This window comes from Globicephala melas, chromosome 11 (assembly GCF_963455315.2).
Source record: "Globicephala melas chromosome 11, mGloMel1.2, whole genome shotgun sequence".
Taxonomy (NCBI): domain Eukaryota; kingdom Metazoa; phylum Chordata; class Mammalia; order Artiodactyla; family Delphinidae; genus Globicephala; species Globicephala melas.
The window spans coordinates 66,669,131-67,631,219 of record NC_083324.2 but is presented as its reverse complement, the minus strand read 5'-3'; the positions used below and the strand labels follow the sequence as shown (position 1 = coordinate 67,631,219).

The 962,089-nt window shown below is 41.7% G+C and overlaps 5 protein-coding genes, 1 long non-coding RNA gene and 1 pseudogene across 12 annotated transcripts; 5 read left to right on the top strand and 2 right to left on the bottom strand.

Annotated features, from left to right (window-relative positions):
- The first annotated feature begins 10,136 nt into the window (after window positions 1-10,136).
- Window positions 10,137-36,542, top strand: GLO1 (glyoxalase I). Of its 2 annotated transcripts, XM_060307447.2 has the most exons (7): window positions 10,137-10,356; window positions 22,147-22,229; window positions 25,020-25,160; window positions 26,020-26,087; window positions 26,798-26,887; window positions 29,523-29,658; window positions 35,063-36,542. In XM_060307447.2, the coding sequence occupies exons 1-6, from the start codon at window positions 10,273-10,275 to the stop codon at window positions 29,609-29,611; spliced, it is 555 nt and encodes a 184-aa protein (XP_060163430.1). In that variant the 5' UTR covers window positions 10,137-10,272; the 3' UTR covers window positions 29,612-29,658; window positions 35,063-36,542. The 2 variants fall into 2 exon arrangements, with proteins under 2 accessions (XP_060163430.1, XP_030726696.1); XM_030870836.3 differs by lacking the exon at window positions 35,063-36,542 and having other exon boundaries at window positions 10,141-10,356; window positions 29,523-33,104.
- LOC115860743 (uncharacterized) lies at window positions 36,096-54,623 on the bottom strand. Its single transcript, XR_009565722.1, has 4 exons — window positions 53,987-54,623; window positions 49,318-49,434; window positions 44,384-44,502; window positions 36,096-42,644 (listed from the first exon to the last, which is right to left on the bottom strand). It is a non-coding gene; the product is annotated as an uncharacterized lncRNA (long non-coding RNA).
- Window positions 54,624-54,866: 243 nt separating this feature from the next.
- Window positions 54,867-471,658, top strand: BTBD9 (BTB domain containing 9). Of its 2 annotated transcripts, XR_009565720.1 has the most exons (12): window positions 54,867-55,020; window positions 91,199-91,410; window positions 94,962-95,325; window positions 96,400-96,664; window positions 110,232-110,451; window positions 114,188-114,307; window positions 324,152-324,261; window positions 362,621-362,810; window positions 389,454-389,561; window positions 448,428-448,506; window positions 464,611-465,726; window positions 471,333-471,658. XR_009565720.1 is itself a non-coding variant. In XM_030870842.2 (11 exons), the coding sequence occupies exons 2-11, from the start codon at window positions 91,226-91,228 to the stop codon at window positions 464,806-464,808; spliced, it is 1,839 nt and encodes a 612-aa protein (XP_030726702.1). In that variant the 5' UTR covers window positions 54,867-55,020; window positions 91,199-91,225; the 3' UTR covers window positions 464,809-468,114. The 2 variants fall into 2 exon arrangements, 1 of the variants encoding a protein (XP_030726702.1); XM_030870842.2 differs by lacking the exon at window positions 471,333-471,658 and having other exon boundaries at window positions 464,611-468,114.
- On the top strand, window positions 190,803-191,421 carry LOC115860742 (signal recognition particle 14 kDa protein-like). Its single transcript, XM_060308352.1, has one exon. It carries the CDS (start codon window positions 190,803-190,805, stop codon window positions 191,133-191,135), a length of 333 nt encoding a protein of 110 aa, XP_060164335.1. The 3' UTR covers window positions 191,136-191,421.
- Window positions 456,761-794,627, bottom strand: ZFAND3 (zinc finger AN1-type containing 3). Of its 2 annotated transcripts, XM_070046699.1 has the most exons (7): window positions 794,429-794,619; window positions 679,653-679,693; window positions 548,557-548,739; window positions 527,727-527,792; window positions 498,262-498,429; window positions 471,456-473,919; window positions 456,761-458,316 (listed from the first exon to the last, which is right to left on the bottom strand). In XM_070046699.1, exons 1-6 carry the CDS (start codon window positions 794,497-794,499, stop codon window positions 473,765-473,767), a joined length of 684 nt encoding a protein of 227 aa, XP_069902800.1. In that variant the 5' UTR covers window positions 794,500-794,619; the 3' UTR covers window positions 456,761-458,316; window positions 471,456-473,764. The 2 variants fall into 2 exon arrangements, with proteins under 2 accessions (XP_069902800.1, XP_060163429.1); XM_060307446.2 differs by lacking the exons at window positions 456,761-458,316; window positions 471,456-473,919 and adding an exon at window positions 494,613-494,936 and having other exon boundaries at window positions 794,429-794,627.
- Window positions 761,058-762,630, top strand: LOC115860740 (elongation factor 1-alpha 1 pseudogene; annotated as a pseudogene).
- Window positions 794,628-892,189: 97,562 nt separating the features above from the next.
- On the top strand, window positions 892,190-949,971 carry MDGA1 (MAM domain containing glycosylphosphatidylinositol anchor 1). Of its 4 annotated transcripts, none has more exons than XM_060308004.1 (17): window positions 892,190-892,387; window positions 920,999-921,138; window positions 925,075-925,249; window positions 926,350-926,546; window positions 927,312-927,444; window positions 927,686-927,955; window positions 929,855-930,184; window positions 933,053-933,346; window positions 934,172-934,456; window positions 936,078-936,229; window positions 937,066-937,243; window positions 937,487-937,510; window positions 938,508-938,660; window positions 939,017-939,151; window positions 943,790-943,920; window positions 944,139-944,247; window positions 949,519-949,971. In XM_060308004.1, exons 1-17 carry the CDS (start codon window positions 892,321-892,323, stop codon window positions 949,644-949,646), a joined length of 2,901 nt encoding a protein of 966 aa, XP_060163987.1. In that variant the 5' UTR covers window positions 892,190-892,320; the 3' UTR covers window positions 949,647-949,971. The 4 variants fall into 4 exon arrangements, with proteins under 4 accessions (XP_060163987.1, XP_030726708.1, XP_060163988.1 ...); XM_030870848.2 differs by having other exon boundaries at window positions 944,989-949,971; XM_060308005.1 differs by lacking the exon at window positions 937,487-937,510.
- The last annotated feature ends 12,118 nt before the right edge of the window (window positions 949,972-962,089 follow it).

The following is a 962,089-nucleotide window of genomic DNA, read 5'->3' as shown; positions in this document are numbered from 1 at the left end:
TTACTGAAGCAACGGTATCATATAAAGTATAAATCCAACCTACCCAACCAGAAAAGCTCCAATTATAAAGGAGTGTGGAAGTTATCATGAGCACATAACAAGGAAAATTAGGGGGCACCAGCGGAATGGGACAAAATGTTACTTACAGAAAAAAAAATCATATTTAGGACAGTAATCAAGCCTCCATCAAAATAAATAGGAGTTTGGGATATGGCTAAGATCCAGAAACCAGTATAACAGTAAATACCTGAAGAACAAAAGAACAAATTCCAAAGCAGACAGTCCAAAAGAAGAAGATAAAGAGGCTTTCTAGTGAGAAATTCTGAGGACACTGGTGCAGACCTGGCCTAAGTAAGACAGTGCTTTGTATGAAAGGGACACCAGCAGCCCTCCATCAGACAGAGATAGCCTGTAACCTGCACCTGACATCTGCCCTCACCAGGTTTTCCAAAGGACCCATGAACAGCTGAAATTGTTTTCTTTGATATGCTAAGGTTGGCCTATTCAAGAACAGAAAGACCCAAACTGACCTTTTAGCTGCCAGCTAACCAGTTTACCTACCCACACCCAAGATGTCAAACAAGGACCAATGTTCTCAAACTGTCTGAAGTATTTATTTTCTCATCCCTCTCTCCTCTGTCTTTTATAGATCCTGGTTTTTGTCTTTGACTCTTGGCCACAATCTAATGTCTAGCTTTTTCACACAAGAGAAAATTTGCTTGGATAGTAACTAATTAAATGTCTCTTGAGTTATTATTGGGCACAATAAAGATCTACAATACCCAGGAGTTGTGTGTGCATTACATTCTTACACTTGAAACTGGCCTAGAGGAGTTGGTTGTGCCATCTATAGTAACTCAAGAACAATTATGATGATACACATTAGTGAAGTCCTATCAACTACCTGTCACTCTGCTCAAATTTATGCTTTTGAATTCTGCCAAACAATTTACTTTACTCCCGTAAGAGAATCGTGCCTTCTCTCAAAGGATATCAACAGGCATTGTTGTCTGGTTTCTGAAACGAAAGCAAAATTTACTTTAATTTCAATAAATGGTGAAACACATGTACTGACTGAGCTCAGTAGGGCCGGAGAGCTTCTCCATAGGCAATAAATGCTCTTTCTAGAGACACACAGTTATTTAAGCCAGTATAGAGCCACTATTATTTAAGCCATCAAGGAAAGACTAAAGTTGAATCATGACATTTTGTTTAAGAAATCAAGGAAGTATACAATAAATCTTAATGAGTTTTCCATCTAAAAATGACAACTATTTCTTAAGTACTGGCACAGATTAAATTTTCAGAAAATGTTATTACCCAACACAATTAATTCCCTGGAGATTCCAGATAGTTAAGATTCATGGCACATCATTTCAGAACTAGAAAATAAACCTCAGAAATCACCTAGCTTAACTCTCCCTTTTTACTGATAATGAAACTAAGATCCAGCAGAGTCACAGATCTTATCCAACTGCACACCCAATTGATCTTTCTAAACTTCAGAGCATGTCACATCACGGCCCTATTTAGTTTTGCCCCCTTGTTCACCTAGCTCTTTGTAATCTTGCAATGAAAGGATATTAAAAGCTAAAAAAGCTTAAGGTAGTCCTGAATAACATCAGTTAGGTTAAACAAAATCTATGACTAAGGTCAGGCTGAATCGATAGGCTTAAAGAAGGAAAATTGAAAACAAGTAAAAAGGAATGGGAAAAAGAAGGAAAGAAAGCTGAAAATAAGACAAATACAGTGTAAAGAGAAGAAAAAAACCCGGAAATCCTCTCCCTCCTAATCAAGAATTCCCCAAGTTTATAATAAAATACACTGAAAGAGGTCATTGTGAGTTACTCTGCTCCCATGGTGATATAATAAACATAGTCGATAGCCTCAATTCAGGTAAACATATTTAAATATAATATACATATACTTTCCACCTCTATGTGTGTCTCCTTACCTCAGTTTCCTTGGGATTTATGTGAAGCTGTATAAGGGGGTGGTGGTGGGGGAAACAGCATTTAATTTCTAAAACTTATTAGAATACTCCTCTCGGAATATATGTTTTATGTAAAGAGTTCAATTTGTGCTCTGTGAATTGAGTGCTGACATATATATCTCAAGCTAAGGACAGGATAAGCTCTTATTTTGTGAACATAAAGAGTCTTTATGGTCAGTAGTCTGTACACACCGACAATACGGAAAATGATAAGGTTTTAATTGCTATCATGACTGAGAAACAAGTAATTTCTAAATAATTTGTTACAGTTTACATTTTTAAAGTAAATCATATACCTCAGACTCTCAAAATAAATAAATTACTACTGCCATTTTGGGGAGATTTTGCTTAAGGAAGCTATAGAATTCTTCCTCTGATGAAATCATTTGAGATGCTTTTCCTACATTGTTTTCAAATGTCAAATCATAGTTGGCATGTAATGAACTCTAAATATAAAATGTCAGTTTACCACTCCCAAAGACTGATGCAATTATTTAACTGTAACTTAGAAAATGTACACAGCTGTTTTATATAGAATTCCTAAAAACTTTAGCAAAAATTTTAATAGATTACATAGTTGAAATGGAAAAATTTTTAGTAAATATAAATTAGCTTACTATATATTCACATGTTTGCATATATGCAACATGTTTGCAACAGCAAAAAGAAGCAAGTAAACAAATACACTTCCTGGAAACAACCAAAATGTTCCTTAATAAAGGATGCATTAATTGTACCGTAGTACACTGTTCAATAAAATTTTAATTTAACATTAGCAATAAAAATAATGAGGTAAAGCTATATATAGAGATATAGAAACGTCTCAATCACATATTGTTACATGGAGAAAAAACCAAGGTAGTACAGTGCATTGTATATCAAGCTGTATAAATTTTTTAAAGTGTATGTAGGCATATACATGGTATTTCACCTATTCTAAGATGCACACTTTTAAGAAGGTTTAACTGGCAACCTTTTTTCCTTTCCTCACATCTTTTTCTTTATGCTGTTACATATAATATGTAGTTTCCATCTATGTAATTGTATAAAATTATAATCAGTAACAGTTTAGATTTAATAAAATGCATTAGAAGCTTTCCAGGAAAGATACACAATGAATTATGAACAATGATTACCTTGAGTAAAAAAGGCCAGATAAGAGAAGCAGAGGAAGAGCTGTACTTTTCAATTTGATAACTTTATGGTTTTAAAAAATTATAATCATGTGCATGTTTTACTCGTATAATATGTGTTTATACAATAACACACAATATGTGTTTATATTTTTCTCCTATGTATCTTAGGACTTAAAATTTAGAAGCTAAATTTCCCTCTGAATTTTAGAATTTAACAAGATTACTTCGGCAACGAAGGGGCGGGTCTTTACTCCAAGTATTCACGCTTTGCTGGCTATAAGAGCACAGAGGGGATGCAGGATAAACACCTTTTCGTGTTCTCCTCCTCCCCGTGTCCTCCCCAGACAACTTGCTGCCAAATACAATCATTTTAAATTCCCACCACCCCTTCTCTTTAAGTTCAATTTTGGAGCTTCATTGGACGTCCACAAAATCATTCCTAGTCATTTCCAGGAGCAAGTTGCCATTTCAACCACACCCCTTTCTCTTGTGCCCATCTCTGTACCCCTATCCCTTCATGATGACTAAGGGGTCTCTGCGTGCTTGGCCGCTGTGATGACATACACAACCGAGAAGCCCCTCCAAAGCAAAACGCACAAACGGAGGGGGGGAGAGGGCAGACTGTTAAACACACACAGGGTGGTCAACGTCAAGAAAAGGTGAATGAACAAAGGGCTGAAAGAGACTAGAAGGGAAAGAAACTTCTGGAAAAAAACGACAGAGATGATGACATTTGACTTGGGTCTGAAGAGCTGTCAGGAGAGGACGGGAGAGGGGACTCTGCTAGCAAGAAAGCAGGGAAAGGCTTAGATTGCTTAGAAGAAGTGGCAAATTTAGTGATGAGATTTCGGGGTGTAGGGGAGTGAGGAGGAGCGAGGAGCAGAAGATAAGCCTGAATGGCTAGGCCTTCTGTTTGTCTTACTTTTGAATCCTTAAAAGGGGGAGCGGGGTGTGGAGTCTGTCAGACGTCCAACGAAGAGACTGGGATTCACCAAGGGCAGGAGCTGGCTGCGGGTTGTAGTCGGGTGGGAACTGGACAGCTTGGGGGCATTAGCGGGGAGCTGGGGGGCAGAGGGAGGCAAGTAGGCCGGACCTCAGCGGGGCTGGGAATCCGGCTCTGCGCGGGTCTCCGAGGCGCACTCACCAGCCACTCAGCTCAGCCTGGCGACCCCGAGCGGCCGCGCAGCCCCGGGAGCTGCTCCTGCTTGGTCTCCGCGGCCACCGAGGCTCGGCCGTTGGGAGTCCGAGGCCAGCTCGCTCCCCGGCGCGTAGCGCGGGCTCCGCCGGGCTCTGCTCCCTGCGGGGCGCGGGGCGCTGGGACGCGGTCTTTCCCCACCCCGTGCCGGCCCCCGCGCGCTCGCGGGCCGGGACACTCACCCCACGAGCCTGAGAAGTAAAACACTGTTTAGGGGCCCCGCGGAAGGAGCAGCTGCCTAGAGATGGAATATTTCAGGGGGTGGGGACTTGGGAGGATTCCAAGGTAGGCTTTGAGGGGATTGGTACGGAAATGTGTTGATATATAAAATAGCGTTTTCTATGACCTTTACGTTTTCTGAAGTTACTTCGTGTCTCACTAGAGAACATTAAATGTTTTCTTTTGAATTTGTTTGCTCAGAAACCTATGACTGGTAATATAGAGAGTAGAAGGACGGAAAAAAATGGACTACTTTTCAAAGTTTACAATCCCCCTCCGCCCTTTCCAGTACTTTTTTTTTTTGCGGTACGCGGGTCTCTCACTGTTGTGGCTTCTCCCGTTGCGGAGCACAGGCTCCGGACGCGCAGGCTCAGCGGCCATGGTTCACGGGCGTAGCCGCTCCGCGGAATGTGGGATCTTCCCAGATCGGGGCACGAAGCGTGTCGCCTGCATTGGCAGGCAGACTCTCAACCCCTGCGCCACCAGGGAAGCCCTCCAGTACATTTCTGCGTTTACCCCTGACGAGGTGTGATGGGTCTCCATTTTAATTAGGTGTATATATATATATATATATATATATATATATATATATATATATATATTCTGCGCTACCCAGTAACTCAATTAGTTCTGAAACTCAGATTGTGAACATGCTGTAGTCCTGGGTGTCCTCATTTATAAAATAAAATGCAGGAGATAAGATGATCTCTAAGTTTCCTTCTTGTTCCAAAAATCTATAACTCCGTGATGTTTGGTTTCAAGACTCATTGACTGAAAGATGATACTATGGACAGAAATAAAAACATCAAGACAACCCACTGGAAATGTCTAAATGTTGTAGGGAATGTGCAATTAAAGTACACAGATTATCAATATTTGTTGTTATAATTGTCCTAACATAGCCACATGATCTTATTATCAAATAACAATTTAAGTAGCCAGCCATTCAAGTAAAATATATATGAAATATATATAAATATTGAGTAACTACCCACAGTTCATTCTTTGAGCTTTTTTTTATGGCTGAAACAGCATACCTATACCCTGTTTAGTTGCCCATCCTATTTAGTTTGAAAAAAAAAAACCTGACAATAGAGACCTAAGCAACTAATAAAACAAAGTTCATTAAGGAAAATTAACTCTACCATAAAAGTATTTTAAACATACTCTGAGTAGATTTCCTAATCTTAATTTTACTAACATACAAAACAGAACAAAAAACAAAACAGGTATGTTCACCTTGCAGTGGGTTGAATTGTGTCCCGCTAAAATAAGTCCAAGTCTGTTGTTTCCTGGTACCTGTCTGTGAATGTGACATTATTTGGAAATAGTGTCTTTGCAGGTAAACTTAAGGATCTCAAGGTGAGATCACCCTGGATCTACAGTGGGCCCTTAATCCTATGACTGGTGTCCTTAGAAGAGAAAGAGGAGAGAGATTTCAGACACAGGGAAGGAGGCCATGTGAAGACCCAGACAGAGATTGCAGTTATGCTGCCACAAACCAAGGAACACATGGAGCCAACAAAAGATGGAAGAGGCAAGGAAGGATTCTCCCCTAGAGCCTTTAGAGAGAGTATAGTCCTGTCAACAACTTGATTTCACACTTCTAGCTTCCAGAATTGTGAGAGAATAAATTTTTGTTGTTTTAAACCACCAAGTTTTTGATGATTTGTTACATCAGCTCAAGGAAACTAATATCCCTTCTACCAAAAAGGAAACAATTCTAAACTCTATTTGGAATTTGTGTCTTCTAAAATAGTGACTATTCTAAACTATTCCTTCCCGACTATTGCTGTCTTTTCTTTTGTTTCTCTATGTGGTGCTTATTACTTTTAAGCTTTTAAAAAGTATATTATATATATTTAAGAGATACAGAGAGGTATAAAGAATAATACAACTATCCATTTACTCAACATCCAGCTTAAGTTATGAAACAACGTCAAAACATTTAAATCCCCAGTATATCCCTCCCCTTTGGCGTTTTCCATTGTTGCTTAGAGCAAATCATGTTCTTGAATTTGGAGTTGTTTTTCCCAGGTACTTCCTGATGCCATTACTGGATGTATATTTAGCCCTAAGCAATACATTATATTCTTACAGAGTTTAAAACTTTTTTAAAAGTTGTATTGGTCATATGAATTCTTCTGCAACTTTTAATTATTTCATTTCTATTTGTGAGGTTTATCACTGTTGGAATATGTTCCTCAGATTCATTCATTTTCACTTATGTATATTAGTCCACTGTGAAAATAACACAATTTATTTTCTCACAGTTGGACATTTAGGTTTTATCAATTTTTTTTTCTATTCAAACTTTGTCTCTTATACTTAGAGTGTAGGCATAATAGTCCTCTGGATATGTACTTAGTAGGATGTACTGTATTTAACCTTACTTAAATACTGTCAAATTATTTTCCAAAGTGTTTATAATAATTTAGGTTTCCACCAGCAAACACTGCTCCTCATTCACACCAACACTTGATACTGATACACTATGAATTAAAAAATTTTTGTCAGTCTGAAGGGTATGAAGGGAAGCTCATTTTTATATTAAACTGCATTTCCCTGTTTTCCAGTAAGTTAGAGCATTTTTTCATGTGCCTATTAGTTACTTGTGTTTCCTCTTTTGTAAACTGCCCATTTTTCTCTTTTGCCATTTTTTCTATTGAGTTACCTTTTCCTCATTGATTTGTAAGGGTTTTTACATATTATGGATACTGATCCTTTGTTGGCTATGTGTGTTGCCCATACCTTCTCCCACTTTGTGGTTTGTCTTTTTACTTTTTTATGCTGTGTTTTAGTTAAGATATTTTTTCTTTTATATTTTGTGCTTTTACATCTCACTAAGAAATTCCTACCGTGAATTCATAAAGATATTCTCTGATATTTTATTCTTTACATGTTTAAGTTTTACCTTTTCACTTTTATATCTTTAATACACACTTGGACTTCTGTTTTTCTTTATGGTATGAAATGGAGAAATCTGCTTTTTTTTTTTTTTTCATATAGATAAATGATGACATCCTAGCACCATTCATTGAAAAAGTCATCCTTTCCCCAATGATCTGCAGTACTAGCTCTGACCTAAATCAAGTTTTCATGTGTGTACATGTGTGTGATAGTTGTGTATTGCTGCACAACAAATTACCCCAAAACTTAGCAGTTAAAAATAACAAACATTTATTATCTCATAGTTTCTGTGAGTTAGGAATCTGGGAGTGGTCTAGCCGGGTAGTTCTGGCTCAAGGTTCTCACAAGATCAACTTGTTAAGGGGTTAACTGGGGCAGCAGTCATCTCAACGTTCTCCTAGGAGAGGACCCACTTCCAAGCTCACTCATGTGGCTGTTGGCAAGCCTCAGATCCTCACTGGCTGTTGACAGGGGACATCAGTTCCTTGCTACATGAGTCTCTCCATATGTTGCTCACAACGTTTTAGCTTGCTTACCCTCTGAGTGAGAGACTGGAGAAAAAGAAAGTAAGAGAGACATCCCAAGACAAGAATCACAGCCTCTACATAGTCTAACTCAGAAGTGACATCCCATCACTTCTGCCATATTCTATTCCTTAGAAGTGAGTCACTAAATCCATATTCATGGGGAGAGAATAACGCAAGAGCATAAATACCAGGGGGTGGGGATCATTGGGGCTATTTTAGAGCTGCTTGCCGCAGTTCCCATTTATTGATCTATACCAGTGCCATTGCCACATTGTCTTACTGTAAATTTATACTGTCTTGGATGGGTAGGTTCCCCTACTTTTTTTCTTTTTTTTTTTGGCCTTGCTGTGCAGTTTGCGGGATCTCAGTTCCCCAACCAGGGATTGAACTGGGGCCACAGCAGTGAAAGTGCCAAATTCTAACCACTAGATCACCAGGGAACTCCCCTCATTTATTCTTCAAATGTGTCTTGTCTATTTGGGGCTCTAAAATTAGAATCTACAATCAGCTTATTCAGTTCATTGAAAAACCCATCAGGATTTTTATTGGAATTGCACTACATTAATGTATTAATTTGTAAATGAATCAGTATTTTATGATATTGAGTCTTCCTACCCATTTACATGGTTTATCTCATATATTCTGGGAAGTTCACCAGAGGGGTTAGAGGAAAAACACAGCTTGGGATGGCTTTTCAATAAAATGTTTCAGACAAATTTCTTTTGTCTGAGCTTCCTATGCAAAAATTCAGTGGTAATGCACAGTGCGTTGAGGGTTAGTGTATTGCCTCAACTCCTTGGTTTAGCAGCTTTAAGGTCTATCTCCATGTCCAAGTTCTGTAGTTGTAGTACATTGAGTTTTGACAAGATATCCCTCAATAAGTTAGCACCAGGTATGCACAAAATTTCTGTTGAAACTCTATACTTCAGTTTGCACAGGAACTCTCTTCTTATAAGAACAGCAACCCTCTTCTTTTGGGGAACTGCTTTGCTCCCTGATTCCAAGCAGGTGGCTCTAATCCAGGCTGTCAATTACTGTGCTCTGACCACAGGAGTAAGCACAGGTCCTAGTCTAGGCCAACAGAGGCTCCTCCCTGGATTTTATCAAAATTGGAATTCAGGGAAGAGGTTCACTCTTTCTCTGGTGAGAGGCTGAGAGCTCCAGGTTTCTAGACTAGAGGAGCAGTTATGTCTGACAAAATGAAGCTGAGATGAAGAAAGAAGCTGAGATAAGAGATGGAGACATCTTGGTGGTGGCCAGGTGCCTGGTGCTAGATGCCTGGTGCGAGATGCCTCCCTGCCCTGCTTCAGTTTGATTGGGTGAGCCAATAAATTCCCATTTTGCCCAACTCCCTGAAACCCAAATTCCTGACATCCATCCATCTTTTTGCTAATTTATATAGACCATCCTATTCACTTAAAAACATTGTCAAATCTCATTCCCCATTCATTTATTAATACAAAGTCCTTTCCTAAATTATGGTTACAGTGATCATGATCATTTAGTCTTTCAACAACAGGAAGTATTTATTGAGAATCTACTATGTGCCCGTCATCAAAGAACACAGTGATGACTAAGTTTTCCAATGAACACAATTAAAATATGTGCCTTAGCAAAATTAACGTAAAACTCACTGTAAGTTATGGACATTTAGATAAGCAGTGAAACCATAACTTAAATCTTGTTTGATCCTCACCAAAATCCTGCAAGGAAGCGCAGAGAAGGTTCAGTAATTACTCCAAGCTTCTACAGCTAATAAACAGTGGAACCAAAACTTGAACCTAGGTTTCTAGAGTTGTTTTAATTATCCTGTGCTGCTTAAAGTGAGAAAATAGTTTTGGATCCTTATAGTTTAAAAATCATAACTCCCAATTCTCTTTCCATCAGATTCGTATTTCCTACCACGTTGCAGCCCTGAGGTATGGGTGGTTACTGAACTTCAACAGTTAAACAGAAACAAAATTAGGTCATCAAGCAACAGCGAGAAACGCGCTTTCAAGCTGGCCGGTTTGGATTTTTTTTTTTTAACCTCAAGGTGCCCTCCATCATACGCAAGGCACCTTGGGAATTGTAGTCTTGGGTGTTGAGCGCTGTGGCCCGAGGCGCTGACTCACTGGGACCCAATCAGCAGACAGCCAACTTGCCCTCCGCGTAGCAATTGGCTGGAATTCAGCGGCCGCCCACCCCGTGGTGCGGTCTTGCGGGCGCTGGTGAAGGGAGCTTCGCGGCCGGCAGAGTGAGAGTAGCTGCTGCGTTCCTGGCCACCTTCGTCCGCGTTACAACAGTACGGCCATGGCAGAACCGCAGCCCGCGTCCGGCGGCCTTACCGATGAGGCCGCCCTCGGCTGCTGCAAAGACCCGGACCCCAGCACCAAGGTGGGCGCAGAACCTAATTCTCCAGAGTCGGGGCCTGCCGTGCGTGGCGCGACTGGGACCCCAAGGAGGGAGCAGTCCCTCGGGCTCAACCAGGCCTCGCTTGGGCTGGATGATTCGAACTCTGGATTCGAACCCCATCCTACCACCACTGCAGCTCTGCCCGCCTTGGGCGGATCGGAGTGGGCTGGGAAGAGGGCCAGTGGTGTCCAGTGGGGGATCTGGAGAGGGTCCGTTTCTTCAAGTTGTTTGAAAGACTGCGATCCTGCTTGCTTTAACTTGCTTGATTTGGGACGGTAACAGGAAACCATGGCTAACCCAGGGTCAGAGCTCATGTCTGTGGGTGTGCGTGTTCCCCAGGGCAATAGAGGTGGAGGGTAAGAAAAGAAGTTTCTGAACTCCAGTCTACGTTCGAAGGTCTACGGGCCGGCTTTTCCCAGCCGGGATCATTTTCTGTAACTGTCCTGGCTCCGCGTTTAACTCCTCCAAACCAATCTGATAGCTCCTGACTTTAGCCGCGCCCAGAATTTCCCTTTGGGTTTGGCCTTTCCGGTTGCTCACGGGCGCACTTTGCTCGGTGGCCCCAGGAGAGATTGGCAGAATCATGGAGCTTAGATCCGAAGGGAATCTTGGAAATTCCTTCACAGACCATCTCCTTGCAGCTGAGACCCAGTAAGAGGAATGACCAGTTGCATATGAAGGCTCTCATCCCTTCAGCTTGCTTAACAGGTCTATACTGAGAGTCATTGTAACTCACTCAGGTGTGGTGCCTCCGGGCGTTGTCAAGATCAGACCGGGCAGCCGCTCCGGGGGTTTACTCCAGTGTACTCATCACTGTCAGAAAACGCCTTTGTATGTATTCATTTGACTGGGGAAGTTCTAAAATCCCTGAAGTTTGAGTATGTGCTTTGTACAGACCTCTAAGACCGGTTCTTGACTTTAGTCCCTTCTTGCTCTTTGCCTTTAGGGTGAAGAGTCAGATACTTCTAATTGCTAAATCCTTTGACTAGCACCTGGTAGTACTTAGCTTAGGAAAAATGTTAGTCACTGCAAAATTAAGAGGGAAGAAGTAAATATATACATTTCCTCTCACACTTAATCTTACTTTTTATACTCTTTAATGTTGATACCTTGTTATTTCACATAATATAGATTATTCAGTGTAAATTAATTTCCCAGGTAACTGGGCATTTTATATACTGGACTATTAAAAAAATATTTGAAGGAGAGCTTGATAAAATTGATTGAGTACAATTCTTTCCATTCTTAATTTACACCTTTTTTTTTTTTGGCTGCGTTGGGTCTTCGTTGCTGCAAGTGGGCTTTCTCTGGTTGCGGAGAGCGGGGGGCTACTCTTCGTTGCGGTGCACGGGCTTCTTATCGTGGTGGCTTCTCTTGTTGCCGAGCACGGGCTCTAGGCGTGCGAGCTTCAGTAGTTGTGGCTCGCAGGCTCAGTAGTTGTGGCTCGCCAGCTCTAGAGCAGAGGCTCAGTAGTTGTGACTCACGGGCTTAGTTGCTCCGCGGCATGTGGGATCTTCCGGACCAGGGCTCAAACCCATGTCCCCTGTATTGGCAGACGGATTCTTGCCACCAGGGAAGTCCTACACACTCTTAATTTATGTCAATTTCTCTTGATTAGAAGGTTTTTTTGTTTTTGGCCATGCCATGTGGTATGCATGATCTTAGTTCCCTGACCAGGGATCGAACCTGTGCCCCTGCATTGAGAGCATGGAGTCTTAACCACTGGACCTCCAGAGAAGTCCCAGTAATTATTTTTTGAGATTAGTTGTTTTGCACCCTAGAAGCACCGTATGGGGGACATAAAATGGAGTATATAATAGCAGCTGGGATATACTGAGTGTGCCAGGCCCCGGTTTGTTATTTTAAGTACATTACTTAATTTAATCCTCACAACAACCCTGTGAGGAAGGCAAAATTATCTCCGTTTTATATATAAGTAGACAATGGCACAGAGGTGTTGAGTAATTTGCCTAGCGAGGAACCCACACTCCCTATTGTGCTTCTAGAGTACTGACTACAGCAGTAATTTTGGAACTTGACATGAAGGAAAATAGAAAACCTAAATGAATTAATTCAGTCTGATCACTGATCATCTGCTATATGTAAAGAGCATGGTAGATACCTTGGGGGACATTCAAATGAACAAGATGAAGTTCCTCCCTTCACCAAACATACACCAACTCTAACATAAGATGGAACTGGGATTATGTGCTTTTGAAATTATAAAGCACTGTGGGAGCGCAGAAAGTAGAGATTTTCAAAGGTGGCATCTGTGGTATACACAGGGTATTTGGAGGCTGAAGACCTACGTTTGAATCCCCAATTCTATCATTGGCTATAGTGATCTTAGCAGGGTGTAAACAAAGCTGCTATAAGGATAAAATGTATCTATGATCTTTAAACTATGAAAAGCAATACAATTCAAGGTTGTATTTCAACTGTGGATATCAGGGAATGCGTCAAGCAGAAGGTGGGGGTGAGTCTAGGCCTTGAAAGATGGATGGGGTCCCAACATCACATGGGGGACGGTTACATGGGAGGGCATTCTAGGGGGAGGAAACATCTGAGCAAAAATGTGGTGAGATGGCAGAAAGATGCAATGTGGAGCATGTTCTGGAGAAATGAGTTACCTTGTTTTTGGTTCACGTTCAAGTTATCTAAGTGGTGGAGCAGTGGTGGAGAAGACTAGAATGGTAGGTTGGAGCCAGATCATGGAGAGAGCTTAGAATGTTACTTCTAAGAAAATCGAATTTTATATAGTTAGTGGGGAATCACTGAGGGATTCAAATCATTCTACAGAATAGATTGGAGGGATCCAAGCCTGGAGGTGATGAGAACACCTAAAAGGCTCTTCCAGAAGGTGAGAAAAGTGATGAGGGCCTGGTTTGGAAAGAAGAGAGAACAGCAGTGATAGAAAGTCAACTTGTTTGTTGATTATTTGCATCTTTGTCATAAAGGCAGACCAAAGAATGTACGGCTGCACCACCTTCTGGGCTGTCTTACTTAGCTAACTTTCTTCAAAGGCCAAGTGCTTCTTTTCCCAAGTAATGATCTCCTGAAATACATTCTTTTTACTGTCTATCAGTGTCCTTTGATAAAATTATTTGGAGTCCCTTCCCACCTGAGTGGTAAATGATGAGGTCAGGGAAAACTTTCAGTGTTGGCGACACTTAAGCTGGGTTTTACCAAATCAAAGGAGGTAGCTAGGCAGAGTTGCGGGTAGGGGTTGAGGGAAGAAAGAATGGCAAGGAAGGAAGAAGGACAATGGCCAGATGGATGAATGACTGTTCTCGGCAGAGAGAACTGTAGTATATATAAAAGCACGGTGACATCAGAGAGCTGATGCAGGGACCTACAGGTATACAATGAGACTGAAGTTACAGGCAATAGGAGTTAAGGGGAAGGTACATAAAACAGTCATTGGGATGCTCAAAGAAAATATGAACATTCTCACTTGGTTCATTTGTTTTTCTCATCCTATGAAGATTTCTGTTTGGTAAATATGTTTTTTTAAATATATGCTTTATTATTATTATTTTATTAATTTATGTATATTTCTCTGTGTATACAATTAAAATATATATACGTTTATGATGGGGCATGCTCTTTTTTTTTTAACTGCTAAAGGTATGAAATCAAAACCATTTAAGGTGACCAGTTTAGTGGAGTGGTAATAAAAGATGAAGTTAGACAAGTATGCAGCAACTGCATGTGCTTCCTTTGGGGACTTTCTTCTAAAAGTTGTGAGGTACCACTGAAGGATTGATTTTTTTTAAAAAATAGATTTTATTTATTTATTTATTTGTTTGTTTATTTTTGGCTGCATTGGGTCTTCGTTGCTGTGTGCGGGCCCTCTCCAGCTGTGGCGAGCAGGGGCCACTCTTCGTCGTGGCACACAGGCCTCTCACTGCGGCGGCCTCTCCCATTGTGGCTCCCGGGCTCCAGAGCGCAGGATCAGTAGTTGTGGTGCACGGGCCCAGCCACTCCGTGGCATGTGGGATCTTCCTGAACCAGGGCTCGAACCTGTGTCCCCTGCATTGGCAGGCGTACTCTTAACCACTGAGCCACCAGAGAAGCGCCTGAAGGATTGATTTTTAACCTAGAAATGACACAGTTGGCCTTTTGTTATAGAAAGATCAGTCTGGTACCATTATAGGAAGATCACTCTGGATTGCATTTGGGTTAGCCTGCAAGAAGCAGAGAGACCAGGCAGGCTTTGACAGTCGTCTAGGCAGGAAGTAGAGAGGACATGAGCCAGGTAGTAGTGATCTTTGGAAAGGCAAGGAGAAAGATTCCAGAGGGACTTGAGCAGTCAGGTTGATGGGACACTTGGATTGGATTACAGAGGGAGTGGCGAGGAAGGAATCTGAGAAGACTTCAGGGGTCTGACTTGGGCTGACACCCAAATCAGATTCTAGAGGCATTCTAGAGGCATTCCCTGTTGGTGATGTAGGAGGGAATATTTATTTGGGCTGTAATTAATTTGATATTTTGACTCAGGTGGAAATGTTGAGTAGACTGGATGGAGATGTAAAACCAGAGCTGAGGTTAGAGGTATGGCTGCAAGATTGAAACTTCCCTTTTCTGAAGATGGAAGGTGGTAGAGGCAATGGAGATTTTGATTTTGATTCTGAGTAAGATTTAATATGTAAAGCTCCTTAGTAACAGTTCTAGAGAAATGAGTGTGTTCATCACTAGAAAGAGAATTTGAAAGGTAGGACACAAAGTCAAGAAACTTCTTTGCCACTGTTGTAGCTTTTTTTAAAAAAATATATTATTTATTTATTTATTTATTTTTGGCCGTGGTGTGTCTTCGTTGCTGTATGCAGGCTTTCTCTAGTTGCGGTGAGCGGGGCTACTCTTCATTGCGGTGCACAGGGTTCTCCTTGCGGTGGCTTCTCTTGTTGCAGAGCACGGGCTCTGGGCATGTGGGCTTCAGTAGTTGTGGCATGCAGGCTCAGCAGTTGTGGCTCGCAGTCTCTAGAGCACAGGCTCAGTAGTTGTGGCACACGGGCTCAGTTGCTCCGCGACATGTGGGACCTTCCCGGACCAGGGATCAAACCCGTATCCCCTGCATTGGCAGGAGGATTCTTAACCACTGCGCCACCAGGGAAGTTCCCAGCATAATTCTTAAAAACCTTAGGATTTTCAGAATGGTTATGAGCATTGGCTTCAACTTCAAGTCACCAGCGTATTAGCTCCTAACAAGAGAATCAGCCTGTCCTTGGAAGCTTTGAAGGCATTGACTTCTCTCTAACTATGAAAGTCCTAGGTGATATCTTCTTCTAATATAAAGCTATTTCATCCACACTGAAAATCTGTTGTTTAGTGTTGCCACCTTCATTCATTATCTTAGCTATTTGGATAACTTGCTGCAGCTTCTACATCAGCACTTGCTGCTTTACCTTGTATTTTTATGTTATGGAGCTGGCTTCTTTCCTTAAACCTCATGAACCAACCACTGCTAACTTCAAACTTTTCTTCTGCAGCTTCCTCACTTCTCACAGCCTTCTAGAATTGAAGAGAGTTAGGGCCCTGCTCTGGATCAGGCTTTGGCTTGAGGGAATGGTGTGGCTGGCTTGCTCTTCTATCCAGACCACTAAAACTTTCTCCATATCAGCAATAAGGCTGTTTTGCTTCCTTATCATTTGTGTGTTCACTGGAAGAGCACTTTTCATTTCCTTCAAGAACTTTTCCTCTGCTTTCACAGTTTGGCTAACTGGTGCAAGAGGCCTAGCTTTCAGCGTGTCTCAGCTTTTGACACACCTTTCTCACTAAGCTTAATCATTTCTAGCATTTGATGTAAAGTGAGAGACATGCAACTCTTCCTTTCACTTGAACACTTAGAGGCCATTGTAGGGTTATTAATTGACCTAATTTCAATATTGTGTCTCAGGGAATAGAGAGGTCCGAGGAGAGGGAGAGAGATGGGGCAATGGTCTATCAGTGGAGCAGTCAGAACACACACAATTATCAATTAAGTTTGTCATCTTATGTGGGCATGGTTCATGGCACCCCAAAAGGATTACAATAGTGTCATCAAAGATCATTGATCACATATCACCATAACAAATACAATGAAAAAGTTTGAAATATTGTGAGAATTACCAAAATGTGGCACAGAGACATAAAGTGAGCAAATGCTCTTGGAAGAATGGCACTGACAGACTTGCTGGACACAGGGTTGCCACAAACCTTCACTTTGTAAAAAAAAAAAACCACAAAAAACAAAAAAAACAATATCTGTGAACTGCAACAAAGTGAAATGCAATAAAACAAGCTGTGCTTAGATAAAACAAAAACAGGAGGACTCTGAAAAGCAGAGAGAATGGCAGACTGGCTAGGGACCTTGAGACCCTAGGAATAACATGGTGGTATACACACACACACACACACACACATACACGCTATGCAAAGAGTGTATGCAGAAACACTATAGATAAATCAAAATGGAATTATAAAAAAAAAATTCCAGTGACCCACAAGAAGGCAAAGATAAAAAGAAAGGACAAACAGAAAACAAAAATAAAATGGCCAATTTAAGCCCTAATATTTCAATAATTACATTAGATGTAAATATACCAATTAAGACAGATATTGGTGGAGTGGATTTAAAAGCATGCCTCAAGTTATCTATTTGTGAGGTGATGGGTGTTAACTAAATTTGTGGTAATCATTTCTCAACATATGTAAGTTGAAGTCATGCTGTATACCTTAACCTTATATAATACTGTATGTCAATTATATCTTAATAAAACTGAAAGAAAAATAAAAACATACCCCACCTATAGGCTGTCTACACGAAACTTACTTCAAATGTGATGACAGAGGCAACTAAAAGGATGGAAAAAGATATATAAACATTAATCAGAAGAAAGCAGGAGTGGCTATATTGTTTCAAATGCAGTAGACTCTAGAGCAAAGACAGTTATCATAGAGAAGTACATTATATAATGATAATAGGGTCCATTGACTAAGAAGACATAGCAATCCTAAATGTGTGTGCCTCAAACAATAGAACTGCAAAAAATAAGTGAAGCAAAGACTGATATATGGAAGGAAAAAGAAAAATCCACAGTTTTAGTTGGAGACTATACTCCTCTCTCAACAATTGATTGAACTAGACAGAAAATTAGCAAGGATATAGACAAACTCAGCAACACCATCAATAAACAAGATCTAATCAAGATTTATAGAACATTACAGCCAGTAACAGCTGAATACGGGCATACCTTGTTTGTATTGCACTTTGTAGATACTAGGTTTTTTTTACAAATTGAAAGTTTGTTGCAACCCTGCATGAAACAAGCGTGTTGGTGCTATTTTTCCAACAGCATTTGCTTGATTCTCTCTGTGTCACATTTTAGTAATTCTTGCAATATTTCAAACTTCCACTGTTATATTTGTTATGGTGATCTGTGATCAGTAACCTTTACAACTCACTGAAGGCTCACATGATGGTTAGCATTTTTTAGCAATAAAGTATTTTTAATTGAGGTATGTACAGTTTTTTAGACATAGTACTATTGCACACTTAATAGACTACAGTATAGAGTAAACATACATGCACTGGGAAACCAAAAAATTTGTGACTTTTTTTAAAAAATATTTATTTATTTGGCTGCGCCGGGTCTTAATTGTGGCACATAGGATCTTCGTTGCAACATGCGGGATCTTTTAGTTGCAGCATGTGGGCTCCTTTAGTTGCATCATGCAGGCTCTTAGTTGCAGCATGCAGAATCTAGTTCCCTGACCAGGGATTGAACCCCCTGCACTGGGAACGTGGAGTCTTAACTACTGGACCACAAAGTCCCTGTGTGACTCTTCATTGTGATCTTTGCTTTGTTGCAGTGGTGGCAAACCCATGATATTACCGAGGTATGCCTGTATAGTTTTTTTTTCAAGTGCACACAGAAGAGATACCAAGGTAGACCATATCATGGGCCCTAAAACTAACTTCAACAAACTTGAAATAATTGAAATTATATAGAGCATGTTCAACCACAGTAGAATCAAACTAGACATCAGTAGCAGAAACATAACAGGAAAATCTCTAAAAACTTGGAAACTAAATAACACATTTCTAAATAATCCGTGGATCAAGAGGAAGTCTCAAGGGAAATTTTAAAAATTACATTGAACTGGATGAAAATGAAAAGAGCATCTCAGCTAAGACAGTGCTAAGAGGGAAATTTATAGTATTAAATGCATATATTAGGAAATAGGAAATGTCTTAAATCAAGAATTTGTTTCCTCCTCAAGAACCTAGAAAAAGAAGAGCAGAATAACGCAAAGCAAACAGAAGGAAGGAAATAATAAAGAGCAGAAATCAATGAAATTTAAAACAAGTTAGAAAAAAATCAGTGAAACAGCTGATTCTTTGAAAAAAACCAACAGAATTAACAAACTTGTATCAAGACTGACAAGAAAAGAGAGAAGACACGAATTACCAATATCAGGAATGAAATAGGGGATACCACTACGGACTGCAGACAAGAGAAGGGTGATAAGGGAATACTGAAAACAGTTCTACATACATAAATTTGACAACTTACATGAAATACACCGATTCCTTGAAAAACAGCAACTACCATAACTTACCCATATGAAATAAATAATTTGAATAGCTCTATAACATAAGGAAATTGAATTCATAATAATCTTCAGTTCCAGATGATTTCACTGGAGCATTCTTCCAAACATTAAGGAAGAATTAGCATCAATTCTACACAATCCCTTCAAGAAAATTGAAGAGGAAGGAACACTTTTATTCATTTTATAAAGCTGTCATACCACCCTGATATCAAAACTAGGTGAAGACAGTACAAAAAAAAAGAGATATTACAGACTGATATCTTTCATAAGTATGGATGTAAAAATCCTTAACAAAATATTAGCAAATAGAATTCAGTGGTATATAAAAAGAATCGCATACCATGATCAAGTGAGGTTTACTCCAGGTATGCAAGGCTGGTTCAGTATTAAAAAAAATCACAGTAACTCACCATATTAGGAAGCTAAAGAAGAAATATCACATGACAAAATTCAACACCATGATTTAAACACTTTTGTTTTTTCAGAAAAAATAGGAATGGGAGGGAACTTCCTCAACTTGATAAAGAGCATCTATGAAAAACTTAAGAGCTAACATTATACTAAATGGTGATGCTTTCTCCTTAATTTGGGGGAACAAGGCAAGTTTGCTCTCACCACTCTTATTTGACGTAGTGCTGGAAGTTCCAGCTGGTACAGTAAAGCAAAAAAGGAAATAACAGTCAGGCAGATTGGAAGAGAGAAATAAAACTGTCCCTATTTGCAGATGACATGATTGTCTACATAGGAATCTTAAGGAGTCTAAAAACCCTGGAACTAGTAAGTGAGTTCAGCAAGGTTGCAGAATACAAGATAAACATACAAAAATCAATTGGATTTCTATATATTAGCAAAGAACACATGAGCACCAAGATTAAAAATACAATACCATTTACAATTGCTCAACAAAATTAAATATCTAGGTAAAAATCTATCAAACATGTACAGAATTTGTATGCTGAAAATTACACATCGTTGATAAAGGGAATCAAAATCTAAATAATGGAGAGACATACTGTGTTCATGATTGGAAGACTCAGCATAGCAAAGATGTCAATTCTCCACAAATTGGTATACATGTTTAACACAGTCCCTATCAAACCTTTTCTCTTTAGATATAGTCAAGGTTATTCTAAAATTTATGTGGAAGGCAAAGAGAGTAGAATAACTAAATCTTGAAAAGAATAGGGTGGAAGGAATCAGTCTACCTGATTTTAAGACTCACTATATAGCTGCAGTAATCATTACTCCATGGTATTGTCAGAGAGATAGATATAGATCAGTGGAAAAGAGTAGAGAACCCAGAAATAGACTCACACTAATAAACCCAACAGATTTTTCACAAAGATGCAAAAGCAATTCAGTGGAGAAAGGACAGATTTTTTCAACAAATGGTGCTGTAGCGATTGGCCATCCATAGGTAAAAAATGAAGCTTTACCTGAGTTCACATCTTATACCAGAAAATCCATTTAGAGGTGCTCAAAGGGACCTTCACTTTGACCCTTTGGTTCACTCCCTGCTCCACTTTTTATAGTTTTGTCAGGATTACATTGTAGGCATGTAGTACATGTACTAGAAGTATCCCTGATTGTACCTTTAAAGTTTTTTCACAGTAGTTTTAAATTAATTAGATTTGGAGATTGCCCACCCCGACCCTCACAAAAGACTGATTATTTCTATCATTCTTCCTTTTTATAAGGCAAAGGAGCAAATCTTTGTTACCTTGTAATCATCCCAGAAAACCCAAAGATAGTTTGAGCATAAAAGACATCTTTTATTATTCTGAATTTAGAGCATAATAAGGAAAAGACAAAGTTAAGAACTGTCTCATGAGACAAGACATCAACTTTAGTCTTTTTTAAATGCAAGATATATTTATTTCAAACAATATTTTAGAACCATAGCAATAAACAGTGATTTTTAGAAACTTTTAAAGAAAGGAACATTTTTCCAGGATCATTCAAGTGTTTATCAAAAGTAGCAGAGGTATTCTGTTACAGAGAGTTAGCAGAATATCTTGGTGATAAAAAGAAAACTGTTATCTGAGCATAGAATAACTTGATCATCTTATAAAAAGCAAGCCCTGCTTGTTTTTTTATATCGTCCAAATAATACTTTGGCAACAAAGGATTTACACACCTCTATTTTTTATGAATAACTCCACTAACATTGAATATACTTTTAATCTTTTTGGCATGTATAGACTCCTTTTTACAAGTTAAAAATGATTTTAGAGTTTATATTTGTGTTTTCTTAGAAATAATCTATCATGTTAAGTCTTCTCAGTCAGAAAAATGGTGTATGTTTCCATTTTTTAAACTATTTTTTCCAGCTTTATTGAGATAAAATTGACATATAACGTGTATGTCATATACCATGGGCATGTCCAAGTGCTTCTAAAGCAGCGTTTTAAATGTCTTCATATATTCTATTATGCCTGTGTCATAATTTATCTATTTCTTCATTGTTAGAGGTAGGTTAGCAAGGTGGTTGAAAGCAAGGACTTTGGAACCAAACTGTTTGCACTGCAGTTTTTTCTCTGCCACTTACTTTCTTAGCAGTAAAATGGGGATGGTATAATACTTATCTCAGAGAGTAGTTGTGAAGATTATATAAGTTAATTTCTGTAAATCATTTAGAACAGTGTCTGGACCATAGTTACTGTGTAAATGTTGTGATGAATGTCTTTATACATAAATCTTTGTCCAAGTTTCTAATTATTTCCTTACATAGATTTTTAGAAGGGCAACATTTTGATCGATGAGTATGAACTCTTTAAGACTTTTAAAGACTCTTCAGATCCAAATTGCTTCTTAGAAAGATTGTAGGATAGGTATAGGGTTAGGATAGGATAAGGATAGGGATAGGATAAACAGGGTTGTTGAACTTGTTTTACAGCACTTGGCACAGAGTCTACAGAAAAGAAAAACAAACAAACAAAACAACAACAAAAAAATCCTCTCTGACTAAGGTACCTGGATTTGAACATAGCCTTTATGGACTGAACACAGGTATTTAATAATAATAAAGCCATGATGGACTGAGGGGACAAAATTTCTTTCTTCTTAAACAGTGTGTTGCAATGGTGGACTGTTGGTATTTTGTTACAGGAAGCAAAATTAGTGTTGATAACAAGTAGTAAAAGTTAAAGGTGTTTAATATATACTGTTTCCCTTTAGGATTTTCTCTTGCAGCAGACCATGCTGCGAATTAAGGATCCTAAGAAGTCATTGGACTTTTATACTAGAATTCTTGGAATGACGTAAGTAAACTGTTTATTGGTGCCTATAATGTTTAAATACATAGCTTTGCAAATATAGGGAATGTTTTCAGATCCATTGTAAAAATGGATTAAAGTTTGCTTCAAAGGTCACAAAAGTCCTTTTGGCCAGGAGTCTGGGACTAGGCTTGACTGACTAGGGGTTCTGTCAGGTTCCTCTCCTCTATCCCAGCCAGGCTCACTGGGCAACATGACACCAATACTTGCATTTTCTCTGACTCCCTTCTCTCTTAAGAGCTGCCAGTTAAATCCTTAATGTGTCCAGACTGTTTTGATGTTATGGCCACTTTTAGCCTCTTGTTTACTTCAGAAAAGATATAGCTATTAAGACACAATACTTAGAAAATGAATGAGTTTTAGGTAAACTCATTCATTTTCTAAGTTTTAGGTAAACTGGCCGTCTATTCCATTTTTATAGGATGTGTTCTCTTTTGCTGAATAGGTAATATTCACTGATCTTATAATCTTTAAGACATATTTCTTTTTCTTGATTTGTTTCCCAAAATAACATGAGGGTTTTTATTTGTTTTGGGTAATATAGATACATAAAGAATAAAACAATGTTTAATTTACTGCCTAGATAACCTCCATTGACATTGAGAGAAAACTTCAAGTAATACAGTATATGTCTATGTTAGAAAATCTGACCAATTCTGAGAAATACAAAGTGAAAAGTGACAGCTTCCGTCCCCCAGTCCTCTTCAAAGATAACTGCTGTTAACAGTTTCTTATAATTCTTTCCAGAAAAAGTAGTTTTGTATGTATTTATGACATATTTAAAGGGCAGAATGAAACCAGATTTACTGGACACGTGCTATTTGCCAGGCACTTTGTATCTCATTTCGTTGTCTTCACAGTAGGTTTATGAGATAGCTTATATCCCTATTTTACATGGAAGGAAGAAACCAAAGCTTAAAGACATTAACTTAATGACCCCAGATTCCACAGTGGGCACATGGCAGAGCTGGAATTTGAATCCAGGTTTGATCAACTCCAATGTTGACCTTGTTTTTAAAGAGCCCCCAACTAGGGTACAACTTGACATTATATTGAAAGATATGCTGAGCTGAGAAAAGCAAGTTAAAACAGGTTCAAGTGTTCCATTTCCCATCTGATTGGTCCGTCTGCTTTGGTAGGTGCAGAGATAGTTTTCAGAATTGGAGTATTTGAGGTGTTTGATACATCATTATAAACAAGTTAGAGTAAATCTTATTTGTGATGAGTCAGTACATAGCTCTTAGTGGGCCAAGGCATATAACATGACAGTAATAAGTAAAAGATTTGGAACAGAACTCTAGAAACTTTCCATTTGCTATGCTGCAACGATTCCCTCTTGTTGATTTTGAATGAGGTCGTGTTTGAGCATTTAATCCTCCCTAATCTAAAGAAAATTGTATTGTGTGTATCTTCATTCTACCCTACTCCTTGCAAAATAATCTTACCCTCTTTAAACTCAGTTTGGAGGCCACGACTTCAGTGAATCTTCTCAGAACCTCGGGATGAGTAATTCATCACGCACTCTCATGATCAGTCTCTCCTTTTCCACTGCTCTTTCCCCTCAACCTACAAAAAAGCTTAAGTCTTCTCTATTCTAGGATAATTCTTGCCCTCCGCTCTCTTGCTGTCCTTCCCGTCATCATGACCATCTGTACAGGTAGACCACCACTTACTGTTTCACTTGCTCACCTCCCATTCTCCAGCTTCTGCTGTCGCATGCTGCTGAAACTGCCCTCACAGGACCTTTCCATATCTGCTCACCTCTTCTCAGACCTAATCCTGTCTGACCTTTCTGCAGTATTTGATACTGTAACCACTTTATTGTTGACATTCATGTCTTTTGTGATATTAATCTGTCCTTCTCTCTTAACACCTATCCTCAGTTTCCTAGGAGTTTTGGCATAGTAAGAACTCAATAAATTTATTTTTCTTTAACTCAATGTCGTATAGCTGAAAGAACAGTAAGGTGTGATGTGTTATATTTTTCACTAAAAATAAATAAAATTTTCTTTTGAAGATACCTTTTGCCATTTATAAGCAAGTACCATAAATCCAACTAAGTTTCATTATATTTGAAGAATTGATGAATTACAAAAGTTTCCATTTTTATTTTTATTTTTTATTTTTTTTGCGGTCCGCGGGCCTCTCACTGTTGTGGCCTCTCCCGTTGCGGAGCAACAGGCTCCGGACGCACAGGCTCAGCGTCCGTGGCTCACAGGCCTAGCTGCTCCACAGCATGTGGGATCTTCCCGGACTGGGTCACGAACCCGCATCCCTTGTATTGGCAGGCGGACTCTCAACCACTGCGCCACCAGGGAAGCCCAAAAGTTTCCATTTTAAAAAAAATTTTATTTCACTGATATATATAGATGAATAAATATTTTTAAATTAGACTTTTAAAAATTGATTTTCCTTGCTTTTTCTATTAAAACAGCCTCACCAGGCTTCCCTGGTGGCGCAGTGGTTGAGAGTCCGCCTGCCGATGCAGGGGACGCGGGTTCGTGCCCCGGTCCAGGAAGATCCCACATGCCGCGGAGCGGCTACACCCGTGAGCCATGGCCGCTGAGCCTGCGCGTCCCGAGCCTGTGCTTCGCAACGCGAGAGGCCACAGCAGTGAGAGGCCCGCGTACCGCAAAAAACAAAACAAAACAAAAAAACCCAGCCTCACCACATACAGCTCTTATTCTTAGTAGAACTTGAATATTGTTATGTTGATTTTAGTATGAATCAGCTTTTCCTATTGTTAATTGATTCAGACTTGTTGTTTAATTTCAGACTACTCCAAAAATTAGATTTTCCCACTATGAAATTTTCACTCTATTTCCTGGCTTATGAGGATAAAAATGACATCCCAAAAGATAAAGATGAAAGAGTAGCATGGGCATTCTCCAGAAAAGCTACACTTGAACTGACACAGTGAGTATGAGTTTTTATTTTGTTTATATACTCTACATTTTTTTGAAGCTTATTTTTTTTAAACTTTTTTTCCTTTCTTATCAGCTTAATTCAAACCAGGTCTACCTAATCACTTTCAACTTGTAACAGTATGTTTGAGTATTTTATATGGATCTTATGGTCTTTGTATTGTTCTTGTGGCATGGATAGGGCAAGTGAGATCATTTGCCTTTTAGACAGAGAATATAAGACTGAAATGGCAAGATATTTTTCAAACGGTAGCTAATGAATGTTTAGGTACTGTAAGTAAGGTCTTCATAATTTCAGTATTTTTGTTGAAATTGGCATTCCCCTTCTTTCTTTTTTATTCTTTCTGTTGTTTCTGTGCACCCGCTAAAAACTATCAAAAGAGCATTTGTTTCAGGGTGTGTGATTTAATATGTCCCCTGATTCAAAACAGCCCTGGAATCAGAAAGACCTAGACATGAGTCTTGGCTCTGACAATACCTCTGCGACCCTAAACAAGTTATATCACCTCCCTAAGTGGCAGTCTCATTTATTAAATGGAGATACTCAGATCTAGCCCTTGGAGCTGTTCTGAGGACTTAAAGAAGTATAAAGTACTTAGCACAAGAAATGATAGTTGCTATTATTATAATTATTGTTCTTATCCAGATGCCTAGTTTTATTGTCTCCTTAGTCATTCTTTGCCCATTTGCTCTTTCTATAGTTGAAAACTTAATATTTACAGTAACAGAGATTAGACCAAGTATATTAAGTAGCATATATACATGGTAAGATTTCAAAGATTGTTGCAGCTTTCTTTTCAGAATATCTGTTCTCCAGGTCACTTGTAATTATGTTTTTCCTCCTTTTGTAGCAATTGGGGCACTGAAGATGATGAGGCCCAGAGTTACCACAGTGGCAATTCAGACCCTCGGGGATTTGGTATGTTTGCCTATTTGTGTGTAATAAACATGGATTTGCGTGATTTTTCCACGTGTACCTATTTATGATTGTAAGCAATCTAAAACATTAAGTATAATCAATTTGTTAGGAGTATGGTTATTTTTATTTTCCACAAATAATTTTATTTAGGAGTTGTTTAATTTCATCATCTCAGTCTAAACTTTTTACATTTACTGTCTCACAATGATTTTACTTTTCAGTTTCAGTATTATATTTCCAGTAGATGTTTTAATTTAAAAAACAGAAAAACAAAAATGATGGTTAATAATAATCCCGATTTCTGCCAGCATACACTTCTGCCTTGATCTCAAATCTCTCAACCAAAACAAGAGTATTACCAATTTAAATTGGCTGCTGTGTAGTCAGTATCAATAAGCCCATTAAGCATGAGTAAATGGTTACTCTTTTGTGTTGTAGGTTATTCTTAACAGATCAAACTATTTATGAGCCAGTATTGGGCTATGTTAAATAATGTATAATTCAGAGCAACTAATAAATTTATTATACCCAGCCAGTTAGATTCTTGTTCTTTAATGTATTATAGGTTTTGAACCAGCTTGATTCAGTCTGTTTTCAGATGCCTTATGTTTTGAAATAAACTAGTTTTGGAAGCCACTTGTGGCACATGGGTACCCTGTTGTAATTTTTCCTTCTTTCTCTCTGCCTTGTTTTGGGGGTGATTACCTAAGGTCACATTGGAATTGCTGTTCCTGATGTTCACGGTGCTTGTAAAAGATTTGAAGAACTGGGAGTCAAATTTGTGAAGAAACCTGATGATGGTGAGTCTGCTACTTGTTTTCTTCAGGCCTATGTTTAGTTATATAACATTTACTAAGTACCCACAGAGGGTACTGTTGTAATAAAATCATTTTGGTTGCAAGTAACTTGGAATTCTACTCCAGCCAGCTTAAGGAAAGAAGGGAGATGATTGGAAGAATACCTAGTTATCTCAGGGAACTGAAAGGCAGCACCTAGGGTGGCTTCACATGGGACTAATCACAGGATCTAGAGAGCTGTCAAGGACCTAGGCTCTCTCTCCACCCCTTGACCCTACCATTCTCTCAGTGACCACCAGCTTTCGCTCTCTCGGGTATATCTAACCACCCAAAAAAGTAAGTTCCTTAAAGTCTGTTTCATTTGCTGTTAATGTAACTACACCAAGTCTCTTCAGTTAATAATTTCCTGAATTTTTTTCATCCTTTTTCAACCTTCGCGTGTCCTTCAGTTTTAGATATATCGCTTGACATAGTATATATCTGGATTTTGTTGGATTTACATGTGTTATAATTATTTTATTTAGATCTGTTTTTGCCACCATAATTTATTATTTAATTTTCATTTGAAATATTTCACTGTTTCATTTCAATCCTTTTTTTTTTTTCAATTAGGAGATTTGATATCCAAATATCCTCCTCCCTAGTAAGGAAAGAACTTGCTTCCCTCTACCTCCATTATGTTGCTGTTACTCAGGCTGGGATATTATTGATTTATTTTTCCTTTTTCTTTGGCTTTGGCTTTTTATTTTAAGGTAATAAATATATCAATGTATATGTTTTTTCTCCATAGATCTCTTGCAGCATCTTTCAGATTTTTCTCTTCCTTTATTAAGTACCTCAACCAAAACTGTTTTTAAAGGGTTTGTGAGGCAAAACTCTTGAAGCTCTGTATGTCCCAGAACCATGCCTTTATATATATGAATGACAGTTTTGTTGACTGTAAAATCTTAGGTTTATTTTCCTTCAGTCTTGAAAGTACATCTATATTGTCTTATTTTTCCCATCCAGTGTTGCTGCTGAAAAATCTGATTTGTGTTCCTTCATATCGTTTCTTCTGTTTTGTTCTAGAGGCTTTTTATATTTGTTATTTCTTTGTCCTTGCCTTCCTTCTGGGAGATTTCTTCAAACTGGCATACCAGTTAGCTAATTTTTCCTCAGATGTATCTGTTCTTATATTTATCTTCTGTATTCTCACCTATTATGTAATTAATTTCAGCTATTATGATATTGATCCTGAATTTTTGCTGGGCTCCTTTAGTATTTTCTTGTTCTTGTTTCGTATTGGTCGTATTGAATATTCCTCGTTGCTTTTACATGTCTTAATAGTTATTGGTCCCCATTGATATAATATTTGTTCTTCTGTTTGAATGTATAATCCATTGTTTGTTTTATAGTTATATTCCTCAAATTCTTATTATTTTGGTCTCAGAGGTTTTTTGTTTTTTGTTTTGAAACTGAAACCATTAGCTATTCCGAACATCAGGCAGTGTGAATGGGGAAAGGCCAGACCTCAGTCCTTAAAAATCCACATGTTCTCAGGGAGATGTGCTGAGCAGAGAGAGAAAATAAGAGTTAAACAAATACTTCACATTCTGTAGTCAGATCCTTTTCCTCCACTTTGTCCCTGATGGAGTAGTAGTATTAGTAGGAGACACTTCTGGGATTGTCTTTTCCTCACCCTGGTTGTGGGGAAAGTGAGATCAGTTGGTACCCACCTGTCTTTCTGCCCTTATCTACTCCTGAGGACATTTGAACCAGTAGTTTCAACCCCCCCACCCCCACCCCGTGGGAGTAGGTGCTAATGCCCAAGGCACTGGGAGAAGTAAGAGCCAAACTAACAAAACTCCTGTTTATTCTCCCACAGCCTTGTGGTCCAGCCAAAAGTACCCCCTTCCACACAAAGCAGGTTAAAACAGTCACTACCCCACCCCCACCATTCCTCTCCCCAACTATCACCTCAGGGGCATTGTACTTTTTTTTTTTTTTTTTTTCCTGTTTTTTTAATCTGTGTTCCTCTGGGGTTGATCTTGAAGAAAGGAGCCAGAGATAGAAGTCAACTACTTCAGCATCTCGGTACCAAAATAAATTTCCAAGGTCACATTTTTCCATTTAAGCAAAGAACTCTACTACTAGACCTACTAACCTCTCAATCCCAGTTTTGAATTCCTGGGAGAAAGAATCTGATTGGCAGAGCTTGGGTTACATAGAATAGTGTATGGACCTAAGCATCTCGGACCTTTGGCTGTGTAGATAAGCCATGCTACCTCCTCCCTTGAGCACCTATCTATTTCCTTTATCCTCTTTAAAATAAGACAATTTCTTTGACTACTCAACTAGTAGCATGAAGTCATAATGTGCAGGTGAAATAAATACCTGATACTTACAAGATGCAGCCAGTCCCACAGTTTATTTCAGGAGAGTTGGTTTACAGCTATGTGTAGAAGATAAAATATGTCATTCTGAAAATCGTGCATCTGGGCAACACCGACAATAGAATTTTTTTAAGTTAAAACTATAAACAAAACAATGTAATTAACTAAAATGCAAATTAAAAATTGAATTAATAAAAAATGTATTTAAAATTTTTAAGGTTTTTTTTTAAAGTCTTTTCAATAATGAAAATCATTTTGTTTTACAGGTAAAATGAAAGGCCTGGCATTTATTCAAGATCCTGATGGCTACTGGATTGAAATTTTGAATCCTAACAAAATGATAACTATTATTTAGTTCTGTGAGAATGCTGCTTTGAGATTTCAGTGAAGACATTGTGGAAGGTAAAAAAGGAGACAATGTGATTCAAGATATTCATTTAACAGAAGCAACTAAGACTGATGGATTATTGTCTCAATTCAAATTGTTCTTAAGTCTATTTCCCTTTCCTATTTCAGCTATGTTTTTCACCTAACTGTTCAGTCATTCTAGTTTTAAAGTAGTGCTTTGTCTTATGTCCTTGAATGTAGTTGTATAACTACTTTTTTAGGCAATAATTAGAACAATTCTGTTCAGAGGCTGCATTTTGCCTTCTATCTTCTGACGAGATACAAGTCTACAAGTCTGCCTTTGAATCATCATTTAAAAAAAAAAAAAAATATGTTTTGTTGTGATTACTTTCTGAGGTTTCAGTTCCTCAGAAGTAACTTCAGAATGGGAAGTAAAGAACCCCAAACAAAAATGAAGCTTCATGTATATTTCAAATAGTATAAAGTTTATTCTACAAAAGAAAAGTTACTCTTGGGAGAAATTCAGAATTATGCTGACAAGGATGTGGATAGAAAAACTAATTTCTTCTCGTTACAAAGTACTTTGAAAGTTGAAGGACTAACCTCTTTATTTTGGGATGGGGAAGAGGATGGGAATATTACATACTGGGTATGCAGATACGGACTAGGCTGTCACATACTTCATCTCCCTTAATCCTCCACAGTATCCTGTGAGATAGAAAGTAGGCTGGACATGCAAAATAACTTTAATGAATCCAAGGCAATATAAATAGGCTAAGGACTCAAGATCTCATCATCATTTTTAGTATTTAGATTATACCTCAAAAATTAGTACCTTGGGGCTTCCCTGGTGGCGCTGTGGTTGAGAATCTGCCTGCCAATGCAGGGGACACGGGTTCAAGCCCTGGTTTGGGAAGATCCTACATGCCACGGAGCAACTAAGACCGTGTGCCACAGCTACTGAGCCTGCGCTCTACAACCCGTGAGTCACAACTACTGAAGCCTGCGTGCCTAGAGCCCGTGCTCTGCAACAAGAGAAGCCACCGCAATGAGAAACCCGCGCACAGCAACGAAGAGTGGCCCCTGCTCGCAACTAGAGAAAGCCCGCGTGCAGCAACAAAGACCCAATGCAGCCAAAAATAAAATAAATAAAATAAATAAATTTAAAAAAAAATTAGTACCTCACAGTACCTCCTTCACTAGTGTTCTTTGTAAAAACCTTCAAAGAGTTTGAGCATTGTCCTCTCAGCTTTCGAGCCTGAGTACCACGGTGAGGAAGAAGCAGTGGAGGAAGTCTGGAGCATGCGGCTGCTCTGGGGATGCCTGGTTGTCCCTGTGCAAGTGGTGCTTGTGTTTCTTGTGAAGAGCCCCTACCCCAAGGTCTTCCAGATGCCAGTAATTATTTAGGATAAATTATGTTCAGTGATAACATAACTTAGTTATCACAAATCAGCTCAGTGGTCTTCCCTACCATGATTGACATTTTTTTTTTTAATTTTTAAAATTTATTTATTTATGGCTGTGTTGGGTCTTCGTTTCTGTGCGAGGGCTTTCTCTAGTTGTGGCAAGCGGGGGCCACTCTTCATCGCGGTGTGCAGGCGTCTCACTATCGCGGCCTCTTGTTGCGGAGCACGGGCTCCAGACGCGCAGGCTCAGTAATTGTGGCTCACAGGCCCAGTCGCTCCGCGGCACGTGGGATCTTCCCACACCAGGGCTCGAACGCGTGTGCCTTGCATTGGCAGGCAGATTCTCAACCACTGCGCCACCAGGGAAGCCCCATGATTGACATTTGATAGGTTTTAAAAAACAAACTGATTTTGAAAATCTCTTATGGCACAGATAATAAGAACATCCAGTTTGTGGTTTAACTACATCTGGATTTTTTGTGGACTCTAGTGGAAGACCTTTGGATAGGCCTTGCCAACTGAGCTTACACTGTTAGAAGCACTTTCATTTCCTTTTTGGATGGAATGGATTTATGCGAGCAGTTCAAACAAAAAGCAGTACTTATAGACTAAAGTAAAATAAAATTTTAGAAAAGACTGTGTTTAATTTGTAAACTTCTATACAACATGTTCTTTTAAAAAAAAAAATCTGCCCTTGGGGAGTACTGCAAGGATTTTTGAAGGGGCTTGCAGACTCATTGAGAACTGGGAATAGTTGTAATTCTATACATCAGGCAAAGCACATAATTTCTATGGATAAGGAAGGGTCGGGAAGATGAGAAGAGGAAAGTAAATGGATAAAGGGTTTTGGTAGAAAAAGTGCAGAGAAGAAGAGAATACAAATATCAAAAATGAGTCATGGAAACCAGTGCTGGTACATTTTGGGTACTAGCATTACCAAGTGGGAGGGTTATTAGATTCATAAATTTAGTCATTTAAACCTTTTTTCCTCAGAAAGAAGCCTTCTCTACTTGCTAAGTAAAACTTGCCAAAAGATAGCCCTTGCTACTCTTTAAATCTGATCCCTGTATGCACTGAAAAAAATATGTATTGTATCACTGGGCCTTGCTAGGGATTAGAACAATTCACTTCTAAATTAATTTATCTGAGCAGCAGTGACATGAAAGGGTAAATTAGAGCACAAGAAGTTTTCTTCTTTTCCATTATTGGACAGCCAGACTGTATAGGTTACTGTTAATGTAAAATAAATCAGTTGCTCATGAACCCTACATGAGACTCAGTTATAATACATATGGTCTGAATAGGAGCTGATGATGGTGAGAGAATCGCTACGGCTTCCCCATATAGCATTCTGACCAGGACTGCGTACAGTGTATATAAATATTCCTTGGCAGCACAACTGCCTGTGAAGAGGGTTATATCGGTAAAGATGCATGCTGCTGACAATAAGAAAAGACCTGGGCTTCTCTGGTGGCGCAGTGGTTGAGAGTCCGCCTGCCGATGCAGGGGACACGGGTTCGTGCCCCGGTCCGGGAAGATCCCACATGCCGCGGAGCGGCTGGGCCCGTGAGCCATGGCCGCTGAGCCTGTGCGTCCGGAGCCTGTGCTCTGCAATGGGAGAGGCCACAACAGTGAGAGGCCCGCGTACCGCAAAAAAAAAAAAAAAAAGTCCTAACTCTATCAGATGTAACAAGCACTTCAGAAGTTCTGGAATTAGTTGATAGAGGGTTCAGAACTATCAGGCACTCTGGTTTCCTTCTATCTTTGCCAAACTGTCATTCTCAGCAGTTGTTTGGGGGGCTAATAATACCTGTGATCAAAAACGCCTACTATGAGGACTTCCCTGGTGGCGCAATGGTTAAGAATCCGCCTGCCAATGCAGGGGACACGGGTTCGAGCCCTAGTCCGGAAAGATCCCACATGCCGCAGAGCAACTAAGCCCGTGTGCCACAACTACTGAGCCTGCGCTCTAGAACCCGTGAGCCACAACAAAGAGTAGCCCCGGCTCACTGCAACTAGAGAAAGCCCGTGCACAGCAACGAAGACCCAACGCAGCCAACAATAAATAAATAAATTAATTAAAAAAAAAAAAACGCCTACTATGATTCCAGGTGTCACTGTACAATGTCCAGTGAAAGAAAATAACCTGTTTTTCCTTTTGTGTCTTTAATGAGTGTAAAACCTTTCTCAAAGCTCATCAGCAGAATTCTCCTTATGTCTCAAACCAGAATTGGGTCACTTGCTTGGCTCTAATCATTGACAGAGGGACTGAGACCACTCTGACTTAGATCGTATTTACTGCAGTTACCTACATGAGGGTAGACACCGCATCCAAACTGAAACTGCCAGAATGAAGGAGCAAATAAGGGCTTCTGAAAAGGCGAAACAGAAACTGCAACAGGGTGAAATTAAATATTGAGAACTTAGTGGGTGCAAGCGTGCTGTAAGAAATCAGAACACATTTCCTGCCTTCAAAGAACTTGTTCTGAGATTGTGGTTCTCAACTGTATCAGACTTAGCAAACCCTCCTTATTATAACATGGGAATGTTTATAACATCTATCACACTCACTATCCTAAAACAAAATTCATATATAACTTACCTATATACACAGTTTCAAAAAGGATCAGTCCAATGCCTTTATTGTAATAAAAAGGAGAAATAAATCAATTTTTAATAAAATATGCATTTCAATATGTAAATGCCCAGATAGTACTACACTAGAAAACAATGAAGTAGTCAGGTGCTTTCTCTTATATATGGAAGAAGTAAAACTGTTCAATAGCATACTGATAACTCTATTTGGTATTCTAAAATAGAGACTAAATTCATGATTCCTGAAGAGCTATAATGTTACAACTTTATTTACTTATTTATTTTTTTGGCCATGCCACGTGGCATGGGGAAATCTTAGTTCCCCAACCAGGGATCAAACCCATGCCCCCTGCAGTGTCCTTGAAGTCTTAACCACTGAACCGCCAGGGAAGTACCAGTGTTACAACTTTAAATGCATACTGATAACAGGTGTGTTTTATTGGTCACTCAAAGAAATTGAATGATGTTACTGTTGGAAACATCATTTTCCAAAATGGTGATCAATTCTCGTGGAGGTTTTGAATAAAAGAATAATATTCCTTCTGTTTATAGGGTAGTTTTGTCCCCAGTGAATATTAAAATTATACATACAAATAAGTAAAATGGAAGTTCTAGGCTCAAAAGATAAAAGCAGATGTTATAATTTTTTAATTGACATAAGATTGTGTAAGGTTAAGGTGTGCAGTATGTTGATTTGATACCACCATAGGGTTAGTAACACCTCTATCATGTCACATAATAATCAATTCTTTATTGTGATGGGAATGATTAAGATCTAGTCTCTTAGCCTAGAAATCAACTACAAGAAAAAAACTGCAAAAAACACAAACATGGAGACTAAACAATATGCTACTCAATAACCAGTGGGTCACTGAAGAAATCAAAGAGGAAATTAAAAAATATCTGGTGACAAATGAAAATGGAAACACAATGATCCAAAATCTATGGGTTACAGCAAAAGCAGTTCTAAGAGGGAAGTTTATGATTATAGAGGCCTACCTCAGGAAATAAGAAATCTCAATCTAACCTTACACCTAAAGGAAAAGAACAAACAAAACCATCCTTGGCTAGCACTTCTGCTAGTATATAGGTGGTGACCCTGGTGGAGTGACCCAGACTGTCATCTCTGAGGGGTCTGAGCCCCTGGATGACATGTCCTTTTCAGACCAGCCAGGGTTGCTGCACTTGTCCATTTGCCTTTAAAACTGGGCATGAGCATACCAACAGGCACCTAAGTGGGTCACATGGATGCTAAGCATACTCCTAGCTGCCCCCATTGTGTAGCAGCAGCCCCACTTCTTCCTAATGATAAGGGTCACTTGCTACTGCCAGAATGGTGATTCTTCTTGCCCAAAGTAACAGGGCAGCAACCAAAGCTTAAAAGTAATGGGATTAATCCCAAAGCAACCTACAGATTCAATTAAAAACCTATCTAAATCTTAATGACTTTTTTTCAGAAATGGAAAAATTCAAACTAAAATTCACATGGAATCTCAAGGGACCCCAAATAGCCAAAACAATCTTGAAAAAGAAGAATAAAGTTGGAGGATTCACACTTTCTGATTTCAGAACTTACCACAAGCCTTCAGTAATCAAAACGGCATGATACTGGCATAAAGACAGACATATAGACCAATGGGATAGCATACAGCCCAGAAACAAACCCTCACACATATGTCAAATGATTTTTGACGAGGATACCAAGAGCATTCAGTGTGGGAAGGACAATGTTTTCAACAAATAGTTCTGGAAAAACTGGATATCCACACACAAAAGAGTGAAGTTGGACCTTTATCTTATACCATCTGTAAAAATTAGCTCAGAATGGATCAAACAAATGTAAAAGCTAAAAGTATAAAACTCTTAGAAGAAAACATGGGGGAAAGCTGCATGACATTGGACTTGGCAGTAATTTCTTGGATATGATACCAAAACAAACAGGCAACAAAAGAAAAAAATAGACAAATTGGACTTCACTAAAATTTAAAACAAATTTAAATTTAAATTAAAGGACACTATCAACAGAGTGAAAAGGTAACCCACAGAATGGGAAAACATACTTGAAAACCACATCTGGTAAGGAGTTAATATCCAGAATATATAAAGAACTCCTCCAATACAACAACAAAAACAACCCAGTTAAAAAATGAGCAGAGGATTGAAAATCAAAACCACAATGAGATACCATTTGCACCTATTCAGGTAGCTATTATATATAAATGAAAACAAAAACAGAAAATCACAAGTGTTGACAAAGATGTGAAGAAATTAGACCCCTTGTTCACTGCTGGCGGGAATGTAAAACAGTGCAGCTGCTGTAGAAAACAGTATGGCAGTTCTTCAAAAAACTAAACATAGAATAACCGTATGTTCAGCAATTCCACTTCTGGATATATACCCAAAAGAAAACAGAGACTCAAACTGATATTTGTACACCAGTGTTTGTTAGCAGCATTATTCACAATAGCCAAAAGGTGGAAACAACCCAAATGTCCATTGATGGATGAGTGGATAAATAAAATGTGATATACACATACGATGGAATGTTATTCAGCCTTAAAAAGGAATGAAATCCTGAAACATGCTACAACATAGATGAACCTTGAAGACGCTGGGCTAACTGAAATAAATCAAACACAAAAAGATAAATACTGTGTGATTCCATTTATATGAGATACCTAGAATAGTCAAATTCATAGAGACTGAAAGAGTGGTGGTTTCCAAGGATTGGAGGGAAAAGGAAATGGGGAGTGATTGTTGAATAGGTACAGAGTTTCAGATGGGGAAGATGAAAAAGTTCTGGAGATGGATGATGGTGATGGTTTCACAACAATGTAAATGTACTTAATGCCATTGAGTTGTATACTTAAAAATGGTTAAAATGGTAAACTTCGTTTTGTATATTTTACCACAGTAAAAGAATTAATGGGACTCATATTGTGTGCCCTGGTGAAAGTGTCTCACTTTTTAGAAGGACCTCTAGACAAGCAGAACCTGGAGTTGTGGGGATAGGAAGCACAAATTCTCCAAGAAGATAACTGGAGCAATGGTGGTAAGAGGGGCTGCTTATATTTTCCACCATAGTTGCTGAACCCATATGATACCTATTGGGAGTATAGTACTAATCATGATAATTGATTTTGGGTATATAATGTGTCCCTTCGGTTTTTAAGTAAAAATAAAAGACACGTTTTTCATTTTCACCAAGAACTTTATTGAACAACATATCCACCCTTTTGTTCCACTACCTTCTGCCATTTTTCAGGCAACTTCATAATTCCATCTTCCCAAAACTTTTAATCTTTTTGAGCAAAGAACTGTCCCAGCTGCCTTTTACAGTCTTCCAGGGAATTGAAATTTTTTCCATTAAGAGAATTTTGTAAAGACCGAAATAAATGGAAATCCGAAGGTGCAATGTCTGGTGAATACGGTGGATGAATCAGAACTTCCCAGCCAAGCTGTAACAGTTTTTGCCTGGTCATCAAAGAAATATGTGGGCTTGCGTTATCCTGATGGAAGATTATGCGTTTTCTGCTGACTAATTCTGCACGCTTTTTGTCGAGTGCCACTTTCAGTTGGTCTAATTGGGAGCAGTACTTGTTGGAATTAATCATTTGGTTTTCTGGAAGGAGCTCATAATAGAGGACTCCCTTCCAATCTCACTATATACACGACATCACCTTCTTTGGATGAAGACTGGCCTTTGGTGTGGTTGGTGGTGGTTCATTTCACTTGCCCCATGATCTCTTCCATTCCACACTGTTGTACAGTATCCACTTTTCATTGCCCATCACAATTTGTTTTAAAAACAGAACGTTTTCATTATGTTTCAGTAGAGAATCACATGTGGAAATGTGGTCAAGAGGGTTTTTTTTGGCTTAACCTATGTGGAACCCAAACATCAAAGCAATTCACATAACCAAGCTGGTGCAAATGATTTTCAATGCTTGGTTTGGATATTTTGAGTATGTCCGCTCTCTCCCGTGTGGTATAACGTTGATTGTTCTCAATTATTGTTTCAATTTGATTGCTATAAACTTCAACGGGTCTACCCAACTGTGGAGCATCGTCCAGCGAGAATCTCCAGCACGAAACTTCACAAACCACTTTTGACACCTTCGATCCATCACGGCATCTTCTCCATACACTGCACAAATCTTTTTTGTGTGTTTCAGTTGCGTTTTTACCTTTCTTGAAATAATAAAGCATAATATACCAAAATTGTTGCTTTCTTCTTCCATATTCAATATTAAAATGGCTACACCAAAATTCACCAATTTTGATGTCTTTTTTTAAATGCATGCTGATATGACAGCTGTCACATACAAACAAAATTGTTTTGAATGAAGTTAAAGACAACTAAGTGCTACTAGAGCCATCTTATGGAAAAAACCGAACCTTTGGCCCACCCAATAGTATTTTTGAACAGATATTCTCTCTTATCTCTCATTTTTAATTCATCATTGCCTGCCTGATGAATCTCAGTGGCTTCATCTGCATAGATACTAAAAGAATAAGCATAGTATCAGTTAGTGTGGGTGAGGTTATACTGCAGTAACAAATGATCCCCCAAATCTCAGTGGCTTACAAGAAAGGTTTATTTCTCCCTCACACTGCATGTCCACTGATTATCTCAGCTACAGCTAATGATGCAGTTGCAGAACAGGCAACTCCTGGTGTCAGTGGAATAAATGGCTTCTCCAAGAGCTGCCTTTATTGAGGTATAGAACGGGCCTTTCAGGCAGCCACTGGACTGAACATTCTTCACCCCAGGTTCAGAAAGACGCAGGACTCCTCCAAGGCTGCTGGCTTCCTAGTCCTTCTCTGGCGTAGTCATATTAGCACACAGATGTGTCCCTGTGCCTCTATCATAATGCTCTACATTAGCTTCTCAAGAAAGAACCGGAAGCATCAGATAAGATCCCGTTCAGGATCAAGGCTCTCTAGAAGAGAGAGGTAATCAAGGATGTTTATTCAGAAAACACTAACTCAGCATTCTGTTCTTGGTCATTGTATCTTGGCTTCTTTCTCCAAGCCAAGAATTTTTCTGAAAGTTCATTCTAGTCCTTTATGTCTTTGCCATTCACCACCCTGCTGTGTGTTTCTGGAGGTCTCATCTCTCTTGCAGCTTGATCACCACGTTTCCTTTACCATCACAGGGGTAATCATTAGTGCTACACACTGATATCTGGTTCTCCTCTCTTCTGGTCACATAGTAGGATGCATTTCCAGACTTCCTTAAGATTGGTTCTGTGACTAATGCTGGCATGAATTGTGAGTAGAAATGGTGTCTGTCCCTTTTGAGCTGAAGAATTTGTTAGTGTGAGGCTTCCAGAGTTTTCTCTTTTCCTTCTGGAAAAAGCCACTGATATTTTGGGGTTATTTTTTTTTTACTGTTGCATAGCCTAGCCTATCTTGACTGAAACTATCGCATACCTTTTTTCAGGTATTTAAAGTATACATGACAAATTAAAGGCTCTTATAATAATATAAGTCTTCAGACACATAATGGGTATAAAATGCTCCATAACTCTTAAGGTACAAATGTAGTCCCACGACTCTTGTCTCTCTAAATCAAACTTAAATTGGCTCAAGCACCCAGATGCTATTTAGGTAGAAAGTTTAGAATCACTCTATTGAGTTATTCCCACTTACCCTACATTGTTTTTTCTCAATGTAGTTTATACACCCTCTGCATCGCAATCACCTGGGGGTATTTGTTAAAAACAGACTCCCTCAGTATTCCTCAAATCAGAATCTCTGGCAGGACTCAACGTGCCCCCAAGTCATTCTTACGCTCACTTCACACATGATCTTTCTTAGTCTGAAATCACCTTGCTCTACCTTGTGACTCCCACGTGATTTCTAGACCAGCATTATCCAACAGAACTTTCTGCATTGATAGAAAGGTACTCTCTATGTATACTCCAATACACTAGCCACACGTGGATACTGAGCTCTTGAAGTGTGACTAGTATGACTGAGGAACTGAATTTTTAATTTATTTGAATAGCCACACATGGCTAGAGGCTCCCATGTTAGACAGCACAGTTCTAGACTGTTAGTCCTTGAGAGCAAGAACTGTATCTTCAATCTCTGTATCCCCTTTGTGCCTGACACAGAGTAGCCCAGTAAATAAAAACTGAAATAGGAAATAGGCCTGCACTACTTCCATTTTTGAGGTTCCTGGTATATTAAGAAAAGAAGAAATGCCAAAACAGGATTACAAAAAGTGTTTTCTGGACAAACATTTTAAATCTTTACACTTACAAAGCAGCTTTATTGTCCTATTCTCAAGATACAGGATTAAAATATTAAATCATAGACATATAGTGTCTAAGAGCAATACCTAATAGCTATGGGGGAACTCAGTTATCTTTCTACCTTTGATTTAGCAAATATAAAAGGTGCATTAAGACAATGAATCTTGCTTAAGATCTTTCCATGTAACTTCAGTTAAAGTGTATATGTGCAAATATCACCAGTGTATACAAATCAGATCACTAATACATGAGGTATAAAAGGGTTTAAAACAAAAATAATCATAGATTAGATATAGGAAAGCTAACTCTTCATACTGTGGCCTACTGGAAGAATATACTAAGAGAGGCTGTGAGAATAGTGTTTGGAGAATTTGGGACGTGACGTTTCGCACTTACGCTTGCCAGCCGTTACTTTACCTATCTACTTTCCTCAGAAGAGCAAAAGCAAAGTTAAAAGTGACATTCTTTAGATTTGCAATAATATTAAAACTTCTTTGAAAATAATTCATTATTCTGTTGGTTTAGTTGATGTAAAACCCTAGAGAACTTGTAAACAAAACATTCTTATCAGCATGGAAGGATCAATAAGTTTTAACTCTTGCCTGAAGTAAGGGTAAGGGACTGTAAGGTAGTCATCATTAGCATAATTATCACTTATTTCCCTAGCTTTTCCATGATCAACCTGAGGTGGCTAGTGCAACAATACACATAATGTAGAAAATTATAAATAAATCTGAGCAAGAGAAAACCTAAATTTAAATAGAAGGTCAGCAACAAGGACCTACTTACTGTATAGCACAGGGAACTCTGCCCAATATTATGTAACAACCTAAATGGGAAAAGAATTTGAAAAAGAATAGATACGTGTATATATAACTGAATCACTTTGCTGTACACCTGAAACTGCAAAAATATTGTTAATCAACTGTACTCCAATATAAAATAAAAAGTTTAAAAAGTACAATAGTGAAAAAATAATAAATACATAGATAGATGATAGATAGACAGACAGATAGATAGATCAGGACCAGGGAATAAGAACGCAGATTCACAGGCCACAGTTCCTATGTAAGCACTAAAGCTGAGCTAAAACTTGACTTGGAGCTTCATGACGATGAAAGTGAAAAGGGAAACACATAAACTGGTTACATTATTTGTCTGTAAGGAAGACACATCACTTACTCAAAGGTAGTCAAGCATTTCCTGACACTTGGCTCTAAAAGAAAATTCTCTCATGGGATTTTCCATAAGAAACATAAAATGACCAAGTGCACAATAGCTCTACAGCAAATGCACTAGTGGGCTCTGTGGAATTGTCTCTTCTAGAATCCCTTAATGTATGTAGAAGCCACAATATTCAAAAGACAAGTCAGTAAAACACTCCTGGTAGAGGGTGAGAAATGTTTCTGTGTGGACGAGCTCAGGACAATGTGGTCAGGGATGCAGTTTTCTGATGGACCAGCTAATACCCTGGCTGACTAAAAGCAGATACATATTGTTCAGAACTCAGTAATCTCATCAGCAGATGGTGGGTGGTTGACAGCCTTTTGTGAAGAGTGAGTCATCCCATTGAGATTCTCACCTAAATAGGAACATTTCTCTCTTCATGGGGGTGGACAGAGGGAGGCTGCAGGCAGTGCAGGTTTTTCCTTAAGAAAACCAATTCTTCAAAATAAGAACGAAGTATTCAAGTTTGTAAAGTTCTATTCAATAGAGAAGAGGGTCTGCAAACTCACAGACAAGTCATGTTTTTTTTTAAACAAAGTTCACATTAGTTACCAATGTTAAGAGATGAACAGATTTCAAATCTGGCAAGCCCAGATGCTCGCACACCACTTGGCAACAATCTGCTGGCTGGGCGTGGGGCATTTGCCCACCCTTTAGGCAACTGAATGTCCTGTTGGAGGATGAACATTTGGATGGAAAAATTTTCAAAGAAGAAATTATCAGTTGCTGACTCTCGCTGAGAAAAATCTGAATAAAGCTCCCATGAAATGTGTGGCTTTTAGCAAAGTGACTGCTCAGTAAATCTACCTGGAAGAGTTCCTTGCAAAACATACCCTTAAGTAAAGAAATGAATCTGATACTGAGTTACTGGATCTAAACCAGTTAAATTTCAGGACATGTACCAAAATAATTATTTTAGTTTTAGAACAGGTGATCTTCACCCACTTCTGACAAATGCTAAACCACAAAATCAACCGTACGTTAAAGTTAATTATAATAAAATATCATCAGCATTAAGGAAGATTGACTTTCTTATCTCCAAAGCAAGACAGCATATGTTCAAATAATACAAAAGTGGTTTCAAATTATTTAGTTTAAAAATAAGGAGGGCCACAACTTGCCTGTTTTATGCTACTTGAAATACTTTCTGATCTGTCTGAACACCAATTCTATTGATCTGGACTTTCAAGGTCACAGAAGTCCTGGTTTTATATGATTCTATACTGAACTCATGGAGCTCAACCTGAAACTAGTCCTTGTCCACAGATTCAAAGCCTGAGAAATCATGCAAAGCTGCAACCTTTCTTTTAAAAGCAAAGTTTACTTTTTCTAATTATAAAATAAATGCACAATATCAATAATTTAGAAAATAAAGAAGAATTTAGACTGTTTTCCCTCAGGTTTTTATTTTGAAGAATTTCAAACCAACAGAATGCAGATATGCAGGCCAAGGGTCCTCCCAGTTCCTAAGGCTGAGCCACAGATTTCTCACAGCTTCTTGGCAGCCAGAGTGAAAGGAGAAAACAGCCAGTTATGTAATTCACATCACCTATAAGGAGAAAACATATCAGTTACTTAAGAGTAGCCAAGTGTTTCATGGCATTTGGCTGAGAGAGAAAAATTCTCTTATTAAAAACTATTTTTTAATTTTTAATTTATTTTTTAATTGGGGTATAGTTGCTTTACAATGTTTTGTTAGTTTCTGCTGTACAATGAAGTGTACAGCTATAGGTATACAGCTATATGTATACATATATCCCCTCCCTCTTGGACCTCCCTCCCACCCCCCCATCCCACTCATCTAGGTCACCACAGAGCACTGAGCTGATCTCCCTGTGCTATACAGCAGGTTTCCACTAGTTGTCTATTTTACACATGATAGTGTATATATGTCAGTCCTAATCTCCCAATTCATCCCACCCCCCTTCCCCCCATGAGAGAAAAATTCTCTTGTGTTCACTTCATAAAGAATACAAAGTGATATCATACACAATAACTGCACTGGTGAGTTCTGTAAACTATTTCATCTAGAATCTCTCAATGTTAGCAGAGCATGCATTGTATGAAGGAAGGCAGCAGCCTGGGGGTTAAGAGCGTGGATTCTAGAACCTAACTACTTGGGTTTGAATCCTGGTTCCATGACTATTAATTGTGTGACCTTGAGTAAATTACTTAACTTTTCTAGGTCTTAGTTTCCTGAATTATAAAGTACTGTGATTAATGATATTACCTCTCTCAAAGGGGTATGAAGCTTAAATGAGTTAATGCCCAGAACATACTTAAAACAGTACCTGGCACATAGTAAGCATCATCATTATTTCAGTAAACGCTAAAATAAAGGTGTACACATGATGTAATAGTACAGAGGATGGACACTTAGACCAAATGAGGGCTGGAGGGAAGGTTTCCTAAAGAGAGGATGCCTGGTTTACTACTTAACTGCTGTTAGCGTGAACTTGGCCCAATTACTTAAACTTTGTATCCCCACCTGCTAAAACAGAGATATAATATCAGATACTGATACAATAAACTGATGTTTGTGAAATTAAATGAGATAATATATGAGGATTAGATGAGCAAATGGAAGAGAGCATGGCATGTAAAACAAATGTTTCCACTTGGATCTGGTGGAAAAGTAAATAAACTACCCTTGCATTCAAATTTTACATGTGTCCATTTTTCCAATTAAAGGGTGTACTTAAGTTCACAAGTAGCTGTACAAAACTATTAATTCATATCACAACAAAGCTACCTAGAAGTAATGTTAAACGATCAGTGGTGGATTAGCACAACTCTCCTGTTTTTTTTATCACCACGGAAATGCCTTATGGTTACGTCATTTTTGAGGCACATTGTGTCCACCTGAGAGAGTAGGTAAATATAACACCTTGATTTCCATTTGGCAAAAATGACTACTCTCTCATCTGCATTACTTTATATATCCCTCATGTCACTTCATATAGAATTCTATTATACTATGTAGAATACTGTGTTATATTCACAGTTCATTCGATTTATACCTTGCTTTGTTTAAAAAAGAGCTATGGCGATTAGTTACATACTTATATGTTTATCTCCCTTCCAAAACTGTGAGTTTCTCAACTAACTGTGTCATATCCACATCCATAGTATCTGGACATAAGCTGGAACATAATATACTGATTCTCACTGTTTGGTGAAATGAGTAGGATTTGAAGTGTGCTGTTATAAGCAAATGAGCCTAATATAAAGTTAAGGGGGAGAGAGACCTTCAGGATGGCGGAGGAGTAAGACATGGAGATTACTTACCTTCCTCTCCACAAATACATCAGAAATACATCTACATTTGGAACAACTCCTACAGAACACCTACTGAATGCCGGCAGAAGACCTCAGACTTCCCAAAAGGCAAGAAACTCCCCACATACCTGGGTAGGGCAAAAGAAAAAAGAAAAACCAGAGACAAAAGAATAGGGACGGGACCTGCACCAGTGGGAGGGAGCTGTGAAGGAGGAAAAGTTTCCACACACTAGGAAGCCCCTTCACTGGCGGAGACAGGGTGTGGCAGTGGGGAAGCTTCGGAGCCACGGAGGAGAGCACAGCAACAGGGGTGCAGAGGGCAAAGTGGAGAGATTCCCGCACAGAGGATCGGTGCTGACCAGCACTCACCAGCCTGAGAGGCTTGTTTGCTCACCCGCCAGGGCGAGTGGGGGCTGGGAGCTGAGGCTCGGCTTCGGAGGTCAGACCCCAGGGAGAAGACTGGGGTTGGCTGCATGAACACAGCCTGAAGGGGGCTAGTGCACCACAGCTACCCGGGAGGGTGTCCGGAAAAAAGTCTGGACCTGCCTAAGAGTCAAGAGACCATTGTTTTGGGATGCACGAGGAGAGGGGATTCAGAGTACCACCTAAATGAGCTCCAGAGACAGGCGCGAGTCGTAGCTATCAGCGTGGACACCACAGACAAGCATGAAATGCTAAGGCTGCTCAGCAGCCACCAAGAAGCCTGTGTGCAAGCACAGGTCACTATCCACACCTCCTACCCCGGGAGCCTGTGTCGCCCGCGACTGCCAGGGTCCCGTGATCCAGGGACAACCTCCCCAGGAGAACATATGGCGTGCCTCAGGCTGCTGCAACGTCACGCCGGCCTCTGCTCTGGCAGGCTCACTCCACATTCCATACCCCTCCCTCGCCCCGGCCTGAGTGAGCCAGAGCCCCCTAATCAGCTGCTACTTTAATCCCGTCCTGTCTGAGCGAAGAACAGAAGACTTCAGGCGACCTACACGCAGCGGTGGGGCCAAATCCAAAGCTGAACCCTGGGAGCTGTGCAAACAAAGAGAAAGGGAAATCTCTTCCAGCAGCCTCAGGAGCAGCGGATTAAATCTCCACAATGAACGTGAATATCTGAATATCTCTGGAATATCTGAACAGACAACGAATCATCCCAAAACTGAGGCAGTGGACTTTAGGAGCAACTGTAGACTTGGGGTTTGCTTTCTGCATCTAATTTGTTTCTGGTTTTATGTTTGTCTTAGTTTAGTAATTAGAGTTTCTTATCATTGGTAGATTTGTTTATTGATTTGATTGCTCTCTTCCTTTTTTATATATATATAGATATATATATATATTTTTCCTTTTTCCCTTTTTGTGAGTATGTGTATGCTTCTTTGTGTGATTTTGTCTGTATAGCTTTGCTTTTACCATTTGTCCTAGGGTTCTGTCTGTCCATTTTTTATTGTTTGTTTGTTTTAGTATAGTTTTTAGCACTTGTTATCACTGGTGGATTTGTTTTTTGGTTTGGTTGCTCTTTTCTTTCTTTCTTTTTTCCATTTTTTATTACTTTTTAATTTCTTTTAATTTTTAATATTTTTTGTTTTTATTTTAATAACTTTATTTTATTTTATTATTTTCTTTCTTTCTTTATTTTTTTCTCCCTTTTCTTCTGAGCCATGTGGCTGACAGGGTCTTCATGCTATGGCTGGGTGTCAGGCCTGTGCCTCTGAAGTGGGAGAGCCAACTTCTGGACACTGGTCCACCAGAGACCTCTTGGCTCCATGTAATATCAAACAGTGAAAGCTCTCCAAGAGATCTCCATCTCAACACTAAGACCCAGCTCCACTCAATGACCAGCAAGCTACAGTGCTGGACACCCTATGCCAAACAACTATCAAGAAGGGAACACAACCCCACCCATTAGCAGAGAGGCTGTCTAAAATCATAATAAGGTCCCAGACACCCCAAAACACACCACCAGACGTGGTCCTGGCCACCAGAAAGACAAGATCCAGCCTCATCCACCAGAACACAGGCACCAGTCTGCTCCACCAGGAAGGCTACACAACCCACTAAACCAACCTTAGCCACTGGGGACAGACACCAAAAACAATGGGAACTACGAACCTGCAGCCTGCAAAAAGGAGACCCCAAACACAGTAAGTTAAGCAAAATGAGAAGACATAGAAACACATAGCAGATGAAGGAGCAAGGTAAAAACCCACCAGACCAAACAGATGAAGAGGGAATAGGCAGTCTACCTGAAAAAGAAGTCAGTGTAATGATAGTAAAGATGATCCAAAATCTTGGAAGTAGAATGGAGAAAATACAAAATATGTTTAACAAGGACCTAGAAGAACTAAAGAACAAACAAACAATGATGAACAACACAATAAATGAAATTAAAAATTCTCTAGAAGGAATCAGTAGCAGAATAACTGAGGCAGAAGAACAGATAAATGACCTGGAAGATAAAATAGTGGAAATAATTACCACAGAGCAGAATAAAGAAAAAAGAATGAAAAGAATTGAGGACAGTCTCAGAGACCTCTGGGACAACATTAAACACACCAACATTCGAATTATAGGGGTCCCAGAAGAAGAAGAGAAAAAGAAAGGGACTGAGAAAATATTTGAAGAGATTATAGTTGAAAACTTCCCTAATATGGGAAAGGAAATAGTCAATCAAGTCCAGGAAGTGCAGAGAGTCCCATACAGTATAATTCCAAGGAGAAACATGCCAAGACACAAATTAGTCAAACTATCAAAAATGAAATACAAAGAAAAAATATTAAAAGCAGCAAGGGAAAAACAACAAATAACACACAAGGGAATGCCCATAAGGTTAACAGCTGATCTTTCAACAGAAACTCTGCAAGCTAGAAGGGAGTGGCAGGACATATTTAAAGTGATCAAAGGGAAAAACCTACAGCCAAGATTACTCTATCTAGCAAGGATCTCATTCACATTCAACAGAGAAATTAAAACCTTTACAGACAAGCAAAAGCTGAGAGAATTCAGCACCATCAAACCACCTTTACAACAAATGCTAAAGGAACTTCTCTAGGGAGGAAACACAAGAGAAGGAAAAGACCTACAATAACAAACCCAAAACAATTAAGAAAATGGTAATAGGAACATACATTTCAATAACTACCTTAAATGTAAATGGTTTAAATGCTCCCCACAGAAGACACAGACAGGCTGAATGGATACAAAAACAAGACCCGTATATATGCTGTCTACAAGAGACCCACCTCAGACTTAGGGACACATAGAGACTGAAAGTGAGGGAATGGAAAAAGATATTCCATGCAAATGGGAATCAAAAGAAAGCTGGAGTAGCAATTCTCATATCAGACAAAATAGACTTTAAAATAAAGACTATTACAAGACACAAAGAAGGACACTCTATAATGATCAAGGGATCAATCCAAGAAGAAGATATAACAATTGTAAATATTTATGCACCCAACATAGGAGCACCTCAATACATAAGGCAAATGCTAACAGCCATAAAAGGGGAAATTGACAGTAACACAAGCATAGTAGGGCACTATAACACCCCACTTTCACCAATGGACAGATCATCCAAAACGAAAATAAATAAGGAAACCCAAGCTTAAAATGATACATTAAACAAGATGGACTTAATTGATATTTATAGGACATTCCATCCAAAAACAACAGAATATACTTTCTTCTCAAGTGCTCATGGAACATTCTTCGGTCACAAATCAAGTGTTGGTAAATTTAAGAAAACTGAAATGTATCAAGTATCTTTTCTGACCACAATGCTATGAGACTAGATATCCATTACAGGAAAAATATCTGTAAAAAATACAAACACATGGAGGCTAAACAATACACTACTAAATAACCAAGAGATCACTGAAGAAATCAAAGGGTAAATTAAAAATACCTAGAAACAAATGACAATGAAAACCCGACAACGCAAAACCTATGGGATGCAGCAAAAGCAGTTCTAAGAGGGAAGTTTATAGCAATACAATCCTACCTCAAGAAACAAAAAACATCTCAAATAAACAACCTAATCTTACACCTAAAGAAATTAGAGAAAGAAGAACCAAAAAACCCCAAAGTTAGCAGAAGGAAAGAAATCATAAAGATCAGATCAGAAATAAATGAAAAAGAAATGAAGGAAACAATAACAAAGATCAATAAAACTAAAAGCTGGGTCTTTGAGAAGATAAACAAAATTGATAAACCATTAGCCAGACTCATCAAGTAAAACAGGGAGAAGACCCAAATCAATAGAAATGAAAAAGGAGAAGTAACAACTGACATTGCAGAAATACAAAGGATCATGAGACATTACTACAAGCAAGTATATGCCAATAAAATGGACAACCTGGAAGAAATGGACAAATTCTTAGAAAAGCACAACCTTCTGAGACTGAACCAGGAAGAAATAGAAAATATAAACAGACCAATCACAAGCACTGAAATTGAAACTGCGATTAAAAATCTTCCAACAAAAAAAAGCCCAGGACCAGATGGCTTCACAGGCGAATTCTATCAAACATTTAGAGAAGGGCTAACACCTATCCTTCTCAATCTCTTCCAAAATATAGTAGAGGGAGAAACACTCCCAAACTCATTCTACGAGGCCACCATCACCCTGATACCAAAACCAGACAAAGTTGTCACAAAGAAAGAAAACTACAGGCCAATATCACTGATGAACATAGATGCAAACATCCTCAACAAAATACTAGCAAACAGAATCCAACAGCACATTAAAAGGATGATACACCATGATCAAGTGGGGTTTATCCCAGGGATGCAAGGATTCTTCAATATACACAAATCAATGAATGTGATAAAACATACTAATTAATTGAAGGAGAAAAACCATATGATTATCTCAGTAGATGCAGAAAAAGTTGGACAAAATTCAACACCCATTTATGATAAAAACCCTCCAGAAAGTAGGCATAGAGGGAACTTACCTCAACATAATAAAGGCCATATATCACAAACCCACAGCCAACATCATTCTCAATGGTGAAAAACTGAAGCCATTTCCGCTGAGATCAGGAACAAGACAAGGTTGTCCACTGTCACCACTATTGTTCAGCATAGTTTTGGAAGTTTAAGCCACAGCAATCAGAGAAGAAAAAGAAATAAAAGGAATCCAAATCAGAAAAGAAGAAGTAAAGCTGTCACTGTTTGCAGATGACATGATGCTCTACATAGAGTATCCTAAAGATGCTACCAGAAAACTACTAGAGGTAATCAATGAATTTGGTAAAGTAGCAGGATACAAAATTAATGCACCAGAAATCTCTTGCATTCCTATACATTAATGATGAAAAATGAGAAAAAGAAATTAAGGAAACACTCTCACTTACCACTGCAACAAAAGGAATAAAATACCTAGGAATAAACCTACCTAAGGAGATAAAAGACCTGTATGCAGAAAGCTATAAGACACTGATGAAAGAAATTAAAGATGGTACAAACAGATGGAGAGATATACCATGCTCTTGGAACGGAAGAATCAACAGTGTGAAAATGACTATACTACCCAAAGCAATCTACAGATTCGATGCAATCCCTATCAAACTACCAATGGCAATTTTCACAGAACTGGAACAAAAAATTTCACATTTTGTATGGAAACACAAAAGACCCCGAAGAGCCAAAGCAATCTTGAGAAAGAAAAACAGAGCTGGAGGAATCATGCTTCTGGACTTCAGACTATACTACAAAGCTACAGTAATCAAGACAGTATGGTACTGGCACAAAAAGGGAAATATAGATCAATGGAACAGGATAGAAAGCCCAGAGATAAACCCATGCACATATGGTCACCTTATTTTTGATAAAGAAGGCAAGACTATACAATGGAGAAAAGACAACCTCTTCAAAAAAATATACAAATCAATTTTCACTGCAAAGTAAAGGAGCTGTTACAGTGGAGGATTACTGGACTGAATGTCAACATTATGACATAGTATGAGTGTGTTTCCAGTTTGGTAATTGCAATCATTGTTGCTTTTGTTGTGGTCATCTATTTACAATGCTTGGTGTCAGTTTAGTTATCTCTTGTAAAAATAAAATACAGTGTGTGTGTGAAAAAAAAAAAAAGAACCTATTGTATAGCACAGGTAACTCCACTCAGTACTCTCTGTAATGACCTGTATGGGAATAGAACCTAAAAAAGAGTGGATATAACTGATTCACTTTGCTGTACAGCAGAAAGTAACACAACATTGTAAATCAACTATACTCCAATAAAAATTAATTTAATTTAATTAACACAATAAAATGAACAAAAAGCCATAAAAAAAAGACAGCCTCTTCAGTAAGTGGTGCTGGGAAAACTGGACAGCTACATGGAAAATAATTAAATTAGAACACTCCTTAACACCATACACAAAAATAAACTCAAAATGGATTAAAGACCTAAATGTAAGACCAGACACTATAAAACCCTTAGAGGAAAACACAGGCAGAACACTCTGTGACATAAATCACAGCAAGATCCTTTTTGACCCACCTTCTAGAGAAATGGAAATAAAAAGAAAAATTAACAAATGGGACCTAATGAAACTTAAAAGCTTTTGCACAGCAAAGGAAACCATAAACAAGACGAAAAGACAACCCTCAGAATGGGAGAAAATATTTGCAAATGAAGCAATTGACAAAGGATTAATCTCCAAAATTTACAAGCAGCTCATGCAGCTCAATATCAATAAAACAACCCAATCCAAAAATGGGCAGAAGACCTAAACAGACATTTCTTCAAAGAAGACATACAGACTGCCAACAAACACATGAAAGAATGCTCAACATCATTAATCATTAGAGAAATGCAAATCAAAACTACAATGAGATATCATCTCACACCAGTCAGAATAGCCATCATCAAAAAATCTAGAAACAATAAATGCTGGAGAGGGTGTGGAGAAAAGGGAACCCTCTTGCACTGTTGGTGGGAATGTAAATTGATACAGCCACTATGGAGAACATTATGGAGGTTCCTTAAAAAACTAAAAATAGAACTAACATAAGACCCAGCAATCCCACTACTGGGCATATACCCTGAGAAAACCATAGTTCAAAAAGTCATGTACCTCAATTTTCATTGCAGCTCTATTTACAATAGCCAGGACGTGGAAGCAACCTAAGTGTCCATCGACAGATGAATGGGTAAAGAAGATGTGGCACATATATACAATGGAATATTACTCAGCCATAAGAAGAAATGAAATTGAGTTATTTGTAATGAGGTGGATGGACCTAGAGTCTGTCATACAGCGTGAAGTAAGTCAGAAAGAGAAAAACAAATACTGTATGCTAACACATATATATGGAATTTGAAAAAAAAAAGGTTCTGATGAATGTAGGGGCAGGACAGGAATAAAGACGCAGATGTGGAGAATGGACTTGAGGACATGGGGAGGGGGAAGGGTAAGCTGGGATGAAGTGAGAGAGTGGCATGGACATATATACACTGCCAAATGTAAAACAGACAGCTAGTGGGAAGCAGCCGCATAGCACAGGGAGATCAGCTCGGTGGTTTGTGTCCACCTAGAGGGGTGGGATAGGGAGGATGGGAGGGAGGTGCAAGAGGAAGGAGATATGGGGATATATGTATATGTATAGCTGATTCACTTTGTTATACCGAAAAAACTAACACACCATTGTAAAGCAATTATACTTCAATAAAGATGTTAAAAAAAAATAAAGTTAAGGGGACTCTCTAGGAATTTATGTGAAATCAGTCAGTCTGATCTTCTCCTTTGTTAGATGAGAAACCAAAGCATGGAATAGTTAAGTGATTTGCCAAAGGTTACTTAGCTAGTTAATGGCCAGAACTAAGAGTAGAATCTCAAACTGCCATCAACTAGTCCAGATGGCAATCCAGTATACTGACCTGCCTTTCTGACCCAGGTAATTTGGTGTTTATTTCTACTACCTCACTAAAGCTGCTATTGTTGGTCATCAATCACTTTTGTGTTGCTAAATCCAGTCAGTGCTTTTCAGCCCTTGATATACTTGCCCTATTTGTGGTCTCTGACTCTGCTTGAGACCATATTGCAATTCTTTCCCACCTTGGTTTCAGAGGCATTACACTCACCTAGTTCTTTTATCTCTCTGGCCATTGTTCCTCACACCTTGTGGGCTTCCGTTCATCTGCCACTGCCTTTTAAACTGAGTGCTTCCCGGGGATCTATCTTTGGTCCTCTTTATCGTTTCTTCTATATTTTCTGATTGATCTCATCCATGACTAGGACTTAAATTACCAATTATTGATATAAGTTAATGTCCTCTAAATCTAGTTTAACTCAACTTCTCTCCTCATGCGCAGACTTGTGTAATTCGACTGTTTATTGGATATTTCCCTCTGGATGTGAAGGTTCCCTTCAAGTCACAGTCACCTTGCAGTAGTCTTTGAGGGAGCCTAATAAATTGCACCCTTTTTTCTAGATAAAAGAGAATGCAGCAGGGGACCAACTATCATCTTTGTTACTGAATGTATTCATTTTGATTGCTGTTGTAACAAATTACCACAAAATTAGTGGCTTAAAACAACACAGATTTATTAGCTTACAGTTCTGGAGGTCAGACATTCTAAAATCAAGGCATTGGCAGGGCTGCGTTCTCTCTTGGGGCTCTAGGGGAGAATCTGCTTCCTTGCCTTTTCCAGCTTCTAAAAGCTGCCTGTATTCCTTGGCTCCATCTTCAAAGCCAGCAGCACAGATTCTTAAAATCTTTCTCTCTGACCTCTGCTTCCATCATCATATCTCATTCTCTGACCCTCCTGCCTCCAGTCCAGCCAGATAATCCAAGACAATCTCCCCACCTCAAGATCCTTAATTTAACACACCTGCAAAGTCCCTCGTGCCCTGTAAGGTAACATTCACAGGTCTTGGAGCTTAGGACATGAAAATCTTTCAGGAGCCATAATTCTGTATACTACAATTGACAAAATTAGTATTGGATATTACCTGTGGACAGAGAGCTTCCTAATGCGAAACTCTGGTATCAAATAGGCTTACTAACTTTGTAGCCCTGGACCAGGCACCCTCAATCCCACCCATAGGCCCTGCTCCTGGTGAATCAGAAAAGAACACAAAGATAGTTCCCTGACAGAAGCTTTCCTTTAAGAGGAAAGTGATGGGATGGGCTACACCTGTCCCGTTTCTCCTTTTAAATTCACCAATTAGGAAGTCACTGCTCTAGGGAGGAGTGAGCTGGGGCAGGTGCAGTGAGAGGCCAATATCATATTATATATATTATATATTTTATTAACAGATGTTACTCTGTGTGGGAGGAAACATCATGAGTGGAGAATAAGTGTTTCCCCAACAAACATATCCATTTTTGAACACACCATCATTTTCTAGAAATCCAATCATCCTCCTGGGACTGTCACCAGCACTATCTAATACGCTGGATCAGAAACTTGTGGATAACCCAGACTCATTTTCATTCACATTTTGTTAAATGTTTCCACCACCTACCCCAGCACCCGTGCTGGAAACTTGGCTTACTCATTTATCCCTCACTCAGCGCTGTCAATTCTACCACCTTGACAGCACTCACATCTATCCCTTCCTCTACACTCCCACTGCCAAAGCTTTGGTTAAGGCTCTGATCTCTTCTTACCTGGGGTACAGCAATGGCCTCATAACTGATCTCTCTGCCTCAAGTTTTGTTCTTCCTATTTTCACTTCCATACCTTTACTCATGAAGCTTCCTTTGGCTGGAATTACGTCCTTTCCAGTCACTCTCTCCAAATCCCCACACCCCAGTGGACCTCCAGTTCGCCCAAGCGTCAAGCAGAATTGACTGTCCAACATCCAGGATCAGACTTGAACCTAGGTTTCCCTGACTCCAAAGTCCATGCTCTTAACTGCTCTTGCTCGACTGCCTTCTCTTATAATAAAGATATTTTAAAGTCTAGTGAGCTTTATACTTTAAAAAGCACCTTTGCATATATTATTTCCTTTTAGCGGTACAATTCTTCAACGTAGTAAAGATGGGTATTGTTATCCTCGTTTATAAAATGAGGAAACAGAGGAATTCAAGGCCCGGTCCATCACACGCTGCTGCTGAGTTAACGAGTGTCATTCAGCAGCCTTACACATTAACCGCGCGCTCAGCCCCTTCTGGTCCCAGTCCCTGGAGAACCTTCCTGCACTTCGCAGAAGTAGCCGATGGGGTCCGCGCGAGTCTGGACTAGGCCACTGCTGCCTCCACCACAGGCGCCCGGGCGATCACGGCGGGGAGCTTCCCATTTGCAGTGACGCGATCGGTGAGGCCATACAGTGACGTAGAGTGACGTAACTTACCCGGAGCTAGGTGCCGGCAGGGCAGCCACACCCTGGGGCCCCCTGCTCAGGAGGGCAGCGGATCGGGCGGGTGGGGGAAAGCCGCAAAACCCGCGGGACCCAACCTCCCGGCCCTAAATCCGCGGTTCCCGCTTGCCCGCCACTGATCGGTTGCTACGTGACGCCAGCGCGCAGAGGCGCGTGCGCGGCCACGGCGGTGTGCGTGAGAGCGGACGCGCGCCGCGGCGGCGGCGGCGGCGAGGACGGCGGCGACGGCAGGGGCCGAGGGGGCGGTCGCTACGAGGCGGGTGCGGAGCGGACGGAAGAGGGTCTGTGCGGGCGGTGAGGTCGCAGAGGAACATCGTGGGGGTGAGTAGCCGCGGCCTCGCCAGGGAGGTGGGGCCTGGCCGCACCTGCTGCGCGGGCCCGGGGCGCGGGGACGCGCGCCCCTTCACGCTCCTCATCTGCTTTTTCCCGGGGCGGGGAAGGAGCGGGGACGGGGGCTGACGAGGGTCAGTTCCTGGGCTAGGTCGCTGTGGGAAGCGGCAGCAGCTGGCCGGCGAAGACTCTAGTCCTGGAATGTGTTGTAGGCAGGAGGTGTTTGGGGACTTCGGGGTGGCTCTGCCAGGCTCCCGGGCCGAGGAGTCGGAATCCCGAGAAGCCCGGTTCCTAGAGCAGCCTCGCATCCTGCCTGACACGAGCTGGCGCGAGACCGAGACGAGGCGGAACCAGGGACGCCGAGGTTGGGGTCCGGAAAGTTTGGCACTGCTGGGGCCCTCAACTCCCCTGCCTTGGCTGGGCTCTGAGGCGGGGCTGGTTGTTATGGAGGGAGTTGTGAATCAGTGCCTGCGTGCGGCGTCAGACACACCCACGACCTGGAGAAGGCGATCTGTCAGTGTACAGAGGGGGCGGCCCACCTGTTGCCTAGTGTTTCCAACTTCGTGTGTGTGCGCACGTGCTTAATGCACGCCCCAAACTTTGTCGGCCCTAAGCATTTTATCACATTGTTGCTACAGGTTTTGCGGCCAAGGGGCGGCTAGCCATCCTCAGTTCTTCCTCATAGACTCACATCAGCTGTTTTGTTTCCCTAAGTCATGTTGTGCTTCTGTCGTTATTAGGGCCGAGGAAGCGTGGAGGCACCGGTTTTTCTTTTTCTTAAAAGTAGCGCGGGCTTGTTATTTACTAAGCAGAAAATACAGATTTTGTTCAGCGTGTGAGCTGGAAAAATGTCGATGGTCAGACAAGCCTGATTGGGTGCAGCTGATCATCAGCCCAGTGCTTTCTTCTCAGTGCGCTGGGCTCTCTAGTGGGTAGATGTGTGGCTGCAGTAGTGACCGTGCTCGGGAGAAAGGAGTATTAGAGGTAGGAAGGAAGTCAGTCTTTTCTGACCGTTGATGAAGGCAGTGCGGTAGAAAGACAGGCTATACCGAAATTTAATCATGATTTGTGCAAGAAAATTGAAGAAAATAACTTGTAACTTCTCATTCGGATCTAAAATTCTGTAATTCAGTTTCATAACTGAGGATCTGTAAAGTATGTTGTTTGAGGTTCTTACGTCTTGGAACCAGTGATAACCTTGCTCTGTAGCACTTAGGGTACTCGGAATTCAGTATCTTTTGCGTTCTGGACTATAATAGCTTTTAGGACAGGAATCACGTTTGTTTTCTTCAGGGCCATATCTCCAGTACCTACAAAAGTGCCTGCCACAGAGTAGGCACGGAATAGATATTTATTATATGTGACACCGTGGATAAGTCATAACACGCAGTTAGCTCAGTCCTTCAAGTAGTTAATACATGTGCCCCCTCTTCCTAGTATTATGCTGCATATGAGAGGAGGACTGTGGGATTACAAATGACATAAAAGACCTGCCCTTTTAAGGGCAAACAGTCTAGCTAGGAAGATAAAGCATATTATATAAAATAATTATGAAACCAAATAGTATGTAAACAGGTGCTATGTGAAGTCCTATACTTTAAGTGCAGTAGAAATTTAGAAAAGATAAGACTTGTGGGCTGAATTAGTGAACTCTTCAGAAGAGGTAAGATTTCGTCTCATCTTTGAAAGAAGTGTAAAATTTCTGTTAGAGAAGAGATAAGTCATATGTTGAGAAAATAGTGTGAATTTGGTCATTGGGGGATATATTGCGGCAACTTACGTGTACCATGAGAGGGGAAAATTGGAGAGATAAGGTTTAGTAGGTTGGGGAGGGAAAGTGTTAAGACTAAGGCAGGCTCATCAGCATCCCACTGATAGCAAGATGGAGCCTACTTTCCTGGAGGGATGGGAGTTGTGTTACTCAGAGTAGAGTCTTAAACAATCATAAGTGTTATCCTTACTTAAAATGAAAGGATATTATCGTTGAACCAAAATCAGGTTGTTGTATACCTCTGATTTCAGTACTAATTTGAATTAATGCCTCACTAATGTGCATGTATCTTATGTATTTAGTCAGCAGCGCACGCATGTCCTCATTTCTAAAATCTACCTATGTGCTTGGGCCGTTCCATTGGAAATTTACTGAAATGATGTACCCAAAGCAATTATCGAGCTACTCTCAGTGACACAGTTTTGCTTGGGATTATCTCTTATAGTGGTCTGAGGTTTGTAATTACTGCTGATCCTGTAAAAAATAAAAATAATGTTAGCTGGGAAAGGAGTCTATTTGAAAAAGGATACTGAAAAATGTTGACAAAAACATTTGAGAAAATTAAAGATGCTGCTCTTAAATATTGAACCGTTAGTCTTTATCTTTTGTTGTTATGTGAGCTTTCTTTTGAGTGTTGCATAAACCTGAACTTGAATTGCTAACCTGTGTAATGTTGCAACAGCAAATGTTAGTTAACAACTCAGCAAATATTTATTGGGTTCTGGCTATGGCTAGGCACTGTGTTGGGTGCCAGCAAGACAAAGAATAAAACACAGTGTAGCTGAGATACCAGGTGTTCATCAGGGGGGACAAACACTAACCGTGATGTGCTGTGATAAGAGTTCACCACTTTTGGAATGAATAAAATGCTGAAGGAATAGATCACTTTGGCTGGGGAAATAAATTGATAGAGTCAGGGAAAACTTTAAAGAGAAGACGTGGAACTTAGCCCTGAAGGTTAAGTAGCATTTTGCTACATGGAAAAAGGAAAACAATCATTCCCGCCAGAGGGGAGAGTATAAGCAAAATTGCTGAAGATTAAAATTGAATGGGAAAACCTTGAGTTTTTTGTAGGCTTCTTGTATGGCAGAAGTGATGAGACAGGAAAGGTATGGTTGGAGCCAAATTACAAGGAGGTCTTCCATTCTAAAAAACCTAGTCTCCCTCCTTCCAACACTACCCCCGTGTTGGTGATAGAGAACCTTGAAAGGTAGAATAATCAGATCAGAAAGTTAACAGGCAGTTCATATGCAGAACTGCATTAGAGCCGAGAGGGCGGGAGACCAGTTAGGATGTAGGTGAGAGATGCTGGGACCCTGAAGAGGGACAGTGGGAATGGATGGCTTGTAAAGATATTTTAGATGTTAAAAGTCTCTAAATGTTATGAACAGCTAGAGGTGAGAGAGAGTGAGAAGTCAAAGGTGACATGTCCAGCTCGAGTAACTGGGGATTATGAGGACATTAAATTAGAAAACACAGGAGGAGGAATAGATTTACAGTGGAGGGAAGAAATGATGGCATGTTAATTTTAAGGCCCATGTGTGGAGTTTAGAGAGGCCCATTAGGTAACTAGAAATTCTACTCCAGAGTTTATGAGACAGTTTAGGAATAATTGTAATATAACTGACAGCCTCCAAGGCTATGGAAGTAGTACCATTCTAGGACTTAGTATAGTAATTAATGCTGTGGACTTTGGAGTCAGGAAAACCTGAAGTCAAATCTCTGTTATGCCACTATTGATTGGGATGGGTAACCTCGGGCAAGTAATTTAGCATCTCTGAACCTAAGTTTCTTCTGAAAAGTGGGGTTAATAATATTTTAAAGAATTGTTGTGGAGATTAAGATGGTATGTGCACAGCAGTTAGCACAATGCCTAGCTGATACATGCTTAATAAATAACAACTGTTGCTATTAGTAGTTACAGTCGCAGAGGTAGTAGAAGAAAAGATATTCCTATGCAGAAAAGTTGAGAGCGAGAACTGGAAAGGGCAAGGAGTGGAATTTTTGGAAATCAACACTTAAATCAAACTTAGATGGTTTCTCAAGCTTGAGCATGCGTCAGAAATACCCGGAGGCTTTGGTAAAACACAGATTTCTGAGTCCCACCCCCAAAGTTTCTGATTCCATAGGTCTGGGTGTGGCTCCTGAATTTGCATTTTGAACAAGTTCTCAGGTGATGCTGATGTTGTTATTCCCAGGACCACGCTTTGAGAACCACTGATTTAGAGGGTTAGTGAAAGAGGAACCAGCATAGAGGCTAACAACGAGATTGAGTTTGTTGGAGAACCCAGAGAGACTTTAGAGAAGGATAAGGAAATAACAGCCTGCAGACTCTCTAGATCCACCAGTCTGCTTTCCAGTTCGATGAACCTCATCTCCTTCTTATTTCTGTTTTCTCCAGAATTTGGTGTAATGCTTGGCACATAGCATTGTTTGAATGAGCCTTTGAAGCTGTTTAATACTGTTCTTGTGCATGATTGCACATACTCAAACACAGATTTCATTCATTCTCTTATATCTCTGTTGGGTCTCATACAAGGTACTTTTTCTAATTTTACAGACACACACACACACAAACACAATAACTACAGAAAATTTCTTGCAAATACCTGATGCATAGCTAGATGCTTTTGACTTTGTATTAGATTCGCCCCCTCCCCGCCCACTTTTTTTAAATGTCAGAAAGTCCAATTTGCAAAATAATTGTCAGTAACAAGTGTCAAGATTACAATCTGTATCTTGTATTAGGCACTTTGCAGGTTTATAGGGTAAGCAAATAATATACTCACTGTACCTGGGATGTTTACAATAGGATGGGCAAAACTTAAAGGAAAGAAACAGGGTGAGATATAATCACAGAAATGTGGAAGGAGAGGAACCAGAATATAAGGACTTATTTCTTGTACGCCGATATACTTTGGATCTTACATGTCTCATATCCTCATATAGCACAAAAGTAGTCCTAATCTATGATTGGCAGTTATAAGAGAGTACTGCTGTATAAGGAAATCAAACAGTTGTGCAAAGATATAAACACATTGAAAAGAGATTTCAGGAGTTAAATTGTAGCTAGATCAGTTAGCTACTCACCACGCTTCCTGGGTTCTTGTTCTCTTTCATTTATTCTTTCTGCTAACAGTCATTAAGTATTTACTGTGTGCCAGAAACTGTGCAGAGTGCTGCACATAGAGGGATGCTCATTGCTCTGGGTATCCAACACTGGCTTTAGTTAGAGGGTATGATACTGTGTGAATGAGTGTGCACACAGTTTGTCAGGGGAAGATCTGATGCCTAAATTTTATAATCTTGAGAATATATTGATATGAGTAGACATCAAGGACTCGAAGTTAAATTCATTCAGCCGTATGTATGTATGCAAGGGGCCATGAGAAAATATAGAGATATATGGAAATTTTTTAAAGCAATCAAAGAATATATAATTTGGTAGAGCAGAAAAACATATTTACAATACTACATAGAATATGGTAAGTGCTATATAAGTATTGATCACAGACTAGGTTCTCCAGTACTTGTTGAGCACCTGAGTGTTCAGTTTTGATTTCAACTCATAAGCTATTATAATGTTCCAGAAATTATAACATGTCATAAATCCACATTAATCTCCTGGGCTGCCTTTTGGATCTTTATATGATGCAAAAAATATTCTGGCATTTTGTGTCCTTGTTTTCTTGGTTTGGGAAATATAGTATATAAGTAACAAGATCATTAACTACTAGCTACTGTTTATCAAGTGGCTGTAGTATGCTAGGCCTTTTCGCTAAGTCATTTAATTCTTATAATAACAACCTTGTAAGCTGGATATTATCCTCATTTTACTAGTAAGGCAACCAAGTTTCAGAATGGGGAGAACAGTTTGCCTGTGTTCGTGGCCAGCGAGGTGGGACAGGGCTTCAGCCCCACGCTTGGTCTCCAGAGCCAGTGCTCTTCACGCATGTCAGCATGGGGCCCTAGCATGCAAACCTCCAGGTGAAGAAATCCAATCTTGTTTCTGCTGATTCGGGCAAAGTTGTTTGAGAAGTTAGAATTTTAATAACTGCCTGAATGATTGGAAACAGTTTGATAATATTGTTAGGAATGGACGGGGAAAGGAGGTAGACAATTAAAGGTCCTGAAGCTGATTTTCCAGTGAAGACATGCTATATTTGACCCAAAACTTTTTAGTCAACTGACCGGTTATTCTACATAAACATTCAGATTTTCCATTCTCTATGTATAGGTGCAGTCTTCTGGAGGAAGAATTGTCCTTTTCCATGCTAATGACATTTAAAGTAAATTCACAACTACTTTTTTGACACTTAGGGAAAAATATCTTGCTGCTCACCTCAAACAATGTATACTTGAGATTTCTCAGCTAATCTTCTTTCTCTCTGCACCACTTATTCCTTTCACCCACCCAAGTGTTTATTTTTAAATCTATTTACAAGCTAAATACTTGTCTGTATATCCTACTTCTGGTTTAATGTTCTTATTCTGATTAGATTTATCCCTTTTGGGTCCTATTTTGTACATTCCTGGAAATATCGATTATAATTATCTTTGTAAAGCATAGGTGATTTCCACTAATTTCATAATAAATTTTTAAATAAAATTATAGTGATACAAATGGTTAAATATTAAACCCTGTATTTGTTATCTATTGCTGTTTAACAAGTTACCTCTAAATTTTGCTGCTTAAAACAACAGACATTTCTTATCCAACAGTATCTTTGGGTCAGAAATTCAGTTGAAGCTTAGCTGGGTGGACTCTGACTTGGTTGCAGTCGAGCTGTGACCAGCCTTGCAGCAGTCATCTGAAGGCTTGACTGGGGCTGGAGGATCTGTCTCCAAGATGGCTGCAGCCTTAGGTCTTTCTAGGGCTGCTTGAGTATCCTCACAACATGTCAGCTGGCTTTACCCAGAGCAAGTGATAAAAGAGAAGAACAAGGAGGGAACCACAGGCCTTGTATATCCTATCTTGATGACACACACTGCCACTTCTGTTATGTTCTGTTTGTTAAAAATGAGTCACTAAGTCCAGCCCACACTCAAGGGAAGCCAGTTAGGCTCCACCTTTTGGGGAGGGATGTCAAAGGATTTGTAAACATATTTTAAAACACCCATAAGTACTTTGTCATATGAAGCCATTTCCTCAGCTGAAATTGATTGTCTCTGTTGTAGCACATGCTGTAACCTTTCTGACTTGTGTATTCACAGTATTTTCTGGAATGCTTTGGAGAAAAGGTAGTGGTTTTTTTGAAAATCTAAAGCAAGTTTTTACTTTTTAATTTTTTTCTGGCCATGGCATGCAGCTTGCAGGATCTTAGTTCCCCAACCAGGGATTGAACCCAGGCCATTGTCAGTGAAAGCACAGAGTCCTAACCACTGGACCGCCAGGGAATTTCCACAAGTTTTTATAAATTAAGATTTCTTGGGGACTTCCCTGGTGGTCCAGTGGTAAAGAATTCGCCTTCCAATGTGGGGGACATGTGTTCCATCCCTGGTCGGGGAACTAAGATCCCACATGCCAAGGGGCAACTAAGCCCGTGCGCCACAACTACTGAGCCTGCGTGCCTCAACGAGAGATCCCACGTGCCGCAAAACTACAGAACCTGCACGCCACAACTGGAGAGAAGCTCGCATACTGCAATGAAAGATCCTGCATGGGGGCTTCCCTGGTGGCACAGTGCTTGAGAGTCCGCCTGCCTATGCAGGGGACACGGGTTCGTGCCCCAGTCCGGGAAGATCCCACATGCTGCGGAGTGGCTGAGCCTGCGCGTCTGGAGCCTGTGCTCTGCAACGGGAGAGGCCACAACAGCAAAAAGATCCTGCATGCCTCAGTGAAGATCTTGCGTGCCCCAACTAAGACCCGATGTAGCCAAAAAAATAAAGAAAATAAATAAATTAAATAAATATTTAAAAAAAAGGTTTGTTGGTGACTTTTTTAAAGTTTTGCATCTGTCTCATTAGCTTTATTTTCAATACATCTGGAATCTTTTCATTTTTATCCTATTTTATGCATTTATTCTTATGTAATTTCATTTATACTTATTTAGTAGTTTTCATAATTAATCTTAAATAGAATCAAACATTTCTAGATAAATTAATTTACCTTCCAACCTTTCAGAAGAGTACTTCCCTAACCAGTGTCTGAAGGCACACATTGTAGTTTCCATAGAACACAGACTTTGGGTTACATGATGAGCAATAAATGAGTCTATTAACTTATATTAAAGTCCTTTGGGTACTTTAGAAACTTCGTGAATAGGTCCTAAAGTAGGTCCATTAAATTCCAAATCTCATTCTTTAGAAGGTGTATGTATATAGAATATAATGGATTTAGTCAGGAAACCTTTTCAAAATGTGCCACAGTTTGGTTTATATTTTGGGACTATTTCTTTCTTTTTTTTTAAAGTGTCAATCTTTACCAATTTATTTTATACAAAACAGTAGCAATGTAGAATATGGGAATTATCTTCCGCTGCCACACACGCAAGTTGTGAACATTCCAAGCCAATGTATACACTTTGGAGGGGAAGGCTAAACAATAGCATCAACCATGCTACTGAACATAGGAATTTTTTATCTAAAAAGACTAAAAATTAGATAGCAATGTCTTCTTAATATTGCTCTCATCATTGAAGACGGAAGAAGCATAAAAAGTGACTGTTTTTTAAGATTAAAAGGGACTTTATTTCTTTAGATGGTAACCAAATCTTGACTTCATCACCCCTACCCTCTACAAGTATCAATTACCTGCTTGCTTTTTCTTCTAATTTTAACCTAATTTTAGATAGACAGAAAATGATTCTCATATAACCTTCACCACCTTCCCCCAAATGTTAACATTCCTGCATATCTTTTCAGAAATATTTGATGTATATTTTTATATTTATTCTTAAACATAAATGTCACCTACCATATTACTGTACTGCATCTTGCTTATTTTTCATTATATCCTGGAGGCTATTCCATGTCAGTACATGAAAAGGCTGCCTCATTCTCTATAGCCAGCTGCATAATATTCCATTGTATGGATGTTGTCAGGAAAAATTGTGAGAGACTATGAAATGGACATAAAAGATTACCGACTGTCCTATCTAGTGCACTCTTCTTTGTTATCTGAACCTGTCATTGTCTTTGAGCTATTTCAGAACTCTGTAAATTGTAGGAAACTGAGAGTAATGCAGATGATTCTTGTCCATAGAAATGCAAGTGGATTTTGTTGAGTGGAATGCAACTGAACGTTGTCCTGGGGATATCGAGCAGTTTTGCAGCATTTATTTGTAAAGCAATTTCAGCATTCCAGACAGCCTATATATACACGTATGTGTGTTCTTTGACTTCTCCTTGGGACTGATTTTATTTTCTTCCTGGCTGCTTCATTAATTAATGAGTTAAATAAAATCTTGACATGTTTTATATTTGCATGATTTTACTTTTTTAAAAAGCCCTTTTAACAGATGTACTATAACAAGTCCTTTTTTTTTTTTTTTCCTGTACGCGGGCCTCTCACTGTTGTGGCCTCTCCCGCTGCGGAGCACAGGCTCCGGATGCGCAGGCTCAGCAGCCATGGCTCACGGGCCCAGCCGCTCCGCGGCATGTGGGATCCTCCCAGACCGGGGCACGAACCCGCGTCCCCTGCATCGGCAGGCGGACCCCCAACCACTGCGCCACCAGGGAAGCCCACAAGTCCTTTTTTGATGGACATTTTATTTGCTCATGCTTGTTTTCAATAGTTTTAATCTCTAGAAAAGTCTGTGCTAGCCTGAAGCAGTACTTTGTGATTACTTGCCAATGAGATTAGTGGATGAGACAGTTTTGATAATTTTTCCATCAAACATTATGACCTGGTCCTTGTCCTCAAGGAGTTTATGGCCTAGTGGAGAAGGAGTAGAAATGATATGAGATGAAGAGTAGCAGGGTATTGGGTAATTTCCTAAAGGAGAGCTAAGTTTAAGTTCCCCTAAGGGAACTTGCATTGGCTTGCTTTCCTCACCGCATGTGATTTTCTCATAGGGCCCTCATCTGTGCTAGCTGGAGCAGAACTAGACAGCCCTCTCCTTGGAAAGCTGGGTGCCAGTGTTCCTGTTTTTAATGCTGGCTGTGGAACTAGTTAAGTTGGGGAGTCAAATGGAAACCCATGGCTCCAGTTACCAGCAGAATGGGTTATTTGTTCTTACAGACAGTGGCATTAGCAAGAGACTATAGTGGAGTCATATAGTTGGGGGTCAGAGTGGGGTTAGTGGTTATATTCTAAAGTCAAAACAATGCAAAAATCAAGTAATGTCATGGGCTTCCCTGGTGGCGCAGTGGTTGAGAGTCCGCCTGCCGATGCAGGGGGCACGGGTTCATGCCCGGGTCCGGGAAGATTCCACATGCCGCGGAGCGGCTGGGCCCGTGAGCCATGGCCGTTGAGCCTGCGCGTCCGGAGCCTGTGCTCCGCAACGGGAGAGGCCACAACAGTGAGAGGCCCGCATTCTGCAAAAAAAAAAAAAAAAAAAATCAAGTAATGTCAAAATATTCTTTAGGAGATCCTTTACTGCCTACAAAGTGCCATGTCATGGTTTTCTTAATACATGCACACCCCAACATAAGCTAATTTGGATTAAGAGAATTTAATTTTACTAGAAGTTTTATTTGACACCCCTAATTTGGCTAAACACCTCACTTCATGAGTGCCACCATTACTAAGCATTTCCTGACCTGCCTCAGTAGCCTCTACTATGAAGCTATGTCTGCAGTTATGTAATCGGTGGTTTGGTAAAGTTCTTTCAGATACTTTTTTTGCTTTTGTGTAGTAGTAATAATCTTGTGTGCATTTGCATTGTTATCATTGATTTCTTTGCTCTCTCTATGTTCTGTCATACCTCCATTAAAGGTTTAATCATCTAAACCTTAACAAATTTACACTTTGTTAACTACTGAAGTAAGTATGTACTATTTATTTCAGTGGTTATTAAACTCTTTTGACATGTGGAAATCACCTGTTGAGAGTTTTTAAAGGAAGGGTTAATGGTTAATTCTCCTAAGGCAGGATAACTGTTCTACCACCTCTCTACCTCTCTGTTATCAGTGCTTCTCTAGAGCCTTCAATTAATTCTTTGCTGCCTCCATTTATCTGTCAGTGGTTGAGCAGTGTATGAAATCACTTGTACCTTCTGTTTCAGGCTTGATTATAGCAAGGAGCATATAGTCATTGAGTGGAGTGACAGCGAGCTCTCACTATTTCTGACTCCTTCTATATACATAGTTGAATTCATAAGTTAAATTTGAATATGTTGTGACTCCTTTGTGGTAAGAATTGACCTAATTCAGGTGAAGTTGGGGAGGAGAGTCCCAGGGAGCTTCCTTTCATCTATCTATCCATCTAATACTTCTGAGGAGACACCTTAATAAGCACTGATGTTCAAAGAAGGCTTCCTGGTGAGGGTGACACCTCATTAGGCCTAAAGAAAGAGACCTTACTTATGCAAGGAAAATGTATTTTGGGCAGAGAGATGGCTAAGTGTGTCACAGTAAGTGGTTACGAAGTTTGATGTTGCTGAAGCACAAAGTGAGAGGCAGGGCGTCCTTAGGGAGGAGGCTAGAGTGTAAGCACGGGTCAATTCAAGAAGGGCTGTGTGTGCTCCACGAACTTGTATACCAGCCCAATGACCATAATACAATCAGTGTGATTTTATTAATAATGTGATCACTAATAACTACCATTTGTTGAGCACTTACTATATGCCAGGAACTGTATTAAGTGCTTTATAGTTATTATCTCATTTAATCCTCTGGGATATTCACAAGTAAAAATATGGAGGTGCAGAGAAGTTAAGTAACTTGTTCAAGGCCATGTCTAATGAGTGCAGAGAGTGGATTCCAAATTGCAGAGATCTGACTCCAGAGCCTTTTAATTGGGAGTATTATTTTAAAAGTGTTAAGCAGGGGAGTAGTGTGATTATATATTTATTAGATTGATTATTCTGTAAGCTGAGTGGAGATGGAATTGAGGGGGACAGAAGCTGTTGAAGTATTTCAGGTGAGAGATGATTGAAACCTGAACAAGAATAGGAGTTACTAGATAGGCATAGGAGGGATGAATTAGAGGAATATTTAGGAGGTAAAATTAGGAGATCTAACCAATTGATTAGATATGGTGGGATCAGGGAGAGGAAGGAGTCAAGGAAGTCTTACAGGTTTTTAGCATGGATTGCTGTGTGATGATACCACATATTAAGATAAAGGACAGTGGAGGAGGATATGCATTAAGAGATTAGTTCGGTGTTGAGTATGTTGATTTGAGTTGCCAGTAGGGACATGCAGTAGAATCATATTGCAGGCATATGAATCTCTTCAAATGAATCTGAGATTCACGGGAGTGGCCTGGGCTAGAGATAGAGCTTTGGAAGTTAGTAGGAGGTAGCTGAAACTGGGAGGATAGATAAATAAACTCACCAGGAAGTCACAGCCCTGGGAAACACAACTCTTAAAGAGACATTAGTGAAAGAATAGACACATGGTGGTAAAAGGAGAACCAGGAGAGTACACTGTCGCAGAGACTAAGGGAGTAGAGTTTCAAGAAGGGTGTGTCCATATTTCAGAGAGATCCAGGAAGGTAAGGATGGAAAAGCGAACCTTGGATATTCCAATCAAGAGGTTATTGATGACCTTGGTAAGAGTCGTTTCAGTGGAGTGGTGGGCTGATAGTGAGACTTCAGTGGGTTCAGGAGTGAATTGGAGGTTAGAAAGAGGAGGCCAGGGGTATAGATAATCTTATGAAAAATTTGAATAAATACTAGAGAGGTATTAGAAAGTATGTGTGAAGCACAGCGTTGAAAAACTGGCCCTAAACTCTGCATACTGTCAACCTTGGCAAAGCTGATGTGGGCTCAGTCCAACAAACTGAACGTCTTTGAACCCTTTGGGGGGTGTAGACTTAACTCCTGAGAGTCGGAGTCAACTGCTTCCTCTGTAGCCTCCCAGTGAGTCCTTCAGTTTGCTCTAATTTGTATGTCAATGCAGTATACCTCAGGAAATCATCACCAGTGCACATCATCCTGAACGATATTTTGGTTAAAAAAAAAAGTGATGGGAGAAGTTGGTGGAGGAAACCCTGGGGAGGAAAATGATAGTTATGGAGTAGCTGTTAAGTGTCAAGCATGTACTATGTCCTGTTATTTCATTGCATTTTCATAACCACCCTACCAGGGGTGTGGCTATCCCCATTTTCTGAATGAGGAGATTGAGAACCCGTAGCCTTATCTCCCCTTATCCTAGGTTCTGCCACCGATGTCTGTAAGCTTGGACAAGTTTCTCAGTTTCCTCATTTGTAAAAAAGCGTGGTTATTATCCTTAAGTCCTTCCCGGCTCTAGGGTTCTAGAATCTGTAAATAGTTACCAATAGTGTTGCTGTTTGAACATGAAAAAAGGCTGTTAGGGGAATTTCCCTTTCTCAGTGAATTAGTAACTTAACAGTAACACTGTCAGGTTGTCCACACTAAATAATTTATTTTCCCGTCACACAGTGAGTACCCATTACGTACGTGGCCTTAGAAGGCTACTGTAAAATAAATCAAGTAAATGGGCTCGGTGACATGCTCTCCATCAGTTGTTACTAGCCCCGGGCACGTGGGCACATAGCTACCTGCAAGACTGTGTGATGATTTTAAAGTGTATTATAGGTTAAGTGCTAAGTATTTTTATTAATTTAGGAGGTACTCTGGCATGTGGCCTTTAAAAATTACATTATTATCTTATCATAAATCTTGATTAAGGCAACAAAACGTATTTACTGTGACCAGCTTCACAGCTGGGGTGAAATGTTTTATAGTGTGTATAATGAGCCGCTAGATGATGGTGATTATCTGTTCACATCTGAAAAACGAGTTGGGAAATTAATTAGAAGCTTTAAAAGTCTATTTAATTGTGAAAATTAATTTCAAGTAACAGTATCACATGCCCAGTGAGCACTAAATAATTGAGGAGGAGGAGGGAAAAAAGGAAATTATGAGGCTTTCAAACCTTCTTAAGTCCATTTTGGAAAATGGTTAGAACAAAAATGTAATGCTAGTGTGATTTTCAGAGACATCCTTTACAACATGATGTATAAAGAAACAAGATTAGCAAGTAATAAGCATTTTTAAATTAAATATTCTCCCAATTTCAAGCCAGTGTGTTCTAGGTACACTGATCCTGGCAAGCAGAGGTTATGGTTATGGACTCTCTCCTCAGAGGGCGTTATGGAAATTTATAGGAGCAATTTTATTTTCTAATTTGGTTGAGATGCATATTATTTTATTATAAATTATTTTAAAATTTCTCCCTCATAGCTAATGTATTTTTATAAGTGATTAGTAGGTTCTAAATCTATGAATTTTATTAAAGAACAGTAGGTAGCATAACACAATTTTTGTTATAAAAAGTGAGCATTGGGACTGATAGCGTTGATGGCCACTGCATTAGTCTTCTGTTGATGTGCCACAAACTTACAGCTTAAAACAACAGCCCTTCGTGATCATTTCTGTAGGTCAGAAGTCCAGCATGATATAGCGGTATTCTTGGCTCTGGGTCTTACTAGGCTGAAGTCAAGGGGTTTGCAGGGGCTGTGATCTCATCTGAGGCTTGGGGTCCTCTACCAAGCTCATTAGTTGTTGGTAGAATTCGATTCCTTGTGATCATGTAACTGAGGTCCTCATTTTCTTGCTGGCTGTCAGCTGGGGGTCCCTCTCAGCTCCTAGAGGCCACCCTGAGGTTCTAACTACATGGCCCTACTCACAACCTGGCATCTTACTTCTTCAAAGGCAGCAGGAGAATCTCTCCAGTTGACTATAACAGTGTCTCATATAAGGTAGCCTAATCACATGATTGACTATCCCATATTCACAGGTGCTGCCTATACTCAAGAGGAGGGGATTATACAGGGCACGTACACAGGGGAGAGGGAGGAGAATGGGGGGTGGGGGCATCCTAGAATTCTGCCTACCACAACCACTAGTATCACATCTTCATACCTGCATCTCTTGTACATGTCAGTGGAGTTCAGTTATTTGAAACAGGACCACACTAGCTACTTTAACCATTCATACAGATATCGAGTACCTACTGTGTGCCAGGTACTTTTCTAGGCACTGAGATGAACTGCCCATGGAGCTTATCTTCTAATGATAAATACCTAATGATGAAGATAATAAAATGGAGTAGCAGGTGAGAAGTGTGTGTGTGGGGTATTCTTTTAGGTAGGGTGGTGAGGGAGCAGAGACCTGAATGATGAGTAGCCAGTAGTGGGGACTCTGAGAACAAGATATTCTAAAAGGCAGAGGGAAGGTAATTATAAGGACCCGAGTTCAGGTAAGCTCGTCTGTGTTTAAGGAACAGCAAGGCCAGCGTGGCTGGAGCAGAATGTGAAGAGAGGAGTAGGATATGAGTTTGGGGAGGTGATTTGGTGACAGCTCATACAGAGCCCTGTAGGCCTTGGAAAGGGTATGATTTTTTTTTATATTACATATTTTTATATAATTTTTTATTGAAGTATAGTTGATTTACAGTGTTGTGCCAGTCTCTGCTATACAACAAAGGGACTCAGTTATGTACATATAGACATTCTTTTTTTTATATTCTTTTCCATTATGGTTTATCACAGGATATTGAATATAGTTCCTTGTGCTATACAGTAGGACCTTTTTGTTTATCCATCCTATATATAATAGTTTACATCTGCTCATCCCAAACTCCCAGTCCTTCCCTCCTCCAACCCCCTCCCCCTTGGCAACCACAAGTCTGTTCTCTATGTCTGTGAGTCTGTTTCTGTTTCGTAGATAGGTTCATTTGTGTCATGTTTTAGATTCCACATACAAGTGATATCGTATGGTATTTGTCTTTCTCTTTCTGACTTACTTCTCTTAGTATCATAATATCTAGTTGCATCCATGTTGCTGCAGATGGCATTATTTTGTTCTTTTTTATGGCTGAGTAGTATTCCATTGTATATATGTACCATATCTTTATTCATCTGTCAGTGGACATTTAGGTTGTTTCCATGTGTTGGCTATTGTGAATAGTGCTGCTATGAACGTAGAGGTGCATGTATTCTTTTGAATTATAGTTTTGTCCAGGTATATGCCCAGGAGTTGCTGGATCATATGCTAATTTTTTTTTCTTTTTTTTTTGGCTGCACCCTGTGGCATGTGGGATCTTAGTTCCCCGACCAGGGATCGAACCTGTGCACCCTGCAGTGGAAGTGCAGTCTTAACCACTGGACTGCCAGGGAAGTCCCTTTTTTTTTCAAATGGTAATTCTATTTTTAGTTTTCTGAGGAACCTCTACACTGTTCTCCATAGAGACTGCACCAACTTACTTTCCCACCAACAGTGTAGGAGGGTTTGGAAAGGGTATGATTTTTATTCAAAGATAGGAAGGCATTAAAGGGTTTTAAGCAATGGAGTGACTGATCTGATTTACATTTTCAAAATATTTGTATTGAGAAGGGGCCTCTGGGGGTGGGGGAGATGTATAAATACAAATAGATAAATTCTGTGAAGGAAATGAATACAGTCATATGAGTGCAGATGATAAGGTATCCTGGCGAGCCTGAGGTCAAGGAAGGCTGCCTGAGGAAATGGTACCTGAATTGCACCTGGAGGATGGAAGGTGAAAAGAGGAAGGGGTCCCAGCAAGGGAACAAATTATGTCAAAACCCTGTGGCATGAGAGAGCTTGTCATGTGCCAGGGAACATTAGGGGAAATGGAGTCAGATAGGAGCCAGATTCCACAAGCCTCGAAGGCCTAGTTAAATGTTTTTCCTGTTCTCTTACGTTAAGAGGCTTGGCAAGCCACTGAAGATATTTAAGTGGGGGTGAGAGTCATGGAGGGGTTGAGGGAAAGAGTTCATAATCAGTCTTATAATGTGACATTCAGTCTGGCTGCTGTGTGGAGGACAGCTTGGGGTAACAAAAGGGAGATGGGTTAGGAGCTAAGAGATGGTCCAAATGAGAGACAAGGGTGGTGAGGACTAGAATGGTAGCATAGAAGTTGCCAAGAAGTAAATTGATTTGAGAGCTCATTTAGGATGTAACATTAAAAGACTTGCTGATGAATTAGGTATGGGTGTAAGGTTGAAGCAGATGTCATTCTGGTTTCCATAATTGGATTCACTGAGCTGAGGAACATTGTAGGAGGGCAGGCTTTTTAGTGGCAGAGAGGACGTAGAGAGTACGAAGTGAGTTTTGAAGTACCTTTGAGGTAACCAAGTAGAGATATAAAGTAGGCAGTGGGATATAGAGGTCTGGAATTCAGAGAAGAGAGCCATTAATATCTATATGGCCTTTTTTGGTTAATTTTGAGGGCTTAAATATGCTAGAAACTGTATTAGGTTCTGGGAGTGTAAAGATGATTAAGACATTCATTCAGTACTTGTTGAATGAATTTATGTTATTGCTTTCTGGAAGTTTGCTTACCAACAAGACAAATCAATAACAAAATCACAGGACCTTGTTGATGGGGGCAGTGATAGAGGGAAACAGAAGCTGATTCCAAATCGTATAAAAGGGGCACCTGACGTAGATTGGCAGTGTCTGTGAAGGCTCTTGCTGAAGGGTGTGAGGTCTGTTCCGAGCCTTGAAAGAGCAGGCAAATTTAGCCAGACGAGGGGAATATAAGAAATTCCAGTAGTAAAATCTTGTTCATATTAGAGAAGACGATGAAATCTCAGAAGAGCCAACAATTCCAAATCCCTGGCTTTCTCTACAGGCTGGACAAGTGGTGGTAAGGCAGCGTCTGTGCTTAAATTGGGTGTTTTTATGGTGATGATGGTGGACCTCTGATGTAGCCATTCTTGCTCTGCAGCCATTTTAGAAAGAGAGGAGAAGAGTATTCATAGCTGGCAGGGACTTCAGAGAACTTTAGCCCTTTCTTCTCATTTACAAATGAGGTTACCAGTAGCCAAAGAGGATACCTTGCTGATACCTTGTCAGCAAGTCTGTCTCCGGGCGTCCAAGGTAAGGTTCTTCACACTGCTACAGGAGGCCCAGTGCCCTTTAACTATGTATTTCCACATTCTCTGACATATTTATATGGAAAGAGAGTGTACTGGAAATACTCAGATGCTGCCATTGAGTATTGCAGGTCTCCACGTGGGCTGTGTCTTTGGAAGAGAAACTGAGAATTCTCTCTAGACTGTGTTTGTACCCTCTTTCTTTTTTTCTACCCACTGTATCTTTGTCCTTTTCTTCATCATGTACTAGCAACGAATAATAACAACAGTATAGTTGTGCAGTGATAGTAGTGGTTAATATTTATTGAATATTATGTGCTGGGCACCATAGTAATTGTTTTACCTCATTTAATTCTACCAACAGTCCTCTGAGGTAGCATTTTAGTACTACCAGAAGAGAACATGGAGGCTTAGAAAAAAGGTTAATGTGTCAAGGATTACACAGTAATAAATGGTGGTGCCAAGATTTGAACTCAAGCAGTGTGACTTTGGATACTCTTTACTGCCTTTCCTAAGACAATTTATAAGCAGTGCTGTCCGATGGAAATATAATGTGAGCTACAAATGCAAGCCATGTTTTGTAATTCAAAATTTTCTGGTAGCTATGATGAAGGAAAGAAAAACAGGTAAAATTAATTTAGAAATATTTTTATTAAGCCCTATATATCTAAAATGTTGTCATTTAAACATCTCAGTGTGAAAAAATAAATGAGATATTTTCATAAGTCTTTGAAATACAATGTGTATTTTATAGCATGTCTCAATTTGGACTAGCCTCATTTTCAAGGGCTCAATAGCCACATATGATGACTGGCTACCATTTTGGCCCATGCAACTCCAAAGGGGCAGGAGAGTGAACGAAAATTCTGACTGTTCTGCTTAGTGGAGCCAGAGAGAGAAAAAACCTGCTGAAAATCCACAGATGAGGCAAACTGAAGAAGGCAGAGTGGTAATTCCTGGGTCTGATCCAGTGAGCAGGGGCGAGGGGAGTTTTCTCTCCCATTGCCCTGAAGCTAAGTGAGGTAACCTTTTTTTCTTCCCACATTGAGACTCAGCATTTTTCTGTAGTGTTACTCATCATGGTTAGTTTTCATAGTAGTCCAGTCCTTAAGCGCTTTTGGAAATAAAGAGGCATTTGTGGCTGGCCACCAGATATTGCAACATTCTTTCTGTGGGAAAGAGGTAAGAATTCTAAGACTTATACATTACTTGCTTTTGGAATGTCATCTTTTGTTCGTTGGGGAGGGGGTGAGATTGGAAACTGTAGTGATCATTTGCTGTGTGATCTCTAAGTTATAGCTGTTACAGCAGAAGGAGAAGAGTAATTAACTTTTTAAGTTTATATTTAAGGGTAATGCTCATCACCTGTTACTTTCTTTGCCCTGTAGCTAGGCTCATAGTAAGCCTTCATTCACCCAATTGTTTGTTCAGTTGAATATTAGCTGAGAAGCAAATATACCTAGAACTGAGCTATTTGAATCGTTTCCTTCATGAACTTCCATTCTTAGACACTTGCTTTCCCTGGGTCCTTCCCCTCAGAAAAAGCAACACAGGCTTATCCTAACAAGCTAAATAACATTGGCGTGTAGAAAGAATGAACAGCCCTGTCCTTCCTCCGTTCTGAAAATGCAGACCTGTGTACTGTCTAAAAGCACATCAGGAGTGTTATATTTTTGTGAATGGAAAAATAGAATAAGGCTATATCAGAGATTTTTACCAGAATGTTGACTCTCGGGATTATACTGTTGTTAATGTTTGTTTACATTTCCGAAGTATCTGCAGAATTTACAGTTGAAAAACCTTAATAAATCACTAGACACTTAGCAAGAGAACACCAAGAAAGGGGCCTCATAATAATTAAGTGGTATTGTAAGTTTAAAAATATTTGGAAAATGTGAGAAACATCATGCAAAGTGTGATACAGGGATATAACCTTGATTAGTACAGTGGAAATTTGGAAACCAAATACCTGCTGAATATTACGGGGAGGGAGAAGTTCTTAATGAAAACATTTGGTTATAAGCAGTTGAGAGATATTTTTAAGATGAGCACATGTTATTTATTTATTTATTTCTGCATCAGGTCTTAGTTGTGGCATGTGGGATCTTTCACTACGGCGCGTGGGCTTCTCTCTAGTTGTGGCGTGTGGGGTTTTTTTTCCCTCTCTGTAGTTCTGGGGCGCAGGCTCCAGAGCATGTGGGCTCTGTAGTTTGCAGCACTCAGGCTCCCTAGTTGAGGAGCGCGGGTTCAGTAGTTGCGGCACACGGGCTTAGTTGCCCCATGGCATGTGGGGTCTTAGTTCCCTGACCAGGGATCGAACCCACGTCCCCTGCATTGGAAGGCGGTTTCTTCACCACTGGACCACCCGGGAAATCCCTGAGCACATGTATTTTTATAATCAATTCCTGAGAGTGACATGGAGTCCCACGTTTGTGTCTCCAACCTATACCTAGATCATTTCATTTCAATGTATTATTTGTTTATTGAATACTGTCCTTGTGGGACACCAGGGAGAAAGACCTAGTAACCACCTTCCAGGAATTTGTTTTGGCTATTTTTAACTATTAAAAATCTGTTTTTTACTAAAACTCTATTCCCATCAATAGTTTCTCATTTCTTCTCAAATTGCTTCTCAGGAAAGTACAGCAAGTCAGAGATCATCTGTATCAGTGTATTCATCCTTTTGTTTGAAAAAAAAAAAAGGCCTCCTTTAGATAAACAAATATTTCAGCACTTTTTAAAGTTTCCACTTCTTAAAATTTTTTAAAATATCATTTAAATAAAAGATAAGTCAATTCTTGTTTTAAAAGAAGGAAACACTTCAGAAGTACATTGAGTTTAAACATAAACCTTCCCATTCACTCCCTTCTATCCCCTCACTCCCACCCCCCTCCCTGGAAGTTACTACTGTTAACAGTGGGTGTGTGGCCTTGCAGTCCTTTTTTCCATGTATGTATTTACTTAATTAGTTCAGTAGATATTTAAGTGCTTTCTTAAATATAGAAACACACATATATTTATATTTACATAGTTGGATCCTATTGAACTGAGGCCTGCTCTCTGCAGTTAACTGTGTTTTGGAGCTTAAGTCAGAACTTTCAGATCTGTTCCGTTCTTATTAACGGCTGCCGCGTTGTAGGGATGCACTGTAATTTATTTTCCACCCCCCCCCACTTTCTGCTATTACAAGCAATGCTGAATTAATAATCCTAGAAGCAGAATTACTGGGTTATAGGAAATGTATATTTAAAAATTTGACAGATTCTGCTAAATTAACCTCTAAAAAGCTGAACCAGTTTATATTTCCAACAGCAACATGAGATCATTGTTTTCCTACATATATGATTTAGTTATAGAGATTTAGAACTTGAGGGGACCACAGAATGTGGCCCAACCCCTTCTACCCCTTTTCTAAGGTAGAAAATGAATCTCAGAGACTTGAAATGATTTGTCCAGATCTTACCCAGCAGAACTATGAGTACTTCCCAGTTTCTGATTCTGTGTTCTCTTGGAGGCATCTTAGTTTAGACACATTTTATAGTGCAAGGTTCTGCCATACTGTTTGTTTCTGTTTCTTTTCTGTTGTTACTCGAAACAAACTTCCTTTTCAGTTTCACATTTTCTGATAGTGCCCTGAGACTCCTGCCTTTGCCATCTTGTCTACATGGAACATCTTTCACTTAATATCCTTAAAAAGCTACCTCCTTCCATTATTTAAAGCCCTCCTTATCCACAGGGTGTATGCATTACTTTAGATTTCCCTATAGGTACAGCACAGCAAAGGAAGTATTTTATGAATCTTCCTCATCAGCAGCTGACCCTACCCTGTTGGCCAAGTAAAACATAAGCTTCTTCTTTTATAAGCTTGGAGAAGGAAATAGACTGCAGGCATTGGTCTATTATAGCATTTCTGCTACATTTGATCATTTTATGTCAAATAATGTGATGACATTTAAACTAAATGAACTCCAACTTAACATTAAAAATTTTATTAATTACAGTTTATTTTTTTCTCTTAAAAATAACAAAGAATGTAGTCTACTTATAAAGTGTAAGTGGAATCTCCTCCTCTTGTGTTAATATATTTATTGCTAAGGTATCTGCATTGGAGGCTTGTTTCTCTTATAAAGGCATGGTCCTGGTATCTTTTCTTGATGGGCTATGAGAATTTGTGTCAGTGACATCCCAAATTGATGCTCTAGCTGAGCTGGTCACATATCAAGATGATAACTTTAGGTAAAGAATCAACTTATGAAATTCTAAGGAACAGAGATCAGCCTTGATGCATAGTTTGATCGTGATAAAAGAGATAGAATTCAGTATTAGATTTGAATTAAATTTGGTCCATGAATGTTGTTCGGAACTGAGGATAGCAGTCTAATCATAAGCTTATCAATTATTCAGTAGCATCTTGGGGATATTAGTGCACAGAATACAGAAAGCCCATCCGTTACCCTTTAGAGTTTTTGTTCTAAAACAGAAGGAAAAAATGTACATTATTCTCTTTTTTAATGGACTTTATTCTTCCACCGTGTCAGTGAAGCTTATATGTGCACTGGAAGAGTGCACATATAGGCAGGCCACATATTTGCATATTCATGGGGGTTTATGGAAGATTTGGGGTAAGATTAATTTTGGAATATGAAGGATGACAGTTTTACAGGAAAAGTCCATTTTCCTAGTCTTAAGAGACGTGGACTTCTTGAACTTTCTGCCTAAGATTTTGTTCCTGAAATGAAAGTTATTTGCTTGACACATGCTGTTCATCCCCTTATTCTACATACACGCTATAGATTTGGATTTGGCTGTAGATTTGGCCTTGGCCATAAATTTGGGTCAGTGGCTCTCAGTTTGAACTGTTAAGTGCTAGACTACATGAGGATAATTATCTCTGAGTTTTATTCTTTCTTTTCATTGCAGTAGAGAATGGTATGTTGGAGGAATAAAGACAATGCTCATAAAACCAAGGGAAGGGATTATATAGGGGAAAAAAAAGAACAAAAGGAAGACTAGTATAATATGTGAACATTTCCTTTAGATTATATGCTAGAATGGCAACAAATAAATTTATAAATCAGGATTTTAGGTGGACTAATTTCTCAGAACTGATCTTCTTTTAAATTTCACAGAAGATAGCCAAGATAGCAGGGTTTAACAAACTGCATCAAAGTATGCACAGTAGAACATTTTTATAACATCTACAAATGAAAAGCCAATTTCCTTTATGCAGACAATAATGCAAATGTTCACAATAGCTTTGCTACAAAGAAATTAAATTGTTGCAATTGATGATTCCACTGCGTTAATGGGAGTTCACGCTATAATAACCTTTATTAATTAGGAAAATATCCTATAATTTAAATCTGGGCAAGAATATTACAGACCCATAAGTTGCCACTGAAGAAATTAAAAAGAAATGGCTGTCCTGTATTTTCAAATATTATTATAACTAATAACCTCTGTACTCATCTTGACTTTTTCATTGTTTTTTGGCTCTTGGGGCATATATTTTTCTGTTCCCAGTGTACAGTTCATATAATTTTCAATAGACTTGGGACCAGTAAGGCTGATAACCCAAAAAAGGATAGTTATATAAACTCTAAGATCTATAAGTGATAGCCATTCTTAGAGTTGCAGTCTGTGACTTGTCATTTACAAAAGTGATCCCATTGTATAGAGGGTTGACTTATAGGGAGTTACACAGTGGCACAAACAAGAGCTGAGAGACTGAGGGAAGGTTGTGGCTGGATAACGTAGGTCTTTGGGAAATGGGTTAATAAAATCTGGTGATAGGTTTCTGTACCTTATCCCTTTCTGAAGCATAAGCTCAAGAAGGTACTCTAGGGAAGAAAGAAGCAAGCTTCAATATTTGGGGAAACTTTAAATTAGAATGAAACTCTCTTGGGTCATTTGATACTTATTTTGTTCTAGCATACCTGATTTGAACGCTGTTGTTTGTTTGCCGGTGTTTGGGAAAGATTGTTTTTTTTGTTTGCTTTTATTTTTGTTTTTTTTGCGGTACGCGGGCCTCTCACTGTTGTGGCCTCTCCCGTTGCAGAGCACAGGCTCCGGACGCGCGGGCTCAGTGGCCATAGCTCACGGGCCCAGCCGCTCCGCGGCATGTGGGATCCTCCCAGACCAGGGCTCGAACCCGTGTCCCCTGCATCGGCAGGCAGACTCTCAACCACTGCGCCACCAGGGAGGCCCAAGATTGTTTTAATTAGAGATTGGATCCAGAGAAACTGAAGAAGTAATGAATAGAAAATAAAAATAATACTACAAATTATATATTGGGCTGTTTTTGCCTTGGGAGTCTCAGATATTTTGTGATTGAATAATAGAATAGCTTTTCCCAGCCACCCCAGAATTAGATGTCATTGCCAAACTAAGCCAGGAGCATTGCCTAGTCTAGGAAAACACTTCTCACAAGATGGCCCAGGGCTTCCCTGGTGGCACAGTGGTTGAGAATCTGCCTGCTAATGCAGGTGACACGGGTTCGAGCCCTGGTCTGGGAGGATCCCACATGCCGCGGAGCAACTGGGCCAGTGACCCACAACTACTGAGCCTGCGCGTCTGGAGCCTGTGCTCCGCAGCAAGAGAGGCCGCGATAGTGAGAGGCCCGCGCACCGCGATGAAGAGTGGCCCCCGCTTGCCACAACTAGAGAAAGCCCTCGCACAGAAACGAAGACCCAACACAGTCAAAATAAATAAATTAATAAACTCCTACCCGCAACATCTAAAAAAAAAAAGATGGCCCAAGGTCACTGGTAGGCCCTGATCAAAAAATAATGGCAAATGTCAGGTGATCTCATAGTCTTTCATTTATATATATCCTTTGGCAACTTGCTAATAACCATACAAGTGAAGCATTAAGAATATGTAAGACGTGGCATTCATAAATCCATGTTTGCATAATACTAGAGTTTATAAAGGATTCTGATTTAGTGTTCTACTAAGAAGTCTGGCTACTAAGCAGTCTGATGCAGCATTGCAAAACTCCTATTCCACATATGAACATGTGTAAGTTAGAATTAGTTTATGTTTTTGGAAAGATACATATCACTGTTATGTTGAGTTGTGTTTTTCAGTTGTTTCTGTTTTTTTTTAATTATAAATTGCTGTTTAGCCTTATCATTATCAATTTAATTTGTTACAGGTTGTTCAGCTAACCCTATAGTGTATATTGATGCATATTTGTATTAATAATATTCTTGGTCTGTAATTTTTCAGTAACTAGAGTTTTAACTACATTGTAGTTAAAATGTGAATTATTCTCCCCATATTAGTAAAGCAGATATATATGTAATCTCCAAAAGTTGGATTGAAAAGTGACACCTCCTTTTTTTTTTATCACCCATGGCATATTTACCGGGTCTGAATAGGGTATTTAAAAAAAAGTTTGAGAACTACTGGTGTGAGGAGCTAGTTGGCAAGTCTAGGAGTCAGAGTGAGACTCATTTCTGACTTCTTCCATAGCATAACTCTTATAAGTTCAGGACCTTGACAGACGTTGGTTTAAATCTGCTATTTATTGTCTGTGTCCTTGGACTAGTTGCCTAATCTTATCTGTCCCTCAATTTCCTATTTGTTAAATAGGATAAAAAAAGTACCTACCTAATCCACTTGTTAGAATTCTAGGTAAGGTGGTGTGTGTAAAATGCTTAGTACTCTGCCTAGCTTATAATTAAGTCTTCAATAATAGTAACCATTATTATTAGGTGAGAAGTACTTTCTGTGTCCCTATTGCAAAATGGTTAATTTGCTACTAGATTGTTACTTTGTTTTAAGCTTCTGCCTTAAAAAAAAAATTTATAGGAGTATAGTTGATTTACAATGTTGTGTTAGTTTCAGATGTACAGCAAAGTGCTTTAATTATACGTATACATATATTGATTCTCTTTCAGATTCTTTACCCATATAGGTTATTACAGAATATTGAGTAGCGTTCCCTGTGCTATACAGTAGGTCCTTGCTGGTTATCTATTTTATATATAGTAGTGTGTGTATGTTAATCCCAAGCTCCTAATTTATCCCCACTCCCACATGTTTCCCCTTTGATAACCGTAAGTTTGTTTTCAAAATCTGTGAGTCTGTTTCTGTTTTGTAAATAAGCTCATTTGTATCATTTTTTAAAAAATTAGATTCCACATATGAGTGATATCATATATTTGTCTTTCACTGTCTGATTTACTTCACTTAGTATGATAATCTCTAGGTCCATCAATGTTGCTGCAAATGACATTATTTTGTTCTTTTTTAACGCTGAGTAATATTCCATTTTACAATATGTATGTGCCACATCTTCTTTATCCATCTCTCTGTTGATGGCCATTTAGGTTTCTTCCACGTCTTGGTTATTGTAAATAGTGCTGCAGTGAACATTGGGGTGCATGTATCTTTTTGAAGTATGGTTTTCTCCAGATATATGCCCAGGAGTGGGATTGCTGGATCATATAGTAGTTCTATTTTTAGTTTTTTAAGGAACCTCCATACTGCTCTCCATAGTGGTTGTACCAATTTACATTCCCACCAACAGTGTAGGAGGGTTCCCTTTTCTCCACACCCTCTCCAGCATTTATTGTTTGTAGACTTTTTGATTATGGCCATTCTGATTGTAGTTTTGATTTGTATTTCTCTGATAATTAGTGATGTTGAGCATCTTTTCATGTGCTTTTTGGCCATCTGTATGTCTTCTTTGGAGAAATGTCTACTTAGGTCTTCTGCCCATTTTTGGATTGAGCTGTTTTTTTGACATAGAGCTGCATGAGCTGTTTGTGTATTTTGGAGATTAATCCCTTGTCGGTTGCTTCATTTGCAAATATTTTCTCCTATTCTGTAGGTTGTCTTATTTTTTTTATGGTTTCCTTTGCTGTGCAAAAGCTTTTAAGTTTCATTAGGTCCCATTTGTTTATTTTTGGTTTTATTTTCATTACTGTAGGAGGTGGATCAAAAAAGATATTGGTGCGATTTATGTCAAAGAGTGTTCTGCCTATTTTTTCCTCTAAGAGTTTTATAGTGTCTGGCCTTACATTTAGGTCTTTGATCCATTTTGAGTTTATTTTTGTGTATGGTGTTAGAGAATGTTCTAATTTCATTCTTTTACAGGTAGCTGTCCAATTTTCTCAGAACCACTTATTGAAGGGACTGTCTTTTCTTTGTTGAATAGTTTTGCTTCCTGTGTCGTAGATTAATTGACCATAGGTGCGTGGGTTTATTTCTGGGCTTTCTATCCTGTTTCATTGATCTATATTTCTATTTTTGTGCCAGTACTGTACTGTTTTGACTACTGTAGCTCTGTACTATAGTCTTGTCATTTTAATGCCTTTAATATGGAGGTTCATTGTTAATAATAGTGTATGTTTCAAATGACCTTGATAATTGCAAATTTGGGGGTCAGTTTTTTACTGAAATATATTTGACATATAACTGTGTAAATTCACGGTGTACAACATGTTAATTTGCTACATTTATATATTATAATATCATTGCCATTGTACAATAATTAGGACCTCTATCATGTTACATAATTATTTCTTTTTAGTAGTTGGAATAATCAAGTTCTAGTCTCTTAGCAAGTTTGATTATAATACAGTACTGCTGTCTATAGTCACTATGCTGTGTATTAGATCTCTAGGACTTATTGGGGGAGGGGTCACCTTCTTGTAAAATCAGATTACTAGGGGTAGAGTTGTCATAGTGGCCATTTTCTTGTTGTCTGCTTGTGTTGGCAATGTTACATTATCTTCAATCAGTGGTTTCCTTGCAGGAAACTTTTTAAATTCACTTGTCATTTTGTGAGCAATAATTTAATTTAAATTATATAACCTTTGGTAAATTCAAGTAAGCAGTCCCAGGTAAACCTGATATTTCCCTTGAACAAAGGAGGACACTGCCTTTTTTCTCATTTTGCTAGGTTAAAAATATATATCAATATAAGTGTTAAGATTTTCTTCCCAAATTCCTATGGTTTGTATTCAACTCTCCCTAGGATGTGAGTACCCCATTTTAGAGAGCAATTTGCTAATTATTTGAATATTAACTCTTATTCTGACACATGAGTATAACAGATAATTTTTTATAGTTGTTTTGGTACGGTACTTATGGAAGATTACTGTATTTGACTTTCTACAAATCATAAAATCATGGCCTGCTAGTTCTAGAGTTGACATTATTTGTCATCTAGCCCTAGCTTCCTCAGTGGACAGTGAGCAACTTTATCTTTCACTAGTCTTTGTGTTTCTGTCACCTAGCACTGGGCCTGTATCGTAGAGAGAGCTCAATAAATCTCTTATTGAATGAATTATATATAGATTCAGAAACTAGTTTGTCCTTTGGCCAAGAAGTGTAGAATCAATGTGGCAATTGGTAAATGGAGTTACATACAGTCTTCATAAAATAATCTCATCAAGTATTTTTATGGTACAGTTCCTTAGTGTTCCAAGTTGAGTATATCTATAAACATTTGTTTACAAACATATAAAATCATAGAACGACAAGAATTTGGAGCTGGACTGGATGTTAGAAATCATTTAATCTTTCTCAGAGAAAAGGGATCTCAGGAATCCCAAGACGAGAAAATGCCCGTGAACTCTTCTTACCATAGCACTTTACTGCCTGGTGATACTACTCTTCTGCAAGGTTTAGAATTGGATTTGCAAAATATCAGAATCAAGGTTACACCTGCTAGTATGGTCAGTCTACACCTGTTTATTCAGACTTTTGGATGACAAGGGTAGAGTATATATCAAAAGAAGTGAGGCATCCTTCCAATGAGAAAGTAGAATGTGATTTTTTGTGAGTGTTTAAGATGCAGACAGGACATCATTTATTTCCCCAAGCAATATTAATTTAAAGTTTAAGGATTACTACTTCAAATTACACACCACATGGGTACTAAGAGCAGAAAGAAATTGCTAAACCATATGCTTATAAATGCCATCTCTTTCCTCAAGAGAAAGATCATTTATATTTTGCAATTAAAGAGCAGAAGGTTTTTTTTCCCATAAAGTTCTTTCAGTCAGGAAATATCGGGGGGGTGGGTGGAGAGGGTTTCCCAGGGGAGATTTATACAGCATTCAAGGACTCTTTTGCATCTCCACCTGATGGAACTTTGCCTTTTGTCTATTTCCTGATTAAGCTCTGGAGAGTAAACTTTAATTCTAAAAAATATAGTAAGCTCTTGTTAAAGAAAAGTTTGTAAACAGTTCTGCTGGAAGTGAGCTTTAAGTAAAGAAATTGATATTTAGGTCAGCTTGGTTTTTTGAATAAGAGGCAATTATAGCATTACAACATTGTGAACTACATACGGCATTCTCACTTTATTGATGGACATTGTTTACTATTTTGGTTAGAACAAATGGGTGTGGGTTTCTTATAGCATAGTAAATAGTCAATAACCCTGAGAATTTTAGTACTGCGGCTTTAGTCTTTTTTGTTTTTTTCTGATGCCTTTGAATCCAGGAGAGTTAACCAACCACAAAAAAAAGTGTAGTTTCTGTACCACCATCCCTGGTAAATAAATTCATAGGAAGTCTCAGAACCCTCAACTAATAATTGTATATGGTATCATGAATGGTACCATTTCCTCTCTCAGAGTAAGTCCCTGCTCCCCCTGCCTTCCTACCCTTCTCTTTCCTCTTACCTTGAAGGAGCAGCTTGAATAAATAGATTGCCCTTGCCCTCTGGGACTGTCAGCAGGAGCAAATCTCAGAGCACTTTGTTTGCATCTGAGAAAATCTGTAAATTTAGAAAAAGTCATACTGAAAATCTCATAAGGTGAAGATCTTTAGTTGGGATGTATCAGATAGACTGTCCTAGGCCATGCTACCCAGGTATCTGATATTCATTACTTTTTGCCTGTCTTAGTGTAATGAACTTTTTGTCCTTGACTTCAAGTTGTTAATTAATTTTTAACTGTGGACGTAATATATAGTCCTTCGGCTTACCATTCTGTCTTAGTCATTAAATCAGGTACTACTGGATGTGGCAAATTAAAACACTTGCTGTCTCATTCAAAAGCTAATTTAATTTGTAATTTTAGTAGCCAAAGTTATTGAAATATTTGTGTATAGTTTTATTACAATAAAACATTCTTGTTATAAAAATTTTAAACATTACAGAAATATGTAGTACACTATGTAAAATTTTTCCCACAGCCCTAATCCATTGGGTTAACCCTTGTTAACAATTTGATGTTTGGGGCTTCCCTGGTGGCGCAGTGGTTGAGAGTCCGCCTGCCGATGCAGGGGACACGGGTTCGTGCCCCGGTTGGGGAGGATCCCACATGCCGTGGAGCGGCTGGTCCCGTGGGCCGTGGCCGCTGAGCCTGCGCGTCCGGAGCCTGTGCTCCACAATGGGAGAGGCCACAGTGGTGAGAGGCCCGCGTACCGCAAAAAACAAAAAACAAAAAAACAAAACAAAACAAAAAAATTTGATGTTTGCTTTCTATGTATTTAACAAAATAAGATTTTATTATAATATTGTTTTGCAGCTTGCCTTTTTGCATGTAAATACATATATTTAAAATTTCTTCAATGTCAATAAAGTATTTAACTTTATTCTTTTAAAATCATTGTATAATATTCCATTGTAGAGGCTTACCATTATTTGTTTATCCAATTCCCATTAAATGGACCTTTAAGTTTTTTCGATTTTTTACTGTTACAGAAAGTGCTGAAGTTGACATTCTTGTGTATTTATTTTTGTGCTCTTGTGTGAATATCCAGCTTACTTCTTTCAGAACGGCCAGCCAACATTTTTTATTGAAAAAATGCATATTTTCTCCCACTGAATTGAAATGCTACATTTATATATACTATACTGAATTCTTATGTATACTTGGGTTATATCTGGACTAATGTTTCAGTGATATATCTCTCTAATATGACATTGTTTTAATTGTTCTAATTTATGATTTGCTTTCTCATCCAGTAAACTGGCCTCTTCTCATTGTTCTTTTTTTAGAATATATATGAAATCACATATTTATTCTTTCAGATGAACTTCTTTACCTCAATTTACTTTAAAAACTCTGTTGTGATTCTCATCAGGATTACTTTTAATTCCTGTGTTAATTAGAACTGTGTCTCTCAGCTTTACAAACTTATTGGTAAATATAAAATTCTCATTTTTCCTTCTCAGTGTTCTAATATGTGTGCCCATTTGTCAAATTACTGTGTTTAACTGTGTATCCCTACCAAGAATGTTTTGTTGAATTTTGCTTTCTGTTGCTAAAGCATTTTTTGTTTTTGTTTTTTTAATATTTATTTATTTATTTATTTATTTGGCTGCACCGGGTCTTAGTTGTGGCATGCGGGATCTTCGTTGCCACATGCGGGATATTTAGTTGTGGCATGGGAACTTTTAGTTGTGGCATGTGGGATCTAGTTCCCTGACCAGGGATCGACCCCAGTCCCCCTGCATTGGGAGTGCAGAGCCTTAGCCACTGGACCACCACGGAAGTCCCTAAAGCATTATTTTTGTTTACAATATAAAGTACAATAAAATACCAAATATGCTTTTTTCACATGGTGATTTAGAGATGATTGGTCTCTTTACAACATCTCCAAACAGGGTATGTCTCTTCATTTGTTTTTCTTAAGTCCCTCAGAAGAGTTTTATAACTTCCTTTACATGTTCTCTGAGTTTATTCCTAGGTATTGCTTATGTTTTGCAATTATAGATTGCAGGTCATTTCCCTCATATTTTCTAGCTGGTTGTTTTGGGCATGAAAGGTTACTATATATTTTCATATACAGTTGACCCTTGAACAACTCAATGGTTGGGGGGCCTACCCTCTGCACAGTTGAAAATTTGAATGTAATAGTCGGCCTTCCGTGTGAGGTTCCTCTGTATCTGCATTTCCTCCACATGTGAGGATCCACAGTTGTGGATCGTGTAATACTGTAGCATTTACTATTGAAAAAATCCGAGTATAAGTGGACTCTGCAGTTCAAACCCATGTTCAAGGGTCAACTGTAATAATTTTATGTGGTCACCTTAGTGAACCTTCCTTGTTTTCTCATATTTTTTCAGTTGATTCTCATGGATTTTTCATGTGGGCAATGAGATTATCAGCAAATAGTGATTATTTTGCCTGTTTGTTTCCTAAGCCATTTACCTTTAACTTGGTTTTCTTAATTGTATTATCTTTTGTTCCTGAAAAATGTTAATAGTGATGAATAGACATCCTTATCTTATTTCTGAACTTTCTAGGGATGTTTCTACTGTTTTATTATTAACTAGATGCTTATATCTGTTGTAGTTAGGCTGTGTATATGTGTATAAATTTTAGGAAGTATTCTTTTATTCCTATTCAATTAAAACTTTTAAAATAAAAGGAATTTTAGCTTTTATTGAGCTAATTATATGATTTTTTTCTCCTTTAACCTTTTAATTTGATGATAGTTATTTTTCCTAATATTCAAATTTCTTTCTTGGAATTGACCAACTTTGTCATGAATCCTTCTGCTTAATTCTGTTTTCCAGTATTATACACAGGCTTTTTTTTTCATGTATACTGATTTTTGAGTGTGTGAATGTGGTCACATCTTTGTGTCAGGCTTATATTGACTTCATAGGAAGAAGCAGAAAACTTCTCATGTGCACAGGAATAGTTTAAATAACATTCTAATTATCTGATCCTTGAAGTTTTGAAGAAACCTGTCCATGAAACTGTTTGGATCTGGCATGTTAGGAGGTCAGGGGTTAGGAATACATTTAGGCAGGTGGGGTAGGTTATTTTCTTAGTATCCCTTTCTCCTATCCAAATCTAAGTTTAAATAAGTGTATTGGATAGGTTTTTAGGCTCCATGTCTTCAGTCCTATCTATATGAACAGCCCTCATTAAACACCCTGGGTATTGAGTCTCTAAAAAGCTTCCTGGTTGGCATCGTGCTTTCACAGCTTCCTGGGGGAATTTAGCACGTTCGATGTAAGTCCATTGAGAGAGGAGTCTTGAAAGCTTGTGTCTGGTTTCTCCCAGACTTTGCCCCATGTGCTTTTTCAAAACCTTTGCTGATCTTCCTTTGATGCTTTTGTGTAATAAATTACAGTCATGAGTCCAGACATTTGCTGAGTTATGAGAGTCCATTTCATATGACAGGACAAAACAGTGGTATTAAAAGGCAGTGGCAGAGTTTTAAGACATAACTTTAAAAATGTACTATAACTTTGTCATTACAGGTATGGAAATAATCGCATGGAAGTTAGAACATTTGTCAAAGACCACGTATGTCATTAGTAGCAGAATAATAAGTATGAAAGCATAAGAAACATGTCAGTAAATAGTTTTACTCCATGAGCTTTAATTTTTTTCTCAATTTTATTTATCAAATTAAACTTGATGGTTTAAAATGTTAAAGTTTTAAATGTTTAAAATGTTAAAGTTTTAAATGTTAAACTTTATTTAACATAAATGTAGTATTTAACATAAATGTATTAAAGTTTATTATGTATCAGTTGAAGATTATTATTATTAAAGTTATTAATTATTAATTTTATTGATGTATAGTTTCTAAAACATGGTTTTTTTAAATGCGAGTGGATGGATGCAAACTGTCACTTCACAGATAAGCTAGGGCATTGGGGGAAAATATTTTCTGCATATAAGCTATAGCATTGGTACCTTTGTTAGCATCATTTGCATCTTTGCAGTAAGATTAAAAATGGAATCATATCTAAATAAATATTCTTAGCAGATATTTTGTATATTTATGCACCTGAGAAGGGATGTGAACCTAGAACAGCAGAGTCTAAATCAGTGACTATTTTGTAGGCTGCTCATAAGAATGGCTTCAGAATAGGGATTCCACATTCCAGACCAATTAAATCAGAATTTCTGGTGGGTGGGGCTCAAGCATCTTTTTTCCTTTTTTAAGCTCCCTATGTGATTCCAGTGTGTGGCAAGCTCATTGAGAATCACTGGTCTAATTAAAATTATTTCTATATGCCAATACAGATTGTGTTTATTCCGTACTAAGTGTCTGTTTTCTATACCCGGAAATATTTGCTTTATGTCTCCAGTTGGAAAAGCATAATTAGAATGTAAACTTAGCAAAATGAAATTGTATGTATTAAGAAGTTCAGATCTGGAGAACTTAAGATAGATATTTATATATGTAGTATTAAAGTTTATTATGTATCAGTTGAAGAATTATAAATTTACCTTTGAGCTAGTTAACCAAAATCTATCATTGTCCATCAAGAGTTATTAGTTAATCATTTGAGTCTCACTCATGACTTAGATAAAATTTTAAGATAATATGATACCAGAGAACATATTCAGTGGGTGTATGCGTGGCGTCCTTTCAGCTAGGGAAAGCATCTATTTTGTTTAGAGTCATGCACTGTCATTGAACTATTGGATAGTGATAATGAGAGTTCATGTTGAAGGAAAATGGGATTTTGAAATCAGGTACCAGTAGCTTTCAGAATTTCATGGCTGATATAGGAAATGACCATGCTCTTTTGAACATCGTTTGGATAACCCAGCCAGAAACCAAAACAAAAAGCAAAAGCAGTCTTATCCTTTGCCTAGAGTACAGTCAGTCCTTGATCATTTGTTAGAGCAGGGATGGCAAACTATAGCCTGAGGGTTAAATCTGGTCCTTTTCTGTAAATAGTTTTATTGGAACAAAGCCATGCTCATTAATTTACTTATTGTCTCTGGCTGCTTTTAGGCTCCCAATGACAGAGTTGAATGGTAGTGACAGAGGCTGTATAGCTTGCAAAACCTAAAATATTTACTATCTGACCCTTTGCAGCAAGTTTGCCGACTTCTGTGTTAGACTGTTGTGTCGCATGTTAGATGATTGAATTTCACATGATCTGCTGACACTCCTAATTGGATCCTCTTAAGCTGAATTTGGTCTTTCACACACAAGTGACTGGAGATGATTCAGTTTTTAGGGCTTTTGAATGCAGGTTGCAGTTGAAGGAGAGGGATTTGCGTTGAGAATGAGGGGAGTATGCTGATAGCCCTCTGATGTTCCTACTATAGGGAGCCAGGAGCTTATTTACTTACCTGGGGTGGGTGTCTCCTTGCCTAACTCATCCTCCATGTTCCTCTGCATCACATTCCTTGCTGTTGCTTCCTCAATTGGGGGTGGGCATGGAGTAACAAGTAACTGGGGAAACTGGGTTGTGAGGATCTTCCACTACAGTCTCGGGGGATAACGACAATTTCTCACATACCTTGTTGATAATGGACCTGGATGTGGAGGTTTAAAGATTAGGAGTGGCTTAATCTTTAATCGTGGTACAAGTGGAGAGTTCAAGAAGGTGTGGAGGTCTTGGGAGATTGGGATTGACATATATACACTAATATGTATAAAATGGATAACTAATAACCTGCTGTATAAGAAAATAAATAAAATTCTAAAATTAAAAAAAAAAGAAAATGTGGAGGTCTAGTGGAGAGAGCATATCTGGCTCATTTCTTCTATTTTCTGGTGCAACAGAGGGGTAGCTGGCTCACCTCTGAGTTGTCAGCCACATCTTCACTTCAGGTACCTGCATGCTAGTGAGGGCTCTCATCCACTTGCTGGGTTACTTACACCTGGAAAAGTACTACCTGCAAATACAGTAGAGATTTAAGAATATAAAAATTTTTAGCTTTTGAAGAAAATAACTCCCCTTCTAATATGTAAAGCTGTTAATCAAGTTTTAGCCCTTTGATTTTCGGTTACATTTGTAGAAAGGCATTGCATACAAAAGCAAGGAAGTGAGATTAAATATAATGATGTTCTGGTAAACACAGGCTACCTGATTATCAGGGGTGCAAGTTTGGACTGGAAGTTACAGTCTTCAGAAAAATATTGGAGTTATTCTTTTTTTGAGGGAGGTTAGGATGCTTACTATAAGCTTCTATTAATAAATGTCAAGTTATTTTTCTGTGACTTAAGAAGATTATAATTTTTTATAAAATATTTAAGAGGGTTTCAGACCAAAACCTCTGTAATCATTTGAAATCTTATGATTTGGTTTATTCTTTTTGTGATTTAGGCCTAGATCTGTGCCTGAACAAGTTTTCCACTGGGTCTAGTTAGTTATACCCACCTTAGTAAATATATCTGTGCTAAAAGAGGAGCTCTTCTGGTTGTTGATTTTCCTTTTCCTGAGATACTGAGAAATAAGGGACTTGTAGTTTGAACACAGTTTTCTAGATTGTGATGGCTCCAAGTGCTGTTAGTGTTTGAAGATCCTGACTTTTAGTGTGATAAGGCAGTGAGAATAGTGGAGTTAATGGAAGTAGGCTGAATTGCTTCCCAGAATAGATGGGTTAATATAGATACCAATGATGATGAAATTGCTCTCTTTTGTGATTTTTTTAGATATACATTTTTACTTATCTGTGTTTGTGGTATGTGATTTTCGAAGTGTACTCCCCTCTCCTCACTAACTGTCATCCCTTCTTTATATAATAGATCAACGCCTATCATCTGTTCTACAAGATGAGTAACAGCCACCCTCTTCGCCCCTTCACTGCAGTGGGGGAAATTGATCATGTGCACATTTTGTCTGAACATATTGGTGCCTTGTTGATTGGGGAAGAATATGGCGACGTCACATTTGTTGTGGAAAAGAAACGTTTTCCTGCCCACAGGGTAATTTTAGCAGCAAGGTGCCAATATTTTCGGTAAGTGTATATTACTTTTTGAAGATTGAAGTCACTTGTAGAAAACACTGGTGTTTTCCATTCTGTGAAAAATATGTAACAAAACAACAATAAATTCTAGCAGTCATTCAATTCAACATCTGTAAGAATTTAATCTTTGTCAACTTTTTGTTATGTTTTGAAAATCACCTTTTCCTTTCAGGAGTCATCTTAGAATCATAGGGTTAGGAGGCTTCTTAGGCTAGACTATACCCGATCAACCATTTTTCAGGGTCTCAACAATATTTCTCAGGCTGAGTCTTTGTTGCCTTCGCCCTCTCCTCACAGTTGATGGCTAATGGAACTTAAACTGATTTATTGGCAGATAGGCCTCTTGTTGTACGAGTAGACTGACCTCTGGACTTGCCAGTGAACACGTATACATCTTAGTTTCAGACTACCCAACAGATCTCTAAGACATGCCGTTTGACAACCCCAAAGCAAAGGAAACTTAAATATTTACTGAGACTCAGTTTCATAGTTATATTAGAGCCAAAACTAAACAAAAGATGTGTTTAATTAATGTAAAAATCATACTTGTGCATATACGTAGCTACTGTTTGTTACTTAGACCCCTAATTTCCAGGGTTATAAATGTTAAACTGAGGTCTAATTACTCTACATTTTTTTTTTTTTTTTTTTTTTGTCCGGTACGCGGGCCTCTCACTGCTGTGGCCTCTCCCATTGCGGAGCACAGGCTCCGGACGCGCAGGCTCAGCGGCCATGACTCACGGGCGCAGCCGCTCTGCGGCATGTGGGATCCTCCCGGACCGGGGCACGAGCCCGTGTCCCCTGCATCGGCAGGCAGACTCTCAACCACTGCGCCACCAGGGAAGCCCTAATTACTCTACATTTTACCTAATCTTAGTTAAAAGGGAATCATCACTGAATTATTGACTGATAATGTATCCTTGACAGATCCATAGAGTCCATATCCAAAAAGTCATGGATTTGCCTGTGAAACTTGATATCGCGAAATTGAGATGCTGAAGGCATGGATAAAATTTCAGTTATCTTCTAGTGAAAACTGCACTCTGATTTTTACAATCAGAATTAACCGAGACAGCAAAACCAACATAGAGTCACACATATTGTAGTAAAATGTGTTTCTTGGAAATATTTATTGTTTAGCTATAACTCTTACAGTGCTTTATAAACATTTTTAGAACGTTTCATCTCGTAAATATAAAATGCCACTGTAAATACAGCCAGGAGCTTAGAAAAGAGAGGAGTCTATTAAGAATTCTAGCTAACATGCTCCTATCAAGGCAAGGCAGCTGGCCTTGGTCTTGTCATTATTTGATACCAGCCTCTGTCCTCTGTCCACTTTTGTGCTTCTTTCCCTTTTCATTCTTCCATTCATTATATTAAAGTGTCTTGTAAAAGTCCACTCTTCACTAGTTTAGAACTTTTCAGCCTTATGTTTAGTATTTGTTACTATTATATATCTTCCCTCTTTCAAAAATAATTTGAGACAACTGTAGGTGGGTATCTTTTAGGTGATCAGTATATTCTTAAAAGAAACTCAAGTACTTTTAGAAATTTGAAGATCGTATTGAATGAATGGAATACGCTCCCTTCATTTATTGTTCTTGCTGTCTCTTTGTGGGTATTGAACCTTTATAATATCTGATGGCTCAACAGGCTAAACTCAGTCATTACCAATGCTATCTTAGACTGATTCTCATTGCTGACACTGTTCATGTGCAAAGGAAAGTTAACTGTCAGCAGTCAGGAGAGACCTTATGAGTGTGGTCATAGAGCCTATCAGTTCCCAGATAAGGACAAGCTAACTGTACCAGAGGGAACCTTCCACAAGTTGGGGGTTCATATTTAGGCTTCCTAGGGGTCCTCATCAAAACCACTTTTAAAGCATCGAGAATCCAGGTAAGTACCATGGATCACACTGGAGTGGGAATAGGTCTTGGCAAGATCTCCCTAGGAAGGTATCCTTTAATCTAGCAATTTTAAGGTTATGATTGGATGCTCTCTGGATTCATGGAAACCTTCACAGGTGTTTTTAGGCATACTATAACCCAGTGAGGAAGTATGCTCAGAATATTCATGAATCTTTTGCTGGGTAGTTGCAACTATTTCTGTGAGGCAAGCAAGAATGTCCTGTCTTGCTTTTCCGGGGGACGGTGGGAGGAGTTCTAGGCGAGCATGGAGGGAAACTTTGAAATGCTAGTCCTGCTCTGAGAATCTTAGGAGCATGGGAGTCTCTTTTTGTCCCCTTATTTTCTTGCTCTCACTTTTACACATTTTCTTTCTCACTCATTACTCTTCCTTTTCTGCACTCCTCCCTAGTCCTCCTCTGGCCACCCTTTCTTTCTTGATGGATTGGAAACTTTAACTGGTTCATATTATTTCTCCTAGAGTAATAGAGGTAGAAATGTAAATTTACTACCTGACTGGATTATCTAGTTTTCATTATTTAGATGAGCAGATAAGCAATAATGTGGGGATTTTTTTTTAATCTGAAAAATACTGGAAGACAAAATAGAAAAGTCAAATTATCCATAATCCCATCATGAATTTCATTTTTAATTTATAAACTGACAGATGAAGACCCTTCCCTTTCAGCCATCTAATCCTATTCCCTAGAGACAACCACTGTTAACAGTTTAATATGTATTTCCCCTCAATATAAATAGATATATCTATATATACCTGTGTGCATACAAATGTAAGTGTGTGTTATACACTCTTTTCCATGCAACACATAGGGATCTGCAAACTGACTTACTAACTATATCCTGGACATCTTTCCAAGACAGTATATTTTGATCTCCCTTGATCTTTCTAATGGCTGCATAGAATGTGTATATCATAGTTTTTTCAACCATGTGCCTCTTGATGGACATTTAAGATTTTTTCCATTGTTTCAATATATCTTCTTATACATTTATCTTTATCTTGCTGTATTATCTTATACATTTATCTTTATCCTAAAAGTGAGATTACTGAGTTGAAGGGTATGCACATTTTAGATTTGAATAAATATTACTTAAATTCCTTTCCAAAAAGGGATACCCATTTATACTCTCAAAGCAGTGCATGAGAAAACCTGTTTTTCCATTGTTTTTGCAGTGCTGAATATTAACAGGTTTTTAATTTCTGCCAGCCTGACAGGGAGAATGGCGCCTGCTTGTGTTTAATTGTTTTCATCTGATTATCTTTTCCTCTGGAGCTTTACTTTTTAAACTACTTTCTTGACCTTTAACAGGTTTATATTGATTTCACTGTTCCTCTCAAAAGAGCACTTTCATCTTTCTAATTAATGAATGTCTATTATGTATCTTGAGCTCTCAGGATTATTCGTTAGTTCAACTTATAGAATTAATTCAAAATAGTTTTTAAATTATGTCTTTCTCTAGAGAACTATTTTAAGTTATTATTATGCATTTCTTCACCTGAATCTTTGTGTCATTAAACACATGTATGTTTTTTATAATGTTGATAACCTTTATTTCATAATTTTGTAGCACATCCTATTTGAAGTTTTTCTCATGTGTTTCTTCTCTGATGTGCAGAGCATTACTGTATGGTGGAATGCGAGAATCTCAGCCTGAAGCCGAAATCCCTCTCCAAGACACCACTGCAGAAGCATTCACAATGCTACTTAAATACATCTACACTGGGCGGGCAACGCTGACAGATGAGAAGGAGGAGGTGCTGCTGGACTTTTTGAGCCTGGCTCATAAATATGGATTTCCAGAGCTGGAGGATTCTACCTCTGAGTACCTCTGCACCATACTTAACATTCAGAATGTCTGTATGACTTTTGATGTTGCCAGTCTCTACTCCCTTCCCAAGTTAACGTCCATGTGCTGCATGTTTATGGACAGAAATGCTCAGGAGGTGCTCTCAAGCGAAGGCTTCCTCTCCCTTTCTAAGGTGTGTCATTGTCTACAAGTAATTTACAGGCATGCACTGTTTTATTTATATCTGTAAGTTAGAAATATGGCAGTGAACTAAGAATAAAAAAATAAAAACCATTAGTGTGGAAGAGGTTGTCTAGCCACCTGCCTCTGGCTACTGAGACTCTAGATCATATAAGAGAGAGGCAGATTGCTGCTGTTTTCTTTTAAGGTTCTTCAGATAAGTTCTATGTGCAAAAGAGACTGTGCTGCTGGTGGTTGTTTTCAATGTGATGGCATCAAATAAGCTCCTTTGTGGTGTTGCATCCTGTTTTTTGGTTTTGTATTTCTCTGACAGAGTGTTACTAATAATTCCTTATCGAGGGGGAAGATTCATAAAGATCTTATGTTTCATTGGATGTCTTTAAGTCATTGTCGTTTTTTATTTTCTGGCCCAGAATTCACTATTGTACAATGTTTTATACCATATAATAGCTAGAATAAAACTGTTTTTCCCAAATCTTCCTCTCAACCCTGGTGATTGTCTTTCCTTTCCCTTTCTGTGTTACTCCTAGGACCTGACTTCTTCGAATGAGAAAACCTCTTTAAAAAGCTACAAGTCTTGATTTGAGTGTAACTTTGATTTTTATTGTCCTAGTTAATTTTCAAAGGCAAGGATCTTGTAGGGTCGCACAGTGTTGCTGGCAGTCAGTTTAGAAATCTGAGAACCAAAAGTGTGGTGGTGCAGTAATACTGTGGAACAAAAGGTTTGAATTTTAAATGCTAGATGCATCTTACCGGCTCATAAATGCAAACTCTGCTGAAGAACCTGTATGGGGTGACAGCGTCTCACATTGCTGTTTTTCTTGTTATTTTACTAAAGATGGGTGCAAATGTGCTGGAAAGACTAGGTACAAGATGCCTACGGCTATTCACACAGCCATAATAGGCAAGAGAGTACATGGCAGAAAGAATAAGGAAAGAAGATGGTCAAGAAGAGTTAACTGCTTAAATATAAGTGATACTTGCAGTTCAGTAAAGTTTTACTGATTGATCATGCACATGGTTGAGCTCCATAATAACTGGAATTTTTCCTTTTTATCCTTTTCAGGCAGCACTTTTAAACATCGTATTAAGAGATTCATTTGCAGCTCCCGAAAAAGATATCTTCCTAGCCTTGTTAAACTGGTGTAAGCATAATTCAAAGGAGAATCATGCTGAAATCATGCAGGCTGTCCGTTTGCCTCTGATGAGCCTCACTGAACTTCTGAATGTCGTGAGGCCTTCGGGACTATTGTCTCCTGATGCCATTCTGGATGCTATTAAAGTTCGATCAGAGAGCCGGGACATGGACCTCAATTACAGAGGCATGCTTAGTAAGTACCTATTTATGCTAATCTCACCAAGAAGTTTTGTTTGCATCCTGTGACAGGCCCAGCTACAAAACTCTAGCTACAAAACTGTAGTTCAGGTAAACATGGTATGTGTCAATCTGAGAACATAGAGCTCTGCTTCCTGTGGAATGCCTTTCCGACTCCTTCTCCTGCTAATTCCTCCTGAGATTGCTTAGCCTCTGTAGACCACAAAATAGGTATTTCTTGCCATTTGTGGACAAATTTCTCCAGCCACTCCCTAGAATGTCAAAAGTTAGATACTTTCTCATGTTAAGACCTTTCCTCCTTTCCTCCATCAAATCAGTACTGAGTACATGCTATATGCTTATTATTATTTTAGGTGCCATGAACACGGAGATTCTAAATAAAAATAATAATGGGTAACACTTGCATAGCATTTCCAATACTTATGTGGTATTTTTCTTATTAATAAAACTAATAGCAATGAACACTTATGAAGTGCTTATATATATCAGTAACAGTCCTACATGATGATTTAATTCTCACAATAACCCTTTGAGATAAAAACCTATTTTTTTTCCTATTTATTTATTTATTTTAAGTGAAGATAATACAATTCTTTTTATTTAATTTTTTAATTTAATTTTTATTTTTTTATACAGCAGGTTCTTATTAGTTATCCATTTTATACATATTAATGTATATATGTCAATCCTAATCTCCCAATTCATCACACACACACACACACCCTGCCACTTTCCCCACTTGGTGTCCATACGTTTGTTCTCTACATCTGTGTCTCTATTTCTACCCTGCAAACCGGTTCATCTGTACCAGTTTTCTAGGTTCCACATACATGCGTTAATATACAATTTTTGTTTTTCTCTTTCTGACTTACTTCACTCTGTATGAGAGTCTCTAGATCCATACACGTCTCTACAAATGACCCAATTTTGTTCCGATTTATGGGTGAGTAATACTCCATTGTATACATTTACCACATCTTCTTTATCTGTTAGTCTGTCGATGGTCTTTTAGGTTGCTTCCATGACCTGGCTATTGTAAATAGTGCTGCAATGAACATTGGGGTGGATGTGTCTTTTTGAATTATGGTTTTCTCTGGGTGTATGCCCAGTAGTGGGATTGCTGGGTCATATGGTAGTTCTATTTGTAGTTTTTTTAAGGAACCTCCATACTGTTCTCCACAGTGGCTGTATCAATTTACATTCCCACCAACAGTGCAAGAGGGTTCCCTTTTCTCCACACCCTCTCCAGGATTTGTTGTTTGTAGATTTTCTGATGATGCCCATTCTAACTGGTGTGAGGTGATACCTCATTGTAGTTTTGATTTGCATTTCTATAATAATTAGTGATGTTGAGCAGCTTTTCATGTGCTTCTTGGCCATCTGTATGTCTTCTTTGGAGAAATGTCTATTTACATCTTCTGCCCATTTTTGGATTGGGTTGTTTGTTTTTTTAATATTGAGCTGCATGAGCTGTTTATATATTTTTGAGATTAATCCTTTGTCCATTGATTCGTTTGCAAATATTTTCTCCCATTCTGAGGGTTATCTTTTCATCTTGTAGTTTCCTTTGCTTTGCAAAAGCTTTCAAGTTTCATTAGGTCCCATTTGTTTTTCTTTTTATTTCTGTTACTCTAGAAGGTGGATCAAAAAAGATCTTGCTGTGATTTATGTCAGAGTGTTCTATGTTTTCCTCTAAGAGTTTTATAGTGTCCAGTCTTACATTTAGGTCTCTAATCCATTTTGAGTTTATTTTTGTGTATGGTGTTAGGGAGCACTCTAATTTCATTCTTTTACATGTAGCTGTCCAGTTTTCCCAGCACCAGTTTTTGAAGAGATTGTCCTTTCTCCATTGTATATCCTTGCCTCCTTTGTCATAGATTAGTTGACCATAGGTGCGTGGGTTTATCTCTTGAGCTTTCTATCTTTGTTCCATTGATCTATGTTTCTGTTTTTGTGCCAGTACCATATTGTCTTGATTACTGTAGCTTTGTAGTATAGTCTGAAGTGAGGAAGTCTGATTCCTCCAGCTCCATTTTTTTCCCTCAAGACTGCTTTGGCTATTCGGGGTCTTTTGTGTCTCCATACAAATTTTAAGATTTTTTGTTCTAGTTCTGGAAAAAAATGCCATTGGTAATTTGATAGGGATTGCATTGAATCTGTAGATTGCTTTGGGTAGTATAGTCATTTTCACAATATTGATTCTTCCAATCCAAGAACATGGTATATCTCTCCATCTGTTGGTATCATCTTTAATTTCTTTCATCAGTGTTTTATAGCTTTCTGCATACAGGTCTTTTGTCTCCTTAGGTAGGTTTATTCCTAGGTATTTTATTCTTTTTGTTGCAGTGGTAAATATGACTGTTTCCTTAATTTCTCTTTCAGATTTTTCATCATTAATGTATAGGAATGCAAGAGATTTCTGGTGCATTAATTTTGTATCCTGCAACTTTACCAAATTCATTGATTAGCTCTAGTAGTTTTCTGGTGGCATCTTTAGGATTCTCTATGTATAGTATCATGTCAGCTGCAAACACTGACAGATTTACTTCTTCTTTTCTAATTTGTATTCCTTTTATTTCCTTTTCTTCTCTGATTACCATGGCTAGGCCTTCCAAAACTGTGTTGAATAATAGTGGCGAGAGTGGACATCCTTGTCTTGTTCCTGATCTTAGTGGAATTGCTTTCAGGTTTTCACCATTGAGAATGATGTTTGCTGTGGGTTTGTTGTATATGGCCTTTATTATGTTGAGGTAGGTTTGCCTCTATTCCCACTTTCTGGAGAGTTTTTATCATAAGTGGGTGTTGAATTTTGTCAAAAGCTTTGTATTCATCTATTGTCCTATAGTTTTTCTCCTTCAGTTTGTTAATATGGTGTATCACATTGATGGATTTGTGTATACTGAAGAATCCTTGCATCCCTGGGATAAATCCCACATTGTCATGGTGTATGATCCTTTTAATGTGTTGTTGGATTCTGTTTGCTGATATTTTGTTGAGGATTTTTGCATCTATATTCACCAGTAATAATGGTCTGTGATTTTCTTTTTTTGTAGTATCTTTGTCTGGTTTTGGTATCAGGGTGATGGTGGCCTTGTAGAATGAGTTTGGGAGTTTTCCTTCCTCTGCAATTTTTGGAAGAGTTTGAGAAGGATAGGTGTTAGCTCTTCTCTAAATGTTTGATATAATTCACCTGTGAAGCCATCTAGTCCTGGACTTTCGTTTGTTGGAAGATTTTAAATCACAGTTTCAATTTCAGTGCTTGTGATTGGTCTGTTCATATATTCTATTTCTTCCTGGTTCAGTCTTGGAAGGTTATACCTTTCTAAGAATTTGTCCATTTCTTCCAGGTTGTCCATTTTATTGGCATAGAGTTGCTTGTAGTAATCTCTCATGATCCTTTGTATTTCTGCAGTGTCAGTTGTTACTTCTCCTTTTTCATTTCTAATTCTATTGATTTGAGTCATCTCCCTGTTTTTCTTGATGAGTCTGGCTAATGGTTTTTCAATTTTGTTTATCTTCTCAAAGACCCAGCTTTTAGTTTTATTGATCTTCGCTCTTGTTTTCTTTGTTTCTGTTTCATTTATTTCTGCTCTGATCTTTATGATTTCTTTCCTTCTGCTAACTTTGGGGTTGTTTTTGTTCTTTTTTCTCTAATTGCTTTAGGTGTAAGGTTAGGTTGTTTATTTGAGATATTTCTTGTTTCTTAAGGTAAGATTGTATTGCTTATTATAAACTTCCCTCTTAGAACTGCTTTTGCTGCATCCCATAGGCTTTGGTCATCGTGTTTTCATTGTCATTTGTTTCTAGGTATTTTTTGATTTCCTCTTTAATTTCTTCAGTGATCTCTTGGTTATTAAGTAGTGTATTGTTTAGCCTCCATGTGCTTGTATTTTTTACAGATTTTTTCCTGTAATTGATATCTAGTCTCATAGCATTGTGGTCGGAAAAGATACTTGATATGATTTCAATTTTCTTAAATTTACCAGGGCTTGATTTGTGACCCAAGATATGATCTATCCTGGAGAATGTTCCATGAGCACTTGAGAAGAATTTGTATTCTGTTGTTTTTGTATGGAATGTCCTATAAATATCAAGTCCATCTTGTTTAATGTATGATTTAAAGCTTGTGTTTCCTTGTTTATTTTCATTTTGGATGATCTGTCCATTGGTGAAAGTGGGGTGTTAAAGTCCCCTACTATGATTGTGTTACTGTCGATTTCCCCTTTTATGGCTGTTAGTATTTGCCGTATGTATTGAGGTGCTCCTATGTTGGGTGCATAAATATTTACATTTGTTATATCTTCTTCTTGGATTGATCCCTTGATCATTACGTAGTGTCCTTCTTTGTCTCTTGTAACAGTCTTTAAAGTCTATTTTGTCTGTTATGAGAATTGCTACTCCATCTTTCTTTTGATTTCCATTTGCATGGAATATCTTTTTCCATCTCCTCACTTTCAGTCAGTGGGTGTCCCTAGGTCTGAAGTGGGTCTCTTGTAGACAGCATATATATGGGTCTTGTTTTTGTATCCATTCAGCCAGTCTGTGTCTTTTGATTAGAGCTTTTAATCCATTTACATTTAAGGTAATTATCGATATGTATGTTCCTATTCCCATTTTCTTAATTGTTTTGGGTTGTTATTGTAGGTCTTTTCCTTCTCTTGTGTTTCCTGCCTAGAGAAGTTCCTTCAGCATTTGTTGTAAAGCTGGTTTGGTGGTGGTGAATTCTTTCAGCTTTTGCTTGTCTGTAAGGTTTTTAATTTCTCCGTCAAATCTGAATGACATCTCTGCTGGGTAGAGTAATCTTGGTTGTAGGTTTTTCTCCGTCATCACTTTAAATTATGTCCTGCCACTCCTTCTGGCTTGCAGAGTTTCTGCTGAAAGATCAGCTGTTAACCTTATGGGGGTTCCCTTGTGTGTTATTTGTTGTTTTTCCATTGCTGCTTTTAATATTGTTTCTTTGTATTTAATTTTTGATAGTTTGCTTATTATGTGTCTTGGCGTGTTTCTCCTTGGATTTATCCTGTATGGCACTCTCTGTGCTTCCTGGACTTGATTAATTATTTCCTTTCCCATATTAGGGAAGTTTTCAACTATAATCTCTTCAAATATTTTCTCAGTCCCTTTCTTTTTCTCTTCTTCTCCTGAGACCCCTACAATTCGCATGTTGGTGCGTTTAATGTTGTCCCAGAAGTCTCTGAGACTGTCCTCAGTTCTTTTCATTCTGTTTTCTTTATTCTGCTCTGCAGTAGTTATTTCCACTATTTTATCTTCCAGGTCCCTTATCCGTTCTTCTGCCTCAGTTATTCTGCTATTGATTCCTTCTAGAGAATTTTTAATTTCATTTATTGTGTTGTTCATCATTGTTTCTTTGCTCTTTAGTTCTTCTAGGTCCTTGTTAAACGTTCCTTGTATTTCCTCTATTCTATTTCCAAGATTTTGTATCATCTTTACTATCACTATTCTGAATTCTTTTTCAGGTAGACTGCCTATTTCCTCTTCATTTGTTTGGTCTGGTGGGTTTTTACCTTGCTCCTTCATCTGCTGTGTGTTTTTCTGTCTTCTCATTTTGCTTAACTTACTGTGTTTGGGGTCTTCTTTTCTCAGGCTGCAGGTTCATAGTTCTTGTTGTTTTTGGTGTCTGTCCCCACTGGCTTAGGTTGGTTCAGTGGGTTGTGTAGGCTTCCTGGTGGAGGGGACTTGTGCCTGTGTTCTGGTGGATGAGGCTGGATCTTGTCTTTCTGGTGGGCAGGTCCACGTCTGGTGGTGTTTTTTGGGGTGTCTGTGGCCTTATTATGATTTTAAGTAGCCACTCTGCTAATGGAATAGGTTGTGTTCCTGTTTTGCTAGTTGTCTGGCATAGGGTGTCCAGCACTGTAGCTTGATGGTAGTTGAGTGAAGGTGGGTCTTGGCGTTGAGATGGAGATCTCTGGGAGATTTTCGCTGTTTAATTTTACATGGAGCTGGGAGGTCTCTTGTGGACCAGTGTCCTGAAATTGGCTCTCCCACCTCAGAGGCACAGCCCTCACGCCTGGCTGGAGCACCAAGAACCTTTCATCCACATGGCTCAGAAGAAAAGGGAGAAATAATAGAAAAAAAGAAGGAAGGTAAAATAAAATAAAATAAAGTTATTAAAATAAAAACTATTTATTAAGGAAAAAATTTTAAAAAGTAAAAAAAAAAAACTAAGAAAAACCGGACGTACAGAACCCTAGGACAAATGGTAAAAGCAAAGCGTATACAGACAAAATCACACACAGAAGCGTACATATACACACTCACAAAAAGAGAAAAAGGGAAAATATATATATATCTTTGCTCCCAAAGTCCACCTCCTCAATTTGGGATGATTTGTTGTTTATTCAGGTATTGCACAGATGCAGGGTTCATCAAGTTGACTGTGGAGATTTAATCCGCTGCTTCTGAGGCTGCTGGGAGAAATTTCCCTTTCTCTTCTTTGTTCGCACAGCTCCCGAGGTTCAGCTTTGGATTTGGACCCACCTCTGTGTGTAGGTCTCCTGAGGGCGTCTGTTCTTCACTCAGACAGGACGGGGTTAAGGGAGCAGCTGATTCGGGGCCTCTGGCTCACTCAGGCTGCGGGGAGTGGGGGATACAGATGCGGGAGAGCCTGCGGCGGCAGAGGCCAGTGTGACGTTGCAACAGCCTGAGGCGCACCGTGTGTTCTCCCGGGGAAGTTGTCCTTGGATCACGGGACCCTGGCAGTGGCGGGCTGCACAGGGGAGGTGTGGAGAGTGACCTGTGCGTGCACACAGGCTTCTTGGTGGTGGCAGCAGCAGCCTTAGCGTCCCATGCCCGTCTCTGGGGTCCGCGCTGATAGCCACGGCTCGTGCTCTTCTCTGGAGCTCGTTTAAGCGGTGCTCTTAATCCCTTCTCGTGCACCAGGAAACAAAGAGGGAAGAAAAAGTCTCTTGCCTCTTTGGCAGCTCCAGACTTTTTCCTGGACTCCCTCCCGGCTAGCTGTGGTGCACTAGTCCCTTCAGGCTGTGTTCACGCAGCCAGCCCCAGTCCTCTCCCTGGTATCTGACCGAAGCCTGAGCCTCAGCTTCCAGCCCCCGCCCGCCCCGGCGGGTGAGCAGACAGGCCTCTCGGGCTGGTGAATGCGTGTCGGCACCGATCCTCTGTGCGGGAATCTCTCCGCTTTGCCCTCCGCACCCCTGTTGCTGCGCTCTCCTCCGTGGCTCCGAAGCTCCCCCCTTCCGCCACCCACAGTCTCCGGCCACGAAGGGGCTTCCTAGTGTGTGGAAACCTTTGCTCCTTCACAGCTCCCTCCCACTGGTGCAGGTCCCGTCCCTATTCTTTTGTCTCTGTTTTTTTCTTTTTTCTTTTGCCCTACCCAGGTACGTGGGGGAGTTTCTTGACTTTTGGGAGGTCTGAGGTCTTCTGCCAGCATTCAGTAGGTGTTCTATAGGAGCTGTTCCACATGTAGATGTATTTCTTATGTATTTGTGGAGAGGAAGGTGATCTCCGCGTCTTACTCTTCCACCATCTTGAAGCTCCTCCCCTAATTCTTCTAGGTCTTTGTTAAAGATTTCTTGCAACTTCTCGATCTTTGCCTCCATTCTTTTTCCAAGGTCCTGGATCATCTTCACTATCATTATTCTGAATTCTTTTTCTGGAAGGTTGCCTATCTCCACTTCATTTAGTTGTTTTTCTGGGGTTGTATCTTGTTTCTTCATCTGGTACATAGCCCTCTTCCTTTTCATCTTGTCTTCCATTCTGTGAATGTGGTTTTTGTTCCACAGGCTGCAGGATTGTAGTTGTTCTTGTTTCTGCTGTCTTCCCTCTGGTGGATGAGGCTATCTAAGAGGCTTGTGCAAGTTTCCTGATGGGAGGGACTGGTGGTGGGTAGAGCTGGGTATTACTCTGGTGGTCAGACCTCAGTAAACTTTAATCTGCTTGCCTGCTGATGGGTGAGGCTGGGTTCCCTCCCTGTTGGTTGTTTGGCCTGAGGCAACCCAATACTAGAGCCTACCCAGGCTCTTTGGTGGGGCTAATGGCAGACTCTCGGAGAGCTCATGCCAAGGAGTGCTTCCCACAACTTCTTCTGCCAGTGTCCTTGTCCCCACGGTGAGCCACAGCCACCCTCTGCCTCTGCAGGAGACCCTCCAACCCTAGCAGGTAGGTCTGGTTCAGTCTCCTATGGGGTCACTGCTCCTTTCCCTTGGTCCCGATGCACACACTACTTGGTGTGTGCCCTCCAAGAGTGGAGTCTCTGTTTCCCCCAGTCTTGTCGAAGTCCTGCAATCAAATCCCGCTAGCCTTCAAAGTCTGATTCTCTAGGAATTCCTCCCTCTGTTGCCAGACCCACAGGTTGGGACGCCTGCCGTGGGGCTCAGAACCTTCACTGCAGTGGGTGGACTTCTGTGGTGTAAGTGTTCTCCAGTTTGTGAGACACCCACCCAGCAGTTATGGGATTTGATTTTATTGTGATTGCGCCCCTCCTACCGTCTCATTGTGGCTTCTCCTTTGTCTTTGGATGTGGGGTATCTTTTTTGGTGAGCTCCAGTGTCTTCCTGTCGATGATTATTCAGCAGTTAGTTGTGATTCCGGTGCTCTCGCAAGAGGGAGTGAGACATGTCCTTTTACTCCGCCATCTTGAACGAATGTCTGAACTTGTTTTAGACTTACTGAGTTTGAGAGTTTCTGGGGTATCTAAATTCTAAGTTCTGTCTCATGTTAGTCATTTCCCTGAGTGATCTTTTCCTTGTCCATGACTTCAGACACTCTTTTGAAATACTGATTGATCTTAAATAGGTGTCCTTAGCCTGGACTTCTCTCCTGACTCATCAGATTTAGATTTCTTTTCATTGGGCATAGAAGAAAAAGCATAGGTTTTGGAGCGAGACAAATTTGACTTCAAGTCCTGAATTAGTCACTTACTAGTTGCATGACCTGGTGTTAAATCACATAAGGAATTTTACCTTTAGTTTTATACCTTTGCATATTGTTATGAGAATTACTCGAAGTAATGTGTGCAAATAATGTGTGTAAGCTCAATACTGTAGGAAACCATTGTTATATTATTATTTTGTGTTCTTCCTCATCTCTGTATGTCTGTGTAGGAGGTATCACATTGATCACATTTTTTAAACCTTTTCATTTACTTGTTTTAGATCCTTGAAGGCACACTGATCTTTGTATCCTCAACATTCAACACACTGGGTAGTCTGTAGATGATACTTGATGAATGAATGCAATGAGAATTGTCTGAAAGCAGTGGAAGCATATTACTGGTGTTCAGGAAGCAGTCAAAGCTGGTGGTAAAAGAACTGAAACCTGGGCTAGAGTATAGAGAAAGAAGTGAAAATCAAAGTCTGAGACTTGGAGGAGACTTATGACCAGGGGCTGAAGGTAAAGAAGGAAGAATTAGAGGTAGGAAGAAAATTGGGATAGGGTTACGGAAGCCAACAGAGGAGAGAGCGTTGCTATGGAGTGGGTGGTCAGTGGTATCTGGTGATGCTGGGAGGGCAAGAAGAATGAGAATGGAGAGAAAAATTTTGGATATAAATTGTCGTGAGTTGGTTAGTAGTCTGGACAGAAGCTTCACTAAACAGGGAATTAGGCCATGGGTTTGAAAATTATAGTAAATACAATGTGTTGACTATCTGATGTGTGAATTGGAATAAAGGTAGTAGAGAAATAGCATGGTAGCTAGAGGGAATGGGTCAGGAGAGGTTGGAGAAGAGATTAGAGATGCTAGAGGGTGATGCTGGTTGAGGGTCAGCCTTCGGTAAAGGTAGGAGGGTAGAGAGGGGAGAAGTAACAAGATGAGTAATATAGTTTTAGCCTTTGTAAATCTTAATTGTTGGATCCTTTCTTATATAAGCTCCTTTTTTCCCCTTCTTGCCCTAGTTTTGATTCGAGGTGTTGATAGGGCCTCAGAACTGGTTTAGTTATAAGGATAAGTTTGGGACATTGCAGCAGAACTGAGGAGAAGCTTTGGACATTTCATGTAGTTACTGGTAGCTTGGAATTGATCAGCTGGTCAGTATAGGTGTCAGACCTGGGTTACTATAGACCCATGAAATTACCGTGAAAGGGAGTAATTAACCAGTTGAGGACCCCTCAGTTCTGGAAGGATATGCTGCTCATAAATGTTAAATTCTTCATTTTGGAATAATTTAGTGGAAGCTCAAGGAGGAGATTATACAAATGCTTGAGAATCTTTTATGTAACTTATAAACTCGAGAAATTATTAAGTAGCAGACTGTTTTTCTACCTTTTTAATTATATGAATAGTAAAACTAATAATAGAAATAACTAAGGAAGCATATCACTTTCCTCTCAGACCCTAAAAAATATTTATTCAGACATTCATGCCATTTTTAAAAAATCAGATTTCTTCACAGTTAGGGAAAAAGGGGTCTAAAATTTCAGAACTGTTCCTTAGCTGATGGTCTGGAAGGATAGTTCTGCTTATTTTGAAATTATTGATGAGATTTATCTGTTTCTTTGTTCTTCCCTGGGTATAGGTTCTGAGTCTTTGGGGACTTTTCATGAAACATTGAGAGGTTCTATCTTGGGACTAGGGAATTAGTATCTAGGGGCATAAATACTAAATCTTTTTTTTTTTTTTTTTTTTTTGTGGTACGCGGGCCTCTCACTGCTGTGGCCTCTCCCGTTGCGGAGCATAGGCTCCGGACGCGCAGGCTCAGTGGCCATGGCTTATGGGCCCAGCCTCTCTGCCACAACTACTGAGCCCACGTGCCACAACTACTGAAACCCATGTGCCTAGAGCCCATGCTCCGCAACAAGAGAAGCCACCGCAATGAGAAGGCTGCATACCACAGCAAAGAGTAGCCCCTGCTCGCCACATCTAGAGAAAGCCTGTGCGCAGCAGGGAAGACCCAATGCAGCCATAAACAAACAAACAAATAAATAATAAATAAGTAAATAAAATTTGTCTCATCTATCACATAAAGACAGTAATAGCAGTGAACCGTTAATACTTTGAAAACTCTTTGACTCTATTAGTATTCTGTCTTCCCAGTTGTAGTTTTTAGTATCTTTTAGTATCTTCATCTGTAAACTAGGGGGTTCACAAGTCATCTCTGCTGAGGATTCACAAATCACAAATTTGAAGCTTTTCTTTGCTTACTTATAAAGTGCTTCATCTCTAGATTGGAGGCACCAGGAGGGCACAGCCTATCTCTCTCACAGGGTACCTGGTACAGAATGGGTCTTCAGTAAATGTTTTTTGACTAATTTAATTCTTATAGAGTACTTTGTAGACTTTATTTTTTTATTTTTTTATTTGGTTGCGCTGGGTATTAGTTGTGGCTCACCAGCTCCCTAGTTGCAGTAGGTGGGCCCCTTAGCTGTGGCATGCACGTGGGATCTAGTTACCTGACCAGGGTTCAGAGACCTGGGCCCCCTGCGTTGGGAGCGCAGAGTCTTAAATACTGCACCACCAGGGAAGTCCCATGGTACTTTAGCATATATTATTTATAGTGTAATTTTTACAGTAGCCCTGTGGGTGGGTTGGGTAAAATATTATTATTTTTAGATGAGAAAACAGATTCATAGAGACCAAGAGGCCTCATCAGGGATAATAAGTGGTAGAGCCTGAGTCTCAAACTTAGGTTTTCTCATTTTAAGTCCAACTTTCTAAAAAAAAAGCTATAATAGACTGTTTCTTTCCTTTGGGTCCTAAGTAACCTTAGAGGGAAGGGACTAGTAAGAGGGAAAAAGTATGGTCTTCCCATCAGAAACCCTTTATGAAGGTAGTAGCAGGGCAGGGCCCCTGGAAACAGATTGCATGTGTTCTGATAGCACCTCAGCTCCTTGCTGGCTGTACGGCCTTGGGCAACAAAGTCCATTTAACCTTTCTCTGCCCCCACTTTCCCATCTGTGAAATGGATATAATAGTAGTCCTACACTCAAAGGATTATTATGAGGAGTAAGTCAAAGGAATTAATAAAGTTTGTTAAATAAATGAAAAATAAATATGAAGAATATGTGTGATTTTCATGAGCTAATAGAACGTAGAACGTTATAAACTGAGCACTTAGGCCTCTGGTGGTAAGAAGTTGATCATGACTAAGTTTTGTTTTCATTTGGTTTGGTTATCTCAGTTGCCGTAGTCTTTTGAAGGTTAATTAAACTTACCCCAACCCCCACTTTTCAGCTTCATTTTTAAATCATCTTTCCCTGTCTTCATTTGAAAAAAAGTTTCTAAACCCACATTTGCCAAGAAATCTACGATGATGAATTACTTACTCCTTTTCCCTAAGAGCCTAATTATAGCTCATACTTTCCCCTATTCAAATCACACAGCCAAGATGTACATATTCTGTGAGAATTCAGCATTTATTTACAGTCTGTAAACTTGCTTAGTTTTATGTGTGCTTTTATACATATTTTGTAATAATACTGGCAATCTTTTTTTTAGAGCTTACTCTGTGCTTTGCAAAGATCATCTCATTTAATCCTTAAACAAAAACACCTGGGAGATGTTGCCCTATTGAGAAATTGACGTTCAGAGAAAGTGACTTCCCCAAATTGATACCATCTGGTTAAAGGTGGCACCATTATTTAAACTCTGACTTTGAATCTCAGGCTCTTAACATCTACTTTATGCTGCCTGTTGTCTCTCCATGGAGAGTGTCAGTTTTAGAATGTTAGTACCTGGAAGACAGGTTCTAGATCTGTGAAGCAAAATTTGCAGAGGACTTCAGAGTCCCAGGAACAATTGACTCTTAGTACATCTAGTGTTGGAGAGGGGAGGGGGGTTAATTATAATCATAGTATTAATTTTTTTTTTTTGCGGTACGTGGGCCTCTCACTGTTGTGGCCTCTCCCATTGCAGAGCACAGGCTCCGGACGCGCAGGCTCAGCAGCCATGGCTCACGAGCCTAGCCGCTCCGCGGCATGTGGGATCCTCCCGGACCGGGGCACGAACCCGTGTCCCCTGCATCGGCAGGCGGACTCTCAACCACTGCGCCACCAGGGAAGCCCCATAGTATTACTTTTGATGACAGACTGATTTTTTTTTTTGAATTTTTATTTTTAAAAATATTCAAGTGAAGTAAAAATATATCTTCTTTTAAACATATTCTTGGTTTTTAACTAATTGTTTCAGCACATCCTTGTATGACTAACAGCTCCGCTGTATTGGGGTCTTTCTCTTTCTGTTTTATAAGATGTATGACCTGTTTGCTTTGCTTTTATACTTCGTGCTCAGTCCAGATGGCAGGTACAGGTCATTTTACATGCTAGTTTTGTCCAGTAGATATTAAATTAAAGCTACTAATAGAATTAACTCAGTAGAGCTGGTTTGTTTGTCCTAGAACATGTTTTTTTCTAGTATTTACAACTTTTTCTTAGTAGTCTTAGTCCCAGGTACTTTGTGGCTGTGATGATGTCATTAAATTTCAACTGTGGTGGTATCTTAATCCTCACAGACACTCCATATCTCGTCTCTCTCGTTAAATTAAATGCATATACTAGCATCAACTAAAATGCTAGAATTTTATCTTTTTTCCCAAAATACGGAAAATTTCATAAGTAACCATTAACCTTACTTCTTCTATTTTTAACTGTAGTACCAGAAGAAAACATTGCAACTATGAAATATGGAGCCCAGGTGGTAAAAGGGGAGCTGAAGTCTGCCTTATTAGATGGTGACACTCAAAATTATGATTTGGATCATGGATTTTCTAGGCACCCAATTGATGATGACTGCCGTTCTGGCATCGAGATTAAGCTAGGTCAGCCGTCCATTATCAATCATATACGGATACTCCTGTGGGACCGAGATAGCCGGTGAGTCATTAGCATGACTTGGAGAGAAACTGACATGTCTGATTGAGATGGCCTAACTTTGTGGTCATCTGCTTTGGCTTAAGAGATTTGCTGGTTTATATCTTTGTCATCACTTTGCTATTTCTCTTGAAGTTTAGTTTTGGGGGAAGAATTAAAGGGTGCGTTTCTTTAAAAAATAACATTTTTTGCTTTTTTCTGCTTATAAAAGTAATGAATATGTGTTTATTGTGGAAAACAGAAAATGTAGAAAAGCACAAAGAAGAAAATAAATATTGCTAGTAATCTCACTGCCTATTATTAATTTTTATATTTGTCTAACCAGTACTTTTTTAAAATTAATTGATTTTATTTTTGGCTGTGTTGGGTCTTTGTTGCTGAGTGCGGGCTTTCTCTAATTGTGGCTTGCGGGGGCTACTCTTTGTTGCGGTGCGTGGGCTTCTCATTGTGGTGGCTTCTCTTGTTGTGGAGCATGGTCTCTAGCTGCGCGGGCTTCAGTAGTTGTGGCACGTGGGCTCAGTAGTTGTGGCTCGTGGGCTCTAGAGTGCAGGCTCAGTAGTTGTGGCTCACGGGCTTGGTTGCTCCACGGCATGTGGGATCTTCCCAGACCAGGACTCGAACCCCTGCCCTGTGCATTGGCAGGTGTATTATTACCCTCTGCACCACCAGGGAAGCCCTAACCAGTATTTTTTTGTTATGCATAGTCTCACACATACACACACACACACACACACACACACACACACACACCAGAAACCTGTAAAACCACACATAGTTTTACAAAATAAAGGTTAGATGTACAAAAAGTAACTTCACTTTTCAATTAATACACTGTGAATATTCTACTCTTTTAAAAATATTCCTGTAAAATGTTACTTTTAAAAAATTTTTTTGAAATATAGTTTACTTATAATATGTTTAAGTTCTGTACATATATATATACAAATATGTTTTACATATATATTCTTTTTCATATTTTCCATTATGGTTTATTACATGATATTGAATATAGTTCCCTGTGTTATATAGTAGGGCCTTGTCATTTATCCATGTAAAATGTTACTTTTAATAGTTGTTTGGTATTCCACTATATGAGTTACCATGGTTTATTTACTTGATTCCTTACTTTTGGATATTATGATAACTTTTAAAATATACTTTATACTGTGGACAAAGAAAAAAAATTGTCTTTTGGTGTGAATAAATATCATTATCAAAACAAAAGAAATATGTGAAAAAAACTTGATGGGCTCCAGCCTAGGAACCCACCAGTTTCACAGTGCTTTCAAGATTCTGCCTTCCTTTCTAGCCACTCTGATGTTTTCACCCACTGAGTTCAGCCATGGCAGAAGTACCAGAGCAGTAGGATGACCAAGAACTGAACAGTCTCCCTCATTGCTGCTCGTCATTAACCTAAACCTGTACACCCAGTCTCTCTCTGGTGTACAGTCTCCTAGGCCCTACTCATGCCTCTTTGAGTCTGGGCATGAAGGGCTTAACAGTAAGGGTGATGAGACCCTGCAGATCTTGCTGGTTAGTTCATTTCTCTTGTTAGCACCACTGACCGCCACCCTGGCCTTTCAGGCCATTTGAGCCAAGTGTGAGGGAAGCTTTATGAAGTGAGAGTCAGCATTTCCCATGTGCGTGGGTATTGGAGGTTATCTCCAGGTTATCTCATTCTTTTTAATTAAGAATATGTTTCCTGATATGTATCGTTGGATATAATATGATGTTTAGTTGGCAAAGTGGAGCAAATTTCACGTATTATTTACAAGAGTCTCTGATTAATAATAGTAGTAGGCACTGTTCTAAAAGGTTTACATATATTAACTCATTTAGTTAATAATGCAATTAGTATAAAAATAATAAAGAAAAGGTTAGTACATTTGAAACTGTAAGTACTTATCATCATTTCCAGGATGTTAAATATTTATAGGCCACTTTGTTTTATTTTTTAATTTTTAATTAATTTATTTTATTTATTTATTTTTGGCTGCGTTGGGTCTTCGTTGCCGCGCACGGGCTTTCTCTAGTTGTGGCTACTCTTTGTTGTGGTGCGCCGGCTTCTCATTGTGGTGGCTTGTCTTGTTGTGGAGCGTGGGCTCTAGGCACGCGGGCTTCCGTAGTTGTGGCTCGCGGGCTCTAGAGCGCAGGCTCAGTAGTTGTGGCGCACGGGCTTCGTTGCTCTGCGGCATGTGGGATCTTCCCGGACCAGGGCTTGAACCCGTGTCCCCTGCATTGGCAGGCGGATTCTTAACCACTGCGCCACCAGGGAAGCCCCAGTTTGTTTTAGTATGTGCGTTTCATTCACAGGGGACTTGACTTTACCATGTACTAGTTCCTTTCTCACAGAAGTTATCATTCTAAGCAAAGGTGAAAAATTCAGAATCTTAAGCCAAAAAGATTCTCACATGTGTTGTAAAATTATATCCTGCATTGCTGATAACCCAGAGAGGTTCAATAAAAGGTTATAACCAGTTTGAGACTGAGCCATAAAATGGATGGGAGTGAGGGGACAGCAGAAAATGAGGGGATGACACAAAATAAGCTGACCTTTTCTGGTCACAACTGTTGGTTGCAGGCTGACATTTATGGTCACCTAAATCTTCTGAGATTGTTCCTGTTGATATTACAGTACAAGTAATAACTGCATCTCAAATTTAAATTTGGCTTATGACAGGGGAATATAGATTTGTTCAGTATGGAACCAGCATGTAATGGTCCAGGGTAGCTGACCAGGGGAGGATGATAGGCTGTTTTCATTACTGCTAGATTATTAGCTGCCAAATTTTAAGTTGTACCGAAGAGGAATACATACGATCTCTTCACCCATGTCATTTATTTTTCTGCAGGCTGTATCTGTGTGTGGGATGGTAGGAGACTGGGAGGAAGCAGGAGATAAGCTGGCCTCTGTGAGGAACCATTCTGAGTTGGCTTCCCTCCTGAGACAGGAGGGCTGGGTGCTCAGGCCAGTGAAGGTAGAGGGAGAAGGCACACTTCTCTGTTTTCTGTCCTCTCTCTGTCATGGCTTTATTAACCTGTTAATACGGTATATGCAAGGCATCCTGGTCCTGTTATATCTTATATGCCTGATATGTGACAAGCACCGTGCTAGACCCCGGATATATGCAGATAAATATGGCATGGTCTGTGTTCTTAACCAGCTTGAGACCTTATAAGGCAGGCAGACATGCAAAGAGATAATTTCAATACATTGTGGCGAATGCTATGTTAGGGGGATCTATACACATTTCGTCATCATCAGAATTTGGTCATTATGCAGAAAATGTAATTCATGAATAGTGTATTTTTTGTACCTTTTAACATTTTATTAAAATATAACTTCGGGGGGCTTCCCTGGTGACGCACTGGTTAAGAATCCTCCCGCCAATGCAGGGGACATGGGTTCATGCCCTAGTCTGGGAAGATCCTACATGGTGCGGCGCAACTAAGCCTGTGTCACAACGACTGAGCCTGCACTCTAGAGCCCGCGAGCCACAGCTACTGAAGCCCGCACGCCTAGAGCCCGTGCTCCACAACAAGAGAATCCACCACAATGAGAAGCCCGCGCACCGCAAAGAAGAGTAGCCCCCGCTCGCCACAACTAGAGAAAGCCCAAGCACAGCAATAAAGACCCAACACAGCCAAAAAAAAAAAAAAAAAAGCTGCTAAAAAAATATAGCTTTGTATTGTTATTTTAATATGATACTTTTTTCTGCCTTTTCCTTTTGATTCATAGGTCTTATTCATACTTCATTGAAGTCTCAATGGATGAACTTGATTGGATCAGAGTGATTGATCATTCGCAATATCTGTGTCGTTCTTGGCAGAAGCTGTATTTTCCAGCCCGTGTCTGCAGGTTAGTTCTCATGGCTTATAAATGCTTTTGATGTTTGTTTAAAGAGATCTGGATGTTGAGAAACAGATTTCATTTTTCTGTCTCATAGAGGAAAAGTTTTCCAGGAGGATATCAGTTACTAAATGCGTCCCAACTAAAAAACTTAGGGATACTATGGAAAATTAAGCATCTTAATATTTAGAGTGTACTGTGGAACTGTTTTGTACCATATTTATGTAAAGGCATGTAAATGAATAAGAAGGGATGACACACTGAGAAGTGGAAATGCTTTTTAAATTCCATGCTATACCTTGAAAGCAGAGTTATTGTTAGGGGGTGCGTTCTTTTCACAAAAACCATGAGAGATATTTCTGGAGGCTTCCCTGGCAGTCCTCAGGGCCAGGAGGAGATTTTTGGATGCCATTGTGCATGTTCTTTTTCTAGGTCAGTGGATATCAGTGGAGTTTGAAAGAGCAGGTGTTTCTAGTGGGGTTGGGTTTGGGGCAAGGGAGGCTGAGCTGGTGGGGCTCCAGGCTCACACCTTCCCTTCAACCAGAGCACCTTAACTTTTATTGTCTTTATGTATTTTAGCTCCATGTAAGTTTGTTTTTTAAAAAGTACTGATAAGCTATTCTAACATTTCATATTCTTACTTTAGATGTAAGCCATCTTTTAAGCTTTCTTTCTGAAATTCTACAAAACCAGTATGAATAATGAATTTGGGAGTTGGGAAAGGTGGTTAAAGGCCCCTGAAATTCTGTTGTGTTTTTTCTATTGTGATTTTCCCCTTGGAAATTTCCCTCAGATATTCTTTACCCTAAACTCAAGAGATTGAAGGCAGAAAGTGATTGGTTCGTTTAATTAAGTGTGTCAAGAAGGGATATGGTGGGTGTAAGCCAGGGAGCTCGTGGAGCTGGCCCCTTAGCCACTCCGCTCCACACCCGTACTCGTGACCCCAGCTGACATCCCTGTATGGCTGAGTTGGAGCAGATGGGGATGCCCCACAGCACTTACTCTGTCAGTCAGAAGGCACCCTTATACTTATTAAACGCATGATCTGACAGCATCAGGCTGAATTCTTACTTCTACCACAGGAACTCCACAAAACCTTTCAGCCTCTGGTACAGTAAAGAGTGTCGCCTACATTTTTTTTTATTATGGGTATGACTGGACACAATATTGTTACCCAAGGATACTCTTGTGTGGAAATGAAGAAAATCAATTTCATTTCCCTAAAGAGGGACTAAAGTGTCTCAGGTCTAGCAGTTGCTCTTTTATCAGAGGAGTTTTGAATGGATTAAAATGAGAGGGACAAGAAATTGAGTGAAGATTCTGTATCTCAGAACTGCCTAGGGATACTTTGAGAGTGACAGAGGGGCCCCGAGGTAGAGGAGGGGATTGAGTCTGCATCGACTGACATTATTATGGCTGTATCAGATTAAAAAATAAGCAGCATAACAACCAAAGTGTCTGACGTGGACCAAAGGACTGTGTGTTTGTATTTAATTTGAAACACTAGGAGCACGACTCCCAGAACAAATCATCGTGACTGTAATACCAGCTATGATAGAGGCTGTGTGCTTTACCCATCTGAAAACTCCTACTCTGTGGAGGGAGACGTGTACCCTCAGTCGTGATCTCTGGCTTTTAGAAAATATAATTCCTCTCATTTATTAATGGGTATTATTTATACTCCCTTTTCCTTATTTTGTCTTTCCTGTGTGGCCTTGCCTTTGTTGATGTTGCTTTTATGTGTTGTAGAGCCTGGCTGTTTTCATGATTCTAGTTTTTGTCTTGGTATAGCCAGCTCCCACGCTGGTTGAGAAAAACTGAGCAAAGGTGATGTTAGAGACAGTGATAACAGGAAAAGGAAGGAGTCTTGATATGCATTTTAGTGAGAAAGCATTTTAATATTTATAACCACTTTAACTTACTATGTTACTACATTCCTTCATAAACTCTGCCTTTTGTAATAGTTCGGAATTTTGGAAGTATTTTAAAATGAACTTAAGAATAAGTCCCTATTGATTATCCAAGGATGTTTCATGCTTGGTGTTTCTTATCTTCACAATCATTTATTGACTTCCTAAACAATGTTCTAAATACAGTTCTTTCAGGGACTTCACTGGGCACATATAAATTCTTTATTTCCTTAGCACGTAAGTGTTCACTTTGCATTGTGTTAGTTAATTTGAACATTTGTATGTCACTCTTGTTCTTCAGTGTCCTTTGCGTGTTTGTCTTGCCTCTCATACTAAAATTACAAGCTCTTGGAAGCAAGGAGTATGGATTCTAATCTTTCAGTATTCTTGTGCAGTTCTCAAGTTATGACCTTGTATGCAGTAGGTACTCTATAAATGTTAGCACAGGTTTGGGGTCAAGGCACTGACCAGGTAATGAAGAGAGACTGATTCAATATTAATATGTACATATATTCATTGGTGCTTTTTATCCAAGTATTTGTTAAAATGTATATCTGTGCTGGAAAACTCTGGAGTGGTAAATGGTTCTGTACTCTTTGCAAAGTCTACTTTCTGTTTTTTCTTCAGGAAACTGAATTTCGAGGTTAATTCTGAAGGATGCAAGTGTTGTATATTGATGAAAGATTTCATTTAATATATTCACTAAAGAAGAGATACTCTGTGAATTGTGAGATTATCCAGCCCTCTCTCTTGAGTCTAGGTTGAACTGTATGTAAATCAGCATCGGGTAGTAGGAAAATCATGGGCTGCAGAGTTAGAGCTCTTCTCAAATCCTGGTTTCATCTAATATTGGCATTGTGATCTTAGTAAAGTTGTGCCTCTCCAAGCCCTCATTTCTACACCAGTGAAACAGGAATAACAGCACCCTTCCTGGGGTCTGCTGTGGAGGGTTAGATGACAGAGCATATGTACAAGTACTGAGCACAATGCCTGGCCCAAAGTTAGAGGCTCAGTAAATAGTTGTTTTTATTACCTTTTCTACTTTCTGAGACTCTGAACTGGTGTTTGGCCTTCAGAGAAAGAGAGCCATCCTGCCATTCTCTGTAGCCATGGTGGCTCTCAGTGGTGGCTCTCAGTATGAGGAAACTGTTCCTTATCTCAGGAGTGTGGTCCTTTCAGCACTTTTCCATATTGCCAGTCCACACACATGCCTTCCATGGTTCTCTTTATCTTAGTAATCTTCCCATTTGTATGTTTCCAACAGTTTTCATACATTTTGGTTTTGGTAAAGCATTTTTTAATTGTGGTAAAATATATATAACATAAAATTTGCCATTTATATATCCTGTGGAATGTAATTTAGTCAGCATTTCCCCTCACCGAGATAGTGGTGATAAGGATAATGTCAGGCTTCAAAGCTGGAGTGATGGTTACAACCACAACAGTGAATGGAGAGAAATGGTCTGCTCTTTCTTTCTGGGTCCTTTTTAGGAATGCATTGTGGGTCAAGTGGGGACTGCTCAATGTAGCCAAAAGCTTAGACTAATAACAACCCCCTAGCCCCCAGCTGGAAATGAAGAAAAATGATGTCAATTTTGGTACAGTTTTTCATATGATACTCAGAACCATCTTATATCTTATCAGCTTTGCCTTTTTCAGGAAAAGGAAATTTCTGCTTTATCCATAAAGTCCCCAACCTTCAAACTGTCTTCTTGGCTATCTAGTAAGCTCTCTTCAAGTCCTTCCACAGCTTTCTTAGTTGGTAGAGCCTAGGACTGAACAAAAAACACTAACAAGGAGTGGAAATATTGAGTGCCCTGGGATGCTTTAAATTTTTTTTCTGGCTTTTTCTCAACACGATGCTGGTAATTTGGCAGCTGCAAAATGTTGCTGAAATATGAGAAGACTTGAAAACATGGATGTGAATGCGTACAGAGGTAGCCCGCATAAGGCTGGTAGCTGGAATTACAAAAGTGAACTTGGTATAAAACCTGGGAGTTGAGGGAGAGGAATAGTGGGCCTAAAAGCACAGTCCTTAAGAATATAGCTATTGAGAGAGGGAAGGAAAGAGTAGGTGGCAGACAGGTGTACTGCAGGGACTGGTCAGAGAGTTAGAGGAGAATCCGGGGGAGCACAGAGGCCAGAAAGGGTGTTGAGAAGGGTGCATCTTGATGGTTCAGAACATGGCACAGGATGGATGAACTCACTTAACACAAAACTGAGCTTCTTTCTTCCTTTCCTTTTGTTTTTAATTATCAAAATGGAAATGTCTTTTTATGACATTTTAATTATAAAATTATGATGTAGTACACATTTTAAATATTGATAAAGCTTGCCCTCTGATACGGCTGTACTCAGTCTCTACCAATAGCACATAGAAATGCCCCTTCTCCAAACCCTCACCAATGCAGGCGTTGTCAGCATTTTGCCAATGTGATTTATGATCTGTAAAAAATTGTCTTACTTTAAGTTGGATTTCTTTTATCGTCTGTGAAGTGTAGGGTATCTTATAATACTTGACATTTGTTATTTCTCATTTATAAAAGCCTATTTTTGTCTTTTGCATATTTTTCTTCTGGGGTGATTATCTTTTTGGTTTTGGCTTGTGAGAACTTTATGTTGGTATGTACACCTTGATACATATACACATATATATCGTATATATGCGGTGTATATATACATGTAGACGTATATTTGTGTATGTATGATTATACTTTTGCCTATCATGTACTGTGAAATTTGTTATTAGTTTTTAGTGTTTTATTAGTACTTTTTACCATATAGAATTTTATGTTTAAAAAAATGTAGTCAAATCTGTCAGTCCTTTTTATGGTTTCTGGTGGTCTGATATCATGTTTAGAAAGGTGTTCCTCACTCCAACGTTAAAGAGTGTTATATTTTTATAAATTTTTTCTGCTACTTGTTATTTTTATCTTTGTATCTAAATATTTAATCCAGCCAGAATATTTTTCATGTATCTTTTCAGATTAGGGATAGTCAGTTGACCAAGACCATTTATTTAATAATAGTTCCTTACCATACTAGTATGAACAGCCATATTTATCATGTGCTAAATTCTCGTATATACTCCACTCTGTTCATTGATTTCTTTGACTGTTAATGAAAGTGTTTTAATCATTGTAGTTTTCCCTTCCCTCCTTTTTCTTCCTTTCTTCGAGTGAGAGATTATAATGTGCCAAATGTGTCATGGACAAAAGGGTGCTGTAGAGCATCTGCTGGCCTGTCTTCTAGTCTCAGTGGTCACAGTAGAGGTCATAAATGATGAAAAACATCTCACTAGAACGGTTCTACTTTCACTTACAACAAGAAATTTAGGCATGCTTCACCAGCTAAGAAAACAGATTTTTCTTCATTTATTCATCTGTTTATTCATCCATTACTCACTCATTTCACAAATAAGCTCCTACTTTGCGCTATGCATTGTACTGGATACTGAGGCCATAACACTGAAGAAGACTGCCAAGATCTCTGCTCTCATAGAATTTGGGAGGAACAGATATAAACAATAAGAGCACAACAGGTAATTGTAAATGTTGTGAAAATGATACTGTGATAGTGACCCAGGGTCAAGAGGAGGAGAGTAGTTATTTAAAATAGGTGATCATGGGAAGCCCGAGAGGGGAGCTGGGTGTTTTAAATTGAGATTAAGGAGGTGATATTCTCTGGTCATTGTTGTAGATATTTAGGCTTTCTTTGGTGTACATCGAATGTTATTCAAGAGTAACTGGTCTACTCTAGGAGGCCTCATTAAATGAATACTAAAACTGTACTGTTTTTTGGTTTAGGGCACTTTTATTGCACTTTTAATCTCTTTTATTGCTACCATACATTCCAAGTCCCCTCTCATCCCGGCCATCAGTAGATGCAGCATAATTTTTTTACCCATTTTCATTAGATTATAGTACCTTACAGTGCTATAGATATACAAGACATAAAACAAATGAGAAAATAAACATTGCTATTTATGGAAGCATTCTTTCCCTACCGTATTAACCTTGTACAAAAGCGTGTGTGTCTTCCACCTTTTCTCTTTTGTTCTCCCCCTGACCCCCTGGGCATTGATACATTTATTTACTTTTAAAGGTAGACAGTTTTACATTAATCAGTGGTTCACCAGGATGCTTTATAATCATAGCTAGAATTATGCCGAGCCTTTGCTTTCTTTATATGATTGGTGTCTTCAGAAGTCAAGAAATGCCTTATTCTGTTGTAAAGGAAGAAGGAACAGTTTCACTTTTTAAAAGTAATCATTTTAGTTCACACTTAGTTTGAATTGTACCTCCACCTATAACTTTGATACCATAATTGAATTAGTATAGAGCAACCTGCAGACAGAACAGTCTCTTCTAAGAGTGCAAAGCAAAATGTAGCCACATGGTGTCACTAAATCGTAACAATTTTACTTGGGGCTAAAGAGAGATTAAAATTGCTTTTTTAAAAATAAAACCATATTTAAATATAAATTTTCTGAAGTCTGTGATTTGTGAAATAGCATGTAAAACTATTTGTACTATTGAAGTCCTTCTACTCATGTGGAGCCTTAATTATGCCTGAAGTCCACAGAGGTACATTCAGGTGCTAGCCAGCCCTTGACTCGTAGTCTGCCAAGTATAGTGGGCTTCTGTAGTAGAGCTATTCAGTTTTATACAAATAAGTTCTTTTTTTCTCTTAATTTTTTTTATCAAGTAAGTTCTTTTTTTTATCAAGTAAGTTCTTTTTTTTAATCTTTCTTTGGAATTTTGAAATAAATAGAAGAGTAACCCAAAGGAGAGAGATCCATTAAATATTTATAAGGAATCAGGGAGCAGAAGAAAGGAGGAGTGAGGAAAAGAGAGTGAGGGTTACAGGACCTCAGAGGAGAGACAGGAAGAGAACAGTCTAACATTTATTGAGTATCTATTGTGGGCCAGACACACATTGCTTCCGTGTATGATTCTCATGATAGCTCTAGGAGAGAAACACCACTAACTACCTTCATTTTACAAATGAGGAAACTGAGCCTCAGAGAAGTTAAATATGCAGGTCTGTGACTACACAGTTAACGTCACAATCCTACGTTGCCTCTGCAGACTGTGAGGTGAAGAAATAGCTCTGCTTAAGAGTAGGGGGAGACATGGAGCCCTGGAGAAGCTCTTGCCGCCTTTTTGGCGGGGACAGTTTCCAGGAATGCTGAAACAGAGGGCCTGGGGTGGCCACACTCTGCTCGTGCTGGCCATAGCCACCTGCATGACAAGGATACTGATGAGGGGGAGGAGGAGGATGAACAGTTGGGGAAGTTTTCTCTTTTAAAATGCCCCAAAGGGAGTGTAGCAATCCTTTATGTATGTTTTGTCAGTTTGTCAATAGAACTTTGAATTTTCCTGCCCCTTTATTCGCCATAAGATCATTTTAGACTTTATTATTCCAGAGTAAACCTGGTGTTCTTAACTCCTGATTTGTTTTGCTTCAGCTATATTTATTTATTTTTTAATAAATTTATTTATTTTATTTATTTTTGGCTGCGTTGGGTCTTCATTGCTGCTTGCGGGGTTTTCTCTAGTTGCGGAGAGTGGGGGCTACTCTTCATTGCGGTGCGCGGGCTTCTCATTGTGGTGGCTTCTGTTGTTGCGGAGCATGGGCTCTAGGTGCACAGGCTTCAGTGGTTGCGGCTTGCGGGCTCTAGAGTACAGGCTCAGTAGTTGTGGCGCATGGGCTTAGTTGTTCTGCAGCATGTGTGATCTTCCTGGACCAGGGCTCAAACCCGTGTCCCCTGCATTGGCAGACAGATTCTTAACCACTGTGCCACCAGCTGTATTTAGAAACAAGTTTCATATATTATGGAATTTCTCTTCACAAGATCTCTTTACATCTTGAACTGCTTTTTTTTTTTTTTTTTAGTTGAGGAATTTCCTATTTATTATTTTCACTTAGGATCCTCTTATTAGACCAAAAATATTTTTCACTGTGTTTTTTTGTGTGTGTGGTACGCGGGCCTGTCACTGTTGTGGCCTCTCCCGTTACGGAGCACAGGCTCTGGAGGCGCAGGCTCAGCGGCCATGGCTCACGGGCGCAGCCGCTTCGCGGCATGTGGGATCTTCCCGGACCGGGGCACGAACCCGTGTCCCCTGCATCGGCAGGCGGACTCTCAACCACTGCGCCACCAGGGAAGCCCTCCACTGTATTTTATATTCTGTAAGACCTTTGAGACATGGCTGTTTGTACTTAAGTTTTTCAGCTGAATCTAGACTTTTTGTTTTTGTTTCATTTTTGTTTAAAGGATAATAACATGTTGAGCTTCTTTTGTGTGTAGTGGAGGACTTGAAACATGAGAAAATAGAACAGGGTTGTCCTTTTTCTTTGCATTTTATTTTATAATTTTAGAATATAAATTAGTATCTCTTAATAAGTGTGAGGTGATGTTAATAACACCAATGACCTGTTATTACTACCACAAACAGCCGTTGTGTGTTTTTCTTTCTGGAAGGGCAAGAGCTATGTATGGTAGTGGTACAGTTGCTTCCCAAGCAGTCAGGTTCAGGATTAAGCTGAGATAGTACCCCCCTAGTTGATCATCAAACATCTTTTTTTTCCTGCTTTCCCTCTCCTCAATTCTACTCTATTACTTATAAGACTTATTCATTCATACATTTATTCAACAAACAGGTATTTATTGAATACCTGTTATATTGCAGGCACTTAGTTTAGGTGCCACCATAAAAGGGTGGACAAGACACAGTTGCTGCTCTTAAGAATTTCATGATATAATAGGAGTGACAACTTTCTAAAGATTGATAAAGTAAGATATGATCAGTGCAATAATAGAGATATTTATATATATATAATATATATATATGCATATATATATATGGTATGCTGGAGCATAGTTATGGGTGATCCTACTGAAGAAAGAATTTGGACAAAGGGACCAAGGGATTGAGCAGGAAAAAATAAGGGAAAAGGATGCTCTTTGTTCTCTTGCCAAAGGCAGAGTATGCAGTGGACTTGGTCAAATCTAAACTCTTCACCCAAAACTCTCCATCATTGGGCCCTTCTGCTTCTTTAGCTTCATCTTTGGTTCTTATTAGAAATTCCCTGCTTGGTCTCAGCAGTCAAAATCATCTATTTAACGGGAATTCCCTGGCTGTCCAGTGGTTAGGACTCCATGCCTTCACTACCGAGGACCTGGGTTCAATCCCTGGTTGGGGAACTAAGATCCCACAAGCTATGTGGCGTGGCCAAAAAAACCAAAAATTCCCTATTTACCATCTACCTGCTCATGCCTTCTACCTATGTCCCTAAGCTCAGAGAAAGTATGTGACTGACAGTTCTCTCTTCATGTGACCCTGAATAACTGTTTCAGATATCTGGGACTTGGTTTCATTTAAAGTTTTTTTTAAACTTCTTTCAACAAGACTAGAGGAGTCCCTGTGAAGAACCATGAATTAGGTTAATTTTCACAAGTAATATTCAGAGAATAGTAAAAATACCCAAGAAGTGAAGGCAAAAAAAAAATCCCTCTGCTGGAGCCAGGATTTGAGCCAGTGTGTCTTTTGCTTAGAAAAATAATGCATTTTTGTAGGTACTTTGTTGTTGGGTACATGCTGTCTGTAAGGAAGTTAACATGGTTGTGTCAGTTTTCCAATTCGAGATCTCCTTTTGGAATCTCTTTTGGCACTGTGGCTCTCCCAGCACTTACTTATGGAACTTAGGAAATCCTGACCCAGGAAGCCATACACTGAACTATTGGGCATGGGACTGTGGGTCTGTCAAGTAGAAAGCAAGGAAGGAATAGAAGACAAACCCATCTGGGACTTCAGGGTCCTTCATATGACCCAGGGGCCTCCAGCATAGGAAACAGAGGCAAAGGTGAGCTATAGAAATGGGAGCAGAAAGCCAGTGATTAATGGAAATGGTGGGGAAGAGCTTCCAGGACCTCCATCCCAGCTTCGGGACTGAATGAGGAAATAATATCAGATGAGTGAAGCTTCACTAACTTTTCTTTTTGGAAGGTCAAGAAGAAGGACTGCTAGATCTTAGAGGTAAAAACAAATAAACTTGGACACAGATTTATTTGTGAATTACATAGTCATTTTCCGGGGGCTTCCCTGGTGGCACAGTGGTTGAGAGTCCACCTGCTGATGCAGGGGACGTGGGTTCGTGCCCCGGTCCGGGAAGATCCCACATGCTGCAGAGCGGCTGGGCCCGTGAGCCATGGACGCTGAGCCTGCGCGTCCGAAGCCTGTGCTCTGCAACGGGAGAGGCCACAACAGTGAGAGGCCCGCGTACTGCCAAAAAAAAAAAAAAAAAAAAACTGCTACATAGTCATTTTCCAATCCTGTTTACTTTGGAAATGGTAATCTCAAGAAGATACTGGTTAAGTAGTTAATAATTCTCTCAGTGGAGAGTTAGGACTACGTATATATATTTTAAATTAATTAATTAATTAATTTTGTGCTGCGTTGGGTGTTTGTTGCTGCACGCGGGCTTTCTTTAGTTGCAGCGAGCGTGGGCTACTCTTTGTTGTGGTGTGTGGGCTTCTGATTGTGGTGGCTTCTCTTGTTGTGGAGCACGGGCTCTAGGCGTGCAGGCTTCAGTAGTTGTGGCACGCAGGCTCAGTAGTTGTGGCTTAAGGGCTCTAGAGCACAGGCTCAGTAGTTGTGGCTTAGTTTCTCCGCAGTATGTAGGGTCTTCCTGGACCAGGGCTCGAACCCATATCCCCTGCCTTGGCAGGCGGATTCTTAACCACTACACCACCAGGGAAGCCCCCTAGGCTTACGTATATTTAAATTTCACCCCACACTGCCTAGCATTTATTGCTCTGACCTTTCATAACATTTATAGCTTGAATCATCCAATTTAGCCATTAATTACATAATATATCTTGTATATCTTGTAATTATTTTGTGGTTCCTGGACCTCACTGTATATTCCTTTGATAGTAGTTGCTCATCAGATATCTTGTTGAATCCCTTTATGCCTCTAACATTCTTGAATGCAGGTGGTTGGATAATAATCATTTTTTTTTCTGGAAAAATCCTTTTAACACTGCTGTTTTTTCCAGTGTTAAAAGGAGATACTAAGAAACGAGACTATTTTATTCTTTCCATAGAAAATATGCTTAAAGAGAACTGTATGTACAAGTCCCATGGTTAATGGAATCATCAGAGCTTTCTCAGTCATCATTATAAATGGTACACGTTCTCTAGATCAGGATGCTTTCTGTGGATACAAGGTTAGCTCAAGAGACAGTGGACCAGAAGTGAAACCAGATTGCTTGTCAGCTGCCAGCAATTCTGGGCAGAGTGCCAGACTTGGTTCACCTTTAAAAATTCATCATCCAGTATGAAAATAGAGGACTCGATCCCTGCAGGGAATGGTGGTAGCATGAACACTGGGACTTCCTTTGGCCCAGAGTACTTTTATTGATGCTAGGAAAGGGGGGGGAACTGATCAGTGTGGACCAGCAGCTTTGACCTCATTTAAGAGCTGTAATATTTTCTCTAGTAGCCTTACTTCATTATGTTTCAAATTATAATTTCATAAGTTAATAATTGTACTTCCAAATAATGTGGGTCATATATACACATGAATATGTTTTCCCTGATAGGAAGGTTTAATTTCTAATAGTCATAGAAATTCTGTGCACATTATGAAGCTATTAGGATGTAACAGCTGTTTTAGTTCATTTCACCCTGCAAAAGAAATGTGATGCAGGCTAAAATGATCAGTAATTATGTATTTTGAAAGCTAAACCTCCAGTTATAGAAAGAGCTAATTTACACATTAGATACTGATAAAACTACAGTAAGCTATGAGTTTCAAAGTTAGTGTTATCTCCTACCTAAGACTATGAAAGAGAATTTGTACCAAAAGACAATCTTTTCCTCTTTGAAATGCTCTTTTGCATTGCCTATTGTAATTTTGAGGTTGGAAATCAACAGTAATGAAGAACTGCTTGATATCTTTCTGAAGAAAAAAATTAGAGGGTTGTTAGAGGGAGTAGGATTTAGAAGGATTTCACTTTATTTCTGTTGATCAGTGCCTACCATCTGCCTTCCATTTAATATTATAGAAGCATGCATGCATTTCCCAGTTCTGAACAGATGATGTGCATGGTTTGTTGAGATATATGTATATTCTGGATGTGTGTGTGTATATATACCTACGGTGCTTAAAATCACAGTTGAAGAGTAAAACAGATAATGAGTCTCCATTTGGGGCTAATTTGCATATTCAGTTCTTGTACACAAAGTAAAAGTCTACAATGACACTGATTTTCTTTTCTACTTTAGAATTGGCACTAACCAGCTGTCAACAAATATTTTGATTAAACACTTTTCTTTATTGGAGAATTTTGGGGCACATTCTTTGTATAAACATATTGTTTTCTTTGATTTCAAGGGACATATTTTCAGTATGATTCACAGATGCATCACACCGGTAAGCTGTCATGCACAAAAATATATTTTTCTCTGTAAACTTCCTTTTTACCATTGATTTCTCTAGGGCGAAAATACGGCTCAGAACAGAGTATTCCAACTCAGGATATTTGCCTGAAATAAAGGTGGTAAATAAATGTATAAACCTGCTTTAAGTAAACCGAAAAATTTAAAGTTATAGATTCACAAACTGGACTTTTCCAAGAGATTTTTAAAGATGATTTAACAGTTTCTTTTATACATCTAAAATGTGATTGGACTACAGAGATTATGTTAGAATTTTGACATATATTCATCTAGTTTGTCTTCTGTGTGTAACCATACATAAACATGTTATTTATATAAATGACATCATGTAGCACATATAATTTTGAAACGTTGCACATATGTATAGTCATTGTGGCTGTCGTTCCATGTCAGTTCACAAATATCTGCTTTATCCTTTTTTAACAGTAGCACAGTATTCTAAATGTACTGTTGTTTACCTAACTGGTCCCCTATTGTGGGGACTATAAGGATGTTTCCGATTTTACCTTTATAGGACAGTATAGTCTTTGCTCACATATCTGATTATCTCTTCACATAAGTAGAGTCAGAAGATACGACCATCTTAAAATGTGAAACATATTGGTAAATGCCATACAAAGCATTATACCAGGTTATTCCCACCAGCAGTTTATGATAGTACCTATTTCCCTACATCCTTGTCACCAATAGGTATTATCATTATTTTAAATTTTTTCGTCAAACTGATAAGTAAACCATAGTCTCTCATTTGTTTTATTGTGCAGATTTTTGATTATTTGTAGAGTTAAACAACTGTGCATCTGTTTGTTGATAAGCAGACATATTTTCATAGAAAAGATGAAATTTGAGTTGACCTGAAAGGATGGGTTGAGTTTTGATTGGGTAATTTTAGACGGCTTTTCCCATGAGGTCATCTGGGAAAGTGGTTCTCAACCAGGGGTGATTCTTCCCCCACCCCAGAAGACATTTGGCGATGTCTGGAGACATTTTTGGCAGTCACAATTAAGAGTGCTGCTGGCATATAGTGGGTAAAGCCAAGGATGCTGCCAAACATCCTACAATGTACAGGACAGCCTCCTACGACAAAGAATTATCCAGCTGAAAATGTCAGTAGCGCCAAAGGTGAGAAACCCTGATTTAGGAGAAGCTTGTAGTAATTCCATATGTGAAGAGGGCTCGAATTAGGTTGTTTTTGGTTAAAATAGAGAAAAAGAATCACTGAGAAAGACATTTCAAAGAAAAAAACAGTCAAATTTGATGCCTGATTGAATATGGAGGGGGAAAAAAAGAAATTGAGTCAGAGAGCTTCAACGTTTAGAACCTAGGTGGCTGGGAAGTGGGATGACATTGGTGGAGAGAAGTTGTGAGGGAACCAGTTTGAGCTAGGTGCAGAGTTGTCACTTTTATATATTGAGATTTTTATTTTACACTTGGTGCCAGGATTGTTTTGGATTTTGAATTAAAAAATCGCTAACTAGTACCAAACATTTGGTTGCAAACAATTTCCTCTTTCTGAAATGTGCTTCTTTCATCTCTGCTACTGAAATCTGGTCCCTTTATTTAGTAAGCTAAAATGCCGTTTCCTCCAGGAAATCTTCCTTGATCTCTCCAAATGAAGTAAAAGTATTTTTTTTAATTATTATTCAACAAATACTTACCAAGTGACAGGCACTGTGCTAGGTACTGGAGCTGCAGTGGAGAGCTTTAAACACACATCCCCTCCCCTTATGGAATTTAAAGCTTAGTAGGAGAGTCAGATATTAAACAAAATAACTACAAGTAAAGGAAGAATCATAGGCTATGATAAATGCAAAGAAGGAAAAATACAAGTGAGTATTAGTGCCAAAGCAGAAGAATACAGCTTCAACTGGACAAGACAGGGGAGATCTTTTAGGGAAGTGATGTTTAAGTAGAGACCTAAGTGATGACTAGGAATTAATTAGGCAAAGGCACGAGGGGAAAGTGTTTGGAGCAGAGACAAATAGGAAACCCTTGAGGAGGGGAATAACTTGGTCTGAATAAGAAAGTGAAAAGGAGTTAGTATGACTGGAGAGTAGTAGTGAGGTAGAGGGGGAGGTGGGTAATGACCAGGTTGTTTAGAACTGGAGGGCACGTTAAAGAGGTTGTAGTTTATTGAAAGTGCAGTCCCTGGGAAGGGTGCTAAGCAAGGATGTGACATGATCTGACTTAAATTTGTTAAAGACCTTGTCTCCTTTGTGGGGAATGGTTGAGGTGGGTGATAAATGGGTTGAGGTTTGTAAATTTAAAAAGCTGGGACTTCCCTGTCAGTCCAGTGGTTAAGACTTCACCTTCAGATGCAGGGGGTGCGGGTTCTTTCCCTGGTCAGGAAGCTAAGATCCCACGTGCCTCGCGCCCAAACAACCAAAACATAAAACAGAAGCAATATTGTAACAAATTCAATAAAGACTTTTTTTTAAAAAAAAACTGTAAGCTACCAAAATGCCCATGAAAAGGGGAATTCATTAAAATTAAAAAGAATTAATTGTATCCATGTGAATTAACCTAGAAGGGTTTCCTTAAAAATTGTTAGATGAAAAACACATGATGCAGATAATGCTTCTTTTGTCAACCAACTACCATATATACATATATATGTATATATATAATATAAACGTTTAAATGGATTTGTATGAGTATAGAGAATGGTGTGGAAAGATGTACATCAAATTTTAATATTGATTATTCAGGAAAATGAAGATGGAGTAAGGAAAGTAGAAAGATATTCAACTTTTATTTATCTTTTGTTATATTTGCTGTAACATCTTTTTTTTAATTGAAAAGGGGTTGAACTTTTTAAAGAAGAGCTCTAAGAGGTGAGGAAATGTAGAAAGAAAAAATGAATAACTTAAGGAACTTTGCTGGGAAGGTGAATAAAGATACAGGAAGGAAGCTGGAAGCAGATGTGTTTTTAAGAATGAGAGGTACTAAAGCATGTTTAAATGCTGAATAAAAGGCTCCAGGAGAGAGAAATTGAAGAGGGAGAGAAAAAGATAGTCAATGAAATGAGTCACCTTAATTTTGTGTGACAGGAGGAAAGAAAGAGAAGACTACTCTGGTTTCATACTGCAAGTGCCAGTGTGATGGCTTCTGTTTTCTTTAGGATGAATGGAACAGAGTCATCAGCTGAGAGTGAGAGGGAAGGTGAAGGTCTGAGTAGAGTGGAGAAAAGTAGGAACTAGGTGGTTCAGACAGTGGGAGAATAAACTTTGTAGGGAAATTCTGTATCATGTGAGGTCAAGTTGACTGTCTTGAGATGGGTCAGCATGGTCTGCCAATAGTGGTTCCATTTGCATTGTTGTGTGGTTTTCTCTGGTTCAGTTCAGTTTCTTAGGTTCAGAGAAGTAAATGGTTGAGGGGTGGGTGGGAATTTGTCTAGTCCAGTGCATTAGAAGATGGGAGGGTCAAGAAAGTGGAGTATTTGCAAAGACCCAAAAGAAAAGTCTAGAGATAATTGCCCCTGGGACAATAATAATAATTGCCCACATCCAGGTACTGTTTTCAGCTTTCTATTTTTGTCTTATATGACATCACTGCCCTGACCACCAGTGCCATTTTTAAATGTATGTAAAAACAGCTCGTTTGACATGACTATTAAGTATGAACAAGATGTTGCTATTTTCTAGCTTTCTTGTAGCTCTTGAAAACGGATCCTGGGGCTTATCTTTAAATATAAAACTTATGTAAACCTGTGTGTGTGCCCAGAATCTGGACAGAAAGCAAACTAAGAAAAAGCAGTAGGTTTAACTGAAACTGAGAATATGGCCCAGATGGTGCCTATTGCCATCGCCCACATCGTACCTAGAAGGATGGTGCAATGTTTGCAAACTTTTCAATTGCTTGGTCAATTGAGAGATTATTTTGAACATTGTCGTTGAACAGTACTCATTATTTGACCATTATCCCATTGGTTTTATCAGTTTGTTATTTATGTTGTCGTCTTAGAGAAGACATGACCAATAGATATGACATCTTAGGAACAGATCTTAGGAATGTGTATTATTGCTGTCATGATATGTTTTAAAATATACCCTGCAGAATCTGGGTCTGAAGGACTCTAACTCACATATTGATCTTTGGAGGTTTGGGGTTTGTTTTTTTCAAGTACAAATTGTAGATGTCTTATTTTAAAAATGACATTATCTGAGAAGTGTTGGTGATAAAATGGATGTTTTCTGTGTACTAAGTGCTTTTACATAAATTATTTCATGTTCTTAAACAACTTAAAGAACAAAACTAAGTTCTTAAAACAGCTCTTCGAGGCAGGTGGGATTATTCTTGTTTTACAGAGCCTCAGAAAGGTTACGTGCTTTTTCAAAGATCTCAAAACCAGAAAGGCCTAGGATTCTAACCCAGATATGTCTAGCTTCAAAGACAGTTATATAATGTCACTGGGAAAGAACCCATTCATATATCTAAATAATGTTTTCCCTCTTACTTGTAAGGCTTATCAGGTATGTGCTTGGGTCTGGGACCTCATTGTTTCTTAGAAGTTTTGTTTATAATACTGCCTTTATCAGTGACAAAGTCCACATAATGATATCCTAACCTTGTCTTTACAGACAGCGCCTCATCGGAGACTTTTTGGAGGCTATATACTGTCATGCCTCCAAATGCCTGGAAGAAGGAGGAAAGTTACTGTTTATTAGCTTAGATATGGTTTATAGCACAGGTAATACCCACAATTTTCCAGACACTTTAAGTATTTCATTTGATCTTACCTGGGAGCTAAGCATTATTGTCCAACTATTGTATTTCACAAATGAGGAATGTGAGACTTGGGCAGCATAATGAATATACAATTACACAGCTAGATTACAACATCTGGGATTGAAGCCCAGGTCTGTCTGACTGTAAAGATTTTTTTTTTTATGCACAATGCTGTCTTTTCTATCTCTGCTTATCATCTTATGGCATTATCTTTGTTTTTTGTGAGGCTTCAAAGATATTTAAAAAATTGTTTTATTCTGGACTTCAGGGTTCTGAAGTAATAGCTTTTACTGCAGGGTGATAAAAACACACACACATACACACGCACTTTATAGGATAAGGATAATATCCATACGCTACGTATATTTTAATCTTCTAAAAGCACTTAGTACCCTCAGTAGATCCAGATTCTGGCAGCTGCCAGATATACATTTGGATGCTTAAATTAATAAGTCAAGATTTTAATTTTGCTGCTATGGTTAGTGAATGGTGCCAGATTAAACTCATTTCCAAAGAGTGAGATGCAGACTAGGTATCATTTTATTCAGTCTGTTTATTTATACTGTGATGATAGGGTATGCAGACAGGCAGTATTAAAACGTTAGGATGTGCTTCTGGGATGTATTTCTAGTTCCCTGAGAAACTTCTCCAGTTTCCAAAGACAGCAGCATTTCTATGATGACTGTGGCCCTTGCTATATGGGGTTCTCTTGTTATCTGAATATTTATTATTTCATGCCATGTGGTCGCAAAGGTTGCATAGGGAAATAGAAGTTACCATGATGTAAAAGTGTTTACTGATTAACTGTCCACGTAAAATTAGCTCCCACTCAAACATTCATTTCTTGCCCATCCTGTTAGTTATAATGTTTCACTGATTGTTACAAAGATGTAAAATCATTGTACTCTATTGCAAAGTCAAATAGCAGATTTTGCAAAAATACTGGAGATAAAAATTTAATGAAAGCAAGGAAAGTGATGTTGAAGAACTGCTGCCAGACTTGCATGCAGAGCCATTGGCAGCGAAATTCTGGCAACGTTAGGCTAGTGAACATCTGAAGAAGAGAAAATCCACCAGAATAATGACATGGTAGGCATTTCAAAAGAAGGATCTGACTATTAAAAATTAAGGGAAATTTGGTGATGTCCAGGTATTTTTGGAAGAAACTCTCTCACTGTATTTGTGCTATTTATATAAATATTGTCTGATAATTGTTTACTGCTGCTGCTACTACTGCTACTTTGGTTAGTACATAGTTGCATTTATTATTAAAATTTTATTAAATAGAAGATAAAATACACTAATATTTGGTATTACAATTTTTTACCTTAATGAAAACCTTTTTTTTTCCACATTCACTATGAAATTTTGGTCCCTACTTTAAAAGTCCTTTTCAGATAATTGTTGTCCTCGAATAATGAGAACCGCCTGTAATGGTTATATACTTCATGTATTTATTTGTCATTCCTCTCCATTTATGCTGTTAATGAACAGCAGCAACAAAAACTTGTTTACACGTGGGGTTGACTCATCCTGAGTAATATTGTTTTAACCAGTGATGCAAAGAAACAGATTTTCATGAGCAATAGTTTCTTCTAGAAGAATGGCTAACTAGCAGATTACACTTATATCCTGGAGAAAGGACTTCAGGTCACTCATTAAATCCAAAGGCATTACACAGATAAAAATTTCCAGCTTGGGATGGTTGAGGGGAATGCAGTAGTATTGTTTTTGAAGTCTTTGTTTCTATTCAGTAACATTGCCCATAGCTTTAACATTACTTAGACCCCAAGATGAATATATTTTGGAGCTTCCTATCCATTTGAAAAGAAAAATGTGTTTGTAATTCACCAGACTTAATTTGGCCCACTGGTAGACTTGGCAGGCTCAGCTGCAACAGCAAGAGTGGAATCTAATATCCCCTCTGGCTTCTTTCACTACAGCCAAGGTTCTGGATGCCCATTATTTCTAGAGATGATGTTCCTTCTTGGATTTTTTTTTATCTTGGAGTCTGTGGAATACCCCAGGGTAGTGTCAGTGGCAGAGAATTAAGTATTTTCTGGGTTCTGAAACATATGTAAAAAACATGTGTCAGTTGAAATTATAATGCATAGTTGATTTTCTGGTAACTTCCAACAACATGCAGGCTCTGTTCTAAGCAAAATCAGAAGATCATTTTTTTTTTTTTTGAGACCTGCAAAGTAATGTATACCTTAAAGTCATTCTCCAAATAGAGCTCATTCATTATGACCCGCATTTACATTCATGCTTCCCTTGAACTTAGGCCAGAATATTCATCTGTGCAATTTAATAGCAACACGTTAGTTAATGCTTGATTTCAAGTAGCTAGCATTTCAATTTATTTTTCCTTTATTAGGAAAGTTCTTCCCTTTGAGGGGGTTGAATTAGTCATTGTGTGGTTTAGTTAAGTTCCTTGTTCTGAGGACAAAACATTGCAGGATTTGTGGAGTTGTCTATAGTACCTGTGTGAGAGACATGTCATGAATCTCTTAATAGTTGGGAGATTGCTTTTCACTGAAGATTCTGACGTATGACTGGCTCCTTCTCCTTTTTATGGCAAACCATGTAGCTCATGTATCATGCTAACTATAAATCTTAACTCATATTTGTCCAAGGATTTTACTGAGATTCACCTTCTTAGAGCTGAAAAGGTTCAATACCATATGGTTTCTTTTTATTAGTATGATTAAGAGTGTATTTCCATCAAACTATACCATCTGTTATAAAGAGAAAACAGGTAGATAGATTGATATACTTTCCTTGTTTTTTTTTTTTTTAACCTCCATCCAAATAGCTTATAAGTATAAATCTCTTAGATTGGATTATTTAGAAAATTTAAAAAGTTATGTATTGAAGGACGAGCTCCTTCAGGGCAGAACTTAGCCATCTTTTTGTCCCACATGTACCTTGCATTATGTCACATATATAGTAAAATTTCAGAAAATATGTTGAAGTGAAGTTACCTGTAACTACCATGTTTTATGTAATACTATAAAATTACAGAAATATATTAACTGGTTGGAATTACATATAGCAGGCTGAATAAATTGATGGTTTCTCATTTTTGGTCCAGTGCCTGGTCCAGAGTTGGCATTCAGTGACTGTTTCTTGACTTAGCTCATTAATTAATTGATTGATTCTTGAGATAATTTGGTCTGATGACTAAAAGAGAGTTATGAACAGTCATGTAACCTTTATTATAATAATGTATTTTAATAATCCTGCAAGAACAGAATTTGGAAAAAGTTTCCTTTGTAGTAAGTTTACAGTATTTATAAGGGCATGAAACACTCTTTTTTAAAAAAATTTATTTTATTTTATTTATTTTTGGCTGTGTTGGGTCTTCGTTGCTGCACGCAGGCTTTCTCTAGTTGCGGCAAGCAAGGGCTACTCTTCGTTGAGGTGCACGGGTTTCTCATTGTGGTGGCTTCTCTTATTGCAGAACACAGGCTGTAGGTGTGCGGGCTTCCGTAGTTGTGGTGTGTGGGCTCAGTAGTTGTGGCTCGCGGGCTCTAGAGCGCAGGCTCAGTAGTTATGGCACACGGGCTTAGTTGCTCCGTGGCATGTGGGATCTTCCCAGACCAGGGCTCGAACCCATGTTCCCTGCATTGGTAGGCGGATTCTTAACCACTGCACCACCATGGAAGTCCTGAAACATTCTTAAAAACATAATTTTTAAAAATTTACTATTTAAACTGTTATCGAGTTTTGCTTTTATTGTTATTCTTTCCATTGAAGCTCATAGGTAATATTCTTCCTGGCTAGATCTCTGTGTTTTTAAGTGAGCCTTAAAGGGTCCAGTTTATATATGTATTGGGTGGGCCAAAAGGTTAGTTCGTTTTTTTCTGTAAGATGGCTCTAGTAGCACTTAGTTGTCTTTAACTTCATTCGAAACAATTTTGTTAGGTTTTATGTGACAGCTGTCATATCAGCGTGCATTTAAAGAAAGACTTATCAAAATTGGTGAATTTTTGTGTAGCCATTTTAATATTGAATATGGAAGAAAAAAAGCAACATTTTTGGCATATTATGCTTTATTATTTCAAGAAAGGTAAAAATGCAACTGAAACGCAAAAAGAGATTTGTGCAGTGTACGGAGAAGGTGCCGTGATGGATCGAAGGTGTCAAAAGTGGTTTGCGAAGTTTCGTGCTGGAGATTTCTCGCTGGACGATGCCCCATGGTCGGGTAGACCAGTTGAACTTGATAGCGATCAAATCGAAACAATAATTGAGAACAACCAATGTTATAGCACGTGGGAGATAGCCAATATACTCAAAATATCCAAACCAAGCATTGAAAGTCATTTGCACCAGCTTGGTTATGTGAATCTCTTTGATGTTTGGGTTCCACAAAAGTTAAGCCCAAAAAACTTCTTGACCACATTTCCACATGCGATTCTCTACAGAAAAGTAATGAAAACGTTTCATTTTTAAAACAAATTGTGACAGGCAATGAAAAATGGATACTGTACAACAGTGTGGAATGGAAGAGATCATGGGGCAAGTGAAACGAACCACCACCAACCACACCAAAGGCAAGTCTTCATCCAAGGAAGGTGATGTTGTGTATATGGTGAGATTGGAAGGGAATCCTCCATTATGAGCTCCTTCCAGAAAACCAAACAATTAATTCCAACAAGTACTGCTCCCAGTTAGGCCAACTGAAAGCGGCACTTGACGAAAAGCGTGCAGAATTAGTCAACAGAAAACACGTAATCTTCCATCAGGATAACGCAAGCACTCGTGTTTCTTTGATGACCAGGCAAAAACTGTTACAACTTGGCTGGGAAGTTCTGATTCATCCACCGTATTCACCAGACATTGCACCTTCGGATTTCCATTTATTTTGGTCTTTACAAAATTCTCTTAATGGAAAAAATTTCAATTCCCTGGAAGACTGTAAAAGGCACCTGGGACAGTTCTTCGCTCAAAAAAATAAAAAGTTTTGGCAAGATGGAATTATGAAGTTGCCTGACCTGAAAAATGGCAGAAGGTAGTGGAACAAAAGGGTGGGTACGTTGTTCAACAAAGCTCTTGGTGAAGGTGAAAAATGTGTCTTTTATTTTTACTTAAAAAACTGAAGGCACTTTTTGGCCCACCCAGTATAATCCAGGGGTCATTTGGAGTCTTCCAGTTAATGCAGTTTAGGTAAGAGTGCTCAAATCCCCAGTTCCATTGTCTTGAAAAGTCCAAAACTTATCCTGGACTATTTGGGAAATCCCAGTCCCAGGACTTAATTCTTTATAGCTCCTCTGCCTCTCATTTCTTTTCTTCTTATATGCTAATTTTGTGTTATATCATGTTGTCCCAGATATGAAGTTCAAGACAGCTTCCAGTTCCTCCAGAAGAGTCCTGTCCAACAGGAGCATTAGAGGCCAGTGTAGACTTTTCTGAGGCTTTCACTGGAAGAGAGAAGGAAAGTTTTAACATTATCCATCCCGTTATTAATGCCTTAAAAAATCTATATTAGACATTATTTTTCATTTATTCACTGAAAAATATTTATTGAGTCAGGCACTGTGCTGGGCACTGGGTACTCAGAGCTGAGTGAAAAATAGGTTCCTGTTTTCATGGAGCGTATAGACCAGTAAGGGTGCCAGGTAGTCATGCAGGCCTACAAATTGATGTAAAATTCTGACTGTGATAAGTGCTATGTAAAGGGGTACACAGTACTGGAGAACGTTTAATGGAGAGCTTTGACCTTTTGCGGGGTGGAGGGTCTGTGAAGATTAGAAGGAATTATCTGGCCAAAGAGGGTTATGGGGGTGGAGGAGAGAGAGGCACAGGCAAGTTTTAGAGTCTCTTCCCCACAGTGCTGCCATCTGTATTTTCCTCTTGGACACGTCTGTCTCCAGGAGCCCAATCTTGTTGGCTGCCTTCTCCTCCAGGATTTCCCCTTAGAACTTCCAAGTTCTTCTCCCTCTATTAGGTAGAGCAGTTCTGCTAATCTTTAAGTCCTATTCAAAACCTAATTAATTTTTAGAAAACATTCCATGTTCCTGCCAAGATTTCACCCCAAGGTCAAGGAAACAGTTCTTGAACCACACATTGGCAACATCATTCATTCATTTTTTTCATTCATTCATCCATTCAACAAATATTTATTGGACATTTGTTCTCTGCAAAGCAAGAGAACTTCACCCCACCTGATTGATGCCTGAGCATTGCCTTCCCTATGAAAACTTCCCAGAATAGTTTGAACAACCTGAGCATTGCAGGCATTAAGGATTCAGCAAAGTACAGATTGCGCAAAAATGCCTGTCTTAATGGAGATTATGTTCTAATGGGGAGAGACAGACAGTAAACAAAATAAGTAAAGCAGGGAAGAGGGACTAGGATATTTATGGGGTGGGATTTGCAGCTTCAAACAGTTGAGGCCTCATTATAAAGGTGACATCTGAGTAACGACCTGAAGAAGATTAGGGAATAAGCCATTGTGGGCAAAGAGTGTTCCAGGCTGAAGGAGTGGCAACTGGCCCTGATGTGGGAACATGCCTGGTGTACTCCACAAATGGGAAAGAGGCCACTTGAGCTGGAGCAGAAGGGGAAGTAGTATGAGACAGTGAAGGGAAGTGGGATCAGACTGTGTGGGCTTGGTGGAGTGAGATGGGGAGCCAGTGGAGGGTGGTGGGCAGAGGAATCATGTGGTCTGGTTGATCTAACTGCTGGGTGGTGGGTAGTCTGGAGAGGGGCAAGGATAGAAAGAAGAATTTAGGCAAAAGGTGGTGGTATTGGCTTGGATGAGACTAGAAGCAGTGAAGTAAGGGAAAAATGCTGGCGATTCTGATATATTTTGAAGGGAGAGCTAGTGGCGTTGGCTGATAGATTTGATATGGGATAAGAAAGAAAGAAAGGAGTCAAGGATGGCACCAAGGTTTTGGCCTGAACAACTGAAAGGATGGAATTGCAGTGACTGAGGTAAGGAGAACTGTGAAGAGTAGGTTTTAGAGTAGCTCAGTTTGAACATTTTAGATATGAGATGCCTTTTAGATGTCTGAGAGGAAATGTTGAAGAGGCAGTTGAATATGTATCTGAAGTCTAAAGGAAAGTCCGGGCCGGATATATAAATTTAGGAATTCTCAGCATGAGATGCTTCTTAAAGCTGTGAGACTGCATGAGAGCCACAGTATTAAAAGGTTGAGGTTAGATGAAGGATCCAGCACCCAAGACCAAGAAGGAGCAGCCAGTGAGGGGGGAGCAAAGTCAGGGGAAGACGGTGCCTTGGAAGCCAAGAAACGGAGTGACCCATTGTGTTGTACTGCCGAGAGGTCACGTTAGACGAGGCCTGATGATTGACGGTTGGATTTGGCAACATGGAGATCGTGAATGCCCTTGTGAAGGAGTTTTAGATGAGTGGTGGGATGGAAACCTGATTGGATTAGGTTCAAAAGAGAAGAGAAGAATTGGGAACAGGATATATAAACAACATTTTTGAGAAGCTTAACTGTGAAAGAGAGATGTAGGACAGTGGTTCCCTACTTTCTAGAGGCTTAGCTACACGATCTCTTCTGGTATCAACTGTCTGGGGAAAGTTACTTTTGCAGAAACCTACTTATTACCATTAAGGTTTTTTTTTTTTTCTCCTCCTGACCACTGTCATTTTAGGTTGCTTCCCTCCTTTACTCTGACGGTACCTAAGTTAGGACCTACTAAAATGTTGCTTTCTTTCTGATCCTCAAACAGGATGCAAAAATACTGAGCCAGCTCTGGGGACAGAGATACTGTCCTCCATAGCAGGTTAACAGGAGGGTCAGTTTGGAGACACGACATTTCCTAAGACTTGAGACAATGCCATCTGCACAAAGAAGGATAGCTCATATTTATCGAGTGCTCCTCTGTGCCAGCACAGTCTGGGTGTTTTACATCATTATCCGTTTAACCATAATAGCTACTTGGGGTGATAGAGCTTCATAAAGAAAGTCTTACAGGTAAATAACTGGGATTTGTGAAAACCCTCTTAGCATTGTGTTTTATCTTATCAACTTTGATAGCTCATTGGAATACCCAGGGATGTTTTACGAATGACTATGAAGTGCCAGGCACATTTATAGAACTAGGCATTAAAAGGATTCACATTGTGGGTTACTTTTTTTTTTTTTTTTTGCGATACGCGGACCTCTCACTGTTGTGGCCTCTCCCGTTGTGGAGCGCAGGCTCAGTGGCCATGGCTCACGGGCCCAGCCGCTCCGCGGCATGTGGGATCTTCCCGGACCGGGGCACGAACCCGTGTCCCCTGCATCGGCAGGCGGACTCTCAACCACTGCGCCACCAGGGAAACCCTGTGGGTTACTTTTTAAAAATATTATGAATTTCTGGTTAAGAAGATAATTTTTTTTTTTAACTGAGAGACTAGATTTTGGGTAAAACAAATTCCTTTTGAAAATTCTCTAAAAGGTCTTAAATCCTTAGAATTTACTCATCCTTTTTACCCATGGGTTCTGTCGTCCTTTTCTGCAGTTATTGATTTTTCCTGGTGCCTTTTCTATAGTGTCTGCCTGGCCATATCCATTCCTTATGGATTTATTGCTCATCTTTTTACTCTGCTCTCTTTAGAGGAATACAATATCAAACTTTTATCCCTTCCATCAGATTACAACAATTTAAAGGTAGATTGTGCTCCTGGCCCAAACATGTTGACAGTGACCCTTAACAATATTTGAATTATGGTGTGGTTTTCGGGTAAGCATCATAGTATACTGTTTTCTTTTTATGTGTGGCCCTCACTTCTTTACTCATTTACATATCTCTAGGGAAAGATAAATGTCTGAATTGGGAAAAAAAGAATTTTGCTTTGAAATTGCTCTTTTTTTTTTTAAGATGTCATCTAGGAATGCACTATTTAAAATTTTTGAACTTTGTAGGCACATTTTCATTTTAAAAGAAGAAGGAAAATGACTTTTAAGAAATGTGTTGGCAAAACCTGAAAAGAAAGCTCTAAAAAAAGGACTCTAGCCTGACAAGAGAAAAGGAAGAAATGATTACTGATGATTTCAATCTCCAGTAAATTACAAAGCATGCATAGTAGGCTTTGAAGAGAGATGATTCCTATGGCATACTTCATGCTGCCTTCACAGAGAAGTGTGTAAGTGAAAGGGAAATGAATTGTTTCAGCCTGGCAAATCTATACCATTTTGGTGGAGTGAAAATGAGTGAAATTGAAATAATTCCATCACTTCTTACTGAAAACAAAACATATGTTTCTGATGTGTTTCTAGAGAACAGTGTACTTGTAGATTTGCTACAAGGAAACAATGCTGAATCAAAGGTAACTAAATAATTATCAAAAATAAGGGGATAATAGTATTTTATATAATTTACACTGCAAAATTTGAAAATTTGGAATATTACTTTGTGGCTAGGAATAATTTTTTTAAATTCCTTAAAACTTAGCAAATTTTTCACAATGGGAGAGAAACTTCATTCATGTATTTATTCAACAAATATTTATTGAAAGCCTACAGTGTGCCAGGTAATATTATTAATAAAGCGGAAAAAGTCCTTGCCATTAAGAAGCTTATATTCTAGAGGAGGAGGCTAAAAATAAACAGTTACATAGATAATTGTATCACTTTACTTGTCACATCATAAGGGCAATGAAGGAAAAGAGGTCTTCCTTGAGGAAATGATGTTTAGCTTGAGACCTGAGGAATGACAAGGAGGGTAGCCAGGTATAGGGGGAGGAAAAAGGGTTCAAAGAACGGAGAGAAGCGAAGAGTTGGGTAGTGTGATTGGAACAAGTGAACAAGGGTATAGAAGTACAAAGTGAAGCTGGGGTAGTGAGCTAAGGACAGGTCTCATAGGGCCTTGTAGGTTGTGTTGTGGATTTTGAACTTTATTCGGAGAACAAGGAGACGCTATTAAAGAATTTTTAGCAGGTTTGCATTTTCAGAAGATCACCCTGGGCAAAGGACTTGAGCAGACATCTTTCCAAAGAATGTGTACAAATGGCCAGTAAGAGATGCTCAACATAATTAGTCATTAGGGGAATGTGAATCAAAACCACAATGAGATAACACTTCACAGCTAATAGGATGGCTGTTATCAAAAACAAATGAACGAAAAAAGAAAACAGCCATTATTGACAAGAATGTGGAGAAATTGGAGCCCTTGTGCATTGCTGATGGGAATGTCAAATGGTGCAGCTGCCATGGAAAACAGTTTGGCAGTTCCTCAAAAAGTTAAACATAGGGGGCTTCCCTCATGGCGCGGTGGTTGAGAATCTGCCTGCTAATGCAGGGAACACGGGTTTGAGCCCTGGTCTGGGAAGATCCCACATGCTGCGGAGCAACTAGACCCGTGAGCCACAAGTACTGAGCCTGCGCGTCTGCAGCCTATGCTCCGCAACAAGAGAGGCCGTGATAGTGAGAGGCCCGCGCACTGCGATGAAGAGTGGCCCCTGCTTGCCACAACTAGAGAAAGCCCTCGCACAGAAACGAAGACCCAACACAGCAAAAATAAATTAATTAATTTTAAAAAAATGTTAAACATAAAAATTTTTTATTTAAAAACTTTGGTTTAAAAATATGTATAAAAAGTTAAACATATAAACAATAAAAAGTTAAACCATATGATCTAGCAATTCTCTCCTAAGAATATACTCAAAATAATTGAAAACAGAGGCTCAGACACTTTGTACCCTAACGTTCATAGCAGCATTTTTTACAATAGATAAGAGGTGGAAACAACCCAAGTGTCCATCAGTAGATGAATGGATAAACAAAATGTGGTCTGTACATACAATGGAATACTATTAAGCCTTAAAAAGGAATAAAATTCTGGTACTTGTTACAACGTGGATGAACTTTAAAAACACTATGTTAAGTGAAATAAGCCAAACACAAAAGGAAAATATTGTATTATTCCACTTATATGAAGTACCTAGAATAGGCAAATTCATAGAGATAGAAAGTAACATAGAGGTTACCAGGGCCTCAAGGTGGTGGTGCATGGGGAGTTACTGTTTAATGGGTATAGAGTTTCTCTTTGGGATAATGAAAAAGTTCTGGAAGTGGATAGTGGTGATGATTGTGTAGCATGCTGAATATACTTAACACCACTGAATTGTGTGCTTAAAGACGATCAAAATGGTCAAAACAAAACAAAACATAGTATATTTTAAAAAAGATTACTATGTATATCAGTTAAGAATGCATTGTAGTGCAAATCACAGGAAACCCTACAAACCACAACTTAAGTAATTGGGGTGCTTATTTTTCAAATTTATTTTTTTTACAATATTTTATTTATTTATTTTTGGTTGCGTTGGGTGTTTGTTGCTGCGCCCAGGCTTTCTCTAGTTGCCACGAGCAGGGGCTACTCTGTGCTTCGGAGCACGGGCTTCTCATGTGGTGGGTTCTCTTGTTGTGGAGCACAGGCTCTAGGCACATGGGCTTCAGTAGTTGTGACGCACGGGCTTAGTTACTCCGCGGCATGTGGGATCTTCCCGGACCAGGGCTTGAACCCATGTCCCCTGCATTGGCAGGCAGATTCTTAACCACTGTGCCACCAGGGAAGTCACGGGGTTCTTATTTTTCTTATAAAGTAAATCAGGAAGTTGACAGTCTGGTATACAGTTCAATAATGCCTTCTGGAGCTAGGCTGTTGCTTCCTTTCTATTATGATATCCTTAGAATGTTGGCATTGTCCTCATGCTCATCTCTGTAGGCCACCAAGTGTCTGTTCTACCTCCAGGCCCTTGTCAGTATTCCAGGCAAGAAGAAGGAGAACGACGAACAGGAAGGAGTAGTACCTATATCACCAGTATCAGGAAAGCTCACTGGCTAGAACCTTTGTGTCACCCTACATTTCTTTTTCTTATATACCACATCTAATCCATCTGCAAATCCTTTTGGTCCTGCCTTCAAAATATATCCAGAATTGGAACTACTTTTGCCATACCTACTTCATCTACCTTGATCCAAGCTGCCACCATCTCCTAGATTATTATAGTGGCCTAACACCTCGTCTCCCTGCCCACTCTTGCAGTCCTATAGTCTTTTCTTAGACCCTGCAGTGCTCTTTTTTTTTTAAAATTAAGACATAATTCACATACTCCCAAATTCACCCTTTAAATAAGTGTACAATTCAGTGGTTTTTTAGTCTGTTCACACCACTATGTAAGCCTAGAGAAGTGTTCCCTTTTAAACATAAATCAAAATCTTCTTAAAACCTTCCAATAAATCCTCATCTCATTCAGGGTAAAAGCCAAAGTTCTTGAGCTGTCTGCAAGGCCCTATATGACCTGGGTCCCCCACCTCTCAGACCTCATCTACAGCTGTCTCCCCTCATCACTCTGCATCACCCACATTGACCTTCTTGCTGTTCCACACCAGACAACCTCCTGTTTCGAGATCTGTGCACTTGTTCCCTCTACCTGGAATGCTTCCTTCCTCACCTCCTTCCGGTTTTTCCTCAGATGTTACCCTTTCAGTGGGCCCTTTCTTGACCATTCTATTTAACATTGCAGCCCACCTCTCAGACACACTCATTGACACACATTCACTAAATTAGTTCTTATTCTTTTTTTAAAAAAATAAATTTATGTATTTAGTTTTTGGCTGTGTTGGGTCTTCATCGCTGCACGTGGGCTTTCTCTAGTTGCCGCGAGTGGGAGCTACTCTTCGTTGTGGTGGCTTCCCTTGTTGGGAAGCACGGGCTCTAGGTGCACAGGCTCAGTAGTTGTGGCTCACAGGCTCTAGAGCGCAGGCTCAATAGTTGTAGCACATGGGCTTAGTTGCTCCACAGCATGTGGGATCTTCCCGGACCAGGACTCAAACCCGTGTCCCCTGCATTGGCAGGCGGATTCTTAACCACCACACCACCAGGGAAGCCCCTCCTTCTTATTCTTTCCCACTGTTTTGTCTTTACTTTCATCACCTTCTAATATACTGTAAAATTTACTAACTTATTTTGTTTATTGTCTGTCTTTCCCTACTAGATTATAAGCTCCTTGAAGGCAGGGTTTCGTTTTTTGTTTTGTTTTTTACTGTTTGATCCCAGCACCGTGAATAATTGTAGTACATATTTGTTGAATGACTGAACCATGTTATATGGTACCCCAAGCTGCAAAAGAGGCTAGCTTCTAGATTAGTAGAAATAAGAAAGGGGTTGGGAATGGGTGTTGACTGAGCCCATTTAAAGTTGTGAGGGCTATTATGGTAGTATATTATTTATTTGACAGATATTTACTACTAATGCTAAGCAGTGGAGTTACAATGGCAAATAAGACATTTGTGGTTCTTGCTGTGATGGAGTTTACATTCTAGAAGGGTGATATATGTAATAAGTAAATAAGCAAGATAATGTTAAAAAGCAATGGTTGCTGTGAAGAAAATAAGACAAAGTCATAGAAAATGAAGTTGGGTTATGGGGAGACACTGCTTTATATTCTATGGTCAGAAAAGACCTTTTTAGAAGGTGACATTTGAGCTGAAACCTGAATGACAAGGAGGAACCAGCCAGGTAGATATCTATGAGAAGAGTCTTCCAACTTGGGAAAGGAAATCAAAAGAAGGATAGTGGGCTTCCCTGGTGGCACAGTGGTTAAGAATCTACCTGCCAATGCAGGAGACACGGGTTCAAGCCCTGGTCCAGGAAGATCCCACATGCTGCAGAGCAACTAAGCCCATGCACTGCAACTACTGAGCCTGTGCTCTAGAGCCTGTGAGCCACAGCTACTGAGCCCACATGCCACAACTACTGAAGCCCGTGCGCCTAGAGCCTGTGCTCTGCAACAAGAGAAGCCACTACAATGAGAAGCCCGCGCACCGCAAAGAAGAGTAGCCCCCACTCACCACAACTAGAGAAAGCCTGCATGCAGCAATGAAGACCCAATGCAGCCAAATATAAATAAGTAAACTAGATAAATTTATTTTAAAAAAGAAAGGATAGTACAGATGAAGCTTGGTGAGTGAGGGGTGTGGCAGGAGATGAAATTGAACAGGTTAGATCATACAGGGCCTTTTAGGTGATGGTAATTGTTTAGATTTGTATTTTAAGTCAGTTGGAAGTCGTTAGAAAGTTTAACCAGGGAAGTGATATGATCTGATTCAAATTTTAAATGGAAACTTGTACTGGAACAGGTTCACATACTCATTTACTTTCAGTGGTCATGTAGTGTAAAAGTATGTAGCAGACCCATATAAACAATAATATTGAAACTACGTTGAAAAATGGGAATTTTCCTTTGGCCTAAGTGTTGGGAGACAAGAGGTGGCTGGCAAAGAAACCAGAGGGCAGAGGTGTAGCCTCTCCTGAGCCCCATCTAGTGTAGAGCAAGTGGAATTATATACCCAGTGTTGCCAGATCTTTTAATTTTCTCAGAGAAGCCAGGAATCCACATTGTTTTGTTAAACCTTTCAATTTATAAATGTTAGCAACCAATCCAAATAGTTTATGAAAATACAGTGGGCCAAACAGAACAGCCTTGCAGGTAGGATGAGGTCCCATAGACGACATTTGGCAGTCTCTAGATTAGGACGATGACAGTGGAGATGCAGAAAAGCAGAAGGGATTGAGATATATTTTCATATCAACAAACATGATAGAGTGGATGTGGAAGATGTAGGAGATGGCGGGGGAAGAGGGAGGCCTCATTCTTGGCACTGTATTTCTGGCGTGAACAACTGGGTGAATAGCGGTCCATTTACCGAGGTAGGGAAATCTGGGGAAAGGCAGATTGTGTGTGCAGTTAAGACCAAACATTTAGTATTGAGACTTTTTAGGTTTGAGATGCCTGTGAATCATCCAAATGGAGATTTCCAGGGAGAGCTGGTTGTAAAGGACTGGTGCATGGAAAACAGGTCTTGATTGGAGATAAATTGGGAATTACTGACTACAGCTGAGTTGAAGCTATGGAAGCCGATGAGCTCAACTAGGGTGAAGCGTTGAGAGAGAGTAGGGAAGAGGGCATGTGTCCAGTCGTAGAGTCATAACTATTCTCTTGTTAACCATCTCTCTATATACTCTGTATATAAACTTACGGGTTAAATATATAGTTAAATTTCTGTTTCCTGCTTGAAAAAATAAATTCTGCTTTTATCTTTTTAGTGTGACAGTGATTCTGGGAACCTCAGGAATTCTAACTTACAAGGAGGAGTTACTCGTGTACAACCAGAAGAAATGTCTGGTTTTATATTAAACTTGTAGGAACAGGAAGAAAGCAGGGCTTTGACTGACTTCAAGTGGAGATTTTAGGGAGGGGTCAGTCCCAGAAAATTTTATAGTTGGCCTTTATGTGTGTGCTCTACTTATAAAATTCTCTCCTGTTTGAATTCTTCCTTCCTTCTTGGCCTTCCTCCCACCTTCCTCAAATATTTGAGCACCTACTATATGCAAAGCATTGTAAAAGCACAGGTAATATAATAGTAAAAAAAACCCCAAACAAACATGAAGCTTACTGTTTTCAGTATGTTCAGACATTCTATTATTCTGACATCCATTTTGTGATATTTTATATCGGAGGAGTAGTTTGGGAGGTCTGAAAATAGAAATCGGAATAAATATGAATAATACACATTTCCCTTCAGGAGTCTTTCAGTGGAGACTACCAGAAACATTGTCATTAAGTTTTTATTTACCATTTCACCTTTGTCCAACATTAAGACAGCTGTTGTGTTTTCTTCACTTGCCGTCCTTCTGATCAAGCTGTGATTATATGTGAAAGAAGGACCTGCTCAGTACAGACCACATGAGGGTGATGTGTGCAGTGTCGCCACTCCAGCATTTAGCATCATAGAACACAGTAGGAGATACCTCACAGTTCTGTTTTGCCTTGGAGTTAAATTCAGAGTAGTGGGTTTTATTATTTTTTTAATCTGTACTTAATCCTTTAGGTGTCTTAAAACTTGCTTCCAGTGAGGCATCTCCAAAGCTCTCTCGCTAGTTGGCCCAAGTCTTTGGTGTCCAGAGATAGCAGTGTTTTCTTGAGATATACTCGTTATTTTATAAATCTTTATAAAGTTAGTCCTTCGGGTTGACTTTCAGGTATAAGATATACTGCTTTTGTTTAGTGCTTAAAAAAAGAACAAAAGCAAATCTGAACAGAGCCTGGCTTTTTTTTTGTTAGAATTTTGTATCTGCTTTTATACCATATGAATGCCTGGAGGCATCTTAAGATGGACATGATTTTATAAATCTTAAATAAAAAATAAATGCTTTATAGGTTTGGGATTTGCAAGGTGCAACACGCTGTAAGTCGATGAGTCTGTTGTAATACAATAAGGTTTATTGTAATACAAACCAATTTATCAAAAATAATGGCTCTTGGATTACTAGCCTGGCTCCTAGATTAATCCATAAAATGGGCCCCACTGTGGAGCATTTCATATTAATTTATTATACCTCCACTGTGTGTATTAGTACTTAGCACTTACTAAATGCCAAAAATTTCTTAGAACAAAACCAGAAGATGGAATTTCACCCAAGCCAAAAGGTTTTTTGACACACTGGCACAGGAACAAGGTAGTGGAGGGAAAAGTCCTTCTTTTCCATGTTTTGGTGCCTGTGCCTCTACTATACTGTTGACTCCTGAGGGATTTCAGACCCATTTTAAAATTTGGAGCACATATAGCAATGCACATGATCCATGTGTCATATTCATTATAGGTATTAATAAAGAACTCTTAACTTTTAAGAGTAAAGCACTAATAGCATCAACATCCCTGCCCTTCAGTCTGTGAGGAACCTTTAAGACTGGCAGTCTAACCACCAAGGGGTTTCTAGAAATACTTATTTCCCTGAGCTTGTGAACTCTAATATAGCACAAAATTTCTCTTTAGTTGCATCTCTGTAAGTCTAATTCCATACAGAGCCTGATAGGGAATTGTGTTTTCATTTATTTTTCTTTTTAATAAATTTATTTTATTTATTTTTATTTTTGGTTGTGTTGGGTCTTCCTTGCTGCGTGCAGGCTTTCTCTAGTTGCGGTGCATGGGCTTCTCATTGCAGTGGCTTCTCTTGTTGCGGACGGAGCACGGGCTCTAGGCACGCAGGCTTCAGTAGTTGTGGCATGTGGGCTCAGTAGTTGTGGCTCGCAGGCTCTAGAGCGCAGGCTCAGTAGTTGTGGTGCACGGGCTTAGTTGCCCCGTGGCATGTGGGATCTTCCCTGACCAGGGCCTGAACCCATGTCCCCTGCATTGGCAGGTAGATTCTTAACCACTGCACCACCACGGAAGTCCTGAGAATCATGTTTTTAAATATCTTATTTTTAATACCTGTAGTCAAGTCTCATTTATCTCTTATAATTGGTCTGCTTTCCATTTTATTTGTGGTGAATTTTTATACCCACATTGAATTGGTCCAACCACCAGTTATGCTCCTGTCATTTGGCTTGTACCCAGGGAATGCAAGTAATTTTTCATGTTATCCTGAGAAAAAGATAATCAAATAAATCTCTTTAAAAAATTGATATTTCAAAGTCAACTAAAAGTGATTTGCAGAATGTTTTTGATCATCTGTGCTTCTGCCTTCAGTTAACATAAATAATCAAAAGTTGGCTGTGGCACAGTATAATTCTTCAATGGAACAGTGGTCATTTGGTTGTAATACTTTGAAGGCCATCTGTCCTAAAGAAATTCAGGCACCAGAGCCTCAGATTCTTTACTTAACTTCTACCCATCTTGGAAATTAGTGTTAACCCTGAGTTCATTTGGCTAGAGGAATAAATACATTTAAGACTGATGTTGATAATATTCAGTTGAGTTAAGATACAAACAGTTAAAAGAACATTAGTTGTTGACATTAATAGTTGATATTAAATGTGGTACAAGTGATTAAAGAGTTGCTAAACAGTAGGCTGTAGACTTAGTAAATTTAGATTTAAAAACCGATGTAGATAATAACTTCATATATCAAAATTACTCCTGCTTATATATAAGAAATGTTAAAAGAATGTTATGTAGATAACACCTGTCACTCCTAAAATGTACTTGGATTTCAGAGTTAAAATCACAATGAGGGGCTTCCCTGGTGGCGCAGTGGTTGAGAGTCCGCCTGCCGATGCAGGGGTGACGGGTTCATGCCCTGGTCCGGGAAGATCCCACATGCCGTGGAGCGGCTGGGCCCGTGAGCCATGGCCGCTGAGCCTGCGCGTCTGGAGCCTGTGCTCCGCAACGGGAGAGGCCACAACAGTGAGAGGCCCGTGTACCACAAAAAAAAAAAAAATCACAATGAATACTTCATCAATCACAATGAATACTTTATCATCTCTCCCACTCCTCCCACTCCCATTTGCTTTTTACTGTTAGCGTTGACAATACATGTGCTCCTCAGAAACCCCTTAATTTCCCCAAAGTATTTGTAATTTTCTTGTCTTTTGGGTTTAATACTATGGACTCAGCCATTACTTTTTTATCTTAAGAAACTAATGAATTCCTAGGCATCAAGTATGTAGGAATAGATTCATACTGGGTGACTTTCTCTGCCAAATGGGTACCTCAGTATGAATTTACTAAGAGTGGTTATAGGGTCTAATATGCTGTTCTGATGTTTAATTTTCTCCATATCTCTATCAGTAAGGGTACTGATTAGGCTAGTGTGTCAAAGAGACCCAATGACTTTGATAAATATTTTCTCTCACTTAACAGTCTAGGGCTGATAGGCAATCTTTTCCTCATGACTTCATGGGATGCAAGCTGGCAAAGTGACTCTGCCAGCCTTTAGGTGTGACTTCCGTGATTTCTCTGGCGGACTCCATGATAGCAGAGGAGTGTGCACCCAATGTATTAAGACCAAAGCTTGGAAGGTAATTCATTACTTCCATTCACATTCTGTTGGTGAGAACTTGGCTACTGACCCCACCTACCGGCAAGGGAAGCTGGGAAATGTAGTCTCAGTTGGGTAGCCGTGTACCAGCTAAAATTTGCTGAAGAGGGGGAACAAGTTTTGAAGGTCTCCCACTTCATTTTATATCTAATGTTTTCTTTGTTTATAACATAAAATTCAATGTCAATTCAAAGTGAAGCACTTTTCCCTAACTCTCCCCCCTTCCCACCTCTCAAAAAGAATAAAAATGAAAGAGATATGCTTGCCCATTTGTTAAAGTGGAAGATTAACTTGATACCTTAAATCTGCAAATTCAGCAGAAATTGATAGAATTGCTCTTTGCTCTACAGGAGTCTTTGATAATCTGTGTCTATTTATATATCTTAAAAGAATGTCTGTCAGAAGGCCTGTTGGCCACTTGTGCAAGGATAATAAAAGGAAATTCACTGAGATCAATTCTGAGTGAGCATATCCAAGCCCTTTTAGGGGAGTGGTTGTTTCTAGTCCCAAATGTAAGACTGTTGTAGTTTGATGTCTTTGTTCAGTTGAATCCTAACTCTCCATTTTGGAGTACAGATTCATTAAACACCTTCCTGATTCCCATATAATTCTCCGTACATAGAGAAAATGCACCCGTCATGCAATCTGTAGATATTTCTGACTTCTATGAAAGTGATTTATCATGATTAAAAAAAAATGTAGCTGGAAATCGTAGTGATATATTCCCTCCTTCTCTAGGAAATTAGTTTCTGATTATGATTTTGACTTCTATTTAAGCGGTTTAACTACAGGGATGGAATCTGCTGATTGTGCCAGCATGTATTCTTTCACCCATGTGACAAAATATTTTTTATTGTAAATTAGTAAATCATTCGAGTGACTACTTCAGTCTTAATTTCACTAACGGTGAGTCTGCTTCTGAGGGTTTGGTCACCTGGACACTGCCACGATAGCCAGATTTTTTAGCTGCCTTGCACTTGTTTGATACTGTAGTACTACCAGCTCCACATAGAGACAGGAAAAGAGGGACAGAGGGAGGGAATGAATTATTCTGATCTCTGTTGAATCATTTCTTCATTATGAGTGCTGCAAATTTTAGCTAGAGGGCAGAGACTGCCTCTTTGTGCCTTTATTTAATAGTGTTTATCAAGCAAGAGTGGCTTTAAGAAATAACTGAAAAAATTGCCTAAACACTATCAAAATGAATATCAGCTTTGCCCAAACTAAAACTAGTTTCTGAATGGGTGGAACTAAATAACCCCATGTTATTTAGTCAGTGTGTACATTTTTCAGAAGACTCATAATGTTGGACTTACTGGAATGTAGTTCTGCATAAAATTCGTGTTCTACAGGAGACAACTTAGATAACTTTGTGGTCAAGGTAGCTCATCCATTTAGTAAATAATCATTGATTTAAGCCTTGCAATATGCTCATTAGTCTAATAATAATCCGTTTCTCTACTTTTAGGCAAGAGTACATAATTTTTTCTAGGCATATTTTATGCTTGGTCATTCTAAAGAGAAGAAATTCCTCAGCCTATCTTATAGCATTTCATAATATAGAATCATTTAAAAGTTTTTTCCTGATATTCCATATTTATGGTTATGTTCTACCATGTGGAAATGGAAACTCCCCCAATAACCAGCTTTTAAGAAAAATAAACCTTCTATACTTGGAAATGGTTTGAAGTTACTTCCTAGATTTAAAAACCTTGGCTATGGGACTTCCCTGGTGGCACAGTTGTTAAGAATCCCCCTACCAATGCAGGGGACACGGATTCGAGCCCTGGTCCGGGAAGATCCCACATGCCACGGAGCAACTAAGCCTGTGCACCACAACTACTGAACCTGTGCTCTAGAGCCCATGAGCCACAACTGCTGAAGCCTGCATGCCTAGAGCCCATGGTCCGCAACAAGAGAAGCCCCCGCAATTAGAAGCCTGCGCACGGCAACAAAGAGTAGCCCCTGCTCGCCACAGCTAGAAAAAGCCCGCGCACAGCAATGAAGACCCAATGCAGCCAAAAGTAAATAAATAAATAAATTTATTAAAAAAAAATCTTGGCTAGATACTGTTATTTCTATCACATTCTTTTATATATATATATATTTTTAATTATTAATGGCATTTAATTAATTTATTTTAGTTTTGCTGTGTTGGGTCTTCGTTTCTGTGTGAGGGCTTTCTCCAGTTGTGGCAAGTGGGGGCCACTCTTCATCGCAGTGCACAGGCCTCTTACTATCGTGGCCTCTCTTGTTGTGGAGCACGGGCTCCACACGCACAGGCTCAGTAGTTGTGGCTCTCGGGCCTAGTTGCTCCGCGGCATGTGGGATCTTCCCAGACCAGGGCACAAACCCGTGTCCCCTGCATTAGCAGGCAGATGCTCAACCACTGCGCCACCAGGGAAGCCCCTTATATTTTTTATTTAACAAATCTATAAACTAATATTTATTGATAGTGATTAGTAACTGGAGAAATCTAAGTTCACCTAAGTGATTAGTTGAGGAGAAAAGACATAAATATATCCTGTCATCTCCTAATAATTGGATGTCTCAAAGCAGCTTATTGACAAATGAGCTGTATAGTCAAAACTGTTAAAGAATTCTAGATAGGCAGCAGAACACAGTGGTTGGAACCACACAGACTTTGGAACCACGCTGCCTGGATGTGAACTGTGGGCCTGCCGCTCACAAGCTATAAGTCTAGACAATTGCTTGGTTTTCCTGTGCCTCAGCCTCCCCATATGTTAAATACAGATAAAAATGGCACCCATCTTATAGCATTATTATAAGATTTAAATTAAATTCGTTGATATATAGTATAAAGTGTTTAGAACAGCACCTGGTACATAGAAAACACGATGTGATAATAATAATAGTGGAAAACACTATAAACCAAAATGCTGTTGGAAGATTGTGTGGTGGATTAAGCTATGATTTGAAGCAGAGATGGAATTTGGAAAAGCTGACAGGAGTGGAGAGGCTTGTGCAGGCAAGGCAGGGAGGCTGTAAGCTGTGTAGAGGACACTGACCAGAATGGTTGTGAGTTCAGAGTTGTCTGAAACATGAGGATTTAAACGCTGGGCAGAAAGGCAGACTTAGGCCCAGCTCTCAGAGACTTTCAGTGTTATTGTCAGGAGTTTGGATTTAATCTTTGTAGGTGGTAGGTTACAAGCATTATTTTAATTTTGATATGAGGTAGTTTGCTGGATTGGTGGAGACAGATGGTGAGAGTGGTGGCAGGTGACATTGTAGCCAGTGCACAGGCCCGAACTGGGATGGGTACAGTAAAAATGGCGAGAAAGAGATGTTTGCAAGAGGCATCGTGATAGAAAATTGAAAGGATTTGCCTGCCTTTCTTTTTTGAGAATTTTTCTCCTACCTAGTGTGTATTCTCCCTTTATTTGGTATCTTTAACTACAGAGGGAAAATCAGAATAGGAAGCAGTCTGTGGGTGAAGCATCGGATTTTTCAGGCGGCATGCTTAGACTGAAAGGCCTGACCGGAGAGAAGTCAAGGCTGGAATTAGAAATACAGCAGTCATCTCATTAGAGCTAATATTTTAGCAATGGGAAGAGTCAAGATCTTTGAGAGAGAGGGAATATGGAGAGCAGGACTTACTCCTTGAGGAACATGTGGTTTAAGGGAATTTGATGGAGCCGCCAAAGAATTGGGAGGAAACCAAGATGGTGTTAACAACTTATATTAAAGAAGAGAAGAGAATTTGCAAACTGACTGCGTAGTCAGCAGTGTTAGGGGCTGCAGGACAAACAGAACGAGACCTAAAACAGTTACTGTATGTGGCAATAAGGCCACTAGTAATCTTGGTAAGTGAAGTTTCAGTAGGGTGTAAGAAACCAGATTTTGGGACTTTTATTTGAGAAGCATGGATGTGAAAGGAAGAAGAAATATATGGTGGCTGTAATGGGTACAAATGAAGATGTTCAGGCAGAGAGAGAAGCCAGTGGGGAGGGAGAGATTAAAGATCTGGGGGAAGGGGGTGGGATGCACTGGCAAGGAGCTAGAGCAGATGGGAAAGATCAGGTGGAGCCTGTGGCTTAGCTTCAGAAAGGAGGAGACCCACATTCTTGGGCCGTGGCATCTTGTGCCTGGGACAGTGCTGGACACCTAGCAGGTATTTGGAAATGTATATAAAGGTGTGACTGAAAGGAAGAAGGCAGGCTAGGTGTAAAAACAGAGAGGTGGTGAAAACTAGTGAGTTTATAATGCTTGATGAGTAAAATTCTGCTATAAAGTTAGGAAACAAGATCATCAGACAAAGTGTTCATGAGGGCGGTAATGACAATGGTTACCATCTACCTATGTGTCAAGCACCATTTTAAGTGTTTTACAAGTGTTATTTATTTCTCAAATAAACCTGTAAGGTAAGTACTAGTTCCCCATTTATTAGATGGAGAAATTAAGACAAGAAAGGTTAACTAATTTGCCCAAAAACATACATTTTGTAAGGGCATATTGGGGATTTGGACCAACATAGTCTGACTTAATAGGTCATGATCTTAATTATTGGGCTTCTGCTTCCCAGCCCTTGGGGAATGAATGGAAGATTTCGAACATTCTTGAGATTCAGAACATTTATGGTAGAAATGGTGCCTGGGAAACAAACCATACGGTATAGTTTTAAAAAACCTTTTTTAATAGCAGTGAATTTTTAAAAAATGACTTAACCTCTTTTTTGGTTGTTCTAAAAGTAATATATGCTTATTGAAAAAAACTTAGAAAATAAAGTATAAATTTGAAGATTAATAATCCTAAACCCAGAGATAACCAATGTTGACAATTTTGTATATTTTCATGTAACTTTTTTCTAAGATTACTTTTTCTTTTCACAAAATTATATCATAATGTTTGTGTGTGTGTATACACACATATGTATTAGTTATATATAATCTTGTGGGATTTTCATTTAAAACTTTATTGAGTATTATTTCATGTCATCAAATACATCATAACTTTCACCATTTCTCTTTTGTTGATGATCAAGTCATTTCTGCATGTTGTTCTTGTAAGTAGTGCTGTAGTGGCCATCTTTCTTTGTCTACAGTTCTTATCACCTTAGGCTAGTGTATTAGTCAGGACTCCATGGTTTGTAAGTGATAGTAAACCACTTTGAACTACCTTAGGTGAAAAAGTAATTTTTTGGCTTAGGTAACTACTGAAATGACAGGGATGAAGCTGGGCCTGGTAGTTGGAGCCAGGGACAACTCGGACACATCAAAAACCCCTCCACTCCTTGTTTCTGGTTCTTTCTGCATGTTTGTTTTCTGAAACAGTTTTCCTCCATACCCTGGGAAATATGACCACAAATATCTCCCGAGCTGTGGCTCACAGCACTGTCAGCAGAGTGGGACTTCAGCTTTCTCCCCAAAAAATTTATTTTGAAGTTTTCCAAGCAAAAGGCTTTCCTATACAAGTATGTTACTATATTTGCTTTATCACATATCTATTCATCTATCAATCCTGCTGTTCATCAATGTATCTTTTAGAAATCCATTTCAGAGTAAATTGCAGACATCAGTACTTCCCCCTAAATACTTCAGCATGCATGCATATCATCAACTTAGAGTTCACTATTTGTTAACATTTTTTCTTTTGATGTAAAATCTACATTCAAAGAAATACACAAATCTTAAGTTTACATTTGCTGATTTTTGATAAATCCATACACCTGGAACCCTCAACTGTTACCACATTTTATGATCTTAAGATTTAAAGAAATCTCAGGAAATTGCTCTGACTAGCCCACTATGGGTCTGCTACCCTGACCTCACAAAGTGAGGAAAGCAACATTTTCCACATGTAAGAGGATGCTGGGCAGATAGAACTATAGATATATACAGGAGAGAGCTTCCTGGGAGTCGAATTACACTAATTGAATTTAGACAGCATGCCTTTTATGCTGTGCAAAAAGCGTGTATATTGGTTTTGTGTCCTTTAAAAAGCTGCCTCTAATGTCCCACAGTAATGATTTCTTTGCTCTGTGTACTTGTGCTTCATCATTTTTTTTTCTTTAATTGATGTATCACATGTTTTGTAGGTCTTTTAAAAACAGATTGTAAACTCTTCAGAGCAGAGACCACTTTTTTCAAATCTAACCTTATTCCTTGTATAGTGGCATGTAATGGTAGATACTCAAATTCTCCAACCAGCCAGATCCTTTAGGCATCAGTTGAAGGTGCTTTTAGCTGCAAGTAATAGGAAACCTTGACTCAAAGAGGCTTAAATAATCAGAAAGTATACTTCCTTATGTAAAATTATAGAGGTTGGCCAGCTTCAGGGTTGGTTAATGTGTGGCCTAATGGCATTGTCAAGAACCTAGGATTTTTCTGTCTTTAGGCTGTGCCATCATTTCTGTGTCAGTTTTGTCCTTAGATTGTATCCTTTCACGATCATAGGATGGCTGTTATATGTCCAGGTAGTAAATCCAGATGCAGTAATATCGCTTCCCTTCTGTCCCTCAAAAGAGCTAAGAAACCTTTTCCAAAAGCCCTCGAGCAGACCTCCATATTTTATTGGCTAGAACTAATTGATATTAACAAACTCAAATCAGTCACTGGTGAAGAAAATGGAACCAAGGTGACTTCTGATCAAGATTTACCCATAGATAGGTCATCTCTCCCCTTTCCACATGGGAGTGGAGTGGACACTGATATAATCAGGACTGTTAGAAAGAAGGAAGAAAGGAAAGGAAAGAAGGTCCTTTAGACTGTTAGAAAGAAGGTTGATTGTGCAGGCAACAGGTAACGCCTGTTACACAGCATTATTACTTAATGAAAATGCTCATCTTGTCCTCCGAAGTTGGTGGTGGTTGGACACATGGAAAAAAATCTGTATTTGACTCTTGTTGCTGTCTGAATGCTCTCTCCATCAGTGACATTTAATGCTATGTATTGGCCCTAGTCTTTTCGGTTTTAGGTGGTTAAAATTTTTTCCACTTCTTCCTGGGATTCATCAGTCTTTGACTCTTACTGTATTTTGAAAATGTGCATTTTAATTGTTTCATTAATTTCATCTGGAATTAATTCCTATAAGCCTAATATCTAAGCCTGGATTCTCTGACAAACAAAGCCTGAGACAAGGATTAAAGTTGATGCTTTCGTTGAAAGGTGTAAGTCAGATCTGTAAGGGTAAAGGCAATAGGAAAAGCAAGGAATGGTGCAAAGAAATTGATTCGACGTATTGTAGAGCTCTTGCTTCACAACAAGCTCTGAAGAGACATAGCAGATCTTTCAGCAGGTGTGTTCACTTGCCAACAGGATTTCTCTGAAAGGGTTGCAGTGAGGAATTATACTTGAGTAGTCCTTGGAAAAAAGAAGGAAAAGGGAGGATTTATCTGCCTGGTTTCCTCCTGTCTCCTGTTCCTGGTTGATGGAGGTTTATCCCATGGGGAGCTAACTCCTCTGTACTCCCTAGCATCATCCAGACCCTCTGCAGCTACTCGGGATGCTAGATCCATGCCTTGCAGTGTGATATTTCATATAAGCCCAGAGTGACTTGGACGAGGCACCAACTGAGAGAGAAAGACACAGACACACATAGAAGTGGTTGCAGTTATCTGAAAAAGTGTATAGGTTAGTGTCCAGTTACACCTAAGAAGGTTGAAGTTGAACTTTTCTGCCATAGCATTACTTTGGTATTTAGTAACTTGGAAACATTAGTTTCAGAAAGTAAGCCAGAGATTGCTTTGGCTATTCAAGGCTATAAAGCTTAAGATAATCACCTCATGAGACGTTTTACTTTTCTCTGGTCTGGGAATCTCTTATAGGAAGTGTTGACAGTGTTCCAGAGCCCACAAATCGTATTGGTTATTGTGGATCTAGGTCAGCATTGACTTCTTCATAGTCATCTCGAAATATGACATGGCTGAGTGGAGCGGCTCTGGGCACCCTTGGATTGTCCAGTCTTTCCAAGTTTATCCAGAGGGAGGGGACATGGGGATATATGTATACATATAGCTGATGCACTTTGTTGTACGGCAGAAACTAACACAACACTGTAAAGCAATTATACTCCAATAAAGACATAAAAAAAAAGGATTGATGGATTCTTTGGAACTCTAGACACTTGGAAATCCTCTGAGTATTGACTTTGAATTCTAAAAGTTTTTTTACCAGGCCAGCTTCTTTTCAAAGAGAGCCATTTCGCTTTTTGTTCAGAGTACAGAAAGAGAATCCTGTTGAATTGGTGGCAGAAGAGGCACAATCTGATGGAATGAAGGAAGGAGTATCCTTTCTGTGTTGGTTTGGTCTTTGCACTCCTCATATGTTTCTTGTTTTCTTGAGTTAAGATCTCTTTGTTTTTTTCCATTAGTGTACTTTACTTAGATCACTATGATTGCTTTATAGGTATTATAGAGTAATGGTAGCTGTTTTGGTATGGGAGATGACAGGATGAGCTTGTCAGAGATGAATGTCAATTGGATGCATCTAATAAGCCCGAGGAGACTTCCCGCTTCTGTGTCGTCATAGAACTGAGGCAAGCATTTGGCCATTCCCGGCATGTCACTAGATGAGCACTCTTGATCCGTTCTGAATTGCCTACAGTGGGTGGCACTGGCTTGAAACTCTGGCACTGTGTAGCCCTTTGAGCTGCATTGAAAGCATGAGGATTTTTTGCCAGTCTTTGGTTTGTGCTACCCAGATTTTTGAAAGTGTTCTGAAAGGATCTGTGTTCTTTCATCAGACTTTGGTGTCTTGACTTAACCTAGGGGCATAAAGTCACATTAGATCTATTGGTGTTAAAACACAGAGCTCTACATATATCTAGTTAGTTGACCCTCTTCTTCCTGTTTTTAAAAATTAATGACATGAAGTGGTACTATTTGCCTTAAGATAGCCTAAAAATAAAAGCTCCTTCCCCCAACCGTTTTCTAGTCCGATGAAGATGATTGCCTTTCTCTTTCATTCACCTTGGATACTTTTTACTTGCCATGAGTTGTGGGGCTACTTGTAAGGCTGATTTAAGGTGGGATATTTTCTCCTTTTTGAGGCTCTGCTTATGAGCTAGAATCATAAAAATTCAAGAATTGTGCCAAATGTTCTTTTGTTGATGACTGTGATTTAGTCTGTTATGTAACTGTAATGTATAATTTACACATCCTGAAGATCATCAGTCTCTGTACAGAGTGACTATATTTAACCCTCACTTCTTTGGAAAAAGAGAACATTACCAATTATCTTTGAAACTATATTTGTGAGACAATGCACATTGATCCACACTCTGTCTCCATTTTTAATTTTTGGTGTGTTAAGTCATACTTTATGACTTATTCTGTGCTTTTCATGTATAAAGGCTCAGAGGAGAAAGAGAGAGCTTAGTGCTAGTGACTATATCTTGAGGCTTCCATGGCTTATATTATCTAAACCAAGAACAACAGACAATAATATCCCAGTCATCTCTATTAATATGCAGGTCCAGAAAGAGCACAAGGGTAAATTTCTTTCCACTATTATCTTTCAGTTGTGGAAGGGAGTAGAAAGAGAGGGTATTGAAATACTTAATGGTAAACAGTTAGTAGTAAGAAAATAACACTTTCTATCAATGTATTGTGATGCTACTAGTGCCTGTGTCATTTGAAGAGCTTTTGAGAAAGAAAATGGTTAATGTTGGTTTTCTTTTATCTTAAACTTTGTAAGTTAAGTCCAGTTTTAAACTCAAATTCCATAACAGGTAAATAAATTTGTTTATTTACCACCCAACATTTTGCCTCATTGCCCTGCCACAGGCTCTGCTTATATGAAGTTGTCGATGTGAGAGGAAGTGTTGACTGTGTTCACGTAGGACTGTATTCCCTTAAGAAAGAAAGCCTTGAATGAGAAAATGATGTTCTCATTAAATCAGCTCTTTAAGAGTAGGTGGGAGGAATTGCTATCGATCTAATGGATTTAATGGTTCATATACAAAGTCTGTGGAATAGAAGTAATATTCTGCAGCTGAGCAACTGTAGATTAATCCATCTTCAGACAGAATTCTGGAAGCATCTGTAAAACTGGAAAGTTACATTTTCTTTCCCCTTTTCAGGCACAACTGGACTAAGTGTATTCCCTAAATACTTCAGAATCAAGTTATATCCACATAAGTAGGTCTACAAAATATCATATGAAAAATTGAAATAAAATCATAAAATATAGATGTTAGGTTCTTGTTGGCTACGTTTACTCTGGTGCCAGTTTGTTTGGAAGGGCTGCAGTGTTGAAGATAACCAGAGGTCACCTGTAGAAGTTCTTTCTTTCTTGGGTGGTTCTCTAATAACTAGTGATGGTCTATTTTAGTTCATTTGGATGAAGTAGTCCTTTTAAGGGGGGTGGTGAAGTCAAACATTTAAGCTTCTCTTCAGGCTCTCCTTTTGACCCTTTTAAAACCCTTTTCTTTTATTCTACTCACTGAAAGCACATCACCAAGCCTTCCTTCTTTGTCAGGAAAGGCCAGTCATTCCCTTTCCCCTTCCCACCCTAACCTTTAATGAGTAGTTGGTTCTGTGAAGATATGGAGGCTCCCAGGACATGTGAGAATTTTGATAGATATGAGTGACATTGTATGGATGGAAATGAGGTGGACCTTGTTCATGTTTCATTCTCATATAAACTACATATTCCATTTATGCTTTACATCTACAAGATACTCCATTTAGGTAGCACATACTGTTTGAAGGTTCTCAAGGGAACAAAAAGTAAAATAATAACAATAATATTAACAACTACAACTCTGTTTATTAGCACTGAAAAAAATGCCAAAGGAATTGGGTTTTTTGGTAACTACAACTAAAAGAAGAAGAAACTCATATTAAGAATAACAGCAGTACCATGTGTCTCCATAGCACATCGCCATTTACAAAGCACTCTTCATCTGAATTTAATATGGCCTAATGTGATAGCAGGGGGGTGGATTCCCATGGTTTCTTTAGCTTTAAGATCTCGGGATCTAAATCTTAACACCATAAATTTTTTTTTTTTTTAAATTTTTTTGTGGTACGCGGGCCTCTCACTGTTGTGGCCTCTCCCGTTGCGTAGCACAGGCTCCAGACGCGCAGGCTCAGCGGCCATGGCTCACGGGTCCAGCCGCTCCGCGGCATGTGGGACCTTCACGGACCGGGGCACGAACCCGTGTCCCCTGCATTGGCAGGCAGACTCTCAACCACTGCACCACCAGGGAAGCCCTCACACCAGCAATTTTAATTGACATTTTTGCTATACTGTATTATCAGACAGCTTGAATAGTCAGATAGTCTGCTATTAGTGGAGCTGTTCTTCATGTTTAATCTTTTCCCTTGCCTGCTTCTTTCGTCACTGTCACTTTTCAGTTTGAAGACTGGAGCATATGTAGCCATCTTTATTTACTTTTGTTCAGTGCTAGCATTTGCCTTCTACTAAATGAGGTTGTCCTTTATGAGACAGCTCGTAATTTATCTCTACAGTCAAGGTTCATATACTGCATTTTAGAACCTGGGATATGTTAGTAAGGCTTAAAAAATTTAAAAAATCATCTGAATTAACACTGCACTGGTGATGGTGCGCTACAGACAACACCCCTCCAACCCTGCAAAAACAAGCCAATGCCTGAATGTCTAGTTGATGGCATTGATACTTCCAATCTCTCCTGATAGCTTTACAATCAACAGTAGACTGTGAGAATGGCTATAAATATATATATATATATGTGTGTATATATATATCTATATATGTATATGTATATATATATATGTGTGTGTGTGTGTGTGTGTGTGTGTATGTCTTCATATTAATCTCTTTCTCCAAAGCAGAATCATTCCTTAGGGTAGTTTTTATGAGCAGTACTCCTAATTTGATTTTATATCAGTCCAAGAAGCATTTTTTCTCTTCCATTTACATCAGGGTTGTTGAAAGCATCACTGAACTTGTAAACCAAAATGGGAGCACTTCTTAAAACATGCTTTTATTAAATCAACCTGATAAGAAAAACTCTGTAAGCCAGCAAATTCCAAGGTTCCCAGGGCTCTAATGGGGTCCATAGTTAGACATTAGATTAAGGGTGGGGCACTATGAATTCCTCAGAATTTATACTTGGAGTGTATGGTCCAACCCAGTCAAGAACCACTGCACTGGGACTTCCTGGTGATGCAGTGGTTAAGAATCCACTTGCCAGTGAGAGGCCCGCGTACAGCAAAAAAAAAAAAAAAAAGAATCCACTTGCCAATGCAGGGGGCACAGGTTCAAGCCCTGCTCTGGGAAGATCGCATATGCTGCGGAGCAGCTAAGCCCACGTGCCACAACTACTGAGCCTGCACTCTAGAGCCCGCGTGCCACAACTACTGAGCCCACGTGCCACAACTACTGAAGCCTGCACGCTTAGAGCCCACGCTCCGCAGCAAGAGAAGCCACTGCAATGAGAAGCCCGCGTACCGCAACGAAGAGTAGCCCCCGCTCACCGCAACTAGAGAAAGCCCACATGGCAGCAACAGAGACCCAGTGCAGCCAAAAATAAAATAAGTAAAGAACGACTGCACTTACTAATGTAGCTTTTTGACTGGATCCTTGTTATATTTTTGTTAATTTGGGGGCTTTTAGACTATACACACTTTAAAATCTTATTATCTTTACATTACATGTATGATAATGTTAAACTTCAGCATTATTCTATCAGTATAGTAGTTAATTAAACATTTATATAAAGAATAGTTTATAATGGTATGAGTTCATTTTAAAAATCTGCCCCTTCAGAATTAAAAATTCAATTCTTAAAGGTGATGAAGATATTTCCTGAGATTTATTAAACTACTGATGATTGCCTCTAAAAGGATTTTGTTTTGTTTTGTGAAAGGGTCAGGCAAAATAGCTTAGCTCCCAACAACACCTCTACTCTGATACATAATCTGGCAAAGATTTTGCAGAGCATATTATGTAAAGTTGTTAAAGAAGAATTCACTTCAGTCCAGTAAGCAGCTCCCACCTTCTGCTTTGCTCTGGAGAGACAATGGTGAAGAAACCTGCATCCTTATTCTTAAACAGCTCACAGTGCACTGGAAGAGTGAATTTTATGTGGTTCATCTCATTTGATGGCATCTGAGAGTCACCATGTGGTGTTTGATGTGCATACGTTCCATAGGCACTCCACAATTAAAAGGGTGATGTGAACCTTATCATCCCTTTCCTTCTGTAAAACATAGTGGTAGTTTTTCATTGCCCTGTGGATCAAGCGCAGAATCCCTACTCTGAGCTTTGAAAAGGACCTCAGACCATTTCCTTTACCTTTCCTCTACTTGCCCACATCTAGGTTAAGCCTTTCCCAGAATTGCACCTTATGCCTTTCCTGTCATCTATCCAGGTAAATCTTCACTCTTTTTTCTTCTATGTGAAAAAAATGTTTCAAATGTGAAAAAGTGAATGGTTTCCCTTTATACTTTGAATTGTGCATAATGACTGTGTAGTTAATCATCATCATTCAAATGCGATTCAGATACACTAAGTGTATTTACAAAATACTATGGTAGAAGAACAAGGGAGGAAATGCTTATTTCTGGGGAATTCAGAAAATATTTTACAAAGAAGATAATATGTACCTAGGTCTTCAAGGATGAGTAGGAGTTTCCAGGTGTATTTTGGGCAGAGGGAGGAATATATATGAAAAGTTATGGCATCATACATTTGCAGCAACATGGATGGACGCAGAGATTATCATACTAAGCGAAGTAAGTCAGAAAGAGAAAGACAAATACCATATGATATCACTTATATGTGAAATCTAAAATACGATACAAATGAATATATGAAACAGAAGCAGACTCACAGACAGAGAATAGACTGGTGGTTGCCAAGGGGGTGGGGAGTTGGGGGAGGGAAGTATTGGGAGTTTGCGATTAGCAGATGCAAACTATTATATATAGGATGGATAAACAACAGGGTCCTACTGTATAGCACAGACAGGTATATTCAATATCCTTTGATAAACCATAATGGAAAAGAATATATATGTATAACTGAGAATATATATGTATAACTGCTGTACTTTGCTGTACAGCAGAAATTAGCACAACTTCAACTAGTACATCAACTATACTTCAATAAAATTAAAAAAAAGAAATTTATGGCATCATAAAGGAATGTGGCACGTTTAGGGAACATCGCTGGACTGTACAGTATGCACGTTTCTTTGGTGGTGCTGGTGCTGGGAGACATAGGATTTGTATGACAAGCTCTGAGATGCAGAAGCCAAGCCATGTGGTTCTTTTAGAATGCTGTGTACTAGCACATTACCAGCTGGTTTAGGCACTTGGTAAATATTTTCTTTTGATGAAACATGAGGCTAAGAGTAGCTGGCTCTTTGATCAGGGGGAGAAAATGTGAGTAATTCCTTTAAGAACCATACTCATTCATCATTCATCAGGTATTCATTCAACAAATACATACTGAGGCTGCTGCGCTCAGAGCAACAGGGGAGATATAAAGATGTTTCTACCCTGTTTGTGCAGTGCCTCTTCTGCAAATTCAGGGTTTTATTAGATTTTTCTTTGAGTAGTGTTAATTCTGTGTCATTTTATTATGTCTTATGCATACTTGCTACTAAAGCACTGTGTAGTTACTTCTTTCTCTGAAAGGTTCAACACTATTTTAACCCACTCCACCGCTTTATTTCAGGAGTTCTCACTCTGCATTTTGAGGAAGGTTCAGGTGCTCAAATGGCTGGCATTTTTCTACATTTTGTGCCTTGATAGCCAGTATTTATAAGGTCAAGAAGGCGGAGCATGCAGGGTTATAGATGTGAAAGCTGATTTATACTGAACCTTTTAGGCCTAACATATCTTAGCTGCCATTCTTTATAAGAGACTATAGTTTAACTGTAGAAAATAACCCTGAAAGCAGAATAGAAACTTTGGTTTTTTTTTGTTTTTTTTTTTTTGGTCTACACAGGTTGTGGGATTTCAGTTCCCTGACCAGGGATCAAACCTGGGCCCACGGCAATGAAAGCACCGAGTCTTAACCTCTGGACTGCCAGGGAATTCCCCAAACTTTGTTCTTAAAGATTGCACTCCTGGTAATATGTCCTTTTACTAGTGTGTGGAAGGTTCTTGAAGATTATTTAAAATTCATTCATTCCTTCTCTTCCTTCCACCCACTGCCCTGTTCCCTTCTTTGCTTCATCACATTTTTTTTTTTTTTTTTTTTTTTTGCGGTACGCGAGCCTCTCACCATTGTGGCCTCTCCCGTTGCGGAGCACAGGCTCCAGACACGCAGGCCCAGCGGCCACGGCTCATGGGCCCAGCCGCTCCGCGGCATGTGGGATCTTCCCAGACCCGGCACGAACCCGTGTCCCCTGCATTGGCAGGCGGACTCTCAACCACTGCGCCACCAGGGAAGCCCACTTAATCACATATTTGAATAACTTCTGTGTCAGCAGTGTTCTGGGTATTGGGTTACAAGAGTAAACATTGAGCTCCTCGTCCTCAAAGAGAGTTGTTAACAGCAGTTCTTCTCAACCCTGGCTGTACATTAGCTGTAAGGCTTACATGTAAGCCTTTAAAAAGTACAGGTGCTGGGGTCCCTGCCCTGGAGATTCTGATTCAGTGGTTCTCAGGTGAGTAGGTAGGATTACAGACAGATCAAGAGGCAATTTCAGTTCTCTGAAGTGGGGCTATAGGATAGTTAGTACTGGAGAGCATTACCTAGTCTAGTCTTAGAAGATCAGGGTTGGTGGAGGAGTGAGGAGGGTGTGGGTGCATCGTGGAAGGTGAAAGCCTGTCTTAGATTTTTGGGAATAACATGTATGGATTGCAAGAAGAGAAAGCATGGAAAATTGGTAGTTTATTGTGGTCAGAGCATAGAAGAGGAGGCAAGGAGTATCCAGAAATGAGACTGGAGAGGCAAGCAGGGTCCAGATCATTCAGGGCTTTGTCAGCCAGGTTAAGAAATTTGAATTCTGTTCTGAAGACAGTTGGAGCCATTGATGGGTTTTATGTAGCGGAGTCATATAAGATTTACTTTGTTTTCATACGATCACTCCTGCTGCTCTATGGAGAACGCTTTGAGGGAGATAAGAATAGAATTTAAAGACTTTTACAGAAGTCTAGGCAAGAAATGCCATGGCTTGAATCAAGGTAGTGGCAGTGGAGATTCAGAGAAGTGGGCAATTTAAGGAAATATTCAGTTGTTAGAATATACTGACCTTGGTTAAAAGTAGATGTGTAGGGGGAGTGGGGAGAGACATCAATGTGTCACAGACTAGGTTCTTGGCTTGGGGTCACGGGTACCATTCACTAAATGGGAATACAGGAGAAGGGGCAGATGGGGCAGGGAAAGGTGATGAGTTTATTTTAAATATATTGAGTTTGAGGTGCCAGTTGGCCACCCAAGTAGATATATCACCTGGCCATTTAGGCATACATGGTCTGAAGCATGGGAGTAGGATCTGGGCTAAAGATAAAGATTTGGGAGACATTTGCATTTATATAGAGTAACTGAAACCGTATGAGTGCATGAAATGATTCAGTATGTGTGGAGAGGGGCGAATGTCTGGGTTAGAACATTTTAGGAAACATCTTAGGAAAGGAGGAGAAAAGGAGGAGCCTTAGAAGGATATTGAAAAGGAGTGGTAAAGGTAGAAGGAACATCAGGTGGATGAGTTGTCATGTAAGGCAAGAGAACTTTTTAAGAAGGAGGGAGTGATCAACAGGGTTAAATGTCATAAAGAGGGCAGTAAGAAATTTTCATTTGCTTTAACAACAAGAATGTTCTGTCAGAAGGAAGAACAGTTTCATGGCATGGAGAGGAGTGGGTTGAAGGGTGTGAGGTAAAATAATCATGAATAATATCAAATCATGTTGTACACCTTAAACTAATACAGTGTTGTATGTCAATTATATCTCAATAAAACTGAAAAAAATAATTGTGAGTTGACACTTGTTTCAAGAAGTTTGAGACAACAGAGATAGGACGGATGGGTGGTAACCTGAGGCAGAGGGGTTGAAGGAGAATTGTTGAGACAGGCGAAATTTAATTATTCTGTTGGTTCTCTCCTAGAGTGATCATTCATTAAAGGCCCTTTGTGAGCCGAACTCTGTGCTCTATGCTAAGAACAGATCTTAATTCTAGCGGAATAGCTACTTAATAATTGAATAACAAATAAAAATAATGAGAAGCACTACAAAGGAAATAAGCAGAATGCTGCGACGGAGAATGATAGTGAGACCTACTTAAGATAGTGCGGTCAGGAAAGGCCTCTTTGAGGAGGTGTCGTTTTAAAATGAGATCTGCGGGATTTGAGACAAGATGGCGGAATAGAAGGACTTGAGCTGACGTCCTCTCACGAAAATACCAAAATCACAACTAACTGCTGAACAACTATTGACAAAAAATAAATTGAGATCTGAAGAATGAGAAGGAGACAGGGAGTAAAGAACCTAGGAAAGAGTATTTCATTCAGAGAGAGCATTAAGTGCATAGGTCCTGGGATGGAAGCAGCTTGGTGTATTCCAGAAACCAGCAGGAACAGAAGGTTTTTATGGCCACAGTGAGGTGAGCTGGGGAGAGTAGCACGAGTTGGGTCACGTATGCATGGTGTTAGTTTGTGTTTTATTCAAGAACTGTGGGAAGCCATTAAAAGGTTTTAAGCAGAATGACACAATCTGATTTAAGTTCTAAAAAAGTCACAATGGCTGTTTCGTGGATAATGGGTTACTAATGGAGGTAGGACAAGGACAGAAGAAGGGAATAAGTCAGTGGCTACTTGGATTAGGATGGAGGTAGAGGGAAGAGGATGGCTAGTGAAATGTACTGTGAGGGTGGAATCAGTATGATTTGGCTGATGAGTGCCGAAGAGGCCAAGGGACATGGAGGAGGGAACACTTCAGTGTCTGGTTAGTGTCTGCATAATTGGTAACACCATTTACTGAGCAGGGAAGAACTGAGGGGGCCCCAGATTTTCAGTGCGGGTCGGGGCTGGGAAGACATGCAGAATCAAAAGCTCCCATTTTATACATGCTAAAATTCGTTTGCATAAGAGAGATATTTTAACTCAGCAATTGAATTGTAGATATGTGGAGGTTAGAGGACAGGTTTGGTCTATAGATAGATATTTAAAATTAGTTGGTGTATAGATGTGTTTCCAGCCATGAGAATGGACAAAATCACCTGAGAAGAGGACGTAGAGTGAAGCTCTGAGCAATGCCAGTATTTAGAAGTCAGAAAGAGGAGACAGAGCTTGCAAAGAAAATTGAGAAGGCGGCTAATGAAGTAGGAACTCGGGAGAAGGTGGTATCATGGAAGCTGGGAAGGGTGTTTCAAGGAATGAAGGGAGGAAGCAGCTCTGTTGAATGGTTCTAATAGGACCAGAAAAGTGGCTCTGGATTTGGCATCACCTAGATTAATGGTTATCCTTGCAAAATCATGTTCAGTGTTATGGTGGGGTCAGAAGATTAGTGAAAGCAAGTGGGGAAGTAGAGCTATACTAATTGTACTAAATCTTTTAGAATTGATCTAATTCATTCTTTTAAGGGCTGTATGATGGTCCGTGGTATGGTTCTATCATAATTTATTCAACCTATCACTATTGATGAGCATTTGCTTTGTTTTCATTTTTGCCTTTGAAAATAAGGCTATAATGAACACTCTGCACTCCCCCATCCCTGCACCCCGTGAGTGTGTGTGTGTGTGTTGGTATGTTTGTATAGGAGAGATTCTAGGAATGGGTGAAATGGATTGAAGAACATAGGTATTTTATGTAATTTTAGCTGGTATTGCTAATTACTTTCTCAAAACTGTAAAAATTCACGTTTTCACCTGCAATTTTTGAGAGATTGATGATGCAGGAAAAAGGGGGTCTAACCGAAGATGCAAAGTCCTTGAATAGGTAAGAGGAGATGGGGGCTAAAGTACACGTGAAAGGGCTGGGCTTTGATAAGTAAAGGAATACTTTCTCCATTGTAATGGGGAGGGAGGAGAAGATTATTTAGTTGCCCATAATTTTGTAGTTTTGGCGGTAATAACATGAGGACATTCTATAGCCTCAGTGAAATATCATCAGTTGAAAGGAGGAACTTGGAAAACTCAAATTATGAAGTCAATCCTAGAAAGTCAAAAAGGATGTACAGTAGGATTGCTGGGCCATGTTGAATTTAAAATGTAGTCAGATTGTATGGTTTTCTGTGGCTGTATACTGTTACTTGAGTTTGTACTCAGGTAAAGTGTATACCTGGGGTCACTAGGGCTGGGGTTTGCTAAGCAAGTATGATGGAGAGAGAGAGGGGACAGGGGAAGTAAAAGTACTCTGCAAGGAATGATTATACATAGACTGAAAAAGTAAGCTGAACAAAGAGGGACAGAAAGGGGTTGTGAGATTGTGATTGAGAATCAGTAGATTAGAAGGTTCAATGAGGAGGAAGAATTTTTAGCAGTGGAGATACTAAAACTAATGAATGGCAAGGATGGGGAGGGGTGTTGTAATGTGGGATGTGTGAATTTAGAATTTTGGCATGGGTAATGGATTCTGTTGACCAGCTCAAGGAGTTGTCCGTGGATTTGGGTCACTGAGATACAGTGGAAGAAGGGTCCCTGAAAGAGGTTATCAAGGACCTGGGAGGCCAAGATATTGTTTGCATAGTGTATGTTCTTGTTGACATATGATGACAGAAGTGGGAGTGGAAGGGAAGTGAGCCAGGAGTACAGGTTTTCAGTTGGGTGGAATAAGGGTGAAGATGGTAAATAACGGTGCCAATGGGGGGGCGGGGCTTGAGCTTTGCTCGAGCATGGAGATTTGGAGACATGCGCAGAGTAGGAAGAGGCCTGTTGGGAGTATAGTGGAGAACAGGCATAGCTGCCTCCCCTACCTCCTGGCCCTGGGACTTACGGGGCATTGAGAGAAAAATAATTACTTCTTGAGAGGGCTGCTGGGGGAGCATGTTTATATGCTGGTGATAAGGGAGTGAGGGAGAGGTTGGGAAGGGAAAGGTTGGCTAGCAGAGCTTCCTGACCAGAGAGAATAGATTGGCTGTAGGGCCTTAGTGGAGAGATTAGCCTTGGCCTCCTCATAAAGGGAAGGAGGATGGGCAGCAGGCCCAGCCATGGGTTGGGTGGCCAGAGGCTGGTGCATCTCTCTCTTCTCTGCAGAAGGCGGCAAGAACAGCTGCTGAGGAGATGGGAGAGGAGTGGAGGAGGTTTGAGATAGCAGCTGTGGAGAGTGGAGGTGACACATAGAAGGATCGTCAAAAGATGTTGAGGACTCAACTGAGACAGGAGATTATGAGTTAGGCATAAACTTCTCCCTTCCCGCCCCTCCCGTTACATATGTAGTATCTATTTTCCTCATTCCCACCAGACTGAATTAATTACTTTTTCACCTATATTTCCATAGTATTAAAACACCTACTTTTATATCTCTTATCACATTGTGTTACAATGATTTACCTGGTTTCCCTTTTAGAGTGTGAGTTCCTAGACTACGTCCTAGGTTATGTCTCATTTATCTCCTCTTCATGATCACCTGGAATAATTACTGGAACATAACAGGGGCTCAGTTAATGTTCATTGAATTGAGTCAAATTATACAAGTATGGTTATTTTATTTTCTAAAAGTTCTATTTCTTCATTAATATGACACCATATTTTCTAAACATCTTGCTGGTTTCTGTGGGCACAGTATGCTCATTAAGGGTAAGCCATCCTGTTTCCATCTCATGCAAGAGCAAGACTTGTGCAGAAGATTAAAATATCCAACTCATCTCTACAGGTTAGGCATGAATTTATTTGCCTTTGGAATTTCTGTCAGCAGAATCTTTGTTTGCCTTGTTATTGACCTTACCATTTGGCCATAAGGGCATTCTTTGAGAAGACAGTGAATGGCCATATTCTTCTGAGTGAATGGTACCATGCTAACATTCTTTCCCTTCAGAGTGAATGGTACTGTGTTACGTTATTTGAAAACTGTGGCTTGACGTGGAGGAGAGAGCTTTTCTTATAAAAAGAACCCCAATAGGCAAAATTAAAATGTCACCTTGCTTTCAAAGTGTTTGAAATGTTGTACTGACATGAAGACCATACAACCATGGAAAAATATTAATTTGCCCATTAACGTGCTCATATTGTTTTGTGGGTGGGAAAACGAAGGTACATGAAATATTATTCATATTCCATGTCAGCAGCCACAACTTTGGAAGGAGGCTTCCTTAGGTTCCCTCTAAAATAGAATTATAGAATCTCATGTTAGGAGGTACCACAGAGAGCCAGCTGGTCCCACCACCCAATACATTTGAATCCTCTCTTCAACATCCTCAACAGGTAGGTGTCAAGCATCTGCTTGTATACCTCTAGGGATCAGCAGTTTTCCTGAGAACAGAAACCAGGTTCTGCATTGACACAACAACGTTGCTATCTCTATAACAATAGTTCTCAAACTTTTGTTTCCAAGAGCCCTTTATACTCTTAAAAACTATTAAGGACCTCAAAGAGCTTTTGCTTATGCAGAGCATACCTATCAATGATTATTTATTTATTTAAAAATTTAATAACAAACCCACTACATCTCAATGTAAATAACATTTATTAATGAAAAATAACTATATTTTCCAAAACAAAATAAATTTAGTGAGAAAAGAGGCCTTGCAAATCTCCTTAATAGCTGATACAATAAATAGAAGACAGTTGGGATTCTCATATCTATTTTCTCATTCAATCTGTTGTAATATCACAGGTCATGTAGTACATACATGGCAGGCAAATAACTTCTTAGAATTAACAAACTTTGACCTCACGGACCTCCTGAAAGGGTCTCAGGGGCCCCTAGGAGTCCCCAGACCATACTTTGAGAACTGCTGCTGTCTTGTACACCAAGAGATGGGATGAATCGATGAAGTAAACTGTTAGAGACTGGAATGAATATATATATATATATATATATATATATATGCAAGAGGGGCTAAGAAAAACGTCAACAAATATTGAGTGCCTACCATGTGCCTGAATGTAAAACACTGAAAATTCTAACACTTAGATCAATTGTTCCTTGTATTTTTCAAGATGAAGATGCTCTTTGACTTCAAAAAATATTTCTGGATTGTAAATTAGCTATTGTACTTAAAGAAGCCATTCATTGAGAAAATGACAAAAAGCCGCTGCGAATTTACTTACGGTTTTTAAGAAATTTCTGTTTTCATCGTCACACCAGTGTCTGTGGACATTAGAAAACAAATACTCTGTCTGTGTTTTTATATAGTTGATCCACAGGCCCATGGGGATTTGCAGAACCCTTGCAGGTAACTCTGTGCCTGGCCTATGGAGCTGTCCCCCACCACATATGATCCATGGGCTGGGAACCATGGTTCTGTGTGTGATATTCTTCCCCCTCAGAAGTCATTCATCAGTTCTTGTCACCAGTCTTAAAGGTGTTGCATGATGGTTGTTTTGAAACCATTAAGACTTTTGGTGCCTTCAATTAAGATGGCTGGGTGTCATAGAAAAAAAAAAAAAAAACAGCCAAAGACAAATAGAAGTGTGTGCTTCAGGGGCTTCCCGTTCTCTTCACCTGTACTTCTCTCGCCAAGAGCAACAGACGGGCAGTTGCAGATTGAGCCTGTCTCTCCTCCCCTGCAAGTTGGTGCTGGGAGCTAGTGGAAGAGAATTGTGTTGAGAGAGTTAATACTGAGTTAGAGAAAAGTGGAAGTGTGGTAATAGTGCAAGGGGAGGAGTGAGAAATTAAATGGTATCTTTTTAGAAGTCTGCCTTATTGCAGTCTGCATTGCTCCTTGGGGATTTTTCTACTGAGTACAAGAAAATCAGCAAGCACTTCCTGAAAAACCCAGATGAAATTACTGCCATAAATTTTTATTTTTTTTCATGGTATAAAACCCTTAATTTAGATGGGGAGGGTTTATTACCAGTGTTTTCTTGGCATGGCTAAGTTCAATTAATTTCAGATGACAAGCTCACCCCCGCCTTTTGCCTTTTTTCTTTTTTTTTTTCCCCTAGTATGTGAAAAGTACAATTTGTTATTGGTTTACCTTTGGCTCTGGAGACCTCATTAAGGGCCCAAGAAAGGGATTCTGTCTGTCTTTGCTACCTTTATGTTTTCTGCAGGATTCAGACCATTTGCATTGTCATATGGAAAGTATGTGTGGTATATGTGTGAGGGGAAGGTTGGCAGATAAAACTGGTGGTGTTTACACCTTTTTTTTTTAACATCTTTATTGGAGTATAATTGCTTTACAATGGTGTGTTAGTTTCTGCTTTATAACAGAGTGAATCAGTTATACATACACACATGTTCCCATATCTCTTCCCTCCTGTGTCTCCCTCCCTCCCATCCTCCTTATCCCACCCCTCTAGGCTGTCACAAACCACCTAGCTGATCTCCTGTGCTACGCGGCTGCTTCCCACTAGCTATCCACTTTACGCTTGGTAGTGTATATATGTCCATGCCACTCTCCCACCTCGTCACAGCCTCCCTCTGCCCCTCCCCATATCCTCAAGTCCATGCTCTAGTAGGTCTGTGTCTTTATTCCCGTCTTATCCCTAGGTTCTTCATGACCTTTTTTTTCCCTTTGATTCCATATATATGTGTTAGCATACAGTATTTGTTTTTCTCTTTCTGACTTACTTCGCTCTGTATGACAGACTCTAGGTCCATCCACCTCACTACAAATAACTCAATTTCGTTTCTTTTTATGGCTGAGTAATATTCCATTGTATATACGTGCCACATCTTTATCCATTCATCTGTTGATGGACACTTAGGTTGCTTCCATGTCCTGGCTATTGTAAATAGAGCTGCAATGAACATTTTGGTACATGACTCTTTTTGAATTATGGTTTTCTCAGGGTATATGCCCAGTAGTGGGATTGCTGCGTCGTATGGTAGTTCTATTTGTAGTTTTTTAAGGAACCTCCATACTGTTCTCCATAGTGGCTGTATCAATTTACATTCCCACCAACAGTTCAAGAGGGTTCGCTTTTCTCCACACCCTCTCCAGCATTTATTGTTTGTAGATTTTTTGATGATGGGCATTCTGACCGGTGTTTACACCTTTTAAATATTGCAAGTTAAGAAATTGTTACCACATTCAACTAAGTATTCAACTAAGTATTCAACTAAGATAGGGACCTCAGCTTAAGATGAGTTTTCTGAAAAGAATGTGGGCACATTTAGACAGGAAAACTTGTTTAGCTGTCCTGACAGTTCATACGTAACATACCTGGTTGTTTGAAAGCAGGAACAAGATGTCAACAGAATATTGTATTTAATCACACTCCTAAGACATAGCATGCCGCACCTTCAAGTTCTTGTTCCTATCAGAATACTGTGAGTATATCTTGCAAACAAGGGGAAATAATCTATGGTGTTTTGTTTTGTTTTTCTTTGCATGGTAACATAGAATCTATTGTAGTGTGAATAAAAGGAGTTGCAGGAGATTCATCACTGTTTGTAAAGTGTGCTGTCTGTGTCTTTCAGCATGTGAGTCTTTATTTTACTTACCAAGCAGATATAAAAATTAGAATCGATGAGATAGAGAATATATTGAATAAATAAGCAATGCAAACAGAAGTTTTATCATTATAACAAATAAATACCCTGCCTCAGAGGTTGGAGATTAGAATCCTGTTACCTTAAATGCTTGACAATTAATTAGCTATTGTTTATAAAATTCCCAAGATGACAGGTTACTTAAGTACTATTATTAAGGGTAGCTGGATTAGTACTAATAATGTTCAATGCCATTGGCAACAATGAGGTGATTTTAAAAAATAAAGATAAATGTGGGTGATCATAGTCAAAGTGATTTGTGTGCTGAATGCAGAGGAGGCAGCCCCTGTGCACAGTGTACTGAGACTGCGGTGTGGAATGTGCAGTACTTCGTACAGTGTTCTGAGACTACAGTGTGGAATGTGCAGTACTTCGTACAGTGTTCTGAGACTGCAGTGTGGAATGCGCAGTACTTCGTACAGTGTTCAGAGACTGCAGTGTGGAATGTGCAGTACTTCGTACAGTGTTCTGAGACTACAGTGTGGAATGTGCAGTACTTCGTACAGTGTTCTGAGACTGCGGTGTGGAATGTGCGATACTTGGCACAGTGCTCTGAGACTACAGTGTGGAATGTGCAGTACTTCGTACAGTGTTCTGAGACTGCAGTGTGGAATGTGCAGTACTTCGTACAGTGTTCTGAGACTACAGTGTGGAATGTGCAGTACTTCGTACAGTGTTCTGAGACTGCAGTGTGGAATGTGCAGTACTTCGTACAGTGTACTGAGACTGCAGTGTGGCATGTGCACTACCTTGGCACAGTATTCTGAAGAGGGTTAGACAAAAGTGCTTAATTTGTTAACATTTTTTCTCTGATTTTTGTGTATTGCTTAACCACTTGTCAGAATAGTGTTCCCTTAGCAAAATTAAAGAGAAAATAAGAAAGCTGACAGAAAACAGGCTCGACAGAGGGCCAAGTGTAAGAAATGAACCCCTAGCTGTTGCTGACAGGCACTGTTTAGATTCCAAATATGCTAGATCATTCATTAGTGTGTGTGTGTGTGTGTGTGTGTGTGTGTGTGTGTGTTTTAAAATATGGTACATAGTTGATATGGAGAAAAACATGAGGGGACTTAGCTTGATTGTACAGGTTTTTGTTCTGTGGAATTTGTATCCCTAGGGTCCCATCTATTTTGGATATAATTTTGTGAGTAAATCAACATGGAAAGAAGAACTGGCCCATCTACTAATGGGAGAAAATTACCAAAGGAAGTGATAGGCACAAATCCTTATTATGGAGAGTGAAGCTTACAAGAGGAAAGGTGTGGGGCTTCTTGATTTTTAGAATCAAAGATTCAGAAAATTGGATGGTGTGCATAAGCAGTAGTGTTCGTCAGCTCTTCCATGTGTCCCCTCACATTACCCACCTCTGATGCTGGCTCTCTCACCAGCTCAGGCCAGTGGGCTGTGAGCAGAAGGGATGTATGGCCCTTCCTGGCCAGTGCACCCGGTCCACCCCTTTGTGGGTTGCTTCCTGCTGTGTTTTTTTGGGGGGCAGGGGGTGCTAGATAACAGAACAAAACAGAACACATTGTGAAATACATATGTACCTCTAAATAATGACAAATTCAGCTGTGTTCCACAGACCTATCTAGCACAATCTGCTGTTTAGAAGTATGTGTAGCATTCTCTTCTGCCTGAGTGTGGAATGTGAACGATAGACTAGTTCTGGTGTTGTGACTGGTCCTTAGTACCTCATATGAGTCCTGAAAGAACTTCATTGTGGAAAAAAATGGGACAGGTTGAATTCGGTTTTAGATATTAGAGACAGGTGCTTTCGGCAGCCAAATTCATACAAATGACCAGATTTCTGTCTTTCATACTCCGTTGGGAATCACTCCAGTGTTGATCTTACTGAAGATTTTTATTAATATGAAAGTAACTTTATAGTCAGTGTTTCTGTAGCGTCAACAAAATTTCAGAAAAGCAGTGTTAAAACTGAGGGACACCTCAGCCTTGAACCTATTTTCAGCAAATCTGACACGTTATCCTCCGTGACTGCCTCTTTCTGTAAACCTGGCTATTGCCACCTCGCCTGGTTGCTTACACTTGGACTCTAACCAAGCTTGTGTAATTAAGACTTAAAAAAATACCTTCTGTCCTGCTCGGGACTTGAGACAATAGCCAGGTCCGAAGGCTTTGCTTGCTGTAATGGTCACTAAGCTAGTTGGTTGAAGTTTTATAGCAACAAGGTTTGGAGATCCTCTAGTATGATGATTTTCATTGTAATAGGTCTTGTTGTAAGGAATAGTCATTGTATTGATAATAGTTCTTTACTAGTGAATACCTTATTTTTTTTCCTCTCCCTTGCTCTCCCCTTCCCTCCTTTTCTCTCCCTCTTTCTTTCCATGTAGTGAACTGAGAAACTTGAAGAAAGGAACCCCATGCTGCTGCCATGTGTGGGGTCCAGTAGTTCTGATCATTTTGAAGAGCTAGCCAGTTCTAACACTATCCTTAGGAATTATCTTACTGAATGTAGCATCTTTTGTGATGGGTGAAATGATAAGGGAATGCGATTTGGGAAAAAAACCATATTGGGGGGCCTACATTAGAGTATATAAATCACAAATCAACATAAAGTTCATATAATACTTTATCCAGAAATTGCGACAGTAATGGGAGGTGGGAAAAGTTCCCTCCATGTGTCCATTTTGAGAAATACAGTGTTTTTATTTGGTACAGTTGCATATTCATTTCTAACAGACTGCATCTTAAAAGGATTGGACTTTTATAGATTCTATGAATATTCAGAGAGTCACCAAAACCAATTCTGTCCTTTACCTTATGCATCTAGACCCATCTGTCATTTGCTTGGTAGATAGTCCTAGCTCTGTATTGTGAATTCCCTTTTGAGAAAAAGATATTTCCCACGTGGATAGGAGGGACATACTGGTACCTTTCCTGCCCTCGTTGAAAGTTTCAACACTCAGGGTAATTCTTGGAGTGTGTGTGTGTGTGTGTGTCTGTGCTGCCAGGCCCTGCCCACTTTGGGACCTGGCATCAGCTCTCAACTCTTGTAAGCTTTTAGGGCATTGTTTAGGACACTGATGCAGAAGGGGAAGACATAATGGCTGTTGCCACTAGTAAGTAGTCAGGGTACTTGGCAAGCTGGCAAAAGCTAGAAACCTTATCCATTTGCATCTTAATTGGTGTGACCATTAGCCTAAAGCCTGAATTTTAAAAGTTGTCCCTTGAGCCCTTTCTCCCTTTTACCCTCTCATTTTCCTGAAGCTGATTTGCATCTTTAAAAAAATGTTTCTCAACATTTAAAAACTCATGCCGTTTTTGATAAACTCAGAAATCTTACACCTTTCTCAATATTATTTAAAATATCCATTAACAAGTAAGAATTGCAACAAAAGAATCAAGGCAATGGCACTCTTAGAAGGACGCTCTTTTTTTTTTTTTTTCAGTCACATGAGATCAGTGTGAAAGTGGGATCTGTTTGCTTGCCACAAGTGTTTTTCGTGTTCTTGCTAGTGACAGAGCACAGCATAGGTCACTTTCACATCAAGCTTGTTCAACTGCCTTGTTTTCATGGTCACAAAGGGCAAGAAAGCCTACTTTGCAAATATAGTCTATTTTATTATAATTCTGAAAATGCATGTTCAGACTACTCATGGGCCCATCTTCCCCAGAAAAGATTTGGTTACACTCCCATACCATCTCCCACCACCTCACTGCTTTAAATACTTAACGATGAAGAGAGAAACAGATGAAAGTAATTAAGATGGGGTAATGAGTAAGATATTCTTATTCATGAGCACATCCACATCTCTCAGCCACCATCCCTGTGTGGCGGTGTTATTGCTCCTCCTTCCTAACCACCTCCAGGTCTACCTGCACGGTCAAAGTGGGTTTAATTGATTCATCCATATGACTCCATAGCTCCTAACCCCGGTTCTAGTCCTCTTGGATCTAGGGAGAAGACCTAGGGAGAATAGGTCTTCTGCATTCTTTCAGTGGTAGGACGGGTGTTCCTTGAGGATCTCCTCGAGTACAGGCACTGAGCCGAGTGTTCTACTTGCATCATTACTCTGAATCCTCAGGAGGTTCCCATGAGGTGGGAACAATTATCTCCATTTTGTAGGTGAAGAAACTAAGGCGCAGAGATGTTTGCCTGCATTGCTGTGGGTGGTGGAGTCAAAATCAAAAACCCAAAGTCATTTCTACTTACATTACAGAGAGAGAGTTGCTTTCTTGGTTCCAATAAAAGGAATGATCTTTTCAAAAACATGTTCAAACTTTTCTGTTCTTTGGGTAAGCAGAAGAAGAAAAAATTTTAATTAGATAATCATTATTATTTTTTTTGAAAATAACTACCTTATTCCAACTAGTAACTATTGGGTTGGCCAAAAAGTTCATTTGGGTTTTTCCATAAGATGTTACAGAAAAACCCAGACAAACTTTTTGGCCAACCCAATATTTTCTATAGGGTCTGGGGCAATGCAGTTGATAGAGTAGAAAACCAAGAATATTATAATCATTTAACTCATATTTTCAGTTATTATAAACAGCATTATAATCCCTTTTCATATGAGAAATCAATATATTTTCAAGAATGGAAGTATTATAGATTGGTCTAAGGGAGTTTTTTTGATAACCTGAAAGGGTAAATATCTTTCCATACTTCAGAATAATATTGGAGCCCTTAACTTTGGATCCATTCTAATAGGAGTTATAGTGATTTAAAAAAGTGATGTATATACAATGAATATTTTATACTGTTATTTAAAAACAGATATGTTCACATATAGAAAAAATGAGTAAAAGGCATTTCTGTAATTTTGAACTTGCCATATGTACTCGTATAACAGGCAAAATAGCATTCCATAATGTTTATAATCTCCCTCTAGAGCTTAGATTTTAACACATAAAAATTAATACCACTCTAATGCTGACATTCCCGCCATTATTCTAGCCTTACAGAAAACAATTCACTCATCATTGCAGCTCTTGTCTGTCCAAGTAAGGTTTTGCTTTGTTTTTCTTTTTTTTTTTTAACTCTCCAGAACATTTCTTAGGAACAAATTAGATTTAAATAAAAACTTTAAATTTGGTGAGGGAAATTGTCAATGCAAAGATCACCTGGTATTGAAAATATGTGCTGAGGTAAACCACTGTATTTTTTTTAAAAAGCTAAGGTTAGGGCTTCCCTGGTGGCGCAGTGGTTGAGAGTCTGCCTGCCGATGCAGGGGACACGGGTTCGTGCCCCGGTCTGGGAAGATCCCACATGCCGCGGAGCGGCTAAGCCCGTGAGCCATGGCCACTGAGCCTGCGCATCCAGAGCTTGTGCTCCGCAACGGGAGAGGCCACAACAGTGAGAGGCCCGCGTACTGCAAAAAAAAAAAAAAAAAAAAAAAGCTAAGGTTATATTATCACCATTCAAAATGAAGATTGGCTACTGAACTTTGGCCTTTAGAAATTGCATTTTGAGCATTTGACCACTGGAGGGCGCTGTGCCACTACAAACCACTTATTCAAGTCAGAAGTCATCAAATCTTTTCGTTTGTTCTTCTCTCTAAAAAGATAAAGGATTTATATTCTTGTAATGCCAGATCAGTTCATACTTAACATTCAGCCTTTAGCTGTAGAAACTTGTTTGAATGACAGTAATGGCTTCATTTCAAGTTATTTAAATGTTTAATACTGTGTAATTTACTCAAATGTGTATAATCCTTTATTGAACTAAATGAAAATAATATACTGTTAACATTGTTTTTAGCATTAATTAATGTGACTAATTGAAGTTAAAAACACTAAAACCAATTTCTCTGTTTTGTTGCATCATCAGCCTGTAAAGAGGTTTCCCTCTGGCCCAGGCTGATTTCAGTTCAGTGCTCATCTCCCTCAGCCCTGCTCGCTGCCCCTCCACTCCCCATTCTGCTCTCTCCCTGCTATTTCTGTAGTTAATCTGATTTCAGTATTTCGACTGCTACAGTTGGTAGCAAAACTGATGAACTGTAGATCGTTTTCCTTCCGAAAACTTGTCTTTTCAATGCATTATGATAGGAGATTCTTAGCATTATTTCGTTGTTCCAAAATGAATGTAATAATGATTAAAATCACTAAATTACTGTAAGCACTTTAAAAGAGGAAAAAAATGGAGGTAGGTCTTGACATCCCTAGTCCTGGCAGTTGGTGAGAACTCATTTTCAGCAGGAAATGGTGGAACCTCAGTATTCCTGCCTGAAGACTCCATCAACACAGCTATTGTTGCCACTGACTCTCAGTAATAATGAAAAACAAAACCAAAAGCCCCTGCTGTTTTCAAAGCTTTAGTCTGGTCTTGGAAATCAGATGAGTATAAGTCAAAACCTGGTAACACCTTTCTGGCAGCTTGCTTGTACTGCTGTGATGTGTTATATTAAAATGGCCCATTACAGTTCTCTGTTTGTAGGCATAAATAATTCTTTCTCGTTAAACATTGCGCCTCCAGGGTGCCGGAGAAAGGAACAATTTCACCCACTGCAATTGTTGATATGTGTCCTTTATTCAAAGTAATTGTTAGGTCACTGAATGCTTTGTTATTATTCTAGATTCTAGAAGTTTTGTCTGTAACCTGGACAATTTTTTAAGGGTTAAAAATGCAGAAGTACCTCATTCTTTTTAGGTTAAATTTTAGATGAGAATTGTTGTCTTGGGAAAAAAAGTTGTCTTGGCTTTAAAATAAAAAAAACCTATAAACAGAATTTGCTCCTTCTCATAGTATTCATATCATCATGTAATCCTTTATATGCAGTGGCACTATTTTATTTTGTATATAAAATCTTACATTGAAAGCTTAAATTTAATTTCATGAGCAAAGTGCAATCTTATTTAATTTCATGAGCAAAATGCACATTGGCTCTGGTTTATTTGTTTACCAACAGTTTTTAAAAGGATTTATATGATATTTGTGCAAAACCATAATTTTCCTTATCATAATTATATGTATGTATATACAAATATATATCTCTATGTGTTTTAAACATTATGCGTGTATTTGCCTGTATATACACACCTAATAGTTATCTCAGTTGGGTAAAACAAAATAATAGAAACAAAGTATTATACTTAAATATATGCTATATAGCAGTTTTAGGACCTGAGCTTATGAAATTCATGAATGACAGAGTGATGCAAGTTTTTGAATTATTATTTTAGTTGCATCATTCTTCTCTTAAATTGCTAAGTGACGAGAATACCCGGTACTTTATAAGGATTGCTTCCTTTCATTTGATCCTTACAAACGTTGTATTAGGGAGTGGATGTAAATATCAGCCCCATTTTACAGAGAAGGAAATGGAGCCATCAGAACATTAAAATTACTTTCCCAGGATCCCAGCAGTAGCATGGTGTAAAGCTGGGGCCCAGCTCAGTTTCCTACTCTTTGCTCCTCTACCCTTACTCAGTTGAAGGCCACTGTGAACCCTGAAGGGAAGCTGTGAACAGAGACCCCAGGAGAGGCCTGTGCTGGAAGGCTGGCCTTTGTTTCTCTGTGTGTTCTAGTCTTGCTTAGGCTGTTTCTGTGCATCAGTTTTCTCATCTCTAAAATGGGATCTGGTTAGTCTTTTTTCCAGTCTTGTTCAGGACAGTGTAAACAATAATGGGGTTTTAATTTAATGAGAATTTTAAGCCTGGGGGTAAAAATCTATTTACAGTGTAGTTCTTACCTTATATGCTTTTAGAAGGGAGAAGTGGCTCTTTTCTTTTCCTTTACATCAAAAACGATAAACAAGCTTGAAGAGGAAAGTAAATAGGTGGATGAGGCATCCTCCATCATTGAAACACAGGGAAGCATCTCTTCAATTATTCTTAATAAACTTTGTTGGGCCGGGTGGAGGACTCAGGATTTGTTTCTCTTCCTTCATATTGCCTCCTAGCTTTGCAATTTCTTCTCTTCTCATTGAGTGTTTTTTTTCGTGTACTTATTGGGGTATGATAATAGATAGGCTGATTTCTTTAAGAGATGCAGTGTTATCAGTGTTTGACTGCTAAGATCAAATTAAACCATAAATTAGGACATAACATTTCCTAAAGACATTTTATGTTTTAATCAGTGCTGAGATGAGAAAGATAAATAACTACTAAAGTAGCAATAAAGTGAAGAAAATGAACCAGTGTTATTAGTATTATGCAAGAAAAAAAAATTATTTGTTAAGTATATGTAATTAAATACTAGTTAGTTAGTTACCAAATAAAGGTAAGAACTTTAGCTCATTAATGTGATTTCTTGTGTCTTGTGTGACCTGGACTCAGAACTTTGCTGGTGGCACCCACAGCGCTGCTACTGTTATCTAACCAATGCTCTTCCTTTCCTGCCAGTATCATAATACTTCCGGGCATGTATTATTTTTCACAATATTGCATTTGCAGGTACTTCACAGGGACAGGAGGCAACACTTTGATCTCCACTACAACCCTGCCCACCTCTTCTTGAGACCATTTCTTCTCGTTGCTTGAGTTTCACTGCCTCTTGTCCCTTCTCGTCTCTGATCCAATCCATGCCTGCCCTCAAAGAGCTCTCTCAGCACGACCCTTGTGACACCTTCTCTCTTTCGTCTCAGAACTTTCACCACCACTTTTTCTCATCCCGGTCCCTTTTTGGGTTTTGTCTTCTGGCATTTATGCCTATATCCAACATTTACAGTTCCCAGCTAACTCAGAGGAAACCACAGCGAGGTTACCTGGTGCCTCCTCTGGGAAAGATCTGTGCACTAGTGTTGAACCCTTTTCAGCTTTGGGTCCCTCTGCCTTTGACCCTGTGGGCCATGCTGACTTCTTGAAAGAATTTCTGTAACTGACACGACATGCCAAAAGGACTACAGCCCTCCCATGTCAGATGTTCCTTTTTACCGTCTCTCACCTTTTTCCTCTCCTCATGGACAGGTCTCTCTGGGGTGTGAATGCTAACTAGCCCTCAGCATCTAATGCTGAGCTCCCTCCTGTCACGTGTCAAATGAGCATGAGCCTTAGAACTGGCCGTGTCTTTTGAGACTGTAGTGTCCACGCCTCTCATTTTTAGGTGAGGTATATATGGCGCTCAGGGAGACTGGGTTTTGTTTGAGGACGCGTAGCAAGTGTGGAGCAAACTGAGGACTAGCATCCTGGTCCATCCTGTAGCATTTACACTACACGTTCCTTCCATTTGGCCACCATTGGGCAGAACTTGCAGGCTGTGCGGGTTTGGAAGACTTACACTGGCTGCTTTTTAGAGACTTTAATAGAGCACCAGCCAGCTCCAGTAGATGATCCCTTGTATGGTCCCACACCAGCTTTGTGCTATTACTGATCTTACCAAATCACAAAGAACAAAAAGCAGGGGGTCAGACTAGATAGAAATGCTACATTTCTGAATCTAGAAACAACAAAATTAAAAAGACAAAATTAAAAGGTAAATGGCAAAGTGGAAAAATTACAAAATTTGTATCAGGAAAAAAGGTTAGAATCTTTGCTATTTGATTCTTAAAAGAAACAGACGAGCACCCCAGAAGAAAAGTGGGGATAGGACATATGACATTAAGAATAGATGATTCATGGGGGCTTCCTTGGTGGCGCAGTGGTTGAGAGTCCGCCTGCCGATGCAGGGGACACGGGTTCGTGACCCGGTCCGGGAGGATCCCACATGCCGCGGAGCGGCTGGGCCCGTGAGCCATGGCCGCTGAGCCTGCGTGTCCGGAGCCTGTGCTCCGCAACGGGAGAGGCCACAACGGTGAGAGGCCTGCATATCGCAAAAAAAAAAAAAGAATAGATGATTCACAAAAGAAGGCAAATAACTAAACGGCCATGTGAAAAAAAAAGATCAACCTCATTGTGAAGCAAAGAGAAATCATTTGTGCTTATTAAATGGGAAAATATTTTGAATTATGTTCATGGTCGTGTTGATGAGGGTGACATAAAATATTCTCTCATACATGTTGGTTCTGGAAGGATTAATTAGTTACAGCAAGAATGATACATACATACTATGGAATTGTACAACCATTAAAACTGTTTTAGGAGAATTTTATATGACACAAAAATGCTCACAAGTTGACTTGTACCTAGTTAAGTGGAAAGAAAGTTACTAAAATAACAATATTCTAATTTTTAAAATGATGTATGTGTATATGGATTTTTAAAAAAGCTCTAAGGAAATACACCAAATGTTAAAAGTGTTTATCATCAAATACGATTATGAATGATTATTCTTTTCTTTAAATTTTTTTTATGTTCTATAATCAACGTGTACTATTTTTAAAATTAGAAAAAAAGAAATTAAACAGTTTTTATAAGAGGGATTGGGACTTCACCTTCAGATCACATGTTCTTTGCAGATCTGCTGGTTCTTGTCTGACCTTTTAAAAAGCTGTCTCCTGCTCCTCGATTTGCAAAAGCATGTCTCTATAGTAAAGTAAAGGCCACATGGCACAGAGAACATAGCCCCAGCCTCGGGGGCCGGAACGAATCACTGTGCTGTGTGTGCATGTCCTCGTGGCCTGAAGAAGCCACTGCCCCACCCCCGCCCCGGGGGGCTTCTTCTTTTACAGAATGAAGGTGTTGGCTCCTAGTATCTATAAGGCCCTGTTCAGCTCTGAAATTGGATCATTCTCATTTTTCCCCAAGCTCTTCAGTACTCTCCTTTCCTTCGTAGGCCCCCTTATATCATCTAACTGATCTAGGTTGAGAGGGCAGACCCACTTTATGATCTGAGTCTGGGAAGTTTTGTTGTCTTTGGTAAAAGAAACGAACAAACAAACCCTCCAAAGATACTTTCTAAAACCTTCAGGGAGTTGATTTTTCTTAGCAGGTATATTATTCTCTATTACACCTATTCCATACTTGTGCATACATTTTTAGGCTCTAGAACAAGGGTCAGCAAACATTTTGCTAAAGGACCAAAAAGTAACTGTTTTAGGCTTTATGGGCCACACAGTCTCTGTGACATGTTCTCCTCCTTTTTTTCCTTTAAACAACTCTTTTAAAAGATGTGAAATTCATTCTTAGCTTGCAGGCCGTAAGCAGGCCATAATCTGCTGACCTCTGTTCATAACTTTAGAGGAACAAGGAATTATTTTGTCATACCCAGTGATACTTGTAAACTTGTTTTTCTTTTCTCATATTTCTAAGACAGCTCTTTAGACTATAAATAAAGTAATCCTTCAAGATGACACAAGAGAATTTATATAATGGCTAACCAAAAGCACATTATTTTGTCCAGTTCATCAAACGTCTGTGTAACCAAAAGCTCTAAGATGGAATCTGCATTATAGCGCTGTTTTAAGTTGTTCTTTATAGCATGTTCTTTATATTATTCCCGAAAATACCTTAAAATCCTAGACTTGGGTGAAGATTTTAAGAAAACTGATCCTCATGTTTTTAGCAGGGCTATGTCCAGTGCTTTAAACTCTCCCTTTTAAACATAGTGGTCAGGAGCACAGATTTTATAGTCAAACAGATCTGGGTTTGGTCCCACCTTGGTCATTTATCAACTATGTGGCCTTTTCAAGTTAGTTAGCTTTGCTAAGCCTTGGTCGTCTCATCTCTAAAGGGAGGACAGTAGTAGCTTGTGTCTCCTCACAGGGCAGCTACAAGTGTCAAAGGAGAGCAGACTTACAACACAGTCTGGGCAATGCTCTTGGCACACAGGAGGCACTCAGTTGATACAGGATTATTATTATCCCTTTTAGTTTTAAAAGACTCTTCAGTGTTCTTCTGGAGCTAATTACCTTTTTAAAAATATTTTATTTTTATTTACTTGGTTGTGCTGGGTCTTAGTTGCGTCAGGCAGGCTCCTTAGTTGCGGCATGCATGTGGGATCTAGTTCCCCGACCAGGGATCAAATCCTGGGAACCCTGCATTGGGAGCGTGGAGTCTTAACCACTGCGCCACCAGGGCAGTTCCTATAATCCTAAATAGTAGTCAGTTTCAGGAAGTGTTTCCATAACTAACCCACATCTCATCTATTCTAGAACTTAAACCCAGTCTGCTGAACCTGTAGTCCATTTCTTTTTATTTAATCTTCATTAGACATTAAAAAAAACTAGTAATGACCCCCTGAAGAGTGAAAGTAGAATATTTTCTCATTAATTCTAGTTCTGTTAACCTTTTTCATAAGTCTGATTTCCCTGTATGCTAGTTGTTATTATGTTTCAACTTTCCCCTTCCTGTGCTTTTCTGTAGTTGAAGAGCAAAGAGCTGGACACAATATCCTAACCAAGGACTTCATCATCATTTCATTCCTCCATTCAGTAAATATTTACAGAGTACCTACCATGTACTAAACACTGTGCCTGGAGCTAGACATACAGCTTGAACAAGACCAAGTCCCTGCCCTTGTTGAGCTTAGGCTCTCACAGGAGAGGTAGACAAATGAGATGTGAAAAATAAACATGACACTTTTTAGTGTAGTGTTTGAAGGAATTGGAAAGGGGTGATGAGCTAGCAGGTGACTGAGTTTGGGGAACGGACACTTGGGCAGGAAGATCAGGGAAGTCCTCCGTGAGCAAGTCAGTTGAGCTGAGACTTGACTTATCACAGTTGGCCATGCAGAGAGCTAAGAGAAGAGTGCTCTAGGCTAATGAACAGCAGTGGTAAAGGCTGTGAAGTGGGAACTATCTTTGGGTGTTTGAGGAACTGAAAAAAGGCAGTGTAAGTCTGAAATCTGGTGGTGGATAGTGTGCAGGGTGTTGGGAGAAGGTATGGCTAGCAATGAGGCAGAGAGGTAGGCAGGAGCCAGGAACTACTGGGCCTCGGTGACATGGAATTTATGCTAAGAATGATGGGAAGCCATTGGAGGGTTTAAGTCAGGGAATAAAATAACTTGGTTTATAATTTTGAAAGACCACTCTAGCTACTGTGAGAATGGGCTATGGGGGGGACAGGAATGAGGCAGGCAAGGAGAAGCAGACAGAGAAAACTGCAAAGGAGCTGGAGGCAGAAAGAAAACAAGGAGAGGGTTTTCATGGAAGCCTAAAGAAGACAGTCTTTCAATATGGGCTGAGGGGAGATGAGAGTGGGCAGTAGACGCTATGCAAGACAGATAAGAACAGAAAAGTCACTAATGGCAAGGTGGACCTTATTGGTGACCTTGCTGAGAATCAATTCGTTGGAGCAGTGGGAGAAGGGAATGGAGGGTGAGGTAATAGGGATGGCAATAAATGTAGAAGATGAAAGGAGTGTCACCGGGAAGGGAGGCAGAGAAATGGCAAAGAGGCCAGAGGGCTCAAGGTCAAGGGAGGATGATATTAAGGTATGCTTGTATGCACGTTGGAATGACTCCACAGGAAGGGAGGATTTGATAATGCAGGAGAGTGGATCGTTAAAGGACCGTGTCCCTGATATGAGAGAGGGGCTTGGCCCTGGGACTCAAGTGGAAAGTTGTCTTTAGGTAGGAACGAGGTTACTTCTTCCATTGCAGCAGAGTATGTAGATTGACTGAGATGAAAATGCAAGTATTACCTTCATGTTCACAGTCCTTGCATTTCACTGGATCTTTGTGGTATATTATGGCCCTCTAGTTCTTTTTGTGCTGTTGTGCTGATTTATTTGTGCAATATATTTTTTTCTCCCCCTCCAGGCCATGTATCTCACATACGGATCTGTTTACATGTCTGCTCTCCCACTAAACTGGCATCTCTTCAACAAGAGTGGTTATCTTTGTATCTCCAGACACAGCTCAGTGTTTGGCAAGAACTGAGTTGAAGGGATGACAGCTGCATCAGTACAACGGACTCATGTAATAGCTACACAAACATGCAGTAGAAAGAAAAGTAATTTGAGAGCATGTAAAATTAGATGTTTTGCATTACTTAGAAGAATTAATATGGTTTCTCTTACCTAAGTTGAATAGTTACTGATTACCAGAGCTGAGGAGTAGCTAAGGGTGAAAAAAAGGACCACCTCACTACCACTTAGAGGAAGGTGGGATTTTTTTTTTGAAAATTCTCTTAAGAATGTCTTTTTTTATAAAAAGTTATTTTGTTCAAGTATAGTGATTTACAATGTTGTGTTAATTTCTGCTGTACTGCGAAGTGATTCAATTATATGTATATATATATACATACACACACATACATACATATATATATACATTCTCTTTCATATTCTTTTCCATTATGGTTTATCATAGAATATTGAATATAGTTCCCTGTGCTATACAGTAGGACCTTGTTGTTTATCCATCCTATATATAATAGTTTGCATCTGCTAAACCCAAACTCCCACCCTGTCCCTCCCCAGTCCCTCCTCCCCCTTGGCAATTCACTCTCTATGTGAGTCTGTTTCATACCTAAGTTCATTTGTGTCATATTTTAGATTCCACATATAAGTGATATCATATGGTATTTGTCTTTCTCTTTCTGACTTACTTCACTCAGTATGATAATCTCTGGGTCCATCCGTGTTGCTGCAAATGGCATTATTTCATTCTTTTTTATGGCTGAGTAGTATTCCATTGTATATATGTAGCACATCAAGAAAGTGGTGTTCTAAAAGCCCCTTTGAGTAGGGATGAGTTAGTGTCTGGCATGCTGTGGTGGAAAACATAGTTCTAGGTTCAGGAGAAAGTGATACCCAAACCTATATGAGATAAAGCAAATCCCAGAATGGTGAGCTTGCTTGTGGGGATCTCAGTAGCAGGGGAAGTCTTGTGTTTAGAACAAGAGTAGACGTGCAAGAGATATGACCTAAGCAGATTTGTGCTGAAATGAGTGAGAACACCTTTATAGAAAATTTCGGTTTAGCATATGTAGCTCTTTCCCAAGGGCTTTTTACTCAGATGGGGGAAAAAGACACAACAAAACAAAACAGTTAACTTTCCCCTTCAACACTATACAGCACATCCTAAATGAAACATGACTTTCTGAGTTACAAGCTGCTGCCCCTGGCAAAGAGGCCGGTTGTAAGTGCATAATCTCCATGTGTGCCCTGAAATTAATGTTCTGTGGGCGCTCCAGGTTTGTGTGACATACTGTAAGTTATATCCAACCCAGCCGTTCTTCTAACTGCCTGCATTAAGTATCATGAAATGAGTTCCCCTGAAAGGAACCATCTGAATAAAGCAGCCTTTTATGCCTTTATAACTCCTTACTGCATGACCCCAGGTCACCACTGTCGGTATTAGGAGCTTTCTCTCCCACTTTTCACTCTTCTTGCCTTTAATGGACGGACAGAATCCACATCAGGCTCTCTCTCAGCTTCCAGGTGCTGGCAAATGGTACTGCCATTCCCGTTGTGGGGGAAGGAGGCAGGCACTGGCCTCTCTCTCCATCATGTGTCTTCTCTTCCCAGGATGTCAACTGGAGAAAGGTCACAGTCAGAGCTGCCCACCCCACCGAGTTCGTTTTCTCCAGATTCATTAAAATGCTGCTTTCATCTTTCCCTTGGATTTTTACTTTTCAAAACACTTTCCGTTGTGCGGCCTCATTTTATTTTATATTGAGATGACAACCTAACATCTCACCAAGTATCAACTGGGAATACAATTCTGCCCTCACTGTGCTGTGCCATCTTGCCAAGTTCTGTTTTTGTTACTCAGCTTTCATTCAGAAAGGAATTAATTTGAGTTATATGATGCCACGGTTGTCTCCTTAAAGAAGGCTAGATGCTTGCACATCTTGGGAAAGTATCTGTGAATGTACTTGAATCTTCCAGATTAGGTGCCATTCCTCTTCTCTCTCCTTTCCCTCTCACATCATCATAGGGTCCCCTCATGTTAGAATTAAATCTTCCTATTTTGCCTGTCCCTTCTCAGTGGGATTTTACTGAAGGGGCCCTTGCTTTCTGTCTTTATTTCCTTTCACCTGAGAGAAGCTGATGCAAGGGAAAAGGCATTTTTGAGTCTAAACATAAGGCTACTGCCGTAAGAGAAGAGAATTTTTATACTGCAGAAGATGCCCAGGTGTTAGTTTATTTCCCCAGGAGGATTTTGAACAGGCTTGGATTCAGAAATGAAAATTCTTGTTCCAGGGTGTGTTGATCGAGCAATAATGGCAGCATCAGTGGCCCCATCACACAGATGTGGTTCAGAAAGGGTGTTTCCTTTTACAGCAGTGATTCAGCTCTCGACTTGGCTTTTAAAATCGTGGAAAATTTTGAAGAAATGAGATTTTTTTCTCTAAAGATTTTAATAGGTGCTGACAGAGAGGAGCCAGCAGCACCAGGATGGTGCTGCTGAAGAGTGAGCAGTTCCTGACAGAGCTGACCAGCCTCTTCCAGAAGTGCCAGTTGTCGGGCAGCGTGTTCATCACCCTGAAGAAGTATGGTGGTCAAACTAAACCCATTCCAAGGGAGGGTTCTGTGGAGGGCTTTGAGCCCTCAGACAACAAGTGTCTGTTAAGAGCTACCGATGGGAAAAAGAAGATCAGCACTGTGGTGAGCTCCAAAGAAGTGAATGAGTTTCAGATGGCTTATTCAAGCCTATTGAGAGCTAACATGGATGGGCTGGAGAAGAGGGACAAAAAGAGCCAGAGTAAGAAGAGCAAAGCAGCGCAGTGAAGGGCACCAGATCTCCCGCTTTCACCAGCTAACCACTGAATTGCTATTTTTCCTTTGGTTTTTACTTTTGGCCACAAAGCTGGGTTTCTGATTCCCCTACAATAACTGTTTTCATGTGAGATTAGGGTCAATTTTGGATGGAAGAAGGGCTGTAGTGTTTACAGGGTAGTTACAAGAAGCCAGTTTATTTTAGATCTGGCTAAGTGGTCTGTGTTGTGTGGTTGTATGTTTCTGGGTAATAGTTTACAGTCTCTGTAGCCATCTGTGAAGAGCACTGTATCATTAAACCTGTATTTGTCAGCACTGACCATCCTTTATTCCTTTTCCCACCCCATAAAAAGTTTCTGGCAATAGCTCCTCATTCTGGAATGATGTGATTATGAATAGGCTTTAGGCCCTGTCTTATGGGTTACTGGAATTGAAACCTGACAATTTTATAAAAAGTTGTGTTATTTCATGGTATTTTTCCCAACTTGCTGTATAATTTTACCATCATAGTTCCTTTAGCAAATTTGAATGAGTTCTCATAGCCAAATGAGAGTTTGCTTAATCAAACTAAGGACAAGCCTATTACAAAATCATCAAGAATAAAGATTCCAAGTTGGAAAAAAAAAAAGATTTTAATAACTTTGCCATTGGACTGTCAGCATAATCACTGCCTCACATTTGTCATGTAACCAATTTATGTTTTTACCAACATGAAGGACAATATTTGTTTTATGTTTTCTTCTTTCTGTCTTTCCATTTTTTCCCATTACACTGTGAATTATCAGATAAACTTAAATAGGAAGGTTGATACTAAGTTAACCAGAGTTTGGGTAACCCTGCTTGTGTGAGAAGCTGGGGGTGGAGTGGGGTGGGGACTGAATGGGTTGTGTGTCTGAACTATGATCATGTTGATGTGTTCCACATTGGGCCCCTGCCGGCTTCTAATTACCTTTCATCGTATATTTGGAAACTATCTTATAGCCAGAACAAAGCCCAGGGAAATCTCTACTATTATAGTTTTGGTCATGTTCTTGTAGTTTCCATCTGAAAACAACACAGTTTAGAGAGAACTTTTTGAACTTTTTGAGAACTCCTGAGACTCTTATTTTGTCTTTGCCTGCAGCCAAGATAATTGAAGCATTGTTGGTCTATTTCAGGGGCACATCTTCAGGTAGCATGTGATACTATTTGGGATGTTCTGATAGAACAAAGGGAACACAACTTGTAGCGCTTCCTGCAGTGATAATTCTGGTTCTATGTGTGATGAAAATGAAATGGAATTTTAGCACACAAGACATACCAAGGCAACTTAGTCATTAACAGTAGCAGCCTCTCTTGTAATTTCCAAAGTCTCCTCTGATTTTTAGTGTGTCGATTGTTCATTCCCTTCTTCAAGGAAATCAAGATTCCTCAGCCTTTCCCTACAGTGGCTGAAGCTGAAATAGATTCACACAGAGTTTGAAGGTGAGTGAAATAGGTCAGAGCCCATCCAGAAGCTCAGGGCCCACATTTCTTCCCTCCTTTATTCTTCTGCTTTGTCTGCTTGTACACATTGCCTCTCAGTGAAGAGACACCAGAGATGGTCCTCGAAGCAGAGAATGGGAATAAGCAGAGTCAGATTCAGTCATGCAGAAAGGGTTGTAAATGAATGATGAGATTGGGCGCCATCCTCACTGCCAGCTGTGTAATTCTGTTAAAAAAATGGGAGACAGGATAGAGATAGTCAAATCATGCTAATAAGTCTATTTATCAAGCATCCACATGCCCAGAGATGCCTAAAAGACCAGAAAATGGAGGTGTCAGATGAAATATGTGGGTAAATTAATATGATTTTCAAATCAATAAACACAAAATATTTTAAAGATGGTCAGGCTCATGAAAGCACAGTACTCACAAATCTATAACCTTCCTCTGCACACGGCCCCTCCCCTATCTCACACATATACACACATACAAGCAGAGACGGGTAGTAAACTTTTTGAACTTCTGACCCCTACCTAGTAGAAGGCATTCGTGGGAACAGAGAGGAAACAACATATTGACCACATGGTTACTTCCTCTTAAGCACTTGCACATACTTCCCTCTCATTTAATCCCACACAGCATTCCTGTGCAGCAGGGATATTCTCATTTTTACAGATGAAGAAATTGAAACTCAGAGAGGTCACACTGTTAAAAAAAAAAAAAAATTGTGGGACTAGATTTCAAAACCATGTCAGTTTGACTCCAAAGACCTTGAGTGGATTCTCTTTCCACTAAACCATGCTTCCTTGCCAGAAAATTACTGACATCTTTACTCCATGTATTTGTAGCATTTTTGCTGGGTTTGAGTCAAGTTGATGATTTTTTATTTTTTAATAAATTTATTTATTTATTTTTGGCTGTGTTGGGTCTTCGTTGCTGCACGCGGGCTTTCTCTAGTTACGGTGAGCAGGATCTACTCTTCGTTGTGGTGTGTGGGCTTCTCATTGTGGTGGCTTCTCTTGTTGCAGAGCACAGGCTCTAGGTGCACGGGCTTCAGTAGTTGTGGCTCATGAGCTCTAGAGCGCAGGCTTAGTAGTTGTGGCTCATGGGCTTAGTTGCTCTGCGGCATGTGGGATCTTCCCGGACCAGGGCTCGAACCCGTGTCCCCTGCATTGGTAGGCAGATTCTTAACACTGCGCCACCAGGGAAGCCCCAAGTTAATGATTCTTAAATGACTCTGGGATAAGAGGACCTCCTGTCGAGGCTTTACAAAAAACCTAATATCCCCAGTTAGTATTGCTTGCGTCCTCACTTTCTTAACTATAATCAGCATCGATTCTTTCGTGTTCCCTGATAGCATTAAGTTATGATAACATTAGGGTGACAGAAAATAAAATTGGCAAATCTGGATACTGCTTAGTAGATCAGTAAAATGTGAGAATTGGCAACAGTTAAAGTAGGTCTTACCTAAAAAGTATGGACATAAATACAAAGCATAGGATTTAAAGCCATTTCAGGTAAAAATAACTTTGTTTGCTAAACAAGCTTTTTTAGGTGTAAAGGAAAATACAGTCTTGCTTCTGAGCATCTTATTGTAAGCATGATTCTGCCCCTGGCATGACTATTCAATTTTATTCAGAACTTACATCTAGCACACAGTAGGTACTAGGTAAAGGTTATGTTATGGACTGAATGTTTGTGTCTTCCTAAAATTCGTATGTTGAAGCCATACCCCTCAATGTGATGGTATTTGGAAGTGGGACCTTTGGAGGTAATTAGGTTTAGATGAGGTCATGAGGGTGGAATTAGTGTCCTTATAAGAAAAAGAAGAGAGATCAGCACCCTCCACTCCTCACCCTGAAACTTGAGGACACAGTGAGAAGGCTGCCCTCTGCAAGGCAGGAAGAGGGCTCTCAACAGGAACCAAATTGGCTAGTGCTTTGATCTTGGACTTCCCAGCTCCCAGAACTGTGAGAAGTAAATATTTTGTTTAAGCCACCCACTCTGTGGTATTTTGTTATGGCAGCTGAGGTAAGATAGGCTAGTTGAAATGAATCTCAGTCTCTAATCAAGAGACCTTGCAGTGACTTTGTTTTGCTTCTGTTCCTTTTACTTCCAAATTGCTGTATTCTCCTCTGATTTTGACTGTCATCCCCAGTGATTAGAGAAAGAAAGCACGCATTAATATTTCTCTTTTCCTTCCTCCAACTTCTGCCTCAGTGCAGTTCATGCCATCTCAGGAGCTCTTCCATTTTAGGAAAGACATCTGTCTTTGCCATTATCCCCAGTCCTCAGCCCTTATTACGCGTCTTCAGAACCCTCCCATCCCAGGGGTCATTTCACCTAAGCCTGGATGTCGTTGGCAGGACCCGTCATAGCAGTGTTGCTGCCCACCCCTCCCTGTGCATATTTTAAAAATCAGTTAACCAAAGTTTCCATTTAAAAGCTCCAAGGGAAAATTAGGTAGAGTAATAACATTTTCTTATGATTATTTGCCATATTGGCATTGAGGCAGAGAAATCTGTTAGAAAAACTGTTTGCTCTTTTCCCATGTGTCCATATTGAATAATGTAGAGCTGGATATGCTGTCTCTATTCTGAAGCTGTCATGTGCTGTAATAACTGGTTTGACACTTATTATCTTTTTTAATGCAAAGAGGAAATTGTCAGAGTTTGCAACAGTAAAGTAGATCCTTTTTATTATTTTCACTTGAAAGTGTTTTTTACTCTCTTTGTCTTGATAAAACAAGTTTATGTGGTAAAAGACAATGGCATGACATGAAATGCCAGAATTTGGACAGTATCAGAGCAGAGCAGGAGTCAAATGAATCATTAATTGGTATTTTTTAGAACCAGTGTTTATAACCAAAGCTGTCAACTTAAATCACAGCCTAACCTTACAGGATCTTAGTGCTTTATCAGAATAATTATTCATCAGTGACTTTCATATTTCTTCCTGGAGTGGTGAAAAGCATCCTTTCCATGCTGGTTCATAAGCACATACCACACACCCTGGCTTCATTCAGGTCTGCATTCGTTCATCGTAGGAGGAAAGATGTACACTGAATTATGCTTTTAATTTTATATCCCTGGGAAGAATTCATGATCAGTTTATTCTGGCCTTTATGCTGTGCTGCCTTGAAAACAATTCTAAAGTGCCTAATGGCTAAGCTTAAAAGCTACTTTCATTTACTTTCAGTGAACCTTTGATATTCAACAGTTATATTAAACAGAGTGAAAAACACGATGGCAATCCCAAATGCATTTTCTCCAGCCTGTCAAATGAACATTCAGGAAATCAAATGGACATTTCCAAACTTGTTTGCCAGTTTACATTCTTTGAAGAGTTAGAGAGAAGGGCTCTTGGAGGTCACTGCCATAGAATGGTCTGGGGAAATGACCACTGAATGTGAGCAATTGCATTTCCAGGCCTGGCTCTGCCACTGCCACTGCCTCTCTTAGGGACCTGCAGAGAGTCTCTCTGTACTTTTAGAACTCAGTTTTCTCTTTTACTAATTTCAGTGATTGAGCTAGATCCTATCTCAGGTCTCTTCCCTGCCCTAACCATCTGTGATTCAAAGGGGGAAGTAATGGCAGCAGCTTTTGGCCAAGAAGCAGCAGGGACCCAGGAGATCATGGCCATGCTAGTCTTCTGAGAGCCAAATAGTGGCCCCTATATAGAATAACTTCATTCTGAGCAACCAGCAAATATTAAATGCCTCCTTAGAAGATGCTGCGCTTGGTGCTGGGGGCAGGAAAAAGAAGTGAAATCATAGTCAATTTGACAGATAAGTGAGAGCTAAGGGCACAGAAAAGAAATTGATGAGTCAAGGCAGCAAATGTTATGTCAGATGAGTGCTTTGTGTAGTAAATGTTGAGAGCAGGAATGGAGGTACTAAGGGAGGCCCTCACAGACTCAGCTGCAGAGCAGAAGTGTGCCATGTGCAGGCAGTGGTAGAGGCAGGTCTGTGGGAAACAGAATCACAGACTTGTGCGCAAGGATTGGGAGGGCAATAGGGAGCTAGGCTGAAGTTTCTTTCTTTTAGGTGTAGCCATTACTAGGAGATTTTTCTGAGAATAAAAGTATTATTATTGTAGAAAGTTTGGAAACCAGAAAAACATATTAAGAAAGTAAAAATCACCTATAACCTCCCAATCCATAGATCACTACTTTGATCTATTTCTTTTTAGTCATGTGTATTCTTTTTAAAAATAAACTTCAGGTCAAATTATATATGTTTTACATCCTGTTTTCATTTAATGTTGTATTGTGTTTCCCCACATTATTAAATATTCCTTGAAAACATTTTTCAGGGCTGTATGTTATTTCATTATACAGGTGTTCCATAATTTGAAGCACATGTAGATTGTTTTTACTTTGATATTGTAAATACTACTGTGATGAACATTCATATAAATTTTTGCTTAATCTTATATATAAATTACCTGATTATTTGCGATTTCAAAGAATTATATTTCAACTTTCATAGAATTTTATGTGGCAGTTGAGGAGTTTGAACTTTAAATTATAGACATTAGATACCACCTAAATTTTTTTTATCATGATGTTGACTAAAAATTTTACTCTAGAAAAATGTAATTGTATCTTAGAAAAAGACTGGAGGATGCCTCTACCCTGGGACAGGTAGGAGTATCATGAAAGAAGACTGTAAGAAACAATGCTGATATCTATTGATTCATTCATTCATTTATATGAACCGGGAGCTTTGCCAGACCCTCGGAATGAGGATGGCTTGGATTAGTTTAAGTCACTGTCAGCTCTCTCTGGTACTATACTGCAGTGGTCTCCTAACTAGTTTCCCCATTTACACTCTTGTTCCACTTTATTTTCCCACCCAGAAGCTACAGGGTTCTTTGCAAGACCATAGATCAGATCATGTGCATAACCCTGGAGGGTTCCCATTATACACAGGATAAAATCCAGCATCTTAATATGGCAACTGTACTGCCCATTTATTATCTCCAGCCTTACTGGTGTGTGTTTTGCATTTTCTAAAATGTGCTGACCTCTTTCCTACCCAATGGTTTTCCCACATGTTGCCTTTCTTCCCAGTGTGCTCTTCCCCTCAGTCTTCCCCTGGCTACCTTAGACTTACCCTTTAGTCTCAGCTCAGTTTTCACTGACTGAGAGAATCCTTTCTGACAACCACTACCCCTTATCTTAACTAAGTCATCTATAGAACCCAGGTCTTTTTCTTTAAAGCACTTGTCACAGTTTGTAATGAGACCTTTATTTGTGTATTTATTTAATGTATGACTTCTTCACTAGACTGTAAGCTCCATAGGGCTAGGGGCCATGACTGTCTTGCTCACTTTCCCCCACTACCTGTCACTGTCCTGGTCATGTGGTAGAGGTGAAAGAATAAATGAAAAGTGAGTAAGACACACATAGCCCCAGGCTTCTTAGAACTTATAATCTTACTAAGCTTCCATATTAGCTCTGAGGGTAAGAGAAGAGGAAGAATCAGAAGTAATGAATGAAGACTTTAATTTATATAGTAGGTAGGATAAAGATGTCATTGACAGAAATGGTTAGGCTAAGTCAAATTTGGAGAGAAATGATGAATCCAATTTTAGGCTTGTGGAATTTAAGGATGAAAGTGGGATAAGTGAAGTAATCCATTGGAAAAATCCAGCATGCCAACACCAATCTCTTGTCTTAATAAAGCCTTGCTCCAAACCTACTCTTTATTTTTTATTTTGAGATATTATTCATGAATCAGATAACTCTTTTTTTTTAATTGAGGCCTTTCTTTTTTTTAGAATATTGCCTTTATCCTTCTGAATTGCAGATGAAAAAACAAAAAGTGTAAAGCTATCATTTTAGTCTTACTTGAAGACATGACATTCTGCCATCCCCATTACTGAAGCCCTGACACTTACCTGTTCTTTTGGGAGGAGAAAAAAAGTTGGAACTTTATTCCTTGTTCCCTACCCCAGCCACTACCATCAACTCCCACTTCAGTTATTTTGGAAAAAAATCTAAATTACAAATTTGGGGAGCTTCTATAGTGTTTTCACAAGCTCACTGAGATCCAACCATAGTATCAGGCTCATAATGTTAGATTTTGAATATAGTGTTTAAAGGCTCGGTATTTTGCAGAATTGCAAGATAAATTTAAGCTGGAAGCTGCTTTTTCTCAAGAAATAATAGAAATATTCTTTGCCCTGTGAAATGTGAGTAATGCAAGAATGGGCTTGATTATGACTTGAGCAGGATTATAGATCTTAGAAATCCAAACCTAGATGTAATCTCATTTGTTCACATTATAAATCTAGTATATTTTTAGAAAATAGAATGAAAATATGAACCAAACCCCATCTCATTTTGGTGCCTTTTGACCTTGTGTCTGTAGAAGTTGTAAAATTTATCCCTGGGCTGGATGGTTAATTTTTTGTTTTCAAGATTGAGACTACCCTTGAGATATTAGTCAGGTACAATCTTGAGGTCATACATAATTTTTTAAAAAGTTATTTAAAAGACCAAGGTGCTGTCTTGCTGCTTGGGCACTTTTCTGTGACAGTGCCCAGCTCTCCTTTTCAGTAACTGACTCAGCCTGACACAGTTGTACTTGCTGCTAACGCTTTGTAAAATGTTATTTAAATATTTCTAACTTATCATTTCATGCTGGGTTTTATGGAACATAAATTTCTATTTAGGCCACTAATTTACAGTAGAAGTATTTTACTAATATCACTGCAGACTCCATCCATCTAAAAATGTTGCTCATAACCTATGCTAAAAATATGTTATGTATTTGCACTGTATGTAAACAGTGTTGTGTTTTATTAGTGTGCAGTGCTTTGTCTATGGAAATGCTGGTATTGCAGCATATGTTTAGAGGGGATTGGAACTCAAGTATGGTGGAAAGACTACAGAAAAGTGAAATCCCTGAAGGATGGGATTTATGGAATTTTCAGAGCGCTTTGCAGAAAATCTACGTACATTACCTACGTTTTGTTTTGTTTTTTACAAGGCACCACCATGCTATATAATCAACTTTTTATTAAGATCATAAATTTAAACAATCTGAACAGTTTTACCTGGTGATATACAATTGAGTATGCACAAAAATACAGGGGAATGGGGGAGAAGGGCCAAGAAAGGAAGGGTTGGCAGCTTGTTTTGGAGTCCACACGGTGCTGATGGCTGCAGATGAACCCCACCTTTTTACAACAAAAGGCTTTAAATTAAACAAAATCTATCGAACTGAAGACACAGGACAGGGTTCTCATAGGATCGAACTATGCTAGTTTCATGAAATGTAACCGAAGGCTGAACCAGGACAGTGCAACTTAGAAGCACACACATGAAAACCACATCTGACCAGGAACTTAGTGAAAAGTCTCCAACCATTACTTATGTTTTCTACAAAGATAAAGTGGAATCTTGCAGAATGTTTTGGGAAGCTCTATTATTTTATCTATGCTCCATATTTCTAAGTGGTTTATAGAGGGTTGAAACTGCAAATATATTCAGCTCAAGAGAGGCAGTCATTATTGCTTTAATGACCATGTTTTTACCTTCAGAAAAATTTATTAAATGGACCAGAAATAATGTAAGTTAGATCTTCCTTCTGGTAGTGGAGAAACGTAATTCCAAGGAATGACATTTTTGTTTTCTTTCGTTAAGTGTCCTTGAGCTGGAGGAGATGATTTGGGGAATAAGAGGTAAGACTTTGGAAGAGTTTCTTTGGATCATTTTGAGGAACTTTTAGTTACTACAAGTCACGTAGAGTGTTTACCTGAAAGCATTCAATCTGAGCTCTGAGCCAGTCCTTCACTAGTAAAATTAAGGGAGAGAAAGTAGGTTCATTATGATTAAATCCTAGTTAAATGAATTAGTTTTGTTCTGGACATTCTGATGGGTCTGATTCTCTGGGTGAGGCAGCCTGTGCACTGACTTCATTCATCCTCCTCCCTTTGATAGCAGCATAGCCACTGGGTATCATCTGCTGAGTCCAAAGTTGATACTTGTTGACCAGTTGAAAAGATGATCGTGTCTCAAAATCAGACTGATGTAAGTGCCATTTAAGCCACCAGAGCTGAGTTTTTATTATCTTTCAAGGGTATGTTGAGATTTGATAGCCAGGTTTATAAATGGAAAATCTTACAACTTGTTTAAAATACATTTGCAGAAAACTAAGGCCATTGGTTTTGCCTCTAAAATAGTGATGTTGTGGTAGGAAATTTAGCATCCTGTACTTAGATGGTTCCCCAGAGTGCCGAAAGCCATCATCTGTGATGAAGAGTTTTTACAAACAGCTTCCAAAGGATTTTAATGTAGCAAATGAATCTTGGAAAACTGCTCTTTCTAATTTACTACTTTGTTCAGTGCATGTTAAAGAAGAAGCAGTGGATCATATAATTAAATGTGATTTTTAAGGCCTCTGAGGTGGCACTTTGTAATTGATACTCACTGGTATTTTGCTTGGCCTGTTGGACTGAGGCAGGAGGTGTTCCAAAGCTCATCTCTTCTGAAGGCAGAGTGTGAAGGATGCTTTATTAGCAGCAGGCTGCTCATCACGCTTTTTTTTTTTTCTCTTTTTTTTTTTTACATCTTTATTGGAGTATAATTGCTTTACAATGGTGTGTTAGTTTCTGCTTTAAAACAAAGTGAATCAGTCATACATATACATATGTTCCCATATCTCCTCACTCTTGCATCTCCCTCCCTATCCCACCCTCCCTATCCCACCCCTCCAGGCGATCACAAAGCACCGAGCTGATCTCCCTGTGCTATGCAGCTGCTTCCCACTAGCTATCTACCTTAGGTTTGGTAGTGTGTATATGTCCATGCCTCTCTCTCGCTTTGTCACAGCTTACCCTTCCCCCTCCCCATATCCTCAAGTCCATTCTCTAGTAGGTCTGTGTCTTTATTCCTGTCTTACCCCTAGGTTCTTCATGACATTTTTTTTTCTTAAATTCCATATATATGTGTTAGCATACGGTATTTGTCTTTCTCTTTCTGACTTACTTCACTCTGTATGACAGACTCTAGGTCTATCCACCTCATTACAAATAGCTCAATTTCGTTTCTTTTTATGGCTGAGTGATATTCCATTGTATATATATGCCACATCTACTTTATCCATCCATCCGATGATGGACACTTAGGTTGCTTCCATCTCCGGGCTATTGTAAATAGAGCTGCAATGAACATTGTGGTACATGACTCTTTTTGAATTATGGTTTTCTCATGGTATATGCCCAGTAAAGGGATTGCTGGGTCATATGGTAGTTCTATTTGTAGTTTTTTAAGGAACCTCCATATGGTTCTCCATAGTGGCTGTACCAATTCACATTCCCACCAACAGCGCAAGAGGGTTCCCTTTTCTCCACACCCTCTCCAGCATTTATTGTTTCTAGACTTTTTGATGATGGCCATTCTGACTGGTGTGAGATGATATCTCATTGTAGTTTTGATTTGCATTTCCCTAATGATTAATGATGTTGAGCATTCTTTCATGTGTTTGTTGGCAGTCTGTATATCTTCTTTGGAGAAATGTCTATTTAGGTCTTCTGCCCATTTTTGGATTGGGTTGTTTGTTTTTTTGTTATTGAGCTGCATTAGCTGCTTATAAATTTTGGAGATTAATCCTTTGTGAGTTGCTGTGTTTGCAAATATTTTCTCCCATTCTGAGGGTTGTCTTTTGGTCTTGTTTATGGTTTCCTTTGCTGTGCAAAAGCTTTGAATGTTCATTAGGTCCCATTTGTTTATTTTTGTTTTTATTTCCATTTCTCTAGGAGGTGGGTCAAAAAGGATCTTGCTGTGATTTATGTCATAGAGTATTCTGCCTATGCTTTCCTCTAAGAGTTTGATAGTTTCTGGCCTTACATTTAGGTCTTTAATCCATTTTGAGCTTATTTTTGTGTATGGTGTTAGGGAGTGATCTCATCTCATCCTTTTACATGTACCTGTCCAGTTTCCCCATCACCACTTATAGAAGAGGCTGTCCTTTCTCCACTGTACATTCCTGCCTCCTTTATCAAATATAAGGTGACCATATGTGCATGGGTTTATCTCTGGGCTTTTTATCCTGTTCCATTGATCTATCTTTCTGTTTTTGTGCCAGTACCATACTGTCTTGATTACTGTAGCTTTGTAGTATAGTCTGAAGTCAGGGAGCCTGATTCCTCCAGCTCCGTTTTTCGTTCTCAAGATTGCTTTGGCTATTCGGGGTCTTTTGTGTTTCCATACAAATTGTGAAATTTTTTGTTCTAGTTCTGTGAAAAATGCCAGTGGTAGTTTGATAGGGATCGCCTTGAATCCGTAGATTGCTTTGGGTAGTAGAGTCATTTTCACAATGTTGATTCTTCCAATCCAAGAACATGGTATATCTCTCCATCTATTTGTATCATCTTTAATTTCTTTCATCAGTGTCTTATAATTTTCTGCATACAGGTCTTTTGTCTCCTTAGGTAGGTTTATTCCTAGATATTTTATTCTTTTTGTTGCAGTGGTAAATGGGAGTGTTTTCTTGGTTTCACTTTCAGATTTTTCATCATTAGTGTATAGGAATGCCAGAGATTTCTGTGCATTAATTTTGTATCCTGCTACTTTACCAAATTCATTGATTAGCTCTAGAAGTTTTCTGGCAGCATCTTTAGGATTCTTTATGTATAGTATCATGTCATCTGCAAACAGTGACAGCTTTACTTCTTCTTTTCCGATTTGGATTCCTTTTATTTCTTTTCCTTCTCGTATTGCTGTGGCTAAAACTTCCAAAACTATGTTGAATAAGAGTGGTGACAGTGGGCAACCTTTCTCGTTCCTGATCTTAGTGGAAATGCTTTCAGTTTTTCACCATTGAGGATGATGTTGGCTGTGGGCTTGTCATATATGGCCTTTATTATGTTGAGGAAAGTTCCCTCTATGCCTACTTTCTGCAGGGTTTTTATCATAAATGGGTGTTAAATTTTGTCAAAAGCTTTCTCTGCATCTATTGAGATGATCATATGGTTTTTCTCCTTCAATTTGTTAATATGGTTTATCACATTGATTGATTTACGTATATTGAAGAATCCTTGCATTCCTGGAATAAACCCCACTTAATCATGGTGTATGATCCTTTTAATGTGCTGTTGGATTCTGTTTGCTAGTATTTTGTTGAGGATTTTTGCGTCTATGTTCATCAGTGATATTGGCTTGTAGTTTTCTTTCTTTGTGACATCCTTGTCCGATTTTGCTATCAAGGTGATGGTGGCCTCGCAGAATGAGTTTGGGAGTGTTCCTCCCTCTGCTATATTTTGGAAGAGTTTGAGAAGGATGGGTGTTAGCTCTTCTCTAAATGTTTGATAGAATTCGCCTGTGAAGCCATCTGGTCCTGGACTTTTGTTTGTTGTAAGATTTTAAATCATAGTTTCAATTTCAGTGCTTGTGATTGGTCTGTTCATATTTTCTATTTCTTCCTGATTCAGTCTTGGCAGTTTGTGCACTTCTAAGAATTTGTCCGTATCTTCCAGGTTGTCCATTTTATTGGCCTAGAGTTGCTTGTAGTAATCTCTCATGATCTTTTGTATTTCTGCAGTGTCAGTTGTTACTTCTGCTTTTTCATTTCTAGTTCTATTGATTTTAGTCTTCTCCCTTTTTTTCTTGATGAGTCTGGCTAATGGTTTATCACTTTTGTTTATCTTCTCAAAGAACCAGCTTTTAGTTTTATTGATCTTTGCTATCGTCTCCTTCATTTCTTTTTCATTTATTTCTGATCTGATCTTTATGATTTCTTTCCTTCTGCTAACTTTGGGGTTGTTTTGTTCTTCTTTCTCTAATTGCTTTGGGTGCAAGGTTAGGTTGTTTATTCGAGATGTTTCCTGTTTCTTAAGGTAGGATTGTATTGCTATAAACTTCCCTCTTAGAACTGCTTTTGCTGCATCCCATAGGTTTTGGGTCGTTGTGTTTCCATTGTCATTTGTTTCTAGGTATTTTTTGATTTCCTCTTTGATTTCTTCAGTGATCACTTCGTTATTAAGTAGTGTATTGTTTAGCATCCATGTGTTTGTATTTTTTACAGATCTTTTCCTGTAATTGATATCTAGTTTCCTAGCATTGTGCTTGGAAAAGATACTTGATACAATTTTAATTTTCTTAAATATACCAAGGCTTGATTTGTGACCCAAGTTATGATCTATCCTGGAGAATGTTCCATGAGCACTTGAAAAAAAGTATTCTGTTGTTTTTGGATGGAATGTCCTATAAATATCAATTAAGTCCATCTTGTTTAATGTATGATTTAAAGTTTGTGTTTCCTTATTTATTTTCATTTTGGATGATCTGTCCATTGGTGAAAGTGGGGTGTTAAAGTCCCCTACTATGAATGTGTTACTGTTGATTTCCCCTTTTATGGCTGTTAGTATTTGCCATATGTATTGAGGTGCTCCTATGTTGGGTACATAAATATTTACAATTGTTACATCTTCTTCTTGGATCGATCTGTTGATCATTATGTAGTGTCCTTCTTTGTCTCTTCTAATAGTCTTTATTTTAAAGTCTATTTTGTCTGATATGAGAATTGCTACTCCAGCTTTCTTTTGGTTTCCATTTGCATGGAATATCTTTTTCCATCCCCTTAGTTTCAGTCTGTATGTGTCTCTAGGTCTGAAGTGGGTCTCTTGTAGACAGCATAAATATGGGTCTTGTTTTTGTATCCATTCAGCCAATCTTGTCTTTTGGTGGGAGCATTTAGTCCATTTACATTTAAGGTAATTATCGATATGTATGTTCCTATTCCCATTTTTTTAATTGTTTTGTGTTCATTATTGTAGGTCTTTTCCTTCTCTTGTGTTTCTCGCCTATAGAAGTTCGTTTAGCATTTGTTGTAAAGCTGGTTTGGTGGTGCTGAACTCTCTCAGCTTTTGCTTGTCTGTAAAGGTTTTAATTTCTCCATCAAATCTGAATGAGATCCTTGCTGGTTAGAGTAATCTTGGTTGTAGGTTTTTCTCCTTCATCACTTTAAATATGTCCTGCCAGTCCCTTCTGGCTTGCAGAGTTTCTTCTGAAAGATCAGCTGTTAACCTTATGGGGATTCCCTTGTGTGTTATTTTTCCCTTGCTGCTTTTAATGTATTATTTCTTTGTATTTAATTTTTGACAGTTTGATTAATATGTGTCTTGGCGTATTTCTCCTTGGATTTATCCTGTATGGGACTCTCTGTGCTTCCTGGACTTGATTAACTATTTCCTTTCCCATGTTAGGGAAGTGTTCAACTATAATCTCTTCAAATATCTTCTCAGTCCCCTTCTTTTTCTCTTCTTCTGGAACCCCTATAATTCGAATGTTGGTGCGTTTAATATTGTCCCAGAGGTCTCTGAGACTGTCCTCAGTTCTTTTCATTCTTTTTTCATTATTCTGCTCTGCAGTAGTTATTTCCACTATTTTATCTTCCAGGTCACTTATGCGTTCTTCTGCCTCAGTTATTCTGCTATTGATCCCATCTAGAGTATTTTTAATTTCATTTATTGTGCTATTCATCGTTGTTTGTTTCATCTTTAGTTCTTCTAGGTCCTTGTTAAATGTTTCTTGCATTTTTTCTGTTCTATTTCCAAGTTTTTGGATCATCTGTACTATCATTATTCTGAATTCTTTTTTAGGTAGACTGCCTATTTCCTCCTCATTTGTTAGGTCTGGTGGGTTTTTATCATGCTCTTTCATCTGCTGTGTGTTTTTCTGTCTTCTCATTTTGCTTATCCTACTGTGTTTTGGGGTCTCCTTTTTGCAGGCTGCAGGTTCATAGTTCCTGTTGTTTTTGGTGTCTGTCCCCAGTGGCTAAAGTTGGTTCAGTGGGTTGTGTAGGCTTCCTGATGGAGGGGACTAGTTTCTGTGTTCTGGTAGGTGAGGCTGGATGTTGTCTTTCTGGTGAGCAGGCCCACGTCTGGTGGTGTCTTTTGGGGTGTCTGTGGCATTATTATGATTTTAGGCAGCCTCTCTGGTAGCGGGTGGGGTGTGTTCCTGTCTTGTTAGTTGTTTGGCATAGGGTCTCCAGCACTGTAGCTTGCTGGTCGTTGAGTGAAGCTGGGTGCTGGTTTTGAGATGGAGATCTCTGGGAGATTTTTGCCGTTTGATATTATGTGGAGCTGGGAGGTCTCTTGTGGACCAGTGTCTTGAAGTTGGCTCTCCCACCTCAGAGGCACAGCACTGACTCCTGGCTGCAGCACCAAGAGCCTTTCATCCACACGACTCAGAATAAAAGGGAGAAAAACTAGAAAAAAATTATTAGTAGAAGTAGAAGGAAAGCAAGAAAGAAAGAAAGAAAGGAGGGAGGGAGGAAGGAAGGACGGAGGGAAGTAAGGAAAAAAAGAAAGAAGATAAAGTAAAAGAAAATAAAGTAAGAAAATATAATAAAGTTAGTAAAATAAAAAATAATTATTAAGAAAAATAATTTAAGGAAAAAATGGATGGATAGAACCCTAGGATAAATGGTGGAAGCAGAGCTATACAGATAAAATCTCACACGGAAGCATACACATACACACTCACAAAAAGAGGAAAAGGGGAAAAAATCATAAATCTTGCTCTCAAAGTCCACCTCCTCAATTTGGGATGATTCGTTGTCTATTCATATATTCCACAGATGCAGGGTACATCAAGTTGATTGTGGAGCTTTAATCCACTGCTTCCGAGGCTGCTGGGAGAGATTTCCCTTTCTCTTCTTTGTTCTCACAGCTCCCAGGGGCTCAGTTTTGGATTTGGCCCTGCCTCTGCGTGTAGGTCGCCGGAGGGCGTCTGTTCTTCGCTCAGACAGGACGGGGTTAAAGGAGCAGCTGCTTCAGGGACTCTGGCTCACTCAGGCTGGGGGGACGGAGGGGCATGGAGTGCAGGACGAGCCTGTGGCAGCAGAGGCCAGCGTGACGTTGCACCAGCCCGAGGCGCACTGTGTGTTCTCCTGGGGAAGTTGTCCCTGGATCCCGGGACCCTGGCAGTGGCAGGCTGCACAGGCTCCCCAGAAGGGCTGTGTGGATAGTGCCCTGTGCTCTCACACAGGCTTCTTAGTGGCGGCAGCAGCAGCCTTAGCATCTCATGCCCATCTCTGTGGTCCACGCTTTTAGCCGCGGCTCGCGCCCGTTTCTGTAGCTCCTTTAAGCAGCGCTCTTAATCCCCTCTCCTCGCGCACCAGGAAACAAAGACTGAAGAAAAAGTCTCTTGCCTCTTTGGCAGCTCCAGACTTTTCCCCGGACGCCCTCTCGGCTAGCCGTGGTGCACTAACACCCCGCAGGCTGTGTTCACGCCGCCAACCCCAGTCCTCTCCCTGCACGCCGACCGAAGCCCGAGCCTCAGCTCCCAGCCCCGCCCACCCCAGCGGGTGAGCAGACAAGCCTCTCGGGCTGGTGAGTGCCGGGCTGGTGAGTGCCGGTCAGCACCGATCCTCTGTGCAGGAATCTCTCCGCTTTGCCTTCCATACCCCTGTTGCTGTGCTCTCCTCCGTGGCTCCGAAGCTCCCCCCCTCCGCCACCCGCAGTCTCCGCCCGTGAAGGGGCTTCCTAGTGTGTGGAAACCTTTCCTCCTTCACAGCTCCCTCCCACTGGTACAGGTCCCATCCCTATCCTTTTGTCTTTGTTTATTCTTTTTTCTTTTGCCCTACCCCGGTACGTGGGGGAGTTTCTTGACTTTTGGGAGGTCTGAGGTCTTCTGCCAGCGTTCAGTAGGTGTTCTGTAGGAGTTGTTCCACGTGTAGATGTATTTCTGGTATATCTGTGGGGAGGAAGGTGATCTCCGCGTCTTACTCTTCCGCCATCTTCCCCTCGTCCTCATCATGCTTTTAAATGGCTAATGATATCATGACTTGGCTCTCCATGGACACAAATTCCACCAACTCTTCTCTTGTTGGTTGTGTTTTGTTTTGAAACTTCAAAAATGTTCACATTAAAATGGTAAAGCATTTTTCAAAAGCTGACCGCTAGGTTATTAAGGAAAAATGGGATAGAATCTGAGTAATAAATGTTTTACAAAAAAGGCCTTTTTCCTGAGTTCACAATAAAATGAGCACTCCCTAGCCAACATTTATATCCACAGACAAGGCATTGCCTGCCTTGAACTCCCTGAACTATAATCCACCCTGTCTTCAACCTATACTTTCATTTTCAAGACCAAGACGTCCTTTGGCCACATGAAGATTCTGTGGCCAGGACCATGGCTGCCCTCCCATCTAAGCTTGGCCTTGCCTCTCAGCTTAGGCCTGTGCTCAGCAGGATGATAAATGTGAAAATTGGACTGCATTTCATGGTCAGGTTCTTCACTTTGTTGTTTTGTTTCCTCCCCTGGTTATTTCTTCTGTTCTTATAGAAAGGAAAACAAAGCCCATTTAACAACTGCAAAGCACGCAGTCCACAGAGGCCTTAAAGATTACTGGCAACAAAACATATTTATGTCTTTAATAAGGAATTGAAATTTACCACTCAGTAGATAAATTTTCCCTCTCTATTGTTTCTCTCTGAAAATCACTGGTATTGGGTGAAACAATTCGGCTTACAAGATATTACATTAATGTCTTTTGATTTCTGAGGTAATATTTTGCAGTGTTTCCTGCCAATAATAAAATTTTGAAGTAATTCTAAAATTTGGTGTACACGGACAGTTTTGAGTTAAATATTAAATTATTTTGTATGACTTCCAAGTGTCTGAAGACTGAAAGAGTATGTCACATGTAATGAATGTAGGTGGGTGTGAGAGGTTATTGAAAGGCAAAGATGTGGCTATGGGGTGATAGAGTTGAAGGTGAAAATTGAGTGTTCATTCGTAAGCTCTGAATTAAAATCACTCAGATGAAATGATCATGTTCCCTGGGTGATGGTCTTCTAACAAAGTCTTTCTTAAGAGATGAGGAGGTTGTGATGCCACAAATCAGACAGGATATTTAAAGAGTGGGCTTTTTGATACCTCCTAATGCCCCTTTTCCATATTCCTTAGGATACATGATCAAGCAGGTCTCAGAGTCTGTATTTGGAGATGAGAGATCAAGAGGCAGTGCTGAAAGTCAGTGGAATGTGATGAGCTGGGCCCTCCATTGCTTTGCCTCATGTTTCCTGGCCACTAATCCAGCATTTTTGAATAAGCTTTTTTTTTTTTTTTTTTGGTTGCAGCTTTGAATTTCTAAAAACATACAAACAAGACTAGTAGGCCTGAAAAGATTGATATTTTATTTCCTTATTCAGGGATGAGTTGATTTTTTTTTTCACTTTGATAATCTTCTGAGTCCCAAATTCATCCTTGGGATTTATCCTGCATAGTAAGACATAGTTAAATATTTTGGATGGCTATTAGGGAAGTAAAGCTAGGAGAAGTTTTGCTTACTGAGAGATAGTCAAATAACCTTTGAAGAGGAATACAGAAACTACCTATAAATTTTCCCTATAAAGGTTCTTTTATTAAAGTTTTACATAAAGTTTGTGCTATTCATTCACTGGCCATTCTCCAAATGTTTGGGTATCTTCTCTGGGCCTAAAATGATATACTGTGTATAGTACAGGATTCAATCTCTTTAAGTCGAATTTTAAAATACTATCCTAGGGAACCTGAGAGTTACAGAGAAGAATAAAACACGATTCCAGCCTTGAAGGGGCTTACAATTTGGTAGGTACAAAATAACTCTAATAAACGCAGTATGTGTTAAGTGAGATAACAGAAGTACAGAATGCTGTAGGAACCCAATATATATAGGGATAATCAGAGAAGCCCTCCTAAAAAAATGTTTATACTAGGTCTTTCTGTCTGAAAAGTCCTGGGCATCTTTCAAGGCCTAATATAAATATTTTTTAGGAAGCCTTCCCTGATTATCCCTGCAATGCACTTGTCCTTTCCCACCCCTGTGAAACTCTCTAAATGGAAGAGCATGGAGAGTGAATATATAGCAGTCAAAGATGATCAAGTTGTTAAGCTTGGGAAATTTAGGAAATTGTGGAGCCAGAACAGAGAAGTCAAGAGGAGGCAGAAGAACGGTTTTCTGACAAGTTGATGAATCTGTTGGACATGCTGAAGCTGAAGTACAAGCTATCAAAGTGGCTTTGTGCAACAGGCAGTTGAGGACGTACAGTGGTATTTCATAGGGTAGATTAGGTTTTCGGTTGACCCTGAACAAGCTAAGGCTGTGGGTGTGGATGGAAGAGATTGCCTGTCAAATTCTTGTAACTCTAACTTTCTGTTACATAAATTGAACTGTCCCTAACATCTTTGATTAATATGTAAATTGGTGTTATGGCCTGATATTCTGTTGATAGGGTGGAGATAATTTCTGTGATTTCTACCTTGGGTTTATAACTGGAGAATTTGTATACAGAGATGCTAGTAGTTGGAGCTACATAAATTCAAAAACAGATAAATAGTTTTATGCTTGGTCTTGTGAAAGCGACAAGCATTTTCTTCACTAGGTCTAGGGGGAGAAACTTTGAAGTGTAAGAAGGGCCTGGCGATTTCTGGAAAACAAAGCTAAAAGGGACAAAAATAAAATGAGACCCTTGTTTTCCATAGCTTTCTGTCTATGTGTGGTTTTGGGAAACTTCATAACTTTTTCTGATTCTGTAATCTTTTTTTTCTTAATTCAAGACCACAAATAGGAAAAGCTGTTATTTGCATTTAGGTTTAATCAACTCTCTCATTAGCACATCCTAATGTAAGTGTTCCCTGATTTATTGACTGAAATATACTGGATTCTGTAAGTATGTTTGGTTATGCATAGATTTGTTACTGTTGTTCTTGAATTTTGGTGTTTTTATTTATCAATAATACAGCTCATCAAGGGTATTAGGAATGTTCTGGATTTCAGGGATTTTCTTGTTTCTTTAAAATATGATTGGAAAATGCCAGATATTTAAATTAATGACAGGAATTTCTTCCTAACTCTGTTCATTCAGTGTGACCTTTCTTTTGGGTCTTAGCACTACCCTACCACACACCTTTGCCTTTGGCTCTTTGGCTGTGATTTTTGTGGTTTTAAAAAAATATTGAACCCTTTATGAAGGAAGCATATACCCCAATTAAAATACTTTATCCACTTCCATAACTGAATTATAGCCATAGAAAAATATTTTGAAATTATAGTTCAGGACCACAAAACAACCAACAAAAACAAACCAAAAAACAACTTTGCCTTATTCAAGAAGGAAAAGGAAGTGTGGAGCTCAGAGTTATAATCAACTTGGAAGAGGTTGACATTACCATAGATTCTACAGATGTTAAAAGAATAATAAGAGAATGTTATTAAAAGATTTGTGCTAATAAATCAGACAATTTAGTTGAAATGGACAAATTGAAAGACAAAAACTGCCTAAGTCAGGACGAAATAAATAACCAAAATAGCCATATATGTATTTAAAAAATTAAAATTTGCAGCTAAAAACCTTCTCACAAAGAAACTCCAGGCCTAAATGGCTTTACTGGTGAATTCTAATGCACATTTAAGGAGGAAATGATACAGATTCTACATAAACTTCTCTAGAAAAATTGGAACAAAAAGGAATATTTCCCAATTCATTCTATGAGGCCTAATACCAAAATGGACAAAGATACTGCATAAACATAAAAAGAAAACTACAAACCAATATCTAGTTTTCCCTCATGGAACACAAATAAAAAGTTCTTAAGATTTTAGCAAATTGAATCCAACAATCCGTTAAAAGAACAATACATCATAATCAGGTAAGGTTCGTCACAGGAATGCAAGCCTAGTGTAACATTCAAAAATCAATTAAATATAATTCACCATATTAACAAACTAAAATTGAAAAATCATCTGATCATTTCAATAGAGGCAGAAAAAGTTTTACAAAGTCCAACATCCATTCCTAATACTCCTAGCAAACTAGGAATAGAAGAGAACTTTCTCAAACTGATAAAGGGCTTCTATGGAAAGTATACAGCTCACATAATACTTAATGGTGAAAGACTGAATGCTTTCTCCCAACATCAGATATAAGTCAGCAATGTCTATCCTTATGACTCCCATTTAGCATTGTACTGGAAGTTCTACCTAGTGCAGTAAGGCAAGAAGAGAAACAAAAGTCATTCAGGGACTTCCCTAGTAGCACAGTGGTTAAGAATCCACCTGACAAAGCCAGGGACACGGGTTCGAGCCCTGGTCCGGGAAGATCCCACTAAGCCCGTGTGCCTCAACTACTGAGCCTGTGCTCTAGAGCCCGTGAGCCACAACTACTGAAGCCCACATGTCTAGAGCCAATGCTCCACAACAAGAGAAGCCACCACAATGAGAAGCCTGTGCACCACAATGAAGAGTAGCCCCCGCTCGCCGCAACTAGAGAAAGACCTCACGCAGCAATGAAGACCCAACACAGCCAAAAATAATAAATAAATAAATTTATTTAAAAAAAAAAGACATTCAGATTGGAAAGGAAGAAGTAAAACTTTTTATTCTCAGACAACATCATCATCTATGTAGTAAATCCAATGAAATCTACAAAAAAAGTCAGTAAAACTAATAAATGAGTGTAGCAAGGGTGCATGATACAAGATCATTGTACGAAAATCAATTGTATTTCTGTATAATACCTACAAACAATTGGCAATGACAAATTTAAAACAATACCATTTACAATAGCATCAAAAATTTGAAATACTTAGGGGAAAAATGATAAAAGATGTATAAGACACTGAAAACTACAAAACAATGCTGAGAGAAATTAAAGACCTAAATAAATGGAGAGATATACAGGTCAGAAGATTCAGTATTGTTAGGATGTCAGTTTTCATATTGACCAGTAGATTCAACAAAATCCCAATGAAAATCCCAGCAGGACTTTTGAAGAAATTCTAAAATTCATATGGAAATGTAAAGAAGCTAGACTAATCAAAACAGCTTTGAAAAAGAAGAACAAAATTAGAGACGTAACACTACCCAATTTTAAGACTTATTGTAGGGACTTCTCTGGTGGTCCAGTGGTTAAGATTCCACACTCCCGATGCAGGGGACCGGGGTTCAATCCCTGGTCAGGGAACTAGGTCCCAGGTGCTGCAACTTAGACCCGGCACAGCCAAATAAATAAATAAATACCAAGAAAAAAAGACTTATTGTAAATCAAGAGAGTATGATATTGGTGTAAAAACTGACAGATTAAATCTGTCAGAAGAGAAAGTCTGTAAGTAGACCCACGTAATTATAGACAACTTAATTTTCAACAGGGCTGCAAGGCAATTCAATGGAGAAGGGAAAGTTTTCAACAAATGATGTTGGAACAAATAGATATCCATATGCCAAAAAAAAAAAAAACAAAGACTTCAGCTCATACCTTGTATGATAGATAAAAATTAATTCAAAGGATCATTGATGTAAATGTAAAAACTGAAATTAGAAAACTTCTAGAAGAAATCATAACCTTTGTGATCTTGGCTCAGGCAAAGGTGTTTTAGATACAGCACCAAAAGCATGATTCATTAACAAAAATTTTTTTGATGAATTAGACTTTACCAAATGTAAAACTTTGGCTCCTCCAAAGACACTATTAAGACAATGAAAAGATGAGCCACAAACTGGGGGAAAATATTTGCAAATCATATATCTGATAAAGAATTTGCATTCAGAGTATGTAAAGAATACTTGTAACTAAACAACTGAAACAAGCAAAAAAAACCCCAAGAGTAAAAGGGCAAAAGATTTCAATAGATAGTTCACCACACAGGATACATGAATGGCAAATAAGCCCATGGAAAAATGCTCACTATCATTTGTCATTAGGGAAGTGCAAATTAAAACCAAAATGAGATTTAAAAGACTCATCATATCAAGTGCTGGTGAAGATGTGAAGGAACTGTAACTCTCATACTCTCCTACCCTGCTGGTGAGAGTGTAAGTTGGTATAACCATAATGGAAAACAGTTTGTCAATTCCTAAACTGGCAACTTTTAAAAATGTTAAACACACACAAACCATATGATTCAGACATTCCACAAATAGGTATTTACCCAAGAAAAATGAAAGCATATATCCATACAAAGACCTCATAGCAGCTTCATTTGTAATATCAAAAACTGCACACTACCCTAATGTTCATCAACAGATAAATGGAGAAATAAATTGTGATGCATCCATGCAATAGAGTACTACTCAGTGATAAAAAAGAATGAACTATTGGTACATGCAACAACATGGATGGACCTAAAAATAATTATGTTGAGCGTGTTAAAAGATAGACTGAGGAACGTTAAATTTTTTGAGTTTTTTGAGCAAACATAGGTTCCAGTTGAGTAGTGCCAAACTAGAAGTGGTTAGGAGTGCTCCACCAACAGGAGCTAGGGACAAGGTTTTTCTAGAGGATACAGGGAAGCAAGGCAAGGAAATTATTTGATTGGCTGTAGCTTAAGTGGCTGTATTATTTGGGAAAGCATACTTGGCTCTTTGTGGTCATTCTTTTTAACTTTGGGGCATTAACAAGTGAAATAAGCCAAATAAAAGGGTACGTACTGTATAATTCCATTTATATAAAATTTTAGAAAATTCAAGATAATCTATAGTGTCAAAAAGTACTACAGTTTGGGAACAGAGGTGTGGGGGGAGAAACGGAAGGGAACAGTTACAAAGGGACCCAAGGAAACTTTGGGGGACAGTGAGTATGTTCATTATCTTGATTATAGTGATGGTTTCATATATCAAATTATCGAATTTTACACTGTGAAAATATGCAGTTTGTTTCTGTAAAACCTCAGTAAAGCGGTCAAAAACAAACAAAACCACTTTCCTTTAAAAGGGGAATGGAATTATGAAGCTCAGAGTTTTTACCAACCTGGAAGAGATTTTTAGGACTTGAGCGTGGTTTCAGCTTGCTTGAAGTATTCCTAATGGAAACAGTGAGATATGTGGCTATAAAACTTACTGTGTTATTTCCTTCACTCCAGAAGGTGAACACAGAGTGAAAGACCTAGTCAGGGTTAGGGAAGTGATTTCCTAAAGCACAACATTTAATTACCTTTATAGTTAGGTGACAAAAATGAAAGGTTTCATTAATTATTAAGTTATCCAGCTTTCAACAAAATAGCCTCGACTATGAAATAATTAGTAACAAATTCCAAGGATTGGCTGAGTCTCTATATGATATATGAAGAAACAGTTCTTCTTGTTTATTATAAATTCACTAGCTATTAGTTTAAAGTGCCCCATTGTTTTTATATTACACTAGTAAATTCCTTTTTCTTTTCTCTTGGAAGGAGAAATAAATATGCAACTGTAGTGTGCATAATGATGTTCAGACTAATGTTACCAACCAAAAAACAAATAGCAATGTGTTGTCAGCTTCCTGGGTAGAAATGGCATAAGGGGCGACTGGTTTTATCATTTCTTGGATCCAGCTGTTTGATGATTGCTGTGATATTACTAAGTTGGAAAGGAAGAAAACACAAAACTTAAATACACGGGGAAACTCATGTAGAAATAAGATCATTTCCATTTTCTTACTGTATAAAATTTAGATATAGACCCTTGGAAGTTGAGGGTTTTAATGAGAAGTCTCTTAACTATGTGTTAAAGTGTAAGCAAACAGATTATCTCTCTGAAGTAATTATGTTAGCATTGACTCTATTAAATAGGCTGTTTTGGTTGGACTTTTAGTTGATACCTGTATCATAAGCTAGCTTGAAATGATCCCCTAAAAATGATGAAACAAATGAGACCGCACAAAGCTATAACTCTGTCCATGGAATGCTGCAAGCCACAATACACAAACCAACTCAGGAGGAAACAATAGGAAATAAAATGGCTCTTTTAAAATCAAAGACTACATGCTAACCTCTACTTTTAAAGAATTAGTCTTTGCAAATAACTATACTTTCAAATTAAATGTACATTTGTACAGTGCGCAATGGGTTCTTTGACCAAAATTAGTCTCTGAACTTATCTCCTTCCGATTATCCATAATTATAAGTGCAATTTTCAACCATGAAAGTGTATTAATAAGGATAGGCTAAGCTGTGTTGTGACAACAACAACAAAATCAAAGTCTCAGTAACCTTGTATAACAAATACCTGGTTTTTGTTGATGTTACACATCTACCATAGGTCAGATATTCAGTTTCACATAGTCTCTCCAGTACTGAGACTGATGGAAGTTCCACTGTCTCAGAGCTGTACCAGCTGGAACACGTGGCCTCCTTGATCATTGCAGAAGGGGAAGGGAGAGTTGGAGAACCACACACACTAGCCTTTCTTCAGCATAAAAGTGACATGTTCTTTCACTCACAGCTCATTGACCAGAACTAGTAATATGGCTCCACTTAACTGCAGGGTAGCTGGAGAACAGGGGGGAAGTCCATGGATATTCAGTCATAAGTAAATGTCTTTGCTACAGAAGGATGGTCAAATTTTTACATAACATGAACTCCACTTTGCCTGGCACCTTTGAAATAGTACCTTTAATAGAAAGTTTAATGTTAAATAATTAAATTATCCAACTGGTAAAGATGCTTGTAAGATGGCCTTTTTATATCACATAAATTTTTTATGTGTTCTCATTTGTTAATAAGGAAGGGGGTAGAAGAGAATCATTACATTCTTCAGTTTACCATTATTCATATAAGTAGTAAATTGCCAGTTTCCACCTTCCAAATAATCAAAATGACCTTGCTTTGGACCACAAAGTGAGCTTGGTGTGTGTGTGTGTGTGTGTGTGTGTGTGTGTGTGTTTGCATAGAAATATGTGGCTACAATAAGAACTCAAAATGTATTTTGAAAACAGCTAGAGTGATTTCAGCCTTCTTTGATTAGGAGTTTATCCTGTTAGGGATATCTCAATCCCAGTTTTTGCTGAGTTGTGATGTCGCTTTTCCCTCCAATAAAGGTAAACCACTGAGGAGGAAAATCTTATATTATGATAGAATTATCTTGAGCTTTTACTTAGGCTATTTCCCAAGTCTTTTGAGGGGACAAATCAAATATAGAAGGAATCTAGGGTGCAGTGGCAGGGACTATTAGAGTCTCTTTGCATTCTAGGGAAAGCCAGGGAGATTATTTATATTCAGACCATCAACTCGAAAGATATTCAGTATCAGTGTCAGCCCAGTCATCTGACCTATTAACTTTGGTAACTCAAAGAGAAAGAACTCATTATTATTTTGCAGATAGGAAACTAAAAAGTAGTAGAAAAGAGAATCCTCACAAAAATTCCAGTTAAAAATCGACTTCTGAGTGGAACCTGAAGGCCCTTGGCTGTAGGACTGACTGGAGCTGTTCCAGACGGGTGCTGCTGGAGCAGAGGGCCACTTCCTGCTCATGCCTGTCGGGAGACCCAGAGCCAGACCAGGGACCCCTGCTCATCCTGAGATGCCTGCTTCCCACACTCCTCCTTGGAGTGGGGGTTATGAAAGGGATCTGTCGAGAAGAACTAAGATGGCGGAGTAGAAGGACGTGCTCTCACTCTTGCGAGAACACCAGAATCACAACTAGCTGCTGGACAGTCATCGACAGGAAGACACTGGAACTCACCAAAAAAGATACCTCACATCCAAAGACAAAGGAGAAGCCACAATGAGATGGTGGGAGGGGCGCAATCACAGTAAAATCAAATCCCATAACTGCTGGGTGGGTGACTCACAGACTGGAGAACACTTATACCACAGAAGTCCACCCACTGGAGTGACGGTTCTGAACCCCACGTCAGGCTTCCCAACCTGGGGGTCCGGCAACAGGAGGAGGAATTCCTAGAGAATCAGACTTTGAAGCCTAGTGGAAATTGATTGCAGGACTTCGACAGGACTGGTGGAAACAGAGACTCCACTCTTGGAGGGTACACACAAAGTAGTGTGCGCATCGGGACCCAGGGGAAGGAGCAGTGAACCCAGAGGGGAGGCTGAACCAGACCTACCTGCTAGTGTTGGAGGGTCTTCTGCAGAGACGTGGGGGTGGGGGGTTGTGGCTCACCGGGGGGGTGGGGACAAGGACACTGGCAGCAGAAGTTCTGGGAAGTACTCCTTGGCTTGAGCCCTCCCAGAATCTTCTCATTAGCCCCACCAAAGAGCCCAGGTAGGCTCCAGTGTTGGGTTGCCTCAGGCCAAACAACCAACAGGGAGGGAACGCAGCCCCACCCATCAACAGTCAAGTGGATTAAAGTTTACTGAGCTCTGCCCACCAGAGCAACAGTCAGCTCTACCCACCACCAGTCCCTCCCAATCAAGCCTCTTAGATAGCCTCATCCACCAGAGGACAGAGAGCAGAAGCAAGAAGTACAATCCTGCAGCCTGTGGAACAAAAACCACATTCACAGAAAGATAGACAAGATGAAAAGGCAGAGGGCTATGTACCAGATGAAGAAACAAGATAAAACCCCAGAAAAACAACTAAATGAAGTGGAGATAGGCAACCTTCCAGAAAAAGAATTCAGAATAATGATAGTGAAGATGATCCAGGACCTCAGAAAAACAATGCAGGCAAAGATCGAGAAGATGCAAGAAATGTTGAACAAAAACCTAGAACAATTAAAGAACAAACAGAGATGAACAATACAGTAACTGAAATGAAAACTACACTAGAAGGAATAACTGAGGCAGAAGAACGGATAAGTGATCTGGAAGACAGGTCACTTATGGTGGAATGGTGGAATTCACTGCTGCGGAACAGAATAAAGAAAAAAGAATGAAAAGAAATGAAGACAGCCTAAGAGACCTTTGGGACAACATTAAATGAAACAACATTTGCATTACAGGGATCCCAGAAGGAGAAGAGGGAGAGAAAGGACCAGAGAAAATATTTGAAGAGATTATAGTCGAAAACGGCCCTAACATGGGAAAGGAAATAATCACCCAACTCCAGGAAGTGCAGTGAGTCCCATACAGGATAAACCCAAGGAGAAACCTGCCAAGACACGTAGTAATCAAATTGACAAAATTTAAAGACAAAGAAAAATTACTGAAAGCAGCAATGGAAAAACGACAAATAACATACAAGGGAACTCCCATAAGGTTAACAGCTGATTTCTCAGCAGAAACACTACAAGCCAGAAGGGAGTCGCATGATATACTTAAAGTGATGAAAGAGAAGAACTTACAAGATTACTCTACCCAGCAAGGATCTCATTCAGATTCGATGGAGAAATCAAAAGCAAATCAAAAGCTTTACCGACAAGCAAAGGCTAAGAGAATTCAGCACCACCAAACCAGCTCTACAACAAATGCTAAAGGAACTTCTCTAAGTGGGAAACACAAGAGAAGAAAAGGATCTACAAAAACAAATCCAAAACAATTAAGTAAATGGTCATAGGAACATACATATCGATAATTACCTTAAACATGAATGGATTAGTGCTCCAACCAAAAGACACAGGCTTGCTGAATGGATACAAAAACAAGATCCATATATATGCTGTCTACAAGAGACCCACTTCTGACCAAGGGACACATGCAGACTGAAAGGGGATGGAAAAAGATATTCCATGCCAATGGAAATCAAAAGAAAGCTGGAGTAGCTATACTCATATCAGATAAAATAGACTTTGAAATAAAGAATGTTCCAAGAGACAAGGAAGGACACTACATAATGATCAAAGTATCAATCCAAGAAGAAGATATAACAATTATAAATGTATATGCACCCAACATAGGAGTACCTCAATACATAAGGCAACTGCTAACAACTATAAAAGAGGAAATCGACAGTAACACAATAATAGTGGGGGACTTTAACACCTCACTTCCACCAATGGACAGATCATCCAAAATGAAAATAAATAAGTAAACACAGGCTTTAAATGACACAACAGACCAGATAGATTTAATTGATATTTATAGGACATTCCATCCCAGAACAGCAGATTACACTTTCTTCTCAAGTGCACACGGGACATTCTCCAGGATATATCACATCTTGGGTCACAAATCAAGCCTCAGTAAATTTAAGAGAATTGAAATCATATCAAGCATCTTTTATGACCACAATGCCATGAGATTAGAAATGAATTACAGGGAAAAAAATGTAAAAAACACAAACACATGGAGGCTAAACAATACGTTCCTGAATAACCAAGAGATCACTGAAGAAATCAAAGAGGAAATCAAAAAATACCTAGAGACAAATGACAATGAAAACACGATGATCCAAAACCTATGGGATGCAGCAAAAGCAGTTCTAAGAGGGAAGTTTATAGCTGTACAAGCCTACCTCAAGAAACAAGAAAAATCTCAAGTAAACAATCTAACCTTACACCTAAAGGAACTAGAGAAAGAAGAACAAACAAAACCCAAAGTTAGCAGAAGGAAAGAAATCATAAAGATCAGAGCAGAAATAAATGAAATAGAAACAAGGAAAACAATAGCAAAGATCAATAAAACTAAAAGCTGGTTCTTTGAGAAGATAAAATTGATAAACCATTAGCCAGACTCCTCAAGAGAAAGAGGAGAGAACTCAAATCAATAAAATTAGAAATGAAAAAGGAGAAGTTACAACAGACACCGCAGAAATACAAAGCATCCTAAGAGACTACTACAAGCAACTCTATGCCAATAAAATGGACAACCTGGAGGAAATGGACAAATTCTTAGAAAGGTATAATCTTCCAAGACTGAACCAGGAAGAAATAGAAAATATGAACAGACCAATCACAAGTAATGAAATTAAAACTGTGATTAAAAATCTTCCAACAAACAAAAGTCCAGGACCAGATGGCTTCATAGGTGAATTCTATCAAACATTTAGAGAAGAGCTAACACCCATCCTTCTCAAACTCTTCCAAAAAATTGCATAGGCAGGAACACCCCCAAACTCATTCTACAAGGCCACCATCACCCTGATCTCAAAACCAGACAAAGATACTACAAAAAAAGAAAATTACAGACCAATATCACTGATGAATATAGATGCAAAAATCCTCAACAAAGTACTAGCAAAGAGAATCCAACAACACATTAAAAGGATCATACACCATGATCAAGTGGGATTTATCCCAGCAATGCAAAGATTCTTCAATATACACAAATCAATCAACGTGATACACCATTTTAACAAATTGAAGAAGAAAAACCATATGATCATCTCAATAGATGCAGAAAAAGCTTTTGACAAAATTCAACACCCATTTATGATAAAAACTCTCCAGAAAGTGGGCACAGAGGGAACCTACCTCAACATAATAAAGGCCATATATGACAAACCTACAGCAAATATCATTCTCAATGGTGAAAAACTGAAAGCATTTCCTCTAAGAACAGGAACGAGACAAGGATGTCCACTCTCCCCACTGTTATTCAACATAGTTTTGGAAGTCCTAGCCATGGCAATCAGAGAAGAAAAAGAAATAAAAGGAATACAAATTGGAGAAGAAGAAGTAAAACTGTCACTGTTTGCAGATGACATGATACTATACATAGAGAATCCTAAAAATGCCACCAGAAAACTACTAGAGCTAATCAGTGAGTTTGGTAAAGTTGCAGGATACAAAACTAATGAACAGAAATCTCTTGCATTCCTATACACTAATGATGAAAAATCTGAAAGAGAAATTAAGAAAACACTCCCACTTACCACTGAAACAAAAAAGAATAAAATACCTAGGAATAAACCTACCTAGGGAAACAAAAGACCTGTATGCAGAAAACTATAAAACACTGATGAAAGAAATTAAAGATGATACCAACAGATGGAGAGATATACCATGTTCTTGGATTGGAAGAATCAATATTGTGAAAATGACTATACTACCCAAAGCAATCTACAGATTCAGTGCAATCCGTATCAAATTACCAATGGCATTTTGTACAGAACTAGAACGAATCATCTCAAAATTTGTATGGAGACACAAAAGACCCTGAATAGCCAAAGCAGTCTTGAGGGAAAAAAACGGAGCTGGAGGAATCAGACTCCCCGACTTCAGACTATAATACAAAGCTACAGTAATCAAGACAATATGGTACTGGCACAAAAACAGAAACATAGATCAATAGAACAAGATAGAAAGCCCAGAGATAAATCCACACACCTATGGTCAATTAATCTATGACACAGCAGGCAAAGATATACAATTGAGAAAAGACAGTCTCTTCAGTAAGTGGTGCTGGGAAAACTGGACAGCTACATGTAAAAGAATGAAATTAGAACACTTCCTAACACCGTACACAAAAATAAACTCAAAATGGATTCGAGACCTAAATGTAAGACCAGACACTATAAAACTCTTAGAGGAAAACATAGGAAGAACACTCTTTGACATAAATCACAACAATGTCTTTTTTGATCCACCTCCTAGAGTAATGTAAATAAAAACAAAAATAAACAAATGGGACCTGATGAAACTTCAAAGCTTTTGCACAGCAAAGGAAAACATAAACAAGATGAAAAGACAACCCTCAGAATGGGAGAAAATATTTGCAAACGAATCAACGGACAAAGGATTAATCTCCAAAATATATAAACAGCTCATGCAGCCCAATATTAAAGAAACAAACAACCCAATCAAAAATGGGCAGAAGACCTAAATAGACATTTCTCCAAAGAAGACATACAGATGGCCAAGAAGTACATGAAAAGCTGCTCAACATCACTGATTATTAGAGAAATGCAAATCAAAACTACAATGAGGTATCACCTCACAGCAGTTAGAATGGGCATCATCAGAAGATCTACAAACAACAAATGCTGGAGAGGGTGTGGAGAAAAGGGAACCCTCTTACACTGTTGGTGGGAATGTAAATTGATACAGCCACTATGGAGAACAGTATGGAGTTTTCTTAAAAAACTGAAAATAGAATTACCATATGATACAGCAATCCCACTACTGGGCATATACCCAGAGAAAACCATAATTTAAAAAGACACATACACCCCAATGTTCATTGCAGCACTATTTACAATAGCCAGGTCATGGAAGCAACCTAAATGCCCATCTACAGACGAATGGAAAAAGAAGATGTGGTACATATATACAATGGTATATTACTCAGCCATAAAAAGGAACGAAATTGAGTCATTTGTTGATATGTGGATGGATCTAGAGTCTGTCATACAGAGTGAAATAAGCCAGAAAGAGAAAAACAAATATTGTATGTTAACGCATATATGTGGAACCTAGAAAAATGGTACAGATGTACCGGTTTGCAGGGCAGAAGTTGAGACACAGATGTAGAGAACAAATGTATGGACACCAAGGGGGGCAAACCGCCGTGGGGTGGGGATGGTGGTGTGCTGAATTGGGCAATTGGGATTGACATGTATACACTGATGTGTATAAAATTGATGACTAATAAGAACCTGCAGTATAAAACAAACAAACAAACAAAAACAACTAATACTAAACTTTCTCTGGGTTATTTGTATGGGAATATGTTAATATAAATGTTTCAGACATTACATGAACTTTCTAAAAATCATATATGTTCTGGTATAGTGTTTTAAGTCATAATTCTAGTTATTACTTTAAAATGTATATCTCAGAAATTTAAAAAAAATTAACTTCTTTTTCTTGAAAACAAATAATTTAATCTGCCGTTTTGAAGAGCCCCTTTTTGCTTGAGATACTAGTTGTCCGTCAGGTACACTGCAAAATCTGGCACTTGAAGCTTCCGTTCTGGGACTACAGTCTCCTTAGTGTTGCTCATCTTTACTACCGCAGTACACCTTGAACATCCCGATGTCATCTTCCCTCACGAGAATTCCACAAGCACTTACTGAGCACTTGTTAAGTATCAGGCAGCAAGATGTATTAAATACAGTTATGAAAAAGACGTGATCTGTGAGTTTAAGAACTTACAGGCCAGTTAGGGGAGAGAGACAAGTAAACTGATATTTCAGTATAACATTGAAGTGCTTAAGGGCTTTATCCTGAACTCCCCTCTTTTCTCTATCTATACTCTTCTTTCTCATACATGTATATGCTTCTAGCTCTCAAATTTATCTCTCTGGTCCAGGCCTCTCTCTTGTCCTCCAACTATTGACTTGAAGTCTCTACTTGGGTATCTCTTAGACATCTCAAACTTAACATGTCACAAATAAAACTCTTGATTTTTCGCTCTTCCAATCAGTTCTTCTCCATCACAGTAAATGGCACTATTATCCTTTTATCATTTTTTCTTGGTTCTCAAGCCTAGGAGTCATCTTTGATTTTTCCCCTTTTCTTCACTTTTCAGCCCATTGGAGAGTACTAATGGTTTCAACTCTAAAATACATGTTGTATGTACTGCAGTCATTCTGCACTGCCACCACTCCAGTTCACACCAACATCATTTCTTACCTGGACTGTAGAGACCTCTAACTGCTCTCCTTGTTACCCCTACAATTAATTCTTCATGCGGTAGCCAGACAAATCTTAAAATTAAGGAAGATTAAATTACCTTGTTTGCTTAAAACTCTTCAGTGTTATCTCATCTTTAAACTTCTCCAACGTCTGTAAGACTTTACGTGGTTTGGTCCCTGCCTCTACTTCTTTATCTTCATCTTCTGCCTCATTCTGCCTCCCTCAGTGGATTTCTAGCCATGATGGCCTACCTTCTTTTCCTTGTACTTGCCAAGCTCTTTCTCACCAAAGGATGCTTGCCTTGTTTTTCTCTCTGGTTGTCTATTCTTCTCTTTGACTTCTTATTTGGATCTCAGCTCAAATGTCACCTTCTCAGAGAGCCTTTCATGATAATCCTATCTTTATCATATTACTTTATTTCCGTGAAAGTGATTATTATAATACCATGTCAGATAATTTAGTAAAAGACTATGACAAACTGAGCCAGGGGAATGCTAAATAAAACAGCTGGTATTTGAGAAGACATGTAAAAAAAGACTATATAGGGGAGAAAAAATTTGCAAGTCACATATATGGCACAGGACTTGTAACCAGAATATATAAAGAACCCTCAAAACTCAACAATAAGAAAACAGAAAACCCAATTTTTTAAAAAGCACAAAAGATTTAAATGGCAAGTAAACACATGAAAAGATGTTCAACATCATTAATCATTAAGAAAATGCAACTTAAAACCACAATGAGATAACAAAAACCATAATAAGATACTACTACACACCTATTAAAATGATTTTTGAAAAACACCAACCAAAAAAACTGACAATACTAAGTCCTGGAAAGGATGGGGAGCGTCTGGAATTCACATTCATTACTGGTGGGAATGCAAAATGGTATGGCCATTTTGGAACAGAGTTTGGCAGTTCCTTATAAAGATACATTTACATATGACCCAGCCATTCCACACAAAAATATGAATAAGAATTTTTATGCCAACTTTATTAATAATTTACAAAAACTGGGTATAGCCCAGATACCTCTTCAGTTGGTGAGTGACTAAACAAATCATGGTACATCTATGTTATGGTCTACTATTCGGCAGTGAAGAAGGAACAGATGACTGATAGACACAACAGCATGGATAAATCTCATCTGTCTTTTCTAAGTGAAAGAAGCAAGATTCAAAAGCCTACATACTATATGATTGCGCTCGTATGTCATTTTGTAGAAAGCAAAACTATGGCAATGGAAGACAGATCAGTGGTTGCCAGGGTTAGAGGCTGGAGGAAGGTTTCACAGCAAAGAGTCAGCACAAGGACATGTTTCAGGGGTGATGGAGCTGTTCTGTGATTGCTGTGGTGGCAGTTTTTTGAATTCTTAGAACAGTACACCAGTAAGAGTGAATTTAACTGCCTATTAACTTTAAAATAAACTTGAAAACAAAAAGATCATGGACATTACTCTGTAAGTATTGGGTAAACCTTGATTTTGTTTTTTTTTTGTTTCATCATGCTGGTTCATGTACTATCAGACCAACAAAATTCAGTTTTTATCTTCTTTCCAGAAAAGAGGTATCTGGTTCCAGGAAGTGTTGGTTTCCCTCAGGCATCCTGTATGACAGGGATATTCTTTGAGCTGGTAATGCTGTGTGTTGATTCTTCTCATGTTTTATTAGCTTTTGTTAAATGAATGAGGTTTTTATTTTCTTATCATGAATTTGCATTATTATTTCTGGGATTTAATTTTATAGAAATGATGCTTTTTTTTTTTGTGGTATGTGGGCCTCTCACTGTCGTGGCCTCTCCCATTGCGGAGCACAGGCTCCAGACACGCCGGCTCAGCAGCCATGGCTCATGGGCCCAGGCGCTCTGCGGTATGTGGGATCTTCTCGGACTGGGGCACGAACCTGTGTCTCCTGCATCAGCAGGTGGACTCTCAACCACTGCGCCACCAGAGAAGCCCAGAAATGATGCTTTTTAAAACCACTTGTGGAAATATATTTTTTAAACTTATATTTTTCTAAGAGCGGGATGATTTTTACTGTTTTATGATCAACATTCTGTATGTGAACGAACTGTAAACTCTTTAACCTCAAAAATAATTAGACTAAGAAGGTACATAATACAGTGTTTCCCCCAATTTTTAATATTCTGTGCTCATCTTTAATAAAACAGCTGTGTCCACCAGAGGATATGAACATTGAGTTAACATTTATCAGACAGTGTTTTGTACGCTAACTTCATTATATTTTGTCACAATCCATTGTGTAAATGTTAGGTTAATTACTTGAAACCCAGTCCTACTTGCTTGAAGAATTTCCATTTTGAAGTAACATTGGAGTCATTAGTGACTGCACCTTTTGATCTCCTTTGAAAACTTCGCAGCATTTATTTTTTTATTATCTCCCTCAACAAAGGGAAACCACTTTTTGTCCTGCTGTTGCATGACCTGGTATGTGTAGCTCTGTTTCATGAGTCTGTAGAATGCAGGTTTGAATTTGGAATGCATCCTCAACATTCCTGCACCATTTGAAACTTATCCCATTTTCTGATGTCTTCTCTTTCCAAAAAGCAACTTGATTTATTTATGTAACAGTTACTGCAGTTGTAGCACTTTAATTTCCTGTATCATCTTCTCTCTCCATTTGGGATGATATGCAATATGCAGGGGGACATTTGATGTTCCAGTGGATGTCATAAGAGAATGTTGAAAAGCTAAGTAGAGAACATTCTTCATACAGAATCTGTTCAGTCATCAGGCTGTCCTCAATCACAGGATGGTACTGTAGCTACATCCTCATCTACATTATAGCATTTCTTTTAAAACTTATCATTTAAAAACCATAAAACCAAATATTTAAAAGCACTCTGGATGTTTACTTTGCTGAGCCTTACTGTTGATTTTGTTGTTTTATGGAATGCTGTAGAGGAGTCCATTGTTAATCATGTCCTAACCCTATAAAATATGTAACAAGCTGCTGAACAGAATGATGACAGCAGACAGAGAACAGAGTTTCATTTGAATTCATGCAAATTTAGAGGTTTCCCAGAAAGCCATGTTTAAAGTATGAGCCATATTTTGAAAATAAAACAAAGAATAATGCCTTGGAGTAGAAATCTGTAGTGAAACGCATAATAGCTGAAAGAGTACAATAAATTTTGAGGGAAGAGCTTTCCATTTTCTGTTCCTTTTCAAATTCTAATACTAAACTCTATTAACAGTCTGTATAAAATAATGAGACATGAAGCCCTGCTGGTGTAAAACTATTACTAATCTGTTACTTTGCATAAATTTTCACTCAAATGATTGTCTGTGGTTCTTATGAAGGACCTGTTACACGCTTTCCAGCTAAACAGTTGACACCTATTAACCATCTCCTTTGAATGAATGGTGTTGGAATTTGCAGGCATTGCGCTTTTTGCAAGTTGGGAAAAGAAAGGGATTACAAGCAAGGAATACAAGGATATTTACTCCAATCAGAGATCCGTGTTCTTATGTGAACATGTTAATTGAAATCCTTTTCATTAGTTTTAGTGCCACATTAGGAAAAGCAGAAAGACATTTTTACTCTTATTGAAAAGATCTGTATATTCTAAAGTGGTCACCTTCCTATATCTAGGTCACATTGTCATTTTACTTTTAATAATTACAACAGGAAATTTATCATTGCCTCTCCCACAAGCTCTAATCTTACTCTTGTCTTTCCTGTTTTAGTTTGTGTTGTTTCTTGGTCACATCGACTTATAATTGAAGTGAGCTTTGATTCTTTTTCTCTTACTTCATATGTTTAAGCAGTCGCCAAGTTCTTTTGATTCATCTTTCATAATTTCTTTTGTATCTGTCTCTGTTTCATTTCCATTGCCAGTATCCTAGTGCAGGCTGTTATGGACTCATGCCTAAATTATTACATCTTTAATTGGTTTCCCAACCTCTAGTTAATTCCCTTCCAATTCATCCTGCATGTTATCACTAGATTTATCTTACTAGAACATGGCTTTTCTTACACTTGCGAATTTGAAAGTTTGGAAGTGATTGTAAAAATAATTGAAATCATTAGTGTTATTAAGAAATGGCATAGTATAGTGGCATATTGGCTTTGGAACCAAAAAGACATGGGTTGGAATCTCAGATTAATCCCTTAGTAGTCGTATGACCTTAGGGACTGAGTTACTTGACCTTTTTGGGTCTCAAGGTCTTCAAGTAAAAATAGCAAAAATTGGGACTTCCCTGGCGGTCCAGTGGTTAAGACTTCACCTTCTAATGCAGGGGGTGCAGGTTTGATCCTCGGGGAGCTAAGTTCCCACATGCCTCGTGGCCAAAAAACCAAAATGTAAAACAGAGGCAATATTTTTCTTTATTTTTGCGGTACGTGGGCCTCTCACTGCTGTGGCCTCTCCCGTTGCGGAGCACAGGCTCCGGACGCACAGGCTCAGCGGCCATGGCTCATGGGCCTGTGCGTCCAGAGTCTGTGCTCCGCAATGGGAGAGGCCACAACAGTGAGAGGCCCGCGTATGGGGAAAAAAAAAAAAATTATATATATATATATATATATATATATATATATATATATATATATATATATATATATATAGCTTCTTGGCTTCCCTGGTGGCGCAGTGGTCAAGAATCCACCTGCCAATGCAGGGGACACGGGTTCAAGCCCTGGTCCGGGAAGATCCCATATGCTGCAGAGCAACTAAGCCCGTGCGCCACAACTACTGAAGCCCGCGCACCTAGAGCCCGTGCTCTGCAACAATAGAAGCCACCCAATGAGAAGCCCGTGCACCGCAAAGAAGAGTAGCTCCCGCTCGCCGCAACTAGAGAAAAGCCCGCGCGCGGCAACAAAGACCCAATGCAGCCAAAAATAAAAATAAATAAATAAATTTATTTTTTAAAAAATCTTTAAAAAAATTTCAAAAATAATATCATTGTTCTTGATATTATATATGAAGTACCTAGCTTAGTGGGTTCAATTAGTGATGGTTATTAGTAGTAGTAGTGTTGTTGTTATCTTTAGGACAAAATGGAGAAAGGGAACAGAGATTAGAAGATGGAACCAGGAGTGATGCCCCTAGAAAGCGTAAAGGGAAAAGAGCCCTTCTACATTGGCAAATGCTTCTGAAAGGATGAAAAATTTTTTGAATTGGTATTTTTTATAGTGTTTACATTTTTATATATATTTAGGTCTCCACTCCTTAAATAGACTACAGAATGTAAATTTTCAGATACGTGAACTAAGACTTTACAAACCTCAAGGATCAAAGACCATTGGTTTTAGTGATTAAGAGCTTAATGCTGACTTTCCAGATTGCAGTTTCATATAGAACAATCGGTGCCAAATGGGAATGAAAAAGAGAGAGAGATGTAAGAGAAATTATCAAAGATGAATCAGGAAAACTCTGCAACCAATGTTGGGAGTAAATTGTGGTAGAAAAGTGGAGACAGAGTGTGGTAGACCTTTTGTCCAATAAGGTTAGGGTGAAAAGACAGAATGAAATAGGGCACTAGCTCTAGTATCCCTGGCAACAGGGTTAAGGAGCAGCTTTTCCACCACTGGCTGGTGACATAAAGTATTAAGAAGACAGAAAGGAACCAATGTTGAGGATTAAGTGTGGACGCAAGGACCTCCATGAGTTGGAAAGACTAATGATACTGTTTTTTACATGACATCTGGGCTACTCTTGGGCACTGTTGTCTTCATGTGTGGTCACCATCCTTGTATCATACAAATGGAGCTGCTTCTTTTGCCTCTCTTCTGCAACTCTTGATCAATGTAAACTTTGAGGAATCTCACAGTGTTTGCCATTTTCAAACATGTTTGAGATACACATTTAAGGCCAGTGAGAGTAAAAAGAAATGGTGGCAGTCGCTAGATGAGACGAGCACTAGGCTAGGACCACAATGACTAGAAATGAGCATCTGCCTTCACAGAGCTTACACTTAAGTAAGCACAGTATATCCACAATACAAGACATTCATTCATTCAGCAAATATTTGTTAAATTTGTGTTTATAACACACTGTGTGCCAACTTCTGTGCTGGTAATGAGGATGAAAGAGGGAATGAGACATAGACCTTTCCCTCAAAGTATTTATAGTGTATATATATGTATTAATTCCATTTTGTAACAAGTTCCATTGGTATGGTACAAAGCAGTGATACAGTTTAGAGTAATCACGGATTATACACGTGGTTGGAAAATCAGAAAAGAAATCATTTGTCATTTGTTTAAAAGTTGGATCTTGAAAGGGTGGATAGGCTTTCAATACAGAGAAAGAAGGGGTTAGTGAAACTTGAGTGAGATATTAACAAACATAAATGATCAAAGCAGGGAAAGTATTTGCAGGGCCCAAGTGTTATTAGGGAATAAGTGATAGATGAAGCTTCAGAAGTCACCTTGTTTAGTTCTCAATCTTGAGTGTACATCAGAATCACCTGGAGAGCTTGTTAAAATGCAGATTCCTAGGCACTTCCCCGTTCTGAGTCATGAAACCTAGAGAGTGGTCCAGAAAGCATTGTTTCCTGAATTCCTATTATTTTCTGTTTAATAAGATTATCAGGTGGTTCTGAATCTGTTTGTCTTTGAAGTACACTTAGAGAAACACTGACCTGGTCCTAAACATTCAGACAGTGCCTAAGCTCCTAAGCATCTCTGCTAAGTGGTTGTCTACCCTTTGCATGAATTGGGACTCTGTCTTCTGAGGCTGCCTATTCTGTCTTTGAATAGCCATGCGAAGGAAGTTCTTCCTTTTATTGAGCTGAAATTTCTCTGTTCTGTTGATTTTAGCTCCACCCACTTGAGGCCACAGAAAACAGTAATAGGCCTTTTTCCAAGTGAGAGCCCTTCAAGTATTAGAAAACTTCTCTTCTGTAGGTTGAACACATCCAGGTCCTTATTGGTTTGGTTTTGAGTCCTTTCTCTGTCCTGGACACTTGCCTCTGAATCCATTCCAGTTTTTCTGTGACCTTTGTAAAGTGTTGCGCCCAGAACTAAACGTTATTACTGCATGGTCTCTGAGTTGTGAGTGAATAAGTACCCAGATGAGCCATGTGATTTTATCAATTATTTCCTCATATGGTCCTCATAAATATTGTAATGGAAACATGGGGACTAAGGGTTGATTGGAGTAACCTTTATTAAGAGATTATGTACCGCTGAGAAAAGAAAGGGACTGGAACTGGCTTGTGTGCTTGGTAGTTGTCAGCTACTAAATTTGGGGATGTAATAGAATGAGGAAGAATAGTTCTTGTCCCTTTTATTCCCCCATGCTTAATTTTACTCTCCACCTTGGCTTATAAAAATATCCATCTCTTACCTCCTTCTCCCTTATGTCTTTGTTTCTCCCCTTCCCTTCTCTTTCTTTTTTTCTTCCCTTATGTGTTAAGAATTTTGCATATGTCAGGTTAGAGAGTTTATCTGAGCTTTCATCTCCTTCCAGGTACTTTTGGGTGGGGCAAAATGTAATAATATAGTCCTGGAGAACCTGGGTGGCAGAGGAGGGGCTTTGACTGAGGGACAGAGCAAAGTTAGCCATTTCCATCCCTGGTCTTCCTCCTGTGTGGCACTTGACACTCTCTGATTGCCACAGAATGTTCTTAGGCTTGGGCTCTGGGGTTAAGTTCACCAGGGCTGAAGCTGAACAAGCTGAATTTAAATCATAAATCGCCTTTTGGAGGGTTATGTAAATGTAGGTCTCTAGGTCTGTTTTAAAGCTATTGAACCAGGACCAAAGAATGTTCATGTATCTTCCTGCAGTTTCATTCTCTTATGGCTGCAGTTTTAACTTGATTTTTTTTTTTTTTTTGTGGTACACGGGCCTCTCACCGCTGTGGCCTCTGCCATTGCGGAGCACAGGCTCCGGACGCGCAGGCTCAGCGGCCATGGTCCACGGGCCCAGGTGCTCCGCGGCACGCGGGATCCTCCCGGACCGGGGCACGAACCCGTGTCCCCCGCATCGGCAGGCGGACTGTCAACCACTGCACCACTGGGGAAGATCTTAACTTGATTTTTTGAATCCCACCAACTTCTTTGAATTTACCCCCAGAAAAACTTAAATATGAATTGTTTCAAGGTAGGGTGTTTTTCTAATATGGTAAACTATATCATATAGCCTTCTTCTAATAAAGAGCCTGGTGGGTAGAGAAAAGGGGAGGGAGAGGTAGTGTTTTTTCTTTTTCCTGAGGAAGCCCTATAATAATTTTTCTTATTTTGTAATCTTAATTATTCAGAAAAGAAGTCTGTTAATTAGCTCCTTTGTGTCAAAGTTTGGTGTGAGCTGGACAAGATCCATACTCTAACGTCCTTGAACTTTTCCACTTTCTTGCTGTTTATCAACATATGAAATTTGTTGATCACTGTTAGACCTCTTGTTTCTTCTCTTGCTGGTATTTTTGTTCTAGAATAAAGATGCCAGTGGGCTTTACATGAACCCAATCACAGTTTCCAAATATTACTAGCGTTTGTTTCCTTTTGATTTTGCTGAATTATTTGCAACATCTTTTGTTTGTTGCTTGTTATACCAGGTGATTGAAAAGTCCGTTGAGTCTCCTCCTATTTTTCTGATCCCAGAATTGACAGCTGAATTGTAACAGATTGCTATATACACTGACCCAAATTCCATGTCTCTAATTGATGGGTCATCCATACTTCCATTAACAAAGCAGCAGGATTTTTCTGAGTCTTCACTCTACTGCAGCATTTTGTTTCAGTACTAGTCATCTTTTATAGAGCTTGATATATTTTTTATTTACTTAAAAAATAAAAAAACTGCAGTTAAGGGGCTTCCCTGGTGGCGCAGTGGTTGAGAGTCCGCCTGCCGATGCAGGGGACACGGGTTCGTGCCCTGGTCCAGGAAGATCCCACATGCCGTGGAGCGGCTGGGCCCGTGAGCCATGGCCGCTGAGCCTGCGCGTCTGGAGCCTGTGCTCCGCAACGGGAGAGGCCACAACAGTGAGAGGCCTGCGTACCGCAAAATAAATAAATAAATAAATAAAATTAAATTAAAAAAAAAAAAAAAAACTGCAGTTGAGTACTCTTGGCAAAAACCTGAGCAATGACATTTCTTTTATGAGTTGTAAAATTGCCATTAATAAAGAAGAAAAATATGAATTACATGGAGAAGAGTTATTGTTGCTGTTTTTTTTTTAAACCAAGGATTTTTTTAAGGTTCGTCCAGGCTTTCTAATAGGCCAGGTGCTTGAGAATTTTGCCATCCCTAGTTTAATTTGCCTAGATTTGTGTGCAGGATTTGACCTAGGACTTTTCAGTATATGTTGGAGAGATTGATTCCATCCTGCCTAGCTATTTAACGTAGTATAGTGAACATTTGCTTTGGCATCAAACAGACCTGGGTTCAAATTCAACTGTATGACTTTGAGTAAGCTACTTCTCTAAGCCTCAATTTCCTTATCTGTAGAATAAAATGGCTAATACTAGACCCTACCTCATAGAGTCCAGGATTAATTGAAATCATAAAGGTAAAGATGTGCTCAGTGCCTGGGATACATTTGGCACTCATTAAACGCAGGTATCAGAGGTGAGCGAGAGTAGTCCACGAACAGAGTCCACCCCACTTCCTGTTGAGGAGACAGACACTAAACAAATCCTTGTAAGAGCAGTTGTTTAATGTTGATTACCTAAGCGATGTGGGAGAAGTACAGGGTGCATTCGAAGAGGCTGCTTTTCTGTGGTCAGTCTCTGGTGAAGGTTTACATACACTGACTGAACGTGCTCTGTCTTCTGCTAGGCAGACAATGCCCAGTTTACCTGAGCCACGTGGGTGGAGTCCTCACCTCTCAGGTGTCTTGCTTTTCATTTTGCTCTGATGTTTTACCCTTGGCTTCAGTGAGAACTTTCCTGGGAGGACCAGCAAGGCCTTTGTCAGGTGGGAGAGGAATTGCATTACTGACATTTAATATCTTCTTTTGACTACCACCTAGATTGTGTGCTTCTAGAACAGTTTTCAAATTTTATTTTTTCTTCAGCAATGCTTGGCATGATGTTCCATATATATATTCTCAATAAATTTTATTAGCCAAGAGATAAGTGCATGGTCTTTTGTCCCTCCTAACATACCCATCTTGCCAGATTATGTGGTAACCATGTCAATACTAATGTCTTCTGGAATTATAAATTCCATACATTCATTTTAAGATCTGCTGATGATATTATTTATTTCAATATGTAGTCATTCAGATAGTTTGCTTTTTCTGTTCAAGTGTCTGTATTTAAAGAAGAAACTTTGATGATGCAGATAACCCAAAAAGATTTTTTAAAATATCTATTTTAAGAAAGTTTTTTAAATATATAGATAGAATCTCCAATATTCTTTGAATGTTTAATACTTTAGAGTAATCAAACGATAATCCTAGAGAGAATGACCAGGAGGAGGGCCTTGCTGGATCACACTAGCTCACTATCAGGCTAACATATCTTACTTTAAGTTCATACCTACTTGTTGGTCAGTATCTTTCCTAGTAAACTTTGACTTCCTCCAGGCTTTCATTAGACTTGTCAGCTTGACTGCTGATCACATATGGGGGCAATCAAAAGAAAAAGGAGTTAGGACCAAAGCATCCTATTTAAGTTTTTCACCTGTGGATTGTTTAAGAAAGTAATAACCTGCGGATATTATTGTATCAGTCAGAATAAGCAGGATTATACTGTAGTAACAACTCCAAGATCTTAGTGGCTGATTTCTCACTCATACAACAAATGTAATGAGAGCAGGGGGCTTTGCTCATTGTAGTCACTCAGGGACCCAGAGTGGCAGAGACTCCATCTCAGTATGTGCTTTCATGATCACAGAAGCAGGGGAAAGAGAGTTCTTAGAGTCTCACTCGAGCAGTTAAGTCTTCCAGCTCAGGCATGACTTCCACTCATAACTCACATGGCCTCACCCAGCCACAGAAGAATAGGAAGTTCAGTCTTCCGTATGCTCAGAAGGGGAGGAGAACTGAATACAGATATCAGTGAGTAGAAATAATGACTACAAGCATGAATAAATTAATGAATCTTCTTTTAGTTAGTGAAAACTTACCTTTTGTGTGTTTGTTGGGATTGAGAGGTCAGCCTTTAGCACCATATTTGACAGGCCAGACTGTTTCCATAAAGCCACTTTACATTTAAATTGTGACATACCCATAGTATGAAATCTAGTAGTAATAACAATAGTTAACACCAACATAGCAGTTACTCTGTATCAGGCCCTATTGTACCATTTTACGTATTTTAGTTCATTTAATCCTCAAAACAACCCTATGAAAAAGGTGCTATTTTTATACCCATTTTATATTTAATCTGAAGCACAGAGTGGTTAAGTAGGAAGCCCAAAGGTGCATGACTAGTAAGTAATAAAGCCAGGATTTTAACTTGGGTAATCTGTTTCCAAGCTTTTAACCACTAAGCATTTTTGTTCTTTAAAATTTTCACAGCAGACCATTTTCCTCAGAAGATCAGTTTCTTAAATAATTGTTCTCTATGCCATAATGGAGACTTCCAAGGTTAGAAGAGTAGAATCAAGACAGGAGCTGGGGTCTGGACTAGGTGACCTAGGTGACCAAGAAATTTCCTTCTAGCCATAAGGTTCTGTGTGATTCTGGAGTAAACTCAACAAGTATTTACTGAGTGTACTGGGTAGTGTGCTAGGCTCTGGGGATTTACTGTAGCAACTAGGACAGACATGGCCTATTCTCACAGAGTTTTTGTTCCTGTGGAGTCAATAGGAAAGCACAAAGAGTCTAATGGAGACATCTTCTCAGAGGGTTAGGGAAGGCGCTTTGTGTTTGGAGCTGAGGCCTACAAGGAGAGAGTCACCAGGGCTGAGGAGCAGGTGGCCATGGGAGGAACTGGGAAGTCTGCTGTGAGCAGAGCATGGACCAGAGGTGGGGGGCGGCACATGGATGCAGGCCTGCAGACATAGTAAACCATTACGCAGGGAATTGACACAACCAGATTTGTATGTTTAAAAACCACTCTTGGCAGAGGTATGGACTGGATTAGACGAAAACAGCAGTGTATCAGGGAGCCTGATAAGGAGACTGTAATAGTAATTTTCATGAGAGATGCTAGTTAAGGGGCTAGGGTGGTGTCAGCAGGGGTGGGAGATATAAATAGATTTGAGAGACTAAGAAGAAAGTTGATTTTGGACTTGGTGATTAATTGGATGCCTGTATTGGGAGTCTGGTGGGTGGGGGAAGAGGAGAGGGAGAGATTAAGGCCAGTTTCGTGATTTCTGGCTTGGGCAGCTGAGTGCTTGCTATTCTCTACAGTGAGAGAGAATGATGGAGAAGTCTTTGGAGGGGAAGATGAGGAGGAAGCATTTTGTACCCCTGTAGTGGGAACAGGTGTGGAAATGCCAAGAAGAGGGAGACAGTGACAGGGTGTGCATCAGGAAATGAACGTGCAGACACGTGCCAGAAACAAGAGTGAACAGCTGGCAGGTGACACATCTCTAGGTATGGAGCCATGGGAAGGTTGAGCCAGGGGAAAAAACACATTCTCACTCCTTCACATAGATGCAACACCAACCTAGACTAATCTAAAGTGTTTTATGTATTTACTTCTCTGTTAATAGAGGACATTTGTCTATAATATCAGGGTTTCAGTCTCTGTTGGTATTCCTCACAGAGGCTCGAGTCTATTTTTCTCTGATTAAGTCAGTATAGAAGTGTTGTCCAGTCTTGTTTGGGAAATTGTTTATGTAGCCCTTTGTGTCACAAGGTCCTATCACCACAATCCATTTGCCTACCAAGTAAATATTTGCTTGACATACAAAGCAGAAATCAGGGAACTTCCCTGGTGGTCCCGTGGGTAAGACTCTGTGGTCCCAATGCAAGGGGCCTGGGTTCGATCTCTGGTCGGGGAACTAGATCCCGCATGCTGCAACTAAAGAGCCCAAAAAGCCCAGGTGCCGCAACTAAGACCCAGAGCAGCCTAGATAGATAGATAGGTAGATAGGTAGGTAGGTAGGTAGGTAGATAGATAGCAGAAATCAGGATGATTCTGTCTGGCTTGAGCTCCTTACAATGTTTTTTAAAAAAGCCTGCTACTTCTTTTTTCCACATCTCAGGTTAGACTGTTCTACATTACTCCCTCCAACTTTCCTTCTTCATAGGAAAGGGGTGTCTGTTGCTGAGCAGAGCATATAGGGTGAAAATTCTGACAGCATCATATTAACATGGGTATCTTTTTCCTCTCTAGGTACTCAGTACTTTTGTTTTTATTTTATACATACAGCAAGGCTCTGTTATTGTATGAAATCAAGTCTCTTACAGACTAAATCCTGTCCCCACAGAAAAATAGTTGAGTCTAACAAAAAAGCCTGCTCTCCAGCACCAGCATTTTGAAAGTGCCATGATTTTGTATTATGCGTTTCTATACATTCTAGTACTGAGAAGCCATTCTTTCTTGCCATGATTTTGCCTGGGCCCTTAAAATAGGAACTTTTGCCTTCTCTGAGGAATTTTATAGAAAGCTTCATGTTTAAGAGAGTGACTGTCTGGGTTATCTCTTAGCTGTATAATTTTAGGCTGTCTAACTGTATGACTAACTTTAGTTTGTGCCGTATGTAAAATTGGACTGTTGATAACATCTGCTTCATAGGTTATTGTCAGGACTAATGAGGCACTATATGGAAAGCACTTTGAATCGCATCTGGCATATAGTAAAAACTCAATAAATGTTAGCTATTCTTTTCTTCCCTGTGTCCCGCAGGATGGAGGTGATTAGGGTGACTCTCTGTAACTCTCTATAACATCTAAGATAGGATCTCTGTTCAGAAACCTCTTGCAACCTCTTTCCTCCTAAAAAAAAATTGTGGGAATTGGTAAAGAAATGGGAGGGGGCTAGGTACATCCTAGGTACATCCTAGGTACCTTTGGATGTCCTAGTACATCCAAAGATGTACCAAAGATGTACCATCTTCTTAACACCCAAGAAAAATGGAAACCAGCCTCTAACCTGACCCCTTTAGAGCTGTGGACGGTGCCACAGCACTTCGGGCCTGGGGGTCGGGTCACCCAGTATTCCATGCTCCCCTAGAGATTTCTCTTTTACCTTAGTGTTACCTCTGAGTTCTTTAGAATAGTGGTTTTTACCCTCGGGGTTAATTCTCTTTATTGCCTTCACAGGCAGTCACTAAGCTTCTCCACTTCTCCACAGGGTGTTTATGGGAATCATATGATAAAAAGGATTATAGTTTTCTACAGGAAAAATGTAATTGTAAATTACTTTGCTAACTTAGACCATTATAAAAAAAATTCTAGACTGGCCAAAGCTAAATTGTAGAAGCAAAGGCACATCAAAGAAAACATTTTTAGGCCCTTAAAATTGCTGAGAGTCTTACGATTTTAAGGTTGCAGAAGGGCTTGTAAATGATCTAGTCTAACCCACTCATTTTACATTTAATAAAGAAGCCGAGAGATGCTGACAGTCTTCACAATTTCTACAGCTTGTTAAAGGAAGAACCAGGACTGGAGCCCAGATCTCCTGGCTCCCTGATCAATGCTCTATTATATCACATTATCCTTTAAAAGTTTATAAAATATGCATAAACGTTTAATTAGCATGTGTGGTATGGAGACCCTAATACACTATAAAGTAGACATTCAGCACATTAAAAATGTGTCTATTATCACATAAATTTGACATAACCTAAAAGTAATATGCTAGCTATAATATACAATAAACATTTCATTAACACCAATGTTGCTTGTCCTTTTATAATTTGGAAGGGACTTGATGGGAGGAATTTAGATAGCTCGTCCAAGAAAGTTTGACACTTTACAGAAATATTAAGAAAGTTATCCAGAAGTTGTCCTAGTCTCTCTTAAACCTCTTCCTCCTGTCATACTACACCCTCACCCTGCCCTTGACAAGAGCACCTGTTATTTCCACAATGACGAGCCCAGTGGTCTGTTCTGAGTCCTTGTCCTCTTCACCTTCCAGCAGCGTTTGATTCAGTTGATCGTACCCTGCTCACTTCATTTATTTGACTCCAAGACACTGCTCTCTCTGGTTTTCCTCCTACCTTACTGGATGCTCCTACTTTGTATGTGTGTCACCAGTTCCTCCTATCTCCCTGACCTCTAAAATTGAAGTGCCCTGGACTCTGTCCATGACCCTCTATTCTCTATTTATACTCATGCTCACACTCCTGGTGGTTTCATCCGGGCTTGAGGACTTTAAACCAATTCTAGGCTGAAGACTCCCAAATTTATATGTTGAGCCTAGACTTCTCTCTTGAACTCCAGACTCGTAAATTCAACTGCTTACTTGACACCTTTACTTGAATGTCTAATAGACATCTGAAATGTAACATAAACAAAGTGACATTCCTGAGATGGTTGCTAAAATCCCCCTCCTCCTGCAGTCTTCCATGTTTTGGTAGATAGCAACTTCATCCTCTGGCTCAGACCAAAAACCTTGGCATCATCTAGTCTGTCAGTGAGTCCTATTAGTTCTACCTTCAGAATAATTCCAGAACTGATCTTTTCTCACCATTTCAACAGCCCCTACCCCTATTCAAAGCCCACTGCCACTCCTTATAGTAGCCTACAAGGCCCCACAAATATGGTACCCCATTACCTCTTAGAGTTTGTTTTTTACTATGCTTTTCCTTATTTACTCCAGCCACACTGGCCCCCTTGCTGTTCTTGAACACATAGGCATACTCTTGCCTCAGGACCTTTGAATTTGTTCTTCCCTCTATTGGATACTTTTTCCTCCAGATATCTGCATGGCTCATTTCTTCACCACGTTTAGGTCTTCACTCATATGCCATTTTCTCAGTTAGACCTTCCTTGACTACCCTATTTTGAAAATTACCAAATGCCTAACATCCTTCACTGTTTCTTTTTTCTCCATAGCATTCACCACCACACACTGTATATATTTTACTAACTTATTTTGTCTTTTTTAATTTGTTATATTTTTCCCACCAAAATGAAGCTTCCCAAGATCTAGAACTATACATGACACACAGTAGGTGCTCAGTAAACACACTTGAAATATTGAAAGAATGAACGTCCACTCTTCCTTTGTAGTTTTCAGAGGAAAGAATCTGTTCATCTGATTGAGGCCTGAATGACCAAAGGGCTTATTTCCTAGGAGTGTTTATATTGAAAATATTGTCTTATTGGTAGTATGTAGGAGATGTTTTGAGTAATGCTTTCACTTGTTCCCCTTTGAACTCCTGCCCCATCCATCACTCTCATAGCCCTGCCAGAAGAATTGGAGTTATTTACTTGCCATTTTAGTTCTGAAAGGTGTTAGCTGCCTGTCTGTACCTTATAGGGTGATGGTGACCATCATCTCCCTACTTCAGCTGTTTCTCTGTGAAAACAGGTATTTTATGTACTAAATTGCTATACAGCGATAAATCAGTAGTAGCATTTTTTTTTTTTTTTTCCAGCTGCACTGCATGGCTTGCGGGATCTTAGTTCCCAGGCCAGGGATTGAACCCAAGGCCCTGGCAGTGAAAGTGCTGCGTCTGAACCACTGGACTGCCAGGGAATTCCCAGTAGTAGCATTCTTAAAGCCATATCTTTCTACAGATGTTTCAGAATGTCAGAGTCAGTGCTGTCGATGTAGGTGAAAATGTCCTTCCTTCTCTGTCCCCAGAGATCGCTGGGCTTTGGAGTTGGTGGGTTTTGTTTAGATTAGAATTCCAGCTCTAACACTCATCCAGCTCTGTGACCTTGAAAAGATTTCTTAAAATATGAGACGGGGTCTGACATATCACCCTTTAACATGGATTACTTCCCTTTGCCTTTTCTGCTTCCCTTTTTTCTTTGTATCCCTACACAGAGAAGAGACTCAATTGCTAGACTTTTTAAACCTTACCTACAGAAATCCCTATTTGAACATTGTCCCATGCTTTAAATTTGTATTCCAGGTTAATCTTGTACATTTCAATATGATTTTTCTCCCTTAATTGTTATTAATGAAACCATCTTCTGTACGTGAACTATGTACTGAACAAAAGCCTAGAATCTTCACTTTACGAGCATTGCAAAGTAAGACAGATATGTCTTTGATATAAAATTAAAGAGGACTGCATCAGAAAATACGTGGAAACGGTATTACAGCTTTCACAGTCCTTCTCAAGATGTTATTCTTTTTCAAAAAAATAACAGTAAACCCAGAAATTATTTTCACACTGCTTTTTCAGTGAATAGCAGTAAAAATTAATAATAATGAGAAAAGAACAAGAATCCAAATAAGGTATTTGCATCTTCCTATATTTCTTCTTCCTCAGGCTGTTGTGAGATAACAAATACTACAGTTGATAAACCTCAGAGTCTTGAAACCAAGGGCAAGATAACTGACTAAGACCCCCTTCCCTCTTGTAAGGAGTTACCAGTTGCTGTCACCCTCCCATGGCTACACTAGGGCAGTGGGACACATCCAGTGGCACTTAACGTCCCTCTTTTCCCTGTATCATTGTGTCACCATGACCTTTCAGTTTTAAAACATACACAGGTTGTCATAGTTGACTCTGCATTTATATACTCCTACTCCTTAAACCTTGCATTTATTGTAATTTGTATTAATTGATACATTAGTATGGATACATTATCATCAGCTCTTTTTGATACCATGTTGGATTCTGCATCTTTAGGAGGGTAGAAGAAACTGGCTTGCTTTAGGTATCATAAGAAGTTAGGAGAAAAGCGGGATGCTTGAGGAGGGTGCACACATATGTATTCCTATGACTGCAACTATCATCGTTATAGTCTTGTAATTTATAGCACTTCCTGTTTACAGATACTGCGAGGATCTCACTCTGTGACTTGAATAATGCCAACAGCTGACTCACATAGATAGAGGTTCTGGTTCTTGCTGAGGAAAAAACGCAGGGCTAGGGAGCAAGGCATCCAAAACTGCCATGAATGAAAGTGTTGATGTTAACATAATATATACAAATTAGGACTTGGATGTCTGTTTCCTCATTCATTTCATTTACAGAAGATTCTGTAGCCTTTCCTTGCAGTGTTGGGCAGTAAAATATTGGGGGGCAGGGGATGAGTGGGAGATTTGGATTTAAGAAGGAAAATTGGAATCTGTCTTTTTGGATGTTCCTCACTCTACTACTTCTATTAGCTGTGGCAGGAACCTTTAACTCTTAGCCTCATTTTTTTTAACCTTTTAATAAAATGGTGCCTCTTATTTATCTGCTTCTCAGTACTAGGAAGAGATTCTGTATAACTTTCAGGTTTAAGAGATCTAATAGATTTGTGGCATTAAATCATTTTGCTCCAAATTGTTAACTTTATGTTCAAAATGTTAATATTGAAAATTCTCTTAGATTTGTGGTTATAACAGAATACTCTTATGCCCCAATATATTATTAGAAAGACAGAGAACTGTGGGGTACTTCTGTTCTAAAGGTCAGTTGTTTTTGTTTGTTACTGTGTTTGAGATTTTTTTCTTTCATCAAGATAAAATGTAATAGTCTTCTGTGTCTCATTCTTGTGAAAAGCTTAGAGGAAAACTGTGTGAACAACCTAAGGTGGTAGTATTTCTCTGGGCTCACAGCAAGGCAAAGGAACATATCTCCTTACCTGTGACAAAACAAGTCAAACCTGTATTAAGCATTGTATGTATTCCTAGAACCTATGGGACACAGAATTAAAGCATATTTCCTATTCTCTAAAAGTTTCTACATAGACATACAGATATTGTCCCATATCCTTATCTATATCTATTATCTGTAAATTGTCTCTATATATCTGTATCTTTCTATGTATACACACATATACATATATACATACGTGAAACAACTAAAACAAAATTTGATGTGTAATCACAGACTTTCTCGATACAGACTACTACTGGAGAGAGAACATAAGAGAAAGTTCCTTGAATTTGGATGCAGTCACTCAACAAGTATTGATTGTGTGCCAAGTACTCACTATTCCAGTCATTGAAACCAACAGATATGGTCCCTGTTGTTGTGGAGCATATATTTTCTGGTGGAGGAAAGAAGGACAGTAAACAAACAAGTAAATATGGCAGTTTCATACGTGAATGCTACAAGGAAATAAAACATGGTAGAGGAATGGGAAACTTTAAATTGGGTAGTCAGAGAAGATAAAACTTGAGCTGAAGCTTAAATGACAGGAAGGGATCAGTAAGTAAAAATCTCAGGGAGGCATTCCAGGCAGGAGTACTCTTGAGAAGCCACAATGCTAGGAGGAGCTTGGTGTGTTCCGTGACCAGAAGCAAGGCTATGTGGCAAGAGGGAGGGTGGTAGTAGGTGAAGTGGGAGATGTGGCAAATTGCCGGATCATGTAGGGTCCTCACGTGAGATGGGTTGTTATTAGAATATCTTAAAGACCGAAAAAAATATGTTCTTCTCTTGTTGTGGTGGAGATATAGACAGATAAGAGTAGAAGCAGAGAGACCATGGCCTGGAGGAGAAGTGACGGGGTGCTAGTTGTGGAAATAGAACATTGTGAATATCTGCTTCAAGATATATTCAGAATTTGTTGGTGGAGTAGATGCAGAGACAGGAGGAGAGAAGTTTTTGGTTTGCGCAAGTAGATGCATGATAGTGAGGAGGACCATTGCAGGGAGCAGGTTAGAGGGATGGAAATCGGGAGTTTTGTTTTAGCCAAGTTAATTTTGAAATACATGGTTCTGACACTTACTAGCTGATGAATATTGAACGAATTGTTTGTGTCTTCGTCTGTAAAATGGGGATGGTAATCATTACCTATGCCATATGGTTGATGTAAAAATTTAATTAATTAATATACCTGAAGCACTTAAAACAGGATTGGATATATATTAATTTGTCAGTAAATGTTAGCTATTGCTGCTATTACTGTTGTTTTTAATTTATTATCAATAGTAATAGTATATATCCAAGTGAGATGTTGAACAGGCAATAAGGCATATAAGTCTGGAGCTCAGGATAGAAGTAAGGATTGGAGATAAACTTTTATAGTTATTAGCATATTGGTGGGTATTTAAAACCATGGGACTAGATGAGATTGTTTATGGGGAGAGAAGAGAAGAGGGAAAAGAAGAGCAAGAACTGAGGAATGGGCCCTCCAGTATTTAGAGGTCAAGAAGAAGAGGCAGAGTCCACAGAGAACTGAGAAGGAGCGGTCAAGACAGGAGAGAAACCTGAATGATATGGCATCATGGAAGCAAAGTGTAGAAAACGTTAAAAGGCAAAAACTTGACCATACCAAATGATGCTGAAAGTAAAGTAAGAGCAAAAAGGAGGACAAACCTGACCATTGGATTTGGCAAAGGTAGATTCATGGTAACCTTGACGAGCCATTTCAGCAGAGAGGTGGGAATGAAATCCGTATTGGAGTGGCTGGAAGGAACGGGGAGGGAAGAAATGGGGCAGTAACCAGAGAGGGATAGGGGTTGGAAATGTCTTGGGAAGGTTATTTTAATATGGGAGTATTAAAACACATTTGTATGCTAATTGGAATGATTCAGTAGAGAGGGAGAATTTTATGATATAAGAGAGAAAGGGAGTAATTGTAAGAACAAAGTCCTTGAGTAGTCAGAAAACAATATGATCCAACAGAAAGGGAACAGAAATACTCCTTCCATTGTAAATGGAGGCAAGGCAGAGTATGGACACAGAAGTAAGATGGCAGATTTGGGGATGGAATGATGGTAATTTTTGTTCAATTGCATACCTTTTAAAATGAAGTAAATAAAGGTGAAGTCATTAGAGAATGAGAGACATGCAGGAGGACTTGAAGTATTCACAATGAATTGAGGATCTAGACAAATGCTATAGGCAACAAAATCGATTTAAAAAAATTTCAAAGCTGCATTCTGAACAATAAGAAAAAAATAAGGGATAGTCCTCACATAGCAAAGATGGTCTGATATTATTTGCTACCAGTGATAAAACAGAATTATTAAACATTTATCTTCCATTTTCTTCAGTAAGGCGTTTGGCCTTCAAACAGGAAAGGGAAAAAAACAAACATTTTTGAGAAGAAATTGAAGCCCAGGGTGGGTAAGAGAGTCAAAGGAAAAGCAAAGATATATCTGCTGCTTTAAATTAGTTCTAATCTCAGGCTCTTGCTAAATTACATCTCTAGGGACTCAGAGAACTTTCAGATCTGATTTTGGGATTTTCACCATGATTTCTAGCTAGATGGCTAATACTACAGGTGATTTTTTTTTCCCCAAAGGAGCAATTCTATATACAAATAGCAATAGGCCTGATTTTTATCCCTGGCAAAATTCTAGAACTAGCGATTAGGCTGATGGTTTATGAGCATTTAGGGGGAAATGCATAGTTCTAATAACCAATTTGAGTTGTCTAAAAATAAATCTTTCCCAAATAATGGGTTTTCTTTTAGAGTTTTGTTGGACTATCTGGGCATTGCTATAAAAAGCAGTGTGTATCTTGAGTTCAGCCAGATTTTTGGTGGAGTTTCTCATGACATTGTTTAGATAAGATGGAGGATGAGCTAACATTTAGGTCCCTGTGTGTACAAGGCACTTGATAAGGAGGTACAGTTACACTCAGAGTGCTGGTTCCTTAGTCAGTAAACCCCCCTTCACTTTGGTCTCTAGTGAAGTATCACAGGATTCTGCTCTAGGCTCTGTCCTGACTAAAAGTCTTCAGAAACCTAGATGAAAACATAATGAGCATGTGGAGAGAACTCATACAGTAGATGACAGATTCAAAGGAATAAATCATCTCAATGACTAGATAAGCTGTATTATTTAAGTCATTTAGTAACCATTCATTAGTTCATTCATTTATTGGTAATTATTGAGAGCTCTGTGTCAAATACTCCTCTTGGTGTTGGGAATACATGGGAAAACAAAGAGAAACGAGTCACAGCCTTCAAAGACCTTAAGGATGTGCTAAAAGAATGCGTTAATAGAACAGTTTTTAACATAGAGGAGCGTACCGAGGTCTTTGGGGCCTACGGCGGGGAGTGTTCAGTTCAGCCAAGGGGCTGTTCCATGCTATGCTACTTTTTCTTCCAAGTGCCCGACTCGTACAGAAGAGCAATCACTTCCAGCTCCTCCGCGCCTTTAAAGAAAGTCCTCCATGAAGCACCTCTTGATGTTTAAATATAAGCATGATATAAACATATATAATATAAATATATATTTTATATATATATTTTTTATAATATAAATATATATATAATGAATATATCATTAATCTTTGCAGTCCCATTTTTCCTTTTCTGCCCACCCTCACCCCAGCTACCCTCAACAAAGCACCCTTCCCAGAACCTCTAACCTTGGGAGTAGCTGTTCTTTGTTCCTCATACCTTTGAAGGAACCTAGTTACCTCTACTTATGCAAATATAGAAAAGTACCTTCACTTATGCAAATGTTGGACATTAGCACTTCTTAGTGCCCAGGAGCAGTGGTCCCTCAAACGTTGCATACACAGTCCTGGAATAACAAACTATGAAGATTAAGCTAACAGGAACAGTTTAATCTTGTAATAAAATAAAACTTACTCTAGTTAATGCAAAACACGTAGTAATAATAATAATAACAACACACCTAATCATCACTGTGTTGCATTGTAATTAGTCAAATAGAGAATGATTGACCTAAGAGAATGCAACTAGCAGTTTTTATACATAAAAGTAGATCTTTGTGTGTTTTCTCTTCTTTTTGTTAGTCCTCTATTACCTATAATTATCTTTACTGTTGACAATTTTTGAGACCAGTATAATCTAATCTTTCTGTGCGCGTATAAACACACAGACAAATACTTTGACACACAGGTTAGAAAAACAAAGTTCTGGTACTACTAGCTGTCTAGGATTCCCTCTGCTCCCTTCTAGGGAGATGTCTTTTCTGTACTTGGTTAATCCATGCATATATGGTTGTTCTTGCTTCCCTAGTGTGCACTTTTCTCAAGTCTGACTGTACACTGGAATCATTTAGGGAGCTTTTTCAAAATTCTGATGTCTAGATCCCACCTCACTGAGAGTCTGGCTAAATTGGCTTTGTGGGCCTGCCATCAGTTTTTTTTTTTTTCCACAGCTCTTCAGGTAATTTTAATATGCAGCTATGGCTGAGCATCAACTGTACATCAAGGTACAGTGTCCCAGGAGCATCAGTGTGAGCATCATGATGCTGCTGTAGAGAGGTCATGCCAGCCTGGAATGTAGGAGGCAGAGAGTAGCGAGACTTCACCTGGTAATCTGGGGACACCAGGAATTGTGACATTTAAGAGAGTTCTGAAGATTGGTTGGTTCTGTCTCCTAGTCCAGACATTGTACCATAACTGACATTCTTCATTATTTCCTGCTACACCCGGGAATTGGCTTGTAGCAGCTTTGGACAGCCTCTCCCCTTCTCCTGGAGGTCCATCTTCACCCTCCTTTTTATGAAGGCACCATGAATTAAATCAGATATAGCTTCTGGGCTGGGCTTGCCATTAAATACAATGTGATTGCAAGGAGCAACCTGGAATTCCCTCTCCCATTCCCCCACCTTGGATATACCTTTCACATAGAATCTCAGAGCTTGAAAGGAGCTTAAAAGGTAAGTCACCCTCAGTTTTAGATGAAACAACGAAACCTATAGAAATAACATACTGCCTAATGTCACACCAATGTTGTAAATGTTAGAATGAACATGAAAACCCACTTCTCTTGGCTGTAAGTTCATTGCTTTTCCTGCACATCATACTGTCTTCTAGAATATTCTTTTGAATACCAGTAGAAAATATCTCTATATCTTGAAGATAGATTAACTTCAGTGACTCATTCTGACTCAAGCCCAGTAGGGTGGGAAATCTACCTAATACTTGTGGTCCATAATTGACAAAATTTACAGTGAGCTGGAGCTTTGTCCTTGAGCCAATTGTTGGGCAATATTACATTTTTCCTCTATTGCAGAGAATTTCTCAACTGCTTCAGAATTTCTTGCTTATAAACTGAATGGACAGTACGACCTTGTGGGATGAATTTTGAATGGACTATGTCATCTGCTTGCTGATGCCTGAAGTTCCTTTAAAGGAGACAAAGATTTTCATTCCACAATTAGAAGTAAAAGCCTTAAAATGCAAATGCCTTTGAGACATAACCCATTGAAATTCATTCACTCATTCACAAGTCATTGAGTGAGTTTAAAAATAATACTAATAGCCCTCACTTATTTGGTTCCTCTTAGGTATCTAGCTCTTAGATGCTTTGCATACTCATCTCTAGTAATTTATACAAAAAGTTGAATGTCAGTATTATTTCTATTTTACAGATAAGGAAACCAAGCTTCTGGAAGATCAAGTAACTTGTCCAGTGTCATGCAGCTAGTAAATGAAAGTGCTGAACATGGCATGGACCCTGTCATGAACAATTTAAAAATATAATCATTTATTCATCTTAGGTGTATAGGCCAACAGATCTGGATTAAGTTTTTAAAATTCTGAAAACATTCTTTTAACCCCTTTTATTATCAGATTTATAATTTTGTATTATAGGATTTAACTACAGAATCCCAATACTAACTTTTATCCTTTGACTTCATGGATTTCAGATTTTGTTAACCATGTTGGCTTTAATGGCCAAAATAAGCGTGGCGAGCTTATGTATAATGACCTGTTTGGCCTAAGTGTGTGTGTCCTTTGGTCATCTTATGATAATTTATAAAGGAGCTAATGGATTTTGATAAAATCACTTAAATCCCTAAAGGATATCACGGCTTACCTACGCCTAGAAAACCCTGTGTAAAATAATCAGGTGGCCAAGTCACGACATCTCAGAAAGGTTTTCAAATGAGGATGATCATCTTGAGTGCATTTTGTTTTTTTTACAGAAGATCTAGTCTTAAAATATTAAATCCCTGTTCAACAAGTGAGAGTGCCACGTTCTTATTTCATTTAGAACATTGGTTCTTATCCCTAACAGGCCCAGCATTCCCTTGTTATAACAAATATTATGTAATGGCCCTTACAATTCTGAAATAAAATTTGTAGAAAATATAACCTACCCACAAAAATTGTTTTAGTCAATATAACCCCAGCTGTTTTTTTAGTGGAAGTTAATAGACTGATTCTAAAGTTTATAAAGAAGTATAAAGGGTCAAAAATAACCAAGTCACCTATAGAAGGAGAACAGGGTGGAAAGACTTGCTTTACTAGCTGTTATGACTTATCAGGAAGGGGCACATGAGGGGTTTCTGGGGTGCTTGGGTAGAGGTTATTTTACAACTGTTTGCTGAGTTGTACCTTTATACCTTATCCATTTTTCTGTATGTTGGTTATATCACAATGAAAAGGAGGTTTGAATAAATCAATATTATGCTCTAGCTGTGGCATAAAGAAGAAATGAAAGGAAAAGATTAGACTGGAAGATAAAAGTGCTCCCACCGATTTCTAGAATGCCTCCTAGAGTGATACCAACCCCCGCTGAAAACCTCTGATTTAGAAAATTAACTTGATGGGGAGGTTTAACAGCTTTATTTGATGGCAATGATGTTTTCTTTAACCAGTTGAGTTGTTTCTTAATTAGTTATCCTAAATCCCTCAGACTACATTCTGAGCCCATTACTGCTGATCCCGAATGGAAACTGAAGAGCAACTGATCCATTATTTTCAGAGGCAAACATGCATATTTTTGGCCAAGCTTTCTGTGTGTTTTAATATTTATACCCCCCCTTTCCATTCCTTTCTCTCTCTATTTCTTTTGCTTTATGGACATACCCTGTACTTGCCATAATGAACTTAATTATTTATTCCATTGGCAATTTAGCTTTAGTCAGAACTGCTAGCATCTAGCTAATGCCTTACTGTTTGGTGTAATCTCAAAATTCAGCAGAGTCTACTTCTCATCCACTTATCTGGTCATGGATGCAAATGTTAAACATAAAGCCCTGTCATAACTGACCATATTACTAGAAACCACTTAAACCCTTTGCTCCATGTGCCTTTATCCTGAGGCCAACATACAGAAGCAGACATCTTTGAGATGGGCTGTCCCATCTATAATGCTGCCTAGGATAGATAGATAGATAGATACATAGATAGATAGATAGATAGATTGATAGATATATGTACAAAGGAAATTGTTAAAAGATAAGAATAAAGTTTAAAGCCAAAACATATGTTCAAAACCAAATGAATAAAAGAATCTTGGCATCTAAATAATCCTGCCATCTAAAACTGTAAATGTTTATTAAAACGTTTTTATTGTTAAAATACTTTAAGACATAATAAAAGGAAATAAGAATCTTAAAACTTTCATTCGATTTTATCACTGTAATATTTTAATTGTTTTACCTTATTCAACAGTTAAAAGATCTTTTTAAAACTTTGTGCTTTTCTTGTGTAACATTCTTTTTAAACCTTTTCCTATAGCAGTCACAGATACCAATTTTAATGATTGCATGGTACTCCATCCTTTTGATAGGTCATCCTGCTGTTGACCTCTTGGTAATTTTGGATTTAACAAGTCAGAAGCATTCACAAAGGTCTGTGATCCAGGAATTTTACTGAGGCACAAGTTTGGGTCACTGCTGATGTTGCTCCACAGGTGCTCAGTGAGCTTCCTAGCTAGTGAGGGAGCAGAGTCCCCTCCCTGCCCGGCATCGCATTTGAGTACCACCTGTTGTTTTCTACTGGTCCTCATGTTCAGGGTCACTCTTGTAAAGTGATTAACGAAAAATACCCTCACAGAGTCGTATAAGTTCCCAGAAAATGTCACCATAGTAATGGTGCAGAATTGTGTTCATTTTAGTGGCAAAATTGGCTGTATTAATCTTAAAATAGTTGTCTTCTACTTATAGAATAATTAAAAGCTTAAAAGGATTAAATTTTTTTCCCATTTTTTGTCAGGGAAATGAGATGTTGTCAGTGGTTTTTCAGAATGTGTAGACTTATGAGTACCTTGGGATAAAGCAGTCTTGGCTATTTCAGGTCTAGTGTGATTTATTTATATTCCCTTGTTGTTGGGCATTTAGTTTGTAGAGAAGGGAGATTGCTTTGAGCATCATGAAAAGTGTTAAAATGTTTCTTCTTAATATTTCTAAGCCAGTATTTTGGAGTCTTCCAAAATGAGCATTTTCTCTTTTTTCTGGACTAGATCATACTCTTTATTATTTAATCACCATGAATTTGAAATTTCAGACCAAATAAAAGGGACTAATCAGGGGGTCTCATAAATGCGAAACATTTCTAAATTATAAGCACTACCTTTTGTTGGTAACATTTTTATTGAGACATAATTCACATACCATACAACTCACCCATTTAAAGTGTACAATTAAGTGTTTTAAGTAAATTCACAGAGTTGTGCAACCATCACCACAATTAATTTTAGAACATTTTCATTGCCCCCGAAAGAATTCTATGCCCTTTAGCTATAATCCTCCCCATTTCCCCATCCCCTCCAGCATTAGGCAACAACTAATTTTTCCATGTCTATAGATTTGCTATTCCGAATATTTCATATAAATGGAATCATAAAATATGTTGTATTTTATAACTGACTTCTTTCACTTAGCATAATGTTTTCAAGGTTCATCCATGTTGTAGCATGATACATTTGTGAATAGTACTTCATTCCTTTTTCTGGTCAAATAATATTCTAAATATTACATAGATATGCCACATTTTTTCTATACATTCATCATTTGAAAGTAGGATTCTTCAAGAACTTGAAATCCCTGACCCTAGAATTGATGGGGCTTACTTGGTAATAGGAATGGATATGGGGGGTTTTGTCCATAACAAACCTCCAAAAAGAATAATCAGTAAATGGAAAGGGTGTCCTGACCCTTTTCTATAGCCCTTTTTGGAATAGAGGTTGCAGGTAAAAATTAAATCTATTCAGAACCTCCCCCAAACAGAAACCCCCTTGGGCCATCAGGATGGTGGGGTAGGGTGAGAAAACATGGGGCTTTATCACATTGGAACTCAACCAGGTATAATCTCAGTAGATCTTAAGAGGCAGGGTTGCCACCTAAAAATATTATGAAATACATGAATTAAAAGAATAGCAGTATTTTAAAATAAATGTTAAGTTCCATGCTTGAAATTCATTTCACTTATTTTCCTTAAATTCAAACACATAACTGTATAAGAATAGGATGGGCTTAGTGATCTTTGGCCTACCTTGCTTAAGAACAGTGGTTATCATATTTGTATCCTCTAGTCCTTGCATTCTCATCCAGGGGATATCACCTTACAGGGATGTAAACTGGCTCTTGGGATCAAAAAGATCTTACTCTTTATGTGTAAAGCACAGATATATATATGTATATACATCTTTATACATATATATGAATATATATATATCTTTATACACACATATATATGTATATAGTACATAAAGAAATATATAGTTGTGCTACTAAAATTTCATTAGTGGTGGGATTAGGGAAAAAATGTCTAAGAAACCTCCTTAGGGGGGACAGTAATGAAAAACATGTTGAGAAATACTGCCATAAGGAGGAGAATCATTACTCTAGAGGACCTGGGAAATTTCAGGCTCCATTTGGGGATTTTCCTAAGGATCTCCTATAGCAAGCAGGAAACTCATTAGCTCACTCACTCACACTTATACACACATACACTCTATCTTCCTCCCTACCTCCTTTCCCCCCTCCTCTTTATAGGGGTGGGAGTGGGAGGTGTTAGGAATGATAGAAATGGAGAAGAGAAAAGGACCAGAATACACTTGGGTAGGTAAGTCCAGACTGTCTGACTTGTAAGTGGATAGTCTTATATACAATTAGGCCAATTTCTGCATCTGGGCCTTAACATATTTACATGGTAGTTGTGCAACCCTAAACATATTTCTCTCTATGCTTACAGTCAGAATGAGTGATTTTGTGTAATTTATTTCCCTTGGAAGGCTCATCTCATACCAATACTTTTGTTTCATCAAGATCCTTTATATTTTTCCCTTAAATTTTCAATGCAGTTAAATCTGACTCTTTATGGGCCATAAGCAAAGACATAAATGATAATAGAAAAAAAATTCTTCAATTATATCAGGCAAGAGTTCTAGGGTACATTGTTCAGCTGCCTTCTTTCCCATGGTAGAAAGCTGATAAATGACTTAAAATGTTTTCCCTTTTTTTCATCTTCTCCTTTGGGAAAAAAGTAAGGTGTGATGATCAGTTACCCAAAACAAATGTTATTCACATTGTGGGAAAATGAAAAAGTCAACTAATATTCGTATACTTGTTTGTTTATTCAACAAATGTTTGAATACCAGTTATTTGTCAATACTTTATTAGGTGCTGGGGGACAAAGGTGAATAAGACAAAGTTTTACCCGCAAAGAGATTACATTCTAGGCAGAGGATATAGATTAAAAACCAATCAATCCTTATATCTCAGCGAGGTACATGCAGCAGTAGAGAGTGTCCCAGGCAGTGTGAGAGTCCAGAGGGGCGCCCAACTCGGCTAGGTGAGGCTAACTCAAACACGACCTCCTAGGAGCTGCCCTTAACGGAGAGATGACTGGTGCTTGAACAAAGGGCAGAACCTGGGTGTTGCAGACAGAGCCACAGGGGATGAGAGAACACAGCTCCTAAGTCTTGGGCAGACCAGTTATTTGATACCCTTTTTAGAAGTAAATTGTTTAGAGACTTCCCTAGTGGTCCAGTGGGTGCTCCGCACTCCCAATGCAGGAGGCCCAGGTTCCATTCCTAGTTGGGAAACTAGATCCCACATGCATGCCGCAACTAAGAAGTCCGCATGCCACAGCTAAGAAGTCCGCATGCAGCAGCGAAGATCCCACCTGCCACAACTAAGACCCGGCACAGCCAAAATAAATAAATAAATAATAATTGAAACCTCTCTTTAAAAAAAAAAAGAGAGATTGTTTAATAGTACTTTAGAGATGCTGAGGGCTATAGCGGAAAAGGGCTTAGCTGTCTGGTGACTGGGTCCCATATTGCAGAGCCACCCTGGCCATGCTCTGTAGTTAAAGGCATAGACCTTTCTTAGTTGGCAATTCAACACCTATCCATGCCTCTCAGATATTGCGACTTTCACTTCTCCCCAGCCTCCCCACATCCCACTGTTTTCTTTCAACCTCATACAGTGCTTGGTACTTTGGAATTCTCTTCGGTGTAGTTTTCCTCCGTCTCTTTACATTTCTAGCAATGTTCAGTCCCCAGCAATATTTTAATGTTCCATATAGTCACTCTGTGTTCTGATAGGACTTTATAGGCTCTGCTAGGGGTGTTTGAACTTGTTCCTGAAGTCATTGAGGAGCCATCTGAAGAAATATAACCAGGGGAAGGATGCTTTTTTATTTTTATTTTTGAGGACTCCTCTGGTAGGCAGCAAGTATCAATGGGTAGGAATGAAATTGGATGAAGGTACCAAACTAAAAACCAGAAAAACCAGTAGGAAACTGTGATCATAGTCTACATAAAATAGGATGAGGTTGTGGAAATGGTGATGAAAAAGATGAATTGAAAGTTATTTAGGTGATAAATGCAGTAATACTTAGAGAGTAATTGACTAGAAGTGGAGGGTAATTCTCCACCTCCTGCTTTGGGTGCTGGATTAATTTCTTGTTGCTGCTGTAACAAGTTATCACAAATTTAGTGGCCCCCAAACAGCAGAGATTTATTGTCTTATAGTTCTAGAAGTCAGAAGTCTGAAATGGGTCTCACTGAGCTAAGATCAAGGTGTCACCAGTGCTGTGTTCCCTCCTGGAGGCTCTAGGGAAGAAACCTTTTTTTTTTCTTTTCTTTTTGGTCCTTTTCCAGATTCTAAAGGCCACATTCCTTAACTCATGGTCCCCTTCAACTTCAGTGCCAGCAATGGCTGGTGGATTCTTTCTCATTTCATATCCCTCTGACTCCAGATCTCTGCTTTCTTCTTCCACATTTAAAAATCTTGTGATTACTACTATATATAAAAGTAGATAATCGACAAGGACCTACTGTATAGCACAGGAAACTCTACTTTGTAATAACCTATGTGGGAAAAGAATCTGAAAAAGAATAGATACATGTATAACTAAATCACTTTGCTGCACACCTGAAACTAACACAACGTTGTAAATCAACTATACTCCAATATAAATAAAAATGAAAAAAAATCTTGTGATTACATTGGTCCCACCCAGATAATCCAGAATAATCTCCCCATCTCAAGGTCATTTGATTAGCGCCCTTAAGTCCTCTTTGCCAGTAACCTGGTCTATTTACATGTTCTGGGGATTAGGACATGGACACCTTTGGGAGAGGGGAACTGCTCTCCCTGCCATCCAGTGTATGAAGATAGTGGTGCCATTGCTATGTTAACAAAAATAAGTTTGGAGTGGGAGCATTGAGTTGATCATTTCTATCTTAGATATTTGGGGTTTAAAGTGCCTGTGGAAACTTCCAGGGGAAATATCCAGTAGGCAGTTGGAAGTGTGGGTCTGAAGCTTTGTAGTTATTAATTTGGGTGTTCTTAGTTTAAAGATAGTAACTGAAGTAATGATTATGGATGAGATCGCCTAGGATGGGTATATAGAGTAAAAACAGGAGAAGGCCAGGTGGGACTCTTGGGCAACACCTACGTTTAAGGGACTAAATAAAGGAAAAGGATCATACATAAAAGAGAAAGATACTGATAACAAGCATAGGAAGAAGTGGGAAGAATAAATGGAAAGAATGGTGTCACAGAAGAATGCACAGCAGTCAGCAGGAGCAAAAGATGTCTGCACAGATCCAGTGGGGTGGTGGGGGCAGCACACTGAGGAATAAATGGGGACAGGAAAAGTGGGGATTGATGTGAAGGAAAGGAAAGAGAAGGGGCAGTAGCCTGGGGAGGATACAATCTTTGAGAAAGTTTTTTAAAGAAACATAATAAATGGTTGGGAAAAAAATGATGAATTTGGATCAGCAGGGCCCTGCAACTTGCATCCTCTATTATTCAAAGAATTAGTAAAATTTACTGATAGAGCCACTGTTAGCTGTTATTTTTGAGACACCATGGAGCCCAAAAGACATCTTTAAAAAAACTAGAGAATAGCTTCTGGATGACCCCGGTAATTACAGATGTCTTCCTATGCCAGATAGCAGGGAAGATACTACAACATATCATCAAACAATCCACTTAAAATGAGCACCTTGACAAACACTAGGCCCTGAATAGCAATGACTGTGTTTTTGCAATGGTAAATTTTGTCAGTTGTTAAGTCTCCTTCAGTGATAGGCCACAGATAAAAAGAGGAGATAATAAATGTAACCTAAACTCTGATGAAACTTTGGGGGTATTCTGTACTGTATGCACATAGGTGGCATAGCAGCTACAATGACAGTATTAGTTGCTTTGTCTGATAAGTTTATCTATGAGTCAGGCATTGTGCACAACACTACAGATATCAGATTGTTCAATCTTCACAATAGCCCCATCAAGTAAATACTATATCATTATTCCCATTTTATGGGTGGGGAGCTTCTAGAAGGTCACACAGTAAGTTGGTGGGACGGAAAGACTGAATCAGGCATCAAAGGAGCTGGCTTTTAATCTGAACTCTGTTTAATAAAAAAAAAGTAGCTTTGTGACTGTGGGCAAGTTCCAGCCTAGGAAGGTATACTACTCTTTTTCTTCCCTTTTTTTTTTTTCTTTAAAGAATGAGATCCTAGAATACTTAGACAGCAAAATGACATGTAAAACTAAGATGTCATACTATGCACCAATCACATCACATTCTCAGGAAACTGTCCCTTTTGGGTCTCTGTATTTTGACAAGTGATAAGTAACTGGCTGATCTAGAGAAGAACAACCCAGATGGTTAATTGGTTAAAAAATAAGCCCCCTGAAAAATCTAAAATAGAGCTTACAAACTGGAGGTCTAAACAGTGGCATTTTTGCTTGCCTGCACAGTGGAAAGAAATCTTAATTGGATTTTAGCTCTTAAAAATTGTGGAATTTCCCATAAAGGTCCAAACCGCTAGCTGTTCTTGAAAAACAGGAGGGCTTGTCAACACCAGATCCACATTTGCCCTTGGCTACAGTGAGTATAAGTGCATGTTCTCCAGTATGCCCTCGTCCTCCATCCATGCCACCGACATGGACATCTCAGTTTGCCGTTCCTAGTTTAAGCCATGTGGCTGGAGAGGGGTCTATTTTTGAGAAAGAATGCTTTTTAAAAGAGGGATGTTGTCCTCCTGACGAGTTTAGTCAAGAAAAAGAAAACAGGGAAGGAAGGGGAGAAGGAGGGAGAGAGGGAAGAATGAGGAGGGAAGTAAGAAACAATTCAAATCAAAATAAGAGTTTGGTAGGAAGAAATGATTTCCTAAGGGCTAGGGTTAGGGTTAGGGTTAGTAGCAGGGCCATACATTGAACAACTCCAATGGAAGCTACTTTGTATAGCCCATGGGAAAGTTGCCCCTTGGGGTATACACCCATCATATATGACTATATGCAGTGGGCTGGATTGGGAATTTCTAAGGCAATTCACAAAATTTGCAACTGTGAAATTTTTTATGTAGCTGGTTTATGTATATTTTTTATATGACTGCTTGTTCCACAATACACTGTCACATAGCAAGTTTTCATCTCCTCTGTCAAATGTCGCCTCAAATGCAGTGCTTACCTGTAACACAGGACAGGCCTGTTTCCCCACAACCCTGCCAACAGAGTATGTTTTTCAAAGTTTTGGAAACCTAGTTGATGAGAGGTCTTTATTTTTCTTATCGGGGGGAAGTTGAACATATTTTCATGTTCTGGGGAGGCTTAGCAATTCTTTTTGCAAACTCTGCTCAGTTCTCTCTCCCAGTTTTCTACATGAGTTTTATTTTTGAGTTCTTTAGATATTAGGAATATTAACATCTGTGTACGATAGGAGTTGAAGATATTTTTTCTCAATTTGTTATTTGTACTTTTGTTTTGCTTATGGAATTTTTTTTCCTATGTAGAATTTTGTTTACTTTTTTTTTGTTTGTTTGTTTTTGGTTTTTTTCGGTACGCATGCCTCTCACTGTTGTGGCCTCTCCTGTTGTGGAGCACAGGCTCCGGACGCGCAGGCTTAGCGGCCATGGCTCACGGGCCCAGCCACTCTGCGGCATGTGGGATCTTCCCGGACCTGGGCACGAACCCGTGTCCCCTGCATTGGCAGGTGGACTCTCAACCACTGCGCCACCAGGGAAGCCCCTGTTTACTTTTTATTTAATCACATTTACCAGTATATTTCCTTTATGCTTCTGGATTTAGTTACTTTGGAAACATTTCTCCTCTCCCAAAATGTAGAGGAATTTACCCATTTTTTTCCCTGGTACTTGATATTTTTTCATTTTTATATTTAAATCTGATTCATTAGGATTTGCACCTGTGTATGGTGTGAAGCATGTTAACCCAACGCCACTTAATAAAAAGTGAGTCTTTTCCAACTCCTGATCTGTTAACTCTGTTGTATAATATACATATATTTTCATATGCAATTTAGTTCTGTATTTTGGATTTTCTACTCCATTCCATTGAGCTGCTTATTCATGTGCCCATATCACATTATTTTATTTAGAGAGGCTTTATAATATATTTTAATATCTGCTCTTCTATTTCAGGGTTTTCCTGGCTGTTTTTGCTTGATTGCCCTTCCAAATTTGCCTAATAGTTGACTTGTCTAATTTGGGGTGGGGTGGGGGGGTAGCGTGGGGATGTTGTTAAGAATTCGGAATAGTGATATCCTATGATTTTGAGTCTTCCTCTCCAAGAATATAGTATGTCTTAACATTTGTTCAAGTCTACTTCTATGCCATGTTCTTCCTTACACATGTTGCCCCTCAATTTGGGACAGGTTGAATTTGAAGAGCTTAGCTGGCCAACAGTTAGAATGTGGACAGAAGGTCTCGAGAGAGAGGTTGGGCTGGAGAACTGCTGGGAACCATTTTCATTAATCATATATATGACCTTTTCATCACTGAATACTACTGGATCTTTAAGTTACTCATTCAAAGACATTTTCTGAAGAACTTCCTCATTGAAAACATTTAATTCATAGTAGATATATGACCAGGTAGCATTTTAATATTTTCTTATCAATGAAAAAAGTGTTTTAGGACTATCTGTTTTTAAATTCTGTGTAGCACAGTTTTTCAGTTTCATGGAATAAAATAGTTCATTTTTGAGACTGTTTCATTGACTAAATTTTTATTTTTAATTCCAAGAAAAAAAGATAGATATTTTGGACTTTTATCAACAATACAAAAATATTCAAATAAAACCGTTGGTGTTTTCTAACTCATCAGTTTCACAGAGCAAAGAAAATGACAGTATTTGTTAATAAAAACTCATTAATGTGCTATAGCCCAGAAAATGTCATTGTTTAGCCTAAGAACTTAATAATTATGGAATTGGACTCACTATAAGGAGATGACTAGATGAATTAGTGTGAATTATGTCTTGCTTTGAGTTTTATGCTCAGGAAGTCACGCACACATACAGCCACCCATAATGTCACATATTCTGGAGATAGCCTTTTCACGAAATTCTTAATCAAAAAAGTAAGCAGGATTTATGAGCATCTGTTTTTCTATATTTTAGAAATGTTTTTTATAGATGTTTTAAAAAGCTGCTGGCTACTCTCTCTTATGCATTCTCTTCTTTTTCAAAACTAGTTAACACATATTAAACCTTTATAGACAGTCTCAGGAAAGTGATGCCATAGTGTTGCAGATTAAGCTTGCTTAAGGAATTAAGGTAATTCACTTTACATTATAGGCTACCAGCTCTTTCTCTATTGTATAGTTGTCTAGATATCTATTTTTCTCTAGCACCAGTACCTGTAGTAGTACCAAAAGAAATAGCATTTCATATCACTCTCCCTCTTGATACTTGCTTTGGGCTCTGTGTGCTCCGAATGAACTGGGGGTAGAGGGTGGTGGTAGAAATGCTCCTACCTTTAGCTTTAGTTTCAGTGAGAGAGGGGTAAACAGAAAAGTAATTTGGAAGTCCTAATGTCAGCAAGACTTAGGAAATAAATAAGCCTGTTGCCTCTTCTTCACATATGTCTCTCTTTATGGATTCTACACAGAAGCTGTTTTCTTTGGAGTATTTATAGCTTGTATGTTAAATGGTTTTTCAGGAAATTTTCTTGTTAAGCCAATAGGAAGACATAATGGCCCTCGTGACTGCATCTCTTGACACGGCAAAAATGTGAATGCAAGTTGTCTTAGAATTATTTCATTGCAGGTGGAAGAAAAATAATTTTGGTGGGCTCATCTCCCTATTTAGATTTCAAAGCTTTGGATTCTTTAACCTTCAATGCATTGAACCTTTGAGCACTAGAATAAGTGAGCAAAAGGAATAAGAGGATGTGAGAACATTTTTTAAAAGTTGGAAAATACATAGGATGTTGAGTTGTCACTCAGACAACATCACTACTTTAATTAAACAGAATGCCTTGGCAGGAACAGCCTTTGGAGAGAGATATTCCCGGTTGGTAGTGACATAGTTGGCTACCACTTCTGTCTGTGGGCCACCACAGGGAAGCATGTTCACTCACTACTTAATGTCAAGATTTTAGATCATGGCCTTCAAGTGTAAATAAATAAAAAAGCTGACTTTTAGGTTATATATTAGCTGTTTCACTGGGACTCCTTTTCTGGGTGGAAAAAAAATCAGTTGTCTCCAAAAAGAAAGCAGAAAGCAGCTTTTCTTTGATCATACGTACATCAGAGTGGGCCCGTTCAGGTCTCTGAATGCAAGGATTCTCGAATCCATATAGATGGGTAGGCAAGCATCATGGAATTTGTTAGTCTTCTAATGGAATCTGGTTTTGATAATCACTTGCAGAGTTTTTTCAAGGTTTCCTATTAATTATCTTTGTAGCCATTAATATAGGAAAACCTACGTTTGTACACATATACTGGGAAAATAAAATATTATTTTGTTTTTTGTTGAAAACAATCCTTTTACTGATTTTATTCTGCGTATTTCCCCACATTTAGCCACCCAGCCTATCTCCCTTTGTTAAATTAGAGCTGAAGTCAAGCACATTGAGAAAAGGACTTTAAATTCATGGCCAGAATTCTTCAAAACCTCAAGCCGACTACTCAAGGGGGCGCTGCAGATTGTACACGGAAAGAACTGTGTCTTGTCTGCTCCGTGTCCTGATTCACGCACAGCCAGGCTTGTGCACAGGCATCAGAAAGGGTAAACATATCTGATAATTGATTGATCTTGGACACAAAATTTTGAAGAACCAGAATTCAGAATTGATCCCCCACCAAAAGAGCTTCCTCTCGTATTGCTCAGAAATTTTTTGGACTCATTCTGAAAGCTGCCATTTGAATTGGACTGGGAACAAGTGTTGAAATTTACTGAAAACAACTCTTTGCTTAATCTCTAGCAATTTCATTTTATTATGTGATCAACAGATGTGTTGCAGGTTGGATTCAAAATGAAAATAAAAGTTTAAACAGTTAAAGTGTGGTCACTAAATCATTTTCCAGACCTGTAGGAAAATAAAATTAAAATCTGAGAAATATTCAGGTGCAACATAGATTATTAACCTGTTCTCTGTTCACTCTCATCTCTGTCCCCTTGGTTATTTTTTGCATGTTTGTTTACAAAAGCAGTCAGATAGCAGGAACAATACAAAGAATTTGGACTCTGAAGACTTCATTTATGGACCTGGCTCTGCCACTTACTAGTTGTGTGAATCCTTCTCAGACTGGTCACTGAGCTTCCTTGAACAAGGCGATAAAAGTACCTGTCCTACCTCCCTCACCAGGGCGATTATTGTTTTCAGATGATATAATACATTTAGAAACTTTAATTTCCCCCAATGTCATTTTTTTAAATGAGATCACACATTCAGCATCAGCCCTTTAATCTTCTGACACTGTTTCTGAGGGTAACTGTATCAGAAAACTATTTTCCCAATCCTTCTACTACCACTGAACACTTTAGAATTGGGAGTGCCAAGTCCTTACTGTAAGAAAATTTAATTCCCTAGTGTGAGGGGCCTTTCCAAGTGCCAATTCTGACAGGAAATTTAATGGAATGGTAATATATGTATATTCCCATACAGTGTGTTGTGGGACTTGCTTATACTGGCTGATAGTCAGTAGAATTTGGAGATAATTTTAAAAATCAATTCTCAGACTGCAGATCAAATTTTCAACAGTACTTACAGCTTGGCAAAGAATTTTGCCTTTAGGCTCTGCTCATGTTCCTTATAGTTACTCTTCTCTGAGTCCCTAAAATGGTAGCGCTGTGTTGGAGCCAGTGATTTCTAAGCAGGTGCTAGATCCCCCAGCCACAGAGTTGCAAAGAATTGCTTTCCCTATCTTCTTTGCCCTTAACCTAAGGACCTATGAAAGCCTGATGCATCTAAGCTTAGATTCTGGGTTACGAGGCCTAAAATTTAGCCCACTTGAAGGGTAGTTTACTAGTATTTCTCTCTGCTGGACCCATAACTCTTCGATATTCTCGCCACTATTACTGAGCTCTGAAACACCCATACTTCATCCTACTCCCCAATATCTTTGCCAAGCTCTTACCTCCCCCCAAGAGGCTTTTAAAATTTTTAATGTGTAACCGTTGCACACATGTGACACGTAGAATTAGTCTAAATGCTGAATTGTTTAGCAGCTTAAAAATCACTATAATATTTATGATTAAAATGGAAACTCACGTATGCTTTATGGCTACTTTTCCTGATTGCACTGACTTCTATTTATATGACGATATTCAGCTTTTAGAAATTATAGACAAATCTTGATAAAATAATTGAAGTTGCAATCACAAAATGATGGATCCTTTGCACTGAGAGTGCAACACTAGCTGTGTTTTCTTTTTTTAACAAAAGAACCAGTAAAATAACTGATACGTGTTTTTGCAGTTTAGTTCTCATTATTGCTTCAATATTGGATCAGAGGTTAAGCTTCTGAATCTGAATCTGATTTTTCAGACTTCTGACTTCCTAAAAGTTTTTATGTGCTGATACAGGGTTGCTGTTTTTAGGTCATGGTGATTTGGCTTTTCTAGAAGCTATTCTTTTTCTAAGTGACTGACAGGAATCATTACTCTCTATGGCAAGAACCCAGAAGTTGGCAGGAGCCCTACAACGACTGTCCAACTGGATTTATTTTTTTAACTATTGTGCCAATTTCCAAATTATCTTCAGTTATAGGGCATCTGTTTTCTTAAAAAGGTTCAAAGTGGGTGATACACATGTAGTGACAGCCCTGCCCAGGTCAATTGTGAAGGGGACAGGCCCTTCTTCAGACAAAGACTTTCTATTTAGCTCTCTGGACAGAAGCCAGAGATCACAGTACATTCCTAGAATTGCACAAGCCAAAGCCACAACCATCAGGCAATTTTGTATTTGTTCCTGAAACTCTCACATTGTGACTTTGATTCCTTCTGATTGTTTAGAGGCATGAATCTGACAAGGATCGCTTGGTAACAATTGACAATAAGCAGTAAAAGCCTCAGTGATTATAGCAATATTTCCTGCCTGAGCTGCTTCCCAGTATGAATTTTAAAACACTGAAAAGAAAAGGGTCAGGGCTTTAATCTGAAGAGATTTCTGAATTTGCCTCTTTTCTGAGAGAATTAATTGAGGTAGACAGTACTTCAAGTGAGGGCCACTCTGGAGCTGAGCTCTACCTTTTCACCTGGAGTTTAAACAGTCCCTGTTTTCTCCCCTGCTTTGCTGACCAGGGCCAATTTGATAATAGCAAGCCAAGAATGAGACACATCTGTTTATTTTCCCATATTGGCTGGTAACAACTAGAAATGCCTTTGCTTGTTTGAGCTTTACCCTCCCCAGAATCTTGGTATTTGTTTTGAATTTGGTTTTTGGCCGAATGAGATCCCATGCATGCCAGGCAGGCTCAGGGATGTGTGTTTAGTAGTGTAGGGTTTTGTTTTCTTTTTTTGTTGACTTGCTTTGGGCTAAAGCTTTCAGTTTAAATATCTGACTCTTCTTCCATTGTCCTAGCTGTGCGCTAAGTAATGAACGCATCCTCTATTTTGGAATTGTGCTGGATAAGATGCAAATTTATCTATCCTCTTCCTTTATCTAGTGAGTTAACCAAACTGGGCCTACTGCTGCTTTGAAATATTAAAGACTCACAAAAATCGTTCTCTGGTAAATGAAGAGTACTTGTTCACTAAGTCTGCTGAGGGGAGAAAATGGGCTGATGCGCTAAAGGAATAGATTTACATTAGCTACCTTTTTAAAAAATTATTTTCTTATTGAGATATGATTCACATACCATAAAATTCATCATTTTAATAAGGTTGTACAACCATTACCACTATCTCATGTAACATTTCCATCACTCCCAAAACAAACCCCCTACCCATAAGCGGTCACTCCCTATTATCCCTCCACCCAACTCCTGGCAACCACTAATCCACTTTATGTCTCTATGTATTTGTCTATTCTGGACATTTCATATAAATGGAATCATATAATGTGTGGCCCTTGTGTCTGACTTCGTTTACTTCACATAATGTGTTCAGGGTTCATCTGTGTTATAGCATGTTTCAGTACTTTGTTCTTTTTTATGGCTGAATAATGTTCCATGGTATGGATATACAATATTTTGTTCATCCATTCATCAATTTTTGGATATTTGGGTTCTTTTCATCTTTTGACTATTATAAATAATGCTGCTATAAGCATTTATGTACAACTTTTTGGGTGGACATATGTTTTCAGTTCTTTTGAGTATATACCTAGGAGTGGAACTGCACAGTATTATGCTAACTCTGTGTTTAACTTTTTGAGGAACTTCCAGACAGTTTTTCACAGCTGCACCATTTTGCATTTCAGTGTGTGATGGTTCTGATTTCTCAACATTCATGTTATCAGAATTTTTGATTATAGACATTCTAGTAGGTATGAAATGGTATCATATTGTGGTTTGATTTGCACTTACCTGATTGCTAATGATGTTAAGCATCTTTTCATATACTTATTGGGTATTTGTATATCTTCTTTGGAGAACTGTCTTGTTCAGATCCTTTGCCCATTTTTTTTGAGTTATTCTTTGTTTATTTGTCCATTATTTAATTGGCTTATTTGTCTTTTTATTGTTGAGTTTTAAGAGTTCTTTATATATTCTAGATCCTAGACCCTTATCTGATACATGGTTTGGAAATATTTTCTTCCATTCTGTAAGCTGTCCTTTTACTTTCTTGATAATATCCTTTGAAACACAGAAGTTTATTTTGCTGAAGTCCAATTTATCTATTTTTTTTTTCCTTTGGTTGCTTGTGCTTTAGGTGAAACCAAAAGGAATGAAATATCTAAGAAACTATTGCCTAATTCAAGGCCATGAAGATACACACCTTTGTTTTCTTCTAAGAGTTTTATAGTTATAACTCTTATGTTTAGGCCTTTGATCCATCTTGAGTTAATTTTTATGTATGGTGTGAGGTAGGAGTCTAAATTCATTCTTCTGCATATGGATATCTACATGCAGCACCATTTGTTGAAAAGATTATTCTTTCCTCCATTGAATTGTCTTGGCACCCTTGTCAAAAATCAATTGACCAAAAAAAAAAATCAATTGACCGTAGATATATGGTTTTATTTTTGGATTCTCAGTTCTACTGCATTGGTATATTTTTCTGTCCTTATGCCAATACCACACTATCTTGATTACTGTGGTTTTATAGTAAGCTTTGAAATCAGAAAGTAGGAGTCCTCTACTCCACCCCCTTCCCCAGATTGTTTTGGCTATTTTGGGTCCTTTCCATATGAATTTTAGGATCTGATTGTCAGTTTCTACAAAGAATCCAGATAGGATTTTGAAAGAGATTACACTGAATCTGTAGATCTCTTTGGTGAGTGTTGCCATCTAAACAATATCAAATCTTCTACTTCATGAACACAGGATATTTTTCCATTTATTTAGGTCATCTTTAATTTCTTTAAATAATACTTTGTGGTTTTCATTGTATAAATCTTAAGATCATTTTCAGTAGAGCAAAGGAGGAAAAGGGCAGATTGAGAAGTTAAGTCTGAAATGAAGAAGTGAAAGGAGTAGGTTTGAACTGTGAGTTTAACAAATTTGATGAGAAAGGGAAGGAGAGGGGGGATGATTGCTTTTACAAAGTGAATAGGTTGAAAATAGATGTGTTGTTTAAGGATCTGGTCTAAGAGGAAGTGGCTAGTGGAGAGAGAGCTGTTAAAGATGTTAGAGAGAAGGAATATCTCATAGGCAGATGGAGGAAGGAATTGGTGAAGGAAGCAAGACGGGGGGGATCAGGAACAGAAGTGGAGAGGTGTTCATTAGAAAGGAAGAGTGACAGGAACGGGGAAATACAGTGAAAAGAAGGAGAGTTAGAAGACACTGTGTCTGGGACTTCCCTGGTGGTCCAGTGGCTAAGACTCTACTCTCCCAATGCAGGGAGCCTGGGTTTGATCAATCCCTGGTTAGGGAACTAGACCCCACGTGCAGCAACTAAGACCTGGTGCAGTCAAATAAATAAATACATACATACATACATACATACATACATACATACATACTTTTTAAAAAGAAGAAGAAGACACTGTGTCTGATGGCCTCCATTTTCTTCATGAAGTAGGAGATAGGGTCACCTCTGAGAATGAATCGGGCAAGAGTTGGGTAGAGTGCTTTGGGAGAAGGGTAGAGGTTTAGAATGGTCCCCATAATGGAGAGAAGCCTATAGGGAGGAGGAATTGCCAAACAACTCTAATGGCCTTGGTATAACTAAGAGGTATGGTAATATGTTTTTTTTCTCACTTATATGGTATTGATTCACATGTGTATAAGATACTTTATAATTTACACAGTGCTTTTTACATATGCTGGCTTATTCTGTTCTCCAGTAGCCCTGTGAAACAGACAGATGCCTTGATGCATTGATTATCACACCTTCATTTGTCTTTTCTTCTTTCTTCATTTTCTTCCAGAGAAAGTAGTCAATCATTGTACAAGTATTTATTATCTACTGTGTGCCAGGCACTGTGGATTCAACAGCAAATGACATAGATACAGTGCTGCCCTCACCAAAATTAAAGTCTAGCTGGGGAAGCAGACAAGTAAAAAGCAGTTACGGTACAAGTATGATAAGTATTAAAATGAGGGAAATGTAGGATTTTATGAGATGACATAGGAAGGATACTGTATCAGCTAGAACTCAGTTGCATATAACAAAAAACCCAAGATGACAATGGCTTAAGCACACAAGAGTTTTATATCCTCATGTAAAAGCAGGTTGAATATAGGCATTCTGGGACTGGTATGGTGATTCCACAAAAATGTGAAAATTGGTTCCTTTTTTCTTTTCTGTCATCATGAATACTAGCTTCTGTTTTCAAGGTTGCCTCCTTGTCCAAGATGGCTGCTGGGACTCCAGCTATCATGACAGGATTCCAGATAACAGGGAAGAAGAAGGGAAGAAGTACAAAAGAATGCATTCCTTAGCTGAGTCAGCAACTTTCAAGAAGCCTTCCTGGTTGTCTTGCACAACCTTCCTTCCTTACATCTCTTTGGTCAGAACATAGTCAAATGGGTACTCCTAGCTAGCTGCAAGGGAGCCTGGGAACTGTGGGGGGTTTTTCCAGGTAGGCAGCTATGTGCAAAGCTTAAAAAATAAAATAAAATCAGGGTTGTTTTACTAAGAAGAGCAAAATAGACTCTGGGGTGGGCAACTCACAGTCTGTGTTGTAGATACTCAAAACCATCCAGGGTGATTGGTGAGCATGTATAGGGAATTAAGATTATTTACTAGCTCATCAGTAACCTCCTTTTACTTGACAGGTAAACTGACACTCAGGAAGGTTAAGTAAATTGTTACAGTTCACACAGTGAGTTGGTAGCATAGCAAAACTGAAGTCTACATACTCCCAAATCCAGCATTCTTTCTACTGCACCATTGCTTTTCATTTGAATATATGCATATAGTATTTGTAGTTCAAGTAACAAGTGATTTTAAGATTAGAACTTTACTTCCAGATATTCTAAATATTCTACATTTGGGTAGTATTATGCAAAGTCTAGAAAGATTAACAAGTCAGTGAGATTTAGATGTGGTCCATTGAAAAGCTTTTTATAATGGATTTAATTTAGTTTTTGTTCAGAAACTCATTTAGCTTTTCAGACATGGTCATTTCTCAGTGTTTTGCAAAGTGTTTGCAAAATTTTCCCACCTTAGGACCCACTATTATATCATAAGGAACACTGGTGAAGGTTGTTCTTGCACACCACTTATTTTATTTTACTTTACTTTATTTTATTTTATTTCTTTTATCATCTTTATTGGAGTATAATTGCTTTACAATGGTGTGTTAGTTTCTACTTTAGAACAAAGTGAATCAGCTATACATATACATATATCCCCATATCTCCTCCCTTTTGTGTCTCCCTCCCACCCTCCCTATCCCACCCCTCTAGGTGGTCACAAAGCACCGAGCTGATCTCCCTGTGCTATGCGGCTGCTTCCCACTAGCAATCTGTTTTACATTTGGTACTGTATATATGTCCATGCCACTCTCTCACTTTGTCCTAACTTACACTTCCCCCTCCCCGTGTCCTTAAGTCCATTCTCTACGTCTGCATCTTTATTCCTGTCCTGCCCCTAGGTTCTACAGAATCATTTTGTTTGGTTTTTTTGTAGATTCCATATGTATATGTTAGCATACGGTATTTGTTTTTCTCTTTCTGACTTACTTCACTCTGTATGACAGACTCTAGGTCCATCCACCTCACTACAAATAACTCAATTTCGTTTCTTTTTATGGCTGAGTAATATTCCATTGTATATATGTGCCACATCTTCTTTATCCATTCATCTGTGGATGGACACTTAGGTTGCTTCCATGTCCTGGCTATTGTAAATAGAGCTGCAATGAACATTGTGGTACATGACTCTTTTTGAATTATGGTTTTCCAAGGGTATATACCCAGTAGTGGGATTGCTGGGTGGTATGGTAGTTCTATTTTTAGTTTTTTAAGGAACCTCCATAGTGGCTGTATCAATTTACATTCCCACCAACAGTGCAAGAGGGCTCCCTTTTCTCCACACCCTCTCCAGCATTTATCATTTGTAGATTTTTTTGATGATGGCCATTCTGACTGGTGTGAGGTGATACCTCATTGTAGTTTTCATTTCCATTTCTCTAATGATTAGTGATGTTGAGCATTCTTTCATGTGTTTGTTGGCAGTCTGTATATCTTCTTTGGAGAAATGTCTGTTTAGGTCTTCAGCCCATTTTTAGATTGGGCTGTTTGCTTTTTTGTTATTGAGCTGCATGAGTTGCTTGTAAATTTTGGAGATTAATCCTTTGTCAGTTGCTTCATTTACAAATATTTTCTCCCATTCTGAGGGTTGTCTTTTCATCTTGTTTATGGTTTCCTTTGCTGTGCAAAAGCTTTGAAGTTTCATTAGGTCCCATTTGTTTATTTTTATTTCCATTTCTCTGGAGGTGGGTCAAAAAGGATCTTGCTGTGATTTATGTCATAGAGTGTTCTGCGTACATTTTGCTCTAAGAGTTTGATAGTGTCTGGCCTTACATTTAAGTCTTTAATCCATTTTGAGTTTATTTTTGTGTATGGTGTTAGGGAGTGTTCTAATTTCATTCTTTTACATGTAGCTGTCCAGTTTTCCCAGCACCACTTATTGAAGAGGCTGTCTTTTCTCCATTGTATATTCCTACCTCCTTTATCAAAGATGAGGTGACCATATGTGCGTGGGTTTATCTCTGGGATTTCTATCCTGTTCCATTGATCTATATTTCCGTTTTTTGCCAGTACCATACTGTCTTGATTACTGTAGCTTTGTAGTATAGTCGGAAGTCCAAGAGTCTGATTCCTCCAGCTCCTTATTTCTTTCTCAAGATTGCTTTGGCTATTCAGGTTTTTTTGTGTTTCCATACAAATTGTGCAATATTTTGTTCTAGTTCTGTGAAAAATACCATTGGTAGTTTAATAGGGATTGCACTGAATCTGTAGATTGCTCTGGGTAGTAGAGTCATTTTCACAATGTTGATTCTTCCAATCCAAGAACATGGTATATCTCTCCATCTATTTGTATCATCTTTAATTTCTTTCATCAGTGTCTCATAGTTTTCTGCATACAGGTCTTTTGTCTCCTTAGGTAGGTTTATTCCTAGATATTTTATTCTTTTTATTGCAGTGGTAAGTGGGAGTGTTTCCTTAATTTCTCTTTCAGATTTTTCATCATTAGTGTATAGGAATGCCAGAGATTTCTGTACATTAATTTTGTATCCTGCTACTTTACCAAATTCATTGATTAACTCTAGTAGTTTTCTGGTAGCATCTTTAGGATTCTCTATGTATAGTATGTCATCTGCAAACAGTGACAGCTTTACTTCTTCTTATCTGATTTGGATTCCTTTTATTTCTTTTTCTTCTCTGATTGCTGTGGCTTAAACTTCCAAAACTATGTTGAATAATAGTGGTGAGAGTGGACAACCTTGTCTTGTTCCTGATCTTAGAGGAAATGTTGTCAGTTTTTCACAATTAGAGTGATGTTGGCTGTGGGTTTGTCATATGTGGCCTTTATTATGTTGAGGTAAGTTCCCTCTATGCCTACTTTCTGGAGAGTTTTTATCATAAATGGGTGTTGAATTTTGTCAAAAGCTTTTACTGCATCTATTGAGATGATCATATGGTTTTTCTCCTTCAATTTGTTAATATGGTGTATCACATTGATTGATTTGCATATACTGAAGAATTCTTGCATTCCTGGGATAAACCCCACTTGATCATGGTGTATGATCCTTTTAATGTGCTGTTGGATTCTGTTTGCTAGTATTTTGTTGAGTATTTTTGCATCTATTATGTTCATCAGTGATATGGGCCTGTAGTTTTCTTTCTTTGTGACATCTTTGTCTGGTTTTGGTATCAGGGTGATGGTGGCCTTGTAGAATGAGTTTGGGAGCGTTCCTCCCTCTGCTATATTTTGGAAGAGTTTGAGAAGGATGGGTGTTAGCTCTTCTCTAAATGTTTGATAGAATTCGCCTGTGAAGCCATCTGGTCCTGGGCTTTTGTTTGTTGGAAGATTTTTAATCACAGTCTCAATTTCAGTGCTTGTGATTGGTCTGTTAATATTTTCTATTTCTTCCTGATTCAGTCTTGGATGGTTTTGCTCTTGTAAGCGTTTGTCCATTTCTTACAGGTTGTCCGTTTTATTGGCATAGAGTTGCTTGTAGTAAATTCTCTCATAATCTTTTGTATTTCTGCAGTGTCAGTTGTTACTTCTGCTTTTTCATTTCTGATTCTATTGATTTGAGTCTCCTCCCTTTTTTTCTTGATGAGTCTCGCTAATGGTTTATCAATTTTGTTTATCTTCTCAAGGAACCAGCTTTTAGTTTTATTGATCTTTGCTATTGTTTCCTTCATCTCTTTTTCATTTATTTCTGATCTGATCTTTATGATTTCTTTCCTTCTGCTATCTTTGGGGTTTTTTTGTTCTCCTTTCTCTAGTTGCTTTAAGTGTAAATTTAAGTTGTTTATTTGAGATGTTTCTTGTTTCTTGAGGTAGGATTGTATTGCTATAAACTTCCCTCTTAGAACTGCCTTTGCTGCATCCCACAGGTTTTGGGTTATCAGGTTTTCATTGTCATTTGTTTCTAAGTATTTTTTGATTTCCTCTTTGATTTCTTCAGTGATCTCTTTGTTATTTAGTAGTGTATTGTTTAGCTTCCATGAGTTTGTATTTTTTACAGATTTTTTCCTGTAATGCATATCTAGTCTCGTAGCATTGTGGTCAGAAAAGATACTTGATAAGATTTCAATTTTCTTAAATTTACCAAGGCTTGATTTGTGACCCAAGATATGATCTATCATGGAGAATGTTCCATGAGCACTTGAGAAGAAAGTATATTCTGTTGTTTTTGGATGGAATGTCCTATAAATATCATCTTGTAAGTACATCTTGTTTAATCTATCATTTAAAGCTTGTGTTTCCTTATTTATTTTCATTTTGGATGATCTGTCCATTGGTGAAAGTGGGGTGTTAAAATGCCCTACTATGATTGTGTTACTGTCGATTTCCTCTTCTATGGCTGTTAGCATTGCCTTACGTAGTGAGATGCTCCTATGTTATGTTGGGTGCATATTTACAATTGTTATATCTTCTTCTTGGATTTATTCCTTTATCATTATGTAGTATCCTTCTTTGTCTCTTGTGATAGTCTTTATTTTAAAGTCTGTTTTGTCTGATATGAGAATTGCTACACCAGCTTTCTTTTCATTTCCATTTGCACGCAATATCTTTTTCCATCCCCTCACTTTCAGTCTGTATGTGTTCCTAGGTCTGAAGTGGGTCTCTTGTAGACAGCATATATATGGGTCTTGTTTTTGTATCCATTTAGCCAGTCTACGTCTTTTGATTGGAGCATTTAATCCATTTACATTTAAGGTAGTTATCGATATGTATATTCCTATTACCATTTTCTTAATTGTTTTGGGTTTGTTATTGTAGGTCTTTTCCTTCTCTTGTGTTTCCTGCCTAGAGAAGTTCCTTTAGCATTTGTTGTAAAGCTGGTTTGGTGGTGCTGAATTCTCTTAACTTTTGCTTGTCTGTAAAAGTTTTAAATTCTCTGTCGAATCTGAATGAGATCCTTGCTGGATAGAGAATATTGGTTGTAGGTTTTTCCCTTTGATCACTTTAAATATGTCCTTCCACTCCTGGCTTGCAGAGTTTCTGCTGAAAGATCAGCTGTTAACCTTATGGGGATTCCCTTGTATGTTATTTGTTGTTTTTCCCTTGCTGCTTTTAATATTTTTTTTGTATTTAATTTTTGATAGTTTGATTAATATGTGTCTTGGCGTATTTCTCCTTGGATTTATCCTGTATGGGACTCTCTGGGCTTCCTCGACTTGATTGACTATTTCCTTTCCTATATTAGGGAGGTTTTCAACTATAATCTCTTCAAATGTTTTCTCTTTCCCTTTCTTTTTCTCTTCTTCTTCTGGGACCCGTATAATTCACATGTTGGTGCGTTTAATGTTGTCGCAGAGGTCTCTGAGACTGTCCTCAATTCTTTTCATTCTTTTTCTTTATTCTGCTCTGCAGTAGTTTTTTCCACTATTTTATCTTCCAGGTCACTTATCCATTCTTCTGCCTCAGTTACTCTGCTGTTGATTCCTTCTAGAGAATTTTTAGTTTCATTTACTGTGCTGTTCATCATTGTTTGTTTGTTCTTTAGTTCTTCTAGGTCCTTGTTAAACGTTTCTTGTATTTTCTCCATTCTATTTCCAAGATTTTGAATTATCTTTACTATCTTTACTCTGAATTCTTTTTCAGGTAGACTTCCTATTTCCTCTTCTTTTTTTTGTTCTGGTGGCTTTTTACCTTGCTCCTTCATCTGCTCTGTGTTTCTCTCTCTTCTCATTTTGCTTCCCTTACTGTGTTTGGGGTCTCCTTTTTGCAGGGTGCAGGTTGTAGTTCCCGTTGTTTTGGTGTCTGCCCCCAGGGGGTGAGGGTGGTTCAGTGGGTTGTGTAGGCTTCCTGATGGAAGGGCTTCCTGGTGGAAGGGACTGTGTTCTGGTGGATGAGGCTGGATCTTGTCTTTCTGGTGGGCAGGACCACATCCGGTAGTGTGTTTTGGGGTGCCTGTGACCTTATTATGATTTTAGGCAGCCTCTGTGCTAATGGGTGGGGTTGTGTTCCTGTCTTGCTAGTTGTTTGGCATAGCATGTCCAGCACTGTAGCTTGCTGGTCATTGAGTGGAGCTGGGTCTTAGCGTTGAGATGGAGAGCTCTTGAAGAGCTTTGACCGTTTGATATTATGTGGAGCCAGGAGGTCTCTGGTGGACCAATGTCCTGAATTCGGCTCTCCCACCTCAGAGGCACAGGCCTGACAGCCGGTCGGAGCACCAAGTCCCTGTCAGCCACATGCCTCAGAAGAAAATGGAGAAAAAAAGAAAGAAAAGAAAGAAAAAAAAATAATAAAATAAAATAAAATGTTATTAAAATAAAAAAATTTTAATTATTAAAAATTGAAAAGTAATAGAAAAGAAAAATATAAGAAAGAAGAGAGCAACCAAACGAATAAACAAATCCACCAATGATAACAAGCCCTAAAAACTATACCAAGAAAAAAAAAAACCCAACAGACAGAACCCTAGAACAAATGGTAAGCAAAGGTATACAGACAGAATCACACAAAGAAGCATGCACATACACACTCACAAAAAGAGAAAAAGGAAATATATATATATATATATATATATATATATATATACACACCCATATATAAAATAAAAGGAAGAGAGCAACCAAATCAGGAAACAAATGTTCCAATGATAATAAACTCTAAATCCTAAACTAAGATAAACATAAAACCAGAAACAAATTAGATGCAGAAAGGAAACCCCACGTCTACAGTTGCTCCGAAAGTCCACTGCCTCAATTTTGGGATGATTCCTTGTCTATTCAGGTATTCCAGAGATTCAAGGTACATCTAGTTGATTGTGGAGAGTTAATCTGCTGCTCCTGAGGCTGCTGGAAGAGATTTCCCTTTCTCTTCTTTGTTTGCACAGCTCCCGGGGTTCAGCTTTGGATTTGGCTCCGCCTCTGCGTGTCGGTCACCTGAGGGCGTCTGTTCTTCACTCAGACAGGATGAGGTTAAAGGATCAGCTGATTCGGGGGCTCTGGCTCACTCAGGCCATGGGGAGGGAAGGGTACGGAATGCGGGGCGAGCCTCTGGCGGCAGAGGCCAGCGGGACCTTGCACCAGCCTGAGGTGTGCCGTGTGTTCTCCCAGGGAAGTTGTCCCTGGATCACGGGACCCTGGCAGTGGGGAGCTGCACAGGCTCCTGGGAGGGGAGGTGTGGGTAGTGACCTGTGCTTGCACACATGACTCTTGGTGGCTGCAGCAGCAGCCTTAGCGTTTCATGCCCATCTCTGGTGTCCGTGCTGATAGCCGTGGTTCGTGGACGTCTCTGGAGGTCGTTTAGGCGGTGCTCTGAATCCCCTCTCCTTGCGCACCCTGAGACAATGGTCTCTTGCCTCTTAGGCAGTTCCAGACTTTATCCCGGACTCCCTTCCGGCTAGCTGTGGTGCACTAGCCCCCTTCAGGCTGTGATCACGCAGCCAACCCCAGTCCTCTCCCTGGGATCCGACCTCCGAAGCCAGAGCCTCAGCTCCCAGCCCCCACCTGCCCCGGTAGGTGAGCAGACAAGCCTCAGGCTGGTGAGTGTTTGTCGGCACCAATCCTCTGTGTGGGAATTTCTCCACTTTGCCCTCCGCAACCCTGTTGCTACGCTCTCCTCCGTGGCTCCGAAGCTCCCCCCCTCCGCCACCCACAGTCTCTGCCCATGAAGGGGCTTCCTAGTGTGTGGAAACCTTTCCTCCTTCACAGCTCCCTCCCACTGGTGCAGGTCCCATCCCTATTCTTTTTTTTTTTTTTTTTTTTTTTTTTTGGTATGCGGGCCTCTCACTGTTGTGGCCTCTCCCGCTGCGGAGCACAGGCTCCGGACGTGCAGGCTCAGCGGCCATGGCTCACAGGCCCAGCCGCTCTGTGGCATGTGGGATCCTCCTGGACCGGGGCACGAACCCGTGTCCCCTGCATCGGCAGGTGGACTCTCAACCACTGCGCCACCAGGGAAGCCCCCCATCCCTATTCTTTTGTCTCTGTTTTTTCTTTTGTCCGACCCAGGTACATGGGGAGTTTCTGGCCTTTTGGGAAGTCTGAGGTCTTCTGCCAGCATTCAGTAGGTGTTCTGTAGGAGTTGTTTCACATGGAGATGTATTTCTGTTGTATTTGTGGGGAGGAAGGTGATCTCCATGTCTTACTCCTCTGCCATCTTGAAGGTCTCTCCAACACCATTTATTTTAAAAAACAAACCTTTTCCTAGTAAAAACAAATGTTTTTCCATCTTAGTGTTGTGAAATATATTTCATCTCAGAAAATCACAATGGAATGAAAGTAGCATGATGACAAAGGCTCTGAACTCTGAGAAGCAGGGAGTACGTGGCTCTGGGCAAGTCACTTAGCCTAGCTGTAAAATAAAATACTTTTAAAAAAGTGGATATGAGGATAAATTAGGAAAAAATGATAATTTCTTAGACTTGTACAGTTGAAATAAACAGATAATGTTAAACTGTCTTTCAGCCATTAGGTTGATTTTCTTCTCCTTCATTGTCACAATTAACTTGTTTCGGGGTTTCCTTCTTTTCCTGACATGTTTGCCTACAAAGGAAGGGTAAGTGGGCAATGGAATCATTAAGAGCTGAAGAGCAGTGGGTGGAGCATGGTGAAAAGGCCTAGATGCGGCCTTTGCTGGATAATCAGCCTGTGACTTTCATTGTCTCTTTTTAGTTTGAATTGTTCAATGACAACCCACGAGAGGGTATTCCTTTTTACTGGCATTTTGTCTGAATTTGTGATATGCTACTGCAAAGTGAACAATAGTTCCTTGGTATGGCCTCATATTCCTAACATTCAGGCTTACCATGCATGTTATTGCCTGAGAGTGAGTGAATGAGAGGGGAGGATGGGGAAGGAGAGAGAGAAGAGAGACTTGTAAAACTGGCTCAACAATTTTATACTTTTCTCACCAAACCTTTAACTATAGACTGTGTAGATCTTAAAGCCTAGAGAAGTCCTCAAGTCCAGTGGTTTTCAAATTGTGCTCCCCGCAGCCCAGTGATACGTCAGGGCCAAGTGGATGAGGGCTCCTTTCAGTTAGGAACAAGTACCTTAAAGAATACTATAAAAATCAAATGTCACTCCCCTACTTAAAACTTCTCAGGAGTCCTCTTTGCCTATGGAATAAAGTCCAAGGTCCTTAGCATAAAATACAAAGCTCTTCATGATCTGCCCACTCTCTGCCTACATGGTTCCTCCTGTTCCATTCCTCATATTCTATATTCCAGTAGTACCAGACTCCTGCTGTTTCCCTGAACTTGTCCAGCTGTTTCCCAACTCTCTGCATCTGCATTTGATGTTTCTTCTACATGAGATGGACTTTCTCTCTTTGTCCTGTGTTCTTCCTTGCTCCCATCTCGGTTACTCCCAGACTTAAATAGCCACCCTACCCTGTCCCATCACTCACTGTCCTTTGATCCTGCTCTGTTTCCAGTGTAACACCAATCACGAGCTAGAACAATATTCTTAATGTATGTGTTTATTTGTGTTCTCTGCTTTTCTCACTCTGCGTACTCTCTCCTGGCAGTTTCATGGGCTCATGTGGCATCAGTCAATAAAAGATCTTCATCTCCTGCTTAGATCTTTCTCATGCACTTCGAGCAAGCACACTGGCCACTGCATAGCTTCCTCATTGTGAGGCATAGCACCTCAAATCACAATAGAATGCTTCAAGCTAATTAATTTTACTTTCCAGCATGGTCGTCTTCCTGTGTTTCCATCTCAGGGAAAGCTTACTCAGTTGCCCCATCCCAAAAGCTGGACGTCATCTTTCATTTCTCTTTCCTCCACACACAGTCATTTCAATTACGGCAGCTCTTTCTCATGAAACTCCCTTCCAAATCCATCCTCTTTTCTACATCTCCATTGCAATAACTAGCTGCCTTTTTCTTGCCTAAATTACTTACTGTATTATTCCAGGTCCTCTAGAACATTGCTGTCCAATAGAAGTATATGTTATTTTAAATGTTCTAGTAGCTACATTTAAAGAGGTAAAAAGAAACAGGTAAAACAAATTTTAATAATATATTTTACTTAAACCATTATATCCAAAATATAATAACCTCAATATGTAATCAGTGTTTGAAACTATTTATTATATTTTTAACCCACTTCGTTGAAGTATGATTGACATACAAAAAGCTGTACACATTTAATATATATAACTTGATGAGTTTGGAAATAAGTTTATATATACCCATGAAGCCAAAATCTATGCCATAAATATACCCATCACTTCAAAAGTTTTCTACTGTCCTCTTTATTTATTATTATTGTTGTTGTCTTTAACTGGTGATGATGATAGTAAGAACACCTAACATACGATCTGCTCTCTCTAGCAAATATTTAAGTATAGCAGTACAGTATTGTTAACTATAGGCACTGTGCTATACATTAGATCTCTAGGTTTTATTCATCTTATAAAACTGAAACTTTATACCCTTTGACTAATACCTCCCCATTTCCCCTCCCCCAGCCCCTGGCAACTACTATTTTACTCTTTTTGCCTCTATGAGTTTAACTGATTTAGATTCCTCATATAATTGATATGATGTAGTATTTGTCCTTCTTAGCATAATGTCCTCCAAGTTCATCCATGTTGTCACAAATGGCAGGATTTTCTTCTTTTTTAAGGCTGAGAATGAATTTTCATTGTTTATATAGGCCACATTTTCCAATAGAAAGAAATTATTGAGATATGTTAAGTTCTATTTTTTTAAATACTAGCTCTTCAAAAATCAGTGTGAATTTTATACTTGCAGCACATCTCAATTTGAATTAGCCACATTTCTACCAACTATGGCTAGTGGCTGCTGTATTCAACATCATAGCTATAAAATACAGAGCCTGAAGCAAGGATTAAAGTGCCGACATTGTCTTTGGTAGGTTCCAGCCCAGCGTGGTGAGGGTAAAGGTCAGATGAGGAAAAATGGTGATGCAGTGTATTACCATGCTGGCCACCACTTTACAACCACTGCAGAGACACACAGCAGATTGTTCAGCAGGCATAGTTCCCTCCCCATTTCTGTTTCCCATTTATCTAGGTTCACCCCATGGGAAGCTAACTTCTCTGCACTTCCTCTAACCCCTTGAAAACTGTTCAGAAGCAATATGACATTTTATCCAAATCCACAGGGTGACTCAGCATGGGTTAATGAGAAAGTTGGAGGACGTTGAGAGAATCTTAGAATCAACACTAGGTTTGCATCAACACGTAACTGAGCATTTTGACTCTGGTTTTATCTCTCTCCAGTCCCATTTTCCATACTGTAGCCAGGTGTTTTTGCTAAATGCAAACCTGACTATCATTTCCCTATTTCAAAACCTCCAATGACTCCCCACTGTTTTCAGGATAAAGTTCAACACCCATCTTTGTTCAAAGTTTTACTTGATCTGGCCCTGCCTACCTTTCTAGCTTCTGGTCTCAACCACCTCTGTCCCATCTTGAATGCTATGTGTGTTACTTACCTGCTGGTTAACAAATTACCCCAAACATTGTGACTTTTAACAATAAACGTTTATTATCTCACAGTTTGTATGGTTAGGAATTCGACAGTAATTTAGTTTGATGGTTCTAGCTTGAGATCTCTTACAGGATTATAGTCTAGATGTCAGCAAGGGCTGTGGTCATCTGAAGGCTTGACTAGGCTTAAGTGATTCACTTTTACAAGGGGCCACTTACATGGCTGGCAAGTTGACATTGGCTGTTAGCAGATACCTTAGTTTCTCTCCATATTGGCTTCTTTAGAGGACTGCTGGAGTGCCCTCATAGCATGGTGGCTGTCTTCCCCCAGAGAAAGCGATCCAAGAGAGAGCAAAGCAGAAGCCACAATTTTTTTTGCTTTTTTTTTTTTTAAACCTAGCTCAGAAGTCACATATCATCATTTCCATGATACCCTATTGGTATGGGAGGGAACAAGAACATGAATAGCAAAAGGCAACATGTTGGAGGCTGGCTACACACATCTATAGCATTTCTTTAAGTCCCTCCAGCATGCCCTGACTTGTCTGTGGCCATTGCCACATATTATTCTATCTTACCCCAGAGAGTCCTCTCTTCTGTTTCTCTTTTCCTTGTTTGCCTTTCTAACTTTAATGTCACTTACTGTGGGAAGCATCTTTTTACACATGTAATCCCCACCCTACCACCACCACCACCAATGGCATCTTATGCCTGCTATCAGAATACCCTATCCTTCTGTCATCTACACATTTTATCATAGTTGCCTGTTTCCTGACTTGTCTCCTACATTAGCCTCTGAGTTCATGAAGACAAAGACCGTGTCTTTCTGGTTCATTGTTGTGTCTCCAGTGCCCAGCACAATGCTTGGCAACACATTGTAGGTTCTCAGAAAATAGTCACTGGTTGGAAAGATAAAGGAACGGATGGGTGAATGATGGATGGACGATATAACAAACATCTTGTCTCTTCTACTAGACTCTGAACTCTTGGAGAGCGGTGCCCTGGTCTTTTCATTTCTGTATCCCCAGGGTATAACACAGTGCCTAGCAGGCCCCTAATAAATGTCCCTCTCTCCTTCCTTCTTTTTTCCCCTATTCTTTTTGATAGAATAAAGATTTTGAGAGGTTCAGGATCTCTACAGGTCTGTTAGTGATAAATCTGATCATTTACAAAAATCTACCTCTTGATTATTTCCGATTGCAAATATTGCTGATATTCCCCTGTAAGTCAACATTGTAATAAGATTTCAGATAATTGATATTTGTGTTTAATAACTATAGTAGTGTTTATTCAGGCTGAGCAGGTACCTTAAACATGGAAGGTGTTTTGTGAATGGTGAATAAATTCAATATATTGATAGGTGCTTTTTACTGAGTAATTATGGTGAAGCTTCAGATTGTATGAGAAATGAATAGTTTTTCTTAGATCTTGATTCTGTTAACACAGTAAATTACTTACTGACATGTAAGTTGAAGTAATTTGTTTCTGTTTCTGGATTTGAAATTTAGGAGAAAACTGACCTCAGTTGTTTTTAAGGCCAGCTCTCTTCAGCTACCCTGCTAGCTATGTAGAAAGGCAGCAAGTGAGAGGGAGGCTTGTTGTCAACAATGCTGGCCCGGCTTCCTCCCCTAAGAAGAATATGTAGAACTGGGGTCAGTTACCAAGAATCCACTGGGATGAAATAAATAAATATGTGGTTACATGTTCCTTTCATTCTTTTAATTTCCTTCAAAAAGTATCTTATATTGTTCTTTATTTTTATAATTTATAAGTTAATTCTGTATTTGCTTTTTCATTTTCACATTCTGTACTAGAGGTTCATTAAAAGGGCATGGACTTTGTAATTGAACAGAACTACATTCATATTCTGACTGCCACTTCCTACTGGCCGTGTGTCATTGGACAAGTTACTTTGTATCTCTGAATCTTATTATTATTTTGTGTGTGTGTGTGTGTGTGTGTGTGTGTGTGTGTGTGTGAGATGAGGATAGAAATGACCCTTCATAAAATTGGCATCAGGCTCAGTAAGATATCTTGTGTAAAGTGCCAAGTGTGGTCTTTGGCATTGAGACTCAGTCAAGTTGGGTAATACCTCCCTTCCCTAGGCTGTTTTGGCATAGATTGAAGCAGTGCTTAGCAGTATGGCATGTGATCAGGTCACGTTGCCCCGGAAATAAGAGGTTCATTGATTCTGACAGAGAGGTATTTTCATAGACCATCTGACAAAACTCCTAGTCTGCTTTCTTCCTTAGTTTACTTCCCAACCAACCAAAGTGGTACAATATGAATGTATTGTGCTTTTCCTGTGTGTTTTCTTTTCTCTCCTTTTTTGCATTCCCTTTCCCTTTTTGACCTTGTTTTCCTCTCCTTCCCTTTGGTGATTGATATTTTTAGATTCCTGCTTACTTGCGCTTTCTGGTTATCACTGACTAGTTCCTCCCGCCTTGCCTTTACCATGCTGTAGAATCTAGACCCTCCTCCTGGGAAGCCTTTGTTCCTAAGGCTCATAGGTTGGATTAGCCACTCAAGGTTTTACTTGCTGCCCTGCCAGGCAGTGGTTGTTTGGATGATGGGTCCTCCTTTTTCTCCATATGATCTCCAGAGAGATCCTCATGGGAAAAATGTGATGGGCCCTACAAATAAACTGTGTGGGGTGTCCAAATCTTGAGTTGAGTGGCCTGTTAAAACAGGTCTGTGTCAAAAGTAATAAATAGTTTTTGTGGATTTTGAGCAAGTTGCCAATTGATCAGCTACTGTTTAATGAGAGAGAGGCACTGTAAGAGGAGCAAAAGCCCAGCTGCCTGTTCGGGAGCCACCTGCCTTTTCTCTTTACTTCATTTTCTTGCTAATGAAGGAACCAAGTGGTTTAGAGCGATCAATGCTGACCTATTAGGATCAGACATTGTTTTGGCATTGCCAAGGCAATTAAATTCAGCAGGGTGAGGATTAGAGAGAGAAAGGCTATAAAAAAAGAGAAACAAGAGACTTTTTATTCAGTAACAACCACTCTGGTGTTGAGGTATAAAAAGGATTAGTTTAAAAAGAATTAATCATTAGAGCATTTTCTTTCTTGGTAAAATAATCAAAAGATTTGTTGACATTAGTTCTTCGATTTAGGGAGATAGGAAGCTCTGCTTTGCTGGTCTGACTTAAGGTACAAACCTTTATTATTGCCCTCTTTCCTATTTAAAGCAGTGACTTATCCAAAAAGCCTTCTCTAAGAGACTGTCTCATGTAGTAGGTACTGTGACCTGTATGTGCCTGACTTTCCAAAGCAGCTCTGATTTTAAATTGTCTGGCCCCTCACCATTCCATTTAGATGATGTGATTTAGAAATTGTTAATCAGTCTATCACTGAAGACTTGATGGAGAGCATAATATATAAAACCCTTGAGAGTAGGGTGCATGAGCTAATCTTGGCACACACACTCCTAATTCTTTCAGCCAAGCATGGTGCCTTCCACTTAGATGCTCAGTAAATATTTGAGTAAACTGATAGTATTTTGGTGTATGTGATATGTTGAATAATAAAAAATTAAATTTACTTTAAAAAAAATGGGGTCTTAAAAATGAGTAGAATTTGAAAACTTAGTGTTCCAGGATTAGGGAAATAGCAGGAGTAAGCATATAACAGAAACGAGTAGAATAAGTAAGGGAGACCATAGGTCCTCTATACAGTGGAAGGCATCAACTAAAGCAAGAGTTCCTAGACTTCTGGATTTCACCAACTTGCGCAATTTCCAAAAGTAATTTTGCTAAGTAAAAATGTTGACTGTCACCATTGTCTCATAATACCAAAATATAGAGTGGATATAATTTTGGCCAAAAAAGGGCAATTCTTTAAAATGCTTATATTTTGCTGTATTTTAAAAATTCTGTGTATTTCTTTCTGGTCCGTACTAAGGAAAGCTGTTTTTACAGACACAGGCAATGACCTCTAATGCTTGCTCCTTGTAGGGTGCTCCCTCAGAGTTGTCACTAAGGTTGCTTTTCATAGACAGCTGATGGTGTGCCCAGGAAATAACTAAAGCATTGCTGCCGCCACCTCTTTGTAATGACTTTGAGCCAGCCATCAGCTTAAGCAGTGGCATCAGTGAAGGTGATTCTCTGCATGTTCCTCAGAGTTGTATAACATCCTTGATTTGGAGGCGGTGTCTAAATGTTTATCTACACCTGGTTGATCTTTGATTCCCCTGCTGGTGTCTCATGCTTTTTGGCTTGATTTATATGTCACCCATGGTTGTTCTTTTTTTCTTGTCCATGAGGAGCTAGATGTCTAGAATAGGAGATACTATTTTTACTTCAGCTGGGGCTTTCATTGGATAACTGCCTCTGCAATTGCCAGGAAACTTTATACCACTGGTCCTGCAACTTCTTGATGATGCACACCATTAATAAAAAAAAAATTGCACATCAAAAGATGATCAACATTATTAGTCATCGAGTTAATGCAAATTAAAACTACAATGAGATACCACTTCACGTCCAGTAGGATGGCTAGGATCAAAAAGTCTGATAACGTGTTGGCAAGGATGTAGAGAAATTAGAACCTTCATAAATTGATGGTGGCAATGTAAAAATGGTACAGCCACTTTGGAAAACAGTCTGACAGTTCCTCAAAAACTTAAATGGAGTTACTATTATACCCAGCAATTCCACTTTTAGGTGTGTACCCAAGAGAAATGCAAACCTATGTGCACATGAAAACTTGAACATCAATGTTCATAGCAGCATTGTTCATAGTAGCCAAAAGGTGGAAAAAACCCAGATGTCCATCAGCTGATCAATGGATAAACAAAATATGGTATAGCTATGCAGTGGATCGTTATTCAGCCATTAAAAGGAATGAGGTACTGATACATATTACAATATGGATAAACCTTGAAAACATTATGCTAAGTGAAAGAAACCAGTCATGAAAGATCACACATTATGTGATTCCGTGTATATGAAATGTCCAGAACAGGCAAATCTATAGAGACAGAAAGTAGATTAGTGGTTGCTTAGGGCTGAAGAGATAGGGAAGTAGGGAGGCTGATAGCTAAAAGATACAGGGCTGCTTTCTGAGGTGTTGAAAATGTTCTAAAATTGATTGTGGTGATGGTTGTGCACTCTGTGAATATACTTTATAAACCATTGAATTGTATACTTTAAATGGGTGAATTGTATGGTAGGTGAATTATATCTTACAAAAGCTGTTAAAAAAGGATTTTCAAGTGGGCATCCCAATATATTTATTTATAAAGTATATACATATACTCCTGTACTAGTATGTATACTATAAAACATACAAAAACATAGACATTTTAAAAGTATACAGTAAAGGTATTGGCAATTTAAGTTCTAGTTATTTTCTTTTCTAACCAGTGAATCATGATCTTAAAGGCCCCTGGAGTGCATGCACCCCACTTTGGAAACCACTATTTTTGACCACATAATAGAGATTAACATGTGTGAGATAAGCCTGTGTAGGAAGGGTGGGTTTCTCAATCCAAAGAACCTGATACGATTGGACTGTGAAGATATCTGGAAGTCTCTGCCTCTCTGGGAGAATGAAAGCCTTCTGTGCTCTTTTCTCCCAGTACACTCAAATGTGTGACGGCACCAGCAAAAAGGTATTTCCAATCAATTCATCGTACCATCAGAAAGAAGTTTGAGTGGCATATGATGACAATCATTGATGGCCCTGTAACCTCATATTTCGTAATTACTACTAAAATATATTCAATATGTATGTGGGACCCTACAGAGAGAGATAGGAAAAATATCCTATTCCCAACTGAATGGCATAAGCTGTATTTTTATTAAGAGGTTTGACTGACATTATAAATCATAAATCACTAACATGAAGCTTGAAGCACCAGAAACCAGAGAGAAAATATAACCTGTAAAATGTGCCATTCTGGTATAGTTTAATATTCATAGTGGCCAACATTTTAAAACTATCATATATACTAAATTAGGCATCTACTTTTTTATTCAGTTTTCTTTTTTCAGGTGAGTTAGTCTTCTTGACCTTTTGTGCCATTTCTTTGTATATCAGCTGACAGTAATCAATTTGGGTATTTCTATATTTGAGTGATTGGTTCTTGAAAAAGGTGGTGAACAATTACTGCATATTTTTCATAAAATCTTTGTATACTATAAAGCACAGGCTGTTGTAAATGAATGTGAACACCCAACAACATCTAATACGGGGCTATAAGTGTAGTGCAGGTGTTTAATACGTGTGTATTGGTGGTGATATTATGTTAAAGGGTTGAAGGAGAGTATTTTGAGATTTCCTGGCTCTGTTTGAAATGTACAAAGAACATGGTATTGCATTTGCTTGTTTTTTGGTGCAGTAATGTATCATTAACAATTTATTGTGGTGAATCAAGCCATGATACAGACCACGTCTTGAGCATATTTCTCTGGCAGACAGAGGTGCAGATTTTATGTATTGAGCTAAAGGAAATGAAATTTTCCCAGCAAGGATAAGGAGAAAGAAATTTGCTTCTAGATATAATATATGTCTTTAAAATGTGGAGAAAGTAAGTTTAAAAGATTCTTTATTAAATCCTCACCTCAATTAATCTCTATACTATAAATTATTGCAGATTTCCTGCCAGTTAAAGACAGTGAAAAGATCAAATGGAGAGTTTGGTACATTACATAGTCCTAAAAATAAATTATAATTGCACTGTTGTCATTCTCCTCCGTTGTTTAAAAATCTTTTTAGCTAGTATAAAACCTGTAGTCTAACACAACTCAGATTCCCTTCTTGAGAAATGATAAGACAGTGCATCATAAAACACAATTTATGTAACCCCTTTAAAAATGTAGCTTTTATGTGACATTTTAATATTTCAGAAGTCATGAAGGTTTAACTTTAAGTTTCACTTTAAATGATTCTTAGGTTTGTGGTATCAGTATTTATTAGAAACAGAGTCATTTCAAGAATAAAGATTAGAAACTGAATAGGTGTTTTTATACATATACAAAAAAACTACTGGCCAGAGGATTGATGGGGACTGCCGTTTTCAACACACTTCATTTGAAAAGGTCCATATCCAATCTCTAATCACACTAAATTCCATTGGTATGTTCCTTTTCAGTCAATAGAACTCTAGTAATACAGTGAAGAGATAGGAAAAAGCTAACACACCATGTGCAGAAAATACACAAATAGCTCACTATTCCAAAGCTCTTTGTTCCCTTTTCCTCAGTGAAAAACATAAAGCTGTAAAACAAATCATTATAAAAGTCTAAGTAGACTGTAATCCTAACAGCTAACCTAGGTACTAACTTATGCCATCTTCCTATTTTCTTAAGCAAAACAAAGCAGCCCCTAATGTTGGAGAGCTGATGCTGCTATCATTGTACAAGTCAAATAGGAGAGGGGCCCTCGTTACAAACAACACGATCTAGCTCCAGCCAATTAAACTGTGAACCTCAAAGCTGTTCTCCTAAAGCAGACTTGTTGTCAGGGCAGTTATACTGGAAGCACTTTCTTGGCATAAAGTGCACATCTGAACATTTAAATCCAAATATACTAACAGATGTCTCTTGAGCAAGAACATTATAAAAACAGATTTCACTTGAGTGAGGAAAATACTTTTTCCATCATTTTATGTTTTTCACTTGTTCACTTTAGACGATGGCCCTATAGACTGTGATTAGAAGGGATATCTGAGAAGGTAGAATTGGTCCATCCTGTTAGTGTGAGGTGAGCACATGCATTTCAAATCAAGGTGATGCTGTGGGTTTGTCGTATATGGCCTTTATTATGTTAAGGTAGGTTCCCTCTGTGCCCACTTTCTGGAGAGTTTTCATCATAAATGGGTGTTGAATTTTGTCAAAAGCTTTTTCTGCATCTATTGAGATGATCATATGGTTTTTCTTCTTCAGTTTGTTAATATGGTGTATCACATTGATTGATTTGCGTATATTGAAGAATCCTTGCATCACTGGGATAAATCCCACTTGATCATGGTGTATGATCCCTTTAATGTGTTGTTGGATTCTGTTTTCTAGTATTTTGTTGAGGATTTTTGCATCTATATTCATCAGTGATATTGGTCTGTAATTTTCTCTTTTTGTAGTATCTCTGTCTGGTTTTGGTATCAGGGTGATGGTGGCCTCGTAGAATGAGTTTGGGGGTGTTCCTTCCTCTGCAATTTTTTGGAAGAGTTTGAGAAGGATGGGTGTTAGCTCTTCTCTAAATGTTTGATAGAATTAACCTGTGAAGCCATCTGGTCCTGGGCTTTTGTTTGTTGGAAGGTTTTTAATCAAAGTTTCAATTTCAGTGCTTGTGATTGGTCTGTTCATATTTTCTGTTTCTTCCTGGTTCAGTCTTGTGAGATTGTACCAATGGCTGAGTAGTATTCCATTGTATATATATACCACAGCTTCTTTATCCATTCATCTGTTGATGGACACTTAGGTTGTTTCCATGTCTTGGCAATTGTAAATAATGCTGCTATGAACATTTGGGTTGCATGTATCCTTTCAATTTAGTGTTTTTGTTTTTTTCATATACACACCCAGGAGTAGAATTGCTGGGTCATATGATATTTCTATTTTTAGTTTTTTGAGAAAGCTCTATACTGTTTTCCACAGTGGCTGCACCAATCTACATCTCCACCAACAGTGTACGAGGGTTCCCTTTTCTCCACATCCTCTCCAACATTCGTTATTTGTAGACTTTCTGATGATAGCCATTCTGACAGGTATGAGGTGATATCTCATTGTGGTTTTCATTTGCCTTTCCCTGATGATTAGTGATGTTGAGCATATTTTCATGTGCTTGTTGGCCATCTATATTTCCTCTTTGGAAAAACGTCTATTCAGTTCTTCTGCCCATTTAAAAAAAATTATTTATTTGTTTGTTTATTTATTTTAGGCTGCATTGGGTCTTCATTGCTGCACATGGGCTTTCTCTAGTTGTGGCGAGCGGGGGCTACTTTTCATTGCGGTGCACAGGCTTCTCATTGCAGTGGCTTCTCTTGTTGTGTAGCACGGGCTCTAGGCACGTGGGCTAGAGCATGCATTGTGGCTCACAGGCTCTAGAGCGTAGGCTCAGTAGTTGTGGCGCACGGGCTTAGTTGCTCCGCGGCATGTGGGATCTTCCCAGACCAGGGATCGAACCCCTGTCCCCTGCATTGGCAGGCGGATTCTTAACCACTGTGCCACCAAGGAAGTCCCTTCTGCCCATTTTTTAACCAGGTTGTTTGTTTTTTTGACATTGAGTTGTGTGAGCTGTTTATATATGTTGGATATTAATCCCTTATTGGTAATATCATTTGCAAATATTTTCTCCCATTCGGTAGATTGTCATTTCATTTTATTGATGGTTTCCTTTGCTGTGCAAAAGCTTTTAAGTTTAATTAGGTCCCATTTGTTTATTTTTGCTTTTATTTCCTTTACTTTAGGAGAGGGATCAAAAATAAATACTGTTTCGTAATATTTGCAGTATTAATCTCCTTCCCATTTATTTGACCATTCTGGTTTTTAATAATTAATTTTGTACATAAAATCAATAATTTTCATATAATAATCATTATTATTGTAGCATTTTACTCTTGAAATAATAAACACAAATTTAAACTGCAGCTGATTTTTAAGATTTCAATATCAAAAGTACAGAAGGAGTTTTTCATACCAACTTGTATCTAGCATGCTCACCTCTATTTGAGAGTGAATAATCAGATATTAACTATAAGCCCAAATGGCTTACCTTGTTCATATTACTTTGGTTGTTAATTAGATTTTGTGACATTTTACATGTCACATGATCATTGATTATGAATACATTCAGATGCCAGAAGTGACACTGAAGCAGACCTTAGGCTTTTAACACCCTTCCAAAGGCTAAGGTTGAAGCCAAAGAGCAGATAACTGAGGCCCTGAACATTTAGGTTTGGTATGGAACAAATGTATTTTTGTCAGTATATTTCATAGAAGATGAGATAGAATTTCCTGTGAAGCCTGGAGGCCTTTTATCCTAGGAGTATTTTTCTATTGAATTGGCCACCACATTGAAGCATTGTCTTCTTGTGACATTTGAAGTCATTCAGGAGTTATCCAATATACCCAATCAAACTGTTTCCCTGTCTTCTGGAGCTTGAAAATACTGATTTTCCTTATCAATTATGTGACGCTTAGGAAACACTAGTTGTGAAGACCTGCTAGTATGTGTCTTTTGCAGATGGTTATTCCAGTTTGTAAATGCTAACTGGTCTAACTTCTGTGTGAGCTTAGCAGGCCTTTGCTGGTGAGATGTATTTTGCAAATCCAAAACAACATTTGCCAAAGGCCTAGGCTCAGAGAAAGATAAAAAAGAATGTATATCTGACAGCAATCTTTGTGTCTTTTAATACCATTTTACTGAATTCTTCATAAGGTGAAAACTACTCAGTGAGTCTAAAGATATACAAATTAGGCCTGGAGAATCAAGCACATTTGATGTTATAGCAGAGAAAGCAGTAAAACTTTATATAATGCAATGTGCTTTATTTTTATACAGCCTAATTCACAGTATCACAAGACACTTTACAGAAAGAGTCAATTGCAAGCTTAAAAGAAAAAGGAAACTTTTAAGGTGAGATTTAAGGACAGAATATACTCTAATTTTGTATTTATCTTGCAACTGAGTCAGAGTCACTGTGCCTTTTGTGCTGCCATTAAAATTATGCTTGAGGTTTTCCCACTGAACCCTGTAATGTCGCCTGCCAAAGGGGGATATTCTATTACTGAGGAGGGGTGCCGTGTTCTTGTGCTGTTCGCCACTTGTCCAATACAAAAGGCATTGGCTCTGCTACAGCTTGCTCAGTCATCCTTGAATTTGAGCAAGATTCCACCCAAAGTCCACGGCCCTATTTATCCTCCCAGTTATCAACCCAGGCCTTCCATTGGACACCTGTTTATTTGTTTTTGCCTCTGTCTTCTGTTTTAGAGGTTTTTCACATATGTCCTCGTAAATAACCCTTGATTTCACTCTTGCTATTAACAGTAGAAGACTAAAACCTGATTGGAAGCTTTGAGCTTCACTGTAGGGTAGTGGTTCTTAACCATGGCTGAACATGAGAATTGCCTACAGAGCTTTCATAAATCCCAACTCCTAGATGCCCCTCCCTAAGACTCGTTAAGTCAGACACTCCCAGGAGTGGAACACAAGCATCACTATGTTTTAAAGCTTCCAAGTTTATACCAATAAGCAGCCAATTTTGAGAGTCATTGGTGAGTCATTCGTTATGGAATCCCAGGTGCCAATATCTTAGGAGTTTTCCCCCCGCTTAGGCTAGTCAGATTCTTCAGAGAAGAAACATTTGCCTAGAGAGTAAAGGTCTAGCTGCCATTGTTCTAGTTGCTGTGTAGCAGAAGAGGGTTGGGTACCTCAGTATTCCTTAGTGAGTAAATATGGTCGGTTAATCTGCTGATTTCAGTAAGATACCTATGTGTTCAACTGTCTAGGTCAACTTCTAGTCCAAAGACAGTTTTATCCTCTCTGAAAGACAAACCACCAAGTTTTCTGTTGGGGTAGGAGATGGGTTTACCCATTAGAATGAGTGATAAGGGGTCTAGATACTTAACTGCCTAAGAGTTAATAACTTTCACCCCATCCTCACCTCTCCTTCACTCCTAGTTGCAGAGGCATTAAGGGCTGATGGTTTCTGAGACTTTTCAGAATTCTGCAGACTAACATAGATTGATTCTTATCTTCCCCCACTACTAACCAGGAATCAGCTGAGAACTGGCCTGGTAAGTCAGTTGCAGCCTCCAAAATCTTATTATCTTTTCTCCTTTTCTTCCTGTCCTTTGGCTTTGACTTTTTAAAAAATCTTTTTATTGAAGTTTTAAGGGATTTTGGTGGGATTGAACTTTTGGTCAATGCTTATTTTCCCCATAGCTGTTATTCCACTGTCTTCCATTGTTACTGTTCAGAAGTTAGCTGTCACTCTTATTTATGGTCTAGCAAGCCTGGGCATGCAATCTGTCTTTTTTTTCTCTGGCTACTTCCCAGATCTACATTTTTGTTTTGATGTTCTTCAGTTTCACTACAATGTATTTAGGTTTGGATTTCTCTTTGTCCCGTTTGGGGTTCTTTGGGATTTATCTGAAGATTAGTGTCTTTCAGTAGTCTGGAAAATGCTCATCTAATACCTCATTGAATATTGCCTTTCTCTCTCATTCTTTATATTTGTTCTTTCTAGAATTTTTTTTTTTTTTTTTTTTTTTTGTGGTACGCGGGCCTCTCACTGTTGTGGCCTCTCCCGTTGCAGAGCGCAGGCTCAGCGTCCATGACTCACGGGCCCAGCCGCTCCGCGGCATGTGGGATCTTCCTGGACCGGGGCACGAACCCGTGTCCCCTGCATCGGCAGGCAGACTCTCAACCACTGCGACACCAGGGAAGCCCTCTAGAATCTTGATTAGATGAGATGTGTTAGGCTTCCTTACTCTGATCTTCATATTTCCTAATCTTAATTTCTTTTGTGTAATTTTTTTTTTGGCTGCACTGGGTCTCTGTTGCTGAACCGGAGCTTTTCTCTAGTTGAGGCGAGTGGGGGCTACTCTTTGCTGCGGTGCACTGGCTTCTCATTGCGGTGGCCTCCCTTGTTGGGGAGCGCCAGCTCTAGAGTGCAGGCTCAGTAGTTGTGGCACACGGACTTAGTTGCTCCGCAGCATGTGGGATCTTCCCGATCTCCCTGACCCATGGCTCGAACCCGTGTCCCCTGCATTGGCAGGTGGACTCTTCACCACTGCGCCACCAGGGAAGCCCTGTGTAATTTCTTTAGCTCTATCTTCTTTTTTACTAATTCTCTCCAACTGTCTTTGATCTTCTGGTTAACTTACTCATTAGATATTTTACAGATTCCATTTTTAAAAAATTTCTCAAAGAACTGTGTGAGTTTTCTTAAATATACTTTGTCAATTGTGATAGTCTTGTGTTTCCTTATCATACTTGCAGTCTCTTCTTTCTTTAAATATATTAAGCATGTTCATTTATATTATCTACAGTATTAGGTTAGTCAAATTAGGCTGTTGTTTCTGCTGACTCTGACTCACTGAGGCTTTTTTCCTTATGTTTTTAGTGATTCTTTTTAGTATGAGCTTATATTCCTTGGAAATTTTTTGTGGGAATTATTTGAGAACTGCATGTAAGTGTGTTCCTCCATGGCTGACTTAGCTTCTCTCTGGCACTGAAGGACAGTCTACCAACCAAAGATCATTTAAAACTTAATATTAATTAAAAAAATTTTTTTTTAATTTAAATTTTTATTTTTGGCTGTGTTGGGTCTTCATTGCTGCATGCGGGCTTTCTCTAGTTGGGGCGAGCGGGGGCTACTCTTGGTTGTGGTGGGCGGGCTTCTCATTGCAGTGGCTTCTCTTGTTGCGGAGCACAGGCTCTAGGCACGGGGGCTCAGTAGTTGTGGCTCGTGGGCTGTAGAGCGCAGGCTCAACAGTTGTGGCGCATGGGCTTAGTTGCTACACAGCATGTGGGATCTTCCTGAACTAGGGATCGAACTTGTGTCTCTTGCATTGCAGGCAGATTCTTATCCACTGCACCACCAGGGAAGCCCTAAAAACTAATTTTTAATTTCAGGTTTTTCAGGCTACCCTGATGGTATGGATTCTGACCTGAAACCTAAATGAGAGTAAACTAGTGCTTATGAATTTTCAAAGGAAATTTTTCCCTTTTTTTCTTTTCTTATATATGTGAAAAAGAAGAGGGAGGAATATTTTTTCTGCTCTACTAAGAGTCAAGTTCCAGTTAAAAAAAGCTGTTTCCTTTTACAAGACAGATTTATTTCTTCCTTCCTCCCTTCCTCCCTTCCTTTCCTTCCTTCCTTTCTTCCTCCCTTCCTCCCTTCCTCCCTTCCTCCCTTCCTCCCTTCCTCCCTTCCTCCCTTCCTCCCTTCCTTTCTTTCCCACTGAAAGTGTCACCCTTTCTGAGCTTGGGCTTTGTTCAGGAGTCTCTGGCTCAACATCTCACCCTGTTCAGACCCCAGGCTTTTTTTTTTTTTTTTTTTTTAAGTTTTTCCCATGCACACATGTGGCCTGCTAAAATCCAAACTGTTGCCAGGGATCAGCAAATAACCTCTGGGTAGTGTGATCGTATATCTTAGTATGCCTGGAAAAGTATGTTTGTTACAGCTTAATTATTTTTACTCAAAAAATGTCCTGGTTTGGGTAACAAATTCTATGGTCACCCTACCAGAGGGCAAACATCAGCTCTACAGCTTGCTCATCCCTGGAAAGGGTTCTTTCTTAAAGATTCTTGCCTCCAGTTATTTTCTGTACTTTACTTCCAGCTTAACCATACTTCTAAAAGAATTAAAAATATGTTTTATTCATTATTTTTTGATAGTCATCATGAGGATGGATTTCTCTACACATACAGTCAGCTATGTTGCTGGAAAGGGAAGTCATGCCTCTATCTTTTAAAAGATCTTCTCTAAGAAAGCATCTAAAGATTTCTTTTTTAATAAGAACTTACTATATTCCTTCCTTTTACCACCCTATTGATTATATGACATTTCATAGATTAGAAAAATTAGTAATTCTATTAAAATGAAAAATGTACTGTGTGGAAAATTAATGTTTTAGATAAACATGATTATGAAAACAAAAGACAGGAACATCTTAACAGCCTTCTCAAATATTGTAACTGGAAATTCCCAGGAGGGTCCAAAATTATTAAAGTGAGTGAGAGATAGTTCTGGGTAAATCTAATAAAAGTGTGTGTGTATGTACATGTGCATGTTCTTAATTTTTATGAATCTAAGAATGAAATACATAGTAAACTGAGAAACAAAAAACCAAAGTAGAGGTTAAATCTTGTTCTTCATCTGTAGATAGTAGATTGCTTTGGCCTCAGCTGTGACAGTGGTGTAGTATCATTGGTTTCTGATATTCTCAAAAGGTGCCATAATAAATGATGTCTGTCCCTTCATCCCTAAATAGGATGATTTCATTCTGTTTTGAGTAATTGTTTCCAAATGGAAACACTACTACTAGCCTCAGAGTGGCTTCCTTGCTGTGTCTGACATGGTTTCTTCTGAAAAGAATGTATTAGGCAGCAGTATATAGTTAATACTAAAATGAGTCTAATACAAAGGAGTAAGAAATCACTATGTAAAGTGTTTACTTTTCATTTATCTACATATCAAAACAGACTTGTATCAAGTTCAACCAAAAGTTTATATACTTTCTGAATAGAATAAGATGGTTATAAAAGAAATATAGTAGATTCAAGTAACAGAACCTGATGAAATATTAGAGACCTCATATATCAACTCAAGAAATTGGTTTAGATAAGCCTAACTTTGCTCAAGAAACTTATCTGTGCCTTGGAGAGCAGCCTTTTAGTACAAGGCAGGGTAGGAGAGTGGGTGTCAATGAGTAGAAGAATGTACTTAAAGGAAATTGTGACACACACAGTGTATTCAGATGGCAGTCATTGTAATTCTAATTATGCAGTCCATTCAAGGTACTGTATAGCTTTTTATGATTATAACCACTCCAAGAAGGACAAATATAATGTAATAAGCATATAGAGCTATTGAGTACCCAGAGTGCATAGACTAGATAAAATATATCAGAAGCAGAATATATCAGCTTGTGTCCAATTTTGTTTGTACACAATTGCAATAAAATTTGATGTGCATTGCAGGGTGTTAGGAGGTTTCTTAGTGGTTAATGATTTACATAATGATTTCCCTTTCATCAGAGAGTTAACACAGCTCTTGTTTCTGGATTTAGAATGGTTTTGTTACAGCCTTCATTCTGTTTAACTTAAATGTCTATCTTTGTATATTCCTTTGTCATTTAAGATGTGTACATTTCAAAAATTAACCTCTATACATGGTATTTGTGTTATGTAGACTGTGGGAAGTTTCTGGCATTGAGAATAAAATTTCCTTCCCTTAATTCCTATTTCTCAATTCTTTGTTTCCTACCACACTAACAAATATTACCCCCCCAAAATTCTTCATCCTTGGAAGACCCTTTAACATTATTTGTAGAGAGCAGGTCCCTATTTAGCCCCTAGCTAAACTGTATGTGCTTAACTCTGGCAATCTTCCTGCTTGAACCATTCCCTCTAAGCTTTTCTTCACATGCATTACTTTCCCTAAATTTTCTTCACTTTGTATAACATCTTACTTTTTTTTTTTTAAAGGACTTTTCCTTTGTGGATTCCGTTTGTTAACAGCAAGGGATAATTTGGAGTTTGCTTTTTGCCCCTGAATCTTGAGTATACTTTCTGGTTGTATTGAACGAGACATACAAGATTGCAGACTTGGCTTTAGTTTCCTGCCATAATTATTCCTACACAGTTTTTTTGGTTGGCTGAAGGTTAATTGCTTTGGGAAAGTCTTAGCCAAGTTCAAATTTACATTTTTAGTTTAGTAGTAAACTGATGTCCAAAACATACTACTTCTGTTTTAAAGGAACTAGAATTGCTCAGTGTGCTGTGTGTGTGTGTGTGTGTGTGTGTGTGTGTGTGTTTGTCCATCCAGAACAACTCAAGCATGGCTGAAATTTTCAACTTGCCCTTTCCCACAGACCTTGTCTTCCTTGAAGAAGTCTGTTCAATAATTCAAACGGTTAAATTCCTCTGAGTAAGAAAAGGTCTGATATTGTGGCCAGAGTTCAAGTATCTGGTAACCCTTCATGTTATGGTTAGCAGTGCTAGACAACAATCTGGAAGACGTTCTTCCCAGCCTCAGCTCTCTGACTAGGTGCTTGCCGACTTCCCATCCTCTGTAGTTACTGGTTGCAGTAATTAGCATGTGTTACTGCTTGAACTTGCCTAGAAGATTGTAAGCACTTTCTGGGCACATGCTTTTTAACTTACACTAAAACTTCTTAATGCCAGCTCCTGGCATGATAGCATGCATCTTATGATTGCTCAGTAAATATCTGATGCTAATAAAAAGCAGGATACAAGCAATTCAGTTGTCCAGATGAGCCTTTCCACAGTTCTGTTGAACATGATTTTAACCAACTTTATGTTTCATTATTGTCAATGCTTTGCATTTCTGAGAAGGAGCTCATGTGGACAACTCAACAGCATTTCTTCCATTGACTCTCCTGGTACTTATCTCGTCCTGGCACATCTGCCACATCCTGACTTCTCCTTCAATCCTGGTTTTATCAAGGGACTTAACATTCCATAGATAGAAGGAATATTGAGAAGTGATTCAGTCCATAGTCCTGTCTTAAAGACAAGAACATATAAAAGACAAATGTAAGCCTCTTTTTTCCCCCCTCAAATCTCCAGAGTGATGGCTATCACATCTCAGCTCCTCCCGGAGACTGCCTTGTGCTTTTTGGACATTGTGTTCCAAAGATCACTAAAATGTCACTGCTAACTCTGAATCCCTTTCCTTGTCACTATAGTCAGGGGAAAAAAAGCCAATGACACTTTTCCAAGACACAGTAGGTGTATCCATAGGTCTATCAGTGCTTTCAGGGCCACATAAAAGGTACTGATTTCATGCTGATTTCTATGCAGGGTTAGTTCTTTTTGTAGGTCTATGTGCAGGTGCACGCGTGTGTGTGTATATGTTTGTGTATCGAGGGGGGGTGGTATTTGTGTGCACGCATGCATAATTTTAAAAAAATTTGTTTGACGTTGAAACATTTCATTAATTAGTTTGTTCATTCTGGTGATCATGCTAAAAATGAGAAGCCTCAGTGAGACAGTTCTTTTAATAGGATACAGTAGTTTAAATAATTTATTAAATTTTCAAATAATGGTACTTATAATAATCTATACATTTCTGAATATCAATAAATCTAGCTCTGAAGTTTACAAAATATAACTTTTCTGTGCTTTCTTTTCTGGCCCTTATGTTGATATTTAAAAAGCTTATTTTTTCAGAAAGATGCTGAACGTTGAACCAAGAAGAAGCAAGTGTTACTTTAATATCTATATATTTCTTTTCCAGTTTTGATATTTAATATTAGCTTCTAGGCCTGATTGTTAAACCAGTATTAACAAGTTTGTATGTACTGTCCAACACTAAATATAGCAGAATCCTCTCCTGAAGTACATATTTTATGGTCTCATTAAAAAAGAAACAATCACAATAAGTTTCCTTCAACACAAATTGGGTATTTAAGTAATGTACTAATGTGGGAAATGTGGGAACTACAAAGATGATTTAATCATGATTCCTCTATTCATTGAACTTAAAACCTATTAATGTGCAAAGTTTAATCAGGAAGTTTTCCAATTTGTAGATTATTTTCATTGGTGTCCAGGGAATTTCTGGAAACAGCAGAATGACGTATTTTACTCTTGATCTCTTGTGGCTGTTTAGCTTCCTGAGGAGTGTAGCCAGCAAGGACCAACACCATGGTCCTTGTCAAGTGATGGTCTCCACACAGATAGTCAGTGACCCTTAAGCTCAGAAAGCTTATTGAAGGACCTAATTCTACCCCTCGCCCAAAGATAAAGAAATGCACACACATATGCATGAATGCAAGGCATACAGAGAAACTCAGAGGGGGTGGTGGAGAAAAACAGGGAGAAAGAAACAGAGAAGGAAGCCCAGCTTAGAGTTTTCATAGAATCTGACAGACCTTTTCTGTATTGGTTTTATGGCAAGAGTAAGATGCTTTTGGCTATAGGGCAAGGCATTTGGATGTATCACAGGTAAAAAGTGGTAGAAATCATGTCAGGTTTGGGAAGATTGTTGGAAGGAAGACTGGAAAGAGGCTCCTGTGGCCTGAGTGGAGGGTACAGTGGAAAAAGCCAGGGACTCTGAGTAGCCCTTCTAGGACTTTCTAGCACCAGATGGGGGGGCCATGATCTCAATTCTGAGAGTGCCAAGAACATATCCCCTAAAAAAAAAAGAAAAGAAACAAAATGATAAATCTGTTTTTCCTGAAAATATGGATAAAAAGGGGTTTTATCCTGTTCTGCTTCATAAAGTGTTTGGTGTTTTTTTTTCTTGAAGGATCTGTAGATTGATGGAGCAGGCTTTTCTTCTAGCTGCTGTAGCCTATGTATGATTTTTAGAAAACGGATTATGTCAGTCCACACCACCCCACTAAAACCCCAGCTCTCCACTGCAGAGATAGCCTGAGGAAATAGCCTGACAAATTAGTATACCTCATTATACTGTGATTAGGCTCAGTGTCTTTTAATAATGAGTGTGACTCCACGTGGGAATAGAATAAACTGGCAGTTCTTACAAAGATATAATTTCCCAGGGATTTTGGTGATATTTAAATTTTAATCACTTTAGATTGGGGGTTATGAGTGAGCCGAAGATATGGCTAAAGATTCTGTCACTCAAGGCCCTAAAGACGCTTGTCTCATTGTTGACACATGTGACTGATGGCCCAGGAGATGCTGAATTGTGTGCATTGGGTTTTCCTGTGGGATTCTCAGGGGAAGGACATCTAATTGAACCTCCTTCTTTCACATTGGGGTGGTGTGATTTGTTGTTGTTGTTGTTAGTCTGTGGATAAAGTTGTCTTCTGTTTTATTTGGGTTGTCCAAAACTATATACAGATCTCCCCTTCAGTTTCATAAAAATTAGAAATAGACATTAAGGCCATAAAAGGGTACAAGGATTTTTAAGTTTTATTAATTTTTCCCAATTGTAATCGCAGGTTAGATACTGATAGTAACAGTTTGGAGACATGAAGGAACATCAGCCCACAGCATACTTACTGGATTCACTGTGGATGCAGGACTTATTTTGTGAGCTCATCTTGTTTACATTATTTTCAATGTGCTGGTGTGCAGATTACAGAAAGATTGGGAAGCTGAGAGGTTTATTATTTACAGAAGGTGGACAGTAGAGTCTATTGCTCTAGGAAAACATACAGGTCACAGCAGCAGCCTATCCAACATTAATGAATCATGGCAATGGCAGTGACCTTGAGAAGTCATCCATCTCATGCACCCTGTGTTTCTGCACTGGTTTGTGTCTCACAAACATCCTTGGGCAGAACGAACCTGTCTGACATGTGCTGGGTGAGATCCTGGGAAGGAGGGCCTACAGTCTCCCCTCGTCCTCCTGGCCAGTGATCATCTGGTGATCCTGAGTGGTCTTAGCATCCATCACAATCACACTGGGCTCATTTTATTCATTGCTGCCTGATTGTTGGAATACTTTCAGAGTTTAAATTTTTCTGTCTTTTGGAAAGAAAGCCAAAGTTAAACTCTAGCAAAATAAAAGGTCTCATCTGTGCACAATACACGGAGTGGTAAATTGTCCCAGGTGGACTAGATCACCTTTCAGTAAACTAATACTGCTGAGATCCATTAAAGCAGTGGGGGGCTGCCAAGTACTCACATCCTAGACTCATCAACTTGTTTTTTTGCTGACCACTTAGTCAGCAAGAGCAATGTGATAAGTCCTGGATGATAAACATGGTTCTTTTGCAGAGACAAAATGGGGCACAGCAGAGAAGAAAAAATATTTCAGATGAGAAAAATAAATGCTAGGAGCAAGTTCCTTTCAGATCCATGAGCATCTCATTTTCTATATAGGAACTTGGGCATGGGGGCATTTAAAAAATGTCCCACCAGGCCCTTAGCCTCAGATACCTGCAAGTCTGCAGAACATCTCAGGGGAAACCCTTGACTCTATGGCATGTTAAGGGCATATTTCAGTACTTGTTTAATAGAGTAGAGACATTCGTTGCAATGAAATGCAGATCTGCTATTCATGTGAATTTATTGTGCTGCTATAGCATCTTTATTATTTCCTATAAAATACAATCTGATTTAAAAATAACTGGTCCTGTGACACTTACAAGGTTGAATCTGATGGGATGTCCATTGCAGATGAATAGCCCTGTAAATAATTTATGTCTTTTGTCACTTACGTGTGGATTCTCTTAGATCTACAGTAATTAGCAATAAGTTCTGGAGTAAACTAGTGAGTGAAAGTACCAGAAAGTCATGTAGGTTAGTGAGTTCTATTGATTCTTTAAAATAATTTTACAGTAATGACTATGGGAAAAAAGCCAGAGCTTTTCCAAGTCTGATTAATAGCTGATTTAATTCATAAGCCTCAAAGCCCAAAGCAAAGATTCATTTGTTTTCAGTTCTGTTTAATGTCTTTTGGAGCATTGAAGCTTGGATAGTTTATTTAAATGAGGTACATTTATGATTTTTAATATGATTGCCCTCCAATTTACACAGAAAGTAATATATTATATTCAAAGATGCAGGATGAGTGAGTAGTACTGGCTATGAAACAAAAGAAGGTAACCTGGATTCCATACTGGGTGTCAGTTCTCTACTAACAATGACATAATCAAGTCACTTAGATTGCAAGGAATAGAAATCTACTCAGACTGGCTGAAACAGACTGGGAATTTACGACCAGGATACTGGGGGGTAGCTGATGGAACCAAGGAAAGAAATGTGGTCAGGCCTCACTAGAGACCAAAATAGGGACTGGAAACTGGTCATGAGCTGGTGTTATTTTTGTTGTCCTTCCAGGGGTGTACAGTCCCCTGTCTCACCACTGCTTCTGTCTATAGACTTTCTCTTCTTCAGTGAGAATATGTAGCCAAACATGGTTGCCTTCGTTTTAGATTTATATTAGTTACCATTTCAAGAAATACCAACCAACTAGCTGAAACAGTGATTCTTAATTCCAAATTCCTGGAGATAGACTCTGATTGGCTCAACTTCTCAGGTGGCATATGGACAAGAGGACAGGGTAGTTCAGCGCCAGAAGGGCACTGGGGGGAAAGTTCCAATTTTGCCTAAGATATTTTTTGTTATCCCTCTTCCCTTACCTGCCTCTCTTCTTCTGTGAGTATTACAATATTCACATTTTTAGAGCAGTTACTTCCGAAGATACTGAAGATGTTTCAGGCAGAGGAAACGGCAAGAATGAGAAGCAGCACAGTATGCTGAGTGAAATGCATCCAATCAATCCTAGTCTGAGGATCAAGTGGGGAGTGGGAATGGCAGGGAAAAGGAAACTTGAGGAGCAAGTGGTTTGGAGACTCTGCTGAGAATCTAGGAATTTATCTTGAAGGCCATGGGTGTATTTGTTTGTCTGCCTTTTATCCCCCCAGGGAGTTGGTCATTGAAGGATTTTAAGCAGAAACTGACAGATTTTGTATTTTCAGAAGCTTACTTGGGCAGAAGTTTGAAGAATGTGTTGGATGGAGAAGGGCAAGAATAGAGGCAAAGACATCATTTGAGTATCTCAGGTGGGAGATAAGGGCCTGAACTAGGGCGCAATGGTGAAAGGAAGGGACAAGTTTGAGGAATATTAAGGAGGTAGAGTGGGCAAGACTTGCTGATTGAATGGCTGTGAAGGGAGGAGAAAGGAATCAAAGACAGTCCTAATTTCTACCTGGGAAACTGGGAAGATAGGGTGGGGCATGAACTGAGTTGGAATCTAGAAGCAGGCCTGAGTAGAAGACGATGAATTCAGAATTGGACAGTTGAGTTTGAAGTATCTGTGGAACACCTAAATAGATACTTCTTGCATCTGAGTCTGAAACCTGAAGATCAGTGCTCAAGGGATAAATTGGGATTCACGAATACTCAGGTGGTAGTTAGAAGGTTGAGAATATATGCAGTCACCCCAGGAGAGCATGCAGAGAAGGAATGCTCAGGCTAGGGTCCATTAATAGGTTCCAGAGTTTCTTTCTAATGAATGCTCTGATTAAGTATAAAATTTTGTACATATATACTGGTGATGGGAATCAGGAAAGGGTCCACAGCTTTTATCAGATTCTCAAAGGGGTCCATGAATCATAAAATGGTTAAGGAGCTTTGGTATAGAGCATACATTCTGGAAGGGGGCAGTATTTTCTCCCAAGAGGGCAAAAACTGGTTCTTAGGGGGCAAAAAAATCTTACTCTTTTTATGTGTAAAGTGCAGATATACATACAGTACATAAACGTACACAGTATGTCTGGGTTATTAAAATTTATAGGGGTGATAAGAAAGAAAATGTCTTAAAGGGCTCCTTAGGGAGGTGATAATGGATGAAAGGGTGCGAAACAGTGGTGTGGACTGAGAGGAGCAGTGGGTTCTCATCTTTTTTACTCTAAAAGCTGAGGACAAAAAGAATCTATTGTCTTTATTGCTGACAGCATTATTGCTGTACCACCTCTTCCTCCTTTCTATTATTGCATCGCCATCACCACGACCACACACATATCCAGTATATACCTTCCGAAAAGTTATATTACACTGAGCTAAGTTTACTAAGCGTACAGGGAATAAAAGAAAAACATTGCGTTTTTCAGAAATGGGTCTTTTTTGTCATTTCTGCTGCAACACTCCTTCAAGATGATGTACATAACAGCTGTTATGAATATCTAGAGTTAGAAGCACATTTTAAAACCAATCTTTTACATTAATAGATGTGTCTACTTACCCTGTCTGCTGACTGAGAAAGAAAGCACCATTTGTGATCTGGGGTTGCTAGAAGCTTCCAAGAATTATTCTCCCTGGGGCCTTTTCTCTACCTCTTCTTCTATAGTTAATAATTTCCTCCACTGAATGTCTATCTGTTGAGCCTTCATTGTGCACATGACACCAGATCTCAATGGTGAGTAGCTTTACAGAATTCAAACAAGACCTAGTACCCTCTTTGAGGAGCTTGTCTTCCCCAAAAAAAGTAAAAGCGGCGGTTCATTTCAGAGGCGAGACACTGCTGCAGTGTAATGCCAGAAATCACGTTCTGAGTCCCTTCTTTTCAAGAAAACCTGAGGCACTATAATGTCTCAAGAGGTTGCCACTTTGCGTGTAATGTATTATGTACATTTCTAATCTTAATTCTTTTATGAGTTGCTTATGAAAAAAGATGGTCAAATTAACCAGATTTCACTAATCTTTCCATTCTTTTATTTTAATGTGAATTATTGGCCACCCTTGGGGCCAGAGCTGAGAGCAGCAAGTTTTGGAAGGGGGAAGCAAGATCAGCAGTTTTCTAGCCACTGTGGTTCAAGTCAGAAATCGTTTGTCTGCATTAACTCTTGTTCTAAAGTGTTCACATTTTTAAACATCCGTGGGTGAAGGTATTCATAGGGTAACTTCTACTTTGTGCACCTCAAGAAAACAACTTGGCCCTGTGAACCTGTTGTGTTCATCTTGAAGCCTTATTACTGAAAATGGAGCTATCATCAGGTCTCCACAGTCAAGACATTGAGAGCATGCCACGTGTGCTAGCCTAACCAAGGACCAAATGCAGCATAATTGCAATAGCAACAGTATGGGAATATTAGAAGAAACTGAGCATATATCACTGGAGGGAACAATCATTCTTCTTTCCATTCCTAGTGAATGGTTATAAAGCTGAAAGTTTTTTTTTTTTCCTATTCTTTCAAAAAGCCCCATAAGATAGATCACCATTACATTTATCATTCTTTTCTACTTTTTTTTTGTAGAATCAATCACAGTTGTGTGCTTAAAACTATTTAGGAATATTTTGATGTTTAGCAACCTCCAAATACTCCATTTTAATTACATCTTCTGGTTTAAATTCATAAACCAATAATTCAGAAGCCAGGCCTGAATGTATACTCTTCAGTTCTGCCATGTAATGAAGTGTACAGCATATACGTGCTTTGTACGATGTGCTTTGGGGACAGCTTTCCTTTTCAGACCCTGCTTTTCGTGTCAGCTGATTGGCACCCGCAGTGCTGGGGAAATGGAGTGGTTCCTTGGTGACTCCCAATAGCTGTCAGGATTAATCTGTAGATAGGAAAAGATTTTCCTTGAAAAGAAGCTGGAGGAAACTGTCGAGCAATGCCTGCATATCATTCTAAGCAGACACTTATTGCCATGGTGGAGGCAAGGAAAGGGGACGCTTGTTTTGCAAATTTAAATTGTGAGCCTCTTCTTGACAAGTGAAAAATCAGATTCAGTGGGGTTTTAGAAAATATTTAATTTGTAAGTTTTTTACATTTTGGTAAATCAAGCCTATCCACTTATGAAGCAGGTCCTAACTATGAAGAACTAAAGTTGGCATCTTTCTCATCCTTAAGCACTAGAGAACCAGATGCCTTACGGCAGCAGAAATGAAAACCACAGTTCAACCTAACCTCTTCCTTTTGAGTGAGAGGTATGCAGTTAACATGGAGACGAAAATCTCTTTTCTGTTGTTTCTTCTGAACCTTGTTTCTGGAAACCAACAGTTTTCTAATTTGTAAGCAGTCTTTCCTTCCATTTTTTTAAAAGCAGAAATTTTTAAAAATAATTTATCTGCAAGTTATTCATTAAGTAGGACACAAAAATTGTACTTACGCATTGACTTGGCCTTCAGGGATTGGCTCATCCGTTGTAGTAGCCTGTTACTCCTGTTAGTATGGATGGCATGGTTGTAAGTGTGTCAGATATTTACTACTTGTTTTTGTTCAGTTCTCGTAGCTGTGCACATTAACCCCCAGGTCTATGGCCTGCGACTTATGGACAAATGCAAGTTTAAGTTAAAAAAAGGAGGCGGGGAACCTATGGCTCAGCAGCCATCGCTGTCCTGGGCTGGCCAAGCAGTTATATAATGTACTGACACATAGCCTTTGTATTTAGCCTGGCTCAAAGCATAGCCCTTGACTTCCTAGCTTGTGAGCTTGAGCAAGTTACTTAAACACTATGATTGTGCCTCAGTTTACTCATCTCTAAAATGGGGATGGTGGTAGAGCCTACTTCATAAGTCATGAAGATTTGACGAATTAAAATGGGTTAAATGCTTAGTATAGTGCCTGGCATAGACCAGTGCTCAATAAATGTTAACTGCTTGCTTTTTTCCTTGCCATAATTATTATAATGTTAGTATTATGAGCCACTTAACATTAGCCTTGATGTTATAAGTGTTATACTTTAGCAGTCCTAAAAACACCTTTAGAGGCTGGGCTGCTCAGTCTCCCTCAATTTCTGTTATCATAGGATTTTGTTTTCCTAGCTCTTGATTCATTTACACGAAACCGGTACCTTACTGAATGATTCTGAGGAATCTCTGGGAGAAGTCATAGAACAGAGAGAATTCATCACCTCTCAAGATCCACAGGACCTTGTCTTACTCATTAACCTATTTGGCTTACTTTTTCTCCAGTCTGTGGTATGTCAATATTTTTATTTTATCCTGTTAAGAGAGCTGGGAAAAAAAAAAAAAAAAGGTAAGGTTAAAGGATTTGCACTAGGTTACCTGGGTTTGGTAGCAGAACTAGGCACAAAACCATTTTGACTGCTATTCGTGGATGTGGTTTATGACATAAAATCCTTCCACAGCTAAGATAACATATGTGCCATATCACATGAGCTGCCAAGGTCAGCCAAGGAATACTGCAAAGTGTTTTTATCTTGTGGAATGAACCACTTAAATGTTAAATCTAAATATTTTATTATAAATATTTAAAGCAAATAACCAATTTCCACTTAATCATAAAGCACAACTCTTGTTAGTCTTAAAGCATTTGCATGGAAAATTACACATCGCTTTAATATATTTTCTGTCTGCTTTTGTGTCCATATAAAAATAACAAACCACAGATGCATGATGACATCATCATCACTGAACCAAAGAAGGAAGAAAAGGAAGTCATTTTGTGAGCTGCAGATGTAAACTGTTCCCTGTCAGGTTGTCAGTGCTTTTCTTAATATTTTTAGGTGGGAGTGCCTGTGTGTAGAGTCAGCTGCAAGATCAAGGACAGTTGACACTCATTCCTGCAAATCGAGTCCAGAATTTAAACACAGTGTCCTCCAAATGTCCCTTGGCACCAATGAATGTGATTTTGTTTTTAAATGCTACATTAGATTCTCTAGTTGATCCCACTCAGCTCCATTGCATTTTCTCTAATGTTGCATCCAATTTTAAATGATTTGAGTGATGGGCCTTCCATCTTTTACCTGGCCAGTGTAACCCCAGAGTGCCCAGGATTCACAAGGCCTTATTTACTCCCTGCGACAGCCATGCTTCAGCAGACCTGAGAAAGGGGTGGCAGAGCTCACATGGCTTTAATTGCTGCCTAATATGCTATAGCAACCTGAGCATTTTATTAAGAGGGCATTGAAAATTAGCATTATTATTCCAAAAGATCCTTTCACACTGCAGTAAAAATCATGCTGAGAGAATGTCTGATATGCAACCCAATTTTTCCGTTTTCTTAATATCTTCCCATTACTCCTAGTAATATAACTCTCAAGCCATTTTATATTCTTCTCTTTGTTCTTCTCTGATTACATAAATAATTTTATCTTCTCCCTTTCTGTTTTTTCCAGTTATATTTGCCCAGAGTATTCATCATAAGCATAATCATGACAACAGAATTGGGGATTATTACATGTAGACTTTTCAGAGTTAGAGTAACTTTTTAAAAAATAGATGTTGAGGGCTTCCCTGGTGGCGCAGTGGTTGAGAGTCCGCCTGCCGATGCAGGGGACACGGGTTCATGCCCCGGTCCGGGAAGATCCCACATGCCACTGAGCGGCTGGGCCCGTGAGCCATGGCCGCTGAGCCTGCGCGTCCGGAGCCTGTGCTCCGCGACGGGAGAGGCCACAACAGTGAGAGGCCCGCATACTGCAAAAAAAAAAAAAAAAAAAATGTTGATGAATCTTATAGAGGTAAGCAGTATACGCTTTCTCATAGAAATAAGCAGGATAGTTTTGATTTAAATTTTACCTTTATCTTCTCTTAAATCATTCAGTTCTGTCATTTCCGGGCCACTCTCTCCTATTGCTGACACTCCCATGAGTGAAAGCTGGACTTCAATATCATCATCTTTCTACAGAGGAATTTTTGTCTCTCCTCTGTGATGATATTTGCGCAACTATGTCATCATACCGTCGTTATTTAATTCTATTGTATTTATAAGCAATTCTCCAACCTGCTGACGGTTGTCACTTAGAAACCTTACTAGTGTTTTTCCTTTCTTCTGCTATACTCATCAAATCCTGCCACCTCATTCCTGCAGCTGTGCACTGTCCCACCAGCATTTGGCTACCTTATAAAGGGAAGTTAAAAAAAAAATACTGTTTAATTGAGGTTTGTATATACCAAAACATAAGCATCTAGTTTCATACGCTGTATAACACCCCTGGAATATCCTTTGTCCTTTGCTCTTTAGGAGTAACTATACTCCTCTAAGAAGTAATTTCACATAAATATTATTTACTTTGATGAACTTTAACAGTCTTTTAAGATTCTTGTATTCTTAAGTGCAGTTCTTATAATTATTACCTTTTGTTTATCCACATTGATTCATTCATTTAGCAAGCATTTGAGGATACTCATTGCATTCTCCTGGGCACTGTACTGGGTGCTTTGAAAAGGAAAATGAACAAGAAAAGGTCTCTGTTTTCAGGAAGATCAGAATTCAGTAGGGGAGGCCGAAAAGCAAACACTTAACTATCATACAATGTGAGACATGCTATAATAGAAGTTATGTGAGCACTGATGAGGGAGAAATTACTGCTTCTTGGGAGAAGTCAGTACTCATGGGAGACTACATAAAGCATGTATCCTTTGAGCTGGGTTTTATAGGAAAAGTAAGGGAGTAAGGGGAGAAAGTTATTCCCAGGAGCAGAAACCACACTGGGAGGGCACAGACACCAGAAGTACATTGAGGAATGGCCCATGAGTCAAACATAGGGCATATGATAGAAGTAGCTAGTGATGGAGCCAGAAAAATGAGTGCAGACACACTGAAGAAGTGGAGCAGCAGTCCAGTAATCCAGAGCAGCATTAACCCCAAAGTAATTAATCTTTGCTCTTGAAGTATGTGTTTTTATTTATGCATGACTATAGGTGTTTATTATGATTTAGACTATCATCTAATTCCCACCCTTAGCTATACGTTAGAATCTCTGCCTCATTCTAATTAAATTAGACTCTCTAAGGGTGGCATCCATATATTTTTTAAGCTCCCCAGGTGATTCTGATGGGCAGCCAGGATTGAGAGCCATGAATTTAGACCCCCTCAACATTTGAACAGGTAACCAGAAGACCTTGTCTCATTAAAACTGGTAAAGGGATACCCTTAAGTCAGAACCCATTCCACCCATAGGTTGATAGGAAGCAGCAACCTCTACCTCTCTACTCAGAGCTCTTTCCCCTACAGCCTGTCTTTAAATGTGCTCAAGTAACTTCCACTTACTAATGAATAAAACGGATCCTTCCCTTGACTCTACAGTCTCCCTCTAGCCATCATCCTGTTGTTCTTCTCTTCATAGCTAAGCCCTGTGCTTCCATTTTTATTTGTGCTCCAGCCAAGTGCAGTCAAGACTCAGTCCACTGCCCTGCCCACAATTCTCCCAGGCTTCCTGGGTGTTGCATTCCTACACTTTGCACATGCTACTCTTCTCCCTTGATTTTTCTTCTACGCACATTTTTCCCTGGCATCACCCACTCATGTTTCAGTACTCAGCAATCACATCTGGGAAGCCTTCTCAAATCTTCCCAGTCTGGATTGGATGCCATTCCTTTGTGCTACTATGCTATTTTCTGTAGTATTTGTAAAATAATATTTATTAATATATATTGTAATTATCGATCTGCATTAAAACAGTGGGCCTTTTAAGAATTAACTGATTCATATTTATTTCCATATCTAGTGCCTAACAGTATTCAGTATATAGTAGTTCCTCAATAAAAACATTGCTAAATTAATGATGTCAAATATAGTCATTTAATATTTTTGTGTACCTACTATTCACTAGCTACCAATTACTGAGCCCTTAGAATGTGCCTGGTCAAGTACTGAACAACCACTTAATACATGTATTATTTAAGCCCCCTTTTCCCTTTAATGGATAAGGAAACCGAGGCTTTGAGAAGTTGTTTCAAAACTGAATTGCTCTTTCCGGTGTCTTTCTTAAATTGGTACTTCACACTTAATGTGAACTGAGGGACTTCTTTAATGTAGGCTGTAAATTTTCTAAAGCATAATATATAATCATCCAATTATATTTATTTTGTAAATTGGCAGTATTACCAGTTGTCTCTGGTGTTTGACAAAGGACTTTTTTTTTAAAGATGGGATCCTGTGTGGCTTAACTAGTAATTTTTTTTTCTTTTTGTCTAACATTTATACTTTTGCTAGCCCTTCAGTGAAAATAGAGGAGCAACAATTCGTTCTGTTTGGGAATGAAGAGAGACCAAATGATTAAAATCAACAGACCGAGCCACAGCCTCCAATTCCCCATCCTCTCTCCCCACCAAAGAACCTCTGGAGCCAATAGTTTGAATGCCCTCCCTCATAAATAGAAAAATCGGCTAGTTCAACTTTCCCCCTCCTTTCCTTTTTCCTCCTCCCTGCTAATGAGCAGTGAAATGGCCTAATGACTGGGACCAGAGGGAGGGGAGAGCAGAGAAGAAAGCCTGAGTAATCCATACACTGAATTATCAGCTCTGTGTAAGTGAGTTTTCTTTGACTTCCTTCTTTTTGGAGTTCAGCATTTTCAAGTTACTGAGGGATGCACTGTTTCTCCAGGCACTGAGATGAGCCGTGTTTTCAGTTTCTGCCATGATGGTTTTGGTCCACCTGTGTGGGCTAGAAGGCTTGTGCTTCTGATGGGACTCCAGAAAGGAAGCTGGGAGGACTCTGAATGACACGGTTCCCTTTTCCACTGAGAGTCAAACACAGAATGGCCTTTTCCTGCCCTTGTCTGTTTGACTGTGCGTGATAGAGCCTGGAGAGCATTTGTGTGGCAGGAGCGGCCCTGGAAGATAAGGAAGATGCTGAGCAGAATGTGAATGCAGCCCAGCTTCACGTGAGCCCCAGAAGGGGAAATAGCTGTTGGTGGTGAAGGGTGAACATCTATCCTGGTTTGCCTGAGACTGAGTGGCTTCCTGGGCTGTGAGACTTTCAGTACTAAAACCAACACGGTCCTGGGCCAACATAGATGGTTGGTCATCCTGTGTGCCTAACTTAACTTTCCTTAGCTTAACAAAAAGTTCACAATCAGTTGGAAATTACTTCCTATTATCTTTAAATCCTGACTCACTGAATGAAAACAAACCAAAAACTTGAGAATTTTCTTGGACTCCCTGGAGTAAGCAATAAAATTGAATGGACCTTTTTTTTTTTTTTTTTTTTTTTTTTTGCGGTACGTGGGCCGCTCACTGTTGTGGCCTCTCCCGTTGTGGAGCACAGGCTCCAGACACTCAGGCTCAGCGGCCATGGCTCACGGGCCTAGCTGCTCCGTGGCATGTGGGATCTTCCCGGACCAGGGCACGAACCCGTGTCCCCTGCATCAGCAGGCGGACTCCCAACCACTGTGCCACCAGGGAAACCCAAATGGACCCTTTTTGAAAGCGTTCCTCTTATTCCACCTGCACCTTGCACTCCAGTTGTCTGATTTAGAATCCTTGGCCGCCCTGCTCCCCACCACTGCGAGGTATTTCTTTGTTCTTCCTCCCCCTCTCTCTTTGCTGCTGCTGCAGTAACTCCAAGGATTAAAGAGGATGTACAGTATATAGTTTCTCTTACTTTGGCACTTGCTTCCCATGGCTCTGCTTAGATGCAGCTGGCTGGACTGGGGCATTAGGGAAGCCTCCAGGCGACCCACAGCTGAATCCATCAGGTCCCCTGCAGCAGCTGTTATCTGAACCAACTGGGTCGTGTGACAGCAGCAGAGGAAGGCTGCAGCACGAATGTGCAGGAAGAACACCAGACAAGCCTGTCTCTGCTCCAGAGAGTCTAAATCACCCCATCTGCATGTGGAGCATGGTGATTGTTCTGGAGAGAGTGGGAAGGGGGAGGAGACGGTGTTTTTCCACAGTTATTAAGGTAAACAGAGCAACCAATGCTGTCTGTGCAGCTGTTTCAGTGTGAGGTTGAGCTAAATTATTTTATTTTAACTTAGTGGGAATTAACACCCTCCCCCTTTCTTTCAGAGAGAGGGAGACTGTGGCTAACAAAATCACTCAATTATTTGAATCTTTCTGCAGAATGGTGATAATTTATGGGACTGTCTAGACGTATCCCTGTTTGGACATTTAATTAGTGAAAAACAAGTCCAAAAGATAAAATAGCTAAATAATCTGAGACAACCATATGACGATGTGGTAGAAGGAATGGGACAAGGAAGGGGATGGAGGAGCAGCAACAAGGGGAAAATGTTATTTCAAGACTAGAAAGAAAAAAGAGTTGTAGCCCTCAGGCTGAAGACAGGGAAGGAGATGAAGAAGAATGGTTATTATCCCCTGTATTATTGTCCTAAGTACCAGACAAATTTAGAGGTGTCCCCTTGTGGCCACAGCAGCTTGGAAGATCCAAGGTCTCAGACTCAGTAAGTCCGGCAAAGATCCTTGTTTGAACCTTTATCCTTGTAGGACTAATCACAGGCATGGACATACTTTTGTGAAAAATAGTTAAGCTTTCAGGTAATGATGGCAGAATGAACACACATTGATTCTCACATGCTTCAGAACAAGATCCTACTGAAATGACAGTAAAGGAATTTTTAAGATGTTAATCTATAAGGATGAAGAAAATGGGAAGAGGAGATTAAAAACATGCAGATGAACAATTGGTAAATGATTTAACAGGCTCAGGAAAACTGAATCCTAAGCCACTAAATCCTCGAAGACTTAGGAGTTAGGGGCACCAGGCACCTTTGAAGCTGTGATGAAGGAGATAGGTAGGAAGGGGCTAAAATGAGAAGACTGGTTAACTATGTACTTATGAAACAATTAAGAGCTCTAGCTTCTCTTCCCCACTTCATAGAACTTTGACTGCTTCTTCCCCACTCTGATAGAAAACTGGAAATGTATTCTTTTTTTCCAGATCTATTACGATATAATTGACATATAACATTGTTTAAGCTAAACATGATGATATATAACATGGTGATATTTTTAAACTTTTTATTTTATATTGGAGTGTAGTTGATTAACAATGTTGTGTTAGCTTCAGGTGTACAGCTAAGTGATTTAGTTATACATATACATGTATCTATTCTTTTTCAAATTCTTGTCCCATTTAGGTTATAACCTAATGATTTGATACACATATATTGTGAAATGATCACCACAGTAGATTTATTTAACATTTCTGTCACCTCATAGAAGTACCTCTTTTTTTTTTTTTTTTTTTTGCGGTACGTGGGCCTCTCACTGTTGTGGCCTCTCCCATTGCGGAGCACAGGCTCCAGACGCACAGGCTCAGCGGCCATGGCTCACGGGCCCAGCCGCTCCGCGGCATGTGGGATCTTCCTGGACCAGGGCACGAACCCATGTCCCCTGCATCGGCAGGCAGACTCTCAACCACTTCGCCACCAGGGAAGCCCAGAAGTACCTTTTCCTAATGGTGAGAACATTTAAGATCTACCCTCGTAGCAACTTTCAAATATATATTTCAAATATATAATACAGTTTGGTTAACTGTAGTCTCCATTGCTGTACATTAGGTCCCCAGAACTTGTAACTGGAAATTTGTACCAACTGACCAACATCTCCCCATTTCACTCACTTCCCAGCCTCTGCCCACTACCATTCTACTCTGTTTTATGAGTTAGGCTTTTTTAGATTCCACCTATAAAAGAGATCATACAGTATTTGTCTTTCTCTTTCTGACTTTGGAAATTTATTCTTTGATAAAGATAAAACAGAGGTAAAACAGAAGGTCTCTAAAGTGGGACACCACGCATAGGTTAGAAAGGTTGTACTATAGGAATATTAGGTGGTCTGATGCTTAGACCCTACCTTTCAGTAATACCTCCCCTGCCACACATTCAGATGAATACCCCTACCCTGTTTCACCACTCTGAAACTCTGGTAGTCAAGCCCATATTTCCCATGCAGAGGATTAGAAACATCTTTCTAGATAATTCAGTCAGTCTAAGAGGGAAGAGCTAAAGAATCTGAAAGTGAGATTTTCCTGACAGTTGACCCATTCAGGCAACTATATTCTCAGAATTTCCTTTTGAGGAAAATGTCTAGGTTCCTTCCTGACAACCTTCTTGACAACCAGACATTTGAGGAAACTAATATGAAACATAAAGACTAAAACAAACAGGAAAAAAAAACTATACAGGGAGATGAAAACTTTAAAAAAAAATTATCGCTATCTTCAGAGAGGTTAAATATGGCAATCTTAGACCAAGAAGGAAAAGCCATAAAAAAGGAACATTTGAAGAATAAGAAATACAGTTGGAAACTTAAAATATTAAAGCAGAAATGGAAAACTCGGTAGAGAGCACAGATGATAAAGTTGAGGAACTCTCCCACAGAGTGGAACAAAATCACCAAAAAATGACAGATAGAGGAAGTATGAAAATACAGGTAAAGATAAGGAGGTCCAATATTCAAAACGAGGAGTTTCATAAAGAGAGGTTAAAAAAATCCAAAGGAAGAAGTCAATAACAATAATTCAAGAACATTTACCAAAACTGAGTTATCAATACGTGGATTTCCAGATTGCAAAGGCCTTCTGAGTGCCCAACACAGTAGAAGAAAATAGACCCATACTAAGGCATCATGAAATTTCATAATACTAGGGAAGCAGAGAAAAATCTGCATGTTTCCAGAACAGGACATGTTTTTTAAATTAAAAAAATAAAAGAGTGAAAAAGGAAGAGAGAAATCAAGTCAGGTATCATAATGATTTCTCAATAGCAAAACTAGAAACTTGACAGGCAGTAGAATAAGACCTTCAAAATTCTGAAAGAAAACTACTTCCAACCAAAAATCAAGGCTCTTTCTCTTAGTAGGGAAGAAAAACTGCAGAAAAGGAAAGTACTCCATATATTAGTTGTGAATAATATCTACATAATCATGATGTAAACACTGAGTATTGATTCAACCAAAGTTACAATACAGTCTAAATTGGGGGATAGGAAAAGGGTACATATGGAGGAGAGAGCTAAAAAGTTGTCTTCCATAGTAGTAGATTGGTAGGTAAGGCCTAAAGCTGGAAAATCAAGAAGTAGCACTAAATGCATGATAATTATAGATGTGAGATAAATCCTGAAATAATCCATTAAAACAGGTAAGAACAGTTGCCTCTGGGGAGAGAAGGAAATGGAGCATGGGGGGAGTATTTTTCATAATAAGTCTTATAGGCTATTTGACTTTTTAAACTATGTATGTGTAAAAGTTTCTTTGTAAAAGAAGAAAGAGAAATAGTTAAGCCAGTTTTGTTTTATTTTAATGAGGATTCCAAACACCACAGCAGTAGCAGTGACTACTAGTAATATAATAGAATCTTCTTGTTTATTAAAAAATAAATCCTCTCTTACAAAGTATACATTTTAGTTTATGTGCGTTTCTCTCATAAGTTTTTCTTTCCTTGAATTTCTCAGACAAGTGTAAGGATTGACATTTTCTTTCTGATCACTAACTTAGCACTAATGCTATACCAGTAAAGTCTAGGTCATGAATGGTTGAGCTCTTAAGAAGCTTTGGGGAAGGAAAACAAAAATCCTTGCCAGACTACTCCACCTCCCAACCTACTTGCTAATCCAGTAGAAATATGGTTTGGAACAGGCTTCAAAACTTCCACAGTACATAGGACTCGTAACACAAAAGGCATGAGTATGGGGAAATGTCTTCTAAAATGATTGGGCAGACTGTTAGGTTTGAAGCTGTCTCATGTCTGCTCAGCCCCTACTATAAGCTGCAGACTCTGTAGGTCACCAAATAGTGCCACTCAGAACATCTTGCTATTTTCTTTTCTCTTTTGCTTGTATTAAAGTTCTAACACATTGACAGATTTTAGGAGCAAAATCTCTTATACCAGTAGTGCTGAAATTAGTAATCCTTCATGCTGTTTGGAAGCTGGAGTGTACAGGCTTCTACAGCGAAATCAGTCATGCACTTCTGGCTTTAACAAACCCTGAAATAGAACATAGCCACACCACTTTTGGTGCCCAAGACAAAAATACTTCTGTTTCCTATTATCATTTGCATTCCCTGTGCTGTTGGTATGAGTGTTCTTCTCAAGTTTTCTGTAGTATTATTTTTGTTTACTTTGACTACTCTGCCTCTGGTTGGTAGCTTTGTACCTAGTTATGCTGATACTTGAATTATGTGCTAAGTAAATCTCTGGATCTTTTTATTTTTCGCCCTGACCAATTCTCTAGGTAAAGGTCGAGAACTTCCCAAAGGGCAAAGGAGGGTCCCTGAAATTTTTTGTGAGCATAGAAGTCTGGGTATAGTAGGTGGCAAGTATGTAGCTTTTCTGGGTTGAACTTGTTTTCTCCAAATATATTTCAGTCCTCTTTTAGAAGCTGTTACTGCCTGGAACACAGGTTTCTTTACATAGCTCATAAGGAATACAGAGGCTTTGAGGGACGTGTGCTCTGTTGAGCTTTGAAATCTCCAGCCTGATTGTATGAGTGTGTAGGGTATGAGTTTTCCATGAAAGGAAATAATGCATTCAAGGGCTAGCACATGGGATGTGTTCAGAAGCTGGTAGCTTTTATTTTAATTCCAGTGCTAGTTTATCAGAGGTCCGGAATGAAGATTCGTGGTTTCCTTACTCCCTATGCTCTCTTTATTACTCTCTTGACTTGTCACTCAGTTTTCACTTCTGTTATTCCAACCGTCTTATGCAATTCCTGTCTTGTTTCTCAGTGTGTCAAATGTTTACATTCTTAGAAGGATTCTTAGATTTTTCTTCAGGGAAAGGCAAATTCTTTCTCCTTCTGTTTGCCTCTCTTCCTTCTGTATTTAATCTTCCACTCTAAAAGGAAAAAAAAGGACAGGCTCCTCCAGCCCTTAAAATTTTAAGTTATAGTAAGTGGCATATCTCTACCATAGTCTTAGGTTTTAAAAAAAAAAAGAGAAACTTCCCTTACCCATCATGATCCTAAAGCAGGCTGGCTACAGGTCATAGTCACCAAATGAGTTCTTACAGATTCATAGGGAAACTAACAAATTTAATTTTCTTCTACTTTTTCTCTAGTGCACAATTCCATTAGACTCATTTGTCTACATTCGTGGAAATGCACAGCCTACTGGATAAACTGAAAAAGATAATGCAGCCATTTTAAAGATAAAACTGGTGACATTCTCTCTCCTACTCCCAGTATCTTGGGCTAGGGGAAAAGTTAATGAAAAAAATGCAAATATTGAACTTTTGGTAATTTAGTTCTATTTCTTAAAATATACTTTGTGTTGGTTTCAGATGTTTTATTGAGTAATAAAATTGGTTAACAGTATTCCCACAGGGGGATTTGTTCACAATAGCACATAACAGACAGAAGAAGGGATTGGTTTATACATATTCATGATCTTTTCCTCCCCTCCCCCTCCCTCCTCTGGCTCCTCCCTTTGTCTCTCTTCTTTCTTTCTCCTTTCTTCCCTCCCTCCCTCCCTCTCTCCCTTATTCACTTTTTATTTTATATCTTTTACTTGCCATTTTGTCTTTCTATAATCCCTTGAAAATTACAATCCGAAAAAAAGCGGAGATAAAAAGAAAACGAAACCATGAAATAAATAAAATAAGACATTTCTTCCCACGAAATTCAAATCAGTTCCTCTTTCCAGACGCTAACAAACCTACCTAATTAGATTTTTGCCTATATCCTGCTAAATATGTATAATAGGTATACTGTGTCCATATCGCAGACTCATTTGTGGTATATCCATATTCTCAATCAGAGCTAGTCATGCCTTCCCATTTGACTCTTCTTTTATTCCTACAGGGAGAGGTTTTATAACTGTTTATCCTTACAGTTTAGCAAGTTTGTCTGTAAAGTTCTATGCTAAATAGATCACCTACCAACCAATGGCTAATTATTTGATTTTTTTAGTTGTTGTCTGTCTCCTGACCTGAAATGTAAATTCCATGAGGAATAGATTTTATCTGTAGTGTTCAATCCCATATCCCAGCACCCAGCAGGAGTAGCTGACACATGGTAAATACTCAGTTAATATTTGTTGGGTAAGACTGTGATCATCTGGGGGTGTGGGGGCGGGGCAGGAAAGGGATTATTTCTGTTTTAGCTATGTTTTGTTTTGTTTGAAGGGAGGACTTTTAAAGTTCATGCTGCTAAATTTGGTGTTTTAAGGTTAGGCTACCATTTGTGACTAGGTCAGAGGCTCTTACGTCTTTCTCCTTACCACTGCTACCAATGTGGAGCCTGAGACTGAGAGAGATTAAGGAACTTGCCCCCAATTTTATACCTAATGCATTGTGAAGCTCTGACTAGAACCTAGGTCACTCTTTCAGCTCAGTCCTGTCAAAAATCATACAGTTTGATGGGTTTTAGTCTTACCTTCTAAACTGCACTGTAAACTTCTCCAGATGAAGGTTTATGTCCTGTCTTTCTTGTCCATTCCTCACAGTGCTTAGCAGAATTTCTTGTACCTAGTAAATGTTTATTAAATCTTGATTAATAACACATTTACTCAGTATACCTACAAGGCTATTGAATGGTAAATGTGCAAGCAGAAAATAGAAATGAATTAAATAAATTTACAGGTTATATCATTTTCATATGATTTATATAAATAAATACTAATTAAGTTCTTTTGTGATATTAATTTCAAATATGTTTTCATAGATTGAAGGCATATTATTATGGTAGGTTTTTGGTTCTGCATATTCGGGGGTGGGGAAAAAAAGCCTATTGTTAAAAATGCACATTTCCCTCAAATAAAAAACAACACTTAAATATTTCTCTCTAATGTTGGAATGACTTTCTATTTTGGGTAGCACTGGGTTATGCTGTGTTAGTAATTATTTACCGATCTTATCCCTTCTGCATACTTGATTCTGTATAGCATCAATTTTCTCTGAAAAACAAGATGACTTCTTGTTTTGTTTGCCCTTCAGGTTGAATAGTGGAGTTGCTGGAACATGATAGCTCCCTCTGCAGGGGTAATGGTCAGACAGCATCAGGGCTGTGCTCTGAGACAGTAGACTCTGCTTAGGCTAACTCTGGCAGAGTGTTTAACCTTTCAATAATTCTTCCTCTCCCAAATAAGCAAATGCTGCTAGGACCCCTTGCTGAAATCAGTAGAAGAGAATCTATAGCTCCACAGATCAGCGGGAGGGAAGGTTTTCTAAGAGTAACAAATCTGTTTTGTCGCAACATGCTTTTTCTAGAAACTTTTTGTCATTCTGGCAGTAAACTGTTTTCCACTTGCTGCCTTAGCAACAAGACCTGAAGTCACTTCACCCTCTGGTCTGTGGTTTGATTCTAAGAGCATCAACTTGGTACCTAGAACTAAAAGAAAATATCATACTGGGGAAACCCACATACATTTCCAGCTTTTTTGGCTAGAGAATTATTTATGTACATTCTTCATATCTCCTTGAAAGGAAAGGTCAAATAGGAAATCGTGGAAATGGTGAATTCAAATCCCACATGGTCCTAAGTCCCTAGTAAATGCTGTAGCTTGTCAGGTGACTGCCTCTGGCCACAGCAAAGAACAGTTTTTCTCTGCAGAGTTCTCCATGGAGACCTCAGAGGAGGAGCCAAAATGTTAAGGATCCCTTCTTGTGCTGTTCAGGATCCCAGTCTTAGGCTAACCCTGGTTTTCTCAAGCATCTTTGTTTAACCCAAGAATGTGAAGTTCAATTTGAGAATAAAAGTTTGTTTACCAAAGAATAAAATTCTGATGGATTTTTGGCTTTAGTTGATCCCTTGAGAGCTCATTTAAAATTTTTTTTGCTGAATTCAGTTTTATCTTGTAGTAGAACCTGCTCAGTACAGTGTTAGATGATCTTATAACTAGAGGCAAAGGTTAAGGATCAACTGTAACCACAAGTAGGCTAAAGACTAAAGAATACCAAGACTAGAGGGTTCCAAGGGGTTTAAAGTGAGGGTGTACAAGTTGCTGTTTTTCTATATTCAGTTTGTTAAAGATGTATTGTATGTGACTTAGAAATGAAATATGGTAGCGTCCTGACAAGAAATGATGGAAAGATAGGTTAAGAATAGGAATTTGTAGTACCTTCCCGGGACAGGCAGGGAATACAGTGAAATCTCCAAGGCAAAAATTTTCTAGTTCACAGTGTTATGATGTTTCTTTGTAAGAAGTGCTATTTTTCTTAAAACTCCAAACTTCCAGAGTTAGCACAAAAAAGAAACTCTTCTGTGGGCCTGGGTAGCTGGACCAAATATGGGCAAAAGATTCTTCCCTTGTTTCCTTATGCAGAGCTGAGTCAGGTCAAGAACACTTAAAATAGACTTTTCTAAAGACGAGGGGCTTAAAGCAGGAAATAACATAGAGCCAGGTAATCTGCGTTTGGAATGTAGCTTCTTTCTACATATGCTGTGGGGCCCTAAGGGTAAGGACTAGCCCCTGCCCGTGCTCTTGAAGTCCATCCTCGGGCCTGCCTCTTCCTGGATGCGGATGCACCACTTTAACAACCAGAGTTGGGAACGCTCTCCCAGACAACCAGCAGTCTCGAAGTCCAAAAGAAATGCCGCCTCCAGCGGCCTACTCTTTGCATTTCTATTTAATGATACTCTATTCTGCCAAGCACTGCATTAGACACTTTAAATATTTATCTTGTTTAAATATCATGTAAGGCTTGTGTACTGACATTTTATAGAGAAGGAAATTGTGGTTCAGAAAGGTTTAAAACATTTTTTTCCCCGAAGTAACACAGCTAATTAAGTGATGGGGCTGGGCTACACACCTGGTCCGGTTAGACTCTAAAGCCAGTACTTCAAAACTCTATAGTGCCTTTCAATTTCAGAGTGCTATCCCTGGAAGGTTTAGGTTTCATTTTTTTTAAAGAAGAATCTCTTTTCACCCACAATATTATAGCTCCTAGAAACTGCTGCACTGAAACATCCTGTTCTGAACTGTGTTGAGGCCCCAGTCTTTGTCAGTGACTAGAAGACAGCTAACACAGGGAAGGGAGGAGAATATTGGAAACAGACTGTTACACCAGGGCTCATGTGAACAGCATTGATCCTCATCAGAAATGGCCAATCTGGGGCTTCCCTGGTGGTGCAGTGGTTAAGAATCCACCTGCCAATGCAGGGGACACGGGCTCGAGCCCTGGTCTGGGAAGATCTCACATGCCGCGGAGCAACTAAGCCCGTGGCCACAGCTACTGAGCCTGCGCTCTAGAGCCCGCGAACCACAACTACTGAAGCCCGTGCACCTAGAGCCCACGCACCGCAACAAGAGAAGCCACCGCAATGAGAAGTCTGCACACCTCAACGAAGAGTAGCCCCCGCTCACCGCAATTAGAGAAAGACCGCACTCAGCAACAATGACCCAACGCAGCCAAAAATAAATAAATAAATTAAATACATTTTTTTAAAAGACACTAAATTAAAAAAAAAAAGGAAATGGCCAATCTGTTGCATATCTGCCTTTCTCAGCACTGTTTAAGTTTTAATTATCTTCCAACTGTCTGAGCTGCTGTTGAGGACCTCAGAGAGAACAAAGGATAGCTGTCATATTTTTCAGCAGCGCCCCTCTCTGCACACTGATGAAGTCACTAGCTGCCACTGTCCTTATTATCAGGTTAAATCAGAGTCTGAGTGTGCATTGGAGAGATGATGTTGAAAGAAAAAAAGCTTAAGTTTTACCTCTTATTCAGAATCTTTTGTGACAGAGAAATGTGGCATCTGCTTCTCCTGTTTAGGTGTTGTGACCCAGAAGCAAGTTTTGTTTTGTTTTTCAAAGAAAAAGAAGGAAAGAGAGAGAGGACTCCCTCCCATCACCAGCCCTTGGATTTTTCAGTAGCTTGGATAGTGATAACTTCTGCCTCCAGCATGTTCCCTTGTGAGCCCCATTAAGGAAATCTGCTTATGATCAAAGATGGTACCTTGATGGTGCTGCCTCCTTCTTCCTCTAGACGTTGCTCATGGATCAGGGCATGCCTTCCCCTGAGCTGGACAGGGCCCCTGTGTTCTTAATGGAGAACTCCAGGCTGCCCTACCCGTCACTGAAGTTGGGGGATTAGTTAACGCCTGTTTGCTATTTCTAGATCTAGATCTTCAGTAAAGGATAGAGTCCTATGCTAAACAATTCCTTGCTGGAGAAAAGGGGCATGGCTTCTTTCTTGTGACTTTGTTACCATTTTTTAATGTGTATTTGAGTAAGGACTTTATGCCATTTTTGTAAATTAGGCTATAATTTTATGTAGACTTAGAAAGTATTGTAGAACTAGAATAATTAAACTTGTTGTGAGCATTACATATAACAGGCTAATCAGGAAGTGTGATGTACAGTGGTGAATTGCTAATTTGACCTCAGGATTATGCAGCAGAGATAACATTATCTTCATTTATATAGAACTTTTTATCTGGAGGCATCTCTCAATGCTTTTGCAGTCATACATATTATCTTGTTAGTTATCACAAACACTATCATTAAGGCTGTAAAATGTATTCCAGTACAATTTTTTATTTTCAGTTTCTGTAACTGGGGGGCAAGGGAGGGGAAGGTTCTATATTTTCTCCCACTTCTGATATTTGCACTGATATTTGGGTAAAATTTGGGAAATGACTGTTGTCTAAACTAGGAGAGCCTGGTTCCATATAATGTTTTGAAAAGAAAGGCGGGGGTGGGGGGGGGGGTGGGACGGACATTACTGCATCCCCTTAGGTCAGCCTGAACTATTTAACTTTAAGAACTGCCAGTGGGGAAGGGCCCTATTAGTCCCTTCCTGGCTCCTCTGCCTTGCACAGTATTAGGAGAGCTATCTCTCCTTTGAGAGATTTGACCTAGGGAACAGGAAAATGATCTGATCAAATTCCACCAAACCACATTCCCTCTATTCCCTCCACGATTGCAGACAGCAGCACTCAGACTGTCACGACTATGTGCGGTTGAAAGTGCTATGCTTGTTGAGTTCCTGTGGGTATAAGGAAATGGGCAAAATTAGATTCAGGCCAAGGTGCCAGGCTTAACACACCCCTTCCGCTCCAGAAAGCCCAGAGAGATTGTTACTGCCTACAGTAAAGAACCACACAGTCCGTTCTACCTAGATCATTTAGAACTTATTTTAAATGAACCCCACCCACCCACCCAAACCCAGTAAAATCAGCATCTTCTGTCTGCCTTGAGGGCTTGAAAGAACAGATCAGGGCCAACCTCCTGCTTACCCAGAGGGCTCTGGTGAGCACCGCAGTTTGCCCTGACTCTCCACACAGGAAGAGCGGTGTCTCCCTGCAGTGGATGTGGGAACACTGAGCAGCCAGTCCAGGAGAAAGCATTACTATCGGTTATGAAGATGAGCGATCAGCTCGTGTCAAGGAGCAGGTGGCTAAATGAGGTGCACAGGGAGTGCGGTGAGATTCAGGTTGGAAGAAACAGGAGGGAAAATAGCCCACGATACAAAACCCCCAAATATAGCCTCTTTTATGTGAATTTTTACAATTGGCATTTACATTATACAGTTAACTTGGAATAATGAGAAATGTAAGGAAATTACCGAATTAGTGAACAGCGATTAACTCAGACGTAAAATTGTATCATCTAAGTGGAAGGTTGTTTTACATAGCGGAGGGAAGATATTACTAAAACCTTGCCCAGTCTGTCATCACCTCATTGAAATCTGTTCGTTTAGTATGCCCCATCCTTCAGAGCACATAGTTCATAATTTGAGAGAGCGTTATCAGTTAATCTAGTTATTTTTTTTTCTTATTCTTCTTTTGAATTCCAGTAAGACTGTGTGTGGCACATTACATTACCTCTGGAATTGTGTGACCCTCAGAAGAGTAAGTTCGTCTGTTCATTAACCTGTGAACTGTCAGATCCCTTTGAAGAGTGAAAGGAGCAAGTTGCTCCAAGGTTAATGCTTGTTGTCAGAGAGGGTGAACAGGCCGAGAGGCTCGAGACTTGCCCTGTGAAACTCTGCACTGTATGCAGATGCCATGTCCGTGTGGCCAGGAGGGAGGCTGCAGAGCAGGCTGGGTCACCTCTGCTGATCACTTCCTCTGGTCAGGAGAAGGCTTCCTAGCAGTCAAGTGGGGGGCTGGCGTAAGTATATTGGGTTAACTTCCTAACAAGGATTCAGGAGCAATATTAAAATATAAGAAGCTGTGAGTGGTTTTCAGTAGTTTCCGTGGATTTTTACTTTCAACAAGAAAGCAGTATTGATTTCATGCATTTCATACAGTGGATGAAAGCTTTCATTGAGTTGGAAAGCATTTGACTTTGTGTGTGTTTGTGCACCTGTGCACAGGCACATTCCTAACCACAAAGCAAGGATAGAAGCTGTTTGTTATTCTCCAGTGTAAATGTCTCATGGATATACAGTTGTACTGACATTCAGGGGTTGAGCTGAACAGTCCCTGGTTTGATTTTCTAGGTAAACCAAATCTAAGTTCTACTTCATTCTCTGGAAAGTGGTACCTCCTTAATTTTGCTGTAATTCTTCCAGGCTCAGTTGGAGCTAGCCCTAAGGAGCAGGTAGAGGGTCTGAAGCCAATTCAGAGTCTCCTTTAGTCCATGCTCTGGTACACTGTATGTTTACATAGTGTATCTTATTCTGTTATCTTTGGATTCGTTATGATGGAAACTCATTTTCTTCAACAGATTTTCTTTTCTTTTTACCCCCAGGTATATTCGAATAGTTGGGACTCACAACACAGTGAATAAGATTTTTCACATTGTGGCTTTTGAATGTATGTTTACAAACAAAACCTTCACTCTGGAGAAGGGGCTATTAGGTAAGTGTTACAATTAAATTTCTGTGTATACACTTAGATATTTTATCTTCAAATATTTTGTTATTCCATTAACTCATCTTAATTCACCTCTTAATCAGCTTTGACTAAGAAGTCTGGTTGATTTGAATGCCTTATGGCTGAGTGACATAGAGAGGGCTTATATTTTTAGTAGTCAAAATAATAATTCCAGTAAACTTAAAAGAATGTAAATATTGTACTAGTAGTTAAGAATTGACAATGTTCTAGTGATTCATTCAAACTTGCTATGTGGGGAATGCTTATGATAGGCAAAGCCTCTCAGACCAAAAGCTTTTCTATATTTAATGGTAGGTAGGATCAGGGAGGAAGTTGCTCTGTTATTGATCCAATGCTCCTACCTTCCAAGGCTATGCAGGTATTTTGGCCTCTGATTTGATATGAATGGTGTGCTCAGCTGTGAGAATATCTTCTTTTCATGGACACAGCAGTCCATATTTGCCCTACTTTGCCAAATTCACCTCAAGAAAATGCCTGCATATAAATTTAAATAAGACCAGAGTAACTAAATTATTGTAATGAAAATTAAGTTATCTTGTGGGAAATATGGCCCGGCTGATCTTTCGAAAGGGCATTTTAAATTTTGTTTAGTTGTCTATTTGGTTGTTTTCTGTTATGTTTTGTTTTTGCTTTTGTTTTAGGTAATATTTAGTCTGGTCTGTGTATAGTCTGTCCCAGGTCTTAACATTCCAGATACCATGAGGGGCTTTTCCTGTCTAGACCTCTCTTATCCATGCCCACAGGTTTTTGCTCATTTCCTATCAAGATCATAGTTTAACTAATTAGATCCTTGAATCTGTGCCTTTACTGCCACTTTCTTTGAAAAGGGACTCTATGTTCAAGTGGAGGGATAAGATGCCAGTGCCTTGGTATACCTAAAGTACTTTACCTTTACAAAGGGACTAATTTCTCCTCTCCTCTCCAAGTCCTGTTCATGCTGGGACACAGAACATATTGACTGTGTCCTAAAAACATGGTGAAAACTAGAATGGGCAATATGAGAGTAACTTGCAAATGTCTACTAATTCTTTGAATGGTCAAAAGTCTAAATTTTCGTAATGCCGTGTGTTTCCTAAATGTAATCCTTTACTTTAGGGAAATTGGGGAGAGTAATATTAAGAAAGTAGCAGGAGTAGAAATTGTCCCAATATATAGAGAACTTTCAGAGCTCAACTAAAATAAATAATTTGGTTTTAATTTTGCTATGGATGTAAATTTTAGTATTAAATATAAATGCTGATAATCTTTGTGACTTTTAAGTCATTTGAAAGTTAGTGCTGGAGCATTACCTGATATTATCAAGGCTTTTGACTCCGTGGAGGGTCATAGAATGGTGACGATGGGGTGTTTGGGGGAAGCCACTCCTTTTCATCTGCTACCCAAGTTGTTTTATAGACTAAGCTTCACTGTGTATGTGATTGTGTAGTTAGGGGCATCCTTACTGAGAAGGATCTTATTAGAAACCAAACCACCTGCAGTCACAGGATGTGTAGAGCATTTGGCTACTGGCTTCAACCCAGTGCACTGCATTTTGAGCATGCTGTATAGAAGGCACCTCCCCCTTCTTACTGGAGAAGAACAGGTTTGTGGACACTGTAATTATCAAAGAAACAGCTCTATCTGGCATGAAAGGCCATTGCAGGAATGAAGCTTGGGATCAGTTGTAGTGAAGGATGCTGTTGTTGGTCTGTATGTTTTGTCTATGAGTTAGTCAGCATTATCAGAAGCCGTAATAGTCTCAGACATATCAGGGGATGAAAGAAGATTGCAGAGATGCAAGAAGTGTTTTTGGCGTCTGGTCAAATACTTTTCTTCAAGTTCTCTTCGATGATGCTCACAAGTTTGACCGCAAAGAGCACTGCAGTCATTTGTCTGTCATCATCCCTCCACCAAATAGGAGCACATAGGCAGATATGTGTGTGTACCTGTCAGCAGATGGCCTGCAGCGGGATCCCCTTTGGCTTTTATTTTACTATCTTACAGCGCAAAGTTGCCCCCATGCTGGGCAGTCAGGGACATGGTTTGAGTCGTGAAGGAGTGTAGGGAGATTTCATTATTCTTTGTCTGACATGACAGCTCTGCTGAATTTACAGGGGTGTTTGAAGTAGTAATGGCCAGCTTTCCATGTTGATGATCTCAGGTGCATTTTAACTGCACACAGGCCTCAGCCAGCCACTCTACAGGGACCTCCAAGAAAGGAGTGGTCCTCTAGTGGGGCCACAGTGTGCGTCAGAATCACCTGGAGTTATTTTTAAATTGTAGCTGCCTCCTGCTGCCTCTTTCCTCTGAAATATGCGTCCTCCCTTGAGAACCACTAATACGAACTTCAGGTTTTCACGGGGGAAAAAAGTAAAGCTAAAATAATGTCATCATGAATAACTAGTAGGGTATCAAGCTCTACTCTTACATTTCAAGATTCAGAATTTCTTTCTTTCATAGTTCCTTGGTCTTTGTTTCATAGTTCAGGCTACTCTCATTAGAGTAGTACTCTCCTAATAGGCCTTAAAATTACTTTAAAAATATCTGTGTTGTTTTTTAAAATCAGATTTTAATGTTATTACTTAAAACGTATAATGATGTCAGGAAAAACATAAATAAAAATAACCACACTAGCCTCATAAGATTTTAGTCTTCTTTTTCCACGAAAGGGTTTCTTTCACATTTTTGTTGACAACATGTCATTCTTCATGCTGCTTCACTTGCACAGACTCCTGGGGAAGCTTTGAAACCATGTGGGTTCATACATCCATGGGAATGGGGCCCTCCTCAACCACACTGACCAGATCTGGGCGTCAGACTCTACCCACAGCACTTCTCCCACCTTATCTGCTGCTGCCACCACAGCCCTTTCTCATTTGGTGGCTGCTTCTGGTTGGTGCTGGGATGTATTCTTGCCTGGGAGAGTCTTGCCTCTTTGTTAGGAGGCATTTGTAGGAAACTCTAACCTGTCTTACTGCTGATGCATAGAAGGAATGTTAGAAGAGATATGACTGCTATTTAAACATTAAACCTCTCAAAAAATGTATTTGCTTTGCCGTGGCACTCCACTTTGTGATATGTGTGTAGCATTTGCCAAATCCCTCCCCTTCTTTCATAATAATTGCCAAAACTTCCTTTTCATTTAATCTTGTATTTAAGTTCACTTCTTTGAATACCCTATCAGTTATTCAAGTAGAGAGAATAATATCCACCACCCAGCTTAAAGAATTATGAACTCATAGACAACCTGGTTTTATCTGTATACTACCTACTTCCTCCCCACCAGATTATTTTGAAGCCAATTCCAGACACTTTATCATCTTATCCATAAATATTCCAATATATATCTCTATTACGTAAAGCCTCCTTTTTGTAGCCATAATCACAAGATCATTATCATACCCCAAAATTGAACCGTTATTCATTATGAGTATTAACTCAGTGTTCAAATGTTCCTAATCAAATCAAAGTCTGGAGTGAGTTTATGTGTTTTCATAGGTTGGTTAAATCAGAATTCAAATAAGGTCCACACTATCAACAAGTAGCTGTTATGACTCTTAAATCTCTTTAAATCTGTAGGTTCCCTTTCATATGTCTGTCTCTGTCTTTCTTTGTTTTTTCCCCTCTCTCTAATTATAATTTATTTGTTGAAGAAACTAACTTTTTGTCCTGCAGAGTTTCTAACAGCCTAGATTTTGGTGATTAGATCCCCATGGTAACATTTAATGTGTTCCTCTGTTGTATTTCTTGTATTTAGTAGTTAGATAGAGGCTTAATCTGATTCAGGATATTTTTGGTTTTGTTTTTTGTTTATTTTTTGTAAAATGCTCTATAGATGGTGGTATATGTCTATCAAGAAGCACAGAAAATCTTTGATTGCCTCTCGCTTTTGGATAGTCCCGTCCATTCATGATTATTTCCTAAATTCATTCTTTCATAATTTGGAATTGCAAAATGGTTATATTCTAATCCTGTCATTTCTTCTTTGTTTAGTAACTAGAAAGAGAAAAACTTTCCTGAACACTCATTTGGTAATCCTAAAATGCAGTTTGTCCAGGAAAAGTAGGATAAATGTTATATTCTTTCTTCTTATTTACCACTTTTCAAATTAAAGAGGTGGTTACCTAGCATCCTCCAAAGGTGACCAGTGAAGTGTGATTGTGGGGGGTTTTTAGGGGGAGGAGGGTGGAAGGGGGAGTACATATTATTTTGAATTTATGGGATTAAACAAATTGGACATCTTTTAATCACTTATGGTTATTTTTATTGATATTCAGATTGTCCCCATCTTTAGCTTCTTCATATTGGCTCTTGAGTCTTTCTGACATAATCTCAGTAGTCCTCAGTAATTCCTTGATTTCTGGCGTGACACAATGTACCAGGTTCATCTTGTACATTTATTGTCCCTCATCTGGAATCAGCCATTTCTGCAAGAAGCCCTGGTTCCCTCAAGTGGGAAATGACATGTGGAAACCTCAGCCTAAGCACTTCCTATTGGGTTGGTCACTATTACTAGGCCTTTTCAGTGGACAGAAGTAGGAGATACATGCACATATATTTATTTATTTGTATATCATATATTCAACAGGTAAAATATATCACTAGTGCCTGCCGACACTTCTAATTAAAATTCAGTACACAAAGTTTTTGTTTAACCTTTTGATCTTCCATCTCCTTTTTTCCATACTGAAAATCTTGGTTACTACTGATGAAGCACAATTAATTTGCTTTGTCTTCAGTACATGCAAAATAGTCTCAGAATTACATTACTAGTAGTACCTTAAGCCATATGATTACTGAAAATAGTTTAAGATTTTTGCAGTTACCTTTAGGGCCCTCAAGGTATATCCCACTAGAGATGTACAGTAAAATTACTGTGTTTAAAAGTCACTTAAAATAATTCTCTGGGTGGTCATGCCACTATTTCAGCATACAGATAGATTCATTTGTTCCATTTTGCTTTCAGTATTTAGTGATTGCCTTTAAATTTTTTTGTTTTATAACTATGTAAAATATACACATAATTCCAAAATCAAATATACAAAGCTCTTGTATTTAGAGAAATCCAGTTTCTATTCCTGTCCCCTCTACTCATGTAGGTAATCTCTTTTTCCCCTTTAGTTTCTGGGGTTATCCGTTTAAAAAAAAAAAAAAAGGAAAATAAGTAAATATATGTAATTAATATTTTGTATCCTCCCCAGCATTCTTAAATAATTAGTAGCATACTATATGCTATACATTCTTTCTTTCTTTACCTTGCTTTTTTGTACTTAACACTTATCCTAGAGCTAACTATGTAGAAAGATAGTCTTTATTCCTTTTGAATAACTGTGTGGTACTCATTAGTGTAGATGTACTGTTATTAAACCAGTCCTTTATTGATGAACATTTGGGTTGTTTTCAGTCTTCTGCTACTACAAATTGTGCTTTTGCCTTTGGGATAGATTCCTAGAAGAGGGCTTACTTGATCAAAGGGTAAATGCATGTATAACTTTGTTAGATATTGCCAAATTCACCTCCATAGGGTTTATCACATTTTAAAACTCTCATTGGCAATATATGATAATGATTGTTTCCCCCACAACCTTGCCAATGGAGCATATTGTCAAACTGCTGGATTTTTGCCAGTTTGATAGGTGAGAAATTGTATCCCAGTATAGTTTTAACTGCATTTCTCTTATGAGAGAAATTGAGCATCTTTTCATATTTTTAGGGCCATTTGCATTTCTTTTTTCTTTTTTAAATAGCTCTTCTCTTCTTATGAGTCTTGTAGATGAATAGAGAACATGCTTTTAGTAAGACTTGGGGGAGCAGTAAGTACTTAACGCTGGTACTAGAGTGTGGTATTTAGCATTACATGAGCCTGGTTTCCCTTCTTAAGGTCTCCTGGTTCTTCTGGAAGACATAAGCTCTCATAAGTCGCTTTCCATCCTTATCCTTGGCTCTACCTCTGCTTAAGAGATAGTAACTAGAGCATGGAGCTGTAGGCTCAAAATTCAAGGTTTTTTTAATCCTTTCAGAGAGTAAGAAAAAACTTCCGTTACCAGCTTTAGGCCATTAAGTATTACCTCTGTGTCTACCAGCATGGATCCAGGAAGACCGGTGGCTTTTTTTATTCTACTTCCTTGTTAGTAATTGAGGTAGGGCCACCAAACTAAGCAGCACAAGCACAGGAACTCTTTGTTGCTGAAGCTCTGGGAACGCTCACTACTGCTGCCACCAGGAACTCTGCTGTCTGAACAGGAACATTGGAGTCCGTATTCATCTGCCACTGTGCTACCTGCAATACCATCAGAAGCATCCTCCTCTCCTTCATTCTCACCAGTTTCTTCTATTGGTAGAACTTCACCAAAAACAAAGCTGGAGGGAAAAAAACCCACACCAAGCTGGCAAGCTTGGGAAATGTAGTTTATGGAGCTTTAGCCTCTGACATACGTTGTAAAGCAAGGGAGTGAATGGAGCTGAAAGCAGATAGACAGATGATGAGTGCAAAGGCAGAAAGTGTAAAAAGGGCTCCAGTCATCAGGGGACTTACCATCTGATTCAAAGCAGCTGGATAAGACCATTGGCAAGGCATAGAAATATGTGGAGTGGAGAACAACAGACAGAGGCACAAGCAGAGTGTGGAGAAAGGTTAAATGTTTAGTTGGGCTGTGAAGGAACCCAGCATATTTTCTTGCCTTGTAAAGTAAGGTTTTATGAAGAATGGTATTTTGAGCTGGGCCTGGAAGAATTTAGTAAACAATACAGAGCAATACAAATGTGCTAATTTACATAGTAACAAAAATGGCTGATACTTGTTCCCAGCTGGAGGCAGGAAATAGAAAATAGGTGGCCTGTAACTGCTACTGTCATCTAAAAGTATTTTGAAGTAGCATCTTTAGAATTCTGTAAAGTCCTGGGAAGGGAAACAGAGTTGGAAATCTGCTGTGAAGGGCTTTTGGCATCCACTGAACCAGGCATATGACTTCTGTGCTTAAAAAAATGTGTCCTCTGGAGCAGAAACAGAGATTTGGGAGTGAGGGAGTTCATCAGGGGGTGGAGGCGTTAGAATGTGGCAAAGAAGCAAACTTGTTGGAGTAACAGAGGGGCCCTAAAGACCTTAATTCAGAGAGTTTTCTAAAAATAGCACTATTGAGTCTGGACTAGTCTAGACCAAGAGAATTTCTTTTCCCAGCCTGTTTCTATAACCAGATATTAAGGCTGGTTCTAATTGTCAGTGAAGCTTAACTTCTTTATCTACTGTAAATTACTTGGCATTAAACAGACATTTATTAAGAGGCTGCCAGCCAAGTGTATCTTAGGCACTGGGGATAGAAAGATACACAGGTGCAGTTTCTGCCTCGGAGGATCGTATGAGCTAATGAAGGAGAAAGACACTTAAATAGAAGGTGACAACACAGTAAAATAAGTCATTCTCTTGGGAGAATTCAGCAGATGCTGTAGGAACACCGGAACAGGAGCACCTAAGCTGAGTTGGGGGATGGTGTCACAGAAGACCTCCCCATAGAGGTGATGAAGCTCCTGAAGTCTTTTTAAGGAAGAAGACGGAGAGTCAGGGGAGAATCACATAAAATGGTCAGTGTGTGCAAAGTGTGTTAGTGTGTTATTTATCTCTGACCAATTTCAAAGCCAATGCCCCTTCCAGTGGACCACCCTGCATTTGGTGGAGGGGGCAGTGGAGTAAGAGTTAGAGTTATTTGTAGTCTCTCACCCTTTCCCTGGAGAAGATTAAGCATCATTTTCTCACAAGGTCTTAGAGTTTTAGAAAAATTCAAATAAAATAAATACCCCACAATAATGCATAAAGAACATAATACAGTTTGTTTGCTTCCCACCTTGGGGAGCCCCTATTTTCAAACAAGAATGGGCTACAGTTTTTATGTGTGGGAGACAGCAGGCGGATGATTAGAAAGTGACCTTCTCACAGTCACTTAGGATTCTTAATTTAGTATGTGGTCCTTTGTGTATATTTAAATTTCATTCTCTTTTTATACCTGTTCTTTTGTTGTTTTTGTTTGTTTGTTTGTTTGAGAATAAAGACTGCCTGAAAAGTTTTTATGGCTCTTATCTTACAGAACTTATGTGTACATTTTACAGGATTGAATTTTTTGGATCCTACTTGTATATCCCCTTGTTATAGCAGGAATATAGTAGGGTGTGTACGTGTGTCCAGGGTAATGTAAATGTGCACAACTTTTTAAAAAAATTATTTATTTATTTATTTTTGGTTGTGTTGGGTCTTCATTGCTGCACGCGGGCTTTCTCTAGTTGCGTCAAGCGGGGGGCTACTCTTTGTTGTGGTGTGCAGTCTTCTCATTGCAGTGGCTTCTCTTGTTGTGGAGCACGGGCTGTAGGCATGTGGGCTTCAGTAATTGTGGCATGCGGGCTCAGTAGTTGTGGCTCGCGGGCTCTAGAGCACAGGCTCAGTAGTTGTGGTGCACGGGCTTAGTTGCTCTGCAGTATGTGGGATCTTCCCGGACCAAGATGGAACTCGTGCCCCCTGCATTGGCAGGCGGATTCTTAACCACTGTGCCACCAGAGAAGTCCCACAACTTGTTTTTAAATGGGACATCATGGAGCATGTATTCAACATGACGCAACAATATCACTTTCTCACAAACCATGGTTCTGCCTCAGACTGGCATTATGAATAGCCAGGTTGTAGTCAGTGAGACGTTTCTCTGGCACTGACTGTGAAAGATATTCCGGTGGCCAAGGGGACGTAAAATCTAATTTTGTTGGCCTAGTCACTAGTTCAGTACCCCAATCCTCCAATCCAAAACCAGGTAGGTAATTTTTAATTTCATATTTTAAGTAGGTAATACAAATGTTTATTCTTATTCCCCCCTTTTATTATTAAACACATATTCAGATATACCTTTTTTTAATTAACAATTTTTTTTAGATCTTTCAATGCATAAAGAGCTTTCTCTTGATTCTTTTTTTTTTTTTACATTTGTGCAATATTCCATTGACTAGAAGTGCTATAATCTATTTAACCAGTCTCCTTTGATAGACATGTAGGTGTTTCCAGTCTTTAATTATCAATAACAATTCCATAATGACCATTTTATAAATAGTGAGGTTGAATCAGAGGTGGTTCCAATAAAGCCTAAAACAAACAAAAAAACCCATTATTACTCCCAGGGCCAGCTATATAATTAGCAGGGCACCGTGCAGGATGAAAATGTGGAGCCCCTTGCTCCAAGGGTAAGAAACAAGTGCATTAAAAGTATTTTAACAAAAAAAAAAGTTTTTTCCTTTCTTTTTCAGTCTTTCAACCTCGTCTGTTGTTTTTATTTGCTATTTAATGTTCTAGGTAGAGAAAAATTAAACTTTTAAATTGTAAGCATGTATTTTATTGTTTGTCTTTTTATTGTGCAATGGTGGTTTTAAATGTAAATATAAGAGCATTATCTTCTATGCAGAATCGCCAAAATTACACAATTCACATTTGCTGTTTGCTAGCCCATATATGTATATGTATTAATTTTTACTAGAACAGTGGAAATTCTGCACAAAACTATATTGTTTTTATTTCACTTCCTAATTCACACGCATTCTACCAAAACCCTCTACCTTTGACTTACTCAGTAAGCTTCCTTAACAAGGAAGGACTGAAACTAACACAATATTGTAAACCAACTGTACTTCAATAAAAAAAATAAAATGAAGGACTGAAGGGAAAAGGAACTACGAGTTGCCCTATCTTTTCAGCATAAGCATTTGGCTAACATAGGGAAATAACGAGAGTGAAAAAGGATATGATAGAATTCCTTGGTTGGTAGTGCTTCTTAGAACGTTGCTGACTTTTTTCTACCTTTGAGGTAGGTTCTGATTCGACGGGAAAGTGGCCTCTCCCAGCCGTCAGCAGCCCAGTTTACTCAAGCATAGTCACGGCCCATTGACCTTGGCTTTGCTTTGAGTCTCACTTGGCTTTGCTTTGATTTCTCACTCAACCTGTGAGTCCACTGGAATTCTGTGCTTCTGGGGCATGGTGAACACTATACACAAATTGGGGCTGTGGAGAAATGTGGACACATGTATGTCACATATCTCCTCTGTTCACGGGCTTGCTCCATTGTCCCATGAGACTTCATTTTAAAAACATAAGTTCAAAGATAAGATTATTAAGAATTTAAAGACAGGGACAGTGGAGCATTAAACTAAGTGTGGGTCCCTTCTGAGTGCAGGACCTGTCTGAAAGAACAGGTTGCGTGCCCATGAAGCTGGCCCTCATTACCATTTCTATTTAACATTGCCCTGGAAGTTTGGGGTGGTGGGGAGAGGGAATGGGGGAGGAGGTGAAGAACAAGAAATATGTGTGATAAATACTGGGGGAAAGGGACCAAATGTCTTTATTTGCAGATGTGATATGATAATATACCCAAGGAAATGAACTGAAAAATAACTAAAACTAATGAGAACTCTAAGGAATGTAGTCAGATACAATTGTATATGCAAAAATCAAGTTTTCTCAAATACCCCCAATAACCAAGGGAAAATTCCATTCATAATAGCAATACAAACTATATAACACCCAGTAACAGTTCATGAGCGATACTTTTCCTTTATGCCTAGTCCATGCCGAACCGTGTTAACAAGTATCACCCATCCCTGAACCACCTTATGCCATTAGAGATGGGCTTAGGGTCAGGAATAAAGGTGGGAGGCAGAAGGACGATGTGAGCTTATAAATAGTATGGATGTGAGGTGAGCATGCCGGGGAGATCTGCTAGAAGTTTTAAGCTTTTTTTACCCACAAACAACAAATACCTACCTAGGAATAAAGCTAAGAAGTCCATAGGTTCTCTTGTAAAGAAACTATAAATCTTTAAGAAACAGTGAATAATGGAAGGACATATTCTTGGATGGGAAACTTTAATATAGTACACACTTTGGTTCGTCCCATCTTCATCTACTAATTTAATGCAGGACTACTCAGAATCCCAATTGTGCTTTAAAAAAAAAAAACAACTAAGTTCTTTAAAAATTTTTCCAAGAGAATAAATAAATGGAAACCTCTTCCCCACCAAAAAATGAAGGGAAAAAAAAATGAAATGAGAAGTCTAGTACCACCAGGTATTAAAATTCATACTATGGGCTTCCCTGGTGGCGCAGTGGTTGGGAGTCCGCCTGCCGATGCAGGGAATGCGGGTTCGTGCCCCGGTCCGGGAGGATCCCGCGTGCCGCAGAGCGGGTGGGCCCGTGAGCCATGGCCGCTGAGCCTGTGCGTCCGGAGCCTGTGCTCCGCAACTGGAGAGGTCGCAACAGTGAGGGGCCCGCGTACCGCAAAAAAAAAAATAATAAAATTCATACTACATACTAAAGTAGTATGGCATTAATGCAAAAATAAACTGGTAGATACATTAAGCAGTCATCCAAACTCTGAATTTTATCTCAGTATATGTAAGAATATAGTGCAAGATTAAAGATGACGTTTCACATGCATGGAGAACAGAAAGGTAATATAGCAAATGGTGCTGAGACACTTGACTATTGAAAACACATGAGATTTTCTTCATACTATATACTAAAATAATTTCCTGTTAGATTTCACATTACTCCAAAAGAACTGTAGAGAACTATTAATAGCTATTTATCTAATCTCAAGGTGAGATTTACTTCTTCAGCATAAAAGCAAAGGCAGAAACCATAAACAGAATTCAGAGGTGTTTGACAAACTGGGAAAAAAATAATTGCAACATATAGGACAATGAGTAATTGTCTTCAGTATATATGAAGTACTTTCCAAATAAGTAAGGAAAAAAATGTGAATCCCCAATAGGAAATGTGTACAAACAGCAGTTTATTTAAAAAGAAAGAAAAACACAAAAATCTAAAAAAAAAAAAAGGCTCTGAAGAAACTAGGGGCAGGACAGGAATAAAGATGCAGACCGCAGACATAGAAAATGGACTTGAGGACACAGGGAGGGGGAAGGGTAAGCTGGGACGAAGTGAGAGAGTGGCATGGATATATATACACTACCAAATGTAAAATAGCTAATGGGAAGCAGCCACATAGCACAGGGAGATCAGCTCAGTGCTTTGTGTCCACCTAGAGGTGTGGGATAGGGAGGGTGGGAGGGAGAAACAGGAGGGAGGAGATATGGGGATATATGTATATGTATAGCTGATTCACTTTTTGTACAGCAGAAACTAACATACCATTGTAAAGCAATTATACTCCAATAAAGATGTTAAAAAAAAAAGGTTAAAAAGAAAGAAAAACACAGTAGTCCATAAACTTGAAAGAGTTTGACCTCACTAATAAAAAAATGCAAATTAAAACAAGATACCAGGTCTTCCCTGATTGTGCAGTGTTTAAGAATCCGCCTGCCAATGCAGGGGACCCGGGTTCGAGCCCTGGTCCGGGAGGATCCCACATGCCGCGGAGCAACTAAGCCCATGTGCCACAACTACTGAGCCTGTGCTCTAGAGCTCGCGTGCCACAACTACTGAGCCCGCATGCCTCAACTACTGAATCCCGTGTGCCTAGAGCCCATGCTCTGCAACAAGAGAAGCCGCGCACCACAACAAAGAGCAGCCCCCACTCGACGCAACCAGAGAAAGCCTGCACACGGCAACAAAGACCCAACACAGCCAAAAATAAAAATAAAAAATAAATTTATATAAAAAAAAGATACCATTTTTTGGCCTGTTTTATTGGCAAACATTTTACTTAAAATTTTTTTATTTACATGAGTAGTACAGCAATCAGTCCTCAGCAAAACCCAAACAATACAGAAGTACATGCACTAAAATAAAATATTTCTGTGTTTTAACTTGCATTAGCCTAGTTATTACTAAACTTGAGTATCTTTTTATGTTTCTTGGCCATTTCCTTTTTTATTTAGTGAATTACAGTACATCTTCATATTCTTTGACAACGTTTTTATTGCTTGAGTTTTTTATTATTAATTTGTAGATTATGGATATTCATTCTTTGTCTTTTATATATGTTGCACATATTTTCTCCCAGACTGTTAGTTACTTTTAAACTTTGTTTATGGTGTCTTTGTTGTACAAAATTTTTTATTTTGATCCGGTCTTATCTGTCAGTCATTTCTTGTCTTTCTTCTGAATTTTGTGACTTGCTTAGAAACTCCCTCCCCAGCCCAAATTATAAAAATATGCTCCTCTGTAGTAGTTGTCAGTGGTTGGTTGTTGTTTTTTTATTGTTGTATGTATGTTTTTAGCATTTACTTCTTTAATCCATTTAATATTTATTATGTGTATGGTCTGAGGTAGGGGTTTACCCTTATTTCTAAAATATGTAAGCAGTTGTTTTGAAATCTTCTATTATTCCTTCCTTTCCCTCATTGATTTAAAATAGCATATATCATGGATCTGTATATCCTAGATTTTGTGTCACATCATTTAAAATAACTACATCTTAATAATCTATTTTACTGTCTACTACTGCAAATCCACACTCATAGCTATTCTTTTTCTAAATTTTCTAGGCTATTCTTTCAAATTTTCTTTTCCAGTGAACTTGAAAATCAGCTTGTCAAGTTTCATTTTAAAATCCTGTTGGCAAAGATGCTTTAAATGAAAATACTCAGTGTGGGTGAGGCTGTCATGAAATGGGCAGTGTCATATACTGCTGAAATATGTTGTGTCATGTAAGTTTTCTAGAAGGCAATTTGGCAATATATATTGTGTCTTAAAAATACCCCTTGATATACTACTTCTACCTTTAGTAGTTTACCTTAAAGAAATCTTCAGGAAGGACATTTTTTTTACATTAATGTTCAGCACGGTGTTATTTATTTATTTTTGCGGTACGCGGGCCTCTCACTGCTGTGTCCTCTCCCGTTGCGGAGCACAGGCTCCGGACGCGCAGGCTCAGTGGCCATGGCTCACGGGCCCAGCCGCGGTCCCGGACCGGGGCACGAACCCGTGTCCCTTGCATCGGCAGGCGGACTCTCAACCCCTGCCACCACCAGGGAAGCCCTGTTATTTATGATAAGCAAAAAGTTGGAAGGACTACAAATGTCCAACAATAGGGGCATAATGAAATAAATTCTGGCACATTAGCGTATCAAAATTTCTGTATAGCCATTCATAACATAGGGAAATGGCCATAATATAATGTAAAATAAAAGTAGGGGGCTTCCCTGGTGGCGCAGAGGTTGGGAGTCCGCCTGCCGATGCAGGGGACGCGGGTTCGTGCCCCGGTCCGGGAGGATCCCACATGCCGCGGAGCGGCTGGGCCCATGAGCCATGGCCACTGGGCCTGCACGTCCAGAGCCTGTGCTCCGCAACGGGAGAGGCCACGACAGTGAGAGGCCCGAGTACCGCAAAAAAAAAAAAAAAAAAAAAAAAAAAAAAGTAGGATACCATCTTTATAGCCAGATCAATGCCAGTATTTTAAAGATAATATATGTATTTTTAGATGTACATATATTAATTTGTTATGGCTGCCATAAAAAAATACTATATACTGGGTGACTTAAACAACAGAAATTTATTTTGTCACAGCTGTAGAGCTTGGAAATCTAAGATCAAGATGTCAGCAGGTTTGGTTTCTCCTGAGACCTCTCTCTTTGGCTTGTAGGTGGCCGTCTTCTCACTGTGTCCTCACATGGCTTTTTCTGCATGCACTCCCATCTCTGATGTCTCCTCTTCTTGTACCCATCTTATTGGATTAGGGCCCCATCCTTATGACCTCTTTTAATCCTAATTACCTCTTTACAGGTCCTACCTCCAAATACAGTCACATTCCAAGGTACTGGGGGTTAACATGTCAAAATATGAATTTGGGAGGGACACAATTCAGTCCATAACAGTGCATTAAAAAAAGGACATAAGGAAGACTATCAAAACGTTAATAGAGGTTTTCTGGATGGTGGGATTCCAGGTAACTTTTGTGTTTTTTAATTATATTTTTATGCACTTATATATTTTCATCAGTGAATATGTGTTACTTTTGTAATCAGAAGAAAATTAGTGTTTCTTTTTCAAATAAAGCTATTTCCACATTACCTATGAGGAGACAAGGCAGAGTGGGTAGGACCAACACCTGAGTCCTCCATGCACCTTAGTATCCCACTTGCTCCCAAGTATAGCCACTAAATTAAGCAAAGTCCTCTTCCTGGGCTAGGTAGGGAATATCGTGATTCACCTAATGATTCTATTGAGTAAACAAAGAGTCCTTGAGAATCTAGATAAAAGATGCCAAACCAAAAAGAGTGTAATACATATACTGTATGATTCCATTTATAAATAATTCTATATCTTGAAAACTAGTGTATAGTGACAGAAAACAGATCCACAGTTTTCTGAGGCTGGGGAGGAATTACAAAGGAGCATGAGGAAACTTCTGAGGATGGTGGGAAGGTTTGTTATCTTGATTGTGCTAATAGTTTCATGGGTGTGTACAAATGTCTAACTCATCAAATTGTACATTTCAGATATGTGCAGTTTATTGTGTGTCAATTATATCACAAGAAGGATGTTTAAAAATGGGAAGAAGGAAGTGGAAGGAAAGATTTCAATAGCCATTTGGGCACTATGGTATTATTTATTTATTAAAATAGTGATGTGAGGGCTATGGTTTTGTGAATCAAATTAAATCTTTGGAATTTGGAGGCTGTTGGAGCAGACTGCTGCATAAAATGTTTTGGGAGGGGGCCTTTAAACCCAATGGCGTTCTCCTGCCCCATAATTCAGTGTAACACCGACTAGGCATGTCACTGATTTGAGTAAAATTAAGTGATTGTATGATGTTGGGTGCCTGGTAGGTGAGCCAGTCTGGCACAAAGTGATCGTTTTGAATTTATTGGCTTGTTAATATTGTGAAGATGGGTATGTTTCTTTTATAGCTGCATTCGATACTTATCTTTTTAAAGACAGGAATCTGTACAGTGCTACAAGAGAGAAATGTACTTAAAAATCACAGCATTACCTGTGGTAAAATTATCATAAAAACTACCTCGTACTCAAACAGGGGATTGCTTCAATTCTGCCCTCATAATGACAGGAAATGGTCGTTGGTGAAGTTGTTTTCCATGAAGCTGTGATGAAATCAACTAAAATGGTAATAAAGTGGAGTGTAAAAGTGAGGGACTCAGGTGAGATGTAAAAGTACAGAAGGTGTTAGAATGTTCAAATTAGGATCTTCAGGAAATGATTCTGTAAAATATTAAATATGAATTGGTTGAGTTCTCAGTTCAGAACTGTCAGCAGTGCGGGCAGGTCTCGTGGCTGTTGGTGGTGGATTTCCCTGCATGCCGTCCCCTGCATCCTGACTGGGTGGCTACCATTTGGCTAATGGCCAGGGAAGCTGGATAACAGAGAAATGGTCTTTGGTGGCGAGTGATAGTTTAGGAAAGGGCTTAGAGCCCTATTTCCTTCCTTCTTGCTCAAAACTGAGGAACTTGTCGCCCCAGGAGCATTATCATATTTTTTCCAATGATCCTTTGATGAATTAATGTTCAGTAGATGCCTGTTATAGCAAACTGGAAGCACACCTCAGTAAAACCTCAGTGAGCTGTGGAAACACACTAAAATATATATCATCAGAGGTATTTTTTATACTATAGACGTAACTGTCTGTTGATACTATGTTCCAAATGTCACATCTATTCCCTTCTTGCCACCACTGCTGCCACCACCCTAGTGCAAACCACCCCCATCTCTCCTGCACTGTTGTCTGTCATGCCTGCCTACTCAGCAGTGTCCCTGCATCCTCTCTAGTCCTTGCCATTGTTCACTACACTCCTATTGGAACACTCCTTTGCTCAAAATCACTCAGAGCCTTTCCACTGCTTTTAGGATAAAGTTCAAAATCTCCACCGTAGTCCTCAAGGTCCTGTATAATCTGGTGCTTGCATATACCTGCTTCATCTTGTGCCAGTCCCCATCTAGCTTTCTGCATTCAGGCTATGAGCCTTCTTTCCATTCCTAGAATGCGCCATGCATGCCCTGACCATGGGGCCTTTGTACTTGCCATTCCCTCTGGAAAGCTTCTCCCCCTCTCCTCATTCTCAGCCTCACTGCATCACACCCCACCCCATTTATCTCCTTAACCGCCTATTGATCATTTAAATTGCAGCTTAAATGTCACTTCTTAAGAAAAGTTTTGCCTGACCCTCTACCCCCAGTCTGGGTTAAAGTTTCTTTGTATGATGCTAATAGATCTGGGTGTTTTTCTTCCAAGTACTTAGTTTCATTTGTAACTATACATTTGTTTATCTGGCTCGATAATAGAATGGACTGTGTCTCTTTTGTTCACTGCTGTATTCCCAGCATGTGAAATCTCAATATTCAATAAATATTTACTAGATAGGTGGATAGATGGACAGTCCGATGGAAGGAAGGAATGATGTGTTGCCTTCTGAGGACCAGAAGATCAATGCAGATTCTGGTTCTCACTCTGCTGCTGATTTGTTGTGTAATAAATAAGTCACAATCTCTCTGAAACTCCAATTTCTCAGCTATGAAATGAGAAAACTAACCCAGGGGCTTCCCTGGTGGCGCAGTGGTTGAGAGTCCGCCTGCCAATGCAGGGGACGCCAGTTTGTGCCCCGGTCCGGGAAGATCCCACATACCGCAGAGCGGCTGGGCCCGTGAGCCGTGGCCGCTGAGCCTGCGCGTCCGGAGCCTGTGCTCCACATCGGGAGAGGCCGCAGCAGTGAGAGGCCCACATACCACCAAAAAAAAAAAAAAACAAAAAAAACAAGACTAACCTAATGATCTGTTCTTTTGTGTTTAAACGAGTATCCTTTTGGTTTAGATAACTGTGTTCATTACATACCTTAGGCCATAATGCATCATCCACAGTGATCCAGGCAAGGCCTTCTCTTTTATTTGTGTTTACTCATCTTTGTTAAACCCCACGTCTGCTCCCCTCCCCTTATGACCATTTCTAAGATGTCTCATTATGTCCTTAATATGCACATATATTTGGAAAATCTGTAATGTTGGGAGAGGGTTGTATATGTGTATTAATCATCCAAAATGTTTTTATGCCATAAGTCTTTTTCATAACTTTTCTGACCTAGTATTATGGTTTTATGACATCGTTGTTTCTTAATGCTACTTAGTATTTCATCATAATAACTATAAATATATTATCAGTAAATTTATATAGTTCTTACTATTTGCCAGACACTGTTCTAAGCTCTTTACATAAAATCATTTAACCTTCACTACTGTCTTGTAAGGTGGGTACTGTTATTGTCTTGCCGTTTCATTCATTCCCCCGGTGATAGAGACCTAGGTCGCCTTCAGCTACTTGCTCTCAAAAACAATGCTGCAATGAGTTTCTTTGTGTTTGTCTCCTTTGCATCTTTTTTCTGAGCCCTATATTCAAATGTATGATCCCTGAGTACTAAAGCATGCTTACCTTTTATTTTGATGCATACTGCCAGATTGCCTTCCTGCAGGGCAGTGCCAGTTTACGCTCCCACCACCAGGAGTGCACGAGAGCCCTTTTCCTCCCCATGTCCGCACCCACACTTCATATATGTGTTTTTCTACTCTGCCATTATGATGGCCATAAAGTAGTATCTTTTTATTTTAATTTGCATTTCTCTAATCCCTAGTGATTTTTTTGGCCACTGCTACTGCTACCACCCTAGTGTAAGCCACCACCATCTCTCCTCACCACTGCCCTGGTCTTTCTACTCATGGGTCTCCCCCATCCTCTCTAGTCCTTCTCATTGTCCTTCACCCTCCAGCCAGAGTAATCTTACTGGAACACTCCTTTGCTCAAAATCACTCTTTAACCCACTGAAATGATAGATGTTCTGATGATGACCCATACTTGCATTCCTAGGATAATTGCTTCTTGGACATGATGTATTTTCTAAATAATTATTGGATTTGTTGGCTAATATTTATTTTAGAGTTTTTACACCTATTTTCTTAAATAAAATGGGCCTATAAATTTCTTTTCTCATCTCAAAGTCATTTTGTAACCAAAGTTACATTAAAATGACTTGAGAAGCTTTCCTTCTTTTTCTGTTTTCTGGATCAATATGTAATAAGATATAAATTTTCTGTGCCTTGGACTAAGTGGTCCTTAAGATTCTTTTCTAACCATAAATTCAATGACTTGATGAGCTACTGTAGCTCTGAGTTTCTTACCAGTGCTTCACTGGTTGTGTGGATTAGTCAAGCAAGTTCACATATATCCAAGCCCTCAGTCATGTCAGAAAGCATTAACCTCCTGTGGGCACAAAATTGTATGTTTTCCATCCTGTGCCCATGGAAATGGGCTGAAACGGGAGTTCCATAGTCAACTGGTATCTCTCTTTATTCATTTGTTTCATTAAATTTTAGCCACAAAAATTTTAGTGTATAAATTGTATCTAATGGATTTCAAGGAGCCCTCCTGGCCTCCCTCCACCCCAGCTGATGTCCTGGCCTCTCCTTTCCTTCCCCATAGAAACACACTGCTTTATTGTATGTCCTCCCTTCTTTCTGGCTGCACTCTTCTCCTTCCTGTCTGTCTGATCTTTATGGGTCTAGAGGAGAATTGGGTTCTTTGAGCCTGCAGACAAAGAGATTGCCAGAAGGGTTGGTTTTGGCAAGATTGGAATAGTGGGTTGCAGAGGGAGAGGATTTGATCTCTGCAAAATTGGCAGGTGATTGAAAAGAAATTCTCATGCTGGTGTGTAGTTTCGTGGTAGAGAGATTCTGGGGTAGACACAGGCTGTTGGTGTGAACACGCAGTAGCTTTAAAGAACTTGGGCAGTGCACACTCAATCTCTTCAGTTTAAACTGCTTTGATAAGCTTTGCATCATGGTTCTCTGAATCTTGTTCTCAGAGCTGGAATGAAATCAGAACATGTGACATTGCTGCTCATATATCTCCCATTCTTAGTACATATTACTTTAATAGTAATTGTCATATCATTTTATTTTTATTTCTCACCTGGCTGAGGACACAGTGCAGGCAAAGAAGTTTATTCGTCAGACAGGGGCTACCTGGCAAACACAGTCCATGTAATGGGAGTTAAGCTGAGATCCAGAGACTGACAAGCTATTAAATCTAAAAGGCAGGATTTCTTATGGTAGATCGGATATAATAATTTTATATCTCAGTATTTTATATATGTGACATTTTGTATAATATACAATTAACTGCCTGCTTTTGACATTTGAAAGTTAATGTGAAGGGAGTTATAAAACAGACACTGTTTTATAGACACATCACCTCCCAAAGTGAAGTGGTAAATGGCTATCGGCCTCCAGGAGGGTGAGACCTAATTATTCCTCACAGTGCACTCTGTACCTTTTTACTACCAGTTTGGGTTTCATTGTCTTTGATAAACAAGATAATTGATATAAATGAATATGATCCTGTAAAATTGTTCCCCAATTGCAGCTTTTCAAGCTGGAGGTATAATTTTCCTTATGGCACAGTACTGTTAATCTTTAAATGGGTAGGTTGGTAATCTGCCTTTCATAAGAAGACATTAGGTGAGTCTCTCCTTACCAGAGCTGATAAAAGCATTGGGTGTACCCAGGGCACAGGAAAAAATGACTAATGGTCACATTAATGAACAAGAGCATGTGGATTTTTGAGTGGGAGGCTTACAGTTGGGAATGCAAGAGAACTATCTTGGAGGTGAAAAGGAGATGCGGTCTTCCTCAGGAAGAGAACAGAGGCATATGTGCTGCAAAGGGAGGTCTGGGCGCCGTTGGCTTTCCCCTCCTTCCCCAGCCCCAGCTCTGATCAGTTAAATGCTGATTTGGCTGTACTGGCTGACCTACAGGCTGAAGATCTCAAACAAGGAGACCCTAACGTGCTTTCTCCTCTTATTTGGTGGAAGGGGACTGGGGCTTTGCTAAACTACCATTTTGTCCCTTAAATTAATACTCAGCGTTCTCGATCCTCTTTTGAAAGGCTCTCATTAGGAAATGTAAAGGGCCAAGCAAGCAAAAGAGGCGCGTATGTTTGCACCCAGCGGGGAAGTCTGGGATAAGATCATTGGCAGTCTTCTTTGAAGAACCCATTTCTCTTTATGTATAAAGTACAACCAGGAAGCGTGAATGAAAAAGAAAGTGGGTAAACGCTTAGGAGAGAGTATAAAATGGCGTAGCCATGACTTCTTTTAGGGTAATGTTGTGCAACTTAGCATCGGAGTCTTGGTGGTTTAAAAAAGTAATAATTAATAATTATTGACTTGTCTAGGGCATCTAGTGTTTAGTTTTAAAAACTAATTTAAGGGCTTCCGTGGTGGCGCAGTGGTTGAGAGTCCGTTTGCCGATGCAGGGGACACGGGTTCGTGCCCCGGTCCGGGAAGATCCCACATGCCGCGGAGCGGCCTGGCCCGTGAGCCATGGCCGCTGAGCCTGCGCTTCCGGAGCCTGTGCTCCACAACGGGAGAGGCCACAACAGTGAGAGGCCCACGTACCGCAAAAAAAAAAAAAAAAAAAAAAAAAAAAAACCCGCAAACTAATTTAAACTCATGGCAAGGAAAACCATGGCGAAATGAGATTTCTCCCCGACAGTTCTCCTTGGCAGTGTTATCACAGCCTTTCAAAGATCCAGCTTGCTAAGGGTAGCTTGCTGTCCAGCTTAATGTCATCTCTTCTCCGAACTGGTGCGCTGGCTCCCTCCCCCTCTCTCCCTCTTGAAAGGTTAGCCTTTCTTCAGAATAGTACAGGTTTTTCCAGCGACATCTGTCAACTTGGCAACGAGCACACCCTAAGGAAATTATGAAAATTTGAAGACCATCTAAATACTGTAGGGAACCTTCCCTCTCCCTCTCCCTCTCCCTCTCCCTCTCCCTCTCCCTCTCCCTCTCCCACTCCCTCTCCCACTCCCCTCCCCCGGCCCCCATCCTGCTTTCACCCAAGAAGAGTAGAGCACCCATATGGCATTTATCACTGTCCATATCACTGGTAAACTGTAAGCCTATTTGTGTCTGTGATTTTTTTTTAAATGCGTTTTGATTTGTTCATTCAATGGTGATAGCTCATGAAACCTCAAAGCGGTGACTATCCTAGAAGGCAGGTTGTGGACAGACCCCTTTGTTTAATGAAAGGAGACCCCCCCAGCCACTGTACTGTTAGCACAAAGAGACTTCTTTGGTCTAATAACTCCCATGATCTTGATCTGATTCAGTAGGTCAGAAATTGCTGTCCCCAGCAAATATCGACCAGAAGGAAGTGCTTTCTTGGTTTTTCTGAAACTGCCAGCTGCATATTACACTAGCAGGTGCTAATAGGTTTTTGCTGGTCAGTAGAATTGTTATTGGTTCTTCCTTTCCCTGCTTCCTATCCTTTTACAATTACAAGGTGACTCATGAGAATAAAAGTCTCACCTCTTGTGTAATACCCAGATTTCTGAAATGCTGGTCCCACCTACCCATACCATGTGGGGAAAGCCTGGCCCTTCATGACTAGGGAAGCACCAAGCCTGGATCTTGTGATTTTTTGAAAATCTCAGGATGCTTTTGTGAACATGATCTAATTTATTCTTTCAATATTCATAAGAAGGCAGAAGGAAGAAGGGATTCTTTTCTTTATGGGTAAAGAAACTGAGTCATGGGGTGGTTAAATGGCCTTCTCGAGATTGCCTAGGGCATGGTTTGCAGAACTGAGGTGAGTTCCTCAGGTACCTGCTTTCCAGTCCGTTGCCTTGGTCCAGTGGATGTTCGAGCTGAAGGCAGGCAGAGGGTAGCAAATGTTTTTCCTCTCAGAATTAAAGTATAGAGACATGATGCAAAGAGAGCTAGAACTCAGAAATAAGATACTTCCTAACTGACATGTCCCAGAATATTCATAATAAACTTCTGTTTAAAAATACTCACACCCATTTTTCATTTCCCAAAGCACTAAGTGTAAACCATTAGAAGAATAATTAATTGAGAGTAGTAGCAGAAGGTGCTTTTTAAACTGCCTTTTATGGTATTTTAGACAAGACTCATTTCATCATACACTGTAAGCCTACTGGAAAACATAGCATGATTCTGTTTCTTCAATCTAGATTAACTTTGGCCTCCAGAGGTAGTGTAAATCGTACTTTTTCCTGAGTTTTTTTTTTTCTCATAACTACTTTACTTAGGGAGTATGAGTAAAGTTGTTCCAGGGAACTTACAAGACTTTGATTGTCAGTCTTTGAAGCTAGGTAGACAGATTTCCCCCGGGACCCCAAGTTCGCCTGTTAGGGAGCAAAACCTCAGTCTCACCCAGGGGATTGCTCAACTTCCCCACAGCCCTGGGCTGGCCCCTCAGGCTAAAACTGGGAGAGCCCAGGGAGGTAAGTTTTCCCTCAGGCATCCTGTGGGATTTGATTACAGAGTCTCAATTCTGAAAGCTCAATATTCAGAAGTTAAGACTCACCTTTACCTGTATGTTTCTTCTGAATTCCAGTCTTGCTCCCTTGAGATTCTCAGAGATTCTTTCCTTCTCACACAGTTCAATCCAGGATGCTTTGTGGGAACTAAAACATGTGAGAATTTGGTGTCATCTCCCACCTTTTTCTCTCTGCCTCCAAAATCTGTGGCAGGCAGTTTCTGCCAAAGTGGAACTGTAGGAGCATACTTGCCACAGATCTGATTGGGACATTTTCTGTAAATTGTACAGGATTCCACTTAATGTTTGATTGCCTCACTGCTGATAACTATTGTTAGTAAAATCTCAAATTTTATATTTATTGATACATTTTAAAGGACCGTCATTCAAGATCATAAGACTCAAGTTATCCATTATCTCAGAATCATTCTGACTTAAAGTTTGAACCAGATACATCCGCCAGCTTAAAATGACAAAAATTTTAAAGAGAGAGAGAGAGAGAGAGAGAAGAGCTACTACTTTGTTAAAGGGATGGTTTAAAAAAAACACACAAACATTTCTGTGCAAACCACTGCTTCTTTTGTGGACCTTTTAAAAAACTCTTGTACATCTTTGTTCTATGCTTAACACGAATGAGAAATATTCCCCCAAGGCTGTGGTGACATCTCTGATCTTGAGTTACAAAATTGTTGTGGCCTGAGAAGACCTTTCAACCACTAGTGTGGAACAAAAATAACTCTGTTGATATCAACATCTTTTAGGACATAAGGAAAAATAAATCCATGTAAAACTCTTATACTACTCATAGAAAAAGATGCCCTTTACATTATAACTTATAAATTTTTTGGAGAAAGGGTTTCCTAAACTTGCAAAACCAATTTCAGTGACTTTTTGTATGTTAGGTATTTTTCCCCATATCAGCTTAAATAACTTGTCGTGATGTAGGGGGCAGATGTAGAGTCTTTCTCTGACAGATTTTGTCCAGAGTAAAGGAAAAAAGTCACCCCAATGAGATATTGCCTATTAGTTCAAACACAGAGTTAGCTGTTTGGACTATCTTTTTTCTTATATCTGGAAATTCCTTTGTCCTAAATTTAAAGGCCTCACCTGCAGAGTGAATCCCCCTTTGATTCGCTGCAGTGCTTACCGCTGTTAAACATCTGATGCTTGATTCTTTAAGGTCTTTTTGAATGGAAGATTTTCACAGCTAAAACCCCCAGCGTGAATGCTGGAGTTTGAAAACTACAGATAAGAGAGTAAACCTCTTAAGCAGTTAGTTCTGGAAGGTGCTTTGTGAATTCACTAATCCTGGTGAACATGCCTACTTGGCATCCACTGACCCCACCCCACCTCACCTCTGCCCCTGGGAATAACCACCTCTGATTTCTCACCTCCGTCTTCTATAAACTGCCATGTTCTCTGAAACATGTTTGGAGCTATAACTTTCTAAAGTTATAAAGTTTGCATACTTTGGGAGAAGGGAAAGCCACATTTAAAGTTTGGAAAAGTGTTACCTCTTCCTGTCACTGGCTAAATAGAACCCAGCATGATTGTCAACGTCCTTATAATCTCAAGATAGGGTGTGTGATTTGGGCAACGTTGGTGATGTTTAGAATTGGAGCTATAACAGGAATGATGAGAACACAGATTATACTGACTGAAACAGACAAAAATGAAAACAAAGAAAAAAGGAAAAGAGGCTCAGAGGAATGGGTCGCCAGCATTGAAAAGGCAAGGTCTGGTTTCTTCCCATGGGCTTCCCCTGCAGATATGGAGAGATGGTCATGACTGAATCCTTTGGAATTGTGTTAGGAAGCAGCCTTTCCACGGTGCTGGGAACCGGGGCATATTTTGGAAAGGAAAAGTTTAAAGGGTTTTCTTCAGCAATGTAATGTGATATACTATATGATTGAAAAGTGATTTCTTTTTAATTGAAATATAGTTGATTTACAATGTTGTGTTAATTTCTGCTGTACAGCAAAGTGATTCAGTTATATGTATATACATTCTTTTTGTTTGTTTGTTTGTTTTGCGGTACGCGGGCCCCTCACTGTTGCGGCCTCTCCTGTTGCGGAGCACAGGCTCCAGACACACAGGCCCAGCGGCCATGGCTCACAGGCCCAGCCGCTCCGCGACATGTGGGATCTTCCTGGACCAGGGCACGAACCCATGTCCCCTGCATCGAAAGGCAGACTCTCAACCACTGCGCCACCAGGGAAGCCCTATACATTCTTTTTTAAATATTCTTTTCCATTATGGTTTATCACAGAATATTTAATATATTTATTTCCCTGTGTTATGTAGTAGGGCCTTGTTGTTTATCCATTCTATATATAATAGTTTGCATCTGCTAACTCCAAACTCCCACTCCATCCCTCTTCCGCCCTCTCTCCCCCTTGGCAACCACAAGTCTCTTCTCTATGTCTGTGAGTCTGTTTCTGTTTCATAAAAGTTCAACTCTGTCATATTTTATATTCCATATATAAGTGATATCATATGGTATTTGTCTTTCTCTTTCTGACTTACTTCACTTAGTATGATAATCTCTAGTTCCATCCATGTTGCCGTAAATGACATTATTTCATTCTTTTTTATGGCTGAGTAGTATTCCATTGTATATATATACATCTTCTTTATGCATTCATCTGTCAATGGACATTTAGGTTGTTTCCATGTCTTGGCTATTGTAAATAGTGCTGCTATGAACATAGGGGTGCATGTATCTTTTTAAATTATATTTTTGTCCGGATATATGCCCAAGAGTGAGATTGCTGGATCATATGGCAACTCTATTTTTAGTCTTTTGAGGAGCCTGCATACTGTTTTCCATAGTGGCTGCACCAAGAAAATTGATTTTTTTTTTTAACCTGATAGATAAAACCAGAAATGAATGTAACTTAGTGCCAGTGTTGCAGAATACATTTTTGTAGCTTTTTGATAGTTTCCAAGAAAAATGGGCTTGTGCTCTAATTAGCTATTGTTCATTTACAGCTGTTCAGACATAACAGCTGTGAGTATTTTTCCCTTTAGAGTAAGTTGACAGAAGGTTGGATTGCAGTTGGGTTGGAAGCTTGCCTGGTCAGCAACAAGTTCCTATGTAGGCCTGTGGTTAGGCCCCTAGGGTAAGTCCCCCTTTAAAAAAATAGTGTAGGTCTGTAGGGGAATATCTAGATGTGACCTTAAGCTGATAGTCCTAGTTGTCTTTTTGAAGGAAATATTTTGTAACTGAAAATCTTGGCAACAGAGAAGAATCTCCCTGAGACTGTTAAGTACTTGATGGCTGCGTGAACCACTGTGCTATTAGAAAACAATTTGCAATGAAAACAGCCAGGGAAACATTGCATGAAGCCCAACACAAGCACTATTTGTTTGTTTGTTTGTTTTTTTACTTGCTCACTTGTTTCTTTTTTTTTAAACATCTTTATGGGAGTATAATTACTTTACGTTGTTGTGTTAGTTTCTGCTGTATCAAGCACTGTTTTTGAAGATGACAATCCTCTGTTAAGTGCTAAGTGCTATTTCACTTTTAAAAACTGTTTCAAATGGGTTTTTCCCCCTATCTCTCAAAGGTGATCTCTGGAGACAGTTAAATAACATGTCAGTCTTATCTTTAAATATAGCTGGTACAGGTGGCCCTCAGGTCATGTCCTAGTGAAGTAATACTGCCTTTTAAAAAATTTATTACTCCTGAATTAAATTTACAGGCAGGCTGTTGGCCACCCTGGTGCTGTGTAAGAACAGAGGACAGTACAATTGTTTTCAGATCACTTTTTCTGCAGTTCCCCACAGTGTGAGTCATCCCAATATTCATACACTTGCAGAATGTATACACTTTGTTAACATGCAATTTTTGCATTCAGAAGCAGCAAATTAAATTTGTCTGAGCAGAATTGCTATGTGCACAGAGGGGGAAAAGTAATTTCTGCCCAGGCACTTCTCCTTTGCTCCTAGCACAGGCTATTGTAATAGGTATGTAGCTGAAGGATGGCAAAGGGAAAACCAGAAAGAGACAGATGTGAGATGCTGGGCTTTGGCAATATGGTTTTGTAAACAAAGTGACACAAATTGGGGCAGAAATTCCAGTGGGACAAGGGAGGAAACTGGAAGACTGGAAATACAGCACAAAGCTGAGCTCCAACCAGATGGTGTTTTTAATAAATTTATCAGACACATATGAAAGACGGTAATGAACATTCAAATGGGGCGTGGCCCGGCCCCTATGGGAAGAAAAACAGTATGGCACCTTCTGTGCATTGCAGTCAGTTAGAATCACTCTCTAATTTTTCCCAGGAAAAAAGACCACAGGATTTATTCAAACCATTGAGTAATTATTATGCAGTCCAACTAGGCAGGCTGAGGTTTGTGTTTCTAGGAAGAATTAATAACAGAATTTTTTCCTGCTGAAATGAAGGAAGTGGTCTATATTAGTAAACCCAGTGGTGACATTTAGGACAGACCTCTTCTCTGAGAACTCTTACAGTATGACTATAACCCGATAGCAATACTGTCAGGCATAAAAAAGCTTCCACAGTCTTTACAAGTCATGTTATTATATACATTCCTCCTCTTCCTCCTGTTCTCCCCCAAATGGTTTCCCTATCAGAAAATATTTCAGTCTACCATGAGTGACCAGTCTTTCTGTATGTGGGACAAAGTTTTAGGGGAAGAGAAGTTGCGAGAGCTGAAGGTATATGTAGTGCTTATAAAGCAGCTCTTCTGCAGTGGGCATGATTGTTTTCTTTTTAATGTTTAGGTCAAGACCCAGAGATTGATCATACTTCACTTTTTAAGAAAACTTTCCCTTAGAAAGCAGTTTTTTCTGCTTTATTCAGTAACTTTTAGATTTTCTAGCTTTTGGTAAGGAGCTATGTTAAGTGCCACACCTATATATGCATGCTTTTCCAGCTCTGATTCATTCTTTCAGCAAATATTTATTTAATAACTGCTATATGCTAGGCACTCTTTCTTATCAGTTGGGAATACAGCAGTGAAAAAAAGAAACAAAAGTTCCTGCCCTTATGAAACTCACATGCTAAATCTCCAATTGTCAAGTTAGATCAGATTGAAATACTGGTTTGGATATTAAGAATTGGCCCCGTGCTGGAATTATGGTCTCACCTTGGTCATTTACAGAAAGTCTTTATCCACAGCGTTTGTGCCCAGGTCCCTATCCTTCTCTTCTTTCCACCCGTTGGCATCATTTGGTCGTTATATTGTTAATTTCACTCATTGTTTAAAACATAGGAATGAGAATTAAGAAAAGTGCTGATCTGATTTTCTACCTTATGGAATAAGTAAGTTGCTTATCAAGTTGCTAGTAGAGTTCTAGCAAAAGCAATTTCTTGAAAGGAAATTTGGGAGTTGGTGTAGATTTCACTAATACAGTCTATCTCTGTGTATTATATGTGTCTATGTTTATCTGTGTTGGGCACCCTTTGTAGATCCAGACTTTGACTGAAAAACATTAATGAACGATGATGTCAAGATCAAAGTGGAAACCATGGAATACTATTCTCCAGCACATAGATATAGGATTTTTTGTTAATAAGGCACTGTTTTTGTTTTTGTTTTTGAAATGTTCTTTTTTTTAAAATCCCGACCAGGGATTGAACCAAGACCCACAGCAGTGAAAGTGTGGAGTCCTAACCACTGAACTGCCAGGGAAGTCCCAAGAAGGCAAAGTTCTTTAATGTAGCATATGTTAGACTACCTTAAGATTCCAGAGGGTCAGAGGGTGATATTACTAGGGCAGTTTTGCTTAGAGAAAATGTTGGAGACCGAAAGAATCTTCTTTAATAAATATTTCTAAATATGTCTTTAGAAAAGGAATTCTGAGTGCTTATCCCAGCCTTTTTTCCCAAAGAGCTTTAAACCATATCACTAATGATTTTATGATCGTCTCTGATGCTGCTGCATTAATTGACTAGTTAAAATCAGATCATCTAGGGATAAAATTGTGAAGCAGTAAGGTAGCTTAGGAGGAAATTGATAAACTCAGGGAGAGTCAACAAGGACAACCGTCTAGACCTAGTGGATACTACAGAGCACATCAGCATTGTAAAGAATCCTAAAAGGTTTATCCTTTCAAACCCTCTGAAATTACTTGCCATATTTCTGGTTTTCATAAAAACAGTATTAACATTTGTGGAATTTAAAAAATAACCAATATTCCATTTGTGGAAAAGAACATAAAGAACATATATGTAAAGTTTGGAGAGCAGGAACACTCACATGCTCACCACCCATCTTGAGAAATAGAATACTACCAAATCTTTTTTTTTTTCCATCTTTATTGGAGTATAATTGCTTTACAATGGTGTGTTAGTTTCTGCTTTATAAAAAAGTGAATCAGTTATACATATACATATGTTCCCATATCACTACCAAGTCTTTAAAGCCCTTTGTATGTTCCCCCCACAGCACATCCCTGCTATCTTCCTATCCGGAGGTCACCATTCATCTGAATTTGTGTTTACTACTCCCTAGCTCTCCTTTCTAATCTCACCACATAGGTGAGATTCACTAGGTTTCTATCACTGAACAATAGAAGTGGAATTGTACGCTTTGTATTTTTCTGACTTGTTCTTCTTAACCAACTTTCTTTGTAAGATTGACCCTTGCTAATACACATAGCTTCAGTTCACTTATTTTCAATACTGGGTAGTTTCTGTTTGACAGTGAAATTTTAAAACTCAGTGGACAGGTTAAACAGTAGATGAGACACACCTGGAGAGAAGCAGTGAACACAAACAATAATTTAAAGAAATTACCCAGAATGCTTCAAAAAGAGGTAAAGAGGAAAAAAATGAAAGGAAGGTTAAGAAGTAGAGAGGATAGAATGAGAAGTTCCAACAGAGGTCTAATGGGAATTCTAGAAGAAAAAAAAACAGAAAATGAGGGAGAATCAATACTCACAGAAATAATGGTTAAAATGTTCCAGACTTGATAAAAGCCATAAGTGCTTATATTCAGTCCTGAGCAGGATAAATTTAGTCTGCATCTAGGTACAACATAGTAAAATTGCAAAACACTAAAACCAAAAAGAAATCCTTAAAATTAACTGTGGAGAAAAAAACAAATTGCAGCAGTTAGAGGGATAGCAGACATAACAGTAGAAGCTAGAAGACTATGGAATAATATCTTAAAAGTGCTGAGGAAAAACAGCTTTTCACTTAGAGTTCTATACCCAATTAAACTATTTTTCAAGAGTGGTGGCAAAATATACTTTCAAGTAAAGACTTTGCTGAATGGATGTGTCTTAGAAGGAAGTTGAACCAAGAAGAAAGGAGGATATAAAAAAAGTAAAGGTGAATAAATTGGTGAATGTGAATAAATAAGTTTTGGCTGTATGAGATAATAATAATGATGACTGATTTTGAGAGTCTAAAACAAGGTAGAAGTAAAATGTTAGGTAAGAATAGCAAGCCAAGAGGCAAGATGATTTGTATGAAAAAGTGTTAAGATCTTTTATATTGTTCAGGAGAAGGGAATATGTGATTTTTAATTTTAGGCATTGTTAAGTCTGGTATGCATATATAGAATTTAGTAAAAGAATAGAAATAGAACATATAACTTCCCAATCAAATCAGTAGGGATAGCTGGTGGGGAAAATAAAGGAAATTCAATCCGTTAGAAAATAGAAACAGAGTAGACAGAGAGGCGGGGGAAGCAGCAGAGAAAAAAAAAACTTGTAAGTAGAAATAAAAGTGAGTTAATGGGACTTCCCTGGTGGCGCAGTGGCTGGGAGTCAGCCTGCCAATGCAGGGGACCCAGGTTCGAGCCCTGGTCCGGGAGGATCCCGCGTGCTGTGGAGCAACTGGGCCCATGCGCCACAGCTGCCTGGCCTGCTCTCTGGGACCCACAAGCCACAACTACTGAGCCCGGGCACCACAACTGCTGAGGTCCATGCACCTGAAGCCCATGCTCTGCAGAAGGAGAGGCCACTGCAGTGGAAGGCCCGCACACCGCCATGAGGAGTGGCCCTCTATCGCAGCCTCTGGAGGGGACCTGTGTGCAGCAACAAAGACTCAACACAGCCTAAAATAAATAATTTTTTTTTCAAAAAGTGAATTAGTATACATCAGTAATAACAATTAATATAAGTCATGTAAATCTGCCAGTTAAAAGACAAAGGACACTGAATTTTTCAAAAATCTAGTTATATGTTATCACAAGAGACCAGAAAAATAGAAGAGTGATGCTAAGGAAACAGTAGCCAAAATAAAGGCACTATATTTATTTGACATCAGAACATGTAGATTTTAGGGCAAAGGATTATTAGAGATAAAAAATTACACTACATAATGATGAAAGGTTCAATCTACCAGTTAGATATAATTCTAAAATAATATACACGAAATGATGTGTTCTCAAAATACATAAAGCAAAAATTGACAGAATTACAAGGAGAAATTGACAGATCTACAGTCATAGTGGGAAATTTAAACAAACCTCTCCCATTAATTAATAAACATGTAAGTGATTTGAACAGCTCAGTAAGTTTGATATAGTAGATATATATAGAACCATACACCTCCCAAATTAGAGAATACACATTCTCTTCAGGCACATGTAAAATATTTATAAGAACCATGAACTCGACCACAGAAAAGCAAATCTCATCAAATTCTACAAAGTCGGTATCATACAGACCACACCTTTTTATCCACATTACAGTGTAATTAAAAATCAGTAACAAAAACTTGAAAAGTTAAAAAACATTCTTATGAATAATTTGTGAAGCAAACAAAAATCTTAATGGAAATTAGAAAAAACTTAGATGCAATCAACTTTTAAAACACTTTATGTCAGAAAACCCAGATGGAGGAACATTCTACACCATAGTTGACTCTAATACTCTTCAAAACACTGTATATTAAAACTTAAGGGTAAAGATAAAGCAGGACTTAGAGGTAAAATATTAGCTTTAAATGCATTTATTAGAAAAAAAGAAAAGTTAATGTTTTGCTCATTATTTGCTTCAGATATTTAGAAAAAAATAGAATAAATCCAAAGGAATAGAAAGAAGAAATAATAAAAAGAGCAGATTTAGTGAAGTAGGAAATAAAGAAAATAATCAGCAAAATTGAAAATTGTTTTTTTGAAAACACTAATGTAGTAGACAAACATGTATAGGACTGACAAAAAAAGGAAGAAAAGGTACAAATAAAAATATTTGGGGGCTTCCCTGGTGGCGCAGTGGTTGAGAGTCTGCCTGCTGATGCAGGGGATATGGGTTTGTGCCCCAGTCCAGGAAGATCCCACATGCTGTGGAGTGGCTGGGCCCGTGAGCCATGGCCGCTGAGCCTGCGTGTCCGGAGCCTGTGCTCCACAACGGGAGAGGCCACAACAGTGACAGGCCCGCATACCACACACAAAAGAATTATACATATATATATATATATATTTGGAATGATAATGAGACCATACTGTGAAAATTTTTATGCTAGTATATTAGGATTTTTTTTTTTGTCCCACATCAAGGCTTACTGCTTTCTTTTTCTTTTTCATTTTCTTTTTTAACATCTTTATTGGAGTATAATTGCTTTACAATGGTATGTTAGTTTCTGCTTTATAACAAAGTGAATCAGCTATACATATACATATATCCCCATATCTCCTCCCACTTGAGTCTCCCTCCCACCCTCCTTATCCCACCCCTCTAGGTGGTCACAAAGCACTGAACTGAACTCCCTGTGCTATGCAGCTGCTTCCCACAAGCTATCTATTTTACTTTTGGTAGTATATATAAGTCCATGCCACTCTATCACTTCGTCCCAGCTTACCCTTCCCTCTCCCCGTGTCCTCAGATACATTCTCTACGTCTGCGTCTTTATTCCCGTCCTGCCCCTAGGTTCTTCAGAACAATTTTTTTTTTTTTTTAGATTCCATATATATGTGTTAGCATACTACTGTTTTTCTCTTTCTGACTTACTTCACTCTGTATGACAGACTCTAGGTCCATCCACCTCACCCCAAATAACTCAATTTCGTTTTTTTTTAAGGCTGAGTAATATTCCATTGTATATATGTGCCACATCTTCTTTATCCATTCATCTGTTGATGGGCACTTAGGTTGCTTCCATGTCCTGGTTATTGTAAAAAGAGCTGCAATGAACACTGTGATACATGACTCTTTTTGAATTATGGTTTTCTCAGGGTATATGCTCAGTAGTGGGATTGCTGGGTGGTATGGTAGTTCTATTTTTAGTTTTTTAAGGAACCTCCATACTGTTCTCCATAATGGCTGTATCAATTTGTATTCCCACCAACAGTGCAAGAGGGTTCCCTTTTCTCCACACCCTCTCCAGCATTTATTGTTTCTAGATTTTTTGATGATGGCCATTCTGACTGGTGTGAGGTGATACCTCATTGTAGTTTTGATTTGCATTTCTCTAATGATTAGTGATGTTGAGCATCCTTTCATGTGTCTGTTGGCAATCTGTATATCTTCTTTGGAGAAATGTCTTCTGCCCATTTTTGGATTGAGTTGTTTGTTTTTTTTGATATTGAGCTGCATGAGCTGCTTGTGAATTTTGGAGATTGATCCTTTGTCAGTTGCTTCATTTGCAAATATTTTCTCCCATTCTGAGGGTTGTCTTTTCATCTTGTTTATGTTTTCCTTTGCTGTGCAAAAGGTTTTAAGTTCCATTAGGTCCCATTTGTTTGTTTTTGTTTTTATTTCCATTTCTCTAGGAGGTGGGTCAAAAAGGATCTTACTGTGATTTATGGCATAGAGTGTTCTCCCTATGTTTTCCTCTAAGTGTTTGATAGTGTCTGGCCTTACATTAGGTCTTTAATCCATTTTGAGTTTATTTTTGTGTATGGTGTTAGAGAGCATTCTAATTTCTTTCTTTTACATGTAAATGTCCAGTTTTCCCAGCACCACTTACTGAAGAGGCTGTCTTTTCTCCATTGTATATTCTTGCCTCCTTTATCAAAAATAAGGAGACGATATGTCCGTGGGTTTATCTCTGGGCTTTCTATCCTCTTCCATTGATCTATATTTCTATTTTTGGGCCAGTACCATACTGTCTTGATTACTGTAGCTTTGTAGTATAGTCTGAAGTCTGGGAGCCTGATTCCTCCAGCTCCATTTTTCGTTCTCAAGATTGCTTTGGCTATTTGGGGTCTTTTGTGTTTCCATACAAATTGTGCAATTTTTTGTTCTAATTCTGTGAAAAATGCCATTGGTAGTTTGATAGGGATCGCCTTGAATCCGTAGATTGCTTTGGGTGTAGAGTCATTTTCACAATGTTGATTCTTCCAATCCAAGAACATGGTATATCTCTCCATCTGTTTGTATCATCTTTAATTTCTTTCATCAGTGTCTTATAATTTTCTGCATATGGGTCTTTTGTCTCCTCAGATAAGTTTATTCCTAGGTATTTTATTCTTTTTTGTTACAATGGTAAATGGGAGTGTTTCCTTAATTTCCCTTTCAGATTTTTCATCATTAGTGTATAGGAATGCAAGAGATTTCTGTGCATTAATTTTATATCCTGCTACTTTACCAGATTCATTGATTAGCTCTAGTAGTTTTCTGGTAGAGTCTTTAGGATTCTCTATGTATAGTGTCATGTCATCTGCAGACAGTGACAGCTTTACTTCTTCTTTTCCGATTTGCATTCTTTTTATTTCTTTTTCTTCTCTGATTGCTGTGTCTAAAACTTCCAAAACTATGTTGAATAATAGTGGGAGAGTGGGCAACCTTGTCTTGTTCCTGTTCTTAGTGGAAATGGTTTCAGTTTTTCACCATTGAGGACAGTGTTGGCTGTGAGTTTGTCGTATATGACCTTTATTATGTTGAGGTAAGTTCCCTCTATGCCTATTTTCTGGAGGCTTTTTATCATAAATGGGTGTTGAATTTTGTCAAAAGCTTTTTCTGCATCTATTGAGATGATCATATGGTTTTTCTCCTTCAATTTGTTAATATGGTGTATCACAGTGATTGATTTGCGTATATTGAAGAATCCTTTATGCTAGTATATTTGAAAACTTAAACAAAACACAAAATTCTCCTGAAAGGGCCAGGAATATCTAAGGTAATTTTGAAGAAAAACAGAGAAGAAGGCGAAGGAGAGGGAAGACAGGTGTTCAGTTTGTCAAATTTTATGATACTGTAAAATTATAGTAATTAAAACAATATGGTAAAGGCACAAGGCTAGGCAAATTAAGGAAACAGAGTACAGATCTTAAAAAGAGATTTAGATACGTATGAAAACTTTATACGTGACTAAAGTAACATAAACTAGTGGAGGAAAGCGATGAACTGTTCATTAAATGGTGCTGGGGAAATTAGCTAACCTTATGAATAAAAGGTGAAAGTAGATCTGTATTTAATAGCATACCAAAAATAAATCCTAAATAGATTAAAGAACCAAACGTGAAAAGCAAAGTTTGAGAACTTTTAGAAGAAAATATAGGGAGATATCTTTATAAATTTGGGGTTGGAAAGAATTTATATACAAGAAAGGGAAAACACAAATCATATAGGAAAAGATTAAATATTTCAACTCAACATTAACCAAGAAAGGACTGACATCCTGCCAATGAGGTAACTCATAGCCACAAGTGTAATTCCACTTCCGTATGTGTGTGTGTGTGTGTGTGTGTGTGTGTGTATAAATATATACATATATATGTCTTACATATTCCTTGAAGAAACTCTTACCTATGTACACAAGAAGACACGTTTGTAATCACAAAGAAAACAATGGTAACAATCTAAATGTCCCTTTGGTATATTTATACATTGAAATATTTTATATACTTTACACAAATGAACTAGATTTATCTGGCTATTGAACGTTCCTTCATCCTGGTTTAATGTTTATTGTAGACGTTAATATTGTTGACCATATATTCCCCTTCTTCTCCTGGGCACACAACAAGTTAGCCCTCTCCTAACCCCTTTGAAGTTAGGTAAGGCCCTGTGACTTGCCTTAGTGAACAAAATGTGAGCAAAGTGATGTGTGTTGCTTTGGGGGAGGAGTTTTAAGAGCCAGTGCCCAGTTCACTCCCTTCTCACTGCCGCTGTGATCGAAGAAGCATATATCAATCAACACAAAGCTTCCGTCACTAGGTTCCCTGCATGACGCAATGCTCAGAGTCACCTTGCTGATCATCGTTGAATGCATAGTGTGGGTGAAAAATAAATGTGTGCTATTTAAGCACCCGGGAGAATGGAGGCTGTCTCTTACTGCAGCTTAAGCTACCTCCAGTGTGATTTTATGTCTCAGCTCAGTTTATTGTGTATCTTGTGCCACTTCCTTTAGTTCTCTCTTCCAAATCACAGAACACTTCCCCTTTTCCATGAGATGGAGGTACCATGACTTAGCCTCTAAATATAGTCCTTTATCTCTTCTCCTTTCAAAGTCAGAGGGGGGCTTTTCTGTAAGCCCCTTCTCTGCCAGTACACTGCTCTCACAGGTTACTTTACCAGAGATTCTGCTTATTGCTTTAGAGTTAAGCTTCATAGTCAAGGGATTCATGGCCAGAAAATCCAGTCTCTCTCCCTTCCTCCTTCCCTTCCTCTCTTCTTTATCTGTGGATGGCTGTCCTTATCTACAGAGAGCAAAGCAAGCAGTGAAGGTATATGAGATGAGGGAGCAAGCAAGTAGTGAAGGTAGATGAGGGCTCGAGTACAGGCATGCCCACCTTTGAAAAGTTAATGCATTGCTTAGAAGATACATGGAAGATTATTTACTCTGCATCATTATAAAGTTAGAAATGTTTTGGCATGATAGTAGTACTGCTCACCCTCTCTCTTTGCATAGAGTATAATATTATACTGAAAAGTATAGTATATATCTAATAAGAAATTGTCTTTTTTTCAAGCCATTTTAAAATTTTGTAAAGTAAGCTACACATCTTGAATGTAAGTAGCTAAGGTTAATTGTAGATTTAGGTTAAATAATTTAAATTTCTGAAGAAAATCGCAGCACTAGTAAATGCACAAAAAAGGTCCCAGTGGACTTAAAAGGCTCTCACCTTTTATCATTCTCTTCTCAGCGTTTAGAGAATCTACATCATTTTTGGACAGCTATATCATTTTGTGGATACCCTAGACTTTTGTAAATGAACAGGTGGATGTGGACTTGAAGTATATAGAGAGACACAGAATCAAAACAGAGCTGGTGTTTCAGAATGCAGCAGTTCATGAACAAAGAGATGAGCGTATGTGTTGAATTGCTCAGAATAGTAAACAGACAAAAAAGGGAAATGAATCATGGCCGAGGGCAACTGTATATTCTGCAAAGGGATTGGTACCATGTCCCGGATTGTTTTCCTGCTTTATGAATTTTAAAATACTGAATCTATATATGTCATGCTTCTTTAAACAAACGTACTACATTTATTAAGTGTAATAAATATATACAGTTTAGAGAATACTAATAAAACAAGTGCCTATGTACCTATCGCCTCACGAGAATAGAAGAAAACCAGTAGTTTTGAAGCCCCTCCAGGATTTCATCTTGGAAATGAAATCAATTAATGTTTGGACACATTGGTAGGTGTCCCTCCAAGATTTCATCTCCCTCTTTCTCATACAAATGATCATGAATTTTGTGTAATAATTCCCTGGATTTCCTTTTTAGTTTTACATTTATATATGTATCCCTAAACAAATTATATTTTTAGTTTTGCCTTTTTAAAAAGCTTTGTATAAATGAACTCATGCACTGTGTTTTTCTGTGCCTTGCTTTTCTCACTCAACATTGTTTTCTGATTAATCAATTTGGATATAGCTGTAGTTAATTAATCTCAACTACTGTGTGGTTTCCCACTGTAGTAATATTTCACAATGTATTTATCCGTTCTATATTTTATGGGGTATCATGTTTCTTTGTAATAAAATTCTTTAGGGTTAATTGCTACATGTGGTTTGGTTTGTTCCAGCCTCAGGTTCATCTTTTTTGAAAGCTATTTGGCATGGAAATGTGTTCATATCTTGAGATAATCAAGATGCTCTAATTTCTATTTTATTATTGATAGTAATTAATTAATTTTGTTCATAGCACACTGGTGGGATATATTTGGCTTCTTTATCTTGACGCTGAATCTTGTGTTGGATTCACAGTTCCCATGGAGAACGTTGCAACAATTGCTGATTGTGCCAGCGTGATTGAAGGAGTCAGTCGGAGCCGAAATGCCTTGCTGAATGGGGACACTAAGAACTATGATTGGGATTCTGGCTATACATGTCATCAGCTAGGAAGTGGTGCAATTGTGGTTCAACTGGCACAGCCATACATGATTGGGTCAATACGGTAAGAAGATTCCCTTTCATTTATTACTTTTAAAATGGAAGACACGTGCAAATTGTGTTTTGGTACATTGACGATCCCAGTAACTTCAGTGAAGATACTCTTCTGTTCTTTGCTCTAAAAATGGAGAGGAGGAGATGGAAAAGGAGGGACAAAGATATACAAGGTGCTTGTTTGGATTTTCTGGTGGGGAGATGCACCAAAGTTAGACTTGTGGAGGGACTAGTTTAGATTTGTGGAGGGCGAGGACTAGGGCCTCTCCCTGGATACAGCACAAGTCTCAGTTTGTATTGGTTAGGAACTTACAGGATATCAAAATCATTTTCAACTCGAATAAATGACTTTATATATGAACCAAACAGATCTGAATATGAAACCTGGTTCTAAAAGATCTTTTTACTAATCTTCACGTCTGGGTTTTTGGTTGTTTTCGTTTTGTTTTGTTTTGTTTCGCTTTGTTTTAAGAAGGGAACTTTAACCCACTATTGCTTGATTTGTAGGATCATATAATTTTAAAATGTGACACTGGTGACATCTCCCAGAGGATATACTTTAGTTCAAGAGAGTCATCTGGGTCTCAAATAGGCTGCCCTTTTTTTTTTTTAAGGTTCTAAGAAGGTCTCTGAAAGACTAATGTTGTGTGTGTGTGTATATATATATATTTTTTAACACAAGATATTTTACATTATATCTTAGCCTGCCAGAGGTAGAGATGTTGGTGAGACATGACTGCCTTCCTGTCATCATGCTGTACCACATTTTCCTTACTGCTTCCTGTTCTCATTTTAAAGTTAGTATGTGTAAAGAAAGAAACAGCACAAAAAATAAGGTAGTGGGATTCTAATAGACAGAGGTTTATTGATGTCTAAGCTAATAACTGCAGAGGTTAATGCTGCTTGTCGGTTCCCTGGGGTACCCTGACAAGTGATGCTGGATTTCTTGGAGAATTCAGACTGTTGGTTTCTTCATTTAAATTTTCAACCTCTTTTCATAAAGGGCCACATACAGGCTGAGTACCACAGGCAGCAAATCACAGATAAAGAAGCCTTGAATTCATACTGCAGGCCAGACAACTCACTTTGTGCTTAGGAAGGGGGAGGACACAAGCCACAATCAGTGTGGACAAGCTAGCAGTATAAATAAACTTCCGTCAGATAGCCATCAACGCACCCTCCTTCCTTCTTCTCAGCTGCATGCATTAACTAAAGTAATCATAAGCCATCTATTTAATAAGTCATTCTAGAATCTTTGTCATAAATGGTGTGAAACTTATCTGAATATTTCCCATTACAATCTTTTTCTCTTTACCTTAAAAATCTGGAAAACAGTTGTCCTTCTCTTGTCTTAGAGTCTGCACAAATTCTTGACGATTACCAATCGTGTCTCTGAGATTGCATCTGCAATTTCTTTCAGAAGGCTTGGTGTGTAACTCATCTGAGCAGGAGACTTGAAATCATTTAAAATGACTAGATACTTTCTTTCACTTCACCTATTTGGGGCTTCAGTTTTCTCTTATCTTTGTTCTGCCATTTCTAATTTGAAAACCAGTCTTCTTGCCAATGAAGATAGAAGCAAACTGGCAGCTTAGCAGCTCTGCCCACTCTCTTTTAGTGTTCCCTGTATTCTGTCTGCTTACCTGGCACCCCACATTCTCTACCCCCCATCCAACAACGGTCCCTGTGCATCTCAAAGCAATATGTCAGAAATGGAATTCCACCATTCTCCCCTTTCCCTGCTCAAGTTGCCTCACACTGCGATTTCCTCATCTGATTTAGTGGTACTGCTCATCCACCCATCCACTGAGCCAAAAACATGGAAATCTTCCTAAACTCCTTCCTTTCCCTCACCTCCCCCACTGAACCAGTCAGCTGTCAATACCAGCTCCTACATATCTCACAAATCCTTCCTCTCTTCCCCATCCCCACTGCCATCACCATAGTTGCATCTTTGTAGTTTCTCTTCTCTACGTAGCTCTTCCCCACCTGCAACCATCTCCCACACTGTTACCACAAATCTGATGTGGTCATGCCCCTTCTTAAGAGGATTCATGGCTACTATTTGCCTTAAGGAGAAAGTTCAGACAACGGCATTAAGAACATGTGACTTGGGCTTCCCTGGTGGTGCAGTGGTTGAGAGTCCGCCTGCCGATGCAGGGGACACGGGTTCGTGCCCCGGTCCGGGAAGATCCCACATGCCGCGGAGCGGCTAGGCCCGTGAGCCATGGCCACTGAGCCTGCGCGTCTGGAGCCTGTGCTCCGCAACGGGAGAGGCCAAAACAGTGAGAGGCCCGCGTACTGCCAAAAAAAAAAAGAACATGTGACTTACTTCTCTCCGTACAGCCTTGTCTCCTGCCTCTCCACCACCCCTACACGTACTGTCTCAGCCTATCCAGCTACTTGCAGTTTGGCATGTGTCACCCCTCTCTTACCCCATGCCTTCAACTCTTAGAACATGCTGTTCTCCTTACATGTGTGTCTCACTACCTTCTCATCACCCCTTTTTACCTGGCTCTTATAAACCCTTCAAGACTTCACTCCTTTGGGAATGCTTCCCTAACCTTCTGTCATCTCCTGGGCTGATTTAGCCATCCCTATTCAATGATTCCGTACATTCTGTATGTAATTCCTCCCAGAGCATTTGTCATGTTTGTATTATAATTGTTTACTTGCTGCCTCCTCCCAGCCTCACCCGATATATGAAGCCTGTGACAACTCAAAATAAGTGTTCCTTGACAGATTGAATGTGCAGATGAGGTAGTCTATCAAGATAGAAGGGGAAATTATAGCGGGTATAGTGGGAGATCCAGAATTTTAGATCGAGCAGGGACCTCATGAGGTCATTGCCAAGGTGACAACTCAGAAAGAGACAAACAAGCTTTTCATGTGGCAAGGCTACCTTGGCCTCTAGCTCTACTCAGTCAGAGATGTTGAATCTGACTCCAGATAAAAGGTGTTACTGGAGCTTAAGAGAGACAAGAGAGAACCGTGCCATTTGGTTTTCTTTAAATGTGGAAAAAGAATGGTTCTCCCCAAACAATTTCTTTTTCCTGACTCAGAGGGGGATGATGAGCATGAGCACAACCAAAGGCAGAATTGTGTATCTCAGCACAGCGTGAAGCCTCCACCTTCCTTAAGCCCAGCTATTGCTTTTGCAGTGAGAAAATCCATGCAATTGAAGCCCCATGAAACTGGCTGAACACTCAGAGAGACACGTCCCTATGAAACTAACATTACGTTGTCAGGAACTGCATTTGCCTCTTCTGTGACATTATCAATAAGAAAGGGAGAGGTATTTCTTAACCACCAATGCCTCTGGGTGATGCTGGATATCTCTGCAGGCCATGGTTAGCAGCAGCTGATGTGCCCAGATAGATGTTTATTGATAGGAAACTAGATCAGTGGTGTCTCTTCATGGGGATGGGTAACTGACAAATGACAGGTTGATTAGTCAGTGACATTTGACCCATGGCTTCTATTGCTTGTGATGACTCACTTGCTTTCCTAGTCACTGTATCCAAAGAAGCCCAGATTCCAAATCAACACCTCGAGGGAGAGCATTACAGAGCTGAGTGACTAACACTTTCTCCGTCTAAGAGGGAGGAGATCTGGCAGTTCTGGAACCTCTTCCTCTGGGGGCCCAATCACAAGGTATACTGACTATAAAATTTCAGGTTTCTTTGTAGATGGTGAACACAGAGGCAAATGTCTCAAACATGGATTATCTTGATTACTGCATTCTTTATTCCTGAGAGAGGACAGAATTATTGTGTGGATAAGATTTCTTTTGTTTGTCTGTTTTCATCCACATAAACCATTTCTTCCTTTCCTGAGCGTTTCCCCTGTAGCTGGGTAGGCAAGCAGAGCTTCTTTCTTTCTTTTTTTTTTTTTATTTATGTATTTATTTATTTTCGGCTGTGTTGGGCCTTCGTCGCTGCGCACAGGCTTTCTCTAGTCACGGCGAGCGGGGGCTACTCTTCAGTGCAATGCGTGGGCTTTTCATTGTGGTGGCTTCTCGTTGCAGAGCACGGGCTCTAGGCGCACGGGCTTCAGTAGTTGCGGCATGCGGGCTCAGCAGTTGTGGCTCACGGGCTCTATAGCGCAGGCTCAGTAGTTGTGGCACGTGGGCTTAGCTGCTCCAAGGCATGTGGGATCTTCCCGGACCAGGGCTCGAACCCATGTCCCCACCCATGTCCCCTGCATTGGCAGGCGGATTCTTAACCGCTACACCACCAGGGAAGTCCCCAGCTTCTTTCTTGACAGACAATGCCCACAGCTAACCACAGTCAGTGGGAACCTAGTCCTGCTAGTGAGTCTGGTATGGCAAGTACCCTTGTGGATCCTGGAAAGGCTGACCTTGAAACCTGATCTCTGACTGTCTCCTCCTCCCTTCATTTTCTTTCATTCAACATTTTTTGAGCTTTTAACTGTGTGCTAGGCACTATTCTAAACCCTGGGGCTACAGCATTGAATCCAGAAAACAAACATCAGTTTTCTCACAGAACTGACATTCTTGTTGGGGGAGGGGGCAGTGGTGGATAACCAGTAAACAACACTATTTGTAATATGTCAGATATTTCAAAGATGGAGCCATCAGAAGGGAGGACTAGGGGGCTTCCCTGGTGGCGCAGTGGTTGAGAGTCCGCCTGCCAAGGCAGGGGACACGGGTTCGTGCCCCGGTCCGGGAAGATCCCACATGCCGCGGAGCGGCTGGGCCCGTGAGCCATGGCCGCTCAGCCTGCGCGTCCGGAGCTTGTGCTCCGCAACGGGAGAGGCCACAACGGTGAGAGGTCCGCGTACCGCAAAAAAAAAAAAAAAGAAAGGAGGACTAGGGGTTGGAGACAGCACAGCTTTAGATTGGGTGTTCAGGAAGGTCTCACTGTGCAGAGCCTGAAGGATGGGAAGAGTAAGCCATTGGGGGACCTGGGGGATGAGCCTCACAGGCAGAGTGCCAAGGCCCCGAGGCAGAGCACGTGAGGCAGGTTGCAGGAGCAGCAAGGAGGCCAGGGTGGCTGGAGTAGAGTGAGGGAGGGGAGGAGAGTAAGAGGCAAGGCGATGGAGGTGACTTGCAGAGGTGACATCCCTGAGATGTTTTGTTACTGTTTCTATATTCAGTCACCAGCTCCCCAAACCATCCCACCCACCACCACAAACCCATCCCAGTGTTTCATTAGCACCATTAGAGGAGAGTTTTCTTTGCTGAGGAGAGGAGGGGAGGAGCTGGGGAGCCATCGTGCCTTTAGGAGCCACCTTCTTTGTTCCTGACCAGCCTTTGTCCAGTCAGCTCCCAGGAAAGAGACAGCGGGAGGCGTCCTAGTCCTTGCAGTTTATATGAAACTTTCTCCCCATCTTTGGTGTTTATTTCTCTTTCCCAAGAGCCAGAGCAGGCAGTATAACTTGGAAATAAAGGAGTTTGTCTTTGTTTTGTTGCTAGGTTTACAGGCACAGTGTAACTTGTTCATTTTATTTGAGAGAAAAAGAGAGAAGTTGCCTGGAATGTGCCTTAAAAGTGGGTAACTAGTAGTAATTATATTATTTTCATGCCTTTTTTAAAAACATTAAAATTTAAATAACAGGAAATCTTCAGAGGCCTGACCACATAAAACGACCACATAGTAACTAACCAAATCTACCTAAGTCTTAGTTTATAGTCCCTCTGTCGCCTTAGTTTAAGACTTATTATCTTTCTACTTGCTAATCATGATATCCTTTTAAGTATTTTCAGGTTAGTATGAGAAATCACATATGCTGTGCATTAGGCATGTGTATTACCCAGTCTTTTTCAGCTAGTAAGTGACAGCACTTTGTTGAAACCCTCATTATTAGTCAATTAACTTAACAATTCTTACATTAGCTTGAAAATGATGGTTTTGTAATTGATAATGCAGTACTGTAAGTAAAATACCCGTAATGCTTTAACTAACCTAATTGTGAGTAGGTAGGCTGTTGGAAGATGAAACAGTGCAGGTAGATGCAACTAAATAAACCCATAGTCTCTCTGGGTGTTATGAGGATTAAGGAGTTAATGACACAAAAATATTTTGAGTTCCTCAGTTGGAAAATGTTCTATGAATATAATATGTTAGGACAAAATGGATCTAACCCAAAGTATGTTCTTGGTGGGTATCCATAATCTCTTTAGTCTGTCGGGAGGAGGTTTTTACTTTGCAATAGGAAAAAAAACCCAGTTCTACCACTTATAAAAGTTAATCTGGCACAGAATTTCTGAACCACAAATCAGTTTATGCCTTGCAGTTATTAAACATAGATAAAACAAAGCAATAGAAAGTTAATCCTTTTTAAAAAAAAATTAGATATGTCGCTGTGCTCCTTATTCATCCCAGCATATATTTCCTTCTCTTGGAGCTGTTAAGCCCACACCCAGTTCAGCTGCCCTTTCACTATTGTGTGGCTGCAACCATTCTAGATTATCTGTTCAGTTTGTAAATCAGAAATCCCTTTTTCACTGCTGTTTTTCCTTCTTCCCACTGCTGACCACCCTGCCAAGCTATTGCTCATCCACTTCCCTCCCAAGGATAAGCACAGAAAAGAAAAAGGAGAGGAATCACAAACCATTCCATTCTGTGTCCTGTTTAATAGCTCCAAATGAAGGCTTAGTCCATGAAGGTGGGGAGAGAAATTGAACCAATGACTCAAATGATGTTTTGTAATTATTTGAGTATTTTCTACGTCTGTGCAGCCCTCAAGTTCTTGTAGAACCACAGATAATCTCAAGTTGAAGATAGTGATTGTAGTATTGCGATGGACTTGGGTCTTTGCAATGATTTCCAAGTGCCTAGTACAGTACTCTGTGCTGTGAGTACTCAATAAACACTCATTGACTGAGCTGACAACATAGAATGTTGGTGCAACTAAAGGGAGTTCTGTCTATCAAATAAATTGGACATCATATTTGCTCAGTGTGTCTGTTCTAAGTATATGTGAGGAAACTGCTAAAGATCTGGCACCTCCAGCAAATGACTAAGACGAAACTCTGGTGTTAGGTGCTGACAGGAGCACAGGTAAGGACTCTTGCCTCAAGTTTCATGCTGCTTCCATTTCATTCTATCTGAGTGCTGCACAGGCAGGCATACATTTATTTACATTAGAACACCCTTCTTTGCAACCTAGAGAGCGAAAAGTTTCCTTTTTATAGTCTAAAGAATACAACAAACTTCTAAAAATATGACTCCTCTGGCTTGGATTAAGATTGCCTATAATTCTAGTCAAAATTGGAAAGATATTTTACCAAATTTGCTTCATATCAGTCATGTCACAGCCCTGAACCAAGGAATTCTTCCTTGTCTTGCTGATCCATGATTTATTTACCAAACGTTGTTTCTCTCACAGCCTATCTGCATCGCACTAAAGTCTTCTCTTATCACCCTCAGACCTCAGAACTCTGGTTCCAAGAAAAATTGTTGAATAAAAAATTATAGTTGTGGTTCTCAGTAGATGCTGGAGTCTGAACTGTCATGAATACTAAGGCGACCAGAAATCCTGGAGCCTGGAAACAGCAGAGTTTTGGCGAATGGTAAATATGTCTCAGCTAGTTTCATCCCAGATGTATCTCAAAACCAGAAAGTATTGCTATGGCAACTAAATTGCTTGTTAAAAATACAGGAGGGGGGCTAGAATTCAGATGTTCTTTGGAAAAACAGGAAAGGTTAAATGCTCCCCCCAAAAGTGTGTATGTGTTTGATTTACCTCACATGTCAACCATTTATTTTTCTTGAGCGATTAGAGGAGTTGACAACTAGTCATCATAAAATATAGCTGAATACATGAAAAGAAAAATCCTTTCAGTTTTCAAAGATTACCCATCAAGAAGACATTTTTACAGAGGATATCACCCCATTTGACACAATGTTTCATGCACAAATGTATGTTCAGTAATTATCCAGAATCGTTCATTTGATACCCCTCTGAAACAAATACTTTACCAGTATTGCTGTAAACAATCATTTTAAAAACTGGAATCATTCACCTTGGAAGATCAAATGAATGGAAAGCATCAACCTTCTCCTTCTGTGGTTTTACTTTGACAGATGTTCCAAACACTGCTTCCCCCAAGATCAGCCATACAGGATCACAGAAATGTGGCTGTTCTCTTCAGGGGTAGCAGAAGCATAGGACTTTCAGCAAATTCACCAAAATTTCTACAGATTTAATACATCAAATTGCTTGAATCTATCTTTTGAGTATTAAGTAAATGAAGCTATTCTGAAATCTGATGAAGGGTCACCTTCATTTAAGAAATTACTCCTTGAATTAATCCAAAACAGTAATCTATCTTTCAAAACCTTCAATCCTCAGATACTCTTAAATGAGAAATTTTTTTCCCGAGGAGCCCCAATTTGTCACCTTGTTAAGATGCTTTTGGTGCATCATGGTAGCACTTGATGTCTGTCTGTCTGTCTTGTCTCTCTCTCCTCTCCCTCTCTCCCTCTCTCTTTAAACTTTGCCCTTTGTAACCTGGTAACCACAGAGGCACTTGACCAAAACATTCTTGTATCTTTAGTGAAGAACAAGCAGAAGCACTGAGACAAGAAAAACTCTTCCACTTCCCCTTCTTGCTTCTTCCCCATCCATCCACTTCCATTCTGCATCCTTCTCTTAGGAAAAGTGATTATGATGACAGGCTGGTTGGTACCCCTCAAGGGCTCCTTTCAGCAACTTTCCTGGACACTCAGGGCCTTAGCTCCTGCTGAGGAATCATTTTTTCTTCTGCTTTGTTACCTCTTTCAACAATGTGTCAGATTCAGTATAAGGAGTATTGGTTACATAGATAAATGCAGAGTGTGCTTTTACTTCTGCCTGTATTTTCTTTCCTGTGCCCTTAAGACCTAATGGTAAGGATCCTCTTTCTTCCTTTTACTTATGACGTCTGAAACCATGTCCCTCAGTGATTATGACATTACCACCCTTGCCACATTATCCTTTTACTGTAACCAAACACCAGTCAAGACTGTTTAGATTTTCCATACAATTTAATGGTCCTTTTAGTTGCCATGTCTTTCAGTAGCTCTGGAGTTTTAGCTGCTTCGCTGTCTCCATTTAAGATGTGAAGAGACTACAGTATAATTTGAGTTCCTTCTCTTTTTCTCTACCATCAACGTGGTGATACCACCAGTGCTAAAACTCTTCCTTCAAAGATTCCAGTTTGTTGCACAATCCTACAGAGCCTCTTATGGCCTTAAAAAGAAAATGAGAGAAGGCATTGTAGCTTCTGGTTCAACCCACTCTCATTTCTTAAGGATATAAATTATAGAACCTTTCATTAAATGCTATGGCTAAGACTTGACACATTAAAAATAAATGAATAAAAATTCATTTTTATTACTAGCCCTCATATGCTCCGAAGGAGCTTACGTTTAGCTGCAAATAACAAAGAACCTGATTAAGAAAGACTATTTATTAATTTATTTTTATTTTTTTATGGTTGCACCGTGTGGCTTGTGGGATCTTAGTTCCCCAACCAGAGATTGAACCTGGGCCCTCGGCAGTGAGACTGCAGAGTCCTAGCCACTGGACCACCAGGGAATTCCCAAGAAAGCCTTTTTAAATGTTTTTAAAACTATTTTGGTTTTGTTTTGCTTTTGTTTGTTTGTCTCGGTCTCACATAACAAAAAGTCTACAGGTGGGTGGCTGCTAGGATTGGTTCTGCAATTCAGTGAGCTCTTTGATTTTCTTGGTCTTTTCTACTTGTATTTTTGCCTCAGAGAACAGGACAGCTGCTACAGCTTTACCTACCACATCTGCATTTAGGCAGGAAGAAGGAGGGCAAAGTGGTAAAAGTGTAAAGAGCCCTGCCAGTCAAGTCTGTCTCTTTTTATTAGGAAAAGCCAAAGCTTTATTTGAAGCCCCACCTAGCCAACTTCCATTTAGTTATCAGGCAGAACTATGTCATGCAGTCAGTCCTAGCACGTCTGGCAAAGAAGCTGAGGGTCATGGTAAGGAGTTGGCTCATCCAGTCAACAACTCTGCCACAGACACTACCTCCTGCTTGACATTTCACATCTACTTTGGAATTTTTATAGATCTCCATATTTTTTAAAAAACAGCTTTATTGAGATATAATCCATATACTGTACAATTTACCCATTTAAAATGTATAATTCAGGGGCTTCCCTGGTGGCGCAGTGGTTGAGAGTCCGCCTGCCGATGCAGGGGACGCGGGTTCGTGCCCTGGTCCAGGAGGATCCCACATGCCGCGGAGCGGCTGGGCCCGTGAGCCATGGCCACTGAGCCTGTGCGTCCGGAGCCTGTGCTCCGCAACGGGAGAAGCCACAACAGTGAGAGGCCCGCGTACCGCAAAATAAATAAATAAATAAATAAAATAAAATGTATAATTCAGTAGGTTTTTTTTCCATTTACTTTTTTTAATGCCCACAGCTTCTGGATGCATCTAAAACAGTAAATATAATAATTGTATTTTATATTATTCTCAGCTTCAAAAATTTTCTGTAAATAAAAAGCCTATATCTGCTTACTGGGTAATTCTGCTCCAAAGTGAGAAGCATTACTGATTATATATCTTTGATCTCTTATTCATGAAATTTACCTCTTGGAAAAAACCTTTAAGTTTCTGTTACAAATTGTTACCTAGCATTTAATTCACTGTGACTGATCTTCATGCTTTACCAGCAGAGTGATAGTGGATGCACCTAATAAAATTTGGGAGGCAGGCAAGATCCCAAGTACCCTCTGATCAAAAGGAGAATAAATTTTGTTTGGTGTGGTTTTACTCTAGTTAAGTTTATTTTAAACATTTCTGAATTTTTGTTAAAATTGTCAATCCATATGGAGTCTGTTAACCAGACATATTTGATTAACCAAAATACCTGTTTACCTAACCAGGTTATAGGGACTTGACTTTTTTTCTGTACATATAAAATTCTAATATCAGAAATTTCACTGTGTATCCATGTTATTATTTATTATTATTTTTTTTTAGTACACGGGCCTCTCACTGCTGTGGCCTCTCCCGTTGCGGAGCACAGGCTCCGGATGTGCAGCCTCAGCAGCCATGGCTCACGGGCCCAGCCGCTCCATGGCATGTGGGATCTTCCCGGACCGGGGCACGAACCCGCGTCCCCTGCATCGGCAGGCGGACTCTCAACCACTGCGCCACCAGGGAAGCCCTATCCATGTTATTTTGAAATGGTAGATTAAATTATGTCAAAAGTCCTGCTGGAAATAACATTTTCAGTTTTTAAAATTTTATTATTTTATTTTTATTTATTTATTTATTTATTTTTGGCTGTGTTGGGTCTTTGTTTCTGTGCGAGGGCTTTCTCTACTTGTGACGAGCACGGGCCACTCTTCATCGTGGTGTGCGGGCCTCTCACTGTCACGGCCTCTCTTGTTGCAGAGCACAAGCTCCAGACGCGCAGGCTCAGTACTTGTGGCTCACGGGCCTAGTTGCTCTGCGACATGTGGGATCCTCCCAGACCAGGGCTCAAACCTGTGTCCCCTGCATTGATAGGCAGACTCTCAACCACTGCGCCACCAGGGAAGCCCCACATTTTCAGTTTTTAAGATCTGGAGTTAAAACACTCATGCCCATCAGCCCTAGCATGAAAAGATACATTAAAAGACCTCTGATTTTCTAAGGGGATATTGGGGAATAACTGTCACACTACCTCCAGTCTTTTCCTCCTAAATCTTGGAATGTGGTGTTTGTAGGATTACAATGAATATTTCTAGTTTCTGGAACTTTTGAAATGTGAAGTACAGTAAGCGGGAAGGTGATTATAGCAATACCACAATTCTAGATCTTGGGAGAAAAAATTAAAATACCTTCTGCTTTTCCTACCAGCATTTCTTTGTGCCTTCCCCGATCCCCATTTCACTCCTCCCCAAAATGGTAGTTATGGTCAAAGCATTTAGTCCCTTTCTGGGGGAGATGCTGATCAGATGCATGAATTGGCAGGAACAAGAGTGGGCCACATTTCAGTGGAAGCACTTCTTGTGTCTCGTGTCTTCCACTAGGCCCTAAGTGGGATGGGCCAGGACTAATTCTCCTAGAAAGAGGCCCTGTCCTCCTTCTTTGTTCCTACCTCTCCCCATCTCTCTCTCTCCTCTCTTCTGTCCTCACAACAAGCACACCTATCCTTTCTTCTCCTTGGGCATTCTTACTTCCTCTTCTATCTTTTAGGGTGGCCAGGTAAGATTACTGCCTCAACCCAGGGATAGCTCAGTGCTAGGCAGCAGGGGACCATGATCTCTCCTGTACTCACTCTGTTTTGGTGGTACTAAAATGTGTATTGGGTTGATCCTTCCTTAAATTGTAGTGGTAAAAAGCAAGAATAAGTTTTGGGTGTGGAAAAGGGACAGAACAGGCCTCCTAGCTTGCTTTGGGTGAAGCTGTTCAGGCATAACCAACTTGGGGAAAAGGAGTGCTTATGCCTTTTGATTAGGGTTTTGGGTCAAAAATTCTACTAGCAGTAAAGTGTCCCTTTGCTTCCCACTTGCTGGGACTTTCCTTGGCATGTACTTACCTCAAGAACCTTGTGGGAAGGAGTAGTTGCAGTCTAAGATAATAGATCTTGTTCCTAATCCTCTTAGGCATATATCATTTAATTGTCCCCCGATGTCTAATGCAAACCCTTGTCAATTTTCTTCTTGATATCTCACTTTCTGTATTCACTTCTTCTCTAAGGTTTAAAATAATAATAAACATCTATAATCAAATAGTGTCTTTATTAGGAAGCTCATGATAGTCCTATTCGGAATAGATAAAGCATTATCTATAGAGAATTGTTTGAGAATTGGCAGTGACCCAATAAATAATATCTTGTTGATAATAACATTCTTAGTAGAATAGGTAAATTGCTTTGTCATGATTGTGTTCACTATAGTGAGATTTTAGCCGTATATTTTAGACTCAGGGAAAAAGTAGAGAATTCACGGCGATTATTTGGGACTATTTGGGAAGAACATGGAAATAGAGTCATCCATTTAAAACTGGTTTCATTAAAGATTCCAAATGAGTAGTTTTGTTAAAACACTAAGCAGCAAAATGTTTTTATTGTTTTGTGGTCATAGACTGTCCTGGTCAGGTATTCTTGTAAGATGCTTTTTATAATCACACTAGACAGCACTGGAGAGACAGCAAGGGGATAGAGCCTTGCAAATCCATTTTCTCCTGGTGACCAATAAACAACCCTGTCTACCTAGTTGGTGTGGCTTAGTCTGTGATGTCATCTTCCCATATAACTGAGATATTAGTGTTTTACTGCTGTCATATTAACTGCCCTATTGACTCTATAACTTTTGTGTGTGTATTACTTATTGACTTTAAACGTCTCTATAACTTCTTCACCCTACCCTGCTGCCTCCATGCTATTTAGTAGAGATCTGGAGGGTGGTGGTCAGTGTCTGTTCTGCTTGCAAATATCTTCAGTTTGAGAATGTAGCGCCTGGGCACTTCATCAGTTCTGGGAACAGAGAGGGTTTGGGAATGGAATTTTCAGGTTTTCATTTTTAATTGGAATTTTTCTCCCTCCCTTCTTTCCTTCCTTTTCTTTTACTCTTAGCAGAAATACCAGAAACTTGGGGTGAAAAGCAAGCCAAGAATTATCGGTACAGTTGTCACAGTAACAGCGATGGGATTAGGACTATAGCAGAATCTAAAAACTCCGTGTGGAATTTGCTACATGAAAATCTATTGAAACACTTTCAACAGAATAAAGGGATTTTAGCCATTTCTGGGCTAAGCTCAGCTTTAAACTATATCTTTATTTCTTACCTTGGTGCCGTAAATCTTTACTGTTCAGTAAGAAGAGCTTTAGTTTTCTGTCTATTCCTGGCACTGGCAAACCTTTTCCAAAAAGGGACAGATAGTAACTTTAGGCTTTGTATGCTATAGTCTCTGTCACCACTGCTCAACTCTGGTGAGAGAACATGGCTGTGTTCCATTAAAACTTTATTTACAAGAAGAGGCAGCCACAGGCCATAGTTTACCAATGCTCTATCTATTCAGCTCCTTTCCTCACTAAGAACTCTAGTCCATAAAGGCAAAAGTGAAGAATTAGGGAACTCATTTGCCGTTCATGGTTTCAAAAAATGTGAATAATAATATTTATAAGCCTGTTATTAAAAGATATGAACATTAATATCAGCATTTAGTTTGGGGTCAAGATATACACCATGACCCAGTGGTTTTTCCTTCTCTGTTTTATGGGGGATGGGCCTGGGGGGCTGCCACAGTAGGAAGTCTGGCAGATGAGGCTTCAGCCCCAAAGCTGACCTTAGTAGAGCAGTTCTGCTTTTATCTGTTATGGGTATTGATATTCTTCTAAGACGTTGTTTGTAAAAGGGGTTCTGCTACTAAAGAATATTTTTGAAAATATTGGTTTACGTTTTTTGCATTTAGTAAACACCTTTTTATTATGGATACTTTATAAGAAGTACCAAAGGATCTATCATGTATTACTTTGTAATTAAAAGAAAAAAAATTAAAGAAACAAGGAACCACAGATCATCCAAGTTAGAATCTGTTTCCCTCTCTTCCGCTACCCTCACACCCCGTTTAACAGATTATAAATCTGAGAGGATAAGGTTGCAAATTAGAAGCAGAGTTGGGACTCTTGTCCCATCTGATGGCACTGCTGCATATTGCCTTGGAATGTCCTTGTGTCCATCAGAGGCTGAAGGAGAGTTAGTGGAGCCCTTTGTGGTCCAAATAAGCTGAGGAGATAACTTGATCTAGAATGTCACTGAAGCTACACCATTTTCTTCTTCCTTGCTCATATTCCTTCTTCCTTTGACTTGCCAGGATCCCCCAAGCTCCTAAATGCCCTAAGCTATTAGGGCACGAACGGTGCTTACAGCTGGAACAGTTCTAGCACCAGCTCCTGGGAAATGACCCCCAGAGATATCTCCCTGCCCCTGACACTTAAACATTGATTGTCTGAAGAGTGTTAAGTTATGACAGTTTCATGTGTGACTCAGACCGGCTGCCTTAACCAAGTCCCCTTATGCCTTAGCCAGGTCCCCTCAGCATGAATCTCAGTGTTGATCTTGGGGATTCAGTACCAGAGTGGGAGGATCCTGAGAAGTCTGTGATCTCACCACTTTGGGCATGATTCCTTCCCTGGTTTGTGAGGTTCTTAATCTTTTCTGCCTATACCTTTCTGAATGTGAGTCAGGGTAGTGATGTAAAGTGGGGTGGTGTGAGGTGTTTGTGTGTGTGTGTGTGTGTGTGTGTGTGTACGCTCGCATGCCTGCATTGGGTGCCTGCGTGGTACCAGAACTGTGTTCTTGGGATGCCTGTGTAGGTCCTATCAGCCAAGCAAGAAGAAAGTAAAAAGGGGTCCAACAGATAGGGCTGTGGGGCACAGGGGAGATAAATGTTTGTTTTTCTTGATGAGGAAGGATAAGCCAGATGAACAAAAGAAACAGTTTAATTCACAGAGTACAGTATTCTAATGAAGCCTCATGCTGTGCTTGAGTCAAAGTGGCAAGTCTTGCTGCAGCAGGGCCTTAGATGGATATGAGTGATTTATTCATCTCTGCCTCCTTCACTCAGATTTTCTCCTTTCAGCCATCCAATATCCATCACCTGAAAGCCCAGTTCCTGTATAGGAGTTCACCCTGGTAGCTTGCCTGGAATACATTTTGAAGGATTAGTGTACATGGCATGGAGACTGGCCCCTGTGCCTGGCATACTCTTGTGAATATTCATGTCAGCACCTGGGAGGGTTATTTCTAAAAAGGCAGCTCATGCAGAATACATTCCAAAGAGTGAGTGTTTTTCTCTTGTCTGACGATCCTTCAACCAAACAAACGTGGGAGGCAGGGGGTAGAAGCTTTTCTGCAATTCTGGTGAGTATTTATGAGACAGAAACTGCACCCTCACATCTTCTGCAGAAGTGAGAGAACCCACGACCCCATCCCATTCACAGCCTTTGCCTGGGCCTCCCACTCTGGGGAAATAGCATAGGTGATTCCAGAAAAAAAAACGCAACTGCCTGTTTAGGCTTTGGTCCTGTAACCCACACCAGTTTGATTTAATTATGGCTGTGTAGCAGTTAGAAGAGTTAGAGTTATTAATGTTCAGTTGAAAACATTTGAATTAAAACTTATGATCCCAGCTTTGAAGACCTGGATCAAGAAAACTGTTCTGAGTGGCCGGTGATCAAAAGAATTTCATTGAAAAACATAATTAGCTGTTTTTCCCTCTAGCCGTTATAAAAAAATTACATAAAATCTCACTTTTTTTCTTGCTTTTTGCCATTCTTCAAAAGATTTATCACATGGTTATTTATTAAATTGATTAATTATCTTTTGTTTATAAGTACTTACCATTGTTAGGATTCTCACTTTTACATATTTGTGAAGAAGATGCTATTATTATAATATTATTCTCATTAATGTCTTTATTTTAATGGTATATCATGTACCACATGGAGGATTATGATTTGTCAGATACCTCAAACTTCAAATAGAATAATCTACTTATTCTAAGTGTTTAAATTTTATAGCACTTGCAACTTATTATAGTTTTATTTTTCTGTTTTAGAGTGTAGTCGTTTTCATGTGAAAGCCTTCACAGAAGAATTTCGTGAGGGAAGTTCATTAGAGAAGGGATTTAAAGGGAAGAAATTTAGGCCGGGTGAATATGAGGGAGAGCTCAGGAAAGCATTTCTTGCAGGACCTAACGGGATAAATACGAGACTTGGGAATGCAACAGGAGGAAAGCAGCCACTTAGTGGAGAGAGGATCTGAAGGAGGAATGAGCCAGGGCCAGCACACGCGGTACTGCGGAAGGAGCACGGGGGTTTAGATTGGATGGGCAAGTGTTTTAAAATCATTTTCAGAAAGAGCTCAGAACTTTGTAGAGGGTGCCCTGTGGGGAAAAGAAGATGATTCGAAGCTGGAGCAAAGGTTGAAACCCAGATCTGATTTGGGTGAAAAGGTGAAAAGGTCAAGCTGGTAAGAAAGAGAGAGTTGTGGGAAGATAGTACTGGCAGTGTTCAGCGAGACCAGAGAAGAGATTTGGTGAGAACAAAAATAAAGAGATTACATGACCGAATAGGAAGAGTTTTGCCTTGTAGTTCATCCCTGCTGGAATGTTCTCTTGCCTATAGTATTCGGAGTCTAGCCTTCCCACCTTGTTTTGCCCTTCCATTCTCTCCCTTTATCACCAGGTTGAGAGAATACAGAGATCTGCCTGTAGCTAAAGTGTGAGTTCTCCCACAGATACAGATTCCTATGAAAACCTGACCCAAGGGACTGAAAAGGAACTGTAGAGCTTATTAAATTCCCCTTTGGCTCTGCTTCTTGGTGCTTCATAGGCTGTGTGCATGTGGGCACATATTTGCAAGTGGTCAGAGGAGGGGCAGGAGAAGGAGCTCAAGAAATGAAATAGTAGGGGCTTCCCCAGTGGCGCAGTGGTTGAGAGTCCGCCTGCCGATGCAGGGGATGCGGGTTCGTGCCCCAGTCCGGGAAGATCCCACATGTCGCAGAGCGGCTGGGCCCGTGAGCCATGGCCGCTGAGCCTGCGCGTCCGGAGCCTGTGCTCCACAACGGGAGAGGCCACAACAGTGAGAGGCCCGTGTACCGCAAAAAAAAAAAAAAAGAAATAGTAGTCAGAGTTGGTACATTTCATAAATTATCTCTTCACTGAGACTCTCCAGAAGGGCGTGGAGGTAGAGGACTGGCTGGGGGTGTGTTCGGATTGAAATGTAACTCAGGCTATAGAGCCTTAAAAGATGCTGTGCTGGGGCTTCCCTGGTGGCACAGTGGTTGAGAGTCCGCCTGCCGATGCAGGGGACACGGGTTTGTGCCCCGGTCTGGGAGGATCCCGCATGCCGCGGAGCGGCTGGGCCCGTGAGCCATGGCCGCTGAGCCTGCGCGTCCGGAGCCTGTGCTCCGCGGCGGGAGAGGCCACAACGGTGAGAGGCCCACGTACTGCAAAAAATAAATAAATACAATTTTTTTAAAAATTAAAAAAAAAAAAAGATGCTGTGCTGCTAGCTCATAATGTGAGAAGGGTGATTTACCTGTAGTTCCGTCTCCTTTCCATCATCGTCTCCTGTCCTGTCCCCACGTCTCCTTCAGTTCAATCCAGTAGAGCTTATGATCTGTAAGGCACTGTGCTGGGGACGACGAGCCATGCATGGTCCTGACTGGACTTGGTCCTGCAAGCTGAAGGGGGTGTGGGGTGGGGATTGGGTGGTGTTATGCAGGGAACCTGGAACCAGGTGACTTTGCTCCCCTGCCACACTGGGGCCACTTGTTCTACAAGGGTCAGAGGTGTAAGTAAAGATCCAAGAAGGAAAACCCCTACCACTCAACTGACAGATGAATGAGTTTGGAGCTATTTAACATGCCTGTCCCTTCTTCTCACTCTCCTAATAATATCATAGAATTGTGGACAGGGGAAAGGAAAGCTCACATAAATGCATACTGCCTTCAGCTGTTAACGGAAGAAACTGATTCTGACCTTTTAAAATCACAACAGCCCCTAATAGAAAATGAAGCTGAAATGGAGCTGGACTTGATCCCTAAGGAGCTAAGCCCTGTGGTCTGGGCAGGACCTCTCCATTTCTACCTCTTACACATCCTTTTCCGATCCTACTGTTGAGCCAAATCGGGCCAAGCTCACTGACTGTATACACGTCATGATGAGGAAGCTGCTGAGATCAAGGAAGCTAGCCTTGCTGCGGAGAGGGGAACTGATGACGCCAAATTTAAACGCAGGGAGAGATCTGTAAAGGCCGCATACCTACTTAGCGTGCCACTGCCGAAGAGGTCTGCCACTGCCGAAGAGGTCTGTAACGGTCTTTTAAAATATAACGAGACCGTTTGAAATGGTTCCCAGTATTTTTGATGCCAACATCCCGCTTAAGGAAGGGGCTGTATTGAAAAGAGTCACCTTGGAAAATAAAAGAAAACTGCTTTTCTTCTCAAGGGCTGTTTGGCCTGGACAAAATTTTCTCATATATCCACACTGAAAACATAAAATGAAAGAATTTTCATCAAATTGGACTGTGTAGGATGAAATCTAAGCCTAGGCCAAAACTTTCTTATTAATAAAGGGTTTGCCAAGTGATTGCCCAAGCAATCTTTTTTACAGATTATTCAATGTTTAGCTCATGTAAAAGAATTAACCAAGTAACTTAGAAAAATAGATTTGCATTGAAAGCAGGAAATGTGCTGATTATAAATTGTTTTTTTTCCAAATGCGATAATGTATGCAAAAACATTTTGAAACCGTTGAGGTCTGTGTGAATGTGAGGTGAGATTATGATTAGCTCTTCACCATTCTTTCCACACTCAGTGTTTTCTGAATATTGCAGCTGCAGCCATGTTGTTTGGTAGTATGCTGTTACCTTTTATGTCATCACCTAAAACTTGAAATTAAAAACTTAGTCCCTTCAAGGAGTGAAATGATGGTCTCAATTAGCTGTTAAAAGTTGGTAGTTTTGTATTGTCTCAAAGTTGTGTCCCATCCAGCTTTCCATGTAGCCGTATCCTGCAGGTATATTCTCCACTGGCATTTCTCCACTTTCAGATAACTCACCTGAATTATACTGTACAGAACATAAGATTTGATGGGAGGAAGGCCCCTCCTTTTATCCCCCCCTTTCTCAGTGAACTAGCCTATGCGGTGGAGCCCGCGTGTACACATAACCTCACCTTTCCTCATCCTGGGGCTTCAGTGACTAAACACAGAAGCTGCATATGCCAGACAGCCGAGAGCTTGCGCTTACCTTTTCCCTTGCCGGCTGCAAAAGAAGATTATTTAGCCAGTGTCATTATTTCTTCCTCTCTTAGAGAAGTCACTCTCTAAGATATATGAGAGATTAAACAACGTCAGACAGTACGTGGACTCTGACTAACGTATTTCCCAAGTTCCCCTTCCATCTGTCGAGCAGTCTGTGTTTTCTTCTTCTCCTGGTGTCCCCTTTGCCCTGAGAGGTTGTGGCCCACTTAGAGGCAGGGCCCCCGTGGTGGCTGCTCCTCAGGGGTTCCCGTGTCCGGAATCTGCAGGGCAGCTACCTGGTCCGCTGCACACGCGTTGTTAAAGCGCTGGCTCTCAGTTCCAGTCTCCCGCTGAGAATCTCACTTTGGGCCTGTGGCCTCCAGCAAGCTTGACCTTGCTCCCCACCTGAGGAGGAAGCTACATAATTGAACCCTGTGACAGCTGACAATAGGATCCCTCTCATCTTTGGGAAAATCCCAGTTTCTCACCAGTAAAGTTGTTCCTCTGAAACTGTACTGACTTCTGGCAGCTGTTACAGGCTCCCTCCTGCCTCACAATAGCAGAGATTAAAACAGAGCCTCTAACATGATGTTTGTCTTTCTGCTCCTCATTCAGAAGAGTGAGAACTGTACTCTTCTGAATGAGGTGAAAGCACTGAAATTTTCCCTTGTGACCAGAACTTCATACCTTTCTCCCTCACCTTCATGTCCATCACATCCGTTCTTTTGCGTCATGACCTCCCGTCCCTCTCTATTCTGAAAGGTAGTCAGCCCCCTCTGACCCCACTTAACTCCTCAGCAGCCTGAAGTGGTAAATACTCTTAACTACCCTTCACTTCCCCGATCCTGCACTGTCTCTTCCTTGTCACTGTCGATCCTGCTTTCTTCCCTCCTGTTCCCTCGGTGCCACTGCGGAAGAGAGTCACAACCCACGCTGATTGCTCCATCTTCGAAAGCCCCTCCCTGCAGCTCGGCCAGCCTCACAGAGCCTATTCCAACACCTGTTTTGCCTTTTCACCCCACACTGCAGTCCTCGCACTCTTGGCTTCCACAAGGGATCTCCTTCATGTTTGAATGAAAAGGTTGCTGTCCAGAGTGAGCCTCCTCACCACCCCTGTTCTTCACTGCATAGTCTCTCTGGTCTCGTAGCCATCCCGTCATCATTGTCATCCTCATCATCGGAATGTCTGCTCTTTTCGTGCACTCTGCTAGGAACTTATCTTAGGCCCTTTTGTTTCCAAGCTGCAGAAACCAAGTAAAGATGGCTTAAGTCCTAAATGGTGAGTTTATTAAAGTGATTGGGAAATTTCTCATGGAACACTAGAGCAGGAACTCTGGTGGCTGCCATAGGGACTAAAATCAGATGTTGGAATCCTGCGAGGGACCCAGACAGCCCTCCCTGGGCCATACCATCTGTCTTCTTGCTTCTCACCGCAGATGACTTTCTTTACTTCTTTGAGCTTCTGATGAAAGAGGGTCACTCCAGAATGTCTACATTTTTATCATCATTTTAAGTGAACAGAGCCAATTATGCTAAAATCTTACATAATTCTAAATTTTTGATATGAAATCTGATTGGCCCACCAGGGGTCATATGTCTTCCTGTAATGCAACTGGGTCTACAGAACTCAGGAACCCCCTACATATAACCTCAAGGTTGGGCCAGAAATAGTTCTCAAAGAGAGGAGTTACTGGCACTTCCCTGGCGGTCCATTGGTTAAGACTCTGTGCTTCCACTGCAGGGGGCACAGGTTCAGGAACTAAGATCCCATGCATGCTGCACGGCACGGCCAATAAATAGAGAGAGAGAGAAATAAAGAGGAGTTACTACATAAAGGACAGATATACCCCAAAAAACCCCAAACCCCTGTACTGCATAGGCTGTTGCAGAAAATTACAAAATGTTGGAACTAGAAGAGCGACTTGCCTAATGTCACTTAGTCAGTGCTCAATAAATATTTGTTGAATTGTTGAATGGAAGACAATTATTTCTGAAGAACTTAATTTCTGAAGATTTTTAACAAAGAATAGTCTGTGCAAATTTTTGAGGTCAGAAGTAGCTTTGACTTTGAGAGATTGGAAATGGATTTTATGATAAATTATTATTTTATGACTAATATCTTGGCAGTTGATCTTCCCTTAGTTGTCTGTTTTCACCCAAATGGGAAAACTCAGCAAGAGCAGCAGCCTTGACCCCTGGCCTTCCAGTGGAGTCTCCCACGAACAATGGACAGTTAGAAGCAGGCAAAACAGACACTTGCTGCTGATCTAAAAGACACCAATTCAATGGAGAAGCTGTTGATCTCAAGTGTTAAACCTCAGCCATTGTTCACAATCTGGCACAGAATTAATCCCTTAAGAAAAGTATGAAAAAAATGCCATTCAGCACAACATAGTTTGTCATCGCATGCATAATGCAGACTTTCCAATTAGAATGCTATAATTTGGAAACTTTCTTCACAGACTGATGAGAGAGCAATTATTTTAAAAAAGGGAAAACTCAGTCCACTGGGTTTGCCTCAAGTCACTTCTGACTCAAGTCACAAAGACAAGAGTTTTGAAAACATATTCGCTATTGAATTTTGTATCAAAACACCAGCAAGGAGAGCAATTAGTTGCTGTAAACTGAACCCCAGTAATCAATGGTATGCAGCCAGCCAGAGCACTTATGGAAGATGTAAGCAAAATCACATCTGCTAATCAATTTAAAAAAGCCCAGCTCTTCACTGCTTTTCAGGGAAATTCCACAATGAGAATAAGGAAGATGGAGGAGACGGTATTTCATATCACCAGGCATTTCGTGCAGTGCTCATTAGGTGGAGGGGTTTGTGGCCACAGCTAAACACAGATTTGAGCTGCATCAATAGATCTCGGCTTGCAGCTTCCTTTATTCAGCCCCTTTGAAAATGGCTTCTGATGTGTGGGTGGGGGGATGTCGGGTATGTTTAAGGAGCTACTCTCAATTAACGTCAGAGGGAGTGTGTCTGTCCTGGGCCAGCTCACCGGGCAGACCTTTTCTGGCAGATTACAAATCGGAAATATTGCTGTGTTGTTGCAGGTGCAAAGATAGGGGAACAGACTTTGCTGGCAGGGAAAGAAGTGAAGGGAATTGGTGGGCTTTACAGTTGTGCCTTATTAGAACAAAATTTCTCTCCATGGGCAAAAAAGAGATTGAGCCAATTTTTCCTTTAGTGTCCTTAAGCTGTGCTTGCTTTTTTTTCAGTTGAATCAACAGAGGGGTTTTCATTCCCGGCTAAGCCTACATTCCAAGCAAATATGCACCCTAGCACATAAATTAGAACCCCTTTCATATAGAGAACAAACTAGTGGCTACCAGTGGGGGGGGAAGGGGAGGGTGAGGGGCAATATAGGGGTAGAGGATTTAAAAATGGCTATTATGGGATTATATGAAATCATGTGTGTGAAATTTTTGAAAATTGTAGAGCACTATAGAATTTGAAGAATCTTTCATTCAATTTAAAGAAAAGAATCTCTCTTAAAAACTCCTATGTGTAGGTGAGTCTGAGCCCTTGCTTGACAACCTGAGATCCATCAGTGTCCCTTTTCCACTCAGGAGTCACCGTGACCCTGCATTTCCAGCCCCCAAGGACTCTTAATAGAGGAATAAAGAGGAGATGTCTCAACTGGTATGTGCACTTGGCTGCTGTTCAGAAAAAAGAATTTAGGCCAGGAGAAATTATTGAGGTAAAGATTGATAGAGTAGGCTAATAAAAATTAGTATCTTCAGCATGCAAACTGTGATAGGCAGTGGATTAATATCCTTTAAATATAAAGGGCATCTTGTAAGTCATTAACAAAAGGATAAATATAAGTAGAAAATGGGTAAAACGTTCAAGTTCAATGATAAGTAAACGACAAATTAAAATAATGAGAGATATTTCATCTATCAAATTGGCAGCATTTTTAAAGGTAATATACAATATTGGTGATGATGCACAGAACAGGCGTTTTTATACACTGCTGGTAATGTGAGTATAAATTGGTGCAGACTGTCGTTGCAGGTGAGGGGACAGGTGTGCAGCTGTTCTATAGTACATATCAAGGCCTCATAAGCCCTGCTCCAGGAGTTCCGCTTCTAGCGACTTTCAAAGGCAATAACCATAGATTTAGCTTAAGAATGCTCATAACAGAGGTTTCATAACAGTGCAATATTATCAACTACGTAAATGTCCAACAGTAAGAGACTAAGTAAATTATGGGACATCCACACAGTGAAATTCTATGAAACCAGTACATATGATGAGGAAGAATATTTGATGATGCAAAAAAAAGATATTCATAATAGGTCATTAAGCAAAGAAGCAATTTGCACCATGTGTATGTGTTTACAAAATTACTGGAATTACAAGTGATCTTCATTTTACCTTGAAAGAAATTGGAGGACTTTATAGAATAAGTTACTGTAACTTTTTCCATGAAACATTTTTCCATGAAAAGTATTTTTCCATGAAAAATATTTTTCCATGAAATATTTGAAGATCTGGTTAGATTTTATCCCAAAAGGGACTGATTATTTTCATTTGGATACACTGGTAGAAGCACTAACTCATGATTATCCAGAATGATATGGATTATGATAAACCTGGCTCTCCATAAATAATCCAAAATTCCATTGGGAAACAGCTTCAACGTCACCTCCCAAAAAGCCTGTTACCAGGGCTGTTCAATAAAGAGAATGGTTAATTATTTTGAAGTTTTTTTTCCTGGTTTTAACCTACTCTGGCAGAGTTATGAATGATTTCAGCCCAGAACATATATGGAACATATGCTATAAACAGAGCCCACATGTTTGGTGTAGAATTTTTTAAAAACAGAGAGATCAACGATCTTTCTAAAAGGTTTATATTCATTCTGAGAGCCAAACATAGAAGCAAAAATTACATTTTTAAAAGTTACTAAGTATAAATTAATATAAGCTAACTGCATAAAAGTGCTGAGAGACTAGAGTAATATTTGAGGAAATGACTAATAAGGGAAATGATTCACTTTCTTATCACGCACACTGGTATAATCTAAAGGTAGAATTATTGGACACTAAAAACAATAGGGTGGATTCCTGTCTGATTGATTCAGAGTACTTTGAGAGATTAAATACTTAGGTGAGTTCAAGAGAATCAGTAGCATGTACAGTATTACACATCTGTTTATGCTTTCCAAAACCTTTTAACAGTTTTCTCTACTTAAAAGATAAATTCTAACCTATTAAGTAGTGTGTACTATCATTGATAGCAAACAAAATTACAATTGAAAATCAGGAACTAAGGGGAAAGCAGAACACAGTGGCATTTCTAATCCTTAGTAATAGCTTTAGAGGTGACACTAAACTGAACTTGTGCAAAGGACTGTCATTGATTGTAATTGCAGGATTAAGGAGAAATAATACAAACTACTTTTGTAGAGTGATGGGTTATAGGTTGTAAACTATGACCCAGATACATAACCTGGGAGTAAAGGAAACATTTGACAGCAGAGTACAGAAAGGGGCTTTGGTCAGGACACCAGGTTGGAACCCTCACTGAGTTTAGATAAACTACTTAACAGCTTTAAGCCTCACTTTCACCATATATAATTTGATGAGAATAATAATGCTTGCTAAGAGGACTTTTGGAAAGATTTAATAAGTTACCTAGAGCATTTAGCATAGGGCCTGGTACATGGTAAGCATTACAGAAACGTTGGCCATTATAATAATAATGATCATTGTTGTTATTGTTACAAATGATCTACTGATATTCGCTCAGCAAATATTCATTGAGTGTAGGCTCTGTGTGAGAGTCTGTGCCAAGTCCTGCGTGTGGAAAAACCAATAAGACATAGACACTGTCTTCAGGGAGCTCACTCTGTTCTAGCTGGTGGAGGAAACAAATGTGCATGCCCAACTGTAAAGCAATAAGATAGATATCTTGTATGGGAAGGACTTTTGAGGCTGAAATTATAGAAAACAATGATCTCTCACCACAGTGGCACTGTCAGAAGCAAAAGGCTGGACTGTGGTCTGCTCCCATATTATAATATTTAGATTCTTTTTTTATTCTATTTTTAAAATTCAGGAATGACACACATACAGTGCACAAACCTTTTGTGAATAGCTTGATGAATATTTACACATGTATATACCCATGTAACTTCCACTAGATCAAAATTAGCCCATTTCCAGCATCCTAGACGGTTCCCTCACCCTTTCCCAATCATTCCCTCCCCCAGAGGTAACTACCATTCTGATTCCTGTCACCATAGATAAATCTTGTCTCTTTTGAGCTTCAAGTAAATAAAATCACGTAGTCAATACTTTGGTTCTTATCTGAGCTGAAAAGGGGGATAAGAAGAACAGGACCAATATAATCAATTTCTAAGAAATAAGAAGTTTTACTGACGAATATATGTTTGCCTGTATCTCCCAGTCAGGCAGTCTTACGAGAGCTATGCAGAAAATTTGGTCAGAATGAGAAGGAACCTGAAACATGTTTAAGGTCATTGGGGCATACTAGTAACTACCACTTAGAATACCAATTAGAAAGCACAGATTTCCCCATGAACAGTGGTCTCAAGGGTGTTACCTTTGTTCAGCCCAGCCCAAGAGATGAGAGCTGGAAGAATCAGGAAGGAGGATTTGGTGACATCTCCCTGATAAGCCAATCAGAAGATCTTTGCCACTTGGGGGACAGAGGCCGCCTGGGGTTGGGTGACTTGTGAAATAAATTTTTAAAGAAACAAGCCTCTCACTGCAGGCTGACTCCACCTTCTCCCAGCATGCTTTCGTTGGGGATTCACTTTCTTTCTTTAGTCCTGGAAGTGTGTGGGCAAAGAAGACAGGTTGGAAGGCTAGAGTAGACATAGATCCCCTCACGCACACAGCCTAAGGAAAGAGCCAGGTGGAGCATTCACAGCATTCTTATGTTTTCCTCCTGTTCAGGTTATTACTGTGGGACTGTGACGATCGGAGCTATAGCTACTACGTCGAGGTTTCCACCAACCAGCAGCAGTGGACCATGGTAGCCGACAGAACTAAAGTCACCTGCAAGTAAGTTACATCCTTCAGGAATTTATGCCACTTTAAAAAGACAATCTTTCCACTGGATTCAGAAGGTTCCAATGAAGATTCATGGGGTCACCAAATTATATTCTTCTTTGGAGGTTAAAACATTCTAATGATCCTTTACTTCAGTTTTGACTATTAAGTACTTGGATGAGAATTTACTTTATATGACCAAAGAAGCATTTCTTATTTTGTGGTTTTAACTTAATTTTTAAAAATGGCATGTATCTAGGCAGGGAAAACAAAGACACTTTTCACATGCAATCCTCTCTCAGGTCCTTGCCCCACATCCCATACTACCCCTTCGGGACTTTTTTCTTCCTTAGTGATTTTTGCTGATGCAATATACACTTTAGTAGTATTCTGAGACTCTCACCTATTCCCCACCCTCATATCATTCTCAGGGTTACCTTTAAATATTTATTTCATCTCCATGTTAGTTACACTGTTACCTAAACTAAGGAAAGTTTGTATCTTAGGTCTCCTGTGGGAAACAGAAACGTTTCATGCATATGGCATTGGGGCTCTGTTTGACCTTACCTGGTTATGGGTGAAGCCAGGCAGAAGGATTCTGAGTTCTGACCAGCTTAGAATCATGCTAAGAATGAATATAACCACCACTCAGATTGAAATTAGCACATCTGCAGCATCCTAGAAGCTTCCCTCATACCTTTTCCCAGTCATTGCCTGAAAAGAGCTCAGTGCCTTTTTGTGTAGAGCCAGATGCTGTGGGAGGCAAGATAAAGCAAATAGCTGAGATTTCTTTTTTTTTATTTTAATTGAGATATGATTCCCATACCATAGAATTCACCCTTTTAAACTGTACAATTTAGTGGGTTTTAGTATGTTCAGAGTTGTGCCATCGTCATGACTAGCTACTGTTCCAGAACATTTTCACCACCCCAAAAAGAACCCTCCTGCCCATTAGCAGTCTCCCCACTTCCCTCCAGAGCCCACAGCCCCAGCACCCAGTAATCTGCTTTCTGTCACTATGGATTTAAGTATTCTGGACGTTTTATATAAATGGAATCATATAGTATATGATCTTTTGCTCCAGCCTCCTTTCACTTAGTATAATGTTTTCAGGGTTCATTCATGTTATAGCATGTATCAGTACTTCACTTCCTTTTTATGACTGAGTAGTATTCCATAATATAGGAATATATATAGCACATTTTGTTTATCCATTTATCAGCTGATGAACATTTGAATTGTTTCTACTTTTTGGCTATTATGAGTATTGCTGCTATGAACGTTCCTGTACAAGTTTTTGTGGGAACATATGTTTTCAGTTCTCTTGTATATACACCTATGAGTGGAATTGTTGGGTCTTATAGTAACTCTATGTTTAAGTTTTTTGAGGAACTGCCAAACTTGTCCACGACAGCTGTACCATTTTGCATTCCTACCAGCAGTGTAACAAGGTTTCAATTTATCCACATTCTTGCCAGTACTTGTTATTGTCTATCTTTTTGTTCATAGCCATCCTAGTGGGAGTGAAGTAGCATCTCATAGTGGTTTTGATTTGCATTTTCCTGATGGCTAATGATGTTGAACATCCTTTCAAGATTTCATAATAGCATTAATGATGGCTTGTTTGATGCAATGTCTGACATCCTCACCATTATTATTATAGTAATTTTATAGCATGTTTGTATTGGTTGGGGTAACATATGCTGCTGTAACAAATAGTGGCTTCAGTATGTCAGTGGCTTAACACAGTAGTGTACTTCTCAGTCATAAGTATTCCTGGTTGTCAAGTGGGTCTTCACAGATGATTGAGGAACCCAGGTGTCTTCCTTCCTGTGGTTCTGCCATCATCTAGGGCCTCATCAGCATCATTTGCATCTAACTGATAGATGGGGAAAGAGCAGAGAGAAGGTAAACCTGGATCTGAACAGCCTTGGCCTGGGTATAGTAAACATCACTTCCACTTGCATTCCACTGGGGAGAACTAGTCAGTTGCCACACTAGATGCTAGTAGGACTAGGAAACGTAGTCAGCTCCCAGCTGGGCAGCCACTTCTCAGTGGATCGCAGATCTTGTAGCCATCTCTACCATACCAGAAGAAAACTAACAATTATTTAGTAACTAGTATTCCTTTACCTGCATGTATTTTATCTTATTCTGTCCTGAATACAAAACACCTTGTGTGGGATATTGTCCTCATTTTATAAAAGAGAGAATGAAGGGCTCTTTCTCTGGTACCACATTCCCTCCTAGAACCCAAAGCATTGCTAAACCAAGGTGGATGATGAAAACTGGGAAATGAAGTGATTCTCTTATTTCCAAGCTCCCAGAACCCTTTTTAAACACTAGGAAGGCCTTCAAGGCCCATGAACAACCACCCATTTATCTTTCCAGAGTCATTGCTTATTGGGCATACAGCTCACAAACCAGACCCTCTCTGCTTCGTCTTTTACACATCTCACTGATTACCATCACCCATCTCTTCTGTCATTTTATGAGTTATAAATTGGATTCCTCATCTCTTTTATGTCCTCCTGTTGAAGGTGTTATACAATTGGGTTTTCAACAAGAACTGGTTGACTAACTACTGACAAAGTACATATAATGATTTTATATTTATTTAAATGGGTTTTTCTTGATTCAAAAACCCATTCACTCATTAGATCCTCTCCCAGTAGCCTTGCATTAAGTCATCAGCATCTTTTTTTTTCTCTTTTTAATTTTTTGTTTCCATTAGTTGGTGGGTTTCAATAATATAAGTGTTTTTAACCTTGTATGTTAGCACTTAGATACTATAGCAGTAAGTGTTTCACAAATTAATAAATAATATATTAGAAGAACAAGAGTAGTAGCAAGAAGGCGAGTGCCTATTAATCCTCTAGGAATCAATGGAGCCAAAGGTTATGATTTAATGTTTACAGACATAACCTGAATCTATTGTGCCTCCCATTTTTGAGTTAGTTCTTAGAAGTTGTATTGGTTGGCCAACAAGTTCATTCGGGCTTTCCTGTAACATCTTATGGAAGATATGTAGATGATAAAAGAAGAAAGCCTTTCCTTTTGAACTAATGTACTCCAGAGCAGTCCTCAAGAGAGGATCCTATTAGCTTCAAGTATTGTAGCCTGTTTTTTCTGTGTGTGTGTGTTTTTTTTTTTGCGGTACGCGGGCCTCTCACTGTTGTGGCCTCTCCCGTTGCGGAGCACAGGCTCCGGACGCGCAGGCCCAGTGGACATGGCTCACGGGCCCAGCTGCTCCATGGCATGTGGGATCTTCCCGGACTGAGGCACAAACCCGTGTCCCCTGCATCGGCAGGCAGACTCTCAACCACTGCGCTACCAGGGAAGCCCTGTAGCCTGCTTTTTAGTGAAGCAAAGTATGCAAGTCATGTTATAAATGAAATTCTATAGGACCATTAGAAATCAATAGCCCTGCCTCTTGATAGCATTCTACCTAGTCAAGAAATCAGAGGACAGATTTTTGCTGTCCTCTGAAAAAGACCTAGGGAGTGAAATTCTCCATTGTCTTCCTATAAATTCCTGCTCCTGGGTTAGGATAGTTTCCTTTTTTGGCCTGCTACAGTTGAAGCTTTCAGGATAAAGGCTCATTTTCTATCATATATAATCCTGTTTTTATATTGACTGATTAGGGGTTTTTCCCAGCTTATTGAGATGTAATTGATATATAACGTTGTATAAGGTTAGACTGTGCAACACAGTGATTTGGTATATGTATACATTGCAAAATGATCACCACAGCAAGTTTACCATCCATCACCTCACCTAGTTATAATTTTATTTCTTATGGGGAGAACTTTTAAGATCTACTCTCTTAGTAACTTTGAAATATACAATGTACTGTTAACTGTAGTCACCGTGCTGTACATTATATCCCCAGAACATATTTATCTTATAATAGGAAGTTTGTACCTTTTAACCACCTTCTCCCATTTCCCTCACCCCGCCCCGCCCAGTGCCTGGCAGCCATCAGTCTTTTCTGTTTCTATGAGTTTGTTTGTTTAGATTTCACATATAAGTGCGATCATACAATATTTGTCTTTCTGTGTCTGAGTTACTTCACTTAGCATAATGCCCTCAAGATTTATGTATGTTTTCACAAATGTATCAGCTGATTTTATAAAATTACTTTTTGTTCTCTTTTTTCACATAATCTATTCCTATACCTTTTAACCTTATTTTACTTTCTTTAGAAAATAAATTATTTATTTTTGGCTGCGTTGGGTCTTTGTTGCTGTGCGCAGGCTTTCTGTAGTTGCGGCAAGCAGGGGCTACTCTTCATTGCAGTGCACGGGCTTCTCATTGTGGTGGCTTCTCTTGTTGCGGAACACGGGCTCTAGGCATGCAGGCTTCAGTAACTGCGGCATGTGGGCTCAGTAGTTGTGGCTTGCAGGCTCTAGAGCGCAGGCTCGGTAGTTGTGGCGCACGGGCTTAGTTGCTCCACAGCATGTGGGATCTTCCTGGACCAGGGCTCGAACCCGTGCCCCCTACATTAACAGGTGGATTCTTAAGCACTGCGCCACCAGGGAAGTCCCTTATTTCACTTTTTAATCGTTGATTCCTTTTCTCTACTGTCTTCTAAGTTGCTGAACCCTAAATCTGTATCAGTACAGTAAAATACTAACATCAGTTTTTCTTTTTTTATTATAAATGTAAAACATGCCCATGGAAAGTTATTTTCAACAGTCCAAGAAGATATAAGTGAAAAGTAAATTTTTACCCTCCCATCTTCTGTTTCATTCCTCAGAAGTAACTACTTTTGACTTTTTTTAGTTTTTATAACTTCTCAATTATAAATAATATTTTTATATCTCTATTTATCAACTTCACTAACTCCTTGGTATAAAAATAAATGAGGAATTTAGCTCACTTAACCACTCCTCATTTTTTGTTAGTTATGTTTTTCTTTTTAGTTCTACTATTACTTACCTTTTAAAATTAAACAATGTACTTAAACCTCTGTTTTTTGATCCATCAATTGTGGATAGTGTATCTTGACTCCCTACTATGTTAGTGAAAAAATTACCACCCCTACATTTCCCTCTGTCTCTCCTCCTCAATGAGGTTAGCTGTCCCACCTCATTGACATTGTGAAGATTTTTGATATTATTTTCTGTTTGTTTGATTTATTTAAATCTTCCATGTGTTGGCTCTAAACTGATCCTGAAAAGGGAAAACCACTGAGAACTCATTATAATATTATGATTATATAAACATTGCTCCCTACAGATCTAGTAATTCATTGGCTCTGTAGTGAGGGAAATGCTGTTCAACGTCATTGAACTTGTGCCCCTCTTGGAAGAATTGTGCTGTGTTCAGATCACAGATTCAATTTTCTTACAAGTGCTCAGAAGTATTCCACAAATGATAAATAACTAGCTTCATATTAGCCAGCTTTTTGTTATCCTGGAGTTCCTAATTGCCTCTTTTTTCTGTTATAGAAGTTCTGAAGCATACTTATGTTCGCTGGTTAATTTTTTTCCCCTTTTTTTAAATTGACGTATAGTTGATGTACAATATTACATAAGTTACAGGTGTACAATATAGTGATTCACAATTTTTAAAGGTTATCCTCTATTTGTAGTTATAAAATATTGGCTATATTCCCTGTGTTGTATAGTATATCCTTGCAGCTTATCTTATACATAATAGTTTGTACCTCTTAGTTCCCTACCCCTATATGGTCCCTCCTCCCCTCCCCACTGGTCTCTGTATCTTTTTTTATTATTATTATATTTAAAATCTTTTTTTATTTTTTGGCTGCATTGGGTCTTCGTTGCTACACACGGGCTTTCTCTAGTTGTGGTGAGTGGGGGCTATTCTGTTGCAGTGTGCGGGCTTCTCACTGAGGTGGCTTCTCTTGTTGCAGAGCACGGGCTCTAGGTGTGTGGGCTTCAGTAGTTGCAGCACACAGTCCTAGAGTGTGCAGGCTTCAGTAGTTGTGGCCTGTGGGCTCAGTAGTTGTGGCGCATGGGCTTAGTTGCTCCACAGCATGTGGGATCTTCCCAGACCAGGGATCAAATCCATGTCCCCTGTACTGGCAGGAGGATTCTTAACCACTGCGCCACCAGGGAAGTTCCTCTTCTCTGTATCTTTGAGTCTGTTTTTTTTCTTTCACTAGTTTGTTGTATTTTTTAGATTCCACATATAAGTGATACCTTACGGTATTTGTCTTTCTCTGTCTGACTTATTTCACTTAGCATAATATCCTCCAAGTCCATCCATGTTGTTGCAAATGGCAAGATTTCATCCTTTTTATGGCTGAGTAGTAGTACTCCATTGTGTGTGTGTGTGTGTGTGTGTGTGTGTGTGTGTGTGTGTGTGTATCACAGCTTCTTTATCCATTCTTCTGTTGATGGACACTTAGGTGGCTTCCATATCTTGGTAATTATAAATAATGCTGCTATGAACATTGGGGTGCATGTATCATTTCGAATTAGTGGCTTTGTTTTTTTTGGATGTATACCCAGGAGTGGAATTGCTGTGTCATATGGTAGTTCTATCTTTAGTTTTTTGAGAAAACTCCATACTGTTTTCCACTGTGGCTGCAGCAGTTTACATCCCATCATTGGTTAATTTTTGAACAGACTGCTTCCTAGGCCTACTCTACAGCTGTGATCTTTTTGTAGAATGTGGGTAAAGGGGTAATAAAACCCTTTTTCCTTTGCAGGAGATATTGTCCTTTGGCCCAGTTACCTTTCTAGATCTCTTCCCCTGAAAATCTGATCGAAGTGGAATGTCAGCTGGGTTATTAGGCAACATTGCTTATGATAAAAATCACCCCTGATTGGTCAGTTGCATCTGGCTGGGAGGACTTTTAATATCTCCTTGGAAGTCATAGCTTTGGGTTTCCTGAGTGTGATGACTTGTGACTAGACATGTCCCTCATGAAAGTTCTGGGATCTGTGTTTATGGAACTATTACAAGAGATACTATTTTCAATTTGAAATATAAGGCTTCTAGACCAGAGAGGCCCACACCTGCCCAGAGTAAGTCTGTACACTCACCTGAGCTGTGTCACTTGCATGCCAGCAGGAATAACTCCTGTACATTTGTATGGACTGCTACAAGGACTCCCCCTGAGGAGGAATGCCTGCTGCTACCCTGGTGGCACAGTCTTTTCTCTTCTCTCTCCTGGGTGAATTTGAAGCCAAATATGACTTGATTGGGTCTTAGTTAAGAAGATCCCTTATGAGCATTGCACAGAGTAAATCTATAGGTAATTTCTTCAGAAAGGGTATGTGGAAGGCAAATTTTCAGAATACTTACATACCTGAATCATAGTTTAACTGGATATAGAGTTCAGTTCCTTCAGAATTTTGAAAGCTTGGATTTATTGCCATCTATCATCTAATGTTGCTGATGAGAAATCTGATATAATCAGATTCTTATTCTTTGTAGTAATTTATTTTTCCCTATAGAAGCCTTTAGGATCTTCTCTTCATTCTTGGAGGTCTTAAATTTCACACTGGTATGGCTGGATGTGGGTCGTTTTCCTTCCATCCTGCTCAGTTTGCTATTATATGGAAATCTGCCCAATTTCCCTCAGATTTATGAATAATGTTTCATCCACCTACCATTTTCTAGAAATTCAGCAAAATCTTGATTTGCTAATAGCCTTCTTTTGAGTTTGCAACACTATTATGAAGGTATCTCCTTTGTACTTCTTTGATGTCACCTCACTGGTTTCCAGGAAGGGAGCAAGGTAAATGTGCCTATAATGTTGGCCATCTTGAACTTGCAGTCCCAGAAGCTCTACTGCATGGGCTGTTGATACTCCCCAGTGACCCCACGTCCTTCTCTTTTCCTTCCTTGTGCCTGGCTGTGTTTCTCCTGTGTTATGCAGCTGTCTTGTTTCCTGCCAGCATGTGCTCCTTACATATTGACCTCCTACATGTTCATTTTTTAACTGTTTCTTCACTTTGTCTTGGTTCCATTGACTAATAATTCTGTCTGCCAAAGTGTTAGTGATGTAGGCCATCATCTATCCAAGACTGTGCCCCCTTGGCAAACATTTTGGCAAATATAAAAAATGAGATATAAAAAATAGGGTAATGCTGAAGATTTTCTTTTTCCACTTGAGATTTCTGTGGTTCTAATCTGGAACTACCTAGTGTCTCTAGATTTTAGGCTGATTTTCTCACAGACTGTCCATCTGCCTGCCAGATATACTAACCAGATTTCCTTTTGAGTAAATTTTCTTCCCTAGCCTAAGTGGTCATTAAAATGATGTTGTGAAGAGTTTTTAGGGAATTCACTGGCAGTCCAGTGGTTAGGACTCCGAGCTCTCACTGCCAAGGGCCCGGGTTCGATCCCTGGTTAGGGAACTAAAATCCCATAAACCATGTGGCATGGCCAAGAAAAACCAAAAAAACAAAAGAAAGAGAGTTTTTAATAACTTAAGAAAATACTTATACAAGATTTTTTAAACAGGATACAAAATTATAGAATTAATAATCACAAGTAGGAAAAAAAACAATGGAAGAAGAAAGCCAGAAGGAAATATGCCAAAATGTTAATAATGGTTGACTTTGTATATTGGGATTAGGGAAATTATTTCTAGTTTCCTACATTTTTGACCAATTTACATGTACTTCTTTTAAAATCAAAAGGAAAACTTTATTTGAAAAAGATTTTTTTTTTCTAGCTGCTGCCATAAATGTAGAGATTTGTCCTTGACATTATTTGAGTAGCATATGCTGGCAGAGTGGCATGGTTTATTTACTGTCAGCAATAAATTAAAGAAATTAAATAAGTGCTGTACATAGCAGTATCCTAGTAGCTTTTCAGAACCTTGAAGCCACTTACCCTAAGCACAAGTGCTTCCCTGAAAAGGACACCTGAGCCACATTTTCCTTATGCTTCTCCCCGTGGGCCTCTCAGAGCCCAGTTCTCCAAGAGTACTTCTTCCTTTCGTCTTTCCCCAGGACTTCAGAAGACCATTTCCACTTGGGTTTCCCCACTCAGAGGGCCCTGGCCTACTTGAGACCGTGGAACACTACCTTGGATCAGGCAATTTCTATAGCATCCTAACTTTAGAAAGTTTCTCCCCTGGGCCTTCCCTGAGAAGCACTTTGACAGTCTCTATGTCACCTGGAGAAGCTCGTCTGCTCCCTGTACTTCAGCCTGACAGTATTCCTATCTGAGAAGCAGTGTGTCCCCTTTGCTGAGTGTTCTGTCATTTAGTCCTGGGGAGGGGCAACATTCTGTTCTGGGGTCTGTTTCTATTTATTCGCTAGGAATCTTAGAATGAGAAGTCATGTTTCTTTCTCTAAGTGCTGCAGTGGTTGAGGACAAGGGGATAAATTAAAGGTGGAGAGTCACAGCCTCAGTAGACTCTGCCAAAGTGTAGCAAGATTGAAAAACGGGACATTTAAACCTAGACTGTTTATTTACCTTGCTGCATCTTCTTTGCCATTGTTAGTGACAAAGTTGAAAAAGCTTCCTTTCCACCAGCTTTGTTTCTTAGGTTGGCGCTTAACAAAACGAAAATCTTGGGTCGGTTCCAGGAGTTCACTGCTAATCATGTGACCTGGGGTTGTGTGTAGAGGGCTTGGGGTCACTAATGTGATGCAACAGAAAGAAAGTGGGATTTAATGGAGAAAATAACTTCACCATTGAGACCGCTGATGAGAAGTTGTTCCTGTTTAGTGTCAAGTTTTAGTTTCCAGGATGGGATTGCAGATCTTGGCTGTTGCATAGGTCCTGTATTGAAATATTACCATTTTTTGTGAGTCTGCTGTGGTAATGGGTGGGCTGCCCTCCTCAGATCCCCTTCCCTGAGCAGCTGGAGGGGTGTCCTTGCTGCTCCTTCTTGAAGCGTGAGCCAGTTAATGGGCTCTGGTTATGTAATTGTCACTTTTAAAATGTTCGATGGAGATTTTATTTTTCTCTTTTCATACTTAATTCCGTTTCTCTACACAGCATTTGACAGCAATGAAAAAAGCTAGTCATGTTCTTTCCTGTGTTTTTTTTTTTTAAAGGGCAAACATTGGTGTTAATTTTGTCAAGAGTTTTAGAGCTTGAATGATAGAGAAACATGTATCTGTAAGAGGAATGGCAAAAAAAATGAAAAAAAAAAACCCACCAGAATTCAGATAAAACACAGAGGATAAAGTCTGGTACTAGGCAGACCCCTGTGTTAATGATGAAGTATCAGAGCCTGCCTTGTGGAAGGCATCTATCTGTTAGACCAGACTTGGAAACACTTGTTAATCATACTTTTGTTTATGGGGTTATGAAGTAGCCGGAGTAGATGAATATTTTGGAATAAAAAACATCAAAAGGGAGTCAGTCACTTATCCTTGCATGTCTAGAGAAGGGATTTACCTTTTGTATTGCAGAAACTTTTTAAGGAAAAGTTTACCCCTGTGTTGGAAGCCACATGGAAAGTAGATTTTGATGCTAAGTGTGTGAACTGAGTTGTAAGTTTAGAGCTATTGGCAGTTCTGTGGACCACCAGGGGAGAGGCTTCTCCCCACCCAGAACATTTGACAGGTGACGGCTCTGGAAGGAAATGAAGTCCCCTTGGATAGCCAGTGATCAGGAGAGAAAAGCTGAGAGCTCTTTTCCCTCTTCCTTGCTTAAACAAGGAGCCATGTTATTCTGTGAGGATAATAATTTTTCCATGTCTATTATTTAAAAAAAAAAATGAGGCATGCCTCAATAAAACTTTCTCAGTGAGCTGTGTGAGTACACTTAAAATGTACGTAGTCAGAAAGATTTTTCTTTTTTTATGGAAATAGCTTTCATATTAATATTATAGTCCAGATGACAAAGATAAGTCAAGACCACCTAGTCCAGCTAGCATCCTCTGTCTCCTCTCTGCTCTGCTAACTGACCCCTCGACCTTCTCTCTGTACCCTCCCTCAAGTTTACCTCACTTACTGTAGCCAGAGTGGCATTTTTCAAGCACAACTCTTGTACTATATCTGCTTAGAACCCTTAACTGGCTTCCCATTGTTTTCTGGGTAAAGACCATGATTCTTCACGTGGCCTAGAGGGCCTACACAACCTGCCCCCCTCCTGCCTCTCCAGACTTATTCTGCATCACCCTCCCTGTGCTCCCCATGTTCACATCAGCCTAGCTTCCTCTCACATCCCACCACATGTCATACTCTGTCCTCCCGCAGAGCCTTTGCACATGCCATGGCCTCTCTCTGGAGCCCACACCCCTGCCCTTTGTCTGGTTAACCCTTATTATCCTTTTGTTCTCAGCTCAAGTCCACTTTCTCAGGAAGTCTGCCCTGACCACCTGTGGCGATCCGTGTTTGTTATTCCCTCTCAGAGAACCGAGCTTCTTTCCTTTGCAGCTGATACTACAGTTTGCACTGACACTTTGCTTAGCAAGGTTATTAAATTACTGTTGTTCTTCCCCTATAGAATGTAAGCACCATCAGAGCAGGGATTTGGTCTGTTTCACTCACTCTTAGCCATGGTCGCCTAGCAGGGACCTAGCACTTGTATTGTTTGAATGAATGAATAGATGAGTGCTACCACTCTGTCTCCAGTCATGCATGCGTGTTGGTTTCTTTTGTCCTCCTGTCTGGAGCTCTTGTCATCAACAGGACTCAATCAGGACCTCTGTCCATCCCAGCTCAGATGCTGTCACATAGAACAAGGAAGAGTTTGTGGGCGAAAATAAAAGTTGTTTGTTGCCCTGATAATGTAGTCCTTGTAGACTAGAAATGTGTCTTCCCAGCATCCTGTTATTAATCCATTATTGATCTGTCATCCTTGATTCATTTATAGCCTTATTCCACAGCTTCAGTTATTGCCAGAGTTTAGTTTTCTCTGGTCTCCACCATCTATCCTTGCCCCTCAAGTTAATGACTTAGATCCCCCAGTAACAGTTTATCACTTGAGATTGGTTACTGGCTGAAAGTCCATTACTTTTATTTTTAAACACTCACAGAGAGAGTTAAGTTTTTCTTTATGGAGGAGCTGAGTGCTTTAAAAACTGTTTGCCAGCTGTGTCCCTTTTACTTTGGAAATTGATTTGATTTAAAATCCCAAATTTGAAAGGTTAATATGTCTCAGTTGTTTCTCTGGATTTTCAGAGTAAAAGGTTAAAAAATTAAAAAAAAAAACAAAAAAAACTGGCCTTAATCTCTGAGGTGGAACTCTAAACCACTTGGTAAGGCACTCCGTGTGCCTCTCCCAGCAGGGTTAGAGTTTGTTCCACAGAACAGGTCTCACTCTGGGATCCTGGAGCTCTGGATCCCTCCCGTGGTTTTAGGATGGCTTTCAGAGAGTCCAGAGAGGTGTTTGGGAGGCACCCGCCCCCCCCTTACCGTGACCAACCCTTGATTAACCCCTTCCCTGAGATAGGCATTGCCAATAATACAATGCAGTCTGCCCCCCTCCCCTGGGCCTCTAGTCAGAGTCACATAACCCTGAGTAGGCAAGCAAACTGGCCACCTAAAGACACCAGAATAACAGCTGTCATAGAAATCCATTTATTAAAATGAATGGTCAGCATGTGATCTGCAAAAAAGGAAAGCAGAGCCTATTTGTTGGTCAGTGAACAAACGCAGCAGGAAGGAAAGTCAGTGTAGTTTTGACCATATCTTCTTAGAATGACCTGCCTCAGTTTGTCCTGGGGTGGAATGAGAAGTGCTGTCTTGGTAATCATGCCACGATTAACGCTGACTCAGCTGAATCCCAGAGTGCTAAGAGGCTGGTGTTTTCTTCCTAGGTTAAAAAAAAGAAAGGGGGTGGGGAAAGTGTTCCTGTGAATTCAGGTGACCAGCATGCACATAGAATTCATTTTTAGAGCTAAAAGGGCACTCTTCCTTTGCTATCTGATTTATTTTCTTGGCTTCAGGGGTCTTTTCCATTCATATTTTCTATTAAATGTTGGCCCCTTCTAGAATGGCTTCTCAAACTCAGTTTGTCTAAACCTAGGCTCATCATCATTTTCCCCATAAAGCAGCCCCTCTCTTGATGTCCCTGCTCATGTTGGTGGTAGTACAACTTCTCCAGGGCATCTCTTGCCCCTTTGGTTCTTTCTTCTTTGCCTTCCACAGCCAGTCAAGTACCATGTCTTTTGGTTTACACCATGTCTTCCTTTATTCTATTCCCTATGTTGCCTCCATCTTAATTCAGACCTTCATACCTCTCTCCCAGAATATTCTAGTGGCCTCGAGTGGACTTCCCTCAATCTATACTCTGCATCCGTTGCTGTTCCAGTGTCTGGAACACTGTTGCTGGGTTCGTCTGGCTGTGATTCCTTATTCCCCTGTACAGGCACCTCCAGTGCCTGAGAAAAGCCTCAGATCCTTTCCTGGGTCATCTTCTATTTCTGTATGACCAGCTTTCCCCACACTTCTTGTTTTCAAATATTCTGTCCCGCTGTTAGACCTCATGCCCAGATTTCAAATATATAATTACCATATCTCTCTGACTCTTGCCAAACTTTCTAACCTTTATCTCTTTAATTCTGTCTTTACAGGTATCCTACTTAAACTTTCAGTCTGGTCTAATTACTATTGCCAAATAAGTCAGTGTCTTAGATCAGCTAATTATCTTTATTTCCGCTGGCTGATCTTCACGTCTCTACCCATCCTCTGTTCCCTTCGAGACCCAGCTAGAAATGCTCTGTGAGTTCTTCCTTGATCTTTCTCCTCCCGAATGCAAGTAACTGCTCCATTAGCTGAATGCCCACTGTAACTTGTTTACATCTAAGTTGATAACATTCACTTTTTCTCAGATCTGTTTCAGAGAAGGGAGGAAATAAGGGGCTAGGCTGGGAGGAAGTTTGCTTTCTAAAAACCTAGCCATTTTTCAAGGTGCAATGGTATCCCCCCCACCCCCCGCGGAAGTACAGGCCAGATTTTCTCAGAGTAGCCTCTACAGTAGTTCATAGGTCTGTCATCAAGTCCGTAGCCCGACCAACTTTGATTGAGTCATATTTGTTGAGCAACCCTAGTAGGTAGAGGCTACCTTGTAAAGGAAAATACTGAGGAACCAGGAAGACATTTCTCCTCTGAAGGAACTTACAGACTCTATACAACTTCTGAATGTTTGGGAGCCATCGCAACACCCCCCCCCACCACCACCCCCCACACAGAATGTAAAATATAAAACAGGATCCTATAATCATAAAATATTGTGACTCAAAGTACCTTGGAAATCATAGTCCAAGCCTCTCAGTTTACACATGAGCCTCTCAGTTTACACATAGTCCAAGCCTCTCAGTTTACACTTGCCTTTCCCAAGTCCTCATCTAATGAAAGGGTCCAGATCTCCTGATTCTGAGTCCCCTTTTCCCAGAATTTTGCGTGGCCTATAAGACCATAGGAAAAAACAGACATATAAGGGCTGTAAGAATATAGACATGGTCAGAAAGTGGCATGGTGTTAGGGAAATTTTTCTGGAAAAAAGCATGTGAGCCTACCCACCTACTACTGGCCTACACGGTAGCTGGGAAAACTGGTAATTTCCCGACCAGAGGGACCTATGAACTTCAGATTTAAAAATCAGATAGACATACAAGTCAGAAATAGACTCATCTTCAAGAAGGTATGATGAGGACTATAGATTACAAAGAAATCCACTTACATTTTCATATAGTTTCCTGCCTTGCTATCACCACTACTTTCTCCACACAGTATTAATTTGACCAGCTTATTAATGTTTAATCTAATGTCTGTAATGAGCACTTGTATCATAATTCATACTTTAAAACTTGATTTTAAAAGTATAGTCTCTAAACCAGATTACCTAGGTCTTCATTATCCGGGTTTAGAGTTATTAGCCTCTGTTTTTCTTCCCTTTTTCTTCCTATTGCCTACTTTAAAAAAAATCATTACATTGTTCATTAAGCCATTTATTAGACTGTTTCCTTCTACCAAAAGAGACTTGCATGTGTGTTTTTCATGTTTTAAGTCAAGATCCATGAAGCATATTTTCCCCACAATTGACATTTTCTTTTCATGATCCCTTGACATGGAATGTAAGTGAATTCCACCATGGTGGTTGTAAATTATGTACTGAGTTGTCAGTAACACACATTTCTTACAAAGTTTTAAAGTGTAGTTTTAGAGTGGTGATCATCTGGAATTGCACACATTTACCAGATGTTTTGGAAGGAGTTAGTGAGTGCTTTCTGCTCATACACTTTTCACCTCTGTATCCAAATTTATGCAACAGTTCAGAGCCCACGTAAAAAAACCTAAACTGAGCAAAAGAATGTTTGTACTCTTAGTGACGTGGCTGCACAGTCTTGACCAGGAAGGAGTGGTGAGTTGTCACCTTGTTTGTCCTTCTACCTCCAGGCAGAGTTGCAGTTAAACTTGTCCCAGAACGTTCATGGTTTTCCTCTGGTGAAAAACTCTGGATAATATCCCTTGCTTCCTCATCTCCAGTTCATGTTTGGGGGGGATGCTCAGGCAAAGGAGGGCAGACATGTTGGTACTGCTGGTGTCAGATGCAAGTAACTTGTTTATATTGTTCTTGTTCCCTTCCTCATTCTCTAGGGAGTTACTAAATTCTCTGTAGGATTTGGCAATGGATACATAGGCTTAATAGAAGTTCAGACTGCTGGAGCTTTGAAATGTATAGTCTTTTCTCTAGGGTGTGCTGGGGGTGGGGGAAGGAGGGGCTCGTGGAAGCTTGGCTATTTGTTTCACATTTCTGAAACTCTTCAATTCATTTTTCCTAATTAAAATAAAAATCCAAACCTATACTAATCTAATGTTGAGATCCCAGGTTTAAACTCACAAGAGGATATGATTCCAAAGTTCATGTTCTCACAGTACCAGTGAGCCCCTGTACCACAGCCTCTGCCTGTTCATAGGTGCTTCAGGTAGATTAATTGAAGACCTCAAGTGCTCAGATATGTGGCTGTATTGCGCTGCGAGGACAGAGAGCCACAGTAACGTCTAGTAATCAAGTTTTTAGTAAGACATGGCATGTGCTGCGACCTACAATTACAAATTCATTCAATTTGGGATTTCTAGTCTGGTTTTCAAATTTATACTTTCACATGGCATTAATATCATATTCTTACATTAATATTAATTACCTTTATAAAGTCCTGAGGAGATGAGAAGGGAGGGCAGGGCACAGTCTGCTAAGCCAGTCATATCTGTGGATGGAACAACTGGTTTTCTTGGGCATATTTCCTTAAGTTGCTTCCTTAAGTAAGATTATCATTCAACTCATATTGAATCATTGCCCTGCTAAAACCCCCAATTCGTGGGACAGAGGCCCATGTTAACTCAAAAACGTGTTATTGCTCCATCCATAACTTAGCAGATATATTTCTGCCACTGCTCTAGGTCAGGCACTGTGCTGGGTGCTTCCCTCCTCTCATGGGCTTGTCAGCTAAGCTTTCCCAGTCAGCTCGGGACCAGTAGTAACTGAGGGGCCTTGATCCAAATGTAAATAGAGGCATTTGTGGATTCTGACATACTTAGCTAGACCAAATCTTCTCTGAGTGAATCAGTAGGGGTGACATTTATGGGAGCAAGCAGCATGCTAAATCTGGAAACACATACTACCTAGGTGGGAGTGAGCTTGGCCTTGGTGGATAAGTAAAGATCACTTGTTCTCCCTTCGTCCTGCTAGAGGGAAGTTCAAGTGTGCCTTTGAGCAGAGAAGATCTTCCTGGAGATGGCAGAATTGCAGCCTGCACACTCAGCCCATCCACTTCTTTGTTACCTTTGTACTGTAAACAATAACCTCAGTCATAGGGAGGCTGAGCAAATTGAGCATGTTTTGTTGCATGCCTGTGCCAGTGCTCTGGCTGCCCTCTCTGATGATAAGTGTGATGTTCAGTTCGTAATGAGCACTTGCAGTTTCTGTAAACTGTGTAATACCATATAATAAGTAGTAATTTTCCACTTATCCTTGATAACAGGAGTTTTCTGCTTGGCTTTTAGTGATAGCCAAAATGTGAGTGGTTTTTTCCCCCCTCACCATATGATGAATTTCCAGAGGCATCTTTTTTCACAAGCTAGATTGACAAGTTATTTTCCAAGTGTGTCCAAAATGTGTAATAGCTAATCTTGCCTTTAAAAAGTCAAAGTCAAATAAAATGGTTCTGAAGTAGCCATTTATAATAAAATGACTATATACATTCTTAAGCTTGTTTTAGCTGTCTCCTGGCTGTGCTCTTCCTCAAGGGATTAGTAGCTTGAAGCTTAGCCCAGTAGCTTGGATGATAAAACTGCCATGTCTCAAGGTATTGTTTTAAATTTCCTGTAAGAGATTATATCTTAAGTATAAGGTGAACTCGCCCTAGATAACTTTGGTGCCCTTCCTGGAGAGAGGAAGGAAGGCCGTTATGCTGTGTCCTCTTCTCCCCCGAGTCACACACTGTCCAGATTGGTTGGAGTTCTTGCTCTGATTTCTTTCTTTTAATCATTGGGAAATACTTTCAGAAAAGAAATGGACAAGCTTTACATTGTAAACCTTCTTACCTCCATTTAAAATCATCCCTTGACTTTCCCTTGATGCTCAGAACACCGTAAAATTCAGTGTTTTTCTGTAATAAATTAAGACTGCTTTTTCATCAGACTGTCTTCTCCCTTTCTGAGATACAGCTGGCATTATCTATTCATTCATTTATTTCTGTAGGCCTCTTGGTAACCACTTAGCCCTATCAGATGGCTTGAGCAAGACCAGCAGCTGTTGGTTTTGTGATATCAGGGAAGTCTTATGAATCATGTTGATGGGAGCCTTCGTACTTCCATGATCACTGGGCACAACCTTTTATCTGTCACAGAGCTGGCCTTCCTGCAGATTTCTTGTCTGGGACTTCGGTGTGTCTGACTTGCTAAAACTAGGATATCAGTGAACAGTGGCAAATAAGATGCAGAATTTGCTTGAGCTGACCTCACTTAAAAAATGATTGTGCCTTTTTGGCACAAAAAGTTGGATTTGTTCATCAGAATGACTGATCCTCTCTGTGTGCAGAGCTCTGTGTGGGGTTATAAAGAAAAGAGAAGATAGACAACTTGCCTGTAGTCTAGTTCAGAAACAACATACGTATCAAAAAAGACACTCCTATCAGCTGACTCTTTCCAAGTGTCACCTAAAAAGCAAACTGAGGTTGAATAATTCTTTGTTTCCCATGTCTGCTTAAAAATTCATTCAAATCACAGAAGAATTAGTGTGCAGTTTATGAAGAAAGTTTTTTAGAACTGAAAAACAAGCAAGTCACACTTTTACAGAGTTAGGATGGTGATCGGCGAGTTGTGGGAGACGTGTGCTTGGGCAGGGACCTGGCTTCTTACAGACGCCAGCATTTCCAGCGGTGCTCAGAAAAAGTGCTTCTCCCCCATTTGGTACATCTATACTCTCATAGCCCTTTGCTTCTCAGATCTGAATCCAGATACACCATCTCAATGGCTCTGGAGTCTGGGGAGCTATTGTTTTGTGTTTTTCCTCCCTCAGGGCCTTCCACTGAAAGGCTACCCTGCATGTGGAACTGAATCAACTCTGCACATAAATGCTCTGACTCAGGTGGAAGCAAACTCTTAATGAAACACCAATAGAACAAACCATTCTCTACTGAAATCTCTGGAGTTGTGGTATCACTGGTGCCCACATTTTCCAGTTGTTTCCTGGGATTTGATATCTAGCCCAGCAGGTTGTCTTTGGGGTTTACTTAGATCGGTGTAACTAAATCAGAATTTATAGTCTTGTGATCCTCCTACTTAGGAATTTTACATGGAGACCCACCCCGGTGCAGATTGAACATTGTGTGTTGGCAGTCAGTCATGATCAGAATGAGGGTCTTTTTTTTTTTTTTTTTTTTTTTTGCGGTACGCGGGCCTCTCACTGCTGTGGCCTCTCCCGTTGCGGAGCACAGGCTCCGGACGCGCAGCCTCAGCGGCCGTGGCTCACGGGCCCAGCCGCTCCGCGGCATGTGGGATGTGGGATCTTCCTGGACCGGGGCACGAACCCGTGTCCCCTGCATCGGCAGGCGGACTCTCAACCACTGCGCCACCAGGGAAGCCCCCAGAATGAGGGTCTTTACTTCAAAGCAGGAGTGGTTTGCCCTAATTTGATACCCAATTTGATTTGAATGTTGTTGTTTAGCTTCTGTTAGGATGTTGGGTATTTGGCTTTCAGGTTTGGGCATAGCTTCCCAAGTTGTTTGAAATGATGTCACAGACCAGTGCTCTCCTTTAGAAATGTATGCATCACATGATTTGTTAATTTTAGTGCAGTGAAAAGTGAAGTAACGGGGGGGGGGGGGAGCTGTGGAAAACTCAGGATTGTATTTTCAAAGAGAGAACCTAAAATTTGTACCACTGTTGCCAATTCCTGGTCTCTGTGCTGTTTGGAAAGGGAGCTGAGGAGGAAAATCACATAATGGAGAGCGAATGGGGAAAAAGGTGTAGGGAAGCAATGTGAAAGCCGTTGTCATAGTTATTATTTCTTAAGTGAGGCACGCCTTTCCTTTAAGAATGTCTAACTTACGTCTTCTTGAAAAATGAGAATTCTGGCTTATAAAGAGATCCAGAGTCTCGGGCCCCATGTAGCACCCTTATGCCAAGTGCTGAGGCCTGCCTGCCCTTTTCCCTCAGGGCAGGGATCTTTCAGTGTCATTTTGCCCAAGGGCTCTGTGGGCAGCACTGCATATCAGTATCATTGGTTTCCTTGTGTGGTTTGTTTTATGCATTTGAAACCATTCTGAGAAGGGGTTCATAAGCTTCGCCAGACTGCCAGAGAGATCCGAGGCACACAAAAAAAGGGAAGGTCTAAGTGTCAAATGGATACTCACATATGAAAACCTTTGGATAAAGCAGGCATTTTGAAAAATTAGGAAGCATGGGTTTACAAACATCTTTGTTATCGTGTTTTTTTCCTTACCTGATTTCTACTTGATCTCCCATGACCTTGCCCATCTGAGGCGCACCATAGGTCTGGGGCCATTTGCTGCTAAGATGAGCACGCCAAGCTCATCTTTGTCACTGACCTCTTCATCTTAAACCTTGAAGCGTAGTGACCTCAGTTGTTACACTTCAGCCAGTGTTCCTGGGAGCCAAACGAAGTTCTTTGCAGGGGAACCCGAGCCCTCCTCCCCAGGCTCAGATTTCAGAAGCAGTTCTCTCTTTGGAGCTGCATTTGCATTTGCACAGAAATCCTGAAGGTTCGTTCTAAGAGATCAGGGGTGGGGAAATGCGGCCACCCCTGTGGCTTCATTTCAGCCCTCTCTCTGATCCTCCAGGCCCGCCTGCCTTCTTTCAAGACTCCTTCTGTACTGACAGGAGAATACAGTATCTACCTGCCGGAAGCTTGTGCAGACCTTTATCATTCAACCCATTTTATGAAGTGCAGTTGACCCTTGAACAACATGGGGGTTGATCCATAAATAACTTACAGTCAGCCCTCTTACCCATAGTTCCTACACATCTGTGTATTCAACGAACTCCGGACCGTGTCATGCTATGGTATTTATTATTGAAAAATACCCACGTATAAGTGGACCCTTGCAGTTCACAGCCACATTGTTCAACAGTCAACTGTTCCTACTATGAGGTTGGTGCTATGCCAGACAAAAGTCCACCTGACCACAAAGTTCAAGAGCCCGTAGGAGTGGGCTGACGCTTGCAGTGTGGCTGCCCCAGGTGACTGCCCCACCCCCAAGGAAAGTTGACCCTGGTGGAGGAAATGACACAGGCATGGAAGTGAAAGCCTGTGTTGGAATTGTTTGTTGTAAATGTAAAATGGTTTCAAGCTCAGCCTTTATATTCGTGATCATGTTCTTGAAATATTTACCAGGATCTTGCCATCAGAAAGAAAAGTGTGTAGTATGGCAACATTAACTGCACGTGAGTGAAGTAAAACAAGCAAAATTTAAATCCCTGGACTAGAAACCAGGAAGCCTGGCTCTCAGCCTCGGTTCTGTCACTGACTGGCTGAGCATCCTTCAGTAAGCCCTTCACTCTCCCTGTGCCTCTGTCTCTACAGCTGTAAAACACCACTCCTAAAACGAGGCTCCGTGCTGGACTCCCAGGGCTGTTTTTATTAAAATAGTACAGTTTATTGTTATATTATCAATGAAAACGTGAAACAGTTATGTAAAACATAAAATCCATCATACTTTTCTAAAGTTCCTTCTAATATTTATGTACCATTGTTCTAAAGTTCTACTGGATAGTGTATTGTTTGGACAGATATAGAGATACCAACATACATGTGTGCTAAACATACAAAACATATGTGTGTGAGCTTTTAACTCTTACATATGAGATAGAATCAACCCCTGTAGCTGCTTCTCTGCATCTCCTTAGGTCTGGACTCCAGGATTTACTGTCATATACCTGGGCCTAGACGGCCATAACAACCTCCATATCTAGAGAAAAGCTTACAGTCTCACATAGTCTTATTGGAAAGTGGAAAAATGATAATAACAACAAACTAAATGTATTAAATACTTTTGAGCTTCCTGGAGATGGAGACTGTAACATGTATAGTTAAATTATATTTGAAAGAAATATAGTCAATGTGGAACAACAAATAAAGGTGCTGAAGCACAGGTCGGATGAGTTGGTGTTGAAAGAAGGGTCAGGAAGTTCACCTTTTACTCCAAAAATCACTGAGAACATATCTGCCTGGAAGCCTTTTCCTAATGAACTGTTAACATCCATTAAATGTTGGGTGTGCATTAAAAATGTCCTAATAATTGTATTTTTAGCATGGATACAGTGGTATCAGTTAAAATAATCAGCCCTTGCCTGTAATCTAAAAGTCTTATCCTTACTCTTACGTTTTTAGAAGGCAGATGTTTTAAAACTGATTTGAAAATCAGATTTGCCCTTCAGTGATTTCATTTGGAAGAAACATAGAAGTAAACATTATAAAGAAGGCTTTTCAGTACATTATGCATGCAAATGTGGCAACCAAATTCAGGTTCACAGCAGAAGGTGGATGACTGCTCTGGTTGAGAAAGGTTGAGTTGTCTAAATGAATACAAAGGTCATCGACCCTCAGATTGTGCTTTTTCTGTCATTTAGTAGCAAGGCTGTTGCTTTGTGTTTAACTCTACCTGCCAGAGGTAAGATTTGAAAGGCTGGGGCAGGCAAAGTGAGGCCTGTTGAAACAGTCTGTAGTGTGCTCTTATCCAGCCCTTGCTCTCTGCCTAGCGCTGTGCTGGATGCAACAGGATGGGGTTAAGGGAGGTTTGGGGTCTTCCCAGAATACCCCACTGCTGATGTGGCGAATCTGGATGCTGTGGGCATAGAAATTCAATATGTGCTGCAAAGACGATTTCTGATACATTTATAGGTTTGTCTGACCCCTGAAGAGTCAGGGACTATGTCTTTGAATCACCAAAACAGCAGAGAGCGTGGCATGTGGTAGGAGCTTAGAAATGATCCATATACAAATGAATGAATGAACTTTCGGATGAATGAGTGGTTATATTTTGGGGGCAATTTATTATTTTTTAATGGAATTGTAACAGATTGTTCAGACTTACAGTGAATTAGATAAAGGTTATCACTATGGTAGAATGGAAAAAGAGATTTAGACTAATCCAAACCAAATTCTTGCTCTCTGTCCTGAAAGTCAAAAACTTGAGCCCTCCTGCAGGTCTGGAGAGAAGAGGTCTCACATCTAAGGAAGTGTGACAATCCTGCCTAAAATTTGATTTAAAAACCCAGTTGGCCCAGCTCCTCAGTGGGTGGATTCAGGAAGAGGCTGGTTTCCCCGGGTGAGCAGAGCATCCCCTGGGAAGGGCTAGCTAGAATGGGCGGGGCTCAGCCTGAGCTTTAGGAGGAAGCCTGACCTCTTTATGTGATTCTAATCCATGCTCCAGAGAGACTCATTTAAAAAGTCCTCATTAGCCACCATCACCCTGATACCAAAACCAGATAAAGATACTACAAAAAAAGAAAATTACAGACCAATATCACTGATGAATATAGATGCAGAAATCCTCAATAAAATACTAGCAAACAGAATCCAATAGCACATTAAAAGTATCATACACCATGATCAAGTGGGATTTATCCCAGGGATGCAAGGATTCTTCAATATACACAAATCAATCAATGTGATACACCATATTAGCAAACTGAAGAAGAAAAACCATATGATCATCTCAATAGATGCAGAAAAAGCTTTTGACAAAATTCAACACCTATTTATGACAAAAACTCGCCAGAAAGTGGGCATAGAGGGAAGCTGCCTCAACATAATAAAGGCCATATATGACAAACCCACAGCAAACATCGTTCTCAATGGTGAAAAACTAAAAGCATTTCCTCTAAGATCAGGAACAAGACAAGGATGTCCACTCTCACCATTATTATTCAACATAGTTTTGAAAGTCCTAGCCACAGCAATCAGAGAAGAAAAAGAAATAAAAGGAATACAAATTGGAAAAGAAGAAGTAAAGCTGTCACTATTTGCAGATGACATGATACTATACATAGAGAATCCTAAAGATGCTACCAGAAAACTTCTAGAGCTAATCAATGAATTTGGTAAAGTTGCAGGATACAAAATTAATGCACAGAAATCTCTTGCATTCCTATATACTAATGATGAAAAATCTGAAAGAGAAATTAAGGAAACACTCCCATTTACTATTGCAAGAAAAAGAATAAAATACCTAAGAATAAACCTACCTAGGGAGACAAAAGACCTATATGCAGAAAACTATAAGACACTGATGAAAGAAATTAAAGATGATACAAACAGATGGAGAGATATACCATGTTCTTGGATTGGAAGAATCAATATTGTGAAAAAGACTATACTACCCAAAGCAATCTACAGATTCAATGCAATCCCTATCAAATTACCAATGGCATTTTTTTATAGAACTAGAACAAAAAATCTTAAAATTTGTATGGAGACACAAAAGACCCCAAATAGCCAAAGCAGTCTTGAGGGAAAAAAACCGAGCTGGAAGAATCAGACTCCCTGACTTCAGACTATACTACAAAGCTACAGTAATCAAGACAATATGGTACTGGCACAGATCAATGGAACAGGATAGAAAGTCCAGAGATAAACCCATGCACCTATGGTCAACTAATCTATGACAAAGGAGGCTAGGATTTACAATGGAGAAAAGACAGTCTCTTCAATAAGTGGTGCTAGGAAAACGGGACAGCTACATGCAAAAGAATGAAATTAGAACACTCCCAAACACCATACACAAAAATAAACTCAAAATGGATTAGAGACCTAAATGTAAGACTGGACACTATAAAACTCTTAGAGGAAAACATAGGAAGAATACTCTGACATAAATCACAGCAAGATCTTTTTTGATCCACCTCCTAGAGTAATGGAAATAAAAACAAAAATAAACAAATGGGACCTAACGAAACTTAAAAGCTTTTGCCAAGCAAAGGAAACTACAAACAAGATGAGAAGACAGCCCTCAGAATGGGAGAAAATATTTGCAAACGAATCAATGGACAAAGGCTTAATCTCCAAAATATATAAACAGCTCATGCAGCTCAATATTAAAAAAACAACCCAGTCAAAAAATGGGCAGAAGACCTAAATAGCCATTTCTCCAAAGAAGACATACAGATGGCCAAGAAGCACATGAAAAGCTGCTCAACATCACTAATTATTAGAGAAATGCAAATCAAAACTACAATGAAGTATCACGTCACACCAGTTAGAATGGGCATCATCAGAAAATCTACAAGCAACAAATGCTGGAGAGGGTGTGGAGAAATGGGGACTCTCTTGCACTGTGGGTGGGAATGTAGATTGATACAGCCACTATGGAGAACGGTATGGAGGTTCCTTAAAAAAACTAAAAATAGAATTACCATATGACCCAGCAATCCCACTACTGGACATATACCCAGAGAAAACCATAATTCAAAAAGACACACGTACCCCAATGTTCATTGCAGCACTATTTACAATAGCCAGGTCATGGAAGCAACCTACATGCCCATCGACAGACAAATGGATAAAGAAGATGTGGTACATATATACAATGGAGGATTACTCAGCCATAAAAAGGAACAAAATTGGGTCATTTGTAGAGACGTGAATGTATCTAGAGACTGTTGAAGGAAGTCAGAAAGAGAAAAACAAATATCGTATGTTAATGCATATATGTGGAACCTAGAAAAATGGTACAGGTGAACCGGTTTGCAGGGCAGAAATACAGCCACAGATGTAAAGAACAAACATATGGACACCAAGGGGGGAAAGCCGCGGGGGTGTGGTGGTGTGATGAATTGGGAGACTGGGATTGACATGTATACACTAATATGTATAAAATGGATAACTAATAAGAACCTGCTGTATAAAAAAATAAATAAAATTCAAAAATTAATTAAAAAAAAGGCCTCATTAAATGAACTGTAGCTCGAAAGTCCAATGACAGGACCCTTCTGCAAAGAGCCTTATGCTACACTACATCTTTATTGTATCTTTTAGCTCGTTTCTGTTGAATCTTTATTTATCTCTGGTTTCTTGGGGAATATGATGAAAATGTTTGGAGGCTGTTCTCCTCTAGTTTCCACCCTCCTTTCCTGCTGGGAGGATTCAGATTTGGCAAGAGGCCTGTTCTATTCATGGTCCCTTGCTGCTTGACCCTTCTAGCATTCTTAGCCCAGGCAGGCAAGACTGCAGTTGCCTCTTGTTTTTTTTTTTGGGTTTTTTTTGTTTTTTTTTGTTTTTTTTTTGTTTTTTTGCCGTACGCAGGCCTCTCACTGTTGTGGCCTCTCCCGTTGCGGAGCACAGGCTCTGGACGCGCAGGCTCAGCAGCCATGGCTCATGGACCCAGCCGCTCCGCGACATGTGGGATCTTACCGGACTGGGACACGAACCCGTGTCCCCTGCATCGGCAGGCGGACTCTCAACCACTGCGCCACCAGGGAAGCCCTGCGTCTCGTTTTGAACTGCTGCTGCTGGCTCCCAGAATTTTTTGAATACATCTAGCTGAAGCTATTTATGTATCTCTAATCATTGGAGATTATAAAAGGGCCTTTTTTCAACAAATAATGTGAGCACGCACTGCACTGAGGCACAGAGTCAGTGCTACATTCCTACTCATTGTCCTGTTTCCAGGCTCAGGTTGAGAATTCACTGAACTCTTCTCTGCGTCCTGGAAAGTTGGATTTCTTACATCATAGGCCTCCCCAGGAAGCTCTTGGGAGGCAAGACTCTCAGCAGCCTCTTAACAAACAAATAAGAAAGTCAGATTTCACAGAAACAGTAAGAGAGGTTAGGTTCTCTGGCTTAAGAACTTAGTCAGTTGGTGGATAAAAAAGATGTACGTGTACATAATGGAATATTATTCAGTCATGAGAAAGGAGGATATTCTGCCAGTTGTGACAAAGTGGATGGATGCTGAACACATTATGCTAAGTGAGATAAGTCAGACAGAGAAAGACAAGTACTGTGTGATTCACTCAGAAGACATGGAATCTAAAAAAGTCAAACCTGTAAAAAACAAACAAACAAACAAAAAACAGATAGTAAAATGGTGGTTACCAGGGGATGGGGATGGTGGGGGAGATAAGATTAATGGTGTTTAAGGGTATAAACTTGTAATGAGTAGTAAATAAGCCATAGAGATCCAATGCACAGTGTAATGAATATAGACAATAATATTATACTATAGTTATGTAATATAAATATTGCCATAAAGGCAATCATATTATAATATATAAATGCATCAATGCATTTATATATTATAATATATAAATGCATGCTGTATACCTTAAACTTATACAATGTTACATGTCATATTTATTCAATTAAAAAATATATTGTTAAATAAAAGAACTTCATCATTCAGGGAAAAAAAGGGTGGGGTGGGAGAGGTAGGGGGTATGCCTGCCAGATGCATGGATGACTGATGTTAGGAAGGAGAGACTCTGCCAGCCCCACTAATGTGTCTCTGTGTCTCTCAGAGATGGTGAAGGAAAATATCTCTTTGGTTTCCTCTAGGATTGAGGCGCTCTGGTAGAAACGAGTCAGGAGAGCTAGCACTGGTGCTTTCCACTTTACTCTTGCCCATGAAGAGTGTCTCCATCACCAAGGGACAGGGCAGCCTGTGGGGCTCTGTACTTCCGGGGAGAGGGGATGGGGAATCCTCCATGGCCAGCTTCACACAATGACCCACACAATCTAATGCCTTTTTCTATATTCACATCCATCTATTCCGCCACCTAGAAACATCTAGTCATACTCAACTCCATGCTCTCCATTGTCTAAGTCGATTCCGTCTGCTTCTGTCCTCTCACTGGCTCTCAGGTGGTCTCTCCTCAGTCTCCTCCCTCCACCTCCAGTCTGTCTTCCAGTCTACCTCTAGAGTTACCACTGTGAAACAGAGCTTTCATACACCCACTTTCCCACAATCCAGATGCCTCAGCCTGACATGCAGGATCTTGCAGTCTGACCCCAAACTTTATATCCACCTCCTTTCATTGCTTCTGTATACCCACTCTGCTTTCACTGCTGTGGGCTACTACTTGTTCTCTGGACATGGTCTGTGCTTTCTCATCTTTGTGACATTTCCATATGCCACTGCCACTACCTGGAATGCTGGTCTTTATTGTCCCTCCCCACCCCCTGCCCCTTCTCTGAATTCTAGGTCATTCTTTATGTCCAGCTCAGTGGCACCCCCTCTTTTTATCTTATCCTGACCTCTCCAGACTAAACTTGGAAGAGCTAGAATCCCCAACTCAGGCTAAATGTGGGAAAGCCCTTCTGCTCTTCCTTGATCGATCCTGAAACTAGACTCACAGACTTGACAAGGGAGGGGAGGATTTTAGGCCTGGTTAGATGGTAAAACCACTTAAAGGATTCAAAAGAAACCATTTTAATTGCACACCTCTTCTTAAGTGATGAGGGAGAACCTGAATCTGGTCTGTTCACTACTACACTCCTGCCACTTGGTCGAAGCTCAGTACATGTTAATGTGCATGAATGATCCCGATCATCTGTTTCCTAATCTAGAACTTAAAAATCACAACTGGAACTCAAGAAACTCATGGACAGGGCTTCCCTGGCGGTGCAGTGGTTAAGAATCCGCCTGCCAATGCAGGCGACACAGGTTCGAGCCCTGGTCCAGGAAGATCCCACATGCTGCGGAGCAACTAAGCCCGTGTGCCACAACTACTGAGCCTGCACTCTAGAGCCTGCAAGCCACAACTACTGAGCCCACATGCCACAGTTACTGAAGCCTGCATACCTAGAGCCCGTGCTCCGCAACAAGAGAAGCCACCACAATGAAAAGCCCACACACCCGCAATGAAGAGTAGCCCCCGCTCGCCACAACTAGAGAAAGCCCACGTGCAGCAACAAAGACCCAATGCAGCCAAAATAAATAAAAATAAAATAAAATTAATAAAACATTTTTTAAAACTTATAAAAAAAAAAAAGAAACTCATGGACAACATAATCATTAAAAAGAAATTATGGGACCCAGAAACTCCACTCCCAGGTATCTACCCAAGAGAAATGAAAACATATGTCCACTTGAAAACTTGTACATGAGTATTCATAACAGCATTAGTCATAATAGCCCCAAACTGGAAACGATGCAAATGTCGATGAACTGATGAATAGGTAAGCAAAATGTGGTATATCCATGGAATATTATTTAGCAATAAAAAGGAATGAAGTACTGATCCATGCTACAACATGGGTGAACTTTGAAAAATTTTGTTACAAGAAGGAAGCCAGTCACAAAAGACCATATTTGTATGATCCATGTATATGCAATGTCCAGAATTGGCAAATCCCTAGAAACAGAAAGTAGATTATTGGTTTCCAGGGGCTGCGGGTGTTGGGGGAATAAGGGATGACTGTTAAAGGTTAAGGGGTTTCTTTTCGGGATGATGAAAATGTCCTAAAATTGATTGTGGTGATGGTTGCACAATTCTGTGACTAGACTAAAAACCATTGAATTGTACGCTTTAAAAGGGTGAATTTTCTGGTGTGTGAATTATGTCACAGTAAAGTTGTGTTTTGTTTTTGTTTTTTCCCCAAAGAAAAAAAGAGTCTGGGGCACATTTCCTGACCACAGCTAAAACTGCCCTACAAGGAGGACTCTCCATGTCGGGCAGCAGGGACAGCTCTGGGCAGTAGGAAGTACCTTCTTTGTCCAGATTTGATAACTCTGGCAGACCCCTGCAGCTTTCAGCTTATGGAAGGACCACACTGCTATTGGTAGGGTTCTTAGCTGTGGAAGGAAGCTGGACGAAAACTGCGGCAGGGAAACAGAACTTTCCTGTCCATGACATCTCCTTTGCCTTTTCCTTGAGATTCTTCTGAGAAGGAAGGAGAGCGGTGTGGCGTATCGATTCTCTTTTCCCTTCTCTCCTGGTTCCCTGACCTGCCTCACCTCTTCCCTGTCTCTCAAGGCTCTCTCCCCATAGATCTGTGGCTAGACCAGGAATTACTGCTTTAACACATTTTAAATTTACATGCAAATCCAGAGAGTTCATTCTGGGGTTTTTGGGTGTGAAGAGGGCAAAGCACAGACCAGAGGGCATTGCTGTCACAGTAAAAAAGGATGATCCTACCTTCCTGACATGTGACTGGGCCACAGAAGCCACTGGGAGCTAGTGCAGGCGTCAGTGGCTCTTGACGGGTCATCCAGTCCCTTTTATAGCCAGCTTCAGTGTGTTGGCCACTGGGTCAACAGTAGGAGTTCCTACTGTAAATCAAGTCTCACACTGGCATTGTAATGGGATTCTAAGTCAATAAAATTCAGATTTTGAAGTCAGAATGATCCCTGCCTCTAATGTTATATTGGAATATATATAAGTATATATAAATACAGGAGTTAGAGACATTTGACCTGACTGAGCCGGAGCCCTCATAAATGGCTCTTTTGATGATGAAAACAATCTAATCCTGTAACCACAAGCTACATACGAGATGTTAATTCTGTACCAACATCAGAGACGTCTCTCATAGTACATAGTTTTTGAGTAGCGTGTCTGTGTTATCTTACATAATGCATCTTTACTACCAATTGTTGTCTGACCTAACTCAATGTTAGTAATTCAGTTTGATTATTTGATGACATCATAAAATATTAATTACAAAGTTGATGATAATAATGGTGAAAGAATGGAACCAAGGACCATTTTTATTAATGCAAGTGAAGTCATAGCAAATATATTTGACTTATCCTGATTCTATGAATCTCACTATTTTTCATTCATCCAAGAAATAAACAAATGGAGTGCCTACTAAGTGTTAAGCACTGAACAAGGCAGACAGCATCCCTACTTTCATCAAGTTTACATCCTAGTAGGGGGAAACAGGCAGTAACAGAAAAATAAGTTTTCACTACTGATAAATGCTATGAAGCAAATGATACAAGGTGGTATGTAGATGGTGACAAGACTGTGGTAGGCAAGAAACAGCTACTGGAGGTCAGAACAGCCTTTCTGAAAAAGTGACATTTGAGATAAGTGATACAGAAACCAACCTCACAAAAGCTGGGGGGAAGAGAATTTAAGGAGGAGTTAAGGCCATGAAGAAGGAATGAATTTGGTGTGTATGCAGAACAGAACGATGGCTAGGGCAGCTGAAGCTTGGAGAAGGAGTCAGAGAGCAGCACAAGAGGAGATGGGGAGGTCTGTGCATCTAGATTGTATATGACCTTTAGGTCTTGGTAAGGAGGATGAATTTGATTCTAAGAGCAATGGGAGCTATTGGAGGGTTTTAAGCAAGGGAGTGGTATGATCTGATTTCTGCTTTTTATTTTTTAAAATGTTTATTTATTTATTTATTTATGGCTGCGTTGGGTCTTTGTTACTGCGCGTCGGCTTTCTCCAGTTGCGGCAAGTGGGGGCTACTCTTCGCTGCAGTGCGCGGGCCTCTCGCTGTGGTGGCTTCTGTTGTTGCGGAGCACGGGCTCTAGGCGTACAGGCTTCAGCAGTTGTGGTCTGTGGGCTCCAGAGCGCATGCTCAGCAGTTGTGGCACACTGGCTTAGTTGCTCCGCGGCATGTGGGATCTTCCTGGACCAGAGCTCGAATCCGCATCCCCTGCATTGGCAAGCGGATTCTTAACCACTGTGCCACCAGGGAAGCCCCTCTGCTTTTTAAAGGTCACTCTGGTTGCTGTGTGGAGAATGAATTGTAAGGAGATAAATACAGAGCCGGGAGACCAGTAAGGAGGCTGATGCTATAACCCTGATAAAGAGAATACAGGGTCTTGGACTAGGATGGTGACACTGGAGATGGTGAGAAGTGGTTGGCTGTGGAAAACATATTGCTGATGGACTGGAGACCAGGATGGGGACCGGGGAGAGGAGAGAAAGAGATCTCGCTATGCACCTTCTGGCTCTGTCCTTGGTCCTGGACATTTCAACATTTCGCTGTTTTTATCAGTGCCCTGAAAAAAGACAGAAGGCGTGCTTCCTGAATTTCTAGATGAGACAAAGCTAGGAGGGATGACTACTGTGATAGATGACAGACATGAGATTCAAAATGATCTCTCCAACCTCTAATGTGGGACCAAACCAACAGGATGGGACTTAATGGGGATAAATGTGATGCCCTTCACTTAGGTTCAGAAAATCAATTGTATAAGTACAGTATGGGGGCAGCCAAGCTTGAGAGAAGTTCATGTGAAAAAGAGCTGCGGTTTTAATTGGCCACAAACTCTACGAGGTAATGGTTAGGATGAGGCTGCTGCAGACCTTGGGCAGTCTTAGTGTGCACTGACTGTGTAGTGTCCATATGCCCGTGCGACCTTCCTGTTGTGCTCTCTGCTGGTCAGGACAGATGTGTTCGTGCTTAAAGAGGTACAGTGACGGGGACCAGGTGATGAGAGTTCAGGAAGGTGAAGCTGTTTCATGGGGAGGGGGGATCAACTGAAGGAACTAGGGATAAAACAAGACCAAGCAAGACAAGACTGAGGGAGTTGTGAGGTCATGATAATTATCTTTAAATGTGTGCAGAGCTATTTTGTGGGAGAGACCCTAATTCTATTAACCCCAGAGGTTGGCACTCAAATTTTTTATTCACACTTTGAACACACATTTAGTGAGCATCTACTCCGAGACAGTTACTATCAAAAAAAAAAAAAAGTCCCTGAACTTATGGAGTTCAGATATGGTCCAGAGAGAGGGATATATAAACAAGTAAGTGCAATAAAGTATTCCTGATGCCACCATAGAAGTGTGGGACACAGTGGGGAGAGTGACCATTCTACCTGAGAAGGGTTGAGAACAGTCTCTGGGTGGAAGTACCACTTATGCCGAACGCCGACAGATGAGTGGGTGCTGGGCGGGGCACCAGCTAGGGTGGGGAAGGGCATTTGGAGGCCTTTCAGGCAAAAGGAAGAACGTGTACAAAGGCATGAGGCGTGAAGTAGCTTGGCACATTTAGCTGATAAGCACGGTTTGGCATGATTGGAGAGTAGATGGAAGGTCCAGGGACTGCCCTTTCTCGGTTAGAGGATGAGGAGGGCTTGTCCAGAAGTGTGCTCCAGGCTGCCCCTGAAGTCTAGTGTGCCAACAGGAAACAAGCTGGAGAGAAGACTGGAGAGACAAACTGGAACCAGACTGTGGAAATCCCTGGATTCCATGTCAGAGAGTTTAACCTTACTCTTTGGGCAGAAGAGAGGAGTGATAAAAGTGTGCTTTATTCAGGGAGATTGTTCTTGTAACAATAAGTAGACTGAATTGGGAGTAAGAGAGACCAGAGACAGGAAAGCCAGGGAGCAGCAGTTAGAGATGAGAGGTCATGGGAGTCTGAGCTAGAGCCATTGCAGTGGGGACATGAAGTCTTCCAGGTGAGAAGCTGAAGTGGGGTGGCCAGGAAAAACTTTTCATAACTCTGTGCCCTGGTGCCCAGAGGCAGACAGTGGAGCAGAGTTGGGCAACCATTCAGCAGGCTGGACAGCCGAGGGCCAGAGGGTGAGGCAGAGGGACTTCTTCTGAGGAAAGTACCACACACCATTCCAGAAGTGCCAATTGCAACAGAACCCACTGTTCTCAAGTCTGTCCAGTCATCAGACTCGAGGTGCCTGGGTTCTCAGCATGGACAGACTGCCAGGCCCACGCCACCTGTTCCCTTACACTCTCACCCCCAGCTCCGTCAGCAGGAGGAGCTGCAAGCACGAGGGAAAGCGAGCACTCGTTTTTCGTAGACACGGAGCTGTGACCTTCTGCAGATGTGTTTGTGGCCTCTTCTGAAGCTCTCAAACCTATTCCTCAAGCAGCTAACTCAGCCTGCCCCTGGGGCCAGCCAGCCGTGCTGTTCTGGCCACTTTCTGCTGTTGGATTAAGTTCCTTCCCTCCTGCCCATCAGAGCAGAGGGGACAAGGACAGTCACTGAAGCAGGGGTGGGGGGAGCGGCGGGGCTTCTGAGCATTCAGCCAGGCTTCATTGTGCGGCTCTTTATTCTTTAGCTATTTTTGAAAGGCTCATTGGTTAGGCTTTCAAGAATCTTTGGATTAAACATCTGAGGAATTTGAAGCCAGGAGGTAGAAGAATATGACTGTGAACCACATAGTAAATATGTGGTCTTAAAACAACATTAAGTGGCGACACTAATGACTTCAGCCAGGACTTCAAAGCACAAACCCCAGAACTGGTCTCCTTTGGAGAGCAATCAGAACTCTGAAAACTTGAAGAAAGGAAATATCTGACCGCCTCTCTAGACGATGTTCTGCGTCTCCTTGGGTGCAGCATTTGGTCTCCCTGGGAAGTGACTTTGCACTAGGGAAGCCTGAGGCACATGCTGAATGAGAAGGCCACTCCAGGACACACCTGTTAAGTGGTAACACTCACACTGCCCAACCTTCGCTTGTTTCAGCTGTAAAATCCTGGGTCAAATTGTGGTTAGAGAGTCGATTGCTTGCAAGACAACCCTGCCGTCTTTAGGTCTTTGTTTCATTCAGGGCTGCTCTGTCAGCTGTAGGCTCGCCTTTGATGGGCCACAGCAGTTTTTCATGTCTAACTAGTGTTTTGTTTGTGAGAGACTGTGGTTAATTGGATCCCCGTGGTACCACAAATGGCTGTAGAAGCCTCTTACGTCCAGGGGTTGGGGGGGTAATTCTGGGACTGCGTGTGCTTGCACGCGTACCCACGTGCCCTCACACCTGAGCAAGCACCGTGAGATTTTAAGTGTTCTTCGACCCACATCTCAGGTTTGAGAGTTTTTAATAGTTGTTTTTCCAAAGTCAAGAGTCATGGCATATCCCCTAGATTCTTAACCTTTCTCTTCTCACCCTTTTTTGTTGTGTGTGTTTTTCTGGGGCCAGTTGGAGCTGCCCGGCCAGACTCATCTTGATCACGTCTCATCCCCACTCACGGATCTGTTACGCACATCCACCGCCTTGTGGTGGATTAGGGTTAGGGTTAGGGTGTGCTGTGTGCCATAAGCCCCCGTTTGCTGACTTCCCTTTTGCAGGGTTGCAGCAGAAGAAAGGCCCCCCACTCACTTATCTCTGTGGTGCTCTGCTCAGTTGGTGTGAAAGCATCCAAGGGCCTGCCTGTTGGTCCGTCTTGAGAAGGGCGGCCACAGGCAGTTCCTTATGCACAGATCACCATTCTTTGAATTGTGCAGTCCAACTGCCTAGGTAGGGATCAGCATCCGCAAGAGAGAGGGTCTTGCCCTCTCATCCCCTCTCTGAAACCTGAGGTGACCTCTTTCTCGTAACCTGAACAAGCCTAACATTCCTTTGGACGGAGCAGAGAGCGCAGGTTAGAGCAGGTGCTTTTTTAAACTGTTTTTTTTTGGGGGGGGGGGTACGTGGGCCTCTCACTGTTGTGGCCTCTCTCGTTGCGGAGCACAGGCTCCGGACGTGCAGGCTCAGCGGCCATGGCTCACGGGCCTAGCTGCTCCGCGGCATGTGGGATCTTCCCGGACCGGGGCACGAACCCGTGTCCCCTGCATCGGCAGGTGGACTCTAAACCACTGCGCCACCAGGGAAGCCCAGAGCAGGTGCTTTTATAAGGGAGCAGGCAGGCACAGGAATAGCTCAGTACCTTGGGGCAAGACAGGCTGTTGTGCCTTAGGATTTGGAACTCCTGGGAAGTGGAGAAGCTAATCCACCTCTTATCTTTAGCCTTGTATTCTGTCCCAGCCAATGGACTGTGCTCGCTGATTGAGCTGTGCTTGTATCTTGTTAGTCTTCTCTTGTTATCTATGCGTCATCTGCCTCAGGTCAATTGGTGTACTGGAGGTGATCTTTAAGTGGTAAAACTCTAAACAAAGAGAAGATGTCATTAGGGACTTCCCTGGCAGTCCAGTGGTTAAGACTCTGCGCTTCCACTGCAGGGGGTGCAGGTTTGATCCTGGTCAGGGAGCTAAGATCCCGCCTGTTAGATCTCTTCAACTAGATCATAAGCTCCTTGAAGCCAAGGTTGCCCCTGAGGCTTCTTTGCGTTCTCATAGGTAGTCCCTAATCTCTCTGCTCTTTGCCTGGCTGGTTAAATGACCATTGCCAGCCAAGCTAGAGTTGGCCTCCTCTGCTATTCTCTCATAGCACCAATTTCTTTTCCTTCCTAATATGTGTCACAACTTATAATTTTATGTTATTTGTAATTTACTTATTTATGTATGTCTTTCCCAGTAGGCTTTAAGTTCCATAACAGTAGGGGTCTGCTTTGTTCCTACCTACATTCCTAGCATGCATATGATGCCTGGCACATACAATGTTTTTTGAGTTACTGAAAGAATGGTTCCCCGGGAGGACATCAGCAGCTTTAGGGCCAGAGAATGTCTCTGTTTTCATAGATCTTACCAAATGGGGACGTCCTTGGCCTTCACCTTCAGGTTCTGCTAGGCTAGCTTCCTAATGTACCCTGAGTATTCTGCCTCTTCCTGGTACCTCTGAATGTGACTGCCGGTGACTTAATTCAAATGGATCTTAGAGATGCTAGGGCACACCACTGGGCAAGAGATGGCAGCTGCCTCAGCTGATTTGTTCTTGTTCCATTTGTCCGTGGGAGGAGGGATGGGTGACTTTAGGGCTCCAGGTGCAGAGAAGTGAGTAAATGGACTTCTGACCAAGCGTGTAGGGACAAATGCAGAGGCTGCCCTGGGGGCACACGCAGAGGAAGCGTGTGCTTTCCTGTCTTCTGTCCACGGTGGTGGTATGTGCCCATCTCATAAGGGAGCTCGTTAAGACAGTCACAATGTACCAGCAGGAATTCCATCAGAAGTTAGTTACCTTAAACTAAATGTGACTTTCTGACCCACATTTATGGATTTACACTAATTAGACTGTAGAATTGCAGCATCACATCTCATTATTACCTTGAAATTACAATTTCATTCTGAACGACCAAGCCTTGTAAGCAGTGTAAGCACCACCTGACACATACTCTGAAACCAGCCCCATGTTAAGCTACAGATGTGTAGTGGACAGTATTTGAATAATTCTGATTAAATATATAAATCATGAAAATCAGAAATGGAGAAAAATGTTAGCTTATATTTGAACCCGCTACATATGGTCTTTGGCTCAGTGACGGATCATTCTCTCTCCTGTACATCTTTGTCTCAGACAAGCTCTTTCTGTTACGTTTTTACCTTTCGTTCATTGGCATTCTCTTACCCCTGTTCAGATCTTCCGGTACAGAGTCTCTCCATTGCTGTTTATACGTTTTATGAACTTTGGCTGGTAATCTCTAAAAGGCTTTGTGTTTCATCTAACATTGGTTTTGCCCCAAGGCTCCTTTTTCCCTAAGCAGTGGCACTGGTTTTGACAGTTCTTTTTTCCTCATCGTTATGAGATGGCCCTCATCCAGAAGTGTGCTCGTGGCCATATCCAAGATTAGGAACCCTTGGCCAGGGGCTGCCAGCTGGACCAGGCAGACAGATGAAATCCCAGAAGAGGAATGACAACGTAGAAAAGGAGGTTGTGCGGCCATGAGACTCGAATCTTATTACTGAGTTATCCATACCTCAGAATCGTTAAGAACTCCCAGAGGGAGAAGTAAGACCAAGACGGGGATTTCCAGAGCAAGATGAGAAATTGGGAAAGTTTGGGAAAGATGTTGGGGCTGCGTGTGACAGATTAAAAAAAGGAAAGGAGCAAAGGGGACAAAGAAAATGTTTGGCTGAAGTGGTAAAAGTGAGCAGGAGGAGGGTGACAGGGTGAGGGCAGACCTGTGGTTGGCGAGGACCTGGGTGGGAAGAAAGGTGACTGAGTATCTAAATTCAGAATTCCTGTGCAGGCACACCTTCCCCTTCTTAGAAGGGTGGTGACCTAGCACTGTAGTTTGGTGGGCTCAGTTGTTAGAGTGCTTTAAAATCGTTGTGATAATCTACATATCTTCCCCCAAACTCAGGATTAGAACCTCATTTCTTTTGGCTTGCCCACATCAGATCTATTTTTTAAAAAGACAAAAAAAGAGGTAAAGAATAAGTGAATAAAGCAGCAGGAGGAAAACTAGAATGGGATGCCAGAAAGAACACATGCGGCCATGTGACCTGCTTACGTGTGTGTAACACATCTAGCTTTAACTGTACGTTTCACTTATCTGTTTACATGTGCTAGGTGTGGTTTTTCCTATGAGAGACAGAGATGAGCGTGATCTGTTCTTCAGCTAGAGCCTTTTCAGTTCATGGTGCCCCCACGGGATTATATACTACATCTCATTTTGTCCATGATTAAAATCAGAGCTCTTTTGTTAAGTAAATAAACTGAATGAATTATCAGTGCTAATTTAGTCCTTTCTCCCTTCATCAGTGTGATATTTAAGCGTTTTTATTAATACTTTTAAGTGTTATATTTGAGTGGCAGCGAGCCCTGTTTTTAAGACAAATCTTACAGTTCAATGTCAAATGTATTTGATTCATAGTAATTGCTGAGACCAGTCTCTTACCTTCTCTGGGCTTCATTTCTTCTGAACAATGATTGTTCTTCTGAACAATTTCTTCTGAACAATCCCAGCTCCTCCCTGCACTGTGGAGATATTTGGAAGGTAAATGAGATCACATCTCTGACAGCACTGCCTACTCTTCAGAGAAAGTCTGCACTATTGTTGTTAGTCGTTAATATTGTTCTTTTCCAGAGTACAGCCCGCCTAATACTTGTGGTGCCACTGTCGCGCTGGGCTTTCACTGGCAAAATGATTTCATTGCAGTGGCTTGCTGTGCGCTGAGCTCGGGGTTCACTGACATTCTGTAGGCATGACTCTATGGTGCTCTTGGCCTGCGTTTGTGCACTGAGGTGTTAGATATCCGAGACGGAAGGAAAGATGGTGCCAGTGGCCTCTTGGTGGGAGGCTTTGGACTGGGGGTGGCTGGGTGATTGCAGGAAGGCAGGTGCTGATTTACCTGTTTGCCAGTTTGTTTTCTTTGGGGAGGCAGCGTTTCAATTTACTGCACTCCTTTGAGGTTTGACATATCAATTAGATGTTATCGACAGTAATAGAGGGGCAGTTGCTGTAAATGTGAAGTTTTTACTGGTAGGCCATGAAATGACACCCCAAGGGACTGTAAGAGAGGGCGTGATAAATATCGCGTTACCTGCACACAGGCAGAGGGACTGATTAATAAGGGAGGGTGATTCTGTCTCCTGCACTAAAATGTTATTTATTCATTTGTTGTCCATCAAACCTTCTGTTCTAATTGGCTGAAAGGTTAAATCATCAAGATCTGCTCATAAACCAAGTTTAGGTAGGAAGAAAAGCAGCATTAAATCATAATCAGAAGCTTATTTATTTACTGCATTATTGCATCTGTGTGACCTTGGGGAGCCTTCCTCTCCCTCTGGTTACAGTAGCAGCCCTGAGCTGGGGACTCACGCATGGGTAGGGGTTGCAGGGAAGGAGGAGATGTTTGCTCTGCCTGGTGGTGTCCCCAGAATCTGAAGAAGACAGCAATAGTGCTCCATGCAAGGCTGCCTTGGCATAATTAGACCACGGCTACCCTTTCCACTGCATCTTTAACGTACGGCCCTTGTATTGCACGACACTTGTAAAAGGAAGAATTATTTGTCGAAAAGACAAATATATTTCCACACTAACAGTTTTATAAAGATGTCAGTGAATAAGTATAGGCATCATTAAATCACATTTTAAAGGCAGGCTTCTCCTTGTGATAAATCTGCATTATCAAGTCTCATTTCTGAAATGAATCATACATTGTAAAACTTTATGAGAGTTGAGTAAAGCGTCCCTTGTTGGCCAGTACAAGTGTATATTGTCAAACCGTGCAGAAGGGTAGCTTCGGGTCCCAGTGAGAACGCTGATGGTGTTCCACCCCTTTCTTAGCAGTATTTCAAGTACAAGCTACTTTTGGGTGGTAAGGAGCTTTTCTCACTGCCAAAGTAGCTTATTCAAAGAAAGCCAAGAGTATGCTCCCATTCAAAGGATCTTTCTCCTCAGCTTGACGCTGAACACAGCTTGCTCTTCAGTGGGGCTGGAAAGCTCAGTCTCCCAGAACCACAGTGCCAAGCAACGTGGGGCCACTTTTTTTAATTTCTTTTCTGCTTTTTTATAAGCGGTTGCATTGCAGGCTCACTGTTAACATTTTCCACCAAACATAAAACTGGTGTCTCTTGAAAACAGGGCATCTGGCGAAAGTGTCTCTCCCCAGCTGCCCAGAGGCAAGGTTCCCACGTAAATGACAGTGTAAACGGGTTCCTTCACCAACCAACCGCTAACATCCACGGATGGTGCCGGTGGGGGACATTCGGGGGTTTCATCCTCAGCTGCCCATCAGTTTCGATTTTTCTCCAATTTACCCCAAACCCTCCCTCACAGAGAACATGAATGCTGCAAGTGTGAAATTATCTAGGAGCAAGCAAAGTACCCCCTAGGATACTTAGACCACCCGTCCGTGCACCTGGCCCAGAGAGCCAGATACTGCAGCCTTCAACACGGACCGCCTTTCTTTCATCTAGATGTTTAACAAATTCACGACCACAGATGTTGACTTCAGTATTTCAAGCACAGAGAGCCATGATAACTCATGTATCTGACATACCATATTACTGTATCAAATACCATTGATATGGCATATTAAAAATAAATTAGCCGAAGAGGGTCTAATTGTCAGCTCTTTGGAGAGCGTCTCTGAGATGACAGGGATAGCTGAATGCCTTCCTCAGTTTGGGGATTATTTGTATTTGTGTATGTATTTTAGGTTATCATGTTTGTGGAAAAGTATACCAAATGTATAACGGTGGCTCGTGTGGCAAAAACGGCCAGCATTATCTGCTTCTTCATCTTGTGTGACTGCTGAGTTAATTTTCCAGTAGGAACGCTCACCCATCTCAAGACCACCTGGCCTGTGTTATTCTCAGTAAATAACACAACTTTGTGGTTGTGTTGCTCCACAGTCAGGTCGCATGTGAGATGCATGACAGACTCCTAGTTGGTCTGACAAAATTGGAACAATTTCAAGTCAGAGAATTAATCAGAAAGATGGACTTTGAGAAGGTGGACTTAGGTGGCTAATTTAGTAAGGAGAGAACATTTAGTCTAAGGAAGAGAAAGTAGTAAAGTAATGGCCTCATTTTCCTTCTGAAGGAACAGACTGAACAGCACTTGGATGTGTGTTGCTTTTTACTAGACCTACACAAAGAGCTAGTTAGTCATCAGTAGCTGTCGGTGTCGCCAAAGTTGGTCACAGTCTGGGTGGGCACTCACAAAAAACCCCATGAGAGAGGAGGGTCTATCTAGAAAGCCAGACTCAACAAGTGGATTGTTTTTCTGCAATTAGATAAAATGCTATATAGAACTAGAAATTACATTTCATATACATAGAAATTAAATGTCATATGTACCTACTCATTAAATGTTTGTGTCGCGCTTCCCTGGTGGAGCAGTGGTTGAGAATCCGCCTGCCAATGCAGGGGGACACGGGTTTGAGCCCTGGTCCAGGAGGATCCCACATGCTGCAGAGCAACTAAGCCAATGTGCCACAACTACTGAGCCTGTGCTCTAGAGCCTGTAAACCACAACTGCTGAAGCCCACATGCCATGACTGCTGAAGCCCGCATGCCTAGAGCCCATGCTCCACAACAGGGGAGGCCACTGCAGTGAGGGGCCCGCGCACCGCAGGGAAGAGTAGCCCCCACTCGCCACAACTAGAGAAAGCCCATGCACAGCAACAAAAACCCAACAGAGCCATAAATAAATAAATAAAAGTTTGTGTCTAAGAAATATACAGTCTATTGATCATTGGGATTTGAGAATAAAAAATTAAGTCAAGGGAGTTTCCTGGTGGCACAGTGGTTAGGAATCCACCTGCCAATGCAGGGGACATGGGTTCGAGCCCTGGTCTGGGAAGGTCCCACATGCCGTGGAGCAACTAAGCCCGTGTGCCACGACTACTGAGCCTGCTCTGTAGAGCCCGAGAACCACAACCACTGAGCCCTCGTGCCACAACTACTGAAGCCTGCGTGCCTAGAGCCTGTGCTCTGCCAACAAGAGAAGCCACCACAATGAGAAGCCTGCACACCGCAACGAAGAGGAGCCCCCACTCACCGCATCTAGAGAAAGACCGCATGCAGCAACGAAGACCCAATGCAGCCAAAGATAAATAAATAAATAAATTTATAAAAGAAAAAATTAAGTCAAGATGATGTCGGGATCACAGCGAGTGTTTCCTTTATAAAGTTGCCCAGGCATAGCTTCAGCGTGGCTGTCCTTTTTGTGAGCTTCTGTCCGTGGTCACACTCAGTCTGAGGGTTAGAGCCCAGGCAATTGGTGGTAGACAATTTAGACCAGGAACTTCCAGACGTGGACATGGGCCCAACGTACTTCGATGGAACAGAATGTTTGGGAAGGTCTCTGTAATAGGAGGGGCTGAACGTCAGGATAAGCAATCCTCGGGGAAGTCAGCAGGTCCAGGGGGTTGTTCTAGAGCAAAGGCAAATAGCACAGCTTAGGGAGTGTCCCAGGCAAGTGGCAGCAGGGACCCAGCCTTGGAAACTGGGATTCAGAAACAGACTGTGGCCCTAGGAGGGCTGGAAAGGTTAGGGCACGACTGTAGGACTTTAGGGAGTGAAAGGTTTGGATAGAGCAGCAGTTGGGTCCAAATTCAGGCCATAGCCTGTTTTTATATGGCCGCTAAGTTAAGAACAGTTTTTACATTTTAAAAAGGTTGTAAAGAATAAAGAAGAATATGTGACAGGGAGCTGTGTGGTCTAAAATATTTACTATCTGCCTCTTTACAGTAAAAGTTTGCTGACCCTGGAGCGGGTAGGCATAGACTTGAGTATAGAATAATTTCTGGAACCAGGGGTATGACATGGTTTTTGAATGACCAGGAATGAAGTGAGAGCCGACTTCTAGCATCCAGGTACACGAGAGCAGGACCCATAGTAGGGCTCACCTAACAACTGAGTGACTTCCTGTGTTCCCGCTCACTGGGGGTAAGATTGGGCCAGGGCCTGGGTAGAATCCACAGGTAAGGGAGGGTCAGGGGGCTGCTGCAGCAGGCAGGAAATTGGTCATGGACACAGCTAGTGGCAGCAGAGGATGTCTGACACTTACAGGGACAGTTTATAGAGTGTTCTTCCAGCCTCTGCCTCATTTAACTTTCCTGACTACCTGCAGGATAGGTGTTCTCCAGGTGTGACAGCAAAGACTCCAGAGAGCAAGTGAGTCACCCAAGGCCATACAGCTAGTGAGTGGCAGAACCCGGACCCAGACCCTGCCACTGTGGCTCCTGTCTGGTGGAGTTCCTGCTTCACCCCAGCTCCTCTCCCATAGGTGATCCCTGGCCAGCAGACGTCTCCACCTAACCAGGGTATCTATGGAGTACTTTTGAAAGCTGAATTTGGAACTTCCTGCCCACAGTATCACCTCCATTTCAATCCCCCATCCTCACTGCCACTAAAATGATCTTCCTAAGCCTTCCTGGTTCCCTCATTCTAAAACCTCCCTAGACTTTTCCGACTTGCTGCTTCCTACCTGGTGGAACATAAGCTCATCCTCTTTGTTATAGAGTAGAGCAGTGGGTCTCAGAGTGTGGTGCCCAGGCTGTAAGCATCACCTGGGAATGTGTTAGAAATGAAGATTCCCAGGCCTCACCCCAGACCTACTGAATCAGAAACTTGGGGGGTGGGTGCGAGCGGTCTGTGCCAGCACACCCTCCAGGCAATGCTGAGGTGCTCAGGTTGGAGACCCCGGGATAGCACATCAGAATCACTATGGACGCACCTCCTATGGACTAGAGCATCACCTTTGTTCTCTCCAGAAGGTAGTTGCCCTATTCTTCACTGACTATGAAGGTGCTAGTGACAGCTACAGCACAGGTCATTGTGTACTGCTGTTATGAGGACCAGTGAGAATTTCACTGCCGTGGCAAATTCTTCAGAATTTGCCAGCTGCTAAGCACTCCTGTGCTGGAGGGAAATAATAGAGTTTAGGAATATGGCACATAAACCAGCTACTACACATGTGGACCCAGACTTGGGAGTCCCAACATCTAGATCTTCAGAGGGAACCTATGTTTCCCAAATCCTGCATTTCTGTGGAATGCACACTAGTGCATCTAACCAGACTCACTTGCTATGAAAAGGGGTCCCAACCAGGGGCTCTCAGAAGCATTCTGCAGAGCCTGTACCAGTCTTCTGGGTCCCAGATCCCCTTGCTAACAGGACGTTTTGACTCAAAGTTGGGAGTCATGATCTTTCCAACAGAGGTTATTAAATTGAAGATAAGAAAATCACAAAAGCAAAGATCGATCTCCCAGAGGTACAGCTATCACCCATCACGTGCACTGAGTCCACAGGTGGTGCAGTGTCACGGTTGCATTCTTAATTCTGTCACATACAGAAGAAATGGTTCCAAAAGGACATTTGTCATCTTCAGTTATAGAATAGAGCAATGGTCCTTCAAGGAGTGAAGGGTGAAAATATAGGTATCCTTCCCAAAGCCTTAAAATTGATACTGAGGGGTCTTCTCCTCAGACCAGTATCTAGGTGAAGGTTGGAATTGTTATTAATGGCAGTGGTATTAGGGTTTTTGGTTGTTGTTAATCTCTAGTTTAAAGCCTTCTCAGTACAGATTTTCAGATCTAGAGTTCTGCTGACTTGATGGGAAAAAAAAAAAAACAGCTGAATGACAAAACAGCTGAAATTTCATCCATTTCAGCATCTCATACCCCACGGCCCTTCGGGACTGCTCAGCAGGACACGAGTGAGATCCTGGTGGGGGCAGAGCCATAACAAAGCGGGGAGATGAGCAAACGTCATCTAGCAACTTTAGGAAAATCCACTTTGTGCTTTCACACACTTGGCTGAACTTTTCAAAAATATTGACTAAACCACTTGCCAGCTGTGATTACCAACAGCTCTATTCGACAGTCCTTGACAGAAAGCCAATGGGCGTGTGCGACGTCATCCAGCACTAACAGGGCCTTCGTTAGCAGCTGTCGGGGGGGTGAGTGTGCTCCTGGGCCTGGACGAGTGATTCCTGTCCCCGGGTGCTGTTCACTCGAGCATCGCTAAACTGTTTGCCTAGCAAGCCCAGGGGCAGACATGAAGCCTGCCTGTACATCTCCATCACTCAGAGAGCTTTTTATGTTCCAATCTCCAGGAACACAAATGATATTCTTTCTAAGCCGCTCCAAAATACAAGGCATAGAAAATATCACAGAAGAGGTGAACTGCCAGACAGTAAGCCCTCATGACCGAGAGTTTATACATAAAATGATGACAAATTTATTACACACATTCACTGCCGGCTTTCTGAGATTAATAGCTCATCTATCTGAATTTAAAGCCTGACAATGGAATCAGAAAGAGTTACTGGTTAGTTTTCTCACCCATCGCCTTCACTCAGCAGCCTTCCTCCCCAAGAAATAATACAGAAAAATAAGCTGATTTAGCTTCAGCAAGGGTCTTACAGTATTTCATGGCAGGAGATTTCCACGTGCCAAGGATAACTTTTAATCTCATTGAATGCAGTTTGACTTCTTGGCATCTGGCTTCACCTCTGCAAAACCCTCAGGGCAGGAGACTAGCACAGTGAATAACTAGGGGTAGATTGAAACACAACCTGAAAGGAAGCCATATTTTTGTGTCTCATGGTTGCTTGTTTACTATGAAGTAGTAAAGAAGTCATTGTTTGATGTCTTAGCCTTGGGGGCATGAACAGAATTCAAAGCAGATGTTAAGAAAAACACTGCATCAAATCTTAAGCATGCAAACACACACACACACACACACACACACACACACACACACACACACACACACACACACACACACAGAGCCTAGGTTCAGAAAATATGGGGAGGGGGCTTCCCTGGTGGCCCAGTGGTTAAGAATACGCCTGCCAATGCAGGGAACACAGGTTCGAACCCTGGTCTGGGAAGATCCCACATGCCGCAGAGCAAGTAAGCCCGTGCACCACAACTACTGAGCCTGCACTCTAGAGCCCACAAGCCACAACTTCTGAGCCTGCGAGCCACAACTACTGAAGCCCACGCACCTAGAGCCTATGCTCCGCAGCAAGAGAAGCCACCGCAATGAGAAGCCCACGCACCACAACGAAGAGTAGCCCCTGCTCGCCACAACTAGAGAAAGCCTGCGCTCAGCAACGAGGATCCAGTGCGGCCATAAATAAATAAATAAATAAAATTTATTTAAAACAAAAAAGGAAATATGAGGAGGGAATCTCTGAGGTTGCTGGCTCGAGGGGAGTCAGGATTCGTCACAAAGAGCGAAGTGCCTCCTGTGCAGCTTCTTTCTCCCTGATTTTGTTCCTGTGCCTAATTGAAAGGATCTGAAGATAACCCCTGGCCTGCCATACCTCCAGCCTCTCTCCTTGCCCAGCTGAATCCTCCTACCTGGCTTGGCATCTGACTGTAGTGTCATAAATTATCTCAATTATTCAATTTATGTGTTTAGCACATGCCCTGGTCATCTCCTGTCCTGTCTCCTTGTCCACCGTGCTTTGTGAGTTCACGGGAGCCAGCGGCTGCCTCTTTCTAAGATGGCATCAGTATGATGCCGGCCGGAGGCCTGGCTGAAGGTGCTGAGCGGAGCAGAGCAAGGTCGCGGAGGAAGTTCATTCTTGCCTGGGTCTAGGCCAGCGTACAGCAAGAATCCGGGGAAGGGGTCGGAGAATGACTTGGAACCAGCCCTGGAGAGCAAGGGGCCTGCCATAGAACATGTGCCTCTTCTAAGTCTTAAGAGAAGTCTAGGCCAACAAAGGCTGGATCCAGAAAGTCACCAACAGGTGAAGGTGGCGGTGACTTTTTAATCAAGAAAGTGCTGGAAAAGAGAAAGGGATGATTTTTTTTTTTAGTTCAACTTTTTTACCATCAGAAAATGTCCCAGAAGAAAGGCTGTCACACGCACGTACTGCCTTACATCTGCTTGCGGGTCACTCACTGCCTTGCTTTAATTGTGTTGACTGTGGCAGCCAACAAATTCCAGAAAAGGCCTTTATGGGGCCTGCCACGAACACCTGTCACCTCTTCATTACAGAACTCACAGAGATTTCAGTGCCTTGAATGGCTCTAGGCTAATCTTGGGCGGCTCCGTGCTAAGAGCGATAGTTTTCATCATAAAGAAACATTTTTTGTGTGTGCTGGAGATTCTTAAAGCTCTCCCCAGTGCCCCCAATATCTTACCTGTTCAGTTGCAAATATCAGGCCCTTTACTGGCTGGAGAGGGAGAGTCTATTTTTAAGTTTTTACTGAACATCTCCCCAGTGTGAGGTGCTGAACAAATTTGGCATGTCATCAGATCTGGACTCCCTGCAGGGGCTTAGTGTAATTTTTAGGTATGAAATTGGTCAGGTTTGATTCAGAGAATGCCTGGTGGTCCTTCTGGAGGCCGCTGGCTGGCTTGGCCGTTGTGTAGTGTTGTGGGCTGCTGAGGTCAGGGCTGGGCTTTGTTCTGCACAGGCTTTTGGCATGGATTTCCATAAAAGCAGGCTTTTTTATTGAACGTGAAATTCAGGGGGCATTTAGTCCTAATTGTGTTCTAAGTCCTTTCGGTATTTAAGACACTAGGAAATGAAATTGCCAAACTCTTAACATTTGAGAATTGGCTCCTGCCCACGCCTGGGCCTCATGTTTCCAGCGTGCACGTCAGGGAGGGAGGGTTCTGGGGGAGATGTGGAGGCGGCGCTGCCCTGGAGGAAGCAAGCCTCTCGGAGCGAGAGCCACGCACGTCATTGAGTCAACACTTCCGTTGAGCCTTGTGCTTGCCGGGGAAAGCCAACCGAATCTGCCCTCCCTACCAGCCCCCAGAGCTACCTGCTGGCAGACAGTGCGGCCGAGCCGCCAGCTCCCCCATCCTTTCTGTGGAGGCGCAGACCCAGGTGGTGATTGTATTCCATGAAAATTTCAGCAAAATTTCCAAGCGCCTGAGCTGGACACCGAGAGATCAAACGAAGGAATATCCCTAACGAACAACGTGGAGCAAATCAAGGTATTTGGAGCCTGTTCAGGGCCACGAGGGAAGAAAGGCGAGTCGTCCCTCACGCCTTCTCAAGCCCCCTGAGCCCCACCAGAGGCCTGGCTCAGCTTGGCCCAGTCTGTTACGGAAAGGAACGTCACAACATGTGAAACCTCAGCTGCATGAAGAGCCCTTGCTCTTCTGCTCTCCTCACCTCCAAGGGAGGGCCACGTGTGTGCACCTCTTTACCACCACCAAGGACAGCAGTCCACAGCCTCTCCTGGTTACCACGTTGACTGGCTTCTCGTTCGCCTGTGTGCCGAGAGTTACTACTCAGTGACCAGAATGGGCATCTTGCTGATTTCCCTTCTGCTCATCAGCCACTAGTGGATCATATCACACCAGAGGGGCCGTTGGTGGACTCAGCCCAAGGATGGCAAAAGGTTGGTCTAGACACTGCCTGGCTCCCGAAGTCTGCTCTGAGTGTTTATTTCCAGGGACAGCAAGGACTTTTGGCCTCTCGCAAGTGGCAGCAAGAGTGCCCTTGTTAACTCACAAACACAGCCCTGTTCAGCCTCTTCCCGCCAGTCCCCCCAGTGCAGGGACAACTTGGTGGTTCTTCAGAGGAAGAAAATGATTTTTGTTTGTGATGTGGACCTAGAACCATATGAGTAATGAGTTTTGTCTGAAGAAGATGATGGATAATCCTTCAATATCAGACAAAGCTGAGCCGAAGTGAACTTTTTATACAAAATCCTTATTTTTGGAGCCTTCTGGAACTCCAAAGAAATGGACAGAACGTGGAGAATTTGTGGGTGAGGACCTCCCAATCTCCACACTGTGTCTTGTGAATTGGTTTGTTGAAATTCTTTCAGACTCTAGGTGTCTACGTTCTCAGCAAGGTTGTCGTGGATAGCAGCTGTTTCTGAACCTATTTCTTATTCCCTTTATATGTCCATAAATCTCCTTAGAGGTGTGAGCTTTGTAGCATAACATCTTTGTACCTAAAAAGCTCAGCTGTATTGGTCAGCTTCGTCAGAAAAACCAGTGACCAAAGGCTGCTGAAGAATACCTTTTGCCCTGAGGGGGAAGAGGAGGGGCGCTGTTAGGCCAGGAACTTGGATGGCAGGTAACCCAGCTGGTGTTTGGGAGGGTCTGTAGGGACTCCTGACTCTGTGGTAAGACACACACACGTTCCCTTGGAAGAGCCCCAGCTTTCTCTCTCCTCCTGACTGTCTCCTGGAGAAGGCAGATAATAGGCAAGGGTAAGAGTCATTAATTATAAGGTCCAAGTGTGACAGAAACCCTATTAGAAAGAATGCATCTCTTCAAAAGACTTACCAGACATTTAAAAGTTTCAACAGAGTTTAAATTTGTGAGGGAAACCATTAAACCTTGTAAGAAAGAAATGCCAGACCAAGAGGGTGCTTTATAGACACTAATTGGATTGACAAGGCCTCCCCAGTTTCTACACCATACAAAATCTCTTGCCCAGATGCGTGTGTGTGCGCGTGTGCACACGCACACAAACACACAGCAACTCCCAGCACCAGCTATGTACAAACATGAATACAGAGGCAGAAGGAAACATGAATTTTCTTTTTTTCTGCATGATACTCAAAACCATTGTGTTTCTAGAACAGCTGCTTGTGAGAGAGAGAAAAGCACTTGGCCCCAGAGTCTGTTTATGTGTTTGAGCCGAGAAAGCAATTTTTGTTGCAGGAGCTCTAAGTGAGAGTCAGAGAATAAGAGAGAGAGAGATAATTATCTAAATTATGTTCGTGCTATTATCGAAGACGAATATAGTTAAAATGTAATTAAATATGACGGGCTAGCAGGATGTAAGCCAAGCTTTGGAATGCTAATCATCAATTACTGCATCCCCTTAGGGGAATCAAGGAGAGCTCTATGGCAGAGAGTGGGAGCAGGGAGCTTGGGGATGGGGGGATGAGCTAAATGTGGAGTATGGAAACAGCCCCCTCTCGTCTGTCTTCCCCGCACTCTCTTTCAAACACTCCACAGAGGTCCCAGGACACATACCTTTCTGTAGGTGCCACAGAGTTAGAAGCGTTCAGCTCAACTCTTAGGAGGAGCTGGCAGGAGGGTCCCGACCTTCTTTTTGAAAGGAAACTTCTCTAAAAGGGAAAATTAGGCTATGAGCAGGGAAGGTAAAGCCAAAACTGGCTCCGGTTGGAGCAGTAAATGCAAGTGCATTCACCAGAGAGGCCTGAAATCCCTCTTGGTCAGAAAGTGTAAAAAGCAACCCCCTAGGTCCAGAAATCCCAGGGGCAGGAGGAAGCTAGGGGAAGGCTGATCTGGACTATAATTAGGACAGAAGATGACATGCGTCGTCCTAGCAAACTGCTCCCCACCAGCCACCCCAGCCTGAGGAGGGGCTCCACCAAGGCTGAAAACTGACCATGACCTGAGGAGTTCAGATGAGACTCAGGCAGGGCCCACCCCCGGAGAGTCTGAGCTTTAATTGGTCTGGGGTGTGGCCTGGGAGGTGGAAGGTTTAGAAGCTCCATAGGTTACTCTGATGTGCAATCAGGATTGAGAACCCGCTGGTCCAGCTAGGACCCAACTTCCATTAAGCTAGTCACAGGAAGCAGGCAGCAGCTAATGGGGACTGTATCGGCTGCAGCGTCTTTCCATGAACCCCAGCTCTGCCTGTTTCGAGGCAAAGAAGAGATCAGTGTAAGACAATAGATTTTGTTTTTTAAACTGAAACATAATTTGTATATCAATTCTGTTGCTAGATCCCCAAAGTGTTGAGTTTTCTGGGATTCCTACATAAGAGTTAGAAATTTAATTCTCTCCATTTAACACTGCCTGAGCTCTGTCTAAGGCTGGGTGGAAACCTGGCCACCTCCTGGGCCAGGTGGGTGATGTACGAGGCAGGCTAGGGCAGGCTCCTGCGCATGAGGGAGACGCCACAGGCTGGAGGGGCTGAGTCCATCACCTTTACTTCGGAACTAGCCAATGTTCTCTCAAGACGACCCCAGGATGCCAGATCATCTCGTTTTCAAGAGAAACCAGAAATTTGTATTTTTATGTGAAATCTTCTAATTTGTAAGTGGCAGCTAACTTAAGTTTTTAAAAAATACTCAGTAAACCAGCAAAGTATGTCTGTGAGCCTTCCCTGCATGACCTTTGATCTCAGTAAGCATGTGGCTGGTCAGCATGTGACTAAATGATCGCTAATCCCGGTGGCTCCTGACAAGCTGTTTCCCTGCCACCTCGGGGCTGCAGTCAGGTTAGACGAACTTGGCACCGTTTTTCCTAAGCCTGGCGCATAGAAGGCTCTCAATAAATAGCTGTGGAATGGAGGGACAGACAGAGTGAATGGCACGAGCCCAGAATTCCCTGTAAGTCGGGGCAGTGAGTTGGCTATAAAATCCAGTTAAGCATCCTGCTAGACAAAAGAATGAACTCCCAGGTGCCAGATTGGTTGCTGAGGCCTGCACCAAGGAAGGCTTCAGCGTAGCCTGGCACCAGAGGTCTGAGCAAGTGAGCGGGTTGTGGTACGTGCTAGGCTGGGAGCCAGCAGGAGTGCGTGCGGGGCCCAGTTTTAAGGCTGTTACAATGCAAGGGTCCCCACCTCACCACGTCACGGAAGACGCACTCTCCCTCACGTGCCTGGTCCATGGAGCATCTTCAGATGTGACTAAAGAGATGAGTGTGGTCCTTGGCCCATGGCAGCAGCAAGGCAGACGAAGAACAGCGTGCTCAGAGGGACAGAGGGACGGCAGGCAGCTGGGGGCCCAGCGCAAGAGGTGAGTTCATGAAGATCCGTCAGAGGGTCTTCAGGCCAGGCAGGCCTGGAAGCTCACTCAAGACCTTCAGCACCCGGCCCTGCTCAGTGCCACACGGCTGGGAGTAGGCACCACCGCCACTGCGTACACTCAGTTGACAGCAGACAGCCTTTAATATTTCCTCCCTTTTCGAGAATCTCTTCTGAAGGTTCACGTTTTCCTTCTAGCCCTGCACCCAAAGGTTGTAAATAAAACGCTCCACGTGTATCCTTGCCATTCCTCGTCACCACAGGCTTCTCTCCCTTTCTTGGCTCTGTTTTTTATTGTTTTGTTTTTAAACTTTTGAACTTTGAAATTTTTATCAAAGATATACATGTTCAGCTTTCAAAGTCAAGTAGGAGCACAAGGCTTATAACAAGAAAGCAACAACCCCCTGCTTCACCCTTTTCCACCCCAGACCCCACTCTCCAGAGGCAGCTGCTTTCCTTTTTTCTCTTTAAAATTTTAAAAAATATTTTGAAACGACAATACATTCAAAGAAAGTATATTTAATATGGTTTAAAAATGTAAAACTATAGATAGTGAACTGTCTCCTTCCCACCCACCCCTTCCTCCAGAGATGATAATGTGTAAACATATAAAAGTGTCTGTATTTTCCCCATTTTTTAATACAACTTTTTCTACACCTTGGATATCTCTAGAAATTCTCCATCACGGTCTCTCCAGCTGCACAGTCTTTCATGGTAGGGATAGAGACGTACCATAATTTACTTAACGGGTCCCAAGTGATGAGCGTTTAGGTTGTTTCTGTTCTCTTGCTGTTCAAACAATGCTACTGCCTTGTTCCCGTGCTCAGAGCACATCTAAGCTAAAGCTTTTGAAAAATCTCATGTGATTCTGGTTCCCACATCTTTGTGCTGACCTTCTGTCTTCCCCTCCAGAAGCATTTAGATCTTCTAAAGTTTCTCAGTAATATGCTTTGCTTTCTCATTCATTGTGGTGGCCACTCAGTGGCCTCCAACTTAGAAACTTATGTCCTTCATATCTGGGAAAATTTCTTGTGTGACTTTTACATTTTATAGCTCATGTCTTTTCTGCTCTTTTTTTCTGGAACATCTGCTAATTGGATAGTGGACCTCTTGGTTTGATCATCTCATTCTCTTATCCTTTTTTTAAATTTTCTATCTTTGTCATTTTGTTTGACCTAGGAAATTTCCTCAACTTAAGCTTCTAACTATATTGTTGAATTACTTATTTCAATTCATAGTTTTTATATATATATATAAATTTATTTTATTTATTTATTTTTGGCTGCATTGGGTCCTCATTGCTGTGCACGGGCTTTCTCTAGTTGCAATGAGCAGGGTCTACTCTTTGTTGCGGTGTGTGGACTTCTCATTGCTGTGGCTTCTCTTGTTGCAGAGCACAGGCTCTAAGCGTGCGGGCTTCAGTAGTTGTGGCGCACTGGCTTAGTTGCTCCGCAGCATGTGGGATCTTCCTGGACCGGGGCTCGAACGCATGTCCCCTGCATTGGCAGGCGGATTCTTAACCACTGTGCCACCAGGGAAGCCCCATAGTTTTAATTTACAAGAGCGCTTTCTTGTTCTCCAAGTATTTCTTTTTCACGTATTTTATTCTTATTTCAAGGGTGTGATACGGTTTTCTTTTATCTTTCTGGTGGTAATATAAGTTTCCCTGAAATTTTATTCTGCTTACTGAACCATATCTATATCCTTTGAGATATTTTTCTTTTCTCTTTGCGTTTGGTCTCCATCTTTAATGTTAGAGTCTTTGGTGATCTTTGACTGGTTGTTTACCATTAAGCGTTAGGCACTGAGAAAGCAGGCAGAAAGCTTTTTGAGTGTGGGTGGGTTTGTGGACTTCATTCAGGGTTATCAGACAGGGCTTAGGCGTTTCATTGGGGGAGAGACTTCTGCCCACTCCTTCAGATCCAGCACACCGGCCACCTTAGGTTCCTTCTCATGGAAATGCGCTTCAGATCTGCACGGCCATTTCATCCATTGTGTAGGTCTTAGCTCAGTTGTTACTTTACCGGAGAACTTCCTTAAATACAGTATCTGAAGAGGCGTGACCCTCTCAGTTTACTTACATTGCTTTATTTTTCTCCATAGCCCTTCTTTAACTCTGATATATTTGTTTCTTTTATTTGTCTCTCTCTCCCACTATAAGGTAAGCTACTTGAGGGCAGAGTCTAAAATAGGGCCTTCTTCATTAAGCACTTGATAAATATTTACAGAAGGAAGAATGAAGGGACAGAGAGGAGGAAGGTAGATCAGTATCTCTAGGTCTTTCCTCTTGGGCTGCTCCGAGTCTCAGAGGGATCCTCCAGTCCCCTGCCTGGGGGTTAAGCCTGGATCACGGTGGCCTGAAAGCCGAGGGAGGGAAGGGGCTGGAAGTCTTGCCATCTGGGATATTCACTTCCGTATATTCCTCGCTCTCAGCCCCTGCAGGGTCCCACCCTCTGCTGTGCATGGTGTCCCAGAGTCTAGACCCTCTCTGTTCAAAGACTCCAGAGTGAAATCCCTGTCTCTGCCGAGGTGGAAAAGGGCTCATCCCCGCTGTGCAGGAAGAAGGAGAGGGGGGTTGAGGAGTCCGTCTGCTCCTTTTACCTGTTTTCAGCCAGCCCCCTGCCTGCCCCCTACCTTCAGAAGTAGCTGGTGACTCAAGAGTCTGCAGTGTGAATTCGCTTGCTTCCTGTGTGTTTCTCTCTGAGGTGCTGGCAGAGAAAGACGGTGACATCTCCTCATGCTTTCTTTGTGCTTGTTTTGTGTTTGTGTGTGTGTATTGTAGCACATATATTTGATATGAAACATACATTAAATTTTCTTACTGCCCTTTTAGTGGAGGGAGCAAAGCTTAACCCATGTGTTCAATTTGCTATGTTTAACTGCCAGTCTGGCCCTGGCCAGACACTCCTGGCCATCTCCCTGGTGTCCACCACGTGTGCTGCAGAAAAAGTCTGACATTTGCTTTCCCTTTATAGCGTAGGCAGCAAAGTCACGTAATTTTTCAGAGCTGAAAAGACCTTGCCATGGGATCTGCAGGATCCCCAGAGAAGGCGGCTTAAGATGGGAAGCCTTCTCAGCTGAGCCCGCAGGGCCTGTGTGGTGCTCTCATCACCCAGAGCCACTCTCACAAGCCCTGTACTCACAGAGGGCAGCCGTACCCTCCTCCCCAACCAGGCAGCTCTCCTGTCCTCTGCTTGCTTCGGACAAAGACTCCGCTGTCCTGGGACCTGGCGACCCCCGCCCCCCCACCGGCAAACCCCCAGCCCCACCGAGGGACTGACTCCACCTTTCCCCTGACATAAACACAGACACCATTTTAATCCCTTTCTTCTCTTTCTTTCTTTTTATTTATTTTAAGGAGTGTTTAAAATGCAGAAAAGAATGAAAAGTATGACAACATTCACTCACATACTCATCCCCAGAATTGACTGTAGTTAATATTTTTCACATACACTTTGTCTTTTTATTTTAATCAAAGAAATAAAACATTCCAGTTGGTGTTGAAGTATCCTTTGTTCCCCATCAGCAAACCCCAGTCCTCACCCTCTCCTGAGAGACAACCACTATCATGAATTCAGCATATCTCCTCCCAGAATAGTAAAAAAAAATTTTACAGGCATGTATGTTTTCATGAGTAGCATGTTCACAGCGATTGTGAAGCACTCTGTAAACCACATGGTGGTCTGCAGGCCGAAGAGGCTTTCAGAAGGACAGTTCTTGGCCCACTTTTTCACTCTCCTTATAAACAGACCACCTACCATATTTCAGCTGCAGCCCTAGGATTTTATATGCATTACAGTATTTAATCCTCATTCCTCAAGCAGTAGCTTTAGATTGTTTTAAATCACTTGTTTTTCTGGCTTGTTTAATTACTACTATGGCAACAACAACATTTTTTCCTTCCATTTTTAAACTTCATATACATAGTATTTCAGCCTCATTATGGGTTAAATTGAGTTTTTTGGGTGGGCCGGGTAACTCAATCAAAATGTATAGCTTTATTTCTCTGAAAAAATTGCTTCCAAGCTTCAAATAGCCAATTACCAAGGAAGTTTGGGAACACTACCAGACTATGAGTTGGGACCACAGTACTGTTTGCATTGTTCTCTGACTAGTTCATGGAAGGATAGCTTATGTCCCCAGAGAGATCCTAAGCTTCTTTAGGGCAAGCACTACATCTTGCATGTTTCCCATAACACCCAGCAGGTACCAACCTCAAGAACGTATTCAACAAATGCGTGTTTAATTCCTTCAAAGCCCAGCTACCTTGTCTGCCTCCAGGAAATGGGTGCTGATGGGAGGGTGGTGGGAACCTCTGCAGCAGTCACTAAATCATACGCTATCAAACTCAGTGACTCACAGATGGGGCCCAGGGACACAGTGGGTCTCGTCCAGGTTCACATGGCTGGCTGGTAATTACAGTAGCAATAACAATATCAGCTATTTTTCTTGGAGCCTAGTGTATGCCAGCACTGTTCTAGGTGGTTTACATTTGTTAATGTATTTAATCTTCACACCCCCAAAAATTTAGATAGGTATTTTTATTATCCTCATTTTACAGAGAGGAGACTAAAGCCCAGAAAGGTTAAGCAGCTTGCCTAAGGTCACAGAGCTGGTAAAAATTCAAACCCAGGAGTCTGGCTCCAGAGCCCATGCTGTCAACCACTTTGCCATCCTACCTCTAGTTCATGAAAGGCCATGAATAAAACCTGCTGTCTTGACTGTCCCCCAGTGATCCTCTCAACTGGAAATATTCTACGTAATAATACAGTGCTGGCATTTTCACTTGCTTCATGTCACACGATCTGTGTTAAAGCCTTGGGTGATAGGCAAGATAGGTACTTTTTCTAATGCTTTCATATACATTCTACCAAACTCAAACAATACAGAAAAGTACAAAAGTACAATTAATGTCTCTTGAAATTCTTCCATCCAAACATTTTGGCAAACATTCTTGTAGACATCCCTCTTTGAATGCGTGTGTGTATAGGTATTTACAGTTTAACATAATCAGGACCTCATTCTAGATGCATTTTTGTAACCAAGGGAGTGGTATTATTTCTGTCAGCATTGGACAAATGAAGAAACTACAGCTCAGGAAGCGGGCGTGATCTGTCAGCTGGAGAGATGGCAAGTGCTGGAGCTGGGACTTCAGTCCCGTGTGGGTTTTCCTGTTTGGGGTAGGTGCTCAGAGCAAAGACCCGCACGTACTTTTTGACACCCATTGTTCCTGTTCAGACACGGCCTCCTGGCACCCAGTCTTGGCTCTGAACTGAGTGGTGCTACACCCCTGTTGTTCTGTTGTCTTCCTGGGAGTGTTGCCTACTAAAGAGATTCCGAGTCCTGGGCGAGTAGGAATATTTATACAGCTCTCCGTAAGCTCAATAAAAATGGCAGTCAAGCTTTTGTGTAGACTAAGTGGTGGTGATGGGTCCTGGCCCCGTGAAGCGTGAACCCTCCTCAAGGTTGCACCCTGATTACAAATGCGGCTCCGATGTGACAATGTCCTGATGCCACCTTATCCTTTCCCCACTGGGCAGCACTGAAAGTTGTTTTGAAAAAGTTCAGGGGAAGTGGAATCTGATATTTTGGAGGGAGAGATGCTCATTATCTCATCCTCACCAGCTTCCCTTCCTACTCGTATTTTGGTCTTGGGGTTGTTATCCAGTTTGCTGAAAATGAAATCATCTGTTCAACTCTCGGACTGTGTTAGTGAAAATGAACTCTAATGTGATTAGATATTAATGCAGGGTAATGGAGGATTGGTATTAAATTGAAGCCTTCTGATCTTATTACTCCACAAATGCTCCCTCCTTCTCAGGCTGCTGCCCCGCCAGCCCTGCTTCCCCCAGCAGAGGTGGGGGCCGGTGGTGCCAGCCCAGGCCTGCCGCGGAGGCTGGGGCAGGAGATGGGAGCCGAGGGGGCCATGGTGAGGAAAGGGAGACTGGGGTTCAGGCCCGGCTCTGCCCAGGATGACTCACGGCGAACCCTCACTTCCTTCAGGGCCTTGGCCTCCACTCCACACTGCGGAGGGAGGAGGGGTCTTCCACAGAGGGAATGATTAGGGGCCTGTCTGCACTCTCAGAGCCCTGAGCATGTTGTCGAGTACCATGAGCTTACGAGAGTCAAGTTATACCTTCACGTCCAGAAGCGCCGGGCGATTTTTTGGATTAGCATAGGACTAGAAATCTAAGAAGAAAAGTCTTCACGCTGTCTGCTCCACTCCCGCCCCCTTCTCTACCCCAGTCCTTTTTGTGAAACTGGCTGAACCTAATAGCTGTCACCGGCTGAGGTCACTTGCCCTAGTTCTGTTTCCCTTTCGTGGAGGGGTGGTCTGAGAAGCAGGGTGGACCAGCTTTGGTGTGTGCAGCCTCTTGCATTAGCAGCAGGGATGGGACTGATGCCCTCGCAATGTGGACCCCAGCTTCCCCTGACCTGCTGGAGGAAGGATGCAGATCTGTGCTCAGTTACCCTGCTTAGCTCAGAAGTGACCCCGAGGCCTGTGGGAGCGAGCCCAGACCCAGAGTTGAAGCCCCACAGGGCCTTCCTCATAGGCCCACCGGCTTTCCAAGGGAGCTGCATGGGTCTGGGAGCAGAACACTGAGAAAATGGGCCAGGAGTGCAGGCCGTGGGGATGGTCGGATGGCATCACCTTCATGTATGAATAACAGCCTTTTTACAAAGAGTGATTTTTCTTATGCTGTTCCAGAAACATGCTTCTGGAGGCACAGACTTTGCACACAGGATGGTAACGACTTTTTAATGACCTTAAGGGGCCTGGTGTCCAGGCAGCAGTGAATCAGTCTCAGTGGGAAGCTCACAGGGAGAGAGAAGATGGAACACCTGAAAGCAAAGGGGGAAAAACAAACCGCAAATACATGTGTTTTCTTCAGTAGCATTACTTGGTAATTAGACAATTACAGGAAACAGCTTCCCAGCAGCTGGCGCTTCCACTGTGTGGACGGAGGAGGGATGCAGCAACTGTGAACTCCTCACATTTCTTATGAAAGTATTACTGGCGTTTGCAGCTGTAGATGCTGAGCTCCCCGTGTGTTCTGATGAACGGGGCGGTAAACCGGGAGCAGACTGCCTCCTCTCAGGGGCGGCTTGGGGCCCGCGCAGCTGGGCTTTAAATGAACTGGCCCAGCCCCTGCTGATCCTTGAGGAATGGCTTTTAAAATAGTGGGGCTGCTTTTGAGCCCACCCGGAGACTGGCTGGTCCAGAGAATAAACTGTTTGGGGGGCATATTTGGAAGTGGGAAAAGGAGGGCTGGAGGGAGGCCTATGGAGAAACTGCCTCTTCTTCCCCAGGTGCCACCACTCGCAGGGGCTGGGGTGAGGGGTTCAGACAGGAGCCTGGGGCTCACACTGCAGCGAGTGCCGCCCAGCCCCGTCCTCCCCTTGCCCTGCCTCAGCTCCTCCTCCCAGGGCTCCCCAGCGAAGTCACTGCGCCCACCTGGACGCATCCATTCAGCCCACAGCCCTCTGAGGGCAGCCCCATCGTGGCCCTGTTACTTCATGAACTCCACCAGCCTTGGTCACTCCTCTGTTCGGCCACACTCTTGTCACTATGTGCTCGCAGTCTGCCCTTCACGCTTATGTCGAGCTTTATGAGAATCCCGTCACCTTCGCAGAAGGGCAGGGCGCCTTCTTTGATGAGATTGTAGGGAACACCGTGTGCTCCTGCCCGTCTCCCCACAGTGGGTGGAGCCCTGTCCCCACCCCGCTATGGCGCAGGAGGCCCTCCCCGTCCACGTACTGGGCTCTGCTGGCCCCGTGCTGTCAGCAGGGTCAACTGGGTGGTCTAACCAGGCAATGCTTGTGCTTCTCCTCACAGGTCCTGGCAATCAGTAACTTTTGAAAGACGGCCGGCCTCCTTCATTCGAATCGTTGGAACACACAACACAGCAAATGAGGTAAGGGTCCCCTTTCCTGAAAGACACGGTGATATTTCCTGGTGTACAGGTAAATGCCACATCCTGAGTTAAGTGGAGCTGTTTGTTCTACCCGCTACTGTCCTGTTGTTCAGCTTGGGACAGGAGAAAGTCCTGCTCTTGCACAGTGGGGACATCGTTACCATTTCTGGGTAGCTCTTCACCAGCGAATGGAAGCCTGCTCCTGCGGCTTTGCTTCCGCCTACCAGCCACTCTGCAGAGAGCTGGAGAGGTCAAACGCCCTGTCCTCAGAGTCCTCCGCCCTCCCAGACGTCAGCTGTCTCAGTGGTCCCTGGGCCCTCTGAGCATGGTGTGCAAGGAGCCCCAGCCCCGCGGGGCAGCTGAGGCGCACAGTTGCTGGTTTCTTCTGTCCGGCCCCCCGGTCCTGTGCCAGCCTGCACATAAGCGTTCTTGGGTGAGCCTCTTCCTCCCTGGCCTGTTCCTCACCTAGGCCCAGGCCTAGATCCCGGGGCAGCAGCCATTCCGTTGGGCTGCACTGTTTGTGGATGTTCCGTCACCTTTGGATCTCACGAGGGAAGAATGGGCAGGTTATTCTCCCCACTTTGGGCTCCTGCGGTCAGGGCAGCAGGCAGGTGAGGTTCCTGGGCCTCAAACATGCTGTTTTTCTCTGGAGAAGTGCACTGGGTTCCTCGAGATCAGAGAGGAGAGGACAGGGCCCGCAGTGGGTCGAGAGCGTGAGGGGAGGGCGCTTTGCGTGCTTGCACCAGGACCGCGAGCGCAGCCCAGGGCCACGCCAGGCACGCCGGGACTGCCCCCCTCGGCAGCGTGGATCCCCGCTGGGCTCACAGAGGCACCTCAGGGTCCACTCACACCGTTTCAGGTGAGAAGGACATCTGTTTCCATTTTGAGCGCAAAATAATCAATCCGTAAGTTAATTATTACTTAGCCTTTCTGTTTCTCAGGTGGGCGTAGAGCAAGCGCCGGTGCTGGTGGGTTGGAGTCCGGCAGGTGCTCATCAAGCTGGTGCTTTTACAGCCAGATGTGCTTAGCGTGCACCCCTGAAGACCTGACCGCTGGCTAAAGACCGCAGTCATAAGGAACAGTGAGGTTGAAACTCGAGGTAGTAAACGCAAGGCATAAAAGTAGTAACCGTCCTGCAGTTTCATCTTAACGTGAACTTTCTCAGATCTGTACAGGACCGGCTTCCTGGGTGTGTGACCAGGGCCGTGGCGTGGGGCTCCGTATCCAGAAGGGGGCTCAGAGCTTAGGGTTTAATGCTCTCTAGCACCCTCTTGATAGTCTTGGCAATTTTACCTTTGAATTTTCTTTTATAAGGGAAGCCCCCGTGGGACAGTGGAGCGCCCACCAGGGCTCCGAGCCTCGGCTGACCTGCAGGCCAGCCCTGCCCCTCCTCACCTTCCTGGGACAGGTTCTCAGCCACCCACCCCCTGACCCCTGGAGCATGGACTTGCCCAGCCTCCCCCTCCTCAGCCTGTCCTGTGGCCACTGCCACCCGCCACTCCCAGTGGGGGCCTCGCACGCTTGTGGGGAGAGTCAGGATCTAGTGTGAGTCTCACGTGCGAGTCCCAGGATAGGGCCCAGGGTGCCGTGAGCGCCTGCCCTGACCTAAGGCTCTCCCCCAAGCCTGAGCCCGAGCGAGCGCAGCATCAAAAAGCAGATGAAAACCCCAGGACACGTCAGGAGAGACACTGTGGGGGCAAAGGAGAAGCTTTTTCCTGCCTTTTTGAACAAGATGCTCTGCATTTTCATTTTGCTCTGAGCCCCACACATCACGCAGCTGGCCCTGGATTCATGCATGATGTTTGTCAACTCAGAACTCTCCAGGGCACATCAAGTGCTTCTGGTACTTCAAAAAGTATTTTAAGAAGTGCAAATATTGTGATAATTTATATTCATTTTGCCTTTTCATTTATTTAGAATAAAAATGATACACGCCCACAATGTGTTTCTTGCAGAGAAGAGCTTATAAACAGAAGCCTGAAACTTTTTCTTACCTCTTCATTTCAAAACAAACCTGAAAATTACAAAAGTAAAGCAACTGATTTTTTTAAAGCATAAAATTAAAGAATTCTAAACATCAGGTCATAAAAACACTTTTTTCTTTTTTTTGATGATGGAACAAAAGTAAATTTGAATCTGCATTTTAATATATATTTGAGCCCCAAACCAAACATCATAGTTGTTAAATTTTGCCAATAAATCTCGATTTTTCTTACCACTTAAATTAATTATGTATGTATTACTTACTAAATTGGAAAACAATTTGAATTTATCTTTACATAATAGTATATGAAGCTAAAATTAAATATTTTTATTTGCAGTCACTTGTTTCTTATATAATGCATTAAAAAAAAGACAGATTTTTTTCTTTAATTCCTAAATGGGACTCTGTAATTATCATTTATACAACAGAAGGAATTCTTAAGTCAGAGAAGGCTGAGAAGCACTGGAGCAAGTCTGGTCAGAGTCTTTTCCCAGCCCTCAGCCCCAAGCCTATCACCTCAGAGACCAGATGAAAAATAACTTCCCCTTACAGAACTCTAAAGCTGGAGTGCAAGATCCCCTCTCCCTGATGAGTTTACAAAAATATCTGTGCAGGGAGCCCCAGCTACTTTGGACCTGCCAGTTTGGAGACTGGACCAGCCAGTTTGCATGGGTTGACTTAGGTCACTAATTAATGGGTGACCCGTCATATCTGGCTGAAGAGCAACTTGCTCAGCTGCCTTATTGAGTGGGTCATCGCTCAAGAAAAAAAGCCTCCGTGTAGTGTTGCCAACCTGGGAACATCTCAAATCGTAAAATAAACAGTGACCAGGATCATAAGACAAGATCCATAAACTGTCATTCTCAGAACAAACAAGAAGGCACAAGCGTTGAATTTCACAGAGCACCAAGGATGTAGTGAGCCCTCAAAGAGAACGTTCTTTACTGCAGCACACTGGCTTCTGGGCGTCATATCCCCGTTCTTGGAGAAGGGCAAGGATGTGGGGCAAAGGTCAGAGGTGTGAGGGAAGGAGGGTGACTGGGGTCGGTCGGGCAGGACTCCTGGGGAGGCCAGGCCTGGGAACTGTGATGGCGCCGACAGCCGGGGAAGGCAGGCGGGGGTCCAGGACAGCCCTGGTCCCGAGTCCCATGGAGCCAGAACCGAGTCATGAGAAGACAGCGGTCAGGGAGCCTCTTCCTCAGAGTGGAGCGGAGGCAGGGGTTCCTCAGTCTGGCCCTGCTTGTTTGCTGAGTGACATCAGTGGCCTTGGTTTAGTCAGAGCCAGGACCTCTTTCCCTTTAGATGCCAAATGTTACCAGCCCAAAGACTGTGTGCGAATTTCAAGAAGCATAGATGGAATTGGTTTCTAGCATGGGAAGGTTAGATGGTCTTTGTGGATAGTGGAAAGGGAAATGTGCCACGTCTCCCAGGTAAGACTGGTTTCTGCAGGCACTGCCCCGCCCGGAGAGGGGGGTCCGCGCAGGGCACGGTGGGGAAGCGCAGCTTGGAGCTCCTGAGAGTTGAGAGCGTTCAGCAGAGATGGGCGGCTGTTCGGGCAGCAGGTGGAAAGTGGCCTGTGTATGTGGCCAGAGCTGCCGGCGGCTCAGGAACTGCCCCCACCTCCAGACATCCCAGCTGCTACCAGGATAGCAGAGGTGTCCAGAGCTAAAACTGATGGGGAATTCTTGCCCGACGTGGGCACCTGTCTGTCTTGCCGTAGCCGGCCAGGCCTTCCCGCGTCAGGCTCGGCATCTGTGCTGCACGCTGATCCCCACCCCGGATCAGGGCCAGCTCTCAGGTGACGCAGCCGAGGAGGGCTGCGGACGTTCAGATTTCTTGATCACCTGTTTGGGCACGCTTCTGGTTTCCTCAGCATTTCATCCCTGTCCTCTGGGAAGTGCGTGTCTGCTCCTGGCATCTGTCTCTCATTTTTCCTTTGTGAGCACCACAGCGATGAATTCATTTAATTTTTAGCTACGTTTACGACTTCTGTCAATAAATTCCCCTAATGTTTACCTCCCCAAGACTCCACCACTTGCTTCAGTGACCTCCTGCGCCTTGTGTACTCAGCATTTCCTTGTCATTTATCTTAACTTCTTAGAACATTCTCCTTTCATTGCCTGCCAGCGAGTTTGTCATCCTGCTCCTCCTCTCTGCTCTGTAATCCTCCCTGCGGCGTGCTTCTCACGTTTCTCTGCTCTGCCCTTGGATACCATCCTCCCTCTGCGCCCTTTCGCAGGCTTCTTTCCTCTGTCTTCCTCTCACGCTTAGCACTAGATGGCAGGCACGTGTCAGTTTGTCTTTCAGCGAGTTCCCCCTCCGTCCTGCTCTCCTTCAGTTGTTTTCATTCCTCTGAATCTTCCCAGTGCCTGTAGCCAAAAAGGTCTCCTTGGCTGTTTCCTCCATCACTTTCTCTTGGTCTCAGTCACCAGTGCAACCGCGAGGTCATTCCAGCCCACCTGCCTCAACTGCTACTTGACTCCGAGCTACTCGAGAGGAGGCATTGCTTCCCTTTCTAAGGCTCTCCTGTCTGAAGGACGTTGGACGTGGCCTTGTCAATAGGACCACCTTCAGGTCCTGGTGGATCTGAAGTTTCCACTCGTGCCGTGCAGCGGCCGTGCTAGTTCTGATGCAGCTCCTCTCACACACCCTTCATTTCCATTTCACTAGTTACCACAGCAAAGCCGCAAAGGCACACTGCTTTGTCCTTAAGGAGGTCAGGCTGGGTCCAAATGAGGTCTGTCTGTGGACCTATGACAATCCGTCAGTCTATTAAAAGAAATACAAGTTACGCCTGTTTCTTCTTATGGCTTTGATGAAACCTGGGTTGGAGAGCAGGTTCTGGAGTGATTTTTTTAGGAGGCAAGACCTCAGGGGCACAAGCAGCCCCGGGGGTCAGAAAGGACTTGTAGGAAAAGCTAACTTTCTGCACTATGGAAACACCCGCGGGAAAGCTCTTGCCTAGTCAGTAATAGAGAGCGAGGATGGGGTCGACAGTCTGTCGGCAGCTCTCAGGTCTCCATTTACGTATTGAATTTACGTAGCTGCGGAGACAGGCTACGTGGTATTTGTCTTGTATCCTAGCCTTAGCCTGGACCTGGCGCATGTGAGCAGAGAGTACCTGCTGCCTGAGTGAGCAGATGAATCGTTCTGTCTGTCCGTCCATCTCTCCCTCTCCCCATCAGGCAGCCAAATAAAGGGAAAGATTTAGTGAAACAACTTCTCCTCCCCGCGATCCACGGGGATGAACATGACAGCATGTTGAAGGACAGAAGCCAGTACAGAAGAATCCGTGTAGTAGGATTATGTTCATACAAACGTCAAAAACAGGCAAAACTAAGCTGTAACATCTGAGGATGTGTACACAGAAAAGAAATGATTATTATTAAAGCCAGACTGTGGGTCTCCAGCAGGGAGGCTTAGATCGGGAAGGGACCACAGGGCGCCAGCGATTCTCCTGGTTCCTGACCTGCGTGTGGTTTACACGGCTGGCGTTGACTATACAGTTATTCAGCAAGCTGTACATTGGTATTTCATGCACCTTTTAGTGCACGGTTTTCACAATAAAAAATGTTCTGGTTTAAGCAAAAGGGATAAATTGACGAGGAAACCAAAGCTGAGCGATGCTCAGTGACTCGCACACAGTCATGCCTGGTGAGTGGCAGAGCCAGGGTTTGAATCCAGGCAGTTGGCACTTAACATCCAGGCTCCTCTGTCTCCCCAAAAGGCATAACAAATGGTAAAGCTTCAGAAATGAGCCCAGCTCTGCCCGGGCCAGGTCGTCAAGTCAGGCGCTGGGGAGCAGACGGTCCCTGCGGGCAGGCTTCGTGCACCAGCCGGGCTGGACCCAGGAGAGAAACCCAGGCAGGTCCCTTCCCTGGGGGGCGTTGCAGCTTCAGCGCCTGACAGAAGTCAACCCACGAGAAGACGCCTTCACCTGGAGTGGGGGTGGGGAGATGCTGCGAGGAGCAGCGCTGGTGGAGGCCGAGTGATGGAGTGAGCGGAGCAGTGGCGGCTGACGGGGGTGGTCCTGAGGAGGGGTTTTGGCATCTGAAAAGTGGATCAGGTCATCCTGACGGGCAGACAGGGATGAGGCTGTGCCGTGGCGGGCTTGGGAGGGCTGGGAGTGCAGATCCCTCCATGAGCTCCAGGGAGCTTGCCGCTGGAGGGTCTGCACCGCTGGCACGAGCAGGATGGAGAGTCTGTAAGTGGCTGCTTGAGCTGCCCTCCAGCCACTCAGCGCCGAGCCTGGAGTGAGGCAGAATTTATTTACAGGCACTGTCAGGCCGGTGAGTGGCTCTGGGCTCCCTGTGCCATCCTTGTTCCCATAGCAACATGTACCTCTAGTGAAGAAAAAACAAAAAGAAGGAAACAGACTCTGCTTAAAAAAAAAGCGCTCCTTCCTGGCCCCGTGACAGTTATTTCCCAGGCCCCACCCCCCAGGTCTGGTCACTCCCTGTCTGAGTCCCCAAGGATTCCCTCCCCGGCAGTATCCTCCAGAGGATGTCGTCTGAGACACAGCCATAATGCACAGGGTGGGGAGGTAGGGAATGAGCTGAGGAGGAGAGAGAAGTGGATGGAAGGAAGGGAGGGGCCTTGTCCAGTGTGGACCAGGAGACCTTGGCACTGGTGCCAGCCGCATGCCCAACCAGCTGTGTGACCCCCAGCAAGTCACTTCACCTCCCTGGCTCTCAGGACACTTGTCTTTAAAATAAGGAGAGTGAACTAGATCTTAAAGGTTCCTTCCCAGTGAGACAGAAAAAAAGCAGAAAAATATTTAATTTATAGCACAATTATAAAAAGGCATATTTTATAGGTATCTTTATACTTAAATGTCTATTAGGAAAGATTTTATTGGAAAAAGAGAGGGAAAGTGACACAACAGGGAGCACGTCTTTGTTCCAGACACTCCACAAGCCTTATGCCTGTTGTAGTGGAGCAGCAGTAATTCTGCACCAAACAACCAGCCTGGGAGGAGGTGCACACAGCACCTGAGCAGGTGAGGCCTGGGGGCTGCCAGGCAGCAGGACGGACAGAGACGCCAGCTGGTGAGGATGATGTCCAGCCATGTCCTGCTGCAGAGCCAGCGGTGAGTCAGGCCTGCAGTCTCCCTGCAGCTGGAAGCCTTCGAGACAAAGCAGACACGTCACCTGGATGAAGTGAAAAGCTGCCCAGGGCAGTGGGGCCGCCCGCGCGGCCTTGCGGGGAGAGCAGGAGCCCTGGTAAGGCCGTGTCTCCCGGCTCTACCTGGGAACTAGAATATTTCTCCTTTTTTGCTTTAGTTTTTCAAAAATAAAAAGATACCTCTACCACTCTAGGGCCAAATTAATTAAGACAAGAGAGTGAATCGCTCCCTGGAGCTCTTGAGTGTGCACTCATAAAAGTCAGTGGTCGGGAGTTCTGGGACTGCCTGGGGGGATGTGTTTTCTTTCTTTTTTTTTCCTTCGGCCGTATGGCATGTGGGATCTTATGATCTTAGTTCCCCAGCCAGGGACTGAACCTGTGCTCCCTGTAGTGGAAGCACGGAGTCTGAACCATTGGACCACCAGGGAAGTCCCTGTGATATGTTTTGGAAACTTCCAAGCAGTGGAGTTCCAGTTATTTGTGAGTGCCCTGGCCTATGTGAAGATGGGAAAGTGACATTGGAAAGTTAAAAAAACTGTTAACCGTATATAAGCAGTGTCACCAAGAAGCTTACTCCCATCCCTAGTAGGCATAAATACTTGTGCAAAACTGTGGGGTTATCCTGTCACCCCTAAGCAATGCTGAAAAGTTGTTGCTCACAAACTGGAAGTGTCTCCCTATGAAATGGGTTCCTTAACTGAAAACCATGTTTTGGGCTGTACAGATGTACGTACGTGAAACTTTGGTTTTAAATTGCAGTGTTTTGTTAGAAACACTTAGTCTTCATTTTTAAAGGAACAAAAATAAAACATCTCTACAATCTAAAGATGGACTCATAACTTGTTCCTGAGATGAGTGTAAGAAGATGTAATTGTCATTGTCATCAGGCTCAGTTAATGTTTGCTGAGTGTGTGTGTGACGCTGCCACGCCACACGTTGCGAAAGGAGAGAGGAGGTCTTCAGGGTGTATAATTCAGAAGCCACGTCTCTGTGTCTGACTTCTGGGCAGATATCATTGAGAGGTAGGTATCTATTTTATAAAGATGTAGATGTAAGTTGAAAGCTTGGCTCAAATCCTATTTGTATTGGTTGGCATGAAAGCAATCTGTGAAAATTACTCAGGAGAAACCAGAAAGGCAAGGTAGAGTCATTGATCAACATTTATTAAATTTTCCTGATTTCTGCTACAGTTCACGCTGGACTCTTAGCCCAACTTGGGAAAATTAGCAGAGGCTTCTCTGCTTTTAAAAACCTTGAAGACACATTGAACGAAGTGCTCAGGGAATCCCTCTAATGAAAGGCAGCAAACAGTGGCTAGCCGAGGAATTTGCCTGTTCGCCAAGAAGGAGCCAGCACGTTTGTGTACGTCCTTTCCAGGGTTCACCCCAGACTATCTCAGACACGTCAAGAATTACGGCTCCCAGAGAGGAAAGGCAAAGGGATAAGAAACAGCAGCTACAAAAAAGGACACACGGATGTGACTCAGGCTGCGTCGGATTCATACACACGACTACATTCCAATTTAACTGGCTCCTCTCGGAAGACAGATCCAGAAGCCACTGAAGCTGGTTCAGCGAAGGTACCCCTTCGTGAGCAGCAGTAGTCAAACAGGCTAATGGGATACGTGATTGCCGAGAAGGGAAGGGAAAATGATGCGGCGACTGCGGTAATGGTTTTGCATAAATCAGTAGTGTGGCTCTGCCCTGTATGCCTCGTTCACTTTTGGTCACATCCTTTCCAAGGGGTATCGCAGTCTTGGGAAGGTTCGGAGGAAAGAAATTGCATCACACAAGCTTCTGAGCGAAGAGAAACTCAGGACCTGGCTGTTCCACCGAGAGGGAAGCCTGAGGTGCTCGGTGGGGAGAGGAGCTTAGGGGTGTGAGGGACAAGCGGCAGTTTCCACACGGCACCTGGTACCGCCCCTCGTGGCAGTGACGACTCCTCCAGGCAACAGCGACCTCCAGTGTCTGTGTGAAAAGAGCAGACGCATCCCAGCCTCTCTTCCCTTTGCACCTCTGCTGGGGTGGCAGGCATCTCGGGCCAGCCCCGACCCCTTGGCCACCAGAGAAGGTGCCAGTTTCTCCAGGACAGGCTCACTTTCCACCCCTGCTCCCATGAACAGTCAGGACTGCCCACAGGCCCCCTCTCTGGATGCCCGTTTGCAACGGGTGGACATCCGAAGGGGCCTAGGGTCCTAAGGGAAGAACCCCAGCCTTGCACAAGATGATGATGGTGAGGTACAGACACCGTGATGTTCATCCTCATCGGCAGTGGTCCAGGACCTGGCTGGGTGTTGGCTTCGCACTGTCGTCATGTTAGGTTCAAGGCCAGTGGGTTGGATTATCCACTGAGACAGCTGAGCTGGCACGTTGGTGTACAGAAGGCGAGAGCGAGGCCCCAAGCCTTTATCTGGAAGTCCTCCCTGTCCCTTCTGCCTGGAAGGCCACTCCCGCCCTGTCTTCAAGGCCTGGTTTCCCTTCCAGGCGAAGTTAATTTCTCACACTGTGTATTCCTTCTCACTTGCTGTTATGTTGTCTGTGTGAGGAGGCATCCTGATATGGAGAGAGCACGGATTCTGGAGCTGCTCCACCCTGCGGTTGAATCCCACTCCCCACTGTGGGCTGAGGTCCATCTGGTGGAGGTCCTGACGGCAGGGACGGTGTGATTTAGCCTTGGGCCAGTGTTTGTGCCCAGTGAGGTCACTGAAGGTTGAAAAACAAAAGCAGTGAAAGGAAGGCTCTGAGGATGAGTCCAGGTCCCCTGCTTGGCTGGGCCTGGAGGCCCCTCGGACCCCCGTGCTGTGCCCGCTGCAGCACCATAGTCCCCCAGCCTCCATCCTCCCAGAGGATCCTTAGAGGCTGTGAAGAATCCTCCCCTCTCCTGTGTCAGTCTTACCAAGCCTGTTATCAGGTTCTGTTATTTATCCTTTAAAAAGGATTCTTTCCTGTTTATCCCAAATTGCTGTGTTGTACCTCAGGGGATTTCAGGTTTAAGGGTTTGTTGTCATCTACCTTCTTTCCTCAGGCACTTGTATTATTTGTCACCATAAATGTATTCTTTTTGTAATATTTTTAACTCAAGAAATACTTAATTTTTTAAGACTCTCCTCTGTCCGGTGACCCTGGCTCCCTGCCCAGGTCCGGGCCGGGTCCTCGCCCAGTCCCCTGAGCCATGGCCTCTTGCCTCTGCCGCCCTGCTCCCCACCTCCCCCGTTCCCGCCTTTCTTTGTCATCACGCAGGCTGGGAGTCCACAGTGGTCACCCTCCTCCTGCACCAGGCCTCCCTCCTCTGACCAGTTCTGCTTGACTGCCTCACCTTCCCCGACTCAGCTCAGGCGGCATCCCCTGCTCCACTGGCTGACTGGGGGCCCCTCCTCTGCACCCTCATGGCTCCCTTGGTGGCCAGAGCCTGTCCACTCACGTGTCTCTATCCTTACTGGTTGGTGCACCCTTTGAGGGGGCCAGGCCTCACAGGAGGGGGTGCAGGAGGTGCCTTGTGTTTTGGAATGAATAAATGAATGAGTGAGTGAGTGAATTAAAGAATGCACTTGGACCTCCTGACCTCCAAACCCTCCTCACCGTGTTTGGCTCCTCTGGCCACGCCTACCGTGTGGTGTCACCTTGTCCTGCCCCCCAGCCTGAGCCTGGAACATGGAGGCGCCGGTCCTTTCCCAGCTTGCCGCCCTTATCTGCTCGCTCTGTCCCCGCTGCACGTTCTACCTCCGCACCCATCTTTCCATCTGTAAAACACCCTTTTTCACTTGGAATCCTCACCACATGGTTTGTGACTTACAGAGTTAACTGTTTGCTGTGCGTTGCCTTTGACTTGGCAGAGCCCGCTTGGCTCTGGAGATGCTCAGTGAACCCGCATCAAAGTTAGTTGGTCCCTTAGTGACACCCTTGGGACTCGGGGGTCACAGCCTGAAGCGCAGCCCTGACACAGCCCTGGTTCCTCACATCCGGCCGCGGAGGCTCGGCCAGGCTGCTGGCGGCTAGGGCTTCCCAGGGCTCCCAGAGGCTCCCAGTTTCCCCCAGCTTAGAGGGCAGAGCCTACGCTGAGCTCTGCAGGGTCAGGGAGAGGCATGACTATGATTTCTCCAAGGAGGAGCCTCCACAGGAGGACACCAAAACAGTACCGTTAGGTATGTCCGGAATAATAGCCATTCGAGTTGCTATTTTAAAACAGGTTGGTTAAGTGGCCTAGAGACAGTGGTGCAGTTAAGTCACCCAAGTTAGAGGAATGGGAGTAACAGTGGGAACGGGGCAACAGCAGGGGTCCGGCTACCAGCAGTATTGAGTGCTCACTGTAGTCGCGTCCTCCAGGCTTTTTATGGGTACGGCGTGGAGCAGAAACCCACCCTGCCTCTCTGGACTGCGTCACCCATGGGGACCCTTCCTTAGGTGAGAGCCAGACGTTAGTTAGCGGCCAGCTACACTGAGATCTTTCTTAACTTTATTTTTCAATCCAGGGTTTTTATTGATTTGTTTATTCTTGTGCAAGGCCCTGAGTGGGAGAAAGGACGGCCACGCCTCGGTCCTTGAATCAGATGGGAACTGACAGGTCAGGACACAGGCAGGAGGAGGGGCTGGGCCTTGGGCCCTGGAGCCTCACAGGCTGGCCTAGAAATTAAGAGACCCAAAGGGAGGTTCGTGAGAGCACAAGGAGAGAAACCCATTCACTGGGAAAGGTAATATGCAGCAGGACAGTGTTAAATCAGTGGAAGGGTTAGTATCAGCCTAGGGCTCCAAGGAGCAGCCTCAGAGATGCTGACGGGGAGCGTGAGAGCGGGGTGACATAGCCGACTGCGGGCGTGATGGGGCGGGGTAAGGAGGTCAGGTCAGAACGGGGACGGTGCCGTAAGGTGCATCGTTCAGAACAGGTGGAGGAGACACAGGCGCCGGGGACGAAAGATGACTGGGTGGTGTTGAGAAGGATGTTTGTTCGTTGACAAGGAGGTCTAGGGAGAGGATCCACTGAGAGTGCGGCGGGGGTGTGCAGAAGCCAAGATGTGTTCTGGGGGGTGTCTCCACTTGGAAAGACGGGTGCTCCTAGAGCAAGAGACTGTCAATAACCCACCAGAAGGTGGTCCTGTCACTTCAGAAGCTCAGAGAATGTGGAGCTGATGGAGAATAGGTATTAATAGCTGCTACTTAGAAGAGGATTTTCAAATTTACCCTGAGTAGCCCAGGTGAGAGCTGACGGCCCAGACAGGTTTTAAATCCCCAGAAAAGGCCCTTCCCTATGGCTGTTGACAGGTAAGCACCTGCAGGTGGGCCCAAGGGGCGAGATTTGATATAAAAGGGAGGGAGAAAGGAAAGAAAAGGAAAGGAAGGAGAGACCGGGGGCTGACTCGGGTCCACAGGAAGCAGCACCAGCCTGAGCTTTAAGGGGAGAAACAGGCTAACTCTAAGAGAAAATACACTCTGCCCATACAGAGGACGCGTGGTCTCGGGCTTCATATTAGTTTGAAAGGTGAAATTTGAAACAGTGGTAGATAAATGAATTGAAGTGGGAATATGGAAGAAATAGTGATGCAGGAAGGAAAGCATGGAATTTATATTTTAAGTGTAATTTCACAGTTGATACTACATTTGTCTTCTCCGTGAACCTGACTCTGCAGAATAAGGGCGCATGTGTATGCGTGCATAGTGCACGTGTGCCTGTGTGCGTGGTGTGGGTGTGCACGGTGCGTGTGCTCTAGCCGTGGAGGCTGTAGAGTTCCCAGGAGGAAGCAGGGGCAACCGCGTCCCCCTGGCTCTCTGCGCTTCCTGAGCCCCCGCGGTCTCCTCCGCCTGGTCCTTTCTCAGGGAGAGTGGCAGGTGTCCAGCCCTGGCTGCATCCTGCCCACTCCCGGGGTACCAGTGCCTTATCCTCTAAAGACAGGCCCTTATCCAGGACTCAGGAAACATGGGCAGATCCAAGTTCAAGTAGGTCCTCTGAGCTAGCAGGCCACTCGGAAGGAAAGGGTGGGCCCGACCCAAGGAGAGTGAGGGTTGAGCTCTCCTGGGAGCAGTGGGTGGCCAGGGCTCGGAGCTTGCCTCTCACAGCTGTCCACACAGGCCCAGGCACCCAGCAGTCCTTTCCAAGCACATCACTACACACCAGTTACGTGCTTACAGTTTAGCCTCAGCATTTGCGCCTAAGTTCGATGACAGCTTTACAACAACTTGCATCATCTTACTTATCTAGGGCTGGTTTAGAAGTCTGGAGGCCAAAGGGAGAAAACCCTTGGGATACGGTAGCACCGGTAGGAGAGCCGGGCCCTACCAGGTATTTGTCCACGGTGCTGGTTCTGTCTCCTGGTCCCCCAGCCACTGGTGGCCTCCGGCTCCCTCAGTTCCTGTCATGTTACTGGCCTACCACAGCAGTGTCTCTAAGACTGTCTTGTGCCATCAGGCCCCTCAGGAACTGGCACTCGCCCCTAAATCCTATTCCAGCAGATCATAGAATGTTTCTGCTCCAAAGCTCTCAATGGCCCTGCTGCCGACTTTCCCCTCTCTTCACGGTTTGCCACTCAGATCTTCTCAGACATCACTTGGCTCTTTCCTCCCAAGGTCTTCACCCATATTATTCCCCTTGCCTGGAACACTTCTAACCCTAAAATGTCCTCGCCTTCCCTCCAGGTCCTGCCTATTAAGTTTCTTTTAATTTTATTGAAGTATAAGTTGATTTACAATGTGTGTTTATTCTGTTCAGCAAAATGACTCAGTCATACATACATATATTCTTTTTCATATTCTTTTCCATTATGGTTTGTCACAGGATATTAAATACAGTTCCCTGTGCTATACAGTAGGACCTTGTTGTTATCCATCCTATACGTAATAGTTTGTATCTGCTCATCCCAGACTCCCAGTGCTTCCCTCCGCCATACACCCCCCTCACCTTGGCAACCACAAGTCTGTTCTCTATGTCTGTGAGCCTGTTTTTGTTTCATAGATATGTTGATTTGCATCGTATTTTAGATTCCACATATAAGTGATATCATATGGGAATTATCTTTCTGACTTACTTCCCTTAGTATGATAATCTCTAGATCTATCCATGTGGCTGCAAGTCTGCCTATTAACTTTTCTTTTTTCTTGTTGGCTGCACCACACGGCTTGCAGGATCTTAGTTCCCCGAGCAGGGATCGAACCCACACCCTTGGCAGTGAAAGCACAGAGTCCTAACCACTGGACCACCAGGGAATTCCTGCCTATTAACTTTTAAAAGGACTCTATTGAGGGCTTAGAGTCTTCTAAGCGCTGTGAGCAATGGCCTTCAAACATTTTGTTTGCATATCCCCTAAAAGAGCTCTGGGAAAAAAATGTAATTTTTTGAACATTTTAAGGTTGAGAAGTAAAAATTTCTTCATAAGTTTAAATACAATTATTTTTGTTAATATGAGATAGAAAAAAATAAACGTTTTAAAAGACGGAAGATAAGGATTATTAGGAATACATATTTGATGACATGGTTTGGTAAAATAGATTTTAACCAACTCGTTGAATAAGGCACACCAAATCTGAAGGTAATTGTGGAATTATTCATGGGATTTAGCCAGTGTATTTTGAAAATGTTTTTATAATTCTGGGAAAATTGCAGTTACGTTTAAAAGAATTACATGAGTCACATATACAGTTCGGTTCCGAATTCAGAACATCTCACTCAGGCCAAATTTCACTCTCATGGGGACCCGGAAAGTATCAGGGCCCATGACTCATGGGCGGGTGCTCCCCATCCAGGGCTTGGCATCCGTGGGAGGGAGGTCGGTGTGCCCCCGTGCGTACTGTAGCACAGGCAGGCGAGGGCTGTGCTTTCCTTCTGTGAGGTGGGGAAGGGTGTTGTGAATTCAGTCATGTTCTCAGGCAGTTTTAGAAAATACTGAATTTGAGGATCTGGAAATTGATTCCCTTAAAACTGCCAGCATGCTCCCTGGAAAGTCGACCTGTGTGCTTCAGACTGAAGACGCCCCCAGGAGAGGATGTGATTCTCCTGTGCAAAGAGCTCAGGACAGGCACCACACAGCAGGGACCCCTGGAGGACTTGGCTGTTAGTGGAGAGAGGAATTTCTGTGGGGGGGGAGGGCATCCCTAAAGACCCTCCTCTGGCGTGGGCTTCCTCTGGCTGCCCCCGCGCCCCCAGCTCACACACCAGCAGTCACCTCCTGCTCCGGGCGTGGCAGGCTCACCCCCAACCCCCAGCCGTGCTGTGTGTTCTCAAGGTCAGGGCTGAGGCTCACCCTTGTTGGCCGAGCTCTGAGTGGTGCCCTGTCTGCTCAGTGGTGCTTCCTGAGTGAGTCACGGTGGAACACAGGCTTTTCCTGGCTCCTGCGGGGGGCCATTCCTCCACGTGACGGTGTTTGTTCCCGGCTGGCCCAGGTCACCTCAGGTTGAAGTTCCCTCCCCAGCACTGCTGCCCAGAGGATGATTACGCACCAAGAACTTGTTCCCCTCCGGAGGGCACAGGAGGAGGTGAGCAACTGCTCTTTGGATCCTTGGAGATAAGCCTGGGTCCTCCCCTGGGGTAATGATGCCCTGTAGGCTTTTTTTAGAAAATAACTTTATTGTAGTATAATTCACATGTCATACAACTCACCCATTTAAAGCATAGCGCTTTTTAGTATATTGACAGAATCATGCAGCCATTGCCACCATCAACCCCACTGACTTTTAACCCAACTGCCAGATGTAAGAATTAATTAATTAAAAAAGAAAGAAAAGCTCATGAGACAAAAGTAACCCCAAATGGAGAAATCCAGTGGGAACATTTTATGGGAATCCATGCTGTGCTGCCTGCAACTCTTAGACTCATCGGTCCCCTCACTTTTATCCTGACTGAAAAGCGCTTACCACCCTCTAGTTGCTGCCTGTCGGTGCCAGTGGCGGGGGCGGGGGGGGGGCGGGAGCGGAAGGACCTGCTGTCACTCCCATGGGGACAGTGTCCTGACTCATGGCAGCTCTGGGCTCCGACACTGACCCATCACTCACCAGGTCTCTCCTTTCTCTCACCAGGTGTTCCACTGCGTCCACTTTGAGTGTCCCGAGCAGCAGAGCAACCAGAAGGAGGAAAACAGCGAGCAGTCGGGGACAGGGGACACTAGCCCAGCCAGTCAGCAGCCCGACCCCCACGCCCTGCAGGCCCCCAGCGGCAACTCACTGCACTCCAGTCCAGGCTCCAACTCGTACTCAGCCAACCGGCAGCACCAATAAAGGAGGCGCACGTGTGGAGTGACTCGGCTGGGCCCAGGTGGCACAAGAGCCGTGTCCTCCCCGAGCAGGGATGCCTGTGGACGCCTCGCCCCGCCACCCCCGCCCCACGAGGAACAGACCTGGCTGCAGAAACACACAGGACAGGTTTCCTCCCAAGGACACAAAGGGGCTGCTTTGTTCTCCTCAGTTTGTTCAAATCAGGCTGGTCTCCAGGGGGAGAAAGTGGGTCTTCAATCTTCATCAAGTCCATTAACACCCTACCTCTCTAATCTAACCCTGCAAAGACCACAGAAGGAAGTAATAGGCCTGAGTCGGAATACAAAGATGGCACATGAACACAGGAATGGAAGAGAATGTATTAGGCCTTCCTTACCTGGAGGCAAGGCACCCTGTAGGAAATGGGTTTCCTTAGAGTGTTTACTTTCATGGAACACATTGCCCTGGCAACTAAATAATTTTTTATTTCTTTTAGTTATTCTCCATTTGCTGAATCATAGGTTTTCCAGATCTTTATGAAAGGTTCAAACAGCAAATCACTTGTTTTAATCCCTTTTGATGCTGTAATTTTCCTTCCTTAGTTTTGAACGGTTGAGCGTGGGGTAGAGCTGAGAAATATCATGCGCATCTCCTAAATGAGGCACAGATGCAGCTCATCACGGCACCTGGTCTGACAAGGAAAATCCTTTGAGGAAGATCAACAAAATACACAAGGAGCAGATTAATCTGTGGACACTGGAGTTAATAATCACTCGACTTGCCAAGTTATTAACCTGTCATTCCTGAAACGTATCCAGCCTTTAAGCTTGGGAGGCTGACAAGGAAACAGTGATTATGCCACCAGCTAATTTAATGTTCAGAAGTATGTATGAGTGTATACCAACTTCCGGTTGGGCTGGACCTGTCCTCCATTTGCCACAGGTTAGTGAGCGGTGTGGAGGCAGCCGTCCTGCCAGTCGGTGTCGGGAATGCAAAAGTGGGCCTTTCCCGCGTGGTGGTGATCGGTGGTTGCTGTTTTTCCCCCAGACCATAATACTCAGCCAGGGATTGGAAAAAAAAAAAATCAGTTCTAAGAAGCTTTCCTTTTAATCCTCATTGAAACGATCTCATCTGACAGTTGTCGCTTGGTCTGGCTCTGTGTGTCTGAGTAATTTCCATCCCACCGCTAACTGCCCTGCGTAACTTGATCAGATTGTGTCCGGTTTTTGCTCATCCCCCGATTCTTCCGTTGGCTGGCTGTCAGGATCAGGTCCTCTGTGCATCCTGCTTGGAGGAGGGGTGGGGCCGACGGGGGGTCCTTTCTGTCTTAAAGACACATTGGTCGTGGGTGTACAAAGAGCCAGTGGGTCAGCTGTTTCCTCCTAGTGCGATGTAGTTGTGATTTATCAGTATTGGAATAGTAGGGTAGCTTCAAGCTGCATGATTAAACGGGAAGGTTGTCTTTCTGCTAGTCTCCCTCGGTGCCCTCGACTCTGATCTCTGTCTGCGTCCCCCTGCGTGGGGTGAGTGGAACGCTCTGAGGGGAACAGCTTTTCACAATGGGAGGGGCTCTGGTAACAAATAGCGGTGCCGCTCGCTTGCTTGCCACGGGTGGCTGGCCGCGCTCTGTGGCTGGCGCTGCCTCCCTCAGCATCCAGCCCCTTCTCCAGTTAGAGCTGAGGATGCCTGACAACTCAGCACTTCCTCCAGCGGTGCATTCACTGCCCACAGGGGAGGCAGGAGGAGCAGGGAAGTCAGAAGAGGGCAGCGTTCAAATGTTTTGCAAGTATCATCCATTCAAGGGCTTCTTCTCAAACTCTGAAGTCACCTGTCCAGAGAGGAATCACTGCTGACCCGGGGAAGTGTGGGGTGGGTTGGGGGAGGGTCTGGAGCCCTTCAGTACCCTTCTCCATCCAGGCACAGGTAACGAAATGCGTCCTGGACACTCAGCTTCACACCTGAAGAGGCATGAACTGTGCCCTGCATGGCCAGTGGCTCACCCTCTGCTTCCTGTCCTCTGTGAATTCTCTTTGGTGTTCGTTCCTTCCAGATCTCTGCCCTGAGGTCTGGAGAGAATAAAGCTTGTCTCTCTCCTGCTCCTCCAGCACTTCAGACACGCCTTGTTTTCAGATAAAGGGAAAGGGGACTGAGAGGCAGTGCTGAGGGCGGGCGGGACTGAGGCCAGCTCTGTGCAGCCGTATCGCCGTCCCCTAGCCCCGCAGCTGCCTCCCCTGAGGCCCCCTGATGGTCTAGAGGCCTTGCTTGGATGCAAGCCTGCTCTGGACCCCAGCAGACACTGATGAAGCTCAGCAAAGCCTGCTCTGGTCGGCCTCCTGTTACCAGGCAGGGGCTCTGCCTTCCTTGATGAGCCTTGTGGTTTGGGGAATGGGGGCTCTTTCTGTATGCCTGGCTGGAGGGGCCTGGACACCCCAGTCGAGGTGCGACACACCAGACGCGTTGCCAGGGAATGAGGGATGAGTGGGCAGCCAAGAAAAAGTCCCCAGGTGCCTGGCATTCTCCAGAGCCCTGGCTGGTCCCACAGGGGACTTACCCCCGCCATGAGCCAGCAGGACCAAGATGGCCCCCAAACTTGGGGAGAGACCAATAGGGCTAAACGGGAGTGCTGATGAGACCCAGCTCCAAGGAGCCTGATGCCCGCGGAGCCGTCAGCCCAGCACAGGGTGGAGGCTGATTCCCTGGGAGCTGTGGGACACCAGGCAGCAGGCTTGGCCAAGCTGTGCGGGGGGCAGCGGCAGATGAGGGCCCGTGGCTCCCCCCCAGCCCCAGAGGATGCAGTCCCACGGCGTCTGCTTTGAGGAGGTCTGGTGAGGTGGACAGAGGGGTGCTTGTGGCCTCTGGCCCTTTATTGTGAAACACCACCTTTGTAACCACTACCCAGGTCTAGAGATTGAGCATGCAGAACCTCCTGCCCTTCATTTTAGGTCATGCTTTGTGGGGGAGTAAAATGCACTTTGTTGGGGCTTTTGGCGAAAGCCTTCAACGTCACCTTCTGGTGCCTCCTTGGAGGGCCGGTGCTGAGCACGGCGGGCAGGGCGGGGTGTGTGCTCGTGGCGCCCCAGTCAAGGCGGGCTTAAAGGCGGGGGCTGCTGCAAAGCACTCTGAACGTGAAACAGGTATAACAGCATCACACACGCAAACACGTTTTCCCATATTCTCAGTGCTTTTTCCGTTTTTCTTCTGATTCTAGTTAGAACCATGAGCCCATGATGGATGTGGGACTCTTCTCAATTGCTCTTTGTCACTTCTTTAATCTTAGTAAATGAAGTGTTGATTCCTGACAAATACATTAAAAGTGTTTTATTCCTAGAAGAGTTGGGAAAAGAAAATTATTTTCAGCAAGAGTGGGATGTGTTTGTTAGACTAATTCCTTGGCCAAGAAAAAAGTAGCTTTTGAATTGTGCAGAAATTGCTCAGTAGTTATGCTGTCGCCCCAATTGTCAAACCGCTGTGCAGACAGTGCCGACCCAGTCAACTTCACCTTTTTTTAATTCAGAAGATAACAAAATTGTAATCACTTATCCTTTCTAGAGCCACGGGGAAAAAAAGAAGGTCTAATCTGTGATAAAAAGCAGAGCATCCTGTGTGCTGAGGCCATTTGATAATAAAGAAAGGGGGCGTTCCCCATTGTGGGCTTCAATTAAGAACCTCCCTTTGGACAGAGAAGAAGGGTGTCAAAGAAGGAAAAGAAAATTAAATGTGTCTCCTTCTAAGAGGTTTTTCCTCATTAGTGAGTTTTGGTTTTGCTTTCTGGTGCTATCGTGTCACTCCTGCATTCCACACGGGCGGCCAGCTCCTCTGGGTGCAGCTGAGGTGCTCAGGGTGGCGGCCGGACAGGCGGCAGCTGTGGCTGCAGTGGTGCAGGCCACGCTCCACTTCCTTTCGTGGCTGCAGCCATCCATTCTGAATGTTTGTCCTAATAACAGCTCCAGCAGGAGTTCAGTGCTCATTAGTGGCCCTAGGAATTTAAAATGCAGTTCGTGGTTCTGTGCCATCATGGTTTTCATTATTCTAATATTAAATGAGAAGTCGTCCTGGGGCCTGGTGTTTGCACAGGAGTTTTTGGAGGAGGGGGAGGGATGTGCAGGGCAACAGGGATGCACCCATTTCTCCTCCTAGAAGCTGACCTGGTCATACTTGGTTACTGGACAGGATCCTGAGGCCCTGGTGTTTTGCAGAAAATGAGTGGAAACGGTGGTGGGAGGGTTTGGTCGGAGAGTAAACCAGATTCCGATACACCCCAGCCCCCGCCCCTGTGTTGAGGTGTGGGGAGAGGACCTGGGGGTTCTGCTGGTTTCCATCAGACTGGCCGCAGGAGCCGTCGCACCTCAGCAGGCGCGGGGAGCTGCCTGTCCCCCACCAAACACCCCACGTGCCTTCAGGCAGGACTTTCTGCTGGACTGACACAGGCCAGGACCTGCCTCCACTGCAGAGGTGAGGACAGGCGTACACTTTTGAAAATCACTGTTCTATTTTTTAAAAATTACTAAAGTAATGATGCTCATGGAATAACCTAGCAGAGGGGTGAGGGTGCCCTCCCTTTCATCTGGCTGAGTCACTCCTGACCTGGGCCTGGTCCTTTGCTTCCTCTGTGACTGCCTATCCAGATGGGCAGCAGCGCCCCTGGCCCCCGGCCGTCCTTCCTTACACCTGTCCTCTCCCAGCCAGAAGGCAGACTCTGAAAGGGGCCCTCCAAGCCCACCAAGTTAGCTTCTGCTTTCCCCCGCCCCCTAAAGAACTCGAATATTCCCCTAGAGGCCTCAGGGCCTAAAGACCCACAATCATCCACCTGTAATTTATGATAAATGTCTCGTGCATTTACCCCATGCATCCTGAGTATTTAAAGCCCTGAGCCCGGAGCAGGAGGCGCTGCTGCCTACACCTGCCTCCACTATTGTCTCCTTTTGGCCGTCCCTGCGGCTGGGACAGCTGGAGGCCACCACCTTTGAGAGCCAGTGGCAGGAGGAGCTGAGAGGCCTGTAAGGCGGGATCTGGGGCCCAGGGCTTGGGTTCCCATGGATGCCCTGGGAACACTGGTGACACTGTTACAGCCTGTCCATCTGCTGCCAGATAGCGTCCTCCGAGGGCTTGTGGCTCAGGACAGGGAGGGTACTTGAGCAGCAGTGGGGCACAGAGGACCAGGCTGTCCAAGGTCACCATGCCCCTCGGCCTCTGCTTTCCACCCTGTGTGTAGGGGGCACTGTCCTCCCCGATGGCTGCTTCTAGCGCCACGTTCCTGGTTTACTCCCAGCTGCTACGGGGGTTTTCCCTCCCAGACCTGCCCCAGGCAGTGGGTCCCCATCAGTGGCCCTGGGTGCTGACAGTGAGATCCAGAAGCCTGTGGGCAGGGATGGCAGGGAGCACAGAGCTGCTGACCAGCCCAGGCCAGCTCAGAGCTCCCCAGGCCTTGGCGCCCAGCTTCTCCCGGCCTCCTTCTGCAGAGGGCAGCTCCAGTTCTCAGAGCTCCCTTCCAGAAGGGACCTGAGAGGCAGCACCAGCTCTGAGGAACAGCCAGGACGCTCTCGTCAGGCTCTCCCAGCACTGAGGTTCCGAGGCCGCCCCACCCGTACCCTCACACTTAGAAAAGCCAGAGGAGGGTGAGGACCGGACTCAGCCTCGGGACTGCGGTGTGGAGAGGGAGGGGTGGCAGGAGCACCTCAGCGTGGCCGTGGGGCTTGGCCCATGAGCTACTCTTGCCAGACGTGTATAACCTGAATTCACCCAAGAACGCAGACGTCCTCTTTGGTTTCTGGGTCTGTAAAGGTTGGTGAGGACCTCTTTGATGTGGGAGGGTAGGGGCCATGCTGGGCTGGGGATGGGGAACAGCTCTTCTGAGCCATCTGTAAAGGAGGACTGTGTCCAGAAACCCAAAGGGCACTGTTGCTGTTTGGAATACGTGTTCATCTGTGGGCAGGATGCAGCTTCATTTTGCATAGCAGCCTAGGTGAGCAAACATACAAATTGTGTGTTCACAACAACCGAGTTGACAGCTGTGAAACTGCAATGTGGCTTCCCTTCAGAAATCATGCGAAGACTCCTGTGCGTTGTGGTCCCTCCCCCACGGCTCCATGCTTTCTCTGCCTCTGGGCAGGAGGCAGACGGCACCCAAACAAGCCCGTCTCCTGTGATCTCAGCTAGCCCTCTGTGGGGCCTGAGTATCACGCCCAGTATACGTATGGATGGTGAGGTGTGGCTGACTTGCTCTAGGACGGTAAGAAAGAGGAATGTGGGCCCACGCTGTGACCACAGCTCTACAGCACCTTCTTCTCAGAACACCTTTCCAGGCCCTGGGTATCGCAGACCCCAGGCACAGCCTCTCCATCCTGAGATAGCCTAGTCTATCTTAAGGCGTGTTAGGTGGTCCTCTACAAAGCAGTTACATCATTCTGATCGTCCCTTCCGGGAATCTTTCTCCTCCAGGCCTGTCCTTCGTTAAGTCGGGTCTTGGATATGCCAGGACCCAGGCACACCCAACCCTCGCACAGCTGGGGGCCCTCTGGGCTGGTGCTCATTCTTCCCATCTCCCCCAGGTACGTAACCTCCCTGCTGCCAGAGAAGGCTGGGCCCAGCAGACACACCTCTACCCCAGGGTCTCCGGAGGTGGAACCACACAAGAGAAACCAGAGGAACAACTGTGGAGCCTGGACACTTACCAGACAAGTGAGCCCCAGACAGTGCACACAAGAGCCCTCCATCTCTTCCAACCTCTGGCTGGGGAGACCTTTTATTGTTTTTCTGGTCATCCAGGTGGCACTTAGGAGAACCGGCAAAACAGAGAAATCCAAACTTTCATACGATTGGTTTAATTTTTTTTTTCAGCAGGAGAAAAAAGAATAAAGTTACAAGATTCTTTTAATATTTTCACAATGTTAAAACTAAAACTGAGCTCTAGGCTATGTGTGTAAGTAAATCTAGAACACAAAAGGGTTAAATAAGATTTTCTCTTTTAAAGATACAAGAATTTAAGCTTTCCTTACATTTAACAAACTTCACAGAACAGATACTGCCGGGGAACAAGCCCTCCCACCCCACCCCCAGCTCTACCATCAGGAAGTGACCATGGGCTGCGAGCCCCGTGTGCGGCCGGGCTCCCCAGAGAGCCTGCTTCCCATCGCTGCCGCCGGGAAGCAGCAGCCGGTGGGGCCTGAGGAGGGCCGGAAGGGCGCCTGTGGCCTCTTCACGATCAGAGCTTGGTGGGGGGCCGAGGTGGGCCGCATCACTGAGGATGGCCAGGTACTGGCCAGAGGGCCGTGGCTTGGTAACAGTGGTAAACGTGGGCAGACCTGGCCCCTCCGCCCTGGGCTGCCCTAGAGCAAGACGCCGGTCTGGGTCCTGAAGCAAGAATTAAGGCTGGAGATTTTGCAGCGGATTCCACTCTGGTGGGGGTAGGGTGGGAGAGGAGGCGGGGAAGAGCGTGATTTCCTATTTCAGTATTTCGGACCAAAAACATTTGTAGTTGCAGGTATTAACTGTTAATTTGCAGACAGAGTTGAGCAAACACTTGCTGTGGTATAAAAGGGTAAGTTGCTGGGTTAAACTATTCCAGTAGCCTGTGTGCGGGCAGATCCAAACTGCCTCTGCAGGAGCCTCCGACCCTCACCGGCCTGGATCAGATGGGGCTCTGGGGCCATTCACCCCTGCTCAGGCTTTCAAGGGCATCTTTCTCCTGTCTACCCACCCCCCACACCTGATCGGTGATGATTTCCTAACACTGGCAAACAGGCCCATCTCCACCCATCCCCACTGGGCCTGAGCTCCTGCCTCCACTCAACTCCTCTCTGAAGAGAAACACGCTGAGAAACAGGCCCTCCCCGCACCTGCCTGAGCGAGTGTGTCTCTCAAGCTGGGCCATGGCCACGAACCTCTGTCCCTGTGACATATGCTGCCCCCCCCCCTTACTAAACTTGCTATGTGGTAGAAGTGGACTGGTCGCCCTTGGACTGTGGGGCTGCACAGACATGAGAGGCGAGGCCAAGGCATCGTCCCCTTGGCCTTGGAGGGGCTGAGCAGGCTCCTGCTGGAAGGGACGGAGCTGCAGGCAGCTCCCAGCTCTTCTATTGATTCCTGCTGGCTGTGAAACATCTTTTTAAAAAACTTCCAATCTAGAAACCTAGCTGCAGAGGCCAGTTTGGAGGCCACAGCTGCGGTGCTGCAATTAGCCTTATTTGATCCACTGCCAGATCCCTGCACTCGGCAAACGGCAAACCAGAGCCCGTGGGTCAGGGCGCGCCCGCGGGCGCTTCTCGTGACCAAGGGTCCTGTGTAGAAAAGGTGGTTCTCATTCGTGGACTAGGCTTGAGTGGAGCTGATTTTCAAAGTGAGGTTACTGTTTCTCTTCTCGTGTGATGAGAGAGTTTTTTCATAGCAAGTCAGGTAAATTTTCTTAACCTGTCCCCACCCCCATTTCCTGCTCAGTGGGAGAGCGAGGCCACCACCCAGCCCAGCCACGGGGCCAATCGCAACAGCCTCCCGTGGCCCGGGCACGCGTGGCCATCAGGTATCCTGGCTACTGGGACTAAGGATAGTGAAGAGGTGAAGGCCGAACACTAACCAGAGCTTCCGGCAAAGCCATGTGCGTCGTGGGGACTTGAACACCAGCTTCTCCTCCTCTATTGACTCAGAGTCTCCGTCTGGAACACTTTCCACTTAAGGCTTTTTGTAAGTTTGACTCCAGCAGTGACAGGTATGTGTTGTTTTAAATCCACTAGCCATGCTCAAAAAAAAATATTCTTCATGTTTTAATTTTATACAATGGCTAGCAGGCACCTTAGTAACCAGCCAGAAATCAATTTCAACCACCATCAACCCCTAAACTACAGTACCAGGATGGCTGGCTAAGGAAAGGAAACGGACTGGCTGTAGTCTGACGCGTGCCCAGTACAAGGTGTCTGGCTGACTTTGTCCTAAATAAGGCTAACATTAGTGAACTAAGAACAGCGTCACGTAGCGGCCAAGCCGGCCTTCAGGAGCACCCTTCCCCAATGCGCTGGCAAGAGCGCCCCACTTTCCGGTCCAGTTTCACCATTTTCATGATGGCTTCCTCTCGGCCACGGCCCATGTGGTCAAACGTACAGTCATGCTGCTCGGGGAGGCGATGCAACATACAGAACACGTAACCTGCAGCAGTGGGGGAAGCAGAGAAGACAGACCATTAGGGTGGCCTCCACGTGCACAGAGCCCAGCTCTCCCTCAGGTCCAGAGAGCGGGAGGGCCGTCCAGTGAGTGGACGATGGTTGCAGCAGGGGCTCCGGCTGCTAAAGAGCCTATTACAATATCCCCACTCTAACAAGACAGCCAGCACTTTCACGCAAGTCCAACGACATCCTCAGAACGTCCAAGGGGCACATCTGCCTTCAATGCTGTTCCTGCCTGGACCCTGAGGGTGGAACCCCAATGTGACTCTGCAGCGCCTGCCTCAGAAATGAGTGGGCTCTTGAGTCCCTTCCCTCCCAGCCCCACACGGGCGGGAGAGCCCAGAGCTGGCAGCACAGTGCTTCCCTGGCCTGGATAAACCTCAGTATCTACCACAAGACACGCACGGCTTCTAGGAGACCGGGGCGGGGGGGAGGGGGGGGCAGAAATGATTATGGGGACAGTGGGTGTGATCAAACCAAAGCTCACACATGAATGGGGGCTCTCAGAGGAAAATGGATTACTTCAAGCACTGGACAAGGTATTACATTTAAAGAGAGGAAAGAACAGAAATGTCGAGCTCCGACTGGCATCTTAATGGAGCCTGATGCTTCCAACCCCACCTGGTGGGCAGGAGGTGAGGCCCACACAGTCGGGCCTCCTGGGAGCACAACGCTGGAGAACAAAGAGTTGAGGAAAGGCCCGGCAGAGCAGGTAGAGACACAGATGAAACCCCTCTGGTAGCAAACAAGGAGGAGGCCCTCAGGCTGTCAGCAGAGAGGCTCAGAGGACAAAGGGAACACAGCTGTGTCAGGATGTGGCCCATTCTCCCCTTCTGGTCAAATTCTAGGAGTGCTGATGGGGGTGTGGACGTGTGACAGCGACAGTCACCCGATGTTCCCTGGGTCTGTCTGGCCCTTTCTTTCAGGGGAGGGGGCGTGAGATCTGGGCTGGCTCCTCCCCATCATCTCATCCCAACAGTTGCATCTGGTCATACCTCCAGGTCCCACGGGCCTAGACCAGGTCCACAGGACTGACCTGCAGTGAGCTGGAATCCTTTCCTAAACCACGTCTCCCTGCACACTTGGGGCAGGCATCCCAGAGCAGCACCCCCGGGCCAATGCTCTCCTCACTTATTCTCCAAGCAAACATCATCCCTTCTCAGAGATTTCTCTCTTTTAAGCTCAGACCCCAGCAGCCAGAGTGAATGGACAGCCACCACTTGCAAACTGTGATTCGTCCCTCTCCCCATCCTCAATTCTTTTCAGAGAAGAGGGGTGGAGGCAGTGATTTTAGAAGGATATCAGAAGTTGAAGCAAAGACTGGCCATGATGGACAACGATTTCAAAAGCCCTAACTTTTAAGATCAACTTTACCCAGAGAATATTCCTCAGCTGACACTCACAGCCCTGCTCTGATGCCTTCAGCTCATGCTGAGTACGGACAGGTGCCCACGGCGGCCTGAGCAACCAGGCCGAGCCTGGACCATCCATTGTACAGAAAAAAAAAAAAAAAAAACGTTATTAACTGCTTCCCAGGGAGAGCAGGGCAATATGTTTGACTCTAAATTAGGACTAGGTTTAAGGAAAGAAACAGAGATGAAATTTTTGTCTCCTGAGAAGCTGAGCTCCCACTTGGCTCAAAAGCAACGTTAAGATTAATGAGCTAGTGTGTTATATTTACTGATAAGTTCATTACTTGAAGGTATTGGATACCAGTTGTCTTTCTCCTAAAGGATTTCACAGCAGAAGCATGGATGGCCTCAATATTCATCCTGCATCTAACAAGCACAATCATCTTTTTGGAGCAAAGCCCACCTGGTCGGGGAGAACCTGCTGTCAGGTCGGGGTTTGGGGTAGGGGTACCAGCTGTGTGGCAGCAGGAAGTGTGTGGAGGCATTTCTGTCGCCAAGTCCTGACATATTTCTATACCTTCAGCATCTATAATTAGGGGTGGGAAGATCCCTGCTTCCCTTCCTTCAAGATATTGGGATGATGCAGAAGAGGGTCCCAAGGGCTCTCCTCTCCTGATGAATGGTGCTGGCTGAATAAAAGTAGCAGGAAATGGATTGCCCCTGAAATTAACTCAGCCCTGGCTCAGTCTAACACCTCACTAGTCAAAGGTAGACTGGGATGGAGGGAAGAGGCTCCAATCTTGCCCTCACTACGCCCCTGACAACTCTGCTTTAGTTCGCCTTCCGCCAACTCCTGGGGACCACCAACTCGGTGGGTGGACTTGAGAGCCCCAGGTTCTGTCTGGAAAAGGAAACAGGGCACAACAACCACAGGAGCTCCTGGATGTTCTCTCTACCCACCCAAGGATTCTCCATTCAGCCAAAAACACCTTATTTCTCTACTCAAGTCCTGTGTACCTCTGTCAGACACACCTTGCTTGACACTTGCCTTTGATTTTTGAAAGGTGAAAATCACTGAACAGCAGGTAAATTTTTACCAGTTCAGCAGGGAGCAGAGCTGGTGAAATTTACAATATATGGCATTGTAATTCACTGGGGAAAAGTCTGGGGGAAATTTTGGAAGGCTAACTTCCCAAGTTGCTGCACTGAGGTTATTAGATGATATAAATTAAGCTCAATTCCCTCTCCTGTCAAGTTCACTCACCAAGTGGAAGTTACATGCTGGAACTTGTCCCAAATGCTGAGTAGGTATTACGCACCGACAGCAGCCAATTGGCTAAATGTACTTTGGTGTCAGTAGTTGGGGTGGGCTGTTCTGGATACAGGAAAGCATTCGGGGGTGACTGGGGGGGGTGAGTCTTTATTGTCTTCTCTCGATACCCACAGACCTGTTTCCAGAAACCACTCAAGTGTCATGAACGTTCAATTATTCTCTGAAATCTGGAGACCAAGCTGGGCATATGGAGAGAAGTGAGTTAGGCTGCTGGGGAAGCAGATTGTTCTCATTTCAGTGATGAACACAGTTTTAGAGCACAAGGGGATTTACAGCCTCAACACTTCCTCATGCCGTTTATTAGAAACCAAGTGGGGCCTTTCCAGAGTGGGCCAGCCAAGGCAGTGTCCAGAGGGAAGGAAAGCAGAAAGGACACTGAACTGATCAGCAGAGCTGCGACAGGGGCTTTGGTATTACTACCCAGGGTATCATGAAATTCTTTCTCCCCGATTTTAAAAAGTTATATATCATTATCAAACTCACTCACATATGTACAATTCATATCTACACCCTCCTTATGGTCACATAGATCAGCATCATGTAGTATTAAAAACAATTTCAATATACTTTTGCTTATGATACCTATATACATACAGTGCTTTGGAGAGATAAGCAGTAGGATAATGATTAAAAGGATGCCACCCCCCCAAAAGCGAGGAAAACACCCAAGGCAAAAGTTTTTGAAAAAAGATCAGCCTATAATACTAAATGTGGTTTAAATTTCACAAAACGCTCAAGAACTTGTGTGGGTGTTTCTTTGTTTGTCAGGGCAGAAGAGCAATTTGGGATGAGCCCTTGATTAAAAGGCGAGGGTGCAGAAGAGCTGTCTAAGCACTGGGTCCCACGGCCCACCTTCCAGGCCCCTCTCCACCTGCCACTGCCTGGCTCCTGACAGGCCATCCTGGGCATGGGGAGAGGAGGAGGCCCGACCAGCACAGGTGAGACCAGTCAGCCGTCCTGCCCCCATTCTGCAAGCTACGCAGCAAGGTCTCCGGCAGCTACACCCTCATTTCGAAAACACCTTCAACTGAGCAGGCAGCCTCAGGGCTGGACGAAGAGGCCTGCCCAGGGAGCCACAGGGGCTGAACCACGCAGGGCTCCTCCCAGGGCGCTGTGGCTGTGGACAGCAACAGAGGGGGCAGAGCAGGCAAAAGGCAAAAAGTACAATTCAAGACCTATCTTAACCCTCTGTCCTGAAAGGGTCCCATGTGAATGAGAAACGCAGAGGCAGCACACTCAGGTCACCCTCACCCTGAACAGAGAGGCCGGGGGATTCCTGTGGGAGGACAAGCATTTCAGCGCAGGCCGCTCACGGTTATAAACAAGCACACCTGGTCTCAGCCCTCCTGGTGTAGAGCCACAGGCCACACAGACCTGAAGATGCTCGACACCTTAAATCTCTAAAAACACATTCCCGGCAGAAAATGGATCCAAGGTTCACTCTTCCAAGACTCATAAAGGTCTGACATGCAGGTTTCTAAAAATGCTCATCTGGTGGGAACCAAACTTCAGCTTTTAAAGCTAACATCTGAAAGTCATCCATTTCATTCAGACGCCCTCATCCATAGCTAAATCTCACCTCTGCTCACAGAGACGGGTGTGGGTATTTTGAGACTCTACACCAGGATTGAGAACAGTCTGACAAATGCCATCATTAAGCAAAGATGATATAACTAACACCCAATACCTGACTAAGTGCTATAAAGTTGTAACAGTATTTCCTGTTTCACTTACTTGTTGACAAAAATCATTGACAATCACTGCCCAAGAGGAACACCCAGGGCCTGAGGAGAAAGGGTCACTACCTCTCAGCCGTGCTGGCAGGCAGGGGCCCTGGGGGCAGCTGAACCAGATAATTGGCCTCATAGGCCAGTCCCCTTTCCCCCCAACTCCCCCCCCATCCTCAGGCACCACTGTGGTGTTGGGGGTGGGGAAGGTGTGTGGAGGAGGAGCTGGAGCACCGAGGGCGGAGCCAACCTGTCACTCCGCAGGCAGTACAGCCCCTACCCCTGGCTGAGGCCCCGGATCCCCAGGCCAGTGCTTCCCTCTGAACCTTAAGAACTGAGCAGGGGTTGGAACTGTCTTTTTCCCATGGAATTTCCTAAAGGAGACAGAGAAAGCGATGCCAGAATTCACAAAGTCTGAACCCTTGACATTTTTATTCAGTCCCTGCCAGACAGAAATGTTGCTCATTGGCTTTATCTTGGAGTAAAAAAGCACCATTTAAAAGTTGACAAAACTGGGCAGCTCTGGATACTTGTGGACTTTAATTAATTAAACATTTGTTTTCCTGCAGATCCCCCCACTCGGGGGCTCTCCCAAAGTGGCCATTTCAGTGAAGCCTCAGACCAGGGTGGGCCTCGGCTCCAGCTGCTCCGGTGTTCTCACCTCACTCACAAGAAATATTTTACACTTTCTTGCTCATTTGAATTTCAGATCGTCAGAGGTTCAAGCAGAACCTAAAATACTGACAAGCCTTGTGGACCGAGGCACCGTAAAATGATCTCCAGGTGTGCAGCCTCAGGCAGCGCCATGCGTGTACGCACTATCCAGACTGCACGTCTGTTCCCGGTGCCTGCCCACCAGCAACAAGCCCCAGGCAGATGTGTCCAGGGAGGAGGTAAATCAGAGAATGCACCTTGATATTTTTATCCAAACAGCAAACAGAGCCCACCCAAGGCCTCCCAAAGCTCCCTGAGAAACCTAGGTAACACAGCCTCCAAATCTCAGGTCAATAGGTACCATTTGCTATCTGAAGTGTCTACTTCAAACATAAACAACAAATATACCGACTCGTGTCTGAAATAACCAGGCAAGCACATTAGAAGAAAAGAATCACATTTTTCCAACAACAAAAAAGTTTCTTAAAACTCAGGACAGCTAACTGACCTCACAGCTCATTTGTAAGTACATGTTAGGAACAGCAGGTGGGTACAGGAAAGCCTGTTGGAAAGCATTAACCATTTATACTCCCACCAGCAGCAATCCCTGGATTACACCATGTCCGCTGACCCAATCAATGCCCAAGGCAGAATTTGTAGCACAGAAATGCATTAAAGGAGCTTAATGCATTTTCTCTCATCAGGCCCATGGTACAGGCAAAGCAGCCACAGGTGTTTCGGGAATGGAACGCGTCTGTTTTACATTCTCCTCCCTCCCTGACTTTGCATGGAGGCGGGAAAAGCAATCACACTCCAAGAAAAAGAACTGGATCGTGGCTCACTGAGTTAGCTCACGCAGTGCTCGGCTGGGCTGGGGGAGAGAATGGGTGGATGGACAGAGTCAGCGGCCCAAGGAGCTGGAACCAAAGCCACAGTGAACCACCAAGCAGGCATCAGTCTCTTTTCCAAGGGGAAGGAGAACATGCAATTTAGAAGAGCCCAGTGTACTCAACAATTCAGTAAAAACCACAGAACAATACCAAGACAGCTCTAAAACAGAAGCAATCATTTTTTCCCCCAAATCAATTAAAACGTCAGTTAGATACAAGCTAAACACTACAACAAAAAGCACTGTGACAGAAGGCAAAGATACACAAGCCCACGCAAAGAGCACTCGCGAAGGCCCTGGGAGCGGCCGGTGGTGAAGGCGAGCCGCGCCGTCACGGCCCAGCTTAATGAAGCTCCCGACACGGTGTGTGCACACGTCAGTTCCCAAGTATAGAAAAATCCACCATTCTTGGTGTCCTTTATTGCCGTCTCTTCAGACTGCTTCATTCTTGCAAAAACTCTGACCTCCTTCCTTTCGTCCGTGGGGAATGTTCGCCCTCTCCCAGGAACATCTCCTTCTACCACCCGACGTCCAGAGAACAAGTCTTCCACCCTTCATTCCTGCCTCCACCCAGGAAAAGCCTACCCTATTTTTACCACAGGGTGTATGTGGCAGGTAGGGGTGGGCCGGGCCTGGGGTCCAGGTGCCCGCACCAGGAAGGAAACTGTGCCCTCAGCTTTGACCTGAGAACCCTCCCCCAGCAAGCTCTGTAACCCCTCGGTGCACGAGGAGAAGGGGGCTGGCTGCAGGCTCACGTTGTGCTAGGCTGTTTTACCTAGAGATGAACATATATTTTAAAACTGAGAGAAAATGGCTCAAGGCAGCTTCTGCCACAGGAATAATGACTTGCTCTTTCAAACATTTCCTTTCAGTAGCTGAAAGCAGGCAGCCAGCGTCAGCCTCTTAGGAGCTGGGGCACTTTTTAGCATCCAAAAGCCCTAGAAGGTGCTTGCATTCCTGGCCTCCTCTTGCCTCTGCCCACCCCCACCTCTCTGGGGCCTCAGGAGAATAGTGAGGTACAAGCAGGAAACTTCTTTTTTGGGGGCGACCTTATCCTCCTCTCCGCAGGCTCCTGATTTGTTGGCCTTCTCTTTCAGTATTTCCTTGTCCTGTAAAAGATTATCCTCTCAGAGAGGTCTCCTAGAAAACCAACTCCAAAGCTGCAGTATAGGCAAAAAAAGGGCCAAACCCATCCTACCCAAGAGCGGCCGAGGGCAAAGCTTGGGCCCACGGGGGCAACTTAGTTAAAGCCAGGCTCCTCACACACGGCTCAGCAGAGAACTGTGGCCTGTTTCGCCACCCCTGAAGGCTACACTGGCAAGAGCCAGTTCATCCAAGTCCAGAATGGCCAAGTGGCAATGCCGTCGGGGGACACCAGACTGCAGATGCCATGCGTCTCTCTAGAACAACACCTGGAAAAGAGAGGAATACTCACCCCATTTTTCTCTGCTGGCCTTTCAACAATCCACATTCTGGGGTCACAGGGGAGGACAGAGATGACAGACCGGCATTGGGAGAAACCTCTGGCTTAGTCCCACCCCTGCTGCTACGGCATGTCCCTTAGGGCAACCTCAAGTTCTCTTTCTGGATAATTCAGTGAGGATCTTGTGCTCTGGAGCCCAAGTACTGGATTCGTGTTCCAGCTGCACTGCTTTGACAGTTGTGTGCTGCTAGTAAGCCATTTAGCCTTTCAGACCTTCAGGTGTGTCTCCTATTAACGGGGTTGTTACGGGCACTAAAGACTAGAGCAGCTGAAGCCTCGACTCAAGGAAGGTTGGCTGTTACCAGGATAGCTCTTCCAGCTGTTGTTGCCCCTTGCACCTTACACAGTACAACTCACTCAGCTGGTTTCAAGGCTGGGTGCCCCCTCCTCCCCTGCTCCTTCCTCCTACTCACATGGCTTTCTTTCTGCTACACAACATTTTACACAAAGAAAATTTCTTTACACAAAGAAAATCCGCCTTCCAATGCAGGGGATGCAGGTTCAATCCCTGGTGGGGAAACTAAGATCCCACATGCTGTGGGGCAACTAAGCCCGTGTGCTGCAACTACTTAGCTCACGCGCCTCAAGGAGCCCACGTGCCATAAACTACAGAACCCATGTACCCTGGAGCGTGCGGCCACAGCTCGAGAGAGAAAACCCACAAGCCACAACTAGAGAGATGCCCATGCGCCACAACGAAAGATCCTGCATGCCACAACTAAGACCTGACACAGCCAAAGAAAGAGAGAGGAGGGAGGGAGGGAAAGAAGAAAGTAAATTTTTAAATATATATAAAAAATAAAAGAACATTTACTGCTGGTAACTGTGCCCTCGCCCCCTTTCCTGGAGAGGACCACCACCACACAGTTCACTTCCAACCACCTGGGTGAACAGGGTACAGCAAACGCAATGTAAAGATGATTACTGTCTGGCTTTGGCTTTGGATGTATTTTTTTAATTTTTTTGCAGTAGCAAGTTTACTTTCCTAATTATGCTTTTCTATTGCTGTTATTAATATGAGCCTATATTTGCTGAGCTCACTCTGAGAGGCAACCCAGAAATGTCCAAGATGGCATTAGATGCTTTCTTGGAATTAAAACTTTGCTGTAACTCATGATCACAAATGTGCCAAGTACAGATAATGAAGAACTGAACGTAAACACACAGGTTCCCACTGACATTCGTTTCCTCTTCTACCCTAGTATTTTGGTCAATTACTCCAGATTCCAAGGAAAATTAATCCTGGGGTAGCAGTTCAGTTCAAGGGAAGAGCAATTTAATTGATGCAAGAGAATTAACACAAAGCTGGCCCTGTAATCTGTGTGTCTGGAACTTTCCCCCTCCTGGTCAATCTGTAACCGAGGTGCACAGCTCTGAAGAACACATGTCATCATAGGTATTAATCACAAGGATGCACAGACTCCATCACGTGCTGACTCGGAGCTTCTGTCTCACTGGACAGCAACAGCCTGTTGCTGCACGGCGGGCGTCCTCACGACGATCCAGGGAGGAAGAGGCCCGCTCCTGAGCTCCCTGAGGAGCAAATGGGCTGTCACTAGTTAAGCCTCCTTGACCCACAGCAAATGTCTTCAACGGCCACAGCCACCGCCTGCCACCTCCCACTCTACGGCGTAAGAACAACCCATCTCCTGCATTACAAGCAGTGTCTTGACCAATACCTAACAGAAAATTTGGCTAGAGAAAATCATCTGACACCTGCATGAACACTTCCCCCCGCTCCCCCGCAGCCCCGGAGCACTCTTCTGGAGGACTCATTGGAATAACTACAGCAGGCCTGGCTGGCTGCTGCGGAAGAGAGCCACTGGGGGAGGTCCCCACAGGCCAGGGTCACCTGTCTCCCAGGTATCCACCAGGAACTGTACACTTTACATGTACAGCAGTTGGTGAGGTACCCAAAGCAAAGAGGGGCACTTCTTGTCGTCCCCTCTGTCCAACCATGTCCCAGGCACTGGGGTAGAAAATAAACTAGACAGTTCGGTGGCCCAAACTCTCAACTCCACAGGGGACAACAGAGAAAGAGAACACCTTTCAAATCACAGGAGGAAAAAAGCAGCGGCCCCTCCCAAGCTCACACTACCCCATGAGTCAATGCCGGGATTCTCCAACACCACCACACCTCAACTTCTGCTCTCTTCCCTTTTCTTTTTTGTGCCTCAGTAACTATGGTTGCCTTAACTCCTGATCTGACAGCAGAGGGTAGTTTCTGGACTGCAGGCTCAAGGGCGGGTCAAGTTTGGTGATGTTGAGTACCCACACCAAGCAGCCTCTATATGCTGCTGCCCTCACCTCTATGCTAAGCCTGCAGTAAATGCCTTCATTCCCTACTGGGTTCTGCCTAACTCCGAACAGGGATGGGAATAACATCTTAACAAATAAGGAGACGTGGAAAGGTGAGAAATTTCCTAGACAAGCCAGCTGATCCAATTACTTTAGGCACTTCTCCAATAAATTATAGGGCGGACTCACTTACCCTTTTCAGTTTGTGGCCTCTGAACTCTGCTCCAATATCTCACGGTCAGTCTTGACCACCCACATCTGCAGCGTGACAGCTCCTCTCCCACCAGCTAGGAGAGCACCAGCTCTCAGCACTTCCTCCCTGCCTCACCAGCACTTGTTTCTTTTCAGTCTCTGGGTCTCATGCCCTTCGTGGGTCCCTCCCAGGGACCCAGCCGCCTGGCAGGGTGACTTGGAGTCTCAGAGGCTGAACAGTTCTAGCAACACCAGGCACTGTGTGAGAGCCAACAACCCTCCACCACTGTGCCTGGGGCTCTGGCTAGTGGGCGGCCTTCTCCATATCTGCCTTCCAGAAGACAGCAGCACCCCGCCCCCCAAATGCAAGTCCTCTTTTGGTAACGCTGGCTACAAAGTCAACCAACACTGCAGAGCTGTGCTGCTATCTGCCACAGTCTTATTCAGGCTCATTTCCGACAACAAAGCAGCAAAACTTGAAGCGGCAAGGCTTTTCCTGGAGTCTGCATCTTCAGGGGCCAAGAGGTGAGGAGTAAGGACTATCATGTGATCTTGTCAGAACCTCAGTCTGCTTAGCTAAAAGCACTTTCCAGAAGCAAAAACAAACTTCACTGATATTGATCTCTTCAGAGGAAAGGTCCTATAGAAATCTCACCTAATAAATAAAGGATTCAAGCTCCAGTGTTGGGCTGTCAGTCCAGGAAGGGAAAGAAGCTATCAGACTCAAGGAGTCAAGAGTATTTATTGGTCATCTGTGCACTGTTTACAGAGCTCTATTCTAGGGGCTGGGTGGAGGAGAAGGGGAAAAAAGAAGTCACTAGTTCCCGGCTTTTAAGACAGCTGGAGACGCACAGAGAAGAAAATGCTGAAGGACACAAGAAGCAAAGCACGAAATCAACTGCAAATAAAATCAATACAATCCAGCTATGTGTAATAAATCGGGGGCACTGAGGAGAGGTCAACTGCATAAGGTATCCTGGAGGAGGTAAGTTTTCAAGGAAAATGAGGACATGAATTCGCACTCAGGAGAAAATGGAACAAACACGTCAATGAGAATTAAGTGCCACTGTGTCTCTCATTATCCAGGCGCAGTGGGGGACAAAAAAGGGGCAATGCCATGGACCCTGTCCTCCAGAAGCATCACATCTAGATGGAGCAACAAGTGTCACATGGAACAGTGGTTCCCAGACAGGAGGTCGCATAAATTGTTACCAATGAATGTTTCCTTGAGATGGGGAAGTGCTCAAGGAACTGCTAAGAACTATACAGCTGAAAATAGAGACAACTCATGCTGCAGTCATACCCTCACTGTTCAGGGCACCCCATGGGCCAGTGTGGGAACATGAAAAAGTGGTGAGATTCTGGCAGCTCAACGGACCTGGGTTCAAGTGCTCCCTAATATTTCTGAGTTACTTAACTTCAAAGCTTGAGTTTCACCTCTGTAAAAAGGGAGTACCATCTGTCCAACCATGCTTTTGTAAGAGTCAAATGATATAACACAGTTGCAGGCATCCAGCACATAGCTGGTGCTCAATAAAGCTGTTCTTCAAAGATTATTGTTTTTGTTTCTTATGAATGTATTTTATTTATTTATTTTTTGGCTGCGTTGGGTCTTCATTGCTGCGCGCAGGCTTTCTCTACTTGCGGTGAGCGGGGGCTACTCTTCGTTGCAGTGTGCGGGCTTCTCTTTGCAGTGGCTTCTGTTGTTGCGGAGCACAGGCTCTAGGCGCGTGGGCTTCAGTAGTTGCAGTACGTGGGCTCAGTAGTTGTGGCTCGTGGGCTCTAGAGTGCAGGCTCAGTAGTTGTGGCACATGGGCTTAGTTGCTCTGAGGCACGTGGGATCTTCCCAGACCAGGGCTCAAACCCTTGTCCCCTGCAGTGGCAGGTGGATTCTTAACCATTGCGCCACCAGAGAAGCCCTAAAGCTGTTCTTCCTTCACCCAGAGGATCACAACTGCAGTGGTACAGGGTTCATCCATTCACTCATTCAGGCAACACTGCACACCAGGTACTATATAGCAGGGCAGAGAGCTACTAAAGAACACAATATGGTCCCTGTCCTCCAGTGCTTATGGTCTGGGAGGAAGTACAGACATGCAGTCAATTTCAGTGTGTTCTGAGAACTACAGCAACAGAGGCCAACCATGGACTCCACAGAAGACTTTTGAGCAGTCCCACAAGGAGATCAGCAGGTGAAAGGTTTTATTAAAAAGACTCTCATATTTTGTGACGGCCTCTGATGAGAAAAACTATGGAGACAAGCACTGAGCCCAGTCTGGCATTCCTGTACCCCACCCTGCCCTTGATGTCCCCACACTATTCTTCAGTCCCCGTGAATGAACTTGCTACTGGAAGGGACTGGGGTGCTGGAAAGCCAAAGCCACTGTGTTCAAATATCTGAAGAGAAGCCTTGCAGGAGAGGAAGATGATTTGTGACAGGTCTCTCCAGAGGGCAGAGTGAGGAGGAATGAGGACATGTCATGTACGGAGGCTGGTTTTAGTTCAACGGAGGAAGCACCTAGTCAGTCTAAGCTGCCTGCAACAAGACAGGCCTCACTCCCTCCAGGCTGGAGATGTACATGGTGGCTGGATTACCTGCCAGGGCAGGGCAATGCTGATGTAGTTTCTGCAGCATTAGTTCAGGGAGTTGGACTGGCGCCAGATGGATAACTTCTAAGTCCCTTAAGTGCTTGGACTCTGTGTCAGAGAGTGATAGGTTTGCTAGGCAGGAGTGAGAGACTGGTGTGGTTATACACAGTAGGTCTGTGACCTGTAGTTTCTGTGAGCCCCAAAGAGCCCATCTTATTCATGTGCAAGATGAATCACCAGTTTTATTTAGGCAAATACACCCATCCCCAAAGTTGAGTATTTAATTAAACCAAAAGCATATCAAATAATTTTAATCAGACCAAGCAAGCAATGCTGCTCTTATAACATAGCTGTCTCGCCTGATATTTCCCCCTCTACCAATAAAAATTCAAGGCAGATAAAAGTATGTAAAAATAAATAATGCTAAGGTTTTCTCTCCAAACCTTATTCCTTAAGTCAATTATTCCATTGGGAAACCCTCAGGTTGTACATGTACGCCAGCATCAAGAATTTCCATGGAGGGCTTCCCTGGTGGTGCAGATTGGGAGTCTGCCTGCCAATGCAGGGGACACGGGTTCGAGGCCTGGTCCGGGAAGATCCCATATGCCGCGGAACAACTAAGCCTGTGCGTCACAACTACTGAGCCTGCGCGTCTAAAGCCCGTGCTCCACACCAGGAGAGGCCACGACAATGAGAAGCCTGCGCACCGCGATGAAGAGTGGCCCCCGCTCACCGCAACTAGAGAAAGCCCTCGCACAGAAACGAAGACCCAACACAGCCATAAATAAATAAATAAAATAATTTTTTTTAAAAAAAGAAGAATTTCCATGGAGACTGGGCCAGACATTCTCCCATTCACCTGCTTAGGCCTGCTTCAAACACTACCACAAAAGGACGTTCCCCTAAAGAAAACCAGCAGGCTCACCAGAACACCACATTTCATTGACTTCTAATTTTTTCTTGTATGTTATTACAAGAAATAATAACAGATGGGGTACCTACTATAGGCCACATAACTCTAACAGGGGCAGTGGGAAGCTACAGAACAACACATGGTCCTGCTCTCTGAGTATTTTAGAATCTAGCAGGAGAGAGGAGACCAGTGGAGGAAGGCATGTGTTAAAACACTCAGAAGATGTAAATCTCTGATTGAAAGAGAATGGAGTTGCCTAGATCTGACATAAAACCTCTGACGTGCATGACCTCATTGGAAATTTCTAGTAACTATTTTGTCTTAAATTACCTTTACATTTCCTATGAAGAAATGAGCTATTAAGTGTATAGACAGTGTATCAAACTTTGGGGTATATTAGAATTGCCTGAGCAACTGCATTTTTGCTTTCCAAAGACGCATCCCCACCTACTCAGGGACTCTGAAGTGCTGGTCTGAGGCCCGCACTTTTTAAGAAGTTCTACTCAAGGGCTTCCCTGGTGGCGCAGTGGTTGAGAGTCCGCCTGCTGATGCAGGGGACACGGGTTCGTGCCCCGGTCCGGGAAGATCCCACATGTTGCGGAGCGGCTGGGCCCGTGAGCCATGGCCGCTGAGCCTGTGCGTCTGGAGCCTGTGCTCCGCAATGGGAGAGGCCACAACAGTGAGAGGCCCGCGTACCTCAAAAAAAAAAAAAGTTCTACTGAAGAGGGAGTCACATAAGAATATAGTATGATGACAGAGAGTGTTTACTAGCAGATATCTGCATACAATGTACTAAACACAAATTAGTTTTAACTACACACATAAAAGGCACAAGAAAGGACATTTCTTTAGCAACACCTTTGTGAACAATTTGATATCAATTCTGAAAGAAATAATATTTTAACCCTGTTATTTTGACTAAATACTATTTTTACCACAACTGGTCTAATTTGGTGACATTTTGCTGTGAAGAGTCCATATAAGAGTCCCAAGTCCTGAACAAGGTTCTGGAGGCTGAACTAAGAGGAGGTTAAGAGAGTCAGGTGTATTAATCTGGAGGAAAGACCAAGAAATCTTCTGGGTACTTCAGAGGAGATAAGAACAGAAGTCCCCCAGGGATGGCCAAGAATATGTGACAAGAAGCTGTAGTCAGTGGGGGCTGAAAGCTATGCTGAAGGGAGGGAGAGTGGGCTCTGCTGTGAGCAGTTATGTTGGTCAGAAACTCTTCAGCAGTCCTTGAGTTTCAGATCAAAGCCTGCGTGAAATAACAACATTTAGCACACAGGTGTGATACGAGGCTAGTGGCAACTTTTCTGGCCTTAGTTTCCTCGTTTACAACAAGCAAACAAAAAAATGGGGGAGGGGGCGTTGGACTAAATGACTGCTAAGGCTTCCTCTCATCTTGGTGGTACGTGATTCTATTACCCATCTACCCACAATTTTTTTGTGATTTTGTATTGCAGTAATAAAAGCATTTAATTCAAACAAAGCATTTCTCAGTGTGGTTTGCTTTCATTATCTCAAGTGAGAATAACCCAGAACGGCATCTTGGGGTATAAATCTGTTACGATTTTGGTTTTGAAAAAAGAGGAGTGCCCTCAGGTCACAGGCTTTCCCCACTATGGCTGGACAGACACGTTAGGACTCTGAACAAAGGGCATGTGTTTCAACTGTAAGCATGGGACAGGAGAAGTCTTTAAAACACGCCTTTGTTCACCTTTTTTAGGTCACATCGTAGCTCACCATGAGTTGTATCAGCTGTTTTGGGAGAATGTATTTGAACATTTCCTATGTTTTCCTACAATGTATTCCACAGGTAACAACTATTGAACTTTGTCAGGATGGAGAACAGCTATGCAAAATCTACAGCTAAATCAGACATAAATGGTAAAAAACTGAATGCTTTCTATGTAAGATCAAAGAAAAGGCAAGGAAGTTCATTCTCAACACGTCTATTCAACATCATGCGACAGGTCCTAGCCAGTGCAATAACACAAGAAACAGAAGTAACAGGCATACAGATTGGAAAGGGGTAAAACTGCCCTCATTTGCAGATGGCATGATCATGGATACAGAAAACCCTAAGGGAATCTAGTGAATTTAGTAAGGTTGCTAAATTTATCTTTAGTAAGATAAATTTACTTTTTATCTTTAGTAAGATAAAAGATCATATACAAAAACCGGCTGCACTTCAAAGTGGCAGCAAAGAACAATCTGAAAATAAAATTTTTAAATTCTATTTACAGTAGCATCAAAAAACTAAAATAGTTATGAATAAATTTAACAAAGAATGGAAACTGAAAAATATAAAACACTGCTATGAAATTAAAGAAGACTTAAATAAGAGACATATCATACTCATAGGTTGGAATATTGTTAAAATGGCAATTCTGTAAATCTTTTTAAAATGGGCAAGATATCTGAAGTATAAACAGACTCTTCAGAAAAGAAGATATATGAGTGGCCAAAAGGCATATGAAAAAGATGCTTAACGTCACTGGTCATTAGAGAAATGAGTTAACATACGACAGTGAGATGGCACCACACAACCACTAGAATAGCTAAAGTTAAGAAGAATGACAATATTAAATGTTGGCCAATCATGGAGAAATTGGAACCCTAATACACTGCTGATGGGATTTTCTTAGAAAATGACCATTCAACCTGGCAATTCTACCTCTATGTATTTACCCAAGAAGGTACAACATATGTCCATACAAAGACCTCTGCATGAATATTTATAGTAGCTCTACTCATAATATCCCCAAACTGGCAACAACCCAAACGTATGTCAAATGGTAAATGGATAAACAAATGTGATTATCCATACAATGAAATAATACTCAACATTAAAGAGGAATGAACTACTGATATGTAATAACATGGACGAATCTCAAAAACAACATACTATGTGGACACACAAGACTGTATATATATACTGTTTGAATCCACTGATGCTAAAATTCTAGAAAAGGCAAAATTATATCAACAGAGGCAGATCAGTGGTTGCCTGGGGCTAGGGTAGGAGAGTGTAGTGACTGACTGAAAATGAGACACGTGGGAACTTTTTGGGGTAATGGAAATATTCTAAAATTTGAATTTGGTAAGGGCTGTACAACTTAAAGTTACTAAAACTCACTGAACTATATGAAACAGGTGAATTTTATGGTATGTAAATTATATATCAAAAAATCCAAAAAACACACACATATAACACACACCTTGCTAGGCAAAGAACTAAAATTATCTACTCTTAGAATTTAAAAAATTCATTTCCTTTTACAATAAGCCATTTTTTTCTCTCCATAAAGAAATATCCTAAAACAGGGTAATCTATCCAAGTAGTTTTTGTTGTTGGTGGTGGGTTTTTTTTTTTTCGTGGCACGCGGACCTCTCACTGTTGTGTCCTCTCCCGTTGCAGAGCACAGGCTCCAGACGCACAGGCTCAGCGGCCATGGCTCACAGGCCCAGCCGCTCCGCGGCACGTGGGATCTTCCCGGACCGGGGCACGAACCTGTGTCCCCTGCATCGGCAGGCGGACTCTCAACCACTGCGCCACCAGGGAAGCCCTATCCAAATAGTTTTGATTAAATTATTATTGTGTTGTTATTGCTAAGACTAGACTATAGAAATAGTTGCAAATTTGCTATCCAGATGGAAAATATTCACTTCATGGGACAAGGGTCTGCTGGTTTGCCTGTCGGTAGGGTATGAGTGGGGAAGTGACACAGGCATCAGTAAATGTGCTCTGCACATTTTGTATTTTAAAAGCTTGGTCTTTGATGCTCCTTTGCTGGGGAGGGGAGCTCTTAATGTTTCTAATATCTCTCTACAGCCTTGTTAAAGGACATATGGTAGCTTGGCTCTCTGGGACGTGGTAAGCTAATGGGCCAAATATGTGGAGCTAGTGTTCAGTAAAGGTTTGATTTGTTTTGCTCTAACACCTCAACTTGCAATTTAGAGGAGCAGCAGAGGGACTAATCTGTTTGGTTTTAGACCAGAACTCTTACACATTAAAGATTAAATGGGGACTACAAATAAGCATACTCTTGTTTAGGTGAAAGTACAGTGAGAGTGAAAGGAAGAGAGTAGCAAAGGGAGAAAATTTTCTCAATTTGCCTCAAGACTTTCAATTACTCTTAGCTCTCATATATACAGTAACGCCCATCAAAGGTTTTCTGTTGCTGCTGTTGTTTTTGTTTTTGTTTTTGCTTTTGGGAGGGTGGGCAGGCACCTCCTTCTCTTGAGCCGTAAGGTAACATAACACCCAGCTGCTGTCTCAGAAGTGCTGGAAAACCTTTAGCCTTTCACTGCCAGACTCAGCATAAAACAACAGGAGCTCCTAAAGGGCTGGGATCTTGGTCACCACACTCTATACAACACACTGCAGAGCATGGACTCGATACTCAACGGCAGTAATGATAACACCTAACTGACCAAACCAATTTGTTCATGATAAAGGATCTCAGGTGTTTCCATGGATACTAGGGTTTTCTGACAGATCCAGGCTAGAACTCTGTACACAGAATAAGGCCTTTTATAAGAAAATATAGCCTCGCTTTCTTTGAGACATAGGACAGAATGCCAAATGTCCCTGACAGTTTTAAATCACACTTGGAAGAGAGTTAAAATAAAGGCCTAGATGTGGGCTTATTTGTGGTGGTTTCTGATGCTGGTGGAATGGACCAGCCTGGTAGTTTCACGTCACCTACATGCTTCATAATCACCACAGTTCCTCGCCCCACACTCGACCTCAGAATATCACTATCTGTTCACCACTCAGTCAGTCCCCTGTAGTGGACGGGGACGGCTGTGACACGTGCACATTTCTTTCCACTTTGTGAATCAGTTCACACTCTCCCTAGATCATTCCTCTAAGAAGATTCAACAGCCTCCCGGGCTTTCCTGTGTGCTTAATTTTTTAAAAAAAAAGTCAAATTAGATCGTGTTGACCACATTCAAACCACTGATAGCTTTTCACTGCAAACCAATGTCCAAACCCTACAGCCTGGAATCTGGAATCCCTTCCCTCCTTTTCTAGCAGTCTCTCCTCACTCAACCACAAGGCTCCATCGGGCTGCACAGAGGTCACCTGCAGAACACCAGCTTGGTCCAAGCATCCTGTCTTTCTGCACTTCTAAGTCCCACCCTTCCTTTAATGCCCCTATTGTGGAAGCCTGTCCAGAGTCTTCCAGTTGGAATTAATCTCTCCCTCCCCATATTCCTATAACATATGGCTTGTACCTGGATTAAAACTCTTATGGTAGGCTGCCCTGGATGCCACTTATTTCATGCATGTGCCTGCCTTCCACTCAGGACCAGCAAATTCCTACTCTGAATGCCTATTTAAATCAGCTTAGGGATCTTGGAAAAGTGGCTGATTCCAGGACTAAGCAAGTACAAGATGCATCCAGAACACATCATGTTAGGCCACAGAATAAGAAAATGCTTTTTAAAAAACGGGAGGCAGGGACTTCCCTGGTGGCACAGTGGTTAAGAATCCACCTGCCAATGCAGAGGACACGGGTTCGATCCCTGGCCCAGGAAGATCACTCATGCCGTGGAGCAGCTAGGCCCATGTGCCACAACTGCTGAGGCCCGCCTGCCTAGGGCCTGTGTTCCGCAACATGAGAAGCCATTGCAGTGAGAAGCCCACGCACCGCAATGAGGAGTGGTTCCCGCTCCCTGCAACTGGAGAGGGCCCGCGCACCACAACGAAGACCCAATGCAGCCAAAGTTAATTAATTAATTAATTTTTAAAATAAACAAAAACAGGAGGTATGTCACAAAAATACAGAATTCAGCTTGAAGGAATTTCCACCGGCCAAATCTGAGACAATTTGAGCAACAAAATAATTAAGTACAGTAATGAATTATAAACCACTGAAAAATACAAGAGCCCAGAGTCCAAACCAGTAAGAGATAAATAAATGGGGGAGGAGAATGCTCCGTGCAAATGGTAAATGCAGGAGAAGGACTGGAGTTAGCAAAGCATCATTTTGCAACCATCATAGTAAAGACTGGTTCAGGCAAGAATCATCAATGGATGCTAAATCTAGGAGACCTTTTTGATGATGATCAGGACATTTATATAGTCAAAGTGTTTCCCACAGATTGCTTACTAGTTGCAAGGGCAAAAATATTATTTTTAGAGACATCAGGCAACACCTAGACTGGGTGAATGAAGCAAAATTAACATCAATAATGAGATGCAGATAAACATCCGTGCCTCCCAATGAAGAACCCTGAGGGGGACACAACATCACCCACATAGCATTCTGGCTGGGAATACATAACCTGAATCTAATCATGAAGAAACATCAGACAACCTCCAAACAAGGAGTGCTCTATTTAAAAAAGTGGGGGGTTGGGAAGGGTAAGCAGAAGAGGGTGGAGAAATGCAGCCTTCAAAATGTCAATATCATTAAAAACAAAGAAAGGCAATGAAAATGTTCCAGCTTAAGAGTCTAAAAGAGACATGACAACTAAATTCAACACTTGATCATGGACTGGATTCTGTACTAAAGGGAGGAAAATGCTTTTATGAAGTATATTATTGGATCAACTAGCAAACCTAGAATATGGACAAGAGATCTGATGAAAGTATTTATCAGTATCAGTTTACTGAAGCTGATAACTGCTGCGGTTATATAAAATAACTATTCTCAGGAAATATTCATTGACGTTTATAGGGATAAAGGGTCACAATGTTTGCAACTTACTTTCAAATGGTCCAGGACAAACTTTTAATTTCCAAAATGTAAAAAAAAACAATACCCAGAAACCTTTTCTGATTTAATTGTTAAGTGTGAGGCCCAGACATTCTATATTTTAGAGGCTTCCCAGATTGAGAAGCTCCTAGAACAGTGGTTCTCAAAACATGGTCCTCAGACCAGCAGCATCAGTTATTACCTGGGAACCTGTTAAAAAGGCCCACTGAGTCAGAAGCTCTGGGGGTGGGCCCAGCACACTGTGTTTTAACAGCCCTCTGTGCAATTCTGATGCCCACTTAAGTCTGAAATCACTGACCTAAACTATGAGCTCCTATATTCTGTATTCTACCTCCTATATTCCCCACAAAACCTAGCAAAATGCTTTATGAAAAATCACATCTCAATAAATGCTAGCTGACTTCAGCTTGACAGTGAATGAAAAGGCAGAAAGGACCACTGAGGCACTTTAAGTCGACAAACTAAAGGTCCCAGCTAAAGCATCACTCTGAGTTTCTAAAGGGAATATAAAATTTATTTTCAAAGCAGTAAACGAAGTCAGATTACTCAAGAGGTTAGTAAAAGCACTGTTGTCCCAAAAGGGAGCATATCATCTTACAGTGTAAGTCACTGTCAACTGAAAACATGCCATAACTTTTGCAAGCTCTTAGACTGGTATTTAAAAATTAATTCTGTGGTTCTGGGAAGCAATGCATAGCGATTAAAAAGCCATGCGGTATGCATCATGCAAGATCTGATTAGAAAACACAGTATCCACGTGGCTGTGCTGTGGCCCAGACTGGATGAGGATGGCCAGATTTCAGAACACCCTCCAGGTGGCCTTTGGAGAGACAAGACCCCTGTAAAGACAACAAGCTGATCAATTTGCCTACTGAGTAGAAAATGAAACAAATAAATCCATGTTTATGCAATTGTTTTCCATCTTGAGAAGTTAAACTGCTGAAGATACACTAGGATGCAGGGTATCACCCCAGCCTCACCACATGCTTTTACTGATTGGCACCCAGAAAGATTTCACAGGAAAAGGGTGTCACTATGGTATTGTTGATTTAAAGGTTATCTAGTCACAGCGAGGCAGAGGAGAATTCATCTTCAAAACTCACCTCCTTATTGAAAGCCCATGGAGTGTCTTGGCAATTAACAATTCCTATCACCTCTAGCTGTTCCCTATGTGAGAAGGCTCAGAACTCGCCTTACAAATTGCTCTTTTGAAGATCAAAGGGGAGCTGAATGTGTCTGTGTGCTCTCGATGAGACTGTGATTTAATGGAATTTTTAGAGAAGGCTTGCTGGCAGTGTTTGGATGACAGCCCCAGGCGGAGGATTCAGGGGAGCTTGGCCACTCTTCCCTTTGGAGCGGCTTCCCTGTCTTTAATTGGCACCTCATTAGAAATTAATGAAAATGACATCCTCTGTTCTTCCTGCTCTAGGCATCGAATGCTACAAAAAGGCCCATCACAATTCATAACACATTCAATTTATATAGCAACGGCTCTTAAGCATTATTTATGAGATGTGAATTTCTTGTCAGCAGTTAATAACCTGTACAGAGTGGAAGGGGAATGGAAAAAAAGATTGTGAATACATATAAAAAAAAAGATTTTCTGCAGTGGAGAAGTGTTCTGTTTGAGTTCAAACCGCCCTCCTGAATCTTCACTTTCAGTAGTAAATTACTGTGTTTCCCGTCTTCCAAAACCTTTCAGGGCAGTTAAACGTCTCCCTAGCACTCCATGCAGCCTCAAGGAAATAACTGTACAACTCACCTTTTCCTAGAGATCCAAGCAGACAGGCAGGAGGAACACAAGAGATATTTGTCAGGGACAGTCCCAGAGGTGTGTGTTCCCATTACTGTCCTTCATCTTTTAAAATGTGGCAGCTGACTCAGTCATTTTTCTGGGCACATAAGTATAATGCTCTCAGTGGGCCCAATTGAACTCCCAGCTCTCTCTAGGAAGGCTACATCTGGAGGGACTGCAGACAGCTCAGGGCTCTCTTCTCCAGCAGAAAAATCAAATCTCTCTATAAGACGACCCTCAGAATTGGGCATAAGCCAAGGGACCACGTGTTAGATCATTTAAAGAGAATGCACGTCTATGGCAAACCCAGTAGGCACTTACTTAGAAACCCAGCCTCCTGCCTGAGAGGTGAAGAGCACAGCAGAGTAATCTGCACTTACCAGAGTCAGTCAAGTTGGCTTCACTTTAGGAGCACATGAAGTCATCCAACATATATTTCTAGATATTTTCAGCTTGGTGCTTAAGACCTTAGGAAATAGGTGGCTTGCATCAAAGCTGAAGGGTAAACTGGGAGACTTGGTTACCACACCTCTGGATCTCTCAGCACTAAACTGTGAATTCTCACTGCTTGCCTGACAAGGAGAGGAGGTTATTAGCCACTGCCAGAGGCGAGACAGCACACTTGATGGATCAACTGCTTGATCCACTAGGGCAAATCCTGTGTAATACCCAGAATTCAGTTACTTTCAAGAAGGAAACAAGAATGTAAGGTACAGGAAAATCCCACGATTCTAATTTAGGAATCACCAAAGGCCTGTGTTACAAAAGCAACAGGCAAACGGTCAGGGAAGCTACACAACACTGGTAACAGACTGAACTGCTGAAGCCCCCAGGGGTCCACGTGAAGACCAAAGCAATAATTTGCAGACCACAAAAGATCAGACAAACCACTGAGGGCAAAGCTGGTTAGCCATGAGACCCCAAAGTTTCCTTGGGTAACCACAGTATTCCTTCACTACCTCATTAAGAATTTTACATTACCTGGGAGGGTTGATCAAGACACAGCCTAAGAAAAAGGTTCTGGGCTCACCTGGACCACATCACATTGCAGGAACAAAAGTGAGGTTTGAAAATTCTGCTGACAGCCTCTGCACCCACGTCTTATCCTACCTCTCTCCTTACACTTTCACACAAGCATTTAATAGGATAAATAAACGCCAGGTTAAAGACTAAAAACTTGTCCAGTGATACCTGGACTCCACATGCTAGTCACCATTTCTGCAGTTGAATATAAATATGTTTCTGATACTGCTGAGTACCACACACCAGACTGTGTAACAAACAGATTTCTACTCATGACAGGAAAGGAGTTCCAACTCAGTTTCCATGAGAGGCTGGAACTCCCTCCTGTCCTTCTCATTTCCAACAGGGCAGATAACTCAGGGACAGGAGCAGCGACGGCTATCTCTTCAGAAGATGAAGAGCTTTGAGCAGCTGTAACTTTCTAACTGCTGGGAGAACCACCCAGTCCTGACTACCAGCATCAGTACTTACAGGATATCTATGGCCATCCCAGAGGTAAAAGGAAGCTTCTAAAAGCTCACTTCTAAGAACAAAGGATACAGGACTCTCAGAGGCTAGAGCCAATGTGCCTGATGACAGCTCTGTCCCAGAGAACAATTTCACAATATTATGCTCTAAAGTCAAGAAATAAAAACAGGGACAGGAAAACTGTAAGTCAGCCTAAATAATGCAGCTACACAATTTTGCTTCCATGTGACACGATGTATATGGTCAAAGGGAGAGGAAGGATTGTTCTAAGTTTTGTTCCACTGTGGGCAGGCATAAAGTTTTTAAAAAGTACATCCCACCAAAAATTCCAAGAGTTGGTATTACACTGGATAATACAGAAGGAAAAGGTTACTTTAAAGCTATTTCAAGGGGTTAACTGACAATGAATTATGGTTCAAAGAAAATAATTTTCTAATCAAACTTTAATTTAAAAGGGATATGGGGGAGAAATCTTCCATTTATTATATATAGTAAGAAGCTCATTCAAAATTAATCTAATATCTGAATTTTATGGCACATATCTCAGAATTTCACTGGTTTGGTTAACTTCTAAATAAGTCATCAATGAGAAGGAACCACAGTAATATGCAGTGGAGAGAAGCTGAGAGCAGTAAGCAGTGACAATGCAACTCTAATGAAATATGTGTAAGAATAGTTGGGGAGGTTTTTGCCTTTTCTGTATGTGTGAGAGGAAATAAAGGGTGTTTAGAAATAAGAATCCTCTACTCTGATTTCCCAAGCTCCAAAGCTATAGCTCGAAGGGAGGTACTCGGGAGAAGAATGAAGGAGCTCAGCCTCTCAGGGCGCCAAGGACACAGCCTCCACCATGCTGTGTCCTCCACTGGGGGGACGCTTACCGCAGCGGCACGATCCCAGTTCCTGCTGCACCAGCTCCAGTTTGGTTTGGCACTGGAAGCACCGACGTCGGCTTTTCTGTTTAGATCGGCTGGTTTCCTCGGGTCGTTCAGTATTCTCCAGTAGTCGTGGCCGTTTCACTGGCGAAGCCTCATTCTCAGACTGTGAATCTGAGCAAAACAACACATTTAGGGGTCAGGGTTAGTGCTTGGCCTGGCAAGCGCAACTGATTAATGTACAGCCGAGGCATTCTTCTGACCAGGCTACTGCCCTTTTCCAGGAACTGGATCAGTATGAGCAAGAGCCAGTTCTTCTAGCTGGCCTGGTTTACATCACAAATTGTGACAAGCATGCACCTTTACAGCTGACTTCTAACAAGCCAGGCCCAAGCTAGGAGAGGAGGGTGGGTGGCTCAACAAACGTCCGTTCTGTGCTGTCTTTAAAAAACATCCATCTCTACAAGGAGACCATTCGAGCTGGAAATGGGATCCTCTCTTTGTGCCCCTTCTTTGGGTCCTAGCTGTTTACTGCTTGTATTGGTTATTTATCTCTTCTTGGATCTTTGTCCTTAAGTAGACTGTACTTCGCCAGAGAAGGGACTGTGTCTACTATTTCTGTATGTCACCATGCTTAGCACAATTTTATACCTGAAGTCAGTGTTTCATGGGTGATCCATGATCTTTTCTAGTAAAAAGACATTTCTAAGGGCTTCCCTGGTGGCGCAGTGGTTGAGAGTCCGCCTGCCAATGCAGGGGACACGGGTTTGTGCCCCAGTCCAGGAAGATCCCACATGCCGCGGAGCGGCTGGGCCCGTGAGCCATGGCCGCTAAGCCTGCACATCCGGAGCCTGTGCTCCGCAACGGGAGAGGCCACAACAGTGAGAGGCCCGTGTACCACAAAAAAAAAAAAGACATTTCTATTCCTATGCACAACTAAACGCACAAGAATCAGGTTCTAATACTGAAAATGATTCCAACTTTATTCAGAGTGAACAAGTGTCCTTGCTTGTTCACAGATAAGCTGTCCCATGGCCTCCAGAGTGGGGTGGTACAGAGGCAGCACTTGGCACTGCAACCCTAGGGCTGGTGCCAAATTAGCAGGTGAAGGGAGATGTAGTGTGCAACAAGTGTTTTGTATAATCTTAAAAAAGTAAAATGCAATAAAGTTCATGTCACAGGCAGACTGTAAATAACTCTTGCTTTCAAAAAAAAAAAAAAAACAAAGAAAAGAGCCAGCACGTGGGGGGCTCTGTATTCTTGGAATTACTGCCACTACATACTGACGATGCACCTCTCGCCAAGGTTCCAAAGTGATTTGTGCTAAAACACCTCTGGAAGAGAGTCTCCTAATACAGTAGCTTCTTACTGGTCTCCCTGCCCTTCCCCTTGTCCTACAGTCTATTCTCCACACAGCAGCCAAGCGACCCTGTTAAAAATCAAGTTAGAATCACTTCACAATCCTGCTCAAAATCCTCTAATAGCTCCCTTTCTTGGATGAAAAGTTCAGATACTTCCTATGACCCTCAGAAAGGCCCTGCCTTTCTTATGTGCCCTCCTCCCATCTCTCTCCCCTCATCCCCTGTTACTCTCTCCCTCTGCTCCACCCACACTAGCCTCCTGATTGTCTCCTAACTCAGGGCCTTTGCACCTTCTGGTCCCTTTGTCTGGAACAGTCTTCACCCAGATCTACAGGGAATCCCCTCTTTTAAGTCTTTTAAGCTACATTTTCAATGAGGTCTTCTTCCCTGAAAACCCTATCTAGACCACTCTTGCCCCTTCAGCAGCACTTCCCTTCCTCCCTTTTCCTGCCTTTTATTCCTCCCCAGCACTTATCTTTTAACATTATCCTCCAGGAGAATGTAAACTCCTGGAGGGCAGGAAGTTTCACCAGCTTTGTTCACTAATGTGCCCTCTATGCCTACAACTCAGTATTTCTTACATGAATAAATCTTCTCCTAAGGCAGTCCTGATTTTCTATTTACTGTGTCTCTAGTGAGAAGCGGTAGACCGTTGGCAGTTTTTCTTTCTTTTTTTTTGGCCGCACTGCGAAGCATGGAGGATCTTAGTTCCCCGACCAGGGATTGAACGGAACCACGCCCCCTGCAGTGGAAGCACGGAGTCTCAACCACTGGACCACCAGGGAAGTCCGGCTGTATTTCAAGGAAGGCTGTCTGTATCCCCTTCCCAGCCTCCCTCTGCGTGGAGAAGATGCTGCATTTCGCCCGAGCACTCACTGGCCCTGACAGTGACAATGGTAACAGTTTGCTCACAGCCCTCTGGCCCACGGCACCTTGCACTGACTTTCAGAAGGTACGCACCATTCTTAGCAATTGTAAACTTCATTTTTCATTTCATTTAGTTCTTGCAGCCTCCATGACATTTTCCCCCAATACAAACCAACTAAACGAGGCCTTTGATGAAAACAATTGAAAGCAAGTTCAGCCTATTTCCCAGCTCTGCTGAGCAAAGCTGTCCAAACCTAGTCAGTGTGATGACTGAGGCAGCCAGACACACCAGGCCCCTCCCCTTCCCCTATAAGAGCAACAAGCAACAATCTAAATGTAAATCATTACAAGGCAGGAAGACAAAAGAAATTCACCTAGTATGGGCCACACTGTTCTCCGGGGGGGTCCTTTTTTACAAACCAGAAAGGGCACTATTTGTATTAATAACCCTATTTCGACATTTTTTTTTTCCATTGGGTAATGAGAAGAGAAAATTCTAGAGTAAAAACCGAAACAAAAAAATGGTGTTTGTTCTGAGACAAGGTCCTAAATCTGGAGCATCCACATAAGAAATTATCCCCCAACCCTGGGGGGTGAGGTGGGGAGAGGAGAGAGATTAGGGTTCACACAAGAAGGTGGCTGAAGGCTTTGCATTATTAAATTGTTAAAATCCAGAGGGTCTTGACACGAGGCCAGCACACCTCAAATATAAAAGAGGACCACTCGGACCCTCTTTTATTTGCACTGCGACCTCATAGAACTGAGCTTGTGTCTGGAAATGCAATGTTCACATTCAAAGCTGTTTCCCAAGTGAATCTGCTCCAAACTGTCAAATGTGCTGTCTACCTACATAGCACCTATTTCCATTTCTAAAGCAAGCCTCTGCTACATGAAGACAATTTACTTTCAGTATGTCCATGTTATCCATTGCTAACTATTTTCAAACAAGCAAGAGAGTGATATGCAAAGACAATATTTTTTAACATATGATCCTAAGACTGAGAAACAGAATTCATATTGATATAATCATCACTGGTCATCACCAAACAACCCAGCTGATGGAACGCCCCAAAATTAGGAGGCCTGTCCAGGCCTGATCTCTTTTCTTCTAATTCTCCACCTTGTCTGACCAATGAGCACTCAATAATAATAAAACTAAGGAATAGGTCTGCATGGTCTCATCCTGAAATTTTCCTTTATCCATTCCACACTATATATAAAGACAACTGCATTATTTGTTCTGGAAGGCAGGAGGCATGGGATGTTCCTGAAACAGTGGGTCCTTAGGGAGGTCTCTGATGCTGCCAACAGCTTCTGGCGGCACTGCACTGGCCATCCTAAAGGAACACCACTCAGCCCTAGTCAGTCCTCTGAGAGTCAATGTCTCAGCATCTGTGCAAGTCCAAAACCTAAGGCATCCATGTATAGAAAGCCTGAGCCATGAGAAGCAGTCCTCAACGAGTCTGAACCAAGACAGATGAAATGTTTACCAGAATGTATTATTTTTCAGAATCAAGGAACTGCTCCTAGCCATTAAGAGATTCGTAACTTTAGCATTCTGGAATACGCCCACTTATCCTTCACTCAGTCAATGGTCTATTAAGTGGAAAGGAATCCTTGTGCCCTCTAATGCTCTCTACCACAAGGAGGGAGGGGAAAAAACTCCCTAAACTGTTTACCACCTTCCACATGCTGCCATCCAGTTATGTGTTATCTGTAACTTCTTAGCGAAGCAAACCATTCCTTGGCATTTCCTCACAAGTCAACTTAGTATTTTAATTATAAGCTGATGAAATAAATAGCTGTCTACAGGATCATCATCATGTCTGAATAAGAAATTTACATCTCCTCTGCTAATTACTTAATGAAACCTGTGCCATGTGGGGAGTTGCCTAAATAAGAGAAACAGATGTCCAGGACAGGGATTTTAATTACATAATAATGAACTAAATAATTCAACTGTTCAATTACAAATTTAATGGCAATTTTAAAAGGACCACCAGAAGGAAAAGATCCAATTATGGTCAACACTAAAGGAACCTTCATCTACTGTCCGTATTTGAATAAATTAAAGTTTGATTATTTACTTTTTGCTCACAGATAGTAAATAGGTCTTGTTACCCTGAAGCATTTTCAACTCCTCAACAATGATGGAAAACACCTACCAATCTACTTGCATAATCTGAACTTGGTTAGTAAGGGTTTAATGCAGAGAGAAAGATGAACAGAAATAGCTCACATGCAGCTTTAACTGTCAGAAGAAACGCATCCTTGCAAGGAGCATGCTCATTAGCAGCAGGAGTGTAGCGGCAAGCTAGAAACTGTTCCCACCCCAGGAGTTAGGAGTGACTTCTAATTAAAGTCCTTCATAAAGGGCCAACAAAGCACCTTTTTCCAGTATGCTTTTTCTTGAGAACATAATCTAGTCTGTATGTACCCACACAAGAGCTGCCCACATGCCTATGCCAGGCTCACAGTTCTTGATATTCAACCAGTCCCCCTCTTCCTCTGCCTACGTTTAACGGCCTGAGGAAGATACCGCATCAGACCTTCTAGTCAAAGGAAAGTCTGATCAAGAATCATAATGGGATTAAATGAGAAAGGAAAATCTTAAGAGAAAGTATTTTATCTCTCAGTTTCCTAGATTTAAAGATTTGTGACAGAGAAATAAGTACAGTGATTTTTAAAATATATAATCCTCTGAAGAGAGAAAGTCTTCTAATTGTACTTTCCTAGCCAATAGCAGAGAAGTAGTGGTAAGACTTTCAATTTAGGAACACAGTTTAACTGGAAAACTTGACTGGAGACAACAACAGACCTACTTCTTTTAAAATTCTGTTTTATCTCTGACAGAAATTCACATTTGTTCCTTACTGTCACTGTTCTTGTCTTTATAACTCATGTTCTCTCCTGAAAATTTCCAAATAAATTGTGTCAGCCCTGTCAAGAGTTGAATCCCAATCTCTCTGAATCTCCAGCGCTGTGCAGCTGACAGCCCGCACACAACTGAGACTGCTAACCATGACCATGTCCCTCTGACACCTCAGGCAGGCTCCTGACCCTCTGCACAAGCCAACACTCATGGTTTTGAACAGGAGAGTTGAAATAGCAAAGTGGCAACAAAGGAAGGAAGCTTCTTCTATTCACTTCACCCATACCTTCCCTCACTTCTAAGAAAGATGAATCTGTTTAATCTCAGGTTTTATGACAGCTTTTGAGGTACTCAATCAGTTTTTTTAGAACCTATCACAGTCTCTTGACAGACTGACATTTATGATCCCAACCGTCTGTGCAAACATCAGTAAGAGCAATAATTAATGAACCCTCACACACCACTGCGGTCTCTCCTTCGACCATTTATAAGAAGCTTAAGGGCTTCCCTGGTGGTGCAGTGGTTAAGAATCCGCCTGCCAACACAGGGGACACGGATTTGATCCCTGGTCCGGGAAGATCCCACATGCCGCAGAGCAACTAAGCCCATGTGCCACAACTACTGATCCTGCAAGCCACAACTACTGAGCCCACGTGACACAATTACTGAAGCCTGCGTGCCTATAGCTCGTGCTGCACAACAAGAGAAGCCACTGCAATGAGAAGCCCGCGCACCACAACAAAGAGTAGCCCCCGCTCGCCACAACTAGAGAAAGCCCGCACACAGCAACGAAGACCCAATGCAGCCAAAAATAAAAAATAAAAGAAGCTTAAGCTGCTAAAACCTCTGTCCATGAAAAACACCACACTCTCACTGGAAAAACTGATAAAAGACACTTAAAAAAGAAAATCTGTTTTATAGGTACTTTCTCTCTTTCTCCTCAGGCATCCTTTCAGTGTGTGCAGGGATTAGATTCATCCTCTCTGGCTTCTTACTCTGTATGTCATAAAAGACTTCAAGAGAGAAAACTCCCTCATTATCCATTAAAATTTTGCTTCCACTTTATTTGGCTGGAATTTCCCCCTTCTTTCTTATTTTCCTAATGGTCCCACAACTATTTTGGAATATCACACCTGTTAAAAAGCTGTTACACAGGGCTTCCCTGGTGGCGCAGTGGTAGGGGACGCGGGTTCGTGACCCGGTCCGGGAGGATCCCGCATGCCATGGAGTGGCTGCGCCCGTGGGCCGTGGCCGCTGGGCCTGTGTGTCTGGAGCCTGTGCTCCGCAACGGGGGAGGCCACAGCAGTGAGGGGCCCGCGTACCGCAAAAAAAAAAAAAAGCTGTCACACAGAGAAAGAAGTTCAACTCTTTGGAAGAGGCCGATTATTAAAATTTTGTGGAAAATGCCTTCATTTTCATTTGATATGTAATACAAAGATGAATCTACTTTGAAATACTCCTAGGATGCCACGTCTTAGATGATAACCATTTTAAAGGTCAGGTGTTCTCAAACTGCCAGGCAGTACTGTTGTGAAGCCCGAATCCCTCTCTTCTCCTTCCATCTCCACCCCCATCCCTCCAGGTTATTTCCTCTGGCTTGCTCCTTTTCTTGAGGGTGGTCTCCTCCATCACAACCTCAAGACAGCAGACCTCTGACTCTTCCTCCCTGCTGGCAACACAAGATCGGGAGACCTGGGGTGGCCAATCAGTAGAACCAATTATCTTGGGAGCACACCTGAACTTTTGGGGTCTCTGTCCTCAGTATGCTCAAAAGACATAAAGCATCAGAAATCTTGCGAGTAATTTTATCATCTAACTGTCTGACTTTGATCTTCACAACAGCAATGCAAAGCTGCTTCAGTAGGGACATTTTTTGATTGGAAGACAGCTTAAAGAGTAGCAGAAAATGCATAAGTCATGAGCCATAATTTGTACCCTTCATGAAATGAGCACCCATACATCCCAAAGACATGTTTTAAAGACTGGAATCAGATTTCTCACTTCCTCATAGCCCATCTTTCCCTCTGATTCCCGCTGGACAAGAAGCTGAAAGCTGATTTTGGTGGTACACACTGACACCCAAAAAAAAAAAAAAAGCAATTATGAATTAATCAAAGGATCAAGTTAAGAGAAGCTAATGGGCTGTGGGGAGAACAGCTCTCCATTAAATAAAATCATCTTAAATGAAATCATGGCATCAGAGCCCAACAATTCTAAAGGAAGGCGTTTCTCTCAATTTTTCTTTCTTTCTAATCTGTCTGCCTTTTATTTCTTTTTCTTGCCTATTGTTAGCTAGGCTTTCTAGTATGATACTGAATAGGAGAGTTGAGAGAGGACATTTTTGCCTTTTTCTCAACCCCAAGAGGAAAGTATTCAGTCTTCACCCAACTTTTTATTTTGAAAAATTTCAAAACTATAGAAAAGTTCAAAGAATAGTACAATTAATACCTGTGTACAATCCAGTCAGATTCAACAAGTGTTAACGAACTATCTGTCACACTGCTTTCTCTCTCCCACCCCAAACCATCTGAAAATAAGTTGCAAACATCAAAATACTTCATATATACACATTTAACAATAAGGGCATTTCCTTACATGACTAAAAATCATACCTAAGAAAATTAAGAATAATGCTCCAATGTCATCTAACATTCGGTCCATATCCAAATTATCTCCATTGTTTTCAATGTTTACCTTCATAGTTTCAAAGGCATGTCCAATCAAGTTGCATGTGTTACATTTGGACCTTACGTCTAAATCTCTTTTTAATCCAAAACAGCATATACTCTCAAACCATATATTCGTTCATTCATTCAACTGACATGGACTTCTGGATAGTCCTGGTTCGTTTTCCTGTGGAATATACCACCATCCGGGATTGACTGATTCTTTCTCCCTCTCTTTTCTATTCATCTCTTTATTTTTAATGGCATCATTTACTTGTAAGGAAGGAGATTTTTTAACTGTACACCTCCTCTGTTTCATATTCAAGACCAGCAATTAAACTTCCAGCAAGCCCCTGACAAACCCACATGATTGGAGGGCTGGCACAAGTAAGGGCAGGTGAAGAAGGGCAAGCACTGTGTAATCAGCTCAGTTCCCATACCACCTTGGCAGTGGGGGAAGGAATGTTCTTCCTCTAACTTCCTCCACTGCACACCTGCCGTACAGGACATCAGGATATAGTTCATCTGTGCCTTGGCAAGGAAAGGATACTTAGGTGAACGTTAGGAGAGGAGCTAGCTGTCAGTGTTTTAGCCCATGATTTCTTAAAGTCTGATGGCACTGCCTGTGACTGAAGTTGGTCCCAGAAGGCCACAAGTCACTTCTCTAAATATCTCCTTTCCAATAGCTTCCTGGCCTTTTTCTATTTTTTTTTTTTTTTTTTTTTTGCGGTGCGCAGGCCTCTCACTGTTGTGGCCTCTCCCGTCGCGGAGCACAGGCTCCGGACGCGCAGGCTCAGTGGCCATGGCTCACGGGCCCAGCCGCTCCGTGGCATGTGGGATCTTCCCGGACCAGGGCATGAATCCATGTCCCCTGCATCAGCAGGGGGACTCTCAATCACTGCGCCACCAGGGAAGCCCTTCCTGGCCTTTTTCTGATTGCCCTTCCCCTCCTGATGGACTCTACACTGTTGCTAACTGTTCCTATAAGATATGCCTTTCATTGCTGATCACTCAACTCTCTAAACCTAAGGAAAATTTTCATCAGAATAAAAGACATAAAGCAAAAGCCCAGGAAAGTTCACTTGCAATAATAATCACAATCTCATTAAGTAAAATAAGATTCTCAGTTTATTTGATCTAATTTATGTACGTCTCCAGATTAATGACCACTCTGTTCAGGGCCCAGACAACAGTCAATATTTTATTAATTATTTATCAAGTGCCTACTGTGTGCCAGGCACTGGGCTTTAAACTAGCAAATCAGAACTACATATGGCAATGATCTCTCCTCTCAAGGAGGCCACATTCCAGGAAAGATATAAACAAATAAACCTACAGCATATTAATATATGAAGAGACTATGAACATAAAATGTGGAAGTGATAAATTCTGTTAAGGGGGTGATTAAGAAGCAGAAGAGGGAAAGGTCGAAAAGGTACCTCTTAGGGCTTCCCTGGTGGCACAGTGGTTAAGAATCCACCTGGGGGCTTCCCTGGTGGCACAGTGGTTGAGAGTCTGCCTGCCGATGCAGGGGACATGGGTTCGTGCCCCGGTCCGGGAAGATCCCACATGCCGGGGAGCGGCTGGGCCCGTGAGCCATGGCCGCTGAGCCTGTGCGTCCAGAGCCTGTGCTCTGCAACAGGAGAGGCCACAACAGTGAGAGGCCCGCGTAACACACACACACAAAAAAAAAGAATCCACCTGCCAATGCAGGGGACACGGGTTCGAGCCCTGGTCCGGGAAGATCCCACACGCCACGGAGCAACTAAACCCATGCGCCACAACTACTGAGCCTGCCCTCTAGAGCCCGTGAGCCACAACTACTGAAGCCCACGCACCTAGAGCCCGTGCTCCACAACAAGAGAAGCCACCACGATGAGAAGCCGGCGCACCGCAACGCAGAGTAGTCCCCGCTCACCGCAACTAGAGAAAGCCCACATGCAGCAATGAAGACCCAACGCAGCCAAAAATAAAATAAAAATTTTTTTTAAAAGGTACCTCTTGAACTTAAGAACTATACTGTATACATATAAACAGGTGATTTTTAGCTCACATCTGTCATCCTCGCATTGTTTTCTGTTAGCCCTTCTTTTCAAAATACCATTTGTATAAAAGTTGTTGCTCATCTACCTTCTACCTCATCTCTTTACCAACAATCATATCAATTAGTAGGCCCTTTCACAGTCTGGGGAGCAAAGCTACATGGAGAACACCTGATTGATGGGTTTTCAGGGAAACAAAGCTGTTTTATATCTTTCTCCTCTCTTTGACGCCAACTGGTTCAATGGGCGGGGGCGGGGTGTTCATGAACACCTCACCAAAATGTCAATGGCCAGGTTAGTTCTCCTTCCATCACGTTTATTAATCTTACTACTGGTCTGTCGGTCTGATCAGACACATACATGACACTAACTGCCAATTTTTCTCTATCAGGAATCTTTCAAGCCCATTTTCCTCTTCTTATTAAATGATTTACTCTGAGATAATTGTAGGTTCAAATGGAGCTATAAGAAATAATACAGAGAAATCCCATGCACCCCTCACTCAGTTTTCCCCAATGGTAACATCTTGCAAAAGTCTAGTACAATATCACAACCAGGATGCTAATGTCGGTACAGTTAAGCTACAGAACATTTCCATCGCCACAAGGATCCCTCGTGTTGCCCTTTTACAGCCATGCCTACTTCCGTCTCCCCCTCCCCCACCTTGCTCCCTGGCAAACACTAATCTGTCCTCAATTTCTAAAATTTTGTCATTTCAAGAATGTCATTTATACGGTCATACATGGACTTATAGATGAAATCATATGGTATGTAAACTTTTGTCCAAGCTTATTTTTAAGGTCACTTATCACAATAGGTAGATATGCCACAAGAGATTCCTTAAGTTACGCTTCAGTAATAATTACAATAATAACCACTAACACAAAGCACTTATCCTGTACCAGCACTTTTTTTTGGGGGGGGGCGTGTAGGCGGGCCTCTCACTGTTGTGGCCTCTCCTGTTGCGGAGCACAGGCTCCTGTCTCTAATTGTTATTACACTTCAAGACTCTACTTCTGCTCTTCCATGAGGGTACCTTACTGTGAAGATGAATTTCTGCTACTTTGTATGTATCCAAAGACCCCACTGCCTCTGGGTTGAGGGTGAGGACAGATACTGGGCCAAGTGTGAGGATGAAAAGCAGCACCCCTCTCACTTATGATCTCCTTAGCCAAACATGGTGGTGCAATTTCTCTAAACTACATCTCTGTTGAATAACCCTGTTTGTCCTCTGCTCTTAGAATATGATTTATAAGACTCCTCATACCATTTTCTTCCTATTCCTGTTAACTCTCTGAATATCTCTGGATTGTAGTCACAGTATTTTACTTATATGAAGTCAGCTTTATTTTTTTCTCTCATGTTATTTAAAAAAATCTGTCCACAGATGTTTCTTTATTGATTATTTGTAGGATGATAACTTTTCCCCCAGTAGCAAAGGAAAAGGTCTCTTTAAAAAGGCACAGGTGAGGGTGATTACCCCATAAACCACGCCTGGGTTCATCTGAAAAACTGTGGCCACTATCCCTGTTTGTGAAGTGCCATTCCTACTGCACTGTTTACTTAAAAGGTATCACCAGGAGCTAAATTCTACAGAGGGGTGGCTGGTCAGCAGAACGTGTCAGACTAGCAATACAGTAGTCATCCTTTGTAGCTGGTACTGGCCTGGCACCACCTCCTTGTTTTAGCTTCTCCATTAGCAAGACCTGTCCTGCCTGCCCAACTAAACCATATTACTTTCCCCATAGATTTTTCAGTTACTCATTGTAACTGAAAAATTTTCCCTCAATAGATAATCTTTCCTTTTTATAACCTGTTTGGGTATTTTACAGTTCAACAACATTACAATTCATTGATTTTTAAAAATATTACATTTATAGCATCAGTAGCGTACAGAATAAGGTAGTATCACTACTGAGGTGAGACAAACAAAGGGAGAGCAAGATGAAGAAACCCAAGGGAAATATGTACTTCTCAAAGGCCACATGCCTTCGTGTTCGGTGACCACAAAACACGCTCTATGACCACAAGGATTCCAAGACTCTCAGTGCTAAGAGTGGTCTTGAACTTCTGTTCTACTACCTTTTCCAGTATTTCCAGAAAACTAGTAAGATCAGCCACGCTTTACTTTCATTTACCCAAAGAAAGGGAAATTTGAGAGAATCCATGAAGTATCTATATAACCAGACTTATTTTCATATTAACTGGGTCTAAGGCAGGCAATACTATTTTCATTTAGTTTCTTAGAACACTCATTCATTTATACGCTACACTGACTAAAAAGTATGTAATAAGTCTACTTTGTAGTTACATGAAACCTAGATTTTTCAAATTATGCCTTACAAAACTATACAACTGTTTTGAGCAGCTGGGCAGTACTTGTGACTATAGTCACTTCTTCCTACTGGTGACATATTTAAAGAAGCCAGGAGGAAGGAACAGGCCAGAAGCCTTCAAATAATGTTGTACCCTCATATCTTGGTCTCCAAAGCCAATGACTTGCCCAAGGGTTAATCTGATTTGACCCTGGGTCTTTTTGCCAGGACGACTGAAAAATAGGTGTCCTTTATGGAAAACAAGAGTATGGGGGTAGGGTGAGGACATGGGTAAAGAAGAATGAGACATTAATTCTGACTTTTTGTTAAAAACATACAGACGAAAAGTCAAATATTCCCACACAAATCATCTCACCCCTATGAAGCTTATAATTGTTTTGTCTGCCTGACTTATAAATGCAAGCCTCTAGGGGCAGGAACAGAATCGGCCGCGTTTAGTACTCCACTGGTACTCAACAACAAAATAATAATAATAATGAAAAAGAATATCTCTATAACAGAGGACAAGTTCCTAATGACGGTAATCTTGCAATGAGAGATTGTCACCTGTGGGCTGTGCTCCAGATTTAATGTAAGGGGGGGGGAAATGTTTGAACATTTATATTTTGCTATTTTTAAAAAAATCAGCTTGAATGCATAACTAAGTAGATGCTAAAATAGCTGATTTGTTTTTAAACTATTTTTGTTTCTAATTTAGCATCAACTTAATTCAGTTCCTCTCTCTACCTATCACTTAGTTTCTTCCACCCAAGATTTAGTCTTTTGACTCATTACTCCCAGGGTAAATCCTTAAGCTTATAAATAAACACATCTGTGCCTCATTTTAACTCTTTCCGATGTGAGGCTAAATGAACCTAAAGTTAGAACTTAACATGATGATAAAGAGTGCCCAGTGAAAGCCTTGTCCCGGCCCTTCCCACCGCCCCCAAATGAGTAGGCTTTCATTACTCAGGGGTGTATCAGTGTTGATGTAGATACTACCAAGTGTGTAGGGGGTTGAAGAAAGCTGCCTTAAGAAAATGGCTTATGAAGGAAAGCGAAATAACCCCATTTGTAAAATGAGCCGCTGGAAAATCAGAGGCGAGAAACTCTACATAAAATTATTATGAAGATTTATCTTTAGTCCATATTTGAAACATGAGAGGAACAAGCATCTAGCATTTCAACCTCAATTCAACCAACTTTGCTCAACACTCTTCACTTACAGAATTATGATTTATCAAGATGTCCACACTATGAACCATACTAAAAAAAATCAACTATTATTTTATCAGTGTTAACTTCCCAACTTTGAAAACTGTACTGTAGCTATATGAGACAATACCTTGATTTTAAGAATTACACACTGAAGTTTTAGTATAAAAAGGTAATTACTGAAGTGGTTAGGGCTGTGGCTATAACACACACACACACATGCGCGCGCGCGGGCATGCACGGAGGGGGGTGAATAGAGAGGAGAATAAAGAAAGTCAATGTGGTAAAATGTTAACATTTGGGGAATCTGGGTGGGGGAGTTCCTGAGAATTATCTTCTCGTAAAATTTCTGTAAGTCCGAAACTGTTAAAAAAAGCAACAACCACTATATCCCAGAGTAGCCATACTGTCTTTTCTTAAGGCAGCTTTCTTCATACTTAGAGATGACTGGCTAGAGTGCCTGCTGAATTCCTTCCCAGAAATGTTGATACTGCTTAGGTCTGATGGGAAAGTGCATGACCAAACAATTGTAGCAGGTAATCAACAGTAAGGTCAAAGCTCATGCTTCTCCAGGTTTGTAGTTAAGTCAACACTTATCTGTAAGTACACTTTAATGATTAGTCACAGACTTGTACCTGTCACTCTCTTAGTCTATACTTCCTCCAATTCCAATAAGGATCCATTTTAAATTGTATCAATTCCTGCAACAGCTGTTCCAGGAAGGATGATGACCAAGACCTTAAGATGTGATTTTAATCTTTTAGAAATGGATTTATCAACAGGAAGCCAAAGAAAAAGTAGTTCTGAACCCTTGTCAGTTACAGGAACTATCAGTTAATGCCAAGCTGGAAAACAGACTGCTGCAGCTAACACTTCCCCTTCAAATCAGTACTACACAACCACCCGACCGCCCCCACCCCAGCACAACTTTCTTTTAAAAGCGACCCTGTATATTTGAACACATAATTCAAGCTGTAATGTAATAACATCTTTGGAGAAGAGTTCTTCAACTTTCTCTAGAAACAAAGAAGCAGTGCCCAAAATACTTTTTTTGCAAGTAAAGTCTGGCCCACATTCAAGGCAAAAATCTTAAAGATTGTCTCCTGTATTCTTTCTTTATCCCTTGCTAAAGTAACAGAAAAGCTAATCTGAGTTAAATGCCCTGTTTTCTTGCTTATATATGTATACATTTTTAATAAGTTTTGAAAGGGTGGATGGATGTGGGAAATGCATAGCATGTAACTAATTCCTCCGTCCATTAAGCTAATAGAGATGTGGTTTATTTAAAATTCTGAGTTGTGGTTCTGCTATTTGGGAATGGCTTTCTGAAACTCTGTGGGTGGATACTGGTAATGAAACAGAGAATTCAGAACGGCAGGGCGCATAGGGCCAAATAAGCTTTTATAGCAGAGTGTGTGTATGCACTAAAAATAATTGTACATATGTAGTGGGAGGCTGGTTAACTGAGCCCACAGAGGCACTTGGCTGTTAAGATAACTAATCACAATATGAAGTCTCCCATGACAGGAATGTTTCCGAGGTTAAACTGTCTGATTTTTAATCATAAAGAAGTAAATTTATTGGCTAAAGTTCTCTCATGTTGTTAAGATGCAACAGCCAGTCTTTTTTTTTTATTTTATTTTTTTGCAGTACGCGGGCTTCTCACTGTTGTGGCCTCTCCCATTGCAGAGCACAGGCTCCAGATGCACAGGCTCCGGACGCACAGGCTCAGTGGCCATGGCTCATGGGCCCAGCCGCTCAGCGGCATGTGGGATCTTCCCAGACTGGGGCACGAACCCGTGTCCCCTGCATCAGCAGGCGAACTCTCAACCACTGCGCCACCAGGGAAGCCCACAGCCAGTCTTTTTATCAAGATTTTAACTACAAGAAAACTATCAGCCCTCTGCGGCTCCTAAATTGTGATTTGCCTCAGAAAGAAGGAGTTTTCAATTACATGTATAAAAACTTAGAGAAGAGCTCAGAAAATAAGAGTATTTATTGGTTTTTTTTGGAAAGTAAGGTTGTGAAATTTCTGTAAGAATTACTTTATACCAATACATACAGTAAAATTTTACTTTTAAAACAAGGCCTAGAAACAAAAAAGAAGTTTGATTTACCCGTTCTGATGCCCAGTTTTCTTAAGAAGGGGTTTTCTGGGCTTTCTGTCATTACCACCCTCATCTGTTCAAACAGGGCTGCTAACTGCCCCTGACTCCACTATCCTTCACTTCTTCCTTTCCAGGTCTGCACTCGCCAATCTGCTTGGCCTCGGGCCCTCATTACCAATTTCTGATTCCACCTCTTTTTCCAACCAGATCATGTGAGTTATGTGAGTTCTTTCTCACTTTCCTCCACACTCCCTCAAACTCCTCTTTACCTTCCTTTCATTCAGACCATCAGGTACATTCTGTCCACGTCTCGATTACCTACTGAGCATTTATCAGGCACTACGTACTTTAAATAGATTATTTCATTTCCCTCAACAACTCAATAGCTGGGTCTGTTATTTTACAGAAGAGAAAATCAACGCTCATAGAGAGGTACAATTATTCTTCCAGTTATATGGTTGGTAAAAGGGGGCACTGGAATGTGAACCCAGGTGGTCTGCCTCTAGAGGCCCCCATTCTCAACCATGAACACGTATATCTCCCTTCCCTTCAGGATTAGGGGCTTTACCTTGGGTACAATCCTATCCCCTAGATTTCCAAAGAACCACGTACTACTGAGGCTACCCTTTCCTTCTGTCTTCCACCGATGATTAAATCAGGAAGCACAATCCTGACTTTGTCCCAGATAACTTTTAGTTCAAGAGGATTAAACACATTTTCCTCTGATCCCAACCCCCAGACCCAACTGAAATAAAAGCACAAAAATAACAAGAATGAACCCACTGCAATAAATATAATTGTGTGTTTAACATAATCAGCAAGAGATTTTAAACAAATCTCTAGACGGTGGTAGCAACGGGAGTGGGTTAATGCTGAAACTTGGTGACTGCAGAGGTGGTAGCTGCTGCGTACAAAGGAAAAGTCTTAAGAGAAGCAGAATGAGAAGCAGGGCAGAAAGCAGGGGATGCACTGAAAACACTTTTGTTTCTTTCTTTCTTTTTTGTAAAACAACTATACTGGTTTTGGCAGCAGGCCATATTTACCTGGCAGAAATCTGGACAGCTCCTGTCTAGAGAAACTGAATGACCTGCCTAGGCAAAGCCATTTCTATGGTTCCTCAAAGTCCAGTCTTCCTCCTCCATCAGGTTCTTAACTTCCTCACAACGACCCTGCCAGTTAACACCTCGTCCCCACTCCATTCCACACAGAGCCCCAGTAAAAATTCCCATTCAAGAAACAGGCATGGTAGAAACCCTGCCCACCCATCTAGGCCTTTTCTCTTAAAAGTCAACAGAGGGATTTCCTTGGTGGCACAGTGGTTGAGAATCTGCCTGCCAATGCAGGGGGCACAGGTTCGAGCCCTGGTCCAGGAAGATCCCACATGCTGCAGACCAACTAAGCCCGTGCGCCACAACTACTGAGCTTGCGCTCTAGAGCCCGTGAGCCACAACTACTGAGCTTGCGCTCTAGAGCCCGTGAGCCACAACTACTGAAGCCCGCATGCCTAGAGCCCGTGCTCCCAACAAGAGAAGCCACCGCACCACAATGAAGAGTAGCCCCCACTCACCACAGCTAGAGAAAGCCCGCGCACAGCAACAAAGACCCAACGCAGCCAAAAATAAGTATATATATATATATATATATATATATATATATATATATATATATATACATACATACATAAAGTCAACAGAAAACCAAGTTTCACCAGGCAAATGAGGAGAACCTGAAGCATGAAGTAAAAGACAAAGATAAATAGGAAAATTGGCCTCAAAGCAATCACAGAGAACTCAGCAAACAGAAGGGCACAAGTCTAACCACTAATTAATACAGTCAGAAGATATTACTATATGGGAATTCCCTGGCAGTCCAGTGGTTAAGACTCCGCGCTTCCACCGCAGGGGGCTCAGGTTCGATCCCTGGTTGGGGAACTAAGATCCCACATGCCACATGGTGCAGCGCAGCCACAACAGACAGAGAGACAGAGAGAGAGACAGACAGACAGGGCTTAAAAAAAGAAGATATTACTATATGATAGTAATTCTTATTATATCCATAAGCAAGAATAGGATACTATGAAAAAAAAACCTTCAGAGAACCAGAGCAAGCGCATTGAAAGCTTGATTGTTGAAATGCAATCAAAAGAAAAACTGAGATAAAGTCAACAGAATCACCCAGAACACAGAGAGGAGATGGAGACTATAAGAAAGGAGGTTAAGATCACCAATCTAGCAGGTCCAACATCTATATTATGAGTCCCAGAAGAGAAGAGAACCATTGGGTTGGGGAATATCTAAGACAGTCTGCAGCTCCATGAAGGAGTACGTCAGTCTTCAGATCTTAGGGCCTAGCAAGTATCCAGCATCTTGAATGGGGAAAAAAAAGGATGACCAGCAGATACTTACTACAAATTTTGGAACACCAAGAATAAAAACATGATCCTAACAGTTCTCGAGGTGGAAAAATCCTAGCTATACTACTTAGCATCAGTGTCATCTGACTTCTCAGCAATAACATGAAATGTTAGAAGACAACGGAGCAATGATTTTATCCAAGAATCTATACTTAATCAAACTTTCCATCAAGCTGGGGACAGAAGAGACATTTTCAGATATGCAAGAATCCCAACACTCTTTCTCTTAGGAACTTACTTTGGCGTTGTATTTCAAAAAATGAGGGAATAAAAGAGAACAGTAAAGGGAAATTCTGAGGTGACAAAATAGGCTTATAAAACATCTAGTCTAGATTGAGGCAGAAAGATGGTGGGCTCCAGGAGGGAGGTCTTGAGTGAAAGGTATAAATACAGGTTAGAAAAAAAGAAAGGCAAGTATAAGTTCCAAGAAAAAAAAAAACTGTATTAAAAAAATTACGATCCAAATATAAAGCAAACTAAAATGTGGCATGATTTTTGAGCAACTGATGGAATATGACAACAACAAAATCTGATTTGGCTTTGACGTAAGAACATTCTCCTTACAGGCCCAGGAACTGTGACATTAGACCCACAGAAAAAGCAATTTATTCCTATCATATAACTTGGCCTCCTGGCAGGGAACAACATTTACAGTCATAATAATATAAATGTCATTTATTGGCTTTCAATTTAAAAAAACCACCTATGGACATAACAAGGAAGATTTGCTTGTGGCTATAGGCCAAAAATAAATAGTTAACAACTGTGACAATATAAAAAGTATAAGTGTAGCTGACAGGAGGTATGATAAGGTAGTACCTCTTATCACAGGTACTAATATCCTCATTAAGAGATGGTGCTGAAAATTGATGGATTAAGAAAGAAAAGGATGAAAACAAATAACATACATTTCAAATGCTGGGATGAGAAACTGTGTGAGCTAAATCTTCATGTTTCAAACCAGTTGACATCTCAAAAAGCACGAATATAAGCATTTTTTCTTTCTTCCACAGTTAGTAAAAAGGTAACGTAAAGAGTGAAACTACTAAAACAAAAACTGTCAAGAGAGAGATGCTGTTCAGTTTTGTGGGGTGGGACCATCTCTACATTATCTTTCTCTTATAAACTATTCTGGGTTATGATGTGCTACCATGTGTTACTTTTGTAAAAATGAAAACATATAATTAAAAAAAGAAATGAGTACCACTTATTCTCTCTTCATGCTTTTGTTCTGGGTTAAATATAGTAGCCAGAGAAAGTCTCACTTTGGCCCAACATAAATTTAAACTATTTAATGACAGTTTGGATTAGCTACTATTTAGAAATCCTATTTTCCTCCCTCAGTCCACAGTAGTTCTCAGTTCTCTGCTGCTGATAGCTGTATGATCTATTTAATCAGAAAATGATGACCTTCAAGGATGAACTCCGTAGTGCATCTTGTCTCAGCTAACTGTCTATATATTAAAAGAGAAAACCTATTTATCTATATCTGTATCTCTTCGCTTATACTGTAGGAGGAAACTAATGCTTCTGGGTTTCTGCCTCTAAAGAATCTTGCTTGTGCACCTTTTCTATTCCTCCTCTAATATTTTCCACTTCTTTCCCTCCTTTTTGTACTTTCCCTTTGTATCTTAACAAGGGTAAAATATTTCCCTATCTTAACCACCTCTGCATCAAGAAATGCCTGATCCTGATTCTCCCTCCAACCACCACTATTTATTGGTTTTTAATGGCCCAACTAACTCCTTAACTGAATGACTTGTCTGCTGCCTTTATTTCCTTGTTATCACATACCTCTTTAATGACCTCCCATCAGGCTTTGGTTTCCCACCATATGACTATGACACTAACTTCTTTCAGGTTTTCCAATGATCTTCTGCTACCCATAGACAACAGCTTTCCTTAGTCCTCATATTTCCTGGCCCCTCTTCTCATAAATCTTTCATGATGCTGTATGAAGTTTTCTCCCTTCTTTAGCTTCCTTAACTGACTGGCTCCTCTTCTCTTTCCCAGCCCCCTAAGTACAACCCTTAGCCCCTTGTTCTTCTGTTTTCATTCCCTTACCCACTTGCACACCTTTCATCACTGCTTCAAGATCGATGATTCCCAAACTAGGTCTGTATTTTTAACTTTCTACAGGACAATCTACAACAATGTACAATCTAGCTCATCAAAAACTGAAAATACAGGGCTTCCCTAGTGGTGCAGTGGTTGGGAGTCTGCCTGCCGATGCAGGGGACGCGGGTTCGTGCTGCGGTCTGGGAGGATCCCACACGCCGCAGAGCAGCTGGGCCTGTGAGCCGTGGCCGCTGGGCCTGCGCGTCCGGAGCCTGTGCTCTGCGGCGGGAGAGGCCACAGCAGTGAGAAGCCCGCGTACCGCAAAAAAAAAAAAAACAAAACTGAAAATACATTCAGCGAGTTTTTCTTCCCATTCCCTCCCTGCCATCAGTCACATCTTTCTTCCCTCAGTTCCCCAAGTTTATAAACTTTGCATGCTTTCTTCAGCCAACTCTAATCAGTCATCAAATCCTGTTATTATTATTTTAAAACATTTTTCTCAGTTATCTTTATTCCTCCATTCCACTGGCCACTACCACAGAGCACTCTGAATGAACTGGTTCTTTGGTAAGTCAAATATTAATTTGCACAAGGGAAAAAACCTATCCATATAACCCAGTGGCCAGACATTTTACACAATGAAGGACTCCTGTCACATTAATTCTTGGTTTATCTGGTTTGTAACATTGAGATTATAATCTATCAGGCTTGTTAAAAATAATTTAAGGCATCAAAGAACTCTACAGAAAAATGACAATTTCTCTAACAGCAGGAGGTCTCCTGGTAGATTAGTTTTGAAGGTACTGCATAAAGAGGTGTATTCACTTAAAGGCACAAGTGACAAACAGCAACCCCAGAATGCTCATAAACTCCGGGGATCAAACTGGTAAACCCTTTTAAAAGCATTCCTCTGCGGCTCTGCAAAGATTTCTCCTATCGCAAAGGTCTAATCACTGTGATTTAGTGAAGTTGAGTGATCAAAGTTCAACAGAGCTGTATCTCAATTTTCCCAAGTATTAGGTGCTTATCTGCTACTCAAAAGCACTGCCAGGTTGTTTATCTGCAGTTTTCTGTTCACTGGAAAACATAACCCCCACTGCTGGACTTTCCCTCCACATTCCAGTAGCCCTCTATCACTTTAGGTTAGTCTAACACTAACCCTAACTCTAACTCTAACCCTAACCCTTGTACTAAGGCACTAAATTCTAAGCATTTCACCAAGAAGATAATTCTTTAAAAGAAAAAAAAAAAAACACATTTGTATATTTTCTCTTAATAATTAGCATAATTTATCCTCCCTGTCTTTTTTTTTTTTTTGCGGTACGTGGGCCTCTCACTGTTGTGGCCTCTCCCGTTGCGGAGCACAGGCTCCAGACGCACAGGCTCAGCGGCCATGGTTCACGGGCCCAGCTGCTCCGCGTCATGTGGGATCCTCCCGGACCGGGGCATGAACCCGTGTCCCCTGCATCGCCAGGCGGACTCTCAACCACTGCTCCACCAGGGAAGCCCCCCCCGTCCTCACTTTTAAAAATAAACATTAGTTACATTTCTTGCTCTCTAAAGCTGGAATTAGTTGTATTTATGTTTCTGTACTTATTCTGTCTCTTTATGGTATAAGCTCCCAGGGGCAAGATGCATGTTTAGCACTTCTTTTGCATGTTCCTACAGAATCTACTACAGGACTCTGTCACAGTAGTCTTTTAATAAAGTACTAGACTGGCTGACTAACTACAGTGTCTCCAGTTGTCCTATATTCCATGTAAGCAACCACTTCTGAAGGTGTGATCTATAACCACAACAGCAGGCAATACAATAAGATCACGGCTTTAATTGGCCATGATTATGAAATATTTCTGAAACTCTTCTCACCAGGGGTGCCTTAGAAGCAGACACAGGTATGAGGAATAAATGCCAGCCCACCTGCTGGCAGGAGAGGCAATGGGATGCCTCTGCAGATAGATGAGCAAGCAGGAAAATGGGTAACACAACTTGTCTTGGAAGCAAGCAGCACGATGAGGCAGTAAAAACCCATCAGCATACATCATCCTATCACAGCCTAGTGTCATTCCCAGCCTCTATTAGCCCTCACTGCATCAGCGCAAGTCCCAGACACTTTATCCTGTTTATAATTGCTGATGAGCAGTAATAAGGGCTCCATGCCTCAGCTCCGTCCGTTCCACTTCAGCACACACCTATTAGGTAATAACTTTTATTTACAGCCTTGCCTGATGTGCTGTTCTATTAGTACAGCCAGGAACTGAGGAGGGCAGAAAAAAAAAAGTCTCCTTAATGGGCAGTATCATTGTGAGGCTCGGATGATTTATAATGCAGCTCTGTGGTTGTTCTATCCCGCTCCTGGTTAAGACTGCTTCAGGAAAGCCACATTTCTAACACGCTGCCCTCCAGCAGGCACACAAGTGCTATGGAGCAGAACCTGAAAGGCACCCCCCAAATCCACCCCCCAAAAAGTCCAAAAGTTTCAAAGGAGGAGAGGGGTATTAAATTCCCTTGATATCCTTTTTAAATAGTGTTGGCTCAGGCATTTTGCCCCAGTGGAGCAATAGAACAACTAATTAATGGAAGTTCAGGGCTTTTCTCCTTGGTAAGAGTGCAAGCTGTGATAAAATAAATGACCATAAAGGCAAAAAAACAGTTGTAACTGCATTCAAGGATCCAAGCAACCTGAATTTGCACAAAGCACGTGGACCACAAGCAGCTCAACACCAAAGCCTAGGACGGACAGACGGACACACACACACACACACACACACAATAGCAACAAAGCTCATCACACTTCCTTTTTCTCTTTATACTGGAGTGCATTTTTATCCTTCAAGTGCAAAAATTCCCCTTGACAAGACTGGCACCCTGGCTTGATATTCACTTGTATCAGCCTTTTCTCAGAGGGGGAGCCACTGCTTTTCACAAGTTAAAACTCAACCAAGGCCTCTGAAACAAGCCTCTGACTTCAAGTTCAGCAAACTTACACATACAAGTCTAGCTGGCCTGTAACACAAACACAGGAATTGGTGGCAATGGGGCCTAACTCTCATTTAGGGGTACAAATGAAAAACAGTAAGCTTTCCTTAAACTTTTCTGAAATCTATACATCGTGTGAGGTGCTTTTAAACTTACCTGATATTATTTACATATTGAGTATCAAATCATCTTATTATAATGAGCCTTGCTACCTCATTCTATTCTTTAATATATGCAACAAATCAAGCACATTAAACTTTTTACCAAAAAAAACAAAACACCAAAAAAACCCCACAAGAAAAAGCATTTAGCAGATTATCTCCCTTCCCAGTTATCCACTCAATGGACAAAAACCACTGTCAGTAAACAATCACTGTGGCATACCATGATAACTTGTGGCTTTTTTCCTATGTCAAACATAGCAAGATGACACCTTCTAGCTTAGAGAAATTTTTGCAGTCTTGCCTAATATTTGGTATTCGTCCCCCACCCCAGGATTCAAGATGATGAGTGCACAAGGTAAAACATTTTTTTTAATACTTTTCCCCTTGCCGTGACAGTTTTAGTATGTTGATCTTTCTTCAATGGTTACATTAAATACTAATAAAAATGACCACCTAGACAGGTGGGATAGGGAGGGTGGGAGGAGACGCAAGAGGGAGGAGATATGGAGATATATGTATATGTATAGCTGATTCACTTTGTTATAAAGCAGAAACTAACACACCACTGTAAAGCAATTATACTCCAATAAAGATGTTTTTAAAAATGCTAATAAAAAATGAAAGGTTTGTATCTTCCCTAATATTCTCCTGATGGGAACTTGCATATTACATAAGTAGGTCAAATTTCTAATTTTCTATCTCAAATGCTGATATTGCAGACCTGAGGGAAAAGCTATACCTGAAGGACCAGAAAAAAAAGAAAGAAAAAAGAACTGAATTACATAGTTGACCTCACACCCAAAGCCACCTTCCTTCCTTTAAAGCGTCACAGAGTCCTTCTGAGAAGAGTTACCTACAGTGTATGATACTGACCAATACAGTCTATAGTCACTGACTCAACTCTCTGGGATTAAATGCACTGTTTCCATGAATACTGAATCTACCAGGAGATAAAACACACAACTGTAGGTATTTCTAAGATTTATAGGGCCACCTCTGATTTAACACTACCACCCTTTAGCTTCTGGATCAATTTAGAAGATCTTATATAAACCTCTTGGTAACATATCGACAATGAGACATTTCCCTTTAACTGGCATCTGAACACTGATGTGGAAAGTGTTTAGCACATCAATCTTCTCTGAACTCCCAGGTGAAAAGGAGTTTCTACTCTTGTCTTTGTAAGAACAGACAATAATATCATGAGTAGGCTGCCTGAGAGAAGTGAGTCAAGAAAAGGTTTGGGGGGAAAAAAAGGAAACAATGAACAATAACAGGCTATCTAGTTCATGTCACGGTTTATCACACTGAAATAGGTGACCCAAAAGGATAAACATGTGCTTTAGCAAAGAAAAGAAGAAAGAGGAGAGGGGAGGGGAGGAGAGATCAGGCAAGGGATATACAGTTAAAATGAATTAGCATGCTTCTTATAGAGTGGAAAGACAATACTTTCTGGGAAAACCTGCCTTGATGTTTAATGGGACAGTTTCTAGTCCCATCTGCTTTCATCTTAGGCAATACTACAGCTCCCTTATGGCCCCACAAATGGTTATTTTACTTGCTATTCTACTAATTATAATCACATTTTTAACATACACACAGCATTTTAAAACCATCATTTTTCAAGTCTATCAGAGAGAATATTATTTACTCAACATATTTGCTGGAAGAAGAGTAAAAGTGAATATAAGATATAGTGGAGCAAAAGTCTGTTGACAGGACCACCTAGTCTGTAAACCTGTCTGTAACTTTTTTCTTATTTTAACTTCAGAAATGAAAGGACTATAAAATGAAAAAACAAACAAAAAAGGCATATAAGAGTGGTGAACTAGGGAAGGAGCAAATTCCTTTTTTTCATGTGCTAAAAAGTCAACCTTGATAAACTCAACCTAGGGCCTAGAGCTAAGAACTGGTTAATGCCCTACTTGGAAGGAGAAGGGTTCTTGGGTTGGTCACTGCTAAGGATTCTACTGGAGGGAGACTAAATTTTCCAAGGAAATTTAAGACAAGGAAGGCATGGTTCTATCTGCCTATTACAGCTTAAATTTTCAGGTTCATCAATGGCAAGCTCCAACAAATAAAATACAAAATAACATTTCTTTTGCTGTAACTCTACAAATTAAGTCTTACCAAAAAAAAAGATTACATAACATGTCTTTAAATAAGAAATCCTAAGAAAAGGCAACAAACCTCTTCCCCACAAGACACTTTAAACATAAAAATATGACCTCATGAAGGTATTCACCTAAGTATCCAAATACATTCCCCAAAAAGTTGACTAAAGGAGATGACTGCAGCTCAGATTACAAGTTTTGTTTAAGGTATAACTTGATAGTTAGAAAAGATGAAGGACAAAAGGGAATCTTCTGGTAGCTTGCTGCCAAGAAAGCGAGCTCTTTCCTTCACAATATACGTGTTCTTGGCAGGAATGTTGTGAGAATTAACAAGGGAACATGTGCAAAACATTCTGAGCTCTTTGAAAAAATGTAAGCGTTCTCTAGTAATCTGAAGGTGTGATATACTTTAACTCTCACATTCTAACCAAAAGCAACCTGGGACTTGGCAGTCTTTGCTGACTGTAGATATCCCAGAGCACTACAAAGCCACAAACACCTGCACTTAATTTTTCTCTCAAATACCAAAATGATCAAGGTGCCATTATTTTTTTCCATCTAAAGATCACCGAGTTTAACTGTTAATGCTATGTGACTAAAAGCCAGCATCTAAAGAAAAGCCTTTCCCACCAAGCTCACAAACACGAACTGATCTTTCATTTGCCACTACTGCTGCCTTTTGCAATCTGCTTCTTAAGACTCACAGCTACCAAAGAACAATTTCTTAAAGGGTCCCCTCCCCTCTCTCACTTTTGATGGCTACAGACCCACCACTCTGCACTGCTGTCCACCTCTCCAAATTACAATACCCTCTGATAAAACAGCAGTCACCTGAGATACAAATAGAGACACTTATCAACCACTCAGGCTACATTCGTTCCTTGACTTATTAATAATGGATCTAATGCTAACCTTTAGATCTAATTTGCAAAGTACTAAAAAGAAAATGACCTGTGTACTGAAGAGGTCACTAACTTTTTTTAAGTGCACACTCCCATCTAAGACACTGGGTCATGTACGTTTAATATGTATTTGTATGTGTATTTGCTGATTTTAAACTATACATATGGGCTAATACATAATTATGAAATTAATCTGCGAAACAGAAATTTTAAAGGGCTGAGATAAAGAGCTTTTATGATTTTCTCTCCATACCTCACAGACTGTACCTTGTATGCCCTTCTTCAGAGACCGGTGACTTAAAGAACTTTATTCTAGCCTAAGTATCCTTTTTCTAGCACATATCATTATTAAGCTGGAGGCTGCTTTAGGTCCAAACTTATATGGATAGATTGGCTGGGAGGGAGTCAGTAAGATCTAATTCAGAGGGCTTTACTCTATGGCTCCTAAAAAATGACACCACTGTAAAAATTTTTTTAACATCTTTATTGGAGTATAATTGCTTTGCAATGGTGTGTTAAAGTAATTATTTACTATCAGCTGTGCCTGAAGCCCTGTGCTCTGGAAGATCTCTAGGAGAGCTACTATCACTGTGTGCCTTGAGGTACAAGCACCAGAGCATGTGTTAGAGGCATTAGTCCTATTCTTGAACAATCTAGACACCAAGAACACAGAAACACTTCAGCAATGTAACACTAAAAAGTGTTGATTCATAAGAAAAATGTTCAGAATCCCCACCATGGGCAACCTGCTGATTTTAGGACAGAGAGAAAGATGGAGACAAAGACAGTCAGCTTATGGTTCTCAAATCAAACCATTTAATTTACCTCTGAAAATCAGGCAGCTCTGTCCTCTAGAGTCGGGGCCATTATTTCAGGCTAACTGGAGGAGCCTGAGGGGGCCACTGACCGGCTACTTGAGAAGAAGTACAGCAAGCTGAACCTGATGACCTTTAATGTCCACAGTGAGAAATCTCAACCTTCCTTCAGGCTTTCTAGGAGATGACCTGCACATTGCATTAATTTCCTTCCAAGCCAGAAACTCTCAATCTTTTTCTAGTTAAGAGGGATGTATTCACCTAAAAGAAGGCCTGGAAATGTGTGACTGAGAGCTCAATGTCCCACTTATCATTTCATGTAAGGAGACTTTAAAACATTACCTTCAGTTCCTACTATAATACTGACATGCAACAAAGAATGTGATCAACATAAAGCCAATTAATGAAACTAGGCATGGCAATGCATTCTGGTACTTCTAATCTAACTCCTTTCTGCCTAAAATACCGATTGATGTGTTACCAACACTATCTAATGACTGGCCACTGTATACACATAATCTTTAATGGTAAGACAATATAATAGCAGCTACCATTACTGAAGATCTATTATGCAAGCTTTACATGTATCATTTCTTTTCTTACATCAAGCTATGAGATTTATCACCTCATTTTACAGATGAAGAACAAATTTTGAGATATTTACTTAAAATCACATTTTGTAAGGGGTTAGGCTAGGATCTGAAACAAGACCTGCTTCTAGAATTCTGTTTCAAAAACTATGTCACTACCTGCTATAATTCCAAATCTGTGTTTCTCTTTCTCCACATTTCATTCAGTGATAGGCTTTGTACTGTCTGGTTAGGAGCATAAATAATTACGATAAAATATGATATGATAAGCAGTAATATGATGTAGTGAAAAGCAGGCTTTAGGATCTGAAGGATCTGTGTTCAAGTCTTGACTCTATTACTTACTAGTAATATTACCCCAGGAAATATATTTAAATTTCTGACTGCCTGTCTTGGTTAACTGTAAAAGAGGAATAACTATCCTGCAGAACTGTTCTGAAGATTAAATATGCATGTATGTAAAGTATACTGAATGGTGCCTGGTAATGTAGTAAGCATGCAATAAATGGTATTAGTATTTTTAAATACACAAGATAGCATGGGAACAGAAAGGAGGAAACAGATCTGCCTAGAAGATGAAGGACACAAGTACATGATATTCAGGAGGGGTGCCTACTAGTTTCAGTGTCTAAGCTGAGCACACAAGTCTCTTTCCTAAGTCTCTCAGGACGACTCAATGCGCTCGAGGCTCACGCCTTGATGATACCTGAACATGTCAGTAGTGCTAACCATAAACCCTGTCCTGAGGGCCAAAACTGGAAGGAAAAAAGAAAGACCAAAGTAACCTGTGTGTGTGTGAAGCGTTGGACCTGTAATCAAAGGGCTCGAGTGTTTTTTTAGGCTTCTGGCTGGAGTGGGTAAGAAGATGGCTCTCGGACTTCCCTCTGGCTAAGCAGGACGGTCTGTCTCACCCCAGGGCACAGTTCTCTTCTGTCTCAATCAGGAACTCCCCAGTGGAGCTTGGGTACTGAGCACAGGTGGGATGGGAGCATGTCAGGACTATCTCACACAGCCCTGCCTCAAAACCGGTCATTTGGAACAAAAGAGTAAAATTAAAGTTCCTCAGAGTTCAATGCCTGGATGTTACTCTGAAACTGTGCAAGGACAGGCCTGTTTGAGGTTAACATCAAAACTATGAGTATTTAAAGGGGTTGAGGTTTCAGTGTAAGTCCGTACACAGAAGTAGTTTGTGCTATTTCTGCTGGGGAGTTAAAAGGACTTTTTAAGTTATGAAAAATACTTTGCGACCTTTAGAAAAACAAAATAATTATTTTGACTCTTTCAAATATAATTCTTAAGATACTCTAAATAGCAGGCAGCATTACTTAAAAAGGCAAATATTGTCGAAAATAAATTAAGCTACAGAGTAAGGGAGCAATGGGCATTATGAGTGCTCTTTAGAGAGCTACAAGATTCATGGCTTCATGCTTAATACAAATGTCACAGATGCACTAAGGTTTTTTTGGGGACTCCATGTATCTGAAAAGAATGATTTCAGCACACCCCATGGCTTTAGCACAAATGAAAGGAAATAATTTTCTAAAACTATTAGGACACTATACTAGTCAGTTAGCCTGATTATCTGTACTATAACTTCTTTTACCCTCCAGCCATCATATTTAAATAATGTTTTTTTAGTAGGTCCACGACTTATACAAATTAGCCACATGCTAGAAACTGGGCAATGATTTGCATTTTCTGTATGGTTTAGGTCTTAATAACATTCTTCAGACATGGGGAAGTAGGTAAATTTTGATGTCCACCTTCTCGGTTCTAGCTGCCAGCATTAACTCAGTGAATCTGACCTCCAAGAGCATCACTCCGACCTCTACTCACACCCCACTCCCAATACTAAGCACATAATACATCACTTCACAAATCATGGAAGAAATCAGAGCGTACTCTGGCAAGGACACTGCATTAAAACCAGTAGCTAATGCCTGTGAATAATTCAGGTAAGAATGAATCCAGGTAAGAATGATGTACGTACCTGTACCACAGGATCTTTTGGTTGGTGTGATTAACGAGACATGAGCTGTATCTGTGCATGGCCCACCTGGAAACAGAAAGGCAGGTACATCAGTTAGGACATATCCTCCATATACCCAGAGCTCCTATATTGGATAAAGAGAAATCTAAAAAGGAAGGGATCAACCTGTAAATATGCATAAGGAGGGGTATTAGGAAAGATGAAGGTGGTGATGGTAGTGGTAGGTTAATTCTTAGTTCAGTAATTTAGTCTACAGGTCCATATTCTTTCTACATTATAACATGCTTTTCATAAAAAATAATCGAGTCTCACATAATGTTAAGACATTAAAGAAAAAAAATTTAACTAGAATTCTGATCTGGGTAAGAGTAAATTACCCATAAGTTTGGGGAAATGAGTTTTTCCACAGACAAATAAGCAGGAATACTCCTTCTCAGGCTTATCTCAGTGGTCACCCTACTTTTGAATTTATTGCAAAACTGGCCTTATTTAAAGTGGGGGTGACTCCCTGAAGAAGAAACAGCTTGTCAGAAGAAGTAAGGATCACTGTAATATTTAAAGACAGCACTGCTGACTAAGGAAGAATATCTAGTTTAATTATAAAAATACGATACCAAGAGAGCCTTCACGCAATCTTTGTGGGCCCAGGGATCTGATAGATAGGTGTAATTCAAGAATATGCAAGAGGGGCTTCCCTGGTGGCGCAGTGGTTGAGCGTCCGCCTGCCGATGCAGGGGACCCAGGTTCGTGCCCCGGTCCGGGAAGATCCCACATGCCGCGGAGCGGCTGGGCCCGTGAGCCATGGCCACTGAGCCTGCGCGTCCGGAGCCTGTGCTCCACAACGGAAGAGGCCACAACAGTGAGAGGCCCGCGTACCGCAAAAAAAAAAAAAAAAAAAAGACACAGAGGAGAAATGGGAGGAAAACCAAGTAAGTGTGTTGTTAATGTCAAAGAGCACGTAGCAAATACCTACTATGTGCCACCACAGGTTAGTCTCATGCTCTGGTGCTTATAATCTTGTTAGAAAGACAAAATTTGTTTACTTAAACAAAGAACAATACATGATAGCAAAAAAGAGCTGGATGCGAAATGATCAACTGCCAAAGAATATGGAACAAGTAATAAATGCTAAATGTAATCAGGAGGAAGGATTACACTGGCCAGCATCACGTGGACATACTTCTCAAGGATTTGAAAATGAGGCAAGAATAAATTAAAACTTAGAAAGACCAAAAGAACAGGGCATTTCAATTGAAAAATTTTCTACAAATGTCACATTCACCAGAGAAAGCTTAACATACTAAAATTCCAGAGGAGGCCCAAATGGGCACTGGCGACATAAACATAAGTAACGTGGAGAGACAATGAGCTGCAAGAAAACCTAATACAGACCCCACATCCTCGAAACCCTCTGGGCACTGGCTCTGTAGGTCCATAAAATGTTATAGCTTCTGCTTCCATGTGTGATTTTTTTGTCTTTTGTTTTTTTGTTGTTAAATGAATCATTCTTATTTCTGGGAACATAAGTAGTTAAGTCCTGCAACTATTCTTTATTTAGTGAGTAATCCTGGGTAAGTATCCTTAGTTTCTTTAACCAAAAAATGGGGATAGTTAAAATTGCCCATAAGCCACAGTGTTAATGAGATCATCTGTACAAAAAGACTTCATAAACTATAAAGCCTTATGTTATGTATCTTCACTTTCTCTCCCATGAGGTTTTATGCACCCAAGGGTCAAGACTCACTTTGTCATCTACTCTTGGGTCATGACTGTATGGACAAAGGGCACTTAATAGTGTTCAATAAGTGACCACCACAAGCCACTTGATTGAATCAGTAATGTACATTTTTTAAAAACCCTTTTTTACTGAGGTTTAACATAAAGAGAATGAAGTACTAGAATGAAGTGCACAAATCTTAAGTATATACCTTGAAGGATTTTAACATATATATAATTGTGTAACAACCACCAGATAAAAATACTGGAACATTTCTGGAATCCAGAAAGTTCAAGGGTACATTTTTAAAAAGATTCCCAAATCTTGACTTTGGAAATTTGGATGCAATAGGCTGGGGTGCGCATAGGAAGAGATTAGTGTACATTTTTAAACCAGCTGAGCACGATGTACATTAAGAGCCCAGTTAGTTCCAATCTCTGGAATCACTTAACTCCCAGCTCAATATATGGCGAAGACCACTGAGCTCACACAACATCGTGAGCCACACAAAACACAAGCATCAATAACAGCTTAACTAGCAGAATATTTTTTTAAAGGACGTAAAATAATTCAATCAGTAAAATTATAAGAGCAGAGAGAAACTGGTTAAATCAAAACCCCTAAAGAAATTTGGCTGGGACTCATGAATTAACACTCCCATGTTTACAAATGCAATCTTTACCTCATTTGTAGGTTGAAAGTTTTATCTTTTTGAAAATTCCTAATGAATGAATTTCTGTAGGTTTCGGCAAATACACAAATAACTTCAAGGCTACCTAGCATATCTCAACATGCATCATCATGAAAGTGTTCTCCAGAGAGCTTGTTAAACTAACAACCCAATCCAAAGTATTCACTACATTATAGTAAAGTACAAACAGAACCATAATTGAGCCAAAACAAACTGACAGCAAGAGTAACTGGCAGTGATAATATATCCCAGCTTTGATAATTGGACAATATTATAAACAGAGAGCTTGGAATTAAATTTGATCTGGTAGACTATAACCTATGAAACTCTTTAAACTCCAGAACAGATGCACGTGAGCACTGTACATATATTCTATATACTAATTGTGCTGTCATATAAAATTCCTATACTCTCAAATAAAAGGAGTAACCACAGGAGATTAAGGTATCTACCCTTACACAATTAATTGCAAATCAACTCTGTTAAAATGAATGCAGGAGATTAAGGGCCACTCAAGCGGAACCTTTTCAGGTTTGAGTCCACAACAATAAAAATATAACATGAGTCCCATGTGGGTATAGCAAACAAAGTAATTTTGAGAGTTGATGGTAAGGGTCAAACTCAGGGCATCTGTTCCATCAAGGAATGGAGTTGGCTAATGTCTGAGAGGGGGGCAGGAGTATGTTCTCATAAATCATTGTAAATTTTGCTCCTATTTTTGGCTCTTCGTCCTCTTCTTTCCAAACAGAAGGGTAGACAGAGCTAATACCTGAAGAGTAGGATGAAGAAGTCTTTTCTTGCCTGGGTCCTACATTCTACAGGTTAATGTACTGATGGGTGTGTGTGTGTGTGTGTGTGTGTGTGTGTGTGTGTGTGTGTGTGTGTGTGTGTGTGTGTGTGTGTGTGTGTGTGTGTGTGTGTGTGTGTGTGTGTGTGTGTGTGTGTGTGTGTGTGTGTGTGTGTGTGTGTGTGTGTGTGTTGATCGGAATTGGAAGATTGGTAAAATAAATGCATTTCTAAGCTCAGAATGATTCACACCATTACCCTCTATCCTATATTAGTAGCAAGTGAGTCTGGAACAGTAAGTTTGGGGTTGTTAAATATTAAAAATAAAACCACAGTTAAGGTGCCTTGCTTAATATGACAGACTCTGGGAATTCTGAACCAGACAATATCAAGATTAACTCATCTAAACTTTTAGCCCATCACACCATGAGTGTCTGTTGCTTTCTTTTGCTAAAGCAAAATTAAACATGTCAAATTTTTTCAAGTTTCTTCATTATCTGAAGATACTTAATACTATCATTTTTCATTTGATATTACATTCACAACTTTTTCCTAAGTTTCAACAATTCAGAGTCTGGAATCTGCAAGTAAATAATGTGTGTGGTAGCTTGTGGTTTGTATTCTTAAGTCTGAATACTCTATCTTGTCTTTTAAGGATGTTTCTATTCTTGTATTAAAGGTGTCATACATAATGCAGCACTATGGATCACATTTGCAATTCCACGTGAGAGCCATGGAATGAAATTCTTCAGCTGTATTACCAGCAACTAGAAATCTTTACAGCCTTTGCAACAGGGTAGTGGATTTTCTTAGGGAACCAGTACTGATTTCAGCCAGCCCTGTAAAGTTGAAGACAGGGGTCAAATCTGCATACTAAAAGTCACTGTAACCTGCAAAACCAGAAGGACTGAATAAAGGTATCCCGTCAACTATTAACATTCACGTTTCAAGCCAAAGTGGCAGGAACCTTTTTCAGCCTCCTATAGAGTTAGTTACTGAGCATGTCAAAAAACACTGAGCTACCACAGTAGTCAATTCAACTGACTGGTTGAAGACTATGACTCAGGAGAAAGACAAGAACACAGGTATGGAGGGCGGCTGCATTTATGCTGGTTATCATCTTAGGCACTCAAAATCTAAGGCTGAGTAAATATAGAAAAACAGTATTTCTCCTTAACCTTGAAAACAGAGATCAACAATCTACCCAGAAACGTTTTGTTAAAAGAGATGTGATGAGTAGTTATTTTTGCATCCTGATTCCACTAGCCCCCATTGGCTGCAGTTATACCATGTGCTAAACCACATCAATTAGGAAAAATGGACTGTCAAGAAGTCAGTCAGCTAAAAATTGCCAGAAGCTCAGTAATCAAATATTCTACTACCAGCTTTCATGATAACTGCAAAACATTAATACACAAAAATAGCCATTCTTTTTGTAGATTTATAACACTTCAATATTCTTGCTTAATTAGCATGACATTTACATAACAGTATCTAATTAATTTCTAACTAAGGCACTGTGGGCTAATTAGAAATGCATCATCCTTTTTTAACCAGCTTGTCAATTCCACTCTGTCATAATCTGTACATTGTTTACCTTTGCAACATCTCACTTTTCCAGGCTTGCTATTCAAAAGGTGATTTCAGACAACAGATTCATGAGCTACAATTCTCCCTCCACTCTAGAGATTCATAATATCTTATGGGAGTCTTTTTTGATGAGCCATCCTTAAAAAAAAAAAAATCTATGCAATGGAGATAATGAAATAAACTCAACACTGTCTCCTGATGTGGTCATATTAAGAATGTAAAACTATCTTTTAAAAATATTCAAAGAATGTATATTCCTTCAGCAGTAAAACATTCTTTCTTTAAAAGCCTTCAAAATACACACGGATACTTCAAATAGTAAATGGTAATAAATATTAAGGACAGACCAGAACGCACAAGATAATAAGCCATCTCTTCAGAAAAGAAAACCCTATCCTCCAACTTCACCCTAAACCTGCAATTCACAAACTGTTTTAATCAGAAAGGACACACCTAATCTGTCTACATAATTGAGTTTGAAGTACACCATCGATTATAAATAAGGATGCATAAAGATATAATGAGTGGGAATCTAAGTTTACAGAAAATCTTCAGCCCCGATAACAGCCCTCCCATTTCTCCGAATGAAACTTCCAAATTAAACCATTTACGAAGCTTGTTACAGAATCTTAAGTTTTAATCTCTCAGAAATTCTAATCCTAACTCACTGCATGATTTTTCACACCATTTAGCTCTAAATCAGGGATTCATGAGAAGGGGATTTCCAAAGTAGGTAAGAAATTGCTATTGGTAAGCTCTCTGTTTTGTTCATAAAAAGGGTCTCTCAACAAAATTTCATTACCATTCCACCCCGACTCCCCTAAATAATTGTAGCTGGTCAGCTCTGCAAATATTAGTGTGTGTGTTTGTGCGTGAGTATGCTTATTAGTCTATCTGCACAACAGAAATAAAGTTTAATTCTCCCACAACGTCTTCCTCAGGGAAAAACACTACAAGCAAAATGAAATCAGGAATGCTTTCCATTTGCCCAGTACTGACAGACTCTTCTATGGTAGCGTGGACATCCCTGTTGGGGCCAGGGTATGCGTTTTGGAAGAAATGCTCTCTCTTGACCCAGCAATGGCCTTAATGGCATGATCTTTAGGGGTAGTGGCAAAGTCTTAAGCTTCTTGGTACCCTAGCATATGAGGTGTTCAAAATATGTTTTTCACTACTGAATGAAAATGATCCAGGCTAAAATCAATTATTGAACATGCATATCTATTCAGAAGGGAAATGGAACTATTAATAAACAGTTGATTTTCACCATATTTACATGTTAATTTAGCACAGCAGTTCTCAAACATTTGCATCTTAGGAACTTTTTACACTTAACAATTATTAAGAACACAAAAGAGCTTTTCTTTATGTGGGTTATATCTAGTGATATTTACCTTATCTGAAATAAAAACTGAAAAAAAAATTTTAATTTTCATTTAAAATTCACAAAATAATTAATGTCAACATAAAAACATATTTTTATGAAAAATAACCACAAATTTTAAAAATATAAGAGCAGCCTGGCTTAAAGAAGAAGCCTGGATTTTGACATCTGCATTCAATCTGTTACAATGGATTGCTTATATGAAGCATATGAAGAAAAATCACCCTTACATGGATATATAGTTGGAAAAGGAAGGACCTCAGGGACTCTGTGAATGGGTCCTGAGGACCTCTATAAGTCCTTGGACCACACTTTGCGAAAGCCTGGTATAGAACAAAACAGGTTAATATAATTTCCATCTTCTCCACACTCTGCTCACATGCCAACTGACTGTTCTAGTCCTGCAGAGACCCATCAATGCACTAGTACAAAAAGTAGTAAAAGGTTTGCCCATTCTCAACAAAACATTAATATTTAAATAAATGAAGGCAAGAATAGTGGAATAAACTCTAGAATTATAATTTCAACCCAGAACATTCTATTTCTGCTACTTATGTAGGAAGAGTAAAACCATGTTTCATGTAACTCAAAGGATTCTGAGCAGTTAAATCTGTTTGTTTTTCAGATGTGATCTCTCACCTAGAACCCTTGTAACCAAAAAAGAGCATCCCGTACATTAAGATACCGACAAACACTCACCACTAATACTCCGAAATGTGATAAAGTCCAACAGCAATTAACACTGAATTTCTAAGACACCACTATCTTGCGGTTCAAAACTAGAAAGAAACCTTTTTTGAGAGGTCAAAATATCACCTGGCAAATGAAGTCAGTTCTATTTTTAGACACTTGTTTCTGTGACAAAGCATACTTAATATGAATATGAAATCGGGAGCTGTCACTTCTCCAATTTAGACTTCAGTTCTGACTATTTACAGGCTTAACTAAGGCCCAACTCAGGTTTCTATATTTGCATTTTACCATCAACACAAGCATGAATCTCATAACATTAATGAAGAAACCACTCAGTATTACAAGAGCTTTTATTTTTTTGACATATTTTAGCTACCAAGAGTGTTCTCATAAATCTTGTCCTGCATCTGCAAATGAAAGAATGCACTGCCTTCCTCAGAAAAGGAAGTGACCTGTGCATGTTCTCTATAAGAGGCTTCAGAGAAAATTAAAAAATACGTCTATTTAGGCCATAGGTACTGCCCCGTGGACATTTAAAAAGAATTCTGAACATAGGTGCCCTTCTTCCCTGACCCTGTGCTGAGCCTCTCCTGTAAGTAGCTGTACCACAGCTGGCAATGTGTTCAAAGTGTCAATGATTGAAAGGAAACTTAGCCAAACCTCCTTGCTTTACAGAAGTGAACACTAGCAGGTCTTACCAACAGGACCTATCTTTGCAAATAATAGTTGAAAATGTCACAATTTGAATTATGTAAAGAAGTGTTTATATTGATATTTGGGAATTTTAAAAATTCCTTGCCAACATGGCATCCTATTGTTTATTAAATCTAAAGAATCCTTTTGACAGATGAAAAAGTGAAATAAACGGTTTATGAAGCAACAGAACATATGAACACAAAACATAAAGTTACATGTAGTCATTTTTTGGCATGGGCAGCTCTGAATTTTCAGAGAGAAGTTCACAAACACCATTAAAATATATTCACGTAAGTTTAAAATAACTACTTCTAACACGCAAATAGATAGATGACCCTATTATATGGTTTTTTTTCAGCCAAACACTTCTGTCATAACAAAAGTCAGATTTAATTTAAAATCAGCACAGAGTCACCTATTACCTGTATCTAGACAAAATAAAAACAGTATGACAACTGCAAAGGGCTAAAGCTATGTGATGTGTGGTTGTTCACTGTGACCTTTACTTTCACAGCCCAGTGTAGAGCATTTCATTTAATAAGAACATAAAAAAAATCTGCATTTGCAAAGAGGGGGCAGTGATGATGCTGCTTCAAAACCTAGTATGAATATCAATAACTGTATAATCTCATTAAGTGCCTGAGGAAACCTTTATGGGAAACTAACCTTTCAGATTTGCAGACTTCTTAAGGGATCCTTGAAAAATGGGTGTTTAAAGTTTGCTAGTCTCTCTTGCAAAGGGGAACCTTGAAGAGGGAAATTCAGGTGATAAAAGAAATACCCATAAGCAGAAACTGCTCTTTGACAACAGGCAGGTGGCTATTTGCAGTTAAAACAACAGAAAAAAGTCTCTCATTATGCTAAAAGCTCTGTTAAAAGAGATGAATTGTCACCACAACAAGACAACCAAATTTCAAAATTAGGTAGGGCAACTGCCTTTTTGAGTTACTTCACCTTGAGGTTACTGAATGGCACAGAAAACAATAAAAATATTAAGTAGCTGCTCAAAACCAGGTTCAGGCAATGAGAAGCCTCTCTTTAGTGTATCAAAACACATGAGCACATGAAGGTTCTCAAAAGTATGAAAAACTAGTAAACTTTTCTAAATATTTAAATCATTTACTGAGTATTGCCTTGCTGGGTGCTATGGGGCAGAGCAAAGCAAAATTAAGTCTCTGCTAATTTGGGGTATAACCTCTAAATTGGTACAGAGAGATGAGATTCTCATGTCAAAGAGGTGACCAACACAATATGTGATTAGATGTTACAGGGAGGAAGTTAGGAATTCCTTGGAGGAAGCAAGCGTGAATGAAATGTTTCTGAGGTAGGCTTCCAAGAGCATGAATAAAAATGGTAATATGAGTTGCCATGGTGTCTTTTGGGGACAACAAGGATCTGGTTCAGTTCAGAGCTGAGTATCAGTGCTGGGAAAGGTAGGAAGGTCAAAAACAATGAGGTTCCAGATTATGTGGGGGAAGGATGTCTGATACAAGATTAAGAATCTGGATGATCAAATAGGCAGTGATGAGTCAATAAAAGAATTCCCTTTTTTGTTTAACATGATGTCAATGGGGATTCATCTGACTAGTTTATTGACTAGGACAAGATGAGAAGCAAGAACAGTCTAAAGATTATGGCTGTAATCCTATGAAAACACAATGGTGGCAATAACAACTTCCCAGACCTTTAATATTTCTCCATTGAGCTAACACTAGAGGATCATAAACAAAGACAAATTAGGAAATATAAACAATATTAGACTAAGAATAAGATTTAGTTTGTGTACTTGGTACAATACATATTCTAAAATTAAGAGCACCTTTAATAGAAAAAAATTTTTATATAAGAATATGTTCCAGTAAATTCCAATAAATTTAGAAATGTAGATGAAATAGACATTTTTATAATAATACTAATTGCCAAAACTAACTTTAAATGAGGTCGAAAATATAAATAGTCCAATATCAGATATCAGGCCAATCAGTTTTATGAATAAATTCTTCAAGCTTTCAAAGAACAGATACATTACACAATGTCAGAACATAAGACAAAAAGCAGTGTTAGGGCACAGGAAAAGATGAAAAGCTTTCTATGAGATTAATGTAACTAGTATCTAAACTAGACAGGAATAGCATGCCCACCATATACAAGCACACATGTACACAAAATTAACTCACTTATTAAAAAGGTACAAAACTTAAAATAAAATTAGCATTTTGAATCCATCAGTACACTGAAAGAACTAACAGAGTTTATTCAAGGAATGCAAAGATGGTTTAACACTGGAAGTCTATTAAATTAAGAGATTACATATTAATGGAGAAATGTATATGATCATCTCAACAGATGCTGAAAAGCATTTTATAAACATTCCTCTCTGATTTAAAAAAATTAACAAGCTAAAAATAGAAGTTTCTTAACCTGATAAATAATATCTACAAAAAAACCTGTAGCAAATACTACATTTATGTGGGATATACTAATATATTTCACATACATTAGTAATAAGAAGTAGTATCAGAGTTAGGAACAGGAAATACATATATAAAGCTATAAAGAAGAATTTCTAACAAGAAATGTATAAGGATTACACTAAGAAAATAATAAATCTTTACTCAAGAATATTTAAGAAGGTTTGAACAAATGAAGACAAATGATATTCCTATATGAGAAGGCCCAATAATGTATTAAAATGTCCATTATTCCCAAATAAACCTTTATTTTCAGTGTAAACCCAATTAAAAATCACACTGTAATTTTCAATAGAATTTGACAAAGTGCACTGAGAAGAAAAAATGCAAAAAAACAGCCAACAAAATTTAGAAAAAGATAAACTAAGGGGGAACTAGCTCTATCAGATCCCAATACTCACCACAAAGTTATTTTCCAGTCTCAGGAATATACAGTTAGACCAATGGAACAAAATAAAAGAGTCTAAAAACAGATTTACATTTATAAAATAGTGACGGAATTCCAAACCAGGCCTAACTGATAAGTGGTTTTGACACAATTGGTTATCCATTTGGAAAAATAATAAAGGTAAATCCCTATACCTCATAGCATATACAAAATAAATTCCAGATGGAATCAAGAGCTAAATATAAACTGTAAAATATGAAGAAAAATATTTTTATAACCCTGTGATGGAGAAAGCCTGCTAAGAAACACACAAAACTAGAAGACAAACTAACAGACTTGAATTTTAAAATCTGTGAATTTTCTAATGGAATACAAGGCACCCAAATCAAAATTAAAAAGTCTTAAGTGACATACCGGAAGAAAATATTTACATGATATGTAACAAATATATAAGAATACATAACAAATATCCAGAATATATAAGGAGCTCCTACAAATCAGTAAGAAAAAAAGGCTAACAAAAAAATAAGCAAAGAATACAGATAGACAAATCAATGGAGACACAAATAGCTAATAAACATATGAAACAGTGCTCAATCTCACTATCAGGAGATGTCAGGTAAATGCAAGTTAAGATAAGCTTTTCTTGGGCTCCCCTGGTGGTGCAGTGGTTGAGAGTCTGTCTGCCGATGTAGGGGACACAGGTTCGTGCCCCGGTCTGGGAAGATCCCACATGCCGCGGAGCGGCTGGGCCCATGAGCCATGGCCGCTGAGCCTGCGTGTCCGGAGCCTGTGCTCCGCAACGGGAGAGGCCACAACAGTGAGAGGCCCGCGTACCGCAAAAAAAAAAAAAAGATAAGCTTTTCTTTTGCCTGTTGCCCCCCAGAAAAGAACACCTAACGTTGGTAAAAGTATGGGGAAAATGCTCACTCAAATAAAGTGGCATATAGGAATAAAGTAGTAATGTCATTTTGGAAATTAATTTGGCGGTGTATATAAAAATTTTAATACATATTCTTTGACTCGTTAGTTCCTCTTCCATGTATTTATCATGGAAAAATGATACATGCACCATTACTTATATTTAAAAATGTTTACATCATGTGGTTTATAGCAGTAAAATATAAGAAACAGTCTCAAAAAAAAAGAGATAATAATAATACAGAATACTACAGAGCAGTTTAAAAAGAATTAGGCTGACCTAGAAAGATCTCTAAAATATATTGTTAAGTAAAAAAGCAAGTTACAAAACAATACATATAGTATGTTCTCATTTGTATAAAGAAAACCTTATATTTATGTAGACATGTATATAACTGCATAGAAAAAGAATATATATAATCCAAAATAAATAAACAGTGGTTATCTCTGAAAAGAGTGGGAATTTGGGGGGTGGGGAACGGGGTGGAGGCATTAAGAATATTTTCACCTTCTAACATACATAAACCTGTATGTCTTTGCTTTACTTGTATACTTAAAAAATAAAGTAACTTAAGACAAAAAAGAGGGCAGCAAATAATTAATTTAAAAGTCATGGTTTTGCTTTAATTTTGACTCTATTTTTAGACTACAAAAAAGGTCAGATGACACTCTAAGTGCTTGAACAAGTTTTGATCCAGCTAACAATGTGGAATAGAAGTAATTTCCATAAGAAAACACTGCTAAACTGGTCAGTCCTTTTGCATTTTGACCAGGATTCATTCAATGATCCCATACATTGATTCCTGGTGAATTACAACCATTCAATTCAATACAGCATATAACTGTACGTTATCAAACTGTACTGCAAAGTACCAATCCTTTTAGAACACAAGCCCTAATAAAAGCACCATGCTTTACAGAATCAGCTTCAAGATAAATAAATGCACTGGAAAAAAAAGTACCTTTAAATTAAAATCAGAAGAGACATTTAAAATTTTGGCATTCTTCATTATGGGAAAGAATCTCCCACTTTGATACTATTATATATCAGAAAAGCTCCATCTGTTGTATAATTATCTCTGATAAATGGCCTGATGCTCCAAGCTTCATTAGAGAAAAAGGAAGAGAAAGACACATACAGAGAGAACCGTAAATAAATCTCCTCACCATATTTCACTTAAAACCAGCCCAGCAGGAAGGCATAAAATATTTTTAATAGGTAATATTTTCTGAATGTTCTACTAGAATAAGTCAGCCTGTTTTGCACACTATCTGGTCTTCAAGTAGGCATAGTCCAAAAAGGGAAAACTAGTTTCACTTAGAGATTATTATAAATTTAATTGGTAAAAACAGACAAACATGAAGTTCAGCCACTCAGTGGCAGTGATATTAATTTTCCAAGGGACAGATCTGTCAGACAGGAATGAAGACTAGCAGCCAATGAAGCCCAATTCATGTTCAAAGACCCAAGGGCAGTTTAGCAAGGAAATCTGTTAAAATGTGCCACCATTTTATTTTTTAAATGCCTGGGGAAGTTAGGCTATGACCAGGAACCAGTTTCCAAGGAAACAGTGGAAATCTCTTTGTTCAAAAAAATTAATTTAACACACAGATAAAGAATGCTCTCAAATTTCTGTTTTGGGAATCACTGTCATATTAAAGGAAAATCCAGTCAGCACTTGGAAAATGAAGCTTTATTCATTAAAAGTCTTCACTAACATTTCAGTTAGTATGGTTCTCACTTTTTCTGTATATTTTCTTTTGGTTACAACAAAATCATCTCTTGGGTATATATAGTAGAGAAGAACAGGAAAAATTTTCAGCATTATGGATGAAAAAAGGCCCAGAGCTGAGCTCTAGCCCTGTCATGTGACTCAAGGCAGGTCACCATTCAAACCTTTTCCTCATCTGTAGAATAAGGAGGAGGCTATCTGCCCTGCCTATGTTGTAGACTGTTTGTTAGGATGATCCCAGAAAAATAACGTTTGTCAGAGGACTTTGTAAAACAGGGGTTGACGAACTTTCTCTGCAAAGGACCATTGGGTCTGCGTAGTAACTACCCAGTTCTGACGTTAAAGTGCAGATGCAGCCACAGGCAATACATACATGAATGAGCATGGCTGTGTTCCAATAAAAATTTATTTGTGAACACTGGAATCTGAATTTCATGTAATTTTCACATGTAAAATTACTGTCCTTTTGATCTTTTTCATTTAAAATCATTCTTAGCTCGTGGGCATACAAAAACAGGTGATGGGCCAATTTGGCCTGTGGGTTATACTTTGCCAACTTCCCTTAAAAACTATTTTTTTATATATGTGTTGGTGGCTGTTTATTGCTTAGTATGTGCCTCTACACAGTTTAGAAAAGTGTTCTGTACGAGGTGGGCCCTCTCTAACTGTTAGATTAGAATGTCAGAATATTTAAAAACAAGCCCATTTCTTGCCATTACTCTTCCCTAGTAGCAGGTATCAGTTCTCTTCCTCTCCTGCCTAGAAAGAAAACAGACCAGCTAACTCTCCACCAACACCTCAATTTCCCTCCAGTACATAGTGGGACTGGCTAACCCCTGCCCCCTGCCACCAAAAACCCCACAAAACCTAGCTCTGTAGGCATGTACACCATAAGGCTCCCCAGAGGGCACAAGCAAGGATGTCCAGGCCTTTAAGAGCATAACAATAGGAAGTCGAATTTATAGGAGAAATAGAGAGAAGGGTCTTTTAAAAAATCTTTTAAGTCCAATCTTATAAGACTCTGACTTACGGTGACCAGTCATCTGCTCATCTTGTTAAGGCTATCAGGACAGATGCATTGTCTAAGTCAAGAGTAGATAACTAAAGTGATTGCTAAGTAGCAGTGAAGACCCAGGTGATCCACTGACACCTTGCAGATTTCTTCAACTGTGACCCACCTAGGAGAAGAAAGGTGGAGGAAGAGGCAGCAGGGGATTACTCATATTGATCTTTTAGTACCCTCAAAGAGACCAGAATTTCATATAATGCATCCGCCCTGACAGCTTTAACAACCAGTTCCAGCGTTCTACCCACAACCTGACATTATTTCAAAAGTTGGCTCAAGAAACAAAGCACAGGGCTTCCCTGGTGGCACAGTGGTTAAGAATCTGCCTGCCAATGCAAAGGACACAGGTTCGAGCCCTGGTCCGGGAAGATTCCACATGCCACGGAACAACAAAGCCTGTGCGCCACAACTACTGAGCCTGCGCTCTAGAGCCTGCAAGCCACAACTACTGAGCCCACGTGCTACAACTACTGAAGCCCATGCACCTAGAGCCCATGCTCCACAATAAGGGAAGCCACTGCAATGAGAAGCCCGTGCACCACAACAAAGAGTACCCCCACTCGCTGCAACTAGAGAAAGCCCACGTGCAGCAACGAACACCCAGGCAGCCAAAAATAAATAAATTTATTAAAAAAAAAAAAAAGATCAATGTCTCCTAGACTAGATTTGAAGCTTCTAGGAAAGTGTTCTATGCCTGTTTGGGGTCATAGATATCTTTAAAAAAAAAAAGAAAAAAGAAAGTACAGTAGCTGATTCAATTTGTTGTAAGGCAGAAACAAACACAACATTGTAAAGCAATTATACTCCAATAAAGATGTGGGAGGAACAAAAAAAAAGAAACAAAATAAACCACAATTTATCTCCTCTATGAAAAACCTGGAAATTGAAAGAACAATAAATTGGTAGTAGCAAGAGCATTAAGAAATGTATGTTATTTTGTTCTTTTTAAGTGTCTACGCAACATTCCTTCCTCTGTAGTTTATTTGCAAGCAACAGCCTTTACACTACAAATCACTACAGAGACAGGCAGCAATGGGGTGGTGCTGGAAAGCCAGGCTGCTTTGTGATGTTGGGCAAGATACAAAATCATCCTGTGCCTCCATTTTCACATCTGAAAAACAGATACGGTAATACCACCCGCTTTACAGGGTATTATAAATATGAGGTAGGTTAATACAAATAAAAATTTGGAACAGTGCCTGGTACTTAGTAAGTACTCTGGTAATAGCTGTTACCATTTTTATAGCATTTAAATGTTACAACAAGTCCTTTGGTCACTATTAGAATTTTGTTTACAACTGCTTTTTGAAAATGCTTCTAATGGCTAAAGTTCCATGGACTCTTCTGCAGACACACATAAGATGGGATAGGAAGAGACACGTGTGTTTAGACAAAGAAATATCACTTTGAGCTTTTGGACACCTGTTTTATTGACCTCCAGTCAAGGTGTTTTAAGAAATTCTTTTGTATAAAAATCTGTCCTGCTCTCTGCTTTACACATTCTTGTCAATAGTTCTTACTCTATCTGCAGTCTTTTCAAAACAGCATTAATGTACCCAGACTCTCACCACCTTTCTATTCTTATATTCATTTAACTTTGAGAAGCAGAAAGCAGATGTAATCAAGAGAATGAGTATTGCTTATTAGGAAGAAAAGTAAAACCTTTCACAAGCCCCAAAGAAGACTCAGCACTTCCAGTTCTACACTAACGCTTCCAATTCTACAATAACAATGGATCCATAACTACTACAGAGTTTACAGATTATGTAGTACTTGGATTTGGAATCCCAAACCCATTTCCCAGCAACTCCTACACCTTACTTCTCCATAACTCTCTAGGGGAAGCTAAGGACCAACAGATGAAATTCTGGTCTCTTGAGAATACTAAAAGATTAATATAAGTAATCTCCTGCTGCCTCTTCCTCCACCTTTCTTCTCCTAGGTAGGTCACAGTTGAAGAAATGTACAAGGTGTCAATGGATCAGGCTGTCTACTCTCACCTGGGTCTTCACCGCTACTTGGCAATCACTTTAATTACCTCCTGTTGACTTACAATGCATTTGCCCTGACAGCTTTAACAAACCTTCCTTACTTTTCTTATCCCTATATCACCCCATCCACAAATCAGGCACATATCTCCTCACTCCAGCATAGTTTTCAACCTAGGCAAGATGGCAAAACTCGCCTGAGAAAGCGTTTGCAAATGACATGCTTATTAACCACTATTCCTGCTACTGCCTCCCTTTCACCCTAAAATTCGCATGCACCTGTTAGGGAGAACCAGAAACTCAAGGAGAGACGTATGTATCTGAAAAGGTGACCTCCTTGTGGATAGAGACCTAATCTTATTCATTTCTGTACCCAGCACTTAACCTAGTGCCATTTAGCAAAGACTGCTAAATGAATATACAAACCACTGAAATAGTTTATTAAATAGTTTATTTAGAGAATTAATCACATGATCACCAAATCTAAATTTTTCTTGTCAGCTTACAGTTTCCTGAAGCATTTTCACAATGTTGAGGCAATATACTATAGTGGTTGAAAGCACAGGCTCTGGAGCCGAATCAGTGGGTTAGAGCATGAGCTACACTGGGCAGCAAGAGCTCTGAATTTTGGGTAGAAGTTACTGAACCACTCTATGCTTCAACTTCCTCATTTGTAAAAACAGGGATAATAAAAGCACCTACCTTATAGGACACTGTCAGAATTAAATGTTAGTATGTGTAAAGGGCTTAGAAGAGGGCTTAGAAGATAGCCAAACACTTCATAAATATGAGTGACTATTTTCATTATTATTTCATTATTAATATTTCATTATTATTAGTATTGAGAATTAAACGTTAGTATGTGTAAAGAGCTTAGAAGATAGCCAAACACTTTATAAATATGAGTGAATATTTTCATTATTAATAAAGCCTACACCATACGATGAAATTTGTTCCTTGCCTTTTGTGACCTTGCCCACTATCATTTGCCTCCTCTCTGACTTCTTCAGTTGCCTCCTCTGTTTTGGTTTCCCTCTAGGTTCTATTCTCACTGCTTTTCTTTCTTCTCACCTTTGGCAATCTCACTTAACCCCTAAGGCTTCACTTATCATCTGCATGTGGATGAAGCCAACCTTGACTTCTTTCTCCTGAGCTCCAACTCAAACTGCCCAGTTGAACACTTAAGTCATCATTAAACCTCATATTAGCAAATCTCCTCCTCTCTCCAGATCTATGAAAATCCAAGGTTTACAATAATGAGCTCCACAAGAATTAGGAAATGAGATTAGACTCTGAGAGTTTCACTTGAAGAGTTAAACACATAATGGTTTAAAGCAGTGATGTCATCAGAAAGAGAGAATGGATCTGAAACTGGTAGAACTACACATCCTTAATCAGATTGAAGGTATTTACGTATATATCGAAAGGAAAAATGTGGCAGTCTACAGAAGCCTAGAGTGGCAAGTTATGGAAACACAGGAAGTGCTGTGTCCTAGGGGCTCCAGAGCTCAGGGTAGGTCTAATCCCAAGCAGAGGAGGGAAAAAGGGCATAAAGATGGAATCTCGTACTGAACATAAGACCTTCCCTATATGTCCTCAGAGTGCACCCGACAATCAGCGTGATTCAAACTTTCACTTCATCTAACTCCACTTGTTCTGAGTCCACACTCTGCCATTTGCTATGTAAATCCTTGTTATGGGTCTGCTTCCCATAAAGATCTGACTCCAGAGAAAATATTTTAGTTATACAGTCATATGGATATAGTGTTTTTATTTTCAATCCCTGTTATAAGGATATTTCATGATGAATTAATCAAGTAACTTTTGGTTACCATGTGCGTTTCCACATACCTTAATTTCACAGAAAAAGTGTTGATCTTACCAACATGAATACTTCTATTCTCTGTGGCAGTTATATTTCACATTGCGAATTAACTAATTAAAAGCATGAGTTCTAAAGCCAAATGCCTAAATTTGAATGCTATTCTGGTTACTAGTTTGCTACCACAGGCAAATTACTTGATCTCTTTTTGCCTGTTTCCTTCTATACAATGGGGAAACTGAGTATTTACACCTCAATGAGTTGTCATGAGGAGTAAAAGAAAAAATATGCAAAACATATAGAACAGTGTCTTGCACATAAAGTGCTCAATTAAAGGTAGCTGTTGTTATCTCAGAGCACTTGGGCTGCTCAAGTTGTTTTGATCCTGGCCTGATCCTGGTGTGTGTGAATCCAGTCAGATGCCATTCCATAAGATGAGATTCTGATCAGCTCCAACCTTTCCCTTAGACAAGGAGTTCTTAACCAAAGGCCATAGTGAGCTTTAGAAAAATTTTACTCAAAATTGAGTATAAATGGTTGGTGTCATTTTTCTGAGACAAGGGGCCAGAGCTTTCATCAGCCTCTCAAGAAGTACACAACCCTCAGGCTTCCCTGGTGGCGCAGCGGTTGAAAGTCCGCCTGCCAATGCAGGGGTCACGGCTTTGTGCCCCGGTCCGGGAAGATCCCACATGCCGCGGAGCGGCTAGGCCCGTGAGCCATGGCCGCTGAGCCTGCGCGTCCGGAGCCTGTGCTCCGCAACGGGAGAGGCCACAACAGTGAGAGGCCCGCGTACCGCAAAAAAAAAAAAAAAAAGTACACAACCCTCAACAGATTTTTAAAAACAAAACAAAACCTACTGCCTTAACATTATCACTACCATTTTCATCTTTTTTTCTCCCCTTACATAATTTCAACACCTTTGCCTAGGCCTCTATTCAATAGGTTACAATAATTTTAAATTTTTCTCTGTGCAATGTTATCTAGTATAATCCTTCCCATTTTCAATACTGCCATGCTACTTCTGCAAAATAACTGTAGTAATATTACTTCCTTTGCACAAAAACATGACTACTGTCTAACATCCAAATATCTTCGCTGAGCGTTCAAGCCTCTATGGCACGGCCACAATCTACCTGCCCAGCCTTGTCCTCCATAAATGGCCCTAAAGGAGTCACTTGCCATTGCAGAACTCCATGCAGCTTTCCTCCATATTGTGTCTATCTTCAACAGCACCTTCTCCAGTAAACCAACACCCTTCTTCAACAGTCAATGTCTTCAATACGTAAGAAAGACCATTAAAATAGGTGCATACAACCATGTATCAGGGTTTCTCAACCCTGGCATTACTAACATGTCAGGCTGGATAATTCCTTGCTGTGGAGGGCTGTCTGATACAGTGTCAGATGTTTACAGCATTGGGGGGAGGGGGAGGGGCAAACTCACTCCTGGTTGAGAACTAATGATATAAGAAATATATTTAATTTCCGCTGCTAAACAGTAAATTCTTTGAGGACAGGGACTACGGCCTTTTTTACCTTTATATTCTCAACTCTACCTAGTACAGTGGTTTATGATAGGGGTTTAGATAAACATTTGTTCTCTGCTAATCTTTCCAAAGTTAGTAGATAGAACATTCTAACCTACCATATTCCAAGGATTTCTAGATATTCATTAAATTTGAAACACCAGATTTCAACCAGTTAAGTAAAGCTTTTAAAAGGTAAAAAGCTGCTATGTCATAACATCACTACAATTTTCAAACCCTGCCAGTTATAGTTGTGCCCTAAAGGAAATGGTTACAGTATTATAAAGCTTAAGTGGACAATGGACTTCCATATCACATATATGATAATAGTATTCTGTCACTGAGAACTTACAGAAGAGTAAAAGAAACTACTTCCTCCTCCCTTCAAATATCCTATGTTCTATGAAGTATATAGTGTTATCTTGTTAACTGCCTAGAAACACTTGAGGCCCACTTAGTGACAGAGGCAAGGCTTCAATCAAAGGTTCCTAAATCAGGTTAAGTTCCCTAGACCAGTGGTCCTCAATTTTTGCTGCATATTTGAATTCTCTGAAGAATTAAAAAGAACAGATCACTGAGCCTCACTCCAGACCAATTAAATTACAGATTCAGGGAATGGTGCTGAAGATTAAAATTGTTCTAAAAATCCCCAGTGGATTCTAATTTACAGCCAGGGCTGAGAACAACTGCCCTAAACTGGTTCAAAACCTCATGTACCCTGACAGTTAACATAAAAGGCATTCCTTTAAGAAAACTTTAAGCTGGTTCCCTGGTGGCACAGTGGTTAAGAATCCGCCTGCCAATGCAGGGGACATGGGTTCAAGCCCTGGTCCAGGAAGATCCTACGTGCCGTGGAGCAGCTAAGCCTGTGCACCACAACCACTGAGTCTGCGCTCTAGAGCCCGCAAGCCACAAATACTGAGCCTGAGTGCCACAACTACTGAAGCCCGCACGCCTAGAGCCTGTGCTCCACAACAAGAGAAGCCACCGCAATGAGAAGCCTGCGCACCGCAACAAAGAGTAGCCCCCGTTCACCACAACTAGAGAAAGCCCGCGCACAGCAATGAAGACCCAACATAGCCAAAAATAATAAATAAATAAAATAAATAAATTTAAATACACACACACACACACACACACACACACACACACACACACACACACACACACACACCAACCTTAAGCTCAATGGAAGGCTGAAACTTACTCTCTACCTTGCTGACTTGGGGCCTAAATGTTAACACTTAATCCTGAATTCAAAGAGCTGCTATCATTTTTTCTGGAAGAGGCATTACCAAGAAACTCATGATATGATTCTTATGCTGCTTTCTCTACCACTTCACAGGATCTGAGACTTACACTCCTCTTTACTTGGTGAAGTTACATTCAGTTCTGTCGGAAGCGGCTGCTGGCTGGGACTAAGAGTTGGCGTGGTTATCGAGGTATTGCTGTTGTCACTGGTGGTCTCTTCGGAAAATAAATCTGATTGGCTGTTACTTGTACTTGGAGCGGAATCATCGTCTGGTTGTTTCTTTTGAAAATCTGAAGAGAAAGTGTGAGAAAACCAGTTTAAATAAGGAGTTCACAATTGCCTTGGGTATTAGAAAATAATGCAAGTTAGTATAAAAATTAAAACTAATTTGGGTGATAAAAAGAATTGAAGTAAAATACTGGTCCAAAACACAGAAGGTTGGTAGAGGGTGAGTTAAAGATTTCCAAGATGAGTGGTAGACATACTGATTTTAATGTAAGACTCTGCAAAGCCAAATACATGTTAAAATTTTAGGGTAGGGGTAATCAAGGATAAAACAAATAAAAGTTGTTCAAACCAATAAAGGACAGATAAGAAGGAAAAAACCAGCAGAGGAAAAAAGGGTAAATACAAAACACATAATATGTGGTAGAAGTAAGTACAGATATATCAGTAGTGGTAATAAATGTAAACAGACTAAACTTATCAGTTAAAAGATAGAAAATTCAGACTGAATAAATAAAGTCCTGTTTTATGTAGTTTCCAAGAGACATACTAAAAACATTAACATGAGAGAAAACTTTCAAAGTATATAAACAAAATACCAGGGATTCCCTGGTGGCGCAGTGGTGGGGAGTCGGCCTGGCGATGCAGGGGACACGGGTTCGTGCCCTGGTGCGGGAGGATCCCACATGCTGCGGAGCGGCTGGGCCCGTGAGCCATGGCCGCTGGGCCGGCGCGTCCGGAGCCTGTGCTCCGCGATGGGAGAGGCTACAACGGTGAGAGGCCAGCGTACCAAAAAAAAAAAAAAAAAAAAACCCAGCAAATACAAATGATTAAAAAGCCAGTAATAGCTATAGTACTGTTAGGAAATGTAGACTTTAAGGCAAAAGCATTATTAGAGATAAAGAGGATCATTACATAATAGTGAAAAAAAAATACCAGAAATATAAAACAACTCTTAATCTGTATGCACCTAATAACAAAGCCTCAAAATATGTAAAGCAAAAATGATTGTATCTATGGGAAACTGACAATTAGATAATGAATTATTTTCAAACACATTTGGAATATTTATAAAAACTACCTAAAACCTGGATAAACCGTGACCACACATTAGGTTATAAAGCAAAAGTCTCAACAAATACCAAAGAATTAGTAAGATACAGGCATTATTAATTGACCACAGAGCAATTAAGTTAAAAATTGGTAAAAAAAAAAAAATCCTATATATTTGGAAGTTTCTAAAACACACTTTAAACTCATGGGTCAAATTAGAAATTAGAAAATATGTATAATTAAATGATAATGTAATTAGTACTTATCAATATCCATTAAAGATAAAGATGCACATACATTACCTATGCCCCAGTCATTTTATTACTAGGTATATGCCTGACAGAAATTCAACACACAGGTACAAGGATGTTGATTACATACTGTTTGTAATAGTAAAAAGTCAGACCTAAAGGACCATAAATTATATTATATTCAAATAATGTACACAGTGAAAATAGCTATTGCCACACACATCAACATGAATAAATCTCAAAATTATAATGTTGAACAAAAACGTAAGTCACTAAATAACATAGTAACACTGTATTGCACAAACCTTAAAAACAGGCAAAACTTCAAATAATATATTGTTTAGGAATATGTATCTATAAACACTAAAAAAATTAACACAATTCAGGAGGGTGGTTACGTCTGAGATTTGGGGGGTGTGAAGTGAGAGCTATGCAGAAATATTCAAAATTATAGACAATGTCCATTGACAGAGAATAGATTAGAGTGATATATTCATTCATATGATGAAATACTCTATGGCAGTTAAAATAAATGAATAGAGCTATAAGTACAACAGAAAAATCTCAAAAACAATGTTGAGAGAGAAAAGCAAGCTACAGAAAGATATATATCTAATAATATTTATATAAAAATTTAAAATATGTAAAAACACCATATATTGTTTATTGGTACATAATTACAATATAAAAACATGTGGAAATGATACACCAAATTTAGGATAATAGTTATCTGGGGGTGGGAGGAACCAGGATCTTCAATCCTATCTGTAATTTCTTTTATTTCTTAAAGCTAGTGGTCAGTGTATGACTGTTTAAATTATTATGTTTAGTCTCTGTATGTTTCATTTAAAAAAATCTTATACTAGTCTATGAAGTACAGATTATACTTCACTGCATCAATTCATAAAAGGAACAGAAGATCCTGACAACTCCATTTTGCCTTATCTTTTGAACCAAAGAAGCTGTTGCTATTATGCTCTACAACCTCATCAGAATCACTATTCTGACATATTCTGAGCATAATAGCCAGCTAGCATTTATTTTGCATTTACCATGTGCCAGGCACTGAACTAAATGTTTTATGTATTTAACTCATTTACTTTAATCCTCTGAACAACCCTAACAAGGGAGTTATAATTACCACCACTTTACTGATGAAGAAACTGAGGCTCAGAAAATTTAAGTAATTTGTTCCAAGTTAATAGCTAGTAAGTAGCAGGATCAGGATTTAAATACAGATCCATCTGACACGAAAACTCATGGTCTTCAATCTCAACCACAGGATGTAGAATGGTGTGCATTAAACTGGCCCAAGGAAAAGGCCTCCATGTCAAGCCCCCACCCATTTACAGCACCAACGGTGAATGCAATGGATTTAGCCAAAGAATTGCTAACCTGCTGTGCATGCCCATCAGTGATCGAAAGCCTCTACTGCTTCTGTGTATTTATTTCTCCTAGCCACTTTCTTATTCTTCAGTGTTTTGACATTTCAAAATGGCTTATTATCTCAATGTTATTTGTATAGCACCCTCAGAGAAAAAGGTACTGTATAAGTGGAATAAAAATATTGCAAAAGATGCTTCTTTTTTATATCATATCATCTCATTAGTTCTCCTATGTCAATAATCATTGTGTCCCTCCTATAGCCACCTCTCTACCATTTAATTGGAAATGTTATAAGACCCTAAAAGAACTGAAACTGAGTCATCATTGTACTATTTAACAGAATCCCCAATGCCTCGAGACAGACAAACACATAGAATCACTCACTGAGGCACAATAACCCTTTGAAGTTAAATGACATTGGTGTCTAAAGACAATTACCAGGTCCCACCTACATAATCTCCAGCCCATGTTTGCCATGTTCCTTGCTTGATGTTCAGGTACTTTAAGTTTTCTTTTGTGAATCTGCAGCTGTCATAATGCCGCCTTCTGCACCTTCACTGGACGATGGTGTGAAAAAATCATCAGGCTAAAAGTAAAGATTACAAACCAAACTGGCTGCAAACAAGAGAACTTAAGTAGAAACTTTACACATTCTCCATTTCAATTCAATAAAGCAAGCAGAAATAACAGAATTTTACAACCAGAATTAACTTTAAAGCTCTAGCTCAATCCTCTCAGTTTACAGATGAAGAAAGCAAGAGCCAAGAAAGTTAATGCAACCCACCAGAAATTCACAGTTAATTATAAGAGTTTACTAACTCTTAGGCCAAAATTAGCAGCTTGTAGGATACAGAGAGCTTTAGAGTTGGACCTGGATTCAAATTCTGACTTGGCTATTTACTGGGCATATGGCTGAAAGCAAACTGTTTACTCTTTTGTGGCCCTGTCTGTAAAACGAAGGGAGGGAGTTATTTCTACCTCTCAGGATAGTGTGGATTAAACAAGATAATGTACATAAAGTATCTGTGCATGGGTACTCAAAAAATGATAGTCATTAAAGAGAAAAGGTATTTTCCTGGTTTAAAGAAAGAACTATCTCTTCCTTTTAGTCCTGATGTTTGCATTATAGTTCTTACTCTCTTGTTCCTTTCTTTCTGAATCATTCAGCATCCAACTTCTGACTACTGACCAAAAGAAACAGAAGGAAAAAAAATCCCAGGAGTCTACTCCAAGGACAAAGGGGAGCAGATTTATGTCCCATGTAAAAAAGTAAACAATAAAACAGGCAGAGACTGCCTCTCGTTAACTCTACTCTGGAAAGCAGTGCAGGAAAGGAACAGAAATAGTCACTCCATTTGATCCAGACACAGAAAAGACTTGTTCACTTGTTGTTTTACAGTTCTCATATAAATGGGAAAACTAGAGCTCTCCAAGCTTATCCATCTCTTTAAGAAAAACAATTAGGAAAAATAATCTATTTTTGTAAATTGTTAAGAGTTTATGGTATACACAAAGGTATAAACTTGGTCTTGAATAGAGTTTTTCCAAAATAATCTGCTATTTGTAAAACCTAAGTAAAAACCTTTGACCTTTAAAGGGACTGCTGTTGAAAAGTGAACAGAAGCCAAGATCTTGGCAGCTTACCTTATTATCAACTAAGAGAAAAAATAATTTCTCGATGAAGGTACTCCTGAAACCTGCGGTATCCAGAAATGAGATGGTTCCACAAGCTAGAAAAACTGACCTAATGGTACCAGCTGAGCCAAAATGGCCAGTGAAGAAGTCCCTGGGGCTGGTTACAAACATACTCACTAGACATATTTTTTTCTCACAGGTCAGTCTTCTTACTACAAAGTATACCTCAAAAGACTGGGAGCACCAAGAACGCGCACGGCCCCTGCTCTGCCGACAAGCTCATTCACCTGGGCAGCCTCACTGGGACTGTAACTTATCTAGTCATTACTCAAAACTCATATATATGTGTGTGTGTATGTGTGTGTATATATATGTGTGTGTATATACATATCTCAATAGCTGATCTCTCAGATGTATTACACAGACTTGGCAAGATGCTTAACTCACTTAAACTCCCACCCAGCTTCCAGATTATGGCCATACTATGTCTTTTTGATGATTTCTTCAAGGTAAAGAATACCCAAAAGTGATTTGGAAGGGACTTCACTAAACTTTCTTTCTTTGAAAATTATTTTTAAAAAACGCTCCTTGGTAACCTACTTTTTGCTCTTAGCAATACATACATTTTTTACAGATCTCTGTGATCGCTACACAGAATGTCCACTTATAATATAGAAATTAAACTAATTCACTTTTGTTATACATTTGCAATTACCAATTTTTCACTATTATAAGCAGATTTCATCAAACTTCCTCAGGTTATGTTGCTAGAAGTAGATCAACCAGGTAGAAGAGGACGCACATTTTTAAAGCATTTGGCACATACTGTCAAATCCTCCTGGTGCAGCACCCTGTGATTTCCCACAGCACAAGCCTTACTATGGCATGTCAGAATCATCTGTTCACTTCTCCGTCTCCCACATTATACAGGCCTGGGACAAAAACAGTGCTCCACAAATGTTAACTAAATGAGTAAGTGGCCAAATGTTTTTTAGTAGAAAGCCCATCACTGGATTACATTTAAAATTATTTTATCAATTGTTATTTTAAACCCTTCAAACACTATTCTGTGTGCCTCTAAGGGCAGTCCTAGCATCATCTGGTTTAGCATTTCTAAAAGACGAAGTGCTGCGAATTCCGGTTTTCATAATCAATAAGGAGAGGTGAGAAATTCAACTGCATTTGTTCTAACTCACTCATTAAATCTGTTTGGCCACTAATAAGCCTTCTGTATCATTATTACAGACACTAAAGCTGGGTATAAAGAAAATTAAACGAGGTGAAAGAGGAACTAAGAATGAAGTGCCTGCTATGAGGCAAGGCACTCTGTCAGAGGCCTTACGTTCATTTTCTCATTTAATCCTCAAAATAAACTGGGTGGTAGATGTCATCCCCATATTTCAGCAGAGGACAGGGGGCATGGCAAGTTTGGGCAACCTGCCCCCTCCTAACAAATGCCAGAGCTAGGGTGAGAGGCCCAAATTCGTGTAATTCTAGTATTCTACTTCCCACTACAGCGTGAATCACTGAAGCAACCACAGCCCAGCTTGCAGGGGTGACTTTTCCAGTTCCCAATTTCCATTCCCAGGCTCAAACTCCATCGGACTCTATATCACAGATTACAATTCCACATTCCCACTGGAAGCTTTAATTTGGTATTTCACACCATAAAATGCTTCATGTTTCCAGTAGCCAATTGAAGTAAAATAGAAATGTGGACAATAAAAATTTAATTCTGATATCTCAAAAGTTTGGTTCATGCAAGGCATAGTATAAAAGCCTCCTTTAACAAAACAGGGCCCTTTCTCTTTTCTTCGTCTCTTCCCCTAATTTATCTCCATAACAGACTACAGCTTCCATTCATAAGCACATTTCTGTTTTCAAAGCTTCACATTCCCACCTCAACCACAAATCTTAGATATCTTACTTTAAAAAGCTACAAAGCTGTTAGCAGTAGTCAACCAATTCATAAGCCAGGATTCTAGCCTCCTAATTAAAATCTTAATAAAATTCTAGTATTTGAATGTTAATCTGGGTTAACAGCCTCAGAAAAAGACAAACTGGTTTAAATAAGAATTAGCAAGAACCAAAGGAGAACTAATTACTATTATTAAAGCCTTAAAATACACTCGCTCACCTTGGATCCTAGCTTATGGGGAAAACTGTGATCTGCTCAATGTGGCTGTGTTCATTTAACCTTTCTTTCATGAGTAATCTCTTCTAACTTCTTTAAAAAACAAAACCAAAAACCTTTACCCTACCAAATTCTCTCTCATGATGATTCCTTCCCTTTAAAATTCAGACTCTTGGGCTTCCCTGGTGGCGCAGCGGTTGAGAGTCTGCCTGCCGATGCAGGGGACGCGGGTTCGTGCCTGGGTCTGGGAAGATCCCCCATGCCGCGGAGCGGCTGGGCCCGTGAGCCATGGCCGCTGGGCCTGCGCGTCCGGAGCCTGTGCTCCGCAGCAGGAGAGGCCGCAGCAGTGAGAGGCCCACATACCGCAAAAAGAAAAAGAAAAAAAAAAAAAAAATTCAGACTCTTCATCGACTGATTGATACTGTTTTGATACTGACTGACACTTTCAAACAAGTTTTAAAAACACACACACATATGTATATGTATATATACACACACCCACATACCATATATATATCCTGTTGAGGATAAATGACTCCTGTCCTGTGTTCCCTATGTATGCCCACAAATTTGTCTACTTTGAGGTATTACCTCAGAAATTAAAAGGGACCTTGTCTTCTGTCCTTTTCTGGGGATGGTGCCAACATTCTCCTAGAGACTGAAGTCAGAAGCCTGGGAATCATTTCAGACTCCACATTCTCCCTCTCTTAATTCTACATCTCAAAAATCACCAAGTCTAGTCTTTACCACTCCTAAATATCTCTGGAATCCATCCACTTCTCTATTTCCGCTCTAATCTAAGTCATCATCATCTGTCAGATTCCTTCAATAGCATGCTAACTGATTTCTTTGTATCCTATCCTTTCTTGGCCCACACTCTAATTCATTCTACACAAAGCAATCAGAGTGATGTAAAAAACAAATTTTGACACAGTCATTTTCCTCCCTAAACCCTGAATGAGCTTCCATTACCTTAATAATCATATCCAAATTCCTAAACATGGCTTACAAGTTAGAAGTCTCTCCATGAACTGGCTTCTGGCTATCTCTTCAGTCCCGTCTTAAGCCACTGCTCCTCCTCTCCCTCCTCCTGCTTCAGCCATATTGGAGTGCTTTTGCTTTTTTCTGAACACTATTATTTTTCTCATCCTGGAGTACTTTGATCAGGCATGTGGGAGACGCTTTTTCTTTATCTTGCTATTCACCTTGGTAACTCCTACTCATTCTGAACCTTAACTTAAGCACTCTTTCCTCAGGGAGGCTCTTAAGATTAACCATAGAAGACACTTAATAAATATTTCTGGGTGAATGAATGTCTTATTGACTGTACATCCCAGTCCCTAGCAAAATGCCTGCCACACAATATACAATATAGATTTGTTGAATTTAACTTATTTGATACTGGTGAACATACCAAGTTTAAAAACATTTGTTCTCTCAGACATTAATAAGTAGACTTCAAATTGCTATAAAATGTATTTCTAGGAAACAAGAATGCAACTACATACAGTAGAAATATTAAGCACCCCCGTCAATAAACAGATGTTTGAATTTTACAAACTATCCCTGCACATATAAACTTTTTCTTCCTTACTACACACCACAGGTAACTGGTTCTGATAGAACTCAAAAGGTCTCTCAAGTCCTGTTTGCTTAGATTCAAACCACAAAGCTGCAAGCTTTTATTTCAGAATACTAGAAATAACACTAGACTGGCTCCCAAAAGCATGTCTTCAAATGCTTCCTGCGAAAGTAGGCAGTAGAGAATATATGAAGGTGACAAAGCTTATAAGCAAAACTCTTATGAGTAATTAGGCTTATTTTATAATCTGGTTTATCACTGAAATTATACAGTCCCTAAATTCTTCACACCTATAGCACCTACTGCTCAGAACTGTGAACTAGCAAAAAAAAAAAAAAGTTATTTGGAAGAAGGCTTGTTTCTTATACAGCATTTATTGCGCAGACTATACAGTTTTCCCAGCAATAGTGTCTCATATTCATTTACAGGGCATAAATTAACATGTTAACATTATAGCAAATACCTAACAATCCATTAGTACTACAATAACATAGTGCACAAGAGACACATTTACCTCATTTTGGTCTAACCTCAAAAATGTGTCAATTTTCTAAAAAACTGAAAACACAAGGAGAAGTTTTCTGAATATTGTGACATTAATCTAGTTTCAACAAAATGAGAATTTGATGGTGTGTGTGCATATACATACATCCTACACATACAGCTCAACCATCAAAATAAACAATAGAGGAGGCATATTGTGTAAATATTAGACAAAGCTGACAAAATAAAATAGGCAAATAGAACCAAAAAACGAAACAAAAACCTCTGACCTATCTGTTTACAGCTGATCCTTGGCACCGTTTAAAGACCTCCCTCAAACCAACAGTCCTTACTGTCATTCATGAATCATCGGATGGCACAGGTGTGACATGAACATAACTGTTGGAGAGGCTGGAGCCCGGAAGATTTTTTTCACTTCAGACCGAAGGTTACAAATGGCCCAGAAAGACTTCAGTGACAACAGAACAGAAAATTAGAAAAGCTTTGGGAATACACTAGAAAAAGAAAATCCTCCTTTTTTAGATCCTTGATTGTTTTTATAATTGTATGCACAGTCTTCATGCTACCAGCCCTTCATTTTACCATGTAGAAGTGACAGGAGAAAAGGCAAAACAAACACAAAACTCCCTCTCACTGGCCCTCCCTTTTGGGGAAGTGGAAGGAGAGCAGTGTTTGTGCTCCTGCCCACTGATACCCTTGTAATTTGGTCCTCTTTGTCTTTGCTCCCCTCCATGGGTGACGGGCAGCTCTTGCCTTTAATGATATTTCATTTCCACTTAGTTCTCAGTCTCACCATCTCACATCAGGGTCACAGCCCACCAAGCTTCAGTCCTCCTACAGTTAAGCCCTATTGGCAAGCTGAGCACTTCACGTTTCAGGAAATTCAACTCAGGGTGGTGGTGGTGTTAACTTTTGAGACACACTTTCCCTTATGATAAAACTTGCAAATGTTCAGCACAAATAATTATTTTTCAAACAGTGCCATTTTAAGAATGGCAACCTCTTTCTCAAAAAGTTAATAGACCACACATTGGTTTAAACTGCTAAGAGAAATTTTTTTGAAGGATGAAGTGATAGGTTTGCTAACATTTTATTACATCTATTAAAGCATATCAGGGGATGTTCAGCAAAGACCATGATTTTCACAAGATCCAAAGATCAGGGCTAACTGACTAATGTTTATCCGATGAACTCGAGGTAGCAAAAGAATATATAATGCCTGTATGATTCACAATGCCCAAAAAGGCATTTGTCTAATAATAGAAAGAGTACATGTTCTCTCTGAAGAACACGATGGATAGTTATTAAAAAGCTGTAGCATAAAGTAAGGGAAAACCTGTCCTTCACGTAATGGTTACCAGGTAAAGACCTAAGAGATTTTTTCACTCATGAGGAAAGCTCGTGCAGTTACCTACAGATCCTCTGTCATAGTGTGGTGTTTAGGAATGCAGAATCAGACCGAGTTCACACCCTGGCTCAACCTCTTAACTGTTGTGTGACCTCGGGCGAGTTATTCAACTTCTCTTCCTTCAGTTTTCTCCTTCTCTAAAATGGGAATAACAATCACATCTACTTCATAAGGTTATTATGTGGATTATATTAGATAATTACACGTGAAAAGTTTCAGAACAATGCCTGGCTAGTAAGTCTCAAATCAACTGTGGACTTTTTATTACACTTCTGCCTTCTTGCACACAATTTAAATATTTGCTAGTTTGAGACTGTGACAATGAAAAATAATTTCTCTGGAGCCAATGAATGAACAGAAGGGAATTATATCTAACTCGTCTTCATAACAATGCACACTAGGTAAGCCAATCTGGGCTTATAAACTCAAAAGTTTACAGGGACCAGGTAGATATTATAAATGTACAAAGTCAGCTGGCTTAAAGTAGCAGGAAGTGATGGTTACTGTGGCTAACTGGCAAGTGTAAGCCTCGCCTAAAGGTATCTGATTCCAAACTTAAAAACAAAATTAAAAACCTCCAAATACAACATATCTGTGCCCTGGCAAGCCTGCAGTTTATAAGATGCCTGATTTAAATAGAGACAAAGTAATTATTATATAAAAGTTTTGTACACTGTATTATCAATTCCACATATTGGTAAGGAAATGATTCATCAGATATACGTGCTTAGAGCAAATAGGAAAGTATAGAGATACAACACAAAGAGAATCAGACAGACCTATGTTTGAATCCTGGCTAAGCTAATCAGAAGCTGTGTGACCTCAAGAAAGTTACTTACCCAATTTATGATTGTTTCCTCATCTGCAAAAATGTTGAAGACCTATCGTCTAGGATTGTTGTGAGAATGGGAGATAATGTGGGTGTCCCCCACATTACAGAGGTGTTGCATAAATTTCTGAATGAATAACAAGTGAGTGTCAAAACCCTCATGTAGGTCTAGAACAGAGATTCTTAACCTAGGGTTCTTATATCAGCTTAGGCTAATGTATGCTGCAATTACAAATGACACTAAAACCTATGTGCTTACCACAACATTTGTTGTTTTTGCCCACATGTGTCTTCATTCCAGGAATCCAGAGTGAAAGAGTGGCCCTAACTGGGACACGACTGGTCTTGTGGCAGAGAGAACAGAGCGATGTGTAACCATACCATGGCTGTTAAAGTTTCCATTCATTAGTGACATATGAATTTTTCTGTTCACCTTTAATTTGTTAAAAGATGTCTCATGGTCAAGTCTGATGATGAAGACAGGGAAGTATAATCCTCCCACTGGAAGGGGTGGCAAACACCTGGGAACCATAATACAACCTAGGGTTCATAACGTGTGCACAGAAAATTTTGCATATAATTCTGGATTAATCTTATGAAATTATATGCAATACTGTATATACATACAGGCCCATTTTTCCCCTCAGAAAATAGAACACAGATATTATATTCTGAAAGGTATCACAGACTAAAAGGGCCTAAAAGAAATCAGATTGAGTTTGAAAGAAGTCAAGTCTCAAAAATATGGCCATTACTAGTAATTTTATAACACTAGAGCAATACAACAGACCTAACTCTGGTTTTCTGAGTTGCTGATAACTGTGACAGTGTGGGCTGGGGAAAGAGTCTGAATTTTCTAACAGGCTCCATCAAATTCGATTATTGTCTTATGAAAATCTGAGTATATGAATTGCAGTAAAACTACAGTAGGCTGATAACCGGTTTATTGAAAATAAAGTCTTCTCTGAGAAAACTGTGATTTCCTGACAACTGAAAACCCTGTGCTTTATAAAATACAAGGCAGTCTGACCCTAATTCAAAATTTAATTTCTTTTAAATTAACAAGGCCATGTTATGTTTATTTTATTTTATTTCTCTTTTAATGATTATAACCCAGTCTTGTTCCTGATTCTCAAATGGATGAAGGCTACTAAGTCAATGTGCTGAAATATTTATAGCTCCCTACCAAATGGGAAAAATAAGCTATTAGAAAATTCTTCTTAGGAACCAACTGCCTTATACTAACCAAGTAATCCAATCTGATTTTGTCTAAATTTCATTTAAGCAGGTGAAATCTGACATAACTCATTTTTAAATTTTTTTTTCCATTTGGGAATATGCTTTTATTTCACTTGCAACTGTTGGTAAATGCGTTTTGAATGGGATGAGGAAGAGGAAGTTATCCATTTAAAAATTATCTTTCAAATATTTAATGGCATGTGATATAGGCAAATTCTTCCTTTTAAGGTCATAATAGTACTAAACAAATTAAGTGTTGATGTTCTGCGTAGATACAACTCTAATTGTCCCTTACTCTTATTCTAGGTAGCCCAACAAGAGGCCATGTAATTCAAATCCTTTATAAACTTCTAATTTACGCAATTAAATTTGGGCTTAGATGTCACATTAGTTTGCGAGACTCTGCTTCCTATATTAACTCTGACCAGTAAGAAAAAGGAAAATGAGATACACTTCATGGGACTTTCCTGGAGGTCCAGTGGTTAAAACTCCATGCCTGCAAGGGGCGCACGTTCAATCCCTGGTGGGGAACTAAGATCCCACATGCCACGTGGCATGGCCAAAAAAAATTTTAATTTAAGAAAAAGAAAAAAGAGATACACTTCAATTGTCACCACCAATACTCAGCCTTTATAGATAATGCCCTTGGCTTCTAATAGGAATGCTATTAAGAAATAGCCACATAAAACACACCACTTTTTTTTTTAGTTGAAGTATAGTTGATTTACAACATTGTGTTAGTTTTAGGTGTACAGCCTAGTGAGTCAGTATTTTTGCAGATAATATCCCATTATAGGTCATTACAAGAAAATGGATATAATTCCCTATGTTATACAGTATACCCTTGTTGCTTATCTATTTTATATATAGTAGTTTGTATTTGTTAATCCTATATCCCTGATTTGTTCTTCCCCCACTTCCTCTCCCCTTTGGTAACCACAAGTTTGTCTTCTATATCTGTGAGTCTGAAACACACTACTTTTTGAAGGGCTGTTACTGAGAACATGGTTCACTACTCTTCTCACTGTCTACTTTAGAGCTCACAGGATGTTGACCTTTGAACTGTTTGCATTTCCATTTTTGCTTTGACTCCTAGGAAGCTCAGATCTCAATCTGTACTCTGTCTTGAATGGTTATACAGAGGTTTATGGCATGAATTTCTGTGTTGACATTCTTCGTCTTTATCTTACTAATCAATGTAAATTTTCCCTTTGTCTTGATTTCTTCTTTTAAAAAGAAAAAGCATATTGTACTCTGTTATTTTTTACTAAACTACCATTTTTTGGAAAGTAATGATAATTAAATAAAAATAAATACCATAATCTCATTTTTATGTGGGGATTTCATAAAGATAAACATCTGTAAATAATACATATTTATGCCTGTATCTATACTGAAGTGAAGGCTACTAATAAAACCAAAAAGGTAAGAAAATTACTAGAAAATGTATGAGTATATCAAGTTAGGAATAAAATTCTACGTGGACTGCATTACATTTTCTGTATGAGGAGCCCATAGTTATGGTTGTTGTTTTTTTGTTTTTGTTTTTTTCATTTTACCTTTCAGGGCAAAGAAGGCATGCAGAAGAAATATCAACTAAATAGAACTGAACAGGTTTTAAGGCAAGACATGCCAAGTCTAAGTAACAGATCTAAAAATGTGAGGAGCTGAAAAGTAATGGACAAATGAAAATGAACAGAGGATGCTTAGGAGGCTAGGTATAACATTGCCAAAGCAGTACAACAATTTCCCTTGCAGCTGACACCTCAGTTGTCTCAGCACAAATCATACAAACCTAAAAAAGATCTGCTTCATCACTTTTGCATCTTCACATGTACTTTATCAAAAAACATCTCCCCAGTACAACCAGCCCCAAAGCTCCCATTTCATGAAAGTGATTTACCATTTCACTTGACTCTATATGTGAATAACACTGTAGTGCAAACTCAAGGGAAAAGGCTAGCATGTCAAGAAAGGCTACAGCACATTCACAATTTCTCTTTTAATACTGTGTTTATCCATTTGATCGATGTTAAATTCCATTCATCTTTTTTCCTAAAAACTATAAAACTGAGAGTGACAAGGAAAATTACATTCTCTTCAGCCAAGTTCTTGCTGAGACATTTGAGAGGCTGGCATTCCAAGTCAAGAGTGAATAGTGGCTCTAGCAAGCAGGAGCTCAAATTCTGCAAGAAAGCTAAAGGATGAGCTTTTGTTTCAATTTTACTCATTTCAGATAGAGAAAACATTATAGTTACAAACTTATCTGCATAGATAACAATGTTTCCCCCCACAAATCATTTAAAAAGTAAGGGCACTGACTAGGCCTTACTGTCAACCAAATTAAAATCCAGCAATACTTTAAAAAAAAAAAATCAATCTTTTCCATTAACCATGTCGTCATAGTCAGAAATAAATGCACCAAAGGTAGTAATTAGTATATTGCGATGGATGGATGGATGGATGGATGGATGGATGGATGGATGGATGGATGGGAGGATGGGAAGGAGGAAGGGAGGGAGGAAGGGAGGAAAAGGGTGCAGAGGATTAATGGGAGAAAAATAGCAAAACTGACTTATACTAGGAGTAATTATAATTGTAGGGACAGATTAAAGACTATGGACTAGGTTTTTATTGGACTTTTTTATTGGTTTTTGTTTAATTGGCTATAAGTAATGATATAAGAGAAGTGATTCTTTGTGACTACTCCAGTGACAGACCTTGTCACAGAATCTACATTCTTCACCTTGTCATTTTAAAATAATTTCAAAGAATATACTCATGTAATTTTGGAACTGAAAAGCTTTTATAAATAATCTAGTACAAGGTTTTTGAGCTAAAAACAATTTCAAAGGTACCACCAGCATTTTAAAGAAACAGAAAAGAAAATATGAGAATGCCCTGCAGATAGTAAGGTTAAATTTTGTTTTATAAAACTTTGTTATACATATGTATTAAGCCCATACATATGTGTATACTGATTCACAATGCAAAATGTATTTCTTATTGTAGGACGTAATAAAAAAGTCAAATACCAATGATCAAATACATCTTCATTCTACAGATGAGGAAACTGAGGCACAGAGAAGGAAAGAAGTAGACTTGTTCCGGACATCTTAGTCACTGAAGTAGGAGCTCAAATGAGAAACACAAAAATGTCTGATCCTACAAGGCAAATGCACCCCACTATGAATGCTAATCCATAACTTTCCCAAGTAGGTTTTATATACTGCTAATCATCTGTTCTTTAAAATACCCCTTAAAAGTCTGGTATGGCATTCAGACAGTTGTGAACTATTAGTCCTGAATAGCACTAAAAGAAAGATAAACCCTTCTTGATCTGTCTACTTCTCTTGCAGATGTTTCTTCTAGCTGAAAGTCAGTAATGACAAAAATATCCTTATGTTTTTTAAAAAGCAGTTCAAGAAATATATATCAAAAGTTTAAATGAGCATACTTTCCCCCCCTCAAACCAGCCATAGGGGTGAAATGTGCATATTTTACAATCCAGCATTTTCACTTTAAGAAAATTGTTTTAAGGAAAACAAAAGAAGTACAAAAAGGTTTGTTTGTTTGTTTGTTCGTTTTAAATGGTGATCTGAGAAAAGAACATAGAAGTCAGCTTGAAAAGATTCACAGTGGCCATATCTGGGACATTTTGAGCATTAAAGACAAAAAAAGACAGTAATGGATTATAATGTACTGCATAAAATAGGAATTCATGGGTTCATATTGATATAATTTAAAAATGAGGGAGAAGGGAAAGCTCTTGTTACAGCAGAAAGCAAACCAATAAATATAGAAGAAATATGGTTAATAAAAATCATCAATGGATGCTAAAACTAGTGGGTGAAATTTTGATGAGGAACAGAATACTTATATAGTCTCAAAGCAACTCCTCACAAATTCCTTATTAATTAGAAAGGAAACATAGTAATTTTATAGTGGAGAAACCTGGGGATTTCACCTTAATCACACACCTCCTGATACGATGCAATGAGGATACAAACATCACTTTTGCAATATTCCTCCCAGAAATGCGTAACTTGAATCTAATCATAAGGAAACATCAGACAAACACAAATTGAGGAACAGTCTACAAAACAGTTGACCTGAATTCCTAGTGTCAAGGTCAAGAAAAACAAATAAAAACAGGCTGAGGGACAATTCCAGACTAAAGGAGACTAAAGAGACATGACAATTAATTAATTAATTAATTGACTAATTTGTTTTTTCATTTTTTTTGAGACATGACAATTAAATGTGATGACAAACTCTGATCTGGTGGTGGTGGGGGAGAATAGCATAAAAAGGGCTATGAGACAAATGATGAAATTTGAGGGACTTCCCTGGTGGTGCAGTGGTTAAGACTCCACACTCCTAATGCAGGGGGTCCAGGTTCCATCCCTGGTCAGGGAACTAGATCCTACATGCATGTTGCAACTAGGAGTTCACATGCCACAACTAGGGAGCCTGCCTGCCACAACTAAGGAACCCACACGCCACAACTAAGGAGCCTGCCTGCTGCAACTATGACTCAGTGCAACCAAATAATAAATAAATAAATAAATAAATATTTTTTAAATTTGAATATGGTCTGTGGATTAGATAATAAAATGGTATCAGTATTAGATTTCTTGATTTTGATCATTTTACGGTGGTGGTTATATAAGAGAATATCCTTGTTCTAAAGGAACTACACAGTGGAAATATTAAGGATAAAAAGGCATAGTGTCTAATTTATACTCAAATGGTTCAGGAGAAGATGTGTTTGTGAGTGTGTGTGAGTGACAGATAGAATGATAAAACAAATGGGGTAAACAACTGCTGAATCTGCATAAAGGATATACTCATTTGTTCTATTATTTTTTGCAGCTTTTCTTTTTAAGTTTGAAATTGCATCAAATAAAAATAGTTTTTAAAAGGTGTGTAAACGGAAGCAACCCAAGTAGCCACTGGTGAGTGAATTAATAAAACATAGTATATGCATGCAATGGAATATTATTCAGCCTTAATGAGGAAGGGAATTCTGTCACATGCTACAACATGGATGAACTCTGAGGACATTATGTTAAATGAAATAAGCCAGTCACAAAACGACAAACTGTATGATTCCACTTATATGAGGTATCTAGAGTAGTGAAATTCACAGAGACGGCAAGTAGAACGGTGGTCGCCAGGGGCTGGGGGAGAAGGGAATTGAGAGTTGCCCTTTAATGGGTATGGAGTTTGTTTTGCAAGATGAAAAGAGTTCTGGAGGCTGGCTGCAAGACAGTGTGAATGTACTCAACACTACTGAATTGTACACTTAAAAATGTTCAAAATGGTAAACTTATGTGAATTTTACCACAATTTAAAAAATCTAATATATATATAATGAATTTCTTTAAAAAGATATATACAAAAATAGTAATTGCAACCTTTTCTGTAACAGTGTTAACCAAAATGTCCTTCAAGAGGAGAGGAGAGGAGGCAGGTCTTGTATGTACACAGACAGTGGAACAAAGGTGGAAAATGTAGGCTTACAAATACTACATTTAATATACTACTTGTGCATAAAAATAAATTGTTTAGGGTCTTTCTTGTTGTTGTTCTTTTATCCATTTTGCCCCTAAAGTCTAATAGCGATACACTGTAAGTTTAGGGGTAGTAATATCCAGGTGGTAGAATTAAGAAGGGAAATATTTTCTACACTTATGTCATAATTGACTTTTTTTAAACAATCAGTATGTATTTTTTAATATTGAAAACAAAACATAGAGAACATGACAAATACCTGCATTCCCACCACCTAGATTCAATGAATTTTAGTATCTGTTGTATTTGCATTACGTCTGTATGCCATCAATAGGCTAGAGGGTAATACAGCTTTCTAGCAGAGCTGCTTCTACCCTTAGGTTCCTCAGTACAGCAATGGCAGATGAAAAGACAGGATAAGATGCATAAGACCAGAGGACTTGGACCAGCAGATGAATCTTCGAAGCTCTCCTTTGGCTGAACTGCAGAGAAGCCTTGGAAGCCCCCTTCCCCATACGTGGATGCCCATGAAGGAGCAGAGTGTGGCCCCCGACTCTGTTTTTACTCTGTACCCTGTCCATTCTTGGGCACTTGTATTAATTGGCTCATACCCTTCCACACAACCCCGTCATAGATAATAGATATTAAGACCATGTGATGGAAAAGTCAGTCCCTGCAAGATTACGGACGTGCAGTTTGGGAAATTAATCTTTGATTCACCCAACTTTGCAGTAAACATTTAGTAACATGCTGGGTTTGCTATCAGTTATTTATACTTGGTGAACAGGCAGTCACTTGGCTGGTCTCCAGAAGAGCTGGGAGGGGACATGAGAGCACAACCTATACACTCACCCTTCAACAAAATGACAAAGATGAGCTTTTTAAAGGGCCCAAAAGGAGTTCTCATCCTAATTAAGGAGTACTGGCAGTGACTGGGTGCCCCTGTGTGGCTCCTCCCCAAAGGGAAGTGCTACTGTGCCCCCTGCTCTGGGATAAGCTGTTTCCTTTATTTACATTAAAGCATATATACCTTTTACCTAGCAGCCAATGCCTTTCAATTAATTATATCAACATCAGCTAAGTGCATGGGCAACCTGGATTGTGGGGACATTTTTATCAAGAAGTTGTTATCTAAGCACTTACGTTTAAAATGGTGATGAGTTGGTGGCTATAATGCTTGTTAAACAAGTGCCATTAAACTTTGTGAACCAAAAATCTGAACTGTGACACACTCTAAATTCTTCGTGGAGACAAGTGAATACTGGGTCAGCTTAAAGGAAAATGTAAGTTATTATACTTATTTAAGGACAAAAATGTTTGACACAATTTATGCATGAAATCAGGACTCAGAGGGAAAAAAGATTTTCAAGTCTTATTTATAATGCATTCCTGTACTATGGATACGCCTATTTCCTTTAATTAGCTAGAATTCCCCGACCATGCTTATCCTGATCAGAATGTTACACTTCATGATTTGAAAATCTGAGATGAGTATATGGCAAGAAACAGTGTTTACTGACATGCTAGAAGGTGAATTCCACTCAACTACCCTGAGCTTGAACCCCAGCTTGCATCAAACATCAGGAACACCACAACAGGAGGGCTACACCAAGGCCTGGCTATCACTCAGATAATACTAAAAACATTCTCTACTCATTTCCTGACATTTTACGTTGTGCGTGTTTACCTATTACACTTTACAGCCCTTTTAGAGGTTCTAAGCTAGAAATGGCAGTGGGATTCCTATTCTCTGTTCCGAAAGTGACTCAATAGCTCAGAGAAAGAAAAAAAAATGTCAGGTTAGCAGGATATCATGACTATGGTTGAGATTCTGCTCCTTAGGCAAAAACTACATTATGTTCTACACAAGCTCTGAAGCGACAAGCAGAATTAAATGGACAAGTGTTGTCTGTTCAAGTGAGAAAAGTATACATTATATAGAAACTGAATTCTGATTTTATAAGTTTTTGGATATACCATCAGATAGTTTAGCTTTTAAAATATATTCAGGTATTTAATATTACATGTTAAAATTTGCTTACAACTTAGCTTAAGTTTATTTCTATTTGGTTCATTTCTATCTGTCGATACTCTGTTTGATTAGTCACTGTAATCATACCTTCCTTTAAACATATTATATAATTTTTAAACATATTAAAATTTGAAATCTGTGTCTAAGTCCAACATCTGGGCCTACTGAAAGGCAGTTCCTATTGCCTGTTGTTTTTTTTCCCTACATATGGTCATACTTCCCTTTTTTTTTTTGCATGTCTTATAATTTTTTGTTGAAAACTGGACATTTTAGATAATATATTGTACCAACTCTGGTTACTTACTCTCCCTGTTTGTGGGGCTTTTGTTGTTGTTTGGTTAGCTGGTTGGTTATCTGTTTAGTGGCTTGGTTGTACTAATTCTGTGATGTCTATTTACCCTGCAGTGTGCAGTTCAGACTTTCCAAAGTCCCCGTTCAGACTTTTCCGTTGTTTTTATCTTTTAGCCGAGATTCCCATGCGTCACCGCTGGGTCCACATAAAGCACTTATTTATCAGAGGTTGTACTTAAGCCTCCTTAGCCAGTTAGGTTTTCAACCTCTTAATGTTTGTGTGGCTTGGAGACTGCCTTCACTTTTCAAGGAATTTATGATTTTGTCCTGCATTCAACTAGGGAACGGTAGCTTGCAGGTACTCTCTCTACTACTAGGAGGGTGCAGCCTTGGGCATTCGCACAGTCTTCCACACCACCAGGGATGAATGTGCAATGTGGCTTTCCAGGAATTCCCCCGGGGTCAGAATAACTTATTGTTTAGTCAGTATTTGTTTTCAAGTTGTGCTTAAGCCCTTTGAGCCAGTAAGACTTCCACATTTTGCTGATGGATCTGTATGTGGCTTGAGGAATGCTTGCAAGTCCACCCCACATCCTGCTCAAACTGCTCCCAAATGGGTACAGTCTAATGCACGCGGCACAGCTTTCCACATCCCAAGAAATGGCGGTGATCCCAGGAGGGCTCCTTCTGGCTGTCCTTTTCCTTGGTTCTGTTGAATTTCTGGCTGGTTTACCTTTCTGTTTATTGCTACTAGTATCACAGAGCGACCTTCCCTCTCTTACTTTCACCAGTGTTTTCAACAATGCTCTTCGGCATGACTTCTCTAGGCTTTGTTCCAAATAAAGGCAGTGTCTGCATGCCCCCCACCCCAACAATGCAGAACCCTTACCAATGCACAGGTGCTGAGGGTGAGGGCAGCAATTCACTTCTCTCAGAGTGACACCCTGCTTCATCCTGGCTTGCCCCTCCTGGTATAGAATCCCTATCCTTTGAGCAAGCTGAGGCAAGGGCAATCGGGGGTCTAGTATCTTTGACTTGTTACGTCTCAGGCAGAGTCCTTGCCCTAGGAGTAGAAGCTGGGCCCCAGTCCTCTCAGCCCCTCCTGTCCAGAACAGTCCTTCTGCAGTATAAGGCTGGGGGCAGATAAGAGATGCTGGCTGCCTGTCCCTCCTAGGGTGAAACTGTATTCCTAGACTTGGAGCAAGAGGGAGAAAGAGCTCTGTATTCTTGGCCACATCTGCTTGGAGTAGACATTCTATAACATCGAGCTGGAAGAAGCAGTAGATGGGGGAGTAGGTTGTGACTCAAATGCTAAATGCCCTTGCTGTTCTTACCAAGATTTAGTAGATTTTGTTGAGTAAGTGTTTCTCCATTTGCTGTGTGCCTTTAGGACAATTTCCAGAATTTTTTTTTAAAAATTTAAGAAATAACTTTCACTAAATGGTTGCTTCACTGAGGAGAGGGTCCATCAACCTTCTTACACAGCCATTCCAGAAATTCCCACCCTGAACTATTTCTAGAAAACTAAAATATGCATATGAGATGACAGAATCTGCACCTTTCCCAGATTAGTGGTATGTGCTTGTTCTGTTCTTGAATGACTCAACACTGTTTATACAACAGTCCATATTTCAGAAAAAGAAAATACAGAAATCTTTAAGAATTACATTGATGAGAAATTCCCATATACTAATTAAGCAACATAAGTTTACTGTTTTGTCTGTGACTAAATATAAATATTACTGAAAACTCAGAATGTGAGTACATTAGAAAATGTACCACCCTCCTACTTTTCAAGGACTATCTTTAAGGGTTTCACAGGTAAGATACACCATTACTTAAATGCTGGACATACATGCCCAGCCATGTATCTTCTTGGTTGCTTAGAAACCATGAGGCATGGCCTGAATAAGCAAAATTAGAGCAGCAGAAGGAAGGAACCCTTTGTTAAAAAGAGGTTCAGAGGGCTTCCCTGGTAGCACAGTGGTTGAGAGTCCGCCTGCCGATGCAGGGGATGTGGGTTCGTGCCCCGGTCCGGGAAGATCCCACATGCCGCAGAGCGGCTGGGCCCGTGAGCCATGGCCGCTGAGCCTGCGCGTCCAGAGCCTGTGCTCCGCAATGGGAGAGGCCACAACAGTGAGAGGCCTGTGTACCGCAAAAAAAAAAAAAGAGGTTCAGAGAAAAATGTCTTGGCTATAATTATATATTTTGAAAATGAAACTGCAAAGTAAAAAAACATAATGGAAGGTTTAGGATGTCACATGTAAAGATGTCTTCCCAAGCAAAAGCACTTTAATTCTTACTGCACTTGAGTTACACACTTCAACTTAGTTGCAGTTCACCAATGAAAAAGAACAACTTTAATGCATGTACAAAATTTCCATAACCCCATGCATCAAAGTGTCCAAAAAACACCAAGAAAGAAAAGCTGACCTATATTTATGAACCCCAAAGGTCAGTGTGAAATCAACTTTACACTAGGCTCAGGAGGTGTAAAAATTTAATTTCCACTCAATTCTGACCATTTAATAGCATGAATCAGATGTATGGCAACCCAGCAACAACCCTGTACATTTAACAGGAAATTTTAAACCTGACTATATTATAAACAACAAAAGAAGATCTCTAAAGAATGTAGTGCGTCAGAAAACATTTACTTAGGTTGGTTCCAGTTTATATTATCTATGAAATACCCATCAGAACTTATAGTTGGTTATATCTAAGCAAAAAGTGATTTGTTAGAATTAAATGAACTTAAATTCTAATTGTTGGTATTCATTCTGGATCATTATCCTCTCAAAAGATATATGTGTCTATGGTTTATGTACTCAACTTCCTCAGAAATAAAGCAAAGTTTAAAAAATAATAAATTGCAAGAGCAAGTGGCTAAAGCAAGAATTTCTCAAGCAAGAAAAGAGATGTTCTATTCTATTCCTTTTTAGAAGGAGAGGAGTAGGATGATTTTTAAAGTTGCCAATAGTTACAGTTCCTGCAGCAGACAGGAAAATTACCTTAGAGACCAAAAAGAAATATCATATAAAATTCAAAAATTCTCTCACAGGCTTTATGGTTCATTTGTTTGTGGGCTACAAACCTTGGGAGACTTACACAATTTGCAAATGGTGTTCATTTTCCTGGCTGTACGGAGATCAAATAAGAGGAAAGGACTCACCACACAAAAAGGGTAGTGGCCCCCCTGTATGTTCTAAAGGTCAGCAGAGGGACCTGTATGCTTCTTTGTATTTAATAATAGTGCTGTCTCTACACAACCTGATTTCCACTTAACATTTCTTGATCATTTCTTAAAACATGATGAACAGTCTGAAATTCCTAAGAAAATGGACTATTTCCTATTCTCCCATATTCAACCTAATTCTAGGGCTAGAGAAGTTTTATTTAGGGTCCAATCTGACTTTCTGTTGCGTTAATACATGTAAGGCATACAGAACAGTACCTAGTATGTAGTAAATCCAATAAACAGTAACTGCTACCCTCAACCTTATCCTGCAGACAACCTCCCCAACACGAAAATCACTGAGGGCTTTCACCTCATTTCTAATGACATTTATCTCCATTCTGCTTCAGCTAACCATTCCCAAGGCAATAACTGACCCTTAGGACCCCAAACGACCCATTTCAGAAAATCTGACTCACCATCACATACTCTGATCATAATCTACTTTACTTCTACAGTCTGTACTCCTCTCCTTTATTCCTACTGTTCTAGCTTTTCTTCCCCAGTTCCTCTTAAGTGATCAGCTTCTTGTCAGTCTTTCGTCCTTATCTAATCCAGTCCAAAATCCTATGGTCTATTATTTGGCCTATTGTGACCAATTCCTAACTCCCTTGCAACCTTTGTCTTCTGTTCCATAGGCCCTGCCAACAAACCCCTAAATATGAAGCGATCGCACAGTCTGCTTCTAATCTAGACTGCCAAACTGTGTTAGAAAGAGTTATGCGACTGTGCAGGGCAGACTTAGGGCCACTTCAAACCAGCTACGCCCCTCCAACTCTCCCTATGGGCTGGTTCCTTACCATCAGCATATAAACATGCTAACATATGGTCCTGTGATACATGCTGAAAAACGAACAAAAAGGCTCCCTTTTGATCTCTGACCCCATAGCTATCACTCTCTCTCATTTGTCTCTCATTCAAGATTCTCAAGATAGAAAATCTAAATGACTTTAGGTTTAATGATGACTTTTTAGATGTAACACCCACATAACCCATAAAGAAAAGATTGGTAAATTAGACTTCATTAGAATTAATCTCTGCTCTGCTAAAGACACTGTCAAGAAGATGAGAAGACAAGCACAGACCAGGAGAAAATATTTCCAAAAGACATATCTGATAAAGGACTGTTATTCAAAATATACAAAGAACTCTTAAAACTCAACAATAAGAACACAAACAATCCAATTATAGAACAAGCCAAGACTCTGACAGACACCTCACCAAAGAAGATGTACAGATAGCAAATGAGCATATGAAAAGATACTCCACATCACATGTCATCAGAGAAATGCAAATTAAAACAAGATACTACCATACACCCATTAGAATGGCCAAAATTCAAAACACTGACAACACTAAATGCTGGTAAGGATGTGGAGCAACAGGAACTCTTACTCATTGCTAATGGGAATGCAAAATGGTACAGCGGCTTTGGAAAACAATTTGGTGGTTTCTTACAAAATTAAATATATTCTTACCATATGATCCAGCAATCAAGCTCCTTGGTATTTGCCCAAAGGAGTTGAAAACTTAAGCCTACACAAAACCATGCAAACAGGTGTTTACAGAAGCTTTATCCATACTTGCCAAAACACGGAAGCAACCAAGATGTCCTTCAGTAAGTGAACGGATAAATAAACTGTGGTACCTCCAGACAATGGAATATTATTCAGGGATAAAAAGAAATGAACTATCAAGCCATGAAAAGACATGGAGGAAACTGAAATGCATATTACTAAGTGAAAGATGCCGATCTGAAAAGGCTACATAATGTATGATTCCAACTATACAACATTCTGGGAAAGGCAAAACTATGTAGACAGTAAAAAGATCAGTGGCTGCCAGGGGTTACAAGGGGGGAGGGAGGGAGGAATCGGTAGAGCACAGACGATTTCTATGGCAGCCAAACTACTCTGTATGATACTAAAACAGTGGATATATACCATCATACATTTGTCCAAACCCACAGAATACAAAATACGAAGAGTGAATCCTATGGACTTTGGGTGATAATGATGCATCAGCATAGGTTTATCAATTGTAACAAATGTACCACTCTGGTGGGAGATGTTGATAATGGGGGAGGCTGAGCATGGGTGGGGGGCTGGTATATGGGAACTCTCTGTACCTTCCACTCAATTTGCTGTGGACTTAAAACTGCTCTAAAAAATAAACTTATATATATATATATATACACACACACACACACACATATATTTTTTAAGAATTTCAAGATATATCTTCTGGCTTTAGACTTAACAAGTGGTGTACATATTAACATTATCAGAAGACGATAATGACCACATAACAAGGATTAATAACTCGAAACAACCACCACCACCTATTCACTGAGTCATTGATTACTGAGCGTCAGATACTGTAGCTGGTGGCCTTACCCTACTTTAAGGAAGTAGGGGCTTACAGAGATGAGGAAACTGAGGCTCACAGGGAGTAATTTGTCTTAAGTCACACAGCTAATAAGGGGTAGAAAAAAATAAAACAGGACACACCCCTAGAAAGCAAATATGGATTGAAAGAAATAATATTGGGAAGTGGTTTCCTTAAAGCATTCATATGGTCCCCAGAGGGATGAAATTCCTCAATGTGAGGAACTGATTTGGTAACACTGGTGAAAAGAGGTAAACCTTATGTCAGTCAGTGCCATGCTTAACCTACGAGATTTGATTTTAAGTCATCTAGCAAAAAAATATGAAGTTCTACTACTGCAGTTATTTTCTTTAAAGAATCCAAGATTAGAAATTGTAATCTGCCTTGTTAATTTAGTCTTTACACTATGATACAGTTTGAATATTAAATCCACAAGTTCAACACAATTCATTATTGCACAATTCTTTTTAAAAACTCTTTTTAGGGAGTAGAATTAGGTAACTGTATTTATCAAATTAAATGTTTGAACTGTAAAATAACATGCAGTAAACAAACAATTCTCATTGGTTGTCCGATTTAACTCTTTTTAAAAATGTCTAGGTCAACTTTTAAAATGCCTACTAAAGTCATTCTATTTTGAGAACCATTCTTTAGAACTGATAGTTTCTCATATACAGGCATACCTTGGAGATAGTTCAGGATGTTCCAGACCATGACAATCAAGCAAATCTTATCACAGTTAAGTGAGTCACATGGATTTTTTGGTTCCCCAGTGCATATAAAAGTTATGTTTACACTATACTGTAGTCTATTAAGTGTGCAATAGCATGATGTCTAAAAAAATGTACATACCTTAATTTAAAAATACTTTATGGCTTAAAAAAATGCTAACCATCATCTGACAACAGGATTACCACAAACCTTCAATTTGTTTAAAAAAAAAAAACAAAAAACAACCCACAGTATCCACGAAGCACAATAAGCAAAAGCACAGTAAAATGAGGTATGCCTGTACCCGAAGTCTCTACTTGGGTAGAAGACCCATTATCAGCTTTTGACAATCTTTTTTGTTTTTTTCTACTGATTTTACTTAATTTCAATTTTGGAAACCACACTGGAAAGCATATTTATTTTTACTTACTTTGGTCAAGAATCTTTAAAAAGACATGGCATATTTTTCAAGACAACTCAGCAGATAAAAGATGTGCTCCCTCTGCTGGCTTTGCAGTAGTTCCTTTTAGATGTTCCCTAGCCCTATGAAGTGGAAATACAAAATATTTTTATTTCCTAATAAAATAACTAGAGAAGGGTGGCACATCCCATTATAATGTATTGGGTGGCTTTTCAGCACAGCAGATTTATCAAGGGTCTGTCACACTAATATCAATGGACTTTCCCTTTTCTTATTCTGGATTATTTTCTTGTTTGTGTTTTGTTTTCTAATTTTTGGCTGCACTGGGTTTCGTTGCTGCGCGCAGGCTCTCTCTAGTTGCGTCAAGCAGGGGCCACTCTTCCTTGCAGTGCATGGGCTTCTCATTGTGGTGTCCTGTTGCAGAGCACAGGCTCTAGGCATGTGGGCTTCAGTAGTTGTGGCACATGGGCTCAGCAGTTGTGGCTAGCAGGGTCGATAGTGCAGGCTCAGTAGTTGTGGCACACGGGCTTAGCTGCTCCGTGGCATGTGGGATCTTCCCAGACCAAGGCTCGAACCCGTGTCCCCTGCATTGGCACGCCAGATTCTCAACCACTGAGTCACCATTGGCACGCCAGATTCTCAACCACTGAGTCACCAGAGAAGCCCTTTTCTTCTGTTTTAACATCTCCATTTCTCATATGGACTGGGGTGGAGACAGAGAAGGTAAAAGCTTCACACAGAGAGAAAGGGGAGGTCCCAGTATCTTTCACTAACTAAAAACACTGAAGCATGCAATTTGGCACATCTGAATTCACATAAAGGCTGAAATGGAATGTAAAACATAACTGGTAAATTTAATTAAAAGCTGAGGAAACAACTGCTTCAGTAAAAAGGCCAATTTTGGATGAATGTTTTTTCAGATCCCAAAGGAGATGGAAGGGGACAGAAAATCGATATACAACCTAAAAAATATTCTTTCATTAGAAGCTATATTTTTTAATTTATAGAACTTTAAGTCATTTGCAAAATAAAATTTATTTAGAAACAGTATGTATCTAGAAGTAGGGTATTTAAACAAAAGCTTTAACTACACTTGTTTAAACATCTAAAGCTATTAATTTTAATTATTTTTCCAAGTGCCGTTAGATGAATGTCATGAGAACTGTTACAGAGATATCCTGTGATTGACTGAGCCATCCCTGAAAGGTTTCTACAGAGAACATGAATACCTTCTTCTTGACCATCAGTAAAATAAAAGATGAAAGGACTTTCAACTCAAGGTACAGTTGTTAATTTTGTACAGTACTTTACCACAGAAAACTGTGGATTGGCATGTAAAATTTGGTACAAATAGAGAAATGTGAGTAAATGGAGGGGTAAATAATCCTTCTAGACAGAGCTGAATTACTACTTTAAACTACTGACTGTCACACACTTGCTGTTCTAATTACCTGGTTAAAGCAGCCTGCATACCATTCCTGTGAGCCTCCTACAACAGACAAGCTTGGTCTCACAATTAGGTAAGGAGGGGAACACTGCAATAAATACAAGTTCCATTAACTAGATCAAACAAGCAGCTGGCGCAATGACATCAGCTCTAGCTAGAAAAACGTTTCAACCTGATTTACACTCAGAAAGGGAAAAAAAAAAAAAAGATTGGCAAAGATATTTCTAACTAACATCTCAGGAACCTAGCTCCTGATAGGGGTATACTTGCAGCCATTTTCGCTAAAGTGTTTACATTTTTCAGCTAGCAGGTTTCTATGTCTTTTCAATAAGCTTCTCATCAGCTTTATACGAAAAGGATGCATCTTTTTTACTACGTTGCTATAACATAAGGCTTTGTATTAGCATTTGGGGCAAACAACCAAGGCTTAGGTCTTACACAGAGTAGCAACATGAGCTCTGTAAACTCACCGTCACAAAACCAAGTCTGATCTTTACTTTCTAGTTCCTAGATTTGAATAGATAATAATAAAGCATTTTAGAACATATCTTTCAAATAAACCAAAGCTGATCATAAGGAAAAAAATTCGCTAGATTCTAAGTACAGCTGACCCTTGAACAACACTCGGGGTTTGGGGTGCTGACCCTCCGCACAGTGGAAAATCCACATATAACTTTATAGTTGGTCCTCCATATCCTCGGTTCCTCAGTATCCCAAGGATCGTGTAGCACTACAGTATTTACTATTTTTAAAAAACCTGTGTTTAAGTGGACCGACAAAGTTCAAACCGATGTTGTTGGAGGCTCAGCTGTAAAATAAGACACAGCTCCCGCAATGCAGGTACTTGAGCTGAACAAAGTCCAAGGACTCCTTTGGGCTTCGCCTGATCACCGTTCTCCTCCAGAGTTACTGGATAAGCAACTTTTCTTACTTGCCCTTAACTCTAGCTTTTAAAAGAGATGTAGATATTTATCAAACACCTTTTGAAAATGATCCAGACTTCTGCCTTCTCCAGCAGTTCCTCAGTACATTTTAAAGAAAATGGGTGTTCAGAGTTTTGTTCTCTTTTGGATAATGAGGTCCATGTCTCCCTATAACCTGCTCTCTCATTTACGGCCCTTCCTATCATACCTCCATAACCACTGAGCAGAGCCCAAATGACACTTCTGATACAACAACTTAACTGTCTCAAAGACTTGACAAAGATGTTCTCCACAGGGTTATTTTTCTATTAGTGAAACTTTCAAACAGAATATATGATCAATGAAAAAAATGATTAAAGTACAGCATGTCCATATATCCTGACTATACCACCATTAAGAACATTTTAAAAGACTATTATCTTTCCTATAAAATGGAATTGTTGTTATCATTATATTGATTATATTGCAATATAATATATAACAGAATTATCAGCATTATATTAACATGGATAAATGCTCATGATATAGCAAAAAATGCAGGATGCAAAACTAAGTAGGATTCCAATTATGTAAAATATACATGTATAAAAAAGGAAATACATTAAAATATATTAAAATGTCTAGGCAGGAACTTTATTGGGCAATTAAGTGTTAGCTCAATTAACTAACAAGCTTTTGAGGTAGTTATAATTATCTTCATTTACAGTTGGAGAAACTGAGGCTCATGGAGGTTAGTAAATTTGCTCAGAGTCACAGAATTAGAAAGTGGCAGAGTCAGGATACAAGTACTCAAGTCTATTAGACTCTAAAGTCTGAGTACCTTCCTCTATGCACCAAGGAAGGATTACAGAACTAAGACAGGTTTGCATCTAGACCTTGAACTGAGGTCAGGACTGAACAAGCTAGGGGTAGTTTGTTGTTTCCAGAGGGGAAGATAAGAAAAGGTAGGGCTGAGCATAGTGGGGTAATTAGAAGTTCCTCTGAAGAGCAGGAGAGTAACAGTTAATGGAAGATGTACCTGAAACCGTATTAAGTATTGAGGCAGTTAGGAAGTGAATGAAAGTTGTAGAAAAAGAACGAGCAGAGGATTATACAGTAACTATATGTCCCTTTAAGGAAAAGAGGGCACAAACACGAAGCAAGCTGGTGATACTGCACCAAGAATGGAAAAGAAACAAAAAACATTAGGTAATACAAAAAAGCAGCAACTGAATATAGAAAAACCTGACTTCTATCATGGCTATATGACCTTAAGAAAGCCAGCTTTCTCCTTTAGTTGCATCCTTAATCCATCACATTCTTATTCAAATGATTATTTTTACCTTATCCCAGATACTGCTAAGAACCTCAGCAGGATCTTACTCCATTTATTATCCTTCTTCCTTTTTGTTACTGTTGTCATCCATTTTGGTTCTACATCTATTTTAAACTGCAGAAGACACTGGAATTATCAGTTTTCACAGTCAATATTCACTTAAATTAAGTGACAATTTTATTTCATCTCCTGTTGTTCATTTCTTCTACTAGTTTTTTTGTCTGGCATTTTCCCCCTCTCTTTCCCTAAAGGTTTCCTTCCTTCTTTCCTTGTCTTTCCCTCTCACTCTCTTTTTTACATACTTCTTTTAAAGCAGATTTGTGGTTAACAGACTCCCTTAGTTCTTTGTTTTCATGAAAATGCCTTCTCACCTTTATTTTTGAAGGATATTTTCCCTGTGTTTGAATTATAATTTCAAAATTATTTTCTTTCTGCCTTTTTAAAGATGCCATCCTACTGACCTCTGGATTTCATTGTTTCTGTTGAAAAATTAGCTGCTGGTCTTACTCAGTATTGCTTTTTTTTAATGAAATATGTCCTTTTCTCCAAATTCTCTTACTTTGGCATTTTTACTATGATCGTTACCCAATTCTCTGTGCCGCCACAGTTAGTTTTACTATGATAAACACTAGTGTGGATTTCTCTGTATTTAATGTTTTGATGAGGGAACTAAATGGAAATTAGCCAAACTGGATCACAATGAGAAAAAAAATGGAAAATAAAAAACAGAGTGTCAAGGGCAGTCAAACAGTCTTACACATGTGTAACTGTAATACTAGAAGAATGAGAGAAAAACGAGGCAAAAGTAGTACTGAAGAAATCACGGCTGAAATTTTCCAAAGTTAATGACACCAAATCCCAGTCCAAGACACTCAGAAAACATGCAACACCACACACACACACACACACACACACACACACACACACACACGTACACACAAAGGTGAAAGAATTTATTGCCAGCAGACTTGTGTAACAAGAAATGTTCAAGTAAGTTCTTCAGGCAGAAGGAATTTGACATCAGAAAGAAACTTGGATCTTCACATAGAAATGAAGAACACTAAATATAGAATAATTTAAGGTAAATATAAACAATAGTTTCCTTATTTGTATTTGTTCCGATACGTGACTGCTTAAAGCAAAAATGGTAGTAATGTATTATGTGTTTACAGCATATGTAAAAGTAAAATATTTGACAATTTACCCTCCTACTAGAAATGCATGAAAATTCCTGTTGCTCGACATCTTCACCAACACGTTATACTTTCTCTGTACTTTCCTAATGATTAAAAGCTCTAAGTATTTTTTCATGTTTATTGACCAGTTGGATATCCCCTTTTTGTAAAGTGCCTAATTTTTGCCTATTTAACTACAGGGTTCTTTATTTTTAAGGGGGTGGTCTTTTTATTTTTGATATGTAGGTATTCTTTATGTATTCTAGATACGAGTCCTTACTTTAGTCATTGCCTGAGAGATGACAACCAATTACAACCATAAGTACCATGTTGTTTCAGTAGTATTAGAGAGATCCAAATGAGTAAGAGTAAGAAATCACAAGAAAGACATTTTATTACAGTCCTATTTAAAGTGTTTTGCTTGTTGATATTTAGTAACAACAACAACAACAACAACAAAAAACCCAACAAAGGTAAAGGCAAAAGGTAACATCAGAATTGCTACCCTTCCTGAGACCGAGAGGTAGAAAATCTGTACAATCAGTTTATAGGATGATTGTCAGCCAGGGCAACTTTATATCAGCCATCAGAAAGAAGGCTATCCACCTGCAATAGTTTGTAGCTACAAATTTCAAAAACTAGTTTTTAACACTATACTGTTTAAAGAAGATGATTAAAGATGCCTGATAGAACATTAATGGTTTCTTTTATAAACTCTAATTTTTTCAAGGTAGGAGTTCAGATAAAACTGAAACAGTTAGCCAGGTGCAGGACTGAAGATTTGGGTCCTTACTGACTTGCCAGTTCCTCCACTGGCTATTAAGTAAGGCTCATTCAAGATAGTCAAGAGAAACAGAGGTGTCTGTGATGAGAGTCAAGGTCAACTTCACAGAAAACACATCTAATCGGAGTAATTAAAACAATTCCTTAGAAGCAAAAAATAGAGCTTGATTTAGAGTGGGCTGTTCTGCCTCATGCCTTCTTCCTAAAGAACGGCAAGTCATCAAGTTACACTCTACTGTGGAATTCTGCATGGAACATATGAAATCTATCCATGATAAACCAGAAGCTAGGCCAAGATCACAGCACCATTTCAAGGCAAGATGAAAAGCTGCAACTTGGAATTTATTCACTGGCACAGTAACTCTGACCTTATTTTGCTGCCATACTGTTACAGAGAGGTCAGTAAGTGGCTTCTTTACCACCCATAACACTTTAGGTCAGACAAGCTTTAGTTGCAATTGGACATCTGAACCTTCTGAACCTAATAATCAAGCAGATCTGCAGTTGTCTGAGGAAATTAACTGGGAAAAGAGACATCTTGACTAGACAATAAATACAAGCATGGAATATTGACTACTGTTCATTCAGATGTAGTTTATTAAGGCTAATCAGAGATGAGTTCAAAAAAAGATAAAGAGAAAGGAATGTTTTTCAAAAATCATAACACAATACAGAAAATCTGGTGTAACGTTTACCTAAAATTCTCTTTATTTACTACATAGACATTTAGGTCCTACAAACCCTATGCAAAATTTATAATGGAGGCTAGAGCCTGTGTTTTCTAATTCACATACATTGTTATCTTGTAAAAAAAGTATGCCACATAACTGTGCTCTTAACTCTAGTAGGAGGTACAAACTACAGAACGAAAGAAAAAAAAAAGGAAAGGAAGAAACCTGGCCTGCTCCTGGGCTTGATGGTATTTCTGGGACGCTGGCTAAAAGGGAGACCTGAAGACAATTCCCAAATATTCTGATAGCAATGTGCTCTCCTAAATAGAGCAGCAACTTGGAGAGAACAATCCCTTGAGGAATGTTGGTTAACCATCTTTAAGCCTTGGAAAAAGCAGTGTCTTCCCAGTCCCTACAACAAGAGGACTGCATGAATTACAGAGAAAACAAAAGCAAGGCTCCACAGCAGGGGCAGCTCAGATGAGAACAGCTGCGCTCCTACCTTAGACTGTCGCTGAGGGCTCTCTGAGATATTTTGCTGAGTCAGAGTCTTCCACTCACCCTACCACACCTTCCACCCTCCTAAGATATCCAGATTGGTTTCAAAGCCTATGCTGAGAGCATCAGCCTTTTGTACAAATATAAATATTTTATGCCTACCAAGGCAGCCAGCCGTGAAGAACAGTTTTTCTTCAGAATTTTGCTTTGATTCCTTGCCACTCTCTCTGAGCTACTGAAAGCTAGATAAGTTACACACACACCATTGGGTTTTTCAAGCCTTAGTACATTCATTAATATTTTACAGATTTAATTCCAAGGCAGCTAAACAATATATTCTATTAAAAATGCTCTATTAAAAAAAAGAGGTATCTTCAGAAGGGCAAGTTGCTGCCTAAAATATACTTACAAAAGGAAAAGTTAACCTTGGAAAAAAGGTATCTCCATATGCTATTCAAAGCTCCTTGGTTCTTTTGAGAAGGACCTTAACAAGTCCATGGGGTTACTGAATGAGAAGGGACTACTTGTAAACAATGAAGCATTTTAAAAGCTTGCTGAATTTATATTTAGAAGAAATATTTAAAAAGCAGGAGGTAGAAGGACATGGAAGAAAATCACTATGATCTATCCTAACATCCTTTATCTTAAGGGACTAACAGATGTTTATATCTAGCAACACCATTTTTGCTTGTGCTCATTATTCATTATCCATCACTAGAGTCCATGTCCTTAGAGCCCCATAAGCTCCTGAAGGTCTCTCTTCTTGGACTGGAGACTGGGGGAAATATGTATGTAATGAGGCAGGAATTCACTTAGTTACAAAAAAAAAAAGTCAGTAAACCCATTCCTTATTTTATAAACATTAATCAATTTAAAAACCTGGATCTGAAATTTCATCTGTAAGAGAGAAAACTAGCCAATGTGCAGACAGGAACTAAAACTAAATTTGCTTCGCAAAGAGAGCACCCACACTTTGAGAGTGATGTCTAAACTTTATACTATATACACACACAATATAAAGAGCTATAATACCTATCACACATGTAGATGGGAGATGCCACTGTCAGACTGAATAAGCATTTTAAGCTCATCTGAAGAGAGATCCTAAAATAATACAAAAACTAAACTTGCATAATGTGATGCCGAACTTCAAAGCTGAGTAAGCATACTCTGAGTCCTTACATTGTTACCAAGCATTCCTAATGTCTTCTGTGGATAAACAAAGCCCCTGATCACAGTGCTAAAACAGAGTGCAAAAGAAGCTATTCTAGGACTTGAGACTGAAGCAGGATTCATAAAGAAAAATTATAACAATGTAACAAGTATAAAATGATCCAGTATAAACTGAATAGATGGGTGTTTAGGGGACAGAGAGATTAAGGGGTGTTTCCTTTAAGAACTGGATTTTGAAGTGGATCTGGAAAAGAATTTGTCAATTTATAATTTAAATTTTTGTAATAGGTTTACTGAGATGTAATTCACATACTATACAGTTTGTACATAATTCAACAGTTCAAAGTACATGCACAGAATTGTGCAACCATCACCACAACCAATTTCAGAACATTTTCATCAGCTCAAAAAGAAACCCTATACCCGTTAGCAGTGACTCTCCCCCTCCCCACAATTTCTCTCCAACCTCCCCTCCCAGGCCTAGGCAACCACCAATCTACTTTCTGTTTCTATAATTTGCCTATTCTGAACATTTCATTTAAATGAAATCATACAGTACATGGTCTATTGTGACTGACTGCTTTCACATAGCTAATGTTTTCAAAGTTCATCCATGTTGTAGCAAGTATCAGTACTTCTTTCTCTTTATGGCTGAATAATATTCCCTGTATGGGTGTGACTGGCTGAAAGAGAAGTAAGCAAGTTATTTGTTAGACTCATCTTCTCTTTAAAGGCTTATGTTTTATAGTAATAAATATCACTAATTTGGCATTACTAAATATTTCACAAGAAGTAAACAGACAAAAAAGAATGATGGAAAAAAAAAAGAATGATCAGTTCACAAGAATGATGCAATATTTTCATGTGTACTTTTTAAAACAATCTGACTACAATATTAATTCAAGTTTCAAAAAGTAAAAGCATTCAGAGAAATTTTCCTTCTCATTTGATGTGCATGACGTGCCATTTTTCTTCCTTGACTTGGATACTGTGCCTACTTTTTAAGGGAAAAAAATAAATTAGCACTTCTAATTAAGAAGTGAAACCATCGTGAGTGATTATGAAAAATACACTGAGGTGACTAAAGGAAGACCTTTGCCTCTCCTAAGTAGTTTCCACTCCTAGAAGTATGTGGCTTGTGAATTCTTTGAGGGAAAAAAGTTTTTTTAATGCTGCCATGTTTACATCTGTTTACAGCAATTTAATTAACACCCTTGAGTTAGAAAATAAAACTTATTTTAAAGCAAAATAAAGTAATAAATGGGTCTGATATTAAAATGTACTCTCCTCAACACTGAAATCTGGAACATTGAAACACTGAAATCTGAAAGAGCATCTCTCAGATGACTATGTGACATGTGCATGTACCAGAAAGATTCAACCAAAGAGAAATAATGAATAATATGTGTACTTTTTATTGAGGTGAAATTCACATAAAATTAACCATTTTAAAGTGAACAATTCAACAGCATTTAGTACATTTATAGTGTTGTGTGACCACCACCTCAATTCAGTTCCAAGCCATTCTCATCACCCCATAAGGAAATTTTGTCATGTTAAATGGTTGTTCCCCATTTTCTCCTCCCTGTTGCCCCTGGTAACCACCAATCTGAGTTCTGTCTCTATGGATCTCCCTATCCTGTGTATTTCATATAAATGTAATCATACAATATGTGACTTTTCATGTCTGGTTTCTTTTACTTACAATAAATGTTTTTAAGGTTCACCCATGTTTCCACATGCATCTGTACTTCATTCCTTTCTATGGCTGGATAATATTCTACTATATGGATGTGCCACAATCTGCTTATCCATTCATCCAATGACAGACATATGGGCAGTTTCTACCTAGTGCTGCTATAAACATGAATGTACATGTACTCATTTGAATACCTGTTTTCAATTCTTTGGGGTATATACACCTAATAGGAGAATTCCTGGGTTGAATAATACATCTTTGAAGAAAGGAATACTGAATATAAATAGTGATTTCTACAATTGGCCAATATCATTAACCTGATTTTTTCCTAATAATGGAGTAGTTTAAACACCAATAGAAAGTATTTGAGACCAAACTGAGTAATCACGGAGAAATACCACTTAAATTACTTGAAATCTTTTCAAAAGCTATTCTTGATTCATTCCTGATTTTTCCAAAAAGTAGTGACATTTTTCTCGTGGGTGTATGAAACTGCTCTTATATTTGGATATTTCCCTCTTGCCAAAATGAAATATTTCCTCCTTGCCTATGCCAAAAAGATTATAGGCAGCTTACAGGCAGCACATTCTGGATTTTTCTTTAGAAGAATTAGTTTTCTTTTAAAATACAAAAACTTCCACGTTGTTATTAAAACATCTAAATTGTTAGTAATTATACCTCAATCAGACCAACTAATGTTCAATGAAAAGGGGAAAGTCTACCTTAAAATTCATTTTACACACACATGCATAGCTCCTTCTCCAGAAAGGTTTTCCAAGTAAAAATCAGAAAAATTAAACCTTCCTCAATTCAGAGTGTTTGGCTAGCTCATCTATGAAAGCCCCTTCTACCTTTAGAGATTTGTTGAAAGGTAACTAACCACTTTTTCCCCTAGTAAATTAGAAGTAGAAAAATTCAGAAAGAATAGTACATACTATTTGCAAATTTGATTTTACTTATTTGCAAAGGATATACAGGTTCTTTATCTTTAAAGCTAACCACCACCACTCCCAACACATATTCTTGGCTAAGTTTACAAGGGAAAACTAAAACAAAAAACTTGATGTTAGCAGAACTATACTAGAATCCTGATCTCTTGAATTCTGTCTAAGGCTATTTGTACCAAGTTGTATTATGCTCTGTAAGATGAAAAGAATGGTAATCCTCAGGCCAAATATTCTGAACTAGTAAAAACTATACATTTCACCTCCCTGCTCTTAGATAAATTCTGAACAAATGGCAGAAGAACAGAAAAGCACACTGGCTAAAGGGCTCAGAAAAATTTAGGTCTGAAGCTCAGCTTTAATACTTAGGTGATATATGACCTCACCAAGTCACATTAGAATTCTCTGGGCCCCACTGCCTATTTCTTCAGTGGGGGGAGGGGGGGATGTTTTAAAGATTAAATTAGAGAACTTTATAAACTTAGTATAGTGCCTGGAACATAGCAAGCTCTTAATAAACAGTAGCTGTTGTTATTAAAAGAGCTGCAAAACAAAGAGCTGACTTACTCCTGTTGCAGAAATTAGGTAGAAATAACTGCATGTACGAATAACATCTCCAGGAAGATACAGAAATAGTACCAAACAACATGGCATTGCAATGACATTAAAATCATATTCAGACTTCCTGTTGGTGAAATAAAAGGCATTTTCTTTCTTTGTAAAAACCTTTTTGCCTACTTCAAATCAAGGGGAAAACATAGCAGATGCTGATTTTAGAAAAGCAGGCTGTGGTTTACAGCAGAGCTTCTCAAACTCTGCTCAAACTCGAATAACTTGGAGGTCTTGTTAAAATGCAGATTCTGATTTGTATTTGGTAGATTTAGGGCAGGGTCTGAGACTCTGCATTTTTAACAAGCTCTAAGGTGATGAGGATGCTGCTGGTCTAGAGATAATGCTTTCAACAGCACAGGTTTACAGGATACCATATTCAAACAACACCAAAAGCCGAACTTTGGTCCTGATACCAGATACTTGATTTCCAAATCACAGGATTAGAATGGTGCTGATACCATCCCAAGTCCGCTATGATACATAGATCTACGTTTAAGTGCTGAAGGTTTCTTAAATACTCATCTAAGCAGTTTTCCTCTTCCAAGGCACACACTGCCTCAAAATGGTGCTGATGCCACTCTCCCTGCCTCACAGTGAAGGTCTCAGAAAACAGAAGCACTTGTGGCTGAATGGGGAAGCAGGGACTGCCTGGGGCAGCCCTTCTGAGTCAGGGATTCTAAGGTTTTAACAGCAGCCCAACTCAATTTTACCTTTAATGACTCATGCAATGGATAAAGAGGAGAGGTATTACCTCTACCACCACTAATTTTTCACCCTTTCACCTTTAGACATCTGCCCCAGGAGGAGAGATCATGGTACCACAACTTATCCAAGGAAAAGAGAAGAAAACTATACCTATACCAATAGGAATACAGAAGTAAGAACTTTTGTTATTTAAAGAAGGTAGTTTTTTTCTAACCTCTCCTCTTTCCAGGTTCCACCCTACTTTCTCTAGTCAATGCAAAGTTCTACTCCTTGGGGGTACAACTGAAATTTAAAGCTTCCTTGGTATAACCAAGGGAGAAAGAGCTAGGGAATCACTAGTTTACATAAAAAAGATAAGCATTTAGCTATGAAAAGCATGGTCTGTCCTTCCAGCCTGCCACCTCTCTCACCTCCACCTTTTAAAAAAGGGCACAGTAGCAGACAATGTTCACTGGCTTTCATAGAAAAATCATTAATCTTCTCCACATTACTTATCACTGCAGCTAGGATAATGTTTGCTCTAATCTAACAGATTTTCATTTCAAAACCAATTGTAAAGCTCAGCAGGGTGGTATATACAACTTTAATGAGAGCTTCTTACCCAAGACTCCTCCAATGTATGCTTGTTCAGAATTGTTTTATTTTACTGGTGGAGGTTCTTGAATGAAGCAAGGGAAAGGTTAACAAAGACACAGAGTTTAAAAACGGAAACTCACTTCCTTATATATATTTTCTACTCATATAAGTATAAACATTAATAAATTGAACTCAGCTGATGACAGGATTTATGTTTACCTTCTGTGATATGAAAGTCAGCTCTATGTAACTCCTTTATGGACCCTTTGCATTGCATCCTGTGGCTCCCTACAATTAAGGCAGAACAAGGGAACAGCCCTGTAAATCTGCTGACAGCTGTTCAACGGGAGAGGTGGAAAGTAGTGGACATATCCTGGCAGTGTGCTTAATGGACACACAAACACCACAGTCATCAGCCTGAAGTGATTCTGGCAGAAAATTAACTTAGAGATACAAACCTCATTTGGCGAGAAGACCCACAGCAATCTGGACAACATCGGATTGTATAATGGGGAAAGGGTCAAAATAAGAAGATGTGTTTTCTAAACTCCGCTTTCAGGAAGAAGCATTTAAAGAAAAAAAATTTTTTTCACGTGCCACTGTGTAGCTTTTTTGCTTTAACATATATGCCTGCAATTGCCTCCTCTTTGGAAAGCAAAGCAAATAGTTACTATTTAACTATAAATTATGCAATGGACAAAGTATGTCAGAGATTTGTTAATACCAAAGTGCTGCTATAAGCACAGTATTTTACCAGATAACCTGGAAGATGTTTTTATCATCAACTGAATCCTATCTTTTAAATTTTCCCCCCATCACTGTAACACTCAGGTCAGAGGAAGGAAGAAAACTAGTATGTGTTGAACTATAAATTGTGATGTCCTGCTCTAAGAATATAACTGATATATTATCTTTCAATTTTCATAACTACTCTGCAGGTAGGTACAATTATCTTTAATTTACATATGAGAAAACAGAGGCTTGGATTCATTTATCTGCCCACCTCACAGAGCAGTGAAGTAATGGAGCTATGATTTGACTATTAGGTCTGCCTGGATGTACAGTCTATGCCATACAGGCCATCCTACAATTAAATTGTTATTATGAACAAACTAAAAATGGTGTTTTGATATTAATGTTTGATATGTCTTCTGTTGACAAAAATAAGCCTATTCAAACATAAAAAGCAAAACCAAAAAAGTAATAAAATAAAACAGGGATTTTTCTTTTTAATTTCAAAGAAGGGACAGCCTTTCAGTCTGACATAAAACCCAGAAGCCATAAAACTAAAACCTGGTAATTTTGACTACATAAAAATAAAAACTTTTTGGACTTCCCTGGCGGTCTAGTGGTGAAGACACCACGCTTCCACTGCAGGGGGCACAGGTTAGACCCCTGGCCGGGGGGACTAAAATCCTACGCACCGCACAGCCAAAAAAATAAAAAACAGAAATTTTCTGCCATTTCAACACATGCCGTAAATGGTCAAAATGACAAATAACTGGGTAAATTAATTGTAGCACATAGTACAGAAAAGGGACTCATTTCCTTAAAAAGGATTCACACAAATAAAAAGGAAAAAGACAGAAAGCCTAATAACAGAAAATCGACAAAGGACATAAACACACTATTCAGAGAAATCTGAATCACTCTTTATGCATATGGAAAAATGTTCAACCTCAGGATATATGAATTAAAACAAACTTAAAATATTTTTAAAAATATACTAGATTGGCAAAGATCAAAAAGTTTGCTCTCTACTGCCAAAAAGAAGGGACTAAATGATACTCTCAAACACTGCTAGTGGGAGTATAAATTGCTGCAACCTCTCTGGAGAGCAATTTGGCAATATCAATATTAAAAGTGCACATACCCTTTGACCAATGAATTCTACTTCTAGTAGTTCACCTTAGAGATACAATAACCTCACTTGTGCAAAGTGCCCAATGTACACAGATAATAACGCAACACTGTTTTAGTAAAAAGTGGGGGTGGGGGCGTCCCTGGTGACACAGTTGTTAGGAGTCCACCTGCCAATGCAGGGGATGCGGGTCTGAGCCCTGGTCTGGGAGGATCCGCATGCCACGGAGCAACTGGGCCCATGTGCCACAGCTGCTGAGCCTGAGCCCTGAAGCCCATGAGCCACAACTACTGAGCCCACATGCCGCACTGCTGAGGCCCGCACCTGGAGCCTGTGCTCTGCAGTGGGAGAGGCCACTGCAATGAGAGGCCTGCATACCGCAGCAAGGAGTGGCCCCCAGGCCCGCTCGCAGCAGCAAAGACCCAATGCAGCCAAAGATAAATAAATAAAATAAATTTAAAAAGAAGAAGAAAAGAAAAGAAAAAAAAAGCGGAGGTGGGGGGGTCCTAAATATCCAACAACAGCGAACTGGTTAAATTTATAGTATAATGTAAAACTATGCAGCCATTAAAAAAAAAAAGTCAACTTTAATGCTGTTTGTACGGATATGAAATGACCTCCAGAACATAATGAATGGAAAAAACAAGGTACAGTGGATGTGTAAATAAGAAAACCAAAATGAGTATACATAAAGGGAGGCAGACTATGTAGATGGGGGACAGCAGCAGGAGATTTACTTTTTGTGATGTACCCTATTGCACCTTTTAAAAAATTTTTGCAGAATGCGTGTGCACTTTCTGTTCAAAAATAAATTGGTGTTTATACTTTTTAAATTTAAAACATATGCTCTGAAAAGATAGTGAAAAAAATTTAAAAATTATGAGACAGCTTAATTGTAACCATTTATGATGTGCTACAACATATAATATTTTATTTCCAGCTTTATGGAGATAGAATTGACATATAACATTGTGTAAGTTCAAGGTATACAGTGAGTTGGTTTGATACATTTATAAATTGCAAAATGATTACCACCATAGTATTAGCTAACACCTCCCTCTTGTCACATAATTACCATTTCTTTTGTGTGTGTGGTGAGAATTTTTAAGATCTCCTCTCTTAGCAACATTCAAGTATATAACACAGTATTATTAGCTATAATCACCATGCTGTCCATTAGATCCCCAGAACTTGTTAATCTTATACCTGGAAGTTTGTACCATTTGACCAGTACCTTCCCATTTCTCTCACTCCACAGACCCTGGTAACCACCACTCCAACTCTCCATCTCTCTGGGTTTGGTATTTCTAGATTACACATGTAAGTGACATCATACACTACTTGTCTTTCTCCACCTGACTTACTTCACTTTTAGCAAGATATAATATTTTAATGTTCTTTGTATTTTATTTCAAAATGCAAACAAATATTTTCTTCATTTAGTCATATGAGAAGATGTTAAAGGAATATGTAATATCAGTGGATACCTTTTCTAATAAAAGTTACAGATGACAAGGCTAAAACCACCTTATAGACTGTTACACTATGTTTTAATTATTTAGGAGACAGGTTACAAGTGACATTATGTAACCCATCTTATTTTGAAATCCACATAAAAACAGGCTAAGTTCATAGTCTATTGGGAAAACTGGCTCTTCAGCTGTGATAGTCCACCAGGGACTGTAAAAGGGAGCTGACCCTAAAAAGTCTGTGAAAGTTGGGGAAGTGGGAGGGGGGATAAATAATTATAATTAGTTTTCCAGGAAACTAGGAATAGCACAGTTTTGAGAGTAAAGGTATAGAGACTTGGGGGGACAGGACAAAACCTAAAACCAGAGATCCAAGAATGCCGATGTGAACGTTATTTTCTGTTGTTTAAGAAAATATCTCAGTTAACACCTATTTCCATAAAGTAAACAGCACAGATGAAGAAACAAAAACAAAACAACCAACCAACCAAACAGGCCCATATCTTTGGCTAGGAAAGCAGAAGATGAAGGGAATTCCTTAGAAGATAGACAGAAATGTATATCTAGAAATGTATGGTTCTTTTTTTTATGAAGGACAGGTTATCCCTCTTTAGTGAGACACAAACACCGTATCTTCCCCCCTTCAATTTTTCAAGTATCAAACATAGTAATTCTAAAATGTATATTTACCATGAGAGTATCATTTACTTTGCAGTTTAGTATTCACAAAATGAAAAGACAGGCTCTGCTAAAGTACCTTCAGAAAAAATATGAACAGTGGTTTAGTGGAGCTAAGCAGATCAAGCTTTCAGACTTTATTTTAAAAACACTGAGCTACCTCAGGAATGCATGGCTCACTGGGCACACTAATAACTAGCTTCAAATACCAGTTGAAGTCACTGTGGAATGCAAAGGCTGTGCTTCTAACTGAATGCCAAACAGTCCCTGCCCAGATCACCCACAGTGGTTCTTCCTCCTGTGCTTTATCCCAAAGCTTCCTGCCTCTCTGTAAATTGAGAGTTACCCTTTGGGTTGGTGTTTCTAGAAGTGATCAATCCATTGGGAGAAGCTGGATGAGGAAGTCGATCTATTTCCACAATATGGCTGGACTCAAAAAGCCATTCCCTCACTCCCCTTGGCTTTGGGCAACTGCCACACACCCACAACTCTAAAATGCCTATAACCCTTTCACTAGGGGGTCGCCAAAAATGAAATCTTCTCAGATATGGCAGTACTCCCACCCACTTCTCAATTTGATGAGTTTGACCAGAAGGCAAGCAATGCCAGGTTACGGAAATTCAAGACATTAAAAAAAAAAAAATAGTTGTTCTCTCTTCCACACACAGTAACGAAGGACTGACCCTCTAAATAGACGTCTGAGTCTGGTTTATGAATACAATGTTTCCAGAAGTCCCTAAAGCCAGTTCTCAAAAGACAGTTAAAAATATATTAACATTAATCCTATACTAAAAAATCAAGAAAAAAAATCACCAGAAATATCATCTTCACACAAATGATTTTTTTCAGTCCATTTCATCTGCTGTAGCTGTTTGAATATAGCCTTATCTGTTTTTATTCATAACTTTCAGACAAATCCATTAAGAATGGAGATTTCAGTTGCTGAAAAATTACAAGTAACTGACCTATTTCTAAGGAGCTTTTTCTTTTAAAAAGCAAGGCTACACAAGAGCAAAGCACAATAACATAGTTAACCTCAATGATCTTTCATAATTAAGTTTGTAGGTAGAACTCAGCACAGAAATACAGCTCTAATGTGGTCTCTAGGTGTTGGCATGGATTTTGTATTTTAGAAACTTTTAATTACACCAATCATATAGAAAACAAGCAATACTGTGTATGCAACACTTTGTCCCCACATCACCATGAATCTCTACTAAAGAATCGCTCCTTGAAATTAGGATGATTTAATCTAAGTGGTTAAAGGCTAAGTGTATCAGTCATATATTGAGTGCTTACCATCTGTCACATTTCTTTCTTTTTCAAATCTCACAACCCACCCCTTGGAGGTAAGTTTGACCGCTGCCTCACACATGAGCATACTAAAGCCCAAAGTCAGACAGCTGAGTGGATCAACTGGGATTCTAACCCAGATATATTTGACTCCAAAACCTAAACCACTGCCTTTAAGTCTCAGGGTTACATGCAAGAGGTGGTGTGCTGTTCTACATTACTACTGATGACTTGAATTTGTGGCACCTTATAAACACACTACTCTGAATGTATCTAATCATGCTTTATAAATATGCAGAAGGTTACAGAGAATAACATGAACTGATATCTAGCTTTGTCTAATTTAACATTTCACTATATTTGCTTCAGAGACTTTAAAAAGAAAGAAAACATTGCAGGTCAAGTTGAAGGTCTCAGTGTACTCCTTCCCCACTCTTATCCCCTTCTTTCTTTCCCAGAGGTAACCACTATCCTAAACCTGGTTCAGGATTTGCTTTCCAAGGCATGTTTTTATACTATTTCTACAAACAAACATCCATTAAAAAGCATGATTTTTGCATGTTTTTAAACTTTATATAATGGTAACATATATATACATCACTCAGAAACTCTACTCAGCCATGTTTTTAAGACCTATTCCATGCTGACAGTTGCATAGTGTTCCAGTGTATGAACAAACCGCAATTAACGTATTCATCTGATGATGTACAGTTAGCTTGTACCTAATTTTTCTGCTAATACAATCACTTCTTGTACCTGTCTCCTTTGCACAAGCATTACAGCATTTCCAGGGTATAGACGTGAATTGCCAGGCCAAAGGGAATGCTGCCTTTACGAAATATTGTCAAATTGCTCATGAAAGGGATATTCAATTCATACTTCTACCAAGAGCAGGACCCACACATCCTTGTCAACACTTGGCATTGCCAGACATTTAAATTTTTGCCAATATGAAAGGTATGAAATTTTCTCTTTTTTATTTTAATTTGTATTTCCCTGATTAGCAATGAGGTTGAGCATGTTTGCATAATTACTAGCCACATTTTTTTTTAAAAGAAACAACAGCACAGTTAACTAATTAAGCATCAAGGGCATAGATGTAATATAAAATGGATATAATATAAAAGTAGATATTCAATACTGAATTCTAGATAATAAGAAAAACAGTAATATATATATACACACACACACACAGACACACACACATATACACTTCCCTTCCCCTGAAGCCTTAAATAAAGTATAAGTTTTCATCTGTCAGTCTTGTACTGGTAGAAGGCTAAATTAAATGATCAAAGGTATTTTCCAATTAAAAATGTAATTGGAAAATACACTCAAACCCTTCTACAGGAAAATCATTAAACTCCATGTATGAATGAATGAATTAATTAATTAATTAATCAACAACACAGCAATTAGCAAATTGCTTTGTGTTTAGAAAACCTCAATAATTATTTTCTGAATTTGCAGAATTGTACCTGCTTCACTTTTAGGCACCCTTAGAGAAAATAGTATTTTGTGCCTAGGAAGCAGAAAAAAGAGACAGAGAAGTGGGATGATGCTTAACTAGATACCATCCTCTCTGTATTGGGCGGGGGGAGCCTTCTCCCTTTAGAAAACAGGGCCCCAGGAGGAAAAGAATTCCAGATAAATGACAATGTGAGTGAAATGAGATGACTGAAAGCTAAGATGCATTCTGCCCACCCGTGTTTTTAAAATTAACAACAAAAATCTCTCAATATTTTACCAATTAGAGATCCAAGGTAACAAACTTTTTTTTTAAACAAAACTTTTGTAAAGTTTTATAAACTTCTACAGAAAAGGTACAAGACTAATAAAGGGAACTTCCATATAGCCTTTACAAGATTCACTAACCATTTACACTTTGCCCAATTTGCCTTAGCATTCATTTTCTCCCTCTGAATATTTTTTGGAACTATTTGAGAGTAAACTGAAAAAATATACAAAATACAAAAAGAAAACAAAATCCTCTTTTATCATCAAATACCTGGATATTAAGCCTGTTAGTTATTTATAGGTTTTAAGCCATCAAAACACCTTGCACCTGATTCAGGGAAGGTATTTTCCTATAAAAAGCAAATGGCATGAGTTTAACTTTACCTATGCATTATAAGTTAAATAGGGCAGTGGCTCATAAATTTTGCTTCAGATTAAAATCTTGGAGATCTTTACAAAATACCAATGCCTGCTCCCATCCCAAATACTTTTATTTATTTATTGGTATGGTGGGGAGGTGGCCTAGGTACATGGTTTTTTAAAACTCCCCAGAGTTTTTAAATGTGCACCAAAGTTTTGAAATCAGCTTTAGGGATTAGGCACCTACACACTACTTGAAATACTGGTTCCAGGATAATACATTACAGTTCCAAACAACTGATGAAAACAAACACGGAAAATATAATCAAATTTCAAATGGAGGCAAGCAGAAGCCCTCAACATATGGTTTTAGGCAAATACTTCCGATTGTGTGCTGTTCTGGGGCTATAGGATATAAAAAGGCACAGCAAAACCAGGAAATAGGCAACACACATAATAACTACAGCAGATGGCAATAAGTACCATACTAAAAACATTTTAAGACTAATAGGGGGCTTCCCTGGTGGCACAGTGGTTGGGAGTCCGTCTGCCAATGCAGTGGACACGGGTTCAAGACCTGGTCCGGGAAGATCCCACATGCCACAGAGCAACTAAGCCCATGCACCACAACTACTGAGCCTATGCTCTAGAGCCCACGAGCCACAACTACTGAGCCCACACGCCTAGAGCCCATGCTCCACAACAAGAGAAGCCACTGCAATGAGAAGCCAGCACACCACAACGAAAAGTAGCCCTCACTCGCCATAACTAGAGAAAGCCCGCGCACAGCAACAAAGACCCAATGCAGCCAAAAATTAAAAAAAAAAAAAAAGAGTAATAGGAACACAGAACATGTTTACTTCGAAAGTTCACAGGCATGGTGAGTGGTCCAGAAAGAAAGTGACATTTGAGATAGACATTAGAGGATGAAGAGGACTTTACTGGGAAGGTTGAAGTAGAAGTGAAAGAACATTCTGGGAAACAGCATCAGCAAGAACTCTGTGCCACAGAAATGCTAGCAAATGATCAGTGTTCCATGAAAACCCCAAACAAGGTTGAGAATCTTGTACGTAGGAATCAAGGCAACTGAAATCTGTATTTTAAGGATTAGGGATGATGTATTTAACAGTGCCTGGTATATAGAAGTGAGCAGTAAGGAGCTTTCTTACCCATGAATCTCCCTTAATAATATTCCTCTGGCTTAAAAACACAAAAAGTTAACTGAATAAAATTAAGAAAATACACAAAGTATAATTATGAAAATAAAGCCATCCGTAATCATACTACCCAGATAACCAATGCTGAAATTTCAAGTAACTCCTTACTAAAGTTGTTCATCAATCCAGATATTTTACTCTGCAATAAGGAAAAGAATTCTATATAAACAAGTCCCTCAGTCATTATCCTTTCTGATGTACACTAAAAGAGGATCAGTTAAATTGCAATATGGCCACAGCGGCCACTAGAGGGTGGCCAAGTCTGATGTATCCCTCACTCTCCCATACTTTCTCAAAGGCCCTTAACTGACATTCAAGTTAAGATTTCTGGAGCCTATCACCTCACTACATAAAGATTAAAAAGCAGTTTCAAACAGAAAGGAGAGACTCCCACAGGGCAATGAAGTGTTAACAGCTGGGATATCAAATTTGGCTGCTCAGATATTTTACCAAATGTTTCCCCTACTTCTCAGGAACAAGATACAATTTCTCCAATAGGGATGAGAGTATCTGCATTACAGGGCATGCAGCAGCATTCCACTACTGTCTTTCCCAACCCCAACCCCATTTAAAATGTACTGAAGCACATTAGGCTGAAAATCTCAATTCTGAATACTTCTACAGAATTTCCCTCAAAGTGCTATGCTATATCCCAATGATCAAAACTTGGGTATATCCTTCTCTTTTTATTTTAAACTTTCGTATTATCGTTCCACCAAAAAAAAAAAAGAATAACTTATGAAATACAGCTATGTATCCTTTAGTTAACTGAGAAAAAGGTTAAAACCATTTTGAAGATTTACATAATGTTTTATTTCTCCAGAATCCTAACTGATAAGGTACAATCACAAAGATTTACAGTATTTGATATTTTAAGTGTAACAGATTTCTAGACAACCAATTAATATAAAATAACTGTGCTGTTGATTGTGGAGAATCAAATTATATTCTGTGAACATAAAGATTACAAAGCAAAAGTGGTAATAGGACCTGAAAAGAAAAACACAAAACCCATAAAACGACTTCCTATCTGGTGCTTTTAACACAAGTGCCAGGAAGTACATAGTCACATCCACTAAAAACAAACTTTAAGGAAATGCAAGTTAAAACCACAATGAGATATTACCACACACTCACTAGAATGGCTAAAATTTGAAAAGACTGACAATACCAAGCACTGACATGGATGTGGAGCAACTGGAACTGTCGTACATTACTGGTGGGACTATAAAGTGGTATAGCCACTTTGGAAAAACAGTTTACCAGTTTCTTATACAGTTACCATACACTTGCTATATTTCATCACACATACAACCCAAAAATGCCACTCTTGTGTATTTATGCCAAAAATATATAAGCATATGCCAATACAAAGACCTATAATCAAATGTTCATAGCAGCTTAACTAAAAATAGCCCAAACTGAAAGCAAACCACAGGTCTGTCAACTCAACAAACTATGGTAAATCCACACAACAAAAAGCAACGAAAAGGAACAAACTACAAAAACAAGCAGCAACATAAAGGAGTCCCAAAAATATTATGCTAAGTGAAAGAAGCCAGATGCAAGAGACTAAATGCTGTACACTTCCAGTGATATGAATTTTTAGAAAAAAGCAAAATGATAGTGACAGAAAGCAGATCAGTGGTTGTCAGGAACCAGGGATGAAGGAAGAGGATGACTACAAAGAGGTATGAGGAAACTTTGGGGGGTAATGGAAATGCTATATATATCATGATCGTGGTGGTGGTCATACAACTATATATATATGTCAAAACTCACCACGTTATATACTCTTAAACATCAGTGAATTTTATTTCAAATAAATTGTATCTCAAAAAAAGCTGATTTAAAATTCCATTAAAGGGGACTTCCCTGGTGGTCCAGTGGTTAAGAATCGCCTTCCAATGCAGGGGACGTGGGTTCGATCCCTGGTTGGGGAACTAAGATCCCATGTGCCACAGGGCAACTTAGCCCTCACGCCACAACTAGAGAAGCCCACATGCCACAATGAAGGATCCCGCGTGCCGCAACTATGACCTGACACAGCCAAAAAGATTTTTAAATAAATAAATAAATGTATATTAAAAATAAAATTCCATTAAAAACCTGCAAAATAAACTGATTCTAACAATAGGTCAAGACTTAATCAGAAGAAGAATAAAAAGAGATGGTCAAAATGAAGGCATACATACAGAGAAATAATTTTTCTCCTTTGGCTCTTTAAAGGTCCATCACAAAGGTTTACAGGTCCCTACATGTAAAGATCTACAAATGCAAAACATGCATGTGTAGAGGTGGTAATTATTTTACTATTCACAACATTCTGTCACTGTTGCTCACCACGTTAAGTCTGGAACATGTCCCCTTATCACTGTTCTCACATGGTCACCGCTACCAGCCAGCCACGGAACCTTCAGTAACAAGCCCAGCTTTCCCCCAAACTATGTGTCCTAATACTTAATAAAATACAAATGAGGTAATCCATTCATTCCATCTCTTGGGCCTGCCCTAATTACCGGGCAGAGCAGCAGAGCATGGGAAACACCAAAATGATCTGTCTCCTATACCCTTATCACGGTATCTAAAACCTCCACCACTAGACTCACTCTTTTGAGTTATTAAATGGTGTTCAAGAGGTATGCAACTATTGTACAAAATATGTGGTTAAGGATCCACATTAAGTATGACCAAATCAATATAGTTTAAGGGTACAGAATTTCTTTTTGGGGAGATGAAAATATTCTAAAATAAGATTGCAGTGATGGCTGCACAACTCTTGTGAATATACTAAAAACTACTGAACTGTAAACTTTAAATGGGTGAATTTTATGGAATGTGAATTATATTTCAATAAAACTGTTTTTAAAAAATCAACACAGTTTTTATCATGTTAGTTTAGAACTCTGGAACACTGGAACCAGAAAATTCTTAATGCAGCATGCAGGGATGGGTTGATGACTAGGAAAAAGACAGGTATCAAAGGGGGAGCCTCAGCATCCCCCAAGAGAGGAATACAGAGGGGCAGAGAGGAGAGCGCACGCACTGGCTCAGTGCTAGGAGAGTGGGCCTCAGGAAGGAATGCCTAAAGGCACTCCAGGGCTGGTCCTGAACATCTGTCGTCCTTAAGAGAAATTTGTTGCTTTTCTACAAACTAACAGTAATGTTGTGGGTTTTTTCCCTCCCCTTTCCAAATTCATGATTATCAAGGTTTCTCTTCAGTCATCTACTGAAGTATCTTAACTAATTTACTTCTTCATTTATAAAATTGCTGTAAACTATATACAACTAGACGAATAATCAACAAAATATTGAGACCTTAAATAACACACTACTTTCCTATTTTTATAGAAGAGGAAATTAATGCACAGAAAAAGTGACTTGCCCAAGTTTATCAAGCTAAATATGGAGTAAAAACAAATTTCTAATCCAATGCTGATTTTATATACCAGCATGCATCACCTATCTTAGAAGTTCACAAAGGGTGTACTTATTTCTTAAAATCATGTAATCATATTCATATGTATAAAATTATTTATGCATATAGAAAATGGTTTTCTAATCTACCCCAGAAGAACTATACAACAGCCAAATACCATCACAGGTACACCCAATATACCAGTGCTGTCACGCACACTCAATTCAACTGGTAAAGGAAGTCTTCGCTATCAAGTTGCAGATTTTACCAGAGTGGAGCAATGAATTACAAGTTCGTATTCTTTTCAGGGTTCTGGGACAATCACGAACTACTAGATATGTAAAGCAGAGCCCTATGGAAATATCTATCTTCAAATGCGACCTTACAATTAAGCATTCACTAGCTTCTTTCCTATTCTGCATACAGAGTATTTAGAGACAAGTTCAGCTAAATAAACTGAAACAGAAAAGTTAGAGCTTTTCACAATCTGTCATTATTACATTCCCACTGAACCTCTAACAAAGGCATGAAAAGACTCACAGCTGCAGATGAAAGTGAAAGGCATCCCACTGAACCTAATCAAAATGATGCTATCATATATGAACTTCCAAAATCCTGTACTGAGGCTTTAGGCTCCAGGGTAGGCTGTATCCTTCTGAGGAGTTATCTGATAGAAATGAAACAAAGTAAACATATTTTTTCACCACAACATTCTCCCCCTAAGTATTCTCATTTCATCTGGAAGACCAAAACAAATAATAAGATATAAACTTTAAATTTCAGAGATGGTACTATTAACTGTAACCTACTGTTATTCTGGTGACTAAGCACAGTGTGTAACTTAAAAGGCAGTGATAACCACCAGTCATCGCATCTGCTCCCTTAAAATGTGTCCAGATCAAAGCAAAGAGAGGTCTCTATGTTGGTATATGAATACAGTTGGAAACAGGAGACCTAATCTGGCCCAGAAATTTCCTGGAGAACCCCCTCCAAAAGTAGCTAAATCAACCCCACTTCCAAAACAAAATACGGATGGTGGCTACACATTATAGGTTACGGCAGGGTCTTATAAAGAGTTTAGAATACAGCTTTGGCAGGCTCTTGCAGACTAACAGATGTTAAGAGAGAGATGTGGAAGATGCTTTCATCTCTCCTGATAACAACCATTTTCAGATATTTACACTGAAGACTACAGGATGGGAGATAAACACTGACTCTCTTACAACCTGACATCCAGCAGCATTCTAGAAGTTACTTGCTGCTGAGGGAGAAAAACAAGAAGTCCACCACCAAAAGTGTAGGATATTAGTCGGAAGTGAGGCCAAAATCATTTATCCTTTGTCAAAATGCCATCTCAACCTCATTATTTTCTCCCTTTCCACATAAAATTGCCTGGCATCAGAATCACACACTCTTAATTCAAAAGATACAAAAAGGTATATAATGATTCCCTTCTGCTCAGATACTCCAATCATTCAGTTCCTCCACAGAAGGCAATTCAAGCACTTAGTATTTACTGATATCAGATATAAAGGAACCAATTCTACTACAGGAATAAGGAGAGCCAGCCTTTGAACATGCTTGCAGGTAAGCATCCTCAAGGGAATTCTTAATTACAGGGGCCTAAAAGCTCTGAACCCTGTATATAAGCATAAAGCAGTGATTATGTATTTAAATATCTATTACTAGAAATTCCAGTGTGATTCTCATATATCATATCACACTCAGCAGGTCTAAACCTATTATACCCTTCAAGAGAACAACAGTCTTCGTGTAAGTACTAGACAAAGTCCTCAAGAAGTTTAGTACTGTCCTCAAGAAGCTTAAACAGTGAAACTATATGTGGAGCAGACAAGAGGGAGAAAGAAAAAAAAAAAAGATAGGGGGGAGGGAAAAACAGGGAGGGAGGCAGTATCTCCCAGTGGCTACACATGTCCAAACAGAGTGGAAGCCTCATATTCAAAATGCTTACTGTAAACAGAGCCCTGAAACTGGATGGGCTAGAGTGGGGGGGGGGGGGGGGTTTGAAGTAGATAAACTCCTAAGGTACTTTCCAACTTTTCATTTTTAATTTCAAAATTCCATTGCTTGTTAATGGTGTAGTTCAAAAACTGTGACATAAAATTCTTCCTGTTTAAAAAAAGTCCCTGTATTTTTGATTATACCGAGGTTTTCTAAATATAAAACTAAACCTGGAAAGATAAAACTTAAAAACAGCTTCCAATTTCTTTTAAGATACCAATTTATATCTAATTGATAAGCTAATTATAAATCACGTTATCATTTGTCAGTCTCAAGGCCTCTCTGTACTATATTTTTAGGTTAGTCTTAGTTGCTATTTTAAGCAATTTACTTCCTCTGATAATCCTAGTTTTGGAACACCTGTTAAGGAGATGAGGCAAAGGCTACCTGAAAATTACCTATCTGAAACTTTGGCTTTTAGAAAGATGCCCTAAATCAGTGTCTAACTCTGCTATGCATGTGAATCACCTGGGAGACCTTGTTAAAATGCAGATTCTGATTCAGCAGGTTTGGGGTGGGGCCTGATAGTCTGCATTTCCAGCAGCTCTCAAGTGATGCTAATGTAGGTTGTCCCTGAATTATACTTGAGAATATCAAGTCCCTAAATCATTCTTCAAGAATTCAAGGTATCCATTCCACAATCTCACGAGAATTACTGTCAATAATTCAATATGGCAATGTATACCACCCAGCTTTGTGAGTACCTACTGAAACTGATTTGGGTTGCTTTCTCAGTTGTGTTCAAATTTTCTAGAAGCCTCTCTAGTTGCTGAACCTAAAATTAACTAAAAATACTATTCTGCAGCAGTGCTTACCACTGGGCAAGAACTTTGAGCGGCCATAGGCTAATATCATAATTTTTAATTTTAAATTGCTATGTTATTGTTCAAGTTAATTATGACCACTTGATTAGTAATTCCTAAATCCTGGGCCATGGTTAAATAAGAGTAAGGGGGACTTCCCTGGTGGTCCAGTGGTTTAGACTTCGCCTTCCAATGCAGGGGGTGCAGGTTCGATCCTTTGTCGGAAAGCTAAGATCCCACATGCCTCAAGGCCAAAAAACCAAAAAACATAAAACAGAAGAAATACTACAACAAATTCAATAAAGACTTTAAAAATGGTCCACGTCAAAAAAAAAATCTTTAATAAATAAGAGTAAGAACATACCAGTTTTTCAAAAGCTAAATATATTCTACATCGTTACCTATTATTACGTTTGTTAAAATTTATGTCAACTGTATGTTAGTGATTTCTTTTCAAATACACAACTAAATAAAATAAAAGCTGGCAATCCTACGTTGGTCACTTTCCCTTCTCTCTAATATTCTTTTAAACAACTTAATACAATCCAAAGTCTGAGAACCACCAAACTGAAATAACTTCTCCATACCTCTCCTTTCTCTGGGAACGCTGGACTCTCAATAGGACACGTGTGTGTGCGTGCGCGCGTGCGCTGTGTTGTGGGGTGGGGGGAGAGAAAGGGAGAGAGAGAGACTGACTGTGACTACAGGAGCAATTAGAACCACTTGTCAAATTTTTTAATCCTCTGCTCCAATCCCCAGGTTGTGACTTTACTATTGGAACAGTGCTGGCTCTCTCCGGTGAGTCTGGATTTGGGGTGGGGGACAGAGTGTTAAGATATTATACACACTAGATGAGGTGATCTCTAAGGTCCGTGCAACTTTTGACAGCCTGTGATTTCAAGGAATCTACGCCTTTTGTTCCTCCCTCCTTTGAACAACCCAGAGCTGACAAAACCATCAGTTAAAAAAAAAAAAATCTCATCCCCTGCTCTGTAGGCTGAGCACATGTCAGTATTATGCAGAAGTTTTGTTTTCTCCTCAGGAGAAGCATGTGGATGAATTTTGTACCCTGTGTTATTCATAAAGAAGCTATGTTTTAGCTGGGTGCAAGTAGGCTATTTTGCGTTTAAAACACTGCAGACTTCCTGAAGAAAGCCAAATTTGTATATAATTTGGAAAGGACAGCCTCTTAATTCGGCAAATTTCACATGTTCTGTATAAAAAAGAAACAACTAGAATTATTTAGTGTGAAATAAAGTGAAATAAAATTAGTGTGAAATTTCTCACCATCCCACATTCTATTACATTAAATGTAGAGACACACAACAGCTGGTCAATTTAACTTACATCTTCTGTTATTAAACATTATCTGAGGTCCGTTAAACACTCTCTCTCCCCCAACTCCTTCCCATACAAAAGGTTATATATGAATTGTATACTGTGTGTCAAATTGGGCAGATGATGACCTTCTCTGAGGTATGATGCATGTTGAACTGTCACTACAGGAAACTGAAGCAAAAGTAACCTATATTATGTATCCTCAATGTGAGCCTCAGAACCATACCATGAAGGGGAGAGTAGCTAAATTAGCTGGCTCTGCCTTCATCCGAGTTCATTTAGCACACCATGAGAAGATCCTCTGGTTCAATGATCTGTGATTATCTAATTAATAACTTTCTTAAAGGGATTTCAAAGAACCAGAATTACAGGCTTAATAAATCTGCCAAACGTCCATATATGTGCTCATGTCCCCTGTATTGTACATTCAGTTTAGTACAGATTGATGACACCCAAGTTGTCTACTTTACCTCATACATAGCAAAGAACTATAAACCTACAGTAATTGCTGAATCCTATCCTGTTCTAGAAACCTGGTCAAATTAAGATTGTTCAGCTGTAATATTCTCCTCCTGGCAAGCCGCACGTTATTAACTATGCAGAATGTAATAACTGTATAATAATTTAAAAGATTTTTAAAAAATCCATCATTATAGGAAAAATGATTGATTTAATGTGTTCAGGTTCTTATGTAACACCGTATAAATGGAAAGCTATTTGTCGTAACTGGCAAAGGAAGCAAAATTACTCTGACTGTAATGGTGTTTTGAGAAAGGTAACTTCTGTCAGCACTATTTTCTACTTCTTACAATAAATAATTCCACCACATATGCTGAAAATACACATGATCATGACTTACTTAGAATCAAGTAAAAAAAACTCACAGTTCTTACTGGATTCTACACATAATGGCCCCAGCCTTAAGAAACCTCCACCATCAGAGAGAAGAATACCAGAGGATCAGATTTGATCAAACTGGAGCTTGCCTGTTAAAATCTAGAATCAGTAGTAACCCCTTGACCACAGTTCCACTTTCCACAGTTTCAGTTACCTGTGGTCAACCTCAGTCTGAATATACTACATGGAAAATTCCATAAGTTTTAAATTGCACGCTGTTCTGAGTAGCGTGATGAAATCTCATGCTGTCCCACTCCATTCCGCCCAGGACGTGAATCATCCCTTTGCCAAGCATACCTACACTATATACACTACTGGTCCCTTAATTTAGGGAAAAAACATAGTATATATAGGGTTCAATACTATCTGCAGTTTCAGGAATCTGCTGGGGGGCTTGGAATATATCCCCTGCAGATAAGGGGAGACTACTGTACATTTTTTACTTCAGTGCCTTAGTTATAATTTTCCTTCCAGAAATTTAAAATATTTTTGTCTAAAAAGGAAATAAGGGTACACAACCAGTTTTTACCCCCTTCCTTTCCTTTTCCTTCTCTTTCTTCCTTTCTCTCTCTCTTAAGAGAAAGACAATACTTTTAAGAGAAAGTACATATCTAAATTTGAGTCTAAAGGGAAAAAACTATAATCAATATGGTGTGCAGAAAAAGAGTAACTCCCTGGTGGCACAGTGGTTAAGAATCCATCCACCTGCCAATGCAGGGGACACAGGTTCGAGCGCTGGTCCGGGAAGATCCCACGTGCCACGGAGCAACTAAGCCCATGCGCCACAACTACTGAGCCTGGGCTCTAGAGCCTGTGAGACACAACTACTGAGCCCGCGTGCCACAACTACTGAAGCCCGTGAGCCTAGAGACCATGCTCTGCAACAAGAGAAGCCATCACAAATGAGAAGCCTGCACACCACAACAGAGTAGCCCCCACTCACCACAGCTAGAGAAAGCCTGCGCGCAGCAACGAAGACCCAATGCAGCCAAAAATAAATAAATTTATATATATTAAAAAAAGAGTAACTGGATTGTTCAGGAGACATAAGTCACAGTCCTGAATCTGCAACTTACTAATTATGTGAGACAGACCTCAGTTTCATTAATTCTGAAAAGTGTGTAGTAACTAGTTCAATAAATAATTTTAAATTATTGAAAGATTTCCCTTCCCAATCGGAAAATGCACTTGTGACAGTACCATGGCCATGAGTTCTTTGAGTACTACTTTCAAAATTATTTAATATACATTATGTCATTTTTTTCTCACGAGAATTCTAAGATACAGATGGAATAGGTAGTAGTATCCTTTTACAAATAAGTAAACTGTCTCTCAGAGTGATTAAATGACTTGCCCAAGAGCCCAAAACTGAGAGGACAAAGACTTCTTGATCTTGTTTACGAGTGCCTTCTACTACTTTGCATGATTCTGATCTAGACAAGTTGGGTGCTATTAAAAGTATATTTTTGGCAATCAATGTTAGTTCTTATTGGCAATGTAACAATACACACCTATACTCATTTTATATATTGGCACTAAAAAGAAATTAAGGTTTGATTGCAAGGAATTATCCTTAGAAACTATGTCAATGTCTGTATCTTTTGGTAAGGATATTAAACCCCATCTTTGAGACTTCAGTACTCTTTTTCAAAAAATGCACCGACAAGTGAGACTAGATATATAGAATACGTCCATAACAGAGCCCAAAATAAAGCCATCCTATGTGGAGCTGCTGGGATTTGAAATGGCACTAAAAATTTATCAAAGATTCTCTGCAAATGTGCTGAGTAGACTGTCATTTTCAATCTTACTCATATAAAAACTTCAAAGCCACTGCTCTTTCAGAAGCTGATTATCTCCTTGAAGATTGTGCATCTCTTCTTGTTACAGGTTGAGCATTACACTACCCACATATACTCCCACCAATTTGTGATGCCAAGAAAATCACCAACTTTCAGTTAGAAGGAATCATAATGATTTTCTAGTTCAAGACCAGTATTTTACAGACTTTGGCAAAGCCCTGGCTGATTATTCACTGAACCCGCAAAAGAATCACTCTGTTTTTCACTTTAGTACACCTTTACCACATGATGCTGATCTTTTTACATCTAGACATTTAATAAAAGGGATGAAAATTTTAACTTTAAGTGGTTAAAGTTTGAGAATATCTCTGGATCTCATTTTTGCACACCATTTCTATTCTACAATAACATCGTGTGTTGGGCTAAAAGATCAAGTTTGAAGGTTATGAATTTATATGTTGCACACTCAAATATCAAAAATTTAGAAATTACAGAATCAAAGGTGCAAATGAAAATTTGTTGCATGTAGTATTGGTCACTTCCATCTTAATGAACAGCTACCTAGTCTTGTCAAAAACAGGTAAGTTTTTGTATTTCCTATAGTATGTCACCAGTATCAGGACACTGCTGTCCTAAAGTAGAAGGAAAGAAGAAAAGAAAAAGAGAGGGAGAGAGGGAGGGCGGGAGGGGGAAAATAATCCCACAGAAAAAGAACAACCATGACGGGAATTCCCTGGCAGTCCAGTGGTTAGAACTCTGTGCTTCCACTGCAGAGGGCACGGGTTTGACCCACGGTTGGGAAACTAAATCCCGAAAGCCAGGCAGCACAGCCAAAACAAAACAAAACACCACCCATCATATCTCCAAGGCAGGCAATACAGTAATGCTAAGAGCTAATGTCTTAGAAATCAGGTTCCTCCTTTGCCTAGATTCTACCAAACATCTACTATCAGAAATCAACTTCAAAATAACACAAAAGTTTTCTAGAACCACAAGACCCCAAACTGAATACATCCGAGTTCTAGGACATTAATTTGAAGCCCCTACCATAATAACCTCTCCTCATCTCCTATACCCAACTCCATGTTACCAAATTTTTTAAATACAATACTCCAAATTTCCTCCAAGGGACCACACTGTTAAACCTAGAAAGCTGGCCTCAGGAAGCTGAACGTCGAGCCTTGGTCATCCTTCGGTCTGATATGAAATATAATAAAATTAAATAGGAAAGCTGACAAGAAGAAAAAGTGAGTTGCCACTCAATATTAGAGCCCTAAAGAAAAAATAAATTAAGAGTGTTTTCATTCAGAACACAGAAGATGATGGACGGATATAGAGAACGACAGTGATAAACAGTGATGGAGGGGGTGTCCCAAAGGCAGAAGGAAAAGAGATACAAACAGGAATCTTGACATTGTGCATGGCTTTTAACAGTACAAGTTCATTTACTTAAATTTCATTAATTCCCATTTATAAGCAAATACAATACAAAACATGTTTTAATAATTATAAATTAAAATACAGCAATATAATTCAGAACCAGACTCTAAACTTCCTGTGGGTATCATCTTTGTACTCATAATAGCTTCATAGAGACTGTCAAGTGTTTATTGTTGAACCAAACCTAATTTATGGATATATAGACTTATATAACACACACATAGTACTATATTGTTATTTTTTTTTAAATCACATCTTTTTGAGTGTTCTATAATTCAGACTCTATTAAATTGGACAAAACTTCTGGAGTCTCTTTTATTTAAAATGTTCACACTTGCGACTTCCCTGGTGGCACAGTGGTTGAGAATCCCCCTGCCAGTGCAGGGGACACGGGTTTGAGCTCTGGTCCGGGAAGATCCCACATGGCACAGAGCAACTAAGCCCATGTGCCACAACTGCTGAGCCTGTGCTCTAGAGTCCACGAGCCACAACTACTGAGCCCACGTGCCACAACTACTTAAGCCCGCGTGCCTAGAGCCCGTGTTCCACAACAAGAGAAGCCAATCGCAATAAGACCACGCACCACAATGAAGAGTAGCCCCCGCTCACCGCAACTAGAGAAAGTCCGCGTGCAGCAATAAAGACCCAATGCAGCCAAAAATAAATAAATTTATTTTTTTTAAAAAAATGTTCACACTTGATTGTATTTTCAGTTGTAAAAACATATATCCTTCTGGTAATACAATAAATTAGCAAAGTTTTTCTTTGTCTGCTAATTAGACACCAAAGGTCTTGGTCATAAAAGAGGAAAGGGGTAATTTTTACTGAACAACCACGATTAATACCTGCTAGGCATTGGGTCAGATATTCCAACATCTCACCTTCAAGGATATTAAAATCTAGTTAATCAGGAAAATATAACTATTTCCTTTTGATCACTGAGCAATTTGATCTTGGAATTAGTCTTGTTTTAGGTTTAATACGTCAATGATTTCAACAGAGAAAGAGAAATATCAGAAGCCCAGTAGAATTTTACCTACTTTAAATAAAATCTAAACCAAAGAGGCAAAGCTGACAGATCTTGAGCCCTAAAATTTCAGTGAGTTTGAGAACTATTCTTATCTCTATTTCAAATAATGGGAAAACTAAAACATAAATGAAGCATAAAGGTCACACATGACTGTTAAACTCTGCAATCACTTAATAGACCAATATTTAGACTAAAAGAAAGGGGCTGAGAAGAACTCAGGCCAACACAACTCATTTCTTTTGTGTGCAACTAATTTTTATTCCCAGGGACAAAGAAGTCACCTTTACTTTTATTCCCCTGAAATTCTCTACAGAGCTTGTTGGGAGCTATGGGAATGTACAAATTACATGTTTATCCATGTTCTGAAAACAGTTTTCCAAAACTGGATAAATCAGACATCTCACTACACCAATTACATCACATAAATTTGGGCTATTTACCTGTGACCATAGGACGAATTAATGGCTTTAAAAAAGAACAAGTGCTAACACCAAGCCTGTAATTTTACAGCATAAAAAATAATGCTACACTCTCTAAAATCTAGAGCTCTGGACATCTGGCCAAAAGCCCACTAAAAGATAAGATTCTAATACAGTTTGTGTTGCTCTGTGGAAGATCCCAGGAACACAAAATAAACTGAGCAGGAAAGAACACCAAGATGGAGATCATTTATAACAGAACACAGACTAGCTCACAAAGTACATCTGCATCAGTCTTTTAGTTCTCTGACCTAACTACAGTTTCAGGGGAACTCTGTACCTTCCAGAAGGTCAAACACTAGTAGAAATGAACTTGTGAAGAGGGGAACTGTGAACCAGTTTCAGAAATATCTGAGCAAACGTTTCTAGGGGATTAAGGTTATTATTCAACTTGGAAGTTTTTACCAACCACTACACGTTAAGTTTAAGAAGAATGAATAAAGATGAATCAGAATGCTTTCCACACAAAGGCTCAGAATTTATTTTGGAGATTAAAAATTCTCCCTCACAAAAGGATACACAGGCATTCTTGCTTTTCTAAATTACCCTGCATTCTTCAACCTGTTCTCCTTAGAGTACAATCAGAGCAAACTCTGAGCTTTATCACTGCATCGGAGGAGGATTCAGTGTCTATAATTTTTTTCATTTATGAATACTTCTACTGATATATAAAAATAAAAGAATTATTAAGTAAAGTAGAAGGTAAGCGTAAGACCCATAATCAGGATCTATGGGCTTTTCGCTCTTTCATAAACTTATTTGGAGGGCATGGGAAAACCAGTTTCTATTTCTCAATTTCAGGTTAGATGAAAAGAGTTTACAGTTAATTAATAGAAGCTGATTGGGTCTTTGCGAGTGATAGACATGAGAATCAATATAGTTCTCATATTGGAACCTAGGTTCATCACAGGAAACTTATTGGTTTATCCAAATTTTCTTTCATTTAAAAAAAATTTTTTTAATTCCATCAGGGGATAATTATAAGCAATTCTAGCTGCATGTAACTCAGAAGTATTTTCTTTTTCTTAATAATAAGTTTTGTTTCTAGGACAGTTTTAGATTTACAGAAAAGTTGCTATGGTGGTATAGAGTTCCTATATACCCAGAACGCAATTTCCCCTAACAATAACATCATACACTAGAGTACGGTATGTTTGTTACAATTAATGAAACAATACTGATACACTATTTTTTTCTGCTTTGTTATATTCATCCATTTGTTTTAATTTTTAGGTTCCACATATAAGTGATAACATACAGTATTTGTCTTTCTCTGTCTGATTTATTTCACTAAGCATAATACCCTTCAGGTCCATCCACATTGTTGCAAATGGCAACATTTCATTCTTTTTTATGGCTGAGTAGTATTCCATATATCACATCTTCTTTATCCATTTGTCTGTGGATGGACAATTAGGTTGCTCCCATGTCTTGGCTATTATATGTAATGCTGCTATGAACACTGGAGTACATGTACATTTTCAAATTAATGTTTTCATTTTCTTCAGATCATATAGTAGTTCTATTTTTAGTTTTTTTGAGGAACCTCCATACTGTTTTCCACAGTGGCTACACCAATCTACATTCCCACCAAGAGTTTATTAGGGTTCCCTTTTTTCCACATCCTTGCCAACATTTGTTATTTGTGGTCTTTTTACTGATAGACATTCTGACAGGTGTAAGATGACATCTCATTGTGGTTTTGATTTGCATTTCTCTGATGACTAGCAATGTTGAGCACCTTTTCATGTGCCTGTTAGCCACCTGCATGTCTTCTTTGGAAAAATGTCTATTCAGGTCTGCTGCCCATTTATCAATTGAGGGTTTCTTTTTGATATTTATAAGCTGTTTATATATGTTGGATCTCAACCCCTTATCAGTCATATCATATGCAAATATTTTCTCCCATTCAGCAGGCTGTCTTCTTGTTTTGTTGAGGATTTCCTTTGCTGTGCAAAAGCTTTTAAGTTTAATTAGGTCTCATTTGTTCATTTCTGCTTTTGTTTCCTTTGCCTTAGAAGACAGATCCAAAAAAATATTGCTACAATTCATGCCAAAGAGTGTTCTACCCTATGTTTTCTTCTAGGAGTTTTATGTTTTCCAGCCTTACATTTAGGTCTTTAATCCATTTTGTTAATCCATTTTGAGTTTATTTTTGTATATGGTGTGAGAAAATGTTCTAATTTCATTCTTTTACATGTAGTTGTCCAATTTTCCCAGCACCACTTATTGAAGACACTGCCTTTTCTCCATTGTATATTCTTGCCTCCTTTGTCATAGATTAACTGACCAAAAATGTGTGGGCTTATTTCTGAGCTCTCTATTCTGTTCCATTGATCTATGTGCCTGTTTTAGTGCAAGTATCACACTGTGCTCATTACTGTAGCTTTGCAGTATAGTCTGAAGTGAGGGAGCATAATATCTGCAGCTCTGTTCTTCTTTCTCAAGATTGTTTTTGGCTATTTAAGGTCTTTTGTGTTTCCATACAAATTTAAAATGTTTGTTCTAGTTCTGTGAAAAATGCCATTGACATCTTGATAGGGATAGTGTTGAATCTATAGATTACCCTGGGTAATCTAGTCATTTTAACAATATTAATTCTTTCAATCCATGAAAACAGTGTACTGTTCCATCTGTTTGTATCATCTCCAATTTCTTCCATCAGTGCCTTATGGTCTTTCAGGTACAGGTCTTTTACACCTCCTTAGTAAGTATTTTATTCTTTTTGATGAGAGCATAAATCGAACTGTTCCCTTAATTTCTCTGATAGTTGTAGTATGCCAGAAATGGAAGAGACTACTGTATATTGATTTTGTATCTTGCAACTTTACCAAATTCACTGATGAGCTCTAATAATTTTTTGGTGGCATCTTTATCATTTTCTATGTATAGTTCAATAATGATACACTATTAACTTCATTAAATATGAAATCCAAAACTCATTCATATTTCCTTGGTTTTCACACTAATTCCTTTTTCTGTCCAGGATCCCACCCATAATATGTATTATATTTAGTTGTCATGTCTCTTTAGGTCCCTCTTAACTCTGACAGTTTCTCAAACTTTCCTTGTTTTTGATGACCTTGATAGTTATGAAGAGTACTGCTCAGGTATTTTGTATAACATGTATTGATTTGGGTTTATCTGGTGTTTTTCTCATAGTTGGACTGGGTTTATGAGTTTGGGGGATGAAGACCGTAGAGGTAGAGTACCCTTCTCATCACATCATATCAAGGGTACATGCTATCAACATGAATTATCACTATTGATGTTAATTTTGATCACCTGGCTGAGGTGGTGTTTGTCAGGTTTCTCTATTTTAAAGTTACTCTTCTCCCCTTCCTTTCTCTTTGGGGAAAAGTCACTGCTCACAGCCCACATTTAAGGGGTAGAAACTTGGGCTCCCCCTCCTTGAGGGCAGAGTATCTACATAAATAGTTTGGAATGCTTTTGCACAGCAAATTGGTCTCTTCTACTTTTATTTATTTAATCAATCACTAATTATATCAGTACGGACTCATGGATGTGTTATACTTTGGGTATAATCCATTACTACTTTATTTATCTTTGCTCCAATTGTTCCAGCTTTGGCTATTGGGAGCACTTTTTGTTGGCTCCTATGTCCCTCTGACATGCTTCCATCATTGTGGTTTTTTTTTTTTTAAAGCACTTCCTTTACTTTCTGGCATTACAATATGATCCATGCTCATCTTGTGTATTTTCGGCCCCAGTCTTAGAACTGGCTGTTTCTCCCAAGAGACTGGATGGTTTCTTTTGTTGGAGAATGATCTGGATGCTAGGTATGCTCATTGCTAATGGGATGTCATTGCTTCCAGGCCCTCTCAGCAGACAAAGCAAGAAAATATATCTACATAAACTAACCTGTGTGTACACATATTTATAAATATTTTATATGTAACTATTTACATCTATAATAAGCTAAACATGAGTTCCTACTGATGTCTCCAACTCTAATCCATTACCATACAGACCATTTCTTTTTATCACTGAATAATATTCCACTGAATGGATGTACCACAGTCTGTTTATTCACTCACCTATTGAAGGACATCTTGGTTGCTTCCAGGTTTTGAATATCATTATAAAGCTACTAAAAACATTCATTTTTTTCAGGTTTTTGTGTGGTTTTAAGTTTTCAAAGGAGGTTTCAATATAGCAGATAACATCATCTCTTCTTCCTAAACAATCTTTGAATTCTGTTAACCATCCACTGAAGCCATCAAAAATCTCTTCCCACCAACTCTGTGCATTTGCCCAAGAAGCCCCAAGTTATCTAGTACAATTTTCACTGCCTAGCTGCTAACCACTCTTTTCAAAACTCATCCATGAATTTAACTCAAGTGAATGGCCTATTATGTGCCAGGCACTCACTGTACTAGGATTCAAAGGATGAATGAAACAGTGTTGTTAGCCGTCAGTGAGGGGAATAAAGCACTTCACCTGGAGCAAAAAGCACCACAAGAGTGCTTCGCAGTGCACCCAAGCTTGCTCCAACAGTTACCTCTCCCTGCAGTGGCTGTCTTCACCCCAAGTAGGAGCGCCTGGGGCTCCCTAGGGATATGACCTGGCTGTGTATTTCCATTTGAGTCTCTCCACTTCTCCCACTATGCATCTGAGATGGCTAAATGCCTAGCTCTCTGGCATCTGCTGATATAAAACTACTGATGACGATAAAATTATCGTCATCATAGTTAAATAGGCATTCCTGAACCCTACTCGTCACCAGTGCAATGCCATTCTTCCCTCTACCCCTGTTTTCTTTACAGGGCTTGGAATCGCATACCAGTTATACTCCTGAAAATATAAAAACTAAAAGACCATGTCAGAGAATGACAAAACTGAAACGCTACAAGCACTTCTAACTTAGTATTGCCTATATCTCTGTAATTTTTACTTTTCCCAACAGAAATAAGAAAGTAACATAACTCAACCTCTATTTTTTATATGCAAAATGATTTTAAAAGGAAAATAACACATTTTATTCTGCAAATTTACTTATCCCTACCTAATTAACATAAAAAAGGTATTGCTAGGCATAAACTAACACATGAGGTTCAAGAGTGTATCTGACCCACTTCTGGGAATTTATCCTACAGAAATAATTCAACAGAAGAATACTATTCTGTGTAGAAAAATATTCATTATTTCATTATGTATAATAATGAAAAACTGAAAACAATCAGAACAGTCCCAAAGTGGGGAAACAGACAGCAAATGTGGATAAATTAGGTCAGAGGCATAATATATAACAATTCAAAATAATTTTTAAAAAAGAAATATGTGAAATGTCTGAAACAATGACAAATAGTAGAATATAGCAATTACACATTGCAAAAATATGTGGTATTTATGGAAAAATTGATTTAGGTAATGAAATTATCCACATTTTCCCACATAATTTTCCTTTTACAATAAAAGTTTGAAGAAAGAAGTTACCTTTATTTTAAATTGAATTTTGAAGGTTCTTCCAAATCATATTTAAAAAAAAAAAAAAAGGAACCTAGCGGGGGGGGCATGCAGAGGATGATTGAGCCCAAGAAATAAAACGAGTTAAAACATCTGACCTGCCTGGTTTGAATCCAGGCTCTGTCAGCTAAGCTCTATAACTGTGGGACAGTTACTAATCTCTAAGAGTCCCCTATAAAATTTACACTTAAAGTTTATAAATAAAAAAGAAATAAGTGTATAGCAAGTATATGATAAATGTAAGCAGTTATTATTTCACTGCTATATATGCTCATCAGGTGACAGTGTTGAAGAGAAATACTGTGAAGACTATCAATATAATCTTTTATTTATTTTTTATGTGTGTGTGGTACGCGGGCCTCTCACTGCTGTGGCCTCTCCCACCGCGGAGCACAGGCTCCGGATGCGCAGGCCCAGCGGCCACGGCACGCGGGACCCTCCCGGAGCAGGGCACGAACCCACGCCCCCCGCATCGGCAGGCAGACTCCCAACCACTGCGCCACCAGGGAAGCCCTATCAATATAATCTTAAAGCAGCACATATTTTGTGTCAATTATTTGTCTGGTGTTGTCAAGACTACAACTTTTGAAAATCTGCTCTTAAAATTGTTTTTCTAGGGACTTCCTTGGTGGCACAGTGGTTAAGAATCCACCTGCCAATGCAGGGGAAAAGGCTTTGAGCCCTGGTCTGGCAAGATCCCACATGCCTCAGAGCAACTAAGCCTGTGCGCCACAACTACTGAGCCTGCACTCTAAAACCCTCGAGCCACAACTACTGAAGCCCACGTGCCTAGAGCCCGTGCTCCGCAAAGAGAAGCCACTGCAATGAGAAGCCCTCACACCGCAACCAAGAGTAGTCCCCGCTCGCCGCAACTAGAGAAAGTCGGCGTGCGGCAACGAAGACCCAACGCAGCCAAAAATAAAAAGTTAATTAACTAATTAAAAACAATTTTTTCTATAAAATAAGAGCCCATTGGTTTAAAATATTTTTAATTAGAATTATTCATTTGATAGTATGCTGCAAAAAAATACTTACTGACTTTTTAATATTTCAAACACGTAGTTACTCATTTACTTGTTAGTTGTGTTTGTTTACTTTTTGTGCTCATTAAAAGGCTTTTTAAAAAATAAAATTTCATTCGGGGAAGGGCCTCTGCTTTACTCATCTTAGGATTTCCCCCAGCAGAGTAAACAACATATACTGTCAACATTCAATAAATATTTATCAATTGAATTCTTTAAACATTTTTTATTCCCACTGCAAAATTAAATTATGCAACATCTGGCTAAGGAACAGGTATCACTGCACATTCCTAATGCAATTTTCCAAAAGGGAATTCCTTTCTCATTCACAGAAACCCAGAAATAATGTGCACAAGAAACAAACAGAACGGGGCAATCTAGAATTCAACTGCATTCATATATGGCTTGGGCTGCTAAAGGCAACTAAGGTTGAGAATTTAATGTCTGAAGACAGTAAGTTCTCCTAAAACCCTTGCCCCTACAATTGCGAATGAGACTGATACCCAAGATAGAAGCTTCCCTCACCTTAAGAAAGGTGAGGGCTTCCCTGGTGGCACAGTGGTTGAGAGTCCGCCTGCCGATGCAGGGGACACGGGCTCGTGCCCCAGTCCAGGAAGATCCCACATGCCGCGGAGCGGCTGGGCCCGTGAGCCATGGCTGCTGAGCCTGCGCGTCCGGAGCCTGTGCTCCACAGCAGGAGAGGCCACAACAGTGAGAGGCCGCGTACCGCAAAAAAAAAAAAAAAAAAAAGGTGAGAGAAATAAATTCCAACTGAGTAAATCACCTAAAAAGGAGGGAAAAAATCTGGTTAAAAGGATCTGCCAGGAGGCAATAGCTGCCTTTCTGCCCTTGATACAGCACACTGCATCAACAGACTTAATATCCTCACACAGGTCTCTCCAGCATTATGTCACCTTCCCACTTCTACCCTTACCTTTTACTCTCAGCTATTCAAAGAAGCTGTTCAACTGCCACACCACTTGCCAGCAACAAAGCAGTTAGAACCGCTGGATCAGCTAGGGACAACATTCTAGAACACTATCATTAGGATCACCCCTCCTCTCTGAGATAGTAAACCTTGGGGGTGGCCACTATCATACACCAGTCTGCTTGCAGAACCTGTCTGAAGTCTAGCCACTACGGCTGAACGTTAACAAAGCACAGAACAGCACCAGCAAAAATCTGGCCCTAAGAATCTGGCTTGGTAAATCTTCATTGTTTCAAATTACGCAAATGAGCCACAAGATACAACAAACTGCTTAATCCAGCCTGATTTGTAACTGAGCAGCTGTGTTTTATTGATGGAAATTGGAAGGTAAGAGTTACCAATCATATATTTAATATTATAATGGCATCTACATTGTATTTGATAAATACAGACACCCTGAAGAAGAAGTACCCTACACCCTGCCAAGCACACAATGTCAAAACAGCAAAAAATGGTAAGACTCCAGCTTATAATTAGTCATTCTACTGCCAGGGAGTTGATGGCAGGCAATTTCTGTGGGAAAAGTAATGCCTGAGCTTGGAATAAGCAGTTCTTCTCTATCAAAGAAGTGGACACTTAAGAACTGCCTCGGCCTGCTCATAAATATTTCTGTTCACTCAGAGCCAGACACCAGGTGGTCTACCTAATCTAACAGATTTCCTAGTAGAAGGAAATGCAAGAAAAATAAAATGAACGAAAGAATAATTGTTTTCTCATTTCCATGGTCCACTATGGGAAGTAAGCCACCTGTCCTCTTAAGATACTTTAGGAGTTTCCCTCCAGGGGCTTTAAGCTCTTTGCTCCATCTCTGGAATTATAACACTGTAATCATTATACAAGTATCATTATTTTCTAACAGAAGCCAACACACATACCACCAACTTGTTCTGTGAACCACACACACACAATTCTAGTAAGTAAATGTAAAAGGCAAAAAGTTAGAAATCAAATTCTCTCACTGGTTCTATGGCATACCCTGTTTCTGTGGTAGTTCAATAATGACTTACCTTTACTGGTGACATTCATTCTTTAAAGGAGGATTTCCATGTCTTTACCAAAAAATGAAAATATCATAAGCAGCCCCAAAGGAGTTCAGAATTACATGAGGGAGGGAGGGAGGAAGGAAGGAAGGAGAAAGAAAAGAGAAAAACACTACTATATTGTGCTCTGCAATGTATGTATTTTTAAGCTAATCATTACTATGGGACAATTTCGACTTGGTTAGGTTGAAGACAAGCTATTAAGTAAATGAGAAAACACTTTTTTAAAAAACTTCAAAGTTGAATTCCTAAGCTTTTAAAGAAAATGGATAGATCTGCACAAGTACTTTATTGTTATTGATAATAATAAACAGCCCATGTTGCCAAAAATTTGAATAAAGAAAGTATCGTTAAAAATAAAATCATGGGCTTCCCTGGTGGCGCAGTGGTTTAGAGTTTGCCTGCCAATGCAGGGGACACGGGTTCGTGCCCTGGTCCAGGAAGATCCCACATGCCGCGGAGCGGCTGGGCCCGTGAGCCATGGCCACTGAGCCTGCGTGTCCGGAGCCTGTGCTCCGCAACGGGAGAGGCCACAACAGTGAGAGGCCCGTGTACCGCAAAAAAAATAAATAAATAAATAAATCATTTGTTAAAGGTTAACAAAAATGAACAACAGCTCTATTTCTAGCTCTATGGTTTCATTAGGCTTAGGATCACATAACAAAGACCAAAAAAGTACGCCTTAGGCTAATAAATATCCAGATTTTCTTTCTAAATTGATAAAACACTTCTTAACACGTATAAAATTTAATCCAAAGGTGAGCCTGGATCCCACAGATTACTTAGTCACCACAGATGAAAAAATATACATATATAATGAAGCAATCTAGTAGTCACCAACTTGGGCAAGTGATCAAACTTAGCTACTAGTACCAAGAGTAGCACGATGTAACTTTGTGGAACACCTCAAGAAGTATATGTCATCTACTGTACAAAGCAATTCTTGCAAAATAAAGTTTAAGCTGAATTTAATCATGAGGAAACCAATAAGATAAATCTGGAATACTGAACAGTGTAGAATTTGACCAAGACTCAGATTCTTCCAAAAAAGAATTTTTTTAAGTCAGGGAAAACAAAGAAATAAACCAAAAAATGGCAGAGAAACCACTGTGAATTAAAATAAAGAGACAAAATCAAATGCTTTACCCTTGACTGGATCCTGGATTAAAAACAATATTTTAAAATCTGCTAAAAAAAAATGGGGAACAATTAGGGAAATCTGAATCAAGCCTGTGTATTAACTGTTATGAAATTGTTGATACTTTTCTTAGGTATGATAATAGTATTGTGGTAACGCAAAAGGATATCCTTATGTTTAGGAAGTGCATGCTAAAGAATTTAGGGATAAAGTGTCAGGGTTACTGCAACCTGCATGCAGCAAGGTAGCAAAGAAATAGAAGAAAAGCTGGTTGTTCTAAGTGAAGAATATACAAATATTCATTTTTCTAGTCTTTTAGCTCTTCTGTAGGTTTGAGTTTTTTTATTATTATTATTTTTATTTTTTTGGCAGTACGCGGGCCTCTCACTGTTGTGGCCTCTCCCGTTGCGGCGCACAGGCTCCGGACGCGCAGGCTCAGTGGCCATGGCTCACGGGCCCAGCCGCTCCGCGGCATGTGGGATCTTCCCAGACCGGGGCACGAACCCGTGTTCCCTGCATTGGCAGGCGGACTCTCAACCACTGCGCCACCAGGGAAGCCCCTGTAGGTTTGAGATTTTTAAACTATAAAGTTGGGAGAAGGGAAGGATGGGTGTGGGGGCTTCCATGTTTTCATCCAACTGCAGTACTGTGCTTTGCTTATATCCCCAAAGAACACCCACATCATCATTACTTTTCTCTCAGCACCAAAGATGATAGATAAGCAGCACAGATACAGGGCACCTGCTGGCCTGTGGTGGGGGACTATGACCCCCAAGGAGACAGGAGGAACCCCAGAGTGACATAGGGGGACTAAAGCGGGGGAGGAGAAGTGGAGGCCAGACAAGATCGGTGCACCTGAGGCAGGAGAGATCAGGAGAGGCAGCTGGGAGGGACTCTCTAGGAAGAGCGGGAAAGGAACGGAGGGAGATCACCTGGCCCACTCGGGCAGGGAGCCTGCTGAGCTCCCAAGCCGGTTCCCCCACCTCCAAAGCCCCACCCAGGCCATGTGGATCCTGGGGGCAAAGGAGGGAGGCAGGGAAAATAAGGACTGGCAGGTGGAAGAAGCCATCCAGGAGGAGCAGAAGAAAAGCAGAGTTCATTTGCCCCGCATACTTGGGCCCAGGGAGTCTGCTGAGCTCCCAGGGTGATCCCCTGCCCTCCAAAGCCCAATCCAGGTCACGTGGCTCCTTGGGGGCATAGAAAGGAGTCTGAGGGGAGAACAGGAAAGGCAGGTGAGAGGGGACTCCGGGAGGAGTGGGTGAGGAGTGGAGGGCGACTGCCCCGCCCACTCAGGCACAAGGAGCCAGCTGAGGTCCAGGCCGCTCCCCTGCCCTCTAAGCCCCCCCCTTCCCACGCCACCACCCCCACCCTGGACCATATTGGTCCTGGGGGCATAGGAGGGAGGCGGGGCAGATCAGGAGAGGCAGGTGGGAGAGGTCCTCCCAGACCCCAGACCAGAGGAGCAGGAGACGAGAGGAGGGCATTTGCCAGGCCCACTCGAGCCCAGGAAGCCTGCTGGACTCCCAAGTGAGGTCCCCTGCCCTCTGAGACCAGGGGTGGGGGGCACGCCTGGGCCCCTTCTGTTCCTTGAACCTAAGCCCCAGCCCCCACAGCCCCCAGGGCCTTTTCCAGCCCTGTGGGTCCTGAAAATTGGACCCACCCACCACCCAAACCTCACCCTTGCTTACGCCCTGCTCTCCACAGCCAATGCCTCCCCACACCTTTTCTCTTTTCCCTCCTCCTCCTTTTTACTATAGTGGTACTGATGTACCTTACAGTTGTTGATTCATCTATATTTTTTATTTTTACATTCTTGCTAGCATATCTGTTTGTTTCCTTCTCTAATTTTATTTTTCACTTCGTTATTGTTCTCTCTCTCTCTTTTTTTTTGGCACCCCAGGCAACTTGAAGGATCTTGATTTGCAAGCCCGGGTTGGGCTAAATCTCCTGAGTGGGAGCTACAAGTCCAAACCACTGCACTAACAGAGAACCTCACACACCAGGGAATATTCATCGGAGTGAGGTCTCATAGAGTTCCTCATCTCAGCACCAAGACCCAGCTCTACCCAATAGCCTACAAGCTCCAGTGTTGGAAGCCTCAGGCCAAACAACCAATAAAACAGGAACACAATCCCACTAACAAAATTAAAAAACATAAATGAGAAAGCAAAAAATATGTCACAGATGAAGGAGCACGGTAAAAACCTACAAGACCAAATAAATGGAGAGGAAACAGGCAATCTACCTGAAAAAGAATTCACAGTAGTGATAGTAAAGATGATCCAGACTCTCAAAAATAGAATGGAAGCACTGAATGAGAAAATACAAGAAAAGTTTAACAAAGATCTAGAAGAACTAAAGAACAAACAAAGATGAACAACACAATAAGTGAAATGAAAAATACACTAGAAGGAATTAAAAACAGAATAACAGAGGCAGAAGCACGAGTAAGTGAGCTGGAAGACAAAATGGTGGAAATAACTGCCAAGGAGCAGAATAAAGAAAAAACAATGAAAAGAATTGAAGACAATCTCAGAGACCTCTGGTACAACACTAAACACACGAACATTGGAATTATAGGGGTCCCAGAAGAAGACAAGAAAAAGAAAGAGTCTGAGAAAATATTTGAAGAGATTACAGTGGAAAATTTCCCTAACATGGGAAAGGAAATAGTCACCCAATTCCAGGAAGCACGAAGTGTCCCATACAGGATAAACCCTAGGAAAAACACACCAAGACACACAGTAATCAAACTAACAAAAATTAAATTCAAAGAAAAAATATTAAAAGCAGCAAGGGAAAAACAAAACATAACATACAAAGGAATTCCCATAAGGTTATCAGCTGATTTTTCAGTGGGAACTTTGCAGCCAAGAAAGGAGTGGCAGGATATACTTAAAGTGATAAAAGGGAAAAATCTACAACCGAGATTACTCTAGCCAGCAAGGATCTCATTCAGATTCCATGAAGAAATCAAAAGCTTTACAGACAAGCAAAAGCTAAGAGAATTCAGCACCACCAAACTAGCTCTACAACAAATGCTAAAGGAACTTCTCTAAGTGGGAAACACAAGAGAAGAAAAGGACCTACAAAAACAAACCCAGGGCTTCCCTGGTGGCGCAGTGGTTGAGAGTCCGCCTGCCGATGCAGGGGATGCGGGTTCGTGCCCCGGTCGGGGAAGATCCCACATGCCGCAGAGCGGCTGGGCCCGTGAGTCATGGCCGCTGAGCCTGTGCGTCCAGAGCCTGTGCTCCGCAACGGGAAAGGCCACAACAGTGAGAGGCCCGCGTACCGCAAAAAAAAAAACAACCCAAAACAATTAAGAAAATGGTCATAGGAACATATATATAGATAATTACCTTAAACGTGAATGGATTAAATGCTCCACCCAAAAGACACAGGCTTGCTGAATGGATACAAAAACAAGACCCATATATATGCTGTCTACGAGGGACCCACTTCAGACCTAGGGACACATTCAGACTGAAACTTGAGGGGATGGAAAACGATATTCCATGCAAATCAAAAGAAAGCTGGAGTAGCAATACTCATATCAGATAAAATAGACTCTAAAATAAAGAATGTTACAAGAGACAAGGAAGGACACTACATAATGATCAAGGGATCAATCCAAGAATATATAACAATTATAACTATATATGCACCCAACATAGGAGCACCTCAATACATAAGGCAACTGCTAACAGCTAAAAAAGAGGAAATCGACACTAACACAGTAATAGTGGGGGACTTTAACATCTCACTTACACCAATGGCCAGATCATCCAAAATGAAGATAAATAAGGAAACACAAGCTTTAAATGACACAATAGACCAGATAGATTTCATTGATATTTATAGGACATCCCATCCAAAAACAGCCGATTACACTTTCTTCTCAAGTGCGCATGGAACGTTCTCCAGGATAGATCACATCTTGGGTCACAAATCAAGCCTCAGTAAATTTAAGAAAATTGAAATCATATCAAGCATCTTTTCTGACCACAACGCTATGAGATTAGAAATCAATTACAGGGAAAACAATATAAAAAACACAACACATGGAGGCTAAACAATACGTTACTAAATAACCAAGAGATCAATGAAGAAATCAAAGAGGAAATCAAAAAATATCTAGAGACAAAATGATAATGAAAACACGACGATCCAAAACCTATGGGATGCAGCAAGAGCAGTACTAAGAGGGAAGGTTATAGCTATACAAGCCTACCTCAAGAAACAAGAAAAATCTCAAGTAAACAATCCAATCTTAAACCTAAAGGAACTAGAGAAAGAAGAACAAACAAAACCCAAAGTCAGCAGACGGAAAGAAATCACAAACATCAGAGCAGAAATAAATGAAATAGAAACAAAGAAAACAATAGCAAAAATCAATAAAACTAAAAGCTGGTTCTTTGAGAAGATAAACAAAATGGATAAACCCTTAGACAGACTCATCAAGAAAGAGAGGGAGAGGACTCAAATCAATAAAATTAGAAATGAAAAAGGAGAAGTTACAACAGACACCACAGAAATAAAAAGCATCCTAAGAGACTACTACAAGCAACTATATGCCAGTAAAATGGAAAACCCTGAAGAAATGGACAAATTCTTGGAAGGGTATAATTTTCCAAGACTGAATCAGAAAGAATTAGAAAATACAAACAGACCTATCACAAGTAATGAAATTGAAACCACAATTTAAAATCTTCCAACAAACAAAAGTCCAGGATCAGATGGCTTCACAGGCAAATTCTATCAAACACTTAGAGAAGAGCTAACACCCTTCCTTCTCAAACTCTTGCAAAAAACTGCAGAGGGAGAAACACTCCCAAATTCATTCTACACAGCCACCATCACCCTGATACCAAAAACAGAAAAAGGTATCACAAAAAAAGAAAATTATAGGTCAATATCACTGATGAACATAAATGCAAAAATCCTGAACAAATTACTAGCAAACAGACTCCAACAGCACATTAAAAGGATCATACACCATGAAAAATGAAAAACTGGGATTTATCCCAGGGATGCAAGGATTCTTCAATATACACAAATCAATCAATGTGATACACCACATTAACAAATTAAGAAATAAAAACCATATGATCATCTTAATAGATGCAGAAAAAGCTTTTGACAAAATTCAACACCCATTTATGATAAAAACTCTCCAGAAAACAGGCATAGAGGGACACTACCTCAACATAATAAAGACCATATATGACAAACCCACAGCAAGCATCATACTCAATGGTGAAAAACTGAAAGCATCTCCCTTAGGATCAGGAACAAGACAAGGAGGTCCACTCTCCCCACGCTTATTCAACATAGTTTTGGAAGTCCTAGCCACAGCAATCAGAGAAGAAAAAGAAAAGGAATACAAATTAGAAAAGATGAAGTAAAACTGCCACTATTTGCCGATGCCATGATACTATACATAGAAAACCCTAAAGATGCCACCAGAAAACTACTAGAACTACTCAATGAATTTGGTAAGGTTGCAGGATAGAAAACTAATGCACAGAAATCTCTGGTATTCCTATAACCCAACAATGAAAAATCAGAAAGAGAAATTAAGGAAACACTCCCATTTACCACTGCAACGAAAAGAATAAAATACCTAGGAATAAACCTACCTAGGGAGACAAAAGACCTGTATGCAGAAAACTATAAAACACTGATGAAAGAAATCAAAGATGACATAAACAGATGGAGAAATATACCATGCTCCTGGATTGGAAGAATCAATATTGTGAAAATGACTATACTACCCAAAGCAATCTACAGATTTAATGCAATCCCTATCAAACTACCAAAGCCATTCTTCACAGAATTAGAACAAAAAATCTTACAATTCGTATGGAAACACAAAAGACCCGAATAGCCAAAGTAATCTTGAGAAAGAAAAATGGAGTTGGAGGAATCGGACTCCATGACTTCAAACTATATCACAAAGCTACAGTAATCAAGACAATATGGTACTGGCCCAAATACAGAAATACAGATCAATGGTACAGGATAGAATGCCCAGAGATAAACCCATGCACATGTGGGCACCTAATTTATGACAAAGGACGCAAGGAATACAATGGAGAAAAGACAGTCTCTTCAATAAGTGGTGCTGGGAAAACTGGACAGCTACATGTAAAAGTATGAAATTAGAACACTCCCTAACACCATACACAAAAATAAACTCAAAATGGATTAAAGACTTAAATGTAAAGCCAGACACTATAAAACTTTTAGAGGAAAACATAGGAAAAACACTCTCTGACATAAACCACAGCAAGATCTTTTTTGACCCACCTCCTAGAGTAACATAAACAAGAAAAAAAATTTTTAATGGGGCTTAATTAAACTTAAAAGCTTTTGCACAGCAAAGGAAATCACAAACAAGACAAAAAGACAACTCTCAGAATGGGAGAAAATATTTCCAAATGAAACAACAAAGGATTAACCTCCAAAATATACAAATACCTCATGGAGCTCAATATCCAAAACACAAACAACCCAATCCAAAAATGGGCAGAAGACCGAAATAAATATTTCTCCAGAGAAGATATACAGATTGCCAACAAACACATGAAAGGATGATCAACATCACTAATCATTAGAGAAATGCAAATCAAAACTACAATGAGGTATCACCTCACACCAGTCAGAATGGCCATCATCAAAAAATCTACAAACAATAAATGCTGGAGAGGTGTGGAGAAAAGAGAACCCTCTTGCACTGCTGGTGGGAATATAAATTGATACAGCCACTATGGAGAACAGTATGGAGATTCCTGAAAAAAATAAAAATAGAACTACCATATGACCCAGCAATCCCACTACTGGGCATATACCCTGAGAAAACCATAATTCAAAAAGAGTCATGTACCACAATGTTCATTACAGCTCTATTTACAATAGCCAGGACATGGAAGCAACCTAAGTGTCCATCGACAGAGGAATGGATAAAGAAGATGTGGCACATGTATACAATGGAGTATTACTCAGCCATAAAAAGAAACGAAATTGAGTTATTTGTAGTGAGGTGGATGGACCTATAGTCTGTCATACAGAGTGAAGTAAGTCAGAAAGAGAAAAACAAATACCGTATGCTAACACATATATACGGAATCTAAAAAAAAAAAAGGTTACAAAGAACCTAGGGGCAGGACAGGAGTAAAGACACAGACCTACTAGAGAATGGACTTGAGGACATGGGGAGGGCGAAGGGTAAGCTTGGACAAAGTGAGAGAGTGGCATGGACATACATACACTACCAAATGTAAAATCGACAGCTAGTGAGAAGCAGCCGCACAGCACAGGGAGATCAGCTCGGTGCTTTGTGACCACCTAGAGGGGTGGGATAGGGAGGGTGGCAGGGAGGGAGACGCAAGAGGAAAGAGATATGGAGATATATGTATATGTATAACTGATTCACTTTGTTATAAAGCAGAAACTAACACAACATCGTAAAGCAATTATATTCCAATAAAGGTGTTAAAAAAGAAACAAAATTGAGTTATCTGTAGTGAGGTGGATGGACCTAGTGTCTGTCATACAGAGTGAAGTAGGGCAGAAAGAGAAAAACCAAATACGGTATGCTGCATATATATGGAATCTTTAAATTAAAAAATGGTACTGATGAACCTAGTTGCAGGGCAGGAATAAAGAGATAGGCATAGAGTATGGACTTGATGACACAGGGTGGGAGGGCGAAGCTGAGGCAAAGTAAGAGTGGCATCGACATATATACACTACCGAATGTAAAACAGTTGGCTGGTGGGAAGCAGCAGCATAGCAAGGGAGATCTGCTTGGTGCTTTGCGATGATAACATAGAGGGGTAGGATAGGGAGGGTGGGAAGGAGGCTCAAGACGGAGGGGATATGGGGACAAGTGTATGCATATGGCTGATTCGCTTTGCTGTGTAACAGAAACTAACACAGTATTGTGAAGCAATTATACTCCAATAAAGATCTATTAAAAAAAAAAAACGCAATCACAAGTCCTAAGGGAATCTTCCTTCACAAGAAAGAGCCTCCACAGACACACAGAAGGGAAATGCCTCTCCCATGAGTCAAGGGGCTGAGTTCTAGAAACCAATGACAAGACATGCTTTTAAGAATCATGGCTATTCCTTGTAACTCTGACGGTTTCCACAGCCACTCTTTCAGGAAGAGATACTCAAGCCTGCAGAACTTACAAGACATTGGGTTCTAATGAAGCCAGCTATCCTTGGTGGAAACTGATTCTCAGGAATACAAACTCTTGTCCCCGGTTCATCTCTTAAGAGACTAAAAAGCCTATACCCAGCTCAAGGACACTTGTCATGCCCAGAATCATTCTTTCCACATCAAGTGAAACAACAAGCTTCACTTCCAAGTCTACAACTAATTAGACCAAGAATCAGCTACCTGAAGTAAGGCTAGACATAATGGAAGAGGCCAGGAAGACCGGGTGAAGAGGAATGCTGGTTAGACTGGCACTGTCTAAAATAGGTGTCACTGGCCACGTGTGGCTATTAGGCACTTGGAATTTGTTTAGTCTGAATTGAGATGTGCTGTAAGTATAAAATATACATCAAATTTCAAAGACCTGTTATGAAGAAAAGAATGTAAAATATCTCATTAATAATTTTATATTGATTATATTTTGTAATATTTCATATATTTTGGATTAAAATAAAGTTAATTGCACCTTGTTTGTTTTGTTTTGCTTACTTTTTAACATATGGCTACTAGAAAATTTTAAATTACATGTTGCTCATATTGTATTCTTATTGGATAGCACTGGCACTATAACCAAAAAGAGAGCTCGATAAAAGCATCATTAACTTTATTAGTGGCAGTTACCATATTTCAAGGATATGCTAACTACTTCAAATACAGTATTTCTTTTAGTCTCCTCACAGCTTTAAGAAATACACACCCCGGGACTTCCCTGGTGGTCCAGTGGGTAAGATTCCGTGCTCCCAATGCAGGGGGCCCGGGTTCAATCCCTGGTCAGGAAACTAGATCTCGCATGCATGCTGCAACCAGGAAGCCCACACGCTGCAACTAAAAGATCCTGCAGGCGGCAATGAAGATCCCACGTGTTACAACTAAGACCCGGACAGCCTAAATAAATAAATAAAATAAATATTTTTAAAAAAAGAAAGAAAGAAATACACACCCTGATTCAAGGAAAGGAAAATCTGGCTTGTTAGGGAAGGAGAGGAGACAGGAAACGAAACAAAACAAAACCCTACTCGAAATCACAGAGCTACTAAATACCAGAACAGGGATTTGAATTCAAACCTTCTGATTCCAGACCTTAAGTCCAGATACCCTATGCCAAAATGTTGTCCCGGGACCAGCAGTATCACCTGAGACCTTGTTAGAAATGAAAGCTCCCAGGCTACACACCAAGCCTACAGAATAAAACTCTGGAGGTGGGGCTTAGTAGTCTGTATTTTAACAAGCCCTTCAGATGATGCTGATTCAGCCCAAAAGTTTGAGAACTACTAGGGCTTCCCTGGTGATGCAGTGGTTAAGAATCTGCCTGCCAATGCAGCGGACACAGGTTCAAGCCCTGGTCCGGGAAGATAACATGCCAGCGGAGGAACTAAGCCCGTGCGATGCAACTACTGAGCCTGTGCTCCAGAGCCCACGAGCCACAACTACTGAGCCTGCATGCCACAACTACTTAAGCCTGTGCACCTAGAGCCCGTACTCCACAACCAGAGAAGCCACCGCAATGAGAAGCCCGCAGCTGCAACGAAGAGTAGCCCCCATTCACCACAACTAGAGAAAGCACGCACGCAAAAACAAAGACCCAATGCAGCCAATCAATCAATAAGTAAATAAATAAATTTATTTTTTTTAAAAAAGTCTGGGAACTACTGTCCTGAGCTATACTGGTAACAGCCAATCAAATCATCCTATATGAGGATAACTATAAGAAGTCTGAGAAAAGGGTAGTCCCTGTTACTGTGTCTTTTGCTGAAGCTCTTCTTGAGACCTTCTCTATCTGGTAAGCACTGAGACTCTGCAGTAACATCCTGACTTCCCAGAGCATCCCTTCAACAAGCCCATCATCTAGGACAGCTTTTCATTTCATTTAACATCCAGATGGATTGAAGATTTAAATGCAAATAAAAACACAAAAGTACTAGCAAAAATATATATAGTCTTCTTTAATGATACCACGGTGAAAGCCTAAGTATGACCTTAACTCTGACACTGTAAAAGACTGATTGACTCAATAATACAACAACAACAACAAAAAAATCTGAATTGCACAAAAACACCATGAGCAAGTTTTAAAAATAAAAACAACTGGGGCAGAGTGATTTTTGCAACAAATATCACAAAGGGTTAAGTTATTAATTTATAAAAAGTATCCCTACAAATCAAAAGAAAAAGAACCACCCAAGAGATAAATGCCTCTCCAAAATTAACTAATTAAAACAGATGAGTCACAAGAAAATACAAATGTTAAAATTTCACTCATAGTAAGAAGAATGAAAATTAAAATGAGATTTTTTTTTTCTTCACTTTTAAGACTGGCAAAGATCAAACGGTTTGAAGTCATGTCTAAAGGTAAGCTTCAAATATTGTTGCCCCACCCCCATGCCTTCTGCAATTCAGTTTGTGGTCATTTCATTCAGGAATTACTTAGGCCAAAAAACCTTAATTTCACATGTGATTTGACCTCTCTCTCTCTGTTCCTCTCTCCCCCTTTCCCTCCTCCCCCACATCTGATCTGACAGCAATCCTGCCAAGTCCACCTTCAAAGAAAGATGCCAAATTCAACTACCTTTCATCATCTTTACTGTCATCATTCTGATCCAAGCCATTGTGAACTCTCCCTGAATTACTACAGTAACCTCCTCACTGCCCTTGCTCCTGTCGCCCAGTCATTTCTTAACAGAAAAGAATCACCCTAGGTGCTAAAGTGCACAGCAGATTATATCACCACTCTGCTCAAACCCTTCAAATGGATTTTCATCTCATTCAGTAAAAGCTAGTCTTTATCATGATACACAAGTGGTTACATGACCTGAGCCCCTTACCCCTTGACTTCATCCCCTACTACTCACCGTTTGCTCTCTCTGCTGCTGTCACACTGGCTCCCTTGCTATCATTAAACACTGAGAACACTGCTGCCTCTGGATCTCTCCACTTGTGTTCACTCTGCCTAGGATGCTCATCTCCTAGATATCTACATATCTAGATATCTAGCTACCTCACAGCCCTCAGATTTTTATTTAAAAGGCCTTCTCTGGTCACCCTATCTAAAATTTTACTCTCCAACCCTGACACTTCATATACTGTTTTGCAGGCATCCCCACATTGATTCACAGCATCCAAAGATGCTACGGAAGTCTGGCTATCTCACTCTCCTTAACTAGGGAACCTGCTGTGAAATTTCTTTTGGAAGCATTTTTTTTAATCTGCTGAGTTATGACATTTTATCTTGTATGGTAACAAATTTTATCTTACCTCATTTACCTTGTTATTTGGTGTGGGTCCACTGACTTTGAAAATCTCAGTCTTGAGGAGATTGGTTCAAGATGGCAGAGTAGAAAGACATGCGCTCACTCCCTCTTGTGAGAGAACAGGAATCACAACTAACTGTTGAATAATCACCAACAGGAAGACACTGGAACTCACCAAAGAAGATACCCCACATCCAAAGAAGTCACAATGAGATGGTAGGAGGGGCGCAAGCACAATAAAATCAAATCCCATAACTGCTGGGTGGGTGACTCACAAACTGCACAACACTTATACCACAGAAGTCCACCCACTGGAGTGAAGGTTCCGAGCCCTACATAAGGCTTCCCAACCTGCGGGTCCGGCAACGGGAGGAGGAATTCCCAGAGAATCAGACTTTCAAGGCTAGTGTGATTTGATTTCAGGACTTCAACAGGACTGGGGGAAACAGAGACTCTACTCTTGGAGGGCACACACAAAGTAGTGTGTGCATCGGGACGAAGGGTAAGGAGCAGTGACCCCACAGGAGACTGAACCAGACCTACCTGGTAGTGTTGGAGAGTCTCTTGTAGAGGCAGGGGGTGGCTGTGGCTCACCACGGAGACAAGGACACTGGCAGCAGAAGTTGTGGGAAGTACTCCTTGGCACAATCCCTCCCGAAGTCTGCCATTCGCCCCACCAAAGAGCCTGCAGCCTGCAGTGCTGGGTCACCTCATGCCAAACAACCAACAGGGAGGGAACCCAGCCCCACCCATCAGCAGTCAAGCAGATTAAAGTTTTACTGAGCTCTACCCACCAGAGCAACACCCAGCTCTAGCCACCACGAGTCCCTCCCATCAGGAAGCTTGCACAAGCCTCTTAGACAGCCTCATCCACCAGAGGGCAGACAGCAGAAGCAAGAAGAACTACAATCCTGTAGCCTGTGGAACAAAAACCACATTCACAGATAGACAAAATGAAAAGGCAGAGGGCTATGTACCAGATGAAGGAACAAGATACAACCCCAGAAGAACAATTAAATGAAGTGGAGATGGGCAACCTTCCAGAAAAAGAATTCAGAATAATGATGGTGAAGGTGATTCAGGACCTTGGAAAAAGGATGGAGGCAAAGATCAAGAAGATGCAAGAAATGTTTAACAAAGACCTAGAAGAATTAAAGAACAAACAGAGATGAACAATACAGTAACTGAAAAGTACTCCAGAAGCAATCAACAGCAGAATAACTGAGGCAGAAGAACGGATAACTGACCTGGAAGACAGAATGGTGAAATTCATTGCCGCGGAACATATAAGGAAAAAAGAATGAAAAGAAATGAAGATAGCCTAAGAGACATCTGGGACAAGATTAAACGCACCAACATTCGCATTATAGGGGTCCCAGAAGGAGGAGGGAGAGAGAAAGGACCCGAGAAAACATTTGAAGACATTACAGTTGAAAACTTCCCTAACATGGGAAAGGAAATAGCCACCCGAGTCCAGGAAGCACAAAGAGTCCTAGGCAGGGTAAACCCAAAGAGAAACACGCTGAGACACACAGTAATCAAGACAGAAATTAAAGACAAAGAAAAATTATTAAAAGCAACAAGGGAAAAATGACACACAACATACAAGGGAACTCCCATAAGGTTAACAAATGATTTCTCAGCAGAAACTCTACAAGCCAGATGGGAGTGGCACGATATATTTAAAGTGATGAAAGGGAACAACCTACAACCAAGATTACTCTACTCAGCAAGGATCTCATTCAGATTTGACAGACAAATCAAAAGCTTTACAGACAAGCAAAAACTAAGAGAATTCAGCACCACCAAACCAGCTCTACAACAAATGCTAAAAGAACTTCTCTAAGTGGGAAACACAAGAGAAGAAAAGGACCTACAAAAACAAACCCAAAACAATTAAGAAAATGGTCATAGGAACATATATATAGATAATTACCTTAAACGTGAATGGATTAAATGCTCCACCCAAAAGACACAGGCTTGCTGAATGGATACAAAAACAAGACCCATATATATGCTGTCTGCAAGAGACCCACTTCACACCTAGGGACACATACAGACTGAAACTTGAGGGGATGGAAAACGATATTCCATGCAAATGGAAATCAAAAGAAAGCTGGAGTAGCAATACTCATATCAGATAAAATAGACTCTAAAATAAAGAATGTTACAAGAGACAAGGAAGGACACTACATAATGATCAAGGGATCAATCCAAGAATATATAACAATTATAAATATATATGCACCCAACACAGGAGCACCTCAATACATAAGGCAACTGCTAACAGCTAAAAAAGAGGAAATCGACACTAACACAGTAATAGTGGGGGACTTTAACATCTCACTTACACCAATGGCCAGATCATCCAAAATGAAGATAAATAAGGAAACACAAGCTTTAAATGACACAATAGACCAGATAGATTTCATTGATATTTATAGGACATCCCATCCAAAAACAGCCGATTACACTTTCTTCTCAAGTGCGCATGGAACGTTCTCCAGGATAGATCACATCTTGGGTCACAAATCAAGCCTCAGTAAATTTAAGAAAATTGAAATCATATCAAGCATCTTTTCTGACCACAACGCTATGAGATTAGAAATCAATTACAGGGAAAACAACGTAAAAAACACAACACATGGAGGCTAAACAATACGTTACTAAATAACCAAGAGATCAATGAAGAAATCAAAGAGGAAATCAAAAAATACCTAGAGACAAAATGATAATGAAAACACGACGATCCAAAACCTATGGGATGCAGCAAGAGCAGTACTAAGAGGGAAGGTTATAGCTATACAAGCCTACCTCAAGAAACAAGAAAAATCTCAAGTAAACAATCCAAACTTAAACCAAAAGGAACTAGAGAAAGAAGAACAAACAAAACCCAAAGTCAGCAGACAGAAAGAAATCACAAACATCAGAGCAGAAATAAATGAAATAGAAACAAAGAAAACAATAGCAAAGATCAATAAAACTAAAAGCTGGTTCTTTGAGAAGATAAACAAAATTGATAAACCTTTACCCAGACTTGTCAAGAAAAAGAGGGAGAGGGCTCAAATCAATAAAATTAGAAGTCAAAAAGGAGAAGTTACAATGGACAACACAGAAATACAAAGCATCCTAAGACACTACTATAAGCAACTCTATGTCAATAAAATGGACACCCATGAAGAAATGTGTAAATTCTTAGAAAGGTATAAGCTTCCAAGACTAAACCAGGAAGAACCAAAAAACATGAACAGACCAAGCACAAGTAATGAAATTGAAACTGTGATTAAAAATCTTCCAACAGGGCTTCCCTGATGGCGCAGTGGTTAAGAGTCCGCCTGCCAGATGCAGGGGACACGGGTTCATGCCCCGCTCCAGGAAGATCCCACATGCTGCGGAGCGGCTGGGCCCGTGAGCCATGGCCGCTGAGCCTGCGTGTCCGGAGCCTGTGCTCCGCAACGGGAGAGGCCACAACAGTTAGAGGCCCGCATACCGCAAAAAAAAAAAAAAAAATTCTTCCAACAAATAAAAGTCCAGGACCAGATGGTTTCACAGGTGAATTGTATCAAACATTTAGAGAAGAGCTAACACCCATCCTTCTCAAACTCTTCCAAAAAATTACAGAGGAAGGAACACTCCCAAACTCATTCTATGAGGCCACCATCACCCTGATACCAAACCAGACAAAGATACTACAAAAAAAGAAAATTACAGACCAATATCACTGATGAACATAGATGAAAAATACTCAACAAAATACTAGCAAACAGAATCCAACAACACATTAAAAGGATCATACACGATAATCAAGTGGGATTTATCCCAGGAATGCAAGGATTCTTCAATGTACGCAAATCAATCTGATACACCATACTAACAAACTGAAGAAGAAAAACCATATGATCATCTCAGTAGATGCAGAAAAGGCATTTGACAAAATTCAACACCCATTTATGATATAAACTCTCCAGAAAGTGGGCACAGAGGGAACGGATCTCAACATAATAAAGGCCACATACAACAAACCCATAGCAAACATTATACTCAATGGTGAAAAACTGAGAGCACCTCCTCTAAGTTCAGGAACAAGACAAGGATGTCCACTACTGCCACTATTACTCAATATAGTCTTGGAAGTCCTAGCCACAGCAATCAGAGAAGAAAGGAAATAAAAGGAATACAAACTGGAAAAGAAGAAGTAAAACTGTCACTGTGTGCAGATGACATGATACCATACACAGAAAATCCTAAAGATGCCACCAGAATACTAACAGGGCTAATCAATGAATCTGGTAAAGCTGCAGGATACAAAATTAATGCACAGAAATCTCTTGCATTCCTATACACTAACAACAAAAGATCAGAAAGAGAAAATAAGCAAACAATCCAATTCACAATTGCAACAAAAAGAATAAAATACCTAGGAATAAACCTACCTAAGGAGGTAAAGGACCTGTATTCGGAAAACTATAGGACAGCGATGAAAGAAATTAAAGATGATACAAACAGATGGAGAGATATACCATGTTCTTGGATTGGAAGAATCAGTATTGTGAAAATGACTATACTACCCAAAGCAATCTACAGATTCAATGCAATCCCTATCAAATTACCAATGGCATTTTTTATAGAACTAGAACAAAAAAATCTTAAAATTTGTATGGAGACACAGAAGACCCCGAATAGCTAAAGCAGTCTTGAGCGGAAAAAACAGAGCTGGAGGAATCAGATTCCCTGACTTCAGACTATACTACAAAGCTACAGTAATCAAGACAATATGGTACTGGCATAAAAACAGAAATATAGATCAATGGAATGCGATAGAAAGCCCAGAGATAAACCCACGCACCTATGGTCAACTAATCTATGACAAAGGAGGCAAGGATATACATGGAGAAAAGACAGTCTCTTCAATAAGTGATGCTGGGAAAACTGCACAGCTACACATAAAAGAGTGAAATTAGAACACTCCCTAACACCATACACAAAAATAAACTCAAAATGGATTAGAGACCTAAATGTAAGACCAGACACTATAAAACTCTTAGAGGAAAACACAGGAAGAACACTCTTTGACATAAATCACAGCAAGATCTTTTTTGATTCACCTCCTAGAGTAATGGAAATAAAAACAAAAATAAACAAATGGGACCTAATGAAACTTAAAAGCTTTTGCAAAGCAAAGGATACTACAAACAAGACAAAAAGACAACCCTCAGAATGGGAAAAAAATATTTGCAAACGAATCAATGGACAAAGGATTAATCTCCAAAATATATAAACAGCTCATGCAGCTCAATATTAAAAAAACAAACAACCCAATCCAAAAATGGGCAGAAGACCTAAATAGACATTTCTCCCAAGAGGACATACAGATGGCTAAGAAGTACATGAAAAGCTGCTCAACATCACCAATTATTAGAGAAGTGTAAATCAAAACTACAATAAGGTTATCACCTCACACCAGTTAGAATGGGCATCATCAGAAAATCTACAAACAACAAACGCTGGAGAGGGTGTGGAGAAAAGGGAACCCTCTTGCACTGCTGGTGGGAATGTAAATTGATACAGCCACTATGGAGAACAGTATGGAGGTTCCTTAAAAAACTAAAAATAGAATTACCATATGACCCAGCAATCCCACTACTGGGCATATACCCAGATAAAACCATAATTCAAAAAGACACATACACCCCAATGTTCACTGCAGCACTATTCACAATAGCCAGGTCATGGAAGCAACCTAAATGTCCATCGACAGACAAGTGGATAAAGAAGATATGGTACACATACAGAATGGAATATTACTCAGCCATAAAAAGGAACGAAACTGGGTCATTTGCAGAGACGTGGATGGACCGAGACACTGTCATACAGAGTGAAGTAAGTCAGAAAGAGAAAAACAAGTATCATATATTAACACATATATGTGGAATCTAGAAAAACGGTACAGATGAACCAGTTTGCAAGGCAGAAAGAGAGACACAGATGTAGAGAACAAATGTATGGACACCAAGTGGGGGAAGCAGGGGTGAGGGGGGTGGGTGGTATGAATTGGGAGACTGGGATTGACATATATACACTAATATGTATAAAATAGATAACTAATTATATACTAATATGTATAAAATAGATAACTAATAAGAACCTGCTGTATAAAAAAATTAAATTCAATTCAAAAAAGGAAAATCTCAGCCTTTAACAATGGAAATTTTCATTATTACTTTGACTCTCCTTACATTTTTTTCTGCTTCCTCTTTTTGGAACTCCTGTTAGACAAAGTTTCTGAGGGAAAATAATTTTGAATTTAGACCCTTATACTCTGTCAAACAGCATTCACACCAAAGAGCAAAACACTAACATGGCTCTCAAATTTACCACATGGATATTTTTGATAACAATACCATAGCATGCTCTCCAACAACAACAAAAAAAGTGATCCTCATCAGTAGGAAGAAAGAGTTGTAAGGGGAAAAAAAAAAGTTAAACTTACAGTTATGTATTAGTTGATCACTATTTTTGTTGTTTTTAACCAAGCAAATAGCTAATTCCAAAGAAACATGATTATTGAAAAGCTTTTGGTGCCCTTATCTAATATAATAGCATCTCAAATTTAACATGTCCAGAACTCAACTCCTCATTTTCCCATCAAAAGTGCTTCTCTGGCAGCCTTCTTCATCTCAGTAAGGGAGTCATCTTTAACTCTACCAAAAAAATCCTCTCAGATCTAACTTCAAAGTAGATACCGAAAGTACTAACAATTCCTCCCAGCTCCACAGTCCTGGTCCACACTATCATGATCTCAAACTTGAATTACTGTATTAATCTCCTAAATGGTCTTTTTGCATCCTCCTTTACCCCCATATAGCAGCCCAAGTAACCTTTTAAAACAAAGTCTGGTCACATCACTACTCTGATGTGATCAAACAAACCCTACTCTACACTGACTTCCCATCTCATCCAGAGTAAAAAGCCTACAGGGGCCTCAAGACTCAAGCCTCTTATTACTTCTGACTCCAGCTTTTACTACTCTTTCGCTGTGCACCAGCCAACACTGGCATCTTTGCTGTTCCTGGAACACATCTTGAAGGCTTCCCATCCAGCCTCAGGGCCTTTGTATTTGCTGTCACCTTTGCCTAGATACTCTTGCCCTAGATAACCACATGGCTAGGTCTCTACCTATTGACCTCCCCTACATAAAATAGGAAACCTACACATTCACAAACGGTTTTCCCTAGCACCCCCTGTCCCCTTAATTATTCTTTTTTCCCATAGCACTCATCACCATCTCACATACTACATATTTATATACTGATCTCTCCTCCCACGAGAATATAAGGTCCCTGAAGGTAGAGACTTTGCCAGCTTCATTTTCTGCTATATTCCCAGTGGTAGGGTAGTGCTTAGTATACATTAGGTGTTCAGTTAGAGTCCCTGACATAGAGCATACTCAGTAAATGTTGGAGAGAGGGAGAGAAGGGAAGAGCTAATGACCTACATTAAGGCCATGCCCTTAAATGAGCAAGAAGAACAAGAGGAGTTGTTGGAAGAAATATGAAAACAAGTCAGTGTCAAATATTTATTTTATCTCAGAGTAAGGGCTGGCTTCAAAGGAGACATGGAGCTAATAAGAAAAGCATTTAGCAAGTAGTATGTTTTAATTTTGCAAAACAAAGAAACCCAATAAGCTTATAGTTAGAAACTGAACTGAGAGAACGTGAACGGCTTGAATTACATGGCGGGGGCGGGAGGGAATAATGCAGAATGTAAGGAATGGAGAGACAAAATGACAAATTTCATAGCAATGACATTTCTGGCAGGGGGTGGGGGACAGGGGGGATGGGAAAGAGTTTGCAACATATGTAGCAAGATACCACAGCAAGGACAAATTTTGGCAGGAATAGAAAGTATAAAGGTCAAACTGGAGATACATATTGAGACCACATATTTACACAGCTTACTGGGAAAGCAGCACTAAAGTTCATACCCAGTGATACAGAAAGAATCCTATGTGCTTCTGTGGTTATCAGGAAAAAGCATTAATCACACAGTCCAATGGGGTAATAATACAGCTGTGTGAGGGCAAAGATAGCGTTACTATGGGAACTTTGCTTCATTTTTTCAACTTTTTTGCAAAATTAGTATTTCACTTCCAATGTAGCACTTAAAACTTTTACCAAAAAATCTAACTTATATAGTATTTTCTCTCAGCTCCAATAACCTTAACAATCAGTTTTCAAAACATGCTCTATAAGAGCAAAGATATACAAATAATTAGAACATTTCTTGATCTGCCTAAGAAACTCAGAATTTCTTCCCAGAAAATACTAACAAATCTATTAGAAACCACTATTTTAAAGAGGATGGTTCATTTTGAAGGTATCTCCAACATTAATAATACTCCCTTTTAGGGACTTCCCTGGTGGCACAATGGTTAAGAATCTGCCTGCCAATGCAGGGGACATGGGTTCGAGCCCTGGTCTAGGAAGATCCCACATGCTGTGGAGCAACTAAGCCCAAGTGCCACAACTACTGAGCCTGCAAGCCACAACTACTAGGCCCTCGCACCACAACTACTGAAGCCCATGCGCCCATGCTCCGCAACAAGAGAGGCCACCGTAATGAGAAGTCTGCGCACCACACGAAGAGTAGCCCCCACTCGCCGCAACTAGAGAAAGCCCGCGCGAAGCAACGAAGACCTAACACAGGCAAAAAATATAAGTAAACAAACAAATAAATAAAATACTCCCTTTTAAAGAAAGTGCAGTTGAAACCAAGCAAATCATAACCTAGGGTCATTAGATCCATGCCAGTTTCCAGTGAGAAGAGTCCCAATGTCACTAACCTATCTGGCTCTTACTTATTCTCCTCTCCTCTTAATCCTGATTCAACAAGGTACACGCAATAGTCTCAGAAGTTCTGCATCAGGACAGTGGTGTCTACACAGGGGTTAAGATTTAGATTCAATTAAGTCTGAGGCAGGGCCAAGGTATTTAGCGTTTGCAAAAATCCTGCAGGTAACTCTGAACTACTGTTTGACAGTGGACAATTACCACATTGAGAATGCTTATGATTTTTTTAGGTTTTATAGGTTTAGGTTTATAGTCCCAATACCACACACGAGTATAGTTATCTTTATTTTTCTCAGAAGAATGCACTCCAGGATCATATTTTAAATCTCTATAAAGCGAATTCTGTTTTCTACTAACTTCCCATTTGATTGTAAACTTTTTTGGAAATAAGGTTACCAAATCAAGGAATGCTAGATATTGTTCCTGGGAGGACTTCTACAGCAAATTCAAACATCTGAACTATTTTTTCAAAACCTAGAAACTAGTTCCTCTGAAGATCATCACTGTAATCTCTTTCTCCTCATATCACAGAAATGAATTTTTCACACGCTCAGAGATCTGCTGGCTACTCACCTCGAGTCCCCTCTTTTGTTCTGAGTATTTACAATGTCTCCTAGAACTGGAGTTAAATTTCAAACTTTGCCAGCAGATACCATAATCTGATTCAAAGTAAAACCGTACTCCAATCTAATTATTCTTGAATTTTTTCAAGGTCACCGGGTCACTGAGATAAATCACTGACCTACATTCAGGAGTAAGCTTTAAAACAGATAAACCACAGGCTGTCTGAATGCTAATCATCTTTGTATTCCTCATGCCTGGAACACTTAATAAACTTTCTGAAATTTTTTTTCACTGACACAGTTATGACTTAGGCTTAAGAACATGTTGAGTATGAAACAAAGTTTGCCTTTAAACACATAATAAAGGAATAAATAACAAAAAAATCCTTTCTGGTTACGTATGAACGGTTAAATATTTTAACATTCCTTCTTTAATTAGAGATTCATCTCTTGCTCTAATGATTAAACTTTCTTGGATGGAAAGATAAAAGTAAATGATTTGCCAAAATGCTTTTTAAAAAAAAAAAGCTAGATAAATGTAAATCTGGACAGAGGATTCAGGGGATTTTACTAATTAAAACGCTTATTTTTATCCACTAAACCAAGGATAAAAAAACTAAAAATGGGGGCTATCCACTATATGTCATTTAAGGAAATTGGTGGAGTTCTTTCTTCACTTCCCAAAGAAAATATTTATGTGCAGGTGGTACTGGTAGCAGCTTACAAAGCATAATTTTTGGTGCCTACAGTGACATGCAACCTCTGTCACCATCCCTAAGTCTGTTTAAATCCTCTCCTAGGCAGTAGCTGATAAGTGCCATCAGAGCTCAGTCACTTAAAGGTCACATGCTACAAACTCAAATATATTATCTTACGTAATATATGTGAGTAAAGTAAGCTAGATTCACAACAAAAGGCAGTGTGAGTCTGTGGCAAACTCAAGAATGCCTGCCAGTCTCAAGGGGCAACATCTGATTGACTCCAGCAAACTGGAGCTACACAGATACTTAAAGAGAAAAGAAAAATACTACATTTTGTATAGAGAAGCCAAACATTCAAAATTTTTGTGAAATCTCCCCTAGTTTTAAAATACTGGAGGCCACATCAAACACATCTGCAGACAATCTCTACTTTGTGTTTCCTGTTAAAATACAAATGCCCCTGGAAGAACTGGTTATCAATTTCAGTCTAGGGATATCAGCACAATGCCTAGCACAGTAGGTACTCAATAAAGACTTGTTAGATGGGTGGCTAGATCTGAGTTTAAAAGGTAATTCAGGTGTTAAAAAGAAACCAGAAGAATAAAAGGCAAATTTCATACCACTTCACATCACAATTTCACAGAGATCTGCCTCTCCTGTTTACCTCTTCTCCTAAATTCTCTTTTACCTGTTCCCCTCTTTTCTTCCACAATTGCTATGCTTTGCTCTGTTGGTGGCACTAACAGCTTAAGTGGTAACATCAAACTAAATTTTACTGTTGATTTTTTTTAACTTTGAAAATTAATGCATTAGAAATAAGGTGTTTAAAAAAAGGTGTCAAATAAATTCTAAGATTTCCTTTGGGCCAGGATTATTATAGTCATCCATCTTCCAACTACCACTTCCCTATTCCTCACCCCACCTAAGATCGTAATACATAACTATTTGTTAAACTGAATGTCATTACAAAGAAATTTAAAAATTTTTATTTTACAAAAGGACTCCCTTCAATATCCCATTCCTCTAATGCCTCACAAATGTCTGGTGCTCAGTAAATACTCATAAAAGATTGTTATTTACCAAGATAGAAGAAGCTGAGGGAAATAAAGTACTTAAGTCTTACACAATTGAACAATTACAAACGAAACATTCCTTCTAAATTTTTTCAGACAATTTCCACATTCAACTTGAGACTATGTTAAAAAGTAAAGTACAACTGCTGCATCAGCCCCATGTACATATAACATATACAGGCAATGTCCTCTCTGAAAATTAACAGACTAAGTCCTAGGCATTTCACATTCTCAAAAGGGAGATATGCTGACAGCATCTATAACTGGCTTACTGCCTTACACAGCTTAGCTGGACCTTCCCCTAACATCTGGAAGAACAACTCACTCTCATAGATTGGAGTTGTGCTAACAATGGATTCTGGGATGTGGAAGTCCATCCTGCTTCAACAGAAGTTTTGAACAAATCATCCTTTCTTTAAGTCAAGGTTTATGCCAACTCACCATTAGCAGTGTGTCAGGAATAACAATGTTTTGTTCAAATTATATAATCAAATACAATTTAAAAGTTGCCAGAAATTTAAATCTCTACAGCCTGCCATCAACTAAAGAAGAGCCTATAAGGAAGTGACTGGTATTCAAAATTTTAGTTTGCTTTCTGACATCAACTGGGGGAACGCAGAAGCTAAGAATGCGTACATCTGATCCACCATTCCAACCCATGGTTCTGCCACTTCCACTTCTCAAATGCACGATAGGAGACCCAGACAGCTTTACCTTAAAGCTCTTAACCCTCAGTTCATCAGACTCAATTTTAGTTTTCAGTTTCTTTCTTAGCAGTTCTAACTAATTGTAAGGATTGATATTTATTAACCTTCATTCTTAGAGTCACTGAAAGAAATTCTATGCTCTTTCTTGCAATTACCATATCGGACCACTGGATCCATTTTACAATTATAGGAGCTTAGAGATCTTATTTTTCCTATATCTTGAAACATTTTGCCATTTCACCATCCTCGGAATTATTTTACTACACTCATTATTCATCAAATATATCCAACTATGCTTTTAAAAAAGACGATAATAATAAGAAAAAAGAAAAATGATGGAATTGCCTACATTGAAGGATGATGCAAAAGAGAAATAAATCATATCCTTCCGTTTCTCACTACATTGTACAAGATATTTGCATCATCTTTCAAAAAGAAATAAAAGACTGGAGACACCATCTTTGTAGACTGCTTTTAGCTTCTAGTGAATACAGCTGAGAATTCAAAATTTTTCATTTTCTGCCTGTGATAGCAAAGAGAAGACAATTAACAGAGGAGAATGGTTAAACAATTATTAGACAAATCAGATGAGCACAAGGAACCAGAAAGCAGCACTCTAGACTCTAAGAATATATTTCTAGAGATAAAAAGAAACCTTAGTCATTTACCAGGAAGGACACTGTCACACAGTATTTTGCAAAAAGAATATAGACTACCCTATCTAGCTAAAAGCAAATGTTATAGTATTTTCACCTTTTATGATGTTTGCAAGCCAAAATTTACTTGATACAAAGAGGTTTGCTACATTTAAATTCAGTTTTTCACTATTCTTACTTCTGTACATTATCCATAACAATGACAAAATATAAAAAATATGAATACTCACTGTACCCAGGTGACAAATGTTGATTATTTTTCCAACCTACCAGAGATTCGACATCAACTTTCCTCATCCTAGCATCTACACTCACCCTCTTGAAGGTTGCTACACTGCTTACATCATTTACAAATACAAAAATATATATAGGGCTTCCCTGGTGGCGCAGTGGTTGGGAGTCCGCCTGCCGATGCAGGGGACGCGGGTTCGTGCCCCGGGCCAGGAGGATCCCACATGCCACGGAGCGGCTGGGCCCGTGAGCCATGGCCGCTGGGCCTGCGCGTCCGGAGCCTGTGCTCCGCAACGGGAGAGGCCACAGCGGTGAGAGGCCCGCGTACCGCAAAAAAAAAAAAAAAAATATATATATATATATATATAAAAAATTGGTTAAAATTTTACTATACAACTCATGTTGACTTTCTACAAGGAAAACATTTTTATCTTTTTATATATTTGTACTAAATATAAACATATTTTACAAAACTGAAATACTATAACTATATCTACGTAACTATATCTCAGCATGCTTCTTTCATTAAAAAATATAAATAACTGAAACTTACCTCTTGGTTTAAATAATTACTATAGGATTCCTCCTACAGTAAGAATTAGCATCCCAGATTATCTACCTAACCATGACCAGAAATCACCCAAATACCCTGATATCTTACTACAGAGGTAACAGACATGAGATATCTGCATCCATATGGGTAAAAATGTTAACTTTTAAAAAAATTCACAGAAAAGCATCATTCAGTCTTAATTTTGAAATAATGATTAACAGCTCTCTTTATTTCTGAGTCCTGATTATGACACTATCCTGATTTATAAGTATTAACACCTCGTTGTGTAATTTTTAAGTGCCCCTAAATTCTTGGAATAGAAGAAACATGTTATTCCTATGAACAGAAGATAACAAGATTCTAAGTCAATCCAAATTCTTCTACTTATACATCTAATACCACCAGCACTTCCATCAGCCTTTAGGCTGGAAGCACTCACTAGGTGTGGTTCCCCCAGGCTCAGGTCCCTGATTTTCTTATTTCTCTCTTTAGAAAATCTTACGCACTTTAAATTTACCCTTCCCTCATTATATTATGCTCGTGCCCTTAGAAGTATATTCCAATTGTTCTTTTTGTGCACATGAACAAGTAGAAAGCACAGAAATAAATTCATGTTGTAATTCTTCCAGGAGGATTCTACTTTACCAAGCAAGGTACTGCTTACCCTACAATTAATTTTAATATTGTAGCATGGAAGATTTTTTCCTCTATGTTTTAATCTAGGGACAAGAACAAAACCAGTAACAGAACGTCAACATTAATTTGAGGGGAGATGAAAAATGGCTTAATAACCCTGTAGCAGGATTAATATTGTACTAAAGATAATGGAACTATCTTGACAAATTCATTTTTGTATCCCTGTATATTCTTGCTAATAGGGCAGGGCATATCTGAAAGGCTGTTAATACCTTACTGCACAAATGCCAATCAAATTGCACTGCAAGAGGATGTATTTTGCAGAAGATGGGAGAACAGAGAATTGTCCTCACCCATGTGCAGCTTGCATTTAAATGCCAACGTCAGAGGAATAAGAGCAGAGTGATTTCAAGCAGGAAGCTAATGTTTGCCTGAAATCAAGTGGTGCAATTCAGAAAATGAGTTGATCTTTACCAGGAAATCTGCTTCCACTTCAAGACCCTCTAGCCAAGGAATTAAGAGTGAGAAACAGATCAGCGAATGACACAAGACAGATTTTACCCCAGTTATCAAAACCAGGTGCCAAGCCAACAGACCATATAGGAGAATACTGGTTTGACACAAAAGAAGTTAGCAGGTCCTTAAACAAAATGAAACAAAACAAAACACAAATAAAAAGAAGCTACCAGATCTTTATACTTAAAATAGCTTCTGCTTCCAGCTGAGATGGACTAACAGGAACTGGATCATCCTCCTGCCTGAAACAACCAAAACCAACCCCTCCCCCCAAATACATGAGATAATAGTTTTCAAGACTCTGGACATCTGGTAAAAAAGGACAGAGATTCCTGATATACAAGAAACAAAGGAGGCAAAGCCCTATGGCTATCTCAGCTTACTGCTTTGAAGAGAGTTCCAGGCCACAGTAGGAACATGAGATGAAACCCAGCAGTAGCACTGGCTTCAGGGGCATGCAACCTGTGCAGCTACAGTTCAGAAGGGACCTATGCTTGGTTTAATGCTCTACTGGTCCCATCTTGAAATTCTAAATAATTTTTGGACAAAAGGCCCACATTTTCATTTTACACTGGACCCTACAAACTGTATACAGCAGATCCTGCCCAACAGATGCCCTGAGCTGAGGAAATGAGATGAGTATGGTTAAGACTGATACAGCTAGAGTTCACAGGACAGAATAACAGAGTACAGATCATCACATGAATATTAAAAAAAAAAACTATCTAAGGCCAAGGAAATAATCATTCAAAGGATTGGGTGGAATAGTACCTGTCTTGCACACAAGGCTGGGAACAGCGCCTATTCCCAAAGGTCAGAGAGAGAAAACTCATAATTCAGGGACAGTGGGTAAAAGCACTCAAGATCTGGCCTCGGAAGTGAAGAACAATTAGCCCTAGAGAGAGCACCACTCCAGATCCATCTAAAAAAAATCATAAAAGCACAACTCCAAAAGATCAAATTGCTTCCAAGTAAGTTAACTGCATCCCAGAACAAAGCTCAAGAAGATTTGTAGGTGGACAAAAATCCCCAGCATCCAACAAGGTAAAACTCACATATTTGGCATCTAAACAGAAATTATCAGGTACACAAAGAATTAGGAAAACACAACCCATAATAAGAAAAATAATCAATCATTCCCAATTGCTACAGCCTGAAAGTCTCCCACCTCAAATTCGTATGTTGAAATCCTAACCCCTAACCCTGATAGAATTAGTAGGAAGGGCCTTTGGGAGGGGAGTAGGTCACAAGTATAGAGCCCTCACGAATGGTTAGTGCTCTTGTAAAAGAGATGCCACAGAGCTACCCAGGCCCTTCCACCACGTGAGGATACAATGAGAAGTCTGTGATCTGGAAGACAGTCCTCACTCAACCTTATCTGCACCCTGATCTTGGACTTCCAGCCTCCAGAACTATGACATCTAAATTTCTGTTGTTTATAATCTACCCAGCCTGTGGTATTCTGTTATAGCAGCCTGAAAGAACTAAGCCAGCAACCAACCCAGAACTAACACAGATGTAAGAATTAGCAGATAAGGACATTAAAATGACATTATTAGCAGAATATGTAGGCTGCTACTAAAGCAGTACTTAGGTAGAAATGTATAGTATTAAACATCTTTGTTAGAAAAGATCTTAAATCAATAAACTCAGCTTCCACCTTAAGAAATTGGAAAATGAAGCATAAAATATTAAATGCAGTACACAGAGGAAAGGAAATAATACAGATCAGAGTGAAAATTAAACAAACAAACAAAAAACAGAAAAACAAGAGAGGAAAAAAAATGAAGCCAAAGCTAGTTCTCTGACACAATCAATAAACTGATAAACCTCCAGCCAGACTGAAGAGAGACAGAGAGTGAGAGTGAGGATGTGAGAGAGAAAGAGAGAAGAGTGAGAGAGGAGATCCAATTACCAGTATCAGAAATGAGAGGTGTCATCCCTACAGTTTTACAGATGTTAAAAACACAATGGAAGGACTTCCCTGGTGGTGCAGTGGTTATGACTCCGTGCTCCCAACGCAGGGGGCCCAGGTTCGATCCCTGGTCACGGAACTAGATCCCACATGCAAGCCGCAACCAAGAGTTTGCACACCACAACTAAGGAGATTGCATGCTGCAACTAAGGAGCCTGCCTGCTGCAACTAAGACCCAGCTCAACCAAATAAATAAATAAATATTTTTAGAACACACACACACAATGGAATATTATGAACTGTATTACGTAAATATGACAAGTTGCAAGAAATGGGCAAAATCACTGAAAGACAAGCCACTAAGACTCACTCAAGAAGAAACAGATAATCTGAATAGCCCTGTATTTTTATTAAAAGTAATTGTGTTTATAGTTAAAAACCGTCCCACAAAAAAAACTCCATGCATAGATGGCTTCATTGAATTTGTTTGGTGAGTTCTACCAAACATATAAGGAAGAAATAATGCCAATGCTAAACAAACTCTTACAGACAATTGAAATGGAGGGGATACTTCCCCACTCATTCTATGAGGTCAGAATTTACTCTGATAACAAAACCAGACAAAGAAATTGTAAGATAAGAAAACTATAGACTAATATCGATGATGAATACAGATGCAAACATTCTAAATAAAATTTTATCAAATTGAATCCAAATTATCCATTAAAAGGATAATGAATCATAAAGTGGGGCTTATTTCAGAAATGAAGGACTAGTTTAACATTTGAAAACTAATTAGTGTAATTAATTCACCAGACTAATTAAAAGAGAAAAGCCATATAATCATGTCAGTGTATGCAGAAAAAGCATTTTTACAAAATCCAACATTTATTCTTGATAAACACCCTAAGCAAACTAGGAATAAAAGGGAACTTCCTCAACCTTATCTAGAACATCTATTAAAAAACCTACAGCTAACCTCATAATGGTCAAAGATGGAACACTTTTCCCCTTAGATAAGATGTCTGCTTTCACCACTTCCATTCAACACTGTATTTCAGGATCTAGCCAGTACAATCAGGCAAGAAAAGAGAAATGAAAGGCATCCAAACTGGAGAAGAAGAAGTAAACTCCCCTTATTCACAGAGAATATGATTGTTTATGTAGAAAACCAAATGAAATCAACAATAAAGCTTCTGAAACTAATATGTTAAGTAGTTTACCTAAGTAACAGGCTACAAAAATCAATATACAACTGATCAGAAATAGAAAAAACTTTAAATAATATTCATAATAAGAACAAAAATATTAAATGCTTATGGAAAAATCAAAAAAATGTGAAAGACCTATACAATAAAAACTATAAAATACTGCCAAGAGAAATTAAAGACGTAAGTAAATGGAGAGGGAGATTCTGGATCATGGATCAGAGGACTTAAGACTGTTAAAATCTCAATTCTCCCTGAGTTGATCTATAGATTCTCAGCAATCCCAATCACAAACTGATGGCTTCTTTGTAGAAACTGACAAACTGATACTAAAACTCACATTGAAAGAAAAAGAACCTAAAACAGCCAAAACAACTCTGAAAAAGAAGAACAAGGTTGAAGGGTTAACACTACCGGATTTCAAAAATTATTATAAAGCTTCAGTAGTCAAAAAAATTGGCATAAGATAGACAAATAGATCAATGCCAGTCCAAAAAAACCCACATATAAATGGACAATTGATTTATGATAAAGGTCCAAAAGAAACATAGAGGGGAAAAACAATAGCTTTTCTAACTACTGGTGCTGAAAAAAAATTAATTAACTTGGATTCATACCGCATACTTCATATAAAAATTAACACAAAATAAATCACAGATCTAAATGTAAAACCTAAAATAATAAAACTCCTTGAAAAAAATGGAAAAAAGTATTTAAAAGCATAATTTTTTCCTTGAAAAAAAATATAGGAAAAAGTCTTCAAAAGCATAATCTATAATAGACCAAATAAATAAACTGAACATCAGCAAAACTAAAACTTCTGCTCTTCAAAAGTCACTGTTAAGGGCTTCCCTGGTGGCGTAGTGGTTGAGAGTCCGCCTGCCGATGCAGGGGACAGGGGTTCGTGCCCTGATCCGGGAAGATCCCACATGCAGCGGAGCGGCTGGGCCCGTGAGCCATGGCCGCTGAGCCTGTGCGTCCAGAGCCTGTGCTCCGCAACGGGAAAGGCCACAACAGTGAGAGGCCCGTGTACCGCAAAAAAAAAAAAAAAAAGTCACTGTTAGGAGAATGAAAAGACAAGCCACAGAGCAAGAAAAATCTTTACAAAGCATGTATCTGAAAACGACTTGTATCCAGAATTTCTAAAGAATTCTCAAAACTCAGTACAAATAAAACAAACAATCCAATCTAAAAATGAGCAAAAAATTTCAACAGTTCATCAAAGAAGATAAAAGGACAGCAAATAAGCCCATGAAAAGATGCTCAATGTCATTAGAGAAATGCAAATGATAACCACAATGAGATACCAATACACATCTATTAGAATGGCTAAAATTAAAAAGACTGGCCATACCAGTTGTTGAGGAGGATACAGAGGGAACAGAACTCCCATATACTGCTGGTGGGAGTATTAAATGGTATAAGTTTGGTAGTTTCTTAACAAGTTAAACATATACCTACCATGAGATCTAGCCATCCCAGTCCCAGAAATTTGCCCAAAAGAAAAGGAATATAAGGAATGTATGTCCATACAAAGACTTGTTCATGAATGTTTACAGCAGCCTTATTTGTAATTGCTAATACCTGGAACAACTGAAATGTCCATCAACATATAAAGGGACAAATAGCTTGTAATATATCTACACAATAGAATACTGCTTAGCTATTGAAAGGAATGAATTATTGATACAGCCAACAGTATGGATGAATCTCAAAATAATTACTTTGAAAGAAGGCAGACACCACCCCCAAACAGAGTACATATCATATGATTCCATTTATATAAAATTTACAAAGTGCTAACTAATCTATAGTGACAGAAAGCAGATCAGTGGGAGTAGTAGGGAGAGATTTCTAAGGGGCAAGAAAAAAACTTTTGTAGATAACAAGTATGTTCAATATCTCAATTGCGGTGATGGTTTCACAGGTATAATACATATGTCAAATATATCTCCATAAATATACCAAAAATAAAAATACTTAAATGTACAATAAACATTTTTCAAATATAAGCCGCATAAGCTAATTCAGACCACTATCCTGTCTCCATTAATAACATTCTCATTTCTTTTCTTTACCATTTACAACACTACTAGTAAAAGCACTTCTCAAACTAGAATAATGTCCTTCAAATGTTCCCTCAGATTTCTGCATTATAACTAAGCAATGCTTTTATATTATACTTAATGAAATGTTTTGGTAAGTCTTTCCACCAAGCTGATCTTCCTACAGTCTATTTATCTCAGCAGTGGGTTATTCTGGGTTATACACAGAGTAAGGCCGCTTTGGGTAAGACCCTACTTGTGAAAAGTCCAAATTACCCTTCACTTCACAGTGCCTCCTAAGAACCCCTTTTCTCATTCAGAGAATGAACCTGAGTGAAACTGTTATTTCTCTTCATCACTTATATTAATCTTAACTTTACAAAAATAGACTTCTTTCTGCTATAGTATAAGCAAGGAAACTGAGGCAGCTTAGAATGAAGTATGTAGATGGAAATGTGAGGAGACAGCTCACCAGTTCATGGCTGACTGGCCAGTGTTCTAGGGCAGTCATGCCTCACTTCATCCAATATATGATCAAAATTACTTTTTTGTACACTAAATTCTACTTTCGCATTGATTAACACTGCTTCACTTCCAACTGACCTTCAACTGATGAACTGAATAACTTAAGGTTAATGACAATGTTAAAGGTGCTAGTTAGAGGAAACCGTAAAGACTACCTCGAAGATCAAGAAGACTTCTGTGATGTGAAAAATTACTCCCAAATTTACCTACATATGAAATTTTGTAGCAAAGAATACTTGTAGGCAAAAATTTTTTCAAAGACAATAAGTAATGATGGTAAGAGTGACAGGTATGGGAAGCAGCCAAAAGAAGAATTATTTGTTGTAAAAAGGAAAAAGCTGTTATTTCTACTTCCAAGTCCAGAAGTTTTGAGTAAAGCAAAAATCAATTATTTTCCTACAGATAGCAGGCAATAAACTCTCAGGTCGCTAAAACTGTCTCTCTGAGACAGAGAACTAATCTAACTTATAACACAATATACCGACTACTGTTTGCTCATTTAAGATGATAGTAAATGATTTACTAAGTAGATGAGAAAGAAGATTTCAGAAGTTCCCCAATGTAAAATTTGGGAATAGTGGAAGACAGTTCTTAATTTATTCTATGGAAAAGTCAAAAAGAGTAACTCCAGGCAGTATTTATGTCTTCAGCTTCAAGAAAATCCCAACAGGATCACTTTCTTTCAGAACGGCCAACTCAGTACTCAATATAATGCTCCATAACTGTGCTAATACAAAGTACATCAGAACAGAACTGTGAATTCACATGTGGCTATTTAAATTAAATAAAATGGAAAATTCAGTTCCTCAGTCACACGAGGCACATTTCAAGTGCTCTATAGCCACATGCGGCTAGTGGCTACCATACTAATAGCACAGATGTAGAACATTCCCACCATCATGGAAATTTTTATTGGACAGTGTGCTACTCCAAGTTTAGAGTAAGACGGTGGCTCTCTTTCACAAACTCTTTAGTCCTTTAGATAAATGACATTTCATTTTTGTGAAACTTATATTTGCATTAAAAAATTCAGTTTTTACCCAATCAAAAATAGGCAGAAGACCTAAATAGACATTTCTCCAAGAAAGACATACAGATGGCCAACAGGCACATGAAAAGATACTCAACATTGCCAATTATTAGAGATATGCAAACCAAAACTACAATGAAGTACCAACTCACACTGGTCAAAATGGCCATCATTAAGTCAACACATAACAAATGCTGGAGAGGGTGTGGAGAAAAGGAAACCTTCCTACACTGTTGGTGTGAATGTAAACTGGTGCAGCTACTATGGAAAACAGTATGGAGGTTCCTTAAAAAAACTAAAAATAGAGTTGCTATATGATCTAGCAACCCCAGTCCTGGCATGTATCTGGAGAAAACTCTAATTCAAAAAGATACATGCACCCCAATGTTCACAGCAGCACTATTTATCAATACAATAGCCAAGACATGGAAGCAACCTAAATGTCCACTGACGGATAAAAATGTGGTCTATATACACAATTGGAATGCTGCTCAACCATAAAAACAAATGAAATAATGCCATTTGCAGCAACATGGATGGACCCAGAGATTATTATACTAAGTGAAATAAGTCAGAAAGAGAAAGACAAATACCATATGATATCAGGAGTTTGAGATTAGCAGAAACAAACTTCTACATATAAAACAGATAAACAACAAGGTCCTTCTGTATAGCACAGAGAACTATATTCAATATCCTGTAATAAACCATAATGCAAAAGAAAAAAAATACAGTCTTATGAATCAATGCTTTTTAAAGTCCAGGTACTGAGGCCATCCATGGAATGAAATTAGCTTTAGACACAATCAACATAGAATGCAGCACAGATTTTTTTTTTTTAATCCTGTAAAGTTCCCTTTACCTTGGGTGTATTTAACTACTTCGCAAAGAGCCATCAATAATCTGTTGCACTAAGGTTGTTCTGCACATTTGGAACATTGGAAGGCTGACAGAGAAGAAAATCATGTCAGCTTTACCAAATCAGCAACTCAGGAATTGAGACAAAGCAGTCTACAATTAAAAGCCACAGATATAGTTACAGAAGATCTAATGGCTTTGACAAATGAACTCAAGGGAACGAAGTGCCAACAAAACTCACTAAGTGCAAAGGTTGCTCAAAATAAACTATCACCTTATTAATGGATATAAATGTTGGTAAACTGCATAAATAATTCTGGTTCAGTTTCATTTAAGTGGTATCTTCACCGAAGCCATACATTACTGACTTCACAGCACCTGTCTTCCAGTTGACTGCTAACAAAACCACTCTAATTTCAGTTTGCAGTCAACAGTGCAGAAGAGTATTACCTATTATTCACCTAACTCTTTCACTTAAGTCCCTTCGGTCAATATAAAATCTTGCCCCAATGTCATATATAATTTAATAAGGCCAAAAACCTCATGAAGGAAAGGGAGAGCATAAAGTATACCACCTTGTCCCAACTATCAATCCACTAATAACATAATCCCATTCAAATAAAATAACAGCTATTGTGACACTAAGAGCTATTCTTCGATGTTTCAAATTATACTTTGGTAAGTATTAACTCTTCATAGATCTTCAAAATGAACATGCTCACTCCATATACCTGCAAGGGCCCCAAAAAGGCTACAAAGCCACATCTGTTATTCTAACAACATATGTGATGTGCATCAGGCATCGAGGGATGTATTTTCATTAACAGAAGAATCATCGATTACTTCTGAAGCCTAACAGAGGCAAGTATAGACTTTGAATGGCTGACAAAATGAGAAGACTGGTTTGATGAATGGAGGCTCCAAGAGTGAGGTTTATGTGCTGAACCCAGCTTTATGCGAATCTTCTGTGTGCAGCTCAAAGAGCAGCTAGTGACTAAGTCACTATTAAAAAAAGGTACTGCACTGAAGTGAGGTGTAACACCTGGGTCATACCAAGCCTGGTAAACTGCTAACAGGTTAAAAAAATTGCTAACAGGTTAAAAAATAGGAGGAAGGTTGTTTAACCTGAAGGAAGGAAGCAGGAGAAAAACTCAATGCACACAACTAACTTTGGTCTTCAATTTTTTCCTTCCCTCCTATGTACCCAAAAACCATCTGGGGAAACCACTATTTAATAAGGACAAGAAATATCAGCTAGAGAAAGTTGATACAAATGTAACATGAAACCCTCATTTCTGCTATTAAGACAGAGGGAAAATAATGCAAACATGAAAAGTAATTTTTGTGACTTAATTTTTACATAATTCCAAACTTCCAAAAACAGCAAGAATAGTACAAAGAACTGCCATATACCTTTTACCCAAGATCCACCAAGTCCTCACATTTTCTTGGCATGGAAAAATCTGGTAAGTTTTTTTTATCTCTGACCTACGTTTTTTTCCTTCTGGAAATGACTTTACGTTCTAACAACCCTCTAATTTTTCTCACTTTAATGATTCTAAATCAATTCAGTAACCACAGGGAGATCTGATTGCTTCCTAAAGATAAACACGGAGCAAGACCTTACTAAGCAGGGTTCCCATCAGAGAAACAGTTTCCCTCAAATATTCAGGGAGTAACTAACTCCTAATTACTGAATTCAGGTAGGAGAGGGACAGAAAAAAATTATGAATTAACTGGAGCAAATTTCAGTAACTACTAGACCAATTTTCTCCAATATCTTAAGTTTTTCTGAGTAACTCATGGCTCTGGCCACTATTATATATTTAATTCACCAATACACCTTTCACTTGCTAAAAAAACAAAAAACAAACCTCCAAATAGCCTACAGTTTAATTGCCCTGAATTACATCTTTAAGAATTTTAGGGGTAGGATTTCACGATATCCCCAAATTACTGAATACACTATGGGGTGTTTCAAAAACAGAGTAATTTTCTTATCAGCTTGTTCTGATGAGAAAAAAATGATAAAAGTATGTGGTCCTGGAAATGAGTTTGCTCTAGGGCAGTGTGCCATCTTACTCATTCACCGTCCCAGTTCTCACTGTTAAGAGATTTAAAACCTCCCTCTGGTAACTGCTGGCCATCCTTCCTGCTTATTTTCCCCACAGAACAGCACAGACCAAATATAACTGTCACCCTACACCCCCCTCCCCCATATTAACACGTAGCTTCATGCCTCCTACTGATCTTCTGTCAGGCTGTCTGTTCCTTCACCCTTCACTAGAGCCTCTGCATCTAGTTTGCCCCACCCTAAGTCTCCATCCTGTTTGGCCTTTTGAATGCATAATATCCTGCCAATGGTTAGGCCTACCTCAATTAGCCCCTACCGAGAAGATCCTTTTTTTCCATCCATTCTAAGCCCTCCTGCCCACCCAGGAACCTACCACATTCTACATCCTCTGCATAACAGTAAAACTTGTTTTTCTTTTAATCTCTAATGAGACTTCTAGAGACAATCCATTAAGCCCCAATTTCTTGTCAAAGAAACAACTCTAGTTCTGTGATAATTTGCAGAATACAAATTACTGACCCAGGCTGATCCCAGGAAGTTTTATTTTTCAGCTCTAATGTTCCCAACTTAGACATTTTAGTTGGTGCTCTCCTACCAGCAGGACAATTGTTTTCAAGAACTCTTAATGTTGCATTTTATATATAGTATCAAAAACACCAAAATAAGAGGACTGAGATGGCATAATACATAATTTTCACTATGAAAATTCACTTGGGAACCCAAGTTGGGAGGATGGTACCGTACACTGGGAGAGAGAAAATGTGGAAATGTTTGGAATGAGGAGTCAGAGCCCAAGAAAGAAAAGCAGGGCATTCAGGCAGGGGAGAAGGTAGTGACCAGATAAAGACTAGTAACATACAGGGGGATTATAACAATATTAAGTAAACAGATTAAAGGACACTTATATATAATAAATATATTAAGGACAGTGGAAGCCAAGTTTCTCACTGTAAGAGGATGGCATTACAACAAGAAAGAAAGTGGTGTTAGACTGGAATTGGAGTTAATATGAATTCATGATTTTCAATATACTTAGATGAAGATGTAAATATATACTGAGGTTCAATGTGTATATATCCACTGGGAGGGTCTGAGAGCAACACCACACCAGCAACAATAAGCACATTAATTACCCAGATCTTGGCTTCTGAATACTAATTTCCACTAAAAATAACCAAGGTTCCTTGGAGAAATGACTGATTCCAGGGCTGGCGCAGGGAAAGCATGAGATGAACCTAGAACATCATCTTGTGCCAGAAAACAAGAAAATGCTCAAGTATATTCTGTCAACAGACATGTCAAAAAAGACACAGAAATCAGCCTGAAGGGGCTCTCACTGGCCAAATCTGGGACAATTTGGACATCAAAATATGCAATGGTATTAGATTATAATTCACTAAATAAACTAGGAAAACATGAGTCCATACAGACACAAATTTAATGAATAAGTAGTGTCATAAAGATGGAATATTTACCTAGTTAAAAGGACTTTCCCACATAACATTTATTAATTACAATAGCAAGAAGAGTAACTTTACAGTAATAAAGCCTATCAGATAATACTTCAATAAAGCAGTCAAAGTAGTCATCATTAGCAATGGATCAAAATGAAATTGTATGACATGTTGACAGGGCACAATGAGAAAAACATCACTTACATGATATTCCTCCAAAAGTACGTAACTTGAATCATGAAGAAATAACCAATAAAATCAAATCAAGAGACAGTCTACAAAATAACTGCCTTGTAAGCTCCAAAGGTGCCAAATTCACAAAGGTAAGAAGAGACTAAGGAAATATTCCAGAAGGAAACAAAAAGACATTATGGGGATATATAATATAAAAGACATCACTGGGACAACTGGCAAATTTGAATGCTATCTAACAATTAGATAATAGCAATGTGTCAATGTTAATTTCCTGAATTTGATCATTATACTTCAGTTTTGTATGAAAATTTTTTTTAGAAAATAAACACTAAAATATTTGGAAGTGATAGCATATCAGGTCAGCAACTTACTCTCAAACGGTTCTAGAAGTTATGTGTGATATTTTTTAAGGTGAAAAAGAAAGAAAACCCACTTAAGAACCTGGCAAATCTAGTTTCAAACTCAGGTTCAGCCACTTACAAACTACAAAGCTTTAGACAAGCTGCTTAATCTCTCTAAACCTTGTTTGCTCATTTAATAATGGGAATCAATCTCATGATCTGTGGTGAGAATTAAATGAGATATGTTTAAAACACCTTAGCACAATGCCTGGCACTTAGTATGTGCTTGCTGACAGTTACACTTTCTCTGAAGATAAAATTTGATAATGCTTGGTTTCCCCTAAACTACTTGGAAGAGAATACCCAATCCTGGCTACACCTAGCATTTTGCAGACTTTTGGTTGTCAACCACGGTTGCAATTTGTAAAATCTGCTGGTTGCAATTCTGTACCACAGATGCATGGTCGGTCACTGCCTCTGCATAGAAGGAAAACACAAACACCAAGCTCCTCTGTCTATAGTTCCCCATTTGTCCACAAGCATGCAGTCTGGCTTGAGGTTGTGCTATAGGGAATCCTTAAGTTATTTTTCTTGAACACACCACCAGCGATTGCTTCACCTCAGCCCACAAGGCAGCATTACTCAGCATCCTACTCTCATTCACTTAGCAGAACTGATTTGTCCAAGACAATGCATGCTTATCTGGACTTCATCGAGGAAAGTTTTCTAAATTGATGAGCAACTAGGGGAGAATTGCATAGTTTAAAGAAAAAACAACAAAAACTCCATTATCTGGAAAGGGTGGATTAACAATCTTACAAAAGGCATTGCAGATGCCTCAGATGTCCCTCACACTCTGTCCAGGTCAAGAAATGGATTTGAATTGTTAGCTACTAAATGTTATAAGAATGGTTCTTTTTTGTCCCATAACTACATGTTAGTGCACACGTATTCTGCCTTCTTTGAGATTCTCCATACAAACTAAGATTGGGCTACTCAAAGTATGATCCAAGGACCAATGCCACTCTGCAAAGTATTAAAGATCTATAATGAGATAGGCAGCAATACTAAGGGTAAGAACTTGGAATTTTTTTTTTTTTGGAAATTTTTATAATAACTTAACAGAATAACTTTGCCTACTGACTATAATGAAAAACTAAGACATATTCTACGTCTTTATTGTTGGGTTTTTTAATCTTGCAATTCATTTTTATTGTATTTTCCAATAATATTGGATTGTGACAGGTTGGGAGAAAAAAGAACTGGCCTTTCACCACAAACAGTTTGAAAAGCAATACACTAAGATTTTCACATCTTAAGTTTATATACAATAAGCTAACAATTACTGAGCACTTACTACATACCAGGTACTGTTTGCTTTACACACATTACCTTATTAAATCCTCACAGCAAGCTAAGTCTTATCTCTACCCTCATTTTCCAGATGAGGAAACTAGGGTACAACTTGCCCAAGAAACAGAGTAAATAATATGTCTGACTTTTGAACTGAAGCCCTTAACTACTAAGCCAAAGAGTCTTGAAAACAATACAAAGTAGAAAGAGAAAACAGCTCACTTAGAAACGATGGGGAAAATTTTCCTGAATGCATGATTTTCTGGTTGGCATTCACTGAACATGAGTATTTTCACCTAGACTTCATCATGTCCAAGAGAGAGAATAAGCCACTTAACCTGCCCTGTGCAGAAACAGAATGGGTGGTCACAAGAACGCACACATCTCACAGGGAGTCAACAGCAGGCCCTGGGTCACTGTCAGAAACTAAAGCTAAATCTGGCTGCTGTCTCTCAGGGGCTGTGCAGTCGTTGATATTATGCATGCTTCTGCTTTGTTCTCTCTGCCCGGGGCTTCCTCTACTTCAACCTTACACGTATACCTGCCCGTCACTAGTTTAAATTTCCCTCTGCCTCTCCTAGAAGTTCACATTTCTCCCCGGAGCCACACAGGTCAGAGGTTATAGGTTGGCCACCTCATAAATCAGGCACCTCTTCCGGTAGTTTGGCATGGTGGTCAAGTGACACAAAAAAACAGGGTGAATCCATCCACAATAACTAGGGGTCAGAGCAGGACTCTAAAAAGTCTGCACTTCTTCTACTATATTATATTACCTGATCTTTGAGAAGATGGTAATAGTTCATAAGGTCTGAGGAAAGATTTGGACTCAAAGGTCTGTTTCATTTTGTAGGACTTGAGGAGAGGAATACAGGGGAAGAAGCTAGGGGGAAGAAAAGAAAGAATGGAACAGAAAGAAAAACAGAATTCAACAGGAAAAATAAAATATTGAAAAGGATTTTAATATATGAAACATTGGCCCCAGCCAAAAACAGTCAACAATTATTGCAGAAAAGCAGGATTAGTAAGATAACAGACCTCACAACTGAGATCCTGAGAAAAGTACAGAAAAACATACATTTATATATCCACCTTACGTACCTTATGTTATGGACTAATCCTGCTGCAGTATGGTCAAGTATTACATCCAATATAGTACTAGAGAGAGAGCTTGGATAGAAAAGTTTGACACCCAGATCAACAAAACAATGTTAGGTTTTAAGTTCAGAGGCATAAGAGCATAAAGTCAAAGAAAAGAAAGGATTTGAGAGGCAAGCCTTCCACATTCAGAAGCAGACTATAAAACTTCACAGGAAAAGCTTTTGGTATTGTTGAAGCAGGAGGGAAACCTAGAAACTAGAAACCATCCATGACTTTAATTTTTTTAAAGGGGGGAAGGAGGGGTGATCTTGGGAAAGATGAGTATCATTTAACATGGAGATCAGTAAAAATTTTAGTAACAGTCGTTTCCATAACTAGAATGAATCAACAAATAAGTGAATATGGCAGCCTTTTCTAAACTTATAAATAAAGGGAAAGTATGCACATGGAAAGGTAGCTACAAGGTTCTGAGATGGCTGTGTGAACACATGCTAAGAGGATGTAACTCTTGGAGAGTGAGCAGTTTCACAAAAGGGAGGAAGATGCCAGGCTCAGGTGAACATCACTGATGGCACTCCCCATCCCACTCTGTCCAGAGTGCAAGGTGTATGTGAATGCATGCTGGCAACAAAGACCTGAAACATTTGTCACACTCAACATTTGGCATTCAAGGATTTAACACTTGGGGTTTCAAGGCTCACTACATGTAATCAATTATTTTGCTAAGTATGAATTTAAATTCTGTTGTAGGACAGCTGTGCAGGCATGCGTTACTTAGCTGAACACTGAGCCTAAGCAGACCAGCTCACCGTGGTTTTACAGTTTTTTTTTTCACACAGGATCTCAAGTAATTCTCAGAACAATTATGAGAGGTATGGTACTACCACCCACATTTATAGCTAAGAAAACTAAGGAAAAGATTTGCTTCACTGGTATCTTAAAGGTTTCAGAACACATCTCCCACAAATTTCAAGGGTGTACTGTATTGCTACTTGTTTATGCCTAAACTTCCCTAAACTTCCCAATTCAACTTTATGGTCTTTGAAAGTAGGTACTATATATACACTTCTCCCTACAGTGCTTTATGTAAGCAATAAACATAGCAGATATTCAAGAAAATTATCTTCTGAACAAATGCAATTTATTTCCACATAGCACTTCTTTTCAAGTTTCAAAGGCGCATGTTACAAGTGTTCTCAGAAAAAAAAGAAACAACAGTTTAAGCTGAAATTGGAAGCCTGAAGAATTTGCCTCTATGTGGTCTCAATTTAATTCTGGATCTGAAAGATAAGTTACCCCTATTTAATGGAAAGATTTTCAAAGTACACATATAACCAGAAAGCAGTTCCAAAAATGCCCACTTATATAAAGCAAGGATTACAAGGATAAGATCTTTTAGTATGTTCCCATAGTGTTCACATCAGATTCTTATATATTCAGCTATTTATATTTATATATTTGACAATTTACATGACATCATTACCACTTCTATCTGTAATGTGCATCCATGTTATTCAAACTGACATCCTTTGAATGGTGAAACTACACAGATGAAACACCACCACAGAAAATACATGGTTAACTGCTTAAAACTGTAACTATTTTTTTAAGTAAAAAATCTGTTTTTAACATTGTGCACAATATTAACAGTAGTAGGCCAGAATTCACAGATTTAAAGCCATTTTTATGAGTACAATGCTAACATTTCTATCCTGATGAACTCAGGCTAAATGCATTTGCAGGAAACCATCACTACTGTGGAGAAACTGCACTGATAACATTGAAACAGCATCTGCTGTTGCTGCACATTAATGTCACAGAGCAAGAATGAAGCTTGATTTATTCATCTTGTAACTGAAAGTTGTACCCTTTGACCAACATTGATAACACTTATTACCCAAATTTGAAATCCTGAAATACCTCCTTTCTAGAATCGATATCACTGGTGTCATTTAGTGACTGATGGTCACCACCTCTGTGGCTTCATTTATCTCCTTTTCTTCTTCCTCCCCCAAGAATCTGAGCACACCCTTTGTGCTCTCTATGTTCGCTTCCCCTAAGTCAGTGATTTTCAAAACGTGACCCCTGACCAGCAGCAACAGCAGTATCACCTGAAAATTTGTTAGACATGCAAATCACTCCAGCCCCACCCCTTTTGAAGTACACCCTTCAGACAGAACAAAAATGACACCAGATAGAAACATCAATTATATAAAGGAATGTCAAAAGCAGTGGAAACAGTTATTACTCTGATAAATAAGATTTTTTTCTTAAATCTTTTTTTTTTTTTTAGATGTTGGGGGTAGGGGTTTATTAATTAATTTTTAGTTATTTTTGGCTGTGTTGGGTCTTCATTTCTGCATGAGGGCTTTCTCTAGTTGTGGCAAGCGGGGGCCACTCTTCATCGTGGTGCGTGGGCTTCTCACTATGGTGGCCTCTCTTGTTGCGGAGCACAGGCTCCAGACGCGCAGGCTCAGTAGTTGTGGCTCACAGGCCTCGTTGCTCCGTAGCATATGGGATCCTCCCAGACCAGGGATCGAACCCGTGTCCCCTGCATTAGCAGGCAGATTCTCAACCACTGCGCCACTAGGGAAGCCCTTCTTAAATCTCTTTAAAAGAAAATTGACTACTGAAACACAAATAGTAACAATGTAGTAAAAGTTTTATAAAATATGCAAAAGTAAAATGTATGACAACAGCACAAAGATGGGGAGGGAAGAATGAAAGCACAGTATTATAAAGTTTCTATACTATATGTAAAATAATACAATATCACTTGAACACAGATTGTGAGAAGTTAAAAATGTGTATGACACACCCTAAAGTAAGCACTAAACTAACAAAAATAAGTTAACAAAGGAGATACAATGGAATCATTAAAAAATGTTCAATTAATCTAAAAAAAAGCAGAAAAAGAATAATAGGTAGGATAAATAGAAGACAGATAGCAAAATGACAAATTTAAACCTAATCATACCAATAATCACACTAAATAGAAATGGTCTAAAAACCCCCAATTAGGGCTTCCCTGGTGGCACAGTGATTAAGAATCCGCCTGCCAATGCAGGGGACACAGGTCCGGGAAGATGCCACATGCCGCGGAACAACTAAGCCCGTGTGCCACAACTACTGAGCCTGCGCTCTACAGCCCGTGAGCCACAACTACTGAGCCCACGTGCCACAACTACTGAAGCCCTCGTGCCTAGAGCCCATGCTCCGCCCACAATGAGACAAGCCACTGCAATGAGAAGCCCACACACCACAATGAAGAGTAGCCCCTGCTTGCCGCAACTAGAGAAAGCCCGTGTGCAGCAACGAAGACCCAATGCATCCAAAAATAAATAAATTTAAATAAATAAACACCCCCAATTAAAAGGTAAAGACTGTCAGAGCGGATAAAGAAGCAAAAACTATAGGCTGCCTACAAGAAATGCATTTTAAATATAAACATAAATAGGTTAAAAGTAAAGAATGGAAAAAGACGTACTGTGCTAACGCTAATCTAAAGAAAGCTTGAGGGGACTTTCCCTGGTGGTCCGGTGGTTAAGACTTCGCCTTCCCACGCAGGGGTGTGGGTTCGATCCCTGGTCAGGGAACCAAAATCCCACATGCCTCACGGCCAAAAAACCAAAACATAAAACAGAAGCAATACTGTAACAAATTCAGTAAACAAGAAAAATGGTCCACATCAAAAAAAAATCTTTAAAGAAAAAAATAAAGAAAGCTTGAGTAGCTTAATTAATCTCCAAGTAAATTTCAAAACAAATAATATCACCTAGGATAAAGATAAGTCATTTCATAATGATAAATGGATCAACTCATAGATATGTAAAAATCCTAAACATTTATGAACCTAACAACAGAGCTTCAAAATACATGAAGCAAAATGTGACAGAAATATAAGGGGGAAAAAAATAGAAAAATCCACATTTATAGTCAGATATATCAATGCCTATCTCTCAATAACTGATAAAACAAGTAGGCAAAAAAGACATAGTAGACTTGAACAAACACCATCAACCAACTTGACCTGACGTTTACAGAACACACCACCCAACAACAGCAGAATGCACATTCTTCTCAAGCACACATGACACATTTACCAAGACATGATATATTGAGCCAAAGAACAAGTCGCAATAAAGTATTAAAATAACTGAATTCACACGAAATATATTTTCTGAATACAAGAGAATTAAAATAGAAATAACATTAAAATACCTGGGAAATACCCAGGGAAGGAAAAAAGAAAGAAAAGGAAATACTATAGTACACTGAAATGTCCCAAAGGTCATAATACTTTATATACCCATAATAACATAAATGCTAAAGAATTATTTAACCACAAGTTGCACTATAAACATATCTGGAATGGAAGGGGATAGGAGAGTATGGTGTAATAAAGCAAACATTTTATACATCATAACAAAAAGTAAAAAATGTCTAAAAGTGATAAATCAAAAAGTAGCAATATATGTATATTAATCATAAATACACAGAGTATAAAATTAGAAGAAACAGAAGAACTGAAAGTAGCTAGCTGCTTCTGGGGAAAACTGGAAGGAATAGGGACGTGTGGGGCATTTTGTTACATGTAATATTTTGACTTTAAACTACGGGCATGTAGTACTTTGACAAAATAAATACTTTTATCAATAAAAGAGATTTCATCTACATCATCTCAGTTGATTCCTAGTGAGGGCCGTATAATGACCTCCATTTGACAAATGAGTTAGCTGATATTGCAGTTAAGTAGCTTGCCCAAAAAATCAAAGCCACCATACTTTCTTTGATAATTATATATATAACACTTATCTGGCATCATTTACACAGATAATTAAAGGAAGGAAAAAACATAAATTGTTTTCAGTTCTCATTTTTATTTATTTCTGTAAATACTTTTAGTTTTTATTCTCCTCTACTGAAGATTACTAGTTTATTGCTTGCAAAGAACAAGAAGGAATATTCACAATTAATCTCCTGTTAATAATGGATTTTTAAAAGAAACTGGAACAAAGATTGATTCTTGGCAAATATGGAGAGCAACATTATACTCAAAATCCAAGATTAAACACTTCTTTTAATCATTATTTTTAATTGTGGTAAAATACACATAACATCAAATGTACCGTCTCAACCATTTTAAGTGACAGTTCAGTGGCATTTTGTACATTCATCTCTAGAACTTCCCATCCTTCCCTCCCCCAGTCCGTGGCAACCACCATTCCTCTTCCTGTCTCTGTGAATTTGACCACTCTAGGTACCTCATCTAAGTGGAATCAAAGTTATTTGCCCTTTTGTGACTGGCTTGTTTCACTTGGCACAATGTCCTCAAAGTTCATCCATGTTACAGCAAAACTTTTTAAAACTAGTTTCCAAAGCAGTAAAACCAATTTCTTTGATAATGCTGTGACAAATTAAAGCACCAGTGAATTTAAGAGATACTAGTTAAGAAAAATTGTTTCCCTCTCCTTCAACCATGATCCAGGCACAAAAGAATAAAAAGAGTAAGTCACAACTTTAAACTACCAAGAAAGGGTTTGTTGGTACTTTATAATGTGCCTGAAGGAAGGGAAAAACCCAGTTCTGTCTTTGAAAAATCCAAACAATTACTTTTCCTCTAAGGTTGTGCACTTTTATGTTGTACAGCAAAGGTCTACAAGAAAGAGTTCCTGTAAATTCAGAGTCTTTGTTTTCTATATTAAGGGTGAGGCCACACAAAGACAAAAGTGCTAACAATGTTAGGTGGTCACAAAATACTGAGTCATGGTAAATATCTTATAAATCAGAAGCGAAATAGCCTCCATTCAGTCATACAGAGCACAAGTAAAAAAAAATACATAAAATCTGACCCTTACAATATACTTTGAAAAGGTTCCCTTGGTTGCAGTTTTTTAAAATAACAAGCTTGTTGTGTGCCTTTCCATTCCCCTCCATTCTGTCACTTGGAATCTCTACCCTGAATACCCTGCACTTATTTCCATCTAAAACGCACACAGAGGTCCCAGACAGCCTTTCAAAGGAGGCACTCGACAAAGGACACCAGCCCTTTGAGATATCAAAAACACCACTCTGATATTGGGGTGCGATGGTTCTCTGAATTTTGATATATGATGCAACGAGAGTCACCCACAGAATTTTAGCAAGGACTGATAACCAGTAATGCCTCAAGTGTCCAGGTGTCTGACAAGCACTTAACCAAGAGATGTGCTTTTCACAGGCTCAAAAATATTAACACCAAAAAAAAAAAAGTTTGCTTAAAACAAAGTCAGATATTTTATATGACAATTATACATTTTTTAAAAGTCTTTTATGCAAGACATTCATTCATTTTTCTTTTATAAAGATTATATCATCTGGCATATCCAAAAATAAGTGATTCCCACTGCCAACTAATATGACTATGTCAATGATGTTCCAACACAAAATTTCCCACTGTCCAAAATTATCTGCTTCATTGCTATTTTTCTAGATACTATGCAGTTTCCAACACCTCAAAAGACAAAAGTATTAAGTATCCAGCACTGCCATTACCTAAGTTCTTAAATTGCCACAAAAGCTATAAGTGACACCATCTCTATGTGACACCCACCATATGTCAAAACACAATACACCTCACTCATCCCAAAAGAAAATTGAATTTATTGCTTTTGACTTTCCTTTCAATGAAGACAAATTTCGGCCTGAAAGAAGCATACAAAGTTTTTTCTCTTTTCTTCTTTAGGCTCCTCCTCTGGCAGGACCTTTTAAGAATTTTAAGAGGAGAATTTTGTCTGCTTTGTGGTATCTCGTAAAGCCAGACCACTTGACAGCTTGGGGGAATATATATAAAATAAAGACTTGTCAGGCTTCCCTGGTGGCGCAGTGGTTGACAGTCCGCCTGCCCACGCAGGGGACACGGGTTCATGCCCCGGTCCGGGAGGATCCCATATGCCACGGAGCGGCTGGGCCCGTGAGCCATGGCCACTGAGCCTACGCATCCGGAGCCTGTGCTCTGCAACAGGAGAGGCCACAGCAGGGAGAGGCCTGCATACCACCAAAAATAAATAAATAAATAAAGACTTGTCAAGTTCAGGGGGGTTTAAAGTACTAATGATGTAGAAAACATTTTTAGGACATTTTAGTGATTCTTTAGTTGCTTTATGGGATAAATCTCATTTATAATGCAAGCCTCACATTAAGAAAACTTTTAAGATTAAAAAAATTGTAATAAATGTAACACAAAGTTGTCAACTGTACCTACTCTACTGAACAATGAATAAGCTTAAGTAACTTTGCAAAACAATCAGGAAATGAATTAATAGATGGTAAACAGAAAAACGCATATAATCCCTTACAAATACTCACAAATAAAAATGTTGTCGCCACTTTGTTATAGATTTCTTCCTGGTCCCATCTTCAAGGTTACTAACAGAGCACAGTTACAATGTTAGGAGAAAGGAAATGGAGTTTGAACGATACACATTGAAGATGAAAAAACAAGCCACTTTTTACCCCTACCACTTCAGTTTACTTTGAAACTCATTAGTTCAATAAACATTTGGAATAAGCACCAGTGTTTTAGAAAGACTCTAAGATTTCTTCCAAATATTCCATGATCACCATTTTCTAATACCACTTGATTAATGGAGATTTAACACTTCTAGACCTCCTAAAAACAATGTTATATAACACTTACGACATATACTGAGTAATGGAATGGGCACAGAAGAAATGGACAATCTAGCTTTCAGTTGCCATTAGAAGTCTAGGACCTGTGTTACAAGTATTTTTAAGAGTAACTTTTCCTGAGGTTAATAGCTACTGGATCTTAAACCATATTAGCCAAAGAAAACACCATTGTCATCTTATTCAAAGCTGGCAAATTCAGTGATTTCTGAAGATGTTGAATATTTTAAAAGTTATCTGTCTTGGCCTGTTAGTTCAGCCACAGAACAGTGCTAAGAAGGCAGCAGCAGGTTTAAGCCTTAATTATCTTTACTCAGAAAACTGTTCAAACTTAAAATATTATCATTCTGGGTGTTAATCTTCAAAAATGAAGTGTAGGACCTTTAATAATTCTGTTATAATGACTTTCTCTTAAAACCATCAGTAGGGCTTTCAAGACTTTAGGACGGTGTTAGAAATGTATAGGTTTAGTTCAGTCCAATTAAACTAGCTTCCTCCAGTACAGAGCTCATTTTTCCAGAAATAATTTTTTTCAACAGGGTATACCTATATACTTTTTTTTTTTTTTTTTTTTTTGGCAGTACGCGGGCCCCTCATTGTTGTGGCCTCTCCCATTGCAGAGCACAGGCTCCGGACACACAGGCTCAGCGGCCATGGCTCACGGGCCCAGCCGCTCCGCACCGGGGCACAAACCCGTGTCTCCTGCATCAGCAGGCGGACTCCCAACCACTGCACCACCAGGGAAGCCCTATACTTTATTTTATTTTATTTATTTTTATTTTTTTTTGGATTGATTGCAGTACGCGGGCCTCTCACTGCTGTGGCCTCTCCCGTTGCGGAGCACAGGCTCCGGACGCACAGCCTCAGCGGCCATGGCTCACAGGCCCAGCCGCTCCGCGGCATGTGGGATCTTCCTGGACCGGGGCACGAATCCGTGTCCCCTGCATCGGCAGGCGGACTCTCAACCACTGCGCCACCAGGGAAGCCCCCTATACTTTTTAATTGAATTATTCCATAGAAATATACTCCTCTTGTTCTCTCTTGCGTGTATATGTTAATAAATGTTAAAGTGTTGTCTAAACCCATTATCAGTCTTTATATGTACAACTTTCCCCTTGGTGTTTATATTTCCAAGCTTTTGATAAAGTTCTATTTTTTCGTTCAAATCAAGTCCTATGGAAAACAGAAAAAAAAATCAAGCACCTTTCCTTGTGCCAATGTTGAATTCTAGAGTTTATGTGATATATCAACTAAAAACAGAACTCTATTCTTTTTAGTGTAGATATAAATACAACATTTGAATCAACTTACAAAGGGGTCTCCCTATGGAGTGAATAAGTAAACTGTCAGTCTATAAAGATCTATTCAAAGACATTTGTGCTTTAAATATTTGATGAAAGTGCTGCTAAAATTCCAAATAGTCTTAAGTCACTGATAGCTCAAAATTCTATTATCACCTAAAAATAAAGTAACATTCATACACTAAGGCAAATCTTACATTTTCCTCATAATTTTCAAGTATCATTTTTTTGGGGGGGGGAGTTCTCTATTACATTGAAAACTTGGCTTGATATATTAGAAAAATAAAGAGGTGAATATAGCTACAGTTGTATACACCCTCACCTTCCTAAACATGAATAATTCAAAACTTGGAAACTGCAGCAGAATTTAGTCTGCAGAAATTTAAAGAATTTTGCTAACATGTCTTGATCATGAAGAAAAAGTGGATTTGAAACAACAAACTTTTAAATTTATTCAGTCCATAAGGAAATTTACAAAACTATTTTTTACGAAGGTAAAATATTTACCTTTCTTTCCCCCCAAAAAAGTACTGAACTTTAGTAATGGCTCTTCTTTGTGAGTCAAAGAGTTAAAACCATCTCTTTTACTCCCAAATGAGTGTCAGTCCCACTCAGAGGTGCCATGTTTTATTTAGAACATACTCTTTCTCAGTAACCACTTTGTTCTAATTGGCAAGGCAAAGCCAGGTCCCTAAAGCACATAGCTCGTTAGATTCAGTTTGGATTACAAAAACACACAATGAAACAAACTGCCCTGAAATGTACAAATTAACCGTGCAGGAGTATGGGACAGGGAGGTAGAATTAGATTGTAATAGGGAACAAAATCCACAGGGAGGCTGGGGAACAAATCACTAGTGTCTCAATAAACTATACAAGGTTTCCAAATGAGCAAATACACAAGGCAGAGGACAGGCTTTTCCATAACTCAGCCAAATTGCTTAAATATGGATACAACAAAACAAGACTTTTTTCCAACGCTATTATGCATACATGAGAAAATGGGAACACCAACAAGAAGGTTTAACAAATGAAACCTGCAGCTTGCACTGTCTAAATATGAAACTCATCTTTGCCTTCACACTGACAATGTGCAAAACAGCCCTGCAATTAAATCACACCTCCAAACATTTTTGAAAAAATCTTCTGAGAAGCAAAACAGAAGACTAAATTAGAAATAGTGCATCACTATGCAGTGCAGAGAGCAAGGTTAATGAGCTAAAAGTTATACAAACAAGAAAGATATTAAGAAATGAAGATCTCACCACCAAAATAGAAAATGCGTCAGACAAACACTCCCCCCACCACACATGCACACCTTTTCCCAAATTAGCCACTGTGTGAAGCTTCCAGCACTGCTGCTCTGATTTTCCTGTGATATCTAAAGACAAACTGCAACTGAACTAAATAAAAGAAAAGAGAACAGGAAAAGTGTGTAACCCTAATCTACACACAAATGCAAAACAATGCCACTGCTACATCTTTGCAGGGTTTTTACAGTACAACCCCATCTACACCAGCTACCTTCACTCCTGACAACATCAAATAGTGGTAGAAGACTGGGACTGGTGTGTAAACACCTAAAATCAAATTTCAGTTCTCTGCTTTAAAATTTAATCTTGGGAACATTATTTAATCCATCTGAGCTGCAGTTTCTTTACCTGTAATATGGAGGTACAAAATCGCCAAAGTTGTGAGGATCAAATGGGATAATATTGGCTTTATAATATAAAAGGACTGCAAAAATCTTACTTATTATTGCAATTACTTCATTTCAGGATTCTATTGCCTTTTTAAAAACATAGATATAATTGTCCATGTACTTCCTCCATCTTATTTTACGAACAGTAATTCTTATTCCATTACTATTTTAAGTATCCTTTTTTTGGCATTCACTTTTTTTTTTTTTTTTTTGCCATATGCGGGCCTCTCACTGTTGTGGTCTCTCCCGTTGCCAACGGAGCACAGGCTCCAGACGTGCAGGCTCAGCGGCCATGGCTCATGGGCCTAGTCGCTCCGCGGCATGTGGGATCTTCCCAGACTGGGGCACGAACCCATGTCCCCTGCATCAGCAGGCGGACTCTCAACCACTGCGCCACCAGGGAAGCCCTGGCATTCACTTTTAACATTATGCACCCTTGTTGTTTTTCTCTAAACCAGAAGTCTTGGGTTATTTTTTTCTTCTCTATAGCCAGTATTTCGTCTAAAAAGTAAATTAAGAAATTTAAAACTTTGGTAATAGTTAAAACTATTAACATACACTTAGTTCTACTTTACACACTAAGACCCAGCTGAGCAGTTGGGGCTTTTAAATGATACAAAATTTTGTATCATTAAAAATCATATTTTAGCTATACATTAATGGCCTATCATTTTTCCCATCACCCCTTCTGCGGACTAAGAATTAAGTGTAAGGGGGTTATAACCAAGAAAAGTATAAAAAAGCAACCTTACCATAACTCTCTAAATCAAGCACAAAGGAAACAGCCAGACTAAAAACTACTCTAGGGACTTCCCTGGTGGCACAGTGGTTAAGAATCCGCCTGTCAATGCAGGGGACACGGGTTCGATCCCTGGTCTGGGAAGATCCCACATGCTGTGGAGCAAGTAAGCCCGTGTGCCACAACTACTGAGCCTGCGCTCTAGAGCCCATGTGCCACAACTACTGAAACCCATGCACCTAGAGCCCGTGCTCTACCAACAAGAGAAGCCACTGCAATGAGAAGCACACACACCACAACGAAGAGTAGCCCCCTCTCGCCACAACTAGAGAAAAACCCGTGCATAGCAACGAAGACCCAATGCAGCCAAAAAAAAACTACTCTAAGTACCTGTAGCATGGTGGAGTCAAGACCAGTGAAGCACAAAAAAAGCCTCACGGTGCTTTCCTGAGTCTACCTGTTATCCATCTTCCCACCAAACCTAAAAGGAAGCCCATAAAACTAAGTGATCATTTTGATTTAGTTTGCATTAGACTGAGAACATGAAACATTAGCTTTGAACTCGTCACTTTTCATGTCGTAGAGGGCTGACTTTATTACATGAAAAGGGGCCAACCACATCTAACCTAAGTAGGTCTCAGGACTAGGGATCTCCAAGCCTCTTTCACAGAAGAGCACCATCAATTTAAAATTTGAGCACATACCTCTCACATGTCTTCTTGTTTTAAAAATAGTTATATACTCCTGAAGTGGATTAAATGGAGTGCCCCCTCACAAAACCACCCCCTCCCCCAAAAAAAGTCCACCTGGAACCTGTGAATGTAATCTTATTTGGAAAAAGGATCTTTGCAAATATAATTAAGGATTTTGAGATAAGATCATCCCCTACATGAGGGTGGGCCCTAAATCCAATGACACTCATCCTGAGACAAGACAGAGACACACAGGAGAGAAAGCCACGTGAAAATAACAGTAGACTGGAGTAATGTGTCTTCAAGCCAAGGAATGCCAAGGATTGCTGGCAGAAACCAAAAGCTAGGAGAGACATGGAGTGGATTCTCTCTCAGACCCTTCAGAAGGAACCAACCCTGCTTGCTGATATCTTGATTTCAGACTTCTGGCCTCCAGAACTCTGAGAGGATAAACTTCCATTGTCTTAAGCCATCAAATTTGTGGTAATTTGTTATGGCAACTCTGGGAAACTAATAGCAATAAGATTATATACATTATAAAAACCAACAATTTTTAAAGAATGACAAAAATAAGTATTAGTAGAAATTCTAACATCTTCTCTTTATGCCTCAATGGACAATCCTTTGCACCATTACAGAGTCCACAGCTTTAGACCAGTATGTGGGCAGAAATAAAACCAAATAACAGAGCCAAACTATCTTAAAAGACTCAATGACTATTAAATTTCTTCCACTTAAGAATGACACACAGTCACAATTTTTCTACTCAAGGCCTAAAAGAAGTTGCCTTTTTGCTACTTAAAGCACTGAGCATTTTGTTTCCCATTAGAAATGCAGCAATTATTTTTGACATAATTTCCATAACAACATCATCTTCAACACACTGCTTCATTTATCCTGACTAGCATAATAATTAACCACACAATTTAAGAATGCTTATTAGTAAGACAGCAAAGTGCTATAGACTAAGAGGACAGAAAGGGCTGCCAGAGTTCAGCTTTGCTAATCAGTTAAGGACCTGCTGCCTCTGAGTTGCTTTCATTTGAGAGCAAGGAAGCTACACCACAAAGAACAGGGTTTCTAATACAGAAACAGTCTCAACATATTCAAGTGTTAAAAAAAAAATAGATAAAACATGAGGTTATTAAAACTGTGGTGTAAAAACAGTAGCTGAAAACTATTTATATGTCCATCAAACAGAGGACTAGATAAACTGGAGCATGTATAATGAAGGTGACCAATAATTTATCAACCAAACTGGGACACTGAGGAGGAGTACAAAGGGATGTTATTAATTTCACTGATATAAAAAGCATAAACTAAGACTGTTCGGGTACATTAAGACATTTGTTAGAATATTATAATGAACTAGATTTAATGAACTATAATTAACATGAACTAGAGCAACATGTGTCAACATAATTAATTTCTTCTGTTTTTAAATTTTATTTATTTTATTATTTATTTGGTTGCACTGGGTCTTAGTTGCAGCAGGCGGGCTCCTCAGTTGTGGTTCACGGGCTCCTTAGTTGTGGCATGTGAACTCTTAGTTGTGGCATGCATGTGTGATCTAGTTTCCTGATCAGGGATCGAACCCAGGCCCCCTGCATTGGGAGCACGGAGTCTTAACCACTGTGCACCAGGGAAGTCCCAACATGATTAGTTTCTAACAGCATTATTTTAAAAAATACAAGTTTATAGAATAAGTACTGTAACAAACCACCTACACATATTAAAAACAGAATCATACATTGTTTATATAAATACCTATTCATAGTAAAAAAGTATAAATATAAGAAAGATAATGATTATCTCCGAGGTAGAAAGAGGATGACTGGGGTAAAAGGAACCTATATGATTTTAGTTCCCTTTTAAAACATGTTATAAAGCAAAAAAAAAGACAAAACGTTCATTAATTCTGGGTTGGCTTGTGGACGTTTATTATATTACTTACTATAATATTCTGAATTTTCAGACACCCACACCAGACAGACACCCACCAATGGACATAAAATGGTTCAGAGAATCTGATAAGCTTAACTTGTCACTTTTTAACAAATACATGACAATGTGTGTTATACTTGAGTAATTGGACTTTTCAGCTTTAAAGAAATCAAAGAGTATACAACAGTAATCAAGTTAACAGAATTACAAAGACATAAATACCCTATTCAAATGCTTCATTTTAAGAGCAGCAGCTGCCTTTCTTCTGGGAAAAAGTGATTTGAAAAATCAAGGTATGACAAGCATACAGATTCTACTATACTGCCCAAACCCTCAACATGCTATATAAAATGACTCATTAGAGTGGGTGTTTTGTTTTACACTATTTTACACTATTTGTTTGTTTTTACACTATTTGTTTTACACTATTTAATGGATATGGGGTTCCCACAATTTCTAAAAGGAAACATGCATTACAAGAAGTGCTTAAAATTTTCAGATTCACTCTGTTCCAAAGTTCTAACACTTCACTTCCAGTCCAAACTTCTAACAGGAAATGGAAGCAGAAAGGAAATTAGAGTGTAACTCCAAAGCAGTAAGAGTTCCAGGTTCATGAGGAAACATTTTAGTTTACTTGTGAAATGGGAATGTTGCCCTGTTCTGGAAATTACCATGAAACTCAAGTCACCTCAAGGAAAAATGTTTGCATCTGGTTTACCATTCCATCTTATGCCCACCATTGCTGTATCACTTACCCTGGATGTCAACATTGAGATTCCCTATGCTGCTAGCTACAGCCAACTTTATTTTGCTCATTCCAAAATGAAACTAACCATTTCTGGAGTCTGTCAGACATATGTAGAATGCACTCTACTTTTTAAAAATTTATAATGTTTACAGTTAATTAATAATAAAAGTCTCAACATATAGACAAAATCAAAATTAATTAAAATCCCCCCCAAATACTCCTACTCTGAGACTACCAAAATTAAATTTTTCACGTACCTTCACCCAGCTTTATTCCATGCAACTATATACATACAATGTGTTGTCTAACTAAAAACAATATACAACACGTGCTTCAATCAATATTTAATTAATGTCCCTATGTTATTTATCAGCATTTAATTAATGCCCATATGTTATCATTAAAAGGAAAAAAAATCCCAAATAACCTAATGGCATGTTAAGAGTATAAGTTACAAAACTCTATTATTCAATAATCACTTTGGACTTATATAGAAGATTAAACAGCAATGAACAAGCTTGGTAATTTTCAGATTGGACACAAAGTATGCAGCAATGAGGAAATTGAAATCTTGCTTTAATACTAGCTATTTCGATCCCTTAAAGCCTCTCCAAAGTCCATTTTAAGTTTAAAACAATAACTATAAGATAATATCAAGAAATAATAAAAGTGAAGATGAAATTACTATACAAAATTAATAATTTTCTCGAGCTGACAAAGGCTAATAAACAGAAATATATTCATTTATAACCATATTTCTCTCCAATGTTAAATATCAGAAGTCAACATCTAAGATCACTCATTTGAATGGGTACCTGAAAACAGATTCTTACAAAACCAAGTACACAGCTCTAGAGTCATTACCAGAATATGCTTCCTACATGACATGTATCATTTTCTTTATTTATTGCAATATTCTTCACCACTAACAAGGCACAAGGTACAACTAACCATGCAACAAAGGTAAGCTTGCTTAACTATCTTTCCATTAAGAAATACACATATTTGAAAAGTTACACTGAAACTAATTTTCAGAAAATTAAATAACCATCAGAAAATTAAATAACCATTCAGAAAATTAAAAACCATGTATTATCTGCTTTAATTAATCTTCAATTGATAAGAGACTCCTCACACTTTAGTTCTTCTAGTCTTATTCTTGTCTTTGTATAAATCGACATAGTAATGCATTAAAAGTACTCCTTTTTAAAGGAAACATTCTGTAAAAGGTTTAAAAAAAAAAAAACCTTCTTGCACTGTGAATAATCATCCCTCCTGTATTTTTCCAATTTTATGTGAATCATGGAATAGCAAGTTTCCTAAAAGTTAGGCTTAAATGGAACAGTATGTTCAGATCATGTCTATAGTTTAAAAAGAAATTGCTTACTTTGATTTCTCAATGAAATACTTTTTTCAGTCAATAAATAAGACATTTTAGTGTCCGTTTTTTAAAGAAATTGCTGAAAATTATTAAAAACCATATACATACAGTCTAAAAGTCCACAAGACCAAACTGATTGTTTTTACACTGAGCACTTGTTAAGTTTGTCTTCTGATAAGCATCTGTCATCAGTGCTACTCAAAGAATCTTCCATCCCTTGGGACCTATCTTCAAGCTCACTCCCTTATAAAGTATAAAAAATGGTCTATGGATTATAGCTACTTCCTAGTGACCAGACTCCTCTGTCCCCCACAGCAAGCATTTCCAAGGGTGGTAGAGATAATGCCACATTGCTAGAGGTGTTACTTCAGTCAGTGCTTTAAAATTTCTGCCTTCCCCACCTTGTGATCATCCTGGTTGACGTTTCTGTCATACACACTTTTATTTAGCAAACCCATTCTGTGAAAAGCACTGCTTTATGATAGCTGGGCTTCAATACAGTAGTACAGGAGGTCGTTGTGAATTTGGTACTAAATGTCCCTAAATATCCAGACCAGTTGGTATCTAAAACTCACAAATTCAAAAATTGGGTTTGCACTCAAACAGAAAATAATACCCCAGGCATTTCTATGGTTGTTAAGAGGCAAGACCACCCTTTAGATGCTATGGTTGACCTTTCAGATATCTTCTTAACACAGCTGTAGGCAATCGGGATTAGTTCATGCTTTCACACAGAAAATCGAATAATCCAAATAAGTCAATAGCTCAGAATGAACAAAGATCACAAGAAATCAGTTGGTTAACACCTTGCCTAAAGACAGAAAGGAAATATGCCCTATTCTGCAAAGAAAATGAGATCTCAAGTAACTCAATGGCTTTCCAGTGAATTTCTGCAATTTGGTGGTTTTAAATTTTTTAAACCATACTCCACAGTAATATATATTTACATCACAACCCATTACACATATAAATGAAAATAACGTGTAACTCAAACAAAAGTTTTACAAACAATACTTATCCTTAATATCTGTGATGCATTCAGACTGTTTTCTATTGTAATCAATTTTTAATTGTGGATCATGACCCACTAAATTGATTTCTCTACCCACTAATTAATCACAATACCCACAGTTTGAAAAACTGCATTAAAAAGTAGTGTTTCAACCAGTAAGTGTTTATATCACCCTAATATAACTATTAGTACCATGTCATGAAATTTTGTTCTATTATAGATATATAGATATTTACTGATTCTTTTAGTAAAGTCATACGAAAAACAATATGAAATGTTTAATGAAAAACAGAATAGCATGATAGGTAGAATATTATAAAGGTGGTAGAAAAGCCAAAACTAGACAAGACTTTAAACATGTTTTTACTCATTTCATTCAATTTCATGTAAACAAGTTATAACAAACTCACTTTTCCACCATAGTTTTAAAAAGGAATCCTGAAAAATCTCTTTAACCTAATGGTACACAATAGCTATTTTTAATTTTTCCACGTTTTAAAGTACATTGTACACTTTAAAAGACTATTTAAAATCACAGTGGCTTTGGCCAAAGTAATCTTCATGTTGTCTTTCACATCTCATGCCTCTGCTACAATGCATTTCTATACTCTCCCTATCTTCATAGAGAAACAAAACGCACAAATGTATCTTTAAAGTTCAATGATCTTTTTTCTCTTGAATTTCAAAAAGAACACCAAAAATGCTGCTTCAGCAAGCAGGACGTTACTTACAAGTCATTCCTTTCAACTGATGTTGGGGAAATCAGGAGTGTGGGGGCAAAGATAAAGGAAGGAGAGAGTATTTTCTTTACACACTTGAAAATATCCTCTTAATATTTTTAAAAGCAAAAATAACTAAGCTGTGTATAGAGTCAATGGACACAGACCAACAGAGATACAATAAATAATGATAACCATAGAAAATAAAACTGTAACAAGTCCAAAGAAACGCAAAGACCGTGGCTGAACTATCTTCGCTGATACTTTTTTTAACTTTATATTTATTTAGAGACATGAGACAGTTCTTTGAGTATCTGATGTGAGCCACCTGACTCACAGGTGCCTGGCTTCGCCCACAGCCATGCTTTACCGAATTATCAGGGGGAACTAGTTCTATGTGGAGACAGACACATAATATACATTTTCTCTCATTGCTACTTCATCTTTACTACTCATACATATAAACTCTCATCAGTAAGGAAGCATTTCTTCATATCTGTTATTGTAGATACGCGTGTGGAGACAGACACACAATATACATTTTCTCTCATTGCTACTTCATCTTTACTACACATATATATAAACTCTCAGTGAGGAAGCATTTCTTCATATCTGTAATGGTAGATATACAAAGTAAGAAAAGCACAATACATTCACTTAATAACATGGCAGAGATTCTGTTAAAAGCGGGATTAAAAACCAAACTTACCAGTATTTTTTCTTTTAAAAACCTAAAGTATTTGACAAATTCCAGACCTTTAACAGATACAAACTGCCAGATTCCCCAGCCCTCCCAACTCCATCAACCTATCCCCTAGTTGTGGCATAAATATAAAGGTCTAAAGCTTACACTATGATCATTTCCTTGTCCAAATAGCACAATGAACAGAAGATGAAAACTGCCAAAGATTCTCTCCTTGACCAAATTCCAGCCAGGCTCCTCTGAGCCCTCTTCTCTACCAGGCCTCAACCTTGACCTAAAAAAACTACCGACTCCCAACACAAATCATTTTATACACTCAGATCCCCCCACATTAACAGATTTAAACAACCACTAACACAGTTTTCAGACAGCTTAAGGCCCCTTCCCTAGGGTGATCCTAGTCCCTCTTAAAGTGCCTGTCTGAGAAAGCTCAAAGCTGCCAAAAGAATTTAAGATTTGTTCCAACAAACAGCTGACTCTAGGCCCCTGACTACCCTATCTTAGAGCATTTACTAAAAACGGTTTAAAATTGTAAATCCTTCCTCTGTCCCTTTGAGATGTATATGTGTATCTCCTACAACTCTATCACTCAGGAGTATCTTTCTCAAGAACATGAAAGCCATTCCTTTAAATGTAATCATCAGGAAGAACAGGGTCTCAATCTCTATCTCTGTAGGAGGATAAAATCCTAACTTTCCTAACTTCAATAACTGTCAACCAACAGACCCTGCCAGTCTCATTTACAACAACCAATCCTTTGTGATTTTTCTACTCGCCCGATTATACTGAGCCAAGCTAGCAGCCCCTCCCCTACTCCTTCATTCTCCCTTTAAAATGCCCATTTCCCTCTGCACAAGTCCCCTTTTCCCTACTGCAGCGGTATATTACTGATTAAAATCTGTCCTTACCACTTTAACTTGTGTCCAGGTTTGTCTTAGACAAAACAATAAAGTAATAAAAAGTAATAAAGAATGAAACTTAAACATATCCTAATTAGTAAGACTTAATTATTTTACGTAAGATCATTAGATGTGAAGTTCTTTTAAAAAAACACCTGAAGGTTTTAACTTCATTAAGGAGTCATAATTCAAGGAGTCAACCAATCAGCATTTAGGGGGTGGAAAAGGCCCTTGTCAAACATCAAGCCTAAGCCCTTCATGTTACAAATGATGAATCTAATGCCCAAAGAGATTAAGTGACTTACCCAAGGTGATTTCATTGAGGGATTGGATTAGAAAGCCTAATTCAGCATTATTCTCTTCCTGACTCCAAGCTGAAAATATTCTTTCTCTTGTATTCTCATTGGTAAAAGCAACATTCACCATTAATCATTCAAATCAAGATCAGAGATGAACATATATATTTTACCCTACTACAACACAAGTGTTTACAATTGCACTATATGCCAACAACTGTAAACTGAGGAAAGTTTGTTTGGTACAAGTACACACAAGATTTCATTTCACTCAGGGAAGACTGTTTCAATAGTCCTAAGCAAGTATATGAAGCAACTTAGTGACGAGAAACTGCTTTCAAACACAAGCAAATAAAACCCCATGCATAAACCCAAAAAAGGGTAGACAGTCTTAAAATAATTTAGACAGCCTTAAAAACAACCAAAAGAAGAAAATAAATTTAAAACCCTTTTTCTGCACTTACCAGCAAAGCATTTGGAACAGAGATTCATAGTCTTGCTGGACCTGGGGCAAAAAGAAAGAAAGAAAAGAAAGAAGAGCTAAAAATTCAGTTATCACTCTAATCAAAACATAAAGATGTTTGAAACATAGGCAAAGAATTTCCTGGCCAGGCAACTGAACTAATAAACTAATGAGAAGTCCCTAACCAGCTAGCCACCCTCCCCCACAACAAAACAAAAACAAAACAACAAAAATAAAATGCTTTTTTGTTTGTTATCTGTGAGTTAGTCAATGCTTTATTTTTTGTGACTAGCAGCTTATATGGGGCAAGTTCAGGAATACTGTAATATGCCCAGAAGATAACAGAGGAGTGAATTTATCCCACATGATTGCCACATTCCCTCTGTTTACATTAGAACATACACCACAGACTCATCACTAAAAAAGGGAAAATTTTGTCTGTAAAGAGGTAAAACTTGCTCCTTATTTACACACTCAATTACCTCTATAATATTACTTGACCTTTTGTCCTCTTTCCCCTCATTCCAGTCCAATTTCAGATCCTGGTCATATTATGACCTTGCCATTTAAAATTCTTTCTTCAGATGTTCCCAATCAAATTATTTTTCATGTCCTTTCATCTGTTAATAATAACTACAATTCACTGAGTACTAACTTGGATGGGCACTTAACATACATTATCTTATTAATCTTCCCAACATTCCTGAAACTGGGCATTACCAGATTGCTTCGTTTCTAAAATACACCTTTTAAAAAAATCACATAAACATTTCTACAACCAGGAAATATCATACCACTGGCTACAAGTGATGAATAATTTAATGAGGAAATGTTTCCACCACCTCCTTCCAAGATGTTATTAAATTGAGTGGTCTTCGAAATCAAGGACATACAGTCATCCTCATTTAACAGGTGAGCAGCTTGCCCATGGTCACACAGCTGGGGAACTAACTGCAGAGGTATCTTACCTAAGGTCTGAGCTAACTCCAAAGGCCACCCTAACTACAAAAGCCTCCTAGAATACTCTTTCTTGAGTAAACTGACCTATCTACAGCTTCATTCCTCAGCAACTCCCCTCCCAACATCTGAGTCTTCCCAGAGCCACTCCTACACATGGAATATGGCAACAGTCTTCTGCCCTCCACAGTTAATTTAACAATTAATGAAAGCCTCCCTCGGGAAGTATTCCCTGATGACTATGATTGTCTTCCAATGTACTGGGACCCAAGATCTAACTGTCAGTAATTGTCATAGGGTGATAAAATGAGGGGGTGGGGGGTGGGAGAGGAGGCAGGAGGGATCACTAGTTCTCTTTCCCAAAAGAGATGCTATGTTAACAGGTGGATCTTTCTTTAGAAGTCTGCTTAATATAAAGACATCAAAGGCAGTAAGGAAATTTAAGTATCAACAAAATGAATAAAAATGAAAAAAACAGACAAAGAGATGTATTAACAGTGGCATCTAACATTTATTACAAGCCTACCACGTGGTAAGCATAATAGCACATGCCTTCGACCCCATTTTACCAATGAGGAAACTGAGTCTCCAAGAGGGTATATAACTTGCCAAAGTTACAGAACTAGTAAGTAGATGAACCTGGTCTAATTCCAAAGCCTGTGTTTTCACCATGCCAAACTAGGGCCTCTGCCTCAATACAGAAGTTTAGATGAACACACTCTGGTGGTTTGGGAGAATGGTCCCACAACCAAGATTTAATCTACGGTAATCAAGGCAGCTCCTGGAAAAAGTACAGCCTTTAATCTGGAGGAAGCACAACTACTGCCCGACCCTCCAAATACACATATATATACACAGGGAAGCGACCCAAGGCTGCCAGTCATTTCAGTTCCAACTCAAGGAAGAACTGGGGATGAAGGAATTCCTTTGTTGCTAGAACTACCCCCAGGGAGGAAGGCCTCTTCCTGATGTGGTCGCTATCTCTTGCCCATGCAGTGCCACAGAGAGCCAGAGATAACTTGTTTATCCTCCGCTGCTCCCCATGATCCAGCAGGAATCATGGACAGCCTGCAGAGAATTACTGAGGGCAGCTGGGCACCAAGTGTGCCAGTTTTAACATCTGTGTTTCACAAAGCTGGTAAGAAAAAACGGCAAAATACAAGAGCAACTTTTTCGACTTGCCATTATCTCTCTTCAGATGGCTGATGTATTTTAAATGCCCGCTATACCTATATATTACCTAGATGACATCTATTCTACTTTCTGAGTAAGAACTTTTCAGCAACACAGTCATCAGTCAGGTTACAAAAGAAATAATACAGATATTGATATTATTAATCAAAACAGAGATGTTGTCTAAAATCTGAAAGAACCAGATTTTGGATATAGAAGTAATAGCTACTGGTAATGCCAACTTGGATCACATATGTCAGAAACACTGAATGTGAAAAAAATGGCAGAGGCTTCTGAGAACTTTGCTCCTTTCTCATGTTCAACATGTAAATCTTGAAGCTAACCACAGGCATACAACCACCAAAAAACGCAGTGTGATCCACCTGCACAGTCTTGGGGTAGACTAAATAGAGTTCTCTATGTGGCCACAAGCATGAAAGGTGATATGATTCTCTTATATCTCCAATGTTCCAGAGAAATTGCTCTTACTGAGATATCCAATGGCTACCATGTTTCTAAAACCAAGGTTTAGTAGGTTGAATAATGGCTGCCCAAAAATATCAAATCCTAATCCCTGAAATTTGCAATTCCCGGAATTTATCTTATTTGGGGAAAAGGTCTTTGCAGAAGAATTAAGCTAAAGATTTTGAGCTTACTCTGTATTATTGAGGTGGGCCCTAAATGGCATTACAAGTGTTTTTGTGAGAGGGAAAGAAAGTTTGGAAACACACAGAGAGAAGGCAATGTGAAAATGGAGGTAGAGACTGGAGGAATGTGGTCACAAACCCAGGAATACTGGAGCAGCCACTGGAAGCAGAAAGAGGCAAGCAAAGGATTTTTCCCTAAAGCCCCCTGGAGGGAAGGCAGTTCTGACAGATTTGGGGCTTCTAGGCTCCAGAAACTTAAGAGTATATATTTCTGTTGTTTTAAGCCATCAAATTTGTGGTAATTTGCAGCCCCAGAAAACTGATACACAGGGTTATGACCCTGATCTCATCTTACTCCCTCTCTCTCAGCACCATTCAACTAGATCCATCCTTCTTGAAACTCTCTACTTTTGCCTTGTCACTCAGATCCCAGATCAAATCTACCCCTACCCTCCACCCCATTTTCCTCCCACATAACAGCTCCCTCTTAGCCACCTTTGCTGGCTCCTCCTCCACTGTCAAGGCCTTACTTATAATTGGAGGTCCCAGGACTTGGGTCCTCATTATCCCTACTTCCAACTTAGTGATATCACACAGTCCCATGGCTTTAAATACTATATCTATACACTAAAGACTCACAATTGTTTACCTTCATCCCAAACCTCTTCACCTTGCTCCAAACTCATACATCTAACTGCCTATTTGACATCTTTACATGCAGCTCAGTCACAACATTTCAAACTAGAACATTCAATATTCCCCCAAAACCCGCTGACCCATTTTGTCCACCTTTATAAATAGCAAACAGCTTCCTCCAAGTTGCTCAAGTCAAAATCCAAAACACCAACCTTGATTTCCCTCTTCCCTGCAGTCTCTCATACACAGTACTGAGCAAGATCCATTGGCTCTATTTTCAAATAGACCTAAATCTATCTACTTCTCTCCTTTGCCAATGCTTCTACTCTGGCCACCATGCTCTTACATAGGTCACTGTAAATGACGTTTTACTGGTCTTCCCACTCCCATACTTGACCCTTGGCAACGATTTTCCACATAGCAGCCAGGGTAATCTTTTTTTTTTAAGTTATATCATACTATTTTCTTTCTTAATGCCAATTTCCTGTCGCATTTATATTTTAGTGGTTTGGGGTTTTTTTTGGCTGCATTGGGTCTTCATTGCTGCAGTCGAGCTTTCTCTAGTCGCAGCGAGCGGGGATTACTCTTCATTGCAGTGTGCAGGCTTCTCATTGTGGTGGCTTTTCTTGTTGCAGAGCACGGGCTTGTTGCTCCCCGGCATGTGGGATCTTCCTGGACAAGGGCTCAAACCCGTGTCGCCTGCGTTGGCAGGCAGATTCTTAACCAATGTGCCGCCAGGGAAGCCCTCCTATGGCACTTAGTATGAAATTCAAACTTGTTAACTAAAGCCTTAAGTCCTCTCATGTTCTGTCTTTTGCTCCTCTCACGTACCACACTTCAACTATACTCACCTTTTTATCTGTTTCTAGAACGCACTGCAGAGCTCTTGCCCATGCTGTTCCCTCTACTCTTAAATCATTGTAGGACTGGCTCTTTCTTGTCACTCAGGTCCTAGTTCAAACCTTCTCAGTAGGTTTCACCTGACCACCCAATTTAAATCACTCATCTTCCTGTTCACAACACCTCATTCTTTGATACCTCACCACTGGCCTGTTTGCTTGTTGACTATCCTTCAATGCCAGAATATAAGTATCATAAGAGCAAATACCCTCTTGGACCCTCATTTGGTACTTAACAGGCACCCGATAAATACTTGTTAAGTGAAGAAATGAATCCTCTCTTGAAGGCATGAACCATGAAAATTCTAAGTAAATTTTTAATATATATTTTGTAAAGGTCATTCAAACACCTCCTAGAAGACACGGCATCCACAATTCCTGTCGCTGTCAGCCTGTCATCTCTCAGGAGCTCTGTCACACTGTAATATCTATAAATGGTAGATAATGCCACCCTCTGTACCTGGCCATGATTTGTCACTCAGGAGATAACAGGTGGCAGACACTTTCAGAATTTTCTTTCCCATGAGATGGAGTTGCAAAGAATCCAGCTTAAATTTTTTTCTTCTTTCAATAAATAATGTTTAGTGATATTTTCTTGTTTTGAAAATACATGTCCCTTGTACAAAATTTAGAAAAAGAACAGAAGCATTTAAGCAAAAGCCAAAGATCACTCATAATCCTTCTTCCAAACATAAGAATTGTTAACATTCTGAAATAATGCCTTTTTATCTTTATGGATATATGTAATAAGAATTTATTATATTAACAGTACTGGTAAAGTTGTGTGGTATGTTCACATGTATGCTTCATAACATACACGTTGCATATTTTCTTTTGTATATATAAAATACAAAACTCACCAAAAATATATAATTAAAATATGTAAATTTCATTTTATATTTATGTTTAGTGATATTTCCCATATCATTAAATATTCTCCAAAAATATTCTTGTTGCTCTGTAATAGTCCATTACATACTAACACTATAGTCACTCTCTTACTGTTGAATGTTTAATCTTTTCCCCAGATTTTTTCTATTATAAATATTGCTATAATGAGCATTTCTGGACATAAGTCTTTGGTCATAGATCTTTGGCTGGTAACTTTCTTTAAAACTGACTCTGGGGGGCTTCCCTGGTGGCGCAGTGGTTGAGAATCTGCCTGCCAATGCAGGGGACACGGGTTCGAGCCCTGGTCTGGGAGAATCCCACATGCCGCGGAGCAACTAGGCCCGTGAGCCACAACTACTGAGCCTGCGCGTCTGGAGCCTGTGCTCCGCAACAAGAGAGGCCGCGATAGTGAGAGGCCCACGCATCGCGATGAAGAGTGGCTCCCACTTGCCGCAACTAGAGAAAGCCCTCGCACAGAAACGAAGACCCAACACAGCCATAAATAAATAAATAAAAATTAAAAAAAAAAAAAAACTGACTCTGGAAAGGAGAATTACTGAGATGAAAAAGTATGATTTGGTAAATACCGCCAAATTACTTCCCAGATGAGTTCTACCAATTTACACTCATCAAAAGCATCTGAAAGTATTTTTTTCAATACACTCCCACCAACATTAAGTAAATAATTAATTTCAAATCTTTGTTTAATGGGAGAAATGGTTATCCTGCTTTAATCATGTGTTTTCTTCTGAAATTAAAAAAAATTCGAATTCTGAAGGATACTAATTTTTTTAATGAAAAATAAATTAATCTTCCAGCTAGTTTGTCTCAAGGAATTAAAAGAACATTCCTAATTTCTGAGAATTCTAAAAACATTTTATTTACAGCATTTTCTTGACATTCATACAACACTACTAACTCTCACCACTCAGAAAAATGCATACATGCCAGGTCCCCCCCCACAAATATTTTAATACAAATATGGAAATAGAAAACAACCCTGTCATCATATCAGTGAGGAAGAAACTGAGGCACAAAAAAAATAAAGAGGAGTCAAAAGGAAAAACAAAAGTACCAATACATAACTATGCCAAGCCATTCCAGCCATTCCACCCTAAATTTCTCTAGGTAAGGCATGGATCATAACATTTTTAAAAACCTAGACTACACAGGGATTTCCTTCTTAATGAAGAAAACCAATCTGTAAAAACCGAGTCACATTTCCTAATTCAATCTCCTTCAATAATCCAGAGGAAGGAGAGGGGAGCTGGGCAGGGATGTGCATATACATGCAAAGGAAGAGAAGGAATAAAACAAACCACAATGCCTCCTCCACTCTAAAAACCATTCCAGTCACCTTAGAAGTAAGATTAGATGATTAAAGACTAGTAACAATCCACGTGCCACCTCATACACGTTAAGCCAGAAAGTCTTAACTTCCTACAACAGCTAGAAAGCAGCAAACAACTCTACTAAATCATCACTCTTTGCTCACCCCAGGCAAACAAGAAAAAGGCCAGTTCAAACAGATGACATCCTAGCAGGCAATGACAAAGGAGGCTTTCAACAGTGCATCCAGCCTGTCTGAATTGTTATACATCACTCTAAATCATTCGGACAATATCTGCAAAGTTTTCTTTTTAAGGGAATATTACAAAGGAAAAGATGGAGTTGTTATTAAGGGGGATTAGTTGCTAGAATGTAAGCAATATGGGTCATGCTACTTTAAAAGCTAATTTCACTGTAATAATTTAGATTCCAGGTAGGGTACTGTAATGAACCGTGTCTTAACACTTTATACCCAAATTCAAGGACAGGAAGGACATAGCACACACCTCTGGTTTTCTTTAAGTCCCTGCACTAAAAAGATATACAGATGTAAAACAAGTCACATTATCATCTGTGGCCCTGTACACATTACTAAAAGGCTAGCCCAGCACTACCTAACGATTAAAACAAGATGAGGCATGGCCATCAATAAACTGATAAAAAGAAGAAGAAATATTAAAACGTAAATCCTTTGTAGAAATGCAGAAGAAAAAAATACAATGAACTGAATAAAAATGGCAAATAATTTTTCCACATAAGAGAAACTTAATGACCCTATCAATTCTAACACATACTGTATACAGTGGCTGCAGCTGTCTTACCATATATGCCCAAACATAAGGAAAGGTTTTCTTCCCTAAAATTATCCTTCAAGAAGCAGGAATTGTTTTACAATTAAATCCTTACTTTTGAAGTAGGCATCAATAATTTTATATTAAATACAAACAGGGGAGAAAGAAAAAAAAGAAAAGGCTTCCCAAAAACCTTGAAGTGAAAACTCCAAGCGAGCAGTCATGCCCAGGGGAATGGCATTTGGGATTCCAAAAGAGTAAGACCCTACCAATGGAATCAAACTCCCAGGGACGTCCATCCAGTCAGAGTCTGTGAAAGGGGCAAGGCAGTGAAGTTCTCATCTCTGGGCATAGACAGGGAAGTTCTCATCTCTGGGCATAAACACTGAAGTCTGGAAAAACATCACATAACACTAGCGCTGGATGCTTTGTCAAAGTTATTACACCAAACAAGTTTCAAAAGGGAGTAAAATACAGATTTAAACACAGATTAAGTACTTATTCCTGGAGTGTAATGTCACAATTACAAGAGGTAGCTGTCACCTGAAAAAGGCCTCTGAAGATCATTTAGGAAGAAATGCAATTAAAAAAACCTTGGAAAGTTAGGAAGATCACAAATAACATCAAAATGATGGCAATTCTCCTAATGTTATATGAATGAATTCTGTGGCTTCAGATAAAACTTACAGAGAGCAACATTTACAGATTCTTTAAATGCTCCATATCTCAAACAACTTGTAAGGAAGTAAATAACTGAAAAACGGGGCCAATACCTTTAAATGTGGTTTCAGTAAATAAATATTAAAGACATTCATGGCTGTGAAGATGTGGAGCATTCAAATAACTGTTTCATAAAATGACTGTGGGAAAGTAATATCTTTAAATGTATATTAGGAATAAATTCAAATACATGGAACTTGATAGTATAACCTATTCTTAAATATGCATGTGCAATTACTACTGGGGTAAACTGAGAGAAGAATATAGGAGATCTCTCTGTATTATTCTTTTTCTACAATTGCATGTAAATCTAAATTATCTCAAAATGAAAAAGTTAAAGAAAAGATTCTTTTAATATATATATGCAATTATTATAATTAACTATTTAACATTTTAATTATTTCGTCTATACCCCTAAAAATTTCTATATTTATGTTGACCAAAACACTTCTTTTTCTTATTGAGAAGATGGAGAAATGCCTTATATCTGGATCTCTTCATTTTCAAATATACGTAATATTTTAGGAAATTCAAACCCTGTATTGGAGGAAAATAATGCTCAGCAGAATTCACTTTTATAGTAGAGAAAACCGCAGGGGAAAAAAGAAGACTAAGCTCACTGCTGGCCAGTTACTTAAAGAAACTGCATACGAGCTGATTATTAAACTTTTCCCCTAAGTTATTCCTATCCATTTTTTTTTTTTTTTTTGCGGTACACGGGCCTCTCTCACTGTTGTGGCCTCTCCCATTGCGGAGCACAGGCTCAGTGGCCATGGCTCACGGGCCCAGCCGCTCCGCGGCATGTGGGATCTTCCCGGACCAGGGCAAGAACCCATGTCCCCTGCATCGGCAGGCGGACTCTCAACCACTGCGCCACCAGGGAAGCCCTATTCCTATCCATTTTATTGGAAGTTTTTTAGAACTTTCTGAGTGAAAGTGTGAACTTTCACACTGAGTGAAAGAGTGAACTTTCTGGAGTGATGCAAATGCTCTGTATCTTGATCTGGTGGTGACTACATAAGTGTGTATATTTGTCAAAATTCACTATATTATATATATAAGATTGTGAATTTTACTGTATATAAATTGTAGCTCAATAAAGTATTATTGGTACAAAAAACAATTTTTAAAATTCTACACATTAGGTATTATTACTGGTTCATTACAAAAGGAATTCTTTATGCTGCTCTGAAAACAACACACAGAAGATTTCCCAACCATTTGGTATAGAAACAAATACCTGAGAATTAAATTGAGAACAGAAAATTTAAGAGAGAGAACAGTGAGGTATTCCCTGTCCTTATTTTTCTCCTGGCTAGCCATGGTGCTGCTGCAAATAGGTGAGGGTTAGGAGACACTACATTTATGGAAGTCAGAATGTTTTCACCTGAATAGTGATCAAAATAATTAACTGGCTACGAAACTTCCGTAATGGGTTAATAATTATACAAAAGAACCACTTCTTCTAAGAAAAAATAGTGAGCCTTGCGTTTTCCATCATCTTTGCAACCATCATTACATAAAAACTACTGAAGAATTATATATGTACCTGTCCTACCCAAGTGACAAATATTTCTGCTTCATCCTGGTGAAGTGTGCATTTATCTACTCTTATTATTAAGACAATTTAGGCTTGCGAACAGAGGCATTCACTTATCCATATTTAAGGAAAATCAGATCAAACACGGGATAATTTTAATAAAAGATGAAAAGTAAACCTAACACATTATTATTAGATCTTTCTTTGCCAGAAAATGAGACATAAACCTGGGAGATGATAGTTACAAGGGTTCAAGCTGCAAGGTTAATAAACAGGCTAACACAGGTACTGTACAGCTAAGAAAGAAAAGCATAAGGTGCTTCTAACAGCTGGAAAACATCCAGGTAAAAAGACATCTACAAGATGTAACATTTCAGTTCATGTCATTCAGTTAAGACTCAGGTACCAAAAGAGTATCCACTAAATATGGAGGAAGAGAAAGTAATATCCAGCAGTATACAAACACAAAATATTTTTAATATGCAGTTACCGTCACTGACATCAAAAAAATGTCTTCTGTACTTCAATAGCACCTTTCATCTTGTTCAAATTCTAAACATTTCATATATTACATCAGTCTACCAGGATATTCTTGGGGCGGGGGGAGTGGGGGTTGGGGCTGGTGAAAGGGTTGGGATCACACCTACCATGAACCTAGATGAGAAATGGATGAAAGGTGACAACAGAAGAGAAATTGCTCTCCTTATTCCCAGTCCAATGCTCAGTGAAAAGGAAGAAAGTTCAAAGTTTAAAATTTCCATTTCCTGACTATTTTAGTCATTCACCACAAAATACAAGATTGCCTAAAGTCTGCAAAAGAAAATTCTCCATGTAATCAACCTGAGCAGTTAAAACCCCCAGCAGAAAAAGAGAAAGAGCTAGAAGGAAACTCAAGAGTACATCTTTTCTGTCCCTGCCTCAATAAGATAAAGTATCCCTGTTCTATGACAAGAGGTTCCACTGCTTCTTTGTGTGTCATGTTTCACTGCCTCCCAAACCTCAAAAACATTAATATCTAATGTCTTACTTTATAACCTTCCTACTATTGTAAATGCTTTAATAATCTTGTCATCAGAATAAAAACACAGGCTGCCACAGGGGTAACTGGTAAGAACAGTGACCTGAGACGAAAGGGCCTGTCTTGAATGTGTGACCTCAGGTTTGTGTTTTCTCATCCATTAAAACAAAATGAGTTTCTTAAACCAGTGACCTCTGACATTCTATGAATCTATGATCACACAATAATACAATCATATATAATCTAATAAGAATTACTAAACTCGCCATTATTTCTAGGCTATATATCTACTAAAACCTTCTGATGGGGACTATTTCCTGATTTTTCAGTCTTCTCACTCTGGAACATTTTCCTGAGATTTTCATTTAATGCTTACACTGTGACAAAAACTAAATATGGTGAAGGAATGCCCCTATGGATTTCTTTAAGTGCCATTCCAATTATATGACTTGTTATCAATGGTTTTAAATGCAAAGACATCATGACTCTTATTTATTAACTAGTTTTCTTATCACCTTGGGATTGTTTTGTACTACCACTGGTATAAACCCAATCCTACATCCATACTGAATTTCCACAGCTATTTACTTTCCTTAAGAAAATTATCTTGTCTTAATCCTGTTGAATGCCGTATTATGTATATTCATCAACTTTTCTAAAATATCAGATATTCTGAATTTTAATCCAGTTGTCTATTGAGCCACCTATCCCACCCAACTTGATGCCATTCACAAACTTAGTGAGCATGTTCTGTGTACCACCCACCATCTAAGACTCTGCTGGAAGTATCAGAAGCTCAGGACCCATCTGACAGAATTCAACTTAAGAGTGCACAGCTCCCCTCCCAATGCTGAGGACCTGTGCTGAGGCATGACTGAATTGTCCTAAGAAGAACTTGGTAATCATGGGTCAGTCTATCCTCCTGGCCATACAACTCTGCCACCTCTCACAAACATGCTACCTAAACCATCACAAGAAAACCAAGATGAAAGGCTGTAATCTGGCAGAAAACAGACTCATAAGAAATAACCTACAGTAGGTGCCCTAAGATGGTGAGTCTGCAGCAGCAGCATCTTCTTCAAATACAACAGTTTTCTTGACAAGACTCCACTCAACTGGCTATATTAACCTGTGCCCTTAAGACCCTCCATAAAACAGACTAACATGCCCAATGTTAGTGTACCAAATGCTCTCTCAGCCAGCAGAGCTGTTTTCCAATATAGAGGTTTATTTCCACTCCTGTCATTTGAGCTGAATGTTTCTGCAGAACCAGTTATTTTTTCCCCAAAATCTGTCTATGCCTTACAATTACACCTATTTTACTTGTGGCTGTGATCACATAGTTTAGTTACTATCTAAACGAGTAAGTGCAACAAGAAAGCATTATTTCTATGAAATCTAGGTTGAATACTTTGACTTGATTAAAAGACAGGTTGCTATTTAAAAAAAAAAAAAAAAAACGATGCTGCCAGATTAGGCATGAGCAAGACAACTTAAAGACTAAGGAACAAATCATAAAAATCTAAAGAGTGCCCTCAAACTGCTTCATAAATGTCTTTAGATTCTTACCCCATTAATGAGACCAAAACTGGATGTCAATTAACTAGCAAACATTTATTTAGGCATTCATGTGCCAGTCACCAGCAAGATATTTTAAATGAGTTAACCATTTCACGCTAGTATATGTTTTACAATTACTAACACAGTGCTTTTATCATCAGCATTTTTCACATGAGAAAACTGAGGCACAGAAAAGTTAAGTAACTTGCGTAAGTTCACATGCTAGTAAGGAGTAGAGTGACGGTCCCAATCCAGAAGGCCAGTTCCAGAAGGCATATGCTACGCTATCGCAGATGATGTATTATTTGCATGGTGAACACAAGAAAAAGTGTATGGCTCTCAAATCAGTTGACAGATATGCAAAGAAAAGGTCTTCAGCCTACCACCCAACACACACACACACACATTTTAAATTAAATGCAGCCATAAATAAACAAAATAAATAAATAAATATATAAAATCAAAAACAAACCAAAAAAAAAACCAAATCATAAGACAGCAATGAGACAAAGCTAAAAGGTGGGATAACTGGCCTGTATTTTTCTAAACCTCACTGACATGAAAAACAGTGAGGAAGAGGAACTATTCTAGATTAAAAGAGACTAAGAAAAACAACAACCGAATGTAATCTAGAAAATCACTTTTGGATCCTGGATTAGAAAAAAGGGGTAAAAAAGCTCTAGAAGACATTTTTGGAACAACGGGGGAAATTTTAATATGTATATAAAATAGCTGATATAAAATTCTTGCTAATTTTTTTAATATGACAATGATACTGTGGTTATGTATGAAAATGTGTGTCCTCATTCTTATAAGATTCATGTTGAAATATTTAAGAGGCAAACTGTCATGGTATCTGCAAATGGTTCTGAAAAGGTATATTTATAGAAAGAGGTAAAGCATGGGTAGCAAGTGTTAATCAGTGAATCTAGGTGAAGAGTATATGGACATTCAGTATACTACTTATCTCAACCTTTCTGTGGGGTTGAAATTTTTCAAAATAAAAAAGTTGAAGGAAGATGTCTACACAAAGACTTGTACATGACTGTTATTCATAACAGCCAAAGACTAAAAGCAAGCCAAATGCCCATCAACTAATGAATAGATAAATGAAACGTGGTATTATCCATAGAATGGACTACTATTCAGTAATAAAAAGGAACACCCTATGGATACATGCTACAACATAGATGAACCTTGAAAATACTCATCTCAGTGAAAGAAGCTAGCGTTCTATATATTATGATGCCATTTATGTGGAATATTAAGTAAAGGCAAATCTACAAAAACAGAAAACAGATGAGTTGCCTGGAAGTGGGCAAAGAAATTTACCACTAATAGCCCTGAGGAAACTTTTCAGGGTGATGGAAATGTTCTAAAATTGTATGTGGTAATGGTGGTAGAACACTGGGAACTTACTAAACATCATCAAACTGTGCAATTACAATGGGTGAATCTTATGGTAGATAAATTATACCTCAATAAAATTGTTAACAAAAAAGTAAGGAAAGAAACATTCAATCAAAAAAAAAAAAAAAAACAGGGACTTCCTTGGTGGTCCAGTGGTTAAGAATCCGCCTTCCAATTCAGGGAATGCAGGTTCAATCCCTGGTCAGGGAACTAAGATCCCACACACTGTGAATAACTAAGCCTGCACGCCACAACTACTGAGCCCATGTGCTCCGGAGCCTGCACACAACTAGAGAGAAGCGCACGTGCCACAACGAAGAGCCCTCACACAGCAACTAAGACCAGACACAGCCAAAATAAATAAATAAATATTTTTTAAATATCAAGGTAAAACAATAATAATTGGGAAAGGAATAAATTTGGTTATCTGCTAGTATAGACTGGACGCAGGGAGCAAGACATCAGGCTAAGCTATATAATTGAAGGGAGTTACATTTATCTAAAAAAATAGATAAAAATAAAACATGCAATAAAATGTTACTTTAAAAGAACGTCAACCCCTTATTGTTATATTTCCAAATAAGGTCTCTATCCAAATGATAGTATATAAATTAATTTTATAATCAAAAGACTCTGCTTTCAACAACACAAAGACAAATAACCCAATTTAAAAATGGGCAAAGGAGGGAATTCCCTGGTGGTCCAGTGGTCGGGACCCTGCACTTTCACTGCCAAGGGCCCAGGTTCCTGGTCGGGGAACTAGGATCCTGCAGCCGTGCAGCGCAGCCAGGGGGGAAAAAAGGCGTGGGGCGGGGGGGTGGCGCAAAGGACTTTATATATATATATATATTTTTTTTTTTTTGGGGGGCTGTGTCGGGTCTTAGTTGCAGCACGCAAGATCTTTCATTGCAGCACGCAGGTTCAGTAGTTGGGGTGTGCGGGCTTTGTTGCCCCGCAGCAAGTAGGATCCTAGTTCCCCAACCAAGGATTGAACCCACATCCCCTGCACTGGAAGGCAGATTCTTAACCACTGGACCACCAAGGAAGTCCCAGGGCAAAGGACTTAAAGAGACATTTCTCTAAAGAAGATATACAAATGACCAACAATCACATCAAAAAGATGCCTAATGTCATTTAGTTGTCAGCAAAATGCAAATCAAAACCATAATGATGCCAACAAATTTGACGACCTAGAACAAATGGATAAATTCCTAGAAAAATACAACCTATCAAGACTATATCATGAAGAAAAAGAAAATATGAACACACTAATTACTAGGAATGAAACTGAATCAGTGATCAAAAGCCTCCCAAGAAACAAAAGTCCAGGACTAGATAGCTTCACTGGTGAATTCTACCGAATACCAATCCTTCTCACACTTACCAAAAAATATTAAGAAAAGGAAACGCTTCCTAACTCATTTTACAAGGCCAGCATTACCCTAATACGAAAAGCAGACAGGGACACCACAATAAATAAAATTACAGGGCTTCCCTGTTGGCACAGTGGTTAAGAATCCGCCTGCCAATGCAGGGGACACAGGTTCGATCCCTGGCCCAGGAAGATCCCACATGCCACTGAGCAGCTAAGCCCGTGTGCCACAACTATTGAGCCTGTGCTCTAGAGCCCACATGCCACAACTACTGAAGCCCGTGCACCTAAAGCCCATGCTCCACAACAAGAGAAGCCACCGCAATGAGAAGCCCATGCACGCAATGAAGAGTAGCCTCCACTCGCCGCAACTAGAGAAAGCCCACGCACAGCAACAAAAACCCAACACAGCCAAAAATAAAAACAAATAAATAAATTTATTTTTTAAAAAAATTACACGCCAATGTTCCTGATGAACGTAGATGCAAAAATTGTCAACAAAATACGAGCAAACCAAATTCAACAATACATTAAAAGGATCATACATGATGATCAAGTGGGATTTATTCTGGGATGCAAGAATGGTTCAACATGTGCACATCAATGTGATACACCATATTTAAAAACTGAAGGATAAAAATCATATGATCATCTCAGTAGATGCAGAAAAAGCATTTGACAAAATTCAGCACCCATTTATGATAAAAATTCTCAACCAAGTGGGCAAAGTGGATATATCACTAAAGACTTGCATGGAAATTCTGAAACCATGAAATTCCTAGAAGAAAACATAGGTGGTAAGCTCCTTGACATAGGTCTTGGCAATAATTTTTTGGAGTCTGACATCAAACGCAACAAAAGCAAAAATAAACAAGTGGGATATATAAACAGCTCATATAGCTCATATTTTTTTAATCTGATTTTTAAATGGGCAAAAAATCTGAACAGACATTTATCCAAGGAAGACATACAGATGGAAACAGGTACATGAAAAAATGCTCCACATAGCTAATCAGCAAGGAAATGTAAATCAAAACCACAATGAGTTGCTATCTTATACTTGTTAGAATGGTTATTATCACAGAGACAACAAATAACAAGTGTTTGTGGGAATGTGGAGAAACAGGAACCCTTTTACACTGTTGGTGGGAATATAAATTGGTGCAGCCACTATGGAAAACAGTATGGAGGTTCCTCATAAAATTAAAAATTTATCTACCATAGGATCCAGCAATTTCATTTCTGAAGTATTTATCTGAAGAAAACAAAAAAGCTAACTCAGAAAGATATATGCACCCCCATGTTCACTGCAGCTATTTATAATAGCCAAGATATGGAAACAACTTAAGTGTACATCAATGGATGAATGAATAAAAAAAGAATATACAATGGAATATATTATTCAGCCATAAAAAAGAATGAAATTGTGCCATTTGCAACATGGATGGACCTTTAAGGCATACTCGTGAAGTTAAGTCAGAGAGAAAAAGATAAATACCATATGATCTTACTTACATGTGGAATTTAAAAAAACAAAAACTGAGCTCATAGACAGAACAGAATGGTGGTTGCCAGAAGTGAGAGGGTAGAAGTTAGACAAATGAGTGAAAGGGGCAAAAGGTACAAACTTCCAGTTATAAATAAGTCAAGAGGATGTAATGAACAGCATGGCAACTATAGTTAATAATAATATATTGCATATTTGAAAGTTGCCAAGTGAGTAGATCTTAAAAGTTCTCGTGACAAGAAAAAAAAATCCTTTTTGGTAACTATGTAAGGTGACAGATGTTAACTAGACTTGTGATGATCATTTTGCACTGTATACGTTATGTATACATTATGGTATACACTTAAAACTAATTTTTTAAAAAATCTAACAAAAATACATCATGGGATACACTTCACACCTAACAGGATGGCTATAATTTTTTTTAAAGTTTTGGCCAGGATGTGAAGAAATTGGAACCTTCACCCTCATGCCTTGCTGGCAGGATGTAAGATGGTACAGCCACTGTGGAAAACAGTTTGGCAGTTCCTCAATTAAGATAAATATAGAATTATCACATGAACCAGAAATTCTATTCATAGGCATTTACCAAAAAGAACTGCAAACAAGTGTTCAAACAAAAACTTGCACATGTATGTTTGTGGCAGCATTATTCACAATCACCAAAAAGTTCAGAACTCAAATGTCCATCAACTGATGAATGGATAAACAAATTATGGTATATAACCACACAATGACTTCTTATTCAGCCATAAAAAGAAGTGAAATGCAGATACATGCTAGAACACAGATGAACCTTAAAAACACACAAAGTGAAAGAAGTAGACACAAAGGGACACAAACTATATGGTTCCATTCATATGAAGTTATATAAAATAGGCAAATCCACAGAGACAGAAAACAGATTAGTGGTTGCAAGGGCTGGAAAGAGGGGGAAATAGGGAGTGACTGCTTAATGGGTACTGGGTACAGGTTTCCTTTTGGAGTGATGAAAATGTCCTGGAAATAGAGAGTAATGATGGTTCAATGCTGTGAATGTACTAAATGCCACTAAATTGTGCACTTTGAAATGGTTAAAAAGATGAAGTTTGTGTTATATGTATTTTTAACCACATTTTTTTAAAACTCTGTTTATGAGTATACAGCATATTTAACTTGAATTTCAACTACTTCTTTTAGCTTTTCTGTATTTTTCTACTTCTTCTGGCTTTTCCGTATGCCATAGATCATATAACAGGTACGCCATAAAATCTAACATTTGTTGATCACTTACTACATGCAAGACACATGCTAGTAGGCATTTTTTGTGCACTTTAATCCTAAAAAACCTATAAGCTAGGTTAAGTATTATTACCCCCATTTTAAGTATAAGAAATGAAGGCTCAGAAAATGAGATAACAGACAAAGCTGGGATTCAAACCCTACCATTTTTAAGGTTAACTCAAAGATAAAAGAAAGAGAATAAACTAAATGATTTCTAAGGCACCTTCTAGTATTACAACTCTATGAATATGCCACAGGAAAAAAAGAAAATCATATCCTTCCCCAAACTGTCCTGATGATAGCTTTCTGGTAAAATATACGGACAGAAAGTCAACACTGATCCTAAACGACCTTCAATATGACATATGCTAGCATTTCTTTTCTTCCACCAGCATAAGACCAAGACATTAATTACTGTGCTGGTTATTGTTTCCAGAGAACCCAAAAGGTCCAAGGTAATTGTCACCACTCATTTTGAAGTACATAATGAAGCGGTGTGGGAAGACTAGCTGTACGTAAGCACCCAAGGAAAGGAAATTTCTTTACAGTATATATTCCCAGTCTCCGCCTCAGACCTAGTGGACCAAAATCTCTGGGCTAATACCTTACAATCCTTATGTTTTTTTAAAAGCCCATACAGGTGGGCGGCCAAGTTTGAGAACTGCCACAGACAAGTGGGGGGAAAAATTCTTTTTTAATCAAACAGAACAGAGCAAATAAGCCTGGTCCAATTAGCACTGATTTTAGAATACAGGGGCACCAGACTTATTTATAATCTAGTTATGATGTCAGATCTCTTTACTATAGTATACTTACATTTCAGATGACATGATTCTGCCCAAATACACTTGAATCTTTGCATAAATTCATGATACTCACTCAGCATATCAAATTGTACCTAAAATGCCTTTAAGAAATCTTTTACGGATTAATTCGAGCTACACGTCTATGTAGTATGTATATTATGTATATGTACACAAATGTACACACACATTATATTAGTAACCTTCACAACATTTAGCAAGGTGCCTGACAATCTAGCTCCAAACAGCTTTCAAATAAACAGATACAAATAAATCCAATAAATATTTACTGACACCCACATTATGTGCCAAGTACTGTGCTAGGTGCTGTGAATATCGCCAAAAACAAGACAAATTCTCACAACACTTATTATTAGCAGGGATATCAGTCGTTAAGCAGGCTGCTATGGAAGTACCCAACTGTCTTCATCATTTTCCTTATTTTACTCTTAGATGTGAACTTTCTGCTTCATCCTTCCCTGGGGCATTATAGGATTCTCACTTTGTCATATCAATCCCTTTAAATTCCAATTTTCATTTTACGTGGGGAAAATGTACATCCAAGCAGCCTCCGTTACTGTTTCAAAGCAATTGGAAAAATCCCAGAATCCACATTTCCATTGGGCTGAGACTTTCCAATATGCCTAATAATGATACTTTATGACCTAGAAGTTCCAATGAATTGGTAGTAAGAAAACACTGGTGTGCTTCAGTGGCACTGTAATTGGAATGGTGATTAAATGCATCATGTTAAATTTACCCTGGGCCTTTTCCAGTGTGGCAAATATAAAATGAGCTATCAGCATCAGCAGAGCCTAAACCACTCTTTCCTTCTAAAATGATACTTCTCCTGCATGTCAAAGGTGATATGTTTGAGCTTCTCCATTATTAGGTAGCATAACACGACAAACTGTATACACCCATACAGGCTTCCACGGGATGTACACTGCCCAACATGGTTTACTGTACTTAGCAACTTGGGACAACCTTATGTATGTCAGAGCAGTGCATCTGCACCACTAAAGTTAATGGTCTGTCAGCGTTTCCATTATAAAGCAATTTTCAAAGGTTTATTGCTCTGATGAAGAATTTCCTCTGAGCTGAAATTTAGCATTGCAGAAAAGCAAAAACTGTAGCCCATAGTTGTTTATTCCCTTCCAAGTAGACCAAGTAGTTTGTTTTTGGCTTTGTTTTGTTTTGTTTTTAAGTTAATCTGGCCCTTTATTTCAGAATTTCCTCATATAGCCCTTTGGGACGAACCACAGAACAAAAATCTTATACCTCACAAAGGGACTACTGGTTTGGTAATAGCAGCTACCAAGGTTCACAGCACAAATTCCAATTTATTCATGGAAAACAATTTTTAAAAAGCATATTTTTGATGAACAAACTGTAAGTTTAAAAACTTTATCAGTTCTACCTAGTTATATTAAATTATTCATGCTATCAGACTATGCTGTCATTTACATTAAAATCAATGGTAATTTTAAATCCTTATCAATTGTTAAGCTTTCTTTTATCCTTCCCACTCAAGAAGAATAGCTACTACTGACCTAATACGAATTTTACCTACCCTCAACTCCCTCTTATCCTACAAGTTAAAGGGAGTAAGTTCTGTAAGTAACAGCTAGGTAGCAAGAAATGTTATATAGTAGATAGAAGCCTGAAGGCAACTTAGAAAATTCAGAAGATGATGATCTGTCCCTGAATGACAAAGTTCACAGAAAACAACTGTGGTAATCTAGAAGATTGGTATATTAGTGATAAACTAACAGTTTTATCCAATCTCTGGAAACTGTTCTATTAGCCTGAAAGCCTGCGGGAATATTTCATGCTTCAAACAAAGAAGAAATCAACTATTCTAGTATTTTGGTTTCTTGTTATTGAATCTAACTTGAAAGCTTAAATATTTACACTTTAAATTACAAGGTTTTTCAACTATACAGCTAATTATAATTCTGATACAGCTCTACTCAATAAATAAAGGAGTTATAACATAAGAATGGTTTTCCAAGCTTAAAAATTTTGATTATATACAAATAAAGACTCTCTAAAACTGGAGATTAGTGATCAAAGCAATCTTTTAAAAATGAACGCTTTTTAGAGAAGTATATTTATTCCAAATTACTACTGATACAGGTTAATATATTTTGCCAATTTTCTAACTTTACATTACTCTGAAGACAACTAGCTATATAATCTCAGAAATTATTTATATTAAAACCATCTATGAAACCGCGTCCAGACAAAGTAACAACACAAAATAATGTTTGTAAAATGTTAAGTAAATGGGATCCAATTCATGATTATAGCTATTGGAAATACGAAAACGAATGCACCAGACAAGGACTAGAAGGATTTAACAAACATTAAAAGACAAGATTTTGCTTTATTATTTTTATTGATGTTGTTATATTCTTTTTATAACACAACTTCTATTCAGATTCCAAATTGATTCTACCTTTACCTTCATCAGGTATTAATAACCATACTTGCCAAATTTACAAGTATAAAAGCTAAAGTCAAAAAAAGTTACATTTGGGCTTCCCTGGTGGCGCAGTGGTTGAGAGTCCGCCTGCCGATGCAGGGGAGGCAGGTTCGTGCCCCGGTCCGGGAGGATCCCACATGCCGCGGAGCGGCTGGGCCCGTGAGCCATGGCCGCTGGGCCTGCGCATCCGGAGCCTGTGCTCCGCAACAGGAGAGGCCACAGCAGTGAGAGGCCCACGTAAGGCAAAAAAAAAAGTTACATTTAATAAGGACAAAACAACAAAATACTCAAGATTAACCCTCAAAAGCATCAGTGTTACAAGTTAATTGCTTTGATGTATAGAATCAGAGATCTAGGTAAAAAATAAGTTACTTTTATCTTTTGCAATTTTGTTAAATGCCCTAGAGCTAGTAGGTCTGTCCAGTAGTTAACCCAAGGACCTGTGTGTCCTTTTGGCTTTTGTAAAAGATACCCAACTCAGCCTGCAATGGCAGTTCAGATGCAGTAATGAAGAGGCAGCAACCTAGCATATGGGGTTGGCCATCACACCTCTACTCAGCTTCAATGCTTTCATGCCAATGATTGAAAGTTCTCTAAAAAACTTAACTGAAGCACACCAGACGTTAGTTATCAACGTTTTCATTTCCATGTTAGAAAGACAAACACAGCCTTGTTAATGATGTAAAATAAATCAGATTTGATAATAGCTTTTCATCTTCTACCCATTTTGCCACTCAAAACTCCCTTACTTTCTTAGGAAGTCCTATTCCTTAATATGCTATTAGTAGGGACTTCCCTGGCGGTGCAGTGGTGAAGAATCTGCCTGCCAAGGCAGGGGACACTGGTTCATGCCCTGGTCTGGGAAGATCCCACATGCCGCGGAGCAACTAAGCCTGTGCGCCACAACTACCGAGCCTATGCTCTAGAGCCCGTGAGCCACAACTACTGAAGCCCACGTGCCACAATTACTGAGCCCACGCACCCTAGAGCTCATACTCTGCAACGAGAAGCCACCACAATGAGAAGCCCGCGCACTGCAACGAAGAGTAGCCCCCACTCACCACAACTAGAAAAAGCCCGTGCGCAGCAATGAAAACCCAACACAGCCAAAAATAAATTTTTTAAAAACATTTCAACAACAACAACAAAAATACACTATTAATAGGAAAATACAATTAAAGAACCACTTCTGACTAAAAAGGCCTGGGCCACAGTGAAAGTACCAATGGACTGAGCAAAGCAGGGCAGCTCTCTGCTCCCTCATCTCTAACATCACAGTAGCCTCTTTAAAAAAAATTTATTCTTATGAATGTATCACATAACAGAAAATTCAAAAGGCACTAATAAAGAGTATTAATGAAGGTATGTCTCATCTCCATCCCTGTCTGCCAGACACCCAGTCCCCCTATTAGAAGCAACCACTATTACCAGTTTCTTGTAGATCCTTCTCTGAGGCACATCCTATTTTAAAATATCCACTATGCTCCAAACCTCAGGACTCCCTAGTCTTCCTGCATGCTTCATTTTTCTCTCTAGCACTGATCACCAATGGGCTTATCATTATATATTCATTATTTACTACTACATGTTTGATTACTTTATTCTTGTCTCACCACCACCTGCATCGAGAATAAAAGCTCCATGTAGAACTCTCTTCACTGCTACATTCCCAGAGCATGGAACACTGATGGAACAAGTTTGCTCAATGAGTTAACAATCCTATTATTACAAACACTAGTAACAAGCAGGTTATCTATTCTCTACAAAATACTAATGCTTTCCCCAAAAGGAAAGAAAAACTACAGAAATAGTATATATACTCTGCTTAGGGAGCTAAATCAGTTTAAGACTAAAACTGCAAACATTCAACATTGCCTATTATTTGAGATTATGAATTTTACATTGACTTTCTACATAAAAGGTTTTTTACTTAAACTCTACTTGTAAGATTACTTTCCCCTGAGATTTTCTTGAAAATAGATGCCTTCTAAAAGTCTATGTAACGGAGTAAAATTTTAAATGGTAATTTGCATCTCAAAAGCACTGACATAGGGCTTCCCTGGTGGCGCAGTGGTTGAGAGTCCGCCTGCCGATGCAGGGGACACGGGTTCGTGCCCCAGTCTGGGAGGATCCCACATGCCGCGGAGCGGCTGGGCCCGTGAGCCATGGCCGCTGGGCCTGCGCGTCCGGAGCCTGTGCTCTGCAACGGGAGAGGCCACAACAGTGACAGGCCCGCGTACCGCAAAAAAAAAAAAAAAATCACTAACATAGTTTGCGATGCAATTTATTCAGAACAAAGTATAAATACATTATAATTAAAAATATTAAGAATAAGTATGCGAAGAAATCATCACACATTTGCAGAAAGACATGTATTATAAGGTTTCCTGCAGCATTATTTCAAACAGTTAAATGATTAAATAAGAGTTAAAACAAGATTGGCAAAAACCTGCATGTCTATCAAGAGACTAATTAAAGTATACTGTAACTACTGAGAATAATATCAAGCTATCCAAAAGAATGATATAATTCTACACACAGTGATATGGAACAATCTATAAGATATATCACAAGAAGGTGAACAATATGTGCAGTACATACCAATATGTATTATTTAAATGTATAACTGTTAAGGACAACGAAGTATGTAAAGATACCCCACCACCACCAAAAACAAGCTGGTAAGAGGTTGCCGTAGGATAAAGAAACTGTGAACTGGGGTAAAAAGATTCACTTTTCACTGTAAATCATTTGGAACTGTTTGAATTTTTACTGTGTGAATATTATTTTTTTCAAAACAGAGGGGGAAGTTACAGAATAAAATTGTAAAGAAATTTTACTTAAAATATGCAAAGATAATGGGCACCTCTATGTCTATTAGGCATAGGGTTAAAAATCAGATCAATCTTATTTGAGTAATGTTTATTTCAAGTATTAATTTACATACTTTAAATTATGTAAATCCAAATACACATCTCAATTGGACAGATGAACAATACTTTCGGATCATGAAGGTAAACGAGCCACCTCAGAAAAATCACAACATAGAAACAAATAGTAGGGACTTCTCTGGTGGCGCAGTGGTTAAGAATCCGCCTGCCAATGCAGAGGACACGAGTTCGAGCCCTGGTCCTGGAAGATCCCACATGCCGTGGAACCACTCAGCCCGTGTGCCACAACTACTGAGTCTGCGCTCTAGAGCCCGTGAGCCACAACTACTGGGCCCTCGTGCCACAACTACTGAAGCCCACGCGCCTAGAGCCCGTGCTCCGCAACAAGAGAAGCCACAGCAATGAGAAGCCCGCGCACCACAACAAAGAGTAGCCCCCACTCGCCACAACTAGAGAAAGCCTGAGTGCAGCAATGAAGACCCAACTCAGCCAAAAAAAAATAATAATAAAATAAAATTAATTTTAAAAAAAACAAATAGTAGCACAATGACATATCACTCTAACCATCAGAATAGCTAATTTAAAATAATGACAATAGCAAGCTAACATCACACTTAATGGTGAAATACTGTACACTTTCTCACCACCCCCGAATCAGGAAAAAGGCAAGGAATACACTAACATGACATCTACTCAACATTATACCAGAGATCTCTGCCAATGAAATTAAGCAAGAAACGTAAAACCAAAACCACAAAGATTAGAAATAAAGAAGTAACCCTATCAGTATTTATACATGACATGACTGGATATATATTGATAAAAATGTGCAAAGGAATCCATAAACATTAAAATTAGCAAGGGAACGTGGCAAGGTCTCTAACTATAAGGTCAACATACAAATATTTTATTTCTACATTTGAAGCAACAACAATAGTAAATTTAAGACCAGTAGTATTTACCATAGCATTAAAAAAAATCAAACACCAAAAAGTAAATCTAAAAGGTGTACAAGGTCACTTACTGAAAATTTCAAAACACTACTGAGGGACTTCCCTGGTGGCACAGTGGTTAAGAATCCACTGGCCAATGCAGGGGACACAGGTTCAAGCCCTGGTCTGGGAAGATCCCACATGCCACGAAGCAACTAAGCCCGTGCACCACAACAACTGAGCCTGCACTCCAAAGCCCACGACCCACAACTACTGAGCCCACATGCCACAACTACTGAAGCCCACGCGCCCAGAGCCCATGCTCTGCAACAAGAGAAGCCAGCGCAATGAGAACCCTGCGCACCACCAACGAAGAGTAGCCCCGCTTACCGCAACTAGAGAAAGCCTATGTGCAGCAACAAAGACCCAACACAGCCAAAAATAAAAATAAACAAATAAATTTATAAAAACTAAAAACAAACACTACTGAGAGAAATTAAAGAAGACTTACGTAAATGGAGGTACATACACAATGCTCACAGTTGGAAGACTCAATGTGATGAAGTGACAGTTCTCCCCAAATTGATCTATAGATCCAATAGAATTTCAGTAAAAATCCCAGCAGCTTCTATTTAATTGAAATTGACAGGCTGATTCTAAAATGTATGTGGAATTGCAAAGAATGCAGAGTAGCTAAGACAATCTTAACAACAAAGCTAGAGGACCTACACTACTAAATATCAAGACTTACCCAAAAGTTACAGCAACAAAGACAGTGCGTCATTGGTATAGACAAACACAGCAATGAAACAGAATAAAGAACCCAGAAGCAGACCCACACATATTTGGTCACCTGATTTAATACAAAAGACACCACAGCAAATCACTGGGGGAAATGATCTTTTCAATAAATTGTACTTCATTAAAATGAAGAACTTCTGTTCACTGAAAGATAACACTAAGGGAAATAAAAAAGTAAACCAAAGATTGGGAAAAGATAGCTATAACATCCATATTTTATGACGTGTGTTAGTGTGTGTGTGCATGTGTATAAAATATAAAAAACTATAAATCAATTAGACAATGAGTGACATGCCAATTTAAACTGGACAAAAACTTAAACAGGCATTTAAAAATGTGGATACCTATGTAGTCAATAAGCAAATGGAAAACTTCTCAACATCATCACAACCATCAGAGAATGCAAATTAAAATCACAATATAATGCCAATATACCCATAGAGAGACTAAAATTAAGAAGACTGGGACTTCCCTGGTGGCTCAGTGGTTAAGAATCCACCTGTCAGTGCAGGGGACACAGGTTCGATCCCTGGTCCAGGAAGATCCCACATGCCGTGGAGCAACTAAGCCTGTGTGCCACAACTACTGAGTCCGAGTGCTGCAACTACTGAAGCCTGCATGCCTAGAGCCTGTGTTCCACAACGAGAAGGTACCACGATGAGAAGCCCACGCACTGCAATGAAGAGTAGCCCCCGCTCGCCGCAACTAGAGAAAGCCCATGCGCAGCGACAAGACCCAACGCAGCCATAAATGAATGAATGAATGAATGAAAATACCCAAATGTTGGCAAAGGTATGAAACATGGAATTCTAATACACTGTTGATGATACACTGTTCCATGGTGTATGGCCACCATGGAAAAAGCTAGGTATAATAACCTATGACTCACCAACTCCCTCCTGTGTATATACCCAAGAGAAATTAAGCTGTATTTCTACCAAGAGATATGTAAAGCAACACTCATAGCAGCATAATTCCTAACAAAGACTGAAAATAATCCAAAATCCCTATAAATTAGAATAAGTGAGTTGAGAAAGGCTGCTTGATACAAAGTCGATATGCAAGACCACACTGTATTTCTATATAACAGCATCAAATATATTTGGTGATATTAAGGCACTATCATAAGGCATTATATTAAGGTAATTATTTTATATAATAATGGTATTAATGCTCTGTGAAGAGAAAAAAACTGTCCTGAGTATTTTAAATACATTCTAAATTACTTTTAGGTGAAATGATATGATGGCTAGAATTTGCTGCAAAATAACTGAAGGGATATACATTAAATAAAACAGAACTCAAGTTGATAACTGCTGCAGCTACATCATGCATACAAGGGTGATTTATAATACTATTCTAATTTTGTTTGCATTTTCCCATATTAAAATGCAAAAATATACAGAATGAGAAGACAATCCACAGACTGATAGAAAATATTTGCAAAAGATATATCTGATAAAGAACTGCTATCCAAAATATACAAAGGACATCATATGTAATTAGGGAAATGCAATTAAAGTGACAATGAGATGCCATTACACATCCAACAGAATGCTAAAATCGAAAACACTGACAACACCAAATGCTGACAAGAGTTTGGAGCATCAGAAACTCTCACATATTGGTGAAAATGCAAAATGGCACAGTCACTATGGAAGACGGTTTGGCAGGTTCTTGATATGCCTACCTCACTTTATACATAGAAATTCCAGGTGGATTACAACTCTAACTATAAAAGGCAAAACAGTATAGTTCCTAAATGATAATGTAAGTAAAATGTTTTCATGTGCCCTAAATAAAGATTTCTTAGAACACATAAAACACTAACCATAAAGAATTACTCCACGGGAATACATTCAAATTAAGAACATCTCTTCATTGAAAGACAACAAAATAAAAAACTAAACTAGAAATTAAGAAAAACTATCTGTAGCACACACTAACTTAGTGCTCACACCCAGAATGTATAAGAACTCCTACAAATCAATGAGAAAAAGCCAAATCAAAAGAAAAAGGGGCAGGACTTCCCTGGTGGTCCAGTGGTTAAGAATTTGCCTTCCAATGCAGGGGATGCGGGTTCGATCCCTGGATGTGGAACTAAGATCTCACACGCCATGGGGCAACTAAGCCCGCGTGCTCTAGAGCCCATGCACCACAACTAGAGAGCCCATGCACCACAACTAAAGAGCCTGCATGCCACAACTACTGAGCCCACACTCTGGAGCCCACATGCCACAACTAGAGAGAGAGAGTAACACAACTACTGAGCCCATGCTCTGGAGCCCACAAGCCACAACCAGAGGGCCGAAGTACCCCCCAAGTGCCACAACTACTGAGCCCGCATGCTCTGGATCTGACATACCACAACTAGAGAGAAGCCCACGTGCCACAACAGAGATCCTGCATGCCACGACGGAGACCTGATGCAGCCACATAAATAAATATTTTTTTAAAAAAGAATAAAAGAAAAAGGGGCAAGGACCAAGAAAATATTTTAAACATATGAAAAATAATGTAGTAATCAAAGAATTGTAAGTTAAAACCACAATAAGATAATATGACAATATCAAGAGAATGGATAATATTAAAAAGAACCACAATACCAAGTGTTGGCAAGAATGTGAAACAACCAGAACTCATTTGTACAATTTTGGAAAATAGTTTGCCATCACCAATTAAAATAGACAAATATAGAAACCTATGTCTTAACTCTCTTAGTTATATACCCAACAGAAACACATGCTCAGGTACACTGTAGGATATGTACGTGAATATTCATAGTAAACAACCCCAAGGTCTATCAACAGCAGAATGGATAAATATACTGGCATGCTCCTAGAATGGAACAGTACATAGTAAAGAAAATGAATGAAATAAAACTACACCCAGCAATGTGCATACATCTCCCAACACTGACCAAAAGACTTGAGAACTGGTCAGACTTGAGAGGATACAAAGTGAGCCTCTGGGATGCAGATAATGTTCTATTTTGTGTTCTGGGAAGTGGTTACACAAGAACTCGATATGTGATAGTTCACTGAGATGTACACATCAGTGGTGTACAATTTTATGTATGTATGCTATATACATTTAATTTCATACACAAAAAAATGAAAGATGAAGACTCCCACTTTCAACCAAGACAGAATAACAAGAATGACATTTACCTTCCCATTTCAAACAACAACAAAAATAAACAAAATATAGAAACAAAAGTTCTGAAGATACTGCACATCAGAAAATGAAGGTCAGTGATCACTGAAGAGAGAGTAATAGACAAAGTGAGCTTCTAATTTCTTCAGTTTACTGAAAGCAGAAAATGTATCGAGGCCACAGCATAGGACATGGGAGTCTAAGAGGGCCAAGGCAGCTAGAGTTTTCAGCGCAATTACAGGAAAAGAGAGCTGCACACACAACTCTGGAGATCTACGTAGGGTCTTCTCTGAATTCTCATTTGAGTTATTTAATCAGTGTGTACATGAGAGGAAGAGAAAAGAACCACCAGAAGGGACTAGGACAACAACTGCCATACCTCACAGGCTATTGGAACACAGGGCCTGGAACAGTGGCTGTTCCCATCAGTCATAATGGAAAATGGAAACTCACAATTCATAGGGCACTGGGTAGAGTGCTCAGAAAGGTTTTTGCCTCAGTAGTGGAGTAAATGAACCCTAGATTAAACACTAATCCGGTAGAGCCTAAAAAACCTTAAAAGACATGAAATAATCAACCTCTTTCCAAGGAACTGAACTGCATTCTAAACAAAGCTCAAGAATATTTACAAAAATACAAAACTAGCTATCACAAGGTAAAATTCACAATGTCTGGTATACAATCAAAAATTACAACAACCATGCAGAGAAACAGAAAAATATGACCCAGAGTGACAAGAACAACTAAATCAGCCCAGAACTGATGTAGATGATAGAATCAGTAACCAAGGACACTAAAACAATTATTACAATGGTATTCTATATGTTCAAAAAGTTGGGACTTCACTGGTGGTCCAGTGGTAAAGAATCTGCCTTGCAATGCAGGGGACAGGGGTTCCATCCCTGGTCAGGGAACTAGGATCCCACATGCCGCGGGGCAACTAAGCCCACGCGACACAACTACTGAGCTTGCGCACCCCGGATCCTGCGCGCCACAACTAGAGAAAACCCGCATTCCACAACTATAGAGAAGCCCACACGCCACAACGAAAGATCCCACATGCCTCAACAAAGATCCCACATGCCACAGCTAAGACCAAACACAGCCAAAAATAAATTTTAAAAAAATAAATAATAAAAAAAAGTTAAGTAGAGACTTGGAATATATTAAAAAAGAACCAAACTGAACTCCTACACATGTAAACTACATTGTTTTGAAATGAAAAATACACTGAATAGACTTAACAGCAGAGTAAACATTGCATAAGAAAAGATAAATGAAACTCTAGCGATAATAAATGTTCACAACGATGGAAAAAGTGAAAAAGAAGAATAACGTATGAGTGAGAAAACTTCATAAGGCTTAGCACATGTGTAACTGAAGTCTATGAAAGAGTTAGAGGGAGGCTGAAAATATATTTGAAAAAACCATATCAGAAATATTTAAAATTTTATTAAAAACTATAAGCCCATAAATACACACACATACACACACACACACACACACACACACATGTTCTTTATCCATTCATTTGTTGATGGACACTTAGGTTGCTTGGCAACTGTAAAAAATGCTGCTATGAACACTGGCGTGCATATATCTTTTTGAATTAATGTTTTTGTTTCTTTCAGATATATACTGAGGAGTAGGACTGTTGGGTTATATGGTAGTTCTATTTTTAGTTTTTCGGGAAACCTCCATACTCCACTCCATTCTCCACAGTGGCTGCACCAATTTACAGTCCCACCAACAGTGTACGAGGGTCCCCTTTTCTCTACATCCTTGCCAACATTTGTTATTTCTGTTCTTTTTGATGAGTGCCATTCTGACAGCTAGCTGTGAGGTGATATCTCATTCTGGTTCTGATTTGCATTTCCCCAATGATTAGTAATGTTGAGCGTCCTTTCACGTGCCTGTGGGCCATCTGCATTTGCTCTTTGGAAAAATGTCTCTTCAGTTTTTCTGCCCATTTCTTAACTGGGTTGTTTGTTTTTCTGATGTTGAGCTGTATAAGCTGTTTATATATGTTGGATATTAATCCCTTATCGGTCATATCATTTGCAAATATCTTTTCCCATTCAGTAGGCTGTCTTTTTGTTTTGTCAATGATTTCCTTTGCTGTGCAAAAGCTTATAAGTTTAACTAGGTCCCATTTGTTTATTTTTATAATAAAGATGAAATCTTAAAGCACCCAGGACAAACAGGCATGCAGGGGAAGGAAGATACGGGTGACAACAGATTTTTCCCTGGAAACAATGCAAGCTAAAAGACAGTGGAGCATTATGTTTAGAGCACTAGAAGAAAAAACTGCCAAACTAGAATTCCATACCCAGCAAAAATATATTTGAAAAATGAAAGCAAAATAGACTACAAGAGCTAAAGAAATTCCACACAAGCAGACCTGCATCCAAGAAATGTTAAAATAAGTATTTCAAGGAGTAGGAAAATGATACCAAATGGAAATAAAGACCTCAACAAAAGAATAAAGAGCATGGAAACGGTGACTATGTGCGTAAATAAACTTTTTTCTAATTATTCATACCTCTTTAAAAGACTTTTTTTAAGCAAAAATAACAATACAGTACAGATTTTTATAACATATGGAGAAGTAAAAGGACATGATAACAATAACACAAAGTTCAAGTGATGAAGAACAAAACTAAGGTCCTTACACTATACATGTATACACTACACTACAAATGAAATTGTATAATATCACTTTAAGCAGACTGTCATAAGATAGAGATAAAAGCAACCACTAAAATAACAATTAAAAGTTGTATCTAGGGCTTCCCTGGTGGCGCAGTGGTTGAGAGTCTGCCTGCCGATGCAGGCGACACGGGTTCGTGCCCCAATCCGGGAAGATCCCACATGCCGCAGAGTGGCTGGGCCTGTGAGCCATGGCCGCTGAGCCTAAACGTCCGGAGCCTGTGCTCCGCAACAGGAGAGGCCACAACAGTGAGAGGCCCGTGTACCGCAAAAAAAAAAAAAAAATTATAGAATCTGCATCTAGCACCAAATAGAGTTCTCCAATCTACAGAGAAACAAAACTAAAATACAAGTGTACATTCAAATTGCTGTGGACTTAAACTATCAACAAGATACCTTCCCCGCCCCCCGAGGAGGGGGGTAGTTTACTGTACACAGAAGTCAATATATATCTTTTACCAGAAAGGTTAGAATAAAGATCTCACATTTGTAAAGGCACATATGAAACATATTACAGCAATGACAGGGGCAGTGAGAACATAAACATACACAACTAGGAGCCATATCTAAAGACTTTATAAAAACAGATAGGAAGCTGCAAAAAATACTGTCAAAAGTCAGTTTTATACATGTTGTAACTCTATAAAACTGGCAAGCATAAGTTTATTTACTGATATTTAAAAAGCACATAGAATAAAATGCATAGTTTTATTTAAGGCTTTTAATATTATTAAATTGAGAGGGAGTCTATACCACAGACAAGATTCTTCCATCAGAGAGTACAGTTTAAGGTGGGGCTTTTCTTTTTATCACAAGGTCATTCCCAACACCAGAAGTTCCACTTTGGTTATGACTTTCTCATAATATACATTAAGGTTAACTTAACTTGTTTAAAAGATAGATTATTTCTTTTAATAATCCTGACATAAAGCAAATGCTTTAGTTGGTAAAAAGTACTAATGATTTTTATTTTAAAGAAGAAAGTCACGATGATTACATATTTAATACAAATTCTTAACACATGACAAGAACAATAAATGCATTTCTTTTAAACTAAGAAGTAGCTCTGATGTACTTTTAAAAGAAAATTACTTCCATTACTCTGTAATTTCATTGCTTTCAAATCCAAGAACAAAATTTATACCTAAGAATGAAGCTTAAAAGAAAAATAAAGGGGGCTTGTTTCACCACATCACCACATTTCCTACTTCATTAAAACTTTCTTTACGCTTTATAATTTTCATTGATTGAATAAATTACCAGATAAAAGAAAGAAACATGATGTACAACCAATAGCTTCTTGATTATAACATCCAAAACAAGGAATTCTTACTTGTAGCATATACACAGATATTCATATAAACATATACTAAGCCACCTTCTTAAGTTTTTAAGGTAATGGCTTTAACTGAGCAAAAGTTTGCTGAAGAGATCAATGTGGAATTGTGGGTCCTTTCCATGCTATAACAATGGAAGGTCTCCTCCAATTTTAGAAATCGCTAGTCCTGCCCAATCTGAACTGCTTTAGGATTCAATTTTTCAAACCAACTAGGCTTGTGCTTTAACAGGTCAAGTCTAAACTTCTAATCATTCACACAACGAAGTGAGGCCCAGAGATGCGTAACTAACCTAATATATTACTCCTCAGTTAAAACCTAGCATTAGTTTGTCATCTAGTTTGGTTGTAGTACTCAAGGCTGAATTTTGGCATATTCTTTGGACTTAAAACATTTTTGCAACATCCCAGACAAGTCAATTTTGTTCAGAACTAAAAAAAAAAGAGCTATCAAGCCATGAAAAGACATGGAGGAACCTTAAAGGCGTATTACTAAGTGAAAGAAGCCAATCTGAAAAGGCTCCAAACTGTATGATTCCAACTATATGACATTCTGGAAAACTCAAAACTATGGGACAGCAAAAGGATCAGTGGTTGCCAGGAGTTGGGGTGGGGAGTGAGGTAAACAGGTGGAGCACATAAAATTTTTAGGGCAATGAAAATACTCTGTATGATATTATAATGATGGATAGATGTTCTTGTATTTGTCCAAATCCACAGAAAGTACCACACCAAGAGTGAACTCTAACATAAGCTATGGATTCTGGGTGTATATGATATATCAACGTAGGTTCATCAGTTGCAACAAATGTATTCAGCTGGGTGATGCTGATAATGGGGGAGGTTATGCATATGTGGGGGCAGGAAGTATATGGGAAATTTCTGTACCTTTCTCTCAATTTTCTATGAAACTAAAACTGTTCTTTAAAAATGAAATAAAAACATTTGCTCAGCTGCTTTTGCTCAGAATTATAAAGACTTTTTCCCTATTTATTTATTTATTTATTGCTCCGTTGGGTGTTCGTGCTGCACACGGGTCTTCTCTAGTTGCAGCAAGCGGGGGCTACTCTTCGATGTGGTGCACGGGCTTCTCATTGCAGGGGCTTCTCTTCGTTGCAGAGCACGGCCTCTAGGCACGCAGGCTTCAGTAGTTGTGGCACGAGGGCTTCAGTAGTGGTGGCTCGTGGGCTCAGTAGTTGTGGCTTGGTCTCTAGAGTGCAGGGTCAGTAGTTGTGGCGCACGGGCTTAGTTGCTCCGTGGCATTTGGGATCTTCCCTGACCAGGGATCAAACCCATGTCCCCTGCATTGGCAGGCAGGTTCTTAACCACTGCGCCACCAGGGAAGTCCCTCCTTTTTCTTTTTTACAAACAAACAAACAGTATGCCCAATTAAGTGCTGTCTTTTAAAGAAGTAATCTCAAAAAAGTTATTCTGGCCATTACTCAAAATCAGTGTTAGAATTTTTCTTCAAACTTGTCTTCAGATCTATACTTATAAATGGTAAGCAATTAACATATGTGAAGGCCAACTAAAAACCAAGCACGGAGACTCTCCACTTACCCCTCATGCCAATCCTATAAGGTGGATATGCTCTTGGTTTTAGAGATGAGGAAACCAAAGTCAGGCAAGTCACCTCAGTAGAGACCTTAATTATTCTTCAAGGTGATGATCATCCACCTTTTTTCCAATCTTGTCTCTAACAAGTTTGTTAGTCATTTTCCCCAAAGACATACCCAAGCTCCAGGAAATGACTGGCCACCATAAGGAGCAGTCAGAGAAATGTTCTTCAGTGCCTGAAGACAGACTTAATATTTACAGTAGTAGATACAAGGTACAAATGAGAAACTTTCACAGGTATCTTGTTGTACAGCCTGAGGCCACGCTGGAACTATATCCTAGCACTCTCTCAAAGGACATGCAAATTTACTGGGTGGAATTCTCACTTTTGTCAGTCAAGACAAACTTCATTTTCAACCACCTGTAAAGCCCTGACTGGTCCCAAACAACATCAAAACCACCCACTTTCTGGGACCCCCCTGGCGGTCAAGTGGTTAAGACTTCGCCGTCCAATGCAGTGGGTGCGAGTTCGACCCCTGGTCAGGTAGCTAAGATTCCACATGCCTCAGGGCCAAAAAACCAAAAACATAAGCAATACTGTAACAAATTCAATAAAGACTTTAAAAATGGTCCACATCAAAAAACAAACAAAAACCAACCACGCCACTTTTATGTGAAAAGTTCAAAACTAATCTCTATTACAAGAGCTACAAATATATTCCAGAACTCTAGACATCTTTTCATCCACACAAGTTCTTAGGGCCCTAGAGCTCTTGGTCAACCAAGGATGACTGTAAGCTTTAGATGCTCTACATAAAGGCTCAGGCCTGAAAAAATCTCCAGAATATCATGAACTACTTGGGTGGGTGGAGGAAGGGAAAGTAGACAGTAAAAGCAATACACCATTTAGGAATGGGGTAATTTCTAAATGCTCAATCTATTTTCTATACTGTCAAGAGCAATAAAGAGAGGGAGAGGGAAGGGGGCAGGTAGGAGGAGGGAGAGAGAAGAAGGGAGGGATAAAGAAATCAGGAAGAAACGAAAAATCCAATGTTAATTCTCTTCACAGTGACAAATAATCCTGCTGATACAAGATAAAATTATCCTAGGATGCACTCACCCTCCCACATGTGCCTTGTCCACTACTTATACTGTCTGTGACTCACACTACTGGTTTATTAACTAGACCTATAAGGTGTTTTAAATATAACTATATACTGAATAGTGCTAATGAAACATTAAGCAACCACTGGAATGCCCTGACCAGGAGAATAAATGTTTATGGGAAAAACACCAAAAACATTCAAAGTCCCACAATGAACAAAATATACAGAAACACAGAGGATGTGACAAGAAATGCCAAAAGAACTGGCCAACTATTCCCCATTCTTCATCTTTACATATAGCTCAGGTCACGAACTGGGCTAATCTAGTCCTGGCCCTCACTCTAACATCAAAAAGGAGGGTAAGGGGCAGGACAGGAATAAAGACGCAGAGAATGGACTTGAGGACATGGGGAGAGGGAAGCGTAAGCGGGGACGAAGTGAGAGAGTGGCATGGACATATATACAATACCAAATGTAAAATAGATAGCTAGTGGGAAGCAGCCGCATAGCACAGGGAGATCAGATCGGTGCTTTGTGACCACCTAGAGAGGTGGGATAGGGAGGGGGTGGCAGGGAGACGCAAGAGAGAGGAGATACAGGGATATATGTATATGTATGGCTGATTCACTTTGTTATAAAGCAGAAACTAACACACAATTGTAAAGCAATTATACTCCTCTAAAGCTGTTTAAAAAAAAAAGAGGGTAAAGATGTAAACTCTCCAAGCTAAACAAATGGGGGCAGGGGGAGGTTGGGGGAGGGGTATGCACAAACCAGTGAGGTTGGTGTCCCTGGGTCATATAGGAATTAAACTCATCTCTGCTTTTCTTCTCCAGAAGAGAAGTGTAGCAGCAGGGTCTGACCCCCTAGCACTGGAAAAAGTACCTTCCAATATAATCCTTTCATCCATTAAAGGAACCCTAGGCCTGGGAGTCCTAACCTTAACAAGTATTCCCTCCTTGGGCAAAGGGAGAGGGAAGAGATTAAGAGGGCTATATCAAGCATCTGATTTGATCACTGCCCCTCAATAAAGAGAATCTGAAGAGCCTAAGGTTAAATGCTTAATTTGGCCATCTCACAGTAAGAGGGAAAACAAGAAACCACTGCTAGTATGAACAGCTTTAAACGTTTTTATCTAATTCAGTGTTATTAACCCAAGTCCATTGTTGGTCCTTTCTATTTCAGAGGAAGCTGAATTTCATTAGAGACAGACACAAAGAGGATTACTTTTGTTCACACTGGCCCTACATTAAAATGCCCACCTCCCAGCCTCACGTTCAGAGACCTAAACACACAACTGGTCTGTCATTGAAAAGCACACTATCTTTGCACTAGCCATGCTTTAGAGAACCTGAAAAATTCAACACTGGGCATATTTCTACTGCATCACCAGTGAAATTAAATTGTCTATTAGGAAGTGAAAAGAACAAAACTGTACTGCCACACACCACGTGCACCCCAATACCCTGTTCATGTAATTATACAGGGACCTTTTTGAACTTATTTAACCATATACTAGCATCCAGAGGAATAATTTTTTTTAACTACATTTGTTGAAATTCTAAATACAAAGTCTTCATTCCCACCCCTGCCTCAACCCCCACCCCTGCAGCCCTCACTCTCTCAACACAGAATCTTTTCTTTCAAACCCTAAGAAACCAGGAACAAAAATCTCAATAAGGTTGAAAAGACTTAAAATTCTTGTTTTTACCCCTTAGTGGTTTATTGCTACGTCCAAAACCCTATATCGCAGGTACCTTTTGACTAAGGAGACTGGAAACAGCCCAGCTGTTTTCTTTTCTGATTAGTGAAAGGGGAACCTGTGGAGGAATTAAAGATTTAGCCTTGCCCCAGAGCTAACAGTCTCCCTCCAGCTACATCTTGCTGGCCCTAAGCAGAAAGAAAGAACAGGCAATCAAATCTACATCTCTTGCATCTCTTTACAGGACATTAATAATGACCCTGACAGTCTGGCCAGCCACCACCCAGCTCTGTAATTCAGCCCTTATAATCCCAGCCCACCCTTGCAGGCTATCTTTTATGACACGCTAGCACACGATAGCAGGGGACCTATCAAGGAACTTTTAAAAATATTTGAGATGCAACAGCAACTTATGATCTAGAACTGTATAGCTTTTTAAAATACTTCCCATTATTCAATATATCCTAATGGAAAATGTTTGAAGAGCTTAAAACATACCTGAAAAACTAAATTATTTTAGGCAATATTTTCTCAAAACTTGTAATACAAACGTTTTAATTCCTTTAAAAATTTTAGTTCAGAGGAGTTATCTCATCCTGGAGGATTTTTCCAACTTGATGTTCAATTCCAAGTGGCTCATTCTAGTCAACTCTGAAACATCTCTAGTGAAAGATTCTCACTGAACTCCCTTAGCAAGTTATTCCACTGTCTGAGTGACCTCACTGTCAGGTAAAATTTTAGTAGCAGATTAGGACATTTTTCTTTTTCAGTTCCAGAACAAAGTTGTTTTTATATCAAAAAGAACTGCTGCAGCATCCCTGCTGACACAACAGGATAAAGCAAAGAAGAAAAGCACTGGTTAATACCACTCAGCTACTGGAGAGTTTATTTCTAAAGCTTGAATATAGTTTTGAAATACGAAGCTTAAAGTAACATGGACATCCAGAGTGTGTGGTTTTGCTGCTACATTCTAAAAATTAAATCCTTTAATGGCTATTTTGTCCATTCACCTTTCTTTTAATACCAAGAAAGGGGGGAAAAACATTTCATGTTAGTAAATGCTTTATTGACCTAACTCTTACCTGAACAAAAATGACCCATATCTCACAACCTCCAAAAGCTTGTGGGGTTTTTTTTTAAGCCAAATATACAAAACATCACATACAAAGGTTTTGCTTTTAATCCTTATAATACAGCCACGCAGCTAGTGCTACACAACTCCCTCAAAAAATTCCAAATCAACATCTTTGAGGTATCACGACATTAGTTCAAAATTAGTTCAAAAGAATTAAATATCAAATATATCTGGTAACAAGTGTTATTTAGTTTTTCATACCCAAACTCAGATTCTAAAAGATCTATTACATGCAAGATAATACCTTCTACCGATAATGAATTTATTTACTATTATCCATATTTAAACAAATGGCATGTTTATTCATCCACTTCATTCAGTTATTTGAATACTCTTTTAAAATACTCACTAAATACAGGCAAAACAAAGTTTCAGACCCACACATTCAATTAACTTTGATTATGCAGTTAATTCATTTAGCTGGGTTCTGATACCTGGAGATACCTACATATTTGTTAATTACAGACAAAAACCTGTATTGCATACCCACAAGAAATAATTACCTCTAGTATGCAAATCCTTGAGGACATCAAATAAAGATGGTGCCGTTCAATCCTGCTCCTTTCTAAAATCAATTCCATCTCCCACACAACCCCTAAAAAACCACTTCTGCATTTGGAATGAAAATCAGAGGCGGAATGGAAACCTGTTCTTGCTGGACAAAAGATCTATGAAGCATCCTACCTCACACAAAGACAATTTTGAGCAAAGTGGTCCCAACCTATTCTCTCTTTGCCATCCTATCCACTCCCCACTGTAATTCCTCCAAGGTACAGCTTGTTAGGAACATAAAGCCAGCAATTACACAGGTCACAGGGGTTGAATGAAGAACAGTAAGTTTACTCAGGCTGATAGTCAACCATACACGGGCTGGGTATGAGGGGTTTCCCTCTGAAGTTCCTGACCCCAACTGTGACCAGCAAGGATGTCTGCTCCAGTCACAATGTTAAATCAGTCCAATCAAACCCTGTCTGTAGGATTAATTCAAAGGATTGAGAAGTGGTTATCTGGAGCAGTTAGCTGTCCTGAAGCAAAAATGAGAGGGCTTTCCTAGCCCTTTAAAGAAGCAGTTAGCTGTCCTGAAGCAAAAATGAGAGGGCTTTCCTTGCCCTTTAAGAACCTTATCAGGAACACTGGGGACTGAGTACTACCTATGCAGTGAATGAAGCAAATTCCCCTTTTCTACCTCTCATTTCCATCTCTGATTATAAAGTGTCTCTCCCTCGCCACTCTGAGAAACCTGACCAACCAGATCAGTACAAATCCTTTTGAGAAACTAATTCTCCCAAACGTAACAGCTTGAAGTTGCTTCCTTTCTCTTATTTCTCCCAGTTTCAAAAAAATATCTATACAACCAGGAACCAAGCAAATACTTCCCATGGTAATCTGGGGCTCATATTAAATAATAAATGAGCATGCTACACTAAAGAATTTTTCCCTCCACAAGCATGGGGAAAATACCAATGAAGCAATGCTCCCAAATGAGAAGTGGTACGATTTGTCCATGCTCAGGATAAGCAGTAAAAATCATCACTGTATTTATTCCCACTGGAAAAATAACATACTATCAAGAACGTCTTTAAAATATATATACCACTGAACACCTATACAAAACTCTCCACACTCCTTTCACATGCATAAACTGCTTGCATAAATACACAAACATTAAAATCTAGGATCCATGTGTCACTCAAGGAAATGACTGCTGCAGGCACAGAATTAATTAATACATTTCCAGAGTTTCCACAATGAAGCAGGAATACCTTCAAAGCAATTTAGTAAATTTGGATAACTGATAACTTGAATTGATTTCATTTCTGCTGTGGCTTCCCCATCATTATATTAACCCAACTTAAAATAACCAATTTCCTTTATCTCCTGCCTCACCTTTTCCTATTAGGTTACACATGCTATACCAGCAACTTTCCAAATATTCAAGAAGTAAAAAACTTCCTTTTCAAATGACACCTTACAAAGAACATGAATGTAAAATTGAAAATAGAGTCTTCTACAGTAAAAATATTTTCTAAGTTCAAATGTAAAGTCTTCACATAAAGTCAACTACTGTTAAAAAGGCTAATTTGATTAACATACACTGAAATCAAGGGTATGGATAAGAATCATATACAGATATTAAATACTATACAAACAAGAATATAGAGATGGCAATCAGGAAAATCCTGATTCACGCACAAAAGTTGCTCACGATAACAGATTGATTTTTCTTTTAAACAGGTCACCTCACAGTCTTGGGAAGCTCTTTAAAAAGAGATGGCAAGGGCTTCCCTGGTGGCACAGTGGTTAAGAATCCACCTGCCAATTCAGGGGACACAGGTTCGAGCCCTGGTCTGGGAAGATCCCACATGCCGCGGAGCAACTGGGCCCGTGAGCCACAACTACTGAGCCTGCGCGTCTGGAGCCTGTGCTCCGCAACAAGAGAGGCCGAGATAGTGAGAGGCCCACGCACCGCAATGAAGAGGGGCCCCCGCTCGCCGCAACTAGAGAAAGCCCTCGCACAGAAACGAAGACCCAACAACACAGCCAAAAATAAATTAATTAATTAATTTTTAAAAAAAGATGGCAAAAAAAATTTTGAGATCTGCACAAAAATGAAAACATAATAGCAACAATTAATGCATTAGTGGTAACCGATGTACTAAAATTGAGTTTATTTTTTAAATAAAATTCTTATCTTTACAAAAGCCATGAAAAAGCACCTCCACAGAACACTAAGCAACTATTTCAAATCACTGTTCTAAGCCACCTTCTATTACATTACAACTCTGACCCACCTCCCAGGAACATCTCCAAAGGGGAGATAGGGGACAGGGGGTGGAGACAGGATTTATTCTTCCTAAAATTAAAAATATAAAAATGGTTATTTGAACCTGAACTATAAATGTCTCAGAAGATATAATCCTATACTCTGGTAAATCAGTATAAACTGTTGTCCTTCATATCCAAAGATGAAACTGATGACTGTTCCTCTACTGAAACTGAGAAGTTCACTAGATCAGCCATCTCACCCAAAGATGCACCTAGACAAGCCTCTTGGGCTGGTAAATCCTACAGGTATCATCTCTGTCCCAATAAGATAAGCCACAGGCCAACAAAGTGTAGCCAGGCCAAGTCCAGCCTACCACTTATTTTTTAATGACCCACAGCTAAGAATGAGGTTGTGGATTGAATTGCATCACCTCCCCTCCCCTGCCAAAAAAAAAAGATATATTGAAGTCCTAACCCCCAATATCTCAGAATGTGACCTTATTTGGATATAACGGCCTTCACAAACAAGGTCATGAGGGTGGGCTCTAATCCAGTATGACTGGGAAACTGTACACAGAGACAGACACAAAAAGAGGAAGAAGATGTGAAGTGGCACATGGAGAAGATGGCCATCTACAAGCCAAGGAGAGAGGCTAGAACAGTTCCTTCCCTTACATCCCTAAAAACATCCCTAAACACCTGAAGTAACTAATTTGCCAACACCTTGATTTTTTACTTCTAGCCTCCAGAACCCTGAGGCAATAAATTTCTGTCATTTAAGACATCCAGTTTGTGGTGCTTTGTTACAGCAGCCCTAGCAGACCAACACAAATGTTTTTTTCATTTTCAAGCAGTTGGGGAAAAAGAAAATCAAAGAATGTTATTCTGTAACATGTGAAAATCATACAATTTCACATTTCATTGTTGATAAAGTTTTACTGGAACACAGTCACACTTCTTCACTTACATATTGCCTATGACTGCTTTTGCACTGCAGTGGCAGAGTTGAGTATCTGCAACAGAGTATATGACCTAAAATATTTACTCTCCAGCCCTTTATAGAAAGAGTTTCCCAGTCTGAAATAACTTTTGTGTCACAAAGCATCACACCATATAGTGTAGATGCACCCCAGGAAGGTCAACCTCTTACCATTTTCCATCTTTCTCTCAGTTGCTCTTCAGTTTCCTGCTTTTCTTCCAAAAATTAGTTACATCACACCTACTTTCCAAGGCTACTGTGTATAGATTAAGTGAATAAGTGTATATACCTCTTTAAACTACAAAATATAATAAACATATAAAAGTTATAAAATTCCACCACACACAAGTTGTAACAAACAATTTTAAGGGCAGTACTTACATATTTCTGTACCACGAACCTGACAAGTCCATCAGTGTTAGCAGAATTTATGTAACTAATAACACACCTCATATGACTGTCAGTAACACATCCAAGAAGCATAATGACATAAATGATTCCACTAAAACTCAGTAAGACTGAGCAAGCAAGCAAACAAGTGTTACATATTAAGGCTATATTTGCCTTTTATTATCAAACTACCAATTTATCAAATACTAGGGGGCTAGCACATGAAAAGAATGATAAATTGTGCTTGCAGTAATTCTAGCTCCAATTTCCTAAAAGCTAAAACTTCCTAATAGTCGTTTACTCAAAAAAAAAACAATTAGGTACTACTGCCTTAGTCAATTGTTTGGCAGTATCTACTATAGTTAAACAAAAGGGTCACATACCCTATGATCCAATAATTCAATTACTTGCTACCACCCAATAGAAATGCATACACATGTATACCAAAAGACATGTAAAAGAATGTTCAAGCAGCACTTTTTTGAAATAGGCCCAAAATGGAAATAATTCCAATGTCCATCAATAGTTGAAGGGAAGGACTTCCCTGTGGTCCAGAGGGTAAGACTCCATGCTCCCAATCCAGGGGGGTCCAGGTTTGATCCCTGGTCCGGGAACTAGATCCCACATGCATGCTGCAACTAAGTGTCCGCATGCCGCAACTAAGAACCGGCGCAGCCAAAATAAATAAATATTTTTTTTCAATTAAAAAACAGTTGAAGGAATAAACAAATTATCATATTCACACAATGAAATACTCTTCGGCAATGAGAATGAACTACTCCTACACACAACATGGAATAATATCAAAAACATTAAAACAAAAAGCAAAATATACATATAACACCATTTTTTGGCTGCGCCACATGGCTTGCAGGATTTTAGTTCCCCTACTAGGGATCGAACCTGGGCCCTGGCAGTGAAAGCGCCAGGTTCTAACCATTGGACTGCCAGGGAATTCCCAAGAGTGGCTACTCTGAAGAGGCAGGTGGGAACAGTGATTGGGAAGGGGCAAAGGGGTATGAAAGGGGCTTCTAAGATGATGGTAATGTTCTATTTTGCTCCCTAAGTCATGTCCAATTAGTAATGGCATACTGAGCTATAGAGTTATGACTGGTGTACTGTGTGTGTATGATATATCATACTTCAAGAAAATGGTTAACCGGGACTTCCCTGGTGGCACAGTGGTTAAGAATCCACCTGCCAATGCCAGGGATATGGGTTCAAGCAATGGTCCGGGAAGATCCCACATTCCACGGAGCAAATAAGCCTGCGCGCCACAACTACTGAGTCTGCGTGCCTAGAGCCCATGCTTCGCAACAAGAGAAGCCACCGCAATGAGAAGCCCGCGCACCGCAACAAAGAGTAGCCCCCGCTCACCGCAACTAGAGAAAGCCTGAGCAACGAAGACCCAACACAGCCAAAAATAAATAAATAAAATAATACATTTATTAAAAATAAAGAAAAAGAAAATGGTTAACCAAAAACTTAAGTTCCACTTCCAGAAGCTGCTTCCTAAGACTTAATATGCTCCCACTGGACTAACACTCCCAAAGATAACTATAAACTCTGGACAAAATATAAAAAGTAACTACCTGAAGGCACTGGAGAGCAATCAAAAGCAGACAGACACTTAGGAAGGTCACTGGAAAAAAGAAACAGCACTGACAAAGTTTTTCTTTTTTTTCTGGCTTTTTGCCTGAAGGGAGGCCCAGTTTGGCATAGTCAGGTAATAGAATTTGAATAGAAACCACATTCTTACTGAAATGAAGAACCAGACAGTAGAGTTCAGAGTGACCCCACCAGGTGGAAACTGAGGGGTGAAATCAAAGAAAGGAGAGCCACAGAGGGAGAGGTCCAGAATCTACATATAAACTTGGCCCAAATCTCTGGTTAATCCCTGAAACATGGAGTGTGGAACAGACTACAAACAACCCAGAGAAGACTAAACACTGAATACAGAGCTAAACTGCCGACCTCAGGTGTGGATAATTTGGAGTTCGAGCCCATCCTACTAAAACAAAAATCAATATTCTTTGGAGGTACAAAAAGGATTCAGAATCTCTACATGAATTGTTCATAATGTCCAGAATGCAATTCCAAATTACATGAATTCAGAGAGGTAAACATGTGCTTCCCTGGTGGCGCAGTGGTTAAGAATCCGCCTGCCAACGCAGGGGAAAAGGCTTCGAGCCCTGGTCTGGCAAGATCCCACAAGCCTCAGAGCAACTAAGCCCGTAAGCCACAACTACTGAGCCTGCGCTCTAGAGCCCATGCACCACAACTACTGAAGCACGCACGCCTAGAGCCCATGCTCTGCAACAAGAGAAGCCACTGCAATGAGCAGTCCAGCGCACCACAGCAAAGAGTAGCCCCCGCTTGCCGCAACTAGAGAAAGCCTGCGCGCAGCAACAAAGACCCAACGCAGCCAAAAATAAAAAATAAATAAATTTATTTTTAAAAAAGAGGGAAACATAATCCACAGAAGACAAAAGAACCAATAGAGACCAACATCAAGATAACTTGCACATTATAATTAGTAGAGAAGACTTTTTAAAACTACCTTTACCAAGGTTTTTAACATTAACATCTTACATAACCCTTGTACAGCTATAGCAACCAGTAAATTTATGACACAAAACTATTCATTTACAAACCTTATGTGTTATCTGTCAATCAATCCACTAATATCCTTTTTTGGACCTAGCATCTAACCCAAGATCCCACATCGCATTTGCTTGTCATGTACTGTTAGTCTCCTCAATCTGAGGTAGTTCCCCAGCATTCCTTTACAGATAAGAATTTTAAAAGCAGCTACTATGACCATGCTCAAGAATTAAAGAAGAAGATATGCTTACAACAAATAGGAAATCTCAGCAGAGACACAGATTGAAAAATATCTGAAATTAAAATATCCATTGGATGCAGATTAAAAGTGGCAGAAGAGTCAGTACACTTGAAGATCAATAGCAATTATCCAATCTGAACAATAGAGAGGAAAAAAACCATATGAAAAGTGAACAGTCATATGTGTAATAGGTATAACTGGAGTTCTATAATCAGAAGTGAGAAAGAATAGAGCAGAAAAAATATTTGAAAAAATAATGGCTGAAAACTTCCCAAATGGAGTATAAGATAGAAATTTAAAGATTCTGGGAGCTCAGTGAACCACAAGCAGGGAAGATACAAAGAAGATATCTAAGCATATCAAAGGCAAACTGCCAACACCCAAAAGTAAAGAGAGAAGTATTAAAACAGCCAAAGAAGGGCTTCCCTGGTGGTGCAGTGGTTGAGAGTCCGCCTGCCGATGCAGGGGACACAGGTTCGTGCCCCAGTCCAGGAAGATCCGACATGCCGTGGAGTGGCTGGGCCCGTGAGCCACGGCCGCTGAGCCTGCGCGTCCGGAGCCTGTGCTCCGCAACGGGAGAGGCCACACAGTGAGAGGCCCGCGTAACGAAAAAAAAAAAAAAACAGGCAAAGAAGAATGACAAATCACAATAATATGAATTACTTCTGACTTAAAAAAATAGTGGAGGCCAAAAGACATTGGAAAAACATTTTAAACGCTAAAAGGAAAAAACTCTGACAACCCAGAATTCTATACTCAGCAAAAATATCCTTCAAGAATGAAGACAAAATAAAAATATTTTGGGAATAACAAAAGCTAAGAGAATTCATCACCAACAGACCTAGAATAAATGCTGAAGGAAGTTCACTTAGCAGAAGGTAAATGACACAAGATGGAATCTCCAACCTTCAGAAAGAAATGAAAAACACAGGAAATATTAAGTATGTGGGTAAATATAAAAGATTATTTTCTCTCTTAATTTCTTTAAATACATGTGACTATTTTATTTTATTTTATTTTATTTTATTTTATTTTATTTTATTTTTGCGGTGCACGGGCCTCTCCTGTTGCGGAGCACGGGCTCCAGATGCGCAGGCTCAGTGGCCATGGCTCACTGGCCCAGCCGCTCCGCGGCATATGGGATCTTCCCGGACTGGGGCACGAACCCGTGTCCCCTGCATCGGCAGGCGGACTCTCAACCACTGTGCCACCAGGGAAGCCCCATGTGACTATCTTAAAATATTAAATAGCACACTACCAATGGGTCAAAGAATTCACAAAGGAAATCTAAAATACTTTTGAGAACAATGAAAATGAAAACCTAACATATCAAAGCTTCTGGGATACAGCTAGAGCAATTTTCACAGGGAGACTGACAGCTGTAAATGACTACGTTTTTAAAAAAAGCTCAATCTATAATCTAATCTTTCACCTTAAACACTAGAAAAAACAGCAAACAAAATTAAGCCCAAAGCAAGTGAAAGGAAAGAAAAGTATAAGTAGCAAAAAGAAAAATAGAGAAACATCAATGAAATCAAAATGTGGTTCCCAGGGACTTCCCTGGCGGTCCAGTGGTTAAGACTCTGCGCTTCCATTACAGGGGACACAAGTTCAATCCCTGGTTGGGAAAAAAAGATCCTGCACACCACGTGGCTCGGCCAAAAAAAAAAAAGGTGGTTCCCTGAAAATATTATTTTTAATGCCTTTAGCTAAACTGACCAAGGAGAGAGAAAAATCAAATTACTAAAATCAGGAATGAAAGAGAGACATCACTACCCACCTTTCTGAAATAAAACAGATCATAAAGGAACAGTAATTTAGAAAAACTCTATGCCAACAAATTAGGTAATTTAGGTGAAATGAACAAATTCCTAGAAAGACACAAACTACCAAAACCAACTCAAGGAGAACTAGAAAACTGAACAGATCTACAAGAAAAGGATCAAATTATTTTCCCCAAAGAAAAGCCAGGCCCAGATGGCTTCACTGGTGAATTCTACCAAACATTTAAAGGAAAATTACTACCAATTCTTCACAGACTCTCCCCCCAAAATGGAAGAGGGAACACATGCCAACTTATGCTAAAAGGCCAGCATTACCCTCAGCCAAAACCATATAAAGACATCACAACAAAGGAAGACTACAGCCCAGTATCCCTATGACTACAGACGTTAAAATCTTCAACAAAATACTAGCAAACCAAATCTACCAAAAAAGAATTACATACTCCGACAAAAATGAGATTTATCCAAGGACAGCAAGTTTTACTACTTAAAATCAATCAATGTAATATACCATATTAACAGACTAAAGGACAAAAACCCATATAGATCACCTCAATAAACAAAGAAAACACCATACATACACACACACACAAAAAAAAAAAACCAATCACAGACCTAAATATGAATTAAAAATTTAATAAAACTCTTAGAAGAAAACTTAGGTATAAATCCTATGGCCATGGATTAAGCAATGGTTTCTTAATATGACACCAAAAAGCACACGCAACAAAAGATAAATCAGATTCATCAAAAGTTAAAACTTTCATGTTGCATACAATCAATATAGTGAAAAGACAACTCACAGAACGATAAAAAAAAATATTTGGACATCATATACCTGGCAAAGGTACTTGCATCCAGAACATACAAGGAACTCTTACAACTCAATAACAAGATAAATGATCCAATTTAGAAATGGGTAAGGAATAGATATTCCTCCAAAAAGACATACAAATGGACAATAAGCAAATGAAAAGATGTTCAACATCATTAGCCATTAGTAAACAAAGCACAAAGAGATAGCTGCTACGATGGCTATAATCATAAAGGCAGATAATATCAAGTGTTGAAGACGATGCAGAGAAACTGGAACCATCACACTGCTGGAACCATCATAAACCAACACACGTTGCTGTTTGAAATGATCAATGAATCATGTGGCCAGTTTGGAAAAAAAGTTTGCCCGTTCCTCAAAAGATTAAGCATAGAGTTACCATATGACGAAACAACTCCACTCCTAGGTATATATTCAAGAGAAATGGAAACATACAACCACACAAAAACTTCTATTCAACCGTTCACAGAAGCGTTACTTATAGTAGCCAAAAAAATAAACTGATGTATAATAAAAAGTACCATAACCACATAATGGACAACAAAATTCTGCAACAAAAAAGGAATGAGTTTTTATATATAACATGGATGAACCTTGAAAACATTTTAAGTGAAAACAGCCAGATGTAAATGACCATATATTTTATAATTCCATTTATATGAAATCATCAGAATAGCAAAATCTACAGGGACAGAAATTAGATTAGTAGTTGCTTAGAGCGAGGGAAAGGGGATGGGTGGAAATGGGGAGTGACTGTTAATGAGTACATAATTTCTTTTATGGGTGGCAAAAATGTACTAAAATTAGATTGTGGTAATGGCTGTACCAACCTGTGAATATACCAAATAACACTGCATCATATACTTGAAATGGGTGAATTGCATTGTAAGTGAATTATACCTCCCGAAAATAAAAAGAGTATGTATAGCAAACATGGCAATAAACTAAAATAAAATTCCAAAAATGTTCAAGTAACCCAAAAGAAACAGGAAAATATAAAGAAAGGTACAAAAGAGTTGGGACAAATAAAACAAATATTAAAATAGTAGACCTAAATCAACAATTACAACACACATCAACAATTACATTAAATGTTACTGGAATAAGCACTCCAATTAAAAGGCAGATATTGAACAAATGAATTTTTAAAAACAAGAACTAAATGCATGCTGTCTACGAGAGACATACTTTAAATACAAAGAATCAGAAAGGCTGAAGTAAAAGGATGCAAAAGGACATACCAAGTAAGGAATAAAAAGCATAAGAAGACTGAAGTGGCTATATTCCTATCAGAGGAAGTAAACTTTATTGGCAGAGAGAAAGAGGGGGATTTCATAAAGATAAAAGGCTCAATTCATCAGGAAAAATGACAATAATAATGGATACAAGGCTAATACTAAGGTTTCAAAATATATAAAGCAAAAATTTCCAGAATTTTAATAAAAGAAAGACAAATCCACATAGTTGGAGATTTAAATACTCTTCTCTCAGCAACGGATAAAACAAGATTTACAAAATCAATAATATAGGGCTTCCCTGGTGGCACAGTGGTTGAGAGGCCGCCTGCCAATGCAGGGGACACAGGTTCATGCCCCGGTCCGGGAAGATCCCACATGCCACGGAGCAGCTGCGCCCGTGAGCCATGGCCACTGAGCCTGCATGTCCGGAGCCTGTGCTCCGCAACGGGAGAGGCCACAACAGTGAGAGGCCTGCGTACCGCCAAAAAAAAAAAAATCAATAATCAAAAACACTATCAATACCCTTGAACTGACATTTATAGAACACTATACTCAACAAGTGCAACAAGAATATACATTCTTTTCATCAATTCCAGCACACTTCTAAATAACCTATGGATCAAAAACAAAATCACAAATGAAATTAGAAAATACTTTGCCCTAATGCATAATAAAAATACAATATACCAAAATCTGTGGAATTTTGCAAAAGCAGTACTGAGAGAAAAAGTTATACTTTTAAATGCCAATATTTGAAAAGAGGAAAGGTATAAAATGTGATGAGTCTGCCCTAAGAAACTAGAAAAAGAGCAAAGAAAACCCAAAGAAATAAACGAAATAAGGGAAGGAGCAAAAACCAGTGTCACAGAAAAACAGAAAATAATGGAAAAGGTTGGGTTTTTTCAAAAGATTAGCAAAAGTGATAAACACCTATTTACCAATATCAGAAACGAAAACTGGCAGTATCACTATAGACTCTACATATACTAAGTGAAAAATAAATATAATGAATAACTTTATGCCAATAAATCTGACAACTAAGATGAAATGGACAAGTTCCATGAGAAACACAACTTTTAAAAATGGACATAATGTAGACTAAAATACTCTAATAGCCCTGACTCTATTAAAGAAATTGAATTCCCTATTATCAAATGAATTCTCTAAAAGAAAACCACAAGCCCAGATGGTTTTACTGGCTAATTCTCTCAAACATTTAAGGAGTAACTAATGACAATGAACACAAACTCTTCCAGAAAACAAAAGAAACCTTTACCAACTCACACTGAGGCCAGCAAAACCTGATAAAGAATATTACAAATATTCTTCACGAGCATATGTGCAAAAATTCTTACCAATATACTGAACAAACGGAATCCATCAATATATAAAAAATATGGGGACTTCCCTGGTAGCACAGTGGTTAAGAATCCGCCTGCCAATGCAGGGCACACGGGTTCGAGACCTGGTCCGGGAAGATCCAACGTGCTGCGGTGCAACTAAGCCCGTGCGCCACAACTACTGAGCCCATGTGCCACAACTACTGAAGGCCACATGCCTAGAGCCCATGCTCCACAACAAGAGAAGCCACCGCAATAAGAAGCCTGTGCATCGCAATGAATAGTAGCCCCCGCTCACCGCAACTAGAGAAAGCCCGTGCACAGCAACGAAGACCCAACGCAGCCAAAAATAAATAAATATTTATTTTTTTAAAAAATAACACATCATGACCAAATGAGGTTTATCCCAAGAACATAAGGTTGCTTTAGCATTAAACAAATAACTCATCGTCATCCACACTAATCACTGCAGAAGAGATCTCTTTATCACAAAAATCTAATAATGTCACTCCCATTTTCTCAAAACTTTGGTGACTCCCCACACCCACATACAAGACAGAAACTTTAACATAGCCCTCCCCCTGCACAGCAGCCACATTTCTGGCTACCAACCTCCAATATGCATCCCATACTCCAGCTACAATGGCCATGCCCTCTAAGATGTGGCACTCCCCTCTCCTTCCTTCCACTCACAAATTCCAAATCTCCACCTCAGCTGAGTTCCTCTGAAAGCCTTCCTGACTTCGTCAGGTGGATTTCACTACTTCTCTCTCTACATTCCCACTGCATCTTTTGCAACCCTCAATTGTAATAGATACTACCATTATTTCTTTGTTTTTCTCTCTATTCAACTATCACAGCAGAGGCCAAATCTTTTCACCATATTAACAGAATAAAGAAGGAAAAATCATATGATCATTTCAATAGATACAGGAAAATCATTTGACAAAAGTCAATACACATGTGTGAAGAAAAAAAACTCTCAGCAAATTAATAAAGAAAATGTCTTCAATCTAATAAAGGCATCTAAGACAAATCCACAACTAACATTATACTTAACTTCCAAGAAGCACTAGCTTCAGTAGCAATATTCAACATTTATATATGCTTTTGTATCGTCAATGGTCCTTCAACAACCCTGTTTAAAAAAAAATTGTTTTTAAGTAGGGAGCTATTATTCTCTCAAATGGTATTAATAGCAACTCTGGGTCAGAAATGGTAAATGATATACCAAAGTCAGAAAGTCAGTATTAGAATCCAGTCTTTGACCAAAAGTATTCAATTATAGTATGCCATCTAGTCTAGGTGATTACAGCAGATGGTAAGATATTCAAACAGCTATTATATTTCATTTGTTGATAAAATAGGATAAGTAACAGTAACATGGAATGAAAAGTATTTTAAGCCCACAATAAGAAGAACCTCAAATCCCCTTTTCTCAAATGGCTGTGCCACAAAGAGAAAAGGGCACAACGAATGGTGTGTAATATTTCCCTTTATAGGTCTAAAATGCAGCAGATAGGCAATTCAAGGCCTTATCTGAATTTACATCTCTAATCTGCTACTTGTCCATGCCTTAACTGAGCAGCTGTCAGCTGGAAGCTTCGGCCCACAGCTCCTTAAAAAGAAACCAGAGTGCCACGGCTACTTCTGAGTTTCTGTTTCTGATTCAAGTGAATTTTTCATGCAAGAATATATGAATGCTGTCTTAACATCTTTCCATCTGTGATACACCCACAGCCAGCGAGTTCCACAATGAGGCTGGATTTGCTTCTTTACTGCTCAACATGCACTTCACTTCAAAGCATACAGGGAAATTCAAGTGTCTTCAAATAACCTGTTAACTGCAAAAAAAAGATAGGAAGAATTGTTCTTTAAACTAGCTTCGCCACCCAGCTGCCTACAGACCAATCATTTCTATGCATCTTCTTGTGTTCCCTAAAGGTGAACATTTGACCTGGAGTCATTTGTCTAGGACAAAACATTAAACAATTAAGATAAAATAAGCCTTCTCCACAATTGGAGTTGTCTTCTCTGTGAACATCCCAGGCCCTTATAAAGGAGCCCAAGTGTTTCTTGATAACACAGTGCCCTTTATACACAAGTTCCTAAAAGGCTTCTTATCTGACCTTACTCCTGCTGAAAGTCAGTGACCATGAGGTATCACTCACTGACATTTATAGTGATTTAAGTAAAAATACGGACCTCTTTTCTCCAAGTGACACAGAAAATTCAAAGATCACTGGATAATGTACTACCAAGTAGAGTACACCAGTACCTCAGATATGTCTGTACTCAAAATGTCTGCTTTCAACAATCTTTGGAAGTGTCTTATGAAAACCAGTGGGTGACCTAAATTTTTAGTCAAGAAATCGTCAATATAGTTTTATTATGATTACTTTATGGATAAGCCAATATTATAACTTCAAACTTCTCTTTAATTCCAACAAGAATTCAGAAATGTCTAGATAATGTCTTTGAAAATAAGATGCTCTTTTAAATTTTATTTTTTTTTATTAATCATCGAAGAAAAAAAGAGGGGAAGGGTTATCGAGTTAATTCAAAATTCCCTTAAGTACCACACCATGTAACAACATTGAGCAAACTATAGACCAATACTCCTAACTTCACAATATCACCCTCAAATCTAATTTCAGGAAGAAATTTAAAATGTTCAAAGAATGATAACCTCAACCAATCACCTTCTAACAAACTTTTTTGTAAAGCTTGCCTCTAGCTGAATAATTCCAATCAACTCTCTCAACCTGAGGTTGGCAGCGCTGCTGCTGTCTCAAGATTAAATTTAACAACAGGCAGGACTTGCCACTAGAGATGTGGCACTAGGGCTCACAGACCAGAAATTAAGTAAAGCAGTCAGAGATCCAGGGAGACTGAAGGATGAAAGCCCCACTCCCAGTTTCATAGTCTGAGCACAGAAGACATTTTTGCACCCACTATTTCACCACCAAACATGCTGAACCACATTATCTGGACCCACTCCTATTCAACCCTGCTCTCCATTCCCAATGGCAACTCCTGCCTTCGCAGAACCTTTAAACTCTGAACTAAATTCTGAAGCTTTACTTTCAAAGCTTTACTTTTAAATTTACTTTCTTCACTCAAACTGTTCAGACCACACCCGCAAGCCATAAAGTTCCATTTCACATAAAATTTGTTCAGAGATACAGCATTACAGATATTACATGTGAAATAACAGTTTCTAAATTTTCATCAAAAAGGGGAATTCTTCAGTTAAAAAGAAAAGCTAAGACAATGCTTATCTGCAATTACAGATATTGTTTTACCTGAGTTTAAAAAGCATAATTTCAACAGAGAAAAAAATTATATATATATGAAAATGCTGAGAAGCCTTATTTTACCTGTGTGTGTATAATTTTCCTGAATTGGTCTTCATACAAAAAAGGCTGTTCAACCCTTGTGCATTGTTGGTACTAATGTAAACTGGTGCAGCCACTGTGTAAACAGTATGGAGGTTCCTCAAAAAACTAAAAATTGAACTACTACATGAAACAGCAATTCCACTTCTGGGTATTTATCTAAAGGAAATGAAATCACTATCCCACAAAGATATCTGCACCTTCATGTTCACTGCAGCATTAGTTACAATGACCAGGCCATGGAAACAACCTAAGTGTATATGAATGGATGAATGGATACAGGAAATGTGTTTTATAGATACAATGGAATATTATTTAGCCATGAGAAAGAAGGTAATCCTGTTATTTGACCCAACATGGATGGGCCTTAAGCACATTATGCTAAGTGAAATAAGTCAGACAGAGAAAGACAAACACTGTATGATGTCACTTACATGTGGAAACTTAAAAAACAAACAAACTTCACAGATACAAAGAACAGACTAGTGGTTGCTTGGGGGGCGGGGGAGGTGGAGGAGTGGCTGAAATGGGTGGTGAAGGTGGCCAAAAGGTACAAACTTCCAGTTTAAGATAAATAAGTCCTGGGGATATAATGTACAGCATGGTGACTACAGTTAACAATACTGTATTGTATATTTGAAAGTTGCTAAGAGAATAGATCTTAAAAGTTTTCATCCCAAGGAAAAAAAATTTGTACTATGTTTTATGATGGATAGTAAAATTATGGTAGTGATCAGTTCACAGCATATACATATATTAAATCATTGTTGTATACCTAAAACTAATAAAATATTATATGTTAATTATATCTCAGGTTTTTTTAAAAAAGCTGTTCAATACAGATATAATACACTTAACAATATGCTATATCCCTTCTCCTAACAATTCTTCATCATGTCCCATTGGGAAGAAGAATCTTGCAGGGAAATCTTTAAGCCTTCCCACGTAGAATTATGGTAACTACTTAACAGTTCTCATGTTTAATTAGGAAACCATTACATTGCTTGTCTTAGATCCCCAGATAAGTGTGCAGTTATGGAGAAGGTTATCTGGTAAGAACATAAAGGGAAATTGCTTATATATGTGAATGCAAAAATAAATCATGTAGATAGATTCAGGCCTCAAAGCAAAAGCCCTATTTAATTTTTTATTTAAATTCAAAAACAGAACTTTTAAGTTGTCACTAATCTTAAAATTGATCAAGGTATATGTCTCATTGACCTCATAAACTTTGTAAACATTTACCCTTAAATGACCTTTTCGGAAAGAATAAATGTCTCTAACTTAGTCCTCAATGATTCAGAGAATGCCCTGCACTCATGGAGATTAGTGTATGCCATCAATCCAATCCATCCACCCATTTTAGACAAAAACAATTTGACCTGACAGGAGTCAGCAAATGGTCCAAATGCCACTTGTCCTGGACTGTCTAGTTTGTGTCCCAGAACAGATGGATGCCTAGCCCTAGAGTTAGGCAGTTATTATAATCAAAGCCATGAGCACCCATTTGAAAATATGTTTGATAAATCAATTTGGTTAAACTGGATGAAAATCTGTGAAAGCTAAAGATTTTCAACAATAACGCCAAACAGGTCATTGTTAAAAAGACAAATCAAAGTATAACTTAAAGAATAAAATTAAACTCACAGAAAATTTTCTTATGTCATTCCCTCCTTGAGTGCATTCTTTAAAAAGAACTCTGGGCTTCCCTGGTGGTGCAGTGGTTGAGAATCTGCCTGCCAATGCAGGGGACATGGGTTCGAGCCCTGGTCTGGGAAGATCCCACATGCCGCGGAGCAACTAAGCCTGTGAGCCACAACTACTAAGCCTGAACGTCTGGAGCCCGTGCTCCGCAACAAGAGAGGCCACGACAGTGAGAGGCCCACGCACCACGATGAAGAGTGGCCCCCGCTTGCCACAACTAGAGAAAGCCCTTGCACAGAAACGAAGACCCAACGCAGCCAAATAAATAAATAACATTTATAAAAAGAACTCTGAGGCCAGATCCAGACTAAACAGGAAACAGTGCCATATATCAATTATCCCATTTCCCCCAGTGCATTGGTGGGGAAAAGGGGTGCAGAGCAGAACACAACATATTTTCTATCCCCACTACCACTAGGTCAATAAAATTTTAGCAAGCACTAAAAACAGTGAAATTTTAGAATGAAGCTCCAGTTACCCAGACTTAATGGCTACTAAGAAATGTTTGTAAGTAAATTTTGGAGTGTGAAAATCACACATCGTAATACCTATGCTCCATGGCCCTATCCAACTCTCTCTTTAGTTACAGCCAGAGGAGAACAGGCTTCATCTGCACCCAGACATATGCAGGATAAAAATCCTAGAACTTTCATGACTTGTAAATGGAAATGTTAACAATAGTTTTAACCCCTGTAAGTCTTTCTTACTTTATCTGTGAAATGTAGAGTCACACCACACCAGAGGACTAATGTAAGGATTAACTCAATTGAGTGTGTAAAGCTGTTGGGACAGTGCTTTCCACTGTACCCTAAATAAAATACACTAACATTCTACTCTTGGCCTGGAATGTCTGTCCTTCACATCCCCCCTTCTGCCTATCCAAACTACATCCACTCTTCAGAGTCTTTTAAGTCATTCTGATGCCTGGCTTTTAACTTTAACACCACAATGACCTTCCTCATCTTTAACATTCAAATGTGTTTAATATCCAATAGCATTCATCATACTATTTAATGAGACACAGCTCTGAATATTATTTAATATTTCAATGGCATATACTATAGATGTCAAGCAGAGAAGAAGCTCCAAGCCTTCATGCAGTATCACCTCGTCCTTCTATGTTCACCACAATGCCTACGAGGGCTTTACAGAAACTAAGCAACATTCAGTAAATAAATGCCGTATGAATGAATGACCAAATAAAGGCACACAAATTACAAGTTGTTGGTTGAAAAAGGTAGCTGACGTGGCTTTTGAGAACACAGAAAAGTAAATTTATGACACATGCTATAACTAAAATCTAGTTTACCTTTTTAAAAAATGCTAAATGAATACCCTCTGGGCCTAAATACCACTGCAAACAAGTTACAAATGAAGAAAAACATAATGCAATCAATTCCTTACCCAAATGACACCTCCTATAACATTAGCCACTTCTACAAAGACTATAAAATTTGACAGATATTCTCAGCTCAGAATTAGTATTCCTCTTTTCTCTAATTCATTGTATTTCTAAAGAGTCAGCCAGTGGGGGGAGTGGGAGTTCATTAACAATGTAGTCACATAATACTAACGGCTAACAAATTTTTGAAATTGTGGAAATTTTTTTAAATTAAATTTCTGAATATTAATCACAAGAATCACCAGTGCCCACGTACTTATAAATTATAATATTTCATAATATTATTTCTATATCATGTAAATACTCCATTAAACTGTCACTCTTCTTACCTCAAGTTCTTCTGGGATACAGAGGTACATTCTAAACAAATAAAATGTAAACGCACATCATTTTTAGAGCCAGAAAAATAAACCAATATTAATCAAAATTCAAATGACAATGGAGAAAAGTCGCTACTTTCTAAAACATTACCCAAACTGACAGAAGTACAAGGCCAGTCTCATAATCCCAGCAGTCACTCATCAATTTAGTCTTCATCTATTTGTTCAATCCCAAAGCCTCACCAGCTGGTCTCCAGGCTGCTATCATAACGCTCCCCCAAAAGCAAACCTCATTTTTAGTCTGTGACCATAATATTCATCAGAAAATAGCTAGGGCCCTGGAAATTATGTATTTCTGAGACACAATTTAAGGAGCATCACAGTCTCTGTTGACAATTACAGACAAGCACAGTTACAAATGGTATGGTGAGGAGGGTACAACAGGGGGATCAACAATAGGGAAATACTGGAAGTTAAGTTCAAATTGCCAAACACAGACAACTCAGATAAAACCTGCTCTAAGCAAAGGTGAGTCATGATTGTCTTTATTAAAAAGGACCGAGACAAACAAAATCTAAATGTAATATCCAAATTTTCTCTATTCTGCTTAAAGGTACTTCCATACACGCTACCATATTTGATCCCTAAAACAACATTTCTGAAATGCAGGAAACATGCCTATTTTACAGTGAAGAGAATTAAGATGTGGAGAGATTGTGTTACTCAAAATAACAAAGCTAACAAGTGGTGGGGAAAAGATGTTAACTTGGGCTTTCTGGCTGCAAAGGCAAAAAGCTCTATGCATCACAACATGATGTCTTTCTGAAGCCTGGGCTAGAACATTGTATTGGAAATGTGGTTAACCTGCTCCCATAGACAGAGATATTATTTTTCAATAATAGATACAAGAACAATTATATTCCAAGGCACTGGACAAACTAGAAGAAACGGATAAATGTCTAGAAACATACAACCTAACAAAATGAGTCATGACGGCAGAAAAAGCTGAACAAACCAATTACTAGTAAAAAGATTAAATCAGTAATCAAAATCCTCCCAACAAACAAAAGTCCAGGCATAAATGGCTTCACTTGTGAAATCTACCAAACATTTAAAAAAGATTAATACTGGACTTCTCTGGTGGCACAGTGGTTAAGAATCCACCTGCCAACGCAGGGGACATGGGTTCGATCCCTGGTCCAGGAAGATCTCACATGCCACAGAGCAACTAAACCCATGTGCCACAATTACTGAGCCCACGCACCACAATTACTGAAGCCCGCAAGCCCTAGAGCCTGCGCGCTGCAACTACTGAAGCCCACTCACTCTAGGGCCCACATGCTGCAACTATGGAAGCCCACGTGCCTAGAGGCTGTGCTCTGCAACAAAAGAAGCCACCACAATTAGAAGCCTGCGCACCACAACAAAGAGTAGCCCTGCTTGCCACAACCAGAGAAAGACCGCACAGAGCAACGAAGACCCAATGCAGCCAAATAAATAAATAAATAAATAAATAAAAAGAATTAACACGAACCCTTCTCAAATTCCTCCAAAATATAAAAGACAGGGGAACACTTCCAAACTCATTTTATGAGGCCACCATCACCTGATACCAAAACCAGGCAAGGACACTACAAGAAAAGAAAACTATATACTATAACTATATAACTATAAACTAATATCGCTAATGATCATAGATGCAAAAATCCTCAAAAAACAAAAAAAACCCCAAAAAATCAGCAAGCCAACCTCAACAATATTATTGAAAGGATCATACACCATGATCAAGTGCAACTTATGCTAGGGATGCAAGGATGACTCAATATCCACTAATCAACGTGATACAAAAAAATAACTAACTGAAGGATAAAAATCATATGATCATCTCAATAGATGCAGAAAACCAACTCGAAATGGATTAAAGACTTGGACACAGGTCTTAAAACCATAAACTCCTACAAGAAAACACAGGGGGTAAGCTCCTTGACATCAGTTTTGTCAATGATATTTGACACCAAAGGCAAAGGCAACAAAAGCAAAAATAAATAAGTGGGACACATCAAACTAAAAAGCATCTGTGCAGCAAAAGAAATCATCAACAGAATGAAATGCAACCTACAAATGGGAGAAAATATTTATGAATCATATATCTAATAACATGTTAATATATATATATATATATATAAAAAGAACTCATGACTCAGCAAAAAAACCAAACAATTCCCAATTAAAAAATGAGAAGAACTGAACAGACATTTTTCTAAAGAAGACTTGTATTGATAAATGGCCAACAGGTACATGAAAAGGCGCTCAACAACACTAATCATCAGGAAAATGCAAATCAAACTACAAGGCAGGGCACAAGCCTCTTAGACAGCCTCATCCACCAGAGGGCAGACAGCAGAAACAAGAAGAACTACGATCCTGCAGCCTGTGGAACAAAAACCACATTCACAGAAAGATAGACAAGATGAAAAGGCAGAGGGCTAAGTACCAGATGAAGGAACAAGATAAAAGCCCAGAAAAACAACTAAATGAAGTGGAGGTAGACAACCTTCCAGAAAAAGAATTCAGAATAATGATAGTGAAGATGATGCAGGATCTCAGAAAAAGAATGGAGGCAAAGATCGAGAAGATGCAAGAAATGTTTAACAAAGATCTAGAAGAATTAAAAAACAAACAAACAGAGATGAACAATACAATAACTGAAATGAAAAATACACTAGAAGGAATCAATAGAATAACTGAGGCAGAAGAATAGATAAGTGACCTGGAAGACAGAATGGTGGAATTCACTGCTGCAGAACAGAATAAAGAAAAAAGAATGAAAACAAATGAAGACAGCCTAAGAGGCCTCTGGGAAAACATTAAACGCAACAACATTTGCATTATAGGGGTCCCAGAAGGAGAAGAGAGAGAGAAAAGACCCAAGAAAATATTTGAAGAGATGACAGTCGAAAACTTCCCTAACACAAGAAAGGAAATAGCCACCCAAGTCCAGGAAGCACAGAGAGTCCCATACAGGATAAACCCAAGGAGAAACATGCTGAGACACACAGTAATCAAACTGGCAAAAATTAAAGACAAAGAAAAATTACTGAAAGCAACAAGGGAAAAACGACAAATAACATACAAGGGAACTCCCATAAGGTTAACAGCTGATTTCTCAGCAGAAACTCTACAACCCAGAAGGGAGTGGCATGATATACTTCAAGTGATGAAAGGGAAGAACCTACAACCAAGATTACTCTACCCAGCAGGGACCTCATTCAGATTCCATGGAGAAATCAAAAGCTTTACAGACAAGCAAAAGCTAAGAGAATTCAGCACCACCACACCAGCTCTACAACAAATGCTAAAAGAGCTTCTCTTAAGTGGGAAACACAAGAGAAGAAAAGGACCTACAAAAAGCAAACCCAAAACAATTAAGAAAATGGTCATAGAAACACATATCAATAATTACCTTAAAAGTGAATGGACTAAATGCTCCACCCAAAAGACACAGGCTTGCTGAATGGATACAAAAACAAGACCCATATATATGCTGTCTACAAGAGACACACTTCAGACCTAGGGACACATTCAGACTGAAAGTGGGGGGATGGAAAAAGATATTCCGTGCAAATGGAAATCAAAGGAAAGCTGGAGCAGCAATGCTCATATCAGATAAAATAGACTTTAAAATAAAGAATGTTACAAGAGACAAGGAAGGACACTACATAATGATCAAGGAATCAATCCAAGAAGAAGACATAACAATTATAAATATATATGCACCCAACACAGGAGCACCTCAATACATAAGGCAACTGCTAACAGCTATAAAACAGGAAATCGACAGTAACACAGTAATACTGGGGGACTTTTAACACCTCACTTACACCAATGGACAGATCATCCAAACAGACAATTAATAAGGAAACAAGCTTTAAAGGACATTTAACAAGCTTTAAATGACACAACAGACCAGATAGATTTGACTGATATTTATAAGACATTCCATCCAAAAACGGCAGATTACACTTTCTTCTCAAGTGCACACGGAACATTCTCCAGGATAGATCACATCTTGGGTCACAAATCAAGGCTCAGTAAATTTAAGAAAATTGAAATCATATCAAGCATCTTTTCTGACTACAACGCTATGAGATTAGAAATCAATTACAGGGAAAAAAACGTAAAAAACACAAACACATAGAGGCTAAACAATACGTTACTGAATTACCAAGAGATCACTGAAGAAATCAAAAAACACCTAGAGACAAGTGACAATGAAAACACAACGATCCTAAACCTATGGGATGCAGCAAAAGCAGTTTTACGAGGGAAGGTTATAGCTATACAAACCTACCTCAAGAAACAAGAAAACGCTCAAATAAACAATCTAACCTCACACCTAAAGGAACTAAAGAAAGAAGAACAAACAAAACCCAAAGTTAGCAGAAGGAAAGAAATCATAAAGATCAGAGCAGAAATAGATGAAACAGAAACAAAGAAAACAAGAGCAAAGATCAATAAAACTAAAAGCTGGGTCTTTGAGAAGATAAACAAAAGTGATAAACCCTTAGCCAGACTCATCAAGAAAAAGAGGGAGAGGACTCAAATCAATAAAATTAGAAATGAAGAAGGAGAAGTTACAACAGACACCGCAGAAATACAAAGCATCCTAAGAGACTACTATTCTATGCCAATAAAATGGACAACCTGGAAGAAATGGACAAATTCTTAGAAAGGTATAACCTTCCAAGACTGAACAGGAAGAAACAGAAAATATGAACAGACCAATCACAAGTAATGAAATTGAAACTGTGATTAAAAATCTTCCAAGAAACAAAAGTCCAGGACCAGATGGCTTCACAGGAGAACTGTATCAGACATTTAGAGAAGAGCTAACACCAATTCTTCTCAAACTCTTCAAAAAAATTGCAGAGGAACACTCCCAAACTCATTCTATGAGGTCATTATCACCCTGATACCAAAACCAGACAAAGATACTACAAAAAAAGAAAATTACAGACCAATATCACTGACGAATATAGATGCAAAAATCCTCAACAAAATACTAGCAAGCAGAATCCAACAACACATTAAAAGAATCATATACCATGATCAAGTGGGATTTATCCCAGGGATGCAAGGATTCTTCAGTATACACAAATCAATCAATGTGATACACCATATTAACAAACTGAAGAAGAAAAACCATATGATCATCACAATAGATGCAGAAAAAGCTTTGACAAAATTCAACACCCATTTATGATAAAAACTCTCCAGAAAGTGGGCACAGAGGGAACCTACCTCAACATAATAAAGGCCATATATGAGAAACCCACAGCAAACATCACTCTCAATGGTGAAAAACTGAAAGCATATCTTCTAAGATCAGGAAGAAGACAAGGATGTCTACTCTCGCCACTATTATTCAACATAGTTTTGGAAGTCCTAGCCACGGCAATCAGAGAAGAAAAACCAATAAAAGGAATACAAATTGGAAAAGAAGCAAAACTGTCACTGTTTGCAGATGACATGATACTATACATACAGAATCCTAAAGATGCCACCAGAAAACTACTAGAGCTAATCAATGAATTTGGTAAAGTTGCAGGATAAAAAATTAATGCACAGAGATCTCTTGCATTCCTATACACTAATGATGAAAAATCTGAAAGAGAAATTAAGGAAACACTCCCATTTACCACTGCAACAAAAAGAATAAAACACCTAGGAATAAACCTACCTAAGGAGACAAAAGATCTGTATGCAGAAAACTATAAGACACTGATGAAAGAAATCAAAGACGATACCAACAGATGGAGAGATATACCATGTTCTTGGATTGGAAGAATCAATATTGTGAAAATGACTATACTATCCAAAGCGATCTACAGATTCAATGCAATCCCTATCAAATTACCAATGACATTTCTTACAGAATTAGAACAAAAAATCTTAAAATTTGTATGGAGACACAAAAGACCCCAAATAGCCAAAGCAGTCTTGAGGGGAAAAAAACGGAGCTGGAGGAATCAGACTCCCTGACTTCAGACAATACTACAAAGCTACAGTAATCAAGACAATATGGTACTGGCACAAAAACAGAAATATAGATCAATGGAATGCGATAGAAAGCCCAGAGATAAACCCACGCACCTTTGGTCAACTAATCTATGACAAAGGAGGCAAGGATATACAATGCAGAAAAGACAGTCTCTTCAATAAGTGGGAAGATCCCACATGCCGCGGAGCGGCTAGGCCCGTGAGCCATGGCCGCTGAGCCTGTGCGTCCGGAGCCTGTGCTCCACAACGGGAGAGGCCGCAACAGTGAGAGGCCCGCGTACCGCAAAAAAAAAAAAAAAAACAAAGATGTGGTACATATACACAATGGAATATTACTCAGCCATAAATAAAAAAGAACGCAATTGGGTCATTTGTAGAGATGTGGATGGATCTAGAGACTGTCAGAGTGAAGTAAGTGAGAAAGAGAAAAACAAATATCACATATTAACACATATATGTGGAACCTAGAAAAATGGTACAGATGCACCGGTTTGCAGGGCAGAAATTGAGACACAGATGTAGAGAACAAACATATGGACACCAAGGGGGGAAAGCAGCGGTGGGTGGGGGTGCTGGTGTGATGAATTGGGAGATTGGGACTGACATGTATACACTGATGTGTATAAAATGGATGCCTAATAAGAACCTGCTGTATAAAAAAATAAATAAAAAGAATGTATAAACATTAAAAAAAAAACCCACAATGCGGTATCACCTCATGCCTGTTAAAATGGTTATTATCAAAAAGATAGGAGAGGGGAGCACGGGAGGGCCACCTGGCCTTCACGCCATGTGCTGCCACATCAGTGCTTTGCCGCCTTGGTGTCGTGCGGCTGACGACAGGACTTTCACCAAATGTATTTTAAAGTGTTGTCTCTCCAGCCACTGGAATTCAGAGCCTTCTTTGCTGACTACAATGCCATCTGTAACAAGGAAACAGGCCAGCTCTGCCAAGCTGACAAGGAACTCATCATTGTGGTAACCAGTCTGGCCAACAGGTGCTCATAGAGTGTGGTTGTTCACAGTGCCTGGTACAGGGTCTTCTCAAAGAAGCCAGTGCTCTCTGACCAGCCGGCCCCAAGCCTGGGCCTGTCAACGCTCCCATTCTGGATCTGCCTCCCTCGACTCTTTCCCTCCAAGACCAGTTGTGAAATGGGTCTTGATCCCCCAGCTAACAGGTTACTCTCTCCTTGTTTCATCCAAAGTCAGGCCTTTTGGGTGTCAGAGGTCATGCTAATTCTTCTCAGAGAAATGAACTGAGGATAAAGACACAGTGAACATGGGTCTGTGTGAACTGGAGAAAGTCTGACCTCCCTGCCCAGTAAAAGGCAATGCTGGAATTTGCTCTTGCTATTTCCCGAGCTGATGACATAACAGATGACCATTTCAAAAAGTTCGAGGTGCATGGCTTCAACCAAGAAGATGCCTGGGATATAGCTGCAATTTCAGCTTTTTATGCTATGTCCAACCGCCTTGCTCATTTCGTCAGTCTTGTTCCCAACAAAGAATTCTATTTGATGGGCAGATCCAATGATGTCAAAGACATCAGGAGTGAACCTGCTGCTCCCAAAGTATAAAAGCCTGAACAGAAAGGCCAGTGTTTACATTTCCAGCACATTGCATTATAAGACACCAGTTGGGAAGTAATTTTTTTTAATATTTAGTCAATGGATAAGGAAGAAAGTAAATAAATTTGTTCCCTGCCTGCTTGATGAGATAGATCCTAAGGGACATGTGATATCTGGGCCTAGGGGAAACCTTTTACGTTTTTACTTTTGCTGTGATCTGAAAGGAGCATCAGGGACAAAGGTGAACATTTTTTAGCTTTTAAAAATAGTGTTGGGCTTCCCTGGTGGTGCGGTGGTTGAGAGTCCGCCTGCCGATGCAGGGGACCCAGGTTCGTGCCCTGGTCCGGGAGCATCCCACATGCCGCGGAGCGGCTGGGCCCGTGAGCCACGGCCGCTGAGCCTGCGCGTCCGGAGCCTGTGCTCCGCAGCGGGAGAGGCCATAGCAGTGACAGGCCCGCGTACCACGAGGAAAAAAAATATATAGTGTTACATAGAAATTGGTCTATATAGACTGTGGTTTGAAATCAGTCCCTTGTTAACATGGTGGTATACCAAGGGTCTGAAAGGCAGTGGGTAAATAGAAGCAGGCACCAAGTTGTTCTATCTTTAGTGCCTTCTCCTTTAACCTCCGGTGACTTTCGTTTAAATCATGGTCATCTCAATAGAATTTTAGTCCTTATGTGGTTTATTCTTATTTTAGGTTTTAGTAAAAAATTATTTGGAACAAGAGGGAGCTCATATTTTGAGCAGAAATGTAAGAAAAAACCGACCCTGACATTACTAAGCAACTCGTTCTGCGTGTCACAACCACTGCTGCCTTATGTGTGCGGCTGCCTTAACTTTGCAGGAGTCATTTTCATTATCTAGCTGATAGAGGTACATGCAAACCTACAAAATGTTTTTGTTTCCACTTAACTTCTTTGGATTCTCTAAATTGCTAGTGAACAATTCTTAATCAGTTTGGGGGCGATAGTGAGTCAATTTTGAACTGCCTGAACTGTGAAACCTGATTATCTTGAGACAGCACAACTCTTGCTGCAGAGCTTATGTTTTTCTGCTGGAACTATATCTTAAATACCTTGGATTATGTAACCTTTTAAAACTGACTTTTGAGGGGAGGAGGCAGGGGCATAAAAAAGAAAAAAAAGAAGACAAGAGACTAAGTATTGGTGAGGACGTGCAGAAAAGCTAATGCTTGTGCACTGTTGGTGCAGCCATAATAGGAAACAGTATAGGGGTTCCTCAAAAAATTAAAAATTGAACTACTGCACAATCCAGCAATTCCACTTCTGGGTATATATCCAAAGGAAATGAATACAGGGTATCAAAGAGATATTTGCACTCCCATGTTCACTACAGCATTATTCACAACAGCCAAGATATGGAAACAACCTAAGTGTCCATCAAGGAATGAATGGAAAAAGATCATGTGGTATATATACACAATGGGATATTATTCAGCCATGAGAAAGAAGGAAATTCTGCCATTTGCCACAACACTGATGCACCCTGACAGCATTATTCCAAGTGAAATAAGCCAGACAGAGAAAGCTGAATACTGCATAGTATCACTTACATGTGGAATCTGAAAAAAAAAAAAAAGTCAAAATCAGAAAGTACAAAAGTGGTTGCCAAGGGCTTGGGAGTGGGGGAAATAGGGACAGGTTGGTAAAAAGGTACATAAAAATAATCATAATCATAATAGAAGAAACATGTATAAAAGTCAATGTGACATGCCCAATGCTGGCTCTGGTAGCATATCTATTCTTTCTAGTTCTTCCAGTCCAAAGAAATGACAGTGCAGTTACTGGCAAACTCAAATATAACATTTGCAGCAGGGAACTGTAAACACAAAAGAGCCGATTAAGCATTAATAGCTCCTCGCGGAATAAACATATTGGTCTTCAAAGCACTACATAAAGGACTGTTCTAAAACAACAGCTTAACCTTTTATACCTTTTCTTTACCTAGTTTAACAAACAGGTTTCACAGTGTGAGAAAAGTTGGACAGCAATATATGCCATTCAAGTTCAAATCAACGAATACAAATATGTAACAGGATGTGTTTTATAATCAATGCCTTGCCTTTTAGTCATCTAGATGGGAATATAGGCTTTTGTTATATATTTGCAAATTAAAAATTTTTAAGAAAAAACTACCCTCCACCGTCAGAAGCCATTGTCTTTCATAAGCCTAAAACCTCAAGAAGGACAGATTTCAAAGCCATAGAATACCCCACAATCTATTCAAATGCTAGTTTGTTTTGTTTTAAATCTTATTCAAACCTTTGTGCATTTCAAGTCTACCTCTTCCCACCACATCTTGGCATTCTGGTGAGAAGTCTCGAAGGCCCTCAGTATCTGCTGCAAATCATCTAAAATTTACGATCCTCCCCCCCTAAAAAAAATGCCCCCAGAGGTTCTTGTGGCATAAAGTTGCCTGTGTATCAGTGAAGTTGACCCAGCTATTGCAGTTGTGTCAGACTGAACCAGGGATTGGTGCACCAGCCTAAGGCAGCCATGGATTAACTGAACAGCTAGGGTCCAACTTGGTCCAAAGAGGGTAACTGCACAGAGAATGGTGACAAATATATTCAGACCCTCCCATACAATTAGGGCACAAAGAAGGCAGTCACTGGAGATCAGGCAGTGCTCCAAGTGATTCTAAGCTGTCCATGAGGCCTACTCCATATTCTAGCCTGAAAAGGATTAGGACCCTGAGTGAATACACAGTTAACAAGCAAATAATATCCTACGCTACTGCACAGTCCCAATCCTGAAGGCATCTCTTCTGCACAACCCAGAAAAGTCTAATACAACTGATCTACTTCTCTAGACACAACATGTTCCAGTCATCACACCCATGGACTTGGTCACTGAAGAGCCAAGCCTTCACACACACCTTTGTGCTCCTCTGGCAGGAGAGGTGGGTAAAGCTGCAGTGAGACCCTTCCAATTACCTAAAATTCTCTCTCATCACAATAATCCATAAAGTAAGCCTGAGCTGCTTGACAATCACCTCCTTCAAGAAGACTTCTCCAACTGATCCAAATGACATTAAAATTACTTTATTCTGTGACCCCCTCCATTTAGTTTTTTCTATAAATCACACATCATTTCAATCAACTTGAGATTCAGTCCAACCTCCAATAACACAGAACTTGACTCATCTTAAACATTATCTGAAATTTGCTGGGCCTCAATTTTTTTTTAATAGAGACCTTTATTCCCATATGGTTTGACTGGTATATTTATTTATAATTGTTTCCACAGAACGATGTTCTTCAGATCCACTAGTAAAAAGCATTTGTCGGGCTTCCCTGGTGGCGCAGTGGTTGACAGTCTGCCTGCTGATGCAGGGGACACGGGTTCGAGCCCTGGTCTGGGAGGGTCCCACATGCCGCGGAACGGCTAGGCCCGTGAGCCACAGCTGCTGAGCCTGCGCGTCTGGAGCCTGTGCTCCACAACGGGAGAGGCCGTGATGGTGAGAGGCCCGCGCACTGCGATGAAGAGTGGCCCCCGCTTGCCACAACTGGAGAAAGCCCTCGCACAGAAACGAAGACCCAACGCAGCAAAAATAAATTAATTAATTAATAAACTCCTACCCCCAACATCTTCTTAAAAAAAAAAAAAATCAGTAATATAAATTTTTTAAAAAAAGCATTTGTCTCCCCAATACAAGGCAAATAAACTAAAGTCTGTATCATGTCGATTCTTGTATATGTTTCCCCAAATCCAAGGCTGTTTTAACCTCAACAAGTGAACAATTTTGTTAATAAATATAATACTTATCCTAATAAGATTATTTCGAAGGATATTTGAATATGGGATATTTTTACTATTCCATTATTCTGGATTTTCTAATACAGCTGCACAAAAATGTAAAAAGGACAGTTATAACCATGGATTGCATTTTAGGTGCAGTATTTACTATGTTAATTAACATTATAAAATATATCCTTACAGGGCTTCCCTGGTGGCGGAGTGGTTGAGAGTCCGCCTGCTGATGCAGGGGACGCGGGTTCGTGCCCCAGCCGGGGAAGATCTCACATGCCGCGGAGCGGCTAGGCCCGTGAGCCATGGCCACTAAGCCTGCGCGTCCGGAGCCTGTGCTCCGCAACGGGAGAGGCCACAACAGTGAGAGGCCCGCGTACCGCAGAAAAATATATATATATCCTTACAAAATTATTGCATATAAACAAATGAGATATATATATAATTATTTACAAAGCACAAAGGTATTAGGCAGCAACATAATGCAAAATATCAAGAGAACAAAATCAGAATGTGCCCTAAGGAATTTAGAACTTAACAGACGACCTAAGGTAAGTATGAACAGTATGCCTGTGGAGATGAAGGGTACCCTGACTAAAAGGAAGGGAGATAAGGGAAAGTGAAAGTCAGCAGGTGGTATTTGCTTCACTGCATAGGTAGTGTTTTGAGTGTTATCTGAAGCAGTCAAAAAAAGCTAAATATGTTAAATACTGAAAGAAGCAGGTATCTGGCATAGCTAGAAGAGGAATATTAGGTGCTGAGAAAGGAGAGTAACGTGAATCCAAGAAGAATGCTCCTACAAGAAGCCATACAGATGAGCTGACAGAAAATAAGAACAGAGAAGAAACAAAATCAATACCAAAGATAACACAAGGAAGGGCTAGGTCTAAAAGAGGGAGAGTAGAATAAAGACAGTGGGTTACAGATCATCCTCGTGTGCGATGCCGGAGTTCAAGAAGAGTATAATGCAGTATTATGCATGATTATGAACAATGCCATTATTTTACAAAGTTTCTATCCAGAAAGAAAATTCTTCATATTTATTCCTCAGAATGAGGCAGCAATCATTACAAAGTACATTAAGTGTGTATATTCATAATACATAAAGTTTTACATATGCTCTCCCACTTCAAAATGCAACCCAGATTTTAAATGCATTAAGTCACTGCAGCCTGCCACCCAGAAAAAAAAAGGAAAGAAAGAAAAAAAAGGTAATGCTTTTCATCTAACAAAAATCAGACAGCGTACTTGCTCTTTCCTCTCTTCAAATTTTAACCTTTGAAGCAGGTATCTCTGGTTAAGAAAAAATTCCTAATATCAAAACCAAATTCCTTTCCTCTTTCATTAGGTTCAAATTGCTATCAAAGAATTAGTATGACTGAAAAAAATTTTTAATTAACAGTTGAATTAAATTATGGACATAAAATTCAACTGTCACAGAATCCAAAGTAATTCCCTCAGTGCAATCTTCCAGAAAGCAGGATTTTAGATGGTTGATATTAGAGAAGATCACCAGAAATTGGAAAGGAGATTCAATGGGCATTTATATCATGATCCAGCAAGATCCTGAATGCTTCACCAAAGAACTATTATATTTCTCTTGTGAACCTCCAACTTCTAATAGCTTGCCTTCTAAAATGCTCTTATTACTAATTTATTGGCTTTGGCTTTTTTAGACCAAAATATGTAGAACTGCAGAAGCTTCTGATCAGCACAACCATAATTAAGTGATACAATTTTAGGCCAGCCCAGTCCTCATAAAATAAAAAGAGAAATAAAAAAATTTTTTTAATTTAAGCTTGACATTTTAGCCTATGTAGTCTCTCATTAATATAGTAGTTAAGAGAGAGTTCTGGAGTCAAACTCTTCTCTTACAATCCTGACTGATCTTGGGCGAGTAACTTAGATCTAAGTCTGTGCCCTCACGTATAAAATATAGGTATTACTAATACCTATCTCACAGAGTTGTTAAGGTTGAAAGGAGACAATACATGTAATATTCTTTGAACACTGCTTCACAAATAGAAAATATTCAGTGAAAGTTTTAGTCACTTTTCACATTTGTTTAGGCTTTAAAATGCATTAAAACAACCTAGGGACCTCCATTACCATCTCCAAGAACCTCTAAGGAGTACAGGGACCTGAGATTTTATAATCATGCCCTAATATGTCCCTCCACTACATTTTTTTTTTCCTCCACTACATTTTAAAATTAAATCAATATATGCGCTTTTTACCTGAATTTATGTCTCCCTAAAGATGGCACATTCAGAAAAATATTTTGTCTGTTGATTTCTATCTGGTGGACTTACAGCGGGTTAGAACACTATAAATGGCAAAGAACCATAAAAGCCGTATTTTTGTGTGTTTGAGTTTCCTATTCTGAACGTACATTACTTTTGTAATCAGAAAAAACAGATGTTGTAAGATTAGTGTTTTCCCTCAATAATTTATTTTGGCAGTCAGGAATTTTTATGCAATCTACTTATTTATCCAAGTGCCTAATAAAATAGATTCTTAGAGGTTTTAGTATTTTCTTCCTACTTCTTACATATTACATTGCTCACAAGCAAAGACCTGGAAACAAAACACATTTACTAAACCATATTATATAAGTAAATTTTATATATCAGAAGTTCCCTTCTAGAGTACAATCTATTTATAATTCAATCGTTTGGACCTCAGAACTCATTTTCCCTTAAAAGCAATGTTGTAAGTATGGCTGAAGTTCCTAGATTAAGCCAGAAAGATTATTTAGCCATATTATTACTGAATTCTAGTAACAGGATTATTGACCTAGGTTTCAAAATCCAGGGTCAAGCCATACAATAGAAAGAAACAGAAGTTTTTAAAAAATCCAGCTTCTTTTATGAAGCTCAGGAATATCCCTTGGCAATTTTCTTAAATAGGCAGCTTGCTTTGCTATCTTTTGACTGCCCTGTAGTTTGTGCCCCCCCTGCTCTCATGCTGCCCCTTGTGCCCACCTATTACAGAACTCCATCCAAACTTGGTCTCCCATGATGCAATCTTACCCAGTCCTCTTTTCCCAACTATCCTACCAATGTAAGTGATCACATTTAGATATTAAATATAGAGTAATATGAATGAACCAACTCACACTGAACCCCTTAATTCTAAGCTGGAGCATTTCTGGTCATATAAAATGAAGTGAAATATTCAGGCCACATCAAAACAGACATTACTGACCTACAAGAGAACCAGGCACAATCAAATTTTCACAACTCTTCTTTTATATTCTTCTTTCTAAGCCCACCAGGTTTCGAAAAGTACTAAAACCGTCAAAGACATGTACAGTGAAGAAAAGATTAAAAGCAGAGAGTGGACACCCTCTGAGAAACTTAAAAGTTTAGAAAATGCAGTACACAAAGAACATGTGAAATTAAAGAACTATGATTTAGTTTAAATTAACACCAAATGCTAAGGGAACACAAAAATTATGTCTTAAGCGACATTATAAATACAAATGACCCCTGAACTATGTGGGGTCAGGGGCACTGACTGACTCTATGTGCAGTCGAAAATCTCCGTATAATTTACAGTCAGCCATCCGCATCCGGAGATTCAACCAACCAGAGCTTATGTAGTACTGTAGTATTTACTACTGAAAAAAAAATCTGCATATAAGCAGACCTGAGCAATTCAAACCCGTGTTGTTCAAGGGTCAACTGTATATGAGTAGGAGGCAGAAAGACATTCCAGGAAAAGAGATAATAAGAAGGCAAGGAGTTTAGAAAAAGCAAGACAGATGCATGAGGTGATAAAGATACCACACTGGGTTAAAAAAGGAAAGGAACATGGTTTTGATCTGGAGGTATATGGGACCAAGTAGAAAAAAAAGACTTCAAGTAAACGGTACAGTACAGAATTGAACAGACCAAAAACTGGACCACTTCCAGGTAATCCTTTGTTTTGGAGAATGTCCTATATATTGTAGGATGTTTAGCAGCATCCTTGGCCTCTACTCACTTGATGTCATTAACACCTCTCTCCACTAAGTGATAACAGCTAAAAATATCTCCAGACATTGTCACATGTCCTCCAGGGGACAAATTCAACCTGCTTTAAAGAATCAATCTTTAACCAAAAAGCCCCAAACAAAGCAAAAAATATATTAAGCTACGAAAGGAACCAAAGCAGGAAATGTGCAACTACGCTAAAACACTAACTGGTCAGATCCCCGAGCACCTGAGTATTCTAAGAAACCAATTTTTCCTAATAGCTGAGAATCTATCCTTGTAAGTACCAAGTATCTCTTTTTTCCAATTTTAACTCTCTTGGACAGAGAGGGTTTTTTAATTTTATATATTTTATATAAAATATTATAATATTTTTATTTTTATATACGACCTTGCCTTAAGCAAGAATATCAAAGAAAATTTTAACTCTATTTTAAGATTCAGGGTCATTGTGAAATCCATTCATAACTGTATTATAAGACTTTGAGATCTTCAGAGAATATTATAAGTAAGGAACAACAACAGTTTTATGTGGCTCAAGGAAAGTACATGTGGATAGAACTGGGTAATTAGGTAAAACAGTATAGTCTGGAGTCAGACCAAGGAGTTTGAATTTTATCTCTAAGAGTAAGCACTCATCCTGTTCTTTTTGTGGGTAAATAACATAAACAGGTCTGTTTTCTGAAGATCATAAATGAATGACTGAGAGAAAGACCAGAACCCAGTAAGAAGCTCCATTTAGACATAACAGGCCAAGCAGAAGGCAGAGGCTGCCTGACCTAGGGTGGCAGTGATGGCAAGGAGGGAGAGAAAAATATAAAATATAGCTGGAAGACCAATTTGGTGAACTACGGATGAAAAACAGAGGGGATATAAAGGGTCAAAGATGACACTGGCTTCCGGCTACGTAGATATAACTAAGGCTGGGAAAACAGTAAAAGAACCTCATTTCCAAGGAAAAAAATAATGAGCTAGATTTGGGTTTTAAGGTCTAGCCTCGTGAACTCAGTAACCTAGGCTTTATTTAAGCAAGTCAAGTTAAATTTCTACTAAATTTCACCCTCAGTGAAGAAAAATAACACACATCCAACTTATCTGTGAAGATTAAATAACACAGTAAAAGCATTCTGGAAAGAACCAGTCTAGTATAAGAAATGACTATTCCTCTTTTTTTTATTATTCCTGGCAAAGCTACCACTAAGTACAAGCTTCATGGGGTACCTTCATTTCCCTATCACAAATCTTTCCAATCACCCTAAAATAATTCACATTCAAGCCACCAACAGCTTCTTCCTGGACATTTCTGTTCCACTGTACTGGTTGTTTTATTTCACCACTGTGTTTCACCTCTGCCTTGACATCCTTTACAGCATGTTTTAGGAAAACTACAATAAGGATATTAATTCTGAAAGTTTCTTTTCCATTAACACATTTTTCATCTCTATGTGTTTCTTCTACTCTATCTTGTCTACTCTACTTCCTAATACCCCAGCCCTACTTCAAATCTGCACTACATACTTCAATAGCCTCATAAGCCTCCAACTTTTTCCAAAAAGTTAAAAAAATAATTCACTCCACTACACTCCCCCTCCCAAAAAAAAAAAAATCCTCCTGGCTGTGAAGGTCTGACTCATCTGGACAAAAGGAGAATCACTGAGGTAAACGTGTGTTCCTCTTTGTATTAAGCCTCAAGAGAGAAAAAGGTTGTAGAAAGTTGGAACATCATACTCTCTCCCTCCCAAAAGAACCTCCAAAGCTGACTCAGACTTTGTAAAGAAAATGTGAAGTTTTACAAACAGTAAGAAAGCGTGGGTAGGAAAAAAGGAAGAGAACTCAAAATATAGAAAACTAGATGACTACAACACACAACCCACCAGAGTTGGTTATATGTTTCACTGGACATGTCTCATGGCCTGTATCTACCATCATGCCCTTCAAGAGTAACTGCCCACCAGAAAAATTCCTGTTTAGATGAAGGATGGATACCAGACACCCCGATGGCAAAAGGAAATCAGAAAACATCCGTATGTTGTCAGAGGTGAATCAATCAGATAATCCCTCAAAGGAGCTTACGAAAGTTTTCAAAGTGTGGTCCCCAGCGGAGCAGCATCGGCATCCACATCACAAGCAAGGGAACTTGTGGGAAATGCTAATTATTTGGCCCTATTCTAGGAATAGGGCCTAGCAATCAGGTGACTGTGATACACCCTGAAGCTTGCCTATTATTAAGATCCTCTGAGCCTCCTTAAATCCCGGTTTATTAAGTATACCATGGAGCTTGCGCTTGGATTAATGTTGAGATTTCCCTGTATCCTTGAATACCTAGAATAGTGCCTGACACAGAATGCCTGACTCAATAAATGTTTGTTGAATGAACGAGTGAATGGCCTTAAAATAAACTTTACCCCTTACTAAACTACTGTTAATGGAATTGTTTCTTGTAACCAAAGAATCTTAATTAGGCAATGTGCATGGGGAGTGGGGGCAGGGTACACACAAGATGGCCAAAGTCATTTGGAGCTAGTCCATGGGGATGTAGAGAGAGCTAGAACACTGTTTTGTGAAGAAAAAGATAAGAAACATACCCTGTCCAGAAGAAAAAGTGAAGGAATTTCAAGGGGCAAAATTGAGAATTTAATAACAGGGTCAAGGAAACTACAGCTATAAGGAACTGTGATTTGACCTTGTACAAGCTCTGAGGCCAAAATAGAAAACTGCCATGCTTTTTCAAGAACCTAGGAAGTTAATAAATAAAGACTTTGACCTCTGTCTCAATGAGAAGTGAAAAAGTCTATGTATCTAATGATTTACCTGATCTGTATGTAATTTGTACCTTAAGATTCCACCACACCATGGAAATAATTTATACCTTTTAACTCTGCTGTAGCTGACAGATCAGGGACATAACCATCAAAAATACGAGTGGCCAGACTAAATTCAGAGAGCTCTCAGAAGCAGAATTCTACCCTCTTCCCTATCCCTATTGATCCTCTGAATATTGACAGCAGAAATTTACTCCCAAAAAGGCAAAAAAATAAAACAAAACCAAATGAAACTTTTAGGGGCCCAGGGGCAGGGGGCTGCCTCTACTTTCAAACCCTTGAACTCCAATTCTCTGTATGTCACAGAAGGATTCTTCTTTCTCAAATGCTGTATTAATAACATTATATGTCCATCAACAGATGAATGGATAAAGAAGATGTGGCACATATATACAATGGAATATTACTCAGCCATAAAAAGGAACGAAACTGAGTTATTTGTAGTGAGGTGGATGGACCTAGAGACTGTCATACAGAGTGAAGTAAGTCAGAAAGAGAAAAACAAATACCGTATGCTAACACATATATATGGAATCTAAAAAAAGAAAAAAAAATGGTCAGAAGAACCTAGGGGCAAGACAGGAATAAAGATGCAGACCTACTAGAGAATGCACTTGAGGATACGGGGCGGGGGGGGAAGGGTAAGCTGGGACAAAGTGAGAGAGTGGCATGGACATATATACACTACCAAATGTAAAATAGATGGCTAGTGGGAAGCAGCGGCATAGCACAGGAAGATTAGCTCGGTGCTTTGTGACCACCTAGAGGGGTGGGATAGGGAGGGTGGGAGGGAGGGAGATGCAAGAGGGAAGAGATATGGGGACATATGTATATGTATAACTGATTCACTTCGTTATAAAGCAGAAACTAACACACCATTGTAAAGCAATTATACTCTAATAAAGATGTTAAAAAATATATATATTATAGTCCCTCAGAGGCCTCCTAATGAGACCACCTTCCAATTGTCTTATAAATCATATTTAAATTACTAACCATGGTCTTTTTTTAAGCGGGGGGGGGGGTATTCCACCTCTCTTATTTCCCACCAAACCCCCACTTATGCCCTCTACCGCATTAAATAACTCTTTTATCACCCATAAGATGCATCACCCTCACGCAGGCTACATGAGGGCAGGGACTTGTATCCCCAGTGCTTAGAACCATGTCAGGCACAAAATGAACAGTAGAGTATGTGTTAATTGACTGACCCCCACTCCCACTCCTAATCCCAGTTTTGTTTTGTTCTTTTAATCTCTTTATTAATCTCAGTCTATCCTTCCTCAGCTCACCTCTTCCAAAAAGCCTCTCCTGACTGGCTCCAAGGAGCTGAAAGAAAACCATCTTGCTTCTGTTAGTACTTATGTACAACTATCACTGGTTATGTTTCAATCACCTATGTTTTATTCCAATCTATCTTCCGTTTTCGGTAAGATACTCAAGGGCTAAAAGCAAGCCCCTACTGAAGTAGTAAACCTGCCAAGGCTGTGCCCAGGGTGAATGCAATGTTCTCTCTCATAATCCATTGCTCAACTTGCTAATTAGACGCAACACAGCCACTTCACCCGCAGCAGGCAGTAGTGGCAGCAGCACGGAGGAGGAGAAGGGAGCAGAGAGGAAGGGATTTGGCAGAGAAAGAGACCACATCTAGATGAGACTATGGGAAAGGAGGGGGGAGGGTAGCAGGACCCAGAAAGTCTCACTCACTCTTTCCTTGGGACCATCATAATCCCTCCCACAGGCACTTGATATATCAAGTTGTAAGTCCATTGACTATACTTCAGGACATTTTCCTGCTATTACCACAACTCTATTTCATCTTAAATATGATGAAGTTTTAAACAAAGTCAAGATACTGATGGCACAAGCATAAATTATTAAATGAGGCAAATCATTTGGGGAAAATAAGTGTTTATAAATTACTTACCACCCGCCTTCCCCAAAGAAGGGGTAGGGTAGGGGACGGCAGACCAAAAAAAAAAAAAAAATAGAACTAGCACAAAGCAACTCTAAAAGGACAGCTCTGGCTCTAGGATGTGATGGATCTACACTCCCCACCTTTCCCACCATCTTCACTCCAACTTTCTGGCCATCTGCTGCTACTGCTGAAGGGCAGTAGGAATGCAGAATCTGAGCTAATTCCTGCAACCTGCAAGGCAATTTATTTTAATTACCCAAATAATAAGACACTATTCACTGATATGCTTTAAGACTTCTGTCAAACCTTGGAGTTGATTTTTTGTTTAAAGATCTACTTCTACAGGAAAACAGGATGTCGAAGAACCTCACTTGTCAAAACTAGATCAAAGTTATAAAAGTTCCGTACAAAACAGAAGTTGAAAGGAAGAAGTCGACAGCTTTCTCCTCAACAGTCCTTATCCCCATCTATAATTGTCTTCAGCTTCATGTAACACAAAACTACCAGCGCTAAGGCAGCAAAAACATCCCTCCCCTGTTTTTTCAAACAAGTCTTCATTAGCTCCCTCTTCCGTTTAAAAGTTCCATGGCTAGTTTAAGTTATGACAACTCAAGCAGTTCTATTTCTACATTTCCTAATTAACAAACTTACCAGAAAAATGATTTTTAACCAAAGCCAGAAAGAGGTTAGCAGAGAGTAATTCATGATTAGGCTACAGAAACAAAAGGAACATTCCACAGAGGCAAACTACCCAGTTTCCCCATTTAGTGCTGCAACTCCAGGAATCTAATGATCCTTCATTTTTTCAAAAAATGAAAATGGTAGTAAAATTCCCTAGTGTTGACAGCAGGTGATTTTTAACTTCACTGCTGCCTGACAGGCACCTACAGGCTTTACCTGGCCTCAATCTGTCCAGTTTGGAACTGCCAATTAGTCGCTTCTCAAAAGCAAATCTCAATGTAAGTCATTAAAAAAAAGTGCTTTGCAAAGCGTCAGATACAATGAATTAGTCAACCTCAGGACATTAGAACAAAATAAAACTTGGGTGCCCAATCCAGGCTGCAACTGTCAAAGCCAAGTGACAAAAGAACATCGTTCCAGAGCAAAGAAAGGATCAAATTCTCAGAACAGTTGTGATACATATAGTGCTCCTCTTAAATACAAATACTCTTAACTACCGCAGCAATTGAACAGGTGTCTTCATTGGTAAGCTTAGCCTTTCTCAACTGAGTTTCCACAGGACAAAATTAAGCACTAATGCCCTAAGGCACAGGTTGGCAAACCTTTTCTGTAAATATTTTAAGCTTTTCAGACCACAGGGTCTCTGTCACTATTCAATTCTGCCATTGGAGCTTGAAAGCAGCTGCCAACAATTAAGCAAAGGAATGAGGTAACTGTTCCAATGAAACTTTACGGACACTGAAATTTGAATTTCATATAATATTCACAGAATTATTTTCTTCAATGATTTTAAAACATAAAACGATTTTTATAAAAAATTTCTTAGTTCTTTGGCTAGATTTAGCTGAGGAGCAGTTTGTCGACCTACTCCCTAAGCCATCCTTCGTGTATTAATAGATTAACTTCTCTCTTATGCATGCAGAATTACACTAATTACACACCATACTACAGAGAATTGAGAAATAGTCACTCAAATCATTTTTTGCATGTCTGTAGTGCTCTGATTGTCTAATAGAATAATACTCTGTCTAGTATGAAGCTAACTGATGAGATTTTGTTAGCACTTGTTAATTTGGGCAAATAACTACACAAGTTAAAAGTTACTCTTCTTAAAGCCTCTTAAATACAAAAAGGAACTTTCACATCCAGTATATTGCCGATGGATAACAAAAATCAAACTGTTGCAAATTAAATCTCTGGTTAATATATTGCTAGAAATAATGAAGAAATTCTTTTAGTAAAGCCCAGAATTCAATTATCATCTTTCAATCCATTTTGTATCTTCAGATCCTGTTTCTTCTTAAAGTAGAACCTACCTGAATAAAAATCACAAGCATACATTACAGGATTGTCTCAGACAATTAAGTAGATTTGAGTTCTAGCTCCACCTCTTTCTAGATGAGTGAGCTTGAGCAAGTTCCATACTCTCTTTACTCATCTGTTAAGGAGAGGAAATATCTGCAACCCTCCAAGAGAAGTCAAAAGTATACAATTAAACTTAGGCAGAAATAGTTTGTATAGTGCTATAGAAATATCAGTTGCCATTATTAGGTGCTCAGTAACTTTCTTCATATTATCATCTTCTAATTTTTTATAACACTCCAGTGTTAGTTTCTGCTAAGCCTCAGGTTTAGTGGAATACTGTGCACCTAGTAGTACATTTCATTCAACACATTAAATTTTAGCAAAGCATAAGCAATAAGCAGTAAAGATGACTGAGATGGTCTCAGCACTCAAACAGTTTAGAATGAACGCCAACACGTATACATGGTAAGTCAGTGCTGTAAGAGGAACAAATGAAAACCAACATGAATACTGTGGAATGAGAAAAAGTTTCACAGGTAGTTAATAAGGGCCTGGGTATGTGACGGGAGAGATACTGTAACAGAGGGAACTGCAAAAGCACAGATACAGAGGGGTAAGAGAACACTCCACACACCCCAAAATGCAGGGCAGTTCAAGTTCTAAAACAAATTACAAAAGGAGAATTTCATTTTTAAAATCCAACCAGGAAAAGAAAAACCTTCCCATTAAGTCTCTAAAAAGTACACATCTTGAAGGATAAACAAGGGGGCTCATTTTAAGCCAAAGAGTTGGAAAAATTATGAACCATGCTACCTTCAACCCACTTCATCATCATTTCCCAAAGCACTTTACAATGTCTAAGAGGATATATTTAGAGGGGACTGAGTTACAGGAAAGGGATGTCTGGCCTAGCAAGTCTCTGAGGAAGTGGGGATTGGCATACCTGTCTCCCTTGATGACACATGCAATATATCAACCTGCTTCAAAAACCATTTTCTTAAATTCTGCAAGTTATCACCGTTCTCAGTAAGAAAAAGCAATACAGCAATTCTTAAAAGAATAAGTTATGTATGTTTCCTCGAGGGGAGTGGGGACTAGGAAATCTTACGTTCTTCCTCTAGAGTTTATTTTCTTACATCATTAAAAACCTTTCCCGTAAACAAATTTTATTCATGTTTTCTACCCCTTTACCACCAACAACAAAATTAATTTACCTTGTGCCTAAGCATGGTGAATTTTAACCCAGAAGACGAATGAGTAATGAGAAGGGTGTTCTATAATTATTACCTCTTCCTCTCAAGATTGCCACTGCATCAGCCACGCCACCAGTAGAAGATTAAAGATGGCCCCCAACTCTCTGCTAGGCCTCTGACTGAGAGATGCAGTCCAGTCCCCATCCCCACTCCCGCCCCCTTGAATCTGGGCAGGTAACTGCTTTGACCATTACAATATAGAAGAAGTGATGCTACACCAGTTTCCAGATGAGCCTGTCAACTGTGTGAAATAATAATAAATTGCTTTTCTAAGGCCCTAAATTTTAGAGTAGTTTGCTAAGAAGCACCAGATAACTGGAACAGTAACCATGTCTCAGCTCCAGCTTTCAGGGCTTTCACCACACCACAACCAAAATACTGTTTCACTTGTAAAAGGAAATAAAAACTCAGAAGTTACAATGTATTGGAAAGGTTTCTAACAGAATATGCTGTCAACTCTCAGAGCATAAAAAAGATGACCAAAGTGTCCTAATTCCTCCTAAGAAATGCAAAGTGACCTAACATCAGTCAAGTTCCTCTGAAAGGTTATAAAAATCAAACTCCTTGAGTATACCCAAGTGATGCACTGATTCTTTAAACCAAAGAAAACCCTCTGGTCTGGAAGGTTAGATACCAGGAAGCAGTCATCTCCGGAAAGTAGTATTTAAAAAGGAAGTGAGGCCTTTTTCACAATGGGTTTGCCGCCAGGACACAGGTGTCATGAAAACCACCACTAAACCTAAGCAAAAATGGGAAAGGAGAAGACCCACATCAACATCGTTGTCATTGGACACGTAGATTCGGGGAAGTCTACCACTACTGGCCATCTGATCTACAAATGTGGTGGGATCGACAAGAGAACCACTGATAAGTTCGAGAAAGAGTCTGCCAAGATGGGAAAGGGCTCCTTCAAGTATGCCTGGGTCTTGGACAAACTGAAAGCTGAAAGCAAGTGTGGTATCACCACTGATATCTCCCTATGGAAATTCGAGACCAGCAAGTACTATGTGAACATCATTGATGCCCCAGGACACAGAGATTTCATCAAAAACATGATTACAGGTACATCCCAGGCTGACTGTGCTGTCCTGATTGTTGCTGCTGGTGGTGGTGAATCTAAAGCAGGTATTTCCAACAATGGGCAGACCCGTGAGCATGCCCTTCTGGCCTACACTCTGGGTCTGAAACTATTGTTAACAAAATGGATTCCACTGAGCCACCCTACAGCCAGAAGAGATATGAGGAAACTGTTAAGGAAGTCAGCACCTATATTAAGAAAATTGGCTACAACCCCAACACAGTAGCATTTGTGCCAATTTCTGGCTGGAATGGTGACAACATGCTGGAGCCAAGCGCTAACATGCTGTGGTTCAAGGGATGGAAAGTCACCCGTAAAGATGGCAATGCCAGTGGAACCACAATGCTTGAAACTCTGGATTGCATCCCGCCACCAACTGGCCCAACTGACAAGCCCTTGCCTTTGCCCCTCCAGAACGTCTACAAAATTGGTGGTACTGGCACTGTCCCTGTGGGTCGAGTGGAGACTGGTGTTCTCAAACCTGGCATGGTGCTCACCTTTGCCCCAGTCAACGTGACAACTGAAGTGAAGTCTGCTGAAATGCACCATGAATCTTTGAGTGAAGCCCTTCGTGGGGACAATGTGGGCTTCAACGCCAAGAACGTGTCTGTCAAAGATGTTCATCGTGGCAATGCAGTTGGTGACAGCAAAAATGACCCACCGACAGAAGCAGCTGGCTTCCCAGCTCAGGTGATTATCAGGCCAAATCAGTGGCGGATATGCACCTGTGCTGGATTATCACACAGCTCACATTGCTTGCAAGTTTGCTGAGCTGAAGGAGAAGACTGATTGTCGTTCTGGGAAAAAGTTGGAAGATGGCCCCAAATTCTTGAAATCTGGTGATGCTGCCATCATTGATATGGTTCCTGGCAAACCCATGTCTGTTGAGAGCTTCTCTGACTATCCTCCTCTGGGCCATTTTGCTGTTCGTGACATGAGACAGACGGTTGCTGTGGGTGTCATCAAAGCAGTGGACAAGAAGGCAGCTGGAGGTGGCAAGGTCACCAAGTCTGCCCAGAAAGCTCAGAAAGCTAAATGAATATTATTCCCAATACCTGCCACCCCAGTCTTAATCAGTGGTGGAAGAACGGTCTCAGAACTGTTTGTCTCAATTGGCCGTTTAAGTTTAATAGCAAAAGACTGGTTAATGATAACAATGCATCGTAAAACCTTCAGAAGGAAAGGAGAATGTTTTGTGAACCATTTGTTTTGTGCGTGGCAGTTTTATTAGTTTTTAAAATCAGTACTTTTTAATGGAAACAACTTGACCAAAACTCTGTCACAGAATTTGAGACCCATTAAAAAAGTTTAATGAGAAAAATTTAAAAAAGGAAGTAAGAAACAACTTTCATTTTATGCTATATACAACTCTGACTTGCTTAAAATAAGCATGTAATACTTTTACATTTTTAAAAAGATACTTCCTTTGAAAAAAACCAAACCATTGTAGTCCTAACAACTTTTAAATGCCTTTTTGGTGCACTAAGATGATGGCAAATGCCATTCTTAGCTATGCTTTCACAGAATGAAAGATGGTATCAGCCCCCAAATAGATACCTATTTTTAACAATGAGTAGACCCTGGGCTCTAACTTATTTCTCTTTCTCATCCTACCAGCCACATTCTCCTGCACAGTATGGCACTTCCAGTTAACACAGTGCCCAGCAAAGGGAGGAGGACTGTGAAAGTGGAAACTGCTTTGACTTCCTTCTTTTAAGCTTTGACGGGTACTAGGTAAAAGGAGAACAGTTTCAGAACTTCCCCCATGCCTCCAGCAACTCTGTGCTAGGCCTCCTTGCAAACCATTTCACATGGTGTTCTCCTCTTGAGGCCTCTGCCTTACTCCCAAACCCCAAAAAATTAGCAACACGGCTGAATGCATATGAAAAAGATTGGCAAAAAGTCAAATCAGAAAGATGAGGGGCTGAAAAAAAAGGAGAATAGTTTCTCCCCTGAATATATTTAAGTTTTCATAAACTATTCATATCTCTAACCTATTCTCTTTAGACCAATTCCTTGCTCCTAAGAAATTCCATCAGGAAACAGATAAAGGAAAGATGAAATTCAGAACATTTTGCTCTGCTTCTGGTTATTAATGTCAAGTAAAGAACCAAAGTGGAAAGTAAATAACCACAAGAAAAGTTACAAGTTTTTGAAATTATCACAGGTTTTGTTAGGTTCTTCTCTGACGTATCATTAAGCATTGAGGACTCACTGTTAGCTATAAGCACTTGCAAGGGCCCTTCCCAACCCTCAGTTTATCAGCAGACTCCCTAAAAGGATAGAAACAAAGGTTCAGCAAGTTCCAACTACCAATATTTCTTCCAAAACATCATTTATTAGAGTCTTATGATCTCAAACTCAAGTTATTCCACTTACTAAACCCTAATATTCCAATTTAGTTTCTCTCAGAGGAAAATACACAATACACAAATCAAGATAAAATATGAACTGATAAATGAGTTCTATAAAAACTTGATAAACAAAGAATAATGTAAGTACGGTTTAGCAAATTTAGATGTTAAAAAAAAGATGAGTCAAAAATGACCAAAGGGGGCTTCCCTGGTGGTGCAGTGGTTGAGAATCTGCCTGCTCATGCAGGGGACACGGGTTCGAGTCCTGGTCTGGGAGGATCCCACATGCCGCGGAGCAACTAGGCCCGTGAGCCACAACTACTGAGCCTGCGCGTCTGGAGCCTGTGCTCCGCAACAAGAGAGGCCGTGATAGTGAGAGGCCCGCGCACTGCGATGAAGAGTGCCCCCTGCTTGACACAACTAGAGAAAGCCCTCGCACAGAAACGAAGACCCAACACAGCAAAAATAAAATTAATTAATTAATAAGCTCCTACCCCCAACATCTTCTTTAAAAAAAAAAAAGAAATGACCAAAGGATCACCCATGCTAAATACATTAATAATACAGGGCAACTTGGAGAGCAAGAGATTGAGGAGAGGGAATCATGTAGCGTTATTTTTAAAGCAGTATAACGCGTGCGAAGTTAAGAGATAATCTTTTTTTTTTTTCCCCCAGTACGCAGGCCTCTCACTGTTGTGGCCTCTCCCGTTGCGGAGCACAGGCTCCGGACGCGCAGGCTCAGCAGCCATGGCTCACAGGCCCAGCCGCTCCGCGGCATGTGGGATCTTCCCGGTCTGGGGCATGAACCCGTGTCCCCTGCATGAGCAGGTGGACTCTCAACCACTGCGCCACCAGGGAAGCCCTAAGAGATAATCTTATTACACCCAGCATTAGTTAGACATCTATTAACTTTGGGGATATGTTCCAATCCGTTTTGTTTTTTTTTTAAGAAACTACAAGGATCCACACTGATAGTAGAAAAATTATCAGAGCTTTGTGTTAAAGAAACATGGGATGTCTGATCCAGAGAAGAAAAGGAAAAAAGGTCTCGTTTACCAAAGATTGTTGGATATATTAAAGGTTTTTTTAATGAGAAAAATGCCAAGTAAGTGCAAAACAGGCTCAAATGTCAAGTCATTAGGCAAACACGGTCTCTGAACAAGAATACAGTGGACCACAAAGTTCCCAAAACAAAACTCTCATATTAGCTCTCAGTGTTGCCTTTGGCTTCAGGGAGACAGGCAGGATTTTACAAAATTGGACAAGTGAGGACAGGCACACTTTTGTTTAAAAAGCAAATCACCTTAATAGTCAGCAGACAGTGGGATAAAGGCACTAAGATTTTAAAAAAATCATCCCCTAGTAGAAATCAACACATAATGGATCAGATGGTTTTGCAACTGGGGTGCGCAAAGGGCTAGGGTATCTCACAAACCGTACCTAAAATCAAACCAAGGCAACTAGAAAAAACAAGGCTGGAATACAAAGTTACCTAAGAAAATTACAATCAATTCTAGCCCATTTCCTGATGTCAGGTAAGAATGCTTGGTGATAAGTGACTTTTGTAGTTATAATTTAAAAAGCAAATTAGCGTATCTATAAACAGGAGAACAGAGAAACAAAATAGTGGTATATTCACACAATAGAAACTATTAAAGAGTACACAATAAAAAGGAACAAACTACTGATATACCCAAGACTAATGAATATCAAAACATTACACTGAGTCAAGGAAGCCTTATAAAGAGTACATACCATGTGATTCCATTTACATGACTTCCAAATCAGGCAAAACTGATCTACAGTAGGAAAAAAATTTTTCCCAGGGAGGGAAGAACAGGGAGCAGAATGACTGGAAAGAAACATGAAGGAACTTTTCACAGTGAGAGTACAATATAATATGGTATATACAGTATGATGTATATCTTGATAGAGGTTTGGGTTACACAGATAAGTACATGTGTCAAAACTCATTAAACAGTATACTTAAGATTTTTCTGTTTTCCACTCTAAACTGTACTTCAAATTTTTAAAAAAGTTAATAATATGCACATTGAAATATTTGGGGGTAAATGTACCGATGTCTGCAATTTACTTCGAAAATAAAAAAATAAGATAGCAGAGTAGAAAGCAAATAAAGCAAAATATTACAGAATCTAGGTGGTAAACAGGTATACAATTTGTGTACAATTCTTTCAATTTTTGTTTTTCATGATAAATACAATTATTTCATGATAAAATGTTAGGCAAAAAAAGAAAATTTGATATTAGAAAAAGTCTCTTTCCATTAAGCTATTACTCAAAGAATTAAGGCTCATTTGGAGCCTGGGACTATCATTACCCACCTTCATTACTGGAGTAAAATATTTACTCAAAACCATCCAGTTCCCTCTGTGCTAATTCTTCTATCACCCAACAAACTTCTAACCAATTACTGTTCCTCAAGTACCCTGAATTCACAAAAGGGATGCTCTGGACTGAGGCAAACATATAAAAGCATTATAGTCAGAGATGAAGTACAGCCTAAAAAGCTTTTAATCAATTGGTTCCGTGCTTTATTAATGTAATTAATCTTCCTCTTATCTCTGGTTTTTCTAACCAACTGGTCTCTTATGAGTCTGGTTAGCATAATTACCTCCCCAAAAGTCTTAGGAAACCTTCAATATAAGTTTCTAGTTTGGGAAGCAAAGGACCAGGCCACAGACAGCAATGTCTCAAAAACAGACACCAAGATTTTTCTGTTGGCGCAGTGGTTAAGAATCCGCCTGCCAATACAGGGGACAGGGGCTCGATCCCTGGTCCAGGAAGATCCCACGTGCCGCAGAGCAACTAAGCCTGTGTGCCACAACTACTCAGCCTGTGCTCTAGAGCCCGCGAGCCACAACTACTGAGCCCGTGTGCTACAACTACTGAAGCCCACACACCTAGAGCCCATGCTCCACAACAAGAGAAGCCACCACAATGAGAAGCTTGCGCACCTCAATGAAGAGTAGCCTGCACTTGCCACAACTAAAGAAAGCCCATGCGCAGCAACAAAGACCCAATGCAGCCAAAAATAAATTGATTAATTTTTTTTAAAGTAAGTGTAAATTTGTAATTTAAAGGAAAAAAAAAAGCAACACCAACCTTGTGAAGGTAACCATGCCTGAAGCAGCCAGCTGGTTTTCTCACCTGTAAAATTCTGATATCTGTCTTGCCCAAAACAGGCTTGTGAGGATAACTAAGATAACATACATGAAAGCATTTTAAAAATAAAGTTCTACACAAGTGTTATATATTATTATGATTCCATGATGCTACTAACAACCTCTCAAAACCACCTGTGCTGCTGGACAAATAAGGAAAGAATTATTTAAACAGATCATTACCATAAAGGAATAAGGTCACTTAAGAGAACTTTCCAGTACAAACACCTGACCCACAGTGATTAGTGTTGACTCACAGATATCTCTATGAGTCAAGAACTACTATCCCCCATTTACAACAGGTCTTTTTGTCTCACCCACATTCAAGTACACAAAGTAATAGGGGAGACAGACACTGTTGAGTTTAATGGCTTACTGGCATTATTCTGGGAGTGCTACTAAATACCTCTTGCAAATCCAATGTTCACAACACTACTACACAATTAAAAAGGCCCTAATTCAAGCAGTTATCACCAAGTAAATTATCTTGTCCATTTCAAACAGATTCCCCCATGAAGATCAGCAGCAGCACCTAAGGCTTTATATCACGACCGACCTCATCGTGGTTTTGAAAATAAATTTCTCCTAATCCCTATAGCTACTCAACAGATTCAGCATAACTTTAAGATCATTCATTTCAGGCTATCATCAAAAAGTCTACAAACAATACATGCTGCAGAGGATGTGGAGAAAAGGGAACCCTCGTGTTGGTGGGAATGTAAATTGGTGTAGCCACTGTGGAAAACAGTACGGAGGTTCCTTAAAAAACTAAAAGTAGGGACCTCCCTGGTGGCACAGTGTTATGAATCCACCTACCAGTGCAGGGGACATGGGTTCGAGCCCTGGTCCGGGAAGATCCCACATGCCACAGAGCAACTGAACCCGGGTGCCACAACTACTGAGGCTGCATTCTAGAGCCTGAGAGCCACAACTACTGAAGCCCATGCACCTAGAGACCATGCTCCGCAACAGAAGCTACCGCAATGAGAAGCCCGCGCACCGCAACAAAAAGCAGCCCCCGCTTACTGCAACTAGAGGAAGCCCACGCACAGCAACAATGACCCAATGCAGCCAAAAATAAATTAATTAAAATAAATTTTACAAAATAAAATAAAAGTTCAACTACCATATGATCCAGCAATTCCAATTCTCGCTATACAGTGGGAAAAAATGAAAACTTTAATTCGAAAAAATCCATGCACCCCAATGTTCATAGCAGCACTATTTATAGCTCCCAAGACATGGAAGCAACCCAAGTGCCCATCAACAGAAGACTGGCTTAAGAAGATGTGATATATATATACCTATATATATATTATATATATATATAAACTATATATGTATATATGTAACGGAACATTACTCAGCCATAAAAAAATATTGCCATTTACAGCAACATAAATGAACCTAGAGAATAAGTCAGAGAAAGACAAATAAATATATCATTTATATGTGGAATCTAAAAAATAATACAAATGAATCAATATACATAACAGAACCAGACTCACAGACAGAAAACAAACCTACGTTACCAAGGGGAGGCGGGGGAAGGACAAATTAGGAATATGGGATTAACAGATATTTTATACTTAAAATAGATAACCAATAAGGATTTACTATATAGCACAGGGAATTATACCCAATACCTTATAATAACCCATAATGAACATAATCTGCAAAATAAACAAAAAAAGATTATTCATTCAAATGGGAAATAGTACCATACTTGAAGACAGGGTCATCTGCAGAAAACTGAGACATACTTAAGAATACAATTTCTCTCCCTCTCAAAAAAAAGAAAAATTCTCTCCCTCTCTTTTTTTTAAAGTAGTGATTGAAGATGAAAAAATAAACTTTCTTCTAAAAATTTTAGTTTAAGCCTAAAATTCTAAGCTCAAAGTTTATAATCACCACATACCCTGTGGACAAAAGAAACAAAAAGAAAAAGGGGCTGATTAAAGTTTATCCCAAGGCCTTCATCATTCACTATTTACTGATTAGTTATAAGGTGCTCAGCACCATTATAAATTACAAAAGATACAAAAATGTATCCTTTATACAACGTTATAAAAACAGAAATCTGGTAAGAGGCAGGAAATGCATACTAATTCCCTTGACCAATTTTTCCAAGGGTCAACAAAGGCTCTTCTTTGTCCCACAAGCAATTCAACTGTACAAAAAAAATAAAAAATAAAGATGAAAATATTTAAACACTTGCTCTTCAACACAGCAATGACCTACCTAAAACAAGAATTAACAAACTGTGGACATAAGTTACCTTTCATATCAGAATCTGAATACAAAATACCATTTAAAGCTCTTTTTTGATTCAGCAGGGCTCCCACAAAACACACATTTAAAAGCCAAGCCCAGACAAAATCCTTGTAACATTTGGGAGGGAAAGTCTAAATTTCAAATGTTTAAATGGAAGAAAAGATGGCATGCTATATGTGAATAGAATGTGACAAATATTAAATGCAGTCCAGCTACTTGCATTTAACCTTCTATGTAAAGGAATTACCACTACTCTTACCAAGTAGTTTAGAGTGGGAGTGCAGCATAGTGAGAGGAATACAAGCTCTGAGGAGTCAGGCCACTGATTTGCTATGCAAAATCTTAGAAAACTGACTAAGCTTCAATTTCCTTGTTTGTAAAACAGGAAACCACTATTTCACAACCACACAATTCCTATGAGGATTAGGAAAATAATACATATAAAGTGACAGTCATCCTGTAAATGGCAGCAACTGTTACTGCTTCCAGTATTAATGTATATTTGAGCTAACACCTTAAAAAAAAAAAAAAGACTGAAAAAGAAATTAGAAAATACTCTGAGATGAAAACAATATACCAAAATTTACAGGATGCAGTTAAGGGAGTGCTTAGAGGGAAATTTATACCTGTCTATGCCTATATCAAAGAAGAAGAAAGATCTCAAATCAAACTAATCTTCCACCTTAAAACATGAGAAAAAGAGCAAATTAAATGTAAAGAAAGCAGAAGAAATGAAATAATAAAGCTGAACAGAAAGTAATGCTATAAAAAAGAGAAAAACTATAAAGTAAGTGAAATTAAAAGTTGGTTCTTTGGGCTTCCCTGGTGGCGCAGTGGTTGAGACTCCGCCTACCAATGCAGAGGACACAGGTTTGTGCCCCAGTCCGGGAAGATCCCACATGCCGCGGAGCAGCTGGGCCCGTGAGCCATGGCCGCTGAGCCTGCGCGTCCGGAGCCTGTGCTCCGCAACGGGAGAGGCCACAACAGTGAGAGGCCCGCGTACCGCAAAAAAAAAAAAAAAAAAAAAGTTGGTTCTTTGAAAACAATCAACAAAACTGACGAACTTGTAGCTGGACTGACCAAGAAAAAACAGAGAGAAGACCCAAATTATTAAACTCAGGAATGAAAGACAGGACATCACAACCAATGCTACAGATAATTAAAAAGATATAAGGGAAGATGATTTTGATGAAAAGGATAAATTTCTAAAAAACACAAAGTACTAAAACTCACGAGAAACATTAGAAAATCTGAATAGACCTACAAGTAGGGAGATGGAATTGGTAATTTTAAAACTTTCCACAAAGAAAAGCCCAAGCACAGATGGATTCACTGATGAATTTTAACAAATATTTAAAGAAGAATGAATACCAATTCTTCACACTCTTCCCAAAAAATGGAAGAGGGAACACATCCCAATTCATTCTATGAATTACCCTGATACCAAAACCAAATTCATTCTATGTATTACCCTGATACCAAAACCAGACAAAGATATCACAACAAAACAAAACTAGAAATCAAAATATCATATAGTCACAAAAATCCTCAGTAAAATACTAGCAAACCAAATCCAACAACAAATAAAAAGGATCATACACTAAGACCAAACAGGATTTATCCCAGGAATGCAAGGTTGGTTTAGCATCAGAAAATTAACCAAACTAATAGATCATGTAGTGAAAGATTAAAGGACAAAAAACCACATTACAGTCTGAATTATACACAGAAAAAGCATTTGACCAAATCCAATACCCCTTCATGAAAATAAAGAAATAAATAAACTCAACAAACTAAGGATACAAAGGAACTTCTTCATCCTGATGAAAGGGATTTACAAAAAAGCTAAAATCATCACCACTGCTAACGTCATTACTTAATGGTGCAAGACTGAAAGCTTCCCCCATAAGATCCAGAACAAGACAAGGATGTCTGCTTTCATCATTTCTATTTAACCTTGTATTACAAAGATTGGGGGAAAAAAAGAAGTAAAACTATCCCTATTTGCAGATGACATGATCTCGTATATAGAAACATCCTAAGGAATTCACTAAAAAATTACTGGAGCTAAGAAGTTCAGCAAGTTTGCAGGATACAAGAATACACAAAAATCAATTGTATTTCTATATGCTATCACCGCACAATCTGAAACTGAGTATCAAAACAAATAAAATAGGTATACATTTAACAAAGGAGTGCAAGCCTTCTACACTGAAAACTATAAAACATTGTTAAAAGAAATTGAAGACATAGGACTTCCCAGGTGGTCCAGTGGTTAAGACTCTGCCTTCCAATGGAGGGAGCATGGGTTCAATCCCTGGTCAGGGAACTAAGATCCCACATGACATGTGGTGAGGCCAAAAAAAAAAGTAAAAGAAATTGAAGACACAGATAAATGAAAAGATATCCCAACATTCAAGTGTAGGAAGACTAAATACTGTTAACATGGCAACAGTCCCCAAATTAACCTAAGAGATGCAATGCAATCCCTTATCAAATTCCTAGCTGGTTTTGCAGAAACTGACAAGCTCATCCTAAAATTCATATGGAAATGCAAAGGACCCAAAATACGCAAATCAATCTTGATAAAGAAGAACGAAGTTGGAGGAATCACACTTTCTGATTTCAAAACTTACTAGAAAATAAGTATTCAAGACAGTGGGATATAGGCATCAATGGAATAAAACTGTGAGTCCACAAGTAAACTTTTACATTTATGGTTAACTGATTTTTGACAAGGGTGCCAAGACAATTCAATGGGGAAAGAATAGTTTTTTCAACAAATTGTGTGGGGGCAATCAGATTACCCACATGCAAAAGAATAAAGGAGGAACCCTGTCTCACACTATATACAGAAATTAACTCAAAATGGATCAACAATTTAAACAGCTAAGACTTCAAAACATAATTTTAATGATACAACATAGTTGTAAATCTTCATGATCTTGGATCAGGCAACATTTTCTTAGATATGACATCAAAAACACAAGCAACCAAAAAAAAGAAGATGAATTGGACTTCATGAGAATTAAAAACTTCTGCACCTAAAAGGACACTATCTCAAAAAAAGTGAAAAACCACCTACAGAATGGGAGAAAGTATATGTAAATCATATATCTGATAAGGGACTAGTAACCAAAATATATACCAATAAAAAAAGGTTTATAACTCAACAATAAAAGCACATAACCCAATTTAAAAATGGACAAAGGACTGAACAAGCATTTCTCCAAGGAAGATATACAAATGGCCAAGAGGCATATGAAAAGATGTTCAACATCATTAGTCATTAGCAAAAGCAAATCGAAACCACAATGAGATGCTACTTCATACCCACTACGATGGCTGTAATCAAAAAGATGGGCAAGGATATGGAGACACTGGAACCCTCATACGTTGCTGGTGGAAATATAAAATGGTGCAGCCACTCTGGAAAACAATATGGCAGTTACTCAAAAAGTTAAACATCGAATTACCGTATCACCCAGCTTCCCCTCCTAGGTATATATCCAAGAGAGTTGAAAACAGGTGTTCAAACAAAAACTTGTACACAAATGTTCATGGCATTATTCATACTAGCCAAAAAGTGATAACAACCCACAATGTCCATCAACTGATGAGTGGATAAACAAAATGTGGTATACCGGGACTTCCCTGGTGGTGCAGTGGTTGGGAATCCGCCTGCCAATGCAGGGGACACGGGTTCGAGTCCTGGTCCAGGAAGATCCCACATGCCGTTGGGCAGCTAAGCCCGTGCGCCACAACTACTGAGCCTGCGCTCTGGAGCCCACGAGCCACAACTACAGAGCCCGCAGGCCACAACTACTGAGGTCTGCACGCCTAGAGCCCGCCCACCACAACGAAGAGTAGCCTCCGCTCTCCACAACTAGAGAAAGCCCACGCACAGCAACGAAGACCCAACGCAGCCAAAAACAAATAAATTAATTAATAAAAAAAAAAATGTGGTACACCCATACAAAGGAATATTATTCAACCGTAAAAAGAAATGAAGTACTAATACATGCTACAACACAGATGAACCTTAAAACCATTCTACTAAGTGAAAGGCGGCAGACACAAAACGCCACATATTTTATGATTCCATTTATATAAAATGTTCAGAACTGGCAAATCAATAAAAACAGAGAGTTAGATTTGTGACTGCCAGAGGGAAAGAGCAATGGGGAGTAACTGCTAATGGGTACATGATTTCTTTTTGAGGTAAAAATTTTCTGGAGCTTGATGGTGGTGACAGCTGCACAACTTTCTGAATATACTAAAAATCACTAAATTGTACACTTTTAAAGGATGAATTTTAAGGTATGTGAATTGTACTTTCTATGTTCAATAATGTAATATTAAGGCCATATTCAAAAATTTTCAATCTCTTAACTAGAAAATGATAATCCCAAGGTTTTAGCTGAAACAAATAGCAGCAGCAGCACTTCAAACATGCATGAAATTCTGAGCCAGGAGATCAAGTACAACCTTTCTAATCTTTCTGGGTTAAAATACTGCAAGTTGTCCTTGTCTGCAGATCCAGCCAATGCCCTGGACCTTCTTGTCAGTCTCCATGTTGTAAAGCAGCAGGGAGTCAAAACAGCTTCAGGCTGGGTATTCCAAAATCCAGCAACAGCAAGTTGCCAATACACTTATGAGACTATTAAACCAAAACCATATAATTTTAAACAAATTTAAAGTTTATCTTTGTGTATTTAACCATTAACACATATTTAACATTAACGTATTTACCATTAACACAAAAGTATACAATTGTACTTTAATAAGAGCTCATCTAAAAATTCAAATGATCCAACTGTCCTTGATCACAGAATTCAAATGCTGAAATGCTTAAAATTCCTTAAAGTCATAACATAGCAGTCACATAGCTAAATAAACGGAAGACTTTATAGAACATAACATGCAGCAAAATAATATTTTCACAATACCTGAAAAATGCAGTTTGACCTTAACTCTCAATCACACTACGTATGGACTAATATGTACTCTCTTCTGTGTCATACTGACACACAACCATAATAATGAGTAAAACAGTACAAATCAGTATCGGCCAAGAAGTGTGTGCCCTCATATTACTTCAGATCTCACTTAATTTTTCCTAAATATATACTGAACTTTATTTTTAAGAAACAAATTTTACTACCTCCCACATGATCAGTTTCTTTCTATGCCATCCCAACCTATGGGCAGGAGGTAGGGGGGAATAGAGAGAATATATCTATCTATTGTCTTCAGCAACATAGATGCACTTCAAAAATATAACATGCAATTGGAAAGACTTCAGAAAAGACATCTAAATATTCATAGGGATGGAAGTGCAGACTAAACAGACTTCTTTCTAGAAAACCCAAAGCTGAGAAAGGAGGATTAAATCTATAAAATTAAGTAAAATATCAAGACAAATGAGGTGAGTGCAATCTTGTCCACCAGAAACTAAAGGACCTAAGAACAAGGTACCTCTTAAAATCTAAGATGTTGGAAGTTCAAGCTTTGGTTTTTTTAGAAATATAACCTAGAGTAGGAACCAAGATGGTGGAGTAGAAGGACGTGCTCTCACTCCCACTTGCAAGAACACCACAATCACAACTAGCTGCTGGAAAATCATGTACAGGAAGACACTGAAACTCACCAAAAAAGATACCCCACATCCAAAGAAAAATGAGAAGCCACAATGAGACGGTAGGAGGGGTGCAATCACAGTAAAATCAAATCCCATAACTGCTGAGTGGGTGACTCACAACACTTATACCACAGAAGTCCACCCACTGGAGTGAAGGTTCGGAGCCCCATGTCAGGTTCCCAACCTGGGGATTCGGCAATGAGACGAGGAATTCCTAAAGAATCAGATTTTGAAGGCTAGTGGGATTTGACTGCAGGACTTCGACAGAACTCGGGGAAACAGAGACTCCACTCCTGGAGGGCAAACACAAAGTAGTGTGCGCATCAGGAACCATGGGAAGGAGCATGACCCCAGGGGAGACTGAACCACACCTACCTGCTAGTGTTGGAGGGTCTCCTGCAGAGGCGTCGGGAGGGAGGGGGCGGGGTTGTAGCTCACCGTGGGGACAAGGACACTGGCGGCAGAAGTTCTGGGAAGTACTCCTTGGCGTGAGCCCTCCCAGAGTCCGCCATTAGCCCCACCAAAGAGCCCAAGTAGGCTCCAGTGTTGGGTTGCCTCAGGTCAAACAACCAACAGGGAGGGAACCCAACCCCACCCATCAGCAGGGAAGAGGATTAAAGTTTTACTGAGCTGGCCCACCAGAGAAACAGCCAGCACTACCCACCACCAGTCCCTCCCATCAGGGAACTTGCACAAGCCTCTTAGATAGCCTCATCCACCAGAGAGCAGACAGCAGAAGCAAGAAGAACTACAATTGTGCAGCCTGCTGAACAAAAACCACATTCACATAAAGACAGACAAGATGAAAAGACAGAGAGGGCTATGTACCAGATGAAGGAACAAGATAAAACCCAGAAAAACAACTAAATGAAGTGGAGATAGACAATCTTCCAGAAAAAGAATTCAGAATAATGATAGTGAAAAGATGCAGGACCTCGGAAAAAGAATGGAGGCAAAGATCGAGAAGATGCAAAAATATATTTAACAAACACCTAGGAGAATTAAAGAACAAACAAACAGAGATGAACAATACAATAACTGAAATGAAAACTACACTAGAAGGAATCCATAGCAGAAAAACTGAGGCAAAAAGCAGATAAGTGACCTGGAAGACAGAATGGTGGAATTCACTGCTGCAGAACAGAATAAAGAAAAAAGAATGAAAACAAATGAAGACAGCCTAAGAGACCTCTGGGAAAACATTAAACACAACATTCGCATTACAGGGGTCCCAGAAGGAGAAGAGAGAAAGAAAGGACCCAAGAAAATACTTGAAGAGATTCTTGAAGTCGAGAACTTCCCTAACATGGGAGAGGAAATAGCCACTCAAGTCCAGGAAGCACAGAGAGTCCCATACAGGATAAACACAAGGAGAAACATGCCGAGACACACAGTAATCAAACTGGCAAAAATTAAAGACAAAGAAAAATTACTGAAAGCAGCAAGGGAAAAACGACAAATAACTTACAAGGGAACTCCCATAAGGTTAACAGCTGATTTCTCAGCAGAAACTCTATAAGCCAGAAGGGAGTGGCATGATATACTTAAAATGATGAAAGGAAAGAACCTACAACCAAGATTACTCTATCCAGCAAGGATCTCATTCAGATTCCATGGAGAAATCAAAAGCTTTACAGACAAACAAAAGCTAAGAGAATTCAGCACCACCAAACCAGCTCTACAACAAATACTAAAGGAACTTCTCTAAGTGGGAAACACAAGAGAAGAAAAGGACCTACAAAAACAAACCCAAAACAATTCAGAAAATGGTCATAGGAACATACATATCAATAATTACCTTAAACGTGAATAGATTAAATGCCTCAAGCAAAAGACAGAGACTGGCTGAATGGATACAAAAACAAGACCCATCTACATGCTGTCTACAAGAGACCCATTTCAGACCTAGGGACACATACGGACTGAAAGCAAGGGAATGGAAAAAGATATTCCATGCCAATGGAAATCAAAAGAAAGCTAGAGTAGCAACACTCATATCAGATAAAACAGACTTTAAAATAAAGAATGTTACAAGCGACAAAGGAAGGACACTACATAATGATCAAGGGATCAATCCAAGAAAAAGATATAACAATTATAAATATATATGCACCCAACACAGGAGCACCTCAATACGTAAGGCAACTGCTAACAAGTATAAAAGAGGAAATTGACAGTAACACAATAATAGTGGCGGGGGGGGGGGCTTCCCTGGTGGAGCAGTGGTTGAGAGTCCGCCTGCCGATGCAGGGGACACGGGTTCGTGCCCTGGTCCGGGAAGCTCCAACGTGCCACGGAGCGGCTGGGCCCCTGAGCCATGGCCGCTGAGCCTCCGCATCAGAGCCTGTGCTCCGCAATGGGAGAGGCCACAACAGTGAGAGGCCCACATACCACAAAAAATAAAATAAAAAGAAATAAAAAAGAAAATTACAGACCAATATCACTGATGAATATAGATGCAAAAATCCTCAACAAAATACTAGCAAACAGAATCCAACAACACATTAAAAGGATCATACACCATGATCAAGTGGGATTTATCCCAGGGATGCAAGGAATCTTCAATATACGGAAATCAATCAATGTTAAACACCATATTAACAAACTGAAGAAGAAGAACCATATGATCATCTCAACAGATGCAGAAAAAGCTTTTGACAAAATTCAACACCCATTTATGATAAAAACTCTCCAGAAAGTGGGCATAGAGGGAACCTACCTCAACATAACAAAGGCCATATATGACAAACCCACAGCAAACATCATTCTCAACGGTGAAAAACTGAAAGCATTTCCTCTAAGATGAGGAACAAGACAAAGATGTCCACTCTCACCACTATCATTCAACATAGTTTTGGAAGTCCTACCATCGCAATCAGAGAAGAAAAAGAAAAAAAAAGGAATACATATTGGAAAAAGAAGAAGTAAAACTGTCACTGTTTGCAGATGACATGATACTATACATACAGAATCCTAAAGATGCCACCAGAAAACTACTAGAGCTAATCAATGAATTTGGTAAAGCAGTAGGATACAAAATTAATGCACAGAAATCTCTTGCATTCCTATACACTAATGATGAAAAATCTGAAAGAGAAATTAAGGAAACACTCCCATTTACCACTGCAACAAAAAGAATAAAATACCTAGGAATAAACCTACCTAAGGAGACAAAAGATCTGTATGCAGAAAACTATAAGACACTGTTGAAAGAAATTGAAGATGATACCAACAGATGGAGATACACCATTTTCTTGGATTGGAAGAATCAATATTGTGAAAATGACTATACTATCCAAAGCGATCTACAGATTCAATGCAATCCCTATCAAATTACCAATGGCATTTTTTACAGAACTAGAACAGGAAATGTTAAAATTTGTACGGAGACACAAAAGACCCCGAGTAGCCAAAACAGTCTTGAGGGAAAAAAACAGAGCTGGAGGAATCAGACTCCCTGACTTCAGACAATACTACAAAGCTACAGTAATCAAGACAATAAGGTACTGGCACAAAAACAGAAATACAGATCAATGGAACGGGACAGAAAGCCCAGAGATAAACCCATGCACCTAAGATCAACTAATCTATGACAAAGGAGGCAAGGATATACAATGGAGAAAAGACAGTCTCTTCAATAAGTCATGCTGGGAAAACTGGACAGCTATATGTAAAAGAATGAAATTAGAACACTCCCTAACACCATACACAAAAATAAACTCAAAATGGATTAGAGACTTAAATATAAGACTGGGCACTATAAAACTCTTAGAGGAAAACATAGGAAGAACATTCTTTGACATAAATCACAGCAAGATCTTTTTTGATTCACCTCCTAGAGTAATGGAAATAAAACCAAAAATAAACAAATGGGACCTAATGAAACTTAAAAGCTTTTGCACAGCAAAGGAAACCATAAACAAGACGAAAAGACAATCCTCAGAATGGGAGAAAATATTTGCAAATGGATCAACGAACAAAGGATTAATCTCCGAAATACATAAACAGCTCATGCAGCTCAATATTAAAAAAACAACTCAATGTAAAAATGGGCAGAAGACCTAAATAGACATTTCTCCCAAGAGGACATACAGATGCCCAAGAGGCACATGAAAAGCTGCTCAACATCACTAATTGTTAAAGAAATGCAAATCAAAACTACAATGAGGTATCACCTCACACTGGTTAGAATGGGCAGCATCAGAAAATCTACAAACAAATGCTGGAGAGGATGTGGAGAAAAGGGAACCCTCTTGCACTGTTGGTGGGAATGTAAACTGATACAGTCACTATGAAGAACAGTATGGAGGTTCCTTAAAAAACTAAAAATTGAATTACCATATGACCCAGCAATCCCACTACTGGGCATATACCCAGAGAAAACCATAATTCAAAAAGACACATGCACCACAATGTTCATTGCAACACTGTTTACAATAGCCAGGCCATGGAAGCAACCTAAATGCCCATCAACAGACGAATGCATAAAGAAGATGTGGTACATGTATACAATGGAATATTACTCAGCCATAAAAAGGAATGAAATTGGGTCATTTGTAGAGACGTGGATGCATCTAGAGACTGTCATACAGAGTGAAGTCAGTCAGAAAGAGAAAAACAAATATCGTATATTAACGCATATATGTGGAACCTAGAAAATGGCAGAGATGAACCGGTTTGCAGAACAGAAATTGAGACACAGAAGTAGAGAAAATACGTATGGACACCAAGGGGGGAAAGCGGCAGCGGGGTGAGAGTGGTGGTGTGATGAATTGGGAGATTGGGATTGACATGTATACACTGATGTGTATAAAATGGATGACTAATACAAACCTGCTGTATAAAAAAAAATAAATTAAATTTTTTAAAAAATAGACAATGTCATGGGGTAAGGAAGTTAATTATCTAAAGTTCAGCATAGCTTTAATTTCTTTTCTTCCAAGTAAAATTCTATTTTATTTATTTCAAAATGTTATTATAGTATGTTAATTTTTGTTCTATCTAACCTTTTATCTGCAAATAAATAGTCTATGTCTAGAATAAAGCTAATAAAAATTTTAATTTAATTTAAAAAATAATAAAAGATACAAAAAAGCAACAATAAACAAGTGGGACTACATCAAATTAAAAGGCTTCTTCTGCACAGCAAAGGAAACCTTTAACAAAATGAAAAGGCAGGGCTTCCCTGGTGGCACAGTGGTTGAAAGTCTGCCTGCCGATGCAGGGGACACGGGTTCGTTCCCCGGTCCAGAAAGCCGTGGAGCGGCTGGGCCCGTGAGCCATGGCCGCTGAGCCTGCGTGTCCGGAGCCTGTGCTCTGCAACGGGAGAGGCCACAACAGTGTGAGGCCCGCATACCACAAAAAAATAAAAAATTTAAAAAATGACAAGGCAATCTACAAATGGGAGAAAATATCTGCAAATCATATATCTGATAAGGGGTTAACATTCAAAATATATAGAGAACTGATAACTCACTATCAAAAAAACAATCCAATTAAAAATGGGCAGATCTGAACATTTTTCCAAAGAAAACATACAGATGGCCAACAGGTACATAAAAAGATGCTCCACATCACTAATCATCAGGGAAATGCAACTCAAAACCACGATGAGATATCACTGCACACCATTAAGAACTGCTATTTTATCACAAAGACAAGAAATATCAAATGTTGGCAAGGACATGGAGAAAAGGGAACCCTTGCGCACTGTTGGTGGGAATGTAAATTGGTGTAGCTGCTATGGAAAACAGCATGGAGGTTCCTCAAAATATTAAAAAATTGATCTACCATATGATCCAGAAGAGAATGAAAACACTAATTCAGAAAGATATATGCACTCCATGTTCACTGCAACATTATTTACAATAGCCAAGCCACAGAAACAACCTAGATGTCCATCAATGGAGGAATGAACAAAGAAAACGTGGGGTGTACATATATGTATATATATACACACACATATATACATACAATGAAATATTATTTGGCCATTAAAAAGAATGTAATCCTGCCACTTGCAACAACATGGATGGACCTTGAGGGCATTAGGCTAAGTGAAAATAAGTCAGAGAGATAAAGACAAATGGTATATGATCTTACTTTTATGTGGAATCTTTAGGGAAAGAAAGGTCGCATATAGAAAACAGATTGGTGGTTGGTGGTGGCAGGAGGTGGGGGGGTGAAATGAGTGAGGAGGTCAAAAGGTGCAAACTTCCAGTTATAAAATGAATGTCATGGGACTGTATTGTACAGCATGGTGACTACAGTTAATAATACTGTATTACATATTTGAAAGTTGCTCAGAGAGTAGACCTTAAAAGTTCTCATCACAAGGAAAAAGAAATTTTTTTTTTTAAAGTTGCTTGGCAAAGTTCTTCAGAATTTCACCTATTTTTATTTTTTGGCTGCATTGGGTCTTCATTGCTGCACACGGGCTTTCTCTAGTTGCGGCTAGCGGAGGCTACTCTTCATTGTGGTGCATGGGCTTCTCACTGCTGTGGCTTCTCTTGTTGCGGAGCACAGGCTCTAGGTGCCCAGGCTTCAGTAGTTGTGGCACACGGGCACATTAGTTGTGGCTTGCGGGCTCTAGAGCACAGGCTCAGTAGTTGTGGTGCACAGGCTTAGCTGCTCCACAGCATGGTATCTTCCCGAACCAGAGATAGAACTTGTGTCCCCTGCAATGGCAGGCAGATTCTTAACCAATGCACCACCAGGGAAGTCCTGAAAAAAATTTTTGTAACTACGTATGGTGATGGATGTTAACTAGATGTTTTGTGGTGATCATTCTGCAATACCTACAAATATCAACTCATTACGTTGTACACCTGAAACTAATATAATATGATGTATCAACTATACCTCAATTTAAAAATACAATTCAAGTACACTGACATGCTATCTAATTCATCAAAATGTACACTCAACCGTTCTAAAACTAATCATCTCTTTCCCACAACATGCTCATCATCTTCCAGATGGAATCACTTCAACTTAAGAACTTCCAAAGTATAAACCTTCTTCTACCAAACCAAACTTCACACACCAGTGACAGATGGCATTAGTGCCTGCTTCTACAGTTTCACGATGGACTTAGAAATAAATGGATTCACAAACAACCTTTCAAAAGCTCACTAGTGTGTAGGCAGAACTTATATACCCACCATATGTGACTGACCATCTTTCACCCAGTTGCCCATGTCAGAAATCTTGCTGCCTCTCTTTTCCTTTCCACCCCCCAACCCCATCCCCCATCCAGTCTGTCTCTGCTCTTACGCTCAAGCCCTCCTCTGCAGTCCCCACTGTCCCAGTGCTATGGAGTGAAATGTTTGTGCTCCCCCACCGGAATTCACATGTTGAATCCTAATGCCCAGTGTGATGGTATCTGGAGGTGAGGCCTTTGGGAAGCAATTAGATCGTGAGGGCTCTGCTTAGATCATGGGATTAGTACTGTTATAAAAGAGGCTAGAGAGAGGTCTCTCATCCCTTCCACCATGTAAGGTTACAATGAGAAGACAGCATCAATGAGGAAGCTGGCTCTCCTCAGACACCAAAGCCGCCGGAGCCACGATCTTGGACTTCCAGCCTCCAGAACTGCGAGAAACAAATTTCTGTTGTTTATAAGCCACCAGTCTATGGTATTTTGTTGTTACAGCCCCAACGGACTAAACTACCCAGGTTTCAGCCTCCATTCATTCTCAGCTCTCCTACTACAGCATTCACTCAGGGTTGCTTTATCTAGGGTTCACAGACTCTCTAATCCACATATAGAAATGCATTTAGATCTAACTGGTTTCCTTTGTAATCCTAAGTAATTTATTCTATGCATTGTCCTGAAAAGGGGGCTGCAGTCTTCACCAGACTGCCAAAGACATCCACGGCCCAAAAAGGTTTATGGGCTCTAACTGGACTCTGCTTCCATGCTTATATCCTCCAACTCTCCTCCACACTGCTGCCAAGGTAAAGTTTTTGAAATATAAATATCATCTGTCATCCATACTTAAATCCTTAAATGGTACCAACTGCTTCCAGGTAAAATCTTAACTCAACCATCCAACAATCAAGTAGGTTCATGACTGGCCCCTGCTCATCCCCCCAGCTTCATCTTGCCTCCCGCCACAAATGCAGCTAACATCCTGAGTTGAATCTGCAATTCTCTGAATTCAGCAAGCTTTCTCACTCCTCTCTGCCTTTGCATAAGCCGTTCCCCCTGCTTGGAAAGCCCTTCCTCACCACCTCCACATGGTTAACTCCTGCTCATCGTTTACTCCCAGCTTAAGCACCATCTCCCCAGAGAGCCCTCCTGGCCATCCTCCACTCCCAGTCTCAGTAAGATGCCCGGTCAGTGCTCTCACAGTACTCTGTGATGATCTCCCATAGCACTTTCCTCATGGTGTTTTGTCCATTTACTGTCTGCCATCCCTTCCACCCTGTGAGCTTTCTTAAGGCAGAAGCTAAAACAGTATAACATGCCTAGCAGAGCTCAAGACACACAACAGAATGCTTAACAAATGCTTGCTGAACAAGGGATAGGCTCTGGAAAATAGCCAAACCAGCCAAAGTCCAGTCAGAAACCTCATCAACTAATGAGGTGGCACTGGTCTGGAGATTACCATAAATGCAAATTGCCAGTTGAGGCAAGAAAGTTCTGCATCTATTAATCTGCCACCAATGCTCCTTCATTCAAGGCTGGGAAGTCAGCCCTTAATAAATTTAATTACCCTGGTCAGGCACTGTGTCAAGGGGCTTGACAGGCATTAGAGCTCACTAAACCTCAAAACAACTCTAGTATATTCTTTTTTAAAGAAAAAGACGCAAAGAGGTAAACTGCCCAAAATCAAGCAGAAAGTTATAAAGTTTTCAACCCAGGTCTTTGATTTCAAAGCCCATTGCCTAGCCACTGAGCTCAGCTGCTTTTCTGGAGATGAGATATCAGCATGCCCTGCATCTTTGGAGGCATTCTGGAAGAGCCTAGGCTGGATGAGAGGGGGCCCTTCATCAGCCTCACAGCAAATAAGAAAGGTCTTATTCCTCCAACAAACACTACGCACTACTATTAAATTCTTTAAAATTTAATGTAAACTCCCCTAAATGTATTCATTGAAAAATCTTTTAAATGGGAAGGGCTTGTGAGAGTTTTCTCCCCCAAGAACAGCAAGTAAAGGAGGAAATGAGCAAAACTTTGTTGAACTCTCCACACCAGGCTTAGAGGTTGAAAAGGGAGATGAAAAATATCAATATACCCCAAGGAATGGAGTTGGTTGTGGCAATACCAATAAAGGAAAGAAGGCAGAGTCTCCATGGTCTGCTGCAGAGACACCACGAAGCACCATCCTTTAACTGGCTGAGAAGGCTTAGCAGAAGAAACAGCCCATGGGCTTCTAACAGATGGAAGACTAATTTTGCTGAAAGCTGCTGCCACTTCCACTAAACTTTAGTTTGGAATGTGCACCACAGCTCTCATCCTATGATCTTCAGCACTTCCGTGTAAGACCTCTGGGGGCTCACACCCAACACTTCAAGAAAAAAACAGAATGTTTTCTTTAATCTCACCCACACCACCTGTTCACATTAGTTTCTCGAGCCCTTACAGATGTGGTCACCTCTCGTATTTTGACTAGAAGTTGGTGATCACAAAGCATCTTCATTCCTAATTACCACCACTCCACATTTCCCCATCCTCATCCTCCTTGCACCCCAGTTTCCCCCTTGACCACCTTGTGTGTCCTTACTCTTCCAACTCACCTCCAAATCAGGTGTCAGATACTGTCCAGTGACTTTTCTGCATCCCAAATTTCAACACAAAACCAACAAAGTCCATTCTTCCTGTCCCTAACTCCAACCAAAAACACATACAATGTAAGTATCTAATTTATCTACAATGAAAACTATTCAGGTAAACCTAGGGGCCTTTCAACTATGGGATTATAAATATCTAGTCACCAGACAGCTTAAAACCAAGAAGAAGAAAATGCAGCCTTTAGGGACACATACTTCCACAGATAAGATTTTACTGTGACTATCATTTTCTAAATTAATCCATACTGGTATTATTGAGATTATAAACCCCCAAAGAGACTCTTAGTATACATCATGTAACACTCCACACTTCTACTCAAGACTGTATCTTTATCACTTGTTACAGCAACTGTTCCATGATTAGATCCTGCCCCACATTCAGTGAAGAAAAAGATTAGCTTTACAAATAAAATGCATAGTTTAAACACATCTTGAAAGTGCTTCAGTACTGGGGGTGGGGGGGATGACATGAACAACAGGTAAAGCTAATTAACCGTGATATATACACAGAAACAGGGAATACAGGTCTCAGAGAATACATGATTATGTCCCCCTAATCAACAAAAGAATAAAACAAAAGTTCCTCTAAGCAAGGATTTTTGTGGATCAACATGCAAAAACACACCTTTATTTTTAAAGGTGAGTACCACAGCTCTGTGTTATGTTAAAAGGGAAAGGCAAGCTAGATAAAACTGTATAGGGTCATACACCGTGAAGATTTTGTATATACACGCATAGTTTCATATGCAAACACAAAGACTTGAAAAACCTGGTTTTCTGAATTTCAGTGGCATCTGAAGAAAAGGAAGAATACCATCCATCCATCCCCAGGACAGAAAACAAGCAATCATAAATCTAGAAACAACATACACTGAAATACACCACACTCTCTCCCACCTCCAGTTTATTATTTCTTGCTGGTTAATACACACCTGGACAGTTAAGAATGACTGTATTATTCAATCTATTTTGTGTCTCATTCATTATGTTGAAAAAAAATTCTTTCAGGAGAGAACTTTCCCAGCACATCTATCTATATAAAGCACTCTAAAAAGGGCTGAAATTGAAAAACAATGACCTGAAATAGGCAGAGACTCTGAAAGCATGGACATGATCAGCAAAGCCCCCCACCCAATCTATGTTCTCCAAATTCCTGCCCCACTTTTCCCATTAGGTACCCATTAGCTAGAGAAAACTTCACACACCCTGTTCAGGAATGCTACCAGCACAACCATGTAAGAAAACCAAATGACTGCAGGAAGAGTATTTGCGATACTTTGAATAATGAGAATACTTCTCCTTCCAGGAAGTGTGGCTAAGAGTGTGATTATTCATATAAATGCACTTCAACTTAGCTGTGTGTAAGAGTCCAAGAGGTAGATAAGACACGAACAACTGTTACTCCATGTCATTCCACTTTAGCAGAAAGAAATGAGAAAAGGCACTCCCCAGAAGGTCCCAAGTGCAACACCACCAACCTAACTCTTTACCAGGACATTAATGAGGCAGCAATGAGGCTAAATAAAGCCTGTCCACAAACTAGAAACACAAAATGCTGTGGTGTGGTCTGCCCTCATCCCCACTTCTCCCCCAACCAGAGTGGTCACAGCTGCAATCCATGATCTTTCCCAGGACATTCTTCTGCCCTAACACAAAACTGCACCTGTCTATAATACAGGACATTTGGTACAGTTGAATGAACAAACGCAGTTAGCTAGCACTACATCTTCTTCCTACTGCATTCTTCCTTCCTGCAGCAGTGAACAGCTGCAGCCACAACTTCAGATGTCAGGCACTGTTTGCAGCTCTGTCCCCTGGCCTCAAGGATGACATAGCATTTTCATTCATCTTGTTCCATTCCCTCAGTCTGATACATCACAGGTCAGTTTGGTTTTGCCCACTGCTGCTGGATATTCCAACATACTCCACCTTCCCCTGTACAGAGGGACTTGAATTTACCAGAAAATCCAATGCATTTATCCTTAATCATATATCAAAAGCTGTCATATGAGATTTACATTTGTGAATCTACAAAAGTCATAGTCCAAGGTGAATACCTTCAAAACTTCTCTCACTAAAGAGAAAAAAAAAAAGATTCTGTATTAGTCCAACATCTCCTGTATAGGCCTCTGAGGTTGCCAGTTTAATAGACTTAAGAAAGGGGCAAAGATGACTGACCCAAAAGCTAACATGAAAAAAAAAGTTCAAATTACAGACTAACGTGTACTGAAATTTTAGTTCCCAAAACTGATCAAAGGAGCACTTTCCAGTAATCTGAATTAACAATAGGACTGCTTCCCCCTTTGGAAATAAAATATGTTGGAGGTGAGAAAAAAAACAACAACAATAACACAGAGCTAAATCAAACGCCCCACATTTTCAGAATATGAGAGAAAACAGGGATCTAGAGAACTCACAAGAAAACAGGCTTGCATGTCAACTGTTTCTTAATAAAACTAGACAAAAAGCAAAAAAAAAATAGGCTTGAAAATCCTGGCTGCCTATCAGATCAACATTCTAGAAGAGCACTGTCCAACAGAACATTTTGGGAGGATGAAGTGTTCTATATCTGTGTTCCCCAACGAGGTAGCCACCAGCTACTGAGATACAGAGTACTTAAAATATAGCTAGTGTAACTCAAAACTGAATTTTTAATTTTATTTAATTTTAATTAGTATGAATTTAAACTACTACATGTAGCTAGTGGCTACCATACTGGACAGAACAATTCTAGAATGCAGTCTTAGATTCTGGTTATTAAAAACTTCAAATAAAGCTGCTTAACCTCCCTTCTGCATTGAACACACATAGGAAATTTCTTCCTTATATCTAAATATCTCATTCAGCAACATAACTTTGTTACACAGGGACCCAGCCCAAAGCAGGATCAGCCTGTTTCTCAAAGCCCCTACCAGAACCGAGAGACATCAGTGTCATCCACCCAGTTGGAATGAAGGCCCTCTTTTGCAAACCACTCTGACACAAAGTCCCACAACAAGCCTGAATCTGGACTGTTTTGTTTTGTTTTTTTTGCGGTACGCGGGCCTCTCACTGTTGTGGCCTCTCCCGTTGCGGAGCACAGGCTCCAGACGCGCAGGCTCAGCGGCCATGGCTCACAGGCCTAGCCGCTCCGCAGCATGTGGGATCTCCCCGGACCGGGGCACGAACCCATGTCCCCTGCATCGGCAGGTGGACTCTCAACCACTGCGCCACCAGGGAAGCCCTGGACAGTTTTTTAAGTGTTTTTTTAAGTGTATGATTAAAATTATACAAGTTTTTGAGTTGTGACTGGTCAAATTCCTACATGTAGCTTTGATCAGATACTGAACTTAACCTTTCTTCAAAAGAAAAAAGAACTTTTAACCTCAATCTTGATCTATAATTATTGTGGTAGTGCAAAACTTTGCATCAGTTTGCACAGACGCACCTCCGTATGACCTAATAAAAAACTCCAAATTATATTAGTTCTCACCATCTTCATACTCTGCCCTCAATAAGTAATATTTAATACACTAGGGTTTCATTTCAAAAAACTTTATTCAAAGAATTCTTGGCCCTCTGATTTTTCCAGCTAGAAAAAAGTTAACTTGTAAAAATTAATGTTAACTTTAATACTATTAAAGACTATGAAGAGATTTTTAGTCAAAACTTTTCAGTAGACTTAAAGTGCTGTGTTCTCTTTTTTTTGGGGGGAGGGGGCGATGAGGGGAGGAGAGTGGTGAATGGGGAGAAGAGAATTATACCAAAAGAGCCTATGTCCTATATGTTAACTGGATCTAACTCTAAAAAGCTACTGTCTCAAACCAATGTAAACAAAGAACATGTTTTCTTAAAAAATAAAATTATCTCCCCATGTTCCATCACTGCAAAGGGGCACATTTTTCTGGATACTCAAATGTAATCAGGAAAATGAGGCAGATAGATAAACGTATTGACAGTGAATACTTCATTTAAATCATGTTGCATCTTCAGATGCACACAAAATTCAAAAATGCAAAGTAAAACTGCATTACTCCTTGGTATTTACCCAAAGGAGTTGAAAACTTATGTCCACAAAAACCTGCAAATGGATGTTTATAGCAGCTTTATTCAAAATTGCCAACACTTGGAAGCAACCAAGATGTCCTTCAGTAGGTGAATGGATAAACTGTGATACATATAGACAATTGAATCTTAAAGTGCTAAAAAGTAATGAGCTATCAAGCCACAAAAAGACAAGGAGGAACCTTAAATGCATATTACTAAGTGAAAGAAGTCAATCTGGAAATGTTACATACTGTATGATTCCAACTATATGACATTCTGGAAAAGGCAAAACGATGGAGTAAAAAGATGAGTGGCTGACAGGGGTTGGGAGGAGGGAGCGATGAATAGGTAAGAGCAAAGAGGATTTTTAGGGCAGTGAAACTACTCTATATGACACTGTAATAGATACATGTCACTATATTTCATCCAATTCCACAGACTGTACAACACCAAGAGTGAACCGCAGTGTAAACCATGGACTTCGGGTGATAATGACATGTCAATGTAGGTTCATCACTGTTACAAATGCACCACTGTGGTGGGGATGCTGATAATAAGGGAGGCTGTGCATGGGAGGGAGCAGGGGGTATATGGGAAATTGCTGTACCTTACTCTCAATTGTGCTCTGAACCTAAAACTGCTCTAAAAATATAAAATCTTTAAAAAACAAAAAAAGTAAAACTGTACAAATGAGCTGTTTTGTGTTTAAGAGAATGTTTAAGGGGGTTTTATAATCAGATGGATAATTAGTGACATCACTGGAATGAACATTCTACTGATTAACCAGTGATTCATGCTGTGTTCACATGGAATTTGAAAGCCCAGGTTAAGCTGGTTGAAGTGTGGCAACATGTTCCAATTGGGAGACAGAGACTGATAAATCAAAAATGTGTGAGGGCCACACACTACTAGGAGCCAAGCAAACTTGCCATATAACTCACAGAGTGACAGAAACAGAGTTCTACAGCAACTCCCAAAGCCTGGGCTCAGAGAAAATAAAAGAAACAATAAAAATAAATAAATAACTTCTGTTTAAGCTAACTAGTCAGTATCTTGGTTGAATCAACTTTCTACTAGTAACCATTTCAGGAACAGAATTTATTTTGTGAGATTACTCTTGATCACTGCCCTAACTCCATCTTTACTTAAAATTCATCATTATCTAGCAGATCTAGTTGGTAAGTAAAATGCTTCTCAACAGAATAGATCACAAAAATGAAATACTAATATAATCTATTTCCCTAAAGAAAATGTACCCATGTAATATTTCTTTTATGACATGTTTCATTAGAAAGTAAATCATAAACATCTTTTTTTTAATCAAAACAATGAATCGTTTACCTAATACATCCCATATGTAAAATACTCCAGGGACTTCCCTGGTAGCACAGTGGTTAAGAATCCGCCTGCCAAGCACGGGACACAGGTTCGAGCCCCGGTCCAGGAAGATCCCACATGCCGGAGAGCAACTAAGCCTGTGCGCCACAACAACTGAGCCTGTGCTCTAGAGCCCACAGCCACAAGTACTGAGCCCGCGTGCCACAACTACTGAAGCCCACGTGCCTAGAACCCGTGCTCCACAACAAGAGAAGCCACGGCAATGAGAAGCCCGAGCACCGCAACGAAGAGTAGCCCCCACTCGCTGCAACTAGAGAAAGCCCGCACGCAGCAACAAAGACTCAACGCAGCCAAAAATAAATAAATTTATTTAAAAAATAAAATACTCCATTATTCCCTAAATATCAGACTGAACACTTATGTCTACTACACTTTAAATTTACTTATGAAAAGAATAACACTTCTCAAAGTTTCCATTAAATTACATTGTGATAGAGACCATCTCCAATTATAAAGGCAGAATATCAATAATTGTAATTAGATATTTATACTTAATATGCAGAATTCGAAAATAAAGTCCATCTTTCCCCCATCCTAATTAATTACCTGTTCTATCACCCTATAATACACTCAGGATATTCTTATTGTCTTCTTCCTGTCTTTTTTTAATAATATTCTAGGTCTGCTCTTTCAAAAACTTTTGAAAATATCTGTGAAGAATCTATATCCCTCAGTACATTCTGTAGCTTCAACTAATACCACTTATAGCTATATGATTTAAAAGTGCTTTTACATATGTATTTCAACTAAAGAAAATGCACCAATTGACTACTTCATTTCAGATTTGACAATTATAAACTAGCATGATTTTTCGCATGATTACTGAATGCCTAAAATAAGCCAAGAAAATGCTCATGCTCATATTTCACTAAAAGTTTTAAGTCCATGTCTCAGGGAAAAAACCATTTATGGTCATTAACCCTAAAAACATTTATGTGCTATACAAACACCTTGCAACTTTAGTAAAACTTCAACAATTTCCAAGGTAGCAAAGTTTCCCAGTGGTCTCTCTGTAACACGTTAACTTAATTACCTACACTCAATTTCACAATATAAAACCAAGGAGAAAACTAGAAATTTTGAGTGTTCGAAGCACTAACACATTTGCACTGCATGCTCCTCTAGGCATTCTCCTTTCTCATTGCAGTCCCAAAAGACCCACCTGAAAGCTCTCCTATGTTAACCAACCCCCACTGATTGGTGTCCTGAGTGGACAATGCTGGGCAGCAAGTCCTTCTGCCTAAGTCACTAGAGAGAAGAGCAATCCTAAAGGAACTGCCTTTAGTCTGCTAGTACCAGAACATTCTGCTAAAAGGCTCCTCAGCAAAGGGCTGGGTGTGGGCCCTGACTAGCTGACTTCACAGACCTGCGGCTTCCGCAGAGTGCAATGCTGACTAAAGTTTCCAGAGAACACACTCACCTTCATGCTCATGAAGGGCAAAGGCAAGTTACCTCCTGAATGGCTTTGACATCTACTTCTCTCCATTCTCCCTGGCCACCATACAGGTATAGTAATCCCCTGAGGATCACTCCTCCTGACAAGTCTTCTGTACCTCTGGACTTTACAACATGCCACAAACATACAGACACCACATTCACAAACAAATACACACACACACACATACACAATCATACCCACATACACAGGCCACCCTCAAGATCATCTAGTAATCTTTCACATTAAAGAAAATCACCTCACAACCCACTCAAAGTTCTTCAACAGCTCCCCAGTGCACTCAGGATAAAAATCCAAAGTCATAAGCATCACATATGGGGGCCTGTATCACCAGTTGCTCTCACCATCTCAGCCTCATTTCTAGCTGACCCCTCTTCACAATCTACCAATCCTCTACAATGAACTTTCAGCTGATCAAATGTGTAGTGCTCTCTCTAATATCCAGGCCTTCATCCATGCTCTCCCCTCTGCCTGACAGAAAACACCCTTCTCCCTATCTATTTCCATTCTCTCCTAATCTTCCTGCAGGCTTAGGCTGGCATCACCCTCCAGGCTATCTTCCTCTACATCCACCTCAACTGGAGTAGGTGCCCCTCCCAACAAACCCTATTCCAAGCCTAACACACTTCATTGCAACTGGTGTTTTTACTCCTCTATGTCCCCTGCTCCCAGAGAATGGTGCCAGTGCCCCTCTGGTCTACCATAATATCAGAGGCACTCAAATATTTGCTAAATACATTATAAGTTTACTTAATGAATATAACATGAATGTAGCCCATGCAATAAGGGAAACGTTCAAAATCAGTCACGATATAATGGAAACTAGGCAGCAATTTCCTTATACTTTGGTATAAACTGCAAACTACACAGGTGCCTTTAGGAAAGGTTAAAACATTACACATTAAAAAGAACAGCTTCCACCATAAAGATATTAGTTTCGCCTAACTCTCATTAGGCAAATTGCAGTTCATAAAAAGTGCCATATTGAAAGTATCAAAAAAGCAGCCCTGGTTGCTTATAAGTCAACTATGGCATCAGTGTAACTATTCCTCTCTACTACCAAACTCTCCTTGCATTACTCAGAACCTTGCTCAGTTTCTAAGTCTTGATGTAAATCTTTTAATGTGGGTTCCACTCATAATAATGGTCCCAAAGACATTAACATGTTGCCAGGAAATAGACCTCTGATACGTCCTGGGCATTAGCTGCCACTGGCAGCTACTTTCTCTGAGCCACATGTCTTCTTATGAGTTACAATCTGAGGCTTGTGACACCAGATTTTTCCAGGGCAGCAGACTGATGTCATAAACGTGATGGTACTAAGCACTCTACAGAGCTCATTAGCTCCACCCTGAAATCCCAGAATGCAAAGGCAAGTTTCCCGTGTATAAATAATGCCTCAGTTTTCCCATCTACAAATAAAAGAGAGAACGGTTCCCACTTAATAAGATTCTTGTGGGAATTAGATTGCCTATGAAAGCACTTAGCAAGCAACACAATTATTTTCAAGCCAAAAAGAAGGGGAGACTATAAAATCTAAGATATTTTCACATCTTCAGAACTTTTGGTAACGCTGTAACTTATTTTTCGCTAATATCCTTTCACCAAGAAATTTTTGAGAAAGAAAAGGCTGAAAGATGAGAAAATTAGATTTTTTTTGTCATAACCTTTGGATATGACAAACTCCACAGAAATCTACATTAAGATCCACTTTCTAATCTTTCTCTGCACTCCCAAAAACCACAGCCTTAATTTCTACCTCAATCATCCCTAGGATCTGAGAGACAGTAAAGATAAAATACTTCAATACATCTTCCCAAGATGCCCTCACCAGAAATAATCATTTCCTTACTGCCTCTATGCACCTCCAAATATACTGAATCTTTGGAAAATAAAACAAAAAAAGAGATAAATCACAAAAGCTGGCCTTCAAAGTCTCCAGTTTCCTTACAATAGATCTAGAATCATAAATTATGACGGAGGCACCTGTCTGGTAAGAGGGGTGGCAATCCATAAAAACTCCAAGTGTAACAAGAAGAATTTAAACTGTAACTACAGGTGGAAAAGTTGATTTCCCACCTCAAATATTTTCACTCTAACACAGGATGGCCAAGCAATAATACAGGCTGGCCAAGGTGAATATTTTTATCATTAAAAAAAAAAAAATGGGGACGGAAGGGAATTTGAGCCAATTAAGCAAGTTGGCTCTCACGTTCCTAAGCCAAGCTGACTTGAGGTTTTTTTTGACAAGGGAATCTTACAGACCTTCTGAAACAAACGTGTTTTAAATAAGATGAGACCTCAACAGTCTTGTAACTTTACCCAAGCCTGGGTTCTGGGCTCGACTTTTAAAAATGGGTCACGTCTAAACAGCTTCCTAAAAGCAAATGGGGCACTAGGATATAATTTAGGAAGTGATGATGCAAGTCTCTGGGGGACAGGGAGGAGGAGAGGTGAAAAAGTCAGAGGAAATACCCTCCTGGTTCCTGGGCACCAACTCATACCAAGGAGGGGAGGAAGGGCTGGCCTCCACAAGCCAAGGGAAGGGGGCACCCCAGCTCCACCGGGAGGTGCCAACGCCGCCCCCTCATCCCTGAACGCAGCCCTGCCCCCCTCACCAGTAGCCCGGCCGGCCCCTTTCGGCCCGAGCCTCTGGCAGCCGAGTCTCCGAGGGTGGCAGCGCACCCCCGGCAGGGCCTTCTCTGCCCACCCCCAGCTCCCTACCCGCTGCCCCTCCCCAGGACGCGGCCCCTGCCCCCTCCCCGCAGTCCCGGCCTGGGCCCAGCCCCCAGGGTTCCGGCCTCCCCGGGCCGCGAGGCCTGCCCGGGCAGCCCCGGCGCCCGCGCCCCGGCCCCCGCCCCCACCCAGCCGGGCACTTACCCCCAGAAGCCGCAGGGACAGCGAGGCGGCAGACTGGGCGCTTTGCTGCGCTCGCTCCCGGCATCTCCCATGGTGCTCGGCGGCAGCGGCGGAGCTCGGCGGCGGCAGCGGTGTTAGCGGCTGGGCCTGGGCCCCGCTCGAAGGAGGAGAAGGAGGAGGAGGAGGAGGAGGCGGAGGAGGAGGAGGCGGAGGAGGAGGAGGAGGAGGAGGCGGAGGCGGAGGCGGCGGCGTCGTCGGGGGGCTCGGGGCGGGGGGAGGGGGAGGGAGCGGGCGCGCGGGCGGGCGCGAGTCCGGGGCTCCGAGCCGGGATTCCAGGCCGGTCAGCTGGAGGCGGGCCGCACCACTCGGCCTTCGGAGATGGGGGGGGCCGGGGGGAGTAGAGGGAGGGGAGCTGAGAAGGTGGAGCGTACGGGTGAACCGAGGACCGCGGGGGAGGAGGGAAGTCCCGGCGCCCTCGGCAGCTCCCACCGCCGCTCCCAGCCAGAGCGATGTCCCGTGCGGCGGCGCTGGGAAGGACCTGAGGCCCCCCCCGCCGGCTTTAGCGTAGCGGCAGCCGCTGTGAAACCACGGGCCCCGCTCGCTCCGTAACACCCTCCCTCCCTCGGAGGCTGCGCTGACCGGACAATGGCCGCTCCGCCCCCTCCCCTCCTCACGCACCCCTCCCAAGGAGTCACAATGGTCTCGCCGAGGGGAAGCCGCCGCCAAAGCCCAGCAGCTGATCAGCTGGGATCCGGGCGTGCCACTTTGTTCAGCGCCTCAAAGGAAGAGGACGGGGCCGTGGCAAAGCCGAGACCGTAGAACTATCACTCAACGACAGGCCTCGGAGGCTTTCTTATTCTTGGAACTTTTAAAATCTTAAGGAAACTTACCTTCCCCTGTCTGAAGAAGGGGAGCAGACTTCTGAATACTCTGGGGCACGTTACCTCCCCCCCAAACGCGAATGGTACGCCCCAAGCGAGAGGGGGAGGAGCAGATTAGTTGTTTAGGGTTAGTTGAACCAGTCCCAGAGCGGCGGTCGAGCACCGCGCATGCGCTCGGAGAATCCCATTACCCGGCACTGGGAAGGGCCAGGAGAGCTTCCAAACCCGGAAGTGGAGCTCGGTCTTCCTGGGGCTGCTGGGGTCTTCAGCTATCCGAGCGGTCCGCGAGCCCTTCGCTTTTGGTCCCGGGCGATGCCGGAGGACATTTCTCAATGAACTGCTAACCCCTGGAAACCTCTCTTCCCAGGCCTCCCACACCCAACTCACTCTTCCTGTACCACCCAGAGAACCGGTTTCTCGTTGGCAATGATGAACTTCTGGGAAACGTCCCTCCCCTTCTCCGCACCCGCAATGGCGGGGAGAGAGAGGCTAGTGTCTTGGTCAGGTTCCGTGCCCCTCTAACCACATCGGTGTCCCCAACCTCAGAGATACAAGTTCACTCCCTATGCCTAGGCTAGGAGAACCTCTCTTCTTTCTGGAGTGGACATTTCGGTTTTGGGAGGGTAGGTATGGCCAAATTAGTGATGGAAACTGGTAAGTGACCAAAAAGTTTGAGGCACTAAAAAACGAGTCCTTTAACGCTCATTGTCTTTTATCCTGAACCCATTCTGAGCTTCAGCCAATCATGAGAAGAAGGCGATTGTTAATGATTAATTTCAACAAGGAGCAAACTTCCACCAGACCTCTTGGAGAGGTAACCCATAGCTGAGGCCCTATGGGCGGACTTCTCAGTCCCTGCTACTTCTAGGAAGACTTACTGGCTTTTTTTTTCCCCGCCACAGCTGAGCGTGTACAGAGACCCTCTCGAACCCCATCCAGGGGGGCCTTGAACCCCTTTTCTTGGGATAGAGAGAAGGAGGCCTTGCCAGTTGACAGCCACAAGCCCTATTGTAAGCAGGTGTTGCTTGCTTTCCCCTCCTGCCCCCCACCAATTAGTTTTCTGAATAGTCACAATTATTTAAAGTTCAGTAGATTTCTCTTAATGCCTGGGTTTCCAGTTGCTTTTGGAAAGCAGAAGCTTGACACCACTTAGCTCAGTTACTCACAGCACTGGTGATACGGAGTTACATGTACCTGCCCATTCTGTTTGTACATGCTCTGTGGACTTATTAACATTGTTGTTGCTTCTTTTGGCCTCTAAATGATCTCAGAGAGACAGCAGTGAATAGTCCTGAAGAGAGATCTTAGGGGCCCATCTACCCCCTACCTCATAAAGAGCAAGGATCACACTTAGTTTAGCATCCTCCTAAAGAGGCTCCTGCTGATGAAGACAGTAATTGCAAAAATCAAACCACTTAAAGCCAAAGCACCCTCCAAACGTGTATGCTGATTTATTTTGCGTAATATTTAGTTTCGGCTTTGTTGATTTTCACAAGCCTTCAATAAATATTTCTGTCGAAAGCCCATAGAATGGATGAAGTCATATGGCACACCCAGCTCCCATTGGACTCATATTTCCTTAAATCCCCACTTAAACTGACATAAAATTGCCACATTCACAGAAGATTTACAGGCTTTGAGTTTAACAAACAGATTAAGTGAGACTCCTGCTATTGGCATCTTGATGACTTTCTTTTGTATGTGGAAAAGGAAACCCTAAAACCAAAAGGAAAATTTTATATAAAACATGATTGTCATATTACAAACTGCTTGCCTACCTGTTTGCCAGTTATTCAATTTAACAACCATTTATTAAGTACCCAGTATGTACAAGGCATTTCCTAAGGCTTTGTCCCTCCTATTCCCCTCTGCCCCTTCCTGTCCTACCCAGCACACTCCTACTGCCCCTTCAGGCATTTATTACCTCTATGCCTCCCATACTCTGCAAGGCAGAATTGGTCCCTCCTCCCTCTGCCCATGTAGTCTCCATTATAGGACCAGGAAATTTACATGTCTGTCTCTCCTCACAAAACCTAGCTCCAAAAGAACTGGCTCTTAGAAATAGCTGTTAATGTACCCACAACCCAGTGGGGATAGCAGAGACTCAGAGGGTGTTACTTAGATTAATTTTATTACCAAATATTATTATTTTATTTCTGTACATACCATTCTGTTTGTGCATGCTCTGTGGACTTGTGGGCTCCACCAATCTCAGTGGGATTGACACAGACTCAATCCATGTTTGTTGAACGAAAGAGCTAATCTGATAAAAACCCACTCTTAGGGCTTCCCTGGTGGCGCAGTGGTTGAGAGTCTGCCTGCCAGTGCAGGGGACACGGGTTCGTGCCTTGGTCTGGGAAGATCCCACATGCCGCGGAGCGGCTAGGCCCGTGAGCCATGGCCGCTGAGCCTGCGTGTCCGGAGCCTGTGCTCCACAATGGGAGAGGCCACAACAATGAGAGGCCCACATACTGAAAAAAAAACAAAAACAAAAACCCACTCTTAGTCAAGGCTCCTTTGTCTGCAAGTACAGAAATCCACTGAAACTTCTTCATGGCAAAAAAAATTTTTTTAAGGAATAATCTTATAGAGCCCAAGGGCACAGAGATCAACAAGATCTCAGGAAGGACTGGAACAAGGATCTGAAATACCAGCAGGAAGCCAAGTAGCTATTCCTTCATTATCTCTTTTCTCCCTGGTCACATGCTCTTCTCTCTACAGTGCTGCTTCATTCCTCTTTGCAGATCTGTTTTCACTGCTTCTCTAGGAACATGGCTGTCCAAGCTTACCTATCCTCATTTCAAGAATTAGCAGAGAGGGACTTCCCTGGCAGTCAAGTGGTTGAGACTTCACCTTCCAATGCAGGGGGTGCGGGTTCGATCCCTGGTCGGGGAGCTAAGATCCCACATGCCTCCACGCCAAAAAACCAAAATATAAAACAGAAGCAATATTGTAACAAATTCAATAAAGACTTTAAAAATAGTCCACATCAAAAAAAAATCTTAAAAAAAAAAACAAAAAAACTAGCAAAGATTAATTAGTATCTATGAATCCCAATTCCCAGGAGAAAGATCCTTATTGGTCTAGCTCATGTCAGATTGTCTATTTCTGGTACAGTCTCCTTTAGCCAGTGGAGCATTGTGAAGCGAAGGCTCTTTGCTTTGTAATGCAAACATGGCTGCCAGAGACCCATCCTTGTAACCTACAGTTCTCAAAGATCAGTTATGTTCTTGGCAAAGATTCCAAAAGGTGTCTACCACAGACCAAAACAGGAGTAAATTGCAGCCTGAAATTCAAACCCATATAGAACAATGGAAAAGTTCAAGAATTTTCCAGCAAAGGAACTGCTAGTTGAGCTATTTCAGGCCTAAATTTAAATGGCACTTCCTCAGAGGAGACTTCACTGACACCCAGCCCCAATTAAAATTATGTTGCCCCATTTTTATCTTCTATGGCACTCTTTCTTTGCAGCACCTATCACAGTTTATAATTAAATATTTATTTGTGTGTCTCCTCTCCAAAGATTATGTCTGTTTACTGCTATATACATAATCCCTAGGGCACATTTGGTAGGCATTCAATAAATATTTGTTGAATGAATACAAAGGCACAATAATTTGTTAATCAATGTGAGACCCATATATGAGCTGGCATCCTAATCAGACTATCCTGAGGGAACATCTCCATCACCACCCAACTTCCCTAAAGACACTGAAACTCACTGTGAGCTTTTTTGTCACACTGCAGTTGTAAGAAATGAGACCCAGTGTTCATTTGCTTCTTCTCATTACTTTCCTAGCTGGCTAACTCTTCATTCTCAGTTCCCAAGTTTTCTGTCTGAAGAGCCCTTGAACCAGTTCCTATAACGTGCCCACTCGGCCAAAAACTCAGAGAGGACATAAAATTCCAGGGCATCATCAAATTAGGGGACCAAAGTGCGGGGGTAATTGGCAGAAGTACTTTTGTCATAATTGTCTTGACTATTTTCTGCTGTGGATTACGTTCCAGATGAACCTGTGATATGACTCTTGGGGGTAGTTTGCAATCACCACTGGCCCAAAAGGAGCCATCTACATGCTCAGTAAGGTTTAAGAAAGGATAATATTAATGCTTCAGCAGCCAGAGCTACTGTGAAAGAGCCAGGTGTGGCTCAAGGGCAGGGGCTCACAAGGGCTGCTTTCTTGGTAATACTGCGTCCAAAGACCTTAGTCCTGAAAGTCACAACCAAAAAGGAGGCACATGTAGAGACCTGAGACAAAGCAGATGGTCCTCCAACTCTGATTCTAATCCTTATCCCACAACTCTCTCTAACTCCCAGTTTAAACCCTTTCATCACTAACATTCATTCTAAGCTGGTATTACTCCCAATGTCCAATCCAAACTCTAGCCTCAATCTTCATCCTAATCCTAATATTATCTGTAAAATTTAACCCTAGGTGTTAAGCCTAATCTCAACCCTAATTCTAAGAGCTTAACTAGGCTCCTTGCCTTGCCACTGTCTTTTTTTCCCTTGCTCTCTTTCTTATATCCCTTGGCCCTGACCCACTCTGGGGAACAGAGAACTCTATAATATCCTGGACCCCTGGAGAGAATGGGAGCCAGTTTCTTCAACAATCCTAAAAAAGAAAAGAGCCTTGGGCTTTCAGGAAAGAGAAAGTGGGGGGCATCTCTCACCTGTGCAGGATGCAGAGACCGTCCACAGTTACAACATGACTTGTTGCCTAATTCAGGAGCTTCTTGGGCTCTGAAAATCCAGAAAAAAATGCAACCCAAGCATAGACTCAGGAACGTTTGGTACAGCTGGCCAAGAGCAGGAGACCTGACACCCTTAAGCAAAATGATCAGGTTAGATTAGATGAGTGACTGGCAAGCCATGTTCTCAGAGCAAGAATTCTGGTTTCTGCTCTCCTCCCTGACTTGAGTATGGTTTTCCAAAGGAAAATAAAAAATCTTTTATTTTATTTTTTTAAAATCACTGAGGCAGCCCCTCCCTGAGGTTCCTTCTGGCCCTTGAGTTTTCTGATGTGCAGTTTATTTTTTTAGTCACTTACAGTCCAGTTGGCATGGATAAACTCTCAGAGCCAAGGGAAAAGAAGAGCAACCGAGCATACTGTCTCCAGCCCTTCTCAGGAAACTAAAAATAAATTAAATAAAATGAAGATTGCAATGGGAGGAGAGGGGAAGAGCAGAGATTATGCTGCCATTTCACATCCTGTGTTCTGTTCGTGAAGCAATAGCTGATTTCCCTGCTGCTCACACCCATCTTGGTGTGAAATTTGATTTTACTGACTCTTAAAATTTCTTTTTAAGAATGGAAATATTGTTTTTCCCAGAAATACTTGACCTTTGTGGGGAAAAAAAATTCAAATAATGAGAAAGGAGAAGTTCTCCTTAATACCATCCCCCTCCCCAGATATACCCTGTGTTAACACTTCGGTGTATACCTCTCCAGGCTCTTCATTTATATGTGATTATATTAATGGGGTCATTCAACACATAGTATATTCTAGCTGATTATTTTCAACTTAGAAATATGTCTTGAACATCTTCCATATCTATGCATATAGCTTTGCAATATTGTCTTGTAGCTAAATGTATTAGGGTTCTCCAGAGATACATATGATCTGTATATATATGTATGTACATGTGTACATGTACATGTACATGTACATGACTAGTATATATATGAAACCATATATAAAAATATATATAATAGCCATATATATGAGATTTTATTTATTATATATATAAAGTGTAACCAATATATTAATTTTATTTATTCATTTACTTATATTTACCATATATGTAAAAAGGGGGTTGTTATAAGGCGTTGGCTTATGCAATTACAGTGGCTAAGAAGTCTCAGGATCTGCAGTCCTAAGGCCTGAGAACCAGGAAAGCCAACGGTATAAGTTCCAGTCCAAACCTGAAGAAAACTTATGTCTTGGTTCAGAGACCATCAGAGAGCAAATTCTCTCCTGCTCAACCGTTTGACCTACTCAGGCCTTTAACAGGTTGACTGGGCCTGCCCATGTTGGGGAGGGCAATCTGCCCTACTCAGTCTACTGATTCAAATGTTAATCTCATCCAGAAACACCCTCACAGACACACCCACAATGTCTAACCAAATATCTGGGCACTCCACAGCCAGGTCAAGTTGACACATAAAATTAAACATCACACTAAAATCATGGGCTCCAAAGTCAAGCTGCCTGAGTTTGAATCAGCCTCCTACCACCTACTAGCTCTGAGTCTTTAGGGGAATTATTTAGCCTGTCTGTGCCTCAGTTTCCTCATCTGTTACAGGAGGCATCTGTAATGTGCAGTGCTTTTCATCTGCCTAGTTTCTCTTTGGTGGTCCCACTTTTCCTGTTCCCAGGCCTTCTCAGAGATGCACACACTAACTAGTTTTAGTCAGGGAGCCCTAACCTCTGGCCATAAGAATTCAGAATGGCTCAAGGAGAGCCAGGGCCATCCCTGGCCTGACTTGCTAGCTTTGCCTTCTGATAGCAAGTGTCCTTGGGCCCATGTAACCCAGAGCTACCAGGGACCCTCCATGCGGAACTAGGCTGCCAAGGGACCAAGACAACGAAGAAGAAAGAAGAGAGATGGAAAGAGAGAAAAACTAAATCATCAAGACATTGTTTGACTGAGAAGTGAAAAATTAAATATTTTGACTATGCGTAACCAAGAAAAAAAAAGACATTGTTTGAGTCCTTGAATCCAGCCACGTCTGAAGCTGGAGCAACCCTCTGGACTTTCCAGTTACATGGACCAAAAAATTCCTTTTCTTCCCCCTAACATAATTTGAGTTAGGTTTCAGTATGTTTCAATGAGAAAAGTCCTGACTATACATTATAGTATCTACCTATGTCATAGGTTTATTGTGAGAAATTATATAATCCATGAGGAAATCTTAGCATAGTGTGTAGCCTAGGGTACAAGCTCAATAAACATTCACTGTTATTATTCACTTCTTTTTAATGGCTGCTGACCACTATACATGGGTGAACCATTTAATGAATTCCCTCTTGATTCATTTGTCTTATCATTCATTCATTTATTCATTCAGCAGACAATTGAGCCCCTACTCTGTGTTAGGCACTGTTTGGGGCATTGAGGATATAGCAGTGTATGAGACACATAAGCTTCCCTACTCTAGTGGTGAAGGCAGGCAATTTAAAAGTTTTTTAAAATGTCTTGGGACTTCCCTGGCAGTCCAGTGGTTAAGACTTTGCCTTCCAATGCAGGGAGTATGGGTTGGATCCCTGGTCAGGGAGCTACAGGAGCTAAGATTCCATATACCTCTTGGCCAGAAAAACAAAACATAAAACAGAAGCAATATTATAACAAATTCAATAAAGACTTTAAAAATAGTCCACATCAAAAAAAAAAAAAAAAAAAGGAATTCCCCTCTGGTCCAGTGGGTAAGACTCCATGCTCCCAATGCAGGGGACCCAGGTTCTATCCGTGGTCGGGAACTAGATCCTGCATGTATGCCGCAACTAAGAGTCCACATGCCTGCAACTAAGAAGCCCGTATGCTGCAACGAAGATCTAGTGAGCTGCAACTAAGACCCGGTACAGCCAAAATAAATAAATATTAAAAAAAAAAAAAGTCTTGAGGGAATTCCCTAGCAGTCCAGTGTTTAGGGCTTTGTACTTTCATTGACAGGGCCAGGTTCAATCCCTGGTCAATCCCTGATCAGGGAACTAAGATCCTGCAAGCCATGCAGCATGGCCAAAAAAAAAAAAAAGTTTTGAAGGACAGCTAGGTCCAGCTTTCCACTTCTATAAAAATTTTACAACGAATCTTCCCCCATTAGTCCTATTAATATCTGGGATAAATTTTTTAGAAAAAGAATTGCAATACCATTTAACACTTGTTACATTTGGTCAAATTTCCCTCCAGAAATGTTGTACCAATTTACATTCCCCTCCATCAGTGAATGGGAAGCCAGATTTCCCCACACCTCTGTAGTACTGGGATAGCATTAATCTTTTTAATCATTGCCAAGGTCAAAGGTGAAAAATGACACCCAATGGATGTTTTATTTGCACTTTTTGATTATTAATGAGGACCAGATTACTTTTATATCCTATCATGTTTTTATATATGATAAGATATAAAAATAGTTGAATTTTAATTTGGATTTATTTTTGTGTGCATTATCTGTTTATAGCCTTTGTCAATTTTTCTATAAGGGTTTTTTTTCTCCTTTAAGATATTTTTGTTGATATTGAGAATATTAACGTTTCATCATATGTACTACAAATTATTTCTCTGTTATTTGTTTCTTAACTAGGCTTTTGGTTTTCAAGAGTCTAAAAATTCAGGGGAACTATGTGAAATAACTCTGGCTGATGTTTGAATTGCCGGCATGGGTGCTATTTCTTAAGGCCTCTAGTTGCTGCTTATAGGTTAAAAAGAAAAGGAATTAAAGGGAAAAAAGAATTAAAGGGAGAAAGACAGGAAATTGCAGGAGTTGGCAGGCAAGCACTGAGGGGAACCCCATCCTCTCAGCCCCTAATTCCACCTCATCTCAGGCAGGCTCAGCTCCGCCTCCATGGGTCAGCTAGCTGCTCAGGCTTGCTGCCAGCCCTGAGCTCCCTGAAGTGAGTCGTCCAGGACCGACCTCAGCCTTCCTGATTTCCTGTCTAGAGGTGGAAAAACAGCCAGAAGCAGTGGCCTTATAGCTCTGTCAGCCCCCAGGGACTGACCTGTAGTTCCCCATCAAGTCCCTTGCTCAAGTTTGCAGACACAGCATCTAGGAGAGAATAGCACCACATGCGGCCAGGCTGGGCTCCAAGAACTGACCCAATGGGAAGAACCAAGGGTATTTGAGGAAGTCAGAGTGGCTAGGGAAAAGGGTTAAAATTAATTGTTAGGTTGAAATTAGGGGGGATGCCAGTGTTGCAGGGACTGGGCTGGGGAGTGAGGAATAGGCATTTAGAATGCCAAGCAGAGTTGGTGGCTCAGGGAGATGGTTAGGACTGGGGAAGAGGCTTAGATGTCCAGGATGGGTTTCAAAGGCTAAGGCTGGTGTCTTAGACTGGATTCCTTCCCCCCAACGAAAGCTGACATGGATACAAAGATTGGGAGGCGCAGAGAACAATTCTAGGTGAGGTGAAGTGACCAATAAAAGGTGTGTCATCAAGCCAGCTACCACTGGGAGTGGCTAGAGCTCAGTGACTAGTCCTGTGAGGACTGGGCAAAATCACACCTTAATGGTATTCCACCTGAGGGAGGGGAGACTGGGTATTTAAACAACCGCTTCTCTCGCAGCACTTTGGCCTGCCTTGTGCTGGCAAAGCACCCTTTCCTTGTTTCAGAGAAAGCCTTCAGACAAAGAGGTGCAGAGACTGGCCATTGGAAGTTAATGGGATCATTCTGAAGTGGTCAGTCCCAAGGGATATGGAGGGGGCACCTACAGTGTCTGCGACAGCTGGGGACTGTGTGTGTAAGTAGATTTGGAGGGTGTGATATTTGGTAAAATTATCCAGAGTTTTCTTCCTAAGGCTGTGATTAATCCAATAAGGCTAGTTGCCTTCTGATTAGGAGTTAGGGAGCAGAGATAAGATTACTATAGGAATAGAGAATTAGGGTTCTGTTAAGGGCACTCAGAGGCTCTTCATCCTGTCCAAAGTTACCCAGCTAGTAGGGGATGAGCTGGGGCAGGATTGTGGCCTGGTCTGTGTTACTCCAAAGCCCATTAAGAGGACAGAGTACAGGCCAGCCTAGTGAAGGGAGAGAGGTATCCACCAGATCCCTGCTGCCTGGACTTCTTCCCAGCAGCCAGGGAATGGGGTTAGGAGGAGGCTGTGCAACTGCCATCTGTTCTCTTGGCTCCACCTGCCCACCTGGCAACTGCCCACCTATGTCTGCTGTCTGCTCTGGAGGAGGACGAATTCCTCCACGGCCCATCAGGCAGGACAAGGAGCCATGCCCTCGCCAGGGCTGCACCCCATGATGGATTCATTGATTATGACTTTCTGATGTGTGGGCTGCTCAGTCGTGTAGCAGACCCAATCCCATCTGGTGTATCTTTCTTCAAAGAGCTGCTGGAAGGAAAAATCTGCATACTGCTCATACTGGTAGGCATGTGTGTATATAAACACAGGTACAGGTATGTACACAGGTGTGAACCTGGGTGTGTGTGTGTGTGTGTGCACATGTGCACCTAGATGTGGATGTGAACATTGGGAGTTCAAAACCATTGTGGTTCTGTTTCCTTCTCAGAGATCATTTTGCAAATAAGTCATTGATAAACAATAATGCTACCATTTTTTTGAATAACTTCTACATACCGGTAACTGCGGTAGATGCTTTACATACATTGGTTATTGTAGTAAATGTAAACCTTACAGCTACCATGCAAGAGAAAGTTTACCTTCTTCATCCTGCAGATGAGGAAACCAAAGTTCTCAAGGCTAAATTAGCTGCCCGAGGACTTAATTTTTAAGTAGTAGAGCCAGGATTCCAGACCATGTCTCTGATTCCACAGTGCATGATATATAATTTCCACCTCCTCCCAAATCTTCTCAGAATGAGAATGAACAAACAAACTACTGCTACACATGACAACATGAACAATTCATATAAAACTAATGTTGAGCGAAAGAAGTCAGACATAAAATACCTGCTATGTGATTCCATTTATGTAAAGGTCAAAAACAGACATAACTGATCAATGCTGTCCAGAGTTAGGAGAACTGTTACCCTTGCAGGGGACAGGGAATTATTGGAAAGGAGCACTGGAGGGACTTCTGGGGGCTAGGAATAGGTAATATATTATTTCTTGACCTGGGTACTGGTTACATGGATGCATTCAGTTTGTTCAAATTCAGGAACTGCGTATGTATGATTTGTGCACTTTTCTGTATGAATGTTTCACCTAAAAAAAAAAAAAAATCCCAAAATGGAAGAAAAGTCTTTCCAGGGGCTATGAGGGATTCAGAGAAAGGAAGCACCCCAGAGCCTGCCCTTGGTGGTGGTGGTGGTGGTGGGGCTCTTGTTCTAATCAGGTGACACAGCCTCAGGAAGCCCCTAGACTATGGAGTGGGGAGGGGTGTTCAGGTTAGTGGACTCCAAGCCGAGTACTCCCGGGGCCTGGCAAAGGGGCATGATAAGGGCCTAGCGGAATTAAAGGTGGTTCTGAGTCTGCAGACCAGGGCACAACAGAAGCTTCCAGAGGTGGTTGATATGTAGTGGCCAAGAGAAGATTATGGCCTTTGAAGCCCAACAGAGCTGGGTTGACCTCCTGGCTCCATCCTCTACTGACTGGAGGCCTAGATAGAGCTATTTATCCTTTTAGAGTCTTGGTTACCTCCCCTCTGCAATAGGTCACCGAGACCAAAGCCTGCTATGAGGATTAAATGACATGATATAGTTAAAACACTTGGCACAGAGCACGGTACCTGGCAGGCATTCAGCAAAGGTATGTTTGGAAGGTAGAAGAAAAGATGCTCTGGATTCTGAGAGCTCCCTCAAATATCAGAAGGTCTGGCAGGTGGAAGGTGCCTCACACTCACTCTGGCACCTGAACAGAGTGATGTAGCATCCATGAGGTAGGACCTGGGCTGTGATGGGTGGGAAGAAGTAAAGTTAGCGGTGGCAGCTGGGACAAACTGATCCACTCTGCAATGCAGCGGGGAGAGGTTTCCAGATTGGGAGCTCAGCCAGAGAGGAACTTTGGGGAAGAATTGTCTGATTTAATGGAAGCTTATGAAGCTGCGTGCTGTGGGGTGGGAGTTCTTCCTCTAGGAAAGCACTTGGAGTCTACTCCTCAAATTTTTTCCATAGAATCAGAGACTGATAGAATTTGTTTTAAAACCTGGTGAAGGAACTAAGTTTGGCCAGACTGAGAGAGCATGAACCCTCTAAAGACACAGCTGACAGATGAGATATCTAAGGAAGAACTTTCTGACTCATCCCCTAACTCAAATGCCAACTACCCCAAGAAGCTTCATTCCACTTAGAAGTCTGCACTTTCTCTTTCATGCTCCTGTAGCACACTGCACACACTGTATGGCCTATGGGACGTGCTGCCTGGAGAAGGGAAAGGGACTTGCATCAGTTATTTTTCTGCTTATAACATAAAACCCAGATAATAATGTCTTAAACACGACGGCAGTTTATTTCACCTTCATTTCAGAGCAGTCCAGAAAAACTTGTGCTTTAAAAGTTACTGTCAAAGACGTGAAGACAAGCCACAGACCGGGAGAAAATATTTGCAAATCATATATTTGCTAAAGGACTGGAATCCAGAATATTTAAAGAATTCTTGAAACAATAATAAAAAGACAAACCATCCAATTTAAAAATGGATAAAGGATTTGAATAGACATTTCACCAAAGGAGATGCATGAATAGATAATAAGCATATGAAAAGATATTCAACATCATTAGTCACTAGGGAAATGCAAATTAAAACCACAGTGAGATACCACTCACAAGCACTGGAATGACTATAAGCAAAAAGACAGACATTAGTAGGTCCTGGCGAGGATGTGGGATCTTCCTGCATTGGGAAAACCGGAACCCACAGAGATTGCTGGAAGGAATGTAAAATGGGTCAGCCACTTTGGAAAACAGTTTGGCAGGGCTTCCCCGGTGTCGCAGTGGTTGAGAGTCTGCCTGCCGATGCGGGGGACACGGGTTCGTGCCCCGGTCTGGGAAGACCCCACATGCCGCTGAGCGGCTGGGCCCGTGAGCCATGGCCGCTGAGCCTGCGCGTCCGGAGCCTGTGCTCCGCAACGGGAGAGGCCCCAACAGTGAGTGGCCCGCATACTGCAAAAAGCAAACAAAAAAAAACCAAAAAGAAAACAGTTTGGCAGTTTCTTAATAGGCTCAACATAGGCTTATTATACAACCCAGCAATTCTGCTCCTAGAATCTACCCACCAAGAGACATGAAAATATATGTCTGCACAAAGACTTGTAGACAAGTGTTCATAGCAACAGTATTTATAATAGCCAAAAAATGGAAACAACCCAAATATTCATTAATTGGTTAATGATATATCCATCCATTAGAATATGATTCAGCAACAAAAGGAAAGAAGCACGGATACCTGCTACAACATGAATGAACATCCCAAACATTATGCTCAGTGAAAGATGCAAAAGTCCACATATTGACTCCGCTAATATGAAATGCCCAGAAAAGGCAAATACATAGAGGAAGAAAGTAGATTTGTGGTTGCCAGAGGCTGGGTGGGAATGAGAGCACATGGGCACAAAGATGGTGGTGAGGGTTGCACAGCTCTGTAACTTAAGTTACTCTTGCTGTTCCCTAATGTTTGTTTGTTTCTATTGAAGTGTAATATACATACAAAAAAATGCACAAAACCTAAATGTACAGTTTGACTTACACCCCTTCCCCACCAACACCCCTCCATAACTACGATCCAGATAAAGATAGTGAACATCTCTCGCACCCCAGAAGGCCCCTCTTAGCCAGTCCCCCACAAAAGTAACCACCATTCTGACTTTTGTCACCTTAGAGGAGTGTTGCCTCTTCTTGGAACAATACTGCCCCAGAGCAGGCACTCAGGCAGTGTCACTCTCCATTTCTATTTTCACGTGGCTCTTAATGTTGGCCCTGGGCTCCTTGGCCACTATCTTTTTTTTTTTTTTTAATATGTATTTGTTTATTTTGTTGCGCTGGGTCTTAGTTGCAGCAGGCAGGCTCCTTAGTTGTGGCATGTGGGCTCCTTTGTTGTGGCACATGGGCTCCTTTGTTGTGGCACGTATGTGGGATCTAGGGCTCCCTGCACTGGGAGCACGGAGCCTTAACCACTGCACCACCAGGGAAGTCCCTTGGCCACTATCTTCTTATTGCAACACTCTGCCCCACACTGGTCACCACCTGTCTTCCTTCATCCCCTTGAAGTGCCACTAACACATTGCGACAGTGTCGATTTTTACTGAAGATTTAGTCAACTGGGAGTAAATACAACACAGGATAGAAAACAACCGAAAGTTCCTTAGTAGGTGTCACAAGGCCTAGAACTGCATTGGCCATTCTCTGTCATTTCGTGGGTCCCTCCCAGGTCCCTTCATCATGTGATTGCTCCCTGTGCCCGGTAAGGATCCCAAACTCCAAATCCTACATGAGATAGGAAAGTAACATACATGGATGAAGTAGCCTGGGCGTAAGGAAGGACTGTGATGAACCCCAGACTATGGGACCCAGGGACCAGGGTAGCCACTTCCAGCTCCACCTCTATGTCCCTAAGGCAGGACAAGGGGCGTGGTTTTAAAAAAAAATTTTAATACCTTATTGTTCCCTTTTTAAAATTTTATTTATTTATTTTTGGCTGTGTTGGGTCTTTGCTGCTGTGCACGGGCTTTCTCTAGTTGCGGTGAGTAGAAACTACTCTTCGTTGCGGTGCGCGGGCTTCTCATTGCAGTGGCTTCTTTTGTTGTGGAGCACGGGCTCTAGGCGCGCAGGCTTCAGTAGTTGTAGCATGCAGGCTCAGTAGTTGTGGCTCACGGGCTTAGTTGCTCCGTGGCATGTGGGATCTTCCCAGACCAGGGCTCAAACCCGTGTCTCCTGCATTGGCAGGCAGATTCTTAACCACTGTGCCACCAGGGAAGCCCGAGGGGCGTGTTTTTATTTTTATTTTTTATTTTTTGGCGGTACGCGGGCCTCTCACTGCCGCGGCCTCTCCCACCGCGGAGCACAGGCTCCGGACGCGCAGGCCCAGTGGCCATGGTTCACGGGCCCAGCCGCTCCGCGGCACGTGGGATCCCCCCAGACCGGGGCACGAACCCGTGTCCCCTGCATCGGCAGGCGGACTCCCAACCACTGCGCCACCAGGGAAGCCCAGGGGCGTGTTTTTAATAAGAGTCTCTGCATTCAGTCAGTTTGCATTATTGGCTCCAGACCCTTCTGGCTTTCCTCTTTCCCCTTTCCAGGCCTCCTGCCCCCCACTACATTGTTATGCAAAACAATTTAGTTCCCCTTAGCCTAGGGCTCCTCATCCGGGGCGGCCCAGGGCACCTCCTCTTTCCTGCCAAAATCACCTATGAGACTCATCAAGGTGTTTTCCTGAATGAAAGAACCACCTACTCAGGAGGTAGAAGAGACTGTATTAGCTTTTTAAAAAATAGCACTTTTGTTTTCCCTGCTTTAGTCTCACTTTAAAGATGAAGAAACTGAGACCCAGAGAGGATAAATAACTTGTCCTGATCAAAAAACTCTTAATGGGGGACTTCCCTGTTGGCGCAGTGGTTAAGAATACGCCTGCCAATGCAGGGGACACTGGTTCAAGCCCTGGTCTGGGAAGATCCCACATGCCGTGGAGCAGCTAAGCCTGTGCGCCACAACTACTGAGCCTGCTCTCTAGAGCCCGCAAGCCACAACTACTGAGCCTGAGCGCCACAACTACTGAGCCCTCATGCTGCAACTACTGAAGCCCGAGTGCTGGAGACCGTGCACCGCAACGAAGAGTAGCCCCCACTCGCCACAACTAGAGAAAGCCCGCATGCAGCAACGAAGACCCAACACAGCCAAAAATAAATAATCAAAAAACAAACAAAAAAAACTCTTAATGGGTACAACTGGAAGTTGAGCCCTGACTCCAAAGCCCACAAAGGTGGCTTGTTCACCTCCAATCCCTAGAATTTAGCAAAGTGTCAGAGCTCAATGAATGCATGCAGTAGTTGAATCCAAATTAAAGGATGGATTTGCGGGAGGAAGGCATCCTAGGCCTGTGAGGAAAACTGGAGAGGAGAAAGGGCAAATTGTTTAAGGAGCTGGTGGAGGGCAGCTAAGTGGGGAGGGGTGGGGCGCTACCCACTGGCTTCGGGAGGGAGCGGACTGCTCCCACTGGTTCCTCCAACCCTTGCCCAGCCTTCCAGGGAGACTGGTGCTCTGGGCAGAAGCTGCTGCCATCATTCATCAAGGCCTGGCAGCCCAAGGAAGCTCAGGGCCTATCCTGTAGGACACTTTCAATCAACTTCGGTTCAATTTATTCCCTCTAAATAACTCTGAAATGTAAATAAAATTAAATTAACGCTACTGTATTTGTCTCTGGTTAGGGCTGTAATGGGCTACAGCAACGCTGGGCCTGAGATCAGCTATGGAGAGAGAAACCCAGACAATAGCAGTGTGACCAGCATTGTGCCCCCCTTTCCCAACCCCTTCCCCATCCTCCCTGTTCTGGAAGGACAGGTCACACTGTCCAGATTCATCCCTTCTGGGGAGTGGGGAGAGTTCATATCACTTCTACCCTTTTTTCCTCCACCTGAGACCAAGCCAACTCTGACCACCTAACTGCTCTCTGCAGATACCCCCATTCCCATGGCCCCCCATCACCCTCTGAAGCTTTCGGATCTTTGGAATAGAGCAGAATGGCTTTTTCTTTGCCCACCAAGCCAAGAGCCACAGATGGCCCCCTCACCAGGACTTGATCCCTGGGTCTACCCACACTTCCACAGAGTGGACTCCATTGCCCTTGCCTGGGAACTCTCAGCCTTGGCACCATTGACATTCTAGGCCTGATAATTCAGTTATGGGGGCTGTCCTGTGTCTACACATCAGGTGCCACCAGCACCCACTCTCCCAGTTGTGACAACCAAAAATGTCTCTACGTATTGAATGCCAAATGTCCCCAGTGGGGACAAATCACCACTAGTTGGGAACCCCTGCCTTGGAGGAGGGGAGTGGGGAGACTAGAGGAAGGAGGAAGAGGGAGAGGTGGGCTACAAAACCCTATGGGGTCTTTCCACTATCCACCAAGCTCACCTATCCTGCCTCCCAGTACAGTTTCTTAAAACATATTAACATGGACCTAACGGAAGCAATAAATGACCATCCAACCTTTGGACTAAACACCAGGAACCCTGACCTCTTCCATCCAGAAGCCTCTCTCCGGCCCTTCCCACTCCAGTCCCCCAGCTTACCCAGCCCAGACTTGAGGACTGCCCACCAAGAAACCAAGAAAGGGGTTTTCCTTGAGTATCAATTCCTCTACCAACTTCTCCATCGGTAGAGATGCCCCAAGTAAAGGAGTTCTCAGTAGATTGGGATTCCCCACGAAGGAAGGCATTTCTTACCAAAAGAAGATTCCCCAAAGAAGGAAATTCCAAATAGGAGGCGATTTTCCAGTAGAAATAGCCCTCAACACATTTTACAGACCGGGCTGTTAGAACTCTTCAGTTTCTTCCTAGTACTCACCTGCTGGGGGTAGGGACAGAAGGCGGCACATTGGGGGCTGGCAGAAAGCTCTCCCAGGGTGCAGCCCCTTCATGCCTTGTGGGGAGGAAGCTGGGAAGGGAGAGGAGCTTTATCCTCCAGGATTCAGAGGTCCTGATAGCAAAGGCAATAGCAGTGAATTTGCCCTGGGAGTTGGGGGGGCAGGGCAAGTCCCCTCCACGCTGGGCCCTGCCACCTCACTTAGCCATCTCAATGTACAGAACCAAAATTTGGGAAAACAGTCTGGGATTTTAACTCTACTTATAAATGTCCTAAAGCTTTCATGTGGTCCTGAAGAAGGCCTCCCAGAGCATTCCAGCTTACACAGAGGAAATCAAAGAAAATGAATTAGAATCACAGGACAAAGCCTGAGCCCAGAAGTCCAGGAACCTGGAAGCCTCCCCACCTCCTACTGGATTCATTACCACAGAAATAATTAAAATCCCATCCCCCATCCTTGGATTTCATCATAATCTGATTTCTGTGTACATGTTTGTTATATTTATACTTTTTGCCAAAGTCTGTTCCTGTCAGAATTTCTGATCTTTGAGAGTCAGTAAAAATCATTGTCCAAAAGTACATTCATTATCTGGAGGTTGTCCATCGACCGGCTTCATGTTTGTAGGATGTTTATTTGACCCATGGCTGTTGGACTTACTACCTTACCAAAGTGTGCAGATCTGGACCCAGTTGCACTTGTGCTAAGTCTTTGGGCTAATATGAAAATTTTCTCTGCTAATTTGACCATGCTAGGAGACCCTAATACAGATGATAAAGAATCCATTGACAAGACAAAAGGGTGAGCATTTCACACACCTTCACCTCGGTTCATCAGCACAGCAGTGACTTCCAAGTACAGTCTCCACCCTTTCCAAGCGTACAGAAGAGCTGCTTTGATCACTGCCCCCCCGCCCCCCGTCACTGGGAGACACACTGTGCCCCGCCCTCCTGAGGACAGATGGAAAGGAGTGGGTTTAAAGTGCAGTGGGAAGGACTGAAGCTGAAGCTGCCCGGGCTCTCAGTGACTCCTCCAGCTCCTCTGTGGAATCCCTCTTTGTATCAGACACATGTCTCCCTGGTCTCTGCCTGCCTGCTCCCTCCTGCTGCAGCCCTCCCTGGGCTGTCCCCGCCTCCCAGCACTGGAAGGAGCCTCATCCTTAGGGGGCCTGGACCTGGAACTTGATGGACCCTGTGTCGCCCTATCTCAATCTGAGAGGCATCCAGAAATAAAGAATCCAGATCCAGATCATTTTCCAGACCTTCCTGGAGAGCTGAGGTTAAATCCATGCATCTTTCACACCAAAGCCCATTCAGGACAAACAGGATTAAGGAAGATACTCTATGCCCACCAGGGTACCACCCTCCCACCCTGACTTCCCCAGCCCCAGGCATCCCTGTCCCCCAGCCCTCTCTCCAGCAGCCTCCTCCAGGGTGAGGTGTTAGCACATCACTGATGTCACAGTGCTTGGTCACAGTGCCAGTTTCCCTTTTTGACTTTGATGGTTGATGAGTGATTGGAGTGGGAAGTGTGTGTGCTCGTACTAAACAGCTGGTGGCGGGGTGGGGGGTAGGCAGACAGAAATAGAAGGAGGCCAGGAACAGGAGGCAGAGTGAGAGGCCCAGATACAAACCTTGATTGAGGAATAAAAACAGAAAGAGATGAGTTGGGAGAGGAGGAGAGTCAAGTGGGAATCTAACAGAGACCAGAGTTGATCAGAGGAGCCAGAGAAGTTGGGTTTATTACCCACGTGTGCCTCCGTTTTCTCATCCATAAAATGGGGACAGTAGTAGCAACCTTACAGTGTTATTGAGAGGACCAAATACATCAATATACCTACATGCTCAGAACAGTGCCTGGCTGTTTTATTGACTATAAACATTAGTTCTTCCTTTCATCATCACTATTGTTATTATCATCATCGTCTCTAGTTTTCAGCCTCGGGGCACAGGACATGTGGGGAGAAAGACAAGCCTCCTTTGGCTCCATTACCCCATCCTGCTCACTGCCCGTGTCCTTCTTGCCAAGTACACCCTCTGCCAACACTTCTCAGCATCTCAACACTTCTCCATCTGTGGGGACACATTTTTCCTGAAAACTCCCAAAGTTCTCTCTCTTCTGCACTTCCTTGCTAAACTGGACAAGTATTTCTATTTATTTGAACTACGTGCCTTAAAAAATGGACACATTGGTTGTATGAAGTAGGAGATAAGGCTGAAGAGAGGGTTTGGATTCAGTGCTTTGAATGCTAGGCTAGGGTTTGGGTTTTGTTCTGAGATAAATGGAGAGCTGTGGATGACGTTAGAGTAAGAGCATGTGTGGTCCAGGCTGAGCATCCGTAGGGTTGGCTTTCGGGGACTGTTCAGGACAGGGTAGTATTTTAAGCTCTTCTCAGTCACTTATGTGTTTGTGAGAATGACTTGCAAATAGTTTCATGGGAGCAGGTGTGATGCCAGAGAAGAAGAGAGAAAGCATGAGGTTCTGGGACAATTTGGCCTGGGGACTGTTGGCCGCAAAATAAACGGGATATAGACCCCTAGCTTCCAGGGTCAGGCATTTTCTGGGCTGGGAGCCAAAGAGATAATGGTGCACACCTAGTGGTGCTGTGTGTGCATGTGTGTGCGTGTGCATGTGGGTTGGGGGCCAAGGCTCAAACACACACTTTGGGACACAAAGTAGAATCTCCTGTGTTATAGCATAATCTGACACCACACCGCTTGGATTCAAATACTGGCTTCTAAGTGTGCAGCCTTAACTAAAAGCATTCTACACCTCAGTGTCCTTGTCTGTAAAGTGGGTGTGATGACAGCCCCTTCCTCATAGGGTTGTTTTGAAGAATAAATGAATTAATACATTTAAAATGCTTAGAACAGCACCCAGCAACAGAATAAGTCCTCAAAATGGCATGGCTCCTATCATTACCATTATTATTCTACTATTAATAGTATTATTATGCCACATATTATTAGTATTTTATACCATAATCATTAGTTGTAAGACACTGAATTGAGAATGAGGACACATTGAGCTCATCTTAGTCTTTGAGAGTCCTCCTTCTTACCTCGAACTCTCCTGTGGGGCTGTCCCCTCCTTCTGACTTTCACAGGGAAGGTCTCCAGGGGCCAAGTTAGTTAACTATGGCCCTGTCCACTGGCCCCTAGGATTGGATCAGGGATGGTACCTGCCCTGAGCTTTGACATTCGGAGGCTCTGCCTAAGCATTTGAAATGGAGAGAAAGAAAGAGGGCTCTAGGGAGCCTCTTGAGGCTAGTCCTCTAATCTAAGCTCATTTGGGGCAGAGGCCTCGTTATATTGGGGCCCAGCTGTGATGGTACCTGTGTGTTCCACAAGACACTCCTCTGTCTTCATAATAATAAATTTCCCCTTTCTTCCTTAAATTAGTTTCTAGTGCTTGCAACCAGAGTATTAACACAGTCTCATATACATGTATGATCTTATTCTGTGTGTGTGTATGTATGTGTGTGTGTTCACATATATACTCCCACTCCAAAACACACACACACACACACACACACACACACACACACACACACACACTTCCAATTTCTGTTACCTGTCGTTAATCAAGGTCACGCAGGTACTCTGGCCCCTGGGGCCGAAAGATAGACGCTCACGGCAGGCAAGGCCTTCATCTCCTGCAGCTGCTGCCTCCCACTCAGGATTCAGTCCTAATGGCTTCCTGAAGTTCCATAAATATGGCTCATGCAGCCATGCCTCCACGCCTTTGCACACTTGGCATCGTCTACCAGAATGCCTTCCTTTGGGCTAACTCCTCCTTCAGTTTTGGTTCAGCTCCAGCATCACCTCCTCCAGAAAGCCTCCCCGGGCCCTACCCCTTCTGCCCAGTCTGTTCTCCTCTTCCTCCATCGGCACTTCTTCTCTGTGCCTTGGTGACAATTTCACCAACTGAGCACTGGCTACACTGTGTCCGTTTACCCATCTGACTTCCCATGAACTGGGAGTCCCCTGAGGGTGGTGACGGCAGCTTTTATTTCTGAATCTCCAGTGCCCAGGGTAATATCGGATGCAAAGGGGATGCATGATGCTACTGCACTGAATGAGTATAGACACTGGGGTGGAGGGTGTGGACAGATGTTTGAGTATTATTACTGTTATACTATTTATACTATATATGCTATTTATACTATTAGTATGTTTTAGTAAATTAGTATTTACTATGCTATACTAGTCTCTTTTTGTGTGCTACCCCCCTTGATCCTCCTCGGAGCAGTCTTCAAGGTAGACACTGTTATCTCCATTTTACAGATCAGGAGTCTGAGGCTTAGAAGGTATAATTGTGAGGAATAGGTTAGGTTGCAAGTAACAAAGATCCCAAGAGAGAAGTTTGCTTCTTGCTTACGTGAAAGTCCGTAGGTGAGCTGTCCAGGCTGGTGTGGCAGCTCCTCTGCGCCCAGTCCTCAGGGCTTGCTGTTCCATCACTCCTAGTGTGGCCCTTGTTACCATGGCGCAAGATGGTGGCTAAAGCTCCAGCCATCACATCTTCATTCTAGCTAGAATATGGATGAAGGGAAAATGAAGAAGAGGGTAAAAGGATGCTTGACTTTTAAGGAAGTTTCCTCAGAGCTGTCACATGACGTTTCTGTTTATTTCCCATTGGCCAAAACTTAGTCACATGGTTACCTATGAACATACAAGGGAGGCTGGGAAATGTCTTCTGAGTGGCCATGTGCTGAACTAAAATTTGAATGTTCTACTACTGTGAAAGAAGAGAGGCAAGAAGAATTTGTCACAGAAAGGTTTAAGTAATCTATTCAATGTCACCCAGTAGAGAAGTTGCCAGACCTGAAACTCAAGCCCATCTCTGTGAAACACCAGACCCAGGATTCCTTTTGGTAAATTATGCTGCCTCTTACAATCAGAAGGACAGAGCAAGGTGTTTACAAAACTTTAAGGAGAGGGTAGAGCATGTTAGGGATTGGAGACAAAGAAAATTCCGAGATCAAGATCAACACACATATGTACATTAAAAACAGTTTCTAAGTCAGCCCCACAGGGATGGATGACTTCCACGTGCGGGGCTGGCAAATAACAATGACACTAGTGGCTGGAGCATCCTCTCATACGCTCTTCCGGGCCAAGGCTCCCAGAAGGACTGGGGTCACTTCCTGGGTGGTAGCCTCAAGGGGCAGAGAGTTCAGCCCAAGCCCAGACAGGATCCCAGGGAGGACCCAGTAGGGGGCAAGTTTTCCTGATGACAGTCTGCAGCATTCCAGGTGGCCTAGTACTGGGCTATGGAGCGGGATTACCAACCACTGATAGGAAATTGCTGGATTTTGCTCCCAGAATGAAGCCTCAGTCACTTCTCCAGTAAAAGCTTTAGGCTTAAAGCCGTTTGGGATGGGACATGGTTCTGTTCTCCTGGGGGACCCTCCAGGGAAGGTGAGGCACCCTGCTGCCAGTGGGGATGAGAAGGAGGGGGTGAAGGAGGATGCGGCCTCAGCCAGCGGAGGCAAAGCTGTTCCCTGCCCGAAGCTGGCTGCTGCAGGGAGGGTGGGAGCCCGCTGGACAGCGCTGGATGGTGAGGTTGGGTTCCAGCACACTCGCCTCCTCTTTCAAGCACTCCAAACGCTCTCTCATTCCAAAAACATATAGAGTGCTATTTCTAGCTACATGACTTCGGGCAAGTCACTTCACATTGCTGAGCCTCCGTATCGTCATCCAGGTCATGGGAAAAAAATACTATTTTGCATTCAGAATAGAGGTTACCTGTAGGGGTTATTGACTGGGATGGGGTGAGGGAGATTGCTGGGGCACTGGAAATGCCTGTATCTAGATCTGGGTGATGGTTACACAGGTGTACATACAGGTAAAGATTTGTTGAGCTGTATGTGCAGTTAAGGTTAGGGCACTTTACTGCATGTAAGTTACAGCTTCTACAGAAGTAAAGAATCAGAAAAGATGCCCCTCATTCTCAAGTCCAGCCTGAAGGGCAGTTGTGAGGATTCCCAGAGAGGGTGAAAGCCAAGCGTTTCACACAGTCTGCCTGGCACTGTTGTGTTCTCTTATTCCTTATTTGCACCCCTGATGGATTTGTAAGACTTTGTAAATGAAAGCAGTTTCTCTAAGTCTTTCTGGGGAACAAAGCTGGGACTGTGATTAACTACATCAATCAACCAGGAAAACTTCTCTGACTTATCAAACTTGGGGCATAAACACAAAGGACAAATGAGACATCCTGGTTTCAGGCAGGAGAGGTCTCATCATGCCCGTTTTGGAGTTAGCTGAGGCACAGAGGGAGAAAAGGGCTTGCCCACCACCGTGGCCAGTATGCCGGAGGCCCATGGGGGTCTAGCACCCAGGCCCCGACTCCCAGCCCAGTGCTCTTCCCCGCACAGGAATGGCCCAGATGGCCCGAACGCCAGGCCTGGCTCTCCCCCGCCCCCCTGTGGCCAGCCTGGGAATAGTCGTGTTGCTGGGCTGCCAGCACCAGCTGCGCGCAGATGGGCGAGGCGGCGGCTGCCCCTCCTCTCTGGAACCCTCGGCACTCACGACAGCTCAACCGTGAGTCATCCCAAAGGATAAATGAGTGGGAGAACCAGCCCCACCTCCTTGAGGTGGAGGCAGGAATCCCAGAACGGCTTCCTTGCCTTTCTTCACATTCTTTGCAAACTTGCTTGCCTGGCCCCTGGGTTTACAGAGAGATAGAATGGCCGTGTTATCTCCCAGGTGCCCTGGCTGACCTCTTGACCAGCCAGCTGAGGTCTGGGACTCCCATATTTAATGTGGCCCCATGAGAGCCCGGCTCATTGCCAATGTGGTTCCCCTACTGTCCCTTAGGCACCTGCTCCCGTGCCGCTCTCTCTTCCTACCTTCCCTTTCTACCTGCTCCCTGACACATACTCTCTGACCCAACCTCATTCAGCTAATAAATCCTTCCTGGCTGAGGTGAGAGCCTGCCAGGGATGCCCATCAACCCTGCGGTCCCACCCAGCCAGTTTCTCCATCCTAATAAATCCCAGTTGGTAGCCAGTCTAAAATAAGGCTTCAAAGCAATTTGGGTGTGAATGACTGGGTTTATTTGTTCACTCCTCCATTCGGTCATCCAGTAAGCATTTATTGAGTGCTAACTGTATGTTGGGTATGATGCCAGATACGGAGAAGGCAGAGACACAAAATATAGTCACAGACCATAATTTAGCCTCAAAAAATATTCCTTTTCACTCTTTCCCCTTCCCTTTAAGAGCTCTGGTTTTGTTTTTTTGTTTTGTTTTGTTTCTGCTTACTAGCTGTGTGACCTTGAGCAGAAAATAAACAAGAAAAAAATCATTATTATAGATGCCAAGTACTGTGTTAGGTGATTTACATCTGTTATTTAATTCTCCTGACAATCCTATGAGGTAAATATCACTATTCCCATTTTTCTAAGTGAGGAAATGGAGGCTCAGAGAACTTAAACTTGTCTAAGACCACACAGCTAGAAGCTGGCAGAGCCATGATTTGAACCCAGGTTGCTCAACCTCTCCAAACCTCTGTTTCCTCATCTGTGAGATAGTATACATATCATAAAATCCATGCTAGACACACCCAGGCAGGTTTTAGAACCTGTTCTGCTTTTCCCTACCCTTAGGTTCTGGGCACAGAACTTGGCTAGGGCCTTATCTAGTGGCACAAAGACCCAAGGCTATAATTAGAGGTTTATGGGGTGTGTCCAGGGGGTCCTGAGGCTGCCTTTTCTCCCACAGGCTCTTCCACACTGTGGAGTGGCAGCAATCTCATCCCAGCATGGCACAGCTCAGTGGGAGGAAGTGGAAAGTGGTATGTTGTTGTTTATTTTAAAAGTCAAGTGTGTGTCTCAAAATATGTTAATGGATTCATCAGAAGATGATACAACGGGGTTCGGAGCAGCTTCATAATAGCCAACAACTGGAAACAACACAAATATCCACCAACAAGATGTTAAATAAATAAATTGTGATTTTACGTATTATATGCATTTACACACAATGTGATACTGCTAGTAGTATACAACGAAACTACTCGGTAATGAAAAAGAATTCCTATAACCACATGCAACACCATGGATGAATCTCACAGATGTAACGTTGAGTGAAAGAAGCCAGGCACCAGAAACATCACATACTTTAGGATTCCATTAATATGAAGTTTGAGAAGAGGCAAAATTAATTTATGCCAATAGAAATTGTAATAGTGCCTACCCTTGCAGGGGTGTTGACTGGGAGGACACCTGTGCTTTCTGAGGTGCTGGAGGACGCCTGCACCTTCTGAGGTGCTGGAAACGTGGACGTGTTCTATGTCTTGATTGAGGTGGTGGTTACCTGAGTATATGCATATGTAAAAATTAATTGAGGGACTTCCCTCGTGGTGCAGTGGTTAAGAATCCGCCTGCCAATGCAGGGGACATGGGTTCGAGCCCTGGTCTGGGAAGATCCCACAGGCCATGGAGCAGCTAAAGCTCGTGCACCACAACTACTGAGCCTGCGCTCTAGAGCCTGCGCTCTGCAACAGCAGAAGCTGCCGCAAGGAGAAGCCTGCTCACCGCGACGAAGAGTAGACCCCGCTCACCGCAACTAGAGAAAACCCTTGTGCAGCAACGAAGACCCAACACAGCCAAAATAAATAAATAAATAAATTTATTAAAAAGAATTAATTGAGCTGTGTGCTTAAGGTTCATGCACTTTCCACATATATGTTATATCTCAATTTAGAAAATAATGTCAGCGTCTCCCGGGGTGTTACCCATGCCCTGCCACTTTTCCGCATTCCCGAATGTATAATGAAAGCTTTGCCTAAGGGAAGGGCGGGGGTCTGGGCAGGTGGGGAGGATCAGGGGCTCTCCCGGGGGAGGGGGCAGATGGGCACCCACTGTTCTCAGACTCCTGCCCATTGTTCTAAGATTCTTTCCTTAACCATCCCCTAAATCACCTTGAGGGGGTCTTGTGCTTGGTTTGTGGGGTTGTTCCCTGGGGTTCTCTCCTGACACGCTAAGCAAACTAAACAAATGGCATGGACAACCTGCAAATCCAAATGAAGATCTTCTTTTAAGAAGAGACAGCATTCAGAGCCCTTGCAGGTGCTTTACCTCATTGAAACCTCTGCAGTTTATTGGATTTTACCACTGAGGAAAGAAGCCTGAGAATTGAGGACCTTATTGCTGTTGAAGGTCTCCTGGTGAGTTAGTGGGGAGCTGGGTGGGAGCCCAGTCTCTTTTCTCCTTGCTGAGGGCTCCCTTCAGCTGGGGGAGGATGCTGGAGCTGAGGTTGGGGTGTGCTCCTTGTGTGGGGGGGTGGTCTTTCCGCGAGGGCAGCGCTTCTCCATCAACTGGTGAGAAAGCAGCTCCGCCTGGGACCTGCCTCTGGGAAGGCGGATGTATGGTGACTGCGCTCGTTATGTGTGTGTCTGGGATAGATTGAAAGCTCAGACTTTCCCTTCACCCCACCCTAAGGGAGAAGAGAGCTGAAAATAAACATGAAAAAAAAAATGACACCTCCCTCCTCCTGCCCTCCTGAGGGCTCAGGTGACTGGTGGCAGGCCCAGGGTCGGGACAACCCAGGAAGAGTTGGTGGCAGCAGCAAGTCGCTCGAACCAAACCCATGCATGACACACTCCAGGGCTTCTGGGCTACCAATTTAATTATCAAATATTTCCCACTTAGTTTTAATTGATTTCATTTATTTATTTTTTTATTGAATAGGTCTTAAATCCAAAAGCCACAGATTCTCCACTCCTATCCCCCAAATTCTTCTCAGAGACAACCAACTTCATCAGTTTCTTTGAGTTTTCTTCTGAAAATATTATGTATAGACCCATTAAGTTCATGTATATTCTGTTTTCCCCTGTTTTATGCAAACATATACTGTGCTCAACTTTTCACAGGATGTTTTGGAGGTGGTTGCATACGAGTACATATCAAGCTTTCCTCATTTCTATGCAGCCGCATTGTATTCCATTGTATGGATGATACCTTAAATACAAAGCACCTACTAAGTGCCAGGCACTGCACTAGATGGCGGGGTTATGAAAACCTCAAAAGTTCCTGTCCTCATGGGGTTTACAGTCAGAGGGAGACAAAGATAAGAACCTCTGCTGTATAATTAGTTTAATAACGGGAGAAGTATGTTTTAAAATAGAAAGCCAGGGGAGTGCCAGGAAAGGCTTCTGAAGGAAGTGACATCTACCATAAGACAGAGTGTGCATTAACCAGATGGGGGTATGAGTTGGGGTGGCGAGAGACTTTAAGCTGAGGGAACAACGTATATAAGGGGCAGACATAATACATTCTGGGCACTTGGTGATTCAATACGGGTGGGATGGAGAACGAGGGGTAAGGTCAGAGGGGCCCCGACGGGTTCGCCTTGTCAGCCATGGAGCAGGGCAGGACTCTAGGTTTGATCTGTACAGTGGGGAGCATGGGAGGGACTCAAGCGTGACTGACATGAACGGGCTGGTGTTTTGGAAAGATCCCGGAGGCTGCTGTGCGGAGGGAAGATGGATGGGATGAGAGACCACAGGAGCAGCAGGGAGGCTGGCTGGGCACTCCATCCACCGGGCTGGAGGCCTAGCCATTCTCACTGGCTCAGCAGGGTAATCACAGCCTTTTCTGGACAAATTTTCTTAACTCCAAAATGCAGGAGGGGGTGGGGTAGTGGATTAGATGAGCCCCCAGTCCTTCCCATGACTTCAGCCTCTTGTTGAGAACACTGATTTCTAGGTTCTCCCCCGACCCTTCTCCCAACACCTTTTCCTACCTGGACGCTTGTATGCAGATTGTGTGCCGTCTCTGCCACCAAACTCTGCTGTCCCTCCCCCCTTTTCAAGTATGTCTGTGCTTGGCGCCAGGTAATCATTCAGTTAGCTCCTTTTCAAGTGGGTGAAGGGGGTCAACTGGATGGTGATGGATGGTAACTAGACGTGTGGTGGTGAGCACTTTGTAGTGTATACAGGTGTTGATTTTAATGCTGTACACCTGAAACATATAATTAAAAGAAAATTCGCTCCTTCTCTACCTCCCTCCTTCAAACTTGCAGGCAGACTCCCATTCTCCAGGGAACCTTTACTCTCTCCTGGTTAATTTTTCAGCCATTTCTTGGGGTCCCAGTTCTATTTGGGTTTCCTTGGTTCCCCAACTGATGTCTCAGCCTAAGGATGCCCAACTTGGTACCTCCCCACTAGACCAGAACAGGTGCCGCCCCCATAGATAGAAATTGGTTTCCAAGTCTGGGGGCGTTCCCTTCCTCTCTCCTGTAGACTCCGCAATCTCTATTGGATCCAGTTGGCCCTTTCTCAGAAAGCCCTGAAAGAATGTCCCACCCCAAACTGGCTACTCGTTCCTCTTTGATCTACTTGGAACCCTGGAAGGCCGACCTTCACAACTGCATCTTTTGGTCTCTGGCTCTCTGGCTTCTAGTTGGGCTTGGCTGGTGGCAGACACTAGCAATAGATCTGAGAGCAGCAAGAGACAAAGGCCAGGGTACTTAGCACACCCCTCTCCCCGCCAGGCTGCAGTTTGGGCCGTGGCTGCATTTCCCCACCAAGGCCATAGGTTGCAGCTCCTGTTGGGTGAGCTGCCAGCTCCCATAGCTACAGCTCTATCCAGCCCCCTCCCTTTCCCCCTTCATGCCTGGGATAGTAACTAGCCCTGGGTGCTTCATTGTCTCATTAGTTTCCTTAAAGCTGCCCATCTCTCTGTAAATAGTACATTTACATGCCTTCGATGAAACCTTGCAGTATGCCCTGTGTTTCTGGCCAGGACTGATGGATACGTTCCTCACCTCCTCCATCCCATCACTCTCCACCCATGCTGGGGTGAGGAAGTCTGTATGTCTCCCCTTGGGCATTGGTGATTATTCTCTTCGATCTGGGACAAGTTGCTTAAGCTCTCAGTTTTCTGGTGGGTAAATGGGATGATTGTCAGACCTCATTCCAAGGGTGGTTGTAAGGATTCCATACGTCCTCCTGAGTCCTGGGTCTATCACGATGCCTGGCATGCTGGAGAACCTCAGTAGGTGTTAGGTTCTTCTCCGTTTGGGAAGTGGCTTCCTCTCCACATCTGCCTCCACCTGACCTGGGATGGGGAGAGCATCCCCTCTGGGTCGGGGGCTGGATGGGGGGCTGTGTACTGGAGACAGAGGGGAGTTAGGGGCTGGAGGGGGTGCTCCTTATGAAAAATCCTGTCCCCAAACCGTGTGTGTGACTCCATTAACCTAGAGAGTGCTGCTCAATGCTTCGTTTGCCTTTTAAATAGAGAGTGCGGTGGATCGTGGGCGTGGGGGGGGTGTCTGCCCGGTGCAGGACCAGAAGAGGCTGTTCCCCTCCCCAGGTCCACGCCGTCCGCCATTAGTGTAGCCTGGCCGTGCACTCCTCTCGTTCCATTAGCCTTCAGGAATAAGAAGAACGATTTCTTAAGTCAAGAATAATTATTTTAACCAGCTTGCCTCCTCAGCTTGCTGCTGTGCCGGCTGGGCCACATGTGCTGGCTGACAAATTAATTTCTATTATTTATATTGGGGTAGAGAGGAGCCACATGCCTGGGGAATAGGGGGAGCCCCCCTCTGCTGGAGGGGGGCACTGGTCTGGCACTTCCCCTGGGGGAGGCACTGGGGGGAACACAGGATGCAGACACTCCTCCCTCTCTGCAAAGACACAGGACCTCTCCCTCCAAATGAAGGGAGAGTGGGACAGGGTCTGCCTCCCCACCCCCATTCCCTGCCAGGATGCAAAGCCAGAGTTTACTTGGCTACTCCACTGTTGGCCTGGCATCTTTATTTTTTAATTAATTAATTAAATTTATTTATTTTTGGCTGCATTGGGCCTTTGTTGCTGCCCACGGGGTTTCTCTAGCAGCAGCGAGTGGTGGCTACTCTTTGTTGCGGTGCTCAGGCTTCTCAACGCGGTGGCTTCTCTTGTTGTGGAGCACGGGCTCTAGGCACACGCGCTTCAGTAGTTGTGGCACGTGGGCTCAGTAGTTGTGGCTCACGGGCTCTAGACCTCAGGCTCAGTAGTTGTGGCACACGGGCTTATTTGCTCCGCGGCATGTAGTATCTTCCCGGACCAGGGCTTGAACCCGTGTCCCCTGCATTGGCAGGTGGATTCTTACCCACTGTGCCACCAGGGAAGGCCAAGCCTGGCATCTTTTTAAATGATATATATTACACATTGATTTACTTACTCATTTGTTCATTTTCTTTCTTTTTTATGGAGGAAAATCTTAAGGATGCAGCTCGATGAGTTTTTACATATGTACACGCATACTCATAACCACCAACCACTTAGACCTAGATAGAAAACATCTCCAGCACCCTAGAAGCCCCCTTCATTCCAAAATCCCACTCCACTCCCTACGCTTCGAGGGAACTATTATTCTGACCTCTATCACCACAGAACCGTTTTGCTTGTCAGTGAACTTTATATATCAATAAATAGAATCATGCAGTAGATACCCTTTTGTATCTGGCTTCTTTTGCTCGACATTACGACCATGAGATTTGTTCGTGTTGCTGTTTGTAGCAGTAACTCATTATTTTTCGTTGCTATGGAATAGTCCACTGTGTGAATCTATACCACGATTCAGTCAAGCATTTTCCTCTTGATAGGTATCTGGGTTGTTTTTAGTTTGGGGCTACAATGAATAAAACAGGTACATTCTTGTACCTTAAGCAAGTGTGATACTGTGATTTGTAAGAAATATATATGTTTTTTGTCTATGGTTCCTGGCTCACAGCTCCCAAAACCCTTGGAATTTCCTGAGTGATAAGAGCAATAGGAACATCTTTTATCATGTTTGGTCTCTTGTCCTCAGTTCCTGAAATCACTTCAGAGCCATAAAAGTGAAATGGTTGCCTTATTCATAACAAGCCCCTTTCCACCACACCTGAATTTATGTTAATGAGGTGACGTTTGGAAATCACCTAAGCATGGTGTTGGGGGGGAGGGGCTGGTTGCCAGAGGAGCCAACCAAATGATTAGAGGACTGGAACTTTTAGGCCCCGCCCCAGGAACTCTGCGGAGTGGGGAGGAGCTGGAGGTTGAATCCATCGCCAATGGCCAATAGTTTAATCAATCATGCCTTTGCGATGAATCCTCCATAAAACCCCAAAAAAGAATGGGGTTCGGAGAGCTTCCAGGTTGGGAAACAGAAAGCTTCCAGGTGCCACCGTGCTGGGCCTCACACTCCATGATGACACAGTTCCTTCCTTCAGAACCTTGTCCTAGGTATCTCTTCATCTGGCTGTCGATTTGTATCCTTTAGTATCCTTTGTAATAAACCAGTAATCTAGTGGGTAAGCGAGTTTCCTGAGCTCCGTGCAATGCTCTAGCAAATTAATCGGACCTCCAATCTGTGGCCTGTTCGTCAGAAGCACAGTTAACAACAGGGGCTTGTGACTGGCATCTGAAGCAGGGGGCAGCCTTGTGGGACTGAGCCCTTAACCAGTGGGATCTGATGTTATCTCTGGGTAGTGTCAGAATTGAGTTTAATTATAGGACACCCAGCTGGTGTCATAGAGAACGATTTAGTGGTATGTGGGAAACACTCTCCCCCTACCGCTCCACCCACACATTGGAATTGTGGATGCAGAATCTTTCAGCAAGGTGCCCCACTTCTCTGAGCCCCAATTTCCTCATCCCTAAAATGAGGAGGGAGGATGTTAACTATCCTGTTAGTGATCATGAGGATTAAATGAGATAACACATGCAGATGGTCCAACACCGTGCCTGGCACGCAGTAGGTGCTTAATAAATACCATTTCCTCTATTTTGCAATCTGTTGGGATCTGGGCAAAAAGATTGCAGTATATAATTCCCAGCCTGGGACCCTCAGGTCAGAAAGCTATCTCCATAGCAACCACCATTACAGCAAATAATGACAACACCGAGGACTATTTGTTGAGCACTCACACAGCTGATGCTGTGCTGTAGACTTTTACTGTCATTTCTACCATCATCCATGGCTGCTCTCTGAGACCAACTCTTTGTGGCCTTTCAGCTTTCCTAAAGTACCAGATATGATTCCCCTTTTACAGATGGGAAAACTGAGTCTCAGAATAATTGAAAAGGTTTGCTCCAAATCACTCATCCATCTGGCCTGAGAGTAAAGACACATCTCTTTCACTTTCTATGCCTTCTTGAACCCAGCAGTGTCTGGCTCAGGATGGGCACTCCTGTTTGTGGAATAGACCGAAAAAGAAATCCCTCCCGTGCCCAACCCTTCCTCCTGGACAGGCTTTCTCAGAGAATTATGACTGCTGCTCTCTGCATATGATTTCTCCCTTAGAGAGCCTCCTTTGCCTTAAACTGCTATGCAACAAGCAATGGGGAGCTTTATAGCCAGTTTTGAAAGTGAACTGGGTCACCTCATTTGCTCTTGCCCAGCATGTGGGAGAACCCAGTGTCCTGGGCTGATAGGAGACTCCCAGGGGTCGTCACATTTGGCCTCCAGCCCAGGGATTGGTCCTAACCAGGTCAGTGGCCTGCTTGCTTTGCAAATGAAGGGGCTGCTTTTGCTATTGGTGGGGGAGGAAGCAGAGGAGACCCCAGGCCGGGGACACCGTGCTAGGAGGCTGGACGCCTGCCTCCAGTAGGGCTTGCCCCATGCCCTGGCTGGCCTTGGGCAAGCCTCATGTCCTCTCTGGAACTTGCTTACCTTGTCTAGGATAGGTCAGGGTGAATACAAATCCTTTCCAGCTGCAGCGCAACGTGTACTTTGGAAGAGAGGCAGGGGCAGTTTCACTCCATTTCGGAGAATTTGGTGCGTGGTTGTGGACGGGGAGTAGTGGAGGCTGCCGCAGTCCACTCAGGGCCTTGGGTCTTAGAGGCTCCACAAGGCTTTCTTCCCCTCCTGCAGCTTTTCGGGGGAGGGGCTGCTAACTGCAAGGCAGAGGGCAGCTAATGAGCCTGCTGAGGACCTACGAGACCGCTCTGATGGTACTAAACGGCTTCCCTGAGCTTCCTTAAAAGCCCCGGTGGCAGTGAAGCCTCCATTAGCGGGAGGATTAATCACCAGGCAGGTCTCAGCCACCCCCTTCCAAGCTGCCCCCAGCTGCCCCGGTGGTGCCCTTGGGGTTTAGAGATGCCCCCATCCATGGCTTGCCCTATCTGATCTCCGATGAGGGAGCAGAGCAGGGAGATGGGAGTCTGTGGGGCTAGGCTTGCGGGACATGGGAGGCACAGGGATGGAGGATGGAGACCTGAGAAACAGGGGCAGGGGCCTCTGGGAGCAATTGCAGGTTATGACAGCCCCCTGGAGAATGCAAATGATATGCAAAATATGCAAACGATTAGTGATCAGTTGTGGGTCAACAGCTTGGGTCATTTGAGCAGTAAGTTGACAGCTCTGTGCTCTAAGCCTCTGACTGGGCCCAAGGGAGGGTCAGGCAGGGTGGCCTTCATGGGCCCAGACCAGGAACTCTGGCCCCTCAGCTTGCCAGCCCTCCTGGGCACCCTGGCATGCCACCCTCCCTGGGCAGTGAGGGGTTCAGGCAGCCAGAGGCTCAGAGAAACCCCGGCAAACTGGCCACCCTCTCCAGAGTCCAGGGCATCTCCTCCCCTCCCCTTTCAGGGAGCGTGAATGTCCCTTCTTCCCTCCCCCTCTGCCTTCACCTTGCCCCTTCCCCTCTAGCCTCTGAGTCTCTGGAGATCTCCACCTCCTGCTTCCCTCGCCCATCTCTTAGTTATTCCCAGTGACCTTCACTCAGTGCTCTTGATGGAAAATTTACCGACTTCGATGCCCTTGTGCTGCAATCACTTAATTTGCACCTGGGTCTAATTCGATGCTTTCAGAAGGCCCAGCCAACCTGGGGTGGGGGTGGGAGGGAGGAGCACCTGCTCTATCCTCTCAGCTCTTCGAGAAAACCCATAGCTGCCAGTCACGTCTGCCTCTGAGGGCCACACAGAGGAACCCCGAGAGGGCGCCCTGTCCATCCCCTGCATCCCACCAGGCCATGCTGGACATGTAGAGAGGCCTTTCCAGGCTGGCAGGACCCAGAAGGGTGGCATGGCTTTCTGAACACCTGGGCCTTCTCCCAGCACCTGTTTGTGGGGGAAAAGTCTTCCTGGAGTCTTTGCCACAGCTGGGGGTGGGAGGAGGAAGAAAATCAATATTTGCCAAGTCCCTGCTGTGCGCCTGGCAGTGTCCAGGGACTGTAAAATGCGGTGCATGCTGGGGAGCGGACGCTGCTCAGGGTGTCTTCAGAGCAGCCACCTTCTAAAAGCCCCTTCCTCAACGCGCCCTTCCTGCCGGCAAGGGGAGGTCTGTAGCCTGGCAGGCCTGAGTAGGGAACTCTGCCTCTGGGTCATTCTCTGGGAAGGTGAGAGGCCCTGAAGCCAGGCATTAAGGGAAGCCAGAGCGTAGGGAGGGGAGGCAACTGGCCCGACCTTCACCCCAGGGGAGGGGGCTGCAGGGGCCTGAGACCAGTGACACTGGATCCCACGGTCTGACCCTCCGTAGTGGTGGATGTCGGTAGCAAGGGGGGACCAGGCAGTTCTGAGTGGAGGGACAGAAGGGGGCAGACCCCATGACATCCCCATGCTGGCTCCCCCTCTGGCTCCTATGCCGGCTCCATCGAGTGCTGGCTCTAGGAGGAGAGCTGAGGTTCACATCGTCCTACATATAACACCAGGAGCCAGACATTCTGCTGTTGGGGGTGACGGTGGTGTTTGTCCCTCATCTGGCCCAGGGACCCTCTCCTGTTCCCTGTTTCCTCCATCACTCTCCCTTCGCTTCCTGGAAGAGAGGCCAGGAGGTGAAGAGGAGGGAACTGGGAGATCTGGGGTCTGAGCTGTGATGACAGCTGGGACTCCCTGCGTGGAGTTCCCTCATCTGCAAAATGGGGATTATCTGGCCTGCCTCCTGGGGTTGTGGTGAGAACCATAAGAGAATGTTGAAGGGCTCTGGGGACTTTAAAAATCTATGCAAGTGTAAGGCCTCCAGTGCGCAGCCTCCCACGAGGATTGCTCTGCAGGCTCACGCAGTTGTAGAAGTTAGAGTGTGCTTGTTAAAGCTGCCCCTCGCCTTCTACACCCTGGATTCCGTACTCTAAGAACTCCGTTACACACATGTGCCTTCACTCCGTTACACACGTGTGCCTCCCCTCCTGGCCCCCGTCTCTGGGGTGGAGACCCCCTTTTCCCAGACTTTTTCTCACCTCCCAATCTACCCTCCCTCAGCAGTGTCCTTTGTGACATTGCTAGGAGGCTGAGAATCAGACCCCCACCTCCCAAGGGCCTCTCCAGAGCCAGCAGCATCAGCTTTCCAGCATTCCCCCCTGCGTTGGCAGAGACACCGCTGACTGCCCCTGACCTTCAGGCGGTACCAGGATCCTCTTTCAGCTCTCCCATCTGCTCTCCCCACCTCCAGCCTCAATCCTCCCCGCTTGCTGCCAGGCTGGAAGGCTTGCTATCTCTGCAGCCCCGAGGGGGGATCAGGTGTGGGGCAGCAAGGGCCCAGCTCCTCCCTGGGGCCCGGGAGTAATCGAACAACTTCACTTCCGGCAACCTGAGCCCTGTTCTCTCAGACGGGAGCAGAGAAATGCATAGCTGGGAAAGGGCTTGCAGAACTTGGCTGGATTCTGGGCAGCCAGAGGCCCAGGTTGCTTGGCTGGGCTGGGTCTGAGGCTGGGAGGGGTGGGCAAGAAGGAAAAATAGGGCCTGGATTAGGATGCCTCACTCAGCTCAGGCATAAAATTTAAGGGGTGCCCCCAAAATATTTTCATGCAATATTTAAAAACATCAAAATTAATGCAAAACAAAATCCATTACTGTGCTACGCAGAATAACTCCCTGCCTTCTCCCTCCCCCTCCCCCCAGAGGTCTGTGTCCTAATTTCCAGAACCTGTGCATACGTTGTTATATGGCAAAGGGGAATTAGGGTTGCAAATAGAATTAAGGTTGTTAATCAGCTGACCTTAAGATAGGGAGATTATCCTGGGTTGTCCAGGTGGGACCAATGTAGTCACAAGGGTCCTTAAAAGTGGAAAAGAGAGGCAGAAAGAGCCAGAATCAGGGAAGGAAATGTAATGACAGAAGCAGAATCAGATTGATGTGATGTGATGTGACGTACTGTGATGTGATGAAGATTCTGCTGGCTCTGAAGATGGAATGGGGCTATGAGCCACCGAATGCGGGCAGCTTCTAAAACCTAGAAAGGGTAAGGAAACAGATTCTCCCCTGGAGCCTCCAGAAGGGAATGAAGTCCTGCTGACACCTTGGTTTTAGCTCAGTCAGACTAGTGTCAGACTCTGTCCTACAGAAATATAAAATAATAAATTTGTTGTTTTAAGCCACTAAGTTTTGTGGCATTTTGATACAGCAGCAATAGGGAACTAATACTAATCAGCCAAATATCAACATTTTAAGTAAAGGCAGGATCAGGAGACTCTAGGCTCCTGGCAGGGGATATATAGATATATATATATATATATATGTGGAAATCTTGCATGTTGGAAAATGTCTTTATTCTACCTTCCCTTTAGTTTTGCTGGGTATGCAAGGGAAAACCATGTCCCTCAGAATTTAGAACGCATTGATTCATTGTCTTTCAGCTTCTACTGGTATGGTTGAAAAATCTGAGTCCATTCTGATTCACTTTTCTTTGCAAGTGACCTATTTTTTTTCTCTCTGGAAGCTTTTAGGATTTCTTTTTTAGCACTAGCGTTTTGAAATTTCACAATGAGGTGGTTTTGTAGGGGTCTTTTTCTGTTCATTGTTCTGGATGATCTCAAGCATGTCTCACTGGGAAATTTTCTTGTATTATATCTTTGCTTCTTTTTTCCCCTCCATAGGCTCTGTTTTTCTTTTTCTGATACTACTGTTAGTCAAATGTGGATCTTCTCAACTGATCTTTGTTTTCTTAAATTTTCTCTCCCATTTTCTTATTCTTTGTCTTTTTTAAAATTTTAAACATTTTATTGACACACATATAGAGATGTACATATATCATACACATATGACTCAACTGTAATTCTTTGTCTTTTTGTTCTACTTTGTAGGAAATTTCCACAACTTTATTTTTAAATTTTTATATTAAATTTAAGCAGTTATTCTTTTAAATTATTTTTCATTTTTAAGAGCACTTGTTTTCTGAATGATTCCTTTTATAACATTTTATTTTTATTTCATGGATACAGCATACTCTCATCTCCCTGAAATAGATTTTATATTGTTTTTTATTAAGTTTTCATCTGTTTCCTGGTTTCTGTTTCCTCCGATTTCTACTTCTCCGTTTTTCTGTTTTGTCTCTGTCTTTCAGGTTAGAGACTTTCTGTCCATACGTGGTGATCCCTGTTGTCTGTTCATATTTAATAGTGGGTTACTAGGAAATCATTTGACAGCTCCATGGGAAAGCTATCAACCACTAGGCCTCATGGAAGGATGGTCAGGTGGGGACCTAGCTGCTTCATTGATAGGAACCCAGACTTTTCTCTTAAGCCAATCAGTTTCTCTAGGAAAGATTTCCAATCTTCCCCCTGGCGGTATGAACTTGACTGCCAGGATACTGAGACCTGAATAGGGGAGGAGAGCTAGAGTCCCACTGTTCAGAGTACAGACTTTCATTTACCATCTTTTCCAGTAAAATACCTGTAGCAAGTTGTTAGATGCCCCCCACCCCCTGCCCCAAATATGTCTATGTTGTAATTCCTGGAACCTGTTAATGTGAACATATTTGGAAAGAGGGTCTTTGTAGATGTAATTAAGTTAATAATCTTCAGATAGGGTCATCCTGGACTACTAAGGTAGGCTCTAAATCCAATGACAAGTGTCCTATAAGTGACATACAAAGGAGAGACACACAGAGAAGTCCATGTGAAGATGGAAGCAGAGATTGGAGTGATGCAGCCACAAGCCAAGGATCACCTGGAGCTACTAGAAGCTCAAAGAGCTACTAGAAGCTCAAAGAGGCAGGAAGAATTCTCCCCTAAAGCTTTGGGAGGGAGCATAGTCCTGCTGACATCTGGATTTCATAATTCAGGCCTCCAGAGCTGTGAGAGAATAAATTTCTATTGTTTGAAGACACCCAATATTGTTTCTATTGTTTTGTGGTAATTCATTATGGCAGCCCTAGGAAACTTACATAGCACCTTACTTCCAGCTGGCCTGTTATCCCTGAAACCAGACGCCCTTTGGTTCAGCCTCTCTTGGGAATAAGCTGCCAGTCTTCTGCTGGGGTGGGGATGGAGTAATTGACCGAGGTCTGAGAGGACACCTGAGGGTATAATTCCTCCTATTAGAGATTTTTTAAATGAATCTTCCAAGCTTCAGCCTCACCCCTCACCTCCACCTTCAGTGGTACTTGGCATCTTTAATGCTCAAGCATTCCCGAGGTTCTGCAGTGTGAATCATCTAGCTTCTTGTTGGCATACCCCTTCCAACTTGAGGGCTTAAAATGCTGCTTTTTAGAGCAAAAATCCATTACCACCCATCCATCAGCTTTCCAACTTCCAAAATTTTAATGACATCTCTCATCTGCCATCAATTCTTCTTCATTCTCTTTCTTTTTGTGGGTTTTTGCCTTTAAAAATATCTTTAACTGTCATTTAGTGGTGTTTTAGGAAGGAACAGAGAAAGATGTGTACATTCAATTACTTTGTTTAATCAGAAGATTCATATTATTAACATGATCAGAAGAGTCATATTCTTTAATTATTTGAGTTTGATTGCTATATCGAAAGTCATGTACTCCAGTTTGCCACAGACCTCACCTCTCCCTGCAGTGCTATACCTGGTTTGATTTGTACATTTGTGTTTCCCATCTGGCTTCCTCCTGTAGGCATGCACGTTTGTTATCACTGGTTCAGTTAACCTCCAGAGATCAAAACTCCAGAGAACCATAGTGAAGGGAGTGGTACTTGGTGAGACAACCTCTATCTAATTTTCTCCACTTAAAAAATCCTGGAGCTGGGCTGGAAAAGTAGAAAAAAATCAGAGTTAGGAAACTGGGGCAGGAGAGGAAGGACTTAAGGATGGCTCACCTCGGCTTGGTTGAATTTCTGATTCCTTGGTTGTATAAGCTACTGACCCCTGCCTGTTTTTTATCCCTCTGCCTCAGTTTTTCAAGTTGTCTAATAAGCACATTCATCTATGCCCAGGGGAGTGAAGTTGGCATGGTGACATTAGACATAAAAAAACCTCAACAGCCATAAAAAAAGAATGAAATTCTTCCATTTGTAGCAATATGGATGGACCTAGAGAATATTATGCTTAGTGAAATAAGTCAGAGAAAGAAAAATGCTGCATGGTATCACTTATATGTGGAATCTAAAAAATAATACAAACGAATATATATAAAAAATAGAAGCCGACTCACAGATATAGAAAACAAACCAGTGGTTACCAGAAGGGAGAGAGAAGGGGCTGCAGTGAATTAGGGGTATAAGATTAAGAAACACAAACTACTATGTATAAAATAGATATGCAACAAGGATATATTGTATAGCACAGGGAATTACAGCAATTATCTTGTAATAACTGTTTAATGGAGTATAATCTATAAAAATACTGAATCACTATGCTGTGCACCTGAAGCTAATATAATATTGTAAATAAACTATACTTCAATTTAAAAAAAAACCTCAACAGAAGGAAAGCTGTAAGCTTTGCTATTTTTTAAAAAAATTATTTATCTTAGTTTTGGCTGCATAGGGTCTTAGCTGCAGCATGTGGGATCTTTGTTATGGCATGTGGGTTTCTCTCTAGTTGTGGCGCATGGGCTCCAGAGTGCATGGGCTCTGTAGCTGGCAGCACACAGGCTCTCTAGTTGTGTCCCGCATGCTCAGTAGTTGCAGCTCGTGGGCTTAGCTGTCCCAGAGCATGTGGGATCTTAGTTCACCGACCAGGGATAGAACCCACATCCCTTGCATTGGAAGGCAGATTCTTAACCACTGGACCACAAGGGAAGTCCCTGCTATTTTGTTTTAATCTGCAGTGTCACAAGTTATCTTGATCAGCATTGAATTGTATTGCACAGATACATCTGTTCCTCCTCATTGGAACTAACCGCCTGGGCCCTATTGGCCTAGAATGCTGTCTGTCAGCAGGAGAAATCTTGGTACTAAGGAGACAATGGTTTAGGGGTCCTGTTTTTAGAATTGGTGCTTCCCAGCTGGGACGTATAAACACCACACTCTGGGTTCCTCAGCAATACCCACACCCCTCTGCCTCCAATAATGGAGGGTGTAGGGATTTTTCAGCTACAGGAGAGACAAAAGCCTTTAAGAAGGATTCTGGGAGGAGCTAGAGATGCAGAGGTGGTTGAGGCCAAGGTCTTAGCTGATGGCTGCGGGTCTTTGAAGGGGATGCTGAGCAGGTACTATGTGGAGGGCCGGGGGAAGGTGGGAGGGAGGTAGAACAGGCTACCGTCCTCCAGTGAGAGCCACTAAGCATTAGTGATATATTAACCTCTCCTCCTTTTCCCTTCTTTCTTCTCCTCCCTAAAGCCCCAGGGGCCCCAGCCAAACCTTCATACAGTGTAGGAGTTCGGATCAGTGGGGCTTGTTGGTTGGATTGAGTATAATGTCTGCGTCCCAACATGCTCTGTCCTCCCAGGAGACTGGGACCCAGGGAAATAGGTCCAGTATTTCAGGCCGTAACTGAACGCTCCAGATCAGCAAGGAGCAGCCACCTCCTCACTGCCCACCAGGACTAGTGCCCCATGGCTTTGGTCCTAGGCAAGGGGAGCCGAGGGGAAAAGCAGAATCTGACAGCCCCAAGGCCCTGCCACCTCTTCCTCTTCTCTCCTCCCCTCTTTCCCCTGCCTTTCCCTCTGCCATCCCCTAGGAAGCAGCAGACAAAAATCAGCAACTTTTTTTTTTTTTTTTTAATAAAAAGGCACTTTAGGGCTTTTATGAAGGAGGCTGAGGCCCATTAAGATACAAATTAAATCTGTGGGAATAGCCAGAGAGCAGATTCCCTGTGTGAGGAAGGCCCCTCACTGGCTGGGCTGCCCCCAGCCCCAGGCTTTCACCCGGCCTTGGGTCCCACCTCCCTCCCTCCCTCCTGCCAGGATTCGAGTGCATCTTAGGTGGAAAATCAATCAGTCTTGGTGTTAAGTAGGTTATAGGGCAGGGCTAGAGTGGGGTTGCGGGAGAGAGAAAGAAGCAGGTGAGGCAGTCGTGGAGTGAGGGGAGGGGAGCGGAAGGGCAGGAGGACACTCTGCATATGGTTTTATTTAACCCTCTCATCAAGCAGAAGAGGGAACTGCTATTGTTATCCCCCATTTGACCGGTAGGGAAAACTGAGGTTCCGAGAAGTAACATGACCAAGGTTATGCTGCTAATGTCAGCTGGGATTTGAATCTCCTCCTAGAAGATTGGGGAGAAGGGGAGAGAGAGGCACACACAGTGTTCCCAGCCCTCCGTCCCCCTCCATCCACCCCCAAAGCATTTCTATGCAGTCAATTCAGGAAGTCCTTCAACTGCACTTGCCTGCGACCCGATCACTCTTGAGGGTCCCGCAGAGAGGTGTGCTTTATTTGGGCCAGGGCACCAGAGTATGTAAGGCACCCCTGTATGGGGGTGTGTGGGGGGCGGGGGGAGGGCCCATTAGCCACCCAATTAACCTGTTGGGAGCCACACAAGGCCTGGCGAGGCGTTTGGAGGGGTTTTTTAGTCTGGATGTGGAGAAACGGGGAGAGGCGGAGATTGAAAAGCCTTGGGCCTGGCAGGCTCCACTGTGAGGGAGATGGGATCCAGTGGGGGAGGGCAGTGGGGGAGGGGCTGTCACTGAGGCACATGTGCCTCCCCACACTTGCGTGGGTGCTGCCCTGTCACTGATTCATTCACTCTGAAAATGTTTTTTCAGCAGCTGTCGTGCAGCTGGTGGGGGGCTAAGTGCTTCCTTTAGGGAGCAATAAGAAGGAGAATAATGCCATATTTCACCTTTCTAACGAGCACACTTTTCCCACAATTTTAACGTTTCTCAAATCAGGATGCGTCTTACAAGCAGTGAATGCTACAGTTGTTGTCAGGAGCGTTTTATTTTTCTTAGAAGTACATAAAGTCATGATGTATCCAAACCATGACGGTTCAGATTTGATGAAAGTCGGTAACAGCGACGCTTGCAGTACTTCCTACCTGCCAGGTGCTGTTCTGACTGCCATACATGTATTAACACATTAGTTCTTCCCAACAACCCTGACATAGGAATCATTTCTGTTCCCACTTTAGAGATGGGAAAACTGAGGCTCAGAGAGGTGAATTCTCATCTCCCCCCATGGGCTGCTTTGTAAACGCCAATGCCAGGCTTGTAACCGCAACAGAGCTGTGTGCAGGACAACAAAGAGACCCCAGAGCCCACCCTGGAAACCTCCCACCCAGAGCCAGCTGTGGGAGCCCTCCCTTCTGGCTGAAGGGACCTCCCCTCTCCCGGCCCACATTCCCCTCTCCTCCTTGGTGTGTGGTCAAGCACGGAAGCAGCTGCCCTTCCTATCAGCCCAACAGCTATCAGCTCGGTCCAGGCCTCTGGGAAGGCGTGGATGGGATGGAGAGAGGAGGTGGGGGCTGGAGGGGTGGAAAGCCACAGAGAAACTCAGAGCTGGAGGTAGAGCACCTCATCATTCCTCGCCCCTCCCTGAGCAAACATGGGTAGTTCTCGGGGTTTCCAGCTCTTTCTCCTGGTCTGTCTCAGGCTGGGAAGGCACCTGCTGATGGGGAAGTTTTACAGTAGCGGGGAGGAAAGGGAGAGAATTTAGTAGAAATCCTGCCCTCTCCCCTTACCGTCCACACTCTAAAGCAGGCCAAAAGCCACGTTAGGAGACAGAGGGCCTGGGGTGCCCCCCCCCCGCATCAAACCTGTGATCCTAGGAAATCTCTGTGTCTCCCTAGGCCTCAGTTTCTCTATCTGGACAGTGGGATTATCTCTCCACAAGAGACCCTGGGCAGGGGGTGCGGGGTGGGGGTGGGGGGCTAATAAATGCTGATTCCCAGGCCTTAACAAAGGCCCCTGTGTCCTCTCTCTCTCCAGACTCTGCACCCTCCACCCCCAGTTCAGTCCTGTCCCTTCCCCAGCCTGCCTCTGCCAGGTGCTGGGAAATGGAGACCTCACCTGACAAGAGGAGCTGGGAGGGGTGCTGCGGGCCCTGCCAGCAGCCCGGGCTGTCAGGCTGGCTGCTGTCTCTTGCTGGTGCTGGCAGTAACTATTTAATCAACCCATCCACAGGCCCAAGGCTGCCCTCGGCAGTGTCTGCCGGACATAGCACAGTGGACAGAAACAGCAACTCCAACCGGGCGAGGGCCTGGCACCCTGCCAACCTTTGCCATGTGGACCTAGTGTCCTGTGGTCTGAGAGGGGCCTAGGGGAAGAGGGGAGTCATCTTCCCAAGCCTGATGTGTCTCATACTTGTTCAATCATTCAACAAACATTATTAAGCTCCTGCTGTGTGTCTTGGGTCAGATTCCCTGAAAGCTGGGCCTGAGACAGGGATTCAGACGCATGTGGCTCATTAGGGGGCACTTGTCAGGAACCCCTTGTAGAGGAGGGAGCTGTCTTAGTCTGCTCGAGCTGCTGTAACGGTATCCCGTAAGACTGGGTGACTTAAAAGACAGGCATTTATTTCTCACGGTTATGGAGGCTGGGAAGTCCGAGATCAAGGTGCCAACCAATTCAGTTTTGGTGCGGGCCTTCCTCTTGGGTTGCAGACATCTGCCTTCTCACGGGGCTCCCATGGCTTTTCCTTGGCTTATGCTTGTGGAGAGAGAGGAAGAGATGTCTCTCTCTTCCTCTTCTCATAAGGGCACCAACCCTATTATGAGGGCCCCACTTTCATGACTTAATCTAAAGCTAATTACCTCCCAAAGGCCCCGCCCTCAAATACTCTCACACTGGGGATTGGGTCTTCAACATACGAATGCGGGGGCTGGGGAGACACAGATATTCAGTCCATTGCAGGAACTAAGCACGTGGCCTCAGCAAATGTCTCGTCTTGGTCTGGTGTCCAGGGGTCGCTGGAGCAGAAACCGCACTGCAGAGTCGTCTCCCGCTTTGAGAGGAAGGCCAGCCCTTTTCAACCCCTCTTCGGTCGGTCATTGGCTGTGGGCCATGGAGGCGGGTAACCTTCAGGACTAGGTGCTTCCCATCAGCAGAGGATGATGCTTTAGCAAAGGGGCAGCTGGGTACCATTAGCAGCCAAAATCCACAGTAGCTGAGGGATGGTGCAGCTGCCTGTGTGCAGGGGATCTGGGCAATGAATCAGCAGGTTCTACTGCACCAGAGGGGCTCAGAGTGTGGTCCCAGAGACCCTAAAATAGAAACTCTGGGGATAGGGCCCCCTAAGCTCTGTTTTCAACAGCGCTCCTGACAATTCTAATGCCTGCTTACTTTGGAGACTGAACCACAGGATGTACAATGAGCAATGCAGTCGCCATCTCAGTGCTCACGGGAGAAGTCCAGTGTGGCCAGACCGGCAGGATGCACATGGGTCTGCTTGTGGGTTTGTGCACCCAGGTCTGTGGCTGGTAGTTCAGCTGGTTTGACTAGAGTTTCCTGTCAGTGGTGGTACTCCCCACCCACCCCTCACAGACCTCTGTAGCCTAGGACCCCCCTCATTACATTCATTGTACATCGCCCTTTCTTCATCCCCCCACCGTGGTGCCACTATGAGAGGAGGGCATTCATATTCAACCAACATGTATTGAGTCTCTTCTGGGCTCTCTCTCATAAGCTACTTTATTTGATCCCTCCCTACAGCATCCTGTGTTGTAGATATTAACATCTCTGTTTTACAGCTGAGGAAACTGTGACTCAGGATAACTTGCCTTAAAGTGACACTGTTAATAAGGGGATGAGAACTTGCCCTTTCAATTCCAAGCTCAGTGTGTATTCCTCTATAAAAAATTTTGGCAGAAGTCAGATAGTAGCTACCTTGGGTTGGGGGTGGTTGTGGGATGGGGTACTCAGGGGACTTCTGTGTCACTGGAAAGGCTGTATTTTTCATCTGGGCAGTAGTGATACCCACGTGTGTATAAGTAAAAAGTCACTGAGCTTTATACTTAAGATTTATGCATTTTTTTAAATGTTTTTTTTTTTGTTTGTTTGTTTTAATGTTGGGGGTAGGAGTTTTTATTAATTAATTAATTTATTTTTGCTGTGTTGCGTCTTTCGTTTCTGTGCGAGGCCTTTCTCTAGTTGTGGCAAGCAGGGGCCACTCTTCATCGCCGTACGTGGGCCTCTCACTATCGCGGCCTCTCTTGTTGCGGAGCACAGGCTCTGGACACGCAGGCTCAGTAGTTGTGGCTCACGGACCCAGTTGCTCCGCGGCATGTGGGATCCTCCCAGACCAGGGCTCGAACCCGTGTCCCCTGTATTGGCAGGCGGACTCTCAACCACTGCGCCACCAGGGAAGCCCCAATATGCATTTTATTGTATGTAAATTTTACCTCATTTTTTAAAATGCAAAAATAAAAGTCCTAAACAGTCACAAAAAGACAAATACTATATGATTTCACTTATATGAGGTCTCAGGAGTAGCCTAACTCACAGAAACAGAAAGCAGGATGGTGGTGCCCAGGGCTGGGGGCAGGGGACAGGGGAGATGTTGCTTAATGAGTACAGAGTTTCAGTTTAGAAAGATGAAAATGTTCTGGAGACTGGTTGCACCATAATGTCAATATAGTTAACACTACTGAACGGTACACTTAAAAGTGGTTCAGATGGTAAATTTTATATTATGTCTATTTTGCCACCATTTTAAAAAATATTAAAAAATAAAGCTCTCAAAATTCGACACGTTCTGCGGAGTCAAGGGGCGCTTGAGGATAAATGGCCGGCCTTTAATAGTACTGGCCAGGGATTGGCCTCCGGAATGAACTGGCTAGAACTTTGGAGTCTTGAGGTCAGAGAAGGCAAGATTTCTCATTTGATTCTTGAACTCTCTCCTACAACATCCCTGTAGGTGGTTTCCAGCCTGTGCTTAAACACCTTCTAGTGACAGGTGCTCACTCCACCCACGCTTAAGACAAAAGTAATGCAAGCTAGTGCTGGATACTAAGAAGATGCAGACAAACACAGAGAAGAATGTCTGTCCTCTTTTCAGAGCTCTATTACAAAGTCTGTACTTCCTTGTATGAAGCCCACACCTCTGCCCTTTTGTCCGTGTTCCAGGTCGTAGGGCCATGGGAAATGAGTGTCCCCTTCACAGGACCCCCCTGCAGGGTTTTGTCTTGTTTGTTTTGTTGTTTTGTCTTTGGCTCCATACATTTCATACTTGACTTCTTCTCCCCTCTCCAAATACTTCCAGGACACACTCATATATGGACCCCGCTCCTTTGTGTCCCGTTACCAAATGAGTCAGCACAGTCAGCACAGCACAGGAATATTCCCAAATGTCATCCCTGCACCAGGAAGGCTACCAATAAAGCAACTCATATGGAAGTGACCATGAATCAAATAAACATATGCACTAAACCCTACCTAAGTGGGTCCCTCACTTAATTACCCCTGAGCTGGATCCCATAAATGCCCATGGCCACTCTGATACCAGCCAACATGAGGGAAAGTGTGATGAAGGGGAAGTTACAGAGGAAAGAGACACGGCTCTTAACTGATGAGAGTTAAATTATCTATGTTTGCAAGTTTTACAAAGCCATATGACCACGTGAACATTTTTGCCAACACCCCTTGGAGGAGCTTGGAAGGGCCTGTGTAAGTGAGGGGCCCTGAATCAGAAACTACATCAGCTCCACGGTGAATCCATCTCTGCCTGTGAGCTGTGAGTCCCCAGGGGGCTGGGCAGCCCTGTGGGTTTTTGAGGACCCTGACAATCCTCCCTCCTGACCCCCTCTCCTTGAACCCCAAGGCTTTTCTTTTGCTGGTGAAACACAGCCAGTGCTTTCCATACTGCCTCAAAGATAGGTCTCTGGTTCCTGTCTGACCCGGTAGCAGTTTGTCTACATCTGTTTAAAAGGATCCAGAACTGAGTGACAGGCTGCTGATTCCCTCAGATGGCCTGGGGGCCAGGGTGTCACGACCAGGTGCTGCCCCATCCTTCATTCAACGATGAATTTGGTAACTCTTTCTGAGTGCTTTGTCTGAGCCAGGCCCTGAGGTAGGTCCTGGGGATCTGGAGAGAAAACAGGAGGGTCCCTGCCCTTGGGGAGCTCACCCCCTCCACTTGCAGAGCTGCAGCTATAACTGCAGCCATGACTCCCAACCCATCCTCTTCCTAGGAAGTTAGGTTTTAGCCCCTGTTGCAGGGCCTTCCACAGATCCTTGACTCCGTTTCATCTTATTAGGTTTCCTCCACTTGGCCGTTCTGCCAACATCATTTTGGATCTTGCTTCTGCCATGCCCTGTCCTCTCTCTCCCTCCTGGCTTCATGTCATCCGTGAATGTGATAAGCCTGCCTGTTATGTCTTCATTGCAGTCCCTGATAACAGTGCTGGACTGCCAAGGACAAGGACAGAGCCTGGAGGCACTAGAAGTTTCCCTCCAGGTGGACACAGCTTCCTTAATTAGCATCCTTTGGGGGAGAGTGGTTCAATCCACCTAATGACAGGGTCACCCAGCCATATGTGTCCATCTTGTTCACAAGGATATCACAAGATGCCTTGTCACACTCCTCGGTGAAGTCCAGACACACCACGGCTGACACAGTTTCCTGCCTGTCAGTCTGGCAACCCTGTCAAGAAAAGAAAAGTGGATTTTGTTCTCCAGTCACTGACGCCACACTTTAGAAAAACTTTTTACTGAAGCACGTATTCAGCAAAGGCCCCAAATCATAAGCGTACAGTCTGACAATTTTTCACAAGTGACACACGATGTAATCAGCCTCCAGATGAAGGAATGGAAGGATACAGGCGGCCTGAAGACTCCCTCATTTCTAATATTTCCAGTTACCTCCCCCTGCCAGGAGTGATCATCTTATGACTTCTAACACCATAGGTTAGCTTCTCCCATGTTTGAACTGTGTATAAGTGGAATCATATAAGATGTATTCATTTGTGCCTGGTTTCTTTTGCCCAACATTATCTGTGAGATTCCTCCGTATTATTTTCCTAGATGCTTAATACTCCATTATATGAATATAGCACAGTTGATTTATCCGTCTGACTCGATGTTGGGACTATTATAAGCAGCATGCCTATGAACACTGTTATTTATAATTTGGTGCACATGTGTACTTATATTTTGAGTCTATCCCTAGGCGTGAAACCTCTGGGTCATAATGTATGCATTTTGTAGATTTTGCCAAACAGTTTTTGAAAGTAGTTGTACCACTTTATACTCCCACTAGAAATATGTGAACATCCTCACCAACATTTGGTATTGTCAATCTTTTAAATTTTATCCCTTCTCTGGGTGTGAAGTGGTGTCTTATTGAATTTGCATTTCCCTGATGACTAATGGTGTGGAGCACCTTTTCATGTGCTTATTGGCCACTTGGATGGCCTCTTTTGTGAAGTGTCTATTTAAATCTTTTGCTCATTTTTCTATTGGGTTGTCTGCCTTTTTCTTGTTGATCTGCTGTAGTTTCTTTTTTGCATTCTAGATGTGCACTGACTCTGCTCTTAACCTCAGCCAATTATTTTTGCAAATGAGTGCATTTGATCCCGGGAGTGAATGAGTGTCCCTTTAGTAAGAAACCACCTCACAGAGGGGCTGGTGATTCCAGTTGTCATGTTCATAATCAAGCCCCCTGTTACTCTTGAAAAGTGGTCCAGGTGTGTGGGGAGATGAAAGGATCCAGAGACCACATGTTGAAGGGAACAGGACCCCTTTGGGGGCAGGCCCAATAGCCACGGTGGGGCGCTGTGAGGTTCCTTGTCGGAAACCCTGAGCTCAGGCACTGGCCTAACCACTTCTGAACACGTGATATTGGAGAAGTCACTTAGCCTTTCTAGGCATCTATTCCCTCCTCAGGGAAATAAAGATAATAACACCCATTTCACAGGGTTTTCTAAGGTTAAATAAGAAAACAGTTTATCAAATGTAATATTCTATGCAAACGTTGTATGTGTCTTAGAGTTGGGAGGACCTCATGAATCTGACTTAATATAGTAGCTGCTCAATAAATATGCATTGTTGAGTGTCTGATGTATACAAGGTTGGCAATCTAATAGTAAAGAGGCTCTGATGGCAGCTTACCTGGGCTCAAATGCCAGTTCCATGACTTACTAGCAGTGTGTCATTAGGCAAGTTGATTAGCCTCTTTGTGCTTCCGTTTCCTTAACTGTAAAAGAGGGATAGGATAGTACTGACCACACAGCATCCATACGTGAATTAAATGAGATCATTTATGTAAAGACCTATACCAGGCTCATAGAAGGCACATAAATGTTAACATTACATTTGTAATCAGGACCTTACCTATGTCATCTCACACTTTTTTTTTTTTTTGGCTGCATTGGGTCTTCATTGCTGTGCATGGGTTTTCTCTAGTTGCGGCGAGCGGGGGCTACTCTTCATTGTGGTGCGCGGGCTCCTCATTGCGGTGGCACCTCTTGTTGCGGAGCACGGGCTCTAGAGTGCAGGCTCAGTAGTTGTGGCACACGGGCTTAGTTGCTCTGAGGCATGTGGGATCTTCCCGGACCAGGGCTCAAACCTGTGTCCCCTGAGTTAGCAGGCGGATTCTTAACCACTGCGCCACCAGGGAAGTCCCATCTCACATTTTCATCCTAAGGAAGCAAAGTGTGTGGTTATCATTTCCATTTTGCGGGTGAGAAGAAGTTAAGTGAATTGCCAAAGTCACTTGACTGGTAAGTACCTGAGGTGGGATTTGAACTCAGGCCTCTGTGGATATGTGGCAGCCCAGTGCATCTAACTGGGCTGCCATCTAGCTCATATTTGTCTCCCCTACTTCTAAGGACATTAGGAAAGCCTTGCTAAATGTCTCCCTGGATTTTTCAGGGTGGGGGAGGGGATAAGACAGGCCTGAGCCCCTAGATGCCTCAAGGGTGTATTGGGTGTGCCTGGCCTGGTGTCCTGAGAGGGGATGAGGAGGTGAGGTTGGTAAGGCCAGGAGCAGAGCTGCAGAGCCAACAGGGCTGGGAGCTCTGCATGGGGGGGCTTTCCCGAGCCCCAGGCCAGGCAGCCCAGGATGGCCCCGGGGCTTTCTGTAATGAGCCTGCCACATGGCTAGACAGAGACTTATGGCTTCTGGTGGCTGGGCGGCTTCCTCCCGCTTGTCCTCTCTGGTTATTTATCACATTTGTCCCTCTGAAGAGGCAGGGCCATCGCTTACACTGTCCAGAAGAGGGAACACAATAAAACCAGTTCTACAGGAGGCCCTGAGCCTGTCCCCTTCATTGAGGGCAGAAGGGGCAGAGGGGCTCTCCAGGCTGAGGGTAGGGGTGGGGCAAGGCACCAGTGGAAATGCCAGCCTGTGTCGCGCTTGCCAGGAGGTCTCCAGCAGCATTGCCAGGACTGCAGTGTGGGACATCACTTGCCCTGCCACAGCTAAGGTGGCACTAACAGCATCTCGAAGAGCATCCTGACACCCACTCCCGCCACCTTGGGCACTGCCACCACCAGTAAAACTAACACCATCACTGGTGACATCACTGTCATGTGGTAGCAGCCAGCATCACTACCACCACCATCAGCACCACCATCACCACCATCATTACCAACAGGAAGGTAATTCCCAGCCTGGCTTCACTACCCACTTTAGCTTGGCTCAGAAAAACAAGGTAGTCAGAAATTTCACAGCTATTTCTATTTCCACTCCTGACTTCTGCTCCTCCATGGCTCCTAGAAGTAGTGTCCTTCTTGTGTCGCTTCCCTGGTTTTTATGGAGACAGAGTGGGGTTGTGAGAGGAGCTTGGTTCCAGACAGACTTGACCTTGGACTCCTCTGTGCCAGTGAGCAGATGAGAGGCGCAGAGCCAATCACATGCTTCCCTGTGCCTTAGTAGCCTTGTCTGTAAAGAGGGGAGCATAAAATTCACTTCACTAGGTTACTGTAGGGATAACAGAGTGAAGTGTCTGGCACATAGTAGTTGCTCAATGCATGGCACGTGAAATGATGATCACAGTTACATTATTCCTGGGTGAAACCGCTCTCCTAGACACCCAGTTCCCAAAATGACAGCCTCTGTGCGTCTGCCCAGAGCATCTCCTGGACCTCCCCATCCTGGTCACCTAACCCAGGACAGTGGCTTCTCTCTCCATCTCTCACTGCCTGAGCCAGTTTCTGTGAAAACCCAAGTTTCTCACTGAGCAGAGACGGCAGCGTCACATCTCCAGGTCTCATGGTCCTATTAGGACAACATCAGTGTAAACATTAGTTATTCACAAACCCAATTATGTTTTGATTGCTCTGACCCAAGTGAGATTGGGGTTACTCTTGATCCACATTTATTTTTTGTCACAAGCTTCCTAAGGCGTGGGGAGAAGAAAACAACCTCCTTCTTCCTCCACTGTACCCAAGCAGGAATCTTCTCCCACGTTCCCTAATTTCTTCTCCTTCCCTGCTCCAGGACTCAGCCATACCGGGGCACTCCGCCATTAAATGGAGAGGAGGAGGGGCTGGGCCAGGGAGGGAGGGAAGCCCAAACACCTTTGAAATTTCAGTTTTAGTGAAAGGAGCAGCTCCACCAGGGAAGTGAGTAGGAGAGGACATGAGAAGAAGTTATATCTTTGCCTAGCTGGGGAGACTGAGAGAGGAGCTGCCTGGATTTGGGGTGGGGATGGCAAGCTGACCCCCCAACACCTGGGGCACCATGTGCCCACATTCTGGGCTATGCCCTTACTGATGTGCTCTAATTTGAACTCTGGATCTTCCCCCCAAACCTGCTTCTCCGGATGTCTTCCCATCTCAGTAAATCTTTCCACTTGCTCAGGCCAAAAACCTTGGAGGGGTCCACAGTCCCCTTCTTTTGTCATTCCAATCCATCAGCAAGTCCTGTTGGCTTTACTCCAAAATCTGTCAAAAGTGTGGCTGTTTCTCGCCACTCCCATCGCTCCCACCCTGGTCTAAGCCGCCACGGCCTCTTGCCTTAATAGTCGTTATTATGGTCTCGACCATAATAGTCCCGAGTGGCTTCCTGTTCCATTATAGTCTATTCTCAACACAGCCACCAGAGTGACCCTTTGAAACATGTGTCTGATCAAGTCACTTCACTACTCCAAATGCTGCAAGGGGTCCCCGTTTCCCTCACAGTAAAAATCAAAGTCCTTAAAATGCCTACCAGACCTTAGCTGACCTGGCCTCCTGCCTCCTTTCTGACTTATCTCTACCGCTCTCCCCCTCACTCGCTCTGCTCCAGCCACAAAGATGCCAAGCACAGTCCTGTCTCCGGCTGTTGCACTTGCTGTTCTCGTGCCTGGGAAACTTTCCTCCCAGATATCCACATGGAGGACTCCTTGGTCTCCTTCAGACCTCTGCTCAAATGTCACCTTATCACGGAGCCATCTCTATCTGTCAGGTCCCAGCAGAAAACAGATGGCACACTCAGATTGAGATCTATTGAGGAGAGTTTCCAAAGAGGTGGGCAGGGTGTTTGGAAACCACAAAGGATAGAGCAGGACCCCTAGGCTACTAAGAGTGAGGGGCCGTGACCATCCCAAGGACAGACAACAGGGTGGGGAGGTCCAGTTGGAGGGAGGCAGCTGTTATAAAATCCAGGATGCGAAAAGGACTGAGTGGAAAGGGCAGCCTGCTAGGGGCTGAGATCCTTGGTGGAGGGATGCAGCCAGCCTGGGTACTCCCCCTTTTCCCTCTGATCTGTGGGGCTCCCCATCGGCCAGACCTAACAGAAGCCAGAGAGCAGGGGGCCCAGGTGATGCAGCCTCACGGGGCACAGAACCTGGTGGAGAAGGGTGGTGAGTGAGTCTGGAGAGGCAAAGGGAAGGTGGTCAGGTCATTACCCATGACTGCACTATTTAAATATCACTCCCAGCACTCTATACCTCTTCCCTGCTTATTTTTCTATATGCCACTTATCACCTTCTAAAGTACATATAATTTTTGTTTGTTGGTTTGTTCATCTTCACCCATCAGATTGCAAGGTCCACGAGGAGAGGGATTTTGTCTATTTTTGCCCACTGATGCATCCGCAATGCCTTGAATAGTGCCTGGCATATCATAAATGCTCAACAAATATGTGATGAAGGAGCAAATGAGTGAATTTTTAAAAGAGGGAAGCAGTGTGGGAAGGGCCAGGTGAGATCTAATGGGGCCTGAGCTCCCTGGATTTCACCCTGGGAATTGCCATGCGTAATGGAGAAAGAATGCATTCCTTGTTCAAGTAATTGGTGGTAACTGATGGTAACTTCAAGTAATTAAACACTAATCCAATGAGTCAGTAATGTATTTATTTATGGTATCTGTTTGTTCCTTATAAATAGTGGTATTACTTTTGTCAGGCTATTAAAATCCATTGGCTTTTAAAATCCTCAGCGACTTCACTGAGGTCCCCGGAGGTTACAGAATGAGTGGTGGGACCCGAGTTGGGTGAAGCTTGAGGTTGGAGCACAGGTCACGTGGGGTGGGTCAAAGCAGGCACTGGTAAGGGGTTTCGCGTCTGGTCGGCTGATGCTGGTTTGGGGATGGGGATTAAGAAACTCAGTCACAAAACCCTTTCCAACTTCTTGACTTCCTCTTTTACTCCCCTCTCCGTCTCAAAAGTATTCTTTTTAGATTGGGACATATGAGGTCCACAGGGGTCACTGGGTATAGGAGGTTATTTTTCCTCCCCTGACTTCTTTTCTAAGAGAACAGCAGTGTCCTGAGCTCTTGGACTTTGAGCCCAGCTAATTCTGGGCTGGATAAAAGGTGGAGGCGAGGAAGGGGGGATACCTCAGCCTGCAGACCCTGAAGGACCCAGAGCAGAACCTGAAGGGCTGAGAGGAGTTGTATGGGGGGTGGGGGGTGCTGGGGGAGAGCCTAAGCTCATAAAAGGCAAGTCTGAGGGTGTCTCGATGAGTTTAGGGTGTCTCGATGAGTTTAGGTCCAGCAGGTATAAACCTGGTCTCACAGATGGACTTGCACAGAAGGACACAGAGTGATGATACCTAGAGAAGACACGGCCTCCTCTTTCTAGATTCCCAACCCACATTCTCCCAACACCCCCAAACTAGGGGTGTCAAGCCTTTGGCCAAAATGTAAACCTCTCCTCCCCCACCATACTTTGCTTTTTAGATCCTCCATGGCCACTTGGCAAATTAAACTTATTACAGGTTAGAAAAAAAATATCAAATGGGCACAGAGAAAGCAGAGAAAGAAGTCGGTGCAGGGCTGAGTGTCTCAGAGGCTATAGTACGTAAGAGATCTCCTCTCCCTTCATGAGCCTCCACAATGACTGTCTCCCTTCCCTATGCTTCCAAAGTGGCAGCAGGAAGGCATTAAGGCACAGACCCTGGAGTCAGATGACATGGGGTCAGACTCTGGCTGACTCTACCACTTCCTTGCCCTGTGATGTGTTGGGAAAGTTACTTAACATTTCTGAGCCTCAGTTTTTTCATCTGTGAAATGGGGATAATAACAGTACCTGTCTTATAGAGTTGTTATAACATTTAAATGCACTTATGCACATAAAGCACTTAGCCCATGTAACCTGGCAGGCAGGAAGTGCTTAATCTGCCTTAGTTAGTAGAATAACTAGGCAGGTGTCCCACCACCTGTGACTCAGTTTCTGCATTCCAGTTTGGCCTCATCTCTAACCGCAAAGAATCTCAGATCCCCGATAGTCCTGACCAGTCCTAATAATTCTCCTTCCAAGGCTTAAGTGAACGAGCACTGCCCTTCTAGATCTGGAGTGGGCATCTCCTTTGCAGCAGACTTTTGATTTTGGCCCCTAAACATCAGCCAGGAATCATCTTTCCTCTGCTTCTCCCCTGCAGCCTAGCCTCTGGAGCGGCCCCAGCTGCCAAGTGACCTCCAGCTTCAGATTTCTCACTGTCTCTGTGACTCACCACCACCACAGCCTTGCTCTGTCTTCCTGTCTCTGTCTCACTGTCTCTGTCCTACTGTCTCTGACCCTGTCCCTGTCTCTCTGGCCTGTCTCTCATTTCCCCTCCTCGCTCCTCCTTTGTTCTCTCTGTGTCCCTTAATTAGCCATATTTTGGAACCGAAGTGTTTGTATTACGTATTATTTATTGAATGGCTGTACGTTTCCTGTTCTTAATTTAAAAGGCAGATCGATAAAATGCTTTATATTCCTTGCTTAAAACAAAACAGAGCTAAGTTGTTCTTAGTTCATGTGGCTCTTTCTTGCTTACTTCTTTTTTCATTGGAAGAAAAGATTCCTCACCCCCATTGCCTTAACTGACAAGAACATTTAATTTACTCACTGGTTCATTCATTCAGTTAATTATTCAGTAAACAGCTATTGAGCCCCAGTTGTGTACCAGCTGTGGGACTCGGGGGACATAAAGATAATACAAAGCAATGTTCCTGTCCTCAAGAGGCTCCTATCTAGCTAGGGAGACTTTTTGGGGGCTGATACATGCCAGAAATGTTAGAGGTACTGTGTCAATGCCTGATAGCATTGGATCTGGTGCAGGGAGGGAGTGGGAAAGGCTTCCTAGGTGGAGAGCAAGTTGGGCTGAGAATTCAAAGATGGGTAGATGTCTTGATTTGAGCTTACCCAGAAGGAAACCCTAAGGCAAGGAAAAGAGTGCAAGGAGTTAATTTGGGAGGATCCCAGGATGCACTAGCAGGAGTGGGGAAGAGAGACCTGGAAGGAAGGGAGTCAATACAGGGTATATCAGTGAGCAAGTTATCACTGTGGGCAACTGGGCTCACTCCCTCTGAGAACTGTGAAGTACTTGTCTCAGAGTTGTCCCAACTGAGTGGTGAGGGAGCTGGGGTATTTATACTCCCATCAATTCCCATCAATCATTGGTGAGAGCCACCCTGGGAGGCATTAATTCTTCAACACTCCTGGCCTGCTGCACAGATGGCAAAGTGGGCTCTGATGGCCAGAAAGAGCCTTCAAACAAAGAAGCAGGTTCTGGCTGTGGGGAGTCAGGCTGGTGTATACTGAAGTGGTAAGGACAAAGGGGTGCTGTGGGGCCCCGACATCATCTGCTACAGTGGGTGTTGGGGGAGGAGAAGGGCATGCCAGAGAGGTGGAAAATGTGACCAAGGGCAAAGGGTGTGGTGACCCTCGGGGCCCACATAGAGTTTTGGATGGTTCCAAAATTCAAGTTGAGGAAGCCTGGCTTTGCTTCCCCTGGGCCTCAGCTTTCTCATTTATAGAAAGGGGACACAGATACCTTCCCTACCCATCCAAGATGATTTGCACAGAACCCCTTACCCCAACTTGGACCCTGAAGAGCAGAACCCAATTCAGCCCTTTCCTTGAATTTTTCTACCACAACTCCTGCCAGCCTCCAAGGCCTTGGATATGCGAGGCTATTTATGATGCCCTGTCGATATCTGTCTTGGCGGAGGAGTGTGGAGGGGGACAGATGGAGCCTGTGGTCCTATCCATCAGTCACTTGGCTGCAATCTCTAAAGAGATTTTAATTGTGAGTTCAGATTTACTGTAGCCATCAGTAGTGCCGCCCGCCTCTTTACCGGCAGAGAGCAGGGCCTGCAGGCCTGCTGGGGTTTGCCGAATGGATGTCTTGTAGCAACGCTGAGGAAATATTTGCTGCGGTGAAACAATGAGCCTGGTGGAAAGCAATTGCCCAAAATCGCCCCCTGACAGCCTGCTGGAGCTCTGCCGGGGACTCCCCGCATTATATGCACAGCTTTCTTCATTGAGCTGCACCCTTGTGACCTGCCCGGGAAACAAAGAAGATGGCCTCAAACTTGAACTGGAGGGAAACTGGGGCAGGGAACCCTCACCCCCCATCCTTGGGCACCCGTTCCCTGATCTGCCACCCCAGAAAGAGAAATCATCCTGAACTCTGGGGAAGGGGCACACAGAGGCTTCCCACGCAGAGGAGCAAGTTCCTAGTCTAAGCCTGGAAACCCTGTGAATCCAGCCTGTAGATGACCCTAACTGAACTACACACACACACACACACACACACACATACACACACACACATACACACACACACACACACACACGCCAGCAGTGGCCTCCTTGGGTCCCTGCAGCTCCTCCACAGCGTCCTGTGGTCAGAGGGCATCAAGCCTCTCACCCCCTCCCCATAATGAGAAGCCTTGGGGAGAAAATGGCTGCCCCTCCTTGTCCTCCAGCTTCTGCTATGTCTAGAAATAGCATCTCATTAAGGGACACATACTGTACTGAGTCAGGTAGCAGTCAGCCAACTTCTGAACCTGGGCCCAACTTTGGTTACCTTCCCCCCGCTGCCCCTGCACCCCGATACCCCAGACAATCATGAGTAGAAGCATTTGGGAGGCAGGAGGTCAGGGAGTGAGCACAGGGGATTCCGGAAGGATTCTCCATGCATCTCCTCAGGTGCCTAGTGGGCTCTGCAGCTGAGTGCTGGGAGGGCAGGATGGGGTTCATTCTCTTTCCTGGATTGGGGAGGGGAGTCACAGGGCGGGTGACCCTATACCAGGCTGACCTGGTGACTTCAGGGTTCTGTGTTCCAAAGCCCTGGCTGCCACGCCTCACCCTCATTTGTGACTTGTTTCCCCGCTTCTGAGACTGTGTCTTTTTTAATACTATTTATTTATTTGGCTGTACTGGGTCTTAGTTGCAGCATGCGGACTCTTAGCCAAGGCATGCGTGTGGGACTACTTCCCTGACCAGGGATCGAACCCGGGCCCCCTGCGTTGGGACCGCCGAGTCTTAACCACTGCACCACCAGGGAAGTCCCTGAGACTGTCTTTTTTTTTTTTTTTTTGGTGTACGCGGGCCTCTCACTGTTGTGGCCTCTCCCGTTGTGGAGCACAGGCTCCGGACGCACAAGCTCAGCAGCCATGGCTCACGGGCCCAGCCACTCCCCGGCATGTGGGATCTTCCCGCACCGGGGCACGAACCTGCGTCCCCTGCATCGGCAGGCGGACTCTTAACCACTGCGCCACCAGGGAAGCCCCCTGAGACTGTCTTAACCGCCAACTCCTGACTATCCGCTCTCTAGTCTCCTCCCTCAGACGGGCGGGGTGGGGTAGCCTCCTGCACCAGAAAGGGGCTTCCCGTGTCCTTCAGCAGATGGGGAACTGGCAGAAGCTAGGAGAGGAGCACTAATTCCCAGACGTCGGACCCCGCCTCCCCCATCAGCCTGGACACACAGCTCTGGCCTCCCGGGAGCTCAGCTGGTGGGGGGCGGGGGTGGGGCGGGGGGCTGGGCAAGAGGAGGCAGGAAGAGACCATGGGTTCTGCCCTCTGCCCCCGCCCCTAATTGCCTCCTTCACCTTTCCCAGGTTGTGTTTACCTTGGCCTCCTCCTTGTGCCCTGTTCTCCCAGACGATCTGATTGCTGTAATTAGTTAATCAGTAACTGGCATAATTTCCCCCTGATTAATGCAGGAATAATCACCCGCCAGGGCTGCCAGCAATTTGCTTATCAGAGTCACTTTGAAACAGCTTTGAAAAAGAACGATTGGCACCTTCCTCGGGGTTAAAATTAGAGCCAGAGGAGGCTGCCCTCTGCCTTGGGCGTCTGGGATGTTGGGAGGGGCCAGCAGGGGAGCCCCCGCCCCACTCCCTGTGTCCGGGCCTGGGGCGGCCTGCGGGGCCTGTAGAGAACACGAGGGGTCCCGCGGGTCTCCCAGCCTCCCCGGACCCTGGGCAGTCACGATCCTCCGGCTGCTTCCCGGCTCACGTTAGCACGCTGCGCCCCAGGCAGCCCGCGGCCTCCCGAGCTCATGAGGCTGCCGTTCCCACGGTGGCTTCTGGCTCCACAAATATTTGCTGAATGGATGCAGGAGAGAGGCTGTTTCTGCCTCCTGTGTGCCCACTTCAGGGGCCTCCCGGAGACACGGGGAGACAGGACACGGGTACTCACATCATTTACAGCCACTCGGTCATTTCAAGGGCGATGGCAGTGCTGCAGGGCCCTCCAGGATGGAGCTGGTGGGTGGAGACCAGGATCGGAGGCCTGTCCAGGAGTAGGAGATTGTCGGTAAGGGCACCGGACAGGGTGATAGGACAGCAGGAGGGGCCTGCTCTAGGAAAACCACAGCCCTCCCGCCCTTTTCTGGAGTACAGGAGTTATACTAGGTTCTTTACATACATTACTCACTTAATCCTTATGAGATAGTACATACTTAAAGCCCTTAATGAGCATGTACTATGTGCCATTTCTGCTTCTTTATTTTTATAAGTTTACTTTTAATTATGGCAATTTCCAGACATAAAGAGAGAATTGCAATAATGAACTCTTATGTACACAATATCCAGGTTCTACAACTTATTATTTTTCTAATTTTGTTTCATCGACTCCACCCTCCCTTCTTGTACTTGTTGTTCAAGTATCTTAAAACCCATCCCAGACATTATATCATTTCACCTGCAAAATGAGATGCAGATAATAAGAGCATCATCCTCACAGGGTTGTTGAAGGATTTAAGGACATTATGGTCTTAGGACATGTATCACTCAGTAGATATTTGTTATTATTATAGAAGTGGCGGAGGTGTTTAAATCTTGTCTAAGTCTGTAGGGTCTAGAGGAGAAGTGAAAGGCAGAGCCAGGGGTGTGAGAGCCTCCAGGTGATGGTGCAGGGGTCTCTCAGGTCTTGGGGGTGTGGGGCAGGGGAGGCTAGTGTGATTGTTATTAACGTTTCCTGTGAGTGTAGGTCATCTGTGGAGCTGTGATAGGGGCCTGAGAGAATGATCACAGGGGATGCTGTGGCCTTACAGCTGAGCTGTGGCCCCTGCATGTTCCACTTGGCTCATCAGTTACACACCTGTCTCTCCAGCTCTCCTCTAGTGGGTGGAAGAATTGAGGGGAAGGGGTAGGCGGGTCACTAGGGGCTCTGGAGGACTAGTTCTAAGTCTCTCAGAAGGAAGCATCACAGCATCAAGTCAGGGGAAATCTGAGCGGTCCCCGAGGACCACTGGGGGCTCGGGGTGCTTTGTTGTTGGATTTGCTCCCAGGTGCTTGGATTTGCTCCCAGGTGCACCACCGGGTAATGAGGGACATGGGAAAGAGGTGATAGAAGCCACTGTGCTGGTCGCTAGGAGCCCGCAGGCTGGTTGGAGCACAGTGAATGAAGCCACTGATCTATAACAAGACACGCACTAGCACATGGTGGGGTGTGATTGTCCAAATCAGTTCCCAGGCCTGGCCTGCTGGAGCACTGACCCTGAGCAGATGGATGTCCATGTGTGCACACGTGCATGTGCATGTGCACGTGTGTGCATGCATGCATGCACACACTGGACTCTCACTCCTGACTTGTACATGCCCTGTCCTGTGCATACACTGTCAAGTCACGCCTGTCACAGAAGCTTTTGTCAGGGTGAGGAATAATATGTTAATTTAGAAACATTTCTCTGCCAAATAGGTGAGACTGTATGACATTGCATTAAAAAAAGTAAACTCCACAAAAGAATTCTAAAATGGGCTTTATGTTTAAACAACCAAGCTGTTTTCTGTGCCAGGGCAGCTGCCATTGGCCAGTTTGCCACGAGTGCAGGAAATAAGCTTGATGGGTCAGGCGTGGCAGGGGGCGTCTGTATTTCTCAAGGTGAGTCTGCTCCCCTCCCTCTCCTCCCCATTCCACAGTGTCACCCTGGGTAGGTCCCACTTTCTGCGGGCAGGGTTTGCCTACCCCTCTGCACAACATTGACACTTGGTATCCATCTACTTCCTTCTTGAAACTCACTCTCTCCATTTTGCTGACACTGAGCTCATTCACTTCTCCTCCTCCCTCTTTGGCACCTCCTCTTCTTCCACTCACTCCTCCCTCTGTCCTCCCCTTAAATGCAAGCAGCCCCTCTGAGATACCATCCCCAGCAGAGTTCAATTCTGGCACCACGTGTCCCCCTCCCAACCACCGCCATGATCTCTTCAATCCTCTTCAACTCTTTTATTGCCACCAGGCTGATTCCCAGATAGATCCCTATCCCTTGTCCTGATATTTCTCCAAGGACGCCCAGCCGGCAGTTCCCTTTGTGTCCTGGACACTTCCACTAGGCGCTCATGCTGGAACCTCAAATTTAATTTGTCTCTATCAATTTGTTAGAATCTTCGTCTGCAAATTAGATTATCCTCTGCAAATCCTAAACCTTCAACCAGCACCACAGCCCCTTCAGTCCCTTTATCCAGAAACTTGGGAGCTGCACACAGCCCCCTCCATAACCATGTGGATCCAGGGCGTTCCGTCCTGCATATCTTTTCCTTCAACCCCTCCTCACCATCCCCACTGGATTGAGCCTCGGCCCTCTCACAGGGACTCTTTGCCTCTCATCTTGCTGTATCTCCCACCCACCCTCCAAGACCAAACCAGAGTATAAAGTCCAGACTACTCAGGAAGGCGTATGTGAGCTCTCCAAGGTTGGTCCCAATGAACTCCTTCCCCTTCATCTCCCTGTACTCACTTTCTGCTCCCTGAACCCTCTGTGCAAGCATCACCCTGGGTGTGGCAGCTTTCTCAGAAGACACCAGGCAGTCACATACATTTGTCCCTCACCTAGGAAGGCCATTCCCTACCCCATTCCCGACTTCTACTCATTCGATTCCTACCTACTTTATTATTTATTTTTTTTTAATTTTTGGCCGTTCTGCATGGCTTGCAGGATCTTAGTTCCCTGACCAGGGGTCAAACCCATGCCCTCTGCAGTGAAAGCACAGAGTCCTAACCACTGGACCACCAGGGAATTCCCCTTACTCGCTTTATTAGTTAGCATTAGGTTTAGCTGCAAATCACAGGGACCCCAAATAATAGTGACTTAAACAAGATAGATGTTACTTCTCTTTCATGTGGAAGTCCAGGTGGAGCTCTGCTCCATAAAGTCCTCAGGGACCCAGGCTCATTTCAGTTTATTGATTTGTCATCTCAAGGCTGTGGTTCCCATCCTCATGATCCAAGATGGCAGCTAGAGCTCCGGCCATTACCTCTGTGTTCTCGGCAGCAAAGAGGGCAAAAGTTACGTGTGACTGCTTTTAAGGAAGGCTACCAGATGTACTACACTGCATTTCCACTTATCTCGCATTGGCCAGCTGCAAGGAAGGATAGGAAATTTAGTCTTTATTTTGAATCACGTGCCTGGCTAAAAATCTAGTCCAGAAGAAAGGGAGAGATGATATTGGGGAACAGCTAGGGTTCTCTGATGTCATCTGACAGAGACCTATTTAAATGCCTCTCCCTTCAAGTGCCCTCTCAGAGCCCCAAATGGAATTAACCACTTCTTCCTGGGCCCTTGCCTATAGTACTTACCAGAAATTCCCTCTGCCATCTATTACAGTTAGTTCTGGAGTTGTCTTCCCTTCCAGACTGTGAGCCCCTGGGGGCATGGGCAGAGCCTTCTACAACCTTGAGCCTCCTTATGGCCAGATGCAAGTAGGGCAGAGAAGGTGCTTGGTGAGTACGTTTTTTTGACCAAATTAAGCCCTTGAGCATCTCAGCTCATTCCTCCCTGGGGACCAGGGCTTTGAAGGTGCCTGGCCATTATCAGATCGTAGTCTACAGCTGGTGCACTTGTGGAACTACCCTGTAGCTATGATTGGTTTGCTTTTATGTAACAGGGCTTTATAGACATATAACATATACCATAAGTGCCCTAAACTTAAGTCTAAGACAATAACTTTGAGTAATGAACACATCCATGTATCACCACTCAGAGCAAGAGAGAGAACATTTCTAACACCTCAGAAGACACCCTTGTGCCCCTCCCTAGGAACAGACCCTGCAGAAGTAGCCATTGTTTGTGTTTTGTGTGTTGCTGTGGTTTTATTGATGCTTGTATTAACTTCAGCAACAACTGGCTGCTTGGTAACCATAAAGAAAGCACCTATCTCTCTGGCTCCAAGTCTTCTCCTGCCTCTCTATGTGCCAATCACACTAGTCTTTAAGTTTCTTGAACTCACTGAGATTTCTCTGGCCCCAGGGCCTTTGCACATGACAGTTTATCTTCCTGGAGCACTCTTACTCCACACATGGCCTATTTAATTCCCGTTTGACCTTCAGGTCTCAGCTCAAACATCATTCTTCATAAGACTGTCCCTACCTCACCAGGACTGTGTTCTACCTTCCCATAGCACTTTGTACTTTTTCTTTTGTAACAATCATCACCCTTGTAACTCTTTAATTCTTTCTGTGGCAGACACACCCTAAGATGACCTCTTCATGAGTCATATCCCTTGAGTGTGGTTGGGACCTGTGATTTGCTTATAATCAATAGACTAGGTCAAGGATTACAGGATTGTGCAGTCCCAAATCAATTGAAGTTGAATTAATCAAAAAGGAGATTATCCTGGGTTGACTTTACTTAGTTTAAAGCCCTTAAAAAAGGGACTGGAGGCCTCGCTGAGGTCAGAGACTCTCCTGCTGGACTCAGAGAAGCAAGTCACATCGAGTTCCACCTCTACAAGGAAATTAATTTGCCCTGAGGGAGCTTGGAGGCAGATGGTTCTCCAGTCAAGCCTCTGATGAGAATGCAGCCCAGCTGACACCTTGACATAGCCTGTGGGATCCTGAGCAGAGCACCTAGATAAGCCAGGCCTGGACTCTCGACCCAGATAAGAAATGTATGTTGTTTTAAGATTCTAAGTTTGGGATAATTTGTTACACAATAATAGATAACTAAGGGAGGGTGGGACAGAGACGCAAGAGGGAGGGGATATGGGGATATATGTATATGTATAGCTGATTCACTTTGTTATACAGCAGAAACTAACACAACAATGTAAAGCAATTATACTCCAATAAAGATGTTAAAAAAAATAGATAACTAATACATCTGCCTTTACCTCTTGTAAAGGGACCTTGTCTTATATTTAGTGTGGGTATCCCTGTTCTCTAATAATAGATGTTCCCAAACTTTCTTGGCTCATGGTATCCTTAATGTCTTAATTTTTTTTTCACGATGCCCCTAGATCAAAAGAAATAGTAACACTTCCATTTATTAAGTAGTTATATCCAACAACTTAATAAGTATCTATGTCCTAACAACTTAGTAGCCATTTGAAGAAATAACACACATAAATTAAAAGAAAGAAAATTTTAACTTTACTCTTAACCACAATTGCTTACTAGTAGGATGTGTGAACCTGTTCTGCATTGCGCAACTTCTCAAACCTTGAAATCAGATTGGACACCACCACCCACTTCCTCTTTTCTTGTTCTACATTGATTTTCACATGGATGAAAACCTATCTTCACAAAGATATGACCTTGTTTTTTTTGCAAAAGACATATCTGATATAGGACTGTTATCCAAAATACACAGAGAACTCCCAAAACTCAAAAATAAGAAAACAAATGGGAGAAAACAATTGCAAACCATACATTTGACAGGGAACTCACACAGCTCAATAGCAAAAACGTATAAGGAACTCATACAACTCAATAGCAAAAAGATCAAATAATCCAATTTAAAAATGGACAAAGTATCTTGTGAGATAATGGAAAATATATATTGCTCTCTGTCCCCAGTTCCTGAAACCCTTGTAATTTCCTGGGTGATAGGAGTGTCTTTTGTTCTAATGAGGTGACTCTGGGTGGGCTCCTGGATGAGGGCTGATCACCAGAAAGATCAAGCCATAATCAGAGGCTTCGCGTTTTCAGCCCCACTCCCCCATCCTCCAGAGAGGAGAGAGGAGCTGGAAATGGACTTAATGATTGATCTTGCCTACGTGAGGAAGCCTCCATAAATATCTTAAAAGTATGGGGTTTGGAGAGCTCCCAGGTTGGTGACCACATGGAGGTGTGGGGGAGTGGTGTGCACGGACAGGGCATGGGAGCTTGGCGCCGCTGCTCGCACACCTTGCCCCCTACACATCTCTTCCATCTGGATGTTTATCTGTATCCTTTATCATATCCTTTTATAATAAACTGGTAAACAGTAAGTAAACTGTTTTCCTAAGTTCTGTGAGCCACTCCAGCAAATTAATTGAATCCAAGGAAGGCATTGAAGATATCACCTTTTTGAAATAAATGCAGTGCAATCTACTGTTTAGTGTGAATGAGAACTACCTCAAACTAGTAGCTTGTGAGGTATACAACAGATGTTGCTGCGTTTTCTTTGAAAATTTTAAATATCCCACAGTGCCCCTATGAATTCACTGAGGTGTCCCAAGGTACCTTGACTCACAGTTTAGGAACCGTGAACCTGATACGTGGAAGGGACTCAACAAATAGTCATTAACTGAGTGACTGGCTGCCTGGATGAATGCATGAACTGTGGTGGGAAGGGAAGCCCAGAGAGGACCAAAGGGAGCTCTGGGTGGAAAGGCTCATTTCCTCTCACCTAGCACAGTGGCTCCAGAGGACTTACAGTCAGAGTCCAAACAGAAGCAGAAGTCACTCCAGATGTTTCAAACAGGAGGAACTCAATACAGGGGATTGGTTTTACAAGTGGTGGAAGAACAGAGAAGCTGAACAAAGGATGGTGAGGTGACTCAGAGATTAGTGAGAGTAGGAAACTGCTATTACCCTTAGTCTGTAAAGACAAAAGGAGAAGGTTATTTCCAGGCCCTAGGGGAACCACAGTAGCCCTGTTGGGCAGGAGTTGCAGCCATGAAGGAGATGCAGCAGCTGCAAAAGATGCCAGATGAGGCACAGAGAGAAGGGGCACAACTGCCCTGGCATTTCCCTACTTCTTGCCTTCCAATTGCTCACCAGTGCCTCCTATCAGCCCAAACCAGCAGGAAACCAGTTGGCATAGAGACTGATAAATGTACCCTGGCAGGGGTCAGCCCCTGTTACAGAAAAGAGTTGGTGGGAGGATGGTTCTGAAAACAGGCCCAGGACCTGCTCAAGAGGGGTTGAATGAATTGGTTATGCAGGGAAAGAGACAGGGCTGGAAGGAGGGTCACTTTACCCAGGCCCTTAGCTTAGCTTAGGAACAAGCCAGCATCATTCTGAGAAGAGCCAGTGTATCTAGGATTGGGCTAAAGTGGACACACTATGGTCTCCCAAACACTGGGGAGACTCTTCCTCCTCAAACTGGAACTGAGACCAAGCCTACATTATAGAGCTTTGGAGACAGACCTGTGGTCCACTGGCTGAATGACTTCCATCAGGTCACTCAAACACTCTGAGTTCTGGTCTCCTCACTGTAAAATAAGGGCTTGGACAAGATGATCTCTTGGATTCCTCCTATCTCCAGCATCTTTCTGTGAATGGCTAAGCCAGACTTTGAAGATGGAAAACATCCCAAAGGGCAGCTTGTAGGTGGAGGAATGGGTGGGCAAGAAGGTGGAGCCAGATTCCACCCATTTATCTAGTAAAGCATGGGCTGGAGGCAGGGCACCAGCAGACTGAATGCATCTGAGCTCACTGGCAGGATCTGGGGAGTTGTCTTCTTCCTGGAGGCATTGCCCAGGCCCAGAAGCTTTCTCTGGAGGGAGAAGAGACCCAGAACAGTCTACCCCTTGGCCTCACCTCTTAAAGGGTGGAGAGAGCTTGGAATCTGGGAGAGGGAATCATCTAACTCTGGAGGCATCTGCAGTGATCCCAAGGAGGGAAACAGAGTTTGCAAGACAGATTCAAGGGACCCTGAAAAGTTGGAAAAGGAATGGGGAGGAGAGAACTGGACCAGAAGTTGTCAAATGGCTCATAGACCTGGAAAATGTCAGAACTAGAATACACCTGACATATTACCTACTGTAGTCCTGTCACTTTACCAATGAGGAAACTGAGGCACAGAGAGGGAAAGTAACTTGCCCAAGACTTCTCATATATTATCAGCCAGTCTCCCGACTCTCAGCCTGGTTCTCTTCTGAACCACAGCTATCTCCTTCATCACACCAAGATCAAAACTGACTTGATCTGTGTCCCATTCTCTAAAGGCTCTTCTCTGGGTTTTCTGTTGCTCCAGAAAGTGAACTGAGTAGTGAATTTTCATTAAAACACGAGTTAATATGCGGTCCTACTAATAGATTGTCAGCCTCACAAAGACAGAGATGTTATCTGCTCTGTTTCCTACTGTATCCCCAGCACTTAGAACAGTGTCTGGCATGTTATAGGTGCTATCTCAACGATCCCACTCTGAAATCACAGTCTGTTGGGGATGATGTTCTGGTACAAAGTGTAACAAATGGTGGACATTTCAGGCTTTGGTTGTGGGAGCTGTTTGTGATTTTTTTCTTCCTGAACACCCACCCCACTGGCCCCGGTGAGACTGTTCTATCTTTCCTCAGTACCCCTCCCTCAATATTTTCATAATAGAATTTCTCCAGCTGGATCTGCTATGTCACAGAGTCTCTCCCCTCTCTTTCACGTCTCCCTTCAGAACATCTTGTGGAACCCAATTCAGAAGGTTAGGAGAACAGTACCTAAGACCCTCCTTCCCCCTTGACCCCAGCCTGGCACCACCCTCAGAGCCGTTTTTCTCAAGACGTCGGTTCCAAGCTCCAAGCCCACATTCTCAAATGCTCACAAGGCATCTCTTTCTGGTTGGTTGTTGTGGGTTGACTTGTGTCCCCTAAAAAGATATATTGAGGATACCTGTGAACGTGATCTTATTTGGAAATAGGCTCTTTGCAGATGTGAACAATACTAGGCCCTAAATCCAGTGACTGATGTCCTTACAGAGGGAAATTTGGACACAAACATGGAGAGAACACCATGTGGGAAACCTAGAAGCTATGCCTGGCCACCTACTTTGATGGCAGATATAGGGACAAAACATTTATAGGGACAAAGGACACTGAGAATTTCCCATGGGGCATCTGGGAGCCAACTGGGATTGGTTTGTAGTCTTTCTAAAGGAATGGACCAGCGGATGCCCAGAGATTGATGGCAGATGAAATGACAGGTGGGGAGTGCCACACCCACGTCAGGTAACAAAGATAGGTGAGAAAGCCCAGCAGTGAGTTAGCAGGGGGGTGTCTTTAAAGAACCCATGAAGGGACTTCCCCGGTGGTCCAGCAGTTAAGACTCCGCGCTCCCAATGCAGGGAGTCTGGGTTCGATCATTGGTCAGGGAAGTAGATCCAGCATGCCACAACTAAAGATCCTGCATCGCCACAACAAAGATCCTGTGTACCACAACTAAGACCTCATGCAGCCAAATAAATAAATAAATAAATAAATAAATATTTAAAACAAAAAACCCACGAAGTTTCCCGTGAGAGGAAAAGGCAGCTTTGCTCACATGCCGAGATCTGGGAGACCTCCACTAGAGTATGAGACAGTACCAGGCAAGTCAAACCTTTCCTGGTCCAGGCCTCTCCCACCTCCAAACTTGGAGGGGCAGAAATGGCCTGGCGATTGGAGGAAGGGAGAGAGGGCTCTAATGGGGAAAGAGACAAGAAGCAAGTGAAACACATCCCTCCCCTTCCCACAGTGGGGGCTGGACACCTGCGGCGGGCAGCCAGGAAGAGCCTTCAAATTTGTATGTAGGTACCTCTCTGGAAAGACGTAAACTGGACTTTAAAAAAATACAAGCTTTATCAAGGAAAATTTTAAACATATCCCCAAGTAGAGAGAATGCTATAATGGACTCCCATGGACCATTTCTTGGCTTCAGCTGTTGTCAGCACACAGCCAGTCTTGTTTCATCTGCACTCCCACCCCTTTCTTTTCCCCTTAATGAACTGGACATTTTAATTACCAAATGAAAGATTTTTTGTTACATAAGCAAATGAGAACTTTTTATTGCCTAAGACTGGTTTTGGTACAGTGTGGCCTTGGGATAGTGGTTTCACCTCTCTGTGCTGTAATTATTGCAAGGTCATGATCCCTGCTCTTCTGACCTCATGTAAGATGCTGGACCATGGAAGTCCTCTGGGAATGATCACACACGGGGTGGATGGGAGGTGGTGACGATGACGACGAGGATTACCAGGGTCAGAAACTAAGCATGCGTGTGGTTGGAGTATGAGTGACGTGCAATTGCCATTTGGTGGCATGTGGTGGTATGTGGGTGGAGCATGGTGACATGTGTGCTGGTGTGTAGTTGGCATGTGTGTGGTATGTAGGTGGGAAGTTGGGTGGCATGTGGTTGGCACGTAGCTGGTGGCTGGGGAGAGAGATGTGTGGGTGTTGGCTGGTTCACTCTGGGCTCAGAGCGTGAAATGATTTATCTGATTTGCCCTCCCTTGTGCCTCCCCTCCCGGCAGCTGACTGCATCTCATACATACCAAGGTTCTTATCACATCAGGAATTCATAATCATCCCAAAATATTCAAAGGGGGCATGAAATATTTACACACAAGGCACCAGATGATGAAATGAAGCAAGCCCGTCCCCAGACCCCGGCAGAAATCTCTCTCCTGCAAGGACAGCAATGGGGCTGAGAAGCGGGGACATCTCCATGGGTCCCATCTCACCTTCCAGAGTTCTGGGGCCCCCAGGGCACACACAACAAGTCCTTGTTTGGTGGGGGAGAAGCAGATCTCCAGACCCCTTCCTGCTGCCTGTGTAGGCATCCCCTCTCCCACTCTCCCCATGAAGCCAAGGATGCCTCTGCTTGGCAGGGGGTGGCTGAGGGAGTGGCGGGAAAACTGAGAGGGGCTTGTCCTATATCATAAGGACCCCAAATCTTGGATGTGGAAGCAATTGCAGAATTCACTCATCCTTCTCTCCACCAGGTGCTGCAGGAATCCTTATTTATCTGCTTGCTTAACTCCACCAACAGGGAGGTCATTACCCTTATTTAATAGCTGGTGGCTTGTGGTTAGAAAGCTCTTCCTTGTATTGAAATACCTGCCAGCCTTCTTTAATCTGATGACCCTTCAGCTCCCTCTGAGGGTCCCCTTGTTCATTGCTCTGAAGTCTGGCTTCTCAGTGTCTTGAAGCCCCCAGCCCTGCCAGCCACCCTGGGATGCCCCGGAGCACAGATGGGCCCCTGAGCAGCCATATGACCTGGTCTGTTTAATTAGCATGTGATTAGCCTAATGCATATTTTAACATCACACCAGAGCTGCTCATCAATCACCTGCAGCTGGGGACAGACAGACAGTCAACCTGCAGAGCCAGGAGGAAGAAGTTCTTCTCAGTGACTTTTCGGGGGCACAGCACCCCCAGAGGGTTACAGAGCCGTGCCATGTTAAAAGGCTCAAAGTCCTTCCCTCCAGCTTCCAGGGCAGGAGGATGATGCTCAGGCCTCAGTTTCCCCAGTTACAGCTCTACCCCGACCTGGGCCAGCAGAATCGGCTGGGCTTCCTGCTAGTGATGTTGATTCCTCAAGGACACTGTTTCCCCCATCAGCCTGGAAATCCTTTGAGGAGAGGAACCCTATCTTCTCTTCTCTCCTGTCTTCTCACTCCATCTGGAATTCCCAGCCAAGAACTAGGATCCAGAACAGAAGAACCGTGGACTGGGAGTCACTGAATGCATGTATTATGTTGCCCAAGCCATGCCTTCTGGCACAATCTGTCTTCTGGCAGAGTCTGTTTCCATCATAGTGGAGTGCAGAGAACAGAGGCTTGCAAGCTAGATCAGTTTTCCATTTCAGCTCTGCCAGAGGCTAGCTGGGTGAACTTAGGAAAGTGTCTTTACCTCTCTGAGCCTCCATTTCCTCAAATGCAAATGGATCATAATAATACCTACCTTATAGGGTTGGTGGGAGAATTAAATGAGTTAATACAGTTCCAGCACTTAGAGATGCTTAACACACAATGCCTTCCTCCCTTCCCCCCTCCCTCCCTCCCTCTTTCTCTTCCATCTCAGACTGTCTTGAATTCACAGGTCCTTCCATGGACTCTGGAGATTTTGCTGGTGGGGAGGTGCGACAGTGGATCCCTGGAGCACAAAAGAACCCTTACTGTCAGTGCTGGGTGGAGCCCTTAGTGGGGAGAGCTGGGGTGTGTGCTGAGCGGGGTGTAGCCTTGGGTGGATGAAGCAGGGTATTCTGATTGACACATCTTCCATGAGGATAAACCAGAATGTGACACTGTTACTGTCAGACCCTGTGCAGCAGAACATGGAGGAGCCTAAATATTTCATGGTCAAATTCATCAATAATGGAGACCGAGACTAAATTACATAACTGTCACCTTTCTGTTAAATAATATTTTCTGCAGGGTGCTGGGAGGGGGCCATGGAGGCCTTTATTGCAAGTCATGAATGATTTAGGCCAGCAAATAAAAGGGATCAGGAAGAAAGAAAGGGAGAGGAATTTTCTAGGATCACCTAACTCATCATTGAAGGTGGCTGGAGGGAATCTGAAAGGTGTGAGGGTCTTGGGGGAGAGGGTGCTAGGCATAACTACAGGAAGGCTTTGGGGGCTGAGGCAGGACAGGGTGATTAGCATGCTAACCTGAGTCTCACTGTCAAATTGTTCCTTTTATATGGAGACGGACCAACAGAAGCTCAGAGACAACCAGAAATCAGGGGCTATGTCTCCTCATCGAATAGAGAGGTACTCGGAGTACAGGGGCTTGTCTCTCCCATCAGACCAAGGGCTTCCTGACAGCAGCAGCTATGTCTCCTCCATCAGAATCAGAACGCTAGTAGGCAGGAACTGTGTCTCCCCCCATGAAACTGGGGGCTCCCAAGGCCAGGGCCTAGGCCTCCCTCATCAGAGAACTCCCCAAGGGCAAGAACACTTCCTCTCCACTGTGGTGGTGGTGGTGGGGGGTAGGGGTGGGCTGTGCCTCTCCGGCAGGCTCCCTGATGGCGTGGGCATGATCCGACGTCTGCCCTGATGTCAGAGCAGGGGTTCCTGGAGGGCAAGCATCCTGTACTCCCGATCAGAATTGGGCCCTGCAGGCAGCAACTGTCTGTTCCATTAGACTGGGGTCTACCTGCGGTCTTGGTCTGTGTCTTTTCCATTGGACTTGGGAGCTCCTAAGGGCAGAGGCTATGTCTCTCCACTCAGACTGGATGCTCCCTGAGGGAGGTGACTGACTTCTTTTTCCTCTCCTTCCTTCTTTGCTCAGTGGAGGAGGGAAGGGCTAAGGCCTAGTGGCCCCGTGTCTTGGGACACAGCAGCAGCAGGTGGGCCCTCCCCTCCCCGGGAGGGAGCTCCAGTGGGTATGAATGCAAACTCACCCTGCACCGTCAGCCCTCCGTGGGAAGGGTGAGGGTTGGGAGTGCGGTGCCCGCTAAGTGTATAATTACACACTACTTGGGGTAATTTTCCTCTTCCTCAAGAAGCGCACGTTGGCCCTGATTTTCTTATCTGCAGATTGTAAGCTCATAATTAGCAGCAAATTACCCACACAAGTGACAAATTTTTGTGCTTTCAAGCAAACAGACAAAATACCCACGGTTCATAAATTGCCTCTTGGTGCAGCAGGCACCTGGCTCCCGGCAATGCCCGGCCTGCCCACACGTGGCGGGGAAGGGGGTGAAGAGCTGGCGTGAAGGCCGAGGTTGCAGTCACAGGGATCAAGGGTAGACGGGCTTGCCTTTAGAATCAATCCTCCCTGCTCACTGACCAGCGCCACCAGGTCAGAATACTTGGTCTGGGTCAGCTTCGTGGTCCCTGACGAGGATGTGGAGCATGGGGTGGCAGCATCAGCCTTCAGGATAAGAACCAGGTCCCCAAACCCTCATCCTCACCCAGGAGCTCATTGTAACCAGTTTCGTGTCTTTTCTCAGCCAGTATCCCCTCTTTGGGTACCACATGCCAGCAGAGCACTGCCTTTTACTTGCTTTTAAACAGGGATTCTTAACCTTTTCTGGTTCATGGATCGTTTGGAGACAGGGCATTTAAGGAGGTAATTAAGGTTAAAGGAGGTCATAAGGGTGGGGCCCTAATCTGATAGGACTGGTGTCCTAATAAAAAGGGGAAGAGACACCAGATCTCTCTCTCTCTCTCTCTTTCTCTTTCTCCCAAGTGCACCTGGAGGAAAGGCCATGTGAGGATACATTGAGAAGGCAGCTGTCTGCAAGCCAGGAAGAGAGGCCTCCTAACTGCAAAACAGCCCAGCTGATACCTTGATCCTGGACTTCCAGCCTCCAGAACTGTGAGAAAATAAATTTCTGTTGTTTAACTCTCCCAGTCTACGGAATTCTGTTATAGCAGCCTGAGCAGAGTAACACACTCGGGTTACTTCTCTGAGCCTGTTTCCTCATAGGTAAAATGGGGGTAACCACTGAGCCTCCCATACAGGCTTGTAGGGCTCACATGAGATCAGGTGCGAAATTCTTACCAGTGTCCCTCGCACAAAGTAAGTGCTCGATGGCTGTGTTGTTACTAACATTTTAGGATTTTGGTGAGTTACTCTCTTTGCCCTTCCTCTTCATGTTCATTCAAGTTCTTTCCCACCAGGCTCCCAGACTTGATGAACACTCATTTAATAAGATTTGATTTCCTGTGCTCCCCAATACTCTTGAACTCCTCAATACCACCCAAAAATTATGGGTTGGCCAAAAAGTTCGTTTGGGTTTTTCTGTAACATCTTATATAATATATGTAATGCCCCTACCTTCCTGCAGAGGAGATGCCTCACTGCTAGAGGCAAATAGGATCTGAAGTTACAGACTCTGTCACCCTCTCTGATCTCAGGGTCCTTACCTTTAAAATGGGGTTAATAACACCTACCTCATCAGGCTGAAAAGAGGTAATATGTGTAAGATGCCTGGCCCAAGCACCTCTTACCCGTGGGCATAATGTAATGATAGCTGTGATCAGTGTTATTGTCCCTAGTAATCTGTTACTTTGGTAGCTCCCAATGAAACACACCTCCAGGAATCATGGCCTGTGTACTCCCCTCCCACCCACATTGATGCTGGGCTGGCCTGAGACCTGCTTTAATCAATAGAATATGGTGGACGTGCTTTGGGTCAATTCCTGGCCTAAACCTTAAGGAGGCCTGGCAGCCCTGGTATGCTGGAGCTTGCCCATACCTGTTTGCAAGAGCGGATTGTTAAATCTTCAGGAATCTTATGGACTGATTGACCTCAAGTTGGTAGCTTAAAGTTAGTCTTGATGGAAATATTTACCCTATGGAAATTGGCAAATATGACAAAGCAGGAGCCTTCCTTCTTTTCTTCCCCCCCCTTCTTCTCTCCCTCCCTTCCTTCCTTTTTCTTTTTTCTCCTGTAGAGCCAGTTACCAGCACCCCACTGCTTGGCAGCTTCCACGTTAGAACTTTTGTGAACCCTGAACCACCACATTAGAAGTTCAGCCACCTTTCAGGAAAGACCATCACGTGGAAAAGCCGCATGAGGAGAGAGAGGCCCTGGGACTACATAGAGGAGAACCAAGGAACCTGGATAAATGACCCAGTCGGGTCACTCCAGCCAGCCCGCAGCCTCTGTGCCCTTCTCGCTGAGGTTTCCAACCTGTGAATGGAGAGGCCATGGACATTCCAGCCTCAGGAGACATCATCAAACGGGTCAGAGATGAGCTGTCCTGGCTGTAACCTGTCTGCGTTCCTTCTTTCTATCTTTTTTTTTGGTTTGGTTTTTGTTTGTTTTGGCTGAGTGGCTTTCGGGGTTTTAGTTCCCAGACCAGGGATCGAACTCGTGCCCCCTGCAGCAGAAGCGTGGAGTCCTAACCACTGGACAATCAGGGAACTACCTGTCTGAATTTCTGACCCACAGAGTTGTGATCAAATGAAGGACGTATTGTTTTAAACCATTAAGTCTTGGGGTTTCAGGAGGCATCCATGGATAGAACTGCTGTCCACCCTGAGGCAAAGAGCCAGACACTCTCTTCATTGTGTGGCTTTTCATCCCCTTCCACATTTCCTGGGTTCCAGGAAGCCCAAAGGAGAGGTGCCCAGCATTCCATACCCCAACAGGGGTGGCCTTATTTGCCCCTGAGTCACCCTGATCTTCCAGGGATCTCAGGGGGCATCCCCCACTCACACCCCTCCCCCACCCCATATAAACAGATAAGGAGATGTGGAGTGAGGGATTCTGCTGGGAAGGCTGGTGTGGAGCTGAGAGAGGAACAGAGCCCCCTCCCTTCCCTGTTGACATTTGAAAAGGACAAAATTAGGAGGAAGGTAAATGTTACTCTTCTCTTCTCCTGGGGATCAAGGAAGAGAGAGGCTGACCCAGGGTTCAGATTGTTTCAAGTTTGGTGAGGGCGCTGGAGTGCTGGGCATGAGGTCACTGCAGGCTGAAGGGGGCTGCTGCTGGTGGGCTTAGCATCCTGCAGTGGAGCTTACCTGGGACTGGTATGGGGCAGGACTGCCCTCTCCGTGCCATTCCAGCACCGCTGAGCCTGGGTATATCCAGTGTTCCCGACCAGCGTTGATCCTACTAGTCTGCAGTGTTTCCGAATTCCTGACAGCTACTAATTTGGTGGATTTGGAAATAAGAAATTGGAATCCTGAGAGTTCTTGGAAATTCCTGAAATCATTCTGTATTTTGTACTTTGCATAACAGTACATCTGTGTGTTTTTTAAAATGAGTGACCATAAATAAACGGTGAATAATTTTTCTGTAATAGTTTCTAAAAGTTTCAGAGGTTTTTTTGTTTAAAAAAATAATGTTAGGGCTTCCCTGGTGGCGCAGTGGTTGAGAGTCCGCCTGCCGATGCAGGGAACACGGGTTCGTGCTCCGGTCTGGGAAGATCCCACATGCTGCGGAGCGGCTGGACTCGTGAGCCATGGCCGCTGAGCCTGCGCGTCCGGAGCCTGTGCTCCGCAACGGAAGAGGCCACAACAGTGAGAGGCCCGCGTACTGCAAAAAGAAAAAAAAAAAAAATGTTAAACACATGGTTCATTATTACAGGCACACCTCACTTTATTGCTCTTCGCTTTGTTGTGCTTCACAGATATTGCGTTTTTTTTCTCTCCTTAATTTACTTTATTATTTTTTTAAAGCATCATTATTGGAGTACAATTGTTTTACAGTGTCGGGTTAGTTACTGCTGTATAACAAAGTGAATCAGCTATATGTACACATATATCCCCATATCCCCTCCCTCTTGCGTCTCCCTCCCACCCTCCCTATCCCACCCCCCTAGGTGGTCACAAAGCACCGAGCTGATCTCCCTGTGCTATGCAGCTGCTTCCCACTAGCTATCTATTTTACATTTGGTAGTGTATATATGTCCATGCCACTCTCTCACACTTTGTCCCAGCTTAACCTTCCCCCTCCCCGTGTCCTCAAATCCATTCTCTATGTCTGCGTCTTTATTCCTGTCCTGCCCCTAGGTTTGTCAGAACCATTTTTTTTTTTAGATTCCATATATATGTGTTAGCATACGGTATTTGTTTTTCTCTTTCTGACTTACTTCACTCTGTATGACAGACTCTAGGTTCATCCACCTCACTGCAAGTAACTCAGTTTCATTTCTTTTTATGGCTGAGTAATATTCCATTGCATATATGTGCCCTAGAACTACCATATAACCCAGCAATCCCACTACTGGGCATATACCCAGAGAAAACCATAATTCAAAAAGAGACATGCGGGCTTCCCTGGTGGCGCAATGGTTGAGAGTCTGCCTGCCGATGCAGGGGACACGGGTTCGTGCCCCGGTCCAGGAAGATCCCACATGCTGCGGAGTGGCTGGGCCCATGAGCCGTGGCTGCTGAGCCTGCGCGTCCGGAGCCTGTGCTCCGCAACAGGAGAGGCCACAACAGTGAGAGGCCTGCGTACTGCAAAAAAAAAAAAAGAGACATACACCACAATGTTCATTGCAGCACTATTTACAATAGCCAGGACATGGAAGCAACCTAAGTGTCCATCGACAGATGAATGGATAAAGAAGATATTGCATTTTTTACAAATTGAAGGAAGGTTTGTGGCAACCCTGCGTGGAGCAAGTCTATCAGTGATGTTTCTCCAACAGCCTTTGTTTGCCTCATTTCTCTTTGTCACATTTTGGTAATTCTTGCAATATTTCAAGCTTTTTCGTCATTATACTTGTTATGGGGATCTGTGATCAGTGGTCTTTGATGTTACTACTATGACTCAATGAAGGCTCAGAAGATGGTCAGCATTTTTTAGCAATAAAGTGCTTTTTAAATTAATTAATTAATTAATTATTTTTTGGCTGCTTTGGGTCTTCGTTGCTGCGCGCGGATCTCCTCTAGTTGCGGTGAGCAGGGGCTACTCTTCATTTCAGTGTGCAGGCTTCTCATTGTGGTGGCTTCTCTTGTGGCAGAGCATGGGTTCTAGGCGTGTGGGCTTCAGTAGTTGTGGCACATGGGCTGAGTAGTTGTGGTTCGCGGGCTCTGGAGCACAGGCTCAGTTGTTGTGGCACACAGGCTTAGTTGCTCCACGGCATGTGGGATCTTCCTGGACCAGGGCTCGAACCCATGTCCCCTGCATTGGCAGGCGGATTCTCAACCACTGCGCCACCAGGGAAGCCCCAAGACTATATATTTCAATAACGTAGATTTGCTCCCTTCCGGATATAGACATTTGAAAGAGAAAACATTAAAAGAAAGGAACATTAACACAAAATTAATGACAAAACTCATTAAAAATTGAAAGACACAAATATTTAAAAATTTTTATTCTTAAAATAAAAGTTTTTTAAACCCACAAAACATTAATTGACCTGACAATTTTGATCTTTGTTTTGCAACAAATATTCCAGACATAGAAAAAAATCCTTTGTGTTGACACTGTTGGAATTGTCAAGCAAATGTCCAAAAGCACCTTCAATCTGAGTGTCAGGATGCACATCGCTTCATATAAGCTCATTTTTTGTTTAACAACGAAAGTGTTTTGTCTGCTTTTCCTGATTTTTTTTTTGCCACTGAAATTGATATTGCCTTTGCTCATTCAGATTTTAGATCAGTATCTGATTTTGCGTCTGAGAATTGTACAACATTCCTATTTCCTTCTCTTTGCATTTCTTCCACAGAGAATATTCAAGCACTGGAAGATGCCAGTGATCATGACTGGGTAGTACTTGAAGAATGTAACATTCAGATCCCAGCAAAATTAACAGGACTGCAAATACCAAATTGCCAATTTAAGGGCTTATTTTTCTTCCAAAGCTTATTTCTTGGAATATCATTCAGAGGATTTGTATAAAATATACTATGCATATAAACTTATTAATATTTATTTTATTTGTGAGAATGACTCACCATTGGGAACAGACAGGGCTCCCAACATACACTGATATAATAGCAACAGCTACAAGCAAGATTGACAGATTAGATGGTAAAATTCCCACCTATGAGCTCCTGACCAAATTCCCAGAGACATTGACCTTAACATTCAACTCCATGTATTGGGGTTTTCAGCTTTTGCTTTCAACTTGACATCATCAGTTGATCCCTTCAAACCAGTAACATCTCTATTGTGGATTATGAAGCTTTAATTTTCGCAGGAGAATTATAATACTTTTTCCCATCTTTCAGTTTTCTTGACTGACTTTTCTTGAGACTTGGGATTTGAGAAAGAGAATTTCTAGAAACGCAGAAAAGACATTGCTGCATTGTAACACTAGGTCTACAGCATGGCTTGAGGGACATGAGCTTTATCCAAGGAGCGTGAACTCTTGACATGCCTGCCCTTGGATGGGATTCTGTTGCGCAGAGTTTCATTAAAGAGAGAGCTGGACTTCAGTAGAAAGAACACCCAACCTCACTGGCTCCCAAGTTCTCTGCCTCCCCTGCTGAACTCTTACAAGGCAATGTTCCCCAGAGACTTGTTTTTAGCTCCTTTCTTGTCTTCAGCTTCATGCTTATTTGGGGCACTCCATCTCTGATCATGGTTTCAATGCACTGATGAAACCCAAATTCATGTCTCCAACCCAGATCTCTCACTCTTTTACCTAAATACCCATTTGTAAGGTTTTTGCTTTCCAGCCGCATGACTCCAGACTTTGTTACTTTAGAAGTCTGAATATCCACGATAGGAATCCTTCTGGCAGGGGACAAAATAGTTCCATTGAACTGAAAAGTGGGTTTGTCACCAAGACCTTTTGGCTTCTCATGCTAAAAGGGGGATTATAGTGTTGACTGGGGTGATTGACCTTAATAACCAATGGGAAACAATGGGGCAGGAAGGTATATGGGGCATCTCCTAGTAATTCTACATCAAGTGATAAAAGTTAATGGAAGGGGGACTTCCCTGGTGGTCCAGTGGTTAAGACTTCGCCTTCCAATGCAGGGGGTGCGGGTTTGATCCCTGGTCGGGGAGCTAAGATCCCACATGCCTCGGGGCCAAAAAAAACAAAACATAAAGCAGAAGCGATATTGTAACAAATTCAATAAAGACTTTAAAAATGGTCCACATCAAAAAAAATTCTTTAAAAAAAAAAGTTAATGGAAGACCAGAGCGACCCCAAACAAGTAACACCATCAAAGGCTCAGCCTTCTTCAGATGGAAGATTACAACTGTCCCTTTACATAAAGAACCATGACCAACTGAGGTACTTGTGAGGACATGGGATGAGATGACAAATACCAGCTATGGTCTTGTGAGTAGATGCAGAAACAAGAACTATCGTTTCTACCCGTATTGTACTCACCCCCATTTGTGATGGATATATTGATCTGCTTTTTAAAGATTTCCCTTTTTTCTCCCATCCCCATTCCCTATTATTTGTATATAGGGATTTTCTGGATGGTTATATTTGCAATTTGTTGAATGGATTATAGGATATCAGCATGGTATCATGATGGAATTGGAAAGAGAATGGACATGCCAGTTATCCTGGTGTAATTACCAATACGAATTTGGGTTGAATCCCTTTGGGCAAAAGGATAAGTTTTCATTAGTGAGGAATAATTATGTTAGGTGGAAGCAGGTTTTGGTGGTAGTGGTGGTGGTGGATGAGCTTAAGAATGGAAGAAGGGTGTATGTTGACCTTAGGCAGTCAGGAGGTGGATTGTAGTGGGCATTTGTTATTCTTCCTGGCTGCCTAGGGCCTTTAAGCCTTCTTCCTTTGTTTGGGACTTCATATCTTGTGTGTTTGCCTTTCCCCTAAGTAGAAGCCAGAGCTCACTTTCCCAGGATGCCTTGCACCCAGTATGTAACTTAATAGCTAACGTTTATTGAGTACTTGGATTGCACCAGACACTGTGCTAAGCACTTTTCCTTCTATATCTCAATTCTCACAACTACTTTATGTGGTAAGTACTATCATTGGCCTCATACTGGAGACAAGGAAACTGAGACTGAGTGAAGTTAAGTCACTTGTCCAAGATCACACAGCTAGTAAATGGTGGAGCTGAAATTAATCAGTAAGTGGTGGAACTGGGGCCGTCTGACTATGGTGACTGTTCTAATTTTAACCATCTGCCTCCAGGTGACATCTGTGTTTGGTGAGAGAACACACAGATAAAGTCATTATAATTTCATTGTATTAAAGGTTATACTCTAAGAGCATGGAGGAGGAGAACTTAATAGAGATCCAGGAAGACTTTTGGGAAGCGATGTTGCCTGAGCTGAGTCATGAGGGATGAGGGGAACTGGTTAGAAAAAGGAGGATGGGCAGGACACTCCAGACTGTGGGAACTGCATGTGCAAAGGGCCAGAGGAATGAATTGGCATGACCGGACGGACCATAGTGCAGTGTGTCGGGAGAGCAGAGGGTGGGAAGGCAGGGCCCGGATCCTGCAGAGCGCCGTGTGCTAAGCTAAAGAGTCTGTACTTGATCCTGGAGTCTGTGGTGAGTCACAGTGGGATTTTCAGTGGATTTGCAATTCGGAAGTCTCAGGCAGAGCAAGAGGGTGGTTTGCAGGGTGTGTAGGTTGCAAGCAAGGATCTATCAAGAGGCCTTTGCATAATCCAGGTGAGAAATGAGCAGGGTCACACCACAAAAGTAGTGGTGATGGGAAGAGGAAGTGGATGGAGGAGATGGATGTGAGAGATGTGGGAGGAGGTAGAAGCTGCAGGACTTGAATGTGGATTTAAAGAAGGAGGAGTTCAGGGTTTCGTCCCAGGTGTCTGCCTGGGTGATGTGGAAATGGTGAGCCATTCACTGAGAGGAGAAATGCAGGAGGAAGAATGAGGTTGTAAGTGCTAAGCAGAGAGATGGGCAGCCTCAGAGCAGCCCGGAGCTGAAGATGCAGCTAATAACAGCGAACGATTACTAAGTGCATGTAACACGCTAGGCCTGGTGTTAAGAGCCAACCTCACAGGGACATTCGAAGGTTATGTGAATTTACACGTATGAGGAGTTCAGAATAGTGCCTCTCACAAAGTAAGCAATCTGGAAGAAACTACTGTTAATACTATTAGTAGCTTTGTTTTACAGACAGGGAAACGGGGGCTTAAAGAGGTGAAGTAACCTGTCCAAGGTCACACAGGAAAGAAGCTGCAGTCTGACTCCAGGGAGCGCCCCTGACCTCATACACGCTGTGGGTGGTGATCAGAGGAGGGGCAGTAGATGAGCTCACGCGGGGGGCGCGTGAAAGGGATAAAGGTGCGGGCCAAGAGCCCGGGGAATGCTGATAAACCGTCCTCAAAGACCCTTGGCCAATTGTGTGCCCTTGGGGCCCCTCTGGTGCCCGCGTTTTAATGCATGTACTGCTCACCCCTGGATGTTTTTGAACAATACATTCGCAATATATTCCTGTGTCCCACCCAAGAACTTCTCCTTCAGTCATTCTAGGAGAGTTGAGGTCCTGGGCCAACCTTGAGAGACCCCAGGGCTCACAGTGAATTCCTTCAGCACAGGAACGACGCTTTGTGTCCTCCACTGCAATGCAGGTGTAAATGTGGTACGTCTTAAAGTGGTGAAGGTTGAGATGGTGTTGTACATGTACTCCATTAAGCTTAGTCATTATTATTATTACTCACCATTATCGTTATTGTTATTGAATCTCCAGGGTTTAGCACAGCCTCTAGGACTTAACAAACACTTGTGGGATGAATGTCTGAATCAGAGCACCTTGGTTCTCGTTCTACCTTCTCCTTGGACGAGTCACTCAGAGCCTCAGTTTCCTCACCTGCAGGCTGGGGTCACCAATCCCCACCTCACAGGCTTCCCAGAATTAAATGAGCGAATACGAATCTGTATTTTGAGGACTGTGGAGTGTTCTACAGATGCAGTGCACAGTCATGCTCTGCCTCCCCTCCTGGGATGCCGCTGGCAGCAGACCAGGGACAGTGATGGGGAAGCTGCCTTGAACTAGTAGGAAGCTCAGTTCCTTGTCAGACAAGTGGGGTGAGGCAGGTAGGGTAGCTGGGAGGACGTGGGTCAGGCATCGCCGCCACTGGCTTACCAGCTCCAGGAGGGATTGTTAAGGCTAATGGACTGTAGCCTCCCCAACACCTGCCTAATGGTTTGGCATCAACGGTGCTGCATCCTGGATGTATACTTGCCATTGCACATATGCATGTGTGTATATTTCTGGGGGAGGCTCAGCTATCTCCCAGAGTAAGGAGGTGGCAAGTATTAAATCTTTGAGAAGCTTCCTCTTATGTGGGATGGAGATAGTTGAAGTACTGGGAGCATTTGAGTTTGTTTGGGTGTCTATCCTGATATCTTTAAGCCAAGCATGTGTGTCTGTCTGAGCTGCTTAACAGGGCCAGTGAGCCACGTGGGAAGTAATGATGGGGTCAGTGGTGACAGTGGGGCCAGCCTGGGGGGTGATATACCATGACGAACACTGTGGTAGCAATGGCGGTGGTGTTGAGGGTGGGTTGATGGTGGCCTCTTGGCTGCCCCTTTCACACACTGTAAATATTTAAGAAGGAGTGGAGGAGGAAGGAGGAGGGGCATCCTCATCCCTCGGTATCCAACCAGCAGCTTCTCCCTAATAATCCAGCTCTTGCAATATCAATTTTTCCTTCCAGAAAGCAGTTCACTTCTGCTGTATGATTGGGAAGGTAATAGGTGGGAGCAGCACCCTGCCATGGCATTTTTATTTAAGTGGAGTGAACACACTGTACCTGACCCTTCCTCCGAAACTTTGCTGAGACTGCTCCCACCATTCAAAACACTTTCCATTCAAGGCGACATCTCACCTATCCCTAAAGGCTCAGCTCAAATTTGCCTCCTTTATCACGCCTTCTTATGTCTTGCATGATAGAATTAAATTCTCTGTTCTTGGTACTCCTAGGTTGCAAAGACAACTGTTGTAGGAGTCCTGTGTGGCTCTGAGGCCAACGAATCTGGGTGGGCTAAAGGTTACATTGGAAATTGGGTCAATGTCCTTCTCTGGTTTAGACTGTAAGTTCTTGGGGTTCAGCTTTGTGTGGCCCAGTATACCGAGGCCTGTTATAGTGGTGGGTTAGTAAATGTTTAACAACCAGCTCTCTGGGGAAAAGGCCCTGATTTGTACCGCTTGCCAATTTCCGGGATATAAATTCTCCCACCATGGCTGACCTAAAGCTACCGACGTGATGCTACTGAAGGAGCAGTTGAGAAGAGATATGTACAGTCAGCTGTGAGCACGTATGAGCTTGTTCCAGCACACAATTGCTGATTCATGCCTATGCTCCAGAGATGTCAACACCACCTAGTGCCTGGCACATAGTAGGCCTCGATACATGTTTGAATGAATGAATGAATAAATGAATACATAAATAAATGATTAGACCGAGAGCTGGATGAGTGGGTGGGAGGAAATCAAGAGGCTTGGGCAGTGGTGACTCATGGCAGCTTTGGCCGGGGCAGGTGGGAGGAGAGAAGAGGTTGTTCTGCTCTGGGCAGGGGCATTGGTGGCCAGCACCAGGCAAATGCAAGGTATCCCAGTCCCCCATCCAGAGGGCCTTCCTGCCTCCCCCAGACTTCCCCCAGTACAGAGGCTGCCTTGCCTTCTCTTATAAATAACCCGTAATGCCTCTGAACGGGGTTTTCTTGCTGGGGCTTTTGTTTCTTCAATCATGACGAAAGCTGCACTAATGAGTTATTGGAAAAACCAAGCCCTGCTCCAGGTCAGAGAGGCTGGGTGAGCACAGAGGGGGAGGTGCGGAGCCCGGCAGCGCAGATGGGGCAGGAGGCTGAACTATTCCCTGAAGAGAGCTTGCCAGCTCGAGAGAGGGAATTGAAAAAGTCCTAGTGGCTCATATGTGTCCAGGGCTTTCCAGTCCACACAGACTATCTCAAGGAATCCTTCTCTGCAAGCTACTGGGCAGGTGTCATTAACATCCCTCTGTTCCCAGGTGTTTCCACCTCAGGGCCTTTGTACCCATTGTTCCCTCTGACTGGAACACTTTTGCTGCCAGGTATCCACTTGTCTCCCTCCTTCCATTCACTCAGATCCTTGATTGAACTGAACGTTACCTCCTCAGAGGGGCCTTCCCTGACTACCTTGTCTAAAGTGGCACCTACCCTTGTTCTCCACTCTCTTGTCCTACTTGAATTTTGTTTTGATAGCACCAATCATAATCTGATGTCTTGGATTGGCAGAAGCAGACCCCAAGATAAGGATTTGAGGGCAATAGTATTCAGTGACTCCAGGAAACACCCAGGGGAGGATGGGGAAGTGATACAGGGGAGGGGAGGCAGCCAATAAAGGGTGCAATTATTTATCCAGTTACTGCAGTGGGAGGGGGACTGGAGCCCAACCCTGCTGGGGAACTCTGGGAGCTAGTATGGGACACATACCTTGGGGACATCCTGCCTGAGAGGTGAGGGAGCTGGGGTGTTTATGCACCAGCTCTGTGAGTCATTGCTGAGGGCTGCTCCCGGGGAGCTGGGGGTTCCTGGCTCTTCTGGCCACTATGTGGGCAGGCAAAGAAGGCCTTGGGCAAAGGCAATTAGAAGTCAGCCCGAGGGCAGTGAAGTTAGTATAATAGGATATGGGCTGACATAACAGTGTTATGTTTGTCTCATCCAGTAAAATGGAAAGGAGGGACTTTGTCATGTTCACTGGTACAACCTCTGTCCCTGGAACAGTGTCTGGTAATCATGACATAGTTATCGAATGAATGGATGCCCATTTTACAGATAAAGATGTTGAGGCTCAGAGACGTGAAGGACTGTGCCCAGATTAGATTCATCCACAACAGAAGTATTTACTGAGCACCTACTTTGGGTCTAGCACTTTAGTCTCTGACTCCAGTCGCTGGGTTTCCCCCTAGTCATGCCCTCCCCCACCCAGGGTCATAGTGAGGGGGAGATGGGACATCCAGAACTCCATTCCACACCCCCTGGCGCATAAATGCTCCTCTGCCTGACCTGGCAGGGAGAGGTCTAAGAAGTCGTCAGTTGAAGTTCAGGCATGAGTTGTATAGCCAGGATCTACACTGAAATGTTATTTTGTGTTTTCCCATTTCTCTTGGAATAATGAGTGACATTTCCCCCTCCTCCATCCCAAGAAAGGAACCAAGGTCAGTGTCTGGGTCTGGGCTTTCTTGCCTCAAGGAGTTTTGGGTTTTGTTGTCAAAGCAACAGGGACACCCCCATCCAGTTCGGTTTGGAAGTAGAGGTCTTTTGCGGGGGAGTGAAGAGTAGACTAGACAAGCGATGAGGAAAAAGTGACTGACTAGAAGGGCCTCTCCAGCCCAGGAAGGGACAGACATTTGGGGGTTTTTGTTTGGGGCCTTGTGTCCCTCTGGCCTGCAGTGCCAGATGGGGATATGTGTGGAGGCTGGATGACAAGTGCTGAGGCCCTGAGGGTCTCCAGGGCCCAATGTGGTCACTGAGAGGGCTGCTGTGGAGAGTTCTCACAGCCTGTCCAGGGCAGCCGGCCAACTGAGGTCTGGTCCAGGGTTCAGGAGCCAAGGCAACGGGAGTCAACTACCATGGCAGCCACAAGGCCCAAGGCCTCTTTCCTGGGTCCCAGATTCTCCTATGACCCTGGAGACTCCCCCCACATATAACTAAGGCTGATTTCTCAGCACTCTGGCAAGTGGGGAGACTTGGGGTCAGAATTTATTTGACTTGAAAAAATAAAACGGTATGACATTTATTGCATGTGGATGTTGCTGAGTAAATTCAAACCCACTCCAGTGCAGAGGGACTTGAGGGCCTGTGGATGAAGGGGACTGAGCTGAGAGGCACAACACCAGCCTCCTTTCTGCTAGGAAATCTGGCCAGGCAAAGCCAACCCCTGGGTCAGACCTCCTAACTGCTTGGAGGGCAGAGGAGACCACAGAGGAAACACTGGAAGAACTTTATTATTTTTTTTAATGTATTTGAAAATCACATTTGTTTATTTCTGGTTATGAAAATAATACATACTGCTTAGGACTTCCCTGGTGGCACAATGGTTAAGAATCCTTCTGCCAATGCAGGGGACACGGGTTCGAGCCCTGGTCCGGGAAGATCCCACATGCTGCAGAACAACTAAGCCCGTGAGCCACAACTACTGAGCCTGCGCTCTAGAGCCTGTGAGCCACAACTACTGAAGCCCGTGTTCCTAGAGCCTGTGCTGCGCAACAAGGGAAGCCACCACAATGAGAAGCCCGCGTGCTGTGACCAAGAGTAGCCCCCACTCGCCGCATCTAGAGAAAGCCCACGCGCAGCAACAAAGCCCCACGCAGCCAAAAAATAAATAAATAAATTTACATTAAAAAAATAATACATACTGCTTGCAAAAACAAAATGGGGGAAATAGAAGCATATGAGGACAGAAATGCAAATCACCCATAATTCCATCACCCACAATAATCATTAAAATGGAACTATCTGTCCTTCTCACCTTTATTTCTATATACAGCTTTTACATAATTGAGACCATATTAATATTATTTATATGATTTATAGTCTATCTATAGGGGACAAAGGTCCCTGTGCTCTGCATGGTAAACAAATAAAAAACACAAACACACACACTCACATGTTAAGTTGCACAGACAGTGGAGAATAGAGCTGGGGGCAGAACACTGAAGAGTAATAATTCCCCACCCTGCTACTAAACAGCATCATGAACCTGAAGAAGTTACTTCACCCTCTCTGTGCCTCAGTTTCTTAATCTGTAAAATGGGGTTGATGGAACCTCATTTAATTGCCTCCCAGCACTTTGGAGAGGGTCAAATGTGAAAGTTCTTTATCAACTGTAGTGGTATCATTAGGCCGTGATAAAAAGAACCAGGAGCCCTAGCTTTTGGCATTTAATTTGCTGTGTGGCTTTGAAACAATTCCTTGATTTCTCTGCTTCTTAACTACCTACTGAGTTAAAGGAAGGACTGGACTAGAATTCCTAATAATAAAAATAATTTTTAGGGACTTCCCTAGTGGCGTAGTGGATAAGACTACGTGCTCCCAATGCACGGGACCCGGGTTCGATCCCTGGTCAGGGAACTAGATCCCACATGCATGCCGTAACTAAGAATTTGCATGCCACAACTAAGGAGGCTGTGAGCTGCAACTAAGGAGCCGGCCTGCCACGACTAACCCCCAGTGCAACCAAATAAATAAATAAATAATATTAAAAATAATAATTTTTAGAATTCTTACTATGTGTTAGGCACAGTATGGAGCACTTCATATGCATTTCCTCATTTAATCCCCCTAACAGCCCTATGAAGTTGGCACTATTCATCTTTTTAAAAAAATTTTATTAGTATTTATTTTATTTATGGATTTTTGGCTGCGTTGGATCTTTGTTGCTGTGCGCCGGCTTTCTCTAGTTGCCATGAGCGGGGGCTACTCTTCGTTGTGGTACACGGGCTTCTCATTGCGGGCTCTAGGCGCCCGGGCTTCAGGAGTTGTGGCTCGCAGGCTCTGGAGCGCAGGCTCAGTAATTGTGGCGCACGGGCTTAGTTGCTCTGCAGCATGTGGGATCTTCGCAGACCTGGGCTCGAACCCGTGTCCCCTGCATTGGCAGGCGGATTCTTAACCGCTGTGCCACCAGGGAAGCCCCTGTTGGCACTATCCTTATCACCATTTTCTTTGATGAGGAAACTGAGACACAAAGTGTTTAAGTAACTTGCCCACAGTTACTCAGCTAGTAAGCAGTAGAGCTGGGGTGAGATTAAAGACTCCTGAGCACTGCCGTCTACAGAACTCCTATGATGATAGAAGTGTTCTCTATCTGCATTGTCCAGAACGGTAGTCACTGGCTATGTGTGACTGTTGAGTTGAGCGCTTGAAATGTGGCTAGTGTGACTGAGAAACTGAATTTTAAATCTGACTTGATTTAAACTTATATAAATACTAGTAGCCAGAGGCTATGTGTTTGGCCAGCACAGCTGTATTATGTCAGCTTTTGGCCCCTCTTCTATGTGAGAGGCAGCACCAAGTAGTGGAGAAGAGTATAGACTCTAGTTTCTGGAGCCAGATTCTCTGATTGGAAAACCAGCTTTGCCACTTACTAGCTGTGTGACTTTGGGGGAGTAACTGAACCTCTCTGTTCCTTAATTCCTCATCTCTAAAACGATGATAAAACTACCTACCTACTGGGTGGTTGTGAGGGCAAGTGGCCTTTAGGCTGAGCATTTTATACTTACGCGATTGTCTACTTACTCTTTCAGATAAGCCCTGGGTTAGGGGGTGGAAACGGTGAGAGGTGGGGCTAGACTGCTTTCAAAGGGCTGAATGGGAAGGTCCCTCGGGGTCCCCCTTCCACGCTTACTCAGGGCCAGATGTGGCTCCCAAAGGCCCCCGGGAAGTGGCGGTTCCCCAAGGAGAGCCGGGAAGGCCAGATAATGAGGCGAGTTAATCAAAAAGGCAGCGAGTCCCCAGGGCTTGTAGTGTGTTTGGAACAAGGAGCTTGTGGGACACGGCCCGGGACCCCTCCCATCCCCTAGCGCATCGTGCTGGGGGCCAGAGGGGCTGGGGGCTGCGGTGGATTGGGAAGAGAAGGAGCGTGGTGCAGGGGGTCGGGGTGGGTATGAGGCACAGAGTAAGATGACATCAGTTTGTCCTGGGGTCGGGACAGAGCGGAGGGAGCTGCAGCTGGGCCTCCATGTCGCACCCACTGGGGGTGGGAGATGGGCGCCGTTCCTGTCATATTCTATGTGAATGGCGCCTCCTGGAGTTTATGCCACGCAGCGGTCCTGTCCGTGTGTGTGCCTGCGATCATTCTGCTCCAGATTTCTCGCTAGCCTCACCTCCACCACCACTTTGAAGGGCTCAAAAAGAGGTGATGGTTAAAGGAAAAGGAATTTGCTGGAGAACTTAAACGGAAAGGGACCTGGGAGAATCACGGGCCCTGGCCCTGGGCCCAGCCCTGGCCCCCTCCCCTCCCGTAACTTCAGCTTCACTCCCCTCCTCCCTTTCCTCCTTTCCCCTCATATCCCAGCCTGTTTTTTCAAGCCTGAGGACATTTGATCCCGCTTAGGAAGAGCTGCCCTGGAGAAGGTGAGAAAGACCAGCTCAGCGAAATCTGATGCCTTTCACTGGTGCCCTGGGGGCAGATGCCAGAGGACAGAGCCACCCTCAGCCTGGCAGAACGCACCCCCCACTTCAGGAAACTCACCTGACCCACACCTCCCCTCCTAGAAAGCATCCTAGAATGAGGCAGCAGTGGAGGGTCACATCCCCTGCCACTTGTGTACACAATGATTTTCCCAGAACGTTCTGTCCCTCACTTGCCTACTTCCCTTCCCTAAGAATTTGCTTCCCCTTGGCCTGCACATAACTCAAACATGTCTTCTTATATATTCACTATGTCTATTTGTCCCTAATCTACACATTGTCTGGACAATTTGGGCCTCCCTTATCCTGATAATTCAGGTCTTGCCCAGAGCCTACTTCTGCTTCAGTCAGGGTAACCCGACTCAGTTCATTTTAATGAGCAGACGTTGAGTGGCTGCTATATGCTCAGTCCTGCACAGGGTGCTGTCTACGAGTGATCCAAACAGGAGCAGGACACCCACCCTGCCCTTGAGCTCACAGCACATGTGGAAACCGAGCACACCGCACAGATGCCACTCTAAGCCTGGTGTGGGAGGTGACATCCACGAGACCAGAGTAACAGGCGGAGCCTTCAGGGAGGAGCTGGTCTCCAGATGCTCTGCAGCCCCCTTAGCCAGGTGTGTCTTCCTAGGGAGGTTAGTGGAGTGAGGCAGGGATGAGGCTTCTGGCTGGGGTGGCGCCTGGCCCCCAGAGAGAGTGGGTTCTCCTCCCAGTGGGTGTTGATGCTGCATGCCAGCTTCACAGTTTCGCCTTCAAGCAGGCCGGGTTCCCAGGAGCCCAGAGAGACATTTGCATTGGGAGAAACACCCAAATAAAACACCAGGCTGCTTCCCTTGGGCTTGGTTGAGACTTGGAAGGCTGCAGGCAACCAGGCTTAGGGGTATGAAACAATCTTGCAGTAGAGCCAAGAGTCAGAGTAACCACACCTCGTGCTGTCCTTGTTCCTTATGCCATTAGCATTTACCCGTGTAGTGGGTAGTTTATTGCTGTTATCAGTGTGTCTGTTCCTGTGTCTATATCCTGGCTCCTTTTTTATGCCAGGATCTATGAACCTTTAGTAGCAGTCTCCCCACTCCAGGTGGGGGGCCTGAGGGTAGAGCTGTGTCTCCTCCTTCAGACCGGGGCTCCCTGAGGGCACGGATGTGTCTCCCCTCAGCCTGGGGCTACCTGAGGGCAGGGCTGTGTCTCCTCAGACTGGGGCTTCCTGAGGGACTTTACTTGTTGGATGTCTCCACCAGGATGCTCAGTATGATGCAGGCACAATGCCTGGATTAATAAATATTTATTGAATTAATGAATAAATAGTCAAGAGCACCTGACTTTTCCAGCCTATTCACCCCCTTCCTAGACCCACCCAGTGGGGAAGTAGAGCTGGGTAAATCAGTGCTCCTTACGCCTCCTCAGAGTGGGAAGACCATGTGTTTCCAAGCTGGTGCTAAAACCAAATTACTTCTGGTCCACTGAACTGTCAGCTCAAAAAAGTTAAAACTTCCCCTGTTCTAACATTAGTGTGGACAAAGGGAGCTTGAGACAGACCATGTGACCCTCACTTGAGAAATGGTAGCATCCAGGTCTCTGACACAGCTCATAAGGCTTTGGAGTTGAGGCACATCTGCTTATTGTGGAAATGAGAATCTGGAAGCCAGAGAGGGAAGATCTCACAGTGAGGCAGGGTGCAATCATGACAGTGGCCAGAAATGCGGGGGAGAGACTCCTGTCTCTTTTGCATCCCCCAACCCCACCGTTCTAGGACTGGTATTTTAGTAACACACTGTTAAGCCAGTCAGTGAATGTCTCTTTGCCTCAGTTTTCACATCTGTAAAATGGTGAGGGCCACATGTCTTCACTTAAGGACCAAGTAGGATGGTGGATGTGGAATTCCTTGAAAAATCCAAATGCGCAGGCACCCTTGTAGGGTTGTAAAATAATTTACAAGAGAATCCAAATAAATTGGACTTTCAAAAGTGATCATGGTTCCCATTCTCACAATCTAGCGCCATGAATTTTCATTTGTCATTTTATGACAAGTATTTATTGAGCACCCACTGAGTGCCAGGCACCGTATCAGGTGCTAGGGATGTTGTGGCACCCCCTTCAATCAATTCCTCACACAAAGCCAGAACAAGCCTGCTAAATTAAAGTCAGATCCTGTCCCTCTTTTCTTCATAACACTGTCATAACTCCCACCTTACTCAGAGTAAAGTCCAGCATCCTGCAATGAACGCAAAACCCAAATGACCTGCCCCCTTAACTTCTCTGATCTCAGCTCCTACTACTCTTCCCTCATCTACTCAGCTACAGCCAAACACTCCTCACCACCGCAATGCCTTTGCACTTGCTGCCCCCTTTCCCTGCAATGTTCTTCCCCCCGGACATCGGCACGGTTTGATCTCTCTTCTCTTTAAGGTCATGACTCAAGTGTCAATGGGGTCTTCTCTGGACACCTTCTCTAACATTTCGGGCCTCACATTTCCTGCTCCTCTTCCTAGCTTTTGGTATTTTCCTTACCATCTAAATACTATTTATAGACTATATTGTCTGTCTCTTCACTAGAATGTCACCTCCATGAGAGGAGGGGTTCTTGTCTGTTTTGTTCACGTTGAATTTGCAGTGCCTAGGGTAGTGCCTGGCACATAGCAGGAGCCTATTAAGTATTTCTTAAATGAATGAGTGGTGAACATATGGTCAGTGTCCCTGCTCTGAATCCTGCATTCCATGAGCAGAGAACCTGCTGGGGGTATGGAGTGAGGGGGCAGTGGAGGGGGCTACAGACCCTTTGAACAACAGAAGTCTCTATGGCCCTTCCTTTCTGAGGATGTCATTGCAGGATTGCAATATTACTAGTCTGGAGCAGCACGATTTATAACAGGAGTTAACTGCTTACTAATTAGCAGCTGGAACCGTTAAATTGGCTATTTGTTAGAGCTGGAATTAATAAACTGGTCTTTCAGTGGGGTCATAACTCTCCCCGTTCCTCACTCCTCCCAGCCAGCCTTCCCCTACCTGACCAGAAAGTGGCTTGCCCCTAGATTGAATCAATACCTCTCACTGCACGATTTTCAGAGACAATTTCCCTTGCAAGGTGATGACGCTATTCCCGCAAAGACTCTCTCTCTCTCCCTTTTTCCTCTCCCAGGCTCTGCCTTGCTGGAGACGAGCGAGTGAGCGAGAGGCGGGAGGAGACGGGAGAGCTTTCTAGTAAGGCACTCTCACAACAAAAGCCCGAAGCTGCACCGCTTGGCTGAGATCTGGGGCTCCTGGTTCCCTGGCCTCTCACGTACCCCCCCACTCAGCAGCTAGTTACTTAGTCTTCCTGGAGGTGGCAGGCTGGGCTTTCTCTAGGGCAAAATAATGGGGTTTTTCTTAGAATATCATGGGTGGAACCCAAGAGTTGGCAGTTGGGTGCTGACCATCGAGCCTCCAGACAGCCTGTGCCCAGTGGTCCGCTTCATGGATGCCTCAGGTCCAGTGGTCTAGCTCTCATCCCCCACCCCCCAAGAGCCCAATTTGGGGCCCAGAGGACTGTTCTCTATTCGAGAAGAGAATAGGAACACTTCTTGTGAAAATATTTACTAAATACCTAGGCCCTTACGTCTCTTCTGTACCGAACAGTGGGAAAGAGCAAGGCCGCAGAGCCCACTTCAGCCACTTAGCAGCTGCGTGAATCACTGAATCTTTCTATGTTATTCTATGAGAATAACAGTCCTATCTCACATAGTTGTTATGAGGATTAAATAGTTAATACACGTGAAGGGCTTAGAACAGTGCCTGGCATGTGGTGTCAGCTATTACTATTATTACTCGCTTCTCTCAACCACTCTCTGAAATAGGGACCCTACTCACTTTACAGCTGGGGAACCTGAGGCCTAGAGAGGTTAAGACTGGAGCTCAGGACAGATGGCTCCCAAGCCTAGTGCTCTTTTCCTTCTCCAGGCTGCCTCCCATTGTCAGACTCAGGGCTCTGTCAGAGGCAACAGGCAAGGCACACCTACTGGAGGAGATGACTGAATTTACAGGCACGTGCAAGCAGGCTGTCAAGGTATTTACACTGCATACAATTAGCTGCAGAGTATTCACAAGTGGATTAGCTACAGCAAATGTTCAATCCCAGCCTGGCTAGAATTTGGTTCTCTGCTCCCCCTCCCTTTTATCCCTCCCGCATTGCAACTCTTCTCTCTCTAGGCCAGTGTAGGTATTCAGAGATGGTAAATTCAAGTGACTGTCAGCTGAGTCAGTGGGGTTCCTTGTTCACCAGTAATGCACCCCAAAGCCAAAGAGGATCAATTAACTATTTGGGGTTGGACTAGCTAATTGAAAAATAGGAAGGCCGTTTCCAATGACATGGACAAGTGCTCATTCAACTCAAAATGGGCAAAGCCAAGGAGGGTGGGAATCACTGTGATCACTCCCTGAGAGCTTCCTGGAGGAGGTGACGATTTTTGAATAATGGGAGAAAGATGACAATAAAAGAAGCTACTCACCATCACACCCTCAATTGGTGCCACTTCCTTTTCAGACTGGGTGGGGGAGGTTGGTGGGAAGATACAGAGCCTGATAGCTCTGTATCTCTGTGAGGCAGAAAATGGACTTTTCTCTTTGGTTTGGGGGGGCGGTAGTGGGGAGTGAAATTTTTTAAATTTTGTTTTAATTTGCGTAGAAAAGATGGTGGCATTGAGGGTATCCTAGGTCTGTGGTATCTGGCCTATGATGGGAATCACTCATTCATTTAACAAATCTTCAGTTGGCATCTGCTGGGTGCCCAAAACTAAGTTGGATCTGGTTCACCTTATTCAGCCTTGGACCCACAGGTAAGGAAGGAGAGGAAAAAAAGGAAGGGTTGAAAGAGGAGAGATCAAGTGGAGGGTGGGCTGCAGAATAAGATTCTTCCGATAAAAGAATATGAAAAAGAATGTATGTATTGGGTTGGCCAGAAAGTTCATTCAGGTTTTTCCGTAAGATGTTATATGTATAACTGAATCAGTTTGCTGTACAGCAGAAATTAACACATTGTAAATCACCTATACTGCAATAAAATAAATTTTAAAAAAAAGATTCTTCCGATGGTCTCGGACTTTCCGAGATGGACAGAAGGAAGCTGAGATGTTACCTGATGGCACGACCCCCCCATGCTGCCTGGAATTTCTCTAGACACCTCCCATTCCTGCCACCCCACCTCCGAAGCTGGGGGCACGTGCTCCTGTGAGGGTTAGCCCCTGGAGGGTCAGGAGAGGAGGGAACCAGCAGGACATGCGCCTGGGAAAGGGGTGGCTTTTTTTTTTTTTAATTTTGGTTTAATTTGAGTACTGAAAAATAAAGTCTTTTTTGGTATACAGTCTTTGAGTTTTGACAAATGCTTAGAGTCGTGGACCACCATCACAACCAAGATATTACGCAGTTCCGGGGGGTGGGGGAGGAGGGTTTATAATCTCCCCGCTTGTTAGTTGCTGCGGTTTTCCGCGCTCCCACGGGCAGCCCTAATACAATCCTTGCGCACACGCCGAGATAAATAACGGCGACAGGTGGAGCAGGTGAGATTAGCAAGACCTGGGTAGAGGAAAGCGATCGGAGGTGCGGGGGAGGCCGCCCGCCTTGCTTCCTAGCCTTTACCTCTCCCTGCCGGCGTTTGGGAGGAGCACTCTCCCCATCCCTGCTCTCGGAGGGCCGGTCTGAGGTAGCGGAGTCCGGGAGTGCGGGACCCCGCAGGTGGAGCTGGACCCTGGCTTGGCTGCTGAAAGAGAGGGCGCCCCTGGGGCGCCTGAGGTCTTGAGGGGAGGCTGGACGGAGAGAGGGGCGAGCTGGGGATAATGGAAGGTGGCCTGGGGAAGCTCTGGCTGCGGGGTCCTGCGGACAAACCTGCGGGCCGAGGCAAGGGCAGGAGCTCTGATCGCACCCTTTTCGCCCCGGGCTCAGCCAGCTGCTCCGGCGGTGGCCCCCAAGCCGGACGCCGGGAGAGGCCGAGGCTGCCTAGAAAGGGGCGGGGCTCGGCCAGGGGCGGAGGGACTCCAGGGCCGCGCAGACAACCCTGCAGACCCACAGCAGGCGACCGGCTCGCGAGCCTGCAGGACCCCAAGAGCCGCGGGCGCCCCGGCCCCCGGCCTTTCCCTTCGACCCCCGCTTCAGTCCCGCCCCCCCAGAAGTACAAAACATTTACAAAGTGGGCAGTGCCCCGCAGGCTAGGCTAGAGTCCCTGGGGCGAACGGCCGTGCTTGCCCAGCGAGAGTACTGGGATCGGTGCACCCGGCTCGGGCAGCCGGTCTGGGTGTGCAAGGGCGGGCGAAGAGCGAGTGTGCGAGCGCGCTGCAGAGCCCGCGCCGAAACCCACGTCTCTTCGCCTCTGTCCTCGGGATAGATGGATCCATTTCTGCTTTCTGACATTTTCCTGCTGGGGGGATGGGGGGGCGGAGAGAGGGAGAGAAGGGTGGGTGCAGAGAGGGGGAGGGGAGGGGGAGAGAGAGGGAGGGGGGAGGGGGGAGAGAGAGAGAAAGAGAGGGAGAGAGGGAGAGAGAGAGAGAAAGGCAGTCTGCTTCCCCCAGCCCTGTTTTGTTTTCTCTAATTGGTCCTGGGGGAGGCGAGGAAATTGGACAGAGGCTGGACCCGGCGAGCTGCGCTGCCTTTAATTGGCTCCTTTTTTTTAACTGGAGGGGAATCAAACAGGAGAGCGAGCGACAAAGGGTGGGAGAGCGAGAGACCGAACGAGAAGACGCGAGGAGGAGGGAGGAGAGGGGGAGGCGGGGGGAGCGCGGAATGAAAAGCTCGGAGCGGGGAAAAAGCAGCACAGCGAAGCCCAAGTTGCCGAGCGAACGGAGCGCTCTCGCGGCCCGGAGCCCAGCTGCAGCCGCGCCCGGCAGCCCGGCCCGGCCCCGCCTGCTCTGGGCCCCCGCCGGCGGAGGCCGCCGGGCGGGGGCGGGGACGGGGACGACCAACTTGGGTCGCGGCGCATCCCGGCTCTCCCGAGAGCGCCGAGCCCGGGAGCGCCACCGCCACGGCCAGACGGCGGGAGCGGAGCGAGGCGAGCAGAGGCGGCGAGCGACTTCCGCGCCGCAGCCCAGGCCTTGGCGAGAGCGCGAATATTTTTCAAACGACTCAAACTTTCCTTCTTTCCCCGCGTTCTGGGGTCTCTCTTGGATGGAATTGCTCTCCTGATTCCCGCGGGGCGCTGGGGCGCGATTCCTCCCCGGGGTTCCTCGGTGGCTCGGCTAACTTCGCGGACCCGTGGACCCGTGACTCTCGCCCCTCCGCGGAGCCTAGCCCGCGCTTCTCCCCTGCTCACGAGGGCCAGAGCCGGGGCTTTTCGCCTCCGAGAGGACGCCCGGCCCGGCCCCCTTGGGTCGGGCCATTGAGCCCCCAGCACCAGCCGCAGAACTGGAGACAGCGGATTAACCCCAGCGGAGCCCCGGCCTCCCCGCCCCAGCTCCGCGGAGGGGCGTCCCCTGGGCGGGGAAACGACAAGTTTGTCAGTCGTCGGTGGCCTGTTGGATCGAAGCGCCTTCGCCTCCGCAAAGGGGTCCCTGGCGCCCAGAACCCCGAGCGGACATCCCTGGGAACCCGGAGAGGCTCGGCGGCCGGACTTCTCGGGCCGGGGCGCTGGCTGCTGCGCCGGGCGCGCCGAGGCACCCGGGGCCGGGCCAGCGCCCCCTGCGTTCCCACGCGGGCAGCGGCCCCGCCGGAGGAGAAACCCAGGTCGCTGCCGCCGCCACCGCCGACTCCTCAGCCTCCTGATTTCCGTCGCCGCCGCCGCCCCCTCCGTCGCCTCTCGGGGAAGGGGAAGACGCAAGGGGCATCGCAGGGCCCCGGCGGAGGCGCCCCCCACCGCCTCTCGGGCTGTGCCGCCTCGCGGGGATGAAGCACGGGCCGTGAAGATGGAGGTGACCTGCCTTCTACTTCTGGCGCTGATCCCCTTACACTGCCAGGGACAAGGAGTCTACGGTAAGAGCCCGCGTCCCGCTCCATGCCGGCTTAGCACCGCGCGGAAACTTTGCAAAAGGCGCAAAGTGCGCGCTGCCCGGGTTTGGTGGGTACCCCGGCTCGGACTCTGGAGTGGATGCCCGGGTCCCCGCCCTTTTCCAGAGAGCGAGGAGATCGAGCTAGCTGCTTCAGAGCACGGAGACAGGTTGTAGGGTCTGGCGTGAAGCCAGGGATGCCAGGGGGAGGTAGTACCCACTTTCCCAAACCCTGCCAGGGGCGGGAGTGAATCGGAACCCTTGAGAGCACCCAGTTGGCTCGGGAGACCCTGACAGACCGCACACCGGGGGCTGGGAAAACGACTTGCACCGAAGCCTCATCCCACCCTGGCTCGGCCTCCGGAGTGGAAGCCGAGCGATGCACGATGAGGAGTTGCGCCCGGCTGGCGAGCGAGCCGGCTGTCAGTACCGCGGCCCGGCGGCTGGCTCGCCTTCCCGGCTCTCGCTGGGCTTCGCTGCTTCGCTTCTTGACAGCCCAAGCCGATGCAGGCATCCCCTAGATCCGGCTCCCAAGACCCCAGAATCCCTTTTCGGACCTCTCCTGAGCCAGTTAGTTCTTCCTGTCCCCGGTTCCCAGCTACAAAACCCCAGCCCCACCTTCCTTCTGCCTGCGCGCACACATTCAGCCACAGTCCCCAGAAAAGCAAACACTGCACGCACCCATCAGGCTACGTGTCGAAACTCTGCCTCCTGCCACGCAGCTTTGCTCCCGCGTCCGCACCCACACTCTCAGGCGCCAAGGGAACTCTGGTTACCCCTTTTTCCTTCTCCCTCGTGGGTTTTCCGGGAGAAAGATCCCGGGAGTGGGCATCATCCGTTCAGGAGGACGAGGGCTCATCCCTCTCAGGGACTTTCTCTCTGAGTTCTGGCAGCCAGCAATGCCCTGACCCACAGCACAAAAAGTCTTTGGGGCCCGGTGGCCCTTACTTTACCTTCTTCTAACTGCAGGGTGGTCTGTATAGGTCACTTTTTTAATGATGTGTAGCTGGAGTGAGGAAGATTCTCTTTCCTTCTTTCTCTAGGGTTGAGGACCTAATTATTCACCTTTAGATCGGGAGAGGGTTTGACCTATTCTGTTGAGGGGGCGGGGGCAGAGGCATTGTCCCTCAGCTGCCAGCCTCAAGTGCAGATGCTAAATGCTTCCTTCTGGGGATGCCTGGCCTGTCTCCCTGAGCCCGGCAAGAGGGAGGGATGTCCTGGGGGTATCTGGGAGGTGACATCCTCCTGGCTCTACACAGCTAGCTGGCTTGGGCTTAATTCCCTGGGGAGGCTGGCCCAGGCATCTGGCCAAACTCTGCTTCTTAATTAGTTTGTGTGTCTCTTACTGCCTGGCTCTTTACATAGGCCAGGAAAGAAAGGGAAAGAAGGAGGAAGAATGCAGCAGGGACTGAGCGAGGCTGCATTGTGGAGAGGAGGCCACTGAGCGTCTTCCAAGGGCCTTGGCCTCCCCAGGGTAGGGGAAGACATCAGGGTGTACTGGGGGGTCCTCTTTCTTTTTTCTCCTCAAGGTTTCCCTACAGCTTCACTGTCTCCTTAAGAGGTGGCCTAAGGAGGGACCTGCTGAGGTCTTTGCCTTCTCACCACACCCCAGGGGCTCTGGAGAGCGATGGGGAGCCCTCCGCCTCTGCTGCTATCCTCCACCCTGCTCCTCCCTCTGAGTGCCCTTGGGCAGATCTGGCAGGCCCATCTCCTGGCCATTCCTCTTCTCTATCCCCTCCAGTTTCTTCAACCTTATCGGGGCTACATGGGACCCATCTTGAAGAAGCTCCCCTGAGCCTAGCCTGGAAACCTCAGCAATGAAGGCAGGGGGTGGGGCAGTAGTTTCTGTGGACCCTGATTCAGAGTACTTTGGGGCCAGGATTTAGCCGTTGGCTTGTAAGTCCCCCTTTCTCTGTATTTTCTCCACTCCCTCGTGTGCCTGGGTCCCAGCTGCTCTCACTCAGAGCACATCAAGGTGTGTTGCTGTGCACTGGGGCCAACCCGGAGCTCTTGGGTGACATTCTTTCCACTTGCCCTTTGAGAGCATGACTCCAAGGAAGGCCTCAGGGGAACTGCAGGGTGAGAAGTCTTAATCGAGGTGGTTGGAGAGTGGAGGATCTAGTGAGGAGGAGGACCACAAGAGGCTGCCGAGTTCCTTGTGATGCTAGAAGCTTTGGCCAGATATAGCAGAAGGGAGAACTATGGTATCACCGGGTCTGGGTTAAAGAAATAGTATGGGAGGGGCTTCCCTGGTGGCGCAGTGGTTAAGAATCCGCCTGCCAATGCAGGGTACACGGGTTTGAGCCCTGGTCCCGGAAGATCCCACATGCCGCGGAGCAACTACGCCCGTGCACCACAACTACTGAGCCTGCGTTCTAGAGCCCGCGAGCCACAACTACTGAAGCCCGCGTACCTAGAGCCCATGTCCACAACAAGAGAAGCCACCGCAATGAGAAGCCCGTGCACCGCAATGAAGAGTAGCCCCACTCACCGCAACTAGAGAAAGCCCGCGAGCAGCAACGAAAACCCAACGCAGCCAAAAATAAATTAATTAATTAAAAAAATATTAGTTCTTAAAAAAAAAAAAGAAATCATATGGTGAGCTAGTTCTTCTGCTCCACCCGCCCCCCAAAGCAGATGAAGCAGTTTGAGAAAGAGTAGAGTGTAGGGGTGAGGGATGGCCACTCATGCCCATCATTGTATGTCAGCACCTAGCACGGTGCCCGGCACACAGCAGGAGCTGGCAAGTACTTGTTGCACGAATGAAGGGCCATTGTTGGGGAGAAGTTGAGGAAATGCTTCTTGAAATTCTTTCTCTCCAAGAACTCTGTCTAGGATGGTTTCCAGCAGCGTAGTGGGGTCTCTCTGAGAGTCTCTGCTTAGGGAGAGTCATGGAGTCCTAGGCCGGCAGCCGGAGGGGACCTCAGCTTCCCTGGCAGTGAGAAGGGAGGCAGGTTTTACTCAAGGCACAAAAGAAGAAGTGTGCCGGAGGGAGGGAACCCCAGCCTGTGTGGCTGAGGGAGGGGCAGATTGACATGGAAACTGAATTGAGGAGAGGCAGGAAGAGCAGGCTGTGTAGGATAAACCCATCAGGATCTGGCCTGGGCTGTGGGTCTCTGATGAGGCTGGTGGAAGGCAGGTGCCTGGAGCCCTATGCCTGGCTTCCCTCTGAGTGTGCTCTTGTCGTCTCTGAGGTCCGCTGTCTACAATAGGGCTGGGGAGGTGCTGTCAGTCTGGTCAGGTTGTTTTGCTCTTCTTGGGGGCACAGATGCTACAGGAGCTGAGTACTGGACCAGATGGTCCATTTGGAGCCTGTCCCCTCTTCCCTCCTACCTCCCAATCTCCTGGCCCAGTTTGTTGTGCTCCCAGTGGATCCTGTAATCTGCTTTCTGGCAAGCCAGGGGGGTGGGCTGGCCCCAGACGCCTAGTTCTGGGGCAAAGACAGTAGCTAGGTGATGGAGGAGGAATAATCTATGTGTGGATAGCATCAGAAAACACCCCCTCCTCCATCCTGGCTTCCTCTCTTCCTTCCATAGCTGCTGGACTTCCAGCCAGGGGCAGGTCAGTGGGACTCCTCTCCTTTACAAAAACACAACAAACCCCTGGATTATTTAATATGCAGGAGTGCAAATTGACATTATCCTTAAGACAGGTTGTTTGCAACTTACTGGTGGAAGTCAAAATATTTCACCAAAGGTGTCATCAGAAACTACTATCCTATGCTAATTTTTGTGGGAACATGAAGACAGATGTTGAATAATTTGACAGGAGCAACATAGCTTACAGAATTATCACCAAGTCAGGTTTTTTTCCCTCCTCTGAGGGGTGCAGAGAGAGAATTTCAGGAAGTGTGTCTCCCAGTGCCGTCTTCTGGGTGTTGATCTGAGTGTGGGCACCCTTGGGATTTTTCACTGGCATTTCTACCCCATGCCTTGAAACTGGCTGTCCCCTGGAGAAGGAAGGCATCGCATCAGAAAACTCTTGCCTCCCAGGGCAAGCAGAAGGCTTGGGGGTTTCTAAATGTCCTCAGGAAGATCCCTGCCTCTGTCCCTTCTTCCTTCTCAGTTATAGAAACTACATGAGGGAGAAAGAGGGCCTTGCGCCCACAAATCCAGGCTGTTTTGTTTGCTTTGTCAGCATCATCTGCACCCCTGCCCCACCGAGTTTAAGTTGACCCCTGTGCTAGTCTGAGGGCTCCCAGGCCTGACGTCGGGCCAGAGAGTCCTCCTTCAGGTCAAGAGCCCCATGATGTCCCATCGTACACTGCAGGCTGCAAACCTGTGCTTCCTGCCTGGAAGGGGGCTCTGGGGAATGGGGCTGGGGGTGGTTAGAGAGGATGAGTTTGCTAGCCAGGAAGGCACCCTCGAGAGGCGGGCTGGGGACATGCCAAGAGCCTACTTGTAATTGGCCAGGCCTGGCTGTGAGCTGCTGGGGCCAGGGTGACAAAGCCTCGATTAGAGCCTGGTATTAGCTCTGCTTTGCTGGAACATGGAGGGACGGGTGAGGGCTCCATAGGGAGAATGGAGGGAGCTAATCACAGCTGCCAAGGCCAACAAATGAATGATGCAGGAAATCAATACCTGGGGGCGGGAGTGGAAATCCGGGCAGTGGTAGCAGCCATGGCTTCTCCCGCTGCCCAGGAGGCGCAGGTGGGCCTGGGAGGAGTGAGACAGAGGCAGCAGTGTGAGGACCCTCCTCTCCCCCACACCCTCCCCCCTCCCCTTCGTCTGCCTTCCTCTCCCCCACTCCTCCCTTTCATCTCCTTGTGGCTGGACTCAGGGAGGATGGGCCAGGAGATGCCCCACCTGGCAAAAACAGGGGGCCTGGGAGATGGGACCTTGGGCCACTCAGTGCTGGAAGAGCGCTCCCCAGCTCTGACATGCCTCTGGACACCTGAACCTGACTAGGCTCCAGGTGTGAGGGTGTGTGTCTGGGGACCCTGCCCTGTGCTGCTGGCACTGCCACTCCAGAAATGGCCAGCAGGGGGAGGGCTTGGCTGTCACATTGCTTCTTGCCTTTCCTGGGCTCCCTTGGCCTCAAGACTCCAAGTAGGATGAGCTTAGCCTGGGGCCCACGGGAACTCCTTAGGGCCTTCTGAAGCCCCAGGCCGCCCTCCGCCTCCTGTGTCCCCACCCCAGTGTCCCAGGGCATTCGCCTGTGGCCAAAGCCACACTTCCTGAACCCTAGGCTGGAGGAGAGCTCTCTGGTGGGGCCTGGCTGGGTTGTGTGCAGAGCAGGGGCCTGTGCCTCGGCAGAGCTGCCTCTTTGTGAACCTGGGTATGGCCCCTCTTCTGCATCTTCCTGCCCATAGTCAGAGACCCTGCTTTGCAGGCACACATCTGCTGACGGCTGATACTAGGTGTTAAGGGGCCCCTATTGCATTTAAATGCTGATATGGAAGGCAAAAGCAATGCTTAACCCAAAGGAATGAATCTTTTTTCTTAAGCAACGCAATCTCCCTTTTCCCAAGTCTATGAGTAACACGTGTTCTCTGCAAAAACAATCAGAGTAACATAAAAGTATAAGGAAGAAAGTAAAACTCACTTGACATCCTGCCTTGCATTCGATGATGATTCTTTCAGGCATCTTTTTGGGCAAATAGGAATGAACTTTTTAGGGGAGAATCGTTGGTTATGACGACCATATCTTATAGGTGTGTAAGTACCACGTGCATTGCCAAGCATTTTCATGTGTCTACCTCCTTTGATTCCGTAACATTCTGAGAGGTCAGAACAGGGGGTCCTATTGTCCCTATTTAACAGATGGGAAAACCAAGGTTCTAAGAGTTTAAGAACTTGCTTAAGGTTACACAGCTGGTAAGAAGTGGCTTGTAGACTCGATCCCAGTGGATCTTCTGATTTGGGGGCTGGAAAACAGTATGGTGTCCCTCTTGCCATTCATTAAGTATTTACTGAGCACTTCCCTTGAGCAAGGCCCTGTTCTGAGCATTGACAGGGCTACTGAGATAAATAAGAAGCTCTCAAGGAGAAGGGGAGAGGAATCACATACACGGTGGTGGTTCCTGGACGATCTTGATAAATGCCATGTGACAAGGGCAGATAAAGGGCTGTGGGAATTTGAAGAGGGAGGAAATTACTTCCAAGGCCTGGTAGAGGAGGGGGCATTTGAACCAGAAGTAGAGGAGAAGGGCATAGAAGTAAGGAGTGAGAAGGGCATCCCAGGTGGAGGACTCATTATGGCAAAGGCATGGAGCGTAAAGAACCTGGGTGTGTGGGGGGAGTTGTGAGTCGTTGATTTGGGCTGGAGCGTAGGTTGAAAGGGAGTCAGGGCGGTTAGAGTTGGAACAGTAAAGGAATAATAATAAAAACTGCTAACATTTGCTGCCCAGGCTGAGATAAGGAATATGTATTGTCTTCTTTAATCCTTACCATAATCCCTTAAGAGAGAGTCACTCATCAGCCCATTTTACCAATGAGTAAACTGAGGGCTCAGAAGGATGAAGTTACTTGTCCAAGGGGCAGAGCTGGGCTTGAACCCAGATTTGCTGATTATAAAGCCTGTGCTTGTGGGGAGTAGACTGGAATCTTGGGTTTGTGAGGGTGTTGAGCAGGGGAATGGGTTGATATGAGCCCAGGTACCTCATATCAGGCTGGGTAGCCGTGCAGCTGTGTGTTTGAAGAGGCTGCGGTCAGGCGGAGGGAGACTGGTCATGAGATCCAGAAGTTGTCTGGGGAAGTCGTAATGAGAGCTTGATCCAGGGTGGTGACTGTGAGAATGGACAGGAGGGAGTGGGTACAAGAACTGCAGCCAACCAACAAACATGTAAGTGAAGCCTCTGTAAGTGGCACTTGAGATGTTTGATGAAATAAACATGCTCTTATTCTCCTAGAGTTTAAGTTCAAGTTGAGGGGAAACAGGCAGTAAACAAGTCAGTGAATAAGTAATGCATTCTATGGTGATGAATTTTATAAAATAAGGGTAAAGCAGCTAAGGGGACAAGGTGTGGTAGGCTGTGGTTCAAGTTCATACCCATTAGTTGGGGGTAGAAGTGCTCCTTGAGTATGTGCCACCAGAGCAGAGACCTGAAGATGCCCGAGGGAGGAGGGAGGAAGCCCCGTGGATGTCTGCAGGAAGTGTGATCCAGGCAGGAGAATAGCCAGTGCAAAGGCCCTGGGGTAGAAACATGCCTGGACTACTTAGTAACAACGAGGAGTCCAGTATGGCTGGAGCAGAGTGAGCCATGGGGAAGGGAGTAGGAGGTGGGGTTAGAGAGTTAATGCGGGCAGGTTGTTTGCAGCCTTGAAGGCTAAGTAAGGACTTTGGATTTTTTTTTAATTAATTAATTTATTTAATTAATTTATTTTTGGCTGCGTTGGGTCTTCGTTGCTGCGCACGGGCTTTCTCTAGCTGCGGCGAGCGGGGGCTACTCTTTGTTGTGGTGCGCAGGCTTCTCATTGCAGTGGCTTCTCTTGTTGTGGAGCACGGGCTCTAGGCGCGCAGGCTTCAGTAGTTGTGGCACGTAGGCTCAGTAGTTGTGGCTCGTGAGCTCTAGAGCGCAGGCTCAGTAGTTGTGGCGCATGGGCTTAGTTGCTCCGCGGCATGTGGGACCTTCCCGGACCAGGGCTTGAACCCGTGTCCCCTGCATTGGCAGGCAAATTCTCAACCACTGCGCCACCAGGGAAGCCCAGGACTTTGGATTTTATCCTGAGAGAGGTGGGGGCCATGGGAGGGTTTTGAGCAGAGGACAGACATGAACTGACACCTTTTTAATAGAATCCCTCTGGCTGCCATGTAGAGCATAGACTGTAGGAGGTTGGGGATGGAGGAAGGATCCAGTCAGAGACTGTTACAAAAGGCGAGAAGTGAGACTGTACAATCATTGGGTCCTGACAGTATTTCAGAGCTTGGGCAAGGGATGGGAGCTGAAAACAGCTCTGAAGTTTGGTGTTGGGAGGCTTGGCACACAATGGCAATGAGATGGAGTGAAGGCCATGGGAAGTCAGACAGGTCTGGGGCAGTGGAGTGAAGCAATTAAATGCCTGGACTTCTGGGTAAGGAACCCGTGTTTGAACCAGCTGTGAGAGCCCGAGAAATTACATCTGCTTTCAAAGCCGTGGCTCTTCTGCTTGTCAGATGAGTTTGTGATAAGCATGCAATAAGCCATACCTGGAAAGCCCTGAGCACTGTTCTTGGCACTTAGCAAGGTGAATAGTTTTATTTGAATGACAATGCCAGTGCAGTTTTGAACTTCATGGGATTCTGGTGCTGGGATGTCTGGGAGAGATGTTGATGGACATGAGTGGCGGTGCTCAGGGGAGAGATCTGTTCTGAGTGGTGGACTTGCACATCTGGATTTATGTCTACACAATGATGTGAGGTGAGACCACGAGGTGGGATAAAATTGCCAAGGAAGAGAGAGTAGAGTGAGAGAGGAGACTGGGCTGAGACCAATGCCCTGGGGGTGGGAGGAGAAAGAGGAGACAGAGCAGGTGGCATCAGGGAGGTAGGAGGAGACCCAGGAGGGGACAGGGACCAGAAAGGCAGGGAAGGGATGGAGTCCATGGGAGGAAGGGCCATCTGAGGTGGGGGAGGAGACAGAGTAAGGGCCATCTGGGGACTGGGAGGTTGGTGGGGATGCGGCTGCAGCACAGAGCGGGGCTCCTTCTCAAGGGGACTTCCCAAGGAGTCCCCTGGGGATTTTGTGAAAATGCAAATTCTGACTCAGTGGGTCTGGAGCTGAGCAGAGATTGTGCATTTCCAACAAACTCCTGGGTGATGCTGACGCTGCTAGCCCACAGATTGCTCTTTGAACAGCAAGGCAGACAGGGAAGAGGACTGGACTCAAATGGGAAGACTTGGGTGGGAGGGTCAGTGGTCAGCTTGCTGCCTCTGAGAGAGCCTGGCCCAGGAGCCTCACCTCTCTGAGCTCAGTGTCCTTGTCTGGAAGGCTGGTTCAGGCGCTCCCACCTCTTGGGATTACAGAGGAGCCGAGACTGATAGCACTTCGTAAACTCTAAGGCAATTTATGTGGACTTTGCTTCATGAGAGCAGAGGAGATGGCGGGCAGATGGTAGGGAGCCCTGGGTGTGGGTGGTGTATGGAAGCAGGAGGTGCAGGCTGCGCTTTTGAGAAATGTCGCAGGCCAGGGAGGGCTGGAACCGCAGTTCCCCTACCCAGGCCGGGCCTTCTGCCTGTGGGAAGCTGGGGCTGCAGGGGTGGGTGACCTCAGTGTGTGTGTGTGTGTGTGTGTGTGTGTGTGTGAGAGAGAGAGAGAGAGAGAGAGAGAGAGATGAGGGCCGGCGTGAGGCCACTGCTTGGCCAGCTTTGGAGATTCCACCCCAGGCTCTTGGTTCCTTTCCAGTCCCAGAAACTCAGCAGGGATTGACTTTGATTATCTGGAGGGTTGGGAGCTGTGTAGAGAAGTGTTTCTCAGCCCGGCGGGCATGTCAGAGCCACCTGGAGAGCTTTTTCAAGAACAGATGCCTGACTCCACCCCCAGACCTCCTGAATCAGAAACTCTGCAGGTGGCATCAAGGCAGCTGTGGTCAGAAGCTCTCCAGTTGATTCTCAGGCACAGCTGGTGTAGACAGTGCATCTGAATGAGTCAGGCCCAAACAGATGCCTTCTTCCCTTGGGCTTTCTGAGGGCATTTCTGGGTTTTCCAGGTCACTGCCCAAGCTTTGTTTCAACCATGCTCATCTAGACCCTCGGGTCTTTAAAAAAACGCACTTACCATTTTTTAAATTATGAGCCAGGGGACTTTCTAGTTTAGTAGTCTAACTGGAAAGGTCAGGAGCTTGGGAGAGTAGCCTCTCTCACTCTGCTTCTAGCCAGGGAATTTCCAGACCTGAACCTAAAGAGACCGAAAGAAACTGCTCCAGAAATGTTGTTTTCATTGATTTTCAATAGGTAAATTCTGTTACCTTTTTGAAATGTGGCCCTTTTGTTTATTCTCTTCTCTTTTTGGTTTAGAGAAAATGAAAATTTCAGAGCGGGGCCCCATCGTAGCAATTCAATTCAAATGTAAACCGAGCAAATGTTTAATGAGCAGTTGCTAAGTGTCTGGAAGGGAGGTGGGCGCTGTGACTGCAGGGAGGGCTGAAGGATACCTGCCCCCAAGGAGCTCGCAGTGGTGCGGGAGAATGCAGGCTTTTCCAGTGTCCTCATTTTCCAGATGGAGAAGCTGAGGCTCAGCTGGAGGGACTTGCCCAAGCCCCTGAAGTTAGCAGGTAGTGGAGTCAGGATTTGAACTCAAGCCTGCCCGATACCAAGTCTGGTACTTGCCTACTGCCCCCCGTGTGAAATTCCTGAGGGCAGGATCTGACCTATTTTTTTTTTTTTCCCCTAGACTGTGCTGTGGAGAATGGGTTGCTGATGGGAGCAGCATGAGGACCCTCAGTCCTATAGCAGTTAGGAATCACATTCTGTTGCCAGAACCAAAGACCTGACTACAGAGTCTCCAACAAATTAAAGTGACTTTCTTAAGTCTAGAAGTAGGCTATCCACGGCTGCTCTGGTGGTTCCTTGGTCACTAGAGATCCAGGCTCCCTTCCTCTTGCTGTTCTGATCTCCTCACAGTGGTGCTTCTCAAACCTTGCTGCATATGAGAATTACCCGGGGGTGTTTAAAATTTGTGATGCTTTGGTCATACCTCACATCAACTAAGTCAGAATGTCTGGGAGTGAGAACCAGGGATCAGCATTTTTTTTTTTTTTTTTAAAAAGAAAGATCCCGAGATGATTCAGATGTGCAGCAAAGTTTGGGAACCCCTGCCTTAGAGCACTTTGCCTTAACGTCACTGAGGGGCTGCTGGGGCTCAGCCATCGTGACACATTCCAGGCAGGAAGAAGGGAGGAACACCTAAAAGGCTGAGTCGTTTATCAGTTGAGTCAGCTTTTCCAGAAGCCCTCTCCCAATGATGTCTGCTTACATCTTACTGGCCATGCTTTTTTTTTTTTTTTTTGGCTTAGTCAGGTCTTAGTTGTGTCACATGGGATCTTTCGTTGTGGCACGCAGGCTTCTCTCTAGTTGTGGCGTGAGGGCTCTGTAGTTGCGACGTGCGGGCTCCAGTTGCCCTGCGGAACGTGGGATCTTAGTTCCCTGACCGGGGATCCAACCCGTGTCCCCTGCATTGGAAGGTGGATTCTCAACCACTGGATTACCTGGGAAGTCCCTTACTGGCCATTCTCAGATGAAGGGAGGCTGATAAATGTAGCCTTTTAGATGGACATATTCTCACCTAAGAGAATATCAGGGTTTATTTAGATAGAAGGGGAGAATGGAAGTTGGATAGGTCATGAGCAGTCTTTACCACAAATCCCCACCTCAGGATCAGTTGGCGTTTCTTGAAATGAAAGGATTTAGATGGATGTGAACAGCTGTTCTTCTCCCCACCTCACTCTACCCTGCCAGCAGTCTAGCTCGGGTTGGGTGGGGTGCTCTGGCGGCTCTGAGTATGGCCAGAAGGAACCTTAGAGAAGACAGAGAACCAGAGCAGGGGAAAGGCTTGCTTGGGGCAACCCAGACGTTCATGTGAGGGTCCAGCTTCCCATCTGCTAATGCTCGTTTGCTCCCCCTCACCCCAACACACTGTTCATCCACATTTCCATGAGGTTGTTCATTTCCACTGGTTGGTACCTCCCTCCACTAGCAGGTGGCTCCTTTCAGTCGCAGCCGCAGGAGAGCTCTGTGGACCCTCCTGGTTTGGGGGAACCAGAAACTGAGGGACTGTGCTAGAAACCATGATCTACCTCATCTTTCTGCCTCTCAGCAAGCCCATACCCACATGAGCCCAGGCAACCCCACTGCTGTTTGCTCAATGTCTAATCCTTTGTTGGGAAGTTCTTCTCATTGTCTAACCTTATTTCAGCTTGTTGTAACATAATCTCTTATCAGGAAGATTCAGAAGCTGAGGCCTCTGACCTGAACATGAATATCTCCTTAGCCCTGAGGCTTTTCCTATGTGAAACTCTAAATGAAGGCACTTATCCCATCACTGAGAGGGACATCCGGAGGGTAGACTTGGGGAGGGAGCTGGGTTCTGGTGTTCCAGTAAAATGCAGGGGACCTCTGGGGAGGTCAGTTTATCTCTAGCAAAATACATAAGCCCACAAGGCAAGCTGAAGGTCTGTGCCATCACAAGACCTGGCTTTACTCTCCTTTCTGGAATAAGGCCATGTATTCCAGACACAGAGAATGCCAGGAGTTGGAGCTTGAGGGTGTGGTAAGAAGTGAGCTCAGCTGTGATACAGTGGTCTTAACTGACCCAGAGGCACTTGAATCTCAAGGAGTTTGTGCAGGAAGAGACTGAGACCAGAGAAGGTAAGGTCAAGGTCACACAGCAATTAGGTGCCAAGGCTGAGGTTAAAAGTCACGTCAAAGGACTTTTCAGCTGGATCTTTCTCATTCTCCTATATTATCCTGTGGGCTCAGGAGAAGCAAGGACACATCTGCATGGCATTTATAAGCTCCCATGAAGTTCAAAACTGCACTGGCATTGTCAGAGCCAGGAGGGAACTTAGATCAAATATAATAATTTGTTAGAAAAGAAACCTGAGACCTAGAGAGGGCAAGAGAAGTCCCCAGACCACAGAGCAAACAGGCAGCCCAGCTTGGAATCATGGAAGGTCACAGGTAATGGGCTTAGAGGTTACCTGGCCCTAACTGGTCAGTTTTTAGAGGCAGAAACCAGTGGTCAGAGGTGAAGCGTCGCTCTAAGCTCTACCTGCCATTGAATACACCCTTCTCTCACACTTCTATCTCCCAAGTCATATCTGGGCTCTAGGATGCCGAGAGGAGTGTGTGCGTGTGTACACGTGCGTGTGCATGTGTGGCTTAATGTGCCAGGGGCAGCAGGCAGGAGACGTAAGAGGCTTTCTCCAGATCAAGCCACCCACCTCCTTCTGGGGCATTCAGAGGCTACAGTGAGTTCTCGCCCCCCCTCCTGGCTTCCTCCAGTTCCCCATACAGCCATGGCCCCTGGCGTTGCCCACTGGCACAGTGGCCTCGGGGGTGCTGGGAGGGCTCAGCCCTGAGGGATGCCCTAATCTGCTTGAAGCACCGACACCTTGCCTGGCTCACTCCCTCACCTTCTCGGGAGCTGAGGGAGCAGGGACTGTGAGGCTGTCCAGGGCGAGGGTGGGCTGCATCTCCCCACAGTCTCCTGCCCTTCATTCTGGCGAAGCTGGGGCCGGTGAAGCCAGTGGCTCCTTCAGGCTCCCTTGCAGAATTATAGAGCCAGGGATGCGGGGCTGAGGGGTGAAAGGAATGATTGGTGGGGAGCCCTGGCTGCTGGAGGAGATCAGTGTGTGTGTGTGTGTGTGTGTGTGTGTGTGTCTTTCTGTCTGTCTGTGTATGGAGAACCATTGGCAGGAGATAAGCTGTTCTCACTGGGTCCCTCAGCCGGAGCTGAAATACATTCCCCAGGTCCTCTCTATGCTGGGCATGTACACTTCATCAGTATTTTCCGTGCACACATAAATATACGTGGGCATGCATGTGCTGAAAATGTCCATATATGTGATCATGCCCACAAGAACATGGGTTTATGTGCAGGGAGTCATGTATGTATGGGGGGGGGACTGCAGACCTCTTTGGGGGCTTCTTTGGGTCCACCTTTATCCCACTGCTCCTCTGGGCAGCCCCTGGTCATCCTTGCCTTGGTCCCCAGGCAGGGGGCGGGAATGGGCATCCAGCTCTCTGGATCGTCAGCCCAGCGCTATGTCCAGCCTGGGTTATAACTGCCCACCACCGCTTCTGGGAGACCTGAAGTGGGGGGCAGGGACAGGCTGAGGCTGGCCTGAAGCTCCTGGCTAATTTTCCCGGCCTCCATCGATCCAGAAACTTCTCCTGAGTCTATTAGCAGTCGGCGAGTGAAAATACCCCCATTTCAGGCCCTGACCTGCGACAGGGAGGAATCCATAGCAATTTGTTCGGAGGAAAGCATTTCCCTCTGATTTGTATTCCAGTTTATTCCAGGCAGGAAGGGGGCCAGGGTGGGGGGACGGGGAGCCCTGGCACGGCCAGAGCTGGGCCCAGGCCATCCCCCTCAGCCCCCCATGCCAGCCGGGGTGGCAGCTGGTACTCCCTATGGCTCCTGGGGGTGAGGGCTGAGGAGGGGAGGGTGGGCCCCAGCAGGGGGATGGGAAGAGAGACCCTTCCCAGCAGGCCCTGCTTGGCTGGAAAGCTCAGTTGTGGATGTGGTTTTCACAAAATACAAAGCTGCCTGCTTGGAGCCTCTCTCCCCGCACCGGGGCCTGTGCCAGGCGTGCGCTCACCCGCTGTGCCCGTGCCAGGGTGGGGGCTGGGCTGAACGCATGGGCACAGTGGCCCCAGCTGGGCTGAGTGGCAGGGGGGCCTCTTCTTCTCCTGAAGCCCTCCCCAGCCATCCTCGCAAGAGCAGAACTGCCCAGGCTCAGAGGGGAGCTGGCACCTTGGAGAGTCCCCTCGCAGGGCAGGGGGCCCCTCACGGCGGGAGCCCTGAACACATCTGCCTGACACAGCGCTCACGCTTCATTCCTGGCCTGAGCAGACTGGAGCTCACGGGTGTCCTAACCAGGGAGTCTCTTTTGAGCACCTAGGATAACGATAGCTCTGGCTGACATTTATTAAGTACCAACTACTTGCTGGGCACTGGGCTAGTGCTGCCAAGCACCCAGTTTGGGCAGCGTCCAGGCGTCCTCCTGCACCTCACTTTCCTCAATCTTCTGCATACTTCTGTCACCTCAGCCGTCTCTGCTCAGTGTTTTCAGTTTCTCCTGGGAATCACTTCTCCCTTCCACCTGCGGCTGGCCCTAGCGACCTAGGATCTCAGGACTGATGCCTCTGCAGCCCCCCTTTTCCAAGGGCCTCCACAGACAGGCCAGCTTCCTTTCTTCTGGATCACTTTCTCTGGCGCCACCTGGTCTTCCGCTCCCCACCAGGGCCCAAGTCTCTGCAGAGGTGGCTCCATGGCAACCAGAGAGGAGGATTCTGGGAAGGGTCAGCCAAGTGGTCCTGCAGCTTTGCCCCCAACCCCTGCTCTCCACTGTTTCCTTCCCTCATGCCTCAGTGCCCCAGGGAGGAGAGTAACCGGAGAAGTTCTTCACACCAGGGTGACAGTGACTAGCAGCTCTCAGGTCAGCTGTGCACATGACTTGCCAGACTCCATGACACCCCCGAGGTCTAATTTCAGAAGCAAGTAACTAAATATATCAAAGTCATCTCTCTCGCTCAGGTGGGAGTGTGGGAAGCAGTGTGGCCTGCAGGCTCGTAGCAGAGGCTTCTGCCACAGGTCTGGGTTCAAGTCCTGCCCCAGTCACTCACTGGCTGTGTGATCTTGGGCAGGGTACACTCTGTGTCTCAGTTTCCCTGTGCGCAAGCAAATGATAATAATAGTGCTCCCCTCAGGGGGCTGTGGTGAAGAGGAAACGGGAACTTGTGGAAAACCATTCTGAGCCCAGTGCCTGGGGCTTTTCCGAGGAGGCACTGCTAAGTGAGTGATTCCAGCGCCCAGGCCTGCTCAGGCCTGCTCTGATGAGTCACAGAGGCTGCCACCAGGGAAGTGGCATGTGAGGCTCTATGTACAGGCATGTGACACAATATAGGAGGAAAGGCTGAGACCCTGGTCCTGGAGAAAGTGTGGCAGAATTCCACCCCTCCTCCCATCTTCCTCTTGGGGAAATTTATAGTAAGAATGTTCCCTATGAGTTGGGAGACAGGTGTGTTTCGCACCCAGCCCTTTACTGCTACCCACATGGCTGCCCATTCCAGACCTCACTTTCCTCCTAAGAGGCAGTGCCCCCCACCTCCTGTCCTTAGCCCCCAGGAGCCTCCTAATGGCAGTGACTTTTCTGTCCCTGGTTGTGATTGAACTTAGGTCCAATTGGCCTCCCCCATCCACAGATCCTTCACTTTTCTCCCCCAGCCGACTGGGTTTCAAGTCATTTACAAGTTGTTCAGAGACTTGGCGTGCTGAGATCCTACAGTGCACGCCACTTATGTGGATTCTTAAATTTCAGCCAAAGAAGGAGAGAAACCCTTCAGTGATGGAAGAAAAAAATAATGAGAATACTTAGCAGGGGGGCAAGTATTACATTTCCCAATTTATAAATATACCTGATGCTAAAAGAAAATATGTTCCCAAACTTTATGCTTCTGGAATTGACTCCTGAAAAAAAAAAGAAAACAAAGATTGGTCATCCCTTTCAGAAATTTAACGTGCTTTCCCTCCCAGGGGTGTTCTCCTTTTGAAAGGGACACAGAAAGAGAATGCACGAGTGACTATTTATTTATTTATTTTAAAATTTTATTTATTTATTTTTTGGCAACATTGGGTCTTTGTTGCTGCACGCGGGCTTTCTCTAGTTGTGGCGAGCAGGTGCTACTCTTTGTTGTGGTGCGCGGGCTTCTCATTGCGGTGGCTTCTCTTGTTGTGGAGCGGGGGCTCTAGGCACGCGGGCCTCAGTAGTTGCGGCACACAGGCTCAGTAGTTGTGGCGCACGGGCTTAGTTGCTCCGTGGCATGTGGCGTCTTCCCGGGCCAGGGCTACAAACCCGTGTCCCTGGCATTGGCAGGCAGATTCTTAACCACTGCACCACCAGGGAAACCCGCAAGTGACTATTTAATATGCTGGTGTTGATGAGTGGTATGAAGAACACACAAAGCAGGTAAGGGGATTGAGAGTGATGGTAGTGGGGGCAGGAAGGCTGTCTTAAAAAGGGTGGTCAGGGAAGGCCTGTCTCAGAAGAGAGCTGAAGGAAGCAATGGGGTGAGCTCTGGAAATCCGGGGAAGAGCAATCCAGCAGGGGGAGCTGCAAGTGCAAAGGCCCTGAGGTGGAAGTGGGCTTGGTCTGCGTGAAGAACAGCAAAGACAGCAGTGTGGCCGCAGCTGGGAGGAGGACACATGCAGGGTGTGGCAGCCTATTGAAAAAGCTATGGCTTTGACTCAAAGTGAGAGGAGACCCACGGTAGGGTTTTGAGAAGAAAAGGGACAGGGTCTGACCTAATGTTGTAAAGGGATCCCTCTGGCTGCTTGTGGAGAACAGACTGTGCCAGGCAAGGGAGGAAGCAGGGTAGAGCTCTCTGGAGGCTGCTGTAAAAATCCAGGCAGGGCATCGTGGTAGTGGTTTCTAAGACCAGGTTGGTGTTTCAGGGGTCAGATGCAGGATCAGTTCCGAAGGTTGAGCTGGTGGATTGGGCATGGGATGTGGACGGAGAGAAGGCAGGTATGACTCCCAGGTTTCTGGCTGCCAGTGTGTTTTCAGTGACGGAGGGTGAGGAATGGCTCTCAGGCCTTGGGTGTGTGGCGGGGTCACTAAGTGCTGTCCTCCTGAGGTCAGTGGGTGTGGACAGAGGCATAAAGTTAATCAGGCCCTTGCATCTCTGATCCCTGGTTTTTAAACCTTCAGAGGCAATCCTCCTCCTGCCTCCTGAGCTGGGGTGAAGGTCCAGCCTGGAGGAACTACACAGGGGCAGCTTTAAGAGGTTTCAAGCCGTCAGGTTGTGACCCCCATAATTCTAACCCCCAGATGGGTGGGGTAATGCTCAGGAACCCACAGTAGCCTGGAGTGGGGGTGGGGGTGGGGCAGAGTGCTGCCCAGCCAGAGTGGCGGTGGTAAGCTCTGCAGAAACACTGTCCTTCTGTCCTGGTATATAAGGCCCCACCTGCTGTTAAGCTTCAAGATTGATTTTGCTTTCAGGGTTGTTATTATCCACTTAAACAACTTCATAGGAAAAAAACGGAACCCAGTGACCATCAAACATTAACCATTCATTCTAAATTCCCTGCCCACACCTGTCAATATATTTTTACATAGCAGTAAACAGTGGTCCATTCGGCTCTCTTGGCTGACTTTATCTCCTACACACATCTCCTGGTATTGACTGAGCCCTCAGACCTGTCAGCTTAATGGCCGCAGGGCACCCCCTGCATTGATGCGCTGGAGTTTGGTCACCATTTCTCCAGTGCTGGGCATTTGGGCAGATGCCAATTTCTTCTTCTAAATAGCTCTGCCGTGAATATCCTTATGTGAATTACTTTTTCCTTTTAAATTATTTCCTTGGGGCCTATTCCCCAAAGTGAGATTGCCTAATAGGTCATAGGATAGGAACAGTTTTATGGTTCTCATTTCGCACTGCCGGCCCGTGCTACAAAAAGTTTGAGCCGGGCTTGTGCGCAGCCCAGCCACAATGGATTTTTTCATTTTAATTTATTTTCACTGGTTTAATAGGTGCATTATGGCCTGCTTCTTAACTTCCAGTTTTTACTTCCAGAAGCTATATTTGGGTCTTTTGAACACCTAATAATAATAAGACCTGATCTGTGCAGAACTTTACAGTTTACGTGAGACACGATGAGCCTAACATTATTGGCCTCTGTTTTGTATGGTGAAATGGGGGTTTAGTCAAGTTAAGTGCTGGAGTGGAACTTCCAGCCAGTTCTTGCAGGTTTGGTTGGAAAGAACTCCCACCCACTTGCCACCATCCCGTTCTTTCAGGGGGCCCAAGCCCCGCCCCCCCACCATCCTGTTCTTTCTGAGGACCCAGGTCCGAGATGCTCATTTCAGCCCCAGTCCAGTGCCTCAGCCCCCTGTCTCCCTCGGTTCCCACAGCCAGGCCTGTGTCAGGCTGCAAGCTGTGCCCTGTGCTTCAGGCTTGGGTCTCAGCTCGGGGGGTGGGAGGAAAACACTGGGCTTTTGGGTCATAGGGGCCTTTGAGGGTTCTTTGCTTTAGCGAGGCCACTGCTCCCTCCATTCCCTGGCCCAGGGTTGGCCAAGGCTCTGCATTCTGGGTTGGGGGCCTGGACCTGGCAGTGTGTCTCTGGTCCCACCCAGGATGTCCCCCATCCCTAGTGTTGGTCACAGGTACGCTGGTGCCCAGGTGACTGAGCCTCAGGCTCCAATAAACAGGGTTCCTCAGGGGCCTGTCAGGCTCAACACTGGAGGCTTCAACTCTCAGACTAGGGGGACCTTCTCAGGGTGGACACACCCTTAGGTATGAGTTTGTTTGTTGCGGTAGGCGAGCCTCTCCCTGTTGTGGCCTCTCCCGTTGTGGAGCACAGGCTCAGCGGCCATGGCTCACGGGCCTAGTCGCTCCGTGGCATGTGGGATCTTCCCGGACCGGGGCACGAACCCGTGTCCCCTGCATCGGCAGGCGGACTCTCAACCACTGCACCACCAGGGAAGCCCCGTGAGTTTGGTTTTATTCTGCTCCCTTCTAACTATACTTCTAGAGCATCTACTAGGCAGCATGCTGTGATTGGTGGATTCCATTCTTATTGTATTTAACACTCTCAATAGGGAGCATTCTTATGCCCATTTTACAGGCAGGAAACTGAGGCTGTAGACTAGAGAGTTAAATGATTTGCCCCAGGTCACACAGCAATTATTGCACACAATGTGAATGAGAATGCTGTGTCTGCTCCAGCCCTGCCCCTCCCATGGGCTTGGTTCAATAGGTATGCTTGGTCAGTGGGAAGCTTGGTCACCTCCAGAATTTGGCCCACTGCCAGGGTCCAGGGCCAAGTGAACTGCAGCGATGGGGTCTCCAGGACTGCAGATCTTGGTGGGGCTGCGTAGCGGGACCCCAGCAGAAAATTTTTACATGAGAAACCCTATGTCCATGGGCCCCACAGCCCCGGGCCAGGCAGACTCAGGTCCTGGGTTCCAGAAACCATTCTCTGCTCTGATAGGTGGTAGCCCCTCTCTCTCTCCATCATCCTGGATGTTCTTCTGGGGAGAGCTTTCCTTCCAGTGATTACCTCTTTCTGTCCATATTGATGTTCTGGTCTCTCGGGATTATGGCTCTTGGCATCCCCCCAAAGTAGAACTCTTCATTCAGTTTTACATTTTCCTCTTACAGGCCCTTGGAACAGGTTCCCAAAGGGTCCCAGGCTATATGATCAAATGGAAAGGGAACTGAAATTTATTGAGCACTTACTAGATGCTAGTGATTATGCTCTGTACCAAATGTGCATTATCTCGTTTAATCCTCACAACCCAGAAGTTATTTTCGCTAGAGCTGAGATGTAGTATTATCCCCATTTTACAGATGAAGAGACTGAGGCTTCGAGAAGTTAAATAACTTGCCCAAGGTCACATAGTTATTAGAGGAGAGATAGAGCCCTACCTCCTGCCCCTCATACTACACCATCTGGGCAGCCCCTCAGACTTGCATTTACAGCTTCGGCTCAAGCAGTGCCCAACTTGAGGCATGTGCCTTTCTGATCTCTCTTCCCTGAGTGTCCTGCCTATAATGTTAGCACTGTCCTAGGGCACCTCATTTGTTGACAGTTTTGATCTCCCTGCCCACCAGGGAGAAAGTCCCTTTATAGTTTCCCCCAGGGGACCTCAGAGCCCCCACTTAGAGGGCTTTCTGGTGGCCTGTCCTAACATCCCTGAGTGCATTAGTTGTGTGCAGATTAGACTTCCACTGGTATGCCGACAGTGAAGATTCTATGAGTAGAACCTGGCACTCTCAAAACCTGTGTGCCTTCTGATGGGGCCAGGGTGTAGGTGCAGTGGTGCCAAACCTTCCCAGGGACGGGGGCACAGATGGACTGGCCACCACTTTCAGCAGTGCCAGGCTCTGCCGGAAGCATCAGGCTGTGCAAACAGTATCAGCTCCTGAAAATGGAACCGGGCCTTACACACAGCGGCAGACCCTGCGAGCCCTACCAGGCCCTGCCTCTGACTATGAGAGCAGAGCTTGTTTTCATGCTCAGTCATGGTGACAGGCTGGCAGCCTGTGCCCTGATCTTTCAGCTGTGGCTGCTTTCCACACTCAGTAACAGTGCTCTTGGACCTGGAGGTCAGAGATAGATACATACATACTCAGGCTGGGGAGAGATTTTTGAAGCCAAAGGGGAGGTCGGCTGAATGTGGATCTGGTTTTGGTAAGCAAAAAAGACGTATTGCTGAGAGCAGACTTTAATAGAGTCGGCAGCAAGGGGAGGGCAGAGGTGCTTCAGGGAGGGGGATGTGCCTGACTGCCTCTGCATCCTAGAGCCGAGGGCAGGACAACAGGTGCTCAGGAAATGTTACAGAAGGGATCCATCAATCAATGGTAAGTTAACAGGCGATCATATGTGCCTTTGAAGGGCTGGGAGGCCAGGGAGCAAGAGGGAAGATGGAGAGAGAATCATCCTGGACCAAGGTCTAATGCCCTGAGACAGTGACCAGAGGTGGACGGGGCAGGGTGTGCTGATGCTTCCCCTCAAGATGACTGACATTAAGGAGAGGCCAGGGAGGTGGTACTGGTGGGGGGACTGGTTCAAACTTGTTTTCCCAGCATGGAATTGGCACCTCCCCTAGACTCCAGAACTCCTGAGAAGCCACCTGGCCTGCCCCCTGGCCAGCGGCCGAAACAGAGGGCAGACTTCAGCCAGCTCTGCAGACAGGGCTGTGGGGAGGGCAGGGCGAAGCCCCACTGTGGAGAGCACAGAGAGCAGGGTTAATTTTCCTGAGAGGTACACATTTGATGGCCTGTGGTCCGCAGGAGAGGTGTGTAGCATCATCTCTGGCAGAAGGAGGCCCAGGAGGAGCCAGCCGAGCGCCTGCCCTGAGAGCCTCCTTTCAGGCCCCGGCCGCCATTCCCTGAGCAGCTAATTAAAAGAGAAAAGCCTGTTAATATTTCAGCACTGTTAACTCTGCTAAATTATTAAGTGTCCATTTGCATTACATACACGAAAGGATCGATAAACATGTGTGTACCAGGAGCTGGGAGAATGAGGGAGGAGTAGTTTCTAAGGATGCCACGTGGGACAGGCCCAACCAGTGACTCAGAGACTATGTCCTGCACCTGGAGCCCTGTGTCCTCAGCACTGTGCCCGGCACTTGCAAACTGGAAATGCATGGGGCTTAGCACAGAAGTCAGAGAGTCAGATGGACTCCAAATCAGCAGGGTGTCCTTGGGCAAGTTACTTAAACTTGCTGAGCCTCAGCTTCCTTATCTGACTAGTGGGAACAATAATAGGCTTGTTGTGGGCAATAAATAAGATAATAGATACAAAACACTCAATAAAACGCCTGCGCAGAGTAATGTTATTATTATGTATATATTATTATGTGATCGTTATATCATGGTGTTGGGAGGGAGACCTGAGACATAATTCCAGCTCACAGTAATCCCTCCTTGTTTCCTTTCTGCCTCTCAGCAGGCCTTTGTAGACATCATTCTTATCCCACCTCTTCTAGACTATGCACTTCCCTAGTGCAGGGCCTGAGTGCCATAGCTCTCTGTACCCCCAGCACCAAGCTCAGCACGTCACACTTATAAGGATTTGTTGAATGACTATCTGATAGAAGGTAGGACCAGACCACAGATTCTGTTTCCATATCGCCTGGCCCGGAACACTCAGTGATGCTTCCAGGAGGTGGTTAGGGTGATGGCACTTGCCCTGCCATCCTCCAGTAACTGGGAGATAGAACCAACTTCAGGTGGGGGAGTCGGCAGCACCCCCTTCTTCTTTTCTCTCCTTGCCTTCCCACCACTCTGCTCTGTTTGGAAGTTTCCGCAGCCTGCAGACACACTTCCCCTGAAATAGTCAGGAGGGGGAAGCAGAACACCAGATCCCACTTGGTCATGATTAACCTTTTAAAATTTAGGGTGGGGAAGAAAGCTGCAGGAAAGCTGATGTGATGGAGCTTTTCATCAAGGGTTTTCATTCCCTTTGCTGTCTGTCAGCCTTGTTTGGCTCCACATCCTACTGTTGCATCCTCGTGTACTTTGCCAGTGTCCCCCACCCCCTTGGCTCGCAGCTGGGGAGAAAATTCTCTGATGGGGGATGGGGGTCCTTGATGAAATTCCCCTTCTAGGTTCCAGCGAGAATTCTCTTCAGAAGGCCACGGAGCAAGCTGGAATTTGCCTTAACATGCGTCCTTGAGAGTTTGTGGCTTCCTCACTGGGCCTCCTGGGTGCTGGCAGTCCCCACCCCTACCTACGGTTTGGGGTGTACACTTTTGGAGGTAGAAAGGAGTGAGCTGATAGACCAGAAGCATGTGCCAGGGACTTGCCATTTCTGCTCAGTTGCCCTCCTTAGGATGCTGCCTCATTGGTGACATGTCTCATGCCGCTTGGTTACTCTCAACCAAGGGGCTGGGGAGGGGAATGTTACTTGGCTCCACAGCCATTATACTCTGTTAGGAAAGAGCTTTATGGTCAAGTGGAAAGCACTGGATTAAACCAAGTTACATGGATGTGTTTATTGCAGGACTTTTCAGGGCCTTTAATAGTATACTCTTGTGTGCTGAGACTCTGAGAGGGAGAAGATGCAGCATCCTTATTTGGCGATGGGCTATCTGTGAGCATTTTATGGCACACAGGTTTGGCAGACAGTGTTTTCCTTTTCCATGGGGTTTGTTGCTAAATATTGGGAGAGTGAAATAGCAGAAGTCTCATAGGCCAGAAGCAGGGAAATTGTTCCACAATCCTTCCTATTTTCTATCCACCAACGTGGCGTCAAGCAGAGATAAACAAATCCAGCAGCGCCTCTGAAATTCAAAGGGAGCTTGTTACAAATACAACCTCTGAGGCCCGCCCCTGAAGAGTCAGGGCTAGTGGTTCTGCATGGGCCTGGGAATATGCATTGCAAAGGGCTCCCCTAGTGACACAAAGCGGGGGTAGAGGAGTCCGTGGAGGGCAGTGAACTGAGTTCCAAGCTAGTGGGAAGAAGGCCTGGGTTCGAGCCCCAGCTCTGCTACTGTCCTGTGTCTGTGAGTGGACAGGGTGTTCCCTTCTCCAGGCCTCAGTCTCCTTCTCTGCCAAAGGAGGCTAACTAGGACGTGCCCTTTCTGGCTCTCAGAACTGAGGCAAGGAGCTTGCAAATAATACAGTGGACCCCAGGAATGTATCAGGCCTCATCATCTGTGGCAGATAAGACATCGTCATTTCGTGCGAAGGCCTTGCAGTCCGCTGGGGAGGTGGGGTTTTAAGAGGAGTGCAGGATCACTTACGGAATAATAATGCTGGCTGACACGCTTGATGGCTTACTGTGTACCAGACAGTTTTAAGCACTTTACCTGAGTTTACTTATTTATTCCTCTCCACAACCCCATTTTACAAATGAGAAAACTACGGCTTAAAGAACTTGCTAAAAGTCACAAGGTAACTTTCTGAGAGTTAAGTGTGTAAGAGGGACGCTCAGAAAGGGCTCCATTCCATCCCTCCCCTCTGGTTTTCCGACTCCCTGCACAGTCCTCAACATGAACTCTGAACACGTTCATGAAACATCCCTAATGGTTTAGTGTCTGCTTTGAGCGGCTCCACCCCTGAGATATAGAGGGGGCCACAGAGGGTGGTCTTCTGTCCCCACCTCTTGCTCCTACTTAGTCATCTCAGGAGCTGCCATTTGTTGACAGAACACATACTGTTTGGCCAGATGTTTTACATATATTGTATTCAACCCTCACACTAGCCCTGGGAGAAGGCATTATTGTTCCCATTTTACAAATGAAGAGGCTGAGGCTCAGAGAGGTTAAGTAACTTGCCCAATGTCACCCAGCTAGTGGGTAGCAGAGCCAGAAATTAGTCCCAGATTGTCTGCTCTTTCCACCTCTCTCCAGCAGATCCCTTCTCCGCCCACTGTTCCTTTTTTCACGACGCCCTGCTTTAGGGTCATCTTAGCACTTAACACACTCTGAAACCATCCGTTCATTTCTGTTTCCTTGTTTGCCATCCATCTCCCCAACAATGCTCTTTCAGAGCTGGTCTTTGTTTGCTTTTCATGACAGTCTCTCTAGCATCCAGGGCAGCGGCCTGCTTTTGTTGTTTGATAGACTGAATGAAGGGATTATGTCATGGTGCCTCTTGACTCAGGCCCTGGCCTGGTTGCCTTTAGAATCAGAAAATGTTGCCGCTGGTAGTGACTTCCTGGGGTGTGTAGAGTGAGAGGCTGAGGCTCAGTGGGACAGAACCCCTTTGGGGGTCTGTAACTTGGTGGGATCTCCGTTGGTTTAGGGTCGGAAAGCAGTTCCAGCCATTCCAGGGGTGAGCAGAGTCGGGGAGGCTGACTCATGTTAATGAAACTCAGTGGGGGTGACGGGCAAGTTGGAATGTCTATGCCAAGGGGGTCTGAGTGCTTTGCAATTAGGCAGCACTTGCACCAGAAGGCAAATCTGAACCGGGAAGAAGTCAGCCATGGGAAGTGGCTCCTCAGGTAGGACTCAGAGTAAAGGGAGTGGGTAATTGTAATGGTTAGTGTCCACTGAGGAAGCTGGGTAACATCAACAGACAATGTCATCAAAGCGGGGGTGGATGCTCTTTTTTTTTTTAATCTAATTGAAGTGTAAAGTGATATAGTAAAATCTTAAGCAAATACCTTGATGCATTTTTACGTGTACATCCACCCGTGTAACAGCCGCTCAGATTAAGGCTATGAACATTCCCATCTCACTAGATGGGATCCCACCTCCTCCCCAGAAACTTCTCTCGTGCCCTTCCCAGTAAATAATCGCCCACCTCCACCCAAGGGCCACCACTGTTTAGATCTCTGTTACTATAAGGTTGGTTTTTCCAGTCTCGAATTTCAAATGTATGAAATCATACACTATTTCCTCTTTTATGTCTGAGCTCTTTCACTCAAATTGTGCTGTGAGATTCAACAGGGTTGTTGTGTCTATCTGTAGCTCTTTTTTTCACTTCTGTGTAATATTCCATTGTATGAACGTGCCAGGATTTATTCATCCTTGCTGCTCTTGACGGACATGTGGATTGTTTCTTGTTTTTAGCTATAATGAATAAAGCGGCTATGAATATTCTCGGACCTATTGTTTGGTTGTCACAGCACTAACTTCTATTGGGTACATACCCAGGAGTGGAATTCCTGCATCATGGGGTGTACCCTTGTTTAGCCTGAGTAGGTGCTGCCAAAATCTCTTCCAAAGTGGTTCTACTATTTTAGAGTTGGATAGTCTTAGGAGTTAATGTCATTAAAGGGCATTAGATAATCTTAATGATGTCATCACCCATGATGCCAGCTCATAGCCCAATGTCCAATGAGGAAGAGTACCTGTCAGGTGGCCAGAGGCCTTGTGTCTGCTGGCCAGGCCTCATCTTTTCTGGCTTGGGCTAGCCAGGCCCTGAGAAAGTCCAGCTCTCCAGCTCTTTTTCAGTATTCCTTATCAGTCACCAAAGTGTCTTTCATTACAACACTGCCTGGCTACGGGCAAGCCACAGTGTCCAAGATTACAGCTTATCTTCCATTGGAGCCTGTTAAATCAATGTCTTCCTTGTTGAGAGGCACCCCAGGCCTCTTGCAGACATCCATGCAGCCTTCTGGGCTTATCAACAACTGGCACACACATCACACATTGGTGGGTTTTTTCCTGAGGACCTTGGCCACAGATGGCTATCTTTTCCAAAGCATCTTCATTGCAGGGGATGATAGTTTCAGACCCATTCCCTAGATTCCAGGGTGCATCTTATACAGGGCCCACGTGCTGTTTATAAAATTCATAGAAAGTAGGAGTTGAAAAAAGACCTCAGAAGTCATCTAATACACTCCCCTCCTATAGGTGGGGAAACTGAGGCCCATGAGGTTTGACTTGCCCAAGGTCACACAGCTTGTCTCCTGACAACTAGCCTAGGTTCATTCCTCCATGGCAGCCAGACTGGACACTCAGACTCTGGGTTGGTAGCCGCTGCCACTGTTTGTTTGCAGAGACTCTCATGGTTAAACACGGCCTACATCACCCCCCAGATGGCTGCCCCACAAACTTCTTGATGTGTGGCCGGGCTGCCTCTGTGGACCCACCTCTGTAATGAGTTCATGACTGTCCCATCAGTGTTGGTTGGAAAGACTCTGTTAAGGTGCTATTTGTGGCGACAGTAGAACACATCAGAGTTCTACTAAGCACTTCTCATTTATCCTGTGTGATGATCACATCCACCCTTGTGAGTTCTCAGGGTTGGTAGCATTCTCTCCATCTTAGAGATGAGAAAATGAAGGTCCAAAAATCACTAGTGTTTTACCCCGGGTAATATGGAATATAAAACTGCCCTATCAACCTGCAGGAAGCCCCCCTGTTTTCTGAGGGCTGGTTCAAAAGCTGCCTCTTCCATAGAGCCTTCTGTGATTCTTTCTCCAGCAGACAGTGGTGTCTCTCTCCTCTCACCTCCTCTTTACCTTTCTTAACAATGCTTAGCAACTTCACCATGGCATATTCCTATAAATTCATTCATTCAGTGTTCACTGTGTACCTGCTATATTCAAGGCTTTGCGCTGGGGATACCGAGGTGTGAAGCTCATGGTCTGGTAGGCAGAAAGATAAGAATGCTGAATTTGGTAGACACGCAGATTGATGCTTTGCTGTTGCACTGGAAAAGTGATGGATACAGAAGGAGGGAGGATGTAGGTCAATCATGGAATGCTTCCCGGAGGAAATTACACATTTTATGAAAAGGTTTTATCTCACCTCCCTGCACCTCTTTAGGGCAAGGACTGAGTTTTCACCCCCTTGTGTCCCTCGTGCCCTGGATTAGCTCTCCTGCCTCCACTCCCTCCATCCTCATATGTGAGCAGACAGGTTTGAAATTGGGGGCCTTGCCCTCCTTCCCAGAGCCCAAGTACTGGTGGGCTGGGGGCTGGTTTGCCTTCAGGACAGTGGGACTAAGACACTGAAGGAGGGCCATGAACTTTTCTGTTCAATCATTTTCCCTTTGGGTCCCCCAGCCATATCGCAGCTCTGGTCCCCCAGCCCTGGTCAGATCCCAGCCCTGGCCACTGTGAGAGAGGTTAGGGAGGATCCAAAGTCTTGTGAGAGCTTCCAGGCCCCCGGTGAGAACTTCTCTCCCTTGGAGAGGAGGCTGGCATAGGTTCAGAGAGCAATGAGGAAAAAGTAACAGGCGTTTGGGTGAGGGGAACGTGCAGTCCCTGGGGCTGGGGGCCATCTTAGTTAGGTTCGCTGAAGGTTGAGCCTTGGATGGTTGGTGGCAGTGAGTTCAGGCAAGTGATTTGCTGAGAAAGTGCTCTAAGGACCAACTGAAAGGGGACAAGGGAAACAGCCAGGTGAAAATGTGGTTTAGTTGACTTAGTCTCAGCCTGTTCCCTGGGGTGGGGTAGGGGGCCTCTGGAGCATGAACAGAACCACGGTCACCCCAGCTTGAGGCAAGGTGGCTGGGCTTTTGCATCATGTCCACCAGTCATTGGGGTGTGTATGTATTGGGGAAGGGATGACCTCCTATAGGCATGTCTGGTCCAGGCAGCTTCCACTGGTTGAGGGCAATTCCCTGGGGCAGGTGAGCTCTGCGTGCCTAGCAGCTAACACAGCAGCTGGGAGTGGAGGCATCTGCCAGATACAGGGAGCTGGGCAGAGCACCAGCAGCCTGCACGACAGGGGGCTGCTAAGACATGATGCTCACTGGGTGATAACCACTCTGCACAGATTACAAAGCCCCCTCACAGTCCTCAGCTCACTGAAGAGCACAGATCTCTTGCAAGGGCCGTGGGATGGGGAGGAATTGCCCCTGTCCTGAGTCCCTGGCCCTTCTGGTCTGGCCCGGGGCCCTAGGAGGATTCTTTCCTGAGCTCGATGGCATCAGGCCTCTGAGGGATGTCATGGAGAAGTATGGGCTGACCCCTCCCCCTGACACACTCAGGAGGGAGCCTCAGACCCCCTCTGGCCTTGGTGCCTCCTGTCTAAACCTCCCCATCTCCCGCCAGCTCCAGCCCAGGCTCAGATCGTGCACGCGGGCCAGGCGTGTGTGGTGAAAGAGGACAACATCAGTGAGCGCGTCTACACCATCCGGGAGGGGGACACCTTGGTGCTGCAGTGCCTTGTCACCGGGCACCCTCGGCCCCAGGTAAGCCCCTGGCCTGGCTTGAGCAGGCCCCTCCTGCCCCACCCCGCTCTGGGATCAGAAGAGGCAGTGGGAGCTGTGACTAGAGACAGACAGCAGCACGTCAGCAGAAGACAGGAGCCTGGGGCTGGGGAAAGAGCTGGAAAATAAACCCTGTGGGGAAGGGCTAGAGGCTGTGGGCTTACTCACCTGGAAATATTGATGACTGAGGGCAAAAACTGAATGTCAGTTGTTCAGTTCCGGTCCAATCCCTGTATCTGTTGAGCAGACGCTCTATCAGATATATACCTTCAACCACTGTCTGAAGGCAGACCACGCGCCAAGCACTGTGCTCGTTACTTTCTCCAGCGTTTTCTCTTTGGAGCCTCGCAACCATGCTGTGAGGAAGGCATCAGGGCCTCCATTTTAAGCTGAGGAAATCGAGGTTCAGAGAGGTTGGGTAAACTCCCAAGGTCCCCAGCTCTTGTGAGGGTGGGAGCAGAATTCACATCCAGAACCAGCATTCTCTGTAACTTGGTACACTTCCTCCTACTTCAGGAGGCTTCCGGTAGGCAAGCCCCACACTTTTGACATTAAGAGACTCAAAGCTATTAGAAAGTAACAGAAGATGCGGATCTGGAAAATCTGGGTGGATTTTGTCCCAGACGAAGTGTTTGGTTCAGGCAGGAAGTATTGGCTGGTTCACTGAGAGCTGACAGGTGGAGGCAGGAGGGGGGGCTGGAGGGATGGGTAAAATTTGCTGGCGAGCTGCGGTGACCTTTAAAAGCAACAGAAAAGGTTTTGATTGGATCCTAGGAAGCACAGTGATTGCAAAATCCTTTTTGGGGGGACAATTTTGGGAACAGGGACAGCTTTAGTAGGTTTGGTCTTGAGACAAGCAGATGGACAAGAAAACTCCTAAAGACTTTTTCAAACGGAAACTATCATCACTGCTTCCTCCTTCTTAAGGTTGTTTTTTGGAAGTGTAAACAACGCTGCCAGTCTTCAGGTTGGTGTTTGCATAGGTGTGACTTTAGGCACGATGCTCCCTAAAGCCAGGGAGGCAGCTGGCCCACCTCTCCCTCAGGCTGCACTGGCCATCTGTGTGTGTCCCCTTGCGCATCACATGTAGGAGTCGTTTGTGGCTGTGGCTGTGAGTCCATGCACCCATTTTCTATTTCCATTTGTAGTTTCATTATTCTTCCTGCTACCTAGGCTCAAACCCTTGGGCTCATATTTGACTCAGCCGCATATCATTCCCCACACCTAGCCAGGCTCCGAGGCCTTTCTTTTTATGTCTCTTGCATGGGTCTCCTTCTATTCCTCATTACCCCTTGAGGTCAGACCTTTAGCCTTGTCCCTTGGACCACTGCAGTAGACTCTAACTGGCCTCCCATTCTCCTACATCTCCCCCTCCAATCCATTCCTGCACCCTACTCCCAGAATCATCATCCTTAGACCTGCTACATGATATCACTCCCCTGCTCAGAAACCTTCGATGACTCCACATTACCTACCAGACCCAGTTCAGGCTCATAGGGGTGGAACTAAAGACACCCCCCCACAATCCAGCCCCCACCTGCCTGTCCTGTCTGATGTCCCACGGCCATCCTCCTCACACCCCGTCTTCAGTGAACCTGTCCAAATACACCCTGTTCATTCTTGCTTTAGCCACTGCTCTTTACCTGTCCTGAAATGCCTTCTAGTGCCTTTTGCTCATTTCGTTACAATAAATATTTATTGAGCACCTGCTATGTGCCAAGTACTGTGATGGGTCCTGAGGATACAGCTGCAGTTCCTGTTGTCATGGAGCATCCAGTCTAGGGGTGGAGCAAGTATCATCTCATAGCCCAGTTTGTTGTCAGATGGAAGAATGAGTGGGCATGGAATTCCCTACTCCAAACTAATAGCAAGAGAGAGGGGCTCTCTATGGTTAAAATGAAGAAGAAATCTATAGCGATGGTAGTGAGCAAAAGCTGAAGAAACTGGTACTTTGAGGGACTTAACTGCGTACTCACCTCAGGGGTAGTAGTATTAATACACACGTGGCGGGTAAGCGCTGAGGCCACAGGCCCATCTATGACTGGAGCTAGAACTGGACTTCTTACCTAAAGCTGGAAGGTTGATAAGAGTGATACCACCTATGAATGGGGACCAGAAGATCTCTGCCCCATAGCCCAGAGTCACAGCAGGGAGCAGACTTTCTGCTTCAGGGTGTGGGTGCAAACAGAGTCACCTATGAGGGAATAACCCTAATCCGGTCTGTGTCTTGCACTATCCAAGTGGTGAGGATACCTTAAGCTGAGAAACTAATATAAAAACTGGGACTTCCCTGACAGTCCAGTGGTTAAGACTCTGTGCTTCCAATGCAGCGGGTATGGGTTCGATCCCTGGTCAGGGAACTAAGATCCCACATGCCGCGGGGCATGGCCGAAAAATACCCAAATTGGTTGAAACCTGTGAATGCATATATCTTGGGCATAGGCAACCATAAAGCTACACCACAGACAGGCCTGTCAGTGCCCAAGTGGGAGTTCTGAGGAAGATAATTCCTACTGAATACAAGCCCATGGGGTGAAATTTTAAAGCATATCTAAAAATACAGTGCTAGGAGAGCCAGTCCATAGACCCAAATAATTGAACAATTCACATCTGAGAAAACAGAGATGATAGAGCAATATGAAAGGATCTTTAAAATAAATGTGCTTAAAATGTTTAAAGAGATAATGGAAGGAATAGAATCTATAAGATGGGAGATCATAAAACCTGATCAGTTAAGATATGGGAAAAAGCAAATAGAAATCCTAGAAATAAAAAATAATAGTCTTTAGAAAAATTTGGCCTCAATACCATAGAAGTAGCTAAAGAAGAAACTGGTGAATTGGATAATAGATCCAAGGAAATCAGCTACAATGCAGTCTGGAGAGGACAAAGGGATGGAAAATGTGAAAAGGAAGTTGGGAGACGTGGAGGATAGAATGAGAAGCTGTAACAAATTTAGGCATTCTACAAGGACTAGAGAAAACTTAGAAGAGGCAACATTTAAAGAGATAAAGCCTGAGAATTTTGTAGAATTGAAGAATGGTATGAACTCTCAGATGGATAAACCAAGTCCTAAGCATTTGTAAACAAACCCCATCTAGATAAATCATGGTAAAACTGCAAAATGTCAAGTACAAAAAGCAAAAACATTTTCATGGTCTTGTTCTTTTTCCAAAGCACCCTCTGATCTACGTCTTAATGTCCTGAAACTGCATGTAGCCTTCCCCAAGTTTTGTAACCCCTGGGTCCATGAGGGTAGAGTTGAGGGTGGTGAGGAGATGAGAACAGCAGTGACACACTGTCACTCCTGCCAAATTCTATTGGTCACACAGACCAGCCCTGGTACAAAATGGGAGGAAAGTACAGAAAGGTGTGAATACCAGGAGGTGGGGACCACGGGGGGCCATGGTGGAGGCTGGCTATCACATAGACCTCTTTCACAGATGAGAAATCTGAAGCTAGGAGATGAGTAACCTACCCAAGGCCACTAAGCTAATAAGTGGAATAACAAAAATTTAATCAAATTCTTACTTTTCCAGGAATGAATTATATACCCATTTAGTCTTCTCAGTAAGCCTAGGAAGGGAGTAATATTTCCATTTTACACATGCGGAAAGGAAGGCAGGAGAGGTCGGGTAACTTGCCCGCAAATCCATGATGCTAACAACTGCACATACTGCCTTTTTAAAAGCCTCTTCCACCTGACCCCAGATTCCCCAGGCTCTTCACTGAGAGGTCCTACCTCCAGCGTGCATTCCCACGAGGCTGTTTGGGTTAGTTTTGCAGGCCTGTGTATGCCTTATGTGCACTCGTGGAAAAGTATGGGGGTGGGCGGGGACCCCCCTCCCCTTCCCCCTCCCCTTCCCCCTCCCCCTCCCCCTCTGTGCGGTCTGACTCTGCCCTGCCTGGCTGGCCCAGGTGCGTTGGACCAAGACCGCGGGCAGCGCGTCAGACAAGTTCCAGGAAACATCGGTGTTCAATGAGACACTGCGCATCGAGCGCATCGCGCGCACGCAGGGCGGCCGCTACTACTGCAAGGCTGAGAACGGCGTGGGCGTGCCTGCCATCAAGTCCATCCGGGTGGATGTGCAGTGTGAGTCGGGTCTGCCTCTGAGTACCCGGGCCAGGGGCCTGCTTCTGGGGGCTCAGGCTGGGAAGGAGGAGTGGGGAGAAGGGTAGAGAAGTGGCACCTCCGTGGAGAACAACGGTAGAGACTTTCTCTTTTCCGGGATAGAGAAGGGCATCCCTGATGTTCCTTTGATGTGCACTACCTTATACCATTCACCCATCTCTATCTTTAATCCCATATGAACCTTGCAGCATCCCTGCAAAGTGGTCAGGGAGGGCAGGACAGGTTGGATTATACCCATTCTACAGATGAAGAAGCTGAGACCAAAGGCTTGTGACTTGCTCACTGCATAGGTCTCTTCTCATTATGGTCCAGTGTCCTTCCCACAGTACCTCATGTCTCTGCTTTTGTCCCAGGGAAGCTCTGAAACTTCCCTATCCCAGCACCTGCAGGACCAGGCACCCCTCAGTCCTTGCTACAGGTTGAATGGGAAGCCCTCAGTCCCTGCCTGCCATCCACGGATATTCCCTTGACCACTCAGAGGCTATCTTCCTTCTTGCCATCCGCCTCTGTGCCATCCAGGCTGACCTAGGTACCAGAAGCTGTGGGGCCAGGCCCAAAGGTCTGTCTGCCACCATCTTAATATCTACAATGAACCTATCCATTAAATACACCCCCCTGCCCCAAGTGGGACCTGATAGAGTGGTGGAACCCCAGGCCCTCTCTTCTGTCCCCCTTCAGCCACCCAGGGGCCTGACAAACCCTGGGGCTGAGGGTCGTTTCTCAAGTTATTGCAGCTGGAAGGGTCTGGCAGGCATGGCCTGATTTCCAGTGTGCAGCTGCTTCCTCCATCCCATGATAGGAGGGTGAAGATAGACACACACATACCCCCACCCTCCCCACCCCCCAGCCAATGCAGATCCCTGGGGAGGGACTGCTGAGAAGCCAACACATCCAGTCCCCTGCCTCTGACAGGTTGCTCAAGCTTGCAGGGCTGGGAGAGCATCTTGCTCTCTGGAAGCATCCCATGAGGGTAGCTTAATTTTCCCTGAGAGCTGCCAGGGGCCCAAGCCCTCCACCTAGGGGGTCACGCATCTGACTCCACTGGGGCTGTGCCCTTGCAGACCTGGACGAGCCAGTGCTGACAGTACACCAGACAGTGAGCGATGTTCGAGGCAACTTCTACCAGGAGAAGACGGTGTTCCTGCGCTGTACGGTCAACTCCAACCCACCTGCCCGCTTCATCTGGAAGCGGGGCTTGGACACCTTGTCTCACAGCCAGGACAATGGGGTCGACATCTATGAGCCCCTCTACACCCAGGTCAGGATGGGCGGCAGCTGGCTTGGTCTCCTCATGGCTCACCCCACATTCTTCCTCCTGCACCCCACAAGGGAGGGGGCCAGGGGGGCTGAAGCCTCACCATCTGGAGTTCCAGGGACTGCCCTGACTCCAACAAGTTTCTTCTGACATCAGAAGCAAGCATTCTGATTGGGCTTCAGACCACCTGGGGCAGACAGAATTGAGACAGAAAGGTCAGGAAGCAGTGGTGAGGACAGGAGAGTCCTCAAGGCAACATGTCTTCTAAGAACTTTGCCAGTTAGGAGAGGCACCTCCTGGGGCAGACAAGTCATCCCTGCCTGTTGCTGGCTGTCAGGGTCTTTGGAACGACGAGCAGGAACAGCAGGAGTTGGGGTAGAAAGATGAGTCACTTCCCATGGCTCTCCTGCAGTCCTAGGAGATGGTGATGAAGCCATCCTGCAAGAGAGTGTTCAGAGGCAGCTTTCCTAGGTGGCTGTCAGAACTCCACATGTAGCCATGGCCTGTAGGGCCAGCCCTATATTTGTATGGGTTGTAAGACAGAGCAGGATTCCCTCGTTACCCTTCCATTTCCTAGAATGGGGAAACTGAGGCCTGGTCCTGACCAGTGTGTACCAGGACACCCTCAGACCCATGGAAGCCCAGGGTATGGGGAGTGTGCCATCCACCCCAGGCTCAGTCCTGAATAGGAATTTGCTTTAGCCTCTGGTGCTTGGTGAATGTGTGTGAGACCCAAGCAGGCCCCTCACCCCAGTGGTCACTGCCCAGGGGGAGACCAAGGTCCTGAAGCTGAAGAACCTGCGGCCCCAGGACTATGCCAGCTACACCTGCCAGGTGTCTGTACGCAACGTGTGTGGCATCCCGGACAAGGCCGTCACCTTCTGGCTCACCAACACCACGGGTACAGGCACTTCCCCACCCATCCCCTTTCCCACCTGGGCTGAGTCCTCAACCAGGAGGTGGTGCCCATCTCATGCTAGACTCCAAGCACATCACCACGAGTGTTTCCCCTCCTCCTTCCTGCCTGCTCCTTCCCTTCTCCCCCTGCAGACCTTCCCCGGCCCCCATTCGCTCCCTGATTCTCCTCCCTCACATCTGGCCCTGCCTCCTGGTCCCCTAAGACCCCATTCTTGTCCTCCTAGCACCACCAGCCCTGAAGCTGTCTGTGAACGAAACTCTGGTGGTGAACCCTGGGGAGAATGTGACGGTACAGTGTCTGCTGACAGGCGGTGATCCTCTGCCCCAGCTGCAGTGGTCCCATGGACCAGGTCCACTGCCCCTGGGTGCCCTGGCCCAGGGTGGCACCCTCAGCATCCCTTCAGTGCAGGCCCAAGACTCTGGCTACTACAACTGCACAGCCACCAACAATGTGGGCAACCCTGCCAAGAAGACTGTCAACCTCCTGGTGCGATGTACGTGGCTCCGGAGGGGTGGAAGGAAACTTGGGAAGCAGACAGGGTCCCTGTACCTTGGGAACTGAAATGGGAAAGGGGCCTGTCTGCTTCTCCTTGGTAGGGGAGGTAGGCTGAGAAGGCAGGTTCCAGGCACTTTGATTTCCCTGCAATTCAGGTGTCTGCCAGCAGATGGCAGGACTAAAATTTGCATAAAGTTTTATTTACAGTTTACAATCAATACATTTTCAAATATAACCTCAACAACCCAAGAAGTAGGAAGGGCTGGTGTTGATTACCTAGATTTTTTTTAGACTGGGAAACTGAGGCTGCAAAAAGCTAAATGTGGACATTCCAGACTCTAAGAGAAAGTTCCTGACTTTTTCCCTGTACAATGGTTTCTACATGATTAATAGAATTAAAGTGAAAATAACACACATTTCCACATACCTCATATGTAAATCTTTATTAGCAAAGCATTTCAGTGAGTATAAAGATAATTACTAAATGTAAAAATGATTAAAACTTGGAGCACAATATAAAGAAGTACAAATACTTTCCTAACTAAATTTCAGCCTCAGTAATTATCATTAGCTGCTCGATAAGATCTTGATTTTACTACTCTGCTTTAAGGAGGAAACTTTAAATTCTTCTGCTTGTGCAGCTTTAGGTGGTTGTTTTAAAATTTATTAAAAAAAATTTTTTTTAAAGATCCAGGCTTGTTTCCAGCTCTTTAGCACTTGAAAGTAAAGTACAGCTTCTGTCAAATTCAATTGAGCATCTTCTGATGAACACTCTTCTTTGTTCATCTGTCACTGACCAGTCTCTCCCTGACTCTCCTCACCAAGAGAAGCTAGCTCTCTATGACTTTTTACTTAATTATGATTAAGTAGTGAGAAAGATAATAGTCAAACTGTGGTTATCTAATGACTACTGTTTCCTTTGATGGTACTTTTCCCATCAGAAGATTGTTCTTCTCCACTTGATCCATATGCCCTTTAAAACCTGGGTTGATAAGATTGCCATTTTCATCAAATACTTGTGGTCACCTCTCGGGGTGACATACAGCCTGCTTCACTCAGCCCAGTCCTGATTTATGGCTGTTGTAGCAGAGTCCTTTCCAATGAGCACCTAATATTAAGAATTCTGTCTAACTCTTGGCATACATAAAACAATTTTTAGATTTTTAAAGGAGGCCAGACCATTTTCTTTCTAAACTCTGTATTTTTATGTAATTGCATGTAAAATGATTGTATTGGTCTTTTTTTTTTTTATGACACAAACTTGTTGCAAAGAGCTAAACAGCACAAAAGGGCAAATGAAAAATTTCCCCTCAATTTCCCTCAGTCCCTTTCTCTAGATAGAACCAGTGTTACATTCTGGTGCCTCTTTCCAAAATTTGTATTTTGTATATTCTGGGTTTAAAACAACAATAAAAATAAAGCAGCGTAGTAGTTAAGAGCACAGGCTCTGAGTGTGAATTCAAGATTGGCTATTTACCAATACTTCTTTGAGCAAGTGAATTAAACTGTCTGAGCCTCATTTCCCTCCTTTGTAAAATAGGGAAAATAAAATGCCTCCCTCAAAGATTGTGGGATGGGCTAAACGAGGAAACCCACATACAGTGCTTAGAACTTAGGGCCTCTCATAGCGTATGTTTGGTCAACAGTGGCTGTATTGATTACTAAACCCACTTTTCTACAGCGAGCTTTTTTTTTTAACTTTTGGAAACACATCTGAGAGAGGAGAACAATTTCCAAGCAGAAAAAGTGATGGTTTCTCCTGGGAGTGGGATCGTAGCCCCCAAACTCCAGGAAGGCCAGTTGGAGGGTAGAAGCTGCATCTGGATGGGGGTGGTGAGACAGGGAACCCTGGCTTTGGGCCAGCTCCAGCCACCTTTCCCTCCCCATCCACCCATAGCCATGAAGAATGCCACATTCCAGATCACCCCAGATGTGATCAAAGAGAGCGAGAACATACAGCTGGGCCAGGACCTGAAGCTGTCATGCCATGTGGATGCAGTGCCCCAGGAGAAGGTGACCTACCAGTGGTTCAAGAATGGCAAGCCAGCACGCATGTCCAAGAGGCTGCTGGTGACTCGCAATGACCCTGAGTTGCCCGCTGTCACCAGCAGCCTAGAGCTCATTGACCTACACTTCAGCGACTACGGCACCTATCTGTGTGTGGCTTCCTTCCCGGGAGCACCTGTGCCCGACCTGAGCGTCGAGGTCAACATCTCCTCTGAGACAGGTGGGCAGCTGGAGGGGGGCAACAGGGAGGTATGAGGGGGCTGGAGAGACCCACAGAGGGGAGGTGGGGGCAGCAGCTTGGGAAAGGGAGGCCACAGTGAGGAGGATATCATTTGTTCATGCCATATGCATTTATTAAACACCTGTTATATGCCAGGCATTATGCTACGCACTGGAGTAAAGTGGTGGGCGAAACAGGCCACATTGAACTTAGTAGCAAATGTTTTTCAGATCATCCCACAAATAAATGTATCACTGCAAACTGAGATGCATGAGAGTCAGGAAAGAGTTTCCTAAGATAGCAGGTTTGATCTGAGATCTGAGGGAGGGGCAGGATTTTAGTAGGCAAAGGAGAGCAAAGGGAGGGTGGAAGAGAAAAGCAGGCCAAGGAATCAGCATATGCAAAGGCACCGAGGCAGGAAAGTACATGGAGTGTTTGGTGCACTGAAAGAAGGAGAGTGTGGCTGGGAGAATAGAGTGAGATGAGAGTGGAGAGGTTGGCAGGGGCCAGATTTTGCAGAGGATTTGGGTCTTTATTCCAATAATAATAAATAACGATAATGAAATAATGGCCAACATTTACTGAGTGTTTACTATGTGTTCTGATGATTTTATATTTATCTCATTCACCTTCATGATTTACTTTATGGGGTAGATGGTTCATCTTCAGTTTTTAGAGGTGAGGAAACTTAGGCTAAGAGAGTTTAAGAATCTTACCTAAGGTTACACATCAATAAGTGGTGGAGCTGGGATTCAAACCCAGGCAACCAGACTTCAGAACCTGCTCTCAGCCACCCCTGAAGGGTTTACACTTTGAAAATTATAAGAGTTTGCAGGGAGTGACTTTGGAGAAGGTCTCTGGAATCTCATCTCCAGCCCCCAGTACCTTGCACTGAGTTGCTGGCTGACTTTGGCTAAGCCTCTTCAACTCTCTGGGCCTCAGTCTCTCCTCTATGAGACATTGAACCAGATGGCCTTGGAAGCTCTTCCCATCCTGACATCTGAACAGGGAGAGGCCAGGTGTAGCTGGAGGTGTCAGGAAAGGCTTCCAGAAGGAGACAGACCTGAGCTGGGCTTTGGGAGTGGACTAGGCCTCCACAGATTCCACAAATCCATTTTGCAAATCACAGAGCCATGTCTGGGGTGAGGAGCTGGGGACTCAGACACGAATGCCACAGCCCCATCATCAGAGCTCACTGCCTAGACAGAGAGATAGACCTGTTGCAGAAGGGTCAGGCAAGGTGGAGGAAAAGGAAGGACAAACCTTAGATAAGACTCAGGAGCTAAAGGTGGGGTCTGCAGAGCATCTGGGGGCACAAGAGGAGTACCAGGCTGCCCGGGGTCATCAGGGAAGGCTTCTTAGAGGAGCCATTTTCCATGTGAGCATTTGCCCGTGCTCAAGCCCATGAGAGGAGGGACAGGGAGCCCCCAAGGTGTATGAGACTTGCTGTGTTCAGCAAGTATGTTCCTTACAAGTGGATCCCACAGCTGGAGCACAGGATGGGAAAGGAAGATGAGGCTGGGGGTTAACAGAGGCCAGAGCACAAGGGCCTTGTTAGAAGAGCCAAGGAGGTTGAGCTTTAGCCTGAGGGCAGTATGGCCTCAAAATGGGACAGCCCTTTATCTTGTGGGGGCAAAGAAGGGTTGGGAGCTGGGGTGTTTTAGAAACAGGGAAATCAATGGGGTACAGGGCCATTTCCTTCATTTCATTCATCAGCTTGATGCCTAGGACATAGAAGCTTTTTAAGGACCTGTGGAGACGGTTTAGAATTGGAAAAAATTGGCTCCAAAATACAAAGGGAAAACTGCAGAATTAAAGCCAATAAATGTATAAATGTTTACAGAGTATAAATTATGCTAACTAGATAACTGGACTTCAGCTTGCCTTGTAGAGTTATTTACGATTTATATTTAATGTAGACATTTAATTTGTTTGATGTGATATGGGATGGGACCCATGGAAGTCTTTAAAAGACCCTTAATTTGGGCAATGTGTTGGGTTGGATTAGGTTTGGCTGTGAATAACAGAAAAAAACCTAAATAATGGTGCCTTTAAATGAGCTAGATGTGTATTTCTTCTTTATGTAAGAGTGAGAAGTCCAGGCTGGAATAGTGGCTCTGCTCCACCAAATCCTCAGAGCCCCAGGCTCCATCTTGTCTTGCTTTTCTGTTATCTTTAGCATGTGCCCCCTCGTCCACGATGGCAGTGCCAGCTGCAGCCATCAGTCTGCATTCCAGCCTGCAGGGAGGAAGAGAGGCACTGCCTCTCCATTTAAAGACTCACACCATCTTGGCCAGGATTTAGTCACGTGACCAGAGCTAGCCATAAGGCAGGCTGGGAAATACAGTTTTTATTCTGGCTGTGTGTCCTGCTAAAGCCCAGATATTCTTTCACTTTTGAAGAAAGGGTAAGGATGTTGGGGGACAGACTACCAACCTGTGATAACACTCCAGAAAGAGAAGATGGAGGCTTTCACTAGAGCAGGGCCAGTAGGCAGGAAGGAAGGGATTGAGGGAGAAGATATTTAGCAGAACTATTTAAAAAGTGGAACCCCCCCAAATAAATAAATAAAAGGTGGAATCCCCCAAACTTAGTAATGTTGGGGATAAGGGGATAGAAAGAATTGGCCTGGACGACTTCAACACTCTTTCTGAGTTGGGAGACCTTGAGGTAGAGACCCAGGAGGTGGAGAGGATTTGGGGAGGGGAGTTCTGCTTTGAAGATACTGCAGGATCTGTGGAACATCAGGGATGGGAAAGGAGGCTCGCACTTAGTGGGAGGGAAGCAGGAGCCCCAGAGCAGAGGCCGGGGGATGGGGGGGGTGAGGGGAAGCTCTAACCCCGCTCCTACCTCTTCCCTGCCCCGCAGTGCCTCCCACAATCAGCGTGCCCAAGGGCAAGGCCGTGGTGACCGTGCGCGAGGGCTCGCCCGCCGAGCTGCAGTGCGAGGTGCGGGGCAAGCCGCGGCCGCCTGTGCTTTGGTCCCGTGTGGACAAGGACGCTGCGTTGCTGCCCTCGGGGCTGCCCCTCGAGACCTCGGACGGGAAGCTGCGGCTGGAGCGTGTGAGCCGCGACATGAGTGGGACCTACCGCTGCCAGACGGCTCGCTATAATGGCTTCAACGTGCGCCCCCGCGAGGCCCAGGTGCAGCTGAACGTGCAGTGTGAGTCCCACCGCCCCACCCAGACTACCGTCCAGAGCTGTCCCTCCTGGTTTACAGTCAGGCCTGCCCCCTCTTCACCCCTTCACCCACCCTAGTCCAACCAAACCCCTCTGCTGATACCCCTAAACCCTCCTTGACCCCCGTGCTCTAAGACATGGAGGTCCATGACTCTTGCCGCACTTCTACTCCATCTTCATTCCCAGGGACCCAGTGAGCAAAGAAATAACTGATTTTGCCAAGTGAAACTGGGAGTTTGAAGGAGGAAGGAACCTTCAAGGGAACACACTGCTTCTGATAGTATAATGACGAGAGTTAACTTACCACGTGCCAAGCACTGAGTGTTTTAATGCCCTAACTCATCTAGCCCTCCACAGTCCTATGTATAGATTCTGTTATTCACCCATTTTTACAAATAGGGAAACCGAGTCACACAGATGTTAAGTAACTTGCCTAAGATCTCACAGCTAGTTAGAGGCAGAGCTGGGGTTTGAACCTAAGCTATCTAGCTCCGGAGATCATGCTGTAAATCCCGACGTTATGCTGCTTTTCATTACACGGAGGGTGAGGGGACCACTTGAGGCATGAATAGAGGCCCAGTCTGGGAAGCTCGGCTGGGAAGGAGTAGGTATCTGCAGGTCGGGGAGGTATGAGTGTGTCTATTTTGTATGTTGTAAGTATGTATCCACCCTGAGACCCTTCCAGGATGCTGGGGGGTGGGGGGAGGGGTGGCGGGAGTAGGGGCGAGTACATCGCCTCCCCATGGGGCCGCTCCTCAGACCCCACTCGGTGGAGAGAGGCCCCGCTGACCGCCGCCCCCGCCCCCAGTCCCGCCGGAGGTGGAGCCCAGCTCCCAGGACGTGCGCCAGGCACTGGGCCGGCCAGTGCTGCTGCGCTGCTCGCTGCTTCGAGGCAGCCCCCAGCGCATCTCCTCGGCTGTGTGGCGCTTCAAAGGGCAACTGCTGACTCTGCCGCCTGCCGTCCCCGTCGCCGCCGAGGCCCCCGACCACTCTGAGCTGCGCCTCGACGCCGTCACCCGCGACAGCAGCGGCAGCTACGAGTGCAGCATCTCCAACGACGTGGGCTCCGCTGCCTGCCTCTTCCAGGTCTCGGGTGAGTGTCCCGACTGCCCCGCCCCAGCCAACCCCGCCCACCTGGCGCCAGGCTCCGCCCCAACCCCAGCCCTGCCCAGGCTCCGCCTGGGGCCCCGCCCTTTCCGGCCTCACTGCGCCTGTTTTAGGGCCCTGCCTTTCCAGGACCCGCCCATGCCAGGTACAGATCCCGCGCAGGCCTCCCGGAAATAACCGGGACGTTCTCTCGCTGCCCTGAACCCTCCACTTGCCCACTCTAGGTCTAGGCCTTCCCCTTTCGAGGCCCGCCTCGACTTGGCCTAAGCCTCGCCTGTTTTAGCTTTGCCCGGCTCCTGGCATCTAACAGGCCCGCTCCCTTCACCAGGCCTAGACTTCGCCCCTCTAGCCCCAGGAGCACCAGGTATGGGCCCTTGCCTTTAAAGGCCCATTCACACCTGGCTTACGCCCTGCCTACGTGAGGCATAGGCTCCACCCCTTCCAGCTCTCTGCTTCCACCTGTTTGAGTAGCAGGCATCGCTTTCCCTCCAGCCCTGTCCACGTCAGGTTTAGACCGACCCGCTCGAGCCCTGGGCACCGCCGCATCTCAGCCGTCACTTCTCAAGCCCCTCCTCCTTCGTCCTTGGCCCTAGAGGCTGCAGATAGGAAATCTCTTCCTGACTAAGGGCCCAATGTGAGGGGCCTGAGCTGTAGCTTAGAGGAGGGAAGAAGCGCCTCAACAGCTTCTCTGGAACGTCGTGGGTGGCGCTGGGCCAGCCAGCACACATTTCCTGAGCTGTCACTCTAGAGGTTCAGGCCCCTCGGTGCCCAGAAATCCCTTTCAGCCCCATCTCTTCACGTCATTCAGGTGGGCATTTTGGGGCTGCAGATGGGCGTGGGTGAGTCAGAAAGGAGGGAAGGTCGTGGTGAGAGTGGAGCGGACCCACTCCCTTCTCTTCCTCCCTTGGAGAGAGCCGGTACCCTGTCAGAAGCAGCACCCCAGAGGAGAGCCCCAGGTGTGCCTGTCCCCCATTTTACTGTGCCCCCACTCTCCCAACAGCCTCTGACTGACTGGGTGCCCCTTAGCTCTTGTTTGGATCTCCTCACTCACAGTGGGGGGCTAGGGCCACAGGTCACTGGCCACCTACCCAGCCCCTCCCCACCCCACCCAGCCCTGCCAGCCAGAGGCCCCTGTGACATTTCCCACCTCCTTCCCCCTCCCCTGTTCTCCCACACTTTCCCTGTCTTCCCCACCTTTTGGCCGCTATCTCTCTTCCCTTCCTTCTACCTCAAAATCCATGACCCTTCTTGGTGTCTTCTATCCAATTCTCTTCCCCTGTGTCTTCTCTAATATCCCTTCTCTGTGTCTTAACCACATTTTTCTTTTCCGTCCTTTCCTTGGCCTTTCCACTCCCTTCTCACCAACACCACCTCTTGGATTCCCAATCTCCCTTTCCTCCATCTCCCACCTCCCCGCCTACCCCTCGTTCTCCCCAATCTCCTCTTCTCCCACCATCTCCTCTCCTCACAATATTCCTTCTTTTTGTCTCCCCCGCCCCCCCGTACCACGCATCCTCTTCTGTCGCCCTCTCCCGCACCTCCTCTCTCTGTGTCTCTCCTCATCCCCTGCCCCTCACGGCCCCGTGCCCCCCTCCCGGCCCTCTCAGCCAAAGCCTACAGCCCGGAGTTTTACTTCGACACCCCCAACCCCACCCGCAGCCACAAGCTGTCCAAGAATTACTCCTACGTGCTGCAGTGGACCCAGAGGGAGCCTGACGCTGTCGACCCTTTGCTCAACTACAGACTCAGTGTCCGCCAGGTGGGCCAAGGGGGACAGGGGCTCAGGTGCAGGCTGGCCCTGGGAATACTCATCAAGCCAGGGGGAAGGGGTTGGAGACACATTGACCCTCTTAGAGATAACTCTTCAGAGCCAGGGAAAAAGTGTTCTGGACACAGGAGCTGGGACGCTCTAGGGACCTGTCCCCTTTGAACCCATGCTCTGGGCACAGCCCTGAGAATTAGGCAGGGGTCTGCTGGGTTCATGTCGGGGAAGGCGGGTAAAGCCAGTCCTGCTCACAAAACAGAGAATCTACTCTTATATCAGAAGCTTAAAGCATGAGCTTAAGTCTCATCTACAGGGTCTCTAGGACACAAGGCCAGAGCCACTATACGAGTCTCGAGTCCAGTCTAATTGCATGTGGTTCTGCCCAGACTAAGGGGTAGTTGGGTGGGGGGTAAGAGTGTGACTCTGAGGCAGACTGCCTAAGCTAAAATTCAGTTCTGTATTAACTTGGGCAAGCTACATCTGTTTGGTTTCAGTTTCTTCATCTGTAAAATGGGGGTAATTATACTATTCCAACTGATAGGATCATTATTTTGAGGATTAAATGAGTTAATAATTGCAAAGCATTTAGAACAGTGCCTAGCACACATTAATTTTTCAATACGTGTTACTATCACTTATTATTAAGACAGCCCTGGGAGGTGGGCATGGAAGGGGTGATTGCTCTATCTTACAGATGAGGAGACTGAGGGCCTGGCTTCCTAGTCCTTTGCTCTTTCTGCTCCCCTGCACTGCCCCCGAAAGTCACACCAGGGCCTGGGCTGGTGTTAGGTGGAGGGTGTCGGGCATCTGGGAACTCCCTGTATCTACAGTTGAATCAGCAAAACGCCATGGTGAAGGCCATCCCGGTGCGGCGTGTGGAGAAGGGGCAGCTGCTGGAGTACATCCTGACCGACCTTCGAGTGCCCCACAGCTACGAGGTCCGCCTCACGCCCTACACCACTTTCGGGGCTGGAGATACGGCCTCCCGCATCATCCACTACACAGAGCGTAGGTGATAGTGGCTGTGGTGGTGGAATAGGTGGGCCCATCTCATGCCCAGGGGACCCCTCCATATTCCCCACGTGGTTCCTGAGCTTGGGGTTCTCCAATGTGCAGTGTCCTACCCTGTCACTGCAGGCCAGGAGCCTCTGGCCCCCAGGCCTACTCTGGGGACCCTGTTCCTAAGCCCACGCACCCTCTGCACAGCCCCACACCTTGGTTCTGACTTGGTTTTCCTGCTTGCTTTCTCAGCCATCAACTCTCCCAATCTGTCAGGTGAGACACCCCTACCCACTTCCCCTTCCCTTTAGGGACACAAAGGCTCCCCGGGTGGGAGGGACCCCAAGAGATAACCCAGAGAGAAAATAGTGTGGAGGCCAGAAGTTGGCAGAAAAAGCAGAAGGGAGCAAGGCTGGGCTTGGAGATATTTGCATCCAGGATTTATTCTGGGGCTTAAAGGCTTGAAGTGAGGGTGGAGTCAGGAGGACATCTCTCTAACTTAGGGCCTTTTGTCCTCACTCAGCACCATTCACTGTCCCGAAAAGAAAAATGGAAAGACCAGGCTAATCCACATTCTCTGTTCCCTGGGGCAGAGGTCCTTAGTCTGAGATCCATGGACCACCCCTACCAAGGATGAGGAGGGTCCATGAAACTGGACCCTGGAAGGGCATACAATTACTTCTTTATTTTCCCTAACTTCTAGAAATTTAACATCTTCAATGATGAATGTAGGAATGTGGTATAATCACTCCCTGTGACTCTGTCATCAGTGGAAATCCAATGTTTTCACATCACCTAAAAGTTTTTGCAGCCATCTCTAAATATCATTTCCATTTATTAGTATTTCAAACTACAGTAGTTAGACCTAACACTGGATCCTGTGATTTAAATAGATAATAGAGAAGCCCACTTACTATTATATCACAAATTTATTTTTTAAATATTTTGATAACTGTATTTCAGTATAATTGATTTCCTTTGTAACCCTGTGTTTTCCATTTTATGCACCTAAATAATTATTCTGAGATGAGATTCTTAACTTCACTAGACGCCAGAAGGGTTTGTGGCACAAAAAAGATGAAGAGGTCCTGCTCCGGGAATAGATTGGTCAGGGGTTCCATTGCCTGGTTTCTGAAGCCCTGGGATCCTGGGCCCGCTGCTTGGATGCTTGGGAGCTGTCTCATGGGTGACCAGGAAGGCAAAGCTGGACCAGGGGACTTGAGGAGGCTGACTCTCTTTGTCTCATTCCCTCCCAACTCTGCCCTGAATACAGACAACACCTGCCACTTTGAGGATGAGAAGATCTGCGGCTACACCCAGGACCTGACAGACAACTTTGACTGGACTCGGCAGAATGCCCTCACCCAGAACCCCAAGCGCTCCCCCAACACTGGTCCCCCCACGGACATAAGTGGCACCCCTGAGGGTGAGGACATGGCCTGCTGTTAGGAATGGAGAACAGCTTCAGGGAGGGGTCTAGCCCTGGGGAGCCCGGTCTGAGAGGAGACACAGCCCCGGCCTCAGGGAGCCCTGGTCTGAGAGGAGAGAAACAGCTCTGAGCTGCTAGAGGATTGGGAAGAAGAGAAACTGCAGCAGAGCTAAGAACTCACAATTGCTGGCCCAGACTCCTGTGTTGTGCCGTGAGGCAGGGAGGACTGGGTGGGGTGGGGTGGGGCACCTGGGATTCAGGCAGCTGATACTAAGGCCAAAAAGGAATCAGATGGAAAGAGGCCTGGGAGGGGTGAGGGGGAGGCTGTTGGCACATCTCCCCCTTCCCTGCAGGCTACTACATGTTCATTGAGACATCAAGGCCCCGGGAGTTGGGGGACCGTGCGAGGTTGGTGAGTCCCCTGTACAACGCCAGCGCCAAGTTCTACTGCGTCTCCTTCTTCTACCACATGTACGGGAAGCATATCGGTGAGTCGAGGGACCAGGTAAGCTGCACGAGTGTGTGCTGGGGCAGGGAGGGGTGTCCACAGGAAGCTGGGGACTGGCCCGGGTAAGGCCTGGGCATCACAAGTTGGCTGAATCACAGATCCTTGTAGGGAATATGAGCAGAATCTGGGCAAGGGGGAAGTCCAGAGCCAGCTTGTCTGAGGTTTTGAGATGATCAAGGCTTTCTGAGGGTGCAAAGAAAATGGATCCACCAGGATGAGTCTTGGAGAGGATGGAGAAATCAGCTAAAAGGTTGCATGTATTGAGTGCCTGCCAGGTGCCAGGTGACATCCTGGGTTAGGGATGCATCTGTGGTCTTATTAACCCTCACAACCACCACGTGTGGGAGGTGTTACCATATAGACCAGAGAGGTTAAGCATTTGCCCAAGATCACACAGCAACCCAAGTCTGTCTGACTCTCCCAAGCCCTAAACGCAGGGTTGGAAGGGAGCTGCTCTGTGAGCAGTGAGGGGAAGTACTACTTCGTAAGCATGACCATGAACCTAAGGAGTGCCCTTTGGGAAGAGATGGCGCTGGTAGGAGTGCCACATTAGTCAATGAGCTCATCAGTTCAGCCATCATTTCCAGAGCTCCTGCTCTGTGCCAGGCATCTAGTGCTGCAGTGAACAGGATGGACAAATCCCTCATCCTCTTGGCACCTACAGTCAAGTGGGAGAGACAGACATTAAATAATTAATTGCACCAGATAGGATTTGGTGACCACTGTGATGTGTGTCTGCAGCAGAAGGACAGAGGCCAAGACAGCTGATAAAAGGAATAGCCAACTGACTCTGGGGGCTGGTTATGGAAGGCTCTGCTGAGGAAATGACAATTTAAATTTTATTTATTTGTTTGTTTACATATTTATGGGAAAGGTAATATATTTTGCACAGGTCAGAAGGTACAAAAGGGTGCGTAAGGAGAGTCCCTCTCCCATCCCAGTCCTCCTGCCACCTAGAGTCCCTTCCCGGAGGCAATCAATGTATTAGATTTGGGGGCAAACTTCCAGAAATGCTTTAAGCATGTAGAAGCCAGTACACATATATTCTGTTTCCCTCTATTCTACACACACTGTTCTGTGCCTTGCTTTTCCCTCTAAACTGTGCCTCTTGGTGATCAGGCCTTAACAGACCCTAGAAAGCTTCATTGTTTTCCTCAGCTACATGGTAGAGGAAGTGACTTTAAGCAAGTGTGGACCTAAAGGCTCATTGTGAAGTGTCCACAGCTAGAGTGATGGGTCGGGCCGAACTGATGAACTGGAATGAGGTGGGATGGGACCTTCTGCATCCACTGGGGTCCCCCGGGCCATCCACACAATCCAATTCACCCATGACCTGGGTCTGGACTTCGTGAGAAGCTTCCTGTGGGGTAGGTGGGGGTGAGGGTGACCAGGACCTCCCTGCCCAGCTAGAGTAACCACTTCAAACCAATCCTGGTTTGCCCCAGCCTTTCCCACTTTTAACACTAGAAGTCCCACATTCCAGGCAAACCAGGACAGTTGGTCATTTTATCCTCAGCTCAGGAGGGGCACGGGAGACCCAGCTGGCAAGAAAAGCATGTTGGACACAGTAGGGCCCTGGGAGATCAAGCCTTAAGAGCTGGGATGCCCAGGTGCCTGGGTGCAGAAAAAGCCCTGAGGGAGCCGTCTGTGCTCCAGAGCTTGCTTGGTGTCCCCCAGCAGGCAGGACAAACACCAGTCGCTGAGAGCTTCTGGGAGGCAGGTTTGAATTCCACCTGAGGAAGATCCTATAAGTATCAGATCTTCCCAGCAAAGGAATGGGCTATCCTGTGCCTGGACAGGACTGTCCAGCAGGGGTGCTGTGGAGGTGACCCCTGTCCCAGGTCATGTTACTCCCCTGCTCGGCCCCCTTCCATCACCATCTTCTCTAGGCCTCCCGTACCGATCTGCCCCTGCCTGCTTCTCTGACCTCATTTTCTGCTGCTCTCCCCTGACTCTACTCAGTTCAAGCACGCCGGTCTCCTTGCTTTTCTTTAAGTGCTTGAGGCCTTAGAAGTCTTTGCTTTTGATATTTCCCCCCGCCTAGAATGTTCTTCCCCTCCCCTCATTCAGGCTTCCTTAGAGAGGTCCCCGACAGCCCCATGTAAAACACCTCTGTATCCCTTTCCTGCATTATTTTCTTTATAGTGATTACTGCCAAAAGAGCATAAGCTTCAGGAAGCAGAGTTCTTTATCTTATTCATGGATGTGTCTCTGGTGTCTAGAATAGTGCCTGCTCAATTAGATGAATGAATGAATGATGGGGAGGTAGGGAGGGCTGGGCTTGATGAACCCTGAGATAACTTCTTACCCTGAGAAGCCTCTTTTCAGTCAGTCCTGATGACAGTGATGGAAAGTTCTTCCCTGAGCATTCAAATATCGAGAACAGATAGGAATTTGATGGGGACTTTCCCTCAGGAGCCAAATAGGGAGAGAGGATATGAATCCCAGTAACTGCCACACTGTAGAGCAGGGAGTGGTCTGGGCATGGGGAACTGCAGTTTAAGGTCTCAGAGTTCACAGGAAGCACAGAGGGCTCCCAGCTCAAGCCTGGGAAAACTTCTTGGAGGAGGTGACATTTCAGACAGGGCTTGAAGCACAAAAAGGATTTGGTCAGGGGAACATAGTAGGGGAGGGCATCTCAAGCAGTGGGAACAACCCAGGCAAAAGCCCGGAGTCTGGAAAGCTGGGCTGTGTCCAGGCTGCAGCATGTAGCTCGGTGTGGCCTTGGAGGTGACAGGAAGATAGGGAAGAAGGTAGTGAGCAGGCACCCTTAAGGCCCTGGCTGACCCTGTGAAACGCTGTCAGGGAGAGGGGAGATCTTGGAGCTGGTGGGATGATCAGGGAAGGGGGCAGAAATTCAATTTGGGTTTGAGTAGTGAAAAGGTGGGGTTCCCCCATTAGGGTCCTTGGGGCAGGGTGGTGGAGGAGGAAGAAATAGTTTGGAGATTGAGGTTGGACCCTGGAGGTTGGGGGATTGGAACCGGGGAAGATCTGCAGGAAGGGGAAGAGAGGGAGGTCCCTTTGGGGCTGGTGAGAAGCCCAAAAGTCTCTGGGGCTTGGGCCCTGCCTAAGCCAGTGTGGCATCTCCCGGCCCACTGGGTGCTGGCTTCAGCCCTCTCAGGGCCCCATCTGCTGGTGAAGGTTCTGCACATGCCTTGAACTTTTGTTTGCTCCTCCCCCAGGCCTGGGTCTGCTGCTGGGGAGGGGTGGGTGTTTCTGGCTGTCCTGGTCCCTCCTCTCCCCTCCCCTCCCACCCCACCTGGCAGCTCTGGGCACCAGCTGTCCCCAGTCCTTGTGCCTCACTGGCTCTCCTAGGTCCAAGCCAACTCCTTTAATCTCAGGCAGGTAACATTTGGTGGCCCTCCCCCACTGGGGGTCCATCTATCTGGTGTCACAGATGGTGTGGCTTTGTCTGGGGCAGTGCCATGGAAATGCCAGCTACCAGGTACCGTCTAAGATTGATTCCCCTTCTCTCTGAGCCAAGTCTTTATATCAAAGGAGGCTTGAGATAGGCTAGAAGAGCCGGCGAGGGGGCATGACATTGCCTGGGTGCTCTTCATCAAGGCCTGATCCCTTCCTTCTCTTCCATTGCCCCTCAGCATCTCCACAATCCCAGGCCCCTGGGTCTGTGGGCGAAGGGGCTCAGCACCCCTAGGCTAATAACTCCAAATGTTCACATTTTACCACAGCTATGTAGCACATATACTAATATCTTTCTTTGAATCAACTCACTCCTTTTTCCTTAGCTTTGTCCTAAGCATCAATATTAGAGAAGTTGTGGGTTTGAAAGGCTAGCTTTATTCACCTCTTAAAACATATATATAAGTATGAAATTTTTCATTGAGGTATAATGGACATTATATTAGTTTCATATGTACAACATAATGATTTGACATTTGTGCATATTGCAAAACAATCACCACAATAAGTCTAGTTAACAGCCAACCATCACCAGAATCTTTTTTTCTTATGATGAGAACTTTTAAGGTCTACTCCCTTAGCAACTTTCAAATATGCAATACAGTATTCTTAACTGTAGTCACCATGCTGTACATTACATCCCCAGAACTTATTTATTTTATAACTTGAAGTTCGTACCTTTTTAGTCCCTTCACCCATTTCACCCACCTGCCACCCTCCAAGTGTTAAATTTTTAAAGTCCGTTCCTGTACCTCCAGAAATCATTGCATGTATCGTGTACCACCAAGCGTGTGCATTACGTGCTTCGGGAATCCTGCTCTGTGTTCAGATATGAGCCCCAGTGTCCTGGGACAACTCCCCTGTCTAGAGGGGGGAAGGGTGCTGTGTGTGGGTGTGTTTGTGTGTGTGAGTGAGTGAGTGTGTGGGGGGAATGAGCTGATCAGGAAGGAAAGGAAGAAATGAAAGAGAATTTGCCAATCGTCCTGATAAGTGGAAGCCCTGCTGCCCTGCTGCTGTCCCCTCTCTTTCCCATGCTGAGGTCCCCTCTGGGGTAACAGGACACCGAGCCAGTCTGCGATGGGGAGAATGTCCTGCCCAGCGGGGACTGTGCTGTGGGCAGTGGTAGGGAGTTGAGCCTGGTGAATGGGGAAAGGTGAGGGTGCCCCCTCACTGCCCCCTCTCCTCACACCCACCACAGGCTCCCTCAACCTCCTGGTGCGGTCCCGGAACAAAGGGGCACTGGACACGCACGCCTGGTCCCTCAGTGGCAATAAGGGCAACGTGTGGCAGCAGGCGCATGTGCCCATCAACCCCAGTGGGCCCTTCCAGGTGAGTCTGCTGGGCCCAGGGCTCCTCACAGCTCTCCAGGCCCTGGGCCATCGCTCCAGCCGGGGAGCCCTCAGGAGGGCCCAGGGCTTGCTCCTGGGAGCTGAGGAGAAAAGCTTGCAGGGATGGGGGGCCTTCCAGGGAGACGGAGGCTAAGGGCTGGGAGTCTGTGGTGCAGAACCTCCCTCATCCCTGCTCCCTGCTCTCTGACCCCACCCCAGATTATTTTTGAGGGGGTTCGAGGCTCGGGCTACCTGGGGGATATCGCCATAGATGACGTCACACTGAAGAAGGGAGAGTGTCCCAGGAAGCAGATGGATCCCAATAAAGGTGCAGGATGGAAAGAGGGCGGGGTGCTGAATCTCTGGGGGACTGTGTGGGTGGGTGCCTGTGTCAGGGGAGGCGTTGCTGTCTGAATTGGGGTTCGGAGTGGCTGGGTGATGGGATGCATGTGCTGATGACTGTGGGAACAGCTGCTGATGTGTTTGGTACCCACCTTGGGCCCCACCCTGGCTCAGGCTGTGGGCCGTATGGAGGACAATGAGACCACCAGACCCTCCTGTGAGCTTACTAAGTTTACAGTAGCAGCATCTGTGTCTGGGTACATCCGTGTGTGTGTGTGTGTGTCTGTGTGTGTGTGTGTGTGTGTGTGTGTGTGTGTCTGTGTGTGTGTGTCCAGGTGTGAATGTGTACCCCTCCCCCTCCGCCACTGAGGGCCAGATGTTTGCAATAATAACAGCTGGAGTTTACCAAGTGATTACGATGTACCAGGCAAGGTACCAACACCTGTATATGCGTGATCTCATTTATTTCTCACAGTCCTCTGGGTGGCTCTTCCTATTAGACTCATTTTACAAACGAGGAAACTGAGGCCACTGAGGTTGAGTGAATTGCTCTGTGTCTTATTTAGTGAGCCACAGAGCCAGGATTTGGACCCAGCAGGCAGAGCACACCACCTCATGTCTTACGAGTGTGTCTGTGAGCACAGAGAGGGGGCAGAGGAACAGCCCTCCCTGGCCCTGCTGAGCTGACCGGAGCCCTGGCCTGTCTCCCTTCTCTTTCCCGTCACAGTGGTGGTGATGCCGGGCAGTGGAGCCCCCTGGCAGTCCCGCCCACAGCTCTGGGGGCCCATGGCCATCTTCCTCTTGGCGTTGCAGAGATGATGAGCGCTTCGTGGCCCCCCCACCCCGCCCCCGGCACACCAAAGTGTCCGCATCGTACCAAAGACTGACCCCATGCCAGCCGGGGTGCCCAGGGGCAGAGCCGCCCGCCAGTGAGGGGGCCTGCATTGGCTGTGAGGATGAGCAGAGAACAAGGACAGCGGCCCAGCACTGAGGCCCCGGAGACGTTTGTTCGACACACGCACACACACACCCACGCTCACACACACAGAGATATATTAAAGCACAAGTTTCTATCTGACCTGCCAGCATCTTCTTTGCTGCAGAGACGGGACTCGCCTGAATGGCATCCACCACTCCAGGGACCTCGGCGCCACACAGGCCTTGTCCTGGCTGCACCTGCGGTGTGTTTCTGACCTTCCCCTGTCCCTGACTCAAGGCTGAGCTCAGCCCCGTGGCTTTACCAGAAGGAGCCAGAAGGGGAGCAGACACAGGAGCCCTGCCCTTGGCTGGACTCTGGGGCCCCCTGGAATGGAGGAGGCCGGGGTCATAGAGGGCCAAGCGGGACTGACTCTGCGAACGACAAAGGACATGAGGCACCAGCTGCACACAACTGTTCCCAGAGCGAAGGCCAGAAGCCGGAGAGCCCAGGCCACCAATATCCCCTGACCCATTCATTCCTGGGATGTCATATCCCGCCCCTCACTGTGCCCCCTTCGAAGGGACCTAGCGCAGGGTCTTGGGCCCGGACAGTCTGGAGACTGACCCCTTCCCCACCGTCCCCATCCCACTGCACCCAGCCCCACAAGCAGCTGTATTCCTGAGAACACAGTCCCTGCCCTGCTCGGCTGGCCTAACCTCAGCCCCCAGCTGAGCCAGGGGGGAGGGGTGGTGGCCAAGCCATTTTCTGGGGTGAGGCTTGGCTCCGAGAGGGGCAGAGGAGAAGTCCTGCTTTTATGATTTCATGCCCCCATATTGGACATTGATCTTAGGAGTAGAGTGGAACCTCCATTTCTTATATACTTGCCATGAAGGGGTGCTCTGGACGGGGTGTGTGTAGGGGGCTGCCCTGTCCTCCTCCACCGCAAAGCACTGTCTAATAGGCTGTTCCCTTCCCCGCCCAGGGTCAGTGAAGGAGGAGGGGTTTGTAGGGCTGGGGGTGGTGTGTGGGGCAGTTGCTGGTCACCATGTTCCCTGGGAGCCGAGCCTTGTGCCCCAAAACTGGGAAAGGGCTCCGTGTCCTTGGTCCTGGGTTGGGAGACTGAGACGAACATGATGGGACCTAGACCTCCTCCTCACCATCATCCCTGAGCCCCCCTCCTAGCGGTCCATGGGAGAGAGGAGGCCCAACCCCTTCCAGGGTGAGTCATCACGTGTGTGTGCATGTGGCTGTGTGGGTGTGCACGTGTGAGCATGTGTGGGCCCATCTGTTGTCTGTGTACCACTGTGGGTATATCTCTAGCAGGAGTGTGTGCAAATATGTATCTGCGTGTGCAGTTATCCATATGTGAGGCTGGGTCTAACCCCCGTCTCTTGTGAGTGCCTGCGTAGGTCAGTATGTCCATCTTCATTTGTGACATGAATGTTTGTGGAGTGCTGGCCATATATGCCACTTCAGCCCTATTCTGTAGTCTCAAGCTGCCTGCTACCACCTGAATTTCTACCTTTTATCCCCTATGGGTGACAAAGAGCTTACAGATGACCCTATGGAAATGAAGGCATCTTTGGTGGAGGTGTCACAGGGCTCCTCCTGGAGCATTTGGTGGGGACAGCTGCAGAGAAGAGGCAGCACTGCAATGCCAGGAGGCAGGCAGGAAACCAAAGTAAGCGCTGCCCATCTCAGCTCTGCCAGGCTGGTGTTATCATCATCACCAACAGCTGGTGGGTGGCCAGGCCAGGGCTGGAGTGGGGACTCCTGATACCCGACCAGCGTGGCTGCCTTCCCGGCCCAGCCAAGGCCTCTGTCCGAAATGAGTGGCTCCAGGTTCCCAGAACGTGCTGCCATTTTTCTGCAGGTATTGCTTCTTAATTGTCCCATCTGTGCAGGGTCTGTTGTCCCAACTAGACTGTGAGCTCCTCCTCTGAGCCTTCCAACCCTCCCCTGACCCCATCCCACCCTCATGCCCATCACAAGTGGGTCTGTTATGGAAATCTCTCAACGGGCTTTGCCTAGCGGAATGGATTATAGAAATCAGTGGTTCCCAGCAGAATAGAACCACCAGAGATTCTTTTAGAAAGCACCGATGGTTGGGGCCCTCTCCAGAGATTCCAGTTTAATTGGACTGGAGTGCAACCTGGCATCAGAAATGTTTGAAAGCTCCTCAGGAGAACCCTAGAGTAGGAACCACTGGCCTGTCACCTGCCAGGTGCTTCCCCCGGGCCCCGGCTGGCGTGGGTGCTGGAGATCAGAGCGCTTCCTCCTTGGGGCTCCATGCTGCCCCATGCCTACTGCCCTCAGATGACCTTTGAATACATCTGTCCCCTGCTCTGGCTGCTCCATAATGGAGACCCTCTCTCCCTTGTTCACCTCCACATCTGTAGAGCTGGATACAGAAAAGGGAGTCAGCATATGTCAGCTGAGCTGAAGCACATACACATGGCCTCTGAGTTCTGGTCTGTTTGGAGAGAGGGGACATGGTCATGTGGACAGAGAGTGCAGAGTGGGGGAGCACCAGGGAGCACTTCCAGAGGGAGGTTGGGGTGGGACCGGGGCAGCCCTGACTCCAGGGTGGCTTGACCTGGGCTAACAAAGTGCCCGAGGGAGCCGCTGAGATCCTTGGTCCTTGCGTGTGTCTGCATGTGCCAGCAGGTCTGCAGCGGATGTGGGTGTCAGTGTGTGCTGACATTAACAGTGTGTGATGCGAGCACCTAGGGGGGTGCTAGCCTGTGTGTGTGTGGTGGGGGGTCCTGCAAGGAATGAGTGTCTTTGTGTGTCCCTGGGTGACTTGTGAGTCAGTGTTTGTGTGCCTATGAGTCAGCACCTCTGTGTCAGCATCACCTGTGCCATGAGTGTCTGTGTGCCAGTGGGTATCAGTGTCCATGTGTTGGTTGGTGGCCCATGAGGACCCCCAGCCCGGGGGAGACCAGCCTGGCTGGATCCAGTGCATCTCCCCAGTGGCAGTCTCACCCTCTGGGTCAGGGTGGCTGAGGCATTTTGTGGCCTTAAAACAGGGAGTCCAGGGTCAGCCCTCAGGGTGTTAGGGTCCTCTACCCCTGTCCCCTCCAGCTTGGTGTCTGGGGGACAAAGGGACTCCTGGGGCCAGGTGCTGTATAGGTAAGAGACAGGGAGCCTCAGCTTGGCTGTCCTGCCCCTGGAACCATAGACGGCCACCCGGGGTGCCGAGCTAAGCCTGCAGACTAAGCCCCCTGCTCCTGGGACGCTCCTTCCGCCTCTGCCCTCTCTGGGATAGCTCTGACTCTTCTTTCTCATTCACTTTGCCCTCTCCCTATGCTCAGTGAAAGCCCCTGGCTCAGGCTGTCGGTGCTGGGATGGGGCATAGAGATCCTAACTTCTCATGGTAAGAATGAGAGTTAAGCCCAGAGAGGGGGAGGGACTTGCCCCAGGTCACACAGACAGTTAAGGTGGAGCCAGCCTTGGAAGCCAGGTACTACAGTCCTGGGGTTGTCACACCTCTGGCCACTGCTCATGCCAGGCAGCAAGGAGGAGCTTGGTCAAACATCCCTCTCTCTGGGTGCCGGTACAGAGGTTACAGATGTTACTGGGCCCTGCACTGGGAGAGGTACTGTCTCCCTGCCCCCAATTCTGGCCCCGCATCCCAGGCCACGGTCCCTCCTGCCCCAGGTCAAGCCTGGGTGCCACACGGAGGCTGACGCCCTTTGCCCACGCTGGCTGTGGCTGCTGCCCTCCCCCAGGCTCCCAGATGAAAGGGACTCTCTTTCCCCTCCCCTCTGTCTTCACATGAGCCTGGGCTGGGAATGAAGGTCAATGTGTCCTGGTGTCCTTATCCTGTTGACTTCCCCCTAAGGACCAGAGGAACCTGGGGGAGCAGGGCTAATCCTTGTGTTTTCCTCTCTCTGGACAGCTCAAGGGGGACGGGGGTATTTTCAGGGTCCTCAGGAATGGGGTGGGTGAACCTGCAATGGAGGGTCCCTGTAGGGCCACTGGTTGAGTTTCTGGGTTCAGGGGAGCCCTCCTCAATTCCAAAGGCAGGATAGCACCCCCTCTCTGTTGAGTCAGTGCTGCTGTGTGTGTGCGTGGATGAGAGGGGGTGTGTGTGTGTGTGTGTGTGTGAGAGAGAGAGGGTGTATGCCTGAGTAAGAGTGTGTGTGTGTGAGGGTGTGTGTTAGGGCAGAAGGACCACTCTTTCCTGGGGATCCCTTGACCCTTAGAGCTGGAAGGGACCTTAGAGACCATTTAATCCAGTGTCCCCACTGTACAGGTGAGAAAGCTGAGGTCCAGAGAGATGGCCCTTGCCCACCACCAGCCCCTCCCCTCATGTCACCTGCATTCATTTCCCAGGGGCACCCCTAGGAATGCCCTCGCTCCTGGCATCCCCCCACAGATGCTCCCATCATCACCATCTCAGCACAACTCTGCTGACCCCTCTGCACCCATGGCCTCCAAGCATCCTTCCTGCCCCAGGGTAGCCAGCTCACCAAGGCCTTTACCTCCAACCCAGGAGAAAGGGCAGGGGAAGGAGGGGACTGCTCCAGCCCTGCGGCCTCCAGACTTGGGAGAAAGCCAACCCCTCCGTGCCCAGGCCCACCCTACCACCAAGGTAAAAAGCACAACCGGAGACCCTCATTAACGGGTGAAAGGGACTGGGGTTGTTTTAGTCACATGACCCCATCCTCACCCCTTTGCCTTGCTCTCTGTCTCCGCCCCAGCCTCTGCCCCCTCTTTGTTCCCCTTTCCCCCCACACCCCCCAGATGTAACCTCTAGTTGCGGACGCGGTTGTTTCAATCAATAAAGCTGCGGTGTTCTAGCGCTCCGGGTCAGGCGGTGTGTGTTGGCGGCAGGTGGGCTGGGCCTGGAGGGGGTATGGGTGAGAGCCTGGGGTTTCCCCTCAGGCCCCTGGAGGGAGCCCTTCTTCCCTTCGGCCCCAACATCATGGCTCCTGCTCTGTGGCGTGGACAGTGGGGACCTGCAGCCTGGTGCCCAACCCAACTAACTCCTAAATGCTGCCTTCGTGGAAGCTCCTGTTTAGTGGACACTAAGCTCATAATTGCACTGGGAAATGTATCCTTATGAGCACAATTAATGCTGTGAGGGAAATTGGTGCTCTGGAAAAAGGTAAGAGGAGGGTCTTATCTGGGTTGGGGCTCCAGGGAAGTCTTCTCTGAAGAAGAGACATTTAGAAGATACCTAAACAATGATTGGAGTTAGCCTTTGGGGGGCAGAGGGAATCTTCCAAGCAGAGGAAACAGAGTACGCACAGGCCACGAGGGGTGAAAAAAACTTAGAAGGCTCAAGGAAGAGGAAGGAAGACAAAGAAGGAGGAATAAAATTGATCCACTACCTGTAAGAACTCTGCCCTTTCCCTTCTCAACACCCAGCCCCACCATCCCTCCTATACCCTTGTACTGCCCACCCCCAACCCCCAATCTCTGTTTCTGTCCTGGCCCCGTAAGCCCCACTCTGCACTCTACTTGGCCTCCCTTATTCACCACCAGTTAGCTGCCCACTTGCCCCCAAATCATTTTGTGCCAACCTTTCCCTTTTCCCAGACCTCTCAGAATGCTAAAATTTCACAGCTGGGATGTCCTTAAAGTCACTTATTTCAATCATCTACTCCTATGCTTTCCTTGGGAGAAACAGGCTTGCCAAGGTCATGGGGACAGGCAGTGATGGGGAACGTTCACTTCCCTGTGAAGGTTTGTGACATGATCCCAAATCAAGGGCAGATGTGTCATGATATGAACTACCGGGAGATCAGGCAAAGAACAGGAAGAGACTTTATCGTGTTACTCGGTAGTAACAGGTAGGTAGAGCAGAGAGTTTCATTTCCTTGTTTCAGATGGGCAAACAGGGTCAGAAAGGTGACAAGACTGCAGGCTCCATGCCCACCTTTGTCAGCTCACACCTTGGGTAACTTGTTGCTGCCACACCTGGGATTTCTCTTCTGGAGCTTGGAGCCCACCACTGCGTTGGGTTGGCTCATTGGGTACCAGGAAGAGAGACTCACTCGACCTCACTCAAGTACAGGAGCATTACTGTGAGGCTCTATGTAGTGAGGGGGATAGACTTTCTCAGAAAGCCAAACACAAGAGCCATAACAGGGATGAATTTCTTAAACCAGATGGGTATTCTGCATTCAAGGTAGTTTTAGGAGTTTATGGCTCCTCACCTGGCAGAGTAAAGATGGCCACAAATCTTTTGTTATCCTACCTATAGGGAACAGGACTCTAATTCCCTTCCCCTTGAATCTGTACTGGTCTTGGTGACTTGTTTGGCCCATAGAATGTGACATTCTGAGTTGAAGATGCCTTGCAGCTTCAGCTCAGGCCTCTTGGAATGTTCTTTCTGGGAGCCCTGAACCAGCATGTAGGACATCCAACTCCCCCAAGACCGACATGCTGGAGAGGCTGCGTGAAGGGCTCTAGTAGACCATCCCAGCTGAGTCCAGACCTCCAGCCGTCTCCTGCAAAGCACCGGACATGGGCATGAAGTTGCCTTGCACCCTCCAGACCAGCCCATCCACAAGCTGAACACCTCTGTTGATGCCACAGGGAACAGAAGTATTGCCCAGCCCAGCTTGCCCAAATTCCTGACCCATGAAGTCATGGGGTAAAATAAAATAAGTGTTGTTTTAAGTCCCTGAGGTTAGAGATGGTTTGTTACAACAGCAGTCGCTAACCACCCTGGCGTGACTCAGCCACTTTCCAGCATCTGCTTCTTTTTACCCATGCAGTTCTCTCCTGACTCATAGTGTCTGCGCTTTCATGACTTCTGCTTTCCAGACATCTCCAGCTCTAAGTCTCCCTCACAACCTTCCAGTGACAGCTCCCAGCATTCACAGACTCAAGTTCTCGAGAGAAAGAGCCCACTCGACTGGCCCACCATTTTGTGCCCGGTCATACGTACATCCCTGGGAAACCTGTTGATAACTTGCCCTTGGGTTAAGTGCCACCCCTGATCCAATCCACTGGGTTGGAGGAGGGGGTCATGAATATAAAACATGGCTGCCTGTGGGCCACTGCTTCAGAGAGACTGTGCGTGGACCCACTTCAGAAGGGCAAGGGGCTGGCAGGCACCATAAACGTACTTCCTTGGTTCTTCCCTCTCTTTCCTCCTCTAATGATGATCTATTCCCAGGGGTACAGTTATGCAGGGTGTGCACCATGAAGTTGATCCCATCCAAGGGCGGGTCTCAATGCAAATTGTACAGGTGGGTCAGGTAATTTCCAGGAACGGAGTCTTGTGTTATGCACTTGTGGTGACTCAGATATTTTTACTTTCGTGTCTACAGATGAGGAAACTGAGGCTCAGAAAGATGCTGTGGTTACCCAAGCTCATACAATTAGGAAGGGAAAGAACCTGGAGACGAATCTAGATTTTTGACTTTTTTTTTTTTTTTTTTTTTTTGCGGTACGCGGGCCTCTCACTGTTGTGGCCTCTCCCGTTGCGGAGCACAGGCTCCGGACGCGCAGGCTCAGCAGCCATGGCTCACGGGCCCAGCCACTCAGCAGCATGTGGGATCTTCCCGGACCGGGGCACGAACCTGTGTTCCCTGCATCGGCAGGCGGACTCCCAACCACTGCGCCACCAGGGAAGCCCAAGATTTCTGACTTTTGGTGCAGTGTTTGTTTATGTCAGCCAGATCCTCTCCTCTTCCTCCCCTTTGGGATCATTCTGCTTTTCTCACCGGTTCATCCCCAGGAGCTGGGAAAAGCAGGGCCCTTTCCTGTGTGGCCCTTCACTTCAGATGGAAATTGTTCCCGGGCCTGATTTTCTATTTCTAGCTGCCTGACCTTTTTGCATATGTCCTTTGTGGAAAGCTACTATAATACCTTTTTAGAAAGAGGTTGGGTATAAATAAATCCAAGAAAAAAGCTGAAACTCTTCTTGAACTCACCCCAACCCCACATGGAGGTATCCCTCCATACTGCTTCTTGAACTGCCTGCTCCCAAATTCACCTTTCCTGGGCATGGAGCCCTGTCAGCACCCAGCAGGTCTCTGTGCTCTGAGGTCAACTTGGCAGGCCCCCCCCCGCAAATGCAAATCCTACCACTCCATCCATCACCCTGTCTCTCTAGTAGTTCTGGTCTTTAAAAATATTTTGAGTTTCCCATTTCTCTGAGGCCTCCTGAGGCCAGCCAAATCTCGGCCGAATGGACTCAGCACTCTGCAAGGCCCCATTCCACCTACACATGCTGTGCTAAGTAGAGCCCCACTCTCAGTGTCCCCACCTCCCAGGACACCCACCAATTCACTCTCGACTGTGAGGTGGTGAGAAGTAGAGTAGAGCGTGAGTCAGAGAGGCTGCGAGTGCCAAATGTCCACGCAGTGAACGTCGCTGCTGCCATTTAGAGATGTCTATAATGTATTGTTGAGAGAGAAAGGCAGACTAGAAAAGAGCATGCTTATTACTCTGGCATTTTTTTATATAAAAATATCTGTGTGTACTTGTGTGTGTGTGTGCATTTTTTTTTTTAAGTCCAGAAGAATATTCACCAGGTTATCTGTCGTTCTCTCAGTGGTGAAATTTCAGATGCTTCTGACTCATATCTTTAGACTTTTCTGTATTGTCTGAATACTTTTACAAGCACATGTATTATTTTTAATAACCAGGAAAAAAATCTATTTTCTCGAGAAAAGAAAAGCCAGAAGTCATCAAGGACTATAGATTATACATAAAGGTCACTTTCTGTTCTTAGCATTATTTTTATAACTACACATCACAGAGATTGGGAAAGGGCTTTGAACTTAGGCCTCGAAATCTTTTTCCTGCTGATGTATTCAAATAAAAACAGATAGTTGGAAAGAAAGGGAGAAGAATTGGCCTGCATTGATCGGGAGTGAGGAGGTGGGTTGTTAAGCCAGGTTTTGACTAAGAGAAATCCCAAGGAGAAAGAATAACACTACTCGCAGCAACAAACACTAACATTTGAGGTATGCCCAAGCCCTGTGCATGTGTGAGTGTGTGAACGCGTGCATGGGTGTTGGCACGTGGGTGAGTGCGTGTGCATGCCCTCTTTTGGACGCCGTGGTGTTGGCAGCCCCCGTGCAGTGCTGGCATCTCCCTCCCTCTCATGAATGCAGGGCCATTTAATGAGGCTTCACTCCGGCCAAGGTGAGTGTGTGGACAAACACACCCACTGGGCGGGGGGAGTGGGAGGGCTGGCCTGTGTGGCCTGGACAAGGCCTGGAGGGGATGGGCAAGAACTGCCTCTGGGCCCTTCCCAGACTCCTTCCCGACCCAGGTGGCAGAAAGCCCCTTGGAAACTCTCAGACCCTTGACTGGAAGCATCCAGGCCTGTGCTGATCTCTGTCTCAAGACTGGGGTCAGAGAAGGTGTCCTGCTTCCACGGGAGAGAGGGAGAGAGAGGGATTGAGGAGAGGTGGAGAGAGACAGAGACCGAGCCCAGGAAGTAGAAAGAGCGCTGAGAGGAGGGACAGGGATGCCTGGACCCAAATTCTGGCTTGTGACCTCCAGTAAGCCAGCCCCATCTGGGCCTCCGTTTCCCTGTAAATTGGGGGACAGGATGGGGAACTTTAAACTTAAAGGGTCTTCCAGCTCTGGGATTGAATGAAGTGAGAGGGTGGGGTGTTCCTGAGAAAGGGGGCTCCCCCAAAGGGGTCAATGGGAACCCCAACGACATAGCCCTGTTTCTGTTTGTGGGACTGAGCACCTTTCTGTCTCTGTCCCCCTTCCCAGCACTGGGGACCCCTGTTACCCAGGCGCACCCCCAATCCCTGAACTGGGGCCCACCCCTGCCAAGGGGCAGGCCAGGATCCTTGTGGGGCGCTGGCGGGCAGATGCCGGCTGTGCCAGTGGTGTGGTGGGAGATGAGTGGGACCCACTGGGGTCTGGCTGAGACCTAAAGCAGGGGGTCTTAGCAGGGTGGGGTGACATCAGTGTTGAGCCAAAGACAGAGGAGGAAAGAGGGACAGTCCTCAGGGAGGATGGCTTCCGAGTGGGAGGTGGCTACATGTGGACTTGGGGGTTTGGGGGATGGCAGCTACAAGGATGCGGGGAGGAGCTCCTCCCCTCCATGGCTCCCCAGAGGCATCAGAAAAGCCCTCTTCAGCCTGGCCTTTCTACCCTGGTGGTGGGGACAGCATAGTAAACCCAGAAGTCTTCCAGGAGGTCACTGGCCAACCCTGGACATCCTCTCCTGGAGTGAGGGTGGAAGTGGGTGGGAGGCAGGACCTAACTGGGTCTCAGAGATGTCCCTTCACCTCTTCACCCTAGGTCCAGAGATAGGGACAAGATGGGGGAGGGGGGTGGTGAAAATTCCCCATTTCCCCTCCCGCTGAAATGGGAATCTGAGGCCCTTTTTCTTTGTCTAAAACTTGAGAAGCAGAGCAGGTCAATCTCCCCCACACACAGGCTGCTACCGCTGTGGGGACTCTGGCAGGAGGCAAGTGCAGCGTCTGGTGCCTCCTGGCCTGTGGAGAAGTGATGGTGGGGTGGTGAGGTGGGAGTCCTTGTCTCCGACACTCTGTCCAGACCCCCATTCTCTGAGGGAAGTGAGCAGCCTGCCTCTGTGGGAGCCCCCTCCGCTGTGGCCTTAACCACACCCCTGCTGGCACACAGTCACACCTTTGGAAGCCTCCAAACGTCTCTCCTCTTGCCTCTCTCTCACCTACCTGTCACCATGGGGACAGCCTCCAGGGCTGGCAGAGGTATCTGCTGCCACCAGACCTGAGCAGGGCCCGGCCCCTCGTGGCTGGTGAGAACTGACTCAGTCTGGAGATTCAGCGCTGAAGAGGACCTCTGGTCACCCCCTCCACGGCTGGCCAGAGTCTTCCCTAAAATACCCCTCCAGCCCTGCCCAAACTGTGCCAGTGGCCAGGAGCTCAGTACCTTGCAGGCAGGTCACCCCCTCTTGGCCAGCCATTGTCCCCTACCAACCCTCTGCATCTTGTGTGATGGTGGGGGGAAGGCTGTGGCAGAATGGGGTGAGGGCTCTGTTCCCCACTCCAACATTTCAGAATGGGCTGGGGAACCCCAGTCTGTCTCCCTTGAGTCACTCCATTGAGGCCGTGGCTCTGCCGTGAGAAGCGATGTAATGCCCAACGGGAGGGGTAGACACCGGGGTCCTGGCACCTGGGTTCTGGCCCAGGCTTTGCCATGGACTTTCTTTAGTTCCTGTCTCTGAGCCTCAATCTTCCCACCTGTAAAATGGAGGGAGTTTGGATTGATTGATTTTCTTAGGGTCCTGAAGCTCTGACTTCCAGTGTTATTTGCTATTAGGGTAAAGAATTGGGCATGAAGGACCATCACTCATAGCCAGAATCACTGTTTGTTTGTCTCTCTGGGTTAGCAGAGGATAGATTCCTGCAACACACATTTAATCTGAGGGCCACTGCCCACATCTGGGACGCAGCACCCTTGTCTGTCCCCCAGGCTCTGTCCAGGTTCTTAGGTTTGACTGAGCCCTGTTCCCTTTTCCAGGAATTACATCATCTTCAGGCCAGGGTGGATTTCTCTCTCTCCCCTGTTGTCATGTGGGTCACCCCGCCCAGCTTCCAGGTTCCCTGTCCACTCTGGATCCATCTAGTCATTTCTGAGCCTACCATCCTCTCCACCCACTCTGACTGCAGAAACTCTGACCTCCTTCTTTCCTCTAAGCCCAAGGAGAAAAAGAGTGGATATATGTATTTGTATGGCAAATTCACTTTGCTGTACACCTGAAACTGGCACAACATTGTAAATTGGTTATACCTCAATTAAAAAAAAACAAAACAGGAGCATCTCTATCCCTTTCCCTCCATTGTCTGCTTCTCCCTTCTTGGATTCTGATCCTGAGAGGACATAGTAGCATTTTTTTTTTTTACTATGTAGTATTTGTTCATTTATTCACTCATTCACCTACTTAGCCACTGTTGCAGACATTGCTGGTTACTGATGTCACAGTAACTCCCTTCTTTTTTGCCCACCTCCCACCATAGAGCTTGAAAAACTGAGGTACTCATTTCTCAGCCTCCCTTGCAGCTAGAGCTGGCTTATGTGACCCAGTTATGACCAACAGATACAAGAGGAAGTCTGCTGGGAGCTTTTGGGAAAGGTTTTCCTCCCTGTTGAAAGAAGGAAACTCTGGAGAATAATCCTATCTAACCACCCTGGCCCTCATCCTGCTTCCTGCCCGTGGGCATGATTGTGTGAGCTCATGATGCCTGGCACAGTGGTAGCCACCTTGTGACCATGAGGCACCAAGCACAATGATAAAAACCAACACTCTGAAGATGGTGGAGTGGAAAAGTAGAATGAACCTGGGGTCCTTAATGATTGAGCTGTTGAGTCATTCCTGAAACCACCCCATGACCCCTTCATACTACTTGTTAAGTAAACAAGTGTTATAATTGTTAAAGCTTTATAAATATTATTATTATTATTTTGCTGTCACCATAACAGCACAATTTAGACATTCATTCAGTTGGTCACTTACTTACTCACAAATTCACTCATGCATGTATTCACCTTCTTACTGAATTGATTAGGATAGTGGTTCGGATGTTCTAACAGAGACCCCATGTAACAGTAACAGTGGCTAAGTTAAATAGGAATTTATTTCTCTCTCACAAAATAGTCTGAGTGTAAGTAGTCAAGGGCTGGGGTGGCAGCTCTGAGATGTCAGAGACCCAGGATCCATCTAGCTCATTGCTTCACCAGCCCTGGGGTGTTCTCTTGTCCACATGGTTCAAGGTGTCCCCACTGCATCACATCTCAGCTTGAGGGAAGGGAGAAAGGCAAGAGGGCCTTGTTCTCTCTTTCGAAGGTGTGATCTGGAAGTTAACATATCCCACACTTTTTTGTTCACATGTCATTGGCCAGAATTAGCTACAAAGTTCTGGCCCGTCCTAGCTACAAAGGAGACTGGGAAACGCATGCTCTATTCTACATTGCTATGTGTCTAGCAATAAATTATAATTTTTGTTTTACTGTAAAAGAAAGTGAGAAAAGATATGGGGGGCAATTAGCAGTCATTGATTTTTCACTCATTCATTCACTTGTTCATTCATCAAACATGTATAAACACATACTTTGTAGAAAGCACTGTGCCATGTGCCAAGGCCCCAGATTTCAGGAGCTCATGATCTAGTGGGAGAATAAGGCAAGTCTAGACATTCACATCCAACACACTTTTGTGAGCACCTCCTCTGCCCAGACATGCATCCAAACCAAAAAGCAAAGAGCACCAATGACATTACTTTTGGGGGGCTGTGTGTTGGCCCACCTGTCCTCTCACGTGGAATACCCCTACTGAACCAGTGATGTAGAAGGAAGGAAGGGAGAACAGTGACGATGGCAAGTGAGAGCATGTCTCTCAGAACAAATCTGTGTGTAGAAAAACCCTTCCTGGGGACTTCCCTGGTGGTCCAGTGGGTAAGACTCTGTGCTCCCAATGCAGGGGGCTTGGGTTCAATCCCTGGTCAGGGAACTAGATCCCGCATGCGTGCCGCAATTAAGTACGCGTGCCACATACTAAGAAGTCCATGTGCCACAACAAAGATCCCATGTGCCGCAGCGAGACCCAGCACAACCTAAATTAATTAATTAATTAATTTATTTTAAAAAATCCTTCTTAGGTTCTAATGAGAATCCTGCCTGCTGAAATGTGAACTCTCTCTTTGTTCTTGGGTGTGACAGGCATCAGTACTGGCATCTCCCCCGGGCCCCCTTCTGATGCCTCTGAAGATAGGCTGTCAGTCTCCCACGCTTGGGGTTTCAAAGTGACTCACTTCCTTTGGGAAGCAGAGACTCTGTGTGAATGGTCCTCACTCTGTGTTTGGCACTCCTGGGCACCACAGGAATTGGGTACATGGATGAAGAATCAGGAGTGTGTGCTAGATTGTATTTTGCAAAATTGGCCTCAGCAATATTTCTTCCAGGACCTGATCACTCCTCATCAAAAGTGAATCTATTTTGGGGACTTCCCTGGTGGCGCAGTGGCTAAGAATCTGCCTGCCAATGCAGGGGACACAGGTTCAAGCCCTGGTCTGGGAGATTCCACATGCCGTGGAGCAACTAAGCCCGTACGCCACAACTACTGAGCCCACGTGCTGCAACTACTGAAGCCCACATGCCTAGAGCCCGTGCTCCGCAACAAGAGAAGCCACCGCAGTGAGAAGCCCGTGCACCGCAACGAAGAGTAGCCCCTGCTCGCCACAACTAGAGAAAGCCCGCACACAGCAACAAAGACCCAACACAGCCAAAAATAAATTTAAAAAAATATATATATATGTAAAAGTGAATCTATTTTCTCTCCTCTCGAAATTGGGTAGATTGTGACTGCCTCCACCAAGAGAATGTGATACAGCTCTGCCTGGGTCCATCTATCTGCCACTCTCTTTCTGTCCGACTCTCGATACTCTCCCTGGGAACCCATCTCCATGCTGGGAGAAAGCACAAGCCGCAGAGAGGGACCACAAATAGGTGTCCAGGACGGCAGCCCCAGGTAGATGTCAGCTGAGAGCCAACATCAGCCCCCAGTCACCTGAGTGAGTTTCAGATCATCTCACCCCCATCCTTCAAGCCACCCTAGCTTGAAGTGCTGGTGGAGTAGAGATGATCTGTCCCCACAAACCCTGTCCAATTTGAAGATTCATGAGCAAAAGAAATACCGTCATTGTTTTAAGCCACTTAGTTTTGGAGTGGTTTGTTATGCAGCAATAGACAACCAGATTTTATTTATTTATTTATTTTCTTTGATTACTTAGGCTGCATCGTGTCTTAGTTGCGGCATGCGGGGTCTTCACTGAGGTGTGAGGATCTTTCGTTGCAGTGCAGGTTTCTCTCTATTTGTGGTTTGCGGGTTGTCTCTCGCTAGTTGTGGCGCCCCGGGTCCAGAGTGCATGGGCTCTACAGTTTGCGGCATGCGGGCTCAGTAGTTGTGGTGTGCGGGTTTTAGTTGCCCTGCAGGATGTGGGATCTTAGTTCCCCACCAGGGCTCGAACCCACGTCCCCTGAATTGTGAAGGCAAATTCTTTACCACTGGACCACCAGGGAAGTCCCAGACAACCAGGTTTTAACTGGCCACACATTCTTTGCCACTCCTCCCATCAAGAGACAGAGACTGCTTCCCCAGCCTTTGAATCTGGGCTGGCTTTGCTCAGTAGAATACAGCAGAAGTCACGGGCAACGGCCAAGCCTAAAGCCTCAAGGGCCTTGCAACTTCTCTTCTCGCTTTCTTGCTGAGCTCTCCTGCTAGACGCTGGAGACAACAAGGCCCAGCTGACGGCCAGCACCAACCTCCAGACATGTGTAAGTGAGTTCACCTGAAAACATCCTGCCCCAGTCAAGCCACTGACCGCAGCCACGTGAGGAATCCCTGGTAAGAACCCAGCCCAGATTGCTGACTCCCAGGATTGAGAGTAAATAACATGGTTCTTGTTTTAAGCCCTTGAGTTTGGCACATATCAGTAGAGAATTCATAATATCAGCTTCCTAGTTCTGAATCAACATATGAATTGAGAGGTATTTTGAGCGCCCAGTGCTGTACCAGGTGTGGGCACAGGTAAAGTGGATGAGATCGTTGACCCCAGGAGCTGACTGCGTAGTTGAATGTCAGGGAAAATGAAGTCTCATACTGGAGTAGATTGCTAGCTGACAACCCAAACCATTCTCCCTCGGTGATGGGATAGTAGCCCAGCAGCACATGGCTGCCCAGCTACACATTGTTCTCAACCTCCCTTGCACCCACGAACCATGGGACTAAGCTCTCTCTGTGAGATGTGGTGGGAAGTGATGGAGGCCAGCAGACTAGGAGCGTATAGTCAGGGTCTCCACATCCCCTTTAGAGAAGAGCTTCTTACCACCCTGGCACTCAAACTGCATCGAGGAAATTATAATCCTCTTACTTGCATTTTGGATTCTCTGTTATAGGGGTTTAGTTTTATCCTGTTTAATAAAACCAGCCTCTCCTGCAAGGCGGCCTGCAGCAGCCCAAGTCTAGATACTTGGAGCTGGGTCTGACAATGGAGGTTGTGGGAAAGTGGGTAATGCTTCCTTCTTAATACAGTGTGAGCTCCATAAGGGCAGGGCCTTTATTCTTTTTCTTTAGACTTATTTCTTCAATCCAGTGCTGGAAATGCAGCATGACACCCAGTAGATGCTCAATAAGTACTTGTCCAATGGGTAAGTGACCCAAGGAAAAAATAGTATTTCCTAATCCAAGGACAGTGCTTATCTGGCCTCTTCAGACTGGGGCTCCCCGAGGGTGGGGCTGTGTCTCCCCTCAGACTGGGGCTCCCTGAGGGCGGGGCTGTCTCCCCCACCCTGTCTGGAAATTATTGAGTGCAGAATTTTGTCTCCCCGTCATACTGGGGCTTTCTGAGGGCTGTAATGTATCTCCCCCCCTAGACCGGGGCTTCTCTAAGGCAAGGCTGTGTCTCTTCCTCCCGCCCAGCCTTCTTAAATCTGGAATCCCCTGAGGGCAAGTCTCCTGGTCCCTTTATTTTCTCAGGACCAGAGCAGTGCCTGGCTTCTGATACCAGTGCAGGCAAGAATATTTGGTCTTCCCCCCTGCTCCTAACCCCCTCTAATTTGGGCAGTGACTGTGACAGGGCCTGCAGATGGCATCCAGTGATGGCAGAGGGTGGTTAAGCACCCTTGGAATGAAGCTTAGCCTCATTACAGCTTGTTGGAGAGAAGAGCCAATTAGGGAAGTAATTTTCCTTGAACAGTCTGGAGAATGGAGTGAAAAGATACGCAGACAATAAACCAGCAGCCTCTCCTGGGCTGGCTCCATGGAGGCCCCTGCCCACCCCCTTGCCTCCCAGGAGTGCCCCCAGCCACTCAGTTGTGGCCAGTGGGTAGAAAGGGGCAATGACACCCCACCTGAGGTCAAGGTTCTAGAGTACTTCATGGCCAGCCCCCCGCCCCATGCTGCCCTCCACTAACTTATCATGGCAATAAATAT

Coding starts and splice junctions, on each gene's coding strand:
- GLO1 (XM_060307447.2), top strand. CDS start 10,273: ATGGCAGAACCGCAGCCCGCGTCCGGCGGCCTTACCGATGAGGCCGCC. Junction 10,357..22,146: donor ACCCGGACCCCAGCACCAAG/GTGGGCGCAGAA, acceptor GTTTCCCTTTAG/GATTTTCTCTTGCAGCAGAC. Junction 26,888..29,522: donor TGTGAAGAAACCTGATGATG/GTGAGTCTGCTA, acceptor TTTGTTTTACAG/GTAAAATGAAAGGCCTGGCA.
- BTBD9 (XM_030870842.2), top strand. CDS start 91,226: ATGAGTAACAGCCACCCTCTTCGCCCCTTCACTGCAGTGGGGGAAATT. Junction 96,665..110,231: donor CAATTACAGAGGCATGCTTA/GTAAGTACCTAT, acceptor TTTTAACTGTAG/TACCAGAAGAAAACATTGCA. Junction 114,308..324,151: donor TTTCCAGCCCGTGTCTGCAG/GTTAGTTCTCAT, acceptor TTTTACCCCCAG/GTATATTCGAATAGTTGGGA.
- LOC115860742 (XM_060308352.1), top strand. CDS start 190,803: ATGGTGCTGCTGAAGAGTGAGCAGTTCCTGACAGAGCTGACCAGCCTC.
- ZFAND3 (XM_060307446.2), bottom strand. CDS start 794,499: ATGGGAGATGCCGGGAGCGAGCGCAGCAAAGCGCCCAGTCTGCCGCCT. Junction 679,694..794,428: donor TGTCCCTGCGGCTTCTGGGG/GTAAGTGCCCGG, acceptor TTTTTGCCCCAG/GTCCAGCAAGACTATGAATC. Junction 548,740..679,652: donor CTGTTCCAAATGCTTTGCTG/GTAAGTGCAGAA, acceptor CTTTCTCTTCAG/ATTTTCAAAAGAAACAACCA.
- MDGA1 (XM_060308004.1), top strand. CDS start 892,321: ATGGAGGTGACCTGCCTTCTACTTCTGGCGCTGATCCCCTTACACTGC. Junction 933,347..934,171: donor GGTGCAGCTGAACGTGCAGT/GTGAGTCCCACC, acceptor CCCCGCCCCCAG/TCCCGCCGGAGGTGGAGCCC. Junction 943,921..944,138: donor ACCCCAGTGGGCCCTTCCAG/GTGAGTCTGCTG, acceptor ACCCCACCCCAG/ATTATTTTTGAGGGGGTTCG.